The 1,153,433-nt window shown below is 46.2% G+C and overlaps 1 protein-coding gene and 1 pseudogene across 1 annotated transcript; one reads left to right on the plus strand and one right to left on the minus strand.

The window, feature by feature from the left end:
• Positions 1-235,455: 235,455 nt before the first annotated feature.
• Positions 235,456-766,672, plus strand: LOC147729357 (astacin-like metalloendopeptidase). The gene is made up of 13 exons (XM_086959628.1): positions 235,456-235,550; positions 277,035-277,062; positions 294,990-295,040; positions 348,485-348,625; positions 349,020-349,137; positions 395,404-395,582; positions 395,831-395,918; positions 479,848-479,975; positions 534,995-535,110; positions 541,938-542,163; positions 627,410-627,528; positions 716,733-716,952; positions 762,779-766,672. Exons 1-13 carry the CDS (start codon positions 235,482-235,484, stop codon positions 762,781-762,783), a joined length of 1,488 nt encoding a protein of 495 aa, XP_086815754.1. The 5' UTR covers positions 235,456-235,481; the 3' UTR covers positions 762,784-766,672.
• LOC147729358 (cytochrome c oxidase assembly protein COX18, mitochondrial pseudogene) lies at positions 649,425-662,660 on the minus strand (annotated as a pseudogene).
• Positions 766,673-1,153,433: the final 386,761 nt, after the last annotated feature.

The following is a 1,153,433-nucleotide window of genomic DNA, read 5'->3' on the forward strand; positions in this document are numbered from 1 at the left end:
ACAGTCGATATTACTTCACTTACCTGAAAAACGATATTTTTGTAGTCGATATTATGTCCAGTCGATATTTTGGAGTCGATATTTTGTCTCTATACCCTGTGAATCTAGCTGACATTACTAAATCAGACATCATGTCATTAATATTGTTAAAGTCCCAATCATCAGAGAATGTACTAGGTGATACAAAGTCACTTAAGGAAACCTTCACAGTTGATGAGCATATTTCAGGATTTCGACCGGACCATATATTTCATAGTCTGTTTTCTCCCATACTACCCCACCAGGTATTGGAATTGCTGTGACATTTACTGTTGACAGTTCTCTTTTCTTCAAGTGGGATGATCTGTGTGGTTTCAGGACTAGGTTGATGTTCTGACTTGCTGTGTCCATTGTAATATATTTTCCCTCAATGAATTTTCCCAAACATAGTACCATGATGAGCCAAAGCAGGAGGAAAAATACACCTAGGCCGAACCAGAACTCTAACCAAGGGGAAACAAGGTAGATTTCCTTCAGTTGATGAAAGAGTTCCGTTGCTTTTTCTTTAAAAGTCTTTTTTGTTTCTGGCATCACTTCGGGGTCGTCTTGATCTTCAGAGAAGTTGTCGAAGTTGATGAAATAACCAGAGGCAGTTCTGTCAATTGATGGGATTGTTCTTTCAATCTGTCTCTCGGTAGCATTTTCTGATGCCACATTAGTGTAGACTGGTGTTGTTTCTTGACGAACTGTTTCAATCTGTGTTTCAAGAGGCACGAGTTCCATGGCATTATTGCATAGTCCTTCATTGTGCACTGCAGGCTGATCGAATGTGATTAGTCTTTCAGTTTGAACCTCTTGGATTGTTGCAAGTTTGGGTATTCTGTTGTTTCTTTGGAGTCCACTGGGCCTATTGTTGATTATAGACCACATGCTTGTGGTTTTACCAGATCGATAGACACGACTCTGTTCTCCTTTTTACCAGCAAGGGGCGGTAGCACAACTGATCTTGTTCTGGTGACTGCCAAGACAGGTACTGCTTTTCTGTAAGAAGGCCCAAATTCCTTCTTTACCGCGATCTTTTCTTCTGACTAGATCCCCAATCTTTGGAATCCAGACAGGCCTTGCTGGGGCTGTTGCTTGTGGTGCCTCGTCAGTGGTAGTTGGCTGTTGTTTTAACTTTTATGTTGCTTAAGGATTTTCTGGTTTCATTCAGTTCCTGTAAAACAGCCAAACGATCCTTTACATCAAAGTGCGTTGTTTCTTCTTGTACCACTGACATCTGACTATCGAGGTCCTGAACGCTCATTCTAATTCCGAACAATAGTTCGTATGGGCTGAAACCTTTTAGAGAATTTCTTGGCATGTTATTAAGACTAGTCTGGACACTTATTAAATGTTTGACCCACCCAGCGCCTGAACCTAATACCTTCGCTGTTATAGATCGCTTTATGTCCCGGTTTTTTCTTTCAACCACACTATTCCCTTCGGGGTGCGACGGACAAGAATACCGCAACCCAATTCCCATGCTGGCCATGGCCTCCTTATAGGCTCGAGAGCTGAAAGCAGGACCCCGGTCAGAATGGAACGTGGTAATTGCGTATATGCCGATATGGACTCGCAAATCTTTTATAACAGTTCTTGGCGTCAGCCAAGTGCTGGAGGCCACATTTTTAAGTGTGTTTAGCCTTAACTGTGTACAATGGGACGCGCTTCTCTTCTTTGATTGCGCAGATAGACCGCCTTATGCTGTCTAGCAGGGATCCTGAAACTACACTGGCCTGTTCATTACTGCGATCTCTGTTGCAGTTTTCACAATTTTGAGCAAAACATTGAATATCTATACTCATTCCTGGCCACCAGTACTCTGATTGTAATTCTTTCAGAGAAACCTTGATTGTTTGGTGTCTCAGACCCAACCCCATGTGTGCTTCCAGTAAGAGGAAGCCCCTCCTGCTCCTGTTTGGAATTACTCTGTCCCCCACTCCAGGGATTCGAGCAAAAGGAATGGAGTTTGCATCGATTACGTATGCATAATTGAGTGGATAGTTTACGGGTAGTGCTGCACAGTCGCCTTTTATGGTCGTCTTTACTGCCAGCATGGTTTCCCCGTCTATGTATTTATCTGTACGCTTTTTTGTGGCTACGGAAGCCGGGTTAGTTGCTTCCGCTGTGGCTGTATTAGCCAATGAATTCCCTGCAACGTGAACGCCATCACGTCGAAGACTCTGTGCGTGAATCACGTGAGTCTTTTGTAGTTCTTTGTATAAAAGAGCTACCTGTTTCCAGAGCAATTTATGCTTTATTGTGGCACCTGTGTCATCTTTGTAATCGTTTTCAATCCACCTCTGCAGCTTATTGTTGTAAGAGTTGACGCAAAAATGAGAATCGCACACGATAAGTGTCGGGAATTCGCGTTCTGCATTTTCGAGCGCCATCTTTAAACATCTGATTTCAGTTCTCTGAACCGAACAGTTTCTTACAGATTCAGTTTTTATTACTTTCGGTCTGAATTTACCGCACAGTCAAAGACCTTTAATTATCGCACATGCTGCATCGTAGGATTTTCTCTCTACGTTGAAATGCTGTACAAATCCATCTGTATAGATTATACAGGCGTATTGTGGGAGAGGCAGAATTTCGATTGGCAGAGGATATTCTTCTTCATATTCTAAATCATTCAGTTCTTCAAATTGCGGGGCGAAATAGTATTTCACGTCTTCCGCTCCTAGAGCATCTATACACTGTATCCATTTCGGATCCAGTGACACTGTAGGCAGGTTTACTGGGCTGAATAGCGCCTCGAAGGCGGATTCCGCTGTGAGGATGTTAATCCTTTTGCCGTGTGCTAGTTCTCGTTCATTTGCTAATGCGATTTGCACTGCTTTCACAGTTCTTTCTGTGTGACTGAATGCTTTTTCTGCTTGTGTGTACAAGTGAGATTTAATTGAAATTGGTACCTTTTCTCCCTCATTAGAGGTTAGGTACGTGAATCCGCATCTTCCTGGGATGACTCGGATTACAAGATCAATTGTGTTGTCACGTGTATCTAATTTTGTTTTTGCTAACATGTCTGTTTGCAGTGATCTCAAAATTTCTGTGTGTTTTTGAGTCCAATTGATTTGTTTAAAATCAGGTTTTATTAGTTCGTAGAGAGGTTTAACCCTCTCTGCGTAATTTAGAATGTAAGTTCTTCCGAAATTCAGAAAACCTAGAATGGATTGTAAATTCTTCAGCGTTTTTGGAGCTTGGAGTACAGCGCACTTCTCTAAGAAGTTGTCCGCTAGGCTTTTCCCTTCACTTGATAATTCGTACCCTAAGAATAGTACTGTCAGATGGGCAATTCGAGACTTTTTAAAGTTGAATTTGTAACCCTCTGCTGCGAACCCAAGTATAATGGTGTTCACTCTTTTCAAGTGAGTATCCAAGTCGTCGTCTGTGAGATAAATATCATCTACGTAAGACAATGCCTCATCATCATATATTTGTAGTAACTCTGTTACCCTAGCTGAGAATAGTCCTGGGCTGTTCTTGAACCCCTGTGAGAGTCGACAGAATTTTTTCCGCGACCCAAATGCAGAGAAAGCGGTCAAATATCTGCTTTCCGGTGCAATGTTTTGACAAAAGAAACCATTAGATATGTCTAATGTCGTTTTATATTTTTTTCTAACTATGTTATTCATTAGGGCTGCACTATGGGAGTTTTGTACTGCAAAAGTTTTGCAACATGTATTAAGGTGTCTTTAGTCCAAAACTAGACAATATGAATTGTCTGGCTTGGAGACAGGAAACAAAGGATTGTTCATTTGAGAGGTGCATGTTTCAATCACCCCCTGGTACTCAAGTTGATCTAAGATCTCCCTGACTTGTTTTTTAGCTTCTTGCTTTATGGGATACTGCCGTTGGGCAGTTGGTTCACTTTTTAATTGGATTTTGTGAGGAGGAGAGTCCTCATCCCATCCTACATGATTTTTATACAATGCAGGTGCCTGGGCTACTGCCCATTTCCTTGCATATGTATATTTTTTGTGAATCGGAATGTGATTCGAGAAGGCAGGCATAATCACTTCTTCGCCACGAGGGCACTCCCTGACAAACTCTGGGGGCCAATCTTTTTCAGCTAACAGAATATCATAGCCTTTTGAGAGCTTATCCCAAAATAGACCTCTTATTTTCCTAGTCTTATCACCCTCTATACGCAATGTTATTTCGTATATTTTATGGGGCTCGCTAAGTCTGGTGTCGGCAGTTTCAACCTGAATGTATTCATTCGTGTCCACTGTCTCCAGATGACTCATCAAGATCTTGCGCGCTATACTGATTTCTGCTGCACTGTCCAACATTGTCAATGCCCACTCCCCGTTTTTCAACTGTGTCCTCAGTATTCTCGGCATGGTTGATTACTCTAATACTGGCTACCTTCTTTTAAGAAAATTGTGATTTTTTACTCTGAGCAGGTTCCTTGTCTTTGGACTGGGTGTGCTCTCCTGGGTCTGACCGTCCTCTTCTTTCCGAATTCTGTGGAAAAGATCGAGAGGGACGTGTATCAATACTTTGATATCTATCAGGTTTTTTCAGATTATCTCTATTTCTAAAGTTATATCTTTTCTCAGAGGGCTCCCTCTGGGGAGACTGGCGTTCTCGAGTCGGAGTTCTTTCCCTCCGTCGAGGAGACCTTCCTCTGGACTGGAAAACTTTTTCCTTGGGAGTGGATTGTTTATTTCCATCCCAGCTCTTTTTAGGAGTGTTTAAATTATTTTTAATAAATAATTTTTCAGGATTTTCGAGCAGTTGGGGCTTAACTGGTTTCCCACCCAAGCTGTCTCTACCTAATTCTTCATAGCATTTTTCTATGATTTTGGCAAGCTCAACAGGATCTTTTATATCTGTTTCCTTCAACTTCTGGCGGATCGCCACAGATGCTGCTTCTCCTTTTATGTTGGCTAATAATATAGCCGAGACCTGCTTGAAGTCTTTCAGTAATTTCATACCTAGATTTAAAGCGGGCTCTGGACCGTATTCATTTTGAATCTGTTTTAGCACTTCTGGTATTACCGCCATAGACGGAACACCGTGTGTTTTTGTGTAAATGGAAGCAAAGACTGTACCCCAAGTGTCGCAGTCCTCCACATGTGGTGCGATTCCCATAGGAAGGCAGATTGTCAAGATTCTGTGTTTCTCTATAGGGGTAGTATCAGGAAATACTGCCTCTATTTGAGTGATTTTCTGTGCTTACCAGAAAGGAATTTGTTCCCGTTTTACAGGTGTTTTACCAAGACATGACTGTATGTTCTGTGGTGTAATTTTATTAGTGTTCCCCTGATGAGGGGTCAGCTGTGGTACATTAACAGCTGGCTGGACTGTTGCAGTCCGCATTACATATTGGACTAATTGCCTATGTATTTTTATTAGTGTTTTTAGCTGTACTAACAGCTCTTCCTTTGACATTTTTACAATGTCAGGATGTGGTGTGTAGCTGGCTAGAACCGGCCACGTTGCTCCTGGTCTACCTAGTGGACCGAGCCTGGTAATGTGATCATTATGTTTTAGGGCGCCATTAAACCAGAGCAGGTGCTCTTGAAATTTAAGTGGAATTTCAATCTCCTCGAAAGGAGCGTACTCTTCCGGAGGTTCCTCTATTTTGTAATAGTGAAACTCTTTTGTTGTAGCGTTTGCCGCTGGAAAGTTTATCCATGAATAGAATACCTCTGTCTGCCGATATTCGTGAGCCTCTATCACGAAAATTACTGTACCACCTTGAGGTGTCAGTCCGTTCTCTATAAGTTTTAACGTTATAGATTTTCTTAAATGGACCGGGATGATAATTGCACCCGGGTCTGTGTATTCGGGAACCTGCTGAGTCACATCTGCTGCGGCCCCAGTGGTTCCGTTTTCTCCTGGCATTGTAAAAAATGCAGGTTTTGCAGAGTTGGTCTCCAAGGAGACAAAGATTAGGTGCACAATATTTTGGAACACTGTATCCTTCAACGTTGAATAAACCAGAGCTTTACATAGGAATCTCTTCCTACTGAGTTCGGGCGGATTTTAACCTTTCACCCACTCCAGACGTCTATTGGAGTATTTACAGGAGAAAGGGGTCTGTGTGAAATATGCACGACTGAGTTACTCTAACGTCTTGCGTTAGTTTATCGCCTTACCAAACGTTTGGGCGCCATGTAGTGTAGTTCCTAGCTTCCCACTAGGCCCTGCGCATTGGAATAACATAAACAGTAGTATCGACGTGGAACTGCGGATATTCCAGGCCTCTACTGACTACGCTAAACTTAATTGGGTGTGTTACCAACTAGCTCAGAGGTCACTGGAAACGTTCTTCTCTGCATGGGAAGTGATCAGCTTCCCTGGCACAGACAAGAAGGGATTCAGCTTTCCAACAACCGTGCAACATGACAACTTTGCTCCTCAGATCAAGAGTCAATCTCTAGGGTCGTGTGAAACAATAGACAGGTATTTCACTCAGTCAGATTAGTGCAGTTTACTTTCACGATATGTAGAGAATAGAGAGACGGGCGTTTGTCAATAAAAGGTTAACATTTATTGAACAGTCTTTCTTCTCGTACAAGAGAAATGTATTGCCACAATTGCAAGACTTGTTATTATAAAAAGTACGTACAGTAAGATAAGGATTGCGAAATAATACTGTAAAAGCATTGATATGGTTTCTTAGCCATACAATGGTTTAAAAGTAATAAAACATATATACAGTCATATATACATTAGGCTAAAATACTCAACTGGTGCTTCTAACTACGCCTACCCCAGTGTGCCTGAGGCAGCGGCTCTCTTCTCAGCGCGTCGGGAGGAGGAGGCGGGGGACAGCGTCCGCGGCAGCTGGAATCTGCTGGGCTCTTCGTAGAGGGACGGCTGTTCAGCTCCTAAGCTTACCACACTATCGTTCGCGCTTTAGCAGCGATAATGGTATCAGTAGCTTCACCACCAAGGGGACAGCAGCAGCATCAGCGTACTGCATGCAGCATACAACAGCAATGGGATGCACAACAGGGTGCACAACAGCAATTGCTTAAGGCAACATTGGTAGTATTTATACCTGACAGGTGCCGGGTTTGACGCAAGTTTGCTGGACATAAGACGTCAATTAAAGATGTCACTAGGAAGTGATAGCTATCAGTTGCTCATTAGAGTTCCATTACTAATCAAAACACAGCAAGCGGGGATTTCCAGGTTTGCTGAGTTTTTATCTTGTTGAAGAACTCGGAGTGTTAATCTAGGAATATCAGATAGTGACTTCTGCTCTGTCATTGCACTAATTGGTTGCAAAGGAAGTGGCAGAGAACTATTCTGGAATGTGGCTCTGTTCGTGTGAGGCCAGAGATGACTTTCTGAATATCGCACTTGAACGGTTATGCCAATATAGGGAATAAATGGATTTATAGCCGAATAGGGGCATAAGGTCACAGTATCGATCAGGAACCTAGATAAACACGCAACAGTTGCACCCACCTTCACCACCCTCCTCTGTTTCTTTCAATGCCTCACTCATGTGCTGCGGTGACCTGCCTTTTGTAAAGTTCTTTTCTAACGCTCTTCGGGGGTCATGTATGAGCGTACATTTAGAGAAATCAGCCCACCTGTCCTTCTCGCCGTTACTCGGTCCACAAACGCGTTCCTCGCCCCTGCCGCCCCGACGTGAAATCGGCACCAGCTCCGAGTTGTCTGACAGGGCTCTGCCGCTTGCCCCCCGGAACTGAAACCACAGTCTTCCGGAAGCTCTTCCGCAGATCGCCTTTGCCTTCACAGCAGCCGCCCAGACTCCCGTATCGTATCCTGCCTTGCCGGACCCGTCGCGCTTTGCTTGGTCGAGAGCCCGGAGAAGCAATTCCGACTCTCCTTGTGAGAAGCCGCACTCCGTCACCAGGTAGGTTACCATTCCTTATTTATTCAGAAAGTCAAGAAATCCTTTTCTTTTGTGGTTTTACTGCTCGATGCTCACTGCTCCATGCTTTTGGTGCATTCCTGGCTTTATTTTTTTACGTCATGTCAGAGGAGTCCGGAGTCCTGGAGCTCACCGACCGAGCATCCTACCCGGCCGCCATCTTCCCCCTCGCTCCTGCTGTGTAATGTTATAATGTTTTTGTTTTTTCCTTACTCATATTGTACGATCCTTATTATTGTGATTACTGCACATTGACTGTAAGTATATATATGTTACAGTGGACATCACGCACATTGCAACATAATTCTTCTTGATAGCCCATGGGCAGATTAGGAGTAAATGTAGAATGTTATAATTTTGGTGATTAACAATGCAGTATTATAATAAAAATAAGAAAAAAAGCCTGTAGGGAGAAGAAAATGGCTCTGAGCTCTAGACTATTGTTGTTTCATATGGTTACTACGTTTCTATATATTGTGTTAAGTTAGCATGAGCTTATTAAATGTTTAAACGCAATATTTTCTTTCAGCTTGAGTTTGCACACGACACCTAATTGTTATTGTAGCTTTCAACCTAGACGAAAGATGTGATTTATTTGAGAATAATATGTTATTGCTCTAGTATCAGTCGTGCTTGGTACACTTGGTACAACTGTCTGCACACCGAGAACTGCACACTCTAAGAATAACCTAACACAAGGTTGCTGAAGGCCTGATCCTCGCACCACGTTAGACATAACACAAATAATGTTGCTGCCAACATTGGGCTCTACGCGGGTTTCAGATAGAGTTACAGGGAATGAATCAACACACTTGATGCTTCGCATGCAGAGAGCTGGTAGCTGTTGATGTGATCTACTCCTACTGAGAATTAGAGGTATGGGCCCGCCCAGCTAGAACCCAAACGAGACCTTCTTAGATATAATATAATATACTGAATAGGGTGCGCGAAATATAGGTGATACAGAATTCTATAGATTTTTGCATCATAAAATGCTATCACCTTTTGCTTATTATGGATTAGTGACTATGCTGCTAACTCTGATTTTTATATTATGTATGTTGTTATTATACAAGATACTGCGTTTGAGAACTTTGCATTGAAAAATAAACATTTCAAACTGGCACGTGTGTTCTTTGCCTCCCAGTTTCGGTTTGTAATGATTATATAACGAAAGAGTGTTCATGTGTTCCACGATACCTGAGGTACCCTAAGTTCATGTTCTGGATTGTCTAAGTCATTGGGAAGTAATTACTACCGATGAGACACTGTAGCTAGCTTGGTAAGGGGATTTCTGAAACAAAGGTGAGTTTTGGGTCACCCTAACTCACCCAGGTTCTAGATCTCTGTGCACAGTTCTGTGGGAGAACGGAAACCCTGCTACAGTTGTATTTCAGTTTCTGAATACTGGACCATTTGCCCTGAATCTGGAGGTCTTCTAAGCGTCCTCCACAGCCTTCCACAGAAGCTTCCGTTGTGAGAATGAAGTCTGGGATCTCTTGCAGAAAGGTAAGGCCTTTCGAGAGATTCAGCCTGTGAAACCACCTTTGCATTGCCTCTTTCATGATCTGAGTGACATGTCCTAGAAGGATCCCGAAGTTTGCAGCCACTAATGTTGAAAGTCCTACTGAAGAGGTTTCATCTTGAGCCTTGCCAAAGGTACAAGGTCTATTGCCGATGGGCCCATGCCCAGGAGCAACTTGTACTTCCTTACAAAAATGAACTGGTTTCCTGAAATTGCCAGCGCCAACTGCTGTAGGCAGATTTGATGCTCATCCGAGAGAAAGGCTTTGCATTGGGCTGTGCTTAGCTTGGAAACAATATGGCCTGTTTGGGAAGAAATTATGATTTTCCTAGGTTCACTGTCAGTCCTAAATTGTGGAACAGCCGAAGACAAGCTTCTATAGTACTGGTAAATTGTCGTGCCGTTGGTGCTTAGAGCAGCCAGCCGTCCAAGTAGAGGAACACTGGGTAACCTTGAGAGAACAGAGCTGCAGCTACTTGAGTGAGGTACTTGGCAAATATCCTTGGTGCAGATTTGAGGCTAAAAGGGAGGTACCAGCTACCATAAACCTGAGAAATTTCTGATGTTTTCCATGAATGTGGATAAGGAAATATGCATCTTCCAAATGGAGGGAGTTCATGAAGTCTTCTCGGCTGAAGCGAAGCAGGATATCAGACAGTGTTACCATCCTGAATGTTTGTTTCCTTAGAAACCTTTTTAAATTTCCTGAGATTCACTATTGGTTGTCCCTCCGGTGATTTATTTTCTATCAAGACAAAACAGGGTTAGAAACCTTGTCCCCTTTGTAGTACTGGGTCCTCTTTGATTGCTCCTTAGGAAAAACTTGACCTTGGCCTCTCTGTACAATAAGTGTAGACGGGGAAAAAGGGATCCCCTAGGTGGAGTAGTGGGTGGTCTCTTTCTGATCTTCAGGGTATGACCAAATGCGAATAGATCAAATACCCATTGGTCAGTGGTTATCTCCTTCTCTGTGGCAAGTAATTGGCACTTCTGCCATCCACAGGATGAGGAGGATAGGAAGCTGGTACCCAATCCAGTTCATTGTTTTCTGCTAGTATCTCAGCCATGGGTAAGTGTTGTCTTGGCCCCCCCTGGGGAGAGAAACCGGCCAGTGATGATTGATGGTATGCTCAAGGTTGATTCCCCTGTCTGTAATCGGCCTGATAGGCCTGATATTGTTGGGCCCTCTGAAAGCCACCTATGTATGCAGTGAAGTTGCGTCATCTGGCTCCTCTGAATGGCCTTTTCCTGTACTGCAGGGTGCCTTAAGCTTTTGCTGTGTCAGTGTTGGTTTTAATATTCAAAAGCTCCTTATCTATATGCTTTCCAAACAAAGAGTCCCTATCGAAAGCCATGGCCAATATCTTTGTTTGGACCTTAGGCCTGAAGTTAGTGGCAATGCAACACTGCAGCGTCATCTAGCTTCCAAAAACCTCCGCTGGCTATGCCCATTGCACAGTCGCTGGTTTCTGATGCTGCTCACTCTCCTTCCAATAGACTCATTCTGGCTTCTTGCTTTCTATCTTCCGGGATGAGGTCTAACTTTGAGGCCAAGTCAAACCACATCTGCCGGTCATATCGGCCAACGATTGCTAGGGCGTTGGCTGTCTGAACTAGGACTGCTGCATGATTGGAAAGCATTTCATCATATTATCCATTCTGTGTCCCGCCTCATCATGCGGAATTATGATGGGAGTGGCCAGATTCTTAGGTGAGTCCGCTGGGTGATGTGAAGGAGGAGAGAGAGTGAGCTCAGTCCGTATTATCAGGAACGGACTTTAAGATCTAACTATCCATGTTTGCTTTCTGACCCTCGATATGCTAAGTCTGGACATGGGGGATAATTTTTCATGGTCAGGAGTGCCAGACTATAGAACTCGCTGCCACCTCATTTGGGCTGGATAAAGGCAGAACATGAGTTGAGGTGTGGAACGAGCAAGGTGAAAAGGTGAGGAACGGTAGGAAGTAGGGGAGATAACAAGATATATATATGGTAGATTTTTACATGTAGAATACAACCGTTTGGTAGAGTGTTGCCACCATCTAGGAGGCCTTCAAGGCCATTATTCACTGAGTTACCATTTCAAAGCACTCTGGTGTACTACATTCAATTAAAGAACGGTTGGTGCATCTAGAGACTCACATGGCTAACTTAAAGGGTGCCCATGGGGAGACAGCAGAGCAGAAACTACTGGGCAACATTAGAAACAAATTAGAAAAATACAATGAGCTGGCACAGAGTGAGGTTACACACTTGAGCAGATATGCTACTGCACAAATCTATGGTAAAGGCAATGACTGGGTGCAACCATGATGACCTTCATTCGACCTAGCCATGAGGACAGGATGGTGAGATACTCATAGTCCTGGACGAGCAGGAAATGCCTTTCCATGGGTCACATCATGTGGCAAATCAATTTTGCTGTTACTACTTAGACCTCTACTCCTCCTGAATTGTATATGATGAGCAGGCTAAGACTGACTACATCACATTATTATGATATTGCTGAGAAAGGCACACAGGTGGCCACTGATGGAATTGAACCGCCCCACTGAAGTTGTTGCGGCTGAAAGATATACCGGAGGGAAGGGCGCCTGATAGAGGTGTGCTGACAGTGGCCTTTTTTAAAGATAAACTTGCGCTGAGTCTGGTCACTCTGTTTGAGGAGATGGTACTGAATGGACAAATGCCTCCAACTATGCGAGAGGCTCGTTTAGTCGTCCTTTTAAAAACGGGCACTCTTGAATACCAATACAAATGTTTTGTGAAAATGTTGGCTAACCACTTGGCATTATTACTCCAGGGCATCATGAGACCAAACAATCTGGCTTTGTGCCTGGCCGGTCGCTCACCTACAATCCACGCACCCACTTAGGACATTGACCCTGATGTATGCGCTGTGGCAATTTAAATAGATGCAGAGAAGGCATTCAACTCTGTCGCTTGGGGGATTCATGCTCTCGGTCTTGCACCTCGAGGGGGTGGGAGTGGTTTTTCTGAAGCTAACCTAGGCTGTCTAGCTGGAACCAACAGAGAGGATCCGAGTTAATTGTCAGATATAAGCCCCAAACCCCATTGCTAGAGCCAGATGTCAGGATTGCCCCTAAGCCCCACTTTTGTGGGTGTTACTCACTGAGCCACTGGCTTGCACAGTGCAGGAGTATCACACATACTGTGGCATTTGCTTCCTTAATTATAAATTCAGAGCGTCTGCCTATGCAGATGACACCCTTTTGTGCATTAGAAATCCTGAGCAAAACTTCTTGCCGGTCCTTCAGTAGGTAGTCCTTTATTGGGGAATTCTAGACTTTGTGTTAATTGGAACAAGTCCCTGGTATTCCTTCTCAGTACTGCTACAACACAAGTAAAGCAAGAGTATCCATTGACGTGGACGACGGAGCTGATGCGCTATTTGGGTATTTAGGTGCATATGGACCCAGATGTGGTGATGCGTGAAACCTACGATAACGTAGTATACAACATGACGAAGGTGATAGACCACTGGATTTGTCTGCACCTTTCCCTTAGTGGCCACATAACCAAAGTGGAGATGGTGATACTACCTCAGTTATTGTTTCTATTCACAAACATCCCAATGCTGCTGCCTAGTGCAGTCTTCAAGACACAATACACCTTGCTGGTGCGCCTGGCCCTCACTCTCCCATATGAGATGGGGGTACTGAATGCCTAAGATCTCGAAGCCTATTACTGCACTTGTATGAAAGTTCCCTTTTTGACATGGTCACAGCCCACTTTTTGCCTGGTATTTGATTTATTTCGAGTGGAAGTGCACTGGGTTCCTGCCAACCAGGTTCCCAGTTCCAGATCTATTTCCCATAATTGTGCGATTATTTTTCTCTATTGGCCATACCTTTAGCATCTTCTGTAAGTCCCTAATAAATGCTACCCTAGGTTTCTGGGGCCTGAGGCACTAAAGAGGGTCCCTAAGGGATGCAGCATGAATTGTGCTATCCTAAAGGACCCCTCAGCAAGCCCACGTACAGACAAAAGTGAAAAATAAATGACACACATCACTGTGTGCTAACACTACATGTAATATCTGCAAGTCACCCCTAAGGCAGGCCGTACAGCCATAAGGCAGTGAGTTATATTTCCAATGCGGACATATCTGCACGAGCAGATGTGCCCATGTGCTGGTCAGTTCCCTTACTATCAGTACAAGGGAACAGGGCAGTCATTATTAAACATGTACTGGACACTGGTGAAAACCAGTTCCCCAGCTACACAATGGTTTCACTGAAAAGAGAGACAATAGGCAGCAAACAACTCATATTATTAAAACCAAACAGATGCCAAGGGCAGATTTAGTAATACATGCACACAGAGGGCACCTTAGGGGGTGCCACCTGAAAACTTACCAGACCCTGGTGCTGACTAACTGGCTTTGTCAGCCTGCCATCAGAGACGAGTGCCTGGCCCCCAAGGGTGAGGGCCTCTGCTCTCCGGGGGCCATTACGAAGCATGCTAGAACTGGGGATGCCATCCACCCCTGCCCGCAGGATGGCCTGTGGATTAGCATTCGAAAGCTAGAAACCATCCAAGAGGTCCACCGCCTTTGGTATGCAAGTATGGTTTCTCTCACAGGAGAGAAAAAAGACCCCTTGTCCCAAGCTCTTGGCACCCAAACAGATGTGAAAATTAGCGAGGAAAGACAGGCGTGTCTACACTCAGGCAAGCTCTACCTCTGAACTGGGGAATTTGAAGTGGGTGCAACTTTTCAGAAGTGGCCGTCTTTGTGATGGCAAATTTAGGATCTCTTTCCCAGGAAGTGGTCATATAGGGGGCGTAATGACCCCAGGGTTAAGTAGCTCATTGACTTCTACCTTATACTCCCATAACACCCCTAAATGCAGTATTTAGGAAGGCCGGGCACCAGAAAACCAGTCCTGATAACCTATGAAGAAGAAGGAAGCTGAAGACCCGCAAAAGCAAACACAAAGGAAGAGCAACTTACTTGGGTTCAGCCCTGCCGGACAGTCTACTGTTTCCCCACCAAATTGTGCTATGGTGGTCTCATCCTACAAGCTATTGTGCCTGTAAAGCCTGGGAGGAATGCCTACCTTCAATAACAACTCCAGAGCTCCTGTGGGGCATCGGAGCTGCTTCCTTCAATCCCGAAGGCACTCACTGAGAGGACTCCAAGATTGTGAAAACCCAATGCCGACAATCACCATTGCAATAGTCACTCCAAGCCTGAGTGAAAGAGGGCCCATGGTGCCAGTGTGGTCCCCCAGCCCTCCAGATACAAAGCCCACCTTGAAATTGCCCACAGTGCACTTCCGGACATTACCTGCAACTCCTGTTTGCTGGCCCTCTCTACTGTGAATGGTCCCGGTGAGACCTGATTCCCTCCACTTGTGGTTCAGACCAACTTTCATCCCAGTCCTATCTTGCAGCCTCTTTTCGATCAAACCGATCCCAATAGGGTAACATGCTGGAGAGCACCTCTGCACCTGGCCGCCCAGTGTTTCCAGAGGAGACCTGTTGTTGTTGCTGTTTTTGTCAAGTGGTTAAGCTAACTGTTAGGGCCTTGTGTTAATGACCCTAGCCCAGCCTGTTCAAATGTAAAAAGTATTACTAGCTGGGCCCAAAAAGTTTATTTTCGATTTTTGTTGTGTTTTCTAGAAAGGTTCCAGCTTTAGTAGCAATGTCTTCTACAGAGGATATGGTTCAGGAGCTCACATTGACTCCTTACCTGCATCTTACAACGCAGGAGTTTTGGATCCTCTTTAAAATGTCCAAAATAAAAACAGGTACAACTCCTACTAAGACAAAGCTCCAGGAGCACTTGGCAGAATAAGGGAAAACCATCCAGAGCATGCCACTGATCTCCCTGTGGATCAGAGGAGAGACCGTGGAAGTGACAAAACAGAAGACTCTCCTCCTTAAAGAAAGAGGACCTCTCGGAGGATAAACACATTGTAGAAAGACTAGCCAGGAGGTTGGCTTTAGGAGCCAAAATCCTGGCTATATAAATTGAAAGAGCTGAGATGGGCCTTAGACCATCTTTGTCAGTAACAAAATAATACATAGAGAGAAAGATTAAGCTTTTGACCCTTCGTTCCCCAAAGGGATTGTCCTGCAATACACATAGGGTAATAATATCTCCACATTGTTTACAGCCTTTGAGAGGGCTTGGTAAAATGAGACAACTCATCAAAAACTATTGGGGCTCTCTTCTCTGGGAGCTGTTCTCAGGGAAGTGTAGGGTTAGGCTCTGGACACTGATTAAGGAAGACTCTAGGAACTAGGACCTCATGAAGGTTACCCTGATTGAGGGCTTTCCATTCACCACTGTGTAATAAAGGATAATGTTCAAGGAGACTCCAAAAAACTCAGAGCAGACCTGGGTAGAGTTTGTAGACTTTTTAGTGAAAATCCTAGATGGTTGGTGGAAAGGTAACAATGTGCACCACTAGGATGGGCTTTATAATATTATTATGAAAGATAACCTATTGAGTAATTCTGTTTCTGAGAGTATACATCAGTATCTGGTGGACCTAGGTCCACGTTCTGCTAAAGAGCTGGGGCAGAAGACAGACCACTAGGTTAACTCTCTGAGACCATGTGGGTCAGCCCTGTTATCTTAGTCCCAAAACCTCACACCGATGTGGTAAAATGAGGTTATGTGTGGACTATAGAGTTCTCAATGCAGTAATAAAGACAGATGCACACTCAATGCCAAGGGCTGTCGAATTAATTGACCAATTAGGGGCAGCTCAATCTCTCAGTACTTTTAAATCGACATTAGAGTACAGGTAGATTGACCCCAGGAACAAATAAGAAATCTGCCTTTCTGAACACCTAATGGGCATTATCTGTTCACTGTTATGCCCTTTGAACTAAAGAATGCCCCTGCTACCTTACAGCGGTAGGTAAACAAAGTCCTTGCTGGGCTGGAGTCCTTTAGTGGGCATGTCTTGAAGATATTACTGTCTTTATATCCACTTGGCAGGACCACCTGATCCACTAGGGAAAGTTCCTTGAGGTTCCAATGAAATGCAGGCTTCACTATCAAGGTAAGCTATTCCCAGATAGGGCATGCCTCTGTTGTGTACTGGGGCCACCTTGTAGGTGGAGGCCACGTTCAATCCTTGAAACTTAAGATCCAGGCAATTGTGGACTAGGTAGCTCCTACCAAACCGACTCAAGTCAGGGCATTCCTTGGATTGACTGGTTACTACAGGAGGTTTGTGATGAGATATAGGTTCATTGTAGTCCCACACACTGAATTGACCCCTAAAGAGATGCCAAAGAAAGTGAGATGTCAAAAGGCTTTTGACACTGAAAGAAGCAACATGCCGAGTGTCCATTCAAAAAGTTCCAGATTATTCAAAGCAGTTGATAGTGCAGATAGATGCCTCTGAACATGGGATAGGAGCAGTATTTTGCCAGACCAATGGTGATGACAATCACCAACCTGTTGCTTTCATTAGCAGGAGGTTCTCGCCTAGAAAGGAGCATTGGAGTGATACACCAAGTGCTCCCGGTGAGGAGAATCCAATGGCTGAAGACACCTCTTCACCCATCACTCCTGGCCCATAGAGAGGCTGGCCAGAGGTGTTCCCGAGCATCGTGAGACCTAAATTCCCCTTGTGGTTCAGACATATTGGTTTCCTAGGCCGAGCTTGCAGCCTCTTTTCGACCAGACCGATCCGACATTGGGTAATATTGGGCACCCAACACAGGAGTACTGCTTAGTGCCGGTTTTCATGATTCTGGATTCACAGTCCTGGGCAGTTGCCGCATCTTTGTTTAGCGCTGGTTGCTGCACTACCCCTATCACTGCCCCAGTATCTATTCAATGGACATGTGCGTTGTATGCACACTATTGATCTCATAGTTAATTTTAGAAGAAATTGACAAATACACAGCCTGGGTCTTTAATCTACTCCTGCATCTCTCGCTCAAGTGGTATGTATGGTTCTCATTGAGGCAGGACAAGGCAACAACGGCAGCGCTCTAAGGGGTGATTTATTTGAAAGGTGGGGTGCTCGTAGCTGGGTGCAGGTTAGCTCACAAAGCACTGAACTGCCTATACCTGCACAGTTTCATTTCTATTGGGCAAGCCACATGATGCAGACCTTTTTGGATGACTCCCTGACTGTACCCGCAGAGATACCAGCCCTAACATACTTGCTGCAGGCGACGTCACCCCAGCTCGTGATCACTACACTGTATGTCTTCTCACAGAAGCCCGGCGACCAGGTGCTACCAAGGCTCGTACCAACTGGCAGGAGGACTTAGGTTTAATCATTAGTGACCAGCAGTGGGCCTACTGCTGCTCTGTGGTGTGTACTGTGTTCCTAAAACAGCCGCCACTGGCTTTTTCATTTTAAATATACATATACCGGGTATATTATACTCTGGCTTTACTATTTTACTACAGCTTGTATGACGATTCCCGATGTCCACTGTGTCGCAGGCACTGGCTTTGCGCATATTTTGTGTTTCTGTCCCACTGTGCAGTTCTTCTGGTTCGCAATATTCCAAGAACTGCGCAATATCTTGGGGGTGGCTGTGTCCTGCTCTCCTCTGGTGGCCCACCTGGACTGATGGGGATGTGCCGAAGGTCTGTCAGTGACTTGTGGCTTTTGGTGTCCTACTGGTGAGAAGGAGGATAGTGATCTGTTGGGTGAGGGCCCTCTCCCTACTTTGCAATAGTGGCATACAGACATGACATTTTGTAATATCCAATCAAATGCTTATCACAACCTCATGCTACCTTATTTCCACACAAAAGGTACATGGGGTTCATACCAGCCATACTAGGCACATACCAGCAATGCAGAGGATTGGGAGGCAAGTAAAGTTATGTAGTCGATAAAGTGAATTGCCCCATTGCCTGACCTACGAGACAAGTGTTGTTATACCTGAGGCATGAAAGGATGGGGAACAGTTGGCTTTCTGCCATGCTGTGGTCTAAGGGTGTGAGCAGGGATTGTGGGTGGCCCCATAGGGGTTGTTAGCCGAGACAACCTATGATTGGTCCCTCTCCTGGTTAGCCGAGACAACCTATGATTGGTCCCTCTCCACAGGTCCCTCTCCTGGTCAGACCACTTGGCCGTGCCTTTCAAAGTGGCTTTCCCTAGTCAGGAAAGTGTTAGGAAAGTCCCGAGTACCTTTGAAGTACGCAGGAACTTTAAAAATATCGGTGAACACTCTTTTGACCCTTGGACTACAAGACTGTCTTCCATTCGGGAGATGGATCCCTCCTCAGCAGTGCCGCATTACGATAACATTCTGAAAGAGGCCTTGGACGAACTGGCGCCAGCTCGGTCCTGCTATTCAGCAAGGAAAAGACCATCTGCCCCTTGGTTCTCTGAACAACTCAGACTCCTTAGGCAGGAAGTAAGGAGACAGGAGCGTCGATGGCATGCCAGTTGGGATCTCAAAGAAAGGGAAGCTCACAAAACCCTGCTCAAGAGATATAAATCGGAAGTTATCAGGACCAAGCAAGACCACTTTGTGGCCCTGACTTCCTCTCTTTCATCTCCCAAAGAGCTCTTCAGGATCGTGGACTCCCTCTCATCTCTTCAGGTCCCCGATCCTGTTGTTCCATCTCAGGAGCTCTGCAATGACATCGCTCGGTTCTTCCAGTCCAAAATAGCGGACATTTACACTGCTCTGGAGTCTCAGAGGCTTTCTACGGCGGAGCCACCAGTTACTGCAGCCCCGGATGTTCCATCGGCAGAGCCTCCCTTGGCCGGTTATCTTGAATCCTTCCCTCCGCTTTCCCTACAAGATCTCGACAAGCGGCTTGATAAAACCAAGTCAGGGTCTCCACTAGATGCTTGCCCTCTTAAGATCTTGAAGCAGTGCAGGGGATCTCTTCTACCCCCTTTACTTGAGATCATGAATGGGGCCATGAGGGATGGTGTCTTCCCACAGCAGTGGAAAAATGCTGTGGTCAAGCCGCTTCTTAAGAAACCCTCCCTTGATCCTGGGGTCCTAAAAAACTTCCGCCCCATCTCACTGCTTCCGGCCCCTGCAAAGATGCTCGAATCCCATCTTAACGAGCATCTAGCTGCCTTTGTGGAGAATTCAGGCTGTCTTGACCCTTCCCAGCATGGTTTCAGGAGGGAACATAGCACCGAGTCCGCCCTCACCCTGGTTCTCGATTCCATCCGTATGAATGTGGATGAGGGCCGGACATCCCTCCTGATCCTCCTGGATCTCACAGCTGCCTTCGATACCCTATCTCCCCAGGTCTTAACATCTCGACTGGGTGAGATTGGGGTCCGGGGGGCAGCCCTGGGTCTGCTCTCTTCCTTTCTCGACCATAGGGAGCAGAGGGTAATGTTGGGAAAATTTCTATCTCCATCCCTGTCTGTGCAATGTGGGGTCCCTCAAGGGTCGGCGCTTAGTCCCACCCTTTTTAACATCTATGTGACCCCCCTTGCCAGACTTATCAGATCTTTTGGGATGGAGGTAGTCTCCTACGCTGACGACACGCAGATCCTCGTGTCTCTCTCCCAGTCAATTAAGCTGACCGCCTCCAGATTTAGATCCTGTATGGAGGCCGTCGGCCAGTGGATGATATACAACTCACTCAAATTGAATGGGGAGAAGACCGAGGTGATGGTGTTCGGCGGAAGGGAAGATATCTGGTCCACGGAGTGGTGGCCTGACTCGCTTGGTCTGTGCCCCAAACCTACTTCTTTAGCCAAAAATCTTGGGGTAATGATTGACCCTACTCTGGACATGCGCCAGCAAGTCAACAGGACGGTATCGACCTGCTGGGGCATAATTCATGTTCTCAGGAAAATAAGGAACTACCTTTCCCAGCCGGCAAGAAGACAACTTGCTGTCGCCCTTCTGGGATCGCGTCTGGACTACTGCAATGTGCTGTATGCTGGACTGAATAAGAATCAGATGCAGCGCTTGCAGGTAGTCCAGAATGCGGCAGCTAGATTTCTCCTCGATCTTCCCCGTCGCACTTCGGCCACGCTGGCCAGGAAGCAGCTGCATTGGCTTACGATCAAGGAGCGGATTGTTTTCAAGTCCATGTGTATGGTCTATAAAGCCTTGGCCAAAAGCAGCCCCACAGGGATCAGAGCCATCCTGACATACTACAACCCTGGTAGGAGCCTCCGCTCCTCCAATCACTCTTTTCTCCACATCCCTCGTATTCGGAAAGCCAGATGGGGTGGTAAGGCTTTCTCCCTCCTGGCCCCTAAATGGTGGAATGATCTTCCACTAGAACTTAGGTCCCTCCCTTCCCTCCAAACTTTCAGAGCAGCCCTCAAAACACGCCTCTTTATCCAAGCGTACATGTAAGTGCATGACTGCCCGCTTTCTGATCTTTTTGTTAGGCGCCTTGACACCTTCGGGTTTTAGTTTGCGCGGTACAAGATGCAAAATAAATAAATAAATGATTCTATATTGGAATATCCCGTCATTGCTCATTTTTGTATTTCACACACTATCCTGCTTACCAAAGTCCTGTCACAATTATATGTATGTCTTATACCACTGTTACCGCATGCATGTCTTATACCACTTATACCGCATGCAGCACTCCCAACCTTTACATGTAGTCCTCCCAACCTTTAGATGCAGCCCCATGGTTAACAGCAGCTGTGAGCTGCTCTCTGCTCGTCTCATCACTAACAATAAAAGGATGACAAATGAACAGTCAAACATCAATTTAAATACTAGTGTGTGTTAAAAATAGGAATTAGCTAAGAAGTTCCACACTGCTCAACTTTTGAAACATCTTCATTTTAAAAGACATATCAACAGCAAAAATGTGAAATTTATGATAGTCTATCCAATTCAAAAAAGTGTATTTAACATGCAGAACCTTTTCATATTAATACATCAGATTATATCACACATTATATTATATTGAGAAGTATTATTTAAAAAGTGATCGTTTTCAAACATGAATTTAGTAACATTGGTTCTTCCCTCTGGTCCTCATATTTATGATGATGAAGAAAAAGGAGGAAAAGAGAAAGAAACCAGTTGCTTTCGACCACACAATTTGATAAAGTGAGGACCGTACCGGCCACACAGGAGGAGGAATCGCTATCGTCCATAAAAAATCAATCCACATCTCAACCAGCTCTGACGTCAACCTCGCCAACTCTGAACACCTTCACTTCCAGATCCACATCGACCCCAAGACCACACTCAGAGGCACCCTCCTCTACAGACCACCAGGACCCCGCGCAAAATTCAGTGAAGACATCACGGACTTCATCACTCCACACGCGCTCCCCTCCAAAGATTACATCCTTCTGGGAGACCTCAACTTTCACCTTGAAAAGAACAACGACCGCAACACCACCACCCTCTTGGACAACCTCGCCAACCTCGGACTTAAACAACTGGTCACTTCCCCCACCCACATCGCAGGTCACACACTCGACCCCACTCGACCCAGAGGACCAAGGTCCTCTGGGTCGCCTATAAGATCTTGAAGGGGTCCCCGGCAACGATCCTTACGACCCTCATGGCCAACTACATCCCAGCACGATCTCTGAGGTCGGCAGACCTCGAATTGGCCGTGGTACCGCGCTTTAAGCGAAGCAGGGCAGGTGGACGCTCATTCCGAGTGCGGGCCGCTGCTCTGTGGAACTCCTTACCCCCGGCTATTCGCGTTATGAGCGATTTGCTTTCTTTTCGTCGCGCTGTGAAAACGTTTTTATTCCCTTAGTTATTTGTTTGTGCTGTTTTTAGTTGTGTTGTGTAGCTGCCTTGTCGGGCGCCAGGACGCTCCTTAGCTGGAGCATCTGTGCGCCAAATAAAAACCACATAACATAACATAACATAACATAACATCTTCACCTCCTTCAGCCACACTACGGATCTCCTCTGGACTGACCACAGCTGTGTTCACTTCACCTACAACAAGCCGAAACCCACCAACCACCTCCAACCAACTCTGCAAAGAAACTGGAACAAAATCACCATCGACCAGATCTCCTCATCGCTCCTTCTAAACACCCCAGCCCACTCTTCTAACCCAGACCAAGCCGCCGCCAACTTCACCCTATGGTTATCCAACACCGCCGACATCCTAGCACCACTGAAAAAACGTCAAAGCAAACCTGGCAGCAAGAAGGCCTCATGGTTCAACGATGATCTTAAGAAGTCCAAGAAACTCTGCCGCTCCCTTGAGAAGGCCTGGAAAAAAGACCCAACCACTAGCACCAAGGACGCCTTCAAAAACGCCACCCGCACACACCACCAACTAATCCGAAAGGCCAAGAAAACAGCATTCAAGGATCGACTAGACAACAACGCCCACAACAGCAAGGAACTTTTCAACATCGTCAAGGAATTTACCAACCCCTCGGCCAACTCCAACGACATCACCCCCTCTCAAACCCTCTGCGACTCCCTGGCTTTATTCTTCCACAACAAAATTGCAGACATCCACAACAGCTTCGACAACCAACCCGGAGATCAATCCACCCAACCATATGCTGAACATTCTCCCCCCTTGAACACCCTCAACGACTGGAACCCAATCTCCACTGAGGACACCATCCGCCTGATGAACTCCATCCACTCAGGATCCCCCACAGACCCATGTCCTCACCACATCTTCAACAAAGCAGACTCCGTCTTAGCACCGCACCTCCGAGACGTCATCAACTGCTCCTTCAACTCCGCCACCTTCCTGGAAAGCTGGAAACACGCTGAACTCACCGCCCTTCTGAAAAAACCCACAGCGGACCCCACCGAACTCAAAAATTACCGCCCCATATCGCTCCTTCCTTTCCCGGCCAAAGTCATCGAGAAAGCTGTCAACAACCAACTCGCCGCTTTCCTCGAAGCCAACAAATCCCTCGACTCCTCACAATCTGGCTTCCGAGCAAAACACAGCACTGAGACCGCCCTCATCGCAGCAACAGACGACATTCGAACTCTACTGGACAATGGAGACACAGTCGCCCTCATCCTCCTCGACCTCTCTGCAGCCTTCGACACAGTCTGCCACAGCACCCTTTTACAACGCCTCAGAAACATCGGAATACAAGGAAAAGCACTTGAATGGATCACCTCGTTCCTCACCGGAAGAACCCAGAGAGTCCGCCTTCCACCATTCAAGTCCGAGGCCACTGAAGTCATCTGTGGCGTACCACAAGGATCCTCACTCAGTCCCACTATCATATTAGACATCCCGCGTAACGAACACATCTCTGGCCACCTGAAAGACCTCCACTGGCTACCCGTCAATAAGAGGATCACTTTCCGACTGCTAACCCACGCACACAAATCACTCTACGACATCGGACCAGAATGCCTCAACTCACGACTGTCCTTCTACACCCCCTCCCGCCAACTACGTTCTTCCAGCCAAGCCCTCGCCACTGTACCCCGCATCAACAAGACCACCATGGGAGGAAGATCCTTCTCATACCTGGCAGCTAAAACATGGAACTCACTCCCCACTTACCTTCGCCTTACCCAGAACCACCTAGCATTCAGAAAGCAACTTAAAACGTGGATATTTGACAAGTAATCCTCCTCCCCTCCCTAAGCGCCTTGAGACCCTCTGGGTATGTAGTGCGCTATATAAATTCTTTGACTTGACTTGAAGCCGAGATTAATCTCAGGTTTGCTAATTTCTCATTGTGCAAATCAGCTACTAGAAGTACAAGCTTTGCTTCCCCTACACCCACCTAACTGTCATCTCCCTCCACTCACCCGCAATCCCAGCTGGCATCAATGCAACCCCAATCACATCACAGACCAAATTTATTGGCCCTTGGGAAAATGTTTGTGAGTACCCATGTCATATACAATCCGCCTGTGCTGAACATGTTATTCTATATTGCCTGGTTATGTAACAAAATGAAAATACATTTTTACATTAACAGTAAAAAAAACCTGAAAAAACTTGTCAAGTCATGTGCGCAAGCAGCAGCACGACCGTAAAATCCAGCATGATGTGGTGTGGATTTCCCTAAAATGGGTACTATATCTGAATGTTATGGTGCAGCGCCGTATGGAGTGGGATGGTAAGCAGTATACCGTAGAATAAACAAGCAAACCTGCCAACCCATGAACCTTTTCCACCATGTGAGAAGGGGGCAAGGCCTCAAAGGGTGCATGACTAAGTGCCAATTACAGTCCAAGGTGCTTTTTTAGGTTGATGCACTGCTCGCTCTGCGAGACTGCTGTAGTAGAGTGTGGTAGAGAAGCCATGATCACTCTCCTCCCATATTTTTCATTGGCTGGTGTCATTGTCTTTCATAAATGCTGCCTTCGGATTCGTTACGTTAATAGGCTTGTTAGTCCCTCCTTAGTACGGCCTTGTCCTCATATGTACTCTCCCAGGGTGACTAGCCTCTTTACTTCGGTTGTTACACAGGACCTGTTATTTAGTCGGTAAGAACTATTGAGTTTCTCTTACTGCAGGCCGTACATGCGCTGTTTCAGCTGTGTCCATCCGCTTGTGTTTTTTTAAGCAGCACAGCCGCTCCGTAATACAGGCACCTACTTTCAATCACTTTAACCCTGCATTATCTTGTGTCTGTTTCAACCCCCCAAGTAAAAGGGATTTAGAAATGATTAGTAAAATAAGTGATGAGAATTCCAGGTAGCACATGATCCTGTGCTAATGTGCTGAAGCTGACAACAGCACATCTGTATTACATGTCATCCGCACTGAAGCCACCAGACAGGTTGTTTTCAAAAGCCTGTTTTATTAACAAGACTACCACCACCAATACCACCACCACCAATACCACCACCTCCACCAATACCACCACCATCAATACCCCACCTCCACCAATACAACCACCCCCACCACCAATACCACCACCATCGCTAATACCACCACCACCACCTATACCACCATCAAAACCAACAATACCACTACCACCACCACAACCAATACCACCACCACCAACACAAATATCACCGCCAATACCAATGCCACTACCAATAATATCACCACCAATACCATCACCACTACCAATACCACCACCACCAATAGGATGTATGACGCTACAACGCATACCTTTACAATGCATTTTTTACAACGCAACATCTGTTACAATGCATTCCATTACAACGCATGCCATTACAATGAATTTTTAAAAACTACCTTTACAACGCATTCCATTACATCACATACTACCTTTACAACGCATACCATTACAACGCATAACATTACATTGCATGTAAGGTAAGTATTGGATAGTGTAGGGGTAAAAATTACTATTCTAACTCCATGGGGGTGCAACAGTAGGGTAAGTGTTGGGTAGTGTATGGGTAAAAATTACTATTCTAACTCCAGGGGGTGCAACAGTAGGGTAAGTGTTGGATAGTGTAGGGGTAAAAATTACTATTCTAACTCCAGGGGGTGCAAGAGTACGGTAAGTGTTGGATAGTAAAAGGGTACTATGTGTTGTAATGCTATGCGTTGTAATGGTATGCGTTGTAATAACTGCGTTGTAATGACATGCGTTGTAGTGGTATGCATTGTAGTGTCATGCGTTGTAATGGTTGCTTTGAATGAATGAATGAATGAATTTGGGATTTGTATAGCGCATGGCTGCCCGGGAGCGTCCCAGCGCTGTGATTGTAGACCAATAACTGAGGGTAGAAGCTGAGGGGAAAGAGAAAAGGTTATTGTGGGAAAAGGTGAGTTTTGAGAAGTTTTCGGAATTTCATATGATTAGGTTCAGACCGGAGTTGGATTGGGAGAGAGTTCCAGAGGGTTGCGGCAACCACCGAGAAACGGCGTCCACCAGTACGAGCTCTTTTAGTTCGGTGGACTTTGGCCAGGTTGCCTTGCGCTGACCGTAAGGGTCTGTTCGGGGTGTATGGGTAGAGCATAGATTTCAGCATTGGGGGTCCTTGGTTTTGCATAGCTCTATGGGTGGTACAAAGGGACTTGAATTTGACCCTTTCGCGTATCGGCAGCCAGTGCAGTGTCTTAAGGGCAGGTTTGGCTGAAACTCTACGGGGGGTGCCAGTGAGTAGCCTTGCAGCGGCATTTTGTGTTCGCTGCAGGACATTGAGCGTGGCTTCAGGGGCACCCAAAAAAAGGGCATTGCAATAGTCCAGTCTTGATAATATTAGACCTTGCATAAGCATTTTCTGGGAGGTTGCGGGAAGTAGTGGAAGAATCTTCCTGGTAGATCGGAGTAGACCAACACAGGTAGCGGCTGTTTTTTTGGCTTGTGTTGTCATGGAAAGATTCTGTTCCAGCCAGAAGCCTAGACTCTTGATTTCAGTTTTAGGCTGGGGAAAGGGTCCTAGGCATGAAGGCCACATAGCAGTGGGGAGGGATGGTGGTTGGTGTCCCAAGAGCATAAGCTCGGTTTTTGAACCATTGAGCTTGAGCCTTGAGTTAGACATCCAGGCATGTATACCTTCTAGGCAGTCATGAAGGTTTTTAATTTTTTCTTCCTCGAGTGAAAATGATACAATCATTTGGGTGTCATCAGCGTAAGTGACGGCTTTTATCCCAAATGGGGAGACCACATCCTCCAGGGGGGCCATGTATGTGTTAAACAGTGTAGGGCTCAGTGAAGAGCCCTGGGGGACCCCACACTGGAGGGAAAGGATATCTGAACGGACGTTCCCTTCACAAACCTGGAAGGTACGGTTTTCTAAGAAGGAGGAGAGCCAACATAGTGCCGTGCTTCTCACTCCTAGTTCAGATAGTCGCTGTATTAGGATCTTGTGGTCCACCGTATCAAATGCAGCGCTTAGATCCAGGAGGATCAGTAAGACCGATCCCCCTGAATCCAAGATGCATCTAGCCTCCTCCACCACTTTCAGGAGGGCTGTTTCGGTCCCCTGGCCTGGTCGGAAGCCTGTTTGTGAGGGTCGGAGAAGATTGTTGGATTCGAGGAAGGCTGGCAATTGCTGGTTAACTGCCTTCTCTGCGATTTTGCTCAGGCCAGGCAGGAGAGAGATCGGTCGAAGGTTGGATAGGTCTGATGGGTCATGTCCTGGTTTTTTCTGTAATGCCTTGACCATGGCATGCTTCCAGCTGGGGGGAACCATTCCTTGGCCCAGCGAGGTATTAATAAGGTTAGTGGCCAGGTGGGATATGGTAGGTCCGACTTGTTTTAAGATTCGAATAGGAGCAGGGTCGTTGGGGGAGCCGCTTTTAAGGTCTGATAGGGCTTTAAGAAAGTCATCGTTAGACAGTTGGTTAAAGCTGTCGAGGGTGGGTCCTGGGGTAGGGGGGAGGGGGGCAGCAGGGGGATTGCTGTCTGATTTGGGCGGGAGTGACTGCAGAATGTTGGTGATCTTGCTTTGGAAGAAGCCCGCAATTTGGTTGCATCTGGCAACTGAGGGTTGTTGAAAGGAGGGAGGGGTGGGTATTTTGCGAAGTTCTTTGAATATTTTGTAAGTCTCGCGGGATGAGCTAGATGCAGCTTTGATTTTTTTGTAATGGCAACGGTTGTAATGGATGTTGCATTGTAAAGGTTTCATTGTAATGGTAGTGTGTTGTAAAAGTTGCGTTGTAAAGGTTGTTTCCCCCACCAATACCACCATCACCAATATTACCACCAACAATACCACCACCATCAATACCACCACCAATACCATCACCACCACCACCACCACCAATAACACCACCAACCACCACCACCAGTACCACCACCAATATCACCACCACCAATATCACCACCACCAATACCACTACCAAAAACACCACCAATACCACCACCACCAATACCATCACCACAACCACCACCACCAATACCGCCACCCCAATACCAGTATCAATACCAATACCACCACCATCACCAATATCATCCATTCCACCACCACCAATACCACCACCACCAATACTACCACCAACAATAGCACCACTACCATCAATACCCCACCAGGAATACCACAACCACCAATACCCCAAAACCATCAAAACCACCACCACCAATAGCACCACCAATAACACCACCACCAATATCAGTACCACCAATACCACCACCACTAATACAGGTACCACCACCAACACATACCAATACCACCACCAGCAATACCACCAATACCGCCACCACCACCACCAATACTGCCAATGCCACCACCAATACCACCACCACCACCACCAATACCACCACCACCAAAACAACCACCTCAGCACCTCTCACTCACTAGTAATAGCAAGGGCACTGTATGAGGCCGGAGACCATCCCTCCCTCCCTCCATGCCTGCCATAAACCACAGCCCACCCTGCACCAGAAGGTGAAGCCTTGGGCTCTACAGTTAGCATGTTTTTAATTAGGCCAAAGATAGCAATGACATTACGCAATACCACTCTACACACTCAAATCAAGGAGAGTTAGGAAATAGCCCCTCCTGCTCTTCCTCCTGAGCAGCGACTGTGTAATCACGGACCTAAAGGTGTTGGAGAGCTTTGTTAGTGTTTATAGCTCTGATCATTTTAAAGTCTCACTTCACACATTGTGTCTGTGTAATTTACAACACTCACACATCTTCTTCGCTGCACAATTTATCACTACTTGGAAGATGTTGCAGGCTGGTCTCTTCCTCTGATATTTACATTCTAACAAGCGGTCGAGAATGCCCTTTATTGCAACGCTAGAGTTTAAGCTATTTATATTGTAAATGACAATGCCTTTTATTTATGGTTTAAACCACTAAACATAAATAAAAGGCATTGTCATTTAAAATGCCAATGGCTCAAACTCGCATGAATGCAAAACCTATTGCATTACAAATGTTTGTAGTTAACAGCCTCCCCTCCTCCAACACCAAAAAAAAGCCCTAGATGCTACTGCTGATGTCTTGGGGAGATTTCACACCCCGTAATGGACATTGGCTGCTCAAATAATCCAGACAATTTGCTGTAACTCTGCTTTCCAAATGGGTTTCCAGCTAATTCTTTGCACAGTGTGTGATACAGGATGATTGCGTGTCACTCAATATTTGCCCATCACACAGTGTGACTTTGTGAGTGCAAGGAATTAATAAGGGCTTCTTCACCACACATGAACACAAAGTATTGTTTTGACTGCTGCCAGGATTCCCCTGGAGCCATCTCCAGTGGTAATGACATGGTGGTTGGGATCAGGGTGTGTGCATGCAGGGAAGATGGAGTAGCTGCCTGGTGCTAGGGCACACCAGCAAACACAACTGGTTGTCCACTTGCTGTCGGTGGTCAATGGTCTGTGAGGCACAAGCGATATGTGGGTGTGGAGCACCCCACCACTGGTCAATTGGAATGTGTTGGCAGAAACAAATCAATGTACAGCATGGATTAGAGTAGCTTTCTCCTCCAAAATAAAAGTTTAATTAAGAAAAGCAGAAGGTTAAGGGTCACAAAAAGGGGAGGAGGACTTAGTTTAGGAATGATTACAGCAGTTTATTTTTCAAGAATAAGATATGTCTAGTTAAATTAGTACAGAGCATGTCCTCAACTATGGACTCAACGAAAACATGATAGTGTAGGAAAGTGCATGGTTACTTCCCACTTTTTGCCTGACATCTGTTGCAACTTTACTTGATGTACTCTGTGTCCCTGCCAATTAGGTTCCCAGGGCCTGTGTTCTTTCCTAAAGAAGTACCTTTTTACCCCCAGTTGGCACATCCTGGCCACAGGTAAGCCCCTTGTAAATTCAACTGTTATTTTATATTTGAAAACCTTGAAGTATCTACACAAATGACCCCTTGTTGAATTCAGAATTTTGTCTAACTTTCAGAAATGTATACCTTTCCAGGATCCATTATTGGTTTCACGCCCATTTCTACCACTAACTACAAGGAGGGTGAAAGCACAAAACAATAGGCTATGCCCTAGTAAAGTGCTAAAACTGTGTAGAAAGTTTTGGTTTTCTGACAAAAGGTTGCCTGTTCCTGAAAGCTGGGAAGATGGTGAATTTAGGCCTGTAAACCCTTTGTTGATACCATTTTCAGGGGGAAACACAGGCTCTTTCTTCTGCAGCACTCTTTTCCTATTCCCCCCCCCCCCCCCGAAAAACAACAATGAGCTGTATTTTGACTGATTTCTCCCCCAGGGGAATCCACACACCCTAGTTATCTTTAAGATCCTCAGGATGTTGTCAAAAAGGATGCAAATTTGGCTTGGATACCTTATGTAAACAAAGTTAAAGGGGCCTAAGCTGGAGCTATCACACATAGCCAAAAAAAAGGTTTTGCATGGCGTGTGGGGGTAAATGCCTGGCAGCATAGGGGTTAAAAGCGGAAGCCAAATTGCTTAATCTTACTTTGGTTATGCTAACTTTGGTAAAATGAATATGCACCTGGCATTTGGACATACAATATTATAGCGAGTATGTGAGGGTAACTTAGCAGGAATCATGATTATATGGGTAATGCAACGTTAACTACATGTTGCACAACTTAACAAATACGTGTAACTACATACAACAGCTAGTATTTCATGATTCACTTGATCATTGATATGTGTATGTTATTAAATCTCTAAAATTTCAGAAGGAAGCATTTCAGAAATACAGTTGAATACTGCACTCTCATTAATAATGTTAAGAGACTCTGAGTAATAAAACGGGTTAAATGCACATGTAAATTTACGTTTCTGTAACGTTTAGGGGTGAAGCAAAAATTATCCTGGTCCAATTTCATACCTAAGTAGCATCAGGTTTCAAACAGATCTGAGCCCCAAGCTATCCTAGCTTGTAATCACTGGTGTGCACGCAGAGCCTGTTGTTTACGTTTTGTTTGTTCTTTCTTACAGTGGGCAGGCACTGCCCTGCGTCTCATACTTCCAGCTGACATTTGATGTTTTAAGTGGAATAGATACCGCAGGTGCCCCTGGGACAGATCTGTTCCCTCACACAATTGAAATGAAATGATAGCTTCCTTCTAGACGCTTGCAGACTGAGAAGGCACCATAACAGCCCACTATTATGGAGAGCGAATTAGATATGTATTGAGACATGCGATTCCCTCCTCCTTAGTAGAACTCCTGCTCGGGCTTTGTAGCAGTCGAGTGTGCGGAATCAGTTAGCAGGTTTTAGTTGACAATAAATTAGCCTGCAGCTGTCCTAATTCTACAGTAAGAAAATTACAAGAAATCCGGCGTCGCTTAAAATGATAACATGCCTCATTGCATGGAAATTAGAATCCAACCACTCTTAATTTGAGAGATTAGTTTACCATAGAATTGTCAGAAAGCGAGATTTGACCAGAATCACATAATGTGATTGTGTAAGGAAACTGGGATTGAACTACAACCAACAACTAAGCCACCAGAAACACCCCCTCCGCCTGGGATGACTCTTGGTGGCCGGCCGCCCCGGGAGCCACACCCACACCCACTGAACACGCACGTATACTGGGGTTCATCCTGGACTCATCGCTCTCAATGACCCAGCAAGTCAAAGCTGTCTTCTTTCCTGCTTCAACACCCTCCGCATGCTCCGCAATATCTACAGATGGATCCCCACCGGAACCAGAAGGACGGTAACACAGGCCCTCATCAATAGCAGACTGGACTACGGCAACCCCCTCTACGCAGGGACCACGATTAAGCTCCAGAAGAGGCTCTAATGCATACAAAACGTCTCCGCACGCCTCTTCCTCAACATTCCTCGCCACACCCACATCACTGCCCACCTGAAAGACCTGCACTGACTCCCAGTCAAGAAGAGTATCCCCTTCAAGCTCCTCTCCCACGCCCACAAAGCACTACACAACGCCGGATCAGCATACCTGAACAAGCGTCTCACCTTCTACACACAGAACCGCCAGCTTCGCTCAGCCGAACTAGCCCTCACCACCATCCCATGCATCCACCAGTGGCAGAGTTTTCTCCTACCTCACTGCCAAGACATGGAACACCCTCCCCATACAGCTGCGACAGACCCTGGACCTGCTGACCTTCAGGAGACTTCTCAAGACCTGACAGTTCGAGCAGTAGCTGCACCCCCGCTCAGCGCCTTCAATCAATCAATCAGTACATTTGTATAGCGCCATACTCACCTGTGAAGGTCACAAGGCGCTAGGGGGAGGGGTGCTGCTACTGCTCGAATTGCCAGGTCTTGAGTAGCTTCCTGTAGGTAAGTAGGTCCTGGGTCTGCCATAGGAGGATGGGGAGGGTGTTCCAGGTTTTGGCGGCAAGGTGGGAGAACGATCTGCCGCCGGTGGTCACTCTTCGGATGCGGGGGACGGTGGCGAGGGCGAGGTCGTCGGAGCAGAGCTGGTGGTTCGGGGTGTAGAAGGTGAGTCGTCTGTTGAGGTATGTCGGTCCGGTGTTGTAGTTTGCTTTGTGTGTGTGAATGAGGAGCTTCCATCTTGTCTGAGTTCAGCTTTAGGCAGCTGTTCTTCATCCACTCAGTGACGGCTTTCATTCCTTCATGGAGGTTGGTTTTGGCAGTGAGGAGGTCCTGGGTGAGGGAGAGGATCAGCTGGGTGTCGTCGGCATAGGAGATAATGTTGAGGTTGTGCAGTTGGGCGACGTGGGTGAATGGTGCCATGTAGATGTTGAACAATGTCGAGCTGAGGGATGATCCTTGGGGTACGCCGAAGATGTTCTTGGTGGTTTTGAATGGGAAAGGGGGGAGGCGGACGCTCTGGGTTGTGCGGGAGAGGAAAGAGGTGGTCCAGTCCAGTGCTTTGTCTTGGATCCCAAAGCGATACAAAAGTGGATGATAGACGGAGCGCTTGAGCAAATCAAACACTCACCCCGAGTCAACTGATCTGGGTTTAATCCATCACCATTCTTTAGCTCACTCAGCCACCCCAGTTCAGACATGGCCATATGCACATCAGTCTGACCCTGTGCCTCATGGGAACAGTCCAGCCCGAACTGCCAAGCCATGTCTTCCCTGGACCGAAAACAAGCATCCTGGAGCCGGTTTCGGATTCATAATCCTCATCAGCCAGGCTATCTTGAATCCAATGGCCAAGTGAGCAAGGGACTCACGTCTGAGCATACCCTGCCAACTTAGGGCGAAGAAAGCGATACAAAAGGGGATGATGGACGGAGCGCTTGAGCAAATCAATCACTCACCCCCAGTCAACTGATCTGGGTTTAATCCATCACCATTCTTTAGCTCACTCAGCCACCCCAGTTCAGACATGGCCATATGCAAATCAGTCTGATCCTGTGCCTCATGGGACCAGTCCAGCCCGAACTGCCAAGCCATGTCTTCCCTGGACCGGAAACAAGCATCCTGGGACCGGTTTCAGATTCATAATCCTCATCATCCAGGCTATCGTGAATCCAGTGGCCAAGTGAGCAAGGGACTCACGTCTGAGCATACCCTGCCAACTTAGGGTGAACAAAGCGATACAAAAGGGGATGATGGACCTGGCTGATGAGGAACCGTTCAGACTGATTTGCATATGGCCATGTCTGAACTGGGGTGGCTGAGTGAGCTAAAGAATGGTGATGGATTAACCCTTTAGCTGCTGCGCACGTTCACCGGCCGACGGCACCACTACCTCAGGAGTGCTGCCGTCAGCCGTTGAATGTTCGAACTGCACCTGCGCAATGGAACGTCCAGCACTGGTGCTGGACGTTCCATAGCAGCTATGAGGTTAAACCCAGATCAGTTGACTAGGGTGAGTGTTTGATTTGCTCAAACGCTCCGTCCATCATCCCCTTTTGTTTTGCTTTTTTCTCCCTGAGTTGGCAGGGTATGATCAGACGTGAGACCCTTGCTCACTTGCCACTGGATTCAAGATAGCCTGGCTGATGAGGATTATGAATCCGAAACCGGTCCCAGGATGCTTGTTTCCGGTCCAGGGAAGACATGGCTTGGCAGTTCGGACTGGACTGTTCCGATGAGGCAGCAAGGCTCGGGGGTACACCATGTGCACCATGCTGCGTCAAGACCTACGCCTGCTTCAAGCAGGCGCAGGGTTTTGACGCAGCAGTGCCCTGAAAGTGACTGAGTGAAATCTCATAGATTTCACTCAGCCACTTTCAGGAGGCGTTTCTGCGCAGGAACGCACCCCCCCTGCGCAGGAACGCCTCCTTATGGCGCAGTGCTTTACAACGTGACACATCTCCTAGATGCGTCACGTTGTAAATAGGGCGCATTGATTGCGCCACAGTTGCGTCAAATAAAGTGACGCAATTGTGGCACAAGAGGTGCAACGGCCTCATAAATCTGCCCCGTAGTCTTGCAATATCAAAATACAAGTGTACCGCGAACAGCAGCTGCAGGGTATGTCTTGTCTATGTGCTAGGGACTGACCTGAACAGAATAATAAGGGGCATTGTTGATCAACCTTTCTTACAATGTTCAGACTAAACTCCAGGAACAAGCAGAGAACGATCGCAGCAGACAGTTCTCTTGTGAAAGGTGTAAATAGTCTTGCATAAGAGAAAACATCCAGTGACGTACGCAAAAGCAGCATCGTGGATCCCAGGCTCATGCTAACTTAAATTTGTCGACAGTGACCCTAGCAACTATGTGGCACCCTCCCCCTGGACAGGTTGTACCAAAAAGCGAAACCAAATCTGAAAGTTAAGGAGAACCAAAGCATCAAGAAAGAAGAAAAAATATACATGTATAAATGGCAATTTGTAGCTTCAGGATACGTTCAACGTGCATTTGAAACATTTTCCAATTCGTTAGAGCCTTGGAAGGCAAGATGTTTCAAAAAGTGATCCCTGTTGTTGAAAGCAAACTGGACAACATCCAATTGAGCAGATCGAAGGAGCAGACATGCTCATCATAATCCGTAGCATCCAGGTGCATATCCGGGCAACTTGTGTCATATTCAATTAAACTACGTTATAAGAGGCTCAATGCCGCCTCACAGGTATTCCAGCACTGCAGTACTCTATTTACAGCAGCCAGCAGCATGCGGTCCTCATCGGAACAGGCATGGTCATGAGCCAATAAAGGACCCGTCTACAGTTCATAATCCAGTTAAGGCTGTGCTGCGTTCAAGAGGAACAAATCCATAGCCCAGCTAAATAGTGCACTTTCTGCAACAGAATACAGGTTGGACACAAGTAAAGTAGGTGTAACGGAAGCTGAGTACATAAGCGGCGCTTATTACAGCCAGAGGCAAGCACCCAAAAAGTTCCTGCATCCACCTACGCCTACAGCGGTAATTGGACCGGATGGTCGAGTACCACATGATGGGTAGCCATTACGAAGGAGTACTAGAAGCACCAGAACTGCACCAGCAAGCAAGAGGGTTAACGGCAAGCCACAAAAGGCTCTGGAAATTATAGACTATATGAAAGATGAAACAAGGCCAGACCCCACCAGTTAAAAAAAATGTGAAAGGCCTTCAGTCTCAGAAGCTTTAACTATTGGATGAATCAGTTCTCCAAAATGTGGTGGGAGATTTGTGTTTAACAGTGACTGGATTTCACTAGAAGTCCTGGACACCTACAATTCGAAGGTCTCTCGAGCCGAAGTGAAACCAACTTCTTGTTGGAACAATAGTGCTTTGAGTCTGCTCAACATATTTGTGAGAAGTTGGCCTGGTATATAATGCTCACTAGTTCTAGTGATCACTTTGTACCATGCCAAGCAACCCTTATGATGATGGTTGTAATTCAACCTTGTAGACCAGTTATCCTAGTGGTAACGTGGACAAAGCAGTCTTAGGCTAAACTCTGAAAGGCATGTGAAGCCAGCTGTTATACCATACACAACCCCCTTGAATACCAAATGAAAGGGACACCACACAGATATATATTGAAAATATATATTGATTTATTAACTATTAAAATCCCCTGGACTCTTTATGAGCACAGAAGCACAAGCGTTAAATCACAAGACAGTTTAAAATACACAAAAGTTGCACAATATGGATGAGCCCTAGGGGCCACCTAAACCATATACTAAGAAAGTGGTATAAGAGATACCAAGAGGAAAGTGAAGAGGCCTAGGGCCTTGGGAATCGCTGGAGCTATTCGAGACTGGAGTTAACTAAGTCGGGAAAGGCCCACGGGACTCGGGTGCAGTGTTCCAAGTGCACGCACTTCTCAATACAAAGTCTATGGTGCGTAAAAAGCACAAAGTTAGAAAGTTAGGAACCTTCCGAGTGACCTACGGAGCTGAAACTTAAAACACAGGCCCTTGGGATGTGTACCAGTGCAGGAGCACCGGCGGAGCTGAGTTACCTCACCCACAGGAAGCGGGTGCACAGGGTCGAAGTTGTGTCGGGTTTCGTCACGCTGGTCGATGGTGCTTGGAGCTGAAGATGCTGCAGGCGGCTCGATGAGAAGAGTTCCGGTGGGTCCAAGGGTGGATCTGAAGATGTGAAGACCTGAAAGCAGAGGGGACAGTGTTCAAAGTCACTAGCCAGTGACTACCGTGGAACCAGATCGGAACCAGGCGATGTCGGGTGCAAACAGGCGTTGTCGGGTAGCTTCTTTCTGCAGCCACGTGGATACCCGGGGTCGAGGACGTCCAGGAGTCGGTCACGAGCTGTCCCACGTAGGCTTCTCGCTGTTGGCGGTGTCGGCGACCTGTTCGGAGCAAACAGGCCTTGGCAAATGCAAGCCACGCAGAAGTTGAAAGATGCTGTTCACTCGGACCAGCAAGGTCAGAGCGGGTGCTCCTTTTCACAGGAGCTTGGGTAGGTCTGGAGCAACCAGACCTGCTGTTTAAATCTTCGGGTTCGTCGCCAAGATGGCCGCTGACCACGTGGCTAGTGGCCGGGATGGCGCGTCGAGTGGCACAATGCAAAAGGGCCCCACGCAGATCGTGGAGATGCTGGAGGGCTGATCTTCGGTGCAAGGGCTGCTCGGTGGTGGGGGTTCTCAATCCCCAAAGCACAACGTCGAGGATGCCTCAGAAGCTGCGCAGTCAGCTTTTCGGGTGTCTTTCAAGAGGTCCGGTCCCACGTCACTCGGTGCCTCCACGGGTCCCTTCTTCGCAGGGACTGTGGATCGGGCTCTGAGAGGTCTGAGAGTCTGGTTCTTGTCGGGCTCTGGGCTCGGTCTCCGGCGGGAGGCGGCGGCAAAGCAGACGTCGAGTTGCTGGTTGGTACCTGTGTTCACAGGGTGGTCACTCCTTGGCCACAAGGGAGATTCTCTTCAGTCTTCTGTGCAGCAGAATGTCGAAGTCCAGTCTTCTTCTTGTTTAAAGTTGATTTCGGGATGATCTGCCGTGCAATGGCACTGCTCCCCCTCTTATTCCCAATCTAGGGGGTGGATCACCTACTAGGTCCCTCCTCTGGGAGGAACCAGGAAGGGGGGCGGTTACACCCCCTTTCCTTTGTCCAGCTCCGCGCCAGGACTGGGGCTGGAAGGCCCCAGAACCGGTTTGGACTGGCCTATGCACGGGGACACCTTGTGTGCCCCGGGCATGTCTGATTCCATTCAGCCCTGTCCTACCCAATACACAAAATCCTGTCTGGGGTGGTGCTCGCACCTCCCAAGGCAGGAAACCCTTTGTCCAGGCCACCATCTGCCGAGTTTCGGTCAGCAGCAGGAGGCCAGACTTGTGTCTGTGGTGGCAGCGTCCATTTTGTGAAGCTGAGGCTCTGTTTAACTTTAACCGGGGTTAAGGCTACACACATGTCGTGTCCCTCTAGAAGGGTGGAATGCTATCCCCGTCGCCAGAATTGGCGAGGGGATAGTATTCCAATTCGTATGACACCTTACTCGACATGTTTTGATAAAGCCAAACCAAAGATAGCATTTAACCGCGAGGATTATAATGCACTTAAGAGTATATGGTATGGCAATATCCCGGAACAGCTTAGGGAGTTGTTCCCGACAGCTGCAGACAGGCTCAGCTCATGCCAGAGCACCATCTCACATATTTCCAAGCACTCTGCCTCCAGGATTGATGAGGCCTTCCATAGGAGTGGCTGATAGGAACATAGGTGTCCAGTTTAGGGTTAGGCACAGACATACTGCGCCTAAGTAAGAGGTGGTTACACCGACTTACCCCAGCTGAGTGATCAGCCAGTTGTGTCAAATATGGAGGCCAGGCCAGGGGTGGCACAATACGTGCTGCAGCCCCTGGTAGGCCTTGGATACACCTATGCCCTGGGCACCTAGGGTGCACTATTACAGGGGCTCATAAGGTGAACCAGTTCCAATTCGTAATGCACCTAGAGTGCATTGGCAGTAATTTAGAGAGAGAACAGCAGGCTGTGGGTCTGATTAGCAGGCCCACAGCCACATTAAGTCAGAAACCAGTGAAGCAAAAAGCAAAAATTTGGGGTGACCATAGGATAGCAGACCCTACTCTCCTACATAACCCCCCCCCCAAACGCAGGGACATTAGACTAACCTTGACCAGTTGTGTCTTCATGTTCTAAGTGGAAGTACCTGGAGAGACCATCTGCGTTGCCATGGTCAGTCCCTGGGCGGTGCTCCACTGTAAAGTCCATCCCCTGTAGGGAAATGGACCACCTGAGTAGTTTGGGGTTTTCACCCTTCATCTGATTAAGCCATAGGAGGGGCTTATGGTCGGTCTGAATCTTGAAGTGAGTGCCAAATAAGTATGGTCTCAACTTCTTCAGGGCCCACACCACAGCAAAGGCCTCCCTCTCTATAGCTGACCAACGTTTCTCTCTGGGGGTCAGCCTTCTGCTAATGAAAGCAATGGGCTGGTCCTGGCCATCTACATTAAGCTGTGAAAGCACTGCTCCCACTCCCAACTCAGAAGCATCTGTTTGGACAATGAACTCTCTTGAGTAGTCAGGACTCTTCAGGATAGGTGCAGAGCACATGGCCTTCTTCAGGTCATCAAATGCCTTTTGACAGATTTCTGTCCACTGAACCTTTTTGGGCATCTTCTTGGATGTCAGATCATTAAGAGGGGTCACAATGGACCCATAGTTCTTAACAAACTTCCTGTAGTACCCAGTCAGGCCCAAGAAAGCTCTGACCTGAGTCTGGGTAGTTGGAGGGGACCAGTCCTTGATGGTCTGGATCTTACTCTCCAGTGGTTGAACTTGGCCTCCACCTACAAGGTGGCCCAGGTATACAACCTTGCTCTGCCCTATCTGGCACTTTGTTGCCTTGATAGTGAGGCCTGCCTTCTGCAGAGCCTCAAGCACTTCCTTCAGGTGGATCAGGTGATCCTCCCAGGTGGAGCTAAAGACAGCAATATCGTCCAGATAAGCTGCACAAAAGTCATCCAACCCAGTGAGGACTTGGTTCACCAACCTTTGGAAGGTGGCAGGTGCATTTTTCAAACCAAAGGGCATCACCACAAACTGATAATGCCCACTAGGGGTAGAAAATGCTGTTTTGGCTTTAGACTCCTCAGCTAACCTGATTTGCCAGTAGCCAGCTGTCAAGTCAAATGTGCTCAAATATTTGGCAGAAGCCAACTTGTCAATGAGCTCATCTGCCCTTGGAATAGGGTGTGCATCTGTCCTGGTGACAGCATTGAGTCCTCTGTAATCCACACAGAACCTCATCTCTCTCTTGCCATCTTTGGTGTGAGGTTTGGGGACCAGAACCACTGGGCTAGCCCAGGGGCTCTCTGAAGGCTCAATGACACCTAATTCCAGCATCTTTTGCACCTCAGTCTTTATACAGTCCCTGACGTGGTCAGGTTGCCTGTAAATTTTGCTTTTTACAGGAAGACTGTCACCAGTGTCCACCACATGGGTACACCAGTTAGTCTGACTGGGTGTCAATGAGAACATATGCCTGTATGCCTGTAGAACTTGTCTGCAGTCATGTTGCTGATGTTCAGTGAGGCTGCCACCTAAGGCCACACCATCAACTGAGCCATCCTCAGGGTTCTGAGTGAGCAGGTCTGGGAGAGGGTCACTCTCTTCCTCCTGTCCCTCATCTGTAGCCATGAGCAAGCCCATGTCTGCCCTGCTGACATATGCCTTCAATCTGTTCACATGGAGCACCCTGTGGGGGCTCCTGGGAGTTCCTAGGTCCACCAAGTAGGTAACCTCTCCCTTCTTTTCCAGAATTGTATGGGGTCCAGACCACTTGTCTTGGAGTGCTGCTGGGGCCACTGGCTCCAACACCCATACCTTCTGTCCAGGCTGAAATTCAACAAGGACAGCCTTTTGGTCATGCCAAGCTTTTTGTAATTCTTGGCTAGCCTCAAGGTTTTTAGATGCCTTTTCCATGTACTCTGCCATCCTGGAGCGGAGACCAAGTACATAGTCCACTATGTCCTGTTTAGGCTTTTTGAGAGGTAACTCCCATCCTTCCTTCACTAGACACAGGGGTCCTCTTACAGGGTGCCCAAACAACAATTCAAAGGGGCTGAAGCCAACCCCCTTTTGAGGGACCTCTCTGTAAGCGAACAAAAGGCAGGGCAGAAGGATGTCCCATCTTCGCCTGAGCTTTTCAGGTAATCCTTTAATCATGCCCTTTAGGGTCTTGTTAAATCTCTCAACAAGCCCATTGCATTGTGGGTGATAAGGAGTGGTGAACTTGTAGTTGACACCACATTCCTTCCACATAGCTGTCAAATATCCAGACATGAAGTTGGTACCTCTATCTGATATTACCTCCTTAGGAAACCCCACTCTGGAGAAAACTCCAAGTAAGGCCCTGGCCACAACAGGAGCTGTTGTGGTCCTAAGGGGAATTGCCTCTGGGTACCTGGTGGCATGATCCACTACCACCAGTATGAATCTGTGCCCAGATGCTGTAGGGGGATCCATTGGTCCAACAATATCAATCCCCACTCTTTCAAAGGGAACCCCCACCACAGGTAGTGGTATCAGGGGGGCCTTTGTTGTTCCACCTGCTTTACCACTGGCTTGGCAGGTTTCACAGGAGCGACAAAACTCCTTGGTGTCTTCAGACATGTGAGGCCAGTGAAAGTGAGGGACAAGCCTGTCCCAAGTCTTGTTCTGGCCTAGGTGTCCTGCTAAAGGAATATCATGGGCCAAGGTGAGTAGGAAGCCCCTAAATTGCAGAGGTATAACCAACCTCCTGGTAGCACCAGGCTTGGGGTCTCTAGCCTCTGAATAAAGGAGTCCATCGTCCCAATATACTTTATGGGCACCCTGAGCATTCCCAGCAGCCTTAGCAGCAGCCTGCTGTCTGAGGGGTTCAAGAGAAGGACAGGTTAACTGAGCCTGCCCCAAGTCTGCCCTAGAAGGTCCCCCTGTCCCCAGAAACTCAACCTGATCAGGTTCAAGTTCTTCAGGGACAGTTCCTTCAGGGGTCTCAAGATCAGTTTCCTGTGAAGCCTGATCCTCACTTGTAGGCAGTTGGGAAGGCGCAGCCTTTACCCTCCTGTTCTTCTTCTTGGGAGGTACTTGGTCCATTGTTCCAGGATCCAAGACCTGAGGTTCAGAGAGGCACTTTTTGGCCTGTGACCTGGTCACAGCAAGGACATGTGATGATATCCCTAACATCTCTGCATGAGTCCTGTACTCAACTTCTGACCATAGAGAGTTCTCCAGGTCATTGCCCAACAAACATTCTACTGGGAGATCAGCACTAACCACAACTTTCTTTAGGCCAGTTACCCCTCCCCAGGAAAAGTTAACAAGTGCCACACTATGTGTAGTAGTGACATTGCTGGCATTGGTCACCAGGTAATCATCGCCTGGCATGTATTGTCCAGGGTCCACAAAGTTAGGTGTCACCATGGTGACACTGGCACATGTGTCCCTGTAAGCTTGAGCCACTTTGTTGTTAATCAAAGGCGTCTGTCTGTATTTGCCCAGGTTACTGGGACTTATGTCAGGGGTCAAATCTATGTCCCCTTCACAAACCAGAACAGCCTGTGTAAGAGTTCTGACTAGGTCAGAATCTCCTTCAGTTCCCAAAGTGATTCCCACTAAACCCTTGGCTTGAGGTCCAGCACTGCTAACTGTACTAGTGGGTGCAGGTGCCTTAGGGGCTGCAGTGCTGGGGGCTCCACCCTTTTTACACTCACTTGTCCAGTGAGAGGTGTTCTTACAAGTTTTACACCAGGGTTTCTTCTGACCTTCTTTCTTCTTCTTCTTGGAAGTTTGGGACCCACCCTCTGTCTCAGTTTGGGGCCCAGTTGAAGACTTCTGGTCTTTAGCTTTCTGCTCCCCACCCTTCTGGTCTGTTTTCTTCTGGTCACCACCCTGGTTCTGGTTCTGGTTCTTTTGCTTAACTCTGGTTCTTACCCATTTATCTGCCCTCTTTCCCAATTCTTGGGGAGAGGTCAAATCTGAGTCAACCAAATGTTGATGCAACTGCTGGTTCTGACAATTATTTAAAATTTGTTCTCTCATCAGCAAATTATACAATCCTTCATAGTCTGTAACCTTGCTTCCCAGCAACCATCCCTCCAGAGCCTTAGTGGCACACTCAACAAATTCAGACCAGTCCTGAGTCTGTGTCTTCTGGGTATCTCTGAACATTAACCTGTACTGTTCAGTGGTTAAGCCTAACCCATCAATCAGAGCACTCTTCAGGACCAGGTAGTTTCTAGAATCCCCATCACTAACTGTGAGGAGTCTGTCTCGGCCTCTACCTTCAAAGGAGAGCCACAAGATTGCTGCCCACTGCTCCTGAGGGATCTGCTGTACTCTGCAGGCTCTCTCCATTGCAGTAATCCATTTATGGATATCATCCCCAGCTTTGTAGGGGGGCACAATCTTACTCAGGTTTCTATTATCAAAAGACCTGTCTTTATCCTTGTGGATATTGCTGCCACCAGTGGGTTCTATTACCCCACTCTCTCTAGGCTGTCTTGCTCTAGCAAGTTTCTCCTTAGCCAGGGCAACCTCTAACTCTTGCCTCTGGATCCTAAGCTCAGCCTCTCTCATCTTGGCCTCATGTTCCCTTCTCTGAGGGCTAGTCATCTCCTTTCTGGAGTGACCATGAGAGCCTCTAGAGACATGGGAGGTATTGGATTCACCTGAGTGATGCCTCCTCCTCCTATGGCCCTGGTTAAGTCCACCTGGGGGTCTGAATGGGTTGTTACCTGATTCATTCCCAAGTTGACTTAAGTTAGCCTGGTTCAGTCTACTGACCAGCACCTGACTATTTCTGTCATCATCTGACTCACTGCTTTCCACCTCTTCCTCCTCTTCTTCCTCCTCTTCCTCTTCATCTACCTGAGGAGCTCCAGTGGTGGAGGCTTCCTCATCTACTAGGATGATAGGGGCAGGGGTGTCTACAGTGTCATCCTCTGAAGGATGGCCTCCTTCAGCATTCCCTGTGGGGTTTGCTTTAGAGGTCTTTAGAGCTTCAGACTGATCCAAGAGCTCTCTTAGGTGGTCTGTAGTAGGGGAAGGCCCTGTCTTCAGACCCCTTAAGACACAAAGCTGTCTTAATTCCTTAAAGGGAAAAATAGCAAACTGGGATGGTGCCCTTGGAGGGTCACTCTCAACAGGAGTAAGTCCACTGGACCCCTCTGTTCCAGACATTGCTCTAGTGTGGGTGGATGTGTTGCAATCTACCTACACTGGTGTTTACCTACTAAACCTATCTAGTAGTTGTAGCTAGGGTGTGCTACTCCCTTTGCTCTACAACAACTAAGTTCAGTAGAACTTAAGTATACTAGTCTTGTTTTATATGTACCTAGCAGGTACCTGTGTGATCTTTCAAATGATAATCTCAAAGATTGCAATGGTAAAACAACAGCAAGCTCAGATCCCACCGCTGCCACCAATGTGAGAAGTTGGCCTGGTATATAATGCTCACTAGTTCTAGTGATCACTTTGTACCATGCCAAGCAACCCTTATGATGATGGTTGTAATTCAACCTTGTAGACCAGTTATCCTAGTGGTAACGTGGACAAAGCAGTCTTAGGCTAAACTCTGAAAGGCATGTGAAGCCAGCTGTTATACCATACACAACCCCCTTGAATACCAAATGAAAGGGACACCACACATATATATATTGAAAATATATATTGATTTATTAACTATTAAAATCCCCTGGACTCTTTATGAGCACAGAAGCACAAGCGTTAAATCACAAGACAGTTTAAAATACACAAAAGTTGCACAATATGGATGAGCCCTAGGGGCCACCTAAACCATATACTAAGAAAGTGGTATAAGAGATACCAAGAGGAAAGTGAAGAGGCCTAGGGCCTTGGGAATCGCTGGAGCTATTCGAGACTGGAGTTAACTAAGTCGGGAAAGGCCCACGGGACTCGGGTGCAGTGTTCCAAGTGCACGCACTTCTCAATACAAAGTCTATGGTGCGTAAAAAGCACAAAGTTAGAAAGTTAGGAACCTTCCGAGTGACCAACGGAGCTGAAACTTAAAACACAGGCCCTTGGGATGTGCACCAGTGCAGGAGCACCGGCCGAGCTGAGTTACCTCACCCACAGGAAGCGGGTGCACAGGGTCGAAGTTGTGTCGGGTTTCGTCACGCTGGTCGATGGTGCTTGGAGCTGAAGATGCTGCAGGCGGCTCGATGAGAAGAGTTCCGGTGGATCCAAGGGTGGATCTGAAGATGTGAAGACCTGAAAGCAGAGGGGACAGTGTTCAAAGTCACTAGCCAGTGACTACCGTGGAACCAGATCGGAACCAGGCGATGTCGGGTGCAAACAGGCGTTGTCAGGTAGCTTCTTTCTGCAGCCACGTGGATACCCGGGGTCGAGGACGTCCAGGAGTCGGTCACGAGCTGTCCCACGTAGGCTTCTCGCTGTTGGCGGTGTCGGCGACCTGTTCGGAGCAAACAGGCCTTGGCAAATGCAAGCCACGCAGAAGTTGAAAGATGCTGTTCACTCGGACCAGCAAGGTCAGAGCGGGTGCTCCTTTTCACAGGAGCTTGGGTAGGTCTGGAGCAACCAGACCTGCTGTTTAAATCTTCGGGTTCGTCGCCAAGATGGCCGCTGACCACGTGGCTAGTGGCCGGGATGGCGCGTCGAGTGGCACAATGCAAAAGGGCCCCACGCAGATCGTGGAGATGCTGGAGGGCTGATCTTCGGTGCAAGGGCTGCTCGGTGGTGGGGGTTCTCAATCCCCAAAGCACAACGTCGAGGATGCCTCAGAAGCTGCGCAGTCAGCTTTTCGGGTGTCTTTCAAGAGGTCCGGTCCCACGTCACTCGGTGCCTCCACGGGTCCCTTCTTCGCAGGGACTGTGGATCGGGCTCTGAGAGGTCTGGGAGTCTGGTTCTTGTTGGGCTCTGGGCTCGGTCTCCGGCGGGAGGCGGCGGCAAAGCAGACGTCGAGTTGCTGGTTGGTACCTGTGTTCACAGGGTGGTCACTCCTTGGCCACAAGGGAGATTCTCTTCAGTCTTCTGTGCAGCAGAATGTCGAAGTCCAGTCTTCTTCTTGTTTAAAGTTGATTTCGGGATGATCTGCCGTGCAATGGCACTGCTCCCCCTCTTATTCCCAATCTAGGGGGTGGATCACCTACTAGGTCCCTCCTCTGGGAGGAACCAGGAAGGGGGGCGGTTACACCCCCTTTCCTTTGTCCAGCTCTGCGCCAGGACTGGGGCTGGAAGGCCCCTGAACCGGTTTGGACTGGCCTATGCACGGGGACACCTTGTGTGCCCCGGGCATGTCTGATTCCATTCAGCCCTGTCCTACCCAATACACAAAATCCTGTCTGGGGTGGTGCTCGCACCTCCCTAGGCAGGAAACCCTTTGTCCAGGCCACCATCTGCCGAGTTTCGGTCAGCAGCAGGAGGCCAGACTTGTGTCTGTGGTGGCAGCGTCCATTTTGTGAAGCTGAGGCTCTGTTTAACTTTAACCGGGGTTAAGGCTACGCACATGTCGTGTCCCTCTAGAAGGGTGGAATGCTATCCCCGTCGCCAGAATTGGCGAGGGGATAGTATTCCAATTCGTATGACACCTTACTCGACATGTTTTGATAAAGCCAAACCAAAGATAGCATTTAACCGCGAGGATTATAATGCACTTAAGAGTATATGGTATGGCAATATCCCGGAACAGCTTAGGGAGTTGTTCCCGACAGCTGCAGACAGGCTCAGCTCATGCCAGAGCACCATCTCACATATTTCCAAGCACTCTGCCTCCAGGATTGATGAGGCCTTCCATAGGAGTGGCTGATAGGAACATAGGTGTCCAGTTTAGGGTTAGGCACAGACATACTGCGCCTAAGTAAGAGGTGGTTACACCGACTTACCCCAGCTGAGTGATCAGCCAGTTGTGTCAAATATGGAGGCCAGGCCAGGGGTGGCACAATACGTGCTGCAGCCCCTGGTAGGCCTTGGATACACCTATGCCCTGGGCACCTAGGGTGCACTATTACAGGGGCTCATAAGGTGAACCAGTTCCAATTCGTAATGCACCTAGAGTGCATTGGCAGTAATTTAGAGAGAGAACAGCAGGCTGTGGGTCTGATTAGCAGGCCCACAGCCACATTAAGTCAGAAACCAGTGAAGCAAAAAGCAAAAATTTGGGGTGACCATAGGATAGCAGACCCTACTCTCCTACAATATTGAAATCTGTTTTCAAAGTGGGAATGGAAGGCCACAATGAATTATCTACAACACCATGCAGGGGCAGAAAAAGAGCATTGCTACAACAAGTAACTCTTTTGGAAATGGTCACTATGTATGGCATGCCTGCCCGTAAGCCACAGCAATTGTGGTTATTAAGGATGAGATAACTTCCCTTAGAAAGAAACGTGAGTGCAGGAATTATGTAAGGTACTGCCGTGCCTTTTAAAAAACAGGCCAAATTAGACGCTGAAACGTTGCAAGCGCCACACAATTTAACTTTATGCCAAACTAAAGAGTGTCCCAATGTGGAATCACAGTCCTGCCCAGTCAGGAAAACCTCCTTATCCTCACGTAAATAGCAGAAAGTGAAAGGAAATTACTGCAGAGAGCTTCATGCATGCAGTAAATCGAAAAAGAGAGATAGGCAAAGAAATAACCCCATCTATGAGCAATACTGAGGAATCCTTTTCCGCTATAGAAAAAGGCAACTGTTCTATTTTCTCTATGTGCAATATCGTGTATTTTGAATCTTTCATGGACATTAGTTTCTGTTTATCTGTGAGCTTGAAAGGCAAAAACAGGACAGTCATATTTGAAAAATCCTATGGAACTTTTCCACTTTTCAACGTTTGCAAAGTCCAACCAAACTGCATTACAGACCGTAGTTGATTTTGACCATGATACAAAACAGAAACATCAGATTGTACAATGTCAATGATAAATGATACAATATTATCTAAAGTATAAATCCGAGAACACAACATATTAATACTATTATCTACGACATCAAGGACTTTTCTTAAATTATCTTGATCAATCTGACGCAAGCGGAAAACCAGTTCCATCTGGGAAAATTTCCAAAGTTCATTATATGCCTCGTATATAAAAAGTTTAGGCCCCATGGATATAGGACCCAAAAGAAACATAGACAGATCGATATCACTAGACTAAATAGCAAGATGTTGTTTTACAGATGACAATGTCGAATGTTGTAACCACTGTTGACACAATTTACCCACAGAATAAGTAGCCACTGAATGTGATTGAGGGAAGAGAGGGTAATGTCTACTGAGTGTAAATCCAGTAGAAGCACTCAAGTATCGCTTTTGACATGTTTAGTTTGTAAAGGCCAAATCAACCCGCCTAATGGATCTGTAGAGGATGTGTTAAGTGAACCATTTAGTGCCATTGAATTTAAGTCGTCTTCTTTTTTTTAATAAAGCAATTTTATTGGTTTTCAACACACACAAACCCTAATTGCAAGGGCGCTCAGTCCTTGATACATAACAAGCGTTGTCATTGTCCACATTTGAGATAGCATCCTTATCCTAATCAGTACCAAGGTACTATCCCTTAGCAAAATGGATCCGGAGTTTGCTGCCCCCCTGCATGCTTCTGCTCCTCCCTCCCTCCACCCTCTAACCCCTCCCACCGGTGTGCTCCAAGTAAAATAAGCAAGGATAATCAATCGTCGTCATTGTGCTGGGGTGTGGACCCCCAATTTTATTTGGGATGGTTCCCTATTTTCGCTGGCCCCAGTCCTGCTCAATTATTATGTTCACCAACATTTTCCAGAGGGGCCTCCAAGGAATCTGTGTCTGAGTCTGATTCTGGGAGCTTCAACAGGGCCAACCAGTGCATCCCATGCCTGCGCAGTTTCTATCGCCTTTTCGTTATTCCCTCTCCTGGCTTGTTGGAGCCTAATCATACTCTCACTTGTCACCCAAGTTGTGAACTACGCCCTACATCTCGCTGCATTGGGGCCCTGCTTGGATTTCCACTGTCTAGTTAGTTCCCGTTTAGCCAGTAATAGCCCTAAATCAATGAACTTGCTTGTGATCTTAGTTTGCACTTTAGGCGGGAACCAGTGCAGTATACGCGTTCCCATGTCAGGCTCTATATGCCTTTCCGTGACGCCACAGAGGACATCCATCACCTCCACCCAATAAGCCCGAGCTGAGGGCAGTTCCACATCCTATGCTGGAAGTCTGCCACTTTCGTTTTGCACCTGGGGCAGCATGCCGATTCCACATGAAAGTATTTAGCTATCTGCTCTTGGGTTAAATACGCTCTGTGTATAATATAAAAATGGATACTTTGAAATCTGGCATTCCACGTGCCTTTCCATGCTCTCTCCACTATTTTGGCCCAGGTCGTCTCAGGTATATCCTTAACCAAGTCCGCCTCCCATTTTCATACAACTGATACAATGGCTGAAGTCCCTCCTCCACCATTCGCCTGCATAGGCACATTACTGCCTTTACCGTCCCAGCTGCCATTACAACATATTGACATGTTATGGATGTCTGTGTTTCTGATAGCCCTTTCCCCCAGTATTTCTGAATCGCAGACACCAGAGCAGCATGTAGAAAATAGTCGCCCCTAGGCAGCCTATACCTTTCTTCTAGTGCCTGGAAAGGCAAGAGGACTCCCTTCTCATACAAGTCCCCGATGTTCTGTATCCCTAATTTTTCGCACTCCGCTAATGCAGACCAGTCTCCCCAGTGAGAGAAAGTCGTGTACATGCCCAGGGGGATCTCTGGTGCGTATGGATGAGTAATACCACCCCTACACTTGTATCTGTTCCAACATGCTCTTAGTGGTTTCTCCTCATTCGTCAATGAGTCGACTCGCAGTCGCTGACCAAGAACTACGAATGAGAGAACATGCCTTGGCAGCCATTGGTCTGCTGGGCCATCTGGCACCCTAAACTCCAGAGCCACCGCCTGTGTGAGCCACTGTAGTTGGGCTGCTAAATAATATGCCTAGTAATCCGGAACCACCCATCCTCCTTCTCCCCTAGGCTTCATCATCGTAGCCCGAGCTACCCGACGCCTGCCATTCCCCCCACAGAAATCCCCCTACCATGGCCCTAAGCATCTTAAACACCAAGCCTGGGATCCAGATCGGCAGCATACTGTAGTAATATAAGAATCTAGACAACGCCACCATTTTCAGTAGTTCCACTCTACATGCCACTGAGAGTGGCAAAGTGCTCCAAAACGCCATGCTTCCTTTGACCCCTCGCAACGCTCTGTTCACATTACCCTCCAATAGATCTGCCTGCTCATCTTAGATGTTAGTCCCCAGATATTGCAGGCAACAGGACTCCTATGTTATTCTCTCCAGCTTATCAGGGGGTTCCATTGCCCTGCACACCGGGTACAGGCATGTCTTCTCCCAGTTCACGTGTAACCCTGATACTTCCCCGAACGTCCGCAACAACTCCGTCGCTCCCGTGAGCACCCCATCAGGGGCATCCAAAAACATCAGCAGATCATCTGCGTACAGTGATATGTAATGCACTTTTCCACGCGCTTCCAACCCAGCATAGTGCCTCCCTGACCGAGCTTGCAACGCCAGCGTTTCAATCGCCAGTGAAAACAGGAGCCAACGAGCAGCCCTGTCTAGTCCCTCTTCCTACTGAGTAGGGCAGTGACACCGTTCCTCCAGTCCATACCCAGGCCGTCGCTGAATCATATAGTATTCGTCTCCACCTCACGAATGTTTCTCCCAAACCCAGTTTGCGCATTTCCTGGAAGAGGTATGGCCATTCCAGGCTATTAAATGCCTTCTCTATGTCCACCAACAGAATCAAGGCCGTCGATGTCGGATCCTGGCATTCTTCCAAAATTTGCAATAATCGTCTCACATTAATAGACATGTTGCTTTTAGGTATAAAACCTGATTGGTCCCGGTGCACTATCTGCGGCATGTACGGAAGTAGATGAGATGCTAAAATCCTACTCTGGATTTTGTAATCGGTTGTCAACATTGAGACCTGGCAGTAAGCCTTCTTGTCCGTGGCTTCCCTACCAGGTTTCAAATGGGGTATAATAATAGCTTCTCTAGCCGTCTCGGGCAACCTCCCTGTTTTATGCGCCTCCTTATAAACCACTTGTAAGCGCGGAACCAGATAGTCCGCGTACTTGGAAAAGAGTTCTATGGGAAGGCCCTCCACCCCAGAAGTCTTGTTACGGGCCGTGTGCTTGATCGCGCTCCTGATCTCTCCCACCATAATCTCACTGTCCAGCAACTCTCCCTGCTCCTTATTCAAACTCGGCATTGTCAACTCCCCAAGATACTCCTCTATACCACCTTCATCTGTGGCCAGTTGGGTGCTATAAAGCTCAGCATAATATTCTAGGAACTTGCTGTTAATCCCCGTCTCGGTGCTCACCATCTCCCCTGTGGGCGCCATCAGGCCCAAGATCAGTTCACCCCTGGGTATCGGGTTGGCTAGCCACGCCAGCAGAGCACTCGATTTGTCCCCCTCCGCTTGCATCTGCGCTCCATAACTCCTATATTCAAAGGAGCGCAGTCTCTCTACCTGTACCGCTACTGCCTCTTTAGCCTCCAATACTTCAGTCTATGCCTCGGGCCTCCTAGGCCGGTCCCTCTCCACATCCCGCAATCGGCTCTCCGCTTTCTCCAGATCCCCTATCAACGTTTTCCTTACTCCAACCACCTTGCTAATGCAGATGCCCCTGACCGCCACCTTAAACGCATCACATTCCGTTGCCGCCGACGTTGCCATCCCCTCGTTCTAATCAAAATATTGCTCAATGCCCCACCCCCCAGCTCCTCACCAAATATCTGGTCTTCCAGCGCTTCTAGTAGGAGCCGCCAGGTCGGAATCAGTGATCTCTCACGGCTCCAACGTATCTGCATTATGAGCGGGTTATGGTCCGACAACGTTCTAGCTAAATACTTGCTTCCTTCCTTTCACCTTGGCATGGACATCAGAGGAGCATAATATTGAGTCTAGCCGCACTTGCAGGACATGGAGACCAGAATAATAAGAGTAATCTCTCTCCTCCAAATGCTGGGAACGCCAAGCGTCAATCAGTCCCCAGGTAGTTTTCCACGCTCTCCTCGCTTTGGAGATCCTATGCAGTGGTGCACCAGAAAGCGGGGGGTAAGATCTGTTCCCTCCACATCTGCTATCGAGATCTGCTATGTGAGATCTGCTAATCTCCCCCTAGAATGATCGTCCCGGTCAAATATGGAGGCAGGCTCCCCGATAGGCTCTCAAAAAAGGAGAGCTGGACCACATCTGGAGCATACACACTGCACAGGGCCACATCCTCTCCATTCAGCCTCCCAAGGACCGCTACAAACCGTCCCTTTGGGTTAATCATTTGCTGAACTGGCCGAAAAGGAACACCCGCTCTGACCCATATCAGAGCACCCCTGGCAAAGGCTGAATAAGTTGTGTAGAATAGCTGCCCCCACCATCTCTTCTTCAGCGCTGCTCCCTCAGACCTGTTAATACGTGTTTCTTGGAGGAGCGCCACCTGCACCCCCCGTCGCACCAGATAAACATGCACCTTGCGGCGCCTCTGCATTGTGTGAAGCCCCCACACATTCCAGGTAATACAGTTCAAATCATGTAACGTCCCCATTGGCCATGCGGTCCCTCCCTGTGCACATCCCCTGTCTAAGAGCACACCGGTGTCGCTATTTCCCCTCAACCCCTTCCCAACCCCTCCCCAATGCCCTCCCTCTAGAACAAGCACTACAACATTAGAACCCATCCAAACTACCACTCAACTGCCCCCTCTATACCCTTAGGGAGCTATCCCCACCCAAATTTACGGGAGGTAAATTTCAGTTTCAGAGAATCAGGCATATAATAGGCCTCCAACCTGTGAACATCCCCCGTTGTGTTGCGCCAGCCCCTTCCAGGGCCTCCTATCTGCGGGACCTCTTGTAAATATTTTCCGCAGCCCCTGCTGGCACCCCAGTCCTCATTAGGCTAATCCTAGCCAACCTATTCAGCATCCAGCCCCTTCCCCCTCAACCAGCCCAAAGCTCCTCCGATGTCCAGCCAGAGTCTACATCACCAATCTATGATCTCGTCCGCTGTTACAGCTGTCATCTGGGGAAGCTCTAAGCTTCCAGCATCCGAGTGTTCGCCATCCTCTGCCAAGGACCCCCTTCCGATTCCTTTCTTGACGGTGAGGTGCTCCCTTCCACTTGAGAGATAGCCGTGACGTCCGGCAGCGCATCCACTCTCTCCCTCACCGTTTGCGTCTCTGTCGGCTTTCGGGTCGCTGTTTGACGTCGCCGATTACACCTCAGTCTGCCCGGGCAAGGTCCCTATGCCTCCGCTCCAACGCCGCTCCCTGCTTCTCCAATGCCAGCTTTATACATCTCCAGCCAGTCCCATGCCTCCTACGGGCTGTCTTGGAAGGGCATCTTGCCATCCACTGTAATCTTCAAGTGCGCTGGGAACATCAGAGAGTATTGAATGCCTTCATCCCGAAATGCCCTCTTAACAGATACGAACGACATTCTACGGCGCTGAACCTCAAGCGTGTAATCCGGGAACAGTGTCACCCTACTATTGTCCACCTCATATGGGCCCACCATCCTTGGCTTTTTCAACTGCAGATCCCTGTATTTGTATTAAAGCAACCTGACCACTCCTGGCCTTAGCGGTCTCCAAGGAGCCAAGGGCTTGGCCGGCACTCTATGTGCCCTCTCCAGAGTGAAGAAAGATGACTATCCTTCTGGCGCCACAGTCCCTTTTAACCAGCCCTCCAAATAGTCTACCATGTTTGTTCCTTCCACTCCTTCAGGCAGCCACACCATGCGGATGTTGTTTCTTCGGTTCCTCCCTTCGGCGTCCTCTGCCCACATCTCCAGTGTCTGCAGTCTATTTTGTAAGTCTGTCATCTGCGCTGCCATCAACTTTTGGGCCTGTTCCAAGACTTCTGTGGCCATCTCCATGTGTTTCACCCTATCGGCCAGTTTGGGGTGGTACGGTCGAAGCAGCCCCATGCCCTGTGTCACATGCGCAATGTCTAGCTGCAGGGCCTTCCTAGTGTCTGTTATGGCCTTTAGTATTTGATTGACCTGTTGCTGGAGCATCCCCTCCTGACGCACTGGCGGTCCCTGTTGCACCTCTTCAGAGGCCACCACCTCATCCTGCTCCGCTGGTGCTCCCGCCTGCTTCCCTCTCAGCTTACCCATGTTCCCTCGGGTCGGGAGCTCTGCAGATCCTCCGGGGGGCCTTCTATAAGTCATAGCCTCTCAGCAAGTTCCCACCATGCGACAACGCCTTGGGTGGCAATCAGCCTGCTCTTCTCTGATCCACACCTTCTTGCAGAATCACACCCCTCAGAAGGTTCACCCTCCTTTTGAAGTCTTCAAGAGTATAATTGGTGTATTGCTGCCAATTGCCATAAGCAGCCAATGACGGAATTTAGAGGGAATTAACATGTTTAGCTGTTGCAACCCATAACATGAAGTCTGTTGAACAGATTGATTAAGAAATATCATCTGAGACGAGAATAAAGCATGCACGATGTAAGGATTCAGTACCCCGCAGAGGCAAATCTTTTGTTCCCCAAAAAGATTTTAATTCCACCTGGTCCTTCCAAAAATCATAACCCTTTAGTGCCAAATCGGTTATGAATTTGGAAGAATAAATTCATTTAGTCTGTGACAGCATGAACTTTCTGCTGCCTGATGCACTCAATTTGTAATAATAAGACTTGTGGTCAGATAGATTGTAGCCTGAAAAGTAAACAAATGTATTCTTCTGCGTTGAGAACTTCCCTGAAATTGAGCAGGAAAATGCTCCCATTGGGTATAATTAACATAATTTCTAATTGTGTTAGCTTTATGCACAAAATGGTGACCATAATGTTGATAACAGAATAAATCCGCATAATTTGCAGAATTTAAATACAAATCCTCCGTTTCAAAAGCAGTATAATACTTAAGATCTGAAAACAGTGAATGTACAGCATTAACATCCCAGTCATCAGAATGCATTCCGGGTGTGATGACGTAACCCAGGGATACCTGAAAGACGTATGGCATCCTGATGGTCTCGGTCGGACCATACATTTTGTAAGCTACCTTGTCCCAGACAATGACATCAACAATGGGAAAAGCAGAAATGTGAACCTGAGTTCCATCTCGTTTCATTATATGCGATGAAGTGTGAAGAGCAAAAACTCCATCCACCAAATGGACAGCAGAGCGTTCAGGTAAATAATGGCCATTTATCAAAAGGAAAAAGACAGTCACAAAGCCAATCCACATAAAGTGAATAACCATTGAAAGTGCCACCCAAACGAAAGTCCAAGGAGGCACCAGGTACATTTTCCGAAACCAAGTAAAGAATATGTAGATTCTGCTTGGTGGCCTCCTCTACCATGGAAATTGAAGAAGACGAAGAAGAAGTAGATGAGGAAGAGATATCTCTTTCCATATAATAACCACTCGAACCTAGGGGGAACATCAGAGTTAATCAGGAAAAAAGGATGGCTGTGGTGCAGCATCAGGATAGGACTCAGAATGTTCCAATTGCGGGAAGGTATAATCCGGGTGTGCAGCAGTCAAATTTGAGGATACAACTGGCAAGATATCAATAGCTGTCTCCACTTCCCGTTCTTGCTGCACCGGATTCGGTGTGGATGGCATCGTAGTAAGGGAAACATATCTTTTTGGAGTGTTCGTAGGCATATTATTCAGAACTGGCCAACTGGTGTAGTTTGACATGTTCAATAGAAATGTATCAGTTCTCCTTGCGTCCAGGCAACAGAGACAAAATTACTGTACGAGTACCCTTCAATCCAAGGACTAGAACTGGTGCACAGTAGGAGGGATCAAATTCTTTTTTGATCTCTATCTTCTCCCGGAACAGGTCACTAGCTTTTGGAACCTAGCCTGTGACAGGAATCAGCACTGCTTGCGGATGAGGGCACCTGAGCTGTTGCAAAAGTATCTTGTGTCTTTTGTAGATCCTGCAACATAGTACAATGGTTATCTACGTCAAAAATCGCGGCAGCCGCTGTAACGTCTAGACCATCGGTCTGGCATACCATTTTCATGCGAGAGAACATTTTGTATGGGGTCGGCCCACCCAGAGTTCTTCTTGGGAGATTATTTAGTGCACGGTGGACACCATATAAGTGATGCAGCAAACCCCGACCAGTAACTAAAACTCTAGCTGTCAAAGACTGCTTTAAGTCACGGTTCATTCGATCCAGCACTGAATTGTCCTCAGGCCTGTATGGAGACATGGGGTGGGCGGCAAATTCCGTTCCACTCGCGGAACGTGCGAAATGTCGACATTTTTGCGTTCCGCAAAAATGTAAAAACTTCCGCGATCCGCGGTGGAACGGAAGCATCCTTTTTCATAATTGGCAGGGCAGGATTCTTTCTGGCACAGTGCTCCTGTCACACAAATTAAAGTTAAACAGGAAGCACTTACAGATATAAATAAAGCAGGTGCCCGAGTTTAAGTTCAAATTCAGTAACTCATTAATGAGCCCAAAAAAATTGTGAGCTTTGTCGAGGCTGGGCAGGTGTGCTTTCTCCCCATATCTACCCTCGAAGATTAGCTGTGATGCTTGATGGAGGCATTTGCATCATTGACTTTCACGAGTGCAATCCCTGTGCAGTTCTTGTGATAAGGTGCTTCTTTCGCCTCATCTGCTGCTCTGATCGGTCTCTGACTTTTTATAAACACAAGAGGCATGTGAAATCACATAGAAGGCAGCCCCGCCTGTTTGGCCCTGGCACACACACAAGGGTTGAGCACCGCCTTCCCGCCCTTTACCCACTATGATGGACAGCTCACTCAGGACCCTGGCGCCCTTCGGTGCGTTGGTAAAGTTACACACGCATTGTCACTGGAGACAACTCTTTAGCCCTTTACGCAGCTGTAGTGTAGGAATAGGACTATACACTTACCCAACAAGGTAGCACTTACTGATTAGCCAGTACTTCAGTTGAGAAGAGGTATTGCACAAAACGGTGGCGTCTTCTTGGATAAATGCAGGGCAGGATTCATTCTGGCACGATGCTCCTGTCACAAAAATTAAATCTGAACAGGAAGCACTTACAGATATAAATAAAGTAGGTGCCCGAGTTTAAGCTCAAATTCAGTAAATCATTTTTAATCAGCCCAAAACAATTGTGAGCTTTGTCTAGCCTGGGCAGGTGTGCTTTCTCCCCATATCTACCCTCGAAAATTAGCTGTGATGCTTGATAGAGGCCTTTGCATCCTTGACTTTCACGAGCGCAATCCATGTGCAGTTCCTGTGAACAGGAGCTTCTTTCTCCTCATTTGCTGGTCTGATCGGTCTCTGACCTTTTATAAACACAAGAGGCGTATGAACTCGCTTAGAAGGCAGCCCGCCCGTTTGGCCCCGCCACACACACTAGCGGTGTGCACCGTCTTCCCACCCTTTACCCACTATGATGGACAGCTCACTCAGGACCCTGGCGCCCGTTGGCACGATGGCAAAGTTACAAACACATGGTCACTGGAGACAACTCTTTGGCCCTTTATTCAGCTGTAGTGTAGGATAATCACTATACATTTACCCAACGTGGTAGCACTTACTGATTAGCCAGTAGAAAGAACTCCAGTTGAGTGAGGACATCGCACAAAACGGTGGCGTCTTCTTAGATAAAGTTCAGGGCAGGATTCATTCTGGCACGATGCTCCTGTCACAAAAATTAAACCTGAACAGGAAGCACTTACAGATATAAATAAAGTAGGTGCCCGAGTTTAAGCTCAAATTCAGTAAATCATTTTTAATCAGCCCAATAAAATTGCTAGCTTTGTCTAGGCTGGGCAGGTGTGCTTTCTCCCCATATCTACCCTCGAAAATTAGCTGTGATGCTTGATGGAGGCCTTTGCATCCTTGACTTTCACGAGCGCAATCCACGTGCAGTTCCTGTGAACAGGAGCTTCTTTCTCCTCATCTGCTGGTCTGATCGGTCTCTGACCTTTTATAAACACAAGAGGCATGTGTACTCGCTTAGAAGGCAGCCCCGCCCGTTTGGCCCCGCCACACACACTAGCGGTGTGCACCGTATTCCCGCCCTTTACCCACTATGATGGACAATTTACTCAGGACCCTGGCGCCCATTGGCATGATGGCAAAGTTACACACACATGGTCACTGGAGACAACTCTTTGGCCCGTTACACAGCTGTTGTGTAGGAAAAGCACTATACATTTACACAACGAGGTAGCACTTACTGATTAGCTAATACTCCAGTTGAGTAGAGGTATCGCACAAAACGGTGGGGTCTTCTTGCATAAATGCAGGGCAGAATTCATTCTGGCAAGATGCTCCTGTCGCAAAAAATTAAACCTGAACAGGAAGCACTTGCACATATAAATAAAGAAGGGGCCCAAGTTCAAGCTCAAATTCAGTAACCGATTAATCAGCCCAAAAAAATCGTGAGCTTCGTCGAGGCTAGGCAGGTGTGATTTCTCACCATATCTGCCCTTGAAAATTAGCCGTGATTCTTGATGGAGGCATTTGCATACTTGACTTTCACAAGTGCAATCCCCGTGCAGTTCCTGTGACCTGCTGCTCTGATCAGTCTCTGGCCTCTTATAAACACAAGAGAGGCATGTGAACCCGCAAAGAAGCCCTGCCCCCGAAATCTCTGCGAGTACGTGACATTCCGTGTGTTTGCAGAGATTTTTTGCCGTTTCGCGATATTTTGCAAAAGGTAATTTCGCAAATTCTGCTCACCCCTAATGGAGATGAAAATTACGGCAGCACCCCTGATCACCTTATTCCGTCCATGTAAGCCTTAGAGGCAAAAGCTGGACCTTGCTCTAAATGGAACATGCCACATACAAATGTTCTGACAAAGACACGCAAGTCTCTTATGACATTTTGAGAGACAGCACAACGTTGTGGCCAAACCCAAAGGAATCTCGTGCATGAATCCACTGCAACTAAGATGTGTTTATAAGCAGTGTCTGATGACATAGGCTGCAGTGATCAAGATATATACAACAAACAGATGGTTCGATATGTATAGCTGCGTATGCGGTGAGCATGTGACAGTCAACGGTTTTATTTGCTGACAAATGTCACAGGACAGAAAGTAATTACGGATCTGCTGGTACAAGCCACGCCATTAGTAATGCTGCTGCAAGAGGGACACTGTTGCATGAACTCCAGCATATGCCGAATCCATGCCCTCATTCGCTGCTGTGATCATTGGAAGTCTGTGGACCTCGTTAGGAATCAGCCGATCCCCAACGGACGGTACAGTAACTATTGGAACTTGTTCTGGGGACAAACAATAAGAACATTTACATGGGAACCCTTGAGGGATCCTTGTCCCATCCTTAGTAGCTGCTATGGCCGCCAGAATGTCATTATCAATTTTTGTCATGGACCTTGTAACTGCTGCTACTGAACGTGTGGCAACTGCACATTTGGCTGCTTCATCAGCCAAGGAATTGCTCACAGCATGTGCTCCCATACGCTGATGGCCTAGAGTATGTATAACATGTGTGAGTGGCAGGCTTTCCTTGAGAGCTGCCACTTGAACCCAAATCGTTTTATATTTAATCGTGCTACCTTTAGTGACACGAAAATGATTCAGTGACCAGAAGAACAAATTGTCATTGTATGATTGCACACATTAAAAGGAATCACACACTATAGGAATGTGTATTGTAGGATCTGCAAATTCTAGAGCCATTACCAACGCAGGCAGCTTAGCCTATTGAGCTGTACAGTTTCCTAAAGACAGTGTATGTACCACAGAAGATTTGTACTCGCCATCAACCATTGTACCTGCCACTATCGCGCAGGCAGCTGAATAGGCATGCTTTGAGCCTATGGCTGGTTGAGCAGACCAATTGGTGAAAGTTACACACGTGTACTGTTCAAGAGGAAGTATCGACGGAGGTTCATTAATCTGTTCATATTGCAAAAACTCTAGTGTTTGCAAAGATGGGTCAAAGATAAAGGTGAGATCAGACGATGTCAACAAACTTGCCATTGAATCCATAGAGGATGTAAAGCCTTAGAATTTGGAACACTTGGCTTTGTCACTGCTTCTAGAGCTGGCTTAGGCATCTCAGTTGAAGTGTACAAGTGTGATTTGTATGCTATGGGGACTGTATCCCCCTCATTGAACGTCAAGTACGTGAAACCCGCTGTACAACGATTCGTATGACTAAGTTTGTAGAATTGTTGCAGCGATTGAAGAATCTTTGTCTGTCTGGAAGCCAGCTGGCAGAACTAACTGTTGGTTGTAGCAAAGCATAGATTGGTTTTATACACTGGGCATAATCAGGTATATAAGTCTGGCCAAAATTCAAGAAACCCAGCAAAGACTGTAACTTTATCAGAGTAGAAGCAGGCTGCAATTGAGCACCTTTTTCCAAGAAATGAGGGGCCAAGCACCTACCTACATCGTTGAGTTTGTAACCCAAAAAGATGACTGTCAAATAGGCAATGCATGACTTTGCAAAATTAAATTTGTACCTTAGGTCGGCAAAAGACATTATGATGCGATCAAAACGGACAAGATGTGGAATCAACGCATCATCCGTTAAATATATGTCATCCACATATGAGAAAGCATCTGGGTCTTTGTTGTGTAAAAGTGAGACCACACGAGCTGCAAAAGCCCCTGGACTGTTCTTATACCTCATAGGCAAGAGTGAAAATGTTTTTTAACTGCCAATTCCGGTGAATGTGGTCCAGTCCTTGGTCCCTGCTGCCAGATTGTGATGTAAAAACCATTGGAAATATCCAGGGTTGTCTTATATTTTTTGAGCACTATGTTATTGACCAAAGCAGAGCTGTGCGTGTTTTGAATTGCAAATGTTGCCACATGACTATTCAAATTTCTGTAATCTAATACAATATGATAGGATCTATCCAGTTTTCACTATCGGGAAAAGAGGATTATTGATGTTAATGTTAATGTTAATGTTAACAATTTGTTGAAGCGCAAACAGCTGCCCCAGCAACGGAGCGTCCCGGCGCTGAACCTAGGAAGAAGCACAAGGTTCAATCACACCCTGATATTCCAATAGTTTTAATATTTTGTTAACAGCAGCTTTGGCCTCTCGTTTGATGGGATATTGAGCTTGTTGTTGTGGCATTGCTCGTAAAGGTGTCTCAGTTGCAGGAGAAAATCTATCCCAGCCCACTTGATTACGATACACAGCCAGCACCAAAGAAAGCACCCATTCTGACATGTAATTCAGTTTTGCCTCCTCAGAGACATTACAGGAAAAGCTTGGCAATATCATGTCCTCCCCCGTGAAGATGCTAACACGAACAGGGTGTCCAATCTGCCACCACTAAGAAACTGTCATATGAAGAAGTTAGGTGTTCCAAAAATATCGCCTTAACTTTATGCCTGATATCACCCTCAATTTGTAGGGTGACTTAATATAATCTATCAGGTGGTTCAACTCGTGTATCTGCTGTCTCTACTGCTACAAGAGTATCAATTGCTCTCACCTCCAGACATGGACGCAGTGCCTCCCGCACTATGGTAAGTTCTGTCGCTCAGTCTAGGAGAGTCACTGCCCAACTCCAATTAGAGTAGGGTTCTCACCATCTGAGGCATATTTCGCTGTCAAAGCTGCAACTTTCTTCTTTTGAAACGGGGCACAACCTAGAGGTTGTGCCCTCCGTCTTTGGTTTAACTTCAAATTGTTTTGGCTGATCCTGTTGTTGTTGACTGGACTCACCTTGTCTCCGATCTTGATGCTCCCCTCCACCAAATTGCCGGTCCAATGAGCCCTGAAAGGAACGAGGAGAATGTGGATCTGGAACTTGAAATCTTTCCAGAGTCTTAGGTTTTGAGCAGTCACGCAAATCATATTTACGCTCAGAAGTTTCTGGGGTCGGTGAACCAGCATGTGAATCCAGCTTCTGTTGTTGCTGCCGCTTCTTCTTACTCCAATCCTTTTTAGGAAAGAATTGTCACCCCTCCTTTTCAGGTTGGGGCTAGTTTGTTGCTGAGTCTTAGTAAAAGGTTTAACTCCCAAATTATTACGGCCCAAGGATTTACATGCTCAGCTATCATTTTTGGCAATTCCGGTGGATTATCAACATCAGGAACCGCCTCTAAGCGCTGACTTACCTGTAAGCTCACTGCTTACCCTTTTAGATTCGCTAGGATCATATCAGAAATGACAGCAAATGCCTGTACCAGTCTCATACCCAACTCCAGTGCAGCTTCCGCTCCCTGTTCTTCTTGAACTTTCTCTATTACTGTTGGAAGCACCATCATGGAGGGGGTACCAAAGCACAGGGAATACACCGCAGTGAACACTCCTCCCCAGGTGTTACACTCAGCCACATTGGGAACCAAGCCTTTTGGTAAACTCATTGTCGATATCCTGTGTTTATCTACAGGAAGTATCTGTGTAAAAACAGCATTGAGTTGTTCAAATTTTTCAGCCAACCAAAACGGGAATTCATACCTATTCTGAGGGTGCTTCCCCATCACAGAATTAACCATGAGAGGACTAATTACTACTCCCCCTTGTCCTGGTTGCTGTGCAGCTCCAGCTCAAGCCGCTGGCAAATTACGTGCCAAATATTATATAATACTTCGGTGTATATGAATTAAATTGGTGTGTAATACTGATGCTCTGCTATGGTAAGATTCAAATGCCCGCCAAAAATGACCGACATCAGGCCAAGACGGACTGACATAACAGGGTGTGGAAGGGCGCCCTTAAACCATACAGTGTGTTGCCAAGCCAACAACGGAACTTCAAGCAAATTATAGGGACGATATCTCACCAGGACTACACCTAGCTCATACTCATGAAAGAATTGATCATTACCGTCCACAGCCGGAACTTTCATCCAGGTGTAAAAAACCTCGAAGCGGTAGGTGGCATTTGCCTCTCAGAAAAAAATAAAGACCGCCCCGCAACGGCCACCCCGTGTTGGGTCAATTGTGCTCTAACAGCTGCGCGGTTCGGTGCTGTAATGTTAATAGCCATAACAAATACAGTCAGCCTAACGGTAGCACAAACCCGTTTGAATTTAGAACCTTTTAAAATTCAAGCTTGAAAGGAGGTTTCTCCTTCGCACCGCGGATGTCTACGATATTGGTAGGAGGGTATTGTGGACAAGCACAAGCGCTACTCAGGGGTCTGCATATAAGTACCAGACCAAATGTTGGTGGCGCCATGTTGCAGGGATTCTGCACATACACAGAACTATGCACAGGATTATGGGACCTCAGTGTATAGGGGCTATGCCTTCCTACCGCCTTGGTACCCACAAGTCCAGGACCAACTAGCTATAGTGTCTCACTTGCTCTCCTACTCACAAATGGAGAAACAAATGATTAGACAATCCAGAACACAACCCTTCCGCATCTCTCAGGAATCGTGGTAACAAGACACCCCTTTCGCTCACTTCTCCACAACAATATCTGACAGAGTCACGAAATTCGTTTAAAATATGTATTTCAACTAACGTGCTCTAAAATGCAGTATACATGCCACTACTAGCGTAATAATGCATAATACAAATATTGTCAGCATAGCAGCAAGTCCATATATTATGAAGGGAGATATCATCTTACAAAGACATTGGAAACGGGACTACAGTGCCCAAGCTCCCTCCCCATGTACTGAATATGTATTATTATCTAATAGAAGATCACTGGGCTTTGTCAGCAGACCCCATACTTTAGACCATAGATTGTATTTCTACATCAGAGGTATATATTGCTCTTCTGGACTGCCCAACAAAGAGAGGCACACATTAAACAGCATATAATACGCAGCCAAATGACAACGATATTTTTGGGAGACTTGAATGTGTAGAAAATCTGCTTTAGTCTTGTTTCTTGAAACACACAGCCAACGCGTTTCACCACAGAGGGCTTCCTAAGGTCTGTTAAAATAACAATAAAATATCTGGTACACATTCCATCGCATATTCAGTCAATATTAAACCCAAAACCACAGTGAACTGTGGAGAACACACTACTCCTTTATGGTCAAAACATGCTATTTGTGACCTCAATCCCAAGACAAAACCATAGCATGTCATACTGCACTGCTGCCATATGCCAGTATTATCAAGACTAGCCATGAGAACACCCACACTCCCAAAAAATATTTACCAAGGAAACCAAGACAGAGAATAGAAGGGCCCAAAGAACCGTGTACTAAAAGTGAAAGCTAACTTTGCAAGCTCAAAATCAATCGAGCTTGCTATCAACAACTAACCTTATCAACTCCATGTTTTTTGGTATATGAACTTAGAAATTCATATTCACACCAACTCAGGGAAGAAGAAACTAAGAATATACACAGACCACTAATCAAGATGCATTTTGGTAACAACTTGTTATTCACCTCACCCGTGCATAAGCTACTCCAATAATGCAAGAAATTGTGCTGCAAGAAAAATATTGAATGACCTAAAGGTAGGGTACTTAGCTCCATGATCCAGTGTGCGAATAATCAGTTTTCCGATATTCAGTATTTAAACAGAGGTTCTAGAGCAAAAACCATGTTTCCGACAGCATATACTAACGTATCGGTCAATGCAGATAGCACATTTTAATAAAAATTGTCAAGTAATCCAATGTTAGGATACATGTGCAAACAAAATCAGATAATCTTTACTAATAAAAAATACGCAATATTTTGTACCTTGACGTTCCGTCTTCATTGGAGAGTAATCCACTGCTAGGTGAAGGGTTAAGTAAAATCACCAAAATCTCCAATTATCCAAGTTGATTCAAATCGAACCTCAGTTCATTCTAAAAAGTACAGAAAGCCAGACCCTCATTAAGTAAACTATTTACATGCTTCATTGTAGTTTCTAACAATGACACCGACTGCACAGCCCATCCCATGTGGCGACCCCATCGTACTCAATCTAAATCATATAACCTCTAAACATGCTGACTGGACGTACGGTATGTCCACAAAACTTAGAAAAAATCACTCATGTTTGCCATCCAATGCACCCCCTTCTCCTCACTCCCTACGCGCTGATCTTTAATTATTCGTAGTTAAATTATACTGAATTACGGCTATTCAAGGAGTGAAAAAAACTTTGGACCACCTAAAGAAAACTGCCCGATGTTTGTTAGTTTGTCAGTTGCCAAAAATTGAATCCTTGTTGCCTTTTATTACCACCCATTCAGACTTGAATCAGGATTTATATAAAATCCTACACAGACACTGGAACATTCTAAAGAGTGTACCTGGAGTGGGTCTATTAGGGGATGATAAACCCTCTGTGACATACAAAAGATCCTAAACACTAAGAAAAGTTCTGTGTCTAAGCTATACTGCGGTTAGATCACAGAGTTCCAGCTCGTGGCTGAAATGCCCGAAAGGCTTTTTCACATGTGCCAATTGCAACATCAGCCACATGGGTTTGAATAGAACAACGAGGTTTTCATACAATAGCAGGAAGGTGTATGAATTTATGTGATTGTGTGTAACTGTTCCAAAATGTATGTGGGAAGTACGGTTAGACAGCTGCAGATTCGCATCCAGGAGCATCAACGTGCTGTGCTTAAAGATGATCAATCATATGCGAGATGTTCACATGTCTGTAGCTCTACCCTTCCCAAGGCTACTTTCAAGTTCCATGCCATTTCATTGTGTGTTGCAGGATTGTGGAGCTGGAGACAGGGTGCTTCGTCTCAGACAAGAGGAGGCTCGTTGGATCTGCAAATTGAGAGCAGTATCTGCTGGCTGAACAATGCACTTCTTGCTGTAATATTCTGTTATTGATTTACATTATATTTTCCGGTGCCTGAAATGATAATGTGTATAGTAATTGCAGGGATGCATAAGATGTAGCCTTTTATTCACAATTTGGTCTTATAAAGACTTGGTGGACCTTGGTTTGCCATGCAGTTAAAAGACAACCAGCTTTGACAAAGTGGTTTGGGTTTATTCCTGACACCCTTTGTGGTGTATATGTTAGTTTTTCTCTTTCCTCCAAACAAAATGCTTTAGTATTGGATGAGCTTAATTTGAATCATGCATGTTTTAAGAATTATGCATTTTAAATGCAAAATTTCTACAAAGGCCAGAGCTATTCATTTTTTGATTTGGTAGGCAAAGTTGATATTGGTGGCATAATCTATGCTTAAAGTGGATTTTTGTAGGTGCCTCCTGACACTTTGATTAAAGAGGTAGTAGAAACCTTCTAATGCAGTGTGTAGGTATAATTTCAAAATTGATGGAATCATTGATTGTTCAAAATCAATGATGATTTTTTCTGGAAAGTAGTTGTCAGTGCATTGTTTTACTAATGGTCGAAGCTCTATTTATGAGGAGTTCTGTTTATTAGGGAGCAGTGCATATTGGAAGGGTATGTTAGTATTTTCATATTCACCATGGATTGTGTATAATTGATAGAAAGGCTTGGGGGAAACTTTAAATGCCATTCATCATCCATATGTCGCAGTTTTTAAGTTTTAAAAAGTTGGTATTTGTTGCAAAGTTAACTATTAGTTTTTCATGACTTTTGTATCATGGATAAGGAATTTTTCATCTTTGTGAGTGATGGTATATTCAGGTAATATTTGTATTTCTGAAAATGTTTGATGGGTAGGTGGTGTTTGAGCTGTAGCTCTTTTAGTTCAGGAAATTACTCTCTTCAGAGTGAGGATAGACAGTAGTTGCCTGTAACATGCTCAGGCATCCTAGTCAACACATTTTAAAGTATTTGGGTACTTGTTTGTTGTGAGCTGGTACTCGCTTCTCTTATTGTCTTAAGAGCATCTCTAACCTCAATTTCAGTTACACTTGTGGGATGGTTATGTTCTTTGACATTTACTACATTGGTTTCTCTTGTAGTGGCTCTACTATAACAAGCGTTAGAGTAATATTTACTGCATTTCCAATGTGTTTTGTTATCACTTATTTTCTCTTGGGTATTAGTGTAGCAGAGAAGTAGTTTACCTTTTTGTGAAGGAATACATTTTGCTCCCTCTGCCATTTCTTGGTTAATCTGTGAATATATGTATATATATTTTTTTATTAATTATACTATTGTGTATAAATAATATGTTTGAAAGAAACCTACATTTATTTTGTTTTTATTTTCTTGATGGATTTTCTTTCTGTTGTTGATGTTTTTTTTTGTTCGTATGACAGCAAAATGTTATTGTTATTAAAGTGTTACTTTTTATTGTATTTTTTTTACCTTCTATTTTTTTTCAGTTGATAATAAAATGCTATTTTTCGTTGATGACATTTTTTTCGATGATTTTGTTGTAGGTTGTAATTTGTAGAAGCTGGCAAGAGAAAAATATTTGTTCGTTATATTTGCTTTTTAATTTATTTTATTTTACTTTATTTAAATTAGTTTGTTATATTTGTTGGTTAATTTATATACTTACTTAATTTAATATTTTTTCTGTAATATTGAGTATGTTTCTGCTTTCGAAATTAATTCTTGATTTGTTGCTTTAATGTGGACTTTTATTGAAGTGTAATCTGGGAAATATAAAATAGAAGGTTATAGTTTTAGTTTATTTGTTTGTTTTGCTTTTATAGTCCATTTACTTTATTGAAGAAATAAAAAAAATACTTACTGAATGCAATTGGTGAATTTTCGTTGTTGTTGTTTTTTGTTGAATTTTGTAGAAGCTGTTAAGAGAAAAGTATTTGTCAGTAATAATTAATTTTTTAATAAATGTATCTTTTTTAAGTTAGGTCTAATTGTTGGCTATTCTATATACTTACTTTGTATTATAAATTTCTATTATTATAATTTTGGTTTTCTTTTCAAATGTAATGTTTGTTTTGGCTTTTTGGATGGAATTGTTGTGAATTATCATCCAAAAAAAAACCATTCTGCTGTAATTTTAGTAATTTAATTCTTTATATTATTAAGTTTTTGTTTTTATTTATTTGCAATTAAATACATATACTTACTTTTTTTAGTTGATGGAGTGTGCTTAGTAGATGTTCTGGTTTTGTCGATTTTTGTAGAAGCTGTTAAAAATAAAAGAACATTTATTAGCTATGTTTTGTTATTTTATTCAGTTTAGTTCTTTTAAATATTTTACGTTAGTTGTTGGTAAAGTCATATACTTACTTTGTGTTATATTTTATTGTTGTGTACGTAAATCTGCGCTGAAATTACTAGATGCAATTTTAGTGATGTTAAATCTGTTATATATAATGGAAATTATATTATAATGTTTTACAAGTTATTTTAATTCATTTAGGGCCCGATGTAGGTAGGCCGTTACCGATCGGTAACGGCCGAAAATACCGATTTTTGGCCCTTACCGATCGGTAAACAGCCATCGAGATGTAGGGAACAAAAAAAATCAAAATCGGAGTGAAAACCGATTCGGAATGAGTACCGAATGGAAAAGAATCCGATACGTACATACCGAAAATCGGATATGTAACGAATCGGTAACACACCGAATCGGATGCAAACACCGATTCGGTCAATGTACCGAATCGGTAGACACACCGAATCGGAAAATAACCGATTCGGTCCATGTACCGATTCGGTAGTGACACTGAATCGGAAAATAACCGATTCGGTCCATGTACCGATTCGGTAGTGACACCGAATCGGAAATTATCCGAATCGGTCCATGTACCGAATCGGTAGATAGACCGAATCGGACATGAGCCGAATCGGAGAACATACCGATTCGTATGAATCACCGATCGGGAAATTCCTCGATTCCGACAGATGGGGAGATGTAGGGAGGCACAGAAACACCGAAATCGGCTCAAATTCGGTAGAATTCACTCGGTATTTACCATGGATTACAATCAGGTGGTAACCAACTCCAACCCATATAAACAGCCCCAAAATGCATTGCAACTTGCAGGATGGCAGCTTTTTATGTCATTGCGAGGCGGCTACGGCTACAGCAGGAAGGACAGAGGGAATGGCTAAGAAATGAACAGGTCTACAGACAGAGGATAACCCTGTTCATGCTCACAGAGGCAGAGATCCTACAGAGATACAGGCTGGACTCTGACACCATACTTGAGCTCATCAGGGACCTCAAACCATTCTTGGACCACCACACCCCAAGGGCACACGCCATCCCAGCACACGTCCAGGTGCTATGCAGCCTACACCTGCTAGCGTCTGGCAGCTATCAAAGTGGAGTTGCAGCGGCAAGAGGGGTGAGCCAGAGCAGCCTGTCAAGGTTCTTCCACACATTCCTTGACACCATGATACACAGGATGGACCAATACATCTCTTTCCCTGCAACCCACGCAGAACTGCTACAAACTAAAGCTGACTTCTACCAGATGGCACAATTTCCCCAAATCATTGGTTGCATAGATGGCACGCACATTCCGATTTGCCCACCAGCGGACACAGAATACATATACCGCAATCGGAAGTCTACACACACCATCAATGTGCAGGTGATCTGCAATGCGAAGTGCACCATCACAGACCTGGTAGCAAAATTTCCAGGGAGTACCCATGACTCCTATATTTTCCAACAGAGCGGCATCTATGCACGGCTGATGGCTGGCGAATTTGGTGAAGGATACCTCCTAGGTGAGACACATCATCAGACCCCCATAACACATAGTAGCTAGGTGGAATACATGTATGCATGTGTGTAATGTTACCCCTTTCTCTTCCAGGCGACAGTGCATATGCCCTCCGCTCATTCATACTCACCCCCTACCTCAACCCCTCCACACCCAGCCAAAGGAGGTATAACCGGGCCCACATACGCACAAGGAATGTCGTCGAACGGACCTTTGGCATCTGGAAAAGTAGATTCAGATGCCTGCACAAGAGTGGAGGTGCAAGGCAGTATACCCCCATCACCTGCTGCAAGATCATAGCTGTATGTGCAATGTTACACAACCTTGCGGTGAAGAAGGGCACTGAGGTGGAGTTGTCTGACTACGAGGACCATGACGACGACAAAGCTGTGCCACTGACACAGCCAGCTGGGGTGTGTACGCCAAGTGATGGCAGATACAGACGTGAGGAGATTACAGAAAACTATTTCTGAGTGAGTACAGATGCAAAGACAGCTAAATGGTTGTTGTGAAAAAACAATTTTTAATACTGTTGCAATACAGTTACTGCACTGATGTGCAACAAAAAAAAGGTGTAATGGCAAAGAAAACAAAAGTCCAAGGTCCAGGTTGCCTCACCCGCCCTTGCAAGGCTATTTCTTTGACCGCTTGGCAGCCCCACTGGGGTGTCCCTCAGCCCCCTCAGAATGACCAGCGGCATCTGCGGAGCGCCTGGTGCTCCTGCGTGGCTCTGATGCAGCGCTGGCCGGGCTGCTGCGGCTGCTGCTGTCCCCAGCATCCCCCAGGTCCAGGGCAGGATTTGCGGCAGTGTTAGAGATGATCATGGCCTCCATTGCAGTCGTGATGCGGGCCATTCCCCTTGTAATCTCTGCCGTATTTTGTGTGAGGCTAGACTCCATGTTGGCACTGCGCTGGCAGAGTTGTGCCGTTGCCGCAGCAAGGCGGCTCATGGAGCGGTTCTGCACCCGGGCATCCCGCCTGCGCACCAGCTCATGCTCCTCCAGTCTGCCACATAACTGGGTTATGGCAGTGGTTAGCCTGCCTAAACCTGCTGCTACCTCCTTGTTTGAATCCACGAAGGCCTGAAATCCTTTTACCATTTCCCCCATCTGCAGGTTGTGCTGCAGGAGCTGGCGTTGGCAGGCCATGATGGATTTCGCCTGCTGCCTTTGGATCTTGACCATATTTCCCTCGAGGCCCATGAAGACACTGCCCTCCGGTGCTGGTGCTGCAGTGGTGGGAATGGCACGGCGCCGGGTAATGCTGCTGCCGGCCTGCTGAGTGGGCTGGGGTGCCACTGGTGGGGGTGTGGTGCTGGCCGGGGCCTGAGCCCCTGCTCCCAGGACAGGGTGTACTGGTGCCACAGCCATGATCGTGGCAGGAGCTGGTGTAGGTGGAAGGAGGTCCCTTGTCGGGGAGTTCTCTGGGGAGAACTGCAAGGGGGGTGTGCTCAGCATTTGTGGGGAGTGCAGTGCTTCAAAGTCTATTAACAGGTCTCCCTCTATACCAAGCCCTATGGTGTTTTCTTCCTCCTCCTCCTCGGCAGCCTGACTGGTGCTCGGCCCTGCGAGTGCAGTGGTGGATGGTGCTGCTGTCTCTGTTGTCATTGTTTGTCCGCCTGATGGTGCCCCTAGGTACAAAGAAGCATTTGTAAATTGAGTGCCGATGTATTACAGTCAGTACAATTAAAGCATTCCACATGTCCTTGCATCTCCTTAGAATGTGTTCCACTGTTTCCTGTCTTGTGATTCTGCACTGCCATATTTTGCTAACTTCTGCTGACTACATGTACCATGATGCTTGACTCTTGTATGTTGGTTACAGTACTGTGCTGGGGTTTGGCTATGCATTGTGTCTAATGGGGAGGTGTCTGGTAGGGTGTGTCATGATGCGCATGCTTCTTACCTGTAGCTGTAGCTCTGGATGAGCTGTCCAGGGTCCCAATTCCAGTTACGCTCTCCCTCTCAATGGTGGTGGATACCATTTCCTCGAGGTCTGTGAGGGGTGGCGCCGGGTTCCTGCCTCCACCAGTGCCTCCAGCCTGCCTCTGGATCTCTGCCATCTTCCGTTTGGTGAGGCTGCGGATGTCATAGAAACGCTTCTTCAGCTCATCCAGGGACCTGGGGGTGATACCCACAGCATTCACCTTTTGGGCGATTTCGCTCCAGATCCTCCTCTTGGTGCTGTCTGGCACATTGAGGGACAGCTTTCCAAATAGCTGCCGGTGCACCCTCACCACCTCCTCAACCAACACCTGCAGCTCGATGGTGCTGAACTTAGGCTTCCTCTTCTGGGTGGACTTCTGGCTCTCACTCTGGTTTTCCATCTTGATCAGAACAGTTCACAACCTCCTACTCCCACTGCTGCTAACTGTGAGTGTTCAGCTCAGGCTGGCTCTCCAGAAAGTTCTTAATTAGCTGCACCTGCCAGGGTTGCCACTCCCTGTTTGGGTGGGGGAGGGGGAGCCACCTCATTGGCTGAATCGGCTTTTGCCGATTCAGCTTTTACTGAATCAGATATTACCGAATCGGTAAAATCCGATTCGGTATTATCCGAATCGGATTTTACCGATTCGGTTTCTTCAATGCATTCCTATGGGCTTTTTGGCCATGGGTGTGTTTTCATACCTACGATTCGTTAATTGCCGAATCGGATTTTACCGACTCGGCTATTTCCGATTCGGAGGTAGCCGATTCGGCTATTTCCGAATCGGTGGTAGCCGATTCGGTACTTTCCGATTCGGTCCGTGACGAATCGGTACGTACCGATTCACATTACCGATGCCGACCGATTCGGTATTATTTCGCCGTTTGTTTGCTACATCTCGTTTTCCGATTTCAGAATACCGATTCGGCCCGCCTCGGTATTTTGAAATCGGAAAATCCCTTTTACCTACATCGGGCCCCAAGTTATCAAGTCTTGTGCTTACCTTTATTGCAGGATGTTTGGAATAATTTTTTGTGTAGTTGTTATTCGTTTTGTCTTCTTAAAAGTTCATTGTACCTCCGGGGTCATCCATTATATGGTACATTTTATGTTAATTATTTCATTGTTTTTATAGTGTTTGTTTAGTTAGAGTTTTTTATTGGTTTATGTGTTTTGAATGTAATGGTTGACAAAAACTTTTTTGAATTTCTTTAGCTGGTACCTATAACATTGTTTGTTTATTAATTTGTTTTTGTACAGTTAATTCATTTGCTTGAATTAATGTGGTTAATTTGATATTAATTGTATTGTTTATTTACATGAATTGGTATGTGTTCCATTTTATTACTGTAAATAGTATTATTTTTTTTATCGATAAAGTTAGAATGTATTTAACGATGTTTGTGTTGTCGATATTGTTCGTATTGATATATATATATATATATATTTTAAAATGTTATTTAAATGTATTGACAAACTTGCTGATACCATTTGACATTTACAGATGTTATTATGTACACTTACATGGCAGCGCACTAAGCGATACAGATTACAGATGTGATTAAACTTCCCGCCTTCCATACATCATTTAGTTCAGTTTCCGCCCCTGGGTTGCCTCTGTGGTCTCGTGACAACTGATGTGAATTAGTCGCTTAGATCTGGGTCTTCATCCTCGACTGGGGGCGGGGGGGAGCAAATGTTGCCTCCAAAGGCGTTCCATCCGCCCCACACCCACGCCCACTTTTGGGAACAACCTCTGTGGATGAATATAGCCCTCTCCGCCACCATTGCCTTATCCAAGTCATGGCACCAATTTGGTGCAGGGGGGCAGCCAGTGCTCCCCAGTGTTGCGCTATGTTACACTTAGCCAGTGTAATCCCTAGTGTCGCCCAAGCCTGGGCCACGCAGTTGAGGTCTTTAGGTTCCCAGATAATGAGAAGGCAACGCCGTGGTTACGGTGAGACCTCCACTCCGCTAACCCGGGTGATAGTAGCCATGACTATTGTACTATATTGGGTCAGTACCATATCGTGTGAAGAAATGTGCCCAGGTTTCCACATCCCCGTAAACATAAAGGTGTCTGTATTCGATTTTTTTTGTTTCATTTTATTTTATTGTAATCAATTTTTTTGTGTTCTCTATTTTTGTTGTTGGTATTTTTGTCATCAAGATTTAATTAAATGATATTTTGATTTCAATATTAGTGTTATTTCTATTTTGTGTATTACGTGTAAATATTTTCGTTTACGAAATTGTTGACTCGATAATTCTGTAGTTCGATGTCATGAGAGTTGATGTTGTATCAGGGATCCCTTTAAGAGACCATGTAATGCAGAATACACTAGAAATTTGGGAAAATTGGTTTGTTAAACTGCCGGAAATCAGTCTATTCAATTCATCTTTTTCGTGTCATAGCTGGGAGAAGACCAAGAGAAAGAGACTGAAAATGCAGATTAACAAAAGGCCAGAGTTGAGGCACGCAACCTAGGGGTCATCCTTGACTCCACCCTCTCCATGACTCAACCCCGTCTCCTTCTCCTGCTTCAACACCCTCCGTATGCTCCGCAGGATCTACAAGTGGATCCCCACTGAAACCAGAAGAACGGTCACCCAGGCCCTAGTCAGCAGTAGGTTGGACTACGGAAACGCTCTCTATGGAGGAGCCTCGGCCGAACTCCTGATACGTCTCCAACGCATCCAGAACGCCTCTGCATGCCTGATCCTCGACATCCCCACGCTGCAGCCACATCACACCCCACCTGAGACACCTGCACTGGCTCACGGTCAACATGAAGATAACCTTCAAGCTCCTCACCCACGCACACAAGGCACGCCACAACACCAAACCAACATACCTCAACAGACGACTCAGCTTCTACACCCCCACCCGCCAGCTCCGCTCCGCCGACCTCGCCCTTGCCACAATCCCCCGCTTCTGAACAGCGACCTCCAGTAGCAGATCGTTCTCCCACCACACCGCCAAGACCTGGAACACCCTCCCCATCTATCTACGACAGACCCAAGACCTGCTGACCTTCAGAAAACTCCTCAAGACCGGGCTTTTCGAGCAGTAGCAGCATTCCACACCCCAGCGCCTTGAGACCCTGACGGGTGAGTAGTGCGCTTTACAAATGATATGATTGATTGATTGATTGATTGACTTATCGCAAGAGACGTGTTGCCTGTTGAAAGCATCAGAAATTGACTTAATCATCCTTGGAGCTGCTTGCGGAAACATTATGAGTTCCCCCAGAACAGCCTTTTTTGAACAGGTTCTTAGCTAGATCAGAGGAACCCCATCCCTTTGAGGGATGAGGCGACTGGTGTGTGCGCTTCTCACTGTGCTTACCCACCAACACAACAAGAAAAGGAGAAGCAGTATAAATACCCCCTGAAAGGATCCCTAATTTGAAGAGGTTCCGATTGATATCCATAAATACAGACATAATCTAAGTAAGCAACACAATCAATTCCTGATATAAAGTAAACAATTGTAAAAAAAAAAAGGAAAAAGAAAAAGAAACCCAACAGACAGCTCTTTTATTATTATTATTTTATTCTGAATCCCAGACATCTACCTTTAAAAAACAGAAAGAATAGATTTCTACTGGAAAAACTTGCAGCAGCAGCAAGAGCAGGTAAGCAAAAGATATATAAACTTCAAACACACTGTCTAAATACACGTACCTTGTCATGGAAAAAAAGTGTGACCTCGTAACCTGTTGTGCTAATGCAACAAGAAACCAGGGTCTGAAGAGAACCAGCTTCGTCCTGAAGTATCATTTTCCCTTTCACCACAACAAGCAGGCCATCCTTGCCTGGGGCCCTCTTCCCTGCTTAAATGAAAGAGATGAATTAAACAGTAACAAATCCTCTCTGCAGTGACAAAATAGTTGGCTAATGCAGCCAGGAGACACGAGCAGTAGCCATTCATGAAAGCAAGCATTGGCAAACCAATAGGTCTCGCCTGTGCAAGTTACTGGCTTTGCCAATCTGTTTTTGCATGTTTTACACCACTGTGGCTGCTGTTCAGCATGGCTAAAACTTAGTGGGGTAAGGAAAGTGTAGTGTTATGTATTAGCACAGAGAGTCATTTAGTGTTGCATAATGGCGTGGAGAGCGTACATTTGAGCGGCGTACAGTTGAGTGTCATGGGTGGAGTGGTGTCGAGTTTTGTGGATTGTCATGAAGGGAGTGGAGTGTCAGAGTGTAAGGGAGTAGAGTGGAGTAAAGCAGAGTGGTGTAGAGTGGAGTAGTGTCAGAGTGGGGTAGAGTGTTGTAGAGTGGAGTGGCATAGAGTGTCTTGGAGTATTGTGGAGTAGAGAGCAGTGCCGTTGTGTGTGCTGTGTAGATTGGAATACATTATTGTAGAGTAGAGTGACATACAGTTGAGTAGATTGTTGTAGAGTGGGGTGACATAGAGTGGAGTAGTGTAGGAGAATGACATGGTATAGAGTGGAGTATAGTGTTGTAGAATTCAGTGTTGTAAAGTTGAGTGGCATAGAGTAGAGTGAAGTGGCATAGAGTAGAGTACTGTGTTGTAGAACGGAGTGAAGTATAGTGGCATGGAGTGGCATAAATGGAGTTGTGTAGAAAAACGAGAGTGAAGACGTATCGTAAAGTGGAGTAAAGTAGAACGTCAGGATAGAGCATCATGTCATAGAGTGGATTGCTGTAGAGTGGACTAGAGTGAAGTAGCATAACATACAGTGGTGCAGATTAGATTGGCATAGAGAACATTGGCTTTGAGTAAAGTGATCTAGAGTCCATTGGCATAGAATGCAGTGACTTAAAGTGTAGTGTTGCAGAGTTAAGTAGAGTGGCACAGATTGCAGTGGCGAAGAGTTACTCAGAAACCTACCCCCAGAAAGAGTGTTACTTGGAGGTGGGGGTAATTTTCAAATTGCCCAATCTCCAGTGATGTTTAAGTTTGTTGGCATAACTCATAAAAGTCACAACCTTTGTTTTGCTGACAGTGGCAACTAGTTCCTTGGCATTATTATTAATGCTTCATGCATCAAGTGCTTTTTGTAGTCGAATTCTTGTGTGGTCCATTAGGATCATGTTGTCTGCGTACTGCATTAAAAACAATCTAGTCGGGGGCGGAGCTAGCCAGCGTTGATGGCGGACGCGTGAGCCTTCGGCTCCTCGCCTTAGCCCCGGAAAGATCCTGCTAACTTATCCTTTGAAGTGTCCAACCTTCCACATTTGGCTCTTCTACACCCACTGAGACCCCAAGACTTCAGTGAGCGGCTTCCAGACCCCGGTGGGCTAGTTCCTCCGTGAGGATTGAAGCGGGATTCTTTGGCGGGCCGGCGGCGACGGACTGGGCCTGAAGCCGCGACCTATCCTGAAGGGCGGGCCGAGCGGCGTCGCCCGACGTGTGGCCGCGGAGCCAGGTAGAGATGGAGTGGTGAACAGACGGGCCGAGACCAGACATTTTCTTGACCGGCGCGGATGCGCCCTTTCCACCTGGGCTGCCACCCCCCTCCTTGAACATTTGCCCTCGAACGAAGTGGGTCCTTGGCGGCGCTGAAGTTGTGTTTTTTGAGCAACGTGGTGGTGTCCCCGCGACAACGGAGAGATTGCAGGCGCACACCAGACCTGGTCTGTACCGGTGTACCTACGGCCATCCTGAGTAGTGGGTCTGGTGCTGAGACTTTTGTTCTGATTTCGCCCAGGGTCGCGTACAAACTTTACTAGAGCGGTTTGCGGCTACTGATCCCTCTCCACGGGCGCCATCTTGGGTACTTGGCGCTGCCGACTCTGACCTGGGGGCCTCGGCGACCGGTGGCATCGGATCGCCGCCGGGAGAGGCTACAATCCTATCCCAGCCGTCTGGAGGGAGTGAGGTGCACACCATTCCCGCGCCCGCCCGCTGCCTGAAACGACCATGGGGAAGAACGACGCCACGCAGGCAAAACTCTTCTTCGATCGGCGTCGGCCGAAAGGATCGGATGCGCCGGCCTCGGAGGCTTCCCCGAAGGGGGCCACGGCGACTGGCCCGGCAACCACTGAGCTGCGGGACATGCTAGCTGCCATGGAAAAGGGCATACAGGACAGTATCGCGTCTGTTGGCTCTAAAATAGATGCGCTGTCGTACCGTATGGACCGCATGGCGGAACGGGTCGACAAGCACGCGGAGCGCCTGGACATGGCGGAACGGCGCCTCACGGAGGCGGAGGAGGCGCAAACCGAATGGGACAAGGACAGGAAACAATTCGGCAGACTCCTCCAAGTGATTCGAGATAAGACAGAGGATTTGGAAGCGCGTTCGCGCAGATCTAATATCCGAATCACGGGAGTGGCGGAAACCACCCAGACCGGCAAAATGGAACTCTATGTAGAGAAACTGTTGAAGATTTTGTTCGGGGAAGAAGCTTTTTCTCCCATGTTCATCATGGAACGGGCGCACCGCACGTTGGGCCCACAGCCACAGCCGGGCGCGCCCCCTCGCCCCATCATCGCGATGCTTCTCAATTACCGTGATAGGGACACCGCCTTGCGCCTGGCGAGGGACAAAGGCAAGCTCCAACATGAGGGCATGGACATCTCTCTCTACCCGGATTTCACGGCTAAAGTCCAGGAGGAACGGAGACAATTTGCGCCTTACAAAAAACAACTGCGTATGCTGGGCCTGGACTACGCGATGCTGTACCCCGCCAAACTCTGCATCAACAAAGGGGGGCACTCCCACTTTTTCAGTGATTCTAGAGACCTTCAGAAGTCCCTAAAGGAATGGACCCGGGAGCGCAAGGAGGCACAGAAGAACCGTGAGGACGACACTGGTTCAGTTTCGCACATGGACGAGCAGGACTAGGTGGATAACGGTGGAGCATGTGGCCTTCCTAAAGCAGGAGAGGTCACTATTCCTCAAATGGAGGGACTGAACCCCCCACATGGGGGGCGGTAAGTCAGGGTTGCCTTATGACTGTCACTCCTGCTGGGTGGTGCTGCGTACGAAACGAGTAGGCCTTCGCCTAGGGCAGGTGGTTGGCCTGGACTTGTTCTGTGGCGATTTTTGGAGCGGGGGGGGGACATCGCTGCGTGGGGGTCCGCACAGGCCTGAGTTCAACGTTTGGGTGGTTGGCGGGATTGGGGAGCACTTTGGTGCAACTTACTATGAACATTGAAATAACTGTGGGGGCAGGCCGGAGAGCCGAACTAGATTTATGCGGTAGAACAGTAGGAGGTGCTGTTCCTTACAGGCGTGCTCTGCCCTGGTGCCTTTGGCTGTGTGACTCCCTGGGGAGTCGATTTTCGAACTGTACTACACTTTGTTGGTTTTTGGGTTGATGGGGGCTGTCTTTGGGGCCTGTCTGACCTGGTTGGGGGTGGTCGGCTGTGGGTGGGTGGGGGAGCGGGTGGTTGGGTTGGGGGGGCTTCAGTCGGGGGTTCTTGTTTCAATGGTTTTGGGGAGTTCGAAATTGCTTTGCGTGGAGTGTTATGTGGAAATGTACTCGAATTGCAATGCCGACTGGCTAAGGCGGTGAAATGTGTACTGCTGCGTTGTGCTCGTTGTCCAGTGCTCCTAGTGGTTGCTCTCGAACTAGGGAGCGGCGCTTTCGCCATCCCTGATGCTACGATGGTTCAAATGTCCTTGTTATAACGAATGTTGCTCTGAATGATCCCACACACACCCCACACACTCTGAAACTGATGACCTGGAACGTGCGGGCCTGAACGATTACCGCAAGTTGAGGAAGGTCCTTAGTTACCTACACCGACATCATGTTGATCTGGCCCTCCTGCAAGAAACCCATTTGCCCATCAACAGTAGGATGTTACAGTCTCGTGGGTTGGTGGGACATACAGTGGCGGCTGGCTTCACAACGCATTCCCGGGGGGTACTAACCTGGGTCAGCCCTTCCTCACAACTGAAATTAATCCCGGTAGTGGCGGACACGGAGGGTCGCTATGTCCTAGCTAGATGTGTGGGTAAGGGACTTAACCTGTTGATTGTCAACGTTTACGGCCCAAACTATGACAACCCTGACGTCTATGCTGCCCTGTCCACACACTGTAGGACTCATGCACAGCCTGGGATGTTATGGGGAGGTGATTTTAATCTTGTCTTTGACCCTGAGAGAGACCGCTCCAGTGGCCCTGCTCGTCGGCCGGTGGCCTCCGCCACCTACATGAAAACTGAACTGATCAAACTAGACCTGGTCGATGTCTGGAGGAACAAACACCCCACGAAAGGTGGCTTCACACACTATTCGGCATACCATAACACCCACACCAGAATAGATTATTGGTTGGCGACCCCTCCTGTCCTGAGCAGTATTGGCACTTGTGAGGTTCTTCCACGCACCCTCTCAGACCACTCCCCCATTCTGCTGCATCTATCCACAGCTAGGAGGGGCATCCCGGCCTTTACCTGGAGGTTCCCCCCCTTCGCCCTGTTGGATGACGTCTTTTGGGGCGAACTGGCGGAAGACATTGATCAGTTTTTCGCTACAAATTTGGGCTCTGTTGATAACTTTTTCACGGTCTGGGAGACGTTCAAGGTTTTTATTAGAGGCATGGCTATGTCAAAACATTCCAGTATGTTGCGCACCATCAGACGGGAGTTGACAGCGTTAGAAGCTAAGGTTTCGGACCTGGAGAGCCGACAACTTCAGGACCTTGACCCTGACATTAGCTCGGCGCTCACCCCTTTACTGTCGGAGTATCAGTCACTGGCAGACAGGGAGATTCTCTACATGGGAAAATACGCTACAGCCCGGGTCTACGGGGAGGGGGATAGGCCGGGCGCCCTTCTGGCTCGTATGGTTAGGGGCTCTCGGAGACCACTGGTGATAGACAAATTGAGTTCCCCAGAGGGTGACGTGGTCACTGATGAGGAGCAGATTCTTGAGACTTTTAGACGCTATTATGCCGAACTTTACCAGACCAAAGCACAGGGCGCCGAGGAGGAAATGGACGATTATCTGGGTCATATCGCCATGCCTTTCCTGCGGAATTCAGACAGAGAATTTTTGATGGCCCCCTTTCAAGAAGACGAAATACTGGAGGCCCTCGCCGGCATGAGAGCCGCTAGTGCACCGGGTTCCGACGGGCTCACAGTGGGCTTCTATAAGGCCTACAAAGACGTCCTGCTTCCTCACCTGATCTCCCTCTTTGATATGTGAGGATGGTGAGATGCCCCTCACTATGCGCGAGGCGTTGCTGGTCACCATTCCGAAGCCGGGGAAACCTCCGGACCTCTGCAGTTCATATAGGCCTCTTAGTTTGCTAAACGTGGACGCCAAAATATACGCCAAAGTACTGGCCAATCGGCTGGCTCTCTTGGTCCCAGAGCTGGTTGCGCCCGAACAGTCTGGATTTGTTCCGTGCAGGAATCTAACATACAACATACGCACGGTGCTGGGAACGATGCAACATGTCCGACAGGAGAACACGGCCTTAGCGATATTCCTGGACATGGAGAAGGCATTTGATTCCGTCGAATGTCCATTTATGATTAGAGTGCTCCGGAAGCTGGGCCTGGGCGAACCGTTTCTGCAGAGGATTGGTGCGCTGTACCACCATCCGTCAGCCAGACTGAAACTGGGAGACAGGGTGTCGGAGCCGATCCATATCGGCAGGGGTACTAGGCAGGGCTGCCCCCTCTCGCCTCTACTTTATGCGCTGGTGGCGGAGCCCCTGGATTGCGCTATGAGGGAGTACCACAGTCTGGAGGGGATAAGCTTTCCCACCTACAAAATAGGGATATCGACGTACGCTGATGACACCTTGCTATACGTCCGGAACCGGAATCGAATTTGTCTGCGGTTCTCCGGGAGGTGGTCCGCTTCGGCTCACTCTCATGTTTACGGGTGAATTGGGATAAATCTATCGCTTTCCCTCTCACTCCAGTGACACATCCCTTCGACATGGAGTACCCCCTGAAGTGGTCCACAGACTCGGTTAGGTACTTGGGTATTCGACTGCACACTGACCCGGAGGTCCTAGTCCGGGATAACTACAGCGTAGCCCTCAATAAATTAGTCGATGATGTAGACACTTGGTGTAAACTCCCGCTATCCCTTCTAGGTAGGATAGCCATCATGAAAATGATCGTTCTGCCTCGGTTTCGGTTTCTTTTCACAAATATCCCAGTGGTACTCTCGAAGGCCTTTTTTAAACAGCTCACACAAGTCCTAATCCGACTGGCTTGGGGCGGCAAGCAACCCAGGATACAGTGGGCGACATTAATTCTCCCTTGCGAGATGGGGGTTCTGGGTGCCCCGGACTTGGAACGCTACTACCGAGTAGCGCAAGCTGCTCATCTGCACTCTTGGGTCCACGGCGACGCACGCACACCGCATTTGATTCTCGAAGGACTGTTCGCAGACCCGCTCCCCTTGCCTGCCACGATCTGCCTCCCGGTAGATCGCTCTGTCGGACGAATGGATTCCCTTAAAGCGACCAACCACGCATGGCATGCCCTGGCGCGTGCCCGCGACTGTACCATGTTGTATTCCCCACTGATGCCGATAGAATGGGCGCTCTGGCTGGACCCCTTGGGAGAGAAGGGCGTCGTTGAAGCCCTTCGCTCTCTCGGAATCGCGAAGATGGAAGATCTGTTTACCGAGGGCACTTTAAAAACCTGGGATCAGCTCACCCCCACGACATCGGGCCCCTCATTGCTACAGAAATTCCAGGTTCACAGGCTGCGCTCGGCGTTCCGAGAGGCACTGGGCCCGGCTATGGAGGAACCGGAGGAGGTCCCTGAACTGACCTATATCATTAAAACTAAAGCACCTGCTAAATTAATCTCGCATGTCAACAGGTTGGGAGTGGTGCATCAGCTCCTGCTACCCTCCAAAGCTAGAGCAGCATGGCAGGAAGATCTGCAGTCGCCCATAGACGACAACATGTGGCGATACTGCTGTTCCAGTACACGTAAAAATCTCCCTCAATGGCAGGCACAGGTTGGTGCATTTCAAGTTCTTTCAGCGGGTGTATTACACTCCCGACAGGTTACATCGATATGGCCTCCGGCCCTCGGCGGAGTGTGAGCGATGCCGAACGCCGGTTGCCGACTTTTTCCACATGGCATGGCTCTGCCCTGGGATACAAGCTTTTTGGGGAGAGGTGTTCACTGAGCTCGACCGGATATTGGGGGAGACACTGCCTCGCGCTCCAGAACTGGCTCTACTAGGTTACTCTAAGCCACTCCCCCCCTCTTTACGTCGGCTAGCCGACATGGCGCTGCTGATAGCCAGGAGAGCGGTGGCGGCATGTTGGATGCGAGGGCCTCTCGACCTTTTCCTCAACATGAGACCTTGCTAAAGAGTTTTCGTCAGGGGATGGCCTGCTGTCGTACTGCACTTCACATTACCTCCTAGGGGGTATCACTATTAGTTATACTGGTCTGGTGCCTCTTCATGTCGCCGCCGGGCCTCCGGGATGCCGGCTACAATGGCTGTGTACATCATTTGGCTACAATCTGGTTGTAAAATTGTGATGTGTAGTGATCATGCAATGTAAGTCTGTAAGTGTTTCAGTGACGACAATGGCTTTACTTTTAATAAAGGTCTTTTAATAATAATAAAAACAATCTAGTCCGTCTAATTTTTTGGTACCAACAAGTTAGCGGATTGCCTTACTGAGTCTCTAGGAAGACCTGTCACAATGGATTTGTCTCTGATTATTTTTGGAGTCTTGGAAGGAGTACAACACCAACCCAGATGTTTAGTTTTTTATTCCATCCTGCTCGCAAGAAGAGAGATCTGCAGGAAATGGAAGGACTCCTCACCTCCCACCTTTAGAGATTGGCAAAACTCTGTATTGCAGACCTCAGTCACAGATTTGGCCAGATCTGGTAGTTGCAGAAAAAGGGCATTTTGGCACCTACTAACGTGGCTTCAGTGATGTATTCGGGTTTTTTTTGGGTTTTTTTTCCCCCAAGTCCAATGATTGATCTCCTAAGGTGCTCTTTTATTCTGCACCATTGGAACAGCCGCTACCCGGTTCAGGCCCGGCTCCCATTTGGCTGCTAAAACTACCCCAAGATTTGCTGCGGGTTGGCAAATTAAGGACTTAGGGCCCGATGTAGGTAGGGCGTTACCGATCGGTAACGGCCGAAAATACCGATTTTTGGCCCTTACCGATCGGTAAACAGCTATCGAGATGTAGGGAACAAAAAACATAAAGAATCGGAGTGAAAACCGAATCGGAATGAGTACCGAATGGGAAAGAATCCGATATGTACATACCGAAAATCGGATATGTAACGAATCGGAAAAACACCGATTCGGATGCAAAGACCGATTCGGCCCATGTACCGATTCGTTAGTGACACCGAATCGGAAAATCACCGATTCGGTCCATGTACCGAATCGTTAGTGACACCGAATCGGAAAATCACCGAATCGGTCCATGTACCGATTCGTTAGTGACACCGAATCGGAAAATCACCGATTCGGTCCATGTACCGATTCGTTAGTGACACCGAATCGGAAAATCACCGATTCGGTCCATGTACCGAATCGGTAGAAAGACCGATTCGGACATGAGCCGAATCGGAAAACATGCCGATTCGTATGAATCGCCGATCGGGAAATTCCCCGATTCCGACAGTTGGGGAGATGTAGGGAGGCACAGAAACACCGAAATCGGCTCAAAATCGGTAGATTTCACTCGGTATTTACCATGGATTGCAATCAGGTGGTAACCAACTCCAACCCATATAAACAGGCCCAGAATGCATTGCAACTTGCAGGATGGCAGCTTTCTATGTCATTGCGAGGCGGCTACGGCTACAGCAGGAAGGACAGAGGGAATGGCTAAGAAATGAACAGGTCTACAGACAGAGGATAACCCTGTTCATGCTCACAGAGGCAGAGATACTACAGAGATACAGGCTGGACTCTGACACCATACTTGAGCTCATCAGGGATCTCAAGCCATTCTTGGACCACCACACCCCAAGGGCACACGCCATCCCTGCGCACATCCAGGTGCTATGCAGCCTACACCTGCTAGCGTCTGGCAGCTATCAAAGTGGTGTAGCAGCAGCAGGAGGGGTGAGCCAGAGCAGCCTGTCAAGGTTCTTCCACACATTCCTTGACGCCACGATACACAGGATGGACCAATACATCTCTTTCCCTGCAACCCACGCAGAACTGCTACAAACCAAAGCTGACTTCTACCAGATGGCACAATTTCCCAAAATCATCGGTTGCATAGATGGCACGCACATTCCGATTTGCCCACCAGCGGACACCGAATACATATACCGCAATCGCAAGTCTACACACACCATCAACGTGCAGGTGATCTGCAATGCAAAGTGCACCATCACAGACCTGGTAGCAAAATTTCCAGGGAGTACCCATGACTCCTATATTTTCCAACAGAGCGGCATATATGCACGGCTGATGGCTGGCTAATTTGGAGAAGGATACCTCCTAGGTGAGACACATCATCAGACCCCCATAACACATAGTAGCTAGATGGAATACATGTATGCATGTGTCTAATGTGACCCCTTTCTCTTTCAGGCGACAGTGCATATGCCCTCCGCTCATTCATACTCACCCCCTACCTCAACCCCTCCACACCCAGCCAAAGGAGGTATAACTGGGCCCACATACGCACAAGGAATGTTGTCGAACGGACCTTTGGCATCTGGAAAAGTAGATTCAGATGCCTGCACAAGAGTGGAGGTGCAAGGCAGTATACCCTCATCACCTGCTGCAAGATCATAGGTGTATGTGCAATGTTACACAACCTTGCGGTGAAGAAGGGCACTGAGGTGGAGTTGTCTGACTACGAGGACCATGACGACGACGAAGCTGTGCCACTGACACAGCCAGCTGGGGTGTGTACGCCAAGTGATGGCAGATACAGACGTGAGGAGATTACTGAGAACTATTTCTGAGTGAGGACAGATGCAAAGACAGCAAAATGTTGGTTGGAAAAGACAAATTTTAATACTGTTGCAACACAGTTACAGCACTGATGTGCAACAAAAAATGGTGAATAGGAAATAAAATAAAGTTCAAGGTTCAGGTTGCCTCACCCGCCCTTGTAAGGCTACTTCTTTGCCCGCTTGCCAGACCCACTGGGGTGTCCCTCAGCCCCCTCTGAATGCCCAGAAGCATCAGCGGAGCGCCTGGTGCTCCTACGTGGTTCAGACGCAGCGCTGGCCGGGCTGCTGCGGCTGCTGCTGTCCCCAGCATCACCCAGGTCCAGGGCAGGATTGGAGGCGGTGTTCGAAATAATCATGGCCTCCATAGCAGTGGTGATCCGGGCCATCCCCCTTGTGAGCTCAGCCGTATGCTGGCTCAGGCTAGATTCCTGGTTCGCGCTGCGATGGCACAGTTGTGCCGTCGCCGCAGCAAGGCGGCCCATGGCGCGGTTCAGCATACGGGCATCCCGCCTGCGCACCAGCTCATGCTCCTCCTGTCTGCTAGATGATTGGGTAATGGCAGTGGTCAGCCTGCCTAACCCTGCTGCCACCTCCTTGTTCGATTCCATGAAGGCCTGGAATCCCTTGACCAACTCTCCCATCTGCAGGTTGTGCTGCAGGAGCTGGCGTTGGCAGGCCATCGTGGATCTAGCCTGTTGCCTCTGAATCTTCACCATCTGTCCCTCGAGGCCCAGGAATACACTGCCCTCCCGTGCTGGTGCAGCAGTGGTGGTGATGGTACGGCGCCGGGCACTGCTGCTTCCGGCCTGCTGAGTGGGCTGGGGTGCCACTGGTGGGGGTGTGGTGCTGGCCGGTCCCTGAGCCGCTGCTCCCAGGACAGGTAGTACAGGTGGCAAGGCCATGGTTGTGGCAGGAGCTGGTGTAGGCGGAATGGTGTCCCTTGTAGGGGAGTTCTCTGGGGAGAACTGCAAGGGGGGTGTGCTGGCCATTTGTGGGGAGTTCAGTGCATCGAAGTCTATGACCAGGTCTCCCTCCATACCTAGCCCTAGGGTGTTTCCGTCATCCTCCTCCTCCTCCTGGGCAGCCTGGCTGGTGCTCGGCCCTGCGACTGCAGTGTCAGACGGTGCTGCTCCCTCTGATGTCAATGTTGTTCCGCCTGATGGGGCCCCTAGGTACAAAGAAGCATTTGTAAACTGAGTGCCGATGTATTACAGTCAGTACAATTTCAGCATTCCACATGTCCTTGCATCTCCTTACACTGTGTCACACTGTTTCCTGTCTTGTGATTCTGCACTGCCATGTTTAGCTAACTACTGCTGACTACATGTACCATGATGCTTGTCTCTTGTATGTTGGTGACAGTACTGTGCTGGGGTTTGCCTATGCATTGTGTCTAATGGGGAGGTGTCTGGTAGGGTGTGTCATGATGCGCATGCTTCTTACCTGTAGCTGTAGCTCTTGCAGAGCTGTCCAGGGTCCCAATTCCACTGACACTCTCCCTCTCAATGGTGCTGGAGACCAGTTCCTCCAGCTCGGTGAGGGGTGGCGCCGGGTTCCTGCCTCCTCCAGTGAGTCCAGCCTGCCTCTGTATCTCAGCCATCTTCTTTTTTGTGAGGCTGCGGATGTCGTAGAATCTCTTTTTTAGTTCTTCTACGGACCTGGGGGTGACACCCGTAGCATTCACCTTTTGGGCGATCTCGGCCCAGATCCTCCTCTTGGTGCTGTCTGGCACATTGAGGGACAGCTTTCCGAACAGCTGGCGGTGCACCCTCACCACCTCCTCGACCAGCACCTGAAGCTCGGTGGTGGTGAACTTCGGCTTCCTCTTCTGGGAGGACTTCTGGCTTTCGCACTGCTCTGCCATGTTCTACAGTTCTGTTGACAACCTCCTACTCCAACTGCTGCAAACTGTGAGTGTTGAGCTCAGGCTGGCTCTCCAGAACCTTCTTAATTAGCTGCACCTGCCAGGGTTGCCACTCCCTGTTTGGGTGGGGGAGGGGGAGCGACCTCATTGGCTGAATCGGCATTTACCGATTCGGATATTACCGATTCGGTAAAATCCGATTCGGTATTATCCGATTCGGTATTATCCGAATCGGTAAAAGCCGATTCGGTTTCTTCAATGCATTCCTATGGGCTTTTTCGCCATGGGTGTGTTTTCATGGCTACGAATCTATGATTGCCGAATCGGATTTTACAGAATCGGCTTTTACCGATTCGGTGTTGGCCGATTCGGTAATTTCCGATTCGTTGTTAGCCGATTCGGTACTTCCCGAATCGGTCCTTGCCGATTCGGAACGTACCGATTCTCATTACCGATGACGACCGAATCGGTATTCATTCGCTATTTTTTCTCTACATCTCGTTTTCCGATTTCAGAATACCGATTCGGCCCGCCTCGGTATTTTGAATTCGGAAAATCGCGTTTACCTACATCGGGCCCTATGGGCCCGATGTAGGTAGGGTGTTACCGATCGGTAACGGCCGAAAATACCGATTTTTGGCTCTTACCGATCGGTAAACAGCCATCGAGATGTAGGGAACAAAAAACATAAAGAATCGGAGTGAAAACCGAATCGGAATGAGTACCGAATGGGAAAGAATCCGATACGTACATACCGAAAATCGGATATGTAACGAATCGGAAAAACACCGATTCGGATGCAAAGACCGATTCGGCCCATGTACCGATTCGTTAGTGACACCGAATCGGAAAATCACCGATTCGGTCCATGTACCGAATCGTTAGTGACACCGAATCGGAAAATCACCGAATCGGTCCATGTACCGATTCGTTAGTGACACCGAATCGGAAAATCACCGATTCGGTCCATGTACCGGTTTGTTAGTGACACCGAATCGGAAAATCACCGATTCGGTCCATGTACCGAATCGGTAGAAAGACCGATTCGGACATGAGCCGAATCGGAAAACATGCCGATTCGTATGAATCGCCGATCGGGAAATTCCCCGATTCCGACAGTTGGGGAGATGTAGGGAGGCACAGAAACACCGAAATCGGCTCAAAATCGGTAGATTTCACTCGGTATTTACCATGGATTGCAATCAGGTGGTAACCAACTCCAACCCATATAAACAGGCCCAAAATGCATTGCAACTTGCAGGATGGCAGCTTTCTATGTCATTGCGAGGCGGCTACGGCTACAGCAGGAAGGACAGAGGGAATGGCTAAGAAATGAACAGGTCTACAGACAGAGGATAACCCTGTTCATGCTCACAGAGGCAGAGATACTACAGAGATACAGGCTGGACTCTGACACCATACTTGAGCTCATCAGGGATCTCAAGCCATTCTTGGACCACCACACCCCAAGGGCACACGCCATCCCTGCGCACATCCAGGTGCTATGCAGCCTACACCTGCTAGCGTCTGGCAGCTATCAAAGTGGTGTAGCAGCAGCAGGAGGGGTGAGCCAGAGCAGCCTGTCAAGGTTCTTCCACACATTCCTTGACGCCATGATACACAGGATGGACCAATACATCTCTTTCCCTGCAACCCACGCAGAACTGCTACAAACCAAAGCTGACTTCTACCAGATGGCACAATTTCCCAAAATCATCGGTTGCATAGATGGCACGCACATTCCGATTTGCCCACCAGCGGACACCGAATACATATACCGCAATCGCAAGTCTACACACACCATCAATGTGCAGGTGATCTGCAATGCAAAGTGCACCATCACAGACCTGGTAGCAAAATTTCCAGGGAGTACCCATGACTCCTATATTTTCCAACAGAGCGGCATATATGCACGGCTGATGGCTGGCGAATTTGGAGAAGGATACCTCCTAGGTGAGACACATCATCAGACCCCCATAACACATAGTAGCTAGGTGGAATACATGTATGCATGTGTCTAATGTGACCCCTTTCTCTTCCAGGCGACAGTGCATATGCCCTCCGCTCATTCATACTCACCCCCTACCTCAACCCCTCCACACCCAGCCAAAGGAGGTATAACCGGGCCCACATACGCACAAGGAATGTTGTCGAACGGACCTTTGGCATCTGGAAAAGTAGATTCAGATGCCTGCACAAGAGTGGAGGTGCAAGGCAGTATACCCCCATCACCTGCTGCAAGATCATAGGTGTATGTGCAATGTTACACAACCTTGCGGTGAAGAAGGGCACTGAGGTGGAGTTGTCTGACTACGAGGACCATGACGACGACGAAGCTGTGCCACTGACACAGCCAGCTGGGGTGTGTACGCCAAGTGATGGCAGATACAGACGTGAGGAGATTACTGAGAACTATTTCTGAGTGAGGACAGATGCAAAGACAGCAAAATGTTGGTTGGAAAAGACAAATTTTAATACTGTTGCAACACAGTTACAGCACTGATGTGCAACAAAAAATGGTGAATAGGAAATAAAATAAAGTTCAAGGTTCAGGTTGCCTCACCCGCCCTTGTAAGGCTACTTCTTTGCCCGCTTGCCAGACCCACTGGGGTGTCCCTCAGCCCCCTCTGAATGCCCAGCAGCATCAGCGGAGCGCCTGGTGCTCCTACGTGGTTCAGACGCAGCGCTGGCCGGGCTGCTGCGGCTGCTGCTGTCCCCAGCATCACACAGGTCCAGGGCAGGATTGGAGGCGGTGTTCGAAATAATCATGGCCTCCATAGCAGTGGTGATCCGGGCCATCCCCCTTGTGAGCTCAGCCGTATGCTGGCTCAGGCTAGATTCCTGGTTCGCGCTGCGATGGCACAGTTGTGCCGTCGCCGCAGCAAGGCGGCCCATGGCGCGGTTCAGCACCCGGGCATCCCGCCTGCGCACCAGCTCATGCTCCTCCTGTCTGCTAGATGATTGGGTAATGGCAGTGGTCAGCCTGCCTAACCCTGCTGCCACCTCCTTGTTCGATTCCACGAAGGCCTGGAATCCCTTGACCAACTCTCCCATCTGCAGGTTGTGCTGCAGGAGCTGGCGTTGGCAGGCCATCGTGGATCTAGCCTGTTGCCTCTGAATCTTCACCATCTGTCCCTCGAGGCCCAGGAATACACTGCCCTCCCGTGCTGGTGCAGCAGTGGTGGTGATGGTACGGCGCCGGGCACTGCTGCTTCCGGCCTGCTGAGTGGGCTGGGGTGCCACTGGTGGGGGTGTGGTGCTGGCCGGTCCCTGAGCCGCTGCTCCCAGGACAGGTAGTACAGGTGGCAAGGCCATGGTTGTGGCAGGAGCTGGTGTAGGCGGAATGGTGTTCCTTGTAGGGGAGTTCTCTGGGGAGAACTGCAAGGGGGGTGTGCTGGCCATTTGTGGGGAGTTCAGTGCATCGAAGTCTATGACCAGGTCTCCCTCCATACCTAGCCCTAGGGTGTTTCCGTCATCCTCCTCCTCCTTCTGGGCAGCCTGGCTGGTGCTCGGCCCTGCGACTGCAGTGTCAGACGGTGCTGCTCCCTCTGATGTCAATGTTGTTCCGCCTGATTGGGCCCCTAGGTACAAAGAAGCATTTGTAAACTGAGTGCCGATGTATTACAGTCAGTACAATTTCAGCATTCCACATGTCCTTGCATCTCCTTACACTGTGTCACACTGTTTCCTGTCTTGTGATTCTGCACTGCCATGTTTAGCTAACTACTGCTGACTACATGTACCATGATGCTTGTCTCTTGTATGTTGGTGACAGTACTGTGCTGGGGTTTGCCTATGCATTGTGTCTAATGGGGAGGTGTCTGGTAGGGTGTGTCATGATGCGCATGCTTCTTACCTGTAGCTGTAGCTCTTGCAGAGCTGTCCAGGGTCCCAATTCCACTGACACTCTCCCTCTCAATGGTGCTGGAGACCAGTTCCTCCAGCTCGGTGAGGGGTGGCGCCGGGTTCCTGCCTCCTCCAGTGAGTCCAGCCTGCCTCTGTATCTCAGCCATCTTCTTTTTTGTGAGGCTGCGGATGTCGTAGAATCTCTTTTTTAGTTCTTCTACGGACCTGGGGGTGACACCCGCAGCATTCACCTTTTGGGCGATCTCGGCCCAGATCCTCCTCTTGGTGCTGTCTGGCACATTGAGGGACAGCTTTCCGAACAGCTGGCGGTGCACCCTCACCACCTCCTCGACCAGCACCTGAAGCTCGGTGGTGGTGAACTTCGGCTTCCTCTTCTGGGAGGACTTCTGGCTTTCGCACTGCTCTGCCATGTTCTACAGTTCTGTTGACAACCTCCTACTCCAACTGCTGCAAACTGTGAGTGTTGAGCTCAGGCTGGCTCTCCAGAACCTTCTTAATTAGCTGCACCTGCCAGGGTTGCCACTCCCTGTTTGGGTGGGGGAGGGGGAGCCACCTCATTGGCTGAATCGGCATTTACCGATTCGGATATTACCGATTCGGTAAAATCCGATTCGGTATTATCCGATTCGGTATTATCCGAATCGGTAAAAGCCGATTCGGTTTCTTCAATGCATTCCTATGGGCTTTTTCGCCATGGGTGTGTTTTCATGGCTACGAATCTATGATTGCCGAATCGGATTTTACAGAATCAGCTTTTACCGATTCGGTGTTGGCCGATTCGGTAATTTCCGATTCGTTGTTAGCCGATTCGGTACTTCCCGAATCGGTCCTTGCCGATTCGGAACGTACCGATTCTCATTACCGATGACGACCGAATCGGTATTCATTCGCTATTTTTTCCCTACATCTCGTTTTCCGATTTCAGAATACCGATTCGGCCCGCCTCGGTATTTTGAATTCGGAAAATCGCGTTTACCTACATCGGGCCCTATAGGCCCGATGTAGGTAGGGCGTTACCGATCGGTAACGGCCGAAAATACCGATTTTTGGCCCTTACCGATCGGTAAACAGCCATCGAGATGTAGGGAACAAAAAACATAAAGAATCGGAGTGAAAACCGAATCGGAATGAGTACCGAATGGGAAAGAATCCGATACGTACATACCGAAAATCGGATATGTAACGAATCGGAAAAACACCGATTCGGATGCAAAGACCGATTCGGCCCATGTACCGATTCGTTAGTGACACCGAATCGGAAAATCACCGATTCGGTCCATGTACCGAATCGTTAGTGACACCGAATCGGAAAATCACCGAATCGGTCCATGTACCGATTCGTTAGTGACACCGAATCGGAAAATCACCGATTCGGTCCATGTACCGATTCGTTAGTGACACCGAATCGGAAAATCACCGATTCGGTCCATGTACCGAATCGGTAGAAAGACCGATTCGGACATGAGCCGAACCGGAAAACATGCCGATTCGTATGAATCGCCGATCGGGAAATTCCCCGATTCCGACAGTTGGGAAGATGTAGGGAGGCACAGAAACACCGAAATCGGCTCAAAATTGGTAGATTTCACTCGGTATTTACCATGGATTGCAATCAGGTGGTAACCAACTCCAACCCATATAAACAGGCCCAAAATGCATTGCAACTTGCAGGATGGCAGCTTTCTATGTCATTGCGAGGCGGCTACGGCTACAGCAGGAAGGACAGAGGGAATGGCTAAGAAATGAACAGGTCTACAGACAGAGGATAACCCTGTTCGTGCTCACAGAGGCAGAGATACTACAGAGATACAGGCTGGACTCTGACACCATACTTGAGCTCATCAGGGATCTCAAGCCATTCTTGGACCACCACACCCCAAGGGCACACGCCATCCCTGCGCACATCCAGGTGCTATGCAGCCTACACCTGCTAGCGTCTGGCAGCTATCAAAGTGGTGTAGCAGCAGCAGGAGGGGTGAGCCAGAGCAGCCTGTCAAGGTTCTTCCACACATTCCTTGACGCCATGATACACAGGATGGACCAATACATCTCTTTCCCTGCAACCCACGCAGAACTGCTACAAACCAAAGCTGACTTCTACCAGATGGCACAATTTCCCCAAATCATCGGTTGCATAGATGGCACGCACATTTCGATTTGCCCACCAGCGGACACTGAATACATATACCGCAATCGCAAGTCTACACACACCATCAACGTGCAGGTGATCTGCAATGCAAAGTGCACCATCACAGACCTGGTAGCAAAATTTCCAGGGAGTACCCATGACTCCTATATTTTCCAACAGAGCGGCATATATGCACGGCTGATGGCTGGCGAATTTGGAGAAGGATACCTCCTAGGTGAGACACATCATCAGACCCCCATAACACATAGTAGCTAGGTGGAATACATGTATGCATGTGTCTAATGTGACCCCTTTCTCTTCCAGGCGACAGTGCATATGCCCTCCGCTCATTCATACTCACCCCCTACCTCAACCCCTCCACACCCAGCCAAAGGAGGTATAACCGGGCCCACATACGCACAAGGAATGTTGTCGAACGGACCTTTGGCATCTGGAAAAGTAGATTCAGATGCCTGCACAAGAGTGGAGGTGCAAGGCAGTATACCCCCATCACCTGCTGCAAGATCATAGGTGTATGTGCAATGTTACACAACCTTGCGGTGAAGAAGGGCACTGAGGTGGAGTTGTCTGACTACGAGGACCATGACGACGACGAAGCTGTGCCACTGACACAGCCAGCTGGGGTGTGTACGCCAAGTGATGGCAGATACAGACGTGAGGAGATTACTGAGAACTATTTCTGAGTGAGGACAGATGCAAAGACAGCAAAATGTTGGTTGGAAAAGACAAATTTTAATACTGTTGCAACACAGTTACAGCACTGATGTGCAACAAAAAATGGTGAATAGGAAATAAAATAAAGTTCAAGGTTCAGGTTGCCTCACCCAACCTTGTAAGGCTACTTCTTTGCCTGCTTGCCAGACCCACTGGGGTGTCCCTCAGCCCCCTCTGAATGCCCAGCAGCATCAGCGGAGCGCCTGGTGCTCCTACGTGGTTCAGACGCAGCGCTGGCCGGGCTGCTGCGGCTGCTGCTGTCCCCAGCATCACCCAGGTCCAGGGCAGGATTGGAGGCGGTGTTCGAAATAATCATGGCCTCCATAGCAGTGGTGATCCGGGCCATCCCCCTTGTGAGCTCAGCCGTATGCTGGCTCAGGCTAGATTCCTGGTTCGCGCTGCGATGGCACAGTTGTGCCGTCGCCGCAGCAAGGCGGCCCATGGCGCGGTTCAGCACCCGGGCATCCCGCCTGCGCACCAGCTCATGCTCCTCCTGTCTGCTAGATGATTGGGTAATGGCAGTGGTCAGCCTGCCTAACCCTGCTGCCACCTCCTTGTTCGATTCCACGAAGGCCTGGAATCCCTTGACCAACTCTCCCATCTGCAGGTTGTGCTGCAGGAGCTGGCGTTGGCAGGCCATCGTGGATCTAGCCTGTTGCCTCTGAATCTTCACCATCTGTCCCTCGAGGCCCAGGAATACACTGCCCTCCCGTGCTGGTGCAGCAGTGGTGGTGATGGTACGGCGCCGGGCACTGCTGCTTCCGGCCTGCTGAGTGGGCTGGGGTGCCACTGGTGGGGGTGTGGTGCTGGCCGGTCCCTGAGCCGCTGCTCCCAGGACAGGTAGTACAGGTGGCAAGGCCATGGTTGTGGCAGGAGCTGGTGTAGGCGGAATGGTGTCCCTTGTAGGGGAGTTCTCTGGGGAGAACTGCAAGGGGGGTGTGCTGGCCATTTCTGGGGAGTTCAGTGCATCGAAGTCTATGACCAGGTCTCCCTCCATACCTAGCCCTAGGGTGTTTCCGTCATCCTCCTCCTCCTTCTGGGCAGCCTGGCTGGTGCTCGGCCCTGCGACTGCAGTGTCAGACGGTGCTGCTCCCTCTGATGTCAATGTTGTTCCGCCTGATGGGGCCCCTAGGTACAAAGAAGCATTTGTAAACTGAGTGCCGATGTATTACAGTCAGTACAATTTCAGCGTTCCACATGTCCTTGCATCTCCTTACACTGTGTCACACTGTTTCCTGTCTTGTGATTCTGCACTGCCATGTTTAGCTAACTACTGCTGACTACATGTACCATGATGCTTGTCTCTTGTATGTTGGTGACAGTACTGTGCTGGGGTTTGCCTATGCATTGTGTCTAATGGGGAGGTGTCTGGTAGGGTGTGTCATGATGCGCATGCTTCTTACCTGTAGCTGTAGCTCTTGCAGAGCTGTCCAGGGTCCCAATTCCACTGACACTCTCCCTCTCAATGGTGCTGGAGACCAGTTCCTCCAGCTCGGTGAGGGGTGGGGCCGGGTTCCTGCCTCCTCCAGTGAGTCCAGCCTGCCTCTGTATCTCAGCCATCTTCTTTTTTGTGAGGCTGCGGATGTCGTAGAATCTCTTTTTTAGTTCTTCTACGGACCTGGGGGTGACACCCGCAGCATTCACCTTTTGGGCGATCTCGGCCCAGATCCTCCTCTTGGTGCTGTCTGGCACATTGAGGGACAGCTTTCCGAACAGCTGGCGGTGCACCCTCACCACCTCCTCGACCAGCACCTGAAGCTCGGTGGTGGTGAACTTCGGCTTCCTCTTCTGGGAGGACTTCTGGCTTTCGCACTGCTCTGCCATGTTCTACAGTTCTGTTGACAACCTCCTACTCCAACTGCTGCAAACTGTGAGTGTTGAGCTCAGGCTGGCTCTCCAGAACCTTCTTAATTAGCTGCACCTGCCAGGGTTGCCACTCCCTGTTTGGGTGGGGGAGGGGGAGCCACCTCATTGGCTGAATCGGCATTTACCGATTCGGATATTACCGATTCGGTAAAATCCGATTCGGTATTATCCGATTCGGTATTATCCGAATCGGTAAAAGCCGATTCGGTTTCTTCAATGCATTCCTATGGGCTTTTTCGCCATGGGTGTGTTTTCATGGCTACGAATCTATGATTGCCGAATCGGATTTTACAGAATCGGCTTTTACCGATTCGGTGTTGGCCGATTCGGTAATTTCCGATTCGTTGTTAGCCGATTCGGTACTTCCCGAATCGGTCCTTGCCGATTCGGAACGTACTGATTCTCATTACCGATGACGACCGAATCGGTATTCATTCGCTATTTTTTCCCTACATCTCGTTTTCCGATTTCAGAATACCGATTCGGCCCGCCTCGGTATTTTGAATTCGGAAAATCGCGTTTACCTACATCGGGCCCTTAGTGCCTCTTTGGATTACGGTGGAAGACTGTGGGATAGTCGGCCTTTAAGATATGTGTCCCCTCCAGTTTTTTCAGTTAAACTGAGTCAGTTATTCTCCGTTGATTCCCTTTGGCACTTTGTCTACCTGGTGGTTATGAGGACAAAAAAAAAATAAAAAAAGTTAGCGGATGATCGTGAATTACCCAGGTTCACAGTGTATAAATTAAAAGGTAGGGGCTCAAATACACAGCCTTGTTTAAGCCCTTGGTCCTTATACACCTTTTTTGTAGCTGTGCTCTGTGTGAGTTTGACACGTACCCCGGTTTTAGAATAGAGTACAATAATAGCGTTCAGCAGTGTGCTTTGGATCCCTCTGTTTTGTAACTTCGAAAAGATAAAGTTCCTATTGACAGAGTCAAACGCCGCAGAATAGTCCACATCATAAGCAAAGAGAGGGTGCTGTCTTACCTAGCCCGTTGAACTATGTGAGCCAGAGCTAAAATGTTGTCCAATGTCGAGGCTCCGCCCCTGAAGCCTGATTGGTACACCTGGAGAATACCTTCATCACTGACCCAGTGTTGTAATTCCTGTAAGAAGAGATTTGCATATGCCTTTGCCTCAATGTCCATCAGAGCTATCATCATATAGTTGATAGGATCTGAGGTGTTGCCATTTTTATGTATTCATTTTAGTAGGAAGACTTTCCATTTTTCAGGGATTGTTGCGTTGATAGTGCAAACTGGTATAAAGGGGTCAGTAAAGTAGCCCAGAAATCATAGTCCTCTTTGAATAGTTGACCTGGTAGACCGCTCGGACCTGGTGCTCCATTGCTTCTAATGTTCTTCAGTGCTGTTAGCACGCGGCTGTGCACATCCATGAGCTTGTATACATCTTCGCAGGTTGTTTGCCTTGCTCGGTTTTAGTCTCAGTAGTATTCTGTTAGCTGCTACTTCCTAAGAACAGTTGGTTGTTTATACAGGTTGTGATGCTCGACTTGCAGTACAATGTTTTCACATGGTTTATCCATGTATGACTTGAGACTGTTTCATCTGTTTAGGCCGTGCCCTTCTAGTGCTTTAATATATTACCAAAAGTCAGATTGGCACTTTGTTTTAAAAGACTGTGACGTATAAACACTGAGATTCCTTCTGTTGTTTGTTAAAATACCATTTATTTCTAGCTGAAATCCACTTACGGTGCGACTCTTCCAACCCAACCATTTATAATAGTGGTTTGCCTGCCTCGGTGTTCTTTTACTTTATATTATCTTTGTACAGTGCGGTTGATGTTGGCAGCACACCTTTTCTTTGTCTGCAGACTGAAAATAGGTGGCCTGCCAAAGAGCAAATGGTACAAGTCTGCGACCATGGATGGCGATTTTAAAAATATGCTCTTCCCAGTAGAGTTATTATTAACTGATACTTATTTATTTTTCCAAACAGCCAAACATGATGTATCAATTGTTTTTCGCTTTAGTCCTAATAACGTGAATTTCTTCCCTGGTAGATGAACCCGGGGTGTTTACACACTGAGGACCCCGTACTTGCAGTAAATAAAGGAAGATGGCAGCTAGTCTGCTGCCGTGGTTGTGAAAACTCAACTTCTTCATAGAGAAACTTGCTCATGAAGACATAATCAATTGTTGATTAGTAACAGAATGGAATGTATTTTGCTCTGGCAAGAGAAGCATCTTGAACAGATCTCAGACAATGTGTATTTAGAAATTAATTTAGCATGTTTTCGACTGGGGTCATAGGTAAGTTAGACTCTTTATCAGTTGCCAGGTTATGAGTATTAACATTTCCGGCTGTTATTATCCCACAATTTGGGTAATTAGTGAGTAAGACTTCCAATGTCCCAACCAGTTCTCTAATCTTACAATGTCGAGGGCTTTCCTTGTTGTTAAAATACACATTTAACAATACAATTGCTATTGGGAGTCTGTTCAATTTCAAAAGTTGCAAATGCACAGCCTGTACCACATTTGTGCACATTTGAGATGTTGCTGCTTTTAGTGCCGTGGTCATACTTACATAGATGGATAGACCCCCGGACCGCCTCCTAAATACATTATACTTTTTAGCTACGTGTTGAAACTCCACAAAGCCTGGGATTAACAGTGATGACATTAACCAGTGGCCACCGAGATGGAGCCCCTAAATGTAGCTCCTGTATTTGGGATCACATTCAGTGATTAATCCCACTACAATCCCGGTCATCCACCCGCCATCCACCTGTAGACAGACAAATACCTCTTTGCAGGGGTGGAGGCCTTGGCCTGATGTCTGAGGAGTTTGCGTGCCCGATGCCGGCTGGCTTCTTCCCTGCGTCTGCCGGGCGGGGTGGGGTCGGGGGGGGTAGTATGGGGAAGGAAATGGAGGGCCTCAGCAAAGATCCCAGGCCGCTGTTAGAGCTCCTGTTCCCTTGCGGTTATGTTTGCTTCTGTGGCCTTTGGTGGTGGTCGCCGGTCAATGCTGGAGTTCCTGAGCCATAGAGGGGGAGCCCGGGTGTCTCCGGGCCTGCCCTGGGAGGTCAGCGGTTGCTGCCATTGGTATGAGACATGAGCGGCTGTGGAGTACCCTAGCCCTGCCCCTCTGATCTGAGCCGGTACCTGGATTTGTGGAGGCTGTGGCGTCCATGGAGGCATGCACGCCAGCAGAGCCCTGGTGTTTCTGTGTTCGCGCAAGGAGGTCAGCTGATGCAGCTTGGGGGGTGAGACACGTCCTTAAAGAGACGGTGCATGAGTTTCTGGAGGACGTCCACCGCCGAGGCAAGTCCAAATGGCATTCTGCAGAATTGATAAACACATGAAGGGTGTTATGAACGATGTTAACTTCCTGCTTTCCGGGTGTAGTGCTATTTGGTGATATGCCGACGTCAGAACGATGGTGGAATACCATTTTATTCCCTTGGTCTTGGCCAACATGTCCTCGATGCGGGATAATGGAAACTTTTCCACCACAATGCACTTATTCAGTTCTCTCAGGTCCACACACAGCCGGACATTGCCGTTGGGCTTCATTACCACCACCAGGGGCGCCAGCCACTCCGCGTAATTATGGGATCGATTATCCCATTCTTCTCCAGCCCCCACAATTCCTGTTGCACTGCTTCTCTCACTGCAATGGGGACATTTCATACTTTATACAATACTGGAATGACATTGTCCTTGAGTTCTATCCTGTGTGTGAACTTTTCCAGCTTCCCGACTTTCCCGCCAAACACCTTGGGGAAGTTCCTCTTCAATTTTTCTAGGTCTGGCCATTGTTCATGTGCCGTCATCAGCACTTGTATGTCACCTCCTGGGTCTAGTTTTATGCCCAAATCTCCTTGATCCATCCAGCCTAGGAACGACGGGCCCTTTTCCGCCACATACAGTTTGCACTCCGCACTCCGTCCGCTGAATTCAAATTTTAACGCTCGGTATCCTACCATAGGGATTCGTTCTCCCGTGTACGAGACCGGTCTTATATCCGGGGGTTCTAATCGTGGTCCCAAGTGGGGCTCGAACTTCTCGTTCCACACAGCTCTTTGGACGATTGTATAGGGTGATCCTGAGTCTACAACAATGCTTATCTGTACACCTCCTATTAGCATGTTGCACTGCGCTTTGTTCGATCTTCAGACACCACACCCAGTACTTGATCCTATATACACAGCACCGTGTCTTCTTCCTCTTGCCTTCTCTCCTCTGCATCTTCCGGGTCATGATCCACGTACTTCACTGTGTTGCGGCCTGCTTTCCGACGACACACCTTTTCGTAGTGCCCTGTTATGCCGCAGAACATACACTTTTCTTGGAACACAGGGCATCGCTTGTCATAGGCCTCGTGGGCCTGGCTGCACATCGATAGCACGATTTTCTGGCTCCTCTGTTTTGCTTCCCTTGCTGCCCCAGTTTCCCCAGCCATTTGTTGGGCCCTCTGCTATTTGTCACTGCGCCTTTATTCCTTCCCATGGGTTCTTCATCGTCGACCTTGTTCACCATAGGCCTCGCGACTGGTTCTCTCTTGGCTGCATCCGCACATCTCTTCGTTAACTCAGCCTTTTTCACAATCGCAATCACTTCCTTTAGTGTGGAATCTCCGCTTGCCCATAACTTGTCCTGCACGGTTTTGTTAGTGGTGTGCATCACTATCTGGTCCTTAATAAACTCGTTGTGTAGCGCGCCGAATTTGCACGTCGTCGCTAATTTCTTCAATGCCGCCACGTACTCGTCAATTGATTCTCCAATTTCTTGCTTTCACTGCTGGAAATTATTCCAATCTATGGACGTGCATACTGCTGGCCTGAAATGCTTATTAAGTTCATCCATGGCATACGCAAAGACGTCGTCATCTGCAGCTTGTCGGGGCTTGGGAACCAGGTTTTGGAATACCCTAATCCCTTCTGGGCCCATGTTGTGTAGTAATATTCTCTTTTTCCTTTTACTCGTGAATGCCTCTTCATTCTCGTCTTCTAGAGCTTCTATATAATTGAGAATGTACTCTCTCCAGTATTTCCATTTCATCAGGGGCTCCCCTGGTTTTGGTAGGAATGGGATTGGGGTTGTCATTGAAGATGCTTGTGCGCTCATTTCTTCGCGCTTTTTTGTGCTGTCTCCTGGTTCTTGGGACTGCCTGGTGCGCTAGTCTCCTCCCCTGCTCCGGTTGAAATTGGGAACTCTCTGCACCTCCTGCTCCTCTTCTCCTTGACTCCGCCAGGGCCCCGGTCCGGTTCGAGGCTCACCCTTTGCTGTACTTCCCCGGGCTGTATATCCTTGTTCGTTGGGAGGCTGTGGGCGCCTATCTTTCTGCTGTGCTGCGTCCTTTCCTTGCCCAGCGTGGTGTTACTAGGGGCTGTTCCTCCCTCCGTATCTTGGGGGTGGCTGTCCTCGTACCTGGTCGTGCCGGTCTGCACCTTGCTGTGGTGCGTCTCCTGTCTCTTCTGCCACGCTCTCTGTGGTGTTCCTGCTCCCTCTCACGTGGGGCCTGTCTTGCTTCTTAGTGCTGTTATTTCACCTTGACTTTTGTATTCCTTTTTTTTCCCCCTTGTACCAGGTCCCAGCCTTGTTGCCACTGTAAAGTTCCTTATCTATGCAAGGACTACAGGACACTGTGGAGTATGCAGGTATCACTATTTATTCTAAACTATTACACTGCACAGAGAGCGCCGAGCTTGTAGCCTCTCTGCCCGGGCTCTGACTCTCGAATCGCGCGTTTCTAGCGCGATCCAAGATGGCCACCGCTCATGCTACGCGCTGATGTAGCGTGAGCACTAGAACGCAACTCTACATATGGCGGAGCCCCTGTGTTCTGGGCTCGCACCTTGGTGGTGGAGGCGGCTGTTCCTGGCTGTAACAGCGATGCTGAGTCCTTGTGTTTTGGCTCGCACAGCTAAGCCCTGCTATATGTGGATCGAGTCTTTGGGCACGGGGGCTGTATGTAGAGAGACTGGCGGAGTCCTTTGCTTCTAGACTCCATTTGGATTAACATGTACCTATATGCCTGCTACTTCTGTGTTTGACAGCGCTATAAGCCCCAGACAAATTATTCTCTCCCCAGTGTTACTGGGGTCAGTCCCATTGTTGCCAGATTTTGAGACCCTTCCCGAGCCCAAAGACCTCAAGTATCAGCCCATATTAAGCCCAATGCAGACCAGTTTCAGCCCAAAAACTAGCCCAAAGTCGAAACTCTCAAATTTTGCTAGAGTAGTCTTCAGAAAACATTTTAAGGACGAATCTAAATTCTATTCAAAATGCAGATAGTGGGCAAAGGATTACTGGGCACCTGTGTTAATAACTACTAATTTTCAAGACCAGTCACCACTTTGACTTTTCATTTTGTAATTCAGTCACCACAGAACCAAACCTGAACCTGGCATTCATGAATTACCTCTAGCTAGATACACACACATTAATACATCCATGCATGAAACATAAAAAACTCACAAAACTTACCTTAGCTACAGGTCTCCGAGAGAGAAGCCTCAGAGGTCCCACAAGGGTTAGCACTGCTGCCTTCCCTCATTGGCTGATTGGAAGGCAGTAGTCCCAACCTTATCACAGAGTGGGATGGGGTCAGTGATACTTCTGACCTCACCCCACTCTGTGACTAGGTGCCACTGTGACACTCTGCCCTTTTTACTTCAGGGCTTAAAACTGTAGCGCCCATGTCCGAGTCAATCAGTGGCACTCTCCTTCATTACAAGGGGGGAGGGCCTCAAGGCACTTTTGCCAGACTGAGGTCACGCACACAGGGCTGTGAAAATCCTCAACCTAGCAAAGCTCAGGGAGCCAGGAGTCTGCATTTAGCACATGTCCAGCTCCTGCCTGTCTGACCTGAACAAGAGGAGTGTCTGTAAGGCTGGCCTTTGTTCCGCTCCAACACCCATTGAATTTGACGCTGCACCCTATTTACAAGGGTGACGTAAATAGGAGGCAGTGCCAAAATTAGGACCAGGGAAAACATGGACTTTACATGGCGAAACAAGGAGAAATGCTTAATTTCTCCTTGCTTTTTGCTGTTTCTATGTGTGCTGCACTGAGCAGCACACATAAAAAAAGCAAATTGCCATGAATGATTGTTCATGTGCAGGAAGGTGTCCCGTCCATAAACAATCATTTAAAAACAGAGGATTTGCAACTTCTATGTGTGCTGCACAATGCAGGACACAGTAGTTACATTTCTCCACTCTGGATTGTTTATGTGCAGGAAGAGAAACCTTCCTGCAAATAAACAACCATTCCCTCCACGCTAGCACCCTTGTACTATAGTGCAATTGGCGCTAGGCAGCTGAGTTTAGCTCCAGTGCTAGGCAAAATGCAGGGATGTGCAGTACAATTGTAAATACGGCGCATTCCTGCATTTTCAGAAAGGCAGAGCGTGGCATTAGCCATGTTTGCTTAATGCCCCGCTTCTCCATTCACTTTTTAATATGTCCCTTAATTTGGTGAGAGTGCAAATCCTGCATTGCCGATCCCTGATGAGTTGCACTACTCCTGCTGAAACAAGGTCAATGGAGGCATCAATGGGTGAGGCGGACTGGCCTCAAGGGTCCTGTGACCTTAGTGACTTAGCCACTGCTGCTCTAGGGTGTGCTGCTTTGTAGGCCTGCCTGCAAGAAGACTGGAGGTGAACTTCAGTATTGATTGTGGTGGACAGGCCTTCAAGGTACTAAGACACCAGGGCTTCTAAAGTTCTAGCTGGGGCTTCTAAGGTCTATCATGGGAATGTGCTTCCCCAGGAGAGTGGTCTGGTGGACTGTTCATGAAGGCTGTAGCTGGTTCCCCAGTACAAAATTCGGCAGCTCTGGTGTAGTGCCACATCCCCCAATGAACACCATACTATCCCACTGAGACACTCGCACTGCCTTCAGCTAAAACCCAGTTGTGCCCTGCTATATATACCTGGATGCGACTCAATTCAAATTATGCACAAGAGTAATATGCTGCCTGGGAAAACAAGTATCTTCCTGGAAAAAGCAAACCCTCATATGGATGCAAGTTTAAGTAAAGCATGTGAAATGTAAGTAGAACAACATGGTTAACTTAACACTTTTACAATCATTATTCAGAAATCAAGAGTGTTTTTGACTAAAACTTTAAGCACCACTACAGATCCCTGGAGGGACCAGTATCTCGGTCCATTGCTTATATCCTTATGAACCGTGAGCAGTATGGTTTAAAAAGACTACATTCCTGAACACAGAGCTGTGGTACGCATTTTATAAACTAAAATAAGGAAAAAAGTGGATAAGGATCACATGAATCGGTTTCCACTCCACCCATCGACCAGGTATTGCAGTACCTCCAGGAATGGTGCACCTCATCACCCAGGGAAAACAATGCTGTTCAAAGAAAGAGGAGAAAACAAAAAGCAGTGCTTCGCTGGCAAACTCTGTAAAGTGGCACTACTGTGTTTGGGTGTTAATAAAACGAATCTGGCCACTTTGTGAATGCTCTGTAATGCTTTAGTTATTTATTTTTCATATTTTGAACCCAGAGAGTGCAAATAAGATGATCAGAAGGACAGAGTTCGAAATATATTCGTAAAGATGGGTGGATGTCAGGCAGTGGAATACATTTATAGACTTTTTCCTAGTTACTTCATCTGTTCCACATAAGCAGTATTCATAATGTCCGGGATTATAATTGAGGTGTTCTGATGTTTATTTCTACCAGCCAATGGCTCTCGTTTTGAATTTCCTCCACAGGCACCTGGCACCAGTTTTTTTCTGCTCTGCTCGGAACTTTCAAAATGTATATTTTGCAGTATTTTTGAAAAGATGTCTTCCCACAAACATTTCAGGATTTAAACCACACTGATCCTGCCTCAAGCAAATGTTCCTTTTTGTCTGCCTGTGGTGCAAACTTGTGCAAGAAATGTGGCCTCAATCAAAGTAAGGCCATCAAGTAGAAAGAGGCCAGAGGCTGCCCTTTGGAACAGAAAAATGTCAGAAACACTTCCAACAAAAGTGTTTCTTTCTTTTTTGGATCCATTTCACAAGGGAACAAAGGAATAAAAGTAGAAGAAACAGACGGTGGGAGACGAAGTACCGTTTCAGCGAGAGAGACAGAAAGAGACGGGGCAGCTGACAGGGGCAGATCAGGAAAAGTGGACATTTCGATCACTAAATTAATACACTGGCACCTAAAGAACCACCGCATTAGCAACAGAAGCAGGAGGCACGATCGGCCTTTGACCAGTCCTTGCCGCTCCTGAGACTCCTCCTCCGAGTACTGTACCATGCGCGCCCAGAAAAGCAAATGAAAGGTAAAAAAAACTAGGAAATAACACGCACGAGCTGCGTAGAATTTCTAGGTCCATTTTCTAAACGCCGGGAAAAGGACTCTCGTAATGCGACACTGATTCCGCAGTGTACGCTAGGCCCAAGCCCTAAAAATGACAAGCCTGCCCCTTCGCAAGACCATTGGTCTATTCTCTCTGGGGGCAGACATCAACAAGAAGCAGGGTCCTCATATGTAGCGCATACGCGCTATGAATGATTGACAGCCCTATTACCGATTCTCTGTGGCCGCCGCACAACCACTTATTTTGCGTACACTAGGGCAAATGTTGCCCAATTTCCCGCAATGCGCCAGCCTAGTTTTTTCCCGCACAAATGGGAAAAATGTCGCCCAATTGTGCGGGAAAACGCCCAATCTGGCAACACTGGTCAGACCTGCTGTGTTTAAAACAGCCAGCGGACTCTCAACTTGAGACCTTGGATGGAGCAGTGCAAGTAAGGTAGGACTTCCTTCCTGCTTCTCCTTGGGGCGGCCATCTTTGAATAGCCCTGCTGCATCTAGTTGTGATGCACTGTAGTAAAAATCTTTCTCTGGTTGTCTATATAGTCCTGGTTTTTGCTTGCCAGGTCTCATTACACATCTGGTCTGGACTCTGGCCTTTTTGGAACGTTATAATAACCTATCTCTATTTGGTGGCTTAAGTTGATACATTTTACCTCACTCTGATGCCATCTTCCTTAATGAGGGCTTTTGATCTCATAAGAAGTTGTGCTTTTGCACTACCCTGGTTTGTCATCTCAACTTCTAGCATTTTGTGGACAGGAGCTCTGTTCAGCCGCACCTGGAACACGTTGGGATTTTCCCCCCAAAATTGGACTACCTCACCTCCCTTACCACCTTTATTTTGTGCGCTATCCACATCATGGGTCAACCTACTAATAGCTCCTCTAATTTCCTTGTTCAGGTAGCCTGAATGCTTTTAAGATTGTCTACCCCCCCAACCGCTCAAAGAAAGCTACAAAGTCCTTCAAGCACAATCTGCTAAAAACGATGTCCGGAAATGCTCATCACTGACACCATTTCCTTCAAAGGGTATGGTGGTTACTAACTTCATCTTCTACACTACCAGAAGAGCCTAGAGGAGAAGAGCTCTAACGTCTTCACTTCGTTCCAAATTGCTGAGCAAAAACTCCCACGGTTTCATTATAACCATACTACCCTCTCCTGTCCTTAATGCTGATCTGACCATCTCCCTATAAAATAATGGTAACATCCTCATTCAAGCCTCTGACCTGAATCTCAAGAGCTTTGACAGAATAATTATGGGGATTCAAAATACACTTAATTACTTGAACCCTGCCAGTCATCATCATATCAGTCTCCCCACTAATGCAGAAACTTCAGTTCCCTCCGCCTCTTTCTCCTCCCGCTCCACTTCCCCCTCATTCCACATGAACCGGTCGGTCAATTCCTCCATTACCCCCAGGTCCCTCCTGTCCTTGTCCCATTCCTTACTAGTTGGAGATGACCATCTCCACGACAGAAAAAAAGAAAAAGGAGCATGCTGGGATACCCTACCCACTCCCTCCCACTGGGGGTTCATAAGTGGTAGCAGCCCAGCATGCAGCCTGTTCTTTTTTTCTGTCTTCCGACAGAATAGATGTGGAGTTTTGCTCTTACCTGTTGACTTCTGGGACGTCTTGTTGGACTGTTGGGCTGTACTCTGCGTCCTGATGTCTTCCTCATTGACACGTCGTGCTGCTGGGCTTCTCGACATCCTGTTCCATGGTCTCCTGGCCTACCGGGCTTGCCGGGAGCTGCGTTGAGGGCGGCTGGTCCTTTGAGACTGCGGCGCCGCTCCTCCCTGGCTGTTCCGGGTTGAAGGCCGCGTCTTCCTGTGGCTGGGCCGGTCGAGCAGACGCGTTGCTGCTGCTGTTTGGGGCAGCTCGGGCCGGCCTTGGTGAGGCTCCTGGTATTCCTGAAAACACAACCCCAACCCCTTCTGCCACCCTACACAGCCTTCTAAAGATGCTGTTGAATTCGGCTTTCCTCCTATACGCTGCATGGACGCCTGGGGGTGCCGGTTGCTCCCGGTTTTGCCTCTGTTGACTCAGCGCTCGTTGTTGATGGTGTCTGAGCTGGGGAATGGGGGGTCAGTCTTTGTGTGTTGGAGTTGACTGTCCCCGTGGTGAGTACCGCATAGCAGTTTCTTTTTCCACTTGTCTGCGCCGGCCCGCTGGTGCCTGCCCTTTCGTTTCTCCTCGGCAGCCGGGTCTGGTGGCATGGTGTACAGTTGCATAATGTGATGTTTGGTGTTCTACTTCTTCCACGGCTTGGGCCTGTGTTTGACTTCATGGGCGGAGGTTCATCTCCTGGCTTCTAGGACTGTTCCCATTCCTTTCTGTTGGGCACAGGCCGTGGAAGGGGTGGTGGTGGCCGCGCCTTTCTGTTGCCTGCTGCGTTGTATGGGCGTGGGTGGGGCTGCTGGCTGCTCGTCTGTCCCTTTGCGCTGTTCTATGCTGTGATGGGGCAGGGTTCGTTGAGACACCCCTCCCGGGGCTGGTGTTGGGCTTGCGCCCCCTTCTCCTGGTTTGTGAGTCGGCGGTGCTGCTTGCGCTCTGCAGTTGCTTATGTTCTGCACGTGGGTGTCTCTGTGGGTGCCATTCCCCGTTGTCCTTCGATTCTTGGCCTGTTCTTGCCTGGTGTTTTTTTCCAGGTTGCAGGTGTTTTTCTGTTTTGTGTCCTTCTCTTGCTGCCTTACAGAGTCCCTATGGCTTAGTGGTTGTGGTCGTATACTCTTTCCCGGTTGTCTGTGTTGCACTCTCTTGTGTTTCACTGCCTGTGTTGATTGTCTGCCAGGGGTGGGGTTGTGTCTCCTGGTTTGCCTCATTTCCTCGTGCCGACTGCTGTGTGTCCATGTATGCTGCTTGTGGTCTGCTGTTGCACTTTGGTTGGGCTTGGGGCGGGGGCGTTGTTCACGCCTCCTCCTGGTTGGGTGTTCGCTGGCAGCCCGGGCGGGTGTGTCTTCCCCGTTGTTTCTGGTTGCTTCCACCCTGTGCCCCTGGACCCCTGGTGGTGGTGCGGGTTTGGTCCCGGGCCTCCTCCTTACGCTGTTTGAGATCTGCTCTGGGTTTGGCTGGTCTCCCTGTTTCTTGCCTTGTGGGTTCCTTGCTTTCTTCCGGTCCTGTTGATTCCTGTCATCCTCAGGTTTCTCCGGGTGTTGGTAGGTTTCTGCTGGGGCTTCTCTTGCTGGCTCCTGCTCCTGCGTGCATGCCCTGCGTGCTTGTGGTCCATTTGATGCCTCGGTTTGGGGTCCCTGGTGTCTCCGGCCTGATTCTCTGCCTCTGCTGCCCCCTGCTCCCGGGTTCCTGGCCGTCCTTCGGCGTCTTCGGGTGCCTGCATTGTTAGCTCCCCTGCCTTCGCTGTCCTGTCTTGGGCAGTGTTTCCCCTTGTTGCCCTTTGCTTGGGAGGGGGGTAAAGGCGGGGGGGGGGTCCTTCGGGACTTCCTCCGTGGATTATGTGTTCCATGGCCTTATGGCTTCTCTCTTGCTCAGGCACTTGGTGCTGGTTGGCGTCTGGGCTGGAGGTTGGTCCCTGTGGATCTGCTGTTGGCCTGTCTCCTTGGTGCTTGCCGCCTGGCATTTTATGTTTTTTGCTTGCCTTTGCTGGCCTGCGGCCTTGGCTTCTGTTTACAATTGCTGCCCGCCCAGTGGTTTGGTCGGGTCGGCTTTGGTTCCTCCCTGGGTTGGTGTCTGCTTGGTGGGCTGTGGCTTGCTTTGGGCAGGCTCTCCCGGGTTTTGTGGGCTTCTTCTTGTTGCCTCTTTGCTCTGTCCTCGGGGTCTCCGGCTGTCCTGTCCGGCAGGCTTCTGTTGTCCCTGGTCAGCCCTGATGGGTGCCTGGGTTGGGGGTACGCCTGGGTTGACCCGTTGGTGTTGCCTGTTCTGGTCGCCCCTGGCTACTTGTCACTGGTGCCTTGTGGTTCTTGGGCTTCCTTTGGCTGCCTGTGGCCCTCCTGTCCCTTGGTTGCTGCCTTCTGTGGGTTCGGGTCCGCTGCATGCCTGTCTGGGTGCCTGCCTGCGGTTTTCGCTGTTGGACGCTTCTTGCTTCTTTTCCGGTGCTTTTGCTTGCCCCGCTCTTGAGGTGTCTGTCTTCCGCTGGGGTCTCCCCCTTGTTTTCCGTGGGTGGGTGGGGCGGGCTGTTGTGCCCTTCCTCTGTCCTGGTGTGCCTTGGCCTTGTTTTTCTATTCACTTGGGTGCCTTCTCGCCTGCTGCTCCGTTTCCCTCCTGTGGTGGCAGGGATTTGTTGGTCTTCCTTGGCCTCTGCCTTGGGCGGCTTTTGTTCTTCGGGTGCTCGGCCCTGCCCTAATCTCTGTGCCCTTTCCCTGCTGGTGGGTGTTGGGTGTCGGCCTCCCCTGGTGTGTGGGCCGCTTGCTGCTTCCTGCTCCTCTTTCTCTGCTTGGGGTTGCGGTTGGTTTTGCTTCGGGTCTGGGGCTTTGACCTTTTCCCTTTGGGGGCCTGTCTTTGGCCCTGTGCTCCCGTGCAGACTGATTTCGGCCTCGGGTGTCTAGGGCCTTTGCTCTCTTGTCGGACCTGGGGTGTTCCTTCTCCCCTTGTTTGAGTCTGTTTCCGCTCCCCTGTTGGGTGGTTCACCTTTTTCGGTCTCCTCTCCTTTGCTTTTCGGTGCCTGGGTTGATCCGGTGTGCTCTGGGGGGCATGGGCTCTGCCGCTGTTGGTTTTGCCTTGGCGGTCTCTGTGTTTTGCCTCCCGTTCGCTTGTTCGTTTGGGTCGCTGGTGCGCCTCTCGGCTTGGTTGTGTCGGGCTTGGTGCTGTGGGGCCTTTGTTTGCTTGGGGTCCTCTTTTGGTCCCTGCTTGGGTCCTTTCCTGGCCGTTCGTTCTCTTGGGCTTTGTCGCGGTCCTTGGCTGGTCTTCTGTCCTTTCCGGTGCTGCTTCCTTCGGCTGGCTGTGGCACTGGGTCCGTTGTGTGGGCTCTGGTCTCGCTCCCTCTGCTTCTCTGTTCTCTAGGTGGCCTGGCTGTGGTTAGCTGCTGTGCCTTTACTGTGCCCCTTTTTGGTTGGGGGGTTCTTTTTGCCTCTCCTTCCGGGTCCTGGTGGTGCTGGGTTGGGTACCTCCTGGCTGGCTGGCATGCCTGTTCTGCGGCTGGCTTTTTGGGGTTGGGCTGTTGGCCTCCTTGTTGGTCTTTCTTGTTTTTGCCCTTCGTCGTAATTTGATAGTGATCGAGTTAGCGTTAAGGTTTGCTACACGTATTTTCCTCTTATCTTGAGTATAGTTGTCAGACGCCATTTTGTATGTATCGGCGGCCATTTTAGTTGAATGCGTTGTCTCGTGGTCAGCATGCCCTTTGTCCTTCCTCTGTACCACTGACCACTCGAGTTTGCCCAGCAACAGCTTATTTTTAGTAGTGGTCAAGCTCACACATGCGCAGTTTAGATTGACCAGTCATCACTTAGGTATGTTCAGCCAAACTGACCAGTGGTGTTATAGCTCCTCCCACGATTTGGCTGAGTTCCAAAAATGACCATATATGTACCTAAAACTCTGTAACTGTGTACCGCCTATATTTTTATTCCTGTAAAACTGTATAAAAGAAGGACTTGCACCGATGTTCGGTGTGATACTTCTTGCATTACCGAAGGGTGCTGTAGGAATGTACCACCACCCCATGGGGTCTTAATAAACTTGTCTTTTGCATTTTCTAGTTTCCGTGCCAACAGTTCTTATGGTGTAGAGGGTATTCTGCGGAGTATGTAGGCCTGGAGAACCCAAATACCACAAATTGGCGACCACGAAGAGACTCATCGGCGACTCGGATGCCCGAAGGAGAGGTTGTGACGAAGGATTAGAAACTCGCCATGGACGCGTACGCTGCCACTGAGTGACCCGAGTCTTGGCACCCACTGTGTTTTTTCCTTTCCTTCTGATCTGACCTTCCAGGTGGCGCCGGTCCTCGACTGAGATCCTGCTCGTTCGAGTTGTCGTACAGTGCCGATTTGGCTGATTTGATCAAAGACCTTGGCAGTTGGAACCTGGATATCTGAGATTTTGGTAAGCTTGTGATTGGTAAGGTAGTCTGCGGACGCTTATTGTGGTTCTATGAATATGTTTTGAGTTAGCTAACATTTGATCCTACGATTTGAACTATATGTGCAGTGCACTTCACATAGGCAGGCATGTAGAGATATTTCTCTAAATTTTTTTGTGTTTGAATGGCACATTTGTGTGAAGTATATTAAGTGCCATTTTTGTGGTATCACGTTTCCGTGATACTTTTTGAACATGCCTGTTTTAAGCACACTTCGAGGAATGTGCTGTCTTGGAAATGGTACCACTTATCGATTAAATGAGGAGTACGGGAGTAAGAGTATGAGGTTAAGTGCTGGTGAAGCTGCGGAGTTGCGCAGTTTTGCTCGCAAATTTAATTTGAATAAAATAACTATGTCAGAGATTAAAAATGAAATGAGTTAGTGGTCAGAGCGAGAACAGTTGTATTTTTTGAGCGCTCTCGGAGATGAAGTTGTAGAATGATTTAGGAAATATTCGATTGATTTAGAGCCTAAGGATATATCAGTTCATCGTGAAAATATGAGTAAAGGTTTATTTGTTATTACAGATGCGGATGAATTTTTCCGACGGTTGGTCCACCTACGGGATGAGGTGTCCAGATTGCGGGAAGCACGAAAAGCAGCAGACGTGCCTGCGCCGGGGTCGATGGAATCATCCAAAGAGTGTTCTATCTTTGGAGCAGATAAGCGTTCTACAGTTCATGTTATGCCTATGCGTGAAGCCGCACCTTTGTATGTTCCCTCCAAAGGACAAGGTACCAGCGATGATAAATCGTCTGGGGATGCAAAAGGGTATTTCATATATAATTGGGTGTATACGCCTTGGAACAGGGCAGATGTTATGGCATTGAAAAAAGGTTTAACCCGATCCCCGTAAAAATCCGGCAGCTTTCTATGAAGGAGTGGAGGGGGCTATTTCTTCATGCGTTATGACGTTAGTTGATATTGACCTTTTCTTTGGGTTAATACTGTCCCCTGATATGTGGAGAGCGATTCGTAAGTTTGATGACCAAGCGATTTTGGGAGCAGATTGGACAGCTATAGCCCAAGCTGATTTAGATAGAGAGCCTGCATGTAAGCCTTGCCAATTAATTCTAGACCTACCGACAGCTATTTTGAATAAATTAAAAACGCTTGTTCCCCCTAAAAAGATTGATTGGACTATGTTAGCCTCTTGCAAACAGAAACAGGACAGGTCAGTATCTGACTTCTTTTCACGTTTCGAAGAAGCGTTTCATGATTACAGCGGGCAATTATTAACGGATGATACGGGTAGGCATTTGTTTGTTGATAAGTACATGGCTAATCTCCTCCCGGAGATTGCAAAACGATTGAAGACTAGTGAAAGTTCCTGGAAAACGGCGAGCCCTGCGTCCTTGTTAACAATGGCTCAGTATTACGAGCGGCAGGAATTAGAGGCTAAAGAAAGTACTGATAAGAAGGCGAAGGAGTTAAAGACGAAGGTGATGTTGGCTCAGGTTCGTGCTACGCAGCCAAGAGGGAACGATAGAGGCAGGCGAGGAGGGTATGGTAAGTCTTATGGTCGTACCGACATTGCTGAGAATCAATGTGCATACTGTAAAGAGTTTGGGCATTGGGCCGAAGATTGTCCGGTGCTTCGTGAGCAACGTAATCAGCGTGGTCGAGGAGGTGGAAGGACATGGAATAGTTATTCAGGAGCGAGAGGTGGAGCAAGTGATCGTGGTAGGTTTGAGGCGAAGGGTTGTGGTCAGGATGATCGTAATACTTTTGATCGACGGAATCAGTACCAGATATCGGAGGGTGAGAATGTGGAGTCTCAGGATTATGTGCACGCATAGGATTGCGTAGAATGGGGTGTGGAATTGGTTGAAGTGCCAGTAGATCAAAGAGGTCCATATGTATCAGCGGGCGTTTGGGTTCTACTGATCAGTTTTTGGTTGATACAGGAGCTACTCGTAGTGCTCTGTCTAAAAACTTGGTTCCAAGGGCTCCCCTGTCTGGCAAAACGATTACATGCATAGGGTTCGATGGAACACCCTCTCCAAGCCCACTGTCACAACCTCTTACATTTTACATTGACAGATTCTTTGGCCCGTGCCCATTCTTATTGTCGCCAAATACCCCAGACAATATTATGGGCATAGATTTGCTTAAATATTTTCGAGCAACAATACGCTGCGCTCCTGAAGGAGTGCGGGTTATTTTGAATGATAATTATCCGAATGTAGGAAGACTATGTACTATGCAAGAAATTGAAGCATTAGCCTCTCTCCCACACACGTTATACACTAGATCAGACACGGATGTGGGACAGATGCTCATTCCGCCTATTCAAATAACTGTTAAGGAGGGAGTGTCTTTGCCACGTGTACCCCAGTATAAAATATCTAGGGAAGGTGAAATTGCCCTGACGCACATTGTTCAGGATTTGATTATTGCAGGAGTAGTGGAGGAAGTTCCCTACAATGTCTGTAACAGCCCGATTCTTCCGATCCTAAAGAAAGACACTGGTGACAAAGTCTATCGATTTATTATTGATTTGAGGGAAATCAACAAAATTGTGGTGCCCCAGTACCCGGTGGTGTCTGATATCACCACCTTACTTTCTTTGGTCCCCCCCACTGCTACTACGTTTTCTGTAATTGATCTTAAAAAAAACCCTTCTTTTCCATTCCCATCCATCCCGATAGCAGATATCTATTTGGCTTCACGTTAAATAATAAATCGTATAGATTTTGTCGAGTTCCTCAGGGCTATACAGAAAGTCCTAGCATCTATAGCCAGGCTTTAAAAAGACAGCTTGATTCTTTTGATTTGCAGTCTGGAGTAGCTCTTATCCAGTATGTGGATGATATTTTACTGGCTGCAGACACATATGCACAGTGTGAGGAGAGTGCTCATGCTTTGCTCTCCTTTCTTGCTCAACACAATCATAAAGTTTCTAGGAAAAAACTACAATATTGTAGACCAAAGGTGACCTACCTCGGTCATCTTTTGTCTAAGGAGGGACGTGCATTAACATCTGATCGAATTCAAGCAATTTTAGATACACCAGTCCCCCGCACTCAGAGAGATGTGCGTGCCTTTATAGGTTTAACGTCCTTTTGTAGACAGTGGATAATGGGGTTTTCACACATCATAAAACCTTTGTTAGCATTATTGTCCGAAACTACACCGATGCCTCTTGAATGGACAGATGAATGTCAGACTGCTTTCGAACAATTGAGACAAGCTCTTTGTTCTGCACCAGTGTTAGGTACACCAGATTACACAAAGATTTTCGCGTTGTACGTACACGAGAAAGATGGGTGTGCATTGTCGGTGTTAGTGCAGACACACGGGGATAAGCAGAGGCCCTGCGCATACTTTTCGGCAATACTTGATCCTGTGGCACGAGGATTACCTGGGTGTTTCCGAGCAGTTGCAGCAACAGCAGTGGCTATACGGCAGAGTGAGGGAATAGTTTTGTCACACAAATTGTTGGTGTTAGTTCCCCATGCGGTAGATGCTTTGTTAAATCAAACGAAGACCCAGTATCTCACGAGTGCACGTTTAACAGGATATGAGCTCACACTGTTGGCACCACGCATCACACTAAAGAGATGTGCTACCCTGAACCCTGCCACTTTATTGCCGTATCCGGTTGCTGAGGGCCAGGAGGAAGAACTCCATGATTGTGTTTTCCTGACCGAATAACAAACAAAGGGTCGTGTCGACTTACAGGATACGCCACTCCCAGATGTGGATGGGGAACCCTGGGTTGATGGATCGTGTTTAAGGCTGCCAGATGGCACAACTTCTGCAGCATATGCGATCACGACACTTAAGACAGTGGTAGAAACAGCACGAATACCACAGAAATCGGCCCAAGCAGCGGAGCTAATAGCCTTGACAAGAGCCTGCGAATTGAGTGCTGGCCTATGTGTGAACATCTACACAGACAGCCGGTATGCCTTCGAAGTAGCGCATGATTTTGGCCTACTCTGGAGAGAGCGTGGGTTTTTGACTTCGCATGGAGAACACATTATGCACGGAGAACTAGTGCGTGATCTTTTGAATGCGTTACTTTGTCCAAAGAAAGTGGCGATAATCAAATTCAGTGCACATAAAAAAGTCGCTGACAAAGTGGGACAAGGTAACGCTTTTGCAGACAGTATAGCAAGACAAACAGCTATGTTACGAAATGACTCACCAATGTATGTGGTGAAATCACAGGCTGAGCGATGGCATGATGCTGGAGAGGAGATACTAGACGTTCAGAAATCAGCGTCTGAAGCAGAACTTGCAACCTGGGCAGCAGAGGGAGTGCTGGATGATGAGGGTTGTTGGCGAAGCAAAGATATGGAGAGATGGAAATTGCCTGCAGCTTACTTGCAAACGATGGTCCAAATGACACATGGATTGGCACATGTTGGAGCTCTTGCAATTACTCGATTGCTAACGCGAGTTTGGGAGCATCCTGAGATTGCCAATACGGCCAAGAAAGTAGTGCAGACCTGTCTGATATGCTTACAGCACAATCCTGCAAAAGGGACGCATACTCCGAAAGGAGGGTTTGTTCCACCTACTGCACCGTTTGAAGTACTGCAAATGGATTACATCCAGCTTGAGCGTTGTAATAACCTTAAGTATGTCTTAGTGGTGGTGTGTGCTTTCAGTAAATGGATTGAGGCCTTCCCCACGAAGGATAATACAGCGCTGACAACAGCTAAGGTCCTGCTCAAAGAGTACTTCCCTCGATACGGCGTTTGTAAATTTTTGTGGAGCGATAATGGTCCTCATTTTGTTGGGAACATTGTGGAATACGTGATGAAAGGATTGGGAATTCAGCAGAAATGTCATGCTGTGTTCCATCCTCAGTCAGCAGGTCTCGTTGAACGGTATAATGCTACTTTGAAATTGAAGCTAGCAAAGATTGTGGCATCCACGTCTTTGAAATGGCCGGATGCCCTGCCATTGGCATTATTATCTATCAGATCAGGGCCCCATTCCCGAACTGGCCTCACACCTTATGAAGTGGTGTTCGGAAGTCCTATGAATATATGGGGAGTTCCTAAGCCTCGATTGTTACATGATGTGCCTTGTATAATGATGAACGATTATTTGGCACGATTAACAAATGATTTACTTTCTATTCATCAACAGGTTCGAGAAGCGCTCCCCGACAACTCTATTGGAGAGGCTCATATTCTTCGTCCTGGGGATCATGTCATGATCCGCTCCTTCGAGAGGACAAGCAGCTTGGAACCGAGGTGGCGTGGCCCCGAGCAGGTATTGCTTGCAACTCGAACGGCTGAGCGAGTCACCAACAGGAAGCGGTGGGTACACTCTACTTACTGCCGCCGTGTCTCTCCGGATCTGGTGAGCCCAACTGTGCTGTCTGATTATCGAGACATCTTGGACGAGGAGAAGAGCCCAGCTGTGATGTCTGCTGAATCAGAGGGAGCCTTCCCGGACCACACTGTTTCTGGAAGAGAGAGATACAACTTACGACCACGATAAGCAGTTTTTTTTTTGTGCGAGACTGGTTGTTACCGCTCTGGGGTTTGTGAAACGGAAGCCGGGAATATGAAGGGGGGGGGATCTGTTCTGCCAAGTGTAGCGACACCCGTCTTGAATCTCGGAGAAGAAACCAACGGCTACCTCGGAGCTCAGCACTCATATTTTTATTTTTTTTAGTTGTGTTTTGAGACATTTTGAACTTTTAACTATGGCATCTTCTGCAGTGCGAGACAAGAGAATTCTTGGTGCAGTATTATTTGTACTGACAATTGTTGTGATAGCTGTGATAGCTTGGGTAGTAGAACTTGTGGTACCGGTACGAGAACATTTGTTGCCAACTACCCCGATTCCATCTGAACATTTTCATTTTACTCTGCCTTATCATGAAGAGCGGCACCGACAAACTTACTTGAACAACAGTTTTATTCAGATTTTGCATCACACCCACAATATGACTAACACTTCGAACTGCTGGGTATGTGGGATGTTGCCTGGACATCAAAAGAAAGGGGGCACACCACTTATCCCACTCCTGTTTTCCCATAATGGCTCTTGCAATGCCTGGTACACACTCCTATTCACTTTGCGATGGCCAACGAAAGGTGGGCTGCTTTTCCGACTCAATAAAATATGCTACAATGATCAAGATGGTTATCCGCAAGCTGAAGGAACTAAGTTTGAATGGGAGGAGTACCGCCCCGATAATGTGTCAGCACCACGTGTTTATAATAATCAAAGACTTGTAAATATGTCCAGTTCACATGTAATTACTGTTATCGATACCAAAGCTGATCTCTGTGTTCGTAATAAAGGTACAATCCCAGTCGGCAGAAGTGAATGTAACACCACTCTTACCTTTGACACTCCAAATGGCATTTCATTTATGGCCTCCCGAAATACATACTTTATATGTGGAAATAAAAATTATCATCGTCTCCCTATAGGATGGTTAGGAACATGTTATATATCTTTTGTATTACCCCCTGTGTTTATTGCCCCACCTATGTATCATAACAATTATGTTCTTTACCACAATTTCATATTGAAAAGGGTAAAGAGAGCATTAGTCCTTGAAGATATCGACCAAACTGACACTGTGTTGCAACAATATGTCGATTTTAATTTGGGTCTCTTTTCATTTGTTGGAGCTGCTTTGAATAGTCGAAAAATAAGACGGTTAACTCGTGTTGTAGAAGGTGTTCCTAATGATACCGCTTTTGCTTTAGGAAACTTAACAGAGGAACTTCAGATTACCAGAATTGTAACGCTCCAAAACAGAATGGTATTAGATGTAGTATTAGCTGATCGTGGAAGAGCATGCAGCATTATCGGAAGTAGTTGTTGTGTATACGTGCCAGATAATTCTCCTTCTGTGTATGATGCAATATCTAAACTACATAAAATTGCTGCTGAGATACATCCTGAAAATGGTACATGGACATTCTCGGGGTGGTTTTGGTCAATACTCAGTACCTGGGGTTGGAAGTTGCTGACGATTCTATGTGCAATAATTGGCATATTATTCTTTTTATGCCTTTGTATTGAGTGTGGCCCTGTATTATGCTCCATGTGCCTTTCTGCTTGTATTCCATCCAAACGAGCCTTTGCTAAACATGAACAAATGATTCATAAAGAAGTAGTGCAAATCATGTCTATTGATATTGAAGATGAGTACCCCGATTATGTCCACTATGAGGTAGCTTCAGCTAAACACTAAAAGGGTCGTCTGTCGTAATTTGATAGTGATCGAGTTAGCGTTAAGCTTTGCTACACTTATTTTCCTCTTATCTTGACTATAGTTGTCAGACGCCATTTTGTATGTATCGGCGGCCATTTTAGTTGAATGCGTTGTCTCGTGGTCAGCATGCCCTTTGTCCTTCCTCTGTACCACTGACCACTCGAGTTTGCCCAGCAACAGCTTATTTTTAGTAGTGGTCAAGCTCACACATGCGCAGTTTAGATTGACCAGTCATCACTTAGGTATGTTCAGCCAAACTGACCAGTGGTGTTATAGCTCCTCCCACGATTTGGCTGAGTTCCAAAAATGACCATATATGTACCTAAAACTCTGTAACTGTGTACCGCCTATATTTTTATTCCTGTAAAACTGTATAAAAGAAGGACTTGCACCGATGTTCGGTGTGATACTTCTTGCATTACCGAAGGGTGCTGTAGGAATGTACCACCACCCCATGGGATCTTAATAAACTTGTCTTTTGCATTTTCTAGTTTCCGTGCCAACAGTTCTTATGGTGTAGAGGGTATTCTGCGGAGTATGTAGGCCTGGAGAACCCAAATACCACACTTCTGCTTCTAGGGGTTCGCCTACGGTGGTCCCATGGTGGCCTCCTTTCTCCTCCTGGAGGTTGGCAGGCTCTTGGTTGTGGTTTCCTCCGTTCAGGTTCTGGGGTTTTGGGTTTCCCTGGTTCCTTGTGGGGCCTCTGTTCTTGTCCTTCTTGGTTGTACCCTGGTTTCTGCCGGGTCTGTTTCGGGTTGAGTTGTTTTTGCTCTCCCTGACCTCTGTTGGGCGGGTTGCTGGGCTTTGTCACAGTGTCTCCTGATTTGGGGGTGTGCCTCGGGCCTGGCCAGTTCTTGGCTCCGGGTTCTTCTCCTGGTGGGGTGACCTTTTGGTTGCTGCAGCTCTTTGGTGTCTTGGCTGGGGTTGGCCATTGGTCGGTCCTGTCCTGTGGCCTGGTCCTTCTATGGGTTTCTGGCCTCCCGGTTGCCTGTTGCTGCTGTTGTCGGCGGAGGTTGGAGGGGCCTTGCTTGAGTTTCCTGCCTCTTCTCTTCCTGGCTGTTCCTCTGGGTGGGTGCCTGTTTGCTTGTCCAGTTCTGCCCTCTTTTGCGGCTCTGCTGGTGGCTTCCCCTGTTGTGTGGGTTGGTCCTGTGGTGGGTCGTGTCTTGCCTCTGTCTTGTTCGATTCTGGGCCTTCGGCCCTGCTGCTCTGTGCGGGTTGTTCTCCTCTACTCTTGGCCGTTGGGCTGGGTTGGTCTGTTCGGTCCCAGGTTGGGTGGCTGCCTGGTGGTGCCTGGGTCTGAGGGCTTCTCCCTTGAGGTTTTCTACCTGGCCAGAAGCCCTTTCTGGCTCCGTTGTCCGTTGAGGTGTGTCTGCTTCTCCTTTAGTCGTTTGGGGGGGGGGCCTTCATTTTTGGCCCCTCTCGTTGCTTCCTTGGGGGCTTGTCTCTGCGCGCGTGCCATCCTTCTGGCTTGCCTGGGGTGGGTTCTTGTGTTTTTTGCTGGCCGTCCCCTGCTGATTTTTGGGGTGTCGGTTCTTTCCGCTTGGTTGGTGGCCTTGTCGGTGGGGCGCCCCTTCCTGCGTTTTTCTCCTTCATGTGGGTTCCTTTTGCTCCTGTGGGGTGCTGTTTTTCGGTCTGGTGCCCTTGGTGTTGGTGGGGTTCCTGAAGGCCGGGTTTTCTGCTTTGGTATTCTCCAATTAGTAAGGAATGGGCCGAGGACAGGAGAGACCTGGGGGTAATGTCCTATTACTTACTAGTAATCTTCATTACTCCTGGTCCCATTGTACTCGTCCCATTCCTTACGCCCCTCCCTTCCTCCCTGGCGGCCTGCCTTCCGGTTGTTGGCTTGGTGTTTTCTGGCTGCATGCTGGGCTGGTACCACTTATGTATTCCCAGTTGGAGGGAGTGGGTAGGGTATCCCAGCATGCTCCTTTTTCTTTTTCTCTGTCGTGGAGATGGTCATCTCCAATTAGTAAGGAATAGGACAAGGACAACGGGACCAGGAGTAATGAAGATTACCTGTAAGTAATAGGACATCATGGAAGGTGAGTGTAATACCCACATACCTAACCCTGACAACCAGTTTAATATTCACCTTATTATTATTATTAAATTTAATTTTATACAGCGCACACCTACCCGGAGGTTTCCCGGCGCTAAACAGAAAGAGAGAGAACGGGGGAGTTGCAAAAGGACTGGCTCTAAAGACAAAAGGGTCTACAGATTAAATAACCAAGTCTTGAGGTCTCTGCAGAACCTTAGATAGCAGGATTCAGAGCGTAAGGAAAGAGGTAAGGTATTCCACAGGGAAGGAGCCAAATAAGCAAATGAGCTACCGCCCATTCTGACTCTCCTAATACGAGGCACCTGATATCTATGTTGAGACGACGAACAAAGAATACGGGGGGGACAGTAGTGTTGAACCAGATTGCTTAAATAAATAGGGGCATTACCTGACTTGATACGGTGCATGCAGAGGCCTTGAACTTGGAGCGGTTTTCAATTCGGAGCCAGTGTAGGCCACACAGAGAAGCAGAGGTGGAAGAGGTTCTAGGAAGATTGCAAAGTAGCCGGACGGCCATGTTTTGAACCGTCTGAAGTTTGCGGGTCATCTCCTTACATGCACCCAGAAAAATAGCATTCCCATAATCCAGCCGGGATGTGATTAAAGCTTGGACTACGGTTCTCTGGGTGTCATGAGGCAGCATCGATATGATTCTCAACCTTGGCTCCATTACTATCAACTCGAGGACCCTGCTCCCAGCTTCTTCTCCCAGTACTTCTCCCACTTACCCACACCATACTTTCTCCACCCCCAGTTCGTCCCCCATCTCTTTGGATGAAATCACTTTGCCTGCCACCAATCCGAATCAAGGATCATCTCTGCATCCGCCTACATCGAGTCCTACTATGCTCTATGCCAATCTGCATCCCTTAGTGGATATTAAGTCTAATCTCAAGAGGGATTCTATCTCTCCCTGCAACCATTGTAAGGAGTTTATTCTGCCATCCAACACCCCTCTTCCGCAGGGTACTTCCCCTTTATCGTACTCTAGGCCAACCACTGACTGCAACAGCCTCCCTTACATTGAGGAGAAGATGGCAGACCTCAAGCAGGATTTCCTTACTGTCAAAGGTAACCTGCAGATCCTTTTACAGTTCTCTGTGAAGATGGGGAAATTTGGGAAACTTCTCCCCTCCCTGAGGACCGACCAGCCCAGTCCTCTCCTAAGGGCTAAACACATTGGGGATGAACTGTCTTCTCACATTTACCCACTTAGCCCTCTCTGGAGAGCCCTCGTCTTCTAAACTACCAGTCTAGGCACATTAGGTTTTTGCTGCAGTTGTCAGAAGGGACAATCCTATATCATACAATTGCTCGGGGTATAGCCCCTCTGACTCTACATTCAACATCCCAACTATCTCCCTTGACCCTGGTAGTGAACCCAGTGTGAGCCTAAGAACTATGAATAGGGATAACCTTCTTCAGATCACCATGTCTCACAGTGAAGTAGTCAGTACCAGCATACACATCAAATTGTTGCTTCACAACTGCAGATCTGCTGTGAAACACGCAGCAGATATTTTGCAACTCATAATCTCGCATAACTTAAAACCCTTGATCCTTACTGAAACTTGACTCAATGACTCCTCCTCTCCAGTTCTCAATATCTTATTCCCTCCTGATGTCATTATCAGATGCGATCAACCTGTTAAAACTGGGATGAGGGGGGCATTGCTTGCATACATCGCTTCAATCTTGTGCTGAAACAAACTCAAAATTCTCTGAATACCCCCTGTGAGCAACTAGTCACCGAAATCTGGAATACGATTTAGCATCAACCAGGGGACAATCTTCTCTTCTGCGTGCAAATGAGCATAACCTCTTGCTCAGACCAACACAGCCAATGGAATACCACTGGTGATCCTTTAATATGCTCCTTTAAGGCCTTCCTCTCCGACCTCTATTTCACCCAGGTCTGCAAGGGACCTACCCCCACAACAAGGGCACCACCCTCGACCTTATCATAGCTAAATACAACATCATTCAACTGACATTTTCCCCTGTGACTGGTCAGATCATCATCAACTATCCTTCCGCATACTGGAAAATGTCATGCACAAACAGGGCCAACCACTTAAAACCAAACAACTCTCTCGTAACCTGAGAGACATCAACATTAGTTATCTAAAATTTATTTGCAAGAACAGTCTCAAACTACCTAACGTGACCAATCTGGGTGACCTTACTGATCTCTAAATTAACTCTCAATCTTTTAAGGAAGATGAGAAGCACATACAACAAACGTATTTGCAATGCTTAAACCAATCACTTCAATATTCAACTTTACACCGCTAAAAACAAACCCAAAAAACTCTTCGAAATCATCAAACAGCAGGCTTACCACTCTTCCAACCCTCGCTCGGCAAACATAACAACCTTTTCTAGTGGGGTGGACTTCTCAGCACACTTCACTGAAAAGGCTAGGAAAATTAAACTTGAGCTGCAACCTACCACTCCTCATCTGAGACATCTGATTTCCCCCGCATCATCAGAGGAACCTATGGAACCTTCTGCAGCGAGTGCACCTTCTTCCACATATGTTGCGCTCCCAAAAACAACGCATCATGGAATACTTTTCTTCTACCAGATGACAAGGAGCTGCTCGAATCTTTGGCATCCTTAAAATCTTCCAATCACTTCAGCGATCCACTACCAGCCACGTTTTTTACAGATCTCAATCCAGCCATCCTCCCTCTGTGGCCCTGGATCATCCAAGAATCCCTCTTACATGGGAGGATTTAAAATCGCCTCAAGTCGGATCAAGTCACTACCATCCCAAAGAAGCCCAATGCCGACTTAGATGATCCCAAAAACTTCAGTCCGATCACCAGCATCATGACACTAGCTAAACTGCTTGAGAAATGCGTCCACACACAGCTCTGCAAACATATTGAGAAATTCAGCTCCTTGACCTGTATCAGTTGGGTTTCAGAGCGGGGCACAGTACTGAAACAGCACTAACTCCTATCACTGACGAAGTCTTGAGATCCCTTAATCAAAACGTCCCTTGTCATCTTGACCTGTCCTCAGCATTTGACACAACCAACCATGAAAACCTAATTCCTCTTCTTCAATATAGGATGGGATTTTCAGGCCCATCTTAAACTGGTTTGCCTCTTTGTTACATAACCGCACCTAAAGAATCAAAGTTAACCAATCCCTTGTAACCAGTACCCCGGTAACCACTGGAGTACCTCAAGGCACCCCACTTTCGCCCACTCTTTTCAACCTTTTTATGGAACCGCTTTCTGATATTCTGAACAGCTCTAACATCCAGTACCATATGTATGTTGATGACACACCACTACATTTGAAGATCACCTCTCCAGATGACATAAAAACTCTAAATGTTGCCCTTCTATTAACTCAACAATGGTTAAATCTTAACCATCTATTGTCAAATACCCTAAAACCTGAATTCCTTCTGACTGCCCTATCCCACCCCCCCCTACGCAACCACTCTGCACCTACCCTGGACTGGCTTAAGCATCTTACTGCACTTAGCTGCACACCGCATGTTGTTGACTCTGCTAAATCTTTAGGTATAACCTTGGACAAATCCCTAAACATGCAAGATCACCTCAGTGCAACTATTAGGGGAGCCAATCTTCAGCTCAACACCCTTAGGAAAATCAAGCCTTTTCTTCCACCTGAGGACATCCAGCCAGCTGTACAATCCCTAGTTATATCACGCCTGGAATATGTTTTATTGACCCTTGCTGGTGAGGAAATATAAATTTTTGGTCAAGTTATGTTCCCTATCGTGTACCCCACCGTCTCCATGTACTAGCTTAAAGTGCATGTAACTTCCCTCCTGTGCCAGCTATGAAGACGCAAATACATTTGCGTCCAACGTTAAAATGTCCTCTTTCAGACCCACCCAGAATGGGTTGAATAGTCCGTTCCTAAGTATGCCATGCCAACGTCTTTTTGTGGTGTACTTTACACGTTTTTCAGCTCTGGCGAAGCAGGCCCTGAATTCTGCCATCAAGCCTTTTCCGCTTTCTGACTCTGAAAGCCTCAGCCCAGGCTGTCTCTGTACCCGTGACCTCTGCCTTACTCCCTGCGCGGCTCACCGCGTTTAGCTCAGCCTGCTGCCTGCCGAGACTGAATTCAACCTTCGAGTTATCTGTTCCGCTCTCCGAAAATGCATTCCTGCCTACTAGTTTAAGTAAACATCCCCCCAGCTGCAGAGCGAAGGGCCCGGCCTTACTGTCTCCATGCAAGTAATTCATAGCCTCTGTTACCATGGCAGGCCCATGCCCCTCGCATCTCATGCAGACACTTATACGCTTATACACGCACTCACAGTCAGTATAGAATAGCTTCTGCCCCAGAGACCTTTTCCGCCCAGATAATATGGTTCCCAAACATCAGATATCAGATATGATAGAGGTACGAGTTGATCTGACATGCCAGACTTCTGTCTCTTTCCGCCATTGTAAATGTCAAGTCCCCTGCACCCTCCAGTTCCACGTCAATCACACGTCATGCAGCTGCGCGCGCATTCAGGCCTCAGATTTCTGCTGACATTGCAAGATTCTGCTTTTTGTTGCCACCCCCTTATGACACCTACTTATGACGTTTCTAGCACACACCTCTATGTTCACGCCTAGTTCACGCCTTCTAATTACGTATCATTACCACGTGTGTGTTTTATCTTGTTTCTCTCAGCTGTTACGCCTACTGTATTGGTTTCTATAATGTAACTTAAGTATATAAGCTATGTATTGTCAATAAAATATTGCTCTATCCCTTCCTGCACCCCAGTGGTGGCAGGAACAAGATATCCGGTCATGACCATTCCTTTTTAAGGAATAAAACCCCTAAGAACTCTAACACCACGGACTCTGCCTTTTTCTTTCCGATTGAGTTATTATTGATTAAGTACTTACCTGCATAGAAATTAGGACGGTAAATCAAATATTTACCACATCATTTTGGCGCCCGAACAGGGACCCCTCCCCCACCCCACGCGCCGGTTGGTGCGTTGCAAGCTCTGTCCCCTGCCATCAGTTAGACGGAAACTACGCGTACTGGCAGGATTTCCTGTATCTCCCTCTGGCCCACGGAGGCGACGAAGACTGCAATCAGCACCCAGACGAGGCGGTGAGGAGCGCGGAGGATCCCGACCAGAGCCTAGTCGAAAGAAGCAAGGTCCGAGGTGTCAAGAGGCCCACCAGTTTTCCGAAGTATCAACGTGTCGAGTCGAGTCGAGTCCGGTCCAGTTCAGTCGAGTTTTCCGAGGCCTTCTGTTTTCCGTGCTTCCCAGTGAGTACCATTGCTGGGACGTATCTAGACGGGTTTGGGTACACAAATTCGGTCTGCACTGTTTTAGACAGTGTATCTGTACTGTTTAGCAGTATATCAGTTATCCTAGTTCTTGCACTGTTCTCAGCAGTGTATCTGTGCTGTTTAGCGGTACATCCAGTATAGGGGGTAGTCATATATGTTTCAAATGTCTTTTTATGTGTTTAATGTCGTAGTATGAGTGACTGTTTTTTATGTGCATTATTGTGTTCTTGTGTAACTAGTTGTGTCTAGAATTAAGTAGCAAGGATTGAGCATTCAGTACTAAGTAAACAAGATGCCGTTTTTCAATAAGTTAAAACAGATAGGAACTAGAAAAGGGATACTAGAGGAAGAAATTCCTATCCCCCCTAGGGACACTCCTGGAAACTTCATGTATCAGAAACATGGCATAGACGCCATACTGTATCTAGATTTATGGGCCGATTATACTAAGCATCTAGACGAAAGACACAGATGGCCTGTTACCGGAACATGGGATGCCGAGTGCATCATGAAGGTAGAAGAAGCATTATGGAAAAAGAAAGCCAGACAATCTCAGAAAGACGCCATAGAATTTTGGCGTAAAGAATCACATAAACGTGCTGAAAAAGCACTCCGTAGAGAAGACAGACATAGAGAAGAATCAGATAAAGCCCGAGAAAACGAATTAGTTACTGAAGGGATTCGAGTAAAATCAGAACAAGTAGACCGCGCACGAAACAATCTTGTAAATGGTATGTACTTAGTAGCCGAAGGTACGCCTGAGGCCACTTCAGAAATGCCGAAAAATCTGCCACCACCATTGGTTCCAATTAAAGTAAAACACAGGACTACTAAAGACATCTTTCTGAATTCCTATCTAAATGATGTAGCACCCGCTTACACCAATCCACCTGCCCGCGTCCCGCCTACTGACGGTGACGGAGATGGCAACCCGCCTCCAGATCGCACCCTGCCACTACCGCAACAAGGTTCTCCCGTCCGACAGCCTGTTCTTCCACCTCCACCACTCCCCCCACCTAAAATTAATATATCAAACCCGCTTGCGCTAGATCCTACTAAAAGACAAGTTCAAGTACAGATACAGACTCCACAGAGAGATAATGCTCAAGCCTCCGCCTCAGGAGGTGCGACCGGGGGTTACCAGACCCCGCCAGCAACACACAGATTAAACCTTAGGGACATGCAGAAGCCCTTTACATTCCAATCACCCCGTCTCGACATACTCAAAGAACCGCTTCAAGTTTGCAGATACGATCCAGTACCCGGTAAAGACGATAGGATGTTGATGGCATCGCTACGTTTACGACAAGCTACAGATTACCTAGTGTTATTCGCAGGAATGAAAGAGCACCTAGATAGGATATATCATTTTGTCCGGACTGGGGAAAACCCTGAAAGTATTAAGGAGGCCATGGCACATCAGAAAGTCGACACTCAAGCATATATACTACGTTTTTTCATAAATTGCTTAATAAGAGAACGAGACAGGCCTGAGACAGAACAGGATGAAATGGATGCCCTAACAAAGTGGGGTCAAAACATAGCCGAAGGAAAGCATGATAAACAGAATTGCATAGCCAGTATGTACAGGAAAATAAGAAGAGCAGTAATAGAAGTACACGAAAATGAGAAAGAAGGAGCTTCCTCTGAGGAGGAGGAAGGATCTGGAGAACCAGAAAAGACTACAGACACGATAGCGTATGTAGGTAAAGGAACTTATCTTAGGAAAGGCATTCGTCCAGAAAGCAAGAGAGTCTTCCTCTCTGGCATAACAAAACCGAATTCTCCTGAACATCAGTTTCAAGAGACTGATAAAATGCTTCGAGAACGAATGGGGTACCATGTACTAAATTCTATGGATGAACAAGAACTAGCCCGGTCAGCTGTACTATGGGCTGACAATCCGAACATATACAATAATGACACAGTAGCGCAGACATTCCTGAACCTTTCCCCAGACGAGCAGAAATTAGCAGGTGTATACATGATTCAGCACCTCCTCACGTTATTCAGACATCAACATTCTGACCCAGGTCCCTTACACGATACATTAGAAGCACTACTCATGGATAGATGGAGAGGCCTAAGTACCAAGTTAATTCAAATAATTCTAGAACAACGGCACAGATATAACACGTTCTTAAGCTTCGAATACGTTCCCGCTCCGCCCCCAGAAAGAAAAATGTATCATATGGAGCATCTGCATGGCATTGAAAGTCAGAACCCCTTACGAGAAGTACACCCAGTCATGGGTACTGATAACGCCCTGAAACGTGTGTATGTACACACACCTCTGACCAAGTTAGAACTATTGGAAATGAAGAAACTAGTACCGTGTCACGATAAAGACCCTGCAGGTTTTCACAGAGAACTTAAAGACATGTTACTGATGGGAGATTACACATATGAAGATATTATGAAAATGTTAAAGGTACTGCTGCCCACGGGCATCTATGAGAAGCTGAAGGAAAGAGAATGGGAGGTGGGAGATAAAAAGATTGTGTGGACAGAAATAGAGGACGAGGAGAAACTTCGTACCCCTGGGCTAGGCCTTGGGGAGAAAACTAAAGCATTACCAGGTTTAATAGTACAGGTTCTGCCAAGATTACTGACAACTAGAAAGGAAGACTGGGACGCAATTTCGGCCTGTAAACAGAAACACGATGAAGATACTAGTGACTTCTATTCAAGATTCGAGAAATGTTTTATTATCAATAGTGGCCTTAAGCCAAGTAGCGAGTCGTACCCGCATCTTTTTGTATCAAAATTAGTCGAGAATTCCCTGCCACTAGTTAAGAACCGCGTGTACAAAGTTGAAAGTACTTGGCAAGCAAATACGCCATCCCAGATGTTACAGATGTTACAATACCATCAGAACAGAATTAAAGAAGAACAGGATCAGGAACAGAAACGTATGAAAGACACGAAAATGAAAATGTTAGTGGCCCAGTCGGTTCCAGCCGACGGTCAGAGAAAGGGTACGACCCAGACAGGTCACGCCGCAGCTCCCGTTAAAGGGACATGCAATTATTGCAAGCAGCCAGGTCACTACGTACATGAATGCCCAGTCCTGAAACATAATATATCGACAGGTAAAACTAAAGAAAGACCGCATCCACCTAGACAAAATCAGACTCAGCAACAGACTTCACAGAATATACAGCCCATGCAGAATACACAGCCTATGCATGTTTCACCACATGCAGCACAGACAGTAGCGGTACCACAGAGACAGTCACAGTCACAGCCACAGCCCATTGCCGCGACTCAGCAAGTCTCGCAGCAGATGTACCAGTATGCCCAATCTGATTACCCCGATTATCCACGATACACATGAAACAGCCTAGAGAGGGAGGGTGGCTTGCCTCTTATTGAAATTCCTGTAGATCAAGAGGGCCCTTATGTACACAGTCAAGTATTGGGAAAAGACAGAAAGTTTTTAATTGACACAGGGGCAAGTCGCACCACAATCAGCCATGATGAAGTCCCAGGGGCACCCCTCTCAGGCTCACAGAATGTTTCCCTTGGTTTTTCAGGACAGCCTATTGTAAATGAGGTATCGAAACCAGTCCCCCTGGCTGTGGGTCCATTATCACGTGTTACAGACTTGTTACTTACGAAATCTTGTCCAGAAAATCTGTTAGGAATAAAAACATTGAAGGCTCTAGGAGCTGTGATCTGTTGTTCTCCGGAAGGAGTTAGACTTTTCTTGAGAGACTTTAAGGGTCATTATGTATTACGAGAGTTTGATGTCAGATTGAAAAATGTACCGGATCACTTATGGGCAAAAGGCCCAACTGACGTAGGTTGTATGCACATCACACCATACCGTGTTACACTCAAACCAGGTGTTGTTCTACCCAGAATCAGACAATACAAGTTACCACCCGATGCTGTAGTGGCTTTACTGGAAATCATTGAAGAGCTCATTGCCCAAGGAGTGGTCGTAGAGACCGACTCCAATATCTGTAATTCCCCTATCATTCCGATTCTTAAACGTACTGATCCCAATGCACCGCCAGTATATCGGCTGGTGATTGATTTAAGAGAACTGAATAAATGTATTGTTCCACAGTACCCTGTGGTTCCCGACATCTCTTCCCTATTGACTGCTATTGATTCAGAAGCGACGTTCTTTACTGTAATTGACCTCAAGAACGCCTTCTTCAGTGTACCTATTGACCCAGAGAGCCAATATCTCTTCGGATTCAGTTTAAAGGGACGAAGTTTCAAATTTTCACGCGCACCTCAAGGATTCACAGAAAGCCCCAGCATCTATAGCCAAGCACTGAAAAGACAACTTGATTGTATCATAATGCCAGTTAACACTGCCTTACTGCAATACGTCGATGATCTGCTGATCACCGCACGAAGTGAGCCCGAATGTGAACAAGCATCACTGACAGTTTTACATTTTCTGGCCGACAAGGGACACAAGGTGTCTCCTTCGAAGCTACAATTCTGTGTTCAGCAAGTTGTGTACTTGGGTCACTTGCTGTCCAAAGTGGGGAGACAGCTCACTCCCGATCGCATTCAGTTAATTGTAAATATGCCACAACCCCAGACACAAAAGGAAGTGCGGGCCTTTATAGGCCTCACCTCGTACTGCAGACAATGGATTCCCCAGTATGCATTTCTAGCTAAACCACTGATTCAGTTAACAACACAGGAGGCAGCGACTTCGACTGCCCTCCCTTGGACTCAGGAACATACACAGGCTTTTGAGGAATTAAAGAAAGCTTTATGTCAAGCACCAGTTCTAGCGACACCATGTTACAGCAAACCGTTCACACTTTTTGTTACAGAACGTGATGGTACAGCATTGTCTGTCCTCACTCAAGACCAAGCAGGTTCACATAAGCCTTGCGCTTATTTTTCATGTACATTGGATTCAGTAGCCCAGGCACTCCCTGCGTGCTTGAAGTCAGTAGCAGCAACAGCACTAGCAATCAGACAGAGCGACTCAATTGTTTTAGGACATCAATTAACAGTACAAGTTCCACATTCTGTAGAGGTTCTTTTAAACAGAACTCAGACTCAGCACTTGACTATAGCACGACTGACAGGTTATGAATTGACACTATTCCAGCCACACATAGAAATCAGACGCTGCAGCATTCTGAATCCCGCAACATTGTTACCTACAATTATGACAGATCCAGCCCCGCATGATTGTATAGAGATCATTAATGCAGTAACAAAGCCTCGACGAGACTTAACAGATGTCCCACTGACAAATCCAGACCTGACACTTTACGTGGACGGTTCATGCATGAGAACAAGTACAGGAGAATTAGTGGCCGCGTATGCAGTGACCACTGAAACTGAAGTTAAAGAAACACATCGTATTGACACACTGTCTGGTCAAGCGGCGGAGCTCATCGCTCTGACCCGAGCTTGTATACTAGCCAAGAACAGAAATGTTAACATATACACTGATTCCCGTTATGCGTTCGGAGTCGTACACGACTTCGGAATGTTATGGCAAGAACGAGGTTTCTTGACCTCTCATGGTGCCAAGATACAACACGGTCCCCTCATTCAAGCACTGTTAGAAGCAATACATCTGCCCTCAGGCATATCCGTCATGAAGTGTAAAGCACATACTAAAGTTACGGATTCTGTTTCCCAGGGTAATGACCTGGCAGACCAGACAGCAAAACATACAGCATTGACTCACACCCAGACTACCGATGTGACAAAGAAAATAGTACCAACACAGTGTATGTCAGTCCGGGATCCCACCCTAGATGTAATCGATATCCAGACACATGCTACTTCAGATGAAATAAAGAAATGGACTGAACTAGGAGGGATCCAGACAGATCAAGGATGGGTCACGAAGGGAAAATCTACATGGTTTCTCCCCGACTCAATGGTTCAAATCATGATAAATACAGCACATAGTCCGGCACATCTAGGATAGAAAGCTATGTTAGACAGTTTACAGAATCTCTGGTACAACAAACACTTACGAGCAGCAGCAAAACAGAAAGTGCGTACTTGCATGATCTGTTGTCAGTTCAACCCCGGTAAAAGCGTTCCTGTAGAGCAAGGTGGATTCCATCCTCCCGATCACCCTTTTGAAGTCCTCCAGATGGATTATATCCAGATGGACCGTTGTCGAGGATTCAAATATGTCCTCGTAGTTGTTTGTGCACTTTCCCGTTGGACCGAAGCATATCCAGTCCCAGATTACACTGCCCCGACCACTGCCAAGCAGCTGGTTCGAGAATTCTTCCCACGGTACGGCTTGCCTCGTGTCGTGTACTCAGATAACGGACAGCCGTTCTCATCCGAACTTATGAGGCATGTTTCCCTTCTGTTAGGATATCAGTGGAGATTCCATTGTGTCCGACATCCCGAAGCCGCAGGCCTTGTAGAAAGGCATAATCAGACACTAAAGACCCGCCTTGCCAAAGTTTGTAAAGAGAAAGGGGTCGACTGATTAGTCGCCCTGCCAGTTGCATTATTCTACATGAGAATGGTTGCCCATTCGAGATCAGGACTATCCCCGTACGAAGTGGTCTTTGGTAGACCACCGAATATGTGGGGGACGCCCATGCCTAAGAAAATTACTGATGTCGATTGTAATATGCTGACAGATTACCTTGCCTCCTTGATGTCTGCACTCCAATCATGTCGTTCACAGGTTGCTGCAGCCTTCCCTGACAACACTGATGTAAAGCCACACGATGTCCGACCAGGGGACATTGTCCTAATTAGGAACTTCGACAGGAAAAGTCCGCTGGAGCCCCGCTGGAAAGAACCGAAGACCGTCCTTCTTACTACGAAGACCGCGATCAAGGTGGAAGGCAGAAAGGGGTGGATCCATACGAGTCATATTAAAAAGTGCAATGAACTGAAACCAGACCCAGACTCGTCCACCCCCTCCAAAGACTGTATCGAACCTAGTGACTTTAAGGTTCCCGAACGAGAGAAAACTCCCCAAGAGGAGTACAGACTGAAACTTCGATCTAGCAAGTCAGACAGTTTAAGTCCTCCCCTAGGTGAATCGGTTAAATAGTTTCTGACATGTATCCCCTAGATCGAGATAGAGAGAGAGAGAGACAATTCAAGAAATGTGCATATTGCAAATCACTCCGTAGTCACTGTATAGTGACTTTATTGATTATGTTCTTTTTAAGTCTCCTGATTATTGTTGCTAGCATATTGCTTCCCATATACTACCCTATCTTCAAACGTGAACAATCTGCTTTCAATGTTTCTGCTGAACATTCTTTTAGTGAATTACCTCCCCACGAACTTTCTTACAGACTCGCGCTGCGCAACAACACATTCATTAGTATGTTACACCATTCCCATCAGACTAACAATGCTACAAACTGTTGGATATGTGGCCGACTCCCTCCCTACCAGAAATACAAGGGAGTTCTGCCCCTCTTTCCGTACCCGTTCACTCATAATGGCTCCTGTGGTGCATGGTTTAGAATAATCAATTCCTTAGATCCTGATGTCGCTGTTTTTAAAGGGAGCTGGGTTTGGGGAAACTTGAACTTAGTTCTGCTTAATGCCTGTTACCCTGACAAGAAGGGACTCCCCACTAGAGTAGGAACTGATCTAGAAAATGAAGTATATGGATTAGGTAATTATACAATTAACCTTATGATCCTCACTGTTGAATCCGAAGCCGCACCAGTTCTCCCTGCTATGTCAGTACTACCAGTCACAGGGGACTTATGTGTCAGAAAGAAGGGTTCAGTACACTTAATTCATAGTAAATGTACTACCGTGGTCGAATTCAGTGATCATGGCAAGTCCTCCTTTAAAGCTACTCGTCATTCCTATTTTGTTTGTGGCCATACCGCATACATACGCTTACCTCCAGATTGGGATGGTACCTGTTACATTGCCTTCCTTCTGCCACCTGTTTTCCTAGCCCCTCCTGATTATCACAGAAATACAAATCTAGTAAAGAGTAGACTCAGAAGAGATCTCCCGATTGTCGACTATACCGAAACGGCATGGGAGCAATACACAGATTTCAATAAGGGATTCTTTTTCTTCACAGGCCCCGTCCAAAACAGTAAATTAATACGTAGATTAACCAGAACACTCGAAGCAGTAGTAGTAAATGAAACTGCCTCCGCTCTAGGTAACTTAACAGAGGAACAGTCTGCTATGCGGATTGTTGTTCTTCAGAATCGTCTTGTTATTGACGTCATCTTGGCAGATAGAGGTGGAGCCTGTAAGGTCATCGGGTCAAGTTGCTGTGTTTTCATTCCAGAAAACGCGCCAACTGTCTACAAAGCTATTACACGTCTTCATAAGATTGCAAGTTCGATACATCAGAATCCAGGCACCTGGACTTGGTCCGGTTGGTTCTGGACAACGTTAACCGCTTGGGGATGGAAGATCCTATCCTTCCTAGGCATTGCCCTTGTCATAGTATTCAGTTGTTGCCTGTGCCTACAGTGTGGGCCAGCGATTTGTGGACTGTGCGCCACATCGTGCATTGAACATTCCAGTTTTCTCTCAAACCGACAAAGGAAGAAAGACGAGCAAATGATGTTACAAGAACAGACTGATCGATTCATGAGGATCGATACATCATGAAGGGTCCGTAGGGAACAAGGAGGGAATGAGGAAATATAAATTTTTGGTCAAGTTATGTTCCCTATCGTGTACCCCACCGTCTCCATGTACTAGCTTAAAGTGCATGTAACTTCCCTCCTGTGCCAGCTATGAAGACGCAAATACATTTGCGTCCAACGTTAACATGTCCTCTTTCAGACCCACCCAGAATGGGTTGAATAGTCCGTTCCTAAGTATGCCATGCCAACGTCTTTTTGTGGTGTACTTTACACGTTTTTCAGCTCTGGCGAAGCAGGCCCTGAATTCTGCCATCAAGCCTTTTCCGCTTTCTGACTCTGAAAGCCTCAGCCCAGGCTGTCTCTGTACCCGTGACCTCTGCCTTACTCCCTGCGCGGCTCACCGCGTTTAGCTCAGCCTGCTGCCTGCCAAGACTGAATTCAACCTTCGAGTTATCTGCTCCGCTCTCCGAAAATGCATTCCTGCCTACTAGTTTAAGTAAACATCCCCCCAGCTGCAGAGCGAAGGGCCCGGCCTTACTGTCTCCATGCAAGTAATTCATAGCCTCTGTTACCATGGCAGGCCCATGCCCCTCGCATCTCATGCAGACACTTATACGCTTATACACGCACTCACAGTCAGTATAGAATAGCTTCTGCCCCAGAGACCTTTTCCGCCCAGATAATATGGTTCCCAAACATCAGATATCAGATATGATAGAGGTACGAGTTGATCTGACATGCCAGACTTCTGTCTCTTTCCGCCATTGTAAATGTCAAGTCCCCTGCACCCTCCAGTTCCACGTCAATCACACGTCATGCAGCTGCGCGCGCATTCAGGCCTCAGATTTCTGCTGACATTGCAAGATTCTGCTTTTTGTTGCCACCCACTTATGACACCTACTTATGACGTTTCTAGCACACACCTCTATGTTCACGCCTAGTTCACGCCTTCTAATTACGTATCATTACCACGTGTGTGTTTTATCTTGTTTCTCTCAGCTGTTACGCCTACTGTATTGGTTTCTATAATGTAACTTAAGTATATAAGCTATGTATTGTCAATAAAATATTGCTCTATCCCTTCCTGCACCCCAGTGGTGGCAGGAACAAGATATCCGGTCATGACCATTCCTTTTTAAGGAATAAAACCCCTAAGAACTCTAACACCACGGACTCTGCCTTTTTCTTTCCGATTGAGTTATTATTGATTAAGTACTTACCTGCATAGAAATTAGGACGGTAAATCAAATATTTACCACACTGGGCTAACTAAAACTAGTTTGGCTCCGCTTACAGCCACCCATAACGCTTTGGCCAGACTCATCACTGGCTCCAGAAAACATGACCACATCACGCCAGACCTAATTCAACTAAACTGGCCGACATTTGAAGCGAGGATCAGGTTCAAGATAGCTTGCCCGTTGCACAAAGCTATTCATCCCAACACCCCCGCTTACCTGGCAAAAACACTTGATCTATAGGGCTCGAGTGGGAACTTTAGAATCGCTAACACCCTATTATTGAAACCTCCCAAATTCAATAAGAAAATAACTTACAATCGTGCTTTCTCTGGTCTTCCTCCAAGAATATGAAGCGCTCTTCCCCATCTACTGCCTCTTTCAAAAAACATGTAAAAAAAGCTACTCCTGAATTACCTTCAACAGCATTAACCCAGATATTATCACTATCTTCTTCTGTCTCCATTCTGGATAGTCTTTTTAACATGTGTTTGTTATGTTTCTTCTCTGCTGAAACCTTACAGGTCCCACTGGATTGGCTGACTCCCCCTGCCCCCTTTGACCTTGTTCCCCCCCCCCCTTGACCTTTTGCTTGTTAAGTTATCTCTTTCAATCCATTTTGTTGTTGTACTCCAACTTACGCCACTTTGTACAGCGCTCTGATACCCTTTTGGGTCTTGTTTGTTCTCTATAAAACTTTTCAAATAAATAAACCAAGTTTCCTGGACACAAACTTGATTGCCTGTCTCCAGGAATTCGAAAGCAGAACGGTTGTTTAAAGTAGTTTTGAGCCCAAATAAACTCCAGGATATAATTTTTAGAGCATTATCCATTCCACATGTTGGCCTATTCAATTCAATTATGCTAGAAGCAATGTTGTTAAAATACTGGAAAGTTCATCGCCAGCAAGCTCTAATCATTTGTACGATGTGCATCTTTGCTCCTCAGTAATTATGCACTCTGCCACAGAATTGGTGGTAGTGAAGCGTGTTCTCAGATTGGAAAATGTTTTAGGGGCTGTCTTTGGCGTCATACCCATTGGTAGGGACTTTCTCTGCAGATGCGTTGTTTGTACATTAGTTTGTCCGAATAACATATTGGGATATTTTAATTGTTCGGGTTCCTGTACATTAATCAATAATCCCCCAGTTGGCAAATTGGTCCTTTTCGGCTATGATCATTTGAGCTAAGGCAATGGTTTTCCATGTAACTATTGTTGTTTCTTTTGTAGCGTTGTTGCTCAGGGCCTTAAATTGTATTCATGTTAGATCTTCTGTATTGAAGGTTGTTAACTGTAAAATGTAGTGAAGAATTTGTAAAATGTTTGGCTGTTTTATATATCTTTGCTTCCTCTGAAGATATATTCAGGCGTGAATACTGTGAGGAGATGAGGATACACCTGGAAGAGAACTAGGATTACAGGTAAGTAACTTATCCTTCTCTTCCAGGGGATCCTCATCAATAGTCAGAAGCACTGAATAGAATAGCAAGCCCATCAACCACCTGCAGGTAAATGAGAAGTACATGACCCAACCGAAAAAGACCAATCATAACAGCCCAAAATGTAGCTGTTAAACAGATTCCGCAGGAAGGCCTGGCCCACCTGGGTATCTGCTCTAGTGTCTGAATCAAGACAGTAATTTCTGGTAAATGTATTGACGGACCGCCAGGTCGCCGCCTTACAGATCTCAGACATGGGCATATTATGGAGAAAAGCTGCAGTCGCAGCTCTGCCTCTGGTGGAATGCGCTTTAGGAGAAAACCCAAGAGTTTTCCGAGCTAACTGGTAAGCAAGCTTGATACACGAAATGATCCACCTGGAAATAGACCGTTTCGAGGCTGCATGACCTGTTCTGATCGATCCATAGATAACAAACAGTTGATCAGAGTGACGAATAACCTTGGACCTATCCAGATAGAATTTCAAAACTCTTTTCAGGCCCAAAGAATGCAGAGCCCTCTCAGCTGGAGTAGAGGGATTGGGAAAGAAAGTGGGCAGAGAAATGGTCTGATTTACATGAAAATCTGACACCACTTTAGGAAGAAAGGACGGATGTGTCCTTAGTACCACTCTATTCAAATGGAACACAGTATAGGGTTCTGAGGAACAGAGAGCTTGAATCTTGCTCACCCTACGAGCTGACGTGATTGCCACCAAAAAAGTGCTTTCCAGGAAAAATGCTGCAAAGTAGCTTTATGAATGGGTTCAAAAGAAGGACCCATTAGCTTTGATAGCACCAGGTTCAACTCCCAGGGAGGAGAAGGAGGACGCACTAGAGGGTACACTTTTTTTCAGCCCCTGCAGGAAGTCTTTTACAGCTGGCAATTGAAAAAAAGAAGTTTGTGAAGGGGACCGCCTGTAAGCTGTTATAGCAGCCAAGTGCACCTTAATAGAAATAAACTTTAAACCTGCTTTAGTGAGATACAATAAGTAAGGAAGAACTGCCTCTTCCTGACTATGAATAGGATTAGGACCATTCTGCATACACCACATATAGAATCGCTTCCATTTGCATGCATAAGATTGTCTAGTGGAAGGATATATGATGTTACCACGCGCGCGTTACAACGACCTACCATTACAACGCGGTTGTAACAACGCAAGTCGTTACAACGACTTGCGTTGGGGGGGGCGCAAATTTAAAACATTTGATTTACTATTCCAACACCAGTCCCCGTGGATAGTAGGGAAGGTGTTGGGATAGTAAATTAAATGATTTACTATCCTCGAGCGCCCCCCAGCTCAATTCGTTGTAACAACTTTCGTTGTTACAACCGCGTGGTAATGGTAGGTCATGGTAACGCGTCCTGCCTGCATGGTAGCCCCTTGTGAGGAGTCACTGACAGCTGAAGCAGGTCGTGTACCACCCCTGCCTCTGCCAGTCTGGGGCGACGAGGATCATCGTCGTGCACGAGTGTGTCAGCTTGCTCACCACCTTCGGGATCAACGGAAGGGGTGGAAAGGCGTACATAAATTCCCCTGACCAGTCTATCAAAAGAGCATTCCCTCTCGATCCTGGCCGGTAAAACCTTGAGGCGAAGTCTCGGCATTTGGTGTTTTGGTTGTCCGCGAACAGATCTATGGTGGGACAACCCCAAGACTGGAAGATGTCTTCAACTACTGCGTCGTGGAGGACCTACTGTCCTCAAAACAACTTTGACTATGCAAATGTGAGAATGGATATCTATAAAGGAGTACACGAACTTAAATTAAAAAAATTTCACCAAATGAGGAATATATCCAGTATCAAGGCGAATTTTGAACAGGCGATGGGTATATCGAGTCAGGATACACAATCTTTAACTGACATGGACCTTATTGAAACATTGGAAGAAATGTGGAACAATCCTGCGACACAAGACGGCCTTAGTATTCCATCCACAGGCACCGCAGTTGACAGTAATCCTGCTTTGCTAGCCAAGAAATCGAAAGGACTAACCAATTTCAAAATCAAGTCTACTTTTTCACCAATAGCGGTTCATGACTCTATCGATACGTTTCACGAGATCATCACAAATAAAATAAAAAAGTTGAACAGACGAATCAACATGACAAAATAACATGCGTATGTACAGGATATGAAATATCAACAACTTATAACGAAACTTAAGAACAACAAACAGGTAGTGATACGTAACAGTGACAAGGGCGGGAACATTGTGTTGTGGTCACAAAATGAATACAGAGCTGAAACATTGGGGCAACAGAACAACAGGGAATGTTATGAGAGAACTAACATAACAATACTCAAAGCTATGAATTAAACCTACTACAGTAAATTACAACAATGGTGGAAAAAGGAACTTATTAGTGAAGATGAATACAAGTTCCTCCGCAAAGAAAATCCCACTATCCCAACTATTTATTTAATTCCTAAAATCCACAAGGATGCCAAGAAATCGCTAGGCCGACCCATTATCAGTGCCAGAGACAGTCTTCTGGAGAACACTTCCATCTATGTAGATTATTTTCTACAGGGTTTTGTTAAAGCGCTCATATCCTATGTTCGAGACTCAATAGACGTGACGTTACTATATACGAGTATATTACATAAGGATGGTTTGAATGCCACACAATTCTATCTGGCACAAAGGCCAGCCATACATTCTGAACACAACAACATGCTGATACCAGCAGATCTAGGGAGTGGCGATGGGGCCCAGCTTCTCCCCCAGCTATGCGTGCTTGCACCTTGGCTGGTGGGAGGAGCTGGTCCTCAAAATCCACTATGCTGAGATTATGCAGAATAATGTGATGGTCTGGTTGAGATTTATAGATGATATTTTCATAGTATGGCGTGGTACCCGAGAACAGGCTGAGGAGTTCATTAGTAACATTAACATCAATTCACTTAATTTGAACTTCACAGCTACCATTAGTGACTCTTCAGTGAATTTTCTTGACACTCATGTGTATGTACACAATCAAAAGTTGGAAACCGACTTCACCGCAAAGAAACGGCAGGAAATTCCATCCTGCACGCTTCCAGTGCTCATCCCCGCCATTTAAACCAGAGCATCCCCTACGGGGAAATGCTCAGATTGAAACGTATACGCAGCACAGAGCGGGATTTAAAACAAGCACAGGAGCAGAGTAGGCAGTGCTTCCTCGAGAGAGGATACGCATCTAAAACGTTGGAGCAAGCAATTATTAAAACTAGTTTGCTCGACAGAAACCTCCTTCCAGCAGACAAGAATCTAGGTCAAGGTGGTGACCAAGCAACCAGGGATCCGAGAGTGCCTCTATACCTGAATTCAAATTAATTATGAATTACAACAACCAACATAAAGAGATCAACAAGATAGTCCAATCATGTTGGCCGTTGGTGCTCAATGATCCAGTAATAGGACCCCTTCTACCGCAGAGGGTGTCCATTACCTATAGTCGTGCATGCGAGACAGCCTAGTGACCACCAATCCAGAAATTATTGAAAAGAATGAATGGCTGCAAACTCATAAGTGGTTTATACGCTGCAAAGCATGTTTTCATGGAGTTAATACCACTACATATCAAACACCCTTCAGTGTTCGAGTGCATAAGGTGAACAAGCTCCTTACTTGCAAGACAGAATACTGTGTATATGTGCTATCCTGCCCTTGTGGCTTACGCTATGTAGGGAGCATAAAATTACAGGCACACAAAAGAATCCTCCAACACCTCCGGGCAATCACTAACTCCGACAATACCTATCCAGTAGCAAGGCACTTCAAGGAATTTCACAAATCAAATAACAAAAGCCTTACTTATTACTTGATAGATGCTATACCGCCCAGCAGGATAGGAGGTGACCGAGAAAATAAACTTAGGAGGCTGGAAACAAGGTATATTTTACAACTTGACACCAAACAGCCTAACGGTCTAAATATTACGGAAGATTTATATACCTGCCTATAATGTTACATTTATTCCAACCAGTATTCATCATATGCAGTGCCTGGAATTTAAGAAATCTTCCTTGCTGTTTTTAGATCCAATTTCATTTGTACATAAATAGATGGAGAAACATCATGAATTACTTATTGCCAACTATATCCAGAGAAAAATGCAGTGCAGGTTCTATGTCTATTTTTATTATCTTACTACAAATACCCCCTATAGTTGATAACCTGATGTTCTTTATACTTAAGGTAATCAAGGGTAGGAGAGAGGTTGGGGCCAGTGTCATCACAATGTGTATATAGATCAATTTGTATTTATACAATTATCATACAGTACTTGTACATGTATTATTAATATTATTAGATTTATATATTTGTATGTGGATTTTATGATGTATGTGTATATATGTACAGATTGTATTGTATTCATTGTATTTATTTATTTATTCATCGATACATTTATATATTTAATCATGTATCTATTGATGCACTGACAAAGAAGTTCTAGATTCAACAAACCCAACCCCTTAACTTATAAATGTTTATTAACTTGCATCGCAATTGAAATACAACATATGATCTGGTATTTTACAGATATTGGTATTCTAAGTAACTCATGAGATTAAGGCAATTACAAATGAGCAATGTAGATAACATTATGTAAATGCACTTTATAAGATATCTCATGTGAGGTTTAGTACTGTGTACAGAATTTTAATATAATGCTAATTTTTGCACAAATTTATTTTGCACATGTATGGTTGCACATCGTCACTTTAGAGGTTTAAATACAATTTCGAGAGAGTTGGTCTCTTCTCACGTGATTTTAACATAAAACCAACATTTATGGTTATGAAGTGTATTGGTTGAAGGTGGATATAACTTTTAAATAACATCTCCTTCCCACAACAACAAGCTACCAGACACGCATTTAGCAAATTATTAATTTTAGAGGTATTTGACCTTCATTGCAGTCTTACGTAGCAAGCAAACATATATATAAAAAGTGAATTGTCATTCAATATGTTGGAATATGTATTCTACACTTATGAATTGCCAAAAAGTTGTTGTTACTCCGACAGTATTTCTTCCACTTTTATGACATTGACAATCACGGGATATGTTTCACTATGGTGTCTGTCACTTTAAATTTGACTCACGATTCTGTGCAATTTGTCGAGTGAACAAGCGGCGGAAGCTGCGAAACGCGTCTTGACGTTTCCAGCTCAATAAATCATCTTCAAGCACCAAACCCGGGTCCGTGTCCAACTTTGCAGCAGGTGGCACGAGGAGGAAAGCGAGCGCTTGCTGGCGATATAGTACGAAGAACAGTCCACTCCACCCACCTCCGAACCAAAACAGCACTCTAACAACCTTTGCGCCTGGAACCCAATCACCTCCGAAGACACCATCCGCCTGATGAACTCCATCCACTCAGGATCACCAACCGACCCATGTCCCCACCACATTTTCAACAAAGCAGACTCCATCATCGCACCCCATCTCCGCGATGTCATTACCTGTTCCCTCAACTACGCTACCTTCCCGGAAAGCAGAAAACATGCCGAACTCAGCGCCCTTCTGAAGAAACCCACGGCAAACCCAACCAAACTTAAGAACTACCGTCCCATATCTCTCCTCCCATTCCCTGCCAAAGTCATTGAGAAAGTCGTCAACAGTCAGCTCGCCGCCTTCCTCGAATCCAACAAATCCCTCGACCCTTCACAATCCGGCTTCCGAGCCAAACACAGCACCGAAACCGCCCTCATCGCTGCAACAGACGACATCCGAACACTACTAGACAACGGAGAAACAGTTGCTCTCATCTTACTTGACCTCTCCGCAGCCTTCGACACAGTCTGTCACAGCACCCTTATACAACACCTCAGCAAGGTCGGAATACAAGAAAAAGCATTGGACTGGATCATCTTGTTCCTCACCGGAAGATCACAGAGAGTCCGCCTCCGCCCTTTCAAATCAGAGGCCATCGAAGTCATCTGCGGCGTACCACAAAGATCATCACTCAGTCCAACCCTCTTCAACGTATACATGAGTCCCCTCACATCCATCGCACGCCAACACAACCTCAACATCATCTCCTACGCAGACGACACCCAGCTGATCCTCTCCCTCACCAAAGACCCAAACACCGCCAAAACCAACTTACACGAAGGAATGAAAGAAGTAGCCCAGTGGATGAAGAACATCCGTTTAAAACTTAAGTCGGACAAAACAGAAGTCCTCATCCTAGGGCCATCCCCCTCTGCTTGGGACCACTCATGGTGGCCTCCAACCCTCGGAACCGCACCCATACCTACGAACCATGCACGTAACCTGGGCTTCATCCTGGATTCCTCCCTCTCGATGACCAGACAAGTCAACACCGTCTCATCATCTTGCTTCAACATCCTACGAATGCTCAAAAAAGTATTCAGTTGGATCCCTACCGAAACAAGAAAGACGGTCACCCACGCACTAGTCACAAGCCGATTGGATTACGGAAACACCCTCTACGCCGGAACCACAGCTAAACTACAGAAAAAACTCCAACGCATCCAAAACGCCTCAGCCAGACGCATTTTGGACATCCCTCGGCAAGCTCACCTTTCCGGCCACTTGAAAGACCTCCATTGGCTCCCTGTCAACAAGAGAATAACTTTCCGCCTCTTCACCCACGCACACAAAGCCCTCTACGACCTAGGACCCGAATGCCTCAACACGCGTCTATCCTTCTACACCCCTTCCCGACAACTACGATCGTCCAATCAAGCCCTCGCCGCAATTCCGCGCATCCACAGATCCACCATGGGGGGAAGATCCTTCTCCTATTTAGCGGCCAAAACCTGGAATTCTCTCCCCACCCACCTCCGCCTTACACAGAACCACCTCTCCTTCAGAAAGCAACTAAAAACTTGGATATTCGATAAGTAAAAACACCTCCCTCCCCCAAGCGCCTTGAGACCCTCTGGGTGAGTAGTGCGCTATATAAATTTTGGAACTTGAACTTGGGTATTTAAATATATATATATGTATATATATATAATTATCTACTTTCGGTCGGCAGTAGGTAGTTATAGTTAGGACCTATTATCCATAGGAAATCCGCAACATTCTATTTGGAATAACTTTGGCGCCGGTTGACGAATCTTCGTGAAATTTTCAAAGCTAATGGGCAGCTCCGGTCCGCTCCTCTCCTGACTGTCTCGGGGTGATTCGTCAATCAGGGGCGAGAAAAAAGGGGGAGTCCCGGAACGTGTTTTTCCCATGCAATTTTCCATAGGAACCATTAATCAGGGCTACAGCCCGAACTGCTGAACGGAATTACACCACATTTGGCAAAGAGGTAGTCCTTGGTTCAGACTCCTGCCTTTTGCTTGAATGGTGTAAATTTGTTCAGTAGTTCCTGAGGAAATTAAAAGTAAAATCCTAAATATATCTATGGCCGCGCAGGATCCGCTCACCCTGCCGAACATGAGCTGTATGCTAATTGGCTGTCTACACTCCAAAACAGGAAGTGTTGGCAGTCATCTTGTGCCTCGGTAGAACCAAGGCACAGGAGAGCAGAAAAACAAACGTGCAGAACGCAAAAAAGGGGCAAGTTAGAAACACCCTGACCCCCTAGGCCTGCTCAGGGGGTCCCACAAGGACTCCCAAGGCCATAAAAAGCATTTTCCTTAAAAAACATCAGCGAGATTCACGCACCCAGCATGAGTTTTGGCCCAAATAAAAACAAAAAAACGAATCGCAGACTCCCATGCTTCGTTGTCAATTAGCCCCCGGGTAGCCAAATCCCGGGGGCAATACTAATTGTGTAAAGAGGGCCCTAGAGGGGCCCTGGGGACCGCCACCCCCGGGGCTTCTTTTAATTAGGTAGGGGGCTCTCAGGCCCCCCAGCCCCTGGGACCACCACCCCCAGGGCTTATTTACATCAGGTGGGGGCCTCTCAGGCCCCCCGTCCCAGGGCTTCTTTATATTAGGTGGGGGGGCTCATAGGCCCTCCCAGCCCCGGGGCCTGCCACCACCCGGGGCTTCTTTCAGTTAGTTGGGGGGCTTTAAGGCCCTCCAGCCCCGGGGACCAACACCCCCCTGGGCTTTCAGAAAATAATGGCAGGGGCTCACGGCACCCCCGCAGCCCCTGGGACCGCCACCCCCAGGGCTTGATCTATTTTTGATTGGGGGCTCTGGGGCTTTTTAAAAGAAAATACCCTGTGTGGGGGGCTCAAGCCCCCCCCCCACACGCCCCGGGGACCTCCAGCCCCGGGGATCAACAACCATGGGCTTTGTAAATTGTGGGGAGGGGGCCACGCGACCCCCTCCTGGAGGGATCGAGGGCCCTGGGGACTGCCACTCCCCCAGGGCCGGCTCCTGCAGTGTCCTGGGGTGCCTACCCCTGGGACACTGTAGTTTGCAATGACAGGGCAGGAGCCTCGCGGCTCCCGCCCTGTCATTGCAAACTGCTTTACTTCATTGAAGCGAGAGCAGGGAAACCTGCTCTCGCTTCAATCAAACATAGCAGATTGCTTTTCATATAGGGTGCAGCATGTTAGCTGCTCCCCATGTGGAAAAGCAATGCCGGCTCCTGCAGGATGCAGGGAGCCGGCTGGGACCGTGGGGGGATTGGGGACCCCCCACGCTCCCCAACCGAGAGGGCCATCCCAGGGCGATGGGGTCCCCTGGACTCCAAGTGGTCCGAGAGGGGAGCCACGCAACCCCCTCCCCAAAAGTAAAAAAATAAAATTTAAAAAGAGATAGAAAGGCCGTCCCCGGGAAATGGGATCCAATAGTTTAAAAACATTTATTATTAAACGGCCATGCCCTTGAAGATGGGGTCCCCGGGGCCAATTAGGGCCTCGGGAGGGGGGCCCCTTCCACATTTTTAAATAAAAAAATAAATAAATAGGGGGCATGCCCTGGGGGGATGGAGTCTCAAGGGCCCAAAAAATTTGAAAAAGAAGGGGGGCTACACAGCGCCCCTTTTTAAAAAAAAAAAAAAGAGCGGCATTGCGCCTGAGGAGACGCTCCCTCCTTCTATCACTCTGCAAACGTGCCCCCCTTGCAGAGGGGGAATAAATTCCCCTTGAATACTGGGGGCGTGTGTTTTTGACAAAGTGTTAAACAGATATACAGACATCTTTTATTTAAAGTAGGACTATATCTGTTTTAGTAAAATATTGATTCAACTTTCTCCTTTGAATACATTTGTCAAAAAAATGTACAGCTAAAATATATGTTACTTCTTTGTGGCGACACCAGAAGTCGCAGGGACATCGGTGGCTGTGAATACCAAGTGTTTTTGGTGAAGTGTAAAACACATACACAGATAGCTTGATTCTCCTTAGCACACACTTTTATAAACTAATGCACGTATATACATGTGTTTCCACCATACATTTGACACACAAAACTGATTTTCAGTCCTTTTATTCAGGGTGGTTGAAGTTTATTTCAGGAGACGTCACAGCCGACACGTGTTTCGTCGTTTTGGGGAATGTAACCCCCGACTTTTTCAAGGCTGTTTAAAAAAAGGGTGATGTTGTAATACAATACTTCAGATTTTGACATTTTTTTACATAATTCTATAACTTTATCAGGTCTAAGCTGGTGGTGTACTTAAAATTACAACAATTAGTGCATGGTTGTATTTATAATGCTTAGATTGTTTTCATTCATTGAAGATCTTTTGTTTTAACATTTTAAGGAGTATGAGCCCATTAAGAGCAATGGAGAGACCTGTGAGCGTGTATTATTAGCTTTATTTTAGGGGGGTGGCATGCAAGTGATTTAACCGAGAAATCTGTGAATAATAACTGTGTTTCTGTGAACATTAACGGTATTTTTAGATTTGTGAGTTCATGTATATATATGAACCATGCTTTTGGTACCTATTCTCCAATGTGTTGTTCGTTCTGTATAAAAGCAATGCGGAAACAAAATTCAATTCCTTGTAGTCCTTGCCATTGTACTTTATTTATATGGTCCTTATTATAGTTTAATAGTTACTTACATTTTTCGAGGTGATAATTCCAACCCTCGAAGGGGTTCTTGTGGGGATGTCGTGAATATACGGAAATCTTCTTTATTGTGGAAACCAATATATTGGTTCAATATTTGGCAGCTGTAAGACATGTATAGAGCTTTAGTGTAGGCTCTTAAATAGTATGTCTAGTTATTTCGACCCTTCCATTCTCTATGTGGAAAGGCCACTCATACTATATTGTGTTTAGAAGTATATTTCCAAAATTCCAGGTGTGGGGGGAAAAAATGTACATACATTTGACAGTGCTCCCCCTTATTCTACCCTTGTGAGTGACTCGGCTGTCTAGTTCTGTATTACAGACCGCCGTTTTCGTTAGGTGCTCCCCAGGTAACAAACCCGGTGTTTATTCACATTTACCGGCTCCGAGTTAGAATTCCGATCGTTTATATCACTTACTAGAATTTATTTTAGTTAATCTTACTTGCATTCCCACATCTATCACGTGCAGACTATGTTTTATGATTGCACTCTACGATACTTGGCACTAATCCTGCCTGTAGTGGTTCTCAATCGTTACCTTTTAGCCGCTGTCTTTGACGGAGAGTTATTCGTCCCCTCTGCTGTTTCTATCTTGCAGTGTTTTTTTCAAATGCTTGGCGCCATATATTCAAAATAGTAAGTGTTACGCGCGCCTTGACACGATTTACTTCCGGTTCATTATTATCGCATTGAAGTCCCATTTCATGGGATTCATTGTTGTTTACTCGGCGGCCATATTTGCCTTCCTACTATGTTTATTGAAAAATAGGTCTTCAACATTATTTTGGCAAACAATTTTAGTGAATACGTCTAGAGTAGTCTCGAAGTTATTGTCGAGTATGCTGTTTGTTTTTAAATACATTTACATATTATTTTCGATTGTTTCCAATTTTGGGTTTAATCCACGTTACTGTCGCCTATATTCTGTTGTATAGGGATATTTATTAATATAAGTGTAGTGGTAACTTATTGGTAAAGAATATCGTCTTACACTGTCCTCCATGTTTCGAAGTTAGCTACCGTGCTGATATCTATCAATGTTACTGAGGCGTGATTCCAATTTAGTAGTTATACACATATGATGTTCGGTGCTCTCCATACTGTGTGTGTGTTTTATAGTTCCCATACTTGAATAAAAGTTTTTGGTCCAGTATCTATTATTTGATTTCTCCATCCAAAATGGGCTCAGAACATTGTCAGATGCCATTACGTGGCCCACATCAAAGCTCAACAATACAGCCATATCATGCATTTTAAGCAATATTCTTACATAGTAATGATTGTCATCAGTGCATGCACATAATATTCATTTGTTACTGGTAATTGGTTGCAACTATTGTTCTGCTATGAGTTCATGTTTTGCTCATGTGCCTAGAAAGTAATGTAACTCATGGTCGATGTTAAGACCCAGGTCAACACTTTTAAGTGTCATTATACAAATAGCTTCCCTTCTTCGTAGTGCTAGTTCTCTATTTCCTCCTCTAGGGTGGATAGGTACATGTTCAATTCCAAAGTACTGGAATGAGTGACTGGATGTTTGTGCAGGACAGATTGACATGTGTGCCGCCACTGGGTAGCGCATGTCACCTTGTTTTACTGCCCTGATATGTTCATTAATTCTGTCTCTTAATGGTCTCTTGGTGCTTCCTATATATCTTTCGCCGCATTTGCAGTCTAGGGCATATACCACATATTTACTCCAGCAATTAATTGTGGTATAGATTTTGTATTTTTTGTTGTGTGGTCCTATGAATTCCTTCATCTTTTTGTAAGCCCACTTACATGCTATGCACATTCCACAATTGAAAAAGCCTGGATCTTTTAACCATGTGCTTGTTTTTGTAGTTTGAGGGTAACTAGGGCTCAGTATATTTCTCAGTGTCGTCCCTTTCCTGTATGTTAGTGTTGGTCTTTCAGTTATGTGTTTGTTTAATGTTGTGTCTTTGCTGAGTAGATGCCAGTGTTTGTTCAGACTTTTTCGTAAGACAGTGGCCCAGTTATTATAACCTGTTACTAGTCTGATCTTATCTTGTTTGTGCTTCTCTTTTAGAGTATCTTGTCTAGCTAGTTTTTCTATTCTGCTTTCTGCTTTCTGGAGTTCTTTGTGTTTATATTCCCTGTTTATGAATCTTTTGATCCCTCCTTGTTTTTGTGTTTCAAATTCTACCTCAGTGCTGCAATTGCGGCGTGTTCTGACTAGTTCCCCATAAGGGATTGCTTTCTTTAGGTGTTCGGGGTGGGCACTAGTCGCGTGTAGTAAAGAATTACATGTAAATGTAAATGTAAATGTATAGGCATTTATATAGCGCACTACTTACCCGTAGGGTCCCAAGGCGCTTCGACCGCTGCGAAACCCTTCCTGGCTACCCTGAGAGATGGTCCCTTAATGGGTATCTCCAGGGTGAGACCAGGCATCCCCGGCGGTCTGGTGGGGCCGTTAGTGAAGATGAGGCAAGCTAATGCCCAGAGTTGCCGAGTGTGATCACTGATCAGAGTGGGCACCGAGGCGAGAGAATTATCGAGTCCGCTGACCCTGGTCCAGAAACCTGCCGCGCCGGGAATCGAACCCTGGTCCCAGGCCGTCCTCTGCTCTCGGGTCTGCCGCCTCTAACCAGTGAGCCACACTACTTCACCACATGCTGTAGTCTTCCTATATAGTCTACTTTGGATTGTGTTGTTTTCAATAAAAAATTCAACATCTAGAAATGGAAGTCTGACATTGTTATATTCCATGGTAAACCTGATGTTTTGGTCATTATTGTTAAGATATTTTTGAAATTCTTGTAATCTGTCTGATGTACCTGTCCAAATCATAAAACAATTGTCAATATATCTTCCCCAATACAGGATATCTTTATTCCATTCTGAGGCTGGTGGGCCCCAGACTCTCGTTTCCTCAAACCTCCCCATCACTAGGTTGGCATATGAGGGCGAAAACCTGGAACCCATCGCCACTCCCTGCTTTTGTCTGTACCATTGATCCTTGAAAAGAAATATGTTGTTGTCTAGAATTGTTTCAATCATTTCTAAAATCATCTCCGTGTGTGACCATGCGCTAGCTGGTCTTCTACTCAGCATATATTTAACCGCTGCTAGTCCAGTGTCTCTTTTAATACAGGTATATAAAGAGACTACGTCTAATGTGACCATTATCATGTTTTCATCCCATGGTAGGTCTGCCATGGTCCCTAGAATATACTTGGTGTCTCTTATATACGAAGGAAGATTCTGTACAAGTGGTTTTAGAAACACGTCTACATACTCTGACAGTCTTTCCGTTGGCCCCCCGATGCCCGATATAATGGGTCTTCCTGGGGGGAAAGTGTAGGGTTTATGTACCTTGGGTACTGTGTAGATGCATGGGTATCTGGGTCTGTCTATTCTCAAATATGCGTGTTCATTGTCATCTATAAGGCCCCTTCCATGCCATTGTTTTAGGAGTCTGTTGATATACTCCGTCAGTCTCCACATTGGGTTAGCTCCTATTTCTTCGTAGCATTCTGTGTTTTGCAGTTGGGTGAGTATTTCATAGTCATAATCCTTACTTAGCATTACCACCATGTTTCCCCCTTTATCTGCTTCTCTGATTGTTAGTTCTCTATTTCTGCTTAGTTCATTGAGTGCTTTCCTCTCCTCCCTTGTTAGGTTGTCTCTGTGTATATGTTCTACAGTTTTCTTGATATTATGTTGGTCTAGGTCAGCTGTTACTGCTTTAAAGAACTGATCAATGTTGTTACCCGCAGTGAGTGTAGGTGTCCATTTGGATTTGTCTTTTAACCCACTAGTAATGTTGTAATCCATGTTTATGTCAAAGTCTCTCATAATTCTCTCTGTGAGTATACATTCATCTTCACATTCTGTTATTGACAGTAATAATCTGGTGTCTAAAATGTCTTGAATACAATAATTACCATTAGCCATCATACCCAAATTTTGCTGCAATTATTTATTTGTCGATTTTGTCATTTCAAAATGTTTTTTCAATTTAAGGCGTCGGGTAAATTTAAACAAATCAATTTTAGTACTGCACAAATCACCAACATTGTTAGGGCAAAAACTCATACCCTTTTCTAACACAGATATCATATCTTTTGTGAGGTCAAAGTCACTCAAATTCATCACTGTTACATTGTTTATTTGCTCTGATTCTGGGTCCAGGACCTGGTTCTCATTCCTTGTCTGTTTTGACCGGGTGCCTGCTCTTTTGCCTCTCCTTGTTTTCCTTGTTGCCCTTTGTTCTTGCTTTCCCTGTTCCCCTTTTTTATTCTGTTGATCTCTAATAAAAAACTATTATTGGGGTCAACTGCACTAGTAGCTCCCATCATTTCTATGCTATTTTCGCTTGAGTTGATGGTGTCTAAGGATGTTATGCTAGAGCCAACCGAGACAGTTTCATTTGGAGTCTGGGCTGTATTTTTGGGGACGAGATGGTCATACTTCTTCGCAAAAGTAAATACTCTCCCGCTCAGATAGTCTTGTTCATCCCTCTTGAGTTTCTTGCTCTTTTTTAATTTTATATCAGTGTCATGTCGTTGTACTATGTCATTTAAAATCTGATAGTTTTTGGTGGTCACATCAGGAAGATTGAGCTCTTTTATTTCTTGCTCAAGTTTGTCTATATCTGCTTGTAGTTTGGCCACTTTCCTCTCACAATTTTCTATTAATATCATTATCAGATTGTTCAAATTGTTAGTCAATTCTTTTTCCCAGGCTAGTAAGAGATCCGGTTCTAGGTCCTCGTATGTTGGCATAATTTGTGATCTGAGGCCCTGGGGATTCTTTTAACCTTTATGTATTGTTTTAGGGTAGCTGCATCCCACCACCTGGATGACTCAGAGATTTTAAGCTTTTCTAATCTGATGAATTTTTCTTTGAGACCCTCTTGTCTAGGGGGTTGTCCTCCTTGACCTGAAGAGGTACTTGGTTGTTGCGTACCCATGTTAATAAATAGATCCTCCGCTTCATACATAAACCCCACACTTTCCCCCCAGGAAGACCCATTATATCGGGCATCGGGGGGCCAACGGAAAGACTGTCAGAGTATGTAGACGTGTTTCTAAAACCACTTGTACAGAATCTTCCTTCGTACATAAGAGACACCAAGCATATTCTAGGGACCATGGCAGACCTACCATGGGATGAAAACATGATAATGGTCACATTAGACGTAGTCTCTTTATATACCTGTATTAAAAGAGACACGGGACTAGCAGCGGTTAAACATATGCTGAGTAGAAGACCAGCTAGCGCATGGTCACACACGGAGATGATTTTAGAAATGATTGAAACAATTCTAGACAACAACATATTTCTTTTCAAGGATCAATGGTACAGGCAAAAGCAGGGAGTGGCGATGGGTTCCAGGTTTTCGCCCTCATATGCCAACCTAGTGATGGGGAGGTTTGAGGAAACGAGAGTCTTGGGCCCACCAGCCTCAGAATGGAATAAAGATATCCTGTATTGGGGAAGATATATTGACCATTGTTTTATGATTTGGACAGGTACATCAGACAGATTACAAGAATTTCAAAAATATCTTAACAATAATGACCAAAACATCAGGTTTACCATGGAATATAACACTGTCTGACTTCCATTTCTAGATGTTGAATTTTTTATTGAAAACAACACAATCCAAAGTAGACTATATAGGAAGACTACAGCTTGTAATTCTTTACTACACGCGACTAGTGCCCACCTCGAACACCAAAAGAAAGCAATCCCTTATGGGGAACTAGTCAGAACACGCCGCAATTGCAGCACTGAGGTAGAATTTGAAACACAAAAACAAGGAGTGATCAAAAGATTCATAAACAGGGGATATAAACACAAAGAACTCCAGAAAGCAGAAAGCAGAATAGAAAAACTAGCTAGACAAGATACTCTAAAAGAGAAGCCCAAACAAGAGAACAAACAAGATAAGATCAGACTAGTAACAGGTTATAATAACTGGGCCACTGTCTTACGAAAAAGTCTGAACAAACACTGGCATCTACTCAGCAAAGACACAACATTAAACAAACACATAACTGAAAGACCAACACTAACATACAGGAAAGGGACAACACTGAGAAATATACTGAGCCCTAGTTACCCTCAAACTACAAAAAAAAGCACATGGTTAAAGGATCCAGGCTTTTTCAGTTGTGGAATGTGCATAGCATGTAAGTGGGCTTACAAAAAGATGAAGGAATTCATGGGACCACACAACAAAAAATACAAAATCTATACCACAATTAATTGCTGGAGTAAATATGTGGTATATACCCTAGACTGCAAATGCGACAAAAGATATATAGGAAGCACCAAGAGACCATTAAGATGAGGAAATATAAATTTTATGGTCAAGAAATGTTCCCTAACGTGTACCCCACCGTCTCCATGTACGAACTTAAAGTGCATGTAACTTCCCTCCTGTGCCAGCTATGAAGACGCAAACACATTTGCGTCCAACGTTAACATGTCCTCTTTCAGACCCACCCTGAACGGGTTGAATAGTCCGTTTCTAAGTATGCCTTGCCAACGTCTTTTTGTGGTGTACTTTACACGTTTTTCCAGCCCAGGCGAAGTAGGCCCTGAATTCTGCCATCGAGCCTTTCCTGCCTTCAGATTCTGAAATGCCTCAGCCTGAGCCGGCCCCTGTACCCGTGACCTCTGCCTTACTCCCTGCGCGGCTCACGGCGCTCAGCTCAGCCTGTTGCCTGCCAAGACTGTATTCAACCTTCGAATTATCTGTTCCGCTCCTCGAAAATACATTCCTGCCTACTAGTTTAAGTAAACATCCTTCCAGCTGCAGAGCAAAGGGCCCGGCCTCACTGTCTCCGTCCAAGTAATTCATAGTCTCTGTTACCATGGTAGGCCCATGCCCCCTCGCATCTCATGCAGACACCTAGACGCTTATACACGCACTCACAGTCAGTATAGAATAGCCTCTGTTCGAGAGACCTTTTCCTTCTAGATAATATGGTTCCCAAACATCAGATACCAGATATGATATAGGAACGAGTTGATCTGACATGCCAGACTTCTGTCTCTTTCCTCTAGTGTAAATGTCAAGTCCCCTGCACCCTCCAACTTTACGTCAATCTCACGTCATGCAGCTGCGCGCGCATCCTAGCTAACGATTCCTGCTGACTCTGCACTATTCTGTCATAGAGCCACCCACTTCTGACACTTACATGTGACGTTTCTAGAACACACCTCTGTGCACGCCTTAGTTCACGCCTTCTGATTACGTATTGCCAACACGTGTGCATCTTTATCTTGTCTCTCTCAGCCGTTACGCCTTCTGCATTGACTTCTATTGTGTATATTAAGTATAAAAGTAATGTAATGTCAATAAACTATGCTCTATTCCTTCCTGCACCCCAGTGGTGGCAGGAACCCGATATCCAGTACCTGACCCATTCCTTTTTAAGGAATAAAACCCCTAAGAACTCTAACACCACGGACTCTGCCTCTTTCTTTCCGATTGAGTTATTTTTGTTTAAGTACTTACCTGCATAGAAATTAAGACGGTAAATCAAATATTTACCACATTATTCTGGCGCCCGAATAGGGACCCCTCCCCCACCCCACGCGCCGGTTGGTGCGTTGCAGCTTTGGTCCCCTGCCACAGTCGTGACGGACACTACGCGTACCCGCAGGATTTCCTGTATCTCCCTCAGGCCTACGGAGGTGACGGAGACTGCGATCAGCACCCAGACGAGGCGGTGAGGAGTGCGGAGGATCCCGACCAGAGCCTAGCCGAAAGAAGCAAGGTCCGAGGTGTCAAGAGGCCCACCAGTTCCGAAGTTCCGAAGTATTCACGTATCGAGTCGAGTCGAGTCCAGTCCGGTCCAGTCCAGTCGAGTTTTCCGAGGCCTTCTGTTCCGTGCTTCCCGGTGAGTACCGTTGCTGGGGACGCATCTAGACGGGTGCATTATTATGTATCCGGTAAAGACGGGTTTGGGTACGCAAACGCGGTCTGCACTGTTTTAGACAATGTATCTGTGCTGTTTAGCAGTACATCTAGCATACAAGTTCTTGCACTGTTTCCCAACAGTGTATCTGTGCTGTTTAGCAGTACATCTAGGGTAAAGGGTAGTCATATATGTTCAAAATGTTTTATGTGATTAATGTCGTGGTATGAGTGACTGTTTTGTGTACATTACTGTGTTTTTGTGAAACCACCTGTGTTCAGAAGTAAGTGACAAGTATCAAGTATCCAGCACTAAGTAACAAGATGCCGCTTTTCAATAAGCTAAGACAGATAGGAACTAGGAAAGGGATGCTAGAGGAAGAAATTCCTATCCCCCCTAGGGACACTCCTGGAAATTTTATGTATCATAAGCATGGCTTAGATGCCATACTGTACCTAGATTTATGGGCCGATTATACTAAGCATCTAGAAGAAAGACACAGATGGCCCGTTACAGGAACATGGGATGCCGAGTGCATCCTGAAAGTAGAAGAAGCGCTATGGAAAAAGAAAGCCAGACAATCTCAGAAAGATGCCATAGAATTTTGGCGTAAAGAATCACATAAACGTGCCGAAAAAGCACTCCGAAGAGAAGACAGACATAGAGAAGAGTCGGATAAAGCCTGAGAAAACGAATTAGTTAATGAGGGGATCCGAGTAAAGGCAGAACAAGTAGACCGCATGCGAAATAACCTTGTAAATGGCATGTACTTAGTGACCGAGGGTTCGCCTGAAGCCACTTCAGAAATACCGAAAGATCTGCCACCGCCATTGGTTCCAACTAAAGTAAATCACCGAACTACAAAAGACATATTCCTTGCCTCCTATCTAGATGATGTAGCTCCCGCTTCCACCTATTCCCCCACCACTTCCTACATCTAAGATGGATACTCTGAACCCGTTTAGGCCTGACCCTGGAAGAACACCAGTTCAGTTACTTACACAGTCCCCACAGACAAGTCATACTCAAGCATCCGCCTCTGGAGGTGCGACAGGAGGTCACCAGACCCCGCACCACAACCTAGGTTAAACATAAGGGACATATTAAAGAACCGTACACCCCGAACTTCAAATTTCGACATGCTTAAAGAACCCCTTCCGGTTTGCAGATACGATCCAGTACCCGGTAAAGACGATAGGATGTTATTAGCATCCCTACGTTTACGAAAAGTTACAGATTACTTAACGTTATTCCCAGGAATGACTGATCATCTAGATAGAATATATCATTTTATCCAGACTGGGGAAGATCCTGACTGTATTAAAGAGGCCCTGGCTTACCAGAAAGTTGACACTCAAGGTTGTATATTACGATTCTTAATAAACTGTTTAATAAGAGAACGAGACAGGCCTGGGGTAGACCAGGACGAATTGGATGCACTAAACAAGTGGGGCCAGAACATAGCCGAGGGAAAACACGATAAACAGAATTGTATAGCAAGTATGTACAAAAAGATCAGGAAAGAAGTAATAGAGATACACGAAAGAAAGAAACAAGAAAATGAAGCAGATAGCAATAGGCTTGATTCCTCCGGGGAGGAAGACCGAGAGGAACCCGAACAACAACCTAAAGAAACGATAGCGTACGTAGGTAAGGGAAATTACCTTAGGAAAGGTATTCGCCCAGAAAGCAAGAGAGTTTTTATGTCTAATATATCAAAACCGAATTCTTCTGAATATCTGTTTCAAGATACCGATAAAATGCTTCAAGAACGAATGGGGTACCATGTACTCAATTCTATGGATGAACAAGAACTAGCCCGATCAGCAGTACTATGGGCTGACAATCCTAGCATATACAATATTGATACCGTAGCACAGACATTTCTGAACCTTTCCCCAGACGAGCAGAAATTAGCGAGTGTATACATGAGTCAGCATCTTCTCACGTTATACAGAAACGAACATTCGGACCCAGGTCCTTTACCTGATACATTAGAAGCACTACTTATGAATAGATGGAGAGGCCTAAGTACCAAATTGATTCAAATAATTCTAGAGCAACGACACAGATATAACGCTTTCTTAGGCCCTCAACATGTTTCAGCTCCGCCCCCAGAAAGAAAAATGTTTCATATGGAGCATTTGGACAGACAGAATCCTTTACGAGAAGTACACCCAGTCATGGGTACAGATAATGCTCTGAAACGCGTGTATGTGTACACACCTTTGACAAAGTTAGAATTGTTAGAAATGAAGAAACTAGTACCCTGTCACGATAAAGACCCTGCAGGTTTTCACCGAGAACTTAAGGATATGTTACTCATGGGAGACTACACATATACGGATATTATGAAATTGTTAAAAGTACTGTTGCCTACTGGCATTTACGAGAAACTAAAGGAAAAAGAATGGGAGGTGGGAGAGAAAAAGATTATATGGACTGAAATAGAAGACGAGGAAAAAATTCGTACTCCAGGGCTAGGCCTTGGGGAGAAAGCTAAAGCATTACCAGGTTTGATAGTACAGGTTTTGCCAAGATTATTGACAACTAAAAAGGAAGACTGGGACGCGATCTCAGCCTGTAAACAGAAACACGATGAAGATACTAGTGACTTCTATTCAAGATTCGAGAAATGTTTCATTATTAATAGTGGCCTGAAACCAAGTAGCGAGTCATACCCACACCTTTTTGTAAGTAAATTAGTAGAGAATTCCCTAACGCAGGTTAAGAATCGAGTATATAAAGTCGAAAGTACATGGCAAGCAAATACGTCATCCCAGATGTTACAAATGTTACAATATCATCAGAACAGAATTAGAGAAGAACAAGAACATGAACAAAGACGTATGAAAGACACGAAAATGAAAATACTAGTTGCCCAGACAGTCCCAGCTGACGGCCAGAAAAAGGGTGGGACGCAGACAAGTAATTCAGCAGCTCCCGTTAAAGGGACATGCAACTATTGCAAGCAGCCAGGCCACTACGTAAATGAATGTCCAGTCCTGAAACACAATATAGCGACAGGTAAAACTAAAGAAAGACCGCGTCAGCCTAGACAAGACCAGGTCCAGCCACAGACTTCACAGAATACACAGCCTATGCATGCTTCATCACACACCGCCCAGACCGTAGCGGTATCACAGCCACAGCCCATTGCCGCGACTCAGCAAGTTTCACAGCAAATGTATCAGTATGCCCAATCTGATTATCCCGATTATCAGCGATACACATGAAACAGCCTAGAGAGGGAGGTTGGCTTGCCCCTTATCGAGATTCCTGTAGATCAAGAGGGTCCTTACGTACATAGCCAGGTATTGGGAAAAGACAGAAAGTTTTTAATTGACACAGGGGCAAGCCGCACAACAATCAGCCATGACAAAGTCCCAGGGGCACCCCTCTCAGGCTCGCAGAATGTATCCCTTGGTTTTTCAGGAAAGCCTATTGTAAATGAAGTATCAGAACCCATCCCCCTAGCAGTAGGTCCATTATCACGTGTTACAGACTTGTTACTCACGAAATCATGTCCAGAAAACTTGTTAGGAATAAAGACGCTGAAGGCTCTAGGAGCCGTGATATGTTGTTCTCCGGAAGGAGTTAGACTTTTCCTGCGTGACTTTAAGGGTCACTATGTATTACGAGATTTTGATGTCAGATTGAAAAATGTACCGGAACACCTGTGGGCACAAGGCCCAACCGATGTAGGTTGCATGCACATTACACCATACCGTGTTACACTCAAACCAGGAGTTGTTTTACCCCGAATCAGACAATACAAGTTACCACCTGATGCTGTAGTGGCTTTACTGGAAATCATTGAAGAGCTTATTGCCCAAGGAGTGGTCGTGGAGACCGACTCCAATATCTGTAATTCCCCTATCATTCCGATTCTTAAACGTACTGATCCCAATGCACCGCCAGTATATCGGCTGGTGATTGATTTACGAGAACTGAATAAATGCATTGTTCCACAGTACCCTGTGGTTCCCGACATCTCATCCTTATTGACTGCTATTGATTCAGAAGCGACGTTCTTTACTGTAATTGACCTCAAGAACGCCTTCTTCAGTGTACCCATCGATCCGGAGAGCCAATATCTCTTCGGATTCAGTTTAAATGGACGAAGTTTCAAATTTTCACGCGCACCTCAAGGATTCACAGAAAGCCCCAGCATCTATAGCCAAGCACTGAAAAGACAACTTGATTGTATCCAAATGCCAGTTAACACTGCCTTATTACAGTACGTCGATGATCTGCTGATCACCGCACGAAGTGAACCCGAGTGTGAACAAGCATCATTGACAGTTTAACATTTTCTGGCCGACAAGGGACACAAGGTGTCTCCTTCGAAGCTACAATTCTGTGTTCAGCAAGTTGTGTACTTGGGTCACTTGCTGTCCAAAGTGGGGAGACAGCTCACTCCTGACCGCATCCAGTTAATTGTAAATATGCCACAACCCCAGACACAAAAGGAAGTGCGGGCCTTTATAGGCCTCACCTCGTACTGCAGACAATGGATTCCCCAGTATGCATTTCTAGCTAAACAACTCATTCAGTTGACAACACAGGAGGCAGCGACTTCGACTGCCCTTCCTTGGACTCAAGAACATACACAGGCTTTTGAGGAATTAAAGAAAGCTTTATGTCAAGCACCAGTTCTAGCGACACCATGTTACAGCAAACCTTTTACACTTTTTGTTACAGAACGTGATGGTACAGCGTTGTCTGTCCTCACTCAAGACCAAGCAGGTTCACATAAGCCTTGCGCTTATTTTTCGAGTACATTGGATTCAGTAGCCCAGGCACTCCCTGCGTGCTTAAAGTCAGTTGCAGCGACAGCCTTAGCAATCAGACAGAGCGACTCAATTGTATTAGGACATCCATTGACAGTACAAGTTCCACATTCTGTAGAGGTCCTTCTAAACCGAACCCAGACACAACACTTGACTATAGCACGATTGACAGGTTATGAATTGACACTTTTCCAGCCTCACATAGAAATCAGACGCTGTAACATTCTAAATCCTGCCACACTGTTACCCTCGATTATAACAGATTCAGCCCGCATGATTGTATAGAGATTATTAATGCAGTAACAAAGCCCCGACGAGACTTCACAGATGTTCCACTGACCAACCCAGACCTGACACTTTATGTGGACGGTTCATGCATGAGAACAAGTACAGGAGAGTTAGTGGCCGCATACGCAGTAACCACTGAAACCGAAGTCAAAGAAACACATCGTATTGACACACTGTCCGCTCAAGCAGCAGAGCTCATCGCTCTGACCCGAGCCTGTATACTAGCCAAGAACAGAAATGTTAACATATACACTGATTCTCGTTATGCTTTCGGAGTCGTACACGACTTCGGAATGTTATGGCAAGAACGAGGTTTCTTGACTTCCCACGGAGCCAAGATTCAACACGGTCTTCTCATTCAAGCACTGTTAGAAGCAATACATCTGCCTTCGGGCGTATCTATCATGAAGTGTAAAGCACATACTAAAGTTACAGACTCTGTTTCCCAGGGTAATGACCTGGCAGATCAAACAGCAAAACATACAGCATTGACTCACACCCAGACAACTGATGTGACAAAGATTATAGTACCGACACATTGTATGACTGTTAAGGATCCCACACTAGATGTAATCGATATTCAGACACATGCCACTCCAGATGAAATCAAGAAATGGACTGAACTAGGAGGGATCCAGACAGATCAGGGATGGATGACGAAGGGAAAATCTACATGGTTTCTCCCCGACTGTATGGTTCAAGTCATAATAAATACTGCACATAGTCCCGCTCACCTAGGAGAAAAAGCCATGTTAGACAGCTTACAGAATCTCTGGTACAACAAACACTTACGAGCAGCAGCAAAACAGAAAGTGCGTACTTGCATGATCTGTTGTCAGTTCAATCCAGGTAAAAGCGTCCCTGTAGAGCAAGGTGGATTTCATCCTCCCGATCACCCTTTTGAAGTCCTCCAGATGGATTATATCCAGATGGACCGATGTCGAGGATTTAAGTATGTCCTCGTAGTTGTTTGTGCACTTTCCCGTTGGACCGAAGCATATCCAGTCCCAGACTACACTGCTCCGACCACTGCCAGGCAGCTGGTTCGAGAATTCTTCCCACGGTACGGCTTGCCTCGTATCGTGTACTCAGATAATGGACAGCCCTTCTCGTCCGAGCTCATGAAGCAGGTTTCACTTCTGCTAGGATACCAGTGGAAATTCCATTGCGTCCGACACCCCGAGGCAGCTGGCCTTGTAGAAAGGCATAATCAGACATTAAAGACCCGTCTTGCTAAAGTTTGTAAAGAGAAAGGGGTCGACTGGATAGTCGCCCTGCCAGTTGCATTATTCTACATGAGGATGGTTCCTCATTCGAGATCAGGGCTATCCCCGTATGAGGTGGTTTTTGGCAGGCCACCAAATATGTGGGGGACGCCCATGCCTAAGAAAATAACTGATGTTGATTGCAATATGCTGACAGATTACCTTGCCTCTTTGATGTCTGCACTCCAATCATGTCGTTCACAGGTTGCTGCAGCCTTTCCCGACAACACTGATGTAAAGTCACACGATGTCCGTCCAGGGGACACGGTGTTGATCCGCAACTTCGACAGGAGGAGTCCGCTGGAGCCCCGCTGGCAGGAGCCGAAGCTCGTCCTTCTGACCACGAGGACCGCTATCAAGGTTGAAGGCCGCAAGGGGTGGATCCACACGAGTCATATAAGAAAATGTAACAAACTTTTACCCGAAACTGACTCGTCCACCCCCTCAAAGGACTGCCTAGAATCTAGTGACTTTAAAGTACCTAAAAGAGAGAAAACTCCGCAAGAAGAGTACAGAACTAAATTACGATCTAGCAAGTCAGACAGTTTAACTGTTTAAGTCCTCCCCTAGGTGAATCGGTTAAATTAGTTTCTGACATGTATCCCCTAGATCGAGATAGAGAGAGAGAGAGACAATTCAAGAAACGTGCATATTGTAAATCACTCCGTAGTCACTGTATAGTGACATTATTGATTTAGTTTTTTCTGAGCCTTCTGATTATCGTTGCTAGTATATTGCTGCCTGTATATTACCCTATCTTCAAGCATACACAATCTGCTTACAATGTCTCTGCCGAACATTCTTTTAGTGAATTACCATTACATGAGTTATCTTACAGACTCGCGCTGCGCAACAATACATTCATTAGTATGTTACATCACTCCCATCAGACTAACAATGCTACCAACTGTTGGATATGTGGCCGACTCCCTCCCTACCAGAAATACAAGGGAGTTCTGCCTCTTTTTCCGTACCCGTTCACTCACAATGGCTCCTGTGGTGCATGGTTCAGATTAATTAATTCTTTAGAGTCTGACATTGCTATTTTCGAAGGAAATTGGGTTTGGGGAAACCTGAACTTAGTTCTGCTTAACGCCTGCTACCCTGACAAGAAGGGACTTCCCACTAGGACAGGAACTGATCTAGAAAATGAAGTATATGGATTAGGTAATTACACAATTAACCTCATGATTTCATCACAAGACCGGAGGCTACATTATGCATACAACTTTTAATATGCAGATTTCATCACAAGACCGGAGGCTACATTATGCATACAACTTTTAATATGCAGATCCCAGCCGCATCACAATGGAAAGTTCTAAATAGAACAAAGGCAACAGCTAAAAGCCATGAGCCAACAAGATACAGCCTCTTTTAAATGCGGCTCCCAAGCAGATAAGTCTATCTTTATTCTTCCTATCATCTCTGTTTATTGATTTCTTTAAGAGCTTTAATCAATAATTTACTGTGATTTACTGTGTTTTGGGGTTTTATAGACTTTAGTATGAGTCTGTTATTATGGTGTGGCGCTTTCCTTCCCCCGTGATCCCACACCCTCTTTCCACTACCAATTTCCAATCTATGGAAATTCCCTCATTACAACCCCCCCCCCCCGCGCGCGATTGTGTGGATTCAATGATTTCGATTTGAAACTTCTAATGACTCCGTTTTCTAACCTTTGCCGATTACTCTTAATCGATAATCCTCATTTCCTTCTACTCGTTTAAACCGTGCTTAGCACGTCTTCGCTGGCGATATACATCGTTTTTTATAATTTTTTGTTGGGTAAGTATACTTTTTTGCTAACCTTTAATTTCCTTCGTTTCTCCCGCTTTCCCTCGCGCTCAGCAACGCGAGTCTCTGCCAATATTCAAGGAATGACCCTTAGCAACAACGACGCCGCGTCGTCGGGTTGCTAAGGGCACTTCCTTTATTTCATACATGTCCACGAAGCTTCGGGGCGTTTCTATAGCAACCCCGCACGCGTCCACGAAGCTTCAGGCGTTCCTATAGCAACCCTGCTAACGCTCATCTTCACCGGCAAGCGACGACTGCATACAAAACGATTTAACAAAACGTTTAACGCTTAACAAAACGATTAAACCCTCGCTATTTCAGCTTTTTAAACTTGGTCCAAGGAAGGACTCTTTCAATCCTCTAAAAATCGACTCTTTCAATCCTTTTAAAAATCGACTCATTAATATATTAATACGATGTCCAGCTCTGGCTCCGAAGAGGCTTCTGCCCCCTGTCAAGAGGTCTCCAGTGATAAATTCAAAAAATTACTCGATTCTGGGAGGAGATTGTCCCTGACTGAACCTCCTTCAACTATTTTAAGCTCTAAACGTCCCATTCAACAAAATGACACAACCTCTGGCAAAAGACTGAGAAAAAACAACAATATTAATATGAGCATGGGAGGTCTTAGCACCTCATCTATGGCTAGAGGTCCTAGTACCTCAAGAAATGAGGGAGGTCTTCGCACCTCAACTGGTTTGGGTGCCCTTGGCGGCACAAAGAATAATGGTGCCCGAAGCGACACACATTTTAAGAATGTTCATTACGACGACGATCGTGACTCAGATGACTCTGAGTTTATAGATGAATACGTTCTCGATCTTAATGAAAACCAAGACCATGACTTTGGGGATGGTCTAGATATTACCGAATCATCCAGCAAAGATGTTATATGTAACCCCTTGGGTGAGGAGATGCTTTCACCTCAAAACTTAAGACATCCACGAAGCTCTGAGTGGTACCCTCAAGAACATGTTTCCAAGTTTGTTAAAAAATGGATAAGATATCCCTTAGAGAGGGAAACTCGTAACATTCTGAGAGCAGAATGTTCCAGACCCTCGGTGGGCGATAAGACCTGTTACACCCCAAATCTTGATCCTGACTTGATCAAATTCCTTTTTAAATTGGGACGTGACCCTAGGAAGGGTATCGAAAAATCCTTTAAAACCTGTCAGGATTGTCTTCTCGACGTCCTTGGCCCTCTCACAAGAATCCTCGACTCTGCAGAGGAGTCCCACCTAGAAGGGACCCACCTTGATACCGAGCTCATTAGAGGATGGAGCCAAAGAGCTATTATTCTCTTGGGAAATGCTAATACAAGCATTAATGCAGAGAGACGTAGAGTGGTTCTCACCCGTATTAACCCTAAACTCGCCGATCTTGCTGATAAAGAACCCTCTAATAGCCAAAAAGGACTTCTCTTTGGAGAAGATCTTATTAAATCCCTCGGCAAGTATGTTTCTACATTCACTGCCTTAGACAGAGCGCAACAAAACATGCGCAAGGTTTTTAATACTGGAAATGGCCTTTTTGGAAGGGCCGGAAGACGCGGCCAACCTTCCGGCCGTTTCCCTCAGAGGCCTAATTTCAGATCTCGTGGAGGTGGCAGAGGCTACCCTCAATACCAACAATACCAACAATATCAATATTCTAACTCGCAATTCTACCCTCAAAGAGGCAGAGGACAACGTGGCAGAGGATTCAAAACACGTGGGTCAAATACCCAAACCAACCCCTCAGGTGAGTGCTTCCCCTCTACCTTCCCTTTCTTTCCCTTCAAAGGTAGGCGGGAGGCTGAAGTATTTCGTAAAAATTTGGGAATCCATCACTCAGGATCCTTGGGTTCTAAGCACTGTAAAGGGTTTTACAATAGATTTCGATCAAGAACCTATTCAGCTTTCTCTCCCAAAATGTATTCCAATGTCGCAGGTACAACAAAACATAATAGAAGAGGAAATCTCTTCAATGATTCAGAAAGGTGCAATCTTAGAGGTCCCTATGGATCTCCTAGGTTTTGTGAGCAACCTTTTTTTGGTCAAAAAGAAAGACAAGGGTTGGAGGCCGGTTATAAACCTTCGCCAAGTAAACAGATTCATTTCCTACAGGCATTTCAAGATGGAGGGTATCCACCTCCTGAGGGATCTGCTCCTAGAAGGGGACTGGTTAGCCAAACTCGACCTCAAGGACGCCTATTTTACTATCCCCATGGCCAAAGCCCATCAACGTTTTCTCCAATTTCTTTGGAAAGGTCGACTGTACCAATTTCAAGCTCTTCCATTTGGTCTCTCTTCCGCACCATGGTGCTTCACGAAAGTGAGGAGAGCCGTTGTTTCCCACCTAAGATCAAGGGGTGTTCGTCTAATTATCTACCTAGACGATATTCTAATTATGGCACAAGAAAAGTCACACTTAATTCGAGACCTGGATTTTGCGATGAAACTCATAGAAAGTCTAGGTTTCATCATAAACAAGGAAAAGTCTCACTTGACCCCCTCAAAATCCTTGGAATTCCTGGGCTTCACGGTCGATACCACCCGTTGTCTCCTCCTCCTTCCTTCGAAGAAAATCACGAAAATAAAGAAGCAAATAAAACATGCTCTGAGCAAACAGTCTCTCTCCCTCAGGGACTTAGCCAGGTTACTAGGTCTCCTCTCATCTTCAATTCAAGCGATTTTTCCAGGACCACTCAATTATCGGGCTCTTCAGAGAGTCAAAGCGAGAGCCCTGAGGTCAGGACTTTGGTACGGAGATCAGATTTCTCTGGACTCAGACTCTCGTTCAGAATTGATTTGGTGGCTAAACAATCTGGAGGCTTGGAACGGCAAGGCCATTTTTGGCTCTTCCCCGGAATTTGTTCTGGAATCGGACGCCAGCCTTCACGGTTGGGGTGCTTGCCTCTCGAATGTAAACACTGGAGGACTTTGGTCTCAGGACGAATCTCTCCACCACATAAACTTTCTGGAGCTGACGGCCGGACTTTATGCTCTTATGAGCTTCAAAGATTCGCTTCAAGGAAGGTCTGTCCTTTTGAAAATGGACAACATATCGGCAGTGGCTGACATCAATCGCCTAGGAGGCACGAAATCTGCGGATCTCTCGGATCTAGCAAAAAAACTTTGGATGTTTTGCCTGGAGCACAAGATTGCTCTAAGAGCAGAATACCTTCCGGGCACTGCCAACTCATCCGCAGATTGGAACTCCAGGTTCCTTGTGGATTTCAGCGATTGGAAGCTGAACCCTCATGTCTTCAGGACTTTGAACCACATTTGGGGCCCTCTAGAGGTGGATCTCTTTGCAAGCAGACTCACCTCCCAACTTCCAGATTATTTCAGCTGGATGCCCGACCCGGGTGCTCAAGCATTCAACTCCTTCCTCCAGTCCTGGAAGGATGTCCGGGGATATGCCTTTCCCCCCTTTGCAATGATTCAGAGGGTCCTCCAGAAGGTGAGACAAGAACAATGTCTCCTCACTTTGATAACTCCCTTCTGGCCCTCCCAAGCTTGGTTTCCAACTGCTCTGGAACTAACTTGCATCATTCCTTTTTTAATCCCCTCTCTGGAAGATCTTCTCACAGATTCAGACGGTCGAATTTATCCCCTTATTCTCAATCAGACTTTGTCCCTTCTTGCTTGGAAAGTGTCAGGAGATCTAACGAGATCTCAGGACTTTCGGACACAGCTTCAGTTCTCCTCAAGGAGTCTTGGGCCCCAGGCACACATTACAGATACAATAGAATCTGGAAACTGTGGGTTTGTTGGTGCATGGAAAGGGACCTGGATCCCTTGGAGGCTCCTATTGTTGACGTGACCAATTTTCTAGTCGAACAATTTGAAAGAGGACTTAGTTATAGATCCATTAATTGCTTTAGGTCCGCAATTTCTGCGGGACATACCCTCGTCAATGGCAAAACCATTGGGAAAAATGTTATCATTTGTAGGGTCATGAAGAGTATTCGTCTCAAAAGACCCCCTAGACCCAAGTATGACATACTTTGGGATGTTAATTTGATTCTTCGTCTCTTTAGTAATTGGCCTTCTAATTCTCTCCTCAATAGGAAGTTTCTTTCTATTAAACTCGCTACCCTTTTATGCCTAGTTTCTTGCAGAAGATCCTCAGATATCCGTTGTCTGGATATTTCCTATCGTTCTTACAATATTTTTGGCGTTAAATTTGAGATTCATAGTCGTACTAAAACCATGTCTGACTCCATATTTTATCCACGTTTCGATCTTCATCCTAAACTCTGTGTTGTCGAGTGCATGAAAGAATATGACCTTAGAATGTCCGAACTCCGTCCAGTTGGCGTCAATCAACTACTTATCTCTTTTGTTAAACCTCATAAGGGTATTAGTTCCCCTTCCATTGCTAGATGGATTAAAATCGCTATGAAACTAGCCGGAGTTGATCTATCAATATTTCAAGCTCATTCCATGAGAGGTGCTATGGCTAGCAAATCTCTTTGGTCAGGAGGTAAGTTGGATGATATTTTGAAAGCTGCTGATTGGTCCAATGCAGGTACTTTCGCTCGTCATTATTGTAAACCCATCCAACACATGTCTGATGCTGTTCTAGGAAGCTTCCAACATGCATAATGTAGCCTCCGGTCTTGTGATGAAATTGCGATTCTCATATTTACATGACTAGAGAATCTGGATTTCATTAAAGACTCGGAGGCTGACATTATCCCTCCCTCCCTCCTCACGAGGCATTCAATTTATTATTACTATATTTTTACTAGTATATATTTCTTATGTATTGTAATGTTACCTTGATTTTATGACCTTTGAATTTGTTCTTTCTGATGTCTCTTGAGATCCTTTAGTCTAATTACCTTTTTCTTTTCAGACAATGCCTGATTTGGACTTCGCCTTCTACGTCCTGTTTCGCTTCTTTGGACCTTCTCCAGTCAAGTTATACGATCTCCTTGTTCCGAAGACTCTACTTCAACATTTGAACTTTGAACTTTATCTTCTTGTCCTCATTTAAAAGAGGCTGTATCTTGTTGGCTCATGGCTTTTAGCTGTTGCCTTTGTTCTATTTAGAACTTTCCATTGTGATGCGGCTGGGATCTGCATATTAAAAGTTGTATGCATAATGTCAGCCTCCGAGTCTTTAATGAAATCCACATATTAAAAGTTGTATGCATAATGTCAGCCTCCGAGTCTTTAATGAAATCCAGATTCTCTAGTCATGTAAATATGAGAATCGCAATTCTTACTGTTGAATCCGAAGCTGCACCAGTTCTCCCTGCTATGTCAGTATTACCAGTCACTGGTGATTTATGTCTCAGAAAGAAGGGTTCAGTACACTTAGGTCATAGTAAATGTACCACTGTGGTCGAATTCAGTGATCAGGGCAGATCTACATTTAGAGCTACTCGCCATTCCTATTTTGTTTGTGGCCATACCGCATACATACGCTTACCCCTAGATTGGGATGGTACCTGTTACATTGCCTTCCTTCTGCCCCCTGTTTTCCTAACTCCTCCTGATTATCACAGAAATACAAATCTAGTAAATAGTAGACTCAGAAGAGATCTCCCGATTGTCGACTATACTGAAACGGCATGGGAGCAATATACAGACTTTAATAAGGGTTTCTTCCCCTATTTAGGTGCTGTTTTTAATAGTAAACTGATACGCAAATTAACTAGAACCCTCAAAGCAGTAGTGAATGAAACCACCTCCGCTCTAGGCAACTTAACAGAAGAACAGTCCGCTATGCGGGTTGTTGTTCTTCAGAATCGTCTCGTTATTGACGTCATCTTGGCAGATAGAGGCGGAGCTTGTAAGGTCATCGGGTCAAGTTGCTGTGTTTTCATTCCAGAAAACGCGCCAACTGTATATAAAGCTATCACACGTCTTCATAAAATTGCAAGTTTGATACATCAGAATCCAGGCACCTGGACTTGGTCCGGTTGGTTCTGGACAACATTGACTGCTTGGGGATGGAAGATCCTATCCTTCCTAGGCATTTCCCTTCTCATAGTATTCAGTTGTTGCTTATGTCTACAATGTGGGCCAGCGATTTGTGGTCTGTGCGCCACGTCATGTATTCCGCATTCCAGTTTTCATGCAAAACGCGAAAAGAAGAAAGAAGAGCAAATGATGTTACGTGAACAGACTGATCGGTTCATGAGGATCGATATATCATGAAGGGTCCGTAGGGAACAAGGAGGGAAATTTTATGGTCAAGAAATGTTCCCTAACGTGTACCCCACCGTCTCCATGTACGAACTTAAAGTGCATGTAACTTCCCTCCTGTGCCAGCTATGAAGACGCAAACACATTTGCGTCCAACGTTAACATGTCCTCTTTCAGACCCACCCTGAACGGGTTGAATAGTCCGTTTCTAAGTATGCCTTGCCAACGTCTTTTTGTGGTGTACTTTACACGTTTTTCCAGCCCAGGCGAAGTAGGCCCTGAATTCTGCCATCGAGCCTTTCCTGCCTCAGCCTGAGCCGGCCCCTGTACCCGTGACCTCTGCCTTACTCCCTGCGCGGCTCACGGCGCTCAGCTCAGCCTGTTGCCTGCCAAGACTGTATTCAACCTTCGAATTATCTGTTCCGCTCCTCGAAAATACATTCCTGCCTACTAGTTTAAGTAAACATCCTTCCAGCTGCAGAGCAAAGGGCCCGGCCTCACTGTCTCCGTCCAAGTAATTCATAGTCTCTGTTACCATGGTAGGCCCATGCCCCCTCGCATCTCATGCAGACACCTAGACGCTTATACACGCACTCACAGTCAGTATAGAATAGCCTCTGTTCGAGAGACCTTTTCCTTCTAGATAATATGGTTCCCAAACATCAGATACCAGATATGATATAGGAACGAGTTGATCTGACATGCCAGACTTCTGTCTCTTTCCTCTAGTGTAAATGTCAAGTCCCCTGCACCCTCCAACTTTACGTCAATCTCACGTCATGCAGCTGCGCGCGCATCCTAGCTAACGATTCCTGCTGACTCTGCACTATTCTGTCATAGAGCCACCCACTTCTGACACTTACATGTGACGTTTCTAGAACACACCTCTGTGCACGCCTTAGTTCACGCCTTCTGATTACGTATTGCCAACACGTGTGCATCTTTATCTTGTCTCTCTCAGCTGTTACGCCTTCTGCATTGACTTCTATTGTGTATATTAAGTATAAAAGTAATGTAATGTCAATAAACTATGCTCTATCCCTTCCTGCACCCCAGTGGTGGCAGGAACCCGATATCCAGTACCTGACCCATTCCTTTTTAAGGAATAAAACCCCTAAGAACTCTAACACCACGGACTCTGCCTCTTTCTTTCCGATTGAGTTATTTTTGTTTAAGTACTTACCTGCATAGAAATTAAGACGGTAAATCAAATATTTACCACAAAGAGACAGAATTAATGAACATATCAGGGCAGTAAAACAAGGTGACATGCGCTACCCAGTGGCGGCACACATGTCAATCTGTCCTGCACAAACATCCAGTCATTCATTCCAGTACTTTGGAATTGAACATGTACCTATCCACCCTAGAGGAGGAAATAGAGAACTAGCACTATGAAGGAGGGAAGCTATTTGGATAATGACACTTAAAAGTGTTGACCTGGGTCTTAACATCGACCATGAGTTACATTACTTTCTAGGCACATGAGCAAAACATGAACTCATAGCAGAACAATAGTTGCAACCAATTACCAGTAACAAATGAATATTATGTGCATGCACTGATGACAATCATTACTATGTAAGAATATTGCTTAAAATGCATGATATGCCTGTATTGTTGAGCTTTGATGTGGGCCACGTAATGGCATCTGACAATGTTCTGAGCCCATTTTGGATGGAGAAATCAAATAATAGATACTGGACCAAAAACTTTTATTCAAGTATGGGAACTATAAAACACACACACAGTATGGAGAGCAGCGAACATCAAATGTGTATAACTACTAAATTGGAATCACGCCTCAGTAATATTGATAGATATCAGCATGGTAGCTAACTTCGAAACATGGAGGACAGTGTAAGACGATATTCTTTAACAATAAGTTACCACTACACTTATATTAATAAATATCCCTATACAACAGAATATAGGCGACAGTAACGTGGATTAAACCCAAAATTGGAAACAATCGGAAATAATATGTAAATGTATTTAAAAACAAACAGCATACTCGACAATAACTTCCAGACTACTCTAGACGTATTCACTAAAATTGTTTGCCAAAATAATGTTGAAGACCTATTTTTCAATAAACATAGTAGGAAGGCAAATATGGCCGCCGAGTAAACAACAATGAATCCCATGAAATGGGACTTCAATGCGATAATAATGAACCGGAAGTGAATCGTGTCAAGGCGCGCGTAACACTTCCTATTTTGAATATATGGCGCCAAGCATTTGAAAAAAACACTGCAAGATAGAAACAGCAGAGGGGACGAATAGCTCTCCGTCAAAGACAGCGGCTAAAAGGTAACGATTGAGAACCACTACAGGCAGGATTAGTGCCAAGTATCGTAGAGTGCAATCATAAAACATAGTCTGCACGTGATAGATGTGGGAATGCAAGTAAGATGAACTAAAATAAATTTTAGTAAGTGATATAAACGATCGGAATTCTAACTCGGAGCCGGTAAATGTGAATAAACACCGGGTTTGTTACGTGGGGAGCACCTAACGAAAACGGCGGTCTGTAATACAGAACTAGACAGCCGAGTCACTCACAAGGGTAGAATAAGGGGGAGCACTGTCAAATGTATGTACATTTTTTCCCCCCACACCTGGAATTTTGGAAATATACTTCTAAACACAATATAGTATGAGTGGCCTTTCCACATAGAGAATGGAAGGGTCGAAATAACTAGACATATTACTTAAGAGCCTACACTAAAGCTCTATACATGTCTTACAGCTGCCAAATATTGAACCAATATATTGGTTTCCACAATAAAGAAGATTTCCGTATATTCACGACATCCCCACAAGAACCCCTTCGAGGGTTGGAATTATCACCACGAAAAATGTAAGTAACTATTAAACTATAATAAAGACCGTATAAATAAAGTACAATGGCAAGGACTACAAGGAATTGAATTTTGTTTCCGCATTGCTTTTATACAGAACGAACGACACATTGGAGAATAGGTACCGAAAGCATGGTTCATATATATGCATGAACTCACAAATCTAAAAATACCGTTAATGTTCACAGAAACACAGTTATTATTCACAGATTTCTCGGTTAAATCACTTGCATGCCACCCCCCTAAAATAAAGCTAATAATACACGCTCACAGGTCTCTCCATTTCTCTTAATGGGCTCATACTCCTTAAAATGTTAAAACAAAAGATCTTCAATGAATGAAAACAATCTAAGCATTATAAATACAACCATGCACTAATTGTTGTAATTTTAAGTACACCACCAGCTTAGACCTAATAAAGTTATAGAATTATGTCAAAAAATGTCAAAATCTGAAGTATTGTATTACAACATCACCCTTTTTTTAAACAGCCTTGAAAAAGTCGGGGGTTACATTCTCCAAAACGACGAAACACGTGTCGGCTGTGACGTCTCCTGAAATAAACTTCAACCACCCTGAATAAAAGGACTGAAAATTAGTTTTGTGTGTCAAATGTATGGTGGAAACACATGTATATACGTGCATTAGTTTATAAAAGTGTGTGCTAAGGAGAATCAAGCATCTTGTGGCATCTGCCTAACCAGAAGAGGATACTGGTTCTCTTCTCCTTTTAGCACCACTGAAAAGTCATAACCAGAGTACCTACAACTAGGCAAAGTGTACACTCCTCTGTAGCGCCATTGCCTAGTAACATTACCACTAGCCAAGCAGTAAAACATACACAGATAGATATACATAAGTTTGAGTATACCTGTTTAGTAACATTTTGGAAAAACACACCCATTTGTCTTTTCTTGAACTTTCCAGGTACTGATTAGTTTATTATTGGAGCCGTTCCAAATTGATTTTCTACACTGTTATGTTTTTGGCTTTTTTGGCAATATTTTGGCAAAAATTAAATGGCATCTCAACAACCGGAGGAGGGCCTACAAGTGTTTGAAGTTGTTCAAGAGCCGGAGGTCCCAGCTGCACAATAAGATTCTTCAGATGAAGACCACAAAAGAAAAAACAAAGCATAGTTTGGGATTTTTCCACTATTCCATCTGGTGAATCCAAGACGACAGCTATATTGATGAAGTGCAGATTGTGTGACAAGACATTATCTCGAGGCACAGCAAATTAATATTCAAGTTGTACAACAAGTATGTTGTACCACTTAAAAACATACCATAGAAGCAACTCAAAATTGCACACAGAGGGAGGGAAGGAAAAGGATCATCAGCCTCCAGAGCTTAAGCGCCTGCTCCTGGTGACAAAGTTCCACCTGAAGAAAACCACCTTTTCTGGTTAAAACTGCCTTTTTTGGTTTAAAGAAGTACGCTGAATGAATGAATGAGTGCATGAACAGTGCATTGATGTTAGAATGAGCAAATGAGTGGTGCATGAATGACTGAATGTGTGCATAAGTGGTGTGTGGACATAAAAATGAGTGTAAGAGTGGCGACTAGGTGATTCTATAAGTGCATGGGTAGTGCCTGGGTACTTGTATGACTGCATAGGTTGCATCTGGATGATTCCATGAGTGCATAGGAACTGCCTGGGTAATTTGATGAGTGGGTGGTACTCTCTGGGTGGTTTGATGAAAGCATGGGTAGTACCAGGATGATTGAATAAGTGCATTAGTAGTGCCTGAGGGATTGGATATGTGTATCGGTAGAGCCTGGGTAATTGTACGACTAGATGGGTAGTGCCTGGTTGATTGGATAAGTGCCTGGGTAGTGTCTTGGTGATTGGATGAGTCAATGGGTAATGCCTGGATGATGAATGAGTGCATGGGAAGTACCTGGCTGATTGGATGAGTGTATGGGTAGTGCCTGGGTGATTTAAGAAATGCATTAGTAGTGCATGGACGATTGCATGACTGCATAGGTAGTGCCTGGGTGATTGTATGAGTGCAAGGGTAGTGTCTGAGAGATTAAATGAGTGTATGTATGGATGTGCCAGGATGATTGGATGAGTGCCTGAGTAGTGCCTGGGGAATTCGATGTGTACATGGTTAGTGTCTGGATAATTTTATGACTGAATGAATAGTACTTACATGTGCAGTGCTTGAGTGACTGTGAGTGCATGACTCGTGCCTGGGTGATTGCATGACTGAATGGGTAGTGCCTACATACTTGACTGCATAGGTAATATCTGGGTGTTTGTAGAAGTGCATGTGTAGTGCTTGAGTGACTGACTGTGAGTGCATTACTAGTACCTGGGTGATTGCATGAGTGAGTGGCTACTGCATGAGTGTATGAGTAGTGTGAGTAGTACCCGGGTTATTGGATGTCTGCATAGGTAATGCCTGGGTAATTATGTAAGTGCCTGAGTAGTACCTGGGTGATTGTATGATTGCATAGGTAGTGTCTTTATGATTCAATGAGTTAAATTGCCACGGACATACTGTCAATACCGCATGTTTTTGACAAAGTGTTAAACATAACTTTATTTTAACAACAGATTTGACAAAAACAACTATTTCAAAAAATACCTCTCAACATCGGAACTCACGAATACAACATAACTACCAAACAAAGACATTTTATTCACCCATCAAAATACCCATTGTCACCCAAACTCATTTTTAACATTGTGTTGGTTTATAACTTTTTTTCACTAACTACAAAAATAAAATAGAATCAGAAGAACCAAACAAAGACCTATAACTGATTGAAGTTATTAAACAGCAGCAGGACGCAGCTGCAAATTAACAGTCTTGTCATGAACAACTACAAATAAAAAAAAAACATAACTTGAGATTTCTTCACAATTCCATCTGCTAAATCAAAGATCACAACTAAATTGGTAAGATGCAGTATATGCGAGAAGACTTATCTCGGGGAACAGCGAAAAAATATTCATGCGGTACAACAAGCATATTGTACCACTTGAAAACATTCCAGAAGAAGCACCTTAAAATTACAGAGAAAATAAAGGAGAGGGATAATCAGTCTCCGGGCCTCCAGTCCCTGCTCTTGAAAACAAAATTCCAGCTAAAGTGCACAGAAGATACAGTAAAATCTCACAAGAACTCAAGCATTTTGCTACCTCCTGCATGAACTAAAACACCCTTGTAACAGCTGGAAGCAGTCTGTGGATCAAATTTTCCCGATTGTAAAAAAACGTAGTTGTTAATTTGTATTCTTCTTTTATTGCAGCAGTTCAAGCTCTGTGAAAAAATATAAATTAAACAAAGAAAAATGTATTAGGATGTCATGTTGAACATATACGTCCCAATACGATGCTGTTGTAGTTGCCTTTAACCGACACCTTCTAGTGTGGGAACCGACTGACCGTAGGTCAGCGGTTTTGAACACAGTATTTCGATGCGACCGCACATGGTGCAAATGCAAACCCCCATTTCTCTAGGAGTTTGTGCGGCGGGTGGAAACCACCCTTAGCACAACTCCCATTTAGAGATGGGAGTTTGTGTAAATCCCTGCACCGTTTGGCAAACATCTCATTGTGCCTGCCACATAGTGCATGGATTTACAGGGAGAAACCATAGGTGCCCCCTCGACCCCTGACCTTAGACTGCAGGGAGAAGGGGGCCCTGCCGAGGTCCCTAAGGTTACTTTCCAACAGGCTTTCCATGTCAGAAAGGCCGACATGGAAAGTCTGTCGGAAACCAACATCATAATCTCGACGGGAGAAACACCATCCGCACATGATTATGTTTCCATGAGCCCGGCGGAAGCCAGCCCGAATGACCGTCCGGTTTGAACTCCGACCGCCGTAATCCTAGTAGTGATAGTGGTCAAGCGCACAAATTTCACATTCATACTTTTGGCGACCTCTTCCACCAGGGCCACGTTTTTCCATTTCAGAAGACGCATAGTTTTCCGAGCGCTCTTTCATGGACACCTTTATCTTGACTCGATTACGATCCATGCTCCGGGCCTCGTTGCTACTTTCCCACAGGCTCCGGACCAGACTCCCCCACTGATGCTCCTAATCCAACAACCCACTGGGGCACATATGGTCTCTAAATTATACAAATTGTGCAGTGATTCAATTCCCGTTTCTGACTCTAGGGTGCGCACTGCATGGGAAGAGGATCTGGGCAAACCTATCACAGATGACCAGTGGGAACAGTGCTGTAGAGCCACCAAAGATATTTCCCTAAATAGTAGGCACAAACTCCTTCATTTTAAGCTCCTCCACAGACTATACCATACTCCTACACAATCACATAGGATTGACCCCAGTCGGCCCCACCACTGTCCAAAATGCAAAGCCCCCTTTGCTGACTTCGCTCATCTCTCTTGGACCAGCCTCAAACTTCATGATTATTGGTCTCAGATACACAAGACCCTGGGTGACATTTTAGGCATGCAACTGGTTCCCACTCCCGAAATTGCCTTACTGAGCTATGTCGCCAATTTCCCTAGTGCTGTTAGAAAACTCGCTGCTTTGGGCTTTTTGTTAGCCAAGAGGGAAGTTGCTTTGCTTTAGGGTGGTAGGCGTCCCCCAACATTGAAATCATGGCTTGGTAGTATGGCTTTTTGCAGCATTAATTGTGAAGAATACTCTGCTCAGACCCCCAGTGCGTCCAGACCGGTAGACATTTGGGGTCCATACAGGACCTACATTGCCAAGGAAAACGCTGCTCACGAGTCACAACCGGAAAGTGGTATTGTCCTTGAGGGGGTCGGCTGATATGGTAATGATAAATTACATGCGTATACGATCTCTGATTGATATTCTATACTCCGGTCTATTTTTGTTTTTCAATATCACTGATATACTGCCAGTGACGGTCCGACCTCCCATGTTTCACATTGTTAACGTAGAATTTTCTGATTTCTTCTCATGTCTACAAAGACACCGCTTTCTGTCTGTTTAACGTTCCTAAACTCCGCCATATGTCAGGATGAATATTGTAATGCACGCTCTCCTTATTGTCATTATCCACATGATATACCATGTATCACACATGTTGTTATTGTACATTTGTGTGAAAAAAAGCAACCAAAACAAGATACAATGGTGAAGTGGAAAAGAGACTTCTTAGATGCAACTTAAGACTGCTGGTATTATAGGACCTATGTTTAATTTTTATCTGTAGTAACAGAATGTAGTCCTCTAATGTTTTATAAATTGATTTCCTTCAGGTAAAATCAGACTTTCATTCCGAATAACATGCTGTTGACAATACACCTAATAGGCAGAATAATGTCTCAGAAACTAATAATTCAAATACATTTCAGCACAATACCACATTATGTTATCCTAAATTGTTCTTAGAAGTTCTGTTTTAGAACTTTTAGGTATACGTGTGTTAGCTTTTTACATAGTCTTGCTTTGAATGACATCTGGAATGGGAACCAGTATTTACTTGTTATGCACAGTTCTAGCTTGCATTTTATTATCCTCTAATTTATTGTAACAGTACTTACATATAACTTACTGTGTGGACGAGACAAAGCACCTCTACAAATATATACATAGCAAACTTTTGCCGGTTATTATCTTCATATTCCCTTTTTAAATATGAGTTAACAGTCCGTGTTTCAATCTTGTAGTGAGTTTGTTGACAACATATACAAACATACTCTGTTTTTTCAGAGCCCACTGTTACATTTTGTAATCTCGTCTTCAAAGCTATCATCTATAATACCTGTAGCTCTGCCACAATACCATAAAAAGTGCTCTATTCATTTCTCAAAAACATAAAGCAGGAATTTTCACATAGTACAACCTCTTAACTAAACTTTGTTGGGAGGTGTACAGCTTACATCCTGAAACGGTGAAAGGTGATTTGCCACACTATCTTTGATAAATTTGTATGCTTTCTAACCACACAAGGAACCAATCTTGCAAAGTACTTATTTTGTGTTTTAAACTTAGCCTTCAAAAGATATGTACAAATGTTCTTAGTATATCAATGGATTGCTGTCAAATACTAAAAACACTACTACGATACCATGAGTATACAAGGCCTGACTATGACTTCTGTGTACCTCTTCTGCAATAACTTGTACTTCGTTTTTAGACGCCATCACTTGTTTCGCTAAAGGAGTGCCATTCTTCATTTCATTGACTAGAAGAGGGCAACCCAATAGTCACCAAGGAACTGGATAATATAAACTTATTAGAAAAATGCACCGTGAGGAATTATTTCACACAATTATTCATTTTTCATCAAGTCATATATATGTACAATTAATTGAAAGTAACATAAGAAGCACGGTATCTCTTATTCAAATGTATATCACACTGTAAACAATGTATATCAAGAGTTATTACAAAAATTATTACAAAAACCGGGCAACAGAAAACACTACCATCTTCAATACATCTTTTTGTAGTGTATTACACCGTTGGTACAATATGTATTAAACACATGTATACATAAAGTGCTCCTGAAACATCAGTCAGCTGATTAATCAATAATATGTACAATTCCTGTTGTTGGTGATTGCAAACCAAACAGTATAGGAGTGTCGACGTTTTGGTCTTTTTCACAAAATTCACACCAAGACCATCCTCAGGACTATAAGTTGCACACAATATCTACAAAACTATACAATATATACACATTTAGTACACTAGATCCTACTACTCATGTCCAATATAGTTGATTGTCTGCTAACATTAAACTAACCGTCACCACACCCGGTGTGACAATGCAAAACACCACAAATGACATACCCCAATGGGGTGTATGATACTCACTGAACTGATATAGATCAGACAAGCCTGTAAACATAAAACCAGACTTAGAATGTACCTATAACTTGGATCACCATTACTCATATGTGAATTTTGCGAAAAAGACCGAAACGTCGACGCTCCTATACCGTGCTTCTTATGTTCCTTTCAATTAATTGTACATATATATATATAAAGAATTATTGTGTGAAATAATTCCTCAAGGTGCATTTTTCTGATAAATTCTTCATTTCATAACATTGTCCTCTTCTATCAATAGCATGAACTAATGTGTTATCCTGCAGATAGCTTTTTTCATTTAAGAAAAGCTCTGTAGTATAAGTATGTATCAATTATCCGCTAAAAACTGTACAAAAGTTACTTAAATTGACTAATCTTTTATTCTGCTTTTGCCTCCACATTTACAATACTTTTATGTCAAGAGCCTTCATTCAATTTATAATCAAAATAAAAAGCCTCCTTTTTAAAGAAAAGGCCTTATCAACTACTCCCTTAACTTGTTTTTTCTGTTTCAGTGCCTCTCTCCTTCTTCTACACTTCTTCATATTTCTCGATAGATTTAAACCACTCTACTTCAAAACATCTTAGCTCTGATTTCCTTAAACTGCTTCTACCTCCTGGTGTACGTGTGTCCCTCTTTGTTACTTTCATTCCTGTTCTTATAATATAGATTGTGTCCACTCCTATTGTTTCTCATAGTTTGGTTTTCATTTACATTATTTAAAATCTTTGCAGGCATCCAATCCAGATATATTTTACCAGTAGCACTTTTTTCTTTTACCACTTTTTATGCTTTTTTCCTTTTGTGTGTCAGTTCTGCAGAGATTCTGTTGGTTTTACCTCTGAAATGTTGTAGGAATTCTATCTGTAGCTATGTATCTATTGTTCTGTGAAAACAAAATAAGTATATTTACATTTTTACTGTAGCTAACATATCAACTACTTTACTACTGACACATAATAGTAAAACTATTTTTATGTTATGTTACAATTTTAAATCTCTGGCTATATAACTACACATACTTGCTTCAAGATACCAAAAACAAAGCAAAACACAAAACTATATTTAATACTTACATTTTTAACATTATAATACCCTCTCCTACAATACAGCTACACCATAACTCAGTTCTCACTTATACGTGGTGAAAGACCAGTGTATCCCTTCTGTAGTAAATGTTTAAATGAACATCAACCAAAGTGTAGAAGTGGATACAGTTTCTCAAGACTGTAAATTTGAGAACACAACATAAAAGCTATTTGTGTGCCTCTCTACCACCGTGCTACTGATGGATTTAGTATCCCAATACTGTTCCACTTAGATGCATCAGATTAGAATTTTGGGAAACGGTGCGTATAAAAATCTGCACAATAATCTCTATCAGAGTATAATTCAGATAGAGTATATGCAAAGAGTGTGTGACAAGTTGCATATTTAATTCACCAGATGGTTCTAAAACCACTTAGAGGCCCATTAGAATGTTGGGCGGATCGCATGGCGGTGGCGATCCGCCCGACATTCTTTCCCGCCCACATGCTATTCCCCCCCGCGATATTACTATGGCGGGGGGGGCCCCGGCGGACAGAAAGTCCGTCCGACGGTTTTCCGCCCGGTCAAAGAGTCAACTGGGCAAAAAAGGTTTTAATATGGTGGCGGTGTCTGTTAGACACCGCCATCCATAATATAATGCATGCGGGGATTTGTCTTTCCGTGGCAACAACGCCGCCAAGGAAAGGCATGGGGTCTTTACTATTGGGGGCCCATAGCGGGCCCCCAGGAAGTTGTGGGGTGGGTGATTCACATGCGGGGTACCTATGGTACCCCCCTGCAGTTTCATGCACAACATAGCTGCACCGCGCGGTGCCTGCCACGTTGTGCATGAAAATGTACAACATGCCTTTTTTGGCAATGTCAAGAATGCAGGATTCGCCCGCCAGTGTAGCGGGCGCATCCTAAAGACCCTCACGGGACGGACGCACTTATGGCAGGTCGTCCCTTTCTACGTCGGGTCCGCCCGCCATCCTAATGATGCCCTTAGACTTGTAAATCCATGTATTTGTGGTTGAATACATCAAAGCTCCCTGGATGATTGAATGAGTGCATAGATAGCGCCTAGGTGAATCCCTGAGGATATAGGTAGTGCCTGGAGGATTCCCTGAGTATGTAGGAACTTCATGGGTCGTTCCATATCTGCATAGTTACTGCCTGCGTGTTTGCATGAGTATATCACTACTATCGGGGTGTTTGGATGAGTGCATTAGTAGTGCCTGAATGATTAGAAAAGTGCATGACTAATACTTCAATAAGTCAATACATGCATTGATAGTGGTTGGATGATTAAATGAGTGCCACGCTAGTGCCTGGATGATTGCAGAAGTGCATGGATTGTACATAGGGGATTTATAGAGTACATAGATAGTGAATACATGATTGTTTAAGTACATGGTTAGCACCTATCAAATTGGATGAGTGAATGAGAAGTGTTTCAGTGATTGGAATACTACATGGCTGCTGCCCATGTAATTTTGGTTCAGTGAAGAGGTAGTGCCTGGGTGTTTAGGTAAGTACATAGGTAGAGCCTGAATAATTGAATGGGTGCATCAGTAGTGCCTAGCTGATTAGTTGAGTGCATTGTAGTGTAGTTCCTATTTTCCCTATATGCCCTGCGCATTGGAATAACATAAACAGCAGTGTAGACGTAGGACTGCGGTCTTCTAGGTCTCTACTGACTATGTTAGACTTAATTTAGGTTTGCGCCAGCTATCTCAGAGGTCACTGGAAACTTTCTTGACTGAATAGGAAGTGATCAGCTTCCCTGGCTCAGACAAGAAGGGATTCAGATTCCTACAACCGCATAAACATGACAACTTTGCTCTTCAGAATAAGAGTCAATCTCTAGAGTCGTGTGAAACAATAGACAGCTATTTCACTCAGTCAGTTGTGCAGATTTATTTTCACCAGAATGCAGAAAATAGAGAGCCGGGCGTTTTCAATAAAAGATATTATTTATTGAGCAGTCTTCCTTCTCATGCAAGAGAAATGAATTGCCACAATTGCAAGACTCGTTATTATGAAAAGTGCGTACAGTAAAAGGAGTATTACGAAATAATACTGTAAAAGCATTGATATGGTTTCTTAGCCATAAGATAGTTAAAATGAATAAAATATATACATTCATATATACATTAGCTAATGACCTCAACTGGTGCTTCTAACTACGCCTACCCCGGTGTACCTGACCTAAGCCTAATACATGGGAGGGAGTAAGTAGCAGTTTAAGTTAAGTTGGTTTTGCCAAGAGTTTGTTTCAAGAATTCTCTCTAAGGGTTTAGTCAGCACTGTACCTCTGGAATAGAATGCGGGAGGTCTGGTATCTCCTCTCAGGACCCAATATCCCAGTCACCCGCAAGGGTAGGCTGGAAACGCCGGAGCTGGATTTTCTTGGCAGGAGAAAAGACAGCGTCTTTCTCAGCGCGTCAAGGAGGAGGGGCAGCGTCCGTGGGCTTCTCGCATCTGCTGGGCTCTGCAAGGGGACAGCTGTTCTGCTCCTGTATTCACCACCACCGTGTGCTTGCTTAAGGCAACGTTGGTGTATTTATACCTGAAAGGTGCCGAGTTTGACGTAAGTTTTTGGACATAAGACGTCAATAAAGATGTCACTAAGAACTGGTCGTTCTTACAGTGCTCGCAGGAGTTCTATTACTAATCAAAACAAAGCAAGCAGGGCTTTCTCAGGTTGTTGGGGGTTTGGTATGTCGAAAGAACTCGGTGTGCTATCTAGGAATCTAAGGAAGTGGCTTCTGCTGTGTCATGGACTGTCATGGACTGCAGAGGCGAGTTACTGAAATATGGCTCTGATTGTTATGCCATTATAGGGATATGTATTGATTATAGCCGTATAGGGGCATGAGGTCACAATATTGATCGGGGTCCTAGATAAAACACAACAGCATGGCTAGTGTCTGAGCGATTGGATGAAAGTAATTGTACTGCTGGAGTGATTGCATTAGTGCAAGAGCATTGCCTTACTAATTGAATGAGTGCAGAGGTACTGGATGAAGGGATATTTTCACTGCAATGCTACTCCCTGCGTAATTAGATGAGTGCATGATTAGTGCCTGAGGGTTTGGATGAGTGCATTGGTTGTGCCCCAGTATTTCTATGAGTGCATGGGTTGTAAGTGGATGTTTGGATGAGTACATGGGTTGTGGCCGAGTGTTTGAATGACTGCATTGGTACAGCCTTGGTGATTGTATGATTAAATGAATAGTGCCTAGGTAATTGGATGAATGCATGGGTAGTGCCTGCATAGTTCAATGACTACATAATTAGTGCCTACGTGTTTGCAGGACTGTATGTGTAGCGCCTGGGTAATTGAATAAGATCATCAACAGTGTGTGAATGATCTGATGTATGCCTGAGTAGTGGCTGGGTGATTGGATGAGTGCCTGAGTAGTGCCTGGCTTACCTAAGACCTTACGTGAGAACAACTTCTTGACGCATAGCTCCTACCAAACAATGAACGATGTAGGTGATCCCATTTTTCCAGTTTCCTTCTAACATTAGCTATTATTGGGCCCATATTCAAATCAACAATTTTATCAATAACAGCTGTAACTTTGACCCCAAGATGTGTTACCTCAGAAATAACTAGTGGGTTTTCACTCTGAATAATTTCCGAGCACAGAATGCACAGAATCTGAGTTTTGTCTGTTTTTAATTGGAACCTGAACATACACCAAACTGGTCAGCTAGGATCTTAATCTCTGGGAGTGCTGTGATCAGATCAGTGGTGAGTACCACTATGTTGTCTGCAAATGCCAATGCTCTGTACTCATTCACATTCACATTCATAGGTTTGATAACAGTATTTATACCATGTTTATCTAAAAAGAGATTGATATTAAGGGCAAATAGCAGGGGAGAGCACGGACACCCCTTCCTAGTACCCCTTGTGATGTTGAATGGGACTGAATCCTGTCCTTCCATACGGATAGCAGCCATAGGTGAAGAGTACTGTGCTTTGATTGTCCCGGCGAACTCTTTGCCAAAAGCCTTTCCATTGAAGGAGCGCCCTAAGGAACTGCCGTGAGACCCGATTGAACGCTTTCACAGCATCGAATAAGATTATTCCTAATATTGATTTTGTGGCCTGTGCCCAGTCCAAAATGGCAATATTCTGGCGGACATGGTCTACTGTGTCTCTGCCAGGGATGAAACCATGTTGGCGCGTTGAGACCAGAGGGGTTATAACCTCACCCAAGCAAGTTGCCAGTATGTCAGAGTAGAATGTAATCACAATTAATGAGGAATATCGGTCTGTATGAGCCTGGGTTTAACTCTGGGTTTACTTTCTTTTTTAACACAAAGAGAGTATTACTCTGCCACGAAGGACGCACACACCCAGTTTGGGCCTGCAAAGAAATGCGCAGCATGTCCTATTGTAATATTTGGAAATAATTTCCATAAAATTCTAATGGAATTATACCAGGTCCAGAACACTTCCCCTTTTCTAGCAAATGTATAGCCGCTTCTATCTCTTCCCTACTAATTGGGGCTGCCAGCCTGTGATTTTGTTCGTATGAAACCTTGGGCGTATCCATACCATTTAAAAAATGTTCTCCAGTGTTGATCCCTAATGAAGTTATTCTCTCCAAATAGAGTTGCTAGTAAAATCCCTGAACACCCTAAGCACCCCCAATGGTGATTCCTGGGTCTGAGCGATCACCTGCCGTTAAAGATGGTACTTAACCACTTGGATGCTATGCTTCTTTTGGAACTTCAATGTAATTTCCATTGAAATCAATGGAAACTCCATGACGAGTTACCCTTGTCATTAGCGCTGAAGGGGTTAACATACAGGATGTTAAAATAAATACACTAACTGAGATTTTAACATGGGCCCAGAACTTAGAGGTAGCACGACGAAATGGTATTGCTTTAAAATGGAGCATGGCAGACCCGGAAATAATTATGCAAAGAATAGTCCATGAGGCTCTCCCATCGCTACTTGTATGTTTAGAGGATAATCCCACAAGCGGAGAAATACTGGAGGCCTTTCTTAACATTACGGAAACTATAAAGGGTGCTCTGACCAGAAAGTGCCTAAAAAAGCAAAACACTCCAAAGGGGTGGTTTAACACTGAATGCACTAAGGCACACAATGCGCTAAAAAAGGCCCTAAAAGACCCAGTAAGGGATCCTTCGACCATCAGAGTATTAAGGAAAGCGTATAAGGTAACAAGAGATCAAAGGAAGAAAGCAATCAAGGAGAAGGCTTGGCAAGATTTATTGGAGGCAGCGGAAAGTAGAGACCCTAAGCTATTTTGGCAGGTAGTTAACTCACCATTTATTAATAACAAGGCGACAGCTAAAATAGATATAGCTATCGATGAAAATGCATGGGTATGGTTTTTCTCTAAATTGTATTGTGACACGCTAACCGAGCCACAATTACCAAGTAAGCATCACCCGATCCCACTAGAGTTCGAATTAGAGGAGGTCAAGGTTGCGATTAAATCTTCTCAAAACAATAAAGCCCCGGGCCCAGATGGGATCCCAAGTGATCTTTACAAAATGAACATAGATCTCTGGGCACCTGTATGTTTACGTGTAATGGGGGCATGTTGTGATATTGGTTTCATTAAAACCTGGGCAGAATCACTGATTATCCCTATATACAAAAAGGGGGATAGGGAAAGCCCATCAAATTATAGACCAATATCACTACTGGATTCAATAGTAAAAATTGCAGGAAGAGTAATCCTGACTAGGCTCCAGGACTGGGCTGAAGATCAAAATATCTTGACCCCAGTACAATATGGTTTCCGACTAGGGATGGGTACTGTGGAACAAGTGCTAAACTTTGTTCTTTTGCAGGGGAAATATACCAGTGCAAAAGAGGGGTGTTTCTACGCAATCTTCGTCGACCTTTCGTCGGCGTTTGATTGTGTTATACATGATAAACTGTGGTTGACTTTAGAAGAGATGAAAGTGGATTCTTCGATAGTCCTCTTCCTAAGACAATTATATTCGAATGCCTCTGCCAGAGTAAGGTATGGGCTGGGGGGGGGAATGCACTGGGTCTTTCCGCATACAGAAGGGGGTGAGGCAAGGGTGTGTGCTGGCCCCATTCCTTTTCTCTCTTTACACTAACAGCTTGGAGAGGGAATTGGGTGCCAGCAACATTGACTCTCCTAAGGCCGGGAATACGCAGATCAGCTCCCTTTTGTATGCGGATGACGCTGTGTTGATGGCAAGAACAAAGGTCGGCGCGCAAAAAGTATTGCATAGATATATAACATACATGGAAGAGAGGGGCCTCAACCTGAATGCAAAAAAGTCCTATGTGATGGCTTCTGGCAAAGGAGGAGCCAGATGTAAACAACTTAAGGCGGCAGGCACCCTACTACAAGCCACAAAAACATTTCCATATTTAGGGGTCACAATCGAGGCAACAGGGGGATGGGGCCCCGAGGTAAAAAACAGAGCGCTAGCATTTAAACGCTCAGTTGCGGCGATAAAGCATTTTGCCAGTAAATTGGGCAGAAAACAGCCTGGTATAATGCTTAACATATATGTGGCCAAATGTAGAAGCATCGCCCTGTATGGGGCAGGGATATGGGGATATCATGTTGTGACGATGCTCCAGATTATTGAAAATAATTTTTTTCGCTACCTTTTGTCCCTTCCAAAAAGTATGTCAAATTATAATTGCCATGTAGAACTAGGCATGGACTATTTGACAGATCTGATTAAAATCCAGCCAATCCTACTCTGGAGGAGAATTTGGGCAACGCAAGAACTGGCTCTCAATCGAGAAATTATCCAGGATGTTAAGAAATTAGCCAACGCAAAAAGAATCAAATGGCTTGAGTATGTGAGGAAAGCCCTGACGGACATTGACAAGCCAGAATGGTATGATAAACCTGAATCAATTGGGAAAATTCCTAAAAAAGCCTTAAAAAACCTGTGTATGGAACATTTTAATACCTTAAGGCTTGGGAATGAAGTCAGCAAAAGAACTGTTCTCGAACATCATCCGCTGCTGATTACCTTCAAAATGCAACCCTACCTAACTCTGATCACTTTGGGATTTGAGCGCTTTGTCCTGACCAGATTCAGGTTCAATATATTTCACCGCCTGGTCTCATATCCGGAGAAAAATGACTGGAATAGAACTCTGGCCCCATGCCCATGCGACAACATATCTATCCAGTCTACCTTCCATTTGGTTCTATTTTGCAAACTGTATACAAAAGAACGGGCGAGATGGTTGAAATCTTATCTTAGAGATGGGGCTTGGAGGCAATGTAGGCCAGCTTATTTACATCTCCAACAATTAGGAAACCCCCTATGTATTAGTTCTATGTCGATGTTTTTAAAAAGCGTTGTAAAATCACGGAATCTATTATGAATTTATTAATTATCGATTTATCACCATACTTGGATTTAATGCTGTTTTTATAACTATTTATTGTGTGTATCTATAATGTGTAATTTGTTTACTATGTACTGCTTTTATGATTTTTTATTTGGTGAAAATCGAATAAAGTATTTGAATTCTAAAAAAAAAAAAAAAATGAGGAATATCGGTCTGTATGAGCCTGGGTTTAACTCTGGGTTTACTTTCTTTTTTAACACAAAGAGAGTATTACTCTGCCACGAAGGACGCACACAGCCAGTTTGGGCCTGCAAAGAAATGCGCAGCATGTCCTATTGTAATATTTGGAAATAATTTCCATAAAATTCTAATGGAATTATACCAGGTCCAGAACACTTCCCCTTTGCTAGCAAATGTATAGCCGCTTCTATTTCTTCCCTACTAATTGGGGCTGCCAGCCTGTGATTTTGTTCGTATGAAACCTTGGGCGTATCCATACCATTTAAAAAATGTTCTCCAGTGTTGATCCCTAATGAAGTTATTCTCTCCAAATAGAGTTGCTAGTAAAATCCCTGAACACCCTAAGCACCCCCAATGGTGATTCCTGGCCTGACTGATCGCCAATCCTTAAAATTCAGTTGGCTACTTCTTGTTGTTGCAGACATTTTGCTAATAGCCGTCCTGTGTTCTCCCATAACTCATAATATTCCGCCCTATATTGCGTAAATTTTATTGCCACCTCTGCCCCGAAGTGTTGGTTCATTTTTGATTCTAAAATTACTATTGTTTGTTGGGTCCCCTGGATGTTTTGACCCTTAATTACCTTGCTCCTAAGTTTGGTCTCTGCTACTCTTCATTGTTCATACCACCCATGAATCTCGACCTGTATTGCCTTTTGGTGATAAAGAGAGAACCTCAAGGTTTGCCCTCTGACCCAGACTACAATATCTGTTGCAGACCCCCATTAATCTCAAAGAACTCTGTGATCTATTTAGTCACATGATCTCTATATGTTTAATTAAATAAAAGTTTTCTCACAAAGGTCCAAGATGCTTGGACTCTGATAACCTCCTTTATTGGGAATTCAATTACCAAGGGATTGTGATCTGAAACAGCCCTTGGGAACCTTTCAATACCGACTTGACCTGCCAATGGATATGAGACAAAAAGTAATCTAGCCTTACAAATTTATTATGGGCCACGAATAAAATGTAAAGCCTGGGTCGCATGCCTTATGTTTAGCCCAAACATCTACCAGACCATGTTCCCTCACTAGATGTTGCAACGCCTTGAAAACCTTCCGTTTTTTTCCCATGGCATGCTTGATTTCCATGGAGATTAATTTGGCTATCTAGATGAACGTTTAGATCCCCACAGAGAATTGAGGGATGTGGACATAGAGCAAGCTCTGTATTTAGGCAGTCCAATACCACAGGCTCATCTAGATTGGAACCATACACGGAACAAATCGAGATGGATGTATCCCCAGTAGCCAGCCCAAATCCGTTATGGCTCACCATCTAAGTTGTTATTCTCTAACCTACTTACAGATACCGATCCCTATTTTGGTTAGTACTGCCACCCCTCTTGATGTTGTCCCTTGACGAGTACATGCTATTACATTACACCCAAGCTGCTTGAGCCAGCCCTGCTTATTCCATGGTATGTGGGTCTCTTGGAGGCATATCAGATCAGCCTGCATAACTCGTAGACTCTTAGCTCTTTGGCCCCTTTCGTTCTTATCATTAAAGCCACAGACATTTACCAAGCAAATCCGAAATTTACCTCCAGTCATTATGTTTATACCTAAACACCCATACTCGTCCAATGCTGCACATTATAGTAATGCTCTCCTCGATATACATTTTCTTGCACTTTATAACTCTCAGGATGCTATAACAAGTAATATAAAATATACTGTTATTTTTTCTTTACTTCCCGCAACCGACTGTCCCCCCCCAGATCGACCCTCCCTGTCCACACCATTCCATCCAAGCAATTGGACCAACCGGGTTCTATGATGAAATGTCGCCCCTCCGAGAGCCCGTCCTGCCCCAACTATCAGCCTGAAAAACAGAAAAGAAAAGAAAAAGGAGGCTGCCCCTAGTGTGAAACACAACATATGACAACATCCAACCACATGAATAAGACAAACTGAGAGGAAAAAATAACCCGAAAATGGAAGAAAAAAGGAGAAGAAAAACCCACTTTTTTCCTGATCCTAAGCAGACTTATATAAGGGTTTGTAAAAACTCTTTGGCCTTAATCTCTGTAAAGAAATAAGGCTTTCCCTTGACGTAAATAATTAATTTACTCTCTTAATTTCTATGCAGGTAAGTACTTAATCAAAAATAACTCAATCAGAAGGAAAGAAAACAGAGTCCGTGGTGTTAGAGTTTCTAAGGGTTTTATTCCTCATAAAGGAATCAGGATATCGTGTTCTGACCACCACAGGGGTGTCAGAAGGGATAGATGAGCGCGCTCTCGTTTATTGACAATACATAGCTTATATACTTGATTTACATCATAATGTTCAATGTAAGAGGCGTAACAGCTGAGAGAAGACAAGATAACAGTATACACGTGGTACTAGTACATCATCAAGAGGCGTAAACTAGGCGTGAACTAGAGGTGTGTGCTAGAAAACGTCACTGATAGGTGACGCAAGTGGGTGGCACCAAGGGGTGGTGCTAACAGAATGTTGCAATGTCAGCAGAAATCGGAAGCTTGGATGCGCGCGCAGCTGCATGACGTGTGATTGACGGGGTGCAGGGGACTTGACATTTACACTGACGGAAAGAGACAGAAGTCTGGCATGTCAGATCAACTTGTACTTTTATCGTATCTGATATCTGATGTTTAGGAACTATACTATCTGGGCGGAAAGGTCTCTAGGGTAGAAGCTGTTCTATGCTAACTGTGGATGCGTGTATGAGCGCCTAAGTGTCTACATGTGAAGCGTGGGGGCACGGGGCCTTCCATGGAAGCATGGCAACGGAGGCTATGAATTACTTGCATTAAGACAGATCGGCCTTTTGGCTCTGCAGCTGGAGAGGATGTTTACAGGATCTTAGTAGGCAGGAATGTATTCTCGGGGGGCGGAACAGATAACTCGAAGGTTATAGTCAGTCTTGGCAGAAAGCAGGCTTGAGCTGAGCGCGAGGGGCCGCGCTGAATGTGGGACAGAGTTCACGAGTACAGAGGTAGCCTGGGCAGAGTCAGGAGCCACAAAAGAGGTTCAGATGGCAGGAATTCAGGGCCTACTCTGGCTAGAGCAGGAAAAAGTGAAAAGTGTATTACAAAAAGACGGTGGCATAGCATACTTAGGAACGGGCTATATAATCCATTCATGGTGCATCTGAAAGAGGACAAGTTAACGGTGGACGCAAATGTATTTGCGTCTTCATAGCTGGTACAGGAGGGAAGTTACATGCACTTTAACTCGTACATGGAGTCGGTGGGGTACGCGCTAGGGAACACAACATGGCCAAAATTTAATTTTCCTCATTCCCTCCTTGTTCCCTACGGACCCTTCATGAAATATCGATCCTCATAAATCGATCAGTTTGTTCTTGTAACATTATATGTTCATCTCTCTTTCTTTGACTGTTTGAGAGACAACTGGAATGCTCAATGCAGGATGTGGCACACAGTCCACAGATCGCTGGCCCACACTGCAGGCATAGGCAGCAACTGAATACTAGGACTAGGCCAATGCCTAGGAAGGATAGGATCTTCCATCCCCAAGCTGTTAACGTTGTCCAGAACCAACCGGACCAAGTCCAGGTGCCTGGATTCTGATGTATCTGATTTGCAATTTTATGGAGACGGGTGATAGCTTGATATACAGATGGTGCATTCTGTGGAATGAAAACACAGCAGCTTGACCCGATGACCTTACAGGCTCCACCTCTATCTGCCAAGATGACGTCAATTACAAGACGATTCTGAAGAACAACAACCCGCATAGCGGACTGCTCTTCTGTTAGGTTACCTAAGGCGGAGGTAGTTTCATTTACTACGGCTTCAAGTGTTCTAGTCAATCTGCGAATTAATTTACTATTCTGGACAGGGCCTAAAAAGAAAAAGAATCCTTTATTAAAGTCAGTATACTGTTCCCATGCCGTTTCTGTGTAGTCGACAAGGGGGGCATCTCTTCTGGGTCTATTCTTTACTAGATTGCTATTTCTATGGTAATCAGAAGGAGCTAGGAAGACAGGTGGCAGGAGGAATGCAATGTAACAGGTACCATCCCAATCTGGAGGTAGGCTAATGTATGCGGTATGACCACAAACAAAGTAAGAATGACTGATAGCTTTGAAAGATGATTTTCCATCATCACTGAATTCAACCACAGTAGTGCATTTACTATGACCTAAGTATACTGAACCTTTCTTCTTGATACATAATTCACCAGTGACTGGCAGTACTGACATAATAGGTAGAACTGGTGTGGCTTCGGATTCGACAGTAAGAATCATAAGGCTAATTGTATAATTACCTAATCCATATACTTCATTTTCTAGATCAGTTCCTATTCTAATGGGGAGTCCCTCCTTATCCGGGTAACAGACGTCTAGTAGGACCAAGTTCAGGTTTCCCCAAACCCAACCCCCATCGAAAACAGCAATGTTGGGATCCAGAGAATTAATTATCTTAAACCATGCTCCACAGGAGCCATTGTGAGTGAACGGATACGGAAAGAGAGGCAGGGCACCCTTGTAATTCTGGTAGGGAGGGAGTCGGCCACATATCCAGCAATTTGTAGCATTGTTAGTTTGATGAGAATGATGTAACATACTAATGAATGTATTGTTGCGCAGCGCAAGTCTGTAAGAAAGCTCATGAGGAGGTAACTCACTAAAAGTGTGTTCAGCAGAGACATTGTAAGCAGATTGTTCACGCTTGAAAATAGGATAGTATATAGGTAACAGGATGCTAGCAATAATGATTAGTATACTGAGAATAAACATAATTATTAGTGTCACTATGCAGTGACTACGAAGTGATTTGCAATATGTTCTTTTCTTTTCCTCTCTCTCTCTAACTCGATCTAGGGGATACATGTCAGAAACTATTTAACCGATTCACCTAGGGGAGGACTTAAACAATTAAACTGTCTGACTTGCTAGATCGTAATTTCATACGGTATTGTTCTTGAGGAGTCTTTTCTCTTTTAACTTCGGTAAAGTCTTTGGGATCACAGTCTCTGGTGGGGGTGGGTGTGTCTTGTTCCAGTTTCAGTCCTGGGAATGTTTTGATATGGCTTAGGTGGACCCACCCCTTTCTGCCCTCCAACTTGACTGCGGTCTTCGTTGTTAGAAGAACGATCTTTGGAGATTTCCAGCGGGGCTCCAACGGACTTTTCCTGTCGAAGTTTCGGACTAAAACAACGTCTCCGGGGCGGACATCATGCTCCTTAACATCGGTGTTGTCAGGGAAGGCTGCGGCAACCTGTGAACGACATGATTGGAGTGCAGACATCAAGGAGGCAAGGTAATCTGTCAACATATTAGAATCAACATCGGTTATCTTTTTAGGAATGGGCGTCCCCCACATATTCGGTGGTCTGCCAAAGACCACTTCGTACGGAGATAGCCCTGATCTCGAATGGGCGACCATCCTCATATAGAATAGTGCCACCGGCAGGGCGACTATCCAGTCGACCCCTTTGTCCTGACATATTTTGGCAAGGCGAATCTTTAATGTCTGATTATGCCTTTCTACAAGGCCTGCTGCTTCTGGATGTCGGACACAATGGAACTTCCATTGATATCCCAGTAACAAGGAAACTTCTTTCATTAGGGCAGACGAGAATGGCTGACCGTTATCTGAGTACACGACACGGGGCAAGCCGTACCGTGGGAAAAATTCACGAACCAACTGTTTGGCAGTGGTCGGAGCAGTGTAATCTGGGACTGGGTATGCTTCGGTCCAGCGGGACAGAGCACAGACAACTACGAGAACATATTTAAATCCTCGACAACGGTCCATCTGGATATAATCCATCTGGAGGACTTCAAAAGGGTGATCGGGAGGATGAAATCCACCTTGCTCTACAGGGACGCTTTTACCTGGATTGAACTGACAACAGATCATGCAAGTACGCACTTTCTGTTTTGCGGCTGCTCGTAAGTGTTTATTGTACCAGAGATTTTGCAAACTGTCTAGCATTGCTTTCTCTCCCAGGTGGGCAGGACTATGTGCTGTATTTATCATGACTTGAACCATAGAGTCAGGGAGAAACCATGTAGATTTTCCCTTCGTCATCCAACCTTGATCTGTCTGGACCCCTCCTAGTTCGATCCATTTCTTTATTTCGTCTGTAGTAGCATGTGTCTGAATGTCAATAACATCTAGTGTGGGATCCCTGACTGTCATACAGTTTGTCGGATCTGTTGTCTTTGTCGTGTCAGTTGTCTGAGTGTGAGTCAGTGCGGTATGTTTTGCTGTCTTATCTGCCAGGTCATTACCCTGGGAAACAGAATCTGTGACTTTAGTATGTGCTTTACACTTCATGACTGAAATGGCTGAAGGCAGATGTATTGCTTCTAGTAGTGCTCGAATGAGAGGACCATGCTGTATCTTTGTACCATGAGAGGTCAGAAAACCTCGTTCTTGCCAGAGCATGCCGAAGTCGTGTACGACTCCGAACGCATAACGGGAATCTGTGTATATGTTAACATTTCTGTTTTTCGCTAGAATACAGGCTTGGGTCAGAGCGATGAGCTCTGCTGCTTGGGCAGACAGTGTATCAATACGATGTGTTTCTTTAACTTCAGTTTCAGTGGTCACGGCGTACGCGGCCACTAACTCTCCTGTACCTGTTCTCATGCATGAACCATCCACATAAAGTGTCAGGTCTGGATTTGTCAATGGAACATCTGTTAAATCTCGTCTGGGCTTTGTTACTGCATTAATAATCTCTATACAATCATGTGGAGCTGGATCTGTCATAGCTGTAGGTAACAATGTTGCTGGATTCAAGATACTGCAGCGTCTGATTTCTATGTGTGGCTGGAATAATGTCAATTCGTAACCTGTCAGTCGTGCTATAGTCTAGTGTTGAGTCTGGGTTCTGTTTAACAGAACCTCTACAGAATGTGGAACTTGTACTGTTAACTGATGACCTAAAACAATTGAATCGCTTTGTCTGATTGCTAATGCTGTTGCTGCTACTGACTTTAAGCATGCAGGGAGTGCCTGTGCTACTGAATCCAATGTGCTTGAAAAATTAGCGCAAGGCTTATGTGAACCTGCTTGATCTTGAGTGAGGACAGACAATGCTGTACCGTCACGTTCTGTAACAAAAAGTGTAAACGGTTTGCTGTAACATGGTGTCGCTAAAACGGGTGCTTGGCATAAAGCTTTCTTTAATTCCTCAAAGGCTTGTGTGTGTTCCTGAGTCCAAGAGAGGACAGTCGAAGTCGCTGCCTCCTGTGTCGTTAACTGGATGAGTGGTTTAGCTAGAAATGCATATTGAGGAATCCATTGTCTGCAGTACGAAGTGAGGCCTATGAAGGCCCGTACTTCCTTTTGTGACTGGGGTCGGGGCATGTTTACAATTAACTGAATGCGATCGGGAGTGAGCTGTCTCCCCACTTTGGACAGCAAGTGACCCAAGTACACAACTTGCTGAACACAGAATTGTAGCTTCGAAGGAGACACCTTGTGTCCCTTGTCAGCCAGGAAATGTAAAACTGTCAGTGATGCTTTTTCACATTCGGGCTCACTTCGTGCGGTGATCAGTAGATCATCGACGTATTGCAGTAAAGCGGTGTTGACTGGCATTTGAATACAATCTAGTTGTCTTTTCAGTGCTTGACTATAGATGCTGGGGCTTTCTGTGAATCCTTGAGGTGCGCGCGAAAATTTGAAACTGCGTCCATTTAAACAGAATCCGAAGAGATATTGGCTCTCTGGATCAATAGGCACGCTGAAGAAGGCGTTCTTGAGATCAATTACAGTAAAGAACGTTGCTTCTGAATCAATGGCAGTCAATAAGGATGAGATATCGGGGACCACAGGATACTGTGGGATAATGCATTTATTCAATTCTCGAAGATCAATCACCAGCCGATATACTGGCGGTGCATTGGGATCTGTACGTTTAAGAATCGGAATGATGGGCGAGTTACAGATATTGGAGTCGGTTTCGACGACCACTCCTTGGGCGATAAGCTCTTCAATGATTTTCAGTAAAGCCACTACAGCATCGGGTGGTAATTTGTATTGTCTGATTCTGGGTAGAACAACTCCTGACTTGAGTGTAACACGGTATGGTGTGATATGCATACAACCTACATCAGCTGGGCCCTTTGCCCATAAATGATCTGGTACATTTTTCAGTCTGACATCAAAGTCACGTACAACATAATGACCCTTGAAATCCCTTAGAAAGAGTCTGACTCCCTCCGGGGAACAGCAAATTATGGCTCCTAGAGCCTTCAGTGTTTTGATTCCTAACAGGTTTTCGGGACATGATTTCGTAAGTAACAAATCTGTAACTCGAGATAATGGTCCCACAGCTAGTGGTACTGGTTCTGATACTTCATTTACAATAGGCTGTCCTGAAAAACCAAGGGAAACATTCTGTGAGCCTGAGAGTGGTGCCCCTGGAACTTCATTATGACTTATAGTAGTGCGACTTGCCCCTGTGTCAATTAAAAACTTTCTGTCTTTTCCTAATACGTGACTATGTACATAAGGACCTTCTTGATCTACAGGAATTTCAATAAGAGGCAAATCACTTTCCCTCCCTAGGCTGTTTCATGTATAACGCTGATAATCCGGATATGCCGACTGGGCATACTGGTACATTTGTTGTGAGACTTCTCTAGTTGCGGCAGTGGGCTGTGTCTGAGCATGCTGTGGCTGTGGTACTGCTACTGTCTGTACTGTATGGGACTGATCATGCATAGGCTGTGTATTCTGCATTGGCTGTTCGTTCTGTGAGGTCTGTTGATGACCCTGTTCATGTCTAGGCGGACGCGGTCTTTCTTTAGTTTTACCTGTCTCGATGTTATGTCTCAGGACTGGGCATTCATGTACGTAGTGACCTGGCTGCTTGCAATAATTACATGTCCCTTTAACGGGAGCGGCAGAATGATTGGTCTGAGCCCCACCTTTCCTATGACCCTCGGCTGGAATTGTCTGAGCTACTAACATTTTCATTTTCGTGTCTTTCATACGTTTCTGTTCCTGATCTTGTTCTTCCCTAATTCTATTCTGGTGATATTGTAACATTTGTAACATCTGTGATGGCGTATTTGCCTGCCAAGTGCTTTCAACCTTGTACACTCTATTTTTGACTAGTGGTAGGGCGTTCTCTACTAATTTTGTTACGAAAAGGTGTGGATATGACTCGCTACTAGTTTTTAGACCACTATTGATAATGAAACATTTCTCGAATCTTGAATAAAAATCGCTAGTATCTTCATCTGGTTTCTGTTTACAGGACGAGATTGCGTCCCAATCTTCCTTTCTAGTTGTCAATAATCTTGGCAGAACCTGTACTATTAAACCTGGTAATGCTTTAGTTTTGTCCCCAAGGCCTAACCCTGGGACCCGTTTCTTTTCTTCGTCTTCTATCTCCGCCCATGCTATCTTTGACTCTCCCACTTCCCAATCCTTCTCCTTTAATTTCTCGTAAATGCCCGTGGGCAACAGTACTTTTAACATCTTCATAATATCATCATACGTGTAATCTCCCATCAGTAACATGTCTTTAAGCTCTCTGTGGAAACCTGCAGGGTCTTTATCATGGCACGGAACTAATTTCTTCATCTCTAACAGTTCTAACTTAGTCAGTGGTGTGTGAACATACACACGTTTCAGGGTATGATCCTCACCCATAACTGGATGTACTTCTCGTAAGGGATTCTGGCTTTCAATGCCACCACCGCATTGCATGTGGTACATTTTTCTTTCTGGAGGCGGGGCGGGAACATATTCAGGGCTCAGAAAAGTGTTATACTTACGTCGTTGTTCTAGAATTATTTGTATTAATTTGGTACTAAAACCTCTCCATCTATCCATGAGTAGTGCTTCTAATGTTTCGTGTAAGGGACCTGGATCAGAATGATTGTTTCTGAACTTGATGAGGAGGTGCTGAATCATGTATATACCTGCTATTTTCTGCTCTTCCGGGGAAAGGTTCAAGAATGTCTGTACTAACGTGTCGTCATTATATATGTCTGGGTTTTCGGCCCACAACACGGCTGACCGGGCTAGTTCCTGTTCATCCATAGAGTTGAGTACATGGTACCCTACTCGATCTCGAAGTCTTTTATCAGTTTCCTGGAACTGATGTTCCGAAGAATTCGGATTTGTTAAAGCGGAGAAAAGAACTCTCTTGCTCTCCGGACGGACACCTTTCCTAAGGTAGTTTCCCCTACCTACATATGCTATAATGTCTGTAGACTTTCCTGATGTCTCATCTTCATTTTCCTCCTCGGAGGAAGTTTTATCAGTTTCTTCCTGGTGTGCAGCTAATACTGCCTTTCTAATTTTCTGGGACATAGCGGCTATGCAAGTCCCCTTGTCATGTTTTGCTTCTGCTATATTTTGGCCCCACTTGTTCAATGCGTCTAACTCACTTTGATCTGTCCCGGGCCTATCTCGTTCTCTTATTACACAATTAATGAAGAATCGTAATATCTGTTTTTGAATGTCAACTTTCTGTTTATACATGGCAGCTTGGACACTGTCGGGGTCTTTCCCTGTCTGTATGAATTTGTATAGTCTGTCGAGGGCTTCCTGCATTCCCACACAGCATAACAAGCTATCGGTGGCAGATCTTAAGCGCAGTGATGCTAATACCATTAGATCGTCTGTTCCGGGTACTGGATCATATCTGCAGAATGACATCCTATCTTTCAATGCCTCAAGCCGGGATGAGTAGTGGGGAGACTGGAAAGGATTCTGTGTGTCCTTTAAATGCAATCTGTGTGTCGGTGGCGGGGTCTGTAGACCCGCTGTCGCACCTCCTGAGGCGGATGCTTGGGCATTATCTCTCCGCGGAGTCTGTATCTGGACTGGAATCTGTCTTTTAGTAAGATCAGGTAGTACTGGTTTCGGTAGATCCGTCTTGAGTGGAGGAAGTGGCGGAGGTGGCGGAGCGGGGGAGGTCTGTCGGGGTACCGGCGGAACATTATCTGGGGGCGGAGTGCCACCCCCATCCCTGTCAGTAGGCAGGGCGCGAACAGGCAGATTGGTGTAAGCTGGTGCTACATCCTCTAGATACGATTCCAGGAATATGTCTTTAGTAGTTTTATGCATTACTTTAGTTGGAACTAATGGTGTCGGTAAGTTTTTCGGTATCTCTGATTCAGTATCGGATGGGCCATCTGCTGCAAGATACATACCGTTTACAAGATTATTTCGGGCACGGTCTACTTGTTCTGTTTTTACTCTGATCCCTTCAGTAACTAATTCGTTTTCTCGTTCTTTATCTGATTCTTTAAGTCTGTCTTCTCTACGGAGTGCTTTGTCGGCACGCTTACGTGATTCCTTACGCCAAAACTCTATGGCGTCCTTCTGAGATTGTCTAGCTTTCTTTTTCCATAATGCTTCTTCTACCCTCATGATGCACTCGGCATCCCACGTTCCGGTAACAGGCCATCTGTGTCTCTCATCTAGGTGCTTGGTGTAATCGGCCCATAAATCTAGATATAATATGGCATCTATGCCGTGTTTTTGATACATGAAATTGCCTGGAGTGTCCCTAGGGGGGATAGGAATTTCTTCCTCTAGTAACCCTTTCCTAGTTCCGATCTGTTTTAACTTGCTGAGGAACGGCATCCTTATTACTGAACGCTAGATCTTTATTCCTTGATACTTTTTGACAGCTGTTATTACATGAACAACACAATAATACACGTTTAAACAGTCACATTCATACCACGACATTAATCACATGAAAACATTGAAGACATAGCTAACTGAATGTACTGCTCAACAGTACGGATACACTGCTGTAACAGTGCAAAAATTCGGAAGACTCGATATACTGCTAAACAGTACAGATACACTGCCTAAAAACAGTGCAGATCGGACTTGCGTACGCAAACCCGTCTAGATACGACCCAGCAATGGTACTCACCGGGAAGCACGGAAACAGAAGGCCTCGGAAAACTCGACTGGACTCGACTCGGGACTTCGGAAAACTTCGGAAAACTTCGGAAAAATTCGGAAAACTTCGGAAAACTTCGGAAAACTGGTGGGCCTCTTCACACCTCGGACCTTGCTTCTTTCGGCTGGGCTCTGGTCGGGATCCTCCGCACTCCTCACCGCCTCGTCTGGGCACTGATCGCAGTCTTCGTCACCTCCGTGGGTCAGAGGGGGATGCAGGAAATCCTGCCAGTACACGTGTAGTCCGTCTAACTGATGGCAGGGGACACGGATTGCAACGCACCTTCCGGCGCGTGAGGTGGGGGAGGGGTCCCTGTTCGGGCGCCAAAATGACGTAAATAATTAATTTACTCTCTTAATTTCTATGCAGGTAAGTACTTAATCAAAAATAACTCAATCAGAAGGAAAGAAAACAGAGTCCGTGGTGTTAGAGTTTCTAAGGGTTTTATTCCTCATAAAGGAATCAGGATATCGTGTTCTGACCACCACAGGGGTGTCAGAAGGGATAGATGAGCGCGCTCTCGTTTATTGACAATACATAGCTTATATACTTGATTTACATCATAATGTTCAATGTAAGAGGCGTAACAGCTGAGAGAAGACAAGATAACAGTATACACGTGGTACTAGTACATCATCAAGAGGCGTAAACTAGGCGTGAACTAGAGGTGTGTGCTAGAAAACGTCACTGATAGGTGACGCAAGTGGGTGGCACCAAGGGGTGGTGCTAACAGAATGTTGCAATGTCAGCAGAAATCGGAAGCTTGGATGCGCGCGCAGCTGCATGACGTGTGATTGACGGGGTGCAGGGGACTTGACATTTACACTGACGGAAAGAGACAGAAGTCTGGCATGTCAGATCAACTTGTACTTTTATCGTATCTGATATCTGATGTTTAGGAACTATACTATCTGGGCGGAAAGGTCTCTAGGGTAGAAGCTGTTCTATGCTAACTGTGGATGCGTGTATGAGCGCCTAAGTGTCTACATGTGAAGCGTGGGGGCACGGGGCCTTCCATGGAAGCATGGCAACGGAGGCTATGAATTACTTGCATTAAGACAGATCGGCCTTTTGGCTCTGCAGCTGGAGAGGATGTTTACAGGATCTTAGTAGGCAGGAATGTATTCTCGGGGGGCGGAACAGATAACTCGAAGGTTATAGTCAGTCTTGGCAGAAAGCAGGCTTGAGCTGAGCGCGAGGGGCCGCGCTGAATGTGGGACAGAGTTCACGAGTACAGAGGTAGCCTGGGCAGAGTCAGGAGCCACAAAAGAGGTTCAGATGGCAGGAATTCAGGGCCTACTCTGGCTAGAGCAGGAAAAAGTGAAAAGTGTATTACAAAAAGACGGTGGCATAGCATACTTAGGAACGGGCTATATAATCCATTCATGGTGCATCTGAAAGAGGACAAGTTAACGGTGGACGCAAATGTATTTGCGTCTTCATAGCTGGTACAGGAGGGAAGTTACATGCACTTTAACTCGTACATGGAGTCGGTGGGGTACGCGCTAGGGAACACAACATGGCCAAAATTTAATTTTCCTCACCCTCCACACAACATTTATCTTAGCTGGATTAATTTAAAAAACTTGAGCCCCTCTGCTCTCAAATAGTTGAATAAGTGGTCATAAACGCCAGTGACATTCTACAGTAGAATGGCAGAAGTCAGGTCTGACAAAAGAAGGTATAGTCATTAAAGGAGCACTGCTGCTCAGGTCGGGGCAGATTAAAAATTGCCTGACAAAGGGAAAAATGTTCTACATACTTCAGAATCGCTCAACGTTTACTCCCTTTCTGGGGACAGACCATTTCTGGTGAATGGAAATCTGTGAGCACGTTGCATCTCCTGAGCCCAATCCTAATTCACCAGCTCGGGAAGGGCGCTTTAAAGCAAATCAACAATAAACTGTAGCATGTTATTTCCCTCCAACCCCTCAGGGATGCCCAAAACCCTCAAGTTATTGCATCTTAGCCTATTCTCGAAGTCTTCCAATTTCCATTGGGTATCTGTCATTCGATTTTCCAGGGATACTGTCATTTCTTTATGTGATGAGGCCTCATTTTCCAGTGAGACAATCCTATTCTCCACCTCATCCATTCTATCAGTGAACTCGGAGCAGATTTTGGACCCCGTGCAAATAGCCCCATGCATTTTACGGCCGGCGGTCTGGACTATGCAGCTTTCTGAGTGTGTCTCTTCCCTATGGGCCATAATGTTCTGATAGATAGACTCTAATGAGGTGGCCTATGCTCCTCCTTGTGAGAGATTACTCCTCACTACCTCATCTCCATTCAGGACAGGGGAGATAGAATAATCCCCTAGAAGTACCCGAGCTTTTGCTTCATTTTTATTTGACCTTTCCCTCAAGGATATTTTTTTACTTCTTTTGACTTTGGCAGTATCTTTCGAGAGTTTCCCTTGTTTCTCTTCTAGCATGCTAGATTCGCTCTCTTGACTACGGCTCTCTGTATCCGACCAGTCTGATACACCTGATGGTGAGAAAAACGTATCTGCAGATTCCGCGTCCTGCCTCTGTTTGAATCTGATTTTGCTGCTAGGTGTTCCCTCCCTATGCGTAAGGCAGGGTGATTTAAATACCTTAAGTGTCTCCTTTGGGGACAGTCCTGTGTAGAAATGTTGATATAGGGACCTTTCTTCTCTCCCCCTTGTTTCAGGGCCCTACCCTCAACAAAAGACTGACATGTCAAGTCTAGTACAGGGGAGGTTTTGCTCACCTCTACTCCTGCGCATACCAACTGAGGTTGTTCCTTGTGGTGTGCCAATCCCGATGCTGTGGAGTGGGGAAATTGCTAATATCCCCTCCTTCTCCTCCTCCTTCACTACCCCCCTGAATTCCGAGGAGAGATGGGCCATCCGCTGGAGTCACCTTCGCTATAGGAGCCCTGCCACTCTCTTTGAGAGCCATCGTTGTACGTGGAGGTTTTTTAAACAAATGTTACCGGGCACCCTCCAATTAAACAGTTTCATCTGCAGAGCCCCTCATTATTGGTCCTGCCCGATCTGGAGCTAATTTCCCCATGGAATCAATTGTTTGTTATGCAACCATCCTAATGAGTAGAAGCTGATTCAGAGCTCACAGCCCCTCCGCGGCTCTTCGCTCCCCTTGAAGTCTTCGGTGGAGACATCCCCGTTCCACCCTTCCATCCGTCTCCGCCCCAGCAGCCATGAGGGAAAGCCGCCATCAACTGAGTCATTCCAAGCGAGGTACGTGTCGATCAGAAGGGAAACAGCAGCACTCAAGAGATGAATACAGCATCTTAAGGGGTTCCTCAGCCCCTTCATCACTCTGATGCTGATAAGGAGGACCGCATTTACGGTTTGGCGGGACTGTCAGATGGGAGGGTACAAACAGCCCTATTCAGACGGCCGCCATTTTTGCTTACTGTATCTATTCTTTTCTACTGACCTATGTGTGAGTGAAATCCAGATATTTCACTTGGTATATCATTGGATACAATGCTCCTTAGGAACTTACATTGCTCTGTTACTCAGCGTGCACATGCATCAGTAAGTTTCTAAAACTGAAAACAACAATTCAAATTTTTTCAAAGCACAAAACGTTTTCTTAATGGCATAACAACATTATTTCTCATATATTTCTTGTATCTTGAAAACATATATTAAGCATTTCCCAAAAAAGCGTTGCACACCAAGGGAAGCTAGCACAAGAACTCTGTTAGACCTGGCATCTTTGGCGTGGTTTCCCCTGTCTTTTTGGCCTCTACCTCCTGTATTTTTGATGTTGTGCTGGATTTCGTTTTTGCTGGTTTAGATGCTTTGGACACTCTGCCACTGCTGATCAGTGCCAGAGTGTAAGTGTTCCCTGTGTAAATTGTTATGATGATTGGATATACATGATTGGCATATTTGTATCACCAAGAAGTCCCTAGTAAAGTGCACTGGGTGTGCCAGGGCTGGTGATGACAAATGCTACTAGTGGGCCTGCAGCACTTATTGTGCCACCCACATGAGTAGCCCCAAAATGGTGTCTCAGGCCTGCCACTGCAGTGCCTGTGTGCAGTCTGTGAACTGCCATGTCCTCCTGGTCAGTGTCCCCACTGACCAGGCCTAGCCCTTGCTTTTTGTGCACATTGGTCACCCCCATGGAAGGCCCAAGGTACCCCCTGGGCAGGGTGCAGTGTATGTGAAAGGTAGAGCATGTACTGGTGCAGGTGACATGCTCTGGTAGTGAATTCAGCCATTTTCTTTTTTTTACTATTGTAAGGCTATCTTGCTCTATAGGTTAACATGGGGGATGCTGGCTACAGTGGCTACCAGCATTTCCTCCCATAGGAACAAGATAGGACATAAGAGTCTAGTATCCCTGAACTCAGAATTTAATAACACATCTTTTAGGAAAGGTTGTTTTTGAATCCTGTGTTTGAGAACAGCACTTATAGAAAGTTGCTGTTCTCTTGTCTGACCTTCCTGTGTGCCTTGGCCTGTTTGTGTATTGACTGTCTGGTTGAGAGTGACAGGGGCTGGGGATTCCCCAGGAGGCTGGCTGAGTCAGCCCTGGGCTGAATGACTGCATTTGCAACTTGAGTGGTGGAAGGAGATAGCACCTGGGCCTGAATAGGGCTGTGCCTTGCTTCCACAATGCTGACTCCACCTCCTGCTGGGCGGCTGACAACCCTGCCCCTCACTCCGAAAGGAAAGAAGAAGCCAGGAAAACAAAGTGCTCAAGAAACACCCAGAACTGGTTCAGACCGGGCTCAGGGCCCACATGCACTAAGAGAACAAAGACTTTTAGCGGTATAAGTACAGGACCCCTGACAACAGAAAATTAGATCATCCTGGAATCAAGAAGGAACCTCTGCCAAGGAGAAAGCTGAAACTGAAGAAGGAAGATTGTCCAGCTGTTGCTCAGCTGGATTGCCCTGCTGTTGCTTTGCTGCCAAGGAGAGGAGAAGGACTTTTATGTGCTGTGTCCCCTTGCTTGAAGGAATCTCCAAGGGCCTGAGAAGAGCTGGCTCCCTGTTTTGAAGTCCCAGGAACAAAAAGACTTCACCCCCAGCTTCCCCTGAGCTCTACTGAGAGAGTTCTGTCCTTCCTGGACAAAAATTTTACAGGGTAGCTGACAAGGTCAGGGCCAGCATCAAGGAAGAGGTTTGCAAGATGTTGGCGCTAGGGGTGATTGAGCCCTCCATCAGACCCTGGGCTTTCCCAGTGGTCTTAGTGCCAAAAGCTGCTGCCCTAGGTGCCACTCCAGAACTCAGGTTTTGCGTAGACTACCGTGGGCTCAATGCGGTCACGAAGACTGACGCACACCCCATCCCCAGAGCTGATGAGCTCGTGGATCGGTTGGGAGCTGCCCAGTACCTTAGTACCTTTGATTTGACTTCTGGGTACTGGCAGATTGCCTTAACTGATGGGGCCACAGAGAGGCCCGCATTCCCAACGCCAGAGGGGCACTTCCAGTTCCGAGTCATGCCCTTTGGGTTGAAGAATGCTCCTGCCACCTTCCAGAGACTGGTTAACCAGGTACTGACCGGGCTGGAGGAATTCAGCGCCGCATACATGGATGACATTGCTGTGTTCAGCTCCACGTGGGAGGAACACTTGTAACACCTCTGCGAAGTTTTGAAGGCTCCGCAAAGAGCAGGCCTCACTATCAAGGCCAGCAAGTGCCAGATTGGGCAGGGATCTGTGGTGTACTTGGGACACCAGGTGGGGAGCGGCCAGGTGGCGCCCCTACATGCAAAGATTGATAGCATTCTGGCTTGGGAAACCCCCCAAGACCCAGACAGAGGTGAGAGGCTCTTTAGGTCTCACCGGGGATTACAGACGGTTTGTCAAGGGATATGGCACCATCGCTGCCCCCTTGACAGAACTGACTTCTAAGAAGTTGCCCAAAAGAGTGAATTGGACCGAAGCCTGCCAGACTGCTTTGATGCCCTGAAGACTGCCATGTACACAGCACCGGTGCTCAAGGCACCTGATTTCCCTAGTGAGTTCATAGTGCAGACAGACGCTTCAGAGCATGATGTGGGAGCAGTACTCTCACAGATCACTGAGGAGGACGGGGACCAGCCTGTGGCTTTCATTAGTAGGAGACTACTCCTCAGGGAACAGAAGTGAAGTGCGATTGAAAGGGAAGCTTTTGCTGTGGTCTGGGACCTGAAGAAGCTAAGGCCCCACCTGTTTGGGACTCACTTCCGTGTTCAGACCAACCACAGGCCCCTGAGGTGGTTGATGCAGGTGAGGGGGGAGAACCCAAAACTGTTGAGGTGGTCTATCTCCCTATAGGGAATAGACTTTACGGTGGAATACCGCCCTGGTACAGAACACGCCAACGCTGATGGTCTATCCAGATTTTTCCGCCTTAGTGAAGAGAACTCCCAAGAAGGTGGGCAGTTCCCCCCACTTTCAGCTGGAGGGGACGCGTGTTAGACCTGGCATCTGTGGCGTGGTTTCCCCTGTCTTTTTGGCCTCTACCTCCTGTATTTTTGAAGTTGTGCTGGATTTCGTTTTTGCTGGTTTAGATGCTTTGGACACTCTGCCACTGCTGATCAGTGCGAGAGTGTAAGTGCTCCCTGTGTAAATTGTTATGACTATTGGATATACATGATTGGCATATTTGTATCACCAAGAAGTCCCTAGTAAAGTGCACTAGGTGTGCCAGGGCTGTTGTGACAAATGCTACTAGTTAGCCTGCAGCACTGATTGTGCCACTAACATGAGTAGCCCCAAAATGGTGTCTCAGGCCTGCCACTGCAGTGCCTGTGTGCAGTCTGTGAACTGCCATGTCCTCCTGGTCAGTGTCCCCACTGACCAGGCCTAACCCTTCCCTTTTTGTGCACATTGGTCACCCCCATGGAAGGCCCAAGGTACCCCCCTGGGCAGGGTGCAGTGTATGTGATAGGTAGAGCGTGTACTGGTGCAGGTGACATGCTCTGGTAGTGAATTACAGCCATTTTCGTTTTTCACTATTGTAAGGCTATCTTGCTCCATAGGTTAACATGGGGGATGCGGGCTACAGTGGCTACCAGCATTTCTTCCCATAGGAACAAGATAGGACATAAGAGTCTAGTATCCCTGAACTCAGAATTTAATAAAACATCTTTTAGGAAAGGTTGTTTTTGAACCCTGTGTTTAAGAATAGCACTTTTAGAAAGTTGCTGTTCTCTTGTCTGACCTTCCTGTGTGCCTTGGCCTGTTTGTGTATTGACTGACTGGTTTGAGAGTGACAGGGGCTGGGGATTCCCCAGGAGGCTGGCATTTGCAACTTGAGTGGTGGGAGGTGATAGCACCTGGGCCTGAATAGGGCTGTGCCTGCCTTCTACAATGCTGGCTCCACCTCCTGCTGGGCAGCTGATGACCCTACCCCTCACTCTGAAAGGAAAGAATAAGCCAGGAAAACAAAGTGCTCAAGAAACACCCAGAACTGGTTCAGACCGGGCTCAGGGCCCACATGCAGATAGAGAACAAATACTTTTAAGTGTTTAAGTATAAGACCCCTGACAACAGAAAATTAGATCATCCTGGAATCAAGAAGGAACATCTGCCAAGGAGAAAGCTGAAACTGAAGAAGGAGATTGTCCAGCTGTTGCTCTGCTGGATTGCCCTACTGTTGCTTTGCTGCCAAGGAGAGGGGAAGGACTTTGCTGTGCTGTGTCCCCTTGCTTGAAGGAACCTCCAAGGACCTGAGAAGAGCTGGCTCCCTGTTTTGAAGTCCCAGGAGCAAAAGCACTTCACCCCCAGCTTCCCCTGAGCTCTACTGAGAGAGTTCTGTCCTTCCTGGAGTGCGTGGCCCATGTGTGCTTCCTCTGGAAGTTGTACCGGTGCTGGGAAGCTGGAAACCAAGATTTGCGAGACTTTGCTACAGAAAAGTTACCGCATTGCGCGCTGCGGAGCGCACCCCCGACAGTGCAAGGAAATTCCCGCCGCTACGAAGGCTGAGATCGTCGCAGCGCCTGTTGCCGCTGCCAGAGCCTTCGCATCCTTCGTTTGCGGGACGCACCAGACCGGTGCGGGACGCACCAGACTGGTGCGGGAAGACTAACATCGCTGCGAATGTCGTTGCAGAGCCTGTCATCGTTGGGTGAGAACGCCGCACCGCATGCTTGTGGGCCGCATCACGTCGCTGCGAACATCGTCACAGAACTATCGCATCGAGGAGCTGCGAGAGAGAGATCGCCACTGGATCACGCATCGTCGCCCCGGAGATTGTCGCACCCCCTACAAGATCGACGCATCGTGACTTTGCGAGAACAAACTTGCTACGTAACCTATGCACCGGAATCCATACAAGTGGCCATCCTCCCCATACAGACCGGATTCGTCGCAACACGCCCGCTGCTGCAGCGGGGCTGTCGCATCACCTCCCCAGGGTCTCAGGAGCAACGCATCGCTTGTTTTTCACCGCACCAGCTTCTGCTTTTGGAACTTTGTCGCAACTAAAGGTATTGTGTCTGAAATGTGATGCAACTGTGAACTTTTCACGCAACTGTGGATTATTTTTATCACAACTAAAGAACTTTGTCGCAACCTTAAGAACTCTTTTTGAAACCATATTCTTGAACTGTGTATGTTGGATTTTTGTCGTTTTGGTCTTGTGTAGTTTAGATTAAATACCTTTATTTTTCTAAACTCTTGTGGAGTTAGTTTGTGGTGTTTTCACTGTGTTACTGTGAGTGTTGGTACAAATACTTTACACATTGCCTTCTGATTAGCCTTGACTGCTCGAGCCAAGTTACCTAGAGGGTGAGCAGGGGTTATCTCAGAGGGTTTCCTCCTCACCCTGACTAGAAGCAAGGGTCCCTATTTGGACAGTGGTACCTACCTCTGCCAACTAGAGACCCCCAGATCTAACAAACTCTCAAGAGGTATTCCGCACTATTAACCTCCTAACTTTTAAACAACATGTTTAAAGAAATATACCACTCTAACCATATACATGATACTTTGAACAGCCTTAAAGAACATTGATCATCACCATGTAAACATATATGTGATTTCATAATAGATATACACCTTAAGGCCATCTTTACAAAAATTATCGGTTCTCTGCATCTTTAAGTGAAATTCAAGAGCCGTATTGAACATATAACTATCTGCAACCAGAAAAACCATATTTCACCATCTAAACAGATGCAAACCGGTCATATAACCACATTGACAAACACTTCAAAATACATACCTAGCATGCATTACTACTTTAAAATTCATATACAAGCACAGCACATTTTCTTATGTTTTATTCATGACTGCACTATTCTTGTTTAATAATTTGACTAAAAGTGCTATAGTTCCCAAATAATATAGATATGTAGTGTTGAAAAGCTAAATCTCCAGAGACCAGGAAAAGATGAAAGCAGGTCTGTTTATTAACCATCCACTCTCCTCACTGGAGAGTGTCTCAACATTCCATGGCAAGCTTCAGGATAGGGCATACCAACTGGGTCTTAGGGGAAGGGGTGGATGGGACATACCATTTGGTAGATTAATTACAATCTCCTTTCCATAGGGTGACACAGAAAAAGGAACTGGATCCCACATGGGGATAGGACTGTACCTTGGCACCATAAAAGGAGAAAAATAGAACACAGAACATTACTCATGCGCCTTTACGATCTTGTCAAAGCTCCACCATTGGCCATTCTCAAGTTGGACCACATTCTTAAGTACTTTAACAATTTTACAAGGCATGTAATATTTACTCTGGGTAGTTCCTACTTTGATGTTCTTTTTGACTTGTACCCTATCACCTACCTCCCACTTTGAATCCTTCACCCCGTGCTTAGTGTCATACCACCCTTTGTAACTTTCTTGATGGAGTTGGACTTTCTCTGCCCTTGCCTCCTGGTCCACTACCCTGGGCTCTCCCACACTTAGCCAACTAGGATTCAACTTGGTGCAGGGTTCTCGCCCACCCAGTGCTACAAAGGGTGAAATGCCTGTGACCTTACTAGGGGAGGTGTGATACGCCCACAGGCACCTTCTGAGGGACTCTTCTATATCATGCCCGTTGGTTGCTGCCAATTGGATATGTTCTTTTATGACTCTGTTAGCTCGCTCAACTAGGCCATTGGCTTTAGGGCAATATAAGGCAGTGGTTTCATGTTTGATGTCCAAACCCTGGATAAATGCACGCATCTCTTCTGAACAAAATTGCACTCCATTATCTGTTACTAACGTCACTGGAATGCCCTCTTCAACAAATACTCCATTCAAGAACTCAACCACAGTCCTTGTGGTAACGGAGTGGACAAACTTCTGTTTGATCCAATGGGTTGTGTAATCGATCAACACCAGCATGAATCTTCTCCTCTCTCCCAGTTCTTGCATGGGGATCTATGACAGAATTTCGACAGACAGAATTTCGACCTACACAAATATCGGCGTAATTATATCGATAGCAAAAATATCGACGCCCTATGTACAACATGGTAAGTACCAAAATATCGAAAAATTAATATCGATGTAAAAAATATCGTTGTTAAATATATCGATTTTTTTAAAATTTAAAATAACATAAAAAACTGTAAATAATACATAATAATTACTTAAACATATTTAAATATATGTAATAATTGTTAAAAAAAATAATAATACATATTTAATAAAAAAAAAAAATAATAATATATAATATATAATTACTTAACAATAATTACTATTCCCACTCCAGTGGGTGCAACAGTAGGGAAAACTGACCCTGAACACTAAAAATACCCCTTTACCCAAAAACCTAAAACTGACCCTGAACCCTAAAAATACCCCTTTACCCATCAACTGAAAACTGACCCTGAACCCTAAAAATACCCCTTTACCAAAGAACTGAAAACTGACCCTGAACCCAAAAAATACCCATTTACCCAAAAACTGAAAACTGACCCTGAACCCTAAAAATACCCCTTTACCCAAAAACTGAAAACTGACCCTGAACCCTAAAAATACCCCTTTACCAAAGAACTGAAAACTGACCCTGAACTCAAAAAATACCCCTTTACCCAAAAACTGAAAACTGACCCTGAACCCTAAAAATACCCCTTTACCCATAAACTGAAAACTGACCCTGAACCCTAAAAATACCCCTTTACCAAAGAACTGAAAACTGACCCTGAACCCTAAAAATACCCCTTTACCCAAAAACTGAAAACTGACCCTGAACCCTAAAAATACCCCTTTACCAAAGAACTGAAAACTGACCCTGAACTCAAAAAATACCCCTTTACCCAAAAACTGAAAACTGACCCTGAACCCTAAAAATACCCCTTTACCCAAAAACTGAAAACTGACCCTAAACCCTAAAAATACCCCTTTACCCATAAACTGAAAACTGACCCTGAACCCTAAAAATACCCCTTTAGCAAAGAACTGAAAACTGACCCTGAACCCTAAAAATACCCCTTTACCAAAGAACTGAAAACTGACCCTGAACCCTAAAAATACCCCTTTACCAAAGAACTGAAAACTGACCCTGAACCCAAAAAATACCCCTTTACCCAAAAACTGAAAACTGACCCTGAACCCTAAAAAAACCCCTTTACCCAAAAACTGAAAACTGACCCTGAACCCTAAAAATACCCCTTTACCCAAAATTAATTAATATTACAAATACATTACTTCCCACCCTATTCCCCTATAAACCCACAACCCGCTCCAGTAGTAAAACATATAATTTAGTTAAAAATACACATACATTATCAATTAATTAATCAATTAATCAATTAAAATAAATAATTGCCAATTAATATTTAATTGCAAAATAAATTAATCATTGAAAAATAATTATTTAATTACAAATAAATTACTTCCCACCCTATTCCCCTATAAACCCACAACCCGCTGTGGTAGTAAAACATAATTTAGTTAAAAATATACATAAATTATCAATTAATTAATCAATTAATCAATTAAAATAAATAATTGCCAATTAATATTTAATTGCAAAATAAATTAATCATTGAAAAATAATTATTTAATTACAAATAAATTACTTCCCACCCTATTCCCCTATAAACCCACAACCCGCTGTGGTAGTAAAACATATTATTTACTCTTATATATTTTTAAATTATAAAAACATATTAAACACATATTATAACAATTAATTTAAATACTTAACTTATATTTCTAACACATATTAGTAAATCGAAATTACTTACATCGATATATATGCTATCGATATTAGTAATTTCGATATATATGCTATCGATATTAGTAATTTCGATATTACTTACCTTAGGGTCGATATTCTGGCCATCGATATTCTGGACATCGATATTCTGTCCCATCGATATTAGCAACTCGATATTAGTGTAGGTCGAAATTAAGAACTCGATATTTTGACTGTTTACCCTTGCATGGGCCCTATTATGTCCATGGCCAACTTGCTCCATGGTTTGGTTGGCACTTCCACTGGAGATAACGGTGCTTTCTGAACTGCTTTAGACTTGTCCCTTTTTGCGCACGCCCCAAAATCCTTGACGGCTTGTTCAGCCATGGCATCCATCCTGGGGAACCAGAAACTGGATCTGACTCTGGCTTTAGTAAGGCTACGCCCAAGGTGACCTTCATGTGCCAAGTCAATGACCTTCTTCCTGAGGCCTTTGGGAGGAATCACTCTACGATTACGATAGATTCTGCCTTTTATGAAACTTAGTAAATCTAGAACTATACAGAACCGAAACTTTATCTTTTACTAAAATTCCTTTATATCCTGACTTATTTTTAAACTTATTCATGTGCTGATAACCTTTTTGTATGTACTTTTTATGATTATACAAACTGATAATCGAATAAAAGTTGATGAAACTGAAACTTAGTTCATTTCTCACTTCCCAAAACTCTTCAATGCTAGCTTCGAGTTCACTCTTTTTGCTCGGCCATCCTTTTTCCAAGTATTCCTTCAGCACATTTATTTCTTTTTCATCTTTTGTCTCCTTTTCCCATTCCTCTTCCGTGATAGCAGGTGTTTCTGTCATTAGGATAGGACTATCGATAGCTTCTTCTTTTTTCTCCACCTCCGGTAATGGTGACCTTGACAGGAAATCCGCAATTTTATTCTCTTTTCCTGGCACATACTCCACTTTAAAATTATAATGCTCCAGCCCCAAGATCCACCTGCTGATGCGAGGTGTACAATTCTCCAATCCCTTCACGAAAAAGATGAAGGTGAGGGGTTTATGATCAGTTCGGATGGAGAACCTTAAACCCCACAAGAAAAACTTGAAATGTCTGACAGCCCAGAAACAGGCCAGGGCCTCCCTTTCAATGACGGAGTAGTTTCGTTCTGGGTTTGTGAGACTTCGTGATGCAAACGCAATGATTTTCTCCTCTTTATCATCCTTTCGTATGAGTGTTGCACCCAGGCCCTTGTTAGAAGCATCTGTGGCTAGGATGGTTTTCTTTGATGCATCAAATGTTCCTAATGCTGGGGAGGTTACCAATTCCTCTTTAAGTGATTTTACCACAGCTTTGTGCTCTTTGCTCCATTGGAAATCCTTGTTTTTCTTCATCAATTCCCTCATGGGCTCACATTTGGCTGCAAAATTGTCCACGTATTTTGACATATACTCTAAAAGTCCTAAGAAGGACCTTAGTTCTTCTTTGTTCTTGGGGCTAGGTGCTTCCATCACAGCTTGGATTAAACTGCCCTTCGGTCTGAAACCATCTTCCGTGATCTTGTGGCCTAAGTACTCCACTTCCTTCACCTTTATTTTACATTTCTCCTTCTTCACATTCAGGCCAGCCTCCATAAGTCTGCTGAACACCTGTCTCACGACCCCATCATGTTCTTCCTCGGTTTGCCCATAAACGAGGATATAGTCCTGGAAATCTATAATCCTTCCAGTATCTTTTGCATCGCTTTCTGGAAGATGGCTGTGGCAAACGACAGGCCAAAGGGCATCCGTTTGAACATGTAAGCTCCTGATGGGGTGATGAACGCAGTGAGGGGCCTCGATTCTGGATGGAGTTCAATTTGGTGATATGCCATGGACAAATCAATCACACTGAAGAATTTTGCTGGACCCATGGTGATTAGCAACTCGTTAATTATGGGTAAAGGATTTCTTTCCACCCATATATTGTCGTTGAGGCTGCGCAACTCCACACAAAGACGAATGCCTCCCCCACTGGCCTTGGCCGCGATAACAATAGGAGCCAACCACTCAGTGTAGGTTACAGGTTGAATTATATCCAACTCGCAAAGTTTGCGCAATTCCTCCTCTAGGGGTACCTTCAACTTGAGGGGTACAAGGCGTTGTTTATGTACAACTGGTCTAGCGTTATATTTCAACTTGATTCTGTGTTGGAACATGTGTAGGCAACCAAGCTCGTCCCTGAATAGTTGTCCAAATTCATCACAAATATTTTAACCCCCCTGGGACCTGTCAGTGAGTAAGACCTGTTCAGCACTATTAGGATCTAGGATGATACCCAGCTCTTTTTGGTGAACCCATCCCTGTAAGTTGGATCCTGATTCCACTACATACACTGGACCAAACGTCTCCCTGTCCTTGAAACGTAGATGAACATTTTTCATGCCCACTAATGGTATTTTACCCTTGTTATACCCCGTGGGAGAAATGTCAGGCATTTTCAACTGCTTTACATTACAATTTCTCATGGACACAAAATTGTCTTGGTTCAGTAAGGTGTAAGGCGAGCATGAATCTGCATACATTTCTACACATTGGCCATCGAGGAAGACCTCACATTTATGTCTTTTACCTGCAAAATTATTTTTTCGCTTCTTGGTTCTATGCACTTTACTGCCCTTGCTGCATTTTTGTCCATACTCCTACCATCGTTTCTTGTGTGTTGTTCACCATCTCTACATACTCTCGCGAAATGCCCTCTCCTATTACATCTTTTACATGTGACAAACCTGGCAGGGCACTGGTAAAAGGTCGCAAAATGGTTATTGCTGCCACACCTGTAACACTTGGGACTCTTCTCCTTTTGATCTCCTCTCACACCGTAGTTTTCTTTAGACCTGACCTTACATACTTCATTACAATCCTCTTCATCTTTTACAGAAGCTACTTCCTCCCCATTGGTTTTCATCTCCTTAATACATCTAGCTGTGTGTTCTACAGATTTAGCTATTTCAATGGCTTCTCTTAACCCAGGGTTTTTTCTTGTAACTTTTCCTGGATGCGCGGTTTATTGGTACACCTTACAAGTTGATCCCTTATAAGGGAATAAGTTAAGTTACCAAACTCACATAGCTGTGTTAAGCCCCACAATGCAGCAATGAAACTTTGCACAGATTCTTGCTTTCCCTGACATCTTTTGAAAAACTTATGGCATTCCAACACTACATTTATCTTGTCCCCAAAATGTTTTTCTAACTTTTCCATAGTTTGCTCATACACATCCACACCTGTTTCATCCTATCCTTCCTGTTCTAACATTGGAAGAGACTCGTAAACCTTACGCCCTTGCCTACCTAAGTTGTGTTATAGGATGTGTTTTTTCCTTTCTGGCTTGCAATTTTCACCCCCAACAGCTATCAAATATGATTCAAATAGTTTCACCCACTCCTTCCAACTGATTTCTGGTTCCCCTATATCATTCAAAAAGGGTGGGGGTTGGCTCATACTTGCTGCTGCCATGGTTGATTATTAGCACAAGGATAAAAAACAATATCCTAGGTGGTACCTCCAGCAGAAGACTATCGAATTACCAGGAAGACACTTTTTATAGTTTCACATTAGCAAGCAGTATAACTCTAGAGACATAATCTATCAATGGAGGTCTAATCCTAGTCAAATATGTGATCACGATATTTTACAGGCATCCCCCTGCCTGTACGATGTCACACTTCAAAAAAATGGCTTGGGACAGAGTCAATACATTAATTATGTTGCTAGGATGTGCCCACAAAGCAACAGTACTGGGCAGGAGGCAGCGTTCCTTGTTAGCAAATAGTTAACGATTTCCCACACAACTACCGGCCCTTAGCTGCTGGTGCGCGGGGGAACGTCCAAGATATCCGGCTCGAAAAAGCTCATATACGCTGACAGGAATCTTCTTGTGCCCGGCCCCCAGCTCTCCACAGCACGGCACAAAACGAACAGGCTGCCAAGGTCCACACCACAGCGGAACACTGTAAACTGGGTCAGCCTCACTCGGTCCGTTGACGTCCCGACTTCTCCAGAGCTCACAAAGGCACCGGCAACCGCAGGCACTCAGAGGCAGCAGGACGCGGCACAACGCCTCACATTGCGAACTCAGGCACCGGTGTCAACACAGGCGCCAACCACTATTCCGGACAGCGCAAAGCACTCAAGTTACAGGTAGGCTGTAGATATCTTTTGTTTCTTCACCAAGAGAACCACGAAACGAGCACTTGGTCAGCCCTTTCCACACGCCTCACCCGACAGGCAGTCACACAGCTTGCACAGTTTAATTTCCTTATACAAGGGAACCACGGAAACGAACACCTTTTGCAGCCGCCTCACACGCCTAGCCCGATGAGCATTCACAGGGCATAAATGCGCGTCAGTGCCATACTTCGATCTGCCACTGCATACAATGGTTCGTGCTGGGACGGATGACAGCTGGGAAATAGCGCACCACGGAGCCCAGCAGAATGCCACAGAACAAGATTGGCTCTCACCTCCCGAACGTTTACTTCCCTGTCATTTTCTCCGACCGCTTCTTTCTTGAATTCCTTGTTCTATTTTCATCCAGCTTAATTCCTTACTCTAGATGGATTCTTCCCACACAAGACTTCCAATACCTCTTGTGTGTGTCTGGAGAGAGAAATGAAAATGAAATGAAATGCAATTTATAAACGCGCTACTAAGCCCGAAGGCATCAAGGCGCCTAACAAAAGAGAAAATCATAAAAAGGCAAATCCAGAGCCAAGGGTAGGCTTTGGCAAATAGCCAGGTCTTAAGGGCCCTCCTAAAAGCTTGCATTGAGGGTAGGGACTTAATTTCAGCCGGCAAAGTGTTCCACAATTTCGGAGCAAGGCTCAAAAAAGCTCTGCCACCCCACTTGGCTCTACGAACACGGGGACTGATAACAGAGATTTATTGGCAGAGCGCAGAGTTCTGGAAGGGGTATAAGGAACCAGCAGGTCTTTTATGCCTCCAGACCTGTTTGTAGCCAGAGCCCCATAGATCAAACACAGGGACTTAAAAGAGATCCTGGCCTCAACCGGAAGCCAATGTAATGTCTTTCTCGCAGCAGTGGCTGAGGCACGCTTAGGTAAATCCAGTACAAACTTGAGAGCACTCAAAGGGGAGATGGTTAACCACTGCCCCCTGCGCAGTCCGTCGCCAGTGTTGAAAAGATAAATCTCCAGAGACCAGGAAAAGATGAAAGCAGGTCTGTTTATTAACCATCCACTCTCCTCACTGGAGAGTGTCTCAACATTCCATGGCAAGCTTCAGGATAGGGCATACCAACTGGGTCTTAGGGGAAGGGGTGGATGGGACATACCATTTGGGAGATTAATTACAACAATCTGTCTGCTAGACATTTAAAAAATGTCATTTTTGAAGGCATTGCTCATGGAAGCTTTCAACAGTACTAACATCTGAAACATATACCCTCTGCCAGATACAGTTAGGGGTGGGTGGAATTTGCATAATTGCGTTAAGCAAATCTCCGCGAAATGGTAAAAAATCTCCGCGAACATGCAGAAATTCCACGAACACGCGAAATTGCTTGTTCGCAATGCTTTTTTCCTGTTCGCAATCAGTGTTTGCGTGCTCTGGGGGAACGCAAACGAGCAAAAAAATTAGCGAAGTCGCGGAACGCAGAATTTTGGGCAATTTCGCATTCTCCGCGGAACTCAAAATTACCCAAAATCCGCATATGCCGCAAGCGGAACGGAATTTACCGTCCAGGCCTAGATACAGTTCATCTGACATATTTTTTTACATCACTGTGATACTCTTTTTTATCAAACTCCCATGTACATTTTTATTTCCAATGTAAGTTTTTAGAATAATTGAAAAGTTATACACATACTAGTGAATTGAGCTCATATATTATATTGTTGTTTTACTCTTTCTGGAGAGTTTTGACACTGTTAACATTTGTAAAAACTAAGCACAAGAATGGTACACCACTCTCATAGAAAGCAACTATAAAATCAATCAATCAATCATAACACTTGTATAGCGCACTACTCACCCGGAAGGGTCTCAAGGCGCTTGGGGGAGGGGGTCTGCTACTGCTCGAACAGCCAGGTCTTGAGTTGTTTCCTGAAGGCGAGATGGTCCTGGGTCAGCCGAAGGTGGATGGGGAGGGAGTTCCATGTCTTGGCCGCCAGGTAGGAGAAGGATCTGCCTCCGGCGGTTGCTCTTCAGATGCGTGGTACGGCGGCGAGGGCGAGGCAATGATAACCTCTTCATCTTTCCACTCTATGATCATGATAAAGGCAGCAAATGAAAGCGTGTAGTTTATTTTCTACTAGTGTATCTCCATTTATGAATGGTTAGCATCTGTTAACCCTTTCTATCTGCTTCAAAACGAAGTTCCTAAAATGCAAAAGTACCTCTAGTCAGACCTATATGGCTTCATACAGTGATTAAATCACAACATGTTTCACAGAGTATGCAATACATATGAAAAATACTTTTATTTTATTTAAACATGTTATTTTATTTTTTTACTTTTTCATTGTTCTTTTTTTGTCATATTTAGTACACATTCACTTGTTTGTATAAAAAGATTTTATCAACACTTTATATAGACCAATCTATGTGATATATATTTTGAAAAAGAACTTTTTAAGAGAAAGAACCCCATAAAATCACTAAAAATTCATACCATTCATTCCATCATACATACTACTTCACTCACTACCCGACCTATAACAAAACTGAACTAACATGTGAAACATAAATCAATAGACATACAACAATACTGCTGAGGGTCCCTTATAGATTTTACAGAGTCAAATATTCGCAAACTTTCTCTTTTTTTGTTTATACATTCTCCATTCTCTGCGATTCTTTTCTTCTTTCACTTTTTTATAAATAGTGACTTTCTGTGTGGGGGTCTCAGATGCGTACGGCCTACGTACGCTTCGGTGATTAATAAGAATTAGTTCACCTTCTTCAGGGCCAAAATAAAAAAACTAAACAACAAACAAATATATATATATATATATATATATATACTCTGTGTTAAAAACAGGGGGTTCTTGAGTGTCTCTATTTTACTTCAGGAAGAGATCATTCCATAACTTATTTGCGTATTGAAAGGCTTAGACACACGATGATGGTTTAGTCCTGTTTTGAGAAAGGATCCTACATGGTGCGGATACTGGTACTGTGGTGGGAGAACCTATTCCTTTTCTATACTTCGTATTTCGTAATTGCTCCGTATATATCAATCAGATTTTTATTTACGATCTGAAGATGAATACATTTTGACCAAGTTAGAATGTTGCCAAAAGCGGTATCTCGTCTCTTTTCATTGCGTGCAGGGATCTACGTCTTGCATCGCGATCTGATTTAGAAAGTAACAGTACGTCTAAGAGGAATCGTCTGGCTTGCTCACCGCCACCAACGAGGTTCCTGTCTCTGTGTGTTTGCGATCATTGCAGGAAATCGCAAAACAAAATGGAGTCCAACCTGATACTAAGCTTCATTTGTATTTTTAAATTTAAATACTGCACAACAGTTCATGACATAGTCCTGAGATGGAAATTAAAGTTTACCACTACTTGAATTGTGTCATAACACCTCCACTTTAGTAAAAAAAAAGTTCTGTCTCTTTAGGACCCTTCCCCTCCAATACCCTCTTAGCTCAGTGTTCCTAGCAACCCAGTGGAACCAGTAGCTCACAAGTTCACAGCACATTATACTTCCAAATGAGGTGCAGCAGGTGTTGTTTACTCCACAGAATCAAAGCATATCCAATAATAGGATGTCTAGCTTTTGCATCCAACAAATTACCAAATTGTATTCACATACACGCTGGCAGCATCCAATGAAATACATCCTTTTAAGAAAAAAAGAAAACACCTCCATTTTAACTGCTTTTCATTTGGAAAACTACCTCATTCAGCTCCAGCCTTCTCCTAACCCCTATTGCTCCTTCATTTCAAAATGCGTAGAGTGCGGATTGTTGGCTACAGCTATGTCTATTGGGCTGCTGAGGCTGCTAGAAAGAGAAGTCCTATTATTAACAGGGTCTTGGGTTTGGCTTATGTGAACATTGCTTGGATTATACAGGGAGGGTTAAAGTATGATCAATTACTAACTTCATTAGAGGTTTATTACTGTAGAGTCCTAACTCATGTTTTTCTAGTGAGTTTCTATAAAAACCCTCTGTAAAACCTATTTTCCATTTTTGCAGTGATGCCGGGAGTCGCATTGACGTTGGTAACCGTGACCTTACGAGTATATGTTGCGAAAACACAAGGTAAAAGCAGGAATTCAATAGCCACCATCACACTCAAAAATTATAATCATATAATTCATTCTGAGATCACATAAGATAAATCACAATCTAAATAACTCGATAAAAACATATGCCAGTCTCTCAATATCTCTTTAACAGTTTGGATTAATGATTCACTGGGTTATGTGAGTGGGTGCAAAAGTCTTCGAGTGGGTCTGTGACTGGGAATATAAGTCTGTGAGTGGGTATGTCAGTAGATTCATAAGTCTTTCAGTGAGTGGGTGCATAAGTGTCTCAGTGGGTCTGTGAGTTGGTGCGTGAGTGAGTGGGTCTGTGACTGGGTGTATGAGTCTCTGAGTGAGTCTGTGAGTGTGTGCATCAATCTATCAGTGGGTGTGTGAGTGGGAGCATAGGTCTCTCAGTGGGTCTGTGGGTGGGTGAATTAGTGTCTGAGTGGGTCTGTGTGCATGAGTCTTTGAGTGCATCGCATAGTGGGTGCACGAGCTTCTGAATGCTTATGTGAGTACACACATGGGTCTCTGAGTGAGTCTGTGAGTGGGTGCATTAGTGTCCATTTTATATTCATCATTATTCGCGATGTCCCCATGATGGTACACAGGAGTTGTGCTGGCGGTCATGGCGTTGTTGCGGATATCTATTGTGATTAAAAAAATACATTTTGGACAAATAACTTGTAACTTACACCCTCATTTCTCAAACATCCACCCTGATCCCTTATGCTAGCTTTCACAGAAATGTTCAGCCCTGGGAACCGTTCCTGATAGATGAAATGGCAGCCGCAACTTTCTGCACAAGTTGCATCCAATCAATCAAGCATTCCCACTGACGTTCGCATTTGTGATTTACCTCAATCTTGTTGCAAAATGCCCACCATCACCATAAAACCGTTGTGAATTATTCGTGACCATAGATATCACTATATAGTTCAGATTTAATTTCACAAAAACTACTCAACGGATTTACACCAAATAACCAAAAGGCACTTCCTTGAACCAACATCTATCTCCCTGCTAAATTTGGTGTAAGTCTGTTTATGTGATTTGGACTGTAGGTGTGGCTTAAGGTTCCTATGGAAATTAACATTACACATGTACCCTTATTTCACTGCCATATTTCTCTGTCCCCACTTCAGAACCCGCCCCCAAGCTTTCCATGACAGTTAGAACCTACCTGGACACTTTTTTTGCAAATTTTTATGAAGATTGGTCATACGACACCAAAGTTATAGTCAAGTCAAAAAATGCTTTTACTATGGAAACTAGGTCCTAACTATAACTAACTACTGGCAACCGCCAGTAAGAAATATATATACATATATATATATATATATATATCTATATAGATAGCCAAAACACACAAGTTTGCCTGGAGTAAGGGAGCTCAAGCAGGAAAGTAAAATATTGCCGCTTTATTGATGGTGATTGCAGTGGCTGTACAGGGAGCCGCCTCACACATTGTTTTCCAACCTGGACGCGTTTCGCGTCTGGCAACACTTTTTCAAAGGGGCGAGGAATTGCAAGCAATGAAACAGGTCTTTTTCCCAGCACACCTTTATCACTGGATTCAACCCGCCTCAGTGGGCGTGGCCATACGCATGGCCCGATGGTCATTGCAGTACTGGGGTCTTACTACAGTGAGATGCCTGTTCCATTCTTGGTATTTATAATTAAAATTAAAATCCACAGTGGGTGGTGAAGTCAGTTCACTGTTCAAACACCTCGGTTAATTTCACCACGGGCTGTTTCTTGCTCCTTCACTGACTCGTCGATTGGCGCTTCAGCTCGGACTGCAGCTGGGCTCTCCTTGCGGCTCAGGCAAAAGCTGCTAAACATCCAAAACACACGTTTGCCTGGAGTAAGGGAGCCCAAGTAGAAAAGTAAAATATTGCCATTTTATTGGTGTTGATTGCAGTGGCTGTACAGGGAGCAGCCTCACACATTTTTTCCAACCCTGACGTGATTTGTGTCTGGCAACACTTTTTCAAAGGGGCGAGGAATTGCAAGCAATGAAACAGGTCTTTTTCCCAGCACACCTTTATCACTGGATTCATGCCGCCTCAGTGGGCGTGGCCAGATGCATGGCCTGATGGTCCTTGTAGTACTGGGGTCTTACTACAGTGAGTTGCCATTCTGTCATCACTTTTGTTGTCTCCCCCAGGGATTCAAAAATAGTCCAGGGTTATTTTCAGCCAGAGTAACAGAGTTACTACAAATTCTTGTTATCTTATGTCGATGACATCTATCTAACAGATAATGATTTGGACAGGCACTTGAACAGAGTCAATACCATTATACTTGGATTTGCTTCTTAAGGGTACAAATTTAACTTTTGGAAATCGCCCACCTCAACGTCCTTTTTCTAGGATACGAGTTATCAAGAGAAGGCAAAAGCCTGGCACCCAACTTTTTAGAAAAGTGTGTGCTGCTCCAACCTCAAAAAACGCTGAAAAACTTACAGTCAATTCTAGGTTTCCTGAATTTCGGAAGAACATACATTCTAAACTACGCAGAAAGGGTTAAACCTCTCTACAAATTAATCAAACCTGATTTCAAAACAACAAATTGGACTAAATAACACACAGAAATTGTGTGTTCAGTGCAAACAGTCATGTTAGTAACATCACATTTACATACACGCGTAAATGTACGCAACCTTGTAATCTAAATCATCCCAGGAAGAAGCGGATTCACATTCTTAACCTTTAATGTAGGAGAAAAAGTACCGATTGCATACAAATCACACTTACACTCAAGCTGAAATGAAATTCACTTCTACAGAAAAAAATTCTGACAGCGGTTTAAACTGCAGTAGCAAAAGAGAGAGCTCTCCCACAGGGTAAATGCATAATGGTCGTTACTCCTGTACCTGCCTTAGAGGTAGTGACAAAAGCAAGCATTCCGAATGCAAAGGCTTTACATCTGAGATGGATACAGTGAGTTAACTCTCTTGCTGCAACAGAGGTTGAATATGTTTTTGACCCCAACTTGAAAACTCAAGAATTTCTACAATACGAACAAGAATGTCCTCTGCCCACCGAGATTCTTCCTCTAGAACAGTACAAATGTATAATTTATACAGACGGATTAGCACAACCCGCAATTGGGGGTAAACAAGCTTATAGTGCTGCGTGCACGATTGTTAAAGGTCGCTGACGCGATGGTAAAAGCTGACCTATGGTCACAAAAACACAATCTCTCGGAGACTTTACAGCTCAGCGAACTGAACTACAGGCTTTCAAGATGGTGCTTGAAAATACCGATCGCGAATTCCCCACACTCATAGTGTGCTATTCGTATTACTGTGTTCAATCTTACAATGAATACTTGCATAACTGGGTTCAAAACGGTTTCAAAGATGCAAAAGGTGGCACAATCAAGCATAAGTTACTTTGGGAACAAGTAGTTCAATTACTGAGTCATCAGCATAATGGCGTTCACGTTGCAGGCAATTCATTGGCTGATGAAGCCGCGAAGGCAGCTTTGCAAACGGCTTCCGTAGCTGCAATCACTCGTTCAAAACAGAATAGAAGGCGAAACAATGCTAGTTGTCAATGCCACAAGCAAGGGCAGCAGTGCAGCGTTACCTCTAAAATATCCACTCGAATATTCATACATAATTGATGCCAACTCTGTCCCTTTTGCTCAAATCCCTGGAGTGGGGGATAGAGTAATCCCAAACAGGAGACGTGGAGGAGCTTAGATTCAAGAAGCACATATGGAAGAGGGTCTGATACATCAAGGGATCTCTAAATCTATTTTGGATTTAAAAGAGACGTACTGGTGGCCAGGGATGAATGCCCACATTCACGAGTTTGCAATTAATTGCCATGACTGCAACAGAGAACGCAGCATAGAACGCCGCCAGATACCTGACTACAGTATAGCTAGCCCAGTACAGACACCATTGTTAGACAGCATTAGGCTTTCTACACGCAGACGTCACTGTGGACAAATGCGGTCCCACAACTATTAGGACAAGATTCATTTGGATATGGCCTCACCGCTCGGCTGACGCCCGAACTGTTATAAAAGATTTGCGAGTTTTTATCGGCACATACGCAGTTGGCACGCTACATTCTGACCAGGGTCCTGTGTTTAGCTCCTAAGCTTACAAGGAGACCATGGCCAATCTGGGTGTTGCATTGCGATATTCGAGTCCATTCCATCCTGAGGGAAATTCTGTAGTGGAAAGAAAAAACCGGGACATAAAGCAATCTATAACAGCTAGGGTATTAGGCTCGGGTGACGGGTGGGTCAAACATCAAATAAGTTTAAATAATCTGCCAAGAAATTCTCTGGGTGGAATCACTCCATATGAAATCCTTTTTGGTACTAGAATGCTTGTCCAGGATCTCGATCGTCACACTTCAGTGGTGGAACAAAAACCCTTTGACATCAAAGACCGTTTGGCTGTTTTGCAGGACTTAAACGAGAAAAGGAGAAGTGAAAGCAACACAATATTGAAGCCAACGACCACTGGAGGAGAACCACCCATCCCAGCAAGGCCTGTCTGGATTCCAAAGATTGGGGATCTAGTCAGAGAAAAGATCGTGGATAAGAAGGAATTTGGGCCTTCTTATAGAAAATCAGTACCTGTGCTAGCACTCCACGGATCAAGAACAGTGTTACTGCTGCCCCTTGCTAGAAGAAAAGAGAACAGGTTTGTATCTATCGACCTGGTCAAACCACATCATGTGGCCGATAATAAGTAGAAGGCCCAGTGGACTCCAAAGATGTAGCAAAAGACCAAATCTTTCTACTATCCAAGAGGTTCAGACTGAGAGACTGATAACATTTGAAGACTCTGCAAACCAGAACAAAGGACTAAGCAATACAGCTATGGAACTTGTGCCTCTTGAGACCCAAATAACAGTTTGTCAAGACACTCCTGTCTACAATGATGTAGCATATGTCTACACTAATATGACAAAGGATCCGGTAGCCTCAGAGATTTCAAGAAATCCTGATGCAATTCCAACAATTGACAGAACTGCCTCTTGCTATTTCATCAACTTTGATACGTTTTCCGAGGATCCCAGTGAGCCTGAAACGACGCCAGCAAATACAACTTTTAAAGATCAAGTAACAGAACTTCTTGAGCAACTTGGAAAAGAGTATCTGATTTCACCATGGGTTCAACTTTGGATTGTGCTAGGAGTACTTTTTCTCCTACTTTGGCTAATCATGGAGTTAACTTTGGGAATGCTGATAAATGGAAGATATAGTAAAATGGACACAGCAAGTTGAACATCAACTTGCTCCTAAAGCCACACAAATCATCTCATTGTGAACAAAGAGACATCAGTGAACATCATAGCCGTTCCTATACCAGGTGGTATAGCATGGGACAGTACTGATTATGACATCTATGGCCCTGCAGAGCTGTTGAAGATTCCACACCAATTCAAGGTTTCCTTGAGTGACTTTGTTTCACCCAGCACGTTTTCTGATGATTGGGACTTTGAGACTGTTAATAATATGATGTCAGTTTTAGAGTTGTCTGCTAAATTCACAAAACATGAATACTTAGAAGGTTGATCAGATTATGCACAAATGTCATCATTACTTGCACAAATCTGCAAACCCTGGAAATGTTTATACTTTCAATCAATGGGAACATTGTACAACGCCACCAAAAGGTAGCTCAATAACATTCTATGAAAAATTTCCATACTTCTCAGGTTTTAATGTCTCAAATCCGGAAGCATTTTACTTCAAAAATGTTAATATGGCAGGAATGAAAAGTAAGTTAACCAATACAAAGCAAATTTATTCAGCAGCCTTTTATGCCCAGCTGTCCTCATTAGGGTCCGACTTTTGGAGTGACAACATAGAAACACAAACTGTCTGGGGCTCAAAAGACTGGCAGGTACAGGGAATAGAAGCTTTATTTCGAGCCTGCATTATCCTTGAACAAATAATGTTTTTGAATGACACTGTGCAACAGACACCCTGCCTTGGCCTGGCCAAGATAAAAGATTTGAACAAACCGTCCATACCTACACCTACACCTGATAGTAAAAACACTTCAGAAGGAGGGGTCGAAGTAAAAAATATTTTACTTAAAAACAGAACTGATCCTGATTGGAAAAAATTGTTAATCTGGCCCACAGACATGAATAACTGTCAAGATAGATTCCTGAACAAGACACAAAGATTTACAGTAACTAGGCCAGATCCAAGATATGTCCAGAGACAACATCCAGGGATAGTAACAACATACAGTGTAGGAAAACAGTGCCTTGAGTGGCTACAAAAATCTACACTTACAGAGGTTAAACAACACTTATCTTTACTTAAAGATGGCTTTGATTTAAGGGACTTTTTACAAGGTCCAGCAAAACAACGTCAGAAATGTTTCATATACGCAGGGATATACACCATTTATAATGAAAGCGACAGAGGCAGAGATTGCAGAAAGAATACGAGAAATTGATCGTATTAATTTAGAGAAAGTACTCCCTGCAGTTGACAATGGGTTAACGCCCCTGTCTTCCAGAATTATTCTTTGGATAGCATAGTATCCTCTGCCATAGACATAATGGAACAGGACTTGCTCATGCTACAGCATGGACAGTCGCAATTATGTTCTATAATGCTTTTAGGCTGGACGTTGCAAAATCTTTGTTTTGGATATGTGCCATGGCGTCTAATCAACACCACGTCATTGTGCTCTGTATTTAATCTTACAGCTAAACAAATCACTTTGGCAGAATGGCTAATACACTGGATGATCACTCTGCCTGTCACAATTTTCAATTTTCAATACTGTTTTAAACATATACCAGTTGCCGTGTATGAAAGGTTGGGTAAGGAATGCATAAAGTCAACCTGGGAATTACCATACACACACAGATGTTGGAGTGGGGGAAAATAACTATTTCTTAGTGGTACACAATGTAAAAGCAGACTAAGCGGTACACTTTTATGTCAGGGTATTAATTTACATGGAGCCTGTGAAGGTTCTTCGAACAACTTATCCTGCCACCTGCAAGGTTCTCCAGCAGCAGTAATAGATCCAATTTTCAGGCAGCTTTCTAACAGGAGCTATATAATGTTGAATGATCACAGCTGTTGTGGAATGATGCCTGAAATAGCCTATCTCGTAACTGTGTCGGTCAGGGTCACTTGTATGCAAGTATTGTTTCCTAAAGCTAAGACAGACGGGGAGTCGCCGTTATGGCCTTCATTAAACATCTCTTCTATTCAAATTGATACTTTAAGCAGAATGAAAGCCATTCTTTTACAAAAAAATGTGCCACTGACCTCGTCCAAAGAGACGTATGAACTACAAGTTGCAAGGTCCTCTGCAGAGATACATGCCCTTTTATCCACAAACTGCCCAATACATTTCATAGAAATGCTAGGTCGTATCTTAAACATGTCTGATACCAGTGGTATTGTACATGTATTTAAGACAATTTTTTACGGGACTGTTAGCACCTTTTGAAGCAGTCCTCAGCATTTTTCCAAACTTAGTGCACTCTGTGTTCGGCGGCTTGCCTCTCATTTTGGGACTCGTAGCAGGAATACTATTCTTGTTCCTTCTGCTCCGATATGGCAGGTCCGGTAAGCAACGACACCCAGATTACCATAGAGAACACTCTCCTGGCAATAAAGTGTTGTGAGCGCATGATACAGATCCTGGGCCTGGCTCGTCTAAGAGACCTTAATACCATGTGGTTCCTATCATTCCGACCAATCTGGCAAGATTGCATCTTACCTGTTCTACGATGCCTGCTTTGTGGAGAAGAATGCGTGTTGGACGACTGTCTACACTTCCATCAGCACTGCCAACGGATGCTGATACCTTGCTTGGTTCGGTAACGGCCCATGCATTGTGTTGTCCCCAGCAGCTACCAATTCTGATGACGGCATTCATTGAGTTCTCACAGACGCAATCAGCTGACGGTGAGATACGTGGATCGACAGGCACACAGGTACCATCTCCATCTCCGACGAACATTGCTAATGCCGCTAACGCTGACGGCGAAGCTTCACATTTTTGTGCTATCGGTTTACTTAATGAAGTGGGCCAACTTTCACCTACTGTGGTAGACGATTTCTTTACCAGCTTAGAAGATTCAATGTTTTCTCCGAACAATGAGAGTGACTTTTGAAGTTAGCACACAGCGTTCTATGGGACTCTGTATTCGACCTTCAATTTTCAAAACAAATCTTCCAACTTTAAGAACTCTATTTTTCTGCAACTGGACTTTTCCCAAAATTGAATTTCTTTTTTTTTTATTTGGGCACAAAGTAATCTGCTTAAAGTAGAACTATTCTTAGAGAACAAGAATTCTTTGAAAACACTTCCAAATGACAATATTTGACCTTGTCCACAACCAAAACAGTATATATTCTGTCATGGAATGGTCTCAACCTTTCTTCTGTATTTAAGAGCCATTTCATAAAATGTTATTTAATGACTCATTCTGGTAAGCATTTTCCAATGTCACACTACATGTTTTGAATGAAAGTACTGCTTTTTAAATGCGTACAGCGCAAATGCTCATCTTTCATGTACAACCATTTCAAATGCATGTTATGTATTTTGAGAGGGATATTTTACACATCATGCTTTAGATATGTTTAAAATGCTTATCATTTAGTGATATAGAACATAATAAAGTGGAGTGGGTGTTGTGTAGCATTCTAGAATCCGAGCTAAATGTACCGATTCATGCCCTTATATAGGTATAATTCACATTGCCCTTATACAGGCATAGAAATCAAGCATGCCCATGTTTAGACATAACCCATCCAGTCTAAATGCATGCATGGCTACTTCCACTAGTTCTAAAAAGCCACAACGATTTCTTGAAAAACTCTGCTTCAGCAGTCTGGGATATCCCCTTGCTTGAATATTGATTTGTCCTAGAAATCATGGAGTTTTCAGAGAACTACCATTCCCTTGGGGTTCTTTGATGACGTTATTATGTCCGACTTTACGTCAAACAAGGCACCTTCAAGGTATAAATATGCCTACACTTGCCCTAGCAAACACACAGTGGTTTGGAGCAGCTAGACTATCTACTTGCCCGACGCAGCTCACTACAGCAAGTGCCGAAGGAAGCCGACCCTCCAGCTGATGCACTGACAGAGAGGCTGCCTTTCTCTCGCTGAGAATCCAGCTCCAGTGTTTCCAAGCTCCCCTCGTGGGGTGTTGGGAAATCGAGTCCCGAGACATAGATACCAGACCACCTTCATTCTAAAACAAAGGTACGGAGTTGATTAGACCCTACGAGATATCTTGGTTAGATTCTTGGAAAAGATCAACTAAACGTATTCTACACCTCACTTACTTCTTTCCTCGTACTATATTTAGGTTAGGTACATTGGGGTAGGCGTATTTTAGAAACAACAGTTGAGTACTTTTAGCCATTGTTATTTATGTATGTATTTTATGGTTTAGAAACCATACAATGCTTTTACAGTATTATTTTATAATACTCTTCTTACTGTACGCATTATTTTTTGCAACCAGTATTACGATTGTAGCAGTTCACTTTACTTGCTTGAGAAAGAAGACTGTTCAATAAACCCTTTTAATTGAAAACGTCTGTCTCTCTATTTCTCTGCACCTCTGATGAAACGAAGCATGTACGATTGACTGAGTAAAATATCTATCTATTGTTTCCACGACTTTGAAGATCAGTTTTATTCTTGGGGAAACAAAGCTGTCATGTTGATGCGGTTGTCAGAAACTAATCCCTTCTTGTGTATTCGAGAAAGTTTCTAGTGACCTCTGAGCAAGCTGGCTCTCACAATTAAGTCTAATAATATTCGATAGAGACCTAGTCGAACTAAGTCCTATCTCAAATCTATAGGATATGTTATTCCAATGCTCAGAGCCTATTGGGAATATAGGAACTACACTACAACATGTCTCAGGCCTGCTATTTCTGCCTGTGTGTGAAGTTTAAACTGCCATTCCGACTTGGTGAAATCAACATTTTTCCAGTCCTAAACCTGCCTTTTTAATACATGTAAGTCACCGCTATGTTAGGTCCTAAATAGCCCATAGGGTGCAGTATATTTAAAAAGTTGGGCATGTATGTTTAACTTTTAAATGTGCTAGGTAGTAGCATTTAAATTACAGGCCCTCGTCAATCAATCAATCAGGGAGATTGTAAGCGCGTTACTCACCTGTTAGGGTCTCAAGGCGCTGGGGGGAGTTGGTTCGGGGGGTCCGCAGTTGTAATCATCCAGGTCTTGAGCGCCTTCCTGAAGGAGTTCAGGGAGGGGGCAGATCTGATTTGATCGGGAGCTTGTTCCAGGTCTTGGCCATGATGTAGGAGAAGGCTCTTCCCCCTGCTTTGGCTCTGCGTATGCGTGGGGTCTCGACGAGGACGAGGTTGGTGGATCGGAGGTCGCTTTTCGGTACATGGAAGGTGATTCTATCATTGAGGGAAAGGGGGCTGGTGTTGTGGAGGCATTTGTAGACATGGGTGAGTATCTTGAAGGTAACTCTCTTCTTAACACCTTGGCTGCTATGACTTTTCCCCTCCTGTGCTGGAGACCCTAGATTCCCATTCTTCATGACGAGCTCAGCTCGTCATAAGCACAGCTCCAGTGTGCCTCATGACGAGCTGAGCTCGTCATGAGCAGCGAAGGGGTTAATGGGGAGCCAGTGGAGATCCCGAAGGTGTTGGCTAATGCGTTTGTGTCGAGGGATGCCAAGGATGAGTCTGGCGGCGGTGTTCTGTATCATTTGGAGCTTGCGGAGTAGAGACTTGTTTATGCCAGCTTAGAGGGAGTTTCTGTAGTCTTTTCTGCTGGTTGAGTGCATGGGTGACTGCTTTCCTTGATTTGGGGGATCCATTTGAATGTCTTATGTCTGATTGATTACTTCCAAGCCTTTACAGACTGAACTTGATCTCGTATGAGCCCCACCGACAGATACTTGGATCTTTACGCCAGATCGCTAGCAAATTGCGGCTGGTTCTTAATGAGGAGAACGTAAGAAAACAGAGGGACCCGTGAGTTCTTATTTCTACGAAAAGAGAATATACAATAAACGAATTATCTTATCCGGATTCTACCCAAAGAGCCTGATAAAACAACTGGCAATTGTTACACATTACCCTTCCTAGTTCTAATTAACAAGGGGCCCGTAGGCGCCACATCACTTCCCCCATCCATTCCCATGCCCTAAAGAAGACCTGCATCAGACCCACGAAAAAGGGTCGAAACGTCGACGATACAAAACCATTGGTCCAGTTGAGAAAATCCAGTTAACAAAAGCCAACCGTAGTGGCATACTAGACAAATTCAAAATCGAATACCTAAAGTGGCCTATAAAATCCTTTTTTCCTCCCTCCCCCTACCCCGCCCTCACTCACTTGTATATAAATCACCACTGTTTTGTCACTTGTGCACAATATGTCACATTGGACTCATTGTATTTGATGCGCCTTTCAGTATAATTTATATTTGATTGCTGATTTACCCATTATGCATTATCAGAGGGTGTCTATGAATGAAAAATAATTCAGAGATTAAGATTTATAATTACCCTGTCTGTTTTTGGTTTGGATTTGCATTTTAATCACCTTTTCAAATGGAATATTGATTGAAGTAACCTGTAATTAAATTTGGAATAATTAATTTACATTTTGAAGCAATCAGGTTGCATACCCGACAGAACGATTGTTTACACTAAACTGTATTGCCCAGGTTCTGAGGGACACTGGGTTACCCCATTATAGTTTACTTTAGTGGGTGCTGTAGCAGCTGGAGATGATGGCCTTGACCTGTCGGTTCATGGAGAGGGAAGAGTTGAGTAAGATGCTGATGCCGATGTTTCTGATGTGGTCCGTGGGGTTCAGTGGGATGCTGTATTGACAGGCTTTTTGGCCCTATTTTGGGAGTGATAAAGACTTTAATCTTGCTCACATCTAGGATATGTATTCCTAGCTTGTGTTGGCCCTTTTATGCCCTTTCTTCCAGACCTAGAAGAGGCCATCTATTGCCTATTGGCTTTGGCCTGTCATTTTTGCTTATAGTAGAGGTTGGATCCTGTGGTCCTGACTTTATATTACACATTGGTATGGTTTATGTAGGTACTCTGACAGAGCTAAGGGTTATTTCATCCTTCTCAGGCCTACAAGGCCCAGAACTAGAGAGACTCCATTTTGATGGAGCTGAGAGGCTTCAGGGGTAAAGGTAAAGTTTATAGTTAAGGCTGTTGACTACTAGGGGAAAACCAGTCAGGACTGCTTCTTATCGGAAGAATGTGTTTGTCTCTTGGGCCCAGACGTAAAAAGCAGCTGGCCACTGCGGTTGCGCAAAGGGCTCTGGAGCTAGCACAGGAATTCGGTGGGAGGCAGCCCTCTGTTGGAAATTTCCATGAGGGGAGAGGAATCCATATTAGCGAATAGCAGGAGAGGAGGAGTGTTCAGTTCAGTTTGGTTCTTGCAGAGGAGAGAGTAGGATGTCTGCTGAAGCTGCAGAATGCAGTGCAGTTCTGGAATGGAGAAAGAAGGCAGATGATTGCTGAAGCTGAAGAGAGAGCAGTGACTATCAGCTGGGACTGCCAGTTTGTCAGAGAGCATCAAAGCAGATGGAGGAGCTAAGGCTGTCAGCTGGAGCAATTGAACCAGAGGCGTGGTGCTGTGGTGACGGAGGGAGAGACAGAGAGAGCCCTGATCCCACCAGAGACAGAGAGAAATCTTCCTTCTAATAGGTGAGGTAGTCTAAACTAGTCCCCTTTACACTTACACCTTAATCTTGTCCTTATTCCCTAGGCTATTGTATGTCTAATCCTTTTCTTTCAGCGGTGTGTTAAAAGTTCCTGTTAGTCAAGAGACCCCACTGATAACCTTGCCCTCATACTGTATGTCTAATCCTTTTCTTTCAGCGGTGTGTTAAAGTTCCTGTTAGTCATAGAGACCCCGCAGATTTGTGTATGTGTATTTCATCATTGTTAAAATAAAGAGACCCCAGTTCTTAGTGAACTAGTGTGCATGTGTTATTCTTAAGATAGAGCTAACCTTTCTTCTAACCAGTTGCTGTTGAGCAACTGACGGATCAAAAGGGAGTAGGTGCACTTAAATCAGGGAATAACTCTTACACATAGTGTGTATATCTTTTGTCCCGATACAGTGGAGGTAACCTTGTCTCCTAGTCAGGTATTACTGTTTGAACAGATGTTACCCCATATCAGGTAAGAGATAGTTGAATAATTAGGGAGAGAGGAGACCTGCAACTAAGGGATAAAGTTTATACTAATTAATTCGGCCATCCCATAATATTATTGTAGTAGCAAACCCTTAGTGAATAGTGAGAGAGACTTCCCAACATAGAGACAGAGAGCTGAAGGTATTCATATGAAAGTGGTCGTCATTGATAAGTGGCGTTAGTGAGAGCACTGATTGTGGTCAGTGTGTATACCCACAGGATTGTGGCTTGTGTAAAAAGAACAGTCTTACGGGACTCTAAAGATAGAGAACAGTCTTACGGGACTCTAAAGATAGAGAACAGTCTTACGGGACTCTAAAGATAGAGAACAGTCTTACGGGACTCTAAAGATAGATGGGTTTGAGTGAGCACTGAGGGTAATCAGTGTGTAATGGTAGATAATCAGAACTGCCCCAGGGTAGATTAGTCTGGACCCATGTGGTCGCGAGACTATGAGGTATGAGTGTGGTGTAGGGCATGGATGTCCTTAGTAATCAGTGAGTATTCTTAGTATCCCTATAGATTTAGTGGTGTTTCTGATGATATGAGCCTGTATATTGCGAGTTCCCCATCCTCAGGTAGGTACCCAGGTGCCTGGATAGATGGTCCTGAGGAGGGAGGTGGTTACGTTCCGGCTGGGTTGGAGGGGCTCTCAGGAGCTGATACCATCTGGTCCAAAAATCCAGTCGTTACAGATGCCCAGGGCGGTGGGCCACCAGGTGTTGCTCCCTTCTGATGGGGTGGTTCTGAGGACGAGGGCTTCTCCGAGTTGAGCTTCAGGCAGCTGTTGCTCATCTAAGATGCAACGTTCTGCATTCCTTCCTGGAAGTTTTGTCTGGTGGTGGTGGGGTCTTTGGTGAGGGAGAGGATGTGCTGGGTGTTGTCAGCACAGGATACTATGCTGAGGCCGTGCTGTCTGACAATGGCGGCGAGGGGGGCCATGTATACGTTAAAGAGGGTTGGGCTGAGAGATGATCCTTGGGGCACTCCGCAGTTTATTTCCGTGGGTTCAGATGGGAAGGATGGCAGGCTGATCATTTGGCTTCTGCCTGTGAGGAACGAGCAGATTCAGTCGAGGGCAGTTCCTTGCATGCCGGCGTCATTTAGTCTGGCAGTGAGTGTGCAATGAGAGACAGTGTTGAACACTGCTGATGAGTAGGACCAGGGCTGCAGTGTGGCCTTGGTCAAGAAGGGTGCGGATGTTGTCTGTGGCGGTGAGTAGGGCGGTCTCGGTGATGTGGTTGCAGCAGAATCCAGATTGAGAGGGGTCGAGGATGGCGTTGTCTTCGATTAACCTTGTTAATTTTGCATTGACGGTCTTCTCTGCGACTTTTGCCGCGTAGGGGAGGAGCGAGATAGGATGGTAGTTCTTGAGGTCCATGGGATCTGCTGCGGGCTTCTTGAGCGGGGTCTGACTTCTGCGCTTTTCTAATCGTCGGGGAAAGTGCCGGTCTTGCAGGTGGTGTTGACGGTGCATCATAGTTCTGGCGCGATGGCGGTGGCCGCTCTGTGGTAGATGTATGGTGGACAGGGGTCTGCGGGGGCCCCCTGAGTGGATGCCTTTCATGGTTCCGGCGGTCTCTTTTATTGTGATCGATGTCCAGGAGGAGGTGGTGAGCTGGCCAGCGTTGCCGGAGGGTGGGATGGTTGCAGAGTCAGGTGTTTGGTCATTGAAGTTGTCGTAGAGGTTTTTGATCTTCAGGTGGAAGTAGGATCTGAGCTTGTTGCAGAAGTCCTGGGAAGGGGTGATGTCCGTGGCTTCGCTGGTGGGCCTGGTGTATTCCTGCATGATGCTGGGTACATGTAGTATCACTTTAGTAGGGACTCAACAAGTAAGTTCAATGTGCCAATTTGGTGTTAGCCAATTTCACCTTGTTTAAAGATAGAGCACAATCACTTTAGCACTGGTTAGCAGTGGTAAAGTGCCCATAGTCCTAAAACCAGCAAAAACAAGAGGATGGAAAGAAAAATGCTGGGGGAAACCATGCCAGGGATGTCAGGTCCAACAATCGCTGCTTCTCATGTGGTGTCTTGGCATTCTCTCGACTGACTGGTTTATGATGGCTTTTTATTGATTGACCTGTTCTGCGCCAGTCCGCTTGCATCCCTTGGCGGAAACTAATAACTTGGCAGTTATGTGTACAAATGTATTCATCCTCTGTCTACAGCCCAGGTCGGATAAGGCTTTGTCAATGACCAACTACTGGGGAGAGGGTTGGGCAGCGCCAAACCAATTGCTATTGTAAATGCTTGTTTTCTAATATTTCGTCGCCCACCCCAGCCTCATACTCTGCAGGGGCGTCAGGGGCGGCCTTAGGCATGTGCAAGCGGTGCACCTGCACAGGGCCTCCAAACCCCAGGGGCCACCACGCCAATATATATCCTTAATATAATAATCCTCTGAGGATGGATACATATTTGCGTGGCGGCCCCTGGCAGGGATTTGGCGGCCTTCGGCTCTGTCCCACTTCCAAACACCCTGACCCCCCCTCCCCCCCTTCACTGGCCTCTGTGCTCCGCCCAGATCCTCTCTTCCGGGGCCCCCTACCTACGCTCCCTGCCCAGGGCCGCCATGAGCCTAGAGCCGCCCCTGTACTCTGTCAACGCTAGAGCTACTTTGGTTGCAAAGTAACTCTTCGAAACAATACATAAAATACATGTAAGTGGCAGTTGGGGTACTTTATCGCATACTTGTGCTAGCTCAGTGAGAGGCCACAATGAGGAAACGATGTTCTGAACTTCATGTGAAAACTCAAGTCCTGTCCATGACGTGATACTTTCTTGAGCTGCTCCTGTTGCAGCCCGAAGCCTTTCCGCTGCTCACGGTGGGCTGAGGGTGAGCTGGGCCAGCGTGTGACTCAGACACCAACTCTTTGTCACCACCACTGCTCATCAATGGCAACACACCAGCTTCAGGAGACTCCCTCTGCTGAAGCCACAAAGGGGCCTTATGTTATGGCCCGCACTTTAGAAGAAGATACTCGAGAGCTGTAAGCTGCGATGTCTGCTCCGAGTGAGACACCTCGGAGAGCCCACACGCCCCAGGCTAGCAGAGGCAATTGTTTACCTCCAAACAGGCCCTTTATGAGGAGCGCGCGCCCTCAGGACGCTTTCCTTTTCACCTCAGAGGCCTGCTTTGTCTCGCTTCTAGGAGCCCGGCTCGGTCCCTAGAAGCGGGGACACGCCCTGGCCCCTGCGTGCGTGAGACCCGCCCTCCCAGGTACATAAAGGAGCCGTCAGCCAGGACGGAGATGAATGACTGGGAGGAAGACGCGCGCGGAGCATCAGAGAGGATGGGGGCCGCGTCAGCCATCGTCAGCCTAGGATGTCTGCTGTGTGCAGCACGGAGCGCACCGGTGCAGGTGAGGCTGCCGCAGACTTGCAGTCTATGCATTGTAATTGGATGTGTGTTGCGCTTACTGCCACTAAGCAGGCTTTCAAGCACTTTATGACAAATTATGGTTATTGATATCATTAAAACCTATCAGGTGTTCAAGCAGGAAGGCACACTTTTCGGTTACATTAATGTGGAAATATACTAGTTCTAACTTATTTTTTCATAACACACAAAATAAATATAGATAAATACAGATACCAGTAGTAAAAATTAAATACAAACAAAAATAAACATAAAAAATACCATAAAACCAGGAGCCATAATTATAACTAAAAAATTGCAGTTAGCAGATTGCTAGGTTATGCTATTCTTTGCTGCTTTGTTATGTGCTAAGGTAGCTGCTTTTATACTGTGCTTTCCTATGCAATTGTATGGTACTGTATTTAGTTTTTGCATAGCGCCTTACAATTGTGACCCTGAAGTGCTGTGAGGATTTTGCCTAAACGGCAAGCCAATGCAATGTTGGTGAAGTGCATGTTAAAATGTGCTCCAGTGCTTAATTAGTTTAAAAAAATAAGCATTTGCAATGCAATCGGTCCTTCATTACTAACTGTTGGCGCTATTTGTGTTGTAAATGCTGATCTTTGCTAGTTTTTTTGGTTAAATATTATTCCAGCAATAGCATAAGTGATAAAATGAAATCCACAAAGCAAGAAAATGGTGCAGTCAGTACCATAGGCTGTGTGTAGGTGTCCATAAATATCAGTGACTCATCCTAAACGAGCAAGGTATCACTTGACCCCACATAACAAAAGTCATCTGCCTTTTTTGACATCTGAAGCTTTTAAAGAATTTACTTTCTACCATCATAAGCAAGTAGTTACCATGTTTATCTAGTAATTTCTTGATTATGCCAATTCCTTTTAGTTTCCTCCCCCTACGAAACAGACTAGAAGACTCTAACAAGTTCAAAACGAAAAAAGCACACCACATTGCCAAAAGTACGGTTAAATATAATGTTACCCCTTCTCTTTGTCAGTTCCACAGGCTACCAGTGGTACAGCGGATTCAATTCAAAACAGCAGCCATTTCACTAAATTATTTTCAGACTCATATTCCATCACAACATTTGTTCTGTATGTCCCAGAAACTCTCACTTCCTCATATGGTGAGAGTTTTTTTTCTTGTGCAGCAGTCAAGGGGCGGAACTTCTGCCCTGAATGCCTTTTTTCTGTCTACCTTCCGTTTTATGTTGGATTATATATCTGTCTGCTCTAACAAGCTACAGTGGTGGTACACTAAGAACGACCTTCACTTAGCTTGTACCCGCACTTTTTAGCAGGGGTACATTCCTCTTAATAGGAGAGTACCAGAACTTCTCAAAAAGCAAGCGGGAACCCTGGTATGGTGAAGGCCAGCACTTTTATTTATATTTTAAGTACTGGTTTGATTTAAAGGCAGACCCTACATGGGCTTGAAGACAGCCGTTTGTAAGGAACGAATGATGTGGGACAGTGCTGCTATTTATTCATTTGTTTATTTAGTTGTAAATAATCACCTTTTATGTAATTATCGTCCTTGGCTCACCTCTGCATCAGTTCAGACCCTGCTGCTTGCTCAGTACCCTGACACATAAAACATTCAATGTACTGAAAAGAAATGTTCTCTGAATGCAACCAACCTTGTAATCTACCCTTCTCTAGAGGTGCACAGTGCCATCCCATTATTAATATGTATTAGCTACTGCCTGTTGCTATCATTTACTAATAAACATGAAAATCAAAAGTGAGCACATGATGAAAAAGGAAAACCAAATCAATGTCTAGCAGGGCCTGAAGCCTCTTTAAGAACTGGAGATCATATGTGGCACACCCCATGAGCTATTGCCCGGCAGCGTGCAGAGGGGTGCAAAACACGACTCGAGTCACGAGTGTTAACCTCGGGAGATGCCCAGCATCTCTTCTTACGGGTTCGCCCAGCATTTAGAACGCAGGTCGATGGGTGTTGGCGTGTAGCAGCCAGTGGGAGGAGGCGGGGCTTTGCCTCACGTGAATTTCAAGACGGTAGGAGGGGCCATTTCGCACTGGCCAATAAGAACAGAGAAAGTTGGTTAGCCAAACAAAATAAATAAGTGAAATCTCCTGGGTGTCAACCAAGCACCCAAAGGCAAGACAATTCAAAGTAACGGGCCAATTGAAAGCCAGCATTTCAGAATAGCATAGCAAAGAACCGGTGGCAAGTGTTGAGCTTGGTTCAAGCCCATAATGTAGATACATCAAGTCTCAGCGCATGAGTGCTGACTTTAGGCTCGACCTAAAAATAAAAAAATGCAGATATCTACATTTTTCTTAAGGGGTGATAACCCTCATCCTCCACTGGCTCCATCAACTTCACCCATAGGTACTGTACACTTTCCCCTACTGGGGCACCATTCCCTTCCACCATTGGCATCGCCCACGGCCTGCATGTAGATTGTCCAAATCTAGATTACAGCGAGTGAGCTTGCCTTCCTCAAGGTGGCTTCAAGGGGTTTCAGAAAAAGATGGGGCCCATTGGCGCATTTTAAAGCCAAGTTTCGCTTACATTTTCTAAAAAGCCACAGTATCTGTAAGGGCACGCCAAAAGGACACTTATGAAATGTGCAAATACCTTCATGATCCAGGTTGGGGGTGTGGAGTGAGGGATGGGGTGTGTGAAGAGGTGCTTTTACCTTGCTCGAAATAAAATATCAAACTTACAAATGGGAGGTCTATGGTATAATAAAACGGGATGTGTAAAACCCTAGGGACAGAGAGGTGGACAGTGCCTTGCACAAGGAGGATAGACTTAGGCATAGGTGAGAAGAGAATCAGATGGGTACAGGGCTCTAGGTATACAGTGGCCACACAGGAAAGAGTAATAAACAGCACCTGTTTGCTGCTGAAAAGTGTCCCAATTCTCCCATAATAAGTATAACAACTCTGCTGAGAAATGCAGCTAGTTCAATCAAAACTGATTGAGTCCCTGACAGTATCAGCCCATTTTAAGCACTGTGCTGGTGCAGGCAGAATGTGATACCATGGGCACAGGTGAGAGTAAATTGTGGGATAGATGAGAGTGCAATGCCGTGGGTTCAAAGTAATAATCGGGCAAGGTGCATACGGTGTTACCTTGGTTCAGAGGAGGAGACAAAGAATAACATGTCAGAGTACTTCCGAAACTGATGCCTAGGTGCATGACACTGGGTGAAACTACTGGCACAGAGAAGAGAGCATCACTGGGGGATGACGGAGGAGGCCGTAACTTCATAGGCAGAGAGAAAAGGGCGATGCAAAGAAAAAAAGAGAACATTGTGATACTGTTGGGCAAAAGCATAGGCACATGGAAGAGTGTAGAAAAGAGAATGATGCACTGAACACAGAGACGCTAAAATAGGAGGGTGATGTTATAGGATTAGAGGTTATAGTGATACAAGCAAGGGAATGAGAACAGTATAAATGCTGTGGTTGCTTGTGTGGTCTGTCGGTTTCCGTTCAAGTGTGGAGGGCCACTAGGTGTTGTTCCAATGGGAGGTGTTTCCAAAAATCATCACCTCCGTCTTGTTAGTGTTGAGCTTCAGGCAGCTGGCCTTCAGCCAGTCGATGAAGCTTGTCATGCTGCTATGGAATTTGGTCAAAGAGCTGGTTGTCATTTCTTAGGATATGATGTTGAGGCCATGGATTCTGACGATGTCGGCCAGGGACATCATACAAGTGTTGAATAGAGTGGGGCTGAGGGATAAACCTTGAGGGACGCTGCAGATGATGTTCTAGGATTCCGACGTGAAGGGTGGCAGGCGGAATCTCTGAGTTCGTCCTGTGAAGAATGCAATACATTTGAGGGCGTCTTTCTGGATCCCAATGTGTCGGAGTCTCTTGATGAGGGAGTGGTGGGATACGATGTCAAACACTACTGAGTGGTCGAGGAAGCTCAGAGCCGCTGTCTCTCCCCGGTCGATGAGGGTCCTGATGTCATCAGTGGCATCGATCAGGGCAGTCTCGATACTGAGGTCGACGCGGAAGCCAATTTGGGAAGTGTCCAGCAGGTTGTTGCTCTCCATTTATTTGTGAGTTGATGGCATTCTCGAGGACTTTGGCAGGGAAGGGGAGCAGAGGGATGGGGTCAATCAATCAATCAATCAAGACATTTGTAGAGCACACTACCCACCCGGAGGGTCTCAAGGCGCTTGGGGGGGGGAGTGCTGCTACTGCTCGAACAGCCAGGTCTTGAGCTTCTTCCTGAAGGAGAGGTGGTCTTGGGTCAGGCGCAGGTCGGTCGGGAGGGAGTTCCAGGTCTTGGCGGCCAGGTAGGAGAAGGACCTTCCTCCTGTTGTCGTTCTTCGGATGCGGGGGACGGCGGCGAGGGCGTCACTGGCTGATCGGAGATGGCGTTTGGGAGCGTAGAAGTTGATGCGGTTGTTGAGGTAGCTCGGGCCTTGATCGTGTAGGGCTTTGTGTGCGTGGGTGAGGAGACGGAAGGTGATTCTTTTGTTGACGGGGAGCCAATGCAGGTTTCTCAGATGTCCGGAGATGTGGCTGTGTCGTGGGATGTCGAGGATGAGTCTGGCTGAGGTGTTCTGGATCCGCTGGAGTCTCTTCTGGAGCTTGGCGGTGGTTCCGGCGTAGAGGGCTTTGCCGTAGTCCAGTCGGCTGGTGACGAGGGCCTGGGTGACCGTCTTCCTGGTCTCGGTGGGGATCCACCGGAAGATCTTTCGTAGCATGCGCAGGATGTTGAAGCACGACGAGGAGACGGTGTTGACTTGTCTGGTAATGGAGAGGGAGGAGTCCTGGATGAAGCCCAGGTTGCGTGCGTGGTCTGTCGGTTTGGGTGCGGTGCCCAGGGCGGGGGCCACCAGGAGTCGTCCCAGGCGGAGGGCGAGGAGCCCAGGATGAGGACTTCCGTCTTGTCTGAGTTCAGTTTCAGGCGGCTGGTCGTCATCCACTCGGCTACGTTTTTCATCCCTTCGTGAAGGTCGGCTCTGGCGGCGGCGGGGTCGTTGGTCAGGGAGAGGATCAGCTGGGTGTCGTCAGCATAGGAGATGATGTTGAGGTTGTGTTGGCGTGCGATGGCCGCGAGGGGGCTCATGTAGACGTTGAAGAGGGTGGGGCTCAGCGAGGATCCTTGAGGGACGCCGCAGATGACTTCTGTGGCCTCTGACTTGTACGGTGGTAGACGGACTCTCTGTGTTCTTCCGTCGAGGAAGGAGATGATCCATTCCAGTGCCTTCTCCTGGATTCCGACGTTGCTGAGGTGCTGCACTAGGGTGCGGTGGCAGACAGTGTCGAATGCCGCGGAGAGGTCTAGGAGGATGAGGGCCGCTGTTTCTCCGTTGTCCATCAGGGCTCGGATGTCATCGGTGGCAGCGATGAGGGCGGTCTCGGTGCTGTGGTTGGCTCGGAAGCCAGACTGTGAGCGGTCGAGGGATCCATTCGTCTCGAGGAAGGCGGCCAGCTGTTTGTTGACGGTCTTCTCGATGACTTTGGCTGGAAACGGGAGGAGCGAGATGGGGCGGTAATTCTTGAGTTCGGTGGGGTCCGCTGTAGGTTTCTTGAGTAGGGCGCTGAGTTCGGCGTGCTTCCAGCTCTCCGGGAAGGTGGCAGTGTCGAAGGAGGTGTTGATGATGTCCCGCAGGTGGGGTGCGATGACAGCGTCGGCCTTGTTGAAGACGTGGTGAGGGCAGGGGTCGGTCGGAGATCCTGAGTGGATGGAGTTCATCATGCGGACGGTGTCTTCGGTGCTGATCGGAGTCCAGGCGCGGAGGGTGGTGGTGGGGGGCGGTGGTTCGGTCGTGGCATGCGTCGGTTGAGTGCTGAAGCTGTTGTGTATGTCCGCGATCTTGTTGTGGAAGTAGAAGGCGAGTGAGTTGCAGAGGTCTTGCGATGGGGTGATGTCGTTGTTTCCGGCGTTGGGGTTGGAGAGCTCTTTCACGATGTGGAAGAGTTCCCTGCAGTTGTGTGCGTTGTTGTCCAGCCGGTCCTTGAATTCAGTTTTCTTGGTGGCGCGGATCAGTTGGTGGTGCTTCCGGGTGGCAAGCTTGAGGGTGGTCATGTTGTCCGGTGTTGGTTCCCTTCTCCAGGCTGTCTCGAGGGCTCGGCAGTTCTTCTTGGAGCTCTTGAGTTCGTCGGTGAACCATGGGGCCTTCTTGCTGCCGGGTCTGCTGGGCGGGGTCCTCAGTGGGGCGAGTTCGTCCGCGCAGTTGCTGATCCACTTCGTGAGGTTGTCGGCGGCCTGGCTGGGGTTCGCTGAACTGGCGGGAGGGTGCTGGCTCAGGGAAGCGGCGAGCTGGTCGGCTGTGATCTTGTTCCAGCTCCTTCGAGCAACCTGTTGCTGGTGGTGGTGGATCGTCGTTCTTTTGAAGGTGAAGTGGACGCAGCTGTGGTCCATCCAGTGGAGTCCGGTGGCGTGGCTGAAGGCGATGTCTTTGCTGGATGAGAAGACGGCGTCGAGTGTGTGTCTGGCGAGGTGGGTGGGGGTGGACACCAGCTGCTTGAGACCGAGGTTGGCGAGGTTGTCGAGCAGGGTGATGATGTTGAGGTCGTTGTTGTTCTCCAGGTGGAAGTTGATGTCCCCCAGGAGTATGTAGTCAGCGGAGGGGAGGGCATGCGGGCTGATGAAGTCGGCGATGTCCTCGCTGAATTGTGTGCGTGGTCCCGGGGGTCGGTAGATCAGGGTGCCTCTGAGGGTGGTTTTGGGGTCCGTGTGGATCTGGAAGTGCAGGTGTTCGGCGGTTGTCAGGGTGTCGTCGGTGTTGGTCTTGATGCGGATGGTGTCCCTGTAGATGATGGCGATGCCTCCTCCAGTCTGGTTGTCACGGTCTCTTCGGGTGATCTTGTAGCCCTCTGGGATGGCGATGGCGATGTCGGGCGCCGAGGAGTCGTTCGTCCAGGTTTCCGTGAGGAAGGCGACGTCAGGAGCTGTGGTGTTGAGGAGGTTCCAGAGTTCGATGGCGTGTCTGTGGACGGAGCGGGTGTTGAGGAGGATGCACTTCAGGTGGTTGCTGCTGGTGTTCGGCTTGGCGGGTGCTGGTGCGGGGCAGGTCCGGATGCAGGTGAACTTGCAGGCGTTGCAGCTGAAGGCTCCGTGGGTGCATCTCGGGGTGGCTCGGTGGCAGTCCGGGAGTCGGCCGCTGTTGAGTGCGTTGAGGGTGGCGGCGTCGTACGTCCGGCGGGTGGGCTGGGGTCTGCGAGGGCCAAGGGTGCAGGCACTGGGCGCGGTCCAGGCGTGGACGGGCGCAGACGGGCTTGCCTTTGGCGCGCCTTTGGCGCACAATCGGCGCGCCCACTGCGCGTGACCGCTGTGCGTTCGCACGGTCGCCATATATGGCGAAGTGCGAGGGAGGGCGGAGCAGCTGGGAGGCTGGAGCGGGGAGGGCACAGAAAGAAAAGGGGGCGTGGTTAGCGACGGAGGCGGGAAGCGGGGAGCGGGGAGAGAGGAGACCGGGGGGAGCGTAAACAGGGGGACAGGCGAGAAATATACAGCAGAGCAGAATACAAATATACAAAATACAATCTCAAACAGGCAAAGGGGCACACAGCAAGTAAAAAGGGGTACAGGAGCCTACAGTAGCAGCAAACACAGCGCTAGACTGCAGGAGACCACGCCGCTCGGTGGCAGGGGGCGTGGTCACACGGCGGCGGCGGGGTCAGCGAGGCAGGCGGGTGGCGGGAGGCACACGCAGCAGCTAGTGGCCGTGCGGCGCAGGGGGTGTCCTAAGCTAGGTCACCCCCTGGGGTGGTAGTTCTTGAGTTTGCTGGGGTCGGCAGAGGGTTTCTTTAGAAGGGGTGTGACTTCTGTGTATTTCAGAAGGTCGGGGAAAGTGTCAGTTGTGATGGATGCATTAAGAATGGAGGTGAATTTGCTGCTGATTTCTTTGCTCCCGGGGTTAAAGAGGTGGTGGGGGCAGTGGTCCGTGGGTGCTTCAAAGTGGATGGAGTTCATAATAGTTATGGTGCTCTGTGTGGTGAGCTGTTGCCATGCGGTGAGCGGATGGTTGTGGGTGGCATTTGATGGCATGAGGGGGCTCTCAAGGTCAGTGGGCTGGAGTTTGAAGTTTCTGTAAATGATGGCTAGCTTGATGTGGAAGTAGTCTGCCAGAGTGTTGCAGACTTCCTGGCAAGGCGAGATGGTGTTCTTGGTGGCTGACGGGCTGCAGGACGTCTCCCTTTAAGTATGCTGCATCATTTGTGCCTGTGCACCATATAGGAACCTTCCAAGGCCTGTGGGCATCAAAGACACTTGAAGGAATCTCTCTTGAAGTGATGTCACTTTCCTGTATTCGCAGGCACCACAACTAAGTCATCCGGTCTACTGATTCTGAGCTCCTCCGGACTCCGTAAGGTTTTGCAACACAAGTGGTGGTTTTCCACAGCTCTCAAGGCCAGCCCTACCCTCTTACCTAATTTGAGGACAGTATCCCTCATGGGGGTGGCAATAACTGAACCCCTGTGCAGCGCATCAGCTTGCAGTTGCAAAGGCTTGTTGACTTTCTTCCAAGTAGATCTTAGGGCTCCAAGTAGCCTCAACCTCAAGCATCCCCTGTTACCAAAGTCTTTGTCCACATCGCATCGTTTGCACCATGGCCTGCATCTTTTAGTGAGCTGCTTGAGGTCCTCTCGCGACTCCAGTGCCTCCAGCCTGTGGGTCCATTTGAAGGTCACCTTTGTTTCTTTTGGCCTGCCCTGATTGCTCCGGCTTACCCTGACTCCCTTACTTGTGATGAGTCCCCTGGACCGTGCTAGTCCCGACGTTGCTCCATCTTCAACTCCTCTGTTGGTTGAATTTCCCAAGGCTTGTTGGTGCTCCCGCTGGACACCAACCCCTCAGCACTCAACATCCTTTATGGGACAGCTTGTGTATGGCTCCTGGTCTTCCTTAGCGTCGCCTGGTCCCACAGCTGGAGAGTCAAGGTCATCATCATCTCTCCTGCAACACCCGACATCAGAGGGCATTCGTCTTCCAAGTCTCCTGGTCACTCCTGAGTGACATAAGCTCTTTCCCCTCTGCTTGCAGGTACCTCTCATCTAGAATCCACCTTCGGATTCCACCTGACACTTTCTCCTTCTACAGTACACTCCACCAGAGAAAAAGCTGCGGCCACTGCGTTAGCTGGAGGGGGTCCCAGTTCTGGGTATTTCTACACACGTTTGCCACACACTACTGCCTAGACAGTGAGGTCCGGTATGATGGGCATTTCGCCCATTTGGTCCTTGGGAACATCTTAGTTCGCGGACCTACCCCTGAGGAGAAATTGTTTTTGTATTTTTTCTAAAGTAAGGAATCTGCAGCTAGAAGTCTCTATCAGATGAATAAGTTTCTTTCCTTGTTAGAGACTCTATCTAGTTAAAGATTCCTTACCGACCTTCCATCCTCCCCGTTCTGCAAATCTTTTTTCCTTTAACGTTGAAAAGCTCCTTCAGAACCTCACTTTGGAACACTACTCAATAGTGAAATATAGCTGGGCCAGCTAAAAAGGATCGTGTGCCGGCGCTGGAACCATGCGCCTGCTACCCCTACAACCATCCAATGTGAGGCCGGGGACGTCCCATCCTTGCCTAATGTAGCCCATGAACAGACTCACTTTGGGGCCCCTGTGTATGCAGACTACAACTCGCTCTGGTGATACGGGTCTCCGTGCTCCAAGCCCGACCCGATTTAAGCCCCGCATTATAGCCTCATCACAAATCCCTCAGTGGAACACACAGTTGGCGTGCGCCCCGAAGCGGCACAGGCAGGTGGCGGTGAGTACTGCTTTCAGGTGGCCGGCGACCACGGGCTGCGGCCGTACAGTGGGGGAGGCTGGGGGCTGGGGCCAGCGAGTAACCCAACAAAACAAACTCGAGAAGTATGCTTTCTCCAAAGCGGACAAAGATGCTCCTGACCACACTGAGGCTGAAGCGGCATCAACTAAAGAGACCTCACCGGGGAAAGAGATCACACTACAAGACATTATGACCACCCTTAATAATGTACACACCTCTCTGGAGTCCTGCATAGATACTGTGATCACTGATCTCTCCCTTATCCGTGCTTACCTTAGGAACCTTAGCTCCCGGGCGACGGAGGTAGAATCAACAACCGCCGCCCTGGGTACAGACAAAGCCTCCCTGAAGAAGCAAGTGAAACAGCTGGAAATCGACAACAGAGCCATGGCAGCGAGGCTTTATGACTACTAAGGTAGCTCCCACCGCAATAACGATGGCATCCTGGGAGTGCCGGAGGGAACAGGGGGCCCTGCCACGGACCTCTTTGTGTAGGATTTGATCAAAAACCACTTGCAGCACAGAGGACTCTCTAACTACTTTTCGGTCGAGCGGGCCCACTTAGTCCCTGGAGGCAGACCCCGGCCGGGGGCGCCCCACGACCTATACTAGCACACATTTTCAATATCCGCGACCAGATCCTCCAGCCGGCGAGAGCTTCCCCCAGATCCGCTATAAGAAAAGCGTGATATCTTTCTTCCCTGACTACACTGCGGCTGTGGCCAAATAGCGGGGGAATTTCATAGTGGTGAAGCAGGAACTTAGGAACCATGAACTCAAATACTCTATGCTGTTTCCCGCAAAACTCAGAGTGGAGGTGGATGGGAAGACATGGTTCTTTAACACACCGGATGAGGCACAGGACTGGTTGGAGGAGTGACAACATGTCCAACACCGTGGTAAGCCCAGCCGCAACGCCGCTCGTTACATATCAAGATCGCAATCCCAGGAACTGATGGCCAGCTCACCTGAGTCAGGTACTCGGCCCAAAGAGAACTAAAAGAGACAAACCAGAGATTCTCTGAATGTGACTCTAGCGCACAAGAGCATTTTTTTTTGTAAGCCGGATGACGGCGACACATGAAGACGAAAAACGCCGTGGCCTCAACACATGCGTGGAGGGGGCTGCTAGCCCCTCCATTGACTTGATGAGACAGGAACACATCCAGAGTCAACTGTTCAGCGGTCCCCCGAGAGAGACTCTATACAGATAAGGGGTTCCCAACATCTCACTATATTCATTTAAATAAAGCTTGGAGGGTATCTCTGTCCTCAGGAAGGCCCCCGAGGGACTAACACGGGAGCTCTCTCCCCCTGCAAAGGTACCGGGTAATGGGGACTAGGCACTCTGCAAAGTTGGGGTGAAGGGAAGTTTTAAAACATCTTGCAGGGAGGCAGGGAGGGGGGATGTAAGGGTTTTTTGGCATAGTTTTGATTCATTGCGTTTGTTTGTTTGCTTATGCTACATGGCACACCATAGGTCACCTCATGCTATTCGTGTGCTACGACCATGCAATTTGGATCGCATGGAGCAGGTTACACACATTCCCTATGCCGATGTCCCATGATTCCTCGACACCTATGACACCCCACACACAGCACCTACAATTTTATCCTGGAATGTTAATGGTCTTCAAGATAAGCTTAACAGAGGGCTAGTTCTATAATACTAAAGCGTAAGGCACCAGCAGTGACTCTCTTGCAGGAACCCCACTTAACAGGGACAGTCTGCAAAGCCCTAGATAGGTGGGGTTTTAAACTGGCTGTACACTCAGCTTTTATATCTAGTTTGTGGGGAGTGGGAATCCTCCTTAAGAAGCAGTACCCGATTGTCATTAAACACACAAACGACCATGGCCAGTTTGCGGCGTTATCATGTCAGTGGGAGGGTCGTATGGTTAACATAGTGTCCATTTACATCCCGCCCGCGCCCCACTCTTCAGCATTTCAGGCGCTTAGCGAATTCCTACTTCGGGTCCCACAAGGCTACTTAATAATAGGAGGCGACTTCAACGCCACTCTAGATGATGCTTTAGACTGCACACCCCCTCGATCACAACACCGCACACACTCTGCTCTGACGGACTACCTAGACACTGTATACATTTGGCTATATGCAGACTACATCCTTTTATATATGGCCTCTCCCAGATGCTCCCTGTCCTGCCTCTTAGATATCTGTAGCTCATGTGGGCGTTTTTCAGGGTACACAATCAATTGAACGAAGTTGGTGCTCTATGTCTTGAGGGGCCCCCCACCGCACCTCCCAGCTGGCTGTGATGTAACAATTGTAGAAGACACTTTCAAATATTTAGGGATTCACATCACCCCTGACCTGGAAGTATTTATGACATTAAATCTCAAAGCCCCTCTGAAACGGTTGCAGAGGGATACCAAGCACTGGCAGTCGCTGCCCTGGTCGACCCTGGAAAAAGCCGCGCTCCCCATGTTTCTCTACGCCCTCCAAAACGCACCCTTCTTAGTCCCCCATACTTACTTCTGTGCCATTGAGGCAGAGGTTACTAAACTCCTATGGGACAACAAGCCGGCTCCATAGCTATGGTAAAACTATACCGCACCTGGTATGATGGAGGCAACGCACTCCCGAACATACAGACATATTAATGGGCCGCTCAACTTATAGTGATTAACCACTGGATTCACGTTCCCCACACGGACCAAGCTTATGTCCTTGACAGGTTGCAGTTGGGTGTGACGGGGCCTTACCAGGCGCTCTACAACTAGACCCGGACCCTAATGGGCCCCACAAACCACACACTCCCTGTATGGAATATAGTCCAAAAAAAGTTAGGGTGTCATACCATACTCACGGAACCAACACCCCTCTGGGTCACGGATAGGCCTGGAAGGTTGGAAAGAAGCAAAGGCTTTACTCACTGAGACCATATTGGAATATCTTAAGTGGGTCACCTCTGAGTGCAGGGAAAATTATCCCATTTACACAGCTCCAGACGCAGTACAGGATGGCCTCAATGGAGCACTTCTGTTACCGGCAGATCAAACACGGCCTTGAAGCGGCAATTCCCCGACACCATCCTGCCTGAGGTCTCCCTGCTAGAAGATAGGCTCCTGACGGATCACATGGACAAAAAAGCAATATCAATGACATATCATAAAATTATCAATAACATGCCAGATCCGGTGCAGAAGCTAGAAGAAAAATTTCAGGCAGAAGTAGAAGAATTAGATGACACAGATTGGCAGGAGGTCCTAGCCTCCCCTAGAGAGGTGGCGATCGCATCTAAATTACGCCTGGTGCAACTCACGATCTTCCATAGAGTCTACTACACCAGAACTACTCTCTGTAAGATCGGGAAGGTGGACACCCCGCTCTGATTGCGACAATGTGGGGAGGTTGGCACCTTTTTTCATACTATATGGGTATGCCCTGCAGTGGCGTCATACTGGGAATCAGTTATGTCCCTTATCACGAGAGTGAGTGGAAACCTAGTCTCTGCAGAGCCCAAATGCTGCTTACTCAATATTTGGTATGCGACAGACCAGAACTCGACGTTACAAACTTGGGCTACCCTGGGTATTATGCTTGCCAAAAGAAATATTGCTAGACACTGGTCCCCGGAAGCTTGTTTCCTTTCCAGTAAAAGAATTGGCTTGGTAGTTTGGTCTGCCCTGTTCCCATGATGCACTGGGCCAGGGACAGACTAATTTGCATGTAGCCAGGTTCTGAGCTGGGATGGTGCAGTGAGCTAAAAAACGGTGATGGATCAAGCCCTGATCTGTTGACTGGGTACGAGTGTTCTGCTTAATTCAGATACTCTGTCCATCACCACCCCCTTTTCTGAATAGACACTGGGGAGCGGCAACCGCCCCCACACTCGCCGAATGGTGCAGGGATATGGATACGGCCATGGTGGTGGAAAAAACTGTGTACATACATAGGGGTAGTCCCAGGAAACGGATACAAAATGGGGAGGATGGAACACATATAGAGGAGATATTTGCTAACTACCTCCCATAACTCAAGAACTGGAATAATCAACTGCCAGTAACATTGAATGTGGTAATGACCTATATGCAATTGATCAGGTGTATCTATTTCTATAATGTCTGTAGTAGGAGACACAGCATGTATACTGTCTGGGCTGTATTTGTTCAATGATACCTGTAAAGAACCACTAAATTTGCCTATTTCTAATATATAAATAAAAGTTTTTAAAAAAATTGGATACCATTTGAAGATTAATTAAAAGTGGTTTAGGGGACTTTCCATTGTTTTTTGTTTACAGTTATGTGAGATGGTGCATCACAAATACAGTGCAGCAGTAACCTTAGTCAATACTAGATAGAATTTAAAAACAACTGCATTGGGTGTTACATTACTAAGAAACAGATTTTCTCATGTCTTTGACAAGAGTAAATCTCTGACTGTTTACAGGGAGGGAAACTACATGCAAAAGATATGTGGATACCAAAAAATGTAAGTTGTGTATGTTCACCATGTTCAGGTCAAGCCTACAGCACATGGGTTTCCGGAGTAGCGTCTTCAACACCCCATCAGGGGTAACAAGCACTATTTAAATACACATTTTTTCCCTCTTCTATCCTTCTGCTATCCTTCCGATCCAAATAACTGACTAACCTTTCCACCACTTAAAATGTACTTACATGTTTCACCATACTAATTCAACACTAATCCTCTATGGATCTCGGTGTAGCGTGCTACCCGCCAAAAAAGCGATTTGACGGCAGGACCTTCACCCCCCTTGAACATCCTTAATGACTGGAACCCAATCTCCACTGAGAACACCATCCGCCTGATGAACTCCATCCACTCAGGATCCCCAACTGACCTATGCCCTCACCACATCTTCAACAAAGCAGACTCCATCATAGCACCACACCTCCGAGATGTCATCAACTGCTCCCTCAACTCCGCCACCTTCCCGGAAAGCTGGAAACACGCAGAACTCAGCGCCCTTCTGAAAAAACCCACAGCTGACCCCACCGAACTCAAAAACTACCGCCCCATCTCGCTTCTTCCATACCCGGCCAAAGTCATCGAGAAAGCTGTCAACAACCAGCTCGCCACCTTCCTCGAAACCAACAAATCCCTCGACTCCTCACAGTCCGGCTTCCGAGCCAAACACAGCACTGAAACCGCCCTCATCGCAGCAACAGACGACATTCGAACTCTACAGGACAATGGAGACACAGTCGCCCTCATCCTCCTCGACCTCTCCGCTGCCTTCGACACAGTCTGTCATAGCACCCTTTTACAGCGCCTCAGAAACGTCGGAATCCAAGGAAAAGCACTGGAATGGATCACCTCGTTCCTCACCGGAAGAACCCAGAGAGTCCACCTCCCACCATTCAAGTCAGAGGCCACTGAAGTCATCTGCGGCGTGCCACAAGGATCGTCACTCAGCCCCACCCTCTTCAACGTATGCATGAGCCCCCTTGCGGCCATCGCTCGCCAACACAACCTCAACATCATCTCCTACGCTGATGACACTCAACTGATCCTCTCACTCACCAAAGACCCTAACACCGCCAAAACCAACTTACACGAAGGAATGAAAGAAGTAGCCGAGTGGATGAAGCACGGCCGTCTGAAACTGAACTCAGACAAAACAGAAGTCCTCATCTTAGGCACCTCCCCCTCCGCCTGGGATGACTCTTGGTGGCCAGAGGCCCTTGGAAAAGCACCCATCCCGACGGACCACGCACGGAACCTGGGCGTCATCCTGGACTCCTCACTCTCGATGACCAGACAAGTCAACGCCGTTTCATCATCTTGCTTCAACATTCTTCGCATGCTCAAAAAAACATTCCGCTGGATCCCCACCGAAACTAGAAAAACGGTCACCCACGCACTGGTCACGAGCCGCCTGGACTACGGAAACACCCTATACGCCGGTACCACCGCAAAACTCCAGAAAAAACTCCAACGCATCCAGAACGCTTCAGCCAGGCTCATACTAGACATCCCGCGTAAAGAACACATCTCTGTTCACCTGAAAAACCTCCACTGGCTCCCCGTAAATAAGAGGATTACTTTCCGCCTCCTAACCCACGCGCACAAAGCACTTTACGAACTTGGACCCGAATGCCTCAACACACGACTGTCCTTCTACACCCCCTCCCGCCAGCTACGATCCTCCAACCAAGCCCTTGCCACTGTACCTCGCATCAACAAAACCACCATGGGAGGTAGATCCTTCTCCTACCTGGCAGCTAAAACCTGGAACTCACTTCCCACTCACCTTCGCCTTACTCAGAACCACCTAGCATTCAGAAAGCAACTTAAAACTTGGATATTCGACAAGTAATTCCCCACCCTTCTTCAAGCGCCTTGAGACCCTATGGGTATGTAGCGCGCTATATAAATTTCTTGACTTGACTTGACTTTGGGACCGGTCAAAGTAAATCCAGAGAGCCCATAGGTTTCCGTTTATGGTTAGGAAGCCTCGACAAGGGGAGGAAGATCGACCGCGTGCAATTCTAGTGTGCTTCAACAATTTTTTAGCAAGAGAAGCGTTATACTCTCTAGCTAGACCAGACAAAAGGGGGTTGGCCAAAGGCTGTAATTTTTTTGTTAGGCCAGATTTTTGTCAGGCAACAGTCTCTAAACGCTGGCATCTCCGTCAGCTCATACAGGGTTTTCAGAGTAAAGAGGCCACTGTTTTTCTGCAGAACCCTGCAAAATTTAAATCACTATAAAGGGTTAGACTAGATTTTTCAGAGATTGAGCCCAAAGAGTTCTTGGGGTCCTTATAGGGTTCTTATAGAAAGTAATGACTTTAGATGGAATGTGTGCAGGTAAAAGTTGTGGCTGATCGTGCTTTAAGTATATGGCAGTCTCTGCTTTACTTGGCTTTTCTTTTTATTTCTTTTTTCTTCACTTAGGGGGTCGGTGTGTTTCTAAATATATCTATAATAATGGTATTCTCTTTCCTGCCCCAGAGGGGGGGACACGGCATTCCATATTTGATAGGGACTGATAGCCCATGGGCCTCATGTGGTGGGACGGGTGAGCTGGGTGGGGAGGATGGGAAGGGCTATGGGTGAGGGGTGGGGGTAAGTGTCACCGTAGTGGGGGTAGGGTGTCAGTGGGGAGGGGGTGAAAAGTCAGCAGCAGTTAAGACGCAGTCAGAAATAGTTCCTTCTGTTCAGAAGATGTTAAACAATGGTCGGATTCTCAAAACCTCAAGAGATGATATTTTTTGTTTCTTTGTACTGATTTTCCTGGTCTAATGTTTTATAGAAAAAATGGATAGGAAATTAAAGATTTGTACTTTGAATGTTTGTGGACTTAATGACCCTAAAAAAAGGCATGTACTAGCCAGAATTGTGCAGTTATTACATATCGATATATTATGCCTACAGGAAACCCATATCTCATGGGCAAATAGAGGGTGTATGAAAATGTATTTTATTTTATTTTTTACATTTGTATGGCGCTCAGCTACCCAACAAGGGTTTCCCGGCGACTATGACATTAGGTTGGACTAAGGTATAAGCGGAGTTAGATTTTAGCTCAGTTGTTTCTGGAAAAGCCAGGTTTTTACATATTTCCGGAAGCTAGCGTAGTTTTCCTCTTTCCGGATATGTAGGGGGAGTGTGTTCCACAGAATTGGCCCTCTGACAGAAAACGATCTGCCGCCAGTTCTTTGCAGTCTAAAACTGGGAACAGCGAAATTTTCTGCAGTTTGGGAGCGTAGGTTTCTTGTTGGTAGGTAAGGGGTGGCTAACGCTTGTAGATAGGTAGGTGCCGTTTTGGTTTTGATCTTAAACATGTAGGTCAGGGTTTTGAAGCTAATCCGGTGTTCAATCCTGAGCCAATGTAGATCTAAAAAAAAGTCTAGGGTTAGAACTGGTGGTTTGCTTTTAAACAAACGGGGATTAAACAAGGGGTAGCTGTTTTTATGAAACAGGGTCTGGGCGTTTGTATAAAAAGTTTAGAAGATAAATGGGGCCGCTGGGCAATCAGTGAATTCAAGGTTGGTTCCTGTAGATTCACTCTCTGTAACGTATTTGGACGACGCTGAACTTATGAATTATCTGAATATAGAGTTGGCACAGTGGCCCCAACCGTTGGTGGTGTGTGGTGATTTTAATATTCATATGGATGCCCAGATGGACATAAGGAAGAATATTGCTTATTTAGGTAGAAAGAAGCAGGTTTTTCGTCATTACGCTGATTGTGCTTGGACCATGGTCTTTACGATGTCTGGAATTTTTTACATGAGGACGATCCAGGCTTTACATTTTTTTCTTTCCCTCACACCAAATTTGTCCGGTTAGATTATTTTTTTTGTTTCCTCATCATTGTTAGGTATGATTGATATTGAGATACACCCTAAAATTGTTTCCGACCACAATCCCCTAACAATGAATCTTATTTTATGCCCTCAGCAAAAAACAGGTCATCAAGCTTGGTCTTTTGAAAGAAATTCATTATTAGATGAGGAGTATCTACAATTTATGACCAAGGTAATTCGGGAATTTTTTGAATTTAACAAAGGAACAGCAGCAAATCAAATCATTTGGGATACTTTTAAGTCCGTTGTCAGGGAAGAAACCCTTAGTTTTTCGAATTCTAAACGGAAAAAGATTTGGACCAAACACAACAAAGATTTTGATTTAGTTATATCAGCGGAGCGGAAATAATCAGACAAGGCTTGGATTCAGCTAACGCCCAGAGGGATGTGAATATTAAGAGGGCGGCAGCTCGTGCAAACATTGCTGATCAAATAGTGTTGAAATTTCTCCAGCATAAGGCAGATGCATTTGAATTTAGTGAGAGAACAGGTAGAATTTTGGCTAAAAGATTAAGACAGAAGGCAGTTTTTAATGATATCGTAAAGGTTAATGATCTAAATGGAGTGCTGCAAGAAACGAAGGACGGCGGTTTAGAAGCCTTTAGAAGATTGTATCAATCTCTATACAGTGTGACTGTGGCAGAGTCGCCTGTAGAGGATGAAGGAGAATTTTTGAAGTATCTAGAGTCCCATGAACCTTCAGATGTACAAAAGGAACTATTGGCTGCCCCTATAGTATGGGAAGAAGTTGAGGCAGCTATATTAGGGTTGTCCCCCGGCAAAGCTATGGGTCCTGACAATATCCCACTTGAGTTTTACCGAACCTTTAGGAATATGTTTAAAAACGAATTATTAGAGGTGTGCCAATAAGCCTTTCTAGGAACTGCCCGGAATCTTGGTCAGACGCAATTATTGTGATTTTTTTTTAAAAAAGGGAAGAAAGATATTGAAATCGGGTCGTATAGACCAATTTCGCTACTCAATGCGGATTGCAAGGTCTACTCGAAGCTACTCGCTAATAGGCTTAATGATCTTATGCCTAGTTTGGTGTCCAATAGACAACATGGGTTCATCAAACACAGAGGTACGACAGATCACATCAAAAGGATTGTCTCCATGCTGGACTTGTCACAGGCTACCAACTCCCCTGTTGCTGTGGCCCTGTTAGATGCAGAAAAAGCATTTGACAGGGTCTCCTGGAGGTTCCTGTGGGCAGTTCTAGCATGGAAGGGATTTCCGCAAGAATTTATTACATCTATTCAGGCATTATATACCCAACCAAAGGCTGCTTTACGTATATCGGGTAGGCTCTCAGGGAACATCGCAATAGCAAGGGGGACAATACAAGGTTGTCCTTGTTCCCCCTTGCTATTTGCTCCTTATATTGAACCCTTCATAAATCATCTTGAAATTAATTCTGAAATAAAACCAGTCGAGATACATAACAGAGCGTTTAAGGTATTGGCTTACGCAGATTATATCGCGCTCGCTACATCTGATATCCGTACACCCTTACCTAAGATCATTGAAGCAGCTGAGGTATTTGGGAGATATTCTGGGTATAAATTAAATGTCAATAAGACCCAATTGTTACATTCGGAAGCTGGGCGTCCTAGTAAAATGACTTTCGAATCGGGGGCAATCTATTTAGGTATCAAAATCTCAGCTAAGGTTGAGGATATCGTCCGCCTAAATTTAGATCCAATAATAGCTTTGGCTAATAAGACATTAGAAAGGATCAATAATTTACATTTATCACTATTTGGGCGCTGTAACGTTCTAAAAATGCTTATTTTTCCAATATACACATTTCGAACCATCCCTTTATCTATCCCTACTATATTTTTTTCCCGAATCGAAAGAATGAGTTCTAGGTTTTTATGGAGTTATCGACGATCAAGGAGAGCTCTTAAATGGTGTATGCTACCCAGATTAAGAGGTGGATGGGGTGTTCCTAACTTCCTTCTATATCATTGGATAGCTCTTCTGCAACATATGGGTGTCTTACTTTTAAAGGATGATCCCACGGAAGACTTTGCCGCCCCATCGATATATGAGATGGTGCTTGGTGTAGAGGCGCGACAATGTCTAGTTCGTATAATTGAACCCAGTTACTACAAAAAGACAAAGTTCAAAATTATTTTGAGTGCATATGAAATCTGGAGGAAGGTTAAGAGGAGAATAGGTATAACTTCTAACTTACATTTTTACACGCCTCTTTATAATTGTTTGCTGCTTTCAGAAATATTCAGAGATCAGGTTATTGCTGTCTGGTATCGAGCTGGAATTTCTAAGATAGGAGACCTGTTTCAGAGGAACCAGTTAGTTTCCTTTGATTATTTGCAGGCAGAATATAATATATTTTGTTCAGATTTTTTTAAATATCTTCAGGTCCGTAGTTTTTTTGAACAGAAAATAACTCAAATGTTAATCACATGTAACAAAAGTGAATTTTTGGAGGCAATCAATCGTAGATCTAAAATGGAGCCTTTATATCAGCTGCTTATAGAGAAGATTGAAGATGATCTTTCGGTTTGGGAAACTAAGTGGCAAAATAATTTGGGGTTACCCTCAATTAACCTGGAGAGAATGATTGAATTATCTGTTAATGTTTTATTTAATGGTCCCCTAAAGAGCCAACATTTCATGTCTATGTTTAATTTTTACTATACTCCTGAAAAATTGGCAAAGTGGAACTCTACCCGGGGCAATAAGTGTAATCGCTGCGGACTATACATGGCGGATGCGCCTCCTATGTTTTTTCTATGTCCTAAACTTTGTCATTTTATTAGGGATGTGGAATATTTTTTGAATAACAGCTTAGATATTCATTTGCAATTATCTGTGGATCTTGTGATTTTTGGCTCCCAAGGAAATTTGGCTAGAGCGGGGAAGGAGGCTGCGGCAGGCTTTATTTTTATTTGTATGTCTATTTTCCGACTTTGTATAACGACCCAGTGGCTGGATCCTGAACACCCAATGTTTAATAATTGGCAATCTAAATTATTGTCTATATACCATCTTGAGATGGCGGTTTATAAATCCAAGACTAAGAGAAAGAGAATGTTGGGCTTGAAATTGTGGGCACCTATTGTCAATTGGATATAAGTTTACCTTGTTGTATTGCCATGAGCTATTATTTGGTTGTTTCTTTTTCTCTTTTGTGATTTTTATTAGTTACTTGTATAAAATTTCTGTCTGTTGATACCAAAATGGATGAGGCACCATTATGATGCTCTGTTTTATTTATTTCTTGTCTGTGTTCTTTCTGTCTGCTGATAAAAATGTTTATAAAAATATTAATTAAAAAAACAGACCCAGTCAGCCGCAGCTGTTCGTCCTTTAATTAAGGTGTTCCCAGTGTTGCAGGCTAGGCGCAGTGAAACAGAAACTCAGGTTTGTGAGCTTCTACTACCCAAAACCGGGACAAAAGCACCAGGTGTCTGGATCTCCGACTCGGACGCCGATGCGGACATTTGCCGTAAGGGGCAAGGTTACAGGTCACAGCTTGAATCCAGTGGTGTAGTGAGCACGGGACCCACATCTGGGCATACCCTTCCCACTTAGGGTGATATATGCAAAAGAAACAATTGATGGACGGAATGCTGGAAAATGCAAACATTCACCCCCAGGGTTTAATCCATTTTTCTTTTTTTCACCACATCACCCCAGGTTTTGACCCAGCCATATGTAAATCAGTCTTGACCCTGTTCCTTGTGGGAACAGTCCAGCCCGAACTGCCAAGCCAGGTCCTCCCTTGACCAGAAACAAACCTCCTAGGACCAGTTTCAGGGCATCACCTTTCATCAGCCAGGCTAGCTTGAATCCGGTGGTGTAGTGAGCACGGGACCCACTTCGGGGCATATCCTTCCCACTTAGGGCGACATATGCAAAAGAAACAATTGATGGACGGAATGCTGGACAATGCAAACATTCACCCCCAGGCAAAAGGATCTGGGTTTAATCCATCATTCTTTTGCTCACCACACCACCCCAGTTTGGATCCAGCCACATGCAAATCAGTCTTGACCCTGTTCCCGTTGGGCACAGGGTCAAGACTGATATGCATAAGGCTGGGTTCAAACTGGAATGGAAAGGGGCCCAGATCTATGTACTGGGGTGGATGTATGACATTGTTCTGCATTTTGTTCATCAACTGTTCTTTTTGCATTTTTCACCCCAAGTGGGACGGGTACGCCCTGACGTGTATCCCATGCTCTCCATGCCACTGGAAGTCAAGCTATCCTGTCTGATGAAAACCCCAAACCGGTCCTAGGATGCTTGTTTCACGTCCAGGGAAGACCTGGCCTGGAAGTTCGGGCTGGACTGTTCCCATTCGTCACAGGGTCCAGACTGATTTGCATATGGCTGGGTTCAAACTGGAATGGCATGGAGAGCAAAAAAACGATGGATTTAGGCCCAGATCTATGTACTGGGGTGAATGTATGACAATTGTTCTGCATTCTGTCCATCAACTGTTCTTTTTGCAACTATACTAAAGTAGGCACGCTGCCCCTTCCCTATGCCAATATCAGCCCTGCGGACCCCATCCCCAGGCCCGGCACTATAAATTCCGTAGGGAGAGATATAAGCTGCACCTACCCACACACTGATTTCGGGCCACAATGACTCCTTCTTCTGGGGCCTTGCACTACAGTAAATGGGGGTATGCGGCCCCCTCCCCAGGTCGACTTTGGCTCCAGGAACCCCCAGCACTTTACTAAAGCGTAAGGGAGGCATGCAGCCCAGCCTCCTTGTTCTGATATTGGCCCCTTCAGACTCCATCCCAAGACCTGGCTTAACACAGGTGGGTGCCCTAGTTCCCACCCAGAGGACCTACTATATCCTAGTTGGGGGTTGTGGGGGAGCCACAAGGCCCCGCAGCCCCAGCCAGCTCCCTACATCCAGCAGGAACCAGCATTATTTTTGCCCACAGGGAACAGCTAATAATGCTGCTCCCTGTCAGTGGGAGCAATGTCTAAATCTGTTTCCTGGCCCACAGAAATAAATTGTTTAAGCTCTCGCCAGCTGGGATTGGACTTGGCGTTTGCTTCCGCTTGGCAGGACTTTTAAAATGCTCCCGCCAAGCGAGAGCAAATACAGAGTTCCCTGCCTGCGCTGTTGTGGGCAGGGAAACCGCTATGTGCCAGGGTGGGCACCCCAAGACATAGCTGCTAATCCGGCACGGGGGTGTGCTCCCCCGTGCCATGAATGGTTCAGGGAGAGGGGCTGTGCGGCCCCCTTCCTTTTAAGGAACCAGCCCCGGTGTTGGGCAGCTGGGGCCTTTTCAGGATCTGGGAGGGTGGCTACTCGGCTCAGCCTTGGGGATGTGCTCCCTGGGGCCTTTAGAGGCTCAGGCCCCCATAGGGCCTAAAGGGACATGGTATACCTACCCTGCCCTGTATGTCTTTTTTTTTTTACACAACTTCAGGACAGGTGATTAAGTCCCCGTGTCCTGTCATGGCCACCAGGAAATATTCTCATGTTGCTGGCAACCAATCTGAGCACTCTCTCTCAGGAGTTTCTATTCCGTGGGACCGAGAAGGTCCAAGAAAAATAAATCTCCCTGGGTCAATCAGAATACTCTATTTATTAAATTGGCACTTCCCGACTTTATTGACTCCTGAACAACCTTGCAACGCTGGGAAACAACATCAGAGATGGAACTGACTCCAGGGTGCAAAGGAGAAGACGCGGGAGTCTTGTGTCTGGGGTGAATTCAAAGTTAAGGTATCTGCGACTATATGTCTCTATCAGATTAAAGGAGCTGTGTCAGTTGTAGCTGGTGTAATGACGTCCACCAGCAGAGAAAATACTTCTCCATATAGCAGAATCAAGAGCCTTCAAAGGGTCATGAAATCACAGTAAAGATCCTACCCTCATATGTAAGGCAAAATTCCAACTCCATGTGTTTTTGCTGCAGCCCACAACATAAACGTAGAAGCAAAGAAATTACTTCGGATATAAAAAACGTAATGTGATTAAGAAGTGTTGATATTGTCCATTTTACCCTTATTATGCCAACGTTTACCAGTGTACTAGTCTGCAGCAGACTAGAAGACTCCTAATAAGAAGAGAGAATTCTGGCCAGTTGGTCAAGGCACCACCTGAGCAGTGCCCTCCACTCTGTGAGTCTCTGACTTGTGCAGCCCAGTGCACTCCCTTTACTATGTCCAGTTTACATCCTACTGTCATTTTCCTATGCTGTTTTGCAAAACTCAATAAAGATGTTTTTGTGTCAAGCTACCAGAGAGCTAAGCACAGGGTAATTTAGTGACATTTGTGGTTCACCCTGACAAGGATTGTAGTTGTTGTTTGAGAAGGGTATTCACGCCTCCCCACCCACAATCAAAAACCTTGCTTCTTACAAACCCATACCCAAAACTGCTCTCTTTGTGAAACAAACAACTCTTGCACACAATGCCGATAATTCCTTCTTAATACTGGAAAGCTAGGAATAATCTAAAATGTACATTCCATGGCCCAATCCTTTAATAAAATACAATAAGCAAATAAATACACACAGCATCAGTTTCTCAACTAATTTAGATATCAAGAGTGGGGCATGTGATAAAGAAGAAAGGCATATTTTTTATTACAACGTAAACCTCAGTATTCATACCTCAATTTTCACCATTACAATTATTTTAAGCTCTAATCTACCTATATTCTTACAAAAGACCACTATTTGAGACTCAACAGAAATTCCTTAGCAATCATTTAACAATCTGTTTTGTATAGTACAACATTTTAGTGGCCATCAAATAGCTAGTCATATGTCAGTTACAGTTCAGTCAATAAATTAAAACATGAAAAAATAAGCAAGAATGTTAAACACGGAGCACATGAGTCTCATGAGTCAGTAACGTCGGGGAGCGCCAGTTAGGGAATCCTTCCAAAAGTATGGAAAAGTAGCATGGACGAGTAGACTGCTATAAATAAAAAAATTAAGGAATGGGCAGTGAGAAAAGTGGGAGAATGAAAGCAAGAGCGCAGAGCGATGAAGGGAAAAGAACAAAGGAGGAATGAGAGAAAGAGATTGGGAAAGGGAAGAGGAAAAGGCATGGGTTAACCCTTGGCAGTGTGCAATATTATGCAAATCAATTGGGGGAAAAGAGCATTGTTTACTTAAGTTTTTAGGTCGAGCCTAGCGCTGCGCGCATGCGCTGCCCTGTGAGGCTTCTTGTAACGACTCTAAACTACTCTGTGTGGGTCTGACTCCCCCCACGCATTCGGTTGGCTTTTGCGTGTGTCATTTTGTAATTGTAGCCTGCAAATGGCTAAACGGTGGGTGCATGTCCCACCTCTTCTGCAAAGGTTCACTCGCATGGCGTTTTGCTTGCAGGAGCGAGCAGCGGTGTGCAGGGCGGCAGCTGCAGTACTTCCTTGTCTCCCCAACACCACTCCCCCTTGTCTCCCTGTGCCCGCCCCCACCCCTCCTCTTGAGCTGCTTGTTTCTGGCTACTGTGGGGGTGTCTCCCTGGCCTCATAAGGTCAGTTTTGTTCAGAGCACAGGAGTCTTGTTTTTTTCAAGTAGACTTTGTTTTGCCGTCTTTTTTCTGCTGCTTAATTTTCATCTGTCCCTCCGTAGTTGCAGAATTAAATACAAATAGCCTGACTCCCCTCCCATATTCCCCCCAAAACTACTGCTCGTGGAGAGCTCTGGCTTGGTGTTCCTTGCCACCATATCTCTTCTTCACCTGGCACAGCACCCAGAACCAAGCCGACGTCCTCTGTGCCCAGACAGCGGCAGTAGCTCCTTTCACCGTTCCCGGGGGCTAGAACATGATCGACCTGGGACCACCAGAGCATACATTACATTATAATGGGGTTACATATATATCCAGAAAAATGTATAGCCTAACACATGCATCACTGGCCGCAGATCTGTTTATAACTCCGAGCCGAGGGTATGCAGGCCTTGGACAGTGAAATACAACCACATCACAGGCACAAATGAGGCTGTTAGCTGAAATATTAATACCTTTTGTGCTTTAGAAGATTGTATTTTTGGGGGTGCCCTCCCACCCCCCACCTTACCCCCCGCCGGGCTTGGCATACCCAGAGAGAGGGGTGTGCAGTGGGTGTTTTAACACCTGGCTCTGCTGGTAATTCCATTACTGCAAAACACACAAGATGATGGATGGAATGTTGCACATCGGCAAAACATTCACCCCCAGTCACAGATCTGGGTTTAATCCATCGTTATTTTGCTCACCACGCCACCCCAGTTCAGACATGGCCATTTGCAAATCAGTCTTGACCCTCTGCGTCATGGGAACAGTCCAGCCCGAACTGCCAAGCCATGTCTTCGCTGGACCGGGATCAAGCATCCTAGGACCGGTTTCTGGCTATCAGCCGTCATCAGCCAGGATAGCTTGACTCCAATGGCGTAGTGAGCACGAGACCCACGTCTGGGCATACCCTTCCCACATAGGGCGAACAGCAAAACACACAAGATGATGGACGGAATTTTACACATTGGCAAAACATTCACCCCCAGTCACAGATCTGGGTTTAATCCATCGTTATTTTGCTCACCACGCCACCCCTGTTCAGACATGGCCATATGCAAATCAGTCTTGACCCTGCGCCTCATGGGAACAGTCCAGCCCGAACTGCCAAGCCATGTCTTCCCTGGACCGGAATCAAGCATCCTAAGACCGGTTTCTGGCTATAAGCCGTCATCAGTCAGGTTAGCTTTACTCTAGTGGAGTAGTGAGCACGGAACCCACGTCTGGGCATACCCGTCCCACATAGGGCGAACAGCAAAACACACAAGATGATGGACGGAATGTTGCACATTTGCTAAACATTCACCCCCAGTCACAGATCTGGGTTTAATCCATCATTTTTTTTCTCACTGTGCCAGCCCAGTTCAGACATGGCCATTTGCAAATCAGTCTTGACCCTGTGCCTCATGGGAACAGTCCACCCGAACTGCCAAGCCATGTCTTCCCTGGACCGGAATCAACCATCCTAGGACCGGTTTCTGGCTATCAGCCATCATCAGCCAGGATAGCTTGACTCCAGTGACGTAGTAAGCACGGGGCCCACCTCTGAGCATACCCTTCCTACATAGGGCGAACATCAAAACACACAAGATGATGGACGGAATGTTGCACATTGGCAAAACATTCATCCCCAGTCACAGATCTGGGTTTAATCCATCATTATTTTGCTCACCACGCCACCCCAGTTCAGACATGGCCATACGCAAATCAGTCTTGCCCTGTGCCTCATGGGAACAGTCCAGCCCGAACTGCCAAGCCATGTCTTCTCTGGACCGGAATCAAGCATCCTACGACCGGTTTCTGGCTATCAGCCGTCATCAGCCAGGATAGCTTGACTCTAGAGGCGTAGTGAGGTACTTCCATTACTGACTGCTCTGCTCTGCCTTGCTTTTTGCCAATGCCTTTCTGTGGCTTCTTTGTGCACACTTACAATTGGCCGCACCATCTTACTTACTGCTCTCTGAAACGCTTCCCTGTGAGCCAACATTCAACACCCATCCTCCCACCATTCCACCCCCCCTTTGTTTATCGGACTCTTTCCTCTGCGCCTGTCTTTCTCTCGAGATCTAAGTGAACCAAGAGGTTTCCATTGTATCTCTTCTGCTGAGTGAATTATAATTTCCCTGCTCCAAGACTACGGGCTAGTTTTTTAATAACAAGCGCACGTGTATTTTTTTTTAACATTACACCAAAGGGTAGCTTAAAAAGTCTAAGGCATGGCATCTTGGCTGACTTTTTCTCAGCACCTTTTCTGACATTGCTTTGCTGTTTCTAATAAAACAAATAAAGATTCTGAATTATACTTCCGATTTTTGTTCCTGTCTCCAGAGGAAATACACTCATCTGCCTTTTCCCTGCTTTTTATTGTTGCCTTTTTATGTTTTATTTCAGTGCCGATTCTTAGCTCAGGGAGCACGTCCTCAGAATCAAGCAGTATAGGTGAAGCCACATTTCAAATGTAAGGCAATGCTCTCCACAGGTTTCATTTCATGCCTGCCTAGAATAGAATAGAATAGAAAGACAATTTATATAGCGCGGTAGTTACCCTGAGTCGTCCTAGCGCTAACAGACCATGAGAGCAGGTACAGTGCGCCAGACCTAGGTGGGAAATGAGAAGAGCAGTGTCTTTAGTGATTTTCGAAAGGTCAACAGGTTAGATTCTGCATGCAGGTGGAGGGAAAGGGAGTTCCACAACCTGGATGCATTGTACGAGAAGGCACGGCCTCCGCATCTGGCTTTCCTGATCCTAGGGACCGTCAGTAGAGATGAGGTCGATGATCTGAGCTGCCTGACAGGAGAATACGGGGATGCTAAGGACCGATTAATGGGAGGGCCAGTTTCCCAGATCGCCCGGTGAATGGTACACAAAGATTTGAATTTGATTCTTCTTCTGACTGGCAGCCAATGTAGGCTCCTTAGTCCATCTCTAACAGATGTTCGGCGAGGGATTTGGAGCAGAGTCCGGGCTGCACAGTTCTGTACAATCTGCAGTGTATTCAGGGTCGACTGGGGGGAGCCCAAATACAAAGCATTTCCAAAGTCCAGCCTGGACAGGAAAAGTCCCTGGATCATGATCTTCCTGGCCTCAAATGGTAGCATGGGGAGAATCTTCCGTAGAACCCGTAGCAGGCCAAAGGAGGTTGATGACAATTTTGAGGCTTGGGCGTTAAAATTGAGAGCTTTGTCGAGACAGACACCCAGGCTCTTGATTTCGTCTTTGTGCATCGGGGGAGGACCTAAAGAGGAGGGCCAAAGACATTTGAGGGCTAGGGGGAGGGGTTGCCCAAGAGCATTAGCTCAGTCTTGTCATTGTTTAGTTTCAAATATGACATAGTCATCCAGTTAAATACCTCCTCCAGGCATGATATCAGATTGCCGGGGTTGGACTCAAACTGATTGAGGGACACTACCAGCTGGGTGTCGTCCGCATAAGTGACGATTCGTACTCCAAATGGGCGGACGACACCCGCTAGTGGTTCCATATAAACATTAAACAGTGTCGGGCTTAATGCGGAGCCCTGAGGGACGCCACAGACCAAAGGTTTACTTGGTGAGGTGTAGTCGCCCTCGAATACTTGGAAGGAGCGGTCAAGGAGGAAAGATTCTAACCAGGATTTGGCCTTGCCCGACACTCCGATGTTTGTTAGTCTCGATAGTAGTGTGCTGTGGTTGACAGTGTCAAAGGCGGCACTTAGGTCCAGGAGGATTATGGCCGCTGAGCCCCCCCTGTCCATGATCATCCGTGCCTCCTCCATCACTGCCAGCAAGGCGGTTTCGGTCCCATGTTTGGGCCAAAAACCTGTTTGAGAGTTATCAAGCAGGTGGTTTGCTTCAATGTACTCCATGAGGACTGAATTGACATGTTTTTCTAACACCTTATTTGCCCAGGGGAGAAGTGAAATTGGACGATAGTTCTTAGGGTCAGTTTGGTCGAGGCTAGGTTTTTTTTAAAAGCGCCTTGACCATCGCCTGTTTCTAGGGAGGAGGCACTGAGCCTGTGGCTATGGAGGTGTTAAGCACATTCAGTAGAGTAGGGAAGATATTTTCCTTCGCCATGTCTATGGTTCGTGGCGGGCCGGGTCCTTAGGAGAGCCTGATTTTACCAGGGGGGCGATGAGGTTGAGAGTAGCCATATTAATCTGGGGGAAAGACTGTAGGGAGTGGATAGGTTGAGTCTCGGGATTGGATGGAGTCCCTCCCTGTGAAGGAGCAGGGTGGGTCTGGAAAGAGGAATATATTAGTTGAATTTTTTCAGAGAAATAGTTAGCCAGGTCGTTACATCAGGATTGTGCAGTCTGAGGGTTGGGGGCCGGTTCTCGCCTTTTCAGTAGGGTCTTAGCGATCCTGTAGATTTCTTTGGGCTTAGAGGCGGCCAGATGGATTTCCTCTGCAAAAACATTTGCTTGGGCGGTTTTGATCTCTCTTTTGTAGGACTTGATCGATTCTCTGTAGGTGGTTTTTCTGACAGGAGAAAAGTCGAGTCTCCACTTTCTTTCCAGACGTCTACATTTACTCTTGAGTTCCCGCAGTTTGGGCGAGTACCAGGGAGCAGTTTTAGTGCTCCGCTTTGCCTCCGTCCTCCGTAGAGGGAGTACCGAGTCGAGGGCGCTGGCGATCCAGTTGTTGAAGTCCTCATTTGCTAAAATGGGGTCTGTGTTACCAGAAGGTCTGGTTTTGTCCAGAATGGATTGCCATTCGTGTACCGAAAGTTTGGGCCAGTTCCTCTGTAGGGGTAAGATGGTATGGTACGGTGGTTGAGAATTGGGTATGGTCCATGTAAAGGGGATTGAGTAGTGGTAAGACCACGGGACGGGCACGGGCCTACACACTTCAAGACTCGAACAATTACTAAATATCGGGTCGAGAGGTGGCCCTTGATGTGAGTAGAGCTATCCACTCTCTGGGTAAGTTGTAACGCCGCTAGGCTAGAGATGAGGTGGAGGGCAGATAGGCTGGAGACCTCATCCAGGTGGATATTGAGGTCCGCCAGCAAAGAAAAGTTGGCAGGCATGGTTGCAAGATCAGCAACTAAAGAGGGAAGGACGTTTATAAAGGTCGTTGCCATTCCTGGTGGGAGATATACTAAGATCCCAGAAAAAGTAATAGTACGGGAAAAATCTATTACAAATGGCATACTTTCACAGCAGGCGATGGAGAGGTGGGAGGTCCGGCACTGGTGGGAGTCTCTAAAGATAATGGCAAGTGCCCCTCCCTTCCCTGTCTTGCGGTTTTCGTGCACTATTTGGTACCCTGGAGGTAGGGCCTGGACCACGTCTGGTTCTGATTCATCAGTGAGCCAGGTTTTGGTCAAAAAGATGGCATCAAGGTTAAGTTCCTGGATCAAAAGCTGAATCTCTAGGGCGTGCTTCACTAGGGATCTGCAATTTAATAAGAGCATGTTATACCTGCCCCTGACCGAGTTATGGGTAGGGAAAGGCTTGACTTGGAAGTCACATGTGGGACAGACAAAAAAGGGAATATTCGGGTGCCAAATGTGCTGACATGAAATAGGGGGAGTTTTCCTGAGCACTTTAAGTTCCATAGCGCTAAAGCTTCTCCTTTCTGGGGCCCGAGTTGTAGGGGTTGTGGCCCCTGGCCCCGTCCGGCCGCGGACAGACGCAGACGGGCTTGCCTTAGGCGCGCCCGCCGAGCGGGTCCGCTACGCGGTCTCGGTGGTGGCTGCATTTGTAATCCTAGGAGGAGGAGTCATGGGGCGTGTCTCGCTCTCTCCCCATTCCGCCCTCCACTCAAGCAGCCCTGGGCTGTGGTGGACCGTGGTCGGAGCGGGAGGCGTAAGGCGGGGGGCTGAAATCTGGAGGGTGACTGGGCTAGAGGATACCGGGTACAAATAAAATTTGAGCTTTACAAGCTTCAATTGTGCAAATAAAAACGCGCTACAGTTTTAAAAAATAGCAGGAGCAACAGACAATCCCAGAGACACACACACACATCAGGGTACGGCCACACAACACAGCGCTCAAGTAGTCTGAGGCGCGGTGCGAGGCAATGAGCCTGATGTAGGTCAGCTGGATCAGGGGCGTGTCTCGCTCTCTCCCCGTTCCGCCCTCCACTCAAGCAGCCCTGGGCTGTGGTGGACCGGGGTCGGAGCGGGAGGCGTGCGGCGGGGGGGCTGAAATCTGGAGGGTGACTGGGCTAGAGGATACCAGGTACAAATAAAATTTGAGCTTTACAAGCTTCAATTGTGCAAATAAAAAAGTGCTACAGTTTTAAAAATTAGCAGGAGCAACAGACAATCACAGAGACACACACACATCAGAGTACGGCCACACAACACGGCGCTCAAGTAGTCTGAGGCGCGGCGCGAAGCTATGAGCCTGATATAGGTCAGCTGGATCAGGGGGCGTGTCTCGCTCTCTCTCCGTTCCGCCCTCCAATCAAGCAGCCCTGGGCTGTGGTGGACCGGGGTCAGAGCGGGAGGCATGCGGCGGGGGGGCTGAAATCTGGAGGGTGACTGGGCTAGAGGATACCAGGTACAAATAAAATTTGAGCTTTACAAGCTTCAATTGTGCAAATAAAAACGCGCTACAACAGACAATCACAGAGACACACACACATCAGGGTACGGCCACACAACACGGTGCTCAAGTAGTCTGAGGCGCGGCGCGAGGCTATGAGCCTGTTGTAGGTCAGCTGGATCAGGGGGCGTGTCTCGCTCTCTCTCCGTTCTGCCCTCCACTCAAGCAGCCCTGGGCTGTGGTGGACCGGGGTCGGAGCGGGAGGCGTGCGGCGGCGGGGCTGAAATCTGGAGGGTGACTGGCTAGAGGATACCAGGTACAAATAAAATTTGAGCTTTACAAGCTTCAATTGTGCAAATAAAAACGTGCTACAGTTTTAAAAAATAGCAGGAGCAACAGACAATCACAGAGACACACACACATCAGGGTACGGCCACACAACACGCCTAGCTGCGATTAACAACTGCCCAAGTAATACCTTCAGCACTATCCCAACCACCCATCCATCCTCTATCCTTCGCTCCATTCCATCCATCAATTGTTCATCCATCCATCTACACACTCACTCATTCACCCAATTATCCACTCATCCACCTTCTTCCTAGCCAGTGCTCATTCTAAGCAAGTCTCTGCTTCTCTGTTTTACCTGTTCCTTTCCACACTCCTCTTCTCTGTTATACGTTGTCATCCTTGTTCAAACCATGACCAGTCACCAAAATGAAAGGGGTGGCACAGATGATACCACACACTTCTTGACCCCGATTGATGACATCACGTGGCTAAAGCCTTGTCCCAAATTCAGCCACTCCAAACCCTTCTATTTCCTGCAGGGCAAGGACTACAACTGACTTCTGAAACAAGTAGCTTGTGAGTGACCGATAGCTCACCAGCTACCTGTAAGCAGTTCTGAACTAAATTAGAAGCTTTTGCCTGTTGAATTAATGTATGCATACCAAACATGAAAAGTGTGTATTCACTAGGCAGCAAACTGGGCCTCTCTGCATTCCTTTCCCAACCCTTACTATTGTGGATTAACAGGACAGGTCTCTGTCCCAATTCAGGCAAACTGTGATTGGGAACTTGTTGGTTAATGGTTTTCTTCTTCAGGGTTGCTTGGGTAGGCTCATATAAGGAATTTGTGGAAGCCAATATCCATTCGAAGAACAAAGAACTATCTTTAGTAAAGTTCTTTTGGATGGGTATGTGGCAGCACGTTGATTCCTTGTCATGTAGTGTAGTCCGAAAAAGTACCCTGTCATGCAGGACCTAATACGATTACACATAACATATACTGCGAGTCTGGTGGCAGACTGACTCTGTGTACAACTCCGAAGCATATATTAGCATATGGTTTGCATTAGCCAGCTCGTATTGCCACTAGAATCTCCTGTTATCAGAGAGATTTGTTGTGCAACTTTAGAACACAATAACCTCAGACTTGTGGAAACAATATAATACTTTGCACCCAGTCACTCGTGCTTGCTTGTTTTTACTCTCAGAGAGATACAGAGAAGAAACAGTCAAACGTGTTTACAAAAAGAATTTATTGTACAGTAGTTCTTCTCATGTAGAATAAGTGTGCCGTTACGACTGTAGCACAGTAACAGAGATATAGAGCCAGCAGTACAGTGAATAAGAAGAAATAGTATTGTTCTACCATTTTGCAATGGTCACCAACCTATACATGAATATAGAATGCATTTATAAAATAAAGTGCGTACCCCTAAGATGCCTGTCTAGTCATACCTGAGTATACCTAGCATGTGAGTAGGGGTGAAAGAGCTAATGAGCCTAATAGCCTAATAGCCTAGAATCTAAGAGCCAAGAATCCCACCAGGATTTAGTCCAACCCCTATACCTGAATAGTGAGAGTGTGGGACTCCATTCTGGTCTCGAGTTGGACACCCCGCAAGGGATGGTTAGACCACTGTCAGCTGGAGCGATGTCATGCCGGAGCCGCAGCGTCTCTGGCCAGTGTGTCGGTGTGAGCCTTTGAGTGGGGAATCGAACCGACTCACGGACAACGGTGTTTTGGGTAAAGATGGCTTTATTGTTTTATATAACCGCTTCTTCTGGACAGGCGCTCGGTAGTATGGGAGGGGGTTTTCTGTGTCCTCAGTCTGGTGCTTTGCAACTCCTAGCCGCCGGGAGTCCCGATGCCTTCTGGGATTTGTAGGCCGCTCCTCTGCCGTTTCGACAAGTTGTCCGGTCCACAGCACCAGGAAAGAAAGAAACCAGTATTAGTCTGGTACTTTTGCAGGCGTAAGGGGAAGACAGTGAGGATACAAGCGTGCAGTTATTCGACCCAGGGACAAGTGTCGATTTAGTGAGGGGGGGGCTGCACTGTATGCCAAGTGGTTCTCAGGGTGGTTTGGCCCACCTATGTCCCGCCCAACCCGTAAAGCGTGACCGTACCTGCTCTAGCCACACTTCCCGGGAAGTGTGGCTGGGCGATGCTCCTTCCCGTTGGCCTCCTGGCTTGTCGCTGAAGTCTCGGCTCCTTCTCCGTTCTCCTCCGATGGTATGGGCTCCTCTGTCTGCTCCTATAGCCTCCTCCGACCTCCGCTGTTCCTCTCTCGCCTCCTCCGACCTCCGCTGTTCCTCTCTCGCCTCCTCCGACCTCCGCTGTTCCTCTCTCGCCTCCTCCGACCTCCACTCTGCTCCGTCCTCTCGCCACTGTCCTTCCTGTCGCCACTCTCCTTCTCTACCTCCAGGTTTAAAACACACCTGTGTGATTTCTGGGCTGGGTTTTACCAGTGGTAGGTGGGCGGGTTCAGGGTTCAGCTCCGCCCAGTTAAAGAAACACTGGTCCTCGGTATCCCGCGCGGGATTGTATTCCATGTCCGTCGTCTTCCAGGAGTTGGTGTGCTGTCCAGAAAGAGGGGACATAGGAACAGGTAAGCCTGGAGGGCCCGAGTCCGTGTCCCCCTCGTTACACCCGGCCTTGAAGTCTTGGGTCCCTTATTATTATTATTATTATTATTTATTTTTATAAAGCGCGATAGTCACCCGGAGGTATCCCAGCGCTGAGGAACCCTGAATTCACCAAGTCAGCGGAGCAAGAGACTGAGAAGGAAGAAGGAAGAATGGGGGAACAGAAGCAGAAAAGGAGGGGAGGGTTTAGGGAAAAAGATGAGTTTTTAACAGTTTCCTGAAGCGCAGGTATTGAGGTTCAAGACGTAAGTTACGGGGAAGTGAATTCCAAAGGCGGGAGGCTTGTACCGAGAAACGTCTTCCTCCTGCTCGGGTTTTCCTGAATCTAGGGATGTTAGTAAAGTTTTCTGCATTGGAGCGGAGGGACCTAGAGTTTCTATAGGGAGTGACAAAATTACTGAGAACAGGAGGGCCTTGGTTCTGCAGCGTTTTGTGGACGAGACATAGGGCTTTAAATTTGACTCTCTCCCTTATGGGGAGCCAATGGAGGAGTTTAAGAGCGGGCTTGGCAGATGATCTGGCCGGGGTGTTAGTGATGATCCGGGCGGCCGTGTTCTGAATTATCTGTAGTTTAGTAAGGGTCGCTTCGGGGGCACCCAGGTAAATCACATTACTATAGTCCAACCTCGATATTATGAGACCTTGGACTAATAGTTTTTGGGATTTAGGGGGGAGAAGGGGCAGGACTTTCCTCAGAGATTTTAAGAGGCCAAAGCAGGTCCCTGCCACCTTCTTGGCTTGTGAGGTGAAGGAGAGATCGGAGTCGATCCACACACCCAGACTTTTCACCTCTTTTTTAGGGTCAGGGGGCGGACCCAAACAGGCTGGCCAGCTGTCCAGGGGAAGTGAGGCTCCTTTCGGGCCCAGTATAAGGACCTCGGTTTTTGTCCCATTGAGTTTTAGGGCTGATCTGTTCATCCAGTGATGGACCTGCGTAAGGCAGTTGAACAGATCGGCTTTCTGTTGCTTGGGATGGGAGAGAGACACCACTAGTTGAGTGTCGTCGGCGTAGCTGACGACGCTCACTCTGAAAGGGATGATAACCTCCTCCAATGTGGACATATAGATATTAAATAAAGTAGGGCTCAGGGAGGAGCCCTGAGGAACACCACATTGGAGGGGCATTTCGGAGGAGCGGGCGTTCTTTTCCCAGATCTGGTAAGACCGTTGGGCCAGGAAAGATGAGAGCCAGGATAGGGCTGTACCTTCCACTCCTACCCTAGCCAGTCTTTCGATAAGAAGTTGGTGGTCTACTGTATCGAACGCCGCACTAAGGTCGAGGAGGATCACTGCCACTGATCCTCCCCCATCCAATAGTGCTCTTGCCTCCTCATCAGCAGCCAGAAGGGCGATATCCGTGCCCTGTCCAGGTCGAAAACCCGTCTGGGAGCTTTTTAATTTATTATTGGCCTCTAGGAACTGAGAAAGTCTCCTATTGACCAATTTTTCTGCAACCTTGCTCACTCCAGGCAGTAGGGAGATGGGCCTGTAGTTAGCCAGATTCTCGGGGTCAAGCGTAGGTTTCTTCAGCAGGGCTTTTACCACCGCCTTCTTCCAGCTTGAGGGTACAGCTCCTTGTTGGAGTGAGGTATTGATCAGATGGGTAAGGGAAGGGATGATAGTAGGGGCTACCTCTTTAAGGATGCGGAGTGGAGCAGGGTCACTAGGGGAGCCGCTCTTCATGGAGTTGAACGTATTTCTCACCTCGTCAACCGTGACCTGGCCCCACGTGGACAGGCAAGCGGAGGTGTGTGGGCAAGCGATATTTTCCTCAGGACTGGAGGGGGGGATAGATTCCAGAATTAGTCTGATTTTATCGTGGAAGAAATTGGCCAGTTGCTGGCATTTCTCCAGATCGACTTTAGGATCGGAAATGGGTCCTGGTCCTTGTCCTTGGGGTTTAGACAGCTCTTTAAGGATGGCGTACGCTTCCTTACTGGAGCATCCTGCTTTCTCTATTCTCTCCTGAAAAAACATGCTTTTGGTTTTATGAATAGCAGTTTTGTAAGTCAGAAGAGAAATAGAGTAGAGGTTCTTGTTAGTTGCTGTTTTGTCGCGCCTCCAGGAGCGTTCGGTTTTTTTACACTCTTGACGCAGAGTTTTAAGCTCAGGAGTGTACCATAAAGCGGGTGGTATTCTTTTAGGTTGTTTTAGGGTGGTAGTTATCGGGAGCAACGTATTCAGAGAGGAAGTGATCCAGTCGCTGAATTGTTTGTCAGCTATATTGGGATCAGATGAGAGCGCAGGAGTGGACTCTGCAAGAGAGGCGGCCCATATCTCAGGTGATAGTTTGCGCCATTGTCGGTCGGTGACTTGGGTTTTTGGGATCGAATAAGTGGGAGTGGGAATTTCCCAAGAAAAGGGGACCAAAAAGTGGTCCGTCCAAGGTAAGATCACCGGTGGGTCAGTGGTTATTGTTGCAATGTTGGTGAGGATCGGGTCCAATAGATGGCCTTTGTCATGGGTGGGCTCATTATTCGCTAGACGAATGTCTAGAGATGTTAGATCGTATCTAATGTCCGATGCTGCTCGATCCGTGGGGTCCAAAAACTGGACGTTAAGGTCACCCAGTATGAGGAAATTGGGGGCGGAAGAAGCTAGTTGTGAACTGGATTCGACAACCGCGTTGATGAAATTACCCGGGGCCCCTGGTGGGCGGTAAATTAGAACCCCCTCCTGCTTCCTGATAGCAAGAAGTGCTGTATTTATACTGTATATGTAAGTGTGTTAACCATTGTTCAGTATGAAGATGACGTTTGGGGATTAATCCTAGTGCGTCGACGGGAGAGGTGAAGTGTACCTCCTGGAGAGTGTACTCATTAATTATTCATATTGTGCTAAGGATGACGTCTTAGCAGTATCGATCGGGCAGAACCCACCCTCGTCATGAGCTAGGTGAAAGGTTTAGTCCATAAAAGGCTGCAGACCTTATATGGGGTTATGTCCATACAAGGCAGTCTTTCCTTATTTGGAGTTATGTCCTTATAAGGGTCGTTCATATGAAATGACGGGAGCTGATGTAGGGAAAGTGTACGATGTTCCCTGGACCTATATTAGGGTACCAATATCGAATATAACAATCACCCTCCTATGTCCCACCCTGAAGATGGATGTTCATTTATTTTCTAAGACTTTTGCCCACCCTTTGTGTTCTTAACCTTTGAGCTGGTGAGTTAAGAATAGGGTTGAATATATTACTGGCTTCAGTGTACATTTATATATTCTCCTAACATCGTTTCCAGTGACCATGTGACTGCAAATAAAATTAAGTGGCACGTCATGCACCTTTGATTTACTGCTACATAAATATCCAGTTCCAGTTGATGGTTGGCAAACAATACAACAAGCATTTGCAATGCTATAGATCTCTCATTTGAAAGAGTTTGAGCTATTGGCATTGTAATGACAATGCTTTTTATTTGTGTTTTGAACATTTGCAAGTGGTGTGTAAACACCCACTCTGTACTAATAGTCCTTGCTTACTAGAAACAAAGCTGCCATTAAAAAAGGCGCAGTTACCTCCACCCTTGCTTCTCGGAAGCAAGGACTAGAAGTATAAAGTGCCTACAGGTTTTCAAAACACATAATTAAAAGGCATTGTCATTTACAATGCCAATAGCTCAAAGTCTTGCAAATGCGAGACCTATTGCATTGCAAATGCTTGTTCTTTGGTAAATGGCACTATTAAGACCATTTTAGGACAGAAGTTAGTATCAAAATTGTTTTAAGCCAGGTTAAAAACTACGAACAGAACCATGCTTCATAGATTGAGAAACTGCTTCAGACTCGGAAAGAAAATGAGCAAGTCATATCTACAGGATTTTTGGCATAGCAGTGCTGATATGTGCTTTACGATGACGCAAAAGCTCATTTACTTGCAGTTGGGAGATATGAGCTGGCCTTTTTAGGTCTCGTAGCGAACACAGCGCGTCAGCGCTGTGTCTCCGCTAGAGATCTTTTGTTAGCGAGTGTGCTTCCCAGGAGACAGTTTCGGCCGCGCGCATCCTTGGAGTGGATTTGAAACGGGAACGCGCGCTGTGGCCAGGCGCTGTCTCCTGGGAAGCGCAAGCACCAAACACGCATGCGCATACACACACGCAAGCGCCCATGCACGCACATACATACATACAGAGACACCCCCCCTGACACATACACACACGCGCGCGCGCACACACACACACACAAGTGCACCGAGGCCCCCCCTCCCCCTCCCCCGCCATCACCGTCGCATAAACACACGAGCATACACGCACACACACACACAAGTGCACCAAGCCCCCCCAGCCTTTTGAAACTTACCTGGGCAATGTCGGGGACTCTTCTCTCAGCACGCGGCGCCCAACCTCCTGCTAGCGCGGCCCCGGGTCTCCACACCGCTCACAGGAGCCCCGGGCCGCGAGACGCATCGACTCCGCCTGCCTCGTCTTCCGGTCTGGACGTGGCCCCGCCCCCGTCACAGGCGACCGTGCCTGACTTCCGGGGCGGCCGCGGCAGACTTCCGGGGGCATTTAGGATGCTGCTGCTGATTTCTCTGTCCTCCGTGTATTCCGTCCGTGGATTCTTTCCGTCTTCTGTTTTTCTTGTTCACGTGTCCTGTCGTTTCCGTGTGCCGACATAGCTTTAAACCTTCCGACATGTTTGATTGCGGCTGCACTTTCTGGTGTAAATATTTTCACTTTTAATGAAAATCATACTCTGCACATTTCTAAAGGAAACGGTCTCACTTTACTGTTCTGATTGGGTGTCCATATTGTTTTAGATCTACAGAACAACCCGTACCTCATTGTGCCACGTACCCACAACTGAAGAGTCGCTGCTGCTTTGTTTTCTGTGACTCAGTGCCTCAGCATTTATAGTCTTCGCCCTTTCCTTTTGCAATTAATTGTTTTTTCAGGTGCTATTGTCTATTGAACCACATTGAGACTACAAGTCCCAGAATGCACTATTTAGTAAGTAGAATCCTAGGGCAGAAACATGCAGTAGCCCTCACTTTTGCATCAGCAGGAAACGTAGTGGTTACATATATCTACCATACTTTTTTCAGTTTTTAATTGTTTTGCAGTAGGAGGACATATATTAAACAAGCTTTGGCAATGCAAATAGGTCTCACCAATGTCTATTACAATGGCTTGTTTTTTTGTTTTGTTGGCTTTCATCACTACTGGGTTTGTCCCGCCCCTGCAGCATGGCTTTTTTATCTTCATATTCAGTTGATGACTTGTATCCTTCCATGGCTCACATCAGCAAACTATTTATTTTTCTTTGAGCACCTTGTAGGAGTGCACATGAGTGTGTCCTTCGCAAACGTCTGTGCGGCACAAGCTTATTCATCAAGCCACAATACCCCACGGCACCACGCTGCCCCCCTTCATAGCCCATTAACAATAAAGTGATCTTTTTACCAGTACTTTTGTGTGCACCCATTCTCACGCACACATACGCACATGTACACACAGACCCCCACACACACACACACATGGGCACACACACATGCGTGTGCACACACATGCACGCGCACACACACACACACACAGTTTCATGGTAGTGGTGCTCACTTTCACAGAGAAACCACCAAATCCATCAAAAATGGGCCATCGGAGTTCAATTAAAGTTATTGATCTCAAATATCCGATTTTGCCAATTTGATAAAATGGCTGAAAAGGCACTTCATTACTGATTGCCTTATTTAGCTCATGGCTGATGAATCATGCCTGCAAGGCTTAAAATGTATTTTCAAATGAACGAATGTTCATGCCTATTCACAACACTGCGTACTTCACTTTCTACTCACAGAAACGCACACTTGCCCCCTCAAACAAAACACTCACACACTCTGATCACACCCTTAGTCTAATCTATGGCCACAGGCCAAGCACACTTATATACGTAGCACCACTGCCATACACACACGGACACCATCACTGCCATGCACACACGGACACCATCACTGCCATGCACACAGGGACACCACCACTGCCATACACACAGGGAAACCACCACTGCCATACACATACACAGACACCACCACTGCCATACACACACAGACACCACCACTGCCATGCACACACGGACACCACCACTGCCATACACACAGGGAAACCACCACTGCCATGCATGCACGGACACCACCATTGCCATACACACACACAGACACCACCTTTGCCATGTACACACAGACACCACCCCTCCCATACACACACGGACACCACCCCTCCCATACACACACGGACACCACCTCTGCCATGCACACACAGACACCACCACTGCCATGCACACACAGACACCACCACTGCCATGCACACACGGACACCAAAAAACAAAAATTATGCAAAGCATTGTCATTTACAATGCCAGTAACTCAAACTTAAATGCTGCGAGACCTATTGCATTGCAAATGCTTGTTCATTTTGCTATTGTTCATTAAATACTTTTATACTCGTAGTTAGAAGATAATCGCTTGTCTTTTCCAGTTTACTAGTGTTAATAAGATTTTTTTTTCTTTACAGACATCAGTAGGAAACAATGTGCGATGCGGTAAGTACCTCTCTGTACAAGAAGTCTTGGTACTATGTCTGATTCCTGTAGTTGTTGCTGTAATATGGCATTTCTTCCACAGTATATACTGGCCACTGCCTTAAAGTTACGATGCATTCCTAGTCAAGTTTTCTTTATAGGGTTGGTCGAGTACAACCTCATCTATTCTTGTTTAAGCAGGGGGTGCCTGTTGCCTCTTGACCCCCTCCCCACTCAATGAAATGGAGATGTATGGATTGTAGTGTTTTCTTTCGAGGGGGTCTGACAAGCACTGCAGTGCACTTTATTATTTGTGCTGGGAAAGGTGGTGAAGGCAGTAGTTTGTGTGGGTAGCGGAGGGAAGAGAGAGAGAATACTTTTCCATGTGGGGGCCAAAGCCACTAGGGCTAGTGAGCTTTCAAAATGGGGCCGGAGGTTTTTAAAGAAGCCAGCCTGAAAGAGTGTTGGCTGATGACGTCTGATAGCAGTGGAATGTTTACGAGTGAGGCGGTATTCTATAGGAAGGTTCTGAATGGCTGAATGAACGTTATATCTCTGCATTGAATTACCCTATTACCGGTTGAAGCCCTCGAAACGGGGAGTAACTGACGCAGAATTTCACATTGCATTCACTATTACCATGGGTTTAACGCTATCATTCTTTGCTGTGGGCCGGGATGGAAGAATGGTTTTGGAAAAAAGCTTGGAAGGGCTCGGTGGACGAGGCTTGGTGGCTATTGCGGCCAGAGGCTCACATGATTTTACCAGCTGGAGATTCCAGCCAATGAACTTGGTTCCTGTGTTACTGCTCTCAGTAAAACCTGGTGCAGGAACATGGGGCCCTTCGCGATCACAAGGAGCTGCACCCCACCGGGGGGAGGTGGGGATCACACGTCACCTGACTCGTAATCAGTCCTTAAAACCATTTGCACAGAGTGAATGAGGGTAGGAAGTGAGCTGTAATAGTTGCATCTGAGTTGAAGGTGTGTGGCAGCTGGGGAGTCCCGTGTCTGAGAATGTTTTTTTTTGGTTTTTTTAATGGGCCAAATTGAACACTTTAGGGCATAAGCTGTATCATGACTCATTAAACAGTGTAATACTTTCACTGTGTGAAAAACTTTCAATGGCTTCACCCTCCACAAGTACATTTTGAAAAATAATGGTAAGTGTATGCATTTTTGAGGACTTTTATCCAAAAACTGCCTTGAGAGCCATGCCACTAGAGGTAGTCCATAAAACTTGGGTATGTAATTTCACATGGTATATTTTGTTTAAAAATATTTATAGCATTTCTTTCACTTTTGCATTTTACTTCCCTCTATTGTTCTACGCTATCTCTTGAAAGTATATTTTATATAGATGTTTTTATTCGTTAACCCTTCTATAAAAGAAAAAAACAAAACAAAACAGCAATCGATCTGCATTAGGTACAACATAGTTTTCCTCGCCTTGTACAACTACCGATATTAGGAGCCAGGAGCTCTTTCTCCAGTACATAAAAATTCCTTAAAATACATCTTGCGTCTACCTGTCTGTTCCCTTTGCCATGGCCCAGGCTGCTCTCCTTGGCCCCCACATCTGTTGATGCTTTATACGCAGTCTCCGCCTTTATGAAACATTGGGTCCAGTTCATATCCCTGAGCCGGTCAGCCATTGTTGGGAGCTTCTTGCTTCTCCACTTACGCGCGGTGTCCCTCTTAGCTATTAGAAGCCTACACCCAGCAAAGAATGAGGGGCACCGCTTCCCCCCATTCTTCCATGATGCCAAGTGTAAGCTTAGGATCCAATGAAATACTCCATCCAAGAACTTTCACCAGGGTCCATCCATCTCTGCCAGTATCATTGATAACGGAGCAGGTCCAAATCACACAGAAGAGCACCCCTTTGTACTTGTTGAGCTAGGCGCCCTCCACAAGTCCACACTCTAGTAGGATGGTAATAGGCTTGATGGAGGGGTTTGAGTTGCATGAGTATGTGCTTTAGGGAGATCGTCAGCGTACAATGGGACATTTAGGCCACTGTCCATGTCACATCTTCCAATCTGCACTTTTCTCTACCACATTCTTTCTCCTTACCTCTATGAAACGACACGACACGAACACCCAGGCAATGCTGGAGAGAAAAATGTACTCACCTAGAAGGGCATCTCCCGATTTCATCATCCTGTTGAAAGCAGGTCGCCCAAATTATAACTGAGAACCCTTTTCTTCTGGTTGTATTTTCATAAAATACAAATATAACCATCCCAGCATGCCTGAAACCAGTCTGTGATTGTTTTACCTCCTGTTGAGAGGTGGCCATGCCTGCTGTTAGGACTTGGCTATTCCCAATGCCACGGATAATTCTGATTTGCATCCATTTCTTTTTTGTGTGTCAGTGAGCTGGATAAACAGAAGAATGCTGCAACAAAACAAACGGCCAGATTCATCATTGTGAAGTTTTGCGAGTCTGAAATAGCGATTCATAAGGAATCGCTATTCCAGACTCGCAAAACGGGATTCATGTAGGAATCGCAATATTGTTTGCGATTCCTACAGATTCCTTATTTGCGATTAGCTAATTGCTAATCGCAAATAAGGAATGACTCCCCATTCATTCCTATGGGCCTATAGGAATGCATGGGGAGTCATTCCTTATTTGCGATTAGCAATTAGCTAATCGCAAATGAGATTGCAATTTCAAGGGTGCAGGGGTGTCCAAAGGACACCCTGTAACACCCCTGAAATGTCAAATTACACAGATGTTACACACACACATGTCCAAAAGACATGTGTGTGTGTAACATGCAACTTAGAAAAATGCTTTTAAAAGCCTTTTTCTAAGTTTTCGCTATTTACCACGAGGTTTGACCTCGCGGTAAATAGCGGCCCAAAATTGCGTAATCGCAATTTTTAAATGTTTCAAGAATAGCATTTAAGGAATCTCTAATAGAGATTCCTTAAATGGTATTGCTCGCAAATTTGCGAGTTCTGAAATAGCGAATTTTGCACTTGGGATGATGAATCCCAAATGCAAAAATTGCACTCGCAAAGGACCAGATTTTCAGAATCTGGCCCTTTGCGAGCGCAATTACCTTTCATGAATCAGGCTGAAAGTACTTTAGCTCAAACAAGAAGTCTGGCTGTTTTCCTATTTGGAAATACAAGTCCGAGCCCTATGAGGACGTCACATGAATACTGTTGAGATACGTGGAAAGACCAGTCTTTTTGAAGAGGAATCCTCATTTACAGCTTGTCATGCTTCATCATATGCAGCCTCTCCCCACCCTGGTAGGACAGTACCACCATGGCGGACTGGGCCTCCTGGTGGATGCGAAGGCAGGAGGGAGCTCTTAGATACAAATCTACTTGGGATATGGCGGAGCCCAGACAAATTATAAATATTTTGTATCACTGTGTATCACCTTTAATAGTGAAGACCTCCTTATATCTAAAAACAAGAAGGAGATGGTACTTGAGAACAATGGTTCAAACCATCTTCCTAAGCCAACATGTTTCTGCCCTAATGTGTTAGCTTATATAGGGCTAAGGGTGCCTAATACAATAGCCTAATCGCGGGATACAAATTTGTTTAAAACCAAAAATACCCAGATGAATCCTACCTCGACAGAGATATATTTCACCTATTAGGGTAAAAAATGATATAAACAGAATAGTTAAAATACATTGGGGTTCTCCAAGCCAGCATGCAGGGACAGCATTGTCTCAGTGTGGGCACACAAGTGACACTGGACTGCCACCTCGATCCATGTGGCATGCACCCAGGTGGCTACCTTAGAGGTTGCCCACCTGTTTGCCCCAGCCTTTCCTGTGCTCTGGCTGGCAGCCCGCAGCTACTGTCACCAAGACTGGAATCTGCCACGAGATGTGAACTCTCCTGGGAGTCATAACATTGACCTGGACGAGATGGAGGTCGTACCTCCCTGCTTGCCAGGATTGCTAGCGAAGTGGCACAGCAAGGTTTAGAGAAATATAGAAAACTTCCCCACGGGACCCACTAGACCTCCCGTGGAGTGATAATTCAGCTATACTCACCACCTGATCCTTTACTTAACACCAGTCAGCCTTGGCGTACTTGGAATATATCTATAGGATCACAACTGGACTCATCTCATTCAGTGATGACACCGTCTCTACAGGTCACATGATTTTGACCCACAACTGGTAGCTGTTCTTTTTGATCCTCATATCCTTGTCCAATATTGATGACAGCACTGAATTATATATCATATTTTTTGCCCTGACGAAGTTCCTTAAAGGCAAATGGAACAAAACGCGTTGGCTGTGCCTATGTCTAATGAATACCACTAAATAAAGAAGAAGATATTTAACATATTACTGCCTTTTTTGACTCTAATTGTGTGCACCTTCCATTTTCTGTTTGCATAAATAAATAAATATACAGAGGGATGTCCGAGACTATTCAGTGGAATGAACCAGTCCAACATGCAATCATTGGGTGCTGTACACAATGTACTTTCAATAATCTGACAATCCCAATAAAATAGTCAGCGTTCCAGGATCAACATGGCGTCTGGCATTTCACCTCTGAGCAGCATGCATGTGTTCTCTATGGGGGTAATGTCAAAGGTCGACATTTGCATCAGTCATGTGCAAAAATTGCACTATGCAACACCCCACAGGTCACCTTTTGAATAACAGAATCGCGCCCACTCACCGCAGCACCACCAAACACTGGACTTCAGCACAGTACTCTGTATCAGCAAACATTCTTGCCTTAGGAGGGCCATATAAACGTACAAAATGATCTTTAATGCCAGCCGTTGAACAGAATAGCTGTTCAACATGGCAAAGGCCTTCTGTGGACAAGGAGAAACTCGGTTCCATCTCTTCATTACCTTTGATCCAACAAATGCTGCAGCTGTACATAATGGGGATATTGCAAGTCACAGGGTAGTTTCAGTGTAAAATGTTGAGAGTCAGAAGTAACTTGGAAGATCCTTTTAACTTATAATGGAGGACATGTTATTCCATAAAACACAGCCACACCACCAACATTGTCCCAACCCTCTTCTCTTTTTTTCACAACACTTTTTGAAAGCCTCACTCCTTCTTATAGAAGATATACTATAATTGCAAATACTTTGAATGAATGGGAAACCTACCATATAACAAGCATTGGCATAGCCAATAGGTCTCGCCTTTGGGACCTTATAAGTGTTTAGTTATCCAGCACAATATCCTTGGTGCAACAACATCAAGTTGCATGGCTAAACACTTATAAGGTCCCAAAGGCGAGGCCTATTGGCTATGCCAATGCTTGTTACCTGTAGCTGCAATATTTCGGGTTTGTGAAAGTATTGCAAAGTGAAGCCTAACCAGCATCACTACATAATTCTACACCCTCCTACACAATGTATGACCCTTGTATGGTGTATATTGTGAAATGAGTTAATGTTAATGTTAATGTTAATAGAATTTGTACAGCGCACGAATGCTCTCAGGTGTCTTGGCGCGAGTTCAGGGTGTAGGTGGATGTTTATGGTGGGGTACGATGTAAAGTCTTTGTGCTGAAAGCAGTCCGAGTTGCTCACAGTGCCAACTAGTGGGTCATAGACTGCATCCACATCTAATCCTTGCCCTATCTACAGAGCACATAGTATGATGGTCCTCAGGCCTTCACGTAACTATTTATTTCATTATTGTATGAGTGCGGTTATTGGCTGCTGCCTCGTAGTTTGTGGTTAGGGAGGGGGTTGGTCTGGGAGAGGGGAGGGCTCGTGCCTGCACACAGTCAAAGCAGGGAGAGCAGCCAACTGAGCTCAGGAGGCAGCATTCACATTTGAGAGCACTGTGCAGCCAGAGACATTGATGAGGTGATATCTCATCTGGGAAAGATGCACTCAAGGCACAACCCAGCTCAAAAATCAGTCACCCGCTAGGTGTGGTTTTTCCCAGTACAAATTGGAAATTGTCACTATTTGTGTGAGAAATAGTCTAATCTGGCAACACTGAGAAGCCGTTATGTAGTGCACGAGCACCTGACCATGCTTCAAACATGGAACGCGGTTCAAGCAGTCTGGGAATTGTAGTTACCAGGCCCCATGAGCCCGAGTGACAATGCCAGATGTCACGGATGGAGCTAACTCCCAGTATGGGAGATCATGGTTCTACAAAGAGCAACAATCCACTCTTCATGTCCTCAGGGCTACTGATACCCGTCTGAAATTCGATACATACCAGACACCCTTTAAAGAGAGGCTCAGATAGATGGTGGCTTCTAAATAGGAGCAGGGACAATACAATACAAACAAGCACCCCTACCAGTAGTGGTTAGAGACAGTAACAGAAACAAAGTAGGAGACGTGCCCCTATCGTAGATAAGGGGCTATGGTGAGCCCCAATTACAAATACTTAAACAAAGTCACAAACACCTGCTGGTCTGGTCCCCCTAGTATAGTAGGCTCATAGCACTGGGGATTATTAATATTATTATTATTATGTTTGAGCTTGTAAAGCGCACTGTTACCCGGAGGTTTCCTGGCACTGTGTAACGCTGGGGAACCCGTCCTGGCTTTCCCTGTGGGATGGTCCCTGCTGGGAGTCCCCAAGGTGAAGCCAAGCATCCCTGGCGTTGGAGGGGCCGTTGTGGAGATTAGGCAAGCTGACTCCCAGAGTTGCCGAGACCCCTGATTAGAGTAGGCACCGAAACGAGAATTATCGAGTCCGCTGACCAAAGTCCACGACCCTGCCGCGTCGGGAATTGAACCCTGGTCCCGGCCGACTTCTGCTCCCGGGTCTGCCGCCTCTAACCAGTGAGCCACACCAATCCACGGGGATTAAAACAGAAGAATGTCATTTTTATGAAAAAAGCCATTCTGTCCTCAATTACTAGCTTCTTATTTTTTAGTAACTATCAGTTAAACATTATTGATAAGTTGAAACATTAACATATACCGTTTAGCCAAAGTCTACATTACATGATGAATCACCGTCACATGAAAGGTCTAACTATTAAATGACAAGTACGTCCACCACCATCAAGCCATTGATCATGACAATATGGCGAGAATGTGTAACAATAGGCTATGGTAAGCATAAGCCCAAGAGTGGACACACTCATACCACTGATGCCATCATTATGCTAGTAGTATAATTCTGCCTGAAGCAGTTTGGAAGTGGAACAGTGCCGGGGGCCGCCAAATCCCTGCCGGGGGCCGCCACGCAAATATGTATCCATCCTTAGTGGGTTATTATATTATGGATATATATTGGCGTTGTGGCCCCTGGGGTTTGATGGCCCTGTGCAGGTGCACAGCTTGCACATGTCAAAGGCCACCCCTGGAGACAGTTGTTCACTTGAGCATTTATTGAAGGTGTAAACCTGAGGATAATTCCAACACTTTCCTTCAATACCTCCTCCTCCTTAGCTGCTTTTGGAAGAGATCCTAGTTTATCTGTCTGTAAAAAAAGATCATAATTTGTTATTCGGTGCAGGTCAGTATTTTAGTTTTTGAAGTATTTAACTTGGGGTGAATCCATGTCATACATTGATCTAATGACATGAAGAAGGTACTGACTTGATTTCCCTTCTATCTAGTGTTTTCTAATTTCAGAATGTTCTGTGTCATCTGTGTACGTATGCCAGATGCATTCCAAACTTCTGATATAATCTGGTAGTGGTTTCATGTATGATGAAATGTAGAGGTGTTATGATAGACGATGATATGATAGTAGACCCTTGTGAACTCCTGTTTTTATGCAGTAAGTATTTTAAAAAGTGATGGTGTCAATAGCAACTGAGTCTAGAACTTAATGTCATAGTGAACTCTGTCAAAATCTTCTGAAAGGTCCACGCGTACCAAGAAAGCGGCACGATTTTTCGGCAACTCTGATTTTCATAGCATCCCAAATTGCGAATTAGGGTGATTCAGTTCAGGCCAGAATCCTGTTTGCGCATTTTGGAGTTCTTTTTCTTCAATGGATTTCGAGATCTGGCTGTATACCACTCGCTACAAGATTGCAAATGAAAGGTCCATTGGAGATTGGCCTCCAGCTGTTCTGATCTTGTGGGTCCAAGTTGTTCTTATGTAATTGGCGTATGTATGCCTTCTGCAATATGTCTGGGAAAATTCTTGAGTTTAAGGAGTTATTGATAATATTTCTGACTGGGATAGCTGCTAATATTGATAAATGAATATTTCTGAATATTTGTGTAGGGCAGGGATCTGAAGGCACGCAGGTCTTCATATTTCTGAGTTTATAATTTTTGGAACGGATGATATGAATAAAGAATTGGGAGTGGGCGGAATTCGTGGAGTTTCATTCAGTGGAAGTACATTACAATTCAACAGAAATCCAGGAAGAGGTAGAGTGAGAATCTCAATTAAACTTTAATCTGCAGTGATTAGTAAACATAGAGAGACTGCTCCCTCTTCCAGCCCTGCAACGCACCACTGTAGTGCAGTACATACTCCTTTGCTGCCCTTACATATTTACTTAAGGGCACCAAGGGCTATCCACTCCATTGCATACCACTCAGTGCCCTTACATATTTATTTAAGGGCACCGAGGGGGATCCACTCCATTGCATACCACTCACTGCCCTTACATATTTATTTAAGGGCACCGAGGGGGATCCACTCCATTGCATACCACTCAGTGCCCTTACATATTTATTTATGGGCACCGAGGGGGATCCACTCCATTGCATACCACTCAGTGCCTTTGCATACCTATGTAAGGGCACCGAGGGGGATCCACTCCATTGCATACCACTCAGTGCCCTTACATATTTACTTAAGGGCACCGAGGGGGATCCACTCAAGTGCATACCACTCAGTGCCTTTGCATACCTATGTAAGGGCACCGAGGGGGATCCACTTCATTGCATACCACTCAGTGTCTTTGCATACCTATGTAAGGGCACCAAGGGGTATCCACTCCATTGCATACCACTAAGTGCCCTTACATATTTATTTAAGGGCACCGAGGGGGATCCACTTCAGTGCATACCACTCAGTGCCCTTACATACCTATGTAAGGGTACGGAGGGGGATCCACTCCATTGCATACCACTCAGTGCCTTTGCATACCTATGTAAGGGCACCGAGGGGGATCCACTTCATTGCATACCACTCAGTGTCTTTGCATACCTATGTAAGGGCACCAAGGGGTATCCACTCCATTGCATACCACTAAGTGCCCTTACATATTTATTTAAGGGCACCGAGGGGGATCCACTTCAGTGCATACCACTCAGTGCCCTTACATACCTATGTAAGGGTACGGAGGGGGATCCACTCCATTGCATACCACTCAGTGCCTTTGCATACCTATGTAAGGGCACCGAGGGGGATCCACTTCATTGCATACCACTCAGTGTCTTTGCATACCTATGTAAGGGCACCAAGGGGTATCCACTCCATTGCATACCACTAAGTGCCCTTACATATTTATTTAAGGGCACCGAGGGGGATCCACTTCAGTGCATACCACTCAGTGCCCTTACATACCTATGTAAGGGTACGGAGGGGGATCCACTCAAGTGCATACTACTCAGTGCCCTTACATACCTATGTAAGGGCACGGAGGGGGATCCACTCAAGTGCATACTACTCAGTGCCCTTACATACCTATGCAAGGGCACAGAGGGGGATCCACTCAAGTGCATACTACTCAGTGCCCTTACATACCTATCTATGTAAGTGTACGGAGGGGGATCCACTCAAGTGCATACTACTCAGTGCCCTTACATACCTATGTAAGGGCACGGAGGGGGATCCACTCAAGTGCATACTACTCAGTGCCCTTACATACCTATGTAAGGACACGGAGGGGGATCCACTCAAGTGCATACTACTCAGTGCCCTTACATACCTATCTATGTAAGGGCACGGAGGGGGATCCACTCAAGTGCATACTACTCAGTGCCCTTACATACCTATGTAAGGACACGGAGGGGGATCCACTCAAGTGCATACTAGTCAGTGCCCTTACATACCTATCTATGTAAGGGCACGGAGGGGGATCCACTCAAGTGCATACTACTCAGTGCCCTTACATACCTATGTAAGGACACGGAGGGGGATCCACTCAAGTGCATACTACTCAGTGCCCTTACATACCTATCTATGTAAGGGCACCGAGGGGGATCCACTCCATTGCATACTACTCAGTGCCCTTACATACCTATGTAAGGGCACGGAGGGGGATCCACTCAAGTGCATACTACTCAGTGCCTTTACATACCTATGTAAGGGCACGGAGGGGGATCCACTCAAGTGCATACTACTCAGTGCCCTTACATACCTATCTATGTAAGGGTACGGAGGGGGATCCACTCAAGTGCATACTACTCAGTGCCCTTACATACCTATGTAAGGACACGGAGGGGGATCCACTCAAGTGCATACTACTCAGTGCCCTTACATACCTATCTATGTAAGGGCACGGAGGGGGATCCACTCAAGTGCATACTACTCAGTGCCCTTACATACCTATGTAAGGGCACGGAGGGGGATCCACTCAAGTGCATACTACTCAGTGCCCTTACATACCTATGTAAGGGCACGGAGGGGGATCCACTCAAGTGCATACTACTCAGTGCCCTTACATACCTATCTATGTAAGGGTACGGAGGGGGATCCACTCAAGTGCATACTACTCAGTGCCCTTACATACCTATGTAAGGACACGGAGGGGGATCCACTCAAGTGCATACTACTCAGTGCCCTTACATACCTATCTATGTAAGGGCACGGAGGGGGATCCACTCAAGTGCATACTACTCAGTGCCCTTACATACCTATGTAAGGACACGGAGGGGGATCCACTCAAGTGCATACTACTCAGTGCCCTTACATACCTATCTATGTAAGGGCACCGAGGGAGATCTACTCCATTGCATACTACTCAGTGCCCTTACATACCTATGTAAGGGCACGGAGGGGGATCCACTCAAGTGCATACTACTCAGTGCCCTTACATACCTATGTAAGGGCACGGAGGGGGATCCACTCAAGTGCATACTACTCAGTGCCCTTACATACCTATCTATGTAAGGGTACGGAGGGGGATCCACTCAAGTGCATACTACTCAGTGCCCTTACATACCTATGTAAGGACACGGAGGGGGATCCACTCAAGTGCATACTACTCAGTGCCCTTACATACCTATGTAAGGGCACGGAGGGGGATCCACTCAAGTGCATACTACTCAGTGCCCTTACATACCTATGTAAGGGCACGGAGGGGGATCCACTCAAGTGCATACTACTCAGTGCCCTTACATACCTATCTATGTAAGGGCACGGAGGGGGATCCACTCAAGTGCATACTACTCAGTGCCCTTACATACCTATCTATGTAAGGGCACCGAGGAGGATCCACTCCATTGCATACTACTCAGTGCCCTTACATACTTATGAAATATGCACTGCAATGAAGTGGTTCTTTACAGGGCTGGAAGAGGGAGCAGTCCCTCTATGTTTAAAAATAACTGCAGATTAAAAGTTAGAGGGACTTCTCCCTCTTCCAGTCCGGTTTAAAACCATCACAGTGCTGATTTAATTCTGCCTGAGGAACGGCGGAATGAATGAACAATTGTGCATGAGATAAGTTACATGGAATTAAAAAATGACTCCAATCTGATGGCGAAATTAAAAATTATACCCACCCGTATAATATGTTTCTGCTTATGTGCTAGGGGAGCCGTTGTGCCTCTTAATTGTAAAATAAGAATTCAATGTGTCTGCATTGATTAATTAATGTGTTGATGGTTTATTACAGATCTCTTGTCAAAGTGAGTTGGAGATTAGATAGCATTCTAGGTTGTGAAAATCTGATAGAAGTTTATAAAGTTCCTTAGCTGGGCATTTAGCATTGAGTATTTGCCTGAGTAGTGGATTTTTTTTTCACTTCTACTTTTTGGAATTCTTTTTACGGATTAGTATTTCAAAGGCTGTGGTCATCTGTTAATTGAATATTTCGCCTGAGTTTATTGTCTCCAATTCAGTGCTTGTGGTTAGGTGAGATGCCTTCTGTATGTTTAATTTGTGCGGCGCGGTGAGATTCAGTTGATATCGCATGAGAGATCTTAAGTGAGAAGTTGACGGGGTGTGGTAAAGATGGCAGCCGGGATGGTCACTCATATTTGAGCTTCAGCGATGCGCCCCAGCACATGGCATCCGCCACAGCTTGTGAGCTTCCCGCTGGTATCTGGAAGCGCCCCAGGGGGTTCCTACACGATTCAAAATACAGCTGTGGACCCGGAAGACAGATATGCCTTTTTGGAGGGGCAGCTGAATGGTCTCACACTTACACTGATGGTGCTGTATGCACCTAACGTGAACTAAGCCAGATTTATAGACAGATTACTCCTCTCACTTTTCTCAAACGCAGATTCCCCCGTATCCCTATCTGGATCCTCCTCTATGTCACTGAGGTGACTGCACATGGAGGGGGTCGATTTCTGGCATGAGAAAATTCCAATAACTCAGTGGTACATGATTTACACAGATGCACTGACCTTTTATACTGTAGCCCCGTAATGTTGAGCTGGTCAGCTGAATATCTAGCTCGTACACCACAATCCCCTTAGGACATCCCTTCTTTGGGTAGTGCCCGTGCAGCCATACCCACATGACACTCGGGGATGCCTCCTTCAGGGCTAATATGGTTAAAGCAGTGAATCAGTACTTTCTTGAAACGAGTCAGACTACCTAATGGAATTGAACAGATATAAGGTCTTACTGGGAGGCCTCTGTACTATGTCCATCTATGGCACTAGATTGGTGCTTTACCGAGTACTAACAACATTAGAAACTTATTTCTACGTTTTCAAATGTTCCACTGTATGCAACACCAGAACCCTGCCCAGGTTGATACAAAAGAGGCTGTAACACTATAAAAAAACCTTTGCAAATTTATGCCAACTAGATTACAGAGAATACTTAGCTCGCCATCATTCAAAGTGTGACAAAGTAGGATGACTGCTAGTCTGGCTTCTGTTATCCGGGAATCCCAAGATCCCCAATTGCTGCAATCAGGAGTCACCAGGGAAGAATAATACCCAATCAGGCAAATATTAATGAGACATTCATTGAGTATTACACCAGACTGTAGGATTCCAATATTGAGCAGATGACTCTGTGAGAAGTTGGCCTGCTATATGCTGTCCACTAATTAGAGTGGGCATCTTGAACAGGTCCAAACGACCATTATGATGTATGAGGTCAAAGATAACCTTTTGAAAGCTATCCTAGTGGTAGCTGTGGAGAGCAGCCTTCAGGTTAATCTTGAAGGAATGTAAAGCAGCTTGTTTTACCAGAATATCACCTTTGGTATTAATCAAATGAAATATTTGAATATACCCAATCCTTTTTGCATTAATTATGATGAATTTAAACCAAGCAAAGGGATTTTTGTAGGAGAATTTGCCTGCTAAAAATACCTGCAGTATAATTTAGAGAAAGGCGTAAATGGGCAAATTAACTCATACCTTCTACAATCATTGACAAAGGCAGTTGACTTGCTTGCAACAGACAGGCACACCTAGTGTGTTTGCTAATTCTGTTTACTGTGGCATTGTGAAAAGTTTTTACAAACCCAAGATGGCTGCTGGTGCCTCAACATGCATGTACACACATGGGTGACCATCTTAGGATGCTTTTTCTTTGAATTGTTTAGAACAACATTCCAAGATAGCCACACATCTTATCCACATTCACTGGTGGACATCTTGGATTTCTTTTTCATATCATATGAAAAACAAATGCTAAGATACCCGCCTGTGTGTGTGCATGTCTTTTGGTGCACCAGCAATTCTTTTGGAACTTATGAGTAAAAATAATAAAGGCGGCTTCCGGTGCATACACAAGCATACACACACAGGATGCTTTTTCATAAACAAAAATAATTTTAAGACGGCTACTGGGGAGTGCGCATACATGCCGATGCATGTCAATTGCTTCTTCTTTTTTCATCAAGGCTGCCAGAGGTAAAAGAGAATTCTTCATGTAGCTACTGTATTGCACAAAGCAGGTAAAAACCCTCTAGACAGACAGCAGAATCAAAGATAGACATTAGTAGCAGAGCCTGGCACTTACAACCCCCAAAGTGGTTTAAATTAGAACTGAATCCAGCTAGAACAGCATTCCAGTATTTGAGGCTATGAATTCCCGATAGAGTATCAGAGGCCTAAGAGCAGGTAAAACAGGAAACAATTAGCAAAAGACCCCAGGTGAGAGAAATCCACCATTGGGATGTATAGCACAGATGATATCAGCTCTTTATATATGGGAAACAAAGAAAGTGAGAAGAGAAGCAGGAAATGACATTCAGTAAGTTATGGGCCATGATGGTTTGGGAAAAGCACTTGCAATACTGGTGTTAAAACCGTGAAGGAATTGGCAAAAAACATGTCAATTCCTGTTCCTTAAGAATAGGGAAAGGGCAATCCATGTATCTGAAGAAATTCAGAAATGAAATTAGAAGAAAGATGGGCGGTAAGAGGCACATTGCAGAGCACAGTGAGAGTTACAGCTGGAGAGCTCAGTACCAAATAGCTGCTGGAAGGTGTATCATTTATAATAGTAGCAAGACCAGCCGCATGTGAAGTATTCGAAGAAAGCGAAACGTCCTGTGTCCCTGCAGATAATAGCGTTTTACTTTCAAGATTATTATCTGCACAGAGCCAGGACTTTTCGCTATTTTCGAATACTTCACACTCGTCTTTTTTTGCTACTATTATAAATAATACGTCTTCCAGCACCTACAGACAAGCGGGTTTTTGGTACCGAGTCTTCTAGTTCTCAATACCGTAAAACACTATATTGTGAGGTACTACACTATTGTCTTTACAGACTGAATACTGCCACTGTCGTAGAATTCAAGCCTAGATGGCCTACTTGTCGGCTGCCTGTTTGCAATGGATTTTACTCAATAAATGTGAATAACTGTGAAAAGAATAAATTCAAATCAACACAAATCTGTAATTGAAAAACATCTCTTTATCGGTCATACTATATGTTGATTGGACTTCTCTGAGTGCTTTGGGAATTCTGTTTATCTATCCCTATCCTTTCACGGTGTTACTTATACCATGCCCATCGGTCATACTACGTGTTGATTGGACTTCTCTGAGTGCTTTGGGATTTCTCTGTCTATCTATCCCTATCCTTTCAAGGTGTTACTTATACCATGCCCATCGGTCATACTACGTGTTGATTGGACTTCTCTGAGTGCTTTGGGATTTCTCTGTCTATCTATCCCTATCCTTTCAAGGTGTTACTTATACCATGCCCATCGGTCATACTACGTGTTGATTGGACTTCTGTAAGTGCTTTGGGATTTCTCTGTCTATCTATCCCTATCCTTTCAAGGTGTTACTTATACCATGCCCATCAGTCATACTAAGTCCAATCAACACGTAGTATGACCGATGGGCATGGTATAAGTAACACCTTGAAAGGATAGGAATAGATAGACAGTGTGGCTACGTGTTGATTGGACTTCTCTAAGTGCTTTGGGATTTCTCTGTTTATCTATCCCTATCCTTTCACGGTGTTACTTATACCATGCCCATCGGTCATACTACGTGTTGATTGGACTTCTGTAAGTGCTTTGGGATTTCTCTGTCTATCTATCCCTATCCTTTCAAGGTGTTACTTATACCATGCCCATCAGTCATACTAAGTCCAATCAACACGTAGTATGACCGATGGGCATGGTATAAGTAACACCTTGAAAGGATAGGAATAGATAGACAGTGTGGCTACGTGTTGATTGGACTTCTCTAAGTGCTTTGGGATTTCGCTGTTTATCTATCCCTATCCTTTCACGGTGTTACTTATACCATGCCCATCGGTCATACTACGTGGTGATTGGACTTCTCGGAGTGCTTTGGGATTTCTCTGTTTATCTATCCCTATCCTTTCACGGTGTTACTTATACCATGCCCATCGGTCATACTACGTGATGATTGGACTTCTCTGAGTGCTTTGGGAATTCTGTTTATCTATCCCTATCCTTTCACGGTGTTACTTATACCATGCCCATCGGTCATACTACGTGTTGATTGGACTTCTCTGAGTGCTTTGGGATTTCTCTGTCTATCTATCCCTATCCTTTCAAGGTGTTACTTATACCATGCCCATCGGTCAGACTACGTGGTGATTGGACTTCTCTGAGTGCTTTGGGATTTCTCTGTCTATCTATCCCTATCCTTTCAAGGTGTTACTTATACCATGCCCATCGGTCATACTACGTGTTGATTGGACTTCTCTGAGTGCTTTGGGATTTCTCTGTCTATCTATCCCTATCCTTTCAAGGTGTTACTTATACCATGCCCATCGGTCATACTACGTGTTGATTGGACTTCTGTAAGTGCTTTGGGATTTCTCTGTCTATCTATCCCTATCCTTTCAAGGTGTTACTTATACCATGCCCATCAGTCATACTAAGTCCAATCAACACGTAGTATGACCGATGGGCATGGTATAAGTAACACCTTGAAAGGATAGGAATAGATAGACAGTGTGGCTACGTGTTGATTGGACTTCTCTAAGTGCTTTGGGATTTCTCTGTTTATCTATCCCTATCCTTTCACGGTGTTACTTATACCATGCCCATCGGTCATACTACGTGTTGATTGGACTTCTGTAAGTGCTTTGGGATTTCTCTGTCTATCTATCCCTATCCTTTCAAGGTGTTACTTATACCATGCCCATCAGTCATACTAAGTCCAATCAACACGTAGTATGACCGATGGGCATGGTATAAGTAACACCTTGAAAGGATAGGAATAGATAGACAGTGTGGCTACGTGTTGATTGGACTTCTGTAAGTGCTTTGGGATTTCTCTGTTTATCTATCCCTATCCTTTCAAGGTGTTACTTATACCATGCCCATCTGTATATCTTTGGGGAGTATTTCCGTATGGGAATAACTTGCCAAAATCTCTGTTTATGCGCTTATTCCCACAATTTTACCCAGTGTTTCACCAGGAGAACTTTGCTGCTAAATGCCAAGATCTCAGGGGGAAAGATAACAAGTGAAATCCTGATCGGGCCAGTAAATCTTGCTACCGGCCTCATCAGGCGGTCGGGAGTACTCGTAATGAGGACCTCATGGAAAGAATTCCAATGGAAAAATATTTTTATCCGCTATTGTTATGTGTAGATGCTGTGTGACTATATTAAAATGTCGTAGAATCTTGCTTTATCACACATTAATCCTTAATCTGGTTTGATGGGTTAATGAGGGTTATGCCTCTGCTGTTCTGAGATAAAAATCATAAATTGTTGAATTATTTATTAAAGTAGTGGGGCGCAAATTACTAAAAATATAATGCTACATGCAGCATTGATATACATTTTCATTATGTTGTTGAACTGAATGTGTTTAGAAAAACAACTAAAAACATTTTTTGCAGGACATATTGCCTAATAAGCTCATTTGCATGCATTTTTTCTAGTCAGTACGTTGCAAAGATGTCCAATAGGGCAAACTTTATGAGTTGTAAGTTTGGGGCCTTTTCACAAGTGTGCGCAAGAATTAAAAAAGGTCACACATGTAAAGAACATGCCTACGTCCTCACCCATACCGCAACACAAAATGGCCAAAATTGTACAGTTTCGGAGAGAAACATATTAATATACATTTGCGATTTAATGTGCGGTCATCAGAAAGCTCTGCACAATATGGCACTGACATCTTAAAAGTCCTGCATGGAAAACTTAGCAAATCAGTCTTCTGTGGTTGATAAGGATTTTTATTCAACTGGGTAACATTAGCGTATTTTATTATTAGAAAATTGCTACATAGAAAAAAGTAATGTTCAGAAAAGCTATTAATTTATGTTTACATAGTGCCGGATTCGAAAAGGATGTGCCAGGATCTAGAGTTTTGTTTGTGTCTGGGAAATCAGCTGATGGGTCCTGCCCTTCCTTCACCGTCTTCTTATGATTCCTTGTTATTTCTCCACAGATCAAAAGTCGGGGGCCGATGTGTTCAGCATCATAGCCAAGTGCAATGAAGGTAATCATGAGGGAATGAGTCGTGAGTGTCAGAAAGGGTCATCATGAAGCAGACCTTTTGCGAGGCACCAGCCTCTGCTCTAGGGAGCTTACAGGTAGATTCATCAAGCCGAAATTGGCTCGCAAAGGGAGAGATTCTGAGAATCTGGCCCTTTGCGAGTGCTATTTTTGTATTTGGGATTCATCATTCCAAATGCAAAAATCGCAATTCTAGAAATCGCAAAATTGCGATTCATTGTATTTAGGGAATCTCAATTTGAGATTCCTTAAATGCAATTCATGAACCATTTAAAAATTGCAAATTCGCAATTTGGGGCCGCTATTTAACGCGAAGTCTAACTACGTGGTAAATAGCAAAAACGTAGAAAAATGCACTTTAGTGCATTTTTAGGTCTTGCCTGTCAATGCGCATGCGCATTGAGTGGAACGAGACTATAGCGGCTTAAACAGAGTTTAACCAGACTGGCGATTTGATGAAGTGCATGTGCGCTTTTAGCTTAATGCGCAGGCGCAATGAGTTAAAATGCGTGTGCACCATCAAATCGCCAGCCATCTGTTCCCCAGCAGGTCTTCCCGCTCCACCCCACAAGCTTCCCCAAGGGTGCGCTCTGCCTCAGCCGCACTCCTCCCCCACCTTCACTTCAAAGGCCCCTGCTGCTTCACACCATTCACGGCCGCCAGGCCGTGTCTCTCCCTCATCGCCGCTCTCCCCGCTCCGCGCCCCCTGCTGCGGCCGTGTCGCATTTCTCCTCCCCCCTCCCCACAGCAATGCCCTCCGTCTTGTTGTGATAAACTACCCAAACTCTAAAACCCATTCAAGTGAATTGCATTTAACTGGGCAAATACACCTTGGTCGTAGCAGCGGGAAATAGATAGTTTTCACTAAAATAAGTGCCACCAGAGATCTTAGCTGCCCTCTCTCTTCAATTTCCCACAGTGTGCCTCTCCTCTCTTTCTACTTCTCATCCCTCATATATCCCCACTGTTGCCCTTTCAGTCTAATCATCTTGCTTCTGTTTCTCGTTACCTCCTTTCTCCATCTTTTAATTGACACTGCCGCTCGCCCCCGCCCGGTCCTTTCTTGTCTACTTGTTTCCCCTTGCCTCGCCTTTTCTCTCACTCATCAGATACCGCCTTGTGCCCACCATCTCTCTTCTGCTGCCCTCACCCCGTTGTTTTCCCACCCGCCATTTCCCCACAGCAGTCTTCGGGATTCCTCTGCTCTGCCCCCGCTGGTAGATGCTGCCGCTCTCCTGCCTCCGTTTGTCGTGCTGGCGTGAGGGAAGCCCACATAGGCTATCCCGGGCTCGCACGGAGGCAGGCACACACCCACGTGCAGAGGCGGCGCCAGCCGTGCTGCTCCTGCGCCACCGGAAGGACCGTGCAGGCTTGGAAGGGAACATCGAATGGACCTATTCTGAACAATACCCATATTTGTATGAATGAATTAATAATTATTCATGAAGCATGCAACAGCATTGTGTGAAGCATTCCTGGTGTTGTACGTCTCAAAAAAAAAAAATATGTCTTTAATGGAGCCTTAAAGGTTTTTTTCTGTATCCGAATATCTAAGTGCTTTGGGAAGCAGGTTCATGTTTTTTGCTGTCAAATAGGCACAAGAGCATCCTCATAGCCTCTCCATGTGTATTTAGGTATAACTCCTAAGCCCTCGTTGGAAGAGCTTAGAGTTCTGCTAGGAGCGCACTGTTTCTCTCGGATCACTGACATAATATCGAGGGACAGAATATCGACTATCAAAAATATTGTGTAAAAAATATCGACAGACAGAATATCGAGTTTGTATCTACAAACAGGTAAGTACAAAAATATCGAGTATAAAATATTGTTAACTAAAATATAGTTTATAAAAATATCGACTTTATTAAAAACAATGTTGAATTAAATTAATATTAAAAATTAATTACTAAAATATACTTAAAAATACTTAATTAACTTATAATAATTAAATAATTATTAAAAGTTATACAAAAAATGTTTTAATCACATTTGTTAAAACATATGTATATAGTAACATAAAATAATTAAATAGTATCCAATATTATTACCATACAATAGCAGAAGTGTTAAAATTACTATTCCCACTCCAAAGAGTGCAACCGTAGGTAAAGCATTGGATAGCGTAGGGGTTAAAATGACTATTCCCACTCCAGTAGTTGCAACAGTAGGGAAAGCGTTGGATAGTGTAGGGGTAAAAATTACTATTCCCACTCCAGTGGGTACAACTGTAGGGAAAGCGTTGGATAGCGTAGGGGTAAAAATTACTACTCCAACTCCAAGGAGTGCAACAGTAGGGAAAGCGTTGGATAGCGTAGGGGTAAAAATTACTATTCCCACTCCAGTGGGTGCAACAGTAGGGAAAGCGTTGGATAGCGTAGGGGTAATAATTACTATTCTAACTCCAAGGAGTGCAACAGTAGGGAAAGCGTTGGATAGCGTAGGGGTAAAAATTACTATTTCCACTCCAAAGAGTGCAACAGTAGGGAAAGCGTTGGATAGCGTAGGGGTTAAAATTACTATTCCCACTCCAAAGAGTGCAACAGTAGGGAAAGCGTTGGATAGCGTAGGGGTCAAAATTACTATTCCCACTCCAGTGGGTGCAACAGTAGGGAAAGCGTTGGATAGCGTAAGGGTAAAACTTACTATTCCCACTCCAAAGAGTGCAACAGTAGGGAAAGCGTTAGATAGCGTTGAGGTTAAAATTACTATTCCCACTCCAGTGGGTGCAACAGTAGGGAAAGCGTTGGATAGCGTAGGCGTTAAAATTACTATTCCCACTCCAGTGGGTGCAACAGTAGGGAAAGCGTTGGATAGCGTAGAGGTAAAATGTACTATTCCCACTCCAGTGGGTGCAACAGTAGGGAAAGCGTTGGATAGCGTAGGGGTAAAAATTACTATTCCCACTCCAGTGAGTGTAACAGTAGGGAAAGCGTTGGATAGCGTAGGAATGAAAATTAATATTCCCACTCCAGAGAATGCAACATTAGGGAAAGTAAATACTTCATATGTTATTGTGAATAATTTAAATTAATATCTATAAAAAATATTTAAAAGTAATTACCAATTTAATATAATATAATAATTAATCAATTAAAATTACTAATTAACATTAATTATTACAATTAGTTAACTATTAATACAAATTAATTACTAATTAACTATCAATTATTTAATAATTAAAAATTAATTAACAATCAAGTAGAATTAAATACAATTAAATTAATTTAATTATTTAATTATAAATAAATTACTTCCCACCATATTCCCCTATAATATAATAATTAATCAATTAAAATTACTAATTAACATTAATTATTACAATTAGTTAACTATTAATACAAATTAATTACTAATTACCTATTAATGATTTAATAATTAAAAATTAAATAACAATCAATTAGAATTACATTAATTTAATTATTTAATTAATTATAAATAAATTACTTCCCACCCTATTCCCCTATAAACCAACAACCTGCTACAGAAAATAAATTTGTAAAATTAATATAATTATCAATTAATCAATTAATTACAATTAATTACCAATTAAAATATAATTAATTACCAAATATAAATTAATTAACTAATAATTATAAATTAATAACAATAAATACATTTACATATTTAATTAATTATAATTAAATTACTTCCCACCCTATTCCCCTATAAACCCACAACCCGCTACAGAATTAAATTACGCAAAAAACAAAAATACAAAAATCATTAATAAAAATTAATTATAATATAAATACACACTTTTCACACATATTATAACATAAAAAACACTATAAAAAATTTGATATTATTAAGAAATCGATATTTTTAATAATCTATATTATATACTTTGATATTTTAACTTTCTATATTTTTAACATTCAATATTACATTACTTACCTTAAAAATGATATTTTTGATGTCTATATTCTGTCCATATGATATTTTGTCCAATCTATATTTAAAACTCAATATTATGTCCAATCGATATTTTGGACTCAATATTTTGACTGTTCACGTTTCTCTCTCCTTCGTAGATAGAGAGAGCTGAAAATATGCCAGGCCCTCTCAGCGATGGTCACGGTTTTCAACATTATCCTCTGTTTAATGGGAGCTAATGTAGAGGCTTCAAGTTTTACTTAGTATTGTCTTTTGGGGCATGCCGAAATATTGTCTTTTGGGGCATGCCGAAATAAGATAGGCCGCTGCCTTTTGGACTAGTTGGAGTTTATTAAGAAGTCCTCTTAATAGTCCAACTCACACCCTCACCCACCCTCACCCTCACACCCTCACTAATCCTCAACCCCTCATCCTCACACACCCTCACTCACCCTCACACCCTCACCCCCCTCACAACCCTCTCACCCTCACTCAGCCTCACACCCTCACCCTCACACACCTTCACCCTCACACACCCTCACCCTCACACACCCTCACTCATCCCCACCCCCTCATCCTCACACACCCTCACTCACCCCCTACACCTTCACCCCCCCTCACAACCCTCTCACCCTCACTCAGCCTCACACCCTCACCCTTACACACCCTCACCCTCACACACCCTCACCCCCCTCACCCTCGGCACCCTCTCACCATCACCCCCCCTCACACACCCTTACCCTCATCCCCTCACCATCACACACCCTCAGTCACCCTCACACCCTCACCCTCACACCCCCTAACCCTCACCCTCACCCCCTCACACACCCTCACTCACCCTCACACACCCTCACCCACACACACCATCACCCTCACACCCCCTCACTCACCCTCACCCTCACACCCTCACACACCCACTCACCCTCACCCTCACATGCCCTCACCCTCACACCCCTCACCCTCACAACCCTCACCCTCACACCACTTAGTGCTACAACACATATTGTGTTACAATAGGTGTCACATTTGCGAAAGATAAAACTATTGGCATTGTAAATAACAAAGCTATTAATTTCGCTATTTTCAAAACAGGCACATAAATAAAAAATGTGTCCTTTACAATACCAATAGCTCAAACTTTCCTAATGCGAGACCTATTGCATTGCTGTGCTTCTCTCCCCTGCTGCACTCTCCTGCTCTCTAGAGATGTGGCCTAACGACCAGAGCTGCCATCTAAGTCACGTAAATACAAAACATGTTGCATTCCAAATGCTGTAGGTGTCACATTCGCGAAAGTTATAACTATTGGCATTATAAATGACAAAGCTATCAATTTAGCTATTTTAAAAACCAACAAATAAATAAAATATTTGTCATTTACAAGACCAATAGCTCCAACTTTTCTAATGCAAGACCTGTTGCATTTCCAATGCTTGTTCTAAGTTGTATGTTACACACACACATGTCCTTTGGCCATTTGTGTGCGCAACACCAGTGTACATTACCGTTTCAGGGGTGCTACAGGGTGTCCTTTGGACACCCTGGCATCCTTGAAATTGCTTTCTTGTTTGCGATTCGCTAATTGCTAATCGCAAATAAGGAATGGCTTTCCATTCATTCCTATGGGCCTAAGGCCCATAGGAATGAATGGAAAGCCATTCTTTATTTGCGATTAGCAATTAGCGAATCGCAAATAAGGAAGCAGTAGAAATCACATAAAATATTGTGATTTCTACATGCATCCCGTTTTGCGAGTCTTTAATAGTGAATCCTTAAAATTCGCTATTAAGGACTCGCAAAACATGACCATGATGAATCTGGGGGTTACTCTTGTACACAGCGTCATTTCTTCTCAGTACACAAGTAACATTTAGCTCAATTACTTTTTAAATATACTGACCAACTCTCTAATTTGTTCTATGGAAAGTGAACTAATATTTGCTACTGAACAGGGAGAAGGCACCTGTTTCACTAAGCCTTTGATAGGGAATTGTATGGGGCAACATAAGACTGTAAGGGGTCGTATAATATTATTATAAACCAAGATCCTCAAATTTAGGCATGGAGTATTACATTCTCTCTTTTTGGATTACCTGCTGCTTGAGTAAATATATAGCCATATGCACAGTAAGGAGCAGGAAATATTACCAGAAACATTCCTGCAGATGGAACAGAGAATTTAACACTTTCTTCTCAAATTAGTCTCCTCCAACTCAACTCTAATACATGCCCACGTCATTTTTGTGTTATCCTAGTAAGTAATGTTGAAAATGGGTGATGTCGTAGGAATCAAGCATGGTGGTGGGTAAGGTCACTTCAGAAATAAGGTGTCACATCAAAGAACAGCTTAAGGAACCCAACTAGGAGCTCATGTTGCTGGAAAGCATAGCTGGCTCGCCGGTGCCATTTTGCGGGGAGGGGGTGATACCACACACACGTGCAATTCAGTATTTCCACAGAAACATCACACACATGTTGAACTGGCTGCAGGCTAGAACTGTTGGTTGACGTGGTACGAAACCTTTCCTAAGGCTCATGGATTTAAATAATATCACTGACAGAATATCTGAACCAAAAATATTGTGTGGACCGAATAGTCTGTCAAAAATATCTAGGACCAAAATATTGAGAAGGTAAGTGCAAATAGGTGATGTATAGACTTACTATTCATCTATCTACCATGAGGATATATATATATCGTAAAGGTACTTGTATGAGAAGTTATATATAGTAAATTTTCGCTTACTTATAGAAACTTACCTTCACATTATTTTTCCTCAATATTCTTGACACAATATTTAGTCTCACCAGCGGTGGTTCCTCCACAGGAGCTGAGAAGCATCACCCCACTCTCCCCACACTCACACAGCTGCAAACAGAAGGAAAAATAAAATAGTAATAAATGATTTAAATTACCACTTTATTTTTTACTTTCTGCTGAACTGAGTGGGGGACTAGTTTGTCATTGCTGCCGATTGGCAGCAATGAGAAGAGGCCACTTCGATTTGAAATGCGCTTGTAGGTTTGGCAGATTATCTTACTACGGCTAGTCTGACATGCGCAATTCAAACCTCTCCAACCCAGCTGTCATAGACAGCTAGGTTGGAGAGCAGGCACAGGCTCGAGTGCCTTTCGGAACACTGAGGCCGCCTGCTGCAGCCAATTCAGACGCTTCACTACATGAGAGCAGCGTCTGGATCGGATAAGGTAGTTGGCTTTTCGAAGTCACCTCGTGCTCGGAGGAATCTGGAGAGCAGAAGACGTGCTGCAGGTTAAGGTAAGTCAATTGTATTTTTCGTTTCTTAGATGTTTATTTTTTAATGTGTTTTCAAGTAATTCTTTCATGTATGTGTGTTTAAATGTATGTAGTGACACACGGTATTTTTTATGCAACTAACCGTCACTGGGTCCACTAATATTTTTGGTTCGTATATTCTGTATAAACCCTGTTTAAACCAATATTAAGAGAGAGCATACTACCTCTCTCATAAATATTTCTAATCTCAACACCAGGGACTCCTTAGAAGTTTTTAGAAGAATCCTCAGCCACTAGGATCAGCTGGTAGCATGTTTCATCATGGGGTTCCTACCCAAGACTCCTAGTGCATCTAGGTGTGCTATGACACCTGTATTTCAGTGGAGCAGGCTTTTTATTTAGGGATCAAGATCAGCTGCACTTGTCATGCTAGACTTAGGTGTAGCGTCTGATACAGTTGCGCATGGTTTGTTGCTATTACAGCTGTGGTCACAGGGCATTAGGGGAAGGACATTTGAATGGCTTGCTGATTTCTTACACAAGTGCTCTTTCCATGTGAGCCAGAAGCCATACACCACAGATAGCACCCCCTTCAGCAGGGAGTCTACTTTCAGTCCTACCCTGTTTAACCTGTATCTCTTGTCCCTTGGCAGACGTCATTGAACGCCATGGCGTGAGGATCGTGTTGTATGCTGACGACAGCCAGCTGATCATCACTTTGACACAAGATAATGGCAGTGCTGCAGCGAACTTCAAATCCTCTTTGGTAGCCCTTGTGGCATGAATGGATACTAGTTGCCTGAAATTAAGTGCTGACAAGACAGTTGTCCTGTTGATACGGGGACAGCTCTCAATTTGGTCCTCTGCGTGGTGGCCGTGTGAACTGGGCCCCACCCCGATCCCTAAACCAAAAGTCAAAAATCTGGGCATCCTTTTTGATGCACAGGTATCTTTTGAGTGCCAGTACAAGGCCATGGCTGGCACTTGCTTTGGAGTGTTAAAGTTGCTAAGGAATATTCGAGGACTACTACCAGGCTCAGCAAAAAAGACAGTAATGCAAGTGCTTCTGGTGTCCTGGCTCGATTATTGTAATGTTTTCTATCTGAGGGTCTCTAAGGAAAAGTTGGGAATGCATCAGAGAGTACAAAATGCAGCAGCCTGGATGCTATTAAAAATTCCAAAACGGCTTGCCATTAGCCCGTATCTTGCTGAACTACATTGGATCCCCTATAAGCAAAGAAATTATTTTAAAGCACTCTGTTTCCTGCATAGGATACAGAATCAGAGGGGTCCAAGTTATTTGTAACCTCTGATTCAGGTCTATACCCTTCCAAACATCATAGGTCTTGTGAAGTGGCCTTAGCCAGAAGACCTAGAGTGCACAGAATGCATCGGGAGTTCCTTAGGACTTTTGGCAGCCAAACTCTGGAACTCAATGCCATCGGATCTGAGAATCGAAGCGAGTATCCGCAAAAATCTCAAGACCTGGATTTTCAGGCAAAGTAAGTAGAGATGTCTGGTCCCTCAGACGATCCGACTCTATTTCACTCTTGATATGGTGCTTCTTCTGTAGCACGAAGACACTCCTTGGAGTAACTAGGCTCTTTAAAAATCCATTAACATAACATAACATTACCTCAAAGAACCCTGCCACACACTAAAATTGTATTCTGGGGACCTTGGGTAAGGTCAAAATCAGTAGATGTGAATTGAGATTTTTATGGTCTCACACATCTCGGTCTACATGTGTCAGCCATATTGGTATATGCCACTATGGTTCAAATGGCTTTCTTTAGGACCAACAGATTCATACAACAGTGAAATAATCATGCACTCATGTACACATACATACTAATTAGCTGTGCTCTCTTAACAATTTGCTGTAACTTACAAACTTTATTAAATCCACACAGGGACTTGCCTTGTGTATTCATCCATAATGATCAGGGTGGAAGGACATCATTACACATATAATAAGTCTTTACAATGGTAGTCATATCCAGAAATTGCATCGGTAATAACTGGACTATCATGTGACTCCAACGGGAAAGGAAAGCTTTCCTGTGAACTTTTGCATTTATCCTTAGCGGTGCAGTACATGCATATCATGCAATCACACTCTAAATAGTCGGATCTGTTGGCCGACTTTAAGCTTTATTGTACACAGCATCATAGATACTTAAATGTGGGCAGGCCTGTGGTCCCACACATTTTCTTAAAATTGTAAACGTCTCTCTCGAAGACCTCAATTTCAGTTTCAAAAGAGCCCATTCCCCCAAAATATTTACTTTCTCACTACCACGCACCAGCTACTGAACTTTGTTGGTGTCCTCTAAGTTCTGCATGTTAACTGCAACATTCAGCTTTGGGTTTTTAAAACTATTCGACCTACATATGCATTTACCAATTTGGATGAACCATTAACACAAAGTTGAGAGAGACCATAAGAATCTCAATTCACATCAACTGTTTTTAACTTTACGTAAGGTCCCCAGAACATTTTTTCCTGTGTGTCAGTGTTTCTTGAGGCAATTTTACTGATCTTGAGCCCTAAAAAACAACCTGTTCCGCTGCAATACAGGCATTGTAGAATACCCAGATGCGCTAGATGTCTCGATTGGAACCCTTTGATGAAGCATGCCGCAAGTTAATGCTAGTGGGTGAGAGTTCTTCTAAACACTTTTTAGGTGTCCCTGGTGTGGAGATTAGAGTTATTTGGTACATAGATAGTGGACTCTCTCATATTGTTTGGTTTATAAAGATAGAGAGGAGGAGAAAGCCTTAATTTCGTCTCACTATTTTTGTCATATTGTTTTAAACACTGTTTAAATCAGTCCTTAAGTAAATAAAAAACGTAATGGTAAAATATTTTTCTGAATATGTAGGCTGAAAGATATATTTTAAATACAACTTATACTTAAAACAACATATCTTCCTCGACATTCTCACAGAGGTAAGTTATCCTTTTATCGACGCCAAACTGATATGCAGATAGTAATCTTTAATGATATTTTTCATGGGATTTTAGTATCTTTCCATTGTTTTCACAAGCTAAATAGCAAATATGCTGTTTAATGACTAGTGTATCTTTCATCTCAAACTAATTAGAAATAGGATTTGGATTCGACTGACACATTATGCCAATCTGTGTCGTGAATACTATTTTGAAATGTATTTGCATTGTAAAGAAAATCTTCAAAACAATATCTGGCCAGGGAAATCAGAGCTTGCCCAAAGGATATGTACATGCCACTACCATGTAACAATGTTGGCGGATGCACATTTTAACAGTTAAAACACATTTACATCTACTGTTTGGTTTGATCCTGGTACCTTAGCTCCTCCAGTGGCAGCCTCTTCTGAACAGAGAAACTTACTAGATCCCAGTTCACTTCTTACTTTACCATCCTTTACCTGTGAATCCCCGACAACTTTGGGTATCAATTATTTTTTGATTACAAAGCATTTTATTTTATAAAGAAGCTACAAAGAAGAAGAGGTACATAATACAATAAATGTGATACAATTGAGACCAGATAAAAAAGCAATCAGAGGCTAAACTTTAAGTATAAGCATAGCAAATGCAGTCCTAAATAAAAGTAGCCTGCTATAAACAGAGAAATGAATTAGGTAAGGGAAAATGAGTGTCTTATATCGAATCAATAAGCAAATGTATCACTATCAGCTGGTATAATCGGGGTAAGGGAGGGATAGAAAAAAAGAAAGAAGAAAGAAAGAGAGAATAAAAGAAAAGATGGAAAGGGAAAGAAGACAGGAAAGGAAAAGAAGAGGAAGGGAAAGAAGGATTTCCAACGGACTAACCCGACACACAACACACAAGACGCCATTCAATCAGATAAATCAAAAGGATATTGAGCAACCAACCCTTTTGATGACAAATCCATATAGTCATCCAATGCTTTCCAAACCCCACTAGAAATAGATGGAGAAAGGTGAGCATGATCCACCGAAGTGTGAGCACTACGTAAAAAGGAGACCCAAGCCCACCAAGTATGAAAGGAAACAGAGGAAAAGGATTTCCACTCCATAAGGATGACTTTCACCGCAACAGTCAAAAGGAGATCCATCAACTGTAATTCCATGGGATCCAAGGGGAGAGGAACAGGGGCAGCCAATGGACCTAATAGAATTAATGGAAACGAGAGTTGGAACTCAATATCAAAGATGAGAGTGAGATGTTTATGAATGAGATCCCAAAAAGGCTGGAGAAGGGAACATTCAAAAAACATATGCTGAAAATCGCCCGTCAATAAGCCACAGCTCCAGCATAAATTATCATCTTTAAGATTGAGCGAATGTAAACGAACAGGCGTCCAATGAAGGAGGTTGACGGAGAAAAATTTAGATTGCATTAATGATGGGGCGATTTTATTGCGAAGAGAAAGTTTACCAATCAGCTGCCAAGTGTCTGAAGAAATATGATCCGTAACTCCTTGATCAAAATGATGTAGCCATTTTTGTTGAGCAACCGTATGCGTGGGTAATGAAACAGATGATAGAAATGTAAAAATTTTGGAGGCTACGTGACCAGATTTAGTCCAAATGTGAAAGAGAGAAATGGTAGGAGAGGTAGGATGAAGACGTACCTTAGCAAGTGCCACTTTAATTTTAAGAAAAGTATAAAAATCTAAGTTAGTTAAAGAATGATGTTGAGCCAAGGTGGAAAAGGGTAATGGCTCATTATTAGAACCATAAAGATGTTTAACAAGCGAAATCCCCTTAGCCGCCCAATAGGACATGAGAGTGGGAGTAATATTAAGTTTAATTTTAGAATTCCGCCAAATAGACGACCACCTAGATTTATGGAGTGGAATCACCACTTTCTTGTCAACTTTCCGGACTGCAGCAATAGTATCAAGAATTATAGAGCGAGAGAACAGGATGTGCAAGGTAGATGCAGTGCAAAAGGAGGCAGTCGGCAATGGAGACGCTAATTCCTGTTCTATTAACAGCCAAGAGGGAACATGAATAGGGGGAGAAGAGAACCATAGAGCACCTTGAGATGCCAAAAAGGCCGTTTGGTACTTTTCCCAATCAGGAAGATTGCAACCTCCCATTTCATAAGGTTTCCGCAAGAATTTGTAAGCAATTCTAGCCCGTTTGTCATTCCCCAAAGTTTAGAGGTCAGAACATCAAGTTCATGAAAGAAGGAATCTGATAACTTAACCGGAAGCATGGAAGATACAAAATTAATAATGGGTGTTATCATCATTTTAAGAGTCTGGAGGCGACCCCACCAGGAAATATGTTTCGGAGACCATGTGTCCAAAAGACGCCGCACTTTAAGAATAGTCTGGGATTCATTATAGGCAGTAGTGGCATATAAGGTAGAACAAAAGTAGATACCTAAGTATTTTAAATGTGTAGGCTGCCATTTAAAACCAGCAGCGCCCATATGTGAAGGGAAACAATAGGCATTCAAAGGGAACATTTCAGTCTTATCCTTATTTAAGGTGTAACCTGAAACCTTTGAAAAAAGGGAAATGGTATCTGAAATAGCAGGAATTGCCAAGGCAATATTATCTGAGAAAATAAGAACATCATCTGCGTACGCAGCAGTTTTAATACAATGAGGCCCAAAAGAAAAACCTTTAATGTCTGGGTGCAACTCAATCAATCTGAGGAGAGGATCAATGGATAATAAAAACAAAAGCGGAGATAAAGGACAACCTTGTCTAGTGCCCTGACGAAGATTAAAAAAGGACGACGTAGCACCGTTAACTCTAATATTAGCTCTAGGTTGAGAATATAGGGACATTACCATATTAATGAAGGAGTCACCAAGATTATGTGCATACAAGACAGCACGAAGAAAAGGCCAAGAGATCTTGTCAAAGGCCTTTTCAGCGTCAAGGGCCAAGGCCGCGGCAGAGAGTTGAGACCGTTTAGCTGATCCCAGAATATGACAAAAAGTGCGTATATTATCGCGCGCAAGACGACCCTTTACAAAACCGGTTTGAGAGGGATGGACAAGTTTAGGAATAAAGGATTCTAATCTCTTGGCCAGGATTTTGGCAAAAATCTTAGCCTCCATGTTGAAAAGAGAAATAGGACCGAAGTTTTTGGGGTCCGAATCATCTTTTCCCTCTTTTGGAATCACTACAATAGTAGCATCAGCCGTAGTACCAGAAACAGACCCATCTTTAATAAAAGTATCAAAGACAGATTGCAATTTGGGAACAAGCGCAGAGAGAAAAGTTTTATAAAACAAAATAGGGTAGCCATCAGGGCCCGGGGCTTTGCCAGAACGAGTAGCTTTAATTGCGGTAATAATTTCCTCAGGGGAAATCGGGCCATTTAGAAGAGTGCGATCATCCTCGGAAACCGTCTGCACCGGAACAGATTTTAAAAAGTCCTGATATTGCTCAAAAGAAGTTTGATTAGAAGGGGTATATAAGTTATTATAGAAATCACGAAAAACTTCGAGAATTTCTCCAGTCTGAAATTTTTAAGAGCCAGAGTGATCCATAATAGAAGCAATTTGAAAGGACTTAAATGAGAAATCTTGAAATTTTAATGTAGCTGCGAGAATCTTCCCAGCTCGATTCTTTAACAATAACCTCTTGGTAACTATGGTATTATATTTGTATTTTAATTGTTTTATTAACTGTAGACAGGATTTATCCTTAGATTGTCTAAAGGTAGATTCCAGATGTTTAATTTCAGTTGATAAATCTGTAAGCTCTTTTTTAATAGCAGAATTCATTTTGGACATACATTTAATAATCTGGCCACGGAAAGTGCATTTAAACGAATCCCAGAGGACAATTGGGGAAGAAACTGAACCTTCATTCTCAAGGAAAAAGGTTTCTATTGCACTAGAGAATTCATTAATGTGAGCAGTATCATGCAAAACTTCTGTATTTAATCTCCAGGAGCGAGCACGTGATTTAGGAGCAAAGGACAACAATGTAAAAGTAACCGCAGCATGATCAGAAATCAGAATAGGATGAATAAGCGGAGAGGAGGAGGACGAAACAAGAGAAGAGTGAACAAGTAGGTAGTCAATACGAGAAAAGAAAGAATGAGGTGAAGAAAAGAAAGAAAAGTCACTACTAGTGGGGTTGTGAAGACTCTATATATCTTGAAGATGAGTGAGGGAACACATGTTAAGCATTTGTTTATGGGATTTTGGAGGACGAAATTGAAAAGCTGAATTCCTATCCAAAATGGGATCCATTGGTAAATTAAAATCACCGCCAACAATAAGATTCCCAGAATGCGGGGTATCATTTAATTTTTTGGCAACCGATTTCAAAAAAAGGCCGGATCATCATTGTTAGGGGCATAGATATTCATCACATAAAGATCGTTATTTCCATCAGACAATTTAGTTAACAACCAACGACCTTCAGAATCGTGATCAGAAGAAAGTATAGATAAACCTGAATTCTTCGAAATTAATGTAATGACCCCATTTCGTTTGCCAGAAGCATCAGAACAGCAAACATCAGAAACCCATTCTTTCCTCAGAAATAACGCTTCTCTGGTAGAGACCTTTGTCTCTTGAAAAAGGATCAGGTCTGAAGAAAGAGATTTACAATAATCTAAGATTTTTGACCTCTTCACCGGATGATTTAAACCTTTAACATTAAGGGATAATACATTCAAACCCGGCATGGAAATACATAAAAAAAGAGAAAAGACACCATAGATGAAAAATAGACAGCCAACCGCACAGATACAAGCAACCAAACACCAATCATAAAGAACGAAGAGGGAGAATCCATGTGGGAAATCCGAAAGAAGAAAAAAGACAGAAAAGAAGAAAAGAGAAGAGAGAGAAGAAGCAGCAGGGGAGGCCTGAAAAAGACCAAATTCATACTAGGGAGAACGTGGAAAGGCGAGAAAGGGAGCCGTACAAGGAGGAAAAATGATTGATATCAACAGCCCCAATATATTACCTAGCTGATGACATTGAAGTAGGAAATAGGAACAATCAAAATATGAACTAATATCAGTATAGTAGTATAAAAAAGAACAATCCAACATGCAAATCTGTAAAGTCACACTTAGTTATTAAACTAATATCAAGTGTCATACAAATGATAGGTATTAAAACTAGTCAATCTGATCATCAAAAAAACAGTATGTTAGAGTAAGAAAGAAATCACAATTTCATGAAGATGAATATGTAAAGCCTAAAAAACACTCAATTAATTAACAATCCTTAATTGTATAGAACGTACTATATGTAATTGAAATTGAAAATGCACGAACATATCAAAATTATAATAATAGAAAGGAAGAGGAGATGAGAATAGAAAACGTAAAAGAAAGAGAACAGGTGATACAAATTAGAGAAAGGCAATTGTTATAAATAGGTAAGCATCAAACAATGAAACTGTCCTGAGATAAATATAGAAATAAAATATATAACCATTAGAACTGAACACAAGATAATGAAACGTAAATAGTGAGCGACTAAGAAGCAATCGATATATACAAAGTAGGAAAGAGTACAAAGAACAAAAATGGTATAGACACAATAGATTAAACAACATGACTCCGAAAGAAGTAGAGAATACAGAAAGAAGATATACTAAGGAAAGTAGTAAAATAGAACACAGAGATATAAAATAGAAAAGTAAACACCAACAATAGTAAGAAATAAAAGCACTACATAAATCTAAAAGGATAAACTAAATAGAAGCGGAACAAAGAGAACACAGTGCAGACATGAAGCAGAACGGAAAAACTCCAGTATCGGAGTTACAAACAGATATTACCAAGAAACGAGCAGCAAAGGAGATAGATATAAGAGACAAGTAAGTCAATAAACCTGAAAAAAAGAGAGAGAGAAGAGAAAATATAGGTATACAGAAAAGCCACCACAAAGGAGACATAAGAAGACATTTCAAGTGCCCGAAGCACCAGGATACTGCGAAGTCGCCCTTTGAATCTCCATCTGTATCTCCATCTGGTTGTCCAGGAAGGAAGCTAAATCAGCCGGCTCATCGAAAATTCTGGAACGTCCCTTGTAAGTAATGCAGAATTTCGATGGACCAGAAACGGAAAGCCATTTTTAGCCTTCCGCATATGAGCAAGAATTTGCTCTGTATGTTGAAGACGCAGTGGCTTAAAAATTATTGCTCTTGGCTGGGTTGCAGATTTAGAACGAAAAGTGGGAACACGATGTGCTCTTTCTATTTCAAAATCTCTTTGGAATAAGATTTGTAGAGTGTCAGGAATCCAATGATATAAGAAATCAATCATAGACGAAGATGATTTCTCTGCATCCTCGGGCAGACCAAAAATGCGCAGATTAGATCTACGATTACGGTCCTCCTGCTCAGTGAGATCTTTTCGCAATGCCGCCATTGAACTTTCTAAGTGGGTGAGGGACCTGGATTGTTTCTGCATATTATCCTCTGCGCCACTGATACGTGACTCCGTGGCCGAAACACGAATAGAAAGGGCTTTGAAATCATTCCTAATAGCGGACACCTCCACTTGCAATAAATCCGTGTTAGTCTTTGTTGACTGCGCAATATCATGCACTTCATTAAGGCGCGTTAATATTGTGTCAAGAATAGAGTTGGTGTCTGACTGAGCGGACTCAGGCGTAGGAGACAATGGCTTAAGTCTTTTAAGAGAGGTGCTAGCATCTTTTGAGTCTTTATTAATTGAGGAACGGCCCATAGTTGCAGCCATGAAGTAACAGTCACCGCGAAAAATACACAGCCACTTGAGGAAGAGGAGAGGACAGAAACTGCGTAGTCCACACCAAAAATAAAGAAATAAAGCACACTGAACGCAGGGAATGCCAAATTAATAACAGCGGCGGACTTATATGGAATGTGGGCACAATATTGTAAAGCAAAGCCTCATATTAATCAAGAGGCCAAAGCAAAGACACCGTAAGAAAAAAGCAGCGCCAGCATCAGAGATCTGCACTGAGGTAATCAGAGCGTGGGCAACATAATATCCAGCCAAGCAGCACAAAAAGAAGAAAAAAGAAAAATGTTACCAACTGTAGGCACTGTAGGTCAATTGACATGGATATCCTGCATAGCCGGCAAGAATGTAGCCAGTGCGGCGCTTCTGAAGAGAAATGCCGGTCTCCGTCACAAGCGGGAAAATGGCGGCCGCCCGTGAGGAAACCGAGCGTCACAGCAACTTGACGGGAAAAACATTCAGCTGTCGTCGGAATTTGCCGAAAATGCAGTCAAACGTCTCCCTGCATATTCCGCCGTATAGAAGAGCTGTACCGTTGAAGAGGGGCAGTCAGAAAGCTGGTGATATACTCCAACGGACCTCAATCGTCCTGGAGCTCAAGCGCGACACGCCATCATGCAGCGGCGCGCAAGCCATGCCCCCTTTGGGTATCAATTATTAAGTCATGTGGTGGCCATTCGAAACTGCCAGCCGAGTCCCTTACCTGCTGGCTGATTATCCTGTTCACTCACTGAGCTTCAGAACTCCAGTGGGGAGCAAGCAGGAGCAGATCATGATTTGGATAAAGTTGTTGTAAATGAACACAAGGACGGAACTAATTTTGGCCACCTAGATATATTTTGGGATCAGTTGCCCTTCAAATAGAGATTCTTTGAGCTAAAGGTGGATATTTTTGCTTTCTCCGTTTCCAATGAATATTGTCAAAAACAGAGTAACTCTGTAGCTCTTCCATACATACAAGATTACTAAGTTTATCTGAGGAACCTGGCGACTCTTGAGCAATTTACCTCCCACTGCCTTCTATTTAACGGGAGTAGGGATAGTGTTAGACCTGGCTTCCTGGGCACCAGGGCACTCCGGGGTAACCGCGCTCCAATCGCATCAACTGGAGTGTTCCCTCACTGGTGTCCTGGGGCCTCAGTACTAAGGGACCCAAAACTGGATAACCAAGTACTCCTCTCCAGCACTTGACTCTCTCAGGGTAGCGAGACAGAGGAGTCCAAGGCTTACTCAAGGAGGTGAGGTGGGGTTAGACATTCAGAATACAGTGTAAACCGTACTATCAACTGATAAACTCAATGTCCAGTCAGTGTTTTACTTTTTATGAAAGAAAAGTACTTTAATACACATAAGATAATTATACTACACATAAAGCTAGTATAAACAGTGAAAACCAGAAGTCTCTACAACCCTCTGGGACAGAGTTCTGACACCAAACAGTATTATAGCGCCTAGACTCAAAGCACTATAAAAAAAACAGTTAACATGAAAACACACAGTAAGCATTGCATATTACAGATCATGTTACACAGGGCTGACTGATGTGTGTTTGAGAGCCCGTGGGTGTACAGGGGAAGAATGGGGATTTGAGCCAGTGTGAGGAATGCAAGCTGTTCTGCTGGACATCCCAGCTCCCCCGTGCCCCTCCCTATTTCAGTGGAAAGGCCCGGTGGGCTGGGGTAGACACTCTGCTCTTATCTGGGTTTAGCTGCACTAACTTGCTAATCGCAAATAAGGAATAACTCCCCATTCATTCATTCCTATGGGCCTAAAGGCCTATAGGAATGAATGGGGAGTTATTCCTTATTAAAGTACTTTTCTTTTATAAAAAGTAAAGCACTGACTGGACATTGAGTTTATCAGCTGGTGGTACGGTTTACACTGTATTCTGAATGTCTAACCCCACCTCACCTCCTTGAGTAAGCCTTGGACTGCTCTGTCGCGCTACCCTGAGAGAGTCAAGTGCTGGAGAGGAGTACTTGGTTATCCAGTTTTGGGTCCCTTAGTACTGAGGCCCCAGGACACCAGTGAGGTAACACTCCAGTTGATGCGATTGGAGCGCAGTTACCCCTGAGTGCCCTGGTGCCCAGGAAGCCGGGTCTAACATTGGTGGCAAGCGGTAAGGGATCACTAGACTTCAGGCTCAGTGGACACTGAGGCCAGTTGATAATTCCAGCAGATATCCATAAGCTATATGTAAAATGGCAGATAACATCGGAGAGGAATTGGAACTGCAGAACTTGACTGTGGAGCAATTAAAGCAAAAGTGTGCTGAAAGGGGGTGGAAGGTCCCAAGGTCTAAGGACAGGGAGCACTTGATTAGCCACATGACAAAATGCTATGAGCAAGAGGTCACTGTTGTGCAAGAGTTGGAGAGCACTGTTACCACAAGCCTGCCAAGTCAGTCAGTGCAGGCTTCTCCTGTACCAGCCCCAAGGCATTCCCCAAGGCTTTCCCCTATGCTTTCCCCTAGGTATTCCCCTAGACCTGCCCCTAGACTTTCACCTCCCCCATCTCCAGGGCTACCTTTTCCCCTGTCCCAGAATTCGCCTCCTTAGGAGGGACTGAGCTAGCAGAGACCCTTAAACTTCAGCTGAAACTCCAAGAAGCTAAGGATTTAGCAGAGGAGAAAGCAAGGGAGTTTGAAAGGGAGAAGCTAAGGGTGGCCTGCCAGGCAGAAGTGGAGCAGCAAAGGGTCAGACAGGAAGAGTGGGCTTGGAAGGAGAAGGAGAGGGAAAGGAAGAGGCTGGAGAAAGAAAGGGAGAGACAGGAGAAAGAGAAGGAGAGGGAAAGGGAGATCCTGGAGAAAGAAAGGGAGAGACAGGAGAAAGAGAAGGATAGGGAATTGGAGAAAGAGCAGATAGCCCTAGAGAAAGAGAAGCTCAAGTTAGCAGCTGATAGAGGGCTTAGCTCTGTGGATATTGCATCCACTTCAAAGTCCCGGGGAAAGGAAAATACCACCAAGGTAAAAAAAGAATTAATACACATGTATGTCCCTGGCACTAATATTCTCAGTTGGATATGTGCCTTTCATCTAGCATGTAAGGCTCAAAGTCTTAATGGTCAGTCCAAAGCAGCGACTTTACTGAGTCGCCTCCCTCGGGAAGGGACTGAAGTGATTGAAAGGATGCCTGAGAAAGATAGTCTGACATATGAGTGCATGAAGGATGCTCTGATTAGGCGGTTTGGGTTGAAACCAGCCCAGTACTTGCAGAGGTTCCGTGAGAACAAGAAGGCAGAGGGGGTTCCTTTTGAGAATTGGGCCCATGACATAGTGAGAAACTGGAATGAATGGGTGAGAGGGATAGAAGCAAATGATTACCAGTCCCTAAATCAGGTGATGATTGCAGAACATCTCCTGGAGGAGTGCTCTGTTCCACTCAGACAGTATTTGTCTGACCTTCCTGAGAGGGATCCTGAGAAACTTGCAGTGATGGCAGATAAGTGGCTTGCCAACAGAGTGAACAGGGGGCAGGGGCAACCCCTTTCCAAGCCCAAGGGGGAGAAGAACTCCCAGCAGGCTGGCACTAAACCAGAGGCGGAGGGCCAGAATGGTCCCCAAGGCTCTCAGTCAGGACAAGAGTCTAAGGGGAATGGGGCCTCTAGTCAGTACCAGGAGGGTAAAGGAGGTAAGGGTCCTTTCACTCCAGCGGTGGTTACATGCTATAAGTGCCACCGAGAGGGACACTTAAAGCCAGACTGCCCAGTGAAGGATGTGGTGCCAGTGGCACCCGTGATAGCAAGTGTGCTTTCAGTGGGGGCAGACATGAAGTGAATTTAACTTAGTCACCAGGGACATCTGGGAACTTGACCCAGAAGCCCTTAAGCATATTCACCTAATTCAACGGGGTATATGAGTGTGGCAAGTATCAATGAAAGGAAGGATCCTGCCATGAGGGATACTGGTGCCCACAGGACTATGGTTGAACGCAAATATCTCACACCTGAAGAGATCATTCCTGCTTTCAAGGGGTATGGACTTGTAGCTAATGGTGATGACATGGAGTACCCTCTTGCTAGAGTACAGGTAGGGGTGAATGGCAAGAAGGCCATGGTCAATGTCGGGCTGCGAGAGAAGCAGGGTGCTGGGTGCTTTCTGGGGAATGATCTTGTTGAACCTGGGCTAGTACCAGGCCCTGAGGCCTATATGGCCTGGATTTCATCAGCTGTGCTCACTAGGGCACAGACTGAAAAAGTGCTTCCTAGTGAAGTGGGGACCACTCTAGTGGAAGATGCACTAGAGGGGAACTGGCCAGAGCAAGAACTAAGGGCAGATTCTGAGAAGGCACCTGTCCTGGTTTCTGTACCTTCTGCTCCGGTTGGAGAGGAGGGTGAGCATCCAGAGGCGGATAAGGTGTTGGAGTCTGGGTCCCTGCCAGAGCTGCAGGAGCTGCTTGTGGCAGGAGGACCGTCCCATGAGGAGTTTTGTAAGGCACAGGTTGAGTGTCTTACACTTGTTGGCTTGTGGACAACTGCTCAGGAGCAGGTCTCCACTGGAGTAGTCGGAAAGCACAAGGTGGCTTGGGAAGACAGACTCTTTTACAGTGAGCCTGCTGACCCAGAGCCAGGAGCCAGCAAAAGGTTGGTGGTTCCTCAGTTGCACTGGAATTTCCTGCTGCAGCTAGCCCATGATGTACCCCTAGCTGGTCACTCGGGCATCAAAAAGACAAAGGGCGAGGGGCGTGGCTACGAGGCCGACAATGGCGGACGCAGCTTCCTAGAGCTCCCGCCAGCCCGTCATTAATTTGTTCATTTATCCTGACCCCCGGACCTAACATTAACCACACAGCGACTTCTGTGGCAGCGGTGGACGGTGCTACTTTTGGGGTTCCTGGTCCCAGGCCGGTGAGATTGGCGACGGCGGCGCCCCCTGGGCCTACCTGCAGCGTGGAGAGCCGCGGCCTTGATTTTGGGCAGACCCCGGCCGGAGGTTCTGAGCGTCGGCCGGCTGGCTCGCCGGCAGGCCCCGTGTTCCAGTGGATGGTTGGCGGACGGCGGCCAGAGAGAGAGTAGCGGCGCTTCCTACCGCCAGGGAGAGCACCAACGCTGTGGGGAGCTGTGGAGAGTCGGTGCCGGTGGCGGGCTCCGCGGACCGGGGAATCAGTCGGGACCCCCCTGAGCAGCCGGACGCCATTGCTGCATCGGGGCTGGGAGCGGACCATCGACACAAGGTGGGGCGTGCTCTGCCAGTCAGCCTGAGTGTGTGGGCCCCCACGGTGCAGCCCCCTGGCGCGTAGAGACCTGAGTCCCGGGGAGCGGTGTGGTGCCCGCGCCATCTTGAGGAGTGCTCCGTTGCTGGCTGTGCTGGCGAGGCGGATGGCGGAGCCCCGGGGCCTGCTTCGCCCTTTCTGTGCTGGGACCTGACTGGGGCCAGGGTGGCCCAGAGAAATAGCGTTGCCTGGTCACCTCGCCCTTGGGTGCCCTGCTGTGCCCGTCTCGACCAACAGATATATGGGCGAGTGACCGGAGCTGCGGAGACGGCGGTGGCTGGTGTGGGGCCTATAAGCCGGGGCTTGGAGTTTTGCGATCCCTTGAAGGTGAGGGGACGGACCTGGTGCTGCAATCCTTGGAGGGGCGGGGGCGCCCTGCCTGAGGCCCTGGGTGCTTTGCTGTGGCCCCGGCCCGAGTGACGACTGTGGTATTTGCTCGCTGGGTGCCTGGACATTGGAGGTGTTCTGTATTGGCGGTCCGGTGCGGCGAGGCGCCCTGCGGGCCCCCCGGCCTTGGCTTCGGTGGGTCTAGGCCATCCTGGTGGACATTGGATTTGAATTGCGGTGAGTGGAGGGTCTGCCACGGGCACGGAGCAACCCATCTAAATCATCCTGACCATGACCAGAGGCGGGGGTGGCAGTGGCTCCGCCAAACAAGGGCCGATTGACAAATTTACTGGACCCAGCGGGGGGCCCGGGGCCTCCGGGGGTGGCCAGAGCACGGGACCCGACAACGCGGCTCTGATGGCAGCCATCACGCAATCGAGGGACATGTTAGACGCTAAAATCGGTGCGGTGGGAGCTGATGTCACGTTACTACGACAAGATCGCCGCAACGCAGTCGCTCGCATCACGGAGGCCGAGACCAGGATCACGGGATGGAGGGCGATGTGGAGGGCGATGTGAGCACCCTGAAACAGAAAGTGGAGGAGATGGACAGGATTCAAAAAGGGCTGGCGCTCCGCGTTGAGGATGCAGAAGGGCGAGCGCGCAGGAATAACCTACGCTTCGTGGGTTTTCCGGAGGACTGCGAGAAGGAGCCCATGGATGAATTCCTGACACGGTGGCTGGAGAGCTGGCTTCCCCCGGACGTCTTGTCACGCTGCTTTGTAGTGGAGCGGGCACAGAGAGCCCTGACACAGAAACCGCCGGTGGGAGAGCGGCCTCGCCAGTAATAGCCAAAATACTGAATTTCCACGATAGGGACACAATACTACGGGAAGCGAGGGCCAAGGAGACTCTGCTGTTCGATAATCACAAGATTATGATCTCCCAGACTATACCAAACAGGTACAGCAGCAGCGTCATTCCTTCCTGGCGGCGAAGGCTAAACTGCGTGGTCTGAAGATCCAATATTCATTGCTGTATCCGGCCCGTCTTCGAGTTGTCTTTTAGTCCAAGACCCACTTTTTTGTTACCCCGGAGGCAGTGTTCAGGTGGACGGATGAGACGGTCAGGCTCCGACCGAACGCCCAGCCGGGCCTGGGCTCTGGACCGTCGCAGGAGAGGGGTGACTCTGCCGTCAGGGGTAAACGACACAGGAAATCTCGGTCACGAAGACGCTCCCTGTCTCGCAGTGGCCTACCGGATGGGATGCAGCCCGACACCGATCAATCGGGAAAAGAGAACTGAGCACCATGGGAGTTCAGCCCTCCTTACTTAGTGCTTATTCATTGATGGACTCCACAGAAGGCCCTATGTGACTGCTCCATCGGCCGAGCGGATAGCACCTGGTGCGGTGTGACCTGGACCTTGGTCTGGATCAAGGGGAGCAATGCTGGTGGTGTCTGACTGCCTCGTGCTTCTTGAGTTCAGAAAACTGTGGTACAATGGGGTTCGGGGTACTGACCTATAGGGCGGCCTAGTCCTCCCACGGTAGGGGGTAGCCCTGAGGGAGGGTCCTGTTAGTTGGTGGGGGTAGTTGGGATCCATTGGTATGGTTGGCTTTGGGCGCTCTGTTTTGGGCCCGAAGCTCCCCATGCCGCTACAGGTACTTCAGTGTTTCATGAGGAATAGGGATGGGGTGTGGGGAATGGGTGTTGGGCAGTTGGGGGAGCAGTGTTGGAGGGAAGGGACGGGGGGTGGGGGGTGTTTTGAGAGGGGTGCACGTGATCTCTACTGCATTGACATATGGTGTTGGGTGCCTGGGCTGGGTCCTGGGGTCCTCAGAGACTTTTCCATCGGGACAATGGCTGATACTTCAAGGCAGGAACTCGCTGGAGACTCTATGCGTATATTAAGTTGGAATGTCAGGGGGATGCTGGACAAAATTAAGCATGGGGCGGTCTTGCGCTGGGGTAAAAGGGACTCAGCAGATGTGATGCTATTACAAGAGACACACATGCTGGGGACAAAGGTGCTGAGCCTACAGCGATTTGGTTACCAGCAAGTATTTCATGCAGGGTTCTCCACGGGCTCGAGGGGGGTGGGCATTCTTATCCATCGGAGGTTGTCCTACACCCACGAGCGTCACTGGCTTGATCCCCAGGGTCGGTATGTGTTTGTTAAGGGCATGATTGGTACAGAGCCGGTGGTGTTTGGAAGTGTGTATGCCCCCCCCTCTACAATGGTCCTTGGCAGAGAGACTGTTTGAACTGTGGGCCGAGATCCCAGACTCCTTGGCCGTGATAGGTGGTGTTGGAACTGGGGTCACCAGTCCCCTAGGGTAGCATGGCACGAGCGGGTAGGCATCCGAAAGCATATGTGTTAAGCAACCATGCAGCACACGCAACCACTGAGTCAGAAACCTGGGCACGCAATTAGTGACACCACTCCAGTGAGTTTGTGTAAAAACTCAAGTTAACTTTATTAAGATAGATAATCAAGTAGATGGAGCAGGATCAGGGTATTAGGAATTCATCATAAAATTAGCTTATCCGCTTTCCACCAAAATACATGTGTGAGAACACTTGGCAATAAATATTGGATGAATAAATAATCAATATTAGATGTTCCATAAATATTAAATATTGAATAAATACATTTTTAGTATAACACAGGCCTGACCTATGCCTTGCTCCTGGTCAGCACCTGCATCAAATGCATTAAGAAGTTATAACAGAAAGCATTTCAATAAATAACAGTAGGTTTCCACTTTCCTTAAATATGAAACATCACATCAGTGGAAATCTTAGCTGTGCATAACTCTTCTCCCATATTAGGAGTAAAACATCTCATAAATAAATAAATGAGGTATCATAACTGACTATTGGTTAAAGGTATCATTCTCCTTACGCAGGGGAAAGACTTCCTGAAGAAGTCAATGTAAAACATTTCATTTAACCAGCATTACCCATTTCATCAGGGAAGAATAAACCTTTCTTTTAACTAGGGTAACTATCACCTTATATACCTAGAGGTCTTTGGGAACCATTGCATTAGGCAGGAGTATGCATGACATATGACCCAGGAACCATGTAATTATGTAGTATAAACATTTCCTGAGGTAGCAAACAGCATTCAGATAACAGTGCCTTAGGCAGTAATATACATGTCATGAGAGTAAAGGCAGAACATTTCATTAGTCATAAACTAACCAGACAGTTAATTACCAGTTGCACTTGGGAGGAATAACCATTCCATTACCTAGAGCTTTACGCAAAGCGTATTTGAATGAACCTTACATTGGGCATTCACTAAGGCATTTAGCTAGAAATAAACAGTTCTCTAGGCAGAAGTTAGGACATATCTAAAGGCATTGCCCTAGGCAGGAGTGAACATTTAATTAGCCAGTACCCAGTATTTCAATAGGCCCCAAGTATTTCCTTAGCACCCTATAAGCCCTGCATCAGGCTTCAAATAGGCATTACATCACTTCCAACCTGGCATTAGGCAAACTACACATCGGCTGGTGCATAAATGAGCAGCAAGTTGCTCCTATTAATCAGGGAACATTCCCATAAGGCAAGGGAGAAACATCCATCAACAATGCAGCCCAATTTAATAATTAACTCATGGCAGGAGTACAAGGTTCCTACTGCAGGGGACCCACAGTGACCTTCGTGGGCCCAGTCCCCATGCCTGAAGGGCTTCTGTAATTAATTAGGGCCAACAGGACCCAGTCACCAGTTTTCCCCGGGGGAGGGGCGAACTCGAGGTCTCATGCGACCTTCCGCCCTCCTCCCCGGGGGTTTACCTGCCTTCTTCGGCCCTTCCCGGGCCCTTGCGTAGGCTTCTGGTGGGTTTGAGGCTCTGGCTCCTCTTAGAACCCTGGCGGCGCTGTCCGGGAAAGCGGGGTAGAGGGGGGCTCTCACTCCTCCATGAGCCCCTCCGATATGCCCCGCGCTTCAGTGGAACCGGTCCCGGCTCCTCAGGCCTCGGGACCGGTCAGGGACACCACAGCAACCGGGGAAGCAGGATGGGCCCGGTCTCTCTTCTCGGCAAGTAAGTGCCGGCCGCCAACCACAGCGCGGCCGGCAAAGGGGCTTGACACTTGCAGCCAATGGCTGCGCGGCAATGGGCGGGGGTGCGGCCGATGACGCGGCGCACCTCCGTCACGTGATGTGAGGTCGAGGCTTCACGGCCTGTAAGGCCCAGCGCGACCTGACAGGAATTCCGGCGGCCCTCTCCTGACACCGGGGGCCGCCGTGGAGACTCCTTCTGCTTGGCCTGGACTGCGGCGGTGATCGCAACACTAAGCACTGCTGCGGCGGCCCTCTCCAGGCACCGGGGGCTGCCGAGGACGATGACAGGCGAAATTGAAGCCTCAGGGCAACGCCGGCGATCTCCTCAAAGAGCGCCACGAAGTCACAGCAGCGCTCCGACCACACAGCACCTCAGCAGGCGACGGGGGCACAGCGCTCCACACAGATTCTTCGTCCCCAGCGCGTCACAAGATCCAGCAGGTGAGCGCTTCAGGCAACCTTCCAGCACTTCTCAGGGGGCACAACGCGCAGAGGCTTCAGTGCTTGGCAATTACGGCACTATGAAGGCCACAGCAATTCTTGGCACCCGAGGGATGTAGCGCTCCTCAGGGCTCAGCCATTCTGGTAGTTCACAGCGCTTAGGGCAGTGAGCTAGATACAGCGCTTCACAGCAGGTTCCACAGCAGGCATTCACCACAGCGCTTCACAAGCAGCTTGTCAGGACAGGCAGTCTCTGATACAGCGCTTCATCCATAGTGGGTTTGAAATAAAAGCAGCTCACAGGACAACAATCCAGGCAGATATAGCGCTTCAGGATTCTAGCGCTTCAGGATTCTAGCGCTTTAGGATTCTAGCGCTTCAGGAATCACAGCGCACTCTGGCAATATCAGCAGGCTCAGTGCTTCTCACAAGGACACAGTAGATAAGCGCTTGGAGGGCAATGTAGCGCTTAGGCAGTTTCTAGGAGGCTAGCGCTTCAGCAGTAGCTGTCTTCAAACAAGGGCAGTTCACAGGTCAAGCCACACAGCAGTGACAGGTTAGCGCAGGAACCCCAGGTGGCGTCAGGAGGGGCACAGGGAGTGACACAGCGCCAATACCTGTTGGGTTCCTCAAAAGTCCTGTGGTGATTTAGTTTTTCTTCTTGGCGTGATGTTTCTTGCGCCCTTAGTTTCTTGGTTACTGGTTCCTTAATTTCTTCTTGGCGCAGCTGTTTCTCGCGCCCTTGTAAATAGCAGTTGGGTTCTTGTTTCCTTGAAGGGGGTTAAGTTGGTGGCTGGTGTTGGATCTCCTCAGCCAATCCCCTCAAGTGGACCCTGGGGGTTCCCTTCCGCTGGGCTAGGTCAGGGGGGATTTACAGGTGTGCTCAATACTTGAAAGGCAGCACTCAAAGTACTGTCACTTCCAGCATCATAGTCCCTGACTAGGCCCCTCTGCCTAAACTCCTGCGTAGGTTCCTCCTCCAGGTCCTCCCCTCAGCTTCTCTCCTTCTTCTCCTCAGGAAAGTTCCCTCCCTTTCCTTTTATAGAGCCAGTTGACAGTTGGTAGTGTCAGTTGGTGTCAGTTGGTGTCACCTCACCTCTTCCAGAAGGTTCCAGAGGCTTCCAGGAGGTTCCACCATTCTACCTGTGGACAGGCTGGCAGGCTAAGATGGATACATTGCCTGAGGGTTCCAGCCTGCCCCTGGCTACTAGAATGCGCCCTCTAAAACACGCTGCTGCAGCAGTGGTCTGTGGCGGCCATGTTAGGTGTAGAAGGTACCTGCATTTTAACACTAGTTTTAAACTAAACAGGGCATTCTCCACCACCCAAGGCCTACACACTGTTGTTTCCATAGGGGCATTCTAAATTAACAGGGGATAAAAAGCGAAAAATTTCTGGGGAAAGGGCCAAGTCTCACACATCTCCCCCCCAGCCAAAAGCCAGGGTAGACTGGTCATTACCTTGACGGGCTTCCCTGCTTGGGGCGGAAAAAGGTGGACGCAGGCCCAATACCACCATGACATCCTCGCTAATCCAACCACCCCACTGGTGTTCCTAGTGGGATGCGGCCAGGACAGACCTCCAATCCAGATGTCTCTGGCCCTTACTCTCTCTCAGAGTGGGGGGCAGTCGCCCCAGGCCCGTGGTACCTTTTTCCACTCTCCTCCTCAACCTAGGGTCTAAACCCTTAAGTTGAATTGGTGACAGGGGCGAGACTTCCCTCTCCCTGCACCCCCCTCCCAGGGTTCCGCACCCTCCCACCTGGAGTAGTACCCCTGAGAGTCACAACCGGAGGAACTCTGAATACAGAGATTCCTCCCGCCAGGTCAGGCAACCCCTGAACCTGGCCACCCAACCCAGGATCTTAACCCCGTGGCTGGACCGGTGCCAGAGGAGAGTCCTCCCTCCCCCTGCACCCCCTTCCAGGGTTCCGCACCCTCCTCCCCGGATAGGTACCCCTGGAAGTCACAACCGGAGGAACTCTGAATACAGAGATTCCTCCCGCCAGGTCAGGCAACCCCTGAACCTAGCCACCCAACCCAGGATCTTAACCCCGTGGCTGGACCGGTGCCAGAGGAGAGACCTTCCTCCCTCTGCACCCCCTCCCAGGGTTCCGCACCCTCCCACCTGGAGTAGTACCCCTGGAAGTCACAACCGGAGGAACTCTGAATACAGAGATTCCTCCCGCCAGGTCAGGCAACCCCTGAACCTGGCCACCCAACCCAGGATCTTAACCCCGTGGCTGGACCGGTGCTAGAGGAGAGTCTTTCCTCCCTCTGCACCCCCTCCCAGAGTTCTGCACACCCTCCTACCCGGAGAGGTACCCCTGGGAGTCACACCGGTAGGGTCCTTAGTTACCGGTACCCCACCCTCCAGGTCAGGCAACCCCTGAACCTGAAACCCCAGTCCAGGTTCTACACTCTGTGACTGGTCCAAACCCCGAACCTCGGGTACGCTGCCACCATGGAAGTACCTGGCACACATGATTTCAAGGTCTTCAGCTCTGTCTCTGTTAGCTGAAGCCTGTGCACCAGCTTCCTCACATCCATTGCAAGGCTCTCACTCTCCCTCTCATGCTCTAACCTCTCTGACGACACACACCCCCTTCCAAGGTTCTCTGGTGTGCCCGCCTCCCTGGGTGTGACCTGCCCCTCCTGTCCCCATCCCCTCTCCCCTCTGGGTGGGCTCCTACCCGTGCCCCAAAAGTGGTACGGAGTTCCTTCTCCCCTCCGCCCAACAGGCACCCTCATCCCCTGACAACACTCCAGTACGCCAGGTGGGGACTCAGATAATTCTGGGAAAGATACCAGGACTTGGGTGACAGGATTAGGTCTAACAGATCTTGATACTCACAGGCTAGACAGTGGAGGGGTCAATTACTTTGGCTTACATACAATAATTGTGCAGCCCAATTGCTGTGCACCCTGTCCCAATGGAGGGTGCTGCATGGCCACAAGTCCTGGATCCCACCGCTCGACACCAATATGTTGGAACTGGGGTCACCAGTCCCCTAGGGTAGCATGGCACGAGCGGGTAGGCATCCGAAAGCATAGGTGTTAAGCAACCATGCAGCACACGCAACCACTGAGTCAGAAACCTGGGCACGCAATTAGTGACACCACTCCAGTGAGTTTGTGTAAAAACTCAAGTTAACTTTATTAAGATAGATAATCAAGTAGATGGAGCAGGATCAGGGTATTAGGAATTCATCATAAAATTAGCTTATCCGCTTTCCACCAAAATACATGTGTGAGAACACTTGGCAATAAATATTGGATGAATAAATAATCAATATTAGATGTTCCATAAATATTAAATATTGAATAAATACATTTTTAGTATAACACAGGCCTGACCTATGCCTTGCTCCTGGTCAGCACCTGCATCAAATGCATTAAGAAGTTATAACAGAAAGCATTTCAATAAATAACAGTAGGTTTCCACTTTCCTTAAATATGAAACATCACATCAGTGGAAATCTTAGCTGTGCATAACTCTTCTCCCATATTAGGAGTAAAACATCTCATAAATAAATAAATGAGGTATCATAACTGACTATTGGTTAAAGGTATCATTCTCCTTACGCAGGGGAAAGACTTCCTGAAGAAGTCAATGTAAAACATTTCATTTAACCAGCATTACCCATTTCATCAGGGAAGAATAAACCTTTCTTTTAACTAGGGTAACTATCACCTTATATACCTAGAGGTCTTTGGGAACCATTGCATTAGGCAGGAGTATGCATGACATATGACCCAGGAACCATGTAATTATGTAGTATAAACATTTCCTGAGGTAGCAAACAGCATTCAGATAACAGTGCCTTAGGCAGTAATATACATGTCATGAGAGTAAAGGCAGAACATTTCATTAGTCATAAACTAACCAGACAGTTAATTACCAGTTGCACTTGGGAGGAATAACCATTCCATTACCTAGAGCTTTACGCAAAGCGTATTTGAATGAACCTTACATTGGGCATTCACTAAGGCATTTAGCTAGAAATAAACAGTTCTCTAGGCAGAAGTTAGGACATATCTAAAGGCATTGCCCTAGGCAGGAGTGAACATTTAATTAGCCAGTACCCAGTATTTCAATAGGCCCCAAGTATTTCCTTAGCACCCTATAAGCCCTGCATCAGGCTTCAAATAGGCATTACATCACTTCCAACCTGGCATTAGGCAAACTACACATCGGCTGGTGCATAAATGAGCAGCAAGTTGCTCCTATTAATCAGGGAACATTCCCATAAGGCAAGGGAGAAACATCCATCAACAATGCAGCCCAATTTAATAATTAACTCATGGCAGGAGTACAAGGTTCCTACTGCAGGGGACCCACAGTGACCTTCGTGGGCCCAGTCCCCATGCCTGAAGGGCTTCTGTAATTAATTAGGGCCAACAGGACCCAGTCACCAGTTTTCCCCGGGGGAGGGGTGAACTCGAGGTCTCATGCGACCTTCCGCCCTCCTCCCCGGGGGTTTACCTGCCTTCTTCGGCCCTTCCCGGGCCCTTGCGTAGGCTTCTGGTGGGTTTGAGGCTCTGGCTCCTCTTAGAACCCTGGCGGCGCTGTCCGGGAAAGCGGGGTAGAGGGGGGCTCTCACTCCTCCATGAGCCCCTCCGATATGCCCCGCGCTTCAGTGGAACCGGTCCCGGCTCCTCAGGCCTCGGGACCGGTCAGGGACACCACAGCAACCGGGGAAGCAGGATGGGCCCGGTCTCTCTTCTCGGCAAGTAAGTGCCGGCCGCCAACCACAGCGCGGCCGGCAAAGGGGCTTGACACTTGCAGCCAATGGCTGCGCGGCAATGGGCGGGGGTGCGGCCGATGACGCGGCGCACCTCCGTCACGTGATGTGAGGTCGAGGCTTCACGGCCTGTAAGGCCCAGCGCGACCTGACAGGAATTCCGGCGGCCCTCTCCTGACACCGGGGGCCGCCGTGGAGACTCCTTCTGCTTGGCCTGGACTGCGGCGGTGATCGCAACACTAAGCACTGCTGCGGCGGCCCTCTCCAGGCACCGGGGGCTGCCGAGGACGATGACAGGCGAAATTGAAGCCTCAGGGCAACGCCGGCGATCTCCTCAAAGAGCGCCACGAAGTCACAGCAGCGCTCCGACCACACAGCACCTCAGCAGGCGACGGGGGCACAGCGCTCCACACAGATTCTTCGTCCCCAGCGCGTCACAAGATCCAGCAGGTGAGCGCTTCAGGCAACCTTCCAGCACTTCTCAGGGGGCACAACGCGCAGAGGCTTCAGTGCTTGGCAATTACGGCACTATGAAGGCCACAGCAATTCTTGGCACCCGAGGGATGTAGCGCTCCTCAGGGCTCAGCCATTCTGGTAGTTCACAGCGCTTAGGGCAGTGAGCTAGATACAGCGCTTCACAGCAGGTTCCACAGCAGGCATTCACCACAGCGCTTCACAAGCAGCTTGTCAGGACAGGCAGTCTCTGATACAGCGCTTCATCCATAGTGGGTTTGAAATAAAAGCAGCTCACAGGACAACAATCCAGGCAGATATAGCGCTTCAGGATTCTAGCTCTTCAGGATTCTAGCGCTTTAGGATTCTAGCGCTTCAGGAATCACAGCGCACTCTGGCAATATCAGCAGGCTCAGTGCTTCTCACAAGGACACAGTAGATAAGCGCTTGGAGGGCAATGTAGCGCTTAGGCAGTTTCTAGGAGGCTAGCGCTTCAGCAGTAGCTGTCTTCAAACAAGGGCAGTTCACAGGTCAAGCCACACAGCAGTGACAGGTTAGCGCAGGAACCCCAGGTGGCGTCAGGAGGGGCACAGGGAGTGACACAGCGCCAATACCTGTTGGGTTCCTCAAAAGTCCTGTGGTGATTTAGTTTTTCTTCTTGGCGTGATGTTTCTTGCGCCCTTAGTTTCTTGGTTACTGGTTCCTTAATTTCTTCTTGGCGCAGCTGTTTCTCGCGCCCTTGTAAATAGCAGTTGGGTTCTTGTTTCCTTGAAGGGGGTTAAGTTGGTGGCTGGTGTTGGATCTCCTCAGCCAATCCCCTCAAGTGGACCCTGGGGGTTCCCTTCCGCTGGGCTAGGTCAGGGGGGATTTACAGGTGTGCTCAATACTTGAAAGGCAGCACTCAAAGTACTGTCACTTCCAGCATCATAGTCCCTGACTAGGCCCCTCTGCCTAAACTCCTGCGTAGGTTCCTCCCCCAGGTCCTCCCCTCAGCTTCTCTCCTTCTTCTCCTCAGGAAAGTTCCCTCCCTTTCCTTTTATAGAGCCAGTTGACAGTTGGTAGTGTCAGTTGGTGTCAGTTGGTGTCACCTCACCTCTTCCAGAAGGTTCCAGAGGCTTCCAGGAGGTTCCACCATTCTACCTGTGGACAGGCTGGCAGGCTAAGATGGATACATTGCCTGAGGGTTCCAGCCTGCCCCTGGCTACTAGAATGCGCCCTCTAAAACACGCTGCTGCAGCAGTGGTCTGTGGCGGCCATGTTAGGTGTAGAAGGTACCTGCATTTTAACACTAGTTTTAAACTAAACAGGGCATTCTCCACCACCCAAGGCCTACACACTGTTGTTTCCATAGGGGCATTCTAAATTAACAGGGGATAAAAAGCGAAAAATTTCTGGGGAAAGGGCCAAGTCTCACAGGTGGTGACTGGAACGATGTTGTGGATGTGTGCCTGGACCGTAGAAGGTCACAAGGGACTGTGGCGGCGGCCTCCCTTACGCGGTTAAAAGCGATGATTGACGGGTTGGGCTGGGTGGATGCCTGGAGACACTTGCATGCCATGACGCGTGAATACACGTATGTGTCTGCTGTGCATGGCTCCTTCTCACGGCTGGACTGTGTGTTTGTACCGGGAGCCTTCCTTGACAGGGTGAAGCAGGCCGCAATTCAGCCTCAGGTGTTATCCGATCACTCCCCTGTCGTGATACGGATCGAATTGCGCAAGGCACGTCACCCATTCCGGTGGCGGATGTCCTCGTGGCATCTCCAACAGGCGGACTATACACAACATATGTGCAGCGCAATTGCCCAATACTGGCAAGAGAATCTGGCGGAGGGGGTGGATGGAGTGACGGTCTGGGAGGCCATGAAGCCCACTTTGAGAGGCACTGACATTGCATGGTGTGCTGCTGCCCGTCATCGTCGTCGAGAGGCCATTGTCGCGGCTGCGGCACGGGTGGAGGTGTTGGAACGACGGTGTCAGGGGGATGGTGACGAAGTGGCGGTACGACTGCTCCTGCAGGCGCAGCAAGCCTATGTCTCGGTCTTAATGGATGAGGCTAGACAAGCGTGGCTGGCCACGCGGAGCAGGTTTTACCAGAGGGGCGATAAGTCCTGCACCATGCTCCATAGGCTGTGTCAACAAACTCTGCAGCCAATCACTCTACCGGGACTCACTGATGGGGAAGGGACTACCATAACGGACCCTGCGACTCTTGCGGCGAGCTTCGCCCACTACTATGCGGAGCAATATGCTCACCGGGACAGTCTCCCACCGGATGCGATTGACAAGTTCATCGCTGACCTGCCCCCCCGTACAGTATCAGACGATGCCAGGAAAGCCCTGGACCTCCCCTTGACGGCGGAGGAACTGGGAGATGCGCTGGGGCAACTCAACACAGGTAAGGCGCCCGGACCGAGTGGATTCCCCAGTGAATTTTACAAGAAATTCCACCTGCAGCTGGGACCGCACTATAGGCGGGCGTTGGAGGCAGCGCGGGAATGAGGTAGCTTGCCGGCGCACTGGTGTCAGGCTGAAATTGTAGTTTTCCAGAAGCCGGGTAGGCCTCCCGACCGACATGAGTAATATCGCCCCATATCTTTGCTCAACTTTGAAGCCAAATTATTGGCCAAAGAGATTGGCGAACCGCCTTCTCCCATATGTTGCAGACTTGGTCCACCCGGATCAGGCGGGCTTCATGCCGCATAGGGCGACGCAACACAACATCAGACGTGCACAAGCGGCGGTAGACGCTATGGGGGCGACTGGCGAAGGGGCGGCGCTACTACTGGCAGACATTGACAGGGCGTTCGACTCGGTCAGCTGGATGTACCTCTTCGCCCTTTTGCCGCGCCTCAACCTGGGCCCGGTGTTTGTTTCTTATGTCAAGCTGCTGTACACGGACATCACCGCTTCGGTGCGTATCACAGGAGCGATTTGAGAGAAATTCTCAATAGCCAGGGGGACCGACAGGGATGCCCCCATCCCCTCACCTCTTTGCACTGGCCATGGAACCATTGGTCGTATGGGTGCGCAACGATGCACAGCTTTGTGGCTTTGTGTGGGGGGCGGGACTCTCAGATAGAATCGCGCTATATGCGGATGATGTCCTCTTCTTTATGACTGATCTTAACCGCTCTGGCCCTCAAATATTGGAAATAATGCGTATCTTTGGAGAGGTGTCGGGACTCTTTCTCAACCCGCGCAAGTCGACCCTGTGGGTGCTGGGAGGAGAGTCAGAGACATACCCCTGGGCATCGGCCCTGCAGGTGGCGGTCGGTGGTCTAAAATACTTAGGAGTCTTCCTGTCTGAGTCTGCCGCAATTGCATGGGAGCGCAACGTGCTGCCGGTGTGGGATAGGGTCCAATCGGACATCAAAACCTGGTCTCGCATGCCTCTCAATATCTATGGTAGGTCTGCAATCTTTACAATGGTCGCCCTCCCACGGCTCCTGTACCAACTGCAGAACCATCCACATAGGATCGAACCACAGTGGTTCCGTCGAGTAAATTCGGTGCTGGGCCGCTTTCTGTGGGCAGGGGGTGCTTCCAGGGTGGCGCTACGGACTTGCTTCTTGTCCACGTATTGTGGAGGTCTGGCTACATCGGACCTTCTGTCCTACTACCAGGCCTCCCACTTATTGGTTCTGAACGAGTGGTGGTACGACGATCGTAACGACCCCGCATACGCACTGGAACGCGTCTTGATGGGTGATGCCACGCTACATACGCTGTTGTACTCGGACACGCGGCGGAAGAAACTGCAGCAGGTCACTCAGGTGATCTTCATGATCTGGAGGCAGGTACTGCGCCGCATGGGCTGGTGGGGTAGGCTGACAGTGGAAACCCCACTATGGAACAATGGACAGCTCCCCGCACTGGCCTCGTTGGTTTGGGGTTTGGTGGCTGGGACTCTATTGGGATTTCGTCACTCGGTCATGTTCTTACTGGGACTACCCTCAAATCCTTCCAAGACCTCAGCTCCGAATTCGGTATGCCCAAGACCCAATTCTTTAGATACCTACAATTCCGTCATGCTCTTGCACCTAGTCTGGTTGTGCTAGACCAACTTCCCGAATTTAGCCCAGTGGAAGCTAAGCTCTCCATGGGAGATCGGGGGATAAGAAAGTCTCCAAAGTATACCAAACGCTTGTCACTCATTGCTCCTCTTCTCTACTGTCACTGAAGGCCTCCTGGGAGACGGACATTGGCCCTTTGGATGAGGATGACTGGAGGGAGGCCCTGGAGTCCCCCCGTGGGGCTGCCATAGCCGTGCGACTCCGGTTCATACAGTTCAAATACCTACATAGGGCCTATTACACCAGAGAGAGACTGTGGAAGGCTGGCCTCATTGCTACTCCAGAATGTCTGCGCTGTGGGACTGAGAGAGGCACGCTGCTACATACTGTGTGGTCCTGTGTGGGTCTGACCCGATTCTGGAATGGGGTGTGGAAATGTTTGTCAGAGATGCTGGGGTGGGACCTTCCTCGTACGCCCAGGCAGGGTCTTCTGCATGTCCTGGAGAATGTGGGTGGGAACACCTACAAGCGTCACTGTAGGAGAGTAGGGTCTGCAATCCTATGATCACCCAGATTTTTTGCTTTTGTTTCACTGGTTTACGACTTTCTCTGGCTGTGGGCCTGCCAATCAGACCCACAGCCTAGCTGTTCTCTCGCTAAATTGACATGTGTACCTTAGGTGCATTACCCAATTGGAACTGGGCCAACTTGTCAGACCCTGTAACTCAGGGCATCGGTGTACCCAGGGCCTACCAGGGGCTGAAGCATGTATTATGCCACCCCTGGATGGCCATCTAAATCTGACACAACTGGCTGCACGACAGCTGGGGCAAGGTGGTGTACTCGCCCTTTGCTTTAGATATAGTATACCTATATCTAACCTTAAAATGGACGCCCGAATTCCTATCAGTCACTCCTATAGCAGGCCTTGACAATCCTGAAGGCAGAGTGCGTGGAATCGTGTGAATTGGGCTCTGGCACGAGCCAAGCCCGGTTGCAGCTTGCGGAACCAAGACCCAATGGCTGTTCCATGATAACGCGTACCATATCGCTAACTTTGGTATCGCGTTATCAAGACATGTCGAGTAAGGTGTCATACGAATCGGGATACTGACCCCTCACCAATGCTGGCGACGGGGTTAGCATTCCACCCTTCTAGAGGGACACGACATGGACGTAACTGTGAACCCCGGTTAAAGTTAACTGAAGCCTCAGCTCCACAAAATGGATGCTGCCACCACAGACACGAGTCTGACCTCCTGCTGCTGGGAGTCCTTCCAGCGAGGAGAGCTTGGACAAAGGGTTTCCTGTCCGGGGCGGTGCTCGCACCATCCCAGACAGGGTTTTGTGTATCCTGGGAAGGCAGGGCTTTACAGGAAGGTGACTGTGGAGTGGCACCCCGGTGCTCACTACGCATCTGCCGGCTAGAACCAGTTCCAGGGGCACCCCAGCCCCTGACCTGGGGAAAGTCCGGCATGGGAGAGGGGTGTAACCACCCCCCTTCCTGGTCCCACCCCTAGGGCAGGACCTAGTCGCGTACCCACCCCTCTCTTTAGGATAAAGGCCGGAGCGGGGACCTTTCCAAATGAGATCATCTTTGAATCAAGAACTACTTTCTACGAAAGGAAATTCAAGACTCTTCTCAAGATTTCTCCCTTGTGGCTAAGGAGTAGTCACCCTGCATCCGCAGGCACCATCTAAGAACTCTGCGGTTTGCTGCACGTCCTTCCTCAGGAATCCGACTGCCCAGCTCGACGAGAACCGGCTTCCCTGGCACCTCTGACCTCTACCCACATCGTCAGCTCAGCTGAGATCCGTGGGTGCGACGAGACCTCGAGGGACCGGCCATCTTCAGAACCTGCACGATTTCTGAACCAGCACGACCGCCGAGGGATCCTCTGGTGAGTGCTTTGGGGTCCGAGAAGCCCCGACCCTGAGCAGCTCCAGCATCGAAGTTCAGCCTCCCAGCCCCTCCACGATCTGCGTGGGGCCCTTCTGCTTTTGCCGCTCATCACGTTGTCTGGCTACTAGCCCGCTGGCTTGTGGCCTTCTCGACGATGTCCGACAACAACGCTGTTGGTCTGGTTGCTCCAGACTGACCCTTGCTCCCTTCTGAAAGAGGAGCACCCCGGACCCTCCTGGTCCACTCAAGACGCCATTTTACGCCCACCACGTGGCCCTGAATTTGCCAAGGCTTGTTGCCCCAATCCTGGGCCCAGCGACACCGACAGCATCAACCTTCGTGGGACAGCTCGCATCTCCATCCTGGTCGCCGACAACGCCTCCTGGTCCGTGAGACTGCAGAGCCTAGCGTCGCCCACTCACCTAGTCGAGGTGACGATCATCCGGTGCCCTCTTGGTGCCCTCTGACTACTGGCTTTTAGTTACGAACTTGGTCCCCTCTGCTTTCAGGTGTCATCCATCTCTGATCCAGGCTTGGATCTCTACGAACTATCTCCACTGGTCGCCGGCCAGCAACTCCTTCCTTCCGGCTCCTGGTTCGTCAGCGAGGACTCCCGATGTCTGTAAAGACTTATGCAGCAGCAGCCCCTGGGCTAGGTAATTTCGGCATTTCGGTGCCCTCATAGCCTTATTATCTAAGGGTCCAGAGTCACTGTCGCTTCTCACTTACCTTATCGGGTTCGCCCGAGAACACTAAAACTTTCCGTGCCCTCGGGCATTTGTGTAGATTGTGCACTTGAAGTATTTTCCTAAGAGTTTTGTTGTGTGCTTAGTACCCTGTCCTCATAAAGAGTACAGTGCTGTTGTGATTCTAATAAATACACTGTTTATTTTCATAACACTTGTGTGGTGTCCTTTCACTTGGTGTTCAAGGGGTATATGTGATGGTATAACAGCTGGCTTAACACGCCCTCTAGAGTTTAGCCCGAAGACTGCTCGTATCCACGCTACTAGGATAGCTGGTCTAAGGTTGACTTACAACCAATCACCATAAGGGGCGTTTGGACTGATGCATAGTGATCACTAGAATAGTGAGCACTGCATATCAGGCCAACTTCTCACATTGGTGAGCAGCGGTTGGGATTTGAGCTTGCTGTTGTTTTACCACGCGTATCCTAAGAATATCTTGTGAAAGATCGCATAAGTACTCCAGGTACATATAACTTAGCTTAGAATACTCTGAGTTCTACTGAACCAGCTGTTGTAGCTCCTCAAGGCTTAGCACACCTTGGCTGCAACTCTTAGCAAGGGATCAGTAGGCAAACATATAGTGTAGGTAGGTGCATCACTTACACCACACTAGAAGCAGCATGTCAGACAAAGGAGGAAACTCTGAGTCTCCCCTTGTGTCAGTCGACCCTCCACAGGTCATGTCCAGATATGCTGCACTTAGCTTCCAAGAGATGCGACAGGTCTGTACATCCAGGAAGCTAAAACAGGGTGCGAACCCTACCATTCCTTTTCTGATTGGTCTCTTAGAGACTTATGATGCAAAGAGGGCTGGTAACACAGAACCTTCTCATCCAGATGGGAATATGCCTCCCCTCGAGGGAACCTTAGGTGACCCTGACCTTATCCATCTCTCCGCAGAAGGTGAAGAGGAGGATGAGGATCAAGAGCCATCTGAGGACGAGGCAGACAAAGGTCCAGTAGTAGTTAGCCCGCTAACTAGGGAAAACTTAAGCAGGCACGAGAATGGAACTAGGAGACCCCTGGGGCCCCTCTCAGGCCAGCTTAACATTGGGAATGGACGAGTTAGGTCTCTGTCGAGAGGCTCTAATAGATCCGTTCGAACCAATGGCTCTCGAGGCTCTTCTCAAAGAGGGATGACATCCCCTCAGAGGAGAGTGTACGAAGCTAAAGTGCGGGAAGTCAATCTAAGGATCGAAAGGGAAGAACTTGCCATGGCCAAAGAGAGACTCACCTTTGCTAGAGAGCAAGAATTGAGTGGGACAAACCCCACTGGTGGCAGCATTCCCCCATGGGAAAACAGGAGTTTAGACACTAGACACCTGAGTAAGATAGTGCCCCCCTTTAAGCAAGGGGATGATATCCACAAATGGATTACTGCTTTGGAGAGAGCCTGCACTGTACAGTGCGTCCCCCAGAGTCAGTGGGCAGCTATCTTGTGGCTCTCCTTTGAAGGTAAAGGTAGAGATAAGCTCCTCACTACTAGAGCTGAGGATGCTAACGATTACCAGGTCCTGAAGAACACACTGATTGATGGGTTCGGCCTAACCACTGAGCAGTACAGGTTGCTGTTCAGGGATACCCAGAAAACTCAGTCTCAGGACTGGTCTGATTTTGTCGATTGTGCCACTAAGGCTTTGGAGGGCTGGTTGCTGGGCAGTAAGGTTACTGATTACACAGGATTGTATAATTTGATCATGCGAGAACAGATTTTAAACAATTGTCAGAACCAGTTGTTGCATCAGCACCTTGTCGACTCGGATCTGACCTCTCCCCAAGAATTGGGAAAGAAAGCAGACAGATGGGTCAGAACAAGGGTTAAGCAAAACCAGGGCCAGAACCAGGGTGGTCAGAAGAAAGCAGACCAGAAGGGTAAAGATTCTAAGGGTGAACAAAATGACCAGAAGTCTTCGACAGGTCCCCAACAACCCAAAGAGGGGGGGGGTCAGGCTTCCCAGAAAAAGAAGAATCATGAAGGCCAATCGAAAAGGTGGTGCCAATACTGTAAAAGTAAAACTCACTGGTTTAGTGAGTGCACCAAGAAAGGAGGGCAGACTCCTGCTACTGCAGCCCCTAAGGCACCTGTGCCCCCTAGTACAGCCAGCAGTAGTAGTGCCCCTTCCAAGGGACTAGTTGGGTTAACCTTGGGTTCTGAGGGGTGTGACAACCTAGTTGGCACACTCACTCAGGCTGTCCTTGTCTGTACGGGGGATGTGGATATGTCCCCTGATGTCAGTCCCAATACTTTGGGCAAATACCGACAGACGCCTTTAATCAATGGAAGAATGGCTCAGGCCTATAGGGACACTGGTGCCAGAGTCGTCATGGTGACACCTAACTTTGTGGACCCTGGACAGATCATGCCAGGTACAGATTTCCTGGTGACCAATGCCAGCAACGTCACTACCAGTCATAGTATGGCGATTGTTGCTTTCTCCTGGGGAGGGGTAAATGGCCAGAAAAAGGTTGTTGTTAGTTCAGACCTCCCAGTGGATTGTTTGTTGGGCAATGATTTGGAGTCATCACAATGGTCAGAAGTGGAGCACCGGACTCACATGGAGATGTTAGGCTTGCCAGCACATGTGCTTGCTGTGACTAGGTCACAGGTCAGAAGATGCCCCACTGAACCGGTGCTGGATCCTGGAACAATGGACCAGACACCTTCCAAGAAGAAGAGCAGTCGGGTTGAGGCGTCGCCTTCCCCCTTGCCCCAGGTTGAGTATCAAGTCTCAGAGGAGGCTGACCTCCAGGAATTGCGGGAAACTGAACCTAAAGAACTCGAACTTGATCAAGTTGAGTTTCTGGGCTCAGGGGGACCCTCACGAGAAAACCTGGGGAAGGACCAGTTAGACTGCTCTTCCCTTGAATCCCTCAGACAGCAGGCTGCTGCTGAGGCTGCTGGGAACGCCACAGGTACCCACAAGGTATACTGGGAGGATGGACTCCTGTACACTGAGGCAAGAGACCCCAAACCTGGCATGACCAGGAGGCTGGTTATCCCCTTGTCTCAGCGTGGTTTCCTTCTTACCTTGGCCCACGAGATTCCCTTAGCAGGACACTTAGGCCAGACGAAGACATGGGACAGGCTTGTCTCACACTTTCACTGGCCTCACATGAACGAGGATACCAAGGAGTTTTGTGGCTCCTGTGTCACTTGCCAAGCCAGTGGTAAGTCAGGTGGCACAACAAAGGCCCCCCTTATACCAATGCCTGTGGTGGGGGTGCCCTTTGAAAGAGTGGGGATTGACATTGTCGGTCCAATGGAACCCCAGACAGCATCAGGGCACAAGTTTATACTGGTGGTAGTGGATCATGCCACCAGGTATCCTGAAGCTATTCCCCTTAGGACCACTACAGCACCTGTTGTGGCAAGAGCCCTAGTTGGAGTGTTCTCCAGAGTGGGCTTCCCTAAGGAGGTTGTCTCTGACAGAGGTGCAAACTTCATGTCAAGCTACTTAACTGCTATATGGAAGGAATGTGGTGTCAACTACAAGTTCACTACACCCTATCATCCACAATGCAATGGGTTTGTTGAAAGGTTCAACAGGACCCTAAAAGGGATGATTCACGGACTACCTGAAAAGCTCCGGCGTAGATGGGACGTCCTGATTCCCTGCCTATTATTCGCTTATAGAGAAGTCCCACAGAAGGGGGTTGGCTACAGCCCTTTTGAACTTTTGTATGGACATCCTGTAAGAGGACCCCTGTGTTTGGTGAAGGAAGGATGGGAGAGACCTCTCAAAAAGCCTGCAACCAACATAGTGGACTATGTACTTGGTCTCCACTCACGGATGGCTGAGTACATGGAAAAGGCATCTGAAAACCTTAAGGCCAGCCAAGAACTCCAAAGAGCTTGGCATGACCAAAAGGCTATCCTGACTGTTTATCAGCCTGGACAGAAGGTGTGGGTGTTGGAGCCAGTGGCCCCAGCAGCACTCAAAGACAAATGGTCTGGGCCCCACACAATTCTTGAGCAAAAGGGAGAGGTCACCTACCTGGTAGACCTTGGAACTCCCCGGAGCCCCCACAGGGTGCTCCATGTTAACCGGCTCAAAGCATATGTCGACAGGAAGGACATGAGCTTGCTCATGGCCATAGATGAGGGACAGGAGGAAGAGAGTGACCCTCTCCCAGACCTGCTCACTCAGAATCCTGATGATGGATCAGTGGACGGTGTTGTCTTTTGTGGCAGCCTCTCTGAACATCAACAGAAGGATTGTAAACAGGTTCTTCAATCCTTCCGGCATATGTTCTCTCTAACACCCAGTCAGACCAATTGGTGTACCCATGAGATTGACACTGGTGACAGCTTGCCCGTCAAGAGTAAAATCTACCGGCAGCCCGATCACGTTAGAGACTGCATCAAAACTGAAGGGCAGAAACTGTTGGAGTTGGGAGTCATTGAACCCTCGGATAGCCCTTGGGCTAGTCCCGTAGTACTAGTGCCGAAGCCTCACACCCAGGGTGGTAAGAAAGAGATGAGGTTCTGCGTAGACTACAGGGGTCTCAATGCAGTCACTAAGACTGACGCCCACCCAATACCGAGGGCGGATGAGCTTATAGATAGATTGGCTTCTGCCAACTACTTAAGTACATTCGACCTGACAGCTGGGTATTGGCAAATCAGATTAGCTGAGGACGCCAAGCCCAAGACAGCATTTTCTACCCCTGGTGGGCATTATCAATTTGTGGTAATGCCCTTTGGTTTGAAGAATGCACCTGCCACCTTCCAAAGGCTGGTGAATCACGTTCTCACTGGGCTGGATGACTTCTGTGCGGCGTATCTTGATGATATTGCTGTCTTTAGCTCCACCTGGGAGGATCACCTGGTCCACCTGAGGAAAGTGTTAGAGACGCTGCAAGCAGCAGGTCTCACTATCAAGGCCACCAAGTGCCAGATAGGGCAGACACAGGTTGTATACTTGGGCCACCTTGTAGGTGGAGGCCAAGTTCAGCCACTGGAGAGCAAAATACAGTCAATCAGGGACTGGGCTCCTCCAACCACCCAGATCCAGGTTCGAGCTTTCTTGGGCCTGACTGGTTACTACCGAAAGTTTGTCAGAAATTATGGATTGATTGTGACTCCACTTAATGAACTGACAAGTAAGAAAATGCCAAAAAAGGTTCAGTGGACAGCGAGCTGTCAAAAAGCATTCGATGACCTAAAACAGGCCATGTGCACGGCACCTATCCTCAAGAGTCCGGACTACTCCAAACCATTCATTGTCCAAACAGATGCTTCTGAGTTGGGTGTGGGAGCTGTTCTATCTCAACTGAATTTTGATGGTAATGACCATCCCATTGCTTTTATAAGCAGACGGCTGACCCCCAGAGAGAAAAATTGGTCAGCTATTGAGAGGGAGGCCTTTGCTGTGGTTTGGGCCCTGAAGAAACTGAGGCCATACTTGTTTGGCACTCATTTCAAGATTCAGACCGACCATAAGCCCCTCTTGTGGCTAAATCAGATGAAGGGTGAAAACCCCAAAATGCTTAGGTGGTCCATTTCCCTACAGGGAATGGACTTCACAGTGGAGCATAGACCTGGCACTGATCATGGCAATGCAGATGGGCTCTCCAGGTATTTCCACTTAGAACAAGAAGACTCACCTGGTCAAGGTTAGTTTATTGTCCCAACGTTTGGGGGGGGGGGGGGTCATGTAGGAGAGTAGGGTCTGCAATCCTATGATCACCCAGATTTTTTGCTTTTGTTTCACTGGTTTACGACTTTCTCTGGCTGTGGGCCTGCCAATCTGTTCTCTCGCTAAATTGACATGTGTACCTTATGTGCATTACCCAATTGGAACTGGGCCACCTTGTCAGACCCTGTAACTCAGGGCATCGGTGTACCCAGGGCCTACCAGGGGCTGAAGCATGTATTATGCCACCCCTGGATGGCCATCTAAATCTGACACAACTGGCTGCACGACAGCTGGGGCAAGGTGGTGTACTCGCCCTTTGCTTTAGATATAGTATACCTATATCTAACCCTAAAATGGACGCCCGAATTCCTATCAGTCACTCCTATGGCAGGCCTTGACAATCCTGAAGGCAGAGTGCGTGGAATCGTGTGAATTGGGCTCTGGCACGAGCCGAGCCCGGTTGCAGCTTGCGGAACCAAGACCCAATGGCTGTTCCATGATAACGCGTACCATATCGCTAACTTCGGTATCGCGTTATCAAGACATGTCGAGTAAGGTGTCATACGAATCGGGATACTGACCCCTCACCAATGCTGGCGACGGGGTTAGCATTCCACCCTTCTAGAGGGACACGACATGGACGTAACTGTGAACCCCGGTTAAAGTTAACTGAAGCCTCAGCTCCACAAAATGGATGCTGCCACCACAGACACGAGTCTGACCTCCTGCTGCTGGGAGTCCTTCCAGCAAGGAGAGCTTGGACAAAGGGTTTCCTGTCCGGGGCGGTGCTCGCACCATCCCAGACAGGGTTTTGTGTATCCTGGGTAGGCAGGGCTTTACAGGAAGGTGACTGCGGAGTGGCACCCCGGTGCTCACTACGCATCTGCCGGCTAGAACCAGTTCCAGGGGCACCCCAGCCCCTGACCTGGGGAAAGTCCGGCATGGGAGAGGGGTGTAACCACCCCCCTTCCTGGCCCTAGGGCAGGACCTAGTCGCGTACCCACCCGTTTCTTTAGGATAAAGGCAGGAGCGGGGACCCTTCCAAATGAGATCATCTTTGAATCAAGAACTACTTTCTACGAAAGGAAATTCAAGACTCTTCTCAAGATTTCTCCCTTGTGGCTAAGGAGTAGTCACCCTGCATCCGCAGGCACCATCTAAGAACTCTGCAGTTTGCTGCACGTCCTTCCTCAGGAATCCGACTGCCCAGCTCGACGAGAACCGGCTTCCCTGGCACCTCTGACCTCTACCCACATCGTCAGCTCAGCTGAGATCCGTGGGTGCGACGAGACCTCGAGGGACCGGCCATCTTCAGAACCTGCACGATTTCTAAACCAGCATCACCGCCGAGGGATCCTCTGGTGAGTGCTTTGGGGTCCGAGAAGCCCCGACCCTGAGCAGCTCCAGCATCAAAGTTCAGCCTCCCAGCACCTCCACGATCTGCGTGGGGCCCTTCTGCTTTTGCCGCTCATCACGTTGTCTGGCTACTAGCCCGCTGGCTTGTGGCCTTCTCGACGACGTCCAACAACAACGATGTTGGTCTGGTTGCTCCAGACTGACCCTTGCTCCCTTCTGAAAGAGCACCCCGGACCCTCCTGGTCCACTCAAGACGCCATTTTAGGCCCACCACGTGGCCCTGAATTTGCCAAGGCTTGTTGCCCCAATCCTGGGCCCAGCAACGCCGACAGCATCAACCTTCGTGGGACAGCTCGCATCTCCATCCTGGTCGCCGACAACGCCTCCTGGTCCGTGAGACTGCAGAGCCTAGCGTCGCCCATTCACCTAGTCGAGGTGACGATCATCAGGTGCCCTCTGACTACTGGCTAGTAGTTACGAACTTGGTCCCCTCTGCTTTCAGGTGTCATCCATCTCTGATCCAGGCTTGGATCTCTCCGAACTATCTCCACTGGTCGCCGGCCAGCAACTCCTTCCTTCCGGCTCCTGGTTCGTCAGCGAGGACTCCCGACGTCTGTAAAGACTTATGTAGCCGCAGCCCCTGGGCTAGGTAACTTCGGCATTTCGGTGCCCGCATAGCCTTATTATCTAAGGGTCCAGAGTCACTGTCGCTTCCGACTTACCTTATCGGGTTCGCCCGAGAACACTAAAACTTTCCGTGCCCTCGGGCATTTGTGTAGATTGTGCACTTGAAGTATTTTCCTAAGAGTTTTGTTGTGTGCTTAGTACCCTGTCCTCATAAAGAGTACAGGGCTGTTGTGATTCTAATAAATACACTGTTTATTTTTATAACACTTGTGTGGTGTCCTTTCACTTGGTGTTCAGGGGTATATGTGATGGTATAACAGCTGGCTTAATACGCCCTCTAGAGTTTAGCCCGAAGACTGCTCGTATCCACGCTACTAGGATAGCTGGTCTAAGGTTGACTTACAACCAATCACCATAAGGGTCGTTTGGACTGATGCATAGTGATCACTAGAATAGTGAGCACTGCATATCAGGCCAACTTCTCAATCAATCAATCAATCAATGACATTTATAGAGCGCACTACATACCCGTAGGGTCTCAAGGCGCTGGGGGTGGGGGGGTGCCGCTACTGCTCGAACAGCCAGGTCTTCAGCTTCTTCCTGAAGGAGAGGTGGTCTTGGGTCAGGCGCAGGTCGGTCGGGAGGGAGTTCCAGGTCTTGGCGGCCAGGTAGGAGAAGGACCTTCCTCCTGTAGTCGCTCTTCGGATGCGGGGGACGGCGGCGAGGGCGTGGTTGGCTGATCGGAGGTGGCGTTTGGGAGTGTAGAAGTTGATTCGGCTGTTGAGGTAGCTGGGGCCTTGGTCGTGTAGGGCTTTGTGTGCGTGGGTGAGGAGGCGGAAGGTGATTCTTTTGTTGACGGGGAGCCAGTGAAAGTCTCTCAGATGTCCGGAGATGTGGCTGGTTCGTGGGATGTCGAGGATGAGTCTAGCTGAGGCGTTCTGGATCCGCTGGAGTCTCTTCTGGAGCTTGGCGGTGGTACCGGCGTAGAGGGCGTTGCCGTAGTCCAGTCGGCTAGTGACGAGGGCCTGGGTGACGGTCTTCCTGGTCTCGGTGGGGATCCACCAGAAGATCTTCCGTAGCATGCGTAGGATGTTGAAGCACGCCGAGGAGACGTTGTTGACTTGCCTGTTAATGGAGAGCGAGGAGTCCAGGATGAAGCCCAGGTTGCGTGCATGGTCTGTCAGTTTGGGTGCGGTGCCCAGGGCGGGAGGCCACCAGGAGTCGTCCCAGGCGGAGGGTGAGGAGCCCAGGATGAGGACCTCCGTCTTGTCCGAGTTCAGTTTCAGGCGGCTGGTCGTCATCCACTCGGCTACCTCTTTCATCCCTTCGTGCAGGTTGGCTCTGGCGGCGGCGGGGTCGTTGGTCAGGGAGAGGATCAGCTGGGTGTCGTCGGCGTAGGAGATTATGTTGAGGTTGTGTTGGCGTGCGATGGCCGCGAGGGGGCTCATGTAGACGTTGAAGAGATTGGGGCTCAGAGAGGATCCTTGAGGGACGCCGCAGATGACTTCGGTGGCCTCTGACTTGTACGGTGGTAGGCGGACTCTCTGTGTTCTTCCGTCGAGGAAGGAGATGATCCATTCCAGCGCCTTGTCCTGGATTCCGACGTTGCTGAGGCGCTGTACTAGGGTGCGGTGGCAGACAGTGTCGAATGCCGCGGAGAGGTCTAGGAGGATGAGGGCCGCTGTTTCTCCGTTGTCCATCAGGGCTCGGATGTCATCGGTGGCGGCGATGAGGGCGGTCTCGGTGCTGTGATTGGCTCGGAAGCCGGACTGTGACGGGTCGGGGGATCCATTCGTCTCGAGGAAGGCGGCCATCTGCTTGTTGACGGTCTTCTCGATGACTTTGGCTGGAAACGGGAGGAGCGAGATGGGGCGGTAATTCTTGAGTTCGGTGGGGTCCGCTGTGGGTTTCTTGAGTAGAGCGCTGAGTTCGGCGTGCTTCCAGCTCTCAGGGAAGGTAGCGGTGTCGAAGGATGTGTTGATGATGTCTTGCAGGTGGGGTGCGATGACAGCGTCAGCCTTGTTGAAGACGTGGTGAGGGCAGGGGTCGGTCGGCGATCCGGAGTGGATGGAGTTCATCGTGCGGATGGTGTCTTCGGTGCTGATCGGGGTCCAGGCGTGGAGGGTGGTGGTGGGGGGTGGTTGTTCGGTCTTGGTGTGCGTTGGTTGGTTGTTGAAGCTGTTGTGTATGTCCGCGATCTTGTTGTGGAAGTATGAAGCGAGGGAGTTGCAGAGGTCTTGCGATGGGGTGATGTCGTTGTTTCCTGCGCTGGGGTTGGATAGCTCTTTCACGATGTTGAAGAGTTCCTTGCAGTTGTGTGCGTTGTTGTCCAGCCGGTCCTTGAATGCAGTTTTCTTGGCGGCGCGGATCAGCTGGTGGTGCTTCCGGGTGGCCAGCTTGAAGGTGGTTCTGTTGTCCGGTGTAGGTTCCCTTCTCCAGACTTTCTCGAGGGCTCGGCAGTTCTTCTTGGAGCTCTTGAGTTCGTCGGTGAACCACGGGGCTTTCTTGCTGCCGGGTCTGCTGGGCGGGGTCCTCAGCGGGGCGAGTTCGTCCGCGCAGTTGCTGATCCACTTCGTGAGGTTGTCACCGGCCTGGCTGGGGTTCGCTGAGCTGGCAGGAGGGTGCTGGCTCAGGGAGGTGGCGAGCTGGTCTGCTGTGATCTTGTTCCAGCTTCTGCGGGCGGCCTGTTGCTGGTGGTGGTGGGTCGTCGTTCTCTTGAAGGTGAAGTGGACGCAGCTGTGGTCCGTCCATTGAAGCTCTGTGGCGTGGCTGAAGTCGATGTCTGTGCTGGAAGAGAAGACTGCGTCGATATGTGATGGTATAACAGCTGGCTTAATACGCCCTCTAGAGTTTAACCCGAAGACTGCTCGTATCCACGCTACTAGGATAGCTGGTCTAAGGTTGACTTACAACCAATCACCATAAGGGTCGTTTGGACTGATGCATAGTGATCACTAGAATAGTGAGCACTGCATATCAGGCCAACTTCTCACAGTCACCTCCTGTTGTTGGGCCTAGTAGCGGCCAAGCGGGATCTGGCGAGGGCATGGAAAAGCGACAGTGCTCCTCCACTAAGTGCCTGGAAAGCGGGCCTGGACTTTCTCATTGGGTTAGAATTACCAGTGTTTGAAGCCAGGGGGTGCCCCCGGAAACATTACATGATCTGGAAGCGGTGGGCGGACTACAGAGGGTTGACCTTGGAGCCCCCAATTGACTTAGATGATGGACTGCCTGCAGATGATGACCTTGTGGCCTAGGAGGGTGCTCGATACCTACTGTGCTCTATTCATATGTTGCGGTTGAAGGTGATCACGTGCATTGGGTTAGGGTGGGATAAGGGGTGGGTAGTGGAGGTGTTGGGTGGTTGGCGGGGTAAAGTGGTGTGGGAGTGGGGCGATTTAAGTGTTTAGGCTATGTATACATCCTGCTATATGTTTGCCATTTGACAGTGTCCTCCTGATTGTGGAGAACTGTACATATGCTATGCCTAAAGAGTCAATAAATGCAGTTGTGAAAGAAAAAAAGACAAAGGACAGTTTAGCACCTCTGTTTTACTGGCCAGGAGTTGGTGGCGATGTGGAGAAGTTTTGCCATACCTGTCAGGTCTGTCAGACCAGCAGCATGTCTGGTGGCCCGATGAAGGCACCCTTGGTTCCCCTAACAGTCATGGAGGTACACTTAGAGAGGGTGGTGGGTCTTCGCAGGAATTACACGGTTTCTTTACTTGCAATGGCTGAAGAGTTGGAAGAGGAGAGTGAGAACCTCCCTGACTTATTGCAAGATGATGAGAATGTTGGTTCAGTTGAGGGAGTTAAGCTTGCCTCTGAACGGACACCTGAACAGCAGGTGGAGTGTAAAGAGCTGCTGGGGAGATCTTCCCATCTCTTTTCACTTACCCCTGGGCTGGCTGACACCTGTTTGTGGGCATGACATAGACACAGGGGACACCCTGCCTGTTAAGAGCAAGGCATATAGGATGTCAGACCGGGTTCAAGAGTGCATCAAGACTGAGGTGGCCAAGATGCTTCACCTAGGGGTTGTTGAACACTCCCGTAGTCCCTGGGCCAGTCCAGTGGTGTTGGTGCCTAAGCAGAGGTCTGCTGACCTGCGCTTTTGTGTGGACTATCACGGTTTAAATACTGTGACAAAAACTGATGCCCATCCTAGTCCCCGAGCTGATGAGCTGGTGGATAGGTTGGGTGCCGCAAAGTACCTTAGTACTTTTGATCTAACCAGCGGTTACTGGCAGATTGCATTAACACCTGGTGCCACTGAGAAAACAGCATTTTCAACCCCAGAGGGCCTCTACCAATTTAAAGTTATGCCTTTTGTATTGAAGAATGCTCCCGCCACTTTCCAGCGCCTAGTCAATCATGTATTGGCAGGCCTGGAAGAGTTCTGTGTGGCGTACCTGGATGACATTGCTGTCTACAGCTCCTCCTGGGAGGACCATATGGGACACCTGCAGCAGGTGTTGGTGAGGATGCAGGGGGCCAAGCTGACCATCAAGGCAACCAAGTGTCAAGTGGGGCAGTTGTTTATCTTGGACATCAGGTAGGTAATGGGAAGGTTCGCCCCCTGGAGGCTAAAGTCCAGGCGGTGCTGGACTGCGAGACTCCCACTACTCAGACCCAGATAAGGGCCTTTCTGTGCCTTACTGGTTACTATCGGAGCTTTGTAGCAAATTATGGGACCATTGTTGCTCCATTGACAGCCCTGACCTCTAAGAAGCAGCCCAGGAAGGTGATCTGGACTGAAGAGTGTCAGAAGGCATTTGATGAATTGAAGACTGCACTATGCAATGCACCTTTGTTGAAGGCCCCTGATTACAGTCAGACTTTCATTGTACAGACAGATGCTTCAGAAAAGGGAGTTGGGGCAGTTCTTGCCCAGCTCAATGAAAAGAGAAGGGAGCATCCGGTGACCTTTATCAGCCGCCGACTACTCCCCAGGGAGCAGAACTGGTCTGCATTTGAAAAAGAATGTTTTGCCATAGTGTGGGCCCTTCGAAGATTCAGGCCTTACTTGCTTGGTGCAAGGTTTGTGGTCCGGACAGATCACAAGTCCCTCATGTGGCTTATGGCAATGAAGGGGGAGAACCTAAAGTTGCTCAGGTGGTCCATATCTCTGCAGGGACTAGATTTTACTGTGGAACATAAAGCAGGCTTACAGCACGGTAATGCAGATGGACTTTCCCGCCGGTTTATCCAATCAGATCATCGGTCTTCTCCCACTGGGAAGTAAGAACCGGCCATTCTGATCCAGGGAGGGCATATGTTGGTCGCAAATAAGGAAGCTGTAGGAATTGTAATTTATTTTGCGATTCCTACATGAATCCCGTTTTGCAAGTCCTTAATAGCGATCCCTTAATAGTCGCTATTAAGGACTCGCAAAACGGGACAATGATGAATCTGGCTGATAGTTTCAGCATATGATGTGAAGTCAAATGTTCTTGATCAGCCCCATAACCCCACACCCAAAGCAACAGAAGTGCCCTCCCGTTGTGAGTGAGGACACCGCTCTAGTGGTGTCGGGGATCTGATCATAGGTGCCTGATATCTTGGCACAGTTTACTGGAGTCCCACTAGTCCAGTAGCCACTGGCTAGCTGTAGGAGGGTAGTGGCTGGGCAGAGTGCCAGTTCACCCTGATACCCTCAGAGATCACAAAAAGAAAGGTGGGAGCCTGCTTCACTGGTCTCTATTCCCAGTTACTGCTTGTACAGGCTCCCAAAGCGCAAGGTAGGAGCCTAGAGGGGATTTGATCTCACCTTCAAAGACTAGAATCAAGCTTCCTCCTCTCTGGCTCTCGTCATGTGCTGCAAGCTTCTTTCCACCAGCTTTTCTTGATGTGCCGCAAGCTACTTTCCACACCTTGGTGATGTGCCGCGAGCTTCCTTTCCACACCTTGGGCAGCTGTCTGTAATTTCCTTGGTCCAAAGCGCAGGTTCCCCCAAGCCTCACAAAACAGCTGGCCCTTAATGTTGCTGATGCCTTCCTTCCAGACCGCAGTGAACAGAGTCTTATCTCCTGCCTTCACACTGCGGGGTCATGGCTGGCTACCTTCAGAGGGCTCTGGTGTGACCACCTCGTCAGTCATAGACCAGTCTTGAACAACAGCTGACCACTCAGGCCAGACTTTTATCACCTCTGATTGATAGGCTCATCCAATCAGAGGGTCTGCTACTTTTGTATCCTGAATACACCTCCAATCACAAACCATTCACTGCGTGTTCACTGCATGGGCAAAGCATGTACCTTCCTGGTGTCAGGCTGTGCAACTCCCTAGAGAGGAATTTTAAAAACCTCCAGCCCAGGAGGCCCTGACCAGTGGGGGAGGGTCCTCTCCACAAAGTTAGTGCAGCTAAACCCAGATAAGAGCAGAGTGTCTACCCCAGCCCACCAGGCCTTTCCAAGGAAATAGGCAGGGGATTGGGGGAGCTGGGATGTCCAGCAGAACAGCTCGCATTCCTCACACTGGCTCAAATCCCCATTCTTCCCCTGTACACCCACGGGCTCTCAAACACACATCAGTCAGACAAAGGCAACAGGCCCACAGGCATGGCAAACTGCACAGACCTGGTCAGGAGGGTGCCTAGGGACTCAACCCTCCTGACTATAGATTTATTGCTGCCACCACTGTCAGTCTACCACAGCCTTAATAGAGAGGGCAGTAGCCACTCTCTGAAAAATAGGGGTGCACTAGGCATGCCCCTCGACCTCAGAGCCAAGCTCTAGGGTCTCAATCCATGTAAACAGGGAGACCCTCAGTGGGCATGTATGATTGTCATGCTCACTGAGGTAGGGATCTAGAAACTATACAGTAGATTTTGAGTGACTTACCTGGAGATTAGCATAAGGCAGGGGAAGCACTCTCTCCTGAGACATGCAGGAGACTTCCCGTCCCAACATATAGTGGTAACTATGTGTCATAAACCATATCTGGGATAATATGTAAGGGATTCTCAATATTTTTTAGTTTCCTTATTGGACCTTTAACAAGCATACCTTACCTTCTTACTGCTATCTAATTCCTAGCATAAACTGTTTTCTCTCTCCAGGTGCACGGAAACCGATCGATTCTGGAGATATTGCGGTAAAGGCAACCCGCAGTGCCCTGGGATGCTCAGACCGAAGGTGCTTTTGGCCCAAGACTGCTAATGGGATCGTCATCGTGCCTTATACTCTGAGCTCAGCCTTCAGTACGGGAGCCATTCTTTCTTTCTTTCATTATATGAGCGATAGCTTCAATCAGGCTGTGAATATTGTGTGCTTTCTCTTATTGCTCTCCCACTTTCAGACTGTATGTGCGTATCTATACGGTAACTGCAAGGTATGAACCTAGCCAAAGACAGTAGAGCACTATACAAGGTCAAAGGCCAACAGCCAACAAGTGATATAAGAGATCATTTGGGGACCGTTACTGCATGTTGAAGTAGCGTTCTTTAAAGGGAAGCTTCTTCAACCCTTTCTCAAATTGGAGCAGGGTTGAGGTGCTCCTGATGGATATGCGGATGCTGTACCTGATCCTGGGTACACAGATGGGAATGGCCTGTTGCCTAACTGAACATTTGTGTATTTTTGTCTTTGGTGCAGATGTGGATGAGCAGGCAGTGATTGCTTCCGCCATTCAGGAGTTCGCCACCTTGACCTGCATTCGATTTGTGCAGCGCTCCGTGCAGACGGATTATGTTAATATTCTGTCTGTAGATGGGTATGTTTCAGACACATATAATATAATCTCAGACTGCTCCATTCTTATCCTATACTTTATATGTTCAGGTGGTTTTGGATAATGTATTCCATTTCTAGAGATAAGGAAGGATTCAATATTTACTCAATAGTTTGTTTGAACTTGGATAACAAGATCAGAAAAGACCAAACAGGTATTATAAAAAGTTCAAAGGACTGAGTAAATGGCAATACATTATATCTCAGTGGCCTACTCTCTGTATTACACGCTACATTACTCATGATCTTTATCAAAGGATTTCAAGCAGAATAAATTTACAAACAGACATTGGGAATGCGTATATTCACAGTCGCCCTCTCACTTCCAAACCTCCATGAAACCTCCATGAAACGAAGCAAACATCTTGCTCTATTACACAATTCTATGTAGCCCTACATTAAACATGACTTTGTCAGCCAATAATTTACTTCTCTCAAAAATGCTTTTTTAAAATTCTCATCCCTGGATTCCCTTGGCGGGAATACATGTTACAACTATGCACTCTTGATATTAAACAATTGTATCAAGTGATCTTGCCAAAGAAAAAAGTAAAACGTGTGTGTGCTAGAAATGGGGGTCTCTAGCTGGCAATGGTTTGGACCTTGTCCAAGTAGGGTTCCTTCCTTCTAGTCAGTATAAGAGAGTTACACTCCTAAAATAACCCCTGTTCAACCCCTTGGTAGCTTGGCAAGAGCAGTCAAGCTTATCTTAGAGGCAGTGTGTAAAGTATTTGCACATAACCATAGTAACACAGTGAAAGCACTACAAAAGGACACCACACCAGTTTGGAAAGTATCCAATATTTAGGTCGAGCATTCAAGACCTCTTGTATTGCATTGCAAATGCTAGTTTTATTTTTCTGGCAACTGCCTCTATTTAACTTTCCTGATAGAAAACTACCAGCAGAGGTCAGTAAAATACCAGAATCACTTTAGCATTCTCTAGATTCCAGTCCATAGAAAATGTCCTCCACAAGCACCCGTAGACAATATTATTTTTTTCAAATCTTGTATTTTCAGTGATATGACCACGGAAGGCCCTGCTTTTATATTAAAAACAGAGCTTTGGGCTATACCATTTCCCGCTGAAAGGCAATATTTCTCTCCATGTGCTCCCATTCCTGGCTTGTCACGCAGTTTGCTGCTTACATTTCCTCCATGTTAAAGAACAGTAGATGTTTCAGCACCCAGGCTAATGTACTGCATAGCCAACTCATTTAAGGTCCTAAATGCGAAACCTATAGCATTGCAAATGCTTGTAGTATATACTTAACCACATCAGTGCAGAATTCCCCTGGAGTGCTGTTACTCCAGGATCCCCATTGTTAATGACGAGCTCATTGCCATTGCACTACCAGTGCAATGGCGTGAAGCGAGGCGGTGCAGAGGCAGTGCCCACAGGTTGCGGTGCAAGCAGCAGATCGGTGGCGGCGTCAGGTGGCGTTGCCGGTGAGACCAGGGTTGCAGTGTGGCATTGCGGCAGTGCCCTCTGCTGTGCCTTAAGGACAAGGAGTCGGCAGCTGCATCATAGACGGTGTTGGGTTGCTTTTTCTTCTGTTGCAGCACAAAACATACAGGGCCAGATGTAGGTCGGTCGGTAACGGCCGAAAATCTGTATTTTCGGCCGTTACCGACCGGTATACATGATTTGGCATGTAGGGGCACAATTTTACAGAATCGGTAACTTTACCGATTCGGTAAAGTTACCGATTCTGTAAAATACCGAATCGGTATTTTTACCGATTCGGTAAATCTCTGATGTAGGTGGGACTCTTCTTAGTCCCAAAGGCCCTACAAAATCGGTATTTTACCACACAATCCTATTGTGTGGTAAAATACCGATTTCAGGTGTGCTTGCACATGTGTGCATGCACACCTAGCCATGTGACAGACAGACATGCCCTTAGGGCATGTCTGTGTGCCACATGGCGCACATGCCTATTTGTGGGGTGCCAGAGGGAGTCAAAGTGACACCCCCTGCACCCTTGCAAAATTCGGTATTTACCGATTCTGTAAATACAGAATCGGTCTTTCCCATTGATTCCTATGGGCTCTGAAGCCTATAGGAATCAATGGGAAATACCGATTCTGTATTTACAGAATCGGTAAATACCGAATGTTACAGAATCGGTATTTCCACATCTGGAAATACCTACATGTCCACCACATTGATTTACCGATTTTCAATTACCGAATCGGTAAAATTCGGTAATTAAAAATCGGTAAATCAATTTTACCTACATCGGGCCCACAGTCCCCAGCGCTGTCGAAGTCCTTGACGTCTATGCTGTTCCTGAGACTTCTTAACAGGGGGCAAGCTCTACCTCAAGCCCTTGGAGAAACTTGCAGAAAGTTCAGACCAGCCCTTTCACTGCCAAGGACAGAAGCAGCCACTACAGGCCAACACAGCAAAGTGGTAGTCCCTCCTCACAGCTTCTCCAGCTCTTCTTCTTGGCTGTCTTCTTTGTTCCAAAAGAGTTCTAAAATTCTGGGGTTTGGGCCCCACTTTTTACAGCCTAAAATCCTTTGTTCTCTGGGGGCGGAGTGTCTGTGCTTAGTCCAACCCAGTTTGGTCCTCTCTGGCCCAGCTTCTCAGCAGGAGGTGGAGACAGCATTGCCCAAGGCAGACAGGGCTTATTCAGGTGCAAGGGAAATCTCCTCCCACCACTCTAAATGCAGACCGGGCCTATTCAGGTGCTAGTGAAAACTCCTCCCACTAATCTGAATGCAGCCCAGGTCTATGCAGCCCAGCTCTGACTCATCCCGACTCTCTAGAGCCCCTACACATCCCCAGCCCCTGGCACCCCAAAGCCAGACAGTCAATACAAATCTCAGCAAAGGCACACTGGATTTCTAAAAGTGGTATTTTCAAACACAGAATGTAAAAATCATCCTCACTGAAAGATGCATTTTAACAATCTGAGTCAAGGCATACTAAACTTTATTTTCCTACCTTGTTCCCAGGGGCAGTTATGTTCATAAGATGTTAAAAGTAAATTGCGATTCTCCTATTACCATGACCAGAGAATCTGGATTTCATTAAAGACACGGAGGCTAACATTATGCATACAACTTTTAATGCAGTTCCAAACATCCGCATATGTCATAAAGCAAAGTTCCAACTTAGAACCAACAATAGCAAGTATCACTAGGCAATCAGCCTCTTTTAAATGTGGTGACAAAAGAAAGGAAAGGTCCAATAAACTCCAGAGTAACATCAAGATTGAAGAAGAAGAAAGAATATATTCAAAACATCATCCATCCATGAGAGATCCAAAAGATGGTCCGAAAGATGGAAGATTCATCCAGAAAGATTATCTGAAAAGAAAAGAAAGGATGTTAATAAATCCTAAAATTTAAGCAAGTACATAAGCATGTAACAAAACTTTTCTTGTAAAGAAAAAAGCATATTAAATCATTAAATCAACCACCCAGGGAAAGGGTGGGAGGGATAATGTTAGCCTCCGTGTCTTTAATGAAATCCAGATTCTCTGTTCATGGTAATAGGAGAATCGCAATTTCATTACAAGACCGGAGGCTACCATTATGCATGTTGGTAGCCATGTAACACAACATCAGACATATGAGATACAGGTTTGCAATAATGATGAGCAAATGTCCTAGAATTAGACCAATCAGCTGCTTTAAGAATATCATCTAACTTACCACCTGACCAGAAAGACTTACTGGCCATTGCGCCTCTAATAGAATGTGATTTAAAAATATTCAGATCAATTCCAGCAAGCTTCATGACTGTCTTAACCCATCTAGCAATAGAGGAGGAAGAAATTCCTCTATGGGGTTTAACAAAAGAAATGAGTAATTGAGAAACGTTCAAAGGGCGAAGAGAATTCATCCTAATGTCATATTCTTTCATACATTGAACGACACAGAGTTTAGTACAATTATCAAAGCGAGGATAGAAAATAGAATCAGACATAGTCTTAGTTCTTCTATGTATTTCAAATTTAACTCCGAACATATCATAAGATCTGTAAGAAATATCAAGAGCTTTAACATCAAAGACTCTCCTGCATGAAATTAAGCAAAGAAGAGTAGCTAGTTTAATTGAAAGATTCTTCCTATTAAGGAGAGAATTAATAGGCCAACTGCAGAAAAGCTGGAGAATTAAATTAACATCCCATAGAGATTGATATCTAGGACGAGGAGGTCTTCTAAGTCTAATACTTTTAAGAATTCTGCAAATAATAGGATTTTTACCTACCGTTTTATTGTTAATTAGAGAGTGTCCGGCAGAAATAGCAGATCTAAAACAATTGAGAGATCTGTAACTTAATCCTCTATCGAATTGTTCTCCGAGAAAATTGACTATATCAACGATAGGTGCCTCCACGGGATCCAAGTCCCTTTCCAAGCACCAACGTGACCAGACTTTCCAAATGTTGTTGTATCTGTAATGAGTCCCAGGGGCCCATGACTCTCCAAGGAGAGTTGAAGCTGTAGACGAAAGTCTTGCGAGATCGTTAGATCTCCTGACAAACTTTACCTTCAATAGAAGGTCTGTTACACTCCGCCCTTAGGAGATTGCGAGTCTCTCTCTCTAATGGGTTCCTAATCCATTTGGTTATGAATTTTGATACATTCTCATGTAGGGTCCACTCAGAGCTCCTAGGATGTTTAATATTAAAGGGGGAGAACATTTCCTCTCCCAAAGGATCCAAAATATTATCTCTAGAAGATGAAGGAGCATCAATTTCATTTGAGAGAAAAGACTCAATATCTTGATCGTCTTCGTCAAGATCAAGAATATATTCATCAGGGAATACTGAGCCATCATCATCATTGTCTAGAGCACTTTGATTTATTGTGCCGCGAGGGTCACCCATTAAATTTGTGCCGCTGAGGACACCTTTCCAATTTGTGCCGCGAGGGACACCTGAGGCAAATGAGGTGCGATGACCTCCTGTTAAATTTGAGGTGCTAGGACCTCCCGTGCTCTCTGGGGTATAATCTATATTTTTACTTTTTTTAAGCCTCTTACCCCTTTCTTGCGTTACATCATCAACCTCTTCTGGATCTGAAAGATCATTATTATCGTTGATAAAGAGTCTTTTTGATGATATAACTTGAGATAAGGTAGAGAACATGCAAAATCTCATCTCCTTATGTATGAGTTTTTTGATGGCATCATCATTAAAATTTGATTCAATAGTATTATTATGTAGTGAATCAGAATCTGAGTCAGACATGATTGTAAAATAATATTAAAAGTCTGAACTCTTTTTTTTTTTATATATTATAAAATGCTTTCTTTTAAATTATAAGTAATCTGCTCCTTTTTTTTTTTTTAATATTAACGAAGGCCACTCTGAATAAACCTTAAATAATAATACTGGGGTGGGTGTTGGGATATGGAAACTGTTAAAATCAGTAATAATGCGAGAAAACACTCATAAAACGGCAGCGCGTTAGAGGAGGACTGTTATGATCGGCACGAGCGGAGATAACATCCGTTGCTTGGCTCTTGAGGTGTTTACATTGGTGGCAGTGGAGGAAAGTACCTTGGCAACCAGCGCACGCAGCGCGTGTGTTGCTAAGGGTCATTTCTTTAACGCCCGGGTGCTGGCGACATGGCGGTAGCGAGGGTAAAGTGCCGAGAATAAAAACAGGTAAATGTTGCCTCACGTGAAGGCGCACAAACCTAAGTGGAATCGGCGAAGGCGCGTAAATCGGAGCCGAAATCAGTAAATATAAAGCACATTGGCAATTTTAAGTAAAGCGGCGATTTTAAGTAAAGAGGGGGGAGGGTCGGGTACGCAATGAGGAAGCCGATCTCCATAAATTGGAGAACGGGTGCCCGAATCAGGGGTAGGGTAGGGAAAGATAAGGAACAAGTTAAACGGGTGAAATAGACAAAAGTCGTTTAGAAATTAAAACGCTTGTCAGATAAAGGCAAGGCAAGGCAAGTGTAAGCAATATGTAAGGAATAATGATACATAGGTTATAATAGGTACATAATCAGATAACAATCAATAAGGTTAGTAATGATAAGGAGGATAAGAGAAACATGACTTATCTGTTTGGAGCCGCATTTAAAAGAGGCTGATTGCCTAGTGATACTTGCTATTGTTGGTTCTAAGTTGGAACTTTGCTTTATGACATATGCGGCTGTTTGGAACTGCATTAAAAGTTGTATGCATAATGGTAGCCTCCGGTCTTGTAATGAAATTCCCCATGCTATCCTATGGGAACAGATAGCCTTGCAATAGTGAAAACTAAATTGGCAGTATTTCACTATCAGGACATACCACACACATCAGGGCATGTCCTACGTTTCACATACACTGGACCCTGTCTACAGGGGTACCTTGGGCCTACCTTAGGGTTGAAGCACATGTCAAAAAGGGAAGATTAGGGTCTGGCAAGTGGGTGCACTTGCCAAGTTGACATGGCATTTACAAACTGGGTGCAGCCTCTGCAGTGGCAGGTCTGAGTTACCTTTTCAGGACTACTCATGTGGGTGGCACAAATAGTGCTGCAGGTGCACTAGTAGCTTTTGATTTACAGACCCTGACACACTCATTTTACTAGGGGCTTAATAGTAAATCAAATATGCCAATCATGGAAATACCAATCCATAACACAATTTACACGGAGAGCATATGCACTTTAAGATTGATCAGTAGTGGTAAAGTGCCCGGAGTCCTAAAACTATCTACAGCAGGTCAGGAAAAATAGGAGAAAGAAGCAAAAGATTTGAGGATAACCCTGCAAAAAGGGCCAATTCTAATAGTGTGTGTGTGACTTCTGAATACTTTTTTGAGCTCCAGTTTTATCTGGCTGTCCCCAGTAGGTTATTTTGTTCAGGAGAGATTAAGAGCATAATCCTTCTCTTTTCAGTTACAACTTATGTACAAGGATTTTTTGCATGGTCAACTCCATGTTTTTTCTGAATTTTATTGCTAGTTTTACATAGTGGGGCACCATGTATGTGATCCAACCCCCAACACATGTAATATCGGCTAATCCCTGATCGGCATAGTTAACGTTCCTCTAGAGCCATATTATTTGGCGTAAAAATTACAATAAAGGCTTAGAAGGTTAAATGTCACCTGCATTCTGCAGCACTTATTGTGCCATTCACTAATGTAACAAAGAAAACATGACTTCAGGCCTACCAATGTATTTGATAATTGCAGTTTAAAACTTACAGTCCTACCTGTTAAAATAACCCATTTGACAGGGGAAAAATCTTCCTTTTACATATTAATAACTAATAAAACTAGAGTGGAGAAGCAGTTCAACCACTATTTTAATATTCATTAAAAATCCAACTTAATGGTGAATTTAGACTGTATACCATGTTTACAAAAAGAGTTACTTTTAGAAAGTTACCTTTTCCCTGCCTGAAACTCTTTGAAGCTAATCAGCATTAGCCTGACAACAGCAGCCATGCTATTGCATGAAGCTAATTATGTGTGAGACCTGCTCCCAGAGCAGGCCAATGATTAGGCCTGGTCATATGGTGGGCTGTATGTGGGGCAGGTATTCCATATCAGCTCAGGAAGGACAGCTAGGGAGGTTCCAGGAACTTCATTAATATGAAAGATGAAGCCTCCCTATTCATAGTTTAGTGTAAGGAGAGATTTGAGGAAGAGGAAGTCTGTGTTCTTTAAGCCTAGAATAGCCAGCTCAGAGAAACTGAGAGCTCGTCACAAACCGAATTTGATGTAGCTTAGGAGGAAGGGACTGCTTGTTTTCCTAAACATACCCCTTTCTGCCACACCAGTGCTCTTGGAGGACAGAAGGCCTATGCCATCTTGGATTCAACATGAAAAAGTGCATTCTGGGCCAGTTTGAAGTAAATCACACAGGTTGTACTGCAAAAGTGAATAGGGTTGACCCTGGGGACTTTTTCCCCATTGGTTTAGGACTGTCCAGGAGCCACCTACACCCATTAGCTAGTGTAACCTATTAGGCCGGCATGTCACCGACAGCTCCTGGGAACACTTACTGAATGAATGAATGAATGAAATGTGATTTATAACCGCGCCTGGACCTGTGGAAGAACAGAAAAATGTTACACCTCCTAATTGAGAGCTGTGCAAAGACCTGAAGAACTGGACTGCTCACACTTATACCCCAGATAAAGAAGTAGTCTCATAGTACCAGTTGGCCGACTTCCTGTGTGGCAAAAAGGACACAATAAGCTGCAACAGACGGTTTCCCTGAAGTGACCAGTATTCACAGAAGTTAGGAGTTCTAACTTTAGGACTCCTAAATGCCTCCTGTGAATACCGAAAGTCTTAAAGTTAGGATTTTTCTCAGTTTAGGAGTAGTAAAGTTAGGACTCCCAACTTTACGACTCCTAAATGCCTTCTTTGAATATCGAAAGTCTTAAAGTTAGTATTTTTTTCAGTTTAGGAGTAGTAAAGTTAGGACTCCTAACTTTAGGACTCCTAAACTGAGAAAAATGCAACTTTAAGATTTTTAGTATTCACAGAAGGTATTTAGGAGTCCTAAAGTTAGGGCTCCTAACTTCTGTGAATACCAAAATGAGTAAGTGCCTTCTGTGAATACCAATATGAGTAAGTGCATTCTGTGAATACCAAAATGGTTTGTCTTAAGTTAGTTCTGTGAATCTGGCCCGTAGACTCTGTGAAAAGTGGCACATTTTACTAATGTAGCAATCTGAACAGTTCAGTTTTAAGAAGTCTTGTGTAGCATCCGTAGTTTGTGTAAGCAAAGGTCCAGGGTATGCCTTAGCTTAGGACCCTTAGCTCCCATTGGCTGACTCACCCTCCCATGCTATTGCTGTTTGAAAGTCAGCTGTAGAGTAGTTGAGTGACAAATACTAGGTGGCTTGCACCAGCTAGGATAAATGCATACCCTAGTTGTACCTGTTTGTTTCAAACTTCGAAGTATGTAGAAGCCCAATGCCACAATTTGTCCCCTGGGAACTGTATGTGAGGGTCGAGGATGTGAGGTGGTGAAGAGTGGTTTATTACCTTATCAAAGTTCGCTCAATGGGGTGGGATTAAGTTTTCCTCTCTGCTTGAAATCGGTCAAATATACTACAGTAGTGGGTAAAACACATGTACACTACTACTTAAGTTTGAGCCGGTGGTATCCGGTGCTTGGCACCGGCACTTAGCTCTCAACACCGGCACTTACGACGATTGTCACATGGTGGCACTGTTTCCATTATTTAGAGATGAAAAGAGCAGCATTTTAACAAGCATTTGCAATGCAATAGGTCTCACATTTTTGAGAGTTAGAGCTATTGGCAATGTATTTAATCAATGTGTTTTGGTATGGAGTGGAGTGAATGTATGTGGTTTGGAGTGGAATTATGTGGATTGAATCGGAATAGTCAGTTGTGGAATTGTGTGGTGTGTAGTATATTTGTGTAGTGGAATTATGTGATACGGTGATTTGATAAGGGTGAGAGCTGCATAAAATAGATAGGAAGATAAAGACGGGTAGGCTGTTTGTGCAGGAAGTGATGAACTCTAATAGAGGTGGTGCTCAGGTGGTGCTGAGTGAAACGGAGGTGGTGCTGAGTGCTGCTTTGGTGCTGGAAAGAGAAGGCAAGTTATGAGCATATCCTCCTGATTCCCCCACATCTGCAAGATGTTAGTGAATTTTACTGCTTTTGTCTTTGATTATTAAGAAGAAAATCCGTATTGCTCATGGCCATAGTAATTTTGGTGGATGAGCTGCTCAAAACCTTAAAATAATCGACGCGCCACAAAATGAATGAAAGCCCACTTTAACAAAGAGGAAAAGGCTTAACACAATAATATAAACAAGCAGCCAGTTATTAGTGAATATGTTTAGGAATAAAAATCCATGTACGACAGCTGATAATAAGTTTTACTCTGGTGCATTTTAATAGCAAACATCGTTTTACAAACACCAAAAAAAACACAACATGCAACCAACTGCAAGGACTGGCTGAAGGTTTCACACTTGCATTGTTGGTGTGCATGAACAAGTACACAACCTATTTCATTGAACATCTGTAAACATTGAGATTTTACGTACAAAGGTTAAAGCAAAACTACAAGTCCCAGGGGTGCAATGCGTTGTTGGTTAATAAGCTAGCATTAGGTAAAGTTGGCAACAATATGGGGTGTTGGTATCGTTATCTATTTGGAAACCTTTATAACATCAACTTTCAAACCCATCAATGTGGTGTCAGAACTCAGTTTTTCCCAAAAGGTATTTCAGACTGTGTTTTGTAATATTTAAAGCATTTTATGACTGATTAACATGTACATGACATGCAAGTATTTGCTGTCTAGTAGAGAGAAGAAAGATCCTAGTTTTATACCCGGCATCACTAGTTTGAGTGTGTGAGAAAGTGACATCTTTCTTGCCTTGGTATGCCCCCATTTTTTTTCTGTACTGCTGATGCACTTTGAGTGTGCCCTGGGTCCCTGCCAACCAGGTACCCAGAGCCTGTGTTCCTTCCCTACAAAGAAAAGCTATGCTAAAACAAAACACCCAATTGGCATCTCTGGCCACCTGTCAGCCCCTAGTAAATGGTACCCTAGGTACCCAGGGCATGGTGACCATAGAAGACCTCTGAGGGTTGCAGCACCCTGGCAACCACACACTGCCTTTGCAGGCTGAGTGCCTAAGTACAGAACTAAAGCAAGAGTCAACATGGCACTCATCCCTGTGTGCCATGCCCACAGAACCCACTTCCCTGGCATACTTCAGTCACCCCTCTAGCTGGGTGCCTTATTCCAGAGGTGAGGGCACCGGGGCATGACCCCTGTGCCCCTACAGTACCCAGGGCCATTCCTGGACACTATAAGTGCTGTGATGCCATCTAAAAGTGTATGGTGCTGGGAGGTCGTCATTACGAACTCCACAGTACCATAATGGCTACACTGAAGACTGACAAGTTTGGTACAAAACTTCTCAGCACATTAAACCCACACTGATGCTATTGTGAGAATTAATGTAAAATGCACCAGAGGGCATTTTAGAGATGACCTCCAAAACCCAAACCTACAATCCACGTCTGGGCTGAGTGGCTGCAGAAGCTGCCACACAGCGGGCATGTTGCTGGACCCCTGGGTGGAGAGCCCCCGCTCTCCTGGGACTGCAACAATGCACATCCTGAGCGAGGTGATATGTCTCCTTCCCCAGGATGGCCAGGGGGAAGCTTCAAAGGCATACCGCCTCTGAGAGCTTCTCCAGACCATTTGCTGTACCCAGCAACCAGCCCCCCACCAGGCCTATCCCCACCCTGGCGGGAAGACTGGCGGGAAAAACTACATCAGGAAGGGGGGTGTGCCAACTCCACCCCTCAGGTGGAGGAGGCGAGGTGAAGCACGACCCTGGACCCTGGCCATCTAGTAGATGGGGAGTCCTGCCCAATCCCAGCTATGCTCCTGCCCCCCTCCCACAGAAGAGTAGCAGGCTAGGGGGTGTACTCACCCCTGGACAGGGACCCATTGGTCCCTGCCCTTTCCCTACCTGTAACACCCCTAAATTCAGTATTCAGGAGCACCCTGAACCTTCCTTCCTTAGATCCGATATCAAAAAGAAGAAATAAGATCAAGAAGAAGAAGACCGGCCGTGCAGCTACTAACAACAGGACAACAACAAATGACTTGGCCCCAGCCCTACCGGCCTGTTGATCCTGGAACTTGCTTCTGCCTAAGCCTGGCGACCTCCATGGACAGCAACCTTGGGACACCCAGAGGACCTGCCTGCCTTAACCCTCTCGACGATTGGGACTCACATCAGCAGAGGCTCTTCTGCAACAACCCACCTGGTGCACACCAGGAAGCTCTGGACCAGCCCACTCTGGACCAGCCGAGCCCAGGCCGGGCCAACTCGAGCCAAGACCACGAGGACATCCCCCCGGCGACTGGGACCCGAAGTCCAGTGCCCAACAACCTTCCTCGACGAACCAGCCGACGCCTGCAGACTCAGAACCAGGGGCCACCCCAACAGCGACCAGACGAGGGTAAGCTTTTCCGACACCCAAAGACACCCTTGCATCCGGTGTTCAACAGGCCCCTGAGCCTCTGTTTGGGGTACCTACCTGTGCTCCAACATCTCAACTTACCTCTCTAAGTGACGGTCACCCCTGGAGAGTCACCGTCCCCGAGCCTGCAGCCTTTGTTCCTTTTTCAAGATCCTCATTGGATAACATTGAGCGCCCGACGGCCCAAAAGCACCCTGCACCCAGCCGCCCGAGTGCCGCTGGCGGTGACCTCTTTGCCCTATCCTACTTCCCCCCTTGCCCAGAGCAAGTGACCAGGAGCCCCGCTCCCAGAGCCGCGTGGCCTGCTAGCCACCAGCCACCAACCGAAGGCCCCCTTTCCCTCATTGGATAACATCTGCACCTGGCCGCCCCTGCGCCGCTGGGACTGAACTAACTGTACTCACCTGCCCCTGTGGGACCCCTGAGTCTATGCACAGAAACCTAACTTCACCAACCAAGTACTCACCTGGAAACCGGTAATTCACTTACCTGCCATTGGATAACATTGACCCATTTTTGACTCTAAACTTTTTTAAGTGTGAAGTTTTGAAAACTGAAAATATTCCTATAAAATCAGCCAAAGTCTGAATTCGAAAATACTCACCTGTGATCAGGAGAGAAGCCAGTACTGTACCTTTCAGAGCAGTACTGAACCGCAAAAGTAATCCCTAGCGGGGTTACTAGTACCCTGTATTTTCTCCATAGGAACCCATTGTCTGCTTTTCTATGAAATTTCTTATAAGTAGCTACTTTTGAAAACTGAAAATATTCTTTAAAAATCGTACAAAATACTAAAACGCAATTACCTGAATCACCTCGAAAAGTTTCTATGTGTGAACTTTTAAAAACAGCTTTATATTCAGGAAAAATCATCACTGTAACTAAAACGTGTTTGCTAATCTGGTTTCAGCTTAGACCACAGGAATGAATCCAAGATCTAGTCCTGTAACTACCAAAGTAATCCATAAAGTAATCAACTGTACTTTCCTATGAAAACCCATTGAGCTCAATGCTAGAGTGTGTTTCAGAACTGTTTTGCTATTAGCTAACCTGTGATTATTGTGTGTACAAATTTATTGCTCCTCTGCAAAGTATTTACCTGAGAGTACTCGTATCTCGAAAAGTATGTTTTTATAACTGTTGGTTCTAAAAATAAAACAACTATCTCTAAGGATATAATACCAATTGGCCTGGATTTCAATTCTTGAGTGTATGAAACCTTTTGCTGACTGACTGTGTACAACAAATGCTTTACACTGTCTTCCGGTACTGCCTTACTACTCGACCAAGCTACACTTTGGAGAGTAATGTCAGTTCTGACTTTAACCTCTGTTAAACCTTTGGGGATTGTGGACTCTATGCACACTGTACTGCCTTATTGTCCAGTATATATAGAGCCACCTTCTCACAGAGTGATACTGTGTATAGCACACTTTTGCAGTGCCACAACCGTTATCTAGAAATGTGAGGTTCACCTGCACCCTAGGCGAGTGCGTATTTGAATCGCTATCTAAAACACACAGCAGTAAAAAGCCAAGACCACAAGGCGGGTTCTTTAAAATGCGAAAATATATTTTACCTGCGAGAGCGTGCAGAAGAGCAGGTATGAATAGGATGCTGAGCATGTTTCAGTGAGCTTTGGGGCCATAGCGACGAGGAGGATAGGATGAAAGGAGGAGCGATTTTAGTGGAGAAGTGCTTTTCCTGTGGCCGGCTGCTGCACGTGTGCTCTCTGATTTTATGATCCCACGCTCCCATGGCTGTGCATGCTGCTGCTGCAGAAGGTTATATTAAGGGAACTGCAGCCAGGCAGAGGCACCCCCACTCTCCCCCTTTTACCATTCCTGTGAGCAGCAGGGGACTGGTTATCCCCTGCAGTGCCCGTCCTGTTCTTTGCGCCCTGCAACCATGCCATGCGGTAAGACCAACAAGCATTTGCATTCCAATAGAATGCACAGCAAACACACTATATATAAGTGAGTGTAAATCAGTGTATTGCGATTACCAGGAAGTAATCTAAACATTACATTCTTTTCACTTCTTCCTAATTTTAATCCCATGGTGTAAGACTGGGAAGAGGTAGTGAAATCTGAGTCTTGGAAGTAATTGAAGCATTCCAGACCATCGCTCGCGTTGCATTTTAAATACGTTAATGACACACAGAGTCCATGCAGAGGCCTTCTACACTGTGATTGGTGCACAGGAATGATCTGCACTGTTGGTTCCTGACAGACTTTGGCAAGTGTTATCACTGCACACGGGAGGGCAGCGGCTACTAAGCGGGTGTGGGCCCCATAGCAGGCGACAAAAATGTCCACCCCTGCCAATCAGTTAGGTATTAAAATTTAACCATAACTGAGTTGCAGTGAGATCTCTTGCATCCACAGGCCTGGTGCCACTGCACCAGCTGTACAAATAATATGTAGCCTTCAGAAGTCGGAGTTTACCTTTTCACTCAGCCTAGTTGCAACATCTGTAAGTCATGTGCCTTACACTTGGCTCATGATGTGCCCTGAGTGCCCCCTGCCTTGTAGTCTGTTTACACGGAATTCCCTGCGAGAACAGAACAAGATGTGACAGAGCCAGCATGGCACACGTCACAGGTCACAACAGCCTTTGACCTGGGCGCATCATCCGTGGCCTCTAACAATCATTGTTTTGGTTGATTAACAAGAAACGTAATCAACATCAGGCTAACAACCAAAGCGTCAACCCTGATTTCCAATCAGAAAAGTGTACATTAGAGTGCGGGCAACTCAACCTCTGAAGACATGACATCACCACTGATAAGATGATGGGGCTGTTAGTTTCAGATATTAAAACTATGAACACATTAGCACTGCACACTTGGAAAACAAGTATGTATGCCCCAGAGCATGGCATGGCTTTTGTTGCGGACATAAGTAAAAACAAATGCCCTGGCTACTCTCTAACATTAGATTTTCAAAGAGGGGAGAAGGTGAGAGAGGCGAGTTTCCCACTCAAGGAGAGAGTGGTAGGTCCAGCTAGGTGTTCGCCCAAATGGGTATGAAACACAAGAGGCACCCAGCTGTTCCTAAATGGGGTGAAGGTTTTGTATTGGTGACATCCTTGTGTCGTGAATGAACGCGTGGGTATCCAATATGTTGGATATAATGGCCTCACACACCCTTGCAGGTGTCATGCTTCATCATCGGCAATGCTCCTCGTTGGGTCGGATGTGCAATATCCAACGGGCAACACCTCAAAGAGGGGCTCTATGGCGGAGACCTTTTTCCAACTGCCGTATAGGTGAAGTGTGGGTGAGGGGCCAGCAGTGTGTATATGTGGGGAGAGTTAAAATTGGGGTAAAGGGTACCAGGATCAGGTTTATTCTAGCGGTCCCTTATTCCAAATTAAAATAGATAAATAGAGTAGGCTCGAGGGAAATAATGTCCCCTAGTACGAGACTAGACTAATGGGTGTATCAATAGGTCGACATGTTTCTCGCTGTTTGTCCTTTGACTAGCGATTCTTCAGGACCAAAAATGAACAAAAAGTTGGTGGTTCATTCAAACTATCTACAAAGTGCCTTTACCTCACTATAGAACATTTTTCAATTAGTGTAAAGGGTCAAAAGTACCTGTGTTGTGCTGTAATTGCCTATCTTGTGGTGGGTGAGCTACAACAACAGTACCCGGCAGGTAGAGCTACGGGTTCAACCTCTCAGTTTTCAGGTTGTATTCTCCCGTGCTCTCGCGGGTAGACCTACCCCTCTCTGCCAGGAACCGGATAGGTAGTCTGAAAAATTGAAAAATGTTCTATAGTGAGGTAAAGGCACTTTGTAGATAGTTTGAATGAACCACAAACTTTTTGTTCATTTTTGGTCCTGAAGAATCGCTAGTCAGAGGACAAACAGCGAGAAACATGTCGACATATTGATACACCCATTAGTCTAGTCTCGTACTAGGGGACATTATTTCCCTCCGAGCCTACTTTATTTCTCTATTTTAATTTGGAATAAGGGACCGCTAGAATAAACCTGATCCTGGTACCCTTTACCCCAATTTTAACTCTCCCCACGTCTACACACTGCTGGCCCCTCACCCACACTTCACCCATACGGCATTTGGGAAAAGATCTCCGCCAAACAGCCCTTCTTTGAGGTGTTGCCCGTTGGGTATTGCACCGCCGACCCAACGAGGAGCATTGCCGATGATGAAGCATGACACCTGCAAGGGTGTGTGAGGCCATTATATCCAACATATTGGATACCCACACGTTCATCCACGACAGAAGGTTGTCACCAATACAAAACCTTCACCCCATTTAGGAACAGCCGGGTACTCTCTGACATCCCCTGTTCTGTGAGATCAGAGCGGAGGAGCTCTGGTCAAGAGAGGGGGTGTGGGTCAAGGAAGGAGGCGCCATTGGCCTTTTTGTGCACGCTTCCTCACAGTAACTGTGAGCAGAGGTAGCAAAGGGAGTGCACACGAAAGGGAGCTTTTGTGCTGGGCTCCCGGAGACAGAGCATGACAGGCAGAGGCAGATTTAGTAGTGGACAGCGAGGCACTCCATAAAAAGACAAGACATCGCATTCCACAGCTCTGTTGTTCCACCACCGAGCTGAGCTGTGGAACCTGCAGGTGGAGCGTCAGCCGCCAAGAAGGATCAGCAGAGTGTTGACACAGCTGGCGGGAGGCTGCATTTGCCTGGAACCTGGTGCCGCCATTGTATTAAACAGATATCCATAAAAGGAAAGGCATTGGGCAGAGTTCCGCGCCGTAAACATGAAAACATTAATATTCTTGCCTAGGCGTGCATGCGCGATGCCTACATAAAACAAGTAGTCCCTAAAAGAAACGATAACAGCCAGCAGCGGAACTGCATTGTAATTGGTCCTTGCTGCTTCCTGCAAAAGAAATGCGTTACTTACCTGTAACTGCAGTTATCCAGTATTGCTGTCTTTCATAGATTCACATGCCTGAATCATTCCCCGTCGTCGGGATGGGAGCCCCCTGTACATAAATAAAGTAATGTCCTAAAGACATATAAAGAAGTAGGGCCACAGGCCTCACATTAGTAACATATCCCTGTCAGTTTGTAAAAATGACCAAATTCTAGAAGAGAGCCAATCAGCTGCCACCGCCCTCTAGAACCCTCCGGGAAGGAACCTCAGTCCCTCAGATTTTCATACGCACAAAGCTAAGTAGGCGGGTTACTGAAAGAATTAGGTGAACCCTTCCAGGGGAGGCGGGAGGGTTGCATGTGTATCTATGAAAGACACCAATACTGGATAACTGCAGTTACAGGTAAGTAACACATTTCTTATCCAGTATTATGGGTGTCTTTTATAGATTCACATGCCTGAATGAGTAGCAAGCAATGCAGAGAGCACATTTCGGATGGCACTGTATATACAAGTCATTAGATAATAACATATCAAGCAACTAGCAAGAGCAAATAGATGCAAATAACAAGTACCAACGCAGTACACAACAGAGAAATGTGCGTACATGAGAAGGATGGAGGGATGAGAGAAGGCTCACCTTTAGTGAAATAGATGGCGAAGTACTGCTTGTCCCACCGATGCGTCTTTCATAAGTTCCGTGTCCAGGCAGTAATGCCTAGTGAAGGTATGTGGCGACTTCCATGTTGCCGCTCTGCAAATGTCAATGACAGGCACACCTGCGAACAGTGCCATAGATGTGAACATCGCCCTAGTAGAATGGGCTCGTACTTTGGAGTGCAGTGGATGTCCTGCTTGTTCATGACAAAAAGAAATAGCTGCAAAGATCCAGCGGGAAATACTTTGTTTAGTAAGTGGAAGACCTTTTCTGGGTGTGCTGTAAGCTACAAATAGCTGATTTGACTTTCTGAAAGATTTTGTCTTGTTGATATAAAATTTTACGATTCAGAAAGGGGGTGGTAATGAACAGAGTGTCTTAATTAAGCAGACCACTCTTACCCAGTCCAAAGATCAGGGCTTGATCCATCACCGTTATTTAGCTCACTGCACCATCCCAGCTCAGAACCTGGCTATATGCAAATCAGTCTGTCCCTGGCCCAGTGCATCATGGGAACAGGGCAGACTAAACTACCAAGCCAATTCTTCACCAGAAAGGAGACAAGCTTCCGGGGACCGGTTTCTGGCATTTCAGCCGTCGTCGGCCCGGCTTGCTTGAATCCTGATGGTGCAGTGAGCAAGGGACTCATGTCTGAGTATACCCTGCCACACCTATAGTGGCCAAAAACGATTCAGAAAGGGGGTGGTGATGAACAGAGTGTCTTATTATTTATTTATTTTAAGAATTTATAGAGCGCGACTGTCACCGTTGCAGGCATCCTGGCGCTTAATTAAGCAGACCACTCTTACCCAGTCCAAAGATCAGGGCTTGATCCATCACCGTTATTTAGCTCACTGCACCATCCCAGCTCAGAACCTGGCTATATGCAAATCAGTCTGTCCCTGGCCCAGTGCATCATGGGAACAGGGCAGACTAAACTACCAAGCCGTTTCTTCACCAGAAAGGAGACAAGCTTCCGGGGACCGGTTTCTGGCATTTCAGCCGTCATCGGCCCGGCTTGCTTGAATCCTGATGGTGCAGTGAGCAAGGGACTCATGTCTGAGTATACCCTGCCACACCTATAGTGGCCAAAAACGATTCAGAAAGGGGGTGGTGATGAACGGAGTGTCTTAATTAAGCAGACGACTCTTACCCAGTCCAAAGATCAGGGCTTGATCCATCACCGTTATTTAGCTCACTGCACCATCCCAGCTCAGAACCTGGCTATATGCAAATCAGTCTGTCCCTGGCCCAGTGCATCATGGGAACAGGGCAGACTGAACTCATCCAGCCCAGCCAGCACCTGGTTGACCAATCTCTGAAAGGTGGCAGGGGCATTCTTCATTCCAAATGGCATAACCCGGAACTGGAAATGCCCATCTGGTGTAGAGAATGCCGACCTCTCCTTTGCCCCATCGGTCAAGGCGATCTGCCAGTACCCAGACGTTAAATCAAACGTACTCAGGAACTTGGCAGCCCCCAGCCGATCAATGAGCTCATCAGCTCTGGGGATGGGGTGCGCGTCAGTCTTCGTGACTGAATTGAGTCCTCTGTAGTCCACACAGAACCGGAGTTCGGGTGTGGCACCCGGCGCAGCAGCCTTCGGAACCAAGACCACGGGGCTGGACCAAGGACTGCTGGAAGACTCAACCACCCCGAGGGCAAGCATCTTGGAGACCTCCTCCTTGATGCAGGCCCGGACCCTGTCAGTCACCCTGTAAGCCTTATGCTTCACAGGTAAGCTGTCTCCAGTGTCCACATCATGGACGCACCAATCTGTGACACTCGGAACCAGGGAGAACAGATCTGGAAACTGCCCCAGCAACTGGCGGCAGTCTTCCTGTTGTTCGGCGGTCAGGGTGGGTGAGAGGTTAACTCCATCCACTGACCCATCTTTCTCACAGGCCACTAAGAGGTCAGGAAGAGGCTCCGACTCCTCCTCCATTCCGTCATCAGTTGCCAACAACATGCCCACTTCGGACCTTCGCAAGTGGGGCTTGAGGCGGTTGACATGTAGGACCCGCAAAGGGTTCCTGGGCGTCTTCATGTCCACCAAGTATGTCACGGGGCTCTTGCGCTCCACAACCTCAAATGGGCCTGTCCACTTATCTTGAAGGGCACAGGGCTCCACTGGGGCCAGGACATACACCTCTTGTCCAGGCTGAAGCTCGACCAGAGTGGCATTCTGGTCGTACCACCGCTTCATTTCCTCCTGGCTCGCTTCCAGATTTGCCTCGGCAAGTTGTCTGAAGCGTCTGGTCTGGTTTCTGAAGGCCAGCATGTAGCTATATACATTCTGGGGAGGTTTCCTGGGAGATTGCTCCCAGCCTTCCTTTACCAAACTCAGCGGTCCTCTCACGGGGTGACCGTACAGTAGCTCAAAGGGGCTGAACCCTAGGGACTTCTGTGGCACCTCGCGATATGCAAAGAGTAGGCATGGTAAGAGGACGTCCCACTTACGCCTCATCGGACCTTCCAGGCCCATGATCATGCCTTTCAGGGTTCGGTTGAATCTTTCAACCAACCTGTTACCTTGGGGGTGGTAAGGTGTGGTGAACTTATACGTTACGCCGCACTCCTGCCAAAGGGACTTCATATACTAGGAGTATGAAGTTGGTCCCCCTGTCGCTCACCACCTCTAGAGGGAATCCTACTCGTGAGAAAATTCCCATCAGTGCACGTCCCACCACGGGGGCCGTCACTGCCCTCAGAGGGATGGCTTCAGGGTACCGGGTGGCGTGGTCCACCAAGACCAGGATGAACCTGTTGCCCATGGCTGTCTTGGGGTCCAGAGGCCCAACAATGTCAATACCCACTCGCTGGAATGGCGTACCGACCACAGGGAAGGGTTGGAGGGGAGCCTTGTTCTTCCCTCCGGTCTTCCCACTTGCCTGGCAAGTCGGACAGGTTCTGCAATGAGCGTCTGAACTCTTATGCATTTGGGGCCAGTAAAAGTGGGTGACAAGCCTGTCATAGGTCTTGTCCATCCCCAAATGTCCTGCTAAAGGCACATCGTGAGCCAGACCCAGTAGGAAGGCTCTGAACTTCTGGGGTACCACCAGCACACGGGCTGACCCAGGTTCAGCAGCCTTAGGCTCTGAATACAGGAGGTCATTCTCCCAGTACACGTAATGTGTTTTGGCCTGAACACCATTGGCCTGGTCTGCAGCCTGCTGCCGCATACCCACGAGAGAAGGGCATTCTTTCTGCTCCTTGCAGAATTCCTCCCTGGAGGGTCCTCCTTCTTGCTGCCAATGGGTCAGCTCAGGCAGGTCCCCCAGTTCGGCGATCTGTTCCCCTGTAGGCTCCAGGGCATCCCCCTCAAGGTCTGCTTCCTCCTGGACCGTGGGAACTTCAGGGGCCGGTTTCCCGCGCCCCCTGCGCCTTCTCCCTAAGGCCGGTTCCTGGGCCTCTCCTTCAGGCCCCAGGACCTCTTGATCACCCCTACTGGCTGCCATCGACCGGGTGGTCACGCACGCCCAGTCAGGCAGACCCACCATCCGCAGGTGAGTCGTTTTCTCCACCTTTTCCCAAGGGGAGTGCTCCAAGTCATTCCCTAGCAAACAGTCAACAGGCATGGTTTTTCTTACACAGACCTGCAGAGTACCAGAGACCCCCCCCCACTCGAAGGGAACTTGAGCCATCGGACACTGACTCTCAGAATTATCAGCGTTGATAACCCTACAGTAGGCATGGGGTACAACCTGCTCTTGAGACACCAGGTGCTGCCTCACTGCAGTCACACTGGCTCCTGTGTCTCTAAGAGCTTCAGCTTCCTTACCATTGATGATCACCACCTGCCCATATTTCTTAGTGCTAGAGGGCAGGTAGTTCGTAGGGATCATCTCACTGTCTCCTAGCGAGACTAGGGTCATCTGAACGGGATCTCCACCCCCCGGGACCATCACTTCTTCTCCTAAGTGAACACTAGTCACTTGACGGGGCGGAGCACCAGTGGGTGCGGGTTTTCCAAACAGGCGACACTTGGGGTCACTCGATATGTGCCCAGGCTCGCCACATTTGTAACAATTGAAGGGCCCCTTTGGAAAAGGCTTACCTGTCGGGCCCCATTCTGCTTTGGGGGTGGGGGAGGCTGAGAACCCTGCTGCGGGCTCCCCTGGGAACTACTTTGGGGGCCTTTTTGGAACCCTTTCTGTTTTCCCCCCTTGTCCCCCCCACTCTTCTGCTGGGGACCCTGCCCACTCTTGGCGGAGTCTCCCACGGGACCCTTGTGGACCCTGGTGCTGAGCCAGCGGTCCGCCTCCTCAGCAAGCTTCCTCGGGTTGGACAGTTTGCTATCGATCAGGTGTTGGCGTAACTCAGGAAAACAGTGATCAGACAAGTGCTCCCATGCAATTAAATCAAAGAGACCTTGAAAATCATTCACTTTGCTACCCTTCACCCAACCATCCAGTGCTCTGCAAAAATAAGTCACATACTCCACATACGTATTCCCAGGCCGCTTAGTACATCCCCTAAACTTCTGTCTATACATTTCAGGGGTAAGCCCGTACCTGCGCATTAAAGCTTCCTTCATGTGGGAATAGGATCTCTGATTCTCAACGGGCAAATCTAGCAAGGTATCTCGCCCTTCGCTAAGGAACCTTCCCCACAACCCCGCTCCCCAATCCTTGTCAGGGACCCGGTGGGAGGACATGGCTACCTCGTATGTCCTAAACCACTGTCCTATGTCATCCCCCTTAAAGAACTCCTTAACTACGTCCTTCGGGATGTGCACTCTTGACTCTACCTGCACTGGCGATGTGCTGCCACCAGAGGGAGGACGATCCAAGTCTCTCTCCTTGAGACTTATCTCCCTCATTTTCACTTCATAATCCATTTGGTGCTTTCGCTCTTCCAGCGCCATTCTTTTTGTTTCAAGCTCCAGTTGGATATTCAATTCTGCCAGCTTTCTTTCGTGATTCCTTGTTTCCTTCCTGTCTGCCAGCTCCTCTGGCGACAGGCCTTTACCAAAGCTGTGCACGCTGTCTTGTCATTCGAGATCCACCAGATCCCCAAGTGCATTCTGCTCCTCCGTTGCATCTTGCTCCGCGAGGGCATCTTGATCCTCCGGGGCCTTTCTGGACTCTATCCAGGCTTTCAGGGCCTTGTAGAGCTCTGGCTTGTTCTTGCAGCCAACGTGCGGAACCTTGAGTTTCTTGCAAAAAAACTTCAGTTCAGCTCTGGTGTATTTATCCAGCTTTGCGGCGTCCCACTCCACCTCCAATACCTCAGAGGTCGTGGACTCCGCTCCATCCAGGCTCTTCGTGCCTGGCATGGTTTTCGCACTCGGAATCTTCTTTCGGCAAAATTCAAAAAGCAAAGTCTGTGGCTAAGTAACTGGACCGTAATCCCTGTGTAGTGGTCAGAAGCTCAGGTATAGATATCGCAAGTGTAAATTCGAAAATCCCACCGCTGCCACCAATGTAGGAAGGGGGAGTCTCTAGTTGGCGCAGTGCAACAGTAGCGACAAGCAGGGACTCTCTCTTCCTCGTCAGGGCTGAGGGTTACCTTCCAGACAACCTCTGCTTACCCTCTAGGTAGTGTGGCTTAAGCAGTCGTAGGCTAATCTTCGGGGCACATAGGGTTAAACACTTGCAATATTACACCTTCACAACCAACCCACCACACAACGAGACCAGACTGTATTCTGTAAAAATATATATCTTTATATAGATTTTAAGCAGGCTTGTGAATACAGTCAACGTACTGTAAGGTATCGGTTTCAAGTTACTTAGTTCAAGTTGCCACAGTTCTTTCTAGCAATAAGCGTTCTCTTGGGGCCCTCAGGCCGGTGTCAACAAAGTTCTTGCGGAGCAGGCGGCTCCCAGGGGATCTGTCCCACGTCGCGTTGCCTTCCCGGGGTCGCTGTTCGTTGCGGCTCTCAGCCGAGCAGTTCACGGGTCATCCGGGGCAGCGGTGTTCTGTGGCGGCAGGGTCCTCTCCTCGTCGTCCGCTCCGACCCTGGAGGTGGCGGCTATGTGATGGCGGCAGGTGGCAGTACGGTCCCCAAGTGCAGGACGTACCCAGCCAAGTGCCGGTGCAGCTGTGCGCTCACAGCTGTGCTGTCGGGCAAGATACCGACCTAGTGGATTCTCACAGGGCAACTGTCCGTCTTTGCAAGTGGATTGGCTGCTCGTTGCGCAGTCAACTCGAGAGCTCGGACCGGACGGGTCCTCCTTCGCTTTGCTCTCGGGCTCCCGGTGCAGTTGCGGTCACGGTGCTCGGGCCAGCGGCGGCTGGTCCTCACTTTGCTCTCGCTGTTGCGTTGGGCCCCGGTCACGGTGGTCAGGTGGATGTCGTTGCCTTGGAGGAGATTCCTCCGTCGGTACTGCAGTGATAAGCAGCACACATAGTCGCTTTCTTCAGGGTGTAGCGCCCACTGGTCCTGGGGTGCTGGTCAGGGGGCAAGTTCAGTTGCAAGCCCTTGGAGATCTTTTAGCAGAGTTTGGCACAAAGTAAAGCAAAAGTCTTCTCGCAGTCTTTCCTTCTTCCTCTCCTTCGGCAGCAAGGCACCAGACACAGGCAAGAGTCAGCACCCTTCCTTGTACCTCACGGTCCTTCTCGTCGGGCAGAGTTCCTTCTGTAGCCCAAACAGGATCTAATTTTCAAGGAGCAGGGCTCCTTCTTTTATAGGACATTTCTTTTGTTCTCGCAGGCCAGGGGGGCCTTTGCATAGCCACTTTCAGTCCTTGAGTACTCTGGTGGGTGTACTCCGGCTTCTGCTGTCAGTGTGAGGCGCTGGCGCATCAGACGCCCCACAGGAGGTGGAGCCAGCATTGTGCGGACAGGGGCTGCCAGAGTACCTTGTTGATGGGGGCTTCGCCCTTCCTGGGCCAGGGGCCGGCTGAGTCATCAGTCGCTCCCCAGGAGGGTGGAGCCAGCATTGTGGTGGCAGGGCACAGCTACAGTTCGAGTCAAGAGCCACTCCTACCTCCCACTAAGGTGTAATCTGCGCATTCACCACCTGTCATCCCCCAGCCCCGTCGCTCACACATCCCAGACAGTCAGATACACATACCAGCAGAGGCGGGTTGAAATGGTTAGGCAAGCAAATGCTAACTTTCTAAAAGTAGCATTTGCAAACCCAGGATACTAAAATAAACTTTACTAAAAGAAATATTTTTTCATCCTGAGTTCAGGCATACTAAACATGGCTCGCTACTATGCTCCTTGAGCCTGCTGGGATTATAGGGCGTAATAATTCCAGCAGCTCAGTCTGGCCTAATGGAGCAGGTAGCCTTCAATAGTGAAATACGGTTTTGGTTGTAAGTCACTACTAGGACATGCCACACACATCAGGGCTTGTCCTACCTTACACCTACAACGCACCCTGCCCGCAGGCCTACCATAGGGGTGACTAATATGTAGTCAAGGGAAGGTTCGGGGGCTGGCAAGTGGGTGCACTTGCCCAGCTAGCGTGACAGTACGAGACCGCACACGGGTTCTGCGGTCGCAGTTCCCAGACACATCTTTACGGCTGCCTCGGTGGGTGGCGCAACCAGCGCTGCAGGCCCACCAGCAGTATTGGCATCTACAAGCCCCGGCACTCTCTAGTGCACTTTACTAGGGACTAACAGTAAATCCAATGAACCAATCATGGGTACCAATCGCATGTACAATTTACAGTAGGGAGCACTTGCACTGCGGCACGGGTCAGCCGTGGCGCAGTGCCCTGAGTATCGGAAAACCAGCAAAACATCGGAGGCACATCAGCAAAAAGTGGAAGGGAGACTCACGCCAAGGTGCCAGGTCTAACAACGGTGATGGATCAAGCCCTGATCTTTGGACTGGGTAAGAGTGGTCTGCTTAATTCAGACACTCTGTTCATCACCACCCCCTTTTCTGAATCATTTTTGTCCACCATAAGCGTGGAAGGGTATACTCAGATGTGAGTCCCTTGCTCAGTGCACCATCAGGATTCAAGCAAGCCGGGCCGAAGACGGCTGAAATGCCAGAAACCGGTCCCCGGTAGCTTGTTTCCTTCCCAGTATAAGAATTGGCTTGGTAGTTTGGTCTGCCCTGTTCCCATGATGCACTGGGCCAGGGTCAGACTAATTTGCATATAGCCAAGTTCTGAGCTGGGATGGTGCAGTGAGCTAAAAAACGGTGATGGATCAAGCCCTGATCTTTGGACTGGGTAAGAGTGGTCTGCTTAATTCAGACACTCTGTTCATCACCACCCCCTTTTCTGAATCATTTTTGTCCACCATAAGCGTGGAAGGGTGTACTCAGATGTGAGTCCCTTGCTCATTGCACCATCAGGATTCAAGCAAGCCGGGCCGAAGACGGCTGAAATGCCAGAAACCGGTCCCCGGTAGCTTGTTTCCTTCCCAGTATAAGAATTGGCTTGGTAGTTTGGTCTGCCCTGTTCCCATGATGCACTGGGCCAGGGTCAGACTAATTTGCATATAGCCAAGTTCTGAGCTGGGATGGTGCAGTGAGCTAAAAAACGGTGATGGATCAAGCCCTGATCTTTGGATTGGGTAAGAGTGGTCTGCTTAATTCAGACACTCTGTTCATCACCACCCCCTTTTCTGAATCATTTTTGTCCACCATAAGCGTGGAAGGGTATACTCAGATGTGAGTCCCTTGGTCATTGCACCATCAGGATTCAAGCAAGCCGGGCCGAAGACGGCTGAAATGCCAGAAACCGGTCCCCGGTAGCTTGTTTCCTTCCCAGTATAAGAATTGGCTTGGTAGTTTGGTCTGCCCTGTTCCCATGATGCACTGGGCCAGGGTCAGACTAATTTGCATATAGCCAAGTTCTGAGCTGGGATGGTGCAGTGAGCTAAAAAACGGTGATGGATCAAGCCCTGATCTTTGGACTGGGTAAGAGTGGTCTGCTTAATTCAGACACTCTGTTCATCACCACCCCCTTTTCTGAATCATTTTTGTCCACCATAAGCGTGGAAGGGTATACTCAGATGTGAGTCCCTTGCTCATTGCACCATCAGGATTCAAGCAAGCCGGGCCGAAGACGGCTGAAATGCCAGAAACCGGTCCCCGGTAGCTTGTTTCCTTCCCAGTATAAGAATTGGCTTGGTAGTTTGGTCTGCCCTGTTCCCATGATGCACTGGGCCAGGGTCAGACTAATTTGCATATAGCCAAGTTCTGAGCTGGGATGGTGCAGTGAGCTAAAAAACGGTGATGGATCAAGCCCTGATCTTTGGACTGGGTAAGAGTGGTCTGCTTAATTCAGACACTCTGTTCATCACCACCCCCTTTTCTGAATCATTTTTGTCCACCATAAGCGTGGAAGGGTGTACTCAGATGTGAGTCCCTTGCTCATTGCACCATCAGGATTCAAGCAAGCCGGGCCGAAGACGGCTGAAATGCCAGAAACCGGTCCCCGGTAGCTTGTTTCCTTCCCAGTATAAGAATTGGCTTGGTAGTTTGGTCTGCCCTGTTCCCATGATGCACTGGGCCAGGGTCAGACTAATTTGCATATAGCCAAGTTCTGAGCTGGGATGGTGCAGTGAGCTAAAAAACGGTGATGGATCAAGCCCTGATCTTTGGATTGGGTAAGAGTGGTCTGCTTAATTCAGACACTCTGTTCATCACCACCCCCTTTTCTGAATCATTTTTGTCCACCATAAGCGTGGAAGGGTATACTCAGATGTGAGTCCCTTGGTCATTGCACCATCAGGATTCAAGCAAGCCGGGCCGAAGACGGCTGAAATGCCAGAAACCGGTCCCCGGTAGCTTGTTTCCTTCCCAGTATAAGAATTGGCTTGGTAGTTTGGTCTGCCCTGTTCCCATGATGCACTGGGCCAGGGTCAGACTAATTTGCATATAGCCAAGTTCTGAGCTGGGATGGTGCAGTGAGCTAAAAAACGGTGATGGATCAAGCCCTGATCTTTGGACTGGGTAAGAGTGGTCTGCTTAATTCAGACACTCTGTTCATCACCACCCCCTTTTCTGAATCATTTTTGTCCACCATAAGCGTGGAAGGGTATACTCAGATGTGAGTCCCTTGCTCATTGCACCATCAGGATTCAAGCAAGCCGGGCCGAAGACGGCTGAAATGCCAGAAACCGGTCCCCGGTAGCTTGTTTCCTTCCCAGTATAAGAATTGGCTTGGTAGTTTGGTCTGCCCTGTTCCCATGATGCACTGGGCCAGGGTCAGACTAATTTGCATATAGCCAAGTTCTGAGCTGGGATGGTGCAGTGAGCTAAAAAACGGTGATGGATCAAGCCCTGATCTTTGGACTGGGTAAGAGTGGTCTGCTTAATTCAGACACTATGTTCATCACCACCGCCTTTTCTGAATCATTTTTGTCCACCATAAGCGTGGAAGGGTATACTCAGATGTGAGTCCCTTGCTCATTGCACCATCAGGATTCAAGCAAGCCGGGCCGAAGACGGCTGAAATGCCAGAAACCGGTCCCCGGTAGCTTGTTTCCTTCCCAGTATAAGAATTGGCTTGGTAGTTTGGTCTGCCCTGTTCCCATGATGCACTGGGCCAGGGTCAGACTAATTTGCATATAGCCAAGTTCTGAGCTGGGATGGTGCAGTGAGCTAAAAAACGGTGATGGATCAAGCCCTGATCTTTGGACTGGGTAAGAGTGGTCTGCTTAATTCAGACACTCTGTTCATCACCACCCCCTTTTCTGAATCATTTTTGTCCACCATAAGCGTGGAAGGGTATACTCAGATGTGAGTCCCTTGCTCATTGCACCATCAGGATTCAAGCAAGCCGGGCCGAAGACGGCTGAAATGCCAGAAACCGGTCCCCGGTAGCTTGTTTCCTTCCCAGTATAAGAATTGGCTTGGTAGTTTGGTCTGCCCTGTTCCCATGATGCACTGGGCCAGGGTCAGACTAATTTGCATGTAGCCAAGTTCTGAGCTGGGATGGTGCAGTGAGCTAAAAAACGGTGATGGATCAAGCCCTGATCTTTGGACTGGGTAAGAGTGGTCTGCTTAATTCAGACACTCTGTTCATCACCACCCCCTTTTCTGAATCATTTTTGTCCACCATAAGCGTGGAAGGGTATACTCAGATGTGAGTCCCTTGCTCATTGCACCATCAGGATTCAAGCAAGCCGGGCCGAAGACGGCTGAAATGCCAGAAACCGGTCCCCGGTAGCTTGTTTCCTTCCCAGTATAAGAATTGGCTTGGTAGTTTGGTCTGCCCTGTTCCCATGATGCACTGGGCCAGGGTCAGACTAATTTGCATATAGCCAAGTTCTGAGCTGGGATGGTGCAGTGAGCTAAAAAACGGTGATGGATCAAGCCCTGATCTTTGGACTGGGTAAGAGTGGTCTGCTTAATTCAGACACTCTGTTCATCACCACCCCCTTTTCTGAATCATTTTTGTCCACCATAAGCGTGGAAGTGTATACTCAGATGTGAGTCCCTTGCTCATTGCACCATCAGGATTCAAGCAAGCCGGGCCGAAGACGGCTGAAATGCCAGAAACCGGTCCCCGGTAGCTTGTTTCCTTCCCAGTATAAGAATTGGCTTGGTAGTTTGGTCTGCCCTGTTCCCATGATGCACTGGGCCAGGGTCAGACTAATTTGCATATAGCCAAGTTCTGAGCTGGGATGGTGCAGTGAGCTAAAAAACGGTGATGGATCAAGCCCTGATCTTTGGACTGGGTAAGAGTGGTCTGCTTAATTCAGACACTCTGTTCATCGCCACCCCCTTTTCTGAATCATTTTTGTCCACCATAAGCGTGGAAGGGTACTCAGATGTGAGTCCCTTGCTCATTGCACCATCAGGATTCAAGCAAGCCGGGCCGAAGACGGCTGAAATGCCAGAAACCGGTCCCCGGTAGCTTGTTTCCTTCCCAGTATAAGAATTGGCTTGGTAGTTTGGTCTGCCCTGTTCCCATGATGCACTGGGCCAGGGTCAGACTCATTTGCATATAGCCAAGTTCTGAGCTGGGATGGTGCAGTGAGCTAAAAAACGGTGATGGATCAAGCCCTGATCTTTGGACTGGGTAAGAGTGGTCTGCTTAATTCAGACACTCTGTTCATCAACACCCCCTTTTCTGAATCATTTTTGTCCACCATAAGCGTGGAAGGGTATACTCTGATGTGAGTCCCTTGCTCATTGCACCATCAGGATTCAAGCAAGCCGGGCCGAAGACGGCTGAAATGCCAGAAACCGGTCCCCGGTAGCTTGTTTCCTTCCCAGTATAAGAATTGGCTTGGTAGTTTGGTCTGCCCTGTTCCCATGATGCACTGGGCCAGGGTCAGACTAATTTGCATATAGCCAAGTTCTGAGCTGGGATGGTGCAGTGAGCTAAAAAACGGTGATGGATCAAGCACTGATCTTTGGACTGGGTAAGAGTGGTCTGCTTAATTCAGACACTCTGTTCATCACCACCCCCTTTTCTGAATCATTTTTGTCCACCATAAGCGTGGAAGGGTATACTCAGATGTGAGTTCCTTGCTCATTGCACCATCAGGATTCAAGCAAGCCGGGCCGAAGACGGCTGAAATGCCAGAAACCGGTCCCCGGTAGCTTGTTTCCTTCCCAGTATAAGAATTGGCTTGGTAGTTTGGTCTTCCCTGTTCCCATGATGCACTGGGCCAGGGTCAGACTAATTTGCATATAGCCAAGTTCTGAGCTGGGATGGTGCAGTGAGCTAAAAAACGGTGATGGATCAAGCCCTGCTCTTTGGACTGGGTAAGAGTGGTCTGCTTAATTCAGACACTCTGTTCATCACCACCCCCTTTTCTGAATCATTTTTGTCCACTATAAGCGTGGAAGGGTATACTCAGATGTGAGTCCCTTGCTCATTGCACCATCAGGATTCAAGCAAGCCGGGCCGAAGACGGCTGAAATGCCAGAAACCGGTCCCCGGTAGCTTGTTTCCTTCCCAGTATAAGAATTGGCTTGGTAGTTTGGTCTGCCCTGTTCCCATGATGCACTGGGCCAGGGTCAGACTAATTTGCATATAGCCAAGTTCTGAGCTGGGATGGTGCAGTGAGCTAAAAAACGGTGATGGATCAAGCCCTGATCTTTGGACTGGGTAAGAGTGGTCTGCTTAATTCAGACACTCTGTTCATCACCACCCCCTTTTCTGAATCATTTTTGTCCACCATAAGCGTGGAAGGGTATACTCAGATGTGAGTCCCTTGCTCATTGCACCATCAGGATTCAAGCAAGCCGGGCCGAAGACGGCTGAAATGCCAGAAACCGGTCCCCGGTAGCTTGTTTCCTTCCCAGTATAAGAATTGGCTTGGTAGTTTGGTCTGCCCTGTTCCCATGATGCACTGGGCCAGGGTCAGACCAATTTGCATATAGCCAAGTTCTGAGCTGGGATGGTGCAGTGAGCTAAAAAACGGTGATGGATCAAGCCCTGATCTTTGGACTGGGTAAGAGTGGTCTGCTTAATTCAGACACTCTGTTCATCACCACCCCCTTTTCTGAATCATTTTTGTCCACCATAAGCGTGGAAGGGTATACTCAGATGTGAGTCCCTTGCTCACTGCACCATCAGGATTCAAGCAAGCCGGGCCGAAGACGGCTGAAATGCCAGAAACCGGTCCCCGGTAGCTTGTTTCCTTCCCAGTATAAGAATTGGCTTGGTAGTTTGGTCTGCCCTGTTCCCATGATGCACTGGGCCGGGGTCAGACTAATTTGCATATAGCCAAGTTCTGAGCTGGGATGGTGCAGTGAGCTAAAAAACGGTGATGGATCAAGCCCTGATCTTTGGACTGGGTAAGAGTGGTCTGCTTAATTCAGACACTCTGTTCATCACCACCCCCTTTTCTGAATCATTTTTGTCCACCATAAGCGTGGAAGGGTATACTCAGATGTGAGTCCCTTGCTCATTGCACCATCAGGATTCAAGCAAGCCGGGCCGAAGACGGCTGAAATGCCAGAAACCGGTCCCCGGTAGCTTGTTTCCTTCCCAGTATAAGAATTGGCTTGGTAGTTTAGTCTGCCCTGTTGCCATGATGCACTGGGCCAGGGTCAGACTAATTTGCATATAGCCAAGTTCTGAGCTGGGATGGTGCAGTGAGCTAAAAAACGGTGATGGATCAAGCCCTGATCTTTGGACTGGGTAAGAGTAGTCTGCTTAATTCAGACACTATGTTCATCACCACCCCCTTTTCTGAATCATTTTTGTCCACCATAAGCGTGGAAGGGTATACTCAGATGTGAGTCCCTTGCTCATTGCACCATCAGGATTCAAGCAAGCCGGGCCGAAGACGGCTGAAATGCCAGAAACCGGTCCCCGGTAGCTTGTTTCCTTCCCAGTATAAGAATTGGCTTGGTAGTTTGGTCTGCCCTGTTCCCATGATGCACTGGGCCAGGGTCAGACTAATTTGCATATAGCCAAGTTCTGAGCTGGGATGGTGCAGTGAGCTAAAAAACGGTGATGGATCAAGCCCTGATGTTTGGACTGGGTAAGAGTGGTCTGCTTAATTCAGACACTCTGTTCATCACCACCCCCTTTTCTGAATCATTTTTGTCCACCATAAGCGTGGAAGGGTATACTCAGATGTGAGTCCCTTGCTCATTGCACCATCAGGATTCAAGCAAGCCGGGCCGAAGACGGCTGAAATGCCAGAAACCGGTCCCCGGTAGCTTGTTTCCTTCCCAGTATAAGAATTGGCTTGGTAGTTTGGTCTGCCCTGTTCCCATGATGCACTGGGCCAGGGTCAGACTAATTTGCATATAGCCAAGTTCTGAGCTGGGATGGTGCAGTGAGCTAAAAAACGGTGATGGATCAAGCCCTGATCTTTGGACTGGGTAAGAGTGGTCTGCTTAATTCAGACACTCTGTTCATCACCACCCCCTTTTCTGAATCATTTTTGTCCACCATAAGCGTGGAAGGGTATACTCAGATGTGAGTCCCTTGCTCATTGCACCATCAGGATTCAAGCAAGCCGGGCCGAAGACGGCTGAAATGCCAGAAACCGGTCCCCGGTAGCTTGTTTCCTTCCCAGTATAAGAATTGGCTTGGTAGTTTGGTCTGCCCTGTTCCCATGATGCACTGGGCCAGGGTCAGACTAATTTGCATATAGCCAAGTTCTGAGCTGGGATGGTGCAGTGAGCTAAAAAACGGTGATGGATCAAGCCCTGATCTTTGGACTGCGTAAGAGTGGTCTGCTTAATTCAGACACTCTGTTCATCACCACCCCCTTTTCTGAATCATTTTTGTCCACCATAAGCGTGGAAGGGTATACTCAGATGTGAGTCCCTTGCTCATTGCACCATCAGGATTCAAGCAAGCCGGGCCGAAGACGGCTGAAATGCCAGAAACCGGTCCCCGGTAGCTTGTTTCCTTCCCAGTATAAGAATTGGCTTGGTAGTTTGGTCTGCCCTGTTCCCATGATGCACTGGGCCAGGGTCAGACTAATTTGCATATAGCCAAGTTCTGAGCTGGGATGGTGCAGTGAGCTAAAAAACGGTGATGGATCAAGCCCTGATCTTTGGACTGGGTAAGAGTGGTCTGCTTAATTTAGACACTCTGTTCATCACCACCCCCTTTTCTGAATCATTTTTGTCCACCATAAGCGTGGAAGGGTATACTCAGATGTGAGTCCCTTGCTCATTGCACCATCAGGATTCAAGCAAGCCGGGCCGAAGATGGCTGAAATGCCAGAAACCGGTCCCCGGTAGCTTGTTTCCTTCCCAGTATAAGAATTGGCTTGGTAGTTTGGTCTGCCCTGTTCCCATGATGCACTGGGCCAGGGTCAGACGAATTTGCATATAGCCAAGTTCTGAGCTGGGATGGTGCAGTGAGCTAAAAAACGGTGATGGATCAAGCCCTGATCTTTGGACTGGGTAAGAGTGGTCTGCTTAATTCAGACACTCTGTTCATCACCACCCCCTTTTCTGAATCATTTTTGTCCACCATAAGCGTGGAAGGGTATACTCAGATGTGAGTCCCTTGCTCATTGCACCATCAGGATTCAAGCAAGCCGGGCCGAAGACGGCTGAAATGCCAGAAACCGGTCCCTGGTAGCTTGTTTCCTTCCCAGTATAAGAATTGGCTTGGTAGTTTGGTCTTCCCTGTTCCCATGATGCACTGGGCCAGGGTCAGACTAATTTGCATATAGCCAAGTTCTGAGCTGGGATGGTGTAGTGAGCTAAAAAACGGTGATGGATCAAGCCCTGCTCTTTGGACTGGGTAAGAGTGGTCTGCTTAATTCAGACACTCTGTTCATCACCACCCCCCTTTTCTGAATCGATATAAAATTTTAAGCACCGTTTGAGATCCAATGAATGCAACGACCTTTCCGCTGCTGTACTGGGATTTGGGAAAAAGGAACGCAAAACCACAGGCTCTTCGAGATTGAAATCCGAAGGGACTTTTGGAATAAACTTCGGATTTGTCCGCAAGATCACTCTGTCTTGTTTAAATTGTAGAAAAGGATCCTGAATCGAGAATGCTTGCAGTTCACTCACCCTCCTCGCGGAGGTGAGCGCAAGAAGGAGAGCTGTCTTCCAAGAGAGATATTTCAGGTCAGCCCTGTGCACCGGCTCAGAGGGATGCTTCATGAGTTGATTAAGGACTATATTAAGATGCCAGGTAGGAGGCAACATTTTCACCGGAGTGAAAGTCCTGTACAATCCTTCCAAAAATTGTTTGATCAGTCTGTGAGACCAAGTTTCAAGTTTCAAGTTTATTTGTTTATGGTAAGGGAACTCAATTGAGGTCCACATAATAATTCAATAAAAAACAACAAGATGTCTTAAATGAAGATTTACATGATATTGTACTATCAATATAATGGTAAGAAACATTTAAAAAAATGAAACAATTTAAAACAAAACATTTCGTTCGGGGGATTGAGCATTGCTTCAATGAAATCAAAAGCAGTAAAAATACCCATTTGAAGACACATTGGTCTTAACCATTTACGTCTATATCCCATAAGTTCCGGACAGACAAAAATGACATGAAACAGATCTTGGGAGTTAGAATTACAAAAATCACAAATATCTGAGCCACCGTACCATTTGGATAGGAGACAGTTCAAAGGTAGTAAATTGTATCTTAACAGAAGGGTAAATCGCGTAACTCCATGAGGGAGATTCCAACATAGGTAAGGCTGCGGTTTTTTTACTTCACAAGAATTACCGGTAGAGAACATTCCTCTCTTTATTTTTCTTGCCCCACTATCTACTTTATAGCCCAACTCCCAAGAAGCAGACTTTAGAACTAACTTTAATTGGGCCGCAGATACTGAAAAAAGACCTTGTTCATCTAACTGTAATAATGTGACAGCCTGTCGGAAATTCCTTACAATTGATGAGTAAGCATTAAAAGTACCCAACAGCTCATTTTTTATAAGGTGCCTCAGCGTACCCGGCATTCCTCCAGCAATGTTAAAAAACCCCCGCACCACACTCGCAACAGCCTGAGCCCAGGAACTGCGCAAACCGAATTCCTGTCTCAGAGAGGACATAGAAATCGCAGTATTTACAGAAGTAAGGTTACGTAATATTTTTCCTTCAGTGGAATCCAAAAAATTCCAACATGACATATCTACTATTTCTAGTCCATAAATAAGGGATGCGGGGATTTTTGCTCGGAATACCTCGAGCAGTATGGGGAAATGCCTTCTACCTGTCGCCTTGTAGAGAGCAATAAGACTCTTCCCTTGAGCAAGAGCTTTCCTGCTATTGTTCTCAGTATGAGCTTTGTCACTTAGACTACACGTGACGATTTTTCCAAGAAAAGGATAAGATTTAACTACCTCTAGTCTTTCTCCCCCAGCGGACCAGTGGTAATTGTCATATTTGGATTTTTTCCTTCCCTGGAAACACATTATTTTACTTTTTAAAATATTTATTTTTAGGAAATCAGACTCGGCGTAAGAGTTCAGGGCGTGTAAGCGGCCATTCAGACCTTTTGGGGTAAGGTCCAAAATTAAAATGTCATCTGCGTACATTAGGCACACTATTGGGATTCCCCCCAGAACTGGAGCAATACCATTACTAGATGATAATAAAGCCTGGGGGAGGTCTGCAATATATAAAGAGAACAACAGGGGAGCCAATAAGCAGCCCTGCTTGAGTCCATTAATCGTGGGTATAACCCTGGTTAGTCCTCTCTCGCCACCCATTAGTACTCTGCACCAGGTGTCTGTGTGTAGTGCAATAACTAACCTTAATAAACTAGAGGGCATCCCTAAATTAGTTAACTTACTCCACAACAGAGATCTGTCAACCTTATCAAAGGCCGTAGAGAAGTCAATAAAAGCCCCATGTACACCTCCTCTACGAACTATGACATATTTTTCTGCCAAAACCTGAAGAGCAGTGAGATTGTCTAGGGTACCATGCTGTTTCCTAAAGCCAGTCTGCTCTAACGGTAGTATTGCGAATGCAGATACCCAGTCATTCAAAGAATTTAGTAAACATTTAGCGAAAACCTTACCAATGGCATCTAAGAGGGCAATTTGTCTGTAATTTTGTGGTAAATCTCTAGCCCCCTTTTTAAAGAGAGGGATTAATAAACTCCCTTTCCAAGAATGCGGAACGGTGCCACTGGTAAAGCAAAATTTAAAGACTGGATATAGAATTTTTCCCCATAATTTGCTATGTGGTTTTAGCACTGAAATAGGAATTTCATCTGGGCCCAGTGCACCAGATGTACGCAGAGCTTTAATTGCAGCTAATATTTCTAATTCTGACGGAGGACCATAGGGGAACAAATCCTCCTGTAGCTTACCGGAATCGAATGACACATCATTACCGCTATATAGAAGTTGGATAAAATCAACCCATGACTGCTCACTAATTGATATCGGTGAGGGTCGAGATCTTACCCCGCAGCCTTCTCCAATTAATGACCAGAAGGTCTTTGCCTGCCCACTCCTAGTTGCCTCACGGAGTTTAACCCAAAGGGCATCTTCTTTCTCCCGTTTTAATCTAGCCTTTATCCTTTTTCTCCTTCTTCTCAAAAGAGTTATCCTTTGGTACGTTCGGGAATAAAGGAGAGATACTGCGCTCTAACCAGTTTGTTTATTTCTGTATTTAAGTGACGAAGGTCAGTGGGGATTTTTGGAATCATCTTTCCATAGGGTTTTTTTTTTACTTTAGATTTTAAGGTATATAAAAGGGACGCAAAACAGAGTAGTTCTCTCCCTTCCCAAAGGATTAGGTTCTCTGCTTTATATTCTAATATATTGGCCAAGCTTTTAATGGACCGTGGATTCCAAAAGCATTTCCCTTTTTTAGTATTAAAATTCATTAAGTCATCCCCTATATTCCATGCATCCCTTTGGAGAGATGTTACATTCAATTTTACAGACATAACGTTATGATCACTGAGATCAGTAATAAGTACAGATAAATCCATCAGAGAACTAAAGAAGGTACTATCTACTATCATATAATCAAGGATCGAACCACCATTTCCTGATTTATGTGTATAATGAGCGGGACTATCCGCGGGGAGCCTTCCATTGATTATAATACAATCTACTTTGGCTAAACTCTCCAAGATTAGTTTTCCTCTTTTATTTGTTTTAATGTTCTCTGGAAATATGGCTTTAGGTATCTGGAACGTTTCCTCCTTTAACTTATTCCTGAATAACTCCAAGGCACTATTAGATATTTTACCATTTAGGTCACCCAATAATAAAATATGAGGGGGAGAAATGGATTCTTGGAGATTTAATATAAAAGAACAAATCGTCTTAATACAGAGGTTAAATTTTATATCTGGGGGTATATAGGCATTTATTATCACAAGGGAATTCTGGGGGGCATCCTTAGCTAAATTTATTAAAGTTATTGCCTGAAATAATTTGTTTGGGGCTAAATAGTAGGAATAATTCCAATTAATTTTATTGGACAGTAGACAGGCTAGTCCTCCCTTCGCACGCCCTCTCGTAGAAGGGGTAGCACTACTCTCCAATACATAGTAATCTCTTCCAAACGGGAAATTCCCTACCAACCAAGTTTCCTGCAAACAAATCACATCTGCCTCTAAAGAATGCAAAAATGACAACTTTTCAGTACTCTGGATTAATCCAGCTATGTTCCACGATATTATTTTTAAATTATCGTTAAAAATCAGGATTCATTCTGGATGTAAAGCCAGATTTGTCTGATAAAACAGCGGGTAACCAGCTCCACTCCAGATCGGCGTCCTTTACCCTAGTTTGTTTTATAGTTTGAGGATTATTTACAATCACCTGTCGGTCATTTTTTGATATTCGTATTTTTAACTCCTCGGTCACTACCGAGGATCCATCTATAGGACCGGAATTTATACCCTGAAATGTTAACATTTTTCGGGGTATTCGGCTGTCTATTTTGACCGGAAAGAAAGGATTGACATCAATTCCTCTTATTTGAAATTCCTCTGCCCATTGTAGGACGTGATTTGTTACCAGTTTGGAATAAAATTTTACCCGCGCAATCTTTCCATTCTCTGAGTTTATTAGTGTTATTATATCTAGATCTGCAGATTGGATCAATTTTAGACTCTCTATTTCACGGAAGCAATTAATCAGTACAGATCTATTTAAGATAAGATCTGGATCAAAGATAGGTATAAAATCCAAGAAGAAAGTGTCCACATTTTCTCTATTCTTGGGCACTATCTTGGGTACGTATTCAGTTGCGACCACTTCTGAAAAGGGAATAGCCAGAGGGTTAAGATTAAATTTTAATTTGGGATCTAAAGTTGGATTTACTTTTTGATCATTCACCTTTTTGATCTGCTCATTGAGACATTGTTGATTTGTGTGAGGTAAAACTTCATGATGTGTCTCTGTGGGGATCAACTTTAATGTTCCCACTGAGTCATGCAACGAATTAGAATCCAAGACCTCGAAGTTTGAAATATCCAGAGAGGGCTCTTGTTCACAATCAAATGTAATTTTCCTTTGCCTTTTTTTATAAAATCTATGGTTTGGTTTTCTTTTTTTGCATCGTTGTTTTTTTGATACTACTACTTCAGGTTTTTTCTCCTTTAAAGGAGAAACCTTATCAGGGAAGACAGTGAGAATTGGCGTGTCTTTGTTTGTTTGGGGAATAAAAATAGGGAAAATAGGGGGTAAAGGGTTGGTCAGATTATCGTCCGGGGGTGTTAAAGCCTCAATCTCCTGGTCAATAAATGCCACACAATTACCGTTGATTGGATTCTCATTTCTATGTACGGAAGATTCAGAAATAACCGCAGTGTAAGCGTTAGTATTAACCAGGGGATCTGACGATAGAGGTAGCTCAAGATTTGTTTTTAAGATTAAATCTTCTTTTACTTCCTTATTAGAATTTTTTGTTGGAGTAATTATTTTTGGGTGAGTAACACTTTCTAGTCCTTTAAAATCATGGTTACTATGTCAGATACACTATCTGTCCCACTAACTAATTTTTCCAGAAGCTGTAAAATAGATGAGATGAGCCGCTCTAAAGAGGATAAGGAATTTGATATTATGTTATCTTCTTGTATATAATTGTTAAGGGGGTCTTTATTTTGAATATGGACAGGGCTAGGGAAAGAGTTCATTTCAGAGATAGAAAACTCGGAGTTTTTTTAAAGGGGTACTACTATATAGATGTAACCTAGGAGTAGCTACAATATCTTGTGAAATAATAGAGTTCTGTACTTTAATTAATCCTTTCTGGGTCTCAAGATTTATATCTGGTAAGGTGAAGTCCTCGGCAAGAGATGCAGAAAATCGGATATACCAAGATGAATTTTTTGGTCTGACTTAAGAGGTGGGGGAGGGGTATGTACTACAGAAATAGGCGGGTTACCTAAATCAAAAATACTTACAGATTTAGTTAGGATTTCAGGCAGATTGACAGGGTCTCCCTCTTGGATCTTATGAGATAGATCTTCTGAAGAGGGCAGGGCAACAATACCCGATAAGGTACTGTCATTTTTAGTGACAACAGGTTCTATCACCTGCTCTGTGATGTTAATATTAATATTTTCAACAGAAGGCCCCTCCCGCTCTGCTTTATCCTTACCCTTGTCCCACAAAGAGTAGAGTTGACATTTACTTTTTAATTGTAAGGCTGACCCATCTCTATTCCGCAAAGGGTTAGATTTCGTTTTGGAGCAAGTTCTACCAACTAATACTCTTCCTGATCTCAATTTCTTTGTCGTCATTTTTAGCTAGGAAGACAATATACGAAATCACCCACAAACAATACAAATTAGAATACGAGACAATATATTCGACTAATTCACATTAAACGTTGAGGACTTAACCAATCCAAAAACAAAAAACTAAAGAAAAATGGCCCAGCCAAGCCTCATTCAGCCTCTGTCGGCCTCAGTCGGTCCCGCCCTTGTCCCGGGCTTCTCCCTGCGCGCTTCCGCGCCCTCCCGCTCTGCGGAAGGGATATATTCAAGTTATAGAGGAGACTAATTAAATGGGCGGAGCTAGCAGGGAGAGCCGGCCAGGTGGATGGAATTACAACTAGCAAGGGCTCCTGGGATTTGGAGTCCTAATCTGACCGCTCGCAGCCCTGCTCCGCTACTCGCACCCACTTCAGTCACAGCAAGTGTCAGCAAGTGTCCCACTGACTTCACTCCAAAGTCCTCGGGTCGAAAATCACCGCGGAGCGGGTTCCGCGAGGAGTGGGCAAAAGTTGACACGCACAGGGGCACACAGCGATAGGCAGGTAAGCCGGCAGGAGTTCCCACAACGATTTCAGCAAAGTCAAAAGTTACTCTGGAAGGAGAGGTTCTTAATGCCAGATTAGTTGGGCGGAGCTAGCAGGGAGAGCCGGCCAGGTGGATGGAATTACAACTAGCAAAGACTCCTGGGATTTGGAGTCCTAATCTGACCGCTCGCAGCCCTGCTCCGCTACTCGCACCCACTTCAGTCACAGCAAGTTTCAGCAAGTGTCCCACTGACTTCACTCCAAAGTCCTCGGGTCAAAAATCACCACGATGCGGGACCCGCGGAGCGGGTTCCGCGAGGAGTGGGCAAAAGTTGACACGCACAGGGGCACACAGCGATAGGCAGGTAAGCCGGCAGGAGTTCCCACAGCGATTTCAGCAAAGTCACCAGACCAGAGAGAAGGACCAGCTGAAGATCTCTTGTAACGGGATATTGCAGCCAAGTGGACCCTGATGGAGGAGTGAGCAAGGCCCGACGTTGCCAAGTGTAGGAGATAAGGTAAAACTTGCTCCAGAGAAGTGAAAGGGTGTATTCCTCGACCCCTACACCAGATACAAAACCTCTTCCATTTCAGAGAATACGTTGTATTGGTGCTCTCCGCTCATGCTCGAGCTAGGATGGCTCTACAGTCAGGTGGAATATTCAAATTTTGAAGCTCTCGGAACTCAGGAGTCAGGCGGCTAACCTTGGGGATGTCAGATTCGGATGTTGGACTTGCCCGGTTGCTCATTGTGAGTAGAGACGGACACTGCTTCAGACGGATCGGTGGCTCTAGAGATAGACGGTGAAGTTCCGTGAACCAATGCTGTCGTGGCCAAGTTGGGGCTATTAAAATGAGAGTACAAGGCTCCGCTTTCAATTTTTTGAGGACTCTGGGAAGCATCAGGAATGGCGGAAAGGCAAACGCAAAGACGTTGCGCAATGCGATCGAAAATCCATTCCCTAGAGACCCTGACCGGGGATTCCAACTTGCGAAGTGTGGGCATTTGGCGTTGGATCTTGTGGCGAATAGGTCGATCTGAGGAGTGCCCCATCTCGAGAAGATTTGGTCGAGGATCTTCTGATCCAGTTCCCACTCGTGAGATGCTGTTTTCTGTCTGCTCAACGAGTCGGCGATTACATTGTCCATGCCTGGGACATACTCCGACCGAATGGATACCTTGTTTGTGATTAGCCAGTTCCAAATTTTCTGCAACTCGCGAGAGAGTGTCAGCAAGCGCGTCCCTCCCTGCTTGTTGAGATAGTGCATCTTCGTAGTGTTGTCTGTCCGGACGAGCACAAGAGAATTTTTGAATCTTGGCAGGAAAGCCTGAAGGGCCAGCAATACCACCCGCAGTTCGAGCACATTGATATGAAGTTTTTTCTCCGTAGGAGACCACTTCCCACTTATCTGTAACTCTTGCAGAAAAGCTTGTCAACCTTCCAAGCAGGCGTCTGTTGTGATAATATGAGGAGCAGCTGGAAGTAGGAATGTCAAGCCTTGAGAAAGGTTTCGAGATGACATCCACCATTGCAGTGCTTTGACCATCTGAGGAGTCACTTTTATGTGGTCGTCGAATGAACCTGTCCATTGGACCCACTGCTTCGAGAGTGTCTCCTGTAGAGGCCGCATCCGTAGACAACAGTGAGGAATCAGGAGGATACACAATGATATCATCCCCAGAAGGGATTTGAAGAGATGGACTGTCAAGACCTTCTTTGAGGCTACTATAGCAGCTAGTGCCAGGAGCTTGTTTTTCCTCTCTTGGGATGGGAAAGCTTTTGCTGAACGTGTGTCCAAAGTTTCACCCAGGAAATTGATGCACTGAGAAGGTTGTAGGACAGATTTTCCTGATTGAGCGTGAGACCCAAGCAATCGAAAAGTCTTAAACAGTCGTTGGAAGACCTGGACGCGTCTTATAAGGATAGAGCCTTGGATAACCAGTTGTCCAGATACGGAAAGACTAGGTGATGGCGCTGTCTGAGATATGCCGCCACTGGGGAAAGACATTTCCTGAAAATGCGAGGTACAGACTTGAGCCCGAAGGGCAGGACGCGAAATTGAAAGTGTCTGCCCGCTACTGCAAATCGTAAATATTTGTTGTGATTCTTGTAAATTGGGATATGGAAGTAAGCATACTGCAAGTCTAGGGAAGCCATAAAATCTTCCTTTTCCAGTAGTTGCAAGACCTCCTGGATCGTTACCATGCAAAACGACTGCTTCTTTAGGAATTGGTTGAGGGCCCTGAGGTCCAAGATTGGTCTCCACTTTTGTTCTGGATTAAAATGAAGCGGGAATAAAATCCCTTTCCCCTTTGTGATGGGGTAACTTCTCTATTGCTCCTTTCTGCAGCATAATAGAGATCTCTTGTAGAAGCAGCTGTAGATTTTTGTGATGCATTGGGCAGGGCGGAGTTTGTGGAGGGATTTGTATGAATTCTATAGAGTGGCCGAATTGTACTAATTGAAGGACCCAACGGTCCGTGGTAATCTTTTTCCAATTTTGTAGAAAATGGGAAATCTTTCCGCCAATTTTTAATGAGTGAAATGAAGTCTGGACTGGCTAAATAAACATGTCATTGTCTGCGCCCGTTGCTCTTTCGCTGTCCTCTACCCCGAAAGGACGGCTTGCCATAAGAGGACTGCTGGCTTTGCTGTTGTTGGCACTGTTGGAATTGTGGTCTTCTCTGGCCTGTAGAGTAGCAAGATCTGTATTGGAAACTTTCTCTATAGGAAGACTGCCCACTTCCTCTATTTCCACGAAAGGACTGGTTCTTATACTGGAGAGTGCCCAAAGCTCTCGCAGTGTCTGTGTCCTTTTTTATATTTTGCAGTGCTTCATCAATTTTGGAGCCGAATAGAAACTGGCCATCATAAGGCATGTCCAAAATCTTCGTTTGCACCTCAGGATGGAATGAGGTTGATTTCAGCCACCCTTGCATCCCAAGACTGCTGCCCCAGTCAGCTGGCGGAATCCTGTCATAGAGAAATCCATCACGCAGTCTATAATTTCTGACGCCGATGTTTCACCTTCTAGCAGGATCTTCTTTACTTCCTCTTTGGATGCATCTGGTCATTCCGAAAGATATGGGGCCATATCCGCCCACAATTGTCTAATATAGCGTCCCAAAAGTGCTAGAGTGTTTGTGGCCTTCACCGTCATCGCCGACATTGAATAAAACCTTTTCCCAATGTTGTCAAATCTTCTTCATCCCTTATCAGGAGGAGCCGATAAAGGGGCCGAAGGATTCCTGGAGTTCTTCTGGGCCGCTTGTGTCACTACAGAATCCGGCTTAGGATGTCCTGTCAAACAGGCCGGTGCAGTATCTTTTGCCCTATACCTCTTATCTAAACGAGGGATCAATGGTGATAAGGAGGAGGGGACTGCATGATCTTAACCCCCTGTGACCATAGATAATCGATAATAGGTATTGACCTCATTGACTTATTGAGAGGTGCTTTGAAGTCATTCAAGAAGCAGTCTTGTTTCTGGGAGACCATCGAGATTTTAAAACGTTGAGCAGCCCTCTCCACCACATTATGGAATCCTCCAATGTCGCCTGGTGGTGAATATGCGGTTGCGGGCACTGAAGATGCTGGAGAGGGGATGGCATAGTCCTCCCAATCATCATGCAAGGACCGATCGTCCTGTAGCTCACCCTCTTCCTGCTGGTCTTTTTCTCCTTCCTCTCTGTCTTCATCCGAAGTTGGAGGATGTGGTAAAACCAACCTTTTTGTCTGAATATTCAAGGGTGGAGGCCGTGGTCTTGGCGAAGGAGTTACCATGGTAGTCGAAGGAGCCGGAGTTCTGGAAACCTCTGCTTATAATCCTGGATAAGGTATCGCAAATCCGTAACTAGAGATGCAGGAAGGCAAACCATAGGAGTAGGTGGTGGATGATATACCGCCTCCTGAACTTCCTCCTTATCCGAAGGCTGGCATTTTACATGCAGTTCCGAAGGGCTTGTCGCCATCTGGAACATGTCACCCTCATCAGAATCCTCCTCTTGGAGGAGACATGCTGGAGGAATTGGTTGCACCCGGCTTGGTGATGTTAACTCCGGCATCAGCGCCTTTTCTGTGATCCTTAAGCGCACGCATGTTGTTTGAAGACCAGAATCCATCATCGTAGACAAGCCCGTTGACGATGTGATCGTCGACGGTGGAGCGTTGACAGTTGTCATAGCCAGTGGAGACATCGTCGACCGGTCCTCTGTCCACGGTAGAGATATTCCTGTCATCGACGATGTATTAGTCGACGGTTGTTTCGTCGATGGTGTTCTCGTCTACGAGCCCTTTGTCAACGAGGCTTTTCGTCGACGGTGACGATGATATTGGCTTCGTCCTCGAGGTCGTCGCGGATGCTGTCGTCGGCGAAGTCAGCGCCGACAGGGTTTTCGACGTCAACGGCGTTCTCTTAATGGCTATCGTCGTCGACAAAGCCTTACCAGCCGTCGACGATGGGGTCGTAGTCGTCGACGATGATGACGACGATGCTGTCGACGTAGAGACTGTCGTCGCCGAGGTAGACACATAAGAAGCTGTAGACACTGCCTTCTTCGACGATGAAGGTGCCGTCGACGATATCGTCGTCGACGATGTCGAAACTGGCTTCTTGAAGGTGTGAACTTCCTTCCCAGAAGTTTTTTTAGCCATAACCTCTGAAGACTTTTTTGATGCCTTCTTTTGAGGAGGAGCCGTAAGGCTAGGAGAAGCCACACTTGGTCTCTTCAGAGATAATTTTGAGGAGACTGAAGAATCTTCACTCTCCTTAGAGGAATCAAGGTTATCTCTGTCCTTTAGCCTCTGGAGCCAGATTAAAAGGCGTCCTTCACGGTCCTTGAGGGTTTTAGTGGAAAAGGTACGACATACCTTGCAGTCTTTAGCCGAATGATCTGGATACAGGCAATACAGGCAGTCCTTATGCTGGTCATCAATGTGTAGCCTTTTCTTTCCACAAGAACCACAGGATCTAAAAAAAACCTTTTTTGGTGTGCCAGCTATAGTATATAGCAGTCACTGAAGAAACAGGAGAAATGTCGCAAAATACTGTTAAAACAGCTGTGAACAAACAATCCCGAGCAGAGCTCAGAGGAGACTCCCTTAGCACAACGTGCAGTAGAAAATCTGAGGGACTGAGGCTCCTTCCAGGAGGGTTCTAGAGTTTGGTCCTTTTTACAAAAGGACAAGGATATATTACTAATGTGAGGCCTGTGGGCCTACTTCTTATATGTCTTCAGGACATTACTTTATTTATGTACCGGGGACTCCCATCCCGACGACAGGGAATGATTCAGGCATGTGAATCTATGAAAGACACCCTTAATACTGGATAATGGAAGCAAACCTGAAATGAGGTATCGGACCACCAGCCAATGAATGAGCAAGATAAAACCAGCAATGACACATTTAACCAATGAGAAGTGACCACACGAAGGGAAACAAAATGGGTGGAGTTTCACTACTAATACAATTACTTAATGCCTCGTAGAGGCAGTATGTGCTGCCTATGCGAGACCTAAAAAAATTAATCCAGTATACATTAAGAACAACTAATACCTGCCACCAAAGCCATTTTTATAGCTTTGGGGGCATAGGTTTGTCTAAATTGTCACATTTGTGTCAGTGTGCTGTTAGTAGTTATGGAGATACTGTCATTGGCAATGCTAGCAGTGACAACGGATGGTGCAAGCTCGAGGCCTCCTCACGAGGACCCTGGCAATTGTTTTAGAAAGCCCTGATATACACAGTACACTTCTATACTTGTCTTGTTGAAAAAAGTACCTGGTTCAATTTAGTAATTGTAGTGGACGCCAAAGATGTGGTATTTTGGAATCTAATCTAGGTGGTTAATTCTTGTTACTTGTTTTCAATAATGTATTTGTAAGAAGTATCCAAAGCAGCTCTATGCGATTGACACTGATGAGACCACGTTATTGAAGGTGGAATGCAACGCTCTTCACAAGCACAGTGCTAAAGTGCTGCTAACTCAGAGGTGTGGGCAAGTAAGTGACTGAGGAGTGACCTGTTCACCCCTACCTAGAGGAGACAGGGAGGAAATCAAGCTTTGCAGTTCTGAGATGGAAAAAAGATTTTGAGACGTCAAATAAATACTTTCCAGCATTTCATGAAAGATCTCAGCACAAAATGAATAGTTCGTACTTAGCACTTCAATTGAGCCCCAACTTATTATCCAAAGTCTCTTCCAGGTGCTGGTCCTATCTTGGAAGAGTCGGAGGGTCACAGGATTTGTCCCTATTGAAAGGTGGTTGTGTCACAAAAGGAATCACCCAACATGAACTCAACCATGTCCTTGGTTTTGTCCACGAGCAAACAAGGAGTGACCGAGATGAGTATGTGGACATTATCTGGAAATACATTCCACAAGGTACAGTTCTTGAGGATTCCACTCTGGTAGATATAAGCGCAAGAAATGCCTATTTGGGGGAATTTGAAGGGTTGGCTGGTGTTCATTCTCACAGCATTGTCCAATTTTGTACTACTGACCACAACTGTGAGCTTTGATGATGCTGTTGGATTCTAGCTTTCATTTGCCTAAAACACAAATTGTACCAACTTTGATTACAGTTTACTGATGCATAACTTGATCAATTGTATTGTTCCTTTATTTTGTAGTTTATGTAAACAACTTTGTGAAAATGGAGCCGGAAACCAATAATCTAGGCCTAACATATGACTACAGCTCAGTGATGCACTATGGAAGGTAAGGGCGTTGTAATCAGACATCCCAAGTAAATGCACTTATAATAAAGCTGGTAGCGAATCAAGACTAGATTACATTCTCGTTAAATTACCACTGTGGCCACAAATCATCGACTTCAAGGTTATTGATAGACGGGATAGTGACCACAACGCCCTGGAGCTCGAATACGCCCTACCAGGCAACGAGGATATAGGCCGGGGTCCTAACAGCGACAAGTCAGTCCTACTCCTGGAAAATAATCGGAGAAGAGTAAGGTGGGCGAAACTGGCCACTAGCGGCGATAAGCTACCCAAATTGTACGCCAGAATTACTCCGTTCTTAGAGAGAGCATTTTCCATCGGGGAGGAATTAGGTGAAGGGGAAAATAAAGACCTGCTAGCGCAGATTCATGCAGATTTAACCAACACTTTGGAGTTGGACCTGTTTTTAAAAGGGGGGAGCAAAACCGGCCTAATAACCAAGAGAACGTGGTACAATGCCACATGCAGGGACTCCAAAAGCGAATTGCTATCTGCAATAAAGGCGCGCAAATGCAGGGAAGAGATTCAATCCAGGAGAAGGGCACATAGGAAGCTCCTGGCGAACGCCAAGGCTGAATGGGACCAACAATACTGGGAGGAACTTTCAAGGACACTCGCCATTAGAGATTCAAGTAAATTCTGGCGTATAGTGTCTAATGGAACGGAGGATTTATCCTCGGCAATTGAGCCCAACATTGCACCCAGTATATGGCAAAATCATTTTCAGTCACTGTACGCTACAGAGGAAGGGGTTTTGAATGAATCACACAATATGATAGCGACTGACTCAGAAGGTGAACTTTTCACAGAAAAAGAGGTGAGGGTGGCCATAGCTGGGCTGTCAACAGGGAAAGCCCCAGGGCTTGACGGGGTACCAGGTGACCTATTTAAGCAGGAACCAGGGATATGGCACCTTACCTCATGCTGATATTTAACGCTGTTCTTAGGGGGATGGAGCTCCCGGATACTTGGCTGGGAGCAGAGGTGGTTCCTATCTTTAAAAAGGGATCCCCTCTGCTCCCAGCCAACTATCGCCCGATCAGCCTCATTGACGTATCCCAAAAGCTTTTCGGCAGACTGATCCTGGACCGGTTACAGGATTGGTTGGAGGAGACTGACATTCTGACCCCTTACCAGGCGGGATTTAGGCAAGGGGTGTCCACAATCGACCAAATTTTTAGGCTGAACCTATTATATTGGAGGACAGCATTAATCGAGGGCGGCACCTTGTACACGGTTTTCGTGGACTTGCGTGCCGCCTTCGATTTGGTCCCAAGAGCAAAATTGTGGCAGGTCATGGAGGAGATGAATGTCCTGAGAGACATTTTGGCAATCCTGATGAGATTACATCATAACAACTTTGCGCGCGTCAGGTGCGGTAGAGGTGGCAATTTAACCGAAAGGTTCCCTGTTCGCAGAGGGGTAAGACAGGGCCGCGTGCTTGCACCGGCCCTGTTCTGCCTCTTTGTGAACGGGGTAATCGCGCACCTCACCAGGATTGCCAACACTGATGCCCCAAAACTGACTGGCAGCAGGGTGCCCGCAATCATGTTTGCGGATGACACCCTGCTGTTGTCCAAATCCCCGATGGGCAGACAAAGAGTCTTGGACAGTTTTTTGGAGTTCTGCACAGAAAGGGGACTCAAAATCAATCCCCAGAAAACTAAATTTATGATTCTCAACCCCATGCCCCTCAACCTCCCACCCCCCCTCCTGGATACAGTCCGACTGGAACGGGTCCACACAATTGAATACCTAGGGATAACCCTCAATGAAAACTTAACGTGCTCGGCTTACCAGTCAAAAGCAAACATCAAATTGGCACAGTTGGCGGGTGGTACTATGAGAATAGCGAGCAAATCACCCTACCGTCCACTCACCCCTGTTATCCAAATCTATAAGGCACAGGCCCGGGGGGGTGTCACATACGGGGGCGAGTTGTGGGGCCATATTCAATCGCCAAAATTATTGACCACCGAGAACAAATTCCTGAGGCAGATTACTGCTCTTCCGTTGAGTACTCCAATTCTGCCCCTTAGGCTGGATATGGGCCTCCGGCCCATAACGGAGGAGCTGGGGCTCAAACCATTAGCATTCTGGCGACGCCTATGGTGCAGTCCAGACCTCTCAACTTATAGAGCTGAGCTACAGGAATTTCTATTGTTGCCCAACGTCACTAGAACACCTTGGTTAAACTATATTAGGAGAACTTCTGAGGCAATTGGTCTTCCCGAACTATGGTCGGATCCAGCAAACACAAGTAACAGGACCCCCAGAAAGGTGCTATCTAGAGCCTATTACGATCTAATGCTCTCCCGAGCTGTTGAAGGCACCCGTGATGGATCACTGACCAATCAATTCATAAAAATTAAAGACTCCTACCAACTGGAAAGTGTCCTAGATGCCATGACTCCGGTATTAACTAAGAAATTATTCCTGCAATGGAGATATAGGACTCTTCCCCTGGCATCTTTTACTGCAACATGGTCTTGTCGCCCTCCCACAGAAACATGCCCCGCATGTGCCCACACAAATGAGAATGATGTACATGTGGTCTTTTTCTGTCGAGCCTATGAGAAAAGCAGGAAATACTGGCTCGTCCCTGTGCTTAAAAATATGGGATTTAGAACATTTTTACCCGCTTACAGAGTTTTAAAGACAGACTTAGCCCCAACTACTGTATTTGCTCTATCTAAATTTTTAACTGCAATGTGGTACGCCTGAAATCGCTGCATTAAGAGACTTGGCGACTCTGGACAGACTTGAATTCCCGGCACACCACTATTTATTTTGATCACTAATGTTGTTTAATGCGTTTTAACCATAAAATGAAATATTCTGTGATGCTATGTATATCTTTTATGATCATGTGATCGAAATAAAGATTTTTGGAATGGAATGGAAGGTAAGTGTTTGCTGGGGGCCTTTACCATAGCCTCCTACTTCATGTCAAAGGGAAACAATTTACTCAAGGAGGTATAGATAGGAGGAAGGGTTATTGTGGGGCAGAGTAAAAAACAAGAATAAGTACATGGTCACTCATGCAATTAAAAGTCACAGATATTGGCCAGTGAGCAACCTTCTACAGTAAAGCGAGTTCCATTGACTCTACCCTTTACTGGCATATGTCCCACCCATACTCGATGCAAGAATACAATTTAGTGCTTTATTCAAACAGCCAATAAGTGAATAAAAAAGAGGCACCAGTGAGAGGGTATGCAGGCCAGACAATCTTTCCTTACTCCCCCACTTGATTTAATTCTGTCTTCTCCCCTGCTACTATGTCATTTCAACCCTTACATCAATTTGAATTCAGTCCATTCTTACCTAAAGTAGACCATCTGGCTCTTTATTAGTTTTTGTTAAGTAAACTGTACAAAATCATTTGCTGATTTTAGGCAATGAAGTGCCATCTATAATTAGTTCTTCTTTGCTTTCAAGGATAATTTTGACACTTATACCTTTACTGAAGAATACATAATTGGACCCAATACTTTCTCTAAATACCTCCTCATTTCCTACCTGCCTTTTCAATGTGAAATCCTCAAGCGAGCTGTTTACAGGAAGCTGAAGAATTACCTTGATATCAATTGTATAACTCAACCCGCTCAGCGAGGCTTGCCCTGCCCTTAGTATGAAGTCCCTGGTGGTGTCTCCTCTGAATGAATTACTCTGCCAATCCAATGCAGGATCTTCTGTGGCTGTGACGCTCTTGGATTTTATTGCAGCATTTAACATCATAGATCACAGATCTTAATTAATACTGTCAGAGAGCTCAGTGTCATGACGCAGCACTCCCATGGCTGCAGGGCTTGTTGGGACACAACCTCAACTGGTTGTTGTAGATTCACATAACATGGACTTGTAAAGCACAAACCAATCACCCGCAGGGGCATCCAGGAGCTGAATAGGTGCAGGCAGAAGGAGAAGGTCTTTAGTCTCTTGTGGAAATTCATGATCATGGTGGCTGCTCTGATGTTCTGGGTGTGGTTGACCCAGGTCTTTCCTGCAAGGTAGGGGAACGAGAGTTCTCCAGTCCTGCTTCTGTGAATCAAGGGTTATGTGCGCGAGTGAGGAGAAGGCCGAGTAATGGTTCTAGGTTATTTGGTTGAAATGGAGTTTGTGATTAAGGCCTGTCTTTTTTAGTTCTCTGTAAGCATGGGTGAGTATCTTCTTTAGCTGGCAGCGTTTCTGGATGGGGAGCAAAGTGCAGTTCTCAGAGTTGTGGCGAGATGTGAGTGCAGCATGGGAGGGTGAGTACCAATCTTGCAACAATGTTTGGATGGTTTGAAGCTTATGTGTGAGCAGGGAGGAGATGCCAAACTATTGAGAGAGATGTCATAGTTGCTGTGGTTTCTTCGATGGTCACTAGTGTCCAGTTGCTGAGAAAGGGGTGGTCCTATGGTGGGGGGTCAGCAGTGGAGGTTGTATCTTGGGGAGAGGTTGACCATCTAAATTCTTGTAGATGTTAGGCTTCTTGTTGTGGAAGAAATTTGAGAGTTGGTTGCAGAGGCCTTGCGATGGGGTGATGGTGCTGGATGTAACCAAGGGATGCCCTGACGATCACAAAGAGGTCTTTAGATTTGTTATAGCTAGGTTTGATCCTTCTGCACAAAGCCTTCTTCTTGGCCTCTTTCAATTGTGGTGGTATGACCTGAGTGAGTCCTTGTATGCACATTTGTCGGTGAGCTCCACTTAGGATTGCCACTTCCTCTCCTTTTGCTGCAGTATCTCTTGGTTTTCCTGAGTGTGTCTGTGTACCAGCTTCCGTGTTTTGTGGCTCGTCTGGGTTTGTTGGTTTTGGGGAGTGCTAGGTTGTTTGCACAGGTGGGGAGCCAGTTATTGAGGCTCTGGTCTTTCTGTCAGATTCCTCAGATAAAGTGGGCAGATGTTGCTTGAAGGTGTAGAAAAAATAAGTTACTTACCTGTACATTGTGGTTCTCCAGTATTGATATATTTTATAGATTCACATGCTTAAATCCTTCCTGTCATCATGGTGGGAGTCCGGCAGCAACAATACTAACAGTAGTAATAAAGCATTAGCATTAACTCAATTGAAAACAAATACTATTTAGTAACCCATTTACATAGTTTTAAAACATCCAAACTTCAGCCAATCGGAGCTGAGACCCTGGGGTACTCATCCCCTGCAGAGTAATCATATCTCAGATTTCTAGCCAAATTTCTAGCCATCATAACTCAGATTTTTAGCATGGGTGTAAACCCACATTAATAGAGGTAACAAAAGATGAGCCTGAACGGGGGAGGATGGAGGGTTGCATGTGAATCTATAAAAGATATCAATCCTGGAGAACCACAGTGTACAGGTAGGTAACTTGTTTTTTCTCCCGTATTGTATCTTTTATAGATTCACATGCTAAAGACTAAGGGTGGTTGGCAAGGCGAACCATCCCACCATGATACACAACTGAAATACGAGTAGTCAGTTAAATTCCTTTGAAATTGCACAAAAACAGAAGAGACAAATATTCAGCATAAAACACAAAGAATCAAATTATTATGAAAAGATTATAAAAGAAAAAACTGCTTAGAGCAGAACAGTTGCATACCATATGCAAAGAGTCGTCAGAGAGCAGCCTGACTGGCTGCTACATCTACTTTACTCCAGCCATCGAGGCAGTAATGCTACGAAAAAGTGTGGGTGTTCACCCATGTCGCTAGGCTGCAGGTGTCTGGTAGAGATACTCTTGCAGAAAGGGCTGAGGACGCTGGAATATTCAGAGTGGAATGTCCCTTCACCTTTGCAGCTAGTGGACACCCCACCCTTTCATGGCAGAAGAGTAAAGCTGAGGAGACCCAGCGAGCAATACTAGCCCACAGTAAGGCCTGTCTTTTTCTGAGAGAAAAGAAAGAGACAAGCAACTGAGTTGATTTATGGAAAGTCTTAGTAGTTTCAAATAAAGCTAAATGTGCAGCAAGTACAGTGCTCTCAGGTAGAGGTGAAGTGACGCCGGAACCTGCCGTTGAAGGATTGGGTAAGAAGAAGGCAGAAGCAATGGTTTATTGAGGTGAAATATCAAAGGCACCTTGGGAATGAATGAAGGATTAGTGCGTAGGACTACTCTGTCACCCAAGAATTGGAGGTAAGGCTCTGTTATGAAAATTTGGATTTTGCTAATACGTTTTGTAGATGTGATGGCTAAGAGAAAAGCCATATTCCAAGAAAGGTTTTTCAGATTGCACTTACTAATGTGCTAGAATGGGTACCGTGTGATTTGCTATAGACCAGTGTTTGGTTTCCGAAGCACTGGAGGAGGCTTAATGAATGGTAAGCCCTGACGAGACCAAATTCCTTGACACTCCTGTTAGGCCACAAGGAGAATCGGCTAGACCGCCGCCTGTACCTAGAAATGGAAACTAAGTATACTTTTATGGATGGATGAGAAAGACCTGATTTGGCAAGATGCTGAAGATAAAGAAGAACCACTAGCGTAACGGAAATTTAGGGGGCCTCCCTGCATGGTACGAAGAGAGGCCCCCTCCAGGCTCAATCAGGAGCTCTCTGGCCAGAGTGCAGTGCCGAGTGGGCCCCTGGACCATGGGGGCTGCGGGGGCCTGTGTTACGCCCCTGGTAGAACCAGCTCAGGTGTTGAAGAAACAGGATGATATGACAGTGAAGCACACTGTAGGAGGCTGGCTTGGTATATTACCGCCGAAACACCTTCGGGCATTCATGTGCTGTACGAATGCACCAATCAAATCAAATATGGTGCACACTCTAAGGAGTGATGCACCTTGCACTAATCCAGGCAACCCTCATGGTGATTTTAATGGTCTTTGATAACCATAGGGAGGTCTCAATGTGGTAGCTGTGGAGAGCAGCCTTCAGGCTTATCTTGAAGTGGTTTATAGCAGCTGGTTTTACCACATTTAATCGAACATGTAGACTAACAAATTGGTATATATATCCTACCCAGAGACATAAACAATACAGAAAAGAAAAATCAGGTAAGTAGCACAAATATACTCTGGTCGCCAGGGGACACCAAAAAATATACTAAGAAAGGGGTGTGCGAACTGGAAAGGAGTACGGGACTAGAAGACTCAGAGGAGCTGGGACACAAGGAAGCACTGGACCTAAGTACCCAGGAACCTCACAGAAGCTGTGTGCAAAGTGGAAACACAGATGTGTGCCCAATGGAAGTCAATGGATAAGTCACAGTTGCAGTTTTAAACAAGAAGGACCCTTCCCAGAGGACCCAGAAGAAACCCTTTGGAAGAGGGAAAGATGGAGAGCCACCCCCCATCAATGCCCCAGTAACCAGGTTACCTGATGTCAGAACCTGACAAAAACAACAATGGAAGACTTTAAAGAAGATGCTTCTGGAGAAGAATATAAAGGAGTCCGGTGAAATCCATTGGTAGATTCTTGAAGAGGAGAACCTGTAAGAGGAGAGGACAGAGTATATGCCACTTAGAGGCACGGAAGCACAATGCCCACCAATCTCGAGAGGTTCAGGAGTCACTGCAGCTGTGAGAACCAGGCAATGCTGTGGAAGACCAGGAACCATGCTCGAGCTGTCCCACGTCTAATATCAGTGTTTAGGTGGTCAGTGTCCTGTTCTAGCACCAACAATCCTTGGTAGCAGCAAATTGTATCGAATGCAAAAAGATGCAAACGTTGTGACTAGCAAGGTCCAAGAGACTCACCAAGTGCAGGCGAGTCCATAGGACGACAGGAGCAGCAAATTGGTCAGCTTTGCTGAAGTTCCCATAGATGCAGGTGAGTGACTCCTGAACTTCAAGGGCAATTACTTTGGATATCCTTGATGCCCCCAGGCCTTCTGGGGAACTTGGATGTAGCACAGACACAGATGACGCAGAAGACTTGAAGAACAGCAAGACCAGAAGTAGCAGGAGGTTCCAGTCAAAGTCCAAGTGTCCAGACAGTTCAGCGTGTCTTGGTTTCAGAAGATATTCTTGCTCCTCAACGAATCTGATGACTCACCCACAGGAGAGCCCTTAAGTACCCTAGGGGAAAGGCTTGGAACAACTCAGGGGTCCCACCCAGAGAAGTAGCTGGACAAAGGTGGCATACTCCCCTGTCCTTTATCTAGTTTCACGCCAGAGCTGGAACCAAGTGTTCCTGAACTTGCTCAAACCTTTAGACGTTTTGGGCTCAAGCATCTAATCGTTTGTCTCTTATGCAACATCGGAGATGACCGGTTTTCAGATTCCATACAATGGAGATCATATTACCCTTCTTAACCCTTTTCGTATATCTTCGATTGGGCAACCCAAGGCCATGGACAGCTATATAAATTGCCTCTGTGACTGTGGTCAATTTCTCAGTGATTTTTATTTTATATTTAGAATTTCAAATGGTTTCTCTAGAAGAAGGCGTTGGTTACGCCGTAGAGATTACCATCTTCATCTACTCAGATCTAGCTACCCTTGATTTATTTTTACCATATTATGTATATCTATGTGTCCTGTTTGTATTTTTATGTAAGAATGGATGTTAAGTGAATATAAAAATATTTGTATGGCTATATTGATCCCCATGTTTTTTGTCATGTCATTAGTGTTGTCATAACTGTTTTAAACGAAATAATATGTATGAATAAAATTAAGTGTTCTTAACTGTCTTTTGTAGTACACTGAGCTCCTGTTTATCATTCCTTATGTGTAAGAACTGATTTTCGCCAGGTTTCAAGTTCCCTAGGAATTGTTATTACTATAAGGCAAGTACCATCTCATACAGGCTGCAATGGCAGGCCTATAGTCACAGTTTAACAGGGCTCCCATGCGTGGAAGAATAGATGGCGCAGCTTATTGGAGACCCCTGGTATACCAATGCCCTGCGTACCTCAGTACCATATACTAGGTACTTATAAGGGCAAACCAATAGCGATTTGGTGACGTACCAAAGTATGTACCAAAGCCAATTTATGGGAGAAAGCACAGTTGCTAGGGTCCTGATTAGCAAGATCCCGCAGAAGTGGGGGTAACATGAAAGCACATCCTACTTTTCTACACATATCATGCATAGAACCTCTTCCACATCGCTCAGTAGCACTTGAGGGTAGAAGGAACTTGAGCTTTTTTGAGTATAGGCTTACAATCTTCAGATATTGTCAGAGCTCCGAATTCAGTGTGATGAGGAGCCAAGCCGACAATTGAAGAGTTCAAATCTGTAGATGAAGCAATTGGCCCTGGCTCATCGAGAGGAGATCCTCCGCTGGTCAAAACAGAATAGAAGAGCACTCTGATAGACGATAAAGCTCAGTGTACCAGTATTGTCTGGCCCATGTGGGGGCGAAGAGAATAAGGCAGCATGGTTCCTGTTTCATTTTGTGTGGAATCGAGGGGATGGGGGAATGCTTAAGCGAATATCCCTATACATGAGGAGTGGGAGGCGTTTCCCCAACATCCTGGCTGAGGAACTCTGCTGGCGTAGAGATTGCATTTTTTGTTAAGGAATGCAGCAACTAAATCTAAGGTTAGATAACCCCACAACAGGAAGACTCTGAACTAGCTTGTCGCCGAGCTACCACTAGTGACACTGTTTAATGTCCCTGCTGAGGGAGCTGGGACACTCGTTTTGTATTCCCGGAACATGCTCCACCTTCAATGAGATGCCATTGCCTATCAGCCACTCCCATTTCTGCTTAACTTGGGCAGAGAGAACCTGAGATCTCGTCCCACCCTGTTTGAGCATATAGAGTGTGGCGGTGGTGTTCTCTGTCCTGAAGAAGACGAAAGATCCCCGGATCCTTGGAAGGAAGGCTCGAAGGTTGAGAAACACCAACTTCAGTTGTAGAAGATTTTTGTAACACAATGCTTCCTGTTTGGACAACTTGTCATGAATCTCTAGATCCTGCAAGGGGTCTCTCAATCCTTGCTGGAGGCATACAAAGTCATACCATCTGTAGTGCAGTGGAGAAAGGAGAGGTCCTGAGAGATGTTGTCCTAGACCTTCCACCAGGACATTGCCGATGTCATGCTTGAGGTTATTCAAATGATGTCCTTGAAAGAGCCCAGAGATTGAGCCCACTGCGCATTAAGCTGTTCCTGCAGAGGTATCTTGCGTAGGCAGTAGTTGGGGATTAACGGGATGCAAGATGATATCCTCCCTAGCATAGATTTGTATGTCCGTACAGACTTTTTTTGAAGAAAGTAGACGTGTTATCCTTTGTGGATGTGATATCCTTTTCTGCTGTGGGAAAGGCCTTTGAAAGCTTTGTATCCAGGATTGCTCCTAGGAAAACCAGCAACCTGGAAGGGATGAGAGATGATTTTTTCTCGTTGAGGCAGGGCACTAGGGGCTGAAATAGTTGCTGGCAGGCATCTGTAGATGGCTGCCTGGAAGGATGAAGCTATGATTAGCCCATCTCCCAGGTAGGGGTACACCTGGTGATCAGACAGTCAGTACAAAGTTGCTACCACGGCCATGTACTTGGTAAAACTCTGGGTGCTGACTTCAACCCGAAGGGTAGTACTTTGAATTGATACTGGCACCCTGCCACTTGAAACCTGAGAAACCTGTGATGCTTGGGAAGTATGATGATGTGGAAATAGGCATTCAGCAGATCGAGGGAGGAAAGATAATCTCCTGCATCCATGAGAAGCAAGATCTCCTGGAGAGAAAGCATTCTGAATGGCTGATTTTTGATGAACTTGCTCAATAATCTGAGATCCATTATTTGCCTCCATTTCCCTGATTCTGTCTTGATGAGGAAAAAGTGGGAGTATAATCCCAGATGGTGGCTGATGGCATGGCACCTCTTCTATTGCCTGTTTGGAGAGGAGTAAGAAAACAAGTTACTTACCTGTAACTTTATTTCTGCAGTAATGGAAACTTTCATAGATTCACATGCTTGAATCATTCCCCGTCGTCGAGATGGGAGTCCCCGTTATATATAAAAAAGCAATGCAAAGCCATTATGTTGTATCCTATGATTTACATTCCTATGTGAATCAGCCTAGGTCTTCCTAGCTGCTCAGCCAGAGTGAGAGATTGTGATGGAATGTTGGTGTTCCTGTGATGAATGAAATGCCTGGGTGCTTGTGTGGATGAGTGTGTGACAGTTGGAGATGGGCTGAGCAGCTAGGCAGGCTGCTCCTGGTGGGGCTGACAGGGGCTGGCATAGAAGTCACTAGAGCTGGATTAGAGTTGTACCAGGATGATCCCTGTTTGATGTCGCTAGACATGGATCATTAAAGAAGACTTCAAGAAACCTACAACCTGACTACAACCTGACTACAAGTGTCTTCTTATACAAAGTACAACATATGTTTGGCGACGAGGACCTGCACCAAAGCCTACTTAAGGACTAAACAGTAACTCAGAGACTACTAAGAAAACAATGTAACTAGTGCAACTACCAAGGAAAAAGAAAGAAAAATCCATGAAGCAGTATGGAGTAAAAGGCAAGTCAGCCCCACTAGTGGCCTGTCATCGGACGGCCCCAACCTGTGTCCTGCCTGATCTTACTCCATGTACTTGACCACAGGTATGGTCTGTATGTTAGGGTATGAATGTACTGACTTTCACCCTACCACTTCCCTTTGAATCTGCTGTATGGATGTATCCACTGTGCAAGGGAACTGTGGCTGGTCAAGATATGAGTTATGGTCTAACTCAGTGAAGTGATTTCACATGTACCACACAGGAGCGGCGTGGTTATTTATTTATTTATTTGAGAAATTTATAGAGCGCACAGCGGCCCCAACGGGGCGTCCCGGCGCTGAAACTCTGAAAAACAAAGGGAGGTCATAGGGGCAGATATCCAAATTTATGAGGAGAACAGATGTGTTTTCAGGGATTTACGGAAAACTAATTCAGTCTGACAGGTGCGTAAGGCTAATGGAAGTTTGTTCCAGCACTGAGAGGTACAGACCTCAAAGGTTTTGCCACCGGCCCGAGATCGTTTAAATCGGGGGGTTTCCAGGAAATGGAGGGTATTGGACCGTAGAGTCCTGGAGTTGGCATACGGTCGAAGAATGTTTTTGAGGTGTGCCGATCCCTTGCCTTTTGAAGCTCGAAAGGCCAGAGTCATGGCCTTGAACACACATCTTTTTGCTATGGGCAGCCAATGTAACTTACGGAGATGAGGAGTGATATGGTGTCTGGCCGGGATTCTCTCAACCAGCCGTGCGGCGGCGTTTTGGACCGTCTGGAGCTTGTGGCAGAGGCCCGCTGTGATACCAAGGTAGAGAGCATTAGCATAATCAAGATGGGATATGATCAGGGCCTGGATCACAGTCTTACGGCAGTCTGCCGGCAGATAGTTGATGAGGCGTTTTATGATTCTAATCTTGGCGAAACAGGAGGTTGCTACTGTTTGCACCTGATTTTTGAAGCTAAGTTGAGTGTCCCAGCGGACTCCGAGATTTCTCACCGAGTCTTTAGGGATGGGAGCTAGGCTCAAGTCTACTGGCCACCATATACTGGAATCCAAGGGGGATGATGTATTGAAAAAAAGGATCTCTGTTTTTCCGGCGTTGAGCCGGAGGGAATTGGTATCCATCCAGCTCGAGATGTCCCTGAGACAGGATTTCAAAGGATCAAAAGCAGAAGCAGAGTGAGAATCGAAAGTGAAAAGAAGCTGGATGTCATCAGCGTAGGAGGTAGATTTGATCCCCGTCTGTGCAATCAGCTTGGCCAGAGGGGTGAAATACACGTTAAAAAGGAGCGGGCTCAGGGAAGAGCCCTGTGGGACTCCCCATTTGAGTGGTCTGGCCAGAGAAGAAAAAGGGTGTGTGAAAACCTGCTGTGTGCGGTCCGAAAGGTAGGATGAAAACCATTTCAGGACAGCACCACCCAGCCCAAGGTCCTCCAGTCTTTCCAGCAGGATTTTGTGAGAGACGGTGTCGAATGCTGCTGATAAATCCAGCAGCACCAACACCGCCCTCGATCCTTGGTCAAGAGTCCACCTCACCGAGTCGGCCATTTCGATAAGGGCCGACTCGGTGCTGTGGCCCGACCTAAAGCCGTGCTGGGAGTCGTGGAGAAGACCATGGGTTTCAATGTATTTCGACAGCTGGGAATGTGCCAGTCTTTCCAAGATCTTAGCTGGGGCAGGCAGGAGAGAAATAGGCCTGTAATTACTGGGATTGTCTGGATCTAGGTTGGGTTTCTTTAGGATGGGAACTAAGGAGGCATGTTTCCATTTGGCAGGGAAACAGCCCGTTCTGAATGAATCATTCCAGATGAAATTGAGGTAGGGGTTGAGAAGGGATGCATGTTTTTTGTATAGCTTGGCAGGCCAGGGATCTTTGGGTGAGCCTGATTTGCATTTGGTTAGTTCGGCCAGAGAGTCTACTTCTGATATGGTGTCAAATTCGAATAGGGTAGGTAGCTGGGGCGAGGGGGTAGAAAGTTTCTTTTTTTGCCCTGCGGTTTTGGGGAGGGGGAAAGAGGAGTATATGTCCTCAATCTTATCCTCAAAGAATTTAGAGAGTTTGTCGCAAAGCGACTGGGAGGCAGGCTGAGTACGAGTCAGCGCAATAGGGTTTGTGAAGGATCTCACTATGTTGAAAATTTCCCTAGGGCCATTACTGGCAAGTTGGATTCGGGATGCCAGAAAATCACGTTTGTGTCTTTCAATCATTCTCCGATATTCTTTAAGGGCTGATTTGTAGGTAATTTTGCTGTCAAGGGAGAAGTTGAGTCTCCAAAGGCGTTCGAGGGATTTACAAGAGGCCTTTTTCTGCCGCAGCTCATCAGAGTACCATGGTGCGGAGGGTGTCGCCCTGTAGGTTTTTATGGGTTTGCTGGGAGCTAAGGCATCCAAGGCCTGAGTAATCCATGAGTCCAGATTATCGATCAATATGTCCGGATCGGACGACAGACAAGGAGGAAAGTTTTTAAGGTGTCCCAGGAGTGATTCAGGAGTGATGCAACTCCAGTTTCTACCTGATGATTTAGGGGTGATGGCAGGTCTAGCGTGGCAGGGGATGTCAATCTCGAAAGGGATGAGGAAGTGATCCGACCATATAACCGGGATGGCAAACTAGATGTCTTAGTTACGCATGGCATGCTCTAATTGCATCTGACTTCTGACCATTACTTCTTGCAATTATGAAATCAGCAAGTACAGTGATAGAGGTCCTGTGAAATCTCAGCGTGGGGTCAGATGTTGTCATTAAATGGTCAACACAGTATTTGCTGGCTTCTACATGTGGGCACATGTTTCTTCTGGATAAAATCGGCTTATGTGTAACAGGGTGCCGAAGGAAGTAGGATCCGGCATTACCCATATTTATATCGAAGTGCATGTCATGCTGGCACACCCTAATGTTACATTTTGCTGTTGTGTGCCTGTTGTTGTTTACGTACATTTGTGTTTGAAAGAAGGAGAAGAGAACTTTGTTGATTTTGCCCATTAGTCTTGGGGAGATTGGGCTGCTGCAACAACTGTTTGTTCAACTGCCGCGTGTCAATTTGAAAGTCTGGGACACGAGCCATTTGCCACACAAGCTCGTTCTCCTTCACGCACAGTATTTTTCAAAAGCTGTTCCATGCAAGGTCTTACCTGTTTAAAGGCGTCCGCAGCCTCTAGGATCGTCTATGATGCGAAGACGCCCGCTTATACGTGGATTTGGTATGACATTTGTACTCCTGTTGTTGGGTTCTACTGACGATGTTTGGTGCACGCTTGTGCCTGCAGCCATCCGGTGCGACGCACGTTGCGTGCCGCCATTTTGTGGTTGGTGGCTACCTTCAATGCAGATGGATCCAGCTAGGCTGCTGCCAACCACGCTGTTTCTATAAAGCTTTCAACTTTGTTTGTACGGCGCAATTCGCCATCAACGTTTATTTAAAAATATGAGTTTGGAAGGGGCTGGCATAGGAGATATTGGAGCTGGGTTAAGAGCTGTTATATAGCTGATCCTTGTTTGATACTACAAGACATGGATTAATAAAGAAGACTTTAAGAACTTACAACCTGGCTACCAGTGTCTTCATGTACAAAGTACAACATATTACAAACCAGAAACCAGGCCAAGGCCCATTCCCGTTTTGTAACATATCCACCTCTTTTTGTAAAAGAGACCAAATAAAATCAACAACCAATCATATCAGCCTCACCTTCCAGAACCCTCCTGAGAGAACCTCAGACCCTCAGATTTTCATAGCCATAGTGCCACGGGATAACCATTAAGATGCAGAAGGGCGAGCTTTCCCAGGGGAGGAGGGCGGATTGCATGTGAATCTTTGAAAGTTTTCAATACTGAAGAACTAAAGTTACAGGTAAGTAACTTGTTTTTTTACTCCAGTATTGGAACTTTCATAGATTCACATGCTTGAATCAGAGTAGCAAGCAGTCATGAGCAAATATTTTGTTCTTATGATATCGAACAAACATTATCAATGCACCAATAAGATGAGAGAATGGAAAAAAAAACAATTAGTCAATTTGGACTTCTATTTATTTATTTATTTTTAAATTAAAGACTATCATAAGTCTAACCCAACAGAAAATTTAAAGAAGTAGTAGGGAAACAAAAGACATCATCAAAGCTTATACGCAAATAAAATAGCTCTCTCTCTCTCGCTCTCTCTCACTCTCTCTCTATCTATACTACTATTATAAAGAGAGAACACAAACCTTTGAGCCAGGTAAACTCGAAAAGTACACCACCAATCAAAACACCCAAGACATCGTTGAAAACCTCAGGGCAAGCAGAAGGACATAGGCTATTAAAAATAAAAAATATACGTTGTTTAAAAAATTTCGAAATAAAAATAAAGTAGTCCCTTGCAAGTAGCGCCGGCCGCGACGTCTGCGTGATGACATCATTTGCGTTGCGCTCCCTGGCAACACTTCCGGAAATGGCGCCGAAGATCGTGACCTGCTGGGAGGACTGCCGCTGTCCTGCTTGCTGCTGTGCGAAGTGGCGGCGTGTGCGGGTGAGGCGCCTGGAGAGTGGCGGCCTGTGCGGGCGGGGCGCCTGGAGAGTGGCGGCCTGTGCGGGCGGGGCGCCTGGAGCAGGACCGGCGGCTGAGGTAAGGATCTCCGGGACACGGGCGGGAGGGGGTCAGGGGCAGAAGTGCACGCAAGCCTCAAATGCTGCCCCCAGCCCCTTTCTGCCCCAGGCAACGCTGGGGCGGGCTGCTAGTATATATATATATATATATATATAAGTTGCAAGTTTTACCGTAGTAAGTATCACACGCACTCAAAGTGGTACAGCTGGTGAAGGTTTATTTTCCAAAGTCACGCTACGCGTTTCAGCACCGAGGTGCCTTGTTCACACGTTTAACCTAACCAAAGTGAGAAGCAGTTTTAAAGTGCAAACAAACCGATCACATTGTGTCATAAACATAAAGAAAGTACATGATACACATGGAAATCATGGCGGCCATTGTTAAGTGTACTTAAAATCAATGGTTCATTGTAGACATGATGGCTCATAATAATGGAATGGATGCCCCATTTGTACTCAAGATATTCGAGCTGTTACAATTAATAAAACCATATTCACATTCATAAGGTTTTTTAAAGGAAAAGGGGTTTTGAGTGACATTTACATCTATCAAAAAGGACCAATGTGGGCGCCATTTTGCACCGGGAAGATAACCACCGATTCAAGGTCCCAAGACAATTAATTGTACTTGAACAGATAACAAGTACGCAAGTATCCCATGCCCTAGTACTCGCATGACAATCAACAAGGAAATTAAATTGCCCTCGGTCTACTACAATGGAGTCGTTACATAGATGACCTATTTGTAGTATGGAAGGGTACTTGTAAGTAAGATCCAGGCCAACAATCTTAACCTCAAATTTACTAGTGAAATCAGCACTACATCACTGAATTTCCTAGATCTAACGATCTTTGTTAAAGATGGCCGGTTGCACTCCCAACTTTTCAGAAAACCCACAGCAGGGAATACACTGCTAAACGCAGACAGTTTCCACCCAAACAGCCTCATTAGAAGTATTCCTTATGGGGAGAGTCTGCGTGTTATACGCAATTGCAGTGACCCTGTAGGCCAGATAAAAGAGCTCAATACCCTTGAGAAAAGATTTAAAGCTAGAGGGTACTCCCAATCTAACATCTCAAGTGCGATACGTAAGGCTAAATTGAGAAGCAGAGAGGAAATTCTCTTCAAGAATCCCCCGAAGGACAGAGTAGGAGAACGCCCTGCAAATAAAATCAGAATGATCACTACTTATAACAAACAACATAAGGCAGTGAGGGGGATCATCAGCAAGCATTGGCATCTCATAGCCAACGATCCGGTTCTTGAAGATTTTGTAAGAAAGAGGCCTGGGATCACTTTCAGAAAAGCCAAATCCTTCAAACAGATGTTAGTGTCCAACATGCTGCCGGCAATCCCCCAGAAACAAAAGAGTGGGATAGATTGGCTGAAAAGAAAACCTGGCTTCATTAAATGCTCTAAATGCAAAGCGTGCACTGCGGGAGTTAATACCCGCACTTACCAAACTGGAATTTCCAAAAGATTGAAATCCATAAAAGGTTTCTTTAGTTGTAAAACGGACTATGCTGTCTACGTGCTCCAATGCCCATGTGGGCTTAGGTACGTGGGCAGTACAATCCACCCAGTTCACGTGCGCATCCTACAGCATATGCGAGCCATCAAGCACGCAGATCCAGCCTACCAGGTAGCCCGGCATTTTGAGACATTTCACAATCAGGATGTAGCAGGCCTGTGTTATTTTGTTATTGACTCCATCCCCAACAGCATGCTGGGCGGGGATCGCTTACAAAAGTTGAGACGGTTGGAGTCCAGATATATTCTGGAACTCAACGCCAAGGCCCCCGGGGGTCTTAACCTGGAAGAAGACTTGAAAACACACCTATAGAAAGGGGCGTATAGTTGGTGTGAGTAAAGTCTTAGTCTGCATTTGTAATTATGCTCTATGATTGCTGTACAAAACCAAGGTAAAAGGAAGGGGGTCGGCCCAGGATTCCCGCTCCTACAATGAAGAAGTTTTTATTTGCACATATGATTTAAGGGTGGCACATTTCTTTTTTTGGGTACACGGTGGAAACTGTCATTCACATTTGCCCACTGGGGCGGTATTCTTTGCAAAGTCTATTGCACTATGAAAAGTTACCAATGGTATAAGATTTGCCAATGACATTTGCCCACTTGGGCGTAATTCCATGGACTGTTAAAGATAATATGTCATAGTCCGATGTGTTTCATTTAATCGTTATTTGAGATTAAGATGCATAAATGTCATTTGATGCCGTATAATAATTTTTCAAATTTTCTGTGCTATGACATTTGCTCTTGATTACTGTTTTCGAATTTGTGTAATGGAATGAACTATAAGTCTTTTTTCCATTTCCTTACCTGAAAATGTGTTTCCGTTCACGTGACCCAGCACTTTTGCACTTTAAAATGGCGACTGTTTGTATTGTATCTTCGGTGAACAAGCCTGCTGGTCAGGCGAAACGCGTCCGGGGTTTGACAAATAAATTTAATTTGTCTGGTGCATGGTCTCGCCAGCGTGTGGTTTTTCTACTCGTTTGTGGCAAAAATTTTAAAGACCCGGCATCGGAGGTCTTTGATTCAGGTGAGACACCCGTTGGTCTGGAGGCGGTGACGAATTTCCGAGGTAAGGAGGAAAGAAATATATACATATATATATATATATATATATATATATATATCTATATATATATATATATATATATATATATATATATATATATATATATATTATATATATATATATATATATATATATATATATATATATATAAAAATTGGAGTTTATATATTTTTAAATTTCATCTAATAGATTGTAAAATGTAAGACTTCACATGGAGACATAGTGCCTAGGGAAAACCAACTTGTAGTAAGACCACATTGTGGACATGCTGTAAAACCTCTATAGAGGTCCTTAACCCTTTCGATGCTCATGACGAGCTCTGCTCGTCATGATGCACAGTTGAGCTGTGCTGATGACGAGCTGAGCTCGTCATGACACCAGCAAAATGGTAATTTTCAGCACAGGAGGGGAAAAACGCCCAGCAGCCAAGGTGTTAATATCATTCTATAAGAAATTGTGCATGTCTTCCCCTGTATTCAGACCCTGAGGGTATTTGGTATTTAGTTCAATAATATAACGAGATTCCAATTGGCGGAATCACTTTTCACGATTGCCGCCTCTTTTGTTGGTAGGTACTGAATCTAAAACACAGTATTGGAGACAATTTAGATTGTTAGCATGCTCCAATTTAAAATGTCTGGCTACGAGGTATGTGGGGTTGGAATTGACTATAGCTCGTAGATGTTGTAATATACGAGCGTGCACTTGCAACTTGGTGCTGCCAATATACCGTAGTCCGCATCTATACTACTATTATAAAGAGAGAACTGTGTCCTTTGAGCCAGGTAAACTCGAAAAGTACACCACCAATCGCAACACCCAATACAGCGTTGAAAAGGGGGGGTCCAGTAGATGGACATAGGCTATAAAAAAAATTAAAAATAAACGTTATATAAAAAATAAACAATAAAAAAAAAGTAGTCCCTAAGAAGTAGCGCCGGCCGTGTGTGCTAACAACGTGCGTGCTGACATCACCGGAGGACAGGAACGCGAGGAGGAGTGGACAACAGAGTGGGGAGGAGCGGAAAACTTAGCCAGACTGGAGGGAATGAGGTATGTGAACCGCGGCGAAGAGCAGTGAAGTAAGGCGGACTGGAGCGGAATGGAGGACAACAGCGCATGGAGGAGCGGAGAACGTAGCAAGACTGCAGCGCCATAAGGTATGTGAAAGGTATGTGAAACGAAATGTGAAGTATGCGGGGAGGAGCGGTAAGTGAGGCAGAATGGAGCGGGATAGCGGACTGCAGCGGGGCGTGTAGACTGGCTTGGTGTAGTGGGGGGCGGTGAAGTGAGGCGGACTGGAGCGGGATAGCAAAATAAATGATAGGTTTTAAAACGGCTTTCACATTTGGTGCAGACATTTAAGTGAGAGTAACCTTTGTGTTGCTGCATTCTGATGGAAGATAAGGTCAGATTAATTGCTGCATGCTCTGCATATGTGTAAATATACGCCATATGGGAGGCTAGTGATGGTATGGGCAGGGTGAAAACTACTGGCGTGTAAAATGCTGTTACCAGCAGTGGGCTTACGATATAAGCAGGTCTCAATGTTTGCTTGATGTAAACCTGGATGTCCAGGAAATTGGCTCTTGTGTCATCAATGTTAGCAGTGAATTGTAGGTTCATGATATTGACATTTATTCTACTTGGATGTATGACATCACAACACATGCTTTTACATCGCATGCTTTTACATCTCAACTTTTACAACGCATGCCTTTACAACCCATAGGGTTGAGGGGTGCTGGATAGTGAATAGTTTAATTTACTATTCCAACTCCATGCCCCGTGGATAGTAGGGAAGGTGTTGGATAGTAAATTAAATCCATTCCCTATCCTAGAGCGCCCCCCAGCGCAATGCGTTGTAATGGTTTGTGTTGTAAAAGTTGCAATGTAAAAGCACTGCGTGGTAAAAATTGCGTTGTAAAGGATGTTTCCCATTCTATTCACAAACTCCTCTGCCTCTTCTTGAGTGCTGTGCCATATTACAAAAATGTCATCAATATAGCGCCACCATCGTACAATATGTTTGCACCAGATGTCTTTATATTTATTCCTGAGGACATGCTCCTCCCACCAGCCCACGTGGAGACATGTGTAGCTGGGGGAGAAGCATGCCCCCATGGCTACTCCCTGTAGTTCTTGAAACAAAATTCCGTCAAATGAGAACACATTATTGAATAAGCACCATCTAATCATGGAAAGTAGCATCTTATTGTGTGAATAGAATTCAACAGGTCTTTTGTTTAAATAATATTCAACTGCTTGCATTGCATCCATGTGCCTGATACTGGTATAGAGGGCAGCAATGTACAATGTTAAAAATCTGTACTCTTGAGCCCAAACTTGCGTACTCAGTTTGAATAAAACATCTTTACTGTCGCGTATATAGGTAGGCAGGTGTGAGAAAGTGGCTCTATATATACAGGACAATAAGGCAGTACAGTGTGTATAGAGTCCACAAACCCCAAAGGTATAACAGAGGTTAAAGTCAGAACTGACCTTACTCTCCAAAGTGGTAGCTTGGTCAAGCAGTAAGGCAGTACCAGAGGTCAGTGTAAAGCATTTGTTGTACACACTCAGTCAGCAAAAGGTTTCACACACTCAAGAACTGAACTCCAGGCCAACTGTTTTTTTTTTGTCCTCATTTACTACCCTGGTCATACCGTTAAAGTCTAAAAGGGATTGACACACTACCTCAGAAATCTGGGTGACAAAGCCTTAGATCAAGATAGGCTGTGTCAATAGTGATGTCATACCCACCAAGACCTTCGTACAGAGACCATAGGTAAGCTGCTTTATAAAACATCTAGCCCATAATCAGGACACAATCTGATGTATCAAATTGAACCATGGGTGAATGCAAGGGCAGCTTAATCATAGGATTAGGGAAAAAAAACGTCCAAAATCTCACTGTTGAGCCCAATTCAGAAGATGCCAAAAGGCTCTCTTATTCCGATTGCCCGATCTCATTATGTCTAACCTAGAAACTTGCAATATTGATATCTGCCAGTCATGTAAGGAAGGTGGTGAAGAGTCCTTCCACTTTTTGCAAATTTCTCTTCTGGCCAAAAGAATGGAATAGAACAGAAGGTTTTTGGCTGGACCCGTGACTCCATCTATCAGGCCGAAAATAACAAGTGCCGAATTACTGACAATTTGCTGATCGAGAGAAGTTGACAATAGGCAACTTATAGAATCCCAAAAAAGAGATAAGACTGGGCAATCAAAAAACATGTGTAAGTCCGATGCGACAATTTCTCCACACCTCTTACAAGATATGGACGTTCCTTGTGAAAATTAAGAAAGCCTCTGTGGTGAATAATAGGCCCTATGTAAAGAGATGGTTCCGTCAAAGCCATGCAGGTTTGACAATATCCCACAGTGTTTCGAAAGAATCAAACCAAAGGCTAGTCAAGTCCTGGGATAACAAGGAGCTCCCCCAAAGTTTGTCGGCCAGTTGAAATTCGCCATCAATCTCCTATAGAATTGTGTGGTACCAGTAGGAGATCTCCTTCTTAGCAGGGATTTTATTTAGCAGTTGGAGTTCGAGATGGTTACCTCCACCTACTGGGAATCTACTCTTAGTTATGGACTGTGACAGAGCCCAGCTAGCTATCTGCAAGTATTTAAACCTTGAAAGGTCTGAGCCAGTCTTATCTCTAAGAGAGTCCCATGGTAAAAGAACCCCTTCTACGAACAGCTCGCCCCATACTTTCACCCCTGCCTCCCTCAAGGGTAAAGAAATACTATCCTTAAGCCATCTTGGGCGCCCCGGTGAATCCCAAAGAGGTGCTTTACTGGAGAACTAACCCAACAAGACGGAACTATGCAATTTAAAATCCCTCACCCTGCCTCTTGGTGAATGGAGTACTGTCCGACCCTTTTAACATTCCAAGAGGAACACATCAGGGTTGCCCACTCACCCCTCTCCTATTTGATCTATATATTGAACCTTTCGCCCAAAATCTGAGGGATGATGCTAACATCAAGTGTTTCAAGTATGGGGAATGGGAGAAGAAAGTTGCCCTGTACGCGGATGACATTTTGATCTTCTCCTTGGAATTGTCTAGAGCCCTTCCATCGGTGATTAATCTTGCTCAGGATTTTGGAGAGATCTCTGGTTATGAGATTAAAGCTTAGCTCAAAAATGAGATATCTAGGTATCACTATTGTTCAGGATATTAACAAAATCGCCAAAATACATTTTTGGGCAGTAGCAAAAGACTGTAGGAAGCTTATGAGAACATGGTCTACATTACCTTTGTCCATTCTTGGTAGAGTTAATCTCATAAAAATGTCAATTTTTCCTAAAGTCACTTTTTTGTTTAATACTATTCCTATATATTTTGAACCCTCACTTTTATCAAAGTTGCAAAGCGACATCAACTCATTTATTTGGGCACAACACATACCTAGGAGTGACTCGAAAAAACTAGGGCGTCGTAGGGAAAAGGGAGGTTTAGCAGCCCCTGATCTTCAATTGTATGCATGGGCATTTCAATCTACCCATACTCGTATGCTATTGAAGATGCCCACTAATATCGGGATAGGCTGCATGTTTAGAGCTATGCTTAGAGGGGCAAGCCTTTCACAGGATGGATTTCTGTTTAAATTCAGGGAACACAAATTCTTTGAGAAAATAAAACTAAAGTTATACAAGGTATGGCTAAAACATGGTTTAAATTGCGTAGTTCAGGCCAACTGTTGTTATATCCTCAGATATAGTTGTTTTATTTTTAGAACCAAGAGTTACAAAAATATACTTTTCAAGGTACAAGTTCTCTCATGTAAATACTTTGCAGAGGAGAAATAAGTTTGTACACACAATAATTACAGGATAGCTAATAAGCAATACAGTTCTGAACCACACTCTAGCATTGAGCTCAATGGGTTTTTTATAGGAAAGTACAGTTGATTACTTTATGGATTACTTTGATAGTTCCTGGACTAGATCTTAGATTCAGTCCTGGGGTCTAAGCTGAAACCGTTTTAGTTACTGTGATGAATTTTCCTGAATATAAATCTGTTTTAAAAGTTCACACTTAGAAACTTTTCGAGGCGATTCTGACAATGTTATTCAATAGGAGGAAATTCAGGTTACAGGTAAAGTACGATTGCGTTACTTTTGTAACCCAGCACTAGTCTCCCAGGGCCAACACTGGGGGATTAACTCAAAACAGGTAGGTCTTTGCGTTTCAGTATGTCGTACTATTATTAAAGAATATTTGCAGTTTTCAAAAGTAGACAGAAGAAATTTCATAGAAAAGCAGACAATGGGTTCCTAAGAAAAAATACAGGTTACTAGTAAACCCGCTAGGGATTAATTTGCGGTTCAGTACTGGGCTGAAAGGTACAGTACTGGCTTAGAAAATGTTCGAGTCAATATGGGTCAATGTTACCCAATGGCAGGTAAGTGAATTACCGGTTTCCAGGTGAGTACTTGGTTGGTGCAGTTAGGGTTCTGGGCGTAGACTCAGGGGTCCCCCAGGGTCAGGTGAGTACAGTTAGAGCAGTCCCAGCGGCGCAGGGACGGCCGGGTGCAGAGGTAGGTAGGCCCAATGTTATCCAATGTGGGAAAGGGGGCCTTTGGTTGGTGGCCGCTGGCTAGCAGGCCTTGCGGCTCTGGGAGCTGGGCTCCTGGTCACTTGCTCAGGGCAAGGGGGGAAGTAAGATAGGACAGAGAGGTCACAGCCAGCAGCACTCGGGCGGCTGGGTGCAGGGTGCTTTTGAGCCGTCGGGCGCGCAATGTTATCCAATGAGGATCTTGAAAAAGGAACAAAGGCTGCAGGCTCGGGGACAGTGATTTTCCAGGGGCGACCAGCACTTTGAGAGGTAAGTTGGGATCTTATAGCACAGGTAGGTACCCAAAGGAAGGCACGGGTCGCGGGACGCCGGGTGCTGGGGTGTCTTTGGGGGTCGGAAAAGCTTACCCTCGGCTGGTCGCGGTTGGAGTGGCCCCTGGTTCTGAGTCTGCAGGCATCAGCTGGTTCGTCGAGGAGGGTCTTTGGGCACTGGACTTTGGGTCCCAGTCGCCGGGGGACGTCCTCGTGGTCTTGGTTCGGGTTGGCCCGGCCCGGGCTCGGCTGGTGCAGAGTGGGCTGGTCCGGAGCTTCCTGGTGAGCACCAGGTGGGTTGTTGCAGCAGAGCCTCTGCTGATGGGAGTCCCAATGTTTGAGAGGGTCAAGGCAGGCAGGTCCTCTGGGTGTCCCAAGGTTGCTGTCCGCGGAGGTCACCGGGATTAGGCAGGAGCAGGTTCCAGGATCAACAGGCCGGTAGGGCTGGGGCCAAGTCAGTTGTTGTTGTCCTGTTGTTAGCAGCTGCGCGGCAGGTCTTCTTCTTCTTGATCTTCTTTCTTCTTTTGATATCGGGATCTGCGGTAGGAAGGTTCAGGGAGTCCCTAAATACTAAATTTGGGGTGTTACAGGTAGGGCAAGGGCAGGGACCAATGGGTCCCTGTCCGGGGTGAGGACACCCCCTAGCCTGCTCTGTGGGAGGGGGGCATGAACCTAGCTGGGATTGGGCAGGGCTACCCATCTAAAAGATGGGCGTAGCCCGGGGTCGTGCTTCACCTTGCCTCCTCCACCTGACGGGTGGAGTTGGCAAAGGTTGGCACACCCTCCTTCATTTCGTAGTTTTTCCCGCCAGTCTTCCCGCCAGAGTGGGGGTAGAACGGGTGGGGGCAAGTTGCTGGGTACATTAAATGGTCTGGAGAAGCTCTCAGAGGCGGTATGCCTTTGAAGCTTCCCCCTGTCCATCCTGGCGGAGGAGACATATCACCTCGCCCAGGATGTGCATTGTTGCAGGCCCAGGAGAGCGGGGGGCTCTCCACCCAGGGGTCCAACAACATGTCTGCTGTGTGGCAGCCTCTGCCGCCACTCAGCCCAGAAGTGGATTGTAGGTTCGGGTTTTGGAGGGCATCTCTAAGATGCCCTCTCTTGCATTTTACATTAAATCCCACACTGGCATCAGTGCGGGTTTAATGTGCTGAGAAATTTGGTACCAAACTTGACAGTCTTCAGTGTAGCCATTATGGTGCTGTGGAGTTCGTAATGACAACCTCCCAGCACCATATACTCTTAAATGGCATCACTGCACTTACAGTGCCCAGGAATGGCCCTCGGTACTGTAGGGGCACAGGGACCATGCACCTGTGCCCTCACCTCTGGCATAGGGCACCCAGCTACAGGGATGACTAAAGTATGCCAGGGCAGTGGGTTCTGCGGGCATGGCACAAAGGGATGTGTGCCATGTCGACTCTTGTTTTAGTTCTGTACTTAGGCACTCAGCCTGCAAAGGCAGTGTGTGGGTGCCAGGGTACAGGGCCCCTGAGGCTGTCACAATAAGTGCTGCAGCCCTTAGGGGTCTTCTCTAGTCACCATGCCCTGGGTACCAAGGGTACCATTTACTAGGGGCTGACAGGTGGCCAGAGGTGCCAATTGGGTATTTCAGCCCAGCTTTTCTTTTTAGGGAAGGAACACAGGCCCTGAGTACCTGATTGGCAGGGACCCAGGGCACACTCAGTCAAAGCACATCAGCAGTTCAGAAAAAAGTGGGGGCATACCAAGGCAAGAAAGATGGCACTTTCTCAAAGCAGGCCTGTAACAAACTCCTGTAAATAAAAATCCATATAGCGAGATGTGCTCTCAAAGGTGCTTTTCCTAGCTGAAATAATAGGTCTGCCAGGAACAGGATTAATGCCCTTGTGCACCTTTGGTATAAAGTACATGGTCGGAAGAACAGGGAAAACATTGTTGAGGAAAGTAAATTCCTCTTTACTAATCATAGAAACGCTCCTCCACATTGTGAGATCATCCAATGATCTTTTAATCTTTTTTTTAACCTTGCTCACAGGTACATAAAATACATAGCAGTGTACATTTGGCAGGAGATAGTCAGCGAACTCTGATTCATACAGTAGGCAGGTCAAAACATTCCCAAAGACCACCCCACGCTTCACACCCCCCGCCTCCCACCCGGATCCTCTATATTTTCAACAGGGGCCCCAGGCCTACATCCACTTCTAAACACACCCCGTCGCTTTGTAAGTCATCTCCTCCGCCCCCAGGCACCAATCCAAGTCTCGCCTCCATTGGTCCCATTGTGGAGCCTCCTGCGCCCCCCAGCCCTGGGCAATATTCCTTTTCGCCACCCCTGCTGCCAAGGTCAGCCAGATCTCCTAATATCTTGTACAGTCAGTCGGGCCTTTAATCATTAACTAAAACCACCTCGGAACTGGCGACCCCACTACTATCTCCATAGTGCGAGCCACCTTAGACCAAAAGGGCGCCACACTCAGACAGTCCCATAAGATATGAAAAAACGTGCCCTCCTCTTGGCAGCTTCTGGCGCACAAGGGAGATTGAGTCCTGGCCCAGGAGAATAAGTGCGTGCGCGGGTAGTGGACCCGATGCAGGATCTTTAGCTGGACCAGGCGAAACCGAACCCGTATCGATATCTCACACAGGCTCTGCAGGGCATCCTGCCAGTCATCATCCTCTAGGGTGCCAATGTCCCCCTCCCACCTCGCTCGCAGTGATACCAGGGGATCAGGCATGTTATTGATCAGTTTGCGATAGATAGTGGCCGTGGGCTTTTCTAAAATAGGGTCCAGCAAGAGCCTGTCCTCTATTGGCGAGTATTCTGGTACTGAAGTCCCCACCGGTATGTGAGAGTGCAGAGCATGTGTAATGCGTAAGTAGTGATAATGTTGTGAAGCATGCATTCAGTATTCCTTCCTCAGGTATTCAAAGGACCCAGGGGCCTCCCCCCTCCAAACGTCCCTGAGGTATTCAATCCCAATCAATTTCCAGCCCTTGAAGCCAGTGAGCTTCCTCACCTCCAGTAACTGGTCACCACACCAAAGCGGGGTCCTGCCAGTTATGGCATTAGCCCAACTAAGGAACCTGTTAGCTTCCCTGCAGCATTGCAATACTACCCCTGTGTGCGAGGGCAAGTCCCTCCAGAGCTTCTTTGAATAGAGAAGAGGCTCATAACCACCCTCCTGCATGACGTGCCTATCCACCCTGTAGGTTGTTTCCGAATCCGCCGCGTAGACCCAATCGTTGATGACCTGAAGCTGAGACACCCAATAATACAGCCTAACATCCGGCAGGGCCAACCCTCCATCATACACCCCCCTAGTAAGCTATAGCAATGCAATCCTCGGGTTGCCCCTGACCCATAGCAACGTCCTCACGGCCCAAGATATGCACCAAACACCCTGTCTGGCACTGGGTAGGGCGAATTTTGCAGAATGTACAGGAGGCGCGGTAATGACAACATCTTAAATAACGCGGCGAGCCCCATCAGGGTGAGCGGCAGGGCCCGCCAATGCGCAACGTCAGACGCCAATCTCACCAGAAGCGGCTCAAGATTCCTGGCGAAGAACTCCGCCCTGTCCCTCATAACGTACATTCCGAGGTATTCAAAACCCTCAGTGAAGACCACGGCCAGACACCTCGACGGGACCCGTGGAGGGCCCCCGAGAGGGTAAATCAGTGACTTGGACCAATTGATCCTGTAACCAGAGTAGCTGCCAAATAGTTCAAAAAGGTGAAGCGTCTGCGCCATGGAATGATAGGGTCTAGCCATATAGAGGACTACATCGTCGGCATATAATGATATACGCTCTTCCAAATCATCCATAAGTGACAAGCCCCAGATGAACATTCTCTCCTAATCCAGTGGGCCAGTGGCTCCAGCGCCAGGGCGAACAGGAGAGGGGACAGTGGGCACCCCTGCCTTGTACCACGCCGCAGTGGGAACACCCGTGACAGTACTCCATTAACCTGCACCCTTGCCACCGGCCTTTTATACAGCAGGCGCACCCAGAGACCGGTCCAAACCCCAAATGCTGCAGGGCCATGAATAGATAAGGCCATTCCATACTGTCAAAGGCCATTGAGGCGTCCAGCGCCATCAATGCCGTTTGGGTATCCTCTTCATCCTCCGTCATGTACAGTACACTATATAGCCTACGTAGATTATGCCATGTACTTCTGTGATGTAGAACAAGGGGGTTTACCTAAGCCTCTAATAAGGATTCAAACAATGAATGCCTAAGTGGGGATAAACAAAACCTTATTGGTTTATCCCGACAACGATTTATGTCATTTTTCTTTGTGATTATTTTCAAATTCTTTTTACATCAAGACAGAAAAAAAACCGTAGTCAACTTCATGTAGTGCCATACAATTTTCAACACAGTGAGGAGCAAATCATAAATATTTACAATGAAAAAGACATGACAGTGAACATATGACTATACATACAGAAACAGTGTGTTCATGATTTTTAGGAATGAAACAAGTAACAGTTGCCAAAAATTTGGTAGTTACAAACTGATTTGTCAAAGCAAATCCTGTAAAGGAGGGGGAAAAAGCTTCAAAGATATCACCCCAATTTCTATACAGTATGAAACTGTTCCTTTTTTAGTCAAGAAATAAATGCTGATTGACAAAAGAATGTTGCTGGCATTAAATGTCATTAAAGGATAAATGCCGACGCGTTTTGAGTCCACTGTCTGATTCACAGGACTCTCATCAGGGCAAGATGAGTCAAATCCATGGGAACTGTTTACAAAAAAAGAAGTTTGGGGAAGATTTTTACAAAGAGGTCCTCAATCTATTTTATTCTTTAAATAAGTGGCATCATTGTGATGCTGTGTACCTTATTTTTGTCGTAACCAAGTATGCGCTTGCCTTTAAAATGTCATCAGTGCCATGGATATCACAATGCAACAGAGTGAATTTTGGATCAGAATCGGAAAGGTTCCCAGTGTAAACCAACTCTAACTTATGTGGGGTGGCACAAAGTTGTTGTTTACCTTCAACCTTCTTGCTCCGGCAGCGTGTCTGCCGTCGTGCTGGCGTGTAGAAAATTTCAGATCGGTTTACATCTCTGAAAAAATCAGGCAGGACATAAGTATCTTTGGTGTCTGCAAAGCGATTGAAACTTGTTGAAAAACAAGAGACTTACTCGTAAGGAGAACCAGAAAGACGTGGAAATTAGGGCCGCTGCTGCTTCGGAGATCTTCGGTTCTATGGGGATTGAAAGGGCGGGGGAGAGTCACTAAAAATGGTCCCACATTGAATGACTAGAAGAGGACAACAGAACTACTTCAATGGCTTACCGTTGAAAGGCACGACTAACAGCATTTGTCAGTTTCACTCTGCCACGGATACATGCAGGTCGCAGGATCCGCGGATATGCCATCAACTTCAAAATTCAAGTGTCGGTCATGTGATATTGGTCTGGCCAATCAGACCGTCAGAAACCATGCAGTCAGTTGCAATGTATTGCGGGGTTTGTAGTGAGGCCAAGCAGTTGTTAAGATGCATGTGGCTCTCATGCCCTATTGACTTCACTCAGACAGTTAAGTCCTTTGTTGACACTATCAAATTTCATAATGAGATATGCTTTTTTTTCGCAAAAGCACAGTTTCAACGCTGGACTGGTGTTTGGGATCAATCCAGGCCAATACTGTCCATTTGAAATCATTTTCACTATGGTTGTGATTCAGATAATGTTCAACCATCGGTGCGGACGAAACCTTTTTCTTTATTCCGGAACGGTGTTGTGCGATCCTTACATAAATGGATTGGCAAGTCTTTCCAATGTACACTCTGTTGCATGGACACACGGGGCAGTAGTGCTGTGGCCCCGTTCCATGTACCTTGATGAAGGCAAAGCACATGTAAACAATTGAGAGTGGTATAGGCCTTCAAAGGAGGACCCAGTGTATGCAATTCAAGACAAAATTGCAAGAATCACTAAAACAGGACTGGATGAAGGCTTTTTAGGCCCAAAGGAGTTTGAATATCACAACAAGAAATTGCCAAGAACGCCAGTTCTTTATTTCCTGCCAAAAATACACAAAAATGAACATGTACCACCGGGCAGACCCATTGTGTCTAGTTGCGATTCTGCATTAGAGCCAGTCTCTAAATACATTGATTTCTTTATAAAACCTTTCATACTGCAGGTCAAATCGTACTTAAGGGACACGACTGACTTTATCACTAAAATAGAAGGGCAGTCATTTGACGAACAATCACAACTGATGGTCACACTTGATGTCGCCTCACTCTATACTCAAATCCCTCAAGATGAGGCACTAGAGGTGTTAGAATTATATCTAGATCAGCGCGACGGACCCCACAGGGTACCTACTTCATTTATTGTGGCATTGGCGAAAATAACTCTACGCAGTAACTATTTCAAATTTGAAAATGAGTTCTTTGTCCAAATTAAAGGGACTGCCATGGGCTGCCCATATGCGCCGGAAATGGCAGTGCTATACATGGCACAGTATGAAGAAAGATTCATATATAACAATAACCCATTTGGTGGCAACATAAGTCAATGGCTAAGATACATCGACAAATTCTGGCTCCTGTGGCAGGGGAGCCAGACCGAGCTCGACTAGTTCCATGGATGGCTCAATTCCCGGCACAATGACATCAAATTCTCGCTGGAATCCAGTAAAAACAAAATTACTTTCCTGGACATCAAAGTATGTACTTGCGAAGTAACGCTGATAACAACCATATACAAAAAAGAAACAGACAGAAACACCATTCTTCATTATTCCAGCTCACATCCACAATGCTTGAAAGAGAACTTGCCTTTTGGGCAATTGTTAAGGATAAGACGTAACTGCACAAATGTGTCAGACTTCGATTCAAATGCAACAACGTTTTGCAGTGAAATGGCAAAACGGGGCTATCCGAAAAAGCTATTAAATCATTCAAAAAAGAGGGCCAGATTTATCCCGAGAGAGAATCTTCTCCAGGTCAAGAAAAAAGTGAGCTAGAAAAATTGGTTTGCGTGACGACCTTTGGTCGGCACACAAATCAATTTAAACGCATCATTCTAAAAAACTGGCATCTATTGGAAGCATTAGAACATCCCCTACAAAAAACAATTTTCGCCATGCGGAAAAACACAAGCATAGGCCAACAACTAATAAGAGCGGACAGCTACATCCCCAAACAGAAAAGCGATCTGATAGCGCAATGGAATTTAAAACCCATATGTGGGCATCATAAATGTGGCAATTGTGTGTCCTGTTCTACGACGCTGGAAGGCAACATTTTTTACCACGATGGGGTCAAATGGAAACATGATGTGTTTACAAATTGTAAGACCAATAATGTGGTCTATGCCGTGGTGTGTCCATGCAACAGAGTGTACATTGGAAAGACTTGCCACTCCATTAATGTAAGGATCACACACCACTGCTCCCGAATAAAGAAAAAGGTTTCGTCCGCACCGATGGTTGAACATTATCTGAATCACAACCATAGTGAAAATGATTTCAAATGGACAGTATTGGCCTGGATTGATCCCAAACACCAGTCCAGCGTTGAACCTGCGCTTTTGCGAAAAGAAGCATATCTCATTATGAAATTTGATAGTGTCAACAAAGGACTTAACTGTCTGAGTGAAGTCAATAGGGCATGAGAGCCACATGCATCTTAACAACTGCTTGGCCTCACTACAAACCCCACAGTATATTGCAACTGACTGCATGGTTTCTGACGGTCTGATTGGCTAGACCAATATCACATGACTGACACTTGAATTTTGAAGTTGATGGCATATCCGCGAATCCTGCGACCTGCATGTATCCGTGGCAGAGTGAAACTGACAAACGCTGTTAGTCGTGCCTTGCAACGGTAAGCCATTGAAGTAGTTCTATTGTCCTCTTCTAGTCATTCAATGTGGGACCATTTTTAGTGACTCTCCCCCACCCTTTCAATCCCCATAGAACCGAAGATCTCCGAAGCAGCAGCGGCCTTATTTTCCGCGTCCTTCTGGTTCTCCTTATGAGTAAGTCTCTTGTTTTTCAACAAGTTTCAATCGCTTTGCGGACACCAAAAATACTTATGTCCTGCCTGATTTTTTCAGAGATGTAAACCAATCTGAAATTTTCCACACGCCAGCACGACGGCAGACAAGCCGCCGGAGCAAGAAGGCTGAAGGTTAAAAACAACTTTGTGCCCCCCCACCTAAGTTAGAGTTGGTTTACACTGGGAACCTTTCCGATTCTGATCCAAAATTCACTCTGTTGCAGTGTGATATCCACGGCACTGATGACATTTTAAAGGCAAGCGCATCCTTGGTTACGACAAAAATAAGGTACGCCGCATCACAATGATGCCACTTATTTAAAGACTAAAATGGATTGAGGACCTCTTTGTAAAAATCTCCCCCCCCACTTCTTTTTTTGTAAAAAGTTCCCATGGATTTGACTCATCCTGCCCTGATGAGAGTCCTGTGAATCAGACAGTGGACTCGAAACGCGTCGGCATTTATCCTTGAACGACATTTAATGCCAGCAACATTCGTTTGTCAATCAGCATTTATTTCTTGACTAAAAAAGGAACAGTTTGATACTGTATAGAAATTGGGGTGATATCTTTGAAGCTTTTTTCCCCCTCCTTTACAGGATTTGCATTGACGATTCAGTTTGTAACTACCAAATTTTTGGCAACTGTTACTTGTTTCATTCCTGAAAATCATGAACACACTGTTTTTGTATGTATAGTCATATGTTTACTGTCATGTCTTTTTCATTGTAAATATTTATGATTTGCTCCTCACTGTGTTGAAAATTGTATGGCACTACATAAAGTTGACTACGGTTTTTTTCTGTCTTGATGTAAAAAGAATTTGAAAATAATCACAAAGAAAAATGACATATATCGTTGTCGAGATAAACCAATAAAGTTTTGTTTATCCCCATTTAGCCTTTCATTGTTTGAATCCTTATTGGAGGCTTAGGTAAACCCCCTTGTTCTACATTATAGTGTGGCCCGACCTACCATCTTTCCCACTGGGCCCAACCCCCCTTCTTTCTTCAATGTACTTCTGTAAGGCATAAAACCCGACTGGTCGACGTGTACCAGGTCCGGCAGAACTGTGAGTAGTTACGTTGCCAAAGCTTTCACCAGGACCTTGGCCTCCACGTTAATGAGCGATATCGGACGGTACGAAGAGCAACAGTCCGCCGGCTTGTGGATGACCACGATCGTGGCCTTCCGCTGGTCCGGTGGCAACACCCCAGCCTGTTGTGCCTCACGGAAAATGCGCCTCACGGGTTCAGTCACTATGCTGGTCTGCCGTTTGTAAATTTCCACTGGGAGCCTGTTCGGCCCGGGAAGAAACGGATGGTGGCATTCTCGAGCCGCAGATCGCCGGACACCCTTGATGCATGCAGGGTAGCATCGTGGTCGTGGTAGTTCAGGATCCACGCTATGATGGTACACGGGGTGCCTCCAGCTTCGGTCTACCCCCAGCGCACGGTGGGCGCGCTCAACCGAGAAGAAATTATAGAGGCACTTCGGCTTGAGATGGTTGAGTATCAGGTCCTCCACAAAGTAGTCCATGGAGGGACCCTCGAGTCCCTCCGAGACCCCCACGATTCAAACATTTTTGCGTCTCACCCGGTCTTCCTGATCCCCGAGGTGGGCAGCAACGTCGGCCTGATTCTTCGTGAGAGCGGCAACCTGTTCCTCGAGCCGCTTCATCTTTGATTGTAGGCTGCATATGCCGCTCTCCGCCTCTGACATCTTGTCAGACATTTTACTAAAGTCCGCCCACAGCAGGTTGACCTCTTCCGTCACCGAGTCAAGTTTGGGTTTCATAGTACCCCTCATGTCCTTCAGGTCTCCAAGCATCTCTTGAATAGCAAGCATGATGTCCTTAAGCGAAGAGTCCGGACCACCCCCCACCGCCTCGGCCTGAATGCGTTCACTCCGCTGAGCCTCCTCCCTGGCCACATTGACGGTATAGTTATCCATGGAGTATGATTGGCTCTGTGTTATAGGATGATTGCAGCCCATAGAGCGGTCACTCACTGCGCCATTCTCTATCCCCAGCTGAGTTCCACTCCACTGCTCGCACTCTGGATTCTCCGCCTGGCCCGCTTGGCTGACACCCCAATAGCCAAAAAGCACCCACCAAGGGCCCTCGTTGCAATTATGGGATACCCTGATTCAACTCTGGCCACCAGGCCCCGACCAGGCCACTCCATCTCCAGCTCCCAGGATCGCGCCGGGGACCAGGCCCACACTCTTGGCCCCTCACAGTCCGCGGGCCTATACTCGCTCGTTGCAGGCCCCACTCACACCACCGCAGCCCCGGTCTGTCCAGTCCTGCTCACTTCATGGGGTGCTCTGGTGTGGTGCATGAGTCCCCGCCAGGCCACCAGCCTCCAATACTTGCCGATCAACCGGCTTCCTCTATCCCAATGCTGCTTGGGGCCACACTGGTGTGCACTGGTCTCCAAGGCGAGGGGGGCACACCCATGCCTACCATGCCCGATAGATGCCGGGGCTCTCCCGGCGCGCAGACACAGCCTCGCAGTGACACCGGAAGCCCTGTATGGAGGGCTCTGCCACACTCTGACTGCCTGCGCTCCATGGCAGAGGTAAAGTCAAGTCACCTGCTATCTTGTCATCTCCAGGCCCACAAGCCACGAGCAAACACAGTCCCCGACAGAGACGAAAACGGGGGTCTCGCTGCCAACAAACACCGCCAGCCGCTGTACTGCCTCCTCCGACAGCAGCGGGTGTCATCAGGATATTCGGATGATGCCGGATTAGGGGTGAAATGTAAGGATATGGCTCGCTACTTGCTCAGTGTGCGGCCATCTTCCTCGGCTGGAGACCACGCCCCTCATCCTTATAATTCTTATTGATTTTCCTGACCTCAGAAGCACAGATTTTTCAGTAACATTCCTGATCATTCAAATGGCGATAGGCTTCTGTTTTGTAGTCATTTTTGCCCCACAGGACAATGTTGCCCCCTTTGTCGGATTTGTTTATTATCACATCCATGTTACTTTTGAGTTTCTTTATTAATTGAAAATAGTCGGATAATTGATGTTTAGAACTCAGCTTATTTATGGTATAATTGTTTTTGTTTTATATAGTTTCTTGAGTTCGTCCGTTATTCTGTCATGCAATATGTCCACCACATCACGGGGCATGACTGGTACAAAGGTAGAGGAGGCTTTGAATGGACTTTGTCCTGGGGGTGGTATATTGATTTCCTCAGTGCCAGCTGCCTCTTGTCTGCTGGCATGCATACTGGTTTTGCCATCTTGATCGGTGCCCAAGCGGTGGAGGGTTTTCATTAGTTGCACGTCGCCTGCCGTGAGGTTCGTTGTATTGCTGTTGGGGACTCTTATTGGTCCATGGTATTTGTCTTGATTTTTTTCTTTTATATTTTTTTCTTGATTTTTTTCATTTTTTTCTGGTTGTTTTTTTAAGGTATAGTATTTAATCAGTTTAAGCTTCCTTATAAATTTGTATACAGCGATTCGGGTTTCACTGTAATTGAAATTGCTCTCAGGACTGTAACTCAATCCTAGAGCTAGTAGTTGTTTTTCTGCTTGACTGAGTTCAATATCCGTTAAATTTACAACGGTTTTCTCTACGGAGGCTAGCGTTGTTGCCTTTTGAGGCATTTACGCCTTTCTCTCCTTTGGTGATTTCTTTTTTATTTTGCCTTGTGTTGGCATTCTGCGATCGTAGTGATTGTTTCAGCTTCTCCGCTAAAAAGTCAATTTCTTTTGCATATGATAAATGACCCATGTAATTTCTGTGGCATGTGGCATTGTCTCCACTGTAATAGGAATAGGAATCACTAAATCAACTACTGACATCAGATGTAGATTCATTAATATCAACTTTAGTGAGAGGAAGTGTCTTGCTATTTTGCTCCTTTTTGCCTGTTTTATATTTCCTCAGGTAGGCAAATTGGCGAGCGAACGTAAAAACTTGAGCCAGTTCTTAATCTCTCTTATCGCGTGCAAATTTAAACGCCTTTCTATTATATATATATGTCTTTTCTGTTGTGAAATAAAACAACCTTTGGAAAATCAGTCCCGCGAGTGTCGATAATTCTTTTGCGAGTGGGGAAGAATTTGGAGCACAATATATATATATATATATACATACACAAATAGTCAGAAGCAATAAACTTATCAAAAAATGTACAAGGATCTTATGAAGAAAAGGAAGGAGGGATGAGAGGGAACGCTCACGGCTTACTGAAACAGGTTCCTCAGGACTGCTTGTCCCAATGCAGTGTAGCTGCGTGTCGAAAAATCCAAGCAGTGATGTCTGGTGAAGGTATGGATACTCTTCCAGGTCCCTGCTCTGCAGTTGTCCCAGATAGGTACCCCAGTAAAGAGGGCTGTAGAGGAAGAGATTGCCCTCGTGGAGTGAGCACGGACCTTCTCCTTAAGTGGCTTCCCAGCTGATTTATGACAATATTGGATAGAGCTGGAAATCCAACGTGCAATCCCTTGTTTAGAAAGGGGAAATCCTTTACAAGGATTACTGTAAGCCACAAAGAGCTCAGGTGACTTCCTGAAATCTTTAGTTCTTTGGAGACAGAATTTCAGGCAACTCTAAATGTCAGGTGAATGAAGTGATCTTTCATCCAGAGTCGTAGATTGAGGGAAAAAAGTCTTAAGGCTCATAGGTTCATTTAAGTGAAAATCGGAAGACACCTTCGGGTTGATCCTATGGTTAGTACAAAGTACTACTGTGTCATTCTGAAACTGAAGAAAAGGCTCCTGTAGAGTGAGTGCCTATAACTCGCTAACCCTTCTAGCTGATGTCAGAGCAAGAGGAAGAGCCACCTTCCATGACAGGAATTTTAAGTCCGCTTTATGGATAGGCTCAAAGAAATGTTTCATGAAGTGAGCCAAAACCATGTTAAGGTGCCACAGTGGTGAAGGAGGGAAGACTCAAAAAAGCGCTTTCATAAATGGTTTAATTATCATCGCTGACCAAAGAGAAGGGCCTGAAGATGTTCTTCTGAAGCAAGAGATGGCAACAGGGTGAACTTTAATAGATGAATGAGCCAGACCAGCCTTTGCCAAGGAAAGGATGTAAGGAAGGATTTCATGAGTCGAAGAAGAGAAAGGGTGAACTCTCGATTCTCTGCACCAGTGACAGAATCTCTTCCACTTCAGATCTTGTTTGTACTTTGAGCACGAGCTAGGGAAAGGAGTTCTCTACATTCTGTGGAGATATTTAGGTTGAGAAACTCTCTGTGCTCAGGAGCCACACTGATAGTTGTAGGGATTTGGGATTCGGATGCAGTACTTGGACCGGTTGCTCCAAGGATAGTAGAAGAAGAAGCTCTGTGAACCAGTACTTGCGAGGCCAGGGCAGTGCTATTAGGATCATTTTGCAGGGTTCTGTTTTTAACTTCCTGAAAAATCTCTGGATCAGAGGACTGGGGGAAAAGCCTAGACAAAGGCACCTGACCATGCCATCGAAATAGCATTCCCTGAGGATCCTGGATGGTGATGCCAGCTTGCAAAAAACTTGTAACCTAAGTAAGGCTTGAGTCCTAAGCTAACTGGATTAGACCACTAATAATTATACACTTGTATACTTGAAAGTATCCAGTAGAAAGTATTTAACGTTTTAAAGTTTAATCAAGAAAAGAGCCAATGGAATAAATTCATAGGCTCTTATGATTTATATCACAATTTGTCTAGGTTATTCTGTAAATGCAACAACATTCAATTCATGTCAAACATTATGGACAACACAAACTGATGACATTTTTCAACATAGGAAATACACAAACAAACATTAGCAGCACTGCAGCAGCAGCAGAGACTGGCTCTCTTCCTGTTAATTACAAACACACCAAGATGCCCGTGAAAATAAAGTTTCAACTGAATTGATGTTTTAACCTGCAACTGAAAATAGCCATTTATGCAGGCCCCACTGTCACCTCCAGTGCCGGAAATTTTTGCATTAGTAGGAACATCTTCCTTTCCACTACAAAAGAACAAAACCCGTCCAAGTCCTGACAAAAACCCCTTTCGGGGTTGGAAACACGTTGACGACAGCGTCTGGGAAAAGCAAACCCTATTGGCTTAGGAAAATGCTTAATTCATTCCCTCCATAAGCCACTATCAACCAAATTCATGGGATTCCCAGAGCTGTGCATATAGGCAGGAGTATGAATAGTGGTAGTAAGCTGTGATTTGCTACTCCGCCTTGATGCTGTTTTTGATTTATGGACTGGTGTTTTATGTACCCTTTTTGTGTTTCTGTAATTGTCCTTGGATTACACACAACTTGTATTATACACATTTGCAAATACTGTTTCATATTTGTTAATTTTTTTGGGATTTCCAATGTTGAAAAATGTCATCAGTTTGTGTTGTCCTTAATGTTTGATATGAATTGAATGTTGTTGCATTTACGGAATAACCTAGAAAAATTGTGAAATAAATCATAAGAGCCTATGAATGTATTCAATTGGCTCTTTTCTTGATTAAACTATAAATAATAGCTTGCGAAGAACTGGCATTTCTTGTTCTCTGGTATAGCAAAGAGCTCTATGGACGGTCTGCCCCATAGTCGGAAAATGTCCTCCAGTGTGCTCCCACGCGTGGCAGACTAACTTTAGTCTGCTTAGTGCGTCTGCCGACTCTGTGTGACTCCCTGGGAGATGCTCCGCCTTCATGTAGGATCGCCTTTTCCTGGATGGTTTAAGCTTCCACAGATAGCAGACGGGATCTCGTTCCGCCTTGTTTGTTGATATAATGCATGGCCGTGGTATTGTCTGTTCTTATTAGAACCAGCAAATTCTTTATTCTCAGGAGAACAGCCTGTAAGCCTAGGCGAATTGCTCTGAGTTCCAGCAGATTGATGTGCAAAAGACGATGATGATGCAGCCATCGACTGCTTATCTGGAGGTACTGTAAGAGCGCTGCACAGCCCTTCAGCCCTCCGGAGGTGCATCCATTGTAATTATCTGAGGAGCTGGAGTGACCATGAAGGAAAGACCCAGGGAAATGTTCTCCTTGTGAATCCACCATGAAGCAGCTTCTTTCATTGGTGCAGTGATTGTGATCATGTCCTCAAAAAATCCCTTCACCTGATGCCACTGTAAGTCCAGTTGCTCCTGAAGAGGACGCATAGGCAGCCTGTAGTGAAGAATTAGAGGAATGCAGGACGAAATGGATCCCAGAAGGGACTTGTAGAGGCGAACTGAAAGTGGCATTCTTCTTAGAAGTAAATGGGCCATCTACATCAGTTTGGCTTGCCTTTCCAGTGACGGAAATGCCTTGTTTAGGGACGTGTCCAATATGGCTCCCAGGAATTTGGTGTTTTTGGACTGGGGCAAATTTGACTTTTCTCAGTTGAGGGTAAGACCCAGACTCTTGAACAGTGTTATACAAGCTGCCACCGAATACTCGGTTGCAGCCTTGAAAGGTGCCTTTAGCAACCAGTCGTCCAGGTAGGGGAACTCCTGGTGCTGCTACCGTAGCGAGCATCTTTGTAAAGTTTCTTGGTGTCGATCTGAGGCCGAAGGGGAGGATCTTGAATTGAAAGTGTCTCTTGGCTACTGTAAAGCGAAGGAACTTCCTGTGTGATGGATGAATGGGAAAATTAAAATATGCATACTCTAGGTCTTAAGTGGCCTTGAAATCTCCTGAATTTAAAAGTCGAAATATGTCCTGGAAGGAGATCATTCGGAACGACTGCTTGATAAGATAGAGGTTGGGCTCCCTCAGATCTAGAATAGATGCCACCTTTTGACAGTCTTTCAAGATAGAAAGAACCGGGAGTAGAAACCCTCTCCTCTTTGGGATAAACAGAACAGTTTTGTCGCTCCTTTCTGCAGAATTTGTAGGACTTCTAAGCGCAGGAGACGGAGATGTTTTGTTAAGCTGGAGCGAGGGTGGGTGGTTGGAGGAGGATGAACAAATTCCAACGTGTGGCCGAATTGGACTATGTTGAGTATCCAACGATCTGATGTTATCCGTTGCCAATTTTGGAAGTAGAGGGAGATCCAGTCCCCCACAGGTGTTTGATGAGGGGGAGGAACAGTAGTCAGAGCCTGCAAGCCGCTATGGACGCCTAGAGGAATCCTTCCCCTGACGTCCTGCTCTTCCTCTAATAAATGAACTCCCTCCTTCCCCCTTGCCAATTGTAAAGGAGGATCTCCTTTATTCAGTAAGAGCTTTACAGGAGGTTAAAACTGTTAAGGCAGGAAATGCAGGTAATCCCCCAAAACAATATTACCTTACTTCTAAAGACAATATTGAGTTTAACTAATTATGATTTGTAAGAATCTTATGTAGTCTAAGAATGTGAATGCTCTTAAATAATTAAGCACTATCACAAAATACAGGTATAAAATATTTAGTGTACATCAGCACTGAATAAAAACGAAGAAATCCTTACTGTGCACTAAACTGCAGTGGTAAATCTTCAGAGTGCCACGTGCATCCGCGTTATGGAGCACACTGCCGAGCAGCTGAAGAATGGAATCAAATTGATGTTAGCAATTAGAGGCAATGCTTATTGCCAGCTGTGCATATCTGTGCTGAAACACGCATGAAGTTCAAGCTGTACGCATCTGCGCTGAAGTAGTACCAGTATGCTTTACCCAGATCCAAGATGGCACCACCGAAGGAGTCCTGCATGGTAGGTGCATTCTTTGCATAGTTCACATTGTAGCCGGACATGAAGATGGCATTGGTAGGCGGACAATGTAGGATTAGAGGCGTCAACACTTAACGTTCTGTTACGCTGATGCTGATCCAAAGGTGAGCTTACTGCCAAGCAGACGGTGATTCCACAGAGATTCTGGAATCAACGAAGACACTGACATGAGCAGCGGAACGCCAAACATGCAAAGAGAGGCAGAACTAAAGATCAAGCTGCCTCACGTGCAATGTTTAAAAGATGCAGCCAGCTCACACGCTGTACAAACAGAAGTTTTCTTCCAAATTAACTCAAAATCTGCTGAGTGTCCTCTGCTGCAAGTGCTGTCAATAAGAGTATAACCAACAAGCAACATCCAAGTCCAATTATCTAAATTAAGTTCCAATCCAAATACAATCTTCAGTTTTGCATGCATAGGTTCCAAAGATCCAAACCAAAAAATGCACCACTCCTGGGCTGTCCATATGTAGAAGGCACCACGTATGCTCATCGACAAAAATTGTAGTAAATCCAGTAGTTTAAGAAAGGGTTTTAATAGATTTATTGGGAAGACAGCACAGTACCTGCCTTCAGTCAAGGCAGACAACTTCCAAGTCCCCACAATGTTATAGCCAGATCAGCAATACAGCGGGTGAAGAACATTAATTTAACTGCATTCCTTAGGTTCAGAAGGACAAGACATCTTCAGGTCGCCTAAAAAGGTAGAAGAACAGAAGAAGAAAATAAATATGCCTAATTTCAGGAAGCAACATTAAGGTTGGAAGCAATATATAAGCCCACCATCGGCTTAATCATAAATAGGTATAATTTTTATGCTATAAAGCATAGAGAGGGCAAATCATTTGTTGAATTTCTATCTGCCTTAAAATGCATCTCCAATGTGTGCAACTTCGGAAATAATTCATATGAAATGATCCCTTCAAATCCCTCCATGGTACAAGCCAAGAATTTATTTCCACTTTTCTACAGAGGTATGTCCCACCCAGAACCTCATGTCATCCCAGCAGACCTTTTTGGCCAGCCCAACCTTTTGGAAAAGACTTGGTGGATCCCATTTTGCGACGTTAGCACCTTGTTTTTGGAATTCACTTCCCTTTAACATCAGATCCCCAACAAGCTACTCTCAATTCAGGAGACAATTAAAACATGGTTGTTCTTCCAGGCATACAAATGAATGATCTACCAAGCAGCTGGCGATCTCTTTTTATATATAGCGCCAAGAAACTGTATGGTGTACATGAGCTCTATAAATATTTTTTAACATAACAAATGATCCACAATCAACACATGATCAACAGTTTCAATAAAAGAATACCGGCTATATTGTGGTGATGAGGAACCCCACTTTTGAAGAAATGAATATATTGGCCAAGGTAATAGAACAGTCAATGAATTGAGTCAAAGAGGTTAATAAGAGTCACTCTAAGAAGGAGAACCAAGTGTACCGTCTAAGTGGGAAACTATATAAAAATGAAATTACAAAACACCGTCATGCTGAGAATAAAACACTCTGTTACAGATGTGGAAGAGATTCACATTTAGCTTTCTCAGATAATTGCTCTGCATCAAATAAGGAATGCAAGAGAAAAGGGGCATAGTGGAAGGGTATGTCAAGATGTTAAGAAGCACAAAAAATATAAAAATATCTTGGGTAACATAGAAACCACATGTGGATGTGAAAGTAGAGGATGTTGAGTACTTGTTGAGGATGAACATGATTTGAATGGTTCAGGTGGAAGATGAAATCAATACGTATAATGTGATTGCTATACATATATAAGTGCATGGTACTGACCTATTTGTTATGGCCGATTCTGTATCACCATTCACTCTACTTACCAAATTCCATTTTGATGCAAATTTAAGATTTGTGGCCAATCATTTAGCACTATTTGACTCCTGGTTAGCAACTTTACATGGTTGTAAAATAAACTTCATGGGATACTTCATGGGATACTTTGTTTAACACAAAGTAAAAGGAAAGGAACACAATGATTAAAATAAATATGGAGCTCAAGGGTGTCAATGTGCTGGAATGGAAGGACCAAACATGATTCGATATCACCTTTAAACATGATACTGATGATCCTGTTCTGGTCGTAAAAGATTTGGATAATTGGAAGCAAACCAGAGCTATATATCCTGAAGTGTTTCGAGAGAAAATGGGAAAACTTTGTTGATTTGAGCATGAGATAAAACTAAGGAGCGATGCTGGACCTTTCAGACAGAGTTTAAGGGGAGTTCAGCTAAGTGTCAGGAAAATTCTGCAGAACCTCCTCGATCAACTTCAAGCAGATGACATCTTCGAAGAAACTGAATGATCAAATTGGATTTCACCGCTGGTTCAACAAAAATAAGTAGTAGTGATTTTAGGCTTTGTGTGTATTTGAAGGCCTTAAATAACAACATCCTTGTGGACAGACATCCGTTGTATCATAGATCGTGGTGCACCGACAAGTTTCAGTCCTTTGAAGAAAAGTTAAGTTCTAAGTTGCGTATTTTCCAAATCATTTTTAATTTCTTTGGTTATATAAAATGATTCGGCCAGCAAGTTTTGTTCACTACATGTGAACTACCTCTACCTGTAGAGACATATAACATATATCTGCATGCTATCATTTAAGCATACAGAAACCTAAATACACATAAAGCAAAAGTCATTTCACATATGCCACAAAAACCCTCATAATAGCCAAACAACGAAGGGGGGACCTGTTACCCAAAACTTTAAGTGTGTCCCCAAACATTTAAAATTACAAATATTCACAATTACGGTTAAAACCCAAAATAAAAAAAATCCAAAACATGTGAGCATAAGATGAAAAATACCCATGGTGGGAGAGACATATCATAAACATGTAAGATCCAAATACAATAACATTTGAATACATCATACTTGATTTTAAATATGTTATCTGTCAGCAATGTTAGATCAACAAATGTGCCAATTGACACTATATGACATTTAACATATCATTTATTTATTTGTGTGTAGTATAATACACAGTGCATTCGCAAATAATGTACAAATAATCTAACAATACTTTATGATTATGGGAAACACCCAATCAATGAAATAGCTAGGCTACCTATTATTTTGGGTGCGCCTGAGAAGGACCCCGAACTGTTTAACTATGCCTCTGCCCTGAGCGAATTAGTCCGTCTAGACTCGGCCCACAAGATTACCTGGATAGCTAAATTAAAACAGTTTGTGGTGGACATTGGGCTGGCGGCGGCATGGGAAGGCAAGACTCCGCCGACAAAACAGGCAGTGAAGAAAGCTTATTGGGAGTGTGTCACCCTAGAAGCTACTACAAATTCTAAGCGGGGCACACTGACGGAGCAATTCTTAGACCACAAACCCATTGCCAAACTGGAGCCCTTTCTCGATTTTATCGAATCCCCGAGAGATAGGACACTATATCTGAAGTTAAGGCATGGAACACTCCCACTCAGTGAATTCACTGTAGGGTGGAATTCTAGGGTTGCGAAAGCTAGTAACTGCCCCGCTTGCCCTTCTCCCACAGAATCGCTTCCACACTTTCTTTTTGCCTGTCTGGCGTACAAACTCCTGAGAAGAAAATGGTTGAAACCCGTTTGCATCAACCTGGGAGCTAGGAACTATAGGGAGGTGTTGCGTATCCTAAAATCTGACACATCCTCCCTTTGTGCAATCTGTGGGACTGCAAAATTTTTGGGCTGTGCCTGGTTGATCAGAATCAAGTTATTGAAGGCTAATGCCGTTTAAAACTAGTATTAATAGTGAGGCATCCCCTTGTATCTCTGGACCTTAGGATATATGAATTGTTTTTTAACTTGTATAGTTTTTAAGGAATTTCTACATTTTGCGCACATTGTTCTTAATCAACATGAATGTGTTTTATTGTTTGATTGTATGACATTGCGATATTGCTACTTTTAACTCTGGATGTTTTTATTGGATGGCCTTGATTTGATTTGTTGATACTTTTATGATATTTTTATATCGAAAAAAGTCATACAACAGCATCGCGTTCCTTAATTTTCACCCACTGTCAATTCCATACAGGTCTTTTACATGCATGTGATTCTCAATTCCTCAATCGGTTTTGGACAAAGGACCCCTCCCAATTTATCCTATGTGGAACATTTAGTGCTATCCACAAGGAGGCTAGTTTCTCAAATAGCATTCAGCCCCATTCATTCTCATGAGCATTAGAGCTCCACTATTGGTTATATCCTGAATAGTCAATCCTTCAGACTAACACAGGCTAACTTATAATCCCTCATTGTTCCCAAGCTACAGGCAACCGTCATACGGGGAGAGTCACAGAAGGATCACAAGAAGTAATGAAACTCCTCATCTGTTTTGTGACCCATCTCAATGCAATGCAAACAGCCTGCTTCATTACGTCTCAACAGTAACTCTCTGTCCCCCCACCCCGGTCAAAACCATGAAAGCAGATGTCCACATTGCCGGAAATCGGTTCAGTCACATAATACCTCCTATCTTTGTTCCTTATGGCACGAACACGCTCCTGTATCCGGGATTTCAGTGACCTTAATGTGCTGCCTACGTATATTATATTGCATTTACAACCAATAACATGTCACAAACTTTGTTCTACTATTGATATAATGAGGTTTATTATGAATATGCCTAGTGATGTAGCAACATTGTTTGATTTTATTTATACCACATTAGCATATGTTGCAGTCATTACAGGTGAAGAAACCCTTTGCAGATTCAGGTAACCATATATTTGTCCCTCTTGACAATGTTACATAGCTTGGACACAGCCAATTCTTAATTGTTCTGCCCTTAGAGTATGCTAACTTAGGTTTCGTGGAAATATCATCTTTGACCCCAGGTACATCCATAATTACCAATGTTTCTATAGAATCTTATACAAGTCATTGCTCTACTTGGTATACTTGGAGATGAAAGGCAATTGACACTGTTTCTCCTTATAGTGTCTGACCCTTTTCCTAAGTGTGTAATTTCTAGGTATCACCTATACCACCATCCACCTTTTATTAAATCCAGGCCTTAGAGCCTTTAGCTCAGAATTGTTGTTTTACACCCTATATATTTACTGCAAAGGTCTCTGTTTCACTACAATTGCGCCTACTGTGCATCATATCCCCATAGGCTATGTTATTGATTATCGACCTGGGGTGGGCACTATTAGGATGGAGGACACTACTACAGGCAGTGACCTTTCTGAAAATGGTACTGTGTATCGGTCCATGCCTGACATAAAATTGCAGGTCCAAGAGGTCAATCATCTTCCTATTGTGAATCATGGTGAGGTTAATGTTATATAGGTTGTCACTTGAGATACCCATAATACTATGTCAGTTCATCAATTGATCCCTTCCAGAGCACAATGATGTCATGTATATACCTCTCATATAACTCCATGTCATCTTTTCTTGGGGAGGCATATCTGCCCCAGGCATGTTCCCTCTCCCACCCGCCCATATATTGGCCAGCATATGAGGAAGCAAACCTGGAACCCATCGCTGTACCCGGTAATACCATTGCCTGTCTTGCAGGACTAGGGGCCCGATGTAGGTCGGTCGGTAATGGCCGAAAATCGGTATTTTCGGCCGTTACCGACCGGTATTCAAGAATTGGCATGTAGGGGCACAATTTTACAGAATCAGTAAATTTACCGATTCAGTAAATTTACTGATTCTGTAAAATACCGAATCTGTATTTTTACCGATTCGGTAAATCTCAGATGTAGGTGGGACTCTTCTGAGTCCCAAAGGCCCTACAAAATCGGTTTTTTACCACAAAATCCTATTGTGTTGTAAAATACCGAATTCAGGTGTGCATGCACATGTGTGCCTGCACACCTAGCCATGTGACAGACAGACATGCCCTTAGGGCATGTCTGTGTGCCACATGGCGCACATGCCTATTTGTGGGGTGCCAGAGGGTGTCAAAGTGACACCCCCTGCACCCTTGCAAAATTCGGTATTTACCAATTCTGTGAATACAGAATCAGTATTTCCCATTGATTCCTATGGGCTTCAAAGCCCATAGGAATCAATGGGAAATACCGATTCTGTATTTACAGAATCGGTAAATACCGATTGTTACAGATTCGGTATTTCCACATCAGGAAATACCTACATATCCACCCTTTAGATTTACCGATTTTTAATTACCGAATCAGTAAAATTCGGTAATTAAAAATCGGTAAATCTAATTTACCTACATCTGGCCCAAAGTCCTTAGACAAAATGATATCAATCATTTCCATAATCATTTATGTTCCAACCAAACTGCAGTTCTAGTGTGTAGAAATGATTCAACTGCTTGGGTGCCACAAGGCTTTGGTATACATGTATAAAGGTTGGTGACATCAAACATCACGAACATGAGGTCCTCCGACAATATGACGTCCATTGAAATTATTTAGGATGTTCTTACTGACCTGAATATGGGAAGGTAGATTGCAAACAAGAGGCTATAGAAACCTGTCTACGTACTCAGACAGATGTTCAGTCGGGGAGGCAACTTCAGAGATAACTGGCCTTTTAATTGGGAAATCCCTCCCCCCTCTTTATGGATTTTTGATAAAATGTAATGAAAGGAAAGCGTGGGTTCCAGATAAACAGGTCCCGGTATTGTTCACATGAGATAAGGCATCTCTCCAACCAATCACTGAGTCTTATGTTAATGAAAGTATCCATTTCCTAACAGGGCTGTAGGTAATCAATACATAGCAACTAGTATCTATTGAGTAACTGTCTATTGATTTGTTGGATGTAATCTATCTTGTTCATAACATTGACGTTGCATCTTTTGTCTGCCTCTCTGATAACACCTGCATAACTTCTCTGTAATTTGCACAGCACCCTCTCCACTTGGTAATGTTGTATGAACTATTTGGTCTCTTGTCCAAACCATCATGTAGTTTGTGTAGTTCTTTTGGCACTCTTTCCCTAAAGACCTCTATGTTTTGTTGTGTAGCAGAGGGCACAAACTCAGATCATTGCTTAAGACTACTGTCTATATTTACATTTTCAACATTGTCCAAGCTATCCGGCAACATGAATGCTCTTCATGTTCTTGAGTTTCTTGTCTCTGGTGAGCAGAGTCCAGTTGAGCAGGATCTGTTGGGGTGTTGCATATGGTAGTGTTGGGCGTGAAGGGAGTCTTGGGTTTCAAAGCTGTTGTAGATGATGTTGTCAGACCTTGTGATGGAAGAAGGTGACGAGTTTGTTGCAGAGGTCTTGAGGGGGGATGTCTGTGGTCTCGCTGTTGGGCCTGGTAAACTCCTTGATGATGGCAAAGAGTTCTTTGATGTTGTGTGCATTGCAATTAATTCTGTTTTGGAAGGCCGTTTTCTTTGCGGTTTTGAGGTGGAGGAGGTGTGTCGATCACAGCAGTTTTGAAGGTTATGTGGGTTTCCATGATTTTTTTGTTCCTCCATCTCTTTTTAAATCATCTGCAGGTGCAACTGGACTCGTGGGTGCAAGAGTGAACCAGTTGGCTTACTTAGAGTGTTGCTTTCCGGAAGCCTTCACGTGGGGTGCTAGGCTATCGGCGCGGTTGGAGGTTGCATGCTCAGATGTTGGCATCTGCCGATGTCGGCTGAGTGATAGTGCTGAGGAAGTTGGTGAAATGTTCTATGGTGATCTTTTTTCAGCTACAACACAGGTGGTGAGGGCAGTGGTGTACGGTGGGTGTGGTGAATGCCAAGTGCATGTGTGGTAGTCAGTCCAGAGGAGTTTGTTGTTGTGGATGTAGGAGTTGTTTCCGCTGGCGGAGAAGACGGGGTCGAGCATGTGTCCTGCTGCATGGGTTGGAGTAGTGACTAGCTTGAATCCGATGTTGGCGCGGTTCCCCAGAAGGGATGCTGTGTTCTGGTCACTGGGGTCATCCAGGTGGAACCTGAGGTTGCTGAGAAGGATGTAATCTTTGGATGTGAGAGCTTGGGGTGTAATGAGGTCGACAACTGTCTCAGTGAAGGGCCTGTAGACGAGGGTGTCATGTAGGGTGGTTTTGGGGTTGATCTGAATCTGAGGTTTTCTATGGTTGTTCTTGTTCAGTTTTCCGATTGTGTGTTCAGGTGGAGGATGTTCTTGTCGACGATAGCGATGCCTCCTCCTGCTCGGCCATCGCGGTGCTTGCAGGTGATTTTTGTAGTTGTAAGGGATAATGGTGGCAATGTCTCAGCCAGAGCTGGGGTTGGTCAAGGTTCCTGTGAGGAAGGCAATTTCGGGGGAGGCAGTTTCGAGGAGGTCCCTGAATTCCGTGGTGTGCTGTGGTTGGTCAGCTGGGCAGTGTGAAGAGCTAGCGCATGGAGGTTGGTGTGGGTGTAATTGCAGTTTCGGCAGGAGATAGGTCATTGGGTGTCCTTTGGTGATGCTAGGTGGCCAGCGGCATGGCGTCTTTTGTTGAGGGCGAAGATGGTTCTGGCTTTGTATAGTTGAGAGGTTAGAGGACCAGGGTCAGTGGTGTTGGTTGCTGTCAAGGCCCAGACGGGCTTGTCTGTGGCACGGCTGCCATTAAGTAGTGTGCCGGAGGGTCTGGACCGCTGGAAGGTGGGAAACACGGGGAGCGGGAGAGTCACTGAAGGGGGCAAGGCTGCTGCTAATTGCAAGGGTGGCGAAGCATGATGAAAAGTGCGTGGAGTGTAGTGGAGAAGTGTGGCTCACTGGTTAGAGCAGGCAGACCCTGAAGCAGAGGTCAGACCCGGGACCAGGGTTCAATTCCCGACGCGGCAGGGTCTTGAGCTCAAATGTCCACGGACTCGATAATTCTCGCTTCGGTGCCTGACCTAATCATGAGTTCACACTCTGCAACTCTGGGCATTAAGCTTGCTTAATCTCCACAACGGCCCCCCGCGGCGGGATGCCTGGCTTTCACCTTGGGGATGCCCTGTAGGGGCTATCTCACAGGGAAAAGCCAGGACGGGTTCCCAAGGCAAGCGCTTAGAGACCCCTGGGTGATAAGCGCTATATAAATCCAACATACAATACAATACAATACAAAAATGGACAAGGAAAAAGGCAAAAAGCTGAAACAAAATCTGCAGCAGAAGAAATGCAAATAGGCAGTAAAAAAGAAGAAAATAAACTGAAAAAAAGAGACAGAAGGGTAGTCCAGCAGCAAAGCAGTGACGCTCTCCCTCTAGACTACTAGGAAGGAGGCGCAGACAGGAGCCAGTGGGTGGAGGAGGGCCACGAAATCCTGGTCAGTGGGTCAGCAGCAGCAGCAACTAGGACAGCAGCACACAAGCAGAGCTGTCCTGTTAAGGGAGGAATCCACTAGTAAGGCCAGCAGACTGCACCTTCATCGTGCAGCAGCTGCTGTTAAGTAGTGTGTGGTGGGGCTGGAGAGCTGGGAGGGGAGAAACTCAGGGAGTGGGAAGGGTAGCCGGAGTGGGGGCTGGCAAGGATTGTGGAGGCAAGGGTGGCGCAGCATGAGGAAAAGTGAAAAAAGGGACAAGGAAAAAGGCAAAACGCTGAAAAAAGGCGCAAGTAAGGCAAATGTGTAGAAAAAAGCTGAAAAAAAGACAGAAAAGCTATCCAGCAGCTGAGCAGTGGCACTGTACCACTAAACCACCAGTGATATTTGTGATATTTGTGAGGGTATTTCTAGAGCGCAACGTTCGCTCCGGAGGGAGCATCTTGGCGCTGAAATCCTGGATAACCGGTCCTGGTGACGGTAGGGGATTAGATGGCTGCCTTGGAGTAGTCATCGGAGAGGTTAAAGATCCAGGTCTTTAGGAGTTTTCTGAAGGGTTTTTCGAAGGTTAGTTGTCTAAGATTTTTGGGCAAGTTGTTCCAGGCTTTAGTGGCCAGGAGGCTTAAGGTTTTTCCGCCCTTCGTCTTCAGGTTGTATTTAGCGGGGAGGATGAGGTTGTCCTGGGATGAGCGGAGGGATCGACTGGGGGTGTAGTGGGGAAAGCGTCTGGAGAGGTGCAGGAGGGAGCCTGGGGCTGGAGGAGGGACTCAAACTCCTGACCCGAGGGTCAGCAGCAGCAACAGGGGCAGCAGCTACCAGGCAGAGCTCTGCTATAAAGGGAGCAGTCCACTACTAAGGTCAGTGGTTTGTGTGGAGCAAAAACCCAATCTCGTGTTTAAAACAACTCATTCCTTCTTCTCAAGCACATAATCTGGTAAACTGACAATTTCCAATTCATTACATACCATGTCACATTGTGCAGTCCTATTGTCAGCCCACACTTCTTCCATTAACCCAATGTTTATGGCTATGGAGGGTCATCGTTTTTCATGGAGCAGATCTTCACCCCTGGGCCCGCTGGCATCTTCTCCTTTGGGTTTTTGATCTGTTCTTATCTTTTTATTGCCTATGCTCAGTCTTTTCATTTCTACTAAAAATGTAAATTGGCCCTGTGGGGTGGAGGTACCCAGATTCCTATCTTGTGTGGGGATACATGAAGGTGAGGGAACCACTACTTATGGGTCTAGTGTCCAGAGTCTCGTCAGGTCCTCTTTTTCCATCCTCTGGTACATGGACATTGTCATAATTTCTAGCAAACGAGTACATTCTTCCTTCCTTGTAATCCATATCACCTCTCCGGATTTTATTTAGTTTTTTGTATCATCGGTATACCTGATGGCCCTCAATACCTTTTTCTAGAATTTCACAGTTCTTTTTAATAACGTCTTTAAGATCACTTGCCTAAATTTCCTTTTCCATTTTGTCAATTTACGCCTGTAATTTGTTCAGTTTTTTTTTGTCTGCGTGTCTAATTCATATTTTCATTATTGTAACAGATGCTCCCTGCAAATTGTCCTCGCACTCTTTCAGTGATTCCTCATCAAGGTCGCAAATGTAGGGAATATTAGACTCCTTAACTTTCTGACGGACAAAATTGTGTTCTGGGGGAGGTATTGATAATATCATTGTGCTCGGGAAGGAATTAATTGATCAACTGACAGAGTATTATAGTAATATACGTCATTGCATCTATTGTATAACAAAGTTTGTGTCATGTGTTATTGGTTGCAAATGCAATATAATGTACGTAGGCAGCACAGTGAGGTCACTGAAATCCCAGATACAGGAGCAGGTTCATGCCATGTAGGACAATAGTAGTAGGTATCCAATGACCTCTCATATGACTGTACAGCACGTGGGCCATGTGTACATCTACTTTCAAGGTATTGACTGGGGAGCAGAGAGTTACTGTTGAGACGTATAAAGCAGGGGGGATCTGCCATTTGCGTTGCATTGAGATGGGGCACAACACAGATGAGGATTTGCATTACTTCTTGTGATCCTTATGTGACTCTCCCCATATGACGGTTGCCTGTAGCTTGGGAACAGTGAAGGATGATAAGTAGCCTGTGTTAGTCTGAAGGGTTGACAGTTCAGGATATTACCAATAGTGGAGGTCTAATGCTCATGAGAATAAATGGCGCTATATGCCGTTTGCGGCACTAGCCTCCTCATGGATACCACTGAATGTTTCCGAGACGATAAGTTGGGAGGGCTCTCCCTTCCCATGTGGTTTATTGTCTTTTGAACAAAAACTGATTGAGGAAGTTAGATCAGTTGTGAATAAGAGCATCACATGTATATAAAGGACCTGTATCAAATTGGCGATGGGTGTAAATTAAGGAACACGATGTTCACATGGGGAACATAGGAATATAAGTGGTATGTAATGCATTCACTATAGTTCACATGATTTATTGTGGGATGCCTTGCGGGGTGGATATTTGTTTGAGAAAAATGGTTGAGCAGGATCTGTTGGGGTGTTGCATATGGTAGTGTCGGGCGTGAAGGGAGTCTTGGGTTTCAAAGCTGTTGTAGATGATGTTGTCAGACCTTGTGATGGAAGAAGGTGACGAGTTTGTTGCAGAGGTCTTGAGGGGGGATGTCTGTGGTCTTGCTGTTGGGCCTGGCAAACTCCTTGATGATAGCAAAGAGTTCTTTGATGTTGTGTGCATTGCAATTAATTCTGTTTTGGAGGGCCGTTTTCTTTGTGGTTTTGAGGCGGAGGAAGTGTGTCGATCACAGCAGTTTTGAAGGTTATGTGGGTTTCCACGATTTATTTGTTCCTCCATCTCTTTTCAAATCATCTGCATGTGCAACTGGACTCGTGGGTGCAAGGTGGGCATCGGATTGAGAATAATGGGACATTTCCCAGTTTTCTAATGAGAAACATATTAATCTTGGTTAGCTGGGTGAGAAGACCGCAACAGCAACATGTTGGAGAAGCAATGTATTATGACATATTTTTATCTCTAATCTAACATTTCCGTTCCAGTCCGAGGGTCACCTGATATTTAATGTGGAATCCGTTTTCTAATATAAAGTATCATTAGATGATCTATGGCTGATGCATTATGCATTTTACTACACATATATGAATACATTTCATGTTAAAATGTCATATACTGCCAATTGTCACGTTTGTTGATATAACACTGCAGACAGATCATATATATTGAAAAACAAGTATGATAGATTTAAATGTTAATGTATACAGTTTTTACCTGTTATAATATAGCACTCATGCCGTGGGTATTTTTAATCTTATGCTCACACGTTTCAAATGTTTTTAATCGTAATTGGCAATATGTGTTATTTTAAATGTTAGAAAGAACACTTGAAGTTTAGGGTGACAGGTCCCTCTATCTTTGTGTGGGTATTATGCAGGTTTGTGGCATACGTGAAATTACTTTTTTTGCTTCGTTATGTGTATTTATTTTTTGTATGTTTAAATGTAAGCATGCAGATATATATTATATGATATATTTTTCTACATCCCTGAGGAAGTTCACATGAGGAAAACAAAACGCTTGGCTGTCTCATTTTTTATCACCAAAGAAAAAAAAAATTATTTGGAATACACGCAACTTGGAACTGAACTTTTGTTTGTATGGTATTTAACTTGCTTGTGCACCACCATCTGAGATACTTGATTCAATCTGGCCTTGGAATTGCACCTTTGGAACAGCAAGTGCATTGGTTGGGTGCAGATAGTAGGGTTGCATTGATCAATAATATTTGGGAGGAGCTGTGTCTGGAAGAGCTTGCTGCTCTGATTTGTTGCTCGTTGTTATCTGTTGCCTAACAAGCGTGTAGTCTATTTTTTATGGTACTACAACGTTTTCTATACTTGATCTGCGAAGCATATATCACCAAATAGTGTTGTCTATATCCTCAAGTTCTCGAACTGCATCCATTACACCTTTTGGAGTCTACTTTTGGGCAGGCTTTAGCGTCACCTGTATTCCAGAGGATAATTTTCCCCATACTTAAGGACATGGGTGAGCATGTCAGATGCAACAATTTTTTGAATACATCATAGCTCAAATAATCAATTCCCCAGCCTTGCAACTGTTTGTAGGAAACAATGCACCTTCACAGAATATGCTATTGCTTACAGCTTAGGAGCCCTTTTGACACAAAGATCTGAGAGTTTGAAATGGGTGGTGGCGTATGCTTCTAAGACCTTAGTGTACATTTCTAAGACCTTACGAGGTACTCAGTTACTGAACGTGAGCTCCTCACATGTATGTGTGGGCAGTCAACCATTCCAGACATTTTGGGCCATATGTATCATTCAAAATTGCGATAGCAAATGCCTAAATTCGTAGAATGTCTGCATTTTCAATCATAATTTAGCTAATTGGGATGTATGAATGGAAAACAGCCTTGCAAAATAAGGTCGCTCCTGCATCCATTGCGAGCCTACCACGCTAGGAGAGCACTCATCGCCCGCTCCAGTCCCTAAGTAATACAGGCTTTCCCGCCGCTGACTCCCTGAAGCCACGATCAGCCCGCCCCTCCGCAGACCCAGACCGGAGGACTTGTCTCACGCAATCAGTGTATGCGTGCGCGGCACTGCCCTCATCGACAACCTTGTCCTGATGACGATCCCGACTCACGGGGATGGAAACGCCGTCGACACTGCAGCATTATTTGTTGACGCATTTTACGTTTTGTGCTCCAAACAATTTATTGAATTTTGCTTCAAAGTAATTGCAACTTGAAACTGTGGAGCCATCACTGTACATATTTCTTGTCACTATGCGTCGTTCACGCTGCTCACTTTAGCACTTGCACTTTCACTTATTGTAAATATCACCATTCACCAAGTGCCTCTTCGGTTGTCACATGATTTGCTCGACACAGTGCTGTTTAACTGTATTTAGCCATGTGAAAGACCCTAAAAACCTGCTAAATAATAAGCTTCTTCTAAAAAAACGTCTTTGAGACTCCTTGGTTCTGTCCTGTTCTTTGTAATGCTAATTGCATACTGTATTTAATTGACTTCTATTGAGACCAGTTGGGAATTGTTTCTTTTTGCATTACTCACCCATCCCAACGTGGTTCATGGGTTTACTCCTGTTTATCTTATACATACATTGCAAAATAAGGAATCACAAATTTGCAGTTTCCTATTTTGCAATTGCATTTAAGGAATCACAAATCACGATTCCCTAAATGCAATGTAAAAGGCCCAGAAAAAGTGCAATTTGGCCATGAGGAATCTCAAATTACCACCAACTTCAGGTTGGTGGTAATTTGAGATTTCTTTGAGAAATGCACTTTTTTGCATTTTTGAAAGTGCCATGTGGCGCACATACATGACCTTAGGGCATGTATGTGTGCCACATGTGCACACATGGACATTTCAGGGATGCAACAGGGTGTCATTTTGACACCCTGGCACCCTTGAAATTGCATTCTCAACTTGCGATTCTCTAATTCAGAATTGCAAATTAAGAATATGTTCCCATTCATTCCTATGGGCCTGGGACCATAGGAATGAATGCGGAGGTATTCCTTAATTGCGAATCACAATTTGCAATTCGCAATTAAGGAATATGTAGGATTCTCAAAATTATTTGCAAATCCTACATACATAGCGTTTTACGGTTCTCAAATAGCAATTCTCAAATAATCGGTATTTAAGAATCGCAAAATCAAAGTTTCATATATATGGCCCTTTGTACTGTCCTGAGGACTATGCTGTTAGTGAACCAAGTTGTATTTTGCTCTCCTGAATGTGGCCTAGTGCGGGGATTCTTAGCCTGGGTTCCATACCAACACATGGGGTTCTCATCACCTAATCAGGAAGTCAGCAACTGTTAGTAAAATAAAATAATATGATCAGATTATCAAAGTACACATACATAAAAAAGCAGAATTGAAAGTATTGAAAAACTACATGTAAATGTGAAATAATTAGAAGCTAAACATACTTATCTTTATCTTGACTTGTGGGAGTAGCACAAGTACAGAAAACAGATATAGTATGCACAATTTGTGGCCTCCATTGATCTAGCACTTGTATGAGCAGACAAATGGAGGACATATATTAAAAGCAAGGAAGACACGCGATACACAATATCGCTTCTTCTTTTAAAAATAAACATGTTTAAAAGCTCCAACCTTCCTGATGACATGTAACTTTTGATTTCTGCATTCTTTGTTTGTAAAATGGGTTTGTGGCCTTTGACCACCTCTCTGCAAACCATTTGTGTGGCACTTACTAGAGGCACCTGGTTGGCTAGTTGGCCCCCAGGGACCTTCAGTATTCAAGGGGACTTAATTTCCCAACTTAAAACGTGCCAGGAGGCATGTTTGCAGAATGGTGGGGAAAGTGGGCATGGCCTGTGTCCACCTCTCAGCAATTCCACTGTGTTGGGCTTACTGGATGTAAGCGGTAGGCTAGTTGGCCCCTAAAAGACCCAAGCAGCGAAAAGGACTTAAATCCCCACTCAAGAGCGCACCAGGGAGCATGTATTCAGAGTGGTGGGCAAAGGGGGCATGGCCTGGTAAGAGAACTTAGAAATCCTGCTGTGTGGTACTTACTGGAGGTAATAGGAGGGGTAGTTGGGCCCCAAGGATGTCCTTTGGGGCCAAGTACACCTCTTGTTACCTCCAGTAAGTCCCACACAGTAGGATTGCTAAGACGTATTCGGAGGCCATGCCCCCTTTCTCCAGCACTGTGCAAGCGCACCTCCAGGCAGACTACAGAATGGGGAATGATGTCCGCTCTGAGGGATTTTGGGGGCCAAGAAGCCCTTCTGGCACCTCCTGTAAATCCTATGCAGCGGAATTCCTGAGCGCTGGTCTGAGGCCCAGCACCCTTTCTCTACCACTCTGCAAATGCGACTACTAGTTAGAGAAGTGTTTGCAATGTATTAGGTTTCGCATTTGCGAGACTTAAAGCTATTGGCGTTGTAAATATAAACTTTTTAAAAAAAATTTGGAGTGGAGTGGATGTACGTTGTGTGTAGTGGAATTATGTAGTATGTTGTGCAGTGACATTTTGTGGATAGAAGGTATTTGGTATTTAGTATATAGGAATTATGTAGAGTGGGATTAGATGTTATGGAGGGTGCTGGGACAACACCTGGTGGCCCTCCGCCCTTGGGTGGCCCGCCCACCCAGATTGACCACTCTCGGAACTTCTGCATCATCCTCGACTCCTCCCTCTCCATGAACCACCAGATCAATGCCGTCGCCTCCGCCAGTTTCAACTCCCTCCGCATCCTCCGTTAGACCTTCAAATGGATCCCCTCCGACAGCAGAAGGACGGTCACCCACGCACTCATTACCAGTAGACCTGACTACGGAAACGTCCTCTACGCCGGAATCAACAGGACTCTTCTATACCTTCTCCAAACCATCCGGAAAGCCGCAGCCAGACTTGTCCTCGGAACTCTGCAGCGCCAGCACATGACGCAACACTTACGCGACCACCACTGGCTTCCCGTAGAGAAGAGAATCACTTTCAAATTCCTCACCCATGCCTACAAAGCCCTCAACAACATCAGACCCAAATACTTGAACGAGAGAGTCTCCTTCCATGCACCCAAGAGAAACCTCCGCTCTGCCGACCTCGCCTTGGCAGAGGTTCCCCGCATCCGCATAAACAAAACTGGAGGTAGAGCCTTCTCCTACATTGCGGCCAAGACCTGGAACGAACTCCCGGTGAACATCAGGCCCTTCCCGACCCTGCGTACGTTCAGGAAGGACCTCAAGACCTTGCTCTTTGACTGATCCGGAGCCGTATCCCCCCCAAGTGCCTTGAGACCCTCACGGGTGAGTAGCACTATACAAACCCCTGATTGATTGATTGATTGACTCCTCCTGCCTCTTGCTGCACCTCTCTTGCCACTTTGTGCTGGTCTCCTACCTCTTTCTGCACCCCTCTTGCCTCTTTTTGCACCTCTGTTGGTTCTTTCTGCGCCTCACTTGCCTCTTTCTGCACTGCTCTTGCCTCTTTCTGCACCCTTCTGGCCTCTTTCAACACTTCTGTTTCTTCTTTCTGCACTTCTCTTCCTTCTTTCTACACCCCTCATGCCTCCTTTTGCACCTCTGTTGCTTCTTTCTGCATTTCTACTGGGTTTTTCTGCACTGCTCTTGCCTCCTTCTGCATCCCTCTCGATTCTTTAAGCACCTCTTTCACTTCTTTCTGCACTTCTATTGCCTCTTTCTGCACCTCTCTTGCTTCTCTCTGTACCTCTCTTGCTTCTCTCTGCACCTCACTTGCCTCTTTCAGCACCTTTGTTGCTTTCTTCTGCTGATCGCTTTCTGCACCCTTCACACCTCTTTCAGCACCTCTGTTTGTGCTTTCTGCACTGATCTTGCTTTTATCTACACCTCACTTGCCTCTTTACACACTTCTCTTGCTTCTTTCTACACTTCTGTTACCTCTTTCTGTGTTTTCCTGCTCTTTCTGCACCCTTCACACCTCTTTCAGCGCCTCTATTGGTTCTGTCTACACCTCACTTGCTTCTTTCAGCAATTCTCTTGTCTCTTTCTTCACTTCCCTTCCTTTTTTATCTGCACCCCTCCAGACTCTTTCTGTACCTCTCTTCCCTCTTTGTGCACCCTCTTACCTTTTTCTGCACCCCTATTGCCTCTTTTTGCACCTCTATTGGTTCTTTCTGCACCTCTCCGGCATCTTTCTGTACCTATTGACTATTTCTGCACTTCCCTTGCATCCTGCACCTCTCTTGTCTCTTTCAGCACCTTTGTTTATTCTTTCTGAACCCCTCCTGCCTCTTTCTGCACCCCTCTTCCCGATTTGTGGAACTCTCTTGCCTCTTTCTGCACCTCTCTTCCCTTTCTGCACTATTGCCTATTTCTGTACCTCTGTTGTTTCTTTCTGCACTTCTCTTGCCTCTTTCTGCACTTCTCCTCCTTGTTTCTGCTCCCCTAGTGCCTCCTTTTTCACTTCGTTTGCTTCTTTCTGCACTTCTCTTGGTTCTTTTTGCACTGCGTTTGCCTCTTTCTGCATCTCTCTTGTCTCTTTGAACACCTCTTTTGCTCTTTCTGCAACTCTCTTGCCTTTTTCTGCACCTCAGTTGCTTCTTTCTGCACTTCTATTGCTTTTTTCTGCACCTCACTTTCCTTTTTCAGCACCTCTGTTGCCTTTTCTGCAGATCTCTTGCCTCTTTCTGCACCTCAAATACATCTTTCAGCACCGCTGTTGCTTTTTTCTGCAGATCTCTTGTCCCTTTCTGTACCCCTCTTTTCTCTTTTTGCACCTCCCTTGCCTCTTTTTGCACCCCTGTGCTATGTTTCTGCACCTTTCCTGCCTGTTTGGCACATCTCTTGCCTCTGTCTGTATCTCTGTTACATCTTTCTGCAGTTCTCTTGCTCTTTCTACACCCGTCATGCCTCTTTCAGCACCTGTGGGGTCTTTCTGCACTGCTCTTGCTTTTTTTCTGTACCTCACTTGCCTCTTTCTGTACTTCTCGTGCTTCTTTCTATACCTCAGTGGCTTCTTTCAGCAATTCTCTTGCCTTTTTCTTTACTTCTCTCTCTTTCTGCACCCCGACGGCCTCTTTCTGTTTCTCTCTTTTCTCTTTGTGTACTCCTACCTTTTTCTGCACCCCTCTTGCCTTTTTGCAACTGCTCTTGCTTCTTTCTGCACCTCACTTGCCTCTTTCTGCATTTCTCTTGCTTCTTTCTGTACTTCTCTTGTATCTTTCTGCACCTCTGCTGCCTCTTTCTGTACTACACCTCTCTTGCCTCGTTCGGTACCTCTGTTAATTCTTTCTGCACCCCTCCTGCCTCTTTCTGTACTCCTCTTCCCTATTTTTGCAACTCTCTTGCCTTTTCTACACCTCTCTTCCCTTTTTCTGCACCACTGTTGCCTCTTTCTGGACCTCTGTTGCTTCTCTCTGCACTTCTCTAGCCTCTTTCTGCACCCTTCATACCTCTTTCAGAACCTCTTTTGCTTCTTTCAGGACTACTCTTCCTTCTTTCTGCTCCCCTCGTGCCTCCTTTCGCACCTCTGTTGCTTCTTTATGCACTTCTTTTGGTTCTTTCTGCACCACTCTTGCCTCTTTCTGCACCTCTGTTGCTTCTTCCTGCACTTCTGTTGCCTCTTCCTGCACCTCTCTTGCTTCTTTCTGCACCTCACGTGCCTCTTTGAGCACCTCTATTGCTGTTTTCTGTAGATCTGTTGCCCCTTTCTGGAACCCTCTTTTCTCTTTCTGAACCCCTCCTGCCTCTTTCTGCACCCTTGTTCTATGTTTCTGTACCTTTCCTGCCTGTTTCTGTATATCTCTTGCCTCTTTCTGTACCTCTGTTACCTCTTTCTGCAGTTATCTTGCTCTTTCTGCACCCTTCACACCTCTTTCAGCACCTCTGTTGGTTCTTTCTGCACTGCTCTTGCTTTTTTCTGCACCTCACGTGCGTCTTTCTGCACGTCTCTTGCTTCTTTCTACACCTCTGTTGTTTCTTTCTGCACTTTTTTTCCTTCTTTATGCACCCCTCCGGCCTCTTTCTGTACCTTTCTTGCCTCTTTGTGCACCCCTTCTATCTTTTTCTGCACTCCACTTGCCTCTTTTTGCACCTCTGTTGGTTCTTTCTAAACTGCTCTTGCTTCTTTCTGCATCTCACTTGTCTCTTTCTGCACTTCTCCTGTTTCTTTCTACACATCTGTTGCTTCTTTCATCAGTTTTCTTGCCTCTTTCTGCACTGCTCTTCCTTCAGTCTACCCCCCTTCTGCCTCTTTCTGTAACACTCTTGCCTCATTGTGCACTCCTCCTACCTTTTTCTTCACCCCTCTTGCCTCTTTATGAACTTCTGTTGGGTCTTTCTGGACTGCTCTTACTTCTTTCTACTCCTAACTTGCCTCTTTCTGCACCCCTGTACCCTGTTTCTGCATCTTTTCTTCCTGTTTATGCACCTCTCTTGCCTCTTTCTGCACCTCTGAGTTAAAGGTAGTTTTAACCCCCCTGCCCTATTACGTACTAGGACCTTACAGGGGTGGTCTTGCCAATCACAGGGACACCCCAACACACAGTGTACCCTAGTGTATGTAGGTGTTTTCACCGTATTCTAAGTGTCTTTCAGCATAGCACCAGTTCCGGGCCTGGTTAGTCAGAGTCAGTTACCACCAGCACCAGTGAGTAAAAAGTTGGGGGCACATGATGACTTTGAAACAAGGCCTCTTTCTGCACCTCTGTCAGTTCCTTCTGCATATCTCTTACTTTTTTCTGCACTTTTCTACGTCTTTCTGTACTTCTGTTGCCTCTTTCTGCATTTCTCTTGCTTCTTTCTGTGCCTTTCCTCACATGTCCTACCTCTGTAGGCATAATTAGAAATTAGCATTGAAAAAAGCTTAGAAATACACTGAAAAAAACATAGGTTTCAGGGACGTTATAGTTAGAAATTAGCATTTAAAAAACCTTAGAAATTCACTGAAAAAAACACAGATTTCAGGGACGTTATAGTTAGTTGGACATTTCACTCATACAAAATCAGAGAAATTCATCCGTTATAGTTAGTTCAGCTAACTATAACTCGCGCCCCCGAGGTGCACGGCTCATGACGTCACATATTACATAATTCATGACATGGTCAGTGACATCACTGATGACATCTCAAATAAAATCATTGATGACACAATCCATGTGATAATCTAATGCACCTCCTCAAACCCTAATATAACTTTTGATACACCCACTCTAAAATACAGACTATCATTTTTGAAACCATAGACAAACCAATACCAGTTACTACATACCTACTCACTGATTCCTAGGTCTACAACCACACGTCCACTCATTCACCCATATAGTCACTCATCAATACAGCACTATCATATGCACTCATACACTCACACCGCCACTCATCCATACAGTTACTCACACACCTAGTCAGTCATGCAAAGACTTAATCACACTCCCATTTACTCACCTATACAGTTATACACACCCCACCTCACTTATTCATACTGCTACTAACACATACTTTCTCTATGATACACTAGCTGATACAAGCACACACTCATCCATACAGCCACTCTCACAATCATGCACTCTCACATATAGTCATTTATATACTCCAACACTCACATATACTGCCTTTCACATATGTAGTTACTCACATATGTAACACCGAGACATGTATTCACTCACCAACAATCCCATACACACACTCACCCACCCACTCACACAGCCCTTCACATATGCAGGCTTGAGCCCTTACACCCTTTGCATCACCCACTCACACTTCTATGCACAGAGTCACACCCCCCCACCCACCCACAAAGACACTCAGGCATCCATACAGATACTCAGACAACCAATCAATAACCCATATATACCCTCATGTAGCTACTCACCAACCCACGCAACCGCTTACACACCAACTGAGTGACTGATACAGACATTCACACAGTTTAGTCACTAACTCATGTATTCAGTAAGACTCATTTAATCACTCACCTATACAGTGAGTCACGCACCTACCAAATCATCCATTCAGACACTAATACACCTACTCATTCTTCAATAAACCTTGGCATAGGGAGGGTGGTGGCAGCTCCTACTCGAACCCGTTTGCTCTGCAGAGACAGCACACACTTTATTTCTGCTCTAATTTTAATATTGTGATTTCACCTGACACTGTCCTCGAGTCTAGCGCGAAGGTGCTCGCGCTCATTTTATTTTTACTAATCAGTTGCTCCAAACTGTTATCCTCACTGTGTGACACCGCTTACCTGTTTTTTCAATCTTGTGGTGCAAAGGTTTGCCTTCCCTGCCCCGTTCCACCGCGGCTCGCTGTGCCGATTGAGTGGAGGGCAGGCAGCCATCTTAGGAGTAGTCCCGGACCCCGGCTGGACTGGTGGCAGCGCTCTAGCTGGGGGAGGGAGGTTCACACATAAGTTGACTACCAGACTGAGACACTTGCGGCTAGAGTAGGTGGTGGCAGCCCCTACTCGGACCCGTTTGCTCTGCAGAGGTGGCACACGCTTTATTTCTGCTCTCATTCTAATATTGTGTTTTACCTGGCACTGTGCTCGAGTCTTGCGCAAAGGCGCTCACGCTCATTTTATTTTTACTAATCAGTTGCTCCTAACTGTTATCCTCACTTTTGTGACACCGCTTACCTGTTTTTCAATCTTGTGGTGCTGAGGTGTGCCTTCCCTGCCCCGTTCCACCGCGGCTCGCTGTGCCGATTAAGTGGAGGTCAGGCGGCCTTCTTAGGAGTAGTCCCGGACCCCGGCTGGACTGGTGGCAGCGCTGTAGCTGGGGGAGGGAGGTTCACACATAGATTGCATATGTCATCCTGGACGAGGGGCGCGCCGCTTTCGTGCCAAAGGCAAGCCCGTCTGCACCTGTCCGTGCCCTTGGCGCGCATAGCGCTGGCCATACTGCCCAATTTTCTTCCATGCAGATGGCAGGCATGAAGAGGTACAAGCGGGAGGAGTTAATGGCACTAAACACTGCTGAATACAGGGGTGTTATGCCGTGGGAAGTCTCGGACTGCTCCTCTAGAATTTGTTCCTTATGCAATTTCTGCTTTCCGCAAACCACACCTGCTCCCGCCCCTCTAACAAATAACAAACAAATGATCTCAGTGGCGCTAATAAACGCCCGATCAATGGTTAAACACGCTACCGACATCTTTGAGCTTCTGTTGGATGGCCGACTTGATATCCTGTTCATCACCGAGACATGGTTAAACAACTCCTGTGCCCCGGTGGTGGAACTGGCCATCCCGAGAGGCTTTAAAATTATTAGGGCTGATCGCCCAATGGGTGAGAGGAGGGGGATCTGCTGTGGTGTTTTGGGATATCTGGTCCTTTTCTGGCGAGGCTTCGAACGAACTGGGCGAAGGAGAGGTTCTCCACTTCTCTCTCATCCTTACACCTCATTTTACGTTGGGAGGCACACTGGTCTATAGCCCCCCAGGCCCTCCTGGACCTTTCTTTTAGGCTTTGGGGGATGTTATTGTGCCTCGGGCCCTGCGGTTCCCTAAGTTTCTTCTTTTGGGGGACTTGAATGTTCATATGGATGTTTATGAGTCGCCGGACTTAAGGAGTTTCTTGGACTCCTTAAATCTAGCCCAGTTAACACAGTGGGTTCTGTTGCCTATGCATTCGGTGGGCCATCTATTGAATTTGGTTTGTTCCAACTATGACTTAAAGCTATCAGATCCCGAATTTCTTACCTGGTCTGATCACCATCTGATTAGGTTCTCCTGGTCTTTAGAAAAGCCGTCTTGTGCCACCTCGCCTAGCATATGCCACCAGAAGGTTAACCTCCCTGCTTTGTCTGATGCTCTCCTTCAGGGGCGCCCAATTTGGGATCTGAGCTTCCCGCGGCTGTGCAGCGCTTTAACACCTGGATTGGCTCGGGGTTGAGGTCCTCTGTGAAACCGGGTGTCGGCTCCAAAAAACGCCCTGTGCCTTCTAAGCCCTGGTTCTCGCATGCCCTGAAAAAAATGAAGCTAGGCTGTAAAAAACTGGAGCGCTGCTGGAGACGTGCTTACTGCCCAACGGCCAAGGGGGCTCTGCATGCGGCTCAGAGGGAATACTATGCGGCCATCAGGGTGGCTAAGAGTGATTATTATGCAGGATTACTAATGCAATAACAACAGCAAGGACATTTTTGCTATTGTTAAGAGCTTTCTCTCCCCCTGTGCTGAGCAACCAACGCTGCCTTCCTCTGAGCAGTGGTGCTAGGATATTTCCTCCTTTTTTGCCGATAAAATAGCTGGGATTCAGGATAGCCTGCGCACCGCCTGTCTTAGTCAGAGTATTACCGCCTTGCCACCTCCCACCTCCCTTACTCACGTCTTTAGGGAATTATCTCTAAAAGCTGAAGCCGATATTCTGGCTGTCTTGAAATCTATGAAGTCCGGATCACCCACCGAACCCTGCCCTGCTCGTGTTTTAGGAGGGGTGGCGGAGGTGGTCTGCTCTGAGGTGTCTGAGATTATTAGTCTCTCCTTTCGGACAGCAACAGTTCTGTCCTGCTGGAAGAAGGCTAAACTTCTGCCGCTTCTTAAAAAATCAGGATTGGATCCCTCAGTTCCAGCTAACTATCGACCTATTTCCCTGCTGCCGGTGCTGGCCAAAGTGTGTGAGATCACATTTCACCAGCTGGATGCATTGGTAGAGGCTTCCTATGCTTTGCACCCTGCTCAATCTGGGTTCCGTGCTGCCTACAGCACCGAAGTAACCCTGGTTGAAATGCCAGAGGCCATCAGGGAGTTCCTGGATGCTGGCGGCAGAGGTGGCTGCCTCCCTATTCGGCCACCGGGGTGCCACAGGTATCTACGTTAAGTCCCCTTCTGTTTAACATCTACCTGACCCCCCTGATTTCTCTGGCCGAAGAACTGGGTGCGAAAATTATAGCCTATGTGGATGACACTCAGTTGCTGTTCACTTGGACGGGTACGGATATGGACACTTCATCTGTCCAGACCTGCCTTTCATCGGTCTTCCACTGGCTTGCACTTGCCGAATCGAAGTGCAACGAAGACAAATCGGAAGTTCTTCTTTATGGACAGTTCCCTGCCAACTTCAGAGAGTCTCTGTGGCCCTCTGATGCTCCGCGCCCTAATTCTGTGGGCAAACCGGCAAAAAATCTGCAGTTGCTTTGGTACCCTCAAAGCTCTTTGTAGATTTTTTCCCCAGCTCCCAAGGCAGGCCAAATAAACGGTGGTGCCGGCCCTCATTCTTTCCCGCTAGACTATGCCAATGCTTTGTTCATTGGCATCCCGGGCTACCTAACCAATCGCCTTCAGATTATACAGAATACTGTGGCTAGACTTCTCTTTAACACCTCTCAGAAGTCTAGCGTCCAGCAGCATCTGCGCAGTTTGCAATGGCTCTCAGTTGCTCAACGGGTTCTGTTTAAGACCCTCATTTTCACCCATAAAGCCATCCATGGTCAAGGGCTACTGTACTTGAGTAGACGCTTCTCCCTGTACGAACCTAACCCCCTCTAGCTGGGCACTCAATACCGGCTGATTGTTCCACGCTTTAGACGGGCGCATCTAGGTGGTCACTCTATCACCGCGAAAACAGCGGGGTCCTGGAACGCCCTCCCGTGAAGTTACGTGCTTCTCAGGATCTCAATCTTTTTTAAAAAGCACTCAAAACCCATCTCTTTAAAATGATGGTCTAACCTTCCATTCCTTTCTGCCTACTGTCTGTCTGCATATGCCCGCGCCAGGATACTCCTGAGTATTTGAGCGCATTATAAAACTACCTATAATAATAATAATATATCAGCAAGAATCGAACTCCCGCAACCTCCAGGCGGCGATGAAGGAGACACAGACCACGCAGTATCAGACAAGATGTTTATTTATTCAAAAACTTGTTCCCACGCATGACGTGTTTCGGGTTTCCGGAGCCCTTGTTCACATGCAAAACAACATCGCCATATTGGTTTTTTAAGTGTTTTGCTTGGTGCCCACCCACCTCCAAGACTACGAGGCACATGACTAACAATATTGAAGACAGACTATAGTCTCAGATGCTAGAAAACATTGCATTTCATAGTGCATTGTTGTCGCTCAGTAGTGTTGAGCAAAGCAAATTTTTAACAAATTAAACTCCCTGTATATATACATAAATGTAACATCACCATTCGGCTTTAAATACATGGAGAAATAATTTCTCAAGTGTATCTTTTTTCTCATGAAACTATATTCTTTTGAGGTTTGTCAACCTACAACTGCATGGGTTAAATCCAGAGTGAATAGTTAAAACACACGGAAAGCGAAAGCAAATGATTACTGTGACCCTTGACCCCACTAGGTAGGTCGCTCCTCCTCTGCGCAGCGCTGCCTGTGCGTCCCTGCCCCAGCTGCCGCTGCTGAGGAAGTTCGAGGCCCTCCACGACCCGCAGGCTACCACCTGTACCACATCCCTGGTGGCCAGTGGTAGACCGTAGGTATGGTTGTTCATCCTCCGCTTTATTGCTTTTATTGTATTGCCTGTATTTTCATTGTTGTGTCTGTGACTGCTGTTGTCCGTCTTCCCCCGCTTCCTGTACGTGGTCCGTGACCCTTTTTCTTCCCTTTGTTCCCCTCGCTGTCCCCGTGCTCTCTCTGCTGGGTCTGTCCTTCAGTACCCATCACTGTCTCTGTGTCTCTGCCCGGTTTTCCCTTCTGTTCCTCTCGCTGCCCCCATGCTTCTCTGCCCGTTCTGCCTTCTGTTCTTAGCTGCCCCAGTATTTTTGTTCTGTATTTTGCCTCTGAGCCACTTGTTTTTCCAGTATTTCCATGCCCTTTTGGCTTCTGTGCCACTCGTTTTCCCCTCGTTTTTGTGCCCCTTTCGCATTCTGTTCCACTTGTTTTTTGTGCTCGTCTGCCTTCTGTGCCATTCGTTTTTCCCCTTGTTTTTGTGCCCCTTTTGCCTTCTGTTCCACTCGTTTTTGTGCCCTCTGTTCCACTTGTTTTTTGTGCCCTTCTGCCCTCTGTTCCACTCGTTTTGTGTGCCCCCTGCCCTCTGTTCCACTTGTTTTTTGTGCCCATCTGCCCTGTTACACTCGTTTTTTGTGCCCTTCTGCCCTCTGTGCCACTCGTTTTTCCCTTGTTTCTGTGCCCCTTTAGTCTTCTGTTCCACTCGTTTTTTGTGACCTTCTGCCCTCTGTTCCACTCGTTTTTTGTGCCATTCTGCCCACTGTGCCACTCGTTTCCCCCTTGTTTCTGTGCCCCTTTTGCCTTCTGTTCCACTCATTTTTGTGCCCTTTTGCCTTCTGTGTCACTCGTATTTCACTTGATTTTGTGCCCCTTCTGTTACCTCCGTTGTCCCTCACCACCCTCGCCGCTGTGTCCTCTGCGGCTCTGTCCCCTAACGGCCCACTGCCCATTCGCTGCAACCCGCCTCCCAGCTGCTCCTCACCCCCACCTCCCCATATATGCCGCCCGCTGGTGCACCAATGGCGCACTTAAGGCAAGCTCGTCTGCACCCGTCCGCGCCTGGACCGTAGCTCAGCGTCAGCACCCCCGCACCCGCCACGACGACTGCTGCTACTATGACACCAGCACTATGCACGCTCTCAACTCCGGACGGAACCACACCTGCTTCAAGGCCAACCCCGAAACGCACACACGGCCCCTTCACCTACCGGAACTACAGCTACACCAGCCTCAGAGCCGACAAACCACCTGCCAAGAAAGACCCCAATCACACCACCGAAGCATACTACTGAACACCCGCTCCGCACGCAAGCATGCCGTCAAGCTCTGGGACCTGCTCGACACAACATCCCCAGACGTCACCTTCCTGACAGAAGGTTTAACGACTCCTCTGCACCCGACATCGCCATAGGCATCCCAGACGGCTACAAAATCACCCGCAGAGACCGCACCAACGGAGTTGGAGGAGGAATCGCCATCGTCCACAAGAACTAGCATCGACGAAGCGCTCAGAACCGCTGAACACATGCATTTCCAGATCCCCACAGACCCTAATTCCACCCTCAGAGGCACCCTTGTCTACCGACCCCCACGACCCCGCCCCCAGGTCAGCGACTCCATAGCCAACTTGATCAGCACCCATGCCCTGACCTCCACCGACTACATCCTCATCAGAGACCTGAACTTTCATCTTGAGAAAAATGAGAACAACTCCACAACCCTGATCGATAACCTCGCCAGCCTCGGACTGAAGCAACTCTTCACAACGCCCACCCACTCCCCCAGCCACGCGCTCGACCCAGTCTTCACCTCAATCCCGCGGATCACTGACATAATATAGAATGACAAAATATAGACTTACCAAAATATAGTCACCAAAATATAGAATGCCAAAATATCAAATTCCTATCTACAAACAGGTAAGTACAAAAATATCGAATCCACAATATAGTCTGTAAAAAATATAGTCAGTCAAAATATCGAATTTTTTTAAATGTCTTAAAAGTAATTAAAAATTAATGAAATAAAAAATCTAACTAAAACATACTTAAAAATACTCAAATAACCTTAAAATTAAGATATAATTAATTTAAGTTATTAATAAAAAATGTACAATATTTTACCGTAGGATAGCAGGAGGGTAACATTTAATATTACCACTCCAGTGAGTGCAACAGTAGGGAAAGCGTTGGATAGCGTAGGGGTAAAAAATACTATTCCCACTCCAGTGAGTGCAACAGTAGGGAAAGCGTTGGATAGCGTAAGGGTAAAAATTACTATTCCCACTCCAGAGAGTGCAACAGTAGGGAAAGCGTTGGATAGCATAAGGGCAAAAATTACTATTCCCACTCCAGAGAGTGCAACAGTAGGGAAAGCGTTGGATAGCGAGAGGATAAAAATTACTATTCCAACTCCAGAGCGTGCAACAGTAGGGAAAACTTTGGATAGCGTAGGGGTAAGAATTACTATTCCCACTCCAGAGAGTGCAACAGTAGGGAAAGCGTTGGATATTGGAAGGGTATAAATTACTATTTCCACTCCAGAGAGTACAACAGTAGGGAAAGCATTGGATAGCGTAGGGGTAAAAATTACTATTCCCACTCCAGAGAGTGCAACAGTAGGGAAAGAGTTGGATAGCGTAGGGGTAAAAAATACTATTCCCACTCCAGAGAGTGCAACAGTAGGGAAAGCGTTGGATAGCGGGAGTGTGAAAATTACTATTCCCACTCCAGATAGTGCAACAGTAGGGAAAGCTTTGGATAGCGTAGGGGTAAAAATTACTATTCCCATTCCAGAGAGTGCAACAGTAGGAAAAGCGTTGGATAGCGTAGGCGTAAAAAATACTATTCCCACTCCAGAGAGTGCAAGAGTAGGGAAAGCGTTGGATAGCGGGAGGGTGAAAATTACTATTCCCACTCCAGTGAGTTTAACAGTAGGGAAAGTAATGATTTAATATATTATTAAAAATAAATTAAATATCAATACCAATAAAACATTAATTGAAATTAATAACCAATTTAATATTATGTAATAATTCATTAGAAATACAACTACATATTAGTTATTAAAAATTAAAAACCTATTCATAATTATTCAACAAGGAATTAATTTTAAATAACAAAAACTAATTAATAATAAAAATTAATACCAATTAAAAATTAACAGTAAATTAATTATCAATACACAAAAAGTATTTTAATATGTAATTAATTACAATTACATTACTTCCCACCCTATTCCCCTATAAACCCACATCCCACTACAGAAAATACATTAATACAATTATCATAATTATCAAATATTTAATTAATACAAAATAATTACCAATTAATAAAAATTAAATTGCCAATTAATAGAAATTAATTAACAATTAAAAATTAATTAACAATAAATTTAAAATCAATACGAATAAATGAAAAAAATATTTACTTTATTACAATTAAATTACTTCCCACCCTATTCCCCTATAAACCCACAACCCGTTACAGAAAATACATTTAGAAAATTAACATAATTAACAATTAATCAATTAATACAAATTAATTGGCAATTAATAAAAATTAATTACCAATTACAAAATAACAATAAATTCAAAATGAATACCAATAAATAAATACAAATATTTAATTAATTACAATTAAATTACTTCCCACCCTATTCCCCTATAAACCCACAACCCGCTACAGAATTAAATTACGCAAAAATTAAATAACATAAAATTCATTACTTAAAATACATTAAACATACATTACAAAAATTAATATACACTTTTCACACATATACTAACATACAAAACACTTTAAAAAAATTGATATTAATAAAAAAATCGATATATTTAATGCCTATATTGTATATTTCGATATTTTGACTTCTACATTTTGAAAATCGATATTACTTACCTTAAATTCGATATTTTTAACCACTATATTGTGTCCATTCGATATTTTGTCCATTCTATATTTTTACTTCGATATTATGTCCATTCTATATTTTGGAATAGATATTATGACTGTTTACCCAATCCCGCACGTCTCCGTCAGCCACACCACCGAACTACTCAGGACCGACTACCGCTGCATCCACTTTGCCTTCCAGAAGCCCACCACACACCACTGCATCCAACAGATCCCCTGCCGCTGCTGGAGCAAAATCACCGAAGACCAACTACACATGCAAACCTTGCTCTCAGACCACCCACTAAACCCTCCAACACTGACGACGCTGCCCACAGCCTCAGACGCTGGATCAAGGACTGCGCCAACACCCTCGCCCCGCTGAACAAAATCCTCCCACAGAGACACCAGCAAGAGGGCCACCTCAGAACTCCGAGACTCCAAGCAAGCCTCTTTTAAAGTAGAGACGAAATGGCACAGTAAACAAACCCGGGACAGCCACGCAGCACACAAAGACGCCATCCACAACCACCATGACCTCATCAGGGTGGCAAAGAGAACCTCCATCAAGGACCGCCTAGACAACAACGCAAACAATAGCAAGGAGCTCTCCAACCCCAGCTCCAACACCAATGAGATCTCACCATCGCAAGCCCTGTGCGACTCCTTCACCACCTTCTTCCATCGCAAGATAGCAGACATCCACGACAGCTTCAACACCCAGACAGCCCCAACAGACAGCAACACAACAGACCCTCTGCACACCATTGACCACGAAGCCCTGCTAGCCTGGGCCAGCGTGAGCATCGATGACACCATCAAGACCATTCGACAATCCACTCCGGCTCTCCGTAAAAGCCATTCCCGCACCACGTCTTCAACAGAGCAAGCAGCTCCATCGTAGTCCACCTGCGCAATGTAATTAATCTCTCCCTCAAGACTGCGACCTTCCCAGAGATCTGGAAACATGCCAAGATCAACGCCCTACTCAAAAAACCTAAGGCAGACCCAAGAGACCTCAAGAACGTCCGGCCCATCTCTCTGCTCCGCTTCCCGGCCAAAGTTATCGAGAAAGCGGTCAACAGACAGCTAACCCGAAATCTCGAAGAAAAAACAATCCTGGACCCTTTCCAGTCAGGGTTCCGCAGCAACCACAGCACTGAGACTGCCCTCATTGCCGCCACTGATGACATCAAAACCCCGCTGGACAACGGCGGGACCGCAGCACTCATCCTCCTAGACCTCTAGGCCTCCTTCAACACTGTCTGCCACCGCACACTACGCGCACGTCTCCCCACCCCAGGGATCCGAGACAAGGCTCTGGATTAGACCACCTCCTTCCTCTCCCGCAGAACCCAGAGTGTCGCCTCCCCCATTCGTTTTAAAGCCTCCGAGATCATCTACGGTGTACACCAGGGATCCTCCCTCAGCCCAACGCTGTTCAACATTTACATGGCCCGCCTGCACACGTAGCCCGACAGCACGACCTCAACATAATCTCCTACGCTGACACTGAGCTGATCCTCTTCCTCACCAAGAACCCCATCACCGCCAAAGCCAACCTCCATGAAGGAATGAAGGCTGTCGCCGACTGAATGAATAACAGCCGTCTGAAGTTGAACTCGGACAAGACGTATGTCCTCATCCTCAGCTCCAACCCTTCAGCCTGGGATGACTCCTGGTGGCTAACTGCGCTAGGGGCATCCCCGACACCCACCGACCACGCACTCAACCTGGGATTCATCCTCGACTCAACGCTCTCAATGACCAAGCAAGTCAACGTTGTTTCCTCCTCCTGCTTCAACACCCTCTGCATGTTCTGCAAGATCTACAGATGGATCCTGAGAGATACAAGAAAGACAGTCACACAGGCCCTAGTCAGCAGCAGATTCGACTACAGAAACGCCCTCTACGCGGGAGCCCTGACCAAGCTCATCAAATGACTACATTGCATCCAAAACGCCTCGGCACCACTGATCCTCGACCTACCACGCCACGGCCACATCACCCCCCACCTGAGAAACCTGCACTGGCTACCCGTCAACAAGAGGATATCCTTCAAGCTCCTCACCCACGAACAAGGCTCTCCACAAGACCGGCCCAGCCTACCTCAACAGACTGCTCTCCTTCTACATCCCCAACCGCCATCTAGGATCCGCCGACCTCTCACTCGCCACCGTCCCGCACATCCGAAGAACAACCACCGGTGGGAGATCCTTTTCCCACCTCGCCGCCAAGACATAGAAAACCCTCCCACTGAGCCTACGGCAGACCCAAGACCTGCTGACCTTCAGGAGGATTATCAAGACCTGGCTGTTCGATCAGTAGCGCTCCCCCCGAGCACCTTGAGACCCTCGCAGGTATGTACAAATGATTGATTTAGTGATTGATTGATTATGATCATATTTAAAAATCATTCCTGGATAAATCCAATGGGACATCGAAGTAAAGTGCATAAATGCCTAGCAGCAAAGAAAACCTGACGTGCAAAGTGTTGCAAAGTGCAAATGTGTAAAGTGCAAAAAAGTGTTGTTCTAAAATAGTATTCAGTATATTAAATGCAAATTTCATATATATTAATAGCAGTATTATCCTTTTCTAAAAAATACCATTAAAATAATATCAATATAAATATATTGCTAAAAATTCATTATACTAAAAAGTCTATTGGGGCAAATGTTGACTGCAGCTATTAAAGTTGTTGTAGATGTTGTTCTTATTACTGCTTAATACAAACATTATTTTCTTAATCATTTTACATGTTTCCAAGTATCAAGAGATTGATATAGTGCTCACGATGTTACAAGATGCTGTTGTCAACAAAGAGAGGCAAATCTGCATGTCAACAATTAATCAAAGGAAATTGTGCATATATTCTGTGTTGTTTAACCAGTTGGGCCACTTGCTATTGAATTCTAAAATGATTTTTGTTTCTAACTGTCTTAGTTGACCCTCCCTATTGCCCCCCTCAGTGGTTTAGTGATAGCATTGATAACATAATATGTTAGACAGTTTGCATCATCGTGAATTCCTTTGAAGTGCCTTTCTACTGGGTAGGCTGGGTCACTATAAAGGATAGCTTTTATATTAACATTCTGATATGCACCTGTAGCTTAGTACTACCAATGTAGTTAAGGCAACAGGTGCAAGTCTGAACATAAACTGCATATTCAGTTTTGCAGTTATAGCTGCCAGAGATGGGAGATGGGAATAGGTGAATCACTAAAAGGAATTGAACAATGTGTCTTGTTGCAGCCAAATTTACATGCTCTACAAGAGGAGCATTTCTTAAAACCATGGAATGGCTGTAGCCCGTTAATGGTTTTCCTAGTCTCCGGAGAATTATATACATATGGAGTTTCTCGCTACTGCAGTCCTCAGTGTATTGACGAAGCAGACCTGATATCTGTGCAAAATTATTTCTTTATTTGTGGACCCGTTTGTCTGCCATGACGCATTTCAGCCTGCAAGAGGCCTTGAACACATGATATATATATACAGGAGCCTTTTTCCACCTAAACTTGAGAACTACCATGATATATATATATATATATATATATATATATATCATGGTAGTTCTCAAGTTTAGGTGGAAAAAGACTCCTGTATAGAGCACTTTCAACACCAGCGACGCTCTAGATCTGCTCACCTCAAATGTCTGCTTTTCTATCACAGTCTTTAAGCATAGGATTAGCACAGTGCCTACCATATCATGGACAGAAAAAGACAAAGTTGTTTGTCATTTCTACAGCAAAGTTTTGAAGCATAGGTCTAGCACAGTGTTGCCCTTGCCGAGCTGTAAAATGATAAAAGCCATTTACCACTCCAGGCACAGTATTACAGCTTTGAATTGGTAAAATACCATCCAAGCCAACCTGAAATGAGTAAAAGCAACTCCTGAAAAAAGCATTGCGCTCTAAATAGAGATCTTCAGAGAGGTATAGATTTGTCCAGACACAAGGAAGCACACAGTATAAGTAAACAAAAAGCCTTTCAGGCATGGAGTGATGAATACATTATGCAAAAAAGAAGCAGAGAACTCTGGGTAGTTCTCAAGTTTAGGTGGAAAGCAGCTCCTGTATAGAGCACTCTCAACACCAGCGACACTCTAGATCTGCTCTCCTCAAATGTCTGCTTTTCCATCAAAGTCTTTAGGCATAGAATGAGCACAGTGCCATCCACGCCGAGATAGAAAAGGACAAAAACTTTTGCCATTTCTACAGCAAAGTCTTTAAGCATAGGACAAGCACAGTGCCGTCCTTGCCGAGCTAAATTATTTTATCAACATTTTTTTAACATTGTACATTTTCTGGCTTTTATTGTGTGGTCATTGAAATGTTTTCCATGTTTACTACTGAGTAACATAGCACAACCAATCATGTGCCCCCCATAAATCTGCACTTGCACTTTAAAAACAGCCTGTCCCACCCCTAGCGTCATGTGACCAAGGCCTCTGAGCAGGCCGAAACGTTATGCTGGTGGCGATGCATCTAAATTAAATAAAAAAACTTTCCTCACCTGAAGACTGGGTTAAAAAATATATATATATATATCTATGGCAGCACCCCGGTACGCGCACCGGGAAGCCCACCGGGCGCACTACGCGACTTGCGCACGGAAAGCTGTTTGGCTCTAGGGTGTCCGTAAACATTCCAAACGGTCCGGAGCGGCCGCCATCTTGCGTCTCGGTAGGATCGAGACACAAGAGGTGGCCAAAACAAAGGGGGAAAAGACCATTAGGGGGCAGAGTAGACACCTCTGACCCCCTAGGTTTTATGTGGGGGCTATAAAAGGGCCCCGCGGGGCAAAAAAAAATTATTTTTTTTTCAATTTGCGCGGGGGGAGCGCCCGGTACGCGCACCGGGGAGCGCACCAGGGTGCGCACCGGGGAGAAAAGAGAATGGCAAAGTTTAAAAATTTAAGTAATTTTATATAAATGGGAGGTAGTTCTGAAAAGAACAGTTTTTTGTTCTTTTTGTTGTTTTATATTTTTTTATTGTTTTTTGAACATTTTTTTACTTTTTATGGCTTTTCTGAACAGTTTTATATTTTTTATGTATTTTCTGGGGAGAAACAAAAAACAGGGAATTGTAAATGGCTCAACTGGAGCAAAAAAAATCTGCAAAAAATTAGGGTTTTTTCGGGCACTTATGGTTATCCTCAGCACATATGATAAGTTTAACACGTTGCTCACCATAGCAAATTAACTTACCACAATATTTGCACATGATTTTAAAATCGTTAAATTTGGGTTGTAAGATAGGCATTGTCTCTGTTGCCTCTGAACTCGATGGAGTTGGTTCTTTTGATGTTGAGGGTCTAGATAATGATGGGGGTAGCTTACTGCAGAGGTCCCTTACCTCTGCAGCGGAATAGTTGATTGGGTGCCAACGGATCATGTGCCGAATCATGGTATGATTCCCGAAGGAATATTTTTTGTTAGGGTTCCCCCTGGACAGCTCAGCATCACAAATCAAACAAGTCACCTTCGCAGCGTTGACTTTTTTGAAAACCCTTGGGATTTTGTAGAACTGCCATACGAAGTGCTCTTTTGGTTTGTAGGGCTGATGAACTTCTTGCAGGAACTGCCTTGAGCCTTCCTCCTCTTCCTCCTCCTCCTCCTCTTCTTCTTGACCACATATGAGATCTTCTGGTTGTCTTTTTGATGGTGGTGGTGGTGGGGCAGATGCTCCAGCTGCTGCTGCTACTGTAGCCATTTTTAATTAGAATATATTAGAGACAGATCTCCAAACAGGTCTTCCTCAGTCAAAGGACAAAGTCAGAAAAAAGAAAAAAGGAGGGGGCTTTCATCATTTGGAAAAAAAAACTGTTCTGGACCAATGGGAAGTGTTATTTCAAGTCACATGACCAGGGCTATCATCATTTGGAAACCAAAAGTGTTGTGAACCAATGAAAAGTGTTATTTTCAAGTCACATGAGCAGGGCTTTCATCATTTTGAAACCAAAAGTGTTGTGAACCAATGAAAAGTGTTATTTTCAGGTCACATGACCCGACGCGCTTACGCTACGCAACCCGTGTCGCGCCGCGCGCCCCGGGTCGCGTAGCGTAAGCGCGTCAGAACATTTTGCGATCGTATGGGCATGCGTGCTTCCGGGTGCGCTTACGCTGTGCGTCATATGACGCATAACGCAGATAGGCGATACGTCACAATGTTGTTTTCGTTCGCGGCAATAGCGCTAACGGGACGCTCACCGGTACGCGCCCCGGGGCGCGCCATAGCACTGCGCTTACCGGTGAGCGCACCGGGGCAAACAAATTAAAAAAAAAATATATATATATATTACATAATTATAAAATATAAAATTCCTTATAAAAAATATTACATTTCATACCTCTAGAGATTTGAAATTTACTGGAAAAAAAAATAGTTTGAGGCCTTATATATAGTTAGGAATTAGCATTTAAAAAACCTTTGAAATTCACAGAAAAAAGCATAGGTTTCACACCAGTTATAGTTAGGAATTAGCATTTAAAAAACCTAGTAAATTCACTGAAACAACCATAGGTTTCACATCAGTTATAGTTAGCTGGAAATTTTATTGACATAAAACCATTGAAATTCCCACGTTATAGTTAGTTGGACTCACTATAACTTGCGCGCCTGCAATGCGCTGCTGATGACGTCACAGATTACATCACTCATGACATGGTCAGTGACATCACTCATGACATCACTGATGACACCATCCTTGTGACAGAGTGATAGACCTCCTTTCACTGTAAAGTAACCCTTGAAACACATATTCAAAAATAGAAACTAACATTTTCAAAAAAGTGGAGAAACCCATACCAGTTACAACAACCAATTCAGTAATTCCTCCTTCTATATACACATCCTGTCATTCAGCAACAGTTCTACATAGTCACTCATACATATACTCACTTCTCATATTTAGTGATACACCTATACATCCTGTTACACACCGACAGTCATCCAAAAGTTACTCACATACATATTCAGACATGCAAAAAAACTATTGAACATCCATTTATTTGCATATATAACTATACACACACTACCACCTTACCTCTAAGGAAACTTACACATACTTACTCTCTTAACCAATCACTTATAGAAACACATACTTATTTAAACAGGAACTCTCTCACTCTCACATATGCTCACTTATATACATCAATACTCACATATACTGAATTAAAACATACGTCGTTAATGATAAAGACACTAGTGAGACAGTCATTCACTCACTAACACACCCATACAGTCCTGCACATATGCTGTCTTCAAAACACATACAAACAGTGAGTCAGTCATTGATGCATCTATGTGCTAAGTAATACCCCCACCAAACCATACAGACACTCATACTGATACTAAAAAACATCTAATAACCCATATACACACACATGTGGCTACTCACCAACCCATGCAGCCACTTATACACAAAGTGAAACACTGATACAAACATTTAAATATTTAAACAATACTCGCTAATATATGTATTCTCTAACATACACTTAATAAGCCAGTTAACCAATCAAGTTTTTTTTTTTTAAAACATCCATTAAGACACTTATTTAAACATTTATTCTTCCATCGACCTTTACATATACATATATAAAACATATTTATTTTACAGAAAGACACACATTCACTGGATGGTGTTATCAGTGATGTCATGAGTGATGTCACTGACCATGTCATGAGTGATGTAATCTGTGACGTCATAAGCAGTGCATTGCAGGCGCGCAAGTTATAGTGAGTCCAACTAACTATAACGTGGGAATTTCAATGGTTTTATGTCAGTAAAATTTCCAGCTAACTATAACTGGTGTGAAACCTAAGGTTTTTTCAGTGAATATATAGATAGATATAATCCTATATTGGAGGTTTACAATTGCTGTCAAATAATATGCCATAAATATAAACCCACTGGGGTTGAATTGTCAATGGGTGCAAGTTCAGATAATTTAGCAAATCAATATTGCTGTTTATGGTACTTTATTTTGTTAATGCACCCGTTTGTTACAGCCAAATCAACAATACTGCTTTAATGTCAATAATCTGGAATATTGCATCCTAAATAAGGTGCAAAATGAATTGTTTGGCAATATGGATTAAAGTATTTTTTTCTTTGTTCATGATGAGCACATATCACATGACAAGTTCATTTTAAGAACAGGAAGTAACATGCAAACTCACCCATGATCAAGGAGCATCGAGGCTCCGAAATGTGTGGGTTTGGTGCAGGCTGTAAATCGAAGCCGCTGTACCGGTTTTCTTTGACTGTTAGGAACTTGAATCCAGTCATAAGGAACAGGTTGGTGTTTGTTGTTTAGAGGTTCGCTACCCCGCCGCTAGCTCACTGAAGAAAAGAGGCTGGGGCTAAGTGACTCATAAAAGTTGGAATATATATATATACTAGCAGCCCGTCCCAACCTTGTCCGGGAGCAATCAGGCTTCCCCGACCCCCGCCCGCCCCGACATTGTCCAAAAGCCCGGGCCCCCGCCCGGCCCGTCCCCCGCCTGCTCCGACATTGTCCATGGGTCCCCTTACCTCAGCCGCCGCTCATCCCCCTCGCTCCTCAGTTTACCGCTCCACCGCTCCTCGCTCCTCACCGCCGCTGGTCACCGCTCCTCCCGCCTGTCCGCTGCTCGTCACCTCACTGCCGCTGGTCACCGCTCCACCGGCCTGTCCGCTGCTCCTCACGTCACCGCTCCTCCCCCACGCCATGTCCACCGCTCCTCGTCGCGCTCCTGGACGCCGCTCCTCCCCGCGTTCCTGACGTGAGCACGCACGCCGCGGCGGCGCTACTTCGGAGGGACTACTTTTTTTTTATGTACATTTTTTAAATAACTGTTTTTTAAAATTTATATAGCTTATAACCATCTGCACACCCTGACAATTACAACGGTGTATCGGGTGTGTGGATTGGCGCTGTGGTTCCCGAGTTTACCCGCCTCAAAGCCTCAAAGTTCTTCCTTTATTATAGTAGTATAGATATCCTTCAGCAAGTCCCCTCCAATTACAGGAACCACTTAGACACTCCAAATGCTTGCAAAAATGTATTTGACAAGAGAAAAATGATGCGTTTCGTTATTACACCTTGATCACGCTCGTTAAACCGCAGTTCTGGAGTAGCTTTTTAGAAGAAACATTATCACTTTCTTTTTAGAACAGAGAGCTGGTACCAGGTAGTCTATGTTTTATGGCAAGTGTTTTTTGAAGGTGAAGTTGGTGTGCAGGATGACTCTGAGTGATCTGTAATTTGGTGAAAGCTGGGTCAAGGCGTATTTCATTGAGACAGGTTTGTACTGTTTCTTGTTGTTGTTCTTGGTAAATAACAGGAACTCTGTCCTACTTGAGTTGAGCTTCATGTAGGTGTTGAACATCCAGGTCTGGATGATGCACAGTGTTTGAATTTGAAGAATCAAATATTTCACTCACTCCTCAGCCTCCAGCTATTCATTCATTCACTCAACCATGTAATCATAGCTCCAATCTCCATCCATCTATTCAGTGACTGGGCAAGGTTCTACAATTAAAATTGTTACGCTAAATGCACACTATTTGCATTTTTCTGTCAAATATTTGTTGTGGGTGCACCCTCCTCCTCCCTCAAAAAATCTCCTTGCAGTGGCCAGGCATGTAGCACATACAGGACAGGGATGTCTATTATCTAAACATGTGTTATCATTGATAATATAATTATTCTCTTTTAGAAAACTCACATTTCCATCATTGATGATGCCCAGACATCATAAATAATATAGACAAAATATATAAATTATCCAGCTAACATGCACTCCCGTAATTAAGGGTTGGATAATTTATATATTTGGTCTATAATAATTATGATGTCTGGGCATTATCTTTTTTTTTTAAATTTTTTGAAAACCTTTATTTGTGTAGATGGTTGCATACAAATACGGGCCTACAACCCAGAGGCCGGCCACAAAACAAACTGGAAAGCACCAAGATCAATAAAAAGTACAGAGTGGTTACGCAATACTACACAGTGCTGCGAGTCCATAATGCTAACTTAATGTAACCCCCCGGCACAGGATCACAGAAGGTTAATTTTATGTTAAAGTATAAAGGATCGGTTGTATAATAAGCATCCTGGTGCACATGGCGGGGAACAGAACCAACAACATTATAACAGGGTACCCATAGGTCTGTCAGCAGAATAGTCCAAAGAGTTCAAGCCATAGATGCCCTTGCAATTCTTCTTCGGCCATTGTCCACCCGCAACCCCATATGCCCAAAGACAAGCAGAGCATTACTCTCATGATAATCAAATCATCAATGAGACGGATAAAGTTGCAATCACTATACAGCCCAACCCGGAGAATAAAGGAAAATGAAAAAACTAGAAAAAAGGAAAAGGGGACTCCAAGTTACTGTACCCACCCCACGGCAATCATGGCGATCAACAATCCAGACAGAAAACATTTTTAGGGGCGGGGCGGCTAAGTCATAATAAGCAGAACATGAAAGTACCATATTACACAGGAATACCCAATCCTCCCCCCCAGGCACTCACCCCGCGGGAAACATGCACAGTCATGGAGACCCAAGAAAAGGACACAAAAGAGCCATAGAAACAAGTACCTATCTAATAGACCCCAACCCACCCGCCCCACCCTGCACCCCTGCAGAAGGCTATGGCCTACCCCTCCCAGCAGCGTGCCTGTCGCCCTAAACATGAACCCGAAATATAGAAAGAGATAATGTAGGGAAAAGGAAAGAAAACAGATAAAAAGGGAAAAAGGAAAGTCAGGGGGGAGGATACCATGTAACAAGGCGCACAGCCCCCACCCTCCGCCCATACAAACAATTAATGCGGCCCAAAACGAAACTGGCATGTTTTCAGGTAGCCATACATATTAAGGATTCGACAAATTATCACACTTTGGGGCAGTCCATAACTCCTTACACCGAACAGCAGTCCTCCGGATTAAGGACCGGGCTCACCCCAGTCCTTTCTTAGCTATCGCCACGATGTATGCCGAAGTAGCGGGCATAGAACAAAGCGGAGAGAAAAGGCCGTGAAACAGCCGCTCAACGGCCAAAGGAGGCAATCCATGGGATCTCCTCCGCCAACGGTAATGCAAAAGCTGTATACGGCAGTCACGTACATCAGTGTCAAAGGTCACCAGCAAATCTTCCCGTTTGCGAACCAGGACATCGTTGCCCCCACCAAAATGCGGGAAACAAGCAGCTACCACCTCGGGCCCTTTATGCATCTCTGGGGGACGGCCCGGGAGCAATGGCGGTCACCACATTGTCTTGCCCACAGGAATCCCGGGCCAAGGTCACTTGCCAAATCTTCAGCGCTAGTAGGACGTCGCCAATCGTAGGTTCACGCTCCCCAGTGCAGGCCCCATCACAGTACAGAGGCACAGCATCAACATCCCGGGGCGTTCCACAGCATACGGCATCAGCCGCCATTTTGCGAATACAGCGCCGTCTTTTCGGAACCAACTCCTTGGGTGGGCTCACAGGCAGGGCCCCCGCGGGATCCCCCTCAAGCATCCAAACTGCAACCTAGATGCAGAAATGAAGGCCACCAAAAGATGGGGACCCGCCGGCGCCACCGAGTGATGAAGTTCGGAATGGCCGGGCAAGGCAACAAGGGGGGGAGCCACCAACACGGTGTCCCCCACATACAACTTGCCGCACCTCACCTCTGGACCACCGGACGGTAGTCCCAGGCGCGTTTAGTTGCCACCGGCTTTTTCCCCCAACGGCCTCTTCCGGCCGGCCTCCATCTTCCACCCGAGGCCGCCACGGACACCGTCTCGCCGGCTACTCGCTGAAGGCAAGGCCCCGGTCTCCACCTCCCGGAGGCCGCACTTCCTGGGAGGACGCCGCTGCGGACCAACTGAACGCCGGAACCACCAGGACGGGTGGTAAGTATCAGCAGACCTTAATCTATAAAATCTTATCGTTTTTGGGCAGGATGGGCTGCAGGATAAATGAGTTTGGGCAAGGAGGCCGGCGGAGCCGAGCTACCGTGCAGCCATCACGCTGTCGAGCTTGGCTCCTCCATGTCTGGGCATTATCAATGATGGAAATGTGAAGTTTCTGAAAAATATGAATGATATTATCAATGATAACACATGTGCAGATAATAGACACTCCTGTCCTGTATGTACTAAGTAGTTTTGTCTAGTGATTTGTTGGCGGCAGAATCACAACCAGTTGAGTATCTGGGTCTAACTAAAGAACTAATACGGATAAATATTAGAGTGACTGTCCTATAACCCTACTGCCTTTCTTTGTCTTATACAATTGGCCAGGCATGTAATTTAGGGCTGGTCTTACAAAATGTTTGACAAGGCTGCTTTTGGTACCCAGTCTGGCCCTGCACACAACTGAAAACACTGACTTTTTAGTAAAGGGAAAGAGACCTCACAACATATAATTTTGTGTTTGGCTGTAAAAACCTAGCAGTGAAGCAGCGCAAATTCAGTGGATCACCTTAAAGACAAGTTTCCTGGATTTCCCACATAGTTAATGTACTTTTTATGTATTTATTGTTCGGACAATATCCAGAAACTTGTATCTGACTGTGACAAATCAGGTACTTAATAACTGATGTGCTATTAGGTTACATAGTTTTTTCACATATTCAGTGTATTTGTATTGTTTCCCTCCTCTAATTCAATAAAGTACACCTTCATATGTAAAGAAAAAAGCTGGAACTCACATCACATCACAGGTGACTTATCTTTTTTAGAAGACATATTTTTCCTGGATATCATACTGATTCAACTGATGCCGCTGCCTTCCACTCAAATCCTTTTGTAACGAGAGATTGTTACTTTTCCTCCAGGTATGCCTTCACGAACACCTCAGGACAGCCAACAATCCTCCCCAAGCCAGACTCTACACAAGACATCGGACAGAGATATGGACTCAGTAGCCTGGATATTTTCAAAATTAACACACTCTACAATTGCGGTAAGGGCTTTATGACTTAGCTGCTATTGTGCATGTTAAAGTTCTTAATTGAAAGGGTTGCTCGCAGAAAGAAAAAGCATTAAAAAAAGACACCCTAGTAGTATAGTACACTTTAAAACCCAACCAATGTTTCTCGTGCAATGGTTTTTACTTTTTTATACCTTTTTAGATTTTGCCCTGGCCGTAGCACTGCGAAAGCAGTGCTCCGCCCAGGGCGAAAACTTATGCCTACAGTATGAGGCTTCGTCCCGCCTCTGTCTTCCATTGGCTAGCTCCATAAATGGAGGCTAGCCCTTGGAAGAGATTGGCTGTCAGTCACTATCTCCCCGTGGAACGCGATTTGGGGGCGTTTCTGGGTCTTTTTTTAAGTCCCACCCTCTCCTCTTCCCATTGCTGGAATTTTACCTTCCAGCCAATGGGAAGGGGAGAGCACGAAAAACACGCCCCCGAATCTGCCGGCCGGGACACCCCCGTGAGGTCATACCCGGGCCGCGCTGTGATTGGCTGCCGGACCGGGACCTGACTTGTTTTTTTACTTAGCACATTTCATCATGCTTTTATTTATGAATGGTGTCCGCATGCTGCACGAAACGAAACTCGGGCAGACTGCGGAGTGTACACTTTACCTTGGAGTGCGCTGGGCTCGGAAGAGCGCCTGGCAGTAGGCGATAGTGAGCCACGAGACCTCAGAGCAGTGATACCGGGCAGTGAGCAATGTGTACGGAGGAGCCGCGTTCCATCACACCCGTGACGTCACCAGATCACTGACTCGCACTCACCCACCGACGCGCAGTACCGGTGTCAGTGAAACAGCACTACTCTTAGCCTCTCTCGGCCTTGGACACGCGATAAGGAGTTACAGCATTGCACCCCCGATGATTTATTCCAGTCTATTTATCAGCATAGTGACGTGACTGCATCAAGTATGGTGTAAAATAAGTACCATTGAGGTGGGTAACAATAAACGTCTGCTGTTCAGCGCCAGGTAAAACCCGGGCTTTGTAGTCCGTATATATGTCTCTCTTAGACTGAAGGCGAAAGCTGAATCAGAGGCTTGACTTTAAATTACTTACAAGAGTTACGCTGTGTGTTCGGGAGGAAAATCCTACTTGTATCATGCTTTTATTCATGAGTGGTGTCCGCATGCTGCAGGGAACGAAACTCGGGCAGACTGCGGAGTGTACACTTTACCTTGGAGCGCGCTGAGCCCGGAAGAGCGCCTGGCAGTAGGCGATAGTGAGCCACGAGACCTCAGAGCAGTGATACCGGGCAGTGAGCAATGTGTACGGAGGAGCCGCGTTCCATCACACCCGTGACGTCAGCAGATCACTGACTCACACTCACCCACCGACGCGCAGTACCGGTGTCAGTGAAACAGCACTACTCTTAGCCTCTCTCGGCCTTGGACACGCGATAAGGAGTTACAGCATTGCACCCGTGATGATTTATTCCAGTCTTTTTATCAGCACAGTGACGTGACTGCCTCAAGTATGGTGTAAAATAAGTACCTTTGAGGCGGGTAACAATAAACGTCTGCTGTTCAGCAACAGGAAAAACCCGGGCTTTGTAGTCCGTATATATGAAACGCCGTAGTTTGTCTCCATGCCCCCTACATCTATGCACAGGGTCGGAGGGGCTCAAGTTGTTGTTCTGTGTAAAGCGGGGCTAGTAGTAACACCCTTCCAATTGTCTCTCTAGGCACCCACACAGCCTTTTCATATTACATTTTGCCTCAATCTGTGATGCATAGACCGTCATCCTACCGTTGGTCTGTGTCCATGGGTTACGGATACCAGCACGATCTGACGTCTTTACCTTTTCTCATAGCGTCTTCCACCGACCTTCAGGCCATTCTAAGTGCTATAAAGATGCTGTGCTGTTACCTACAAGTGGCATCGTTGGGCCTCTGAAGTTGTTGAGCAATGAACTCTCCGCTGGACCTAGTGTGTCTCTAGCCGGGCGGCCCGGGCCCTGCTGGTCCTGTCCGGCTTAGAAGCCTGAGCGGGCCCTGGCATAAGTACCTGAGGTGACTGCCAATAACCTCCAAGCACCGAGGATGCCAGAAAAAAGGTTCATATTTATGTCGCTGTTAATTCTAAAGTGTATAACTGAAGAACGGTAAACAGTTTTTTTGTGGGGGTAGGGGCGGAAAATTATAGTAGGGTGTCTGCAACATGCTGCTTTGTGTGCTCAGCCCTGGTGCCAGTTTGTGTATTTGTGGAGAGCTACATAACTTTATAAATAGGAGTCTAGACTAGACCTTTGACCTACTTAGTTTGTAAGCGCTATGTGGAGGCTGGGCGCTACAAACCACTAGCACGTCTGTACTTATATGCTGGGGCCCCCCAGGCAGGCTGATTTCCTTTTTTTCACCGATTGTCCCTCCTTACACATCACCCTGGGATGTACAAACAGCAGATTATATGCAAGGGTACATTTGTTTAATATAATTTTGTTGTTGCAATTGTACCGTCACCTGTTTAGCTTGTGGTATATTTTCTTTTTCTTCACCTCTTTATTTTTGTGGACTATCAAGGCAGTACAAAAAAAGATTTAAAATATAACTATAGCACCAGCTTGCCAAGGTCAGATGTAATCTCTGGAGTTCTATTGGATCTGGCAAAGGTGCAATATAGAAAGGCATATTTTCTATTTATAACTTCATCATGACTTGCACTTTAGCTGCACTTCGTGTTTTCCATAAAATATCTGGTTAAGCCCAAGGGTTACTCTCTTGGCCTTGTGATTCTCACACCTGGAGTGGCCATATATATGTAAATACTGCCTGCACTTTTGAGAACTTGCATCTTTGAGGTAATTATGTTTTTTTGCATATGACTATGCAGTCCAGTGACTGGCTGTGCGCACAAAGATCTCTGTCTGGGCTGTGTGTGTGTGTGTGTGTGTGCGTGTGTGTGTGTGTGCGTGTGTGGTAAACAGACAAAATATCGACTAGAAAATATCGAATGGACATATTATCGAGTACAAAATATAGGCTGGACAGAATATCGAATGGAAAGAATATAGACATCAAAAATATTGTTTTGAAGGTAAGTAATGTAATATCAAATTGTAAAATATAGATAGTCAAAATATCGAAGTACATAATATAGGTTAATTAAAATATCGAACATTTAATAATATTTAATTTTTTATAGTGTATTTTATGTGTTAAAAGTATTTATCTATGTTTCAATGTAATTTAATTAATTTTATAATCTGGGATACTAACAATCTCAGGGCGCTCCTCAATTTGTATCAGGGATAAGTAAGTTCTGTACTCAATCTAATTGCGGTGCATCTAGAGGAAGGGCAAGTATCCAACACCCCAAGTTTTCTGTTACACACAGAAATGAACAGTATAATGTACCTCTGAGCACTCAATTACATATTCCAGTAAAGTGTAACCAAATCTATACATATGTTTCAAATATTACAGCAGACCACAAAATTCAACCATTCCAAGTAAAGTATGACAGATCAATGTCTCTTGGTCGTCCTCAAAGTTTATTCCAAAGTTCCAGATAATTTCCAAAATTCCAAAATGTCTTCAATACATCATTTCAGTGAGGATAATACTGTTGCCAATATTGTTGCCAACACGTGTTTCGTCGTGTGCAAATTCCACACATTGACTTCCTCAGGGCTGTAACAAGAATATACAAAGCCCGCCATTAAAATCTTTCAAATCATGGAATTGTCAGGAGAGATAGTTATAGTCCCATCCACCTCAGGGAAATATAATTATGTGCAACATACATGTAGGCATAGTGCAGGAGAAGTATAAGAGTGAAAATTATCACACCCAAAGAACCAAGGGTAATAAACCAATTCTAAAATACGTGACTACCTTATAACCCAATAACAGTGAACAGGAGGAAGATGCCAAAATTCACCTGAAAAATGTTCAATCCTCTCCAAAAAATATATATAACCTCCTCTTCAATGTAAACTTGGCAAATGTCTAAGTAATAAAAACCAGACATTAGAAGTACGATTCTTAGTCATATGATCAACAATTCCCTATGTTCACATAGGAAGTCAGTGTTATAGTTTAATATACAAGAAAAATACATATATATGACTACACCAATGAACAAAATGTTCATCATACCTATAGAGCAATGCATGGCTCAACCAATTTAGTACGTGTGCTAATTTCGTTACCCTGACTTGGGTAAATAATTCAGACTCACCAAATATATCATGAATTATTTCCTCACGTATATTACACTGTTCTCTAAGTCAAAAGAGCGTCCTAAGAACAGAAATAACCATGTTTAGATCTGCAGCATATGGATTATATATACAAGATATCTACAATAGAAAAGAGCCTCCACTCACCAACTCCAAAACTACGTATCTTTGTGTGGGGACACTGTAAGGTAAAACAGAATACTCTTCACTCTTATATCCAATATCTATTATCTACATCCAAATCATTACTCCAACTGTTCTTACCCTCATATCTTATCGACATGTCCAATTCCCCAATCCAATCCTTTCCACATGTACAGTGTCAATCTTTCAAATTATCGTCCCAATAATATCATACGACCTGTATACCCAAATAAAGTGTATATAATCAAAGTGAGCGATAGTCAATCTTATATCCTGAACGTTATGTTACTAAACCCTATGCCCCATGTTCTAGCCTTACCGTCAGGTATTCGGTTACGGTTATATCCAACCTCTCAACGTTCTCCCTACAACACGAAGAAATCTGTTGTAAACCACAACAACAGAGAATCAGTAAACAAGATCTAAATCGTGGTGATAGTCTAACCGCATCGCTACATACCCGTGCAACAGCGGCAAGTGTCCTCGCTGTACCTCGGCGTTCTGCATGGGCGCCATCTTAAAAGGTCTATTTATTTGCAAAATAAAAGCCGCCATATTGTAGTGGTCAATCTCACCATTTACTATCGTAATAGTATAAACCTTAACTGCGTCTATTAGTTTATATAGAGCGTATTAAAATTCTAGGTATAAGTACTCCTTCGTGTCATAATAAATTGTAGTCCGTTATACTAACGTGACATATACCAGCATAATATCGTCATGAAAATCGTTGTGTCCCTTACATCTGTAAGTATTGTAATTACAATTATAAATCAATATAAGTAATCAGGACAATTGTGTCACAGTAAAGTTTGGGTTCGTATTCGTCATATGGCTATCGTCCACATACTGTAATGGTCATGAGGAGAGGCGCTAATCACAATCGATCCTATTAATCCAATGCAATAGTATATAAGCACATAAGTAGATATAATAAACGCATATATATATTCTCTGAAATGCGCACACGTAGCCCATGATCCAGCCAAAAGGTAAAAGATATAAATGTCGTCACCCAGTGTAATAGGGTATTAATAATAAGATAAAGTGTAAGTGAGAATAGATAAAGGTGTATTAGTAGTTCTCTTCCAGGGGATCCTCATCAATAGTCATAAGCATTAGAATATTCCCGCCCATGCACGGGACCCCGGAAACAATATATTATATGTGCCCCACATATACATATACATATATATATAAATATATATATATATAAATAAGCAATTGCAGCCAAATAAAACAGTAGAGCTGGAATATGCTGTGAAGAATTTCCACCATACATTTGTATTAGCATTAGAAACATGAGAAACAACACCAATGCTTGTTTAGAAACAGTTTTAATGCTTAGAAAGCAGTAGAAATTCTTATAACACACTGTAAGCATATACAGCTCCCAGGCTGCATTGCAAATACCCAGTCTAAAAGACTGAAAAGCTAACCTGTAGTTGCATGTACTAGAACTGACGCTGTGCCTTTAAGGCACCTCTGCCCCTAGCTTCCCATCATGCCTCAGGGGTTACAGTTAGGTCAGTTGTTCTTTCCGGCTCCTTCAGGAAGGACCCTGGATACACAGCTCCACATTTTTTCTGCTTTTTTCAGTCAGAAAATCTTCAAAGAACAATTTTTTGATTTACTTTGACTTTTAACATCAGGGTCAAGTAAATAACTGCTTAGCAGTCGTTTATTTGTGAGGTTTTCCTGTCAGGATGCCCTCATTATTTGATGATTGCCCTTCTTGTGGCCACAAGAAGGCAAAAACGGACTCTCATAAGGTCTGTATTTTATGCTTGCCAGAGGATCATGATCCTAAAGACTGTTCACATTGCCAAAACCTGTCTGACAGAACTCTTAAAGACAGAGAGAGGAACAGGCTCTATGGTCTGGCCCAGAGATCCATGAGAGGAAGATCTACAGAGAGGAAGAGTTCAAAGAGACCCAGAACTCCCTCCAAAGGCAAGTCAGAGCGTCCATCAACCTCAGCACCGGGCTCGGAGCTGAAAAAACAGCATCTGATGGACAGTTCGAAAGAAAAAGCTCCGTCGACGACGGGACCGGCGTCGATGAGGAAATCGTCGTCGAAAAGAAGTTCACCGATGTATATTATGCTGGTATATGTCACGTTAGTATAACGGACTACAATTTATTATGACACGAAGGAGTACTTATACCTAGAATTTTAATACGCTCTATATAAACTAATAGACGCAGTATAGGTTTATACTATTACGATAGTAAATGGTGAGATTGACCACTACAATATGGCGGCTTTTATTTTGCAAATAAATAGACCTTTTAAGATGGCGCCCATGCAGAACGCCGAGGTACAGCGAGGACACTTGCCGCTGTTGCACAGGTATGTAGCGATGCGGTTAGACTATTACCACGATTTAGATCTTGTTTACTGATTCTCTATTGTTGTGGTTTACAACAGATTTCTTCGTGTTGTAGGGAGAACGTTGAGAGGTTGGATATAACCGTAACCGAATACCTGACGGTAAGGCTAGAACATGGGGCGTAGGGTTTAGTAACATAACGTTCAGGATATAAGATTGACTATCGCTCACTTTGATTATATACACTTTATTTGGGTATACAGGTCTTATGATATTATTGGGACGATAATTTGAAAGATTGACGCTGTACATGTGGAAAGGATTGGATTGGGGAATTGGACATGTCGATAAGATATGAGGGTAAGAACAGTTGGAGTAATGATTTGGATGTAGATAATAGATATTGGATATAAGAGTGAAGAGTATTCTGTTTTACCTTACAGTGTCCCCACACAAAGATACGTAGTTTTGGAGTTGGTGAGTGGAGGCTCTTTTCTATTGTAGATATCTTGTATATATAATCCATATGCTGCAGATCTAAACATGGTTATTTCTGTTCTTAGGACGCTCTTTTGACTTAGAGAACAGTGTAATATACGTGAGGAAATAATTCATGATATATTTGGTAAGTCTGAATTATTTACCCAAGTCAGGGTAACGAAATTAGCACAAGTACTAAATTGGTTGAGCCATGCATTGCTTTATAGGTATGATGAACATTTTGTTCATTGGTGTAGTCATATATATGTATTTTTCTTGTATATTAAACTATAACACTGACTTCCTATGTGAACATAGGGAATTGTTGATCATATGACTAAGAATCGTACTTCTAATGTCTGGTTTTTATTACTTAGACATTTGCCAAGTTTACATTGAAGAGGAGGTTATATATATTTTTTGGAGAAGATTGAACATTTTTCAGGTGAATTTTGGCATCTTCCTCCTGTTCACTGTTATTGGGTCATAAGGTAGTATTTTAGAATTGGTTTATTACCCTTGGTTCTTTGGGTGTGATAATTTTCACTCTTATACTTCTCCTGCACTATGCCTACATGTATGTTGCACATAACTATATTTCCCTGAGGTGGAGGGGACTATAACTATCTCTCCTGACAATTCCATGATTTGAAAGATTTTAATGGCGGGCTTTGTATATTCTTGTTACAGCCCTGAGGAAGTCAATGTGTGGAATTTGCACACAACGAAACACGTGTTGGCAACAATATTGGCAACAGTATTATCCTCACTGAAATGATGTATTGAAGACATTTTGGAATTTTGGAAATTATCTGGAACATTGGAATAAACTTTGAGGACGACCAAGAGACATTGATCTGTCATACTTTACTTGGAATGGTTGAATTTTGTGGTCTGCTGTAATATTTGAAACATATGTATAGATTTGGTTACACTTTACTGGAATATGTAATTGAGTGCTGAGAGGTACAGTAAAATATAATTTAATTAATGATTTTAATGTTATTTAAATTTTGCGAAATTTAATTCTGTAGCAGGTTGTGGGTTTATAGGGGAATAGGGTGGGAAGTAATTTAATTATTGGTATTTGTTTATAATTAATTGTTGATTAATTTTTATTTTGTAATTAATTACATTTTAATTGCCAATTAATTTTATTTAATTGATTAATTGATAATTATGTTAATTTAACTAATTTAAATTCTGTAGCGGGTTGTGGGTTTATAGGGGGTAGGGTGGGAAGTAATTTAATCATATATAATTAAATATGTGAATTTATTTATTGGTATTTGTTTATAATTGATTGTTAATTCATTTTTATGTTGTAATTAATAACATTTTAATTGCCAATTAATATGTTTTAATTGATTAATTGATAATTATGTTAATTTAACTAATTTAATTTCTGTAGCGGGTTGTGGGTTTATAGGGGAGTAGGGTGGGAAGTAATTTAATTAGAATTAATTAAATATGTTAATAATTTTGGGGTATTTATTTGATTTGAATTGTTAAGTAAGTTTTTAATTACTAATTAATTAATTGTTACTTTTTAATTAATTAGTATTAATAGATAACTAATTGTAATGAATAAATTAAATTAGTATTTGTAATTAATTTTGATATATATATATATTTTTATTTAATATATGAAGTATCTACTTTCCCTACTGTTGAACTCACTGGAGTGGGAATAGTAATTTTTACCCCTACGCTATACAACGCTTTCCCCACTGTTGCACTCTCTGGAGTGGGAATAGTAATTTTTACCCCTACGCTATCCAACGCTTTCCCTACTCTTGCACTCTCTGGAGTGGGAATAGTAATTTTTACCCCTACGCTATCCAACGCTTTCCCTACTGTTTCACTCTCTGGAGTGGGAATAGTAATTTTTAGCCCTACGCTATCCAACGCTTTCCCTACTGTTTCACTCTCTGGAATGGGAATAGTAATTTTTAGCCCTACGCTATCCAACGCTTTCCCTAGTGTTGCACTCTCTGGAGTGGGAATAGTAATTTTTACCCCTGCGCTATCCAATGCTTTCCTTACTGTTGCACTCTCTGGAGTGGGAATAGTAATTTTTACCCCTATGCTATCCAACGCTTTCCCCACTGTTGCACTCTCTGGAGTGGGAATAGTAATTTTTACCCCTACGCTATCCAACGCTTTCCCTACTCTTGCACTCTCTGGAGTGGGAATAGTAATTTTTACCCCTACGCTATCCAACGCTTTCCCTACTGTTTCACTCTCTGGAGTGGGAATAGTAATTTTTACCCCTACGCTATCCAACGCTTTCCCTACTGTTTCACTGTCTGGAGTGGGAATAGTAATTTTCACCCCTACGCTATCCAACGCTTTCCCTAGTGTTGCACTCTCTGGAGTGGGAATAGTAATTTTTACCCCTACGCTACCCAACGCTTTCCTTACTGTTGCACTCTCTGGAGTGGGAATAGTAATTTTTACCGCTACGCTATCCAACGCTTTCTCTACTGTTGCACTCTCTGGAGTGGGAATAGTAAGTTTTACCCCTACGCTATCCAACCCTTTCCCTACTGTTGCACTCTCTTGAGTGGGAATAGTAATTTTTACCCCCAAGCTATCCAACGCTTTCCCTACTGTTGCCCTCTCTGGAGTGGGAATAGTAAGTTTTACCCCTACGCTATCCAACGCTTTTGTGGCTCAGGGGTTAGAGGTGGCAGACCCGGAAGCTGAGATCGGTCTTGGACCAGGGTTCAATTCCCCGCCTCGGCGGGTCTTGGGCTAAAAAATTCTACGGACTCGATAATTCTCGTTCCGGTGCCTACTCGACTCACGGGTTCACACTCTGCGACTCTGGGCAATAGCTTGCTTAATCTCCACTACGGCCCCTCGCGGCGGGATGCCTGGCTTTCACCTTGTAGATACCCTGCTGGGGTTATCTCACAGGGGAATACCAGGACGGGTTCCCAAGGCAAGCGCCTTGATGCCTTCGGGTGATACGTGCGCTATATAAATCGCAATACATTTACATTTACATTTACACTCTCTGGAGTGGGAATGGTCATTTTTACCCCTACGCTATCCAACGCTTTCCCTACTGTTGCACTCTCTGGAGTGTGAATAGTAATTTTACACTTCCGCTATCCTACGGTAATAATATTTGATATTTTTTAATTATATTATGTTACTATATATATGTTTTAACAAATATGATTGTAAAATTATTTTTTTATAACTTTAATTAAATATTTAATTATTATAAGTTAATTTAAGTAATTTTAAGTATATTTTACTAAATAATATTTAATATTAATTTAATTTAATAAAGTTGATATTTTTACAAACTATATTTTTGTGAACGATATTTTTTACTCAATATTTTTGTACTTACCTGTTTGTAGATACAAAGTCGATATTCTGTCTGTCGATATTTTTTCGCCGATATTTCTTGCACTCGATATTATGTCCCTCGATAATATGTCAGTGATCCTGTGTGTATGTCTGTGTTGGGTATTGTGTGTGTTGGGCTATGTGTGTGTTGGGCTCTGTGTGTGTGTTTGGCTCTGTGTGTGTGTTGGGCTCTGTGTGTGTGTTGGGCTCTGTGTGTGTGCTGGGCTCTGTGTGTGTGGGCTCTGTGTGTGTGTGTTGGGCTCTGTGTGTGTGTGTTAGGCTCTGTGTGTGTGTGTTGGGCTCTGTGTGTGTGGGGCTCTGTGTGTGGGGCACTCTGTGTGTGTGTGTGTGTGGGGCACTCTGTGTGTGTGTGGGGCGCTCTGTGTGTTTGTGGGGCGCTCTGTGTTTGTGTGTGTGTGGCGCTCTGTGTGTGTGTGTGTGGGGCGCTCTGTGTGTGTGTGGGGCGCTCTGTGTGTGTGTGGGGAGCTCTGTGTGTGTGTGTGTGTGTGTGGCGCTCTGTGTGTGTGTGTGGGGGGCGCTCTGTGTGTGTGTGGGGCGCTCTGTGTGTGTGGGGCGCTCTGTGTGTGTGGCGCTCTGTGGGTAGAGCTCTGTGTGGGTCTGTGTTTTTGTGTGGCATTTGCGAGAGATTAAGCTATTGGCATTGTAAATGACAATGCCATTTATTTATCTTTTTTCAAAACCAACACATAAATAAAAAAATGGTCATCTACAATGCCAATAGCTCTAACTTTCGCAAAGGCGAGACCGTTGCATTGTAAATGCTTGTTTGAAAATGTATCCCATTTTGGAATCAAAATATATCAAATAAAAAGACAAAAATAATAAAAGAAAATAAATGTAAAAAAACATGTCACCTCCTAAATGTGGCGGCTACATATCAGTAAAGTAAAACAATCCAGCACTGAGCTCCTAGGTGTTAGAATGGATCATGACTTGTCTACTTATTTGTTCCAATAAACACTGTTGTTTCCAGCCACATTACCGCTGTGCTTTATTATGGTGCTCTCTCATATCTCGAGTACTGGTTTTCTCCCTCTTAATGTCCACAATTACAAACGCCTATCCCTGCACTACTCCTCTTTTTATTAAGGTGCTGCATTCACAATTAATTTGCTGAATATTTACAAGCAGCATCTTAAATAGAAATGTATTTGGCTCAGTACAAGCGTGCCACAGAAATTCATCAAAAGGGCATGCCCGCACGACCCGGGGTGGGGATGCCAACTTGCATAAAACCAGCATTTCCGATTCTCCGGTGTTGCAAAGAGGTCTAGATCTGGGTGACCCCACTGGAGAAAAACATGATCCAGAGTCGGCTGGTGTAGTTCCCATTCGTGTGTTGAGGAGGTGTACCTGCTCAGAGAGTCCGCCAAAATGTTGGACACACCTTGAAGGTGGACGGCTGTCAAGGTGATCTGTTGGCGGAGAGCCCAATCCCAGATCGACTGAGCCAAGTGAGACAGATGAGATGACTTGGTTCCCCCTTGTTTGTTCACGTAGTGCATACTGGTGGTATTGTCCGTTTGGATTAGCACTGATTCCCCGTGAACTAATGGGAGGAATGATTTGAGCGCAAGGAAGATTGCCATTAATTCTAGACTGTTGATATACTTGCGCTGGGGCGGAGTCCACTTGCCCTTGATGGATAGGCCCTGGAGATGAGCGCCCCACCCCTCCAGGGAGGCGTCTGTCGTCAGCGTGAGATCTGGTGCGTGAACAAGAAAGGACGTTCCCATTTCCAGATTTGAAAGTTGCGCCCACCAAAGCAAGCTCCTTCGCATGCAGGGTGTCACTGCAACAAGGTCGTTGAAGGAGCCGGAGACCTGACGCCATTGTAAGTCCAGTTCTTCCTGAATGGGACGGGTACGCAACCTGCAATTCGGGATCAGTGCGATGCACGATGAAGCCATTCCCAAGAATGACTTTAACGTCCGAACAGAAATGGACTGTTTTCCTCGAATGAGGGTGACCAAATGAAGGATTTTGAGACGTCGTTCATGGGAGACGAACGCTTTGGAGAGCTACGTATCTAGGATCGCTCCCAGGAAGGATCTGGTCTGCAGAGGTGTAAACTGCGACTTTTTGACATTGATGATCAACCCCAGGGACTGAAACACCTGCTGGCAAAGGCGGTGTCCTGGTGTAGCTGATGGTGGGATTGAGACTTCAGAAGGCAATCGTACAGATATGGAAAGATTTGCACACCTTGGAGACGCAGGTGAGCCACCACAGGAGCCAGTACCTTCGTAAACACTCGAGGAGATAAACGCAGCCCGAAGGGTAGTACCTTGAACTGAAAGTGCATTGGTCCCACCTTGAAACGCAGGTACTGGCGATGTTGTTGGATAATAGGGACATGAAAGTATGCGTCCTGAAGGACTATGGTGGTCATGTAATCCTCGTTGGATAGAAGACGAAGGATTTCCTGTAACGTCAGCATGCGGAACGATTGGGACTTTAGGAAGTGGTTGAGAGCCCTCGGATCCAGAATGGGTCGCCAATCCTCGGTCTTCTTGAGTATGAGGAAGAATCGAGAGGAAAACCCCTCTCCTCTTTGATGTTTCGGAACCACTTCGACTGCACCTTTTAACACAAGAAGACGTACCTGATGGTAAAGCTCCTCGAGGTGCGGAGGAGGCGGGCCACGAGGGGGCGTGCACGGAGGAATCTCTACGAACTCTAGTGTATGACCCCGTCGTACAATGTCCAACACCCAGCGGTCCGAGGTGATCGAGGACCACTGAGAGTAAAACAGAGAGATTCGACCTCCAACATTTTGATGGGAAAAGTCATTGGCGTTTGGAGTTGGATCCCCGGTAAGAGGTTATTCTCTGTAAGGTCTGGAGGACTGCTGGCGAGATTGCTGAATGGGCGTGTAATGTTGTCCGCTCTGATTGTATGAGCGGTATGGCTGCCCACCTCGAATGTTGGAAGAAGTGCCGCGTCCGCGCGCACCTCGAAAGGACTGCTTCTGAAATTGGAACGTGCCCAAAGACTTTGCCGTGTCGGTGTCCTTCTTAATGGACTCAAGAGCCTCATCAATATGAGAACCGAATAGTGAATCCCCATCATAGGGCATGTCCAGTATTCTGGATTGGACCTCCTGCCGGAAGGATGTGGATTTTAGCCAACCTTTTCGTCGTAGTGCAGCTGCACTTGCAAGTAGACGGAATCCTATATTGGCTACATCGACTGCACAGTCGATCATTTCTTCTGACGTCCTCTGTCCATCTCGAAGGATCTGTAGAGCGTCAGCCCTGGAAGCATCAGGTATGAGTTCTATGAGATCTGAAATGCCGGACCACATTTGTCTGTCATAGCGTCCCAAGATGGCTAAGGCATTGGCTGCCCGGACAGATGTGGAAGCCATCGTTGAGAACTTGCGGCCTATAGCATCAAGACATCGACCCTCTCTATCCGGAGGGGCTGTGATAGGAGCCGCTGGGTTCCGGGCTCGACGCTGTGTGGCCTGAGTCACTACCAAGTCCGGTTTGAGGTGAGAAAGCAGGCAAGCCGGAGACCCAATCGGGGCCTTGTACTTTTTCTCAAGGCGCGGTATTTGCGCAGGCAAGGAGTTTGGAGCAGTCATGAGCTTAATTCCTTCCTTCCAGACAAAATCGATGATGGAAATCGTGTGGGATTGTTTATAAGGTTTGTCTTTAAAATCATAAAGGAAACAATCCTCCTCACGCTTGGATCTTGGTAATTTACAGCGTAGAGCTGCTTTATCCATTAAAAGATGGAAACTGGCGATATCCACAGGAGGTGAATCTCCAGAGTTTCCAGGCTGAGGTGAGGGCGTCTGTGCCCGATAATCATCCCAGTCCGCCATATCCGGGTCACCTGCCTCATCCAAATTGTCAGGGACTTCTCCGTTCTAATGTTCCAGGACCGCCTCATCATCCACATCCTGTGGATAGACTGTGGTATGGATCCTGACAGAAGTTTGGACCTGCGATGAAGTTGCAGGTGGTAACATAGGTGGCCGAGAAGGTGGAGGCAGTGCCACTGTAGCCGGCGATGGCGCCGGTGTAGTCTGCGGCGTAGCTGGGAAACGGCGGTTATAATCATCCAGCATATGTTGGAGATTTGAGATCAAAGTTAAAGGAATGGTGGCCATAGGGACTTGAACCAGCTGTTCCTCAGACTGAGACTGATGATCACCGTCACCTTCATCTGAATCCGAGTCTTGACACTTACTTATTAAGTCAGATGGACTTTGTGCCGCTCCAAAGGTATTCCCTTCTTGTTCTGAGTCAGTGTCAGGCTCAGATGTACTGGCAAACATTGGAGAAGGTGGTTGCATCTCAGGATCAGAGAGCTGGTGACATGGAATCTTGTCGCGACGATGAGAAGATTCTGAAGTTTTCAAAGGTACTAACGGCAACGAGGCAAAGGAAGTCAGTGCCGCCGTTGACGGTGCCGTCGTCGATAACGCCGACGATACCGGCCGTCAACGGTATTGTCGTCGGGGCCACTGTCGACGGTCGATCAGCTGTAGACGAGGCCGTCAACGAAGCAATCGTCGACGGAATGGTCGTCGACGCCAGTGTAGCCTCCGCAGACGGAGTCTTTGTCGACGAGGCTTTAATCGACGTTGTCTTCGTCGACGAGTCTTTGGTTGACGGTATCTTCTTTTTGAGGACTTTCGTCGACGAGGATTCTTTCTTCTTCGTTGACGAGGAAATGGAAATCGTCGATGGAACTGGCTTGGAAGGCAAGGCAACTCTCGTCGACGTGGAAGCTGTTGACGAGATCGTCTTCGATGAAGAAAAAGCTGATGTGGTCGTCAGCGCCGTCGTCGAGGATGTAGCCAATGCTGTTCTCGTCGTCGGAGCGCTCGTCGCCGCTCCCGTCGACGGCGGAACTTTCAGAGGCGTTGAAACACCTCGAGAGGCAGCAGAAGACGTCTGAAAGCCAGGTCTCGTGGGCGTAAAAGTGGTAGGAGTGGCTGAGGACGCCACAGAAGCTAAAGGCAAGGCCAACTTCATCTTTTTTAGAAAAGGAGATGGAACATCCTGTAAACTACAACGTTTAGATGCTGCTGAAGAAAGTCCTGAATGAAAACTCTCTGCATCTGACAGGGCTGAATCCTTGTCTTTTAGACGTTGAAGCCAAAGGAGAAGGCGGCCTTCCCTGTCCTTCAGAGTCTTAGTAGAAAAAGTTCTACAGAACTTGCAGCTGCTAGCCTCATGATCAGGGTATAAACAATATATAAACTTTTGATGGGGGTCCTTTTCAAAAAGGCGCAGCTTCCCACAAGAAGAGCAGGGTCTGAATAAAGACTTCTTACTTGGCATGTTGTGAAAAACACTGCAAATAGATGAGCAGAGTTGAAAAACTGAGCAGAGCTCAGGGAGACTCCCTTCACACGACGTGCGGTAGAAAATCTGAGGGCTTGAGCTTCTGAGGAGAAGGTTCTAGAGGGTGCTGATGCCTGATTGGCTGTAATTTGGACCAACATAATGACACTAACCTGTTACAGTAGTTTTTTCTCTTTACCATGCATTCCTAAGGAAGAATGTTTTTTTGAGATTCCTATTATGTTTTCTATTCTTTTCATGTAATATATGTATATATATATTATTATATGTAATTATTATATTTAGCATTATTGCTATTTTATTTACCGTGGTACTCCCACTTCGACGACGGGGAATATTCAAGCATGTGAATCTATGAAAGACACCCCTAATACTGGAGAAAAAAACTACTGCGAGCGTTCTCTAGCAATGGCATCACAGAAGACGTGTGTGGAATTTGGTGGCAGTACATTCTGGGTTTTGGAATTGTGATAGATGCTAACTTTTCTGATGGAGATTGCATTTTTGCGATCAGTATGGAGGAATGGAGCCTCTGGAAGCTATATATACATATCTGTTGAGAGTCTGGAGGGGATTTTTTCAATTTGCTATTAAACTGCTACCATTACATCATATGGCATCCAGTTCTGTTTCTAAGTTCTTCGTCTTTTCGTTTACCTTTTGTGTTTAGGACATGTGGATGTCTTTTTGGGTATTAGACTATCGATACCGCCGATAATACAATTTCTGAGTAGCAGTTTGTGTGGTGCCCAGGGATCTGATTGTTCTACCCTGCTGGCTCTTGCAACAGAAATGATGATGTCACCCTTCAACTGTCTAAAGAAATCAGGGTTGCGGTGTAACATCTGATTTGTGTTACATGTGAATAGTGGCCAAAATTGGGCTGTGATATAGAAATGTGCTTTTATATAGGGTGCTCGGATTTAATGTATTACATTAGCAAAATCATGGCACCTCCATCGTTTAACTGTGGAGATGAGTGTTGATTTCAAGATTCACTTCCTACACTTCCTTTTCTTTTTTCTAGATCGCAGAACCTTTTGTTTACCAGTGAGTAAGAACAATAGTTACCTGTAATCTGTGGTTCTCCAGTATTGGTGTCTTTCATAGATTCACATGCCTGAATCATTCCCCGTCGTCGGAGTGGGAGTCCCACGGTACATAAAAAAGCAATAATATGCCAACCAGGAAATAAAGTAGCCCAAGCTACATGATAAAAACCTTCCACACTCATGACTATCCTAGTCATTTTGTATAGAACAAACTGCAGCCAATCAGGCGACAGCACCCACCAGAAGGTTCTCCCCAGAGGCTCAGGCTCTCAGCTTTTCCCGTAAGGAGTGATGGTAAACCAATATAGCCTAAGAATCTCTGAGGGGACGTGCGTGGGTTGCATGTGAATGTATGAAAGACACCAATACTGGAGAACCACAGATTACAGGTAAGTAACTATTGTTCTTCTCCAGTATTAGGGGGGTCTGTCATAGATTCACATGCCTGAATCAGAGTAGTTAGCAGTACACATCCATGTCTGGAAGACGCTTCTTGTAGAATAAGCTGGTAAATATGAGATGCACGTAACCATAAAATACATATCTGTATACATATGTATATATATATACATATATATACATATATATATATATATATATATATATATATATATATATATATATATATATATATATATATATATATATATATATATATATATATATATTACCTACTGGCGGTTGCCAGTAGGTATATATAGTTAGGATTTTTTCTCTATGGAACTTTTGAAAATTCTATGTCTAATAACTTTGGCGTTTGTGGACGGAATCGGCTGAAATTTTCAGGAAAATGGCACATTTTGTTTCCGAGCAGCCCCTGAAAATTTGGGGGGGTTCCGTCAAGGGGGGGCCGAGAAAAAAGGGGGTCCCAAAACGCGTTTTTCCCATTCATTTTCCCATAGGGCGTTTGGCCTCACTTTTAGCTCGAACGGCTGAATGGATTTGCACGAAACTTGGCAAAATTGTAGGGACTGTTAGCCCGATGTGCCTTTGCTGGGTCTCAATATATGTGCTCCAGTGGATTTTGAGAAATTAATGTTTAAAAAAACAGATATATCTGTGACAGCGTACCCGATAGCGCACCAGTTCGCGTACTTTTCGCGTAACGGAGCTTTGCGAAGCGAAGCTGATTGGCTCTCCGGTGTCTGTCAACATTCTAAACAGTCCGGAGCGGCCGCCATCTTGTCTCTCGGTAGGATCGAGAGACAAGAGGAGGCCAAATCGAAGGGGGAAATGAAGGAAAGGGGGCAAGGTAGACCTCTTCTGACCCCCTAGGATTGAAGAGGGGGATATTAAAGTGCCCCGCGGGGCCAAAAAAAAAAAAAAATTGCAATTTTTTGTCGTAGAGGCGAAAATCGGTACGTGAACCGGGCAGCTAACCGGCAGCGTAACGGGAGTCTGAGGAGAAGCTGGGGCAAGGGGGCAAGGTAGACCCCTCCTGACCCCCTAGGATTGATGAGGGGGATATTAAAGTGGCCCGCGGGGCAAAAAAAAAAAATAAAACAAAAATTGCGATTTTTCGCCGTAGAGGCGCTTCCCGGTACGCTAACCGGGCAGCTAACCGGCAGCGTAACGGGAGTCCGACATCTTGTGTTTTTGGAGCGTCCAGTTTGCGTACCGGGTAGCGTTCCGGTAAGCGTAACAAGGGGAAAACCAAGAGAAACAGTAAAATAAAATTTAAAGGAATAGATTTCCACCAAACTCGGCAAAATTGTAGGGACTGTTTGTTTGTTGTGCCTTTGCAAGGCCTCAAGATATGTGCACGTGTGGATTTTGTCTAATTAAGGTTAAAGAAAATATATATATCTGTAAGCGTGCTCTGGCGCGCTTACGTTACGGGTTTTGTTTGCGCTGCAGAGACGATACGTCACGTTTATGCGACGCGTCATGAGGCGTCTCACGTGGCTACGTGATACGTCACGTAATAAAGAATATATTTTACAGCTATAGATATTAGCTTTTAAAAAACCAATGAAATTCACTGAAAAAACCATAGGTTATAGACCATATATAGTTAGGAATTTGCATTTACAAAACCATGAAAATTCACTGAAAAAACCATTGGTTATAGACCATATATAGTTAGGGATTAGCATTTACAAAACCTTAATTTACTCGCACAAAACCATAGAAATTCGCATATATAGTTAGTTGCAATAACTATATATCGCGCACCCGCAATCCACTGCTGATGATGTCACATATTACATCATTCATGACATGGTCAGTGACATCACTGATGACATCACTGATGACATCTCAAATGACATCACTGATGACATCTCAAATGACATCACTGATGACATCACCGATGACATCTCAAATGACATCACTGGTGAAATCACTGATAACATCTCATTTGACATTACTGATCACATCACTGATGATATCATTCATGTGATAATACGATGAACCTCTTCAGACTCTAATATAACCTTAGATACAATCAGTGTAAACAGACACTCACAGACTGTCACTCATCCATGGAGTTACTCACACACCTAGTCAGTCATGCAAAGAATCAATCACACCTCCATTTCCTCAACTATACAGTTATACACACCTTACTTAATCAAACATATACTAACACATATTTACTCTCTTATACAATCACTGATACAAGTTCACAATGATCCATACAGCCACTCACACATTCACTGGCTAAATCCGAACTCTACTGGACAATGGAGACACAGTCGCCCTCATCCTCCTCGACCTCTCTGCAGCATTCGACACAGTCTGCCACAGCACCCTTTTACAACGCCTCAATAACATCGGAATCCAAGGAAAAGCACTTAAATGGATCACCTCGTTCCTCACCGGAAGAACCCAGAGAGTCCGCCTTCCACCATTCAAGTCCGAGGCCTCTGAAGTCATCTGCGGCGTACCACAAGGATCCTCACTCAGTCCCACCCTCTTCAACGTTTACATGAGCCCCCTCGCGGTCATCGCACGCCAACACAACCTCAACATCATCTCGTACGTGGATGACACCCAACTGATCCTTTCCCTCACCAATGACCCCAGCACCGCCAAAACCAACCTACACGAAGGAATGAAAGAAGTTGCCGAATGGATGAAACAAAGCCGCCTGAAACTGAACTCAGACAAAACAGAAGTCCTCATCTTAGGTACTTCCCCCTCTGCATGGGACGACTCCTGGTGGCCGGAAGCCCTCGGAAAAGCACCCATCCCGACTGACCACGCACGAAACCTAGGCGTCATCCTGGATTCTTCACTCTCAATGAACAGACAAGTCAGCGCCGTATCCTCATCCTGCTTCAACATTCTTCGCATGCTCAGAAAAACATTTCGCTGGATCCCCTCCGAAACAAGGAAAATAGTCACCCACGCTCTGGTCACGAGCCGACTGGACTACGGAAACACCCTCTACGCAGGTACTACCGCAAAACTCCAGAAGAAACTCCAACGAATCCAAAACGCCTCAGCCAGACTCATATTAGACATCCCACGCAACGATCACATCTCTGGTCACCTTAAAGACCTCCACTGGCTACCCGTCAATAAGAGGATCACTTTCCGACTGCTTACCCACGCACACAAATCACTCTACGACATCGGTCCAGAATGCCTCAACTCACGACTGTCCTTCTACACCCCCTCCCGCCAACTACGTTCTTCCAGCCAAGCCCTCGCCACTGTACCTCGCATCAACAAGACCACCATGGGAGGCAGATCCTTTTCATACCTGGCTGCTAAAACATGGAACTCTCTCCCCGCTTACCTCCGCCTTACCCAGAACCACCTAGCATTCAGAAAGCAACTTAAAACGTGGATATTTGACAAGTAATTCTCCTCCCCTTCCTAAGCGCCTTGAAACCCTCCGGGTATGTAGTGCGCTATATAAATCCTTTGACTTGACTGACTTGACTATGCACAGTTATTTATATATTTCAACTCTTACATGTACTGTGCTTTATATATGTACTTACTTTGACATGTAGCACTGAGAAATCCAATCACTCACCAATACACTCATGCAGATAGTCAACCGCCCATACAGCTGTTTCCACATGCACTTTTGAACCCATACATCTACTGAATCAACTGCTCACACATCTATGCACAGAGTCACATACCTCCCAGCCACCCCCACACACACACTCACTCTCTCATACAAATATTTGGCAACCAATCAATAACCCATATAGTTACTCATATAGCTACTGATCAACACATGCAGCAGTTTACAGAACTACAGAAATAATGATGCACAAATTAACACAGTTTAGTCACTAACCCATGCACTCAGTGAGACACATTTAATCATTCTCTCATACAGTCAGTCATGCACCTACTAAATCCTTCATCCAAACACTTATACATCCACTCATTCTTCAATATGTAAGACATATTTTAACTTTACAGAAACATACAGTCACTGGATGTTGTCATCAGTGATGTCATTTGAGATGTCTTCAGTGATGTCATTTGAGATGTCATCAGTGATGTCACTGACCATGTCATGAATGATGTAATATGTGACATCATCAGCAGTGGATTGCGGGTGCGCGATATATAGTTATTGCAACTAACTATATATGCGAATTTCTATGGTTTTGTGCGAGTAAATTAAGGTTTTGTAAATGCTAATTCCTAACTATATATGGTCTATAACCAATGGTTTTTTTCAGTGAATTTTCATGGTTTTGTAAATGCAAATTCCTAACTATATATGGTCTATAACCTATGGTTTTTTCAGTGAATATATATATATATATATATATATATATATATATATATATATATATATATATATATATATATATATATATATATATATATTACCTACTGGCGGTCGCCAGTAGGTATATATAGTTAGGATTTTTTCTCTATGGAACTTTTGAAAATTCTATGTCTAATAACTTTGGCGTTTGTGGACGGAATCGGCTGAAATTTTCAGGAAAATGGCACATTTTGTTTCCGAGCAGCCCCTGAAAATTTGGGGGGGTTCCGTCAAGGGGGGGCCGAGAAAAAAGGGGGTCCCAAAACGCGTTTTTCCCATTCATTTTCCCATAGGGCGTTTGGCCTCACTTTTAGCTCGAACGGCTGAATGGATTTGCACGAAACTTGGCAAAATTGTAGGGACTGTTAGCCCGATGTGCCTTTGCTGGGTCTCAATATATGTGCTCCAGTGGATTTTGAGAAATTAATGTTTAAAAAAACAGATATATCTGTGACAGCGTACCCGATAGCGCACCAGTTCGCGTACTTTTCGCGTAACGGAGCTTTGCGAAGCGAAGCTGATTGGCTCTCCGGTGTCTGTCAACATTCTAAACAGTCCGGAGCGGCCGCCATCTTGTCTCTCGGTAGGATCGAGAGACAAGAGGAGGCCAAAACGAAGGGGGAAATGAAGGAAAGGGGGCAAGGTAGACCTCTTCTGACCCCCTAGGATTGAAGAGGGGGATATTAAAGTGCCCCGCGGGGCCAAAAAAAAAAAAAAATTGCAATTTTTTGTCGTAGAGGCGAAAATCGGTACGTGAACCGGGCAGCTAACCGGCAGCGTAACGGGAGTCTGAGGAGAAGCTGGGGCAAGGGGGCAAGGTAGACCCCTCCTGACCCCCTAGGATTGATGAGGGGGATATTAAAGTGGCCCGCGGGGCAAAAAAAAAAAAAAAAAAAAAAATTGCGATTTTTCGCCGTAGAGGCGCTTCCCGGTACGCTAACCGGGCAGCTAACCGGCATCGTAACGGGAGTCCGACATCTTGTGTTTTTGGAGCGTCCAGTTTGCGTACCGGGTAGCGTTCCGGTAAGCGTAACAAGGGGAAAACCAAGAGAAACAGTAAAATAAAATTTAAAGGAATAGATTTCCACCAAACTCGGCAAAATTGTAGGGACTGTTTGTTTGTTGTGCCTTTGCAAGGCCTCAAGATATGTGCACGTGTGGATTTTGTCTAATTAAGGTTAAAGAAAATATATATATCTGTAAGCGTGCTCTGGCGCGCTTACGTTACGGGTTTTGTTTGCGCTGCAGAGACGATACGTCACGTTTATGCGACGCGTCATGAGGCGTCTCACGTGGCTACGTGATACGTCACGTAATAAAGAATATATTTTACAGCTATAGATATTAGCTTTTAAAAAACCAATGAAATTCACTGAAAAAACCATAGGTTATAGACCATATATAGTTAGGAATTTGCATTTACAAAACCATGAAAATTCACTGAAAAAACCATTGGTTATAGACCATATATAGTTAGGGATTAGCATTTACAAAACCTTAATTTACTCGCACAAAACCATAGAAATTCGCATATATAGTTAGTTGCAATAACTATATATCGCGCACCCGCAATCCACTGCTGATGATGTCACATATTACATCATTCATGACATGGTCAGTGACATCACTGATGACATCACTGATGACATCTCAAATGACATCACTGATGACATCTCAAATGACATCACTGATGACATCACCGATGACATCTCAAATGACATCACTGGTGAAATCACTGATAACATCTCATTTGACATTACTGATCACATCACTGATGATATCATTCATGTGATAATACGATGAACCTCTTCAGACTCTAATATAACCTTAGATACAATCAGTGTAAACAGACACTCACAGACTGTCACTCATCCATGGAGTTACTCACACACCTAGTCAGTCATGCAAAGAATCAATCACACCTCCATTTCCTCAACTATACAGTTATACACACCTTACTTAATCAAACATATACTAACACATATTTACTCTCTTATACAATCACTGATACAAGTTCACAATGATCCATACAGCCACTCACACATTCACTGGCTAAATCCGAACTCTACTGGACAATGGAGACACAGTCGCCCTCATCCTCCTCGACCTCTCTGCAGCATTCGACACAGTCTGCCACAGCACCCTTTTACAACGCCTCAATAACATCGGAATCCAAGGAAAAGCACTTAAATGGATCACCTCGTTCCTCACCGGAAGAACCCAGAGAGTCCGCCTTCCACCATTCAAGTCCGAGGCCTCTGAAGTCATCTGCGGCGTACCACAAGGATCCTCACTCAGTCCCACCCTCTTCAACGTTTACATGAGCCCCCTCGCGGTCATCGCACGCCAACACAACCTCAACATCATCTCGTACGCGGATGACACCCAACTGATCCTTTCCCTCACCAATGACCCCAGCACCGCCAAAACCAACCTACACGAAGGAATGAAAGAAGTTGCCGAATGGATGAAACAAAGCCGCCTGAAACTGAACTCAGACAAAACAGAAGTCCTCATCTTAGGTACTTCCCCCTCTGCATGGGACGACTCCTGGTGGCCGGAAGCCCTCGGAAAAGCACCCATCCCGACTGACCACGCACGAAACCTAGGCGTCATCCTGGATTCTTCACTCTCAATGAACAGACAAGTCAGCGCCGTATCCTCATCCTGCTTCAACATTCTTCGCATGCTCAGAAAAACATTTCGCTGGATCCCCTCCGAAACAAGGAAAATAGTCACCCACGCTCTGGTCACGAGCCGACTGGACTACGGAAACACCCTCTACGCAGGTACTACCGCAAAACTCCAGAAGAAACTCCAACGAATCCAAAACGCCTCAGCCAGACTCATATTAGACATCCCACGCAACGATCACATCTCTGGTCACCTTAAAGACCTCCACTGGCTACCCGTCAATAAGAGGATCACTTTCCGACTGCTTACCCACGCACACAAATCACTCTACGACATCGGTCCAGAATGCCTCAACTCACGACTGTCCTTCTACACCCCCTCCCGCCAACTACGTTCTTCCAGCCAAGCCCTCGCCACTGTACCTCGCATCAACAAGACCACCATGGGAGGCAGATCCTTTTCATACCTGGCTGCTAAAACATGGAACTCTCTCCCCGCTTACCTCCGCCTTACCCAGAACCACCTAGCATTCAGAAAGCAACTTAAAACGTGGATATTTGACAAGTAATTCTCCTCCCCTTCCTAAGCGCCTTGAAACCCTCCGGGTATGTAGTGCGCTATATAAATCCTTTGACTTGACTGACTTGACTATGCACAGTTATTTATATATTTCAACTCTTACATGTACTGTGCTTTATATATGTACTTACTTTGACATGTAGCACTGAGAAATCCAATCACTCACCAATACACTCATGCAGATAGTCAACCGCCCATACAGCTGTTTCCACATGCACTTTTGAACCCATACATCTACTGAATCAACTGCTCACACATCTATGCACAGAGTCACATACCTCCCAGCCACCCCCACACACACACTCACTCTCTCATACAAATATTTGGCAACCAATCAATAACCCATATAGTTACTCATATAGCTACTGATCAACACATGCAGCAGTTTACAGAACTACAGAAATAATGATGCACAAATTAACACAGTTTAGTCACTAACCCATGCACTCAGTGAGACACATTTAATCATTCTCTCATACAGTCAGTCATGCACCTACTAAATCCTTCATCCAAACACTTATACATCCACTCATTCTTCAATATGTAAGACATATTTTAACTTTACAGAAACATACAGTCACTGGATGTTGTCATCAGTGATGTCATTTGAGATGTCTTCAGTGATGTCATTTGAGATGTCATCAGTGATGTCACTGACCATGTCATGAATGATGTAATATGTGACATCATCAGCAGTGGATTGCGGGTGCGCGATATATAGTTATTGCAACTAACTATATATGCGAATTTCTATGGTTTTGTGCGAGTAAATTAAGGTTTTGTAAATGCTAATTCCTAACTATATATGGTCTATAACCAATGGTTTTTTTCAGTGAATTTTCATGGTTTTGTAAATGCAAATTCCTAACTATATATGGTCTATAACCTATGGTTTTTTCAGTGAATATATATATATATATATATATATATATATATATATATATATATATATATATATATATATATATTACCTACTGGCGGTCGCCAGTAGGTATATATAGTTAGGATTTTTTCTCTATGGAACTTTTGAAAATTCTATGTCTAATAACTTTGGCGTTTGTGGACGGAATCGGCTGAAATTTTCAGGAAAATGGCACATTTTGTTTCCGAGCAGCCCCTGAAAATTTGGGGGGGTTCCGTCAAGGGGGGGCCGAGAAAAAAGGGGGTCCCAAAACGCGTTTTTCCCATTCATTTTCCCATAGGGCGTTTGGCCTCACTTTTAGCTCGAACGGCTGAATGGATTTGCACGAAACTTGGCAAAATTGTAGGGACTGTTAGCCCGATGTGCCTTTGCTGGGTCTCAATATATGTGCTCCAGTGGATTTTGAGAAATTAATGTTTAAAAAAACAGATATATCTGTGACAGCGTACCCGATAGCGCACCAGTTCGCGTACTTTTCGCGTAACGGAGCTTTGCGAAGCGAAGCTGATTGGCTCTCCGGTGTCTGTCAACATTCTAAACAGTCCGGAGCGGCCGCCATCTTGTCTCTCGGTAGGATCGAGAGACAAGAGGAGGCCAAAACGAAGGGGGAAATGAAGGAAAGGGGGCAAGGTAGACCTCTTCTGACCCCCTAGGATTGAAGAGGGGGATATTAAAGTGCCCCGCGGGGCCAAAAAAAAAAAAAAATTGCAATTTTTTGTCGTAGAGGCGAAAATCGGTACGTGAACCGGGCAGCTAACCGGCAGCGTAACGGGAGTGTGAGGAGAAGCTGGGGCAAGGGGGCAAGGTAGACCCCTCCTGACCCCCTAGGATTGATGAGGGGGATATTAAAGTGGCCCGCGGGGCAAAAAAAAAAAAAAATTGCGATTTTTCGCCGTAGAGGCGCTTCCCGGTACGCTAACCGGGCAGCTAACCGGCAGCGTAACGGGAGTCCGACATCTTGTGTTTTTGGAGCGTCCAGTTTGCGTACCGGGTAGCGTTCCGGTAAGCGTAACAAGGGGAAAACCAAGAGAAACAGTAAAATAAAATTTAAAGGAATAGATTTCCACCAAACTCGGCAAAATTGTAGGGACTGTTTGTTTGTTGTGCCTTTGCAAGGCCTCAAGATATGTGCACGTGTGGATTTTGTCTAATTAAGGTTAAAGAAAATATATATATCTGTAAGCGTGCTCTGGCGCGCTTACGTTACGGGTTTTGTTTGCGCTGCAGAGACGATACGTCACGTTTATGCGACGCGTCATGAGGCGTCTCACGTGGCTACGTGATACGTCACGTAATAAAGAATATATTTTACAGCTATAGATATTAGCTTTTAAAAAACCAATGAAATTCACTGAAAAAACCATAGGTTATAGACCATATATAGTTAGGAATTTGCATTTACAAAACCATGAAAATTCACTGAAAAAACCATTGGTTATAGACCATATATAGTTAGGGATTAGCATTTACAAAACCTTAATTTACTCGCACAAAACCATAGAAATTCGCATATATAGTTAGTTGCAATAACTATATATCGCGCACCCGCAATCCACTGCTGATGATGTCACATATTACATCATTCATGACATGGTCAGTGACATCACTGATGACATCACTGATGACATCTCAAATGACATCACTGATGACATCTCAAATGACATCACTGATGACATCACCGATGACATCTCAAATGACATCACTGGTGAAATCACTGATAACATCTCATTTGACATTACTGATCACATCACTGATGATATCATTCATGTGATAATACGATGAACCTCTTCAGACTCTAATATAACCTTAGATACAATCAGTGTAAACAGACACTCACAGACTGTCACTCATCCATGGAGTTACTCACACACCTAGTCAGTCATGCAAAGAATCAATCACACCTCCATTTCCTCAACTATACAGTTATACACACCTTACTTAATCAAACATATACTAACACATATTTACTCTCTTATACAATCACTGATACAAGTTCACAATGATCCATACAGCCACTCACACATTCACTGGCTAAATCCGAACTCTACTGGACAATGGAGACACAGTCGCCCTCATCCTCCTCGACCTCTCTGCAGCATTCGACACAGTCTGCCACAGCACCCTTTTACAACGCCTCAATAACATCGGAATCCAAGGAAAAGCACTTAAATGGATCACCTCGTTCCTCACCGGAAGAACCCAGAGAGTCCGCCTTCCACCATTCAAGTCCGAGGCCTCTGAAGTCATCTGCGGCGTACCACAAGGATCCTCACTCAGTCCCACCCTCTTCAACGTTTACATGAGCCCCCTCGCGGTCATCGCACGCCAACACAACCTCAACATCATCTCGTACGCGGATGACACCCAACTGATCCTTTCCCTCACCAATGACCCCAGCACCGCCAAAACCAACCTACACGAAGGAATGAAAGAAGTTGCCGAATGGATGAAACAAAGCCGCCTGAAACTGAACTCAGACAAAACAGAAGTCCTCATCTTAGGTACTTCCCCCTCTGCATGGGACGACTCCTGGTGGCCGGAAGCCCTCGGAAAAGCACCCATCCCGACTGACCACGCACGAAACCTAGGCGTCATCCTGGATTCTTCACTCTCAATGAACAGACAAGTCAGCGCCGTATCCTCATCCTGCTTCAACATTCTTCGCATGCTCAGAAAAACATTTCGCTGGATCCCCTCCGAAACAAGGAAAATAGTCACCCACGCTCTGGTCACGAGCCGACTGGACTACGGAAACACCCTCTACGCAGGTACTACCGCAAAACTCCAGAAGAAACTCCAACGAATCCAAAACGCCTCAGCCAGACTCATATTAGACATCCCACGCAACGATCACATCTCTGGTCACCTTAAAGACCTCCACTGGCTACCCGTCAATAAGAGGATCACTTTCCGACTGCTTACCCACGCACACAAATCACTCTACGACATCGGTCCAGAATGCCTCAACTCACGACTGTCCTTCTACACCCCCTCCCGCCAACTACGTTCTTCCAGCCAAGCCCTCGCCACTGTACCTCGCATCAACAAGACCACCATGGGAGGCAGATCCTTTTCATACCTGGCTGCTAAAACATGGAACTCTCTCCCCGCTTACCTCCGCCTTACCCAGAACCACCTAGCATTCAGAAAGCAACTTAAAACGTGGATATTTGACAAGTAATTCTCCTCCCCTTCCTAAGCGCCTTGAAACCCTCCGGGTATGTAGTGCGCTATATAAATCCTTTGACTTGACTGACTTGACTATGCACAGTTATTTATATATTTCAACTCTTACATGTACTGTGCTTTATATATGTACTTACTTTGACATGTAGCACTGAGAAATCCAATCACTCACCAATACACTCATGCAGATAGTCAACCGCCCATACAGCTGTTTCCACATGCACTTTTGAACCCATACATCTACTGAATCAACTGCTCACACATCTATGCACAGAGTCACATACCTCCCAGCCACCCCCACACACACACTCACTCTCTCATACAAATATTTGGCAACCAATCAATAACCCATATAGTTACTCATATAGCTACTGATCAACACATGCAGCAGTTTACAGAACTACAGAAATAATGATGCACAAATTAACACAGTTTAGTCACTAACCCATGCACTCAGTGAGACACATTTAATCATTCTCTCATACAGTCAGTCATGCACCTACTAAATCCTTCATCCAAACACTTATACATCCACTCATTCTTCAATATGTAAGACATATTTTAACTTTACAGAAACATACAGTCACTGGATGTTGTCATCAGTGATGTCATTTGAGATGTCTTCAGTGATGTCATTTGAGATGTCATCAGTGATGTCACTGACCATGTCATGAATGATGTAATATGTGACATCATCAGCAGTGGATTGCGGGTGCGCGATATATAGTTATTGCAACTAACTATATATGCGAATTTCTATGGTTTTGTGCGAGTAAATTAAGGTTTTGTAAATGCTAATTCCTAACTATATATGGTCTATAACCAATGGTTTTTTTCAGTGAATTTTCATGGTTTTGTAAATGCAAATTCCTAACTATATATGGTCTATAACCTATGGTTTTTTCAGTGAATATATATATATATATATATATATATATATATATATATATATATATATTACCTACTGGCGGTCGCCAGTAGGTATATATAGTTAGGATTTTTTCTCTATGGAACTTTTGAAAATTCTATGTCTAATAACTTTGGCGTTTGTGGACGGAATCGGCTGAAATTTTCAGGAAAATGGCACATTTTGTTTCCGAGCAGCCCCTGAAAATTTGGGGGGGTTCCGTCAAGGGGGGACCGAGAAAAAAAGGGGGTCCCAAAACGCGTTTTTCCCATTCATTTTCCCATAGGGCGTTTGGCCTCACTTTTAGCTCGAACGGCTGAATGGATTTGCACGAAACTTGGCAAAATTGTAGGGACTGTTAGCCCGATGTGCCTTTGCTGGGTCTCAATATATGTGCTCCAGTGGATTTTGAGAAATTAATGTTTAAAAAAACAGATATATCTGTGACAGCGTACCCGATAGCGCACCAGTTCGCGTACTTTTCGCGTAACGGAGCTTTGCGAAGCGAAGCCGATTGGCTCTCCGGTGTCTGTCAACATTCTAAACAGTCCGGAGCGGCCGCCATCTTGTCTCTCGGTAGGATCGAGAGACAAGAGGAGGCCAAAACGAAGGGGGAAATGAAGGAAAGGGGGCAAGGTAGACCTCTTCTGACCCCCTAGGATTGAAGAGGGGGCTATTAAAGTGCCCCGCGGGGCCAAAAAAAAAAAAAAATTGCAATTTTTTGTCGTAGAGGCGAAAATCGGTACGTGAACCGGGCAGCTAACCGGCAGCGTAACGGGAGTCTGAGGAGAAGCTGGGGCAAGGGGGCAAGGTAGACCCCTCCTGACCCCCTAGGATTGATGAGGGGGATATTAAAGTGGCCCGCGGGGCAAAAAAAAAAAATAAAACAAAAATTGCGATTTTTCGCCGTAGAGGCGCTTCCCGGTACGCTAACCGGGCAGCTAACCGGCAGCGTAACGGGAGTCCGACATCTTGTGTTTTTGGAGCGTCCAGTTTGCGTACCGGGTAGCGTTCCGGTAAGCGTAACAAGGGGAAAACCAAGAGAAACAGTAAAATAAAATTTAAAGGAATAGATTTCCACCAAACTCGGCAAAATTGTAGGGACTGTTTGTTTGTTGTGCCTTTGCAAGGCCTCAAGATATGTGCACGTGTGGATTTTGTCTAATTAAGGTTAAAGAAAATATATATATCTGTAAGCGTGCTCTGGCGCGCTTACGTTACGGGTTTTGTTTGCGCTGCAGAGACGATACGTCACGTTTATGCGACGCGTCATGAGGCGTCTCACGTGGCTACGTGATACGTCACGTAATAAAGAATATATTTTACAGCTATAGATATTAGCTTTTAAAAAACCAATGAAATTCACTGAAAAAACCATAGGTTATAGACCATATATAGTTAGGAATTTGCATTTACAAAACCATGAAAATTCACTGAAAAAACCATTGGTTATAGACCATATATAGTTAGGGATTAGCATTTACAAAACCTTAATTTACTCGCACAAAACCATAGAAATTCGCATATATAGTTAGTTGCAATAACTATATATCGCGCACCCGCAATCCACTGCTGATGATGTCACATATTACATCATTCATGACATGGTCAGTGACATCACTGATGACATCACTGATGACATCTCAAATGACATCACTGATGACATCTCAAATGACATCACTGATGACATCACCGATGACATTTCAAATGACATCACTGGTGAAATCACTGATAACATCTCATTTGACATTACTGATCACATCACTGATGATATCAATCATGTGATAATACGATGAACCTCTTCAGACTCTAATATAACCTTAGATACAATCAGTGTAAACAGACACTCACAGACTGTCACTCATCCATGGAGTTACTCACACACCTAGTCAGTCATGCAAAGAATCAATCACACCTCCATTTCCTCAACTATACAGTTATACACACCTTACTTAATCAAACATATACTAACACATATTTACTCTCTTATACAATCACTGATACAAGTTCACAATGATCCATACAGCCACTCACACATTCACTGGCTAAATCCGAACTCTACTGGACAATGGAGACACAGTCGCCCTCATCCTCCTCGACCTCTCTGCAGCATTCGACACAGTCTGCCACAGCACCCTTTTACAACGCCTCAATAACATCGGAATCCAAGGAAAAGCACTTAAATGGATCACCTCGTTCCTCACCGGAAGAACCCAGAGAGTCCGCCTTCCACCATTCAAGTCCGAGGCCTCTGAAGTCATCTGCGGCGTACCACAAGGATCCTCACTCAGTCCCACCCTCTTCAACGTTTACATGAGCCCCCTCGCGGTCATCGCACGCCAACACAACCTCAACATCATCTCGTACGCGGATGACACCCAACTGATCCTTTCCCTCACCAATGACCCCAGCACCGCCAAAACCAACCTACACGAAGGAATGAAAGAAGTTGCCGAATGGATGAAACAAAGCCGCCTGAAACTGAACTCAGACAAAACAGAAGTCCTCATCTTAGGTACTTCCCCCTCTGCATGGGACGACTCCTGGTGGCCGGAAGCCCTCGGAAAAGCACCCATCCCGACTGACCACGCACGAAACCTAGGCGTCATCCTGGATTCTTCACTCTCAATGAACAGACAAGTCAGCGCCGTATCCTCATCCTGCTTCAACATTCTTCGCATGCTCAGAAAAACATTTCGCTGGATCCCCTCCGAAACAAGGAAAATAGTCACCCACGCTCTGGTCACGAGCCGACTGGACTACGGAAACACCCTCTACGCAGGTACTACCGCAAAACTCCAGAAGAAACTCCAACGAATCCAAAACGCCTCAGCCAGACTCATATTAGACATCCCACGCAACGATCACATCTCTGGTCACCTTAAAGACCTCCACTGGCTACCCGTCAATAAGAGGATCACTTTCCGACTGCTTACCCACGCACACAAATCACTCTACGACATCGGTCCAGAATGCCTCAACTCACGACTGTCCTTCTACACCCCCTCCCGCCAACTACGTTCTTCCAGCCAAGCCCTCGCCACTGTACCTCGCATCAACAAGACCACCATGGGAGGCAGATCCTTTTCATACCTGGCTGCTAAAACATGGAACTCTCTCCCCGCTTACCTCCGCCTTACCCAGAACCACCTAGCATTCAGAAAGCAACTTAAAACGTGGATATTTGACAAGTAATTCTCCTCCCCTTCCTAAGCGCCTTGAAACCCTCCGGGTATGTAGTGCACTATATAAATCCTTTGACTTGACTGACTTGACTATGCACAGTTATTTATATATTTCAACTCTTACATGTACTGTGCTTTATATATGTACTTACTTTGACATGTAGCACTGAGAAATCCAATCACTCACCAATACACTCATGCAGATAGTCAACCGCCCATACAGCTGTTTCCACATGCACTTTTGAACCCATACATCTACTGAATCAACTGCTCACACATCTATGCACAGAGTCACATACCTCCCAGCCACCCCCACACACACACTCACTCTCTCATACAAATATTTGGCAACCAATCAATAACCCATATAGTTACTCATATAGCTACTGATCAACACATGCAGCAGTTTACAGAACTACAGAAATAATGATGCACAAATTAACACAGTTTAGTCACTAACCCATGCACTCAGTGAGACACATTTAATCATTCTCTCATACAGTCAGTCATGCACCTACTAAATCCTTCATCCAAACACTTATACATCCACTCATTCTTCAATATGTAAGACATATTTTAACTTTACAGAAACATACAGTCACTGGATGTTGTCATCAGTGATGTCATTTGAGATGTCTTCAGTGATGTCATTTGAGATGTCATCAGTGATGTCACTGACCATGTCATGAATGATGTAATATGTGACATCATCAGCAGTGGATTGCGGGTGCGCGATATATAGTTATTGCAACTAACTATATATGCGAATTTCTATGGTTTTGTGCGAGTAAATTAAGGTTTTGTAAATGCTAATTCCTAACTATATATGGTCTATAACCAATGGTTTTTTTCAGTGAATTTTCATGGTTTTGTAAATGCAAATTCCTAACTATATATGGTCTATAACCTATGGTTTTTTCAGTGAATATATATATATATATATATATATATATATATATATATATATATTACCTACTGGCGGTCGCCAGTAGGTATATATAGTTAGGATTTTTTCTCTATGGAACTTTTGAAAATTCTATGTCTAATAACTTTGGCGTTTGTGGACGGAATCGGCTGAAATTTTCAGGAAAATGGCACATTTTGTTTCCGAGCAGCCCCTGAAAATTTGGGGGGGTTCCGTCAAGGGGGGACCGAGAAAAAAAGGGGGTCCCAAAACGCGTTTTTCCCATTCATTTTCCCATAGGGCGTTTGGCCTCACTTTTAGCTCGAACGGCTGAATGGATTTGCACGAAACTTGGCAAAATTGTAGGGACTGTTAGCCCGATGTGCCTTTGCTGGGTCTCAATATATGTGCTCCAGTGGATTTTGAGAAATTAATGTTTAAAAAAACAGATATATCTGTGACAGCGTACCCGATAGCGCACCAGTTCGCGTACTTTTCGCGTAACGGAGCTTTGCGAAGCGAAGCCGATTGGCTCTCCGGTGTCTGTCAACATTCTAAACAGTCCGGAGCGGCCGCCATCTTGTCTCTCGGTAGGATCGAGAGACAAGAGGAGGCCAAAACGAAGGGGGAAATGAAGGAAAGGGGGCAAGGTAGACCTCTTCTGACCCCCTAGGATTGAAGAGGGGGCTATTAAAGTGCCCCGCGGGGCCAAAAAAAAAAAAAATTGCAATTTTTTGTCGTAGAGGCGAAAATCGGTACGTGAACCGGGCAGCTAACCGGCAGCGTAACGGGAGTCTGAGGAGAAGCTGGGGCAAGGGGGCAAGGTAGACCCCTCCTGACCCCCTAGGATTGATGAGGGGGATATTAAAGTGGCCCGCGGGGCAAAAAAAAAAAATAAAACAAAAATTGCGATTTTTCGCCGTAGAGGCGCTTCCCGGTACGCTAACCGGGCAGCTAACCGGCAGCGTAACGGGAGTCCGACATCTTGTGTTTTTGGAGCGTCCAGTTTGCGTACCGGGTAGCGTTCCGGTAAGCGTAACAAGGGGAAAACCAAGAGAAACAGTAAAATAAAATTTAAAGGAATAGATTTCCACCAAACTCGGCAAAATTGTAGGGACTGTTTGTTTGTTGTGCCTTTGCAAGGCCTCAAGATATGTGCACGTGTGGATTTTGTCTAATTAAGGTTAAAGAAAATATATATATCTGTAAGCGTGCTCTGGCGCGCTTACGTTACGGGTTTTGTTTGCGCTGCAGAGACGATACGTCACGTTTATGCGACGCGTCATGAGGCGTCTCACGTGGCTACGTGATACGTCACGTAATAAAGAATATATTTTACAGCTATAGATATTAGCTTTTAAAAAACCAATGAAATTCACTGAAAAAACCATAGGTTATAGACCATATATAGTTAGGAATTTGCATTTACAAAACCATGAAAATTCACTGAAAAAACCATTGGTTATAGACCATATATAGTTAGGGATTAGCATTTACAAAACCTTAATTTACTCGCACAAAACCATAGAAATTCGCATATATAGTTAGTTGCAATAACTATATATCGCGCACCCGCAATCCACTGCTGATGATGTCACATATTACATCATTCATGACATGGTCAGTGACATCACTGATGACATCACTGATGACATCTCAAATGACATCACTGATGACATCTCAAATGACATCACTGATGACATCACCGATGACATCTCAAATGACATCACTGGTGAAATCACTGATAACATCTCATTTGACATTACTGATCACATCACTGATGATATCATTCATGTGATAATACGATGAACCTCTTCAGACTCTAATATAACCTTAGATACAATCAGTGTAAACAGACACTCACAGACTGTCACTCATCCATGGAGTTACTCACACACCTAGTCAGTCATGCAAAGAATCAATCACACCTCCATTTCCTCAACTATACAGTTATACACACCTTACTTAATCAAACATATACTAACACATATTTACTCTCTTATACAATCACTGATACAAGTTCACAATGATCCATACAGCCACTCACACATTCACTGGCTAAATCCGAACTCTACTGGACAATGGAGACACAGTCGCCCTCATCCTCCTCGACCTCTCTGCAGCATTCGACACAGTCTGCCACAGCACCCTTTTACAACGCCTCAATAACATCGGAATCCAAGGAAAAGCACTTAAATGGATCACCTCGTTCCTCACCGGAAGAACCCAGAGAGTCCGCCTTCCACCATTCAAGTCCGAGGCCTCTGAAGTCATCTGCGGCGTACCACAAGGATCCTCACTCAGTCCCACCCTCTTCAACGTTTACATGAGCCCCCTCGCGGTCATCGCACGCCAACACAACCTCAACATCATCTCGTACGCGGATGACACCCAACTGATCCTTTCCCTCACCAATGACCCCAGCACCGCCAAAACCAACCTACACGAAGGAATGAAAGAAGTTGCCGAATGGATGAAACAAAGCCGCCTGAAACTGAACTCAGACAAAACAGAAGTCCTCATCTTAGGTACTTCCCCCTCTGCATGGGACGACTCCTGGTGGCCGGAAGCCCTCGGAAAAGCACCCATCCCGACTGACCACGCACGAAACCTAGGCGTCATCCTGGATTCTTCACTCTCAATGAACAGACAAGTCAGCGCCGTATCCTCATCCTGCTTCAACATTCTTCGCATGCTCAGAAAAACATTTCGCTGGATCCCCTCCGAAACAAGGAAAATAGTCACCCACGCTCTGGTCACGAGCCGACTGGACTACGGAAACACCCTCTACGCAGGTACTACCGCAAAACTCCAGAAGAAACTCCAACGAATCCAAAACGCCTCAGCCAGACTCATATTAGACATCCCACGCAACGATCACATCTCTGGTCACCTTAAAGACCTCCACTGGCTACCCGTCAATAAGAGGATCACTTTCCGACTGCTTACCCACGCACACAAATCACTCTACGACATCGGTCCAGAATGCCTCAACTCACGACTGTCCTTCTACACCCCCTCCCGCCAACTACGTTCTTCCAGCCAAGCCCTCGCCACTGTACCTCGCATCAACAAGACCACCATGGGAGGCAGATCCTTTTCATACCTGGCTGCTAAAACATGGAACTCTCTCCCCGCTTACCTCCGCCTTACCCAGAACCACCTAGCATTCAGAAAGCAACTTAAAACGTGGATATTTGACAAGTAATTCTCCTCCCCTTCCTAAGCGCCTTGAAACCCTCCGGGTATGTAGTGCGCTATATAAATCCTTTGACTTGACTGACTTGACTATGCACAGTTATTTATATATTTCAACTCTTACATGTACTGTGCTTTATATATGTACTTACTTTGACATGTAGCACTGAGAAATCCAATCACTCACCAATACACTCATGCAGATAGTCAACCGCCCATACAGCTGTTTCCACATGCACTTTTGAACCCATACATCTACTGAATCAACTGCTCACACATCTATGCACAGAGTCACATACCTCCCAGCCACCCCCACACACACACTCACTCTCTCATACAAATATTTGGCAACCAATCAATAACCCATATAGTTACTCATATAGCTACTGATCAACACATGCAGCAGTTTACAGAACTACAGAAATAATGATGCACAAATTAACACAGTTTAGTCACTAACCCATGCACTCAGTGAGACACATTTAATCATTCTCTCATACAGTCAGTCATGCACCTACTAAATCCTTCATCCAAACACTTATACATCCACTCATTCTTCAATATGTAAGACATATTTTAACTTTACAGAAACATACAGTCACTGGATGTTGTCATCAGTGATGTCATTTGAGATGTCTTCAGTGATGTCATTTGAGATGTCATCAGTGATGTCACTGACCATGTCATGAATGATGTAATATGTGACATCATCAGCAGTGGATTGCGGGTGCGCGATATATAGTTATTGCAACTAACTATATATGCGAATTTCTATGGTTTTGTGCGAGTAAATTAAGGTTTTGTAAATGCTAATTCCTAACTATATATGGTCTATAACCAATGGTTTTTTTCAGTGAATTTTCATGGTTTTGTAAATGCAAATTCCTAACTATATATGGTCTATAACCTATGGTTTTTTCAGTGAATATATATATATATATATATATATATATATATATATATATATATATATATATATTACCTACTGGCGGTCGCCAGTAGGTATATATAGTTAGGATTTTTTCTCTATGGAACTTTTGAAAATTCTATGTCTAATAACTTTGGCGTTTGTGGACGGAATCGGCTGAAATTTTCAGGAAAATGGCACATTTTGTTTCCGAGCAGCCCCTGAAAATTTGGGGGGGTTCCGTCAAGGGGGGGCCGAGAAAAAAGGGGGTCCCAAAACGCGTTTTTCCCATTCATTTTCCCATAGGGCGTTTGGCCTCACTTTTAGCTCGAACGGCTGAATGGATTTGCACGAAACTTGGCAAAATTGTAGGGACTGTTAGCCCGATGTGCCTTTGCTGGGTCTCAATATATGTGCTCCAGTGGATTTTGAGAAATTAATGTTTAAAAAAACAGATATATCTGTGACAGCGTACCCGATAGCGCACCAGTTCGCGTACTTTTCGCGTAACGGAGCTTTGCGAAGCGAAGCCGATTGGCTCTCCGGTGTCTGTCAACATTCTAAACAGTCCGGAGCGGCCGCCATCTTGTCTCTCGGTAGGATCGAGAGACAAGAGGAGGCCAAAACGAAGGGGGAAATGAAGGAAAGGGGGCAAGGTAGACCTCTTCTGACCCCCTAGGATTGAAGAGGGGGATATTAAAGTGCCCCGCGGGGCCAAAAAAAAAAAAAAATTGCAATTTTTTGTCGTAGAGGCGAAAATCGGTACGTGAACCGGGCAGCTAACCGGCAGCGTAACGGGAGTCTGAGGAGAAGCTGGGGCAAGGGGGCAAGGTAGACCCCTCCTGACCCCCTAGGATTGATGAGGGGGATATTAAAGTGGCCCGCGGGGCAAAAAAAAAAAATAAAACAAAAATTGCGATTTTTCGCCGTAGAGGCGCTTCCCGGTACGCTAACCGGGCAGCTAACCGGCAGCGTAACGGGAGTCCGACATCTTGTGTTTTTGGAGCGTCCAGTTTGCGTACCGGGTAGCGTTCCGGTAAGCGTAACAAGGGGAAAACCAAGAGAAACAGTAAAATAAAATTTAAAGGAATAGATTTCCACCAAACTCGGCAAAATTGTAGGGACTGTTTGTTTGTTGTGCCTTTGCAAGGCCTCAAGATATGTGCACGTGTGGATTTTGTCTAATTAAGGTTAAAGAAAATATATATATCTGTAAGCGTGCTCTGGCGCGCTTACGTTACGGGTTTTGTTTGCGCTGCAGAGACGATACGTCACGTTTATGCGACGCGTCATGAGGCGTCTCACGTGGCTACGTGATACGTCACGTAATAAAGAATATATTTTACAGCTATAGATATTAGCTTTTAAAAAACCAATGAAATTCACTGAAAAAACCATAGGTTATAGACCATATATAGTTAGGAATTTGCATTTACAAAACCATGAAAATTCACTGAAAAAACCATTGGTTATAGACCATATATAGTTAGGGATTAGCATTTACAAAACCTTAATTTACTCGCACAAAACCATAGAAATTCGCATATATAGTTAGTTGCAATAACTATAAATCGCGCACCCGCAATCCACTGCTGATGATGTCACATATTACATCATTCATGACATGGTCAGTGACATCACTGATGACATCACTGATGACATCTCAAATGACATCACTGATGACATCTCAAATGACATCACTGATGACATCACCGATGACATCTCAAATGACATCACTGGTGAAATCACTGATAACATCTCATTTGACATTACTGATCACATCACTGATGATATCATTCATGTGATAATACGATGAACCTCTTCAGACTCTAATATAACCTTAGATACAATCAGTGTAAACAGACACTCACAGACTGTCACTCATCCATGGAGTTACTCACACACCTAGTCAGTCATGCAAAGAATCAATCACACCTCCATTTCCTCAACTATACAGTTATACACACCTTACTTAATCAAACATATACTAACACATATTTACTCTCTTATACAATCACTGATACAAGTTCACAATGATCCATACAGCCACTCACACATTCACTGGCTAAATCCGAACTCTACTGGACAATGGAGACACAGTCGCCCTCATCCTCCTCGACCTCTCTGCAGCATTCGACACAGTCTGCCACAGCACCCTTTTACAACGCCTCAATAACATCGGAATCCAAGGAAAAGCACTTAAATGGATCACCTCGTTCCTCACCGGAAGAACCCAGAGAGTCCGCCTTCCACCATTCAAGTCCGAGGCCTCTGAAGTCATCTGCGGCGTACCACAAGGATCCTCACTCAGTCCCACCCTCTTCAACGTTTACATGAGCCCCCTCACGGTCATCGCACGCCAACACAACCTCAACATCATCTCGTACGCGGATGACACCCAACTGATCCTTTCCCTCACCAATGACCCCAGCACCGCCAAAACCAACCTACACGAAGGAATGAAAGAAGTTGCCGAATGGATGAAACAAAGCCGCCTGAAACTGAACTCAGACAAAACAGAAGTCCTCATCTTAGGTACTTCCCCCTCTGCATGGGACGACTCCTGGTGGCCGGAAGCCCTCGGAAAAGCACCCATCCCGACTGACCACGCACGAAACCTAGGCGTCATCCTGGATTCTTCACTCTCAATGAACAGACAAGTCAGCGCCGTATCCTCATCCTGCTTCAACATTCTTCGCATGCTCAGAAAAACATTTCGCTGGATCCCCTCCGAAACAAGGAAAATAGTCACCCACGCTCTGGTCACGAGCCGACTGGACTACGGAAACACCCTCTACGCAGGTACTACCGCAAAACTCCAGAAGAAACTCCAACGAATCCAAAACGCCTCAGCCAGACTCATATTAGACATCCCACGCAACGATCACATCTCTGGTCACCTTAAAGACCTCCACTGGCTACCCGTCAATAAGAGGATCACTTTCCGACTGCTTACCCACGCACACAAATCACTCTACGACATCGGTCCAGAATGCCTCAACTCACGACTGTCCTTCTACACCCCCTCCCGCCAACTACGTTCTTCCAGCCAAGCCCTCGCCACTGTACCTCGCATCAACAAGACCACCATGGGAGGCAGATCCTTTTCATACCTGGCTGCTAAAACATGGAACTCTCTCCCCGCTTACCTCCGCCTTACCCAGAACCACCTAGCATTCAGAAAGCAACTTAAAACGTGGATATTTGACAAGTAATTCTCCTCCCCTTCCTAAGCGCCTTGAAACCCTCCGGGTATGTAGTGCGCTATATAAATCCTTTGACTTGACTGACTTGACTATGCACAGTTATTTATATATTTCAACTCTTACATGTACTGTGCTTTATATATGTACTTACTTTGACATGTAGCACTGAGAAATCCAATCACTCACCAATACACTCATGCAGATAGTCAACCGCCCATACAGCTGTTTCCACATGCACTTTTGAACCCATACATCTACTGAATCAACTGCTCACACATCTATGCACAGAGTCACATACCTCCCAGCCACCCCCACACACACACTCACTCTCTCATACAAATATTTGGCAACCAATCAATAACCCATATAGTTACTCATATAGCTACTGATCAACACATGCAGCAGTTTACAGAACTACAGAAATAATGATGCACAAATTAACACAGTTTAGTCACTAACCCATGCACTCAGTGAGACACATTTAATCATTCTCTCATACAGTCAGTCATGCACCTACTAAATCCTTCATCCAAACACTTATACATCCACTCATTCTTCAATATGTAAGACATATTTTAACTTTACAGAAACATACAGTCACTGGATGTTGTCATCAGTGATGTCATTTGAGATGTCTTCAGTGATGTCATTTGAGATGTCATCAGTGATGTCACTGACCATGTCATGAATGATGTAATATGTGACATCATCAGCAGTGGATTGCGGGTGCGCGATATATAGTTATTGCAACTAACTATATATGCGAATTTCTATGGTTTTGTGCGAGTAAATTAAGGTTTTGTAAATGCTAATTCCTAACTATATATGGTCTATAACCAATGGTTTTTTTCAGTGAATTTTCATGGTTTTGTAAATGCAAATTCCTAACTATATATGGTCTATAACCTATGGTTTTTTCAGTGAATATATATATATATATATATATATATATATATATATATATATATATATATATATATATATATATATATATATATATATTACCTACTGGCGGTCGCCAGTAGGTATATATAGTTAGGATTTTTTCTCTATGGAACTTTTGAAAATTCTATGTCTAATAACTTTGGCGTTTGTGGACGGAATCGGCTGAAATTTTCAGGAAAATGGCACATTTTGTTTCCGAGCAGCCCCTGAAAATTTGGGGGGGTTCCGTCAAGGGGGGGCCGAGAAAAAAGGGGGGTCCCAAAACGCATTTTTCCCATTCATTTTTCCATAGGGCCTTTGGCCTCACTTTTAGCTCGAACGGCTGAATGGATTTACACGAAACTTGGCAAAATTATAGGGACTGTTAGCCCGATGTGCCTTTGCTGGGTCTCAATATATGTGCTCGAGTGGATTTTGAGAAATTAACATTTAAAAAAAAAGATATATCTGTGACAGCGTCCTAGATAGCGCACCAGATCGCGTACTTTTCGCGTTACGGAGCTTTGCGTAGCGAAGCTGATTGGCTCTCCGGTGTCTGTCAACATTCTAAACAGTCCGGTGCGGCCGCCATGTTGTCTCTCGGTAGGATCGAGAGACAAGAGGAGGAGAAAAACGAAGGGGGAATTTAATGAAAGGGGGCAAGGTAGATCCTTCTTGACCCCCTAGGAATGATGTTGGGGTTATTAAAGGGTCCCGTGGGGCAAATAATTAAAATTTGATTTTTCGCGGTAGAAGCGCTTCTCGGTTCGCGAACCGGGTCGCAAACTGGTAGCGAAACGTGAATTCGCCATTTTGTGTTTCGATTTAATTAAATTACTAGGTATAAGGGGGTACGAGAGACGTATCCTGACCTCTTATGTTTTCTGAGGGTGGCTGAGGAGGCTCATATATGTTGATACATGTCTTCCAGCGGCTGTGCGTGAGCTTTTTTTTTTTTTTTTGCTGCGTGACATCTGTTAACGTTCGATTCGATGGAAATCAGGAACTGTTGACCGCCATTTTGTCACTGCGAGTTAATATTTTGTTAAAAATAATTGTTTATTGATAAACATTGTTTGCGCCATCTTGCCTTTTTTGCAATGCCACACTTTTGTTGAGCATGGCAGCCATTTTAGATGCCTTGACCAGACCTACTCTCTGCACGCCGCTGATCCTCAGCATGGCTCCCCACCCTCGCAAGCATCTCCCTCACGCACTGGTCACCCCCGCTCTCTCTCTCATGAATGGGCCAGAAATCTCCTCCCATCTGCGCTGTTCGTGAGCGTTTTTTTTTTGTTGCTGCGTGCACCCGCGCTCTCTCTCTCATGCATGGGCCAGAAACCTCCTCCCAACTGCGCTGTTCGTGAGCGTTTTTTTTTTTTGCTGCGTGACGTCTGTTAACGTTCGATTCGATGGAAATCAGGAACTGTTGACCGCTATTTTGTCACTGCGATTAAATATTTTGATAAAAATAATTGTTATAAATTAATCCTTATTGATAAACATTGTCTGCGCCATCTTGCCTTTTTTGCAATGCCACACTTTTGTTGAGCACGGCAGCCATTTTAGATGCCTTGACCAGACCCACTCTCTGCACGCCGCTGATCCTCAGCATGGCTTCCCTCCCTCGCAAGCATCTCCCCCACGCACTGGTCACCCCCGCTCTCTCTCTCATGCATGGCCCAGAAACCTCCTCCCATCTGCGCTGTTCTTCTCTGAGAATCACACCCTGTGCCCGCCCGACACCTCCCTTTCACCCTATTCACTACTGCACCCTGTGACACTCCTCTTCCTCTGTGTCCGATTGTCCAGGCCGGTCCCAGGCTATCACCTAGTCCTGCAGGTGTAGTTTATGGCCCCAGCTGTAGAGAATCACCCCTCTTCAAAGGAGTTACAGTAGATCAAGGCCCCCACCTCATGAGATCCGTCACACCACACGCGTTCCTACTATCTGATAACCATCCTGTATTGTGCTTGGGGAGGGGATTCTCACTGTGAGGGTGTGTGGGTCCGAGCCTGAAGCGGAAGATTCCAGAGATGCCTTTTTGGACATCAAAGTCTTCACAATTATGTGTCACATTAAAAATATATAGCACTCCAACAAAGTTGTAGGATTATAACACTTTAATAACTTATAAATATATACAACGGAACAAAAACAGTATATACATTAAAAAAAATTTTAAAAAAAGAAGCAACAATGGTCAGTAGCTGTGTTTTGTGCGAATAGTCCCAAGGCAGCACAACGTGCTGAGTTCTGGACGGCACCCAGGTGATGTTACCTGGGTGCCGCACTGGTTTTTGGTATCCTACAATGCAGCTCCGAAAAACGGCGTGGGGCGTCCTGGGTGGTGCGGGGGGAGGCCTCGTCAGTAGCGGTCTGTTGTGAGAATAGTCCCAAGGCAGCAGAACGCGCTGAGATGTGGATGGCAACCAGGTGATGTCCAGTAAGTTGCCGCACTGGTTTTGGCATCCTACAATGCTGCTCGGAAAAACGGCGTGGGGCGCCCCGGGGGGGGGGGGGGGGCGTGAACGGGCCTCCCCAGGTGGAGGCTCGTCTGCTGTACTGGGGCGCCCCTTTACCGTTTCAGTTGCCATTCTGCCCGCTTTTGCTACACTGTGCCTCATCCTCCATTCAGCTGGTTATCGCCCGCTCTTGCGGCTACAGCGTCTCGCTCACCATGTAGTTGAGTTGCGCCCACTCTTGCGGTGCAGCGATAGGCGGCTGCTACAGGACTCTTAAAATGGTGGGCGGCTCTTCGGATTTGGGCCTGGTCCACTAAAATGGCCCTGGGACACCTTGGAACTCGGATGTCCCCTGAGCCTTAAAGATTTTACAAAAGTCTTGAGGGCCCCCGACTCCTGCAGGCTTCCGGTGGGGAGCGGCTGCCATGATTCCTCACGGAATGACCACGACGGAGCCTCAAGATGGTGGTGCTCTCATGCTGACGCCAGCTTCAGTCTGAAACATCCAGAAACAAGGTGGGGCTTACATCGTTTGGGAAAAAAAAAATGTTTTAATCCAATGAAAAGTGTTATTTTTAGGTCATATGATCAAGCCTTCTATCATTAGGAAACCAAAAGTAAAATGAACCAATGAAAAGTTTTATAAACAAGTCACATGACCTGTTATGCTTACGTTACGCGCTGGTATAAAAAGCGTAGAAAATCCGTTGACACGTGAGGCGGCGTCAGTAGCGGACCGATGTGCGAATAGGCCGAAGGCAGCACAACGCGCCAAGATCCGGATGGCACCGAGGTGGTGTTCAGCAAGTTGCCGCACTGGTGTGGCCATCCTACAATGCTGCGCCGAAAGTCAGCGTGGGGCGCCCCGTTGGCCTGTGAGGTCGCGTCAGTCAGTGGGGGCTGTTTGAGAAAGCAATGTGATGCTGTGCGTCGCCCCCAAGATGGAGGCTCCTCGGCTGTAGTGGGGCGCCCCTTGGTGTTTCACTCGCTATCCAGCTGAGTTGCGTCCGCACTTGCGGCTACAGTAGACCGAAGGCAGCACAACGCGCCGAGATCTGGATGGCACCGAGGTGGTGTCCAGCAAGTTGCCGCACTGGTGTAGCCATCCTACAATGCTGCGCCGAAAGTCGGCATGGGGTGCCCCGTTGGCTTATGAGGTAGTGACAGTAGCGGACCGATGTGTGAATAGGTCGGAACCAGCACAAGGCGTCAAGATCCGGATGGCAAGTCCTGGATGTTGGGTGCCATAGTTGAGAGCCAAGATCCGGATGGCAAGTTCTGGATGTTGGGTGCCATAGTTGAGAGTTCTGAGCAGTGCTTGTAACACTGTCTGAAGCTTATTTGCACCTGCTGCAGCTTCACTATTGCCCTGGTGTGGCCAAAGATCGGCCATGACATAGGCGGCCGGCTCCCATGGTCCGGCGGAACTTTTTTCCTTTTCCTTTCTGCATCTTGTCCCACAATCCGTTTGACCTGAAGACACGACCAGGTCCCTGAATGTGTGCAGGGGGACGCTATTGATTGAATCAAAATGGCGGCTTCACACAAAGCTGACTCAAGCGTTGCTGGTGATGCTATACAGACAAAAAATGGTTTTCAGTTTGTACATTCTTCAGGATTTTTCCATCCAAGTCTGCTTGAGAGTTTGTAGAACAATGGCTTCAGATCTGCCCTCCCCTCTTTTGACTGTTGGTTCTTGTTGCCTATCTCTTCTGTTGTAATTTAACTGAACCTTTTTTGACTGCCGAAAGGGGTTCTGGTCCGACCGCTGGTTGGTGGAGACATTTTGACTATATCCTGGACCTGCCCGGCCTCGCCCAAAATGGCGCCGGTATAAATGGGACTCGTAACTCCTTGTTGTGTACTGGTTGAACAACCTTGATATCACGAGATACGTATGCAGTTTTGAAGCACATGGCGGGCGGGGATGAGAATTGATTGAATATTTCGACATCCTTATTGATATTAAGTTCTGATGTGTTATTGATTACTGCACTATTGTAAGTTCGAATTAACGTCACCCATGGTACTTGCCCGCAAATGTATATCTAGAAAATGTTATTGTTAGTGGCCCTGTTGTATTTTAATTACAAAATGTACGTCCACCGATTCCGCAACTGTTAGACACCTGAGTTCTTGCAACCTAATGGCCCGCTCGTTACGTTCCTCTACAGTGTAAATGTTTCCTCATCATATACGTTTCCAGTTTGCTCCGTGGCCGGCCCACGTGGTTATAGGCCCGTATTTGTATACTGACATTTTCACATTAAAGGTTTTTAAAACAAAACATGGTAGTAGTATTTACATTGGTAAAGTTTTTAATTTTAGTCACTGTTTTCGAATCAGTAAAAGGCAAGTGAAATAAAGCAGTCCAATTACATGACGGATAAAAGGTATAATACGCAGGAACGTAGTTAAGATAAATGGTCAAGGGCTGTTGTGTTTTTTACTCCTGCAACATAAAGTGATCGATAAGAATCTGATATTCAGGCGTATCGGCGCCTAAGACAGCAGGCCGAGCATCTTTTGCTCAACGGCTCCGTCATGGGACGAAGAAACGCCCTTTTGCTAGAAAAAGGAATACATTTTATTTGCAGGACAGTTGTAAATTTTCCGGGAAAGTACATTAGCCTGGAACATTATAAAATATATGTTTAAGAAAAAATAATGTTCGAAAGCAATAAAAAGCGTAATTTTTAGGTCATATGACCAAGCCTTTCATCATTAGAATAACAAAAGTAAAATGAACCAATGAAAAGTTTTATAAACAAGTCACATGACCTGTTATGCTTACGTTACGCGCCGCGCCCCGGATCGCTTCCGGGAAGCTGCGCTTCGTGCACCGGAGCACTTCCGGGTGCGCTAACGCGACGTGTCATATAACGCATTACGCGACAACGTAGGTCCAGAATATAGTCAAAATGTCTCCACCAACCAGCGGTCGGAACACAACCCCTTTCAGTAGTCTAAAAAGTTCTGTTAAATGACAACAGAAGGGACAGGCAACAAGAACCATCAGTCAAAGAGGGGAGGGCAAGTTCTTCCCCACCGGGTCACGTTGGGGGCGCTACCGGAACTGATCGAATTGGTAGTCTACAGTGTTTCTGGATGTTTCAGACTGAAGCTGGCGTCAGCATGAGAGCACCACCATATCGTAGCTCAGTCGTGGCCATTCCACGAGCAAGCGGGCGGAATGGTAACTGAAACGGTAAAGGGGCGCCCCACTACAGCGTGTCTTCAGGTCAAACGGATTGTGGGACAAGGTCCAGAATGGAAGAGTCATCAAAAGGCAAAAAGTTCCGCCGGACCCCGGGAGCCGGCCGCCTATGTCGGGGGCGATCTTAGGCCACACCAGGGCAACACGACTTGGGGAGGGGGCAGGAGCCAAGCGCCCCCTCCGAGTCCGCGCCACCACATCGTATGTTGGAAATCTGAAGCCATCGTTCTACAAACTCTCAACCAGCCTTGGATGGAAAAATCTTGATGAATGTACAAACTGAAAACCAGTTTTTGTCTGCATAGCATCAGCAGCAAAGCTTGCTATCAGAGTTTATGAGTTTCATGCTCGATCGATTGAGCTAGCCGGATCGGGCAACTAAAAGTATAAAATAGTTATGTAAATAGTTATTTAATAAAATGTTTTACCCTGTTACTTTGCTGGTGTGTTGTATATATTTATAATATTTGCATAGGGTTTGTCGTTATTTTGGGTGGGGTGGGTGGCGGAGCCGAGCTGTATTGCAGCCATCATCGTGTGGAGCTCAGTTCATCTCACTAGTTTCGTATTTCTCATGAGGGGTTGTTCTTAATGTTTCTATTTTAGCTAGGTCAAAAAGAGATCCCATTAGTGGCCTACTGATTTTGCTCGATTCCTTTTGTTTTTTAAAACGATTTTTCACTATCTGCAAAGACTAAACAGAGTATTGCGACTCTGTGCTTGTTTGTAAATAGAGAATGAACCAAAGAGAACCAATTCTAAAACAGTAAATGCTTGGATAACAATCAATCAAATGGAGAGAGAAGCAGACATGACGGATTAGAACGGGGGCATAGGCCTGCGTTAACTACCCTTCACTATCTGCAAAGAGAGAGTACTGCTAAGAGAAAAGAGGGGGGGGGGCAGCGTTCAAAGTACATCAGCGTGCATAAATACGAAAATGTTTTTACCTATCACGTACTTCACATTTGACAGCTTTTGATATTTGCTATTAAAAAACCATTGAAATTCACTGAAAAAACCATAGGTTTTAGGCCATATATAGTTAGGGATTAGCATTTACAAAACCTTAATTTACTCGCTCAAAACCATAGAAATTCGCATATATAGTTAGATGCAATAACTATATATCGCGCACCCGCAATCCACTGCTGATGATGTCACATATTACATCATTAATGACATGGTCAGTGACATCACTGATGACATCACTGATGACATCTCAAATGACATCACTGATGACATCTCAAATGTCATCACTGATGACATCACTGATGACATCTCAAATGTCATCACTGATGATATCACTGATAACATCTCATTTGACATTACTGATCACATCACTGATGATATCATTCATGTGATAATACGATGAACCTCTTCAGACTCTATTATAACCTTAGATACACTCAGTGTAATCAGACACTCACAGATTGTCACTCATCCATGGAGTTACTCATACATCTAGTCAGTCATGAAAAGAATCAGTCACTCCTCCATTTCCTCAACTATACAGTTATACACACCTTATTTATTCAAACATATACTAACACATATTTACTCTCTTATACAATTCCTGATAAGAGTTTTCAATGATCCATTCAGCCACTCACACATTCACTGGCTCTTATACACAGTAATTTATATATGTGAACTCTCACATGTACTGTGTTTTACATATTTACTTACTTTGACATGTAGCACTGAGATATCCATTCACTCACTAATACACTCGTACACAGTCAACCACCCATACAGCTGTTTCAACATGCAGTTTTGAACCCATAGATCGAGTGAATCAACTGTTCACACATGTATACACAGAGTCACACACCTCCCAGCCACCCCCACACACACACTTACTCTCCCATAGAAATACTTAGGCAACCAATCTATAACCCATATAGTTACTCATATAGCTACTGATTAACACATGCAGCACTTCATAGAACAGCAGATATAATGATGCACAAATTAAGACAGTTTAGTCACTAACCCATGCACTCAGTGAGACACATTTAATCATTTACTCATACAGTCAGTCATGCACCTACTAAATCCTTCATCCAGACACTTATACATCCACTCATTCTTCAATATGTAAGACATATTTTAACTTTACAGAAACATACAGTCACTGGATGATGTCATCAGTGATGTCATCAGTGATGTCACTGACCATGTCATTAATGATGTAATATGTGACATCATCAGCAGTGGATTGCGGGTGCGCGATATATAGTTATTGCATCTAACTATATATGCGAATTTCTATGGTTTTGTGCGAGTAAATTAAGGTTTTGTAAATGCTAATCCCTAACTATATATGGCCTAAAACCTATGGTTTTTTCAGTGAATATATATATATATATATATATATATATATATATATATATATATATATATAAATAATCACATCACTAAAAGCATGGTAAAATGCAAATACTTGAGCAAGTGCCCAATACAATAAGCATAACAAGCGTCTGACAGTAGAAAGAGGAGGTGGGTTTGAAAAAATTACGTAGAACTGCTTGACCCACTAAAGTATCGGTCTTGCTGGCTGCATCCAAACAGAAGTGTTTGGTGAAAGTATGCCGACTGGCCCAGGTCGCCGCTCTGCAGATGTGCTGGAGAGTGACTCCAGTGCAAAGAGCAGTTGAGGAAGACATTGCTTTTGTAGAGTGCGCCCTAGGAGCTGCTTGGGTATGGGAAAAGTCAATCGCTGCCGAGATCCATCTCGCAATAGTTTGCTTAGATACTGCTTGGCCTTTACGAATCGCACCATAGGTCATAAATAGTTGATCAGATTTGCGTAACGTAGAAGTCCTTTGCAAATAGAACTTTAAGCATCTCATTTAAGTTTTGATACAGCCAAATCAGTGTGGGGCGACTTCTTATGAAAATCGTCACTGTGAGGCACACAACTTGGAATCGTGAATGCACAATTATCACGATCAGCTACCAGTGGCCAGGAAGGTTGAAGGTCTTTGTACCTTATGTAACGGAGTAAATCGACTTGTCCAGCAGCTCACTTGTTAGCTAACAAGTGAGCTGCTGGACAAGTCGATTTACTCTGTTACAGGTACAGCCTCACAGTGACAATTTTCTTAAGAAGCCGCCCCACACTCATTTGGCCGTATCTAAACTCTCTATAAATAAAGACTCGTTCCTGTTCAGAAATATTGGTGAATCACCACACATCTAAAACAAAATTTACTCTGTTTCCGATTGCTTCTATTCCTGACATTAGGGGTCCTCGTATATATCTCTTTTGTCCTGAGGATGGTCTCATCAATTTATTTATAAGAGACCGAAACGTCGACTATCGCTTTTTCTTCGTCAAAACCTGTGCATGAACTGCAACAAAGAAGGAAAGCGCTCACAAGTGTTTCAATGAAGTGTTTTATTTGTGTAAATAACATGTACTTCTTGCAACACTGTTGATATATATTGTTTGTACCCTTCTGCTTTGATTCTTTTAATGTATTAAATACCAACTCTTCATATACACCCTTCTCTGTTCTTTATATTTAGATCATTTGATGTGACTATTACAAATTGAACTAGTAACATTTGTTGCATATGTGCACACCAGACCAACATTTCTTTGGGTCTTAAAGTGATAATTGTGCTACAAACGCTGAAAACAACAAAAACAAAATCCCTTGAAGGTACCTTTACCCTTTCAGATTCTGTGCCCGACCCCTCAAGGGTATATTAGGTTGTTCGCTTTCTCTGTATTATTACGCAGGACAGCAGCACCTGCCAATTTCCTGAAGCCCGTTGAGGCCACATCAACAACACAATCAATCATCTCAGCCGAGATTCTTTCACCTTCCTGCAGGATCTTTTGTGCTTCAGACTTAGCAGTTTCTAGAAGTTGGTCTATGCATGGCGAGATATCTGACCACATCTGCCGGTCATATCTGCCCAGGATGGCCAATGAGTTAGCAGCTCAGACCGTGGTAGCTGCCATAGTTGAAACACGCTTGCCAATGGCATCCAGGCGCCTACCGTCTCTATCAGGTGGAGCTTTGATTGGAGACGAAGGGTTCGTAGATCTCTTTTGTGCAGCTTGCACGATTACTGAATCTAGTTTTGGTTGCTCTATAAGGCAAGCAGGGGACTTCTCTGGAGCCTTATACTTTTTATCAATCCTTGGCAGAACCGGAGGAATGGTAGCCAGGTGAGACATGACTTTAATCCCCTCCTTTCAGATGAAATCTATAATAGGTATAGACCTCGTTTGCTTTCTTGGCTGGTCTTTAAAATCATATAAGAAGCATTCCTGTTATGCATGCTCCAGGTGAATGTGGAAGCATTTTGTGGTCCGCTCCATTAATAGGTGGAATCCACCTACATCCACTGGAGGTGAATCTGAAGTAGCCGGTGCCGAAGGAGAAGGAGTTTGAACCTGGTAATCATCACACTCCGACAATACTGACTCGTTATCGACTTCTCCTTCTTCTCTTTCTTCTTCGTCTGAAGAACGTTGACCGTCCGGTACATTGGATGATGCAGGTGGAGGAGACCTTGAAGGTCTGAGGTCAGGCAAAAGTGTCACAACCACCGGTGTAGTAGGTATAGAGCCTGTTGAATCTGATCGCAGAAAACGCTTGTAATAGTCAATTAGCATGCATTGAAGGTTGGTAAGTAATGCAACTGGCACCTGAGCTGAAGGGACATTTGGCACAGTTGATGCCATTTGCTCAGGCGGATGCTGATCTTCTTGGTCGTCCTCTTGATATTTTATATTCAATTCAGAAGGTCTTTTCGCCGGTCCAAATGTTTCCTCAATACGAGAATCCTCATCACTGTCCTCAAATCCAGTAGCTTGTCTGGAACTTGCAAAGTTATTTTCTGTGGTGAAATATGGACAGGAGATAAAGGTTCCAAGGCTGAACCACGTCTCTGAAGTAAAGACGGTTTTGGCGTCGACAGAAAAGCCGTAGACGGCGACCACACCTGTAAAGTGGTACAAGAAGATAGCTATGGCGTCGACGGGGGTTCTACCAAAGGACTCGTCCACTTGGGTTTGATGGTAGACGACCATGAGGTCGTCGTCGACGGTACATTTATCGTCGTCGACAATAATGGCTCAGTCGACGGTGGTGCCTTCGTCGACGGTAGTGGCTTTGTCAACGATGTTGTCTCCGTCGACGATGTTGGCTTCGTTGACGATGGTGTCTTCGTCGACGTCTTCGTCGACGATGGTGTCTTCGTCGACGGTGAGGTAGCCGTCGACCATCTCGTCGACGGTGGCTTCTTCGTCGTCGGGAGAGCAAGTCGGAATCTTCCTTAGTTTAGCCGCCGACGAGGCGCCGACAATGGCAGAAAATGAAGGCTCTGACATCGACGAGATAGGTCAAACAGTGACATAGACCATCGTCGGCGATGAAGACGCCGTCGACATGATCATCTCAGGCTTAGGAGAGGAAAACATTGACGTAGACGTAGCGTCGACGGAGATCTTCGTCGACGACAGGGTCTGTTTCTGAGGTAAAGTCTTCTCAGAAGATGTTTGAGGTAACTTCTTTGTGGATTTTCTCGGGGGCGTGGATGAACCACTTTTCTCCTTAACGGGGGGAGTAGCCTTAGATGTAGAAGCCCTCTCAGACCCCTTAACAGGAAGGTGCTTCCTAGCAACCTTAGCCCCAGGAGAGGTTAAAACTTCATCAGCAGCTCTCTTCTTAGAGGCTGAAGTAGACCCAGAGGCAATACTGCCTACCTCAGATGCAGGATAATCTGAATCCTTGAGCTTTTGTAGCCACAAAAGCAAGCGGCTCTCTCTGTCCCTGAGGGTCTTCTGAGAGAAGGTCCTACAGATCTTGCAGTCCTTCACTTCATGTTCAGGATACAGGCAGTAGATGCACTTCTTGTGGGGCTCTTCTTTAAAAAGCCAGAGTTTTCCACAAGAGTCACAAGGCCTGAATGAAGATTTCTTGGTAGACATCTTCAAATTAACTAGATTACAGAAGGAAAATAGAGATGTACTGAGCAGAGCTCAGGGAGACTTCCTTCACACGACGTGCAGTAGAAAATCTGAGAGCCTGAGCCTCTGGGGAGAACCGTCTGGTGGGTGCTGTTGCCTGATTGGCTGCAGTTTGGTCTATACAAAATGACTAGGATAGTCATGAGTGTGAAAGTTTTTTATCCTGTAGCTTGGGCTTCTTTACTTCCTGGTTGGGAATTACTGGTTTTTACTATGATATTATGGCATATTATTGCTTTTTTATGTACCGTGGGACTCCCACTCCGACGACGGGGATTGATTCAGGCATGTGAATCTATGAAAGACACCCCTAATACTGGAGAATCTTTGTTATGGTAGAGTACTGTACCTTGTAGGGATAGGTTTGAGGGCCTGGTTGGGTCTAGATCTGTCAGAGCAGTTAGTTATAGAAATCTTTCCAGTTCACCTGAGGATATACTACTGGATTTGTTAGCAGATAAAGACCATACGTTCCATCAAGTCAATCAAGGTCTGAGTTTACTCATAACAAAATGCCTGCCGCATTCTTTTGGAATTCACTTACTACTTATCTTCCAAAACTTTAAACTTTTTTATGAATTTGGTCCATGCACATACACCTTTTAAAACGCTTAGAAATAAGCGAAGCCATTATAAAATCTGTTAACGCCAAAGGTTATTTTGTAACACACAACGATAACTTAAAACCAAGTCTTGATAACTTTAATAAATGCAATAAGGGTCAACCAGATTTTTTTAAAATTTCTAAACGTTATATAGAAGCAGTTTTAAAGAACGTTAACATTGTTAATTAAAAATTGTCAAATGTATTTCGGCCTCTCCGTGGCAACAACATCAAATCTGTGAGGTTTTAAGGACCTGCTCTGGTTCTTCCAGCCCTGTGGGTGAAGGGAGCTAATGAATAGATATCAGTCTTGCTAATCCTATTCATGCAGGGCGGCTGCGCACAAACGCTCACGGTTCAGCACTCACTGTTAAGCAGATCTACTGTAAATTCGGAACTCTCAATACCTGCATCTTTGTTATTCCTCAGTGGGCTAGGAGTACCACTGCAGAGTACGACCAGGTCTTTCGTGTGGACCGGGCCCTGGATGCTCACTGAATAATATTCCCTTGTGTTCCCTGCAGGAGTATGCAGCTTTCTGCTCTCGAGCCCCACTGGAAGGCTGAACTCCAGCAGTATTTCTTCTGCTTACCCCACTGCCAGCAGCTGTGCCTACCTGATGAGGATCCCAGCTTATAAAGTAAGTCATGAAGCACCTCCCCTTGGTAGCTCTCTGCCCCACCGTATTAAATGAGTGCCATGGGGTTTAGTATAGTTTTCTTTTCCTAAGTTGGGTAGAGGATGGCCGGACCTTCTTCCTATGATCAGCCATAGTGTGGGTCTGAGCAGAACATTTTGCATAAAAAGTTGAATAAGCACCCATAAAGATAGGCACAGACTCAGTGCACCAAGGTCCTTTTTTGGGAAGGAACAGGTATGCAGGTGCACACAGCTTTGCGGGTATGCGGGTACACAGGCCTTCTGGACATTCATTATGTGTCATAAACAAAACGGCATTCACATGAGAAGTGGAATCATACAGAAGCTGGAGACTCTCCATCCAAACATCAGAATAGACTGGTGGGATCAGGATAGCACCTGGATGCCCAGCTTTCTTATGCTTGCAACTCTCCTCAGACTATCCACTCCTTGTGGCTGTGCCTTCCCTAAGCAGGGAGGTGCTCTTGGTATAGAGGAATGCAGAGGGCATCCCAAGGATCAGAGGACTTTTCAGAGCCAGTGGGTCTTGATAAATGTGCATGTGCTTGAGCTGCAAGGATTCCTTCACCAGGATCCGATCCACTCTTAACTTAGCAAATGTACAGGATGGGGGGCAGGGGGGAGGGGGGCACACATCCTGGACTTAATAAAGGGAATAGTAAGTGCCCAGACCACAAATAGCACTGGTAGTCCTAAATATTGACCCCCCAATTGTTGCCGTTATTCAAGACACTGTATCGCAAGTGGGTCTAGCACCGTTCCATCCTTTAGACTGGTTAGTGGGCAGGCTAAGTGCCCGACTGTCCTACTTCCAGGCTACCTCTGGTATAGTGTCTATCCCTGGAGGAACTCTTCTGAGCACACTATGCACCAGGGGGCCTACCCCCTGGGTACACCGTGCCAGCTTCTTGAAAGACGCCAATGCCATGTATACCTCCTGGACACCTCTCGCCCACCGACTAATGCCATACCCTGCATACCTCCTAAACAGTGCTTAATCTGTAAAAATAATAGGTGCGAGGGCCCTCGTCAAGAGGTCACTTCAGCTCCCACCACTTACAGCCCCTGTTCACGTTCCCAATGACAATACAAACGCAACTACTACTATGACACCCCTACAAGTGTGAGGGTTCACATCACTCCAGGGCCCCAAATCTATAAGAATGACTTGGACGGCGAGTATTTTTCATTTGGTTAATGAATATTGAATTTATAAACTACTGATGGCGTACTCATCTAAAAGAAAACAAAAAAACAGCACTGCCAAGTGGCAGACTGTTGTAGGTGCCGATACTGACAATTAAGTGCTGGTGCCGAGCAACGGAAACCAGATGTTATGAAGTTAGCAGGCTAGTGGTTGTGGGTGGAGCCTAGGGGGAACAGGAAGAGGAGGAGATGGACAGAGAAAGGGGCAGTTAGAGTAGGGACAGGAGACCGGTTGGATGCAGCATAATAAAGCGCCAGTAATCCTAAGCAATGGTGTCTGTAGTTATTGGTAGCAGGATGCTACAACTGGCGACAAGGGTGGGATAGAGTAAAACCCACAAGCCACAGCACCTCGTGAAACCACCCTGTCCCTGCAGCGTCGAGAAACGAGCTCCGCTGCTGAAAGAAATTGGCGCCAAGAAGAGGAAGTCGGCAGCGAGTGACCCCGACCCCAGAAACGCTGGGGAGCCCCGAGAGAGTCATGACAGTGAGCGCTGAAACGCTCGTTGCAAGAGAGCATTTCGCGCCGAAAGCGCGAGTCCCGCCGGATGCGTGGTGCCTAGCATCCCAGAGGAAACAGGAGTCGGGAGCCCACTCCGACCCTGTCCAGTGCCCCAAAGTGCAGAAGAGGTGCCCTGGGAAGAAGGACGCTGCCCCCGAGAGTTTGTGACCAAGCGCGATTGAACGCGCCAGAATTGGAGCCTGTGGGCTGTCGGAGGTTTGAAAACCTCACGCCCGATGCGCGGTCCTTAGCCTACAACCGGCGAAGCAGAGCGGGAAGTGAAAAGCAAGGTGGGAGCCCACCCCAACCTTACCTAATTGTGGCCACAGCTGGAGAAAAGAGGACCTTGGCGTGTGCTGCATCCGTGAACTGCCCTTCGGTGAGTCCTGAGTGGAAGAAGGATCGAGTGAGCCGAGAGAGAGAGCCTCGTGTGCCTGTTGATGCGGCGGCCATCTTGAAGTCAGGCGCGTTTCAAGACAGACCCCTTGACTGTTACACGACGGCCATTTTGAAGTCAGGCACTGGGAAAAGACACGAGCATTGGCACCGGAAAATAAACAAGCATTGGCAAATAAACAAGCATTGGCACCGGAAAACAACAAGCATTGGCAAAAGAAACAAACTTTGGTAAGACCAAGTGAGATTGATAAAGACACAGACAAGTACTGGACTCAACGTCTAGACAAGCATTACGTTGAAGCAAATAAGAGGTGGGTGGCGCCTACTGCAAAATGGCGTCCGACAAAGAAAATAATCAGCCTCAACTAAATGACGCCAGTCCCAAGGCTACAGGTGGGTCGCACCTGCGAGCACCCGAGCCTCTCAAAGTGACAACTGGGGGAAGCATGGGTCCCAGATGGCAAGAATGGCTGGAAGAGTTTGAAGATTACATCGAAGGATCGGATATTATTGTGGACGAAAAGAAGCTGATTGCCCTGCGCAACCTGGCGGGGCGGGAGATAGTTAAAATAATCAAGGACCTCCTGCTGCTGACGCGGATACTTACGACAAAGTGCGTGAAGCTTTAAATAAAAGATTTCTTCACAAAAAAATGTGGACTACAAACGCCACACGTTCCACTCTGCTTGGCAAGGGAAGGATGAGCCCATGAGTGCCTTCATGATGCGCCTGCAGAGACTAGCCAAGCACTGTGAATTTGATAATTTCTCAACAGATGCTGCAATCAAATCACAAATAATAGATGGATGTTACTCCGATCAACTTAGGAGGCGCCTACTGAGAAAAGTACATGAACTAGATGACATAGAGGAGATGACACGAGTTTATGATCAGGCGGAGGAGTATGCAGCTGATATTGAAACAGGACACAAAGGAAGTCATGAACAAGTGTGACGTGTGCACGCCAAAAGTGACAGTCGAAGGAGTTCAAGAGACAGACAATGGAGGTCACGCACGTCCTCCCGTCAAGAACAATCAAAATATCAGCGGCGAGAGCCGTGGAAGAAAGAGAGAAAACCTGAAAGAGTGAGGAAATGCTACCGATGTGGGTATGACTACCCCCATGTGGACAGTTGCCCTGCCATGGGTCAGAGATGTCGGAAGTGCGGTCGAACCAATCACTTCGAAGTGATGTGTGGGGACTACAACAAAGAGAAACGAAGTGGTGCCACAAGGACATCTCAACCTGACACACGAAGCAGCGCCCCAAGAACGTCTCGGTCCGACACCCGAAGACACCATGCACGAGCTGTCCAAGACCAGACTGAGCAGTCCTCTGGGTCGTCACACTCTAGCAGAGAGTCACGTCGGTCCAGGTGGGAACGGAGGTCACCCTCCAAGGAATCCAGACCGTCATCCCGAGACTCAGCATACACCATCGAATACCTGAACCTAGCGGCAGATCCGGACCAACTTAAGAAATATCTTTGGCTGGATATCAAAGTTTTTTTTTTCCCCCAATGAAAACAAATTGACGACTACTTTACATCGCAAAAACACGGACAAGAATACAATGCTGCATTATGCAAGTTATCACCCCAAAAGTTTAAAGTCTAATTTACCATACGGACAAATGTTGAGAATTCGACGCAACTGTTCCCGAAAGGAAGACTTCATAACACACTCCCAAATACTTAGTGATCAACTAAGTCAAAGAGGTCATCCCTCGAAATTATTGAAACATTCTACAACAAGGGCTTGGTACACGCCACGAGAAGAACTATTGAAAAAGAAAGAGACCAAACCTCTTGGAAGGCCAGTCTGTGTCACAACATTCGGGCCATACACAAACAAATTGAAATCAATAATTTTAAAAAATTGGCATTTGATTACGAATTCGGAAGTCCCAATGGAAAAACCATTGTTTGCTCTAAAGAAAAACAAAAGTATAGCACAATATATTGTAAGAGCTGACCTGGGGGCAAGCCAAGCCAAAGCTGACTTACGCTCGCTATGGAAGTTACCACCAATAAGAGGCCACCACAAGTGTGGCTCGTGCGTGTCCTGCCCCAACACAATGGAAGGGGAGGAATTTCAATTCAATACAATGAAATGGACACACAAAGAATTCTCCAATTGTAAAACTAGCAATGTTATATATGCAATCATGTGCCCGTGTCCCAAGCTGTACATTGGGAAAACCACTCAAAGAGTAAACCAGCGAATAGCACAACTCAGATCCAGAATCAGGCATAAAGTGTTGACTGCCCCTTTGGTACAACACTTTGTTGAACAACAACACACTGAGACAGACTTTAAATGGACAGTACTGGCAGCAATGAAAGTCCCTCCTAGAGGGGGAAACATAGATGCCATGTTGTTGAAAAAAGAAGCCTACCTAATCCTTAAATTTAACTGTGTGGTGGACGGGTTGAACGAAATGTCTGAATTACAACGATCTAATTACTGAGCCCTCTGCCAAACCACCCTGTGAACATACACTTTCCTGTAAGACATAATGCCAGTCACTGCTTAAAACATAACTCAATTTAACCTAGTGGAATCCAAGTTCTACACAGTGCTAAACAGGGTTACACACAGAACACTACAAGTCCCATGATGCTTAGCAGAGTATTTAAACGTAAAACGAGTTCCGCTGAGACGTTGGGAACTATACTCGACTCGCAGCGAACTGAACGACTGTCATGCGGCCACACGGAGTTCTTTGATACACACTACAGAACTAGCGACAGAGGTAAGAAGTTCGGAACAACTTTACAGGACTATAGTCAAGTAATACCATGACCGCACCCAGTAATACATTCATTGGTCGCCCTCTGTGTGTTTTAAATTAACAGAATCTCCGACCGATAGGAGGCAACGAGTAACAAACAAAAGAAAGTGGAGCCGCATACAAGACCTTTACCACGTCACATATAAGTAAGTCTCACTGCTTTAGACTGCGTAACAAACATTTATCCATTGTTACACACAGACTGATTTAAATTTTCATTCCAACAGAACCAAGCATCACAGAACTCAAAAAGATCTTCACAAACGGTTATCTCAACTTACTAAGCAATCTGAAACACACAAACAAGTAAGTGCTGGCATAGTTTAAATAAGGACACAAAATGTTAAAACATGCATCTTAAGATAAAAAACTTACCAGAACACCATCCTTTACTTCAACGTTTAGGCAATGGTGATAACGAAGGATAATCAGATGCCCTGTGTCCAAAAACCACAGTGAACATTAACGTGAGAAGAGGTAAAACTCTAACCCCATGTTTTACTCATGCAATATGTTAGTTAAATAAATCAGAGAAAAGGAGATACTAAATGTCCCCCAATCTTACACCATAGGTCCACAGCTCAGCCCTGAGGAAGAACCCTATAAACTGAACAAAGGGTTTGGAAGCGCGTCGGCTGTTCGGCTGTTTCAAAGGCAACCTAAATCTTAAGGGTTTGCACACGAACATAGGGCGATTTCTCCAAAGTTACAAGGCCCCATGTGTCTAGTCCTAGTAACTATGTACGCTCGGTCGTAAGGACTAGTACCAAAACAAGTGGTGTACCAAATTAAGTTTGTTTTCCAGTTTAATAGTTAAAGTGTAATTACAAAGGAATGTTATAATTTGTCTCTCTACAAAGTATTGCACTTATGACTTATGTTTATATTGTTTCAATTGTCTAAGGAATGTTCAATCCTCTGTTGTCTGTACAAAATGTAAATATTCTTGAACTTTTGAAAATGTTTGAATGAAAATACAAACCTTCTGAATCCATAAAACGAAGGGACACAGCCGCTAAATAAAAAGCTGTTGTGAGTTGAACCCGAGTCCTGGCACCCCTGTTTTTTGATATAATGGATATCAAAGTTGGCAATCATGTACAAAGTTCGTGCTAGACTCCGGTGCATCCCTAAATTACATTCCAGTCACCGAATACGAGAGAATGAGTCCACGACCTCCTCTGACATTTGCACCTGTGAGAGTCTTCACGTGGATGGCCAAGAAGCCACTTCCCTGCCTGGGGAAGTTCTCGACGACCCTCAAACATGACAACACAACCATAGCAGCAGTCATCCACGTTATCAAGGGCCCAGAGGTGGGTGGGTGGAGCCTAGGGGGAACAGGAAGAGGAGGAGATGGACAGAGGAAGGGGCAGTTAGAGTAGGGACAGGAGACCGGTTGGATGCAGCATAATAAAGCTCCAGCAATCCTAAACAATGGTGTCTGTAGTTATTGGTAGCAGGATGCTACACCACTGCCCCAAATTAAGCCCTGCGCTCCCTCCCACTGACTGTTTGCCTCAGAACAATCAGCCTCAGAGACACTTCAGGCATGCCGTGCCATTCACCAGTCAAATCACACACTCAATCTGAGATAAGAGCAGGCAGATCCTTTCCACACACTCCATCCAGATGTGGGTCAGTGCAGCGGTTGTCCCACCTCCACAGGGCTATGTTTGCACGGTCACTGAATGTTGCCAGCAGGAGCATGCATACATCAGTAACTCTGCAAAGACAGACCCCGACAAAAGTATGAAGTGGGCCCCTTGCTACCAGGGATGACGGTGCCCAATGCTCATGAACTCTCACTATCACTGACCTCTACTCGACGAATGCATCTATGGAATAATCGTAATATCAAAGAAGCTGTGTTAAGGGTGGTCCCATCTCCTGCTTTGATTTCCAGGTCTTCCTGAGGTTCGACGTCTTTAATCTCCAGACCTCACCAGGCTGCGCCTCGGGGTACATTAAAGTGTATGATGGAGCCAGCAACACGTCCTCTGTTTTACTGGACAAAACATGCGGAATCCAGAAGCTCCCTCTGCTGGTAGCTTCTGGAAATCTGATGCTTTTGGAGTATTTCAGTGCGGGGCCAGCATCGGAGAACACCTTCAGCGCATCCTACAACTCAGGTACCAATCCCTGTGATGCTTATTTATAAGGAGTCCGGATCAGGGCATCGTAAATCGGGGGGACTGATAGTCAATTGTTTTTCCTCTGCCTTTGAGAGATAACGTGACGCTATCCTGGTGTTTTATGATCACAGTTTAGAGATGCTACAATGCTTATTACATCCAGAGTGTCAATGACGAGGCCAGGGAAGCTGTTCTGTAACAGGTCAAGCCAGACCAATGACAAGGCATACCAATAGAAACAAGTGGTATATTATACTAGACAGTAGAGGGGAAAAAAGGAAGTGGGAAAGAGGATGGCGTTACATATAGCAGAGAATAGGAGTGAATATTAGAGCCGCAGTGCAAAGGACAGAGAAGGACTGGAAAGAAAGAAAGAACGAAAGAAAAAAAAAGAAGAAAAAAGAAAGGAAAGAAACAAAGAAATGACAGAAAAAAGACATAAAAGATAGAAATAATGAAGAATGCAGAGAAAGTCAGAAAGAACGAGAGAAAGAACGAATGAAAGAAATAAGAATACACAAATATCACAGGAGGTTGTTGGAATAAAGTAAGAAAGTAGACAGAGCTCAACAATCAGAGACACAGGGAACAAGACAGAAAGCTGCAAGTTTCAGAGTTAAAGAGGGGGAGAAGCAATGGCAGCGTTGACAAATGGACAGGTAAAAGCCAACATGCAAGGAAAGAGCAGAGTAGGAAACAGATAATAATGAGAAAAGACTGAAAAATGGCAGCAGAGAAGGAAATGATACATATTGGAAATGGCAAAAGAGGATAATAAAGGTAAAAGGAGAGATGGGAATTATAACAATTGGAACAAGAGAGAAAAATGATCATGGTTTTGTACACAGGACATACAAAAGGAATAGCTAGAACGAGGGAGAACTAAATGAAAAGTAATTGAAACAGGAATAGGAGAATTGGTAAGCAAAAACAGAGATAAAGAAATCAAGGCTAGAAACGGAAAATGGTAAAGAGAACGGTCTGAATAAGTGGAAATCAAGACAGGCATGAAAAAAGTTGTAAAAATGAGAATGATGTCATTTGAGATGTCATCAGTGATGTCACTGACCATGTCATGAATGATGTAATGTGTGACATCATCAGTAGTGGTTTGCGGGTGCGCGAAATATAGTTAGTACAACTAACTATATAGGAGCAATTTCAACGGTTTTGTACGAGTGAAATGTCCAGCTAACTCTAACACCCCTAAAAGTGAATTTTAAAGGTTTTTTAAATGCTAATTTCTAACTATATAAGGCCTGAAACCTTTGGTTTTCTCAGTGAATTTCAAAGGTTCTTTAAATGCTAATTCCTAACTATATAAGGCCTGAAACCTATTGTTTTTTTCAGCGAATTTGCAAGGTTTTTAAATGCTAATTCCTAACTATATAAGGCCTGAAACCTATGTTTTTTTCAGTGATTTTCAAAGGTTTTTTTAATGCTAATTCCTAACTATATAAGACCTGAAAGCCCACCAGGAATCTCCAGTATGTGCCAGGGGACTGCATTGGAGTGGTGTGGCTCACTGGTTAGAGGCGGCAGACCAGGAAGCAGCGAACGGCCCGGGTCCAGGGTTCAATTCCCGACGCGGCAGGGTCATGGACCAGGGTCAGTGGACTCGATAATTCTTGCCTCGGTGCCTACTCTAACCAGGGATAACACTCGGCAACTCTGGGCATTAGCTTGCCTCAAGTCAAGTCAAGTCAAGTCATAAAATTTGTATAGCGCACTACATACCCAGAGGGTTTCAAGGCGCTTAGGAAGGGGAGGAGGATTCATCTCTACAACTGCCCCCCACATTCGCCGGGGATACCTGGTTTCACCTTGGAGATACCCAGTAGGGACCATCTCACAGGGATAGCCAGGACGGGTTCCCCAGCGGTCTACAGCGCCACGACGCCTCAGGGCAGCAGAGCGCTTTACAAGACCACATACATTACATTACATTACATTGCAGAGAGGTGTAATAAAGCAACGCCCCTTTTTACACCTCTCTGCAACGCAGCCCCCGTGCATGTTTGAAGAGGGGGAACTAATTCCCTTTGCATACTAGGGGTCCCTGGGGGCCAACTAGCCCACCTGGAACCTGCATTATGCGCCTGGGGGCTGCATTTAACAGAGGTGTAATGAGGCTATGCCCCTCTTTACACCTCTCTGCAATGTAGGCCACTGGCGCGTTTGCAGAGGGGGGACTAATTCCCCTTGCATACTGGGGGTCCCTGGGTCATATCTGCTCAAACGCCGATATTCCGAACGATTGAAAATGACTTTTCTTGAGAAACATTTGGATTTGGATTATCATGTCATATACTTTAGAATTTTTGAAAGACTGACTTTGAGGATGCTATAAATTACTCAAGTCTGCCTGAATTGTGTGGGTAAAATTGATACCTAGTCCCTTTGAATAAGAATGTACTTACGTCTCGTCTAACATTTGGAAGAAATATCTAGTTATATGACAACAGGATACCAACATAACTTGAAGGAAATAAGGACTTATTGTGCAAGTGGTGCTGTGCCAAACTTTGGAATATTCTCCACTACTCTCTACTACCTACTCTCTACTACTCCACTACTCTCTACTACCTACTCTCTACTACTCATTCTCTACTACTCTACTACTCTCTCTCTACTACTTACTCCCTACTACTCACTCCCTACTACTCACTATCTACTACTCTCTACTACTCACTCTCTACTACTCTCTACTTCTCACTCTCTACTAATCTCTCTCTACTACTCACTCTTTACTACTCACTCTCTACTACTCACTCTCTATTTCTCACTGTCTACTACATTCTCTACTACTCTCTCTCTACTACTTACTCCCTACTACTCACTCCCTACTACTCACTATCTACTACTCACGCTCTACTACTCTCTACTCTCTACTTCTCACTCTCTACTAATCTCTCTCTACTACTCACTCTTTACTACTCACTCTCTACTACTCACTCTCTACTACCCTCTCTCTACTACTCTCTACTATTCACTCTTTCCTACTCTCTCTACTACTCTCTACTATTCACTCTCTTCTACTATCTACTATTCTCTCTCTGCTACTCACTCTCTACTACTCTCTACTACTCACTCTCTACTATTCTCTACTACTCACTCTTTACTACTCTCTACTACTCACTCTACTACTTACTCTCTACTACTCTCTCTCTACTACTCTCTACTACGCACTCTACTATTCACTCTACTACTCTCTACTACTCACTCTCTGCTACTCTCTCTACTGCTCTTTACTACTCTCTACTACTCACTCTCAACTCTAATACTCACTCACTACTCTCTACCTCTCTCTACTTCTCTCTCTACTAGTCTCTATCTCTCTATCTCTACCTCTATACCTCTACCTCTACCTCTCTACCTCTCTCTACACGCACACATATACACATATATATATGCATATATATGCATATGCATTTATATATATATATGTGTGTGTATATACATACATACATATATAAACATATATAATCTGCATATCTATAGAAATACAAATATAAATGCATGCATACACATACATATATGCATACATATGCATGTTATTTACATGGAAGGTTTAAAAACACTAATAAAAGCAAAGCTAAAAAGCCACCTCATTACAAACAGAATGGCTTTAACTTAAACGAGGGGGAGATCTATTGCATTTTCATTGCTTGTTTACTTTGGTTCCATCAAGAAGGCATTCAGATGTGTCACACATTTGCCATAAATTCTGAATGTTAGCACTCTAGTTGCTCATTAGATCACTGCAGCAAAGCTACTGCACACCAGGGAAGTCTGCTGCTGGTATTCAAAGTGCATGTTTCAGTCTGCATGTCAGAATTTTTTTAATGAAATAGAAGAGGATTTGAGAAGTCACTCAAAATGTGCCCTAATTTTTCTTTCTGAAGCACTAATCATACTTTCTATGGCAAAATGAACCCCCTCATTTTGTTCCTTTTTAAATTATATGTTTTCAGACTACCACTTCATTCCAATCAAGATGGCTTCTGGTGTGCCATACTTTTGTCATAAGTTAGACTGTTAGCGCTCTAGTTGTTCTTTACAACACTCTGGGACATTCTGTCATTGGGCTATACTTGGGCTGCATCTGGGTGATATTTGGGCTACATTTGGGCTCTTTTGTCTCTGGTGGCCATCTTGGGAGATTGCATGTCAGAATTTTTTTATGAAATTGAAGAGGATTTGAGAAGTCACTCAAAATGTGCCCTAATTTTTCTTTATACAGCACTAATCATACTTTCTATGGCAAAATATACCCCCTCATTTTGTTCCTTTTTAAATTAAATGTTTTAAGAGTTACCACTTTATTCCAATCAAGATGGCTTCAGGTGTGCCATGCCTTTTTAATAAGTAGGACTGTTAGCGCTCTAGTTGTTCTTTAGAACACTCTGGGACATTCTGTCATTGGGCTATACTTGGGCTACATCTGGTTGATATTTGGGCTACATTTGGGCTCTTTTGTCTCTGGTGGCCATCTTGGGAGACTGCATGTCAGAATATTTTTATAAAATAGAATAGGATTTGAGAAGTCACTCAAAATGTGCCCTAATTTTTCTTTCTAAAGCACTAATCATACTTTCTATGGCAAAATGAACCCGCTCATTTTGTTCCTTCTTGAATTAAATGTTTTCAGACTTACCACTTTATTCCAATCAAGATGGCTTCTGGTGTGCCATACTTTTGCCATAAGTAAGACTGTTAGCGCTCTAGTTGTTCTTTAGAACACTCTGGGACATTCTGTCATTGGGCTATACTTGGGCTACATCTGGTTGATATTTGGGCTACATTTGGGCTCTTTTGTCTCTGGTGGCCATCTTGGGAGACTGTATGTCCTGAATTTTTAATGAAATAGAAGAGGATTTGAGAAGTCACTCAAAATGTGCCCTAATTTTTCTTTCGGAAGCACTAATCATACTTTTTATGGCAAAATGAACCCCCTCATTTTGTTCCTTTTTAAATTAAATGTTTTCAGACTTACCACTTCATTCCATTCAAGATGGCTTCTGGTGTACCATACTTTTGTCATAAGTAAGACTGTTAGCGCTCTAGTTGTTCTTTAAAACACTCTGGGACATTCTGTCATTGGGCTATACTTGGGCTACATCTGGGTGATATTTGGGCTACATTTGGGCTCTTTTGTCTCTGGTGGCCATCTTGGGAGATTGCATGTCAGAATTTTTTTATGAAATTGAAGAGGATTTGAGAAGTCACTCAAAATGTGCCCTAATTTTTCTTTCTGCAGCACTAATCATACTTTCTATGATAAAATATACCCCCTCATTTTGTTCCTTTTTAAATTAAATGTTTTAAGAGTTACCACTTTATTACAATCAAGATGGCTTCAGGTGTGCCATACCTTTGTAATAAGTAGGACTGTTAGCGCTCTAGTTGTTCTTTAGAACACTCTAGGAGGCTGCAGTAGAACACAAAGGAATCAACTGACAGTCTCTGTCCTGGTTGGATGTACATGTTTTACTGAGATTGTCAGACTTCATTCTCACATGACTGAGAAAGATAATGTGAATTTACAGAAAATATGCTTTCAGTTTAGCTTATAGATCCCCTTCCAAACCACTGTGGGAAAAGCATGAGATAATAGTTTTCTTTCAAACATGATTCATGATATCCCAGCAGAAGGCTTTTTCACATGGTAAAGTCACCTTAGAACACACCACAATTCCTAAAATGAGTATGGTACCATCAACAAATGATTTATAATGTAACTAAAGTCCTAAAACCCTCTATTAACTACAATGCTTTTTAATGAGGTTCTATCATGTATATTGGTCCTAAGATGGCTGCCAACACTTCATGGATGAAGTGCTGACAGCCAATCAGATTTTACGATGAGATGTGTTGTTAGGCTCCGCACAGATATATATGTGTTTTTGAAGTTAATTTTCGAAAAAAACACTGGAGCAATTTTCACCAAATATAGCAAAGGCACATCTGCGTATCAGTCCCTACAATTTTGCAAAGTTTGGCGTAATTTCGTTCAGCAGTTCGGGCTGTAGCCGTGTCAGAACGTCCTATGGAAATTAACATGGGGAAAACACGTTTTGGGACCCCCCTTTTTTCTCAGCCCCCACTTCACGAATCCCCCGAAACTTTCAGGGAAGGAGCGGAGCGGAGCTGGCCAAAATTTAGGAAAATTACACGCAAATTCCTAAAACCGGCACCAAAGTTATTCCCAATAGAATGTTGCGGATTTCCTATGGTAGCTAGGTCCTAACTATATATACCTACTGGCTATCGCCAGTAGGTAATATATACACACACACACACACACACATATATATGCAGCCTAAACCACCAAATAGGTAAAGATTCCCAAAACTGCATTGTATTTTTCATTTAAAATAATACATATCTATTCAACATTTGTGTGACATGGAAACGTATACTCTTTACTTGTTTCAACATAGACTTTACTTTCAAGGAAAAAGGCAAGGTGATAGCAGGCAGTTAGCCTAGAGGCTGCATATAGAAACACAACAGATTAAAACTGGCGCCGTGCCTCTAAGAAATCCTGGCTCCCATCATGCCTCACAAGTGACAGGTCAGGTGTTTTTTTTACGGCGTATTACACTGGGTATTGATAATAAGGAGACAGAGTGCTGTTACAGATAGTATTTGTTTCGGAGGCGGGAGGGTTGCTTATGAATTTGATGAGTATACCCCTGGAATTGAACTAGGACTACAGGTAAGCAACTTATCTTTCTCTTCCAGTTTATACTCATCAATAGTCATAAGCACTGAATAGAGTAGCAAGCCCATTCCCAGAATACAGCAGACGAACACCAGTATAGCTAGCACACTCTGAACAACAGGCTACTAAACAAATTCCTCAAGGAAGCTTGCCCAATCTGAGCATCCGCTTAAGTATCAGAATCTATGCATTAGAGGTGAGCAGAGGTATGTACCGATCGCCAAGACGCAGCCTTACATATCTCTTGAATGGGCTCATTTCTGCGAAGGCCGTAGTGGAGGCTTTCCCTCTAGTGGAATAAGTCTTTGGTCTGCCAAGGAGTTGCTCATTAGCTAGCTGATAAGATAAGGTAGTACAGGACACTATCCATCTCAAGATGGATTGCTTAGAAACAGGAAAACCAGTGGGCATCGGACTATTATTATTATTATTATTATTATTATTAATAGGGATTTATAAAGAGCAACTTAACCCGTAGGCATCAAGGCGCTGGAGGATGGTAAACGGAAAGCTCAAGAGTCACCAAGGGAAACGTTACAGATATGCTTCTTGAAATAACCAGGTCTTAAGAGCTTTACGGAACAGGGTATGGGAAGAAATCCCCTTCAGCTCACTGGGGAGCGTATTCCAGAGTCTGGGCGCAAGGAAGCGAGAGGCCCCCCCCCCCCCCCCCCATCTAGCTTTAGATATTCGGGGAACAGCCAGCAGATTTTTACTGGAAGAGCGAAGTGCTCTACCGGTGGTATAGTAGGACACAAGAGCACGAATGGCTTCAGGCCCAGACTCATTAAGGGCACGATGTGTAAGGCAAAGAGCCTTAAAATTGATCTTCGCCTGCATGGGAAGCCAGTGCAAGTTCTTTTTAATAGCCGTGCCCGAGGAGCGTTTAGGAGCCCCCACAACAAACCGGGCAGCCGCATTCTGCACAGTCTGAAGGCGCTGGACCAGGCCATTGCTAATGCCCAAGTACAGCGCATTGCAATAGTCCAGCCCAGATGCAATAAGTGGAATTACAACCTGTTTGCGTGCATCGGGGGAGAGGTAATGAATAATTTTCCTAAGAATCCTCAGAGCATTCCAACAGGTGGACACAGTCCTGCTGACCTGCTTGTCAAGCGAGAGAGTGGTGTCCAGGATGACCCCAAGATTGCGGGCAAAGAGGGACGGTAGGGGGCGGGTACCAAGAACAGAAGGCCACCAGTCCATTGACCAAATCTCACTTTTGCCCCCAAAAATGAGGACCTCCGTCTTCTTCTCCACATTCAACTTAAGGAAGTTCTTGACCATCCATCAGGCGACCGCCTCCATACAGTTTTTCAAGTTATCGGCAGTTATGGTCACAGATAGAGACCATAATCTGCGTGTCGTCGGCGTATGAAAGAGCTTCCAACCCAAAGGATCTTATGATCCTGGCGAGTGGGGCAACATAGACGTTAAAAAGAGTCGGGCACAAAGAAGAGCCCTGAGGCACCCCACACTTCACAGGCTTGATGGGTGATATAAACTCGCCGAGCTTAACCCTCTGTTTCCGTTGGTCAAGGAAAGATGATAAGAGGCTAAGTGCGGGACCCTTGACTCCCAGCTCACTGAGTCGGTTGGCCAGAATGGAGGGGGACAGGGTCTTGAAGGCCGCCCTGAGGTCTAATAACACCAGTAAGGTGGTCTGGCCGGTGTCGACCTTGGACCGGATGCTATCGACAACCACTGTTAGCGCCGACTCAGTGCTGTGAATCCTACGGAAGCCGTGTTGTGAAGGGTTCCAGGGCGCTGGTATTGTCAAGGAAAGCACTCAGATGAGAGTTCAGATAAGCCTCCAGCAGTTTAGCAGGGGCAGAGAGAAGGGAAATGGGACGAAAGTTCTTTAATATCCCGGGATCTAGAGTGGATTTTTTCAGTAAGGGCTTGACAAGGGCCAGTTTCCAAGACAGGGGATAATCCCCCTCTGAAATGGCCAGATTCATTATACCCATCAAAGGGGGCAGAATGGTCTGTCTGCAATCTTTAAGAACCCTTAAAGGACAGGGGTCAAGCAGCGACCCGGACTTTAGCTTGTCCAGCAGCATACTGCGATGTTCAACAGTGATGGGGGGAAACTGAAAGAGGTAATGGGAAGGGGCAGGCGGTTGGGTTTCCTATATAGGGATTGAGGGGATGGAAAGTGGGGTACTGGAATTAAGGGCTTCCAGGTCTGTGTAGATATCCAAGATCTTCACATTGAAAAATGTAGAGATCTGGTCACACAGGGCCTGGGAGGCTGTTGTAGGATCAGGTTTCTGAATAAGGGAAAGGTTGTCAACTATCTTAAACAAATCCCTAGGTGACTTAAGAGAGGACGTTAGTTTGGAGTAATGCACCTGTTTTTCTATCAAAACTGAGGCTTTATAGTCTTTGAGAAGGATTTTATGTTTATTCTTCTCTATGGGGTCCAAGTGTGCCCTCGAGAGCCTTTCCTGCCTCCTGCATCCTTGTCTGAGAATCCTAGGGGATTCCGAGAACCAGGGGGGCGAAGGCCATTTCCTGGCAGAATAGCGTTGCCGGGCTGGCGCGAGCGAGTCAACAGCCTCCGCTATGGTGTTAGAAAGGTCAAGAGTCGCAGTGTGAGCATCACCAGTAGGCCGGGATTTAAGAGTGGATAGTAAAGGAGTAAGGGAGTCGTTGTTAATTTCCCCAAAATTCCTCCTCAATACCCACTTGGTGTAATCAGGCTGGGGGCCGGTGGGAGAGGAGAAAGAAAAATCAAGGGGAACGGCGAAATGGTCCGGCCATGACAGGGAAAGGGGGATGCCGGTCTGGAGGCGGGGATCGTTATTAAATACCCCGTCCAGGGAGTCCAACAGATGGATCGTGTCAGGGGAATTATGATTTTTCAAATGGAAATTAAGATCCCCTAAAATAGTTAGACTAGGTCTGTCAATATAGGGCTCAATAATCTTAAGGAGTTCTGAGCTAAAAGCAGACCTAAGGCCAGGAGGTCTGTAGATCAGTATCCTGGTAAGGGAGATCGTGGGGGAGGGATTCAGAGTGAAATACATCACCTGAAGATGTTCGAGCGAGGAGGGCAGATGTACAGTCTGACATTTTATGGACCTATGGTACAGTATCCCCAAGCCTCCTCCCACTCGACCCATTCTGGCCAGAGAGTACCCTTCAGGGATGGCATTTAACAAGTCTGGTTCAGACGAGTCCGTGGCCCATGTTTCAGTAATAAAAGCCCAGGAGGGTTTTCTCTGTGAAATAAAATCCCTAAAGGAGATGTCGCGTTCTCTGCCGCGTTCGATACCGTCCCCTATGAGCTCCTCCTCCGCCGGTTGTCGGCCATTGGTATTGGGGGGGTTGTCCTAGACTGGCTATCCTCTTTTCTGTCCGACAGGACTCAGCAGGTCTGGATGCCTCCTCACGCCTCTGAACCTAAACCACTACTTACAGGGGTGCCGCAGGGGTCTACTCTTAGCCCCCTGCTGTTCAATGTCTATATAACCCCCCTGGTTTTTTTGGCAGAACAGTTTGGGGCTAAGATAATAGGGTATGCAGATGATACCCAACTGCTGTTTACCTGGCCGGATGATAATCTGGACACATCAGTAGTTCATCTGTGCTTGTCCGCTGTATTTCGCTGGTTAACACAGGCCCAGTTGAAATGCAACGAGGAAAAATCTGAAGTACTTTTTTATGGTTCCTTCCCCACCTCGTTTAAGAACTCACTGTGGCCTCCAAACATTCCCTGCCCGAAAGAGATGGGGAGACCTGCAAAAAACCTCGGCATCTGGTTCACAGAGGATCTCAGATTCGAGGTCCATATTAAAAAACTTACAGGCACCTGTTTTGCTACCCTAAAAATGCTCCGCAAATTCTTCCCTCTGCTCCCTAGGGATGCTAAGGAGACGGTTGTTAGAGCACTTATACTGGCTAGGCTGGATTAAGCTAATGCATTGTTTAGTGGCATCCCGGCCTATTTGGTGAAACGCCTTCAAATTATCCAGAATGCGGCAGTCCGACTCTTATTTAACATCCCGAGATGGAAGAGCGTTCGCTCTGAGATGCGCACGCTCCACTGGCTTCCGGTTGCTCAACGCATTCTATTTAAATCACTGGTGCTGGCGTTTCGTGCTTCCCATGATCAAGGCCCCTTGTATCTGAGGAAGAGATTTACCAGCTATGTTCCTGCACGTACCCTCAGATCCTCCACTCTGTACAAATTGTATCTTCCCCGCTTCAACGCTTCAAAAGAGCAAGACTTGGCGGCCAATCGATCTCAGTGATCGGGGCCCGGGCCTGGAATGCTCTCCCTCTCCAGCTACGTTCTATGTCCTCAGTGGCTGTTTTTAAAAAACATCTGAAAACACATCTGTTCAAGAGTGTAAGTTAAGTTTTTCTTGTATGTCTCACGGTCTGCCTCTCCTTTACCCGCGCCAGGATACTTTCCAGTAACGGAGCGCGCTATAAAATGGTTTATACATACATACATACATACATACATACATTTTTGACCAGCGAGCGGGAATTAATAAGGAAACCCATATGAACAGTGGTAGACGAAGGAGGTGGCATACTGGGAGGAAGGCAGCAATTAGCCGTATCAGAGGCTTTACGCTGGGTAGTTGTGTTATTACATTCGCAGACTAGAGCGGTTGCATACGTTTCAGGGGCGGAGGTGTAATGGCAGGGCAGTTTAGATGGTTTCAGCACTCGCAGAGCAGAAAAGGAGTATAGGGGTTCACCTGAGGTATAGGGAGGCGAGGGGGCAGCATACCTGGCCTCTGGCGCCTCCTTGTCGCTGACGGGCGCAGACGGGCTGGACTCTGGCTCGACTCCGGCGTGAGTGCGGCGCGACCGCTGATCGCGTCCGCTGCGCAGAGCCATGACTAGTTGTTTAAGTACTGGCGACTAGAGCGCCGATCCAAGAGTGCCCAACTTAAGATGGCCACTGCCGATTTGCACAGCCCCGGAGCCTCAGCCCTTAAATCGGCCGAGAACCGCACTGGGTGCGTGAGTATGAAGATTACAATTACTATCAGCGGAACAAAGTGCAAGATGCTAGGAAGTCCGTGACACAACAGAGTGTGTTAGACCTTTTTCAGCCCTTCCAAGAAGTCCCTAACTACTGGCATCTGAAAGAAAGAAACCGGCGTGGGCGACGTTCTATAAGCTGTAATTGCCGCCAAATGTAATTCACTAGAAGTAAACTGTAGACCTTATTTATCCAAGTACAAAAGGTATGGGAGAATAACCTGTTCCTGTCCAAGAATGGAATAATGGCCATTGACTGTACACCACAGGAAGAAGCACTTCCATTTGAAAGCGTATGACGTAGATGGTCTCCTCACCTCCATGCATACAGTCTGGCGAGAGACCTTGATGTCCGTATTGGAGGAACTTAAGAACCATGCTGTTAATCTCAGAGAAGGAAGTTTGCAGTGGAACACATTCCATCCGAACTTGGTAAGCAGAGCCGGATGGCATGATAACCTCCTGTGTGGTGTCTTGGAAAGGTAAAGAAGGTCCAGATACCACCAATGACAAGGCCACTCTAGAGTGATCTGGATCATCTTGGTCCTGGATCTGTAGAGTTTGTTGATCACCAGTGGTATGAGCGGCATTGGTGGAGAGTGTGAGAAGTTGGCCTGATATGCAGTGCTCACTATTCTAGTGATCACTATGCATCAGTCCAAACGACCCTTATGGTGATTGGTTGTAAGTCAACCTTAGACCAGCTATCCTAGTAGCGTGGATACGAGCAGTCTTCGGGCTAAACTCTAGAGGGCGTGTTAAGCCAGCTGTTATACCATCACATATATCCCTTGAACACCAAGTGAAAGGACACCACACAAGTGTTATGAAAATAAACAGTGTATTTATTTTAAGTCACAACAGCCCTGTACTCTTTATGAGGACAGGGTACTAAGCACACAACAAAACTCTTAGGAAAATACTTCAAGTGCACAATCTACACAAATGCCCGAGGGCACGGAAAGTTAGTGTTCTCGGGCGAACCCGATAAGATAAGTCGGAAACGACAGTGACTCTGGACCCTTAGATAATGAGGCTATGCTGGGGCACCGAAATGCCGAAGTTACCTAGCCATGGGGCTGCGGCTGCATAGGTCTTTACAGACGTCGGGAATCCTCGCTGACGAACCAGGAGCCTGAAGGAAGGAGTTGCGGGCAGGCGACCAGTGAAGATAGTTCGAAGTGATCCAAGCCTGGATCGAAGATGGATGACACCTGAAAGCAGAGGGGACCAAGTTCGTAACTACTAGCCAGTAGTCAGAGGGCACCAAGAGGGCCCCGGATGATAGTCACCTCGGCTAGGTGAGTGGGTGACGCTAGGCTCGGCAGTCTCACGGACCAGGAGGCGTTGTCGGTGACCAGGATGGAGGTGCGAGCTGTCCCACGATGGTTGATGCTGTCGGCGTCGCTGGGCCCAGGATTGGGGCAACAAGCCTTGGCAAATTCAGGCCCACGTGGTGGACCTAAAATGGCGTCTTGAGTGGACCAGGAGGGTCCGGGGTGCTCCTCTTTGGAAGGGAGCAAGGGCCAGTCTGGAGCAACCAGACCAGCAGCGTTGTTGTCGTCGGGCGTCGTCGAGAAGGCCACAAGCCAGCTGGCTAGTAACCAGACAACGGGATGAGCAGCAAAAAGCAGAAGGGCCCTGCGCAGATCGTGGAGATGCTGGGGGGCTGGGCTTCGGTGCTGGAGCTGCTCAGGGTCGGGGCTTCTCGGACCCCGAAGCACTCACCAGAGGATCCCTCGGCGGTCGTGCTGGATAGAAGTCGTGCAGTCTGATGATGGCCGGTCCCTCGAGGTCTCGTCGCACCCACGGATCTCAGCTGAGCTGACGATGTGGGTAGAGGTCAGAGGTGCCAGGGAAGCCGGGTCTCGTCGAGCTGGGCAGTCGGATTCCGGAGGAATGACGTGCAGCAAACCGCAGAGTTCTTAGATGGTGCCTGCGGATGCAGGGTGACTACTCCTTAGTCACAAGGGAGAAATCTTGAGAAGAGTCGAGAGTTCCTTTCGTAGAAAGTAGTTTCTTGATTCAAAGATGATCTAATTTGGAAGGGTCCCCACTCCTGCCTTTATCCTAAAGAAAGGGGTGGGTACGCGACTAGGTCCTGCCCTAGGGGTGGGACCAGGAAGGGGGGTGGTTACACCCCTCTCCCATGCCGGAATTTCCCTAGGCCAGGGGCTGGTGTGCCCCTGGAACTGGTTCTAGGCGGCAGATGCGTAGTGAGCACCGGGGTGCCACTCCGCAGTCACCTTCCTGTAAAGCCCTGCCTACCCAGGATACACAAAACCCTGTCTGGGATGGTGCTAGCATCGCCCCGGACAGGAACCCCTTTGTCCAAGCTCTCCTCGCTGGAAGGACTCCCAGCAGCAGGAGGTCAGACTCGTGTCTGTGGTGGCAGCATCCATTTTGTGAGGCTGAGGCTTCAGTTAACTTAAACCGGGGTTCACAGTTACGTACATGTCGTGTCCCTCTAGAACGGTGGAATGCTAACCCCGTCGCCAGAATTGGCGAGGGGTTATTATTCCAATTCGTACGACACCTTACTCGACATGTTTTGATAAAGCGATACCAAAATTAGCATTTAACCGCGAGGATTATAATGCACTTAAGAGTATACGGTATGCGATATCATGGAACAGCTATTGGGACTTGGTTCCGCAAGCTGCAACCGGGCTCAGCTCATGCCAGAGCACCAGTTCACATGATTCCAAGCACTCTGCCTTCAGGATTGTCAAGGCCTGCCATAGGAGTGACTGATAGGGATCCGTGTGTCCATTTTCGGTGTTAGATATAGGTATATTATATCTAAAGCAAAGGGCGAGTACACCACCTTGCCCCAGCTGTCGTGCAGCCAGTTGTGTCGGATTTAGATGGCCATCCAGGGGTGGCATAATACATGCTTCAGCCCCTGGTAGGCCCTGGGTACACCGATGCCCTGACTGACAGGGTCTGACAAGGTGGCCCAGTTCCAATTGGAAATGTACCTAAGGTACATGGCAATTTAGTGAGAGAGCAGTAGGCCTGGGGTCCTGATTGGCAGGGCCCCAGGTCAACTAAGTCGGAAAACCAGCAAAACACCAGGCAAAAAGTTGGGGGTAACCATAGTCAGGTATCTACCTTCCTACAGAGAGGCATTGAGTAATGTCGCTGACCAGTCTAACAAAAGCGCATTCTCTTGTTAGCCTGGTTGTGGGTACCTGGATGCGAAGGCACAGCATTTTGCTACATCCGCAAAGAGATCGATGTCAGGAGAACACCATCTTTGAAAAATGTCTTGTGCTACCTCATTGTTTAGCATCCAGTTGTGTGCTTCGACGAAGTTGTGACTTAGTGCATCTGCGTGCATGTTGAGAGCACCCGGGAGGTGAATCGCTGATATGGTCAGCTTCCTCGCCAGTAGCCACTTCCAAATTGTTTGGCCCCCCTGCAGCCGTGGTCCACGCAGGTAACAGCGTTGGGGTGGTGGGGCTGGGTTAAGAGGGGATTTTGAGGATGATGGTTAGGGAAAATTAATTATTTATTTAATTTTACCTCTGCATCATCCCTCAAAATTCCCCCTTACCTGGTCCCACCGCTGTTAACTGCACGGACCGCGGCTGCAACAGTAAGCGTGCCTTCATGGAGGGAAAGAAAGATTTGAGCGCCATGTGTGCAGCTCTTAGTTCCAATTGATGTGGTAGCTTATCTCCGTTTCTGACCAGATCCTCTGAACCTGTAGAGGGTCCATTTGGGCTCCCCAACCTTGGAGGGACGTGTCTGTGACAAGTGTTTGTTTGATGAGTTCCTGGTGGAATGGGACTCCTTTCAACAAATGATGAGTCTGCCTCCACCATCTCAGGCAGTTTTTGACTGTCTGAGGAAGAATTATGGTGATCTCTCAGCAGTTGGAAATCCGAGACCACTGATCCTCTTTTTCTGCTGCATCAGTCTCATTTGCAGTCTGGCACTGAGAATGATGAAGATGCAGGAGGCCATCGAGCCATGCAGAGAGGATACCTGTTTGGCCATGGGATGAGGTGTGCGGAGGAGAGTGTGACAATTTGGGATGATTGAGGATAACCTCTCCTCCAAAGAACACACTCCTGCATTTGCGGAGTCTAGAGCTGCGCCTAGGTAGTGAATTCTCTGTGTTGGATTGAGAATGGACTTATTGTAGTTGACGCACAGACCAAACTGATTTAACACCTGAATGCAGGATTGTAGGTGTTCTTGCAGAAGACTGGGAGACGCACTCTTGAGCTACCAGTCTAGATATGGAACGATAAAAATGTTTTGTTTTCGTAGAAAGGTCGCTACCACTGCAATGCATTTTGAGAATGTGTGTGTGCGCGGGAGAGTGGGTTACTTGAGCCTGAAAGGTAGGACTTTGTACTGGAAATGCTCTGACGCAATCTAGAACCATGGAAATGTTAAGTGTTTTACATGAAAGTAAGAGTCCTCAAGGTCTATGGAGCACATCCAGTCTCCTTGATGGATCTTAGGAACAATCTGGTGTAATGCCACATGAAATTCCGGAAACTTCTCAAGACTCACCTGTTCCCTCAATAGCCTACCGCCTTATTCCCCCACTTTCACCCTCAGTTGTTTCTTGCAATCTCAGCGCTGGGACGCTTCCGGGCAGCCATGCGCTATATAAAACCCAAATTCATTCATTCATTCATTCATTCATGCCAACATCCTGACTCTTTCTTGAGGATAAACTTGTTTAAGAGTCTGAGAACGAGTAAAGGCCTGTACTCCCTGGCTAGGCATTCTTTTTATGACCAGAAAGTAACAGGAATAAATCCACTGCCGATGTTGGAGACAGGTAACTTTTTATATGGCCTATTTTTGCAACATGATGTATATCTAAACCTGAAGTAGCCTTTGCTGATGGACTGATGATCTCTGAGGCGGGATTGTCAGTGGAGGGGACTAGAATCTGATTGAGTATCCATTCTGCACAATATCGAGCACCAAATTGTCCTGTTTGATTTTGTGCCACTTGTCCAGATGAGTCATGATACTGTACCCCATCGGAGCGGGGATCAGCTGGGGGCAGCAAGCTCTCACAGTTTGGTCTGCTGCTTAGCAGAGGAAGTTGATTTCCTGGAAGCCCCCCATCCCTGTCTTGGCCGAAGCTGATGATAGTGGGATCTAGAATGGTGTTGTTGAGATGACCAGTAAGGGATTTGAACCCGCTGGTGGAATTGGCGGCCGTCATATGGACGGTATCAGTATCTGAAATCCTTCAGTTTCTCCAGGCCCACTGCCTTCAGGGTGTCAATCTTGGATTCATTCTGCACATCTCATCGTTGGAATGAATGCCAAAGAGCGAAGTTCCATTGAAGTGCAGATTCAGAATCCTGTGTTGGGACTCAGGTTTTAGCATTTAGTGCAGATCCCATCCTAATAGCCATGAGCCGCCAGAATGGACACACTTATGAACTGGTTTGATAAGAGTTCTCCTTCCTGTAGGATCTCCTAAAAATCCTGCTGATCTTCTTTTGGCAGTTTGTCCGTGAATCTTGAGAGGGAGTCTCTTAGTGATCGGTTATATCTTCCCAGGATTGGAGAGGCACTAGCGACCTTCAAATAGGAGGCCAAGGTGCTACACATCCTGTTCCCAAGGGAGTCCATTAACGTACTGTCTTTGTAGGGTGGGACTGTGTAGGAGGACGCCCCTGTGTGCGTTTTTGTTGCAGCCGCCACTATGACAAGGTCAGATGGAGGGTTGGACCTCAGGAAAAGTGGATCCTGCTCTGGGGCTCTGTGTTTTTTGAAAATTCATGCTGGCGAAGATACTATTGAGTAGTCGTCAAGGAGGAGGGAGAGTGATTAATCGATCAGACGGGCACCAATTACCACCCAAGGAGGCGGAAGGTCCAGTGTCAGCTTGTGCCCGTGTGAATCACACGTAGAACAAAGGAGGGTGCTGAACTGTTCCTGAAGAAAATGAAACAGACTGGCGTGACCTTAGGTGTGTGTGTTACACCTTTGGGCATCCATTTTGTTGGACGTGTTTGCCTCACACACCGGAAAGGGTGTCATGCTTCATCATAGGCGTTGCTCCTCGTCGGGGAGGCGGTGCAATCCCCGACGGGCTCACCTCAGAGAGGGGCTCTTTGGCGGAGATCTTTTTGTCCAACAGCCTATTGGTGAAGTGCGGGTATGTGGGTTAGGGCAGTAAGTTTCCTGGAGAAAAGTGATTAAAATGTAGCAGGGGGTGCCGGAAAACACTTTATTCTGGGGGTCCCCCTACTGCAGTTAAAAACGTGGAACTAGCTCGCTGGGTGGCGGCAGATTAGGTAGCGTAACCCTAGACGAGGCTAGAGTGAGGGTTGGTCAACATGTTTCTCGCCTGGGGAAATTTCCCGCGATTCGTCAGGACCTAGTGATGGTGAGAGTTAATAAGAAAGAAAGAAAAACATGCTGGTGTCATGTGTTTCGTGTGGTTTACCTCAGGGGTTAATCCTATGCCTAAACAATGGAGAAAAAGGAACAAGGTTAGCATTTTCATCAATCTCTTGTATATAGCGGGAAATTTCCCCACTTTTCTCCAGGAAACTTACTGCCCTAACCCACATACCCGCACTTCACCAATAGGCTGTTGGACAAAAAGATCTCCGCCAAAGAGCCCTTTCGGGTGTGTGAGGCAAACACGTCCAACAAAATGGATGCCCAAAGGTGTAACACACACACCTAAGGTCACGCCAGTCTGTTTCATTTTCTTCAGGAACAGTTCAGCACCCTCCTTTGTTCTACGGAAGATACTATTGAAGCAGGAGTGAGAAATGTATGAAGAGCCAGTTCCAGTACTCCAGGTACCAAGGGAAGTAAAGGTCTAGTGGCACCCTGTGATGGAGGGTTTCAAAGATGACTGAAGCAGAGGTGGTTGTAGATGGCATCTCTGTGGTTAGCTTTGCAGCCCTCCTACAGTGTGCCTCTCTGAACGTGATGAAATCCTCAACTGGCGATACCCTGGAAGTTGGGATGGCAGATAAAGTAGGGGAATATTCTTCCACTGAGGTTCTGGATTTGTCTTTGGACCAGAATGGAGATGAACAAAAGTTACTTACCTGTAAACTGTGGTTCTCCAGTATTGGTGTCTTTCATAGATTCACATGCTTGAATATTCCCCGCCGTCGAAGTGGGAGTCCCACGGTACATAAATAGCAGTAATATATATGCATGTATACATGAGAAATATCATAAATACAATATACATACATATAATGCAATAGAAATGTAAACTTGAAAAAAGTACCATAGAACAGAATAGGCCCATTGAAAAGCCCAAGGGAGAATTCACTTTAGTAACATATTAGAGTCAATATGTGTTGGTCCACAGTCCAGCCAATCAGGCTGTAGGCTCCTCTAGAAACTTCTCCTCAGAAGCCCAAGTCCTCAGATTTTCGTAGCACAAGTAAGTATAAATGCTTTAGGAGAAGAGAGCCTCTGAGGGGAGGATGGGAGGGTCGCATGTGAATCTATGAAAGACACCAATACTGGAGAACCACAGTTTACAGGTAAGTAACTTTTGTTCTTCTCCAGTATTAGGGGTGTCTTTCATAGATTCACATGCTTGAATAAGAATAGAAAGCAGTAAATCATACATTAGTCATAAAGGAGTATACCAATTAAGTCTTGGCAAAACATATCACTTAATAAGCAATAAATACCAAAATCATGACAAAACCTTTATGACTGGAGGCGGGTAGCAAAAGAGGCTCACCTTTATCGGAAAACATTCCGCAGCACCGCTTGACCTACTGCCGCATCCGCGGTATCTGTTGATTGCAGGCAGTAGTGCTTCGTAAAAGTATGGCTGCTAGACCAAGTAGCAGCTCTGCAGATGTGTCTCAGAGGTACCCTCGCAAAGAGGGCAGCAGAAGTCGACACAGCTCTCGTGGAATGAGCTCGAGCCGGAGCAGGAAGGGGCTTGCCAGCCCGTTGATGACAGTAGGATATGGCAGACGATATCCATCTGGTGAAGGCTGTTTGGTTACAGATTGTCCTTTGCACACTGGGCCATATGCTACAAATAATTGATCAGTCTTTCTAAATGTAGCTGTGCGTTGAATGTATAATTTGAGGCAGCGCTTCACATCCAGAGTGTGCAAAGAGCGTTCCGCTGCAGATTGAGGTGCAGGGAAGAAAGTCTTAAGGACAATTGGTTCATTGAGATGGAAGTCACTGGGAACCTTAGGAATAAAACTGGGATTTGTCCTCAACGTAACAGCCTAGTTGGAGAACTGTAGAAACGGTGGCTGTATAGTAAAGGCTTGGATGTCGCTGACGCGCCTGGATGAGGTTAGAGCAAGCAAAAGAGCCCCTTTCCAAATGAGGAATTTTAGACTGGAAGAATGGATGGGCTCGAATGGAGGCAAAAGTAGTTGAGACAAAACTAAGTTCAGTCGCCAAGAAGGTGCGGGCCCATGCATTGGTTGGAACATTCCAAAAAAAGGCCCTTGAAGAATTGTCTGATTATTCTGGGGGAGTACAAAGATGTTACGCCATCATGGCGAAAACGAGAAATTGCAGCTAGAAAAACCTTTAGAGTGGAGTGTGATAGTCCTGATCTTGCTAGTGACAAAAAGAACGGCAAGATTTGCTCTGGCTGAGCACACATGGGATCCAGGGTTTTAGTGGAACACCAAGCACAGAAACGCTTCCACTTCAACTGGTAAGTTTTGATGGTAGATGGAGCGCGAGCCCTTGCTAGCACCGCCCTACAATCCTTGTCGATATTCATGTGTGCAAATTCATTGTACTCAGGTTCCAAGCATGAAGTTGAAGATATGCTGGGTCCGGATGGCATATTAGACCTTGCTGCATCGTGAGAAGATGTGGCAGAGGATGCAATTGTATCGGATTTGTCAGAGAGAACAGAAGCAGATCTGAAAACCAAGGAAGTCTCGGCCATTTGGGTGCGTTCAGGAGTATCCGACGCGGTTGGAACCTCATTCTGTGCAACTGACGAGGAATGAGCGGCAGTGGAGGGAATGCATAGATGAAGTCGTTCGACCAGTCTATTGAAAAGGCATTCCCGCTCGACCCCTTGTGTGGATGCTGGCTCGCAAACCGTTGACACTTCTTGTTAAGAGCAGTTGCAAAGAGATCCAACTGTGGTCGGCCCCACTGTCGGAAGACGAAATCCAACGTTGGTTGGTTGATTTCCCATTCGTGGTTGTCTGAGAGGGCTCTGCTGAGCGAGTCCGCCAGAACATTGGCCACCCCTGGCACATGGACAGCTGTGAGATGTATTTGCTGTTGGATAGCCCAATCCCATATTTCCTGTGCCAGTTGTGACAGCACGAGAGACCTTGTGCCGCCCTGTTTGTTGATGTAGTGCATGCTGGTGGTGTTGTCCGTCTTCACCAGCAATGTTTGTCCCTGCACTACTCTCCGAAAGGACTTCAAGGCCAAGAAAATCGCCAGTAGTTCTAAGCAATTTATGTGCCAAGTGCGCTGAGACGCCGTCCATTTTCCTTTCACGGACATCCCGTCGAGATGTGCCCCCCAACCTTCCAGGGAAGCGTCTGTTGTCAGTGTAAGTGTTGGTGGTTCGTCTTTGAATGAACGACCTGTCGCTATGTTTGGAGGATGAGCCCACCACTCCAAAGCTTTTTGAATGCGGGGCGTTAGATGGATCTTGTCTTCGAACGACCCCGATACCTGCTTCCACTGCCTGTCTAGTTCCTCTTGTAGGACTCTCATGTGCAATCTGCAGTTGGGAATTAGCTGAATGCACGAAGAAGCCATGCCGAGGAATGATTTGTACATCCGGACAGAAACGTACCGTCTTGACTGCAGGAACTGTACTTTCTGTATCATTCGGTCTTGTCTCTCCTGTGAAACGAACACTTGTCCCAGCCGAGAATCGAGCGAGGCTCCTAGAAAATCTCGCTGTTGAGATGGTTGAAAGTGTGACTTTAGGCAATTGATGGAGAAACCCAACGTTTCAAACAGGGATATGCAGACTTGAGTGTGCTGTTCCGTTGATGGAAAAGTCCTGGCCTTTATCAGGCAGTCGTCCAGATACGGATAGAACTGGATGCCCTGTAAACGCAGGTAGGCAGCCACCGGGGCTAGAATCTTGGTAAATACCCTCGGTGCTGATCGAAGGCCGAATGGCAGGACCTTGAATTGATAATGAAATTGGCCGACTGTAAAACTGAGATATTTCCTGTGCCTGGGATGAATAGGTACATGGAAATATGCATCTTGAAGGTCTATTGTTGAAAAGTACTCTCCTGGAATTAGGAAATTCAAGATTTGAAGTAGGGTTAGCATCTGAAAAGTCTTTGATGCGATGAACTTGTTTAGAGCTCTCAAATCTAAGATGGGGCGCCACTCTCCTGATTTTTTCCTTACTAGAAAGAAACGGGAGTAAAACCCCCTGCCACGTTGACCTTGCGGTACCAATTCTATGGCTCCTTTCCTGATCATAAGCTGCACCTGGGCCAACAGTTCCTTGAAATGGGGAGGTGGACCCGAAGGTGGACGAGTGGGGTGGAATTTCGTGAATTCCAGGGTATGTCCTTTTAAAACAACGTCCAAGACCCATTGGTCGTTGGTAATGAGCGACCAATTGTAGAAGAACTTTGAGATTCGACCTCCAAGATGCACAGTCGTGTCACTGTTTTTTGTTGGTGTTCGCACCACCTCTGTAATTGGACTTACGCTGGTAAGGAGCCCCTTTGTCTGTTATCATTGTAATTGTATGCTCGATATTGGCCAGTTCCACGAAAAGTAGAGGTTCCTCCTCCTCTACCGCGTGCCCCACGAAATGTTCTTTTCCGATATTGTAGAGTTGTCAAGGACTTTGCTGTATCTGTGTCCTTCTTTATAAGTTCCAAAGCATCATCAACATGCTTACCGAATAAAGATTCACCGTCATAAGGTAAATCTAAAACTCTGGACTGGACCTCTGGGCAGTAGGTGGTTGATTTTAGCCAGCCTTGACGGCGCAAGACTGCAGCACCCGCTAGTTGCCGGAAACCAGTGGAGGATATATCGACGGCACAGTCGATTATTTCTGCTGAAATCTTTTCTCCTTCGAGAATGATGGCCTGCGCTTCATCCTGGATGGAGTCGGGCATTTGAGTAATCAGACCAGCGATCTCAGACCACATTTGACGGTCGTAGCGACCTAGAATGGCTAAGGTGTTGGATGCTCTTACAGTTGTCGCTGCCATAGTGGTACATTTTTTGCCATTTGAGTCTAATTTATGGCCATCTTGATCAGGCGGAGATGTCAGAGGTATGGCCGGATTCCGAGATCTTTTTTGTGCCGCCTGAGTGATAACAGAATCTGCCTTAGGTTGCGAAACCAAACAGGCCAGAGAAGTAGGTGGCGCTTTATATTTTTTGTCCAATCTGGGCAGAATGGCTGGTAAGGAATTAGGACGTTCCATCAACTTTAGACCTTCTTCCCATATGTGGTCTATGATAGGAATGGTATGCGTTTGCCGTTGAGGTAAGTCCTTAAAATCATACAAAAAGCATTCAGTTTGTTGCGCCTCGATTGTTAAGTGGAACCTTTTCGCAGCACGAACCATAAGGTTATGGAAACTCGCGATATCCACTAGCGGCGAAGCTCTTGGTGATGCCGGTGGAGTAGAGGGTGTCTGTGCCCTATAATTGTCCGATTCCTGCATGTCATCATCAGTGTCGTTATCCCCAGTGTTATGAGGAGTTTGATTCTCATTATCAGTATCAGGGCAAGCACCCGAAGGAGACGTAGGCGTGACAGGCGCCGGAGCTTGAGGCTGAGGTGCTGGAGACTGAGGTCGAGGTGCTGGAGACGGAGGTCGAGGAGCTGGAGACTGAGGTCGAGGAGCTGGAGACTGAGGTCGTGGTGCTGGAGACTGAGACTGGTGCACTTGAGGTGCCGGAGAAGGAGGCAACGACAGTGGAAACCTACGATTGTAGTCATCCAGCATATGTTGCAGGTTTTGCACCAATGACAGAGAAATTTGCGTAACCTGTTCGTAAGTAGTTGGTTGTGCTCTATCGACTGGAAAAAGTACATTCCCATCTTCGACGTTATTATCCACATCCTCATCCTCGTCACTGTACTCTTGACACTTAATGTGTAATTCAGAAGGACTGGATACTGGTTCATAAGTTTGATCCATTTCAGAAGCATTTCCGTATTCCTCTTCTCCAGATTTAAACAATTTTTCCGGAGGCTGAGATCCACTCCTTACTGGACTTAACTGAATGAGTGGTACAGTCTTGAGAGACGAGGCAGTAACCACTTTGAAGGTGGTAGTAGTCTGTAGGGGTTGGTGCGTCGTCAATGAGCCCGTCAACGAGATTTCCAAAGTCTTAGCACCACCCGGTTGTTCTTGCGTCGTCACCGCAGAAACTGGCGTATGAATTACCAGCTTACTCTTGGTCGACGAAGATTTTTTGGTCGTCGACGATGTCGTCGACGAGGTCGTCGACGAGGTTGCATTCTTCGCCGTCGACGATAAAGCTTTCGACGATGAGAAAGTAGCCGTCGACGGACCAGTCGTCGACGGGGAGGTCACCGTCGATGAAGATGTTATCGTCGATGAGGCAGTCGTCGACGAGGAAGATCCGGTCGTCGGAGCAGGCGTCGACGACGATGGCTTGTTCTTTGTCCATGGAGGAACCGTCGACGGAAGGCGCGTCGATGATTTCTTCGTCGACGGTTTGATCGTCGACGAGATCCTAATAATAGACGAGATGGGTCTCACCTCTTGGCTGCTCGTCGACGAGATGGTCGTCGTCGTTGCAGAGCTGGTTGACAGGGAAGAAGTGGTCGTCGACGTTGAAACTGCCAAAACTGACTTTGTAGTCGCTGAAGACGTCGACGGACGCGTCGACGAGTCCGTCGACGAGCCAGTGCCCGTTTTTGAAGAGGAGGGCATAGTCTTGGGTCTAGACGCCAGAGAACCAGGTCCCGTAGGTGCGCCCTGAAGCAAGTCTTGTGGGGAGACATCCTTGAAAGAACCCAACATTTTACTCTTTTTAAGGAAAGGAGAGGGAACTTCAGTCTCAGACCCACGCTTCTGAGAGGATTTTGAAAATCCAGATGACATACTCTCAGCATCAGAAACCACATTCTAAGATGTTTTCAACTTCTGTAGCCACAGAAGGAGACGGGCCTCTCTATCCCTCAAAGTTTTAGGGGGAAAAGTGTGACAGAGCTTGCAGGTAGAGGCAATATGGTCCGGGTAAAGACAGTAAATGCACTTACTGTGAGGGTCCTCATGAAAAAGGCGCAATTTACCACAGGATGGACAAGCCTTGAACAAAGTTTTCTTAGTAGAAGACATTTCTGAAGAAAAAACAGCTAGAAACTGGAAAAAACTGAGCAGAGTCAGGGAAACTCCCTTCACACGACGTGCGGTAGAAAATCTGAGGACTTGGGCTTCTGAGGAGAAGGTTCTAGAGGAGGCTACAGCCTGATTGGCTGGAATGTGGACCAACACATAATGACTCTAATATGTTACTAAAGTGAATTCTCCCTTGGGCTTTTCAATGGGCCTATTCTGTTCTATTGTACTTTTTTCAAGTTTACATTTCTATTGCATTATATGTATGTATATTTGATTTATGATATTTCTCATGTATACATGCATATATATTAATGCTATTTATGTACCGTGGGACTCCCACTTCGACGACGGGGAATATTCAAGCATGTGAATCTATGAAAGACACCCCTAATACTGGAGAACTGTGTCTACGCTCCCGAGGCCTTGAGGATTGGGAGTGGCGAGATCTAGTAGAAGACCTCCTATGAGATGTAGTAGTAGTAGTTTACTTTATTCGATACAAAATTCATCACAAAAGCATACAATTTATACAGTTCATTAAAAAGATAAAAGAGCGGGGACCCACCAATCCTATGTAAACATGCGTCATCCCATTCTACTCAATTTTTCTAAAATTACTAAGATATAAGTGTACAATTTATACAGTACATTCGAAGGATAAAAATGCAAGGACCCACCAATCCTGTATAAACATACAACATAACATACTACTCAATTTTTAAAATTACTAAAATATGCGCTAAAAACAGCTTCATAAAAAACCAAAAAAGTCACTTCCTGCCTGGGGGGTATACACCTGTTACAACGCATTCGTTACTCCGCACTACCATTACAACGCGACTTTTACAACGCATACCATTACAACGCATTGCGCTGGGGGGCGCTCTAGGATAGGGAATAAGTATAATTTTCTATCCAACACCTTCCCTAGGGTCCACGGGGACTGGAGTTAGAATAGTAAATTATACTTACCACTATCCAGCACCTCAAAGCGCTATGCGTTGTAATGGTATGCGTTGTAATGGTCGCGTTGTAACGGTAGGTAGTTGTAATAGTATGCGTTGTAACATGGTACATCCGCCTGGGGGCCAGCCGGCGGTTAGGTTAAATAGGGGTATGCTTGACCCTCCTTGTGCGTGTCTGCCATGCACTACCCAAATATTTAGCTACCCCACACACCAAAGCAATAGAGGACATATCAGTGCAGAGGACGCGTAGGGCCATTTTGTGACATCTAAGGCCCAACCCCTTGCATAGTGGTTTTAACCATATCTTCCTGGCAACCCTACATGCCGGGCAGGCAAAGAAAAAGTGAGCCACGGACTCGTTGGGGGCTGCACAACCCGGACAGGCTTTTGGTAGATCGCCTAGATTTTTCCATCCAGAAGAGAAGTCATTCACCGGTAGGGTCCCGAGCCTCAGTTTTAGGTAAAGTGATCTGTCCAGAGGTTTCTCTATATAATGAAGGAAGGGTTCAAGTTTTCTTGTCCATTTGATCTCAAGGAAACGCTGGGAGAGAGGGCCCCCTTCACTTCTACGTATGGCCATCTCCTGTACCCAGTCCCAATAGAGCTTCTTGATCACTGTCTTGGGAGGCGGTGTTTTCAACCAAACTTCCATTAAGCCCAGTTGCACAACCAACTGTTTCAAGTTGCACAGCCACTTGATCTTATTGCCTGTGTTGAGAAGGATGAGTTAATCTAAAACTGCAGCATAATTGTGGCGCTCCTGGGTCCTTCTCAGACGCACCCAGAAGAGTAGTGGGCGCAGACGCACTATATCTTTTATGGAACGCCTACCTAGGACTAGCCGTAGTGGAATTAGCGGAGTGGAAACTGGGAGGGCCACCAAGTCTCTCATAAACTTATTTTCAGACGTGGCTAGCTCTGTTATATTCTCGAACCCCCACAACTCGGATCCGTATAAGGCTGCCAGCAATACTTGACCATCATAAATTGCAAGAGTCGGAGCCACAGGTTTGCTCGACGTCTCCCGCTGTTCCCTTAGAACCACCCCTGAAACTCTTTTGTGGTTTAATAACATTTTGGCCAGGTGGTCTTTCCATTTCATCCGGCTGTTTACCCTTACACCCAAATAGTCAAAGGAATCGACCAACTCCAAGGGGACACCGTTTAGCAAAGCATTATTCCTACATCTCTTGGAAGGTGGAATGGCCATAAGCTTTGTTTTAGAGGTGTTGATGATGAGGCCTCTATCAGTGCAAAACGCACTAAAGCGGTCCAAGAGTTTTTGAATACCTATGGGGGATTTAGAGATCAAGATGGTATCATCCGCAAAGAGTAGGGTAGGTATTTTTTCCCCCGCCAGGGATGGCGCGTCTGCCGCTTCCTCCCTCAGATGATCCACCACTCCATTCACAAAGAGGGAGAACAGGGTCGGTGCCATCACACATCCCTGGCGGACTCCACTCCTCAAGGGCACCCTTTCTGTCAGTTGTCCCTGGTTGCCCCATGTGATCCTCGTATAGTTCCCCTCATGTAGCTTCACAATAAGACCCAAAAGTGGCCCTGGGAAGCCCATCTTCCCCAGAATATCCCACAGCCTTGCACGGGGGACCAGGTCGAACACTGTCTTGAGATCTATGATTGCCAGATAGAGGCTAGCCTTGTTGATGGTGACGGTCTTCCAATAGATAGCAAAAAAACATAAGACCTGGTTCATCGTGCCCACCATCTGGCGAAACCCTGCTTGGAAGTAGGAGAGAACATGCTCCTCTTCCATCCAGAGACCCACCCTAGAGATGATGACCCTGCCAACCACCTTCTGGATTACGTCAATCAGACTGATCGGTCTGTAGTTAGCAGGGTCATCTCTTGCGCCCTTTTTGTACACTGTTACCACCTCAGCTCCCTTCCATGATTCTGGCACAGGGTACCCCTTAGAGATCAAATTCATTATTAGGGCGATTAGTCTGCCCCAGGCATCAGGGTCATTCAAAAGGAGGTCCCCTGGTATCCCGTCCAGGCCAGCTGCCTTCCTAGGGGTCAGATGTCTAATGGCCACTATTACTTCAGAGGGCAGAAATGGTTCTTCGTGCTCCGCTAGGGATTGGGTCCTGGAATCTAAATCTGCAAGAGATGAGTCTAATACTTCTCTCCCATCATACAGTGCAGAGAAGTGGGAATGCCATTGTTGTTCCGTTATGTGGTTAGCAATAGGTGGTACACTTTGCTGCTCAGCCTTGTTAATCAGATCCCAGAACAGCATGGCATTCTTCATGTTGGCAGCGGATTTAAGGTCCTGCCAATGTTGTTCCTCCCACTCTCGTTTAGCCAACACTATCGCCCTCGCATAAACCTTCCTAGCCGCTCTAACTAGTGAGGGATTCTTTTTAAGCAAGGCGACTGTTAACTCCTTCCGTTTCGCCTTACACTGGTCTGAATACCATGGGTTACTGGAAGTGGCCGGTTTGTTGTCCCCTCTACCCATTTTGCCCTGGACCACAAAGTATTGTCCTACTTCCTCTATCGTATTCTTATAAGCCAAGGAAAATGGCGGAGCCTGGTCACTGCTATTTCTCAGTTCGAGGTCCTCTAACTCTTCTGTCAGTTCTGCTATATGCGCCCTTATCCTCTCAAGATTCCCTTCCTGGAGTTTAACCTTATCCCATTTCAGCCTGCGATTACCATTGCAAGGGACAACCTCAATGGTTGTCTTCAAGGGGGCTTTATTGCCACTTTCCTTTAATTTACCCCACCTTATCTTCATGCATAAGGGGTTGTGGTCACTGTCCTGAGAAGGTACGACCTCCATATCTATTAGTTCGCACCATAGTGTAACATCCAATAGGATGTAATCAATTCTGGACGGGCCATTAAGCCTATTAAAGGTCATTGCTCCAACACGGTCAGAGATTGTGCTACCATTTAATGCTCTTAAATTGAATTCCATGGTCAGGGCATTGATCTGGATTGCCCTTGCTGACCATTTTCTAATCGGAGCTAGTGACAGGGCTGGGATAGACCATCTAGAGTCATCCTCCTCTATACCCAGGGGGTCATTCCTAGATAGGGGTTCAAATGTACAATTGAAATCCCCTCCCACTAAGATTTTGGAGGCTGTGGGACATTTGGCTAATACCTGTTCTAGGATCGCAAAAGTATCTGAGGTTGTGTCCACCGGAGTCCCTCTAGAATAGATATTAAGAAGGTCTATACTGCTCCCCTTGCTATGTCCTGGGAAGAAGATATGTAGGATATCCCTGGTCACTGAATCGTGAATGGTAATATCCCAGTTCAATCCAATTTTAACCCAGATATGGAGTCCACCTGACGGTCTACCCTTGCCACGGGCACAAAGAAAGTTGTATAACCGGATTTGTGCACTGGGACCAGGCTCCAGGTTTCTTGGAACATGCATACATCGAACTTCTCAATGAACGCATTCCTTTCTGGTAGAATTTTTTTTTTTATTGCAACCCAGCCACATTCCACGATAGCAGATGAATAACCCTATGGCCTATAGCAGACAAATCAGAGGTGGCTCCATTAATCCCACCCTGCTCACAGGGAACAGGCTCACTAATATATTCTAAGGGACTAGCTACTTCCCGGAGTAAATTGGTGTCATCGCTACCCCTCAGGATCTTTGATTGTAGGGTAGCAACAGCCCCCCTGCTATCATAGAAATGCGGAGCTATAGGATCCACTTTCCCAATCGCACAGTTGGTAGCAGCTATAGGGATTGTGTTCCCCCTATTTGAGAGGCTGGGTGAAAGTGCATGTCAATCCACCATATCTAGGCAGCTAAACCTATTCATGGTCGGGAAGCCCCCCCAGTTATCCCTAAAAACTGGCTCTACGGGTGGGTGCTCCCCCCAAGGACCTTGGTTCCAACCCCAATCTCGATGCCCTACTCTATGCCAGTTGCTGTTAACTCCAGGATCCCAAGTGGGCCTACTCATTGGGGGGTATATTGTGGCTATACCCTCAAACCTATCTTGTGTGTCCCATGCACAGACTAGGGCAGCAGTGTGTGGGTCTGCAAAATTAATTATCACACAATCTCCCCGGACGGATTTCCTCTGGTGCCCCAGCCATGCCACCCTCCTCACTGTCAAGATCTTACTTCTATGATGCGGAGGTAAAGGCCGGTTTTGGTTAAGCCAGTGTCGGACCTTATTATGTAGCGACCAGTTGGTTTCCTCATGGAGATCCTCCAATTCTGGTACCCCCGTCATGACCACCATGTAAGGTGTGGCCTCCGGGGGAAGGTTCGCAATTCTACCTCTGACTGCTACTCCGCCGTTTCTGTTTCCCCTTGGCTGCGTGTTGTGTTCCCTGGGGGGAATGGCCCCTTCAAAGGGAAGATCATGGCCTATGTTGGATATATCTTCCTTTTCTGCTCTCTTATCCGCAACTGGGACTGGGTTAGGCTTGGTGTTAACCGCTACTAAAGGGGGTTCTTTAGGAGTTTGTACAATAACTTTTTTACTAGTTAAGGTATTGCTCCCAACTTTTTGGGCCCCCGGTGTTTTTTGGTAGCTAGACATGGTGCAGAGATCGGCTAGTTGCTTTTCCATGTGGGCTAGCCTCGACTCTATAGGAGAGAGATAACATTTAAGGAGCTCTTCTAATTTCAGCAGAATTTGGGTGTCAGCCGTTTCCCTACTAACGATTCTCCCAACCGGACTGGTTGGGCCTTCTAAATTCCCTGCACTCCCAGTCTGTGTTATAACACCACTGCCCAAAGGGACCTGGTTTGTGTTTGGTTTTAAAGTGACAGCCCTGGTAGTCTTTTTCTGATGTCGTCCCCTTCCCCTCGCTTTTTTGAATTCTGTGTTTTGGGGATGGCGCTCTCCCTCCAGCCCCTCAGCGTAGTAACGCTTGTGTCTTGATGAGTGGGACTGATGAGTAATTCCGGGGTGTTTTCCAAGTCTGTACTTAATTGCGAGGCACATGATAGATGGGACACTGAAAGATCTACCTTATTAGGCAGACTACATCCATCGACATGTACATCGGCCTGAACATCTATAAGACCCACAGCCTTAGAATGCTCAGGGGTTTTGGCCACTGCAAATGGACCCATAGACGATCTTCTCTTTGCCAAGGCGAGGTCATGGGACACCCTACGCTCGATTAATGTGATCCCTTGGTCTATAAAGGTATTGGCCCTTATGATAAAATTGTCCAAGGTGCCTATAGATAGGGATACTCCAGCAGCAGTTTTGCTTCTGCTCCCTTGGGTAGACATTATTAGAGCTACAGATCACCAGTCTAAGCAGTATGTAGCTGTATGTGGGAGTTTATAGTGATTACTATGTGTACTGTAACTCACCAACAGAAGCAAAGGTGAACATTAGAGGGCTGGCCCAGCCCGGCCTCCACCGGTCTCTAACGGGCTTCAACGGGCCCACCCTTGGCCCTTCGCCCGGCATCCCGCTTGCGTCCGACGTGTGACTAGCGCGCCGCCACTGAGCCTGCCGGGTAATGTAGTCCCAGGGCGGCGGCGCGAGGCTTGGTGACTTTGTGACTCCTGGCGGTGGCGGCGTGATGACCTGGACTTTCAGGTGACTCCTGGCGGTGGCGGCACAACAAACCACACTCACTCCTTGCAGGTAAAGCTCCCCCGCACTGCCGGACTGCCCGCTGGTTAAATGCACCTGCTGGCGCTCTTCCGAAGTGTGACTAGCGCCTATGAGATGTTCGAGACCAGTGTCTCCTTGGAGAAGGAGATTGTTGTCGTCGAGGAGATCCCCGAAGGGACCTTGTGGCAGGTATAGGTGGACGCACCCCTCTAGCTGCTGCTTGAGAGGGGTCATATATTTGGGAGTAGTCCAAAACTGCGCCATGGCACTCTCCACTCTTTCATACTTCTCAGCCACCTCAGTGAACGATTAATTGACAGTGTTTGCTGTTTTTGAGCTGGAGATCCCTCTGGCATGATCTGCACAATTTTAGGGCCCGGAGAAGATGATGTGCTCTTCGCCGTCAACTGTCTCAGCGTCGGACCATGAGATTCCACCACTTGAATCTCCCTCGACATCAAAGGAGCTCTAGACGTCTGTACAGGAGAACCAGAAATTCTCTGTATCTTTGCCGGTGGAGGCATGTGAGAGGACAAGGGCCTCGACATTGATCTTCTTGATTTTGATTGTTTTTGCCGCGATGTTGGCGTTGGTGACGTCGAGCGTCCAAGCCTAGAAGGAGGCGAGATCACAGACGGGGAGTCTTTGATGTCGGCAGAGGAGACTTCAATGGCGACCGCCCATGTCTGTGAAGTGAGGATGACTTCGACGTTGAGCGCCAGACCTGGGCCATTGACGCAGAACAGTGATCGTTGGTCGGTAAATTGTCAACACTGCTTGAAGTCTGGACTTAGACTGACTTGGTGCCTTTCAATGTCGAACGCAGCAGAGGTTTTCCTGTGGACGTTTTGGAAGCAGACGGTGAGCATAGTGGTATGTTTGTGCTGATCTCCTCTCCTGCGATGGCGAAGAAGACCAGTGTCTTATTTTTTTTACCTCTCTTTCTATGCTCAGAGCGCAGTAGAGAGCATGGCTCTTTAAAAGGCTGTTTGTTACCTTCGAGGCCTCTTGTAGATCCTTTCTTCTCTCCTGCATGGCTTGCAGTTTGATCCTTTCCCTGTCCCGAAGACTGCTGGCAGTAATGACACTTGCCTGGTGTGTGTGAGGATGGCAAACACACAATCCAGACAGAGTGCGGGTTGGATTTAGTGATTTTCTTCCCACGCGAAGGACACTTGTTAAACAGGATTGGCATTTCAGTCGAAAAAATATCAGTTAAGCCAGAAAAAAGCTGACAATAGTATGGCGTTTACTAAAAGACGTCGAGTAAACCAAAACAATTCAACTTCAAAATATCAATTAATGACAGAGTCAATAAAAATAAGTTACTTACCTGTACACTGATGTTCTCCAGTGTTGAGATCTTTTATAGATTCACATGCTTGAATCTTCCCCGTCGTCATCGTGGGAGTCCCACGCTAACAGTAAAATAATAGTGCAAAAGCTAAAAGGACAATCTCCCTGGAGAGTCAACAGTGTTTAGTAACCAGTTAATCTCATTAAAGAACATCCAAACTCCAACCAATCACATTGCGGACCCTTGAGTATCCATCCCCTACAGGGCCACCATACCTCAGATTTCGAGCACAAGTGTCGTTAGTAAAATAAATGAGGTATGGAAGGGTGCAACTGTAAGGGGAGGATGGAGGGTTGCATGTGAATCTATAAAAGATTCCAATTCTGGAGAACCACAGTGTATAGGTAAGTAACTTGATTTTCTCCAGTATTGGAGCTTTTACAGATTCACATGCTTGAATCAGAATAGCAAGCAGGTCATAATAATAACAAAGACTGGAGGTGGGAAAACAGGTGAACCCTCCCACCATGTGACATAGTGACATCACCTAAAAGGGAAACACGTAACAGAATTTTTGCGAGTATACAATATACCTAGATATACATATACTTAAATAACATTTGCAAGAAGCAATAACAATAATAACAATAGAAATAATACAAATATTCTTAATAAACCTTGTTGGACTTGGCCCTTTTTTTGAACTTTTTGCCTCCTGCCTATATTTTTTCTGACCTGTTGTTAGAGGTTTTATGACTTTGGGCACTTTAACACTGCTGATCAGTGCAAAAGTGCATATGCTCTCTATTGTAAATTGTTGTAATGGACTACAAGCTCATAATAACATTAGTGACTTCATGATTGGCGTATTTGATTTACTTGTCAGACCGTAGTACAGTTCACCTTGTGTGCCCAGGGCCTTGTAAACGAAATGCTGCTGGTGGGCTTGCAGCACTGGTTGTGCCATCCACAGAAGCAGCTTGTAAAATATGACTCAGGCCTGCCATTGCAGAGCCTGTGTGCAGTATGGGACTGCCATGTTGGCTTGGCTAGTGCACACACTTGCCAGCCCAAAAACCCTCACTTTTCTACATGTTGGTCACCCCTAAGGTAGGCCCAGGGTACCCCCATGTGTAGGGTGTATTGTATTTAAAAGGTAGGACATGTGCTGATGGGTGTAGCATGTCCTGATAGTGAATTACAGCCCATTTCGTTTTTCACTATTGCAAGACTACCTGTTCCCATAGGCCAGAATGGGCAATTTGATTATAACGTCTTATAATCCTAACTGACCCAGGGAACTAGGTTGAAATTCGACTTTAGTATGCCTGTGCTGAGAATGTTGAAAATACATCTTTTAGTGAAGGTGATTTTTGCATGTTTTGTTTGAAAATACCCCTTTAGAAAGTAGGTATTTTCTTGCCTAACCACCCAGCATGCCTCTGCTAGGTTTGTGTATTCCATGACTGGTTTGTGAGTGACAGGGGGTGGAGAGGGCCCTTGGCTCCAGCAGTCTGATGGGTCAGGGCTGGGCTGAATTGGACCTGCATTGAATAGCAAGTGGGGAGGGGGGGGGGGGGGGCGCAAAGATTTCCTTTCACTGACCTGAGCCCTCATAGACTAGAGAATAGGGGAAGGAGATGTCCTTTCAGCTACCTGTGCAAGGTCTGCTTTCAACAATGCTGTCTTCACCTCCTGCCAGGAAGCTGCACAGAACTGGTTTTGGCTGGGCAGAGGTGCCCTCTGCCTTGAGAGGACAAAGGATTTACTGGTATAAATATTGGGGCCCAAACCCCAGAACTTTAGATCACTTCTGGGAATCAAGACAAACGTTTGCCAAGGAGAAGAACCAAGGAAGCTGAAGGAGGAGACTGCCCCTGTGCTGTTTTGCTATTTCTGGGGTTGGCCTGCAGTGGTTACTATATTTGCCCAGGAAAGGAGAAGAGAACTTTGTGAACTTTTCATAATCTTGAGGAAGAATTTCCAAGGGCTTGAAGTGTGCTTGCCTCCTGCGTGAAGTCTCAGGGATACAAGACTACACCACTATCTCTTCTGAATTCCCTTGCTGAGAATTCTACCTGCAGAGAGGTGCCTACTGTTGGTAGAGCCCTCTGATTAGACTGCATGAGGCTGTGAGATGGAAGCGCGCCGCATGAGAAATGTGTCGCTGGCGCAGTAGTTGCCGTCGCATTGCCGGAGAAGCGTGCTGCCGCCGCAGCTGTTACATCACCGACAAAGCGTGTCGCATCACCAGAGAAGCAAGTCGCTGCCACAGAGGTTGTCGTTGCATCGCGGGGCTAGTCGTGGCTCAGAAGTTACTGAGTTTGCCGCATGGGCGTCGGGTGTGCACGTAACGCATCCACTTTGTCACACCGCATCCAAGACACAATTTTGTTGCACCGGATTGTTGCATCGCATCGAGGCGCCTTCTTGTCGCATCGCACCGGATCACAGTAAGAAACCGATGCATCAACTCCCCACACTGTAAGGAAGTGAGCATGAATTCCCCTGTGCAGCATTAAGGAACTGACGCATCCACTCCCCTGAGTGTAAGGAACAGCGCTTCAACTTCCCTGAGACCCTTTTGTTTGTTTTGAGCGACGCATCCAAGGTACTTGAGTATTGTGTCACATTTACCATCTACATTGAACTAAGCTATTTCTACCAGTCTTATTTTTGATTACAGCATTGTGGATTTTTGTCATTTGGTCTTGTGTTAAGTCTAGTAATTACTTCATTTACTAAACTGATGTGGTGTCCATTTGTAGTGTTTCACTGTATAACTGTATGTGTTCACAAATGCTTTACACACTGCCTCCAAGGTAAGCCTGTCTGCTCATACCAAGCTACCAAGGGGACTGGGGTTATCCAGGAGTGTACTTCCCCTTAACCTTACTAGAAGCAAGGGTCCCCATTTGGACAAAGGTACCTACCTCTGCCAACTAGAGACCCCATTTCTAACAAACCTCAATAAACTGAGGCCTACCGTAAGCGAACAGACAGCGTAGGGCCGCTTGGCCAACAGCAGTATCTGTCTTTCGCAAAGTATCCAGGCAGTAGTAGCACCCTGCAGATGTCTGGTTGGGACACAGAGCAAACAGGGCCGAGGACATTGCCATCTTCCTTGTGGAAAGACCAGTCACTTTAAAAGTAAGCGTGCGTCCCACTCTTTCATGGCAGTAGGTTATAGTAGAAGAAACCCAACAAACAATTGAAGCTCTAGTCAAAGCTTGACCCTTCCTAGGGGCAGAGAAGGCAATGAGTTGAGTAGATTTCCGAAAAGGTTTAGTCCTTTAAAGGTATTTGATGTCCAAGCACTGTAGAGCTCTCTCTGCTGGTGTAGATGGAGCAGGAAACAATGCAGGCAGGACTACTGGATCATTCAGATGGAACGTGGTAGGTACCTTGGGGATGAACAAGGGATTGGTGCAGAGCATCACTCTATCCTGCTGGAATGGAAGGTAAAGTTAATTTGATGTGAAGGCTTAGATTTCACTAATTCGTCTAGGAGACGTGATGGCTAAGAGAAAAGCCGCCTTCCACAAGAGAAATTTCAGATCACACTTGTGAATTGGTTTGAATGGTGCTTTCATTAGATGAAACAATACAATGTTCAATTGCCAGAGCACTGGAGGAGGCTAAACCGGCGGGTAGACACTGAAAAGACCTTTTTAGAAATCCCTTCACTAGTCTGCAGGACCATAGGAATGACTAATTCAAACGTTTCCTATACCTTGAAACTGCGGCCAAAAGAACTTTAACTGAAGAATGAGAAAAGCCAGCTTTTGCCAGAGACAAGAGATATGGCAAAACCTCCTCCGAAACCTCCTCCGGAGAAGAAGGGCAGATGACAGGAGTGTTTTGAACACCAGGAGCAGAAACTTTTCTATTTGGCTGAATAACACTTGATCGTGGAGGGAGTAGGGGCTTTGTTCAAAATAGAACGGCACTCCTCATACATAGCTAAGGCACCAAACTCCGTGTGGTGACGAGCCAGGCCAACAAATGAAGAGAGTGAATCTGTGGATGAATCACCTGGCCTTGGTCCATTGAAAGTAGTCATTCTGAAGGATGAAGGCATTTTGGAGAAGCCTCCGATAGGTGACACAGCTCTGTGAACCAGCATAGCCTTGCCCATGCCGGGGCAATGAGAATGATGGGGCAAGGCTCTTGTTTCATCTTCTGTAGAACTTTGGGTATTAGTGGGAGAAATGGAAGACGTTCCCCAGGGAACCTGGTTGAGGAAATCTGCTGGCATATAATTTGTATTTTTTGTTGAGTAATGTAGCGAACAGATCCAGGGTTGGCGATCCTCAACAGTGACATTTCTTTCCAGCTAAATGACATATAATTCCCACTTGTGACGTTGCTTGTTATTTCTGCTGGACAAATCGATCCATTCATTCAGCACCCCTGAAACACGCTGGACTTCTAAGGAAATATTATGGTGAATCAGCCAATTCCAAATTCGGTGCACCAGACTTGAGAGATCCATAGATCATGTCCCTCCTTGTTTTTGCAGGTAGAACATGGTGGTTGTGTTGTCCTTGTGGACAAGGATAGACTAACCCTTTATCCTTGGTATGAAGGAAGGGAGCCCTAGAAAACTGCCTTCAACTCCAACAGGTTGATCTGGCATAGAGACTCCTTGTCCAACCACCTCCTTGAACCTGAAGGTCCTGAAGGTGAGCTCTCCATCCCTCCATGGAAGCGTTTGTTGTCATTATCAACACAGGCTTTGATGGAAGGAAGGATAGGCCTTGTGAGCGATTGCTTTTTAAAGTGCACCAAGACATTGCTCTGATCATCATAGGTGTGATTGATAGAGTATCTTTGAAAGCGCCTCGAGCTTGTATCCATTGGGCATCGAGCTGCTCCTGAAGAGGCCTCATCCGCAGTCGACAGTGAGGAATCAACCCAATGCAAGACAACATCATCCCAAACATTCATTTGAAAATCCTCTCAGAAACAAACTTTTTGAAGAAAGGGACTGCACCATCCTTAGAAGACGAGAATTCTTTCCTCTGTGGGAAAAGTCATTGAGCGGCTGGTGTCTAACATCGCTCCCAGAAACACCAGAGACTTGGAAGGAAGGAGTGAAGACTTCTCTTTGTTGAAACTACTGAGACCCAGAGTGCGAAAAAAGTGAAGAAAGGCGTTCGTGGACTTTCTTGCCCCTTGAAATGTTGGAGCCCTGACCAACCAGTCGTCCAGACAGGGCGGCACATGGTGACCGGAGCACCGGAGATAGGCTGCTACTGGTGCCAGGCATTTGGTGAAATCCCTGGGCGCAGACTTTAGCCCGAAAGGTAGCACCTTGAACTGGTAGTGGCACCCTGCCACTCGGAACTTGAAGAATCGACTGCACTTTGGATGAATAGGAATGAAAAGAACGCATCCAGAAGACTCAGAGAGGTCATGTATTTCTTGAATCAAAGAGAAGGAGAATCCCCTGGAGTGACAACATCCGACACATCTGACTTTTGATGAACTTGTTCAACAACCTGAGGTCCATAACCTGCCTTCATTTTCCGGACTTTATCTTTCTCAGAAAAAAGTGGGAGTAGAAGCCCAAGTAGAGCTGACTGCCTGGCACTCTCTCAATTGCCTGTTTGTCGAGAAGGTGTTTTATCTCCCTTTTGAGATGCACCAGATGGCGTGAGCAGTCTATCTTGGGGGAAAATCCGGAGGGTATGACCTTCGTTGAAAACGTCTAACACGCAGCTGTCGGACGAAATGGAGTTCCATTGAAGAAAGAATTTAGAGCAATTTGGAGCCAAATGTAGTGGCACTGGGGCGGCGGGTGCCTGATAAGTCTCATTGCCTTCTGCCTGTGTCATGGGATTTCCCTCCAGATGCGGGACATCTTCGACCAGGAGCGCTGGTGAAAGTCGGAGCAGGTGTCTGGCGAAAGGACTGGGCAGAGTATTGAAGCTGGAAACCTGTTTGGTAATAAGGTTGAAAACGCTGCTGAAGCTGGGGCGGAGATGCAAATTGATCCCTTTCCCTCCTCTAAAAGAAGAGAACGTTTTGTGTTGCAGCTTGGCTAAAGATATTGCTGTACCGGTGTCCGATTTGAAAGCCTGAAGTCCCTCATCAACATGTATGCCGATCAGGTAATCCCCGTCAAATAGCATGTTCAGCACCTTAGCTTGGACTTTGGGGCAAAATGTTGTCTCTTTCCGCCAACCCTGTCTGCATAACAGTGCAGTGCCAGCCATCTGCCTAGTGGCAGTGGAAGAAATGTCCATAGCCACATCAATGGTTTCCGATGAGGCTCTCTCAGCCGCTAAAAGAATCTCCTTTGCTATCTTTTTATTGTCCTCAGGTGGAAATTCTAGGAAAGGAGCAATGTCTGACCACATCTGCCTATAGTACCTCTCAAGGATGGTCATGGCATTGGAGGCTCTGATGGCTGTAGCCGCTAGTGCAGAAAATCTTTTCCCGATATTCTCCAACCTACACCCTTCCTTGTCTGGCAGGGTGGTACATGGGGAAGCAGGGCTCTTAGAACATATTTGAGCAGCTTGCATTATTACCAAATCAGGCTTCGGATAACCGATGAGACATGCCGGAGAGTCTTCCAGTGCTAGGTACTTTTTATCCAGTTTTGGAATGACTGCTGTCACAGAAGCTCAATTATTCATTAACTTAATGCCTTCTTGTCACAAGAAGTTGACAATAGGAATTCAGTGACATTGAAACATTAATAGAGGGTTCTTATTGGTGGTCCTCCTCTTCCTGCTCATAGTATGGGTAATGTTCCTGGAAGGTGTCCAAGCATTGCATACAGGAGCGTCTGTCCGTAAAGGAGTAGTCACCTTCCAAGTACGTACAAAGGTCATCTGGTTGATTATCTTCTGAAGATTCCTGGCACTTTAATCTCAGTTGAGAGAGGCCGTAAGCGAGGCCAAAAGGATCTTCATCCGCCGATTCCTGAAAATCCAGAAGGCAAGAAGGAGGCAGAGGAGATATCTTGGAAAAGTCTTGTAACAATAATTTGGAGACTGGCAAGTGCATTTTCCTCGTCAACGGGATAGCCGATGGGCTTTTCACCAGAGACTGCACCTACAGGGTGGAAATATCCGTAGACTGAGCGGAGACGCTCATCAACAGCGCAGCACCTAACTGAACCGTCGGTGGCGAAGATCTCAACAACAAAGAAACTCCTTACCAAAGCCACCGACAACATCACAAATCCATTTTCATCGACGAGACAGCCCCGTAGTCTCAACCATCGATGTGGCCAATGTCACTGACGAAATCGTTGACAGAGTCTTCTATTCGACAGTCATAGGCGGAGAATGCCTCGTCGACGAGCCTGACGATGGGTGGATTTTCTGTGAGGGAGTATATTGCACAGAAGTAGGAGCAGAACCAGATCTTTTTTGGGCCTGAGAAGAGCCATGTTGCTCTTTTTTTGCTCTTTTTGTGACTGAAGACTCCTTGCTCTGAGATCGTTGTTTCTTTGGATCTCTCGCACTAGAAAAAGGATCCTCTTCCTTCCCTTTCTTAGAGGAGGTATGAGGTCTCTCCTCACTCTCGGAGTCAGATTCCCTCATAGATTTTCTCTTTTGAAGCCAAATGAGAAGTCTTCCCTCACGATCTTTGAGGGTTTTTGAGGAAAAAGTCCATCAGTGCTTACATTCCTTAGGCTTGTAATCTGGGAAAAGGCAGTACAAGCATTATTTATGAGGGTCCTCTTAGAAAAGCCTGGACTTTCCCAAAAGTCCTGCAGGGCCTAAACTGCCATTTTAAGACTCTTGACATTCTGAGTAAATACAGAAATAAAGGAGTGGACAAATTTTCTAACAGCATCTCAGTTGAAGAGATGGTTGAAGAGAAGGTTGAGGAAAAGGAACTGATAGCTGAAAGTTGAAATGTTCAATGTAGAACACTGTGACTGAGCAGACCTCAGGGAGACTCCCTAAAACACAACCTGAGGTATGAAATCTGAGGTATGGTGGCCCTGCAGGGGATGGATACTCAAGGGTCCTTGATTTGATTGGCTGGAATTTGGACGTTCTTTAACGAGAACTACTGGTTACTAAACACTGTTGACTCTCAAAGGAGATTGTCCTTTCAGCTTTTGTACTGCTATTTTACTGTTACCATGGGACTCAAGACGAGGTGTAAGATTCAAGCATGTGACTCTATAAAAGATACAATACTGGAGAACTGACAAGCTCAATGCTCCAGGAACCTAACAGAAAGAGCCTGAAAAAAGAACTGTTCGAAGCTGTCAACTGTGAGACATGATGGGAGCCTGGAGGTCTTGGCGGTCTTAAAGGTACAGCGCCAGTTTTAATCTGCTGTGTTTCTATATGCAGCCTCTGGACTATTTTTTCCTTGAAAATAAAGGCTATGTTGAAACAAGTGAAGAGTGCATGTTTCTATGTCACAGAAATGTTGAATAGATATGTATTATTTTAAATGGAAAATACAATACTAATTTAGCATTTTTAGCCAATTTGGTTGTTATGGCTGCATATATATGTGTGTGTGTATATGTATATATACATACAGGTATATATATTGATGTGTGTATATACATATATATATATATATATATATATCCAGACACATTACCGTCATACATCCTTGACAGAGAGTCGTGGCCCAGTTTTGCTTTTTTCAAGTGCTATTTATTTGGCAACATCAAAACTCAACGCGTTTCGCAGCCTTCGCCGCTTTTTCACGAGTGAATCATAGTGCACAATCAATAAAGTTATATACATTTGACATAAACTCGGTCATGTGACCTATTACGTGAAACAATGGTGAGTGAAAACATACTCTCTCGTACTTGCACTTCATTTAACATTTGTATATATGGTCAATGAGTGTCCGTATTGACTACATATAAATTATAAATTCAAGTGTAAACAGAGTAAAACATGACTGGGTGTTTACGTTATTTTTCAGAAGACGTAGTGTTCTCATCCTCACCACGAACTACTATTCCCATAAATCATAGTAAGGGTTCATTTCTCACTAGATACGGCATATACTGAATTGACTTCATTCAGTTTTTACAATCAACATCATGACTTCACTGTTACATGTTTCTAGCGATTCTAAGCAGGATGTTAAAATAAGCAATCTTTAACTTGCACTGTTTGCATTAACATTTGGAAGGCGTCGTGTGCTGATCGGCACTACAAACTGCTCTTCCCATAATCCATTGTAAGGGTTTACCCATCTACGGAAACGCTAGTACTGAATTAACATCATTCAGTCCATTTTCATGCACTCCGTGTGTTTAAATTATCACCAATTCACAGTTGCATTTAAAACACATATTTGAGATAAACCCTCGCTGCCGTTCCAATTACGCGCCCATTAGATTTAGAGCGGGAGGGGAAGACCTCACTGATGTACCTTCTCAGTGGGTTTAATGTCAGTCTCTTAGCAGATTAATGTCAATGCATTTTCTCACAAGTGTCAAGCCCCAGTGGGCTTAAAATAGATGTAGTGAATTGCTTATTTACAGTGCATCATGCCCCAGTGGGCTTAACTATGCAGAAAAGTAAAACTTCACAGTCTGACAATACCGCTTGAATCATGCTGTGCTTGAATCACTCTATATCTTGCTTGTGACTCTCATTCATTTCATCCATTACGTAGTGAACACCCATGACCTGCAAAAATGAGAGAGCATATTAGTTAAAATCTATGAGAGAAAATGCATTGACATTAATCTGCTAAGAGACTGACATTAAACCCACTGAGAAGGTACATCAGTGAGGTCTTCCCCTCCCGCTCTAAATCTAATGGGCGCGTAATTGGAACGGCAGCGAGGGTTTATCTCAAATATGTGTTTTAAATGCAACTGTGAATTGGTGATAATTTAAACACACGGAGTGCATGAAAATGGACTGAATGATGTTAATTCAGTACTAGCGTTTCCGTAGATGGGTAAACCCTTACAATGGATTATGGGAAGAGCAGTTTGTAGTGCCGATCAGCACACGACGCCTTCCAAATGTTAATGCAAACAGTGCAAGTTAAAGATTGCTTATTTTAACATCCTGCTTAGAATCGCTAGAAACATGTAACAGTGAAGTCATGATGTTGATTGTAAAAACTGAATGAAGTCAATTCAGTATATGCCGTATCTAGTGAGAAATGAACCCTTACTATGATTTATGGGAATAGTAGTTCGTGGTGAGGATGAGAACACTACGTCTTCTGAAAAATAACGTAAACACCCAGTCATGTTTTACTCTGTTTACACTTGAATTTATAATTTATATGTAGTCAATACGGACACTCATTGACCATATATACAAATGTTAAATGAAGTGCAAGTACGAGAGAGTATGTTTTCACTCACCATTGTTTCACGTAATAGGTCACATGACCGAGTTTATGTCAAATGTATATAACTTTATTGATTGTGCACTATGATTCACTCGTGAAAAAGCGGCGAAGGCTGCGAAACGCGTTGAGTTTTGATGTTGCCAAATAAATAGCACTTGAAAAAAGCAAAACTGGGCCACGACTCTCTGTCAAGGATGTATGACGGTAATGTGTCTGGATTTTAACGGGGCGAGGCGAAACCCCGTCGAGGCCCGCCACGGAAAGGAGGTGCAGGCATGAAATTCGCCAAGCTTCTGGAATATATATATATATATATATATATATATATATTGTTCACTTAACGCCCCTCTGATTTCAGAGAGCACACAACGCTCTCCTGGCCTCTGGTCTGCTGGCCTCGCTGTCGTCAACTCAATGCTTTGCGTATTTTATTGAGCCATGCCGAAAGCGTTTCGAGGCCAAACCGCCTTATAATCATGGGCTGTCTTGCAGGGCCAAGGATAGGCTCACCAATGAATTCAATGCTTTTTTATTGCTTTATTTGTTGAATTTTGCCGCCCTCAGTGGGCGTGGCTTATCCTGCTCTGAGAAGCATGATGGTTAAGATATTCCAACAAGGTGAGTATTAGTATTATCCTTCTGAAAGGTTCCTTGACTCTGTATAAATTAATGATATTTTACCAGTCCTTTAGTAGGATGCAAACACATTCAGGCGAGCTTTTAATTTCAAGGACATTGTGCCGCCTGAAAATATCGTTCCCTCCGCAGCCTTCCCTTCATGCGGGAATGGTGCCTCTCAGCGTGGCCAGGCTGCCACGCTTCAAATTGTTCACCAAACGCTCCTCCGATTTCAGAGAGCACACAACGCTGTCCTGACCTCCGGTCTGCTGGCCTCGCTGCCGTCACCTCAATGCTTTGCGTATTTTATTGTGCCATGCTCGAGGCGTTTCGAGGCCAAACTGCCTCTTAATCATGGGCTGTCTTGCAGGGCCAAGGATGGGCTCACCAATAAATTCAACGTATTTTTATTGCTTTATTTGTTGAATTTTGCCGCTCTCAAGGGTGCAAATAGCAAGGACTGAAAAATTAAACAATTGCATGTGCACTGGTGTGTACGTTCATTAAGTGGGCTGCCTGCCTGAATAATGGGCAGGTGTTCCCAAAAAGTGTATTACCTACCCTAGATTTCCTGTATAGAGGGCTGGCCTAGTATAAGGTGCACACTTATTTTAGTAAAGCACCTTACACTAATCCAGACAACCCTTATGGTGATGTTAGTGGTCTTAGACAACCATAGAAAGCTCTATAAATGTAGCCTTGGAGAGCGGCTTTCAGGCTTAGTCCAGGAGTGTTAGGCAGCTTGTTTGACCAGAACTAATCATATAGTGTAGGCCAAGTGAAAAAGAATCACACAGTAAAATTATAAAAAGAAGTATTTATTATACACACTCACTATAAGAATCTGGTATTTCTCCTACCAGGAGATGTAAAAACCATACACACAATATTTCAAAAGGAAACGTGCAAGTGAGCGAAAATACACAGGAGTCTCCAGGGGGAGACCAAACCATATACTAAGAAAGTGGAATGTGAACTGCGGCTGAAGTGGAGACCTGAACCAGAAGACTTAGAAGAGCTGGGGTTCAGCAAACCACTGAGGTAAGTACCCAAGACCCCACGAAGGCTGTTTGCAGGTTGAAAACACAGTTGTGTACTCAATGCAAGTTAATAGGTGAAGTCGCGGTTCCAGTTTTCAAGAAAGAGGACCCTTCAGAGAGGTCCCTTAAGAAGCCCAGTGAAAGATGGAAGGTTGGGGAGTCACCTCACCCGTAGATATCCTATGAACCAGGATACCTACACCGGGCATGCCGGGTGCATAGGTGCAATGACACCGGAAACCTCTTTAGTCCACAATGGAGGGCTTCAGTTAAGATGCCGCTGGCAAAGAAGGTCAAAGAGTCTGGTGGAATCCAAGGGTGGATTATTTAAGAGAAGTACCTGCAAGCAGAGAGGACAGAGTCTATGTCACTCAGTAGTGACCTGGAGGCACAGAAGACCAATGACCACCAACAACAGAAGATGCTGGAGAGCTGATGGTGACCTTGTCTCTGCAGCCAGGAAGTGCTGTGGAAGACCAGGAGCCATTCACAAGCTGTCCTGCGTCAGAAGTTCAGAACCAGGGGGTCGGTGTCCGGCAGGAGCACCAACAAGCCATGGCAGCTGCAACAGACGAGAAAGACAAAGAAGGTGTAGTGTCTGGACCAGCAAGGTCCAAGGGACTCACCAGGTGCAGGAGAGTCAGAGCAGGTCCAGAGCAAACATGCGAGCCCATTGGAGCCAAAGGAGACCCCCAAGAGGATCTAAAAGCTGTAGGCACAGGTGTCACAGCAGGACCTCAAGTAGCTCACCAAAGATGCAGGCCCATGGTGCAGAGGATGTAGTGAGGACAAAGATCTTAACAGCAAGAGAAGCTGGAGGCGGGAGCTCCTTGTAGCCCAAAGATCTCTGGAGAAGAGAGTCAACAAGTCGATGCAGTGCACAGAGGTGCTACCTCAGCAATTCAGAAGAGATAACTGGCTTCAAACTTCTCGAAGGATTTGCTGAACACCACCTGTGTTGCTGGGCCTTTCGAAGTCCGGAGGACGTCAGGAGCAGCAGACTGGTCAGCTTAGTTGGAGTGCCTGCAGATGCAGGGTAGTGACTTCACTTCAAGGGCGATTCCTTTGGGTGTCTTTGATGGCCACAGGAGAAGAACCTGGATAAAGCACAGGCCCAGACAATGCAAAAAAAATAAAAAGGCAGGACAACAAGACCAGAAGCAGCAGGAGTCTTCCAGACACAGTTTCAGTTCCCAAAGCAAAGTCCATTGCAGTCCAAAGTGCCCAGACAGTTGAGGATGAAGTGGTTTTGGATCTGAATCTTTTCCCACGACGAATCTGAAGAGTCACCCCCAGGTAAGCCCTTTAGTGCCCTAAAGAAATGGCTGAGACAATTCAGGCATCCCTCCCCGAGGAGGAGCTGGAAAGAGGGGAGGATACTCCCATGTCCTTTGTCCAGTTTCGTGCCAAGAGAGGGAGCTATAGGTCCCTGAACTGGTTTCAACTGGAGTATGCAAGGAGGGCACCAAATGTGCCGTTCTAAGCAGTCTAGTGATGCTGGAAAGCACCCCTACCCCAGCCCCAAATACTAAGTCCTGTCTGGGAGGTGGTCTTACCTCCCTATGACAGGAAATCTATGAGGGCGTGGCCAGAGGGGACATCATGGTGGACGTGTTTTAGAAACACTCCATGGTATGTCCCCTTAATTCACCATAATTATCAAACACTGCTCTTACATGGTGCAGCAGGCGAGTCTGAGACATCCTAGTGACACCCAGGGAGTTTGTGAAAGACACAGCGGAGTGCGAGGGTCGGGCTGTCCATGACGCCGCAAGACGTTGGCACACTACGCTAGAATCAGGCATTGAGCGATCAGATGAGGCGCCATTGTCGGGGCCTCGGCCTTCCTGATCTGGGCGGCAGAACGGTCTGTGCCCCTTCTGTGCTGTGGAGTACAGGTGAGATGACACTGATGCACACCGCACCCCTGAGAGTCCGACATAAAGTTCTGAAGCCTTTATGCTCCTTAATGGAACACTGAAGTATGTCAACAGGGCTGCAGACACGATCGGCCTGTCGGGACGGCTGAATCAGAGCCTCTACCCTCCGGCCTGTGAATAATTTATTCATGTCACGCCCCCACAGGAGAGTGGGGCGGGGAAACTACTTCTGGAGCGGGCTCCCTGGGGTGAGCGAAACTGTGGGAGGTCTGCCCTAAATGTCACCAAGTGGAAGTGTGCACTTAGGCTGTGGCCTAAATGGAATGTACGCTACTTCTTGATCGTTGTTGGAGGGGATCTGGTGATAAATACAGGCAATCGGATGCTGCATTAGTGACGAGAGAGCCCCACAGGAACTGTGTGCTGATGCCAATGGCCAGCTAAAGGAGTAGGCGATGAGCAAGCCAACTAGGCACACAATGACCTTTTATACAGGGGGATACCAAGCCATTTGCTTAGTGATGTTAGAGCCTCTGTCTGACTTACTAGAGCATGTTGATGGGTACACGCAGGTCTTATTCCAATTACCTGCGGCATTGTGAGGTAGTACAACACCAGCGGGAACATATGTATGTTACTTCTGGCCCAGACTATTGGCACAAAGGAGTAGTGGTGACACACTGCTACGTGGCAAAGCGGTGTGGGACCCTGACACCCTGGTGATAGTAGAATGACTGCAGAGAGAACCCCTGGCACTGCTTGAGGAGATGCGTGAAGAGGAACCAGTAAGTGGTAATCGCTTGAGAATCGGGATAGTGTGGCCAGATGTTGGGTTAGGTGACTGTGCGAAGTGACCTAGTGCAACATTTTGATGATACACTGAGCACACCGTAGGGTGCAAGAGATAATGGGGCGCACTAGAGGAGCCGGATCAAGGGCCTCGAACAAAAGCAGCAGCGCACTGCAACATGGATGTACCAAAATCAGTGGAGGAGCAGAGCGATTTATCGGTTCCAGGGAGGCTAAACTGGGCAAGGTGGCTCTGGACATTAACCTACTAGACGCGGACCGTCGGAATTTAAAAGACTGGGTAGTTGCTGTGGAGCAGGAAATTGCTGAATTAAAACCTGCCACAGAGTTCCAAGATATACAACAGAATGCCCACGAAGTTGGAATATGGTACCTTGAAGACCACATTGAAGACGCGGAAGGCCGCTCACGGAGGGACAATGTTCGACTGGAAGGTGCGGAGGGCCAGGACGCGATGACTTTCCTGGAGTCCTGGCTTAAAACCATTTTGCCTGCTGACGTATTCTCCCCATTCTTCAACATAGAACGCGCACATCAGATTCCAGGCAGAAAACCGGCCCCCGATGACAGAGTGCGTCCACTTATTTTCAATCTCCTGCACTATAGGGATCCTCTCGGAGTTTAGGAAACAAGACGATATCCATTACGAAAACGCTACGGTGCTGCTCTTTCCGGAAAATACTATGGAAGTTCAGCGTCAGCGGGGGTCTTTCGTACCAGTAAAGCGTCAATTTTGGCAGCTCAATCTTCCTTACTCGTTGATGTTCCCGGCCAGACTCCATGTTATTTCAGATGAGAAGTCCAGATGCTTCGACACGCCTCAAGATGTTTTGTGACTGCCTGGAGACATCAGATTTATTTTCTGATCACAGGCCTGCTGGCACTGACTCATCGTGGACTGGGGAAGCTGGTGGTGGAGGAACTCTTAGACGGCGGTCCCGATGGTGGTTTCTGGGATTTGCCCAGACCAGATCCGTAAAGAGCAGCAAGATTGCTGAGAAGATGGCGAAGAAGGCGAAAGCAGCGATGCCGGCAGATAATATGAACACCTCTCATCATTCATCAGAGGAGGGCGCTTCTCGCTGGGTGACTCATTAGATAAAGCATCTATGAGAATGCCGGACGTAACACCTCAAACTGTGGAAGGAAGGCACAGCGCGGGCGATTGGTGCACCGTCCGGGGACGTCTGGTGCTTTACGATGCGGCGTCCAACGGGCTGGGGTAGGATGCCTGAATGAATCAGTCAGAGAGCTATGTTGGAATCAATCCAGGGGGCCGTTTGAGAACCGGCAAGTAGGACATTACTATAAATTGCCCTTGAGCCACTTTTTCACTGTATATATTGGCACAATCACTCACCTTGCGCCGAACACGCTGTTTGTTATTGTCACTTGCATCGCCACCTATGTCACCTGCACATACTTGAGCACCAAGTACAATCGGTTTGTTTCTGATTTGCTCATACAGTGCTGCTATAACTGTATCCTTATTTAATATTTTTCTTTTTTCCTTTTTCTCTCTTGTTAAGTATATAATGTATAACAATCAAGAACCTAATTTGATTCAAGTCTCCTTATTTCAGTACTAGTAATCCTTTCAGCATACATGCTTAATTGTCCCCTGAATATTACCTGTTGCGATATTGTTTGTTTTCTCTACCTTCCTAGCCCGTTCTAAACTAGGTTTACGGGTAATACTCCTGTAGTATTTCACAAAATGTACACATAGCGCTACTACAGGAGACGCACCTAAATGCACTAGAAACTACCAAATTGCCGCATAGTGGGAGGGGTAACATATATGCTACGACTATTCCTTGTTTGCCGGGGGGGACCTTATCTGGATACGCCATGGGATACCCTTTGCTTTGGATAAGGTTCTTACGGACAAAGAGCGCTGGTATGTGTTGGTGAAGGGTAAATTAGATGGATGTCTTGTACTGCTGGGTAGTGTGTATGGAACAAATGTGGACAGTTGTCTCTTGCCTTGGGGAGGTGGTGCCAGATCTCTTGGTTGCTGATGGAGATTTTAATGGTGTCTTAGATGTGGGAATTGACATATCATTTCCTCCTCTCAAGACCACGACCGCCACGACTAATTCAACAGTGCTGAATGGCTGGGCATAGGGTTTGGGGCTGTTTGACATGTGGAGACATCAGCACTCAGGGGAGAAAGTAAATACCTTTTTCTCTGCACCTCATAACCTTTCATGTCAGGCTTGACAGATTCTTCGGGGCCTCCTGCTGTATGATTTGAATTGGAGTACTGGGGGCGCACGCACTCCGATCCAAACCCTTATTGTGCTGTGGTGGCTTGGGAGGGTGGGATCCCGGGGGTCCCTACATGGCGACTACAACGGGCCAAGTTGGAAGACTCGATCTTCTGGGAGACAATTGGTGAGGCAATTGGAGAATATTTTGAACTTAACACAGGGACTGCCTCCTCCACGCCAGTGGAGTGGACGGCCATGAAGGTCACCCTGAGAGGCAAGTGCCTGGGGTTGGGCTGTGGGCTGCGACAACAGGTAGCTTCGGACCTACTTGAGATGGAAAATCGTTTATTGCTGCAGGAATCAAGGGCAGTGGGGTACGCTGGGCGAATTAGCTGACCTTTTGGAGGGCGAAAGAAAAATGCAGAGCTCCTTGAATGACAGCGCTGCCTCAACTTTACAGCACATTCCACACCAATACACGTTAAAGCGGACTGCTTGGGGCCTCTCCTCCCTTGGTTGATTAAACAAGAACAGCCAGGTGAGCTAATTACAGCTTTCCGTTCTTCGGGTGGGTTTCTTCGGTTTATGAAGCTCGAAAAACATGATTTGATGACTGCACATTTTACACAGCTGTATAAAGCTGGTCCACAGGCCTCGGAGGAGGCGATTCAGCTGTTCTTAGACGGGCTCCTGTTCCCAGTCCTGTCGCTAGAGCAATGGATGGACTTGGATGCCCCGCTCACAATTGAGGAGATTCGAGGTACCATGAGGGCTTTGCCTTCTGGAAAGGTTTCTGGCCCTGACGGCCTTCCTCATGAATTTTATAAAGCATATGCAGATCCCCTGAGTCCCCAGCTGCTCAAGGTATACACAGAGTCACTCGAGTCTTCGGCCCTCCCAGCTTCGATGACAGAGGCTATGCTGATCATGCTTCCCAAGCCAGGTGCGGACCCCACCTCTGTAGGGGCGTATCCCCCAACTGGTTCACCCAGACCAGAATGGGTTTCTGCCAGCTCGCAATACATCGCTTAATTTACGACGACTGTTTAGGGTGATGTGTTGTGCTTCGTCGATCAGGCCGACAGCCGGGTGTGCTGTGCTAGATCTGGAGAAAGCCTTCAACACGGTCAAGAGGTCCTTTATGTTCGCTGTGCTCCATCTCTATGGTTGTGGACCCTACATTTTAGGCCTTATAAGTCTGCTATACCAAGCTCCCACGGTTCGGCTACGCCTTTCTTGAGAGAACAAGGGACTCGCCAAGGATGTCCTCTCTCTCCCCTGATCTTCGCCCTGGTGATTAGACCGTTGGCAATGGCACTGCACACTTGGGCGCCAGACTGGGGGATACGTCTCAGGGATGGTCGGCATGCTATTTCACTTTACGCTGATGACATTCTGTTGTACATACGGAATGTTCTAGCAATCCCACAAATCATCCCCGCCATGTTGAAATCTTTTGCATTCTTGTATGGGTTGGCGGTACACTGGGGCAAATCTTGTCTCTATCCCTTTAGTCCTAGTATGGAGGATCTGGGTTGGGAGGTGGACAGGATGGTGGTGCAATGGTAGTCAGTGGCGTTCTGCTATTTGGGTATACATATTTACCACAACACTCAGGATCTTATAGGTGGTAACATCACAAAAGTGTTTCAAGAACTTAAGACTCAGATTGAGTTTTGGAAGACTCTGAACCTCTCTGTAAAGGTCGGGTGGAGTTAATCAACATGGTCATGCTGCCACGCCTTCTTTATTATTTTGTTAATCTACTGCTCTACTTATCAGTATCCTTTTACCACTCTCTGGAGAGGATTGTTCAAGATATCATCTGGAATAACTTGCAATGCCGGGCAGCATTGGTGCAGCTCTATGTTCCTCGCTCAAAGGGGGTGCTGGCTCTGCCTAATCTGGAGCATTATTTTTGGACGTCCCAAATTTTATGGGTGTCGAAGTTACATTTATCGGACTCGGTGGAGTGTGACCCCCTCTGCCCCCCTGTACTCTCTAGATAAGATTCTTTATCTATTCCATCCTGGTAATAAATGTAATTAACTTCTTCCTCTGCTGGTATGGATAGCACAGAAATGTTTATATATTAGTGGGGAAAATGTCCCTGGGTCATGGTCAGAGGCTATAGTGACTTTGATTTTGAAATCAAACAAAGAATCAAGGAGAGTTGACTCATATAGACAGATTTCCCCACTAGACTCTGATTAAAAGATTGTTTCCGGTGTCATAGCAGCTTGGGTAGCTAAGGTAATAAAACAGGTTATCCATCCTAATCAAAGAGGCTTTATTCCTGGGAGACAACTCACAAATTAACCTTTCAGCTGGTAGGGGTGATAGATATAGCGGAGTGCACGAAATGAACCTCTTACTAAAGTAGCCGTTGACACAGCCAAAGCTTTTGATCAGGTGCACTGGATATATTTATGGGAGTCCTTACGTAGCTTTGGATTTCCACAGAATATAGTTATGGAGGTGCAAAAATTGTATCATGGCCCAAAGGCTAGGGTTTTGGCAAATGGGGAGCTGTCTGACTGGTTCAAAATTTTTCGGGGGACTAGGCAGGGCTGTCCTATGCCCCCGCTTCTTTTTAACTTGTACATAGAGCCTTTGACAAATTTGATTAGAGCAGACACCACTATCCTTCCTTTCAAAATAAATTATTTTGAAGTTAAACTAGCTTTGTATGAGGACAATTTAATGTTGTCACAAGAAACCTGCAGGATGCAATTCGAATTTAGTGAAGAAGGCAGAGCTATTTGGTCAGGTCTCTGGGTATAAAGTAAATATAGATAAAACCAAGATAATGGAGTGAAATCAGGACCTACAGAGTCACTGGGTAAAAACTCAAATATGATACCTAGGGATTTTAATTACACAGAAGATCAAGGATATCACAATGACTAATTGGAATAAAACTAGTCAGGAAGTGGTAAGGTTACTTCTAAAATGGTCAAACCTCCTCTTAAATTTATACGGTTGGGTGCATTTGCTAAAAATTATTATCCTTCCGAAAATTACTTTCCTTTTTAATTCTATTCTGTTAATTTTTAAGAAAGAAGACATGGCCAAACTCTTTGGTAAAATAGGAAGTTTTATTTGGTCATCAAAGGGTCCCAGGATATCCGGGAAGAAGTTGAGGAGAAGATTAGAGGTGGGTGGATTGGCACTTCCAGATTTGTTTGCAAATAGTTACGCTTTTCACTTTAAAAATGTGCGCATGTTGGCAAATAAGATAGATAAGTCATTTATAGGTTCACTTTTTGAGGCTATGCTGGAAGATATCCCGCATAGTCATCTGCATTTTCTTTTTAAATTTGGAGATCCTAAGTTTTTTAAGAAAGTAAGATTAAAGGTCTTGAAGTCCGCACTGAGTACGTGGATGTATGTGAGGAAAATACTGACAGTTCCATATTTCTCGAGCCCCAATATGGGATTCTCCCGGAACTCCTGAATGCCTTTGAAATCTGGGGGTATCTGTCATTGGGCTGATCTTAAATTATAAGTAGGGTTTAAATATGATGAGTTGAGAAGCCATCAATAAATTGTGTAAGGGGCAGTTAACTAGATTTAAATTTTACCATCTAACAGGTAGATTCATCAAGCCGAAATCGGCTCGCAAAGGGCCAGATTCTGAGAATCTGGCCCTTTGCAAGCGCTATTTTTGCATTTGGGATTCATCATCCCAAATGCAAAAATGGCAATTCTAGAAATCGCTAAATTGCGATTTATTGCATTTAAGGAATCTCAACTTGAGATTCCTTCAATTCAATTCATGAACCATTTCAAAATTGCGAATTCACAATCTGGGGCCGCTATTTACCGCGAAGTCTAACTACATGGTAAATAGCAAAAACTTAGAAAAATGCACTTTAGTGCATTTTTCGAAGTTGTATGTTATACACACACATGTCCTTTGGACATGTGTGTGCGCAACACCAGTGTACATTACCAGTTGGCGTGTTCCCCAGGAATAAAACACACAAAGCATCTACCCTTTTTTTGGAACTAGGTTTTATTGTGGCTAAGCGACTGATCACCTGTAGTTTGAAATCAGAGAAACCCCCACCGATAAGAGCCTGTATTTTCTCTATGCTTAACTGGGTGAAGGCTGAACCGGTCTCCCTGATATGAGAGTACACGTTGGGTTTACGTAAAGTCCCCATCTTTGTTAAATGGAATGCATTGCTGTGTACGCCACAGGAGTTGTTGGTGCCGGATGATTCAATGGATGTTCCCATTCATGCCGACTAATGTGTTCGACTAAGATAAATTCTGGCTCCGAGGTGGGAATTGCTGTGTGTACTGAGACCCCCATCACCTTTGCCGAATGGTCATTTATTTTAGTGGTCTGCCGATTCACCTACTGGATTCTGATGGGTGACATTAAAGATTTATGTTTTCCTTTCTCGCACCCTGTTTCTCGATAGCTTTTCCCACGTTTGGTGTTCTGATAAAAATATTTGATTCCATAAACAGATTTATGTGATATGGCGGTGTGAAGCCATGAGAAATATAACTATACAATGTGTTGTATATTGCATAATAGTAGTCAGGTTGCACCACAACATGCTTGTACAGTATTCTTGGTGGAGGGAGGAGAGGCCATGACTGTTATGATGTGCAAAAACAATACTACTGGGTATATATGTGTCTACTATGTAACCAAATCAGTGTCTTGCTGCTGTAGGCCCTTATTTATGAGGCCTTGCGTCAGTTTTGCGCCGCCGGTGCGTCTCTTTTTGTGACGCACCAGTGGCGTAAAATATGCGCCTTGTTGCGCCATATTTAAAAAGTGATGCATCTAGGTAGATGCGTCACTTTTTAAACCCCTGCGCCACATTATACCTGCGTCAGGTATAATGTATGCAGAGGGGGCGTTCCCCCGCAAAAAGCCTCGTAATAGTGACGCAGTGAAATCTATGAGATTTCACTGTGTCACTTTTAGGATGCTGTTGCGTGAAAATCTTGCGCCTGCCTCACAGCAGGCGTAAGACTGACGCAAGCCCTTTCACATGGGGCTTTCCCCATGTGAAAGGACGCATTGCTGGAGTTGCGTCACTTTTGTGACACACTCCAGCAATGCGTCACTTTTGCGCTTACAGATACGTCAGAAATACTGACGTATCTGTAAGTCCTTGCGACATGATGCGTCATACATTAAATATGACGCATCATTGGTGTCGCAAGGAGTGCGCAGTGCAAAGAGACGCATCGCTGTTTTCACGCAGCGATGCGTCACTTTTCATAAATGAGGCCCATAATATTTAGATCTGATGTTTGTCCATTGGCTCTGAACTGTGATTTATATAATGCTGTATTGTGTTATACTCCTGTTCACAAACAACAACATTTGTAATAAACAGATCAAACAAAAACTGACAGGAAACCTCATTTTCTACCTTCCGCTGCTAGAGCCTGGCTCAGCAGCAGGAGGGCAGAATTTTGTCTGTGATCTGCAGCATCTCTAGCTTGCTGTTAGACTGTGAAAGGCTGGTACTGGAAGGTGCCCCCCAGTACATGGTATCCTACATAAAACACAGCAATCGGTGTTGGGGTAGGATTCCAACTTGTTTGATACCAAACATGACTGGTTTTGGTGCTGCAAATATATAGTTAGACATCTCGTTATTAACTTGATGTCCACTCTATGCATAAAGTTGCTGACCGCACTTACAAAGCCTGGAGAATCAACTCCTGGGTTTGTAGGGCGTGTCCTGCTCATGCAGGGCACCTTCACAATTATAACTGCACCCTGCCTTCAGGATTGAAAGGTGTGACTTATAGGTTTTAAGTGCAGGGACCTCAGATATACGGAAACGTTTATCTGTTGTGTGTGGTTCTAGCACCAGCTCGCACAGGCTGCAGCTGCAATGGCAGGCCTGTAGTCGCAGTACGAGTGGTCTCTCATAGTTGGCATAATACTTGCTGCACCCCTTTGGAGACCCCTGGGGTGCCTATGCCCTAGATACCTTAGTACCATATACTAGGGACTTAGAAGGGTACACCAGTAGCCAATTCGGAAGCTACCAAAGTACTTACCATTGTGAGATGTAAGGAGAAAGAACAGTGACTGGGTTCCTGGTTAGTGGGATCCCATTCAGACAAGTCCAAAACACACTGACACCAGGCAAAAAGTATGGGTAAAAATTCTAGAAGGATCCGGTCTTTGAGAGACACCCCTCAGTGAGTTGGTGTCAACTTGTAAAGTGGCAGAATCACGTTATGGAAAGGAGAGCACAAGTGTGTTGTTGTGAAGAGGGTACCCCTTAAATTGTCTCTTAAATACTCTCATGGGGATTACTCCTGTTTATGTGTTTTATGTTTTGTAAAGCACATGGCTACCCGAAGGCTACCCCGGGCTGGTGAGTACTGTGCTAAGAGTAGGGCCTCTAGTGCATTAACGGGGAAACAGCCATGTCTTAAGATTCTTCCTGAAGGAAAGTTCATTTTCCAGTGCTCTGAGACTGGGTGGAAGATCGTTCCACATTTTTTGCAGTACATGTGCAAACAATCTTCCTTCCCATCTCATCCTTTTTACCCTGGTTGTACTGAGGAAATGAAGATGTGAGGATCTTAGGTGTCTAGTTGGAACATAAGTGGTTACCAACTCTGAGCTTTACTGGGCCCTTGTTATGTATGTCTCTATGAACAATACAGAAGGATTTAAACTTAACCCTTGCCTGAATTGGGAGCCAATGCAGCTGTTTGAGGGATTCTCTTGTGCAGACATAACTAGGAACCTTCAGTAGGAGCCTTGGTGCCGCATTTTGCAAAGTCTGAAGTATCTGGATTACATATTTGGGTGCGTCCACATAAAGGGAGTTGCCATAATCCAGGCGTGAAATTATGAGAGATTGAATTACCTTTTTCCTTAGAAGCTCTGGGATCAATACCAGTATCTTCCTGAGCATTCGGAATAAAGAGAAACAGATGCAAGTTTATTTGCTTGGTGGTCCATTGCTATAAAAGTGGCCAACCAGATTCCCAAATTTTTCATCACCGGTTTAGCAACGGGAGATTGGGAGGGTGGGCATGTCAACAGGCCAGCTGATCAGAGATTTGTGTATGGCCTGGTTTCTAAGGGTCATAATTCCGTCTTATCACCATTCAGCTTTAGGCGGCAGCTAGACATTCAGCAGCACAGTTTATCCAAACAGGGTGGCAAATGTTTATTTCCAGGAGTAGGGCCTTTTGTAAGAGATACAACCAGCTGGGTATCATCTGCATAGGAGACCGCTGACAGGTTACAGTCCTGCACTAAGGTGGCAAGCTGGCCCACATATATACTGAACAACGTAGGGCTGAGAGATGATCCCAGAGAGACACCACAATTCGTTGGAAAGCTCTCAGAGGGGCAGTCTTTGTCTATGACTTGGTAGGATCTGTTTTCCAGATACGAGGTAAGCCAATATCAATGCTTTGCCCTGAATTCTCACCTCGCAAAGTCTATCTCTTAGGATCTTGTAATCCACTGTGTTGAATGCCGAACTTTAATCCAGGAGTAGGATTGCGGCTGAGCCTCCGTTAGCCAGTATATCTGAGCTCCTCTGTGACCACCAGAAGTGCTGCTTCTGTGCAACAGTGGGTACGAAAGCCCATCTGGGCTGGATGAAGAATGTTGTCATTTTCCAGAAAGTTTGCTAATGTTCGATTGACATGTTTCTCTAGTACTTTTCCTAGAGATGGTTCGTAGTTTGGCAAGGATTTCTGCATCTAGCTGAGGTTTTTTCAATAGTGGCCTAATTACTGTATGCTCGCATTGATTAGGAACGAAGCCCGCTTCTACTGAGAAATTAAGAAGCTCCATAAGTGACATTAATATGGCCTCTCCCACTTTGAATAAGGTATGTGAGGGAGCGAGATCTAATGGAGAGCCAGATTTGGTTGCCTTTACAAGATTATGGATTGTCTCTTTGTCAAGCGTAGTAAATTTTGCTAGAATTGGAGACGGTGGCTGATCCCTTCTTTTAGATACCTCCCCTAGCTCAGGTTCGGGATTGATCTGGAATTGATCATAAATATTGGTCACTTTTTTGTAGAAGAAGAATACTGTATCGTTGCATCTTTCTTTTGTGGCAATGGTGTTTCTATTAAGTGGAGTGGATTGGGTTTTAACCACTCTAACACTCTAAATAGTTCTTTTAGGGAGTTCAAAGCCTCAGTGATTTTTCCTCATAGAATATGACCTGCACTTTCTATATTTAATTGCAATAGGATCTGAATGAAGCTTTATATTTTAATTTAATTACAGGGTCAAATTCCTTTCTCCAGTTTCTTTCTAATTTCTTGCAATGTTTTTGTATTGCAAAGTGGTCATCATTGTACCAAGGGGATTGTTTTGTAAGTGTTTTAGATCTGGCATTAGTTTTGGGAATACATGCATCTAGTGACTGGGTGATCCAATTTTCCCATTGCTGATAATCCTCTTCTAGATTACCTACAAACTTAGGAGTTGTATTCTTGAGGACGGGATTTTCTTATGGCCTTCATCTGGGTCCTTCCCTTGATCTGTTGGGCAGGTTTGGGAAGTTTAAAGAGAATAAAACAATGATCAGACCATGGGACCAGGATTATTCTAGAAAGAGTAACCAGAGGGTCATTGGAAAATATAATGTCCAAAGTATGCCCTTTCTCATGTGTGGGGTTGATACGAGTTGGGTTTGTTGTAATGCCTCAAGATCTGCTTTTAGCTTTTTGAGGGACGGGTCATCCTGTATGTCCAAGTGCAGGTTAAAATCGTCCAAAATAGTCATGTGGGTTTTTTGAAGAACTATTTCTATATAGGTTGGCCAGTATGTCTGCGATTGCCTCCAAGAATTCGGAGCTAGTACCCGGAGGTCTGTAGATAAGGACACCTGACAACAGATCTAACCAAAGCTCTCTCCACTGATGAAAGAGACCTTGCACCACCTCCGAGTGAAAACGCCATTCATGATCCTTTGTGCAGCGGTGGCTGAGCTCATCCGCCCCGAGGTTCAGAGAACCTGCCAGGTGTTGAACCGTCACGGACAAGCCCTGGTGTTACAGCCACTCCCAAAGGCGAAGAGCCTCCTGACATAGGGTCCATGACCCCACCCGGCCCGGTTTGTTGCAGTACTACATGGTGGTGTTGTCTGTGATCACCCGCACCACCCTTCCTCTGACAGAAGGAAGGAATGTTTTTAGTGCTTTGAAAAAGACTGTAGCAACGGGCTCAGTGCTGATGGACAATATGATTGGTGCGCAACCTCTAGACACACAACAACAACATGATGTACACTAAACTATACAGTTTAGAAAAATACTTTTGATTTTATTTATCTTTTTTTTAAATTATAGATAGAAAAAATATATATATATATGAATAGATTCAATGTATACATTATTTGATTTAAAACATAAGTGGATGTACATCACAGCATATATTGCACTGGTTACAACTCTATGTTATCTAGACACAAATTGTAATGACACTAGTAGTGATTTGAAGAATACCACCAACGCGTTACGGCAAATGCCTTCTTCAGAATTTTCTGTACCAGTGAATACTGTGCTGCATCTTCTTTTTAAAGGTAGTGATCAGAATGCTGAGTTGACTTCGATGTATTCAACCTGTTTTATATCTTCGTTATTACCCTGTTCTCAGGCCTGGATACGATATCTTGATTATTTCTAATGGTTGGAGGTCTTTTGACTTATTCTATTTTCTTCTCTAAAATATACTGGAGCCTATCCAAGATGATATATTCCTTATTTTCTTTGTTGTACCCCGCTGATGAAAAAAATCCTATGATACAACTTAGGGGTTGAAACACGTTGGTGGTATTCTTCAAATCACTAAACTCCGAAATTTTGGGGTTTCTTTTTACCCCAAAAACAGTGGCGACAACCTTTTCTTCACTGCGCATTTGCTTCCAATATTTTTAAATTCAAGTGTCTTTTTTTTCTCCTTTTTTGATTTACTCAAACTCGTCCTTTTCCATTTCCTTCAATTTCAATCACCATGCAAGGTAAAATTGCTAATTTCCATAGTTTCTCATATTCGAGTTGGTCTTCGAACCTTTTCATCCAAGAATACTCACAAACAGCACCATTCGTTAAAAAGCAGTTTATTTTGATCCAATGCTTTTCGGACCTCCGTGGGGTCCTTCGTCAGGGAAAACTGAAATAACAACAACAACGTTTTCAGACTTGTGGTCCACCTCGTGTGTGCCAACAAAATCTAGATAGTTTAAAAAACACACCATTCTTTGCACATGCTTAACATTACGCAATTGCCCAGTAACAAACACCCCTCTCTCCACTCACATTTTCCACTATACCGTAACCCTCTTGTTCAACCCTACTCCTCCCCCTCCTTCGTTTACAGCAAATCTTCCCCATTCTATGGAACTGCTATCAGTCTCCCAAACATTACCTCACCACCCAGTTTCACTGTCTACGCATACCTGCTGTAATGGGTCATTCTCGCATACCGAGCGAGCAAGTAAAATCTGCTTTGTTCGTTAAGGTTGCTCTCCTTTAAACCTTCTCCTCGCTTTTAGTGCCAGACGAATCACCAGGAGCTTCAGAGGGTTGCTGTGAAGCCCGGACTCCGCCAGAGACCGGGGGCCTCCGATCTCTGCCTCTTTCATGTGGCTGCCCCATCCAAGGAGTGACGCATCTGTCACCACTGTGAACTCTGGTTGGGGAAGGGAGAGGGATCTGCCGTTGACCCAATCCTGGTCTGTTAGCCACCACTGCAATTGGTGTGCAGTGCCCACTGAGATCTGGACGCAATTGGAAAGATTCCCCTAATGCTGCGCCCATTAGAACTTCATGTCCCACTGCAGAGCCCGCATGTTCCAACTGGCATGATCCACCAGCAGGATGCAGGAGGCCATGAGACCCAGCAGCCTCAGGATAATTGTCACAAAATCCAGGATAGAGGCTGAAACATCGGTATCATAGCCCGAATACCTCGGACTCGCTGCTCGAGAGGATAAGCTGGAAACTGCACTATATCCAGAACTGCTCCGATGAAAAGGAGCTTTTGAGAGGTAATCAGTTGTGACTTCGGCACTTTGATGGTGAACCCCAGCGAGTGTAGGAGGTCCGCCGTAGTCTGGAGGTGGGAGAAGACAGCCGTGGGCGCATTCGCCCTCAACAACCAGACGTCGATATATGGTTATACTGGAACTCCTGATCTGCACAGATGAGCTGCGACCACCGCCCTCACTTTCCAGAACACGCGAGGGGTGATACTGAGGCCAAAGGTGAACACAGTAAACTGAAAATGCTCGTGGCCTACCGTGAACCGTGGGTAACGCCTGTGAGCTGACAGGAAGGGATGTGGAAATAAGTATCCTACAAGTCCAACGATACCCTCCAGTCTCCAGGGTTGAGGGCAGATAGGACCTGAGCTAATGTCAACATTTTGAACTTCTCCTCCGGAGGAAACGGTTGACCTCCCTGAGATCCAAGATAGAACGCAGGCCTTTGTCCTTCTTAGGTACCAGGAAGTAGTGGGAATAACAACCACAACCTACTTTTGGTACAGGGACTTGCTTAATCGCTTCCTTGGCCAAGAGAGCCGTAACTTCCTGACTGAGATGGATTAAGTGATCCTCCGACATGCGATGGAGATTTGGTGGCATGGAGGGAAGAGTAGTCTTGGAGGGGAGAAAGCCCCTTTTGGACTATCTGGAAAAAACACCGACATGATGTTGTGTCACGTGATGGCGGATCCAGCTGTTCACTGGCAACCGGTGGCCCTGAAAGTTCAGACTAGGAAGTTTTGGCGGCGGATGCAGAGGGGGCACTGGTAGACTGGCTCGCCTTCTGGCCCCCAGACCCACAGCGCTGGGTCCCACGTCCCTGGCCGCGCAGAGGCTGGGTAGCTTGCGCCGGCCTGAATCCGGAGACCAGGTGCCAGATCCAAATGAAATAAAACAGCGTTTCAAAAATTGCATGATCCAGGTGGAGAAATGGATGAGTATTAATCATCTCCAGTTGAACGGCAGCAAAACAGAGATCATGCTCTTTGGTAAAGCTGCAGAACACTAGGCCATTGACTGGTGGCCAACCAGTCTGGGCAACTGTCCAATACTCAAAGAATCAGTGAGGAACTTAGGTTTCTACATGGATAATAAATTATCCATGAAGAACCAAATAAATCACATCACAGGCACCTGCTTTGGACTAATGCGAAGCTTAAGAAAGGTCTTTAAGTGGATCCCTGCTGAGGCACGGAAACCCTTAGTTCAGGGCTTAATCATAAATAGAATGGACTACGGAAATGCACTCCGACTAGCCTTAAACGAGCACCATCTGAATAGGCTCCAGGTTCTTCAGAACACTGCAGCCCAGCTGGTCCTCAACTTGCCACGCGGATCTCCATCAGCCCCCTGTCTACAAAAGCCTTCACTGGCTCCCAGTGAAAAAGCGTATTCTTTTTAAAACCTTATGTTTGGTCCATAGACATATGCATGGAACTGGTCCAAAATATTGGTCCCCAAAGTTCACATGGTATCTACCGCGAAGAGAACTAAGATCTAGTAACGAATCCATTCTCACCCCGTTAAGAATACAAACTTCCGGAAATTGCGGTCGCACTTTTTCTTTCCTAGCACCCGCCTCATGGAACAAAATGCTCCTCAACCTCCGTGTCATCTCTGAACACAGCTGCTTTCGCAAAAAACTGAAGACATGGCCTTTTGTGAATTAAGCCTTTTTAGCCCTTTCATCAGAGCCGTTCTGCACGCGCCATGAGACTCTTTGGATGCGATATGTGCGTGCTACAAATGTTTCTAACTTGACTTGACTTGTGGCCCTGGGTGGAACATGGTGGGGCACCCCTTCCGCAGCCACGAAAGGGGTGAAAAGCACACTGAACGGGGCAAGAGGTGGCAGTGAGGCCCAATGATCTGGCCATAGCTCTAGTCCCTGAAGCGCTCAAGCACATTGTCCTCCTTGTCGCCAAACAGCCCACGGGCATAAAAGTGCATGTCCAAAAGGGTTAATTGGACATACCCGGAAAAGCCAGTGGACCTCAGCCAGGCGTAGCGTCTCAATGCTACTAACATAGAGATCGTCCTACCCAGTGAGTCTGCGGTATCCAGACCAAATCGAATGGCAAACTCTGCTGCGTCGCACCCTCTGTGACCGCACAGGAGAGTACAGCCCAAGCCTTCTCCAGGCACTGTGGCAGCACTTGCGCAACAGTGTCCCACACAGAGGGAATGTATCGGCCTAAGAGACATGCAACCGCTGTCCTAAGCTGGCGGAAGAAATCATCTTCTTCCCAGGCTGGTCAAGCTTCTTGGATTCCTATCTGGGAGAGCAGTGGGGAACGCGCCTTTGGATTTTGAGGCATGGGGCACAAAGCTCTTGGGGGTAAGGTGTAGGGTGAAGAAAATTGTGTCACCAGTGGCCGGGCGGTGGCGTCGAGCAATCATCCTATCCACAGGGTCCCCTGTGCTGGGCTTGGACCAAGTGCTGGCTGAAGCACCTCAGTTAGTAAGTTAGTCCTGATTGCCGTCATAGGAACCTTAAGGTCCAAGGCCTCAGCCACCCTACACAACACCACAGTGTAGGAGGCTCCCTCCTCCGTGGCCACGGTAGGGGGAGAAAGCATACCAAGGTCTGGGAAGGGTATCAAGACCACTGGCCTCATCAAACTCCTCTCTTCTAGCTGGTCTGCAAGAGGGTCAACATACCCCTCCCTATCCTCCTCATCCTCCTCTGGCTGCCGCTCAGGGCGAAAAGGAACGCCATGGTAGAACAGTAGTACAAAAGTACCAGTCGGCACTGGTACCGGTGTCGATCGACACCGGTCTGGCTCTGTGTCCAAGTCGAGTGGGAGGCCAGGATCGATCTCGCCAGGGGACACAACCGGCATCGAAGGTGGCAGAGGCATCATCAGAGGAGCAGCACAGGGGAGGTGTTGTGAGGTCAACCTGCGCCGAACCAGATAAAGGTCTGGATCCCTGGGAGCTCTGCGGCTCAGAGGCCAGAACAACCGGCATCAAAGGCCTAGAGCCCCCAGCTGAGTCCGCGGGTCCCGAAGGCACGCTGCAGATTTGAACAGCCCAAAGATGGAGTGGAGGGCTTCGTAAACTGCATGAAGCTGGGCATGCTCCGGCTCCAGGGAAGGGAGGGTAGCTCGGAGTCGTCCCAGTAGGCTCCGCGGGCGGAGCCGAAGGACTACGACCATCCCCATCCTGCATCACAGAGAACGCAATGAGCGACAATGCTTCTTCACCTTCTTCTGGTGCTTCTACTTACCCAATGAAGGTTTTGAGGAGGGATGATGGTGGTGACTCCGTGACTGGTCCCGCGACCGCCTTCTTGACCAGGACCTTGAGCGGCACAGAGCTGACTGCCGGGCCTCCAGAAGCTATCGGGACTGCTCTCCCATATACTTTGGGTTCATGGCCCGACTGTCGTAACACAACTTCGGGTTGTGGTGGCGCTTCAGGCACCAGAGGGACATGAGGTGTGGGTCTGTGACAACATCAACTTGTGACAGGAGTCACAAGTCTTGAAGCCACAATGGGACATCCCTTTGTGCATCAGGAGTCGGACGAAGTCGAAAAAGTGTTAGTCTAAAAATGACTACGGGTACTGCTCTCTCCATATCTCTGCTGGCTGGAGCAGGAAAGGAAAGAACTGATGCCAGCGCAGAGGGGAGGTGCGTCTTTTTGTTTATTTAAATCTTATTATTGAGTGAGAAAACAGAAAATATATAGTAGCAAATTCAATTCCTTCTAAAGTTCTCAGAAATTTTTTTGACAATTTTTGCTCCCATGCCCAATCCACCCCCAACCTTAAAAAAAAGTAATTATCATATTTAGTGATGTCTTTTCTTTCAAACCTACAATTATTAACAAGTCCTTTGTCCAGAGTCTTTTCCTTATCCTGTCCTGAGTTTTCCAAGCTAAGTCCCTTTCTTTTCACACTTCTATTGAACAAACTTTTCACATTTTATCTAGTCCTTATCGAAGCGCGTTAAGATCAAAAGTGGAGAAGTTATAAAGTGCTAGTGCATTCCTTCCATGTTCATACGTAAGCCAACTACTAAAGTGCACGTGCTATATTACATTGGTTTATAATAGTCACATTATTACGAAACAATGTTTAAATAAGGTGCATATATACGATCTCAGTCAGTAATATTAAATTCTCTGTCAAAATCCTAAAGTGCCAGTGCACCATTGTGCCAAATTCTAGAAGCCAAATTGTTTCAAAATTTCGATAAAGTGCATATGTAAGATATCAACAGACTTTGGGGGTCATTAGGAGGGATGGCAGACTTTGTCCGCCCGCCATTCTTTCGGGGATTGGGACCGCCCGCCATATGGACGTGGGTCCCGTGTGGGCAATTAGGATGCGCCTGCCACAGTGGCGGGCGCATCCTGCATTCCTGGTATTGTGGCGGGCGGTGCTGAGTGCACCGCCCGCCACAATGCCAGGAAGGCATGTTGTGCATTGAACTGCTGGGGGGGTACCATCGGTACCCCCCATGTGCCACCCCCAACATCCTGGGGGACCGCAACTGGCCCCCAAAGATAAACACTGCATGCCTTTCCGTGGCGGCAATGTCGCCACGGAAAGGCACCCTCCCGCCTGAATCCTGATATGGATAGCGGTATCTAGCAGACACTGCCACCATATGAAACCCTTTTCCATCTGGTCAACTCATTGACCGGGCAGAAAAGCGGCGGACAGTCTTCTCGTCAGCCGCTGTCCCCCCCGCCATACTAATGTGGCGGGGGAAATGGGTGGTGGGCAGTCTAGGATGTAGAGCGGATCACCACCGCCATGCGGGCGGTGGCGATCCGCCCTAAATCCAAATGGGCCCCTTTATGTCTTAACAATGATATCTCAAAAACCTATTTCTCCACTTGATCCCTCCATATCGTAAGATGTTGCCAGATTTTCCGTCTTTTCCTTTTTGCCTTAATGCCCTTTCTATCTTATATTGCTTTCTCGAGGCTATAGGTTTTCATGAAGAAAGCTAGCTACTGCTGAAAGGTAGGTGGATTAGGGTCCAGCCATACTGATGCTATGACAATTCTATAAACTGCCATAGCCATACAGATCAAGGCACCACCTTCTTCTAAGCCCAGGATATGTATTCCCAACATTATCATCTGTGGGGTAATTTTCACCTGCATCTGTAATTTTCCTACCAAAAATGTCTCTATTTCTTTTATCAGCGTTAAGAGTTCCTGGCAAGTGGCAAACATGTGTATCAAATCTGCCTTAAAAAGTGCACATCTTGGACAAGATGTATCTTTCCCCTCTCCCCACTTAGCGATCCAATATGGCGTATAATACAACTTAAAGCATGTTTTATAAAATTGTGCCTGGAGATTAGCGGGCATTAAAATCTCTAAGGTGGTAAAAAAAGGATCTTAAAAATCACTGTCTGTTATTCCTAACATCTCCTGCCACTTTTCTGAACATTTTCCCAAATCGTCTTTCATATAATTATTTAATAATACATACATTTGTCCAATTTTCGGTGCCTCAGGTTGGCCTAAACTTACCAGTAGTTCACCGCCGTCAGCTTTCTGTATACCTCCTACCTTTCTTAACAAAAAATCCCTTATCTGTAAGTATTTTAAAAAATCCATATTAGATAACAAGAATTCCTCTTTTATTTATTCAAAAGATTTTAAACCTCCTGGTGTGAAAAGACATCCAACCTGAGTTATACCAGAGTTTATCCATTTCTGGAAATATTGGTAGTTAAAAATATCGGGCAACTCTGAGTTCTGTACAAATGGTGTATCATAATTTATTTTAGCTAACCCTACTTGACGTCATACCGCCGACCACACCCTAAAAGCCGTCAAAAGTGTCTTAAAGCGCACTCTTTTGTAGAGGCAAGATGGCGTGTGATTAGCCGCTCGTAACCCGCTATCCTCTCTGAATGGATCGATGCGATGGTCAGCGGCTGGCTGGACTGGCGAACACAGCATATGAGACGGTTGATACCGTTCTCCTGCTTCTACTACTTGTTTTTCGGCTCACGGAGACGTGTCCACACCGAGTAAGGTTTGAGATAAAGGAAAGTCTGGCAAAAAAAGATATGATGAGAGTGGGGAAGCTGACCAGAGGGGAGCTTTTACCTGACGGGATAGGGGAGACATTTCTCTCACTAACCGACGAATCTTATCCCTCTGGAAAAGACAACATCTCCTCGAGTAGTAGCGAAGGGGGCCTGGAAACAGATGACTCTTCGTCCGATGATCCGCTGGAAGCAACCCAGAGGAAGAAGAGTACAGGGGGCCGCAAAAAGAAAGCCAGAGAGGGGCAGAGGGGAGACAATTGAAATGGGATTATTAGGACACATGGTCTGTCCTGGATGAAGAGGCAGCAGAGGGTGCACATGAAATAGCAGAACCGGGAGCCCAAGCAAGAGAACCATTGCTTTCAATGATACTATGTTCCATTCAGCAGATGCAGGCGGAAGTAAGGGCGGGTAGACAGAGCCAGAATTGCCAATAAGAAAGTGCAAGCTGGGATCAGGAAAATCAATAAAAAATGTGGAGACTTTGCAGAAAGGTTGACGATGGTGGAAACGCAGACAGTGGCCTTTGAAGTGGAAGTTGAGGCACTGAACTGCAGAGCGTTGGACAGAGCGGGACTCTGCCAGATGTCATGCTCAAGCTAGAGGAGCAGGAAAATAGACAGCAGAGAAACAACTTGTGCTTCTTGGGGGTAACAGAGGGGGTGGAAGGAAGTAACCAGAGTCTGTACATTGTGAACTTGCTGAAAAATGCTTCTCCGGAGCAAGTAAAATTGGACTAGTATAACAAGATACAAAGCACCCCCCGGGTACCCCTAACAATGAGGAAACAGCATCAAGATCGACCAAGGCCCTCTAAGTGCTTTTTGGGAATCTCCTACTGCATCAACTTGTGTATGGTCAAGCCATACCCAATTAACCTAAGTCTACTTCTTTGTCAAACCGGTCTTTGCCCATGCAACGGTGGAACGACGCTGGAGATTTAGGGGTGGCGGTGTCTATTTAGAAACCACAATGTCATCCCGGCAATCCGAAGCTGACGACAAACGCGGAGTCAAACGAAAACCCCCGTCCGACGCGCAGTGGTACTGCGGAGAACAAATTCTCCGGATCCAGTCTGACATCTAGGGGTAATTCTAAGGTAAGGAATCTATAACTAATAGTCTCTTTCAGATAAGAGAAGCAATAGTGGGAATGCATCCGTGCAGTCTATGTCCTGTTGCATGTGGATTGCGTCTTCCAGAGACTTCTTAGGATGAAACTTGAGTGTGAAGAAGCTTGAACAGTGCTTTCTTGATGATGGAAAACTGATCTAGCCAGGGAGCCTCCCACTTATCAAAGATGGTTATGTGTCCACTTTTGGTCCGCTGGCTGAGATATGCTCAGCCTGTCCTCTCTGGCGCTCAGAGGCTCATCTAAGTGGTTGGTTAGCAAAAAGTCCTCCTGCTGGTCCAGCTACCTCCAGAGACATAGACATAGAGCATCCTGGCACAAGCTTCATGTACCCATCCCACCCTGCTTGCAGCAGTACCACATGGCATTGTATTGTCCACATGGACCTGTAGCAGCATTCTCTTGATGGTCAGTAGAAAAGCTTTCAGAGCCAAAGAGATTGTCCATCAACCATGAAGTCTGTGTAGTAGGAGTGGCCTTCCCGAGGTCAGGATGGTGTACATCTGCCCCAAAAAATCCTGAGCATCTCTTGAGAGATATTAACAGCTTTAGAGAGACTATCTCGGTATTGGGGCCACTGAAACCTATTGCAGGGTCTGCAAATGCCATGCGGTGTTCGTGATAAGGAAGATGCACAAAGCCAGGAGCCAAAGCAGCCTCAGAACAATCCTCGCCGAGACACTTGACTCAGCCTAAAATGTCATGATAATAATCTGAATGCCCCTACCCCGTGCAGTGGTAAAAATGCCTTGAATGCTACCATGTCCAGGAAAGCCCCTATAAAGGGTATCATCATCATGGGGCTCAGGTGATGGAAAATCCTAAGGGGAACACCTACATGGCTGTTTTCTGGAGGTGGTGTGTGAATGAATGAGGTGAGCCCACCAAGGAACATGGACTACATGCATCTCCTATCCCCGAAGATGAACTGCAACTACTGTCTTCACTTTTATGAACCCTTTAAGGGGCAAGTTAAGTCCGAATGGCAGCATGAATTAGAACTGTTCCCACCCCACCGTGAACCACAGAAAACATTTGTCAGATTGCAGGACAGATACCTGCAAGACCATGCACCCCATTTAGTCAGAGAGCATTTTGAATCTGTCCTACTTCAGAAAGGCATTCACTGGTGAAGTACTGGGTTTTAAGAACCCAGCGGTGCCAGGGTACAACACCCGAAGACGTCGAGTTCTCCTGTTTAGGACTACAGAAACACAGAGTCTTCTAGGTGAAGTCAAAGATCGTATTTATTGGCTGCAGCCAGTAACAGGTATCCTAGAAGTACAACAACGTGTATATTCTCAGGAGACTGCTCAATCTTACAAAGCCAGCCTTCCCTTTTTATACAAAATATTATGCTTTAGGCAAACATTCCTTATTTTACAGTTGACCATTCACATATTTCCACTACAAAGAAAAAGCAGAGTCATGATGACAAGCCCATATTTCAGTTTGTCCAACCCATAATCAATTATCCGGCAAGGCCCAGTATTTCCATCAGATATCGACGGACCCTCAATAAAAACGGGAACCTCCCCATCGTAAAGTAAGTCATAAAGAAAGAAACAGAAACAGGTGTGGATGAGATTAGACATAGCTGGTGTGCGATGAAAAGGTTTACGACATGTGCGCCTTGGTGTTAATCTCATTCGGCCACTGGGAAAGGAACTAGCCGAACAGGTTTGGCTTCAGGCAGTGGACTCAGCTCGCCCAGGTCACAGAAGAGTCAGCGAAGGTATACATGTCCTTCTGACTCGATCTCGGCTTCAGTCACTGTGCCTAGGTGAGGGCAATCACAAAATGGCTGCCGCTGACAAAATGGAACGCCAGGGTTCAAGACGGAAACTCTGAATTCGGGATGACTACGTCACTCGAATATGTCGGAAATGCTTGTACATAGTATCTCAATCATTATCGGTCTGCCAATACCAAAATCATCATGATACGACAATGTTTAGCACACGGGTCAAGAATCTTCAGTACTACAGCCCTTCCTTTTGCCCTTACATAGGCAATAACCTATACTCATGCTAATCTGAGTCCAGGTCTGTATTCATAAAGTCATCAGGATGTTGCTGTAGCATCATCCTATTTCTTAGCTTGTTTCTTGATACAGGTTTCCTTACCCATGATGTAGCACAGAGGCCACATATTGCAGGAGCACACTATACACACAAACAGAACAGGAAAAGAATGGCCAAGATCATCCCAATGACTATCAGAATTTTCCATCCCCAGGCGGATATCAGTTCCCAGAACCACCCCATCAATGACCAATCTCCTTTATCCAAATGGATAGATTCAGAGATCTTATGCAATTTGGAGATGGCCTGGTAAACTGTCGGAGCGTTGTCGGGAATGAAAATACAACAACTCGATTGGATCACTTTACATACCCCACTTCGGTCTGCAAGTATGACATCTAATGCGACCCTATTCTGAAGAGTCATAAGGCGATCCGACTGGAGCTCGCCGTCAAATTACTAAGGGCACCGGCAGTCTCAACTATGGTGGATTCAACCACCCTTGTCAATTGCCTCATGTTCCTGCTGTTTACCATAGGTCCCCAAAACGGCAGAAAACCCTTCACAAAATCTCCAAATTCTTGACCCGCAGTGTCTTCTTCACTTATGACACCTCTAACTAACCTTGTCCTGTGGTAATCTGCTGTAGCCGTGTAAGTGGGAGGCAACTGGAACGAGACAAAACATGTGCCCGAGAAATTAGGGGGCAACCATGTATAGGCTCTATCGTGGCAAATGAAATAGGTACCCTTAGCTGCTAAAAACGGAGGGGAAGTCTGAGACGTAAAGACATATGTCTCAGTGCAAATGCTTTTCCCTAACTGAGCTCCGGGATTCTTGCCATTACCTTGCAGACATAGGTGACCCTGATGAGGTACGATCCAAATCGAGGAGGATCTCTTTGCTCGCTGGTTCTCACTCAAAGCAACTCCATACTTCGTTATATTCCATCTAACGTAGGCTTGCAACTCATCTCTGGGAATCGTTCTATACGAGTCAATCGTTCTGCTCATATTTGCAATTCCTACTACCAATGCTTTGTTGCTCGAGTTATTTCCCGTGGAACGCGGAGGATATGGTTCGATGGCATATATGAACATAGTTTGAAACGCCCACAAGGAACCATCGTAGCTAAATGGCAAGACGAAGTATGGGATACCTTTATCCTTCGTATATGGCATAAGACCACACACCCAACAATTCGTCGATTCACTATTAATTGGTGTTGGTGTAAAAGCTGGATGAAAGAGTTATTAATGAACTCTAACCTTCTAGTGGACTCACGATCAGGCAAAGGATGAAAAGAATGCAGAGAAACAGTAGGAGGAGGTATGGGCTGAGTAGTGGATGCAAAGGTCACTTGAAAAGAGAATAAAACATATCCTATCAAAAACATCATTACACTAAGCAACATTAAAATGCATATTATCAAAAAAGTTCTCTTTGTCATTATTGTACACATTCTGCCTTTAAAGTTCATTAGTTTGGCAGGTCACTCCATCTTGAAAAACTCCATCCTCTCTAAGTGGCTGCCCGCGGTGGTAGGATGTTTCTGCTAAGGGATGCTTCTGTCAGTCCAGGGCAACTCCCTTAGACCAACCAGAACTGTCGACCTAACGTCTTCAGCTACACTCCAAAGACTTAAGCAACTGCGACCCTAGCAGCCGAACCAGATGGCAGTTCAAAAAAAACAAAAATAAGCAAGTTTCTCAGATGAGAGAGCTGCACAATCAAAAAATAAAAAAAGAAATTGTATTTGTTCATAGTTCTCGGCCTCAGATTATAGCGGTTCTTTCCAGGTACCGTCTGGTTCTGAAATAAAAGTTCAGGCTCTGTAGTGTTCAATCGACTTGACGATGGCACAGCTTCTTGCAGGATATTATCGCTCTCCTGTTCAGAAATTGTTCCTTTTACACGTGCATCGCTAAAAGGCAGAAAACGAAGCACACTCTCAGTCTCAGAATCAGCGATATTCTCCTGGATCCTACGGTCATACGGGAGAGGCAGTGGGACCCTCTTACAATGTACACCGTGGACCCAATGCTTTTTGCCTTCTACTCGAACAGCTGATCACGTTGAGAGAAGGACAAGGAGAGGTCCGGTCCAACGGGGTTGATCATTCTTTGTCCGCTGGAAATTCCGGATCAGCACCCACGAATTAGGATCAATAGGATGTCCTGGAGCTTCAGAGACCGGAGGCAGAGTATTATGGACCTGTTGGTGTAAAACACACAATTTAGCCGTCAATTCGTACAAATAATCAAGCAGTACAGGATGCTCAAGTTCACTGTATTTCTTTGGCCTTGGCACTCCCCACACATTGGCAAGACGGCCAAACACAATCTCATAGGGACTAAGTCCCACACATGAATGAATAGTCATTCTCATTGATAGGAGTGCTAAAGGCAGAGCATCGGGCCATTTAAGGCTAGAACTCGCTTGAATCTTTGCCAGCTTCAACTTCAATGTGCCATTATAGCATTCTACTAAACCAGTTGATTGGGGGTGATTTGCAGCGTGGAACATTTGTCGAATGCCTATCCCCTCACACACTCTTCATCACTCGACCCACAAACTCACTTCCATTGTCACTCCAGATCATTCTTGGCATTCCGAACCTAGGGAAGAATTCCTTGACAAGGGCTTTGGCTGTGGATAGGGCAGTATTATCCTTTAGGGGATATGCCTCTACCCATCTTGAAAAGGCGCAAACAACAACGAGTACGTATTTCAAATTGTTGCACATTTCCATATGAATGAAATCTAACTGCAAAACCTCGAACGGATATGTTGGAGGAGCAAAATGACCAGCTGGAGTTGGAGTTCCCCTACCAGGATTGTATTTCAGACACACCATACAGTTCTTCACCAAATTCTCTGCACATTTTGGAATACCAGTATTCTGCCATACTGGGGCCAACAACTTACAAATCCCTTTCACGCTAATATGTGCCATTCCATGAGCCATCGTAACAACCGGAAGCACATACGCGTTAGGCAACAACCATTTCTGATGCTCTGACAAATCAATCCAACAACCATTCGAATCCAATCTGCCGTTGCTTTCTCTCCATTTATTTAACTCTTTCTCTGTAGCTTCAGCTTGAATGGATTTCACACTCTCAATCGCATCTTCACACATTCCAACATCACCAACCTATCTTGCAGGGCCTGCTACATACATTCGATTCGTTACATCTTTTGCGGTTTCTTTTGCGATCTCATCAGCAAATGCATTACCACGGTCTACATCATCCGTAACTTTCTTATGGGCACTGCATTTCACGATCGCTACTTGTAATGGCAAAGTAAGAGATTCGAGAAGTTCAGTCACCAATTGTCCATGCTGGATCTTCGAACCATGCGAAGTTAAAAATCCGCGTTCGCGCCACAAACGTCCAAAACTATGAGCCACGCCAAAAGCGTATTGGCTATCCGTATATATGGTCACTCGTTTCCCTTTCGACAACACACACGCTCTTGTAAGTGCAATAAATTCTGCTGCTTGTGCTGAATTATGTGGGATACGTGCAGTTTCAACAATCGTATTCAAAGTCGTAACAGCATATGCCGCAGTCGTATCACCATTCGGCAACTTAAAACACGAACCATAATCCCACAAAGTACCATCACATTCAGAAAGAGGAGTATCCCTCAAATCTATTCTCCCTTTCGTTTCTTCCTCAGTTCACAGAAAACAGTCATGCTGTTCTTCATTATCATCTGTCTCAACTGAAATCGGCAACAACGTGGCTGGGTTTAATGTGCTGCATCGTTGAATGTGCACATGACTCGCTAACAACGTCAGCTCATAACGTGACAACCGGGCACTAGTTAAATACTGTGTCTTCGTACGATTCAACAAGGTATCCACTGCATGTAAAACCATGACAACTAACGTGTTGTCCATAACCAAACCAGCAGACTGTCGAATTGAAACAGCCGCTGCCGCCATAGCTCTCAAGCAACTCGGCAACGCTCTAGCTACCGGATCTAAAGTCGACGAAAAGTACGCACATGGACGTTGCTTATCGCCAAACTGTTGAGTCAAGACTGACAATGCACATCCCTCTCTCTCATGGACATCTAATGTGAAAGGCTTACTGTAGTCGGGAGTACCCAACACAGGAGCCGAACACAACGCATTGCGTAATTCAGAAAAGCTTGTTTGACATTCATCAGTCCAAGGAATAGGATTTGGAGTATCCTTAACAGTAAGAGCTATCAAAGGCTTCGCTAGCAACGAAAAATTAGGGATCCACTGTCTACAGTACGACGTAATACCCCAAATAGCACGCACTTCTCTCTGTGTCGTAGGCACACTCATTTTCGCAATAGCTTGAATTCTTTCTGGGGTCAGTTTCCTTCCCTCCTACGATAAGAGGTGACCTAAGTAGGTTACTTCTTGTCGACAAAATTGCAACTTCGAGAGAGAGACTTTATGATGACAATCAGACAAATGATGCAGTAACGACAAGGTGGCTTCCCTGCAAATCTCCTCGGTATCAGCGGCGACTAGCAAATCGTCTACATATTGGATAAGGGCTGCACCCTCAGGTAAAGTCAACAGATCAAGTTGTGTCTTCAAAGCTTGACTATAGATCGATGGACTCTCGCAATAGCCTTGAGGAGCGCATTTAAAGCGAAAACTGCGACCTCCTAAAGAGATCCAAAAATGTCCCTACTCTCGATGGCAATCAGGATGCTGAAGAAAGCATTCTTCAAGTCAATCACCGAATACCAGGTGGCAGTAGCTGGAATCAGAGTCAACAAAGCAGTAATATCAGGTACAACAAGAAACTGTGGAACAACAATCTTGTTCACTTCGTGAAGATCGATGACAACCCTATATACAGGAGGCAGTGAAGGATCAGTTCTCTTCAAAACAGGCAAGACAGGACTATTGGACACATTACCTCGCGTTTCCTCAATGACACCCTTTTCGATCAGATCATAAATAATCGCTAAAAGTGCACGTTCACCATCACTCGAGATGCGATATTGCGGAATGCGCGGTAACTTAGCATTCGCCTTCAGTGTCACAACATATGGAGGGATGTCCAATAAACCCACATCATTCGGACCAGTAGCCCAAAATGAATCTGGTAAAAGAGACAATTCAGATGGAAGACAATCTTTTGACGCGTACATCGGAGAAATCACTCTTTTGCCTAAAGTAAGATGTACTCCTGATGGAGAACAATATAGTGTTGCATACAATCTCTTCAACAAATCCAATCCCAACAAATTCTCATTACAACCTGTAGTCAAAATAAGGGGTGCTTCGATCTTACGCGGACCAAACAGAAAGAGACAATGGAGCAGAGATTGGATTCGTAACGGGGGCGCCAGAAAAACCTACAGACACATTATCGAAGCCAGACAAAGGTGCGCCAGGGAGCTTAGAATGCATAATAGAACTCTTTGTAGCACCAGTATCCAACAGAAAAGGTTCTGACACACCTGATGTAATCACTTCAACATAAGGTCCATTCTGATCTACTGGAACTGAAACAACTCCCTCTCTTTGTCCATGGCTGTCCTAACAATCATTACCATTCGCTTCATCGCCTTCAACATAGTAATCGTCCACATAATACTGTGCTGTCCTACCAGATGAACTCTGCTGCTGATCAAAACAATTCATGGAGTTCTGCGGAGGCAAAGGACGTACATTCTGTCCGCGACCTCTACTTCTAGGCACTTGTTGAGCACCTCTACCTCTCATACCAGAAGCATCATTCGTGCGTTATAATAAAACCGGGCAACTATTCTTATAATGACCCTCTTCTTTGCAATACGCACACTGATTAGGTCCATACGGGAAACGCTGTTGAGAAGACTCGTTTCTTTGCGAGTTTCTCGAATACTGCTGAGGCTGCTGATAATCACGCTGATAATCACGCTGACTAGAAGTATGAGGTGGATAAGCTTGCTGTAGAAGAACCTTAGTCTTCAATTCCTTATTCTTCTTATCCACTTTCTCCAACTCATCTTTGCGCCTATTTTCATAGTATTGGGCAGTAGCCAAAATTTGGGCTGACGTGGAAACAGCCCAAGCACTTTCAGAATCCTTCAACTTACTGCATAATTCAGGAAGCAAATTATGCACAAACTTGTCAACAAACAATCTCTGACCACCTTCGGTAGCCATATCCTGACCACTATGATCTACGAATATCTCTTCAAACCTCGTGAAAAAGTCTGACACCATTTCATCTTTCTTCTGCTTACATGCAGACAACTTGTCCCAATTGACACGCAATTCGGGCATTAAAGTCTTCATATACGTAATAATGTTCTCAGGAAGTTCAGTAATCAAATCCTCAGGCCTAGCACCGCCTACTTGCCTATTGTCTGCGTCTCTAAAATGAACCCATGTATCACCTAATTCATCCGCATGATCCGTATGAGGAATCTTACTCCAAATGGGTTGCGGAACAACATTACCGAACAACATGTCGATGTCCGCCAAATTCATAATACACGAGCTCACAGTTTGAGTTAACTCTTTATAGTACCCTGCTGGATTTTTGCGTGGATCAGGCAAAGACTGTTTAATAGCTAAAACTTCAGCACGTTTCCACAGTACATGTACCCAAACACGCTGAAAATGAGCCGGTACAAGTGGCGGATTATTACCTGGACCAGCAGCTACTTCCTCCTTCCACACCGGAGGAACTTCCCTCATCGGATATTGTCGTGCCTTTCTCCCAACTGAAGAATCGGACTCAAACAACTGTCGAGTAGGAGACTCACTCCTAAGTGACAACAATGTCGCAACCGCTTTCTCATCATCAGAGGGACTCAGAATTGTTCCCTTCGCAAATTCGGAACGTAAACCATACAACTTATCAGGAGCTTGACCTCTTTCCTCATCCCATTTCTCAACAAGGAAAGCACACATCACGTCAAAAACGTACCGTTGCTTCGGTTGTTCCCATTGAAGGAAAACATGCATAACACCCTCAAGATCATATCGGGTATCATACATAATCCATCTACGTGCCATATGATCCAAAATCGCACACTCATCCATATTCGGCAACAGGCTACGTGACTGTCTACGCTCAATAACAGGGGACATACCCAATTGTCCCAACAAAGGAGAAAAGAAACCAGTAACTGCAGTTGTCATTCGTTCCCTAGCAGAAGGACAAGGTGAAAGAATAAGAGAAGACTGAACAGTAGCAGGAGAATTTAAAGTCGGAGGAGGAAACATTAAGAACAGGCGTAGAAGTAGCAGATGAAGAAGGAGACAAAGGTGGCGGCCCCTGAGGAGGCAACGCCAAAGGAAGAGTAGCCAACGGAAAAGGAGCTGGCTGTGGTGGAATCACAGGTGGCACAACAACTGGAGGTTGTGCAATCACAACTGGTGGCGGTGGTGCCGTAGCATTCTGTGCATAGGGAAGTGGTGAACTCAAAAGATGTGACATTAAAGGATCTTTCTCAAGATCTTCCCTTCCTTCCTGGTCTTTATGCGGCAAAACTGGGTAGCATCTATCTACCGCTAACTTCCTCACCCTAAGCATTTGTTCACTTTCCTGCTCTTCCTCATTATCCCTAAACGCAACCGCTGCTTGTACCATTATCATACCTCGTTCTCGTTTATTCCTTTTCACTAATTTAATTTCTCTCTGTTTGGCTTCTTTGCGCCATGTGCGAAAAGAGTCAAACATTGCCGGCCGGGCTTTCTTCATAAAAAGTTTGACCTCCAAATTATCCAAAATCTCTGTATCGAAACTACCATATTTAGGCCATTTTAAAACACCATCTTACCTGGTGTATCGGATCCATGCTTCATTATATGCGATAGGGCCTACACCATGCTTCACATAGAGTTCATACGTTGGAGTCCCAATCGGAGGAACCGGACACAAGTCCTCCAATCAGGAATCCTTATTACAGCCAAAACAAAACATATTTCCAAGTCTGCTAAGACCAGGCATCTACGCTCTCTAGTCTAGCTTCAAACTTCGAAGGAGTATCGAATACGATAGTCTCGTGAATACACAAGTCCCTCGGCTTTAGGATTTGCAAATTCCAAATCAAAGTCATCCTAAAAGGATACCAGAACTAAGAATTAAACTAAGGACTGGGAGGCGCTCCACTCATACTTAACTGAAGGTATCGATGACGTCACCAGAAGACTCGTCTACCGTTTCGCTCTACCAATCAAGGGTCCAAAACAGGGCGATAGTCAGGGCAGCAGTCCTTCGTAGCCGTCGGAAAGCGGGGAACTTCGCAGCAAAGACTTTCGGACCACGTCGACATACAGGGGTCGATGAAGTGGATGGCCTTCCTCCAGAATTTTCACACGAAGCTCCTCACGAACCTCTGGCTTGGACCGGTACCGCTGAAATCGCCCCACGTTTGGAGCGCCAACTGAAGTACCGGGTTTTAAGAACCCAGCGGTGCCAGGGTACAACACCCAAAGACTTCGAGTTCTCCTGTTTCGGACTACAGAAACACAGAGTCTTCTAGGTGAAGTTAAAGATCGTATTATTGGCTGCAGCCAGTAACAGGTATCCTAGAAGTACAACAACGTGTATATTCTCAGGAGACTGCTCAATCTTACAAAGCCAGCCTTCCCTTTTTATACAAAATATTATGCTTTAGGCAAACATTCCTTATTTTACAGTTGACCATTCACATATTTCCACTACAAAGAAAAAGCAGAGTCATGATGTCAAGCCCATATTTCAGTTTGTCCAACCCATAATCAATTATCCGGCAAGGCCCAGTATTTCCATCAGATATCGACGGACCCTCAATAAAAACGGGAACCCCCCCATCGTAAAGTAAGTCATAAAGAAAGAAACAGAAACAGGTGTGGATGAGATTAGACATAGCTGGTGTGCGATGAAAAGGTTTACGACATGTGCGCCTTGATGTTAATCTCATTCGGCCACTGGGAAAGGAACTAGCCGAACAGGTTTGGCTTCAGGCAGTGGACTCAGCTCGCCCAGGTCACAGAAGAGTCAGCGAAGGTATACGTGTCCTTCTGACTCGATCTCAGCTTCAGTCACTGTGCCTAGGTGAGGGCAATCACAAAATGGCTGCCGCTCACAAAATGGAACCCGAGGGTTCAAGATGGAAACTCTGAATTCGGGGTGACTACATCACTCGAATATGACGGAAATACTTGTACATAGTATCTCAATCATTACCGGTCTGCCAATACCAAAATCGTCATGACACGACGATGTTTAGAACACGGGTCCAGAATCTTCAGTACTACACTGGCTAGATGTCTCTATAAACCTTAGACCTCAATCCTTCTTCAGGGCAAGGAAGTAGTTAGAATAGCATCCCTCGCCTCTCTCTCGGTCAGGCACCCGCTTGATGCAGCCTTTGGCCAGCATGAGATTGACTTCATGTAAATCAACAGCATTGTGGGTTGACGAAAATTGCTCTGGTGTTGGGGGAAATAAGAAGTAGAGGACAAAATTTAAAAAAGGGCATAGTCTATATGAACAATCTGTAAGACACATTAGTCTGATGTGATGAAGCACGAACCAGGGAGGAAATATATGTATGGTGTTTCTTATAGCCAAAAGGCAACAGAAAATAAAGTGAATTAGTGATAGCTGAGGTATCTGGTTTATGGATGGTTAATTGATTGTGATGTAGAGTTCGTTAAAAAGGTGCGTCTGCAACACTTACCTAAACTGGAACAATGGTGGGGCGGTCCCAATAGATACATGGCTATTGTTAAAAATAGATGGAAACAGATGGAAAGGGCCTGTTGACTTTTTTTTAATGTAGTACTTCTTAGCTTGTAGTCTGATGGGGTTCTGGCTGAAAATGTTCCAAGAACCACCAGAGATAGAGAGTTTGTTTGCAAGAGAACCGGGGCGCAGGGTTGTGATATTTTTGCAAATGATGAAGCTAATTGTTAAGATGGTGCAGGCTGGCAAAGGGAGCCACTGGAGCTTTATCAAGATTGGGGTGATGTGATCATATTTCTTCAGGTCCTGGAAGAGAAATGCTTTGACTTGTAGGATACCCTTAAGGGGCTGTGGGGTTTGGGAAGCAATTGAACAGGGTGTTACAATCATCCAATTGCGAGAATATGAGTGTTTGAACAGAAGGCCTTTGCAACCTGTGAGCAATGCATCCAGAACAACTGTCAACTCGGGGTGGGCTGGGGTCGGGTGTCACCAGTCCAATTGCAGTTTAGCAGCCACCACTTCAGGTTTTTTTGCTTTCTACTTTGTAACCTGGAAAGAGTCCAACCAGTTTCCCACGGCTGAGTCAAATACGATTTCAGATACCATTGCAGAGTCTGCATATGCCATCGGCGGTGTTGCATAAACAGGATTAAGGAGGAGAGAAGGCTAAGAAGCCTCAGAGCCACTGTCATCGAAACCCAAAATAGAGGTTGACAAATAGGAATCATAGACCAAATGCACTGAACTCGTTGAACTGGTGGAAAGCCTTGAAAGAGCACCATGTCCAGAATAGCTCCAACAAATGAGAGACTCTTGAAAGGAGTTAGGTGTTACTTCTGCACATTGATCAAGAACCTCAAAGATGTGAGAAGGTTCCCTATCATCAGTGGCAAGCCTGCCTTCGGCAGCTCGTAGTTGAGGTATTGGAATACTGGTATTGCAGAACCTCCAAAGATCATCACCATGACTTTTGTGAACACCGGATTGGCACTGGTGAGGTCAAAGGCTAGCAGAAGACTGAAAATGCTTGTGGGTGACCTCGATTAGCATATAATGCCCGTGGGACTGCAGGAAGAGGATTTGGAATTAGGAATACTACAAATTCAACGCTTCCTTCCAGTAGACTGAATGCAGGTTAGATAGAACTTGGGCTAACTTGAGCATCTTAAATTTGTCCTTCATGAAAAAGAAATTGAGCTGGAAAAGGTCTAGAATCGGACTAAAACCTTCTTCCTTCTTCAGAACTAGAACAGAACAGGAGTAACAAGTAGCATTCAGTATCTACTTCTGCTACCACTTCCCTCTAGATGACGCCTTTGTCCAAGAGAGCCTGGACTTTGTTCACTAAGATGGACAAATAGTCACAGCCGGTCTGGTATAGATGGTGCATATAGCAGAGTGGAAAGGAATGGTAGTCCAAATCCATATTGAACAATTTGAAGCACCCATCTGCTGGGTGTGATGCTTTGTTACCTGTAAAGCTAATACCTCTTCCTGACTTTAAAAGGATGGCCATGTGCCACAGTGGGCAAGTGATTTGTGGCAGTGGTAGTAGGGGCCAGTGGATAAGCAGTACATTGCTACTGCGGACCCAACGTGATTGGCTGGATCCCTGACCCTGAAAGGTTTGGGGGCAGGGGAGGGCTGTTGTTGCAGAGGTGAAACTTAGTTAAACACCTTCTGAGGCCCTGAAAGGGAAAAAGTCCGCTTTTCATCTGCTCTCTTTAAAAAGGCCACCAGAGCTAAGTCTGCCTTCTCACAGAAAAGTCAGGTGAAATCAAATAACATGTCCATCAGTGACTCCTAAATGCCACTAGAGAAGCCTGTAGATCTCATCCACACATTGCGACGAAGCACCACGCTGGTACCGACTGCTTCAACCAAGTGGTGGGTGGTGTGCAGCCCACTGCAGATGATTTATTTTGCTGCAACTTGGCCATTCTGTATAATCTGCACAAGATTGATGCAGGATTTTCCAGTGCTATGAATAAAATCTTGCTACCCACATCCCAGGTCCCATTACCTATATCCTGGTCTAACAACACTCACGCTCAACTGTATGTGGGAGATATTTTCAAGAAACCAGCTAACCAGCCATCCCTAGACTTACAAAACGTGAAGCACCCTTTGTCTAGATCACTACGTAGAAAACACAGGGCAGCCCAAAAGTTTAAATAGGGCAGGTGGTACATACTTGTCAAAACTTTTAAGGATATCTGACTCTACTGGTTGTACTTACTTTTTCGGACCCTTCACGCCCCACCTTGCTCATGGGAAGTAATGTTCAGGGTCTAGACTGCAAAGACAGAGAAACCCTGCTTTTATGTTAAATGACACGACCTATAGATAGCTTGTATTTGGGGGGCTGTATATCAAGTGAATAGACTCCATAAAAATAAATACTTATCGAAAACGTACTAACCGCCAACCTGTGTGTTTTCTGAGAATAAGTTAGCACAAGTTACTGATCGAAAAGTAATGCACTGTTTTCTACAATCCCTGAGGAATCAGGGTTGTCATGTAAAGTGATTGCTAGAAAGGTACAGAGCTAGAATATCGATGTATAAATATCGATGTACAGTAATATTGAGGTAAAAATATTGGGGTCAAGAATATCAATTTTTAGGTAAGTAATATTGATTGCAAAAATCTCAAAGTGTTAAATATTGTTTACAAAAATATAGTTGCTAAAAAAATCGATTTATTATTAATGTTGTGTATTTTAGTATTTTGTATGAGAATTGTTTTTATTTTTAGTATATGTGTTAACATTTTAGTAGTTAATATATTTTTTTTAAATACAATTGTGCGTTTTTAGTCCCGTAGCGGGTTGTGGGTTTATAGGGGAATAGGATGGGAAGAAATTTAATTATATATTTTATTTATTATTTATAGTAGTTAATTAAAACATTTAAATTGAATTTTGCGTTTTTATTTGGTAGCTGGTTGTGGGTTTACAGGTGAATAGGGTGGGAAGTAATTTAATTATATGACATGTAGTAAATAATTTATATTTATTCATATTTGTATAATTGTGATGTTATTGAGGTAAATGTGTACATTAATTTATTGATAACTGTTTTATAATTAGTTGTTAATTAATTTAAATTAATTAATAATTAATTAATTTGGATAATTGTCTAAATAATTTTAGGTGTGTATTGTGGTGTTTATAGGTGTAAATGGTGGGAAGGGTGGGAAGTAATTCTTTTTATTGATGAATTATTATGTATGGTAATTATTTTTTATTAATTGATTATTAGAGAGACTTCTTATCCCTCAGTGTTTCATCTCTTTTTAATCTATCTACTCTTTGCTCAGTTTTTTTCAGTGTCTGTCCGTCATAGCCCCTATTCTTAAACCTCGTAAGTACTCCTTTCTTGCATTCATCAAAGTCAGTATCCATACTGCAGTTCAGTCTGACCCTAACAAGTTCTCCATAGGGGATCGATCATATCTGATGTGGTGGGTGTGCACTAGATGCAGGTAAAAGTGAGTTACACGATGTCTGTTTTCAGAATAGTCTACTATGTATTTTGTCATCCTGTACATAAAATTCTACATCAAGAAACGGAATCCTGGTCTTACTCTGTTCTGACGTTAAGCGGATGTTATATTTATTCGTGTTCAGATGTTCAATAAACTCTGTTAGTTTAGTCTGTGTGCCTGTCCAAATCATAAAGCAGTCGTCTATATACCTCCCCCAATATAATATGGAGTCATTCCATTTGGAGCCTGCAGGACCCCAGATTCTCATCTCCTCGAGCCAACCAATGAAGAGGGAGAAAATCTGGAGCCCATTGTCTCCTTGTGTCCGCTATCCAACACTTTCCCAACTTTTGCACTCACTGGAGTGAGTGCAACAGACCAATACACAGACCTTGATCTAATACGGTCTAGCGCCTACCTTCGGAATACGGGCCCACCTCTTCAAGAAATCTGGGGCCTTTTCTGGAGTTACTAGTTTGTAAACTGTTCATACTTGTCCACTACCCTACTGTCATTCCTTGCCTATTGTACACTGCTATGTTTACCCTGTAAAGCACTCTGATACCCTCGGGTCAAGGTCGCACTCTATAAAACAATAAAATAATTTTTACCCCTGCGCTATCCAACACTTTCCCTACTCTTGCACTCGCTGGAGTGGGAATAGTAATTTTTACTCCTCGGCTATCCACCACTTTCCCTGATGTTGCACTCACTGGAGTGGGAATAGTAATTTTTACCCCACTGCTATCCAACATTTTTCCTGCTATTGTATTTATTGTGTTGTGAAATGTATGTAAAAGTTTAATGTGTTAATTATTTATATAATTTTTCATTTTATTTAAAATTGATATATGTATATTTTTTATTTTTATATAATTTAAAAGGTTTATCAAGGTTTATCAATTAAATAAAGATAATATTTATTAAAATGTATTTAAGTAAATATATGTATATGTACACATTTTTGTGTGTATATATTTTTTAAAGTTAAGTTAATTTGTTGTATTTAGGTAAACTATTTATTAAATGTAATTAATTTTGTTAAAAATATTAATATTATTTAATATATTTTGTTTGTTATATACATTTTTTTGTCGATATTTTTTACATCTATATTTTTTACTTCGATATTTTTGATTCAATAATATTGTACTTACCTGTTTAAATATATGGAGTCAATATATTTGTATTCAATATGTTTACACCAATATTTTATTAAACTACATTTTTTACATCGATATTTAAACATGGAACCGCCAGAAACTACCTAAACCACTGTAAGACACAGGGGCGTTGTAGTGGAACTGTAGAACTAGCTGGTCTAACGTCTGACATATCCTGTGGGGATGTCCGGAAGTGGTCTGGACTCCAAGGCTTCAGTTTAGGTCATCTAAAACGTGCAGGTCCTGAGGATTCCTAGAAATGACATGACACCGGGTATCCACTGTATGTTCAGTAGCTAAGCAGAATGCATCGAATGAACATATGCAGTCTTCATACTGTGTATCCAGTGTTAATATTCATTTGGGCTGGCACTCATGGTGCATGTGCAGTTGGTGCCATTTAACCATAGTTCCATTTTAATGATGTGTGTTTGTTGTTAGTATGGGAAATAAACCATATTGATACTCGGGATGCATGTTCTGATTATGGGTCCTGTTTGAAAACTGAGCAAGCGTGGTGGGTGTGCAGAAAGACCATACTCTGAGCTTGAAGAGGATTTTGCACATTATGATATTGTGCCATAAATTACACGCCAGTATTATCATGAGAATTCCCTTTCCAGCCTGCCATTTCACACAATAAGTTACTTATCCATGTAATAACATGGGAGTATTTATGTAGCGCTAATACCTCTAACATAAAGAGCTTCAGTATTTCCTGATTCAACATGTTTTTTAAAAGTCTTGGATGGCTGATGAAGGGCTTCCAGAGAGAGTAGTCTTTGAGAACTGTCTATAACCTGCTTGTATTTGCAGAGTGGACGATGGTAAGCAGGCTTAGTGCTGCTGACTTTAGCCGAATGTGCTTCCGTAGAATGTATTCTTCGTGTGCTAAAGACTATCTACAGTTTTATATCTGGAAATCTTCAGGAAACAGCTAATACATTTTCTCCTTCTATAGCACAGTGTGGCAGCACAATGACGAAACCCAATGGAATCATATTATCTCCAAATTACCCTGCAGCCTATCCTCCATCAACCAACTGCTCCTGGGTCATCGTCGTCCCATCTGGGTTCAAGGTAAGGGGGCATGCATGCAGGATGAGAGGGGGGATGGCGACTGAACAGTGGCCATGCCATCTAAGGGATTCCTTGAAGTCAGTCTGCAATTTCACGTAGAGCAGCCTCCATTGCATGAATATCGTGCCACACATCACTTTGTTAGCAAACTCGACAAGATGATAGATAGAGTGCTGATCTGAGTTTCATCCACCGTTCTTTTGTTCACTATGCCACCCCAGTTTGGACCCAGCAATATGCAAATTAGTATTGGCCGTGCTCATCATGGGAACTACCAGGCCAGGTCCTTCCTGGGCCAGAAACAAGCATCCTGGCTTCACATCAGGGTTTCACTCCTCATCAGCCAGGCTAGCTTGAATCCAGTGGCACAGGGAGCAAGGGACCCACATCTGGGCATACCCTTGGCCACTTAGGGTAAACCTAGTAAGCACAACAAGATGATGGGTGGAGTGCTGATACTTTTCAACCACCCAACCATTGCCAGTATAACACAGTCGCTGTTGAGTGCATTGATAGTACAGGGTCATCCAGGGCATGTGCATCACACACACAAGAGCAGGGGGTTGCGCAAGCCACACACACAATGGCGAAATGTTGGCCACTGTCAATGGTTGCGAAGTGTACCCCAGTGCACATGTGGCTGTCCAGTGGTGGGTACACACATACAACCTGTAACGCCTGCTCCTCCAGGCTTACAGATGACGTACATGAATGAAATATGAACTGTGACTCCTTATGCAGGCCCCGGCGAATGTTCCCTGTATCCATACTTTCCTGCTCATAAGATACGCCCAGCCTAGCTAACTAGTGCAGATAATTTAGTTAAGTCCGGCTGATTCACTCAGCTTTAAAAAGTCACAACTTCTGCTGCATCTTCACAGCTTTGGGGCGCTTGCAAGAAGGGCGGACAAGGTTTGCGGCTCTAGCTTTCTATTCAAATCTTGGTCTTCTAAACTGTTATTTTCAACAAACATTTTGAAGTACCTAAATTGTTCTTGCGTACCTCATTGATCATATTTGTAAGCTTGTCAGTTTGGTACCACTATGAGCTTTAACAGAAGTTTGAGAATCAAGGGGACATTTGTTGACAAAAGTGCCTGCTTCTAAATGTGAACAACACAGGGGCCATAAGTGCAAGATCCGATCATGGCATAATTTCAACAGCACTTTAGGGAGGGTTTGAAGTTTGTGGATGGTGCTATTAGCAGTTAAGGAATGAAACATGCTTGCAGATGTATGCCCCATCTGCTGCATATGTTACATCCATCAGTAGCAAATAAAACTATTCCAAAACTAGTGCCCCCCTAAGGCAAATCGTTATATTGACTTGCGTGCTGAACAAATGCGTACTAAAAATGCTTTCATACTAATGACGGCTTTCAGAAGGATATGCGTGATAAATGCAAGCGGAATGCAGTCATACAACCGGAAGATTGAACAGCTTACAAACTGTCCATAATCACCATCCTGAGACAACTCCATTTGCTTTGCTCAATGTCACCAACTAACATCCTATGCTCAAGGTAAAAAAAAGGTAACTATTAGTTTTCTCCACCATTGCTACACTTATTCTGAGCAACATGCAATCAATCACTGTATTTCACATACTACACTCATGTTTTAGGGAAAACGTACAAAAAGCATAACCTAACAGATACATGCCCTTCCCTTATGTGCACTTGTCGCTGTCTCACATTAGGATTTATTTTAGTACCTGTTGGTTGTATCCTTCCCCGAATGAAGACTCTGCACTCTGGGTGGAGCTCCCCAGCTAGAGCTAATAAACAGGAAATGACATTTAGGAAGAAGTCAGACATTTTGTTTTCAATGTGAGCCTAGCCTTTCCTCAAATAAGCATTATCCTCCATCCTGCTGCTCCTTTGTCATATTGTGTCCCTATGTGGATGAGGGAATAAAAAGTACCCCTTTCTCTGAAACTCAGAAGTGTATTAACCATCATTAATTGGAGCTTCGTAGCCAATGCAGCTCGGGATCAAGTCTTAAGGAACATCACCACATACTTTAGTGCACTGTGTCCACAACTGGTGGGAGAAGCTGTGCTATAAGTGAAGAAAACAACAAACCTTCTCAGGGGTCCCACTGATATTCGGTCCTTTTAAACCAACAAAGAAGAAATTGGCACAGAAACTGTAATATAAAATACATATTTATTAAACCTCAGATTAGGGAGACTACGTCACACAGAAGCCTTAGCAAATGAATGAGGCAGTCTAAGGAGTACATATATGCATAGGGTTACATAGTCAGATTAAGACCAAGGGGCAGTCCTGGCTCCTGTAAGCATGCAAAATGACTAATGTGGGGCTTGGAGGACCTTCATCAATGGGCCAACCCTTCTTGACACCATTGTAATGGAGGGTCCTGGAAGCTGCCTGTCCGATCCTCCATGCTCAGCTGGAAGAGTTTGATCAGCAGAGAAACAGTAAGTACATGTATATATGTACTTGGCACATAGGTGGATGTGAATTTTGAGATTGCTGTCCTGTTGTGCTCACTGGAGTTAAGAACAGGATTTATCACTGATCTAAGATCCATCTTGGAATCATGCGCTCTTGACAGCTCCTTTACTGTCCTTGGAGATTTTAATTTCCATTTTGATAAACCTGAAGATAAGGACACTGCTATGTTCCTTGGGGATATGACTACTTTTGGTCTATCTCTTATGGTCAAATCTCCTACGCATGATAGGGGCCATACTTTGGATGGCATCTTTTCCAATTCCAATGACCTCCATGTAACACAAACCGTTCCGGTCACTTGGTCTGACCATTATGTTATCATGGCATCACTTAACCCTCACCAATTAGCTGTTCCCCCGAAACCCAGCAATACTAATCAAACTTTCAAGGCATGGGACGATATAGACAGCTCCAATTTTAAAACCTCTCTAGTAGCCTCCATGCCTTCCTTCTCACAAGACCCAAACACAGCCACCTCTCAATTTTATGACTGGGTTGATGCAGCTGCATCCTCACTGGTTCCTATTAAGCAAATATCCCGCAATAGATCTACTCCCTCAGCCCCTTGGTACTCAGCTGCCTTAAGACAGCAGAAACAACAATGCAGGCAAAAAGAAAGGCTTTGGCGGAAAGATTATGCCGAAGAGGCCAAAACCAAATATAAGGAAATGGTAGCCAAATATAAACAAATGATTGATGAAGCCAAGAAATCATTTTTTAGTCACAAAATAGAAACTGCAAAAAACTCGTATAAACTTTTGTATGACACCGCAAAACAGCTAGCTGGTCACTTCCCCAACTTGACCCCTCCTCCATCTCAACTTCTGTGTGACACATTGGCTAACTTTTTCTTTAGCAAAGTCAATGATATATACTCTGCATTTGCCACCAACATTAAAAATTCTTCCGAAAGCATACCTAACACACTTATTGGTCCCACACTCACTCAATTTGCTGAAATTACAGAAGCTCAGGTTATGGACATAACTGCTACCATTAGATCAGGTTCAGCACTTGATCCTTGCCCTTTCAAAGTTCTACTGCCAGTCTTAGAAGAGATTACCCCGGCCATATCCTCCATATGCAACGCCATGTTTAAAACAGGTATCTACCCTGAAAGTTTTAAAAAAAACCATCATAAAACCTCTGTTAAAGAAATCACATTTGGACAAGGACGAACCCAAAAGCTATCGACCAATAGCCAACTTACCGGTCCTGGCCAAGATAGCCGAAAAGGCTATGAACAAACAACTTTCCGCTTTTTGGAACAACACCAGCTACTTGATGAAACTCAGTTTGGGTTCCGCCAGTGTCATGGGACGGAGACAGCTCTGATTAAAGCAGCTGACGACATCAGACTCATCCGTGACACTGGGGGTACAGCAATTTTGATACTACTAGATCTATCTGCAGCCTTCGACACGGTCGATCATACCACCCTGATTGACCGTGTCGAGGGCCTGGGGGTACAAGGGACTGCCAGCAAACTTCTGGCCTCCTTTTTGGCAGATAGAACTCAGGTAGTTACAACGGGACCATTTCAGTCGTCCACCATGTCACTGCCATGTGGAGTACCTCAGGGCTCATCCCTAAGCCCGACACTTTTTAACATCTACGTGTCGGGCTTAGCCAATGTCATTCGGGCCTATGGGATGAGCCTCACATCCTACGCAGATGACACCCAGCTGGTTCTAGCCATTATTATTATTATTATTATTGCATTTATTGAGCGCACAGCTACCCGGAGGTTTCCCGGCGCTTGCCTTGGGAACCCGTCCTGGCTTTTCCCTGTGAGATAGCCCCTACAGGGCATCCCCAAGGTGAAAGCCAGGCATCCCGCCGCAGGGGGCCGTTGTGGAGATTAAGCAAGCTTAATGCCCAGAGTTGCAGAGTGAGAACCCATGATTAGAGCAGGCACCGAAGCGAGAATTATCGAGTCCGTGGACATTTGAGCTCAAGACCCTGCCGCGTCGGGAATTGAACCCTGGTCCCGGGTCTGACCTCAGCTTCCGGGTCTGCCTGCTCTACACCGTGAGCCACACTTCTCCATCAAGAACAATGGCTATAAAGTGGCAGATGACCTCAGGGCTGGTATGATGGCAATAGGGAGTTGGATGACCTCCAATTGCTTAAAGTTAAACTCAGATAAAACTGAGGTAGTCATCTTTGGACAATTAACACCTGAGTGGTCATCCAATTGGTGGCCCTCCTCCTTGGGCTCTCCCCCCGAGCCTGTTAGCAAAGTGAGGAATCTGGGTGTCCTCTTTGATGACCGCCTCACGTTCCATCCACACGCCAACCAGATTACCTCTTCAGCTTTTTATAAACTGAAACTTATCAAAAAAATCCTCCCTTTTCTACCTGATAAAGCTGGTAAAACCCTTGTCACTTCCCTTGTGCTGTCCACCTTGGACTACTGCAATGCCCTGTTCCTCAATGCACAGGAAGGAGTCTTGAATAAACTACACACAATACAAAACTCTGCTGCGAGGCTTTTCGGAAATATCCCTAAACATCACTCTGCCTCCAAAACCATCAAAGAGCTGCATTGGTTATCCATTAAAAACAGGATAAAGTTCAAGACCCTGTGCATTGTGTATAAAGCGTTGCACAACCAAGGACCAGCACATCTCATCCGCAATCTGACTCCTTATCGTCCGCTCAGAACACTACGTTCATCCTGTTCAGGAGATCTTGTTATACCCCGAACAAAAACGGTCTTATGGGGCGATAGAAGATTCCTGGTATCAGCCCCCAAGTTGTGGAACACTCTGCCACCAACGATTAAAGCCAGTCCATCTTTATGGTCTTTTCGTAAACAACTCAAGACCTGGCTTTTTAATCAATAGACCTTCTATAGTTTCCTCAGGGTAAATATTCAGATACTTAGCGCCGAGACGCCCACGGGCCTTTGCATGCGCTCTACAAATATCAAAAATAAATAAATAATTAAATCATAACCTTTCATACTTTCTTTAACATGTTGTGGTTGTCTGAAAGTTTAGCACGTTCACATTCAATGACATGCATGTTTAGTATTTGTTTTCTTTGTCTTGACTACTAATCTGTTTACCTTAATTAATACCCAACATGCATTTGCAATATTTTGATTTCTATGATCACACAATTACCAAATGATGTGCTGAACTTTGGTGGGTCACATCTATATAAGAGGTTGTTTTTTTTACAGAGTTTTATATTGCGCGAACTTGACCCGAATTGGGTATCAGAGCGCTTTACATAGCACCGGTTTCATTACATGAGGATACATTCATTTTTGTTAGGCACGGGGAGATTAAGTGATTTGCTCAGAATCACAGGATGTTCAGCATCATTGCAGAGACTCAAATCCAGTTCCCCAGATTCGAGGTCGGCCATCCTAGCCCTTGGGCCAACTCCTCTCCCCAAAGTTCAAATTCCTTTATGATGCCTTGTAGGTTGGTTTCAAAAACGTTTTCTTGGAGATAAACATTGTGTGAAAGCTGTTGTGAACCTAAATCTCCAATAAGTGAAAAATAATTTTTCACATGACTAAACGTTTACCCTAACTTTTACATACTTTGAACGGATGACCTATGTAATCAGTAATTTTAAGGGCCTCTAATTCACAAAATCTCATAAAACACAGGTTAGTAAGTAGTTTAGTAATGTGTCCACATTGTCAGGTACAATTAATTAGATATGCAGTATTTACCCAATAATTTAACAAACGCTCAAATTTTTTTATTAAGTTTCAGCGCACCAGGCTGGCCAATTAATAACAATGCAGGACATGGGGCAAGAACAGAGGTGCTCAGCTCAGAGACAGGGACGTCAACTTGGTAGAAGCAGTGAGGAGGAGGAGAAACCTAGCATCAGCAGGGGTAGTGCATCTGCTAGGAGAATTACATTATCTGCCACCAAGAGACTCCGGTTGGCGGCTGATCAGTCTGCTGGAGGGCAGTGGCAGTGGATGTGTGCACAACCAGACAGAGGAAGGAAGATGAAGGTTTTCCTCCTGGCCTTGACCAACAAAGAGAAGGCCCCAGCACCATTCAAGCATGCCCCGAGTCCCTTCTTAACTATGGAGCACCCATTCCATCAGGGCTTTGAGCTGCACCACCTGAATGAACTTTTACTCTAATTGCATGCCCGGAAGAGCAAGAGTTGTTCTTACCCTGACATCCAACTCCCCTCTTGTGATTCCCAATCCTTTCCAACTGAGTAAGTGTCAGTGGCTGCATTCAAGGAGATGATGCCAGTTGCACAGGCTCAGGGAGCACTCTCTCCTATGGTCTGGTACTTAATGGGAGAGCCCCAGATGCTTCAAGAAGAAGTATTTCGACAGCTACAAAATCTAACATGTGCTACCACCTCCTTGACTGCATTATTATGTATTGTCCGCTGCCCCAACCTGCCCCACCTCCAAGTTCGCCCTTCCTCAGTGTTTCAACTGCTCCTCCACCTATTGATGACGTTGTCATCGCACCCCACCTGCGAGACATCATCAACACATCCTTCGACACCGCCACCTTCCCTGAGAGCTGGAAGCACGCCGAACTCGGCGCTCTACTCAAGAAACCAACAGCGGACCCCACCGAACTCAAGAACTACCGCCCCATCTCGCTCCTCCCGTTTCCAGCCAAAGTCATCGAGAAGACCGTCAACAAGCAGATGGCCGCCTTCCTCGAGACGAATGGATCCCTCGACCCCTCACAGTCTGGCTTCTGAGCCAATCACAGCACCGAGACCGCCCTCATCGCCGCCACCGATGACATCCGAGCCCTGATGGACAACGGAGAAACAGCGGCCCTCATCCTCCTAGACATCTCCGCGGCATTCGACACTGTCTGCCACCGCACCCTAGTACAGCGCCTCAGCAACGTCGGAATCCAGGACAAGGTGCTGGAATGGATCATCTCCTTCCTCGACAGAAGAACACAGAGAGTCCGCCTACCACCGTACATGTCAGAGGCCTCCGAAGTCATCTGCGGCGTCCCTCAAGGATCCTCTCTGAGCCCCACCCTCTTCAACGTCTACATGAGCCCCCTCGCGGCCATCGCACGCCAACACAACCTCAGCATAATCTCCTACGCCGACACCCAGCTGATCCTCTCCCTGACCAACGACCCCACCTCCGCCAGAGCCAACCTGCACGAAGGGATGAAAGAGGTAGCCGAGTGGATGACGACCAGCCGCCTGAAACTGAACTCTGACAAGACGGAGGTCCTCATCCTGGGCTCTTCACCCTCCGCCTGGGACGACTCCTGGTGGCCCCCCGCCCTGGGCACCGCACCCAAACCGACAGACCATGCACGCAACCTGGGCTTCATCCTGGACTCCTCCCTCTCCATGACCAGGCAAGTCAACAACGTCTCCTCGGCGTGCTTCAACATCCTACGCATGCTACGGAAGATCTTCTGGTGGATCCCCACCGAGACCAGGAAGACCGTCACCCAGGCCCTCGTCACCAGCCGACTGGACTACGGCAACGCCCTCTACGCCGGTACCACCGCCAAGCTCCAGAAGAGACTCCAGCGGATCCAGAACGCCTCAGCCAGACTCATCCTCGACATCCCACGAACCAGCCACATCTCCGGACATCTGAGAGACCTTCACTGGCTCCCCGTCAACAAAAGAATCACCTTCCGCCTCCTCACCCACGCACACAAAGCCCTACATGACCAAGGCCCGAGCTACCTCAACAGCCGGATCAACTTCTACGCTCCCAAACGCCACCTCCGATCAGCCAACCACGCCCTCGCCGCCGTCCCCCGCATCCGAAGAGCGACTACAGGAGGAAGTTCCTTCTCCTACCTGGCCGCCAAGACCTGGAACTCCCTCCCGACCGACCTGCGCCTGACCCAAGACCACCTCTCCTTCAGGAAGAAGCTGAAGACCTGGCTGTTCGAGCAGTAGCGGCACCCCCCCTCCCCCAGCGCCTTGAGACCCTACGGGTATGTAGCGCGCTCTATAAGTGTCATTGATTGATTGCTGGGTGTCATGTCTTGAATTGGCAAATTCACGTATGCCCCGGAGGTGGACCTGAATATAATTGTCAAAACAGAGAATGAGAATGGCCAGTGACTTTTGCCCCCAAGCCGGGAACCTGAGTTGGACCCTGTATTTCATTTGAGGGTTCTGACTCCATTTTATAATTTGTCAGTGGACTCTTGTATTTGGACTATGTGCCCGCATCCCACCCCTGTATAAACTGATTCCATTCATATCATTGATGCTTCTTGACTTTTTTTTATAATTTTCCCAAACCCACCAAATTTGCATCTCCCATCTACTTAAAGAGTTTATTTGCTTTCTTTTTGACCCCTTCCCAACGACAGCTTTTTTTTTGTATCCAATATTAATTTGTTTGGTATATAAATAATATTATTTTACCAATCTAAATATTTTGAACTCAAATAAAAAACCCTTTCTTGATTTTATTAATCACACTGTATATTGCATTCTATATCCTTCCAAGAAAATGTTTACTTGAATTGAAAATACTTTTTAATGTCTCAGTTTGGTTTTTAAAATGTCTACACTGAGAAGAAAACATACATATCCCTATCCTATGTGAGGAACGAAACAGAAAATATTCAACACAGGCTAAAGGTTCACAGGTTTGTAGTGTGAAAAGCTCTCCATTCTTAAAAAAAGAATGGTGACAAATATAACTGAACACATTTGTTATGGAGTTTTTTGCTTACTACTTTGCTCAAGCAATGCTGGTGGTGAGAGTATTTGAGAGTGTAAACGTTTTCTAATTGGCTGTGCAGGTGGTATTGCAGATGGTTGTGCAGGTGGCTCAGGTAGTGTAGGTACCGGTGTAAAATCTCCTGCATGACTTGGCTCACCAGTTTGCCCACCGCCCCCTTCACAGCAGGGACCAATTGCAACAAGAAGACATGCGGGGAACATTGCAAATACACATTGACCATTGTAGATAATATTGGAATCACTGGTATTTTTTTTAAAGTTGCCTCCATAGTTCCATGGCATGGTGTCCTGTACTCTTTTCCCTAAAATCTCTTATCCGTTCTTGGTGCATCTTTGCCATGTCATTTGAGGGAGTCCTTGAAGTTGGTCTGCAATTACACGCAGAGTAGCCCCCATTGCATGAATATCGTGCCACACATCACTTTGCTAGCAAACACAACAAGATTATGGATGGAGTGCTGAAACTTTCCAACCACTCACTGCCAGTTACAGATCTGGGTTTAATCCATTGTTCTTTTGCTCACTATGTGAACCAGTTTAGACCCAGCCATATGCAAATTAGTCTTGGCCATGCTCCTCATGGGAGCAATCCTGCCAGACCTGCCAGGCCAGGTCCTCCCCAGACCAGAAAAAAACATCCTGTGACCGGTTTCGGGGTTTCACCCCACCTCAGCCAAGCTAGCTTAAATCCAGTGGCACAGCAAGCAAGGGACCTACGTCTGGGCATACCCATGGCCATTTAGGGCGTACATAGCAAACACAACAATGCAACAAGATAGAAGGAGAGCTGAAACTTTTTATCAACTCACCACCGGTCACAGATCTGGGTTTAACCCATCTGTCTTTTGCCCAGTTTGGAACCAGCCATATCAAAATCAGTCTTTACCTTGAGAATAGTATTCTTATTTTTTATTGAGGTTTTAGATAAGCAAGTACAATGTAGAGGGATAATAGCAGCAAGCTGATACATATCCAAGAAGAAAAAGAAACAAAAGAAAAATAAGAAAGTACATACAACAACTTGTGACAAAAACATACTTCATAAGTGTTTGTCATATGATTGTATCTGCAATGAACAATAGATTATCATGCTTGGTATTCTAGACAGCGCAGAGTTAATGTACAGTGTTATCTGAGGGCTCATCCTTTGATACATTCCGTAGATATTGTAATAGTGGTTCCCATATATCAGCAGGCCTAGATGAGGATGAGAGTTCGTCTGCATAAAGAATCTCGCTCTGATCGCCCACGTCATCGCCACTCGTTGTTTGGCATTTAAGAGAGCTACATTCACCAGTTTGCCCACCGCCCCCTTCACAGCAGGGACCAATTGCAACAAGAAGACATGCGGGGAACATTGCAAATACACATTGACCATTGTAGATAATATTTGAATCACGTAATCCCAAAACTGGGCAACCCTAGGGCATACCCATGATAAGTGCCAGAAGTCAGCGTCTTCCGCTCTGCATCTCTTACAGAGGTTGTTGTCCCGGAGTCCATATTTAAATGACTTACTAGGCGTATAGTACACTTTATGTAGATACTTGTAGTGTATTATACGGATATTACAATTCGAGGTTAGGACACCCGTAAACTGGCAACAGTATTTCCAGTCTGGCAATGTCAGAGGAGGGTGCAGGCGAGTATTTCAGGACTCTAAACTGTGATCTTGGGACCACGCTCTTTCCTCTCGAGTAGCACGGTACAGTTTAATGAGAAGGTGACGTTGCGTCGGGCTAAGAAGCAGGGTGTGAAGTGTTATCAGTGTTGCAGGTTCCACTGGGAAGGTGGGATAGTGAGTTTGCAGCGCTTTCTTTAGTCTATGGAAGAGGAATGTGAATAGTGGTGTTTTGTTCTGTATATAACTAAGATCGTCATTCGTTAGAAAACCCCCCTCCGGAAACAAGTCTTCCATTGCAACTATACCCACTTGGTGGGGGCGCTAGAGGGCGCACTGCGGAATGGCCGCACTGTCGTGAGGCTCCCGCTGCCCGGAGCTATTATCCGCCTAGGTATCCTGATTACCATCGCTGCGCCCTGAACTGACCCCACGGTTCGGTTGGGATATCGGCTGTCCACCCACGGTCCAACTCCTGAGCCATTCGGAGGTTGCTGCCCGAAGCTACGAGGGTCCCAAGTTTCTCCGACTCGCGCTCTGGAAGTCTGATGCCCTCTTGCCCGGCGTAACTGTTCATGCCAGTCCGGGGCTCTGCACGTGGGGTGTAGGCCTGGCTCCGCCCTTCTCCGCCAGGTTCGGTCGCTGGCCGGGCGAGACGCTTGGCTATCCCTTGGTGACGGACTTATCTCTCGGCTCTCCCATCTGCCTGCCCAGTTACCATCGCCCACGAAGGTACAACGGATTTAATGCTTGATTTTGAGGGTTTGCCCCCCTTGGGCTGGGAACGGCGACGGCCTTTACTCATCGGTGGGAGTGGCGGGGCGTGCTGGCCTGCTCGTGCCCCCACGATTCGAGCTGCTTACTGCTTGGCCGTGTCCCTTGGCCGAACTGTATCCTGATTCCCATTTGCCTCGTTTCCCTTCTGTACCACCGTTATGGGGAAGCCGGACACTAAACAGTCCAAACTGTCCTTTGACTCTGGAGGGGCCAGACGTGGGATGCGTTCGCTCCAGGAAGCTGGGGCTTCGCGGACCCCCCCCCCGAATGTCGCTGAGAGTGTCCCGCACCCACCTCCGCCGGACTTCGCCCAAATGATGCAGGAGATGAGGCAGGGGTTCGCCACTATAGTGGACAAAGTGGACAAGATATCGTCGCGCATGGATGCGGTCGTTCAGAAATTGGACGTGCATGAGGAACGCTTGACGGCGGCAGAACAGCGCATTTCGGACCATGATGACACGGCGGCCACCCATACCACCCAGCTGGCGAGAATGGACAATATCTTGCGTGTTATTGCCGCCAAGAACGAGGAGTTGGAGGCGAGGAGTAGGCGCAACAACGTGCGCATAGTAGGTGTGCCGGAGTCCACGAATGTGGGCAAAATGGAGACTTATGTGGAGAGGCTACTGGTGGGCGCCATTGGGACGGAAGTTTTCTCGTCCCAGTTCATCGTCGAGAGAGCGCATCGGACGTTGGGACCTCGTCCGGCCTCTGGGGCTGCACCGCGTCCCATCATTGCACGCCTCTTGAACTATCGTGATCGAGACGCTGCTCTTCAGGCTGCCCGCACTAACAGGGCTCTCTCCTTCGAAGGGGTGTCTTTCACCATGTACCCCGACTTCACACCGATGGTGCAGGACCAGCGTCGGAAGTTCTTGGGGGTGAAAAGGAAGCTTCGAGACCTTCAAGTGGACTACGCCTTGCTTTATCCGGCTAAACTTAGAGTGACGCATCAGGCTAAACAACATTTTTTCACCAACCCACAGCATGCTGAAGACTTTGCGAAGCGCCTCCAGCGCGAGCGCGCTGCTGCGGATCGAGGTGACGATCGGGATCCGGAGGGTGAACAATCGGCTGCTGAGGAGGAGGTCGCCTGATCCTGGTGACTTTGGACTTTGTCTATTTTTTTTTTTTTCCGATTCTTGAAGTATTGTGGACGTGTAACTCTTGTATTGAGATTTGCTGGCTGCCTTCTCAGTATTCGCGGCCTAGCTATGGTCCGTTTTTGATTTTCCTTTTTTTGCTGATGCGTGGGTTGTGTCTGTATTACGACGGGTGAGTGCGTTTTTTTTTTGTTTTTTTTTGCTGTCTACGTGGGGTTGGGATGGCACCGCAGGATGGTGTTATGGGATGTCGCGCTCTGGGCACCCACCCCCCCGCGCTGCGCCTGAGGCCGCCTGATACTCGTTGGCGCGGACACTGGCGTGGCGTGAGGGAGTGGCGTCGTGCACCTCTGGAAGGCTCCCCGGAGGGTGTGCCCCATGTTTACCCTTTGTTTGGATTCTAGTCCTATGTTGGTTGACTGGATGTGTGTTGAGGGAAGGGGGGGGGGGGTGTATGTGGCCTGATAGTTGGGGCGGTGTCAGGTGGGTGGATGGGGGGGGGTTGTCGCTGTCCATGTCTGTTTGCCTGGGACTTTTGGTTCGCTTGGGTAGCTGCTACTGTTGCTTGAGTGCACGGAAATGTCGTTGCGCCTGCTGTCCGGGCTGTTCCACTTTCCTATCTTACGGGACGGGTTTTGGGATCCGTGCTCTCGTCCATTTTGGGCCCGAGTGCGCCGGCCGCCATTTTAGGCTGCCACGTGCCGGGGCGCACTCTGCGCGCGTAGCACGTGTGCGAGATGTGGGTCGTGTGGAATGGCTTGGCGGCGTGTGGCGCGTAGTCTGTCCTGAGTGCTTGCTGCATGGATGGGTCGATTGGGGGGGAGTTGTTGTGTTCTTGTTTGGTTGTTTTGGAGATGACTGGGAAATGTATGGAGTGTATGTGGAGGTCGGCCCGTGCCTTGGGGCGTGGACCTATCGTTGGCTGTTGCTGGTAGTTGGATGCCCTGTATTTGGTTATAGGGCCCTGTGGGGCCCTTCCGTTATGTGATGTCAACTGCTGTTGTAGATCAGATCTCAATTTTGTCCTGGAATGTGCGGGGCCTTAATGATGCCAGGAAGTGTCGCAATGTGATACAGTATTTGGACAGGCATACTATTCATGTTGCTTTTCTCCAGGAGACGCACCTGCGCCCCGCTCCCTCCCCCACTTTTGGCGGACGGTGGGCTGCGGCCAGGGGGTTTGCTTCCTATTCTTCTTATGCTCGTGGGGTTGTCATCCTTGTTAAAAGATCGCTTGCATTTCAGGAACTTGGATCTGTGGGGGACCCTGAGGGGCGCTATGTGCTGCTGTGGGGACGGCTTGGGCAGAACACTGTACTGTTTGTTAATTGCTATGCTCCCAATGTTGATACGCCAATCTTTTTTGTCACTCTGTGGGGTCATGTCCTTGCTGTGGATGCTACTCACATTGTGTGGGGGGGTGATTTCAATTTTGCATTCCAGGCCCAGTTGGACAGATCTGAGGGTAGCCCTCAGTACAATGTACAGGCTAGGGAAGTGCTGCGGGGGATAGTGGAGGAGGCTGGGATGGTTGACAGCTGGAGGTACACCCACCCTGCCACTAGGGAGGGCACCCATTACACCACACATGCTCGTTCATGGGCAAGACTGGACTATGTATTTCTCTCTAGAGGGTTGGTGGCTGGCCTGAGGGGGGCCATACATTTGGCTAGGACGTATTCAGACCACTGTCCGGTGAAGGTTGATTTGTCCGTCCCCGGGTTGCACAGGCCGCGCCCGCCTTGGCGTTTGTTTCCGAGTGCTTTGCTTGACCCGGTGTTCAAGGAGGAACTCGGTGCGGAGGTGGAGGCGTTCTTCCCTAGAAACAAGGGCTCTGTGGAGAGCATTGAGGTCATTTGGGAGGCATTCAAGGTCACGATCCGGGGTGTCACTATTTCTAAAAGTTGTGGTGTACTCCGTCTGATTGTTCGGACCCTCGAGAGGTTGGAGGCTGACTTGCGAGACTTGGAGCGCAGGATGCAGGTGACTTCGGACCCTGATCTTTTGGCACAATTCCGCACTAAGCTCTCCGAGTATGAGGAGGAGGCTGCTCGTGAGGCTAGGCACAGGGGGAAATACTGGACGGCGAGGCGATACTGCGAAGGGGAGCGGCCCGGTAAGGTCCTCGCTGCTCTTACTAGGCATCCTAGGCATGGGTCGGACGTGTTGGAATTGGTGTCTCCGGATGGCACTCGCTGTCGAGACACTTCGGAGATTCAGCGCACTTTTATTGAACACTATGCACACCTTTACACGACACAGCAGACGGGTGAGACGCGATACGGTGGATTCCTCGATGAGTTGGCGCTTTGTTGGCTATCGGATGGTCATCGGGAGTTCTTAGGCAGGCCCCTGGAGGTGGAGGAGGTCAGGAATGCCATCATGTCTCTTTCTAATGGGAAGGCCGCCGGGCTGGATGGCCTTCCTGCTGAATTTTATAAGTGTTATATTGACATCATGGCCCCGGTGCTCCGTGAGGTGTTTGAGGAGTCTCTGGAGGAGGGACGCCTACCGGGCTCCATGCGGGAGGTCGCCATCACGTCGCTGCTCAAGCCGGGTAAGGATCCACTAGATGTGGGCTCCTACAGGCCCCTCTCATTGCTCAACTGCGATGTTAAAATTCTCGCGAAGGTCTTGGCGGTGAGGTTAGCCGAACTCATGCCCGTTATCGTGTTGCCGGATCAGTCGGGATTTGTGCCCGGTCGCGCCACCTCTCACAATCTGCGCACTTTGTTTTCGCTTGTGTCGACCATTGATCCCACTGTCCCGGTTGCCGCTATCTTTCTTGATGCCACTAAGGCATTTGACTCTGTCGAGTGGGGCTACCTTATTGATGTTCTTTGTCGGATGGGGTTCCCCAGGATTTTTATCTCTTGGGTTAAGCTTTTATATACTGATCCGATGGCGAGGGTAGTAGTGAATGGGGTGCTGTCCCCCTCGTTCCCTCTCACGAGAGGGACCCGACAGGGCTGCCCCCTCTCACCCCTCTTGTTTGCTATCGCCGTTGAGCCCCTAGCCTGCAGGATACGTCAGTTTCATCAGCAGAGCGCCTTTAATTGTCTTCAGCGGCAGGTCGGCATTTCTTTATACGCCGATGACGTCACACTCTATGTTAAGGACCCTGAGAACAACCTTAATTCGCTCCTGCGGGAGCTGGTCGCTTTTGGAGGGGTATCCGGGGTTCATATCAACTGGCGGAAATCTCAATTTTTCCCCCTCACGGCTGCGGTGGCCAGGTTTCCCCTTGACTACCCTTTGGAATGGTGTGACTCGGAGTTGCGGTATCTCGGTATTGTTGTGTCCTTGGATAGGGGAGACGCGGTTCGGCTCAACTATGGTGTGGCCATCACTAAACTGGCGGATGATGTCACCAGATGGATGTCTTTACCTCTCTCCATGGCCGGCAGGGCGTCTCTTATCAAGATGGTGGTTCTGCCCCGCTTTCTTTATCTTTTTCAAAACCTCCCATATCATCCTGGTGCTTATTTCTTTCGTAGACTTCGCTCTGAGCTTCTGCGATTGTACTGGGGGGGCAAGCAGCCGCGGGTGGCCTGGGCTACCCTTACGTTGCCTTACGCCGATGGCGGTTTCGACGTCCCTGATTTTGAACTCTATTATCTCAGCGCTCAGGCGCATTATGCCTATCATTGGATGCGCCCCACGCCATTCATGCCCCAGATTGCTGCCGAGCATTGGGTCGCCCACCCGCTCCCACTGGAGGGGATGGTTTTGGGCAAGGTGTCAGATGTGGAAACGCCCCGCACGACGGTGACATGCACGGTGGATGCTTGGAAGCGGATGGCTCGTTTGCTAGACGTTTCCTTTCTCTACTCGCCGGCCTTGCCTTTGGCTTATCATCCGGATTTGTCGCTGTTGTTGGAGACGGGGTTTCAGCGGATGTGCAAGCGGCTAGGTATCCTCACGTGGGGCGACTTGTTTCATAAAGGTGCCTTCCGTACGCAGGCTCATTTCTTCGGTTCGGCTGCTTGCTCCCCTCTAGACCTGTTCTACTTTGTCCGCCTGCGGCAGGGAATGCGTGCTCTGCTACCGGACTACCCTTCGGAGCCTGGGGTAACCCTCCCCCTCCATGTGCTGCTGGTCTCAGATGGGCGACACCTGGTGTCGAAATTATACGGGGCTCTTCGCCGACAGCGATCGGTCCCGACCGATCGGGTGCGCGAGCAGTGGGTTGCCGAATTGGGTGCTCCTATTACAGACGAGCAGTGGAAATATTGTTGCGGGCTCACGGCCAATGTCTCTTCTAGCTGTCGCCTTAAAATTATCCATTATAAGTTTGTTCAGAGGTACTACTATACCCCGGCGAGGAAACTGCGGTTTCATTTGGCGGAGGATGATAGGTGTGCCAGGTGTCGAGCGGAAGGCGCTGATTTTTTGCATTTGGCTTGGAGCTGTGCGGGGGTTTTGGAATATTGGACTCAGGTTCATGAAGCCCTGCAGGTTATGGCGGAGGATGGGGTGGCATTTGACCCCTTGGTGATGTTACTTGGCTTTTCTAAGGACGTACCTGCCTCTCACCGTAGATTTGTTGACGTAGCCTTGTTGTTGGCTAAACGTAGGGTTGCTTGTTGCTGGGGTCGTGGCAGGGTGCCGCGCTTTCAAGACTGGGTGACTGACCTCATTTACTGTCAGGATCAGTACAACATCTATTCTGATTTGATGCCTGTTCGATGCAGACCAAAGGATTTTTGGAGTCCGCTCCAGGTGTACCTCCTGACCAGGGCGGCGCGGGACTCTGATTCTGAACTTGAGGACCGTGAGGGGATAGGCTGATGACAACGTGATGGGCTGGGATTTTACACGACACCTGCTGTTCTTTTGATACAGGGGGGGGGGCTGACTGTCTCCTTTTCCTGCGAGCCATAGGGGGGTGGGAGTCTCCCTTCGGACGAGTAGTTTATCGGGAATCCAGATTGTATCCCTATGCGGCACCCTTCTATCCAGTGCTCCTCATACTTGTGTCCCCTCTGACTCATGTGTTCTCCGCTAATGTACTGTATTCATATTGCATTGTCTTATTGGTTCGCCTGCCCATGCTGGATCATTGTATCTTAATATCTCTTGCACATTTCGATGATGCTCCTTGTATCGACTGATGCCCTGCCCTGTACTTCCTTGTGTCTCCTTATTTATTTATTTTTTGTATGCTTCTTAGGCACTGACGTACCACTGTAATGGCCGAATGTGACTGTATGTTTTGTATGTACACTCCCCTTGTACCTGCTTGTCTCCAAATAAAGGTTTAAAAAAAAAAAAAAAAAACTATACCCACTTGGTGGAAGGTGCTCATTGCTACCGCCTCATGCGTCACCGACAATTCCGAGTGGAACGTAACTGGTATGAGGTGAGTACAGTGGTAGTTTCCCGGCCCTATGGCCCAGTGCATGCCAGGCCTTGATAGTGGTGTCAACAGTGTTAATTTCCATGCGGGGGTCTGTCTTTTGATGTGCGTGAGTATGGACCTTCGAGGGACAGGGTGGGCATTTCCGTCCTCTATCGCCACATGTGGAATGAATTAATGTGCACCAATCCAGTAATGTGCATATTGTGCTTGAGCGCACAGATAATATAAATACAGATCAGGTACACAGAAGCTCCCATGTTTATAGTCCATGATGAGCGTGTTCCAAGACACCTGAGGCTGTTTACCCCCTAGACCAATTTGAGGAGCAATGTGCGCACAGTAGTAAAAAAAATGCTGGGTGAGCGGGATTGGTATATTGCTAAAAAGATATAGGAAATGAGGCACTACTACCATTTTAATTAACGCGATACAGTCATCCAGGGATAGTGGGAGCCTTTCCCATTTATCTACCTGTTGCTCTAGTTTGGCGCATGCAGGACCATAATTTTCACATATCACCATGTTAGGGTCCCTATGCACCCATATCCTCAGGTATTTCACAGGGTTCGAAGACCATTCTAGGGTTATTCCAGATCGTGAGGTGTAGTGCACTCTGTAAGCGGTACTATTACCGACTTGGACCAGTTTATCTGTAGCCCAGAGAGCAGACCAAATCTGATAAATTCTCTCAGTACCGCTGCCAAGAAAGTGTGGAGTTCACGTATAAATAGCAGCATGTTGTCAGCACACATGGAGATGCTGACTGGGCGATGGGCGAACCACAATGCTGCAGCCCGACAAGAGTCAGTGCAAATAAAAGAGGCAACAGGGGACATCCCTGACGCGTACCACTAGTAATGTAGATAGGGTCTGATGTGCTGCTCTCTACACGAACGCCCGCCGTAGGGCTGGTATATAATAATTGTATCCACTGCACAAATATAGGAGGAAAGCCCTTACGCTGAAGTATCGCGAACAAATAACTCCATTCAATAGAGTTAAATGCTTTGGTGTCGTCAAGCATAACAGCTGCCGCCTGCAAACCCGGGTCCAGTATGTGGAAAGTAAGGAAAAAAGAGAATGCAAATGGTGTGATGTAGAGCGGGTGGGATTAAAGCCAGATTGGTCTGGGAGGACTAAGCCCTGCATTAACGGCTATAGCCTGGTGGCTAAAATTTTAACCAAGATCTTGCGCCGGTGTTTATAAGTGAGTGCGGCCGGTATGAATTACAGCTCGTAGGTGGTTTGTCTTTCTTGAGTAAAGTGATAATCAGAGCTTCCTGCAGTGTGGGGGCAACATACCGGAGTCAAAGGACTCAGCGTACATTTCTAAGAGATTGGTCGTTAGCTCCTCGGCATACTCTTTGTAGAATTTGCAGGGGAAGCCATCGGGACCCTAGGCTTTATTGTTTGGGAGAGCCTTAATGGCGCATATGCGCATTTCCTCTACCGTAACCGGCTGATCAAGAAACTCGCGCTGGCCATCTGACAACCAGGCTATGGCAATGTCAGAGGTAGGGATCCGTCACCCTCTGTGAAGTGTATAAGGGTTTGTATGTGAGCCGAAATTGTTCCAAAATCTCTAGGGTAGTGTAATAGTCATGGCCAGTAGCATCTGTGATCTTGGAAATGACCTGCCGCGTCACGCGATCTTTGATTTTATGGGCTAGATGTGGTCCAGGTCGCCCCCCCTCCCCAAACGCGCGGGCAGCGTATCTCAGCTAGCTCAGCGTACTCCATCGTAAGCTCTTTAATGGTTCCTAAAGTTTGGGCGAAAGGTAGAGTCTCAGTTCCGTTCAAGGTCATGCAATGTGGATTCGAGTTTACCCAGCTGTCCCCACAGATCCTGCAGTATTCCAGCGGAAGAGCTAATGCACGTGCCACAAATAGTGGCCTTGAAGGCCTCCCAGAGAGACAACACACTATCCACCGACCCCTTGTTGTCTGCAAAATATTGTTTGATAGCATCACGAATGGTAGTCACATATAGAGGGTCAAGGAGAGCTTCCGTGTGGAGACGCCATGTGAAAGCGCTTTGCGTAATGCAAGGGAGGTGCATTGACATAAAGACGGGGTTGTGATCAGAAAGTGTGGGAGGCAACCCATTTACTTCGGTGACCCACCCACCGTCTTGCTCAGCAGCTAATAGTCATGACGAGACGAACTGCCATGCGCTGTGGAAATATGTGTACCTTCTCGCCCATTTGCATGCCGTTGTCGCTAGACGTCTATTAATCCCAGCTCAGCAATGCCATCCTTTATAACTTGAGCCGCTCTAGGTGCATTACCACCCCTGCCACTGGACTTGTCCCAGCCCGGATTAAGATGTGTATTAAGATCACCCCCCATAATATCACTGCAGCTGGCCAGTCGTGCAGTATGGAGATGACGCACTCCAAAAACTCTGGGTCATCAATATTAGGGCCATATGTGTTCACTATGGTGATTAAATTGCCCTGTAACATGCACTATGGCGTAACGCCCAGCATTATCCATACAGGCCTGGAGCTCAGTAAAGGGCAGGTGCTTCTTGACTAAGGCGAGAACACCTCGGGAGCAGGAGGACACCAAGCGATAACCAGCCCACTGTGACTCAGCCCAACCATCTGATTGGGGTGTGAGATGCGTCTCCTGCAGTAGGGCAATATCAACTTCATGCCTATCTAGGAACGCCAAGACCTGTTGAATCTTTTTCTTTTTCGGAGTATTGTGCTCTTGTATGTTCCAAGTAAGACAATTAACTACGGTGTGATCGGGGTGTGGTGCATAAGCAGAATATAATATCAGCATGTCACCGCAATAAAATACGAAAACACTTGTGCAGAAATCATATATTCAACCATAAGGTGTAGCAGGGATTTCTGCTCATATACAGAACTGTGCAGAGAGACTTGAAACCTCAGTGAATTAGAGTGTGCCAAAACTCACCTCAACCTCTAAAGTCCCCTACCAGACTAGCTATCAGTGTCTCATTGGTACTTACAAAACCCCAATGATTTAGACAACCCAGAACATGGACTTAGAACACCTCAGTTAACGTGAAACACATGAACACTCTTTCGTTAGACTAACCTATCAATCCGGAACGAGGAGTTCATGAGGACACGTGCGAGTTTGAAATGTTTATTTCTAATGCAGTGTTTTCAAACGCAGTATCTTAGCTAGTACAAGCAAAGATATTATAAGGAACAAGGTTAACAGCATGGTTACTGTTCCATAAATACAAAGGGTGAAAGCATGTTAAAATACTAAAAGAAACAGGTCTAAATAGAACCTCAGTTTACCCTCCCTAGCTAGTATAATATATTATATCTATAGAAGGTCTCTTTGGGTTTAGAAGGGCGGGCCCATACCTTTGGGTTCAGCAGAAATGGATCACATTTTCTGGACCAACTCGCTACATACGGATATTCATCAAGTGTGTGTCTTCTGCCTTGCGCAGTGCATTATTATTCGCGCCTAAACCCAAAGTTGGCCACAGCTGCATCCATATTATGTCTACTCTGTGCGTTGATCAATCCAAACAATAAGCTCTGTGTTGAAATACCCTTGAAGGCCTCGGCATCACTGTACAGACATTGCTTACCAAGCAAGACTGATATGATAAGCAAACATGTTATTCTTGTGTAAAGCAAAATACCTAACTAGGCGAAAAGCATTAATAACAAAATGTGTCATGTGCAGAGGCAGCAGGAAAGGAAAAATGGCGTTTAAACTTCTAGCCAGCACATGCTAACTTAACACAGTGCAAAGGTGAAACCAATACACAAGACACCCTTCCTTTGATCCGAGCATTGGTAGGACAAGTATGAATGGACAAATTTAGGAACGCAGAGTTCAAGTTCGATAGTTCAAACACAAGTCTCCAATTTGGCACTTAAAAACCTAAGAAGAAAAAAAAATGTAATAGTTGTGAAAAAACTCAGCATTGGACTTGATAAAGTCAAAAGGCAAGCCCTTCAAAAACATTCTTAGAGTTCCAAAAAATACATCCAACGAGATGTTTAGGTTAAGAAACCGAGACTGCAAACACAATTCATCCTAATAATGAATATGCAAAATATGCAGCAACAGCCTCCAACATGAAGTCACTATTATCATCCGAAAATAGATCAGCCATCCAATTTAACAAAGGGCAAGAACATAATCAATCAATCAATCAATGACATTTATAGAGCGCGCTACATACCCGTAGGGTCTCAAGGCGCTGGGGGTGGGGGGGGGGGTGCCGCTACTGCTCGAACAGCCAGGTCTTCAGCTTCTTCCTGAAGGAGAGGTGGTCTTGGGTCAGGCGCAGGTCGGTCGGGAGGGAGTTCCAGGTCTTGGCGGCCAGGTAGGAGAAGGACCTTCCTCCTGTAGTCGCTCTTCGGATGCGGGGGACGGCGGCGAGGGCGTGGTTGGCTGATCGGAGGTGGCCTTTGGGAGCGTAGAAGTTGACTCGGCTGTTGAGGTAGCTCGGGCCTTGGTCGTGTAGGGCTTTGTGTGCGTGGGTGAGGAGGCGGAAGGTGATTCTTTTGTTGACGGGGAGCCAGTGAAGGTCTCTCAGATGTCCGGAGATGTGGCTGGTTCGTGGGATGTCGAGGATGAGTCTGGCTGAGGCGTTCTGGATCCGCTGGAGTCTCTTCTGGAGCTTGGCGGTGGTACCGGCGTAGAGGGCGTTGCCGTAGTCCAGTCGGCTGGTGACGAGGGCCTGGGTGACGGTCTTCCTGGTCTCGGTGGGGATCCACCAGAAGATCTTCCGTAGCATGCGTAGGATGTTGAAGCACGCCGAGGAGACGTTGTTGACTTGCCTGGTCATGGAGAGGGAGGAGTCCAGGATGAAGCCCAGGTTGCGTGCATGGTCTGTCGGTTTGGGTGCGGTGCCCAGGGCGGGGGGCCACCAGGAGTCGTCCCAGGCGGAGGGTGAGGAGCCCAGGATGAGGACCTCCGTCTTGTCCGAGTTCAGTTTCAGGCGGCTGGTCGTCATCCACTCGGCTACCTCTTTCATCCCTTCGTGCAGGTTGGCTCTGGCGGCGGCGGGGTCGTTGGTCAGGGAGAGGATCAGCTGGGTGTCGTCGGCGTAGGAGATTATGTTGAGGTTGTGCTGGCGTGCGATGGCCGCGAGGGGGCTCATGTAGACGTTGAAGAGGGTGGGGCTCAGAGAGGATCCTTGAGGGACGCCGCAGATGACTTCGGTGGCCTCTGACTTGTACGGTGGTAGGCGGACTCTCTGTGTTCTTCCGTCGAGGAAGGAGATGATCCATTCCAGCGCCTTGTCCTGGATTCCGACGTTGCTGAGGCGCTGTACTAGGGTGCGGTGGCAGACAGTGTCGAATGCCGCGGAGAGGTCGAGGAGGATGAGGGCCGCTGTTTCTCCGTTGTCCATCAGGGCTCGGATGTCATCGGTGGCGGCGATGAGGGCGGTCTCGGTGCTGTGATTGGCTCGGAAGCCGGACTGTGAGGGGTCGAGGGATCCATTCGTCTCGAGGAAGGCGGCCATCTGCTTGTTGACGGTCTTCTCGATGACTTTGGCTGGAAACGGGAGGAGCGAGATGGGGCGGTAATTCTTGAGTTCGGTGGGGTCCGCTGTGGGTTTCTTGAGAAGAGCGCTGAGTTCGGCGTGCTTCCAGCTCTCAGGGAAGGTGGCGGTGTCGAAGGATGTGTTGATGATGTCTCGCAGGTGGGGTGCGATGACAGCGTCAGCCTTGTTGAAGACGTGGTGAGGGCAGGGGTCAGTCGGTGATCCGGAGTGGATGGAGTTCATCGTGCGGATGGTGTCTTCGGTGCTGATCGGGGTCCAGGCGTGGAGGGTGGTGGTGGGGGGTGGTTGTTCGGTCTTGGTGTGCATTGGTTGGTTGTTGAAGCTGTTGTGTATGTCCGCGATCTTGTTGTGGAAGTATGAAGCAAGGGAGTTGCAGAGGTTTTTTTATGGGGTGATGTCGTTGTTTCCTGCGCTGGGGTTGGATATCTCTTTCACGATGTTGAAGAGTTCCTTGCAGTTGTGTGCGTTGTTGTCCAGCCGGTCCTTGAAAGCAGTTTTCTTGGCGGCGCGGATCAGCTGGTGGTGCTTCCGGGTGGCCAGCTTGAAGGTGGTCCTGTTGTCCGGTGTAGGTTCCCTTCTCCAGACTTTCTCGAGGGCTCGGCAGTTCTTCTTGGAGCTCTTGAGTTCGTCGGTTAACCACGGGGCTTTCTTGCTGCCGGATCTGCTGGGCGGGGTCCTCAGCGGGGCGAGTTCGTCCGCGCAGTTGCTGATCCACTTCGTGAGGTTGTCGGCGGCCTGGCTGGGGTTCGCTGAGCTGGCGGGAGGGTGCTGGCTCAGGGAAGCGGCGAGCTGGTCTGCTGTGATCTTGTTCCAGCTTCTGCGGGCGAACTGATGCTGGTGGTGGTGGGTCGTCGTCCTCTTGAAGGTGAAGTGGACGCAGCTGTGGTCCGTCCATTGAAGCTCTGTGGCGTGGCTGAAGTCGATGTCTGTGCTGGAAGAGAAGACTGCGTCGAGTGTGTGTCCGGCGAGGTGGGTGGGGGTGGACACCAGCTGCTTGAGTCCAAGATTGGCGAGGTTGTCGAGCAGGGTGCTGGTGTTGCGGTCGTTGTTGTTCTCCAGGTGGAAGTTGAGGTCCCCCAGGAGGATGTAGTCGGCGGAGGGGAGGGCATGCGGGCTGACGAAGTCGGCGATGTCCTCGCTGAATTGGGTGCGTGGTCCCGGAGGTCGGTAGATCAGGGTGCCTCTGAGGGTGGTGTTCGGGTCGGTGTGAATCTGGAAATGCAGGTGTTCGGCGGTGGTCAGGGTGTTGTCGGTGCTGGTCGTGAGACGGATGGTGTTCCTGTGGATGATGGCGATGCCTCCTCCCATCTGGTTGGCGTTGCGGTCCCTCCGGACGATCTTGTAGCCCTCTGGGATAGCGATGGCGATGTCGATGACCGGAGCCTCCTGCACTATCAGAGGACAACTTGGTGGGATCTCGAGGAAACTGCGAGCCAAGAAATCTTGCGCCACTGCGAACACATTCCAACGACCCAATATACCATGCATTGCTGCAAAGGCCATAATCCCTCCATCAGAACAAAGCAATTCATGAGTAACTAAGGGGCTCATAAACTGACTATAAACCGCATTGGGAGACACCATAATGCAGAGAAACAAATCCAGGGCCCATTCGAAGTCGCAACTCAGGCAATGGAAAACAGGCTGAACGCATGTAAAGAAGGAAAATCGAAACGATAATCCATAAGCTGCACTCAGTGTAGCTAGAGGCAGCGCACCAGAGTACTCACGCATCCTGGCGCGAAGGAGCCCTGGCTGAGGCAGCCCGTCTTGTAACACAGGATGTGCATCCATTTTGAAATAGACAGAACAGTAATAGCACGCCAGCAGCAAGAGCCAGTAGCAAGGGAAATCCACCAAACAGGCTGGAGAAAATAGAATAGAAGAAAGCTGGAATGACTCCGAAAATCTTCTGGAAGGAAGTCACCAAGCCACTGCTTACAACTTTAAAAAAGTGAGCCAGCCCCGAAGTGGAGGACACATTAAAGATAGTGTGAATTAACTCACCGAAGTGCAAGGGCAAATCAGTATTTAATAAGGCATGCACTTCTGTGCGGGTGTTAGCCACGTGAAGGACAAATGTTTCATGAGCAGATGTGAGGGCAACTTCTTTCTGGGACAATAAAGCTCTTATGCGACTCATGTTATTGAACTCTGCTTTCAAGGTCGAAATCTTAGGCCAGATGGAAACATCAAGTTTCCCATGCAGGGGTGGATACATTACATTCTTGCAACAAACTACACGTTCACTGATTGTAACGACATAAGCAAAACATTTTATTAACCCACATCAATCCTCATTGTTTAAAAGTAAATAACTCCCGTTAGCCAGCAATGTGAATGTGGAAACTATTGCAGGCACGGGTGTACCTTTTAAAATACAGACTAAATTAGGCTTGTTTTGGTTGCAAGAGCAATGTAATTGGATATGTCGACACATTAAGGAATGATCCGGTGTTTCAGTGCATTCTTCACGATTCAAATAAACTTCTCTCCCCTCCCTAAGGCATCTATATGTAAAAGGAAGCGACCAGGCTTCACGGAGATAAGAACTTCCAAGAGGCTCGTATCTACCAATGGCAACGTACTTCACGCAGTTTTTAAATTCAAATAAAGGAAACGGCAGAGTTATTAAACCGTGAATAAGCCATGTAGCAGCATTGGCTTCTGCCCCAGAAAACGGTAAAGGCTCTAACCTCTCAATGTGTAACATGGAAAAAGAAGCATCCATCATTGATAGTAAGCGTTGCTTGTCAGTCAAATTAAAAGGGGCAAAAAAGGATGAGGTATTCCTGTAATGCCACAGCACTTTTCCAGCCTCAAGGGTCTGCAAGGTCCATGCAAATTGCATAATGGAGCTCAACTGATTCTGACCGTGGTACAAAGCAGATACTTCATCTTGCACAATATCTACAACAGATGACACAATATTATCTTGCGTGTAAATGCGAGAAGAGAGAGTGTAAATGCTGTTATCTACAACTGCTAGCACTTTTTCTAAATTAGCTTGATCTATAGCCCTAAGGCGGGTAGCCACCTCAACCTGAGAAGCTTTCCAGAATTCGTTATGAACAAAATACATCCATCTTTTAGATCTACCTTTAGCCGAGCCTTTAATAAAATCATTCAAATCAACATCATCAGTCAGTTTAGATAAATGTATCTTAACTGACGCCAAGGTACAATGTCTGAGCCAGTTCTGACACCTGATAAAAGTGCCAATTTTATTTATGATTCAAAGTGAAACCACTCCTCATCAAATGGAGAAACTCAGTGTTTCTTTGGAATTTGAATATTTACGCAGCACTCACTAACATAGTCCATACAACCGTATTTTTGCATACCAAAAAAATAAGCATGCGATGAAAAATCCATATGTTGCACAATTCTAGTCTAAATGACAGAAGGAACTGAATCATATTTCATTATTAAATTTGAAGGGGATCTGCAGTAATGACTTAATGTGTTTGAAGGTAATTATGAAATTCTTTAACAACTTACCATGGATATTAAAATAAATTGTAGATGTAACAGTAATTCTAGTGCACTACACATTATTTTAAATTTGGAGGCCACATAGTTCGCCAACAGTGGTATCCCGACCAATACATGAGGGAAAAAACGACATCTCCTGAGATGGTTTCTTGGATTGCTTAAGTTGCTCCACTTTGGTGAGGGAATCGTTTCAAAGCACAAAGCAGTTGCTATATCTTGGTACGGAGTGTCAGAGTCCGACTTGGTGCTGGGAATTCGGAATGCCTGGCGCAGTTTTGGAGAGCGGAGAAGAAGATTGTGTGCTAAACCCACACAACTGGAGGATAACCAGTACAACGCCATAGAAGGAACAGTGGCAGCGATGGGGATCATAGCTACAGAGACTGCGCGGATGAAGTTGGTAACATACTTCTGAAATCTGGACAGCTCCATTTTTCTTATTGCAAACATCTCCACGCTGAGCAAATTCAGGACTCCTAGCGAGATTGGAATAATCCACGTGGAATCTGGAAGAGTGAGGTCAGGAAACCACAAGGTGCCGCCTTCTGCAAACTGCATCCGAACAGATTCAACTCCAAAGCTAGCTGTAGGAATGCTGAAGTTCCTGAGGGCCAAAGAAACAAAGACCCACATTGGGATCTAAGTCCAGATCAGGAGGCTGGCCTTGAACGGATGACAGTTATCGTGGACGTACAAACCAGATATGATCCTTCGGAGATTTTTCCTGAAATGGAACTTTGCAACTTTCTCAGACCAGCCCTTCTGTTTTCCATACACAGATACTTCATAGCGGAGTTGCTTGGCTAAGTTGTCTATCTCAGACTGCAACTTTTCCACCTAACTTGGCGATACTGTGCATCTGATAGACCGCCAGAGGGAGGGTGACCACTGTCCGCAGCACCACGGTGGCACAGACAATGTTTGCCCACCATGGCAAGCTGGTGGCTTCATGCAGAGAGAGCAGCAGGCTTTTGACCAGGTGCACTGTAGCGGTGTCGGCCACGCTCTCGTACCAGCCCAGGAGGCCCCCGCTGCCGCTGCTCGCAGGCCCCGAGGGGGCCCGCAGACAGGCCCCCGTCATCAGGGTCCTGGTCTGACGGTGCACGGGGAGGCTGGGTCCCAGGAACAGGCCTTTAGGGTGAAGGCTGGGGGCAGTGCTTGCAGGTTTCCCGGCCGGTTGGACGCGCCCCTGGCGGGCCCTGGAGTCAGAGACTGGGCTTGTATGCTGGCACACCCGCCGCCATGGAGTGTGAGGCAGAAGACCGAGCCCGCACCCGCGGGCTGCCGGAACAAGACACCGGCCGAGTTCTGACACAATTTGCCTACAGAATAGGTAGTCACAGAATGGCCACTTTAAAAACGGGGATCTACCCTGACCTGTGTAAAGCCTTGCGCTAAACCCAGAAAACGATGCTGGCATGAATCAGCACTTCTGTGCCAGAGAAACCAGACTTCGGGATCCAAACTGGATATGTTAATGTTGGAATTCAATAATAGAGTTTGTAACTCCCTCATGGAAAATTTAGAAAATTACCCCAACCGGAATATTCCTCTAAATCAGGAAAAGAAGGAGCATTTAATCTTTTAGGAGTAGCCAATCCAAAGCATGTTGTTTGTGAAATAGTAGAAAAAACAACATATGGTTCGGGATGAGGCATGCACGGTGCAAAGCCTCAGTGCCTTGCACTTGCCAGCGTTTAGAACCCCAAACTGATTTAAGGTCAATTGAATCCTTCCACAACTCGTAGCCCCCAACGGACAACTGGTCTAGAAAGGACTTCGAATACAATAATTTAGTATTGGTAAGTCTAACTTTGGAAATGGAATTTTCAGCCAATTTAAAAATTAGGATTAGATTTATTAAAATCGGTAAAGTAAGTGAACCTTTTCAAAAAGGTAGCAGAACTGCCTTATATAGGAGCAAGACAGTGTTCCCACTGAGTGTAGTTTACAGTGAGCCTCCTGGTATTAGCTTTATGCAGGTAGTGATTGCCAAAATGTTGAAAACAATACAAATCACCGTAATTAGCAGACTCCAAGTACAAATCTTCAGCATCAAAGGCAGCATATTATTTCAAATAAGAAAACAATGATTCTACGGCCTGAACATCCCAATCATCAGAACGTATATTTTGTTTAAGCACATCCCCCATGGACACTGTAAGCACATTAGGGACATTTATAACCTCAGTGGGCCCATGAATTTGAAATTGAACAGCATCCCTTACAATACCATCTAAGACAGGCCAAGCACTTATGTTAACAAAAGCCAAGTCTCTTTGCACTCTGTGGGCCAGATGTAGGTAGACAATTACTGGTCAGTAAAGGCCGATTTCGGCCGTTACCGACCGGTAATTGGTTTTTGATATGTAGGGGCCATTATTTTACAGAATCGGTAAATTTACCGAATAGTTAAATTTACCGATTCTGTAAAATACCGAATCGGTAATTTTACCGATTTGGTAAATCTCAGATGTAGGTAGCACTGTTTACAGTGCTACAGGCCTTCAGAAATCGGTATTTTACCACCCAATACAATTGGGTGGTAAAATACCGAATTCAGGTGTACATGCACATCTGTGCATGTACACCTGTGCCATGTGACACACAGACATGCCCTTAGGGCATGTATGTGTGCCACATGTCACAAGCCTGTACTTGGGGTGCTAGAGGGTGTCAAAGTGACACCCCCTGCACCCTTGCAGGATTCATGGGCAATACCGATTCGGTATTTACCGAATCGGTAAATACCGAATCATACAGATTCGGTAATTCTTAAATAAGAATTACCTACATCTGCCCCCTTCCTATTTACCTACTCTTAAATACCGATTCGGTATGATTCGGTATTTAAGAGTAGGTAAATAGGAATTACCTACATCTGGCCCTGTGTGATGAGGAATGGGGAGGCAAAGTTCCATTGATATGTCGAATGCTAGTTCTCTCCTCTTCATAGTGTCCATTGACGAGACGGAAAAAATAAAACACACAGCCAATTGCCATAAAAAGTTAAATCGAAAAAAGCACCATCCAAATGTAAGTCCAAGGGTGAATCAAAAAAAGCTTTTCAAATAGTCTTGCCAAACCAGAAATCTTTGAGGGCTTTTTAGATGTGTGGGAAACAGTGTCAAATGAAAATCTGAATTCTGTAGCCAAGCGAGTTTGCAAATCAGGCATCGATAAGTCAGTAGGATAAGTATAGTCATTTTCATCTTGTTGAGTACCAGGCAGTATACTCAATAAAGGACTGGAAATTGCAGGCAACTCGAGAGCAACATCAGGCACAGGATTGGAAACCGGGGACAAAGCAGAATTTCTCAAAATCGAAGGACATGAGACTGCCGGTGTCATAGAAGAATCGGCCACTCTGTGTATCTTGACGTTGTCAATGGAGATATACCTGTTCTCCTTACGACCTGGAAGAGGTGGTAAAATGACTGTTCTTGTGCCCTTCTCTCCAAATACTGGAACTGGAGCTCGATAAGAGGGACCAAATTCTTTCTTGTTATCGATCTTATCACGAACCAGTTCTCCAACTTGGTGTAGCCAGCCAACTACCGGGATCAGCAACGCATCATCCAAGGTGGAGGGCAAATGTTCCTTTGCAAGACTGTCTCTTGTCTTTTGTAGATCCTGTAAAACATTGCAATGTTCATCTACGCCAAAAGAGGCAGCTTGAGCCACCGAGTCTAGACCATCAAGGTCCGGTACATACATCTTGATACCAAAGAGCATTTCGTATGGGGTCCGCCCACCCAGTTGTGAGCATTTCTACAAGAAGTGAGGAGCCAATCCTCTACCTTCATTGTTGAGCTCATAGCCCAGGAACAACACTGTATACTCTGCATAGTGGGACTTTGCAAAGTTAAATTTGTAGCTGAAGTCCGCAAAGTTACAAATTATGCGGTGAACGTGACACAGATACGCCCAAAGCTCGTCGTCTGTGAGATACATGTCATCCACATACGAACAAGCATCAGTGTCTATCCTCTCTAAAAGAGAGACTATACGGGCAGCAAACACACCTGGACTATTCTTATAGCCCATAGGTGAACGATTATAGTGGCGTTGTTTGCCGCCACAGGTAAAACTGGTCCACTGGGAACTCAGTCCATCCGAATTTTGAGCAATAAAACTGTTGGATATGTCAAGTGTGGTTTTAAAACGTTTACTCCCAAGACCATCCACAAGAGCAGAGCCGTAGGTATTCTGTACTGCACAGGTATGGCAATCCGAGTTCAAATGCCGGTAAACCAAAACCAAACGGTACAAGCCGTCAGGCTTGGTTACAGTAAAAAGAGGGTTATTCATCGGTGACACACAAGTTTCAATCATACCTTGATATTCCAACAGGTCAAGGATTTCAGCGATGGAAGCCTTAGCTTCACGTCGGATGGGATATTGAGGTTGAGGCTGTGGCATAGACCGCAAAGGTATTTCGTGGTGTGGGGAAAATTTATCCCAACCACACGGTGTACGGTACTGAGCCAGCGCTAGAGCCTTAGCCCACTCTTCTGCAAAATTCAGCGCATGCTCTTTCGAGACCGTGTGCGCGAAACTAGGGAGGATCACCTCCTCCCCTCACGGAGCTGCGAGCACAAAAGGTTGGGGCCAGTCAGCCTAAACTAACAAAATGTCATATGTAGTCGCAAGATTTTCCCAAAATACCCCCTTGATTGTACGTTGTATGTCACCTTCAATTAAAAGAACTATGTCATAAAGTCAATCAGGAGGAGCTACTCCAGTATCAGCTGTCTCCACAACAACATATCGATCAGTCGCTGTCACCTTCAGTAGCGGACGCAGGGCCTCTCACACTATGGTAATCTCCGCCGCGCTGTCCAGCAAGGTCAGAGCCCATGTCTGATTCCGAAGCTGCGGTCTCACTATCTGTGGCATATCTCGCTGTTAAAGCGGCAACTTTCTTTTTCTGAAACTAGGGTCTTTTCGGTGTTGAATTGTCCTGCTTGCCTTTACCGTCTTTTGGGCGGGGCTGGTCGCCTCCCTGCTGGCCACCCCGACCTCTGCGGCTCCCTCCACCACCAGTCGATGAGGCCGATGAGTCCTGAAAAGAACGAGGAGAGTGTTGTTCAGTAAACTGAAAACGATCAGGTGATTTTATCTTCGCGCGATCGCGCAAGTCAAAAACATGTTCTGTAGGCACAGGCACTGGTGATGCAGGACGAGACTCCTGTTTCTGCTGTTGACCCTATTTTTGTTTTTTCGGCCAATTTAGTTTTTTGGTCTTGGGCTGTTCGTCATTCTCTGACTTTGGCCCACGGGGTTGCTTTTTCTCTTTAGTGGAAAATGGCTTGACCCCCACGCTATTGCGACCCACAGTCTTATAAGCCACCACAATAATCCTCGATAACTGTCAAGGTTTGTCGGCATCGGGAACCGCCTGCAATGCATTGGACACCTGAAAGTTCATTGCATCCCCCTTGACATTCGCAAGTATGAGATCAGTAACTACGTCATAGGAGCCGCATAGGCGCATACCCAATTCAACCGCTACCTAAGGTCCGTGGTCATCCTGAACACTTTTAATGACCGTTGGAAGGACAGTCATGGACGGAGTGTCAAAGCACCTCGCATAAACTGCCGCAAAGATCTTCCCCCACGACTCACAGTCACCAATTTCTGGGGTCAAGTCCTTAGGCATGCTAATTGTCAGAATCCTGTGCTTTTCGCAAGAAGTTGTGTTAGGATATACAGCTTCCAGCTGGTCAAACTTCTCGGCAAGCTAAAAAGGAAATTCATCCTTATCCTGGGGGCGCTTGCCCATCACAGTGTTGACCATTACAGGACTAAGTTTCATTCCGCCCTGTCCAGCAGGCAGCGCCGCACCACCTGGGGCCCCGCCCAGGAGATTGCGGGTAATGTATTGCACTAACGACCTAATTACATTAATAGCGACTGTATGTAACAGCCGCAAATCAGCAACGGCAACCGCTCCATGTCGAGGATGCAGTGTAAATCCAGCCAAAACAGGCCATGTAGCGCCTGGAATGGACAAAGGACCTAATCTCAGTGCCGTCAAGGAGTGGGGTAGGGCCCCATTAAACCAAAATCGGTGCTGCCAAGCATCAATCGGAACTTCCTGTGTCCTATATGGAGCATAGTCCTACGGCACACCAGTGGGAGTGTACGTGTCAAACCGATTGGTATTTGCGTTCACAGTCGGGAAGGTCACCCACGAGTAAAAAATCTCGTAAGGGTAAGCCACCTCTGCACTCACCACCATAATCATGGCCATGCCATCCAAGGGGACATGATAATTCTGCAAGTGATTGCGCACCGCAATGCGACTATGTTGCGGAATGTCCACTGCTGCCATAGCGACACAGAAAGAAAAAGGTACAATGAAAAGTACGTAGCACAACTGGGTAGTAAATCAAGGATACCGTTTTGAAAGAATCAAGCTTGAAAAGACCTATATAAATATAGGCAGGTTTGTCTGACACCACTGTTTTCCGGAAACAATAGCGAAGGGTGTTAAGGACCGATATAAGTACTACTCAAGTGTCATGTAATAAGACCACCAAACGATCGGGCACCATGTAGCAGGGATTTCTGCTCATATTCAGAACTGTGCTTAGGTGCTTGGAACCTCAGTGAATTAGGGTGTGCCAAACTCACCTCGGTATCCAAAATCCCCTACCAGACTAGCTATCAGTGTCTCATTGCTACTTACAAAACCCCAATAATTTAGACAACCCAGAACATGGACTTAGAACACCTCAGGTAAAGTAGAACACATGAACACTCTTTCGTTAGACTAACCTATCAATCCGGAACGAGGAGTTAATGAGGACACCTGTGAGTTTGAAATGTTTATTTCTAATGCAGTGTTCTCAAACGCAGCTAGTACAAGCAAACATATTATAAGGAACAAGGTTAACAGCATGGTTACTATTCCATAAAATACAAAGGGTGAAAGCATGCTAAAATGCTAAAGGAAACAGGTCTAAATAGAACCTCAGTTTACCCTCCCTAGCTAGTATATTATATTATATCTACAGAAGGTCTCTTTGGGTTTAGAAGGGCGAGCCCATACCTTTGAGTTCAGCAGAAATGGATCACATCATCTCCTGGACCAATTCTCCGCATACGGATATTCATCAAGTGTGTGTCTCCTGCCTTGCGCAGTGCATTATTATTCACGCCTAAACCCAAAGTTGGCCACAGCTGCATCCATATTATGTCTACTCTGTACGCTGATCAATCCAAACAATAAGCGCTGTGTTGAAATAACCTTGAAGGCCTTGGCACTCACTGTACAGACATAGCTTACCAAGCAAGACTGATATTATAAGCAAACATGTTATTCTCGTGTAAAGCAAAATACCTAACTAGGCGAAAAGCCTTAATAACAAAATGTGTTGTTGTGCAGGAAAGGAAAAACTGCGTTTAAACTTCTAGCCAGCACTTGCTAACTTAACACAGTGCAAAGGTGAAACCAATACACAAGACAAAGGATAACCACGAAACCAAACCCCCAGCTCCCCCCCACCCCTCATCACTCCCCACCCACTTCAGCAACACCAACATGCCAAAGCCATCCCAAACCTCCCAGTGTGCGCCTTGAATATCGGACCAGGGTAAAGAACAGTAATGGGGAACTCCCATCGGGGGGCGCAGGAACAACGTATCCCTCCCAATGTAGTGGGAGGTGGCCGAGTAAGTTCAATGGTGTTTTCTTGCTATCAACATGCAATATTCCCATAACAGTAGAGAAGTAGCCCTTGTAATAACATTGAAGATTGTAAAAGGCTAATCATGAACAATGGTGCAGTGCCGGATCCCAATAGTGCCATATGGCACGTTGTGCAATTGCCCCATACTATAATGCAAAATATAACAAAAAATAAAGAGGGCCCTCCAATCACAGCAGACCACAAGTAGGGGATGGACCCCAGTCCACCATACAAGTTTTTTGTCAAAGTCCTCACTCGTCTGCCAGTTCATTTGAGGATCTTCCAGCACCTCCCGCCACTGCAGTAGGGGAGCGGCTGCGCCTTGTCAGAGTCTTCACAAAATCCATTGCAGATTTAGGAGTTGAGAAGATCATGGGCTTACCGTTATTATCAATGCGCAGCCGCGTATGGTAGAGGAAATTCTTGTGGAGGTGACGAGTTTTTTACCAGGCAGGTATTCTCAACGAGCTTCCTGAACCACCACCGCCGTGAAGTCTGGGTCAAAAGCAAGTTTGTTGCCTTCATGGGTGATATCGCCTTTCTCACGGGCCAGTCGGAGGACGGTGTTGCGGTCCTGATAATTTAAGTGACGGGCTATGACAGGGCGCGGCAGCACGCCAGGAGGGGGCGAGCTGCCAGAGATCTATGAGCACGCTCAACAATTAGTACCTGCTAGAAAGGTTTAGCGCCGAAAATGTCACAGATTAATTTCTCAATGTAGGACTCGAGGCGGCCTGTATTTGTACATTCTGGCACACCAGTAAGGTGCACATTATTGCGCCGCGATCTAGCCTGCAAGTCTTCGTTGCGCGCTTGTATTACGGCCATCACCTTCTCCATGGATGTCGTCTTCACGGTCACCTGCTTCAGGCCTTCCTCTGCGTCGAAATGCGCGTTTCCGCCTCCTCTAGAGGTAAAGCATGTTTATCCAGTTCCTGTGACATGTGATCCATACGGAGATTCAAATTGTTGATCTTCCCATCTATGGATTGAAGACTGAATTAAACAGCAAGGAGAGTCTTGTCTGTTTGACAGATGGTCGCCAGGGGCATCACCTACTGAGTCGTAAGCAACCTGTTGAGGAGCCTTGGTGGATCTATGAGGCTCGAAGGTGAGACGCGGCTGACTGCGTTCAGATTTACCCATGGTAGCGAGCACAAAGCGAGGAGTGTATCTATGCAGGGGGTGCCCAGTGCAGTGGATATGTTTGCCTTCAACTCCAGTAGTTGCGACACAGAAAATATCCAGTAGGGAAAGAGGCCAGTGAGGTGAGTTGAGAGAGATCCACAGCAATGTTAGTGAGGGTGGCTGTCCAGGACACAGCACGACGCACAGCCCAGCAGGTTACCACCGCCACTAGGCACCACCAAAGTGCAGGGCGCCAGTTCAAAACTTAGTCCCCGAGGCCAATGATGACCCAGTGCCAGCTGCACAATCGCTGATGAGGAAATTGTCGCACCACCTAGGTGACAGGAGGCAGCGCCAGTAGAGTCTGTCATCAAAGCAACTACAGGCACCAACCTGCAGGCGAAGGTGACACGCGGTTAGGCAATGGAAGGCGCAGACACCGGCCCCCAGTAGATGCAGAAGGCAGAGGACGTAGAGCCACTTCACCAGATCGGGGTCTCGTCCCAGGGCGCTGTTCGATGGATGGACAGATAGGGACACAGCGTGGTGGGTCCCCCAATCCGGAACCCCACAAGCCAGCCCCACAACCTAGAAGGCAGGTACACCCCGGCCCAGGCACAGCAGGAGGGCCTCCCTGCCAAGTCACAGGCAGGAAGCTATTAGGCTCCAGGATCTGTAGGGTTCTGCAGTGTACAGCAGCAGGGTCGCAACAGAGAAGGAGAGGGCCTTCAAATGGGGGGGCGCACATGGCAATACGCGCTAGGAGTAAAAACCTCCAGCCAATGGGACACTACAGTTGCGCCGCCACACACCAGCCGCCAAAGCCCTAAAACACAGGGGAAATAAACACCGCAGTTAGCCCACACGCAGAACGCAGCGCGGGGCCTGGCCAAAGAAGCTGCGGTTCCGGCAGCTGAGGCAACCGTCACCGCCGTCTGCTCCTGCCAACACCAACCACGAGGCTCCCCCTAGCGCCGGGCAGACAACAACGCTCCCTCTCACCCGGTTCAGGCCGCAGCTAGGGTGGCTGAGCACTCACCGTGTCACCGCCGCTAGAGCCCACTCCGGGCCGCTATGCTGGTGCCGCAGGCCCAAGAGTTTGTCGGCCCGTTCTCGACCTACATGCTGTGTGTAGGACAGCACAGCTCTGCAAAGTCCGCCCTCACACGATAGAAGGGTTGATGACGCCAGAAAACCAAGAATAGTGGTCAGATTTATGACTCTGCCAGTGGAGCTGGTCTACGAGCAGCCATGCTGCTTTGCGCCCTCTAGCGTCCCCTACCCTGGGAATAATTCATCCCGACTGTCACACATCACTAAGTTGCAGGAAAAACTGACCCGCTAGTCGCTGCCATGAGCCCTTGCCTATCCCACCCTCACCCACATGTGTTGCTGTCTCAAATTGACGGCAGGTTGAGCAGCATGGAGAGGGGTGGCACTTGGAAGGTTTGACGGGTAGAATAATGAACTGAGGGATACCTGCTCCTGACCAGGGGTGGTGCTCTCGCCCGGACCATCGAAAGAAGATCAGAGATGCACCTTCATGGAAGAGGTGTGTAGGCATAAGTTCAGAAAGACCTGTGATGTGAGGCATGTGTGGTGGTGATTGCTGCTAAGCTAAGATAGCCTACATGGCAAATGGCTCAGGGTTTAATTGGAACACGGCTGCCCAGACGTGAAGTATCCTTCAAGATCTTCAGTATGTGGGCAACAATGCCTCTACTTTATGCAGCTGCTCCTCTTCGACCAGCTCCGGCTCCTGCTTCTCCTTTTTCTCTTCTTCTTGAACAATAATGGCTGGAGATGCTGTATGGTGGAGGATCAGATTCTGAACTAGGATGTGCTCCAGTCTTGTAGATGATTCGACATAATCTACAGGTTCAAAGTCGCCAGTACCTGGAATAAAAAGATTGCAGCAGACAAAGTACATCACATCCAGTTGTGATGCAATGTCATAAAAAAATTTAATTAATAAATATTTCCTGCAAATAAAAATTAAAGTTTTTACCATGTTAGCCTAAGCCGACATGGAATGCAAGGTTGATCTATGGATGGGATGAACAAGTTACTTACCTTTGATAATGCTTTTTCTGATGGATACAGTATCTGCCTCTGGATTACTCACCTTTTGAATTACCCGTTGCGCCAGCATTCCACACAAAACTTTTTCCTAGCTCTTCCACGTAGACGAGGAAGTCACAATGACACTGCTTGGCTTGTGATTCCGTATGTCGTCATCGGAACCATAAGAAGACCTCACCAGCGTGCTGACATCCGTTCCCCCCATTTTTCCTGTGCCTTCGAGGCAAACTGGGGAACTGACAACATAATGCAAGTATACTGAGTATTCACTATATTCAGGAATACACACAGTATATAAGTAGAGAGGAAAAGCTAAAACCAAAGCATTTCCTACCAACAAACAGTATGGCAAGCCAATGACATAGGAAACAACAATGTCATTCAATGAAACCCTTTTCGGTATACATAGGTGGACAACATGGAGGAGGGCGGGTCAGTGAGGACTCTACAGGTAGAAACTGTATCCACCAGAAAAAGCATTATAGAAGGTAAGTAACTAGTTCTTCTGATGGATACATCTGCCTGTGGATTCCTCACCTTTTGAATTATATCCCACAGCAGTCCCCCTCCCGGAGGAGTGTCCACCTATTCATACCAAAATGTCCTGTAGCACAGACCGTGCAAAATGTCTATCCCTCCTCACCTCAGAATCCATGCAATAATGCTTCGCGAAAGTGTGGAGAGAGGCCCTTATTGCAGACTTACAAATGTCCGAAACAGGAACTGCTCTAGCTAAAGCAGATGTAGAAGACTTTGCTCTGGTAGAATGAGCTCTAATAACTTCAGACAACTCCTTCTTGGCAAGGTGTAGCATATCTTGATACACAAGATGATCCACCTGGACAGCGTTCTCTTGTGGATGGCTTTGCCCTTCATGTTCCCCACATAGTCAATGAAGAGCTGGTTGTCCAACCTCAAGTCTCTAGTCCTGTCTAGGCAGAAGCCGACCGCTCCCCAAGGGACAAAGCGGTGAAGTCTCTCCTTCTCTTTGGAAGGATGAGGGGTGGCTAGAAGGTAGGAAATGTGATAGACTGTCCCAGGTGGAAAGGAGAAACCACCTTTGGCAGGAAAGCAGCCCTGGACCTCAGAACCACCTTGTCGGCATGGATAGTAGTAAAAGAAATTTTAGAATTAAGAGCCTGCAGCTCTCTTACCCTCCTGGCTGAGGTAATAGCAACCAGAAAAATAGTCTTAAAAGAAAGCAGTCTCAAAGGACAAATATCAAGAGGCCCAAAAGGAGACCCCATCAGAAACGTAAGTACCAAATTCAAATCCCACTGAGGCATTATGAAAGGAGTGGGAGGAAACCTTTTGGTGAGGCCCTAATGTACCTCATTACAATGGGGGACCTAAATAAAGATGGTTGGGCCGGTAAACAAAGAAAGACCAACAAGCCGACAAGTAGTCCTTAACCGTAGCCACAGCACAACCTTGCTGGGCCAAGGAAAGTGAAAAACTAAGAAGAAATAAGTTACTTACCTGTAACTGGAGTTATCCAGTATTGGTATCTTTCATGGATTCACATGCTTAAATCATTCCCTGTCATCGAGATGGAAGTGCCTGGTACATTTATAAAGGTAATGTCTCGATAGACATATAAGGTAACAAGCCTAAGGCATTAAATTTAGTAACATATCTAAGTCCTTATTTAAAAAAGGACCAAACTTAAGAGAACAACCAATCAGCTGACACCCCTCTCTAGAACCTTCCTGGAAGGAGCTCCAGTCCCTCAGATTTTCATAAGCACCGTAAGTATCCAGAGGTACAACTGAGAGTATTAAGTGAGTCCTTCCAAGGGGGGCGGGTAGGTCGCATGTGAATCTATGAAACATACAAATACTGGATAACTACAGTTACAGGTAAGTAACTCATTTCTTATCCAGTATTAGGGTATCTTTAATAGATTTACATGCTTGAATCAGAGTAAAAAGCAGTAAATAGCACATTTTGTCAGATACATAAACCATACATATAAGAATAGTCAACACCTCTTTCTTGAGGATGAAACATAAAAGCATACATACTGAGAAATGAAAATATGCATATAAATACAAAAATAGCAAACAGATAATTTCCAATATTGGCATAACAAAGAGAAAAAATATAGAAATGTGCATTAGAAAGGTTGGTGGGAAGGCTGACCTATATTGAAGCAGACGTCTTAGCACCGCCTGTCCCACCGCAGCATCTTTCATCAATTTGGAATCCAAGCAGTAATGCATGGTGAATGTATGCGGCGTCCTCCAGGTTGCTGCTCTACAAATGTCTGAGAGGGGCACTCCAGCAAACAACGCCACAGATGTAGACACTGCAGTGGAAAGGGCACAAACTTTTAATTGTAGAGGTTGACCAGCTAGCTGATGACAGAAGAGAATAGCACTAGAGATCCATCTAGATATGCTCTGTTTCGTTAAGGGAAAACCTTTCCTAGGTTAGCTGTAAGCTACAAAAAGCTGATTAGTCCTACAGGAGGATTTTGTTTTGTCCAGATAAAATTTAAGGCAGCTCTCCATGTCCAAAGAATGCAAAGCTCGTTCAGCTGCTGTTTGTCTTAAAATTCTTTTTTCCGAATCCTCAATCTGCTCATTAACCCCTTTGATGCTAATGATGGAATGGTTCCCAATCTGGCCCCCGGGGGGCAGAAAGCCCACTTGAAACCAGGGATTTTTTTCATTTTATTCGTGTTGGGGTAGGGGCTTCCCAAAATGGGTATGGCAATACTCCCACCACACCCCCAGAGAAATTCCAGCCTTTCTGCCCCCCCCAGGAGGCAGATGGGGGCAGTGGCACTGGGGGTGGCAGAAAGCCCACTAGGCACCAGCAATTACGCAGAAATCCCCTGGGTATCTAGTTTTTAGAAATGTGTGGATTTGGTAGGTTTCCCGAGCTGGCTGCCGAGCACAGGGCCAACAACCCAGGTGACCCCCCCTTGCAAAATCAGGTGAAGAACCTGAAATCTTCATTCTCAGGGGTCTCACTAATAGAAAGAAGAACTTGACACAGAAGCTGGAATTTAAAGAGAACATTTTTATTAAACTCAAATGAGTGAGGCTACGTCACACAGAAGCATTAGCAACTGAATGAGGCAGTCTGAGGAGTACAGAAAACAGAGGCCTTATATATGCTTAGGGTTACAAAACTCAGCATAAAAGTAAGGGGCAGTCCTTGCTTTTGCAAGCATGCAAAATGCCTAACATGGACATGCAAGATCTGCCAAATATTAGCCAATAGGAAAACATTCAAAACAAGGCATCATGTAACCAGAGCATCCCCCTTGAGTCGTGTCTTTGCCCGATCCCACAAGTCAATCAATGACAGCACCTATAGGTCAATCAGTAATGGCAGAACATGTTTGCGTGCTTCAAAGGAAAGGTTTGTGAAATAGGAAAACACAGGGAGAGAATAGCGAAGGCCAAAAGATAAGATACAGCACGAGAAGAATGCTAAAGGCTTACAGATAGTTGATACAGGGATTAGGTGGTCCAGACAAGAATTAGTTTAAGCCGGCTGGTGTCTGAGATGGGTTTCAAGACAAGGACGGAGGGGGTTTTCAACACATTGCAGTCCAAAAGGGCAGAGACACTTTGTGAATCATGCAGCCTCTGTAAAGGCAACACAAAATGGAGTTGAATGTAAAATGGAGTCAAAAACCACGTAACCTCACAGGTCGTTTTGTGATAGGCAATTTTAATGTTGCCTTAATACATTTTGGGTGCCTGCCTACTGCGGGTACTCGGACCTCCCACACGAGTGAGGCACCATGTTTATCGGGAGCTGGGTGTTAGGAAATTTGTGTCAGTCGGGTGATGCCACAACTATCCCACACAATAATGTGAGAAAAAAGAGGGTTTTTTCATGTAAATTTGATGTTTGCAGGGGATTCTGGGTAAGGAAACGTTGAGGGATCCACGCAAGCCATACCTCCCTGGAATTCGCTGGGTGTCTAGTTTTCAGAAATGCGTGGGTTGGGTAGATTTCTCTACATGGCTGCCGAGCACGGGGCCAAAAACCCAGGTGACCCCCCTTGTGAAAGGAGGTCGTTTTAAGATATGCAATTTTGATGTTGCCTCAATAGGTTTTGGGCCCTCGTCTGCCGCGTGTACTTGGGCCTCCCACACGAGTGAAGCACCATTTTTATCGGGAGACCCGGGGGGAAACTGGGTGGTAGGAAATTTGTGTCAGCCCGGTGATGCCACAACTTTACCACACAAAAATGTGTAAAAAATGTGATTTCTTTAGCTAAATTTGAGGCTGGCAGGGGATTCTGGGTAGGGAAACGTTGGGGATCCATGCAAGCCATACCTCCCTGGAATCGCCCTGGTGTCTAGTTGTCAGAAATGTATAGGTTTGATAGATTTCCCTAGAAGCCGGCATAGCTAGGGTTAAAAAACTGCAGCTAGGCACTTTGCCAAAATAGGGTTATTTTTCACTGTGAAATTGTGGTGTGTTCACTTTGTGTTTTGTGCCATTTCCTGTCACGGACACTAGGGCCTACCCACACAAGTGAGATACTTTTTCTCTCTGAAGACTTTGGGTAACGCGGGGTGGGTGGAAATTTGAGGATCCACGCAGATTCCAGAACTTTCCACTACAGAAATGTGAAGAAAATGTGTTCTTTAAATAATGTTTTTGGTTTGCAAGGGATTCTGGGTAACAGAACCTGGTGAGAGGCAGTCAAATCACACCATCCTTGATTTGCCTGGGTGTATAGTTTTCAAAAATGTATAGGTTCGCTAGGTTTCCCTAGGAGCCGACAGAGCTAGTGTTAAAAAACTACAGCTAGGCACTTTGCCAAAAAAGGGTCATTTTTCACTGTGAAATTGTGGTGTGTCCACGTTGCATTTTGTGCCGTTTCCTGTCATGGGCACTAGGCCTACCCACACATGTGAGGTACCATGTTTCTCACAAGACTTTGGGAATCGCGGGGTGGGTGGAAATTTGTGGATCCACGCAGATTCCAGAACTTTCCACCACAGAAATGTGAGGAAAATGTTGTTTTTTTGACAAATTGTTAGGTTTGCAAGGGATTCTGGGTAACAGAAGGTGGTGAGAGGCAGTGGAGTCACCCCATCCTCGATTTGCCTGGGTATCTCGTTTTCAAAAGTATATAGGTTTGCTAGGTTTCCCTAGGTGCTGGAAGAGCTATGGTTCAAAAACTACAGCTAGGCACTTTGCCAAAAAAGGGTCATTTTTTCACTGTGAAATTGTGGTGCGTCCACGTTGCGTTTCGCTCCGTTTCCTGTTGGGGCACTAGGCCTACCCACACAAGTGAGGTACCATTTATCTTGGAAGACTTTGGGGAACGTGGGGAGGGTGGAAATGTGTGGATTCACGCAGATTCCAGAACTTTCCATCACAGAAATGTGAGGAAAATGTGTTTTTTTTTCAATTTTTTAGGTTTGCAAGGGATTCTGGGTAACAGAACCTGGTGTGAGGCAGTCAAGTCACCCCATCCTAATTTTGCCTGGGTGTCTAGTTTAAAAAAATGTATAGGTTTGCTAGCTTTCCCTAGGTGGCGGCAGAGCTAGGGTTTAAAACCTACAGCTAGGCACTTTGCCAAAAAAGGGTAATTTTTCACAGTGAAATTGTGGTGTGTCCACGTTGCGTTTTGTGCCGTTTCCTGTCGCGGGCACTAGGCGTACCCACACAAGTGAGGTACCATTTTTCTCAGAAGACTTAGGGAAACACGGGGTGGGTGGACATTTGTGGATCCACACAGATTTCAGAACTTTCCACCACAGAAATGTGAGAAAAATGTGTTTTTAAAAACATTTATTTTTAGGTTTGCAAGGGATTCTGGATAACAGAACCTGGTGAGTGCCAGTGAAGTCACCCCATCCTGAATTCCCCTGGAAGTCTAGTAAAATGTATAGGTTTGCTAGGTTTCCCTAGGTGCCGGCTGAGCTAGAGTTCAAAAACTACAGCTAGGTATTTTTCAAAAAGGTAATTTTTCATTGTGAAAATGTGGTGTGTTCAAGTTGCGTTTTGTGCTGTTTCCTGTTGTGGGCACTATGCCTACCCACACAAGTGAGGTACTAGTTTTTATCAGGAGATTTAGAGTAATTCAGATTTGTTAATCAACTGTTATTACCTATTGACTTTTGATACATTTCAGCCTTCTAAATGAAAAACAATGTGTATAAAATAATTAATTTTGAAAAATGATCAATAATTCTCAAGCTAGTATGAGTATTCCCAACTTCGGAAATGTGCAAATTTCTACTGTTTATTGACTCTATATTTTTTTCCCATTTCAGAAATACATAGGTGCCTTTCATACCGATTTTTCCATGTATACATTTTCCCTGAATAATTGCTATATACCCGGTACATAATAAAAAACCATTGCAAGGCGCTGCTCAGTTTTTGGCTCTGGGTTCGTCGGGTTCTTGGGGAAGAAGTCATATATATCCCCACAACCAGTAGGGTCCAGTGGATGTAACAGTATATTGCTTTCAAAGAGCTGTCATGATTAGAAGTTACAGCTGAAAACGTTGACACAAAAGGCTGTTTTTTCCAACTAATTTTCAATTATTCTTATATTTTAACTGTTAGTTTCTATAAAGAAACCTTGAAGGAGCTACACAAATGACCCCTTGCTGAATTCAGAATTCGGTCTAGTTTTCAGCAATGTATAGCTTTCCAGGATCCATTATTGCTTGCATACCCATGTCTACCATTGACTGGAAGGAGGTTGAAAGCACAAAAAATAGCAAAAATAGGCTATGTCCCAGAAAAATGCCAAAACTATGTAAAAAAATTAGGTTTTCTGACAAAAGTGTTTCATTCCCTAAAAGCTGGGAAAATGGTAATTTTAGCCCTACAAACCCTTTTTTGATACCATTTGTAGGGAAAAACTCAGACGCTTTCATTTGCAGCACTTTTTCCCCATTTGTCCCCCCAAAAATATAATTTTTCTGTATTTTGGATAATTTCTAGTTTCCCTCCAGGGGAAAACACAAACCCTGGACACCTTTAGAATCCCCAGGATGTTGGAAGAAAAGGACGCAAATTTGGCGCGGATACCTTATGTGGTCAAAAAGTTACAGGGGCCTAAGCGCAAACTCCCCCAAATAGCCAAAAAAAGGCTTGGCACAGAGGTGGAAAATGCCTAGCAGCGAAGGGGTTAAGATGAAAGTCTGATGGGACTTTCGTGTATAAATTTCTAGTTGGTACAAAGGATCTCTCTATTATGCTTAAGTTGAATAAAAGGTTCTTGGATTGTGAAAGCTTGAAGTTCACTACCTCTTCTCAGGGACAAAAGAGCGAGGAGAAGAGCAGCTTTCCACAAAAGGAATTTTAAGTCAGCTCTATGTATCGGCTTAAATGGGTGCATTATAAGTTGAGCAAGTACAATGCTGAGTTGCCATGTTGGAGGTGGAGATCTCACAGGAGGAAAGGTCCTGAATAGACGTTTAAGAAACTGGTTTATCAGTCTGTTTGACCACAAAGAAGAACCTTCAGAAGATCTTTGGAAACAGGAGATTGCCGCCAAGTGAATTTTGATCGTAGTATTAGCCAGACCTGAATTTGCTAGATGGAGGACACATGGCAAGACTTCTTCCGGAGATGATTTGTACCTTAGCAGATCCACACCAGACGCAGAATCTTTTCGATTTTAAAGACTATGTTTTGTTAGTACTGTCAGCTCTAGCACGAGACAGAATCTCCCTGCAGTCTAGAGTTATTATTAAGTTTTGAAATTCCTGGAACTCAGGAGCCAAGCTGATAATTTCAGAGTACCTGGATCCGGATGCTGAACTTGTCCCTAGTTCATCATGAGAAGAGAGGGAAATTAATTCAGAGGAATCCGCGGCTGCAAGGATATGAGAGGGAGTTCCAAGAACCAATGTTGGCGAGGCCATGCTGGAGCTATTAGAAATTGCTTGCAAGGTTCTGCTTTCATCTTTTTTAGAACCCTGGGAAGGAGAGGTATTGGGGGAAAAGCGTAGGTACATACACCAGACCATGCTATTGAAAAAGCATTCCCCAGAGATCCCTGTTGGGGATGCCAGCTTGCGAAGCGTTGCTGTTTGTGGCAAACATGTCTATAGTTGGTTTGCCCCACTGGGAGAAAATTCTATTGAGAATATCTTGGTTCAACTCCAGCTCGTGGCAGGTTGTCTGTAGTCTGCTTAGTGAATCCGCTAATGTATTTTCCTTCCCTGGAACACACTCCGCTCTAGCAAAATTATTCTGTGTTGCATTGCCCAGTTCCAATTTCGTTGAGATTCTTGTGAGAGAGAGAGAATGAGAGAGATCAAGTTTCTCCTTGTTTGTTTAGAAAGTGCATTGGCATAGAATTGTCTGCTCTGACAACAACTAGAGAGTTTTGTATCCTTCGCAGGAAAGCCTGAAGGGCTAGAAAGACTGCACTTAGTTCCACGAGATATATGTGTAGATTCTGATAAGAAGGTGGCACTTGCTGCTGTTCTGAAATTCCGGAAGGAAGTTCCCCCTACCTTCCAGAGAAGCACCTGTCATCTCCAGATGAGAGGCCTGTGGAAGGAAGAGTAACCCCTGAGACAGATGGTGAGGACGAGTCCACAAAGACAGCGAGGTGACCATTTGTGGGGTCACTTGAATTATGTTGCCAAAGATTCCGTTTATGTGAGCTCATTGAGTTGTTAAAGCTTCCTGAAGAGGACGGCAGTGGGGTATCAGAAGAATACAGGAGGACATCATGCCGAGCAGGGATTCGTACAGACGCACCGAAAGAGACTTTCTTCTTTGTATGCGGCTTGCTAACGTTAGTTGCTAACGTTAGAAGTTTGAGTTATGTTTCCACTGTTGGATAGGCTCTTTTCAGAACCATATGTAGGATAGCTCCCAGGAACGTAATTTGTTGAGAAGACTGTAGGACTGATTTCTCTGGGTTTAATGTGAGACCCAATTTGATGAAAAGCCGCAGATAGGCTTTGGAAGACTACATTGCGACACTGAAGGAAGGAGCTTTTACGAGCCAGTCGTCGAGATATGGGAAAACCTGGTGATGATGTTGTCTGAGATATGCAGCAACTGGTGCTAGGCACTCTGTAAAAATGCAAGGGGCCAGCTTGAGCCCAAAGGGTAACACTCAGAATTGATAATGCCAGCCGGCTACAGCGTACCTGAGAAATTTGTTGTGCTTCTTGTGTATGGGTATATGAAAATAGGCATCTTGAAGGTCCATGGAGACCATGTATCATTGTCATTTAGAAGCTGCAAGACCTCCTGAATGGTGACCTTGCGGACTGATTGTTTCTTGAAGAATTTGTTTACATTTCCTAAATCCAAATTTGGCCTCCATTTGTTCTTCTTTTTGTGCACTAAAAAGAAATGGGAATAGAAGCCTTTTCCCCTTTGATAAATAGGAACATGTTCTATGGCTCCTTTCTCGATCATCGATCTTATTTCCAATTTTAACAGGCGCAGATATTTGTGAGCCAGAGGTTGAGGAAGTGTTGGCGGAGGTGGCTGTATAAATTCTAGGGAATGGCCGAATTGTATTAGTTGTAGGACCCAGCGATCCGTTGTGATTTGCTTCTAGTTTTAGAGATAATGGGAGATATTGCCTCCTACTTTGGGGGAAGGTGAAGATTGCAACCGGCAGAAGTGAGAGGTCATTGACGTCTGGCATTCTCCTTTTGTCGTCCCCCCTTCCCTCGAAAGGGAGATTTATTGTATGTAGTTGCAGACTGTTGTCTCTGAGCGAACTGTGTCCTGTACTGTGGGCTGGAGGAGGAATAGGAAGGGTGCCTATATTGCTGGTAACCTCTACTGTAGGAAGACTGGCTTTTCTCCGGTGCATCACAAAAGGGGTTCTTTTGTACTGGAAGGGACCCAAAGCTTTGGCTGTGTCAGTGTCTGTTTTGATTCCCTAAAGGGCCTTGTCGATATGCTTACTGAATAGTTCTTATCCATCGTCAGTCATTTCTAGAATTTTGGTCTGGACTTCAGGCCTGAATGAAGTAGCTTTTAGCCATCCTTGGCACATTAGGACCGGGGCTTCAGCTAAATGTTCAGGAAACCAGTGGAAGCAATGTCCATGGCGCAATCAATTATTTCTGAAGCCGAGAGCTCGCCTTCCAGTAAAAGATTTCTTGCTTCCTCCCTGGGGTCTTGTGGGAGGTAAGAAGCGAGTTCTGACCACATCTGCCATTTGTAGTGCCCCAGCAGTGCTAAGGAATTGGATGCTCTGACTGTCAATACCGACTTAGTGGAAACACATTTGCCGATAATGTCTAGCCTCCTACCCTCCTTATCTGGAGGTGCTGAATGTGGAGCTGATGGGTTCTTTGACCTGCGTTGAGCCGCATGGGCAATCACTGAATCAGGTCTGGGGTGACCAATGAGACAGGCAGGCACGTTATCAGGGGCTTTGTATTTCTCGTCAAACCTTGGTAAGACTGGAGGAACTGTGGCTGGGTTTCTCATTATCTTAATGCCTTAATTATCTTAATGCCTTGATCTGACTGATCTTTTTAAAAGGCTCTTTGAAACCGTAAAGGAAACAGTCTTGTTGGTGAGAAGGCATTGGACGCTCGAAATGTCTGGCTGCTCTCTCCAAGAGATTATGAAATCTTCTGGACAATAGTCTACTTGAGGCGGGGATGGTGACGATGGTAGAGGGATAATGTAGTCATCCCATCCATTCTGGCCGTGATTGTGTATCCTGGATTTCCCCTTCTTGTTGTCCTTCTTCGTCTTCATCTTTAGATGGAAGCTTCTGTACAGGCACTTGAAACATTGGAAAGGGTGGAGGCTGACTTTGCACCACAGGAGGTGGAGAAAACGTAGGGGACGGAGATGGTTTGGATGTATGAAACCTCTTTTTATAGTTCGTCAGCATGAATTGTAGATCGGTTATCAGAGCGGAAGGAAGACAAACCATCTCTCACTGCAGTTGCTATGGACGTTGTTGGTCAGAGAATTATGTATGTTGGTCATAGAATTTGTCTTAATCATCAGATTCTTCTTGGTGTTTAACATTCAACTCCGAGGGGCACTGAGCAGCCCCAAACAAGCAGTGTTCGTTCGAGTCCTCATCATCATCCAATAGATGAGTTGGCAATAAGGCTTGAACCCTACTAGGGGAGGTTAATGAGGGTGTTAGTCTCCCTCTCAGAACTTTTTGCTGGAAAAATGGTTTTCGTGCTCTGGATTTTGATGTCGTCAATTAGGTTGTTGTTGGTACACATACCGTCGCTAAGGAACCATCAACGGCATTGGTTTTGATGTCCCAGATGTAACTGGCGTAGATGACAATACCGTCGTCGACAATGCATCTCTTGTTGTCGAGGTCCTCGATGAGTGAATGGGAGAAATCATCAACAAGAGGGTTGTCGACGGTAGACTCGTCGTCGACGCAGGCAACCACATCGACGAAGCACTCGTCGTAATCTGGGTGGTCATCATCAGAATCTTTGGCGACGATGACGATTTTCTGACTATCTTTATCGTCGATGACAAAGGAGTTTGACTCATCGACGAAGACGTCCTTGAAGATGAAATAGATGCTGACGAGACAAACTGTGACGACGGTTGTCGTCGCCGAAGTTGCTGTGACAACAGTTAGTGGACTGCTTGTCGTCGTCGCCGGTAATGCCATCGACAAGCTGTCCGTCGACAGGGCTGAGGAAGGCTTTTTAAAAGCATGTTTCACCTACACCGGAAGAGTAGGAGGGTCCGAAGCTGATTTCTGAAAGTTTTTTTGACAGAAATCAAACTCTGATGGGGCGGAGACCCCCTGCAGGCCAGATCTTGTTTATTAGTAGCCTCTGAAGACTTTTTGTGTGCCTTCTTTGGAGGCTGCTGCAAAAAGTGACCTGAGAGATATCCAGTCATCTTTTTTGAGGTGTCTTTGAGGAAGATCTTGGGGAACCTTCACTCTCCTCAGAAGATACAGGGTTCTCCCTGTCTTTAAGCCTCTGCAGCCATAATAATAGTCTCTCCTCACGGTCCTTTAAAGTCTTTGTAGAAAAAGTGTGACATACCTTGCAATCTTTTGGTTTGTGATCAGGATAAAGGCAGTAAAGGGGTCATCAATATGTAGTATTTTCTTTCTGTAGGTACCACAGGGCCTAAAAAGGCCTTTTTTAGGTGTGTCCGACATGAAGAAATCAGATAAATCCACTCAGGCAATTGAGATATAGATGAAAAATACCTTGAGAAAACCTGAAGTCAAGGATAATTTAAAAGTTAAGATTAGAAAACTGAGCAGAGCTCAGTGGAGAATTACTTAGCACGACGTGCAGTAGAAAATCTGAGGAAATAGAGCTCCTTCCAGGGAGGTTCTAGAGGGAGGTGTCAGCTGATTTGTTGTTCTTAAGTTTGGTCCTTTTTTTTAAATAAGGACTTAGATATGTTACTAAATATAAGGTCTTAGGCCTGTTACCTTCTATCTCTAATGTGACATTACCTTTATAAATGTAGACGTAGATGACGGGGAAAGATTCAAGCATGTGAATCTATGAAAGATACCCTAATACTAGATAACATATCATGAATAGGCCTTCAGAGGATCAATGGATCTCTCTCCACACCAATTCACAAGCCCGGCCAATATAGAGGATTAAGCAGATTTGCAGGAGTGTCTCCTGGTTGATAAAATCCCATCCACCACATACGGTGTGAGAGAGAAAGAGCTCAGGTTGCCCCATTCAATTTCCAGGCATGTAGGTACAGGCTCTGGAGATGGGGGTGTAGAACCTGCCCCTGGAACTGAGAGAGGAGGTCTTCCCTTAGGGGGAGACAGAGCAGAGGGTGCGATAAGAGGTGAAGAAGATGTGTACCACACCCTTCTTGGCCAATCCAGGGTAATCAATATAACTTGGGACCGGTCTTGGCGAATCTTCCTCAGAACCCAATAAATCAAGGATATGAGACAAAATGCGTAAAGAACAAGAAAACTCCAATCTAGTTGAAACCCGTCCCCAATGCTACCCGGTATTGGATGCTGGAGACTGTAGGACAATGGGCGAGTGCACATTCACATGAGTGGCAAACTGTGGCAAATGTCGTTGAAGTGTTGTCCATCAGGACTTGAACTTACTGACCACGAAGGGAGGGAAGGAAAGCCTTGGGAGCCAAAGGTATTGCCTGTAATTCCAGAAGGTTGATAAGGAACAAACTTTCCTCTGGAGACTAAAGACCCTTGACCTCCAGATCCACCAGATGTACTCCCCACCCTAGAGTGGAGGCATCTGTGATCACTGTGGCCACCGGTGGAGGAGGTAGGTTGACCAAAACACTCCACCAAGAGAGCTCTGCTGCAGTGTCTCTTCAGATTCAGACCATCTCCCCGAGATCTCCATGTTGCTGATACCACTGCCTGTTGCGGCACCACTGGAGTGCCCTCATGTGCCAGCATGCATGGTTGACCAAGAGTATACAGTAAGCGAACAGACCGAGGAGGCGTAGGACCTTCAGAACTGCAACAACCGCCACATCGTGAAACAAAGGAATCAACACCTGAATGTAGAGAATCCTCGGTGGAGGCGAGAATGCTCGACACACAGTAGTGTTCAGTGTTGCCCCTATTATCAGGTTGCGCTGCAAAGGCACCAGGTGAGATTTGGGTACATTTATTGAGAAACCCAAGTCAAACAACAGCCACGTTGTTACTTGCAAATGATGAAGCACCATCTTTGGCGAACTCGCTTTGAGGAGCCAGTCGTCCAGATAAATGAAAACAGGAATCCAACTTTCTGAGATGAGCTGCTACCAACGCCATCACCTTCAGGAAGACCCATGGTGCGGACATAAGACCGAACTGAAGGACCGCAAACTGGTAGTGTTGAGATCCCACCATTAAACAGAGATACTTCAAATGTGACTTCAGGATTGGAAGATGAAAATACGCATGCTGCAAGTCGATCAACACCATCCAGTCTTCCTGCTGCAGAGCCAGAAGAACCTGAGCCAGGGTCAACATCTTGAAGTTTTCCTGCTTGAGGTAGAAGTTAAATATCCTGAGGTCTAGGATCGGCCTCAACCTATGCTCCAAGATGGGGGGTCTAGAACTGCTTCCCTGTTGTACCGGTGGTGGGTACAGGGAAGAAAGAGGAGGAAAAAGATTTTTGCCCGGAGGCCCCTTGCAGACAGCCTCTACCCTTTCCTCTGTACGACCTGTGCAGAGGATTTTGCTGTTTCTGTTGCTTTGACTGCCGACAGCCTCGAAAAGAAGCAGCCTTCCAAAACCTCAAAGCCTCCTGAATCCATAGCCCTTAGGCTGGGACTGAAGGCCAAAGGATTTAGCTGTAGCCCTACTGTCCTTGAAGCGCTGCAGAGCAGAATCTGCCTTTGCACCAAAAAGTCTGGAAACATCGAAAGGCAGATCAAGCAGAGTAGCCTGCACATCCGGAGAGAACCCAGAGGAACTGAGCCAGGCATGTCTCCTGGTAGCCATAGAGGAGCCCATCATTCTGGCCACAGATTCCGCCGCATCCAGCTCCTACTGAATACCCTGATGGGCAGCCGCCTGCCTATCCGCTAACACCTTCAAAAAGTGTCCAAGGTCCTCTTCAGACAGCTTAGGAGCCACTTCTTTAGCAGAGTCCATCAAGGCATGAATATACCTCACCAACAAGCATGTGGTATTGGTCAACATTAAGGCCCTACTTTCTGTAGGTCCCATACCCTGGAGGGGGGGAAAGGAACCAGCTGACTGTTTAGAAGATCAAGAAGCCTGTACCACCTAGCTCTCCAGCAAAGGGTAAGCAGTAAGGAAAGCTGGATCATCCGGAGCTGGTTTATACCGTCTAGCCACTGTCCTCGATACAGCAGGTGCAGATAAGGGCTTCTGCCACACCTCCATAATTGGCTCTGTTGAAGCCTCATTGAAAGTCAGCAAAGGCTCAATAACCGTAAGGAGACTGTAACACCTCAGTCAGGATACTTGACTCGACCTTTGCTTTGGGCAATTGAAGATCCAAGAAATCATCAGCCTTCCTGATAACAGAATGGAATGGAGCAACACCCTCTGAGGGCATAGCTTCTGGGGAAGAAAGCTCCCACTCTGGGGTAGTGTCCAAGTCACTGGCATCCTAAAGGCCCTCATAATCATCCACGGAGTTGAGGATCTCGCCCTCTTCAGCCTGATTCTAACCGCACTCCTCCTCCAGCAGTCTCTCTGCCTCCCTTCTGGAACGCAACTTTAGGATCAGCATCGGCTGCGCAGGGTGCGGCATCGGAGACATCATTGCGGGCATCGAAGTAGGACTCTCAGAAGCAGGCAACAACACCGCTCGAATCCGGAAAGGAGTCGTCTGCATCAGAGACATCGTTGCCGGCGTTGAAGGAGGACCCTCAGAAGCAGGCAACGGCGCCGCTCGGAGCCCGGAAGGCGTCGGTCCAACACCAGATGGTGCCAGAAGACTGTGGTACCGGCATCGAAAATCTTGGTGCCCGGAACTGCCATGCCGGAGCTGAAGGCATGAAGGGCACGAAAGGTGCCTCAGCATATTTCTGTGAGATGCCCAAGTTAAAAGCAAGCGGACCCACGGGGCCTGACAGCGCACCGGTACGGTGAGCTGCCGTGGCAAGCATACCGAACATCGCATTTAGGAAATGCGACAGATCCGCTCCCGAAAAGAGTGTATGAGGATTCGGAACAGCTGGGCCTGGATCCGACTGAGGCCGTGCGGCTCGCTGATGCTGGGGCGCCGGGGATATTGGGGCCAGAACAGGTGAAGCCACAGAAGCAGGAGAAGACTCCCTGGGCGCCGGCGAATCCCTGGGCGCCGGCGAATCCCTGGGCAAATCCCTCGGAGTCGGGGAGCGAGCCGGAGTCACCTGTGAAGAAGGTTAGGGCAAAGGCGATACAACATCTTTAGCATGAGAAGCCGGCTTCAAAGTCTTGCCCTTCGGAGATTGATGTTGAGATGTATGTTGGAGCTTCTTTTGTTTCTTCGACTTGGACCTCTTGCAGACAGTCTTCTCCTTTTTTGCTCGGGCCATGAAAAGCTTTGCCTCCCACTCAGTGCCTTTGGATTCATTCTTCGACAAGACAAGCAGCCTTCAGCATCGTGGTCCGACGACAGGCATTAGAGGCAGTCACCGCGGGGATCCGTGATGGACATATGACCCCCACACTCCCTGCAAGGCCTGAAACCAGATTTCTTCAAAGTAGCCATCGCACTGCTACACTAAGGAAGAAAGCAGTAACAAAGTAAAATGAACAATATGGAGAGTCCCAGAAAAAAATGCTGAGAGTCGAAAGCGCGCAAAAAAGGGAACTGACATCAGCAAACTGTTGAGGTCTTCTTATGGCTCAGATGACGTCATACGGAGTCATGTCATTGTTACGTCCTCGTCGACGTGGGAGAGCTAGGAAAAAGTTTCTGTGGAATGCTAGTGCAAGGGGTAATTCAAAAGGTGAGGAATCCACAGGCAGATGTATTCATCAGAATATGGGCCTTAGAATGATGTCGGTGGGCCTGCTAACGACGGGCCATTGGTGGCGGGCACACCAAAATCCAGCATAGCGGCCTAACCACCGCATTACTATGTGGTCGGTCAGAACACAGGAAAAGTAGGTATCAACGGACACCTCCGACAGGCTCAAGGAGCCCTTTGGAGCGTTGGTCCGAAAGCAATCCCTACAGTGGGGGAGGTGCCTATGGAGGCACCGCCGTAGAGATTACGATGGCCAGCTTTCCTCTGCCATTACACTGCGGTCCAACCGCCATTTAAAGGGGGGCGGAATTTAGCTTTGGGGGGCCCTAGCAGGGCATCCGTCCCCGGTGGGCCTCTACTATGGGCCCAGGGGCCCCCTCAAATATACATGGTGCATGGATGTTTGAAAACTGCTCTTTTGCATTGTGGCCCTTTTATAGGGCCGTAGTACAAGCCACAATGCAAAAGAGCAGTTTTCCGACCGCCTACTGGGGGTAACATTGCAATTGGGCATGTGCAACCACAGACTTGTAGTTGGTCGGACAATTGCCCGATACGATGGCGGTCGGACTCTTGTATGATCACCATCCTATGAGGCCCAATATGTCTATGATGTGAACTCACCACTTCCGGCCACCAAGATTAGAGTTTTTGACATTCCCCATGATGACAATGGCTGAGTCTGGGTCCTTGTAGTTGTATATGACAAAATCTGTCTAGAACCAACATCTAGAAAGAGAAGGTGTAGCTTGAAATTATGTACTCAATCTTGATAATTCTTCATGAGCACAAAATGATGTACGTTTCAAACACTAGATATTTTTGTTTTATACTATCTAATACGAGGACAGAGTTGAAAACTATTGGTGAGATGTAGAAGTAAAGATTATAGGTTCCAGTAGAGGACCTAATTGCTTCTTCTAGAATGTGCCCAGATGTCCTCTTTGATGTGTTTTTTCAAGGTTTACACCTGGAGTAGTTGTATGACAGAAGCTTGCTGAAGAGAAAACCATACATAGGGGAGTAAATTCTTGTAAGTAAAATAAGAAGATGCTAGTGATAAGCTTTCACTAATTAATCAATGACACAATCAAAGGTATCAGGCTACCTTGAACTTACACTTACACCCTTCTATTGAAAAAAATTCTGGAACAGATTAAAAATTAATAGAAATATGTGAACGAATAGTCTGATGCATTGAGATGTTGGCAACAGGCATGAGTGAAAGAAGACATACAGTTATCCTGTCAGTAGAAAAGCAAGATATTACAGCCTAAGGGAAAAAGTGCGGATAAAGAACTTACGAGTATCTAACATCCATCTACTGTGTGGTACCAGTCCTTATGTGAGAGCATTGCAGTGGTAGGTGGTAGATGGGACAACAATGCAGGGCCTACTAAACGTAAACATAAGCGTTAGTAATTAGTGTGGTAGTATACATGACAAGGTTAGTTTTCCACCTTAAAAACATGACAAAATGCATATATTGAAATGTTTGTGTAGGTTTTGTAAAAATAAGCTGGAACACTCCTTATTCTTTATTGTATCTATATCAAGCTGTTTGCATAGGTACATACTCGTCTTTGTAGTCCTTGCAAGACCTGCTCTGTGTATTGCCCTCCTGTAGATACACAGATTTCTACCCCATCTCGAACAGTCTGTCAGTATGAGAAACAGTAAAAAAATAACATTAACACAACATGTTTATAGTTTTACTATTCATGTAGGTTTCGCAAGGCAGAAGTGATGTGTCACAAAGCTGATGGCAGGCACTGAGCAGCCTGCTCTGAGAGCCGAAAAGCCGGCGAGTTACAAAGTGAGGCCCCTGAGTAAGGCCACAAAGAGAGCCTGAGCCCCGCTGTCTGGGTCTGTGAGTGGGTGCATGAGTGTCTAAGTGCATCTGTGAGTGGGTGTGTGAGTGTTTGTGTGGGTGTGTCAGTAGCTGTGTGACTGACCACAAAGGAACCACACCTGACCTTTTATCCAACAAGAGTCCACAGTTTTGCACAAAATATCTACTCAAGTGGAGTTCTTTCTACCTCTTTGGGTAAATGTTCAGTACATATTCTACACTACATCTGCGTAATGGGGTACAAGGAAATGTCACCAGTGATCGTATGTGCATTTTGGCGATATGATTGCTCCAGGTGTGTCTTTATCCAGAAATATTTGATAACATCAATTCTCCTATAGAGAAAACAATGATCTAATGATGTAAATCTCCTTCTAACAACGGTCCTTCCTCTTAACTATATGAAGTAAGTGTTTCTTTGTTTGGTGGAGATGTCCTCATATTCCTCTACATCAAAAACTCCTCACCAAAATCGGGAGTTAACAGGCTGGGGAACCCGCTTGCTAAGCTGTCCATCATCCTGGCAAAATGCAGGAAGACCTCTGGATACTAAGGTGGTTGGGCCAAACCGGAAAGCATCCAAGTGATTTACAGTATTCAAACAAAATATTGAGTAAAAAATATAGAGATGCTGAAATATCGAGTTTCTATTATTGTGATCCACAAATATAGTTATGCAGGAATGTCATTGACAAGAATATCGATGTTCTAAGGTAAGTGATATTGATGCCAAATGTTGTTAATATCATTAACAAAAATATCTATATTGTTAATATCGATGTTAAAAATGTCTATTTTGTTAATATTGTTTACAAAAATGTTGTTAATATCGTTTTTTAATTATCTTTATGTATTTTGTATGTTTTACATTGTTATGTGATGCATTTTTTGTATAATTTTTGTTAATGTTTTTTTAATATAGTTAGTAAATTTTTAGTTGTTTCTAATTTTAGATTAATTGTTTATTGTAATTTTTAGTGACGTAGTAGGTTGTGGGGAAGTAACCTAATTATAATTAATTAATAATACATTTAAAATTATTATTAATCTTATTAGTATTTAATTATGCAAATTGTGTAATTATTTCATATTTTAAGTTACGTTTTTGTTGTAGGTTGATAGGTTTGTAGAGGTATACTGATGGAAGTAAATTATTTAGAACTAATTACAATTTACTTTTTAATTATTATTTTTTAATTGATAATTGTGTCAATAGTGTAACTAATTTATTAAATTATGTTTTAGGTGCAGGTTTTAGGTATGTAGGGAACAAGGTGGGAAGTAAATTAATTAATAAATCATGTTTATGATTCATTATTTATTTGATAATTATGCAAATTATGTAATTTTTATTTATGTTTTTAGATATGTTTTAGGTGCAGGTTGTGGGGTTTGATGGGGGTACAGGGCAGGAAGTAAATTAATTATAATCAGCAATTACTAGCATTTATGATTCATTTTTTAATTTATATTGGTAAAGGGTGGGAAGTTAAATAATTATAATTAATACATTTTTAGTTATTTATTGTTAATTGTTTAACTAGTTTATTAGTATGTAAATTCTATATGTACATTCAATTGGGTTTTTAGGGCTACAGGGTGGGAAGTACTTTGAATAATGAAGACAGCAGTGTAGGCAGTGAAGAAGAATCTTTGCAGTCCTGTGATATATCTATTGAAGGTATTTTTAAGCAATTACCTACTAGAATTACAATTAGGTTGTTGAATTGCTATGAGGTCCTATTCATTTGTAAATAATTTGTGCTACTATATAGATATTTGGACCTTGATGGATAGGCTTATTTCTATTTATCCCTTTTTGATGAAAACTTTGTCCCAGTATCAACAGGCAGTCTACATGCTAATTGAGAGTCACTAATTGAATTAAGGTTGCTGTTTTATCATTAACTACTGATATTGGAATATTGTGTTAAGAATGGATATAGGAATGGAGTTGCACATGAGAAGAAAATAACTGTATTCTATTGTGAATGTTTGATACAAGAGGTCGAATTGTTCATTCTTGTTTATTGCTAACTGGTGTCTTTAAATTCGGTTTATTTTAAACCTTTTTGTGAATATTTCATAATTAAATGGTGTTCACTTAATTGTTTTTACAGCCCCGAGGAAGTCCATGTTAGCTGGGCTGATGCATTTGACTAAAAATGAAAATAAAGAATAATTCATGAAAAAAAGATTAAGACTCTTTGCAAAATATTTTTTATATGAATTTCATGGATTTGGAGAGATTGTTTATGATTGATCAATGAATTATGCTTTACTGTATGCTCCTTTTCATTACTTGATTATAGGGTGGGAAAGTAACTAAGAATTAATTTATTTATAAATATTACTTTATTATTAAATATTTAATTGATAATTGTGAAATTATCATATTTGCTAAGTTATATATTAGGTGTGTGATTTTTAGTTTGTAGAGGAATGGGCTGGGAAGGTATTTAAGTAATCCTCAATTATAAAGTATTTTTTTTAATTTAATGTGTTAATTTGTGTGGTACATATTTTATTTCCATTACATTTTAATTATAGCCTGTTATGTTTGTGGGAATATAGTGTGGCATCGTAATTATGTTAATATTTGATTTCATTGATAATTCCTTAAACATTGTAATATTTATTTTATTTTTGTCAAAATTTAGAAATGTAATTTTTATATTTAGAATTTTACATTTTGGGGTATGTAATAGAGGTGTTAAAATACATTAATGTTTCAAGTAAAGTACTCTCTCTGTACTGTCGCAGTGAATGGAGTGGGAATAGTAAATTTTACCCCTCAAGAGTCTAACACTTTCCATACCATTGCATAGACAGGAGAAGGAATAGTAAATTAAACCCCTCATGAGTCCTATGCTTTCCCTACTGTTGCACCGACTGGAGTAGGAATAGTAAATTTTACCCCTTCTGAGTCCAACGCCTTCCCGACTGTTGCTCAGAATGGAGTGGAAATAGTACATTTTACCTATCTGGGGTTCAACACTTTCCCTACTGCTAGAAAGACTGGAGTGTGAATAATAAAATGTACCCCTCCTGAATCCAACACTGTCCCTACTGTTGCTGACACTGGAGTGTGAATAGTATAGTTATTACTTTTGAAGTTTAATAGTTTTTTTTGCATTGTTGTTTTTTAATTTCATATTATAATATATATATATATATTTATATATATATATATATATATATATATATATATATATATATATATAAATGTATGTAATTTTTAACATAGTTTTAGTAAAATGTATATTTATCTATTGTTTACTTATTAAGTATAATTATATTAGAAATATTTTAAATATTTGAGCAGTTTATTTGCATTATTTATTTTTACGTGTATGTAAGAAAAATATATATATATTTATAATTGTATTTTTCTTATTTTTTTTCTCAGAAACAAAAACAGAGATGCACTCTCAGGGGACAACAAATTTGCAGTACGTGTAGATTCATCCAATTACACTTTTTTTGCACCACAGTCTTGATCACAAGAGATTTTCCACCAATGCAGTGGATATAAATAGCTGTTCAAATAAACATCAACAAGGGACATACTATAGGTGCAAGTGTAAAATCCAGCTGCTATGTTTTATAATGGATGCAATGTATTTTGGCATACTTAACAATCACTTGGACTATGCATACATATCAATACTCAGTAAACAGCACAGTATAGGATCCAGTGGGATATGGTAGTAATGACCGCACAATCAATCATAATGAGGGAGAAGGACAGACATGTCTAAATTGTTAATCTTGAATAATGTCAAATATGTCTCCCTAGATTCTTATGAACTGAGTCTGGGTTAGGTAAATATTGCACCGGAAATATGCTTGGTATGACGTGTGTAGTAAATGGGTGCAGAGAAATACCAATGAAATCGAGAAGGCAATCAAATGGAGACAAACAATAAAAAACGTGAACGTACCAAAACCGACCCACCATTTAATTAAAGACCGCGTGAGACCAGTGCTCACATTCCTCATGGCTTCATCGTTTGTGGGCGTAGCCTGTGGGGAGAGGGTAAAGCATATCACTGGCATGAGAAAGTAATAAGACAAGTGCCCGATTACACTCTCACGTCTGTTAGAGTACACAATGTACAAAATGAAAATATTTAAACAAGAAAAAATGTAAACATGACAAAAATGGAAAGACAGATTAAGCGCACAAAGTAAGACTGACGCTGCTGGGGTGCTGCTCTAATTGTGTCTCAACCACTGCACCACTTAAAGAACATCCCTCCTCTCAGAAAGATCAGTAGGTTCTTGTTGATGAGGTGGCTCAAAGGAAAGCAGGTAATTGCTGATCATGGCCTAGTGCCTGAAATACTGCTTCACTGTAAGTCCCTAAACGCAATGTCGGGGAAGCACCCCCTGCGTACGTGAACATAAACTGAGTAGAGAGTAGATCTGAACTCAGACAAGGATACGTCACACACAAAAAAGTCTCATACGAAGATAATAACAGCCTGGTAAAAAAGTGCTGAAAAAAATGCAAAAGACTTATTTGAAGGTGACAGAGCCTGAACAGCATTTAACTATGCAGTATCTCCATGTCATGGGAAGGGGCAAGCACCTGGTTCGCTGGTTTGCGGCATCGTTACGGGCGCATGCAGCAATTAATTTGGATCCCCTCAGAGGCAAGTAGAAACGGGATCTAGGACGGTCACTAACTGACAAAGAGTGGGAAAGGGTCCTTAAAAGCCCGGTGCGCATCCCCGGAAACATGCGATTCCTCCAGATCCAACTTTTCATTGTCCACAGGGCATACCTCACGTCTGAGCTGATAAACAAGTACTTCTGTCGTACTGATGTGTTCTGCCCCAGGTGCAATGAGCTGCGGGCGGGGTTCCTACACACACTGTGGGGGCTGTCCTGAGCTGGGCACCTACTGGAGTACCATTAGTGATCTAATAAGAAAATGCACAAACCGCACTATACCCTTTGACTGGTCCGAGTGCATTTTGTATCATTTCAGGAGACCCCCCAAAGACAAGGTGTCGTCCCGTTTCCTGGACCTGGGGCTAGTGGTGGCGAAGCACCTCCTCACGAGGAGGTGGAAAGCGCGTGACCCGCCATGCGTATGGGTGTGGACTTCCTCCCTCCAGGCATGAGCCCGGGCGGAGTGAACCACCATGCACAGGAAGGAAACGTTTGGGCTCCGGAAAGAACCCATAGCGGAAAGCTGGGAACACATGATTAATACACTAAAACAATGGGATGGGGAGAGAGACACGGGTGACACGGAGGGGTCACGGGACGCACATGAGGATGGGGGCATACCAAAGGTTGCTCTCCTGCTGAGTTAATTTGCTATGTATGCTAACGAGGCACGAAGGCAATCAGTGCAGTCGTGGCCCGAGGGTACGCGTATGTTCTGGGGGTGGGGGCTGGGGAGGTTTAGGGGCCGGGGGGTAGGGGGAGAGAGGGGGTGGAATGAGGGTGGAAGTATGAATGTGGTTTTGCCGCTGCAGTTAAAGTTTTCTCTTTCTGTTCCATGAAATACTTCATCTGTTTGTAAGCCCAAGCTGGAGGGTCTACCCTGAATCACGCGGTTGGGAGAGAGTCCAGCTTACTGGTTCTCATGGACAGTCCCGGAGTTCGCATTCGGACAGGAGCATCATGGTTCAGCCACCTTTGAGCGAATATTCCATGTCTTACTTGTTGCACACCTTGAACATTGTAAACATAGCATAATACCGTGGTGTGCTCGTGCTTGTATGACTGATATGCCTATAACACCGTGCTTGCATTGATGATTCCTCTACTGTACCATGTAACGTAACCTTTAAAAATGCCAATAAAACAGATTTAACAAAAAAAAACTTATTTGAAGGTGCATCACCAAGTCATGCCTCGAAAAAAAGGGGAGGCAACCTATGCTGAAGTCACTGCCATAAAAGGTTACCAAACGAACATAAAACACATGTTAAAATCTCAGTTACATTCATGTGTTAAAAACAAATATTAACTAAAAAGGAACTTGGATGGGGGCGTGGCTACGCAAGCGGCGATGGCGGTTGCAGCCTGATAGAGCTCCCGCCGGCCCGCCATTGATCCGACGATTTATCCTGGTCCCCGAGCCCCTGACCCGCAGCCAAAACGGGGCAAAGATTACCGGAGGTGCCAGTGACTGTCCGGTGTGTTCGGTGGCGATCCTGCGCTTCCGAGCGGAGCTGGGCATCAGGGTGCGAGGTGCGGCCTGGTGGACTGCAGAGCAGCCGGGGCCTCGATTTTGGAGCAACCGAGGAGCGGGTTGCGGCCGGGAGACGGCGGCGGCGCCCCGCCTGCCCTGGGGCGGAGAGACTGCTGGCAAAGCATCCTTCCAAGGCCTGGCTGAGCCTGAGGGCAGTGTGGACGTAGCGAACAGACCGGAGCGGCAGAGGCGGCCTGGTGGCCCGGGCGCAGCCGGGACCTCGATTTTCGCGGCCTGGAGTCAGAGGCCGGCAGCATAGAGGGGAGACGGACGCCCTGGAGAGCCCCATCGGCGGCGACAGTGCCGAGGTGAATACGCAGCATTCCGGCAGGAACTGTGAGTAGTGGGGGCCCCCACCTTTCCCCCCCCCCCCGGGCCCACGGACCAGAAGGGACAACATCGCTGTGGCGCGTGGCGCAATACCGGTCACGGCGAGCCACGACCATTGGCGGCTGGTGTGGGGGCAGTGACTGAGGTCCACACGGCGCTATACCCAACAATAAGCCGACCCGGAGTGCCCTGTCTAAGATTCCCAAGGGCCAGCAGCAGTCAAGTGGCCCTAATACCTCTGCCATCATGACCAGGGGGGGTAACAGCTCCACTAAGCAAGTCACCATCGATAAATTCACCGGGCCTAGTGGGGGCCCCGGGCCGTCAGGGGGTGGCCCGCCTGGAGGGGGGCAGGATAACGCGGCCCTTATGGCCGCCATAACCCAGTCACGAGACATGCTGGACGCCAAGATAGGGGCCGTTGGCGCAGATGTGACATTACTACGCCAGGACCTGAGGAACGCAGTGGCGCGGATCACGGAGGCAGAATCCAGGGTGTCAGTGGTGGAGGACGACGTGAGTAACCTTAAAAAGAGGATGGCGGCGATGGAAACTGCGCAGCGGATTACAGCGCTCCGTGTGGAGGATGCAGAAGGGCGGGCGCGCCGCAACAACCTCCGCTTCCTTGGATTTCCAGAGAGCTGTGGGAAGGGTGGCATGGAACAGTTCCTTACACAGTGGCTAGAATCATGGATGCCCCCGGGGACGCTGTCTGCATGCTTCATTATTGAAAGGGCGCACCGTGCCCTGACACAGAAACCACCCGAGGGTGAGCGACCTAGGGCGGTGATCGCACGACTGTTGAACTACCACGACAGGGACGACATCTTGAGGGAAGCTAGAAATAAAGAAACCCTCTTATGTGAATATCAGAGGATCTTGATCTTCCCTGACTACACCAAACTCGTCCAACAACAGCGCCACTCCTTCATGGCAGCCAAGGCGAAATTGAGGGGCCTTAAGCTACAGTATTCCCTGCTGTATCCGGCGCGCTTGAGAGTGATCTTCCAATCACGGACACTATTCTTTGATACGCCGGAAGACCTGTTCAGATGGACCGATGAAACGGTACAGGTCAGACCGAATCCGCAACCAGGGCTCAATCCGGGCTCCCCTGAGGGCTCGCCTCGGCCACAGCGAGACCGATCATCTCGACATGGACGAACCAAACGCTCCAAATCACGCAAGCGAGCGGCCTCGGCCGATGACACGCAACACACTGCTAGAACCGAAGAATCCGAACAATCTAGCACAGATCATTGAAGTCTTCGGGGCCTCGGCTCCCTATTCTGCTACTAATGCTGCGAATCCCAGATGGACGCACCTGGTCGCCTGAGGCCCGCTGGATTGCTGGCTGTATCGCGGCCTTGTAACAGTACTGCTAATGTATACTGAGGGTAGATGAGGCTGTGGGGGGGGGTTCGGGGACTGCATAATGGTGGCTGCCACTCTCCCGTTGTGAGAGGGACACTGAGGGGAGGGGGTGAGTTCACTGTTCCTTTTTGGGATGTTGGGATCCATTGGTATGAGTGGGCCTGAGCCCGCTGTTTCGGTCTCGGGACTACTCATACCGCGACAGATACTTCATAGTTCATTGAGGTATAGGGTGGGGGGTGGTGGGAGACGGGCGGTCAGGGTTGTGGCTGCTGAGTTGGGGTTTGGGACTGTTGGGGACTGTGGGGCCAGGGGGTTGGTGATGTTCTCTGGGGTAGATAGTACAGTGCATGTGTGTGTCGCAATGCTGATTCGTGTGGCGCGTGGTGGGTGGCGCTGGAGTGGGGGGCTTCTGTGGTGGACTCCGAAGGACTATGGCTGATTCGACTCATCGGACTCCAGAGGACTCTATGAGAGTGGTTACGTGGAATGTCAGGGGGTTACTAGACAAAATCAAGCGTGGGGCAGTTTTGCGATGGGGCAAGAGAGCAGCGGCAGATGTGTTATTGCTCCAAGAAACTCATATGATGGGCACAAAGGCACTGGGCCTGCAGAGGTTTGGTTACCAACAAGTTTTCCATGCCGGGTTTACTCGGGGATCCAGGGGGGTGGCCATATTGATACACCGTAGAATAGCATATGTCCATGAGAAACAATGGATAGATCCACAGGGTCGCTACGTGTTTGTGAAAGGCAAGGTGGGCACGGAACCTATAGTGTTTGGGAGTGTGTATGCCCCCCCCCCCTGCAATGGGCCCTGGCTGAGAGGTTGTTCTCTGTGTGGGACGATATATCCGAGTCGGTGGCGGTAATTGGGGGAGATTGGAATGACGTAATGGATGTATGTATGGATCGCCGGAGGCGCCTGGAGACGGCTGAAACTCCTTCCCCTTCCCCTCCACCCACTAGACTGCATGCAATGAGTGAGGGGCTGGGCTGGGTGGATGCTTGGCGACATATGCACCCTGCGACCCGTGAGTATACCTATTTATCGGCGGTGCATGGATCATTCTCGCGCATAGACTATGTGTTTTTACCTCGTGAATGCCTGAGTAGGGTACATCTTGCCGAGAGGCCTATCCGACCATTCCCCAGTTTCAGTTAACGTAGACCTCCTGCGGAAACGGCAACCATTCAGGTGGAGGATGTCCTCGTGGCATCTGCTACAGCCAGCCTATACTAAACATTTGCGAGAAACCATAGATCACTACTGGCGGGAGAACCTGATAGAGGGGGCGGACGTGGAGGTGGTATGGGAGGCAATGAAACCTACCGTGCGTGGAGTAGATATCGCGTGGTGCTCGGAGGCCCGTAGGCGGCGCCGGGAACAAACTGCGGTGGCGGCTGAGCGAGTGGCGACCCTAGAACAGGAACGCCGCGAGGGTGGAGATGAGATCGGGCTCAGGCTGCTTTTACAAGCACAGCAAACATACGCGTCCCTCTTGATGGATGAAGCCAGACAGGCGTGGCTGGCCACAAGAAGTAGAGTATATCAGTGGGGGGACAAGTCATGCTCCATGCTCCATCGCTTGTGCCAACACAACTTTCAACCCCTCGTGCTGCCGGGCATTATAGACGGTAATGGGGAGGTCCTGACTGACCCTAACGAGTTGGCAGCGAGCTTTGCCTCATACTTCGAAGCCCAATACGCCTCATGTGACCGAGTGCCTGAGGGCGACTTGGACCGGTTTTTCGCGGACTTACCGCCCATACGGGTATCTGACGAGACCAAGGAGATCTTGGATGCACCCCTCACAGCGGAAGAGCTGGGAGACGCTCTGGGGCAGCTCAATGCGGGTAAGGCTCCTGGCCCTAATGGCTACCCGTGTGAATTTTTTAAGAAATTCCACGTACAGCTAGGGCCACACTATCGCCGAGTTCTTGTGGTGGCGAGGACGCGGGGCGCGTTGCCCCCCGATTGGCGCCATGCCGAAATAGTAGTATTTCAGAAGCCTGGTAGACCCCCGGGCAGCCACGACTCGTACAGGCCTATTTCCCTAATCAACATAGAGGCTAAAATATTGGCCAAGGCCCTAGCGAACCGCCTGGCTCCGTATATTACGGATCTAGTCCATTCGGATCAGGCAGGCTTCATGCCCCACAGGGCAACAAGACACAATATTAGACGGGCACAGGCGGCACTAGACGCTGTTGGAGCCTTGGGGGACCAGGGGGCAATGCTATTGGCCGATATCAACAAGGCTTTTGATTCGGTCAGCTGGTCGTACCTATTTACACTGCTGTCGTGGCTCAACCTGGGCCCGGTTTTTCGGTCCTATGTCAAACTACTTTATCCGGACATCACGGCATCAGTGCGAGTCGCCGGGGCGGTGTCAGAGACGTTCCGCATTGGCCGGGGGACTAGGCAGGGGTGCCCTCTTTCCCCCTATCTTTTTGCCTTAGCAATGGAACCCCTGGCTGCCAGAGTTCGCAGAGATGCGTTGATACGGGGCTTTGAATGGAATACCACACTATCGGATAAAATTGCATTATACGCGGACAATGTCCTCTTTTTCCTCACCGATTTACAGCACTCCGGCCCACGTGTCCTGGAGGTCATGCAACTATTTGGGGAAGTGTCGGGTCTCTACCTCAACGTACGTAAATCCACCCTATGGGTACTACAAGGGGACACAGTGACGGATCCCTGGGCTTCGGAACTGCAAGTGGCCACAATTGGTCTGAAATACCTCGGGGTGTTCCTCTCAAACTCGGTGGACACGGCCTGGGAACGTAATCTGCTGCCCGTCTGGGAACGGGTCCAGACGGATATCAAAACTTGGACTAGAATGCCCCTTTCAATTTTTGGCAGGTCGGCTATCTTTAAGATGGTTGCACTGCCGCGCCTACTCTACCAACTACAGAACCATCCGTATCCTATCCCACCCCAATGGTTTCGACAGGTTGACTCAGTACTGGGCCGTTTCCTTTGGGCTGGCGGTGCTGCCAGGGTAGCGCTGCGCACCTGCTTTCTGTCCACGTACTGTGGGGGTCTAGCCACCTCGGATATACGGTCATACTACCAAGCCGCTCATCTCCTCGTTCTAAATGAATGGTGGTATGGTGATGGTGGAGATCCGGCCTACGCCCTGGAACGTGCTTTAATGGGGGATAACTCGCTCCACACCATCCTATACTCACCCCGGCTGCGTCGGCCATTGCCGAGAGTCACTAAACTTGTATTTACGGTATGGCGGCAAGCCCTGCGTCGCATGGGCTGGTGGGGTAGACTGACCGCGGAAACGCCGCTATGGCGCAACGGTTTACTACCAGAACTTTCTAAGTTATCAGGCTTCGATGGCTGGGACTCAATAGGCATTTCGCAGCTCGGCCATGTGATGTCCGGGACGACTCTCAAGTCCTTTCAGGCTCTTAGTGCTGAATTTGATATGCACCAATCTCAATTTTATCGCTATTTACAACTTCGACATGCATTGACGCCCAGCATAACTAATCTTGACTCGCTCCCGGAGTTCAGCCCGATCGAGGCGAAGGTGTTCATGGGTGACCTTGGAGACAAAAAAGTATCGCGCATTTACCAGACCGTGGTCACGCATTGCTCTTCCACTCTTCTTCGGCTGAAGGCGAACTGGGAGGCCGATAAAGGACCGCTAGATGAGGATGATTGGCGGGAGGCATTAGAATCCCCGAGGGGGGCGGCTATAGCAATACGGTTTCGCCTCATACAGTTCAAGATTCTACACAGGGCTTATTATACTCGAGAGCGTCTGTGGAGAGCGGGCCTGATTGAATCCCCGGAGTGTCTGAGATGTGGGGCGGAGGTGGGTACATTGCTCCATACAGTGTGGTCGTGTTCAAAACTTGTTGGCTTTTGGAGGGGTGTATGGGGCTGTCTGTCGGAGGTGTTGGGCTTGACCCTTCCCCGTACCTACCGCCTGGGCCTACTACACATCCTGGAAGGGGTTGGTGGTAATATCTATAAGTGTCACCTGCTCCTCCTGGGGCTGATGGTAGCCAAAAGAGACATGGCCCGAGCATGGAAGGAGGTGAGGCCCCCCCCCTGACTGCATGGAAGGCAGGCTTAGATTTTTGTATGGGTCTGGAGAGGCCAATCTTTGAGGCACGAGGATGCCCTCGTAAACATTTCAAGATATGGAAGAGGTGGGCGGACTACAGAGGTTTGACACTAGATCCCCCGGAGGAACCGGAGGAGGACCTATAGCCCTGTATGCTCCTGCGAAGCCCACTCCCACACACACACTTGATGCGCCAAGAGTTTCCATCCATATGGTTCCCACACACATGCACGGGGTTAGGGAGGGTTGAGGGAGGGTTCGGGGAGTTGGGTGGGTAGATTCTTGAAAAGATGAAGATGGGGTTGATGTTTTCGTGTACCATTGATTCTGCTGGTTCATTGCTTTGACACTCAGATTTATTTTGCGATTGTAACTACAATGCCTGGTGGTATCGTCCTGATTGTGGGATGCCACTTTAATTCATATGCTCATCTTTATCAATAAAATTGTTGTGAAAAAAAAAAAAAGGAACTTGGATGAATATCTACAGTTAACAGCTGACCACCATTAGTGTAAAACAATATTTATTTTTCAATATTGTTGTACCTACCATTATATATATAGATAAACAATATTTTTGTGATCAATATTTTTGACGCAACATTTCTGTACCACAATATTTTTGGCTTTGCTATTGTGTCAGAGAACCGTGATTTTCACATTTGCATACACACTAGTCACAGTCACATACAGATTGCGCTCCAATAGATCAGCGATAGTCACTTCCATGAAGGATCTCAGTTCATTTTTCAAAAAGGAATTGCAGAGAAAACAAACTTGCTTGAGTTAGGCCCAACGTCCTTTACTGAAGTGGAACCCCAACGGGAGCACCTGATAAGTTTATATTTGTAAGTGCTTCCTGTTATGAATTAACTTCTGTGAAATGAGCATCATGACCAAAAAGGCCATGGGGACCCCATCTCCCAGGGCCAGCCACAGGCTGATTCCAGCCTCGGGGACCCTATCCCCTAGGGTCTGCCTTATTTGAAAGGGGGCAACCCGGCCCCATTCCTGGTCCGATGGGGACCCCAGGGATCCCATTCCGCTGGTGCCTCACCTTATATGAATAGGGCAACGCGGGCACCCCTTCTTGAGGTGATGTCAACCCCAGGGGCCCCATCCCCCAGTGTTAACTGAATGGGGAGGTGGGGCTGCGCAACCCCCTCCTCAGGCCAATTTACGACCCAGGGGACCTGGAGCTCACCCAGAGCACCCAGTGTGTGGCATGAGAACCGCCGGGGAACCTCAAGGCCCGCATTCCTTGTAAGCTCCCCGCATCCAGTGGGAGCCAGGATTGCTATTTCACACAGCGAGCTGCTGGAAATGCAGCTCCCTGTGTCCAACAACAATAGTGTCATCACTTTCCCAGCCCATATCTGTGATTGCGGTGAAAGAGATGAAACCTCTGGATCCAGTGGCGGAGCACTTTCACAGCTCCCACCCGCTGGAACTGGAGTGTTTGCTTTATGGGAGTTGTCAAATATGTGAACAAGGGTTTCTTAACCCGAAACGCGTCATGGCGGATTGGTGCTGGGCTAAACTTTAAATAAAATCGTATTGCACCACTTCTGGGTCTCGCCTGTTCCTGCTTGTCGGTGTGGCAAACTGCGCTGCGCTACATCTGCTGAGAACTGAACGTACCTCATATATATATATATATATATATATATATTACCTACTGGCGGTCGCCAGTAGGTAGTTATAGTTAGGATTTTTTTCAATGTTAAATCTCAAAATTCTATTTGAAATAACTTTGGCACCGGTTGACGAATCTGCCTGAAAATTTCCTGAAAATGGCCTCGTCAAGCTCCGGTCCTTCCCTGAAAGTTTGGGGGGGATACGTCAAGCGGGGGCCGAGATAAAAGGGGGGTCCCAAAACGCATTTTCCCCATGTTAATTTCCATAGGGCGGTCGATTTCACTTTTAGCCCGAACGGCTGAATGGATTTACACCAAACTTGGCAAAATTGTAGGGACTGGTAGTCCGATGTGCCTTTGCTATGTCTCAAGATATGTGCTCCAGTGGATTTTGAGTAATTTAGGTTCAAAAAAATATATATATCTATAGGCGCTCTCCGGTGCGCGCACTTGAGTGCGCTCCTGGCGCGACACGCGACTAGCGCGCAGAAAGCTGATTGGCTCTTGGGTGTCTGTAAACATTCTAAACAGTCTGGAGCGGCCGCCATCTTGTGTCTCGGTAAAATCGAGACACAAGGGGTTTGAAAAAAAAAGGGGCAAATGACCATAAGGGGGAAGAGTAGACCCCCTCTGACCCCCTAGGTTTGATGTAGGGACTAAAATAGGGTCCTGCAGGGCATTACATTTTTTTTTTCGTTTTGCGCGGGGGAAGCGCATGGTACGCGCACCGGCGAAGCACGGGGAAAATCCAGGACCATATTTATGAAGGCCTTGCGCTGCTAGTTTTGCGCCTCCTGTGCGTCAATTTTTGTGACGCACCAGCGGTGTAAAAAAATGCGCATTGTTATGCAATATTTAAAAAGTGACGCATCTATCTAGATGCGTCACTTTTTAAATATAGTGCAACGAGGCACATTTTATTACACTGCTGGTGTTATGCGTCACTTTTCTGTGCGCACTCCTTATGACATTCCAGATGTGTCATATTTAATGTATGACGAATCATGTTGCAAGGAGTTACAGATACGTCAGTATTTCTGACATATCTGTAAACATAAAAGTGATGCGAGGCAGGTGCAAGATTTTGACGCAACAGCATCCTAAAAGTGACGCAGAGAAATCTTATAGATTTCAGTACGTCGTTATTACCAAGCTTTTTGCGGGGGAATGCCCCCTTTGCATACATTATACCTGACGCAGATATAATGTGGCGCAGAGTTTTAAAAAGTGACCCATGTACCTAGATGCGTCACTTTTTAAAAATAGCGTCAGGTATAATGCATGCAGAGGGGGTGTTCTCCCGCAAAAAGCTTTGTAATAGCGACGCAGTGAAATCTTTGAGATTTCACTGCGTCACTTTTAGGATGCTGTTGCGTCAAAATCTTTTGCCTGCTTTACAGCAGGTGTTAGACTGAGGCAAGACCTTTCATATGCTGCATTCCCCATTTGAAAGGACGCATTACTGGAGTTGAGTCACTTTTGTGACGCACTCCAGCAATGCGTTACTTGGAATGTCATAAGGAGTGCGCACAGAAAAGTGACGCATCGCACCAGTGGTGTAAAAAAATGTGCCTCGTTGCGTTATATTTAAAAAGTGACGTATCTAGGTAGATGGGTCACTTTTTAAAATCAAGCGCCACATTATATCTGCGTGAGGTATAATGCATGCAGAGGGGGTGTTCCCCCACAAAAAGCTTTGTAATAGCGACGCAGTGAAATGTTTGAGATTTCACTGCGTCACTTTTAGGATGCTGTTGCATCCTTTAAATATAGTGCAACGAGGCACATTTTATTACACTGCTGGTGTGATGCGTCACTCTTCTGTCCACAGTCCTTATGACATTCCAGATGTGTCATATTTAATGTATGATGAATCATGTTGCAAGGAGTTACAGATACGTCAGTATTTCTCACATATCTGTAAACATGAAAGTGACGCGAGGCAGGCGCAAGATTTTGACGCAACAGCATCCTAAAAGTGACGCAGAGAAATCTCATAGATTTCAGTACGTCGTTATTACCAAGCTTTTTGCGAGGGATTGCCCCCTCTGCATACATTATACCTGATGCAGATATAATGTGGCGCAGAGTTTTAAAAAGTGACCCATGTACCTAGATGCGTCACTTTTTAAAAAATAGTGTCAGGTATAATGCATGCAGAGGGGGTGTTCCTTGCAAAAAGCTTGGTAATAATGACGCAGTGCGTCACTTTTAGGATGCTGTTGCGCCAAAATCTTGCGCCTGCTTCACAGCAAACCTTTCACATGGTGCTTTTTCCATGTGAAAGGACACATTACTGGAGTTGCGTCACTTTTGTGACGCACTCCTGCAATGCGTTACTTTTGTGTTTACAGATACGTCAGAAATACTGACATATCTGTAACTCCTTGCGAATTGATTAGTCATATATTAAATATGACATATCTGGAATGTCATAAGGAGTGCGTCCAGAAAAGTGACGCATCGCTGTTTTCACGTAGCGATGCGTCACTTTTCAGAAATGAGGCCTCCAGTTTATTCACTGTGTCATAACTTTCTTTTCTAACACTCACCTTCTTTCATTCCTCCTACTTCACTTCCTTTCACCTCTCATACCTTTCTGTTCTTTCTTACTCATTCTCCTTTCAATTATCAATGCACTATATTTCACTTACTCTTCATTTTTTTAAGAATATAGCTCTTTGATGAGAATTGGAGGTAGTTCTGAAAAGAACTTTTGGTTTTCTTCTTTTAACTGAACAGGAACAAAAACAGGGAATGGAAACTGCTCAACAGGAGCAAAAAGAAAAGAAAAAAATTAGGGGTGGGAAGGGCAGCGATGGTTCTCCAATGCTCGAACCATGAGCAGGACACTTTGCTCCCCATAGGTGAGGAGTTGATTGCAGTATCTGCATTTGACGACCCCATGGTTAAATGCAGGTTGTATGTTTGCTACCTGCTCCTGCGATTGTTCTCTCCCAGAAGAAGTTGCTCCTCCTGTTGATGTAGAGGCCCCATCTCTGGGAACCTCTTGTGCCAGAGCCCTGACACTTTCCCGGGCAAAATTCTAGGGGTGCCTCCTCTCCACATGGCGAATCATGGTGAAGTTGCCAAAAGAGTATTTTTTTGGGGGGTTACCCCGTGACAGGACCTGTTTGCAGATCCTGCACTCTACTTTTGGAGCATTCACCTTCTTCTGGTCTGCTGGAAACTTAAAAAATTTCCAGATGAAATGTTCTTTGACCTTCGGCTGAGGAGGCTCTTCATCAATGAAATCATTGGAGTCATCTTCACTGCTGGATGGTCTGGCAGCCATGATTAATCAAGGAATATGGAACAGCAAAAAAGGCAGGTCTTGCAGTCACAAAAGTGAAAGAAGAAGTGAAGGAAATGGGTGGGGATTTCATTCATTGTAAAAAAAAAACTGTTAGCAACCAATGAAAAGTGTTATTTTAGGGTCACATGACCCGACGCGTTTACGCTGCGCGCTCCGGAGCACTTCCGGTGCGTTTACACAGCGCGATCGTAGGCGCTTCCGGGGCGCAAACGTGGTGCGATCGTAGGCGCTTTTGCGTGCGTTTATGCGCCGCGAACGTAGGCGCTTCCGAGGGCACTTACGTTGCGCGCCGAAGTGACGTCATCAATCTTTTATAGAAATGCATAATCATTTTCCTTATTAAAAAAACTAATTTTATTTGTATGGTACGAAATGTTTTGCATTATTATTAACTTTTCATTCATATTTTTTTTCACGAACGACAGTTGCGCTCTGGGTGCGCTTTCAGATGAGCTCACGGAAAAGCTTACCGGAGAGCTTAGATGAAAGCTTCCCGGAGCGCGCACCCAGAGCGCAAAAGAAAAAAATTATATAAAAAAACATGAATACTTTAAAAAAAAAACAGCAAATTGTAAAAAAAAAAAAAAGGTTAGAAACTCGATATACAAAGGAATTAGCATTTAAAAAACCTATGAAATTCACTGAAAAAACCATAGGTTTCACACCAGTTATAGTTAGGAATTAGCATTTAAAAAACCTATTAAATTCACTGAAAAAACCATAGGTTTCACACCAGTTATAGTTAGCTGGAAATTTTACTGATATAAAACCATTGAAATTCCCACGTTATAGTTAGATGGACTCACTATAACTTGCGCGTGCAATGCACTGCTGATGATGTCTTATTAAGCCAGTTAACCAATCAATTTTTAAAAACCATCCATTTAGACACTTATTTAAACATTTATTCTTCCATCAACTTTTACATATACATATATAAAATATATTTATTTTTCAGAAAGACACATTCACTGGAAGGTGTCATCAGTGATGTCATGAGTGATGTCACTGACCATGTCATGAGTGATGTAATATGTGATGTCATCAGCAGTGCATTGCACGCGCAAGTTATAGTGAGTCCATCTAACTATAACGTGGGAATTTCAATGGTTTTATATCAGTAAAATTTCCAGCTAACTATAACTGGTGTGAAACCTATGGTTTTTTCAGTGAATTTAATAGGTTTTTTAAATGCTAATTCCTAACTATAACTGGTGTGAAACCTATGGTTTTTTCAGTGAATATATATATAGGCAGACCGCACCAGGAGGAGAAAGCAAGTTTGAAGCCATCCAGCCCCGTACCAGTAACTTTGGCAGGCGGTAAAGGCAGGTGAGAGGTGCTGGCCACAGCATCGAGGGATTTACAGCCCCTAGTGTGTAATGGTAGGCACTTCAAATCTAAGCCTGTCGACTGCGTGCCTGAAATTGCTTGGGACTACGGAGCAGGGCTCTGCTGAAAGCAGGGAAGTCGAGGTTGAGTGGCAACCCTTAAAGGAGGAGCAAAGACACGGAATGAGACTTGTACTATTTTTAAATTAGAACTGCCAGCGTGTTTGCACAATGAACCTTTAAACACAAAAAACACTCTTTGCCCAGCTTGGGGATTAAGTTTATTATGACGCCCGGATGGGATGAAAAAGTACAAGGAGCGTTTTTTTCATTTTTATATAAAAGAACTCTTTACTTAAAGCAAATGCACTTTTAAGATTGACAAAGGCAATTTTTTTGCCGAAACGCGTCTCTAAGGCTTGAAACAGTCTAGGAAGTTCATGCTAGCCTCACCCTCGCTTGAGTGACAGGTCTTCCTCATGCAAATTTTGCTCTTTATTGCCTTGAAATAATGGTACTTTACCCCTAGAAATGCTAGTAAAAATGGCATCCATGAATAGCCATTGTCTGTAACAAAAATGAGGGTCAGCAGTCTAGTGTATTGTAAATAACTGAAACAAACAAGGGATCGTAATGCACAATGTCACTTTAAATAGATGTTCTAGACAGCGAGACTCTATGGTCCAGTTGAATGCATGTGTTGAAACACGCAGACCGTCCACGCTTGCACTAATGGTGTTTTAAATAAACGCTTTTTTTTGGTAAAAAATACCTGTAGGCTCTCCTCCGGTGCCATGGAACTCTAGTCGAGTGGAGGTGTGGAGTTTTGTTGAAGATATATACATATATATACATATATATATATATATATATATATATATACATACATATATATATATATATATATATATATATATATATATATATATATATATATATTACCTACTGGTGGTCGCCAGTAGGTATTTATCGTTAGGACCTTGTTTCTCTTCAAAAAGCATTTTTTTCTTTTCCCAATAACTTTGGCACCGGTTGACGAATCTTCGTGAGATTTTCAAAAGTTATGTCCCACTTCGGTCATCTCCTATCTTGAAAGTTTCGGGGTGAATCAGCAAGCGGGGCTGAGAAAAAAGGGGGTCCCAAAACGTGTTGTCTCCATGTTAATTACCATAGGAAACTTTAGACACGGCTACAGCCTGAACTGCCGAACGGAATTACACCAAATTTGGCAAAAAGGTAGCCCTTGCTTCAGAAAGAACTCGTTTAGTGTAAATCAGTTCAGTAGTTGCTGAGAAAATCAAAATAAAAAAAATATTGATATATAGAGGCGCGGTGTATCCATGCTAATTGGCTGTCAACACTCCATACCAGGAAGTGTTGGCAGCCAGAACAAGCATTGGAAATGCAATAGGTCTCAGATTTATTTGAGTTAGAGCTAATGGCATTGTAAATGGCAATGTTTTTTAGCCATGTGTTATGGAGTGTATGCATGTGGTGTGTAATGGAATTATGTGGTATGGATTGGAATTGTTCACCCTGCGCACTCACTACTCTGCACTCACTACTCTGCACTCACTACTCTGCACTCACTACTCTGCACTCACTACTCTGCACTCACTACTCACTACTCTGCACTCACTACTCACTACTCTGCACTCACTACTCACTACTCTGCACTCACTACTCACTACTCTGCACTCACTACTCACTACTCTGCACTCACTACTCTGCACTCACTACTCTGCACTCACTACTCTGCACTCACTACTCTGCACTCACTACTCTGCACTCACTACTCACTACTCTGCACTCACTACTCTGCACTCACTACTCTGCACTCACTACTCTGCACTCACTACTCTGCACTCACTACTCTGCACTCACTACTCTGCACTCACTACTCACTACCGTGCACTCACTACTCTGCACTCACTACTCACTACCGTGCACTCACTACTCTGCACTCACTACTCACTACCGTGCACTCACTACTCACTACTCACTACCGTGCACTCACAACTCACTACTCACTACCGTGCACTCACTACTCACTACTGTGCACTCACTACTCACTACTGTGCACTCACTACTCACTACTCACTACTGTGCACTCACTACTCACTACTCTGCACTCACTACTCTGCACTCACTACTCTGCACTCACTACTCTGCACTCACTACTCTGCACTCACTACTCACTACTCACTACTGTGCACTCACTACTCACTACTCTGCACTCACTACTCACTACTGTGCACTCACTACTCACTACTGTGCACTCACTACTCTGCACTCACTACTGTGCACTCACTACTCACTACTGTGCACTCACTACTCTGCACTCACTACTGTGCACTCACTACTCACTACTGTGCACTCACTACTCACTACTGTGCACTCACTACTCACTACTCTGCACTCACTACTCACTACTCTGCACTCACTACTCACTACTCTGCACTCACTACTCACTACTCACTACTCTGCACTCACTACTGTGCACTCACTACTCACTACTCACTACTGTGCACTCACTACTCACTACTCACTACTGTGCACTCACTACTCACTACTCACTACTGTGCACTCACTACTCACTACTCTGCACTCACTACTCACTACTCACTACTCTGCACTCACTACTCACTACTCACTACTCTGCACTCACTACTCACTACTCTGCACTCACTACTCACTACTCACTACTCTGCACTCACTACTCACTACTCTGCACTCACTACTCTGCACTCACTACTCACTACTCTGCACTCACTACGCACTACTCTGCACTCACTACTCTGCACTCACTACTCTGCACTCACTACTCTGCACTCACTACTCTGCACTCACTACTCTGCACTCACTACTCTGCACTCACTACTCTGCACTCACTACTCTGCACTCACTACTCTGCACTCACTACTCTGCACTCACTACTCTGCACTCACTACTCTGCACTCACTACTCTGCACTCACTACTCTGCACTCACTACTCACTACTCTGCACTCACTACTCACTACTCTGCACTCACTACTCACTACTCTGCACTCACTACTCACTACTGTGCACTCACTACTCACTACTCACTACTGTGCACTCACTACTCACTACTCACTACTGTGCACTCACTACTCACTACTCACTACTGTGCACTCACTACTCACTACTCACTACTGTGCACTCACTACTCACTACTCACTACTCTGCACTCACTACTCACTACTCACTACTCTGCACTCACTACTCACTACTCTGCACTCACTACTCTGCACTCACTACTCACTACTCTGCACTCACTACTCACTACTCTGCACTCACTACTCACTACTCTGCACTCACTACTCACTACTCTGCACTCACTACTCACTACTCTGCACTCACTACTCTGCACTCACTACTCTGCACTCACTACTCTGCACTCACTACTCTGCACTCACTACTCTGCACTCACTACGCACTCACTACTCTGCACTCACTACTCTGCACTCACTACTCTGCACTCACTACTCTGCACTCACTACTCTGCACTCACTACTCTGCACTCACTACTCTGCACTCACTACTCACTACTCTGCACTCACTACTCACTACTCACTACTCTGCACTCACTACTCACTACTCTGCACTCACTACTCACTACTCTGCACTCACTACTCACTACTCTGCACTCACTACTCTGCACTCACTACTCTGCACTCACTACTCTGCACTCACTACTCTGCACTCACTACTCTGCACTCACTACTCTGCACTCACTACTCTGCACTCACTACTCTGCACTCACTACGCACTACTCTGCACTCACTACGCACTACTCTGCACTCACTACGCACTAACTACTCTGCACTCACTACGCACTAACTACTCTGCACTCACTACTCTGCACTCACTACTCTGCACTCACTACTCTGCACTCACTACTCTGCACTCACTACTCTGCACTCACTACTCACTACTGTGCACTCACTACTCACTACTCTGCACTCACTACTCACTACTGTGCACTCACTACTCACTACTCTGCACTCACTACTCACTACTCTGCACTCACTACTCACTACTCTGATACTCACTACTCACTACTGTGCACTCACTACTCACTACTGTGCACTCACTACTCACTACTGTGCACTCACTACTCACTACTCTGCACTCACTACTCACTACTCTGCACTCACTACTCTGCACTCACTACTCTGCACTCACTACTCTGCACTCACTACTCTGCACTCACTACTCTGCACTCACTACTCTGCACTCACTACTCTGCACTCACTACTCACTACTCTGCACTCACTACTCACTACTCTGCACTCACTACTCACTACTCTGCACTCACTACTCACTACTCTGCACTCACTACTCTGCACTCACTACTCACTACTCTGCACTCACTACTCACTACTCTGCACTCACTACTCACTACTCTGCACTCACTACTCACTACTCTGCACTCACTACTCACTACTCACTACTCTGCACTCACTACTCACTACTCACTACTCTGCACTCACTACTCACTACTCACTACTCTGCACTCACTACTCACTACTCTGCACTCACTACTCACTACTCACTACTCTGCACTCACTACTCACTACTCTGCACTCACTACTCACTACTCACTACTCTGCACTCACTACTCTGCACTCACTACTCACTACTCTGCACTCACTACTCTGCACTCACTACTCTGCACTCACTACTCTGCACTCACTACTCACTACTCTGCACTCACTACTCTGCACTCACTACTCACTACTCTGCACTCACTACTCACTACTCTGCACTCACTACTCTGCACTCACTACTCTGCACTCACTACTCTGCACTCACTACTCTGCACTCACTACTCTGCACTCACTACTCTGCACTCACTACTCACTACTCTGCACTCACTACTCACTACTCACTACTCTGCACTCACTACTCTGCACTCACTACTCTGCACTCACTACTCTGCACTCACTACTCTGCACTCACTACTCTGCACTCACTACTCACTACTCTGCACTCACTACTCTGCACTCACTACTCACTACTCTGCACTCACTACTCACTACTCTGCACTCACTACTCTGCACTCACTACTCACTACTCTGCACTCACTACTCACTACTCTGCACTCACTACTCACTACTCTGCACTCACTACTCACTACTGTGCACTCACTACTCACTACTGTGCACTCACTACTCACTACTCTGCACTCACTACTCTGCACTCACTACTCTGCACTCACTACTCTGCACTCACTACTCTGCACTCACTACTCTGCACTCACTACTCTGCACTCACTACTCTGCACTCACTACGCACTACTCTGCACTCACTACTCTGCACTCACTACTCTGCACTCACTACTCTGCACTCACTACTCTGCACTCACTACTCTGCACTCACTACTCTGCACTCACTACTCTGCACTCACTACTCACTACTCTGCACTCACTACTCTGCACTCACTACTCTGCACTCACTACTCTGAACTCACTACTCTGAACTCACTACTCTGCACTCACTACTCTGCACTCACTACTCTGCACTCACTACTCTGCACTCACTACTCTGCACTCACTACTCTGCACTCACTACTCACTACTCTGCACTCACTACTCACTACTCACTACTCTGCACTCACTACTCACTACTCACTACTCTGCACTCACTACTCTGCACTCACTACTCACTACTCTGCACTCACTACTCACTACTCACTACTCTGCACTCACTACTCACTACTTTGCACTCACTACTCACTACTCTGCACTCACTACTCTGCACTCACTACTCTGCACTCACTACTCTGCACTCACTACTCTGCACTCACTACTCACTACTCTGCACTCACTACTCTGCACTCACTACTCACTACTCTGCACTCACTACTCACTACTCTGCACTCACTACTCTGCACTCACTACTCACTACTCTGCACTCACTACTCACTACTCTGCACTCACTACTCACTACTCTGCACTCACTACTCACTACTGTGCACTCACTACTCACTACTGTGCACTCACTACTCACTACTCTGCACTCACTACTCTGCACTCACTACTCTGCACTCACTACTCTGCACTCACTACTCTGCACTCACTACTCTGCACTCACTACTCTGCACTCACTACTCTGCACTCACTACTCTGCACTCACTACTCACTACTCTGCACTCACTACTCTGCACTCACTACTCTGCACTCACTACTCTGCACTCACTACTCTGCACTCACTACGCACTACTCTGCACTCACTACTCTGCACTCACTACTCTGCACTCACTACTCTGCACTCACTACTCTGAACTCACTACTCTGAACTCACTACTCTGCACTCACTACTCTGCACTCACTACTCTGCACTCACTACTCTGCACTCACTACTCTGCACTCACTACTCACTACTCTGCACTCACTACTCACTACTCACTACTCTGCACTCACTACTCACTACTCACTACTCTGCACTCACTACTCACTACTCTGCACTCACTACTCTGCACTCACTACTCACTACTCTGCACTCACTACTCACTACTCTGCACTCACTACTCTGCACTCACTACTCTGCACTCACTACTCTGCACTCACTACTCTGCACTCACTACTCTGCACTCACTACTCTGCACTCACTACTCACTACTCTGCACTCACTACTCACTACTCACTACTCTGCACTCACTACTCTGCACTCACTACTCTGCACTCACTACTCTGCACTCACTACTCTGCACTCACTACTCACTACTCTGCACTCACTACTCTGCACTCACTACTCACTACTCTGCACTCACTACTCACTACTCTGCACTCACTACTCTGCACTCACTACTCACTACTCTGCACTCACTACTCACTACTCTGCACTCACTACTCACTACTCTGCACTCACTACTCACTACTGTGCACTCACTACTCACTACTCTGCACTCACTACTCACTACTCTGCACTCACTACTCTGCACTCACTACTCTGCACTCACTACTCTGCACTCACTACTCTGCACTCACTACTCTGCACTCACTACTCTGCACTCACTACTCTGCACTCACTACTCACTACTCTGCACTCACTACTCTGCACTCACTACTCTGCACTCACTACTCTGCACTCACTACTCTGCACTCACTACGCACTACTCTGCACTCACTACTCTGCACTCACTACTCTGCACTCACTACTCTGCACTCACTACTCTGAACTCACTACTCTGCACTCACTACTCTGCACTCACTACTCTGCACTCACTACTCTGCACTCACTACTCACTACTCTGCACTCACTACTCACTACTGTGCACTCACTACTCACTACTGTGCACTCACTACTCACTACTCTGCACTCACTACTCTGCACTCACTACTCTGCACTCACTACTCTGCACTCACTACTCTGCACTCACTACTCTGCACTCACTACTCTGCACTCACTACTCACTACTCTGCACTCACTACTCACTACTGTGCACTCACTACTCACTACTGTGCACTCACTACTGTGCACTCACTACTCTGCACTCACTACTCTGCACTCACTACTCTGCACTCACTACTCTGCACTCACTACTCTGCACTCACTACTCTGCACTCACTACTCTGCACTCACTACTCTGCACTCACTACTCTGCACTCACTACGCACTACTCTGCACTCACTACTCTGCACTCACTACTCTGCACTCACTACTCTGCACTCACTACTCTGAACTCACTACTCTGCACTCACTACTCTGCACTCACTACTCTGCACTCACTACTCTGCACTCACTACTCTGCACTCACTACTCACTACTCTGCACTCACTACTCACTACTCACTACTCTGCACTCACTACTCACTACTCACTACTCTGCACTCACTACTCTGCACTCACTACTCACTACTCACTACTCACTACTCTGCACTCACTACTCTGCACTCACTACTCACTACTCTGCACTCACTACTCACTACTCTGCACTCACTACTCTGCACTCACTACTCACTACTCTGCACTCACTACTCACTACTCTGCACTCACTACTCACTACTCTGCACTCACTACTCTGCACTCACTACTCTGCACTCACTACTCTGCACTCACTACTCACTACTCTGCACTCACTACTCTGCACTCACTACTCACTACTCTGCACTCACTACTCACTACTCTGCACTCACTACTCTGCACTCACTACTCACTACTCTGCACTCACTACTCACTACTCTGCACTCACTACTCACTACTCTGCACTCACTACTCACTACTGTGCACTCACTACTCACTACTGTGCACTCACTACTCACTACTCTGCACTCACTACTCTGCACTCACTACTCTGCACTCACTACTCTGCACTCACTACTCTGCACTCACTACTCTGCACTCACTACTCTGCACTCACTACTCTGCACTCACTACGCACTACTCTGCACTCACTACTCTGCACTCACTACTCTGCACTCACTACTCTGCACTCACTACTCTGCACTCACTACTCTGCACTCACTACTCTGCACTCACTACTCACTACTCACTACTCTGCACTCACTACTCACTACTCACTACTCTGCACTCACTACTCTGCACTCACTACTCACTACTCACTACTCTGCACTCACTACTCTGCACTCACTACTCTGCACTCACTACTCTGCACTCACTACTCTGCACTCACTACTCTGCACTCACTACTCTGCACTCACTACTCTGCACTCACTACTCACTACTCTGCACTCACTACTCACTACTCTGCACTCACTACTCACTACTCTGCACTCACTACTCTGCACTCACTACTCTGCACTCACTACTCTGCACTCACTACTCTGCACTCACTACTCTGCACTCACTACTCTGCACTCACTACTCTGCACTCACTACTCTGCACTCACTACTCACTACTCTGCACTCACTACTCTGCACTCACTACTCTGCACTCACTACTCTGCACTCACTACTCTGCACTCACTACTCTGCACTCACTACTCTGCACTCACTACTCTGCACTCACTACTCTGCACTCACTACTCTGCACTCACTACTCTGCACTCACTACTCACTACTCTGCACTCACTACTCTGCACTTACTACTCTGCACTCACTACTCACTACTCTGCACTCACTACTCACTACTCTGCACTCACTACTCACTACTCTGCACTCACTACTCTGCACTCACTACTCACTACTCTGCACTCACTACTCTGCACTCACTACTCACTACTCTGCACTCACTACTCTGCACTCGCTACTCTGCACTCACTACTCTGCACTCACTACTCTGCACTCACTACTCACTACTCTGCACTCACTACTCACTACTCTGCACTCACTACTCACTACTCTGCACTCACTACTCACTACTCTGCACTCACTACTCACTACTCTGCACTCACTACTCACTACTCTGCACTCACTACTCTGCACTCACTACTCTGCACTCACTACTCTGCACTCACTACTCTGCACTCACTACTCTGCACTCACTACTCTGCACTCACTACTCTGCACTCACTACTCTGCACTCACTACTCTGCACTCACTACTCTGCACTCACTACTCTGCACTCACTACTCTGCACTCACTACTCACTACTCTGCACTCACTACTCACTACTCTGCACTCACTACTCTGCACTCACTACTCTGCACTCACTACTCTGCACTCACTACTCTGCACTCACTACTCACTACTCTGCACTCACTACTCTGCACTCACTACTCTGCACTCACTACTCTGCACTCACTACTCACTACTCTGCACTCACTACTCACTACTCTGCACTCACTACTCACTACTCTGCACTCACTACTCACTACTCTGCACTCACTACTCACTACTCTGCACTCACTCCTCTGCACTCACTACTCTGCACTCACTCCTCTGCACTCACTCCTCTGCACTCACTACTCTGCACTCACTACTCTGCACTCACTACTCTGCACTCACTACTCTGCACTCACTACTCACTACTCTGCACTCACTACTCACTACTCTGCACTCACTACTCACTACTGTGCACTCACTACTCTGCGCTCACTACTCACTACTCTGCACTCACTACTCACTACTCTGCACTCACTACTCTGCACTCACTACTCACTACTGTGCACTCACTACTCTGCACTCACTACTCACTACTGTGCACTCACTACTCTGCACTCACTACTCTGCACTCTGGAAACTCACTACTCACTACTGTGCACTCACTACTCTGCACTCACTACTCTGCACTCACTACTCACTACTCTGCACTCACTACTCTGCACTCACTACTCTGCACTCACTACTCTGCACTCACTACTCTGCACTCACTACTCTGCACTCACTACTCTGCACTCACTACTCTGCACTCACTACTCTGCACTCTGGAAACTCACTACTCACTACTCAGCACTCTGCACTCTGCACTCAGCTGGTGGTGTCTGTGTGTGCATGGCAGTGGTGGTGTGCGTGTGTGCATGGCGGTGGTGGTGTGCGTGTGTGCATGGCAGTGGTGGTGTCTGTGTGTGCATGGCAGTGGTGGTGTCTGTGTGTGCATGGCAGTGGTGGTGTGCGTGTGTGCATGGCAGTGGTGGTGTGCGTGTGTGCATGGCAGTGGTGGTGTGCGTGTGTGCATGGCAGTGGTGGTGTCCGTGTGTGCATGGCAGTGGTGGTGTCCATGTGTGCATGGCAGTGGTGGTGTCCGTGTGTGCATGGCAGTGGTGGTGTCCGTGTGTGCATGGCAGTGGTGGTGTCCGTGTGTGCATGGCAGTGGTGGTGTCCGTGTGTGCATGGCAGTTGTGGTGTGTGTGTGTGCATGGCAGTGGTGGTGTGTGTGTGTGCATGGCAGTGGTGGTGTACGTGTGCATGGAACCTACTTGCAATCAGACGTGTTGGTTGTCACCAGAATGCTTCGTTACTGCTGCCGGTAATGCTGCTGGATGCTAGGACGTGAAGAGCACACCACTCACTTGAGTCGGGTCCAGCAACTTTTTGTATATCCGACCTCACTTCCTTCCAGAGGAGGATGCGAGGTCACAGCCACGACACACATAACCACTGCCCGGGTCTCCATACTATTAGGCAGTGAGTCAGTGTTCATCTTTCTTTTCCCGCTCGCCAGCAGTTAAGTCACCCATTCTTTCAGCTCAGTTTGATTCTGGTGGTTAAGTGACACCGCGGGAGCATTTCTTCATCGCTCCAGCGGTACTTGGTAATCGTCTCGGGCGGCATCAATGCTGTAGCGGCTGGGAGCCGACAGAGGGCGCACTAATAGCAACAGTCAGTGAGGTAATAAATAGCATGTGAATAAATGTGACATGCAGTAGACACGGCCCTGATAGGTAAGTGCCGGTGCTAAGCACCAGAAAGCACCGGTACAATTAGCAAAGCAACCCGCTTCTCCCTATGTACTGGCGACCTTAGGCCTGCTGCTTCAGCTGCGGGGGGCGCGCACAGCCGTGAACGGCGGCTGCGCGCGAGCACTAGCACGCAATCTGAGAGGCAAAGACGGCACGCGACTGGGGCAAGCCGTGTGTCCTGTTGAAAGAGGGTACCCCTCCTTAGGTGCTCGGTGACTTGTTGGGGGCCTGTTGACGACTGTGCACCTGCCCGTCCTTGTGCAAGACAGTCTGTCCAGTGCTCACCCTCATTTGGCGAACGTCACCATGGAGCGCAAAGACACGCCGAGACGAGGTAGGAAGGGGGGGGGGTGTCTCTGTGTGTGCTTGCGCATGCGCTGCGGCGAGGGGGGATGTTCTGTATGTGAGTGTGTGTGTGTGAGTGTGTGTGGGTGAGTGTGTGTATGTGCGGCGAGGGGGGGGGGGGGTCTGTATGTGTGTGCGTGCGTGAGAGTCTGCTTCCAAGGAGCCATGGGAGACAGGAAGCGCGCGCGACCTGATCCCAGTTCCAAGGTTGCGCGTGCACCTCGCTTGTCTGTCTCCCTTGACTCCTCGAAAGCCAGAATGATTACAAAAGAGTCTCGGAACGACAGATTGCTTCGCAATCTGTTCGCAGTTCCGAGACCTAAAAACTAAGGTGCAAAACAAGAAAAGGGGGCAAGGTAGAAACACCCTGACCCACTAGGCCTGCTCAGGGGGTCCAAAAAAAGCATTAATTTTTTTTTGAAAAAATTGCGATGTGCGTGATGGATCCGCAGATCCGGCCATGAAAATAAAAAACCGAAGTGTGAGCTCCTGCGCTTCATTTAAATTAAGCCCTCGGGTGGACCTGGTCCTGGGAGCAGTTAAAAAATGTGTGGGGGGCACCAATCCCCCCACACTGCCCCGGGAACCGCCACACCCAGGGGCTTTTCAAAAATATTTGCGGGGGCTCACGGCCCCTCCCTGCAGCCTCGTGGACCGTCACCCCTCGGGGCTTCTTTTTTAATCGGTGGGGGGTCTCCTCAGTGATGTCATTTGAGATGTCATCAGTGATGTCATTAGTGATGTTACTGACCATGTCATGAGTGATGTAATATGTGATGTCATCAATAGTGAATTGGAGGGGCGCGAGTTATAGTTAGCTGAACTAACTATAACGCGGGTATTTCTATGGTTTTATACGAGTGAAATGTCCAATTTCTAACTATGACGTACCTGAAACCTATGGTTTTTTCAGTGAATTTCAAAGGTTGTTTAAATGCAAATTTCTAACTATAACGTACCTGAAACCTATGTTTTTTTCAGTGTCTATATATATATATATATATATATATATATATATATATATATATATATATTTCCACCAATTCTTCTGAATGAAGCACTCGCACTCAGAGTAATACCAAAGTTTTAATTTGCTGTGTCACGTTTCGTCAGAGAAACTGACTTGATCACACAAACTACCCCAAAATAGACAAATAATTCAAAAAATGCACATTGGAAACCAGGAGCAATATGGTCCTATGTTGCCATCTCCGGGTTATGGTGACATATACAAACTAACCCTGGGCGGAGTTCGCGGAGTGGGGCTTCGTGGAGCTACGCGAAGTGGGCGAGAAACTACGCCCACCTCCGCACTCCGCGTAGCCCCACTCCGCAAAAACCACTGGCCGCCAGCCCCGCCACCCGCCTCCCTCCCGCCCTCCCTAAATACTTTGAAATAAAGGAATAAAATAATTTAAAAAGCGCTTACCTTGCCGCCGCTGCCCGCCGCGTCCCCGGGGCTCGCTATCTTCCGTCTTCTTTACTAATGCGCATGCGCGGGCGGCCGCGCATGCGCATTTTCTCGTGAAAATGCGCATGATCGGCCGCCCGCGCATGCGCATTAGTAAAGCGGACGGAAGACGGAAGATAGTGAGCCCCGGGGACGCGGCGGGCAGCGGCGGCAAGGTAAGCGCTTTTTAAATTATTTTATTCCTTTATTTCAAAGTATTTAGGGAGGGCGGGAGGGAGGCGGGTGGCGGCCAGCTACGCTCCGTCTGCGGAGCGTGCGTAGTGCCGCCTGGCTCCGCCAGCTCCGCAAAATGCGGAGTAGGCGGCACTACGCACACTCCGTGCACGGAGCGTAGCTGGCCGCCCACCGTTAATACAAACCTAGTGAAAATCAAATGGGAGTGACCCAAGAGAAGGGGTACCACAGGTAAGTAAAAAAAGAGGATTTCTCCTGGGACTATTAAAATCCCAACCAAAAAAAATTGGCGGTGGAAGGTTCCCCTAGTCAATAACTCACACTCGGCTATATCATGCATCTATTCCTGACAAGTTCATTTCCTCAAAGGTGATGAAGTGACATCAGAATAACAACAAAACTGAATATGAAAAATACAGCGTTTCTTTAATAAAATTAATAATAGTATGTTCTACAACAATCATAAAACAATCAGTGTATACAAAACAGTTAAAAAGTCCTATTGACCAGTCATTTTAGCACAATAGAGTTAAAAAAGCAAATTATATAAAAAAAGATACCACTGTGTACATAGATCTAAATATCTGAAAGCTAGCTACCAAGTGTAGTGCAAACAAGTAAACAGCATCTCTAGTTAGTTACTCCATATAGAACTCAATATTTAGCTCTTAGAACGGGTGTCCATAAGTTATTTAATCAAGGGCGACACCCGTATGGTTCTTTGGATGTAACATTCAATGTTGCGTCGCCGCGTTTCGGTGGCTCATATATTTCTCTATGCCACCTTCTTCAGGACATTGTATATGTGTAAAGCAAGCTTTCTTCTTATAACAGCGTATATAACCTTGTTGATTCTAAATGGCGTCCCTGGGAAACTGTTGATTTGATTCCGGGCAGGGCCAGATCAATTACTTCGGGCAAATGAAAATACTCTACATTTATAGTTGATTTCCGAATGTCCCAAAGGTCTGTAACTAATCCGGATGAGGGGCAGCAGGGCAATTATAGCTCCATAGGCTCATCTACCATCAATTCATATGGTTGGCTCGATCACGTGATAGTGATGTTCCTGGATAAAAGGCTTCTGCCGATTTTCTTATTCCATATCTTAATCCCTTATTCGGCGAGCATAGATGTCAAGCTTTAAGGATATTGCTTGTATAAATATTGGTGTCCAGCTCCTCCCCGGTCAGCCGTATTCAATGAATCAGCATCATTCATATGTGTGTGCACAGGCAGCATTTACTCAGGCAATCCTAAATTCTATATTCTATGCCATCTACTCAAGACAATCTCTCTAGAAGCTCAAAGACTTTTCTATTGAATATGTACTCATCCATGTAATGTCATTATCTTAACCAACGTTTCCCTGTTGCTTTTTGTAAATCCAGATCTCTTTGAACATTGTTGATTTCTCAGTGGAGGCTGCTACGAACTGTGTTTATGACTACCTGCTCATCATGGACGATGCTAGGCCTAACTCCCTCATCGGCAAGTACTGTGGGAGCAAACAATCCACCACCATTAACTCCCTGGGAAACACCATGAGATTCCAGTTCATCACAGACAAATCTGTGCAAAGTAAAGGCTTCCAGCTGAAATACTCCATTGGTAAGTTCACTTACAAGCATAAAGCTGGCCAGGCGTGATTATATTTGATTAAATGAAATGATATCGATAGTATTGTGACTGGGAGGTTGCCTGAATTATGACAGAGTAGACAAAATTCAGCTGTAAGGCTGGACCTCTGAAAATATGCAGATTAACAGAATTGTGAGGAAAGGAATCGGCACATTATGCATCATATTCTGTGGTATTGGTTTCCTACTGATGAAAGCTAGACCCCCTTCAACAGATGCTGTCCATAATGTTACTGGTCAACAATTAACAAAGGCCCTCAGGACCGGAGGGTTAAGTGTTTCCACTTGCAGAGCAGGCAAAGTTATACAAGTGAAAACTCTGAATTTACCCCACCTCTAAATGAGTCTGAGAAAAATTGTTTATATTCTGGTTTGGTTTTAAATAGATTTTCGGTTTTTAGTTTAAACTGATTAAAACTACTAAAACCCACCAGAAAGTAGATCTCTTTTTAAGTGGAAACATAAAAGCACATTGTTGGAAATGACCAGATTTCTTGCCATCTTTTGCTGAACCCATAGATAAATGTTAAAAAATATAAGCTCAGATTTATTTAATTATAGTTAATATAATAACATAATATAAAGACATACAATTAATTTATATTTATTTATATTTCAAACCAGTTTATACAATGTATTCTTATAAATGCATCTGTCTGTGGATTCCTCATCTTTTGAATTACCCCATGCACCGCATTCCACAGAAAGGTTTATCTATAGCTCTCCCACGTTTTTTCACAATCTATTGGCTCCCATCGAGACTCCATGAGACGTCATCGAAGCCATAAGAGGAAGAAAGAGGTGTGGCGCCGCGGCCAGGGCGACTGATGCTGGAATCTTGGGATCACGGTTCGATCCCAGGCTGCGGCGGCAGGTTAGCCCAGCACCATGTGACTCTGGGCAATAGCTTGCTTAATCTTACCGATGGCCCCCAGCGCCTAGACGGGTGATTGTTCGCGCTTTACAAATGTGGTTTATTATTATATAAGAGGACATTGTTTGTGTGCTGACGTCAGTTCCCTTTTAAGGGTTTTTTCAAGGCTCTCCATTTCTGGGAGATTTCTGCAGTATCTCTCGTGGCAACTTTGTAGGTGTTAAAGATGTCTCCTCCAATGAAGTATTATTTTAGGCCGTTTAGGGAATGCAGTGGTCAAATGTACATCTCTGACCCACATAAGAATTGCCTCCGGTGTTTGTCATCAAACCACAATGTCGAGGTTTGTTCGTCGTGTAGACAGATGAACCCTAAGGCCTCTAAGGAAAAGGAGGCTAAGTTGTTTATGGCCAAGGCTAACAAGCAAAAGAGGGGTCGCCAGAGGTTTTGACCTCGTTTGAAGTTGCCGTCTCCCCACAATTCACAATCTTTGAGGAGAAAGCATGAGAAGAAGCTGCGCCATGTGTCTCTGCGGCACTCTTCTAAAATTGATTCTACGAAGTCAGTGTCCCCAGATTCAAGACCTTGGTGTAGAGAATAAATATCTCTGTCTCTGAGGATGTCTCCTGCTGCATTTCCTGCTTCGAGGTCTAACACTCCTTCACAGGCTCCGAAGCCTGTGACTCCCCCTCTGGCTCCAGGGCCGAGGACTGAGACTCCACAGCTATAGCCTGATTTGGTGGTCCCTCGTACAGCACATAGCCCTCAAACCAGGATCCGGTATATCTGACGTTCCGGAGTCCAGGCTCGCATCCATCCAACTTCCCTATTGCTATGTTTAGCATTTTTGTAAGAGATGAGACTCCATCTCGTGCGCATGAGGTCACCATAGGTCTACTTTATTATTCGCTTGGAGGCCTTCCACCTCCCTTCCAGCAGGCTCCTTTCTTGGCATTCATGCCTATGTCTCCTTTGCTCTGGCCTCCGCCTGTGCTGAGATTGTCAACGCCAATGCCATTGGAGGAAAGGTGTGATCCTTTGTTGAATGAGCCATCTCCAGTGCTGCTTCATCTGCAGAAATATTGGACTTGCCTTTTCCATTTGCCAAATAATATCCTTGCAGAGGTACTTCATTCCTCTGCTTCTTCTTCAGAGCCATTATTACCATTCCATGAGGCATTAACAGAGCCTGTCTTGGAGATCCAGCAAAAGCCTATGACCTCTGTTGCGGTTTCTAGGTCAGTGGCCAGAAGATATTGTCATCTTACCCTACGTCTGAGAGTCTAGAGGTTAGACTTTCTGGTCTTACAAGTTGTCTTCTGGCTCTTTCCCTACAACACCTGTGGATAGATTGTCCATAAAGATGGAGTAGTCAGCCAAAAAGATATTTTCTTCAGGAAGTATGGACCTTAAGTCTACTAAACCACTAAAGCAACTTTTTTATTAGCTCATTATGTACATGCCGTGATGGACTCTGCAAAGGAGGTCGTCCCAAAGTTGCCGACAGATCTTCGGGGTCATTTTTCTGAACTGTTGTCGGATTCTGTAATTTCTACCTGCTTCTTCCAATTAAGGAAAATAAAGAAAATCAGCAAGTTCCTAACTCAGGAAGCAAAACTGCAGGCAGTTCTCGCCATGGTGATCACATATATTGACTATGCCTGTCACATCCACCGTCTCCAACTGATACAGAACCAGGCGGCCAGACTGGTTCTGCAGGAAAAAACAAACGCCAACACGAATCCCCCCTTCTAAAGAAACTACACTGGCTCCCTATATCACAGAAATGTGCCTTCAAGATGGGATGCATCATCTTTAAATCCTTGAAAGGCAGAACCCCCAAATTTATTAACAGCCTGATTAACAGATATATTCCAACACGCAACCTGAGATCCGCCCACATGCACCTCCTGACAACACCCTCCTTTAAACAGAAACGATTTGGCGGATCCAGGTTCTCCACACTGGGCCCAAGATACTGTAACTCTATGCCCCTAGAGATCAGATCCTGCACAGACCTCATGACCTTCCGCAAACTCCAAAAAACATGGCTCTTTAAACAGAGAGGTATTTGCGTAATCACTCGAATAAACTTATCCCCGATCAGCGCCAAGAAACGAATCGGGTGTACGTACGCTATATAAATTAGGTATGATTCAGAAAAGGGGGTGGTGATGAACAGAGGGTCTGAATTAAGCAGACCACTCTTACCCAGTCCAAAGATCAGGGCTTGATCCATCACCGTTATTTATCTCACTGCACCATCCCAGCTCAGAACCTGGCTATATGCAAATCAGTCTGTCCCTGGCCCAATGCATCATGGGAACAGGGCAGACTAAACTACCAAGCCAATTTTTCACCAGAAAGGAGACAAGCTACCGGGGACCGGTTTCTGGCATTTCAGCCGTCTTCGGCCCGGCTTGCTTGAATCCTGATGATGCAGTGAGAAAGGGACTCATGTCTGAGTATACCCTGCCACACCTATAGTGGCCAAAAACGATTCAGAAAAGGGGGTGGTGATGAACTAAATTAGGTATAACATAACATAACATGCACAGGCAGCTGCCCGCCAGGTTAATCAATCAGGGCTGGACAATGCAGACTCAGTGGCAGGAGCCATGGGTTCTGCTGTGGCTACTAGACGTAAAGTCTGCTTGAGGGGATCAGGCTTTACAACGGATGCCCAGGCTACTCTTTTGGACTTACTATTCAATGGTTTGCGTTTTTTCGGGGCTAAGGCTGACGACAAATGGTGGCCCCCCGCCCTGGGCGCCACCCCCTAGCCAACAGACCACGCACGCAACCTGGGCTTCATCCTGGACTCCTCCCTCTCGATGACCATACAAGTCAACGCCGTCTCCTCATCATGCTTCAACACCCAACGTATGCTCCGCATGATCTTCCGATGGATCCCGGCCGAAACCAGGAAGACGGTCACCCAAGCACTCGTCACCAGCCGACTGGATTACGGAAACGCCCTCTACGCCGGAACCACAGCCAAGCTACAGAAAGGACTCCAACGCATCCAGAACGCCTCCGCCCGACTCATCCTGAACATCCCCCGACGCAGCCACATCTCCGGCCACCTGAAGGACCTGCACTGGCTCCCCGTCAGCAAGAGGATCACGTTCAGGCTCCTCACCCACGCACACAAATCTCTTCACGACCTGGGCCTCAAGTACCTCAACGACCGCCTGGCCTTCTACACGCCCACCCGCCAGCTACGATCAACAAGCCTCGCCCTCGCCGCCATACCACGCATCCGAAGAGTCACCGCTGGTGGCAGATCCTTCTCCTACCTGGCGGCCAAGACATGGAACTCTCTCCCCATCCATCTTCGGCTGACCAAGGACCATCTCGCCTTCAGGAGACAACTCAAGACCTGGCTGTTCGAGCAATAGCAGTCCCCTTCCCCCAAGCGCCTTGAGACCCTGCCGGGTGAGTAGCGCGCTATACAAGTGTTATGATTGATTGATTGAAAGATCTTTGGTCTCCAGAGGAAAGGTGGTTGCACATCAAGCTGTTGGAACTGCAGGAGATAAGACTGGCTCTCAAAGCCTTCCTCCTTTCCCTTTGCAGTCAGTCAGTTCAGGTCTTAACAGACAACACTACTGCGATGTGGTATAAACAAGCATGGCGGAGTAGGGTCGCATCATCTCTACAGAGAACCTCTGGGACTTTAGTCCTGGGGTCAAGACCATCAGATTTGTGTCATTGCAAATCACTTGGCCTGAGTTCTGAATGTGCGTGTGGGCAGTCTCAGTTGGCAGCATTCAGCCGATCACGAGTGTGGTGTATCTCATTTTCGAGAGGTGGGGGTTTCCTCAGTCAGACTGGTTTGCCACTCATGAGAACTTGCACTGCTCGTCGTTCTGCAGTTTCCAGTACCCGTAACAGTATCCGTAACAACTTAGTTGTTATAGGGCAGTGAGTTTCTACATGGACAGAACCTCAGAGTTCAGGCTCGATGACCAGCTGTTCGTCAGATATGCGGGTAAGATGGAGCCACCTGAAAATATTTGTGCTCATTCTACCAGAGCTAAATCTTAATCTTCTACTTTGGCTAGAGGTGTCCCTGTGATTTGCATCTGCAAAGCAGCAACTTGGACCTCCCTCCACACTTTTGCAAATCATTATTGCTTGGAGTCGAAAGTGAGGAGGGCAAACATTTTGCTAGTTCTGTGTTTCAGGATTTTTTGGTATAAGCAGGCGGCACTCACCTCCGAGTGTAGGACTGCTTAGAGACTCTATTCAAAAGGTGAGAAGTCCACAGGCAGGTATATCCATCAAAAGGACGATAACAAGTTACTTACCTGTAACTTTGGTTCCACAGTATTGGTAACTTCCATAGATTCCCATGCTTTGTATCATTCCCCGTCGTCGGAATAGGAGCCTCGGTAAATAGAAAATACCATAGCAGTAAGCACAAAAGAGAACAACTAGGCCTAGGCCTCATCTCATTTTGTAGCCAATCCACCTCTTTTTGTAAAATAGACCAAAAAAGTTGCAACAACCATTCAGAAGAGCCTCACCCCATAGAACCCTCCTGAGAGAGCCCCAGAGCCTCAGATTTTCGTAGTCGTTGTGAAACAATAACTACATCTGTAAAAGGCTGAGCTTTCCCAGGGGAGGAGGTTGGGCGCATGGGAATCTATGAAAGTTACTAATACTGGGGAACCAAGGTTACATTTAAGTTACTTGTTTTCTTGCCCCAGTATTGGAACTTTCATAGATTCCCATGCTTTGTATCAGAGTAGCTATCAGTAAGCCATAAAAGCACATTTTGTTACATGAGTATCAATACATCTTATTATACTTCTTCTCATAGGAAACAAAACATAACCTGTTACCATAGAAAAGAATACAATATCTGATACAAAATGTGCAATACAGGAAGGAGGGATTCTAGGGAAAGCGCACCTCTCATTGAAAAAGATTTCTCAGGACTGCCTGTCCAACAGCAGCTTCGCTCCTCATGGAAGAGTCCAAACAGTAATGCTTCGTGAAAGTGTGGGTACTGCTCCACGTAGCTGCTCTACAAATATCTTTAATAAGGACTCCAGCAAATAGAGCCACAGATGATGAGACTGATCTTGTCGAATGAGCACGAACACGTCTTTCCAGTGGTTTGCCCGCTTCTTGGTGGCAAAAGTAAATTGCATTAGAAATCCAACGAGAAATGCCTTGCTTTGAAAGCGGAAATCCCTTCCGCGGGGCACTATAAGAAACAAAGAGTTGAGAAGATATCCTGAAGATTTTTGTCCGTTCCAGATAGAATTTCAGACATCTTTGGACATCCAAGGAATGCAGCGACCTTTCTGACGGTGTAGATGGTCGAGGGAAAAAAGATTTCAGAACCACAGGTTCGTTCAAATGGAAATCGGATGGGACTTTTGGATTAAATTTTGGATTTGTTCAGAGAATTTGAATGTCCTTTTTGAACTGCAGAAGAGCCAGCTTTCATGATAGAAGTTTAGGATCCGCTCTGTGAATAGGCTCAAACAGGGTTCTCATAAGATGAGCCAAAACCAAATTAAGCTCCCAGACCGGAGGCGGCGGCCGGACTGGAGGAAAAACCCTGAAGAGGCCCTTTAGGAATTGCTTGATAATTCTTGCCGACCAAAGAGAAGGACCTGAGGATGTCCGCCTGAATCTAGAGATAGCCGCCAGATGTACTTTGACAGAGGAATGATCCAGACCTGATTTAGCCAGAGAAAGAATGTAAGGTAAGATGTGATGCGGAGCTGAATTATATGGATGGAGATTCTGCCATTGGCACCAGAGACAGAACCTTTTCCATTTCGCCCGGTAAGTCTTATTCGTACTTGGAGCACGGGCCTGAGACAGGATTTCTTTACACTCCTTAGTGAGGTTCAAATTCTGGAATTCTCTGTGCTCCGGAGCCACGCTGTCAATTGGAGTGGGCTCGGATCTGGATGTAGCACTTGACCTTGAGACATTGTCAATAGGGACTGTATAGGCCGCAGGTGAATTGGTTGATCTTGAGAGAGTAGGAGAAGCTCCATGAACCAGAGCTGTCGGGGCCACGCTGGTGCGATCAAAATCATTTTGCAAGGTTCCGCCTTGAGTTTCCTGATCAGTCTCGGAATTCGGGGTATCGGAGGAAAGGCGTAAACAAATGCGCCAGACCAGGCTATCAAAAGAGCATTCCCCAATGACCCTAGATGGCGTAGAACTGGCAATTCTTGTTTTCTGGGGATGCAAACAGGTCTATGGTCTGAGTACCCCAAACTAAGAATTCCTCCTCGAGAATGTCCTGATTTAATTCCCACTCGTGACTAATTGACTTTTGACGACTCAGTGCATACGCTGTTGTATTGAGTGAACCTGCAAGGTGTTCCACTGTGAGAAAAATCTTGTGGAGAATCGCCCAGTTCCAAATTTCTTGGGCTTCTCTTGAAAGAATCTGGGATCTTGTCCCGCCTTGTTTGTATATATAGTGCATAGACGTCTTATGGTCTGTGCGAACCAGCACTGTGCGATTTTGAATTCCCGGAAGGAATGCTTGTAAAGCTAAGTGAATTGCCCTGAGTTCTAGCAGATTGATGTGGAACTTGCGCTGTTTGGCGTCCAATGGCCGCTCACATGTAACTCCTGCAACACTGCTCCCCAGCCTTCCAGTGAGGCATCTGTGGTCTGAACCATGGGAGATGGAGAGAGCTTGAAAGGTAAACCCTTTGAGATATTGTCCTTTATCGTCCACCAGTTGCTTGCTTTTCTCATTACTGGTGTCACTGTTATCCTGTCGTCGAGTGAGCCTTTCGCCTGGCACTATTGTTTGTCCAGTTGCTCATGTAGTGGACGCATTCGAAACCTGTAGTGCGGAATTAATGGTATGCAAGATGCGATCGATCCTAGCAGGGACTTGTAGAGGCGGACTGATCGAGATTTCCTCTTTTGTAAGAGACAAGCTGATAAAATAAGTCTTTTCTGTCGTTCCTCCAAACGGAAAGCTTTGCAGCGATTCACATTCAGAATTGACCCCAGAAACCTGGCCGACCTGGAAGGGAGAAGGACCGATTTTGATTTGTTGAGTTGAAGAACCAGTTGGTTGAAAAGTTGAATGCAGCTTTTGACTGCCTTGGAAGCTGTCTGAAAGGATTGAACTTTTATCAACAAATCGTCTAGGTAGGGAAAAACCTCTAGAGATTGCCTTCTGAGAAACACCGCCACTGGGGCAAGACCTTTTGTAAATATCCGTGGTGCGGACCTGAGACCAAAAGGAAGCACCTTAAATTGAAAGTGGCTCTTGGCTACTGTGAAGCGTAGGATCGCCTGTGAGCTGGATGGATCGGTTCATGGAAGTACGCATCCTCTAGATCCAGAGTTGCCATGTAATCCCCTGGATTTAGAAGACGTAGAATGTCCAGAAGGGTGACCATTCTGAATGACAGCTTTATGAGATGGGTGTTGAGCTCCCTTAGATCTAATATTGGACGCCACTTCTCCTCCATCTTGCGAACCAGGAAGAACCTGAAGTAAAAACCTTTTCCTCTTCAGGAGTGAGGTACAGGTTCTATCGCACACTTGATGAATAGCTGGTGGGCTTCAAGACGTAGAAGTCGCAGATGTTTTGCCTCGGTGGCGCGAGGAGCTCTGGAGGGAGGAAGATGTTGAAATTCTAACGTGTGGCCAAACCGAATGATATTCAGAACCCACTGGTCTGATGTAATGATCCCCCAGCTGCGCAGACAATGAGAAATCCTGCCCCCCACTGATGTTACCTGAGGGGAAGGAACAGTAGAAAGAGCCAGAAGGCCGCTATTGTCTCTTAGATGAATCTCTGCCCTGGCGACCTTGACGGCCTCTTGTTGGCTGCAGAGAGAAAGAAGCAGATTGGCCCTGCCTTTGTGAGTACTGAGGACTGTAGGCTTGTGATGATTGGGAATACGAGGAATAACGTTGTTGGTGTCCTCCTCTATTTGAATAACCCTTGCGTTTCGCTCCTCAGAATGGCACCTTACGGTATTGAAGAGTGCCTAACGACCTGGCCGTTTCAGTGTCTTTTTTGATATCCTGTAAGGCATCATCTATGTGCTTTCCGAAAAGCATGTCCTCATCAAAAGGCAAATCCAATATTTTGTTTTGCACTTCAGGGCGAAACCAGGTAGCCCGAAGCCAGCCCTGTCTCCTGAGGACAGCCGAACCTGCTAAAGCTCTAAAATCAGTTGTGGCGATGTCCATGGCGCAGTCAATTATTTCGGCGAAAGATTGCTCCCCTTCTTCTAAGATCTTCCTTGCATCCGCCTTAGCACTCTCCGGTAACTGATCCACAGACGGAGAAATAGCGCACCACATTTGGCGATCGTATCGTCCTAAAATTACAAGGTCTATTGGAGGCACGAGCCAGGAGGCTTGACATTGACGAGAATCTTTGGCCGACATTGTCCAGGCGTCTACCCACCTTATCCGGTGGAGAGGCCAGAGGAGCCGAAGGGTTCTTTGACTTCCTTTGTGCCGCCTGGGAGATCATGGAGTCCGGCTTTGGTTGACCAACCAGGCACGCGGGACTATCATCATGGGCCCTGTACTTTTTCTCCAGTCGCGGTAGGACCGGAATGACGGTTGCTGTAGACTGCATGACCTTTACTCCCTCGGACCAAACCTGCTCTATGCTGGGAATAGAGCGGATGGATTTTCTTTATGGTTCTTTGAAATCGTAAAGAAAGCAGTCCGATTGAACCGTTGGAACTGGCCGGCCAATCCGTTTTGAAGCCCTTTCCATGAGGTTATGGAAACCACCGATGTCAGCTGGTGGTGAATCTACCGGATACGGTGAAGGAGAAGGTGGATCTGGGATAATGTACTCGTTCCATTCTCTATCCGGATTTGGGACCTCTGTCACATTTCCTCCATCATCCGAGGAACCGTCATCAATGTCCCCATACACTTGCCCTGATGTTATTCCTTGACGAACCTTCGCAGGTTCTTGATCTGTTGGCTGAAACTCAGCTAAAGTGGAAGGTGGCAGTGGTGGAGGGGGCGTCTGAAAGGTTTCAGGAGTTTGGGAAGAAAACCTTCTCCTTTAGTCCATTAGCATCATTTGCAGGTCAATTATCAGAGAAGAGGGCATCGAAACCATACCCTGTTGAGATTGCTCTTGAATTCTTTCTCTGGGAGGAAGTTGACGCACTTCTTCGTAGTAGCCTTCTGAATCAGAATCCTGGTATTTTACCTGGAGCTGCAATGGACTGTAAGCATCTTCATATGGACCATCGTCGTCATCATCCTCTTCCTCTGAATAATCCTCCTCTAAAAGCAAGGCAGGAGGTAAGGGTGTCACCATTCGTGGGGACGTCATGTCCGGTGTTATCTAGCGTCTTCTTATTGAAATTCTTACTTTTTGCATCGTCGACGGAGTCACCGTCGACGGGATCGTTGTCGACTTCTTCGGCGATGGGGTAGTCGTCGACGAGAGCACCGTCAACGGAGACAAAACCATCGTCGACGGAGGTGAAATCGTCGACGGCATCGTCGACGAGCTCGTCGTCAGAATCAAAGCAGTCGTCATCCTTGCCATCGTCGTCCTCAACGTCATCTTCGTCGACAACACAGTCGGCGTCATCGTCGTCGACGTGAGGATATTAATCTCATCGTCGATGAAGAGAGTGATGGTCCAGTCGTCGACGTCGATGCGGTCCACGTCGACGCCGTCATCGATACCGCCGTCGAGGCAGAAATGGGTGATTGATGGATTTTCGCCGTCGACGTACCTGAAGATGTCACCGTCGACGAGCGGGTTTTCTTGTCAGACTTTGAATCCTGAGGCAGGGAACCAGGTTTTTAAAAACCTTTTGGTTTCCCAGTAGGTGGAGAGATAACAGAGGATACTCCCTTAACACAACGTGCAGTAGAAAATCTGAGGCTCTGGGGCTCTCTCAGGAGGGTTCTATGGGGTGAGGCTCTTCTGATTGGTTGTTGCAACTTTTTTTTTCTCTTTTATAAAAAGAGGTGGATAGGCTACAAATGGGATGAGGCCTAGGCCTAGTTGTTCTCTATTGTGCCTACTGCTGTGGTATTTTCTATTTACCGAGGCTCCCATTCCGATGACGGAGAATGATACAAAGCATGGAATCTATGAAAGTTCCAATACTGGGGCAAAAGTTACTTACCTTTGGTAACTCTTTTTATGGTGGCTACAGTATCTGCCTGTGGATTCCTCACTGACCGACCTGCCTCCCTGTTGCTGGTCTGCTTATACTGAAAATAAATTTGTATATATGTTTCCTATGAGATTTTCTAATAAAACCATGAGGATGCGTTGATTTGGAAATTTTATTGCTTGTTATTTCCTTATTATGTTTTGAACTGTATACTATGTATACTGGTTGGAAATGTTGTTAGTTCACCAGTTTGCCTCGAAAGCAAGGATAAAATGGTCGGAACTGATGTCAGCATGCTGACGAGGTCCTCTTATGGCTCCAATGACATCACGCGGCGTCGCGTGCGGTGCAGATACACTCTGACATCCTCATCAACATGGGAGAGCTACGGAGAAAGATTTACGTGGAATGCTGCGCATGGGAGTTATTCAAAAGGTGAGGAATCCACAGGCAGCTACTAAATCCACGAGAAAAAGTGTTACCAAAGGTAAATAACTAGACCGTTTAACATTACTTCAAGTGGGTTTTAAATTTTAAGTCTCGACCTCCATTATTTTTTATGGGAAGACACTAGAGTTACCAGTGTTTTGCCATTAGTAGTGCTGGACTTACTACAAAAGTGCTGCTAGTGACTACAGACACCTAGAAACCTACTCAAAAGTGTAAATTACCTTTGTGATTCAGACTCAAAGTGTTCTTGCCCTGAGATGCTCTCAGGTGAGGTGCTAAACTAAAACAATGATAAGCTCCATAGCAATCTCGTCAGCGAGAGTAAAGAGAATAGTAGCATTCTTAAAATGCTGCAAACCTGCAAAATGACGAGTATACCAACATTTATAACATTCCACCTATCATTGGATGTAAATATATAGCTCATGTAGTTGAAAAAGACAGATTTTATTGTCATTGGTAAACAGTTAAATAAATAAATACATTTATTTCATTTTGATTAAAATCGCCAAGGACACCAACAAAACATTTCCACACTGTAATTTCCAATATATAAAATAAATCTCCATAGTTAATACTGGCAAACAAACTAAAAAGAATTGAATTCCTTGAAATGTACTACAAAAAATATAAATATCCAGATTTTAAAAAATCAACTCATAATTTAATTAGTACATTTTGCACACAAAAAAAACCTAGAAAAAATGTCTAGAACGGTATTTTTGTCAGAAGTGCATAGACCTGTATGCTTTGAATACCATTCCTCAAAACATATTTTTTTTTTTAAATGGTATCAAAACTGTTGCAGTAGTGGACAAACAAAACTATGTGTTATATCCTCCACATGTCTCACAATGTGGACACTTACAGTTGTATATTTTATTACCATATAATTTGCCAGTTTTTACGCAAAGTGTTAGACCATCAGTGCATAAGTCTAAAAACAAATTGCATGGATTGAATGCAAAGCTGGATGGAGGAGCATTCTATACTTAGCCCTAACCAGGTAGGTTTTAGATCCAAGATGTCAACAATATATCAGGTACTCAGGCTGCAACTTCTGTACTGGAAGACAGTGTTCTTGGAGGGAGGCAGCCTCTATCTGATCTTTGTTGACCTAAAATCGGCCTTTGACCTGGTCCCTAGGAACAAATTGTGGTCCATTTTATTAGATTTGGGGGCCCCCCTTACCTCTGTTACCAGATGAAGCGGCTCTACAAAAACAACTAGGCGTGTGTTAGATACAGTAAAAACAGTGAACTTACTGATCCCATTGCAATAGACAGAGGGGTAGGACAAGGATGCGTCCTGGCCCAACCCTCTTTTGCCTATTTATCAATGGTCTGGTGGAGGTTTTGACTGCTGGGAGGGACATAGATGCCCCTAGGCTGGCAAACAACTAGGTTCAGGCCCTGATGTTCGCCGATGACACCATCTTATTATCCAAGTCCCCAATAGGAATACAGAGGGCCTTGGATATTTTCCAGCTATTTTGTAAAAATAGGGGTTTGGAGATAAACTCACTAAAAACAACATTTATGTTTTTAATACAGGTAACACCACACAACTAAACCTTCTTTTAGATGGGAAACTATTAGAGAAAGTGACTGTCTTCAACTACTTAGGCCTAACACTCACTGATAAATTGGAGTGTAACGCAAAAATTAAGAAGGCTAGCCTAAAGCTGGCTCAGACAGCTAGGGGGGAGGTAGGGGGTGCACAGCAAAGATGTCTAGGAAGTGCACCCACAAAATGGCTTGTCCGGCAATGGAAATTTACAAGGCCCAGGGTAGGGAGCGGCCTTGTATCGGGCTGAAAGCTGGGCCCATCGACCATCTGATCCCCTCCCTAAGATTGAGAACTCTTTTTAGGCAGCTATTAGGTCTCTCTAAAAGTACACCACTAACGCCACTCCATACAGACCTTGGAGTCAGCCCAATCACGGTGGAAGCTGCCCTTAGGCCCCTTCTCTATTGGAGACGTCTCTGGAGTACTCCAGAGCTTGAGTCCTTTAGAGAAGAACTAAAGGAGGTACTAAATTTACAGAGAGCTGGAAAAATCCCATGGCTGTTCTATATTAAAAACACCTTGACTGCTTTGAGGATGGGAGACCTACGGGCTAATGCTGAAGCAATTTTCACAATAACTCCCAAGAAGGCCTTGTCAAAGATTTTTAGAGGATTTTAACTCAACCACATAAAGGCCAACCCTGACACTGACATACTACCCCTATCTTTTCTAGAGGCCAAAGCTCAATATAAGTTAGAACCTGTTCTTGATGTCATACAGACTCCCCTTGCTAAAAAACTGTACTTATAATTTAGGCACAGTGTATTACCACTGCGTGTCTTTACAAATAAATTGGAAAACACTCTGACTCAGGGCTGTCCAGTCTGTGCAGATAATCCGGAGTTGGATCAACATGTACTATTTGTCTGGCCGGCACACAAGAAGGTTAGATACCGATGGCATCAACAGGTTTGCTGGAACCTTGGGACAAAGCATTGTGTGGAGGCCTATAGGCTCCTAAAATACGACACCAGTCTGCCCACTGTGTATTCAGTCTCCCGATATTTATTCTCTATGTGGTGTGTACACCTATCTATATTAAAAGCTGGGTCTATTGGATAATTTTAGCTTTTTATTGTAAACAAAATTCATTAATAATTCTTAACTCCTTTTTTAAACGTTATAAAATGTGTATTTTTAAGTAGTACCTCTTTAATATTAATATTCAGAATTCTTTTTTTAAATACTGCAATGCACGCGCACTTTATTTCTGTAAGATTTATATGTATAAACTGTGCTGTATTTTTTTCTTCTGTGCTTTTATGGTCATAAATGCCGAAATGAAGAATTTTTTAATTGAATTGAAAATTGCATGTGAGCAGGGAAAACGCCAAGATGAGACAGGCGATTAATGAAGATCTCAAAGAACTGGGATTCTGGGTCTCTAGAATTATGTAGTATTATCAAACGACCCAACTCAGATTTCTGGTTGAGTGTAGAAGATCAGTCAGAGAAACACTGGTGCTTCAAGGACCAAAAGGTGGCTGGCTCAACATATGGAAAGTGCAATGGCTTGACAAAAAATACAGTCTATTTGTCTCTGATTACAACGCCTTTGAGAGCGTGTGTAGGAGGCTGACTTAGTATATGGTGCACACTTATTTGAGTGAAGTACCTTGCACTAATCCAGACAACCACTAAGGTGATTTCAGTGGTCTAAGACAACGTTAGAAAGCTTTCTAAGTAGTAGGTGTGGAGAGCAGCCTTCAGGCTATCCAGAAAGAATATGTTAAGCAAGATATGTCAGATCTAATCATGTAGTGTAGGTTAAATTAAAAAGAATCACCAGTGTAGTTTGAGTCATTATACAACACTCACTAAGACATTGGTATATCTCCTAAATAAACACAAATACAAACAATACTTCAATTGCAACCAGGTAAGTAAGTACAATACACATTGATCTCCCGGGAGAGATCAAACCATATACTATAAAAGTGGAATGCAAACTCCGAAAAAAGTCGGGACTTGGACCAGTAGACTCAGAAGAGCTGGGGACCCAAGAAACCACCCACGGTAAGTACTCAAGAAACCCACGGAGGCTGCTTGCAGAGTGGAAACACAGCCACATACTTAATGGAAGTCAATGGAAAAGTTGCGGTTGCAGTTTTGAAGAAGAAGGACCTTTCCCAGTGGACCCAGAAGAAACCCTGGGGAAGGCAGAAGGTTGGAGAGTCACCCCACCCCTGCCCTGGCTATCCCAGGAACCAGGATACCTACACCAGAGAAACCGGGTGCATATGTGCAAAGTAACATCAGAAACAAAATAGAGGACTGCAACTAAGATGCCTCTTGTGAAGACCGTGCAAGAGTCCAGTGGAATACGAGATGGATTCTTGGAGAGAAGAACCTGTAAGCAAAGGAGACAGGTGACCAGGAGGCACGGAAGAGCAATGCCCAATGATGATGAACTGTTCAAAGGAGTTGACGGTGACCTTGTTGATGCAGCTCGGAGGAGCAGGGGCCACTGAGGAAGACCAGGAACCGTGCACAAGCAGTCCCATGTCGAACGTCAAGAACTAGGGGGTCGGTGTCTAGAAGGAGCAAAAACAAGCCTGGGCCGCTGCAACAGGCGTGGAAAGCGAAGAAGGAGCAACGTTGGGACCAGCAAGGTCCAAGGGACTCACTACAAGCAGGAGAGTCAGAGCAGGCCCCAAGGAAGCAGAGGAGCCCACTGAAGCAGGAAAGGCCCTTAGTAAGACCCACAGGCCGGATCATAGGAGACCCAAGAGGAACTCAAGCAGCTCACCAAGAATGAAGGCCCACAGTGCATAGGATGCAGTGAAGATGCTGTACGTGGCAGGAAGAAATGCTGTAGACTGAAGCTTCTAGTAGCCCTAAGAAATTTGTAGTGGAGATCCAACAGGCCTTGACAATGGCAAAATGACGCAGTGCACAGGGGTTTGGTCTCAGAGGTTCCGACGAGGAATACTGGCCTCAAAATTGCAGAGAGGACAGGTCCAATCTCAAGGGAGTTGCTAAACTACCATCTGTGTTAATGAGTCTTTTGAAGTTTGTAGGACGTTAGGAGCAGCGGACAAGTCAGCTGTGTTGCGGTGCCTGCAGATGCTGGGGAGTGACTCCTTAATTCCAAGGGAGATTACTTCGGTGTCCTTGATGCCCACCGGTCTATTGAAGATCCTGGAAGAAGCACAGACAGACGACAAAGAAGACTTGTAGAGCAACAAAATCAGGAGCTGCAGGAGTCTTCCGTGATGCAGTGTCAATTCCAGGTCAAGTCCAGGGATCCAGACAGTCGAGGAGTGACGTGGTTTCAGGCTTGAGTTTTGTCTCACGACAAATCTGTGGACCGACCCATAGTTAAGCTCTTTTATACCTTAAGAAAGGGGTGAGGACACCTCAGGGGTCCCTCCCATAGGAGTGGCTGGATACTCCCATGTCGTTTGTCAAGTTTCGCACCAGAGCTGGAGATCTGGTTCTAAGTAAAGTATGCAATGAGGGGACCAAATGTGCCCTTCAAAGCAGTCTGGTGGTGCTGGTAAGCCCCCCTACCAACTCTCCTCCAGCTCAATACACTAAGTCCTGCCTGGGAGGTGGTCACACCTCCCTGTGAAAGGAAACCTATTGTTCTACCTTCGCCTTTCATGCTCAGCTCAGTAGCAGGAACGCGGAAGTGTTATTGGGGCGGCAGCAGCACTAGCTTGCTGGCAGACCCTGGAAGGCTGTTACCAGGAGTACTGGGGGTTCCCCAAGGGAGCCCCACACTGCAAAGAATCATACCTCCAACATCGGTAACAATGTTAGGTTATGATTCTAACCTGTTTGATACTAAAGCATGCCCTGGTTCGGCACAGCCACTATATAGCTATCCATTGTGTACTGACTGATGGCCACTATATGTATCAAAATGGCTGACCACACTTACAAATCATGTAGAATGGACTCCAGTGTTTGTAGGGGTGTCCTTCTAGTGCAGTCACAGTTTGAGTGGTCTCTCATGGGTGGGATAATACATGGTGCAGCCCATGAGAGACCCTAGTGTACCTATGCCCTGGGTACCTCAGTACCATATCCTAGGGACTTACAGGGTCACCAGTAGCCAATTGAGGAGGTGCAGAAGTACTTCCATGCCAAATTTAGGGTGGAAGCACAATGACTGTGGTCTTGATTAGCAGGATCAAAGTCTTGCTAGTCAAAAACACACTCACACCAGGCAAACCGTGGGGGTAGCCATGCTAGAGGGATCCTACCGTCCTACATACCCCCCGCACAAATGAAAAGAGATAAGGCTCACCTGGACCAGATGAGTCTTTATTTCCTAAGTGGCTATACAAGGAAGGTGCAACTGCACTGATGAGTATATTTCCTGTTGTATTGGCCACTGAGACGTTCACTCCCCTGTAGGGGCTGGATCCTGTCCAAAGTTTGGGGTGTCTACCTGTCAATTGTTAAGCCAAAAGAGGGACTTTTTGGGTGTCTGAATAGGGAAGTGAGGCCCTAAAAGGGTTTATTGGGTGATATTGTCGAATTGCTCCCAAAATGTACAGACAAGAAGTTATAAGACTTTCTTGTTTGGAAGTCCAGATTCATCCTTCCAGTGGTCTGTCCTGATTGGTCTGAGTTAAGTGGATTAGCCAGGCTGCTTTGAAGAGGTGATAAAGAGTCCCTAGGGTTAGCCAGCTCTTTTGGGAGGGCGGTGTGCTGTTCCACAGGAATGCCAGGGCAGGAGGAGTCATCGTAAACCATGGTCTTTAAAGAGGAGGGAAGAAACCAGTGTCATTTACAGCTCTAAACTTTTCACCTCACCTAGAGCTAGTCTTACGGAAGGCATGCACAGATGCAAGGGGGAGAGTCTATGGAAAGTATCCATCCTAGCGATGTGTTTAGCCAGCTCTTACGTCCCTGCTGGAAAATCAGCCATTATAAATTTGGACGATTTGGTGCACTCTGGGACAAAAATAATGCCACACTTTCAGGATGTGGTCATATCCTTGGGGAGTAGCCCTGCTTCCATAGGTCGGCAGTGACCTCCTGCTTGATCCAGAGAACTTGGAATAAGTATCTGAGAGGGGCAGAGTCTCTCCGATCTGCTGCTTAAAACTTAAGAGAATCAGAAGGGTCTGCGCTGAAGATTTCTGATGTGCATTTCCAAAGGACTCCGAGATTGCCCCAATTGAAACTACAGCCCTACGGATCAAACCTGCTTCAAAAAAACTGAAGAGCAGACTCCCTGCAAGCTATAGGTTAACAGAGCGCATCTGGACATCCCCACAAAGAATACCCAGCCTGGAGTACCAGTGGATTTCTAAGGGTTTTGTTCAAGAGGATTGCGGAATTGAAGTTTCACACTTTCAAGGACCCTCTTAGAGATTCCAGAACCTTGGAGTGTGTGCTGGATTTTGTGGGACCTGCAAGAAGAACTTCAGAAAGGAGTTTTAACTGGACCCTGCCTGCTGGAGGGGTCTGAACAATAGAGTAGTGAGAGATCCTCCAGAACATGAATGTGTCCCTGTCAGAGCAAACAAAATGACTAAAAGGGGAACTGTTGGTTTCTAAGCACTAGAAAGTGACTAATCTTTAAAAATTCATCTCTCTGGTTCCCTACAGTGGATTTTTGTAGTTTTGGTGTCATTTAAAAGATAAAAAAAGTGTTAATATATGTTGTGTTCTAATTATTAACTGTATTGGTGTTTTTAAATGCTTCGCATACCGGTCTTTGAAGTTAAGCCTGCCTGCTCGCAGCCACGTTACCAAGGGTTGAGCATAGGAATAATTTTCTAAGACCTATTCTGAGCCCTATACTGTGTTAGTGGCCTTATTGCCAGTGGCAGACCTACATTTGCCCCTACTAGTAATCCACTTTCCAACTGTTGGCCTTAATTCCTCAGAGCACTGGCCACAACCGAGGCCTTTCTCTCCATGGCTGACTTGTACTTATCCCTAAGAGTCCATTTAGGGGATGTCATGTGTTAAGGCTAAGAGGGATCCCTCAGATTGCTGAGGGCTATTCATCTGGATAGTGGGTCCCTAATCTGTGGATCAGGGGATTCCTCTTGCCAGCAGGCCCTGTGGGCTCCACTGACATCACTGGCATCTGCAGCACCTGGTTGGCTGAGGCTTAGCAGACAGGGGCAGGATACCTGCTCCAGACTGGGTACTTCATTATAAGATGTGTCTGCCCTCAGTTGCTCTGCCAGGACAGGCCTGACCTCCTCTGGGGCAGTTTTTTCACAAGGGGTAGGCTCAGTTACCTGAGGAGGCTGTACCCCACCTACAGCCTGGGGGGAGGAGGACTTTTCTTCCTCCTTTAAATTCGGGGCCCGTGCAGGTAAGAGCAGTGGGTGGTAGGGCAGGGTCATTGGAGGGGTTGACAGACGACAATGAGGGCAAATTAATAATTTATTTAATTTTCCCTCATGGTCGCCTGTCGAATCCCCCTCAACCCAGCCCCCCGTTCTTACCTGCACGGGCTACAGCTGCTCCTTTGGGCTCTCTGTTGAAGTTGGGTGGGCCATTTTTTAGGGCTCTACTGTTCCAGGGTTTCCTTGTAGTTGGAATTGTGCACTAAGGTTCACATCAATCTAATCAGTAAGGCCTTTCATCTCTAGAGGGGTCCTTAGTTCTACTTCAGCCCAGGCTGAGATCTCTAGATCATTGCCCAAAAGGTAAGCGGCAGAAAGTTTGGGGGGGGGGATACTGCAACCCTTTTACCGCTCCCCAGCGGAGATTGACTATGGCCATGGAGTGATCTGTCCTGACACCATCAGTGTTGGTCACCTGGTACATGTACCCAGGTAGAAGCTGTAGTGGGGGACATATGTTTTCCTGTTACCATGGTGATACTGGCCACTGTGTCCCTACAGGCTACAGGTTTCTGACCATTGATCAGAGGCTCCTGTATGTACTTTCCCAAGGTATTGGGACTTACAGTAATAGTGGCAAAACCCGTGCCACCATCACATACTAAGGTGGCCTGTGTAGCGGATCTGGCTAGGCCAGAATCCATCTCAGTACCCCATGAGAACCCAACTAAATTATTGGGTGCACTATTACTACTGGGAGTGCTACTACTGGGGGCTCTATGGGGTGTAGTAGGAGTAGCAGTAGTGGTATCCTTGTAGCTGGCCTTTGAGCAATTGGAATCCCTTACCTTATGGCCTTTCTCTTTGCAGAGATAGTAACAGGGTTTCTTACCAGAGGAGGAAGAGGATTGGGACCCACCCCGGAGGATGACTTATGGGGACCTTCAGAGGACTGCTCTTTAGATTTTAGAATCTTTCTTCTGGTCACCACCACCCTGAGACTTACGGCCATATGTAAGTGGGGCAATACCTATCAGTAACCGTGAAATTCAGTAAATTTCACCGTTACCGACCGGTATTTAGGGTTTTGAGATGTAGGAGGCAGGTTTCAAGGAATCTGTAAATTACCAATTTCTTAAAATACTGAATCGGTAAATTACTGAATCCCAAAATCCTATGTAGGAGACTCTCAAGTGAGTGCATTTTTTGCATTCAGGATTCATTATTTACCACCAACCATAAGTTGGTGGTAAATACTGAATACCCTTGAAGAAGCAATTTTTTGCTTTTTTTTCAGTGCCATGTGGCAGACATACATGCCCTTAGGGCATGTATGTGCGCCACATATGCACACATGCACGATTCAGTGGTGCAGCAGGGTGTCAGTGTGATACCCTGCCACCCTTGAATATGTTCCCCCTATTACCGATTCGGTATTTATCGAATCGGTAATAGTGAATGGCTTCCTATTCATTCTTATGGGTCTCCAGACCCATAGGAATGAATGCAAATTACCGAATCGGTAATACGAAATATTACTGATTTGGTAAAATTTACCGAATTATTACCGACAAACTATTTACCGATTCTTAAATACTGAATCGGTAAAATTTGGTATTTAAGAATCAGTAAATAGGGATTACCTACATATGGCCCTTAGTCTTAACCCTGGTACAAACCCATTTGTCTGCCTTCTTTCCCAAATCTTGGAGAGAGATCAATCAATAAATCAGTCAATCAATCAGGGATTTGTAGAACACACAAGGCCCTGCATTGGTGGGGGGGGGGGGGGGGGGGGTTGGACAGCTCTGGTCATCTGATAAGCCTGGTTTCGGGGCTCTTCCTTAATCTGGTCATCTGAAAGGCCACATCTTCCTGAAGTGTGGGGCTTCGTCTGATGCTGAGGGTTCCAGGTCTTGGCTGTGATGTAGGAGAAGAATCTGCCTCCCGGTCTGGTTCTGTGGATGCAAGGAATTTTGGCCAAGTTGTGGAGGGCTTTGTAGGCATGTGTGAGTAGTTTGAAGGTCACTATTTTTTCAATAGGGAGCCAGTGGCGGTCTTGTAGGTGCTGGGTGATGTGATCTTGTTGTGGGATGCGGAGGACAAGTCTAGCTGCGACGTTCTGGAGTTTGTGGAGTCGAGATTTGTTGATTCCAGCGTAGATGGCGTTCCTGAAGTCCAGCCTGCTGGTGATGAGTGTGTGGGTGACGGTCTTCCTGGTTTCGGGGAGAGCTATTTGATCGTCTTGAGGAATATGTGGAGGATGTTGAAGCATGCGTAGGATACGTTGTTGCTCTGTCGGATCATGGTGAGGGAGGAGTCGAGTTGGGGATCTTGCTTCAGTTTCTGTACGCTGCGTGGCATAGGCTTGTGTGCAGTGGGTTTTGAGAAGGAGAAGTGGACACAGAGGTGGTCTGTCCAGAAGGGTTGCGCGGTGTGACTGAATCTAATGTTGATTCCTCTGGCGAAGATTGGATCAAGGATGTGTCCCACCTTGTGGGTGGGAGTGGTGGCGATTTGCTTCACTCCGATGTTGGCGAGATTGTCTAGGAGGTTGGTGTAGTTGGGGTCGGTGAAGTTGTCGAGGTGGAAATTCAGGTCTACGAGCAGTACATAGTCCATGGAGGCGAAGCTGCGGGGCGCGATGTGGTCTGCGATTGTGTTGGTGAATGGGGGCATGTTCTCGGAGGTCAGTAGGCAAGAGTTCCACATAGAGCTGTTCTGGGGTTGACCTAGATCTGAAAGTGGATGTGTTCCATAGGGGGCGCAAAGCCGCACAAGATGGAGGTTGTCAGTCAGAGGGATATTTTGTGGATGATGGCGAGGCCTCCTCTTGGGTGGTTGGGGCAGTTTTTCCTCTGGATCGTGTACCCGTCGGGGATGGCAGTTGCGATGTCGGGTGCAGAGTTGGTTCAGGTCTCTGTCAGGATGGTGACGTGGGGCGAGATTGTGTTGAGGAGATTCCAGATTACTACTGCATGTCTGTGCAAGGAGTGTACGTTGAGGAGGATGCAGCTCAAGGGTTTGGGAGTGCAGGCGTCCAGTGGGTTGGAGGCGGCTGTCCAGGCCCGGAGGTGGGTCAAGGTGTGGCGGCAGTAGCGGCAGGAGAACAGGCATTGAGAGATGCTTGGTGTTGAGAGCTGGCTGTTGCGTCTGAGGTGGAGTGCGTGGAGAGTTGCTGAGTCATAGTGGCCGAAGGTCGGAGGGCAGATGGGCACAGACATGCTTGTCGGCAGCGGCTATTAAGTAGGGGTTGGGGGAGTGTGAGCAGCTGGGAGGCCAGAGCGGGAACACGCAGAGGGGAGAGAGGCCGCGGGGGCAGCAGTAGTTGGAAGAGGGAGCAAAGGCAAAACAGGAAAATAAAAAAGAAACAGTGAAAACAGCAACAGAACAGAACAACGGCACAGACAGACCAAAATGGCAGCGGACAGACAAAAGGCACAATTAGACAAAAAACAGAAAAACCAACAGGTTGGCAGAGCAGACCAGCAGAAGAGCCTGGCTCTCCCACTGGACCACCAGGGATGAGGAGCAGGCAGGGGCCTGTGGGTGGAAAAGGGCCTTGAACACCTAAGTGAACCAGAGAGGTCCCGGGGCAGAGATGCAACAATGGAGCTGCGCAAGGGCAGAGTAGCATCCTTAACCAGTAGGTCTGATGTCTTGCTCTCTCAGGTCAGAGTCTACCAGGTACCGGTGCAGTTGCCGATTTGGATAATTATTAAGGATCTGCTCCCTTACTTGTAAATTGTACAATCCTGTGTAATCATGCACATTTCTTCCATGAAGCCAGCCTTCCAGAGCCTTAATAGCACTGTCTATAAAGTCAACCCAGTCTTGGGTGTGAGCTTTCTGTGTGTCCCTGGACTTATCCTTGTTTTGCTCAGTGGTTAAACCAATACAAATCTATCAGGGGACTTTTCAAGACTGCATAGTTGTCAGCATCTTCCTCTTTGACAGTTAGGTGTGTCAAACATAAACCCGGGCTACTGGAGGCAGAGAGATGCCATTATCAAATTACACACAAGTCCTTAAAGCCAAAAGTAGGCCTTTGGTTAGATGAGCATTAACAGTCTTCGAATAATGGCTCATCATGAGCAGGATGAGAAGAAGTTTGTATCTGACATTAACAAACATCATATGCTCATACCGACTTAGGGGAGGACTCCAGGACAGAAGAATGGAAAAGGCGCACAAGTTACTACTTGTGTAACGATGTATCTGTAAGAGACATTAGTTAGTGATAGATTCATTACCTTAGAATATCCCCAGGCGTCAGACTGGATCCGGAAAGTTTTGCGTAGCAGTACCCTTGTGCGTCGGTAGGCGTCGTCTGCGGCTCCGCGTCCGTCGTCGGCGTCGTGGGCGCCGTGATGACGTCGTCGGAGTACTTAGATGCCGCCTCCGCGTGCTGACGTCAGTTCTTAGCCACAGCTTTTCCGCGCCAGAAGCGCAGAGCCATGACAAAAACCGACACTGGTGCCAAAAAACTAGGGCCCTGAAAAGGGGATGACCTTAACCCTAGATATCGGTTCGCAGAACGGGGAGGATGGGTGGGTTGGTAAGGAATCTATCACTAACTAATGTCTCTTACAGATATATCGTTACACAAGTAGTAACTTGTGCATCTGAAAGAGACACGTTAGTGATAGATTCCTTACCTTAGAATAGATACCCCAGCAATACCATCCCCGTGGTGGTGGGTCTGCGAACCAATATTTACACCAGAAAGTCCTGGAGAACGGAACGGCCGAAGAAGCCATCCCTCCGGACTTGACTGTCCAGGCAGTAGTGCCGTGCAAACGTGTGCAACGAGGCCCACGTAGCTGCCTGGCAAATGTCCTGCAAGGGCACACCTCGGCCCAAGGCAGTTGTCGTGGCCGTGGCTCGAGTGGAATGAGCCCTCAGCCCAACAGGGGGTTCCTTCTTAGCCAAGGAGTAACACGCCTGGATGCACATGATAATCCATCGAGAGATGGTCCGTTTGTGCACCGCCTTCCCTATTTAGCGCCCGCGTACCCAACAAAGAGTTGATCATCCACCCGGAACTGGCGTGTGCGATCCAGATAGAACGAGAGTGCACGTTTTGGGTCCAGACGGTGGAGCCTCTCCTCCTCTCTCGAGGGGTGCGGAGGCGGAAAGAAGGTGGGCAATGTAATGGACTGCCCAATGTGGAAGGCCGTGACCACCTTAGGCAAGAAGGAGGGCCTAGTCCTCAAAACAACCTTGTCCGGATGGACTGAAAGGAAAGGAGGTTTACAGGATAGAGCCTGGAGCTCACTCACTCTCCTGGCAGAGGTGATGGCTACCAGGAAGGCAGTCTTCAAAGAAAAAAGGCGAAGAGGACAGTTGTGAAGTGGCTCAAAGGGAGCGCACATCAGAAATGTTAGAACCAGGTTCAAGTCCCACTGAGGCATCACGAAGGGAACAGGAGGAAAGGTATGAGTGATGCCCTTCAGGAAACGATTTACGATAGGGGACTTGAGCAAAGAAGGTTGGTCAGGCAGCCTCAGAAAGGCTGAAAGGGCCGAAAGATAGCCCTTGATAGTGCCCAGAGCAGAGCCCTGCTGGGCAAGAGAAAGGAGGAAGAGAAGAACTTCAGAGAGGGGGGCATTGAGGGGATCCACAGCCTTTGCTGTGCACCATGCCACAAATCTGTTCCACCTGCAGGCGTATACCGTCTTTGTGGAGGGACGCCTGGCTGCCAGAATGATGTTGCAAACTTCAGGAGGCAAGTCAAATGGCCTCAACTGTCGCCGCTCAATCTCCAAGCATGGAGGTGGAGACTGGACAGGTTCGGGTGGAGGACCGTCCCCTGCTGCTGCGACAGAAGGTCCTCCTGAAGAGGCAGACGAACCGGGGGATCGACTGACATACTGAGTAGCTCAGGATACCAGTACCTTCGTGCCCAGTCCGGAGCCACAAGGATGACTTTTGCCCGATCTTCTTCAGCACTCTGGGCAGAAGAGGTATAGGCGGAAAGGCGTACAACAGACCGCAGCTCCACTCGCGACGAAAAGCGTCTCCGAGCGAGTGCCGCCTTGGAAATTCCAACGCGCAGAACTGATGACATTGCGAGTTCTCTTCGGTGGCAAATAGATCTAACCAAGGCTCTCCCCATCGCAGAAAGAGGCCTTGCGCCACGTCCGAGTGCAGACGCCATTCGTGATCTTCGGCACATTGATGGAAAATCCCAGCAGGTGCAGGAGATCCGCCGTAGTCTGGAGGTGGCTGACGACTGCCTGGGGCGAGCCCGCCTTCAGCAACCAGTCGTCGAGGTAGGGGAAGACTGAGACCCCTAACCTGCGCAGATGAGCTGCGACCACCGCCATCAATTTCATGAACACCCGTGGGGCGCTGGTAAGGCCGAAGGGGAGCACAGTAAACTGAAAGTGCTCGAGGCCTACCGTGAACCACAGGTAACGCCGGTGGGCCGGCAGGACGGGGATGTGGAAATATGCGTCCTGCAAGTCCAACGCTACCATCCAGTCTCCTGGGTCTAGGGCAGCCAAGACCTGAGCCAGTGTCAGCATTTTGAACTTCTCCTTCTGGAGGAAGCCGTTGACGTTCCTCAGCGTCACATGGGCCGAAAAGCACGGACTAGGAGGGTTTAGAGGCGGATGCTGCGGGGGCAGGTGTGGACTGGCTCCGCTTGTTTCCCCGACCGCCTTCATGGCGGTTTCCACGGCCGCCGCCGCGATGGACAACAGTTTGCTGCGAGTGGCTGGCGGCATGTGTGGGGGCACCCCTTCCTTGGTCACGAAAGGAGCGAAAGGCACCCATTTGCTGGCGCGGGGCCGAGAGGCCCAAGGACTTGGCTGTAGCCCTGGAGTCCTTAAAGCGCTCAAGCGCGTGGTCTGCCTTGTCGCCAAAGAGGCGATGGCCATCGAACGGCATGTCCATGAGTGTATTTTGGACATCTGCTGAGAAGTTGGCGGATCTCAGCCAGGCGTGGCGTCGTATCGCCACCGTCGTAGCCATCGCTCTGCCCAGCGAGTCAGTAGTATCCAGTCCGCACCTGATTGAATACTTCGCTGCGTCCCGGCCCTCCACTAGGGCTTGGCCGAGTTTGGCCCGTACCTCCAACGGACACTCTGGCAGCACTTCCGCCACCGTTTCCCACAGAGAGTAGGTGTAACGGCCCAAGAGGCATGTGGTGTTGGAAGACCGCAGTCCCAAGGCAAGGGACGAGAAGACCTTCTTGCCATAGTTCTCGTACCGCTTGGATTCCCTGTCCGGCGGGGCCGACGGGAAGGCGGTCTGGGAGTTAGAGGCCTGGATAACCAGACTCTCGGGGGTGGGGTGGGTGGACAGGAAACATGGGTCGCCCGGGGCCGGGCGGTGGCGTCTGGCCACGTTCCTATCTACAGGCGAACCTGTAGCGGGCCTGGACCAAGTGCCCAAAAGAACGTCCGTCAAGGCCTCATTAAACGGCAGCAGAGGCTCCATGGAGCATGACTGCGGCTTAAGGACCTCAGTGAGGAGGTTAGTCTTCACGGCCGTGACGGGGAGCTCAAGGCCCAAGGCCTTGGCCGCCCTCATCAACACCACACTATAAGTAGCACCCTCCTCCGAAGCCACGGTAGGAGGAGAGACAAATCCAGTGTCTGGAGAGGTGTCCAGGCCACTGGCCTCCCCAAGGTCTCCTGTCCAGTCCATGTTAGACTGGCATTCCCTTGCCAGAGGGTCCTCAGACCCCTCCCAATTCTCCTCGTCCCCCATCTCCTGAGATTCAGGGTCATAAGTGAATGAGGTCGGTTCATAGAAAGTAAAATCTCCGAACGGCGTCGAGAGCGGCGCCGATATGCGTCGTCCCGACGTCGGAACCGATTGAGAGTAGGCATCGGGGACGGCGCCGCCCGAGGACGACGCCAGAGGGGACACCACACGGACCGACGCTGGGGGGGTCGTAAGGTCCACCGGTGACGATCCATCGCCCGAGGAGGGTCCAGCGGCGCCCTGCGGCGCCGGGCCCGAAGGCGCCGACGACGCCTGGGCCACTGTACCCTGCGGCGCCGGGCCCGAGGGCACCGGCGGTGTCGGGATCGTGGAGCCCTGCGGCGCCGGGCCCGAAGGTGTGGTAAATAAAATTACCGGGACTATTTTTCTATACATTAATTGACAATAAGGATAGCTCAATAAATGAGAGGCAGAGTCCGTGGTATCGGAGTCATACGGGCTTTAATTAAGTGGCTCGAGTCACTGGACATCGGGTTCCATCACCACTAAGGTTCAGGAAGGGATATTCAACGTTTTATTAACATCACACGTTATATATAGTAAAACTGAACAGTTGTATTGAATACAGTAGGCGTAACAAGTGAAAAAGAGAAAGATAAGAACACATGGGCGTAAAAGAAGGCGTGTACAGGGGTGTACACGGAGATGTGTGCTGGAAGCGTCACAGAAGTGTCATAGGTGGGTGGATGCATAGAGAAAATCTGCAGGGTCAGCAGAAACCTTTACCACATATGCGCGCGCAACTGAGCATGACGTGGTATTGACGTGTAACTGGGGAGAGCTGGGGGGCTTGACTTTAGCACTAGTAGAGGAGTCTGGTGTCTGGGATGTCAGAACGACCTGCACCTATAGCATATCTGGTATCTTGTGTTTGGAGGATGTGTTGTCTGAAGTAAAAGGTCTCTCTGGCAGAGGCCGTTCAATACTGAATGCTAGTGCGTGCATATGGTTCTCTATGCAATGTACGGGGGCCATGGGCCTACCATGGTAACGGGTGCAGTACATTACTTGTAAGGAGACAGGACGGCCGGCCCCTTTGCTCTGCAGGCTGGAATATGTTTACCTATTTCACTAGACTGAAATGTGTTTTTGCGGAGGCTGAGCAGATAACTGTAGGCAAAATACCGTCTTGGCAGGCAGGCCAGGCCGGGCACCGCTTCGCTGGGCAGGAAGTAAGGTAGAGGTCAGGGATGCATACCAAAACTGCAGCTTTCAGAGACAGAAGAGGCTCGGAGCCTCAATTAAGGGCCTGGCTCGACTGAGCCAGAAAAACGTGGAAAAAAACGTGTGCTTTGCAATATTTAAAAGTGCACCATGTAAATGCATTGGAAACGTAGACCCTAATGCGGAATCGGTACTTTATACATGGAGGGCTCACTAACTGACATGCTAACATTAGACGGAAATGCAGAGGCATTATCATGGAGGGCACGGGAAGGGAATTACATGACATACATGGGGCACGGGTGCATGGATAGGGTGCGAGTGGGGTTCACACTGACAACCTAAACATTTCTATTTCCTCATTCCCTCCTTGGCCCCTACTGCGCCCTTTAGGATATATCTATTTTCATGAGACCATCTATTTGTTCGTATAACATCATTTGCACATCCTTTTTCATTCGGGCACGGGAACGTGGACGGGGAATACAAGACGTGGCGCACAAGCCGCAAATCGCTGGCCCACATTGTAGACAGAGACAGCAACTGAATACTATAAGCAATACTAGTCCTAAGAATGACAATACGGTCCAGCCCCATCCCGCTATTACACTCCAGAGCCAGCCGGACCACGACCATGGGTCCTGATGCAATTCACGGGCTATCTTATGGAGTCTAGTTATTGCAGCATACACCGACGGTGCGTTATTTGGAATAAACACACAACAACTGGATTCGATCACTCTACAAGCCCCGCCCCTATCGGCCAGGATGACGTCAAGAACAAGGCGGTTTTGAAGAACAACAAGTCTCATAGCAGACTGCTCTTCGGTCAGGTTACCTAAAGCGAAAGTAGTTTCAATCACTACTGCTTCAAGGGTTCTGGTTAACCTGCGTATTGTTTTACTGTTTTGGACGGGACCTATGAACCAGATATATCCTTTAATGTAATCTTTATACTGGTCCCACGCTGACTCGGAATAGTCGATAAAAGGGGGAAGGTCTCGTTTATGTTTGACATGCACAAGACGGGTATCTCGATAATTGGATGGGGCTAGAAAAACAGGTGGTAATAGGAACGCAATATAACACGTTCCATCCCATTCTAATGGCAGACGTACATAAGCTGTCTGACCACAAATAAAGTAGGAATGGCGGGAAGCTTTGAAAGTAGACTTTCCTTTATCGCTGAATTCGACCACAGTATTACAATCACTGTGTCCTAGATGTACTGAACCATTTTTCCTAACGCATAATTCACCTTTCACTGGTAAAACTGTTATAAACGGCAAGTCCGAATTAGTCTCGGACTGAACGTTCAGAATCATGAAGTTAAGGGAAAAATTTCCTAATCAATACACTTCATTTTCTAGATCGGTCCCTGTCCCTTGGGGAAGGCCGTCTTTGTCTGGGAAACAGGCTTTATTCATGACTGTATTCAGGTCTCCCCATATCCAATTGCCCTGGGAAACTTTGGACTTACTATCTAGCCAGGACATTAAAGTAAACCATGCTCCGCACGAACCATTATGTGTAAACGGATAGGGAAAGAGGGGCAGAGCTCCCTTCATTTTCTGGTAAGGTGGGAGTCGGCCACATACCCAGCAATTCGTTACATTGCTGGTCTGGTGAGAATGGTGTAACATACGGATAAAAGTGTTGTTGCGCAGTGCTAGTCGATAGGATAGTTCGTGAGGGGGCAGGTCACTGAATGTGTGATCTATGGTGTCATTGAAAGAAGAATGTACATGTGAACCAAGAGGAGGAAAGAAAACATGTAACGTCCAGCTTATACATATGATCGTAATACTCAGAAAAAACATAAAAAGCAATGTAACGATACATCTACTGCGTAGATTTTTACAGTATTTTATTTTCTTGACTTTCTGTCTATCTCTCTCACTAGTTGGGTCTATCTCATACATGTCAGAAACCTGTCTAACCGCTTCACCCGAGGGGGACTTAAACAATTAAACGCTGTCTGACTTACTAGACCGTAACTTAGCTTTATACTCCTGCTGCGGAGTTTTCTCTAACAGAGGGAGTTTAGTGTCAGTATCAGAATCAGGGCAGCCCTTGGGAAATGTCTTTGGACACAGTCCATGAAATCTTTTAACATGGCTGGAATGTAGCCACCCTTTTCTTCCCTCAACTTTCACTGCGGTCCTTGTAGTCATCAACACCAGCTTCGGCTCCCGCCACCTGGGCTCCAGAGGGCTTGAGCGGTCAAAGTTCCTTATACACACTAGATCACCCGGAACGATTTCATGCGGTTTCACTTGGGTGTTGTCCGGGAAAGCAGCTGCGACCTGTGAACGACAAGAGAGTAGTGCAGACATCAAGGAAGCCAGGTAATCTGTCAGCATATTACTATCAACATCAGTGATCTTGCGCGGCATAGGCGTACCCCACATATTCGGTGGTCTTCCAAAGACCACTTCGTACGGGGATAGTCCAGTTCTGGAATGAGCTACCATACGCATGTAAAAGAGGGCAACCGGTAGGGCTACCATCCAATCTACACCTTTTTCTGCACAGACCTTCGCCAATCGTGTTTTCAGAGTCTGATTATGTCTCTCAACGAGACCAGCTGCTTCGGGGTGTCGTACACAGTGAAATTTCCACTGGTACCCTAACAGGAGTGATACCTGTTTCATGAGCTCGGACGAGAATGGCTGTCCATTATCTGAATACACAACACGGGGCAAGCCGTATCGCGGGAAGAATTCACGGACCAACTGTTTGGCAGTGGTCACGGCAGTGTAATCTGGGACTGGGTAAGCTTCTGTCCATCTGGATAGGGCACATACAACTACGAGGACATACTTGAATCCTCGGCATCTGTCCATCTGGATATAATCCATCTGGAGGACTTCAAAAGGGTGGTCAGGAGGATGAAATCCACCTTGTTCCAAGGGAATGCCTTTGCCTGGATTGAACTGACAACAGATCATACAGGTACGTACTTTCTGTTTTGCTGCTGCACGTAAATGTTTGTTGAACCAAAGGTTCTGGATGCTGTCTAACATAGCTTTTTCTCCCAAGTGTGCCGGACTATGTGCTGTATTAATGATAACTTGAACCATAGAGTCGGGGAGAAACCATGTAGCTTTTCCCTTCGTCATCCATCCCTGATCTGTCTGGACCCCTCCTTGTTCAGTCCATTTCTTGATTTCGTCTGGAGTAGCATGTGTCTGTATGTCGAGTACATCTTGTGTGGGATCCCTGACTGTCATGCAATTCGTCAGTGATGGTACTTCGGTCTTTGTCGTGTCAGCTGGAATGTCTGTATGAGTCTGAGCTGTAAGCTTGGCTGTTCGATCTGCCAGGTCATTACCCTGGGAAATAATGTCAGTAACTTTCGTATGTGCTTTGCACTTCATGATGGCTATGGCTGTAGGCAAGTGTATTGCGTCTAACAGAGCTTGAATGAGGGGACCATGCTGTATCTTGGCTCCATGAGAAGTCAAAAAACCTCTCTCTTGCCAGAGGACACCGAAGTCGTGAACGACTCCGAATGCGTACTGTGAATCTGTGTATATGTTTACTTTCAGGTTCTTGGCTCGTATGCAGGCTTGGGTCAGAGCGATGAGCTCTGCTGCTTGGGCAGACAAGGTATCAATACGATGTGTTTCTATGACTTCAGTTTCAGTAGTCACTGCATATGCAGCCACTAACTCTCCTGTACTTGTTCTCATGCATGAACCATCCACATAAAGTGTCAGGTCTGGGTCGGGTAATGCAATGTCTGTCAAGTCTTGTCTTGGCTTCGTCATGGTGTTAATGACTTCCACACAGTCATGTGGTGTAGGGTCTGCTGTAATCGATGGTAACAGAGTAGCAGGGTTTAATATGTTGCAACGTCTGATCTCTATGTGTGGCTGAAACAGTGTCAGTTCATATCCTGTCAGTCGTGCTATGGTCAAGTGCTGAGTCTGTGTCCTGTTTAAGAGAACTTCCACGGAGTGTGGAACCTGTACTGTCAGGGGATGTCCTAACACTATGGAGTCGCTTTGTCTGATAGCTAGAGCTGTTGCTGCAACTGATTTTAGGCACGCAGGCAGAGCCTGGGCTAATGGATCCAATGTACTAGAAAAATAAGCACAAGGCTTGTGTTTTCCTGCTTGATCTTGTGTGAGGACAGATAATGCTGTGCCATCACGTTCAGTGACAAAAAGTGTAAAAGGTTTGCTGTAACATGGTGTCGCTAAAACAGGTGCTTGACATAGGTCTTTCTTCAATTCATCAAAAGCAAGTGTATGTTCCTGAGTCCAAGGGAGGACAGTCGAAGTCACTGCCTCCTGTGTTGTCAACTGTATGAGTGGCTTTGCTAGATATGCGTACTGGGGAATCCATTGTCTGCAGTAAGAAGTGAGGCCAATGAAGGCCCGTACTTCCTTTTGTGTCTTGGGTTGTGGAAGATGTGCAATCAACTGGATACGATCAGGTGTCAACTGTCTACCCCTCTTGGACAGCAAGTGTCCAAGGTAAACCACTTGCTGGGCACAGAATTGTAGCTTCGAAGGGGACACTTTATGCCCCTTTTCGGCCAGAAAATACAAGACTGTCAGTGATGCACATTCGCAATCACGTTCTGTTCGTGCCGTGATCAAGAGATCATCAACGTACTGGAGCAGGGCAGTGTCAGTAGGCATGTGAATGCTGTCTAGTTGTCGTTTCAGTGCTTGACTGTAAATACTAGGGCTTTCTGTGAACCCTTGAGGAGCACGTGCAAATTTGAAGCTTCGGCCATTTAAACAGAATCCGAAGAGATACTAGCTTTCCGGATGTTAATGTTATGTTATGTTAATAACTTTTATTCGGCGCACAGCTGCCCCAGCGAAGGGGCGTCCTGGCGCCTGATCAAGTACCACAACACAACAAATCGGTGCTGAAAAGAGAAGGGATCAGTCAGCAGAAGCGAACAGATGGGTTTTTATAGCGCGTCTGAAGAGAGTCAGGCTGTTTAGGATGGGGACACTAAAGAAGGCGTTCTTGAGATCAATTACAGTGAAGAACGCAGCTTCGGAATCAATGGCAGTCAATAAGGAAGAAATGTCTGGGACCACTGGGTATTGGGGTATTATGCATTTGTTTAATTCTCGAAGGTCGATCACCAGTCTGTAGACCGGTGGTGCATTCGGGTCAGTTAGTTTAAGAATCGGGATGATAGGAGAATTACACACATTGGAGTCAGTTTCTACAACCACTCCTTTTTTTTTTTTTTTTTTTTTTTTTTTTGAAGACGTTTATTATTGGTCAAAAAGTGCAGTACATATAGCAAAGCCTACAACCCTGCGGGCCGGCTGCAAATAAAAAATCCGTACATTGTCGAGGCAGATGTTTGCAGGGGAGGGCATTATGCATAGGTCTACTTATTGTCCGGCGTGGCGTGCCACGAGTAAATTATACATAACATGCGCTTTTAGCACTCGGCCATCACTGTAAATGACGTCTCATTTTACATTTTAATTATAATTGAACCATTAACTTCTCAACAAAAAATAAACAGTACCGTGCACATCGGTACGTCCCAGTGTGCCTACGGTTTCAGTGCAGCTCCATGCACCCACGGTGCATGCGGCAGCAATGTCTCTTCAACTTGCTTATGCATGCGCTAGGAGCGCATCCGTGTAGGGAGAGAGCTGCGGCCGTCCCGTGTGGTTAGTTGTAAAGCGGGTGGTGAACAGGGTCAGTGAGCGGCGGCGTCCCACCAGCTGTCCGCTTGTTGCACGACATGTGTGGCAATCGCATGTGTCGCCCCTGCGACATTGTCGGTGGGTGCCACCCGCTCCCGTGTTCTTTGCCATGTGTTTAGCCAGGGGTGTCTGTCTGTCGCTATGTGGTAGTGAGTATTCCCGTAGCTGGGAAGAACTGGAATGTGAAACCTTCAACATGGGAATGTGCAGAGGGGGTCAGAAGTAGGGGGGGGGGGGGAAGTGTACTCGTGTGGGCTGTGTCAGGGTTGTGGGGTTGAGAGCAGCGTGCAGGCCATTACGTGGTGGAGAGCCCTCATTAGCGTGGCCGACTGTGTTCGCGGCGTATGTGCCGGGGAGTCGGTGTCGCCCTCGGGGAGGGGAGGGGGGGGGGGGGTGAGCGCGGTGCGCAGCCCTGCCTATGATGTTGTCGCTCGTGGGGGGCCTGCCCGCCTCGGCTGTCGCTGCGCGATTCCCCTGGCCACACCCTCTGTCTGCAGGGACCCCAGGATTTCATCCCAGATGTGTGCAATCGGGAACTGTCTCAGACCCGCTATCTCCTCCCCGCGCAGTGCCGTGCCCTCTGCTTTGGCCCAGTTAACGAAGGATGCATACCAGTGCTTCTACAACCACTCCTTGAGCAATGAGTTCGTCAATAATTTTCAGTAAGGCCACTACAGCCTCAGGTGGTAACTTGTATTGTCGAATTCGGGGCAGTACAACTCCTTGCTTAAGAGTGCCACGGTATGGTGTAATGTGCATACAACCTACATCAGTTGGACCTTGCGCCCATAAATGCTGTGGTATATTCTGCAATCTTGGATCAAAATCTCTTAACACATAATGTCCTTTAAAATCACGTAAAAACAATCTCACTCCTTCCTGAGAACAACAAATCACTGCTCCTAGTTCTTTCAATGTTTTTATACCAAGCAGATTTTCTGGACATGATTTCGTAAGTAACAAGTCAGTAGTACGGGACAATGGACCAACTTCTAGGGAAACTGGCTTTGACACTTCGTTAACAATAGGCTTTCCTGAAAATCCCAGGGAAACATTTCTTGAGCCTGAGAGGGGTGCCCCTGGAACCTCGTCATGACTGATGGTAGTTCTGCTCGCCCCTGTGTCAATCAAAAATTTTCTGTCTTTCCTTAATACCTGACTATGTACATAGGGACCCTCTTGATCTACAGGAACCTCGATAAGGGGCAAGCCAACCTCCCTCTCTAGGCTGTTTCATGAATACTGTTGATAATCGGGGTAATCTGACTGAGCATACTGGTACATTTGTTGTGTAACTTGTGTGGCAGCTATAGGCTGGGGTACGGCTACTGTCTGTTGCGTGTTCTGAGGAGGTTGCGTGTTCTGCGGAACATGTTCCTGTCTTGGAGGACGCAGTCTTTCTTTCGTCTTGCCTGTAGCTATATTGTGTTTCAGGACAGCACATTCATTTATATAGTGACCTGGCTGTTTACAGTAATTGCACGTCCCTTTAACAGGAGCTGCAGATTGACCGGTCGGTGCCATACCCCTCTTCTGACCATCAGCTGGGACAGACTGAGCAACTAGTACTTTCAGTTTTGTGTCTTTTATACGTCTCTGTTTGTGTTCGTGTTCTTCTCTAATTCGGTTCTGGTGGTTCTGTAACATTTGTAACATTTGGGAAGGAGTATTAGCTTGCCAGGTACTCTCAACCTTTAGTACTCTATTTTTAACTTGTGTTAAGGAATTCTCTACTAATTTGGTCACAAACAGATGTGGATACGATTCACTACTTGTTTTCAGGCCGCTATTAATAATGAAACATTTCTCGAATCTGGAATAAAAATCGCTAGTGTCTTCGTCTTGTTTCTGTTTGCAGGCTGAGATAGCATCCCAGTCTTCCTTTTTAGTTGTCAATAACCTCGGCAAGACCTGTACTAATAATTCTGGTAATGCTTTAGCTTTTTCCCCAAGACCAGTACCAGGGACTCGTGTATTTTCTTCGTGTTCTAATTCTGCCGAATCAATCTTTTTCTCTCCCACTTCCCATTCTTTTTCTTTAAGTTTTTCGTAAGTGCCGGCTGGCAACAGTACCTGTAACATTTTAATGATATCGGGATACGTATACTCCCCCATGCGGAGCATGTCCTTTAATTCTCGGTGGAACCCTGCTGGATCTTTATCATGACAGGGCACTAATTTTTTCATTTCCAGTAATTCCATTTTCGTCAAGGGTGTGTATACGAATACTCGTTCAAGCTCACCACCTGTTGTCCGGACGGGATGAACTTCTCGTAAGGGATTCTGTCTGTCTATGTAAAATGTTTTCCTTACTGGGGGTGGAACAGGAACGAAATGTGGAGTCAGGAAAGTCCTGTATTTGTGTCGCTGTTCTAGAATGACATTAATTAAATCGGTACCTAGGCCTCTCCATCTACCTAGGAGAAACTCTTCCAATATATTATATAGGGGACCTGGATCAGAATGCTGACTTTCATACGATGTAATAAGATGTTGAATCATGTACATACCAGCTAGTCGCTGTTCGTCTGGGGAAAGATTCAAAAATGTTTGCGCTACTATGTCATCTTTATATACACTAGTATTGCCAGCCCATTGGACTGCTGACCGGGCTAGTTCCTGTTCATGCATGGTACTAGGTTCACTGTAACCTATTCGTTGTTTCAGTACTTTATCAGTGACTTGGAATAGATGCTCAAGAGAACATTGTTCTGGTATGGGAGAAAGAAAACTTTTCTTACATTCTGGGCGTATGGGTTTGTCAAAGGGTCTCGCCCTACCTACGTACGCTATTCTGTTTGGGTTTTCAGTTGCTATATCATCGTCTTCTGAGGCTTCATCCTCTTTCTCGGTTTCGTTCTCGTCGGCCTGTGCCAAGGCCCGTTCTTTCTCACGTATGTCAAGAATTTCCTTACGGATTTTTCCTGTACATTGACTCCACACTACTTTGTTTATCATGCTTTCCGACCGCTATGTTATCACTCCAATCTAACATACGTTTAGTTATTTCTCTGTGCGGTTGATCTTGTTCCCCGATCAAACAATTTATCAAGAACTGTAAAACCATGCGTTGAGTTTCCACCTTTCTGTGTGCCATGGCCTCCTGTATACTTTCTGGTCCCTCCCCCGTTCTAATGAAGTGATATATCTTATCTAATTTCTCTCTCATGCCTGGTAAAGTGATCAAATAATCTGCAACGCGCCTTAATTGTAGTGAGTGTAAGACCAATGAGTCCTCACCCGGTACTGGATCGTATATACAATCAGTAAGGTTCTTTCTAAGATTTGCGTATGTTGCCTTTGGCGTTTGTTCCAGTGCTAAGTCTCGTAATGATATTCGTTTTACTTGAGGAGGGGTGGAGAAAGCCCCTCCCGCGGCTCCTAGATGTGAGCCGCCGGGGCTTGCAGGATGCACTGGCACTGGTAATATGGGTGCTGGTAAAGTAGGTCTGGGAGATGTAGGTTGGTCCTGGGTTACAGGTGGATTAAAAGGATTGCCAGGACCAGTGGCAGCAGAAACAGTGGGGGGAATCGTGTCATTAACAGGGTTGTGAGGATGAATATTTGGAGGAGGATTTGTATTTGCATACTCTGGGACAGTGTCATCTAAGTAAGATGAAAGGAAAATTTCCGCTGCGGTCTGTTTATGACGGAGTTTAGTTGGGACCAATGGTGGCGGTAAATTACGGGGTACTTCCGGGGTAGCCTTAGGTAGGCCTTCGGCGAGAAGGGGGTACATGCCTTTCATAAGGGCATTCTTTGTCTGTCTGATTGTTCTGCTTTAACTCGTTCACCTTCTTCTAGTAGTTCTTTTTCTTGGGCTTTTTCTGATGATTCTCTACTTTTCTCTGCTTTTCTAATTTCTTTCTCTGTTCTTCTATGCGCTTCTTTACGCCACAATTCTATGGCATCTTTCTGGGATTGTCTGGCTTTCTTTTTCCAAAGTGCTTCTTCTACTCTCATGATGCAATCAGCATCCCATGTCCCTGAGACAGGCCATCTATATTTCTCTTCCAGATCTTTGGTGTAGTCAACCCACAAGTCTAAGTACAGTATGGCATCTAAGCCATGTTTATGGTACATAAAATGTTCGGGAGTGTCCCTAGGCGGGACGGGAACTGCTTCTTCGAGTATCCCTTTCCTGGTTCCTATCTGACGTAATTTCAAAAACAGCGGCATATTTGAACTTACTAGAACGTGAACACAATAAACACAGTAATGAATTGCAAACAATCATTCATACCACGACATTAAACACATTAAAAACATTTCGGACAGATACTACCTGGTACATAGAAAAACATAATTCTGAAAATCTCGAGAGACAATACTAGAATACTGAATTACTGGATGCACTGCTAAAACAGTACAGACATACCGGTCCCATAAAGAGACACGTCATACCGTATCCACCTAAGTGAACACGTCTGGACCGGGTCTGCGTACCCAGACCCGTCTGGACCGGGCACAAATTAATGAACCCGTCTAGATGCGTTCCCAACAACGGTACTCACCGGGAAGCAAAACTGAAGGCCTCGGAAACTCGACTGGACTGGACTGCTACGGCGTCTGGCTGCTACTACGCATGCGCTTCGGAACAGGTGGGCCTCCGGATACCTCGGACCTTGCTCTCTCGGCTTGGGCTCTGGTCGGGACTCTCCGCATTCCTCACCGCCTCGTCTGGATGCCGGACCGCAGTCTCCGTCTCCTCAGTGGGCCTGAGGGAGTTAGCAGGAAAACCCGCGAGTGTGCACAGAAAGGGGTCCGTCACGGCTGTAGAAGGGGTCAGGGGCCTGCGTTACATCGCCGGCGCGTGGGGAAGGGGAGGGGTACCTATTCGGGCGCCAGATTATGTGGTAAATAAAATTACCGGGACTATTTTTCTATACATTAATTGACAATAAGGATAGCTCAATAAATGAGAGGCAGAGTCCGTGGTATCTGAGTCATACAGGCTTTAATTAAGTGGCTCGAGTCACTGGACATCGGGTTCCATCACCACTAAGGTTCAGGAAGGGATATTCAACGTTTTATTAACATCACACGTTATATATAGTAAAACTGAACAGTTGCATTGAATACAGTAGGCGTAACAAGTGAAAAAGAGAAAGATAAGAACACATGGGCGTAAAAGAAGGCGTGTACAGGGGTGTACACGGAGGTGTGTGCTGGAAGCGTCACAGAAGTGTCATAGGTGGGTGGATGCATAGAGAAAATCTGCAGGGTCAGCAGAAACCTTTACCACATATGCGCGCGCAACTGAGCATGACGTGGTATTGACGTGTAACTGGGGAGAGCTGGGGGGCTTGACTTTAGCACTAGTAGAGGAGTCTGGTGTCTGGGATGTCAGAACGACCTGCACCTATAGCATATCTGGTATCTTGTGTTTGGAGGATGTGTTGTCTGAAGTAAAAGGTCTCTCTGGCAGAGGCCGTTCAATACTGAATGCTAGTGCGTGCATATGGTTCTCTATGCAATGTACGGGGGCCATGGGCCTACCATGGTAACGGGTGCAGTACATTACTTGTAAGGAGACAGGACGGCCGGGCCCTTTGCTCTGCAGGCTGGAATATGTTTACCTATTTCACTAGACTGGAATGTGTTTTTGCGGAGGCTGAGCAGATAACTGTAGGCAAAATACCGTCTTGGCAGGCAGGCCAGGCCGAGCCGGGCACCGCTTCGCTGGGCAGGAAGTAAGGTAGAGGTCAGGGAGGCATACCTAAACTGCAGCTTTCAGAGACAGAAGAGGCTCGGAGCCTCAATTTAGGGCCTGGCTCGACTGAGCCAGAAAAACGTGGAAAAAAACGTGTGCTTTGCAATATTTAAAAGTGCACCATGTAAATGTATTGGAAACGTAGGCCCTAATGCGGAATCGGTACTTTATACATGGAGGGCTCACTAACTGACATGCTAACATTAGACGGAAATGCAGAGGCATTATCATGGCGGGCACGGGAAGGGAATTACATGACATACATGGGGCACGGGTGCATGGATAGGGTGCGAGTGGGGGTCACACTGACTACCTAAAAATTTCTATTTCCTCAAAGGCGCCGGCGGCGTCGGGGTCGTAGCCCCCGACCCACTAGGGCCCCCAGACGGGTTCACTGGGCCCGAAGGCGCCGCAGAACCCGTCGGAGGAGAAAGGGACCTCATGGCCATGAGGAAACGCTCGATCTCCTCCGGCGTCGCGTTCAGCCCAGGGACCAGGGGGTATGGGGCCGAACGCAGCGCCCGCGACTCCCGAGGAGCCGCGTGGGCGGTGTCACCCGAACCCCCAGCCACATCGCGCGAGCGTCAGGAGGGGGGGGGGGGGGGGAGTCAGAAGAGCGATGATGTCTCTTCGACTTCTTATGTTTCTTACCTGACAACTTGGACCCGGAGGAGTGGCGCCGACTCCCGGGGCTGTGACGGCTCCGTCCCCGCGACCTGTCCCTCGACCTCCCGTGGGACCGGGACCTCACACGGCGCGGGGCCGACTGGCGGATTTCGAGTCGCCTGCGGGACCGCTCCCGCCTGGCCTTCCTCGAAAGGGCCCGACAGTCGGAGCAGGCCTCGTCATCATGGTCGACGCCCAAACACATCAGGCACAAGCGGTGGGGATCCGTGATCGACATGGTACGGTCGCACTCGTCGCAATGCTTTAATCCGGGCATCCCTAACGGCACCGTCCGAGTCGTAAGACTTCGAAATTGATCAAAAGATCTCAAAAGTTTAGTCAAAAAGTGACTAGGGAACTGCTCTTTCCAGATCTGCGCTGGCTGGCGCGGAAAAAAAGAAGAAGAACTGACGTCAGCACGCGGAGGCGGCGTCTAAGTACTCCGACGACGTCATCACGGCGCCCACGACGCCGACGACGGACGCGGAGCCGCAGACGACGCCTACCGGCGCGCAAGGGTACTGCTACGCAAAACTTTCCGGGTCCAGTCTGACGCCTGGGGATATTCTAAGGTAAGGAATCTATCACTAACGTGTCTCTTTCAGATATGCACTGACACAGAACTGGAAGAGATGTTTCAAAGTATCCACTTGATGTCTGAATGTATGCTGACATATCAACATATCACTATCTTTAATGTTGTTTCCTGCAGGCGGTAACAGTAGAGATAGTGAAATGTTGATACAAAAGTTCAAAATTTCATATATAGGCCCGCAAAGAGTGGATGCTTGCTGATGATGCCTGAAGCTGTATAGATACCAGTCAGGAATCTTAGATGCGGTCTTGCTTTGGCCTAAAAAATACCACTCCCTCATGTTGGCCCAAACACGACAAAGCAGGAGACATAAAACACAACAACACCTAGAAAGGGGCTTCACTTTACAAAAGTGAAACACATCAAAAACTCTTTTTAGAATGAGGCTTGGCGTTTTATTTATGCAATGCTCTCTAACAGAAAGGTTTCCCCAGATGGCAAATGAACAATATTCAAAAGTATATTGTAATATATATTTATATGCAAGCAATAATAATACACTTGGTTAATGCAACTGTTAAATGCATGAATAATAATAATGAATAATCAAGCTGCAAATAATACTGGACGTCCTGCTAGAAATCAGAAAGATATATACACTAAATACATCAAATGATTACTTTAGATGTGCACTCTGACTTACTCACACATCACAAAGAAAACACCTCAATTGATCATAGCCACTGGCCACACTTCACAATGACGCAAACCAAGAATCAAACACTTTACCTGGTGCAATCTTCAGCCTGGCTCACTCCAAACTGGGGAATTAACAGCCGTAGCTAGGAGACTCAGCAACCAGATGCTTGCACAGAAGGTGCATCCACCGTTCAGGCTCCCAAACATATAGTTTCTAAGTCAACAACCCTCGGCTTCATAGTCTCAAAACACACTAGAAGGTTTGAGAGTCTTTCCTTCTGCGCCAAGGAAACCTACTGGAATTTGCCACCTTCCATGCAAGCATTCCAGGGCAAAAGGAGTTCCTACATTCCCTCTACATTCTCACATGTTCCAGCCTTTATCCTAACGAAACTTATGAAAGCCTTCGGTACATTAAACAAGCACTTTGCAAAAAACAAAACAACATTGAACGTGATTAACCCAAACAATTTGCAAATACTCTGAGGGCCGGTCTGGGCACACAGTAAAGCTCAAGCAAGGCAGAGTCACAATTCAGGATTACATGAGGCCATGTCAAAGCCAATAGTAAGAGCTTCATGATACTTCCCAATGTACAACACAATGCACATTTGTGCAACACTGCCTAAAGCATCACACTCTTCATCTCTCAGTGTACAACATAATGCACATGTTTGCACCACTGCTCATAACACTGTACTGTGAGACCAAAAAGTACATTTCACGCCACTCTCTCTCTCTCTCTCTCTCATGCTTTCAAATGCACATCCCACACGTTCTGCTTTTGGCAAGCTGTTCTACTCTGTCAGCTCCCACTTTAAGACTGCAAGATTACATGAAAGAAACCATCAAGGGAAAAAGGCATATACCGGACGTCGTATATTCGTGCTGGGGTAAAGTAAAACACCAAAGTATATTAAAATGATGGAGTCAAAGGTCATCACGTGGTCTCAAACCATAAGTGTGCTTGTAGCACTACACATGCCAAGGACAAAATGTTTGGAACTATTATCCCCAGACTGACAGCATAGACGATACTGGGCCTAAAGGTAGTGATATGTTGATACAACAGTGCAGAATTACATATATAGGCCGGTAAAGAGTGGATGCTTGCTGCTGAGGTTGGGGCTGCGTATGTACCCTAATTCATCGATTTTGGTAATGCTTGGAGCTGCAGAGATTCTAGTCAGGCTTCTTAGATGCCAAGGACAAAATGTTTGGAGCTATTATCCCCAAACTGACAGCATACATGATACTGGGCCTACATTTCCTTTACTCTTTCGTAGAGGTAAACACATGGCGCTTGCTTCATGCTCTGCTATACAGGACATTATGACCCTATTGTAAAGGACCTACTGGCAATAAAGACTCTGGGACGGTGAGGAGATGAAGAAAATGTCCCTGGCAATGGATCGGAGAAGCAGATATTATTTAATTAGGTACCCCATTTTATTTAACAATTCTTTTTTATGGAAAACATAACATACCTTGCATACCAGATAAAACAGCAATTAAGATTACAATAGTTATAGACAGTGCCATATATTAATATCCTGGGTAATGAGGAAAAATATGAAATAATTTGGGAAGGAAGAAAAGGAACGGATTTGGATGTAAGAGGAACACCTGAACAAGTTCTGTTTCACAATGGAGCGTCATATTTGAATTATAATAAATAACTGTCCTGAAGCGGTGCCTCAACAAAAGCTAAGAGGAAAATCCTCAAAACAGAGGGTCTGATTCATAAACTGTACTTTGTAGTACGTTTTTAGTACAACAAATGCCTATACTTATGCATGAAGAGCTTTTGGCCCTGACTGCAGAGTGTCGGCACACGTAAGTAAAGGTTTTAGCAGTAAACGTGGGAAGGACACAGGAGAGTGGTAGGAAAAAGGGAAAAACTTACTCCAAATGGAGATGGGATCATGGAGGAGTAAGATTGGCTTAGGGAAGGTCAGGATGGTGTTTAGAGAGGGACATCACCACCCACATCAGAATAAGCCAATTGCTTCACTCTGGGGCTGGAAACACGAAACTCATACTTTTGTTGCAAGCTTACACTCTGAGGGGTCGATTATGATGGCGGTGAATCTGCATCCTCCGGGCCAGTGGAAGCCACCGCCGGCCCGGAGGATGCGGATTCACTGCCGCGGTCCATGAAAACACCCACCGCCAGATTATGATGGCGGTGGGATCAGCGGCGTACGGCAGGTCCGTCCGCCACTGATCCGCGGGATGTGGACCACAATATGGTGGCGGTGTCTGCAAGACACCGCCAGCCATATTATGATGGGTGCGGAGACATGCTTTTCCGCGGCGGATATTCTGCCGTGGAAAAGCATGTGGACCTTGGCTTCTGGGGGCCCCTTGCGGGCCCCTAGGATGTTGGGGGGTGCACATGGGGGGTACCTATGGTACCCCCCTGCATGTGCATGCACTTAGCGGCAGGCACCGAGCGGTGCCTGCCGCTTTGTTCATGCATATGCAAAGCATGCATTTTTTACTTTGCGGCGGGTGCTGCTTTAAGCAGCATCCGCCGCAATGTTAAATATACAGGATGCATCCTAATGGGCCTCTGAGTTTGTGGATATTGAATGTAGTAAAGTTACTCTAAAATGTAAACTTACTCAAAAGTGTAAGAAAGCTTTGTGAATCAAGCCCGGAGTGGCTATGTTATAAACATCTCACAACAGTGAAGCAAATTTGTGGGGAGAGCTGAGGAGCAGCGTAGCCTCGCCCCAAAGATGTGCATGAGTCCCACACTAGGTTCGGTGGGACTCTAAAAAGATAACCCCCCAAAAGTTTTCCCTTGTTTCAAAGCCTTCTTCTGCTGGAACTTTTGTTCTTCAGCGCCTGAACAATGCGTCCTCTGGGGGCAAAGAGAATGGCTGCACCCAGTTGTGGCCTGAAAGTGGTTCATATGAGTTTTCATATTCACATACATCCTCTAGGGGTGCCTTACCTCCTGCGTTTGGGGTGCTGTGTCACGAACGAGGGAGATGGAATGAGAGGTACTACACCACCCGGTTTTATTTTTTCTATCAATGAAGACATCTGATATGGGAGAACATCTTATGCAATGTTGGGATAACTGACTCATGAATTGTACAAATGAAATGAAGTCCTGAGGGATGAAACGCGTTGTCTCGGCTGATTGGCATTTACTTGATAAAGAGAATCAATAAAGTTGGCTTTGAACACATATGCAAGACTTCCAAAATACTGATTTCAATTGAAATAACTCCATTGAACTTTGTGATACAGGGAACTTTTCCAGTGCTCAAATTGAGTGACACTTGTGTGACTTTGGACGCTCCTTTTTCAGCTGTTGTACTAATGTTGAAATCGAGTGTGGCTCCTAAGCAGTGGGGTTCTGAAAAGTTGAGCGGAATAATAATACACAAGTGCAACAAAAGATGGTCCACAATGCTGATGTTAAGTTTCTTACTTGGCATTTGCAAACCTCCGGTCCAGTACTATTTCCTGTTCTAGTGCTATTTACTTCATCTATTTTCAATGTTGTGTCAATGCCCTGGACTATCCAATATCTTGAACACTGATTAGAGATGGAGCTAAAGTCTTCTTGACATTTAAGATCATCACTAAAATTGACAGGTGTCTTTCTGATTTGTAAGCGTAAGCATTGGGGTTATCTTTCAGATAGCCTGTCATCAAATGTTCATGTAACTGTTATGCATATTTATTTATTTTTAATGTTCGAGTTTGTCAATTGGTTTGAAGGTTTGAAGGGCAGAGTTTAGACTAACTACCACTGACTCCAAAAAAGAGGAATTAATAAATTGTTTACGTATGAATTCGTCTGTGTAGGACCGTGTAGGCTTCTTGTTCTGACATTGCATATGAAAGAACCCACCAGAAACCCAGGAGCTGCGTGAATTTTACTGTAGTTTTAGAAAAATTCCGAACAGTGTCTGACTCCTTGCTGGAGCAGGTCTGTGCCTCAACAGGGAGCCAGACACTGTTTTTTTAATTAGACTACGTAAACAATCTAAGCAGAATCTAACACCTTTGAGGGTCGCAAACGTGTATTTCTGTGCCCTAGAGAGAAGCCATACATCTTTGCATGTCTCAGTATTACGTATAAATGGCAACCTCACCTTATAAAATATTATGTGAAGTAAAGAGCGTGGGAAATTCAGATGTGAATATCATTCATCTGAAACATCAGATCCCCGAATTTTAGTTTTTTTTTCTAGGCAATGACATGTGCATCCCTATAAGTACATTTTGATTTCCAGTAACACATTGCATGCTCATATGGTATTCTCTCCTTTCTTGTCATACAGTGTAACATCGTCGTCAAAGGCCCAGAGATGCTGTCTGATTCTCTGTCACGTTAACAGCAAACAGGCTCCTCATCGACTTTGTTGACAGCTGTCTATCAATATACCTGTAAAATTGATCTTCCTGGTATGAGAACCTGTTCTTGGGACATCAGAGGACACTATCTGAAGTGGAGTCTACGATTGTCACACTTAATGCATGACATATCTGAAGTAATTAAAATTTCTCTCTGTGGTAAATCTAAGTGGTTAAGGACTACCCTACAAACAAACTTTCGAGACAGTGGACTTTTTTCTTTGCTCATCCTAGGATAACCCTACCCTAAAGGTTAGCCATTGTCTACGAAGGTAATTTATATCCTTTTAAAAAAAAGAAATAGTAAAGAGATGATCAAGCCTCTGTACCATACAGTGTCAACAAATGAGTCAAATGAAATACTCACAGATGGCATCCTTGAACAAACAACCGCTTGTACCCTCTATTGTGCCAAAAGGTATACCCCCTACACCAATAGAACTGGAGAAAGGTATTGCTGAATACATGAAGCCAAGGATACCAGTTGTTGTGCAGGCCCCGTCAAGTAATTTTTCATTCCCACTCCAGCCTTTAAAACGCATAGAGGGAGCTGTCAACAACCAGAGTCAATCTCATCTCTGGAAAACCCCTTTCCGGGCCAAGTTTCAAACATTGACTGGATCTGAACCCATAGAAAAGTAATGTGGGGCTCTCAGCGTTCTGCACTGTCACATGTCTCCCTTGATGTGCAACTACATCTGTTTATAGCCTGAATTATCCTGCTGATAAATCTAGCATTTTGTGCCTGAACTCACCTTCTCTTAATTAGGTTTAGCAAACGTCAGTCCTTAGTTCATCCTCCAGCACATCTGGCATTGTTCCTTGGGATCCTAGTCGGAAAGGCCAAGCCTCCTCGTGGACTCCTATCTCTCGACGGCTCAGAAGGTTGCTGTGACAGTAAATAATGGATTCCCTAATGTACAAGTCACTTCAAAAAGTTTCAATGACTTAAAGAATACATACCAAAAATGTACCATGCACAGACAGGTTTTCTGTGGAAAATACATACATAATTCTCTCTTTGTATGTGCAATTGGGTCCTAATTAAGTCAGCCCATATCCTAATAAAAACTAGAACAGCAATTTGAACGACTAAAAATTATAGTAAGTAGCAAGTCCAACAGTCAGACATCACTGAGAAAAACAAAGTATCTTCAACCATTAACTTATTTCTTGGCTGGCACAAGGACTGTTTATACTACGATTGTTTCATAAATGTTTTTTTAAATTATGCTAGTGTCACAAGAAGAAATGCATCCCTATTCCCATTCCGATGAAATCTGCTTTGCTCATCTTCGCCCTCATCATCTTTTTAAGGCCAGCTAAAACCCTGCTGGTGTGAGGCCTCATTATTAGGCCCATCCTTTTTGCATCCTATAGAAGACGCCCATATCCAATATCTATTCTGTTATGTGAACCTCAGTGGCACTTTACAAATGTGTAAGATTAGTTTGAGCAAACTTTCTTAAGGTCAGTCCTGCACATGATTAAAAGATAGGAGGATAATCAAAAAGACCAACAACATCAACATTATTTTGCATCTTCTGCTGTCAAGAAGTCATGTGCATTCTTTGTGACTTTGAAACAAATACAGACAACTATGAGTAACGTGCACAGATCTTGTTGGCAGTCATAGGTTCAGAAAGATGTTGCCACTGAGGTGCAGATATAAAAAATTGGGATGCCGAGCATTCTCCTCAGGATGTGTAGAGAAAGTTTAACTGATAAAGAGGCAGAACTCCAGCAGTTAATTTCATCCTAAAAATGTGATTGAGCGGAGCGTGAATACACCACTGTTTCATTATGGAAGGAATAAAGTTCCCTTTCCTCTGGTAGTACTAGTGTAATCTTCCCAAGAAGGCAATGATGCAACTAAGGAAAAAGTGAGAATACTCATGGACCTCTTTGCCTCTCAAGAAATGAATTGTTCATAGTTCTTTGTTTCTGTTTCTAGTGACAACAAACACTAATCTTAAATATCAATTTTCAACAGTAAGTTAGAATAGTTCATCTATACTTCTTTACCATGATGATACTATGCAAGTTGCTATCTTGCAGTCTACATGTTGCAGGCTGAGATCTTTGTATTTCTATTTCATCATATAACTTTCCAGGCAAGACTTGCACTGTAATAGATAGTTTGATAACGCCATTTTAAGAGTCTTTAGAGTCCAAAATGTGGCACTCAATACAGTTATCGAAACAGCAAACTAGTCCTGGAGACTCTTAATGTCTTTCTGGTATAACAATGTATTAATTTCAAAACTTCATGACCAGTACACCATACATATCCTGACACTGGGCTTCCAGGTGTAGGATCCAGAACATCCAAGCGTACATCACAAACTACATTTTGTGCTTTCGGTCAGCCTGCATAGTTAAAGTGTCACATTTTCACCAAACTAGAATGGGTGACCAAAACTTTTATAGCTTCCATCCAACTCGCCAACAGTATAATTTGACCTAAGACTATACACTAACCTTTTTCAAATTTATGAAGAATCTCAAGGCCTGGCTACTAGATCAATAAACATGTTCTCGGGTGTCACCTCAAACTAGTTTAATAACCAAAGTAGGTTCCAAATCCCCAAAAATAAAGAACTAATATTGCCATAGAATGTCCACTCACAAAAACATAAGTTCAAAAAAAGTGGAAATCAGATACCTGATTTTATAAATAAACATGAGCCCAGTTGATACCTTCTCCACCTATATGAACCTCAAGAGAAGAATATAGGGCCCATTCAACTCAATCACAAAAAACAAACAAATCTCAATCGCCTCACTGCATCACGAGTGGAAAGTGCCGTTACCCAACAATCATCTTTTAATATGAAGCCCAAAGAATGAAACTCTGGACACCATCCACCTCACTCTATATCATTAAATGTTTAGAAGCAGAAAAATGTAGAAACCAAATCAATGCATTCCACAAAAGGAGCAAATCAATTTCCAAAAGCAGATGCATTTACAAATATAACCCATAAATCTCGGAGCAGGAACAAATAACACCACAATAGTATCTAAGATATAAATCCAGTAGCACAAATAGCTCAAAACAAACCACAGAATACTACAAAAAACATATGTCATAGCTCAAAAGCAGAAATGCCTGAAACAATACTACGTTCTGCTAATATATTTGTGGAACACCAAGAGCACATAAAACCTTCACACATTCTCACAGTAGACAAGTACACGTCTGCGCACTGGCACACATGAAACAAGAGTATCTTGAACTCTCAATGACTAACATTAGGAGCATTTCTATCACAAGCTTGAGAGAGATCAGCTCAATCCTTTAAAAAAGGTTCTCATAAACTACCCAATCTTCTCTGGGAAACGTATTTTTAGATTGATTCATTTTCATCATTTAATCTCTCAATTTCTCAAATTTGTATACATTTTTATACTTTTACTTTATTTCTCTAAATCAGTGCAGACCTAAAAGTGAAACACTTCTTGGATGTAGAATAGTTCGATGTTAAGTGCTTAACTGAAGACAATGGTAGAAAACAAAGAATGGCTGGCACATGACCTCTGCTCCAAAGTATAAAATGTTTCTCTGTTTCTTACTATGTATGTATGTATGTATATGGCATACCCTAATAACCTGCAATACCCACAGCATTCTGCCACAAATGCTGGGCCTCCCAAACACCATCTTCTACCCTTGCTGCATCACCCTCTCTTCAAAGCTAAATGCACTCAAACATGGGGATGAATCACTGCCCTTTTTTGCTGCCGGGTGTTATCTAATTGAGACGATTAAAAAAAGCAACTTTCAATTTTCAGTGGCTATTTGCTTTCTGTGAGGTTAGTAATCAGTACACCAATAAACCATTTATTTATTAAACATTTTAAAGTGACATGCATTTCTTTATAAAATGATCGTCTGCGCAACACCGTACCCTCTCTCGTTCGATCTGTAAGTCTGAATGGAGATGTATGAAAAGTGGCACGTGTATTGCAGCAGGAGAGTGTTTTCCTGCAGCTTTAATGGGTGTACATTCTTGACTTGCAAACTACATGGTCTGGAATAATTAGGCTATATGTTAACTAACAGAATATAGCCTTTCTGGATTTTATTGTGTGAAAGTAATTGTGTTTGTAATGTTGCTCCCGTGGGGCTCAGATGTGCCATGTCTCCAACCTAAACACACCAGTCAGGGGCGTAGCTAGAGCCTGGGGCTATCTCTCAGATTACCGCCCCTTGGGGGGGAGGTGAGGGGGTGGGTGCTGGGGTAAAAGGACGGTGAGCACTTGAAAGATGTCCGAGAGACACGTAGTATTGCTGCTAATAGTTACCTCGATCATGCAAGTTACATGCACATACATGACATGGTCAAAGATAAGGCAAAAGCTGCCAGATCCCAGACACACATTAGATGATCTTCATTGTGCACATACTAATAAATGAAATTAAAAGCAGTTCTTAATGAACATTTGTTTATGTGCGCTTTCCACAAGGCCTTGGCACCTGGATAGACATCCTTTTATGGAGCTGCTAGAACGTCTGCAGTAATTATGTTTCATTAATCCTGGACCTAGATTTTGTTTTCCATTTTATCTGCTTAACAGTTACAATAATTCAAAGACCATTTATAAAAGTTTTAAGTGGCACTAGTAGTTTACTGCAGAATTATAAGTCAAAATGCCATTTTGAGTAAGTCAGATAACTTTTCCTTGGCTAACATCAGGATAACCCTACATCTCATTTGTTTCGCAAGACGTTACTTACTCGTGACTGCGATTGAAGTAAAAAAACAGAAGCTTTATATTATCAATGCTATGTAAAAACATTACGGTACAAAAGGAGGTGGTGATGGACGGAGCATCTGAATCAATCAAACACTCACACCCAGTTAAAAGATCTGGGATTAATCCATCACCGTTCTTTAGCCCACTCTGCCACCCCAGTTCAGACATGGCTATATGCAAATCAGTCTGACCCTGTGCCTCATGGGAACAGTCCAGCCCAAACTGCCTAGCCATGTCTTCCCTGGACCGGAAACAAGCTTCCGAGGACCGGTTTCTGGCATTCCAGCCGTCTTCAGCCCGGCTTGCTTGAATCCAGTGGCAAAGTGAGCAAGGGACTCACGTCTGAGCATACCCTGCCACACTTATGGCGGCCAAAAGCGGTACAAAAGGGGGTGGTGATGGACGGAGCAACAGAATCAATCAAACACTCACACCCAGTCAAAAGATCTGGGTTTAATCCATCACCGTTCTTTAGCCCACTCTGCCACCCCAGTTCAGACATGGCTATATGCAAATCAGTCTGACCCTGTGCCTCATGGGAACAGTCCAGCCCGAACTGCCTAGCCATGTCTTCCCTGGACCGGAAACAAGCTTCCGAGGACCGGTTTCTGGCATTCCAGCTGTCTTCAGCCCGGCTTGCTTGAATCCAGTGGCAAAGTGAGCAAGGGACTCACGTCTGAGTATACCCTGCCACACTTATGGCGGCCAAAAGCGGTACAAAAGGGGGTGGCGATGGACGGAGCATCTGAATGAATGAAATGAATCTTGTCCTGCGCAAACTTTGCCCAATGGGCGTCAAGGCGCCTACTTCAAATAATACAGCTCGCCGGATCGAACAGCATTCTCTCATTGGTAGGCTCTAATGAAGCACCAAGTTTTAAGGGCCTTTTTAAACAAATCAATTAAGGGTAAGGTTTTAATCTCAATTGGAAGAGAGTTCCATAGCTGAGGAGCGGCAACAAAAAAAGCTCTCGCTCCCCATCTGGTAAACCTAGTACGGGGCACTACAAGTTGAAGTAGCCCGGCCGATCGAAGACATCTTGTTGGAACATAGCGGATGAGCAGGGTACCGAGTGCGTCATCAGGGCCAGCCGCAAGTGCTCTGTATGTAAGACATAGGATCTTAAAAGAGATTCTATACTGGACAGGGAGCCAGTGAAGGTCTCTCCTAGCAGTCGTGGCCGATGATGCCATAGGAAGGGCCAGAACAAAGAGCGCTGCAGCATTCGGCACGATTTGCAGTCGATGAATAAGGCCCTTGTTGGACTCCACATACAAAGAGTTGCAATAATCGAGCCTGGATCCAACAAGAGCGACTGCGATCTGTTTGCGCGCCTGGAGGGAGAGATAATTACGAATTCTATTTAGGATCCTAATAACACCCCAGCACGTGGCCACGGTCCTATTCACTTGGAGCGTCATAGAAAGTGAAGTGTCAAAGACAACACCGAGATTTCTGGCTGATTGGGAGGGAGTGGAGAAGGTGCCAAGAGATGAAGGCCACCACTCGCTCGACCAAACATCTTGGTCTTTCCCGAAGACCAAGACCTCTGTCTTGTCGCCGTTTAGCTTTAGGGAATTGATGATCATCCAATCTGCCACATGCTGCATGCATGTCCTAAAGCTAAGGGCGGATGTACGGACAGAGGAGTGAGCCAATGATACCATGATCTGGATGTCGTCTGCGTAAGACACCACCTCCATCACCTGCAGATCTTACTAGTCTAGCAAGGGGGGCCACATAGATATTGAACAGGGTCGGACTCAAGGCCGACCCCTGTGGCACCCCACATTGCAATGACTTAGCAGGGGAGAGGAAATTTCCAAGCATTACTCTCTGTTCTCTGCCATGGAGAAAGGAGTTAAGAAGACTCAGGGCCGGCCCAGTGATCCCTGCCTCCCTAAGCCGAGATGTTAGGATGGCGGGAGACAGGGTATCGAACGCGGCCGTGAGATCCAATAGGACCAGTACTGTGGTTTGGCCACTGTCCACTTTGCAGCGAATGTTGTCTACCACAACAGTGAGAGCGGATTCAGTACTGTGATGTTTTCTGAATCCGTGCTGCGTGTTATCAAGGTACTCACTGGTCTCAAGAAAGGTGGAAAGATGAGTGTTGAGGTGTGCTAATATTTTTGCCGGGGCAGGGAGCAATGAGATAGGCCTGAAGTTTTTAAGAAGGCCAGGATCCAAAGACGTTTTTTTAAGGAGAGGCTTCACAATAGCCTTCTTCCACACTGGTGGAAAAGAACCCTGGACAATGGCCCTATTCATGACTTCCAGCATAGGCGGAAGAATGCTGTTTCTACACTCTTCAAGTTTTTTAAGCGGTAGGGGATCCATTGGGGAGGAGGATTTGGTCCTGTCAAGTAGGAGGTTCAGTCCTTCCAAAGACAGTGTTGGAAATTGCGTGAATAGTTCGGACGGGCCTTTACCCAGAGTATCCAAACTGGCTATGGCAGGAGAGACATCCTCATCCAGAGAGTGGCATTGGGCTTCTAGGGAGATATGAATGTCCGAAATTTTGCTGTGAAAGAAGTCCGAGATGTCATTGCAGAGATCCTGAGAAATAACCACTGGATCAGGGAGTTGAAGAGAGCATAATGAATCAGCAATTTTAAAAAGTTCCCTGGATGAAGTTAGGGAACTTGTTAGATTGGAGAAATACTCCTGCTTTTCCATTACCACTCTCTGTTTGTACTCCCGCAAAGCGGACTTATGAACCTCCCGATCCTTCGGATCCCACGATTTCCTCCAGCTTCTCTCGCTGCTCCTACACCCCTGCCTTAAAAGTCTCAGATGTTCGGAGAACCAGGGTGCAGTAGGCTTCTGCCGAGCTACATAGCGGAGGGAGGCGGGGGCAAGCTTTTCAACTGCATTGGTGACAGAATCCATAAGTTCTTGAGCTGCCTCATCCGCCTCTTTCAAGGAGAAGGACTCCGAGGCCTGAACATGGGAAGCAAGAGCCTCATCCGTGATGTTTCTAAAGTTTCTCCTAAGAGCAAATGTAGTGGCGACCTGGTTCACTGAGGGCATGGCAGGGAGAGCAAGTTCCAGCGGCACTGCAAAATGGTCTGTCCAGACCAGCGGCAAAGGGGGGCCAGTAGATAGTCTTAAATCACTAGAGAATACCCCATCCAGAATATGGCCAGCCTTGTGTGTTGGGCTGCTCACCAGCTGAACGAGATCACAGGCTCCGAGTGACTCGATTAATTTCAGGGTATCCTTCGAGTTGACTTCATCAAGATAGAAATTGAAGTCACCCAAGATGGAGAGATAGGGTTTTCCAAAATAGGGTTCGAGGATTCTAAGTAGATCCGCAGAAAAGCTGGCCCTAGGGCCAGGTGGCCTGTATATAAGTATCCCAGTAAAAGAGACAGATGGAGCACACAGAATGCAGAAATATAGTGCCTCAAAGCGATCTTGAGGCATTGATAGGGGTTTAATAGTGCAGGAAAGGGAGGATTTAAAGAGGATGGCAATTCCTCCACCTCTACGCAATAGTCTATCCTGCCTATGGAGAGAATAGCCATCAGGAATGGCCAAAAGTAGATCGTGACCGGAGGAATCCGAAGTCCAAGTCTCCGTAATAAAAACCCAATCCGGCTGTCTCTCTTCCACGAATTTCTGGAAGGCAACATTGTGTTTGATAAGTGATTGCGCATTTATTAGGAAACCAGCTCTAGGCAGAATGACAGGATGGCTTCCAGGGCGCGAATGGGATCTAATAGGACCAGGAGCGGAGAAGCGAAAAGAAACTTTACATGTCCTGCATAGATGGGAATGCAAAATCCCTTCAGGGGAAAAGCGGTGAGAGCATAGCTGCGCTAATGGTCTGAAAGCCAGAAGTTCTGACATAGAGTATTGCCTGGGTACCTCAGAGAGTGGAGGGGGAGTACCAGCCGAGTCCAGCCCATCCTGCAGCCCGTCCTCAGCGCGGACGGGCGCAGACGGGCTGAACTCAGGCGTAACTCCGGCGGAAGTCCGGCGATCCCGCTGCGCGATGACGCTGCGCGTAGGCATGACTGATATTTATGTTGGTCGAGCCTCCTAAATGAGGACTGAATCAATCAAACACTTACACCCAGTCAAAAGATCTGGGTTTAATCAATCACCGTTCTTTAGCCCACTCTGCCACCCCAGTTCAGACATGGCGATATGCAAATTAGTCTGACCCTGTGCCTCATGGGAACAGTCCAGCCCGAACTGCCTAGCCATGTCTTCCCTGTACCGGAAACAAGCTTCCGAGGACCGGTTTCTGGCATTCCAGCCGTCTTCAGCCCGGCCTGCTTGAATCCAGTGGCAAAGTGAGCAAGGGACTCATGTCTGAGTATACCCTGCCACACTTATGGCGGCCAAAACCGGTACAAAAGGGGGTGGTGATGGACGGAGCATCTGAATCAATCAAACACTCGCACCCAGTCAAAAGATCTGGGTTTAATCCATCACCATTCTTTAGCCCACTCTGCCACCCCAGTTCAGACATGGCGATATGCAAATCAGTCTGACCCTGTGCCTCATGGAAACAGTCCAGCCCGAACTGCCTAGCCATGTCTTCCCTGGACCGAAAACAAGCTTCCGAGGACCGGTTTCTGGCATTCCAGCCGTCTTCAGCCCGGCTTGCTTGAATCCAGTGGCAAAGTGAGCAAGGGACTCACGTCCGAGTATACCCTGCCACACTTATGGCGGCCAAAAGCGGTACAAAAGGGGGTGGTGATGGACAGAGCATCTGAATCAATCAAACACTCACACCCAGTCAAAAGATCTAGGTTTAATCCATCACCGTTCTTTAGCCCACTCTGCCACCCCAGTTCAGATATGGCTATATGCAAATCAGTCTGACCCTGTGCCTCATGGGACCAGTCCAGCCCGAACTGCCTAGCCATGTCTTCCCTGGACCGGAAACAAGCTTCAGACGTGAGTCCCAGGCTCTCCACACCACTGGAGTCAAGCTATCCAGGCTGAAGAAGGCTGATATCCAGAAACCGGTCCTTGGATGCTTGATTCCGGTCTAGGAAAGACATAGCTTGGTAGTTCGGGCTGGACAGTTCCCATGAGGCACAGGGTCAAGGCTGATTTGCATATAGCCAGCCCTACACAACCAAGGCCCAGGATACCTCAACAGCCGCCTCAACTTCTACGCTCCCACACGCCAGCTTCGATCGACCGGCCACGCCCTCGCCGCCGTCCCCCACTTCCGAAGAGCCACCAGAGGGGGAAGGTCCTTCTCCTACCTGGCCGCCAAGACTTGGAACTCCCTCCCGACCCACCTCCGCCTGACCCAGGACCACCTCGCCTTCAGGAAGCAGCTCAAGACCTGGCTGTTCGAGCAGTAGCGGACCCCCCCCCCCATCTCCTAGCGCCTTGAGACCCTCCGGGTGAGTAGTGCGCTATATAAATGCTTTGATTGATTGATTGATTGATTGATCTGACCTAGGGTGGTGTGGAGTGCAAAAACGATGGATTTAGGCTCAGATCTTTGTACTGGGGTGAATGTAAGACATTGTTCTGCATTCTGTCCATCAACTGTGTTTTTTGCAATGTAAAAACATTATATCATACCACAATGAGTGGCTCGAACTTCTGAAATTTACATTTCGCAGTGGAAATTTTACATTTTCATGCTGCCAATTTGATAATGTTTTAATTTTGGATCAAATTTTGTATTAGAAAGAAGCGGGAATAGAATCCCTTTCCTCTGAGAGCTGCTGGTACTCGCTCTATTGCTCCTTTAACATTGAAGAGACCTCTTGAAGGAGTAATCATAGACGCCTGTGTTGAAGCTTGCGAGGAGGAGTAGTCGGGGGAATTGAATTGACGAATGTTCGAATTGGATCAATTGGAGCACCCACCGATCCGTTGTAATTGATCTCCAATTGTCGAGGAAGTGTGTTAGTTTTCCTCCAAGTTTGAAAAAATGAAATTGTGGATGGACTGGCTGTTGGAAAAGGTCATTGGCGTCTGTAGTTAGACCTTCCATACGAGGTCTGACGACCTTGTTGCTGTTGGCGCTGTTGATATTGCGATCTGCCTTGGCTATAGGAATATGAGGATTTGCTCTGGTAAGAACCTCTGTAAGAGGATTGAACTCTGCCTCTGCTCCCTCGAAAGGACTGGTTCTTAAACTGCAATGTGCCCAGCGCTTGTGCCGTGTCTATCTTTTTTGATCGTTTGCAGGGCCTCATCGATTTTTTCCCCAAACAGGTGTTGGCTGTCGTAGGGCATGTCCAGTACCTTGGTTTGGACCTCTTGGCGAAAGGATGTAGCCTTAAGCCACCCCTGCCTTCGCAAGACCGCGGCTCCTGCAAGCTGTCTGAAGCCGGTCATAGCCACATCTACGGCACAATCGATAATTTCTGATGCCGATGTTTGGCCTTCCTTAATGAGCGATTGTACTTCCTCTTTCAAGTTATCTGGTAGTTCCGCCAGATACGGGGCAATATCCTCCCACAATTGCTTATTGTAGCGGTCTAGTAACTCAATGGAATTAGCCACTTTCACAGTCATGGCCGACGTGGTGGAAAAGCGTTTGCCAATACTGTCAAGCTTCCTGCCTTCTTTGTCCGGTGGAGCTTGAGGTACTGGGTTTTCTCGGAACCAATACTAATACAAAAACCCAGCGGTGTCAGGGCAACACCCAAAGACCCCGGATTCCCCTGTCTTGGCAAACAGAGACACTGGATACTTCTCGATGACGTCGAAGACCAAAGTTTAATGGTTGCAACCAGGGACAGAGGTCTACGAAGTACACACGGGTAGTTCGAAAGAGACTGCACCACCTCAATGAACGAAACTCGGTCTTTTATGCCGAAAATTACGCTTCTGGCAACATCACAATTTACATTCGGTGCATACAAAATGAACCAATGAACAAGTAGCATTTCAAAAAGTAACGAATCACAACAGTCAAAGCTAATCCCACTTTCCGTTGTCCAGCTCACCAAAAACGATTGCACATATGTTAGTTTCCTGTTCGATCAGGCCGGACAAACCCTTCATAAAACCTTCAACTCAGATCGATGAACATGTCGTAAAGGAAAGGCAGAAACAGATGGAAAGGAGATAGAGGAGTGGGAATGGTGGGCCATAAGGTCGGACCATATCCTGCTCTTTGATCTTTATCAGTGCAGCTGCTAACCAAGGAACTGGCTCAGCAGGATTCGCCCCAGGCGAAGAGTCAGTTCGGCCAGGTCAACCAGAAGTCAGCTAAGGCGTACGTGTCAAGGATTCGTTCGGCCACAATCATAGGGCCTATGTTAGGGCAACCATACAAGATGGCTGCCACATAACAAAATGGAACCCGAGGGTTCAAACTAAATCCTCAAACACAGAGTGTTCTCCTATATCGATTCATACGAAAACACTCAGACACGCTACACTCGTCATTTGCGGTCTGTAGAGACCAAAATCGTCCATATCCGACGATCTTTATAAATCGGGTTTCAGCACTATCGAACCCATTTCGGAATCACGGAACCACAAGCTGACAATGGGGATGCCGGATTCCTCGAGTTCTTTTGTGCTGCCTGGGTAACAACTGAATCTGGCTTGGGATGCCCAGTCAGGCAGGCTGCTGCTGTTTATGATGCCTTATACTTTTTGTCCAGCCGTGGAACTACTGCGGAGACCGAGGCTGGTGTCTGCATCAGCTGTTTTCCCTGTTCCCATATGTGCTCAATGATAGGAATTGATCTTGTTGTTTTCCTAACAGGGTCTTTAAAATCATATAGGAAGCAGTCTGTTTCATGAGATTCCATTTTCATATGGAATCTCGTGGCCTCTCTCTCCACCAAATTGTGAAATCCGCCAATGTCCACTGGCGGTGAGTCCGAGGTAGTGGGTTCAGGAGTGCCCAGAGATGGAGCGATGTAGTCCTCATCATCCCTATGGTCAGACTGGTCGTCCCTCCCGTACCTCTCCCTCTTCTTGTTCTTCGACTTCTTCGTCAGAAGACGGGACATTGTGCACTGGTTCTCTTTCCTGACGGATCACCAAAGGTGATGGTCTAGGACGTGAGGATGGTGTCGGTCCAGATGTAAGTGGATTTGCTTCCGTTGAAGGGGCAGTGGTTGGTTCAGGAAAACGCTGCTTATAGTCTTGGATCAGAACCGTAAGTCTGAAACTATAGACACCGGAAGGCATACCATAGGTGTAACCCCCGTCTGAACATGCGAATGTTCAGTCTCTTCTGTATAAACCATTTCATCTCCCTCTTCATCGGTGCTTTGGCACTTTACTATGAGATCTGAAGGACTGTTGGCCTGTCCGTACTGGTCTTCATCTGATTCCTCGTCCTGTAATATACGTGACGGAGGTAGCTTTTGCACCCTACTTGGAGATGTTAAATCAGGGGTTATAGGTTGTTTCGTGCTCTTTTTAGTAGGCGGCTGGCTGGCAGCTGACAATGGAGAAATCAAGCCTGATTGTTTCCATGGCATAAATCGTCGACGATGATGGTTTCGTCGACGGTACCTTCGTCGACGGTTCCGTCGTCGATGGCGCGCTCGTCGACGAGGTCTTCGTCAATGGAGTTTTTGTTGACGGTATCCTCGTCGACGGTACCTTCGTCGATGGCCCAGTCGTAGATGGTGCGCTCGTCGACTATGTCTTCGTCGTTGACGATGTCTTCACCGTCGGAGACTTCGACGATGGTACGCCTGTCGACGAGGGCGTCTTCGTCGACTGCATCGTCGGGTTCGGCTTCGTTGTCGACGCTGATGTCGTCGTCGTCGACGGGATCTTCGTCGAGGGCCTTGTAATGAGGATAATCGACGGCACAGGCTTACCCGCCGTCGACGATGGAGTTGATTCAGGCATGTGAATCTATGAAAGACACCCATAATACTGGATAATCACATTTTACTACCTACTTCAAGAGTGTTGTAAGCCATTCGCAAATGGTAAGGGGTCCCCAAAGGACCACTTCCACTTTGGGAATGTTTGTAAAAACATTTCTTCAGATAAGGCAGTTGTCCCAAGCAAGACAGGAAACAATTCATGTGTAATATTTAGTTGCCCAGGTAAATGACGTTCAAATAGGAATATATATGAAGGTAAAAGCTACTGTTAAGCATGGAATGCTTCATAACAAGAAACATTTAAAGTTATTCTGTTGTACGTTAGCGGTCAAGTCGGCACTGTTAAAAGTTTCTTAATAAAAGTTTTTACTGCTTTTCCATAGAAATCTACAGAATGCAGTTTATCCTATATGGTTACAGCACGTACTGAATTAGCTGCAGACAATATCTAAGGCATGGGTCTCCAACCGGTCGATCGTGAGCTACCGGAAGCTCGCCGACCACCCGGGAGTAGCTCCGGTATCCATTTATTATCCTTATCCCTTCTTTATTTTTTTAGGCGTGTTATTGAGCGCTTGCCCGCCCTCACCCAAAGCAGATTCTCAGATTGGCTGAACTGAGCATTAGCTGGGGCAGGGCGGGCGGAAGAACATGACGTTCTTCCTGAACTCCGGCACAAGCACAAACCGTGCCACCAGCCTTTTTAAGGCTGGCATTGCGCTATATATGATGTGCAGTGGTCGAAGTGGGGGAAAAAAAGTAGGGGAACTGTGGGTAGAGAATCAGGGTGCAGGAATAACCGAAGATTGGATCAGTGGGCGGAGTCAGGGGTGTGGCTAGAAGTAGCAAAACATACCAATTTTTTGTACGTTTAGCATTTCACTGACCAGTTACAGCTTATAACGTTATTTAATTCAAACAATGGATAAACATGTGTATTTGAGGTTTAATTAAGGAAAAAGCAAACACTCATAGGGAATACAGGTTTATGTAAAGCGTGCAAAATAACAGAAACAACATGTTACCTTAATGCCTTTACTCTCATTGTTCAGAAATCCATGAGTATTTTTTGTTTCAAACATTGAGGATATGAATACAGGTCTCCTCCTGTACACATGTATTAAGGAGGGCTCTGAAAAGAAAGGGATTCTTCAGGAGAATCTAGACTCAAGGAAACCCACAAAGGCTCCTTCATATTCATGTCAGCCAGCCAGCTGCTCAATCAATTTCAATTAAATTCAAATAACTTTATTTCGATTCCACAAGGAAATCATAAAAGTATACATCAATTTAAAAACAAAACAATTAATCTACCATAAAATCACAATGCATGTTTGCAGGATTCTAAAATAAAACCATAGTACAGCTTAAAACTAAATACCATGAACATTCAATATCTATTTCTGATCATCAGAGCTGATCTAATAAAATTCAGTACAGCATTACAGGTGTTTTCAGTTGACAGAGATAACAAGAATTCATAGGCTTCTTTGTAATAACACGTTCCAAGAGATAATAATAATGGTCTGATAAAGGTGTTTCTTGGGACCTTATACAAAGTACAAAAGAGAAAAAGGTGGAGAGTATTTTGCGAAACCTTATTATTACAAGGGCAACAAGGTAACTTCTCCCACCAACCCCCCTGCTTTGGAAAAGCAAAGAGGAAGTGTAAAGTGCCAAGGCAAAATCTTGTAAGATAAAAGCGCCATTGCGTGTTCATGATATATGACAGATAAAAGGGTTGAACTAGCCTTCCCCGTACCCATGATACACAATCATTTGTCTTTAAAGAACCCAGTTTAACACTATATGCATTTTTAATAACTTCCTTAGCACCCTTACTAAGCATGTCAGGATTTATAAACATATTTCCCAACCCTATCTTATAGCAGGTCTCCCTGACATATCGTAGCCATGGGATTTCCCTGTAATGCTCGAGTTTAAGGCAATCTTGAAGGATATCTTTGGTTAATTTCAGTTTATTAGATTGCCAAACTTTAGACCATAATATTAAAGGTGCAACGTGAATAATATCGCTTACAAACTCAATTCCAACCTCTCCGTGGCAGAATATGTTAGATGTGCCCAATGGGACAGATAGTACGCGTTTTAGAAACTTATTCTCCATAATCTGTATTTTTTCACAATTTTGTGACCCCCAAACACCAGCACCATAGGTCAGAGCAGAAACACATTTAGCTTTATATAAAGATGTTATTTCAGCTATACGTTGTTGTCCTAATTTACTAGCAAAGCGAAAGAGAACTTCAGTTGACTGTGTAAACTTTTGAACCCTGGCTGACAACAAAGGTTCCCAGTTCAATTTTTTATTAAAAAGGTTTCCCAGATAATTGAAGTTATCAACTTTCTCTATATTGGAGTTCCTCACCATGTATTTGCGAATTTTTACATTTTTCGAGCCGCAAGTCATGGCAAAAGATTTAGTAAAGTTGACCCCTAGATCTAATTTTCCCATAAACATATCAAAAGCATTCAGACAGATATGCATGCTATTGGGAGTAAGGGCCATTAGGACAGTGTCATCTGCATATGACAACATTGGAATTCTTTTACCGTTTATCTTCGGAAAATCAGCACCAGTTTCTAATAGAAAGCCCTCTAGACCATTCGTATAAACCAAAAATAGAAAAGGGGCTAAAATACATCCCTGTCGGACGCCTTCGGTGGATAATATAGGCCTTGTTTTCTCTCCTCTAGGGCCATATCTAATTCTGACCATTGTGGCAGTGTGCAACCTGCGGAGCAAAGTAACCAAAGGCTCCTCGAACCCCATAGAGTCCATCATACGCCACAATTTATCCCTGCATACCGTATCAAATGCACTGGACAAGTCCATAAATGCCAAGTGAATAGAACTATTCTTTGCACCCATGTACTTGCCCATGATCAATGCTAGATTCAAGCACTGCTCAGTAGTTCCCTTCCCCCTCCTAAAACCATATTGGGATTCTACAATAACCCCCGCCGACTCTGCCCACGATTCCAGACGCGCCAATATTACCCTACCCATTAACTTGCATGATGCGTCAATTAATGATATTGGTCTATAGCAACGTGGGTCAGACTTATCACCCTTTTTGAAAATAGGCACCAAAACTGCCTCTTTCCAGGAGGTCGGAATGGGCCCCAGCACTAATGCCTTAAAAACATTCAGAAGTAATGGGGACCAGACCTCCATATTATGTTTAAAAAGGTCTAAGGGTACTGCATCAGGGCCAGGGGCCTTTAAAGCCGCCCCCTTAGTCAAAGCCAGCTCCACTTCCGAGAGCGTTAATGAGTCACTAAGTATCTTTGCTGATTCCATGTTAGCATTACAATATTCATCCTCTCCCGTGGTAGCAGTCTGTAGTTTCTCCTTGGGATTGAAGATTTTACTATAATGAGCTACCCAGGAGTCTTCAAGTATATGCACTCGAATGGTATTTTCTTCCCCTGTTTTTAAAAAAGGCCTATTTATTATTTCCCAAAAAAGTCTATTATCCCTTAGTTCAACCGCTTTATCCAGGTCTTCCCATGCTTTGGTCCTCAAATCATTTTTCCTCTTTCTAATTGCCTCCCTGTATCTTTTCCTAGCCAATATAACCATGTCTCTATCTCGTGGGTCATGGCGTAATGCCTTAGTTAAGTTTGTTTGAGCTGAAGAACATTCAGCATCAAACCATTTAGGCCCTCGGTGTTGATTCCTCCCCCCTATTTTTACAAGAAGATGAGTAGCCACATTACCCATTAATATTTCGAAACTCTTAATTATGTGGTCTGGATCAGAATTAGGTGATAGACAAGTTTCTATCTGAATCGCGTTTTCCTTAAAAATATCCATTTCTAATTGCCTGACAGGTACTTTGTTCCACTTTAGAGTGACGCCCTGATTCTGACTGTATACTATAGGTTGTTCCGGACCCAGTTTTCTTTCAAGAACCATGTTAAAACTCCGAATTAGGGGATTATGGTCACTGGCTGGGTTCGCCTCAATTTTAAAGTCCTTCAAGAAATGGAAAAACCCCCTAGATACCATTGCAAAATCGATTGTACTCGTTCTGCCCCCTGTGCCTTGAAAGGTAGGTATATTCACAGTACCTGAAAAGCTGGGCATATCCAGGATACATAGATCATTGTTCATGACAATACTGTTTAGAGCCTCCCCTTGTTTGGTATGAGTAAAATGGGCCATAGGTTGGTCATTTAGATCCATCAGACCACACGCCCTGGACCCACTAAACTTACATAACTCACAATTAAAATCGCCTGACCATATGATGGAAAGAGGGAAGACCCTATTTGTCACCTTGGCAATCTCTTCCTGTAGGTTATCAATAATTACGGTTTCATGGGGATCAAATATATTATAGTACCAATTAATAAGAAGAACAGTTTCAGGAAATAGATCCTTAATGATAAGTAATTGGTACCAAGGTTATTCCACCACTCTGTAAACATATCTTAGATTATGCTTTACAGAGATTGCTGTCATAAGCCCACCCTTAGCTCGTGCGATGGTATTGCAGGAACATTAAACATTTGAAAACCATCCAGGCTCTGGTCCACAGTACTCCATGTCTCCTGTAAACAGACTATGTCAAAAGAATCTACGTATTCTACCCAAACCGGATCCTCCAATCTTTGCCCAAGGCCCGCAATATTCCAGGAAATTATACGGAAATAGCTAACCTCCTCCCGATTACCCTCCTTTACCAGTTGTGTTTTAGTTATAGAATGAGCTGACTCACACCCATCTACAGTATTTCTTGTACCATTAGTTCCCACATCAACAACCTCATGAGTAATTATATCATTATTTCCCACAACAACATCATCCTGAGCATTTATAACTCTAAGAGTACATATGCTACCCCTACACCTTCGATCTAAATTTGAGTTTACATTTGATTTGTACAAAAGTCCCATACTCCCTTGAACAGTATCATTCCCATCATTACCATAATTTACAAGATCATTGTTTTCTTCAAAGTGGGTTTGAACATTTTCACTAGCCCAAAAATTCTCTACACGATTTATATTATCATTGGTTGTTATTTTCATTTCACTGCAGTGAGTAAAATGGTGATGGGGCGACACCAACCTAGGCATAGCATCCTCAACCGGGGAAGAAAAGGTAGACTTATTGTTCCAGGGTGATAAGTTTTGTTGAGAAATTGGATTCAGTCAGTCATTTAAGTTCATTGGGGTCAGCGGATGGAACATATTTAATAATGGAATGTTCCAAAAGTCCTTCGGATTTGTAGGATGGTAATTATTTGACCTAGGGTACATATTAGGGTGATTTACCAAAGGAAAAAAGTTAACATTTCTATTAGGGTAGGTAGAGTTAGGTTTATTTCTAAATTGTTTCCGATGGTAAGGGAAGTCCAAATCATATCTATACCGGGGTTTATTTGAAGAAAACATCATGTTTTCCGGATAGAAATATGTCAAATTCCGTGTTGACACTCCTCCATCATTACTACCCACAAACCAATCACTTATATAGGATACCACCCTATGGTCCCTAAAATTGACTATGATCAAATCACCCTCTATATCCTTAGGACGAATGCCGACCCATTGACACCTTCTAACTGAGACAATGTCTCCATTCAAATGTACAGGTAGTGGCCTATTCAGACGCAACCAATGAATCACTTTGTTTTTTAAACTAATATTCGATTCCACAGTTCCCTCCGGGACAGCAGGGACGCCTGTTAAAATAATGACAAAATCAAAAGACTCCGGCGGCAGATTTACTGTATCTTTAAAATGTAATTTACCTCTGTTAGGATGATTTGTTTGGGAAGAAGGTATTTTATTGATTTGAGCAGGCTTCGAAACCACAGAAGGAATCTTTTCTTTGCTTGTGATTTTCGAGGCTGTAGTGGGGTTTTTATTAGCAGGTACATTGTTTGGTTTCTTAGGGGGATTATGTTGTTTAATTTGATTATTTGAGGTTTTGTCTTCCGTAACGGTAACTCGGGTGATTAAAGTTGGTTTCTCTGGGGGCGTAGGCTGTGGAAGAAGGCAATCTAGTTTTTTATCCAGCCTTTTGACAAGAGGAAGAATAAGAGCCTTTAAGAGTTTTTCAACAGCATCCAGCAGCCCATCATTAGGAATGCTTTTATGTCCCATATCTACATTCCTTTGTATTACTTCTGTCTCCTCTGTAAGCTTTTCCCCCACGTCCTCTGACAGGGTTTCTTTGGGGGCTGTTGTTACCTGTGGCGGCTTCCACAGGTTGGCAGTCCCACTTATTTTTCCCTCCCTTCTTCCGTCTCTTCCTAGCTGGGGAAGATACACCACCTTTAGACTTTTGGTCTTCATGTGCACTAGTTGTTGTAATAGTAGGCTGAGAAGCAAGCAGCGTGATGACCTCAGTTTGTATCTTCAGGGGGGGAGGTAAGGTATTACTATTAGAGTGGGGAACAGGCTCCAAGGGCAGAGGGGTATTAAGATCTATAAGGTTATTTGATATTACCGTGGGCAAGTCACTTGGACCTTCCGCTGCCATTTCCAGAACCCCCAGCGATGGCGGGCTTTCCTGAAAAATTAAAGGTATACTATCTGTGTTAAATAACTATGCATCCGTCTCAGCCTGTTCTGAGGTGCATACAGGAGACTTCGCTTTGCTAGGGGGAGGAATCTGCCTCTTAAGATTCTCAATTGAGAGGCGTCGTTCGGCCCTCCTTTCCGCTAGAGCTAACTCTCGGTCAATTTCCTTAGTTGCTTTAGCAAAATATTTATCAAGGGGGCCGAGTATAGAGATACTCACGCGATCAGGGAGGGAATTAGGAGTTGAACTAGACATTTTTAGGATAAGTATATAATAAAGTTTATAATAAATGTCAGTGTTTAGGCAACATTAACCAATAAGGGTAACAAACAAAAAACCTCGTATATTAATAACAAATAAACCTAAAAATATATGAGGGTATCAATCCAATATTAAATCATGATTACAAGGCCACATCCAATGGTAAACTTATCAGAGGGGGGGCCCATCCCAGCCTCCTCTGGCCCCTGACGGCCACAGACGGTCCCGCCCTTGTCCCGGGCTTCTCCCGGGACGCTCCGCGCGCTCAGGGAGACCTTCTCTTAAATACGTGTGCCAATAGAGTGCAAGCGGGAGTGGTGGACTGGGAGAGCGGCCTGGTGACGGGAGGCAGGGTTTGCCGAGGCTTCTGGTTCTTGAAGTCCAGCCCCACTAGCTCGCAGCCCTGGCCAACACACGCTTTGCAGAGATACACAGTCCAGGCTTTCCAGGTGGTGAGGAAACGCAGCGGGACCCGCGAAGCGGGTAGCGCAAGTTGTGGCGAAAAGATAAGGGTCTATGAGCGCCCTCGGTAGCAGCAGTTCGAATCAGCAGGCTGTCCCAGGATGTTTCCTCCTCCCCAGCCTTTTAAATGTGCAGGCGGGGCGTGGTGGACAGGGAGAGCGGCCAGGTGACGTGAGGCGGGGTTTGCCGAGGCTTCTGGTCCTTGAAGTCCGGCCCCACTAGCTCGCAGCCCTGGCTAACACACGCTTTGCAGAGATACACAGTCCAGGCTTTCCAGGTGGTGAGGACACGCAGCAGAACCCGCGAAGCGGGTACCGCAAGTTGTGGTGAAAAGATAAGCCTCTCCTGTCCCGTCACTGCTCTTGCCCAGTCCCCGCTCCTGCCCAGTCAATTCTCCTGCCCCTTTACTTCTCCTGCCACGTCACTTCTCCTGCCCCGTCACTTCTCCTGCCCCGTCACTTCTCCTGCCCCGTCACTTCTCCTGCCCCGTCACTTCTCCTGCCCCGTCACTTCTCCTGCCCCGTCACTTCTCCTGCCCCGTCACTTCTCCTGCCCCGTCACTTCTCCTGCCTTGTCACTTCTCCTGCCCAGTCACCTCTCTTGCCCCATCACCTTTACTTTCCTGTAGCCTATTCTGTCCCATCACTGCTCCTGCCCAATTCACTCTGTGTAGAACATTGACAAATTACACAAGGGGGCAAGTTCCCCACAGTACTCTGTTTGGGGAAAGCTCCTCTGTTATGCCCTCCTCTTTCTTGAGCTCGCCCATGTGCTTCTCCCCATTACTTCCCCACAAGCGGCCTCCGTGTTTCTTTCCACCAATCCTTGAATTGCTTTTTCTCCTTCCTTTCCACTCTTGCTTTTGTGTCCCCTTCCGCTCTCTCCATCTGTTGCTCCTGCGTCCCTACAGTCTTGCTGCAGTGCCCCCCACCCTCCCGTTCACTTACAAAAAAAGCACACCTTTGCACATTAATTTTTTTAGTTACCTGGTACAACTTGGATCAGCAATAAAAAGGTTTTTAAAGCAACGCGTAATTTTGTAGGGGCTCACATGTATGGTGCGTGCACCTATAAATACACACAGGTGGCCATGTCGAAGACTTTCGTATTATTATTTTTTTACTTTAGCCACCCTGCATTGAATCACTGATGCTGTGAAGCGTTGCTGAAAACCATTGCCATTTATAATGGCTCACACAGGCGAGACCTAACGGTTTTGTCTGGCACATGATATGCAAAAAGGGAGGCAGCGGGTGGGCGCATTGTCATTCCAAAGTGGGTAATTAGCCTCAATCAGAATGACAATGGGCCTGCCCTCGGTCTGTGAGAGCTCAGGGAGGGGCTACTGCAGCCTCTGGAGCTCAACAGAGAAGTACGAGCTGCAGCAGGAAGCTGGATGAAAAAGTTAGCGTTTTAATTAAGTACAACTATTCTTGCCGTCCCGGGAAGCTTCTTTGAAAGAAAGAAGTAGGGGAACGGACTGAAATATTTTTTTTAAGTAGGGGCACGCCGTGCCCTTCCGTCCCCGCCCACTTCTACCACTGATGCTGTGCGACGTGTGCGCAAAGCAGCAGGACGGAAAGCCTGTTAGCTCAACAGTGCTTGGGCCACCTGCACTACAGCTATCTACCCTACCGGAAACTGCGCCACAAGGCTTTGATCCTGCGAAGTGTGGAGCACATTAGCTGATTTGTAAGTGAGCCCCTCGCCCAGTAGCTCCATATTAAGCGAAAGCAGCTCAGTGCGTGTAAGACTCTGATTTGAATGTGTGTGCCTGTTCATGCGATACTGCGCCCGCCCCAAATAAAAATCGGAGTGAAACGCTGCCTAATTTGAAGGATTCTACTACAATAGCTAATCAGCATACTGATAATAGCAAGACTAAACATGCGCTGCGGGGAGCACCGTCCTTCTCTTCATTTTAAAAATGCGTGTAGCTGAAAAACATTCACTATTAACTTTAAAGATAACATTTCAGTTAATGTGCTGTTTTATGTTCATAACGCTGCTGCCTATTTCTGCAGAGGCCTATTTGCAAATGCCGTGGTTTATCATATTCAAAGATATACATTTGGAATTCAAGAAACAAGCCCACAGGAAAACAATGCTATGAATACAAGTCAAAATGTTTTTACGGATACCTATTCCCTTTTCTGGTTACCAAGTGCTGAGTCAGATGTTAGACAGCCGCTGGCAGGTAAGCCCCAGGGACAAGCAGTCTATGAGTGCATGCAAAGCAGAAGGTAAGGTATGCATTCTCAGAGTTGGCAGTTAACCTGCTTTCTCTGTCAGCAAACAGATTAACGAAAAGATGATCAGCCCGTACACGGAGAGATGGGCATAGAGGAGGCAGGAAGTGGGGGCAGTCACTTGTAAACTGTGATCTCCAGTGCTTCGCAACAGGTGCATTAAGCCCCTGATCTATCCTACTTTCATGGGAACCAATGAGACATTGATTAATGCAGATTAGTGAAGGAGGTGCATTGGCCTCCAATGTATATTCTAATCTAGAACTGGAAACTATTATCTATAGGGAGATGTCCTGTGTTAACCTATTCAACTATATTACTGGGGCAAGAATTAATAACCTGAGGGTTACATCTGGAGCCCTGCATCAATCACATTAACCCCCCTTGAGCTTTTGTAGTGGGTTTGAATCTGCGACCTTCAGTTTGCACACCAATCTCTGCAGCAGGCGCTTTAACACACATTCACATTTCTGCAACAGGTACATGTCATTAATCCACTGTGTTTGCTGCAATGGAACCATAATTTGACCAGCATGGAAAACGTGGCTCTCATTAAAAAGATACTAGTCTGCATTTTTTTGCTTGACAGAAGCTGACAGATACTTGGCTAAGTAACCAAATGGCCGACTTCAGTAGTATTTGAAAACTCTTACGTTAATGATTAATCATTAGGTGCAGCTAAAATATCTCAGAACCAGGTACCAAATTCAAGGGGAAGGACGTGGGAACATTACTCTTATTTTATGGGTTTTTTTAATGTAAAACTGGAGGGATGAAAAACAATGTTTATATATGTTCTGTCCACAGCTGTTACCACCTTTCCAAATTCTGGTCATTTGTTGCTGTTTAAATAGTCTGCAAACGGTTGGACATGAAAGAAAATCATATGTATTTATTTGTAGCATAACTTTTCTCCCTGTGTTTATTTGATAACGAAGAAAGGAGAGGTATTTTGCTTCAGCATTTTTATAGCGCTTACTAACCCAATGTATGGCACTGTAGTACTTACCTGCATGGTGAGCAAGTGTGTAAGGTAGGTGGTTGGAAGTGTTTTCTTTGGTTTTTGTTCCTTTTTGGGAAGTGTTTCCATGTCTTGCCTGATGAACACCAAGGTGCGGTTATCATGTTATGGGACACAGCGCTTAGTTAGCATTTTGGTGGGTGACGAGGTGTGAGACAGCCTTAAAGTCAATGAAGCTGGGCGTGGGGGTCTCTCGGAAACAAATTGCGAGCTGTTTAACCTTTTAGCAGCTCACTACAGTTTTCACTGATCTGAAGTAGCTCTCACTACAGAAAAGGTTAGAGACCCCTGATCTAAGGTATTACTACATCAACTTTTGATGCTGCCTGTGAAACATGACAAAAAACTGGAATATCAAATATTAACTGGTGAAGCTTGCCATGAAGTGTCAAGAATACGTAAAAAAGGTGAAACTTTTAATCATTGATGGGTTGCTGTCCCAACTTAATGCTTGACTTTGTACATCTGACATTGCACAAGGTTCTGAGAACGGATTATGATGTCCTATTAGTAGCAAAACATTTGATTGTTTTTGGAGATCAACTGCCACTTGCACCTGTGAAGTGGTCTGTGTTCAAAACACTGCTCAATGATGAAACTAGGAATTCTTTGGGAGGCATTGGAAATGGGAATATTTGTTTAAATTTTGTATACTAAGAATTAATCAGGAATATGCTACAAGCATCTGACATTGAATATCGGCAATTTCTGAAAGCTATTAAAGTAGATGCTATTTCAAAACAGGGAAGGTGTGTTTTACAAAGTCTTCTTCTTTAAAAACTTTATGCAACAACAAAGACAGCAGCAGCACGAAGGTTCAGTATTATACAAAATGGTAAACATATCGTGTCTATAACTGCTAACATTGCAGGAGTGTGCATCTTTTAACAATGAATTGCTGCAGTGCCGGTCCTAGGCCTTCTGAGGCCCTGGGCGAAAGGGAAGATGTGAGGCCCTTCTAAGTGACATCACAGAAAGTGACTTCACAAATTAATTGGTGAGAATGTACGGCAAATCACCAACATACTTAAGCATCACGTGGCACACACTGCCATCTTTTTCCTCACACACCTAAAGCTACAAGCAAAGCAGGTGTATTTATGACATTAGAGAAAAATAAATACCAATGCAGTGACCTATTTTCCTATGCAGCAAAAATAGCTAAAAAAACTAATATCCTGTATTATGTAATTTTCTGTAATAATGTACAGCTCCTTTCAGAAAAGCTTCCCCTTGCATTAATGAAAAAGAAATACATTTTGTAGAACAGATTGCTGGTTCCCGCTGCAAACATGTCAGTGTAGTGTAGCTGAAAATCCAAAATAATCCGAAACATTGCCTTAAAGGCCTCTAAAGTACATAACACAGACAAGCAAATAAAGCCTAATTTCTCCCGGTAGTGCTGGCGATGCCAGTCAGCATTTGTTGAAAGACATGGATAAGCTTGAACTAGAATTATAAGACAAAGGCTCGTTGACAGAAAAAATGCATAAACTGGCACTGAATTTAAAGACACCGACAAGAGGACAGCAAGACACTTTAACCATGAAAGTTTCCAGTTTAGTATTCCAGTAGCCTTAAAGATGAAGTAGTGTCAAAACCTTCCATTTGTGGTAAATAACCCATTTTCTTATGTGCAGAATATTAAAATTAAAAAGCTGAAATAAAAGACAATATTTAAAGACACATGGTGCTCAAATGCACCCAGTATGGTATGGAAAGGGCTATTTGCACTCTACATAAAACACTACTAACAAGCATTCACTTGCAGAAGATGCATCATGCATCCTAGGGGAATATATAAATGTGCGTGTGAATTATGAAACTATACGCCACAGCCTCCCCTTCAAACAAAAAATTATTGATATCGTTAGATAAAAAACGAAAGTGCAATCAACAGCTGCAATCTTTCCAATTTCTTTTTTGAGTTTCAGCTTACCTGATATTGACTCAACGCAGGTCAGAATTAGGTCCCCTCGCTCCTAAAACATGCCCACCACGCTGCCCTAAATCTAATGTGTACTGTGTGCTGTTCCCAAGGTGGTTCTGCATATTTATATAGCTAAATGAATAATTAAAACAGACCCTCCCACTGAACACCTGTGTCCCAAAAGCATTCCACTCCAGAGCACCTTCACAATATTTGATATTCTGCTCAGCTCCATTTTGAAGTGCAGCATGGCTCACAAATACCAGTTTATTTCTCAGCTGTGCATCGTAGTTGATTGAGAAGACAACAACCTCCTTGGCTATCAGAGCTGAGTATGATAATTCACAAAACCACAGCAGAGTTTGCCCGACAGAGCAGATTGCGAGTCTCAAACTAAAATCTAGGGGACATTTGGCAAAGAGTCTGGGGTGGGGGTTGGTGGAGGGCAATATGGGCAGATGGGAGGGTCAAAGGAAAGGACATTAAGGGCGACCACCCCCCTCTAGGTCATTGCAACACTTTTACCGTCCTGGATGTTTTTTGAGTGATAGCCTTATGCATTCTGGGTATTGTATTACTAGTCTTATTTTGTTACCAATACACTAATTAGACTAACACACCTAAAATCAATGGCCAGGGCTGGAGGCAGTGACCGTAACGAGTGACAGTGCCCCTATCGAGTGAGGGAGTTACCCTATCTTTGAGTCAGCAAAGTGGTATTATATCTGACTTTGAACGCTGGTATTTGGTGATGATGGTGGATTGGCACCCGAGGAGTTGAGTCAACTGTGTGGGGTGACTCTGAAGTGGCTGAACTCATGCACCTCAGTATCTGAAGGTAAACACCTTTGCCCAAAAGATGACATTCACGACCAGGCTGTGATTAGAACAAGCAAGCAATACTATTCAGATCAGATGTATTCATGTGGTTTACGTTGAAGTGAAGAAATAGTCCCTTTTGTATACTTTGGTGAGCCATGCTTACCATCGGGAGTGATATAGACAAGTGGATCTATGCTACAGATGTGATTTTGTAGTGTGAACGAGTTTTTGCTGCTGGCGAAGTTTTGTTAAGATTTCCATTTTCACCTTACATGATTCCTGGTAGATTACCCAGTTTACTTTCACCTGTGCAAACGTTTTCTATGTGTGTTACGACGAAGTGAGACGATTTTCACTGGAACTGAACCAGCTAAACTGGTTAAATGTGTGTGGCCTTTCTACTCTGCAAGTTTACTTTCCCAGCGCTTTCCTAAGTGGTATTGTGCAAGAGAAGAACACTGAACACAACTTTATACCCTCATAGAACTTCCACGTCAAAGACTTTGGAGTTTTAGGGCGGTGGGCAGAAGGCCCTACCCCCGGGATTTTTGGGTGGGTGGTAGGCTTTGCGGGCAAGTGGCAGCCCTGATTGGTTGGGGGGCTGTTGGTTTTGACTACCTAACTACCTGTCAAAGGTTTTGAGAAGTTAGAGCCAAAATAATGGCCATTTTAGTTTTACAGGCACCTTTGGCTGACAGAGATAGTAAGAAATAAGTTTTCAAGATGTTTAGTTTTCCTGTTTTGCCATGTCTTTGCTCATAAACGAAGAGGTCCACCAAGCACTGATAATTTTGAAATGTGCTGACGGAAACTGAAACAGTTTAGTATAATAGAATATATACGATTGAAGCAGGTGACGCAGGTCTCTTACCTTAACGTACAGAACTCAACAACGCGACGACCGACTCCTGCCTGCAGCATCCCTTCCCACGCGGCCCGCCCGATCCGAGTAGTGACTGACTGCTGCCTCACGTATGGCGTGTGCGCATGCTGAGTGCGTCACACTGAGCGGGGGCTGGCCATAAAATCATGTCCAAGGCCGTCATTGTGAGCGCGCTACCAGATTGACAGACCTGTGACCCACTGTCACCCGCATCATGGCAAGGCCGGCGTCACGTCATCACCACTAAGGCACCATAACCACCAAGCTAGGTGGTGGGGTGCGTGCAGGCGTCACGGTCAGGTTAGCGTGCGTGCGCAGTGTTCAGTTCCTGCCTTACTTACTGCCTGCGGCCCGGCCCCTGCGCGAGCGCTGTGCGCACTGGGCAGGCTTTCCCCCATGATTATCAGGCGGGGCCCCCCTGAGCGCGAGGCCCTGGGCAGCTGCCCATACCGCCCATGGCTAGGCCCGGCCCTACTTGCTGGAATTGGAGAAAGAAGACATTTTGCAACTGAAGGCAATAGATAAAATGGAGTTTTGTTGTTTGGTCTGGTATTATTCCTTGTTGTACTCTATTTTTCTAAACCTGGTGTGGTATCTTTTATTTGTGGTGTTTTCACCGTTTTACTGTTTGAAGTGTTGCACAAAATACTTTACACATTGCAGTCAAGTTATGCCTGACTGCTCTGTACCAAGCTACCAGAGGGTGAGCACAGGTTAATTAGGGTTTTGCTTGTGCCTTACCCTTGACTAAGATTATGGTTGCTGCTCACACCCCAGTCAACGAACAACTCAATTTCTAAAACTGTTCATAACTCTTTAATGTACAACGCTACCCCGGGCCTCTCTCAGTATTTTCCAGAGCAGGGCCCTTGAAACAATAAACTGTGTTTCAGTGAAACTAAATCCCTTCCTCAGTTTGACTTCTGCAGCATGAGTGGTCGACCCAGATGTAACTAGTGCATGGTTACACCCCCAGGAATCCATATGTTACAGTACTGTTATAAAAGGGGCATTTTTCTATTTCTAGAAAAATGCCTAATATAAGACCTAATATAAGACCTAAGCCTAATATAAGACCTAAGCCTGCATCGGGCTTAGGATGAACCTACACTTCAAAGAATCAACAAAAAAAACATCAAGCAAGGATGTTGGACTTTGTATTACACAGTTTGCTGGTTTAAAACTTTACAATAATAATATAATGCTTTACTACCACTTAAGGAGTAGACAGTATTTTATTGATAAAGAGCAGTGCAATGTGAATATACCTTGTTATCACGCATTATTTTTCCCCGCCGGGAACTACGATGCGGTTGTTACAACAACCGTGTTGTAATTCTGCATACCATTACCCCGCAAGTTGTATCGACTTGCAGGGGGGAAGTTGGGGGGGGAACGCTGGATGTTGGAATAGTATAATTTACTATTCCAGCTCCAGTCTGTGCAGACAGTAGGGAAGGTGTTGGATTTTAAATCCAACACCTTCTACCCCCTCCGCAAGTCGTTATTTCGACTTGCGGAGTAATGGTATGCGGAATTAAAACGACCGTGTTGCAATTCCCTGAGGGAAAAAAGTTTTGTGGTAAACGTTGTTTACCGTGCAATAAATATATAGAATGTACAGAAATAAAAATTACAAGTATGATAAAATATATGTAATACCCCTGGCAATGCATGAACATATTTTTCAGTTATTTCTGAAATCCAAGAGTCCCGGTATATTGAACATCACCCCTGACATGTCGAGCAGTCACACTTGTAGCATTTTGGGGGCATCACCCTTGTCACTGAGTGCCATACTTTATTTGGGAAAGGAATCCTGTCCTACTCACCATCATTCCTGTTACACTGAACACACCAGCTAGAATAAAAAGAGGAATCTTCACCATGGTTGAGCACCACCCCTATCATTCTGAACACTTGTGCATGTATACTGGGTGCCACCTGTGGTATAATAAGCAGAGACCGTGACATTACCAAATGCAGCACCAGTTCAAGCTATTTTGTTGACTTTTTGTGCCCATCAGCATCCATGCCTGACATGTATGTGGAAACCACCAGCATAATGTAAACAACTGCATCACACACTATATTCTCTATATTGTGGTGTACTGGGCAGCCCCAAAACATATTCATCTGCATTCTGACTTGCTAGCTAGCCTCTTATTAACCTAGGTATCATCCTAGAATATTGGGAAATATGCTAGAATATTTGGTCAGAATACTCCGTACTGTTACCTGTTTTGATGTTAAGAATTAGGAAACAGTATTCATTGATTCATTAAGGGACAGTGGACGTTATATAACTAAGCATAATATTAAAAGTAAATGTTTTTACTGTATTATGTATACATCACACACAGATGTTAGGGTGTACCTTCTTCAGCCACTCTGTACCACTCAAGTTGAAAAACACTATATGAATATATTGTAAAGAACCACAGAAGCAGGCACACATTCTATGCACTGTTCTGGCTCTAGTTTTGTTTGAGTTTACTAATTATCTAATATTTACAAGGCAGGTTTTTAAATAGGAGCACATGGGCTGCTTCTATTAGGTGTGGATTATAGATACCATGTATCATCTTTTTTTCAAAAACTGTTCAAAGGATCACCCTTTTTGAATGTGTTAGGCTTCCTACATTATTGAGTGCCCAAGACGGCTGTGTCATGTACTGTAAACCACTAGTAAAGGAAGTCTAACTCTAACCCCTTTCGATGGGAAGTAGATCCCTCCTAACTCTGAAGAGGTGGCATCTTGGCGTGACTAAGACAATGGCGTTCTGGACAAAAAGTGTTCTGCCCAGAGACTAACACTTTCCAGCACTTAATGTGAGAACGTCTTTTGAAGAATATCCCAATTCATTACTTGCTGACACAAGAAGCAGCAGGGAAATGATAGGGCGAGCTCTTACTTCCGCATGCCTGAAAGTACAGCCAGGCTCCTGAAATGTAGGTTACTGGGAAAGCCTGCGGGTGCTTATAAAGCCAGAGTAAGCAACTTTCCAGGCAACGAAGACAGTGGGCTGGTCTTATTTGCTTTGTTACAAAACAACAGCATGCATGAGCTCTCTCTTGTGAGCATCCAAAGGTATTCATGACTGTCACAGGAGAAGGTGCAGTGCCTCTCACCCAAGCCCCTCCTTTCCAAGCAGTGCTGTGGCACCCTCACCAACAATGGCTAGGCCTCGTCCCTGATCCTACAAGAGCTGCGGGGCAAAAGATGAAACGGGACTGCTTATATGCTAAACTGCTAGTAATGAGGCCAGGTAGACTGGATATTGAGTATCTCACGCCCAACACATCAAAAATTGACAGTTAACGGGAGGATACGGGCCTGCTGCTTCCTCCTCACTCTGATCAGTCTAAGGTCCTAAAATAGCTTTATTGTGGACTGCCCTGCTTGCACACCAGGAAACAGTCTGCTAATGAAATACAAAACTTGCACAGAAACAGTGCACCGCGGTGCAACGAGCGCTGCCTTTCTTTCATTTGTTGCCCCTTACTTACATGTCACGTTTCCAAAGTATCGAAGCCACTCCGCGGACTAAAGAGAGAGCGTCGAGGAAAACACGATGTATACGTCGTACAAGAGTGCGAAATGCGCCCAGCAGGCCAGAAAAGATGTTTTAAACGGTTACTAACGTTTATATGTGAGGGGGATAGGGGTACGCCGAAGACGCCACTCACCGTCGCCCGTTGGCGCTCCCTACGCATCTGACGTGCGCCGTAAGTGACGCGCCACCATTGAGAGCGCGATAACGTCACACGCTCTGGCGTCATGAGCTGTGGTGGTGGAAGGAGGCTCCATGCTGTGAGGTGGTAGTCTGTGTGGTGGTCATTTGGAGGAAGAGTTGTGCCCGCAGCTACCTCGGCGTCTCTGAACTTAAGTAAACTCTCAGTTTACTTAAGTTCAGACGCCGAGGGAGACTGACAATCATGTCAGTCAGCATGACGACGGACCGCCCACCCCTTCAGACTCTGAAGGGGTCGGCGCTCCGTCATCATATTGACTGACAGGCAATGTCAGGGGCAGGCAGCAGCACATTGAGCACAAGTGCGCATGAGTGGAAAAGGTGGCAAATTTTTCCGCCGTGCCCAGTCATGCTCTCTTGTGTCTGCTGCTCTGATTGGCGCATGCCCATTAGGAGAGCGAGGGTTGAGCACAGGCTCAAACCTCGGTCTCCTAATGGTTAGGCGGGCGGCAAGTAAACATGCCCTAAGCCAATCCTGGCACTGATGGCAGCACCAGGATTGGCTGAGAGGGGTTGCCACCTACTTGTCATTCCAGTGGCGCAGTAAGGTTAGGCGCCATTGCCAACGCAGGAGTCGGAGCAGAGGTGGTGCGGACGGCAGACTAGGTAACTTCTGGTAACTTAAGCCGCATCTGGGTCCAGAGACTGTTATAGTGCAATAGCACCGGTTTAAACATCACTTCAGGCTCAACTGGTGTTTTGGAGCAGCACCAGACAATGTTTTCCTAGATCTTTTTGTTTTATTTCCTTTTGTACTTTTTTTTCTTTTCACAAGTTGTTTATTTAACTTTTCGCTTTGGAGCAGAGGTGTTTGCAGGTGGCAGCAAGGATATGGAAGTGTGTGGCAGTGAGGGGATGGAGGTGTGTGAACGGTGAAGGGAGGGGGGACGCAGTGGTGGGTACCTCGGCAGACTCCTGATTCTCGCCGCTGCGCTCTCCTGCTCTTTGATTAATTTTCATGAATGTTGTTTTCTCACAATATTCCTGTCCACGCTTTGATAAAGTAATAGGTGACATATTTAATGAAAACATTTTTGAACTTTGATTAAAAATGAAAAAGTAGTTTACATTATTAAAATCAGGGCGGTTCCTTCATATGGGGGTTTGGACAGTGCCCGGCTTATATTTTAGTCCCACTGACTCCGCTTTTTTGAGGTTATTGATTTCATTTTATTTGGAATACACTGTATTAATTTTCATGTGCCCTCATCCGCAGCAGTTAGCCTTCAGCCGCAGGCCATGGGGGCCTGCTGTGAACTGGTGGGTGAGGTTTCAATTTAAGCAGCAAAGCAAGCAAGCGTACCGTAGGCCCAAAGTGCGCATGCTGGGTTGGGCGGCAACCCTTCTCCGGCTAGCCCAACATGAGCACTAGAGGCTGCTCTTCACTGCACATTTGTGAGCTGGGGGTTGATTAAACCGCAACCCCTGTTCTACTAATGAGCGGTGAATTTGGCCATTTAAGCCTATCCTGGAGCTGCTCTAATGCTGTGCATAGCAAGTGAGCAGTGTCTCGATTGGATACCAGTGCCAGGCATGCTGTTAGACCTAGTCTAGGCCCCTTCTGTAAAATGCATGGCACCGCCGGGGTTGCAGGCTCTGCCCAAGCAGCATGACCTATCACTGTAATAGCTAATGTGAAGCCCTGCAGTGATTGGTCATTTCTGCGGTTAATGGGTGGAGCTGCTCGGCCAGTGTCTCCCCCCACTTTGTGTTGAAATGAGTGAGGCCATATGGAGATGGAGTAGACCTCTAATCACGCCACACACCTTGGGAGTGATCTCTGCTGTGGCCAGGTTCATCCTGTACATGACTCCTCTTGTGTGACAAATAATATACTAAACCCGAGCACAGATCAGATCTCCGATCAGTCCCCCGAGTGGAGTCCATCTCTTTGAGTGACTGTGATTCAGGTGAGAGCTGGGTGCCTTAAGTGATTTGCTCAGAATCACAAGATGTTGAGCCAACGCTTTGACTCAAACCTAACTCCCCATTCCATTTTTTTTATTGACATTACATAGGGGTAATGTACATAAATTCATAACATAAATTAAAATAAGTAAAGATAGTCATCAATAAAGTACATTAAGTAAATCCGAGTAGATAAGAACCTAACTCCCCATTCCAAAGTCAACAGGTCCTGGCCATAACACCACATCCTCACCCTATTTGCCTTGGATGGTATTTTACCAATCCAAAATTGTAATTCTGTTTCTGGAGTAGCAAAAGGCTTTTGTCACTTTACAGCTGGGCGCGGATGGCCATGTGCTAATCCTATGCTTAAAAACTTTGCTAGAAAAACAGACTGTAGTATCCTGGCTTTAATGTTATTCATGTCACCTCATGCTCTGCCAGTGGAATGTTCCAAGGATGATGTATTACAGAATGTTGGGAGTCAGAAGTCACAGTTGAGAAGGGCTGAGCAGCATGCAGGCAGCTTCCTTTGGGGTCTGTACTGGACATCACTTCTTGTCCTGTATCTACTACAATAAATCTACTGAACATCCTCTACACGTCTGGACTCAGTTACTACACAGGCATTTGAGGTGAGCAGATTCAGAGTGTTGCTGTTGTTGTCGGGTACTCTATAAAGGAGTGGCTCTCCACCTATACTAGATGACAACTCAGAGTTCTCTGCTTCTTCTTTACACCCACATTCACTACTACTGATTCGTAAATCTCACATTAGAAAATAAAGGTGAGGTGGGCATTGAGATTTTCATCTGTAACTTTGTGAGTTAGTTTGCAGTAACTAAGTATTGCTACTGTGGTACTACTCTTCTTACTACAAAACGCGTTTGTGAATAAGGCCCTTTGAATGACAATGAGATGAAAAAAAACTATTGTAGTAATGTCATGAGATAAATATCATAATTTACCCCATATGTGAAATATATTAATCTAGAACCAAAATGAAACTAACTGGAACACTCCTGATAGCCTTCACTATGTCACTAATTGAATCCTTTTCTAAGATGACCCTGGCTACCTGAAAACTTTGGTGCCAAAATGTTCTGCCCACTGTGTACCTCATAGACTGGGCTGGTGACAGATAAGCCTTCAGTCAGTACAGTGAGTGACATTAATTATAAGACTGAAATTAACATGCTCAGCTGCGTTCAGTCACAACATTTGTAAATGTGGACCTTTCTCCAGGGACTCTTAGGGAAGCCAGATCAATGAGGGGTCCTATTGTCCCTGCCACTTGTCAGCAATATGGCCTATGCCACAGTTTGGTGGTAATGGAAAATACTTCCATTTCAGGAGGAAGTGTTGAAACCGGTGGAGTATCCATCCACCTCTGTTATTTTTGCTCCCTGATGTCTGCATGGTGATTGTATTCCTTCTACCAAATGAAGCACTTCCTCCAGGAATCGAAGGAATCTCCACTCCACCGACTGCCATATCAGGCCCTTAGACTGATGGACCAGAAGGAAAGTCATATTGTGTCACAAGGCTAAATCTATCATTGCAAATATCAGGATTTGATGGGCGGAGCGCAGTAACTTTTCAGACACTCACCCCCAGTCCCAGATCTGGGTTGAATCCATCATCGTTCTTTAGCTCACTTTGCCACCTCTGTTCAGACCCAGCTATATGCAGAAAAGGCCAGCCCAAACTGCCAAACCAGGTCTTTCCCGAAACTGGCTAGGCAGTTCGGGCGCCGGACGATTCCCATGAGGCACAAAGTCAAGCATCCTGGGACAGCTTTTGAGGTAACACCCCTCATCAGCCGGGATGGTTTGAATCCAATGACAAAGAGAGAAAGGGACCCCTGGCTGTGCATACCCTGCAACCGTAGGGCAAACAAAGCAAACACAAGGAGATGATGGACGGAGCCCTGAAACTTTTCATACACTCACCCCCAGACACAAATAAGGGTTGAACACATCATCGTTCTGTAGCTCACTTTGGCACCTCACTACAGACCCAGATTTATATACACACCAGCCTTGACCCTGTGCCTCAAGGGAACAGTCCTTCCCGAACTGCCAAGCCAGGTGTTCCTTGAACCAGAAACAAGTATCCTAGGAGCGGTTTCGGGTTAACACCCCTCATCAGTCAGGCTAGCTTGAATCCAGTGACAAAGAGAGCAAGGGGCCCACGTCTGGGCATACCCTGCCAACTTAGGGCAAACAAAGCAAACACAAGGAGATGATGGACACTTACCCCCAGCCATAGATCTGGGTTGAATTCATCATTGTTCTTTAGCTCACTTCACCACATAAGTTCAGACCCAGCTATATGCAAATCAGTCTAGACCCTGTGCCTTGTGGAAACTGTACAGCCGGAACTGCCAAGTCAGGTCCTCTGTGAACGGGAATCAGCATCCTGGGACCGTTTTCGGGGGTAACACCCCTCATCAGCAAAGCTAGCTTGCATTTCTCTTCCCGGGTGGGTAAGTCCTTTCTGGAGACTGTGACTGGGGGTGAGTGCCTGAAAAGTTTCAGTGCTCCGGTCATCATCTCCTTGTGTTTGCTTTGTTTACCCTACGTTGGCAGCATATGCCCAGATATCATTGTGTTTGCTTTGTTCACCCTTCGTTTGCAGCATATGCCCAGATGTGGGTCCCTTGCTCACTTTGCCACTAGATTCAAGCTGTAACAAAAGGAGGTGGTGATGAACGGAGCATCTGAACCAATCAAACACTCACACCTAGTCAACAGATCTGGGTTTAATCCATCACTGTTCTTTAGCCCACTCTGCCAACCCAGTTAAGACATGGCCATATGCAAATCAGTCTGACCCTGTGCCTCATGGGAACAGTCCAGCCCGAACTGCCAAACCATGCCTTCCCTGGACCGGAAACAAGCTTCCTAGGACCGATTTCTGGCATTTTAGCTTCAGAACCACAGAGCCGCCTCCCCGAGCAGAACGGAGTTAGCGTTCCAGCTGGGGGCGTGGCTTCAAGTATAACTGTAACTTGATCGAGAGCTCTGTTTGACTTACAAGGTGGTGGCAGCTCCTTGACAGTCTGTGTTACAAGAGCTCGTGCAGATTGCGAGGGGCTCCTCCTCTGCACGCTGGAAAGCTTTATTGGGATACTTTTAAACTGCATTTTACTCGGTTTTAAAACGCACATTCACTTGCACTAGAATTGGTAGATAAGACGCTTTGAAAACTTATGTACAAATCTACCTGTAAAGCTTTCGCTTAGTGGACCCCCAGCCCCGTTCCATCGCGGCTTCGTGCCGTTTGTGTGGAGGGCAGGGTTAGCTTCAGAACCACAGAGCCGCCTCCCCAAGCAGAACGGAGTTAGCGTTCCAGCTGGGGGCGTGGCTTCAAGTATAAAATGGGCACTTTAAAGCGCAGCGGTCGAGCGCAGCGGGAGCGCCGACACCGCGCCGAAGCCGTGCCAAAGGGGTGCCAGTCTGCGCCAGTCCGCGCTGGTTCCGGGCTGTGCGCCATACCCCCTGCTTCATGCAACAACCATAATATTCCTAAGGTAATAACTTACACTCGATCTCAACTTCTTTGTATTGGCAATACTTTAACTGATAAAAGATGTTCCCATTTCTGTGCAGACTCTCTGGCCAATCTGCCTATTAATCCCTGCCCAAACTGCTCTTTTAAATCCACTCCTCCTCACTCTAATTTAGCTGCCCCTAGGTTGTCACTAACCCCAGAAAAATCTATACATTGCTCTCTTATAAATGCCCGATCCCTTGTTAAACATAGAGATGAGGTCGCTGAACTTATAGCCACTCAAAATCTTGACATCCTGTTTATAACTGAGACCTGGGCTGATTCCGCTTCTGGCCCGGATTTCAAGATTGCTACTCCTGATGGCTATTATGTTACCCGACTAGATAGATCTTCGGGAAAACGAGGGGGTGGGTTAGCTATCATACATCGTGCTAACCTAGCTCTAAAAACTGAGCCAATGATCCATGATTCCATGGAAGCCTTATGCTTCACCTTTACTCTTTCCCCCACTCAAACTTTTAAAGGCACATTACTTTACCGACCTCCCACCCCACGTACATCTTTTTTGGAAGCTCTCAATCCTCTATTAGAACCAATAGCTGCCTACAAAGAATATACAATACTGGGTGATTTTAATTTTCATTTAGAAAATCATGCAGATAAAGATACCATCAAGATTATCTCTGATTTTCAAGCTGTAGGCCTAGAACAACGAGTCTCCTCACCCACACACCAAGCTGGTCATACCCTGGACGGACTATTCACAAATAATCCATACATGAATCAACCTACAGTGATCCCACTTATATGGACTGATCATTCGGCAGTCGTATTTTCTATAATAATTAGGAAATGCAAACACGACGCGCCCTCTACACGCTCACAGATTAAATGTCGTGACTGGAAAAATATCGACCACCATGCCTTTAATAATGCATTAAAAACTACTAATTTCAAAGACTCAAATGACCCAGGTGAGGCATCCAACAACTATGTGCACTGGCTGAACAACGCACTAGATCATGTGGCACCTCTTAAAAAATTACAGCCTAACCGTAATAAACCCTCTGCTCCATGGTTCTCTGAATCTTTAAGGCTTGAAAGACAACGTTGTCGCAATCTAGAGAGACGTTGGCGTAGGAACTACGACAACAACGATAAAGATAGATACAAGACAGCCCTGCATAACTATAAGAAACTTATTACAAAGGAAAAATGTAATTTCTACACCACTCAAATAGAATCAGCTCAAAATTCGAGCAAACAGTTATTCCAGGTGGTAAAAAAGCTATCCAACCCTACGGTTCCCGATTCTATAGAACCTTCTCAAGCCTTTTGTAATGAAATCGCAGACTTTTTCAAAGGAAAAGTTACAGATATTTTTAATAACTTCACACAAAAAATCTCTGATGCTATAGTTGGCCCAACTGCTCCTCAGATATCTACCAGACCAATCCTGGAAACATTCTCCTCGCTTCCTCAAGCATCTATAGAGGAAATCATGAATGCGGTCATATCGGGATCTCCTATGGACCCTTGTCCCCCAAGTATACTTAAACTAGTATCTGATCAGGTAGCCCCGGTGCTTACCCACATTTGCAACACGATGTTCCAGACAGGAGATTACCCTAAAGTCTGGAAGAAAGTCATCGTGAAGCCCCTTTTAAAAAAATTAACACTAAACCCAGCAGAGTTAAAAAGCTATCGACCCATTGCCTCACTTCCTTATCCCTCTAAGGTATTTGAGAAGGCAATCAATTTACAACTCTCTAGCTTTATTGATGACAACAACCTACTAGATGAGACCCTATTTGGGTTTAGAAAGGGTCATGGCACCGAGACCGCCTTGATAAAAGCAACTGAAGAAGTTAGAATAATTCTAGACCAAGGCGGTACAGCAATCCTGATACTCTTAGATCTATTGGCTGCATTCGACACGGTCGATCATAACATCTTGATCGACCGTGTCGATGCCATGGGTATCCAAGGCAAAGCAAAGACTCTTCTGGCATCTTTTCTATCAGACAGAGAACAGTCTGTGAAAATGGGTAGCTATTATTCGCCCAATTTCACCTTACCTTGTGGAGTTCCTCAAGGCTCCTCGCTAAGTCCGACGCTTTTTAATATCTATGTATCGGACTTAGCGAGGGTGATCAAGTCATTCGGCATAGGAATAACATCATACGCCGATGACACTCAATTAGTCCTGGCTATTCATAGGAACGGAGCTGCAGTGGCCGCTAACTTTCAGGAAGGAATGAGAGCAATATGCACTTGGATGGACCAGAACTGCCTAAAATTAAACTCTGACAAGACGGAGGTCATGCTCTTTGGTGATCTGACCCCGTCTTGGTCACCAGTTTGGTGGCCAGCAGAGCTGGGAGATCCTCCTCACCCTGTGCAAAAAGTTAGGAACCTCGGAGTTCTATTCGACAATAAGCTTACTTTCCATAGCCATGCTAATGCAGTGGTCTCGGCGTCCTTTTATACCTTGAGAATGGTAAAAAAGCTTCTTCCTTTTCTTCCTCCTAACTCAGGTAAAACCCTAATGTCTACACTAGTCCTCTCAAAGATTGACTATTGTAACGGACTATGGCTGAATGCACAGGAACAAGTCATGAATAAATTACAATTAGTGCAAAATGCTGCAGCAAGAATTTTAACTGGCACACCTAAATTCTCATCCATATCGCCTATCATTCGCCAACTTCATTGGCTACCAGTGAGAAGCCGTACAAAGTTCAAGGCCTTGTGCATTATTTATAAAACACTGAACAATACCGGACCAGACTTTTTAAAAAAATCCATCACTCCATACAAACCCAAGCGTTCCTTACGCTCTGAGGCATCCCAGCTACTCCATATTCCACGCACTAAGAAAGCAACATGGGGCGATAAGCGCTTCACAATTGCTGCTTCTAAATTATGGAATGAGCTCCCTCTTAATATTAGATCAAGCTCCTCCCTACTCATATTTCTGAAGCACATTAAAACATGGCTTTTCAACCAGTAAGTTATGTAGAAGCTCTCTGCAATCTTAACGAACTCTAGCGCCGAGACGCCGGAAGGTATTTGTGCGCTCTAGAAATTTTATAAATAAATAAATTCTTCAGCCAGGCTTGCTTGAATCCAGTGGCAAAGTGAGCAAGAGACTCACGTCTGAGCATACCCTGCCAACTTATGGGGATCAAAGCGGTACAAAAGGGGGTGGTGATGGACGGAGCATCGGAACCAATCAAACACTCACACCCAGTCAAACGATCTGGGTTTAATCCATCACCCTTCTTTAGCCCACTCTGCCACCCCAGTTCAGACATGGCCATATGCAAATAAGTGTTTGATTGGTTCAGATGCTCCATTCATCACCAGCCCCTTTTGTACCACTAGATTCAAGCTAGCCTGGCTGATGAGGGTTCTTACCCCAAAACCGGTCCCGGGATGCTTGTTTCCGTTTCAGGGAAAACCTAGCTTGGCAGTTTGTCCTGGACTGTTCTCATAAGGCACAGTGTCAAGGCTGATTTGAATATAGCTGGATCTGAACTGAGGTGGTGAAGTGAGCTAAAGAACGATGATGGATTCAAGCCAGATCTGTGACAAGCTAGCCTGGCTGATGAGGGGTGTTACCCGAAACCGGTCCAAGTATGCTTGTTTCCGGTTCAGGGAAGACCTGGCATTGCCGTTTGTGCTGGACTGTTCTCGTAAGGCATAGTGTTAAGACTTATTTGCATATTGCTGGGTCTGAACTGTGGTGACAAAGTGAGCCAAAGAAGGATGGATTCAACCCAGATCTGTGACTGGGAGTGAGTGTCTGAAAAGTTTCAACACTCCGTCCATCATCTCCTTGTGTTGCTTTGTTAACTTTAGGTTGGCAGAGTATGCCCAAACATGTGTCCCTTTCTCACTTTGCAAATGGATTCAAACTAGCCTGGCTGATGAGGGGTGTTACCCCAAAACTGGTCCCAGGTGATTGTTTCAAGTTCAGGGAAGACCTGGCTTGGCAGTTCGGGCTGGACTGTTCCCATGAGGCACAGGGTCAAGACTGATTTGCAAATAGCTGGGTCCGAACTGAGGTGGCGAAGTGAGCTAAAGAACGATGATGGATTCAACCCAGAGCTGTGACTGGGGGTGAGTGTCTGAAAAGTTTCAGTGCTCCGTCCATTGTCTCCTTCTGTTTGTTTTATATCTATCCTTCCCTGGTTCTTGGTTCTTTCAGCCCAGGAACCTCTCAACACACTCTCTCCATCATTGCTTTGTCATTGAGTGCTTTCTTTAACTTTGCTGTCTCTCGTGTCTCTTCTTGTGAATCTCATTAACCTGACCTTACTTCCTCTCTTGTTCTCTCCCTCATATTCACTCACTCCTATCTTCCTCTCATCCATCTTATTCTCATCTCTCTTTCGCTTCAGTCTTTGTCTTTCCTCTTTACCTTTCCCTGCTTCTGTAGCTCTCCTTATCTCCCTGTACTATCTTTCTCTGTTATCACCATTGTTTTTCTCTCTTCCCGCACATTCCGTAGGCCTTCCCCTTTCTCCCTTTTTCTCTCTTTCTCTCCTCCTGTTATGCCTTTCCAGCTGCATTTTCTCTCTCTCTTGTGCTCTTACTCAACTCCCTACCTCCTTTGCCTCTCTTTCTATTTCCCCTCACCCTCTTACCATTGTCTTTCATTCTCATAGCTGCTCCGTTTGTGTCTCGCTCCCTCTTCTCCAATCTCCCCTTTTCTGCAATGTCTCTTTGCCTCTTTCCTCTCACCTCCTACCTCCCCCCTTTGACTCTCTACTCTCCTTTCACACCCTCTCACTCATCCATTGTCTTTGCCTCTGTTGCAAAAACGCGTCAAAATTATAGACTAAAACTGGTTTTGACCAAGAATGCAAATAATGTGCCAACTGCTATTTTCGAACAAACACAATCACCTTTTGTGATAGGTCAAGAATGTTACTCCCTGTAACAGTCACAGTGTGCTGATCTAGTGGAACAGCCCAGCCCCCAGGGAATGAATGAAGAAATGCGGAGGCCCTACTCTGAGCCAACAGGCCAGTCTCCCGCAGCAGAGAAGTACTGGAACACCACAGGTGCACACGAAATAAAATAAGACAACATACGAAATAAAATGTTTAAAATTAACTAACATCACAACTTTTTTCACGTTGAAAGCTGACGAAAGTAACACCATTTTCCACATAAAAATCAGGGGTTTGTTTTACTTGCCTCTTGCCACTGTACGGGGTCAGAGTTGGACAAGATCTGAAAGCATGCCACTGCCCTGGTGTCTGCAAACTAGCCCCACCCTTGACACAGCCACCAGGCCCCTGCCCTCAGAGTCAGGGGCTCCACCTATGAATGTGTGGGGGTGCAGCTCTGCTGTTGCATTAAGAGGGGACGAGTCAGGTGGACACGTAATTAGCGCGGTAAAAATAGAATTAATATCAATGCAAGGCCGCTTGGGAGTTTCCACAGCTGCTTAATCTCGGAAACAGGCCAGATGTGTTAATCTAATCAGTGGTACGTGACACTTGGCAGGGCCTTTTATGATGACTGTTTCATTGCCATTATCAGGGGCGACCAAGTCAAGCCCTTAAAAGAGGCTGACGCATACTGTGACCGACTAGAGTATAGTCACTTGGCAGATGGGTAGACTGCTGCGAGTACAACTGATCTGACGAGCTGCCAGTGTCTGAAGAACACTCCCTAATGCATAACAAACAAACCAGATACCAACTTGAAGTCTAACAGTTTGTATATGCTCTCCAACTTTATGTTTCTACTTTACTACAGCTAAATTGCCTTGTTCATCTGAAACCATCAGTGTGTTCGTGTAACTCTACAAGTCTGCAGAAGGGTTTCTGTTGCTACCAGTTCAGCAGGGCCATTGAGGCAACAATTGCTGGATGCGAGAAAGACACGCCAGGACTGCCTGCTTATTCCATCCATAATAACAAAGGGGTATCCCAGTCACTTGCAGAACCTGGTGATAGTTACGGTATGTGGACAGAGGTTCTGCCATGAACGAAACCGTTTCAAGGACCACTTTGTCCTCACAAAGGTAAGACGATCAATTAATGACCCATAGAAACACCCAACTGACCATACCCATAGACGAGAAACTCAAGTAAATTAGAGAAAATGTCAGATATATTTAGAAAAAAAGATATCATATGTAATTTGTAATAAACAACAGGACTAATAAACAATGGACACGTACAATTAAACAACAAAATTATAATACTCGTGACATAAAAAGTAACTGAAAAAATAGTGCACAAAAAAATACAAAATTCCAAAATATATTACATATATAACAAAAATACCAGATGTAACATACAGTTGTTATATATGCATAGATACAAGCGTTGTTGCCCAAATAGACATACTTATATATTAGAGATGATAAATCGCTGATCTTTTTAGGGTGTTTCAGTGTAAATTAGTGCTGCATATGAATTTATATTTTCTGTTATGTATGTATGCACTATTTTTTCAGTCACTCCTTATGTCACGAGTATTATAATTTTTGTTATTTATGATATATGATTTTCTAAATATATTATTATTTGGAAGCACCCACTGACCCTGACACAGTTGTTCTTGTCGACGTGATGAGCAGCGTTGAATTAAGACAACATGTAGAATGTCCCACTCATGTTGCAGGCCAGACTTTGGATGGGATTTCTTCTAACCATCCACAGCTAACCTGTACTGGGTTGTGCCACTTGTTTGGATAGACCATGTAGCAATTCAGTTTGAGTTGGCCCTTCCTGACTGACACAATAGCATTGGGGCCCCTAAAAGTCAGATAGTGCGAAGAGCATGGAACACAATTAAGGACACACAGTTAGAAAACCTGCTCACCGCGACTGCCTGCCCGCTGCCCACAGAAGTTTAGGAGGTACTATGTGGTATACAAAGTGGGTGGGGACAGCCTACAAAATACTAGCTCCAGTAAAAACTTGGCATCCCAAACTATCCCAACCAACAGCCCCCTGGTACTCTGAGGAACTAAGGAAACAAAAACTCATTTGTAAGCATCAAGGACGCAACTGGAGAAGAGAATATAATTAAGCAGAGAAAGAACTATACAAGCCTAGTCTTACGGTCTACAAAAGACTCCTGTTTAATATAAAAAGAGCATTCTTCGCAAACCAAATTAAACTGGCCAAGTGTTCAACCAAAGAACTCTTTAGGACCGTATCAAGATTGGCTTCCCCTGTCCACCCCAAATTCTAAGTAGTCAAGAGCTATGTGAGGAAATTGCCACTTTTTTCTTAAAAAAGGTGGAGCTACTCTTCTGGTCCTTTAATTTCTCCCCGTTGGAAGGGACGAATGTTCCAACTGCAGGGACCAAACTAACAAGTAACTCCCTGCCCACTTTGGAAAAGTTTTCCCCACTGTCCATGAATGATGTTATGTTATGTTATTTAAATTTATATACAGGCTCAACAGCTACCCTAAAGGGTTTCCCGGCGCCCATCTGAAACAGCAAAAGATAGGGGAATGGAACTTACTGATTAAAAAGACCAAGGGCCAGATGTAGGTCGCCCAATACCGGTAGGTAACAGCCGAAATTACCGAATTTCGGCCGTTACCGACAGGTATCGGGCTTTCCAGATGTAGGTGCCATTTTTTAAGGATTCGGTATTTTACCGAATCGGTAATTTAAGGATTCGGTAAAATACTGAATTCTTAACATACCGATTCGGTAAAATACTGAATCCAGGATGTAGGAAGCACTCAAGTTAGTACATTCCTCAGTTAAGGATTCGTTATTTACCAGCAACTAGAAGTTGGTGGTAAATAATGAAAACCCTTGAAAAAGCATTTTTTTTGCTTTTCCAACAGTGCCATGTTACAGACATACATGCCCTTAGGGCATGTATGTCTGCAACATGTGCACCCATACACAATTGAGGGGTGCAACAGGGTGTCAAAGTGACACCCTTCCACCCTTCATTGTTTCCCCCAATTACCGAATCAGTATTTACCGATTCGGTAATTAACATTCATTCCTATGGGGCTCCAGCCCCATAGGAATGAATGGCAATTACCGAATCGGTAAATACCGATTCGGTAATTACCGAAACTTACTGATTCGGTAATTTTTTCGGAAAAATTACCTACATCCCATTTGCCTGTTCTTAAATACTGAATTGGTATGATTCGGTATTTAAGAATCGGTAATCTGGGATTACCTACATCTGGCCCCAAGTTTTAAGTGACTTGCAAAAAAGTGTAGAATTAGTCTGTGTGTGAAGAGACATCAGAAGAGCATTCCATAAAACAGGGCCCAAATATGAGAAAGAGCGGCCGCCCATATGGGATAGTCTAATCTTTGGCACCTGAAATTTAGCCTGAGTAGTAGATCTGAGGGTGCATGAAGGCAAATAGAGGTGGGCTAGATTTTGCACATACATGGGAGCCGTGCCATGCTTAATTCTGAACATGTAGTTCAGAACTTTCAACTTGATCCGATTTTCGACCCTTAACCAGTGTAGGTCCCTCAAGGAAGCGGAAATAGAGGCTGCTCTGGGAATTCGGCAGGGAAATCTGGCCGCGGAGTTGTGTTTGTACCCTCTGTAGCTTTCGTATCACATCTTTATTGGCTCCAAGATAGAGGATGTTACCGTAGTTCAGTCTAGATGTAACAAGAGCCTGGACTACGGTTCTCTGAGTGGGGCTAGGTAGCATCCACACAATTTTTCTCAGCCATTTCAGAATGGTGAAACATGTTGCAGCAACCTTCATGGCTTGTTGACGCATAGATAGTGAATCATCTATAATAAAACCGAGGTTGAGAACATGCTGGGATGGTTGCGTTACTAAACCCATTTCTGTGGGCCAATGTTGCTGACCCCAGAGCTCTTTGTCTTTCTCCAGCACCAAAACCTCAGTTTTTCCACCATTGAGCGTGAGAAAATTGGGGTGCATCCATGATGCTACTTTGCTAAGCCCAGCCTGGAGAGCAGTTTCCTCAGAATCTTTTCCCGCAGAAAGCGAAAAAATGATCTGCGTGTCATCAGCATATGAAAATAACAACAGCCCAGCCTCCTTAACGATCGTTGCCGGGGGTCTAACATAAATATTAAACAACAAAAGACTAAGGATGGACCCCTGGGGGACTCCACATGGGGATGAATGGATCTTGGAATTTGGTACGGGAGGAAAAACCTGGAAAGTACGGCCAGTGAGAAAGGAAGCTAGCCAACTGAGTGCAGAACCAGTAACCCCTATAGATTGTAAGGCATTTATCAACACAGCATGGGACACCGTGTCAAAGCCCGCACTTAGATCCAGTAAAACAAGTGCTACCGTATTGCCTGCATCCAAGTTCTGGCGCAACATTTCGGTGACACCAAGAAGAGCAGTCTCAGTAGAGTAACCGGTTCGAAAACCAGATTGTGAAGGATGCAGAAGCCTGTTGGTTTCAATAAACTGGGACGGTTGGACATAGATGTGTTTTCTCCAAAATGTTTTAGAACACAGGAAGCAAAGCGATTTGCCGATCGTTCGAAGACACCGTAGGGTCAGAGTTGGCCTTTTTCAGTAGTGGAATGACCATTGCATGCTTCTATTCTGGGGGAACAAGAGATTTCTTTTATGATGGATTTAAAAGTTCCATGATGGTTGCAAGTACTGGCAAATCAAGCTGCTGCAGCACAGTAATTGGGAGGAGGTCACAAGGGGAACCAGATTTAATACAGCCCAGATGCTGTGTAAGGGAAGTCATGTCAAGAGGTGACCAATTTTCTACTTTAGTAATGGTGTTTGTGGCAAGCACATCTTTGCAAACAGGTGGCAGAATTGGTTGGGTGGAGATGAGCAGTGACGAAGCAGAGAATGATGACATATTCCCGGTCAGAGTGGAGTATATTACTTCCACTTTGTTAGTAAAAAATGGAGCAAGATCCTTGCAATGCGCTTCATTCAAACTGGGGGGAGTGGGCTGAGTTGCAGAGCCTGATAGTTCTTTTACCATTTTACCATTTTAAATAATGTTTTTGGAACAGTTCTTAGCATCAGTTAGAGTTGAGGAAACATAATTTGCATGAGCGGCCCTACAGAGAGAATGATACTCCCTTTTGGCGCGCAAATAGGCAGATTTGGCGTCAGGCGAATAGGCCCTTCTCCACCGTCTTTCAATATTTTTACATTTGGTTTACTCAGCTTTTAACTTGTTTGAGAACCAGGGGGCCGGAGGGCGGTGATTGCTTACCTTCTTACGAGAAGAAGGGAGTCAAATTCAGTGGCTTTCCGGATCCAATTTTGAAATGTTACAAGGTCGATATCAAAAGTATTTTTAAAAATAGGGGTGTTATTACAAAGAAATTTGTTAAAATTATCAATGTCCAGCTTTTTCCAATTCCCTGTTCTATTTAGTGTGCCACAAGTCGACACATGCGAATTCCCTAGAATCGCTATCTTAAACCAAACCAAAAAGTGGTTGGACCAGCACAGTGGAGTTGCTGTGGGACAAATAATATTGGCTAGATTAGAAAATATAGGGTCCAAAAGGTGACCGGCTTTGTAAGTGGGACCAGAATTGTAGGGCAGAATATTAATTGCTTCTAAGTCTGAGATGAAAGTATTACTAATAGTGCAGGCAGAGACCTGAAAAATGGAGATAAGGATCCCTCTAGAATCAAGACATTCACCGAGATAAGCAGGAAGGGGGTGACCAAATCGAGTCGCTTTTTTCATCTATCAGACCCCCTGCCCCTCGCATTTCCCAGCCCTCCCGCATTACCTACGATGCCGCCACCCTCCTAGCCCTTAACCCCGGTCGCGCCCCCAACTGCGTCCAAGCCGCTCCTGGACACACCCATGGACCTTTCTCCTGCTACTCCTGCAAATTCATCGGCACCGACAACATCCCCGCTGCGACCACACCACAGCTTCCAGACCCCAACCACCTACAATGCATCCTGCTCAACACCCGATCGGTCCACAGGCACGCCATTGACCTATGGAATCTACTAGACACCACCTCTCCAGACGTCGCCTTCCTAACAGAAACATGGATGAACGCTTCCTCCGCCCCAGACATCACCATTGCCATCCCTGAAGATTATAAGATCACACGCAAGGACCGTTATGGCCACACAGGAGGAGGCATCGCTATCGTCCATAAAAAATCAATCCGCATCTCAACCAGCTCTGACGCCAACCTCGCCAACTCCGAACACCTTCACTTCCAGATCCACATCGACCCCAAGACCACACTCAGAGGCACCCTCCTATACAGACCACCAGGACCCCGCGCAAAATTCAGTGAAGACATCACGGACTTCATCACTCCACACGCACTCCCCTCCAAAGACTACATCCTTCTGGGAGACCTCAACTTTCACCTTGAAAAGAACAACGACCGCAACACCACCACCCTCTTGGACAACCTCGCCAACCTCGGACTTAAACAACTGGTCACTTCCCCCACCCACATCGCAGGTCACACACTCGACCCCATCTTCACCTCCAGCAATCATGTCTCCTTCAGCCACACTACGAATCTCCTCTGGACTGACCACAGCTGCGTTCACTTCACCTACAACAAGCCAAAACCCATCAACCACTCCCAACCAACTCTGCAAAGAAACTGGAACAAAATCACCATCGACCAGATCTCCTCATCGCTCCTTCTAAACACCCCAGCCCACTCTTCTAACCCAGACCAAGCCGCCACCAACTTCACCCTATGGTTATCCAACACCGCCGACACTTTAGCACCACTGAAAAAACGTCAAAGCAAACCTGGCAACAAGAAGGCCTCATGGTTCAACGATGATCTTAAGAAGTCCAAGAAACTATGCCGCTCCCTAGAAAAGGCCTGGAAAAAAGACCCAACCACTAGCACCAAGGACGCCTTCAAAAACGCCACCCGCACACACCACCAACTAATCCGAAAGGCCAAGAAAACAACATTCAAGGATCGACTTGACAACAACGCCCACAACAGCAAGGAACTTTTCAACATCGTCAAGGAATTTACCAATCCCTCTGCCAACTCCAACGACATCACCCCCTCTCAAGTCCTCTGCGACTCCCTAGCCTCATTCTTCCACAACAAAATTGCAGACATCCACAACAGCTTCAACAAACAACCCGGAGACCAACCCACCCAACCTTATGCTGAACATTCGCCCCCCATGAACACCCTTAACGACTGGAACCCAATCTCCACTGAGGACACCATCCGCCTGATGAACTCCATCCACTCAGGATCCCCCACAGACCCATGTCCTCACCACATCTTCAACAAAGCAGACTTCGTCATAGCACAGCACCACCGAGACGTCATCAACTGCTCCTTCAACTCCGCCACCTTCCCGGAAAGCTGGAAACACGCTGAACTCACCGCCCTTCTGAAAAAACCCACAGCGGACCCCACCGAACTCAAAAATTACCGCCCCATTTCGCTCCTTCCATTCCCGGCCAAAGTAATCGAGAAAGCTGTCAACAACCAGCTCGCCGCTTTCCTCGAAGCCAACAAATCCCTCGACTCCTCACAATCTGGCTTCCGAGCAAAACACAGCACTGAGACCGCCCTCATCGCAGCAACAGATGACATTCGAACTCTACTGGACAATGGAGACACAGTCACCCTCATCCTCCTCGACCTCTCTGCAGCCTTCGACACAGTCTGCCACAGCACCCTTTTACAACGCCTCAGAAACATCGGAATCCAAGGAAAAGCACTTGAATGGATCACCTCGTTCCTCACCGGAAGAACTCAGAGAGTCCGCCTTCCACCATTCAAGTCCGAGGCCACTGAAGTCATCTGTGGCGTACCCCAAGGATCTTCACTCAGCCCCACCCTCTTCAACGTATACATGAGCCCCCTCGCGGCCATCGCCCGCCAACACAACCTCAACATCATCTCTTACGCGGATGACACTCAACTGATCCTTTCTCTCACCAATGACCCCAGCACAGCCAAAACTAACCTACACGAAGGAATGAAAGAAGTTGCCGAATGGATGAAGCACAGCCGTCTGAAACTGAACTCAGATAAAACAGAAGTCCTCATCTTAGGTACATCCCCCTCTGCATGGGACGACTCTTGGTGGCCGGAAGCCCTTGGAAAAGCACCCATCCCGACAGACCACGCACGGAACCTAGGCGTTATCCTGGATTCTTCACTCTCAATGAACAGACAAGTCAGCGCCGTATCCTCATCCTGCTTCAACATTCTTCGCATGCTCAAAAAAACATTTCGCTGGATCCCTACCGAAACCAGAAAAACAGTCACCCATGCTCTGGTCACGAGCCGACTGGACTACGGAAACACCCTCTACGCAGGTACTACCGCTAAACTCCAGAAGAAACTCCAACGAATCCAAAACGCCTCAGCCAGGATCATATTAGACATCCCACGCAACGAACACATTTCTGGTCACCTGAAAGACCTCCACTGGCTACCCGTCAAGAAGAGGATCACTTTCCGACTGCTAACCCACGCACACAAATCACTCTACGACATCGGACCAGAATGCCTCAACTCACGCCTGTCCTTCTACTCCCCCTCCCGCCAACTACGTTCTTCCAACCAAGCCCTCGCCACTGTACCTCGCATCAACAAGACCACCATGGGAGGAAGATCCTTCTCATACCTGGCTGCTAAAACATGGAACTCACTCCCCACTTACCTTCGCCTTACCCAGAACCACCTAGCATTCAGAAAGCAACTTAAAACGTGGATATTTGACAAGTAATCCTCCTCCCCTCCCTAAGCGCCTTGAGACCCTCTGGGTATGTAGTGCGCTATATAAATTTCTTTGACTTGGCTGACTTGACTTGACTTATGACCCTTGTACAGTCTCTGCGATCATGTTAGCCCCGAACCTATTGCAAGTCGCTCACCTCCCTATTTAATGCCATGTTTGAGTCAGGGCATTTCCCTAAATCATGGAAGCTAGCATCAATACTTCCACTGCTGAAAAAGCATCATTTAGATTCAAAGGATCCTAACAACTTTCAGCCAATCTCTCGCCTCCCACTGCCGTTCAAACTGGCATAGAAAGCCATCAATTCACAGCTTAGTGCATTTCTCCATTTAAACCATACTCTAGATCCTACTCAATATGGATTTAAAGAAAGACATAGCGCAGAGTCTGAATTTATATAATCCACCGAAGAAATAAGGGAAGCCCTGGACAAGTGAGGCAATGCAGCATTGATTATGTTGGATCTCTCTGCAGCATTCAATACTGTTCATCATTGTAGGAGAGTAGGGTCTGCTATCCTATGGTCACCTCAATTTTTGCTTTTTGCTTCACTGGTTTTCGACTTACTGAGGCTGTGGGCCTGCTAATCAGACCCCCAGCCTGCTGTTCTCTCTCTAAATTTATAATGCATGTGCTATAGGTACATACCACAATTGGAAATGGACTCCTTGTCTGCCCCTGTACCATGCACTTTAGGTGCTCAGGGCATAGGTGCCACCAAGGCCTACCAGGGGCTGAAGCATAGCTTTTGCCACTCTTGGCTGGTTCTTAAATTGACACAACTGGCTGATCACTCAGCTGGGGCAAGTGGGTGTACTCACCCCTTGCTTAGATATAGTATACCTATATCTAAACCTATATCTGGACACATATAAACCTGTGAGTCACTCCTATGGAAGGCCTCATCAATCCTGGGGGCAGAGTGCGTGGTTTTATGTGAGATGGAGCTCTGGCATGAGCTGAGCCTGTCTGCCGCTGTCGGGAACAACTCCCTAAGCTGATCCGGGATAATGCCATACCATATACTCTTAAGCGCCTTATAATCCTCGCGGTTATATAGCAACTTTGGTTTGGCTTTATCAAAACATGTCGTGTAAGGTGTCATACGAATTGGAATACTACCCCCTCGCCAGTTCTGGCGATGGGGGTAGCATTCCACCCTTCTAGAGGGATAAGACATGTTACTTTACTGAAATGCGGTTGATTTAAAATGAGCCTCAGATCCACAAAATGGATGCCTCTGCCACAGACACGGGTCTGGCCTCCTGCTGCTGACCGAAACTCAGCATATGGTAGCCGGGACAAAGGGTTTCCTGTCGCAGGGCGGTGTCAAACCACCCCAGACAGGAGATAGTGGATTGTAGCAGGGAGGTTTCAAAGAAACCAGACACTGCCTGGGGAGCACAAGGCTGCCCCTTGCATAATCCGGCCAAACCGGTTCTGGGGCATCCCAGCCCCAGTCCCAGCGCGGCCTGGATCAAAGGAAAGGGGTGTAACCACCCCCTTCCTGAGTCCCACCCATAGGAGGGGACCTAGCAGGATGTCCAGCCCACCTGATTCGAATAAGAGTGGGAGCAGTGCCAATGCAACTCAGATCATCCTGAAGAAACATAAGAAACGAATTCTGGACCCTTTGACATTCTACTCAACATAGAAGACTGAAGAATCTCCCTTGTGGTCAAGGAGTGACCATCCTGTGCAAACAGGCACCATCCAGCCCTCGACCCTTGCTTGTTGCAGTTCCCGCCGGAACTCGAGCGACAGAGATCGACGAGATCAAGCTTGCCTGCCTTCTCCCAGCCCGATCCACAGTCCCTGCAGAGCTGAGACCCGTGGAGGCGACCGGAAGCGTGGGGCACGCCATCTTGAAAAGGCCATGAGACGCTGACGGTGCAGCCCACGAGTGACCCTTGAAGCTGTACACCGGGGTTTGAGAAGCCCCCACCCCGAGCTACCCTTGCACCAAAGCTCACCCCTTCACACTCGATGAGTGCTGCGTGGGGCCCTTCTGCTTGTGTTGGCTCGACGCGTTGGCCCGGTCACTTGCCAGCTGGCTTGTGGCCCCTGTGCCAATGAAAACTTAAATACGACTTGCTTTTCTGGTTGCTCCAGATCTGCACCCGCTCCTGTGAAAAGGAGCCCCCACTTTGACCCTCTTGGTTTGAGTGAGAAGCAATCTCCCGGTTCCACGTGGATTGCTTTTGCCAAGTGCTGTTTGCTGCAATCTTGAAGCCGACGGTGCTGACGGCGAGAGCCTACGTGGGACAGATCGTGACCTGCTCCTGGACGTCGCAGATGCCCCAGAGCCCACGTGACAGCGGAGAGAAGCCTCTTGACAACCATCTGATTGCGCCCGACATTGCCTGGTTCCGTCCTGGTTCCACCCTGGTCACTGCTGAGTGACCCAGACTCTGTCCCCTCTGCTTTCAGATACATCTCGACTTCGATCCGCCCTTGGATCACACCGGACACTTCTGCTTCCCATCGCCTGCAGCTTCTTCAGCTCCAAGCACCAAGAGCCTGCGTGTCAAAACCCGACGCCTCTTCGACCCTGTGCTTCCACTTCCTGTGGGTGAGGTAACATTGCAACGCCGGTGTTCCTACACTGGTCCACACCTCCAGGGTCTGTGTCTTAAGTTTTGTTCCTCTAGGTTCAGCGGAAGTATCTTTAAACTCACTTTGTGTAACTTTTACGCACCATTGACATTGCATTGGTGTAAGCCGCACTTTCCGTGCTGCACCCGAATCCCGTGGGCTACTCCCGACTTCAGCATTGCTAGTCTTGACTGCTCCCAGCGATTCCCTAGGCCCTAGGCCTAACCACTGTTCGATTGGTATCTCTTATACCATTTTTTTAGTATATGGTTTGAGTGGCCACCTGCCCTCATCCAAAATTGTGCAACTTTGTATGTTATACTGTGCTTTTGATTTAACGCTTGTGCCCCTTTGCTCATAAAGAGTACTGGGGATTAATTTAGAAATAAACACATATATTTTTATAAAATATACTTGTGTGGTGTCCTTTCATTTGATTACAGGATTGTATGTGGTAAAACAGATAGCTTAACACGACCTCTTAAGTTAAGCCTTTAAGGCTGCTTAGTCCATGCTACCACTAGGATAGCTTGTCTAACAAGGTTGACTTACAACCAGACATCTTTGGGGTTTGTTTGGACTGATACCAAGTGGTTCCAGAATTGGAAACACTACATATCAGGCCAACTTCTCACATTGGTGTGCAGCGGTGCGGATTTGAGCTTGCTGTTTGTTTTACCATTGCAATCTTTATATCAAAGCCTATACGGCGGTATTAGGGCAAAATACAGAAAACTGCTTCTTGTATGCTACGGATTTAAGCCATTATAGAAGGCAGACATACAAGACTCTCAGGGCAGCACTTAAAATTTGGAGCTCCTTCCTGAAAAAGGCAGGCATGGGAAGATTTAATAGATATACCAAAGTCTATAAAAACAAATCCTTCCCACAGGAAATTTTTGCTGATTCTGTAATGGCGGAATGGGAAGACAAAGGGATACACCAAATTGGGGATTTAATAAATTCAGAGGTGATTGTACAATTTGAGGATCTGGTTAATGTTTATAGAATAAACAGAAGGGATTTTTTAAAATACCTTCAGATTAGGAGTTTTTTAAGGAACAAACAGGGGGGCCGATCGGGTTTCAACCTAATGAATTGATGGAAGGGATAACGGCAGGGGAGGAATACTCCATTAGGTCAATATATGCCGCCTTGGCAAAAAATAGACCAGACGACCTGGATAAACACAGGGAGAAATGGGGGGAGAGAATAGAGGCTACTCCTGAATCATTTGACGAATCCCTGGAATTAGGTTGGTCCATGCTCTGCTCTGCCCCCTGCAATCCCAGCACTATAAAACCTTATTTTCACTGTATCATACCCCAGCTAGGATTGCAACATGGGGGGGGACCGAGGGTATTACTTGCCCCAGATGTAATTCCAATGAGGCAGACATTGTTCACATGTTTGCGACATGTCCCCAATTATATACATTAATCAAGGACATAGAGCATTTTTTAGTTAATTCACTAAAGGTTAAAATAACTTTTACAGTTAGTCTTATTATGCTGGGAGTCAATGCGGCAGAGGCCCAAATGGATCCAGGCGACACAATGTTTTTGTTCATGGTAGCTGCGGTTTTTAGATTAACACTAGCTAGAGTATGTTATGTTATGTTATGTTATGTTATGTGGTTTTTATTTGGCGCACAGATGCTCCAGCTAAGGAGCGTCCTGGCGCCCGACAAGGCAGCTACACAACACAACTAATAAAAACAACACAAGCAAATGACTAAGGGAATAAAAATGTTTTCACGGCGCGACGAAAAGAAAGCAAATCGCTCATAGCGCGAATTGCCGGGGGTAAGGAGTTCCACAAAGCAGCGGCCCGCACTCGAAATGAGCGTCCACCGGCCCTGCTTCGCTTAAAGCGCGGTACCACGGCCAATTCGAGGTCTGCCGATCTTAAGGGTCGTGCTGGGATGTAGTTGGCCATGAGGGTCGTAAGGGTCGTTGCCGGGGACCCCTTCAAGATCTTATAGGCGACGCAGAGGACCTTAAACTGAATCCGCTGCGCCACCGGAAGCCAATGCAGCGCTCGTATGGTGCTGGAGGTAGGACAGAATCTTGGAAGGCCTACCACCGCTCTCGCTGCGGCATTCTGGATCCGTTGCAGGCGCCCGATCTCAGCTACGTTCAACCCGGCCAGCAAAGAACTCGCATAATCCAGCCTGGAGATGACGGTAGCTTGGATCATGAGTTGCCGAGTGGGGGCATCGAAGAACTTTAGCACAGGACGGAGCCCACGCAAGATGCCGAAGCAACAAGCAGCCGTGCGTTTAGTGTGGCATGCAAACGTAAGGGAAGGGTCCAACCAGACCCCGAGGTTCTTAAGCTCGGCGACTGGGATGGGAGCAGAACCCAACTCCTCCGGCCACCATCTCTCTCCCCACAGTTCCGGTTGTCTACCAAATACCATCACCTCGGTCTTACTAGCGTTTAGCTGGAGACAATTGAGCGTCATCCAGCTAGCGACCGCCCTCAGTCCTTGTTGAAACCTGGGAGCGTCGACTTCAGCATCCCCGCTGATCGTGACCGCTAGCTGGGTGTCATCGGCATATGACACCATGGTCATACCCCATTGTTTGACAACCTCAGCTAGCGGCCTTACGTACAGATTGAACAGCGTAGGACTCAGCGAGGAGCCTTGGGGGACGCCCAGGTTCAACGGATGGAATTTTGACTGATAAGGTGGGACGGTCACGCTAAAGGCCCGGTTGGTTAAGAACGACCGGAACCAGTCGAGAGCAGTGCCGGTAACACCAGCCTCCTCTAAACGCTGCAGAAGGATAGGGTGCGAGACGGTGTCAAAGGCAGCGCTTAGATCTAATAGCACCAGCGCTGCCGTTTGTCCCGCGTCCAGCACGGAGCGAAGGTGCTCCACCATATAAAGCAGAGCCGTCTCCGTGCTATGACCTGCCCTAAACCCATTCTGCGTGGCGTTGAGTATATCAGCTCGACGGAGATGTTCCGAGAGAGCGGCATTTACGTGTGCCTCCATCACCTTAGCCGGCCACGGCAAGAGTGAAATAGGCCGATAGCTCTCCGGCTTGCTCCCATCCAGGCTAGGTTTCTTCAGGATCGGACGAACCATGGCTCGCTTCCACTTCAGTGGAACTACGCCAGATGTAAGTGACGCATTGACCAAGGAACAAAGCGGAGAGATGTCATGTGCCGCCAGGTCCTTGAACACTTCAGGGCAAAGTGGATCCTCAGGGGACCCAGACTTCACTCTGCGGGCCAAAGTGCCTAGGCTATCAGAGTTTAACAAAGGTAGAGAACATAGTCCCTCAGATGGTGGTGGCTTAGAAGATGTAATCGCCGAGGGAACGACCACAGGAAAGGCTCGATAGATGGCATTCACCTTTTCCAGGAAAAACTCTGCCAACTTTTCACAGTGCTCCACAGAGCTCTGGTGTGATGTTGTAACTTTTTTGGCAGTGAGGTCTTTCAATACCTTAAAGATAGCCTTTGCCGGGTTCGAACTGTTCCTGAATTGTGTCGCATAAAAAGCGGCACGAGTTCTACACACCGCCCGATGGTACACCTTCACTGTTGACTGATATAGGACTTTCTTAGAGCTGGAATAGGCTTTGCGCCATGCCCGCTCTGCGCGCCTGCAAGAAACCTTCAGAGCCCGCAGAGAGTCGTCGTACCAGGGGCTGGCCTTGCCAGATCCAGTTTTACAGGTCACCAAGGGGATGAGGGTGTCCAAGGCCCTGGAGACCCAGTCGCTAAACCTGTCGTACCTCTGATCAGGCGGGCCTGAGACGTCAAGCGGGTCAGCTGATAAGAGATGAAAGAACTCATCCAGCTTAAGTTTGTTCCAGCGTCTTCTTGGAACAGAACACACCACTGGCTTAGGTGGACTAGCCACGATAGGGCAGTGGAACTGTATCAAATAGTGATCAGTCCATGCCAGAGGTGTGTAGCTGGTGACACAGACTTCCGTCAGATTGGTAAAGAACGGGTCAAGGGTGTGACCCCCTGAGTGTGTGGGCTGCGTCACCAACTGATTCAGCTGTAACGCCTCAAGGTCTGCCAGGAAACTGGATACTGAGGGACTACTGGGGTTGTTGAAGTGCAGATTTAAATCTCCAATGATGGTAAAATTGGAGCACCCCGTAGCCAGATTGCTAATAGCCTCAGGTAACGCTGCTCTAAAGGCCACTTCACTCCCCGGGGGCCGATAGATTACAAGTCCCGACAGGGTAAAGTTGGATGTAATAGCGACCTTAAACAGGGCGCTTTCGCACCCTGGGATCTTTTGCCCATGCCATGTAGTAGGGTAACAGGACTTGACGGCAAGAGCAATACCCCCGCCTCTTGAGGTCCTATTCAAGGTAAATACCGAGTATTCCGGCGGGAAGGCCAGATTGACAATGGCCGTGTCAGCATCCTGCAGCCAGGTCTCTGTTACACAGAATAGGTCAGGCAGCTCCCTGCCTAGCAGATCATTAATGTCAAGATGGTGCTTGACAAGCGACCTAGCGTTAAGATTCCAAATGCTAATACCTGGCGACGGGCTTAGGGGCATGCGCAGGACGTCCCCGTAGCTCCTGCTTACGGGGGCAGCCAGCGTAAAGCATCCGCAGCCACACGATAACGGGCCGCATAAGGGATCCACCCTAGGTGTAGAGCAGGTTGGCCGCGACCTCTCAATGGCAACCAGACTATCTCTGGTGTAGCACCGCATGATGTAAAATAGACCGACCAGGAGGGGGGCCAGAGTCCAGCCACGTCCAGCGCGTCCTGTCGCGGACGGGCGCAGACGGGCAGGACTCTGGCACGACTCCGGCATGCGACGGCGTCCCAGCTGCGCGTTCCCGCTGCGCGGGAGAGAACGACTTTAAATAGGCGCCGGAATGGAGGGAGGAGCGCGTGGACGCTCCAAGATGGCGCCCGCCGAAAAAAGCCTGGTCCCAAACCAAGATGGCGCTGGTCGCCGATCAACTCACAGCCCCCGGACCACCCACAGAACCCGGGCCCACCGAAAACGGTGGTGAATATTCCGAATTAAATGCAGGTATGAGGGGGGGGGAGAGCCCAAGCAATACACATTTAAAAATGCAGAAACAATGAAAACGATGCAAAAACGCGCTAAATGCGTCAACTAATAAAGATTAAAATCTTAAGCGCTTACAAACCGCAGCGCGGTAGTATGCCACCTTGTCAGGCCGGCAGATGCCTAAAAGTGCCTTAAATAGGCGCCGGAATGGAGGGAGGAGCGCGTGGACGCTCCAAGATGGCGCCCGCCGAAAAAAGCCTGGTCCCAAACCAAGATGGCGCTGGTCGCCGATCAACTCACAGCCCCCGGACCACCCACAGAACCCGGGCCCACCGAAAACGGTGGTGAATATTCCGAATTAAATGCAGGTATGAGGGGGGGGGAGAGCCCAAGCAATACACATTTAAAAATGCAGAAACAATGAAAACGATGCAAAAACGCGCTAAATGCGTCAACTAATAAAGATTAAAATCTTAAGCGCTTACAAACCGCAGCGCGGTAGTATGCCACCTTGTCAGGCCGGCAGATGCCTAAAAGTGCCTTAAATAGGCGCCGGAATGGAGGGAGGAGCGCGTGGACGCTCCAAGATGGCGCCCGCCGAAAAAAGCCTGGTCCCAAACCAAGATGGCGCTGGTCGCCGATCAACTCACAGCCCCCGGACCACCCACAGAACCCGGGCCCACCGAAAACGGTGGTGAATATTCCGAATTAAATGCAGGTATGAGGGGGGGGGAGAGCCCAAGCAATACACATTTAAAAATGCAGAAACAATGAAAACGATGCAAAAACGCGCTAAATGCGTCAACTAATAAAGATTAAAATCTTAAGCGCTTACAAACCGCAGCGCGGTAGTATGCCACCTTGTCAGGCCGGCAGATGCCTGAAAGTGCCTTAAATAGGCGCCGGAATGGAGGGAGGAGCGCGTGGACGCTCCAAGATGGCTAGATAAGAGTCCCCCATCCATGCAAATATGGTTATCAAATCTTATGGCTATATACAATTTAGAGAAACATATATATGCAAGGAAAGGTAGGATGGGTAGAGCTCGAGGTATTAAAATCTGGAGGCCTTTGGAGAAGTGGAGAACAGGAATAGGTTGATAAGTTTTGCTGTTGATTTACGAATTTGCTTGTATTATAGTGTAATACGATATGTGGATGATTTTTGCTTCTTTTTCCTGAGCTTATTTTGTTTTGAACTAGGATTTGCTTCTACCACTGTGATATGAACAAATGTAAGAGGGATGGGAAAAAACTGTTTTGTATTACTTTCTTTTCTTTTTTTGTGAATGTGTGCTTTTTATCTAAAGGTTTAAAATAAAAATATATTTAAAAAAAAAAAAAAAGCAATCTTTATATCAAATTGAAAGATCACATCAAGTACCTTAGGTACATATAAAATCAAAAGCTTAGCATATTAAGTTCTACTGAACTTTGTAGTTGTAGATTAAAGGGATTAGCACACCCTAACTACAACTCACTAGAAAGGTACAGTAGGAAAACACTTAGTGTAGGTAAGTGCACCACTTACACCTCACTAGCAGTCATGTCTGATACAGGTGGAGCCTCAGGCTCTGCTCCTGTAGCAGTTGACCCTACCAAGGCAACTTCCAGATATGACAACCTTAGCCACAAAGACTTGGGTGCCTTGTGCACAGCAAGGGGGCTAAAAAAGGGCAGAAGCCCTACTATTCCTTCCCTGATAGCTATCCTGGAAAAGGATGACTTAGATAAGGTGAGTCAGGCTCCCTTAGATTCAGGTGAGGGGATAAACTCCCCTGAGAATGAGGATCTTCCAGATGAAGAAGAAGAGGAGGAGGAAGAGGAAGAGGATGGCTCAGTAATAGAGGAGCCTGAAGATCAGGATCAGAGGGTGACCCAGGTACAGATTGGCAGGCTTAACCAGGCCAATCTAGACCTACATGGGAGTGGAGAGGGCCAGCACCTCCCCAGATCCCATAACCTAATTCTCCCAGGCAACAGGAGGGTGAGATCTCCATCAGGGGACTCTCATGTTTCTAGTGTCTCAAGAGAATCTCAAAGAGGAATGACTTCCTCCCAGAGGAAAGAGCATAGGGCCAGGAGGAGGGCTGTCCAACTCCAAATAGAAAGGGAAGAGGTAGCCTTGGCTCAAGCTAAACTTGCTTTAGCAAGAGAAAGAAAAATGTGTGGCTTAGATGCCACTGGTGGCAGCAGAGTTCCTAAAGAAAAAGACAGGGCCTATGATAATAGAAACCTGACAAAAATTGTGCCCCCCTACAAGGAAGGGGATGATATCCACAAATGGATGACTGCTCTTGAGAGAGCCTGCATGGTACAGCAGGTCCCTGAGGATCAGTGGGCAGCAATTTTATGGTACTCCTTTTCTGAGAAAGGGAGGGATAGGCTCCTCACTGTTAGACCTGAGGATGCCAAAAACTACTCTGTCCTGAAGAGTGCTCTTATTGAAGGGTTTAGCCTAACCACTGAGCAATACAGGTTGTTGTTCAGAGACACCCAAAAAGCACAGACTCAGGACTGGACTGATTTTGTTGATTGTGCCACTAAGGCTCTGGAGGGTTGGCTGCAGGGAAGTAAAGTCTCAGACTATACAGGATTGTACAATCTTATAATGAGAGAGCAGATCCTTAATAACTGTCAGAACCAGCTGTTGCATCAATACCTTATTGACTCTGATTTGACCTCTCCCCAAGAATTGGGAAAGAAGGCAAACAAATGGATCAGAACAAGGATTAAGCAGAAACCCCAGAACCATGGTGACCAGAAGAAAACAGACCAGAAGGGTGGGAATCAGAAAGATAAAGATAAAGAAAAGGACCAGAAGTCTTCAGGCCCCCAAACTAGTAATAAGGAGGGTGGTTCCCAAAATGACAAAAAGAAAAAGAAGAATGATGGCCCAAAGAAACCTTGGTGTAATACCTGCAAATCAGTTTCACACTGGTGCAGTGAATGCACTAAGACAAATCCAGTTCCTGCCACTGCAGCTCCTAAAGCAACTGCACCCCCTAGTACAGTCAGCAGTGGTAGTGCACAACCTAAGGGGATAGTAGGGTTAACCTTGGGTACTGAGGTGGAATCTGGCCTAGTCAGAATCCCCACACAGGCAGTTCTCCTATATGATGTGGACTTATCTTTGACCACTGCAGTGAGCCCCAGTAACCTGGGCAAATATAGGCAGACTCCCTTAATCAATGAGAAACTGGCTCAGGCCTACAGGGACACTTGTGCCAGTGTCACTATGGTGACACCCGACTTTGTGAACCCTGGACAGATTGTACTAGGTGAAAGTTACCTAGTGACCAATGCAAGCAACTCCACTCCTTCACATAGTGTGGCTGTTGTGAACTTCTCCTGGGGAGGGGTAGATGGCCTAAAGAAAGTTGTTGTGAGTGCAGACCTCCCAGTAGACTGTCTGTTAGGCAATGATCTTGAAAGCTCAGTTTGGTCAGAAGTGGAGTACAGGACTCATGCAGAAATGCTAGGGATTTCAGCTCATGTCCTTGCAGTGACAAGGTCTCAGGCTAAGAAGTGCCTTCCTGAAGCAGTGGTGGATCTTGAAACAATAGACCAACCACAACCCAAGAGAAGGAGCAAGAGGGTTAAGGCTGTGCCTTCCCCCTTGCCCTAGGTTGAGGATCAAGTTTCACAGGAAACTGATTCTGCAGTCCAAGAGGAGACTGTCTCTGAGGAGCTTGAACCTGACCAGGTTGAGTTTCTGGGGACAGGGGGACCCTCAAGGGCAGACCTGGGGCAGGCCCAATTAGATTGCCCTTCACTTGAACCCCTCAGACAGCAAGCTGCTGCTGAGGCTGCAGGGAATGCTCAAGGTGCCCATAAAGTTTAATGGGATGAAGAACTCCTTTATTCAGAGGCTAGAGACCCCAAGCCTGGCACAACCAGGAAGTTGGTTATACCTTTGAAGTTTAGGGGTTTCCTTCTCACCTTGGCCCATGATATTCCCCTTGCAGGACACTTAGGCCAGAATAAGACTTGGGACAGGCTTGTTCCACACTTTCACTGGCCTCACATGTCAGAAAATGTCAAGGAGTTTTGTCGCTCCTGTGTCACTTGCCAAGCCAGTGGTAAGTCAGGTGGCACAACAAAGGCCCCCCTGATACCACTACCTGTGGTGGGGGTACCCTTTGAAAGAGTTGGAATAGATATTGTGGGTCCCATGGATCCTCAAACAGCATCTGGGCACAGATTTATACTGGTGGTAGTGGATCATGCCACCAGGTACCCAGAGGCAGTTCCCCTGAGGACCACCACAGCACCTGCGGTGGCAAAAGCCCTCATTGCAGTTTTCTCAAGAGTGGGCTTTCCAAAGGAGGTTCTTTCAGACAGAGGTACCAACCTTATGTCTGGATACTTAAAAGCAATGTGGAAAGAGTGTGGAGTAAACTATAAGTTTACCACACCCTACCATCCACAGTGCAATGGGCTTGTTGAAAGGTTCAACAAGACCCTAAAGGGAATGATAAAAGGTTTACCAGAGAAGCTTAGGCGGAAATGGGACATCCTTTTACCCTGCTTGCTCTTTGCTTACAGAGAGGTCCCACAGAAGGGGGTTGGCTACAGCCCTTTTGAACTTTTGTTTGGCCACCCTGTGAGGGGTCCATTGTGTTTGGTGAAGGAAGGATGGGAGTTACCTCTCAAAAAGCCTAAGCTTGATATTGTGGACTATGTACTTGGTCTCCGCTCCAGGATGGCTGAATACATGGAGAGAGCATCCAAAAACCTTGAGGCCAGTCAAGAATTACAGAAAGCTTGGCATGACCAAAAGGCTGTTCTGGTTGAGTTCCAGCCAGGGCAGAAGGTGTGGGTGTTGGACCCAGTGGGCCCAGCAGCACTCCAGGACAAATGGACTGGACCCTACCCTATCATTGAGAAAAAGGGAGAAGTCACCTATGTGGTTGACTTTGGCACCCCTAGGAGCCCCCACAGGGTGCTCCATGTAAACCGTTTGAAAGCATTTGTTGACAGGGAGGACATGAGTCTCCTCATGGCCACAGATGGGGATCAGGAGGAAGAGAGTGACCCTCTCCCAGACCTGCTTTCCCAGAACCCTGATGATGGTTCAGTTGATGGAGTAGCCTTGGCAGGCAGCCTCACTGAGCAGCAACAGCTGGACTGCAGACAGGTGTTGCAGGCCCACAGGCATATGTTTTCACTCACACCCAGCCAGACTAACTGGTGCACCCATGAGGTGGACACTGGTGACAGTCTGCCTGTGAAGAATAAGATCTACAGGCAACCTGACCATGTCAGGGATTGTATAAAGGCTGAGGTGCAAAAGATGTTGGAGCTTGGAGTGATTGAGCCATCAGAGAGCCCATGGGCTAGCCCAGTGGTCCTTGTGCCAAAACCTCATACCAAAGATGGAAAGAGAGAAATGAGGTTTTGTGTGGATTACAGAGGTCTCAATGCTGTCACTAGGACAGATGCCCATCCCATTCCAAGAGCAGATGAGCTCATTGATAAATTGGCTTCTGCCAAGTTTCTGAGCACATTTGATTTGACAGCTGGCTACTGGCAAATCACACTAGCTGAGGAGTCAAAAGCCAAAACAGCATTCTCTACCCCTAGTGGACATTATCAATTTGTGGTAATGCCCTTTGGTTTGAAGAATGCACCTGCCACCTTCCAAAGGTTGGTGAATCAAGTCCTAGCTGGGTTGGATGACTTTTGTGCAGCATATCTAGATGATATTGCTGTCTTTAGCTCCACCTGGGAGGATCACCTGATCCACCTGAAGAAGGTTCTGGAGGCCCTGCAAAAGGCAGGCCTGACTATCAAGGCTACTAAGTGCCAGATAGGGCAGAGCAAGGTTGTGTACCTGGGCCACCTAGTAGGTGGGGGTCAGGTTCAACCACTGGAGAGCAAGATCCAGACCATACAGGACTGGGCTCCTCCAACTACCCAGACACAAGTCAAAGCCTTCTTGGGCCTGACTGGGTATTACAGAAAATTTGTAAAGAACTATGGGTCCATTGTGACACCATTGAATGACTTGACATCCAAGAAGATGCCCAAAAAGGTTCAGTGGACAGTTAGCTGTCAAAAGGCATTTGATGACCTGAAGAAGGCCATGTGCTCTGCACCTATCCTGAAGAGTCCTGACTACTCCAAACAGTTCATTGTACAGACAGATGCTTCTGAGTTGGGGGTGGGAGCTGTGATTTCACAACTTAATCAAGATGGTCAAGACCAGCCCATTGCTTTTATTAGCAGAAGGCTGACCCCCAGGGAGAAACGTTGGTCAGCTATTGAGAGGGAGGCCTTTGCTGTGGTTTGGGCCCTGAAGAAGTTGAGGCCATACTTTTTTGGTACTCACTTCCTAATTCAGACAGACCATAAGCCCCTCTTGTGGCTAAATCAGATGAAGGGTGAAAATCCCAAACTGCTCAGGTGGTCCATTTCCCTACAGGGGATGGACTTTACAGTGGAGCACCGCCCAGGGACTGACCATGGTAATGCAGATGGTCTCTCCAGGTACTTCCACTTAGAACATGAAGACTTATCTGGTCAAGGTTAAGTTTAATGTCCTTGCGTTTGGGGGGGGTTGTGTAGGAGAGTAGGGTCTGCTATCCTATGGTCACCCCAATTTTTGCTTTTTGCTTCACTGGTTTTCGACTTACTGAGGCTGTGGGCCTGCTAATCAGACCCCCAGCCTGCTGTTCTCTCTCTAAATTTATAATACATGTGCTATAGGTACATACCACAATTGGAAATGGACTCCTTGTCTGCCCCTGTACCATGCACTATAGGTGCTCAGGGCATAGGTGCCACCAAGGCCTACCAGGGGCTGAAGCATAGCTTTTGCCACCCTTGGCTGGTTCTTAAATTGACACAACTGGCTGATCACTCAGCTGGGGCAAGTGGGTGTACTCACCCCTTGCTTAGATATAGTATACCTATATCTAAACCTATATCTGGACACATATAAACCTGTGAGTCACTCCTATGGAAGGCCTCATCAATCCTGGGGGCAGAGTGCGTGGTTTTATGTGAGATGGAGCTCTGGCATGAGCTGAGCCTGTCTGCAGCTGTCGGGAACAACTCCCTAAGCTGATCCGGGATAATGCCATACCATATACTCTTAAGCGCCTTATAATCCTTGCGGTTATATAGCAACTTTGGTTTGGCTTTATCAAAACATGTCGTGTAAGGTGTCATACGAATTGGAATACTACCCCCTCGCCAGTTCTGGCGACGGGGGTAGCATTCCACCCTTCTAGAGGGATAAGACATGTTACTTTACTGAAACGCGGTTGATTTAAAATGAGCCTCAGATCCACAAAATGGATGCCTCTGCCACAGACAAGGGTCTGGCCTCTTGCTGCTGACCGAAACTCAGCATATGGTGGCCTGGACAAAGGGTTTCCTGTCGCAGGGCGGTATCAAACCACCCCAGACAGGAGATAGTGGATTGTAGCAGGGAGGTTTCAAAGAAACCAGACACTGCCTGGGGAGCACAAGGCTGCCCCTTGCATAATCCGGCCAAACCGGTTCTGGGGCATCCCAGCCCCAGTCCCAGCGCGGCCTGGATCAAAGGAAAGGGGTGTAACCACCCCCTTCCTGAGTCCCAACCATAGGAGGGGACCTAGCAGGATGTCCAGCCCACCAGATTCGAATAAGAGTGGGAGCAGTGCCAACGCAACTCAGATCATCCTGAAGAAACATAAGAAACGAATTCTGGACCCTTCGACATTCTACTCAACATAGAAGACTGAAGAATCTCCCTTGTGGTCAAGGAGTGACCATCCTGTGCAAACAGGCACCATCCAGCCCTCGACCCTTGCTTTGTTGCAGTTCCCGCCGGAACTCGAGCGACAGAGATCGGCGAGATCAAGCTTGCCTGCCTTCTCCCAGCCCGATCCATAGTCCCTGCAGAGCTGAGACCCGTGGAGGCGACCGGAAGCGTGGGGCACGCCATCTTGAAAAGGCCACGAGACGCTGACCATGCAGCCCACGAGTGACCCTCGAAGCTGTACACCGGGGTTTGAGAAGCCCCCACCCCGAGCTACCCTTGCACCAAAGCTCACCCCTCCACACTTGACGAGTGCTGCGTGGGGCCCTTCTGCTTGTGTTGGCTTGACGCGTTGGCCCGGTCACTTGCCAGCTGGCTTGTGGCCCCTGTGCCGACGAAAACTTAAATACGACTTGCTTTTCTGGTTGCTCCAGATCTGCACCCGCTCCTGTGAAAAGGAGCCCCACTCTGACCCTCCTGGTTCGAGTGAGAAGCAATTTCCCGGTTCCGCATGGATTGCTTTTGCCAAGTGCTGTTTGCTGCAATCTTGAAGCCGATGGTGCTGCCGGCGAGAGCCTACGTGGGACAGATCGTGACCTGCTCCTGGACGCCGCAGATGCCCCAGAGCCCACGTGACAGCGGAGAGAAGCCTCTCGAAAACCATCTGATTGCGCCCGACATTGCCTGGTTCCGTCCTGGTTCCACCCTGGTCACTGCTGAGTGACCCAGACTCTGTCCCCTCTGCTTTCAGATACATCTCGACTTCGATCCGCCCTTGGATCACACCGGACACTTCTGCTTCCCATCGCCTGCAGCTTCTTCAGCTCCAAGCACCAAGAGCCTGCGTGTCAAAACCCGACGCCACTTCGACCCTGTGCACCCACTTCCTGTGGGTGAGGTAACATTGCAACGCCGGTGTTCCTACACTGATCAACACCTCTAGGGTCTGTGTCTTAAGTTTTGTTCCTCTAGGTTCAGCGGAAGTATCTTTAAACTCACTTTGTGTAACTTTTACGCACCATTGACATTGCATTGGTGTAAGCCGCACTTTCTGTGCTGCACCCAAATCCCGTGGGCTACTCCCGACTTCAGCATTGCTAGTCTTGACTGCTCCCAGCGATTCCCTAGGCCTAACCACTGTTCGATTGGTATCTCTTATACCATTTTTTTAGTATATGGTTTGAGTGGCCACCTGCCCTCATCCAAAATTGTGCAACTTTGTATGTTATACTGTGCTTTTGATTTAACGCTTGTGCCCCTTTGCTCATAAAGAGTACTGGGGATTAATTTAGAAATAAACACATATATTTTTATAAAATATACTTGTGTGGTGTCCTTCCATTTGATTACAGGATTGTATGTGGTAAAACAGCTCGCTTAACACGACCTCTTAAGTTAAGCCTTTAAGGCTGCTTAGTCCATGCTACCACTAGGATAGCTTGTCTAACAAGGTTGACTTACAACCAGACATCTTTGGGGTTTGTTTGGACTGATACTAAGTGGTTCCAGAATTGGAAACACTACATATCAGGCCAACTTCTCACAATCATGATCTCCTGATGGAACTTTTGTCAGCTTGCCGGATTCAGGGCAAAGCCTGTAAGCTATTAAAATTCTTCCTGATGGAAAGAACACAAATTGTGTCTCTGGATAAAGTTTGCTCAAAACCTTTCTCCCTGTCCTGTGGATTGCCGCAGGGGTCATCTCTTAGTCCCACTCTTTTCAATGTTTATGTATCTTCCCTGGCTGCCCTGATTAGATCTTTCTGCTTTCATCTTACTTCACATGTGGTGATATGCAATTGTTGTGTCTCTGCTTCCAGGGCAGGAATTAGAAAAGGGGAAGAGATTTTACGACTGTATGAAATCAGTCAAGATGTGGATGATACAGAACAGGAAACATCCTTTAGGACGCGGATGTTACCCCGCGCTACCATTACGACGCGTCTCTTACAACGCAAGTCGTAACCGCGACTTGCGCTGGAGGGCGCTCAAAGACAAGGAATAGTTAATTTACTATTCCAACACCTTCCCTACTATCCACAGGGACTGGTGTTGGAATAGTAAATTAAACTATTCTTAAGTCCGCACCCTACAGCACAAGTCGTGGGAAAGACTTGCGTTATAAAACACGCGTTGTAACGGTACGCGTGGTAATAGCCCGCGCCGTACCGTCATACATCCTACAGAACTGCCTGAAGCTAAATTCGGGCAAGACAGAGATCATCATCTTTGGAAACAATGCCAATTTCTGGACCCCCAATTGGTGGCTGGAAGAATTCGCACCCATCCAAAACCTACCGGGAAAGCAAAAAATCTGTGAATCATAGTTGACAATTGTTAGACCTGTCAGCCCTTTGGGTGGTCCTTCCTATTTATTTATTTATTTTTTCTCCTTTTTGCCTCCTAATTTTCTTTCATTTTTTGTGTCCACTAAATTTTAATTGGTGTTGGGTGCCTCATTATTATTTTTTTACACCATATTAAAGGGGCACAGGTGTTCTTTTATAATGGAGGTGATAGTGAGGAATTCAACTACAAAATGGTGGCTGCCAACTGCCAAAGACTTTTACCTCATAGACTGGCCCATAGACTAGTGAGAGGAATCTAGAACCTTCTGGCCCATTCCAGTGAACTGGACCTAGGGTATATAAGGCAAGTACCTGGGCGGCCATTTTGTCACCTAAGAGCCAGTCAGAGTGCAGGCTGTGGCGCTAGGGGGTTAGGACACTCGGAGGGTTGACTTCTTACTTTAAGGGTTGCTTCCTTACTGTTGTCACCATCCTTCTAACCATAGACCTGACCCTACTAATTTATACTTGGTTGTACCTCACGAGTTAATAGAAACTTACCCCTGACACTGGGGTGGACCTGGGAGATCGCTGGAAAGGGGAGAGTTCTGCCCGTTATCCGGTGGAGGTAAAGCTGAGCAAAGAACTATAAGGAGCTTCGAAAGGCAGGGATAGGACTGAGGGAACTTTTCACCCGTCTGCATCCTAAAACCAACCTGCTCCTGTACCCCTCCTGTCACCCCTCACCTGGGCTGTGAAGCGCTGCCGGGAAGTCGTCTTCTTCCCCGGAGACAAGTTGGTGGTTAGCGTGATCACTGTAGTGGGAGCTGCTTGGACCGCAGCTGTGATTCTGGTAGTGTCCCAGGGGGTCGAGCAGGCTCACTACTAAAGGGTGGAAGGGAGCGGGAGCGTGAGATTAAGTATGTACGATTTGCCGGTGTTCACCCGAAACCCCGCCACCGCCTCAAATTGGGACAGCACGTCCTGTACCCGCGGGAGGGAGGTCCCGGGGTCAGCTAGCGACAAAAGGACATCGTCAGCAAACAAAGAGATTTTATGCTGTTCCCCCGAAAAGGGGAGGCCCACAATATCCGGATCCTCACGGACCCTAATAGCAAGGGGCTCTATGCTAAGGGCAAAAAGTAAGGGGGATAGGGGGCAGCCCTGCCTCGTGCCTCGAGAATGAGCAAAAAATGGAGAGACATGGCCGTTCACCATGACCCTCGAACGCGGGTCGTGATAGTTGGCCCGGAGCATAGTGATGAACGTGGGGGAAAAGCCGAATGCCCGCAGAGTGCTAAAGAGAAAGTCCCAGTCCACCCGGTCGAATGCCTTTTCGGCGTCAAGGCCGAGCAGGACAGCCAGAATCCAAAAGCGTTCGGCCTTCTCAATCAGGTGAATTAGGCGTCTAGTGTTATCGTGGGTCTGGCGACCCTTTATAAAGCCTGATTGATCCGGATGAATGAGAGCGGGCATAAGGTCCTTAAGTCGAGCGGCCAAGATAGAAGAATACAACTTAGCATCAATGTTCAGGAGGGCAATGGGTCGATAGGATTCACATCTGGAGAGGTCTTTCCCCGTCTTGGGTATTATCGAAATCATAGCCTCCGCCATAGAGCCCGAGGTGTGGCCCTCATCCCTCATGGTGTTGAAGAGTAGCACCAAACAGTCCCCCAACTCGGACGTGAACGTCTGATAAAAGGAGGCTGTATAGCCATCCGGGCCCGGTGCTTTATGCGGCTTGAGAGACCGAATGGAAGAGAGTACCTCCTCCCTAGTAATCGGGGCCTCCAGAAGGTCATTCCACTCCTTGGAGACCTGCGGTAGCGCCAGGTTCTCCAGATATGCTCGTTGAGCGGACGGCGCCAAGCAGTCCGCCGAGTACAGAGCAGCATAGAAGTCACCAAAGAGCGCTGCCTTATCCGCGTCCTTGTGTTCTACTACCCCGAAGGGGTTCAGAATACCACCCAAATATTCTCTTTCACGTTTATCACGGAGCTGCCGTGCTAAGTGCTTCCCCACTTTATTGCCCTGCGCGTAGGAGAGGCGCAGTAAGCGCAGAAGAGTATATTCTGCTCGGTTATTATAATGCGCCCTGAGCTTCCCTCGTACCGCCGCTAGAGGACGAAGCGTCCTTCTAGAAGGATTCTGCTTATGTGCGGTTTCCAACGTGGTCAGTTCCGCCTCCAGCGCCTCCCTCTCTTCCCGCCGAAGCCTATTCAGGGCGGAGTTCAGAGCAATGCATGTACCACGTGTCGACGCCTTGAAGGCGTCCCATTGGGTAAAGATCGAGGTGTCGCCAGTCTTATTCAGCTCAAAGAACTCCCTAATGGCCGCCCGAAGCTTCCTGCAGGATTCCTCATCTCGCGTGAGGGATGCCGGGAAATACCATTTGCGATGAGGGGACGAATCAGGGGCCCAATTCAAGCATGTCGCCAAAAGGCTATGATCCGAAACTGAAAGTGGAAAAATGTTGCTATCACGCAGGTCACCCTGTAAAGATTGATGCACAAAAATATGGTCGAGGCAAGAGTATGTGTGGTGAACATGTGAATAGAACGTGTAGTCCCTAGTGCGGGGGTGGAGGGAGCGCCAGCTATCAATAAGGCCCAGACTTAACAAAGTATCACGCAGCTCCGGGGAAAAGAGACCCGTCTCAGTCCTCTGTTGATGCGAACAATCAAAATCTTTATCCCAAACCAAGTTGAAATCCCCCAGTACAATCAACGCTCCCTCCCCAAAGTTCCCAATCACATTCAAGAGGGTCTCAAGGAACCCATGCTGTCCCGTATTTGGAACATAGACCACCACCCATGTGCAAAGTTTACCCATGAGCATCCCCTTTACCATCAACCACCTCCCTTCCTTGTCCCCCCGCACCCCCATAGGTTGGAACTGAAGGGCAGATCGGAACAAAAGTGCCACCCCACGGTGCTTAGTAGAGGCAGATGATTTATAAATCAGGGGATACTGCCTGTGCTTGAGCCTGGATTCATCTTTGCGGGCCAAATGAGTTTCCTGCAGGCCCACCACATCCAGCTGATGATCTAGAATATATTTCCAAATCTTTTGACGCTTCTGAGGTGAGTTAAGGCCTTTAACGTTCCAAGAGCCTATCGTAACAGGCAACATCGAGACCAACCTCCCCACCCAGCGCTTCCAGTAATGCAGCCCAACTCTAGAGACAGACCAGACACTCCACAGCCACACCAGGTCCCAATCCACCACCACCGGGGTCCATCCCCAACTAGCCCATCGGAGCCCTCAGGAGTCTCAAAAACAAACCATAAAAAAAGGAAAACGAAAAATAGAGAAAGAACAATGAAAGTCAGACATGACCGTAAGGGTCGGGGGTAGAAGACCCAGGTAATGCCCCCCCTGATTCCAGGGCCGGGGTAACCCTCCATTGGAGAAAAGTCCCACAGAGTACCTGAGGTGGTAGAGCCCTCCGGCCCCCACTGGCCGCTGATGATGGGGCCTAAGCCGCCGAGGAGCTGTCCACTCGGCTCGATTCAGTCACCTGGGCCACCGAGGCCAAAGCATCTCCCCTCTCAGTCTGGCTCGCTGACGGGGAAGGCCCCTCCACTGTGCGCTGTCGGCCCGCTCTCTGCCAAGGCGGGGATCGGGAGCGGCGACGTCTTCCCGGTGAGGCAGTAGCGTCCGCCGAAGCAGATGTTTCCTCCATTCCCAGCAGGTACATGGCGGCCGCCACAGTACGCACTTGCGCCAGTCTATTTTGCCATCGGAAGATTAGCCGAAAGGGGTGACCCCAGGAGTAGGACACCCCGTGTTCCCTCAGGAAAGCCGCGACCGGGCGAAAGTCCCGTCGCTTCTGCAAGGTGGAGGCCGCCAGGTCCTGAAAGAGTTGGGGGCTGTGTCCGCGAAAAGACAAATTGTTAGTGTCTCTCGCCTTCCGCAGGATCATCTCCTTCAGCTGGAAGTCGTGGACACAAACCAGGATGTCGGGGGGCGGCGAGCGCGCGCCACGCGGCAGGCCCACCCGATGTACCCTGTCCAGCTTGACTTCATCGCGATCGTCCTCCGCCAAGATGTGTAGAAAGAGAGCCTCCACATATTCCCGCAGATTCCCACCGTCTCCATCTGAGGGCACCGCTCTAATTCGAATGTTATTGCGACGGGACCTGTTTTCCAGATCCTCGCAGTGGGTCTGAAGATCCAGATTCTGCTCACGAAGCTGGAGCAGGTCCTGCTGTAGCTGATGGACATCCCCACTGAGGCCCAAGTCATGGTCCTCCAGGGTAGCTACACGCTCGCCAATGCCGTCCACATCACGATGGGCTTCACGGAGGTCGGAGGCCAGTTGCGCTTTCAGTTCCGTGATATCCTCCTTGATGGAGGAAAATAGCTCGATCGGGAAGGCCTTCGTGACCGGGCCGTCAGCATCGTCCTTGGTCGGTGACTTGCTAGGGCCAGGGGGCGAACCAGACGCCCCCTTCCCCGGACCTTCCTTCCCCGGTTTATTCAGGCGAGTCCTCGTCGACATGGTGCGACGTCCCAATGCCGAAGATAGGAGGCAAGATGGCACCACCTCTCCGATCGTTCACCGCTGACGCTGTCCAGCAAGGCCCCAGACAGGACGGCGCCTCTTTGTCACCTCCGTACGGCGATAATTGCCGGCTGGGCCACTGGAACCACAGGCGGGCTCGTCACAGCGCCAATGTAGGGGACACGCACAGAAGAGCTTCACTCGGTCGCCAGCCAAAGTCTCGAGTCCCCTCTCGCCAAGGGCCGAAGCCGCCCAGACAAAGCCCCGTAGGCCGCTCCGGAGCAAGTGCGTCACCAAAGTAACACCTCGGCCAAGTCCGCCGTCCCGTGTCGCAGAGCGACGGGAGAAGGGACAAACCAATGCAGGGTGCCTCAGGAGACCCAGGAGAGTCAAAGCCGGGGCTGAAATCGCCCCAAGACCGCTAAACAAAGCTATGAAGGGCTCTGGGTGCCGGAGGAGCTCGCAGGCACGTCTTACTCCGTCGCCATCTTGGCCGCACCCCAGAGTGGGCTTTTTTAAGATGGGAGATACCCATGCCTGCTTCCATTTAGAGGGTATTTTGGCAGTGGAAAGAGACAGGTTAATGATATTCCGTATAGGTTCCGTGACAAGCTCGTTGGCTTCACAAAAGGTCTCGGGTTTTAGGGGGTCAGCCGGGGAGCCAAATTTGATTTTTTTAGAGATTTTTTTAAAGCTCTCACGCTCTAGTGTAGGGAGGGAGGAAAGATAGGGTCTGGTGGGGTCCAAAGTGACAGAGATCTGTGGGGAATTGGGGAAGGTATCGTAAATTTTCTTTATTTTGTCGGTAAAGAAATTGGCCATATTATTACATAGGTCCGGAGAGGTGGCGGCAGTAATGGCGTTTTTTTTTGCAGTAAGGTCTTTTAAAATTTTAAAGACAGTTTTCGAGGCAATGGTGCTACTGTTGATTTCGGTGGCATAATACGCCGCCCTTGTTCTGCAGACATGACGATGATAGGTTTTTTGAAGTTGAACGTATTTAAGTTTGAGGTTGGTATCATAATTTTTCCTCCATCCTCTTTCCGCCTTTTTACATTCTTTTTTCAGAGTGGCTAATTCTGAATTGTACCAGGGGCTAGCCACATGGGCACGGGCTTTGATCCATTTAGCTGGGATTAGGGTGTCTAATGCCTGGGTAATCCAGTGGCAGAACTGGTCATATCCTAAATCAGGGTCGTCACTCGGGGGAGGGGGATTTGTCCTCAGGAGATTATGAAGATCTTCCAGGCGGAGTTTTCTCCACGGACGCTTCTGGACTTGAGGGGAAGACACAGAAGCGGGGGCAGGTTTGCAAGGGACAGTCATGATCACCAAATGGTGGTCTGTCCAAGCCATGGGAATGGGTGTGTCAGCAATCCCATTCGCGATATTCAAGAAGATGGGATCAAGGAGGTGTCCCGCTCTGTGGGTGGGGCCACTCACGAGTTGATTGAGCTGGAGGGCGGCAAGGTCTGCAAGAAAGGTGGTGATTTTGGGCTCAGTGTCCCTGTCAAGGTGTAGGTTATGGTCACCTATAATCATGAGATTGGAGGTTTTAGTGATGTTAGTGCCCAGGTACTGTAGGAGCGAGTTAATGAATGGAGTGTCGGCGCCGGGGGGTCTATAAATCAAGAGGCCGGTCGCGCAAAATTGTGGCTTGGCTTTAATAGAAAATCTAGCACTTTCGCTGCCCTTAATATCAGCTTTAACTAATTGGCAGGCGAGGTGTGATTTGGCTATGAGCGCTAGTCCGCCCCCTCTTGAATTCCTGTTCAAGGTATATGTGGTAAATCCCGTGGGGGTGGCCAGGTTGATGACCGAGTCCATGTCATCATGGAGCCACGTCTCTGTCATAAACAAGGCATCAAGGGAGTAGTCTGATAGGAGATCGTGTATGTCTAGATGATGCTTCTGCATCGATCTGACGTTAAGGTGTCCCAACCTGAGGGCCGTCTGTGTGGATTGAGGAGGTTTTGGCTTTAATTTAGTGAAAGTGCATAGCTTGGAAGGGTGTGGCAGTGGATGCGAGATATGGGCTGGGTTCCGCCTGGTACAAGTACAGGTATGATGCTGAAGATTCCACAACTCTTGCTTAGAGTAGCACATCTTACCCCACAGGTTACAGCCCCGAAACAGCAGAGGGACTGGCGCCTGGCGCAGCCTTAGCGCGGACGGGCGCAGACGGGCAGCTCTTTGGCGGGTCTTCGGTGGGGCTGCGCGCGACCGCTGCGCGCTCGAGAGGCTGCACGGGCAAAATGGCCCAGAAATTTAATGCACTAGAGCGCTAACCGCTCTTCGTGCAGGCAGACCGGAAGCGCCCAGGCAGCGTTTAATCGGCTGGTGTGGGGCTAGGAGCAAAGTCTGGGTAAGCGCTAGGTTTACTGACAGTCTAACATGTGCCACAAGTATTAAAAACGAATTTAGGTGAAAAACGAAGTAAAGTGCAGTTTTAAAAATAGCAGGCAAGGAATACACTCGGAGCATACAGGTCCCGGCTTCCGCCTCTGGACACTCACACATACACTATTAATCAGTATTAGTGTGAGAAGAGGTCTATTTGTAGATTACTGGGGCGGGAGGGGCCGAGCACTAGACTCGCTCGATTCACACCCAAGATGGCGGGCGCAATGAAATCAATGCCCAGGCAGCGTTTAATCGGCTGGTGTGGGGCTAGGAATCTTAACAGATTTGTTTTTCCAAATTCATTCCTGGTGGTGGGTGGAGGTAGCCCTTACTTAACGCCCTTCTTTGACTTCTTCCAAGTGGCTGTCTGAGACCCTGTTGGGAAAATGGAATTTGAATTGAAGGAGTTGGAGACCTATACTGTGGCCCAACTCAGAGAACTTTGACAGAGAAAGGTGGTGTTTTTCAAGCGAGGTGCGAAAAAGGGGGAACTCCAAACCAGCTTGAGGACATGGGAGGAAGCTCACTCGGATGGGAAGAAGGAGGAGGAAGAGGGGGATCGGGACACTGTCATCGGAGTGGATGAACTGCACCAAACCAAAAGGGGGAACCTACTGCAAGGTCCTAGGACACTTTCGAGGGAGGGCAGCAGTGTCTCTGTGAGGAGCTTGACCGAAGCCGAATTAGCTGACCGGAGAGAGGAAAGGCAGTTGAAGTGGGAGTTAGCTAAGTTGGAGAAGGAGAGGGAGGAACAGAGGCTGACTCATGAATTGAGTTTAAAGGAGTTATACCTCAAGGCGCTGCAAATAGGGACTCCTAGTGCTCCTGTTGGTGGCAGCGAACCGAAAGAAATAACCAGGGAACCCAGACCCTATTTGCCAAAAGACGTAGTCGCCAGCTACAGTGCAGGGGAGGATATTGCAAAGTGGTTGGCTGCCTATGAGGTCTCGCTAAGAGCCCATGGGATATCGGAAAGACACTGGGGGGGGGCCTGTACAAATACATGCCTCCGGTAGGGAGGGAGGCACTTCTCGTCCTAGAGCAGGAGGAGCAGACTAACTACCCCACCATGAAAGTGGTGCTGATAAGAAAGTTTGGGCTGACTCCTGAGAAGTACAGACAGAAATTCAGGAACAGCCACAAACTGGCTACACAGAACTGGGTGGATTTCCTAGACTACGCCAAAAAGGCCTTAGAGGGTTGGGTGCAAGGCAGCGAGGTGGAGGACTACAAGGGGTTGTATGATTTAATCCTAAAGGAGCACCTACTCGAGAAATGTTTTCCCGAGCTGCGACAACACCTGGTGGACAGCAAGCTCACCAGTCCCAGGAAGCTTGCTAAGGAGGCGGACATTTGGGCTAGTACCCAGGTGTCCTCAAAGGGGACTGGAGGGGATTCCCAAAGGACTGGTTAGGGCGCTCCCCAGAAGAAAGAGGGGGGAGATAAGAAAAGGGAGTATTCTAAAGGCCCCCAAACAGTTTCCAGGGAAAGGAATCAGGATTCATTCCTAGGACCAACCCGCCAAAAACCCCTCATCCTGACCATAGTCAGCAGCCAAGGGTTGTCCGCTGCTATGAATGTGGTAGGGTTGGGCACTATAAATGTGATGTCAAGTGCCCGAAGAGACCACCCCCTCCCACTGGAGGAAAAGCCCCGGGAGTAGCTAGTGTAGTGTTCGGGGAGGAGTTGCCCTTAGATAACGGAGGGGAGTGGGCGGGAGTCACCCTAGTGTCCCTGGGAGATCGTGAGATGGTTCCTAAGATCCAGGTGCCCTCAAATACTACCAAGTATGGGCAGTGGGTCACCATCAATGGCCAAAGAAGGGAAGCTCTGAGGGACACAGGTGCCAGTATGACCATGGTAAGGAGTCATCTGGTGTCCCCAGAGCAGGTGATTCCGCACGTACTCCACCCCGCTGCGATGGCTGACGGCAGAATAGGTCACTACCCAGTGGCCGAGGTTCCATTTGAGTGGGAAGGGGTTGCAGGTCCTCTTCGAGTTGCCGTAAGCCCTGCCGTGCCAGTCGATTGTCTGCTGGGGAATGGTATGGAGCACAATGCTTGGAAGGAGGTGGAATACCGGACTCATTTTGAGATGCTGGGTACACCTGACTGGACCTGTGCCAGCACAAGGTCCGCGACTACCCGGAGGGGGAGTTCGCCAGGGCTGGAGCCTGGAACAAAGGCACAGCCAGCTGCCAGAAAGGGAAAGATCCGGGGACAGGAGAAGCCTGCCTCGGCATCCACGCCTCATGAGATGGATAGGCCATCTGTGGTGGTCGACCCGGAGTCCACGGAGGGTGATGTTGTCTCCCTGGAGAACTTACCTATCCCTGCCGAGTGGCATGTGGAGGGGGGTCCTACCAGGGAGGAGTTTTGTAAGGGCCAGAAGGAGTGCCCTACCCTTAAGGGTCTGAGGTGACAGGCCGAAACCCAGGCAACAGGCAACATTGCAGGGAACTACCACATTTACTGGGAGGATGGACTCCTCTACAGTGAACCCAAGGCTCCAGTGCATGGTTCATCACGGGCCTTGGATGTCCTCCAATGTTACCAAGACTTTCTTTTAGAATTGGCTCCCGAAATACCCTTGGCAGGACTCTTGGGTCAGGACAAGACCTGTGCCCGGCTTGTCCCCCATTTTTACCGGCCTCAAATGAGGGTGGCGTCCGGCACTTACTGTAGGACGTGTGTGTCTTGCCAAGCCAGTGGGAAAACAGGGGTGAAGCTGAAAGCTCCCCTAGAACCACTACCTGTCGTTAGCACCCCCTTTGAAAGGGTGGGCCTCGACATTGTTGGGCCATTGGATCCACCCACTTCAGCCGGTCACAGGTTTATCCTAGTTTTGGTGGATCACGCCACTCGGTACCCAGAGGCAATTCCTCTGAGGACCATGACTGCACCTGCAGTGGCTAGGACCCTGATGAGGATTTTTACCCAAGTGGGTTTCCCCAAGGAAGTTGTGTCCGACAAGGGGACCAATTTCATGTCAGCCTACATGCGGGCTATGTGGAAGGAGTGTGGGGTTACCTACCGGTTCTCCACCCCTTACCACCCGCAGACCAATGGTCTGGAGGAAAGGCTCAGTAAAACCTTGAAAGGCATGATCAGAAGTCTGCCTGAGAGCCTGCGGAGGAAATGGGACGTCCTCCGACCCTGTCTGTTGTTTTCATACTGGGAATTGCCGCAGATGGGAGTGGGCTTCAGCCCCTTCGAACTTCTGTATGGGCACCCTGTTCGTGGATCTCTCAGCCTGGTGAAAGACGGATGGGAAAAGACTCCCAGGAAGCTTCCCAAGGATGTGGTGAGCTACATGCTGGCCTTCCAGAGCCAAATGGCTAAGTTGTGGAAGCAAGCTTCTGACAACTTGGAAGCCAGCCAGGCAGTGATGAAAGAGTGTTATGACCACAATGCTCACCCTGTGGAGTTGGAGCCTGGCCAGAAAGTGTGGGTGATGGAACCTGGAGAGCTGAGTGCCCTCCAGGATCGCTGGACAGGCCCCTTTGAGGTGATTGAGAAGAAGGGCAAGGTCACTTACTTAGTGGATCTTAAGACCCCCCGGCAGCCCCATCGGGTGCTCCATGCCAATCGGCTCAAACCCCACCATGAGAGGCCCGAGGTCATCATGATGATGGTGACTGATGGATCAGAGGAGGAAAGTGAGCCTCTTGCTGATCTATTTTCGTCTCAAGAAAAGGATGGGTCGGTGGAGGGAGTGATTCTCTCCCCATCTAAGCATGGGCTGAAAATTCGTTCCGCTCGCGGAATTTGCGGATTTTCCGCGATTTTGCGATCCGTGAATCTCGCGAATCAGCGGGGACGAATTTTCAGCCAAGCACTTACAGGGTTACAGCAGCAGGTGCAAAAGTTGAAGCTAATTTTTTGTAACCTTTTACAAAAGGGTTACAAAGAAATTAACTTCAACTTGGGCACCTGCTGCTGTAAGCCTGTAAGTTCTCCCTGGCGCCTCGTTGCCTACTTGTAACTATTCTCTGACCCTGCTCTGACCCTTGAAGCAGGGTCAGAGAATAGTTACAAGTAGGCAGTGAGGCGCCTGCCACGAAAATTAAACCTCAACAGGAAGCTCTGACAGATATAAAAACAAGCATTTGCAATGCAATAGGTCTCGCATTAGGAAAGTCTGAGCTATTGGTCTTGTAAATGACAATTTTTTTTATTTATGTGTTGGTTTTGAAAATAGCTAAATTGATAGATTTGTCATTTACAATGCCAATAGTTATAACTTTCGCAAATGTGACACCTATAGCATTTGTAATGCAACATGTTTTGTACATACGTGACTTAGCTGAATTGATATTACAAATTACAATGGCTTTTAATTTTTTTAAATAATTAATACTTAAATAAAAGTGATTTTAATTTATAATGACAATAGCTTAAACTTTTGTAAATAACTTTTGTGAAGATAATGTTCAGTGTATTTTATTGTGACGAAAATCCAAGAACAGAAGTCATAAATTAACATCTTTTTGTGACATTTGTAATAAAGTTTGAAACATTGAGAGAACATATTTGAACCAGTTGTTGTTGAATGGTTGTGCAGATTGATGGTGGGGTGGCGCTGAGTGGTGCTGTGGTGGTCCTGAGTGGTGCTGTTGTGATACTGAGTGATGCTGTGGTGGTGCTGAGTGATACTGGGATGGTGCTGAGTGATGCAAGGGTGGTGCTGAGTGGTGCTGTAGTGGTGCTGAGTGATGCTGTGGTGGTGCTGAGTGATGCTGTGGTGGTGCTGAGTGGTGCTTTGGTGGTGCTGAGTGATGCTGTAGTGGTGCTGTGTTGGACAGGCCTCATGAAAGGCCTGATCCCTCCCCGCATGGCGGGTCACGGACCCCTGCTCCTCCTGTGTCCTGGACAAGAACAACCCCTGCAACCCGCCGGGGCAACCCACGGCCCTTCCCCGACGGAACCCCAGCTCCTGATCACCCCAGTATCGGCTGGCCCGGGCCCCTTCCAGAACCACTGTCCCTTGCCCAGCCGCCATTTTGGACACTACACGACCAGGCCGCGTGGCCTCGGGTCGACCTCGGCCTCGGGCCCGGCCAGGCCCCGACATTGAGGCACCACCATCCACCCAGGGGGTGAAGAGACCACTTGGCAGTTCAATGAGAGAAGGAGTGTCGATGGCTCCCCTCCGCCAGGTGTCGATCACCCCCAGCCTCCCCGGGTGCTGGCTCCACCCCCCTGCTGGGTGTCTGGACTCCCTCATCCCGGACCTCCCGACCTCCAAGTGCGAGGGTCCGGACATCAAAGGGTGCCAGACCTATAACTGGGGCAGCTCCAGAGCAGGAAGGCAGTTGTATCCTGGAGTCGAGAGACACCGAGATGAACTCATCCTTGGAGGCCTGCTGGCGCTGCCGCGGCTCCTCTTCGTGAACCATCTTCAAGGCCTGCTGGCGCTGCCGCTGCCCTCCTCGTCGTAAACCATCTTCGAAGCCTGCTGGCGCTGCCGCAGCCCTCCTCTTTGTGAACCATCTTCAAGGCCTGCTGGCGCTGCCTCGGCCCTCCTCTTCGTGAACCATCTTCAAGGCCTGCTGGCGCTGCCGCGGCCCTCCTCGTCGTGAACCATCCTCGAAGCCTGCTGGCGCTGCCGCGGCCCTCCTCATCGTGAACCATCTACCAGGCCTGCTGGCGCTGCCGCGGCCCATCCTTGCGAACCCTCCAGCTCGAGGATTGTGAGCTCCACCTTTTGCTGCTTCTGTATCAGACTGGCATTCAGACTATCCCGCTACCCTTTTCCCCAAAGAGACTAGAATTGACGGGATCCTCGTATCCTGGTCCCACTGTACCGCTCATCACCTTGCCTAAAGATTTATATAAAAGTGTACAGAACTCATCTCTGAGTGGCGTCTATCTGAGGGGGGGGAAGTTACCTGTCTGTACGATTACCGGAGAGGGCCCTCGCCGGAGGCCTCTAACCCTGTGCTCGGCCGACCCGCCGGGTCCCCGTCAAACATGCTGAGTGATGCTTTGGTGGTGCTGAGTGATGCTGTGGTGGTGCTGAGTGGTGCTGTGGTGGTGCTGAGTGGTAATGTGGTGGTGCTGAGTGATGCTGTGGTGGTGCTGAGTGATGCTGTGGTAGTGCTGAGTGATAATGTGGTGGCGCTGAGTGATGCTGTGGTGGTGCTGAGTGATGCTGTGGTGGTGCTGAGTGATGCTGTGGTGGTGCTGAGTGATAATGTGGTGGTGCTGAGTGATAATGTGGTGGTGCTGAGTGATGCTGGGGTAGCACTGAGTGATGATGTGGTGATGCAGAGGGCAGAAAGGCACAAAAAGCAGTCTAACAAAGGGCAGAAAAACAAGGGAAAAACAAGTCTAACAGAGGACAGAAGGGCAGAAAAACAAGGGAAAAACGAATCTAACAGAGGGTAGAAGGTCACAAAAAATGAGTCTAACAGGGGGCAGAAAGGCACAAAAACGAGTCTAACAGAGGGTATAAGGGCACAAAAAACGAGTCTAACAGAGGGCAGAAGGGCTCAAAAAACGAGTCTAACAGAGTGCAGAAGGGCAGAAAAACAAGGGAAAAATTAGTCTAACAGAGGGCAGAAGGGCACAAAAACGAGTCTAACAGGGGGCAGAAGAGTAGAAAAACAAGGGAAAAACTTGTCTAACAGAGGGCAGAAGGGCAGAAAAACAAGGGAAAACGAGTCTAACAGAGGGCAGAAGGGCACAAAAAACGAGTCTGACAGTGGGCAGAATGAATCCCGCCCTGCATGTTTGTCCACGAAGATGCCACCTTTTTGTGCAATAACTCTACTCAACTGGAGTACTTTCTACTGTCTAATCAGTAAGTGCTCCCTCGTTGGCTAAATGTATAGGGGCAGATTTACAATAACTGGCGCATCCCCTGGGATGCGCCAGTTATTGTGCGCTACAGCTCCGCCACCCATGGTGCGCCGCAATCATATTGCGGCGCACAATGTAGCAAAAACGACAAAGATGCGTGTGGGAACACAGGCTTAACAAACAGGCGAGGAGGCTGTATATATGATCCAAAAGGAAGTGGTTTATTTGCAGTAAGTGGGATATTCAATGGTACAGGGGGTCTCTCTTCCTGGTCTTCTTCGGAACTACTGGATGATGAGCGGTCAATCTGTGATGTACCCGGCTCCTCCTCTTCGGACTGGATGGGGTCTCCCCAGAGGCTCATAGAAGAGAAAGATAAATGGAGCCGTCAGTCACTGTGTATCGTTTTGGTATTAAAAATGCACCAGTCACCACACCGTAAGTGAAGGAAGACTGAGTCCAGGATAAGAGTGTGCTCAGGTGAGGGAGGGAAGGAAATAACCACAGAAAAAGAAATAAAGAAGAAAGCTAATGGTTCCCATAGGCTTCCGTGGTCTGGTATTAAAGAATCCCAATAGTGGGTAAATGAGATGGTTCACTAAGAATAGGCAGCCTTGTACGTGTTGTTTTTATCAAAAGAACATGCTGCCTTGTACTTGCTGTTTTCACCAAAAAGAACATGCAGCCTTGTACGTGCTTTTAACATAAGATTCTGAACGGCGTGTCAGGGGTTAAACTATCCGGGTGAAAACCAAACCAGGCACTCCTGTTCCTACGTCCACCCGCTTCCCCTTCCACTCACTTCCTGACTCCTCTCACAACTCCCCGGTGCCCGCCCCACTCACCGGCTCCACCGCAACTCTCTCCTTGAGTTGCGGCCGCTTTTCAGCCTCCTCCGGCGGGTACCACCACTCCTCGGTCCACCGGTCTCCCGCCTCGTCGTCTTACTGGTATATGGCAGGTCCCGTCTCCGTCTGGAACTTCACAGTATACTCTCCAGGTTCACGTTGATCTTCGGCGTCTCCTTTCACTCCTGGTACGTCTTCGCTCTCGCTGGTCCAAGACCCCGCCTCCAGGGTTCCTCCTCTTTTTACTGGTTCCTCGCGAATACTTCCTGGGTCCTCTGTATTGACTTCCGGGTTGTTCCTCTGTGAAGAAATTGTACACGAGGATGACAATCGGCCTGAATCAGTTCCTTCAAGTCCCAAGATGCATTGGGAGGTTGCGACATCGCTGCAGGATCTTTCCCGTTACGAGCCCCAGAGGTAAGGCAGCCGTCTTCCTCATAATGCGTCACACATCTGTGCCGTAAAAGCAGCGCATTGCTGGAGCTGCGTCGCAAGCGCGACGCAGCTCCAGCAATGCTATGAGGGGGCCATATCTCCTCAATGCTGCGTCAAGCCTTGCGCCTGCTTCAAGCAAGGCAGGGTTTTGACGCAGCATTGGCCTAAAAGAGACTGAGTGAAATCTTGTAGATTTCACTCAGCCACTTTTAGGAGGCGTTCCTGCGCAGGAACGCCCTACCCTGCGCCGGAACGCCTCCTGATGGCGCAGGGCTTTACAACGTGATGCATTTCTCAGATGCATCACGTTGTTAATACCCAGCACCATGGCGCTTCTTTTGTGCTGCCGCTGCATCACAAAAGTGATGCAACTGCGGTGCAAAAGAGGCACAAGCGGCTTGTAAATCTGCCCCATAGTGCTTTTACTACACTGTAGCTTCGTAAAGGGCCAGAAGATGTGTCTCCAGTGACGATGTGTGCCTGTACAGGCACACATGGTCACTGGAGACACATCTTCTGGCCCTTTACGCAGCTGCAGTGTAGTAAAAGCACTATACATTTACACAATGTGGGAGCACTTACTGGATTAGCCAGTAGAAAGTACTCCAGGGCAAATCGCAAAAAAAACCGCGATTTCACAGGAAAATTTGTGAATTTGCAGATTTTTTTGCGATTTCGCGGGGAAATCCGCGAATTCGTGGAACACGAATTCGCAAATTTCGCCCATGCTTAGTGGTGACGAAGCAGGACCCCGCGTGCTGCAGCATTCTGAACAGTCTGGAGTCTACCGAGTAGGCCTACTGAGATACCCAAATATAGTCCATTAGCATAATCCAGATAGGAGGTTATCAGCGCATGGACTACAGTTTTACGGGATGTATTGGCCAAATAATTAATACATTTTCTTATGATTTTCATTTTACCAAAGCAGGTGGCCGAAACCATTTGGACCTGCGTAGACAGGGACAAATGCTTGTCCCATCTAACGTCTAGATTCTTAATTGAGTCCTTAGGTAGGGGTGCAGCGTCTAATTCCGCAGGCCACCACAAAATTGAAGCGAGGGGGGACGGTTAGTTAAAAAATAAGATCTCTTATCACCGTTGAGTTTGAAAAAATTACGGTCCATCCAAGCCGCAGTATTCCTAAGGGATCACTGACATAATATCGACTACAAAAATATAGGCATTTAAAATATCGACTCCAAAATATCGACAACAAAAATATCAAAGTCCTATCTACAAACAGGTAAGTACAAAAATATCGAATCAAAAATATTGTTTAAAAATATGTACTTTATAAAAATATCGAATTTATTAAAATTAATGTAAAATTAAATAAATATTAAAAATAAATAACTATAATATACTTAAAAATACTTAAATAACCTTAATATTATTAAATAATTAATTTAAGTTATAAAAAAAATACAATTTGATTTGTTAAAACATATATATAAGTTAACATATTATTATTAAAAAATATACAATAATATTACCGTAGCATAGCAAGAGTGTTAACATTACTATTCCCACTCCAATGAGTGCAACAGTAGGGAAAGCGTTGGATAGCGTAGGGGTAAAAATTACTATTCCCACTCCAGAGAGTGCAACAGTAGGGAAAGTAAATACTTCATATATTATTATTTTTTTTTAATTAATATCTATAAAAAATGTATTAAAAGTAATGACCAATTTAATATAATATAATATTTAATCAATTCAAATTACAAATTAAATGTAATTATTACAATTAGTTACCTATTAACAAATTAATTACAAATAAACAATTAATTAACAATTAAAACTCAATTAACAATTAATTCAAATTAAATACAATTAAATACATTGAATTATTTAATTAATTGCAAATACATTACTTCCCTCCCTATTCCCCTATAAACCCATAACCCACTACAGAAAATAAATTTGTAAAATTAACATAATTAGCAATTAATCAATTAAATAAAATTAATTGCCAAATAAAATTTAATTAATTACGAAATATAATTTAATTAACAATTAATTAAAAATGAATACCAATAAATGCATTTACATATTTAATTAATTATAATTAAATTACTTCCAACCCTATTCCTCTATAAATCCACAACCCTCTACAGAATTAAATTACGCAAAGATAAAAAAAATAAAAATTCATTAATTAAAATAAATTATAACATAAATTCACACTTTTCACACATATAACATAAAAAAACACTATAAAAAATTTGAAATTATTAAAAATTCGATAATTTTAATAACCTATATTATATACTTTGATATTTTAACTTTCTATATTTTTAACATTCGATATTACATTACTTACCTCAAAAACGATATTTTTGATGTCTATATTCTGTCCATTCGATATTTTGTCCATTCTATATTTTAAACTCGATGATATGTACATTCGATATTTTTTACTCGATATTTTGACTGTTTACCATTCCTAAGACACTCTTTAAGAGGCTCAAAAGTGAAGGCGCACACATCCCGAAAGGTGAACAACAACTGGGTGTCATCCGCATAAGATATTATTTTGATCCCACTTTTAGAGATCAATTCTGCCAGAGGGGTCAGGTAAATATTTACAAAAAAGCGGACTCAGGGCTGAGCCCTGAGGCACACCCCACTAAAGTAGTTTGATAGGGGAAGTGAAAGGGTGGGTCCGTACCTGTTGTTTGGGTTCAGATAAAAAAGATGATTACCAGTTAAGCACTGTTCCCTGGATACATATATCCCTGAGTCGATTCAAGAGGATAGCGTGGGAGATGGTGTCAAATACTGCAGATAAATCTAGCAACACCAACACCACCTTGGATCCTCCATCTCCCGCCCAGCGAGTTAAATCAGCCATTTCAATCAATGCTGATTCTGTGCTGTAACCGGAGCGAAATCCAGATTGAGAGTCATGAAGAATCATTGGTCTCAATAAAGCAGGCTAATTGCTGATACACTAGTTTTTTTAAGACCTTTGCCGGGGCAGGTACGAGCGAGATAGGTCTGTAGTTGCTAGTAATTACAGGGTCAGCATTCACTTTTTTGGGATGGGCAAGAGCAAAGCATGTTAAGGGTATCTGCAAGGGCGCTGTATTGTTTAGCTGGCCAGGGGTCACTTGGAGAGCCTGATTTGCATTTCTGCAACTCAAGGAGAGAGGCTTCAGCAGAAACATCCGCAAAGTCTGAAAACACAATACTGGTGATCGGCATCGGATGATCGTCCGTGCAGGTCAGGGATTCATCCTGTGGCTCAGGGAAGGAGGCATAAATTAACTCGATTTTTTCCTCAAAGAACTGAGAGAGTTTATTGCATAAACTCTGTGAGGAGTGATGCATCAGGGTAATTGCTGAAGGGTCAGTAAATGATTTCACAATTTAAAAAATTTCCCTAGAGGAGTTTTTAGCATTATTGATGCGATCAGCAAGAAAATCTCTTTTTTTACCAATGAGAAGCTTGCAATATTCTTTGAGCGCAGCCCGAGACCCTGCTTTACTAAACGTAGAGTAGGTAAGTCTCCAGCTGCGCTCTAGTTTTTTACATTCTGCATTCTTCCTGCGAGTACCAGGGAGCAGAGTGGAGAGATCTATAGGACTTTATAGTTTTCAATGAATGATCATCATGACTTCCTAGTACACCAGTTTGAGAAGCACGATGGGCAGCTTAAGGAGGCCGAACGCCGCATCTCTGAGAACGAAGATGCCACCTCTCAGTTGCAAGGCCAGGAAACAAACATGGACAAACAGTTAAAAGTCATAGCGGCTAAAAATGAGGACATTGAAGCTCAAAATCACCAATACAGGTCGTATGGAGGACTACGTTGAACGTCTCCTGAAAGGATCACTTGGTACGGCCTCCTTTTCACCTCATATTGTTGTGGAGCATGGGCACCGCTCCCTGGGGCCGCGTCCTCTTCCAGGAGCCACCCCAAGACCCATTATTGCCAGACTTCTTAGTTACAGGGACCGAGACATTGCTCTACAAAAATCCTGTGAAGTAAAACCGCTGCAATTTGAAGGCAATACTTTCTCCATATAACCCGATTTTACCCTTGCGCTTCAGGAGGCACACCGGAAATTTCCCTTTTCAAAGCAAAAACTCTGCAAGGCCGACATAGAATATGCTCTTCTATACCCTGTGAAGATCCAGATTATTCACGAAGACAAACAAATCATCTGAACAAATCCAAAGCAAGTAGAAGACTTCCTGAGAACGGCTTTGAAACATTCGCTGAGACAAGACCATGATTCTAGATCGTCCTCGCCACCTGGCAGCTAACTAACACCACGATGATATTGTTCTGATTCCTCAATTGACTGCAGCAAGACATCATGAGATGTGAACTACCTTTTGGACTCTGTTTCTTATATCGTGGTCCCTTTGTTAATATGCTGCTAGAGGGTCCATTGCTCCTGCGTACTGGTCCTAGACAGATAAGTGCCCTACTGGCTTTGAATACTGTACATGTTATCGCTGTATATTTGAAACTGCATTTATTTACAACTGGTAGATATCTTTGATACATCAGTGAGCACCCCTCCCCCCACATTGCTCGGTTCCCCTGACTGGTTTCTTACCCTGGGGACTACATTGCAGTACAGTCGCTACATGGGAAGAGTCTAGTGCCCACTTGGCGCCCCCCCCCCCCCTATGGGAACTCCCCCTTGTATTTTTTTTTTAACAAATGTTATTGTCAGATTGCACAAGTAATGCAGGGCCCTGTTGCCCAGGGAAAACTGCAAGAATTGACATAACAGCATCAGCAGCAATCGACATTTTCATTATACAGGCAAACATTTGCAAATAAAGCCAGGAAAAAGGAAAGGGGGCAAAGAAGAAAGAACCCCCCCACCTACCCAACCTCCCCTCCCCCAGTCCCCCAGTCCCCCCGCCCCAAACGCCCCTCCCCCCAACTCCCCACCCCCATCCCAACCAACTTCCCCCCCCACCCCCCCAGTGTCACACAGCCCTCATTAGGTCCAATTCTATCATAGTAAACAATATACAGCATAAAGAGAAAAATATAAGCAATCCATTTGTCCCGTCCTTTCCATGTTCGACACTCCACTGCATTCACCCCCTCACCCCTCCTGAGATAGCTCATCTTGCTTACTGAGGGCTCCAGCCACACCCCCTGTAGTTCGCCCAGCGCTTCCAAATTTTAAAATGTTTCCGCGGGCACCCCCTGACTACGAAAATCAGTCGCTCCAATCCCAGGTAAAAATCAAGTCCCCTCTTCCAGACAGCCACCGATGGGGCCCGTAGATCCTACCACCCTTTAAGCTATGTCTCTTTTGGCTGTCGTGAGGCCCAGTAACATCAAGTGTCTCTTGTATATGTTGCCCCCCACCCCATCCATGACATGCAGTAAGGCAAATTGCGGCTTGCGGGGGAGCTCCCACCCCAATACCTCAGACAGACAGGCCAGGACCCCACTCCAGAAATAAACAAGAGCTCCGCAGTTCCAAACCGTGTGTAGAAACGTCCCCTCCTCCCTGTGACAGTGGAGACAGTCTGGTGAGGCAATCAATCCCGCCCGCCAAAGACAAACCCTTGTATAGTAGACCCTATGCAGATATTTGAACTGGATAAGGTGAAGAACGGCACCCCTGGGTGCGGCCAGCGCCTCCCTCCAGTATTCCTCCTCTAGCCCACCTACGTCCTCCTCCCAATGCTCCCTAAGCTTCTGTAGTGTGGGGGAACTGTGTGTGACCAGTGTTTGATAAATGTGAGATATTTTCTTTGTCTCCAGATCCCCCATAAACACTTTTGCCTCCAGTGGGCTGAATTCGGGGAGAGTCTCTAACCCCTCTAGGCTGGGGGACAGTGCGTCGCGAAATTGAAGGTATCTGAAGAATTGGGATTTGGGCATCTCAAAGCGGGGCCCTAAAATCCTGGAAGGATTTATGTGTTGTACCATGCATCACGTCCCCTAAGGTCGAGATGCCGATGCCGTCCGACCCCGTAAAGCCTTGCAGCAACGCCAGGGCAGGAAACCGTCCGTTGTGCCACAGAGGAGTCTCCGCTGTCAGAGTGTTCCACCACCCCATACGGCGCAAAGCCTGCCGCCAGATGTGAAACACCACCCGGGTGGCCGCCGGCAGCGCATTCCGCAGGGATGCCGAGTAGAGGATGGTATGTAGTGTATTTGAACCCATCAGGTATCGTTCCATGGCATATGCCGGGTCAGTCCTATCCCCATACCAGCACTTGTTTAACACCAATAAATGTGAGGCTTGATAGTAGGAGAGGATATCCGAGGTTGCTAGCCCCCCACAATAGGAGGAGAGGAAGCATGTGCACAACGCCACATAACCCGCTCCCCCCCACAGGAACTGACCCAACGCATAGTTGACCTGGTGAAACCAGCTCGGGATTATTGGGTACGGGTGATGCTGCAGTTGATACAGCAGGCGTGGGAGCACTACCATTTTAAAAATCGCCGACCTGCCATATATGGTAAGCGGCATACGCGACCAGGTTTTGAGGTCGGCCCGTACGCGATCCCAGACCGGCACCAGATTCTGCTCCCAGGACATGGCCGGGATATCCGACAGGACTACCCCCAGGTATTTAAGTCCTCCTACTGCTACCTGCAGCGGAGCGACCCAGTCCCCTACCACATGAGTCTGCTCTCCCAGTACCCACAGTGTGGATTTGCGGGGATTCATATAGAGCCCCAACGACTCCCCAAAAATCTGCATGATTCTCAAAAGACGCAGCCCTGATCTATGAAGGTCCGTAAGGAAAAAGAGAACATCGTCTTTGTAGAGCGCAATTCTTTCTGTCGGGGAATGCGCCCATTCAAACCCACTCTACTGTGCATCTATGCGCACCCACGCCGCCAGCTGCTCCATAGCCAAGGCAAATAAGTAGGACGACAGAGGGTACCCCTGCCGGGTACCGCTCCGAATCTGAAATATAGCCGCTCCCGCAATGCGAACCGAAGCCGTTAAGTCAGTGTACAGAAGGCGCAGGTAGAGCAGGAAAGGAGGGCCCAGGTTAAGCAGCGGAAGCAGTGAAAACAAATACACCCAACTCAAAGAGTTGAATGCTCTGTCCATGTCAGCCAGGAGAAATGCAGCTTGCTGCCCAATGCTGCCCTTAACTGCCTCCATCACCACATGCGCCCGTATGATATTGTGTCTGGTCGCCCTCTGTGGCAGAAAACCAGCCTGGTCCGGGTGTACCAGTCCTTTGATATAGGGAAGGAGTCGATTGGCCAAAGCCTTGGCCAGGACCTTGACCTCCACATTGAGAAGCGAAATCGGACGATAGGAGGAGTGCTGCTCCAAGGCACGACTCGGCTTGTGAAATACCACCACTTCCGCATGCCTCTAATCCGGGGGGTCACAAATGCAAAAACAACAGTTGATGGACAGAATGCAGAACAATGTCATACATTCACCCCAGTACATAGATCTGGGCCTAAATCTATCGTTTTTTTGCACCCCACACCACCCCAGTTCAGATATGGCCATATGCAAATCAGCCTTGACTCTGTGCCTCATGGGAACAGTCCAGCCCAAACTGCCACGCCATGTCTTTCCTGGACCGGAATCAAGCATCCTAGGACTGGTTTCTGGCTATCAGCCGTCTTCAGCCTGGATAGCTTGACTCCAGTGGTGTGGAGAGCATGGGACTCACGTCTGAGCATACCCATCCCACTCGGGGTCACAAATGCAAAAAACAACAGTTGATGGACAGAATGTAGAACAATGTCATACATTCACCCCAGTACATAGATCTGGGCCTAAATCAATCGTTTTTTTGCACCCCACACCACCCCAGTTCAGACATGGCCATATGAAATCAGCCTTGACCCTGTGCCTCATGGGAACAGTCAAACCTGAACTGCCAAGCCATGTCTTTCCTGGACCGGAATCAAGCATCCTAGGCCGGTTTCTGGCTATCAGCCATCTTCAGCCAGGATAGCTTGACTCCAGTGGTGGGGAGAGCATGGGACTCACGTCTGAGCATACCCATCCCACTTGGGATCACAAATGCAAAAACAACAGTTGATGGACAGAATGTAGAACAATGTCATACATTCACCCCTGTACATAGATCTGGGCCTAAATCCATCGTTTTTTTGCACCCCACACCACCCCAGTTTCGACATGGCCATTTGCAAATCAGCCTTGACCCTGTGCCTCATGGGAACAGTCCAGCCCGAACTGCCAAGCCATGTCTTTCCTGGGCCGGAATCAAGCATCCTAGGACCGGTTCTGGCTATCAGCCGTCTTCAGCCAGGATAGCTTGACTCCAGTGGTGTGGAGAGCATGGGACTCACGTCTGAGCATACCCATCCCACTCGGGGTCACAAATGCAAAAACAGCAGTTGATGGACAGAATGCAGAACAATGTCATACCTTCACTCCAGTACATAGATCTGGGCCTAAACCCATTGTTGTTTTGCACCCCACACCACCCCAGTTCAGACATAACCATATGCAAATCAGCCTTGACCCTGTACCTCATGGGAACCAGCCCGAAATGCCAAGCCATATCTTTCCTGGACCGGAATAAAGCATCCTAGGACCGGTTTCTGGCTATCAGCCGTCTTCAGCCAGGATAGCTTGCCTCCAGTGCTGTGGAGAGCATGGGACTCACGTCTGAGCATACCCATCCCACACGGGGTCACAAATGCAAAAACAACAGTTGATGGACAGAATGCAGAACAATATCATACATTCACCCCAGTACATAGATCTGGACCTAAATCCATTGTTTTTTTGCATCCCACACCACCCCAGTTCAGACATGGCCATATGCAAATCAGCCTTGACCCTGCACCTCATGGGAACCAGCTCAAACTGACAAGCCATGTCTTTCCTGGACCGGAATTAAGCATCCTAGGACCGGTTTCTGGCTATCAGCTGTCTTCAGCCAGGATAACTTGACTCCAGTGGTGTGGAGAGAATGTGACTCACGTCTAAGCATACCCATTCCACTCTGGGTCACAAATGCAAAAACAACAGTTGATGGGCAGAATACAGAACAATGTCATACATTCACCCCAGTACATAGATCTGGGCCTAAATTCATTTTTTTTTTGCAACCCACACCACCCCAGTTCAGACATGGCCATATGCAAATCAGCCTTGACCCTGTGCCTCATGGGAACAGTCCAGCCCAAACTGCCAAGCCATGTCTTTCCTGGACCGGAATCAAATCAAGCATCCTAGGACCGGTTTCTGTGTATCAGCCGCCTTCAGCCAGGATAGCTTGACTTCAGTGGTGTGGAGAGCATGGGACTCACGTCTGAGCATACCCATCCCACTCGGGGTCACAAATGCAAAAACAGCAGTTGATGGACAGAATGCAGAACAATGTCATACCTTCACCCCAGTACATTGATCTGGGCCTAAATCCATTGTTTTTTTGCACCCCACACCACCCCAGTTCAGACATAACCATATGCAAATCAGCCTTGACCCTGTACCTCAAGGGAACCAGCCCGTACTGCCAAGCCATGTCTTTCCTGGACCGGAATCAAGCATCCTAGGACCGGTTTCTGGCTATCAGCCGTCTTCAGACACAATAGCTTGACTCTAGTGGTGTGGAACGCAGGGGACTCACGTCTGAGCATACCCGTCCCACTCGGGGTCACAAATGCAAAAACAACAGTTGATGGACAGAATGCGGAAAAATGTCATACATTCACCCCAGTACATAGATCTGGGCCTAAATCCATCGTTTTTTTGCGCACCCCACAGCACCCCAGTTCAGACATGGCCATATGCAAACCAGCCTTGACCCTGTGCCTCATGGGAACAGTCCAGCCCGAACTTCCAAGCCATGTCTTTCCTGGACCGGAATTAAGCATCCTAGGACCGGTTTCTGGTTATCAGCGGTCTTCAGCCAGGATAGCTTGACTCCAGTGGTGTGGAGAGCATGGGACTCACGTCTAAGCATACCCATCCCACTCGGGGTCACAAATCCAAAAACTACAGTTGATGGACAGAATGCAGAACAATGTCATACATTCACCCCAGTACTTAGATCTGGGGCTAAATCCATCATTTTTCTGCACCCCACACCACCCCAGTTCAGACATGGCCATATGCAAATCAGCCTTGACCCTGTGCCTCATGGGAACAGTCCAGCCAGAACTGCCAAGCTATGTCTTTACTGGACCGGAATCAAGCATTCTAGGAGCGGTTTCTGGCTATCAGCCGTCTTCAGCGAGGATAGCTTGACTCCAGTGGTGTGGAGAGCATGGGACTCACGTCTGAGCATACCCAACCCACTCGGGGTCACAAATGCAAAAACAACAGTTGATGGACAGAATTCAGAACAATGTCATACATTCACCCCAGTACATAGATCTGGGCCTAAATCAATCGTTTTTTTGCACCCCACACCACCCCAGTTCAGACATAGCCATGTGCAAATCAGCCTTGACCCTCTGCCTCATGGGAACAGTCCAGCCCGAACTGCCAAGCCATGTCTTTCCTGGACCGGAATCAAGCCTCCTAGGACCGCTTTCTGGCTATCAGCCATCTTCAGCTAGGATAGCTTGACTCCAGTGGTGTGGAGAGCATGGGACTCACGTCTGAGCATACCCATCCCACTCAGGGTCACAAATGCAAAAACAACAGTTGATGGACTGAATGCAGAACAATGTCATACATTCACCCCAGTACATAGATCTGGGCTTAAATCCATCGTTTTTTTGCACCCTACACCACCCCAGTTCAGACATGGTCATATGCAAATCAGCCTTGACCCTGTGCCTCATGGGAACAGTCCAGCCCGAACTGTGAGCCATGTCTTTCCTGGACCGGAATCAAGCATCCTAGGACCGGTTTCTAGCTATCAGACGTCTTCATTCAGGATAGCTTGACTTCAGTGGTGTGGAGAGCATGGGACTCACGCCTGAGCATACCCATCCCACTCGGGGTCACAAATGCAAAAACAACAATTGATGGACATAATGCAGAACAATGTCATACATTCACCCCAGTACAGAGATCTGGGCCTAAATCCATCGTTTTTTTGCACTCCACACCTCCCCTGTTCAGACATGGCCATATGCAAATCAGCCTTGACCCTGTGCCTCATTGGAACAGTCCAGCCCGAACTGCCAAGCCATGACTTTCCTGGACTGGAATCAAGCATTCTAGGACCAGTTTCTGGCTATCAGCCGTCTTCAGCCAGGATAGCTTGACTCCAGTTTTGTGGAGAGCATGGGACTCACGTCTGAGCATACCCATCCCACTCGGGGTGACAAATGCAAAAACCACAGTCGATGGACAGAATGCAGAACAATGTCATACATTCACCCCATAATGTAGGGTCAACTGGGTATTGTATTTCTTGAAGAACTCACTGGGGAAGCCATTTGGACCACGGGCCTTCCCCGAGTTCAAGTCCCCCAGGGCGGTACCCAGTTCCTCATCTGTCAGGGGAAGATCCAGGTTATCTCGCACCTCATCAGATACCGTCCTAGGGGGCAAATCTGCTATGAATTTGTCAACCTGATCAGCCGACAGGCACTCTCGCGGGGCATAGAGCGCCGCATAATACAAAGTGAAACTCTATGCCAGCTCTCTTGGGTCTGTTAACGGATCCCCTGTTCCATCTAATATCCCGGGAAACTTCTGCGCATGAAAGACCCCTTGACAGAGCCTACGTAACATTTTACTAGATTTGTCCCCCCACTGACCAATTCTACTGTGCATGGCTAGCCACTCCTGTCTGGCCCAATCCATGAGCAATGCAGCATAGGACTGCTGCGCTAGTAGAAGCTGGCTCACCTCACGAGCCTCCCCCGTCAGTCGGCGTGACGCTCCAAGTCCCCCACCTCAGCCTCCGCACACACCAAGGCCTCCCGCCTTTGCTTTCGCGCCGCCGCGCTCCAGGCAATATCTATCCCCGCAGTGTAGGTTTCAATGCTTCCCACAGCACTCGAGACTGATCCCACATTCTTAGTAAAATAATTGGAAATCGCCTCGCACATGTGTCGTCTATAATCCTCTTGTTGAAAATGCCACACCGACAAGCGCCATCGGAATGGCTGCCGCCCCCAACCCAACCGAAGCTCCACAGACACCGGCGAGTAATCCGAGAGGCCCCGCGGGAGAATCGTTGCCGATTCCACACGTCCAGCCACCGCCCGAGGAATAAAGATATAATCCAGTCTTGAGAAGGACCTGTGTACAGCAGAGATGAATGTATATTCTCGTGTATCGCCATGTAAATGCCTCCACGAATCTACCCAGTCCAGACCACTCACTATACCCTGTAGCTTTGTGGGGTGGCCTACGTAGGTACCGCCCCCCTGCCGAAGCCTATCTTTGGTGATATCCAGGACATCATTCCAGTCACCTCCAACCGCTGTCAACACATCCGGGATGTCCGCCCAGACCGTGTATAGCTTCTCAATCAGGGACCACTGTAATGGCGGCGGGGCATAGACATAACCCAAGACCAGGGGAACCTCCCCCACCATACCCTGCACAACGAGATACCATCCTTGTGTGTCCATCTAGAGCTTTGTGTGAGTGTAGAGGATTCTACGGTGAGTATAGCCACGCCCCCAAATCCCCTCGCGAACCCAGCATGATAGACCTGCTGATAGCCAAATCTCTGCAGACACGGGACTTTAGTGCCCATCAGATGGGTTTCCTGTAGGAGGAGGATGTCTGCCCCAAGTCGTTTCCCCTGTCGCAACACTGCTCCCCGCTTGATCTTGTCTAATACCCCATGGACATTCCAACTAAGTATACGCAGGGTACTATGGGGCCCCAGGGGTTTATTAGCGCAATGCGCCATCTGAGAGTTGCTTCAGGTATCTCACGGACATACGGTTGTAAGGACAAAGAAAAACCAAACAAATAGGACCCCCGAGGCTGTGTAGCCCCACCCCTACCCTAACAAACCCATCTCCAAACAAGCAATCCCCCACCCCCACCCCCAATACCTCAAAACAGTTGAAGTACCTGTCACGACAAGGTGGGCACCCCATCCCTAACGTGGGCCCCGAAGTCCCCCATGCCAATTAAGTCCCCACCCAACAACCCATATCCTCCTAGTCCACCCCCACCCAACACCGAACCCTGAGAAAAAGGGGGGGGAGACAGCCCATATCATATTCTCCTCCGCAGCCAGTAACTAAAACACAGATTACCTGCAAAGGAGAGCCAGCAAATCTCCATAAAGCATATGCAGTACACAAGTCACAGGTTCGCTGCTCAGTGCCCAGAGGCTTGGGGTCCCCGAGCCGAGGCCCCTCCAGAGGCAGAGCGCTGTTGCGACCAGGATCACCAATTCCCTTCCCGGCGAGATCCCCGGGCATTCTCCGATGGTGGCTCATTCACAGAAGAGTCAGAGTCCCGCCCCGGCGGCGTATGTGGTCGCACTCTCACTGTCTTATCAGTCCACTTAAAGCCCTCCTCCGGAGTATCAAAAAAGTGAGTGCGTGCTTGAAATACTACTCTCAAACGGGCGGGAAACAGAAGAGCATAAGGGAGTTTAAGGTCTCGAAGATGGGTCTTGGCCGCCTGGAATGACTGGCATTGCTGCTGCACCAGGCGTGTGTAGTCAGGGAAGACCATAATGCGACTGTTCTCCAATAGTATTGGTTCCTTAGCTCTGGCCTGTTTCAGATGACATCACGGTCATGGTAATTCAGCAGTTTCGCGATGACTGACCGCGGGCGGGACCCAACAGGAGGCTTCTGGATCAGGGCCCGGTGAGCACGATCCACTATGAAGCAGCGAGACAGGGCATCCGGGGGGAGCCAGCTCTCTAGCCAATGTGTCAGAAACTTTTCCATGTCACCCTTCTCGCAGCCCTCCGGAAAACCAACAAAGCGCAAGTTATTGTGTCACGCACGTCCCTTTGCATCTTCGGCCCTCAGAGCCAGACCCTTCTGGACACTCTCCATTTTGGCCACTTGCCGCTACAGGGCTGCAACATCGTCCTCCACCCCTGAGATCCTTGTCTCCGCCTCTGTGATGCGAGATACAGCATTCCGCAGGTCCTGCCGCAGGAGTGTGACATCTGCCCCCACTGTGCCAATTTCGGCATGCAACATACCCCGGGACTGCGTGATTGCCGCCATCAAGTCTGCATTGTCCAGCCCAGGCTCCTGCTGTCCCCCAGGCGCTCCGGCTCCTCCACTACGCTCGATGAATTTAACAATGGGCCCATGCGTTGCGGCGCCCCCCCTCCTCTGCCTCCTGTCATGGCAACCGGTCTCCAGCTATCCGCCTGACTGTGCACAGTCCTCGGATCCTCTCTAACCTAGGCTCACGTTGCAATGGTAACCCCCCCAGTGACAGCAGTGTTCGCCAGCTAGAGCCCCTGCGTGGCCCTCTCCGTGCCGGGGAGAGGGGGGAAAGAGACCTCCGGGCGCCGCACCCCCCTCCTCATTCTCCTCACCAGTATAATGTAGACTCAACGCTGTGGGTCCAAGGCTGATCCGGTATTGCCAGTGGGCCCCCACGATGTCCTGCAGAACCCCTGGCACTATTGCAGGCTCTGTCTACGCTGCCCAGATTGGCTGCCCAGATTTCAGGGGGTCGATGTGCTCCTAACTTCCCGGCCTCAGGGTCCACCGGCCCACGGGCCCTCCCATAGAGGCAACCGTCGCTCCACCGGACCGGGGCAGCGTCTTCACTTGAGGCCCCGGCTCCACTCGCCGCAACTAGGCCTCACCACACCGGGGCCCCCGAGCTTCTACCGATTACGGTCAGAGCGCTGAAAACACCGCCAGGGCCTCACCAAGGGAAGCGCCGAGGATAAGAGAGCCTCGAGAACCCTCAAGCTGCTGCGGGAGCCAGGATAAATGGAGGATCTATGTCGGGCCGGACGGAGCTCGTCTAGAGCACGTCCGCCATGCTGGCACTCCAAGCCACACCCCCCTCCCCGTGTATTTTTGTTTTTTTGGGTTGTTTGCTGGCACATCTTGTTATTTTCCCGGTCTTGCTGGGTTTGTGGACACTTACTGACATACTGGGAAGCATTCGGTGGGAGGTCGTATACCGGCATGATTGGGGTGGCGTTGTGGGAGGGGGTGGTTTCGAGACTTGACATGTGTTTTATTGTCAGCTCGATTGGGGGGTTTTCTTGTTGGAGGGTGGGATGGGGTGGGAATGTTTCCTATTGTTCTGTCACATGTTAGGTACATGTCTTTCAACACGCCGAATTTTGCATAAATAACTGTACTACCTTTAAATAATCACATCTACATCAGTTACACTTCCCCTATTTACTATGACAGCACAACCTGATCCCCTAAGCATCAAGTTACTCATGTGGAATGTCAGGAGACTTCACGTACCTCATAAAAGAGGGAAATTCTAGCGTATTCGGATCGTCATCAAGTACAAATTCCCCTACTTCAGGAGATCCACAGGGACCCCCGCCGCCCTTCGTGCTATGGCAGTAGATGGGGCTCCGCACGTACATTTTAATCCTATTCTACGTTCTCTCGCGGTACGCTCATATTAATTAAAAAACATGCACCATTTATACTAGGTGGCACATACAGCGACACATCTAGCCGCAGCTGAATAATGAGGGGTACTTTGGGCACACAATTGTTTACCTTGGTTTGTAGCTATGGCCCTAATCAAGATGATCCCAATTACTTCACCTCTCTCTGGGGACGCATATTGGCAATAGGCTCCACACATGTGTTGTGTGGGGAGATCTCAACACGACTCTACGCCTCGCAGCTGACCGGTCTAACAACTTACCACACCACTTCACTAACGCACGTGAGGCGCTTTAGGGGATACTTGAAGAACATGGATTCGTAGATGCATGGAGGTACGCACACCCTACTGATAGAGAGGGCACGTTTTATACAGCAGCTCATGCCACATGGTCTCGGTTAGATAACTGGCTCTGTTCGCAAGAAACAACCCCCTGGATTCGATCGGTTTCTCATTTGGCCTGCACATACTCAGACCTCGCTCCTGTGTGCCTTGAGATAGCTCCCACCGACTCTGTTGCCACCCTTCGTTGCTGGAGATTACTGCCCGAGACACTACTAGACACGGTTTTTCAGGCTGAACTGGGGGAGGAGATCGTGGATTTCCTCATCAGAAATAAAGGCTCTGTAGATCAGATGGGCACACTGTGGGAGGCCTTTAAGGTTACTGTTCATGGCATAGGCATGTCCAAGAGTTTCGGAGTACTTCGTGACATCAGAAGGAATGTGCAGCGTTTAGAGGGTGAGAATAAACGATTGGAAGCTGACATGTGGAAGAATACTACTGGCCCACACCGGGCTTTGCTCCGTGAAAAACCTACATCACTACACGTCCACTGCAGACCGCGAGGGGAAGTTCAGGGGCAAGTATTTTCTCCTCTCCTGGTATCGTACCTATTGCTGATTTCTGCCGCATTTTACATTGTCCTACTGCTGAATTCTGCCTCGCATTTTACTTTGTTTGGATTTATAGCTGCGCCGCGCTCTGTGACACTGCTGTGCCTTGCTGCCTATTAGAATTGCATTTCGAGTGTGATTTGCTTCGTGATTTGCTCTGCACAGCGCTTTCTGGCTTCACCTGGTATAGCGCTTTCCTCTGCTGGCCTGAGATAGTCTTGCCCTTGCATAGCGCTCCATTATCATTGTGGCTTTTGTTGTTGGAGACGCTCGCAACGTTTGTTTACCAGACTGCCATTTTGTTTATTTTCGGACCGTCCCTGACCCTCCCTGCACCTCGCTCCCGCCTCCCTGCTGCCCCTCCCACCCACAGAGATACAGGCTGCCCACGTCCTCGTGGTGAGCTGTGACCGCCCTGCTACTTCCAGAAGCGCTCGCTCCCCCACATCCTCTCCTCTCCTGGTATCGTACCTATTGCTGATTTCTGCCGCATTTTACATTGTCCTACTGCTGAATTCTGCCTCGCATTTTACTTTGTTTGGATTTATAGCTGCGCCGCGCTCTGTGACACTGCTGTGCCTTGCTGCCTATTAGAATTGCATTTCGAGTGTGATTTGCTTCGTGATTTGCTCTGCACAGCGCTTTCTGGCTTCACCTGGTATAGCGCTTTCCTCTGCTGGCCTGAGATAGTCTTGCTCTTGCATAGCGCTCCATTATCATTGTGGCTTTTGTTGTTGGAGACGCTTGCAACGTTTGTTGACCAGACTGCCATTTTGTTTATTTTCGGACCGTCCCTGACCCTCCCTGCACCTCGCTCCCGCCTCCCTGCTGCCCCTCCCACGCTCCGCCCCCTCCACTATCCATATATGACAAATGCATCTGCGCGCAGCGTTCACGCGCAGCGATCGCGCCCCAGTTGCGCCGAAGGTGCGCCAAAGGTAAGCCGGTCTACGCCCGTCCGCGCCAAGCCCGCGCCCAGCGCCAGACCCCCTGGCCCCCGTACCATCCACCCCACCCGCATTACATACGCCGCCTCCACCCTCTTAGCCCTTAACCCCGGTCGACTCCCCAACTGCGCCCAAGCCGCCCCTGGACACACCCATGGACCCTAAACATGCAACTCCTGCAAGTTTGACGGCACCAAGATCAACTCCACATCCACTAACACCAAACAGAGACCTGACACCAACCACCTAAAATGCATCCTGCTCAACACCCGCTCGGTCCACAGACATGCCATCGACCTCTGGAATCTACTAGACACCATCTCTCCGGACGTCGCCTTCCTAACTGAAACATGGATGAACGCCTCCTCAGCCCCAGACATCACCATTGCCATCCCGGAAGGCTACTAGATCATCCGAAAAGACCGCACCAAGCAAACAGGAGGAGGCATCGCTATCGTCCATAAGAATTCCATCCGCATCTCAACCAACTCAGACGTCGACCTCGCTAGCGCCGAACACCTTCACTTCCAGATCCACACCGACCCCAAGACCACACTCAGAGGCACCCTCCTCTACAGACCACCAGGACCCCGTGCACAATTCAGTGAAGACATCACTGACTTTATCACCCCACACGCACTCCCCTCCGAGGACTACATTCTATTGGGGGACCTCAATTTTCACCTGGAAAAAAACAACGACAGCAACACCACCACCCTTCTGGACAATCTCGCCAACCTCGGACTCAAACAACTTGTTAATACCCCCACTCACTACGCAGGTCACACACTCGACCCTATCTTCACCTGCAGCAAACACATCCCCTTCAGTCACACCACAGCTCTCCATTGGACGGACCACAGCTGCGTTCACTTTATCTACAAAAAGACCACAACCCACAACCATCCTCAACCTACTCTGCGAAGAAACTGGAACAAAATCACCATCGACCAGATCTCCTCATCGCTTCTTGAAAACCCCCCTGCCCACTCTTCAAACCCCAACCAAGCAGCCATTAACCTCACTCAATGGCTAACCAACAGCGCCGTCAACCTAGCACCCCTGAAAAAACGTCAAATCAAACTAGGCAACAAAAACGCCCCCTGGTTCAACGATGATCTTAAGAAATCCAAGAAACTCTGTCGCTCCCTTGAGAAGGCATGGAAAAAAGACTCAAACACCAGCACCAGGGACGCCTTCAAAAACGCCACTCGCATACACCAAGACTGATCCGGACTGCCAAGAAAGCCGCTTTCAAAGACCGACTTGACAACAACGCCCACAACAGCAAGGAATTATTCAACATCGTCAAAGAGTTTACCAACCCCACTGCCAACTCCAACGACATCACTCCCTCTCAAGCCCTTTGCGACTCCCTAGCTTCGTTCTTCCACGACAAAATCACAGACATCCACAACAGCTTCGACAACCAACCCGGAGACCAACCCACCCAACCTTCTGCCGTACCTTCACCCCCCTTGAACATCCTTAATGGCTGGAACCCAATCTCCACTGAGAACGCCATCCGCCTGATGAACTCCAGCCACTCAGGATCCCCCACAGACCCATGCCCTCACCACATCTTCAACAAAGCAGATTCCATCATAGCACCACACCCCCGAGACGTCATCAACTGCTCCCTCAACTCCGCCACCTTCCCGGAAAGCTGGAAACACGCCGAACTCAGCGCCCTTCTGAAAAAACCCACAGCGGACCCCACCGAACTCAAAAACTACCGCCCCATCTCGCTCCTTCCATTCCCGGCCAAAGTCATCGAGAAAGCTGTCAACAACCAGCTCGCCGCCTTTCTCAAAACCAACAAATCCCTCGACTCCTCACAGTCCGGCTTCCGAGCCAAACACAGCACTGAGACCGCACTCATCGCAGCAACAGACGACATTCGAACTCTACTGGACAATGGAGACACAGCCGCCCTCATCCTCCTCGACCTCTCCGTAGCCTTTGACACAGTCTGTCATAGCACCTTGTTACAACGCCTCAGAAACATCGGAATCCAAGGAAAAGCACTGGAATGGATCACCTCGTTCCTTACCGGAAGAACTCAGAGAGTCCGCCTCCCACCATTCAAGTCAGAGGCCACTGAAGTCATCTGCGGCGTGCCACAAGGATCTTCACTCAGTCCCACCCTCTTCAACGTATACATGAGCCCCCTCGCGGCCATCGCACGCCAACACAACCTCAACATCATCTCCTACGCTGATGACACTCAACTGATCCTCTCACTCACCACAGACCCTAACACCGCCAAAACCAACCTACATGAAGGAATGAAAGAAGTAGCCGATTGGATGAAGCACAGCCGTCTGAAACTGAATTCCGACAAAACAGAAGTCCTTATCTTAGGTACCTCCCCCTCTGCCTGGGACGACTCTTGGTGGCCAGAGTCCCTTGGAAAAGCACCCATCCCGACAGACCACGCACGGAACCTGGGCTCCTCACTCTCGATGACCAAACAAGTCAACGCCGTTTCATCATCGTGCTTCAACATTCTTCGCATGCTCAAAAAAACTTTTCGCTGGATCCCCACCGAAACTAGAAAAACGGTCACCCACGCACTGGTTACAAGCCGCCTGGACTACGGAAACACCCTATACGCCGGTACCACCGCAAAACTTCAGAAAGAACTCCAACGCATCCAGAACGCATCAGCCAGACTCATACTAGACATCCCGCGTAACGACCACATTTCTGGTCACCTGGAAAACCTCCACTGGCTCCCCGTCAATAAGAGGATAACATTCCGCCTCCTAACCCACGCACACAAAGCACTTTACGAACTTGGATCCGAATGCCTCAACCCCCGACTTTCCTTCTACACCCCCCCGCCCGCCAGCTACGCTCCTCCAACCAAGCCCTTGCTGCTGTACCTCGCATCAACAAAACCACCATGGGAGGAAGATCCTTCTCCTACCTGGCGGCTAAAACCTGGAACTCACTTCCCATCCACCTTCGCCTCACTCAGAACCACCTAGCATTCAGAAAGCAACTTAAAACGTGGATATTCGACAAGTAATTCCCCACTCTCCTCCTAGCGCCTTGAGACCCTCTGGGTATGTAGCGCGCTATATAAATTAATTGAATTGAATTGAATTGAATTGAATTAATTATGTGCTTAATGTGGTTGATGATGAGGGTATGCGACAAAGGGACAGTCACAACATACTAAATACATTCACCATTTTTTACGGAAATCTGTATAAATCTCAAAGTACTACCCCCCAGGATTTTGCCCCTTTTTTCTGAGAAATTACTCTAGGCTGCTTAGGTGACACACAGTGCGAATTCCTAGCTGCGCCGTTTGAGGATGATGAGCTGCGGGCAGCCATCATGCAGATGAAATCGGGCAAAAATCCAGGATCTGAAGGACTACCCATTGATTTTGATAAATCCTACATTGATCAGCTACTCCCAGTGCTGAAAGAGGTTTTTCTTGAAGCTTACGAGACACAAATTCTTCTTGCCTCAATGAGGGGGGCCCTCATCATGTCCTTATTAAAGCCAGGCTAACCTGAAGACCGTTGTGAATCCTACAGACCCCTTTCCCTTATAAACACAGACACTAAGATTCTTGCTAAATTATTGGCGAATCGTCTGAGCCTTCTACTCGATAAACTGATCCTTCCTGACCAGGCGGGATTAATTCCTGGGAGAGCGACATCCCACAACCTTAGAACCTTATTCTCCATTGTACAAATGGTCGATCCTAAACTGGCGCTGGTGGCAGTCTTTTTAGACACCTCCAAGGCTTTTGATTCAGTGGAGTGGGATTACCTCTTTACTGTCCTACAATGTATGGGACTTCCCATTCGCTTCCTTTCGTGGGTCTGATTGTTGTATACCTCACCGACGGCAAGAGTTTTGATCAACGGGCACACCTCACCCTCCTTCTTGTCCCTATCCCGCGGCACCCGCCAGGGATGCTCCCTCTCCCCTATCCTCTATGCCGCAAAAAATATGTTGCAGAAGGCAATATGTACAAGGCTATGTTAAGCCACGCAAAGTGGCTTAACACTGCCTTGTAAATATGGGGTTACAGAGCCCATATGGGTTGGCCTTTAGAGTGCAGACGTGTGTATCCCACTGCTAAAAGAGTAACAGTAACACTCTACTAAACAGGGGCGGTTCCATTATTAGGACTCCAGGGCGTCCCCACCCCCCCCCAAATTGAAATATGAAAAACTGGTTTTTGTTTCCCCTGGCCTAGCTGCGCTTTTTAGCTTTTAACCTTATTTGATTTTTAGTTTCTGCAGCTGCCTGATGAATGAGGGCAGGGAATGTGGGGGTGGGGCTTCCATAATTGACAGCACTAAACTGTCGCAAACAGGCAGGCTCGTCACCTTGGTTAGACACATAACACGTAGCCTCACTCTTCAAAGCGCGCATGTCGAGTTGGACTTCTGCCTTTCTGTAGCCAACCCGACATGCACACTAGAGGCATCTTCCGACCAACTCAATTAGAGAGCCTGGCCGGCCCGGGGTGATCACAGCTTCAGCTCCGTGGTTCTCTCAGGAACATTGGGTTAGCCTGCCCGAGCGAATCCCGGTGCCGCTTTCTTGCTGTTGTGGTATGATAGAAAAGCAATGGAGCAGCGCCTGGACTGGCTCATGAGACAAGGGAAACCTCTGGTTGCACATGAGGCAGCGCGGGTGTGTGGGAGGCTAAGGTTTGTGGAACACGGCCAATCACGGTATGACTTTATTATGTAGCCATGCAGTGATTGCCCATTTCAGTCCTGCCTGCTTGCTTTCTCTTCCCTTTGAGAGCAGGCAGCGCCAGTACCAGTACTGAGCAGAACGAGGAAGTGACGGAAAGTACAAGACGACTTGAGAGTATTCCTGGCCACATTTCACTTCTAGATCAGGGTCTGAAACTTCAAAAGGGGAAGGCAGGGCTGGAATTATTTTCTCTTGCATGTCGGCGAAATACAAATTGAACGGATTATTTGTAAGCATGGGAGCAACAGAAGTCTTACATTACTTGAACCCTTGACCTCTGGAACAATGTTAACTCGGACTGAAAGGTATCTTTAAACTAAGATGGCTTTGAAGCACAGATGGTCACGCGCCAGTGATGTTGCATCCAAGTTCATACTTTAGTTAAACAGAGGCAACCAACTCTTTTGAGCAGAACCGACGAGTCTTTCATGCTTCTCTCCGCAGAACAGGCACGTGACGTCATGAACCAGTAGCCGAAATGTACAGACAGGTCTCATGCTGCCTCAAGCCAAGAATCTGCGATATGAACGCTGATAGTGGCATGAGGCAGAATGCAGACCTCAGGAACTTTAGAACGTTTAACCAGTCCGCAGCAGGCCATGGCATAGGCCTAGTTCAAGACATGATTTACGGACACACATATCGGGGGCATGGCAAGCTCTCCAGATTGAATTTGCATAAATTGGGCCTGAGTGGCAAAGACCATAAGAATCAATGAGGAAATAGTACGTTAATAGAGTTTAGATTGCCAGAGAAAATGCGTTTCTTTAATTGTTTTCCACATACACTATTGCACCATTTAAAAAGGATATTTTTTTAAAATGGCGATGCCTTTTCCACCATATATCAGGAAAGGTATTTGCAAACACACATTTACATCACTGAAATGGAAAGCAGGTTTTGAAGCATCTAGTCATAAAGTTTTGAAGTAACGATCCTTCCCGTGTTACAATATTATGTATCAAAGTGGCAGCATAAAGTTTCTTGTGCTTTCGATGGTTGTGAGAGCTGCTCCCAGCGCATCCTTCTCACATCACTAAACCCGGTTTCACTGGTGACTGGTGTAAGTGATCTGTCATACTTTCACGGGTGGTAGAATGCAGTGATTATATTTTTAGGTCTGTGGGCGTGGTTTAGCACCCACTGTAGATTACGGCAGGCTAAACCTCCAGCTCCGTGACAACTGTGAGATATTATTCTTCACATACCTACAATTTTGTCACCAGACTGCTACTTTTCATTTCCAAATGAAGCAGAATACTTTCAGAACAACCGCAGTCACTGGTGACAGCTTAATGGGCTCTTTATCATCTTTACTGAGGGAAATTCTTTCTGGCTAAACTCCAGCAGTGCCTGCCATCTTATCTCCTCTCATGAGGTGTTTATTAAACTGAGCAGAGCTTCATGCTAATGGCATTACCTTTTGACCCTGCAGCCCTCATAAATCTCTCTGCTGTTCTGTGTGCTGGGAGGTTTCATTTTCAACAATTTATCTCTTCAAGTTAACTTTTCTATTTTCTGAAGCACTGTCATAGACTGCTGAGGGAAGTTTCACTTTCAACAACTTATCTCTCAAGTTTGCATTTCTATTGTCTGAAGCACTGCAATAGTCTGCCTTGAGAAGTTTCATTTTAAACAATGCATCCATTCAAGTCAGCATTTCTGTTTTTTGAAGCACTGCAATAGACTGCCACTTTTAACTCCATGTTAACTGCAGTTGATTTAGATATAATTCCTGGCACTACTTTCCCTTAATTTTTATCATTTATAGTATGCATGGGGAAAACTAGGAATTTAAAATTACACACCCCAGGCATGGCTCACTCTCAGTATACAGTGTTTACTAAAAACTATTTTTCTTTACTGGAATCCAATATGGAACATCCTGATATGGTATCTCAAGATTCACAATCGTCCTCCTCCTGCGCCTCTACAATTCCTTCTCAGCAACCCACTAAAATACCAACCACAGCTCTGCTAACGGGCAAACAAAAGGCAAAAAAAAGATCCTCCATCACCTGTTAAACCTATTTCCTCTAGTTCTATAGAGCTCCTAGATGAGATTCACGCCTTGAAACCCTAAATGGAGAAAGCTAATACAAAGCTTCAGAGGCTGGACAACAAATGGTCTCTGAAGGAAAATATAGCTGCGAACATAGAACTTCAGATGCTTCCTATTCAGGATACTACTCAAGATGTTATACACCTCAAAAAGGAAGTCTCATATCTTAAGAGAATTACTGAAGATTTAGAAAATCGGAATCAATGCAACAACCTTCAAATTTACGGTCTTGCAGAGGAAATGGAGGGCTCTCACCCTATTCCCTTTTTCCAAAATTTTCTTCCAAAACTTTTGTATGTGCCTGAATCCACTAAGTTTAACATACAACGTGCTCATAGACTTGGTCATCGATCGCAACATGCCTTCTCATCAAAACAACCTCTGGGTGTGGTAATATTCTTTCTTGAAGAAATCAAAATGAATGCCAGTGCACAGCCTCCTTTTTAAACGAATGTTTTAAATCAAGATAGTTTCACTTGATGTGCTCCTGGTGTATCGCTCTCTGGTCGGGAGTGAGTTACCTGATATTTTAATGATGGTTCAGTCCTAAAGACTGGTTTGAATACCCCTGGGCACAATCCTTCACCCTATTGAAAGGATTTCCGGCTGCCTCTCGAGCCCGGTTGTTATCATCTTCCCTTTTGAGGTCGCATCACTCCTGATTATTTTGTCCTGTTATTTGGTATGTCTTTTGTCTTATTTGGTTCTGTCAAATGTAAATGTATTGCGATTTATATAGCGCACGTATCACCCGAAGGCATCAAGGCGCTTGCCTTGGGAACCTGTCCTGGTATTCCCCTGTGAGATAACCCCAGCAGGGTATCCACAAGGTGAAAGCCAGGCATCCCGCCGCAAGGGGCCGTAGTGGAGATTAAGCAAGCTATTGCCCAGAGTCGCAGAGTGTGAACCCATGAGTTGATTAGGCACAGGAACGAGAATTATCGAGTCCGTGGAATTTTTGAGCCCAAGACCCGCCGAGGCGGGGAATTGAACCCTGGTCCAGGACCGATCTCAGCTTCCGGGTCTGCCGCCTCTAACCCCTGAGCCACACTTCTCCACATCCTTTATCTTTGATCATTTTCATGTTTTCTTTTCTCTATCTGCATTTTCTTTTCTTTCCATTTATCCTTATACTCTCATCCATGTTTTCTCTCTTCTTTATTTTGTGTTCTTCATCGTTCTCCTTCTATTTCAATGTGCTATTTTCTGTTATATTTCTCATTCTGCTAAGAAATGCATGGTTTTATTTTTAACTTGATTGAACAATTTATGTAATTGTTATTCTTTACTTATAGAGTACGCCAATTTCACTGCAATTCTTTATTCACGACTTTACGCATTATTTCTTGGAATGTAAAAAGTTAGACTCACCAATTCTTTACTTATAGAGTATGCCAATTTCACTGCAATTCTTTATTCACGACTTTACGCATTATTTCTTGGAATGTAAAAGGGTTAGGCTCACAAATTAAATGACTAAGAGTTCTTCCTCATTTAGCCAAATTAAATGCTGGTTTTGCTTTGTTACAAGAAACTCATGTTACTGAATTGGAGACCAAAAAACTTGTTTACCATTGGGTGGGATAGGCATTTTCCTCAACAGGTAATGGGAAGTGTAATGGAGTTGTAATTCTGTGTAAAAAATATTTGGATGTTACCTTGCTATCACAAGAATCAGATAAAGAAGGTCAAGGGCTTCTCGCAAGATTAAAAGTAAATAAAATACCAATATATTTTTTTAATATTTATGCACCCACACATCCTGATAAAACACTTTGGCCTTCAATTACACCCAAACTGATGTCTATTTCAGATGTATGACGGTACAACGCGTACCGTCACAACGCATCCCTTTACCACGCATCCCTTACAATGCAAGTCGTTACCACGACTTGCGTTGGGGGTGCGGATTTCGAATAGTATAATTTACTATTCTAACACCAGTCCCCGTGGACCCTAGGGAAGGTGTTGGGATAGTAAATATACTATTTGTAATCCTTTAGCGCCCTCCAGCGCAAGTCGTGGTAACGACTTGCATTGTAAGGGATGCGTGCTAAAGGTACTGCGTTGTTAAAACATCGTGGTAAACGATGTTTACCGTCTATTTCTGATGACTACTTAGTTTTTGGTGGGGATTGCAATCTGGTAATGGATCCTTTTTTGGGGCACGCCTCCAAGTCTTCTTTTAACCCTTCCTACATTCACAAACAATTCACCACAGCCATCAAACAAATTAGTACTTATGTTTCCACTAAAAAGAAAATTCTTTAAAAAAAAAAAACACTACATTTAATGAAACATTAAATCCTTAGAACAATCCTACTTTGTATCCAAATTCAAGACTTGTTTCGATTATTTAATTAAGACTAAATTTGATTTCAACAAACTCTCCACAGAAGAAGCTGACTATTATCTCCTCCGGATACTATGGTGGTCAAAATAAAGCAAGTACGTTTTTAGCAAATTATCTTAAAATTAAAAAAGAGTGAACTAAAATAGAAACAATTTTAAGAGATGATTCCATGCCTCTTTTTACAGACAATGCAATCCTTAATGAATGTCCTAATTTTTATCAAAATCTATGTATGGTAGAGTTAGATCCTTTCCAATCTGATATTAAATCATACCTTTCTCCTATCCATGAGGAATTTGATGCAAACACTGATTTTTCTTCCCTTGATTTTGATATCACAACTCATGATATTCGTACTGCCATTAACTTTATTAAAAAAGGAAAACTTCCTGGACCTGATGGTTTTCCGAAAGTCTTAAATTAAGATTTTTCTCAACTTTACTACTACTAAACAGAGTAAAATATTAATTTTAAGACTTTCGGTATTCACAGTAGGCATTTAGGAGTCCTAAAGTTAGGACTCGTAACTTCTGTGAATACCGAAATTAGTAAGTTTCTTCTGTGAATACCAAAATGAGTAAATGCCTTCTGTGAATACGAAAATGGTAGTAAGTTTAGGATCTTATCTTAAGTTAGTTCTGTGAATCGGGCCCATAAACATTATTTAGCAGCCATTTCCTTGGATGCTGAGAAGGCTTTTGATCGGGTACACTGGAAATGTTTATTCTCGACACTTTCATGTTTGGTTTTGGGGAAAAGTTCATTAACTTAATCTCTCTTTTATATTCTTCCCCTTCCGCATCTATATTTGTCAATGGCCTAATCTCCTCTCTTTTTTTTATACAGAGGTGCACGAAAAGGCTGTTACCTATCGCCTCTTCTTTTTATTCTAGCTCTCAAACCTTTTCTACCTAAAATTAAAAAAATAGCACCACACAAGCATTTAAATATGGAGATAAACAAATTAAATTTTCAGTCTACGCTGATGATATTCTTTTATATATGGCCTCTCCTGATTCTTCTATATAACCCTTTTTAAACGCAGTTTCCACTTTTGCCTCACTCTCAGGTTGTAAACTAAATTCTGACAAATGTGAACTTAACAAATGGTGTATCAAACATGATTTCCTCCCTTCAATATTTCTTTGGAGTCCAACAAAAATTAAATCAAATTTGGTTCTATAAAAGACACTATATCGATCAACACTACCATGCTACTGTCTACTTTATCTAACCTAACTTCACAATGGAATCCACTATTTTGCTCCTGGTAGGGTAGGTTAGATTTTATTAGGATGATGTAAGTCCCCATCATTGTGTTCTATCTTTCGGAAATTCCAATTAACTTTCCCACCTCACAGTTTAAAAAATGTATTCTATTCTCACTACATTCTTAATAATAAAAAGCATTGTATATCTTTCTCCAAATTGCAAGGCAAAAGCAGCAAGGGGGAGTTAATATTCTTCATCTTCAGTCTTATGAAAATGCTTTTTTTTTTAAAAACAGTCTATACATTTTCAAGATGGCCAACCCACAATTCCATCTCCCCTATGGTCAGAATTGGAGTTATTTTGTATTCAACCTTTCTCTTTTGCCCTTCTTTCATGTCTATTCCTATTCTCAAAAATGCTTGCAGAATATTACATCCATTTTATATTTCCCCTCTTTCACCTCTAGATCAATTCCTTCAATCCTTGATCTGGTAGAACACATTAATTAAAATTAACACTAAAACTATCTTTTGGAAAGCCTATAGTGATAAAGGTCTATCATGGACTCATCAATTGATACAAAACCATTCACATATCTCTTTTTCGCAAGCTCAATCCATATTTCACTTCACTCTCATAGCAACCCAAATTTCAGTGACTGATCACTTCTATTTCTACCACATGCCTTTCTCTTTATTCGTTACCCATTTCCCTCATCCTATTTCACCTATACCAAGATTACTGCTAACTGCCTCTACTGCTTCCCATATATATACCCACCTTACATCTCCCCCTTTTGGTCGACAAAAATCAACCCTAGAATTACAGTGGAAAGCAGATCTTCACACCTCCATTCCTATTCATTTGTGGAACTAATATGGCTTAAAATTAGCAAAACATCACATGCTGCCAACACAACTCAAACACTCTTTTTATTTATAACCGCCTTCTAATCACTCCTATTTCTTTACCCAAATGTGATAGCGCCACTTCATCATCTTATGGGTCCTGTAATATTTTCTGATATTAAACATATTTCATTTGAATGTCTCACCACCTATCAATTTTGGTAACAAGTGTGGAAACAAATTAGCTCTATTTTTCATACACATATACCATTCTCCTTTACTAATTTATTTTTAGGTAGTCTTTCTGATGATTGGCATTGTTGTACTTTTAATATGCAAATTTTAGATGTACCAATTGCAGTGGCATTTCAACAGATTACGGAAAATTGGAAGAATGCTCTGCAGATATCCTTTCAAGTATGGTGGTACGGTGTTTGTTATAATCATAGACTAGATAGAGCCTATACTGTACCAATGTCTCTTTCTATTAAAAGAAATTCTCTCTGGTCTCCAGTAACCATTTTTCTAGATTTCTCAGTGTCAAGGACTTTCATTCATCAATCCTTAACAGATGAAGTAACTTAACATCCTTGAATACATTATTTTTCTTCTTAGAGTATCCATTCTAATTGTAATGTTTGTTGCTTTTTTGTTTCACTGATAATATGTACTCTATGATTTTTGTAATTCCACGACTGTTTACAATTATGCTAATTTCATCACTCAAGAAGTGCCTTTTTATTGCTCTTTCTATTTTCCTATTCCTTCCCCTTCTTATCCTTTTTTCTATGAAATTGTCAAAAATGTTCCTGTTCTATCTTATTATTGTTCAAATGTTTTCAATACATTGTTATTATGTTATATTGTGAACCTGCTACTTACTATTTCCCTAATTCCTACTTGTAAACTTGACTTTTAAAACTTAAAAATATATATTTTTAGGTCTAGTGTTTAAGTCCCTGTGTTTATGTTTTGAACAAAATAATGGTTTGCCAAAAGCTGACACTTTGGCACCTTCGAAATGCGAGTAATAAATACAAACACATTGTCACAGCCAAACAGTGTTGCACTTGATAGGACAAGTAACGATAGTGCTGGTAAACATGATGATTTTTTATTGTATGTAGTCTGTGAACATTGGGAAAAGAAATAAACACACTATGGTCTTGTGACCTTGATTGTAGCAGATCTGCTATGAAGCTTGATCGCCAGCATAGATTCTCCAACCATCCTCTGTGTAACTTATAAGTTTTACAAAAAGATTTAAAATGCTGAAATGGCAGCCTAGAGCAGGTACTGTTGTTTTGGCTCCAGCACTACAGCAGCCCTTGTGATTGTGGGTTTAGCATTGCTTCTTCAGCAATAGTTGAATACCTCTACTCTAATGTTAATTGTTGTGTCACAGGAATGAACGGCAGTGGTTGTGCTGCATGTCAAGTTACTGCATTATTGAATCCCTAAGGCATTAGATATTGCAGTAACACATGAAGTAGTCAGTTAGTTACATTTCTTTGCTTGGTTAAAGGCAAGTTAACCATGAAAGATACAAACAAATGGAACAAGTACAGTACAGCATCCAAAACGCTGTCACCGCTGCTCATTCCTGTGCTTCATTTAATGTTCTGTTCCTTAGAAGGTGTTCTGTATTTGCTTGTTAGCTTAGGAAGCAGTGCTAAATTCTGCAGCAAAAATGCAATTTGCCCCACCTCTCTTTCTTCTTTCCTCTTCTCTTAAGTCAGCGGCGCCGTATTACTATGTACTGTATATATAACTTCTGATATGCACATTTTATATTTTAATACAAACACTTGAAATAAAAAATCATAGGGTTTGGGAAAAAATCCAGGGGTAGCATTAAGTACAAGTATCAAAACAAATGAGCTACACCCGTACAGGAGGAAAGTGGCAAGATTGTAGTACGTAGCTGCTGGTGGTGCCTTTTGGGGAATTCCCTCACCAATATATTACTAAAAAATGACCCAATAGCACACAGATGACGCGCCAGGATACTCCTGAGTAATTGAGCGAGCTACAAAACCACCCATAACATAACATAACATAACAGATGGCACATTCCCATTGAAATGGCCACAGAATGTGCACAATCATACAGCTCTACTGATAAAATTATAGAGCCTAGAAATGGTAAATGGGTTTTGTTAACACTTCTGTGTTACAAAGAAATGCTTTGTTTGTTCTTTACTAGCAGCTGATTTATTTTGAAATATGTGTACTGTTTATTTACATCTAATTATGTCAGAAATGTGTTTACATCATACAGCCTTTACTTTCAGACTTCCAGTGCCATGAACGTCTCAGACGTCACATTATGAAATGTGTTAAATATTTCAAGTCTACATATTCACAATGACTTTATAAACCGTCCTGCTTCCTCAGATTTGCTTAAAAATGCTCCATTTGCCCACTCTTGTTTTCAAACTTTTCTCAGAGAGAACTCCACCCCCGCAAACCACATTATGACGGTTGGACTTGCTCGCTTCGTCATGCTGTAACACTCATCCCCTGCTGTAAGGCCTCACCACTTGCAAATGCCACTAGCTGCCACTGCTTCTAAAACCAAAAAGGCAAGCAAAAAAGGACAGAGGGTTTGGTACTCTGACATAGCACAACCCTCAACCTGTATGTGACTAGCAGCAGCTGGACAGAACGTATCTGAAGATACAGAGAAATGAAATCCTGCGCTTGGTATCCCCCTTCCAGAACTCAGCCTTAGGCTGGTATTTGTTGTGGTATAAGTGCTCATCTGCAACACATCTTTAAATCACCTTGCCTATACATGGATATTGTGTTCTAAAAGCACCAGCAACATTATTCGACTTGGAAACCTGAAAAGCATGAGTTAAGCAAGGAAGAAGATGAATATCTTGAGTTTAAGACAGAATGCAAACAAACTTTTCACAGCTCCTGAGACGATTTTGGGGGCATATTTACAAGGACTTTATCTCCGCATTTTTGGCTTAAAAAGCCAATAAAGCAGAGATAAAACTATTGCCCTATTTACAAGATGGTTCCAACATGCATAATCGCATGTTAGCACCCTTTTTCCCAATGCCTCCCTTTGCATCTCTAATGAGATGCAAAGGGGGCATCACTGGGCGTACCCCGGATGGACTACCTTGCAAATATCGCTGATGTTCACATCGCAATATTTACAAGGCTGCCCCAGTATTTTAGCACACGTTCGTTTTTGGAGAAACCGCTGTTTTCTCCAAAAAATAACGTTCGCTGGAATGCAGACTTACCTATCCCTAACATTGGGGTGGATTATGCTGATAGGACCCTTTGGGTCGTATCAGCAAGGTTATCACCGTTTTGCAGGGAACATCGCAGGAAAACCAGCGATGTTCCCTGCAAAACAGCAATAACCTCGCCATCTCTGGAATTTTTATCGCCCTAAAGAAACGCGTTGTGAATAATCACGCCAACGATAATTATCGCTGGCCTATGATAATATGCTCTTCAGTGTTTTTGGTTTGGCCTTTCCATACTAACGTTAATGCTTACCTAAATTTATACACTTGTATCAACAATTTATTTAGAATTTTGCAAAAATCAACAGGGTTACAAGGGTTACCAATTGTTTCATGGAGCTGAAGTATTTAAAGAGAGGCTTTTGCTGGGGCAGACATGAGAAAGAGCCTTTAATGCTCTCAAACATGTTTACTCAGTCACCTATCTTACATCATTCTGATTTTGCAAAGAAGTGTCTTGGGAAAAGAGACGCGTCAGAAGTAGCTGTTAGGACAGTTCTGTTACAAGAGCAAGAAGAGGATGGAAAAGAACACCCTGGCATTTACTTGGCTCATTTCGTTTAGAATTTGAACAAAACTATTCAGTACTTCTAGCAATGATGGTGATGAATGGAGACATCTCTTCCTGGGCACTAGAGAAGTCTCCGAAATGTGAACCGAGTGTTTACAATTTAAAGTGTTTGAGAAATCTGCAATGCAGGAATAGTCACTCAAGTAGATGGGCATTTTTCTTTGCACAATCTGATGTACTCACACACATTTCCTGGTTTAAAGTATGTGTTTGTGAGCACCTTATATTGTCCATACCGTGAGTAATCGCTTACACATGGATAACCTGTGAATCTACCTCAACGTGTGGTTGGAAGTGTTCAGTCTTTCTAGGTACAGTCAAAATGACTAAAAACAGATGTATCCAGAAGAGATGGAAGAACAATATCTATAGACTCCTCCAGTGAAACAAAACTAACTATATTTTGGTGAACACACTATTCCTGTTACTTCTAAGGACGTACAATTGAATGCTTTGAAAATATGGCCACGGTCGCATTAAGACTACTTTGGATTCAGTTTTATGATCTTTCTGGTGGCCAGTGGTTCAATCGGATGTTCAATATTATGTCTTTTCCTGCCCTGTTTGTGCTCAGTATACATATCTACTACATTCTAGGGATACATAACACTATTACCAATAGACCCTGAACCCTGTCATTAAATTTCTACTGATTTCAGAATAGATCTTCAACTTCATAAGGATACCGTGCAATAATGATTACAGTAGGCACTTTGTCAAAGAGGGTCCGTTTTCTTTCTTTCCCCAAATAACCAACAGCTGAAGAAATAGTCAACTGTTTTTTACTGATATTTTTAACCTTTATGGATTGCCTCATATTATCATTTTTGATGGAGTAAATTCTTATCATTCACATTTTTTAAAAGCCTTGTGTAAGGCGTTGGGAACTGCACAAGCTCTTTCTTTTGACTACTGTCCTTACTCAAGTGTCAAACAGAGATAAATATTCAAAATGAGGAAATATATATTTGGAATGCTCTCTTTGTTGCCACTCAAGATGATTGGGCTTCCTATTAAGCAACTCCTGAGTTTTTCTATACTAACATAACTATGTTATCAACTTTTCACCTTTTTCTGGATGTCTCCATCTTCTCCGCCTATCAGTTATTTGGTTCCAGTGATTGCTTATTATTGAAAAGGTTACAGAAGCATGGGCAGCTTCTTTCTGAACCTTACACCATTCGAAGGAGTATGATACTCATTTACCTGACAGCGTGCTCTTCGCTTTCCAGCCATACCAATGTTCTGGCACTTCACTTTTGCAGTGATGTCAGCTCCCCAGCCCACGTAGTTTATAGGTGTGGAGAAGTGTGGCTCAATGGTTAGAGCGGCAGACCCTGATGCAGAGGTCTTGCCCGGGACCAGGGTTCAATTCCCCGCCTCGGCGGGTCTTGGGCTCAAAATTCCACGGACCTGATAATTCTCGCCTCGGTGCCTATTCCAATCATGGAGTCCCACTCTGCAACTCTGGGCAATAGCTTGCTTAATCTCCACAACGGCCCCCACAACGCTAAGGATGCCTGGCCTCCACCTTGGGGGTGCCCAGGAGTGGACACCTCACGGGGAAAGCCAGGATGGATTCCACAGCGGTATTTGTACAAGTGCCTTGAGACCCTTGCGGGTGAGTAGTGCGATATACAAGTATCAATTTTTACAGGCCCCACCTCTCATTAGGCTTGATTCACCAACTGCATTTTGCAGTACATTTTGTAGTGCTACAGTAGTACCTCAAAGTCAATTCACAAACATCACTTTTGTAGTGATTTACACTTTTGTAGTAACTTACAATGTTGTAGTAAGTCCCTTCCTCCATCATTTTCTATAGGAGGATGTTGAGGTATTAGTGTTTTCCCATTTGGAGTGCTGGATGTAATACAAAAGTATAGTTACTACTAAAGTGCAATTTGTGAATACCAAAAATTGGTCAACTTACTCAAAATAGTAAATTTACTCAAAAAATGAAAGTTACCTTTGCGAATCAGGCCCATTGTAATGAGAAACTTGAACATTGCACATCTTCAGCTGCTGTGCTGATGTGCCCTTCTGCTTGTAGGCTACTCCAGTCTCTTACTCATTGCAAGGAATTAACCTCTCTGGGATACACAGTAAAGGTAGCTGATGACAAGAAGACTCCAGTACCTGCTCTGAGTTTTAGTGCCAAATCACCACATTGCCATGATTCTGCTCTTATGGACAATATTAAATCAGATGCTGAGCTGTTGGTGGAGGGACGGATCCTACCGTCTGATCGGTGCTACCTCTGACTCCGCCACCACCTTGTCATGGGGGTGGATGGAGACACACGAAGGTCTAAATTGAAGAGTAAATGCACATTGTGTTTTACGAAACCTCCAATTATGCAGTGCTTTATGCAGTATACTACTTCGTTTCAAATTCACAACTTTTTCTCGAAACTGTCCTGTGCACATAAAAAGATATTTTCCAAATATAAATTTCCCACCTTGATTGACAGGATGACAGGGAGCTGGACCTAATGCAATTTTTACTTGCACTTTTGAAATGTCATCAGTATGGAAGAATAGCTGTATCTGGAGGTTTAAAATTTGAGGTGGATTTTTCAGCCATTTCAGGTGGGACAATCCGCAAAAGTATGTGAACAGTGAAATACGGATATTCAAATTAACTCTTGCAAAAAGTAGTTTTTACCCTAATAATGCATGCAAAATTAACTTAATGGGCCCATTTCACAGAGGTATTCTCAGTCGTAAACAGGAATATGTGGAGCATAGTGTAGGGTGGGAACACTGAAGATGAGGCAACTATAAGGGAAGATGGGGAAACACTATAACAGAGAAAGGCAACACATACATTCCCATGCACCGCTCCATACAAAAGAAAGAACAGTCCACTCAGTTATGCGCTGGAATACAACTCATCCAATCAGAACAATGTGAGACCAAAATGCTTCTAGGCAGGATATAAGGAGGAAAGACATTGAATCAGAAGGTGGGAAGTGAGGTAGAAAACAGAGTCATCCAATCATGAGCAAGGTGCTGATCCAAGGCCCACTCAGTGTATATTGGAAACAATTGGTCTGCTGTAGGTTCAGGTGTTGCCTACTGACATCTATTTTCCTTCTATCCTTCATCTACTCTAGGCAGATGTCTGCACAGGCAGAATAAGTGTCCTGGTGATCTACTGGAAATGTCATGTGATATACCCAGTGGGATATTTCCAATGACATTACCAGGAAATGTCCTGGAAACCTGTGACTGGGTGGACGGGTAAGTGTTGGAGAAAGTTTATGGTTATATGATTTGTAGCTGCCCAAGGGCTTCCTAGCGCTAAGGTTTTGATTTTTTTTCTGAATTACGTAGGTCCTTCAGAAGTCTCAATTCAATGACCATTGAGGTCCACAGTTTAGGACCAGATGAGTGAAGGATCTCCCTCCCCATCCGGCTCTTTTTATCTTTGTTGTGCTCAATAAGAAATCAGATGAGGACCAGAGGGACCTGTTGGGTACATAAGGGGAGACGAGAGACTGTAACATGGCTGGACCCCTGCCCTGCATGGCTTTGTAAGCTAGGCAAAGTGCCTTGAACTTGACCCTCGATTGGATAGGAAGCCAGTGTAGTCTGCTCAATGAGGCTTTTACTGACTCGTACTTGGGAATTTTTTGTATCATCCTGGCCGCCGCATCTTGAACAACCTGCAGCCTGTTGACTACATATTTGGGGGCCCCTAAGTACAATGAGTTACCGTAGTCCAATCTGGAGACCACTAGTACCTGAATCACTGTTCTACGCGGCTGGTCTGGTAGAATGTCTATGATTTTCCTAATCAAGCGGAGAATACCAAAGCAGGTGGCTGGGAGTTTTGTAGCTTGGGTATCCATAGAAAGATTCTGGTCAAGCCAGATCCCCAAGTTCTTGATGGAAGGTTTGGGTGCGGGGGGGCACCCCAGTTGTCTGGCCAGCTGATCCTTTTCCAAGGGTCTGTGCAGTTACCCAAGAACATTAACTCATTTTCTCATCGTTGAGTGTTATACTGCAGTTAGCCATCCATTTAGCGATTTTTCCATGCATGTGACTAGCTGCAGGTGATTAGAGTTGGTAGCATCAGACTCTAAGATGACCAATTGTATGTCATCAGCATAAGACACAATTGACAGCCCAATCGCCTTTAAAATTTGTTCCAGAGGTCTCATATAAACATTAAACACGGTGGGACTGAGTGCCGATCCATGAGGGACTCCATGTGGGACACCGAGCGTGTCCGAGAAGAGGCCCGATTCCATGCATTGGAAGGTTCTTTCACTTAGAAAGTAAGACAGCTATCAGATGGTTTTATCCTGAATCCCAATCTCTCCTAGTCTATGTATAAGGATACTTTGATCAACAGTATCAAAGCCACACTTAGATCAAGAAGAAGGATGGAGGCAGTAGCCCCCAGGTCCACTATCATTTTAAGTTACTCAGTAACTAGGTGGAGAGCGGATTCTGTGCTGTGTTCAGGGCCGAACCCCATCTGGCATTGGTGCAGAATATTATTCTCCTCTAGGAATTGTGAGATTATGCATGCCATTAATGTGTTTCTCTGTAACTTTGCCTAAATTGGGAGAAGATAGTGACCCAATTAGAGCCACACAGGTCACTTGCGACCACCTCTCAGCCTTCGATACAAATGAAGAGTCGGTCAGTAGAGAATACAACCCAAAGTTAGTTATTAGTATGAGCTCAAGCGGAGTCCGGTCTAACCAGCCTCCTTAGATAGCTGCCAAGGGACTGATATACATTTCCAACACCCCTAAGACCCGCCTAGACTGGAATTTTCCAGCCTGGCCACTGATGAACAAAAGAGGTACAGAAGGACGAGCTACCATCCTGAGCCCTTGGCACTAATATGAGCTGTCCCATGGGCCATATTGACTACAGGGAGGACACAGGCGTCTGGAATACATCCATCTCTGTTTCCCTGACTTATCTGTCCAACATGGCCCGATTTGCGACAGTCATTGTTCCATACTGTCGTTTGCGCTGTTCCTAGTTTTAATTAGGGGATGTGCCTAGTTTCTATTAAAGAATTTGTTTAGACATATCACCCTATTTTAGATTCACCACTTTTTTGTTGCATTGCACTGTATTCCCATCACTCTTATGAGCCATCATAATCAGACCAACAATTGGGAGTTCCAATTTTGACTGTAGACCACACCCAGTACTAACTATGACTGTGTAGCATGAGGTCTAGATGATCCAAGGACCCGCCTGGTCACAGTGTGAACGACCAAATGATAGGACTGATCACTTGGTTTTTTTGATGGTTATTCACAAATAATATGTGTACTGGATCCGGTCTGACCAGTTTCTTCTAATTGATTCTTCGACATCACCACTCTTCTGTATCTCACATGTTTGTTTTCTCTTCTCTATATATATGGTTAGATGGTGACTGCAGCACCAACTGATACAAAGTTAGACTTGCCAGTTCAGCCAGCTAGTTGCTTGGCCCATTGACCTCCTAGGTTCTTGATTGTTATTCATTATCTGTCCAACACCCATCCTCATCAAAATGTGCTCACTCTCCTGCCAGACTCCTAACTCCTAAATTGTTGCCTCGCTCTGAATCTTCTTTATGCTGTCCACTGTGTCCTCAAACATAGTGACTTCAGGCACTCACCTAGCAGGACCCACCACAGACATATTTTTCATCTTAGTCCGGGCTGTCTCCTTAGCTACCTCATCTGCAAACGCATTCCCCCTACCCACATCATCATTGACTGCCTTGTGGGTGCTGCACTTTATCATGGTCAATTTCTTAGGGACTGTCAGAGCAGACAGGAGCCTATGTATAAAGGGGCCATTCTGGATTGGTGTACCATGGGAAGTAAGAAACCCTCTCTCTGCCCAGAGCCACCCAAAGTTATATGCGCCCCCAAAGGCATACTGGCTGTCAGTATAAATACTAACAGCCAGTCCGTCGCTCACTTCACAGGCTCTAATAAGGGTGACTAGTTCAGCTGCCTGAGCAGACTGATAGGGAACTTGTGATGTTTCAACTACTGTATGCAGTGTGGTGAGATTGTATGCTGCAGTTGTGGTGCCATCTGGTAATTTAAAACAAGAGCCATCAACATATACTTCCCCGTGGGGGTCAGTTAAAGAACATAAGTCAGGTCTACCCGTCCCTTCGTCTCTTCCTCTGTCCAAAAAAGACAATCATGTATGTATCTCAGAAGGGAGGGGCAGTAACATGGCAGGGTTCAGAGTGGCACATCTTTTGATTGTGATATGCGGGGCGAAGAGAGTTAGCTGTGTCTTAGTTTTATTCAAAAGGGTTTCCACAGCATGGGGGACCATAGCTTTGAGGTCAGTATCAAGTACAAGCCCAGCTGATTGCCTTATTAGATGGCCACAGCCGCAACCACTCTTAGACATCTCAGGAGGGCTCTTGCGACACGGTCAAGCAAAGCAGAGGAATAAGCACACAGCTGTTGCTTACCTCCAAAGGCTTGTGTTAAAACAGAGAGCGCACAACCAGCCGTCTCCTGTATATACAGCACAAATGGCTTCCCATAGTTAGGAGTTACCTAGTTACTAGAAAGCGTCTGAATACACTATGATGTCTCCTCCTTTAAAAATATTTGGGATTTTTTTTCAGGCAGCTATTATGTTCACTGTGACCCTGTATTATTAGCCTTGTTATACAAAGGCACTTTCAATCTCTACAGGCTAGCAATAGTCAAAGCTATAATGAAGTAGGAAATAGGTAACACAGCTTGAGTGCCCATTTTTGGAAGAAACATAACAATTACTTTAAAAACAGATAATCTATCAAATTATAATACAAATCTAATATATTGTGTAGTTAGTATCAACATCTCCTTAGTAGCTTTCCTTTTTAATATTGAATCAATTACTTACTAGTAATGTTCATCAAGTTTCCCTCCCCGACAACCTGTGTTAGTTCCTCATTGAATCTGCCTGTACTACTTGGTAGAAACAGGAGGGATAGAAGCAAGAGGGAGGTATTTTCATACTCAATAGAGTAAACACGAAAACAAGACAATCAGTCTTTTTTTGTAAATTTACCTGTAGGGGAGACAAGATTCTTCACTATTGTTAGGACTTGGCCAAGGAGGACTATGATTCAAGGAAATGAAGATTATCATTATTGTTTAATTTAACTAAACAATAAACATTTGTAAAGCAACCTCTACTGTGAGCAATACCCATCTTCCGTCTTCCTCGTCCCAGTCCTTACGACAATGAGGACTTACAAGCATAAAGTATTTGCTCTGAATGGATAATGATGAACAGAAAAAGAGATGTATTATCTGATACAACAGCTACCATCTGTGAGTTTCCCCTGCCAAATAGTGCCACCCTTGTCCTGGACCCTTGGAAGTGGGCCTAAGGTGTTTGCTCCAGCAGATGTGATGCATCCTCTGTCGAATAGACGTATCTGCGCCTCTGCGAAGATCAGAACCGAAGCATCATCACCATTGCGGGGATCAGAACCAGTGCATCACTGCTGCTGTGTTGATCGACACTGAAGCATCGCCATTGCTGTGTGGATCGGAGACGACACATCGTCTACAGAACTGACACTGTGCAAAGCTCTTCCAGGTGCCAGTTCCTCGCATCAACGTCAATGACAGCCACAACGCCAAAAGCTTTGGACTGCAAGTGCCGTCGACAGAATCCTCGATGTTGACGCATCCAGGACTATGATAGTTTTGCTCAGCAGGCCAAGCCTAGACCCTGCAGCTGGCCCGCACTCCATCGTAGTTGGCCTGGACTTTTGGCTTTGTCCCAGTACAGTGTGACCAGATAGCCATTATCCAAGATCTCTGTTCTGCCTACTGGATTTTTGTCATTTTGGTGACAAGTAATTGATTACAATCAATCTATTTTCCAAATTGGTATGCGATTGCTCATGTATTGTGTTTTTACTTTATTACTGTTTGTGTGCTGCATAAATGCTTTACACATTGCCTCTACCTTAAGCCTGACTACATTTTGTGCCAAGCTAACCAGGGTTAGGCACAGATTAATTTAGTGACTTTTTGTGGTTCATCCTGGAAGGGATTGTGGTCTGTTGCTTGACCAGGGCTCACACCCCAGTAAACCAACAATCAATTTTTTACAAGGGATTTCAAATGAAATCGGGCCCATAAAAATACCACAGGGAAATCAGTCATAACTCCTTGCACTTTCAGCCAAGTTTTTGCCGGAGTGTTCTGGATGATTGTTTTATTGTTCTCCCACGTTCATACATTTGTTTCAGTTGCTCTTGTTAGTGTGGGGACTGACTCGGAATATTATCTACAAATGCAGCCCGCCTGTCCGCAGGCCCGGCCACGAAACGGATGCTTATTTAGGCACATCAAAATTATTTTCTGTATAAAAGACTTTTTCCCGAAAAAAATATAATTATGTTCTTTTCCTCCAATGATTTTTGTACCATATTAGTTAGTTCTTCTCCAAAATAGTTTTTAACCTGTGTTGGATCTGGCCGTGTCTTCAAGGTCATCCGAGATTTTTAAGTTCCTTTACAGACTCGTTTTTTGTTGCTAACCAGAGATTGATTTCTTTGTACGTCCCTAGTAAATTGTAGTATCAGTACTCATGGACTGTAAATTAAATGCTGAGGGTGAACAGCAGCACTCATTTTGCCACTCATTAAAGAAGCCCTGTAAAACATGGCTCAGGCCTGCTACGGCTTGCTGTTGTGCAGTTTTAACTGCCATTTCAAGATGGCAAAACATATGTTTTGGAAAGGGGCGACCACTCGGTCCCCCCGAACGTATGGTCGGGTGCCCCGATCCTCCCGGGAAACCATTTTGGGTGGGAGGCGTGTCTCGGCTGGTATGCCCGAAGCGGCGTAGCCGGGGAGCGCCTTTTCCCGCCTGTCCACAGGCCCTGCCACGAAACGGATGCTTATTTAGGCACATCAAAATTATTTTCTGTATAAAAGACTTTTTCCCGAAAAAATTATAATTATGTTCTTTAACTCCAATGATTTTTGTACCATATTAGTTAGTTCTTCTCCAAAATAGTTTTTAACCTGTGTTGGATCTGGCCGTGTCTTCAAGGTCATCCGAGATTTTTAAGTTCCTTTACAGACTCGTTTTTTGTTGCTAACCAGAGGTTGATTTCTTTGTACGTCCCTAGTAAATTGTAGTATCAGTACTCATGGACTGTAAATTAAATGCTGAGGGTGAACAGCAGCACTCATTGTGCCACTCATTAAAGAAGCCCTGTAAAACATGGCTCAGGCCTGCTACGGCTTGCTGTTGTGCAGTTTTAACTGCCATTTCAAGATGGCAAAACATATGTTTTGGAAAGGGGCGACCACTCGGTCCCCCCGAACGTATGGTCGGGTGCCCCGATCCTCCCGGGAAACCATTTTGGGTGGGAGGCGTGTCTCGGCTGGTATGCCTGAAGCGGCGTAGCCGGGGAGCGCCTTTTCCCGCCCAAGAGGGGTTGTCCTAGACACCTACACCGATGGCCACGCCCAGTAGGCGTACCGGGGGAGGGTACACGCCCTCCCGAAGAAGAATAAAGAGAGCGGGAATCCAAAGAAGCGTCCTCTTGTTCCTGTGCTTGGAAGGCTGCACCCACTCGTTGCTTGTGAGCCCTCGGCGGAACAAGGAGCAAATTTGAGAACTTGTAATTCTTGTGTTTCTCTTTCAGAGACTTTACAGCGAAGGATCCAGGACCGTGTTGATCGGCTAACAGTTGATAATCGAAACCATATCTGGCAAGAAGGCAGGAAAGGGTTCCGAGAGAGACCAGATGCTTCGCATGTTGGTGACCAGAATGGCGAGAATGGAACGAAGCTTTGGAAAAGTCCCAGCGCTTGGTCGTGATTTGGCGGATGTTAAGAAACAACTGGCCGCAATGAACAAGCCTGGTAACCTGAAGAAGGTAATAGGCCCGGCATTGCCGGAAGTCGTCCCCGAGGGTAGCGGGAAACGGGTCAAGAGGAGGGTGGTGGCAGGGGAGGTTCCGGTTCCTGAGGTGCCCCCGGTCATCCCTGCCATACCAGCTGATGACCCAGTACCAACCCCAGACGTGGGTCAACTGATTCCGGTTGTGATTACGCCCGCTAACGATGAGGATATGCCTCCTGAATTGGCCACCCAGTTGGCCGCATGGCTCAATAAGAAGGCAGGGGGTGCTACGGCGCCAGGAGACACGGCCGAAGAAGCCAAATTACTAATCCAGCAGTTGTGGCAGTCGCAAGATGCCGCGAAGGCGAATCTCCCTCTTGTCTCCCCACAGGTGACACCAGAAGGACCGGCAGCTGGTCTCGAGAAAACGGCGGGAACAACGACCGCACCAGGTAAGCTTGCCTTGCCAGTGGCAGGGGAGGGCTCATTACCCTCAAGGCGGGAGAGGGTGGTTCAACATTTCCCGATGGCCACAAAAGAATTGATATGGGCAGACAAGTATGTCAATATGTTTTCGCTGTTAACCGACCATCGCGAGATGGAATATGCTAAAACACAGAAAGATTTGTAGCACCCGAGCGTCTGGCGCGCCAAGATGGCGGAGTTCAAGGTGAGGAGACGATAACAAATTGGGCGAAGGCCTTTGCAATGTTTACTGCGATTATTGGTGAACGTAAGCCCAAGGTATTGCCCGAACTGTCTTGTTATCAGGCACGTATAATGGATTTTTATGAAACGTATGAGGGGGATGAATGGAAAGGTTACGACATGAAGTTCCGTAAAGCAAAAGAGTATGATTCCTCTCTGACATGGGATTGCCTCGACTCAATTTCTTGGCATAAGCAGCTCCTGCCTGGGGCGGCAAGGACTTCCTCGCCAGGTGGGAATGGGTCGGGGGTTTCCCGCCAGAAGCCCGCGGTGCCCGTTCGAGCAGGCACCGGTGGCGATCACCAGCCGAAAACCGGCGGGAATGGTGGAAAGCGGGGGGTCTGTTGGGGCTTCAATAGAGGCAACTATAACAGACCGCAAGGTGCATGTAGGGTCAAGCACGTGTGTGCGGGTTGTGGGAATTCCTCTCACACGGAGAGTTCATGCAGATCGAAAAATAGCGGGTCGGGAGGTAAAGGAGGGTCCAAGCAAGACTGAGGTGGATTGTTGTGTACAATTGCCTACTCCCGTTGATCTCATGGCTATGACTCCTTGGTTTGTGGTAAATAGTAATTTACCGTCAGAATTTCTATGCGGTAAAGTTCAATAATAATAACTCAATCGGAAATAAAGAGACACAAAGTCCGTGGCAGCTGAGTTTCAAAGTGGGTTTTATTCCATAAAATGGAATGGTTCGAACCAGGATATCATGTTCCTTTCACCATAAAGGATCAGGAAGGGATAGAGCATACTTTATTGACAGAACAGAACTTTTATAGTTAATGCACAGAATGGTGATCAATACAGAAGGCGTAACAGCTGAGAGAAACGAGATAAGAACATATGTGCGTAGCAATACGTAATCAGAAAGGCGTGCACTAGGGCGTACACAGAGGCGTGTGCTAGAAAACGTCACATGAAGGTGTCACAGATGGGTGGATACCTAGTGGAATCTTGCAGTGTCAGCAGAAATCTGTGGCAAGGATGCGCGCGCAGCAGCATGACGTGTAACTGACGTGAGGCTGGAGGGTGCAGAGGACTTGACATGTAGCCCTAGAGGGGAGAGACAGAAGTCTGGCATGTCAGATCAATTCGTTCCTAAATCATATCTGATATCTTGTGTTTGGGGAACTATATTATCTAGAAGGAAAGGTCTCTCGGGCAGAGGCTACTCTATACTGACTATTAATGCGTGCATGTGTGACTACGTGTCTGCGTGTAATGCGAGGGGCCATGGGCCTACCATGGTAACAGGAGCAATGAATTACTTGCATGGAGACAGAGAGGCCGGGCCCTTTGCTCTGCAGCCGGGGAAATGTTTATCTATTCTGCTAGACTGGAATTTGTTTTCGAGGAGCTGAACTCGGCTATACTGATAACTTGAAGGCAAAATACTGTCTTTGGCAGGCAAGCAGGCCGAGCCGGGCACCGCTCGCCGCGCAGGGAGTAGGACAGAGGTCAGGGAGGCATCCCACGCTGCAGCTTTCCAGGAGGCAGAGAACAGAAAGGACTTGATGGCAGAAATCAGGGCCTAGCTTTGCAGGGCTAGGGAAAACGTGAGAGTGCACCATAAAAAGACGGTGGCAAGGCATACTTAGGAACTGAATTATCGATCCATTCATGGCGGATCTGAAAGAGGACATGTTAACGTTGGACGCAAATGTATTTGCGTCTTCATAGCTGGCACAGGAGGGAAGTTACATGCACTTTAAGCTCGTACATGGAGACGGTGGGGTACACGTTAGGGAACATTTCTGACCTCAAAATTTTATATTTCCTCATTCCCTCCTTGTTCCCTACGGACCCTTCATGATACATCAATCCTCATTAGTCCATCTATTTGTTCATATAACATCATTTGCTCTTCCTTTTTTAGGACGTGGACTTGGATGAGGAAAACAGGATGTGGCGCACAGGCCGCAAATCGCCGGCCCACATTGTATGCATAGGCAACAACTGAATACTAGGAGAAGGGCTATTCCGAGGAAGGATAGGACTTTCCAACCCCAGGCTGACAACACGCTCCAGAACCAACCGGACCAAGTCCAGGTACCTGGATTCTGGTGTATCTGACTTGCAATCTTATGGAGACGTGTAATGGCTTTATATACTGACGGTGCATTATTAGGAATGAAAACACAGCAGCTCGATCCGAGGACTTTACAGGCCCCGCCCCTATTGGCCAGGATGACGTCAAGGACGAGACGATTTTGAAGAACGACAAGTCTCATAGCAGACTGTTCCTCGGTCAAGTTACCTAGGGCGGAAGTAGTTTCATTCACTACTGCTTCGAGGGTTCTGGTTAAGTGACGTATAGACTTACTATTAAAGACAGCACCTAAATAGGGAAAGAAACCTTTGTTGAAATCTGTGTATCGTTCCCATGCCGTTTCAGTATAGTCGACAAGCGGGAGATCTCTCTTGGGTCTGTGAACTAGATGGCAGTTTCTATGATAATCAGGAGGAGCTAGAAAAACAGGTGGCAGAAGGAATGCAATATAACATGTCCCATCTCAATCTAGTGGCAAACGTATATAGGCTGTATGACCACAAATGAAATAGGAATGGCGGGTAGCTTTGAATGTAGACTTGCCTTTATCACTGAATTCGATCACAGTAGTACATTTACTATGACCTAGAGGTACTGAACCATTCTTTCTGACACATAATTCGCCTTTGACGGGAAATACTGACATAGAGGGTAAGTCTGGTCCTGTATCAGACTGAACATTTAGAATCATGAGATTGAGTGTATAATTACCTAATCCATATACTTCATTTTCTAGATCGGTCCCTGTCCTTTGTGGAAGACCCTCCTTGTTAGGGTAACATACTTTATGCAGAACTGTGTTCAGATTTCCCCATATCCAACTGCCTTGGTAAACTATGGACTCAGAGTCTAAAGAATTTATTAAACTAAACCAGGCACCACAGGAACCATTATGTGTGAATGGGTACGGGAAGAGGGGCAAGACTCCCTTGTATTTCTGATAGGGAGGAAGTCGGCCACATATCCAACAATTGGTAGCATTGCTGGTCTGATGAGAATGATGTAACATACTGATAAAAGTGTTGTTGCGCAGCGCAAGTCGGTAAGACAATTCATGAGGGGGTAGTTCACTGAAAGTATGCTCGACAGTGCTGTTTGAAAAGAAATGTGCATGTATGGAGAGAGGGAAATACATATGTAACAGAATACTTGCAGCAATAATCGTAAGACTCAGAAAAAACATAATCAATAATGTCACAATACAGTGACTACGAAGAGATTTACAATATTCTCGTTTCTTGAGTTGTTTCTGTCTATCTCTCTCTCTATTGGGGTCTAACGGGTACATGTCAGAAACTGTCTAACCGATTCACCTAGGGGAGGACTTAAACAATTAAACTGTCTGACTTGCTAGACCTCAGCTTTGAACGATATTCTTGTTGAGGAGTTTTCTCTACCAGGGGGAGTTTAGAGTCACTGGAATCTGGGCAGTCCTTAGAGGGGGAGGAAGAGTCAGTCTCTGGCGGTGTTCCGTAAAGTTTCTTAACGTGACTCATATGGACCCATCCTTTGCGGCCCTCAAGCTTCACAGCCGTCCTCGTTGTCAATAAGACGAGCTTCGGCTCCTGCCAGCGGGGCTCCAGCGGACTTTTCCTGTCGAAATTGCGCACAAAGACGAAGGTTCCCGGTGTAATCTCATGCGGCTTCACCTCGGTGTTGTCGGGAAAGGCTGCAGCTACCTGTGAACGACATGATTGTAGTGCAGACATCAAGGAGGCAAGGTAATCTGTCAACATGTTACTATCAACATCAGTTATTTTTCTTGGTATGGGCGTCCCCCACATATTCGGTGGCCTACCAAAGACCACCTCGTACGGGGATAGCCCTGTTCTCGAGTGTGCAACCATTCTCATGTAAAACAGTGCAACTGGCAAGGCGACTATCCAGTCGACCCCTTTCTCGGCACAAATTTTAGCAAGACGTGTTTTCAGTGTCTGATTGTGGCGTTCCACGAGACCTGCTGCCTCGGGATGTCGGACGCAGTGGAATTTCCACTGATATCCTAGCAAGAGTGAAACCTGCTTCATCAATTCGGACGAGAATGGCTGGCCGTTATCTGAGTACACGACACGAGGCAAACCGTACCGTGGGAAGAATTCACGAACCAGCTGTTTGGCAGTGGTCGGAGCAGTGTAATCTGGGACTGGATATGCTTTTGTCCAACGGGAAAGTGCACAAACAACTACGAGGACATATTTGAATCCTCGACATCGTTCCATCTGGATATAATCCATCTGGAGGACTTCAAAAGGGTAATCGGGAGGATTGAATCCACCTTGCTCTACGGGAATACTTTTGCCTGGATTGAACTGACAACAGATCATGCAAGTACGCACTTTCTGTTTTGCTGCTGCTCGTAAATGTTTGTTGTACCAGAGATTCTGTAAACTGTCTAACATGGCTTTTTCTCCCAGGTGTGCTGGACTATGTGCAGTGTTGATCATAACTTGAACCATAGAGTCGGGGAGAAACCATGTGGCTTTTCCCTTCGTCATCCATCCCTGATCTGTCTGGACCCCTCCTAGTTCAGTCCATTTCTTTATTTCGTCTGGAGTAGCATGTGTCTGTATGTCAATTACATCTAGTGTGGGATCCTTAACTGTCATGCAATGTGTCTGTGTCGGAACTATTGCCTTTGTCATGTCAGTTGTATTTGTATGAGTCTGAGCTGTGTGTTTCGCGGTCTGATCTGCCAGGTCGTTACCCTGGGAAATGGTATCAGTAACTTTAGTATGTGCTTTACACTTCATGATGGCTATGGCAGAAGGCAGATGTATGGCTTCTAACAGTTCTTGAATGAGGGGACCATGTTGTATCTTGGCTCCGTGAGAGGTCAAGAAACCTCTTTCCTGCCAGAGGACACCGAAGTCGTGTACGACTCCAAAGGCATAACGTGAATCTGTGTATATGTTAACATTCCTGTTTTTGGCTATTATACAGGCTCGGGTCAGAGCAATAAGCTCTGCAGCTTGAGCAGACAATGTATCAATACGGTGGGTTTCTTTGACTTCAGTTTCGGTGGTCACTGCATATGCGGCCACTAATTCTCCTGTGTTTGTTCTCATACATGAACCATCCACGTAAAGTGTCAGGTCTGGGTTAGTCAGTGCAACATCTGTCAAGTCTCGTCGGGGCTTTGTCACTGCATTAATGATTTCTATACAGTCATGGGGAACTGGATCTGTAATGTTCGAGGGTAACAATGTGGCAGGATTGAGTATGTTACAGCGTCTAATTTCTATGTGTGGTTGGAACAATGTCAATTCATAACCTGTCAGTCGTGCTATAGTCAAGTGTTGAGTCTGTGTTCGGTTTAAAAGAACTTCCACAGTGTTGGACCCGGCCCATTAGGCAGGTTCACCCCTAGACTTTTTGCGTTTTCCTAGCCTATTTATGGAACCTGGTATTGGTGATTTTAGGCCTCTGCGCACTTTTTCACTGTGGTACAGTGTAAAGTGCTTGAGCTCTCTGTGGATGAATGGTGAGTGACCTGCCCTCCCATAGGAATGAATGGGGAATATGAATGCCCATGGTAGTTCCTGATGCGTGGGGAGTGCAGGGGCGAGTTTGGTATGAGAGAACTCGTGAGAATGAATGCTGCAAAATGATGTATGCGACATGGCTGTGTCTAGTCTAGAAGTCCTACTTTTGGAAGTTGGCATATTTGTGTAAGTTGGTGCTAGCGTGTGATTGGCTGGTGAGCCTGGCCCAGAGTGCATGGGCCTGCTTGTGGATTGACTGTCTGGTTTGAGGATGACAGGGGCTGGGGAGCCCAGGAGGTTGTCTGAGTCAGCCCATGGATGAAAGGCAGCCTCTGCTGCCAGGGAAGTGGGAGGAGATGGCACCTGATAGTGAAGGGCTGTTCCTGTGTAACTACAAAGCTGGCTCCACCTCCCGCTGGGCGACTGACACCTCTGTCCCTGATACTGAAGGGGACTTCCCTCTAAACCAGTCCAGCTGGTTCTCACACTGCCTGCTTCAAAGAACTTCAAAGGTTTTGCACTGTATAAAAAGGGGTTGTATCCCCTTCCAAATTGTTCTTGTTTTCAACTTGAATCTGCCAGGGGCTGCTGCTGCTTGAGCTCAGGGGAATCCCTGGCTCTGCCCAGCCCTGGGCACCTGATGGACTTTCCTGGACTCCTGGGGGACCCCTCTGCCTTGCTGGGCTGATGGGGGGGACTTTGCTTTGCCTCCTGGGACTCTCTGGACCTTTGTGCAGCATGGTGGAGCTGCCTTGCTGGAAGGACCCTTTGTACTTTTTATTCTAGCGCTTTGGGAGCGCTTTATTGCACCATAGCGCTTTCGAGCGCTTTATTTTTGATTATAGCGCTGAGGAGCGCTTTGCCCGCCTGGCGAGTGCCCACCTCGCTTATTTGCGACTTTATTTAAATTTCGGCTGCCCACGCCGATGTCTTTAATGCCTGCCCGCCTGCCTGCCTGCCTGAATCGGGCCGCCGCGCTGCCCGCGGTGACCCGGAAGTACCTGGCCGGCCGGCCAATCTCAGCGCGGCCGGCCGGAAGTCCCGCCCCCCCAGCCCGAGAGGAGAGAAGCTGCCCGGGGGAGAAGAAGAAGGACGAGTGATGGCGGCGCCGGTGTAAGCAGGACTCCCGTGTCTTGGGGAGAGCCCTGCTGGTGACCTGGATGATGTTGCCGGTCTCCCGTGATTGAGAGGGAGACCGGAGACGAGGAGAGCCCCGACGCGAAGGCCGAGAACAGCTGAGCTTGCAGGCGGGACTCCGTGATGGAAGAGGAGCCCCGCGCTGCACAAAAGAAGAAGCCGCCGCCCGGAGGAGCCCCGCCCAGGAGAGCCCGGTGAGTTGAAGGGCTGGGGGGCTCCGCGTGGGCCACTGTTGGTGCCTGCTGAAGGCACAGTGCCTGCGAAGAGCGGCCCCACTTGGCAGCGGGCCGCTCCAGCATCTGGGGGCATGTTAATGAGCTCCGTGCGGTGCCGGTCGAGGCACCAAGTAAGGGCGACCCCGAATGGCAGTGGGTCGCCCCACCGTGATTACAGAGCTGCGAAGGGCTCTTGAGGGCCCACCTTGCTGCGTGTTGGTGCCGCTTCGAGGCACAGAGACAGGGCGGCCCCGGATGGCAGTGGGCCGCCCCAACGTGGGGAGAGCCCAGGGAGACCCCAGGGAGCATGTGGCTTCAGAGCCTGTGTGGCTCCAACGTGCGCCGTGTTGGTGTAAGAGCCTGTGTGGCTCCAGCCATTGCGCCTAAGGGCCAGTGAGGGCCCTGGCGCAGTTTTTATGATTCTCAGCTGCTCCGCAATTAGGGGGCTGCTGCACCGTTTAGGCGCAGTTTCAGTAGAGAGTCCCGGTGTGGGACCGAGAGGGCACAGTGGTGCCAGGCCTTCACAGTTGCCCAGCACTTTGTGGGCAGCTGCTACGTTTAGGCTTTTTGTACTTTGGACTGGCGCTGCATGGCAGCGCGCCCTGACATTGGACACAGGGCATCCTTGCCCCAACAAGGCCAGTTGGCCTAGGGACTGCCACAGGTGGTGGCTTATGGGAGTCTGCGCAATGGTATGGTTATTGCACCTCTGAATGTGATCTTTTGCATCATGTGTTATTCCTGCACCTCTGAAGGTTCTTAGGCCTCATGTGATTTTTGCGCTATTGACTTATGTTATGGCACCTCTGAATGTTTATACATTATGTGTCTTCCTTTCCATGCGCTGCACCTCTGAATGTTTAGTCATCATGTGTCTTCTTGCGCTGCACCCCTGAATGTATTTTATTGCATCATGTGCCCTATTCTTAACACCTCTGAATGTGTTACTGCATCATGTGTCTTCCTTTCCATGCGCTGCACCTCTGAATGGTTAGTCATCATGTGTCTTCTTGCGCTGCACCCCTGAATGTAGTTTATTGCATCATGTGCTCTATTCTTACTCCTCTGAATGTAGGTTATTGCATCATGGGTAATGTGTCCTTTTCCTAGACCCCTAAATGCTGAGTGATACTTAGGTGGTTGTCTTTTCTACTCCTCTGAATGTAGGTTTATTGCATCATGAGTAATGTATTCTTTCTTAGACCCCTAATGCTGTGTGATACTTAGGTGGTTCTTCTTTCTTAGTACAGGTGGTCCTAGTAAGGTCCTGGTTCCTGTTACCAGTGGTTACTGGTTGTTATCTTTGTGATTACCATTTTATGTTTTACTATTTCATTCTAGAAGTGATTTTATATTCTACATTTTATCTAGAAGTGCTATATCTGAATATGACAGTGGCCCTTGTGGCCCTGTCTTGTGTACATAATCCCTGTGAATATTGCCCGTGCCAGTTGGCACCATGTATATGTGTGATTTTATCTGAGGTGTCTTTACAATACAAAAGTTATTTTTATAATAACCTTGTGTGGAGTCTCTTCTGTGGTGTACCTAGTATGTTGTTGCTGTTGTGCGCTGGCGCAAATGCTTTACACATTGCCTCCGAGTTTAGCCTTACTGCTTGTGCCAAGCTACCAAGGGGGTGAGCAGAGGTTATCTTGGCGTGTGACTTCCTTGCCCTGACTAGAATGGTGGTTTCTGCCTGGCTTTGGCGTCAGCCTTAGCCTACCAGAAATAGCCAGTTCTAACACACAGAGTGTGGAACTTGTACTGTCAGAGGATGTCCTAACACTATGGAATCACTTTGTCGGATTGCTAAGGCTGTTGCTGCAACTGATTTCAAGCACGCAGGCAGAGCCTGGGCTACTGGGTCTAATGTACTTGAAAAGTAAGCACAAGGCTTATGTGAACCTGCTTGATCTTGTGTGAGGACAGACAACGCTGTACCATCACGTTCTGTAACGAAGAGTGTAAAAGGTTTGCTGTAACATGGTGTTGCTAAAACTGGTGCTTGACATAATGCTTTCTTTAATTCCTCAAAAGCCTGTGTGTGTTCCTGAGTCCAAGGGAGGACAGTCGAAGTCGCTGCCTCCTGTGTTGTCAATTGTATAAGTGGCTTGGCTAGAAATGCGTACTGGGGAATCCATTGTCAGCAGTAAGAGGTGAGGCCAATGAAGGCCCGAACTTCCTTTTGTGTCTTGGGTTGCGGTAAGTGTGCAATTAACTCGATGCGGTCAGGTGTTAGCTGTCTCCCCCATTTGGACAGCAAGTGCCCAAGGTACACCACTTGCTGAACACAGAATTGTAACTTTGAAGGGGAAACCTTGTGTCCTTTGTCAGCTAGAAAATGTAGGACTGTCAGTGATGCGTGTTCACATTCAGGTTTGCTACGAGCGGTGATCAGCAGATCATCGACGTACTGCAGCAGGGCAGTGTTAACTGGCATTTGAATACTGTCAAGTTGTCTTTTCAATGCTTGGCTGTAGATGCTGGGGCTTTCTGCGAATCCTTGAGGTGCACGTGCAAATTTGAAGCTTCGTCCATTTAAACAGAATCCGAAGAGATATTGGCTTTCCGGATCAATGGGGACACTGAAGAAGGCGTTCTTGAGGTCAATTACAGTAAAGAACGTCGCCTCTGAATCAATTGCAGTCAATAAGGATGAGATGTCGGGGACCACAGGGTACTGTGGCACAATGCATTTATTCAATTCTCGCAGATCAATCACCAACCGATAAACTGGTGGTGCATTTGGGTCAGTACGTTTAAGAATCGGAATGATAGGGGAATTACATAGATTGGAGTCGGTTTCAACAACCACTCCCTGTGCAATGAGCTCTTCAATGATTTCCAGTAAAGCCACTACAGCATCAGCTGGTAACTTGTATTGTCGGATTCGGGGCAGAACAACACCTGGTTTGAGTGTAACACGGTATGGTGTAATGTGCATACAATCTACATCAGTTGGGCCTTTCGCCCACAAATGCTTTGGTACATTTTTCAATCTGTCATCAAAATCTCGCAAAACATAGTGACCTTTAAAGTCACGCAGAAATAGTCTAACTCCTTCCGGAGAACAACATATGACCGCTCCTAGAGCCTTCAGTGTCTTGATACCTAACAAGTTTTCTGGACACGACTTCGTGAGTAGTAAGTCTGTAGTGCGTGATAATGGTCCAACTGCTAGGGGAACAGGTTTCGATACCTCGTTAACAATAGGCTGTCCTGAAAAACCAAGGGAAACATTCTGTGTGCCTGAGAGGGGTGCCCCTGGAACCTCATTGTGACTTATCGTTGTTCGACTTGCCCCTGTGTCAATCAGAAACTTTCTATCCTTTCCTAATACTTGACTATGTACATAAGGACCCTCTTGATCTACAGGAATTTCAATAAGAGGCAAGCCGACTTCCCTCTCTAGGCTGTTTCATGTGTATCGCTGGTAATCGGGGTAATCAGTTTGTGCATACTGGTACATCTGTTGTGAAACTTGCTGTGCCGCGGCAATAGGCTGTGGCTGTGGTACCGCTACTGTCTGTACTGTCTGTTGTGGAGCATGCATTGGCTGGGTGTTCTGTGGAACATGTTGCTGGACTTGTTGTTGGATCTAGTCTTGTCTGGGCTGACGGGGTCTCTCTTTAGTTTTACCTGTGGATATGTTGTGTTTCAGGACGGCACATTCATTTACATAGTGACCTGGCTGTTTACAGTAGTTGCATGTCCCTTTAACGGGAGCCGCCGAATTATTAGACTGTGTCATACCCCTTTTCTGACCGTCAGCTGGGACTGACTGAGCAACTAACATTTTCATTTTCGTATCTTTCATACGTCTTTGTTCGTGATCTTGTTCTTCTCTAATTCTGTTCTGGTGGTACTGTAACATTTGCAACATTTGGGATGGTGAGTTTGCTTGCCATGTACTCTCGACTTTATATACACGGTTCTTAACCTGGGGCAGGGAATTCTCGACTAATTTGGTTACAAAGAGGTGCGGGTATGACTCGCTACTTGGTTTCAGGCCGCTATTAATAATAAAACATTTCTCGAATCTGGAATAATAATCACTAGTGTCTTCATCATGTTTCTGTTTACAGGCTGAGATTGCGTCCCAGTCTTCCTTTTTCGTTGTCAATAATCTTGGCAGTACTTGTACAATTAATCCTGGTAATGCTTTAGCTTTTTCCCCAAGGCCTAACCCTGGAGTACGACCATTTTCCTCGTCTTCTATTTCGGTCCAATTAATCTTTTTATCTCCCACCTCCCATTCTTTTTCTTTGAGTTTCTCGTAAATGCCGGCTGGCAGCAGTACCTTTAACATTTTCATAATATCTGAGTACGTGTAGTCGCCCATGAGTAGCATATCTTTAATTTCTCGGTGAAAACCGGCAGGGTCTTTATCGTGACAGGGTACTAATTTCTTCATTTCTAGCAATTCTATTTTAGTGAGGGGTGTATATACATATACACGTTCTAGTGTGTCATCTTCTTTTCTTACAGGATGTACTTCTCGTAAGGGATTCTGTCTGTCGAAGTAATACATTTTTCTTTCTTGGGGTGGTGGAGCTGGCATAAACTGTGGTTTCAGAAAAGTATTATACCTGAGTCTCTGTTCTAGAATTACTTTATTAGATCGGTACCTAGACCTCTCCATCTATTAGAGAGCAGTTCTACCAATATATCCGGTAAGGGACCTGGATCAGAATGTTGGCTTTTAAACAACGTGATGAGATGTTGAATCATGTATACACTAGCTAATTTCTGTTCATCAGGGGAAAGGCTCAAAAACGTCTGAGCTACTGCATCATCATTTTTTTTTTTTTTTTTTTTTTTTTTTTAAGACGTTTATTAATGTTCAAAGGTGCAGTACATATAGCAAAGCCTACAACCCTGCGGGCCGGCTGCAAATAAACGGTGAATCGTAGGGTCGTAGGTCAGCATAAGAGGGCGTGTCATTGCGCCCCTTGTGTCCTCTGTACACCAGGACATAGATAAGATAGTCACATTACCTTAAATCAAGAAAAGAAAAGTCCATAAATGACGTCTTATTTTTCATTTTTTCTAGAACTGGGCCATGAAATCGGCAAACTAAACAAAACAGTTCGTATCGGTATGTCCCAATGTTCCTATCGCGACTTCACCACTTGAAGTCCGTCCCACTTGCACGGCGTTAGTAGGAGCCACCTCTAATCAGTGTGGTGTTTGCCGATGTTGTTACAGTACTACAAGAGGTCAGAGGTGTGCATGCGCAAGTGTGCTCGCATTTGGAGTGGGACGGCTCCTTTGGGCCATGGTGTTTCGCCGATCGCCGGCCTTGCCAGTGGAGCATGTAGCAGTCAGGTGGAGTAGCCTCGCTGTCGGTGTAGCAAGCGGCGTCTACGCCTGCAGTCGCCGTCTGGAGCGCCACCGGCTGCTTCTACCCACCGTAGCATGGGGGGTTGGAGAGGCTATCGTCTGTGAGCAGGGGTCCGATACCACAAACATGTAAACATATGCGTGAAGGTGGGTGGGGGGGGGTGGAGTGTGCTTGCGGGGGCGATGTCAGCAACTCTGTGCCTGGGGCGCACTGCTGGGCAATGGCTGCTGGTGGGCGCCCGTGTGGGCGTCGGGTCGTGTCTGAGGTCTACGCGCTGGTTGATTCTTGTCTGTGTCGGGGGGTGGGGGGAGGGGCGCCGCATGCGGTGGTTCCTGCTACAGAGCATTAGCCTCTGTGGCCCACCACCGGTGTCGCTTATTCTACGTGAGCCCTCTGACAGTGCCCTCCCCCTGCAGGGACCCCAGGATACCATCCCAGAGCTGTGCTATCGGGAACTGCCGCAGGCCCGCTATTTCTTCCCGGTGGAGCGCTGTGCCTTCCGCCCTGGCCCAGTTTGTAAAGGATGCGAACCAGTGTTTCGGGGTGGGCGGGTCCCGCCGTTTCCAGTGTCGTGTAAGCAGCCGTTTGGCCGTGATGAGGCCCAGATCCCAGAATCGTGCCTGTGTTTTGTTCAGCTTGGTCCTTTTATAGAGTCCGAGAATGCACGCCTCCCACGTGTCCGGCAGACCCGGGCCCGTGCTGTGATTCAGGAGTGAAATCACCTCCCCCCAGTACGCGGTCAGGGTTGGGCAGTGCCAAAGCATGTGCAGGATGTCTGCGCCCAGCAGGTCACATCTGGGACAAACGGCAGTGTCGATCGCGAAGTATCTGTTTATTCTATCTGGCGTTAGGTATGCCTGGTGTAGTATGTACAGCTGGATGATACGGAAGCGGGAATTGCGGGGGACGTTCACGGGGCTAGCTAGTACTAGGTTCCACTCCTTATCCGTCCAATCCCTCCCTCGGTGCGCCGCCCATTTAGCCCTAATCTGCTGTGTGGGTTTTTGCGTGTGGATGAGAAGCGCCTGTGCTAACCAATGCGTGATGTGCGAGCCTCTGCCCATTACATGTAGATATTGGATCAGGTGGTGCATCGGCGGCTCATCCTGGATGCCACCCTAGGAGTCAGTGTATGCCCGCAGTACCGACGCATGGAATAGGAATTGCCCGGCCGGGAGTCCCGTGGTTTCAGATAATTCCGCAAACGGGAGCAGGGCCCCGCCAGCATACAGGTCACCCATGGTCTCTACTCCAGCTGTGATCCAGTGGTCCAGATTGCGCGGCGTAACCATCCCGCTCCTCCTGGGGTGCCCAGCAGGGGGAGGGCAGGAGCATATGGTCTGGTAGTTTGTGTCAGCTTCAGGCTGCGGAGGAAGCATTTGCGGGCCACGGCCATATGCAAGGGCAGGGGACGGGGTCCCTTGGTCAATGGGTGAAACAGGGCGCAGATCTGGGGGTGGGTCCATTGGTAGTCCGCAGTGGCCGTATCGTCCAGATGTGTATCGCTGAGCCAGTACGTCACCCATTGGAGCTGTGCGGCCAGGTAAAACAACTCCATGTTGGGGACAGCCAATCCTCCCTCCGCGGTCGGGGAGTACAGTTTAGCCAGCGCCACTCGAGGTCGTCCCGCGTTCCAGATCAAGCCGCGAAGCATTAATTCCAGGTCACGGAATATCCGCGTGGGGACATACGTGGGGATATTCGCGAAGTGATAGAGTAGCCTAGGGAGCGCTATCATTTTAGAAAGAGCTATTCGGCTGGGCACGTTCAGCGGCAGGGTTTTCCAGAAGGACATCTGGGCTCGCAGAGAGGAAATGGCGCACACCAGGTTGCCCTCTAGTAAGTCCTGTGGGTCTCTATAGATGTGTAGTCCTAGGATTTAAACGTGGTCGGGTACCAAGCGAGCCTGGCCCCTCCAAGATGCACATCGCATTCCTCCTGATCGTGGCTGAACGAGTATACCCCGGACTTGGCCCAGTTGACCCTGAGGCCCGAGACCTCCGCGAAGGTCTGGAAGATGTCCGATAGCTCGGCTGGCACCGCGGTGAGGTCCCGCACATAAAGCAGCAGGTCGTCTGCATAGAGTGAGACTGTGTGCGTTCCGTCAGCCAATGGTATCCCCCATTCCGCTCCTCTGTCCCGTAGCAGAGCCGCCAGCGGTTCAATGGCTAAGGAGAAGAGGAGGGGCGACAGGGGGCAGCCTTGCCTGGTGCCTCTACGCACCCCGATCTTCTCCGACAGCAGCCCACCCGTCCTCACTCGGACACTGGGTCTCTGGTAGAGCAGTCCGACCATGTCAGCAAATGCGTCTCCCACCTCGAATCTGGCCAGCACTGCTCCCAGGTACGGCCATTCTACTGAATCGAAGGCCTTCTCCAGGTCCAAGACCAGACACCCCGATCTAGGCCAATGCGTCAGAGCCGCTTCCTGAATCCGGAAGAGGCGGCGTAGGTTACGTGACGTGCTCCGCGCCGGCATGAAGCCGTTTTGATCCGCATGCACCAGAGTTGATACCTCCAGGGCCAGGCGGCGGGCCAGGAGGGAGGTAAAGATTTTATAATCAGTATTCAGCATGGCCAACGGCCTATAGGACCCCATGAGTGCGCCATCTCTGCCCGGCTTCAGCAGCGAGACCAGGTTTGCCTCGTTAAGCGAGTCTGGGAGTGCTGATTCCTCCATCGCAGTATTGTACAGTTTGAGCAGCTCCGGAACCAGCATGTCCGAGCACGCCTTAAAGAATTCGGCGGGTAGTCCATCCGGGCCAGGTGATTTGCCGTTGGACAGTGCGAAAACGGCCTCGCGTATTTCTTCCGAGGAGAATGGCGCCCCCAGGGCGTCTTGCTGCGAGCCTATAAGGGAGGGCAGCGGGATATCCGCCAGGTATTCTGCTATGTAGGCCGCGGATATTCTCAGTTGCGATTTGTATAGGGCCTGATAGTGTCCCACAAACGCTTGATGTATCCTGGTTTGGGTGTACACTAGCTCTCCCTCAGCCGTGCGGATGACGGAGACCGGCTCCGTGCGTTCCTCCTGCCTGACTAACCAGGCCAATAGCCTACCGGGCTTGTCACTGTGCTGGTGCACTCGCGCCGAATGGGCCGCAAAGTTGACATGTCGCAGCCGTTCCAGAAGCGTTTCGTGCTCCGCCCGGGCCGCCCGCAGCCGGTCTCCTGCGCCTCCCACCGCCTCCTGTTCCCCGCCGAGTAGGTCCGCTTCCACCCTGCGCAAGTCCTCCTCCAGCTTCCACCGTATGCTCCCCTGAGTGCTCAAGCAATGTCCCCGTATCACCACCTTGAATGCGTCCCACTCTACTCTCGGGGAGGATGCTGTACCTGAATTGTCATCGAAGTATTGCGCTACGCAGGCCTGCAGGGAGTCTCTAAAGGGGCCATCCAGCAGTAATGCAGGTTGCAATCGCCACGTGGGGATTGGTGGGCGCGGGCGTTCCCAAGCCATGTGTAGTGTGTGGGGGTTGTGGTCCGAGTGTGTCCTACCCAGGTATTGAGAGTCGGTGATATGGGGCAACATTTCCGTTGATACCATGTATCTGTCGAGGCGAACGTGTAACGCATGCGCTCCCGAGAAATATGAGTACACCCTAGTGTCCGGATTGTGCGCACGCCATGCATCTTTCAGATCCCACTGTGTCGCCCACTGTGTGAGTGCCCTCGTGGCCCCCTGGGATGTCGCCTCTGGCCTTGGCGGGACCGAGCGGTCCAGCACTGGGTCCAGTACCGTGTTATAGTCGCCTCCCAGTATCCATGGGACGCCGTGCCAGGGCGCCAATTTCTCTGAGATGCGCGCCAGGAAGGTGCCCTGATCCGTGTTTGGAGCGTAAATGGACGCCAGGACCACTGGTTGCCCGTCTATGCGACCCTTCACCAGGACATACCTCCCCTCCGCATCTATGTGAACTTCTGACATCACGAAGGGGGTTCCCGGCTTTACCCACAGCAGCGCTCCGCGGGCGTATGAGGAGTACTCAGTGGCATACAATTGTCCCCTCCATCTCCTCCTCAGCGCTGTCACCTCCGCCCCACTCAGGTGTGTTTCCTGCAATAGCGCGACCTGCACGTTCTGCCTCTTCAAGTAGGAGTAGATTTGATACCTGCGCGCGGGTGTGTGCATACCTCTAATGTTCCATGTGCATATTTTTATGGCAGACATTTTGGCAATACAGAGTCCTCCCTGACATTCCAAATAGTAGCGGCTCCACCAAAGGCCCCAGCAGTGGCTCTCCCAGCTCTTCCGTTCCCACCCCCCACAGTACACTCAGCAAAGTTCGGGAAAACATTAGGATAGGGAAAAAAAACAATAAAGAACAACAACCAACAGCGGGCTATCCCCACTAAAATACCAAAAGGGCAGTGGCGGAACGGGCCACCGTCCATGCTCTCAAGGGAGAGGAACATTCTTACTTGTTTAAGGGGCAGTGCGTGCTAAGCACAAGTTCGGCAAGACAGATATATAGTCAGTTAGGGGAAGCAAGTCGCTTCCCTGAGCCATCCAATACAGGACGTTAGTGGCCACCCACTACGGTCCAATGCTCCAAGTAGCCCATCCTGTGTGCGGCCAGGCGCAGATGCGTGCTAAAAGACCCCCCCTTCAGTGCCCTCCCTGCTTACCACTAGTGCCATAAGGGCATTACTCACTGTTCCAAGTGTCCACAGTTCGGTCAGCTGGCAGGGGGGGGGGGGGGGGGAGGTGGCCCCAACAGTGGCGGGCGCCGATTGCGCATCACCGTCCAGTCGACCACTGCCAGCCCTCCCTCGTTGTGGCAAGGCCAATGCAGACATCTCCTGTAGGATCAGTGGATCAGGTCAGAGGTTTGCGGCGTGACGATGGGCAGTTCCACCGAGATCTGTGAGTTCGGGATCCCGTATATGGCCTCGTCGTCGTCGCTAGGTACCGGCTGTTGGCCGTCCTCCTGGGCTGTCTCATGGGAGGGTGAGTTGCTTATTTGGGAAACCTTCTGTAATGCATCGCGTTGTTCTTGGAGCATCTGGTCCAGTGTGGGGGAGTGTCCCGCCCCCTCCTCCGCGTGTTGGGACTGTTGGGTCCTGTGTCTGCGGCGTCGTCGCGGTCCTCGTGGCCTGGCCCTCGCCTCGCCTCCGCGAGAGTGTTTCGGTGCCGTGTCCGTGCCCCCGTCCAGCCACTCGCTGGCCTCCTCGGGTGTGCTAAAGAAGTAAGTGCTGTCTCCCGCCACCACTCTCAGCTTGGCAGGGAATAGTAGGGAGTACTTGAGGCCCGCAGTGCGTAGCCTCCTCTTCACTTCCATGAAGTCGTGCCTCTGGCGCTGTACCTGGATGGTGTAATCGGGGAAGAACATGATCGACGCGTTGTCTATGCGTACCTCGCCCAATCGCCGTGCCTCTCGCAGCACCGTGTCTCTGTCCCTATAGTTCAGTATCCTGAAGAGCAGCGGCCTCGGGTTGGCGCCGGTGGTATAGGGCCTCGTTGGCACCCGATGTGCGCGCTCCACGACAAAGTGCGGTGACAGCGAGCCTTCGGGCAAAAGTGTCCGCAGCCAGTCTTCCACATGTTCGGCCGGGCGGGCCCCCTCCCATTTTTCAGGAACCCCCACAAGTCTAATGTTGTTGCGCCTCGCCCTCCCTTCCGCGTCCTCGGCCCTGTCCTCCAGGAACTCCACTCTGTTCAGGAGGTCCTGCACTTGCCTGTCCGTCTGAGTGACCTTGGGCTCGATCTCCTTCACTGCGCCTTCCAGGGTCTTGGTTCGGTCGGACAGTTTCCTGTGGTCATCACGCAGGAGGGTCAGGTCCACTGCGACCCCATCAATCTTGGACTCCAGGGAGGTTCTAGTTTGCTGGAGGGACTGCTCCATCCGTTCCACCGCTGCCAGCACGCTGTCGAGCCTCGCAGCCAGTTGCTCGGCGGCCATTTTGTGTATCGGTCTGCCCGTCTTCCCCTTCGGCGGGGTCCCACCAGTCCCAGTGCGGGTCCGCACTCCCCCGGACATGTGCGGGTGGCGCCTGTCTTGCAGGGTCGTCCCCCGGTGCTACTCCAGTGATGGTGTCCCCTGAAGGACTGCGCTCCTGGGTTGGGGCTCCGCGAGAGCTAGCTGGTCCCTCAGGTTAGGCCGTCGTTGTTGCCCCCAAGGGGGGGGGGGTCCTCCAGAGGGTGTTTCTGACCCCATTTGTTAAGTGCGTTCATTTCTTCTTTGTCTACACCAGGCCTATCTTGGTCTCTTATTAGGCAGTTTATGAAGAAGCGTAATATCATACTTTGAGTGTCAACTTTCTGGTATGCCATGGCCTGGCCAATACTTTCAGGACCTTCCCCCGTTTGGACAAAATGGTATATTCTGTCTAGATGGTCAATCATTCCTGGTAGTATCATTAAGTAGTTTGCAACTCGTCGTAGGCGTACTGATGCTAGCATCATTCTGTCGTCTTTACCGGGTACTGGATCATATCTACAGTCTGTGAGAGGCTCTTTAAGTATGTCATAATTCGCTGTTTGAGGTGTACGTTGTCTTGCTAAATCCCTATAAGTCAGTCGATGTGTTTGTGGTGGCGTTGAAAACCTCCTGTCGCACCTCCTGAGGTGCCAGGTCCGAAAGGATTTAGTGGATTAATGCCAGGAATAATAGGTGCAGGAAGGGCTGGGGCTGGGGGAACAGGCGCAGGATGTGGAACGGGAGGAGGAGTTTGTTGTTGCGGAAGTGGTTGGTCATTTCGGGGCGGGGTGCCATCAGCAGGTGGCGCTTGGACACGTGGATTTGTATATGCGGGAGCTACGTCGTCTAAATAGGAAGAAAGGAATATGTCCTTTGCGGTCTTGTGGCGTACTTTAGTCGGAACCAATGGAGGGGGCAGATCTTTCGGTACTTCCGGGGTGGCCTTAGGTAAACCCTGGGCCAAAAGAGGATACATACCATTCGCAAGAGTATTTCGCTGTCTGTCTACTTGCTCTGCTTTGACTCGTATACCTTCCTCAACTAATTCATTTTCTCAGGCTTTTTCTGAATCCTCCCTATGTTTCTCGGCTTTTCTGAATTCTTTTTCTGTTCATTTATGCGATTCTTTACGCCACAATTCTATGGCATCTTTCTGAGATTGTCAGGCTTTCTTTTTCCATAGCGCTTCTTCTACTCTCATGATGCAATCTGCATCCCATGTCCCTGTAACGGGCCATCTATATTTCTCTTCCAGATGCTTAGTATAATCGGCCCATAAATCTAGGTACAATATGGCCTCGAAACCATGTTTGTGGTACATAAAATTTCCGGGAGTGTCCCTAGGTGGGACAGGAATCGCTTCCTCTAGTATCCCTTTCCTAGTTCCTATCTGTCTTAATTTACTGAACAACGGCATCTTGATATTCGGTACTTGCTACTTACTTGAACCTGAACACACTTCTAACACAGAAACACAGTAATGTATATCAAACAGTCACTCATACCACGACATTAATCACATAAAACATTGTGAACACATATTGACTACCCTTGAACTCTAAAACGAGAACAAAAAATCGAACCCTTGAATGTCTGAATTTCTTGATATACTGCTAAACAGTACAGATACACCGCTAAAACAGTGCAGACCGGGTCTGTGTACCCAAACCCGTCTTTACCGGATACATAGTAATGCACCCGTCTAGATGCGTCCCCAGCAACGGTACTCACCGGGAAGCACGGAACGGAAGGCCTCGGAAACTCGACTGGACTGGACCGGACTGGACTCGACTCGACTCGTGACGTAGATACTTCGGAACTGGTGGGCCTCTAGATACCTCGGACCTTGTTCTCTTTGGCTGGGCTCTGGTCGGGATCCTCCGCACTCCTCACCGCCTCGTCTGGGTGCTAATCCCAGTCTCCGTCACCTCCGTAGGCCTGAGGGAGATACAGGAAATCCTGCGGGTACGCGTAATTGTCCGTCTTGGCTGGGGCAGGGGGCAAAGCCTGCAACGCACCTACCGGCGCGTGGGGTGGGGGAGGGGTACCTATTCGGGCGCCAAAATTATGTGGTAAATAGTAATTTACCGTCAGAATTTCTATGCGGTAAAGTTCAATAATAATAACTCAATCGGAAATAAAGAGACACAAAGTCCGTGGCAGCTGAGTTTCAAAGTGGGTTTTATTCCATAAAATGGAATGGTTCGAACCAGGATATCATGCTCCTTTCACCATAAAGGATCAGGAAGGGATAGAGCATACTTTATTGACAGAACAGAACTTTTATAGTTAATGCACAGAATGGTGATCAATACAGAAGGCGTAACAGCTGAGAGAAACGAGATAAGAACATATGTGCGTAGCAATACGTAATCAGAAAGGCGTGCACTAGGGCGTACACAGAGGCGTGTGCTAGAAAACGTCACATGAAGGTGTCACAGATGGGTGGATACCTAGTGGAATCTTGCAGTGTCAGCAGAAATCTGTGGCAAGGATGCGCGCGCAGCAGCATGACGTGTAACTGACGTGAGGCTGGAGGGTGCAGGGGACTTGACATTTAGCACTAGAGGGGAGAGACAGAAGTCTGGCATGTCAGATCAACTCGTTCCTAAATCATATCTGATATCTTGTGTTTGGGGAACTATATTATCTAGAAGGAAAGGTCTCTCGGGCAGAGGCTACTCTATACTGACTATTAATGCGTGCATGTGTGACTACGTGTCTGCGTGTAATGCGAGGGGCCATGGGCCTACCATGGTAACCCGAGCAATGAATTACTTGCATGGAGACAGAGAGGCCAGGCCCTTTGCTCTGCAGCCGGGGAAATGTTTATCTATTCTGCTAGACTGGAATTTGTTTTCGAGGAGCTTAACTCGGCTATACTGATAACTTGAAGGCAAAATACTGTCTTTGGCAGGCAAGCAGGCCGAGCCGGGCACCGCTCGCCACGCAGGGAGTAGGACAGAGGTCAGGGAGGCATCCCACGCTGCAGCTTTCCAGGAGGCAGAGAACAGAAAGGACTTGATGGCAGAAATCAGGGCCTAGCTTTGCAGGGCTAGGGAAAACGTGAGAGTGCACCATAAAAAGACGGTGGCAAGGCATACTTAGGAACTGAATTATCGATCCATTCATGGCGGATCTGAAAGAGGACATGTTAACGTTGGACGCAAATGTATTTGCGTCTTCATAGCTGGCACAGGAGGGAAGTTACATGCACTCTAAGCTCGTACATGGAGACGGTGGGGTACACGTTAGGGAACATTTCTGACCTTAAAATTTTATATTTCCTCAGGTTAAACAAATACCCTGATTATGTCTCTGCTGGGGTGTTGAGGAAGGGATTCTTATATGGCTTCCACATCCCGGCGGGGGATTTTCGTGGGGAACCTTTTTGTAAAAACCAGCTTTCGGCACAGCATAATCCAGGTGTGGTGGAGAGAAAAATCGCTAAAGAGGTAAGCCTAGGCCGAGTGGCTGGGCCTTTTCAGCGCCCGCCAGTGGCGAATTTCATCTGTTCCCCATTAGGGGTGGTCCCCAAAAAGGACCCGGGGAGTTTAGGCTGATCCATAATCTGTCTGCTCCAAGGGGTTTCTCAGTAAACGATGCTATTGACCCAGAAGTCTGTTCGGTGCGGTACGCATCGTTCGATGATGCCGTCACCATGTTAAATCGCCTGGGCCCCGGGGCGCTGATGGCGAAATCAGATATCGAATCGGCGTTCCGGTTGCTCCCGGTACACCCACAGGATCAGCGTCTGCTAGGTTTTGCGTTCCAAGGACGTTATTACATGGATAAATGCATGCCGATGGGTTGCTCCATTTCTTGTGCCTATTTTGAAAACTTCAGCTGTTTTTTAGAGTGGGCATTCACCGAGGCCACGGGGCATAGGCATGTTATGCATTACCTAGATGACTTTCTGTTCTTAGGAGCAGCCGGCGACACGAAATGTGCGCAGGCGCTACAGGACTTTTGCATCCTCATGAGGGAGTTTGGAGTGCCATTGGCACCAGGTAAGACAGTTGGACCATCTACTTCACTGGAGTTTCTGGGAATTGAGCTCGATTCTGTGGAGGGATGTTTCCGTTTGCCAGTGGGAAAGGTATCTAAATTTAGGGCTTCCCTAGAACTTTGCCTTGGTAAGGCGAAAGTGACCCTGCACCAGTTACAGCAAGCAGTGGGTCAGCTTAACTTTGCCTTGAGAGTGATACCAATGGCCCGCCCCTTTTCACGCTCTATTGCACAAGCTATGGTTGGTCTCAAAGAAGGACACCACCGCACGAGACTGTCTGCAGAGGTTCGCCAGGACATGCGCATTTGTTTGGCATTCCTGGCGGACTTCAACGGTCGAGTAGTGTGGAACAAGCCGCCAGCGTCTTCGGACGAGCTGGGTTTGTGGACCGACTCGGCGGGGAGCGTGAGATTTGTCGCCATCTTTGGTAATCGATGGTCGGCGCAAACATGGCCGACGTGGTGGCACACCAGCGGTCTCACAGGTAACATAGTGTTCCTTGAGCTATTCCCTATTTTTGTTGCTCTGATGGCATGGCCGGACGAGTTCCGAGACCGCTCAGTGGTATTTTGGTCTGATAATATGACTGTTGTCGAATGCATTAACCAACAGGCAGCACGCTGCAAATGGATCTTGAGATTGTTGAAGGACATTGTGCTGCTTTGCATGAGACTGAATGTACAGTTCAGGGCGAAACATGTGCCGGGTGTACTGAATCATGCGGCTGATGCACTCTCTCGTTCACATATGCAGACGTTCAGGGGTTATCTACCTACAGCAGACCTAGTGGCGGCACCATTCCCCGAAGCACTCTGGCTAATCGGTGCCCCGGATTACAAGACCTCGTGGCAGCAAGCTTAGCCCCCAGGACAAGGAAGGCATACGAAGGAGCGTTTCGTTCCTATTGTGCATTTTTGGGTCCGACAGGGAGTCAGAACTGGGGTCAGGAGGATTCCTCCCTTGGGTTCCTGGTAGCACTGCACAGAGAAGGCCGATCAGCGGCAACGGCCAATAGACACAGGGCGGCCATCTCATTCATGGCGCAGGTGCATGGCATCAAAGACCCAACAGGTTCCTTTTTGGTGAAAAAAGCCCTTCGCGGCTGGCAGCGCCTCGAGGGTCGCAAGCAAGACGAGAGGCGCCCGATTGGCTTAGAAAGGTTGTCCCTACTCATGGCGAAACTAGTCACGACATGCTCCTCCCAATTCGAAGCTGTTCTGTTCCGGGCAGCTTTCGCATTAGCGTTCCATGGGGCTATGCGGGTGAGCGAACTGGTCGCAAGGAATAAGAAAGATGTGGAGGGAGGCTTGTGCAGGGATCACATCCTAATTAGGGGTGATTCGATGGTAGTCACGATAGCTAGGTACAAAACTGACCAGGGAGCTATGGGAAACAGTGTGGTTGTCCAGCGCATGCGAGGGTCCCCCACGTGCCCGATAATGTGTATAGAGGAATACTTGGCCCTGAGGGTGGATACATGGGGGGGGAGTTTGCTGAGGCACATAGATGCCACCCCACTGACGAGGTTTCAGTTCCAGAGGGTGCTAGCACTGACAATCGCTGCGGCGGGCATGGACCCGTGCGATTTCGGGACCCACTCCTTTAGGATAGGGGCTGCTACTGAGGCTACAGCCAGGGGTCAGAGTGCAGAAGAAGTGAAATAGTTAGGACGATGGTCCTCGAATTGTTTTAAAAGGTATGTGCAATTACACATGTTGTGAAGTCAAGTTACATGCACTCACGCTTCTTGTCTTCTGTTTGATTTACAGTTTCGCGAGCATGTCATGCGGGGCGGAATTTGCAGTCGACCTAGTACCAGGGGACCAGCGGTCATGGATCACCATCTGAGGAGAGAGTGGTTTGGGTCGTGGGCCACTCATATGTGAGGCGGGCCGGGGACGTATTCAAAGCAGGTGACGCGACTCGCGCAGCTGGGGAATACGGGTACAGAGTGGCCTTCCATGGAAGGGGCGGGCTCTGTATTGACCAATTTGAATCTTTTGTTGAGGGTCTTTTAGGGTGGCAGAGGTCACCGCCATCTGTAGTCATAGTACACCTGGTGGGCAATGACTTGGTGACACTGGGTAGACGAGTATTACTCGAGCAAGTTTTGTGGGCCGCTAGCTGGTTGGCAAAAAGAATCCCGGGGTGCACGATTGCCTGGTCCCACATGATTCCCAGAAAGGTGTGGCAGGGGGGCCTTTCAGTGTCAGCACTGAACCATTCGGTGAAGACGGTTAACAACAAAATTGGTAGATTGTTTCGCTCGGCGCAGTTGCATAGCATTCCTCATGGGTGTATTCGGGGTGATCACATGTATCTGAATGATGGAGTTCACCTGTCCCGGGAGGGGAATGTTTTACTCATAGGAGACTTCATAGCATGGCTAAGGGGTTTGAGGAAGCATGACCTTTAGGAGGAGTTTGGGGGGGCCGGATAGCCGGTCAACTATCCGGCCTGTGGTGGTAAGGTCATGATCGGTGAGCAGTAATTTCAAGGTCCCTACAGGGGGGGCGCCACCCACTATGGATGGGAGCACCCGGGGGGAGGCGGCCATTGGCCCCTCCCACTGGGAGGCGGCACCCACTAAGGATGGGTCGCCTAAGGGGAGACGGCCATATGCCCCTTTCAGGGGAGGAGGCGGCTATATGCCCCTCCTACGAATTTCCCGGGGTCCGGATATCCGCGACGGCGGATGTGATAGAGAGTGTGGGGGTGGGGGGGGGAGTCCACGCTGTCCTTCCTACAGATACCTCACACGGGTGCTCGGACAACCTTTAAGATGGCGTCAAGCGGAAAGGGGGGCCCCCGACAAGACAAGGGAAATTACAGTTGGCAATGAGGGTACAGTCCTCTGCGCGGCCGCCACTCACACCGTGAGGGCGAGAGTTTTTGGTAGTAGGGATCTGACACCGGTTAAGACCTTGCCGTTGGCCCTTAATGCTAGGATGTACAATTTTAATTTAGAAAGTATGCATTTGCAGGATGTTAGACTCGGCTAGGAAACTTTTGTATTAGAGATTTGTTAAGGTTAGCCAAAGAACATGTCTTCATCGAAATGTAATAAATGAAAATTGTACATGATTATGAAACTGTTTATTTAATGTTTTAATTTTGTTTCATATTTTAATAAATACGGCCGGGAGGGTGACTCCCTCCCGCCTTCCAAAAGTTCAGAACTGCGTCCGTCTTCCCATCCTTGGGGATTGTGTTGGGAGTGGGTGACGGGCATCCCGGCCATATGGAAAGGGGCGTCCACTCGGTCCCCCCGAACGTATGGTCGGGTGCCCCGATCCTCCCGGGAAACCATTTTGGGCGGGAGGCGTGTCTCGGCTGGTATGCCCGAAGCGGCGTAGCCGGGGAGCGCCTTTTCCCGCCCAAGAGGGGTTGTCCTAGACACCTACACCGATGGCCACGCCCAGTAGGCGTACCGGGGGAGGGTACACGCCCTCCCGAAGAAGAATAAAGCGAGCGGGAATCCGAAGAAGCGTCCTCTTGTTCCTGTGCTTGGAAGGCTGCACCCACTCGTTGCTCGTGAGCTCTCGACGGAACAAGGAGCAATTTTGACCCACCCACCAGCCCCTTATGGCAATGTTGGTTTTGCAATAAAGTTTTGCTCTGGTAACATCTTTTTTCCCTCCGTATAGAAGGAGAATGAATGTCTAGAATGATGATGTGACTTCTGTCAGTAGGATACTGTTTTTTCTTCTAGGAGTAAACAGTTTGATACAATTAGGTAGGCTGATATTTTCTTCCTTAGTAGGTGAACAAATGTCGTATTTATTTTTTGGTCGGACGGTAAGGTCATGATCGGTGAGCAGTAATTTCAAGGTCCCTAGAGGGGGGGCGCCACCCACTATGGATGGGAGCGCCCGGGCGGAGGCGGCCATTAGCCCCTCCCACTGGGAGGCGGCACCCACTAAGGATGGGTCGCCTAAGGGAAGACGGCCATAGGCCCCTTCCAGGGGAGGAGGCGGCTATATGCCCCTCCTACGAATTTCCCGGGGCCCGGATATCCGCGACGGCGGATGTGATAGAGAGTGTGGGGGTGGGGGGGAGTCCACGCTGTCCTTCCTACAGATACCTCACACGGGTGCTCGGACGACCTTTAAGATGGCGTCGAGCGGAAAGGGGGGCCCCGACAAGACAAGGGAAATTACAGTTGGCAATGAGGGTACAGTCCTCTGCGCGGCCGCCACTCACACCGTGAGGGCGAGAGTTTTTGGTAGTAGGGATCTGACACCGGTTAAGACCTTGCCGTTGGCCCTTAATGCTAGGATGTACAATTTTAATTTAGAAAGTATGCATTTGCAGGATGTTAGACTCGGCTAGGAAACCTTTGTATTAGAGATTTGTTAAGGTTAGCCAAAGAACATGTCTTCATCGAATGTAATAAATGAAAATTGTACATGATTATGAAACTGTTTATTTAATGTTTTAATTTTGTTTCATATTTTAATAAATACGGCCGGGAGGGTGACTCCCACCCGCCTTCCAAAAGTTCAGAACTGCGTCCGTCTTCTCATCCTTGGGGATTGTGTTGGAAGGGGGTGACGGGCAACCCGGCCATATGCCATTCCTAATATTTCCTTTTTAATACTTACATGTCATCCCTAAGGTAGGCCGTAAAGGCTCATAGGACAGGTTGCATGGTATTTAAGATGTAAGGCATGGGGATTTAAGTTTTGTATGTCCTGGCAATAAAAACCACCTAAAGTTTTGTTTCACTGGTGTAAAGCTATCTCTCACTGTTAACCCTAGCATTTTTGGTGTGGTTTCCCCAGACATTTTGCCTTCTGACCTCCTGTTTTGCTGACTGTATTCCATCCTTCAATTGTGTGTATTTTGATTTCTCGCACTAAGGGGCCCATTAGGATGGCGGGCGGACAAAGTCCGATGTAAAATGGGACCGCCCGCCGTAAGGGCGGCGGTTCAGTGGGGGCCATTAGGATGCGCCCGCCACACTGGCAGGCGCATCCTGCATTTTTAACATTGCGGCGGGCGGTGCTCAAATGCCAAAAAAAGAACATTGTGGACTTCAATGCACAATGTGGCAGGCACCGTGCGGTGCCTGTCATGTTGTACAGTGAAGTGCAGGGGGTACCATAGGTACCCCCCATGTGCACCCGCCACCCCCCAGAGTCCCATGGGGCAGAGTCCCGCAACGGGCCCCCACAAGACATTCCCGCATGCCTTTCTGTGGCGGCGTTGCCGCCAAAAAGAAAAGCATGTCCCCGCCTTCACCCTAATATGGATGGCAGTGTCTAACAGACACCGCCACCATATGAAACACTTTTCTGCCTTGTCAACTCCTTGACTGGGCGGAAAAGCGGCGTACGATCTTTCCGTCCTCCGCGGTCCCCCACCATAGTAATATGGTGGGGGGAAATGGGAGGCGGGCGGGGATCAATGTCGGGCTGATCTCCACCTCCCGCATGGCGGTAGCGATACACCCGACATCTTAATGGGGCCCTAAGTGCTCCGGGAATGCCAAGAGGTGGGTCCCGGGCTATCGTGCCACTAGAATCAGGCTATCCTGGCTGATGAGCAGTGAAACTTCGAAACCGGTCCTAGGATGCTTATTTCCACTCCAGGGAGGACCTGGCTTGGCATTTCGGCCTGGACTGTTTCCATAAGGCACAGGGTCAAGACTGATTTGCATATGGCCAGGTCTAAACTGTGGTGGCATGGTGAGCAAACGCATGATGGATTTAACCCAGATCTCTTGACTGGGGTGAATGGTTTGATTTGTTCTGCATTCCGTCCATTAATTGTGTGTCTTTTACTTCATTTTTGTTGGCTTTATGATTGAGGGCACTTCACCAATGCAAACGTGCATGTGCTCTCCAGTCTAAACATGGTAACATTTGCTTAAACCCAATTGGTATAATTAGTTTACTTATAAGTCCCTTGTAAAATGCACTTCATGTGCACAAGGTTTGTAAATGTTATGCTACTATTGGGCCTTTAGCATTGATTGTGCCGCCCACTTAATTAGGCCTCTAAACATGGCTCAGGCCTGTCACTGCAGAGCCTGTGTGTGCAATTTGAGCTGCCATTTCGATATGGCAAGTTAACCTACCTGCGAGGCCCTTACCATTCCTTTTTAGTACATGTAAGTCACCCGCAAGGTGCGCCCTAGACAGCTCTATGTGCAGGGTGCAATGTATTAAAAAAATTGGACATGCACTTTTAAGTGTTACATCTGGTAGAGAAACATTCTTACATATCTCTCCCATAGGTAAACATTGGCACTCCCAGCTAACAATTTATAAGTGTAGTTTTCCATTGGGACAAGATAGGGGAATCAAATTTGGGGACTCTGGACTCACAATTTAAAAATACAATGTATAGTGAAGTTGTTTTTAGGTCTCACGTAGGCAGCGCGCATGCGGTGTCTCTCCAAGACATCTGGTAATCCATATAGCTAGGGAAATCCCGCCTGCTCCTTGCCTGCTGTTTGCAATTGGCTTATTTATGATTTCCGGCCTCGCTATTGGTTGCTGGTCCGATGCATTCCTTCCATTTTTATCAGAAGCAGCAACGACCAATTACAGTTTCATTGCGCTGCAGCTGTTCGTATGTCAGGTTTAGGGACTCCTTGATTAAACAATTGTAGGCTTTATTTATCAGAGCGGTGAGTCGCGCTTTTCCCCCAGCTCAACTTTTTATCTGGCGCTCACCCTAGCGCCTAAAGACCCCAAGCGCCTGCGGCAGGACAACACCATGCACAGCAGTATCAGCAGTCATGCTTAAAAATAAAATAAAAAATGTGCGCCATTTTGAAATACATACCGCATCAAAAGTGTGTACGTTTAAAATACACGCTGCAACGTAGTAGAGCAACTGTTTTTTTCTTTTTGATGCTCTGCTTTGTTGCAGTATGTATTTTAAATGTGCACACTTTTGATACAGCTGCGGCTTTTACTTTCGCGTGCACAGGAATGAGTACTCTTCACATCCACCCCTTACAAGTGGTGCCTCCCACTCACATGCTGGTGGGTGGCCCAACCCTACCATCTTCGGTGCCCTGCACTGTCTCGCCCGTCAGACTTGCATTTTGTGTACCGCTTGCGCCTTCAGTTCTCTTTGGCTGCTATGTGTTGAGTTCAGGGGTGCACTAATTGGTTAAAGCATTGGCAGTGCCAGGCTTGCCTCGGTGCCCTGTGATCTTGTGCGCTTGGCTGTCGCCCAGCAGAGGTTCAGGGTGGCAGGGGAGGTGCGCTTGTGGTGTTCTAGACTGACAGGCCGGGTTGCATGTAGAGTGTGTGTGTGTGTGAGTGAGAGAGAGAGAGGTGTCATTGTTTGAAGCATAGCGAAACAAAGGGGATAATGGAAGGAGCGTTTGAGCAAACCAAACACTCACCCCAGTCAACAAACTGTTGGTGTGGAGTGCAACAAAACAATGGATTTAAGCCCAGATCCCTGTATTGGGGTGAAGGTATGACATAGTTCTGCATTCTGTCCATCAATTGTTGTTTTTGCATTTGTCACCCCGAGTGGGATGGGTATGCTCAGACGTGAGTCCCATGTTCTCCACACCACTGGAGTCGAGCTATCCTGGCTGAAGATGGCTGATAGCCAGAAACCGGTCCTAGGATGCTTGATTCCGGTCCAGAAAAGACATGGCTTGGCAGTTCGGGCTGGACTGTTCCCATGAGGCACAGGGTCAAGGCTTATTTGCATGTGGCCATGTCTGAACTGGGGTGGTGTGGAGTGCAAACAAATGATGGATTTAGGCCCAGATCTCTGTACTGGGGTGAATGTATGACATTGTTCTGCATTCTGTCCATCAATTATTGTTTTTGCATTTGTTACCCCGAGTGGGATGGGTATGCTCAGACGTGAGTCCCATGCTCTCCACACCACTGGAGTCAAGCTATCCTGGCTGAAGATGGCTGATAGCCAGAAAACGGTCCTAGGATGCTTGATTCCGGTCCAGGAAAGACATGGATTGGCAGTTCGGGCTGGACTGTTCCCATGAGGCACAGGGTCAAGGCTGATTTGCATATGGCCATGTCTGAACTGGGGTGGTGTGCAGTGCAAAAAAGCTATGGATTTAGGCCCAGATCTCTGTACTGGGGTGAATGTATGACATTGTTCTGCATTCTGTCCATCAATTGTTGTTTTTGCATTGTTTGAAGCATGGCATACCTTCTCAATAACGTATCGCGCGCAATATCAGTACGAAAAGTTCTGTGCAGCGCTTCTGCCCAGAAGCCTATTTTCTTGGCTCTATTTAATAACAGGGACCCCAGTATTCACGTTTTGCAATCTGGGGATATGAATGTGACCCCTTCTCTCTCCGTCTTCCGCTGGCCATTCCATTGCAACACCGCCCTTACTCACTGACAGAAAATCAATCTTTAACTGATTTAATTAAAAGTAATCAGACAGTTTACTTAATATTAATCGGTCTGTAACGCTTTGAATTAACTCAGAATATCAAAAAAAGTGCAGCAGCTACATCCTAGCAGACGATCCACTCTTTGTCACAAATATGTATTGATCATAATGTAGATGAAACTTGCAATCAAAATAAACCGATAATGAGATTTTTTCATGCTGTCCAGGGACAGTGCTACAAAATATAAGAGGTGGGCCTTCCAAAACACAGTTCTTTTTTGTGTTTTAGGTTCTGAATATTTCAGGAACGCCGGCATTAAAAATACATTCATATGACGAGGAAATATATACCTGCTATAAATACGAATAAGGTACAAAAGGGGGTGGTGATGGACGTCCATTACCACCCCCTTTTGTACCGCTTTTGGCCGCCATAATAGTGGGAGGGTATGCTCAGATGTGAGTCCCTTGCTCACTTTGCCACTGGATTCAAGCAAGCCGGACTGAAGACGGCTGGAATGCCAGAAACAGGTCCTCGGAAGCTTGTTTCCGGTCCAGGGAAGGCATGGCTTGGCAGTTCGGGCTGGACTGTTCCCATGAGGCACAGGGACAGACTGATTTGCATATAGCCATGTCTGAACTGGGGTGGCAGAGTGGGCTAAAGAACGGTAATGGATTAAACCCAGATTTTTTGGCTGGGTGTGAGTGTTTGATTGGTTCAGATGCTCCGTCTATTACCACCCCCTTTTGTACCGATAAACACGAATAAGGCGCTCTAGCCCATACAGATGTTTTATACACTGGAATCGGAACAACCCTGGGCTAACAAACGCCAGCTAGTGCGTTAGTGTGCAATGGGTGTATCTGGTGGGGCCTCGCAGAAGCGTGGAGCCACATTTTAAAAGATATGTAATGCACCTATGATAATAGGAAATTGAGGTCACGTCTGCATCACAGAGAAGTCCTGGTTGAATACAACGGCGAGCACACGCGCCAAGCCCAGATCTTGCGTTACTACTCTTACGCGAGGCGTTTCGGAGATTAATTAGTGGCAATGTGGTAATTTCTTTAAGAGATTTGCTTATACCTGCTGGGTTTACAGTCAGGCAGCCACTCTCTGAAAAGGCACATTGAAAAGGAGGGCTGCTCACAATGCGAAAAAAAGGAAAAATACAAGCCATTTATTTTATATTGTCGGAACTGCCTAAGCGATGACAGTCTGACTTGTGTGCCTCGTGGGATCGAAGTGAATTGGCAAAAACAGGCTCACCCCTGCAGTAAGGACCCACTGGGGTATTCATTATATGCACGAGGTTCTATCAGATATGCGGCAGGTGCGGCAGGGAGAAAGTGCCCCCGCCTCCCCCATGCCTTAATTACAGACATCAAGAGGGGGATGGGCCAATCAGATCTCGCGCAGGCTGGAGGTTCGGCAATTCAAGCCATCTTCTGTAGTTGGGCAGAGTCCCTGGCACGGGGATTTGTACTGGCAGGCGCGAGGGTGCTTGTGTCCAGTTTACACCTTTGAATGCGTTGGCAGTATTGTGTGCCCAGCAGATGCGTGTGACAGCAGACCTGCCAGCCTGCAGCAGGGCATGGCCCCTGCATTCCAAGGGCACGTGTGTTTCTATAGATGTACTAGGCAGTGCAAATGAGCTCCCCCCCTCCACTCGCTCCCCCAATGTGCTCTTTTACCAGGAGTTTGGTTTGGGTGGCGTTCTCATCAAAAAATAACTTGCAGCAGGTAGAAGTTAGAATGTGTAGGCGCTAGAATTGCTGGGAAGGCAGTTCTCTCGCCCATATGCCTGTCAGTCAATAACATTTTGTGGTTTCTCTGTTAGAAACGGGTACCCACAGCAAACAAGACATGTCACAAAGACTACATATGATACATGAGAAATCACATGCATGGCCATTCTATTATTTCATAGTTGTTCTAGAAGCAAGGGACAGTATATATGTACAGCTGCTTTGAGGTGACAGGTCATGACTGCATGTTTGGGGGAATGACTGGCTGCTAAATGTTTTCATCTCAAAATGGTGAACACTGCATGCAGTCTCGTGGAGTGCACCATGTTAGTAAACATTCTCTGGTCGCCTGCAGAGTGTGCATTGGCTGGTGGCACGACCTCCCTGGAAGACCCACACACACACTTCGCCATGAACCTCTGGGTGACCGTGCGCTTGACAAATTCCGAATAACATAACATAACATAACATAACACTTCACATTTGGGGACTGTGACTGTTGAAGCGTTTCATGTAACCGTGTAACAATGGAAAAACAATGCTTGTAGGTTCATGTGCTGCACTATTTTAAGAGTATCCACACTTTTCAATACCACCTTAGGCAGAATGTGGAAGGTGACATGTAAGGGTATTTACAGAGGTAAACTAGCTCCCGGGCCCTAGTCAAAAAATGAGAAAAAAAAAACACGCGTATTTTTCTCTCTCTCTCTCTCACACACACAGACACACAATGTCTCCACTTTCTCTTCTCTCTCACACACACACACTCACTCTTGCTTGCACGCACACACACCCCTTGTGCATGCGTTTTTCTGCTTCCCACTCAAACATACGAACAGAAACTATATGAATTTTGCACACATGTAAATACATACGTACTTTGTCCCGCTGTCACACACAAACAAACACAGATTTGCACCTCTGTTTTGCTCTCACACACTAACAAAGACGCATCACTTCCCTCTCTCATTCCCCACCTCTTCTACACAGTGAAACACCTGTATGTCTGAGCCTGTCCTGCCATTATTACACCCACCGTATGCTTGTGATATCGGCATGGATCAAACCAGACCCAGTGTCGCAAGGACAGTATCTGGTCGCACAAGCATCTTTCTTCCCCACTGACTGAACTACTGAGGCAAATCACGTTTATGCAGCTTCAGAGTTTAATTTTTGAACATTAAAGAATGTATAATTTTCGACCATAACATACAGCAGCCATTTCTGCATTTTTATTACAACCTTTCAGATTTTTTGAGGAGTAAACATCTAAACATTTTTTGCCTTTGGAACCTCAATGGCATTTACCCCATCTGCTGAGAGCTAAAGGCGTTTACAGGAGCAGGAAGAGTTTCTCTCAAAAACGGGAGACACACACAGAGAAGTGGCATCTGAAAAGCAAGCATTTGCAATGCAATAGGTCTCGCATTTGCTAGAGTTTAAGCTATTGGCATTATAAATGACAATCAGGCACATGCATCAAAGCTTTTTGCGATCGCAGACAGTGCGATTAGCAAAAATCAGCCATTTAGAATCGCAAAATTAGCTTTTGCGATGCATGAAATAACTTGCCACTCGCAATTTAAGAAATCGCAATATTTCGCGATTTCTCAAATTGCAATTGCATTTATGGAATCGCAAATTGCGATTACTTAAATGCAATGCAAGATGCTTTTTTGGCCCGCTATTTACAGCGAAATCATACCAGATGGTAAATAGCGAAAACTTTGAAAAATGCACCAAAGTGCATTTTTCAGAGTTGTAAGTTACACACACACATGCCCTTGAGACATGTGTGTGGACAGCATAAGTGCACGGATCAATTTCAGAGGTGCAACAGGGTGTCCTTTTGACACACTTGCACCCTTGAAAATGCATGCGCAATTTGCGAGTACTTATTGGTACTCGCAAATTGCGCATGCAATTTCCCATTCATTCATATGGGCCTGAAGGCCCATATGAATGAATGGGAAGCCATTCCTTATTTGCTACTCGCAATTTGCGAGTCGCAAATAAGGAATTTGTAGGAATCGCTAGGATTTTGCGAGTCCTTAATTGCGATTCCTTAATATTCACAATTAAGGACGCGCAAAATCCTACCTTGATGCATGTGCCTGATTGCCTTTTATTTATCTGTTTTGAAAACCAACACATAAATAAAAGGCATTCTCATTCACAAAGCCAGTAGCACAAACTCTCGCAAATGGGAGACTAATTGCATTGCAAATGCTTGTTTAAATTGCAGTTCTGAAAATGCCACTTTTAGAAAGTTTGCATTTTCTTGCTTAAACCATTTGGTGCCTTCTGCCTGTTCCTGGAATATGGATCTGGGGTGAGTTACAGCTGGTGTCCTGCATTCCCTCAAGACAGCCATACACAAAGGCAGAGTAGGTGTGACTGAGTAGCCATCTGCATGTTTATACATCATCTTGAGGCAGGATGAGAGGGAGGCGCTGACTCTTGCACCCGTATAGAGCTGTATAAAGGGTTGCATACCCCTCTGTAGTGAGTCCAGGGCCAGGGCTGGAAAGGCGGGCGCTTGGCACTTCAAAACATCTCTTTGAAGTCTATCGACTTCAAATGCCAAATTGGGTATAAGTACTGGACCTCTGACATCATTTAGAACACTTCTGAAACAAATGACATTATGACAGGAAGAAGAGCTGCTGTGCTGTAGGAGAGGATGCCACTTTGCTAACTGCTTTGCTGTGTTGGCCTGCTGCCTGCTGCTCCTTGCCTGAGAGTGAGAAGGACTGTACCTGCTCTCTACATCCTTGAACCTATGTTTCTCCGGGAGATTGTTGACTGCCTCTTGCTGCTGAATTCTCAGGGACACAAAAGACTTCCATCCAACCTGCTCCTGCACCTGGACTCTGCCATCTGAGTCCTCCCCGCCAAGTGGTGCCACCCAACTCCTAGACCTTTGGAAATGGGCCTACGGTGCCCTGCCTTCTGCCCTGCAAAGCCTCTCCATGCACTTGCCAGTCCATCAGAGCAGACAACTCGAAGCCTTGAAAGTAACACTTTGCAGACCGCACACCAAGATTGAAGGTACTGTGTTCTGCAGGCCCAAGTGGGTCCCTGTAGTTGGCCCACGCTCCATGGAGGTCGGCCTGAACTTGTGTGTTTGTCCCTGTTCGGCGCAACCAGATAACCACAGTAGCCGGTTTGCGCATTTGTGTGCTATTTTAACCTAAATCTTTAAAATTGCTTATCTTGGTTTCTATTAATTGGATATTTGTCCATCTTTTCTTGTTTTGTTCAGAATATAATCTTTTTTTCTAAACTATTGGTGAGGCTTTTTGTGGTTTTTCATTGTTTTATTGTGTGTTGTATGACACAACTACTTTACACATTGCCTCTTAAGTTAAGCCTAACTGCTCAGTGCCAACCAACCAGAGGGGGAGCACAGGTAATTTAGGGTGTGTATCTGACTTACTCTGATTAGGATTCTGGGTCCTGTTTGGGCAGGGTGCATTCATTTTCCAACCAGAAACCCAATTTCTAATGCTCACATAGACTAACACTAGGTTACCCCATTACATTTAATAAGTGTTAAATCCAGTTTGGGACCATATAGGGCAATGCTGTTTACACTCAAATGAATTGAAATTTAAAAGCAAAGTTGGATTTAGAGTTTCTATTCTGAAAATGTTACTTTTAGAAAGTCAGCATTTTTTGCCTAAACCAAATGGGCCTTTCTGCCAGTGTCCAGAGTCACATGCCTGTGAATGGCTCTCCTGCAGGGTGTTGTGTATTGCTTTTGGACATTGAGCCTAGGTGTGTAGGGAGAGGGTCATCCTGACAATATGGCTTGGGAGGTGTTGGGTCCTTCCTTAATTACAGTTCAAAGGGCCCTGCCTGGTCCCGGCTCAAAGGTACTTGACCCCAGGCCTATCCTTTCCTTTGTCATCCTAAACAGTTAGAAGTCAGGACCAGTAAATGGGAAAGAACTGACCAGAACCATCTTGAGGGTGGGTCAGGGAATTGCTGCACACAAAGGTTGGCGCCGGTTATAAAAGTGGTTCGTCGAGGGTAGAGTCGACAGCTTGTTTATTAAGGTCACTGTCATGCTGTCACTGCCTCTGTCTGCAAACTGTCCTTGGCCAAGAGCAACCGGTGCAATCCTTGTGACTTCTGCCCTGAATGCTGTTTAACCTCTTCAAATCATAAATTCAGACACAGCAGTGAGGCATGTAGCCTTTTAACTGCAAGGGATAGTTGGAAATATATGGTAATAAACTCATCTGAGTCTCAAGATAAAACTCATTGGGGCAGATTTACAATAACTGGCGCAAACCCCCAGGGATGCACCAGTTATTGTGCGCCGCAGCTCCGCCACCCATGGTGCACTGTATTTACAATACGTCGCACCATGGGGCAAAAACGGCACAGATGTGTGACGCATCTGTGCCGTAAAGGCGGCGCATTGCTGGAGTTGCGTCGCAACGCGACACAGCTCCAGCATGGCTCGGGGGTGCCCTATCTGTCCAATGCTGCGTCAAGCCTAACGCCTGCTTCAAGCAGGCGCAGGGTTTTGACGCAGCATTGGCCCAAAAGTGACTGAGTGAAATCTTGTAGATTTCACTCAGTCACTTTTGCAAGGCGCACCTGCCCGGAACGCCCACCCTGCGCCGGAATGCCCACATGTGGCGCAGGGCTTTACAACGTGACGCATCTCCCTAGATGCGTCACGTTGTAAATGCCTCGGAGGGATGCGCCACGTTTACGCCGCTGTTGCGTCACACAAGGCGGCGTAAACGTGGCGCAAGGGGCTTGTAAATCTGCCCCATTGAGTTGAAGAAATGACCCGCACTGAAGGCCACAATGTTCCAAGGAGTCCAGCCCTGGCCCGCGTGCCCACAGACAGGTCCATCGCCTGCTCTTGCAAGAAGCTGGTTGTACCTGGAGGTGATTCTGCTTGCCCGTGGCTGCAGACCTCAGCCATCAGTAGCCTTACCAGTGAGTCATAGAACTAAAAGACACACTTGTGTTCATGATTACTGAGCAAGAATCTATAACACAGAACAAACCAAGAAAGGCCTGGAGTGAGCCTGGCTGAAATGGATTTAGCTGGTTTGTTATCGACTTCTTGGTATTCCTGAAGACATTGCTGTCTTCTGTGAACTCCTGCTGACCAACATTACACTTGTTGTCACAGAATATCCACAACTTCCCAGCTCTTCTTGAAGGACAGGAAGTCATAGTGAGGCCATCTGAAAATCTCACATTGTGTCACGAAAGGAGCGCAGTTTAGATTTCCTGGAACAAATGACTTCCTTCTTTCCAGGCTTCTGAGGCGTGAAAAAAGAAAGTCCCCTAAAGAGAGAACATGGTCCCTGGTACAACTCTTGTGTGAAAAGAGCGGCACTTCCTTTGTGTTCCTCTGCAACCAGATAGGTGCCTGTGTAACCCTAGCTCCTAGGACACTGGGCCCTCTAAGCGCCTCGCCAGAGGTGGCCCTGGCTCACGGAGGCGCTCACTGGGGGCCATGGGGCCGTCTTGGGTTACTCAGCCCTCTTTCAGGGGGGATTAGCTGCTATGAGAGCAGATACACATATCCCTGGGTTCAGGTCTCCGCCGGGGGCTTGGGGCGTCCCCGCCCTGGTGTCACTGCGCTTTGTGTGTCTTAATGTGGATTAAAAGCCTCTAAATGGAAAAGAAACATTATTCATTCAACTTTAAAAGCTGTCTCATCGGACAAACACAACGCTGAGCAGACACCAGGCTGTGGGATTCAAAAAACATTTCCATTTGAAATGAGGAAAATGTGTGCTTTAATTCTAGGCTGTTGCCTTTCTTTCTTCTCTGCTTGTTTTAAACTAGGTCAAATGTTAGGTACCATTGTGGTAACATGGATCTGTAGGATTGTTCTAGAAATGCAGTTGTGCACAATGGGCCTTTAAGATGTAGTGCTTCAAGCGCCTATGTTCCTATTTCCAGGGCTGTAAGTGACAGTTCCTGTTATCTCCCATTCGAAGGCTACTCAGTTTAGGGAAGATGAAAGGCTAAGTTGGCCGAACTTGTATTGAACCTAATGATCGCAAATCATACAGTCAGCAATTAGTCTGTAGCTCCCCGAGTTGTCATGCTAGTTTTACAGCACTTACAAAATAAATGAATCTGCTTGCTCGCCCTGTACCCAAAGCTTCAGGTAACATTTTGGGAGTGGAACCCAGAAAATTCCAAACCACATTTTCTGCAAGTCTTTCGAATTTTTTTTAATGCTACTTACTTCTGAACCTTTGGGTGTATATTCCATGACAAGGTAGGAAATGGGGTATGCACCTGTTACAACGCAATTTTTACAACGCACTACCACTACAACGCAGGCATTACAACGCATACCATTACAACGCATTGCGCTAGGGGGCGCTCTAGGATAAGAGGTAAGTTTAATTTACTATCCAACACCTTCCCTAGGGTCCACGGGGACTGGAGTTAGAATAGTAAATTATACTTACCACTATCCAGCACCCCAAAGCGCTATGCGTTGTAACGGTATGCGTTGTAAATACCGCGTTGTAATGGTATGCGGAGTAAAAGTATGCGTTGTAACGTCATACATCCAGGAAATGGCAAAGCAAAGAGGTGTCTGTTTAGTTCTAGCTGCAGAAAGCTTTAGCAGTCCTCCAGGGCTTATGTTGTCACTCCATAAAGCATACACAAGGTGGGGCCTTAGGTCAGCCCTCTTTAGCCATTGCTTCACCTGGATTAGCCCCCTTCAGCCGTTGCTTGAGGAAAGTGTCATTCACATTTTAGAACAGATCAGAGGAGTATTTGATATTCACCATTTGCTATTGGCTGTTACATGTGTTATCCACCTAGCTAATAAGGGCTTCCTATTGCAGTGCATGGACAAAGTATACTCTGCAATGGGGAGGCATGTGTTTCCACACTCCTGCTGATGCTGCACCAGCTGCATCTATACTCCTAAATGTGATTTTGTACTCAAACATGGTTTTTACTTCTCAACTTGATCACTGCTCCTAAATCTGTTTCTAAACATCCTGCTGGCATTGATCCCAGGATGACTTCACATACAAATGTGTTTTCCCTCTTAAATGATTTGTGGTCCTCCGGTTGTTGTTGCATCAATAGTATTTTTGGATCTAAATGCGATGTTGCTCCTAAATGTGATACCAAATTACTGTACTTTTTATACCAGCAATGATTTAGCACCTAAAGGTGATTTTGCACTAAAAGCGTCTTTCACATAACTGTGATTTGGGCTCTTGATGTATTGCGGATTGAGGTTGTACTAAGGATGATTGTGGACCTAAGGAAGCTTTCAACCGATTGTGTGGTCATCCTGATGCAAACCTTTTATACGTAATGTGGCACATTACTACCATCATATTATTACCACATTTTCTTTTTCGTATTCAGTGATTTTCCACATAAATGGTGATTTACATCTAACTATGCTTGTGTAACTGTGAATGCTCCTAAATGTGTTTTTTACCTTAAAGTGTCTCCACACTTCGATTGCTGTTGTACCATGAGCTATTTTGGACCCAAAGGGGATTTTTCAGGTAAAGGTTATTTTGTACCTAAATGTGGTTTTGCAAAGTGTGAGTTTAGACCTAAAAGTGATTTTGTACCTTTAGGGATTTTTCATATAAATGTGATTTGTGCTCCATATTCATGCAGGTGTTGCACTAAGTGTGAGTTTGCACCTCCGTGTGCTATACACCCACTGTGAGGTCATTCTGTTGCATACCATTTACACCTTTTGTGGCATCTTACAACTGTATTTTCTCCCTAGGTTAGTACTTCAGTATTAAATCTGCTCGCATGATCAATAGTCCACACTTTTTCATGTGATCTTTTCATGACCTCAAAATCTAAAACAAAGAGAGCTTCATATCAGATCAGACACCCAGATGCAAGTGGTAATATCTTAGAAATCCCACCTACCTCAACCTATCAAAAACTACCCTTCCGTCAACCTGTAAACCTTCATCAGTGGCAAATACTACAGTCTCAAAACTGGGCTCATTGAAGACTGAACTACTTTCTACTTTAAGAACATTGGGGCATATTAGCAAGCTGAAGTATCGCCGCTTTTTTGGCGAATTGTGCCGAGAAAGCGGCGATACTTCCAGCGCCCTATTAACAAGGGCATGCTAATGCCTGCCTCAAGCCCACTTTGCAAGTCAGCGAGAAACATCGCTAATGACATGCAAAGTTGGTGTTCCCACATCCAACCACATGTAAAATGTGGTTGGAGGTGGGAACACCCTATTACCAAGGCAGGCGTTGGGAGAAGAAGACCTGCGATAAACTCGTTTATCGCAGGTCTCCCAACGCCTGCTCTGACCAGGTGTTAAGGCATTGATAACATGGGGGATCATAACGCTGAATCCACCCCCCATATTATCAAGGCACACATTAGCGCGTGAAAACAACGTTTGTTTTCATGCACTAATGTTCCATGTCGCCGAATATCACCGGATTTAATTTCGCCTACGTGTTGCGCATTGATATTTACGTGCTAACACAGCGAAAAAATCCGGCGATAGCCGGAGATATGGAAATGTGCGATGTGCGTTATATAACGCACATCTAGATAATATGCCCCATTAACTTTTGGACTAAACTTTTTCTTCTTGGTCTGAGGGAACTCAAAATTCCCTTATATGGAAAATATTCTTCCCAAATAAGGCTAATATACCCAGAATGTGAGCTAAATATCACCCTATGGAAAACTGGAAAGTTCAGGGTCAAACAGATACTAAAGCTCCATTTCTTCGCCAAATTAGTTTGTATCCTGAAAGCACTCAAAGATACTTCCCTTGGCAGCAACATAAGAGTGATGCCAGGCCTACCCCCAGTAGCCCACCCTCTTCTACTGATGCCACAGTAGGATTCTACACAACACATAGCCCGGGTAATTACTTGCCTTATACTTAATCACTGTCACGTATTTATGTCCAGATCACTTATCTTTGACCTTTTCCCAAAAGTGAGCTGTTTGACAGTAAACTGTGTGCGATGATAAAATGACGTGGATGTAGGGTTTGGTAGGAGCAGATGAGCCTCTGCAAATCAACAGGGCTTCCTGGGGCTCAAGCAAAGGGGGCAAAACTGCAAACATTCTCTAGGTCTGGCCTCAGCTCACCCCACTGCTAGGAACCTGTGTCCCAGGGGCCATCTGCAGCAGGGCCAGCAAGTAAAAATGACAAAACACTTCCCATTTAGAGCAAAACAACTTTCAAGGGAGATTTCAACCTCCATTCAACAGTGCCTCTTGGTGCTAAACCGGAGATAACAGTGGTACAATCTAGAGACCTCAAACACACTGCAAACAAGCATTGGCAAAACAGGTCTGGTTTAACGTGCCAAAGCATACACACACGGGTGGGCACAAATATGTATCACACATTTGCAATCTGCCACTTTATTTCCCTTTCTGTCCTGTTTTTTCCCCATGGTTACGGTGCTGCTGTTTTTATCTCCTAATCTTGCAGTTGTGATGCAATGTAATACCAAAAGCTAAGGGAACATATACAGGGCACAGTCAAAGGAGGCACAGAAAGAGGCAGGGTGCACATCTCATCATCCATGTGTTTGTGTCAGCACATTAAAACTAGAGCTCCTGGCTTTGCCAGTGATTGTTTCATTTTCCTTTGATGCATTGAGAAGGCTAGAGTGTGTCACAGAGGTGGAATGCTGGCCACAGCTATAAACATGGCCATAAAGTGGACTTTAGGAGGGATTCAGACTGGGAGAGTGGGCTTGTTGGGTATTCCCCAATGAAAGTGGTGGACTCTTTCTTGTAAAGAATGCACATGAGGTTGTTGGAAAATGAAGCATTAGTTGTGAGGCCTGCACAATTAATTGATCTACATTTTTCCTTCAATGAGAACCAAACACCCCATGTGGAAGAGGAAGGGACCAGAACACACCTAGATGCATCTGACTTGTTTCTCCCATTGTGGGTGCCTGTGTGGATGAGCAGTGACAGTTGGAAGATGGGCTGAGCAGCAGGCAGACTGCTCCTGGTGGGGCCGGTGTATAAGGATTACCAGTCTGAAGCATAGATGTACATTATTATCATCCTGCAACCTGAACTTAATAAAGAAACTCGTAAAATACAACTTGGCTATGTCTGGTAAGAGACAACATATTTTGGCGACGAGGATCGGATACTTGTACTGCAGTTTTAATGTGAGCGAGCACGTTGTATAATCCAGGTGTATTGCTTCTCTACTCTAACAATGGCACAGATTGGTGGGGTATTACAAGTGCATGGAGAAGACTCACCTTGGCGAGGGATTCTTTTATATGTTGCCCCTCTCGTAAAAAGGAACGGTGTGTTAAGCACATGTGTCTGGGGACCATCCTTTTTCCTAAGTTTGGCTATTGTTTTTCTTACTGAAGTCAACAACGCTGTTACACGCATAGAGGTAAAAACCTAAGCATGACATTTGCTTTTCTTGTGTGGTTCTTAGAAGCCTTCATTCTTGTTTGATGTTATACTTGGTTGATTTTGTTCAGGTACATTCTTTTTGGGGTTACTACTCATTTGGACACAAAGTATGATGCCTGAGTGTCTCTGCAAAGTACATGCATCTATAATGTTTTATTCAGTCTGCCACAAACGTTTTTTAGGGGCAAATGTATTAATTGCCAAACAATTCACATTTCCTTTTTTAACCCTTAATGGTTATTGACATTGGTCTGACTGCACGTCTAGTGTGAATTGTCTTTTGTTTCATGCTTGTTGGGGTTAAAACGACTAGAATGTGGTTGCAGCGTGTCAACGCAACCTAGTATTACAATTACTGCACTATGGGCTATAGGTTATAGTTGGGTATTTTTGGTCACATTTGTGGCTTATGGTTGCTGTTTACTTTGGATGCCTAGGTACCCTTACATAAGGGAGTTCCTAGTCTTTTAGTGGGTGGTGGTCACACATCACTTGATATGTTCTACACTACCTTACATGAGGGATGGGTATTGAGTATGGTTCCATTGTTACTATTCACACTTCCTTAAAAGAGGGTGGTTCTAGTCTCATTGTGGGTGGTTTCCCATTTTGCTGTTTTGTAGTTACACTACTTTACATGTGGTTTTGCTAATGGTGTGTAAGTCGCCTTGCACTACATGTGTTTTCTGTTCAGTGTGCAAGTCGCCATGGGCTACAGTTCTTGTCTGCTCGGTGTGTAAGTCACCTTATGCTATATGTCATGTCCATACGGTGTGTAAGTCACCAGGTGCTACATGTATACTTTAGTTTTTCATCCTCACACATGGAAAATATTATGGGTCATGGACCATTCACATTAGGTTTCACCCTTTTGTCAGGGGTAGTTATGAGTGTTAGTCCCATTTACATGGTTTTTGTCGCAAACCTTTACAGGAGAGATGACTTTTTGGGTTACAATCCCAAGTGTTTTACCCTTTGCATGAGGGGTGTCTCAATGGATTTCTTAGCCCCATTTTCAGGGTGTATTTCATGTTTCTGAAATTAGGAATCTTGTTTACACTTTTCGTTCCCTTTTTGGGTCGATCATTGTCTCGGGGTGTGGTCCACCCTTTGCTGCATATTATATATTTATTCCAAATTGTTTTATTGGGGAGGATGGGTTATATTGCTTGTCAATTTATGTTATATTGCTTATCACTTTATTTATCCTTCCATTCAGGTAACTCAAGTGTTCAGACTCTCTCATGATGTTGTATTTTAATGTGCATCCCTGAGTTTTGAATTACTTTCTGCTTATGTACATTTTGTTTGTATAGTTTCTCTCATGTTGTATTGTTCTTTTCATTTTTCATTTGAAAGGAGGGGGATATGTTGTATCCTGCTTATTTGATTATATGTATCCCTGCTTTATCTGTCTCGCAGCTGCTCAGCCAGTGTGAGTGCTGAGAGTGGAATGTTTGTGATGCTTGGAATGCTTGGGTGCCTGTGTGGATGAGTGGTGACAGCTGGAAGATGGGCTGGGCAGCATGCAGGCTGCTCCTGGTGGGGCTGGTGTATAAGGATTACCCGTCTGAAGCGCAGATGTACATTATTACCATCCTGCAACCTGAACTTAATAAAGAAACTCGTAAAATACAACTTGGCTACGTCTGGGAGGATACAACACATTGCTTCTGAGAATAGCCTGACTGCTCCTGCTAAGCTACTAAGGAGGTGAGATGGGGTAATCTTAGCTGTGTAATCCACTTACCCTGACTAGAATAAGGGTCCCTACTAGGACAGGATGCAAGCCACCGCCAACTTGAGACCCCAATTTCTAACAATGCCTCATTTCTACTGTTTTTAAGCACTCTAAATAACAGATGTTCTCATTATTCAACTTGTGGTACTCAATTTAACATACTAAAAGTCTGATCCTGTTGAACTCAAAGTCAAGCTCACCATGTCTGGCAGACAACATAGTGTTAGTGGTGAAAATTCAGCTCATCTAGCCATCCAAAGTTAATATAGTAATTAGGCATGCATTGTGGCAATAAATCACCTTGAATAAGTTGGCAGGCGGACCTTCACTTAGGTCAGCCCAAGGACACCCACAATTTATACATTTACACTAATCCCTCAAAGGTCCATGTTATCCAAACACTCTGTATCTATAAGGCATCCAAACCACACCCTCTAGATCAACACTTCCATAGCATGGTGCCAACAATCTCATATCGCTGATATTTACTTTATCAATATGATCTTCAAAGCCTAGTGCTCCTAAACCCCCGCTTGCTCAAGCCACGGCGATATAGGACCTACTGCACAACCAAGATCTGGACCTGCTCTTCCTTACGGAAACATGACTAAAAGCAAACTCTGCATGGACATTGCTACTTCCATTCCAGCCAGCTACATGATTGCCATGCAAGATAGTCACCACAAACTTGGAGGTGGAGCTGCTACAGCATTCAAAGATAGCATTAGCTACACCACCTGCACAGGCACTCTCAACATCTACATGGAACACCTCACGTTCAAGATACGCTTCTCAGCCAACCTCTCCCTTAGTGGAATCCTTATATACAGACCATCAGTACCCCACTCTAATTTCCCCAGTAACATCTCGGACTTCGTTTCACCCCTCCTCAATGCCAGTACCTTCATCCTCCTCCTCAACTTTCATCTCAAAGACCACAATTACACTAACATCTAGAACATCTTGCAATCCTTGGCAACACCTAGTACGTTCCTAAGCCCACTCACACTGTCAGACACCTACTGAACCAGACTTTCTCCTCAATCAGCAACATCGCATTTGGAACACCAGCAACTATGACCTGGTATACTACACCCTCATCAGTTTCAGCAATCCTATCCCGCACCACAACGGACCTACCACAACCAGAACCACCTACTGCAGCGTGAAAAGCATCACAGAAGAGGAATGGGCTTCAACCCTCTCTGCGCACCAGACTGAACACAACAGCAACTAGCCAAGAGCAATCAAGAACCTTAACAGCTTGATTACCACATACACCAACTTCCTGGCTTCCCTCAAGCTTAACCCAACGGCAAGAGCCTGACCACAGGTGGATGGAACAAATAAGAACGCAGTATTGAATGCGACCATGATGTTCAGAAGGTTGAGGGCTCTAGTTTCACCTTGGTTGGGGAGGGTGCGGATGTCGCCTGTGGCAGCAAGGAGGGCAGTCTTGGTGCTGTGGTGTCTTTGGAATTCAGATAGGGAGATGTCCAGGATGTGGTTCATATCAACCTCAACACTGACAAGACACAAGTAGTGACACCTCACCATGGGACTCCAATGGGTGGGTGGCCAAACTCAGACTCACACCCATACGCAGCCCCCACACCAGGAACCTTGGAATAATCATCAACAGCAAACTGGACATAACCAAATAAATCCACTGCATCATGCTTCCACACCCTGAAGATGCTGAGAAAGATCTTCAAATGGCTCTTAAGCAACATACAATAATTATCACTCATGTCGTAGTCACAAGCAAGATGGACTGCAAGAACACCATCTAAACTGGGATCAGGAAGCAACTCACTAGAAGACTACAGACCATCCAGACCTAGGCAGCCAGACCCATTCTTAACCTCCCACTCAGACCTCACATCACACCACACCATACCACAGGGTACTTCACTGGCTTCTGATACACAAACACACTTTTCCAAAACTACTTAAGGCAACGCTAGGCATACACACCTGCTCAGCACCAGTATACCCTTCCGGATAATATGCGCTTTACAAATACACATGATATAACATTACACATGCTAAAGTATGCGTTACATGAAGTTCCCTAAAGGCTAAATCTGTCTATAGCAAGACATAATAGGCATACATCATGCATGTGTGATTAGCTACTCAGTCCATACAAAATGAGCAGTTTGAATTTTCTTTTTCACTCACTCCATACCCCAGCAGCTGTGTGACCTACTCGAGGCACCATACAACTCCACACCAACCTAGTGACAGGAACATAACTGGTGAGTGTTCTACCAAAAGAATGTTTCAAAAACATCGTTTGCCACAAATATTGTATCAAAAATATTGTGAATTCAAAAATATCATAGGACAGAATATAGAAGTAAAAAAATATTTTTTTCAGTACTTTATATCAATTTGAATTATAGGTGTATATAAGGTTGTTTTTTTAAATAATTAGTTTTGCTTTATAAAACTTTATTTTGGAAATTATTTTAATGCTGTTTGTATATTTTTTTGGTATAATCTATTTATTTTGGATTCAGTAATATAAAATAATTTTGTATTTTATTAGATGTTTTTAATTGGTGAGTTGTTGCGTTTGTAGGGGAATAGGGTGGGAAGTTTTTAATATCTGTTTTTGAATGTTTATGCTGTTTTATTTTTTAATTTGCTAATTTTATTATTAGTTATGTCAATTATGGTAACTGTAAAATATTGAATAGATCATTTTAAATAAAATGACATTTAAATATTGCAATTGTTAATTGGTTAATTATACTATTGCTTTTTGTGAATAATTTCACTGATTATATTTATTTGTATAATACAGGAGTGTAATATATTGTTTATATTTTGTTAGTATTATATGTTAGATTAATATGTATTGTTAATTATTTTCAAACAATACTTTAATTTGGGTTAAAATACTAATATTTAAAACACTAGTTTTTAATGTTTTATGCAGAAATTGTTTTAGGTGTAGATGTATCAACATTCCCCTTTGCAATTTCTAAATAGCGATTTTAAGGAATCGCTATTTAGAAATCGAAAAATGGGATGTATGTAAAAAATCGCTATTTTTTAGCGATTTCTTAATCTTCCTTATTTGCAAATTCGCAATTTGTGAATTCGCAAATAAAGAAACATTTCCCATTCATTCCTATGGGCCAGGAGGCCCATAGGAATGATTGTGAAATACATCTCAATTTGCGATTCGCAATTTGCTAATCGCAAAACAAGAATAATTTCAAGGGTGCTGGGTGTCTCAAGGACACCCTGCTGCACCCCTGAAATTAACAAGTGTGTGCATATGGCGCACATGCATGCCCTATGGGCATGTATGTGCGTCACATGCCACCTTCACAAATGCCAAATTGTGCATTTTCAAAAGAATTCGCAACTTACCATCAACTACAAATTGGTGGTAATTTGCGATTTCTTAACCAAAATTCGCAATTAGAAAATGCTACATACATAGCATTTAAGGAATTGCAAAATTGCGATTCCTTCAATGTTATAGCAAAATAAGGAATCGCAAATTTTTGCGATTCCTTATTTTGCGATTTTTTGATGCATGCCAAAACATGCAAAAAGACCGTTTGCGATTTGCGACCGTTTGCGATTCGCAAACGCCGGAATTCTGCGAATTCCGGCCTATGTGAATCCCAAATGGCTTGATACATCTAGGCCTTAATCTTTAATACTGAAGCACCGATTACAATCTCGCTAGGAAGGCCTTCAGACGGGTTCTGGAACGATTCAGAGCCTATGTTTCCTACCAAATCGTTCCCCGTTCTGAACGACCAAGTACAATGCAAAGATCTCGTCCAAGTCAACCGAATCGTGTGTTCAGGGATGCACTGGGAGGGTTATTGGGAGCACAGCAAGCTTGTTTTTAAAGGGAACCCATGCAGTTTAATGGCACGGGTGCCGTGATTGCTTTGAGGTGTCATGCAGAACCCTTTTCTGGCATGCGCATTGCTGCGGTTCACCATATTTACATTAACAATGTATTTTTAAAAGGGCACCTAATGCCGCGTTTTCAGTTTAATGACGTGGGTGCCGCAATTACATAGAGGTGTCATGCACAGCCATTCACTGGCACGGTTCGCCGTATTTACATTAACAATTTTTTTTTTAAGCGCACCCATGCCGCACTTTCAGTTTAATGGATCGGGTTTTGTGATTGCATAGCGTTGTTGTGTGCAGCCCTTCATTCGCCTGTGCTAGAGCGCGCAGTTTTCCCCAGGTCACCCGGGATACCAATTCTCTAACACGCACTGGGCCCTTGGCGTGAAGAACTCATTAATTTCGTTTGGGTGAAACTGGGTGAGGATTTCTCCTCCTGCACGCTGCTAGGAGTAATCAAGTCTGGATTTACCTCTGCCTACCATGCACCCGACTTACCACAGGCGCAATTCTTTGACGGACCTGGAGCTGTTAAGGAAAAGTAGACAGGCCTAACATCCAATACACCTTAAAATCCACAATATACTTTCCACAGTTTTGTAAAATGACCACAGACACCTGATTAAGTTCGAGTTTTTATATAAGAATTCAAAGTGAAGAAGCCAGAATAATAAGCGATACACAGAGTAATATATCAAATATCAAAATCAATACCAAAAGATAACTTTGCACAAACAATATAACCATTTAGGATATATGGGAAACTACAGGGAGAAGTTTAGCACATACTATTCACTGCAACTTTATACTAGAACATAGGAATGGGATGGGACCTAGAACATGTACTTAACCTAAGTATTGAACTATTCTTGCTACTTTCACTGCAATCCACTAAAGGAAAGGGAAAAACGGGAATATGCTATGGTTTTATAACATCGATGAATTTCTAAAGGAGGGGGGGGAAGAGAAGGAACCAACTAAAATTCAGGCACATATAGGTTCAATGGCAATAAGGCAATAACACAGGTACGAATGCTTTATCAGATCAGAGAGAGAGAGAGAAAAAAGACATAAAAAGATACGCAAACCCACAATCTATATTTACCTAATTCAGATTGAAGACCAACCCTGGCCACGGGTCAGTTGGGAAGACGGGGACAGGGACCCTCAGAAAAGGAATGCCAGACTGCGAGCAGGTACAGCTCACGGAGAATAAGGACAGGATACCCCTCAGGTTCGGATCAAGGACTGGGCCTCCCAGGGTACGACCAACACCCACAGCTTCGGACAGCAACGCCTGCGTTACCCCCTCCTGCAAGTAATCCGCCAGAAACCCTGATTGGATTTCGAATTCCCCAGCAAAGTGCTTCGCCAGCACTTAGGATTTTCCACCCCTTGGGAGTTTGTGGAAAGTATGGACAAAGTGCTCCGCAGCACTTTCAGAATGAGCACCTATTGAGATCGTAGGGTCAGTGACAGGTCTGCTACTCGGACAAGTCGGACAATTTTCCTAAGCTAAACTTGGGTAATTATACAATTTTGGGGACCCTCAGACCACCCCCTAATGTTGCAAGTGACAGTTTCCCATATTGTGATTGGTCAGGAGAGGTGGTGTGGTTTTTACCACCTCCTAGAATTCAACTTTCGCACGTTTAATATTCAGTTTTCATACCCGCCCCCCAGGTTCACGTTCTCATGCACAGAATACAGTAATACAGGACAGTCTTTGCAATAGGTAGCAACAGTGTTGCATCTCTCAAGGTGAGGCTCCGTATTCCCAGTGATGTTCCCAGGCGCATTGTGCTTCAGGTGCCAGCTGGCTAGGCTTAGCTTCTGCGCAGTTGGAACTTTCTCCGGTCACGTGACAGTGCCCAGCAGAGCTTCAAGCATGGCTCCGCTCATGATTACCCAGCCCACAAAGACGCGGTACATGAAAAGTAAGCGAAAACAAATTAGAATCATACATAAAAATGATCGCACTGTATACCACGATAAGAGATAACCAACCCTTACTTTTATAATAACTATAGCATTAGGGATTAATGCGAAAGAATAGATAGGCTAAAAGCTGCTGCAGTAAGCAGAGAGCGTGGTGAGAGACAAGCGGCCATATTTAGCATCAATGCGCATGAGCACAGAATCCCTCCAGAATGCGAGTGCGTCACATCACATGGGTATGACCGACGCATGCGCAGACTGAATTGTGGCAAAGCAGCCATTTTCAGTGCAAGCTTCGTTAGTACTTGAAAAGACAAACAAGCAAGCATCCTAGGGACACCCGCGTGTAGGGGAAAACACGTTACAAATGACGAACAATGGTGTTAATATTATTATTCCATTTAGACAAGGGTTTTGCATACGAGCAAGGCGCTATACGTGCGAATCCTTGCTCCATCAATCCCCTCTTTGATGATATTTACTATCATCACTACATGAAGGAAACAGATGCCAACTTTTCTCATTCATTCATATCGTCCATTTCGATTTCAATAAACTTATTGTTTAGTTTTCTTTCAGCTTCCCTATGAGAGTGGTGATTTTTCGCCTTTTTATAAATTGCACTTTTCATCTCTTCTAATTCTAATTCATCAATGTTTCTTTTCACCCCCCTCGGATTGACTGTATATTTCTTCTTACACTTCTGACATTTGCAGCAGATAAAAATGATCAGTACAATCACACCTATTATGACTATTGGCATCAGTATTTTCCACAAAATATTTCTACCTAGATTAGTAAACCAACTACCTATTGAGGAGAGACCTCCAGTCAGTCTCGTCCAGGCACTGTCAACCTCCAATGGTTTGAGTTCCTTTTCCAAATTAGTTATGTTCCTCACATATTGTTTTAATTCGATACTCTTGTCAGGAATGTAGGTGCAACAATGTTGCGCCTTCAGCATTCTACAGACTCCGCCCTCTTTTGCTAATAGGGTGTCAAGGGCAAGACGGTTTTGTAAAACCATTGATCTGATCGCAACCATTTCAGTATTGACCAGCAGGAAACCAGCAGCAGTGTCCGTTGATAACCGGTCCACTACTGTAGACAATTTGCAGATTCTATGGGTGTTCAGAACTACCCCCATTCCAGGTATCAGTGCACTAAAAATATCACCTACAATTTCGCCTACACTTTCGCGTCTACTACGCACTAAGCCATTAGTTTCATCATCGCTTCCAGCTGCATTGTTCACATGGTATATTTTCGGGAAAACAATGCCAAAGTAGCAGCTCCCATACCAGTGATCCGGCAATTTGAAATAAGCCTTGTTCCCACATATATAATATATTCCGGGAAACACAGGTTCTGACCCATTTTTGAAACCCCAACCTCCAATTACCTTATAATTATGTTCACACTCGCTGGAACCAATGAATACATTGTTATAGTACTCTGTCCTTTCCCTATGGATACAAAGTTTCCCCTTTCTTTCAAAATCCAGCAACAAGGCAGGACTGGCTTCGCCTTCTGAGGTGTAATTCATGTGCTCAGCCCACTTAGGGATTCTATCCTTCTCGTCATTTGCCTTCTTCTGAAACTTTTCTCTCCTTCTGTCTGCCATCTTTATAAACATCTTTTCCTGCTCTTGCAGTGAACAGGTCAGATTGTCTTCCCTTGCTTGATCTAAGTCTATGTTACCTATAGTCAGGAAATATTCTCCCATATAGCGGGTTACGTCACTTGTAGTATGTACACGGTTCAAATGTCCTCTAACAGGAAGTTCAGAAAATACTACGTCATCATTTGAATAATAGTACTGCAAGGTGCTTCTATAGAACAAGCTAGCCAGTATACTACAAGATATTCCATAGGTCAAAGGTAGGTGGTGGTATGTCACGCCTTCAGCCACTGAAGTTGGCAGCTTCATGCAGACATAACAGTCCTCTATTTCCATAGCTTCTACATAATGCACTAACAAGTTAGCAAAAACATTTAAGTGCGTCCTGTTCTTTATTTTGTGAAAGTGTAGTCCATCCTCATCTGGTGCTTCTAAATCAGGTCGTGTGTGTGTCAGTCCTACTCTTTTGTCGCGTCTCTCTAGTCTTCGTGGTGCGTCTGCAGTCGGTACAACCCCTTCATCTACTGCTTCGGGTTCAGTAGGGGACAAGTTAGGATTCTTACTTATCATAAAAGGTAGAAAAACTGTTAGTCCTATCCACATTACTATTAGCATAGCTACACTACACAAGCATATCTTACAACAGGTTTTGAGACACCCACAGCGGGATCTCCCAGAGACACTCGGATCAGACATATTTAGCTTACAGGTGGCTTTTGCTACCCCTCTTCGTTTCTCTGCCCCAAAGGCTCACTTCGGGCTCTCTTAAGGAGGGTCTTCGTCCGAACTCCGATCAGCAATAGACTCGTGGTCACTGTTGCCACTGTGGTGAGGCTCGTCAATCTCTTCCAACACAAAGTACGTCCACTCAGGGCTCCGATACAGTCGGTTCTGCTTCTTTATTCTGTCGCTCTTTCTCAGCGATTTGCCTTGGGCTGCACTCCTTTCACTTAAAGCCCTTTTTCGGTCTTTATCGTTTTCGTCGACTGTCTTTAGTCTGAGCCTTAGTCTCTTGACGTATCGAGGTGTATTTCTTCCTCCGTGCCTCCCAGTGGTTGAGGAGACTTCTCCTTCTCCGTGCACTCTTTTCACTTTTTGTTGTGGCACTTCTGTTGTCCTGCCTGTCTGACTAGTTCCAGGTCTTTCGTCTATTTCTTCTGCCTGGTCGCTAATCTGTTCCTGCTCAGATTCAAATCGCACTTTCTTTTTACTTTTTGTTACTGTTGTTTCCGTTGTCTGAGCACTTTGATCTAGTTCTATCTGTTCCTGTTCATGCTCTTCGATCTCTTCGTTTTCTTCTGCATGAACGTCAGCCCTAATTTCTAACTGTCCCTCTCCCTTCTCGGGAGTTACAGGAGGAGTGTCGATGTCCTGATCTGACCCTACTTGGCCTACTTCCTGATCAGGTGTATTGTGGCTTTCATTGACCTGACCTGCTTCTTCTATTTCTGACTCACCTGGACTATCCCACTCACTGTCTAAGTAAGAATATTTCCGGGTTCGTATTGGATCATGAACCGGTTCGTCGGCGGGATACCATTCAACGTCTTGACTTGTGCTCGGCAGTTCGATGTCAGCTAGCTCCGGACTCTCTTCCTCGGAGGTCTCTTCAGCTGTGCTGCCTTCAGCTCCAGTCGCGTTTTCTCCAGATACCCGCTTTGTGTGGCTGGCGTGGATCCACTTCGGTACACCAGCGCACTTCACAGCAGTGGTAGTGACGAGGATCACTTGTCGTCGCTTTCCCCACCTTGGCTTCAAGCAGCTGCTCCGGGTGTGTTTCTTTAACACCACCCAGTCTCCTGGCTGCAGGTTGTGTGCTGGAGTCTTTGGCCACTCGTCTTCAGTCTCTCCAATCTGCTGAGAGAGAGAACGCACTTGGTCACCCAACTGCTTGCAGTATTCTAGCACCATATCATCAGAAATGCTTAGCAGTTTGTTTCCGGGTACCCATGCCTGGCGCATCACTCTTCCCATCAACACTTCATGGGGACTCAGGCCAGTCTTTCGATTTGGGATACTTCTCAAACTCATCAGTACCAGGGGTAAAGCTTCTATCCAGTTCATTTTTGTGGAATCACACATTTTTCCCAGTCTGGACTTCAGAGTGCCATTTATTTGTTCCACTACCCCAGAAGCCTCTGGGTGGTAGGCGCAGTGCAATCTTTGCTTCATTTTGAATGCTCTACAGAGTTCCAATAGGACATCGTTGGCAAAATGCCCACCTTGGTCCGTTTCGATTGTCTCTGGGATCCCATACCTAGGTATCAACTCCCTGAGCAATAGCTTGGCTGTGGTGATAGCGTCATTTTTCTTAGCTGGATATGCTTCCACCCACCTAGAGAATAGACAAACTATGACTAAAACATATCTGTATCCGTTGCATCTGGGCATGGTTATGAAGTCTGCCTGTATTCTTACGAAGGGACCTACTGCCTTTCCAATAGTACTCTGTTTCACTACAGTCTTCTTTCCTGCATTGAATTGCTGACACACTAGGCACCTCTGGCAAAACCTTTCCGCCTGGTCCCTGAACCCTGAATTGCAGAACACTTGTTCAAACACCCGACACATTGCATCTCTTCCCATATGTGTTGGCTCATGTATCATTCTGACCATGGGGTCGATCAAACTATCAGGCAGTACAGGCACCCCATCCGGATTTACCACCACACCATCTTCTCGCAACTCGCATTCCTTTGCGGCCCACCTGCCTTTTTCTTGCCTGTCTGTGGCTTGTTGTATCTCTCTTAATTCTTCCCACGTGGACACATTATCAAACAACATAAGTTGGCAGCTGGTTCCATCCCACCGGGCAATTTGTAGGGACATCTGGTGTCGGGCACAAAACTGTGCAATTTTGTCAGCGTACCTATTACCGGCAGTCACGTCGTCATTTCCAGACCTGTGAGCCGCACACTTGACCACAGCCAATTCTTTGGGCAATTGGATAGCTTCCAGTAAGTTATGCACTACTTTCCCATTTCGGATAGGTGTGCCAGAGGAAGTCATGAATTCTCTTTGCAACCACAATTGGCCGAAGTCATGAACAACCCCGAAACAGTACTGACTGTCGGTGTAAACAGTAATTCTTTTGTTTTTTCCCCTCTTGCATGCTCGAGTCAACGCTATAAGCTCCGCCACCTGTGCAGATTTCACCTCGCGCATGTAAGATGCCTCGATGACTCCTGTCAGAGTAACCACAGCATAGGCAGCACTCAGACTCCCACTCTCATGTCTCAAACACGAGCCATCCACAAACATTGTTTTATCCCCGTCCCGTAGTGCTATTTCACGAATGTCAGGACGGGGCTTGGTGCTATATTCAGTCAGATCAATGCAATTATGTTCCCCACCCTCATCCGATTCTGCATCCAGAGGGACAGGTAACAGTGTCGCAGGATTTAGGACATTGCACCGGGAGATAGTTATATTTTCAGCACCAATCAAAATTCTCTCATACTTAGTCAGCCGACTAGGTGTGAGGTACTGGGTCCTAGTTCTAGTCAGTAGGATGACAACAGAGTGAGGAACATAGACAGTGACGGGATGTCCCATGACAATGCTCTCGCTCTGTTCCAGACTGACGCAAGTAGCAGCAACGGCTTTTAAGCAGCCAGGCAGTCCAGCCGCCACTGGATCTAGGGTGGCCGAAAAGTAGGCGACTGGCCTTCTGACTGATCCGTGCTCCTGGGTTAGGACTGAAAGAGCACAATTTTCTCTAGTGTCACAGAACAGTTCGAATGGTCTATTGTACTCAGGCATACCCAATGCAGGTGCGGTACATAGACAGTTTCTCAGAGTTACCCAAGCATTCATACTTTCACTGTCCCACTGGACGGGGTCCTCCACTCCTTTCTTTGTCATATTTATCAGGGGTCGGGCTAGAGCCGCAAATCCTGCAATCCATTGTCTGCAGTAACCCACAACTCCCAAGAACATTCTCACCTCTTTCTGAGTTTTGGGCAGTTCCATTGCTCTAATTATTTTGATTCTTTCGGTAGTTACTTTCCTGATTCCTTTTTCTATCTGGTGCCCCAGATACTTCACTGAGTTTTTACAAAACTGCAATTTGTCAGGCGACACTTTATGTCCTCCCTTTCCTAGGTGATTCAGCAAGGCAATTGTGTCAGTGACACAGTCAGACTGGGTTTTAGATGCCACTAACAGGTCATCTATGTACTGCACCAAAACAGACTCTCTTGGCAGCACTAGGGATTCAAGGCACTTTTTCAGTATCTGGTTGAAAATCGATGGACTTTCAGTGTACCCCTGAGGGACACGATTCCAGACATAGATATGGCTGTCGAATTCAAAACTGAAAAGGAACTTGCTTTCAGGGTGCAATGGGATGGAAAAGAACGCGTGGCACAGATCAATGACAGTGAACCATTCTGCATTCCAGGGAATCTGGTAGAGAATGACTGCAGGGTTGGGTACAATGGGACAGCAAGGTACGACAATTTGGTTTACCTTGCGCAGATCTTGCACTACTCTGTACTTCCCACTAGGCTTTTTGATCCCAATGATAGGCGAATTACAGGGGCTGCTCAACACTTCTTCAATTATTTCTGCTTCTAGCAGCCTCGTTATTTCAGTCGCTACTCCTGCCTTCACTTCTGCACTCATTTTGTACTGTCTTGTTTTGGGGTATACAGCATTTGTTTTGATTGTTATTTTAACCGGGTCCACATTTGCCATCAGGCCTACATCCTTTCCCGTGAAATCCCACACTTCGGGTACTACTCTTAGCTGGAGTTCCTCAGGTAAATCCTCAATTGTCAAAGGCTTGATATCAGCATCTTGTCTGACTAACATTAGTTTGTACAGGCCATCTTCATCGGGGGTCTGAATTTCAACGCCATTTGGTGTGCAGTAAATGGTACAACGCATCTTGCACAACAAATCACGTCCCAGTAGGTTTACAGGACTGGAATCACAGACCACAAATCTGTGCATTTCCTTGAAATTCCCTATAGAAATTTCCATTGGTTCAGTTACAGGGGTACTTATTATCTGATTTGATACGCCCACTACTTGGATCGCTTCTCCCGAGAGGGGTAGGTTAGGAACATCCACTGTTCTTACAGTAGATCTGGTAGCACCAGTGTCCAACAGAAAGGTGACGTCTCTTCCTTCAACCTTTCCTTCAATGTATGGTCCAGTCTGGTCTACCGGTAAGGAGGCGCCAAGTACGCACTCCTCATCCTCCCCTCTCAGGCCCCGTCAATCTTGATCTTCACAAAGGAAGGTATCACTTAGCAGGTACTGTGGAATGACCGCATTTCTTTCACTCTCAACCTCCCATACTTCCGCCCTCTCATTCTGCTGACCCTGACTCTTAAAATTCTGTCTAGGAGCGCGAGGTACTGGAGGTAATTTTACCTGTTGCTGTGTTTTCCTTGTCCCCTCTTTCGGCACCTGTGGATTTAAACCATTTACAGGGGCATTACCAGCCTGTAGGTGTGGACACTCGTCTCTCCAATGCCCCATCTGGCCGCACCCATGGCACGGAAACTTTTTCATGGCCTCCTCACGACTCATTTTAGGTCTGGGCTTTCCTCCCCCCCCAGAATTGGTACTCTGAACATTATTATCAGAAGTCATTTTACTTAACTGTTTTTCTTGCTGTTCAGCTAATTTCACCTGTGCCCACATCACTTTCTCCTTGAGGGCTTTCTTTTTATTTTCGATCTCATCTTCGCAGTATTTTGCATATTTCAGGACATCATCTATGGGCTTTCCCTGCCAACTGATTTTGTTATCTCGAATCCACTGTGATATTTCAGGCCTTAATCCTAGCACAAATCTGTAACTGAAATGGGTCATGTCTTTCATGTCCACATTATCAATACCACTGTAAGTTTTGAATACCTGTAGTAACCTTTCGTAAAATGAATGCACTGTCTCATCACGTTCTTGGGTTGTTCTATCTATTCGGGTCCAATCTGTCTCCTTTGCGGGAACCTTTTTCTTGAGATATTGTATGACTTGATCATATTTCCTCATTACTTCAGGAGCAGGCGCACCTGTTTTCTCATCTCTTGGAAATTCCTCACTGGGCCAATCAATTTCAATTTTACAGTCGGTCCACAGATCTACAGGGACCACAATGTCGAAAAACCCATCCAGGTCTTTCAACAGGCATTTCTGAACCTTTATGAACCGCTCTACCTGTCGGTACCAGTCAACTGGTTTCTCACGTAATTTCGGGAAGTCATTCGTAAATGACACAATGTCTTGTCTGGACCAAGGGACATGGACATACTTTCCTCCCGGGACCTCCCTCATGGGACACAACTTTTCTGTTGGTGTTACTTCCTTTAATACAAATTCTGATGTTACTGACCCAGCCCTGCTGCCTTCCTTTTTCTTCGCCCACCTTGTTCTCCACTTCCCCACTTCGCCCCATTTCTGCAGGAGTTTTAATAATTCCTTTACTTGGATCTGTTTCCCCATCACATTCAGGCTTTCTAAGTCTTTGTCTGTGAAGTCTACTCTGTAAGGTTTCTGAAGAACTTTGGAGCGACTAACATCAACTCCCATCTCTGTAGCGGCATCCATTATCTTTTCGTGGAGCACCCTAGCACTCCGGGTAAGATTTTTACTTATGAATAGTAACTCTTCTTCATTATACGAGCTCAGGCGCTCAACTCCCACGTTCCCAGCCATCATTTCTTCTATTTCTACTCTTAATTTATATATTTCCAATGTTTTAGGTTGAGAAGTGGTCTCTTTCTCTATCTCCTTTGTCCACCGGTCTAATTCTTCAGGGGAAACTAAAGAGGCGTTCCTAATTCCAGATGCACTTTCAATCACCACTTCCTTTTGTCTGGGCTGACTCCTTGTCCCTATTACACTGGGCCTCGACTCCCTTATGGGCAAATCCATTAAACTTCCAGATTCACACTCACTTTCCTGATCCTCATCTATGAATACTTCTTTCCTCGGGGTCTGGCAGCTAGGAGTAGGCAGTATTGGGGTGATGACAGGAGGAAGGGGACTAATCAAGTCATTTTTATACATTGGGATAGCAGGACCAATAGTTACCGGAATGGTCAAGGCCTCAGGATGGGGATGCATCTGTGCAATGGTTCTGGCTAAATCCTCTCGTTGTTTACAGAGGACTTCTCTCTCTTTTTCCTGCAGCCCCCTTTCAACAGTATTGCCATGTAATACCTGGGGTACTAAGGATGGATAAATACTCGGGGCAGTCGGGGTAACCAATCGAGGGGGACTTTCCCCGAATGGCTGATAATTCGGGACTGTGGACTTGGGTCTGCAAAACTCATCCCTTCCACTAGGTTTACTACTTGTAGCTATCCTGTCTGTATCACTTTCCCTCCTACTCCGGGGGTAAGTGGTAACAGAGCTTTGAGAATGCATCGAATCTGATTCTGCTACATAGGGAGGTGGATCCTTCATTAACAAGTCTTCCAGGTGTTCATCTTCTACATCCCCATAGGTGCTAGGTGATGGGTTTTTGCTTTACATTTTCCTTTTTTCTCCTCTGATACTCCCATCATGGGAAACAGTCCTTCAGTTAACATAGACTGCCTCCACTGTTTCATTTTCTGCTCTTTGGACGGCGTGGGAAGTCTGGGATACCACTTACTCACTCCTTTATCCATTCGGGGTTTATCTCTCTCTGCAGCCTCAATCTCCCATTCCTCCAAAGCTTCGTACTGGGTCAACCTAGGTCTCGGGTGTAGTTCATTCATGCGGGTCCTTAAGTTAAACAGGATCCGACCATTAAATGTACCTTCAACAGGGAATGCCAGGACTCCGTCATCTATAGTATACTTTGCCCAATTTTCTAGCCAGACACAAGTGTGATACCCTTTATCAAACATCATGAAAGAAGCAGGGGTATTTGGCGGGGGAATGAGTACACCTTCTCTCGTTCTAATGGGCTTGTCAGTTTTGAAAAAATTCTTTACTTTATCCGAAAATGACAATTTTCTCTTTATTCCATACATCATGTGCGGTCTACCTCGTCTAAGCTGATCCTTATAAAATCCTAGGTACTTTGGATTCGGTATAAAATCTGGATACCACATATAATCTTCGGGACTTTCTTTGAACTCGGCTTGATCAATTTTGTTTACTTTCGTGCTTCCAATGCTAGCGCGACTTTTATTTCGCGCCACCCAATCAGGTCAGAGAATACAACTACGGTCAACCAATGGGTGCGCGGCCTTTTCGCAAGACAGAGTCTCCCGTTTCGGCACTCACCCCTCCTTCACAATTTCAGCTCCGCTACACGCCCGCTGTCCTGACCAATACCAGCGCGGCACGGAGTGACGTCAGAGCAGCTCTCCGACTGACTCCCGCCTTCACAAGGTAACGGAAACTTTTTACTCTCTCTAAAGTGCAAGTGCAAGTTTTAGTTAACAATACGCAACGTTTGCCACTATGTCTGAGTGTTCTAAAAAGAGAAAAGACTTTTCTTTCGCTACTAGTAAACCACTTCTGTCTACTTTTCATTCACTCTGGATAGACTTCTTTGCCTGTCCCTTCACACTAGTAACATAGAACCCGTTATTCTTCTGACTCATCCACCTTAGTCGGGGATATGTACTGAGCCAGGATTTCACCAGCGAACTATTTTACTTACCAGACAAGCCTCGGAGACCCTACTACTCCTTCCGTATGCGACCCTTACTAGGTGATATCGCAATGAAAGTTTTATAACGGACTCGTAGCTATCATTCACTCCAGAAACAAAGGTCCTAATTAGTGCTTCCAGTTATCCTTAACCCTGCACTAATTATTCAAACTTAGTGACTTCAACAGCTAACCGGATTCTACTCACCGTTAGCTAAAATACTTCCCCGGGGATTCAGACTACACTGAACATTTACAAACAATTCTGGGTTAATTCAACATGCAGTATTTATAACAGCAATGCAAATTCATGAACATTTACATATAAAAACACATTTCAAAATTATTGTAAAAATACAGTAACAATTAATAGCACGTTTTTGCATTCACGGTTTGTTTATGACTATCCTGTCTACCTAATCCAACTAGTCCAAACCATCCTCTGCTAGCCAGAAATTACTGCTAGAGCGCGCAGTTTTCCCCAGGTCACCCGGGATACCAATTCTCTAACACGCACTGGGCCCTTGGCGTGAAGAACTCATTAATTTCGTTTGGGTGAAACTGGGTGAGGATTTCTCCTCCTGCACGCTGCTAGGAGTAATCAAGTCTGGATTTACCTCTGCCTACCATGCACCCGACTTACCACAGGCGCAATTCTTTGACGGACCTGGAGCTGTTAAGGAAAAGTAGACAGGCCTAACATCCAATACACCTTAAAATCCACAATATACTTTCCACAGTTTTGTAAAATGACCACAGACACCTGATTAAGTTCGAGTTTTTATATAAGAATTCAAAGTGAAGAAGCCAGAATAATAAGCGATACACAGAGTAATATATCAAATATCAAAATCAATACCAAAAGATAACTTTGCACAAACAATATAACCATTTAGGATATATGGGAAACTACAGGGAGAAGTTTAGCACATACTATTCACTGCAACTTTATACTAGAACATAGGAATGGGATGGGACCTAGAACATGTACTTAACCTAAGTATTGAACTATTCTTGCTACTTTCACTGCAATCCACTAAAGGAAAGGGAAAAACGGGAATATGCTATGGTTTTATAACATCGATGAATTTCTAAAGGAGGGGGGGGAAGAGAAGGAACCAACTAAAATTCAGGCACATATAGGTTCAATGGCAATAAGGCAATAACACAGGTACGAATGCTTTATCAGATCAGAGAGAGAGAGAGAAAAAAGACATAAAAAGATACGCAAACCCACAATCTATATTTACCTAATTCAGATTGAAGACCAACCCTGGCCACGGGTCAGTTGGGAAGACGGGGACAGGGACCCTCAGAAAAGGAATGCCAGACTGCGAGCAGGTACAGCTCACGGAGAATAAGGACAGGATACCCCTCAGGTTCGGATCAAGGACTGGGCCTCCCAGGGTACGACCAACACCCACAGCTTCGGACAGCAACGCCTGCGTTACCCCCTCCTGCAAGTAATCCGCCAGAAACCCTGATTGGATTTCGAATTCCCCAGCAAAGTGCTTCGCCAGCACTTAGGATTTTCCACCCCTTGGGAGTTTGTGGAAAGTATGGACAAAGTGCTCCGCAGCACTTTCAGAATGAGCACCTATTGAGATCGTAGGGTCAGTGACAGGTCTGCTACTCGGACAAGTCGGACAATTTTCCTAAGCTAAACTTGGGTAATTATACAATTTTGGGGACCCTCAGACCACCCCCTAATGTTGCAAGTGACAGTTTCCCATATTGTGATTGGTCAGGAGAGGTGGTGTGGTTTTTACCACCTCCTAGAATTCAACTTTCGCACGTTTAATATTCAGTTTTCATACCCGCCCCCCAGGTTCACGTTCTCATGCACAGAATACAGTAATACAGGACAGTCTTTGCAATAGGTAGCAACAGTGTTGCATCTCTCAAGGTGAGGCTCCGTATTCCCAGTGATGTTCCCAGGCGCATTGTGCTTCAGGTGCCAGCTGGCTAGGCTTAGCTTCTGCGCAGTTGGAACTTTCTCCGGTCACGTGACAGTGCCCAGCAGAGCTTCAAGCATGGCTCCGCTCATGATTACCCAGCCCACAAAGACGCGGTACATGAAAAGTAAGCGAAAACAAATTAGAATCATACATAAAAATGATCGCACTGTATACCACGATAAGAGATAACCAACCCTTACTTTTATAATAACTATAGCATTAGGGATTAATGCGAAAGAATAGATAGGCTAAAAGCTGCTGCAGTAAGCAGAGAGCGTGGTGAGAGACAAGCGGCCATATTTAGCATCAATGCGCATGAGCACAGAATCCCTCCAGAATGCGAGTGCGTCACATCACATGGGTATGACCGACGCATGCGCAGACTGAATTGTGGCAAAGCAGCCATTTTCAGTGCAAGCTTCGTTAGTACTTGAAAAGACAAACAAGCAAGCATCCTAGGGACACCCGCGTGTAGGGGAAAACACGTTACAAATGACGAACAATGGTGTTAATATTATTATTCCATTTAGACAAGGGTTTTGCATACGAGCAAGGCGCTATACGTGCGAATCCTTGCTCCATCACCTGCGCAATGCTACTGTTCGCTATATTCACATTAACAATTGTTTGTGCCTCCAACCTAACCTGAGGAATGGCACGTTATTTCACGAGCGTTTATTCTGTCAGTTCTTCGAGGTGAGGCTCCCCTGACGTTGCAATTCTTTTACTATTTAACTATAATTGATGTCTGAGTGAACTCCTAGTTTCATAACCAGGCTTAAACCTGGAGTCCTCTCACACGTGTTCTCTGCTACCTGCTGGGATGTTGAGACCTGGGCTTGCCGGGGCAGCTTCTCTTGAGCGACGTTAGTTTTCGCCCTGCAGTATTCATTGTTTACTTGTCCCATTCACTGGCGTAGCTAGGGGGGGAGGGCGAGGGGGGCGGTCCGCCCCAGGCAGCACTATTTTGGGGGCGGCAGCTGCGTCATACTAGTGGCCAGCCCAGGATTCACTTAGGCACATTGTCGAACAGCACAGTGCACTGCACACCTCACGTGTATCTAAGTGCACGCGCACCTGGTCCCAGGGGCCAGACCGTCAATATTGTAGCGCGCACAAGTGCTACCATTGAAGGCCCTGGGCATTTTGGGCCAGCCCCCGCACTGTGCTTTTGAAATGCGGAAGTAATGCGCAGGCGCACGCTCGCGCGCCACCACTACGCACTCTTGGAGTGCCGGGTATTTTCTGCAGACAGTCCAGCTACATTAAGAACACCAGTCTCACTTGGTTTGAGACCGACCACCACCGCTCCAAGCCGCCTACATAAGGAGGTCCTCCTAGGTAAGCTTTAGTTAGGATTGGACTGCACTTGTTCATTCGGTTTCTCTTAGGCGTTCCGATGCCCGACATTGAATGCATTGCTCCCAAAAAGTCCAATATCCTCCTATGTTCGCCGCCCCGCCCATCTCTCTGCTCTCGCCTCCGTCCTCGTGTGCTCTGTTATCTCACTCCCAGCTCCGCAATAAGCAAACATTCAGTTAATTACATTTTGTGGACCAGCAAGAAGGACACCAAACGTGTCTCAGTGGAAACCGGAAGCACTCCCACAGCCACAGAGGAAAACCGATAGCTGGAAAAATAGAACAGGGAAAGAAAGAAGGAATGTTGAAAGAAAAGGGAGAAAAAAAGGGAGTAGAAGGATGAATGGATATGTGGATGAATGAGTGGGTGAAAAAAGTGAATGATGATGGATGGACACATGAAAGTATAGTAAAGTAAGGGGATGGGTGAGTGCATGAATAGATAGGTGGATGGGCAAGTGAAAGGATGGTAGAACAAATGGATGAATCGTTGAGTGAATGAATAGGTGGAGGGACAGCTGAAAGGAGGATACAGTAAAGGGATGGATGAGTGGACGAAAGATCTGTGAATGGAAGTCGTAGTGGATGGATGACGAATGGATGGCAGGGTGAATAGATGGGTGGCAAAGTGAATGAATGTATGGATGGATGGCAAAGTAAATGGATGGATGCGTGGCAGAGTGTATGGATTAAAGGCAAAGTGACTGAATCCATGATTGGATAGCAGAGTGGATGGATTGATGAATGAATGGCAGAATGGATGGCAGAGTGGATACATGGATGAATGGATGAGCGGATGGTTGGCAGAATGGATGGATGGATGGCAGAGGGGATTGATGCATGGCAGAGTGGATGAATGGGTGTTTGAATAGCAGAATGGGTGGATTGATGGATGAATGAATGAATGGCAGAGTGAATGGGTGGTTGAATGGATAGATAGAAGAGTTGATGAATGGATGGGTGACAGAGTGGATGGCTGGTGAATGAGTGGCAGAGTGGATGACGAGCGGGTGAATGAAAGAGTGGATTGATGTATGGATGGAAGAGGGGATAGGAGGATGGGTGGATGGATGGCAGAGTAGGCTGATGGATGGCTGAGTGGATGAATGGAAGAGTTAATGAATTTGAAGAAAGGATGTCGATTGATCAATGAATGGCAGAGGTGATGGTAAGATAACAGAGTGGAGGATGGATGCAAAGAGAATGGATGGCAGAGTGAATAGATCAATGGGTGGCAGAGTGGATGGTTGGTTTTTAGACTATGGATGGGCAGAAGGATGGCATAATAGATGGATGGCAAATTGGATAGATGGCTAGATAGATAAATGGATAGAATGGGGAAATATTGAATGATGGATGAAAGAATGAATGGATGACAGAATCTAAAGGTGAAATAGTGGATGCCAGTAGGTGGATAGAAGGGTGAAAGAATGAATAGATAGATGCATGGATGGAAGAGATAATGAAGCTGTTCTATTGCTATAGCTTTGCCCATGTTTCTAAATACTGTCGTTGTTTGGTAGAGTGTGGGTGTAGAGTGTGACCTATGTGGGAGTTGTTTTGGTGGTGTACTTGATGTCTAGCGGGTGGTTTTACTGCTGTGGTCTTGTAGCAGCAGTTCAGTATGGAGAGGTGTAAGAGGAGGAAGGGATACATTTACTTATGCATTTATCTGCCATTTTAGTGCTGGTGGGCCTTCATCAACTGAGACTTGACCTTCGAGGTTTGCTCTATCCTTACGCCGCAGTTTCACACCCTTTCTTATGCATTGGAGTAGAGAGTGGCGTCATAATTTAAACCCTGCCAATCCACACCTGCTGCTTGCCAAAAAATTTTCCCCAGATCCACCCTCCTCGCCGCTACCTGCCATGGGCGGCAATCTGAGGGATAGCCCCGGGCGCCAGAAGCTCTAGCTACGCCCCTGGTCCCATTATTGACGTCCAGTGGAAAGCTATTTGTGATGAAGAAGGGGTGATGGACCACTCTGATAACCGAACCGACCTAGAGTTTTGTACAGCATTTAGAGAGGATGGCTAAACGGAAATAAACAATTACAGCCAAAGTCATGGATTCTGGTTGTTGGATTTGGCCCTTCCTGCTGGGTCATCCCTAAACTTTTTGCCTTTTTCCTCCTATATTTCCTCTGACCTGTTTTTGTTGGTTTAGGACTCTGGGCACTTTACCACTGCTGACCAGTGCTAAAGTGCATATGCCCTCCCTGTACAAAGTGTATCGGTAATTGATATTCCTGATTGGGTCATTGGATTTACTATCAGTCCCCAGTAGAGTGCACCAGGAGTGCCAGGGCTTGTAAATGCCAATACTGCTAGTGGGCCTGCAGCGCTGGTTGCGCCACCCACAGAAGCAGCCTTAAAATGTGTCCAGGATCTGCCATTGCAGAACCTGCATGCAGTCTGGTACTGTCATGCTGGCTGGGCAAGTGCACACACTTGCCCACCCCTAAACCTTCCCTTAACTTCATATTAGTCACCCCTATGGTAGGCATGAGGGCAGGGTGCATTGTAAGTGTAAGGTAGGACATGCCCTGATGTGTGTGGCATGTTCTAATAGTGAATTACTGCCAAATTCGTTTTTCACTATTGTAAGGCTACCTGCTCCCTTTAGGCCAGAATGGGCTGCTGGAATTATTACACTCTATAATCCTAGCAGGCTCAGGGAACATGGTAGAAATTAATGTTTAGTATGCCTGAACTCAGAATAATAAAATACTTCTTTTAGTAAAGTTTATTTTAATATCCTGGGTTTGCAAATGCTACTTTTAGAAAGCTAGCATTTGCTCGTCTAACCATTTCAGCCCGCCTCTGCTTTTGTGTGTATCTGACTGTCTGAGTTGTGTGAGTGACAGGGCTGGGAGTTGACAGGTGGTGAATAGCAGGATGACACCTTAGTGGGAGGTGGGAGTTTCCCTGAATGAGGCATCAGGCTGTGCTCTGCCTCCACAATGCTGGCTCCGCCCTCCTGGGGAGCGACTGATGACTCAGCCTGCACCTGGCCCAGGAAGGACCGAAGCTTGTCAACAAAGTGCTCAGGCTGCCCCTGTCTTCACAATGCTGGCTCCGCCCCCCTGGGGAGCGGCTGATGTGCCTGCCCTCACACTGAATGCAGAAGCAGAAGTACCCACCACAAGTGCTCAGGGACTGAGAGCAGTTATGCAAAGGCCCCCCTGGCCTGTAAGAACAAAAGAAACTGGGTATAAAAGTAGGAGCCCTGCTCCTTGTAAATTAGATCCTGTTTGCGCTACAGAAGAAACTCTGCCCGAAGAGAAGGACCTGGAAGAAGACTACAAGGAGGAGTGCTGTCTCTGGCCTGTGTCTGGTGCCTTGCTGCAGAAGGAGAGGAAAGAAAAGACTACAAGAAACTTTTGCTTTATTGAACTTTGTGCCAAACTCTGCTAAAAGATCTCCAAGGGCTTGCTGTGGAACTTGCCCCCTGACCAGCGCCCCAGGAACAGTGGGCACTACCCCCTGACAGAGGAACCGCTGTGAAACGCTGCTTTCCCCCTGCACGCTTATCCAGGAAAAGCGGAGCGCGCTGTAACCATCGCGCTCTTCAGCAAGCTCTGGGTGTTGCCATCCCTCTGAACACCGTGACTGCCGCCTGCCAGGCCCAGAAGCATCGCAAAGACCAGCCCAGCTGATCCGAGCACCGTGACTGGCCCCGAGCCGCAGCTCGCAACGTGAAGAAAGGCCGTGCCCGGTGCCTGCTTGCACCCCTTCGTGTCTTGTGCCCCTGAACCCGCCGGCCGCTGTCCGAGAAACAGCTGCGGCGTGTGGTGCAAGAACGCCGCCTAGATTGCCTGTGGCGTGCTCCGCGGATCGCCGCCCACTGCGTGTGCCACCTCTGTAAGGAAATCTCCAAGGCGCTCTGTCCCTGTGGCCCGGCCCGCGCCGCCAACCTCGGAGCCAGAGCCGAGCCGCCGCTCGCTCCACCCCGGGAGGAAGACACCGCGACACGGATCGCTGCTCCGACCTGCGCCCTGACGACCTCAGCCAAGAAAAGGTACTGTTGATTGCCCCACGGTGCGAGCATTTGGCCTGCATCGCTCGCACCGCCCTCTGACCAGCACAGCCCCCGGAGCCGCGTGTTGAGCGCTCCCAGGGCCCCCGCTATCTCCACCACCAGCCGCGCACAGCCGTGCAGCTCGCACTGGGAGGCAGACTCGAGCCGACCCGCCACAGCTCCCGCCAGAAGCGCGAGCCCAGGCGGGCCCCTTTAATTACCGGAGGTGCAGCGAGGCATCAGCAGGCACCCCGCCTTCGTGAGAACGTCAAGCAAGACAGCCCCAGATACTATCGTTTTGGGGAAATAGAGAAATAAGCTGAATAAGAACTACAATTGCTATTTGAAACGCTGAACAAAGATTGCTTATTTCTAATAAGATCTGTGGCATATGTAAAGAATCACTGGAACCGTTTTTGAATTGAACCAAGACTGTATTTACAAGCCTGCTTCTAAAAAGTATATAAAGAGAATATATTTTTACAAATACAGTTTGGTGTCATTGTGTGGTGGGTTGGTTGTGGTGGTACGGTATTGCAAATGTTTAACCCCATGTGCCCCAGAGATTAGCCTAGACTGCTTGCGCCACACTACCTAGAGGGTAAGCAGAGGTTGTCTTGAAGGTAACCCCTAGCCCTGACGTGGAAGAGAGGGTCCCTGCTTGTCGCCAGTGCTGCACTGCGCCAACCAGAGACTCACCTTTCCAACATTGGACGCAGTGGTGAGGATCGCGGATTTACATTTGCAGTGTCTTTGCCTTAACTTCTGACCATTGCACGGTGATGACAGTCCAGTAACCTAAGCCACAGACTTTTGGGATTTATGATTTGCTAGAAGAGATCTCCATGTGTTGTGAAGTCATGCCTGGATCAGTCAGAATGGAAATTGAACCAGCAAGAAGCATCATGGATTTTGGTAGAGCCCTGTCGCCAGAGGAGTTGACGGACAGGAAGGAGGCCAGAATACATGAAATGAAGTTGGCGGAGCTGAAATTGAATTGCCAACTGGACCTAGAATCTAGGAAGTTAGCCCTGGAAGAAATAAAAATGGAGCTTGCGCATGACTTAAGAATGAGGAAACTTGACTTGGAGCTCGAGAGGCTTGAAGCCAGGAGGGCTTCAGCACAGCACCAAGAAATATGTGTAGCTCAGAGATTGAGCTTTGCTGAGTTGGAGGTGGAGTCCAGCTCAGATGGTGGCAGCAACATTTAGGTATCTAGTGCTGACAGCATAGTGCGCGCACCTAGAGATAAGGCACCTGACTTGGAGGGGGTTAACTTACATCAGGAGGTTCAAGGGCATGAGGTAGCTCCAGTAGTGCGCAGCGTCCCTGAAGGGAATAGGGTAGCTGGCGTAAGAGTTCATGGTCCTAGTGGTGGGAGGGATTCCCCCATGGTTGAGGTCCTGGTGGGTGAGTGTAAAGACCGCCCGGAAGAGTGTGGGTTGTGTGACAGAGACAGTCCGCTACTGTCTGGCCAGTCTCAGAAGGATGGTGTGGAGTATGTGTGTGAGGCGCTGGATGGAGAGGTGGAGGATAGTTTGGTTAACCCTGCTAGGGGGCTGTGTAATCCAATTGTGGGAGAGCATACTTTAAGTCCCAGTTTTCCAGAGCTATGCCAACACCTGTTTGAGAGTGAGTTCTCTGACCCCAGGGAGCTCACATTGGAGGCAGATCTTGTGGTGGATTCCAGAGGGTCTGGAGAGGCATTGGGGTGTGATCCTGTGGGGAGTGGCTCAGGTGTCTTCCAGCCCAGAGTGGTGGAAGTGGCGCAGAGTAGCCCAGCTAGGTCCTGTGGTAGTGAGAGGGGTGTAGGGCCTCACGTCCTGTCCTTGAGGGGAAGGAGTGAGAATGGGTTTTGTCCTGGTAGTGCCCAAACTCAGTCTCAGAGCCTGGATGGTTCTTTAAGGGAACACCAGGTGGGGAGCCTAGGCTGTCCGGATGAGTCACCCGCTGAGGGGGATCCTCCAGTGTCTAGAGAACGTGGAGGCTCTGTAAACAGAGCTCCAGTAGTTCTGGTGTCTGGCAGTACCACTCCAGTTAGGAGGGTGCAGAAGTCCAGAAGGAGGGGCGAGAGGGGGAAAGAGTCCCCAGTGGAAGAACCAGTGGGTCAGGGGCCAGCCAGCAGGGCTGTGTCCCCACTGAATGACCATGGGGACACCACTTCTGTCCTGGGGGATCTTCCCGCACTGTCAGATGGACAGGGGTTGGGAGATCTGCGCCAGGCAGACTGTCACACGGCACATGAGCTATGTGCCACCCTCAGGGGGGACATGCGTGCTCCCCGGGAAATCCTGGTGCGCCAGGTAAGCGTTCAACTGCAGGGTTGGGTCCCTGAGTTGGAGAGCCAGGTTCAGGTGTTGTCTGACCTGGAGGGCAGGACCACTGTAATCAGTGTGCTGGCCCATGTCGCTTCTAGGGGTACCACTCCAGTTGGGAGTGGGCAGTACTCTGGAAGGGGGTGCAGAGGGAGGAAGTCCTCGCCTCTGACCCCGGTTCAACTAGAGGGTCTAGACCCTAGGTTTAAGGGCCAGGTGCAGGGTGTCCCCCCTGACCTGGTGCCCCAGTTGCAGGATAGCACCCCTGAACTGGTGGGCGAATTGTGCAGGTCACCTGCCACAGGTGCCCTGACAATTCTGGAAGGGGGTACCACTCCAGGTGGGAGGGTACAGAGCCCCAAGGAGGAGGACCGGGAGTGGGAGAGCCCACCCCAGTGGTTGGTCCAACCGCCAGGTACAGGCCTGGGGCTGGTGGGTCAGTGCCAGGATGTCATACCTGACCTGACAGGAGAGAGAGTGGACAAAGGGTGCCAAGCACCTGGGGCTACCGCCCCCCACTCTTTAAGGCCACAGAGGTTTGAGAGCCCTGAGAGGCATAAGGCCTGGGTCTCATTCCTGACTACTGTCAGTGGCCACTGTGACATTTTTCTGTCTGCCTGTTGGGACACACCTTTGAGCGAATTAAGGCTAGGTGCTGCCCAGGTGGTGTCCACGGGTGGAGAGAAGGGTTCCACACGGGTTGGCTGTGTGGACCCTGAGAGCATATCCAGAGGAATTGAAAAAGGTTCAGTTTGGCGTAGAACTGGAGTCTGCCCCTGCAGTTGCGGGCCAGGTCCTTCTTCTATCGCCCAAAGCAGTTAAGACCATCAAGGTAGTGATTGGTCTACCCTGCGTTTTGGCTGGAAGGGGGTTGTGTTGGACTTGGCCCTTCCTGCTGGGTCATCCCTAAACTTTTTGCCTTTTTCCTCCTATATTTCCTCTGACCTGTTTTTGTTGGTTTAGGACTCTGGGCACTTTACCACTGCTGACCAGTGCTAAAGTGCATATGCTCTCCCTGTACAAAGTGTATCGGTAATTGATATTCCTGATTGGGTCATTGGATTTACTATCAGTCCCCAGTAGAGTGCACCAGGAGTGCCAGGGCTTGTAAATGCCAATACTGCTAGTGGGCCTGCAGCGCTGGTTGCGCCACCCACAGAAGCAGCCTTAAAACGTGTCCAGGATCTGCCATTGCAGAACATGCGTGCAGTCTGGTACTGTCATGCTGGCTGGGCAAGTGCACACACTTGCCCACCCCTAAACCTTCCCTTAACTTCATATTAGTCACCCCTATGGTAGGCCTGAGGGCAGGGTGCATTGTAAGTGTAAGGTAGGACATGCCCTGATGTGTGTGGCATGTTCTAATAGTGAATTACTGCCAAATTCGTTTTTCACTATTGTAAGGCTACCTGCTCCCTTTAGGCCAGACTGGGCTGCTGGAATTATTACACTCTATAATCCTAGCAGGCTCAGGGAACATGGTAGAAATTAATGTTTAGTATGCCTGAACTCAGAATAATAAAATACTTCTTTTAGTAAAGTTTATTTTAATATCCTGGGTTTGCAAATGCTACTTTTAGAAAGCTAGCATTTGCTTGTCTAACCATTTCAGCCCGCCTCTGCTTTTGTGTGTATCTGACTGTCTGAGTTGTGTGAGTGACAGGGCTGGGAGTTGACAGGTGGTGAATAGCAGGATGACACCTTAGTGGGAGGTGGGAGTTACCCTGAATGAGGCATCAGGCTGTGCTCTGCCTCCACAATGCTGGCTCCGCCCTCCTGGGGAGCGACTGATGACTCAGCCTGCACCTGGCCCAGGAAGGACCGAAGCTTGTCAACAAAGTGCTCAGGCTGCCCCTGTCTTCACAATGCTGGCTCCGCCCCCCTGGGGAGCGGCTGATGTGCCTGCCCTCACACTGAATGCAGAAGCAGAAGTACCCACCACAAGTGCTCAGGGACTGAGAGCAGTTATGCAAAGGCCCCCCTGGCCTGTAAGAACAAAAGAAACTGGGTATAAAAGTAGGAGCCCTGCTCCTTGTAAATTAGATCCTGTTTGCGCTACAGAAGAAACTCTGCCCGAAGAGAAGGACCTGGAAGAAGACTACAAGGAGGAGTGCTGTCTCTGGCCTGTGTCTGGTGCCTTGCTGCAGAAGGAGAGGAAAGAAAAGACTACAAGAAACTTTTGCTTTATTGAACTTTGTGCCAAACTCTGCTAAAAGATCTCCAAGGGCTTGCTGTGGAACTTGCCCCCTGACCAGCGCCCCAGGAACAGTGGGCGCTACCCCCTGACAGAGGAACCGCTGTGAAACGCTGCTTTCCCCCTGCACGCTTATCCAGGAAAAGCGGAGCGCGCTGTAACCATCGCGCTCTTCAGCAAGCTCTGGGTGTTGCCATCCCTCTGAACACCGTGACTGCCGCCTGCCAGGCCCAGAAGCATCGCAAAGACCAGCCCAGCTGATCCGAGCACCGTGACTGGCCCCGAGCCGCAGCTCGCAACGTGAAGAAAGGCCGTGCCCGGTGCCTGCTTGCACCCCTTCGTGTCTTGTGCCCCTGAACCCGCCGGCCGCTGTCCGAGAAACAGCTGCGGCGTGTGGTGCAAGAACGCCGCCTGGATTGCCTTTGGCGTGCTCTGCGGATCGCCGCCCACTGCGTGTGCCACCTCTGTAAGGAAACCCCAAGGCGATCTGTCCCTGTGGCCCGGCCCGCGCCGCAACGCCAACCTCCGAGCCAGAGCCGAGCCGCCGCTCGCTCCACCCCGGGAGGAAGACACCGCGACACGGATCGCCGCTCCGACCTGCGCCCTGACGACCTCAGCCAAGAAAAGGTACTGTTGATTGCCCCACGGTGCGAGCATTTGGCCTGCATCGCTCGCACCGCCCTCTGACCAGCGCAGCCCCCGGAGCCGCGTGTTGAGCGTTCCCAGGGCCCCCGCTCTCTCCACCACCAGCCGCGCACAGCCGTGCAGCTCGCACTGGGAGGCAGACTCAAGCCGACCCGCCACTGCTCCCGCCAGAAGCGTGAGCCCGGGCCAGGCGGGCCCCTTTAATTAACGGAGGTGCAGCGAGGCGTCAGCAGGCACCCCGCCTTCGTGAGAACATCAAACAAGACAGCCCCAGATACTATCGTTTTGGGGAAATAGAGAAATAAGCTGAATAAGAACTACAATTGCTATTTGAAACGCTGAACAAAGATTGCTTATTTCTAATAAGATCTGTGGCATATGTAAAGAATCACTGGAACCGTTTTTGAATTGAACCAAGACTGTATTTACAAGCCTGCTTCTAAAAAGTATATAAAGAGAATATATTTTTACAAATACAGTTTGGTGTCATTGTGTGGTGGGTTGGTTGTGGTGGTACGGTATTGCAAATGTTTAACCCCATGTGCCCCAGAGATTAGCCTAGACTGCTTGCGCCACACTACCTAGAGGGTAAGCAGAGGTTGTCTTGAAGGTAACCCTTAGCCCTGACGTGGAAGAGAGGGTCCCTGCTTGTCGCCAGTGCTGCACTGCACCAACCAGAGACTCCCCTTTCCAACACTGGTTTTTTTCAGTTTTGTATAGCGCGAACTGGTGCCCCTAGGAATTGGAACATCTATATGGTCACCAGTTATTTTAAACAAGGGGATGTTAATTATGTTTTTTAGTCACTGGGAGATTCAGTGATTTGCCCAAAATCACAGGATGTTCAGTTGGGGCTGTCCATATTTTTAATACATCTCAGTTTACCCCAAAGGTTAAGTGATTCATTTTCCTATCCCTTCTAAGTACCTTTTGTGCACCAGGATGAGTGTCATTGCTCTTTATTTTTACATGCTTGTTAGCCACGGGTTGGGGCGCACAGTGAGTCAACTTTTGCTCCAGGAAAGAACACTTGCCACCCTTCCTTTGCTCTCTTTCTATGTAGCTTCCCTCTTGCACAGCATCCAGGCGCGCAACGCATTGGGCTCAAAGGGCTTCAACTCCCCTCACCCCCCCCCCCCCATCATGTGTGTCAGCCCGGGATGAGACAGCTTCCCGGGCACACACACCGCAGCATCCAAGCACTTCACAGGTCTTTAAAAGACCATTTGCTTGCTAATGAGGCTTTGTTGCTTTTCACCCCTTCTTAGAGCCCCTGCATTTCCACTCTGCCTTTTGCTGGAAGAATCAGCCCCCGCCTCCAAAAAATTTTTAGTAGCCCCCCTAAAGTTTGGCTTTAGTCGTGCCTAAGTGCCCCACTGCACAGCATCAATGCCCCCCTCCTTCGGCGAGTGCCAGCTGTGGTGCTCAGAGAATGGGATCCGTGAAAGCTGCAGGAGAAGCCGGCCCTCCTCGTGGTCCTCTGTTTGTGTCAGTCCAGAAGAGGATGCTCTTTGTGAGTGGTGGGTATGGCTTGTTGCCTGGCTACAGGATGATGCCTGCTAACGGTGCTGAGTCTTCGTTTCCGGCATGCATTTGGTGGGTGCATTTGTGTTACATGTGCACCTGTTTTGCAGAACTACAAACCCCATTTAGGATTGCTTCCTGGTGTAAACCCTTGTTCTCCCCAGCTGTAGGTGTGCTTGGGTCACCAAACTGATTTATGTTCCTTTTCCACATGTGGACAGGCAATATTTCTCTTTCATTTTTTAGGCATCACTGAAGTTCGAAAGCTTAGGCTACATTGGTTTTCATAGACCGGCAGAGTGAGGAATGCTGGGTAGTTCAGAGGGACATGAGCAGGATCTCCTGACTGCCAACTTAAATACATGGTGAAGAACTCTGGAAGAAAAGTTGTCTGCTTGCATCATTTTACAGAGGTGGCAGTACATGAACAAAACATCTGCTCAGCCGTTTCAAGATGAATTTAGCATGTTTGCAAGTCAAAATCAAGACTTGATCAACTAATTAGAGGGGTCACTAAAAACAACCCCTGCAGCCTGATTTCATCCATTGAAAGATTTTTTCTCCAGACCCCAGGTCCTGGGAGTGATTAGAGCCCTAGCAGTACCAATCTATTGTGGATGTACCATTAGTGCCTAACATGGAATAGAGAACTGGCCTCCTACCTGAATGGCTACTAACTCTTGTATGAAGACCCTGCCTTCCAACTACAACAGTTTGCATATTCAATGTTTTTTTTAATGAATGTCCTCTGTTAAGGGCAGGGTTTGATCACCACAAGCTTCTGAAGATGCCAGTGACTAGGTTATGCCAGAGTTTAGTATACACCACTGCATTGTGCCATAGCTCGGTTTCTTACATGAGTTTCCAAAGAATCCGTTTGTGTAATGCATTGGCATATATACTTATAAGCATTTGCTCAATGCCACAAAATGTTTTCAAATAAAGCCAGATTTTATTTGTGCTCCAGTGCCCAGGTTGCCAACTGAAAATCAACGAGACCACTCAGTCTGAGCCTCGCCACTTAAACACATTGTATAAGTATTGGGTTGATCACATGCTCTCTGTGTGCCTCAGTCCCCTTCTTTGCTCAATTGTGAACATCTCTCCAGTTCTATATGGTTCATTAACTGGTTTTCTATTTACATTTAAATTAACTATGTCAGGTCTTGTGAGAGTCAAAATGCTATGGGCCTGATGATCAAAGGTATTTATGTAACTAAGCTTAGCTTATTCATGCAAAGGTAGTGTTATGTTCACAAAATTATTAACTCACATGAAGATTTTTGTGTGAATAAATCAAAGAAAACCTGAAAGCAGGTGAGAAGTAGTAGTTTCAGGGCTGGAATGCACAGTGAGTTTGTGCACACCCAAAAACCTGCATGTGTAAGGGTGTTATATTTCCAACTTCCCTCTAACTCATTCCCACTATGCAAAAGGTTGCAAATCTACTCCTAACAAGGGCAGTAGTAAAACATTTGCTAGTGTGAGAAGGGACCAACCCTTGCACAATTTCGAAAAGAAGGGGCGATGTAGGTAAAGGAGATTCTAGATTAAGGAAAATATTTCCTATTGTAGAAAAAAGAAAACAAAGTTTTAACAACTGAATTTGCACGGGTCTCGCAAAAGCAGATGTGCAGGTGTATATTTGCCCATGTCAAATGGAATCCAGAGAAGTTTGCCAAGTGTGTGATTTCCAGGCTAACGTCTGTAAACTCTTGTGAATCCCCCCAAGTTATAAATCTGCAGGCCTGAAAGGTTATAGATTGCAGTTGCACATTTGTGACTAGCTTCATGAACAAGGCCTCCATTTTCTTTTTTTTCTTTCTTTGTTTCTTCATTGTGGATCTGAAACACCAGTAGAGCTTGGGAAGAGATAGGTGAGGGTCATGCTTGACCAGCTTACTGATAGGGCTTGAGCAGTGCAGTCAAAAGTCATGCTCTTGATATCGTGGTAGTACCAGGAATGACCGAGTTTCAAGTCAAGCCCCCACCACTGATCGGACTGTGTGACTGCTGTAGAGTTGACTACAATAATGTTCTGCACAAGTCAAGCCTTTGCTTCTGAAACAGTGATAGGATCTATTCGACCATGCCTCGATTGAGGCCTCGCGAAGGTAGGCTGTAAATGCGGTACTTCTCTATTACGTTGCTGACCCTAGAAGTAAAGAACTCTAATTCCTATTCGTCTCTTTCCAAAGGCTGGTTTGATTGGCCATGGAGGTTCATAGAAATACATGCATGACCCCTAGATGTTTCAGCCCCCAGGCTAATGTGCTGCAAAGCTGAATACATATAAGGTCCCAAAGCCGAGACTGATTGCTTTACAAATGCTTGTTGCTATGGGAGTCCGAGCGAACTAAGTAGGTCACCATACGGGTGCATCAGAATCGGTGGCTCGGACTCGCGGAGTGCAATTTGGTAGGAAAGCCCTCCGGATCCGAGTCATCAGAGGGCTTTCCTAGTGCGATCGTAATCGACCCTTTAATTGTTAATGCACTAATTTTAATTCACAATTATTTTTACGTTAAGATTTTTATATATCTATTAAAATATATCATATGTTAAATTTAAGTACATATTTCATTTATAGGGTAGTTAATGTAAGTTTTGTTATCTCTAACACTTTCTTTGCTGTTGTTCACTTTGGGGACAATAGTAAATCTGTCCCTTTAAGGTCAAACACTTTCCATACTGTTGCACAGGTTGAGGTAAACCTGAACACTCCAAAGTCCAACACTTTCCCTACTGTTGGTTATGAAGGGGTATGAATAGTACATTTTTTCCTTCGCAAGTCCAACACTTTACCTACTGTTGTTTACATAGAAGCGAGATTAGTAATTCTGATCTCTCCAAAGTCAAAGGGACAGATGTATGTAGATAGCAATTTGCGATTCCATAATTGCGAATTACAAGGATTCGCAATTATGAAATCGCAAAATGCAATGTATGAAGGTCTATAGTACACCTTTTGCGATTCCTAGGCGGTTGCAAATCACCTACCTCATGAATAGTAATGAGGTAGGTCGCAATTTGTGACCCCTAGAGTCAGACCAGCATGTCCGTGATTGCTTTTGGATAAAGCATTTTTTTTTGTAAAGCAGCTGTTTTCCTTAAAGGAAAACAAGATGCTTTACAAAACGAAAAATGAAAAGTATTCTTTTCATTTTTTAACAGCATGTAGTGGTCAATAGGACCGCTGCCTGCTCTAAAAAATGGTTTTACAAACATTCACAAAGGGGAAGGGGTCTCTTCGGGACTCCTTCTCACTTGCGAATGGGTTACCACATACTTGAAGTAGGTGGTAAAAGGCACGTTTTTTGCGACAGCAATTGCGGTCACAAAACATTCATACATACCAATGCGATTCAGTAAAAGGAAGGGATGCCCTAAACACGGCCCTTCCTAATACCAAAATCGCAAACACATTTTGGGATTCCATAACAGGTTACCGAACCGCAAAATTAGGTTTGCTGCATCGGAAAAGCAGTCTTTGCGTTTGCAAACGGGCAGATCTGTGAATCTGCCCGTTTGCGAATGCAAAAATGCTTGATACAGCTGCCCCTAAAACTATTACTGCTGCTGCTTTATTTGGAGTGGACCCCTACAGGTCAATGTTTAATGGTTGTTTTTTCTTTTAAATGTATTATTTATTTTTTGTGATTTCATTTAGAAAATTATTTTAATATAGTTTTTTAGTTATATTTATTCATTTTTTGAAGTGATATTACAAATGATTTGAAATTGTATTAATCATATAGAACTTTCCATTTAAATTATTGTTAATTATGAGTAGTATTTTTATTGTATTATTATTTCTAGTTTCATAATTTTGTTTGTTTATTTTGTTAGACATTTATTTTAAATATTACATTTAAATTTATGTATGTCAATTATAAAATAGAATTATTTTGTATTATTTGTATATTTTGAATGTAATATTTTTAAGTAAATATATATTTTGCAATTTAATTTACTTTTTAATAATAACATTTCCATATACTTATTTTGTGACAATATTATGATATGCTATATTTTTGTTGCTGATATTTTGTCCTTTACATAGAAAGTAGGGAAAGACAATATTTTGGCTTTCAAACATTTTGGGGGCGATATTGTTGTATCTGGATATGTATGACTCTTGTGAGACTCCGCCCATACATACGTACCACATGTGGCTACTGATCATTTGTGGAACACAAACCATAAACTGAATTGCATCCTGTTGCTTCAAATAATGGATGTCATTATGAATTTTCCCACTTAAGCATAGCCTAATAGACCAGTGTCCTATTTCAACTCGCAGGCTAATCTTTTTTGAAGAGGAGGGGACATCTACAAGTACCGAAGGTGCGCCAAAGGTAAGCCCGTCTACGCCCGTCCGCGCCTGGACCGCGTCCAGCGCCAGACCCCCTGGCCCCTGCAAATTCCACTCCACCCGCATAACGTACGACGCCACAACCCTCTCTGCCCTTAACCCCGGCCGCCCTCCAAACTGCTACCAAGCCTTCCCAGGACACACCCATGGACCTTTCACCTGCCACTCCTGAAAGTTTGACTGCATCAGGACCCTACTCGACACTACATCGCCGGGCGTCGCCTTCCTTACAGAAACCTGGATGAATGCCTCATCAGCTCCCGACATCACCATAGCCATCCCGGACGGCTACAAGATTATCCGAAAGGACCGCACCAACCAAATCGGAGGGGGCATCGCCATCGTCCATAAGAACACCATCAGCATCACGACCAGCTCAGACGATAACCTCGCTACCGCCGAACACCTTCACTTCCAGATCCACACAGACCCCAAGACCACACTCAGAGGAACCCTCATCTACAGGCCACCAGTACCCCGCACACAATTCAGCGAAGATATCACTGACTTCATCAGCCCACACGCCCTCCCCTTCGAGGACTTCATCCTACTGGGAGACCTCAACTTCCACCTGGAAAAGACAAACAACAGCAACACCACCACCCTTCTGGACAACATGGCCAACCTCGGACTCAAACAACTCGTTGACTCCCCCACCCACTATGCCGGGCACACGCTCGACCCAATCTTCACCCCCAGCAAGCACATCTCCTTCAACCACACCACAGCTCTCCATTGGAAGGACCACAGCTGCGTTCACTTCAACTATAAAAAGACCTCGACCCACATCCTCCCACAACCAATTCCCCGAAGAAACTGGAACAAAATCACCACCGACCAGCTCTTCACATCGCTTCACCAAAACCCTTCTGCCAAATCATCGGACCCAAACCAAGCAGCCACCAACCTCACACAATGGATCACCCGCAGCGCCAATGAACAAGCACCCTTGAAAAACCATCTAATCAAGCAAGGTAGCAAAAAAGCCCCCTGGTTCAACGATGACCTTAAGAAATCCAAGAAGTTCTGTCGCACCCTCGAGAAAGCCTGGAGAAAAAACCCATCCACTGTCAACCTGGCCATCTTCAAGAACGCCACCCGCAAACACCACCAACTGATCCGATCCACCAAGAAATTAGCATTCAAGGATCGACTTGACAACAGCACCCACAACAGCAAGGAACTATTCAACATCGTCAAAGAATTTACTAACCCCACCGCCGGCACCAACGACATCACTCCTTCCCAAGACCTCTGCGACTCCCTAGCCTCATTCTTCCACAACAAAATCGCCGACATACATAACAGCTTCGAAAACCAGTCCGGAGACCAGTCCACTCCACCCACATCCGAACTTAAACCCCCCTCCAACAACCTCTGCGCCTGGAACTCAATCACCACCGAAGACACCATCCGCCTGATGAACTCCATCCACTCAGGATCGCCAACCGACCCATGTCCCCACCACATCTTCAACAAAGCAAACTCCATTATCGCACCCCATCTCCGAGACGTCATCAACTGCTCCCTCAACTCCGCTACCTTCCCGGAAAGCTGGAAACATGCTGAACTCAGCGCCCTTCTGAAGATGCCCACAGCAGACCCTACTGAACTGAAGAACTACCGTCCCATCTCGCTCCTCCCTTTCCCTGCCAAAGTCATTGAGAAAGCCGTCAACAGCCAGTTGGCCGCCTTCCTCAAATCCAACAAATCCCTCGACCCCTCACAGTCCGGCTTCCGAGCCAAACACAGCACTGAAACCGCCCTCATCACAGCAACTGACCACATTCGAACACTACTGGACAACGGAGAAACAGTTGCCCTCATCCTACTTGACCTCTCCACTGCCTTCGACACAGTCTGTCATAACACCCTCATACAACGCCTCAGCAACGTCGGAATACAAGGAATAGCATTGGACTGGATCATCTCGTTCCTCGCCGGAAGAAACCAGAAAGTCCGCCTCCCTCCTTTTACATCAGAGGCTACCGAAGTCATCTGCAGCGTACCACAAGGATCATCATTCAGTCCCACCCTCTTCAACGTATACATGAGTCCCCTCGCATCCATCGCGCGCCAACACAACCTCTAAATCATTTCCTACGCAGACGACACCCAGCTGATCCTCTCCCTCACCAAAGACCCAAACGCCGCCAAAACCAACTTACACGAAGGAATGAAAGAAGTAGCAGAGTGGATGAAAAACAGCCGTTTAAAACTGAACTCGGACAAAACAGAAGTCCTCATCTTAGGTTCATCCCCCTCTGCTTGGGACGATTCATGGTGGCCACCGGCGCTAGGAACCGCACCCATACCTACGGACCACGCACGCAACCTGGGCTTCATCCTAGACACCTCCCTCTCGATGGCCAGACAAGTAAACGCCGTCTCATCATCATGCTACAACATCCTACGCATGCTCAAAAAAATCTTCAGTTGGATCCCGACGGAAACAAGAAAAACGGTCACCCACGCACTGGTCACAAGCCGACTGGATCACGGAAGCACCCTTTATGCCAGAACCACTGCCAAACTACAGAAAAAACTCCAACGCATCCAAAACGCCTCAAAGAGACTCATACTAGACATCCCCCACCAAGCTCACATTTCCTGTTACCTGAAAGACCTCCACTGGCTCCCTGTCAACAAGAGAATAACATTCCGTCTCCTCACCCACGCACACAAAGCCCTCTATGACCTAGGACCCAAATGTCTCAACACGCGCCTGTCCTTTTACACCCCCACCCGCCAACTACGATCGTCCAATCAAGCCCTCGCCGCAATTCCACGCATCCATAGATCCACCATGGGGGGAAGATCCTTCTCCTACTTAGCGGCCAAAACCTGGAATTCTCTCCCCACCCACCTGCGCCTTACTCAGAACCACCTCTCCTTCAGAAAGCAACTAAAAACTTGGATATTCGATAAGTAAAGTACCCCCCCCCCCCCCTCCCTCAAGCGCCTTGAGACCCTCTGGGTGAGTAGTGCGCAATACAAATTTTGAACTTGAACTTGAACCACAATATATCACCACAATGTATACAGCTATACTCAATAAAACAGATGACATCTTCAAGATGATGCAAACAGGAAACCTGTGCCTGCTCATACTGCTGGTACGTCCATCAGCATTTTACACAGTAAGTCATGAAACACTACTAAACACACTAAAGCATGCATTGGCATAGGAGGACCACATACACAAGAGGAACCTCCAATCAGCCGACCTCACCCTTGCTAATCCCCCGCGCATCCACAGAGCAAGAAAAGGTGGAGGAACCTTCTCCCACATCGTGACCAAGACTTGGAACAAGCTGCTAATCAACATTAGATGCACCCCCACCTTGCGCATCTTCAGGAAGACCCTCAAGACCTTGCTCTTCGGCTAACCAGAACTACTTTCCCCTCTCCCCCAGCACCTTGAGACCCTCATGGGTGAGTAGCGAGCTTAAAATCTCCCTGTAAAACTAAGAGAGGCGTTCTTGGAACCTTCCACCATACACCAAGTAGTCCCCCAAGGCTCAATTTAATTGGCCTGACTATTCAATCACTTCACGGAGCCCTTAAGCCAAATTCTAAACCAAACTAACCTTTATTACCCCCTATATGCAGATGACACATGAAAACTTCTTCACTTGATGACAGCCACCAGCTAAACAAAACACTAAGAGGAGTGCAACACTTGTTAGCTGTAAACCATTTAAAACTCAACAAACTGAAGACAGAATTCCTTTTGCTATCTCTGTAAGGGACCCCCCCACACACTCTTCCAATCCAGGAAAAGTTTACACACTAAGATGCTCTAAGGTGCAATCCCAGCTACAGAAACTCTTCCAAATCTCTATGAATCACACTTGAAAAGAACATGAGCATGACGACTCACATAAATTGCACAGTGAGAAATACAGTGTATAATTCATACCCTTCTTCCAGGAGTAGGACGTCAAAAAAGTGGTTCAGTCCATAGTACTCTCAAGACTTGACAATGGCAACAAAACTCTGACAGGCACTCAAAAACCTCACCTGGCGCCTCTGAAGGCAAAACTTAATGCAGCAGCCAGGCTTACAGCAGGAGACCGTCGTCATAACCCAAACAATAACAAAACTAGGCTGGCTCACGATAGAAGCAAGATGAATATAGAGAACAACTTGTATCCCACACAAAGTTCTTCACAGGGATACACCCAAATAGCTATCAGAAAAGGTCAAAAGGCCAGGAAAATCGTGAACTCTCTTTAGCACAAATTCACTAATACTTGCACCATCACACTTCAGGAAGGAAAGGACCCATGCCCACTCTTTCTCAGCAAAACACCTAGAATATGGAACTCCCTTCGTTCATAGTTACGCACCTCCCTTACCGGTGACAACTTTAAGAAAACGTGGAAAGCAATATTGCTTGAAAGACACCTTGGCATAAATGGGTCCTAACTACTGTGACAATTCAACAAATCGCCAAAATCTACATATCTATATAACCACTCTTAGAGGTGGACAATCTGCATCATCCCCCAGATCTACCTCGGACAAAGTCACAACTGTCCTGTTGCATTTTGGACGTATTAGGGCAGAGGGTCATCAAAAGATTTTTGAGAGGTCTTCTCACCCTTAACTATCACCGCATGCTTCATCATTTGGTATTTAGCTTTGAAGTATTTTTGGGAAAGGCAAGCTTTTGTCCAAACGCGTTTTAGTGGGGCTAATTTCCTCGGAACTGCTTGTGGTGCAACTTTTTATCTGTGGCAACGATCATGGTTTTCCCAGGGTGCGCGTTTGTCTTTGGGTTAAGAGATACCCCACCTGTGACCTATCACTTGATAGGCATGGGTGCAGGTTGCAGGGCCTGCCTAACTACATATTTATAACTAAGGGTTGCTGGGGAGGTCACCATGGGTAAATCCAACAGCAATTACATGAATTCGTAGGTACTCCGGAGAATAATATGGCAGTCACTTGTATAATTTTTATTGACATTCTCAAAATTGTGCGTACAGTTTTCATAGCATACATTGATATTGTCTTTACTGATATTGATCCAGTTATGCTTGCACAGGTCATAGTGTACATCAACATTGTTTTTACTAGTAACAACATTGTCATTCATGCATGGGTAATGACATACATTGACATATTTACTACCGATATTGACACTGAGGGGTGGGCATAGAGTAGGGTGTACATTGACATTTCATTTATGGGTACTGACATGGTTATGCAGGCACAGGTTATGGCTTACGATGGCATTGAATTTTAATTGGTATTGCCGCTGTTGGGGATGCACACATCATTAAATTGTATTCATTGACATCATATTTATCCATCCCAACACCCCATACAATACACCCCACAAGCCATCGGAAAAGAATAATTATTTATAAACATATAAACAGTTTTTTAAAAAATAAATGACATTTAATTGAACATTTACATACATAATTTCCATGTATAAAAAGGCATTATTAGAACAATAATGATTAATATCAATTTGCATTTGTTATTCAAGCACTCTCCCTCAACTTCCCTATAAATTCAACAACCCATAATAAAATTAAATAATTGAAAAATAAGTGAAACATCAACTAATAAATAAAAACTTAAAAATAAACTGCATAGGCCAAAATTTCAATGTAATACACTATTTAAAGTTTATTTTAAAAGTTAACAAATAAGGGCCTCATTATGATGTCGGTTGGAAAGCAATCCGGCCGACTCCTTGTCGGAATCGGTTCTGGCTGACTCGGGTTAGGAAAGTCCGACCAACCGATTACGATGTTTCTTAACACTAACAGTCGAATTCCCATTGACTTCAATGGGAGCCTGTGTTCCGACAACACAGGCTCCCATTGAAACAAGTATTTGCAATGCAATAGGTCTTATATTAGGAAAGTTTGAGCTATTGGTATTGTAAATTACATTTTTTTTATTTATGTTTTGTTTTTGAAAATAGAGAAATTAATACCTTTGTCATTTACAATGCCAATAGTTATAACTTTCGCAAATGTGACAACTATAGCATTTGTAATGCAATATGTGTTGTAGGTACGTGACTTACATGTATTGATATTACAAATAACAATGGCTTTTAATATTTTTCAATAAGTAATACTTAAATAAAAGTTATTGTAATTTATAATGAGAATAGCTTAAAGTTTTGTAAATAACTTTTGTGAAGATTATGTTCAGTGTATTTTATTGTGACGAAAATCCAAGAACAGAAGTGAAATATTAACATCTTTTTGTTACATTTGTAATAAAGCTTGAAACATTGAGAGAACATATTTGAACCAGGTGTTGTTGAACGGTTGCACAGGTTGATGCTGTGGTAGCGCTGATTGATGTGATGGCGAACGAGTGATGCTGTGGTGTTCAGTGATGCTGTGGTAGCGCATAGTGATGTTGTGGTGCCCCTGAGTGAAGCTGTGGTGGTGCGGGGTGATGCTGTATGCTATGCTATGTTTTGTTTTGCTATCCTATGTTTTGTTTTGTTATGCTATGCTATGTTTTGCTATTGTTAGAAACTGGATCCCTGGCTGGCCAGGGCTTGCGCCAAAGTCAGTCAGAGACCACCACTCCTAAGTCAGGGCAAGGGAATACACGCCAAGATAACCTCTGCTCCCCCTCTAGGTAACGTGACGCGAGCAGCCAGGCTAAACTTGGAGGCTATGTAGGTTAAGTGTTTGCGCGTGCACCCAGCAACAACACCCAAGGACCACCACAAAGGAAACTCCACACAAGGTTATATAAAAATAGCCTTTGTATTATACCAAAACACATTAGATAAGAACACACATTTTACAATGTGCCAACAGGCACGGTCAGAATTTACAGGGGATATGTACAAGACAGGGCCACCCGGACCACTGCCAGGAATCATCACTTTTTAGGAATAGTAATTAGCACATAGACCACTTGTAGAACCAAATAGAAAATGTAGCACACAACCAGTGATTACTGGTAAAGGGTAAGTACCTCCTACGCAATCCTAACCACCTTAGGAAAATATTGCGCAGGGAACCAAGACCTCACTAGCAACACCTGTACTAGGAGAAAACAACCACCTAAGTATCACCACACATTTAGAGGTATAAGCATTGAAACATTACACATGATGCATTAACATTCAGAGGTGTAGGGAAGGAAACACATGATGCATCAAAACCCATTCAGAGGTGCAAGCACAAGCAATTGCGCAAAACTCACATGAGCCACAACCAGTGGCAGTCCCTAGGCCTTCTGGCCTTGTTGGGGCTAGGACGCCCTGTGTCCCAATGCCAGGGGCCTAAACGTAGCAGCTTCCCACGAAGTGCTGGGCAGCTGGTGCAACAATGAGGGGGTCAACGCTGGAGCCTCGCAGGCTCTGGCCACAGGAAATGCCCCCAAGAGCCTCTCTGGGCTCTCAAAGCAAAGATGCAGCCTCACTGGGCGGTGGGGTTCCTCACGGGGACCCAGGAACACTTAGGGCGCCGTGAGCCCCTTCTGGGCTTTTAACCAAAGCATTGTCCCTCTCGTTGGAGTCCCTTTTGAACTCGGGAAGTGACTGTACCCGTTGGAGCGGCCCACTGCCTTTCGGGGCCGCTCTGTCACCTGGAAGGCCTGGAGACCTTCAGGGCTCCAAGAAACAATGGGGACTGGCCTCGAGCATCTCTGGGCTTGAACATACAAATGTGCCCCTAATCTCCTGCGGAGTGGCCAGCTGCCAACCGGGGCCACTCTGCACACAATGAAGCTGCCTCGCACTCACCGGAACGGCGGGTACTCTCTGGCGCTGCTCCTCAGGTGCCGCGGGCGGGGCTTCTCAGACAGCGCGGGGCTCCTCTGACAGCGCGGGGCTCCTCTTCGGTAATGGAGCCCCGCCGGTACCTCCAGCCACTCCTTTCCTCGTGCTGCGGCGGCGAGGGCGGGACTTTCGGGGCAGGTTGGGGCACTTCCGGGTCGTCGCTGGCAGCGGGGCGGCCCGGCGGGTTCTTGTGCAACCCTGGGCTGCCGCGGTGCGAACACGGGGCAATGCTGGGTGGGCACCGGCTCTAAATAATAATATAAAACGGGGCAAACAACGGCAGCAAATGAGCGTGGTGGCACCCGCGCTGTTTGGTCACCACACAGGGTAAAAAGATGCCGGGTGGGCACCGGCCACAGCACAAAAAGCGCTCCCAAGCGCTAGAAGTTAAATCAAGTGCCTTCCAGTGCTAAAAGGCAATCCACAGCGCTCCCAAGCACTGTAGGCAAGGACAAAGCTCCAGCCAGGTCTGGAGGCAGGCAGGGGACAAGGCTGGGCCTAGAGCCAGCTCACTGGGTCTCCAGGCAGGGAAACACTCCAAGTGGCGGTCCTCCTGGCCCTAGCAACAGCAGCAGCCCCCTCAGTATCCTGGAAGAGAACCAATTGTTAGGGGACACAGCCCCTTCTTATACTACTAAATCCTTTGTCTGTAGGTGCAGGGTACGGGAGAAACCAGTCGCAGCTGGTTTTGAAGCACCCTTGATGGCTCAACTACCCCTTTCATTCACTAGGGAGGCTGGGGTCATTAGACCTACCACAGGGGGCGGAGCCAGCATTGTGTGGGGAAAGCCCAGCCCCATTCAGGAACCAGGTGCAGCCCTCCCTCACATCACTCATGCTGATCTCTCCACTCACTCCTGGGCAGACCCATCCAGACTTCCTGGAGCCAGGCTTGCCAGCCAGCTCCAGCCAATCACGCTCCAGCACTCTCACTGCACCCACACATCAATGTCTAGAAGTGGCACTTCCCCACTAGACACATACACGCCGCACATACCATAGCGCAGCATTCAATCTCACGAGTCCGCACATACCAGACTCGAGCCTGTACTCCCCACACATCAGGAATTAACATGGACACACACATTCCCCATGCATTCCTAAGGGAGGGCAGGCCAACCTACTCCATGCACTCAGAGTGCGCACGCACTTTCCACTGGGCCACAGCGAAAGTGCGCAGAAACCAAAAATCACTACCACCGATTCACTTTCAACAAGCAAAAAGTTTAGGGGGGAACCTGCCAGAAGGGCCAAGTCCAACACAACCCCCTTCCAGCCAACACGCAGGGTAGACCAATCACCACTGTGATGGACTTCCCTACTTTGGGCGATAGAACACGGACGCGGGCCCGCAACTGCAGGGACACCCTCCTATTCTACGCCAAGGTGAACCCCTGATGTTCCTTCTAAAACTACTGTAGGGACTAACTGGGCTACCCCACTGGTACTCTCCTGCTGTCCTCAGTCAGGACCAGGCCCTAGGCTACCCGGGTGCCACTGGTTCCTGCCTACTCACTGTGTGGGGGGTAGTAACTCCTGGCATATAGTAGCCACTCTCCACTCTTCCTGTCTGCAAGTCAGGGCTAGACTGCCACTGGTTCTCCAGCCTAGGTTCAACAACCTCAGGTGGACCAGGAGTCTCAGGGAAGGCTCTCCACCCCCTACCTCTTCTTCTAGGGTTCCTCCTCCTCCTGCGAGGTGTACCCTCAGAACGCCATTCTCCCAACCTAGGGTTTAACCCCTCAGGTTGCACCGGGGTCAGAGGTGGGCTCTCCCACCCTCTGCACCCCCTTCCAGAGTTCTGCACCCTCCCAACTGGAGAGGTACCCCTGGAAGAAGCACTGGCCAGGACGCTGGTTACAGACGCCCCACCCTTCAGGTCAGGCCGATCCGGAACCTGGCCTCTCACCCTTCGGTCTAAACACCTGGGTGGGATAATTTCCTGGCACTCCAGGACTTCTGGGGACTCACACACCATCCCCCTGAGGCTAACACATGACTCATGTGCTGTGTGACTGTCTGTCTGGTGCCGATCTTCCGTCCCCTGTCCACCTGACAGTGCGGGAAGATCCCCCAGAACAGAAGTGGTGTCACCATGGTCACTCCAAGGGAACATAGCCCAACTAGCTAGTCCCTGACCCACTGGTTCTCCCACTGGGGAACACATCACCCATTTACTCCTCATTTCGGACTTCTGGGCCCCCCCAACTGGAGTGGCACTGCCAGACACTAGAACCACTGGAACACTATTTAAAGATACTCCAGGTTCTCTAGACACTAGGAGATCCCCCTCCAGGGGTCTAAAAGGACAGTCTAGGTCCGCAACCTGGTGTTCCCTCAAGAAACCATCCAGGTTCTGATACTGGGTTTCAGGCACCTGGGAACACTCAGTCCCCCTCTCACTCTTACTCCACTGAGACAAGACGTGAACCCCTACACCCCTCTCGCTACACTGGGACCTAGCTAGGCTACTCTGAGCCTCTTCCACCACACTAGGCTGGAAGATACCTGACCCACTACTCTCGGGTTCACTCACCCATGACGTGTCAGAACCTCTGGCACCTTCTCAGCGGTCTGCTTCCTCTTCAATGTCCCAAGGACAAACCTAGTCACCCCTTGACAGGTGTTTGCGCAACTCTGGTGCAAAACAATTGATCAGCTGCTCTCTGATAACCAGGTTGAGCAGTCCATCAAAATCAGGTTCCGCGTGAACCTCTAGCCAATCAATCAGCACATCATGACAATCATTCGCATAATCCCCCCAATCCTGGTGAGGCAGTCTCCTACTGCCCCTGAACTTCAACCGGTACTTGTCCTCTCTGGAACAAGGTACTATTCTTTGGAGAAGGGGACTGGGACCTCTTGTACTGAACTCTCTTTTGCTGGCACCACTGGACTCAACCCTCCCTGGGGAATCCAGAAAACTATAATTGCGGTCAGGGGATACCTTACCCTCTAGGGCTATCTTCTCCTTGGCCAAGGCCCTCTCCGCCTCTGCAATCCTCCCCTGCACACCCAGCTGCGCTATCTCTCTGGCATGCTCTAACCTGAGCTTCTCCATAGCCAGCTGGTGCTCCCTCTCTTCCCTCCTATCCAACCACTCATCTGGGGACAGGGAAAGGGATGGGGTGCTGCATCTGACACTGGACCCAGCAAGGGACTTCCTATCTAAGGGGTCCTCACTCTCTGCTGGCGCCTATTCACTGTCATCCTTATCCTCCTCTTCAGAGTCTTCAGGGCTCCCCACAGGCCCACCACCCTCATGGTGCGAGGCCCGGGCCCTCTCTTTCTCATTATGCTCACGTTCCCAGTCATCCTTCTGCCATAGGATCAGGTTATCCATAAGCTTGGACTGGGTGTCTGACTCATTCACTGTGATGTCTCTCTCTTCACAAAACTGTACCAACTCATGCATACTGTACTTAAACAGACCACAGAGGTTAAAAGAAGATTCCATCTTGGCAGGATGCTCACAGACGCGTGCAACACAGGGGACTTAACTGTCAGAGCTGAAGCAAGAGTACACAGTTCAAAGCATTTCAGCAAGCTCCCTATCCCAGAGAAATCACACTCATTTGTCCAGGCGACACACCATTCATCCACACACCCCCCTCCCCTCGGACCGATAAGGCAGTTTTTACCACCCCTGATTTCTCAACCTGACCACACGTGACACAGGTACCAAACTCTGGGCGCGGGGCGGGGGAACAAATGCACTGGATACTCTTTGGAAAAGAAATACTAGAACTTCAAAGAAAAATAATCCCCAACATGTAATTATCTAAAATGCAGAGTTTTGTAGTGTGGCCCGTTGCCACTGCGGTACAACGCAAACACAAATCCGGATCCGCGCCGCTTGCCACCAGTGTTAGAAACGGGATCCCTGGCTGACCAGGGCTTGCGGCAAAGTCAGTCAGAGACCACCACTCCTAAGTCAGGGCAAGGGAGTTACACGCCAAGATAACCCCTGCTTACCCTCTAGGTAACGTGACGCCAGCAGCCAGGCTAAACTTGGAGGCTACGTAGGTTAAGTGTTTGCGCGCGCACCCAGCAACAACACCCAAGGCCCACCACAAAGGAAACTTCACACAAGGTTATATAAAAATAGCCATTGTATTATACCAAAACACATTAGATAAGAACACACATTTTACAATGTGCCAACAGGCACGGGCAGAATTTACAGGGGATATGTACAAGACAGGGCCACCTGGACCACTGTCAGGAATCATCACTTTTTAGGAATAGTAATTAGCACATTGAACACTTGTAGAACCAAATAGAAAATGTAGCACACAACCAGTGATTACTGGTACAGGGTAAGTACCTAATACGCAACCCTAACCACCTTAGGAAAATATTGCGCAGGGAACCAGGACCTCACTAGCAACACCTGTACTAGGAGAAAACAACCACCTAAGTATCACCACACATTTAGGGGTATAAGCATAGGAACATTACACATGATGCATTAACATTCAGAGGTGTAGGGAAGGAAACACATGATGCATCAAAACACATTCAGAGGTGCAAGCACAAGCAATTGCGCAAAACTCACATGAGCCACACCCTGTGGCAGTCCCTGGGCCTTCTGGCCTTGTTGGGGCTAGGACGCCCTGTGTCCCAATGTCAGGGGCCTAAACGTAGCAGCTGCCCACGTAGTTCTGGGCAGCTGGTGCAACAATGAGGGGGGCCAACGCTGGAGCCTCGCAGGCTCTGGCCACAAGAAATGCCCCCTAGAGCCTCTCTGGGCTCTCAAAGCAAATATGCAGCCTCACTGGGCGGTGGGGTCCCTCACGGGGGACAAAGGAACACTTAGGGCGCCGTGAGCCCCTTCTGGGCTTTTTCACCAAAGCATTGCCCCTCTCGTTGGAGTCCCTTGTGGACTCGGGAAGTGACTGTACCCGTTGGAGCGGCCAGCTGCCTTTTGGGGTGCACTCTGTTACCTGGAAGGCCTGGAGCCCCTTGGGGCTCCATTTAACAATGAGGACTGGCCTCGAGCCTCTCTGGGCTTGAACATACAAATGTACCCCTTCTCTCCTGCGGAGTGGCCCGCTGCCAACCGGGACCGCTCTGCACACAATGAAGCTGCCTCGCACTCACTGGGACGGCGGGGACTCTCTGGCGCTGCTCCTCTGCTGCCGCGGGCGGGGCTTCTCAGACAGCGTGGGGCTCCTCTGACTGCGCGGGTACCTCCAGCCGCCTCTCCTTTCCTCGCCCTGCGGCGGCAAGGGCGGGACTTCCGGGGCAGGCTGGGGCACTTCCGGGTCGTCGCTGGCAGCGCGGCGGCCCCGCGGCTTCTTGTGCAACCCTGGGCTGCGGCGGTGAGAACACGGGGAAATGCCGGGTGGGCACCGGCTCTAAATAATAATATAAAATGGGGCAAAAAACATGGCAGCAAATGAGTGGGGTGGCACCCGCGCTGCTCGGTCACCACACGGGGTGAAAAGATGCCGGGTGGGCACCGGCCACAGCACACAAAGCGCTCCCAAGTGCTAAAAGTTAAATCAAGCGCCTTCCAGTGCTAAAAGGCAATCCACAGCGCTCCCAAGCACTGTAGGCAAGGACAAAGCTCCAGCCAGGTCTGGAGGCAGGCAGGGGGCAAGGCTGGGCCCAGAGCCAGCTCACTGGGTCTCCAGGCAGGGAGACACTCCAAGTGGCGGTCCTCCTGGCCCCATCAACAGCAGCAGCCCCCTCAGGATCTTGGAAGAGAACTAATTGTAAGGGGACACAGCTCCTTCTTATACTACTAAATCCTTTGTCGGTAGGTGCAGGGTGGGGGAGAAACCAGTCGCAGCTGGTTTTGGAGCACCCTTGATGGCTCAACTACCCCTTTCATTCACTAGGGAGGCTAGGGTCGTTAGACGCACCACAGGGGGCGGAGCCAGCATTGTTTGGGGAAAGCCCAGCCCCATTCAGGAACCAGGTGCAGTCCTCCCTCACATCACTCATGCTGATCTCTCCACTCACTCCTAGGCAGACCCATCCAGACTTCCTGGAGCCAGGCTTGCCAGCCAGCTCCAGCCAATCACACTCCAGCATCCTCACTGCACCCACACATCAATGTCTAGAAGTGGCACTTCCCCACTAGACACATACACGCTGCACATACCATTGCGCAGCATTCAATCTCAAGAGTCCGCACATACCAGACTCGAGCCTGTACTCCCCACACATCAGGAATTAACATGGACACACACATTCCCTTATGCATTCGTATGGGAGGGCAGGCCAACCTACTCCATGCACTCAGAGTGCGCACGCACTTTCCACTGGGCCACAGCGAAAGTACGCAGAAACCAAAAATTACTACCACCAATTCACTTTCAACAAGCAAAAAGTTAAGGGGTGAACCTGCCGGAAGGGCCAAGTCCAGCAGCTATCCTATGCTTTGATTTGTTATGCTATGCTATGCTATGCTGTGTTTTGTTATGCTATGCTATGTTTTGTTATGCTATGCTTTGTTTTGCTATGCTATGCTTTGTTATGCTGTGCTATGTTTTGTTTTGCTATGTTTTGTTGTGTTTTATTATGCAATGCTTTGTTTTGCTATGCCAGGTTTTGTTATGCTATGCTATGTTTTGCTGTGTTTGGTATGCTATGTTTTGCTATGCTATTATATGTTTTTTTTGCTATGCTATGTTTTGTTGTGTTTTGTTGTATTTTGTTAAGCTATGCTATGTTTTGTTGTGCTATGTCTTGTTATGCTATGTTTTGTTATGCTATGCTATGTTTTGTTTTGCTATCCTATGCTTTGTTTTGTTATGCTATGCTATGTTTTGTTGTGTTTTGTTATGCTTTGCTATGTTTTGTTGTGTTTTGCTATGCTATGCTTTGTTATGCTATGCTATGTTTTGTTATGCTATGCTATGTTTTTTTGTGTTTTATTATGCTATGCTTTGTTTTGCGATGCTATGTTTTGTTATGCTATGTTGTGTTATGCTATATTTTGTTATGCTATGCTATGCTTTGTTATGCTATGTTTGTTATGCTATGCTAAGCTTTGTTTTGTTATGCTATGCTATGTTTTGTTGTGTTTTGTTATGCGATGCTATGTTTTGCGATGCTTTGCAATGCTGTTTTGTTATGTATGCTATGTTTTGTTGTGTTTTGTTATGCTATGCTATGTTTTGTTGTGTTTTGCTATGTTTTGTAATGCTATGCTTTGTTATGCTATGCTTTGTTTTATGTTATCTTATGCTATGTTTTGTTATGGTATGCTATGTTTTGTTCTGCTATGTTTTGTAATACTATGCTATGTTTTGTTTTGCTATGCTTTATGTTATGCTATGCTTTGTTTTGTAATGCTATGTTTTGTTATGCTATTCTATGTTTTGTTGTGTTTTGTTATGTTTTGTTTTGTTTTGCTATGCTATGTTTTGTTATGCTATGCTTTTTTGTTATGCTATGCTATGTTTTGTTATGCTATGCTATGTTTTGTTATCCTATGCTGGTGAGGATGTGTGAGTGTGTGTGAGGGTGAGTGAGGGTGAGTGAGGGTGAGGGGGTGTGAGGGGGTGTACAGGTGAGGGTGTGTGAGGGTGAGAGGGTGTGAGGGTGAGGGGTGTGTGAGTGAGGGTGTGTGAGTGAGGGTGTGTGAGGGTGAGGGGGTGTGAGGGTGAGGGTGTGAAGGTGAGGGGGTGTGAGGGTGAGGGGGTGTGAGGGGTGAGGTTATGAGAGAGTGTGAGTGAGGGTGTATGAGGGTGAGAGGGAGAGGGGGTAAGAGGGGGTGTGAGGATGAGGGGAGTGAGGGTGTGTGAGGGTGAGGGGGTGTGCCTAATGGTAAGCAAAGAAGCAAGAATGACGTGGGAGTCTAAATAAAGGTGAGTAATGGGCGGGCTCTGAGCTCCCTTTTTAGGATAATTGTTTTCGCTGACATCGCATGCTCTCTTTAGGTGAAACCTAAAAAAGGGCAAGACAGCACTGAAGGAGGCTTAAGAGGATAAAGAGAAGGAAAGACAACAGAGGAGGTGCAGAGCACAACAGAGGAAAAAGCAGGGAAAGACAAGATAAAGGAGAGAGAAACAGGAAGACAACAGGGAGGGAGTAAAACCACCTCGAAGAACAAAGAGCTGGGAGAGAACAGATCCGTAGGAGAGAGAAGGGACACACCGGAAAGAGGGGGAGGAGAGCAGCCTGGGTCCGTGGAGGGAGTTCCGGAGGTACAGGCAGGTGGGCCGGGGGAGGGGCAGGGTGGGGGGTGATAAACACCGGAATATGGATGTTTGCAGGTAAGTAACAATTAAATAAATAAAACGAATTTCGTTCTGTGCTATGCATCGCAAAATGCGATGCAGGGCACAGAACGAAATTCGTTTTATTAATTTAATCAAGTTTTAATTTAATTAAGTCCGGAACTCCCTCCACGGACCGCGGCTGGAGGAGAGGCAAGGTGCGAGTAGAGAGAAGAAAGAATGCAGAGAAGGATTGGAGCTCAGCTAAGGTCCCAGAGCTGGGAGAGGGCAGCCCTGTAGGAGACAGAAGGGGTGGACGGAGAAGAAGGGAGAGACATGCCTGTAGAAGACAGGGGGGAGGAGACAGCAGGGAATAACTTAGGGATCGCAGAGGAGAAAGAAAATCAGAGAGAGGTAACATTACAAGGAGAGAGAAAGTAGTGAACAGGAGGAGCACCACAAAAGACAGAGGTCAGGGACAGACAAAATGACTGGAAATAGAATGAAGACAGCAGACAAGCAGTGGAGTAACAGATGAGAGAAAGCAAGGAGAGGCTACGTGGGTAGTCAATGCAAGGTACGACCGCAAAGAAGGACTGCGGCATGAGAGCGCCAAGGAAATAAACCGAGAGGAACTGCAAGATTAAGTGAGAAAGGAGAGTCGAAGAGCAGAAAAGGGGGATGAGGAAGACGAAAAGAAATGAAAAGGAGTAAAAAATGAGGCTAGAGGCATGGAGATGAAAGGAGTGAGTGACGAACTGAAAATAAAAGTGCAAGGGAGAGAACGGAGAAGAACTTAAGAGAAGGCTAGCACAAGGGTCCTCCTTGGTATGTGCTTCGTCAAACTGCCACCCCCTGGAGCTACACTAGGGCTAACACACATGCTGTCATCTGTACTTTGTATGTTGATGTGGTGTTTTGAGATCCCTGTCTTTACTTCATTCAAAAAACTTTATTTCGGTTTGTTTATGAACCATAAAAGTAAAGAACACATTTTAGACATTGCATAAATACACATATTATATCCCAGTTGATATACATAGTCTACAAATTTCCATTTGGTGGCGGAGTCCATTAAAATTCCTAAGACAATAAGTTATATATTAACAAATTTAAAAAGTTAAAATACAGTAGAAGCCCAAAGTCTTCCTGGATGTGTTATCCAACAACAGCCCAGGAACTTTGTTACTTCCGAAGCATTCTCAGTCTTATTAGCCACATAGAGAACAGAAACTTGGCGACGGCTGTAACTATTAGTGCATTAGTATCGGATTTTAAAATTCTAAAAAACTCTAGATAATTCCTAACTCCCAGGTTCAGACATAGCTGTATAATCCATTTCTTTCTGCTGTTGCTATAGGCAGGACAGAACAAGATTACATGCATTAGGGTCTCATTAGAGTTTTCACATCCTGGGCAGGGGCGAGCTGGGCCCTCTTTCCATTTGTCTGTATATGAATGCAGGGGCAGTGTGCCATATCTAAACTGTAGATACAACTTCTTTGCTAGAAACGGTTCAATCATATCTAGTTCCTTCTCAAAGCTGTAAACATTCTTGTGATCAAAAAAGCTATCGGTGAGACTGGAGGGCCTGGCTGATTGAAGAGCTTCCTGTAGATTATGATGTTTTATGGTCTCAGCCAGGGTTTGTCTCGAGATAACTTGGCATGCAGCCTCAGGATTGGACCACTGGTTCTCCAGTCCAATCTTCGTCGCTAACCCCCTTATAAATGATAGCCACTGTATCCTACCTGAACCCTGACAGGCCATCACGGTCTTCAATTCTTCTCTATAGCTCTCAAGCTCCGGGACACTCCACAATCTTCGCCAATAAAGGAGCGGGCGAGAGGCAATTACTTCTGCAATTGGCCTCAGATTTAGATCCAGCCTTAATGGTATTAGCGGTGTGCTTTTTGGTAGAGTGAGCAGCTGCCTAATAAAGTTATTCTCGGTAACACCGATCTCATTTACTGGTTGGTGCCCCCAAAGTTCCGCCCAGTAGAGGGTGGAAGATCTGGCTTGAACTTTGTGTATTTCTAGCGGAGCACTCACTAGTTTATGCACACAAGTTTTCTGCACTTTTAAGATTCCCCCCGCGGCCTGTGACAGCCCTAGATTAACCTTAGACATTTGAGTGTCCCACCCGATTTTGTCATTCAGTGTCAAACCTAGGTAGAAAAGTTATTTACCCTTTCTAGGGGTTGTCCATCCATTTTTGGGTGGGGGCAATTAATTGTGCTGGCGTTAAACACCATGTACTTTGTTTTATCTATGTTGATCACCAGGTTCTTTTTCTTACAGAATTTGGTAAATTGGTCTAACACCCGCTGCATCCCCATTGGTGTTTTTGAAAGCAGCAGGGTGTCGTCCGCAAACATTAGTGCAGGGAATTTAGCGCCAGCTAAATTAGGGGCATCAATATATTTTGCGCTGGTCAGATCTTCTATAAGGCCATTTAGAAAGAGGCAAAATAGTGTGGGGGCAAGTACACACCCCTGCCTGACTCCCTTCTCTATTGGAAATGCCCTAGACAGCTGGCCAGATTTACCAAAGCGTACCTTCGCGAAGGTTCCTTCATGGAGTCTTTTAAGTTGATGGCACAGGTAGAGAGGGATCCCCATGTTGGTGTCTCGGCTTTTAACTATGCCGACGATACCCAGCTGGTCTTTTCCATGGAGGGCGATAATGCGGTCTCGCTGGAGACATTCCATCGCTGCATGGCAGCCACAGCGGACTGGCTACGGGCCAACTCCCTACAATTTAACAGTGCTAAGACTGAGGTTCTTTATTGTTCTGCAGACCGGATCTCGCGGACACTGCCAGAGAACTTTTGGCCGGCCTCCTTCCCCGAGCCAGTCTCGGCTGCATCATCTGCTCGCAACTTGGGGGTGATCTTCGGCCCAAATTTACAGCTTGACATGCACGTCAATAAAACCACGTCTACCTGCATGATGCTGTTACGCATGTTGCGTAAAGTTCTGCCCCTTCTCCCCGCCCACGCCAGGCCGGAAGTAGTTCGTGGTACTATATTAAGTCGCTTAGATTATTGTAACGCGCTACTTCTGGAAGCCCCAAAAAATCTGGTGGGGAAGTTACAACGAGTGCAGAACATGGCCGCCAAGTTGGCCCTCTCACGGCCTAGGTCTAGTTCTTCCACCCTGGCTCTGAGAGAGTTACACTGGCTTCCGGTACACCTGAGAGTGCTGTACAAAGCCGCCTGTTTAGTGTTCAAAGCTGTACACCAGCAGGGCCCGATACCTTTGCAGAATATGTTCCCTTGGTACTCTGCCCCGCGACTTCTTCGATCCTCTTCTGCGCAGCTGTTGGTAGTCCCAAGGTTTCAGAGAGTCAGGATGGGTGGCCGCTCATTCTGTGTGGCAGCGGCCAAGCTCTGGAACTCCCTGCCTCTCTCCTTGAGGAGCCACAGCAACTATCTTCCAATCCGGAAAGCCCTGAAAACGCACTTATTTCCAAAAAATGTTGTGTAAGTGAATAGTGCTGTCGCTTAAGTTCAAAGCGCCAGGATGCCCTCTGGGTGACAGGTATGCGCTCTACAAGTATACTAAATAAATAAATAAATAATACATAAATTAGTATGCTCCACAATTGGTTCCTATCCACCATATCAAAGGCGGATTTGAGGTCCACAAATGTTAGATACAGGCTACCCCCATCCAAGACCACATGCTTCCAATTAAGTACCTGGAGCCGTAGTAATTGGTCGATGGTCGATGTTTTGGCTCTGAACCCTGCTTGCAGGTGGGAGAGAATATTATTCTCTGTAATCCAATCCTGCAGGCGTTGTAAAAGGAGTCTGGCATAATTTTTTTGTGTGACATCAAAAGGGCTAATTGGCTTGTAGTTTGATGGTACCAGCGGGGAGCCCTTTTTATAAAACGGGATGATTTCGGCCCCCAGCCAGGTGCTAGGGAGTTCTTGTCCGTCCAAAATGGCATTAAATAGGACAGTCAAGTAGGGGACCCATATCTTCAACTCATCTCTATAAAGATCACCAGGAATCCTGTCCAGCCCCGGGGCCTTATTAGGTTTCAGTGCTAATACCGCTAGTGTCACTTCCGACAAAGTAAATAGAGGAGGGCACCAGCTAGGATCCAACCACAGAGGAGAACTTGGTAGCTCAAGAGTTAGGGAAGCAGGACTAGAGTAAAGATCTTTGAAGTAAGCACACCAAACTTCCTCAGCGATGTTAGGGTCGATCTTAGACTTGCCCTCTGCCTTCCCAGTGTGAACCAGATTCCAGAAGGATCGTGCATCTTTCACAATCAGTGCCTGTTTGATTGCCTGCCATCTCTCAGTTTCCCATTCAGATTTTGCATGGAACAGGAGATCCTTATAAGCCTTCCTTGCAGTCATAATGGAAGTCATACTGCCTGTTTTAAGAGCAGATACTAAAATAGTTTTTGCCCTCCTACATGACTGGTTATACCAGGGATTAGAGTCCCGTGGCTGCCGTTGGCTCTGGTTGGAGGATTTGTAAAAACTGCCTGCCAGGGTCTTCATTAATTCTTTATGGATTTCTACAGCCTTTGCGCCTGCCACAAATTTTGAGGCACTCTCATTCAATGCTAGCACCCGCTCTAGCTGGGGAATTACACTATTGTACAGGAAAGCCAGATTTTCTGGTGAGGACTTAATAGTGGCCCAACGGATTCTTTTCCCACCCTGTATAATTCTAATATTACTTGATACAGCGTCAGCCTCTTGTGGCACCGCCTCAGGCTGTGGCAGATCCAACTCTACTACCAAAGGATTGTGATCACTTTCCGAGCGATCATGTACCTGGAAGTTACAAATCATTGGCCATAAAGACAAGCTAGCCATAAAATAGTCAATTATTGACGAATGGCCCATTCCATTATAAGTACACTTTCCTGGGCTATCCCCTGGAAAGCGACCGTTACATGCTCTAAGTGAATGTGTATACGTTAAGGATGTGAGCTGCATGACCATAGGTGACCAGGATTTAGTTTGGTAGACATTAGGGAATGGAATCTGGCAGACGTCATCCTCATCTGATGATATCTAAATGGCCCCCCCAAGTGGTTCATAGTGGCAGTTAAAGTCTCCCCCTATTAACACCTTAGTCTCGCTAGGGAGACTATTCAATAAATTAGTTAAGGCCTCTAGAGTCTGTGAGGTCCCTCCCACATGAACAGGACGTGAGTAAATGTTAATAATTGCCAATTTAGGTGTTTTTGGGCGAGCTAAGAGAATGCATAATAAGTCACGGCTATTATTGCTAATCCTTTTAACAGAAAACCCTAGATGGACACCCACCCATATAGTCAGGCCACCAGATGGCCTGCCTCTAGCACCCTTTATGGCGAGTTCAGTGTAGGTAACATACCCCATTCTATGGAGGGCGGTCGTAGCCCATGTTTCCTGAAATATACAGATTCCATGAGTATCCACAAAATCACACCAATAAGTGCTGTCTAATTTTGTAGCCAAACCCGCCACATTCCATGATAGGGCCGCTAAATGTCTGCTTTGTCGGCTAGGTGGCTCAATTGACAGGTTGGAAGATGTAGCAGTTCCTACGATTGGGTCGCCTGAATCAGGGCACATTTGTCCCTTAAATGAGTCATGGCTAAATGTGGGGGATTTGGCCATTTGGGATATAGAGAGAGCAGTGGTAGATTGGGGGAATATAGACATCAACCTAGTCCCACTCTGAGCGTCCACCCAAGCTAGCTCCCCTTTACCCACCTTTGAACTAGTTAAGGGAGGGGTGGTGGAAACGGGAAGTCAATCACAGCCATCGAAACAGGAAAGGACACCATATCTGTTAGAAATTTCCAACGGGGTAAAAGGGATCAAGTGCTCCATATTCCTGTTCCCATACAAATGGTCCGACCCCCCTGGAAGCATGCTGTGGCCACCAACAGGGACTGTATTCCAACCCGATGTGTTCCCAGTAGGCAAGGGCCTAGGCGGATGACCCGTGTATCTGTTATAGGGTGGCATGTACGCATTCTTATTGCGGTGAGGATCAACAAGCCCTATGGGGAAAAAAGGGGGAGTCACAAGCGATCTTGGATAAAAATATGTTAGATCGTGTGGGACTATGGCAGTGTTCAAATTCCCCGAGGACCCTGTTAGTATACATCTGACTGCCTCTGGGTCCCTAAAGTTTATTACTACAATATCTCCCTTGAGGTTTTTTTTCCTGCTGCCCAACCAAGGGAGGCGCCTGACGTGGACTATCTCTCGGTTAATGTAGTATGGGAGTGGTCTATTTTGTCCTAGCCAGTGGAGAATTTTGTTTTTTAGCTGGGGATGCCCCTCCCTTTTACCTGCCTCTAAAGTAGGAACTCCTGTGAGTACCACTAGGAAAGGCACAGCCTCTGGGGGTAATTCAACATTATGGCCCTGTTGTTTATCATTAGTGGGCAAGCTCAACCTACCCCTTCCCAATTGCTGGTTCGTGATGTTGGGGTTATCCCCTCCCTTCTGTGGTTCTCTAGCAGCCTGGGCTATAGATTTTGCAGCTGTTGCCACAGGCACCTGGGCATGCTGGGATGCCGAAGTTTTCCGTTGGATATTACTGGGGGGATTGTTAGCTGTATTATTATCCTTACTGGAGCTCTTGAGAACAACTGCTGCTCAAGGTTTGTTATTGCCAGAAGGTTTGTTGGCTCCAATGTTGCCATTGTTAGGACCCTTAGAGGCAACCAGAGTAGGGGCAAGGGCAGTTGGAGTCTGAGGTGGAATCGTCGATGAAGTGGTGGGCCTTAGGATGTTCGTAGAAGGCCCTACCCCAACTTTATCAACATACAATGCCTCTTAATTACCAAGTCGTTGTTCCACCCTCTTTAGAATATCCAATATAGGAAGCATAAAGGACCTAAATAGCTGATCTATGGAATCCCACGGGGTACCAGAGAGTGGTAAGGCTTCTTGACAAAGGGGGGAAACTACCCCAGCTTCACTTAATAGTGTGATGTTGCTTACTTATTATATGCTGTACCTTTAATGTACTAAGAATCTTTTATGTGCGGATTCTGGAACTATGTTGATTCGTGTTCTGACTTGTCAGTTGAAGTGCTGTCTCCTGTGGCTGAGGTTTAATAAATACCTCCTGACTTCAAACCTTCTGTTCCTGAGCTTTTATTCACTCAGAAGACACTACATTTTCATGGCGACGATCGGGTGAACCCATACATCACCTCAACACAGTGAGAAAAGAAGAACGACTCGTCTTCTCCTCCAGCGGCAGTAAATCATATGAAGAAAGGAAGCGGAGTCTTCCCAGCGGGTGTTTAAACAAAAGCGGTGAGGAGTAAGGCGGGAGGTTTCTTGAGGAGATTAATTGAATAATGGAAATATGAACAATGTGCGTTTTTCACAATTGATGTGTGAAGTTAACATAACGAGCACTGCTCGCGCTTGAGATTCTTTGCTCGCGCAATACTGCTCGTGCTAATCTGATGACACAGCGCCCCCTGACGTCTCATCTTTATAACGCAATGCGCTGTCACCAAAAAGAACGTTTCTTTTGCTCGCGCCATGCTGTTTGTTCTCTGACGTCTCATGTTTATTTGATACAGTGCGCTGTCATCAAAGAGAACATTCCTTTGCTTAGAATTAAAAGCTACACGCACAGGAAAAGAACAAAGAATGTTGATGACACCATTCTAATAAATGAATGCGTTCTTTCAGCACTATCCATTGTTAAAAGATTCCATAATCTTCTCTTGCTTAACAATCATTCTTTTAGAGTAAAAGAACACGGCAAGAGAAAGGAAGATTCTGAAAACAAATTCTTCTTAATGTGAACATTCTATTTTACTTCATAAAGAAGAAAGATTCTTTTATTTCATAGAAAGGAAAATAATAAAGACTTTATCATATTCACAACATCTAGAATAAGGAAAATTCCTTGTCAATAAAGAAAATAACATGCAAAATGTAACTCAACCCGCATTTTTTTTAATGCTCCAGGAGAACCCAATATAATATGGAAAAAAATGGAAAAAGATTTTTGCCAACTATGCAAGAGTTTGTGGAACTAATCTGAGTGCAGAAAGAAAGCTAGCTCTTCTCTTACATTGTTTAGGAGGAGAAGGACAAGATGTTCTAGAGCACCTCCCTGACCTTCCTGCTGGAGAACAACGTAATTTAAATGAATATGAAATTGCAATTGCACAACTTGATAAACATTATCTACCAAGAGTCAGTACCATCATGGAACGTTATCACTTCGGCTTAAGAGAACAAAAGAGAGATGAGACTGTAGAAGACTATGTTTCCTCATTAAGAAAACTGGCGTCCTCTTGCAATTTTGGTTTAACACTTGATGAAAGGTTTAGAGATCAGTTTGTACTCAGGTGTGCTCATGATGAAATAAGAAAAGAACTCTGGTTAAAGGATGAACCACCTCTTGAAGAAGTTTTGGCTATAGCTAAACAGGTGGAACATATGACAAAGTGTGTTGGGGAATTAAAAAAAGAAAAGGATAAAACATCCATTGTGGAAAAGAAAGAAGAAACAAAAGTTGAAGAAGTAATATGTCAAGTCAAGAAAAATGAAAAGAATGAAGCTCAATCTGGCTCAGAAAAGGATAATTTTCCAACAAATTCTATGACTCAAAACAATCTTTTAGGGCAAAATATTAAGTTTGCATGTTTTAGATGTAGTCAAGTAGGCCATCTAGCTAACTCTCCAATTTGTCCTGCATTAAGAATTATATGTAATGTGTGTGGCAAGAAGGGACATTATGGTAAATGTTGCAGAACAAAAGTATTTAGACCTGAAATGTCTAGAAAACGTTGGAATCAGTCTCAACCACAAGTCAGAACTGTTACGTTTGAGATAAAATGTGAGAAAGGAGATCATCCAATTCATCCTGTAAAAGTAGGAAATGTAATGATTGATTTTAAATTTGACTCATGTTCTCGAATCACTTTAATTGATGAAGAACTATTTAATACTCATTTTGCCGGTAAAGTTAGACTAATGAAATCTGATGTTAGGCCTCTTGGGTATTCAGATAACCCAATTAAAATGGTTGGTTGTTTCATGGCTGAGATTGAACTTGGGAGCAGAATAATTGTAGGCAAAGTATATGTGGCAAAGAAGGGTGATATCTTGTTAGGTTGGGTACATCAAGGACAACTTGGGGTAACTTTAGATCCCAATGCAAATCCACAAGTACAAATTCATCAAGTAGACATAGTGGAGAAGAATGAGTCAGATAAGGAGTTGGGTGAGAATTTAGCTAGTAAGTTTCCCAAAGTATTCAGAGAAGAGTTAGGTTGCTTGAAAGGTTATAAGCACCGCATTAGATTAAGAGAGAATGCGGTACCTGTTATAGCAAAAGTGAGGAGGATACCATTGATGGAACAAGATAAGGTAAAAGAGGAAATAGACAAATTGTTAAAGAATGATGTGATTGAACAAGTGGAGGCTACTGAGTGGTTGGCTCCCGTTGTCATAGTTAAGAAGCCAACTGGAGAAATCAGGCTCTGTGTTGATTTGAGAGCATTAAATAAGGAAGTAGTTGTGGACAAGTTTCCCCTTCCGAATATTGATGAAATGGTAAGCACGCTAGAAGGCGCAAAGTATTTCACCACACTAGACCTTGCCTCAGCCTATCACCAGGTTGTATTAGATGATCATTCTCAGGACTTAACTGCCTTTATAACCCCCATGGGAACTTATAGGTATAAAAGGATGCCGTTTGGCCTTGTGTCTGCGGCTTCCGTCTTTCAAAGAATCATGGCAAGAATTTTAAGAGGGTTATCTGGTGTAAGATGTTACCAAGACGGTTTACTTATTTATGGAAATAGTTCAAAAGAACATTTTGGTCGTGTGTGTGCTGTTCTCAAACGTTTGGAGGATGCAGGTATGACACTAAAGAAAAGTAAATGTAAGTTTGGTGTGAAGGAAGTAAATTATTTGGGGCATAAAATAACTGACAAAGGCATCTTTCCAAAAAAGGAATTGGTTGACACTATCAACAAAATAAAAGATCCAGAGAATAAGGAGGAATTAATTTCCTTCCTTGGTATGGTGGAATTCTATGGAAAGTTTATTCCTAATTTTGCAGACAAAACACAGTCTATGAGAAGGTTGACATCGAAGAATGTGGAGTATGTGTGGTCTGATGAATGTAAAACTGAATTTATTGGAATTAAATCTGAATTGAATAAGGCTCCCTCCCTTCAGGCATTCGTGCCAGGGTTACCTACAATTTTATTCACTGATGCTAGTGAAAAAGGCCTTGGTGCTGTCCTAATACAAAAAAGAAATGGGAAGGACAATTTGATTTGCTGTTCTTCAAGATGTCTAAGGGGTTCGGAATTAAATTATTCCGTAATAGAAAAAGAGTCTCTTGCCATCTATTGGGCTCTGAGAAAATTAAAGAATCTAATTTGGGGAACAAAGATTCTGGTTTTCTCTGATCATAAACCGTTAAAAGAAATTTTTGATAAGAAGGGTTTGGATGCGATTTCATCAAGAATTAGAAAATGGATTGTTTCTTTACAAGAGTTTTATTTCTCTGTTGAATACATTCCGGGAGTATCAAACAAATCTGCTGATTGTCTCTCGAGAATGGTTGGGAAGGAGAATTTTGAAGAAGATGATGTTTTAGGTTGTTCTGATGATTCAATAAACGTATGTGAGATTACAGAAGGAGCGATTGAAGAAAAGGAGTGGAGAGATGAACTTGAAAAGGATGAAGAGGTTAAAAGAGTAATGCTTTCCTTGAGCAATAATTCTCGTTTAGAGAAACCATGGACTTTGGTTTCTGATGAACTTTCTATTCATTCTGGGTTTCTAACTCGGAGTACGAAAATGGTTCCTCCACTAGGTATCAGAAAGAAACTTTTATCTCATGCTCACTCTGGTCATCTTGGTATTGTGAAAACCAAAGAAATTTTACGCATGCATTTCTGGTGGCCAGGGATGGATCTGGAGATAGAAAGGTTAGTGAGAAATTGCCCAGAATGCTCTGCCAGTGATAAAATTCTTAAGACTAGGCAAATGCCCATGGTTAAGAGATCCCTTCCAAGACATCCTTGGGATGAGTTAGCCGTAGACATAGTTGGTCCTTTGTCAGGTGTGAGTGATACACCTTATCTTTTAGTTCTTCTGGATCTGTATTCCAGGTGGATTGAGGTGAGCGCAGTAAGAGAAATTACCTCTGAGGAAGTAATAAAGTTTCTGGATACCATCTTTAAAAAAGAAAGTTTTCCAAATAATCTTCTTTCAGATAATGGACCACAATTCTGTTCAAGGGTTTTTGAGGAGTTTATGGAAAAATCTGGTATTTTACATAAAAAATGTTCATTGTATCACCCAGAAACTAACGGTGCAGTAGAGAGGGTCAATAAGACCTTGAAGGAGGCCATACAGTTAGCAAGGTCATCCGGCTTGAATTGGAAATCTGTCCTTCAAGAGAGAATAAATGCTTATCGTTATGCTCCTCACTCGACTACAGGTAGATCTCCCTTTGTTTTGTTTAAAGGAAGGGCTCCCAACACCTACTTGTGTCCTGGTTGGATGGATCTTAATAAAGGTCTGGTTGATAATGGAATTGGTGAGTGGCGAAGGAAGGAAGAAAAGAAGCAAGATGAGAGAAAGATTTATTTTGATAAGAGAAATTGTGTGAATGCTCAGAAAGTTCTAGTTGGTGATCTTGTTCGTATCAAAGCTCCTGTTGGGTGTAGAACCTGGTCAAAATTCTCTGATGTGAAAGCTGTAGTGAAAGTTTTCAGGAATGCCATTAAAACAGAGGATGGTAGAATTTGGAATAAAAGCAGAGTTATTGTGGTTAAGTCAAGAATACCTGTACGTGATCTCTCACATGAAAGACAAGGTTTGTCTCACTCGTTTTCCAATTGTGCCAATGGCTTGGATTTGTCCACGTTCCCTTCAAGATGTCAAAGGGTACGTAGACCTCCCACTTATTTAAGAGACTATGCATTATAATTTAATCACTTTCCTTACACTTGTTATTTCGTTTTCATTTTGTTCATTGTTCTTCTTTTTCTGTTGGGGGGAGATGTGTGATGTTGCTTACTTATTATATGCTGTACCTTTAATGTACTAAGAATCTTTCATATGCGGATTCTGGAACTATGTTGATTCGTGTTCTGACTTGTCAGTTGAAGTGCTGTCTCCTGTGGCTGAGGTTTAATAAATACCTCCTGACTTCAAACCTTCTGTTCCTGAGCTTTTATTCACTCAGAAGACACTACAAATAGGTTGGTATCAGGCAATATAACATTTGTGTCTAGAGGTGCTATTGCCACTGGCACTATATCAGATGGTGCTGGGGCCTTAGTCATAGTTACAACAGTGGTCTTACTTTTCAGGGATTTACCGAACTCGGAATGGCTAAGCTTACCCCTCTGAGGTGCACCCCCTCTCCCCCCCCCCTTCTCCTTTTAGATGGTGGTGGGCCAGGGGCTTTGGTCATGTGTAGCATCTTGCCCTTCCTTTTAGGCAACTCCCTAGCTGGAGCACAAGGCACATTTTCAACGTCTGGTCCTGTGCAAGGAGCGCATGAAGACAACACATTAGGTGAAGGACCGATGGTTGCTGTGCCAGGGAGCGGTGGAGTGTCTCTGAGGAGTAGGGGAAATTTGTCCAAGGGCAGTGGATCTCACTGTAGGTATCGGTGTCAGTATCCGGCAGGACAGATATAGGCGCCAAATCAGTAAATGGTCTATTTTTCAGGAACTCGATAGAGCGGCGACGTTCAATCCTACGCTCAGTCAACAGGTTATCCTTATCCAAATCCACAGAGGCCCTGGTGAAGTAGTTCTCCAATGTACCTTTGCTGCCCCCCGCGGTTATAGGTTTGTCACAATTTGTAGACATAATGATGTAATCCTACCTTCCCCTTGAGAATGAAGGCGTAAGAGGGGTGGCCCATCCCGTCCTCGGTCGTCCCCTTTGCCCGGGCTTCTCCCGGCGCCTCCCGTGAAGTGTGGAGAATGACTGACAGAAATAGAGGAAATGGCGGTCCGGGGGCGGGGCTCACAGGTGCGCAGGCCAGGTGGTCAAGGCCGAGCAGGGACTCCTGGGAGAGTGAGTCCCTGCAGTTCTAGAATGCCCGTCCTGTGAGCAGCCCACACGCCCCGTGACAGAACGCAACAGAGATCAGCGCTGCCTCCAGGCAGCGCGAGGAGTGGGGGCTACAACAATGCCCAGGCGAAGAACAGGAGCTGAAGCCGATCCCTACAGGTACGGGCGGCAAGCACACACACGAACAGGAAAGCGTCCCAAAGATGCTGAAGCAGGCGGGAACTTTACAGCCTGCTGCCGGTCCGGGGGCGGGGCTCACAGGTGCGCTGCCAGGTGGTCAAGGCCGAGCAGGGACTCCTGGGAGAGTGAGTCTCTGCAGCGCTAGAATGCCCGTCCTGTGAGCAGCCCACACGCCCCGTGACAGAACGCCACAGAGATCAGCGTTGCTTCCAGGCAGCGCGAGGAGTGGGGGCTACAACAATGCCCAGGCGAAGAACAGGAGCTGAAGCCGATCCCAACAGGTACGGGCGGCAAGCACACACACGAACAGGAAAGCGAAAGAGGGGGAGGAGTGCAGCCTGGGTCCGTGGAGGGAGTTCCGGTAGGGCAGGCAGGCGGGCCGGGGGAGGGGCAGGGTGGGGGGTGATAAACACCGGAATATGGATGTTTGCAGGTAAGTAACAATTAAATAAATAAAACGAATTTCGTTCTGTGCTATGCATGTATGTTGATGTGGTGTTTTGAGATCCCTGTCTTTACATTATGTGGCCGTCCCTATGTGCACAACGACCTGCTGCACTGCTACGCTTCCAAGATGCATGGGCTGTCTTGTGCATGGTTCGAGACTGAATGTTTTCTCATGGCGTTTGATCTGTCAGAGAATGGCAATTATTATGATTACAATTATGATTGTGAATATTATTACTACTAATAATATTGATACTACTTCTCTTATTAATATGATCATGATGATGATGATGAGAAAACCTGTAGAGTGCACGAAGCCGGAAGGCGTCTTGGCGCGGTAAGGAAGCCAGGTCAGAGAGCCCTTCCTAATGGCTAAATAGCCAGGTTTTTAAGGAATTCCTGAAGGCTAATAAAGTGCTGGCAGAATTTAGGTTTAGAGGGAGAATGTTCCCTTTTAAGGCAGCGAGGATCACACAGCTCCAGCCTCCACCGCAGCAGCGTTGGAAGGAGGGAACAATCGAGTCTCTGGATGAGCTGGGCTGTAACGTTCTACATATGAAGTTTTCCTTAAAGTAGTCGGGGCCTCGACCATGGAGCATTTTGAAAGCAATGCAAAGGGCCTTGTAGGTACTTTGCTGCTTGACAGGGAGCCAATGAACCCTACTTATGGCCTTGGATGCAGGTTGAAATTAAGGTATGTTCAGAAGCATCAGCGCTGCTGTATTTTGCAATGCTTGAAGTTTGTACGAGGATCTATTTTCCAAGTTTTGATAAAGGCCACTGCAATATTCTAGCCTCGAGAGGACTAGAGCAGCGACATCTGTCTTCAATAAGTCAAAGGGAATGTATTGAGCAAGTTTCTTCATGATCCTGAGAGTATAGAAAGCAGTTGAAGCGACTGCATGAACTTGATCTTTACAGGCTAGCTTCTCATCCACTATAACGCCTAGGTTATTTACCTTCTTAACAGGTGTAGGGAGGGTCCCTAGAACTTGGGGCCAACGTGAAGGGGGCCAGAAGGAAACATTGTTGCTGAATAAGATGGCTTCGTTTTCAGCAAAATGTAATTAAAGACAGTTATTGTTTATCCAATTACTGACTGCCTCATGCAGTTTGAAAATCCCGTGTTGTTATTGCTTTTAGAGCAAAAAGACCATCTTGGTTTCATCAGCAGAAGAAGACAATAAAAGCTCAAAAGACTGGATGAACCCTCAAGATCGCCACAGGGCAAGGAGAAAGGCTCGGATGTAAACTCGTTAAGGGCAACAGATTGAACACCATCGGCAAGGAAGGAATGAAGCAAGACCGAAGCAGCATCTTTGATCCAGTTGCTCTGGAGACGGTCAATCAACAAATCATGATTCACCGTGTTACATGCTGCAGGCAAATCAAGTAGTAAAAGGGCTGCTCTGCCGCCCCTATCTAACGTTGTGGCACTTATAAATCCAAACTTTAACATCTAAAAGATGTTTGTTTTCGATGAAGGAGGCCAGTTGTTGGTTCATGGACTTCTCTACCACCTTAGCTGGGAAAGGAAGCCAAGAGATAGGGCGAAAGTTATTGGGGTCTAAAGGATTAAGGGGCAGATTTACAAGCCCTGTGCACACCTTTTGTGCCGCCATTGTGTCACTTTGTGATGCAGCGGCGGCGTAATGCTGCGACGGATTTTCAACGTGACACATCTAAGGAGATGCGTCACGTTGTAAAGCCCTGCGCCACATGAAACCTGTGCCAGGTTTCATGTGGGTGTTCTGGTGCAGGGGGGTGGGGCGTTCCGGCGCAGGAACGCCTCGGAAAAGTGCCTGAGTGAAATCTACAAGATTTCACTCAGTCACTTTTCCGACGCTCCTGCGTCAAAACCTTGCGCCTGCTTGAAGAAGGCGTAAGGCTTGACGCACCACGTTGTGTGTGGCCAGGCCACGAGCATTGCTGGAGTCAATGCGCCTCCCTTCCGACGGGAGATGCGTCACGCATCTGTTAATCCTTGCGCCATGATGCGCCGCATAGTAAATGCGACACCCATGTTGTGGTGCAGGGGTAAACTTGCATGACGCATCTTATCCGGGGCATCTCTGCTGATTTGCGTCAGTCGTCAGAAATCTGACCCTCAGGTTTGATTCTTTTATTGATGGAAGGACCCAGGGCGATTTCCAATGTTTAGGAAAAAGACCTAAACTAAACATTGTGTTGAAGATCTTAGTCAAAAGGACTGGAGCAGTGTCAGGTACTTATTGGACCGTTGCTGGTGGACAACGGTCTAGTGGGATCTCGATTTAATGGTAAGGGTGGACTGCTTTACCTCTACAACTTGGGGAGAGGAGTTGGCCTAACAGCTAGGGCGGTCGACCTCGAATCTGAGGAACTGGTTCCAATCTCGGCAATGACGCTGGACATTCTGTGATTCTGGGCAAATCACTAAATCTCCCTGTGCCTAACAAAAATGAATGTGTCCTCCTGTACTGCAACTGGTGCTATGTAAAGCGCTCTGATACCCGATTCGGGTCAAGTTTGCGCTATATAAAACTCTGTAAAATAAATAAAAATAAACCTAAGGTGGCTAAATTCTCAGAATATTTTTTTTTCCTGCAGTCAAGGGTCAAATAGTGTTGTTCACATGACGAGGTAGAATGTTTGTGAAAAATGCTACATGAGCCCCCTCGCGGCCATCGCACGCCAACACAACCTGAACATCATCTCCTACGCCGACGACACCCAGCTGATCCTCTCCCTGACCAACGACCCCGCCGCCGCCAGAGCCAACCTTCACGAAGGGATGAAAGAGGTAGCCGAGTGGATGTCGGCCAGCCGCCTGAAGCTGAACTCGGACAAGACGGAAGTCCTCATCCTGGGATCCTCGCCCTCCGCCTGGGACAACTCCTGGTGGCCCCCCGCCCTGGGCACCGCACCCAAACCGACAGACCACGCACGCAACCTGGGCTTCATCCTGGACTCCTCCCTCTCCATGACCAAACAAGTCAACGCCGTCTCCTCGTCATGCTTCAACATCCTGCGCATGCTACGTAAGATCTTCCGGGGGATCCCCACCGAGACCAGGAAGACGGTCACCCAGGCCCTCGTCACCAGCCGACTGGACTACGGCAACGCCCTCTACGCCGGAACCACCGCCAAGCTCCAGAAGAGACTCCAACGGATCCAGAACGCCTCAGCCAGACTCATCCTCGACGTCCCACGACACAGCCACATCTCCGGACACCTGATAGACCTGCACTGGCTCCCGGTCAACAAGAGAATCACCTTCCGTCTCCTCACCCACGCACACAAAGCCCTTCACGATCAAGGCCCGAGCTACCTCAACAACCGCATCAACTTCTACGCTCCCAAACGACACCTCCGATCAGCCAGTCATGCCCTCGCCGCCGTCCCCCGCATCCGAAGAGCGACGACAGGAGGAAGGTCCTTCTCCTACCTGGCCGCCAAGACCTGGAACTCCCTCCCGACCGACCTGCGCCTGACCCAAGACCACCTCGCCTTCAGGAAGAAGCTCAAGACCTGGCTGTTCGAGCAGTAGCAGCACCCCCCCCCAGCGCCTTGAAACCCTCCGGGTAAGTAGAGCGCTCTATAAATGTCTATGATTGATTGATTGATTAAAATCTCCTTTACTATATTCTGAAAATAAAATGGCAAGAGAGTTGCAGAAAGCCTGACTACATCCTGCTGAGTTCACCTTAGGCATTGTGGTAAGTTAGGTAACAGTCTGAAAAGGTTATTTAAGGGAGATGATTTAATTGCCTCACTTGCACCTGCTTTGGTCTACTCCGCATGCCTCGGAAGTTTTTTCCGTTGCTCTCCGAGGACCACAGGAGGATTACGGTACAGGCCTTGATCGGGTCAAGACTGGACTACTCCAACGTCCTATAACTTGGCATGCCCGAATATCTCCTGCAACGGATGCAGGTGGTCCAGAATGCGGCAGCACATGCCATTTTTGGCCTGCATAGGCGAGTCAAAGTCTCTGACCTGTTGCAGTCGCTTCATTGGCTGCCTATCCGACAGCGGATAGTTTTTAAAGCTTTAACCCTTGCTCACAAGGCCTTCTACGCCACGGGGGCAAAATACCTTCAGAAGAGGTTAGTTTCCTATCGTCCTGCCCGTCCTTTGAGGTCTGAGTCGAAGTTCCATTGTCCCGCGTGTGAGGAGGGCCCGTATTGGAGGTCGCTCATTTATGCTCCGGGCCCCTCAGCTTTGGAACTCTCTGCCCTTGATGTTAAGCAGCACCTCAAATCTGTTGGCCTTTAGGAAGGGCCTGAAAACCTGGCTTTTTGCTTATTAGCTTCTTTTCGTGTTCTGCTGACCCTGCTTTTTTTTAATCCGTTGTGTTGTGTTTGTCTTCCTAGGTTGTCAATAAAGCGCCGGGACACTCTTCTGAGTAGCCGAGGGCTATAAAAGACACAAAATAACATAACATAACATAACAATTTGTGTAATAAAGAAATGTGAATTTTCTTTCTGTAACAGGCTTTTTTAATCTGCAATACAGATTTTATATTTGTCTTTTTTCAGGAAATTTTAATTATTACTCCATTTGCTTTCCTGTCTACGGCTGCATTGTTTTTGGGTCCTTAATTCGTCAGTAATCCATTATTATTAGTTGTTGTTGTTTTTGTTATTATTCATAATAATAATAATACTAATAATCACAACAAAAAGAAAGTAAACTTTGTTCTTGCACAAGATTTGTTACAGTAGGTTAAGTACCACGGGGCACTATTGCGCAGTTAAATGCTACTCGTTTTACCAGCCTTGGAAGGATGCAAGGTGGAGCCAGCCTTCAAGCTCGTGAGCTGCAGAACACCACCTACGTTGGTGGCGACCAATCTATTTAACACACAAGATGATAGACGGAATGTTGCATAATGGAAAAACATTCACCCCCAGTCACAGATCTGGGTTTAATCCATCGTTATTTTGCTCACCAAGCCACCCCAGTTCAGACATGGCCATATGCAAATCAGTCTTGACCCTGTGCCTCATGGGAACAGTCCAGCCCGAACTGCCAAGCCATGTCTTCCCTGGACTGGAATCAAGCCTCCTGGGACCGGTTTCTGGCTATCAGCCGTCATCAGCCAGGATAGCTTGACTCAAGTGGCTTAGTGAGCAGGGGACCCACTCAGTTGGAGTTTTCTCCCAGAAACCTCAGACTAGTGCAGGACATGGTTAATCCAGGTGCACCGGGTTAATGCGTGTTTAATACAGGATGGTAGGAATGCAGATTCCAAAATGAAAATGCATTTCACACTACTTTTCATGAACACATAACTACTGATGGAAATACAAGCTGCTACACTTTTCAAGTAGCAAATTTGGGTCCAAGTCCTAGATAGAATCAGTTTTTAGTCTATTTATTGCATCGGTAACAAAGATAAAGAGAACTCAGTTTGCTTCCAGTAACGAACTGCTGGATTACTCACTGATAATCTTCATTACTCCGATTCTTCCTCACTCCTCCCCTTCCTCACTCCCATATGTAGGGTGACACCATTATGGCCATTTTCGCATTTCAAAGATTTCTTCACTTTTCATTACTGCACAGGGATATCCCATTAACCGCCTCCCACCACACCTCATTTCCTGTTTGTAGCAGGCCCTCAAGTAGGCTGAAAAGGAATGAGGGAGGGAGGGTCATAAATACTGGGGCGAGTGTGGGAGGGTAGGAGTAACGAAGATTACCAATAAGTAATCTGACTGTTACCTCCTCTTCGCCTCAATCATCCTATTCCTTAATTCCATGAGGTTTCCCCAAGCCAGTATTGCTCGTCATTTTAATGATTCAACAGTCCTTCCTGTCCTTCCTTTGATTCTGCAAAAAGAAAGCATGAAGGGTAATGCTTTCAGCCCCACCACTCCCTGTATGACTGAATAACCAAAATTAAACTCCGAGAACTGCTCTACGTCCGGTCTGTAATGGGAAATGACGGTGGAAGGTGTAGTCGAAGTGGCCGCCTTTCATATCTCAGCAATTGTGACCCCGATCCACTCCGCTCAAGATGTGTCTGTTCCTCAGTGAAATGTACCTTACTAGAACCAGGAGCCTCCCTAGCCTCCTTCATAAACCATGGGTAACCATGTCATGACCACCTTCACAATGTGGAAGAGAATGGCTTCCCACTTCTTCTAGCTGGACAAAAAGACTTCCCAACTTTCTATGCGCTGTGGATCCTTCTATATAAATTGTTGCTTTCCTCACAAAGTTTAAAGGGTGGAATGGCAAGGCCTGAGGACTGTACCAGCTCTTAAGGCTGGAAGGATAATCTCTTGCTCTCTGTAAAAGCTTTTTGGCAGAAATTTATGATCTAACAACTAAACTATCACGTTGTCAAATATCCTCAGATAAAGTTGTTAAAAACACAAGAGCCATGAGCTTCCCAATCGTGGTAGCCAAAGTGATCACTCCAAAGAAGAGTAGTTTAAGGTAAGGCCCTTCTCAGAAATTAAGTCCAATGATTCAACAGTGAAACCTAAAGATAACGCTAAGAATAGGTACCAATTTAATAAAGGATTCCTGATCTTAGGACATAAAAGACTCAATCCCGGAAACAGCTTTGATACTAAGGGGCTGATTATGATGCCGGTCGGGCGCGTGTCTGACTGACATTGTAGCGGAAGTGGGACCGCCAACAAGAAGTCGGAGGTCCCTCTTCCCAGACTGCAATCTGACCACTGTGTTGGCGGTCCGATCCTGTATTTATTCCACTGCAGCATGTGCTGCCTCTAGCAGCACAAGCAGCAATGGAAAAAATTCAGTTTAAACTTCCTTGCACCATATGGCAGGCACCATGTGGTGCCTGCCCTGTGGTGCTGGGATATAGCAGAGGACCGGGCGGCCCCCAAAGTCACTATTTGACTGCCTTTTCATGGCAGGCCGACCGCCATGAAAGGGCAGACAGAAAGTGAAAATGTAATCATGACGGTAGAGCCGAGGCTGGTTTTGCTGCCATTTGTGGATTAGGTTTTTGTCCGTCAGAAGTGGAGCGGTATTCCCTCACCGGTTCCCCTCCGACCGCCAGTATCATAATGCAGCGGTTCGACGGAAAGCCTCCATCACGTTGTCGGATGGCTTTCCGCTCGACTTCATAATTTCTTTATTTCTTTATTATAGAGTGCAAATTAATATCTGAAGGTGTCTAGGCGCGATAAGAAACCTAAAGTGAAAGGCAGATCTTAGCAATACTCAAACCTTTGCAAATATAGAAAATGAACGGGTAACTAGCCAGGTCTGAAGCTCCTTCCTAAAAGAGATCAGGTCAGGAGAATTCTTTAAAATGGTGGGTCTGGCAGTAACTGTGACAAATATTTTGCCCCCCTCCCGATAGTTTGAAAGCCAGAATCTGGGAATCTCCACCTGCTATAGAGATGAAGACTGGAGATTTCCTGTTGGAACATTTCAATGGAACTGGTCCTTTAGATATTCCATGATTGTGGAGGGCCTTAAAGGCAGTACAAAGGCCTCAAAATCAATCCGCTTCTTCACAGAAAGCCAGTCAAGGGACTTAAGAGCTTGTTTAGCTGTCGAGTGTCTGGGGATCCCTACTAGTAAGCGAGCACCGGCGTTCTGGAGAACCTGTAGTTTGTTAAGAAGACCATCTGTAGACTAATGAAGAGGGCATTACAGTAGTATAACTTACATAAAATAAGTGCTGAGACAACCTTTTTTTGAAGAACAAGAGGTATAAAAGGGAAGATTTTTCTTAGTATTTTTAATATAAGAAAGGTGGATGAGATGATGGCCTTTTTCTGATGTGTAAAGGACAAGGCTGTTTCACAGATAACTCCCAGGAGCCTCATTTATGAGAAATGACGCATCGCTGCGTGAAAGCAGCGATGCGTCACTTCTCAGTGCGCACTCCTTGCGACATTCCTGATGCGTCATATTTAATGTATGACGCATCATGTCGCAAGGAGTTACAGATACGTCAGTAATTCTGACGTATCTGTAAGCGCAATGAGGTTCTGTGAATCCTGAACCCGTTTGATAAGGGTTATCATATCATGACGATTTTGATATCAGCGAACCGCAAATGACGAGTGCGGCATGCACGAGTGTTTTTCGTCACGCTACACTGATGGATTCACTATGCATTTGACGATTTCGTCTCGAACCCTTGGGTTCCATTTTCTGCACGGCAGCCATTTTGTGGGTTGCCCTCACATTAGACTGATGACAGCAGGATGACTGTGGCCATGCAAGTCTCTAAGGACACGTACACCTTTGCTGACTCCCCTGTGACCTGGGCAAGCTGACTCCATTGCCTGAAGCCAAACTTGTTCGGCCAGTTTCTTTCCCAGTGGCCGAATGAGATTGGTATCAAGACACAACATATCGTAAACCTTTCATCGCACACAAACTATGCCTAATCTTACATACACCTGTCTCTGTTTCTTTCTTTATGACTAGCTTTACGAGGAGGAGGTGCCCGTATTTATTGGGGTCTGTCGATATCTGATGGAAATACTGGACCTTGCCAGGTAATTGATTATGGGCTGTACAAACTGAAATATGGGCTTGTCCTCATGACTCTGCTTTTTCTTTGTAGTGGAAATATGTGAATGATCAACTGTAAAATAAGGAATGTTTGCCTGAAGCATAATATTTTGTATAAAAAGGGAAGGCTGGCTTTGTAAGATCGAGCAGTCTCCTGAGAACCTACATGCTGTTGTACTTCTAGGACCTCTGTTACTGGTTGCAGCCAATACATTTGATCTTTGACGTCACCAAGAAGTACCCCGTGTCTCTGTACTCTAAGACAGGTGAATCCGGAAGACTAAGGGCGTTTTCCCTGGCGCCGCTGGGTTTAAATACCCGGTTCTTCAGTTTGCGCCCAATGTCGGGCCGACTTCAGCGGTACCGGTCCAAGCCTGATGATCGTGAGGAGCTTCGTGTGAAAATTCTGGAGGAAGGCCTGCCACTTTGTCGACCCCTGTATGTCGTCATGGTCCGAAAGTCTTTGCTGCGAAGTTCCCCGCTTTCCGACGGCTACGAAGGACTGCTGCCCTGACTGTCGCTCTGTCTTGGAGCCTTTTGATGATTTGTACAGCGAGACGATAGACGGGTCTTCTTGTCGTAATTTGATGGTGATCGGGTTAGCGTTAAGCTTCCCTACACGAATTTCCCTTAAATTGACTATGGTTGTCGGAAGCCATTTTGAATGTGACGGCGGCCATTTCATAGAATGCGTCGCCTCGTGGCCAGCATGCCCTTTTCTCCTTCCTCTGTACCACTGACCACTTGAGTTTGCCCAGCAACAGGCTATTTCTAGTACTGGTCAAGCCCGCACATGCGCAGTTGAGCCCTTTCGGACCTTTGGATAGTCATCACTTAGGAATGTCCCTCCAAACTGACCAGTGGTGTTGTAACCCCTCCCATGAGTTGGCTGTGTTCCAAATATGACCATATATGTACCTAAAGCTCTGTAAATGTGTTCCGTCTACATTTTTATTACTGTAAAACTGTATAAAAGAGGTCTCGCACCGATGTTCGGTGTGATACTTCTTGCATTACCGAAGGGTGCTGTAGGAATGTACCACCACCCCATGGGGTCTTAATAAACTTGTCCTTTTGCATTTTCAGTTTCCGTGCCAACATCTTTTCATGGTGTAGTGGGTTTTGCGGAATATGTAGGCCTGGAGAACCCAATACCACAAATTGGCGACCACGAAGGGACTCATCGGCGACTCGGATGCCCGAAGGAGAGGTCGTGACGAAGGATTGGAAACTCGCCACGGATGCGTACGCTGCCACTGAGTGACCCGAGTCTTGGCACCCACGGTGTTTTCTTCCTTTCCTTCTGATCTGACCTTCCAGGTGGCGCCGGTCCTCGACTGAGATCCTGCTCGTTCGAGTTGTCGTAGAGTGCCGGTTTGGCTGATTCGATTAAAGACCTTGGCAGTTGGAATCTGGATATCTGAGAATTTGGTAAGCTTGTGATTGGTAAGATAGTCTACGGACGCTTACTGTGGCTCTTTGAATATGTTTTGAGTTAGCTAACATTTGATTCTATGATTTGAACTATATGTGCAGTGCACTTCACATAGGCAGGCACGTAGAGAGATTTCTCTAAACTTGTTTCTGTTTGAACGGCACATTTGTGTAGAGTATATTAAGTGCCATTTGTTGTGATATCGCATTTCTGTGATATTTTGACATGCCTGTTTTAAGCACACTCCGAGGAATGTGCTGTCTTGGAAATGGTACCAATTATCGATTAAATGAATCTCAGCCGGCTCCCCCAGAGGGGACCCCTAATCGGGAAATGTACATCAAATTCGGTCTTCCCCCTATCCTATATAGTAAATTATGGAACAAGTATACTAAACGAGATCTTGAGTTGCAATGGCCACTACATGGGTCATTTGATTTACGAAAGGTTCAGTATGTGGAGCAATGTTTGTTTCAACGTAGGTCTAGACAAGATATGTTTGATTGTGTGCGAATGTGGGAGAAAGCAGTGCGTGAACGAATGAAGCGTGAAATAGTCTTGGCGGACAAAGAACAGCGAAAGGCTGCCCGTGATAAGGCTTTACAGCTGGAGGAGAAGGAGTTGCAGGAGAAGAAAGAGAGGGAGGTACGGGAACGTAATTTGCAAACGAATGGTCAATTCCCTATTCGACGTCCTCTTTATCCTGCCCTTACTAATGAAGTTGATGATTTTTCATTGTTAGATCGGTGCCCGCCTCCGTATGTTCTGCCTACGGCCCCAGACGAGGACTCGGACGGAGATGGTCAAGGGAGTAAGAGTATGAGGCTGAGTGCTAGTGAGGCTGCGGAATTGTGCAGTTTTGCCCGTAAATTAAATTTGAATAAACTAACTATGTCGGAGATTAATGATGAAATGAGTAAGTGGTCCGAACGAGAACGGTTGTATTTCTTGAGCCAGTTCAGAGATGAAGTTGTAGATCGGTTTAGGAAACATTCGACTGATCTAGAGCCTAAGGATATATCAGTTAGTCGTGAGAATATGCGTAAAGGTTTATTTGTTATTGCAGATGCGGATGAGTTTTTCCGACGATTGGTCCAGCTACGGGATGAGGCGTCGAAGTTACGGGACGCAAGAAAAGCATCAGATGTGCCTGCGCCGGGATCGACGGAGCAATCCAAAGAGTTTTCTATCTTTGGAACAGATAAGAGTTCTGCAGTTCATGTTATGCCTATGCGTGAAGCCGCACCTTTGTATGTCCCTCCTAAAGGGCAAGGTACAAGTGATGATAAATTGTCCGGGGATGCCAAGGGTTATTTCGTATATAATTGGGTTTATACACCTTGGAATAGAGCAGATGTTATGGCACTGAAAAATGCTTTACCTGGTCCGCGTAAAAATCCAGCAGCTTTCTATGAAGGAGTGGAAGGGGCTATTTCCTCATGTGTTATGACGTTAGTTGATATTGATCTTTTCTTTGGGTTGATATTGCCCCCTGATATGTGGAGAGCGATTCGTAAGTTCGATGATCAAGCGATTTTGGGGGCGGATTGGAAAGCTTTAGTTCAAGCTGATTTAGATAGGGAACCTGCATGTAAGCCGTGTCAATTAATTTTAGATCTTCCAACAGCTATTTTGAATAAATTAAAAACGCTTGTACCCCCTAAAAAGATTGATTGGACTATGTTAGCCTCTTGCAAACAAAAGGCGGATGAGTCGGTGTCTGACTTTTTCTCTCGTTTTGAGGAAGCATTTCATGATTACAGTGGGCAATTATTAACAGATGATACAGGTAGGCATTTGTTCGTCGATAAGTATGTGGCTAATCTCCTACTGGAGATTGCAAAACGTTTGAAGACTAGTGAGAGTTCTTGGACCACGGCGACCCCTGCTTCTTTATTAACTATGGCTCAGTATTATGAGCGTCAGGAACTGGAGCCTAAGGAAAGTACTGATAAGAAAGCAAAGGAATTGAAGACGAAAGTGATGTTGGCTCAGGTTCGTGCGACACAGCCGAGAGGGAACGATAGAGACAGGCGTGGAGCGTATATTGCGTCTTCTGGTCGTACTGATATTGCTGAAGATCAATGTGCATACTGTTAAGAGTTTGGACATTGGGCTTCAGATTGTCCGGTGCTTCGTGAACAACGTAATCAGCGGGGTCGAGGAGGTGGAAGGGCACGGAATGGTTATTCAGGAGCGAAGAGTGGAGTAAGTGATCGAGGCAGGTTTGAAGCGAGGGATCGTGGCCAAGATGATCGTAACACTTTTGACCGACGGAATCAGTACCAGATATCTGAGGGTGAGAATGTGGAATCTCAGGATTATGTTCATGCATAGGAGTGCGTAGGATGGGGTGTGGAATCGGTTGAAATACCAGTAGATCAAAGAGGTCCATATGTATCAGCGGGCGTTTTGGGTTCTACTGATCAGTTCCTGGTGGATACAGGAGCCACCCATAGTGCTCTGTCTAAAAACTTGGTTCCAAGGGCTCCCCTGTCTGGCGAAAAGATTACATCTATAGGGTTTGATGGAATACCCTCTCTTAGCCCATTGTCACAACCCCTTACATTTTATATTGACAGATTCTTTGGTCCGTGCCCGTTCTTATTGTCACCAAATACTCCAGACAATATTATGGGTATAGATTTGCTTAAATACTGCCGAGCAACGATACGCTGTGCCCCTGAAGGAGTGCGGGTTATCTTGAATGATAATTACCCAGATGTAGAGAGACTGTGTACGATGCAAGAAATTGAAGCGTTAGCCTCTCTCCCACAAACGTTATGGGCTACTTCAGACACGGATGTGGGACAGATACTTATTCCCCCTATTCGATTAACTGTTAAGGAGGGTGCGTCTTTGCCACGTGTGCCACAATACAAAATATCTAGGGAAGGTGAAATTGCCTTAACTCACATCGTGCATGATTTGATTATTGCAGGAGTAGTGGAAGAAGTTCCCTACAATGTTTGTAACAGCCCGATTCTTCCGATCTTAAAGAAAGATACCGATGACAAGTCTATCGATTTATTATTGATTTGAGGGAAATTAATAAGATCGTAGTGCCCCAGTACCCGGTGGTGTCTGACATCACCACCTTACTTACTTTGATTCCGCCCACTGCTACCACGTTTACCGTGGTTGACCTTAAAAACGCCTTCTTTTCCATCCCTATCCATCCCGATAGCAGATATCTATTTGGCTTTACATTAAATAATAAATCGTATGGATTTTGTCGAGTTCCTCAAGGCTATACAGAAAGTCCTAGCATCTATAGCCAGGCTTTAAAAAGACAGCTCGATTCTTTTGATCTGCGGACTGGAGTGGCCCTTATCCAGTATGTTGATGATATCTTACTTGCTGCAGATACACATGAACAGTGCGAGGAGAGCACTCTTGCTTTACTCTCCTTTCTTGCTCAGAATAACCATAAAGTATCTAGAAAGAAATTTCAATACTGTAGACCAAAGGTGACCAACCTCGGTCACCTTTTGTCTAAGGAGGGGCGTGCATTAACGTCTGATCGAATTCAAGCGATCTTAGATACACCAGTCCCCCGTACCCAGAGAGATGTGCGTGCTTTTATAAGCCTAGCGTCTTTTTGCAGGCAGTGGATAATGGGGTTTTCACACATTATAAAACCTTTGTTAGCGTTATTGTCCAAAACTACACCAATGCCCCTTGAATGGACAGATGAATGCCAGAATGCTTTTGAACAATTGAGACAAACTCTTTGCTCTGCACCAGTGTTAGGCACACCAGACTACACGAAGATTTTCACGTTGTACGTACACGAGAAAGATGGGTGTGCATTGTCAGTTTTGGTGCAGACTCACGGAGATAAGCAGAGGCCTTGTGTGTATTTTTCCGCAATACTTGATCCTGTAGCACGAGGATTACCTGGGTGTTTTAGAGCAGTTGCAGCAACAGCAGTGGCCATACGACAGAGTGAGGGAATAGTTTTGTCACACAAATTGCTGGTGTTAGTTCCCCATGCGGTACATGCTCTACTAAACCAAACAAAGACCCAGTATCTCACGAGCGCACGTTTAACAGGATATGAGCTTACATTGTTGGCGCCACATATCACACTAAAGAGATGTGCTACCCTGAACCCTGCTACTTTATTGCTGTATCCAGTTGCTGAGGGCCAGGAGGAAGAACACCATGATTGTGTTTTCCTGACTGAAGAACAAACAAAGGGTCGTGTCGACTTACAGGATACGCCACTTCCAGATGTGGATGGGGAACTGTGGGTTGATGGATCGTGTTTGAGGCTGCCAGATGGTACAACTTCCGCAGCATATGCGATCACGACACGTAAGACAGTGGTAGAAGCAGCACGAATACCACAGATCTCGGCCCAAGCGGCGGAACTAATAGCCTTAACAAGAGCATGTGAATTGAGTGCTGGCTTGTGTGTGAATATCTACACTGATAGCCGGTACGCCTTCGGAGTAGCGCATGATTTTGGCCTACTCTGGAGAGAACGAGCGTTTTTGACCTCGCACGGAGTGCACATCATGCACAGAGAACTAGTGCGTGATCTTTTGAATGCATTATTGTGTCTGAAGAAAGTGGCAATAATTAAATGCAGTGCACATAAGAAAGTGACTGACAAAGTGGGACAAGGAAACGCTTTTGCAGATAGTATAGCGAAGGAAACTGCTATGTTACGAAATGTATCACCAATGTATGTAGTGAAATCGCAGGCTGAGCGATGGCATGATGCTAGAGAGGAGATATTAGATAATCAGAAATCAGCGTCTGAAGCAGAACTCGCAACTTGGGCAACAGAGGGAGTGCTGGATGATGAGGGTTGTTGGAGAAGCAAAGATATGGAAAGATGGAAATTGCCTTCAGCTTACTTGCAAGCAATGGTTCAAATGACACATGGATTGGCACATGTTGGAGCTCTTGCAATTACTCGATTGCTAACGCGAGTTTGGGAGCATCCTGAGATTGCCAATACGGCTAAAAGAGTAGTGCAGACCTGTCTGATATGCTTGCAGCACAATCCTGCAAAAGGGACGTATACTCCGAAAGGAGGGTTTGTTCCACCTACTGCACCATTTGAGGTACTACAAATGGATTACATCCAGCTTGAGCGTTGCATTAACCTTAAGTATGTCTTAGTGGTGGTGTGTGCTTTCAGTAAGTGGATTGAGGCCTTCCCCTCGAAGGATAATACAGCGCTGACAACAGCTAAGGTTTTGCTCAAGGAGTACTTCCCTCGCTACGGTGTTTGTAAATTTTTGTGGAGCGATAACGGTCCTCATTTTGTTGGGAAAATTGTGGAATATGTAATGAAGGGATTGTGAATTCAGCAAAAGTTTCATGCTGTATTTCATCCACAGTCAGCAGGTCTTGTGGAGAGGTATAATGCTACTCTGAAATTAAAACTAGCAAAGATCGTGGCATCCACGTCTTTGAAATGGCCGGATGCTCTGCCATTGGCATTGCTATCCAGCAGATCAGTGCCCCATTCCCGAACTGGCCTCACACCTTATGAAGTGTTGTTTGGAAGGCCTATGAATATATGGGGAGTTCCTAAGCCTCGATTGTTACGTGATGTGCCTTGTATAATGATGAACGATTATTTGGCACGATTAACAAATGATTTACTTTCCATTCATCAACAGGTTCGAGAGGCGCTCCCCGACAATTCTATTGGAGAGGCTCACAATCTTCGTCCTGGCGACCATGTGATGGTCTGGTCCTTTGAGAGAACAAGCAGCTTGGAGCCGAGGTGGCGTGGCCCCGAGCAAGTGCTTCTTGCAACTCATACGGCTGTGCGAGTCACCAACAGGAAGCGGTGGGTGCACTCTACTCACTGCCGCCGTGTCTCTCCAGATCTGGTGAACCCGACTGTGCTGTCTGATTATCGAGACATCTTGGACAAGGAGAAGAGCCCAGCTGTTGCGTCTACTGAATCAGAGGGAGCCTTCCCGGACCACACCGTCTCTGGAAGAGAGAGATACAATCTCCGATCACGAAAAGCAGTTGTTTTGTGCGAGATTGGTTGAGTTACCACTCCAGGTTTGTGAAACGGAAGCCGGGAATATCAAGGGGGGGGATCTGTTCTGCTAAGTGTAGCGACACCCGTCTTGAATCTCAGAGAAGAAACCAACGGCTACCTGGGAGCTCAGCACTCAGATTTTTATTTTTTAGTTGTTTTTGAGACATTTTGAACTTTTTGAACTATGGCATCTTCTACAATGCGAAATAAGAGAATTCTTGGTGCAGTATTATTTGTTGTAACAATTGTGATGATAGCTGTGATAGCTTGGGTGGTAGAACTTCTAGTGCCGGCAAGAGAACATTTATTGCCAACCACCCCAGTTCCGTCTGAACATTTTCATTTTACTTTGCCTTATCATGAAGAACGACACAGACAGACTTATCTGAATAACAGCTTCATCCAGATACTGCATCTTACACATAACATGACGAACACTTCGAACTGCTGGGTATGTGGGATGTTGCCTGGACATCAGAAGAAAGGAGGCACACCACTTATTCCTCTCCCTTTTTCCCATAATGGTTCTTGTAATGTGTGGTATACATTTTTGTTCACTTTGCGATGGCCGACAAAAGGTGGACTACTTTTCCGACTCAATAAAATTTGCTTTAATGATCGAGATGGTTATCCACAAGCTGAAGGAACTAAGTTTGAATGGGAGGAATACCGTCCCGATAATGTGTCCGCACCACGAATTTATAGTAATCAGAGGAATGTAAATATGTCCAATCTACATGTGATTACTGTTATTGATACGAAAGCCGATCTTTGTGTTCGTAATAAAGGTACAATCCCAGTAGGAAGAAGTGAATGCAACACCACCCTCACTTTTGACACTCCAAATGGCATTACATTTGTGGCCTCACGAAACACCTACTTTATTTGTGGGAATAAAGGTTATCATCGTCTCCCTATCGGATGGTTAGGAACATGTTATATATCCTTTGTATTACCCCCTGTGTTTATTGCCCCGCCTATGTATCATAATGATTATATTTTGTACCACGATTTTATATTGAATAGAGTGAAAAGAACATTAGTTCTTGATGAGATTGACCAAACAGACACTTCTCTGCAACAGTATGTCGACTTTAATTTAGGTCTCTTTTCGTTTGTTGGGGCTGCTTTAAATAGTCGGAAAATAAGACGACTGACACGTGTTGTAGAAGCTGTTGCTAATGAGACAGCTTTTGCTTTAGGAAACTTAACAGAGGAACTCCAGATTACTAGAATTGTAACACTCCAAAACCGCATGGTGTTAGATGTAATATTAGCCGATCGTGGAGGTGCATGCAGCATTATCGGAAGTAGTTGCTGTGTATACGTGCCAGATAATTCACCTTCCGTACATGATGCAATATCTAAGTTACATAAGATAGCAGCTGAAATACATCTTGATAATGGTACTTGGACATTTTCGGGATGGTTTTGGACATTGCTTAGTACATGGGGTTGGAAGTTGCTAACGATTTTATGTGTAATAGTTGGGATATTATTCTTTCTATGTCTCTGTATTCAATGTGGCTCTATTTTATGTTCCATGTGCCTCACTGTTTGTATCCCGTCCAAACGAGCTATTGTAAAAAATGAACAAATGAGTCATAGAGAAGTAATGAAAATAATGTCTATTGATATTGAGGATGAATACCCTGACTATGTCCATTATGAGGTAGCTTCAGCTAAACGCTAAAAGGGTCGTCTGTCGTAATTTGACGGTGATCGGGTTAGCGTTAAGTTTCGCTACACGAATTTCCTTTAAATTGACTATGGTTGTCGGAAGCCATTTTGAATGTGACGGCGGCCATTTCATAGAATGCGTCACCTCGTGGCCAGCATGTCCTTTTGTCCTTCCTCTGTACCACTGACCACTTGAGTTTGCCCAGCAACAGGCTATTTCTAGTACTGGTCAAGCCCGCACATGCGCAGTTGAGCCCTTTCGGACCGTTGGATAGTCATCACTTAGGAATGTCCCTCCAAACTGACCATTGGTGTTGTAACCCCTCCCATGAGTTGGCTGTGTTCCAAAAATTACCATATATGTACCTAAAGCTCTGTAAATGTGTTACGCCTACATTTTTATTACTGTAAAACTGTATAAAAGAGGTCTCGCACCGATGTTCGGTGTGATACTTCTTGCATTACCGAAGGGTGCTGTAGGAATGTACCACCACCCCATGGGGTCTTAATAAACTTGTCCTTTTGCATTTTCAGTTTCCGTGCCAACATCTTTTCATGGTGTAGTGGGTTTTGCGGAATATGTAGGCCTGGAGAACCCAATACCACATTCTGGCGATGTCATCGATACCTCAGTTAAGTATGAGTGGAGCGTCTCCCAGTCCTTAGTTTGTTTTTGGTATCCTTCGGGATCGCTTTGATTTGGTACCTGCAGGCCCCAAAGCGGAGGGACTCGTGTTTTCACGAGGCTATCGTATTCGATAATCCTTTGAAGTTTGAAGCTAGACTAGTGAGCGAAGATGCCTGGTCTTAGCAGACTTGGAAATTTGTTTTGCCTTGGTTATAATAGGGATTCCCGATTGGAGGATTCGTGTTCTTTATTTATTTATTTTTATTTTCTGACATTTATAAAGCGCGAACAATTACCCTTGGGTGTCTCGGCGCTGGACTGCAGTAATGTCATTCCCTAGAGGTAAGGATACGGCTGGTGTGCTACTTTTATTGGTTAAATAACCACGTCTTCAGCTTTTTCCTAAACTGTAGGAGCGATGGACTGGTTTTAATGTGATATGGTAAGGTGTTCCAGATCTTGGGGGCCGCAACTAGGAAACGGCGGTCACCCCAAGTCACAGTTCTGGTACGTGGGACCACTAATTGGTTAAGTGCTGAGGATCGTAGCTTTCTAGCCGGACTGTAGGGTATTAGGTGATCTTTAAGGAAGCGAGGCCCCTGATCCTGCATTACTTTGTAAATTATGCACATCGCTTTAAACTTTATCCTGTTTTGAATGGACAACCAGTGGTAGGACCTTAGAGTATCTGAGATGGGTGCGAATTTTGGTTTTTTGGACAGCAAGCGTGCTGCCGCATTTTGGACCATCTGCAACTTCTTTGTGACTCTAGATTGTACATTCAGAAAGAGTCCGTTGCAGTAGTCTAGTGAACTTAGAACCAATGACGTGACCAGGGTCTTGGCGGCTGTGTCAGGCAGAAAAGGCAAGATTTTCCTAATTATTCTAAGTTTAAAATGGGCCGTGGACGCTACCTTATTGGCATGAGCCATGAAGTTCAGCTGATTGTCAAAGGTGACTCCCAGATTCCTCACCTTGGGGGTCGGGCAAGGTGGGGTGCCAGATGTTGATGGCCACCAGATATCGGGCCACGGTGGCAAGAGACTGCCAAAGATTACAACCTCCGTTTTCTCGGAGTTGAGCTTCAGGCAGTTTCCTGCCATCCACTCACCGATAGCTTTCATGCCACTTTGGAACCTTTCTGCCACCTCCTGTCCGTCACCCTTAATGGCCAACACCAACTGTGTGTCGTCTGCGTACGAGGTTAGGCTCATCCCATGTGCCTTGATGACACTGGCAAGGTCCGACACATAGATGTTAAAAAGTGTCGGACTAAGGGATGAGCCTTGCGGAACCCCACACGGCAGCGACAATTTGGCAGATCGAAATGGTCCAAGGGTTACCGCCTGAGTTCTATTGGCCAGGAAGGAGGCAAGCAGGTCTCTCGCTGCGGAGTGGTTCCCCATTTTTTCGACACGGTCGACCAAGGTCTTATGGTCAACCGTGTCGAATGCTGCCGAGAGGTCCAAGAGCACCAGCAAAGCTGTCCCTCCTTGGTCCCGGATGAGTCTGATATCATCCGCTGCCTTGATGAGGGCAGTTTCGGTTCCATGATATTTACGGAACCCAAACTGGTTATCATCAAGCAGATTATTTCTCTCAATATATTCTGACAGCTGCTGGTTCATGGCTTTCTCTGTCAGTTTGGCCAGAAATGGAAGATTTGCTATGGGCCGGTAATTTTTCAAATCATTCCTGTCAAGATTTGGTTTTTTAAGCAAAGGCTTAATCAATGTGTTTTTTAAAGAGTCCGGATAGGTCCCAGAACTCAATATTATGTTGCAAACGTGGGTAATAATGGGATTAACTGTGTCTGAAACCATGGCTAACACCGAAGTGGGGCATGGGTCCAGGGCAGAGCCTGATTTAATGGACTTCAGTATGGATTTAGTTTGATCGGTCGTTAGAGGTTTAAAACTCATCATGGTGTTACTCGGAACTATCCGCGAAGATGGAACAACAGTAGTATTGGGTTCCGAGGTGAACGCTTGATATATATTGTTCACCTTTGTGAAGAAGAACTCAGACAAGGCATCACATAGTAATTGTGATGGGGTTGATCTGATCGGTTCCTCCGATTGGAACTCCTACGTATGAATTATATGTGAAACATGGAGTGGGCCCCATTGCTTAGAATGACATCTGGGTAAAATATACAAGGAAAGACGGCGTCCTACAGTGGCCCCGTTATGGTACTTTTGAAACTGAGATTCTAGATAATTTTGAAGTTAGATTGTTCAAAAAGAAAGCCTGGCCAGCAATGTTTGACTCTTTTCGCCTATGGCGGAAGGAAGCAAACAGAAAGAAATTAAATTAGCGAAGAAGAATAAAAGAGAGCGAGGTTTGTCAATGGTGCAAGCTGCTATAGCATTTAGGGATAATGAGGAAGAGCAAGAGAGCGAACAGATGCTTAGGGTCAGGAAGTTAGCGGTAGACAAGTGCTACCCAGCTTTACCGCCTCAACAGCAAGTTGAAAAGAAAGACACTGAGAAAGATCCTTTAATATCACATCTATTGAGTTCGCCACCCCCTTATGCACAGAGTGCTACGGCACCACCGCCACCTTTAGCTGCGCAACATCCAGTTGTTGTGCCACCTAAGATTCCTCCACAGCCAGCTCCTCTTCTGTTGGCTACTGTTCCTTTGGCGCAGCCTTCTCAAGGGCCGCCCACTTTGCCTCCTACTTCGTCTGCTACTCCTACGTCTATTCACACTATTCCTTCTGTTTCGACCTTGGATTCTTCTACTATTGTTCAGTCTTCCCTTATTCTTTCATCTTCTCCTTCTACAAGACAGAAAATGACTGCTGCCTTGTCTGTTTTTCTTTCTCCTTTATGGGGACATTTGAGTATGCTCCAGTTAGTGAGCGTAGACAGTCACGTAGTCAGTTGCCTGACACAAATGAACGTACAGTTTTGGATCATTTGGCGCGTAAGTGGATTATGTATGCTTCTCAGTATGATCTGGAGGGTGTTATGGATGTCTTCCTTCAATGGGAAGAACCAAAGCAACGGTACGTTTTTGAGACGATGTGTGGATTCCTCCATGAACAATGGGTTGAAGAAGTAGGTAAAGCTCCTGATGAGTTGTATCATGTGTGTTCTGAGTTTGCGAAAGGGACCGTTGTGGGTCCTCAGGATGTTGGAAGAGCAGTTGCGAGTATTTTGTCGTTCCGTAGTGACACTCCTTCTTAGCGATTGTTTGAGTCTGACTCGTGAGATAGGAGAAAAGCGCGTCAATATCCGATGCATCAGGTTCCTCCAGTTTGGAGACCTCAAGATGGAAATGTTGCAGCACACTTTCAACGAGTTTGGGTACATGTTCCTTGGAAGCGTGTTGAAGTTTTGGCTATTAAGCAGTCTTTGCCTGATCCGCGCAAAAATCCAGCAGGATATTATAAAGAGCTCACCCAGACTGTGGGTTCGTGCATTATGAATCTGGCGGATATAGATATGTTGTTTGGAAATGTTGTCCCACAGCCTATTTGAAGTAAGATTCGACATGAGGATCATGAGCAAGAATTGGGTGCTACATGGGTTAATCTTCGTGCTGCGAATGATAGGCAAGTGGGTGGTGCTAAGCCTCAAGATATCATTACTGAACTCCCCAATAGGATTATTGATTATATGAAAACTTTGATGCCTGAAGTGCGCGTTAATTGGGATAACTTGTCTGCATGTAAGCAGAAGAAAGACGAAACGGTGTCTGACTTTTTCACCCGGTTTGAAGAGACTTTTGTAGATCATAGTGGTCAGGACATGGCTACTGAGGGTGGCCAGAGATTGTTCACTGACAAATTCGTACATAATTTTCTTCCTGAGTTGTGTAACAAGCTGAAAGACTCTGAGAGTGCTTGGGCTGTTTCTACGTCAGTGCAGATTTTGGCTACTGCCCAGTACTATGAAAATAGACGTAAAGATGAGAAAGAGAAAGAGGATAAAAAAACTAAAGAATTGAAGACTAAGATTCTGCTGCAGCAAGCTTATCCGCCTCGTAATAATCAGCGCGATTATCAGCAACCTCAGCAATATCAGAGAAACTCGCAAAGGTTCGAGCCTTCTCAACAGCGTTTTCCTGTAGGCCCTAATCAGTGTGCTTATTGCAAAGAAGAGGGTCATTTCAAGAATAGCTGTCCGGCTCTGCTGCAACGCACGAATGGTGCTTCTGGTGTTAGAGGTCGAGGTGTTCAGCAAGCTCCTAGAGGTAGAGGACGTGGTGTGTTTCCTCAGAATACGCGTTCTTTGCCTCCACAGAATTCTATGAATAGCTTTGATCAGCAGAATGGTGCGTCTGGTAGGACGCCACAGTACTATGCGGACGACTACTATGTCAAAGGTGAGGATATGGATGGTAATGATTGCTAGGACAGCCATAGACAAAGAGAGGGAGTTGTTTCAGTTCCAGTAGATCAGAGTGGACCCTATGTTGAAGTGATTGCATCAGGTGTGTCAGAACCTTTTCTGTTGGATACTGGTACTGCAAAGAGTTCTATTATGCACTCTAAACTCCCTGGCGTACCTTTGTCTGGCTTAAAGAATGTTTCAGTAGGTTTTTCTGGCGCCCCGGTTACGAATCCGATTTCTAGTCCGTTGTCCATTTCTGTTGGACCTCGTGAATTTGAAGCACCCCTCATTCTTACGACAGGTTGTGGTGAGAACTTGTTGGGACTGGACTTGTTGAAAAGGTTGCATGCGACGCTATATTGTTCTCCGTCAGGAGTACAGCTTACATTTGGGAAGAGAGTGATCTCTCCGATGTATGTCTCTAAAGATCGACTTCCACCTGAATTGTCTTCTCTCCCTGATTCTCTTTGGGCTACTGGTCCTAATGATGTAGGTCTTTTGGAGATTCCGCCATATGTTGTGACACTGAAAGCAAATGCTAGGTTGCCACGTATTCCATAGTACCGCATTTCTAGCGATGGTGAAAGAGCACTTTTGGCGATCATTTATGATCTGATTGACAAGGGTGTAATTGAGGAAACGAGAGGTAATGTGTGCAATAGTCCTGTTCTGCCTGTCCTAAAGAGAACTGATTCTTCACAGCCTCTTGTATATAGGTTTGTGATAGATCTTCGTGAGGTTAATAAAATTGTTGTTCCGCAATTCCCTGTTGTACCAGATATCACTGCTTTACTGACTTTGATTCCGGCTTCTGCCACGTGGTTTTCGGTGATTGACTTGAAGAATGCTTTCTTCAGCATCCCCATTGCCGAGGAGAGTAGGGATATCTTTGGCTTCTCTTTAGGAGGCCGAAGTTTCCGGTTTAAGCACGCTCCTCAAGGCTATTGCGAGAGTCCATCGATCTATAGTCAGGCTTCGAAAACGCAACTTGATCTGTTTGTTTTACCTGATGGTGCTGCTCTTATTCAGTATGTTGACGATTTGTTAGTTGCTGCTGATAACGAAAAGATTTGTAAAGAGGCTACTTTGTCGTTGTTACGTCACTTGTCTGATTTTCATCATAAGGTTTCTCTTTCGAAGTTACAATATTGTCGACAAGAAGTAACCTACTTAGGTCACCTCTTATCGAAGAAGGGAAGGAAACTGACCCCAGAAAGAATCCAAGCTATTGCGAAAATGAGTGTGCCAATGACACAGAGAGAAGTACGTGCCTTTTTAGGTATTACATCGTATTGCAGACAGTGGATTCCTAATTTCTCATTGCTAGCGAAGCCTTTGATAGCTCTTACTGTCAAGGATATTCCAAATCCTATTCCTTGGTCTGACGAATGTCAGAAGAGTTTTTTAGAATTGCGTGGTGCATTGTGTTTGGCTCCTGTGTTGGGTACTCCCGACTACAGTAAGCCTTTCACATTGTATGTCCACAAGAGAGAGGGATGTGCATTGTCAGTTTTGACTCAGCAGTTTAGCGATAAGCAGCGTCCATGTGCTTATTTTTCGTCGACTTTGGATCCAGTGGCTAGAGCGTTGCCGAGTTGTTTGAGAGCTACAGCAGCAGCAGCTGTTTCAATTCGACAGTCTGCTGGTTTAGTTATGGACAATACCTTAATCGTAATGGTTCCACATGCAGTGGATACCTTGTTGAATCGTACCAAGACACAGCACTTAACTAGTGCTCGGTTGTCAGATTATGAGTTAACCTTGTTAGCAAGTCATGTACATATAAAAAGATGCAACACGTTAAATCCAGCCACGTTGTTGCCGATTTCAGCTGAGACAGATAATGTTGATGAGCAACATGACTGTTTTCTTAGGACTGAGAAAGAAACGAAAGGGAGAATAGACTTGAGGGATACTCCTCTTCCTGAGTGTGATGGTACATTGTGGGTTGATGGTTCGTGCTTCAAGTTGCCGAATGGTGATACGACTGCGGCATATGCTGTTACGACTTTGCATACGATTGTTGAAGCTGCACGTATCCCACATAATTCAGCGCAAGCGGCAGAGTTGATTGCATTAACGAGAGCGTGTGTGTTGGCGAAAGGAAAACGAGTGACTGTGCACACTGACAGTCAGTATGCATTCGGTGTGGCTCATAGTTTTGGACGTTTGTGGCGTGAACGTGGGTTTGTGACTTCTCATGGTGCAAAGATTCAGCATGGTCAGTTGGTGAATTAACTCCTTGAATCACATACTTTGCCATTGCAAGTCGCGATTGTGAAATGCAGTGCGCATAAGAAAGTTACTGATGATGTTGGCCGTGGTAACACGTTCGCAGATGAAGTTGCGAAAGAAACTGCGAGAGATGTGATGAGTCGAATGTATGTTGCGGGTTTGGCGAGATGGATTCTAGATAGAAGTATGTGTGAAGATACGATTGAGAGTGTGAAATCCATCCAAGCTGAAGCTACAGAGAAAGAGTTGAATGAATGGAGAGAAAGCAAGGGTAAATTGGACTCGAATGGTTGTTGGGTTGAATTGTCAGAACATCAGCGATGGTTGTTACCCGATGCGTATGTACTTGCAGTGGTTACAATGGCGCATGGAATGGCACATATCAGCGTGAAAGGGATTTGCAAGTTGTTGGCTCAAGTATGGCAGAATGTGGGCATCCCCAAGTGTGCAGAAAATCTGATCAAGAATTGTATGGTGTGTTTGATGTACAATCCTGGTAAGGGAACTCCAACTCCAGCTGGTCATTTTGCTCCTCCAACGTATCCGTTTGAGGCTTTGCAGTTAGATTTCATCCACATGGAGAGATGCAACAACCTAAAGTATGTGTTAGTGGTTGTTTGCTCTTTTTCTAGATGGGTGGAAGCTTACCCTTTGAAGGACAATACTGCCTTGTCCACAGCTAAAGCCCTTATCAAATAATTTTTCCCGAGGTTTGGTTTGCCGAGAATTATCTGGAGTGACAATGGGAATGAATTTGTGGGTCAAGTGATGAAGAGAGTGTGTGATGGACTAGGAATTCGGCAAAAGTTCCACACTGCAAATCACCCCCAATCAGCTGGTTTAGTAGAATGCTATAACGGCACCCTTAAATTAAAGTTGGCCAAAAATCAAGCGAGCTCTGGTTTACAATGGCCAGATGCTTTGCCCCTAGCTCTCCTGTCCACAAGAATGACTGTACATTCACGAATGGGTTTGAGTCCGTATGAGGTTGTGTTTGGCCGCCCGGCGAATATTTGGGGCGTGCCAAGACCAACAAAATTTAGCGAACTTGAACACCCTGTGTCACTTGATTACCTTTATGAATTGACGGCTAAACTGCGTGTCTTACACCAACAGGTTTGTGACACTCTGCCACAAGCTTCTGACGATCCAGGACACCCTATTGAACCTGGAAGCTGGGTACTGGTGAAGAATTTCCAGCGAACCAAGTACGAGCAGCCTCGCTGGATGGGACCCTACCAAGTCCTGTTAGCAACCCGCTCTGCAGTCCGAGTTCACGGCAAGAAAAACTGGGTACACTGCGCCCATTGTAAACGGGCTCCGTTGCCCTTACCGTACGACCGGTGGGTCCAGGAGGGACTTGCTGATTCTGAGACTGAGACCGTGCCCCGTTTTTTGCCATTCAGCGATGCTCATTTGACTGGCACGAATACTGAAAAGGAAAGTGACAGTATTTTGCAAGAAGCTTTGCCGCTGTCAAATCGATTGAACACTATTGAACCTGAACTTTTATTCAAAGATCAAGAATTGCCTGGAAGAAGCCGCTATAATTTGAGACCGAGACCTATGGACAAATAAAAATTCTTTTTATTTTTGAATGTGCAGCTCTCTCATCTGAGAAACTTGCTTATTTTGGTTTTTTTGAACTGCCATCTGGTACAGCTGCTAGCGTCGCGGTTGCTTAAGACTTTGGAGTGCAGCTGAAAACGTTAGGTTGACAGTTCTGGTTGGTCTAAGGGAGTTGCCCTGGACTAACAGAAGCATTCCTTAGCAGAATCAACCTACCGCCGCGGGCAGCTACTTAGAGAGGATGGAGTTTTTCAAGATGGAGAGACCTGCAGAAATTGTGAACTTTAAAAGCCAGATACAAGAATTGATCATTCGGAAAAGATTTTTAATATTGTGTGTATTTTTGCTACTGAGTTTAATGATGTTCTTAATTGGCTATGTGACATTCTCTTTCCAAGTAATGTTTATGCCTACTATGCAACCTACACCTCCTCCTACTGTTTCTTCGCATTCTTTTCACCCTCTGCCTGAACATGAGTCCATTAGGAGAATGGAATTAGCTAATAATTCCTTTGTTCAGCTTCTGCACCAACACCAGCTAGTAGTGAACACGACTAATTGTTGGGTGTGTGGCCTTATGCCCCATACTACCGATAAAGGTATTCCTTACCTGGTCCTGCCATTTAGCTACAATGCTTCAGTATGGGCATATAGAACGATGTTCCTTTTTGCTCGTGAAGCCAACCCCCAACGTTCTGTGAAGGACAATCCGAAGAATAGTGCTCTAGTTAAGGGAATAGTAGACATGATTAGAGGAATAGATTCCTATGAGACTATCCCGAGAGATGAGACACTAGCATATATTGGATGGAACGTTACTGGATATGGAGTTAGTCTGAGTGTTAACCAGCGAGCTAAAAGATCCTCTCCGATTTGGATTGTACCCCATCAGGGTCAATACTGTCTGCAAGGTAATGGCAAGAATCCGAGAGCTCAGTTAGGAAAAAGTATCTGCACTGAGACGTATGTTTTTGCGTCTCAGACTTCACCGTTGTTTTTAGCAGCTAAGGGTACATATTTCATCTGTTATGAGAAGGCGTATACATGGTTGCCCCCTGACTTCTCGGGCACATGTTTTGTTTCTTTTCTGTTGCCTCCCACCTTTACAGCTGCGGCAGATTACATAAGACATAAGATGAGAGTTGCTAGGGGTGTCTTCAGCAAGGAAGATACCGCAGGGCAAGAGTTGGGAGATTTCTTTAAGGGTTTTCTGCCATTCTGGGGACCGATGGCAAACAGTAGAAACATTCGCCAATTGACGAGAGTGGTTGAGTCCACCATAGTCGAAACTGCTGGTGCCCTTAGTAACTTGACTGCTGCGCTCCAGTCAGATAGACTTATGACACTTCAGAATCGAGTTGCTCTTGACGTCATACTTGCAGATAGAGGAGGGGTTTGTAAATTGATCCAATCGAGCTGCTGCGTTTTCATTCCAGACAACGCTCCGACAGTTTTCCAGGCCATTTCCAAGTTACATAAGATCTCCGAGTCTGTACATATGGCTGAAGGAGATTGGTCGTTGATGGGATGGTTCTGGGAACTATTATCCACGTGGGGATGGAAGATTCTGATGGTCATAGGGATGGTATTGGCTATCCTTTTCTTGTTCTGTCTCTGTTTACAGTGTGCTCCGGCTATATGTGGCCTTTGTGCTACTTCGTGTTCGAGGAGACCTGTCCAGAGAGAGTTACTAAGTACTAGGATGATGTTAGAGCAACATCTTGATGATCTGATGAATATAGACCTGGATTCAGATTGAAGTGAGTTTAGGGTATTGCCTAATGTAAGGGCAAAATGAGGGTCTGAGGTTCCGTGAATCCTGAACCCGTTTGATAAAGGTTATCGTATCATGAAGATTTTGGTATCAGCGAACCGTAAATGACGAGTGCGGTATGCACGAGTGTTTTTCGTCACGCTACACTGATGGATTCACTAGGCATTTGACGATTTCGTCTCGAACCCTTGGGTTCCATTTTGTGCACGGCAGCCATTTTGTGGGTTGCCCTCACATTAGACTGATGACTGCAGGATGACTGTGGCCATGCAAGTCTCTAAGGACACGTACACCTTTGCTGACTCCCCTGTGACCTGGGCAAGCTGACTCCACTGCCTGAAGCTAAACCTGTTCGGCCAGTTCCTCTCCCAGAGAGATTGGTATCAAGACACAACATATCGTAAACCTTTCATCGCACACAAACTATGCCTAATCTTACACACACCTGTCTCTGTTTCTTTCTTTATGACTAGCTTTACGAGGAGGAGGTGCCCGTTTTTATTGGGGTCTGTCGATATCTGATGGAAATACTCTACCTTGCCGGGTAATTGATTATAGGCTGTACAAACTGAAATATGGGCTTGTCATCATGACTCTGCTTTTTCTTTGTAGTGGAAATATGTGAATGATCAACTGTAAAATAAGGAATGTTTGCCTGAAGCATAATATTTTGTATAAAAAGGGAAGGCTGGCTTTGTAAGATCGAGCAGTCTCCTGAGAACCTACATGCTGTTGTACTTCTAGGACCTCTGTTACTGGTTGCAGCCAATAAATTTGATCTTTGTCGTCACCAAGAAGTACCCCGTGTCTCTGTACTCTAAGACAGGTGAATCTGGAAGACTAAGGGCGTTTCCCCTGGCTCCGCTGGGTTTAAATACCCGGTTCTTCAGCAAAAGTGACCCATTGCTGGAGGGTGTCACAAAAGTGACGCAACTCCAGCAAGGCGTCCTTTCACATGGGGCAAGCCCCATGTGAATGGGCCTGCGTCAGTCTTACGCCTGCTGTGAGGCTGGCGCAAGATTTTGACGCAACGGCCTCCTAAAAGTGACGCAGTGAAATCTCATAGATTTCACTGCGCCACTTCTACAACCCTTCCTTGCGTCAATACGCCCTCCCTTGCATACATTATACCTGGCGCAGGTATAATGTGGCGCAGGGGTTTACAAAGTAACGCATCTACCTAGATGCGTAACTTTGTAAATATGGCGCAACAAGGCGCATTTTTTACGCCACTGGTGCGTCACAAAAAGTGACGCACCGGCGACGTAAAAGTGACGCACAGCCTCATAAATGAGGCCCTAGGTGTTTTGCCTTTGAGATTGGAACAGGGAGTGAGCTTAGTTCCTGAGGTTTCCAATTGTGAGCCCAGAATGAAGAGTTACTTCCGAAGAGCAGCAGTGCAATTTTGTTTGAATTTAATTTCAGGCAGTTCTCCATCATCCACTTACTTACCTGTTGCAAGAAACTATGAAACTTAAGAGCTGTCTCCTGAATATTGTTTGTGACAGAGACAATAATCTGCATGTCATCGGCATATGACACCATAGTAAAGCCAAATAATTTAATAAGCCTGGCCAGAGGAATGACATATAGATTAAAAAGAGAGAGGCTGAATGACGAGGCCTGTGGAACCCACAAGGGAGTTGAAAGGTATGCGATGCATAACTGTCTAGTTCTACTATTTGCTCAGGCTCTGCTACTACACCGCCTATACTAATTTCTTGGAGGCAACTTAACAATAGGCCGTGGTCCACTGTATCAATAGTCGCAGAGAGTAAAATCAGAGCAGCATTTCCTCCGTTGTCGACCAGACTTTTGATCTCCTCCGTCGCAGTAATCAGGGCGAGCTCAATGCTGTGCTCACTTTTGAACCCATGCTGCGTAGGATCCAAAATATGGTTGGTAGTGATAAAAGTAGTACGTTCTTGATTCATTAAATTTTCAAGAATTTTTGCCGGCTAGGGCAACCGGGAAGTCGGGTGGTAATTACAAGGGTTCAAAGAATCCAAGTTAGTTTTTTTTTTTGACAGAATGGGAGCCTTTTCCCAAATGTAGGGAAATATTCAAGCTAGCTATTCTAGGGGGACCCGGATCCGCCGGGGAACTAGTTTTGATTGTACAAAGGAGCTTAAGAACCTGGTCATAAGAGATGGATTCAAAGTTCGACAGTGACATCGAATTAGCTACTGATAGGCACTTTGATCTGTTGAACTAGCCAAGACCCCTCTACTCTCAGCAGAGGGATTGGTGTCGTTACAATGCAGGCTATTACAACGCCTGCTGTTACAACACGGTTTTTACATCGCATACCACTACAACGCATAGTGCTTTTAAGCGCTGGATAGTGATTTATTTAATTTACTATTCCAACTCCAGTCCCCGTGGATAGTAGGGAAGGTGTTGGATAGTAAATTAAATATATTCCCTATCCTAGAGCACCCCCCAGCGCAATGCGTTGTAATGGTTTGCGTTGTAATGGTTGCGTTGTAATGGTAGTGCGTTGTAATAAATGCGTTGTAAGTGATGTTTCCCCAGCAGAAGAGCTGCACCTTTCCTTAGAGTGACTCAAGGCAAATACCTCATAAATACTACAGATGGCCTTAAGGGTTCAATACTAGGGAGGTCTCCTTGGGGCTCTCCAAAAGATATTAAACCTGCACACTACTAGTGCCACTTAAGGGTGGCAAAGCGTCCTCCCTAGACATCCCAAAAAACTATATGTCATGAGCTGATGCTACAGTTGGAGATTAGACCTTACGGGACACCAGGAACCAAAGGATAACCAGTGGCCATTCTATGCCTTCTTTGTTGAAACTCTTCTGCCAGCCTGTAAGGACTTTGTTACCGTGACTGAGATGACCGTCTTTAGAAATCCCTCCCAATCAGCTAAGAGTTTTAACGCAATAGGAACTCGACTGAAAAAGGGGGGATAACGCAGCAGACATTGTACAAATGGATTTCATATTTTTCTGCACAGATGCAAAATGGCCCCAATCGGTAAGCCAATGGCTTCTGCCAGCCTGGACTTGGTCTAACCCTTGGATGTGTGCAGTGAAAACTTTGCTTGCAAGTTGTAGAACGACCAACGCCTCTTTGTGGTTACTCCTGAGAAGCAGCTGCCTTCGCTTGTGTTTAGGAAGGCAACCTTGGGCCCATCCTCTATCCACTGTCGCTGTCTTCATCTCAGCAGGCAGCCATGCAAGTGTAGAGTGCTCAGGTTTCTGCAGGGCCAGGATATCTATGTGAGTTTCATGTTATATCAGCATTTCCAGAGCATATTTTTACCCAAGAACTTTTGGATTCCGAGCGCCCTAACCAGATGGACTCCCAATCCCCAAAATGCCAGGGGTAGTTGAGGTGACATTACACACCCTCTGACATTATTGACATTCTAGGAAGTGACATCATATGAATTTTGACCTTGAATCTTCTTAGAACATCGCCCTTAACCCTAACGACATGACAGTTAACATTGTTAAAATTCCATAATAAATGTAAAATTAATGTAACAAAACAACACAGACAAATGTGTATTTTAAATATTAGTACAGCAGGGCATTGACCTGATCTTCGAAAGTGCTGGGTCAAAATCCAGCCATGAATTGTAGCTACTGAACGAAGAGAGTGAGACCGACTTTTAGGGCGCCAAACTTGTAAGCATGACACCACATTCACACTCACTTACACCACTCACACCCATTCACACTTGATGGAGCAAGGATTCGCACGTACTGCGACTTGCTTGAATTCAAGAACCTCGCATAATCAATAACGTTAATAATCAACCTGTTCTGTTATTAATATCGCACTTTCACACTACACGGGGGTGTCCCAGAGACGCTTGCTTATGTGTTTTTTAATCATAACAAAGCTTGCACACTGACTGGTCGCTGCTATGCGGGATTTCAGTCTGTGCATGCGTCGGTCATACCCATGTGATGTGACGCACTCGTAGTTCTGGAGGCATTTATTCGCACATGCGCATTATTGCAAACATGGCCGCTTTGTTTTTAACATGCATCTTGCTTGCTATCGCTGCTATTGCACAAATGTCTATTTCTGCCTAACTCTTAACGCTATAGATATTATAAAGTAAGGGATGTAATATAGCCAATCATGGTATACAGTGTTATCATTTTTTCTGTGTTCCTAATTTGTTTTTGCTTACTTTTCATGTACCGCGTATCTGCGGGCCTGGGAGTGGGGAGCCTCTCCATCTTGGAAGTCTGAGTGGAACTGACCACGTGATAAGAGAACCTAGTCTTGCAGCTGTGGAACTCAGCCAGCTGGCTGCCGAAGCTGAGATGCTCCTGGGAACCTGCACTCTGACCCAGCGAGAAGAAGCTGTACTACACCTAAAAATTATACAAAATTGTTAGTCCACTGTGTGTCCTATTGTTCTCTTTTACACGTATGCCATGGGAACTGGAATGTAAGGGGTGGGTACGAGAAATGAATATTAATTGTGGGAACACTAAATTCTAGGTAGTAACAATGACCTAACCACCTCTCTTGTCCAATCCAAAGTTGGGGATCCTGTCATTTGCAACATTTGTGTGTGGTCCACTGACCCGAAAACAGTATAACTAGCCTAGGTTTAGCTAGAGAATTTGTCCGACTTGTCCGAGTAGCTGACCTGTCACTGACCCTACGAACTCTATAGGTGATTGATACAGAGAGCTGCTGTGCTAGGGATTGGTAAGTCGGGTACACAAAATATATAGCAAAGGAGAAACTCAATTGCTGATTAGCAACGTGTAGGTTACCCGATCATAAAATTATATATATGAAACACGTCATGGGCCCAAGAGTGTACGTTTGGTAAAATACAGAGTCGGGTGACCTGCGCGCGCTATCAGTAATTTTCTGGCAGCAGTAGTATGGTTAGGACTAGTTAAGATAGGCAGATAAAATGTTTTGTGAATAAACTGTGAATCTATAATATGTGCTGCTAAAATTTTATTGCTGCTAAGAAATATTTTTTTTACTAAAACCGATCGGAAATATTGCTTTGAAAATGTTATAAAATGTTTTGATATTATAGTTTATTAAATGCTGCTATATTATTGCATGTGATTAACAAATTGTTAGTGATTGTTCTATGTTGTCTGGAATCCCCGGGGAATAGTATAGCGGGTGGTGAGCAGAATCCACTTAGCTGTGAGGTCATTGGCTGCGAGGTAGATTAGTGCATGGTTAGGTAGAACCGGAAGCGCTAATTAGGACCTTTTCTGAGTGAATAATTGAATAAATGATAGCAACGAGTCCACTAATGAAACTTTAGTTGTGATATTAGCTAGTAAGGGTCACACAAGGAAGGAGTAGTAGGTTCATCGGAGCTTGAATGATAGCAAAGGAGTGCTTTGGTGAAACTTTTGACTTACTATATATCCCGGCAAGAGTGGATGAGTCAAGGAAGTAACAGGTTCTGTAATGCTTGTGTGAAAGGGTAGGCAGAAGGGTCTATCCGTAGTGAATGAAAAGTAGACAGAAGTGGTTTACTTGCAGTGAGACGAAAACCTTTTTTCTTTTTAAAACACTCGAGCACAGTGGCGAATGTTATTCGTTGTTAACTGAATTGAGCACTTGCACTTTAAGGAAAATTCAAAGTTTCTGTTACCTTGTGAAGGAGGGAGTCGGTCGCAAAGCCACGCTGACGTCACTCCGTGCCGCGCTGGTATTGGTTCAAACAGCGGGTGTGTAATGGAGCTAGTATTGTAAAGGAGGGGTGAGTGCCGAAGCGTGAGACCGCGTCTCGCGAAAAGGCCGCGCACCCATTGGTCGAAAATATTTGCAACCCTGATGTTGATTGGTTGTTGAAAATTGAAAGACACGCTAGCATTGGAAGCACGTTTATAAATAAAAATTTCGCAATCTGAGCTTGAGGATAGCTTGGAGAGGTGTATGTGGTATCCCGAATTCTTACCTGATCCGTAAAATCTAGGTTTTCATAAGGAGCAGATGCTCAGAGGTAGACCTTACAATATGTACGGAAGCAAGAGGAAAATGTCATTTGCCGAAAAGATCAAGAATTATTTCAAGAAAGACAAGCCCGTCAGAACTAGGGAGGGTGTAATCATTCCACCGCCTAATACTCCCGTATCATTCATGATGTTTGATAAAGGGTATCATACTTGCGTGTGGTTGGAAAACTGGGCGAAGTATACTGAGGATGATGGGATCCTAGCTTTTCCTGTAGATGGTTCATTCAATGGTAGGATTTTGTTTAATTTGAGGACCCGAATGAAAGACTTACATCCCGACCCAGATTGACTCAATATCAGGCTCTAGAGCAGAGGTCTTCAAACTGTGGGGCCGACCCCCAGGGGGGTCCTGGAGTCCTAGGAAGGGGGTCGCAGATTCCCCAGCTTCACTTGTCCCTGTAAAAAGACAGCTGTCTGCTGTCTTGGGATGGCTAATTGAGATCGTTATCAGCTGTTTGCCTGAATGAAAAGCAAATGCTGATAATCTGCCAGTGTAAAGGATGCGCTTGGGAGCAGTTCTGGCTCTTTGTGAAGACAAAGATGTGTGTTGTTTTAAGTTGAAGTGCAAAGAGTTAACTACTGGGCTGAAAAGTTCTTTCTTTTAATTTTGACTGAATTTACACTGCCCTTTGTGCCCCTAAAGAGGTGTTGAAGGGACAGTTATGTAAAAAAAACAAATAACTGAATTACATGTGGTCTGGTATTATTAAAAGCTACATTTTGAAAGCCCCATTTTATTGTAAAACTATTCACACATTTTGCAGCATTGTATCTTACCCTGTGTGTAATGCAAGTATAAAAAATTGACTTGCATATTCCCAGTACTTTCTGTCACAGGCTGTGACTTTGTAGCACTAAAAATATACATCACTATTCTCCACTGCATCAATCAAGATTTAATTCTGTGGGTCTCTGGTTACACACAGACCTCTGCAGTGCTTTAACTAATAGATGTTTTCCTAATGTACTACAGCGCATTTCCCACTGAGCAATAACATATTTTATTTATTTTTCATTTACACTGACCAATTTTTTTATATGTAAATACCTGAAGGTGAAATACCTAAAAACGTAAGAATATTTTAGGCTTATTTATGAGAGGCTTGCATCACCAGAGCATCACTTTTTTGATGTTCTGGTGGCGCAACCATCTCAACCATACCTATGAGGCAGTGCAAAGTCACCCTGCATCGCTTTGCATTGCCTCATATGGAGTAATCAGTAAGACATAGCAGTGCAAGTCAAAGCGTCGCTTTACTCTGCGTCGAGGAGGTATTCCATGGGCTTTGTGTGGGGTTCCCACGCAAAGCCTATGGATTTTGATGCTGCCCCATCTTTACAAAATCATGTAAACCTGGGGCAGCTCCAAAAACTGACACCTCTCCAGTAGAGGCGTAACAAGGAGAAATGTTCTATGAGAGCTGCATACTGCAGCTCTCATAGAAATAGGAAAACACCCCTCAGTATTGTTTTCGTGAAGGAAGGTGTCTCTTCCCGTACAAAAACAATTCTGCCTACGGTAGTGCTAGACAGCAATTTGTGAAGGGAAAAGAAGTGGAATGCACTGTATTTCATAATAACAGTTTATTCCTGCCCTTTCACATTGGAATTGGGCAGCGCCGCAAGTAGACTTGCAGCGCTGTCCTTCGCCAATTCCTCATAAATAAGGCCCTTTGTTTTTAGCTACACCTTTGGCTACACCCCTTCATTCAATGACCCTTGGTTTGGATATGCTCATATAATGTTCTAAGTAAACTCCCATTCTATCCTATGGGACAGATAGCCTTTCCATAGTGAAAAATGAAACACACTGTAATTCACTACCAGAAAATGTCACACACACCAGTACATGTTACAAACTTCACGCAGACACTGCAGTGGCAGATCTGATAACCCTTTTAAGGGCTGCTTGGGTGAGTGGCACAATCAGTACTGCAGGACCACCAGCACCATTTGATTTACAGGTTCTGGCACCCTCAGTGCACTTTACTAGGGACTTACCAGTAAGTCAAACATGAAATCATGGAAACACCAGTCCATAATACAATTTCTAATAGGAGCACCTGTGCTTTAATACTGAACAGCAAAAAGGAAGTGCACAGAGACACTGAACCAGCAAACCTAGGTCAGAAAGGAAAAAAACAAGAGAAACATGCCAAAAGATGGCGGGTATAACGTGCATTTATAGTTATCGATATATGTTGATGACGAAAAGAACCAGTTTCTAGGAAATTTTGTCAGAAGGGGGTCCTTACGCCTAAAAAGGTTTGACAAGGGGGTCTCCATATCAAAAAGTTTGAAGACCACTGCTCTAGAGGAATGGGAGATTGAGGCTCTAGAGCGAGACAGACCCAGAATGGATAGGGGAGTAAGCAAATGGTATCAGAAATTGTAGCGAGAAACCAAAGAGAAGAAAATGAAACAGTGGAGACAGAATATGTTGGTTGAGGGACTATTTCCAGTATTTGGGGTAGAGAAGCCCGTGGGAGGAAAATGCACAGAGAAAACCCGACACCTGATGGCTGCAGGTGATTCAGAAGATGAGTATCTGGAGGATTTATTTATGAAAAATCCACCTCCTTATGATGAAGAGTCAAGGTCCCTAAGTACCAAAACCCCAATTTTCAGATGACCTAGAAGTAGAAGGGCCAGTGAAACAGATACAACAGGTATAGGTAATAGGCAAACCAATAGGGACGGGTTTTGTAGACCTGATACCACTGTCCCAAATTATAGACCATTCGGTGATGAAAGACCAGTTATGACAGTCCCAACTGCCCCGAGTCTGTATCCACCTTTAGTTCCACAAGTATTACATGATGCATCAGTTGACAGGGCTTTACATGAACGAGAAAAGGAAGCCTTGATAAAGCAGCGAAATGAACTCATTCAGACAATAGCACAGATAAATCCCAGTCCTGAAGCTCTGACAATTCCAGTAACTATTGGTCCTGTTGTCCCTCTTTATGGGGATAGACAGACTAGTACCAGAACTCCAGTTATTTCTCCTGCCGTAGCGCAGCCTAGGAAGGAGCCTCTCATCGTGGATGATCAGGCAAGCGAATGTGAATCTGTGATTTCCCTAATGGATCTGCCCATAAGGGAACCAGAAAGCAGTATACCCCGGACGAGGCCTCAGACTAGGGCAATGGAAGTCCTGATTGAAACAGTTTTAGGGACCCGGAGTGCCACAGTAGTGACTCCGGAGGAACTAGATCGATGGACCCGAGAAATAGAAAAAGAAACTCCCCAGCCCAAACCTTTAGATATCTACAAACTAAGAATAGAAATGGAGGAACTAATAGCTGGAAATGTGGGATTAGACAGGTTAAACACTCTTAGTGAGGAGGAGTTACTGTTTATAAGCAAAAGCCTTACCCGAAATACCAGAGTGTTCCATGAGAAACTAATGGACACTGCAGCGAATATGGGAATAGATGTTAGCAAATCCAAAGTCTTACAAAAACCTTACAGAACAGAATTTTCGGATAAGGATCTAGAAAACATGAATGTGTCAGGGAAAAAGGTACAGATAAGGGAATTGTTGAATCTATTGCAGAAATGGGGAGATTTAGAAAAATGGAAAACCAGGTGGGCAAAGAAAAAAGAAGATAGTAAGGCCCGACCGAAGACTTCTGAATATGTCCTACAAGAAGTTGACAAGGCAGAAAAATTATATCCCATGAGAGAAGTACCAGGTGGGAAATATGTGCATGTTGCATGGTCCCGACAGGATATTGTGTCATTCACCAACGATTTCCCAAAATTAAGAGAGAAACCTGTAGAATGGTATAGGCAGGTTGAGCGATTTGTTAAGGTCCAAAAGTGTCTCCTGAAGGACCTGGATGGGTTCTTTGACATTGTAGTGCCTGTAGATTTGTGAACAGAATGAAAAATTATAGTTGATTGGCCCAGTGAAGAGTATGAGAGAGACTCCAGAACCGGAGCTCCCTCCCCAGAGGTAATGAGAAAATATGATAAAGTAATACAATACTTAAAAGAGAAAGTGCCAGCAAAGGAAACTGATTGGACCCGAATAGATAGAACTACCCAAAATCGTGATGAAACTGTTCACTCCTACTATGAACGACTGCTACAGGTATTCAAAACCTACAGCGGAATCGATAACATTGAAATGAAGGATATGACCCATTTCATTTACCGATTCGTATTGGGGTTGAGGCCTGAGATCTCACAGTGGATCAGAGATAATAAGATCTGTTGGCAGGGAAAACCCATAGATGAGGTCCTAAAGTACGCTAAGTACTGCGAGGATGAGATGGAGAACAAAAGAAAAGCCCTTAAGGAGAAGGTGATGTGGGCACAAGTGAAATTGGCTGAACAGCAAGAAAAACAGTTAAGTAAAGTGAATAATAATACCCCGAACACAAACTCTGGGGGAGGAGGGAAGCCCCAGGTAAAAATGAGTCGAGAGGAGGCTAAGAAGAAGTTTCCCTGTCACGGGTGCGGTCAGATAGGGCACTGGAGAGACGAGTGTCCAATGTTGCAGCATGGTAACCTGAAAAATAATGATTTAAATCCACAGGTGCAGAATGAGGGACCACGAAAAACCCAGCAACAGGTAAAACAGAATCAGTTGCCTCGTGCTCCTAGGCAAAATTTTAGGCACAAGGCTCAGCAGAATGAAGAGGTCGAGGTATGGGAAGGTAGGGAGGATAGAAATGCAGCAACCTCGCAATTCCTGTTGAATGATACATTCCTCTGTGATGAACCATACTGACGGGGCCTGAGGGGGGAGGACGAGGAGTGCGTGCTTGGCGCCTCCTTACCGGTAGACCAGACAGGGCCATACATTGAAGGAAAGGTTGAAGGAAATGACGTCACCTTTCTGTTGGACACTGGTGCTACCCGTTCTACTGTAAGAACAGCAGACGTTCCTAACCTACCTCTCTCGGGAGAAGCTATCCAAGTAGTGGGCGTGGGCGTGTCAAACCAAATAATTAGAACTCCTGTAACGGAACCAATGGAGATTTCTATAGGGAACTTTAAAGAGATGCACAGATTTGTCGTCTGTGACTCCAGTCCTGTGAATTTGCTGGGACGTGATTTGCTTGCCAATAGAAGATCTTGAAATGTTTGTGGATGGCTCATGTTTAAGACATGAGGATGGGGGTCTGAGTGCTGCCTATGCTGTAGTCACTCTGGAAAAAGACACTAGAAGCCTCCTATTTAAGTGAAATAAAATCTGCACAAGTAGCTGAATTGATTGCAATGTCAAGAGCCTGTAAACAAGGGAAAAACAAAAGAGTAACCATATATACTGACAGACAGTATGGTTACGGGGTTGTGCATGACTTCGGCCAGTTATGGCTGCAAAGAGAATTCATGACTTCCTCAGGCACCCCTATCAGAAATGGAAAAGTAGTACAGAACTTACTGGAAGCAATCCAGTTACCCAAAGAATTGGTTTTGGTCAAATATGCTTCTCACAAATCTGGAAATGATGATGTGACAGCTGGAAATAGATATGCTGACCAAATAGCCCAATATTGTGCACAACACAAAATGTCATTAAACATCAAATTGTGGGGAGGCGGAAACAGCTGCCAACTTATGGTGTTTGAGAGTGTATCTACTTGGGAGGAACTGAAAGGGTTGCAAATGGCAGCAGAACCAGAAGAACAGGAAAGATGGGAGAAAGATGGCTGCCGGCCCAGGAATAGAGATGGTGTCATTGCTTGTAGTGATGGTACGCCTGTGTTGCCAGATAGAATGGTTGCTCCAATGGCCAGACTGATACACGGAGACTCACACATAGGGAGGGATGCGATGGTTCGTGTTTTCAAAGAAGTATGGTACAATTCGAAGTTCAGGAACATTGCAGTTGCACTTTGCCAGAGGTGTTTAACTTGTCAGCAGTTTAACCCTGGGAAGAAAACAGTAGTGTTACAAAGTACAATTGGAAAGGCAGAAGGTCCTTTTATCAGACTGCAGGCTGACTTTATTCAGTTACCCATGTGCAAAGGATATAGGTAAGTTTTGGTTATAGTCTGCCTATTCTCAAGATGGGTGGAGGCCTACCCAGCAAAGAAAAATAATGCTATTACTGAAGCCAAATTGTTACTGAGGGAACTGATACCTAGATACGGATTTCCAGACACGATTGAATCAGACAGAGGTGGGCATTTTGCCAATGAAATATTAGATGAACTTTATAAAGCATTCAAAATTACCCAAAAACTGCACTGTGCATACCATCCAGAGGCTTCTGGAGTAGTCGAACAAGTGAATGGCACTATAAAGTCAAGATTGGGAAAAATGTGTAACTCAATTTATTTATTTATTTATTTATGTAATTTTTAAAGCGCAGCAATTACCCGTGGGTGTCTCGGCGCTAGGAGCTAGATCTATTACCAGTATCTTAGAGAACAAATGCAGAGTTCTATGTCTGAAGATGCTAATTAGTTCATTGAGAAAACAACCATGTCTTGAGTTGCTTTCTGAAGATAATCAATGTGGGGCTAGATTTTATGTTGAGAGGAAGAGAGTTCCATAATCTTGCTGCTGCAATGCTAAAACGTCTGTCTCCCCAATTAACTTTCCTTGTTCTGGGAATTTGAATCAGGTGAGCGGTGTTGGAACGAAGCGTTCTGGGGGTTGGTAGCGACTTAAGGGAATTTCTAAGAAATTTGGGACCCATGTTGTTTATTGCCTTGTACACAATACATAAGGACTTAAACTTAGTACGGCTCCTAACCGGGAGCCAGTGCAGTTGAGCCAGTTGTCTTGAGACGGAGGTAAATTTTGGAATGCCAAGTAGAACTCTTGCCGAGGCGTTCTGAATCATTTGCAATTTGGAAATAACTTTTTCTTGTGCGTTGAGGAAAAGGGCGTTGCAATAATCAGTACGTGAAAACACTAGGGTAGAAATAAGAGTTTTGCCAGTAGTGGTGGGAAGGTATGGCAAAAGCTTCTTAATTTTTTGCAAGATGTTGAATGACGATGAAACTACAGAATTCACGTGGTGATGGAAATGGAGTTTGTCATCGAATATAACTCCCAAGTTTCTCACTTTGCTGACTGGTTCAGGTGGAGTGCCCATTTCCTCCGGCCACCATAAGGGAGACCAGGCAGGCTGGACCTTACCGAACAGCATTACTTCGGTCTTAGAAGAGTTCAATTTAAGACAGTTGGAGGCCATCCAGCTGCTGATGGCCCGCATACCGGCCCGCAGATTGTCCTTTTTGGTTAAATACTCCTTATCTATGCAAAAGTCAACAGCAATTAACTACTACTCCTTCTCCTCCTGGATTTGTCTTTATCAGTCACAATTGTCGCTCACTGCCCAAACATAAACGCAATATTTTTGACTTGCTTACTGATGAGGCGCCTGATGCGCTATTTATCACGGAATCCTGGCTCCACGACAGCTCTGGTCCTGATATCGCCGAAGCGCTGCCTATTGACTATGCCATTGTCCGAATTGATCGTCCTAAAAGGACTGGAGGCGGTGTGGCGATCATTTTTAATAAAAAATATCAATGCCATTCAGATCCTATTACTTTGAGCGGATGTGACGCTCTTCACTTCAAGCTCACTCTAAATCCCAATAATACTCTTACTGGGCTCCTAATGTATTGTCCCCCTGGTACTATAAATTCGTGGTATACCCAGTTTTTGGATTACATTGCATCAGTGCTCGTTTCTTCCAGTAACTTCTTCGTCATTGGTGATTTAAATTTACATTTGGATAACCCCAATGATAAGGCTGCTGGTAACTGTATCACCGATCTTGCCGCTATGAATTTAATCTTACATAACAAGGGCCCCACCCACAGGGGTGGGCATCTCTTAGATCCTATTTTTTCAAACTCCTCGCTAATAACATGTTCTCCTGTTTTACCTGTTTCTTGGTCAGATCATTATCCAGTTAAATTTACTGTAGCCACAAACAAAACACAGACCACACCTAATTCCTCTCTCAATTTTAAAAAGAGAGTCTGGAAGAATTTGGACATTGCAGCTCTCAACATAAAACTGCTTGATCTTTTGCCTAAATACCTACCTAATTTAGACAACATGAATTCAGCTGCAAACTCGGTGAACTCCTGGCTCTCCGATGCTATAAACACCTGTCTTCCTCTTACAAATAAAAAAAATGTTGTCCACAATTCTCCCGCTCCTTGGTACAATGAAACCCTCCGTCTACATAAAGCCCAATGTAAGAGACTAGAACGTACCTGGAGGAAGGATTACTCAACTGCTGCCGGGCTTACGTATAAAGCTGAATTGAAACTATACCACAAGGCCTGTGCTCACACCAGAGCCACCTATGTCACTAACTTGATTACAGAAGCCATGAATAAATCAAATGTTCTATTCAAAGTAGTAAAAGACCTTGCTGGCTCACAGACAGTTGCTATACCCCCTCCTCTCTCGAGCAAGAAATGTGACGAACTCGCCCAGTATTTCACATCCAAAATTTACATAATCTACAAAGATATAAAAACTCATGAGGAATCTAATGCCTGCTCTTGTTTATCCCCTATCACCTCCTGTCCTCCCTTGGTTTCTCTGAAGACTTGGCCTGATCTTGTACCTGCCACTCTTTTGGAAATTTTAAACAATATTAAATCTGGCTCACCCATGGATCCTTTACCTATTTCGGTTCTACGTCATCTTGAATCCTCCCAACTCGATGTGATCTGTTCCCTACTTAATGCTTCTCTCGCTTCAGCCACGGTCCCCCACAGCTGGAAGCATGCAATGGTTACCCCGCTCCTTAAGAAACCTACTGCAGATCCTAATGTTGCCGCCAATTTCCGGCCCATCTCATTGTTGCCGGCCTTCTCAAAAATTTTAGAAAGACACATTCATCTACATCTCTCACGCTTTGTCACTTCTAATAATCTCCTTCACTCCTCCCAATCTGGCTTTCGTCAAGGCTTCTCCACCGAAACCACCCTATTAGGAGTAACTGAGAACATTCGCCAATTACTAGACCAAGGTGAAACGGCTGCACTGATATTGCTTGATCTCAGTGCAGCCTTCGATACTGTCTCTCACAGTATCCTTCTCAGTAGCCTTGCCTCCTTTGGCATTTGTGACAAAGCCTTGCTCTGGCTCTCGTCCTTTCTCTCTGATAGGACCTTTCACATCTTTTCTAATACTTCTACTTCTAACACTTATCATTCCCCTCATGGTGTTCCCCAGGGATCCATCCTTAGCCCTCTCCTCTTCAATCTTTATGTTGTTCCGTTAGCTCATGTTGCACATCATTCTGGTCTCAATCTCTTTACTTACGCTGATGATTCTCAGATTGTGTTTTCTTTATCTCAAGCCGATCCTTCTTCACCTTCCTCTCTGCAATCTGGTCTCAGTGACATTTCTCGCTGGATGAGCCGTAATTTTCTCAAGCTTAAAAGCGACAAGACGGAGGTGCTTGTCTTTGGTAACAAGCCTGACCTTTGGAGTCCGAGACACTGGCCGTCAACCATGGGCGATTTACCCACTCCATCGGAACGAGCTAGAAATCTAGGGGTTCTCATTGATAGGGATCTGTCGATGAAAGACCAGGTCAATAAAGTTTCAGCCACCTGCTTTACTATCTTAAGATGGCTAAGAAAAATCTTTTGGATTCTGCCATCCGATACCCAAAGATCTGTTGTGACGGCCCTGGTGACCTCCAGATTGGACTACAGTAATGTGCTCTATCTGGGGGTTACCAGGGCGGTCTTGCGTCGTCTCCAATTGGTGCAGAATGCTGCTGCTCGGCTCCTGTGTGGATGCCGGAAATATGATCCAATTACGGAACGCATTAAGCAACTTAACTGGCTTAATATTGACAACCGGGTCAAATTTAAGGCACTTTGCTTCATGCATAAGATTAAAATTGAAGCTGCTCCCATTTATCTTTAAGCACTCGTCAAGCCTTATTTACCCGCACGCTCACTTCGCTCCTCTTCCCAACATCTGTTCTGCGTACCTAGGTTCAGGCTTTCAAGAGTGGGTGGCCGTTCCTTTGCTGTACTGGGACCCAGACTGTGGAACTCTCTTCCCCTGGACCTACGAATGGAGCAGTGCCATCTCCGTTTCCGAAAAGCCTTAAAGACCTGGCTTTTTGCCCAATAATCTTTTTTCTTCAGGATCACTTATGCTGTTTGTTGTCAATTAGCGCCGGGAAACCCTTACGGGTAGCTGTCGCGCTCTATAAGATTAATAAATAAATAAATACCGTCTTTGAAGTTGGCCGCTATAGTGGAACCGTTTTTGTGAATAGATAATACCAGCTGGGTATCGTCAGCGTAAGTGGTCAAATTAATATTATAAGCTGTTATTACCCTCGCTAAGTCCGACACGTAAATGTTGAAAAGGGTCGGACTCAGCGAGGAGCCCTGTTGGACACCGCAAGGAAGGGCGAATGTCGGGGAGGTAAACGGGCCCAGCTTGACTGCCTGTTTGCGGTCGGCCAGGAAAGATGCTATAAGATCCCTGGCCTTGTGTTTGATACCGATGTCCTCGACACGGCCGATCAGAGTAGAGTGATCGACCGTGTCGAAAGCCGCCGATAAGTCCAGCAAAATCAAGACAGCCTGTCCATCGTTGTCCATTGTGGTTCTTATTTCATCAGCGGCCTTGATCAGAGCCGTTTCTGTCCCATGACCTTGTCGGAAACCGAACTGGGTGTCGTCTAATAGGTCATTAGCTTGAATATAGTCAGATAGTTGTTCATTCATGACAGATTCAAAGATCTTAGCAGGAAATGGCAATGATGCAATGGGACGGTAGCTGGAAGACTCAGATGGATCAAGCAATGGTTTTTTTAGGAGCGGTTTCATTATGGTGTTTTTCCAAATGTTGGGATAAATACCTGATGAAAACATAATGTTACAGATGTGTGTCAGTGGTAAGGTAATAGTATCCGGAATGGTGTGAAGTATAGAGGGGTGACAAGGGTCCAGAGGGGAGCCTGATTTGATTGACGAAATAAGCTTGTGAATACGGTGCGAATGTACCTGAGTGAATTCCGTGAAAGTAGCTGAGTTCAGTTTTGATTCTGTGTTCGTGAATGACATATTGTTGGAGTTGGGGGTAAAATCCTTAAATATAGATGTGACCTTATATGAGAAATAATCAGCTAGTGTATTGCATAAAATTTGTGATGATTCGGTGGGAGGGTTTGCAGGTTCTGCAAGGTGGTTCACTACTACAAACAGTTTTTTCATGCTGCCTTTCGCCTGGTCTATTTGGGTGGTGTAATAGATATTTTTTCCCATGGCTACTTTCTGCTTGTAGTCCAGGAGTGCAGCTTTATATGTTGTTTTGTCTGAAGGATTGTAGTGTTTGCGCCAATGACGTTCTAAGTTACGGCAATATTGACGCTGTAGCCTGAGTTGTTCTGTGAACCATGGGGCCGATGGAGTTTTCCTGTTGCGTTTGGAAGTTCTAGAGGGGGCTAGCATTTGAAACGTCCTTTCCAGGATAGAATTGTATGTGGTAGCTGCAATGTTTGGATCCATTTCCCCATCAGTATCCACAAAAGCATCAGTGAGAATCTGATCTAGATGATTGTGATCTATGTTTCGCCAATCTCTGGTGGTTAGATAGGAGTTGTGTAAAATATTTTTATCTATATTTGATTTGATTTTGATGTCAAATAAAATAGCAGAATGGTCAGACCATGTAAGGGGTAGTATTTTGTTGACGGTAATATGAGGATTGTTGGTAAAGATACCGTCAAGCGTGTGTCCTGCCTAATGTGTGGGAGACGTTATCAGTTGTTCAAGTTCTACCGCAGATAGGTCCGTGATAAGCGGGACCGTATCTTTATCCGTCTGGGATTCTAAATAAAAGTTAAAATCACCTAATATAGTGAAGTGTTTGTGTTCAGCGGCTAGTTCACTCAGTTGATGGAGTTGGGACAAAAATACATTGCGAGAACCAGGGGGTCGGTATAGAAGTGTACCCGTAAATGATTGATTGGTAGTGAGTAAAACGGTGAAGGCAAGGGCCTCACAGTTCGCATGTTTAAGGTCGAGAGCTTTTACTCGCAAAGTGTTGCGATATATTATGGCGATACCACCACCTTTTCTTGCTGTCTTGCGGTCCTGCCTGTAAACGCAGTAGTCTTCTGGCATGGCAGCTTTAAAATCTGGACCTGATGCTTCGTCTCCCCAAGTTTCGGTCAGAAACAGGAGGTCGATGGCATGACTATTGAGCAGTTCTAATATGTTGATTTTGTGGCATGGAAGTGAACGCGCGTTCACAAGTGCTGCCTGTATTGGTTTAGGAGGTGTTGGTGTGCCCTGAGTGGTGTTGTTGCACAAGGTGCAAATAAATGGACCTCCGATAGGATCTGCGTATATGCACACCAGTGGGTCATGTGCCTTATATAAGGTGTTGTTTAGAGAATGTAGATCATTGGAGGAATAAACCAACTTTGATGAAGCAAAAGATGCAGGGGGGTGGCCCTGGGCTCGGTCCAGGCTCGGACGGGCGCAGACGGGCTTGGCTTTGGCGCGGCTTCGGCGCGCGCCCGGCGCGCCCGCTGCGCCAGCCCGCTGCGCCGTCTGGCCATAACACACATTTTATAGTGTGAGGAGGGTGGGAGTCCGGCGCGACTAGAGCGCTGACCCCGCTACTCCCAAGATGTCGCCCACCGCCGGCCGACGCCTGCGGTTGTCTAGGTCGCTGGTGGCAAGGAGAGAGAGTGTGTAGAGTGTGCCAGAGTGCCTCGAATTAATGTCCCTCTTAATACAGGATTGAACTGGATAGACGCTTTACCCCTTGTCCTGATGGGATTGAGAAGCATTCCAGACCGAAAGACAGGCCTGAGTCCCCATGAGAGACTAATGGAAAGAGTGATGCGACAGGCATGGGTACCAGGACACAAACTGCTAAGTATTTCTGATGATTTGGTACTAGAATACTGCAAGCAGCTGGGTGACCAAGTGCGTTCTATCTCTCACCAGATTGGGGAGGACGCCGTCACCTGGCCAACAACTCCAGTTCATAATCTGAAACCAGGTGATTGGGTTGTGTTAAAGAAACACACCCGGAAGAGTTGCCTTGCACCGAAGTGGGGAAAACGCAGACAAGTGATTCTTGTCACCACAACTGCAGTCAAGTGTGCAGGAGTGCCAAAGTGGATCCATGCCAGTCATACCAAGCGGGTGACCGAAGAAGAAGCGACTGAGGCTGAAGGTTGTGCAGCTGAGGGGTCTCCAGATGAGGGTCCGGAACTAGCTGATGTCGAACAACCGAGCACCAGTCATGACGAATGGTTCCCAGCAGACGTTCTGATTCTTGATCCAATAACAACCAGAAAATACTCCTACCTAGATAGAGATTGGGATAGTGAGGACGAGACAGGAAAAGACGGAGATAATCAGGTCATCGAAATCCATGTCACACCTGCTGAAGAACAAGGTCAGATAGGGACAGACAAAGTCATCGACACACCTCCAAAGACTCCAGAAACTGAAAAGGGACAGATAGTAATTAGGACCGAAGTTCATGCGGAAGAAAATCAAGGGTTCGAAGTGCATGAACAGGAACAGATAGAAATAGACGAGCGTGTTCAGGAGACAGAGTCTGAAACAGTTGAAAGTCAAAGTCAAATCCAAAGTATACCTGAACAAGGCCAGCTTAGAGACCAGGCGGAAGACGCTGAAGTAAGACCTGGAACTAGTCAGACAGGAAGGGACGAATATACCGTCAAAGAAAAAGTACCACAACTGAACGAAAATAAAAGAGCTCGTGAGGAGAGCCAAACTACAGTGACAGTTAAAAGACTCAAGAAGAAGAAAAGTGAACCCAGATTCATAAAAAGACTGAGACTGAGATTGAAAACTGTAGAGGAAAAACTAGAAGACCGAAAAAAGGCTGCCAGTGAAAGAGAAAGAGCTGGAGTCCAACCTAAAAGAAGGAGTAGCAGAATAAAAAGACAAAACAAAAATTACCGGAGTCCTGAGTGGACTTACCTGGTGTTAGAAGAATTCGAAGAGTCCGAGATAAGCAACGAAAGTGACGGAAAATTGGTCACTGATCAGGGTTCCGAAGAAGAAGACTTAACCTGAAGGTTAACTTGCGTAAGCTACCTTTGTAAAAGTTACAAAGAGGGGTTGGAAAACTTCTTTAAGCCACAATGTCTGATTCAAATGTGAATGGAAGACCTAGACAGAATTGCTGTAAAACATGCTGTAAAATATGCTTATGTAGCGTAGCAATAGTATTGATAATGTGGATAGGACTAACAGTCTTAATACCTTTTATGATAAGCAAAGACTCTAACCTGTACCCTACTCAACCAATGACAAAGGACTTAGAAATTCTGCAAACAGAAGAAACACCACGAAGTGTAGAAGGACGTGAGAAAACAGCTTGAAACAGACAAAAATGGACTTAGATGCATCAGATGAGGGAGGACTACATTATCACAGAATCAAAAACAGAACACATTTAAATGTATTTGCAAACCTTTTAGTACACTATGTAGAGGCTATGGAAATAGAAGACTGTTATGTCTGCATGAAGCTACCCACTTCTGTAGCTGAAATTGTGACATATCACCATTTACCCCTAACCTATGGAATTTCCTGTAGTATTTAAGCAAGCTTATTTTATAGAAGCATCCTACAATATTACTATTCAAACTCTGACGTAATTTTTTCAGAACTTCCTATTCGGGGAAACCTGAATATTGTACATATTAAAAGTGATGTGACTCGTTATATGGGAGAATATTTTCTGACTATAGGTGACATAGATTTAGGTGAAGCACACAAAAATAATTTGACCTGTTTACTACAGGAACAAGAGAAAATGTTTTTGAAAATTGCAGAGTAAAGAAGGGACAGTTTCCAAAGAAAGGCAAATGATAAAAGACAGAGAACTCCTAAGTGGGCAGAAAACATGGAAAGCACCTCAAATGGTGAAGCTAATCCTGCATTGTTACTGGATTTCGAAAGGAAGGGGAAACTGTGCCTTCATAGAGAAAAGACTAGTTATTATAACAATGTATTCATCGGTTCCAGTGAATGCGAACACAATTATAAGGTAATCGGAGGTTGGGGATTCAAAAATGGGTTAGAACCTGTGTTTTCTGGAATTTATTATATATGTGGAAACAAGGCTTATTTCAAATTGCCGGATCACTGGTATGGAAGCTGCTATTTTGGCTTTGTCTTCCCGAAAATATACCATGTGAATGACGCCGCTGGAAGCAATGGAAATACTAATGGTTTAGTATGTAGTAGAAGAGAAAGTGTAGGAGAAATAATAGGTTATATATTTAGTGCATGTGTGAATGACGCCGCTGGAAGCAATGGAAATACTAATGGTTTAGTATGTAGTAGAAGAGAAAGTGTAGGAGAAATAATAGGTTATATATTTAGTGCATGTGAACACTATGTATCAGTCCAGAAACCCTTATTGATGATTGGTTGTAAGTCAACCTTATAGACCAGCTATCCTAGTAGCGTGGATACGAACAGTCTAAGGCTAAAGACTCGAGAGGGCGTGTTAAGCCAGCTGTTATACCACACATGTACCCCTTGAACACCAAGTGAAAGGACACCACACAAGTGTTATGAAAATAAACAGTGTATTTATTTAAATCACAACAGCCCTGTACTCTTTATGAGGACAGGGTACTAAGCACAAAACAAAACTCTTACGAAAATACTTAAGTTAGCACCGTATATACAAATGCCCGAGGGGCACGGAAAACCATATACTCTGAAAGTGGAATGCGAAATTACTAGCAGGTAAGTACAGTACTAATAGGCTTTGGAATCGCTAGGTCTTGACTATAGAATCTTCAGATTACTTCTAGGAGGCCTAGGGGACTCGGGTGCAGAGTGTGCACTCTCACGCTTGATGCGGGACAAAGTCTATGGTAGCTAGATTTCAGAAAGTTAGTGTTCTCGGGTGAACCCGACCTGGTAGGAGGAAAACGAAAGTGGATCCTGACCCTTGGATAGTGAGGCTATGCTGGGGCACCGAAATGCCGAAGTTACCTAGCGCAGGGGCTGCAGCTGCATATGTCTCAAAAGACGTCGGGAATCCTCGTTGACGGACCAGGAGCCTGGAAGAAAGATGCTGGCAGGCGACCAGTGAAGAGAGTTCGAAGTGATCCAAGCCTGGATCTTGAAGATGGATGACACCTGAAAGCAGAGGGGACCAAGTTCGTGACTACTAGCCAGTAGTCAGGTGGCACCAGGAGGGCACCGGATGGTAGTCATCTCGACTAGGTGAGTGGGTGACGCTGGGCTCTGCAGATCTCACGGACCAGGAGGCGTTGTCGGCGACCAGGATGGAGGAGCGAGCTGTCCCACGATGGATGAAGCTGTCAGCGTCGCTGGACCCAGGATTGGGCAACCAAGCCTTGGCAAATTCAAGCCCACGCGGTGGACTCAAAATGGCGTCTGAAGTGGACCAGGGGGGTCCGGGGTACCTCTCTTGAAGAAGGAAGCAAGGGCCAGTCTGGAGCAACCAGACCAGCAGCAGTGATGTCGTTGGGCGTCGTTAAGAAGGCCACAAGCCAGCCGGCTAGTAGCCAAACAACGCGGTGAGCAGCAAAAAGCAGAAGGGCCCCACGCAGATCATGGAGATGCTGGAGGGCTGATCTTCGGTGCTGGAGCTGCTCAGGGTTGGGGCTTCTCGGACCCCAAAGCACTCACCAGTGGAAGACTCGGTGGGCCTGTTGCAAAGAAGTTGTGCAGTCTTGGCGATCGTCGGTCCCTCGAGGTCTCGTCGCACTCACGGTTCTCAGCTTGGCTGTAGAGGTGAGTAGAGGTCAAAGGTGCCAGGGAAGCCGGGTCTCGTCGAGCTGGGTCGTCGGATTCCTGAGGAAGGACTTGCAGCAAACGGCAGTGTTCTTAGGATGGTGCCTGCGGATGCAGGGTGACTACTCCTTAGCCACAAGGGAGAATCTTGAAGAAGAAATCTTGATGTCCTTTCGCAGAAAGTTGTGTCTTGATTCCAAAGATGATCTAATTTGAACAGGGGGCCCGCTCCTATCTTTATACTAAAAAAGGGGGCTGACCCGGTGACTAGGTCCTGCCTATGGGTGGGACTAGGAGGGGGGTGGTTACACCCCTCTCCCATGCCGGACTTTCCCCAGGCCAGGGGCTGGTGTGCCCCTGGAACTGGTTCTGACGGGCCTATGCGTAGTGAGCACCAGGGTGCCACTCAGCAGTCACCTTCCTGTAAATCCCTGCCTACCCAGGATACACAAAACCCTGTCTGGGACGGTGCTAGCACTGCCCTCGACAGGAAACCCTTTGTCCAGGCTCCCCTCGCTGGAAGGACTCCCAGCTGCAGGGGGTCAGACTCGTGTCTGTGGTGGCAGCATCCATTTTGTGGAGCTGAGGCTTTGCTTAACTTTAACCGGGGTTCACAGTTACATACATGTCGTGTCCCTCTAGAAGGGTGGAATGCTAACCCCGTCGCCAGAATTGGCGAGGGGTTAGTATTCCAATTCGTATGACACCTTACTCGACATGTTTTGATAAAGCCATACCAAAGATAGCATTTAACCGCGAGGATTATAATGCACTTAAGAGTATATGGTATGCGATATCATGGAACAGCTATTAGGACTTGGTTCCGCAAGCTGCAGACAGGCTCAGCTCATGCCAGAGCACCATCTCACACGATTCCAAGCACTCTGCCTTCAGGATTGTTAAGGCCTGCCATAGGAGTGACTGATAGGAATCTGTGTGTCCATTTTTAGGGTTAGATATAGGTATACTATATCTACAGCAAAGGGTGATTACACGACTTTGCCCCAGCTGTCATGCAGCCAGTTGTGTCAAATTTAGGAGGCCATCCAGGGGTGGCATAATACATGCTTCAGCCCCTGGTAGGCCCTGGGTACACCTATGCCCTGAGTTACAGGGTCTGATAAGGTGGCCCAGTACCAATTGGTAAATGCACCTAGGGTACATGTTGTAATTTAGAGAGAGAACAGCCAGGCTGTGGGTCTGATTGGCAGGCCCACAGCCAGAGAAAGTCGTAAACCAGTGAAACAAAAGCAAAAAATCTGGGTGATCATAGGATTGCAGACCCTACTCTCCTACATGACCCCCCCCCCCCCCAAACTTTGGGACAATAAGCTAACCTTGACCAGGTGAGTCTTCTTGTTCTAAGTGGAAATATCCGGAGAGCCCATCGGCATTGCCATGATCAGTACCAGGCCTATGTTCCACTGTAAAGTCCATCCCCTGTAGGGAAATAGACCACCTAAGCAGTTTGGGGTTTTCACCCTTCATCTGATTTAGCCACAAGAGGGACTTATGGTCGGTCTGAATCTTGAAGTGAGTGCCAAACAATTATGGCCTCAGCTTCTTCAGGGCCCAAACCACAGCAAAGGCCTCCCTCTCAATAGCTGACCAATTCTTCTCTCTGGGGGTCAGCCTTCTGCTTATAAAAGCAATGGGCTGGTCTTGACCATCAAAATTCAGTTGAGATAGAACAGCTCCCACACCCAACTCAGAAGCATCTGTTTGGACAATGAATGGTTTGGAGTAGTCTGGACTCTTGAGGATAGGTGCTGTGCACATGGCCTGCTTTAGGTCATCGAATGCTTTTTGACAGCCTGCTGTCCACTGAACCTTTTTTGGCATTTTCTTACTTGTCAGTTCATTTAATGGAGTCACAATTGATCCATAGTTCCTGACAAACTTTCTGTAGTAACCAGTCAGGCCCAAGAAAGCTCGAACCTGAGTCTGGGTGGTTGGAGGAGCCCAGTCCCTGATTGACTGTATTTTGCTCTCCAGTGGCTGAACCTGGCCTCCACCTACAAGGTGGCCCAGGTATACAACCTGTGTCTGCCCTATCTGGCACTTGGTGGCCTTGATAGTGAGGCCTGCTGCTTGCAGAGCCTCTAACACTTTCCTCAGGTGGACCAGGTGATCCTCCCAGGTGGAGCTAAAGACAGCAATATCATCTAGATATGCTGCACAGAAGTCATCCAGCCCAGTGAGAACATGATTCACCAACCTTTGGAAGGTGGCAGGTGCATTTTTCAGACCAAAGGGCATTACCACAAATTGATAATGCCCACCAGGGGTTGAAAATGCTGTCTTGGGTTTGGCATCCTCAGCTAACCTGATTTGCCAATACCCAGCTGTCAGGTCAAATGTGCTTAAGTAGTTGGCAGAAGCCAATCTATCTATAAGCTCATCTGCCCTTGGTATTGGGTTGGCATCAGTCTTAGTGACTGCATTGAGACCCCTGTAGTCTACGCAGAACCTCATCTCTCTCTTACCATCCTGGGTGTAAGGTTTTGGCACTAGAACTACTGGACTAGCCCAAGGGCTATCTGAGGGTTCAATGACTCCCAACTCCAACATTTTCTGCACTTCAGTTTTTATGCAGTCTCTAACATGATCAGGCTGCCTGTAGATTTTACTCGTAACTGGCAAGCTGTCACCAGTGTCAACCTCATGGGTACACCAATTGGTCTGACTGGGTGTCAGAGAGAACATATGTCTGAAAGACTGAAGAACCTGTTTACAGTCTTTCTGTTGATGTTCAGAGAGGCTGCCACAAAAGACAACACCATCTACTGACCCATCATCAGGATTCTGAGTGAGCAGGTCTGGGAGAGGGTCACTCTCTTCCTCCTGTCCCTCATCAATGGCCATGAGCAAGCTCATGCCCTTCCTGTCGACATATGCTTTGAGCCTGTTGACATGGAGCACCCTGTGGGGGCTCCTGGGAGTTCCAAGGTCCACCAGGTAGGTGACCTCTCCCTTTTGCTCAAGAATTGTGTGGGGCCCAGACCATTTGTCTTTGAGTGCTGCTGGGGCCACTGGCTCCAACACCCACACCTTCTGTCCAGGCTGATAAACAGTCAGGACAGCCTTTTGGTCATGCCAAGCTTTTTGGAGTTCTTGACTGTCCTTAAGGTTTTCAGATGCCTTCTCCATATACTCAGCCTTCCTGGAGCGGAGACCAAGTACATAGTCCACTATGTTGGTTGCAGGCTTTTTGAGAGGTCTCTCCCATCCTTACATCACCAAACACAGGGGGCCTCTCACAGGATGCCTATACAAAAGTTCAAAAGGGCTGTAGCCAACCCCCTTTTGTGGGACCTCTCTGTAAGCAAACAGAAGGCAGGGTATCAGGACATCCCATCTACGCCTGAGCTTTTCAGGTAGTCCATGAATCATCCCTTTTAGGGTCCTGTTGAACCTTTCAACAAGCCCATTGCATTGTGGATGATAGGGTGTAGTGAACTTGTAGTTGACACCACATTCCTTCCACATAGCAGTTAAGTAGCTTGACATGAAGTTTGCACCTCTGTCAGAGACAACCTCCTCAGGGAAGCCCACTCTGGAGAACACTCCAACTAGGGCCCTTGCCACTACAGGTGCTGTAGTGGTCCTAAGTGGAATAGCTTCAGGATACCTGGTGGCATGATCCACTACCACCAGTATAAACTTGTGCCCTGATGCTGTCTGGGGTTCCATTGGACCAACAATGTCAATCCCCACTCTTTCAAAGGGCACCCCCACCACAGGCATTGGTATAAGGGGGGCCTTTGTTGTGCCACCTGACTTACCACTGGCTTGGCAAGTGACACAGGAGAGACAAAACTCCTTGGTATCCTCATTCATGTGAGGCCAGTGAAAGTGTGAGACAAGCCTGTCCCAAGTCTTTGTCTGGCCTAAGTGACCTGCTAAGGGAATCTCATGGGCCAAGGTGAGAAGGAAACCTCTCTGAGTCAAGGGTACAACCAGCCTCCTGGTCATGCCAGGCTTGGGGTCTCTTGCCTCAGTGTACAGGAGTCCATCATCCCAGTATACCTTGTGGGTACCTGTGGCGTTCCCAGCAGCCTCAGCAGCAGCCTGCTGTCTGAGGGGTCCAAGGGAAGGGCAGTCTAATTGTTCCTTCCCCAGGTCTTCTCTTGAGGGTCCCCCTGAGCCCAGAAATTCAACTTGATCAAGTTCAAATCCTTTAGGCTCAGTTTCCCTCAATTCTCTTAGGTCAGCCTCCTCTGAGACTTGATCCTCAACCTGGGGCAAGGGGGAAGGCACAGCCTTAACCCTACTGCTCTTCTTCTTGGGAGGTGTCTGGTCCATTGTTTCAGGATCCAGCACCTGTTCAGTGGGGCATCTTCTGGCCTGTGACCTAGTCACAGCAAACACATGTGCTGGCAGACCTAACATCTCCATGTGAGTCCTCTGCTCCACTTCTGACCATTGTGATGACTCCAAATCATTGCCCAACAAACAATCCACTGGGAGGTCTGAACTAACTACAACCTTCTTTTGGCCAGTTACCCCTCCCCAGGAGAAAGCTACAATTGCCATACTATGACTGTTAGTGACATTGCTTGCATTGGTCACCAGGAAATCTGTACCTGGCATGATCTGTCCAGGGTCCACAAAGTTAGGTGTCACCATGGTGACACTGGCACAAGTGTCCCTATAGGCCTGAGCCATCTTTCCATTAATGAAAGGTGTCTGTCTGTATTTGCCCAAAGTATTGGGACTGACATCAGGGGACATATCCACATCCCCTGTACAAACAAGGACAGCCTGAGTGAGTGTGCCAACTAAGTTGTCACTCCCCTCAGAACCCAAGGTTAACCCAACTAAACCCTTGGGAGGTGCACTACCACTGCTGACTGTACTAGGGGGCACAGGTGCCTTAGGGGCTGCAGTGGCAGGAGTCTGCCCTCCTCCTTTCTTGGTGCACTCACTAAACCAGTGAGTTTTACTTTTGCAGTATTGGCACCACCTTTTAGATTGGCCTTCTTGATTCTTCTTTTTCTGGGGAGCCTGACCCCCACCCTCTTTGGGTTGTTGGGGACCTGTCGAAGACTTCTGGTCATTTTGTTCCCCCTTAGAATCTTTACCCTTCTGGTCTGCTTTCTTCTGACCACCTTGATTCTGGACCTGGTTCTGCTTAACTCTTGTTCTGACCCATCTGTCTGCCTTCTTTCCCAATTCTTGGGGAGAGGTCAGATCTGAGTCAACAAGATGCTGATGCAACAACTGGTTCTGACAATTGTTTAAAATTTGTTCTCTCATCATCAAATTGTACAATCCTGTAAAATCAGTAACCTTACTGCCCAGCAACCAGCCCTCAAAAGCCTTAGTGGCACAATCTACAAAGTCAGACCAATCTTGAGACTGAGTTTTCTGGGTATCCCTGAACAGCAGCCTGTACTGCTCAGTGGTTAGGCCAAACCCATCAACCAGTGTGTTTTTCAAGACTTGGTAATTATTAGCATCCTCCACTCTAGTAGTGAGGAGCTTATCTCTACCTTTACCTTCAAAGGAGAGCCACAAGATAGCTGCCCACTGACTCTGGGGAACACCCTGCACAGTGCAGGCCCTCTCCAAAGCAGTAATCCATTTGTGGATGTCATCCCCTTGTTTAAAGGGGGGCACTATCTTATTCAGGTGTTTTGTATCAAAACTCCTTTCCCTATTGCTAGGTATAATGCTGCCACCAGTGGGTTTTGACCCACTCAATTCCTGCTCTCTAGCAAAGGCAAGTCTCTCTTTGGCCAGGGCAAGTTCTTCCCTGGCAATCCTCAGATTGACTTTCCTTTCCTTGGCTTCATAAACTCTCCTCTGAGGGGAGGTCATCCTCCTCAGAGCAGAGGCCTGAGAGCCATTGGTTTGAATGGATCTGTTAGAGCCTCTTGAGAGAGACCTAACTCGTCCATTCCCAATGTTAAGCTGGCCTGAGAGGGGTCCCAGGGCTCTCCTGGTATCACTCTAATGCCTGCTTAAGTTGTCCCTAGTTAGCTGACTAACTATTTCTGGACTTTTGTCTGCCTCATCCCCAGATGTCTCCTGATCATCATCCTCCTCACCTGAGAGATGGATGAGATCTGGGTCACCCCTGGTTCCTTCTAGGGCTTGCATGTCCCCTTCTGGATGAGAAGAGCTAAGAAGTTTCTCAGCCTTTCTAGCATCATAAGTCTCTAAGAGACCAATCAGAAATGGGATTGTGGGGTTAGACCCCTGTTTTAGCTTCCTGGAGGTACACACTTGTCTCATCTCCTGGAAACTAAGAGCAGCATATCTGGAAGTGACCTGTGGAAGGTCTTCTGACACAAGGGGAGACTCAGTGTTTCCTCCTGTGACTGACATGCTGATTCTAGTGTGGTGTAAGTGATGCACCTACCTACACTATGTGTTTACCTACTGATCCCTTGCTAAGCGTTGCAGCCAAGGTGTGCTAAGCCTTGAGGAGCTGCAACAGCTGGTTCAGTAGAACTCAGAGTATTCTAAGCTAAGTTATATGTACCTAACAGTACTTATGTGATCTTTCAACAAGATATTCTTAGGATACGTGTGGTAGAACAACAGCAAGCTCAAATCCCACCGCTGCCACCAATGTGAGAAGGTGGCCTGATATGCAGTGCTCACTATTCTAGTGAACACTATGTATCAGTCCAGCAACCCTTATTGATGATTGGTTGTAAGTCAACCTTATAGACCAGCTATCCTAGTAGCGTGGATACGAACAGTCTAAGGCTAAAGACTCGAGAGGGCGTGTTAAGCCAGCTGTTATACCACACATGTACCCCTTGAACACCAAGTGAAAGGACACCACACAAGTGTTATGAAAATAAACAGTGTATTTATTTAAATCACAACAGCCCTGTACTCTTTATGAGGACAGGGTACTAAGCACAAAACAAAACTCTTACGAAAATACTTAAGTTAGTACCGTATATACAAATGCCCGAGGGGCACGGAAAACCATATACTCTGAAAGTGGAATGCGAAATTACTAGCAGGTAAGTACAGTACTAATAGGCTTTGGAATCGCTAGGTCTTGACTATAGAATCTTCAGATTACTTCTAGGAGGCCTAGGGGACTCGGGTGCAGAGTGTGCACTCTCACGCGTGATGCGGGACAAAGTCTATGGTAGCTAGATTTCAGAAAGTTAGTGTTCTCGGGCGAACCGGACCTGGTAGGAGGAAAACGAAAGTGGATCCTGACCCTTGGATAGTGAGGCTATGCTGGGGCACCGAAATGCCGAAGTTACCTAGCCCAGGGGCTGCAGCTGCATATGTCTCAAAAGACGTCTGGAATCCTCGTTGACGGACCAGGAGCCTGGAAGAAAGATGCTGGCAGGCGACCAGTGAAGAGAGTTCGAAGTGATCCAAGCCTGGGTCTTGAAGATGGATGACACCTGAAAGCAGAGGGGACCAAGTTCGTGACTACTAGCCAGTAGTCAGGTGGCACCAGGAGGGCACCGGATGGTAGTCACCTCGACTAGGTGAGTGGGTGACGCTGGGCTCTGCAGATCTCACGGACCAGGAGGCGTTGTCGGCGACCAGGATGGAGGAGCGAGCTGTCCCACGATGGATGAAGCTGTCGGCATCGCTGGACCCAGGATTGGGCAACCAAGCCTTGGCAAATTCAAGCCCACGCGGCAGACTCAAAATGGCGTCTGGAGTGGACCAGGGGGGTCTGGGGTGCCTCTCTTGAAGAAGGAAGCAAGGGCCAGTCTGGAGCAACCAGACCAGCAGCAGTGATGTCGTTGGGCGTCGTTAAGAAGGCCACAAGCCAGCCGGCTAGTAGCCAAACAATGCGGTGAGCAGCAAAAAGCAGAAGGGCCCCACGCAGATCGTGGAGATGCTGGAGGGCTGATCTTCGGTGCAGGAGCTGCTCAGGGTTGGGGCTTCTCGGACCCCAAAGCACTCACCAGTGGAAGACTCGGTGGGCTTGTTGCAAAGAAGTCGTGCAGTCTTGGCGATCGTCGGTCCCTCTAGGTCTCGTCGCACTCACGGTTCTCAGCTTGGCTGTAGAGGTGAGTAGAGGTCAGAGGTGCCAGGGAAGCCGGGTCTCGTCGAGCTGGGTCGTCGGATTCCTGAGGAAGGACTTGCAGCAGACCGCAGTGTTCTTAGGATGGTGCCTGCGGATGCAGGGTGACTACTCCTTAGCCACAAGGGAGAATCTTGAAGAAGAAATCTTGATGTGCTTTCGCAGAAAGTCGTGTCTTGATTCCAAAGATGATCTAATTTGAACAGGGGGCCCGCTCCTATCTTTATACTAAAAAAGGGGGCTGACCCGGTGACTAGGTCCTGCCTATGGGTGGGACTAGGAGGGGGGTGGTTACACCCCTCTCCCATGCCGGACTTTCCCCAGGCCAGGGGCTGGTGTGCCCCTGGAACTGGTTCTGACCGGCCTATGGGTAGTGAGCACCGGGGTGCCACTCAGCAGTCACCTTCCTGTAAAGCCCTGCCTACCCAGGATACACAAAACCCTGTCTGGGACGGTGCTAGCACCGCCCTCAACAGGAAACCCTTTGTCCAGGCTCCCCTCGCTGGAAGGACTCCCAGCTGCAGGGGGTCAGACTCGTGTCTGTGGTGGCAGCATCCATTTTGTGGAGCTGAGGCTTTGCTTAACTTTAACCGGGGTTCACAGTTACATACATGTCGTGTCCCTCTAGAAGGGTGGAATGCTAACCCCGTCGCCAGAATTGGCGAGGGGTTAGTATTCCAATTCGTATGACACCTCACTCGACATGTTTTGATAAAGCCATACCAAAGATAGCATTTAACCGCGAGGATTATAATGCACTTAAGAGTATATGGTATGCGATATCATGGAACAGCTATTCGGACTTGGTTCCGCAAGCTGCAGACAGGCTCAGCTCATGCCAGAGCACCATCTCACACGATTCCAAGCACTCTGCCTTCAGGATTGTTAAGGCCTGCCATAGGAGTGACTGATAGGAATCTGTGTGTCCATTTTTAGGGTTAGATATAGGTATACTATATCTACAGCAAAGGGTGATTACACAACTTTGCCCCAGCTGTCATGCAGCCAGTTGTGTCAAATTTAGGAGGCCATCCAGGGGTGGCATAATACATGCTTCAGCCCCTGGTAGGCCCTGGGTACACCTATGCCCTGAGTTACAGGGTCTGATAAGGTGGCCCAGTACCAATTGGTAAATGCACCTAGGGTACATGTTGTAATTTAGAGAGAGAACAGCCAGGCTGTGGGTCTGATTGGCAGGCCCACAGCCAGAGAAAGTCGTAAACCAGTGAAACAAAAGCAAAAAATCTGGGTGATCATAGGATTGCAGACCCTACTCTCCTACACTGAATACACATCGAATTTTTAAATTGTCTACAGTAGTGGATCGGTTATCAACTGACACTGCTGCTGGATTCCTACTGGTCAATACCGAATTGGTTGCGATCAGATCAATGGTTTTACAAAATCGCCTTGCTCTTGATACCTTATTGGCAAAAGAGGGCGGAGTCTGTAGAATGTTGAAAGCGCAACATTGTTGCACTTACATTCCAGATAAGAGCATTGAAATTAAGAAATATGTGAGAAACATAACTACTTTGGAAAAGGAACTCAAACAGCTGGAGGTTGACAGTGCCTGGAAGAGACTAACTGATGGTCTCTCCTCTGTAGGTAGTTGGTTTTCTAACATAGGTAAAAGTCTTGTGAGTAAAATACTGATGCCAATAGCAGGAATAAGTTTGATTGTGCTGATCATAATAATTTGCTGCAAATGTCAAAAATGTAGAAAGAAGTATACTGTGAATAAGAGAGGAGTGAAAAGGAATGTTGATGAACTGGAATTAGAAGAGCTAAGAAATCAGATTTATAAAAGAGCCAAGAATTCCCATCCTAATAAGGATGCAGAAAAAAGGCTCAATAACAAGTTTGTGGAGATTGAAATGAATGAGATCTGAAAGAGAAAGTTGGCATCTGTTTCCATTAATAGTGATGATAGTAAATATCATCAAAGAGGGGATTGATGGAGCAAGGATTCTCACGTAATGCGACTTGCTTGAATTCAAGAACCTCGCATAATCAATAACGTTAATAATCAACCTGTTCTGTTATTAATATCGCACTTTCACACTACACGCGGGTGTCCCAGAGACGCTTGCTTATGTGTTTTCTAACCATAACAAAGCTTGCACAGTGACTGGTCGCTGCTATGCGGGATTTCAGTCTGCGCATGCGTCGGTCATACCCATGTGATGTGACGCACTCGTAGTTCTGGAGGGATTTTTTCGCACATGCGCATTATTGCAAACATGGCCGCTTTGTTTTTAACATGCATCTTGCTTGCTATCGCTGCTGTTGCACAAATGTCTATTTCTGCCTAATTTTTAACGCTATAGATATTATAAAGTAAGGGATGTAATATAGCCAATCATGGTATACAGTGTAATCATTTTTTCTGTGTTCCTAATTTGTTTTCGCTTACTTTTCATGTACCGCGTATCTGCGGGCCTGGGAGTGGGGAGCCTCTCCATCTTGGAAGTCTGAGTGGAACTGACCACGTGATAAGAGAATCTAGTCTTGCAGCAGTGGAACTCAGCCAGCTGGCTGCCAAAGCTGAGATGCTCCTGGGAACCTGCACTCTGACCCAGCGAGAAGAAGCTGTACTACACCTAAAAATGATACAAAATTGTTAGTCCACTGTGTGTCCTATTGTTCTCTTTTACACGTATGCCATGGGAACTGGAATGTAAGGGGTGGGTACGAGAAATGAATATTAATTGTGGGAAAACTAAATTCTAGGTAGTAACAATGACCTAACCACCTCTCTTGTCCAATCCAAAGTTGGGGATCCTGTCATTTGCAACATTTGTGGGTGGTCCACTGACCCGAAAACAGTATAACTAGCCTAGGTTTAGCTAGAGAATTTGTCCGACTTGTCCGAGTAGCTGACCTGTCACCGACCCTCCGAACTCTATAGGTGATTGATACAGAGAGCTGCGGAGCACTCTGTCGGTAATTTCCACAAACTCACTGGGGTGGAATAAATTTAAGTGCTGGCGAAGCACTTTGCTGGGAGATTCGAAAACCCAATCGGGGTTATTGGCAGATTCCATGCAGAGAGGGAGTAGCGCAGGCGTTGCATCCGAAGCTGCAGGTGTTGGTCGAACCCTTTGATGAGCCCAGTCCTGATCCAAATCCTGAGGTGTATCCTGTCCTGACTGTCCATGAGCTGTACCTGCTCGCCTACTGGCATCCTAAATCCTTGAGGGTCCTTCTCCTCGGTTTCCCAAAACTGACCCGTGGCCAGGGTTAGCCCTCATTTCCGTCCTAGGTAAATATATATCTGTGGGTGTTCGTCTATCTATTCTCTTCTCTTCTTACTCCTTTTAATAAAGCAATCTTGCCGATGTTATTTTTACTGTCTACATATAAAGTTGATTTCATGCAAAGCGGTTTACTAGTATGTTCCACATTTTCCCATCCTTTAGAGAATAAGCATTTGTTGAAATAGAAACTCTTAGGAGTGACGTTATCCCTTAGACCCATAGCATATTAGAGATCACCTGGACTAGTATGTTCCCTTTCTTTACCCGCCTTTAGTATCACTGAAAAGTCTATAGTACATAATAGCATGTTCCCTATTTCCTAACTTTAGATTCTTGAAAATCTCAAACGCTACTTGTTATGATACATAGTTATACCTTGCTTTTGATCATAATCATTGAACCTGATCTGTGTAAACCTTAGTCTCATGGCATATGAAGAATATTTTTGATGATTAGATAATACTTTTAAAACTTCCTGTGTTTGTGGTTATTGAAAAGGTTACATTATTATTCTAATGTATAAGATATCATGTTTAGAAATTATCTGCTTACCCCTGCTAGCTCCTGATCTGTCGTGATCAGAGGTACCTGTGATAGGGATTGGTAAGTCGGGTACACAAAATATATAGCAAAGGAGAAACTCAATTGCTGATTAGCAACGTGTAGGTTACCTGATCATAAAATTATATATATGAAACACGTCATGGGCCCAAGACAGTACGTTTGGTAAAATACAGAGTCGGGTGACCTGCGCGCGCTATCAGTAATTTTCTAATAGCAGTAGTATGGTTAGGACTAGTTAAGATAGGCAGATAAAATGTTTTGTGAATAAACTGTGAATCTATAATATGTGCTGCTAAAATTTTATTGCTGCTAAGAAATATTTTTTTTACTAAAACCGATCGGAAACATTGCTTTGAAAATGTTATAAAATGTTTTGATATTATAGTTTATGAAATGCTGCTATATTATTGCATGTGATTAACAAATTGTTAGTGATTGTTCTATGTTGTCTGGAATCCCCGGGGAATAGTATCGTGGGTGGTGAGCAGAATCCACTTAGCTGTGAGGTCATTGGCTGCGAGGTAGATTAGTGCATGGTTAGGTAGAACCGGAAGCGCTAATTAGGACCTTTTCTGAGTGAATAATTGAATAAATTATAGCAACGAGTCCACTAATGAAACTTTAGTTGTGATATTACCTAGTAAGGGTCACACAAGGAAGGAGTAGTAGGTTCATCGGAGCTTGAATGATAGCAAAGGAGTGCTTTGGTGAAACTTTTGACTTAGTATATATCCCGGAAAGAGTGGATGAGTCAAAAAAGTAACAGGTTCTCTAATGCTTGTGTGAAAGGGTAGGCAGAAGGGTCTATCCGTAGTGAATGAAAAATAGACAGAAGTGGTTTACTTGCAGTGAGACGAAAACCTTTTTTCTTTTTAAAACACTCGAGCACAGTGGCGAATGTTATTCGTTGTTAACTAAATTGAGCACTTGCACTTTAAGAAAAATTCAAAGTTTCCGTTACCTTGTGAAGGAGGGAGTCGGTCGCAAAGCCACGCTGACGTCACTCCGTGCAACGCTGGTATTGGTTGAAACAGCGGGTGTGTAACGGAGCTAGTATTGCAAAGGAGGGGTGAGTGCCGAAGCGTGAGACCGCGTCTCGCGAAAAGGCCGCGCACCCATTGGTCGAAAATATTGGCAACCCTGATGTTGATTGGTTGTTGAAAATTGAAAGACACGCTAGCATTGGAAGCACGTTTATAAATAAAAATTTCGCAATCTGAGCTTGAGGATAGCTTGGAGAGGTGTATGTGGTATCCCGAATTCTTACCTGATCCGAAAAATCTAGGTTTTCATAAGGAGCAGATGCTCAGAGGTAGACCTTACAATATGTACGGAAGCAAGAGGAAAATGTCATTTGCCGAAAAGATCAAGAATTATTTCAAGAAAGACAAGCCCGTCAGAACTAGGGAGGGTGTAATCATTCCACCGCCTAATACTCCCGTATCATTCATGATGTTTGATAAAGGGTATCTTACTTGCGTGTGATTGGAAAACTGGGCGAAGTATACTGAGGATGATGGGATCCTAGCTTTTCCTGTATATGGTTCATTCAATGGTAGGATTTTGTTTAATTTGAGGACCCGAATGAATGACTTACATCCCCGACCCAGATTGACTCAATATCAGGCTCTAGAGGAATGGGAGATTGAGGCTCTAGAGCGAGACAGACCCAGAATGGATAGGGGAGTAAGCAAATGGTATCCGAAATTGCAGCGAGAAACCAAAGAGAAGAACATGAAACAGTGGAGACAGAATATGATGGTTGAGGGACTATTTCCAGTATTTGGGGTAGAGGAGCCCGTGGGAGGAAAATGCACAGAGAAAACCCGACACCTGATGGCTGCAGGTGATTCAGAAGATGAGTATCTGGAGGATTTATTTATGAAAAATCCACCTCCTTATGATGAAGAGTCAAGGTCCCTAAGTACCAAAACCCCATTTTTCAGACGACCTAGAAGTAGAAGGGCCAGTGAAACAGATACAACCGGTATAGGTAATAGGCAAACCAATAGGGACGGGTTTTGTAGACCTGATACCACTGTCCCAAATTATAGACCATTCGGTGATGAAAGACCAGTTATGACAGTCCCAACTGCCCCGAGTCTGTATCCACCTTTAGTTCCACAAGCATTACATGATGCATCAGTTGACAGGGCTTTACATGAACGAGAAAAGGAAGCCTTGATAAAGCAGCGAAATGAACTCATTCAGACAATAGCACAGATAAATCCCAGTCCTGAAGCTCTGACAATTCCAGTAACTATTGGTCCTGTTGTCCCTCTTTATGGGGATAGACAGACTAGTACCAGAACTCCAGTTATTTCTCCTGCCCTAGCGCAGCCCAGGAAGGAGCCTCTCATCGTGGATGATCAGGCAAGCGAATGTGAATCTGTGATTTCCCTAATGGATCTGCCCATAAGGGAACCAGAAAGCAGTATACCCCGGACGAGGCCTCAGACTAGGGCAAAGGAAGTCCTGATTGAAACAGCTTCAGGGACCCGGAGTGCCACAGTAGTGACTCCGGAGGAACTAGATCGATGGACCCGAGAAATAGAAAAAGAAACTCCCCAGCCCAAACCTTTAGATATCTACAAACTAAGAATAGAAATGGAGGAACTAATAGCTGGAAATGTGGGATTAGACAGGTTAAACACTCTTAGTGAGGAGGAGTTACTGTTTATAAGCAAAAGCCTTACCCGAAACACCGTGTTCCATGAGAAACTAATGGACACTGCAGCGAATATGGGAATAGATGTTAGCAAATCCAAAGTCTTACAAAAGCCCTACAGAGTCGAATTTTCAGATAAAGACCTGGAGAACATGAATGTGTCAGGGAAAAAGGTACAGATAAAAGAATTGTTGAATTTGTTGCAGAAATGGGGGGACGTAGAAAAATGGAAAACCAGGTGGGCAAAGAAAAAGGAAGATAGTAAGGCCCGACCGAAGACTTCTGAATATGTCCTACAAGAAGTTGACAAGGCAGAAATTTTTTATCCCATGAGAGATGTACCAGGTGGGAAATATGTGCATGTTCCATGGTCCCGACAGGATATTGTGTCATTCACCAACGCTTTCCCAAAATTAAGAGAGAAACCAGTAGAATGGCATAGGCAGGTTGAGCGATTTGTTAAGGTCCAAAAGTGTCTCCTGAAGGACCTGGAGGGGTTCTTTGACATTGTAGTGCCTGTAGATTTGTGGACAGAATGCAAAATTGTAGTTGATTGGCCCAGTGAAGAGTATGAGAGAGACTCCAGAACCGGAGCTCTCTCACCGGAGGTAATGAGAAAATATGATAAAGTAATACAATACTTAAAAGAGAAAGTGCCAGCAAAGGAAACTGATTGGACCCGAACAGATAGAACTACCCAAAATCGTGATGAAACTGTTCACTCCTACTATGAACGACTGCTACAGGTATTCAAAACCTACAGCGGAATCGATAATATTGAAATGAAGGATATAACCCATTTCATTTACCGATTCGTATTGGGGTTGAGGCCTGAGATCTCACAGTGGATCAGAGATAATAAGATCTGTTGGCAGGGAAAACCCATAGATGAGGTCCTAAAGTACGCCAAGTACTGCGAGGATGAGATGGAGAACAAAAGAAAAGCCCTTAAGGAGAAGGTGATGTGGGCACAAGTGAAATTGGCTGAACAGCAAGAAAAACAGTTAAGTAAAGTGACTAATAATACCCCGAACACAAACTCTGGGGGAGGAGGGAAGCCCCGAGTAAAAATGAGTCGAGAGGAGGCTAAGAAGAAGTTTCCCTGTCACGGGTGCGGTCAGATAGGGCACTGGAGAGACGAGTGTCCAATGTTGCAGCATGGTAACCTGAAAAATAATGATTTAAATCCACAGGTGCAGAATGAGGGACCACGAAAAAACCCAACAACAGGTAAAACAGAATCAGTTGCTCCTAGGCAAAATTTTAGGCACAAGGCTCAGCAGAATGAAGCGGTCGAGGTATGGGAAGGAAGGGAGGATAGAAATGCAGCAACCTCGCAATTCCTGTTGAATGATACATTCCTCTGTGATGAACCATACTGACGGGGCCTGAGGGGGGAAGACGAGGAGTGCGTGCTTGGCGCCTCCTTACCGATAGACCAGACAGGGCCATACATTGAAGGAAAGGTTGAAGGAAATGACGTCACCTTTCTGTTGGACACTGGTGCTACCCGTTCTACTGTAAGAACAGCAGACGTTCCTATCTACCCCTCTCGGGAGAAGCTATCCAAGTAGTGGGCGTGTCAAACCAAATAATTAGAACTCCTGTAACGGAACCAATGGAGATTTCTATAGGGAACTTTAAAGAGATGCACAGATTTGTCGTCTGTGACTCCAGTCCTGTGAATTTGCTGGGACGTGATTTGCTTGCCAATAGAAGATCTTGAAATGTTTGTGGATGGTTCATGTTTTAGACATGAGGATGGGGGTCTGAGTGCTGCCTATGCTGTAGTCACCATGGAAAAAGACACTAGAAGCCTCCTATTTAAGTGAAATAAAATCTGCACAAGTAGCTGAATTAATTGCAATGGCAAGAGCCTGTAAACAAGGGAAAAACAAAAGAGTAACCATATATACTGACAGACAGTATGGTTACGGGGTTGTGCATGACTTCGGCCAGTTATGGCTGCAAAGAGAATTCATGACTTCCTCAGGCACCCCTATCAGAAATGGAAAAGTAGTACAGTACTTACTGGAAGCAATCCAGTTACCCAAAGAATTGGCGGTGGTCAAATGTGCTGCTCACAAATCTGGAAATGACGATGTGACAGCTGGAAATAGATATGCTGACCAAATAGCCCAATATTGTGCACGACACAAAATGTCATTAAACATCAAATTGTGGGGAGGCGGAAACAGCTGCCAACTTATGGTGTTTGAGAGTGTATCTACTTGGGAGGAACCGAAAGGGTCGCAAATGGCAGCAGAACCAGAAGAACAGGAAAGATGGGAGAAAGATGGCTGCCGGCCCAGGAATAGAGATGGTGTCATTGCTTGTAGTGATGGTACGCCTGTGTTGCCAGATAGTATGGTTGCACCAATGGCCAGACTGATACACGGAGACTCACAAATAGGGAGGGATGCGATGGTCCGTGTTTTCAAAGAAGTATGGTACAATTCGAAGTTCAGGAACATTGCAGATGCACTTTGCCAGAGGTGTTTAACTTGTCAGCAGTTTAACCCTGGGAAGAAACCAGTAGTGTTACAGAGTACAATTGGAAAGGCAGAAGGTCCTTTTATCAGACTGCAGGCTGACTTTATTCAGTTACCCATGTGCAAAGGATATAGGTACGTTTTGGTTATAGTCTGCCTATTCTCAAGATGGGTGGAGGCCTACCCAGCAAAGAAAATTAATGCTATTACTGAAGCCAAATTGTTACTGAGGGAACTAATACCTAGATACGGATTTCCAGACACGATTGAATCAGACAGAGGTGGGAATTTTGCCATTGAAATATTAGATGAACTTTATAAAGCATTCAAAATTACCCAAAAACTGCACTATGCATACCATCCAGAGGCTTCTGGAGTAGTCGAACAAGTGAATGGCACTATAAAGTCAAGATTGGGAAAAATGTGTAACTCAACAGGATTGAACTGGATAGATGCTTTACCCCTTGTCCTGATGGGATTGAGAAGCATTCCAGACCGAAAGACAGCCTGAGTCCCCATGAGATACTAATGTGAAGAGTGATGCGACAGGCATGGGTACCAGGACACAAACTGCTAAGTATTTCTGATGATTTGGTACTAGAATACTGCAAGCAGCTGGGTGACCAAGTGCGTTCTATCTCTCACCAGATTGGGGAGGACGCCGTCACCTGGCCAACAACTCCAGTTCATAATCTGAAACCAGGTGATTGGGTTGTGTTAAAGAAACACACCCGGAAGAGTTGCCTTGCACCGAAGTGGGGAAAACGCAGACAAATGATTCTTGTCACCACAACTGCAGTCAAGTGGGCAGGAGTGCCAAAGTGGATCCATGCCAGTCATACCAAGCAGGTGACCGAAGAAGAAGCGACTGAGGCTGAAGGTTGTGCAGCTGCGGGGTCTCCAGATGAGGGTCCGGAACTAGCTGATGTCGAACAACCGAGCACCAGTCAAGACGAATGGTTCCCAGCAGACGTTCTGATTCTTGATCCAATAAGAACCAGAAAATACTCCTACCTAGATAGAGATTGGGATAGTGAGGACGAGACAGGAAAAGACGGAGATAATCAGGTCATCGAAATCCATGTCACACCTGCTGAAGAACAAGGTCAGATAGGGACAGACCAAGTCGTCGACACACCTCCAAAGACTACAGAAACTGAAAAGGGACAGATAGTAATTAGGATCGAAGTTCATGCGGAAGAAAATCAAGGGTTCGAAGTGCATGAACAGGAACAGATAGAAATAGACGAACGTGTTCAGGAGACAGAGTCTGAAACAGTTGAAAGTCAAAGTCAATCCAAAGTACACCTGAACAAGGCCAGCTTAGAGACCAGGCGGAAGACGCTGAAGTAAGACCTGGAACTAGTCAGACAGGAAGGGACGAAGATACCGTCAAAGAAAAGGTACCACAACTGAACAAAAATAAAAGAGCTCGTGAGGAGAGCCAAACTACAGTGACAGTTAAAAGACTCAAGAAGAAGAAAAGTGAACCCAGATTCATAAAAAGACTGAGACTGAGATTGAAAACTGTATAGGAAAAACTAGAAGACCGAAAAAAGGCTGCCAGTGAAAGAGAAAGAGCTGGAGTCCAACCTAAAAGAAGGAGTAGCAGAATAAAAAGACAAAACAAAAATTACCGGAGTCCTGAGTGGACTTACCTGGTGTTAGAAGAATTCGAAGAGTCCGAGATAAGCAACGAAAGTGACGGAAAATTGGTCACTGATCAGGGTTCCGAAGAAGAAGACTTAACCTGAAGGTTAACTTGCGTAAGCTACCTGTGTAAAAGTTACAAAGAGGGGTTGGAAAACTTCTTTAAGCCACAATGTCTGATTCAAATGTGAATGGAAGACCTAGACAGAATTGCTGTAAAACATGCTGTAAAATATGCTTATGTAGCGTAGCAATAGTATTGATAATGTGGATAGGACTAACAGTCTTAATACCTTTTATGATAAGCAAAGACTCTAACCTGTACCCTACTCAACCAATGACAAAGGACTTAGAAATTCTGCAAACAGAAGAAACACCACGAAGTGTAGAAGGACGTGAGAAAACAGTTAGCTTGAAACAGACAAAAATGGACTTAGATGCATCAGATGAGGGAGGACTACATTATCACAGAATCAAAAACAGAACACATTTAAATGTATTTGCAAACCTTTTAGTACACTATGTAGAGGCTATGGAAATAGAAGACTGTTATGTCTGCATGAAGCTACCCACTTCTGTAGCTGAAGGTGTGACATATCACCATTTACCCCTAACCTATGGAATTTCCTGTAGTATTTAAGCAAGCTTATTTTATAGAAGCATCCTACAATATTACTATTCAAACTCTGACGTAACTTTTTCAGAACTTCCTATTCGGGGAAACCTGAATATTGTACATATTAAAAGTGATGTGACTCGTTATATGGGAGAATATTTTCTGACTATAGGTGACATAGATTTAGGTGAAGCACACAAAAATAATTTGACCTGTTTACTACAGGAACAAGAGAAAATGTTTTTGAAAATTGCAGAGAAAAGAAGGGACAGTTTCCAAAGAAAGGCAAATGATAAAAGACAGAGAACTCCTAAGTGGGCAGAAAACATAGAAAGCACCTCAAATGGTGAAGCTAATCCTGCATTGTTACTGGATTTCGAAAGGAAGGGGAAACTGTGCCTTCATAGAGAAAAGACAAGTTAATATAACAATGTATTCATCGGTTCCAGTGAATGTGAACACAATTATAAGGTAATTGGAGGTTGGGGATTCAAAAATGGGTCAGAACCTGTGTTTCCTGGAATTTATTATATATGTGGAAACAAGGCTTATTTCAAATTGCCGGATCACTGGTATGGAAGCTGCTATTTTGGCATTTTCTTCCCGAAAATATACCATGTGAATGACGCCGCTGGTAGCAATGGAAATACTAATGGTTTAGTACGTAGTAGAAGAGAAAGTGTAGGAGAAATAATGGGTTATATATTTAGTGCATTGATACCTGGAGTGGGAGTGGTTCTGAATACACATCGAATTTGTAAATTGTCTACAGTAGTGGATCGGTTATCAACTGACACTGCTGCTGGATTCCTACTGGTCAATACCGAATTGGTTGCGATCAGATCAATGGTTTTACAAAATCGCCTTGCTCTTGATACCTTATTGGCAAAAGAGGGCGGAGTCTGTAGAATGTTGAAAGCGCAACATTGTTGCACTTACATTCCAGATAAGAGCATTCAAATTAAGAAATATGTGAGAAACATAACTACTTTGGAAAAGGAACACAAACCACTGGAGGTTGACAGTGCCTGGAAGAGACTAACTGATGGTCTCTCCTCTGTAGGTAGTTGGTTTTCTAACATAGGTAAAAGTCTTCTGAGTAAAATACTGATGGCAATAGCTGGAATAAGTTTGATTGTGCTGGTCATAATAATTTGCTGCAAATGTCAAAAATGCAGAAAGAAGTATACTGTGAATAAGAGAGGAGTGAAAAGGAATGTTGATGAACTGGAATTAGAAGAGCTAAGAAATCAGATTTATAAAAGAGCCAAGAATTCCCATCCTAATAAGGATGCAGAAAAAAGGCTCAATAACAAGTTTGTGGAGATTGAAATGAATGAGATCTGAAAGAGAAAGTTGGCATCTGTTTCCATTAATAGTGATGATAGGAAATATCATCAAAGAGGGCATTGATGGAGCAAGGATTCGCACGTAATGCGACTTGCTTGAATTCAAGAACCTCGCATAATCAATAACGTTAATAATCAACCTGTTCTGTTATTAATATCGCACTTTCACACTACACGCGGGTGTCCCAGAGACGCTTGCTTATGTGTTTTCTAACCATAACAAAGCTTGCACACTGACTGGTCGCTGCTATGCGGGATTTCTGTCTGCGCATGCGTCGGTCATACCCATGTGATGTGACGCACTCGTAGTTCTGGAGGGATTTTTTCGCACATGCGCATTATTGCAAACATGGCCGCTTTGTTTTTAACATGCATATTGCTTGCTATCGCTGCTATTGCACAAATGTCTATTTCTGCCTAACTCTTAACGCTATTGATATTATAAAGTAAGGGATGTAATATAGCCAATCATGGTATACAGTGTAATCATTTTTTCTGTGTTCCTAATTTGTTTTCGCTTACTTTTCATGTACCGCGTATCTGCGGGCCTGGGAGTGGGCAGCCTCTCCATCTTGGAAGTCTGAGTGGAACTGACCACGTGATAAGAGAACCTAGTCTTGCAGCAGTGGAACTCAGCCAGCTGGCTGCCGAAGCTGAGATGCTCCTGGGAACCTGCACTCTGACCCAGCGAGAAGAAGCTGTACTACACCTAAAAATGATACAAAATTGTTAGTCAACTGTGTGTCCTATTGTTCTCTTTTACACGTATGCCATGGGAACTGGAATGTAAGGGGTGGGTATGAGAAATGAATATTAATTGTGGGAACACTAAATTCTAGGTAGTAACAATGACCTAACCACCTCTCTTGTCCAATCCAAAGTTGGAGATCCTGTCATTTGCAACATTTGTGGGTGGTCCACTGACCCGTAAACAGTATAACTAACCTAGGTTTAGCTAGAGAATTTATCCGACTTGTCCGAGTAGCTGACCTGTCACCGACCCTTCGAACTCTATAGGTGATTGATACAGAGAGCTGCGGAGCACTCTGTCCGTAATTTCCACAAACTCACTGGGGTGGAATAAATGTAAGTGCTGGCGAAGCACTTTGCTGGGAGATTCGAAAACCCAATCTGGGTTATTGGCAGATTCCATGCAGAGAGGGAGTAGCGCAGGCATTGCATCTGGAGCTGCAGGTGTTGGTCGTACCCTTTGATGAGCCCAGTCCTGATCCAAATCCTGAGGGGTATCCTGTCCTGACTGTCCATGAGCTGTACCCGCTCGCCTACTGGCATCCTTAATCCTTGAGGGTCCTTCTCCTCGTTTTCCCAAAACTGACCCGTGGCCAAGGTTAGTCCTCATTTCCGTCCGAGGTAAATACATATCCATGGGTGTTCGCCTATCTATTCTATTCTCTTCTCTTCTTATTCCTTTTATTAAAGCAATCTTGCCGATGTTATTTTTACTGTCTACATATAAAGTTGATTTCATGCAAAGCGGTTTACTAGTATGTTCCACATTTTCGCATCCTTTAGAGAATAAACATTTGTTGAAATAGAAACTCTTAGGAGTGACATTATCCCTTAGACCCATAGCATATTAGAGATCACCTGGACTAGTATGTTCCCTTTCTTTACCCGCCTTTAGTATCACTGAAAAGTCTATAGTACATAATAGAATGTTCCCTATTTCCTAACTTTAGATTCTTGAAAATCTCAAACGCTACTTGTCAAGATACATAGTTATGCCTTGCTTTTGATCATAATCATTGATAGCCTGATCTGTGTAAACCTTAGTCTCATGGCATATGAAGAATAATTTTGATGATTAGATAAAACTTTTAAAACTTCCTGTGTTTGTGGTTATTGAAAAGGTTACATTATTATTCTAATGTATAAGATATCAAGTTTAGAAATTATCTGCTTACCCCTGCTAGCTCCTGATCTGTCGTGATCAGAGGTACCTGTGATAGGGATTGGTAAGTCGGGTACACGAAATATATAGCAAAGGAGAAACTCAATTGCTGATTAGCAACGTGTAGGTTACCTGATCATAAAATTATATATATGAAACACGTCATGGGCCCAAGAGTGTACGTTTGGTAAAATACAGAGTCGGGTGACCTGCGCGCACTATCACACTCACTTGCACTCATTCCGTCTCAGTCACTCTCTTGCAGTTTTACTCACTCATCCACACTCGCTCAATCTCAATCATTCGTATTCTGACTCAATCTCACTTGCTCACACTTGTTTATACTCATGTTAGAACTGGGGGTCTCTAGTTGGCAATGGCAATGGTCTTCAGTTGGCTATTTGCATCTCTGTCAAAATAGGGGCCCTTCCTTCTAGTCATCATAAGGGAGTTACACTCCTGAAATAATCTCTATTCACCCACTTGGGAGCTTGGCATGAGCAGTCAGGTTTATCTCAGAGGCAGTGTGTAAAGCATTTGCACATAACCAACAGTAATACAGTGTAAACACTACAAAAGGACACAACACCAGTTTAGAAAAATAACAAATATTTTATTTATTCAAAACAAGACCAAAACGATAAATCCACCATACAGTACTTAAAAATATTTACTTTGCAAGAATAACCTTAAAAATGCAGTTCCTTGAAGTCGGTAGCTCCAGCTGGCGCTACAGCAGTGCTGAGAACAACAGAATCCAACAGTACCGTCCAACCGTGTTGGTCGTGGTGTCGTCAGACTCCTAAACAGTACCTTTTCATTGCGGCTGATCACGTTGGTGTGGGCCAGTCGTGGCAACTGTCACTGTTGCGATGTGAAGTGTAGCGGTGCGGCATGCAGTGCATTCTAAGCACAGTGCAGGCAGCGGCTCGGTGACAGTCATCCAGCAGCATTGGTGAGACAAGTACTGCGGTGCAGAGTGAAGGCGGTACTTGTTGCGGTGCTGACAGATCATGGTGCAGGCAATAGAGCTAGTTGTGGGGAGCTGGCATCGGTCGGTCTGGACTGCCGTGTGGGACGGTTTGTCGTGAGACTTAAGAGTGGTGCTCCTAAGCCGCGGTGCCGTCACAGGTGTCGAAGTCAGCAGGCAGCAAAGACGTCGGTGAGACCAGGGCAACTGGTCAAGTGAGGCGGTGCGGAGTGTGGTGTAGACAGGTCACGGTGCAAGCAGCGGCTTGGTGGCGTCGGTCATCGACGACAATGAGACCAGGGTTGCGGTGCGAGATGCGGCGGTGCCCTCTGCAGTGCCTTCAGGACATGGAGCTAGCGATGGAGTAAGTGAAAGAGTTGGTTGCTTTACCCCTTATGTGGCAACTGAAACCACAGTTCCAGAGAAGGATACCCAGAGGTCAGTTCAGTATTTGCGGTCTTTTGAGAATTCAGAATAGGAGGCAAGCTTTGTTTCAAGCCCTTGAAGATATTCAGCACAAGTTAAGAAAGTTCAGTCTAGTCCTTTAACTGCCCAAGGCAGAAGCAGAAACTGCAGGCCAACCCAACAAGGCAACAAAAGAGCAAAGGGGCAGTACTGCTCCTAGCAGTTCTCTCAGCCCTGCTTCTTGGCAGGTTCCTTCACCCAGCGAGTTGTAAAGTTCTGGTTCCCAATATTTATACTGCATTTCTCTTTGTTCTCTTGGGCAGAGAGTGTCTGTGCCCATGCCAACCCCGTTCTGTCCTCTCCGGCCCGGCCTCCTAGCAGGAGGTGGAGAAAGCATTGTCCAATGCAGACCAGGCCCTTTCAGGTGAAAGGAAATCTCTTCCCACTACTCTAAATGCAGCATGGGTCCATTTAGCCCAGCCCTGACTCATCCAGAAAAGACATGACACACTTCAACCCCCCCAGTGGCTGTCTGAAGAGAATGCACATCCCCAGCCAAAGCCACTCCAAAGCTACACAGTCAATCCACAAACCAAGCAGAGGCATACAGGATGGCTAAAAAAGAAAATACCTACTCCCTAAAAGTGGTATTTTCAAACCCAGAACACAAAAATCGTCTTAACTAAAAGGAGCATTTTTATTTGCTGGGTTCAGGCATACTAAGCCCCATTTCCTTATCTTGTCCCAATGGAAAGATATGCTTATAAGATGTTATAAGTAAACTCCCATTCTATCCTATGGGAAAGATAGCCTTTCCATAGTGAAAAACGAAATACATCGTACATGTCCTACCTTAAAAAAACACAGCACCCTGCCCACAGAGGTACCCTGGGCCTACCTTAGGGGTGAATTACATGTAAGAAAAGGGAAGATTAGGGTCTGGCAAGTGGGTGCACTTACCAAGTTGACATGGCAGTCACAAACTGCACGCAGACACTGCAGTGGCAGGACTGAGAACCCTTTACAGACCTGCTTGTGTGGGTTGCACAACCAGTGCTGGGGGCCCACTAGCAGCATTTGAGTTACATGCCCTTGCACCCTCACTCCACTTTACTAGAGACTTAGTAGTAAATCAAATATGCCCATCATGGAAACACCAATCCATAACACAATTTACAATAGGAGCGCTTCACTTTAGCACTGGTCCGCAGTGAGAAAGTGAGCAGAGACACTAAACCAGCAAAAACAGACTCAAAACCGGGAGGTCAGAAACCAAAAACACGGAGGAAACATGCCAAAAGATGCCAGGTCTAACAACTCACTTTTAGACTCACTCCCATTCTCCCTTATTTTCACTCACTCATTCTCATTCATTCACAGTCAATCACTCTCATTCACATTCACTCTTACTCTCCCTCACTCATTCTCACTTTATGTCACTGTTACTCACTCTTTATCTAACACAGCCTCATATCCATTCAAATTCATTGTTACTCATTCTCACTCACTGTGACTCACTCATTCTTTTGCTGATGCTCAATCTCACCCATTTTCCCTCGCTAGCTGCCATTGTCGCTCACTTCTAGCCACACACATGGCGACACACATACACAGACACACATACTCACACATACACATGCTCTCGTGCACACACAGAACACAATTAGAATATTTTTTTATTTACCACAGCTACCACTGAGGGTCCCATTCCATGTAACTTTGCTCCAGTTTTTAATTAGTGAATAATAGGGTCACTGGAAATATGCAGCGGGAGGCAAATTATACAGCTGGGTAAATTAGGTTCTGTGGTAATAAAAGGCAAATTAAGCTGCACTTGTTATAGTATTGCCTCATTATTTTGTCTTTTTCACACCTTACCAGTGACTTGGGAAATGGTTCTCATTAGTAAAACTTTGACACCCAAAAAAAAAAAAGCAACAGAAAGGTGCCAGTCAACTTATGCCAAAGGCCTTCCACTGCGCGGTGACGCATGTTCCCCAGTTTTTAGTAGTGTTTGATCCATTTGAGCTAGACCTTTTTATTCTGAAATTTGCAGATTATGTAGCTACAGATGGATTATGTAGCCAATGCAGCAAATCCATAGTTATGGGAAACCCCAAAGTCGCTTAGTTCCAGTGGCCCAGATAATAGTATTAATCACTATGCGTATAATAAAAATGGAGAGAACAAGGGAGATGAAAGGTCAGCTGCCCCTGGGTTCTTGGCACTAATTTTGTCAGCTCGAGGCCAGGGTTTCACAGGCGCGCTGGTGAGCCTTATATAAGCAAAATAACATAAAATAAAAAAAAATATGTAATCCAATTTGTTACCCATTCATGGGTGCCTGATTAATTTGCATCATATTAGCAAGTCATGTTGCTACCTGTCTTTTATCCTGTGGAAACCCCCCTCCAAATGATATCAGAGTTGAAACGTTGGCACTTTCTAATCTTAGCCACTCACCTGCTGTTGGATTTCTTGTCATCTTGAACTGATATGTGTATTTTGATTGATTGTGTCTGTGTGACTAAGGCTATTTATATGTAATCGTCTGTGCACTTTTTTTTTTGTTCCTCATTTCACTTGCACTGTCTCTGCACCAGGAGCACCTGAGACTTGAACCATTCATCAACCTATGGTCAGTACTTTAAATGGGCCGGTGCCCAAGCGTCTTTGCCTCTTGTGTTCATATACACAACATCTTATCGTTAGCATTCATACACAGTCCAAGATGGTGCGAGTTTTCAAGCTTGGAAGCTGGTTGAACATTTTAGCCCTTTGTTGGAAATGGCCCTTTTTGCAGGGTTATCCCCAAACTATTTGCTTTTTTCTCCTATTTTTCCCTGACCTTTGTGTGTTGCTTTTAGGACTCTGGGCACTTTACCACTGCTAATCAGTGCTAAAGTGCATATGCTCTGTGTGTAAATTGTGTTATGGATTGGTGTTTTCATAATTGGATATTTGATTTACCTGTTAGCCCCTAGTAAAGTACACTGCGTGTGCCAGGGCCGGTGAATCAAATGTTACCCGGTGGCCTGCAGCACTGATTATGCCACCTGCATGAGTAGCACTGAAAACAGTAACTCAGATCTGCTGTTGTAGAGTCTGCGCGCAGTTTGTAACTGCCATGTTGACTAGGCCAGTGCACATACTGGCCGGTCCCTAACCTTCCCTTTTCTTACATGTCCGACATCCCTCAGGTAGGCCCCAGGTACCCATGTGGGCAGGGTGCAATGTATGTGAAAGGTAGGACATGCCCTGGAGTATGTAACATGTCCTGATAGTGAATTACAGACAATTTCGTTTTTCACTATTGCAAGGCTACCAGTTCCCCTCAGGATAGAATAGGAGGTTTGTTTATGACATCTTATAAACATAACTGGCACCGGGAATTCGGTAAGAAAATAGGGGCAGATTTACGTTTCCTGGTGCATCCCTGAAAATCAGCAGGGATGCGCCAAGAAACGTCAATGCCATTGTTGTGCCACCACGGATGCGCCGCAATTACAATGCGGCGTGCCATGGCGCAAGGATAGGCAGATGCATGTCGCATCTGCCAGCGTAAGGGTGGCACAGTGCTGGAGTTGTGTCGCGTGCACGAGGCAACTCCAGCACTGTGCCAACCTGGCCTATCCTCCCCATGGTACATCACACCTTACACCGGCTTCAAGCAGGCACAAGGTTTTGATGCAGCGGGGTCGGAAAAGTGCCTGAGTGAAATCTTTTAGATTTCACTCAGGCACTTTTCCGAGGCGTTCCTGCGTCAGAACGCACACCTTGCACTGGAACAACCACATGAAACCTGATGCAGGTTTCAAGTGGCGCAGGGCTCTACAACGTGACGCATCTCCCTTTATGCATCACGTTGTAAATCCCCCGCAACATGGCGCTAGCTTTACGCCGCCGCTGCGTCACAGAAGTGACACAACGGCGGTGCAAAAGTGACACACAGGGCTTGTAAATCTGCCCCATAGAATTTAGTATGCCTGAACTCAGAATCTAAAGATGCATATTTTAGTGAAGGTGATTTTTACATTCTGTGTTTGAAAATATCATTTTTAGAAAGTGGGCATTTTCTTGCTCAGTCATTCCCTATGCCTCTGATGCAATGTGGATTACCTGTCTGGGTTTTGGATGACAGAAGGCTGGGGGGCCGGAGGGGCTCCAGATGGCCTCGGTAGGTCAGGAAAGGGCTGATTAGACCTGGGCTGTGATGGGGGAGGGGGAGATATTTCCTTGCACCTCAAAGGGACTGGTCTGCCTCTGACAATGCTGTCTCCACCTCCTGCCAGGAAATTACACCAGAGAAGGCAGAACTGTGGCACAGACACCCTCTGCCTGAAAGATCAAAGGATTTTTTATACAAACGCTGGGTCCCAGCCCCCTGAACTTCAGAACTCATCTGAATCAAGAAGACTGCACAGAAGAAGAGCCAGGGAAACTGCTGAAATGAATGACCGCTTTGCGCGTGTGTGCATGCTTCTGTCTTGGGCAGTGAATGGCCTGGACTGGATTTTCTGCAACCTAATTTGTGAGTCTCTCCAAGGGCTTGAGGTTGAGCTTGCCTCCTGTACATCTAAGTCTCAGGAACAGCAAAGAATTCAAGTTCTTCTACCCGCAGCACTGGGGACTGTGTGTTTTGTGCTGCAACCCGAAGAACACCACCTCAACAACGTCAAACAATGCGACTGCTGACTCCGTGTCCAGAAGGCCCCCCAGAGGGCACTGCTGCATTGCCGCACTGCAACCCTGGTCTCACCGACGACGCCTGGTGACGCTGCCACCGAGCCACTGCTTGCACCGTGACCTGTGGGCACCACACTCCACACCGCCTGGCTTCAAGCCGAAGCTTTGGCACCTCAGAGGGCACTGCTGCAATGCCGCACCGCAACCCTGGTCTCACTGACGACGCCTGTAACACTCCGCCACCGAGCCGCTGCTTGCACCATGACCTGGGGGCACCGCACTTCGCACCGCCTTGCGCCGAACCTTGGCCCCACAGAGAGCACCGCTGCAATGCTGCACCATGACCCTGGTCTCACCGACAAGGCCTGTTGTTGCCGCCACCGAGTCACTGCTAGCATCGCGACCTGTGGGCACCACACTCCGCACCACCTGGGTTCACGAGGAGGCCTTGGCTGGTCTGATGCTGCCCCTTCCCGCCACAATCAACGCCGCTGCTTGTACTGTGGTTAAAGGGCACCGCTCGTAAGTTACATGACGCACCGCCCTCATCCCCCACCGCAGCCTTGGCCTACTGACGTCGGCACCATTGACTCCAGTTCGTCAGCCGACGACAGCGCTTCAGCAACGACAACACAGCTGCTTGCACCGTGACCTGCTAGCACCATGACAAGCACCACCTCCATCTCGTACAGTGACACTGATCCCACTGACGACACCATCTGACGCCGCCACCGAGCCGCTGCTCGCACAGTGACCTGGGGGCACCACACGCCGCATCGCTGAGCTTCACAGCTCAGCACACGACGCCTGTTGGCGCCAGCGCTCCGAATCCCATCAGAAAGGAGCTCGACCTGCAACACAAGTGACTTCAGGGGCCCCATCATCCTGCATCTCTGAAAAGGTACTGTTTGCGGGTCTTCCCGACACCTCAGTTGGCCTGCCACCCCGCGGTCAGCCAGAACTGTTTTTGGATTTGTTGTTCACAACGCCGTGATAGCCCCGGACGGAGCTATCGACATCAAGGAACTATTTTTAAAAGCATATTTTGATAAGTGAAAATTCTGAAGTATAGTATTGTGAATTTTTATCGTATGTGGTCTTGTCTTAAGTATATAAAAACTGGATATCTTCTAAACTGGTGTGGTGACCTTCTGTAGTGCGTACACTGTTTTACTGTTGGCTATGTGCAAATGCTTTACACACTGCCTCTAAGATAAGCCTGGCTGCTCGTGCCAGGCTACCAAGGGGGTGAGCAGGGATTATTTTAGAAGTGTAACTCCTTTATCCTGACCAGAGTGGTGGTTCCTGCCTCGCTTTGGCGCAAGTCTCCGCTAGCCAGAAATCATATTTCTAAAACTCTTTGTTTATGTTTATTATTTGACTCACCTGTATTTTACACCGACACCATGCACTCGGTTTGAGCTACACATCAACGTTTTACAAAACTCCCGCAAAGCATCTGCCATGTAAGTTTGTATCTAGATCATCTGTGTCACGCACGCATTCTACAATACGATCACCGCGTTCGGTTCGTTTACGGACTGTCTTTAACCGCTTGCACTTCTCGTTCACTTGGGCATGCCACTTTCTAATTTTAGTACTAGTGATGGAGACACCCCACTTTCACACATGTATCCTTCGTGTAAGATACACGCTTTTTACGACTAAGGTGTATGAACCTACATTTTGTTGAAGACACGTTGTAATATTACCGAACGCCTGCACGCCTTTGACACATTTTTTGACGTCTTTAGTCAGCACCGGGTCACACCCATTTATTACTTCTTTCCATGCATTTAGATGTCACTATTCCTTTATATCATTCGTTGGTCTACACATGTGAATCGTGCTATATTTATAATGGCATTACGATACTGAGTCATATGATACGAGGTGTATTGGTGCAGGGATAATTTATCCCTTTTTCAGTTGGTAACCATTAAGGCATTATACGCTCTTTGTTTTCACAGATACTTCCCCTGACGAAGGGCGACCTGCCCGAAATGCATAGGGAGATATCTGTATATGGATGTATAAATTTGACAAGAAAACATTTATTTAATTTGAAAAACATCTACGAGCTCATAAGAATGAATAAAGAATTCTGAAAATGATCCATTAAACAGCTTCTTTGGATAACTTTTGTTCAAATGATTTTCATCCCGCACCAAGCTGGTTCTTCTGCTGTGCCTAGGGGGATGTCGCTGAGTCAAGCGCCGCTGCCATATTGTATTTCCCATTACACCCCTGTCAGAGGGTGATACCCCAGGAGCACGCGACAACCATACTGATCAAGAGCAACTACTCGGAGTGCGTGTTCGTACCAAATTGACTTTCTAATCCTAGCCACTCACCTGCTGTTGGATTTCTTGTCATCTTAAACTGATATGTGTCTGAATTTTGATTGATTGTGTCTGTGTAACTAAGGTTATTTATATTTAATCGTCTGTGCACTTTATTATTTGTTCCTCATTTCACTTGCACTGTATCTGCACCAGGAGCACCTGAGACTTGAACCATTCATCAACCTTTGGTCAATACTTTAAATGGGCCGGTGCTGTCCAGTACGGAGTACCTGCACTTTTTTATTTTGAGGAGGAGAGTACCGGCACCCATCACAGCGTCCCTTTGTGGTGATGTCACCTGAATGTTAAAGTTTCACAGGCGCAACCCATTGTGGTGGCCCCTGAGAAGGTCCCTTTCTGCACCACCAGCTCCTCCACTGTCTGAATCTTTGGGTGATTTGGTATTCAACAAACTCCTGAGTTTACTCAAGTTCTGGGGCTTGAGAGATGGAATACTCAAGGGTCATTATAACAAACCCAAGCTAGTTCCACTTAAGCAGTGTGCGACGCGCACCAGAAGGGCTTCGCTGGGTGTTGGCTCTGCCGCTGTTGCCTTTGAAGCAGTGGGAAGGGACGGAGGTGACATTTAGTCTCAAATGTGATCCAAATCTTTGATTTCATTATAAAAAAGAACAGTTAGAGATTAATTTCATTTCGTATTTTCTAGAGAGAGACTCATTGTTGGTAGGATTAGTAGGATTAGTAAGCCATACTGGCAGTGACGACCATTGGGTCCTGTGGGAGACAGATCCTGTGTTTACAAGACAAATAGGGTTACATAAGGAGCACCTGAACTCTGTTGTGTCTGCACTGAGACTCAGGCTCAGGGGAAACATACCTGAAAGTCTGAGGAAACATTTAAAGTAATACCATATATTTTAACAGGACACTGCAGTGGTGGGGTGACTATGTAAGTGACTAGTTTGGTGAAGAAAGAGTGCCAGTGTCACCTTTGTGTTCAAGGGATAAAAGCTTAGATTTACATATTGTAATTATCAATACACAGATGTTCTAAGTTTATGCTTGTTTTGGAATTCACAAACCCGATTTAATAGTAAGTTTATTTATGACTGTGGAGACTCCGCAGTCGGGGCAGGAAACTCCACCCGTAAAAATACACACCATGCCTATATTTGTATGTGGGGAGTTCCCCGCCCAACTGTGGAGTACCCGCAGTCATACACTTAGGGACAGACTTACAAGCCCTTTGCGCCACTTTTGTGTCACTTTTCCCATGTTAAAAGTGACGCAAAAGTGGCGCAAGGGGCATGCAAATCTGCCCCTCACTATCTAATCAGGATTAAGAAATTCCAAAACAGACTTAAACTTACGCAAATGTGTACATTTACCTTTGTTAATGAGCCCTCAGAAAGTAACTAGAAAGAGACATATCTTTCCAAGAGTGTGAACTTTTACTCTAAAACCCTGATAATCAAAGTACGGGCAGGGGGCCGACTGTGGCCCTCCCGACATTCAAATGGGCCCCTGGTTAAGAGCAGTACTGGCTGCTGTTTACTTCAGAGAGAACCAACATTGAGAAAGAGGTTAAATAAACGGGGAAGCTTTTATTTACAAGCTAACTTGAAGTAAATGAAAATAATTTAAGAAAGTATCCTGCAATCTTTAACCGCCCTCAAAGCCTCCCTCCCATCCTGCTAGCATCAAGGCGGCCCCTGGCTCACCACAGACCATATTTTGTAGCCCCTCGGAAAATGTTTGTGAGTATCTATGCTCTAGAAGAACTTCTGCAGTCTCCCTACAAATAGGTACTACGAGAAACAATAGAAGCATCTTGCCTGAACACTACAGCGCCCAAATAAGAAAGGCATGCGAAATTCAGGTATGGCCTATTTCAACCGTGGGAGTACCTTGTCCTCAGTGTAAATGATAATGCACATTTAGAGCCCAGTGTTATCAGCGTCTTTCAGTGACCAAAGTAGGGAAAAAGTAGGAGTTGGTGTGCAATTTACAACACCAGTGGCATCAGCTGCACACTGCAGGGATAATATTGACTAGTGGAGTTTTAGTGCGCTGCGTACCTGAAGCAGAAATGTATGGCCCAATGTGTTTGGTGGATTGCTGGAATTCATTTCAGCCACTGGTATTTGGCTGGGCCACATCCCAGTCCATTGTTGTTTTGCATTGCACACCATGCCATCTCAGTTTTTACCCAGCCATATGCAAACCAGTCTTGACTATGCTCTAATAGGAGCAATACAGCCTGAGCTGCCAGACCATGTTCACCCTGAATCGGAACCCAGGACTGATTTTGCCCCCATGAGGGCTCCTCAGCTGGGTACAGCTAAGTTCCAGGGCCACAGTGAGCACGCGACTCACATCTGGGCATACCCGGCACACTTGGACATCAAATGCAAAAACAATAAGGTGATGGATGGAATGATTAAATGGGGTTCCTGTTCGCTCTCGCTACTCTGGGGCAAGACAACCTACCTGAACACTGTCAACGCCGGTTGGAAACTTTGGCTTGCCGTTTGGTTTCCCCCCGCCGCTATTGAACATCGCGAGCGGCCGCCGAGAGGGGGAAACCACAAATTCCAGAAATCCTGAGGACTACGCCCACTCCTGGACGGGCCCTGTGGAGGACAAAGACCGCGAATACTGCGGCAGAGCGGGTTCCTGTTCGCTCTCGCTACTCTGTTTGGGGCAAGACAACCTACCTGAACGCTGTCAACGCCGGTTGGAAACTTTGGCCTGCCGTTTGGTTTCCCCCGCCGCCGCCGCTATTGAACATCACGAGCGGCCGCCGAGCGGGGGAAACCACAAATCCCAGAAGTCCTGAGGACCACGCCCACTCCAGGACGGGCCCAGTGGTGGACTAAAGACCGCGAATACTGCGGCAGAGCGGGTTCATGTTCGCTCTCGCTACTCTGTTTGGGGCAAGACAACCTACCTGAACGCTGTCAACGCCGGTTGGAAACTTTGGCCTGCCGTTTGGTTTCCCCCCGCCGCCGCCGCTATTGAACATCGCGAGCGGCCGCCGAGCGGGGGAAATCACAAATCCCAGAAGTCCTGAGGACCACGCCCACTCCAGGACGCGCCCAGTGGGGGACAAAAGACCGCGAATACTCCCGCGTTGTGGGACACGCGCGGGAGAAGCCCGGGACAAGGGCGGGACCGTCTGCGGCCGTCAGAGGTCGACTGAGGTTGGGTTGGGTCACTCCTCTTTCAAGTGAGACCTTGGGTTTACTATATTGCTATATGTCATTGGAGGTTGTTGTATTTCCCTTATATTTACAGTGGGTTTGGCGTTCTGCCCTTTCTAAACGGCCGACCATCTGGTTTTTTTTCCTGGGCTGATTTGGCTACCAAAAATGACTCTACGATCTGGTAAAGAAAGACTGGTACAGGTCATCCCATCGAATGGGGTGTTTACAGGCACTATCGATAATTTTTTTAAACGGACTACTTGTATCTTGGAAAAAGAGATAGCCCTTGCCGAAAAACGCTTATCTATTGACCTGGTCACTGGTAAACGGTCTTCACTTGGGAAAATAGGGCAGGTAGAATCCCAAGTTCTACTATCCCAATTAGACCTCAGTGATAACAATGGTACTATTTCGGAATCGGTGCTTGTAGATCGTGAGCCTGATGATGCTGCTATAGCTCTGGATACATCATTGAGTAGCTCCCTTTATAATAACTTAGTGAATATCGATATCGATACTGATGATAATGAAACATCTGGACTTGTATCCAGTCCTGAAATTGAAAACCCACCCCTAAAAGAATCTCAAAAATCAAAATCTAGTAAAAGGAAACGGAAAGAGAAAACTCAGAAGGGGGGTATTGCGAAGGCTTTAAAAAGCAAATGTAACACAACACCTACAACAAATATAGCAGCACCCACGACCATCTCCCCCACAAATACCATTAATCATCTCCCGACTAATAATGCTGATGATGTTCTCTTGGGTAAGATAGAATTTGTGGTAAAATCCCTACTGTTGCCGTTATTAGAACGGACGAGGTTGCTAAATGATAAAATGGACCAGATGGAGGCATTAGTGAGAGATAACATGGAGACTATGAAAAAGCTAACAAAACCCCCTGCTTCTACAAGTGATGCCAAATCTGGAAGCCAGAAACAATCTAAAAATAATACTGGAGGGTGAGGGAAGTTGGCCAAAGCTGCACTACTACCACCACCATTATCATCCCAAGAAGTACAGCAAAAACAGGCAAAAAACAGAAATGAGGATAAACCAGGTAAAGATAAACCCCCTAAGGAAGGTGTAGCATCTAAAACTCAGCCTGCTTCTAGCAGGCCAGCAAAAACTACCCGCCTAATGGAACAAGATAATCTGGTTAGGAAAAATGTTTATCCCAAACCACCATATGTTATTCTGCCACCAGAGTCTGTACCATTTACCATCATCCTAACGGGAGTGGTCCCTCTGGAGGAGGGGAAAGTGGAAACACATTGGGATCTATACAATAAAGTACATTTTTGGCTAAATAAGAACAGGTCACTTCCACCCATGTCCAAAACAGAGATCCTAAATGTTAGAAGAGTAGCCTGGGTGGGCCACTGTCAAAAGGATCTAGAGGGGGACTGCATTATTGTTAGTTTCAGGGACCCCTGGGTGGTGGATTTCATCCGTAGAAAACCGAAATTTGGAAAAGTGGGGGATGTCCAAACGCCATCGCTGCACTACTTTTATCCCCATTTAGGTAGATCTAGTAACCCTCCCTTTCAAACACCATCTTATCACAATAGTGGACCCAGAGGGAGACATCCCCCTGACCTGGCTACTTACCTTTGTTCTATCCCCAACTCTCAAATCGGTATGCACCGCTTAGTGGTCTGGAAGGGGTCGACTGACTCTCCTGTGAATTAACAGATAACTACAGAGTGACCAAAACAGCTAGTAGTTTGGAGGATCTAAACTCTTCTCATACATTAAGGGAGGATAGTTGCACCCAAAAATCGACTAATAAAGAGGTTGAAATGGAGGTGGGACTTATAGGAAACGGATCAGAAACTGGGCTGTTGGATGGCGAGAGAGAGAGGGGGTATATAGATCTAAACCCAAACGATCCTCCGAAACAGGAACACATTATAAAGATAGCCTCATGGAATATCGCAGGGCTGAAGGGGAAATTAGATGGAGCGGAATGGGGGGATTTTATAGATCAGCACGACATTTTAATTTTCCAAGAAAGTTGGGCAATTGATGCTGTTTTTCGTATTGGTTATCTTAATTTCTATAAACCTGCAACCAAGGGAAAAAAGGGAAGACCATCAGGTGGGTTGGTAATATGGATTAGACAATCCTTAGGATACAGGCCATTGGAATTGATAGCCCAAAATAATGATGTCCTGGGTCTAAAACTTGGCAGAGAAAATCATCAGGATCTGTTTATAATTAATATTTATGCCAGAGGCCTACCAGGAGGGAGGAGCCCAGCAATCATAGATGACCTAGACCGTCTATTAGAGTGTATTGGGAGGGATAAGTGCATTGTGGTGGCAGGAGATTTAAACTGCACTTTTGAACCCCTGTCTAGTGAGGGAGATGATTGTTATGGGGAGGTCGACCAACTATGAAATGTACCAAATCTTGCTATAAAACCTATTAAATAGGTCACTGCGGCAGCTCTTCAGTGGCTGGGTCTGTGCCTGGAGTGGGGTTTAAGAGCAGCTAATGGACGTGCAAAGTCGGACAGGACAGGACAGGTTACATTTGATAATGGATCTAGCACAAGTAGAATCGATTATTTCTTAATCAAACTAGAGTTTTGGTCACTACTAGAGGATATGGAAATTATACCGAGGCCAGAGAGTGACCACAATCCCCTGATACTAAATCTGAAAGTTGAGGGGGGACCAGTTAGTTCCAATGCCACAAATTGAATTACAGCAGAGGCCACTTTAACTAATGATTGCCGTAGGGTTCGTTGGTGTAGGGTCCTGGATGATCCAGTTATCCTTGAAAAAATATCCAACAAAGTGTCAAATTCGGTAAAACAGGCCAAGATAGTGATTGGAGACTTAGGCTCACTCGAGCAGATTAGCTCTATACATGAGCACTTGTTCGATAAAATGAAAACTTTCTTTACAAAGTCAATGAAATCTGGGAAAATGGGTGGGGTTCCTTCTGGTACTAAATGGTACGATAAAACCTGTAGCAAAGCCCATAGTTCTTTGATTAGTGCTATCAAAACTAGGGATACATCAATTATTAAAGCGGAGAGGTTAAATTATAAGAGGGCCCAAAAGAATGCAAAGCAATCATGGGACGACTGTCACTGGCAGGACCTGTTTGAGGCCAGCTTGTCCTCTAACCAGATTAAATTCTGGCAGGTCGTGAAATGGGGCGGGCCCAAGGACTTGCAAACACCAGCAAATCATGTTTCAGCTGAGGACTGGGTGGAGCACTACTCAACCCAGTTCTGTGGGTTGGCGAGGGTGTTGAAAGAAGCGGAGAGAGGTTTGTCATCTATACTTAAAACTACAAGTATGCCTTTAGTGTTTGATAATATTGAGGCGGAGAAGGCGTTAAGTTTGGTCCAAGTGGGTAAAGCGCCCGGGATGGACTGCATTCCAGCCGATCTCTTTAAGTATGAGCAGCATAACTGGGTACCATATATAACGACTTTAGCTAATGCTTTTGCAAATGGAGCTAGGATACAAGGCTCTTGGAAAAGGGCTGAAATCCTACCTGTTTTCAAAAAAGGAGACTGGTCTCTACCAAGGAATTATCGCCCCATAAGTCTCATAGACGCCCTGCAAAATGTTATAGCAAGAATGCTTCTGGGTAAAATACAGGCATGGATGAACGAGGAAAGTATCCTATCCCCGATGTGAGCAGGCTCAGGAAAAGCACCAGCACAGTCGACCAAGTATTCAGATTTGTTCTGATATACTGGAAGATTGTGCATTTAGGTGGGGGTACTATCTATGCAGCATTCGTGGACCTCAAATCCGCGCTCGACCTCGTCTCTAGAGAGAAGCTGTGGGTTGCTCTGAGTAACATGGGAATGCCAACAGAACTTTTGGAGTTAACCGTAAAACTGCACGAGAATAACTTTGCCAGAGTAAGATGGGGTAGGCAGGGACAGGTGACAGAGCCATTCCCCGTGACTCGTGGTGTAAGGCAGGGATGTGTCCTGGCACCAACCCTGTTTCTATTATTTATAAATCAAGTTGTGCAGTTTCTAGGGGATACCCGAACAGATGCGCCAGTTCTAGGTGGGAGAAAGTTTCCCCTTCTCATTTTTGCCGACGACACGCTAATCTTGGCAAAAACTCAAGCGGGGTTACAAACTGCAATTAATAAATTTGTGGATTTTTGTAACATCAATGACCTTGAGATCAATGTGTCTAAAACGAAATATATGGTCTTAACGAAAAACAAACCACAGCGGAGTGAAGTTAGTATGCATGGCACCACATTAGAACAGGTTGGTGTCATGACTTATTTGGGGGTGGTTATAGATTACCGGTTGAGATGGAAGGCACAGATTGAGGCCCTCTGTTTAAAATTTGCTCGCCTAACGGGGTGTCTAATAAAGGAGCAACGGTGTTCTCAAACTAAAAGGATTCTGCCAGCATTAAAAATGTATAATGCAAAAATAAGTTCTGCTATCCTTTATGGGGCTGATCTATGGAGCTTTGTGGACCTTGCACCCTTGATAAAAATCCAAAACAAGTTTTTACGCAGCTTGGTTGGTCTTCCACAATCGACCCCCACACTCTCCCTTCTATTAGATATGGGTTGTCACTCTATTAGAGATCTAGCACGATACAGGATGGTTGCTCTGTGGAGACGTATATGGTCCACCCCAGAACTGGGCCTATTTGCAAAAGAAATTTTGGATGTGAGATAAATCATAGGGTCAGGAAATCTTCCGTGGTTTCGAGACGTGAAGTCCATCCTGCTAAAGATGGGCTTGAGTTCACAGTGGGCAGACCCGGGGAACAATGTTTTTCCGCTAAAAAAAGAATTTAAATCATTGTATTGGGCGACTGTGAAAGAACAACATTTTTTGTCGTCTCAATCCTCAAATTTGACAGGTCTTTTCTTGCTCCATAAGGTTGAGATCCACGTAGAGCCTTATTGGGACTGTTTTACTAAAAGCCTAGATAGAAAACTCTACCATCAGTTTAGAGTTGGTACTCTTCCGGTAAGGGCATTTACACATAATTGGCGAGGTCAACAAAATGAGTTCTGTCCTTGGTGTATTGGGGTGAAGGAATCCATTAGCTACCTTTTTTTTGTTTGCCCAGCCTATTCTGCCCCGCGTCGCAAATGGCTTAAGCCCATCTGCAGAAATATAAACTCACGGGTGTGTATGGAAGCCCTCTGGGTTTTAGGATCTAATACCTCAGAGTGTGTGACCATATGTGTGGCTAAATTTTTGGGGTGGGCATGGATTCTAAGAGCTAGGCACCCACTTGTTTAGTAAAATGATGAAGTTTTAAAATTTTTATTCTCGAAAGCATTTCTGAAATGTCTTTGTGAATATATTTAATCTAGTTTTATTGGTTCAAGATGTTTTTAGATGATAATATGAAATCTTTTTTAATTGTTAAACTATTCATGAACTGGATTATATCTAAATTTGTTGGATCCGTGACGGAATAGAGGATATTATGTAAAAACATTTTAATATTACATTGGTAAATTAATTAGGTTATGGACTAAAATTTTATGTGTTATGGATGTATTTTATATGATGTCTTTTATGGTGTAAAATCGAAATAAAGACGTATGAAATTGTGGAATGATTAAATGAATCTCAGCCACTGGTAATCACTCAGGCTGCATCCCAATCCATTCCTTTTCACCCACCATGTCACCTCATTTTGGACCAAGCCATACGCAAATTAGTCTTGACCCTGCTCCAATCGGAAGAGTCCAGCCCAATTTGCCATGCTAGGTCTTCACTGAACTGGAGCACAAGCAATCCTGGGCCGAATTCACCCTTATTATGGGCTCATCAGGCAGGTACAGCTAGGTTCCAGTGACACGGTGAGCACAGGGCTCAACATCAGGGCATTCTTGTAGAGAATCCCTGATGCTGTGCAGCATGGCTGAAAATACAAAGTAAACAAAAAAGGTGCTGTGATGCAGCCGTCGCATCAATTTGTAGGTGCGCACACCAGGTGTGCACGCACACTAAATGACGCAAGCGCTTTTTAAATTCACCAATTTAAATCAGTAAATAAAAAAAGAAGCGCAAAAACATTATCTTTTGAAGAGCGGGTGGTAGGAGGCAAGACAGAGGGCCGCGGTGAGGGAAGCAACATAGGGGCTTGGATCCAGAGAAGCAGCGCAAGGGGGTTTGGAGGAGAATCAACGGGTAAGTGAAAAAGTTGGGTGCAGAGGGGTGCAAATCATAGGATGGAGGTGGAGAGGATAAGTAACAGGCGAGAAAGCAATATGCTGGGGTCGGTGGAGAGGCACACGGGTGAGAACTCTAAAGGGGAAGTACAGAAGGGTGAGTGGAACATGGAGGGGGTGTTGGAGAAAGGTGCCGAAAACAGACAGCAGCATGGATACAGGGGAAGAGAACTACACAAGGGAGACAGCTGTAAAATGATTCACTCCTATTGAGTGCTGAACCAAAAAGAAAAAAAGCAGTGCTTGAATATCACGTAGTGGACCTTGGACACCAGAAAATCAAAGGAGACGATAAAGAGGCTATGCTCCTTGGGAGGGACAAACACAAGATTGACAATCTGAGACATGAATAATTTGTAGGCAAATAAGAGTGATGGAAAAGTCATCCAATGGTAAGGAATGGGTGGGCGCCAAGTCCATGTTCTTTGTAAGTCCACTGTGCCTCATAGCAGACAGTGCATGGACTGTCTTGTAGGCTAGAACTAAAAAAGGATGTGGCAACAGTTCCTCCACGTAATTATGGCATGGGGGACCTGCCCTCATTTTCGTGATTTGAGAAAATAAACGCAAAAGCGAGCGAGAGCGCATTTCCATGCCCACAGTGTATGGGTGTATTCAGAAGTTTGGCTCTCTGGGATTGCATTCTTTCCAGGGTTCCAGGACAGAAGGGCGACCGGTCGGAAAGATGGCAAAGAGGCCACCCAATGAACAGGGCAATCCGAGGAATCCTGGCACAATACGGGGCACATTTATGAGAGCTGTCCCACAGTGAGCACAGCAAGTTGCCTCGCTGCACTGCTCTGCGTTACAGAGACAGTAATGCGCCGCAATGAAAGAATACGGCGCATTCCTGCCTTTTGCCCTATGCTGGCGCCCTTTTCGCTGCCAAGCTCCAACACAAGAACCCTGACTCCACGTTGCAAACGGGCCTGTGTTGCTTACAGGAATGTTTCTGTGCAGGAAGGATCACCTTCCTGCATAAAACAACCCTGGGCAGCCTATTCCTCTATCTATGTGCGCTGCACACAAGGGAAGAGGAAGTAACAGAGAAATTCAGATATTTCTCCCTGTGACGCCTCTCCTGGGAAGCTGTTATCATTTTAGTGCACTCTCAGGTTTACCAGTTCGGGTAAGTCTGGGAATGTGTAAACAAAACATTGGAGTTGCGTGGGAACACCCATGCAACGCCCCTGGAACGCCCATGCAACGCCCCTGGAACGCCCATGCAACGCCCCTGGAACGCCCATGCAACACCCCTGGAACACCCATGCAACGCCCCTGGAACGCCCATGGAACGCCCCTGGAACGACCATGCAATGCCCCTGGAACGCCCATGCAACGCCCCTGGAACGCCCAAGCAACGCCCATGGAACGCCCATGCAATGCCCCTGGAACGCCCATGCAACGCCCATGGAACGCCCATGCAATGCCCCTGGAACGCCCAAGCAACGCCCATGGAATGCCCATGCAATGCCCCTGGAACGCCCATGCAACGCCCCTGGAACGCCCAAGCAACGCCCATGGAACGCCCATGCAACGCCCCTGGAACGCCCATGGAACGCCCATGCAACGCCCCATGGAACGCCCATGCAACGCCCCTGGAACGCCCATGCAATGCCCCTGGAACGCCCATGCAACGCCCCTGGAACGCCCATGCAACGCCCCTGCAACGCCCCTGGAACGCCCATGGAATGCCCCATGGAACGCCCATGCAACGCCCCTGGAACGCCCATGCAATGCCCCTGGAACGCCCATGCAACGCCCCTGGAACGCCCATGCAACGCCCCTGGAACGCCCATGCAATGCCCCTGGAACGCCCAAGCAACGCCCATGGAACGCCCATGCAACGCCCCTGGAACGCCCATGCAACACCCCTGGAACGCCCATGCAACGCCCCTGGAACGCCCATGCAACACCCATGGAACGCCCATGCAACGCCCATGGAACGCCCATGCAACGCCCATGGAACGCCCATGCAACGCCCCTGGAACGCCTATGCAACGCTCCTGGAACGGCCCCCTAGTGCGGAGGAAGACAACGCAGCGATTTACAGTGCGTTACTTTACTCGCGATTTGTGTAGCCACTCAGGGCCACGGAAAGTGCCCTTTTACGCGGCTTCATAAATCTCGGGCCTCATTTATGAGAAATGACGCATCGCAGCGTGAAAGCAGCGATGTGTCACTTCTCAGTGCGCACTCCTTGCGACATTCCTGATGCTTCATATTTAATGTATGACGCATCATGTAGCAAGGAGTTACAGATACGTCAGTATTTCTGACGTATCTGTCAGCGCAAAAGTGACGCATTGCTGGAGAGTGTCACAAAAGTGACGCAACTCCAGCAATGCGTGCTTTCACCTGGAGCAAGCCCCATGTGAAAGGGCTTGCGTCAGTCTTACGCCTGCTGTGAGGCAGGCGCAAGATTTTGACGCAACGGCGTCCTAAAAGTGACGCAGTGACATCTCAAAGATTTCACTGCGTCACTTCTACGACCCTTCCTTGCGTCAATACGCCCCCCTGCATACATTATACCTGGCACAGGTATAATGTGGCGCAGGGGTTTACAAAGTCACGCATGTACCTAGATGCGTCACTTTGTAAATATGGCGCAACAAGGCAAATTTTTCACGCCACTGGTGTGTCACAAAAAGTGATGCACCAGCGTCGTGAAAGTGACACACAGCCTCATAAATGAGGCCCCTCATTTATAGGTTTGCGCATGTACCATGTTGCATAGTGCCAGCGCGACGCAACTGGGGTCATGAATATGACCCTAAATCTCAAAACCCAAGCAGTCGTCGTGAAACAAAGCAACATCCCAGACTGCCGATTGTTAGCGACGGAGGACTGTAGACATGGCCCGTTTACACCAACAAAGACAACTCTCCCTCAACCTCCGTTTCACTAACTCCTGCTCTCACCCACCACCCTTCCCCAGTTATGAACCCCACACCCCAAATTACCTCCTATCCTGCCACCTCTCCCTGCCTGCCACCACCTACTCCAACCCCCCTTGTTTCAATCGAGCCACCCAACCTTCCCCAACCCAACCTTCCGTGCTCTGCCTCATTCTCACTGGAAAACACGCTAGGCACTCTTATCACCTCCATCTCTCAGCTTACAGCTGCCATTTCACTGTTATGCTCTAAGATTGTCACCCCTTCTTGCACCGCTACTCCTTCCCAACTTCGCACGAGATGCACCTCTCCCCCTCACCCCAGTACAGCCAAACTTAACCTATCGTCGGAAAACTCTGTTAACTCACTCTAGCCCCTGAACGCCACCCTTCCTCAACCGGCATACCCTAGCAACCCCACTATCAACACCATTCCGATCATCACCTCTGTCAGAACAAAGCATCCACCTAGACCCTCCCGAGCACCCCCTCATAAGTACAATATCCCGATCACCCTTCAGAGCCCTAGTGCCCCCGTCACCAAAACAGTCTTGACAGAGCTGCGCTGCATGCTTCACAACTGCAGATCTGCAGTAAAACACAAACTTGAAATCTCCGATACCATCACCCTTCATAATATTGACATGCTCTTCCTCACAGAGACCTGGTTCAAAGATACATCCCACTCTATATTTGATCTCCTATTACCCACAGGCTACTCTTTATTTAGGAATGACAGAACTGACAACACGGGGGGAGGTGTTGCAGTCATCTTTAGAAACACCCTCCAACTCAAGGCCTCTCCTAACAGCTCCTCCAAAACCTTTGAATGCCTTTCTCTTGAGCTTCAATTGCAACACCGTTCACCCCTCAGATTCCATGTCATTTACCGCCCGCCTCGTAGTGGCCCTTCGTTGATGGATGAACTCACCGACTTCATCAGCGACCAATACTCGCGAAGTGACAATCAGACCTTCGTGGGTGACTTCAATCTCCACTGGGGAGTACCGCAAGACTCCTCTGCGAACTCACTGGCCACTTTCCTCTCTGCAAACGATCTTATCCAACACTGCACTGAATCAACGCATTCTAAGGGCGCAATCCTGGACCTTGTTATTTCTAAAGCAGGCATGCTCTCTACCACTACCCCAATTCATGTAGATTGGTCTGACCACCTCATCATCCCATTCTCTCTTCAACTTTCACACTCTATAACTCTTGGCCAACCCAAGAGGGCCATCTCATGGTTCCGGGATGCCAAAAATATTGATGTCGGTTCCCTCTGTGAATCAGCTTTGTCATCACTTCCAAGGCTCGACCCAAACCTAGATGTTGACGAACTCACCTCCCAAAGCCTCATAGTTCTTGCAGCTGAAATTAATAACGTCGCTCCACTCAAAAGCAAAAGGTTAAGGCCCACTCCCTCAGCACCTTGGTTCAACAAATCCCTTTATGAGGAAAGGAAGCAGCTAAGATTCCTGGAGAAACAATGGAGGCAAGTGCCCTCCTCCGACAATTTGGCCATGCTTCGCTCAGCAAGATCCAAGTACCACAAGCACATCTTCCTTGGGAAAGCGACACACTTCAAAACCCTCCTTGACTCCGCCAAAAATAGACCCAAACAACTATTCAATCTCATCAAAATGCCTAATTGCTCTCCCCCAACCTCCAAGGTGGATGACTCTACAAAGAGAGCAGCGGATTTTGCTACTTTCTTCGATGAAAAAGTGAAATCACTTGTGGATCATGTCGCTCATCCTACCCCGCCAGAGGAGCGCAAATCCTTAGCCATTTGGCAGAGCTTTGACCCCATATCTGAAGATGCCCTTCTCAAGTGTATACGAGAAACGAAGCCATCCAACCATTCTCTTGACCCTATCCCCAGTGCCATTGCCATTGAATTCTATACCCATTCCCTCTCCTATTGGACCACCCTGATCAACCTCTCCCTCTGGCAAGGCTCCCTTCCTGCCTCCTTCAAAACTAGGCAGGTCACCCCTCTTCTTAAAAAACCCACTGCTGATGCGAATGACCTCAACAACTTCCGCCCCATCACTAACCTTCCCTTTCTGGCGAAGATCACAGAAAGATGTGTAGCAAAAAAACTCTCCCGTCATATCAAGGACAAGGATCTTCTTGACAACTGTCAGTCTGGCTTCATCCAAAACTGCAGCACTGAAACAGCTCTACTGCAAGTGGTTGATGACGCGTTGAGGATACTCGATTCAGGGGGGTCCTGTCTTCTAATTCTCCTTGACCTTTCCGCAGCCTTTGACACTGTCAATCACAACACCCTCCTCAATAATCTTCAACAGAGAATGGGCATGGAGGGCACTGTGCTTAAATGGTTTGCATCCTTCCTTTCTGGCAGATCCCAAATGATCAAAATAGCGAACAGTCTTTCACCTCCTGTGGCGGTAGGTCAAGGTGTTCCCCAAGGCTCGATTCTTGCTCCCACACTGTTCAATCTCTATTTAGAACCACTGGGAAATCTCCTAAGTAAATCCGGGATTCACTATCATCTCTATGCTGACGACACTCAACTCTACCTCAAGATTGCTTCTACTCACGATCTCTCCCTCCTAAGCTCCACTCTCGACTCGATTCAAAACTGGATGTCAACTCATCAACTGATTCTGAATCCCTCCAAAACTGAATTCCTCCTCTTCTCCTCCTCACTCTCTCCTCCCCCGGTTCAATCATGGATGGATCAGATGAATCTACTAAACAATAAACCCATCATTGTCGACAGCGCCAAATCCCTTGGTGTCATACTAGACAAAAAACTCAAACATTATTCCCCACATCAATTCCATTGCAAAATCTGCTCGATACCAACTGCGCCTTCTTTGGGGAATCCGTCGCTTCTTCCCGGAGCGGGACCTTATAATCCTGGTGCAAGCACTGGTCCTCTCCAGACTCGACTACTGCAATTCTCTTCTTACTGGCCTCCCCAAATCCCACTTGTCCCCACTTAAGTCTGTTTTCCACTCAGCAGCTCGTTTCATTTATGGGGCCAAAAGAAGCGATCACAGCACACCAATGTTATCTACCCTCCGCTGGCTTCCCTTTGAGGCTAGAGCTATCTACAAGACCGCTTGTATCACCCACAAAGCCCTGCACTCCTCTTCTCCTCGCTACCTGGCGAATAAACTGAAACTCTCTGGAGGTTCTAGACCTTCACGCAATGTGGAGAATCTACTGCTTGAACCTCCCACTTTCAAGAAGGAAAGAACGATGGCCCAATCCTTTTCAGGCAACGCAGTGAGAATCTGGAACTCATTCCCGCCTCAGCTCCGGACCACCGCCTCCTCCCAGGCCTTTAAAAGGGACCTCAAAGCTCTCCTCCTCCAGAGACACCTCCAAAAGTAATTCACGTCCTCTCTTTTATCTGAAGGAAGACCTCCCACTACTGAAAATTTCTACTTCTCATGTCCATGGAAGTGCCTTCCCAGTGTGTACTTGTGGTTAGAGTGTTTGCCTTTTATTGCAGTATTATCCATGTACTTGTGTTTGGTACCCTCTTGCAACTTGCACTCACCACTTTGCCCCTGTAACACACGGTTTGCTTCCTCTCCCATGTTTTATACCTTTGATACTTGCACAAGTGCCACCTTTGCCTACGTAACGTTTGTTCTTGTGCCTGAGTGTCTAGCATATATTGCAGTATTATACCTCAAATTATACTCTATTTTCTCTTGTAGCCTGCACACTTGTCACTTTTTCCTCCTGTGCACTTTTTACTACCTCATGTATTTTTGGCAGCTCACGTTTTTACGACCTCATGTATTTTGTTTGCTCACAAGTGTCACTATTACCTTGTCTACCTCTGTAATGTTCTCAGTTTGTATCATTTCTGTTCCTTTTGTGAAGCGCTCTGACGCCTTCGGGTAAAGTCCGCGCTATATAAAATTGCATAAATAAATAAATAAATAAAATAAATAAATTTAAGGCCACCCCATTAGACCCCATTCTCATTGGCTGCAGGATAGTGGAAGAGGGCGTGCCCTAGGAGAGGGGGCGGGAATGAACATAGAAGAGGGCGAGTGAACTTCCACCGATTCTGGGCAATGGTCCCTCCTGCCATACTTGCCAATAGACCGGATTCAGGAGTTTGAAGCCATAAATGACTTTCTTTTGGTTTCCCTCTCCTAACGTTGTCTCAGCTCAATATAAGTCAATGAGGAGCATACATTCCCCGATTTTGTTTTCAAAATCCCCTTGCAGTCTAAAAGTGTTCCCATGTTTTATTACTGCCCGTGTGTTTTCCGAGTGAGCTTGGATGAATGAATGAGTGGGAGTTAATACAAAGAAAGTGCTCTGCGAATATACATAATTGTTAAAAAAAGAAAAGTGAAACTCTGAGCTATAAAAAAAATAAAGGAGAAAAGCTTGACCAATGCTACCCTCTAGTGGCAGTTTAGGGAGAACTACATTGCAAGAACAGCGACAACAATATCTCTTTTCATTCTTTTCATCGCCTACACCGGTTTCTTACTCTGACACCTTCTTTTGAACTTCAGAAAGTTGGCAATGTAATATAACAAGCATTGGAACTGCAACCGGTCGTACATTTGTTTGAGTTGCAGCTATTGCATTTATAAATAGCAATACATTTTTCTTATGTGTTATGAAGTGTATGTATGTGGTATGGAATTGTGTGGAGTGGATTTGTGTAGTGGCATTATGTGGCATGGTGTGCTGTGGAAATATATGGTTAGCAATTATGTGGCATTCAGTGTACTGGCATTGTGGAGTTGAATTGTGTGTTGTGGAGTGGTAAGTAGTTCAGTTTAATTATGTGTTGTGTTGTTGAATTTTGCTCCACCATGTGGAATTGTGTTGTGTGGATTAGATTTTTTTTTTTTTTTTAAATATATTTTTATTGCAGGAATCAGTAAATCAGTACAGTAACGACCAGCATGGCATCATAAGCAATAGTAACAGAATAAAGCCCTCTGGCCCCCCTCCATAGATTCTGTACACAGCCAACCAGCCCACAACCCTGGGGTCGGGCGGCCAATTGCAACGGGGGTCAGTAGGATGCTGGAGCTGGTCCGGATAATGCACTGTCCGTCATCTGCTTTTCCAAACAAGCCTAAAACCCCCAAAATAAACCCCCTCCCCATAAATGTCTACTAACTAAGAGAACCCCCCCCCCCCCCCCCCCCCACCACCAGCGCCGGGGAGCTATCAACATAGGATCTGCTATCGGACCCACGGGGAAGGCAATAGGACTGTCAGTACTAACGTTCATCGGGACTCGGGGCGAGTCGCTTCTTCACTTTCAGAGTCGCTAGGGGCACTATAATCCCTGAGGGCCTGCACCAACATTTCCCACTCCAACGCGGCCTCCTGCGCCTTCTCACTACCCTGCCTCCAAGCCAGTTGATATCTCAGTGCGCTCTCTCCCGCCGCCCACTTCAAAAGCTCACTGCTGCCCGCCGGACCAGCTCGTGCCTTCCAGTTCCTAGTCACCTCTCGTTTAGCAAGGAGGAGCCCCAGGTCGATAAACTTACTAGAAATTTTATTCCTGGGGGTATGGGGAAACCAGTGTAGGAGCCCCACCGCCGCATCCAATGATAAGAGTCTCCCTGTCACCTCCTCCAGGGTCGTCGCTACCTCCTGCCAGTAGGATGTCAGTCCTGGACAGGCCCATAACATGTGTAGGAGGTCCGCCTCCTGAGCCGGGCATCTAGGGCATTCCGCCGAGGCCGTGGCAAAATAACGCCTGACTTTCACCGGGGTCAGGTACGCTCTATGGAGAACATAATAGTGGACCAGTTGGAAACGGGCGTTGCGTGTGCCCTTCCAGGCCCGTCTCACCAACTGGGACCAGGTCGTTTCCGGAATCTCCCTACCAATGTCCTCCTCCCAGCGGGTCCTCAAAGTGGTGAGAGGAGCCAATCCCTCGGTAATCAACCTGCCGTATAGGCAAGTGACCGCCTTCACCGTGCCCGCCGACATCATTACGTACTGGCACACCTGAGATAAGTGGGGTTCCTCCTGCCCGTTCTTCCAGTGTGCCTGGATCGCTCGTACAATGGCCGAGTGCAGCAGAAAGTCACCTCGGGAGATCCCGAAGCGGTCAATGAGATCCTGAAAGGACAAGAGCGCGCCGTCCTCGTACAGATCACCTACGAGCTGTAAACCGGAATCCTCCCAGGCCGCCAAACGTGACCAATCCCCTCCGTGGGGGAGGGCCGTCAGCATCCCCAACGGTATTTCAGGCGCATATGGTGTTCTCAGTTGGCCTCGGGCGTGGGCCCGATTCCAACACAGGCGGACAGTCCGCTCCTCCATCGACAAGTCCCGCAGGACTAAACGTTGTCGCAGCGCTATAAAGGAGAGAACATGCCTGGCCATACCTGTCCCTCTTCCGTCTTCCGGGCCCCGGAATTCCCTGGCGATCTCCTGGGTGAAGGTCTGGAGCTGTGCCGCCAGATAATACTTTTCGAAGTCCGGCACAGCGAGCCCCCCCTCGTCTTTCGGCCTCATCAAGGTATTGAGGGCCACCCGCCGCCGGCCCGTTCCCCAAAGGAATCCGACCACCATAGAGCGTAATCGACGGAACGTGGCCGGTGGGACCCAGATCGGCAAAGTCCGGAAGTAATACAATAACCGGGGAAGCGCCACCATTTTGAGCAGGGCGATACGTCCCGCCACTGAGAGCGGCAGCGTGGCCCAAAAGTCCATGCAACCTCGGAGTGCTCGAATGCAGCGGGTAATGTTTCCATCTAGGAGGTCGGGTTGTTCGTGGTAAGCGAATACCCCAAGGTACTTAAAGCAATCGGGCTCCCATCTAATCTCCCTACTCAGCGCAGGGGCGGGGGTACCCCTGCGTACCGGAAAAAGACAGGTCTTAGACCAATTTACTCGGAGGCCCGAGACCTCTCCGAACTCCGTGAGCGCTAATTCCGCTCCCCGTAAAGCGTCGACCGGGTCCTCTAGGAAGAGCAACAGGTCGTCCGCATAAAGCGAGACATAATGCGGGCCCGTAGACGACCATAAGCCCGTATAGTGGGCTCCCGAGCGAAGGTGCAGCGCCAGTGGCTCCACCGCCAGCGCAAAAAGAAGCGGGGACAAGGAGCACCCTTGCCGCGTGCCTCGTTCCACCGGATACCGCGATGAAATCAATGGGCCCGCTCGGACCCTGGCCGAAGCAGAAGCATAAAGGACCGTGGTCCATCGGAAAAATCCCTCCCCTAGGCCCAATCTCCGTAACACCGTGCAGAGGTAGTCCCACTCTAGGCTATCAAAAGCCTTCTCCAGGTCCACCGATAAGACTACCGGGGACGGGGCATCCACAAATGGTTCCCCTAGCAAACGGAACAACCTACGAATATTCATAGTCGTGTTCCGCCGTGGGATGAAACCGGCCTGGTCCTCATGCACCAGAGAACTCATGTGTCCCAGCAGCCTCGAGGCCAAGATGCTGCTCAGTATTTTGTAGTCCACCGTCAACATCGATAGGGGACGGTAGGACCCCGGGTCGGATGAGTCTCGGCCCGGTTTGAGGAGAGGAACCACCAGCGCCTCACACATCGAGCTCGGGAGTCGCCCCAGCCTCTTCGCCTCCCTGTAGACCACCAGTAATCGAGGGGCTAGTAGGTCAGCGTAAGCTGCATAAAACTCCACTGGTAGACCATCTAGGCCCGGGGTCTTGTTTCTCGCCATCCGTTTAATGGCCCCGCGGATCTCCCCTAATTCAATGTCGGTACCCAGAGTTTTCGCCACTTCCTGCTCTACCGTGCGGAACTCCAGTGGGCGAAGGTAATTATCAAGCCGGTCTGGGTCACGTGCGGAGCGACTGCGGTATAAACATTCATAATAATGCCGGAAGCAACTAAGAATCTCCGGTTGGGTGCATACCTCGGTTCCGTCTGCCCCACGCATATTTGTCGTCGTTTGGGACTGGCGCGTAGGGTTGGCTAACCACGCCAACAACGCACTCGCCCTGTCCCCCTCCGCAATAGACCGGACCGTATAGGCCTTATAATCAAAACAGCGGAGCCGTTCGACCTCCACTGCCACCTTCTCCCTCGCCTCTGCCGTTTGTGCTTGCAATTCCGGGTGTCCGGGGCGTCGAATCTCAAATTTGCGGAGTTCCCGATCCGCCGTGTCTAGATCAGCCAGGATGACACGCCTCATGCCCACCTTCTTGGAGATACAGTAGCCCCTCACCACTACCTTAAAAGCGTCCCATTCTAACGCCCTAGTACTCGCGGAGCCGCCGTTGGACGCAAAATAATCCGATATTCTCTCCCCCAGGTCCGCCTTGAAGACACTGTCCTCGAGGATCTCGGGTCGCAGTTTCCAGGTGGGCACCGCCGGCGTCCCCGGAAACCAGCGAAGGTCCAGTAGGAGGGGGTTATGGTCCGAGATGGTCCTCGATAAGTACTCCGATCGGACCGCTGCCGAAACCAGTTCGGGCGATCCAAGAAATCCATCTAGTCTGACATGCAACTCATGGAGGCTCGATAAGTATGAATAATCCCTAGTTGCGGGGTGATGCGCCCTCCAAATGTCCGTCAAACCCCAGCGGGTCTGCCAATCCTGACGACCCTTAGCCGTGCGACGGACCGGGGAATCGGGAAGCGGGGGATGCGAGCGGTCTATGTCCACATCCACTACGGAGTTAAAGTCTCCCCCCAACAGGAGGGGCCCGGCGAAAAAGTGGGCCAACGAGCCCGATAACCTGGAAAGGAAGGCAGTCTGGTCTACATTAGGAGCGTATACACAGCAAACATTCAGGTCCCTCCCCCCTAGAGTGCCCGAGATGGCCACGAAACGCCCCTCTGGATCCAATACTGTCCTCGTGACTTGGAAGGGGACCCCTGCCCTGATCCATATCAGCGCCCCCCTGGCATAAGCAGAGTACGACGTGGAAAAGACCTGCCCCCGCCACCTACGCTGAAGCGCCGCCCCTTCCGCCTTGTTCAGATGAGTTTCCTGTAGCAGCGCCATTTGCACCCCCCTATGCACTAAATAAGCGTGGACCTTGTGGCGCCTGGACATAGTGTGAAGCCCCCTTACGTTCCAAGTAACACATTTCAAGTTAGCAACATCAGCCATTGTCCCAGATTGTTCTTGCACAGTCCCCCCATCCGGGTCCCCTCAAAGAAAAGACCTCAATCCTCCCAGCGCTGATGGCGGCCATTTTCCCCAACCCAAACCAAGCAACCCAAAAACCAATCAAACTCCCCCCCACCCACCCCAGAACAGGACCCAAACTGCACCATCTAGATCCCATCCAAACCTCGTCTTCCATCAACCCCAGAACCCCCTCTAATCCTACGGTCGCCACCGTAGGAAGGCCTTATGGGCCAGGTGTGGGCTGGGCGGAGGCAGTGGGCCCTCGTCGCCCAGGCCACCAGGACTATAACAAGCCCCAACCGTGCCAAGACCTCCCGGGGCAAAAGCAGAGGCCCCCCAACCCTCTCCCCCTCGTTGTCATCAGTAAGGAACGGCAACCGCCTCCCCCCTGCCGGGCCCCCACCCAAAACAAAGCAGTATGCCCCGTTACCCTTGTCCATCTAAAAGGTCCTCCACCGATTTCGGTGTGATCACCGGTGTATGGGCACTATCTGTTATTGAACCCTCCGAGTCCGATGGTGCTCCCTCATCACCCGGGTTTTCTCCCTCCTCGATGACTTCCTCCCTTGCTCCCGACAACTCCGACAATACTTCCAGCACTCCCCTCCGTTCCGATGATGTCTCCGCAGTCGAGGGCCCTCCCGTGCGGCCGCGGCGATTCCTGACCCTCTTGGATCGCCGCCTTTGTTCCGGCTCATCTGCTTGTTGGGACGAGGAGCCAAAGCCATCTTTCCCTGTCCTGTATAGGTCGAGCCAGGCACAGACATCCTCCGGGGTGTCGAAGAACTGGGTTTTGTCATCGACAATGATGCGGAGCTTTGCAGGATATAGGAGTGAATACTGAATGCCCTCGCTCCTGAGCTCGCGCTTAACCGCCAGGAAGGAGAACCGCTTGCGCTGCGTCTCGTAGGTGTAATCTGGGAAAATGTTCACCTGACTGTTCGCTACTTTGAACGGGCCATTGTGCCTGGCGGCATTGAGGATTAAGTCCCTGTCTCGGAAATGCAGCAACCGCGCCACCACCGGCCTCGGGGTGCGTCCCTGCTGTAGGGGCCGTGCTGGGACTCTGTGGGCCCGTTCCAGAGTGTAGAAGGAGGACAGTCCCTCCGGGACCACCGTGTCTCGGAGCCAGGTCTCCAAGTATTGCACCATGTCGCCATCCTCGATCTTCTCCGGCAGGCCCACCACTCGGATGTTGTTCCTCCTGTTGCGGCCTTCCGCATCCTCCGCCCTCTGTTCCAGGGTCTCAATTCGGGATAGGGCGTCCTTCATCGTCGCAGCCAAGGTTCGCTGCGCCGGCTCCAAGGTTTTCACCGTGCCCTCCACCTCCTTGACCCAGTCTGAAAGTTTGCCATGGTCCGCCCTGAGGAGGCCCAGGCTCGTCGCCACCTGAGCAATGTCCTGTTGGAGGGCTGATCTCGTAGTCTCTATCGCCTCCAGGACACGGTCGAACTGTTGCTGCATCGGCGCGCCACCAGAACTTTTTGGGTCCCCATGCTCCTCTTTGTCCTGGGCTTCAGAGTCCGAGGCGGTCTGGGTGGATCCCTTGGCTCCTCTGGGTTTCCCCATGCCTCCAGGGGCACTCCGTGAGGGTCCCGTAGCAGGCGTCTCCGTGTGCGGGTGTCGACCACGACCTTCCCGGGTGCTTGTCCTCAATTCGGGTCCGGGCGACCTCCTTCTCCAGAGCCTGTGGAGACTCCGCCGCTTCGGCTCACGCCATCGCCACGGCGTCCGAGGGCACCGATGAGGGGGCGGAGACAGCCGTCGTCGAGTCGGGCAGACCCGTTCACCCACTATAACCCCGGGGTGAGGATCACCTACTCCCTCGGGTGATCTGTGGCGCCAGAGTGTCGCGCCTCCCATGTAGGTGGACTGGCCAGGAAGACGTAGCTAGTCGCGGAGTCGCGAGGCGGGCCACCGCTTGGATCACAGGGCGTCCGCTCCCGGTGCCCTCCGCTGCGTGGGCACCCGCCCGGCCGTCCAACCGAGTGCAAATCCGTTGCAAGAGGTCCAATCCAGTAATGTCCAATGTCCAGAACAGCCGGGGATGGCGAAGCAGGGCGCCAGTCGCCACCCGCGGCACCTCTTCAACTCAGTAGTTCCGAATAGGGGGACAAAGGGGTCCGGGCGCCATGTTGGGTCGCACTCCGCAACTCCGCAAACCTCGGTTTTGCTCCGGAACAACCCTCGCCCGGGCTTCACCAGGGGCCCCGGCAGGTTTCCGTCGGTACGCTCAGCAGAATGCGGGGTCTGGGGTGCCCCGCAGCCTCCGATTTTCAGGATAATTCCGGGCTTAGTCCCGGAGCCGAGCTCTCAGGCGACCATCGCCATCGGCGCCCAAGCCACGCCCCCGTGTGGATTAGATGTATGTAGTGTGTTGTGTAATTGTGTTGTTGAGTTGTATTATATGATTTGGTACTAAATGATGTGGTGTGGACTGGAAATGGGTGGAGCTGAAAATGCATGACACGGAACTGTGTGTATAGCTTTGCGTTTTTGGTGACTTAAAAGAACAAATAGGTAAGAGCTAAGCATCCGATCTGTGTGTTTTTAAAAAAAAGGGTAGAGTTGGAGCTATTAGCATTATAAATGACTTTTACCTATGTGATATGGATTGGATTGGATGTATGTGGTGAGAACTAATTATGTGGGTTGGTTTAGATATGTTAGTTGTGGTATTGTGTGGTGCGGATTTGTGTAGTAAGATTAAGTGGTATGATGTGCAGTTGTATTATGTGGATAGTAATTATGTGATTTTGAGTGTATTGGAATTATGTGGAGGGGGACTGTGTGCAAGTATGTGTAATGGTATTTTGTGTTATAGTCTGTTATGTAGTGAAGTTTAAACAAGACATTATATACAATGAAATGACTATAAATGTCTTTTAGTTCTTTTGCCCTTACAATAATAATAATGTTCTTTATTGATTGGTTAAAAAAAAACATTTAAAATTTACGACATGACAGAAATTTATAGAAATGACTGTGATAAAATTTTTTAAAACTATTCATTTAAAATGACTTAAGATTCGGGGGCCAATAGGATCTAATAATGTTCTGGTACAGTACATAAATCTAGGTTACTTGCAGTCTCTTATTTGGAAGTTGTGTCTGTTAACACCACCTCTCTGCTATAATGGGGAGACTTTGGGTTGGAGAGTGGCTTCAAGGAGTTTTAACACTTTATGGACAAATTTCGAAAGCCCAATGTTTAGCTTGATGTTGTCAGGGTCGAGAGTGGCCATTATTGCCTGGCGGCAAGATCGAACTCCCAACATGATACATTGTCCTCGCAACAGTGACCGTCTGGCTGTAAACAGTGCAGGGAATGTGCAGACGATATGTTCCATTGATTCTGAATGGTAGCCACACAATCTGCATTTCGTGCTTCTACCCGGCCGCCGCCATTCCGGGAGGCTCTTCAGAAAGGGCCATTCTCCCATCCTCAGGGCTAAAAACTTGCGTTTCCAAAAAAAAAGTGCGTATGTGCTTGACAAGTAGAGCGGCTGAACACCCACTTTAAAAGTGGAGATTACAGCCCAGGCGTGTCTCTTCTTTGAGAGTATCGCCCTGTCCGAGTGGAAGGACCACAATCTAACGGATTTTTTGATGGCGGACTTTAGCACCGGGACGGATGGATTAATATCCCAGAGATCTTTTGCGCCTAGTAACTGTAGGCTGTAATCCAGGAGTTGCTGATGCTTGTGGCTGGTCTGTTTTTGCTGTATTTCCTGCCAGAGTCGGGCCTCCAAGGAACCCTCATGGGCGCGGCGCAGTCTGTGACACAGTTTAGTGAATGCACCTGCCTCCACTCCATGCTGATCTTGGAGACCCAATTCAAGTCTCACTTGAGCTGGCGAGGCAGATTTTGGCAACCCAAAGGCTCTTTTAAAGATTTTTGTTGTTAGCTTGTTTATTAGTGTGCTGGTTGCGCCTTTGGTGATCTCGTGGCCATACGTCAGGGAGTTGATTACTTTGGCTTTTCATTACTTTCATCATGGGACCTAGTAGCTGTTTTGCCAACTTTGCAGCAGCCACGTCTACTGACAGAGCTTTTATTTTTATTGCGTCTTTGTGCTTGAAAAAGGAGCCTCTTCTATACAGAAAGATGCCCAGGTATTTGTAACTGTGAGTTGAATCTAACTTTGTTTTGCTGAAATACCACCTTTCTGTTGACCTTTTTTGCTTCCCAAAAGAGATGGTTTTAGTTTTTGACAAGTTAAGCTCTAGATGGTTTCTTGTCGTATAGGGTAGCAATTCATCCAGTAGTCTCTGGAGACCCACTTTTGTGTGGCTTAAAAGCACCAGATCATCAGTGTAAAGCAAGTTGGTGATGCGAGTCCCGTCAAGTTGAGGAGGGTGGCAGTTTTCACTGTCGAGAACTGGAGAGAGGTCAGATATAAACAAGTTGAAGAGAAGTGGGGCCAATACGCACCCTTGTTTGACGCCGGTTTCAGTTTGGATCTTCCTGGAGACATGGCAGCCTTTGCCTAGCTTGATTCTTATCCACGTTTCCGTGTGGAGTTGAATTATTGCCTGAAGAAGAAGCTGTGGAATGCCCCACGATTTTAGTTTCTGCCATAACAGGCCCCTGGGCACACGATCGAAGGCTGCTTTGAAGTCTACAAAGCAGCAGTGCAGCTGGATATGTTGGCAGGTCGCTTTATCCATGAAGACGGTTAGCGTTAGCAAATTGGTTGTGATACCGGTGTAAGCCACAAAGCCTGTCTGGTTGAAAGGAAGGCGTGCGGTTGATTCGGTCCAAGCCTGTAGCTCCTCCAATAGAATATTTGCAAAGTACTTGGACACATCAAGAAGCGCTACCATTCGGTAATTTTCTGGCTCATTTCTCTTCCCGCCTTTGTAGATTGGGTGGATGATTGCACCTCACCAGGATTCTGGGACCGTGTTGTTCAGACTGCAGTAGAGAAATAAAGGAGTCAAGTATTCTGACCATAGGCTAATGTCAGATTTAAACATGGCTTGAGGGAGGCCGTTCAGGCCGGGGGCTCCGTCGGCTCTGGCTTTCCTTATGAAGCTTGAGATCTTATTTTTTAAGGCATCCGGTGACACTGTGGGACTCTAGTGAAGTATCACTGCATTTCATTAGCTCCTTGTGTGTCAGATCTTCAGATGGAATAACTACAGGCCAAGCCCGCCTCGAACTCTCCAGTCCCGGAAGAAATCTCGTGGGGTTGACAGGGCCGACAGAGTCGGTGCAAGCTTCTTTTATTTGGTGGCTCTGAAGTGAAGAGATAAAAACTTACACCAAACTGCTTCGCTAATGTTTGCGCTACCATATCCACTTGCACTTTGTTTACTCCTATTTACGAGAGACCAGAATTGCTTCGGATTAGGATTTTTACTTTCGTGAATAAGCTTCATTCAGAATTGATCCGATGCCGCTAGTTTTTCCTTTTGTGTGGCGATTCTGAAGGCGGTTTGAGCTTGCTTATAATTATTGAAATAGGTTTTGTTGCTGGGGATCTTTCTTGATTGATGGAATTCTCAATTCCTCTCGGTTTTTAATTTCCTTGTGAATTTTGAGATGTGGAATTGAGAAATTTGGTTTCTCTGGCCCCTCCCTATTGGAAGTTCATTGAGAAGGAGATTTGTAAGAGCGGTCCAGTCACTGACAACATGGATATTTAGCGCTAAAGAATTTTGTAATAAGGCTCTGCTTTTTTTTTTTTTATTTCAAAAGTTTTTATTGGAAATTTCAGGGTTTTGTAACATAAAAAAAAGAAAAAAATCAGAAGTAGCAATGTACATAAAACCAATACATGTGATTATACATCATTCAAAAGAGGATAAGACGTGAATTTAGCAGGGAAAGGCATTAAGTCCCAAGATGGTCTACATGTTGTTCGGGACGGTCACGAAGGTAATGTGGTAATCAGCCATGAAGCCTTTCAATGCAGGGCTCCTGACAGTATAGATATCGCAAAGAGGTTGGAGAGGATCGAAGTAGGTAGGAGGAAGAAGAAAAGAATAGAAAGAGAGAGCAAAGGATAGAGGTAAGAGGTAAGATACGAGATGTGACATGTAATATGTTAGATGATATATGGGACACCATGATGTGGCATAGCAGTTCAGGCTTCAGATGATCACGGGGGTTTATGGGTTTTGAAGTAGATATCCAGTGAGTTCCAAAGTTTCCTTTGTGAGGGTCGCCCTGGTGTGTTTTGTAGAGAAATGTTATCTGCACCCCGTAGGTTAATCACCCAGTTTAGCCAGCAGGAAAAGCTTGCCTTTTTTGTATCTTTCCAGTTGTTTAGAACGACTTTCACAGCCGCTGTGAGTAGGAGGTCTAGGAGGGCTTTGTCTGTTTCCGGGATTTGGGTTTCTTTAGTAAAACCGAAGACCAGGTAGGGGAGTTCTTTGGCAGGTGAGATATTAAATGCTTTGTGGATGAAGTCAAATACCCTATCCCAAAACGTTGAGACGCAGTCACATTGGAGGATGAGGTGGTCCAGATCTCCCTCCGCCCTCTTGCAGTTCCAGCAAAATGCGTCAGGGCTGAGTTTGTGTGCGTATAGGCGAGCCGGCATCCAGAAGACTTTATGCATGAGCCAGAACTTGGCTTGTGATAAGGTAGGGCTTATTTTATGACTCGTGCAAGATCTCCACGCCGTGGACCTTTCCAGCTCCGATATGGGGAAGGAGGCGAATGACGACCAGAATTGTGATGTTTTGGTATTTAATGTCGATGATTGTGGGCTCAGCAATTTGTACAGCCTCGAGACCTGGTGACCAATTTTGTTTAGAGAGGAGAGGAGGGAAGGAAGAGCCGGTTGTTTGGATGTTAATCCAGCTTTAGTAAGGGCTGTTTTAATGTTAAGGAATGTGTAAAAGTCGGAACTATCTAACCCAAAGGACGATTTGACCTTTGTAAAGGGCAGAGGGTAGCCATTATCGTAGAATTGGTGGGGGAAAACAATTCCCTTCTTGATCCAAGTTGGGTTGAATAGTGGTTTACCTTTGTAAGAGATTGAGGGGTTTTTCCAGATCACTTCCCACCTAGATTTTCTTATTGATGAGTCTAGCAATTTATCTATTTTTAGCAAAGCTAATTTGGTGTTGGTAAATATGGGCTTAGAGCATGGGATCTGATGTACTTTCATTGATAGGATCGAGATGGGAGGAATGCCGTCCAAGAGCGCCTTTTCGATGTCTAGCCACACCAGTGAATAGTCCACTGGTGGGGACAGCCAGTAGGATCCCTGTTTCTCTAAAAAGGCTATTTGATATCTCTTAAAGTCTGGGAGATTGACTCCACCAATGGATTTATCCAATCTCAGTTTTTGTAGGCTGATGCGTGCTTTTTTCCCTTTCCAGATGAAGTTGTTAATCATTTTATCTAATCTATTATGAAAGTCTTGGGACAGCAATAAGGGGAGCATGGTAATTAGGTAATTTACTAGCGGTGTAATCATCATCTTGATGGTCTCCAGCCTGCCCCACCAAGTGATGAAGCAGGGTGACCATCCGTCTAGGTGTGTTTTTATTTTTTCTAGCGTGAGTTTCTCATTGTGCTGTAATGTCTCTATGATGGAGCTACCAAATTCTATACCTAGATATTTGATGTGATTGTTTTGCCAGACTAATCCTGATGTGCCTAAAGATTCCTTATTAGTGAAGATGTTGAGGGGTTTCACTTCCGATTTGTTGCGATTCAGTTTGTAGCCTGAATGCTTAGAGTAGGAATCAATAGAGTTCATCAGTGCGGCTATAGAGGTATCAGGATTCTCAGTGACTATCAGGATATCGTCTGCGTAAGCAGCAATTTTAATACTTTGATCGCCGAAGGTGATGCCACTAATATCAACATTCTGTTGTATGTGGCGGAGGAGAGGTTCCATCGCCAAAAGGAATAGAGCGGGAGATAAGGGGCAGCCCTGTCTAGTTCCTTGTTTAAGAAGGAATGGATCTGATAGCGAGCTGTTGATGGAAATTCTAGCCGAAGGGTAGGCGTATAATGACATGACCATATCAATAAAACTATCACCCATGTTGAATATGTGCATGCATTGACGGAGAAAGGGCCATGACACCCTATCAAACGCCTTTTCCGCGTCTAGGGTGATTGCTACTGCGGGGACGTTCGAGATTTTCGACTTCTCCAAAACATGACATAGGAGTCTTGTGTTGTCGTTAGAAAGGCGGTGTTTTAGGAACCCCACTTGTGAGTTGTTTATTAAGGTGGGTAGAACGGCGTTTAGTCTGCATGCTAGAGCCTTCGCGTAAATCTTGCAGTCCAAATTTATGAGAGATATCGGCCTATAATTTTTAGGGAGGAAAGGATCCTTCCCATCCTTAGGTATCACTATTATTGTTGCTTCACTCATCGTGGGGGTGATTCTGTTTGATAATGAAAAGGATTGGAATAAATGTAGGAGTCGTGGGTTCAGTTGTTCCTCAAAGGTCTTATAAAAGTTGGCAGTGAAGCCGCCAGGCCCCGGAGCTTTGTTGTTCTTTAGTGTTTTAACAGCAGTAGAAATTTCTGCTATAGTTAGTGGCGCCCCAAGTTTCGCTTTGTCAGGGTCGGTTAAACGTGGGAGTTGTATTGAGTTTAGATAGTTGCTACATTCTTCCGTGTTGAATTGGTTATTGTTCTTATAAAGATCCTCGTAAAAGGACTGGAATGTGTCGAGAATGTCTTTCTGTTTGGTTTTGGTGTTATCGGATTGGTCCCTAATAGATGTTACATGGAATTGCTTCCTTTTGTGTTTAAAGTAGGAAGCAAGGAGTTTCCCTGCTTTGTTACCATCACATAGCCTTAGGGCCTTGAATTTATTAATCCATACTCCTGCCCTCTTACTGAGGATGGCATTCTATTTATATTTCATATTAGTCAAACGGTCAATGGTAGTTTTGTTGTTCAGGTCATGAGAGTGTTGTGTTTCTAGCTGCTTGATCGTTTTCTCTAGAGAGTCTAGTTCGGAATTGAATTCTTTATTCATACGGGCCCTGATACCTATCAGCGTACCCCTTAATGTGGCCTTAAATGCGTCCCATACTAAGGCTGGATCTGTTTCTGGCTGTGAGTTTATCTGGAAGTATTCATGTATGCTTTGTTCTATGTTTTTTTTGTTCTCGGGCACTGACAGTATCTCATCGTTGAAGCGCCATCGTCTGGGGGGGATAAGTGAATGTGAGCCTGCCAATTTCAAATGTATACCTGCATGGTCCGACACTAATATGGGGGCTATGTCAGTTTCGTCTATGAGGTGTGTATGTGAGACGGATATCAATAGATAGTCTATTCTTGAGTAAGAGTTGTGTGGAGGGGAATAGAAAGTATAGTCACTGCCATCCGGGTGTTGGAGGCGCCATGAGTCATGCAGGTGGAATTTAGCACACATTTGCTTCAATGCCTCAGGTGCGCGTGGGGGGTGGTATGTGCTCTTGGATTGCCTGTCTAACAAGGGGTCTAATGGTAGATTAAGGTCCCCCCCAACCACAAGGAGCTCATCTTGTGGGATATATTCAAGTTCTTTCGATACATATTCCCAGAATTCAGGCAGTATTGGGGCCATATATATTTGCCACATAGATATGGTCCTCGTCTCTTTGTAGATGTGCAATACTCAGTCTACCCTCAGAGTCTACTGAATGTGATATCAGGGCTAAGTTAGATTTTTTAGCAATCAGGGTGATCACCCCTCTTTTCTTTTGAGTCGCAGGGGAGCAAAGTGTCAGTGAAATCCAGTTTTGTTTAAGGTTATGCGCATCATTCTGGGATAATTTGGTTTCCTGCATGAGAATTATATCCCCTTTAGTTTTGGCCAGGTAATCCAACATTTTTTTCCGCTTAACCGGGTGATTAAGCCCCTTAACGTTTAGTGAAACAATATGTAGAGAAGCTGCTAAAGACTTATCTGTAGCCATGGTTAATGTTCGATTTAATGTGATGGTGGGATGTTACGCGCATTTCGGCACATACCGGAATGCTGCATTTTAAACAAACTATAATAGACAGCGCTGCACGCCGAGACAGGACCTGGAATGCGTGGCACACATCGTGGTGGGAGAGAGTACTTAGTAAGTAAGAGGAAGAGAAAGGAAAGAGAGAAGAGTAAGGAATAGATAAGGAATAGTACATAAGGAATAGTACATAGCAACAATGTTCCTGAAATATCCGACTTATAACCCTACGGCCCCCCACACCCCCCAACTGAGTCAGCCCCCACTTGCTCCCCCCCCAACCCCCAGCCCCTCCCTCCCTCCCCGAAACTCGATCTGTAGAGCTGCAACGGCAGTGCTGTCGACGCTCGCACAGGGACATATGAGATAACATTCTGCTAACATTTTGTGTGAAAACATTCTGCATTAACGTTTTGTTAACATTAATAGAAGAAGCATCTATTGTTTACTGTCACTTTACAACATTTTACTTATAACATTAGCCATCTTAATTGAAGAGAATTAATTAAGTAGAACTTATTATTTAACGAACCCCCTTATATAAGCGTATGGCAAATATAACTGGTGTCAACGATTCTGGTCATTTACAAGAACGATTTAAGCATTTAAGGAACTAGCACAAGATCAAGTATTTTCTATGAAAACAGTGTAGCGTAAAATTGTATACAACAGTATAATGTTGTCGTTTGTCTATGGATAAGTGAAGCAACTATCCAGTAACTTAGCCTCACAGTCAAATAACCTCACAACAAAATTTTCATTGAAAACTTTACAAGCTAGTTTAGCACTCCAGGTAATGTGTTGGGACACACTCAGTTGACTTACAACGTATACTTTGGGCATAAAAATAGTGAGGCGTATAATTGTCTCTGACCATAATATCAAGTTCGCACACTGAGGCTAAGACCAGCCTCTAAAAGTCAGTGAGAGACTTAGGTCAGGACGTTAAAGCTGGAGTAGCAGTCCGCCTGTGTTCACATATCATAACTCAGCCGTTAGAAATACCTGTAGAAAGATCACAGATGATGAGATTTGGAGACAATTTTAACTGCCTTTTTCTTGGGCATCTGTTTTCCTTTTATTAGATTGACCCCCAGACGTGTCCATTTCTTGTTGTGGTTTGTCACTTAGGTAGCATGATAAGTCATGCGGATTAGTGAAGATATGAGGACGACCATGGTCTGTGATCTTGAATTTCGCCGGGCCTGCAAAAGAGAACTGAATGTCTTTCGCCCGTAGTCTTTCTCGAAGAGATAGGAAACCTTTTCGTATTTCCACCGTTTCTCTGGAGTAATCCTGCGTAAATGTGATTCTGTTACCTTCCCAGATGATGTTGTGGTTTTTTCTGGCATATCTTAGGATGTCTTCCGTGTGTTGGAACCTGAGTGGTTTGCAAATGAGAGGACGTGGGCCTCTTGCTGATCGATGCAGGAAGGTCGGCACTCTATGAGCTCTGTCGAGCTCCAATCCATGCTGGAACTGTATCCCCGTAACAGATGGGATCCATGCTTCTAGAAATGAAATACAGGAGTCAGCGTCCTTTTCTGCGTTTTCCGGGACCCCGAAGATTCGCACGTTTCCCCTCCTGTTGCGATCTTCCAATTCTGAGACTTGGCGTTTGAGATCGTTGGTGGCTGTTTGGAGACGCTGCGTGATTTTAGCGCCGTTCTTGGACTTGTCTTCGATATCGCTAATTCTCTGTTCTGCTTCGTCTTGGCGGAGAGATATGGAGTTCATGTCAGCTCTGATCGCGGTTAATTCAAGTTGCATCGCGTTGGTGTTACTTTTTGTTGACTTGGCTAGGTCGTGTACGTCGGCCAACTTCTTCCGAATCATGTCTAAAGTGCCAGCAACGTCACCCCTGCTTTTAATAGGCGAGTCTGAGATGGAAGTTTCTGCCCGCACTTTCTTAGTGTTTTTGGAGTCTCTGTCCGCCATTATCGATGCTTGTAGTTACACTGCAGTTAGGAAGGTTTTGGTCTAGCTGAGAAGGCAGCAGAGTCACGTTTGGTCTCAGCTGTTGGAGATCTCTTTTTAGGCAGCCTTTGCGTTTTCGCAGTACACCGTGTTCAGTAGTGTTCAGTAGTGGTTCAGTAGTGGTTAGAAGTCAGGAGGTTCGTTCTATCGGCAGAGGTATGTAGAAGTGTGTAGAAGTATGTAGAACCTTTAGTATGCACCCTTATCACCAAGTAGACGTAGCCACTGTTAGGTCAACGATATCGGCCGGGACACAGCAACAAGACTCCCAAGGGTAGCTGGGCTACCATCAGAATATATTACACTACTAGCCCGGGCATCTGGGCTTTATGGGACACTCAGCGGAGCACTGTATTCCACAGTGAAACAATAGTAGGCAATGAAGCTGCTTGTGTGCTTTGCACTGTGCACTTGTGCGCTGCTTGTGGAGACTCAAACCAGTGGTGGCACCGTGGAGGGTTTAAGATGTTATCAAGCCTTCTTCCCGCCTGGGACAGATCAAAACCGGTGGCAGATCGCCATCTTAACCCCAGGTAGTGGCGAAGGATAGTAGGACCTCTCTGTGTGTCTGGGACCTGATCTGTACCACCCTATGGTAGAGCTGTGAAGATGTGGAGATGAGGGCACCACCTTCGACATTTATTATTAGCTCCGGTTTATTATTTGCTCACGGTACAGTAAGTGGTGTTAAGCTGACCACATTAGTTTGTTGATCTCGCGCTCGTGTGGCAACGCCATTTTGAGGTCAGGCAGACATAGCAAATATTGCTCGCATCCGGAGTGCACCCACCGGCCTCGCGGTGTCTGAGCCAAGCACCGCTGCAGAGTCCCGCCCGTTTACCGAGCTCACCTCCGCAGGACCGGCCGTCGAGGAAGAGGAAGAAGACAGTCGGCTGGATTCTCGGCTGCTCTCTCAGCCCACATCAGCACGGAGTCCGCGGGTCTAAGATGGCGGGAGTGCCGCGATTCATCTGGGCACATCAGCGATCCTGATCTGACTGTCATCAGCAGGTATTTCTTGAAAAAGATCGCAGCCACTTGTGCGCCCGTTCATGCGAACCCTGGAAACTCCTTTAGGGCATGATTTCGGGGTCTGTATCACCTTGTTTTCACTGGAAGTCTGTGTCCCTTGCAGCGCGGTGACAGACTATGCGGCCATTCTCCCTGCCGTCCAAGCCACAGCCATCAGGGATAGGGCCGAGGAATCTGACCACTTTATCCGCTTTAAGTCCTCTGTATGACTGCCTGAATGAGGGTGGGACAGTTCTTGGTGATATGGGTTGCTGGTGGAGAGTGTTATTATTTTTGCCCGGTGGTCGCTCTCTCCTTGTGGAGCAATTTGATAGTTCTTGATCCAGGGCAGTATTTCTCTGCTCCCTAGGGTAAAATCCCAAAAAGTAAGGGATCTGCCATCTGACCGGGTCCATGCGGGAGGGATGTCTGAAGAAAAGCGGCCATTCAGTAAGGTAAATCATAGGCTGTTGAACTGCATTACCACATATTCACCCAATGTTGATGATTTATTTCCAACAGGAATTGACTGGGGTGCAAAATGTGGGGGAATACTTGGGGGGGTCTAGTCCTGGATCGTTGGCAAAGTTGTAATAAAGATTAGTGTTAAAATCACCTGAAATCATACTTGTGTACTGCCATAGTTGCCAATTAGGTCACAGATGGAGTTGATCAGGCTGTCCATTTTGTATTTTTTTATTAGCACTACAGGGGGATATATAAGCGTTGAGAATGAGCATCTGGGGGTCCGTGAATGAACTTCCCAGGATTATTCCAGAGAGCCAATCCCCTTCAAATTTAATCTGTTCAATACGTTTGGATACTTTTGTCGATACATAGATCGAGAGACCGCCACTTGGTCTACTGAACTTGGACTGCCTGGTGGCAGGAATCATAAACTCCAGATAGCCCACTATTGGGATACTTTCTCTTGCCCATGTCTCCTGTAAAAGGAGGATGTTGTATTCTTTTAAAAAATAAATCCAAGATGGCAGGAGATTGTTTTTCCAGGCCAAATCCGTTGATGTTCCAGGAGAATATCGTCAGACTATGGTTAGTGGTGGTTCAATCGGTCTGGTTTCTAGATAGAATCCCCGGCAGCCATACCCAGTCTGCTTCACCAAGATTTTGTTGGTCAATTGCTCAGCGGTTCCAGTTGGAGAGCTGCCTCTTGCGGACCTCAATACCGAATAGGGGGTTGAGGAGGAGATAGAAGTGTCTGCCTGGATGTTTTCCAATATTGAGGGATAACGAGGGGCAGTTGGTATTGTTATTATTATTCACCAGGTTTTAAAATTGGTCGGGTTGCCGGTGATACCAGAGTTACTTATGTAGCTTCGCCCGTGTTGGAACCGATGAATGGAACAAATTTGATAGCGATTATATCTCTCAATTGTAGATGATTTAGATCTGGTAGGGTTTTGAAAAGTTTCAATATATTCCCTTGGTTAAGGAGGTCATGGGGACCCCTTGAAGTAAATTCTGGGATAAGCAGCAATTTGGTGCTCTCATTCCTGCTTTGGGACTTGTTGAACTCGTTGTCCATTACTGGCTGTTTTTGCTTTAGTTTTTCCTCGGGGTGCTTTCTTGAATCTGTGGGTATGGTGAATGATAAAAGGGGAAATTCCTTATTTATTATAGTTGGTGTTTAAGGAATGTGGGAGACGACTTTTGTTTGTGGGCACCAACTTGCGACAACTTGCTGGGTTGGTGAGGTGCTCACGACCTGATTCTGCGGATGCATGAGATGTACTGTGGAGTGTGGGGTTCACTGGTGCCCTTGATTGGGTAGTTTAAGCTTGTGTTTCAGCGCTTGTTTTGTGACCAATTGATTTGAGGCAGCGGTGATACTGGTTGAGCTTAGATGTTGATGTGGCGTAAAATTACAAAGGTGTCTAGGCGCATTGGGTAGAAAGCCTGTTCTGTTGCGTGGGTGGGTATTGTTGCTCGTTTACACCTCCTGAGCAATGGACAGTTAGCCCGTTGGGTTGGGTTTGCACGACGGCTTCCGAGGAGGTCGGGTTGCCGTGTCTTCAGCTATAACACCTGTGCCTTCTCGTTCTGTCACGCACCGGTAATTAGCTGTCTGGGCAGAGAGGGGCAGGAGACTTTATTGCATGCGGGCTCCTTAGCCACGGTACGGCTATTTGGGAGATATAAATTGGCCATCCTGAGATACGATTGTCCCAATTGCAATAACGCACCTGTGTCTTCCGTCTTTGTGGGAAAGAGGCTGTAGTGATCGGCTGATCACCGTGATACCACAGAGGCATTGTACGAGCGCATACTTGTGTTCATAAATTCAGTACTCCAGAGAAGCTCGGTTCTTGGATTCGTGAAGTCTATGTCCATATAGCCCCTTAGATGCTGTATCTTGCAGCGCAGCTATATATATATACATTGAAAAAACCATAGGTTCACACATGTTATAATAAGCTGGACATTTCACTCATACAAAACCTTTGAAATTCCCCCGTTATAGTTAGTTCAGCTAAATATAACTTGCGCGCCCGCAATGCACTGTTGTGGGACTGTTATTCATGCACAGACAGACGTGCTCTTTGATCACATTCCTTATTTATCTGAGGCAGACACGACACACGTTCCTATGTCACCATTGCAACTATAGTTATTGGAAAGGGACTTCTGTCCTTACAGTGGCAGGTGCGTTGCCAAATCTTCATAGGAGATGTATGTTTTCCTGAAGGTGGCACATTGCCCCCCGCATTGATACGCGTGGTCCTTGTGCAGTTATTTCTGCTGTATCCTGTTTATGGAGCAGAGGACAGGGGGGAGGCGGGTCTTCTGGGTATCTGGGTACAGAGGGGAGCTATGCAGAAGGAGATGAGCGGGGAAACTCTTCTGGGCACGGTGTGGAGCTACATAAGAGTAGAGAAAGAGTAGAGAAAGGAAGGGAGTGAGTGAATGGAACTGGGTGTAGAAAACTCACCAGGGGGACACAGAGTGGGAGCACTGCGGAGAACTCTCCAGACAGAACTCAGCCAAGGAGACTTCCCTGATGGAGACAGTCTGAATCTGGAGCTCGAAGGGTCGGGTTTGAAAGGAAAGCCTGGGTAAGGGTGGGGTGGGAGATGTGCAGGGGCGTTCAGTGGTTAAGACTCCTTTGCTAGAGACATGAGCACAGATGGACGACCACCGCATGCTGGACATCGAGGCCGGAACTCTGCAGAGGGAACACAGGGTGGGATGGCGGGGCCGGGGCGGCAGGAGAGGGAGTGTACTGCAGAGCAAACTTTGAGGAAGGTAATCAGCTGCGGCGTCTCCTCTTAGTTCTTTCGTGATCTTAGAAAGTGAAAGCAGTGATTGAGGCTGTGTAAAGGGAAACATTTTCTCTCGGTCTCCACATAAAACAGGGGATCGTGCTCACCGCGTGGGAAATCAGTTCAGCCACAGATCAGAAAGCGTTATCAGCAGCGCCCTGAGACGTGCCCTGAAATAACATTACATTATGAAGATTGGCTCTCTTCCGAGTTTGTTTGGGAATCATCTTAAAAAACACGGCAACTTAGAAAATGTTGACTCAAGTTAGGCCAAGGATATGCACTTGTGTTAATGTAAAACAGCTTAGGTTTGGTCTATTTTTTAAAACTACAACGGTGCACTTCAAAAGAAAAAAAAAACAAGCGCGCGCGCCTCACACTGAAAAGAGGCAGCAGGGGGAGGGGGCCTGAGCCAGAGTCCCTTGCGGGGAGCTTTAAAATCATCTGTTAATTACAAACAGATGGTTTGAGAAGCTCGCTCCCACAAGGGAATCGCCAAACGTGCACGCGTTGCCATTGAAAGCAATGTAACGTGTGCATGTTTTTGCCTACAAGAGTGAAGCGATTGCTAAATGTCTTTTTCCTAAGCAGCGCATGCGTGCTGCGTAGGCAAGACCTAAACATTAGATCCTCTGGAGCAATGGGCCCCAATGACATTTCCATGTCTGTAATCAAAAAGGAGCCTTTTCTGTGGGCCACTTTTTGGCTCTACTATTTAATTTCTGCTATGCCAATGGGAAGATCCCTCCATCTTGGTCGGGGAGTACTTTAATTCCTCTTTAGAAAAAGGTCCTTAGATCACACCCTGGGAACCACCAGCTAATATAGCCTTATTGGATGGGACGAGGAACATTTTCGCAGGTACTATCCTTGATCACCTTACGGAATGGGTTGTAGAGAAGAAAGTCCTTCCCTTAGAGCATGGGTACTCACAAACTTTCTCAAAAGGGGCCAAATTTACAGTGTGGTTTGTGGCAGAGGGCCGCACCGGTGGGGGCGGGGTCAGTGAGAGAGGGGACGGGGCTAGAGATAAAAAAAACATGTGACCATGAGGTTGAACACAGGCCCCTGCAGCTGATGTCTTCGTCCACTGACCCACCAGTTCCAGCATACACACATATCTCTCTCTCTCTCCCTCTCTCTCTCTCTTCCTCTCCCTCCCTATCTTTCTCTCCCTCCCCCCTCTCTACCTCTCTCTGTCTCCCTCCCTCTCTCTGTCTCCCTCCCTATCTCTGTCTCCATCCCTCTCTCTGTCTCCCTCCCTCTCTCTGTCTCCCTCCCTCTCTCTGTCTTCCTCCCTCTCTCTGTTTCCCTCCCTCTCTCTGTCTTCCTCCCTCTCTCTGTCTCCCTCCCTCTCTCTGTCTTCCTCCCTCTCTCTGTCTCCCTCCCTCTCTCTGTCTCCCTCCCTTTCTCTGTCTCCCTCCCTCTCTCCGTCTCCCTCCCTCTCTCTGTCTCCCTCCCTCTCCCCCGTCTCTCTGTCACCCCCTCTCTCTGTCTCCCTCCCTCTCTCTGTCTCCCACCCTCTCTCTGTCACCCCCCTCTCTGTCTCCCTCCCTCTCTCTATCTCCTTCCCTCCCTCTCTCTGTCTTCCTCCCTCCCTCTGTCTCCCTCCCTCTCTGTCTCCTTCCCTCCCTCTCTCTGTCTGTCTCCCTCCCTCTCTGTCTCCCTCCCTCCCTTATTCTCTGTCTCCCTCCCTCACTCTGTTTCCCTGTCTCCCTCCCTCTCCCTCCCTTTCTCTTCCTCTCTTCGTCTCCCTCCCTCTCTCTGTCTCCCTCCCTCCCACTTTCTCTTTCTCTCCTTATCTCCATCCCTCCCTCCCTCTGTCTCCCTCCCTCGCTGTCTCCCTCCCCGTTTCCCTACCTCCCTGTCTTCCTCCCTGTCTCCCTCCCTCTCTGTCTCCCTCCCTCTCTGTCTCCCTCCCTCTCTGTCTCCCTCCCTGTCTCCCTCCCTCCCTCCCGGTCTCCCTCCCTGTCTCCCTCCCTCCCTGTCTCCCTCCCGGTCTCCCTCCCTGTCTCCTTCCCTGTCTCCCTCCCTCTCTGTCTCCCTCCCTCTCTGTCTCCCTCCCTCCATGTCTCCCTGTCTCGCTCCCTGTCTCCCTCCCTCCCTGTCTCCCTCCCTCCCTGTCTCCCTCCCTCCTGGTCTCCCTCCCTGTCTCCCTCCCTCTCTGTCTCCCTCCCTCTCTGTCTCCCTCCCTCCATGTCTCCCTGTGTCCCTCCCTCCCTGTCTCCCTCCCTCCCGGTCTCCCTTCCTGTCTCCCTCCCTCTCTGTCTCCCTCCCTCTCTGTCTCCCTCCCTCTCTGTCTCCCTCACTCTCTGTCTCCCTCTCTCCATGTCTCCCTGTCTCGCTCCCTGTCTCCCTCCCTCCCTGTCTCCCTCCCTCTCTGGCTCCCTCCCTCTCAGTCTCCCTTTCTCTCTCTGTCTCCCTCCCTCTCTCTGTCTCCCTCCCTCCCTCTCTCTCCCTCCCTCACTGTCTCCCTCCCTCACTGTCTCCCTATCTCCCTGTCTCCCTCTCTCCCTGTCTCCCTCCCTGTCACTCTCCCTCTCTCTCCTGTCTCTGTCTCCCTCCCTCTCTCTGTCTCCCTCCCTCTCTCTGTCTCCCTCCCTCTCTCTGTCTCCCTCCCTCTCTGTCTCCCCCCCTCTCTCTGTCTCCCCCCCTCTCTCTGTCTCCCTCCCTCTGTCTCCCTTCCTCCCTCTGTCTCCCTCCCTCTCTCTGTCTCTCTCCCTCTCTGTCTCCTCCTCTTTCTGTCTCCCTCCCGCTCCCTCCCTCCCTCTGTCTCCCTCCCTCCCTCTCTCTGCCTCCCCCGACACTCCCTCTCTCTCCCTCCATCGCCCTCCCCTGACACTACCTCTCTCTCCCTCCCCTGACTCTCCCTCTCTCGCCCTCCATCGCCCTCCCCTGACACTCCCTCTCTCTCCCTCCCCCGACACTCCCTCTCTCTCCCCCATCGCCCTCCCCTGACACTCCCTCTCTCTCCCTCCCCTGACACTCCCTCTCTCTCCCTCCCCTGACACTCCCTCTCTCTCCCTCCATCGCCCTCCCCTGACTATTACTCTCTCTCCCTCCCCTGACTCTCTCTCTCCCTCCATCGCCCTCCCCTCACACTCCCTCTCTCTCACTCCACTGCCCTCCCCTGACACTCCCTCTCTCCCTCCCCTGACACTCCCTCTCTCTCACTCCATCACCCTCCCCTGACACTCCCTCTCTCTCCCTCCATCGCCCTCCCCTGACAATCCCTCTCTCTCCCTCCCCTGATACTCCCTCTCTCTCCCTCCATCACCCGCCCCTGACACTCCTTCTCTCCCACCCCTGACACTCCCTCTCTCTCCCTCCATTGACCTCCCCTGACACTCCCTCTCTCTCCCTCCATCGCCCTCCCCTGACACTCCCTCTCTCTCCCTCCCCTGACCCTCCCTCTCACTCCCTCCATCGCCCTCCCCTGACAATCCCTCTCTCTCCCTCCCCTGACACTCCCTCTCTCTCCCTCTCCCTCCCCTGACTTTACCTCCCTCGTCCTCCCCTTTGCACACTGTTAAAAGTAGGTTGTTAAGGACAGCCCTGCCATCAGCCAGAGGCAAGCAAGCTTATGTATGTGACCACGAGAAACCTGCGTGCCAGGTCAAAGCCCTGAAGGAAATATATGTGTCACATACAGGCGTGCAACACCCATTGAGTTTGAAATCGCCCCCACCCCCTTGTCAGCCCGGGATGAGACAGCTTGCCTGGCGCACGCACAGCCGCGATGGAGCATTTCACAGGTCTTTAAAGACCATTAACTTTTTAATGAGGCTTTGTCAGTTTCACCTCTTCCGAGGCCCCTGCAGCTCCACTCTATGGCTGGAATCTCTCGGCCCCCAGAGAGCAGAGCCTCTCCGAGTCCAGGCTGCTGCAGCCGGTAATATTTACTGACACTCGAGAATTTTTTTTTTTGAAACTGGTACATGTCTGTAAGGTCCGCGGGCCGCTAAGGAAGGCTTGCCGGGCCGTACTATGAGTACCCCTGCCTTAGAGCAAGCAGGTTTTAGAAAAAATCATTCTACGCTAGATAATATCTCAATGTTGAAATTAATTGAGGAAAAATATACAATCTATCGTAATTCTAATATATTTATGGCTTTCATTGACTTCTCTACAGCCTTCGATAAGGTGAATCGACCTCTTTTATGCAGAAAACTGCAAAAAATGGGTTTGACTACCCCCTGCTCTCCCTAATTATAGCAATGCATTAGCAAACTTGGTGCCAGATTCTAATGGGAAAATCAAGGTTTATCAAATGTAATCCCTACTGAAAATGGACTTAAACAAGGCTGCTTGCTAGCACCGCTGATATTCTCTCTATATATAGCAGATTTACCTGACTGTTTTTCTCAATCTGAGGGAGATGCTCCAAAAAAAGTACCCTTCTCTTTTGCATGTTTACTATATTGTATTGTATTGTATTGTAATTGCATTTATATAGCACTTACTACCCTAGACGAAGCGTCGAAGCGCTTTTTCGGCGAGTAGCACGCTACTCTGGGACCCATAGAGGATTAGTGTTGAATTAGTATAGTGAAACATGCAAGTACATTTTAAGTGGTCGATAGGTTAGTCAGTTATTTGGATTTGGAATGATAGCAGAAGGATAGAGGAGGACAAAGGTTTGTATTTATGTAGCGCTTGTTGACCCATGCTATTCAGGAAGCCTACAAAGGATTAGTGGCGAATTATTATGGTGAAATATGAAGTAATTTCAGTGGTGGATATTCGTCAGTTACTTGGAGTGAGAAGGATAGCGGAGGGATAAAAGGGGAAGAAAGATTTGCATTCATATAGCACTTGTTACCCCTGATGGGTGTTGAAGCACTTTTCTGGTGAGTAGCATGCCACTACGGAGCCCATAAAGGATTACTGTTGAAAATTAGTATAGTAAAAATATATGAAGTAATTTGAGTAGTGGATATGTTATTCAGTTATTTGGGTAGTATATTAGTATAGTTTAATATGGAATTTGAGAAGTGAACATGTTAGTCTGTTAATTTCGATTGAAAAGGATAGTGGAGGGATGAAAGAGTAAAAGTGTTTTTTTTTTTTTTGGTTTTTAGGTCGTAGCAATAGGAGGAGGCTTTTGAATGAGTAAAAATGAGTTTTGGGTATTGCTAAATGAGAAACAGGGCAGCATTTCTGGTCCTAGTCTCGAACAGACTCAAACAGGCAACTACCCTTGTCCTCTCCGCCCTTAACAGGCTCAAACAGGCAACTACCCTTGTCCTCTACGCCCTTAGCCTCGACGCCCGGGCTGAGACGTCCTAAGCCTGGCCTTTATTATAGCCCTAGTAATCAGGTGACCCCTTCAGACAATGGGAACCCTAGCCCTAACACTAGCTAATCACAACAATAGCCCTAAAATCTAGAACCAATAGGAGACCAGGACCTTACTGCCAATCTTAGCCCTAGTCCAAGCACCCAATCAGTTCAAAAACTCTCATCTCTACGTCCAATAAAGGCCTTAGTCCTACCAGTAGTCTCAACCCAAGTCCAAGCAGCCAATGCTACAGGTACCCCTAGTCCCTACTTCCAATAGAAAGCCTAACGCTACTCTTAGTCCCACAACTAGTCCAAAAACCAATCACACCGAAGCCCTAAATAGCTACTTCCCCTCAAATACCCAACAAATGAGGACATTAACCCTAAACCAATAGAAACACCAGATACAACCACGAATCAGTGTACACATGTGCCAACCACTAGCAGACCATATAAGGTCCCAGCGACCTCAGACAAGGTTTGCTGGCCAGGGAGTTGGAAGCTGCTTCTCCTGTTTAGAATCTCCTAGGAGACAGACAGGCGCAATCCACACTTTGGACTTCTGCAGGTAAAGGCTTCACTAACTCGAAATCTAACAATAATGTTTGAATAAAACTGTACTCCCCCTGCTGGCCAAAAAACGAAGTGCAAAAGCCCCAGTAAAAACAACCAAGGTAAATATTGTGTGATAGCACAATGTGCCACCCTAAGCTTATCTCCCGCCTATGCTATTCATTTCCATCATGCACAGGGTGGGAGACATACCTACGGCTTCAGCTTTCTCCGTGGCCGGGCTTTGCTCAGCCAAACAGCGCCGCAGCACTAGCAGCTAAGGGCCGGGCCTTGCTCCGCCTACTCCCCGGCCGGGCTTGGCTCCGCCGGGGCCCACCCACCACCAGTGACGCCCGCAGCAGCGCCAGGAGGCGCATAAAGGCAGCGCCAGGGCAGAGTCCCGTGGGGGAGATATACCTACGGCTTCAGCTTTCTCCGTGGCCGGGCTTTGCTCCGCCAAACAGCGCCGCAGCACCAGCAGCTAAGGGCCGGGCCTTGCTCCGCCTACTCCCCGGCCGGGGTGGGGAAAGGACGCTAAAACATTCCATGGAGAAATAGGGCCCCCGCTCACAAAGTTAGATTTAAATCTGTGCTTCCGTAGATTTGCATTCTTTTTAAACATGCCTATTTCAAAGTGGAATACTCTGTTGCAATAGTTTCCATTGATTAAAGGCTGAAAAAGAAGGATAAAGTGCTGCAATAATGCTGCTAAATTCTCATATTTGTGCCACTTAATTTCCAAATCTATGGCGCAATAATCTGGGGGGTCTGCCTCTAGCACCTTTGAAACGTACTCTCCTGTACTGTAAAGCTCCCAAAGACTTTGCGGTGTCTGTATAATATATAATTGTCAATAGAGCCTCATCAGTGTATTTACCGAAGAGTGATTCACCGGCAAAAGCCATGTCAAGAATCTTTGCTTGTTCTGGCGGCCTAAAAGTTGTTGCCATTGGCCATCCCTGGCGCCGAAGTACAGCCGCTCCTGCTAACTGCCTAAAACCAGTGTTTGCAACATCAAGGGCACAGTCATTTGTCTCGGAGGCTGCACGTTCACCCTCCAGCAGGATTTTGCGTGCATCTGTCTATTTTCCTCCCCGTGAGGTCTATTAGCCCTGCCATATCAGACCACATTTGGCGGTATTAGCGGCCGATAATGGCTAGGGCATTTTCTGCTCTGATTATTGCAGTTGCCATTGAAGAGAACCTTTTTCCAAGGATGTCCATTCTACGCCATTCCTTATCCAGGAGGGTGGTAATCGGGTAGCCGGACTCCTAGACCGCCTTTGTGTAGCCTGGGAGATGACTGAATCTGGCTTCGGGTGACCAATAAGGCACGATGGGGAGTCATCCGGAGCCCTATATTTCTTTTCAACACGAGGCAGCACCGGTGGTATGGATGCTGGCGTTTTTTTCCCTACAAAAATATACTGTGGGCCACTTTCTGAAAATAAACGTCTCCAAAAGTAACATTTTTTTAAGGAAAAGCGTTAAAAGTAGAAAATCATATAACTTTAATTGGCAAATTGGTCTTGAAATGTTGGGGGTGGTAGACTCATACCTTTACTTAGGGAATCTTTTAATAGGCAGTTCGAAGATCAAACCTCATATCACTTACTGCTCTAGTAAAGCTACATCCCACGCCAATGGTTTGCGTATCTTTTATAGTGCTATGCATAGAAAACATTTTTTAAACTTACTGACAGTTTTTAAAGCAAAAATTCCTCCAACCCTGCTCTATGCAATTGAATCAATCCCTGTTAAGGACTGGAGTTTTTTGGATAGGTTTGAAGGTCAGATACAACTAAAAATATGTAATTTTAACACGTTAGTTCCAACGGCAGCAATTAGACTGGAATTCGGTTTGATAAGCTCCTATATTCAAGGCTTATCCAGGGTTTTAAGTTGGGGTTTTCTGCTAAAACATAGCAAGCTAGATTCACTAAGAGGGTTATTGTGCCATGAAATCTTTGGTGCTAAGGCAGGCAACTACTTTTTGTTTTGTGACTTTTCATTGGCACTAAAAGCCTTTGGTCTACCCTCCCGTCATCAGTATTTAAGTCTCTTTTAAAAACTTTAAGTGGCAAAATTAGTTTAGATGGAGACATTAAATACTGCAACTCTAAAAAAAGATTACAGCTAATAACCAGGACAAACTCTCTGAGAATTGCGCAAAAATATTTGTTTAGGAATTTAGAACATGGAATCCAATGTATCCTCATTCTAGGTGGTATGAACATCCTGCCTTTAAATGAACTTTCTGCAAACTGGTCCCAGAATTTGTATAACGGAAACACTTGTAATTTGTGCATGGTGAGCTCTCAAACCCTGGAGCATGTTTTTTTGCTTGTCTGTCCAGCACTGGTACTGAGCCATCGTCGTTGGCTTTGACCAATGTTTTTACAAAACTGTGTGAAAAACGTAGCATCAGCCCGAGACTATCTTTCTTGTTCAAAAAACGATGCAGTGTGTGTAAACCTTTTTAATTACTTTAAGGAGTTTATGTACATATTTTAATCTTAGCTACTTTTTTAACTGGGCAGCTATCCTTTTAGCCTGTCTTTCCTTTTATGAAGTACCGGATTCCAGCTTTTTAGTAATTTATAATCTTCACATTAACAGTCAGCTATTTACAGCTATTTTTCCATTAGGGTCGGGTTGCGATGGTTTCCCACTATGTGTTTTGTTGATCACCTTAAAACTTAACTACAGCGGGATCCAGGAGGCACTTTGCACTTGAACTGGTTGCTATTGAATGGCTTTTTGCACACCTCTGGATATGCCTAGTCTTCCTCTTCTGTTACTAACTCCAAATCGAATATCTCAGTTGAATTCGAATTTTGGTTTTTATCGCATATGATGTGGATATTTCATTCTGCCTTTTCCCCTGTTTAGGTGATGTGCTGTAACTCTCATTCTCTTGTTGCTAATTCCAAATTGATTTTATAGTTGAAACTGAATTTTTAGATTTTGTTTTTTTATGGTGTATGATTGTGCCTGTCTTGTTTTATTACTTGTAATAATATGCTTCCATTTTATGTGAACCTCCTTGGAGTTCCAAATCTTTAATAAATATTGAATTGAATTGTATCAGATATGATTTATTTAATGTAGAAGTCAATAGTGCTCTTACTGTCCCAGTTTAAATGCAGATACAACAATTGTCTATTCCTAAACGTTAGATAGCGCCATAAGACTTCACTTTCCAGGCCAAACGCCATTCAGTTACATTTCTGGGATTTGCTTTAGTTCAGCAGCGCCATGTGACAATGGGCACCTTGTTATTTGTGTAGTATCAAGCATCTTTGTATCTCCCTGAACTTCAAACCACTGCCACCTGAGGGACGGCAGCAACTCCTTGGGATAGAGGGGGTGAGAGCGACAACGCAAAAAGCAAACAGGGAAGAAGCAGAGGTGTCGTCAGATGTTTCTGCATTGTTTCTGCTTGTGGGGGTGGGTTTGGGGGATTGTGTGTGTACATTACTCTTTAGTAGGTTATTTGCACACGTCCTAGTTTGGGGTGTGGGAATCTCCTTACCTCAGCCCCACGTAAGGCCAGGACCTGCCTCTTTAGGGCTTTAAGTGAGCCGGGTCCTGCTGGGCTCAGCCTTCAGCAGCTTTGAAGAGCAGGTGCCGAGACAAATCCCTATAGGGCTCTCCATTTTTGCCCTCACCCTCAGGGTGAAAAATAAATTTTAACTCTGCAACACTACTACCCTTCACTGCCTTTGGTGTACCTTTGAAGAGACTCATTTTAGTTATTTCACAGTCTCACCATTTCAGAACTGAAGCCTTTCCAATATTATGTACAACAAAGCCATGGTTGTTGCTTATTTATTTTATACATCAAACATTCATTGGTAAAGCCAATAGTCCTGGATTGTTGTAGGTATAATGTTACTTGCTGCATCATATATCTTGATGCAGTGACAGAAATAGGAAAATACCAGTCGGGCAGCACACTATGCTAAGCACAGATTTTTAGTTTACGGGTTTTTAAGCTACACCCCTAATTACAAAGGCCATTGATAGACCCCCCCCCCCCCCCGTTTTTTTCATCCCACGTAAACACTGTGTGTCTTCATTGTGGTCAAGAGTTACTATGGTATCCTGGAAGGTGGGGAAAAGGTCTCTTTCTGGATTATGAAGAGTTACTGTGGTATCCTGCAAGGTAGGAAAAGCATCTTTCTCGATCATGAATAGTTACTGATGTGAAGGGTTACTGTGGCATCCTGCAAGGTGGGAAAAGCATCTTTCTGGATTATGAAGAGTTACTGTGGCATTCTGCACGGTGGGTAAAGCATCTTTCTGGATTATGAAATCCTGAAAGGTTGGTAAAGCATCTTTCTGGAGTATGAAGAGTTACTGTGGCATTCTGCAAGGTGGGTAAAGCATCTTTCTGGATTATGAAATCCTGAAAGGTGGGTAAAGCATCTTTCTGGATTATGAAGAGTTATTGTAGTCAAGGGTTACTGTGGCATCCTGCAAGGTTGCTAAAGTTTCTTTCTGGAGTATGAAGAGTTACTGTGGCATCCTGCAAGGTGGGTAAAGCATCTTTCTGGATTATGAAGAGTTACCTTGATCAAGGGTTACTGTGGCATCCTGCAAGATGGCTAAAGCATCTTTCTGGATTGGGGTGGAACAGCCCTTGAGCAGTGGTCTTAGTGTTGCCTTGAGAGCTATGGCTGACTTTGATACCAGTGAGTGTTTGTGTAATGCTGCCTAATGTTTTGATATTATGTGTTTAGAAGGACAAACCCATGATGAATATGATGATGATGCAAAGAGTTGGTTTGGTCTTGGTCTTGGTCTGTTAAGCGTTGATGCAATGCAATTCCATGCAGTTGACCCAATCCTGGATCTGAGCTTCTTTGCGAGGTTTGTCAATGGCATGAATGAATGAATCAATCAAAAACATTTGTCCAGCACGCTTCTACCGCGACTGAGGCATCCTGCTGCTCAAAGCAAGGCTGAATAATAGACTCAGCCAACCCTACCTTAGTTTAATTGAAGAGCCATGTTTTTAAATCTTTCCTGAACCCCTGTTCTGACTTGGCCATTTGAACATGAATGGGCAGAGAGTTCCAAAGCTTGACTGTCCATACCGAGAACGGCCTGCCACCTCGTTGAACCCTGGAAAACTATGGTATGTGAAGGAGTCGCAGTTGGTTAGATCTCAAGGCTCTCCCCTGATGGTACAGGTGTAGTGTAGTTCCCATATTCCCAATAGGCTCTGCGCATTGGAATAACATATACTTTAGTTTAGACGTAGGACTGAGGTCTACTAGGTCTCTACCGAATATATTAAACTTAATAGTGAGTGCCAGCTAGCTCAGAGGTCACTAGAAACTTTCTCAAATAAACAAGAAGGGATTAGTTTCTGACAACCGCATAAACATTACAACTTTGTTTCCCAAGAATAAGAAATCAAATCTCTAGAGTCGGGGAAACAATAGATAACTATTTCACTCAGTCAATCATGCATGCTTCGTTTCACCAGAGATGCAGAGAAATAGAGAGACGGGCGTTTTCAATAAAAGGTATTTATTGAACAGTCTTCTTTCTCAAGCATAAGAAATGAACTGCTACAATCGTAAAACTGGTTATAAAGTACAATGCATATAATACGAACAGTATTATAAAGTAGTACTGCAAAAGCATGATATGGTTTCTGAACCATAAAAGTGCATAAAATGTATAAAATACATACAGTAATAAATAATGACTAAACATACTCACTGGTGCTTCTAAAATACGCCTACCCCGGTGTACCTAACCTAGGTCTAGTACAAGGGAAGAAGTAAGTGAGGAGTAGCTTAAGTTTAGTAGCTCTCTGCCAGGAATCTATTCCAAGAATTCTCTAAGAGGTCTAATCAGCTCCGTTCCTTGGTTTTAGAATGAAGGAGGTCTTGTATCTCTCTCTCAGACCTCGATCTCCCAGATACCCGCAAGGGTAAACCGGAAACACTGGAGCTGGATTTCTCAGCAAGAGAAAAGACAGCGTCTCTCTCAGTGCGTCAGCTGGAAGGTCGGCTTCCTTTGGCACTTGCTGCTGCAGGGCGTCGGGCAAGTAGATAGTCCATCTGCTCCAAACCACCGTGTGTTTGACTGGGCAAACCTGGGCATATTTATACTTTGAAGATGCCGAGTTTGACGCATGTTTGGACTTAATATCGTCACTCAAAGGCTAAATTCTTGGAAAATGCCAGGAGTTCTTGGAGAACTTAATATTCAAGCAGGGGGAAGTTCCTAGCTGCTGAAGGCGGGTTTTTCCAAGAAATCGTTGTTAATTCTCGGAACTGAGTGGAAGTAGCCATGCCGTATTTGGGCTGTATGGTTTAGACCAAATAGGGTAGTGATTTATATGCTTATATAAGGATATGATAAAGTATACCTATATAAAGGCATGAATCGGGAAAATTACACTAGGGGCCTAGACTCGATTACAACACAGGCTAAGCCTATTCCTGAGATAGTTTGGTCCTCTGCCCCTTAAGGCTCTGAGAGCAAATGTCAGGGTTTTAAACTCGACCCTGCTGGTAACTGGAAGCCAATGGAGTTGCCTCAAATGAGGGGAGATGTGATGACCAAAGGGGATCCTTCGGATAAGCATAGCTGCCACATTCTGTATTATTTGTAATCTATGGATCAGAAAAGCTGGAAGCCCCAGATATAAGCTATTGACGTAATCCAAATGCAAAGTCACCAACGCATGGACTATGGTCTTTAGGGTCTCCTCTAGAAGAAAACGTAATAGCTTTCTGACAGATCTTAACTTAACAAAGCAGGATAAAGAAATGTGCTGTCTTTGAGTCACAAAAGAGAGATCAGAATCAAACATAGTCCCTAGATTTCTAGCTGACAAAACTGGTAACGGTGGAGGATTTCATTTAGAAGGCCACCAAAGACTGGAAAGAGGGGACGCCAACTGACTAAGATTGAGCACCTCAGTTTTGTCCACATTCAGTTTCAAAAAGTTGCTGTTCATCCATTTTGAGATATGTTTTAGACACTTTTTGAAATTAAGAAAAGCTGCATCTGAATGTTCTCTAAACTAAAACACAAGCCGCGTGTCATCAGCATACGAGACAAACTTTGATCCCCAGGATTCAACGAGAGTGGTCATAGGGGCAAAGTATAGATTGAAAAGCAGCGGGCTGAGAGCAGAGCCCCGTGGCACCCCAAAAACCAAAGCTTTGGGCGAAGATGAAAATGGACATAGGAAGAACGATTGGATTTGATCTTCTAAAAAAAGATCGTAACCAAGATAACACAGTGCCATGAAAGCCAAACTGGCTCAGTCTATACAATAAGGTAGAATGAGCTACTGCGTCAATGCTGCCGAAAGATCAAGCATCACTACCATAGCAGAGGCAACGCCATCCAGCGCCTCTGAAACGACTTAGTCTCAATCTTAGTTGAGTTATGATTCAGGTAGGGGATGGAAATCCATGTTCGCGTTATTCACTCAATGGCACATATTATAAACCACAATACATACAGGTGTGCTGAACTGAGACCCCGCGCCAGATTCAGTTGAAGTATTTTAAAGATAGCCTTTAATGATAGCAGTAAGGTGCCACATGAGACTTCAAGCAATCGACTCATGATCTCTAATGAGCTCTCCGATACTGAACACAGCACTCCAGCTGTGCCAGAGAGCAGGATAACACAGACCAGGAACACAGCGCTCAGCGTGGATTCCTAGAAAATAAAACCCTTCCAGGTCCAACACCCTACATGTGTATTCCAATATTGCACATACAGCTCCAGATGTGCCCTCTATTGCCCCCGCGCAAAACACGCCCTGAATATTATGACTGGCTAGATTAATTAATCAAACATGCCCTTACTACTCAGCTTTACCTTAAATGAAGAGAAAACCTTTGTTTAAAAAATGTATATGGAGAAAAATTAAATTTCACTATGACAAAGATATCTATTAAAATTGCTACGCTGGTGACACCCAGCTGATCATCAATGTGCGAGAAGATTTGCACGACGCCACTTTTGATGTCCAAGCCATCATGTTCCCCATCAATGACTGGATAGAAATCAATTACCGCAAACAGAACCACACAATCTCCCCATTTCTAACAAAAAGCAATCCTTGGGATGATACACTATGCCCCCTTTGCTTGGGGAGTGCCCACAAAGCTCCTTTTGTGGTGCCACCCCCTCCAGATTTGTCAGATGGGGGGGCTTGAGCCTTTAGGTTACAATGAGAACTTCTTAGGAACAAATGCCTCATCAAGATTTGACCTATGCATCATCTACTGACATTCAAAAAAGAGGTAAAACCTGCGCTTTTAATGACCCCTGACAGTCTGCCAACTCAAACGATATGTAACAGCATTATAAGGTGCCAGCCCCAGGATGCTCCTCTAGAGTGAGTGCACTGCCAACAAATATCTGTAAAAGAAAATAAACAAATAATTGTCCTTAAGAACTGGACACAATACGCCAGATGTGCCTTTAGTACTGGACGCAATACTCCAGTTGTGTTCTCCAGTATTGGGCATAAAATGTTAGCTTTGCCATCCAATACTGGGCACAACTCCCCAGATCTGTCTTTCAGAACTGGTTGCCAGCCTCCAGCTGTGTCGTTCAATGCTGAACACAACACCCTGGATCTATCCTCCATAACTGGACACAACACTCGAGATGTGCCTCCAACACTGGGCATATAACTCCAGATGTGTCTCCAGGTCAGAACACAACACTCCAGAAGTGTAATCCAGTGCAAGGCACAGCACCACAGATCTGTCCTCCAGGTGACCGCAAGATTGGGCATAAAATGCCAGTAGAGTCCTCCAGTACTGGACAAAACACTCCAGATGAATACTCTAGTTCTGGACATAACACTCCAGATGTGTTCTTTAGAACTGGAGCCAACAATCAAAATGTGTCCTCCAGCAGTTCACACAAAACATCAGATGTGCCCTATGTAACTAAATACAATACTAGATGTGTTCTACAAGACTGGAAACAACACTCTAGATGTGTCCTCCAGTTCTAGACACAACAACCCAGATTTGTACTCAGCTCTAGACACAACACTCCAGATATGTTCTCCATAACTGGGAATAAAATGTCAGTAGTGTTTTGAAGCACTGGCCACAACACTCCAGATGTGCCCTTCGGAACCCTATAACACTCTATAACTGAACACAACACTAGATGTGTCCTACAAAACTGGATACAGCTCTCCTGATGTGACCAGCAGCTCTAGACACAACACTCCAGATGTGTCCTCCAGCTCGTGACACAGAACTCCAGATGTGTATTGGCGCTCTAGACACAACACCCCAGATGTGTCCTCCAGTATTGCCAACAAAATACCATGCGTGCTCTCTGGAACTGAACAAAACACTAGATGCGTACTACAAAACTGGACACAGCTCTCCAGATATGACCTCCAGCTCTAGACACAACACTCCAGATGTTTCCTCCAGCTCTGGACACAGAATTCCAGATGTGTCTTCGAGCTCTAGACACAACACTCCAGATGTGTTTCCAGTACTGAACACAACACGCCAGATGTGTCTTTAGTACTGGGTTCAATACTCCAGTTGTGTTCTCCAGTATTGGGCATAAAATGCTAGCTTTGCACTCCAATACTGAGCACAAAACCCCGGATCTGTCTTTCAGAACGTAATGCCACACTCCAGATGTGTGCTCCAATGCTGAACACAACACCCTAGATCTATCCTCCAGAACTGGACATAACACTCCAGATGTGGCCGCCAGAAAGGGATATCACACTCTATTGGTGACCGCCAGATTGGGCATAAAATGCCAGTCGTGTCCTCCAGTACTGGACACAACACTCCAGATGAGTACTCTAGTTCTGGACATAACACTCCAGATGTGTTCTTCAGAACTGGAGCCAACAATCAAAATGTGTCCTCTAGCTCTTCACACAAAACACCAGATGTGCCCTCTGTAACTGAATATAATACTAGATGTGTTCGACAATACTGGAAACAACACTCTAGATATGTCCTCCAGTTCTAGACACAACAACCCAGAGCTTCCACAAGAACTGAACAGAAGATTCCGGATGTGGCCTCTAGAACTGGACACTAAACTGCTTATGTGCCCTCCAGATTGGGTATACAATGCCTGTAGTGTCCTACAGTACAGTATACAACTCTCCAGAGGTGAACTTCAGTTCTAGACATAGTGCTCCACATGCGCCTTCAGAAGTTAACAGCCAAAATGTGTCCTCCTGCACTGCGCTGACAACTCCAGATGTGTCCTCCATAGCTGCACATAACACTTTAGATGTGTATTCCAGTATTTCAGCCAAAACTACAGATGTGTCCTCTACAACTGAACACAGCACTAAATGTGCCCTTGAGAACAAGACGCAACATTCCATATTTGTTCTCTAGAATTTGGCCTGAAATGCCAGATGTGTCCTACAAAGATGGACACAGCACTCCAGATTTGTACTCCATAACTGGGAATAAAATGCCAGTAGTGTTTTCAAGCACTGGCCATAACACTCCAGATGTGCCCTTCGGAACTCGAGTTAACAGTTAAAATGTGTCCCCCAGCACTGTGCACAACATTCTAGATGTGCATTCCAGTATTCAAAACAAAACTCCATTTGTGCACTCTATAACTGAACACCCTACAAAACTGGATACAGCTCTCCAGATATGACCTCCAGCTCTAGACACAACACTCCAGATGTGTCCTCCAGCTATAGACACAACACTCCAGATGTGTTCTCCAGAATTGGGCATAAAATGCCAGTAGTGTCTTCCAGCACTGGACACAATACTCCAGATGTGCCCTCCTAAACTCGATTAACAGTTAAAATATAAGACTGCACGCAACACTCTTGATGTGTATTCCAGTACTGCAAACAATACTCCATATGTGCTCTCTATAACTGAACAGACTAGATGTGCCCTCCAGAGCTGGACACAACACTTGAAAGTTGGACACTGCTTTTGTTTTGCGTCTCACGAACACAAAAGAAATGAGTAAATTTGGGCCTAACTTAGCAGTGTCTTGGACCCTTCTTAGGTTCATCTGGATACATCACAACTTCCAGTAATGCACAAACATCCATTGTGTTTGCCGTGGGACTTCAGTTTTCCTCCTCCAGAGGTTCAGACTTTTAATAGAAGAAATGTACAATAACCAAAAAGTAAATCCCATGACATGCGTTTTCTCCAAAATCCTCAAGAAACCAGTACACGGAAATGCTGGCTGCAAAGCAACAGGCTTTGGACCATTGGGAACAGGGCGCCAAGGCAGAGCAATAAATTCCCGGCATGAAGGCCCGGGCCGCACTTTCCCAACATCCCTGGGGTACCTGAGGCAGCCGCTGCACCGCATGGATCACTGGCACGGGGCAGCAGCTCCCCTGGGCAGCGCCTTCTTTATCTCTCGCTCCCTCTGGTGCGAAAGATGCGGAAGCAGTAAATGGCGCCGACAACAACCGAGTGAGGGTCAGCAGGTGGCAGCACGTGGCCGCCAGGCCTCGCGGGAGCGCAGTAGCGCAAGGGGGAAGCAGCTGGCGCTTCCGCCAGGGGAGCCAAGGGGATTGGACGCCTTGGGAGCTGCCGGCCAATCAGGCGTTTCTCCAACTTTGCCGCGCAATCCACACCGGAAATCGCAGCGCTGCCGTCCCCTCCCTCCCTCAGGGCTGAAGAGAAGGCAATCAAGTGATCTATGGCTCTGGTGTTGCTATTTTGCACAGTTGTTTTTTTGTTTCGTTTCTGAAACGATGGCTGAGTGGAATATTTTTCCGCTTTGAATAATGGATCGTGCTGTTTGAACCGTGCCGGGCCACTGGTCCCTGGAGCTCCGGATTCGCAGACGCCTGGCGCTGCTCCCTCTATAATGAGCGCACTTGGGAGCAGAAAGTGCCACGTCGAAGGTTTCCAGGCGGTGGATAATAGCGGCGTGCTGCTATCCCTCGCTTACATTTGTGAGGAGTAAGAGATGTGCCAGCAGCTATAAATACTCTCTGGATCAATAAACTCCTCCTGGGGGGACCAGCGCCTGCCATCGTTAAGAGAGGGCAGGAGAAGGAACTGGTCGCCTCTACTGACACTTTACTTACTTTCCAAAAATATGTGAGTGGGAGGAGGAGGGCGGGGGCAGGGGGGCTCTAAGCAGATGATTGCCCTCAGCTGCGAAACCCCCAGGAGGGAGGCGCCGCTCGCTTCTAAGACTCCTACCTTCAGCTGCAATTGGACCGGTTTAGAGGCAGCTCTTCCTGTTTGATATCCATATCTTTTCATAGGCCTGGATTAGCCAAGACCTTTTGATTATAATAACATTATAATAGAGGGGCTTTCAGCCGCCCTCACAACCCATCAGTGAGTTATTGTGGCATTCACATGTGTCCTCTGCCTAGTTCAGCATGGGGCCGTCAGCTCACTTCGCTATTCGCCAGTTTCACGGTGGGTGACGGCATTATGCCCTTTTCACAAGAAGCGCATCCCCACATAAAGTAGTGTCCCTGAGTTCTAGGGGCGTCGGTGGCAATGGGTGCTTTTTAGGACCGTAACATTTTTTGTTTTTTTTTCTAGATTAAAAAGGCCTGCAGCTTTTCCAAACAATAAAGGTTTGCAAACATCATGGCAAAAGAAAGCCAAACATTGTACACGTGGCATGCAGGGCTGAAAAGGAATATAGGGTGTAAGAAGAAGCAAAGGCTGAAAGTGGGTACAGGGTGTAAACAGACATGCAAGTGTGAGGAACTCCTGCCAGGCAATAGTTTAAGGTGTATGGAGGTAAACACACACCCACCGCTCCACCCAGAGTCTTACACAGAGTGAGTTAAAGAGACAGGCCCGGTCTTCTGCAGAGTGTTCGTTCAATGGACAGGGGTAGCCTTCCTCAGAGTCATAGGTATTAAAGTGTGTGTGTCACAGGGGAGGGACAGTCGTATTTCCTGTAGGTCATGCAGGACGTTTGGTTGAAGGGTTCCTAAGTGTTGTTAACTCTATAATTGCCTGGAGCCGCTATGGCTGCTGCGCTTGATTCTGAGCTGTAGGAAGTAGTCACCGAACACTCCTTCACTATGATGAGGGCCCATTGTCCATTTGGAACTCTCCCGGGATGACTTGCGTGACCGCTAGCTATCCAACATGGCGATGACAGTTTCCACAGGAGTTATCATAAATGCAGCCTCAGCTACCTAAGGTACTCATCTGTCACCCCCAGCATGAAGCAACCACTTGAGAATGCACACATCTTTGGCCAGGGTCTGGGCACTCTACTTGAGGTACAAATGTGGATTGTCTTTCTAGGTTCATCAACTGCATGTTTTGGGAACGTGCAACAAAACTGTGGACATAGAAAGAGTGGACATCTCCAAGAACTGCACTTTCTCCCTCAAATGCCTAATGTTTTACCCACCCTTTGATGACCAGTGTGAGTCATCGCCACCGTCCAGGAGGAGCACGGAAGAGATACGGGGGAGAGCAGTGGCGTTTTGCACTAATTGACCATTGCATTTGAACGCCAACGTCATGGACCTTCTTGATACTGCATACAGGTCTGTTGGGAAAAAAGGGACAACATCTTAAAGTCAATTACCTCAGAGAGTGCCACAGTCATGGGCGTATTTGGATCAGGCTAGACTCGTGCTATAGAAGTAACGGATAGATACATCCATCCATCCATCCATCAATCTATTCATCCATCAGTAATTGAATGACCAGGAAGTTCTGTGAGCTGATCTTCTCTGGACTGAGCTAGAGCGGATGCTCTCCTGATGTCTGCAATAAAGGCTCTATCCATCGCCTCCAAATGGTGCAAAATGCTGCAGCCAGATTGGTTCTTAGCCTCCCTAGGAGGACGTCTGCAACAATGGCCAGAAGGGACCTTCATTGGCTCCCAATTCCATCTAGGATCTCCTTCAAAATTCTCTGTCTGGCCCATGGTGCTATCCATGGCTCAGGATCTGAAGGCATTAGATCTCTTCTGTGTGCCTACACCCCCACTAGAACGCTTCTTTCATCTTCAAAGAATAGGCTGGTAGTCCCTAGGTTTGCTAAGGTTAGATGGGGAGGTAGAGCCTTTTCCACCTTGGCTCCCAAACTGTGGAACTCCCTTCCCCTTGAGCTTACCAGTCAATCCTCCTTGACAATCTTCAAAAAACTTCTCAAAACCTGGCTTTTTTCTCAAGCATATTAGATTCTTGCTCTCCCAATGGTGTCTGGTCTAGTTATCTGGAGTCTGGACTTTCCATGTCTGTTCGTATTGCGCCTTGATGCCCCTTGGGGCTAAGTTTTGCGTGGTATAAAAACGCTATTCATTCATTCATTCATTCATTCATTCATTCATTCTGCTGGATTCTCAGAGAGGAGTCCAGATGTTAGCTGGTACTCCAGGTCCTACAACTACAGCTTCTGTTTTTCAGCCGATGCCGGTGGGTTAGAAGCAGGTCATGTGAATATGGGAATGCGGGGTTAGCCATGTGAAATGTGTCCTCACAGGTATGAATGAAAACAGAAACCCATCTTACCGTGCTGGCACCACTTTTAGTCTGTGGGAATATTTGTTCTGTTGGCATGAGAGCTCTGCTTGTGCGATGGGTCAGGCGGTGTCACCATCTTCGCAGCCTTGTGACAAATTTACTTCCAGGACTCGAACGTTTGCCCAACCACCAGATATTTTAGATGCACTTAAAACCGTAGGAGTCATTAGAGCATTTCTTTTCAACCTTTATCAGGCTGCCTTTAATTTTAGTTAGAAGATGTGTTAATTTCATCACTCTGTGCATTATCCAGGATTGTGCAGACAGAAATGTACTAGAGGCTAATGATGCGTACAGATCAGTGCTTAATTTGAGCCGGATCTTGCGGGTGGGGCTCACCGGCACTCTTTGTTGGGGACCAACACTTATTTTTCCTCATCACACTTTTGACCCAGAGGAAGAGAGGGGAAAGCAAAAAAGAGGGAAAGAAAGAAGATAAAGATAAAAAACAGTTAGGAAGAGTGAAAGTAGAGATGAAAAAGAAACTGCAAGAGTGAGACAAATGAACAGAGCAAGGCTCTAAGTGGGATGAGACCAGTTGCAGCTGTCTAAAGGGACATGGCGTAAGAAGCTTAACTAGGGGCCCTTTCCAGCGGGAAACATCCTTTACCCCACAGTCAGAACAACGACCAGCCTTTACAACGCAGTCACTGCCCCAACTGTGATGTTGCCACGCCTTACTTTACCATGCAAGTTTTTTCAACTACTTGCATGGATTGGCATTGGATTCTGAAGTCCAGCACCTTCCCTACTGTTGCATAGACTGGAGTTGGAATAGTAATTTATACTATTCCAAACTGCAGAGCCCCCTAAACAAGCCACTGTAACAACTTGCGTGCTAAAGTAACGTGTGGAAAATCGCAGTTTTGTTAGTGACTGCGTTGTAAAGGCATGATGGCTAAATGCATGCGGTGTTCCATCATACAGGACTGTCCAACAGGCACGACTATGCAATAAGGGTTTGCCTTAAAACATGTGAATTGCAATTCTCTGCTTCCCATGGTGTGCCTCCCTACCAGTAGTTTGCTGCCTCTCTGTGAGGTTTCTACTATGGTATCCATACAGTTCACACAGTAATGGACTTGCATCTAAAACAAGCCAGACCTAGTGTTTTAATTCTGAAAATATAAAGGTTTTTAAACATTACTAAAGTCTGTGGAAAGGGTAGTGGTCTTCAGAGTGCCTCAAACCCTCCGGTTCTTCCTTTCACAGTGCTCTGCTTTGCAGTCTCTCTGTTAGCACTGCATTTTCTTTTAATTTCACTCTGTCAAAATCTCAACAGCTATAATTTTGACGGCTCATCTTCAAATGCTTCCTCATAGAATCACAATTGGCCCGCACGACCTTTGCTGTGTGCAATCTGAAGAAAGGCCAAAGATTGGATGTGTGCATATTCTGAATTTTTTTGACCCACTGATAGCCACTGTGATAAACTGGTACTGCCTTCAGCCTCAACTCCAGAGTTCTCAGTCATGGCTTGTTAGAAACACCCATCCGCAATATGAACCCACACAGACATCTAGAAACAAGTATCTCAGTTCACTGTACAATGTGTGCACAAAACAAAAGCAATATGATGCATGAAAAAACCTTAAAAAAAGCACTCTAATGCAGTGGTTCTTAACCTTTTGAGTTCTGTGGACCTCCACTAAATCAATTATAATATCAGGGCTCGCCCACTGACTCATTACTGCAAGCAGGAGAGCCCCAGACTAAACAACTTCTATGATTTCATCGTCAAAACAATACACTAAATTAAGTAAACAACAAGCAAATTCTCAAATATTGAAATCTTTTATTTACTTCTCAAACAAATATAGAAAAAGTTTTAAAATTTACAATTTTACTACTTAATTTACCACTTCTCTAAATAATGCAAGAACTGTAAACAGGAACTATGTCGCTGACATTGCTTATAGTTCATACAGTTGAAGGAGCCTATTCACAAACAGCATTTTGTAGTGTACTAAATGCGTTTAGTAGTTCTATGTTAGTACAATTAAAGTACCACAAAATGCTATTCACAAACCTACAGGTGTAAATCTCCACCTCCATCTATCCTCTTTTGTCTATGGGGAGATCCTCACATGTGTAACTTTACTTCTTTGGGGCTGATGACGATGTCGGACGCACCAGAGTCCGTCCGACATTGTTTGGGAAGTAGAACAGAACGACCTCCTGTCGTCCGTTCCAGCCCAGCAAGTAGGATGCAACCGAACATTGTTCGGTCGCAATCCTATTATTTACAATGGGAGCATGCATTCTGAACGGAATGCATGCTCTCATTGTAAAGAGACGAGGTGCAGTTCATCCCTGCACCCGATGGCAGGCACCTTGAAATGCCTGCCACGGGGTGTATGGATCAACAGGGGGCACCATAGGCGTTCCCTTGTCTGCCATCTGGAGGCCTTCCACACATGGTGGCTCTGCTGGGGGCCCTCCTAAGTGGGATTCCCACATCCTTTCTGTGTCGGACAGGCCAGCACAGAAAGGCTGTAGAAATCTTCTATTGTAATCCCTCGGCTGGAAAGAGATGCCAGAGGGATTGATGGAGGGTTTCCGAATGGCAACCGGTCTCTCCGAGCCCGTCGGAGGCCATTCCTGGACCCCTCCCTCTCCATGACCAGGCAAGTCAACGCCGTCTCCTCGTCGTGCTTCAACATCCTGCGCATGCTGCGGAAGATCTTCTGGTGGATCCCCACAGAGACCAGGAAGACCGTCACCCAGGCCCTCGTCACCAGCCGACTGGACTACGGCAACGCACTCTACGCCGGTACCACCGCCAAGATCCAGAAGAGACTCCAGCGCATCCAGAACGCCTCAGCTAGACTCATCCTCGACATCCCACGACACAGCCACATCTCCGGACACCTAAGAGACCTACACTGGCTCCCGGTCAACAAGAGAATCACCTTCCGCCTCCTTACCCACGCACACAAAGCTCTCCACGATCAAGGCCCGAGCTACCTCAACAACCGCATCAACTTCTACGCTCCCAAACGCCACCTCCGATCTGCCAGCCACGCCCTCGCCGCCGTCCCACGCATCCGCAGAGCCACCACAGGAGGAAGGTCCTTCTCCTACCTGGCCGCCAAGACCTGGAACTCCCTCCCGGCCGACCTGCGCCTGACCCAAGACCACCTCTCCTTCAGGAAGAAGCTCAAGACCTGGCGGTTCGAGCAGTAGCGGCACCCCCCCCCCCCAAAGCGCCTCGAGACCCTACGGGTAGGTAGTGCGCTCTATAAATGTCTTTGATTGATTGATTGATTCCAAAATCCGGTTCGGATTTCTTTCTGACTAAACCCATCCAAATGCGTCGGTTGGAAAGGAATCTGAACAGGACGTTACAAAGCGGTCAAAACGGCTCTGACCGACAGTCAGACCGCATCAAAATCGGCCCTCTAGTAATAACTGTAGGAGGGACTAGGGGGAGTGGCTGGAAAAAGGAACATACTTAATACTAAATGGAGGGGGTTTAGGTATAATTAATTAGGGGTTTAGAGAGGGTTGGAGAGTGCTGCACAGAGGCACATATACCTACACAGAAAGTAAGCCCATTGCTATTCACAAACTGCACTTCTACAATTACTACAGCCAAAAAGGAGCCCCAAAATAGTAGTAAATTACTCCAGCTCAGAGTTGGAGTACGTCTCATACAATACATGGCAAACTACTGTACTGGAACACCCTACATTACATAATAATGGAGGTAAGGACTTAAAATAAAACCCCATCGGAAATAATGTTAAATTGAACTAAACTGTTGAAAATATTTAAATTATAAATAAATATAGTTTAATGTTAAAAGTATCTAAACAGAAAAAACACATTTATTATTTAATTATAAAATATGTTCACAACCTTTTTTGAATGTATGGGCTAGTGCGTTATACATTTTTTACCTTATGTAGACATTCATTTTTTTATATAAACTTCAAGATATTTTTTTATTTTATTTAGTACATTTAAATTACTTACAAAATTAATTCAATATTTTGGTAATAATGCTCTTTTCATGTTGTTCTCCTGTAAAATGAATATATAAAATGATTTACATACATGTTTACTCTAAAATATTTAAATGAATTTTTTGAGCTAAATGAAATTTCTACTTTTTCCAATTTTTTACCATAGGGAGGCTTTACAGCCTAGGTGGACATCACAGAGGAAATGAAAAAAAGTTTATCAAACTTTATAATAAAAAAATACAAATATTTTATGTTAAATATAATTGTAAAATTATTTATACATACATTTTGCATACAGAACAAAAGAAAAAATGCTAAAGAACTATTCACTTAATTTTTAATTGCATATTTATTCAATTAACATCTTTTACAATACATTAAAATGCATTTTTCTGAAGTTTTAAATAAAAAGATGAAATCCACATAAATCATTTTTGATGATTAATTAAGCATTACTAAAAGTGATGTGTTATTTTACAGATTAAAATTAAATTGTAAATATTTTTTATAATTCATAAATATGTTTTTTACATATTTCAACATTAAACTATATTTATAGGTATACAATTTTAAATAATTTAATTTAATTTAACACTATTTACTGCAGAGTTTTATTTTAAGAGTCTGTCTCCATTATTTTCTATTAGTGGATGTTGCAGAATCAGTGAAAGAATGAATTAATAAATAGTTTATTAGTGAATTAAAACCATAAACACATCTAAAATTATACAGTACAATACATTTAAAAAGAAGTCTAAAACTGATTCTGCATCTGCTTTGGCCATTGCGCATCTTATTGGTAAACCTTCACATTATTTGCTTCCCTTCATGATTATATGAATAAAAATGCCGAAAACAGATGATAAGTGACTCAAAAAAAATGGTCATGCACCACCTTTTCCCTAAATGATTAAAGTGTGCGTTCTTTACGATGCAGCCAGTTGTAATTCTGCTAATAAATACCATTATTCAAGACTATGAGTAATTAGAACATTGGAATGCTGGGAGCTCCATTGAAAACAATGGAGTGCTCTGGGCTTATAATGGCTGGTAGAAGCCTGGAGCTCCAACATTCCAATGTTTCTTTGTTCACAGCTCTGGCTGTGAACAAAGGCTTCAGGGAACATGAGGGGATTCCAATCCCCTCACGCTCCCAAAAGGCTTTGTTTTTTTTGTTAGAACATTCTTCCCTCTAGTGACAGAATGTTCTAATAGCCTTATAGCCCTTCGTAGATGGGCTATACCGCTATTAAAGTCCCTCTCCCTTGTTAAAGGCCCTCGCCTTCGGCTCGGGGCCTTTAACTCTGGAGAGGGCCTTTAATAGCCGGTATAGCCCTCTACGGCGGGCTATAAGGCTATATTAAAGTGCAAGTCGCAGGAGTGGGTAAAGTATATATACTACTGATAAAGTGCCAGGTTAAAAAACTATGTGATGTTAAAGTGCAGATGTGCAGGACAAGACTGCTGGCTTGAGCAAATTCGACCTTAGCATGACGGGATAGGGAAGAGCTACTATTGTTATACATAGGAGCCCGTACTTGCGGATACATTTTACCCGCTCATGTGAGTTTACATAACATGACAGGACCGGCACAGCCATATCTCAGGTTCACTGGTCAACTTTACCAGCAGACCCTGTGGCCTACTAGGAACTTATCCGCCCCATTGGGGCCCCCCAGTATTAGTGGTCTGCTTTGGGTGGAGCTGGACTTATTGCTGCTTCTTTTTGACAGTAGTATCTTACATTATACATTTTCCTCACCCCCATTTTCAGGGAGTATAGACTTGTAAGTTGTAAGTTGGCACTTTTTGAGTAGCTTTATACTGAAAGTTAATGAATAGCACAAAGTAGTAAATTAATTCAGAAGTGTAATAATAAATTACACATGCAAATTACTCACAAGTGTACGTTACCTTTGTGCATAGCCCCCTGAGGGTTTTGGTTTCATCATTCTTGGGCGCATCTCTCATACAATGGCCCCTATTACGATGTTGGTCGGAGCTGCTTCACCGTATTTTGATGCAACTGCACATGGTGCAAACTCCCATTTTGCACTGTACTTTAAGTGAAAAATAAAAATAATGATATATTCAGACTGAATTATAAGTCTTGGACCCATATTTGGTTTAATTCCAATGTGTAGTGATAAATAAGAGGGATCACGGATAACAGTATTGGCGATTGTTCAGTTTATTATTAGGTCAGTGGCTTGGCCTTCCTGTTGGGAGCCCATACCCAGTAGTGTTTTCTAAGGGATTTACAGATGGGCACCATTGGTGCCCCCTTAACCCCCAATCAGAGTCCACAGGGAGAAGGGGGCCTGCTAGGGGCCCCAAAGTCTCTTTCCGACAGGTTTTCCATATCAGAAATCCCGACATGGAAAACCTGTCCAAAACCGACATCATAATCCCATCGGCGATAATGCTGTCTGTACAGGATTATGTTTGGCGTCCGACATGGAGCCCATCGGAAGCCAGCAGAAGTGACTGCTCGGTTTGAATTCTGACTGCCGTCATCCTAATACAGCGGTCGGAATTAAGCTAAGAAGGCTAATGCAGCGTTTTGTCACTTTTCTTGTAAATATGCCCCTTGATTTCTGAGAGGACAAAAATGGTGTTGTCTGAGAATTGATGCGGTTCATGCATATCTTTGGTATAGATTTTAATTTCACGATTTAAAATGTAATAATCAGAAATATATAGTCTGTTAAACACTGCACCTCTGGTACTTGCCAAATGATTCTGTAAACCAGGCACTTTTGCCTCATTTCTTCTCTGCTGTCTCGCTGATCCCTTTTATTGGTCCACTGCCTGCAAAAACCTATATTCTACACTTCTTCTGCTGTGCTGGCCAAGCTTCCAGGGAGGAGATGCTGGAGTTATTACTCCAGGCGGGACTCAACGCTGCTGTGCTTGGCAGAATCCCTACACACTTTATCTTCTGAGTGTCATTATTCTGCTCTGTAGACATAAGCAACCGTACAAAGTAAGTACTGGCAAGGCCAATAGGTCTGGCTTTATTAAGCTAATATAATCAAAAATAGACATGCAAAAGTATTGTTTGCATGCATTAGCACATTAAATTACATCTCTTCTTTAAACACATCAAATAGAGTTCACAGTGATTGATGAACTAGAACCAGAGAGCGTTTCATCAACTCAGACTTGAGAACATGCCATAACATTACAGAATATCCGAAAGAATTTTGTCAAGATGTGTCGGGTTTGACTGGATCGTAAATCTCACAGACCCTGCTCTTCTGCATTAAAAGAGACATTTTACAGTTTCGATATTGGGGTCCAGATTTATTAAGTCATCACACAGCGCAAGTGCAGCAGTGGCGAATGCTGGGCTGCTTGAAAAGGAGAGAGCAGGAGAGCGCCATATGTACAGAAATATGCCACTCTCCTTCCCTAAGAAATGTGCTGCCATGCGTTACACACACACCTATGCAGTACAGTGCAAGGGTGTCTGCATGAGTGTGGAATAGGTTGGAATTGGAAGGATACCCTCCCAATACAAAATACTATGCAGACACAAAAGTTAAAACTTTTCCCACCTTCTATTTGTGCAGAGTAGGATAAGAAAGGTGAAATAAAAGCGGGGGCGTGGCTAGCAGCCGATCAAGGCGGCAGCATAAGGGACGAGCTCCGCAGCTGAAGCGGCCTCTTCGTCTATCCGACACACAATCCGGCACAATTTTCAAGCCCTACAGGAGGGTACCAGAGCCCAGAACCGGGCGGTGTAAGCAGCGAAAAGCGGCGTTCAAATCCGACGTCTGGAGACCGAGTAACGTCGTGGCTGCGGTCTGGCCTACTCCAACCTCCTGAGCCGGGGTCTCCCCTGGTCGAGTGGCCCAGCAGGAAGTGCAGACGGACCTGGGGATCTGGACCGGAAGTGCCCGCAGACCGCGCAGGACGGCAAGACAAGTACCTCCCGGGCAGCCACGCGGCCAAAGGAGTGTGACGGACAATAGCGCTATCGCCGGTGCCCCGGCCATCCCCGATATCGAATAGGCGGCTGTAAGTGTGAAGGATCCTGCGACGGCGGAGGGCAGCCGCCATTTTCTAGACCGAGGAAGTTACTGCGTACTTGGTGAATACCGGCACTCTTCGCCCTACGGAACACCCCACCGAGGCTTGAGCACAATACATTTGGTTTTGGTAGTGCGACCACGCCACTCCGGACACCCTGGAGCGGAGAGGCACGAGAAGCACGAAACCCAACGGTATGGCGGGAAAAGGTCCCAAGGGCGGCGCCACGCAGACCCGCATTGACAGGTATACCTCCGACAAGCCAACTATCTCCCCGGTAACGGGGAAAGATCCGGGAGGCAAGACTGCTGATACCCCGGGAGGTAAGAAGGCGACACTGGACGATGTGATGCATGCTCTGGCTCAACTACAGACGACAGTGGGTGCGATCTGCACGGATGTCACCTTGCTCAGAGCCGACCTCCACAAAATGTCGGAGAAGGTTAAGGACATGGAGGTGGTCACGAAATCCCTAGTGGAGGACGTCTCCGAACTTCAACGAGAAATGGGGAAGATGGCACAAGACAATAAAATGCTTCATGAGAAACTTGATGAACAGGAAGGGCGTTCTAGGCGGAACAACATCCGTATTATTAGGGTACCGGAGTCGGAGGGACTTAAAGCCATGGACCTATTTGTGGAGAGCTTGATCACGGACGAACTTAAACCGAAAGGCTTGTCAACCTTTTTCTCCATTGAAAGGGCCCATCGAGTACCGGGAGGCCAACCGAAGCCAGGGGCAACTCCGCGGCCCATAGTAGCCCGTTTATTTAACTTCCGCGACCGGGACGCCATCTTGCAGGCGGCCAGGACTTCTCCTCCTATTAAAATACAGAACGCTACTATCGCCATCTTCCCCGACTACACGGCGGAGGTCGCACGTCGGCGACGCACCTTCTTTGATGTTAAAAAGGAACTGAGGTCATGAGAACTACCGTACTCCATGCTCTTTCCTGCAAGGCTTAGAGTGGTAGCTGAGAACAAAACGTGGTTTTTCGACAACCCGGAGACGGTACAGGAATGGCTGGAGGGATGGAGGCCGGGACAAAATCCACAACGAACAAATCGACCCAAGAAGGACCGAAATGCAGGTCAACGCCCGGGCTCCCAGGCTTCGGGAGGTGGACCAGAGAGTAGCGAATCCTTGGGGGCAGACGGCGGCCAAGAAGAGAATGAGGAACAGAGATCTTCAGACTTTAATACTTTTATAGACATTTAATGCTGTACACGCACTTCCCGCCATTGGACACTGGGTGAAGGGCCTCCGAGGGTGTGAATGAGAGACTGCTGGCAGCGGAGAGTCCCTCACCCCAACGCGCAAGTACACTGTTTTGGGGATGGGATATGCACTCTGCTCAGTTGGGGGGGCGGGCAGTTTTGAGTCCGTGCAGCAGGGGGGCAGGGAGGGGGCTGGGTAGGGGCTCGGGAATGTTTGCAATACAGGGCCCTTTGGTCCTGCGAGTTTTTGTTTTATGCACACACATGCTTATTGGTATGTTTCATTCTTCTGGTAGCATCTTGTCTATTGGGGACAGCGAGGAATTGGAATGTTGGAAGGAGTCACATCTACACTACACTTGTCTCCGTACGCCACCTCGCTCACGGCGGGAGGGCCTCATGGCTGTTCACCACTTTTCTCATGGCCGGAATAGATAACCGTACTACACCGACCCCATTGCACGTCATGTCGTGGAACGTTAGGGGCCTAGGGGACAAGATCAAGAGGGGTCTGGTGTTACAGGGTATTAGAAGACAGGGGCCTGCCCTAGTTCTTTTGCAGGAGATACACCTGACAGGGGCGGCCACGAGGGCTCTAGATAGGCGAGGTTATCATATGATAGTACACGCGGAATTTACTTCAGGGTCCCGTGGCACGGGTATTTTGCAGAAGAAATCCTCCCAATTTATAGTGAAGTCGACGGCAGTCGATGATCGAGGCCGCTTCGCGGCAGTACATGGCCAGTGGGAGGGGAAATTGTTAAATGTGGTCTCCGTATATATACCTCCGGCACTGCACTCGGTAGCCCTGCCGGATCTCGGCAGATTCCTGCTAGATCTCCCTGACGGGGACTTGCTCGTAGGTGGGGACTTCAATATGACACTCTCAGACACCCTCGACCGATTCCCCGCCCGAACGCACACAGATGGTCCCAGCAGGTTACAGACTTTTTTGGATGCACAGGGTTTGGTGGGCATATGGCGTACACTACACCCAGGTCAGCAACAATATTCCTATTACTCTGCCACCCACAATAGTCTTTCAAGGATCGACTACTTTTTCACACTGGGCAACGGACTTCTTACTGTGGCCGAGGCAAGCATACAGCCGAGAGGCATCTCGGACCACTCACCGATCACTCTGACAGTCACCACCACAGGCACTAAACGACAACGGATATACCCGATTTTCCCGGGATATCTTAAAGTCCCACAGATAAGTAAGGACCTGAAGAAAGCTACCCGGCTTTAATTTGAGGAGAATCGGTCCTCGGTAGACTCCCCCTCCACATTATGGGAAGCCTACAAGACCGTGTTTAGGGGCCAAGCCATCGCCATCATTGCGAACCATAAGAAAACACATAGGAAGGAAGCATTAGATTTGGAGTTGGGCCTCGAATGGGCCAACACCGCCCATATGGCAAGCCCATCGGAGGACACACTTTACAATTACAGGTACACCAGCGTCGCCTCACCGACCACTTGAGACGAGTAACGTTGGCGGACATTGCCGCGACTCAACACAGGGTCTACGATATTGGGGACAAAGCTAGCAAACTCCTGGCGTGGCTGGATAAGAAGCAAGGGGGAGGGAGAAACATACTACAGCTCACAGACTCATATGGCGTCGCCCATACCCAACTAGGTGATATAGTGGAGGTCCTGGCTGACCATTTTGGTGATGTGTACACTCCTGCGACAGTGGTAACAGAGGATGAAGCTCGAGATGCCCTCGAAAGTGTGCCTCTACCGAAATTGACGGACGAGGCGTCGAAGGACATCGACGCACCCTTGACTGTAGACGAAATCCAATTGGCCATCGGCTCCCTTCATTCGGGTAAGGCTCTGGGCCCCAATGGGGTGTCCATTGAGTTGTTTAAAACTAGGTCAGAATCCCTGAGTATGCCCCTTCTTCAGATGTACGAAGAGAGTAGGTTGAAGGGAACACTACCACCGGACCAACGGATGGCGACTATTGTAGCCATCCCGAAACCGGGTAAACCCCCCAGCAATTGCACATCGTATAGGCCTATCTCCCTCCTGAACCCAGAGGCCAAAATAATAGCTAAAGTACTGGCGAACAGACCCCTGCTGTGCTTAACTCAATTGATTCACCCAGGACTTGGAATTGGTGTTCCGCTGCTTGATTCTGCTGTGCGAGGGATCTCCCCCCGCTGACTGTATCCAGTGTTGCCTGCTCAGAGCTGACGCTCATTCTCCCCCGCTCCGTGGTGCTGCCTCCCCTGGACTCGCTGGTGTGAGCGAGAGCAGCAATCTGCACGCTCTGCCTATCGCTCCCAGCTAGAGTCAGAGGGGTTGAGGCCAGGGTGTGTAATAACAGCGCACCTAGCCTGGGGGACTGCGAGGACCAGAAATCCCAGCTGGGATCAGCTGCTTCCTCTTCCCCCAGGCGACACGCCCACGGACACGCCCACCGACGAGGCAGGATTTAATTTCGTGACACCCGCTCCGCGGGCGCCACTCACCAGGACTTGGAATTGGTGTTCCGCTGCATGATTCTGCTGTGCGAGGGATCTCCCCCCGCTGACTGTATCCAGTGTTGCCTGCTCAGAGCTGACGCTCATTCTCCACCGCTCCGTGGTGCTGCCTCCCCTGGACTCGCTGGTGTGAGCGAGAGCTGCAATCTGCACGCTCTGCCTATCGCTCCCAGCTAGAGTCAGAGGGGTTGAGGCCAGGGTGTGTAACAACAGCGCACCTAGCCTGGGGGACTGCGAGGACCAGACATCCCAGCTGGGATCAGCTGCTTCCTCTTCCCCCAGGCGACACGCCCACGGACACGCCCACCAACGAAACGCATAAATATCATCTCGCTCCCCGCGAAGCGGGACGCGCGCGGGACCAAGCGCGGGGCTAAGCCCGGGCAAAGGGCGGGCCGTCCGAGGTCGAACTAGGACGGGACGGGCCACCCCGCTAACCATCTGCTCCTGGTAAGCAAAGTCTCCATTTGATTTGTTCCCCCAACTAGTGCCAATTTCTGCTCTTTAACCACGAGGGAATAGAAGCTAGCAAGTAGCAAAAGATATCGTGGAAAAAAAGAAATGGGGCTTATAAAATTACGATCTAGGACTATCTTTATGAAACGTATGGGTACAGAGGACGCTGTCCGGAAAACTTCAGATAAATCAATAAAACAAGGTCGAATTACACGGACCCCGGCTATCACTGAATATTTCTCTACCCTAACATCTAAAGATGAAATCGACAAAAAAATTCTGGAGACAGAAGTGATAGCCAACTCAATATTGCATACAGGATTAGAAGAATGTACTCTCATTAAATTTGGGTCAAATCTAAAATCAAATCTGAGCGATATGGTTCCTGACAACATACAAAAATCTTTTAACAACTCTAAAAATTTTCAAACCCAGGGTCATGAGGAAAATCATTTAACATCTTCAACACCTAAAAAAAAGCCCTGGAAATACCTGTCAACTGGAAGAACTCTGTGCAAATAATTCCAAGATATCACAAAACCAACCTGAGCCAAAAACAATAAATAGTCCCCTTTTACTAAAAAACCAAGCGCAACCTCACACACTTGAAACATCTGTAGACACTTTTTACATAAAAACCAACTATTCAGCTAACATAGCTACACCTATGTCAAAAGCCCTGTTCTCCTTACACGAAATACTTGAGTCGGTCCTTTCCTTTCTGGGAAACATATTAGAAAATTCAGACCAAACCTTGGATGTTCAAATTGGAATCCTTAAGCATCTAGTGGAGGAAAAGAAGAAAAGGAAAGAACCTCCTGAAATGGAAAAAAACCAATTGAAGTCCAACAATAATGAACAAAGGAATTACACAAGTTATCAAAATAGAGAAAAAGAGACAGAAAAAAACGACTGTGGTACACAGACATCAGATGTTCCAAAACAAAAAACGGGAAAGCTAGTAAGACAACATGAAACACCAATATTCTCCCTGAAAAAACTTTTTACAGAAAAATCCGTTAATGATAAGCAATACCCAATTTTCACAAAGGTAAAGAAATTAAACACACCAAAAAATGAAGATATGGATGAAAATACCCAAAAAGTCAGCTTTAATAATACATCAGAAAGTGAAAAAGGAGGAAAAATGAATAAAACTATAAATACTGAGCAAGTAGAAGGAAAAAGAAAGAGGAAAAAACCACTAAGACGTATCCATAGAAAAAAAAACCGCAAGCTGAAATTTCAAAAGTTTACAACTGTCAATAATATACAAGAAGTACAAGAAACTGAATCTATAAAGTCCGGGACCATTGTAAATACGGAAACTAGCTCTAAAAAAAGAGAAGAGAAACTAAAACCATTAGATCCGGCTGCAAAAGAATTTCTTGCGTATAATGTCCTTGAAGAATCTCAACATCAAAACATGACTGAAAGAAATAACAAAGGAAAAAACCAACATGGAGCAGGAACACCATACTCCAAAACATTACAACTCGAAGAACTTTTTCCAATGGATATGATACCACTTAATAGAAGAAGGGTCATCAATCTCCTCCATCATATAAAACCTTTGGAATCCTTGAACAGTAACGAGATAGATCTAGTAATTTTCCCGCAACAGGATAATAATAAAATAGTTACAGTAACCTTCTGGTCATACGTTATTCCTGGGATTATAATCAGTGAAAAGGAAACACTACACAAACATGGATACGACGTCTATGTAAGAAAGGATCCTAACGAAAACAGAATTCCCCCAGGGTATGATGAACAAATTCGAAAAATCTCAAACTCTCAATACAAAAATCCTCTGAGAGAAACTGATGCGTCCAGAGTAACGTACTCAGGAATTAAACACTCAGGGAAAGACACTCTAAAGGTAAAAGTGGAAAATGGCGAAAGGTTAGTATGGCAACAAGATTTAAAGGAAAAGGAATACAGAGAAAGCATCAGATCTTGGTCCTGGGTATCTGAGAACTTGAACAGCAATAAATCCTCCTCATGTCCGGGACAATCTGTTTAGCAATGGTCTAAAAATAATATCGTGGAACATGGCGGGAAAAACTAAGACCAAATTGACGGAAGCCATAAGCAACCATCCAGATCTATTAATGCTACAAGAAACCTGGGCAACTGAAACATTCTCACAAAAAAACTACTTTGTATATGACATCCCAGCCAAAGCATCCAATCGGGGCCACGCAAAAGGTGGTTTGGCCATTCTTTTGAAGGAGGATTATATGTGGGCCCAGGAAATTATCCAGACCAAATCATACTATCTGCAATGTTTAAAGGTCCTTCTAAAAACCCATAACGCAGCACCTAAAAAATCAATCTTGTTATTCAATGTATACGCCCCTCCTGGCAAGAATTACGATACCACTTTTCTAGAAATCATGGAATCCATCACACAGATTGTAGAAGATCAATTATATGTTCCATACATAATAACAGGCGATCTAAACGGCAAAATTTCCAATTCGGAAATTGGTAAATGGATGCAACTTTATGATGAGGAATTTGTCGAACTCTCAGCCCCGCAATTCCCCAAGGGTGCAAAATGTGATAAAAGAGGGAAATTACTACTATCGACACTACCTTCCCTAAGAGGGGTAATTCTGAATGGAAACATAGAAGGAGACATTCCGGCATCATACACCAGACGGGGCAACGGAAGTTTATCCATTATTGATTATATTATCTGCAATATGAATCTAATAGAGACTGTCACTCATCTAAAAATACAGCCAAGAGAGCGACCATGCACTGTTGATTTTAAATTCTGAATGGAGGCCTCAAACAGCAACTGACAGGCAGTTAATATTCCACAGAAGTTCTGTTGTGATAAATAGTGATCAAAGAAGAATTTTCTGGAGCTCCAAAGCACTGGACAGAATATCGTCATTGATTGAACATAATGATCTCCTATTAAAAAACAATCTCGGATGACCCAATAGAAAATTTTGAACACATTACTAATGAGCTAAAAAATCTTCTATTGGATAAATTGCATCATGCCTCCACAGGTGCCAATAATGGAAACAATAATAGCCGTAATAAAAATAACACACAAAATACCCAAAATTCTATTACGAAGAAAAAATTGAATAGACTGGTACGTGCACAATATCTGAATCATTCTATGTCAATTAAGAAAGAAATCAATAAACTAAAAAATAAACTCAGGAGAGAAAAGCAAAGAACTAAAAAAGAAATTCAAGATCGCAATTGGGTGGACATTCAAGAAGCTGCAAAAGACATAAATTCCCGTAAATACTGGTCCCTCGTAGCTAAACTAACTGGGACGAAAAAGAAGCTCCAAGCAATACCTGTTCCACCAAAGGATTGGGAAACTTATCTTACAGATTTATACAAAGCAAACCCGATAAACTTTGAGGGGAAAAGCTCAGAACAAGTCAAAAGAGACATTGACTTACAAATATATAGAGTCACAGCTATCTCAGTGGAATGGAACATTAGAAAAGCGAGAAAAACAGGTGCTTCTGGCCCAGATCAGATTCCTATAAAGATCTATCAGGCAAACCCAAGGGAATGGAGTAAGTTGTTATCACACCTATTTAACTATATTCTTAAAACTGGACAAATGCCAAAATCCTGGCAGGGGAGTACCATCATCCCAATACACAAAAAGGGAAGTAAGACAATAGCAGGAAATTATCGGCAAATTGCATTAATGGATGCTGCAGGAAAAATCTTTGCAGCAAAGGTTCTACAAAGATTAAAGGACTGGGCTTTTTCACTGGACAAAATCCCAATGTTTCAAGCTGGTTTTAGGCCAAAACATTCAGTTACGGATAATATTGCTATCATCCAAACAATATTAGACAAATATGTAACAGGAAAATCTCAGGCGGTATACGCAGTGTTCATAGATTACTCGACTGCGTTCGATCGTGTTGACCGACCTACTCTATGGCACAAACTCAG

This window comes from Lissotriton vulgaris, chromosome 2_2 (assembly GCF_964263255.1).
Source record: "Lissotriton vulgaris chromosome 2_2, aLisVul1.2, whole genome shotgun sequence".
NCBI lineage: Eukaryota > Metazoa > Chordata > Amphibia > Caudata > Salamandridae > Lissotriton > Lissotriton vulgaris.

Excerpts from the sequence above, each read along its gene's own strand:
- LOC147729357 (XM_086959628.1), top strand. The coding sequence starts at position 235,482 with ATGGGGGCCGCGTCAGCCATCGTCAGCCTAGGATGTCTGCTGTGTGCA. Across the intron at positions 395,919-479,847 it reads TCAGTGATGCACTATGGAAG|GTATGCCTTCACGAACACCT; the intron begins GTAAGGGCGTTG and ends CTTTTCCTCCAG. Across the intron at positions 627,529-716,732 it reads TCGTCCCATCTGGGTTCAAG|ATCTCTTTGAACATTGTTGA; the intron begins GTAAGGGGGCAT and ends TTGTAAATCCAG.